Below are 984,561 nucleotides of genomic sequence, written 5' to 3'. Positions count from 1 at the left end.
ATTGTTAGACAGACAAGTCAGATAGGAGCTCATAAGGCTGTGTGTGCTGCCCTATTGCACGGGTCATAGCGGTCAAAACCAATAGGCAAATATCTGTCCTTTTGTTGTAACTTGTCTCCTTGTACGAGTGAAATAAAGAAAACTCCTTAACTTGTTTCAGAGTGTGGTCTTAGGTGAATTTCGCTCACAGAAAGTAGACCACTGGCTGAAAAGAATGATACCTAAACCTGCAGGCATCATTCTGGTATAACCACTCAAAATACCAGTATGTTGCTGGTCCTTGTTGGGTATACATTGTAATGTTCTTTTTTTTCATACAGCCTGTGGGCTGAACAAAAAAAAGATTGATCGGTGGGTATGCCCACCATTATAATACTGCCCTTCATCCACCCACTTCTAATGATGGGCATAGGTATACATGCACGCATTTTTTTTCTTAACTGAAATCACCTCCGACAGCGCTGGAGTCACGGCTTTACGTATCATGGGAGCAAACTGGAATAAACCCGTGCTGCAGCTGAATGGCGTACCTGCTAAACAAATGATGGTTACCAATAAAACAAAGTAACATTACAGTATAACATACCATACCTGCAAAGCAAATACAACAAAACATAGTAAAAATAAAACAGAGAGCGAACGATAGATATAGAACAATAGTGAGTGAACATAAGAGAGAGGAGAAACATACAGCCACAACTATTTTTTATTTATTTTTTTCACATTAAAAGCGTTTATTGAGTTAAAGGAAAAGCAAACAGTAATACAACTGCGAACAAGCTTAAGTAAATACAGATAGTATTGTACAGCATTATACCCCAATTCAGCATACAATTCGTACCCTAAAATGATGTTACCCACTATACCTGGGGTGATAAGGCTAACTATAATTCAAACATTGTAATCAAATCACATGACTAAAGCCAATCTATACTGAACATACTTGCATACTGTGTCAATATTCTGACCTTATCCACAGTCGAGGTCTAATAATGCGCTCATTTAAAAAAAAAAAGAAAGAAAACAAGAACAAATAGTGAAAATAAGGGAAAAAGGAAAGAGTGAAAGTAGAATGACCAATTTAACCTCTAGCATTACATTTGTCTCCTAGAAGCTGAGCATATTTTGTAGAGTAACGGAACACTATCCAAGGTGTCCAAGTAGCATGAAATTTGTCCACTGATTCAGTGGCTTGAGCCACTGTTTCTTCCATAGTATATGTCTCAGATACCCTGAGCAGCCACTCACCCACCGTTGGGGCTCTGGGGGACCTCCAATGCAGTGGCACCAGGGACTTGGCTGCATTGAGTAGGTGTTTAAGCAAAGAATGTTTGTATCTCCTCAGGGGTACATCAGTAATGTGGAGGAGACAGCAAGCCGCATCTAACGTGATTGAGGTGTCCGTGATTTGAGCTATCAAATTCCTCACTTCATCCCAAAAGGGCGTCAGTTTGGAACAGCCCCACCATATATGTGTAAGCGTACCCACCTCACCTTGGCATCTCCAACACATTTCCGGGACCTGAGGAAACCATTTGTGCAGTTTATCAGGAGTATTATACCAGTGTGTCAACAATTTATAGCACGTTTCTTGTGTTCTCGTGCTAATAGAGCACTTATGAGCCAGTGCACAAGCCCTTCCCCATTGGGAATCCGTAATGTTCCTCTGTAGTCCCTGTGCCCATTTGTTCCTGAACCTATCCACCTCTTGTCCATTCACCTGTTGCAGCCACTTATAGGCCAACGAGGTCGCCTTGTGTAATCTTTCACCTGACGCACATACCTCCTCCAGGTCTGTGAGCTGTCTAATGAAGTGTCGTTTGTGTTTTGAGGAGGTGACAAAGCTCCTGATCTGGAAATAATTCCATAAGGGAAACGCTGGATCCCCCCAGTCTCTTCTAAGGGTCTCTAAATCTTTCAATTTGCCCCCAGAGAGACAGTCTTTTACCAGTCTTGGGGCATTAGAATCTGTGTCGTGAAGCAGGACGTTCTCTATACCTGGTTTAAAGTCGGGATTACTGTAGAGCGGTGTTAGAGGGCTGAGGGGGGTAGTCACCGCAAACCGTTTCGAGTTTGCGTGTAGTATTGATAGCGTAGTCTCTGTCAGGGGGTTCAAACTAATCGTGTTCTTGAGGCTGTTCAAAGAGAGCCAAGGGGAAAAGCGCAATCTGTTGTCTGTTAGCATATCTTCCAGTCTTACCCAATCTTTGTCCGCCATATGACAATGCCAATCAATTATCCTAGTAATATGTGCTGCTACCTGATATTTCTTAAAGTCGGGTAGTCCCATCCCCCCGTCAACTTTTGGTTTCGACAAGAAGGCATACTTGATCCTCGCTCTCCCATTGTGCCACAGGAAGCGTAGGGCCAAGGATTTAAGTTTAAGAAAAAAGCTTCTGGGGATGGAAATTGGTAATGCTCTAAATAAATAGGTCAGTCTGGGCAATACCGACATTTTCAGGATCGCCGCCTGACCGAACCACGAGAACAACCCCGTATTCCATGAACCTAGGTCACATTCTATCGTTTTCAGCATTGGAATGAAATTGTGTTCAAAGACTCTTTTGGAGTCTGGAGAAATCCAAACCCCAAGGTACTTAAGTGCCACAGCCTCCCACCGGAAGGGGCAATTATGCTTGGTTCTATTCAGTTCGTCCTGGGATAGAGCAATGTTCAAGGCCTCCGACTTGGAATAATTAATTTTTAGATTAGACAAGTATCCAAATTTAGTAAAGGCTTTCAATAAATTGGGAATCGTCGTGTGTGGGTCTGTCAAGAAAAATAGCAAATCGTCGGCGTAGGCCGCAACTTTGAACTCCCTGCCCTGCACCCCGAATCCCCCTATCGAGACATCCTTATTAATCAATCTGATGAACGGTTCCAGGGATAAAATAAACAGAAGGGGTGACAAAGGGCAACCCTGTCTGGTTCCATTTGCAATACTCACAGGAGCAGACAAGGAACCGTTCACCCTCACTCTAGCAGTGGGATTTTGGTATATAGCTGAGATCCAGGTCATCATCCGTGTCTTCAACCCTATCTGTTTGCATGTGGCAGTCATGTAATCCCACGCCACTCGATCGAAGGCCTTCTCCGCGTCCGTGGACAGGAGAAGGCCTCCGATCTTCCCCCTGTGAGCCACTTGCGAAAGCAAAAGCGCTTTAATAATGTTGTCTTTAGCCTCTCTTCCTGGCATAAAGCCAACCTGTTCTGGACCAATCAGCTCGGCCAAAAAGGGGTTCAATCTATTAGCTAATATCTTGGTTAGTATTTTGAGGTCCAGATTTAAGAGAGAGATTGGCCTGTAATTCGCACATGATGATGGATCCTTATTAGGCTTGGGTATCACCGCTATGTGGGCCGATAAAAACTCGGGAGGAACCTTCCGGGGCGAGGACAGAGAGTTCAAAGCTTTTCTCAGAGGGCCGGAGAGAATCTCCGAAAAAGTTTTAAAGTAGATGGCCGAGTAGCCATCAGGTCCTGGGGATTTTCCCGTCTTCAAGTCTGTTATTGCCCTTTTAATTTCAGTGTCAGAAATCTGTACGTCTAGGGAATCTAAGTCTTGTTCTCCTAGAGAGGGGAGGCCGCTCTCTCGCAGAAATTCTCCAATAATTTGGGATCTATTGCCCTGTAGGTCTCTAGGTCTATTTTGGGGGGGAAGATTATATAACTCAGTATAATACTTGTGGAAATGTGCTGCAATGTCCTCATTATTCACATCCAGGGAACCAGTCGCACTACGTATGCCAGTTATGGTATGGCTAGAATTATGTTCCTTCAGGGCTCTGGCTAACAGCCTACCTGCCTTGTTACCCCCTTCATAGTAAATTTTTTTCTTAAAAAAGAGCATACGTCTAGCTTTCATATGTAACAGATCCAAATATTGCTTCTTAGAGTTCAATAAGTCTGTGGCCGTTCTCTCGCACAATGTGCGTTTGTGGAGTGTATCTAGTTTACCTATTTTAACTAGAAGATCTTTCATCTCCGTCTCTCTTTCACGTTTACGTCTCGCCCCTAATTTGATTAGTACCCCCCTTATAGTACATTTATGCGCTTCCCATAACACCAATGGATCTGTGTCCAGTAGGTCATTGTTTACGAAAAACTCCTTAAGAGCTGTCTCAATCAAGGGTAGAGTCACCGGATCCGTCAGGAGGGAGGGGTTCAGTTTCCAAGAGTTGTATGTCTGGGTCTGTCAGGATCCAGGGAGATTGCAATAGGGGCATGATCTGAAATAACCTGTGTACCAATTTTGGCCGCACTAACCACCGGCAGGTCACGTTGCGTCACAAATAAATAATCAATGCGGGAATATTTATTATGTGGGATCGAATAGTACGTGTAATCCCTTCCTTCCGGATTAAGCATACGCCATACATCTACTAATTGCAGCGTCTGTAACAGACGTTTGATTCGCTTCAAAATTTGGAAAGAGACACATGACCTCCCCGTGGAAGTGTCCGCCAGAGGATCTAGTGGGATATTAAAATCCCCTCCTAAAATGACACCCCCCTCTGCAAAGCCTTGTAGTTCTGATATCATACGTCTACAAAATTGAAGATGGTTTGTATTGGGGAAATAAAAATTAGCTAGGGTGAGGGGCCTACCCCTATAGGAGCCCTTTAGGAAGATGTATCGACCCTCCGGATCCGACAACGTCCCCGCGACCACGAAAGGGGCGTCTTTCCCTAATAGGATCGACACGCCCTTCGTCTTTGAGAGAGCATTCGTTGCATGAAAGGATCTCGTAAAGAATTTATTTGTCATTCTGTAAGTCTGGCGAGAGACAAAGTGCGTCTCCTGTAAGAAGACACAGTGTGGCCTACTCTTTTGCAGCTCCCTGAGAACCGCGGTTCTTTTTTCTGGGATGTTAAGTCCCTTCACGTTATGTGATATTACCGCGGGCATATGGCCCAATGTCGCGTAAGCCATTTGTATTTTTTGTGTTCCGCAATCCCCCCAAGTTGTACAGGCAAATGCAACCTAAAATGACTTGGATCACACAGCTATTAAGAAGACGTTAGTCAAACAACTATCAATGAAGCAATAAAACTTCTGGGAGTTATATACCTATGTACAGTCTCTCAGAGGAAAATAGGCGATTCAGGTAAAGAGCGGAAAGAGAGAGAGGGGAAAAAAGGAAGAAGCAGTAGAGGAAAGGAAAAGGTAGGGAGGAGACTAAGAAGGGGAGAAAAAAGAGAGGAAAAGAAAAGAGAGAAAAGAAGAGGGGGAGACGTAAGGTAGACAAAGAAGTAGGAGAGGAAAGAAAAATGGAAACAGCCAGAAAGAAGAGACTGTCCCTAGATAGTAAACAACGTATATTAAAACCTCTGTTAGCTGAGCCCAACTAACAGGGTGGTAAATTAGCCTCTCTAGGGATCGGAGAAATATCCGGTCCAGAGAGGCTCGGTAGGAGCGAGGGTCAGACCAGATAGCGTAATGTGCTATCCAGAGGGCTGACTTATATTTGCGACTGTCAAGTCAATTAAATCAGAAAAAATAAATACATAAACTTGCGTTGAGATAGGGGAGAGAATCAGCCAAATAACTATCAGATAATGTAATAATAGAAAATTGTCATCAGAACCGGGCCTCTCACGAGAAGAGGCCCAACATTGCAAGCTTTCCAGCCTAAAACATCAGTTCCCTGAGCCATTGGTTACACAATGTAAATTGTTAAAGGGAAATTAACCCCGTGAGTGAACACCTGGGCTTCTAATACAGTCTAAGGCCTCCTGGTGTCACCGAAGGAAACAAGAGTCCAGCAGCACTGATTGCTCCTGATAGTGTGGCCATTGGTGCAGAAGCAAAAGTTTGCTTGGCATACCGCCCCTGTGCTCTTCCCAGTCCGTGACACAAAAACACAGAATAAAAATGAAAAAACAAAAGAGAAGGCCAAATCCATGATAAGGGTGTCAGCTACCTTAACCCGCAGATCCTCAACTAGACTCCCTGCTGACCGAGGCATCTGATATAGCTTCCTGGATCTGGGATCAATTGTAAATATGGACTCCGCTGCGATGGTCATTGGCATAGAGACTGAAGCAGTCTGGAGATAAAGCACAGGGTTTACTCACGAGGCACAAAAAGAGAAAAATAAAAGCAACAAAACAGAAGAAAATAACCATTAACTGGAACTCTGCATAGTCCCAAAGAGGCTCTGTCACCTCAAAAGAGCTTGGCAAACATGTCTAGATTGTATTAACTTTGTCGTGAAGTGAAGTAGTGCCTCAAGAACGGTTATGAGGCAGATGACCTAACAGAAAATTAGCCCGGGACCTCCTCTCTGGGCCTAGATGATGTTGGTCTGGCGTTGGGAGTCCCCACACAGGGCTGACCACCTTTGTTGTTCCTTGACCGCTTCGATAGGCGTTTCTCCGGTGTAGAAAGAGGTGAGCTGGGAGGTGACCTGTTGCCCAGTGGCAGTTGAAATTCTTGATACCAGTCCGGAAGGGACACCAAGTCAATATGTAGGGTTTCGCAGAAATATGGAAGATCTTGGGGAGTGCGGAGTGAGATCTGTTTACCACCATGCATGACAACTAACGCGAAGGGGAAGCGCCAGGAGTATCTGATCTCCTTTTCTCTGAGAACATCCAGCAGGGGGCGTAGAGCTCTCCTGTTACGTAGAGTGATTTGGGACAGGTCTTGAAAGAGCATAATGGAGGCACCGTTAAAGATTATACGATCATTTCTCCTGGCTCTTCTCATAATGTCCTCTTTGAGGGGAAAACTCTGGAGACAACATATAATGTCCCTAGGAGGTGCTGAATCCGGCCCTTTCATCCTGAGTGCTCTATGAGCGCGAACAAACTCTATTGCAGTGTCTTCCTGCCGGTCTAATAGGCTATTAAAAAGTCTCTGCAGGGCTGGGACAATCTGCTCCGTTTCTACCGATTCGGGTATCCCCCGTACCCTAATGTTGTTCCTCCTCCCCCTGTTGTCCAAATCTTCTAAATGGCGGTTCATTTCAATGAAATGGGATGAGTGTGCCTCTGCCACTGACTCCAAGGCCCGCAACTCCCTGTCTCTACGCTTCCCTGCAGTCTCTACTGTGGAGATTTTTTCTGTGAGGACAAGCAGGTTGGATTTTAGGTCCGTTATGGCGGCCGAGAATGTGGACTTGATGTCTGCCGCAAAGCCAGACATATGTTCATATGTAAGGGGTTTGGCAGTGTTCGAGAGGCCCCTACCTGCATCCTCTGCTGCGGATTGGGAGTCCTCACTGAAATCCTCTTCTTCGCCATGCTCCGGCGCCATCTTGTCCGGCCTGCTCTGTCTCTGCACGGACTGGGAACGGAACATTTCGTTGATGTTCCGTGCGGTACCGCTGGAATGAGTCCTCCGGGCACTGGAGTGAGGTGTGAGCTGGGTTTTCTGACCCATGACAGGCTGCTAACCGTGGACAATTCGGGCTCTTGCTGACTCTCTCCCCGGAGCTCAACTAGTGCGCCGCCATCCTCGCCGCTGGCCAAGCCACGCCCCTCTTTCCCAACTATTTTTTATTTTATGTTTTTGTGTTTTTTTTTGTTCACTTCTTAAAAAAAAAAACTAAACTGAACTTTGCAGATTAGGGTCTCTCAAAATGTGATGGCCATCACATCTTTGGATACCCTGTGTTAGTGTGCCTAGAACTGTGTGGTGCTGTACCCTACGCTAAAACTCCACTAGTATGTGGTAGTGTTTGAAACATTTACCAATGCAGAGACCAGGTTGGTCAGGACAGAAGGGACAATAAAAGCGGGTGTCAAGCTTAAATCCACATTTGCTGCAGACGCAACATCTTTTTTGGGGATTTCTTTGGGTAAGGATACTAGGAAGGACAAAAGGATGCCTCCCAATTTGGATTGGGAAGTTGGGCAAGAGCACTGTCTGGAAACAGAAGTGCTCAGACGATCTCTTCCTGGAATTTAAGGAAGGATCCAGTCTGTCCTGAAGCTTTGTATAGCACAAAAGCATTCTGCAAAGCCAATTGAAATAACTAGACTTTTTTGTACCAGTGTCTGGCCTTATGGGCAATTAGGTATGGCGCCAACAACTGGTCGTTGAGGTCCACCCCTCCGATGTTAAGGTTGTATTAGCGAACACAGAGGGGTTTCTCCACAACACCAGTCGCCGTAGGAATTTGGACTGCCGTGTCTGCATGAAGCGAGAACAAAAACATTCCGTGAATCCCTCCACTTCACTGATAACAAATTATTACACCTCAAGCAGGCTCTCCCCCCGTATAAGTTGGGATTCTACAAGCAGTTGGGGAAAGCCCCGGTGATTAGATCACATGGTGCCACATGCACCAATTCCATAATCAAAAAGGTGACTAAAAAGTGGCACGCTCGTGTAATAAATTAACCATGTACAAGTGGTACTCCTTGCCGAATAAGGGTGACACCAAGTCCCACATTATCTTACCAGCGCTCCCTATGTAGTCTGGGCAGTTCTCTGGCTCTACTTGACTATCTCTTCCCTTGTAAACCATAAAACTATATGTATAGCCTGTGGCCCTGTCACAGAGCTTATAAATGTTGACCCTGTATCTAGCACGCTTGCTAGGAAGATACTGTTTGATAGACAAGTGGCTAGAAAATTTAATCGGACTCATCAACACAGACAACTTGATAGGGAGTAAACGAGGCTGAAAAACGTTGGTTCAAGTGGTTTACGAGGGGCTGAATTCTGTAGAGCCGATTAAATCCAGGGTCACCCTGAGGATGACAGAGTTCATTGTCATTGAAGTGCATGAACCGCAAGATCTGCTCATATCGTGTCCTGGTCATGGAGGCAGAGAACATGGGCATATGGTGAATTGGGTTAGTGGACCAATATGACCGCAACTCGCTCTTTTTAGTTGTACTCGGAAGTCAATCTGTGGATAGTATGGAAAGGAACAAAGAACATAGACCTGAAGTGTGCCGGGGTCACATGGTCAGTATGCCTAAAAGGGAGCATACCCAAGTATGAAATTAAAAAGGGAATGGGTGGGTGGGACATGAGAGCCAGCATCCACAAGAGGAGGAGGGCAGGCTTTATGCAGCCTGACTCCTACAAAACACAGGCTGACCTGCGGTCAGCCTTACACTTGTACTCTGAGTCAATCTGTGGACAGTATGGAAAGGAACAAAGAACATAGACCTGAAGTGTGCTGGGGTCACGTGGTCAGTATGCCTATAAGGGGGAAAAAATAACACAGTAGGATGAAAGCTTAACCACCAGATTACACAGTGAATTAACGTCTAACCTGGGGTGGCGGCAATGAAGTATGTACTTAGCTGCAGAAAGGGGAGTGCTAGGAAAGGCAGTAGAGGACCATCCCAGGGTTTGACAAAAGTAACACTAACAAGCTGGTATAAAACCAACACCGAGCACCACACCTTGCCAGGCTCCAAGAACCTGATAACAGTGCTGTCCCCGAATGCTGTGTCACGCGAACATGCAGATGTAACAGAAAAGGCCGGGGTGCCAACCAGTTGATTGGCTAAAGTAAGTGAGACCCTGGGCCAGAAGCACCACTCTCCTGGCCTTAGGAACCACAAAAAAGCCAGCAATAGCACTGCTTGAGCCCCAAGCTGGTAACCAATGCAAAAGAAGACCTGAAAGTGTGTCAGATACGTCACAAAAATAAGACCTACAATGGGAAGTCAGCTGAGCACAGCAGGGAGTCTTCTCTGCTGGATCCCTGAAGGCAGCTTCAAACAAAAGTGCAGAAAATAAAACAACCTGACGGGTCATCCAACATGAAAAGCTGAGACTCAACTCGATACACCCTGAAAGTGCTGTGGGCCGATACGAACTGGAAGAGGCAAAAAAACAAAAAAAGCAAATAGGAACTGGATGTTAACCATCAGGACTGGAAACCTAGACCGGAAAGCCTGGAAAACATGCCAAGCAGTGTCATGAGCCTTCCTGGTATTCAAAACTAAACCTAATGATCAAGGCTGCTGCGTCAGCCAAATGGAAAACCAATCCATCACGAAACTGGAACTGAAGAGAAAGTGCGACGCCGTCACCTGCTTCCGAGACCCGAGCCTACTGATCCCGGCCTAGGCCCCAAGAGGGTTCTGGGATCCACTAAAGCCCCTGAGCCAGTAGAAGCTGCAATAGGCTGACTTACCAATCGTTCCATACCGTTGCGCAACTACTGGCCGGACGCAGCTAGGAAATTAAAGGTAGCGTGGAACGACACACAACTGGTCAGGACCACAACTTGCGAGAGAAACTTGAGCAAAGGAACCTGTGACAAGAAAGTAACCTGGGAAAAGGAATATAAAAATGGGAAAGTCCTGTTGCGCAACACTCTCGCTAGGAAAAAATGGGTATGAAATGTAGGAAGCTGCTCACATATAAAAGTGTTCTCTGCACTGTAAATCAAATTACAGGGGGTGTTTTATGTGGCGCTACCTAGATAAATACTAATAAAGTGATTAGACTAAAAAAAATTTAATTTATAGATGAAAACTATAAATAAAATTATGTGAATCTATCCAACGTATCAAATAGTGAAAAATATTAATCAAGCTGCTAAACGACAATAAAGTGCATTGAATAACAATTTGCCCTAAATAATATGGTGTATCAGCAGTATAGAAATAAATCTCAGTTGCAAAAATGCATGCAGCAGTGCGAATAGTGAAAAATCGCCTAGCATTAGCTTAAAAATAAAATTCAAAGTAAAATATACCAAAGATAATGGTACATTAAAAGTGGTAATATGCAAAAATATATATATCTACATTAAACGCAAATTGCATGCAACAGTGTAAAATAGTGCAAAATCCGGCAATATAAAAAATATTCTGTGAACATTAAATATCCAGTGCCCAGTGAAACCAGTGTATAAACAGTCCACTCCAAAAATGTGCAGTCCGTTTAGCAATAAATAATATCCATGCAATGTGAGCAGTCAATATGATGTTCCCTCTTCCTTTGACTTTCAGTGCTTTACATGCACCCCTTATTTCCCCAAGCCTCTCACCTCCAATAAAGGTCCCTACGGACCGGATCACACTTGAGGGGTGGTTAGTAACCAATCTTCCACCATTAAAAACCAAAGCCTCCAAGAACTCCAACTAGTTCCTCCAATAGCGGTGATCCAGGCAGTATATAAAAGAATAGGGGGGGGGGGGGCTCCAATGAGTAGTAACGCACAATATTTATTTGTAATAAAAAATCAACACTTACATTCAAGTAAAACTTTTCAGGAAATGTACACAGCGGAGCTTCCGGTCTCAGCCGCGACCGGAAGTAACAAGTGACACCTCAACTCCTCCCTGACGCGTTGCGTCACGACCACGTGACTTTCTCAAAGGGTGAGGGGTCAGATGTCTCTGTTCTCTTTTATACAGTGCGCTCAGCTGTCGTATTAAGCACAGCTTATCTAGGCATTTTGCCAAAGTCTATAAAAAGGACCACTCCCTTTTAACCATCTGTGGAATTGAGAAATACAAACCTCATTGGAGGGGGGACAATAAGATTATAAAAATAAGCCAGGCAGAATCCCGTTGGATACATGAATTAGGTACACTAGCGCCTTTAGGACATAATGTAGATTTTGATTTAAATTGCTTTATTTCCAATTATTAGTTAAAGAAGCATTACCTGACACTCCGGTATTATTATTATTCCTATATTTTTTACAAACTTGGAATTTTAATGATACACATTTTTTGATAATTAAAAAAAAAAAAAAAAAAAAAGTCAATAATGGGCGAATGATAACAATATACAGTCACTTGGTTGACAATATTTGCATATGGAATATTTATTGATAATATTTACATATACAATTTAGTGATTACCCTTTATTTTATTTTTCCCTATATATTCCATTTGTGGTATTAAAATATTCTATCAAGCAATAATATTTTTATAAATTATTTATTGTATTTTACTTGTGGTATTGAAATATTCTACCAAGCAACAATATTTTTTTATAAATAAATATTTATTCAAAGCTGCCAATTTATATCTACACTGATCCAATCTTTGTTATAAGTTCACCTTATTGAGTATCTGAGATGCTTGGTAGTTAATATTTCTCTTACCCGGACTGCATTCTCTAGTCTATACACAAGATGGCCATAGTGAGCATGCAGATGGAGTACCTATTATTATTGTAATTAATTTGAATGCATTTTTTAGTTTGTCCACAAGATGGCCACACTAGATACCAATGAATCTTGTTTTATTTTTTAAGCTGCAAATTTGCGGATTTTAATATTGAATAGAAAGATATTTTATGAGGATTTTAATGTTGATGAGTTAAGAATTATTATTATAAAGAATAAGGAAAGTATGATGGTATTAATTTCTGCAATCAGATTCAGCTCGCTCCGCTGCCGTTCGATTAATACGACAGCTGAGCGCACTGTATAAAAGAGAACAGAGACACCTGACCCCTCACCCCTTGAGAAAGTCACGTGGTCGTGACGCAACGCGCCACGGAGGAGTTGAGGTGTCACTTGTTACTTCCGGTCGCGGCCGAGACTGGAAGCTCCGCTGTGTACATTTCCTGAAAAGTTTTACTGGAATGTAAGTGTTGATTTTTTATTACAAATAAATATTGTGCGTTACTACTCATTGGAGCCCCCCCCCCCCCTTATTCTTTTATATACTGCCTGGATCACCGCTATTGGAGGAACTAGTTGGGAGTTCTTGGAGGCTTTAGTTTTTAATGGTGGAAGATTGGTTACTAACCACCCCTCAAGTGTGATCCGGTCCGTAGGGACCTTTATTGGAGGTGAGAGGCTCGGGGAAACAAGGGGTGCATGTAAAGCACTGAAAGTCAAAGGAAGAGGGAACATCATATTGACTGCTCACATTGCATGGATATTATTTATTGCTAAACGGACTGCACATTTTTGGAGTGGACTGTTTATACACTGGTTTCACTGGGCACTGGATATTTAATGTTCACAGAATATTTTTTATATTGCCGGATTTTGCACTATTTTACACTGTTGCATGCAATTTGCGTTTAATGTAGATATATATATATTTTTGCATATTACCATTTTTAATGTACCATTATCTTTGGTATATTTTACTTTGATTTTTATTTTTAAGCACTTGTCATTTATTAATTGTTTTAGAAGTATGGCAGCAATATGCTAGGCAATTTTTCACTATTCGCACTGCTGCATGCATTTTTGCAACTGAGATTTATTTCTATACTGCTGATACACCATATTATTTAGGGCAAATTGATATTCAATGCACTTTATTGCCGTTTAGCAGCTTGATTAATATTTTTTACTATTTGATACGTTGGATAGATTCACATAATTTTATTTATAATTTTCATCTATAATTTTTTTTTATAGTCTAATCACTTTATTAGTATTTATCTAGGTAGCGCCACATAAAACACCCCCTGTAACCTGGGAAAAAGAAACGTGACTGAACAAGAAACATGAATAGCGCAAGCTGATGCAAACGTGAGCAGCAACTTGCGAGAGAAACTTGAGCAAATAAACCTGTGACAAGAAAGTAACCTGGGAAAAGGGATCGTGACTGAACCATGAGTAGTGCAAGCTGATACAAACGTGAGCAGCATAAGAACCGAGGCTGCAGCAAAAACCCCACCTGCATAAGAAACGCAGGTTGCATGAGAACGTGAATTGATGAAACAACGAGAGAAACCTAGGAACACGAGAGAAACCTGGGGACATGAGAGACAACCCGGGGACACGAGAAATACCTGGAAAACGAGAGAAACGCAAAATTGCATGAGAAACTTACCTGCAAAAGAACTAACCGCATGAGAAACGTGAGTTAGAACAAAATGTGAGCGGTGTAAGAACAGATGAGGAGATTTGCCACTGAACAAGCCAATTAAAAACGATCACCTCAATCTGTTAAACCCATAGGCATGATGGGTAACCCACGGTGGAAGAACATGGACAACCCAGCTGTGTGAAACAGCCAGAGAACATAATAGACAACCCGCCCGTGACATAACAAACCCCCTGGCACCTGATAAGTATAAGGACGTGGGTGCCGAAATGACAGGACCAACAGCGCATGAATGCGAACCTAATGACAACACCACACGAGTGTATGCAGAAGTGAGCCCGAGCAACCTGCAGAGCCAAGACAGGAAATTAAAATGAACACTCAGGGCTAAGGTACCCAAAGACCATGGTGGGTGGTAGTAAAGGTGTAATGGTATACGTATGACACATGGACTACAGGCGAGAAGATTGTGGGATGACAATCAATTACCAACGAAACCTCAGCCCGTATGGACCTGTAGACGTGACAGATCCTGGATGTAAGCACTAGCTACCGGAAATGCAGCGAATGAAGGACAATGACATGAAAGGCATATGACATGAACATGCGAGACATGGGAATACGTAAGAAATAGGAATACGTAAGAAACAAGGGAAAACGTAAGAAACATGGGAATACGTAAGAAACACGGGAAACCACAAGAAACTCGGGAAACTGTAAGAAAACATGGGGAAACGCAAGAAACATGGGAAACGTAAGAAACATGAGAAATGTAAGAGCACAGGAAAAACATGACTTGACATAAATCAAAAATTGCAAGAGAACCATAAAATTGCCTGAGAAACCGTAAATTGCATAAGAACCGTAAATCGCTTTAAAAAACAAAACGCACATTGCATGAGAAACGTAAATTGCGTCAACCGCAAGAGAAACGCAAATTGCATGAAACGTAAACTGCGTAAGAACTGCAAATTTTATGGGAAACTAAAACATGAGAAACGTAGATTGCATGAAAAACGTAAATTGCACGAGACACGTGAAATGCATGAGAACATAACCGCGTGAGAATGTAGATTGCCTGAGAAAACCCCAAAATTGCCTGAGAAACCATAAATTGCATGAGAAAACCGTGAAATGCATGAGAAAACCGCAAATTGCATGAGAAAACCGTGAATTGCATAAGAAAACTGTGCATTGAACGAGAATGTAAATAGTATGAGAACGTAAATAGCCTGCAAACGTAAATAACATGAAAACGAAAATAACATGAAAGCGAAAATAGCATGAGAACGTAAATCGCATGAGAACATAAGTCGCATGAGAACGAAAATAGCGTGAGAACGTAAATCGCATGAGAACATGTATGAGAACGTAAATTGCACGAGAAAATGTAAATTGCCCGAAACACGAACTGCAAGAGAAAATGTAAATTGCCTAAGAAAAGTAAAAGCATCCGTAACATAAAAACCACAAACCCTAGGCAGCCCGGTCTGCTAAAAACAGCTGCAGTGTACTCCACCGTCCACTGCTCCTTGCCACATGAGAGGGAGTGATTGGGGGCAGTAACGCATGAAACACCAGGACGGCCTTGCTCTGACTCACAGCCGGATCTGTGAGAAAGAGGAGCTGGCAGGTGGGCGGCCAATCATCCCCCCCCCCCCCAGCGTGAGGGCGGTCCCCTCATGATGCCGGATCTAGAGCCTGAAAAGCAAAACACACTCCCCCCACCCTGCAACCACAACATGGCACAGAGCCTAGGGTAAATAGGATTATTGGCATAGGAACAAACAGAGGAGAACTCTTGTAATCCGGACGCCATTTGCAGTGACAATCATACATTTCCTCTTACTTTCTGTGGAAACTTGGGGCATAAAAACCTTGACGGAGGTTTCCTGGTTATCTTTAACCACTAGGCGTCCTCTCTATAGCCGAAAGACAGCTGCAGAGCAGATGCCAATTGCCGGGAGGCCGTCCCTGGTCGTCCTCCTGTTTACTTCCGCAATGCGCGCTCCCGGTAGCGCGCATCGGGGAAGTTCTGTGCTGGCCGTGTCCCCCGGACACAGCCAGTCACAGATCGCTGTAAACGGCCAAAGACCAAATAATATCCACTAATTTGGGTTATTTTTACCAAAGATATCTAGCAGTATAAATTGGCCAAAATTCATGGAAAAAAAAATAATCTACAAAATTTTATCACAGAAACAAAGAAAAATTTGTTTTTTTTTCAAAGTTTTCGGTCTTTTTTCATTTATAGCGCAAAAAAGAAAAAACCCAGAGGTGATCAAATACCACCAAAAGAAAGCTCTATTTGTGGGAAAAAAAGGACAAAAAATTAATTTGGGTACAGTGTTACATGACTGAGTAATTGTCATTCAAAGTGTGAGAGCACCGAAAGCTGAAAATTGGTCTGGTCACGAGGGGTGTTTAAGTGCCCAGTTGTCAAGTGGTTAAGTCAAATCTTTCATTGTGTCGAGGCTTCCTTTTAGATCCACATTTGCCCATGTATATCAAACAGAAATGCCCTACATAAGCCTGCCACGAGCAGAGAGAGATGCCGCCGAACTTCCTCCTTCGATCAGAGACCCGGAAGTGACGTCAGCGTCGCCCGGAAATGACGCTGACACGAGAGCCAGCGTGCAGGAGAGGAGGGCAGGCTTTATGCAGCTTGACTCCCACAACAACAGGCTGACCTGCGGTCAGCCTTACACTTATGCCCATGAGGAGGGATAGGCCCATAAAGGTCTTCAATTCTGAAACCGTAATTTTCCAATTTCTGGCAGGGTTCAGCTGGGGATTAGCGGCAATGAATTCACCAGCTTACAAATTGCCTTGGTCCTCAATAGATCTATAGAGATCTTCGGTGAAAAACAGAGAATAAAAATCAACTGTTTCCACATGAATTCTGGGTTGGCCAGTGAATGGTGGAGGTACAGGTGCTGCAGAAGTGGTGGGTTCACAATTAGGATTGGCGAATGCAGCAGGAAAGGCACTATGGGCTCGACGGGCCTGTGTTTGTCTTCTTGGTGGCAGCGGAACCATCTTGTACTTGCCACCTCGCCAGCTTGAACTGCACTTATGAGACGCGCCACGTCACAAGTGTTACTGCAGTGCTGGATGGATGATCAGGATGTACTAGGCCACTGGTGTTTGCCAGTTCACCAGAAGGAATAGTGGCGCTAGTACTGGCTCTCTGCTCCCTATACAAGGGACCTGTGGTTCTTGCACCTCAACAACAGCAGAAGATCGGGGTCTGACCTTGGCAGGGACCACAACTCCGTCGTCATCTGTCAGGGTGCCACTGCTGGCTACAGATTTGTGTTCTAAGCCTAAATGTGACAGATGAGTGACTTCCTCTTCACTGTCATGCTCAGAAGTATGTAGGACTCTTCACTAGTGTACCTTCGATTTGACATTTTGGTCTCTAAATTTATTGGTACACTAGTGAGACTCACAGGTAAAAAAGCTCCTGACTGTTAGCGGCTGTTTCTAACGATACCAAAAAAAGTTAGCGTTCACAGGGATCAGGCCTGACTGAACGCTGCAGTTTTGTAAGTGACAGTGATCGATTGATACTGCACTTGGGTGGGCGGAGGGGCTAAACGCAGGTACTAGCAGGTATCTGGGCTGATCTTGCTAACACTGCATCTTTGGGAACCCTAAACTGCTGGGGACGCTAGTATAGATCTGATCAGATATTGATCTGTTCAGACACTATACTATTAAAGGAGGGTATGGTGCGTGTGTGGGTGTTAGCGTTACTGGCACTAATCTAACGCTGCCTGGGGTGACGCAGACCCTATTTGACGCTAAAATCGAACTGATCACCTGCTGGGTGATCGGGGTTAAATTTATTGGGTAAAATACGGTGGGTGCCCCGACGCTATAAAAAATAAACTAGCTAAACTGCGTCACCCATAACACTTATACTGTGATCATAGGTGACGGGGTAATCAAGGGGTTAAACCTTTATTGGGGGGTCCCTAGACCTATCTGGGCCTAAGACTAATTACCCTAACACTGATTTTTGTCACTAATGACACCAGTACAGTGACCAAAAAAAATCTGACAGTGACAGGTGGTGAAGGGGTTAACTGGGGGGGATGAATTGTGTGCCTATGTGACCTGGTGTCAGTGTAGTTGGTTGGTGCAACTCACTGATCCTCTCGGTCTGGAACGAAAAGACCAACACGAGGAGAGATGACATCACTTCCTCTGTCAGTATTTACACTTACACGCCAGAAGCGATCACCAGGTCCAGGCCAGATTTTATTGGCCTGGGAATTGATCAGTTTCTGATCAAATTCGATTGTCGTGACCAGCGGGGGGCCCTGCACGCCCCCCAGCCGGCCACGAGCATCACGTATACTAATGTGATTTCACACTTCCGGACCAACCTGCCGCACTAAAACTGCGGCGGCTGGTCCGGAACTGGTTTAAGTTCATATATTTATACAGATCACATGTCGCTTCTTCGGTACAACTTCATCCACCAAAAAAGTGATGTGCAAAAAAAAAATTTGTCTGCAAGAGTTCATCAAGACAAAATAGATGGATGCTGATCTCCTGCTACCTCTTTACCACCACTTTGATGCACCTCCACCATACCTGTAAGCACACAGGACACTTTATCAGAAGTTGAGGCCACACAATATTGGCCCGGCTGTGTATAAGTCATCATCCGGTAACACCACCCCATTCAGACTGGTCACAGATCATATCACAGGTTCTACGCATCTAAGCCCCAAATCTGTTATGACCTGGGGCAGCCACAATCACATTACAACCCTTTGTAGTGTATGAATCCAACAGGCTTTTATTTGCACACCAATAGTGCACTTACATGTATAAACTTGTAATAACAGCGCTCATTCTTTCTCACGCCGCTCTAAACTGGTCAAAGTGACGTCACAATGTGTTTTTCTCAAACGCATCCTTAGGGGAGTGCACATTAAACAAAGGCATTTCTTGGTTTATTTGTGTACAACTCATGCACATCTTAGGGAGAGTGCTCTCCACTGCTTAGATGTGGCTAGTGCTGTCAGGGTCTATTTAATGTCTGGAATGTGTGGTAAAAAAATGTAACAATGATAAATATGGGGAATATTTAAATTTAAAAAAGGCTTAGCGAGTTGTAAATTATAACTAAAAGGGTGGTGCCTGACTTATAAATATAGTTGAAACACAGTGCCTCCAGCCAATTATGGCAATTAATAAATAACTTAATAACTATGAATCTTTGTTCAGACACACAATGGTATACCAGAACATCTTCCTGAGTTCTTTAATCTATGGGGATTTCTTACTAATGTATAAATATCTCCCAATTAAATTAATAATTCAATTTCTTGTTCGTACATCATGGGACACAGAGCCTTTGATAATTACTAAGTGGGTTAGATAGTCACCATCAGGTGATTGGACACTGGCAACCCTAATTACAAGGCGAGTTCCTCCCCTATATAACCCCTTCCATATGGAGAGTACCTCAGTTTTTTTTGCCAGTGTCTAAGGTCACATTGAAGATGTGCTAAGAAGAGCGCTCTGTTTGATGGTCTCTGCGGGGGCCGAGGAGCTATACAACCAGATCCATACTCTGGGCCAATAAATACCCCTAAGATGGATGGTACCCGGGCCTCGTGAAAGAAGAAGAATGGTTTTGCATGTAATGTCTCTCCTTGAGAACTGGGCTCTGGGATCCAGCACTTTGGGGCGCAAATTAAAAGTTGCACGAAAAGTTTTCAGGCAGTCTTCTACAGATCCAGGGAAGAGGATCCTGTAAGTAGGAACCCTGAAGGTTGGAACATTACCTGCCATGATTGGTGAAGGTTGGGAAGGTCTGTTCTCAGCAGTTTCCTGCGGCAGGGATAAGGTAAGTGAAGAAAACGCTAGGTTTTTACCTTAAGGATTATCTTCTATGAGTAGTTTTTATGTCTTACTTGGTTTACGCCACTAGAGGGAGTAAGAGACATATCTGGTGTTTACACACATGCCTTCCAGGATACGCGCTCAGTGAAGCTGGTCTGTGAAGCCGCTCACCTCTGCTGCAGGCTCTGCCACATAAACTGAAAGGGGGGGTCCAGGTAGCCTTGGGGTCTCACGTAGTCCTCTGAGGGTCTCCTCTCTCGCCCCAGCCGTCGCCATGATGGTCCTACAGATGCGCTTTTACGGCGGGGGTGGAGGGGGCGTGGTTGTGAACACCGTGCACAGCACAACAGTACGCAGGCTGCAATGTTTAAAGCCCAGGACGCCGGAGCCCCTGTAAGTGGTGGGATGCAGAGCTGTGGGCAGTAAGCATCTCAGTGGATTCAGATCCAGTCATACCGACACCTACTCGCCAACAGGTTGTGCAGACTAAGCTAATGATTATATTGTAAGACTAAAGCCCCATACACCATCAGATTTTCTGCAGATTTTTGTCTTCACATTTACCAAAACCATATAATATGAGGTCAAACCTTAGGTGTTTCAATTTGTATGCAATAAGGCAGGCCCTTGCGCTACATGGTTTTGGTAAATCTGTAGACAAAAATCAGATCGGAAAACCTCTGATCGGGAGCAGAGATCAGTGATGTGTCGCACGTAGCCACACCCCCCCCACAGTTAGAATCACTCCCTAGGACATACATAACTCCTACACTGCCAGTGTCATTTACACAGGAAATCAGTGCATTTGTATAGCACTGATTGCTGTATAAATGACAATGGTCCCAAAATTGTCCGATGTGTCCGCCATAATGTCGCATTCATGATAAAAATTGCTGATCGCCGCCATTACTAGTTTACTAGTAAAAAACATTATTAATAAAACTATCCCCTATTTTTTAAACGCTATAACTTTTGCGCAAACCAATCAATAAACGCTTACTAAAAATATGTAGAAGAATACGTATCAGCCTAAACTGAGGATTTATATATATATATATATTATTTTTTTTTTTGGGGGGGGGATATTTATTATAGCAAAATGTAAAAAAAAAATTTTTTTTTCTTTTCAAAATTTACGCTCTTTTTTTGTTTATAGTGCAAAAAAATAAAAAAGGCAGGGGTGATCAAATACCACCAAAAGAAAGCTCTATTTGTGGGGAAAAAAAGGATGTCAGTGCTCTGGTCAGGAAGGGGGTAAATTCTTCCAGTGAAGTGGTTAAACAGTGTAAAAGGAAAAATAACTAAGGAAAATATATATTATATAAAATAATCGCGCCACGTCCCGCCGAGCTCACGTGCCGAAGTGAATGCATACGTGAGTAGTGCCCGCATATGAAAACTTTGTTCAAACAACACGTGAGGTATCGTCACGATAGGTAGAGCGAGAGCAATAATTATAGCCCTAGACCTCCTCTGTATCGCAAAACATGCAATCGGTAGAATTATATTCTTTTTTAATGAAAAAAAAGTGTATTTAAAAAAAAAAAAAGTGCGCTTGTAAGACTGCTGCGCAAATATGGTGTGACAAAGTATAATGACCGCCATTCTATTCTCTAGGATATTAGGGAAAAATGTATAACGTTTGAGGGATCCAAGTAATTTTTTAGCAAAAAAAAAAATGTTTTTAACTTGTAAACACCACATCTAAAAAAGAGGCCCGGTCTAAAGCCTCCTTTTCTATGGCTGGTGCTGTTGTCCAACCTGCAGTTGCAGCAGTTGGCATGTGCCAAATGAAGCAGGTGGTTAACCTCCTCCCCACTGAACAGGTCGAAGTTTATGCAGACCTTCCTAAGGCCTTATGTTTTGCAGTTGATACCCTTATGGATTCTGTTCAGTAAGCATCCCACCTTATTCTCCTGCTGGTACACATACGCAGGTCCCTTTGGCTTAAGCATTGGGCAGCTGAGGCTTCATGCAAAAGATTTTTGACTGGGTTCCCGTTTCATGGGGAACGCTTGTTTGGGGATAATTTGGACAAATATATCCAGAGTATTACTGGGGGCAAGACCACTTCGTTGCCGGTTACGAAGAGTAGTAAACTTCCCTCATTTAGACTTTCTCCTTCCCCAGCCCCTGGAGCCTCGACCTCAAGGCAGTGGTAACGGCCTCCCCAGTCCAATACTAGGAGAAAGGCCCAGGGGCAGAAAAAGTCTTGTCCAAGATCTGTTAAGCAGAACCCCAAAGCCTCCTTATGAAGAGGCACTCCTGCTCGGCTGAGTGGGGGGAAGGCTACTGCGGTTTGCAGACGCCTGGCAGGAAGTGGTTCAGGACAAATGAGTAACCTCCACTGTGTCTCTGGGCTACAAGCTGGAGTTTCGGGAGCTTCCACCATCCCGCTTTCTATGGTCAAGAGTCTCCAAAGATCCAGAAAAAAGGAGGCCCTTGCTTCTGGCCTTAGACCGCCTGTTATCCCAAGGGGTGATTATAGAAGTAGCCCCAGAAGAACAAGGCTCTGAGTTCTACTCAAACCTCTTTACGTTTCCAAAACCAAACGGGGATGTCAGACTTATTCTAGATCTAAAAGACCTGAATCAATTCCTAAACATTCGTTCTTTCCGCATGGAATCAATCCACTTAGTGGTTTCCACCCTTCAGGGAGGAGAATTTCTGGCATCAGATGCATATTTACATTTGCCAACTTTCCCTGCTCAACAAAGGTTTCTAAGGTGGAGCAGCGCCACTTCCAGTTTGTGGCCCTACCTTTTGGTCTTGTTACCGCACCTCTGGTGTTTACAAAGGTTCTAGCCCCGCCCCTGGCAAAGCTAAGTGCTCGAGCTATAGCAGTAACAGCTTATCTGGATGATTTGCTACTTGTAGAACAGTCCGTAGCACGCTTAGACTGCAATGTGCTCAACACAGTGAAGTATATAGAGTACCTGGGCTGGGTCCTCAATCTAGAAAAATCCTCCTTACAGCCCCTAAAAAGGCTGGAATATTTGGGTATGGTCATAGACACAGTCCAAAGCAGAGTATTCTTACCTAAGTCAAAAGACAAAGCCATAAAGGATTTGGTCAGAGTAGTCAAAATAAGGAAAAATCCTTCCATTTGACTTTGTATGAGGTTATTAGGGAAATGGTAGCCTCATTTGAGGCTGTTCTTTACACCCAGTTTCACTCAAGACCTTTACAGAACAGCATCCTATCTGCCTGGAACAAGAGAGTTCAATCCTTGGATCTTCCAATGTGCCTGTCACCATGGATACACCAGAGCCTCAATTGGTGGTTACTAACCGAGAACCTACTGAAAGGAAAATCCTTTGTTCCAGTTACTTGGATGGTCGTAACCACAGATGCCAGCCTCGTAGGCTGGGGAGCAGTTCTGGAAGAGGCTCTTCGCAGGGAAAATGGTCCAGAGAAGAAGGGCTCTTGCCCATCAACATTCTGTAGATTCGAGCAATTCTTTTGGCCCTCAGGGCCTAGCCTTACAGGTTGCAAGGTTGTCCTGTCCGGATACAGTCAGACGACGCTACAGCAGACCTTGGGTTGTTCCGCTATGCCAAGATCTACTCTCACAGGGCCCAATATTCCATCCTGCCTTATGAAATCTGAATTTGACAGTTTGGCTGTTGAGACCCACATCCTGAAGAGCTGTGGGCTCTCGAGTCCAGTCCTATCCACTTTGGTTAATGCTAGGAAGCCGGCCTCCAGGCTCATCTATTACAGAATCTGGAAGGCATATGTTTCCTGGTGTGAATCCAGGGGGTGGTATCCTAGAAGGTATGCCATTAGCAGGATTCTTGGCTTTCTTCAATTAGGCGTAGAAATGAGGCTGGCCTTGAGCACTATCAAGGGCCAGATCTCGACCTTGTCGGTATTTTTTCAAAGACCGCTTGCCTTTCATTCCCTGATCCGGGCCTTTGTTCAAGGAGCACTGCGCTTGAATCTGCCGGTTAAGCTTCCCGTGTGCTTGTAGGATTTAAATTTGGTTTTGTCTGTTTTACAGAAACAACCTTTTGAACCATTGCGCCATGCTCCTTTGGTTCTTTTGGCAAAGAAATATTTTTTTCTTGTAGCCATATCCTCAGCTAGGAGGGTATCGGAATTAGCAGCTCTTTCATGTAAGGAGCCATATTTGATTGATATTTTCATGAAGACAGGGTGGTGTTGCATCCTTACCCAACCTTTTTGCCTAAAGTTGTTTCAGGATTCCATCTGAATCAAGATGTGGTCCTACCGACCTTTTTTTCAGGTCCGCGGAGAAGTTGTTACACTCTTTAGATGTTGTAAGAGCAGTCAAAATCTATCTGCAGAACAGGCAGTTGGAGGATTTGGACAATAGGGGGAGAAGGAACAACATTAGGGTACGGGGCATCCCGGAGTCGGTTGAACCCAGCAACATCCCTTCTGCTCTACAATATGTGTTTAATGAACTGTTGGAACGCCAAACTGACACGCCAATTGACTTTGTGCGGGCTCACAGAGCCCTGAGAGCCAGGCCTGCAGATACGGCCCCCCCACGAGATGTGATATGCTGTCTCCTGGACTTTAAACTGAAAGAGGACATTATGGCGAAAGCACGGCGCAATGCCCACATCACGTTTAATGACACTGAAATCGCCATCTTTCAGGATCTCTCGCCCATAACCTTAAGCAACAGACGTGTGTTGCGCCCCCTGCTGGAGGCATTACGGAGACAAAATATCCCTTATAAGTGGAAATTCCCCTTTGCTCTGAATGTGACTTACTCGGGCAGACAACTGTATTTGCGCACGCCTGATGACCTACCAGGTTTCTGCCGGGACATTCAATTACCCCTGCTTGAGCTTCCTGACTGGTACAGGGACTTTCACTACGCACCTGCTTCCCAGTCCTCCCGGGGGTCTCCGCATTCTACCCCCCCTAAACCCCCGCACAAAAGGGGGAAGTTCCAGAAACAACCTACACCGGGCACCAGCGCTACTCCCAGACGCTCCTCTGCTCCTAGAGCCCTACAGATGAACCCGGATCCAGAATAATGATCGCTCGGCTAAGGATGCTTCACCCGAACTTTAGACATTAAGGGATGGCCAAGACCAGTCGAGAACCTTGAGGTCGGCTCTTCGGATACAAGTTTCGTTTTAACGTTCGTTGACAGTTTTTTCCTTTGGTTTTTGGCACCTTTTCTTTTTGTTCGTATGGTTGGTTCGTTCTACCTTTGGCTCTTTTGCCCGTAAGAGAGTGGCAGCCGATCGCATAGCGGCCTACCGTTCGGAAGCACGAAGGGCTCAGGGTGATTTTTCCTCCCAATTTTGATATCATACAGCGCAGCCCTGACTGGCTAGATTTCAAAGATACATCACCCCAACATTCGTCGGAGAAGGACTTGATCACCAGCGTAAGTGCTGCACATGGCTTGCTGTTGCCTGATTACTGAGTACTGAGTTTGGAGACAGGGCATGTCGACGTGCTCTTGTAGAGGGATGCCGCGGGCCGAGCTGCACTTGTGGATGTTGGGCGACCCGCAGCATCGGTCAGCTGAACTGACTATTATAGGTGCCACACGGTGGCTTTATTGTGGTTTTTCCCCTCATTGGGGACTATGGTTATGGTGATATATATGTTATACTTTGGTTAAGTTATAGCACACTAAACATGGGGCTGGGGGGGTGCGGAGAGCGGCTGAGGTTTGGACACAGACCACTTGTCCCGGATCACCTGGGACCTGGACTGTTGACATTGTTCTGGGCGTTACTCCCACTACCCCCACAAGGGGTGATGTGAATTGGCTCCCTGATTGACTTTCCTGGCTTCCTAGGGTTGTCGTTGGGTGGGTCAATTCACGGCCCCACTTCTCAGGAATCACCTCTGGGGGCCGCCCTCCAGAGGTTCATTACCAGTTCTCTTTGACCCACTTGCTTGGTGTCGGTTAAGTGGGCCCCCTTACTTTTACTTCTACTTCTTCCCCTCTCCCACCTTTCTACACTACGCACTCTCCTCCTCTCCCTTTCCTCCCTTTTTCCTTTCCCCCCACTGCTCCCCCTGCCTCCTGTGGCTTCTCCCCTGTTCCCCCCCTTCATTTCTTTTCTCTGATTCCCATTTCCTCTTTCCCTCTCTCACCCCTTTTCCTGCTACACAATGATTTACTCTGCTTTGGGTGGGAATCCTACCGTGATTTCGCACAACGTGCGTGGTCTCAACATTCCACAAAAAAGGTCGCAACTGCTACGCCATTTGGGGAAGGGGAGACCGTCCTTTGTGTTTTTACAGGAAACACACTTCAGGGCTAGTGCGATTCCTAAATTGACGAACCAATGCTTCCCAAAAGCATTTCATGCGGCTAGCCCTGACTCGAAGACTAAAGGGGTCTCAATCCTGCTGGGAAGAGATTCTAGATTCAAGCTCACACAGCAACTAGCAGATCCTGAGGGACGGTTCCTCTTCCTCAAGGGAACGGTGGGGGGATTCCCCATCACGCTGGCGAATGTCTACTTCCCAAATGTAGCACATGTGAGCTTTTGTCAGAGCTTGATTGATGAGCTCTCTGGGTTTGCCGCGGGGTGCATACTCCTGGGGGGGGATTTCAATATCTCGTTGGACCCCCTCCAGGATACCTCAGATGGCAAGTCCGCGATTTCGTATCGTAAACTTAAGAAAATAAGGTCTCTGCTGCACTCTATGGCGCTGATGGACTCGTGGAGGGTCAAGCACCCCCAGGGTAGAGATTACACTTATTTTTCCGCTATCCACAACAAATACACTCGCATAGACTTTCTATTTCTGACACAAAGGGACTTGCCTACTATGCTAGATGCACGCATTGGGACGAGATCGGTGTCCGATCACGCGCCGATCTCCCTGACATTAACACTACAGACGACTCGTCGACAGTCGAGTAGCTGGCGACTTAATCCCGCATTGTTGACGGACCCCACGACCTTGGAACAGATAAGGGAGACTATACAACACTATTTTAGAGAAAATACGACTGCTGACGTTTCCCATATGACTGTATGGGAGGCACACAAATGTGTCCTCAGGGGCAGACTGATGGGCCTGGCAGCACAGAAGAAAAAAGTAGCGGAACAGGACTTAAAAGACACTTTCGCAAGAGTAAGGGCTCTAGAAGCACAACACAAGAGGTCAGCGGCAGTAGCCCTAGCTGATGATCTCCTGCTGGCACGCAGGGCTCTTCAGGATAAGTTAGACCTACAGGCCAAGCGGATTTTGTTCTTCCGTCTGGGCTTTTTTTACGAACATGGCAACAAAAGTGGCAAATTTTTGGCACGAGCATTGAGGAGGGTGCGGGCCTCCCATACCATCACCCAGATCAGGAACCGTGAGAACCGACTGGTACATGATACAGACGGTATTGCGGCGGAATTCCATAGATTTTACGCTAAGCTATATAACATACCGCCCTCGCATAAGCCAGCAGTGGTAGAAGGGTCGAGACGCGAGATCATAGAACAGTACATTCAACGCAGTGGTATGCCGGGTCTCTCGGCAGATGACGCCAGGGAACTGGACAGACCTATTGCAGCCTCGGAGCTCACCCAGGCTATTCAAGCATTGAAAACCGGGAAGAGCCCAGGCCCAGATGGCTTTTCGGCCATCTACTATAAGACCTTCGCGCCTCTATTGGTGACACCCTTACTGAAGGCCTTGAATTCTCTCTCCGCGCTCCAGGAGGTCCCACCAACCTTTAACTTGGCGCACATTACGGTGCTCCCCAAACCGGGGAAGGACCCTAGTGTTTGCTCAAGCTACCGGCCGATTTCGCTGCTCAACTTTGATATAAAGCTTCTGTCAAAAATCATAGCTACAAGGCTGAGCACACTTCTGCCTGAGTTGATTGGGCCGGAGCAGGCGGGATTTATGCCCGGGAGAGAGGCCCGGGATAATGTCATCAAGGTGGTGAATCTCTTACATTGCATTGGGGGGAGCACTGTCGAGGGCCTTCTCCTGTCCACGGACGCGGAGAAGGCCTTCGACAGAGTGGCGTGGGATTTCATGTTCGCAGTGTGCAGGCGGGTAGGTTTTCAGCCGCGACTAATGGCTTGGATCTCGGCGCTGTACCAACACCCGACGGCTCGCCTGAAAATAAATGGGTCCCTTTCAGAACCGGTAAACATACGTAACGGTACACGCCAAGGTTGCCCGTTATCGCCAATACTGTTTATCCTTGCACTTGAGCCGTGCATTCGCATGATCAATGCAAACCCGTCAATTAGCGGCCTTAGGCAGGGACTCGCACACTTCAAGCTAGCCGCCTACGCGGATGATCTTTTATTCATCCTGACCCAGCCCCACATTTCGATTCCCAACTTATTGACTGAATTTGAGATATTTGGATACCTTTCCAATTTTAAAATCAACTGCGAGAAATCGGAGGCGCTGAACGTATTCTTGGGTCCTGCGTGCCTGCGGACTGCCAGGTCTAATTGCCCCTTTAAGTGGGTGGATCACAAACTCAAGTATCTAGGAATTTGGCTCACGCCCAACTCAGACCAGGGGCGGATCCAGGGGGGGGGCAAAGGGACAATTGCCCCCTCCGAGAAAATAGAACTTACTCCAAGGCTTTCTCCCTCCGCCACCTCACCAGATTTGCATGAGGCATCTAAATGCAGCTGGGACTTTATTGCTGCTTCCCCTGGCTTCCATCAGTTTATTTAGAGGGGGCCAGTGGGTCACTATGGGGGTCTGTAATTGATGTGACACGGGCTGCTGCTACATGCTGGCAGAGTTGCAGCAGAGCGGCACGAGTGTCACTTCACTTTCCTGTCAGGCGGAGTGATCTCTACCCGACAGGAGCTTCCTAGTCCCGGCTGGTGTGACGTCACGATTCAGAGGCGCGCAGGATTGAAGACAAGATGGACTGTAGCCAGCTCAGTGCACTGCAAGTGAGTGATCACTTACTTAGCTAAGGCAGTGTTGTGTTAATGAGCTACGAGCGGCATTGTTATGTTAATGAGCTACGAGCGGCATTGTTATGTTAATTAGTTAACACCTTGTCTTGCAGGTGAAGTGGTGAATGCTTTGGGGGTGGGAGGGGGGGGGGGGGGTGAAATAATTTACACTGGTAATTGTAATATGGCACATGGAGGGGGTTAATGTACTCACTCATGTATTTGTGATCAGTGACAATTAACCCCTTTGTGCTGCATTAATGACAGTGGCACCATCAATGTTAATTAACCCCTTTTATGCTACAGCATGAAGGGGTTTATAAACACTGCCACTAATGCAGCACAAAGGGGTTAATTAATTGCCACTGGTCAGTAATACATCAGTGAGTACATTAACCCCCTCCATGTGTCATATTACAATTACCAATCATCATCATTATCATCATGATAATCACACAGCACAGGTGCGTTGAGCCACAGCACCTGTATTGTGTTTAATCATGATAATAATGATGATATAGAATGACAGAAATCTGTATCTTTATGCTTCATTCACACAGGGCAGACATGTGTCTGACATGCAGGGCTGTCTTTTACTGGCTTGGGGATGCATAAAGTGTTACATGCATCCCATTTATTTATACTGAGACACACAGCCGCTATATCCCAGTATGTCATGCGTGCGGATCCCAGAATGCATGCAGGGTTTATTCAAGTACCCGCACCAACATGTCATATTGGGATATAGCGGCTGTGTGTCTCAGTAGAAATAAATGAGATAAAACCGTCCCGTTAGCGGCCTTTACCGCCGTCGCCCGCCCACCCCAGTGTGAAAGCAGCCTTATTTTCTGGCAGTGCCCCTCCCGAGACTAGACTCTGGATCCGCCCCTGACTCAGACAGTCTTTACACCCAAAATTTTCAACCCTTTTTGAGCGACCTACGTACAGAACTTCGGGCCTGGCACTCTCACCCGTTATCATGGTTCGGGAGGGCGGCTGCCATTAAGATGACAATACTACCGAGGGTACTGTACCTTTTTCACACTCTTCCGATTAAACTGCCCAGGCGGTTCTTCGTCCATCTGACAGCAATAGTGAGAAATTTTATATGGGCCAAGAAGAAGCCTCGAATTAACCTTGCAACCTTGATGTTGCCAAAGGCAAAAGGGGGGATTAACCTACCAAACTTCAGATTCTACTACTATGCAGCACACCTAGTCCGCATTCTGGACTGGAACTGCCATGCCACGACTAAAGATTGGGTGGGACTGGAAGCCGGACTGACAAAAACCCCGTTGAGGTTCCTGCCATGGGTAGCTAAGGAAGCTCAACCGGCAATACTGATGACTCACCCCCTGATAGGGCCGACTTTAGATGTCTTTGGGGAAACATCGCGACGATGTGGATTGGCCTCCACACCGGGTCCCTTGACACCCCTGGCTCACAACCCCTCGTTTGCGTCTGGACACTCCACGGTGTCTTTCCCACATAGAGCCGATGGGACACCTACGACTGTGGCACATTGCTTGGAGAGGAACAAACTTAAGACCTTTCGGGACTTGGCGCAGGACCTACAGGCAAAACACTTCACATACTGGCAATACAGACAGCTACATGATTATGTTTACTGCTCGACCAATAGATCACACGTTTTAAGAGAACAGACGTGGTTTGAACAATTGTGCATCACGGGTGAACCTGTGAGAGGGGCGACATCCCTGATCTACAATTGGCTACAGGCCTCCAGGACGGACCGCTCAACCAGACATAAACAAGACTGGGAGAGGTTTTTCTCCAAGACCTTTACGGACGAGCAATGGAGCAATGCATGCATATTGGCACACAAATGCTCCATAAGCACTAGCACACAAGAAACAGCATACAAAGTCCTGACGAACTGGTACCTTACACCAGTTAGACTCAATAAATGGTATCCGGGCACGTCAGAGTCCTGCTGGAGATGTGGAGGTGCTAAGGGTGATATGATACATATATGGTGGGACTGTCCGAGCTTACGGGAGTTTTGGGATGGGATCTGCACGCAGATTCGTGCCATCACGGAGACAGGCCTTACCCTTACACCTGAATGCTGTTTACTCCACATCTCGTGCTACTCGCTAGGAAAATACAAAAAATCTGTGGTGCGCCACCTGCTGAACGCCGCTAAAGCGATCATTCCTAGACACTGGAAGTCCACGCGCCCTCCCTCCTTAAGAGAGTGGCTGTCAGAGGTGGACTCCCTATATAAAATGGAGGAAACGGTGGCGATGGCTGCAGAAAGGACTGACAAATTCCACAGACTGTGGAGACCTTGGTTTACCTTCAAATACTCAGACACTTTTGCGAAACTTCAAAGTGGCTGACCTCCTAGCCGCTATACATCTACCTGGTTAGCAGTAAGACGGTTTTATGTGACATAACCTAGGACTTGTATTAGAGTATTAGAGCTTTAAACTATTATGCTTATCGGCCTGCTGTTTTATACAGGATTATAATGTAGCACCCCTGCTGCCGCTCTGAAGTCAGCTAGTGTATTCAGCACAATCTGTTCATAGGTTTTTGCTACTTATGTCTCACACCACACTCAATGTGTGGTGAGCTGCACATTTCTCAGGTCACGGTTCCCCCCCCCCCCTTTTCTTTCTCCCACCCCTCCCCCCCCCCCCACCACTTCTCTTTTCATCCCCACCCTTTTTCTCTCCCCTTTCTCTACAGACACTTAAAATTCACCCCCCACCAGTTGAAGGTATATTAGTGCCTAGATTATCGGGGGTATCTGGTTGGTTATTTCTTCGGATCCCGCACTTACAGAGGTCTTGATTTAAACTTGGAGGTTCTTCCTCTCCCTGCTGTTTTATGTTACCAAAATATAAGGTACTCTGTAGCGGTTTTTATGACTGAACAATATGTTGTTTTGTGCATTTTGGGCTTGAGCCCAAGACTGTTTCTTATTTTTTTATTGTACTGTATTGTGATGTCAAATGCCTCAATAAACTTTTATTGGTTAAAAAAATTAATAAAAATCTATCTGCAGGCAAAGGCTCAGATACGAAAGACTGTCTATTTATACTGCCAGAAGGTCCCAAAAAGGGCCGGGCAGTGTCGAAGTCCACTATCTCAAGATGGATTTGCAGGTAATGATTCAGGCTTATGGTTTGAAGAAGAAAATTCCTCCTTTTCAGGTTAAAGCACACTCAACTAGAGCAGTTAGTGCTTCTTGGGCAGTGCATCACCAGGCCTCCATGGCTCAGATCTACAAAGCTGCAACTTGGTCTTCGGTCCATACATTCACTAGATTCTATCAGGTGGATGTAAGAGGGCATGAGGATGCCGCCTTTGGGTGCAGTGTGCTGCAGGCAGCAGTATAGGTCCTCACGTCCGATGGCGATCTGTTTCTGATCTGTGTCTCCCTCCCCTCAAATTTGGGCATTTCTCTGGGACATCCCACTCAGTAACTATCAAGGGCTCTTGTGTCCCATGATGTATGAACGAAAAAATAAGATTTTTATAACAGCTTACATGTAAAATACTTTTCTTGGATCACGGGATACAGAGCTCCCACCCCTCTTTCGGATTATATGTTGGGATACTTATTACTGTGCTACAAACCTGAGGTACTCTCCGTATTGGAGGGGTTATATAGGGGAGGGACTCGCCTTGTAATTAGGGTTGCCATTGTCCAATCACCTAATGGTGTCTAACCCACTTAGTAATTCTGAAAGGCTCTGTGTCCCGTGATATACTCCTAAGAAAAAGGATTTTACAGGTAAGCTGTTTTAAAAATCCTGTTATAATTTATTAAAATACAAGTATAATTATACAGTTACATGCAAAACTGGATTTACTGATGATTAATATTTCACACACAACCAATGACATCAATACAATAGGAATGAAATTTCTTTTAAATTTCAAAGAAAACCCAGAACAGCTACAACCAACTATGAAAGGGTGATCAACCATACTTTAAAATATTAAAAATAAGAACCCTGAACACTCTTAAGGTGATTTCTTACTCTCTACGACTAGAGGAAAGAAAGAAACATATCTTGAAGAGAAGAGCGAACACTACTTAATTTAAAATATGTACTAAATTCACTAGATTTGTTAAAGTAGGGTGGACAATAAACAATTTTCCTGGGAACAGTAGCCAATTTAGCAGCAATACAGATCTATACCTAAATTACTAGGGATGCACCGAATGGGTTTTTTGGTGCCGAAACCGATACCGAAAATGAAAAATACACTAGGCCGAAAACCGATACCGAAAATGACTGTTTTTAAAAAATATTTTTATACAGGAGATGGTCAGAGACTGGGGACATGGTACAGGAGGTGGTCAGAGACTGGGGACATGGTACAGGAGGTGGTCAGAGACTGGGGACATGGTACAGGAGGTGGTCAGAGACTTGGGACATGGTACAGGAGGTGGTCAGAGACTGGGGACATGGTACAGGAGGTGGTCAGAGACTGGGGACATAGTACAGGAGGTGGTCAGAGACTGCGGACATGGTACAGGAGATGGTCAGAGACTGGGGGCATGGTACAGGAGGTGGTCAGAGACTGGGGACATGGTACAGGAGGTGGTCAGAGACAGAGAACATGGTACAGGAGGTGGTCAGAGACTGCGGACATGGTACAGGAGATGGTCAGAGACTGGGGGCATGGTACAGGAGGTGGTCAGAGACTGGGGACATGGTACAGGAGGTGGTCAGAGACAGAGAACATGGTACAGGAGGTGGTCAGAGACTGCAGACATGGTACAGGAGGTGGTCAGAGACTGGGGACATGGTACAGGAGGTGGTCAGAGACTGGGGACATGGTACAGGAGGTGGTCAGAGACTGGGGACATGGTACAGGAGGTGGTCCGAGAATGGGGACATGGTAAAGGAGATGGTCAGAGACTGGGGACATGGTACAGGAGGTGGTCAGAGAACATGGTACAGGAGATGGTCAAAGACTGGGGACATGGTACAGGAGGTGGTCAGAGACAGAGAACATGGTACAGGAGATGGTCAAAGACTGGGGACATGGTACAGGAGGTGGTCAGAGACAGAGAACATGGTACAGGAGGTGGTCAGAGACTGGCGACATGCTAAAAGAGATAAGTGCAGCCAGTGTTGCCCCCAGTGATGCAGCCAGTGTTGCCCCCAGTGATGCAGCCAGTGTTGCCGCCAGCGATGCCCCCAGTGATGCAGCCAGCTATGCCCCCAGTGATGCAGCCAGCTATGCCCCCAGTGATGCAGCCAGCTATGCCCCCCAGTGATGCAGCCAGCTATGCCCCCCACTGATGCAGCCAGCTATGCCCCCCACTGATGCAGCCAGCGATGCCCCTCTGCAGTGAAGAGAGCCATCTGGTTGAAAAGAGCGCCGGGAACATCACAGCTTTAATTTCAATAGCTGTGTGTTTCCCAGTCGCGCGCCGTCACACACAGCCCCTCCCCCTTGTCCAGGCACTTTGATAGACAGATCACCCATCCAATCTGGACAGGTGATCTGTCTATCAAAGTTCTCCGGACAAGGGGGAGGGGCTGTGTGTGACGGCGCGCGACGGGGAACACACAGCTATTGAAATTAAAGCTGTGATGTTCCCGGTGCTCTATTCAACCAAATGGCTCTCTTCACTGCAGAGGGGCATCGCTGGCTGCATCAGTCCTGCGCTATTCACCCCCATCAGGGGCGGAGTTCCGCCCCCAGGCCCCGCCCCATTTTCGGCTCAATTATCGGCCGTTTTTTCCTTTCGGCAAATTGCCGGAAAGGGCATTTTCGGCCGATATGTTTCGGCGGCCGAAATTTCGGTGCATCCCTATAAATTACCCATACACAATTTCAACATATAACAGACAGACTATGTAGGAGAACTTTAGTAAATACATTTCCCTGGATACTGTAAATATGAATATAAATACACAAGCAGTAAAAATACTGCTACAATTTTGGGAGCAAAAGGGTTAGTCAGTATATTGAGTCTGTATCTCACCACTGCTTCAAGAGGGAATGTGTGCAAAGTATTAAGAGCATTAATGGGTAGTTCCAGCAGCAAAGCCCAGCAATATGGGGCATGGTCAACAGGCAACAGCCTTCCCAATTGTCCATCAAGTGTATCAGCAATTGGGTGTGTGGTTCCATCCTGAGAAGAATGTGTGTTTTATAGGGTGGAGTACCATTATTTGAATTTGTACCTCCCCCTCATGTTTACTATCTCATGATTGGATGGTTCCAAACTTGGGCGGTAACTGTCCATTTCTCATCTGCCCACCAGTGGTCATGGCAGTTACATGATTGGAATTCTGATTCATTCATTCCAGAAGCATGCTTGTAATCCATAGTACTCGTATATCAAAGCGAGTTTCCCCACAGGAATCAATGGACATTTTGATAATTTGTTGCAGTGTCACTGCTAGTGTATGAAGTACCGCATGTGGTGAAAGGTAGGTGGGGGGGGGGGCATCAGAGACACTCGGGAACTGAGTTTTTCCGAGCAGCTCAGAGTGTCTCCTAGCACCTCTGGCCACATGTGGCACTGCACACTCCAGAGGCTTGAATCCTGCTTGTCTTGCGAGACAATGCTTGCAAATCGAGTCTGTTTTTTTTTTTTTTTTTTAAAGAAATGCTCGTAAATCGCGTTACTAGCAATGCAAGGTTTTATTGCAATGGGAGTCCCTCTTTGGAGTCTTATGTCAGTATCATACTTTGTTATTTCTTTTTCATTCATTGACGGACACAGCTCCTTTAATCTTGACCGTGCTGGCTGGGGTTATTACGCCACCTTCAGGAGAGGACTAGGCAGACCATGTAATACATGTGAAAAAACAACAGAACCGTGCAGTTCCACCCAGGGGGGTGGTCCCTCTGGTAATAACCCCTCAGCCTGCTTCCTGCAGCTCAGTTTTTTTTCTGCCTAGTGAAGGAGAAGGACCTAGGCTCCCTGCCGGGACCATCGGTCCTGGGTATTTTTTCTGGATTTTTGCCTTTAGCTCTGCATGTGCTGCTGCCATATCACTGACCGTCACCATTATATGTGTGCATTCTTTGTGTACAGTTGCTCATCTGCCATTTTCTGTTCTCTGTGATGGTCAGCGGCCATTTTCTAGTTTTTTTGTCCTGGACACTTGGGAGCTGACACTGGACACAGGCATCTGTAACAGCATGGCACAGCGCTCGGTCATGGTGGTGAGTCCTGCGGTGGGGGCCCCTAAGGTATCTGACTTATTTTGATAAGTTAATATACAAGGATTGGGGAAGCCCACATCGGACCTTTTTGGTCCTAAAAAGAATGGCGATGCGCTACCCCTTTGAGGAGAGCCTTCTTAAAAAAGGGTTGGCTCCCCCGGTCGTGGACCCCCCAGTATCCAGGTTAAATAAAGTAACCACGATTCCGGTAGAAGGGGCTCCTGCATTTAAGGACCCTACCGACAGGAGGGCCGAGACAGTGGCCTGGTCCATGTTTATCAGGCATGTACTGGCCATCGGGACTAGTGAGAGTTTCCCAGTGGGCCGATGGCTCATTGGGCCAGATTTAGTGACAGCCAGTGGCGTCATTAGGGGGTGGTTTTGGGGCTATAGCCCCAAATCTGGGGCCCATAGCCCCGATTCCAAGGGGCCCCCATCCCCAGGGACGAGGTCCACTACCAGGTCATGGCCTCTCTGCAGCCATGCGGTGGCCAGCACGGGAGAGCCAGAGAGGGGTCAGGCAGCACGGGAGAGCTGGCAGGCGAGAGAGCAGAGAGATGACATAATCTCTCACCACCCTCCCTGCATCACCGCTATTCTGCCCTCACTGTGCAGCCATGGGCAGCAGAGAGATTACATCATCACTGCCCACCCTCTCTCTGGTGAACCTGAGGTAAGGAAGGGTTCTCTGGGGACCCTGATGTAAATGGAGGGGTTCTTTGGGGACCCTGATGTAAGGGGAGGCTCTCTGGGGACCCTAATGCCAGACTGATGCTCTCTGGGGACTCTGATGTAACGAGGGGGTCTCTGATGTAAGGGGAGCTCTCTGGGGACTCTGATGTAAGGGGGTCTATCTGGGGACCCTGATGTAAGGGTGGCTCTCTAGGGACTCTGATGTAAGGGGGGGGGGCTTTTTTTTTTGCGCAATTGCATATAGTTTATATACTGTTTTTGTGCATGTTTGCAAAATTAAAGTGGGCCAGTCTGGATGAAGTCCAGGACCAAATTTTTTTACCAGTCCAGCCCTGATGTTTATGGTAGTGGGATCAGCAATACGACCAGTACTGGCCACGGCATTAGTGTGGAAGACCGTTACTGAGTGGGCAAAAACGATTGCACCGTGAATTGGAGAAGCAGCAGCCTCCTCCTGTCTGCGTGGAACTAGCAGACCAGTTAGTGCACAGCTTTAAGTATGTCTGTGACGTGGCCCTGGATATACTTCCCTTGCTCTCCAAAGAATCAGTATCAGCAGTGGTGCTGTCGCCTGATCTGGCTGAAATGCTGGTCTGCGGACCAGGCATCTAAAAAAGCCTTGATGGATTTGCCCTTCCTTGGCAAACGGCTATTTGGAGCCTTCCTGGATGACGTTATTAAGAATGTCACAGGTGGGAAAAGCACGTTGCTTCCACAGTCTAGGATGGGTAAGGAGCCACGCTGCAGGCAAGGGCCCTCCTCCGCTCAAAAGAGGCTTTCTCTTACGTTCACCGACTGACAGCTCTTTTCTTAGACCATCAGTTGTTATGCCACCTTCAGGAGAGGACTAGGCAGAACATGTTAAAATGCTGTAATAAAACTAGAACTTTCTAGCTCCGCCCAAGGGGCGGTCCCTTAGGTAACAACCCCTCACCCTGCTACTGCAGCCTCAGTTTTTTTCTGCCTAGTGAAGGAGAAGGACCTAGGAACCCTGCGGGCCCATCGGCCCGTGGATTTTTCTGTAGAAGTTTTGCTTTTTGCGCAAGATTATAGATCCTGTGATCTGCTATCAACAGCCGGCTGGGTGACAGGCTGGATACCCTTATCCTTGTAGTCTCCCCAGCCCAGCCAGCGAGCTTGTGCAGACCAGAGCTCCGCGCTGGGTCGGCCACGACATGCCCCCAGCTGCACGGGCGGCTGCTGGACGTAATGTCCCGGGGCACACATATGACCAGGCTACCAATGTCTGTGTCACAGTGTGCCGGGCCAGCAGCCACCCCGTACTATCAGAGAGAGGGTCTGTGATGGAATGTCTCCCAGCTCTTCAGGACTGGTAAGTACAGCTCTCCCTGCCTCGGTGGGGCTGGGCATTCCCTGGAAGGTCGATTCGGGGGTCCCTCACCTCCCTTTGTTCTCTCCCTGTCCCTATCTTCCCTCCCCCTTCCCTGTGGGGGATGCTGCATGGGCTGCTGAGCGGTGTGTGCCAAGGACAGGGGCTCCCTGGGGGGGCTCTCACCTGGGGGGAACTCTGCTGGATAGCTAAGCCTGGATGTGTGTAGGTCTCTCCCCTGAGGTGTCTGTAGGCTGTGTTTGCTGGTCACTGTAGTGCTGTTTTACCCCCATTTCTCTGCCTGTTTTTTCACTGTTCTTCATTGCATACAGGCTCGGTGGCCATTTTTGGTGTGATCAGGGAGCAGCATGCTCTGTCTCCATTTTCCTGTGGTCTGGCGCCCATTTTCCATGTGTTTATGTCCTTTATACTGGACGTTCAGCGGCCATTTTGTTGAAGCCGGAACACGTTTTTCAGCTTCGGCACTATTCAGAGCTCAGCACAGCGCGGTTTGGTCTCTTATGCATCTGGGAGCTGACACAGGCACAAAGGTGGTAAAAAAAGAAAAAACGGCCCCTGCCTGTCCTCCAGGGAGAGCTCTGATGCAGATTCGGGCCCCTCTGAGGCTGGTGACCCCTGTTCTGTCGTTTCAGACGATGCTGACCAGGACAGTGAGGAGGATTCCCCGTCCGAGTCCGTGCACGATAAAGCGCTTGTTGGAGCACTTATCACAGCTGTGCGTGATACCCTGAAAATTCAGGAGCCAGCAGATCCCTCTGCTGATGTAGCTTTCCCTTTTGGGTCCCCTAAGCCAGCCCGTACACCTATGGTGTTTCCGTATCTGACTTATTTAGATAAGTTCATATACAAGGAATGGGGTCGACCGCAACAGACCTTTTCGGTCCCCAAATACATGGCGGTGCATTACCCCTTTGAGGAGAGCCTTCTCAAAAAGTGGTCGGCTCCTCCTGTCGTGGACCCTCCAGTATCCAGGTTAAACAAAGTAACCACGATCCTGGTAGAGGGGACTCCTGCCTTTATGGACCCCACGGAGAGGAAGGCAGAGGCAGCGGCTCGTTCCTTGGTTACGGTTGTGGGGTCAGCAATGCGACCAGTACTGGCATCCGCACTTGTGTCACAGAAACTTACTGAGTGCTCAAAACTTTTGCACTGTGAATTGGGGGAGCAGCAGGCTTCTCCTGTCTGTGTGGAACTAGCAGACCAGTTAGTGCAAGGCCTTCAGTACGTTTGTGACGTAACCCTGGATACCCTTCCTCTGTTATCCAGGGCTTCAGTGTCAGCAGTGGTGCTGAGGTGCCTGATTTGGCTAAAATCCTGGTCGGCTGACCAGGCATCTAAAAAAGCCCTGACAAGTCTACCCTTCCTTGGCAAATGGCTCTTTGGAGCCAGGAAGGCTAAGGAGCCACGCCGTAGGCAAGGGCCCTCTTTTTTCCACTCACAAGCGGCTTTTTTGTCCGCCCGGGGCTTTGGCTAAGCGGCCCCATCCAGATGCATGAATTTTTTCCCCCGCCCACAACACAGGTGGGGGGTCGCCTTCGGGAGTTTGCAGCCCAGTGGGCCTCTCGGTTGTCCGACCAATGGGTCTGCGAAACGATTTACTCAGGCTACAAGAAAGAGTTCCTCTCTTGGCCACAAACAGATTCTTCCCCTCCAGCATACCCTTACTCCCGGCTCACCGGGAGGCCCTATTGGGGGCGGTAAGGGATCTGCTGAGTCGTGGGGTGAGAGTACCTGTTCTGGAGTCTGAACATTTACAGGGGTTCTACTCAAATCTGTTTGTAGTCCCCAAAAAGGAAGGGGTACGTCCAATTTTGGGCCTAAAAGCCCTCAATTACTTTGTAAAAGTACAGAGGTTCAGAATGGAATCAGTTCACTCAGTAGTCGCTGCACTCCATCAAGGGGACTCCCTGGCATCTTTGGACATCCAGGATGCGTACCTGCACATACCCATATACCTTCGGCATCAGAGATTTCTGCGATTTGCAGTTGGGGAAGCCCACTACCAGTTTGTGACTCTCCCTTTGGTTTGGCATCAGCCCCCCCCCCCCCGAATCTTTACCAAGATACTGGCTCCTGTTTTGGCGTTGCTATGACAATGCAAGATCGCGATCGTGGGTCACCTAGACGAGCCAACTATGCTGAGAGCACGGAAATCTTCTTCTCGGAAGATATATCATCATACCTGGAAGGCCTACATCTCCATGTGTGAGGAGAAAGGGTGGCGTCCACGCTCCTTTTCTATATCCAGGATTCTGCTGTTTCTACAGCAAGGAATAGAGCAGAAATCTGCGTTAAGCACCATTAAGGGACACATTTCAGCTTTAGCTGTCTTTTTTCAGCGAATCCTGACAGCTCACTCTCTGGTGAGCACCTTTGTTCAAGGGGTCCGACATGTAGTTCCTCCGATGCGTCCACCGTTACCCCCATGGTATCTGAACCTAGTGTTTCAGAAACCGCTATTTGAAAATATCAGAGAGATCACTTTGTTTACTCTTTCTCAGAAAGTGGTCTTTCTAGTGGCCATTACTTCAGCCAGGAGGGTTTCGGAACTGGCGGCCTTGTCTTTCAAGTCGCCCTATCTGGTTATCCACAAGGATAAGGTGGTGTTGCGTCCGCAACCATCTTTTCTGCCGAAGGTAGTTTCAGCATTCCACATTAATGAAGACATTGTGTTATCATCTCTGTGTCCTAAACTGACACATCCTAAAGAGGTGGCCCTCCATTCACTGGATGTGGGGTGGGTGTATTTGTCTACTACGGCTTCTGGACATGGTTTGGACTCTGAAGGTGTACTTGTCTGCCACAGCCCCCTTTCGGAAGTCAGACTCCTTGTTTGTTTCGGTGGCTTGTCCGAATAAAGGCAGGGCTGTCTCGTCTGCCACCATTTCCAGGTGGATCAGATAGATTGTAGTATATGCCATGCCTTGAAGGGACAGGTGCCCCCCTTTCCGGTCACGGCCCACTCCACCAGGGCAATTGGAACGTCTTGGGCCTTCCGACATCAAGTGCCTGTCGCTCAAGTGTGTAAAGCGGCGACTTGGTCGTCTCTTCACACCTTTACAAAATTCTACAAGGAAGATGTTGGTGCATCGGCTGATGCTCCGAACGCATGCACGCATTTGCATCATCCCAGTGCGACTCCAGACACCCCACCAGCTGACCTCCGTGACGCTGTTATGAACCGAGCCAGAGATGCTGGAAACCACCGGCACCACCGGACGAGATGCTCCAGCGCAAGAGGATCACCTTCTCCTGGGAGTCCTGTGATGAATTGAACATTGGAACATTCCTTTATATACACGATGTGCCTGAATTTCTACTATAAAGAGTGAGTGTACCACCTTCTAAATAAACAAATGTGGATTTTAATACTGCACTTAGGTTGGCGCTGTTTGTGTTTCTGCTTGTGTATTCTCTAAAGGTGTCTTCTACCCTTCAACATGCTGCCTCCGTTCTTGTGCAACAACGCTCCCTTATTCAAGTGACTACAGACTCATTGTCTTCTAACAGCTTCTGATTTTTTGGACGTCTCCAAAAACAGTATTTGAATTTTAAATATTGTCCCTTTATTTCAGCCATATCCCACCATTCCCCCCCCCCCCCCCGTGCATCGGCTGATGCCTGTTTTGGCCGCAAAGTTTTGTAGGTGGCCGTGTAATTGCAATTGTATTTATATTTTTTAAGTAAATGCACTGTTGCATTGTTTGGACGTAGTGACTCCCAGATTGAGGAGCACTCTGTTTTTTTGTGGGTAAAAAAGTTCTTGGTTATTCCCACACACTGTTGTTTTTGTGGGTAAAGTTTTTATACTAGTTCCCACATGCCCTTGTGGGTGAAGTTTTTATGCCTTTTTCCCACCCCTCGTTTTGGCACTGCTTGGGGACGTCCCGATGGTCTAAGTAAGGAGCTGTGTCAGTCGGTGAATGTAAGAGAAAATAGGATTTTTTGTACTCACCGTAAAATCCTTTTCTCTGTAGTTCACCCACTGACACAGCAGCCTCCCCTCCTTTTTATTACGTTATACTGCTTGTTGATCTACTGAGGCTGCAGTAGCAGGCTGAGGGGTTGCTACCTAAGGGACCGCCCCTTAGCGGAAGTAGAGAGTTCTAGTTTTATTATAACATTTTAACATGTTCTGCCTAGTCCTCTCCTGAAGGTGGAATAACAACCCGATGGTCTAAGAAAGGAGCTGTGTCAGTCGGTGAACTACAGAGAAAAGGATTTTACGGTGAGTACAAAAAATTCCTATTTTTTCGTCTGCCCGGGACCTCAGGTAAACTATCCCAGTCCAACAGGGCGGCTACTGAGGGACAGAAGCATCCCTGGACTCCCAAGCCAGCGAGCAAAAGTGCTACCACATGAAGATTTGCCCCCACCCCACAACACGGGTGGGGAGTCGCCTTCAGGAGTTTGCAGCCCGGTGGGCCTCTCAGCTATCCGACCAATGGGTCTGCAAACTGATTTCATCAGGCTACAAGATAGAGTTCCTCTCTTTGCTACCAAACAGATTCTTTCCCTCCAGCATACCCTTACTCCCGTTACCAATATGCCTCAGGCATCAGAGGTTTCTGCAATTTGCAGTAGGGGAAGACCACTACCAGTTTGTGGCTCTCCCCTTTGGCCTGGCTTCAGCACCCCGAGTCTTTACCAAGGTACTGGCTCCAATTTTGGCGTTGTTGCAGCAACGTGGTATTGCAATCGTGGGTTACCTAGATGGTTTCCTTCTGAGAGCAGCTTCCGCCTCAGAATTAAGGGAGGATATGGCGATCACCATGCAAACCCTGCAGGAATTTGGGTGGGTATTGAACCTCAAAAAGTCCGTATTAGTGCCAACCCAGAGCCTGGAGTACCTAGGCTTACTGCTGCACTCCGTGGAAGCAAGTGTTTCTCCCTTCAGACAAGCTGCAGACTCTCAGAGCTGCGGTGAATCTGCTGATGATCTGCAGGTGGTTGTCGCTGCATTTCTGCATGCAAGTTCTGGGTCTCATGGTTGCCTCCTTTGAGGCAGCACCGTATGCCCAATTTCAGAGTCTTGTAGAAGGAGATATTGTCAAAATGGGACAAATCTCCATTATCCCTGGATTGGCAGATTCGGGTGAGCCAGTTAGTCAGGGACTGGCTGAGATCTCTGGACCTTCAGTCTGGGAAATTGTTCCAGCCTCTTCATTGGACGTTGATCACGGACGCCAGCCTGACTGGCTGGAGTGGAGTACTGGGAGTACAATCGACCCAGGGTCTCTGGTCGAGGGAGGAATCCCAGCTGCCGATCAATGTGCTCAAGCTTCGAGCGATTAGGCTATGCCTCGCCACATGGTCGATGAGACTACGAGGTCGTCTGATCAGAATCCAGTCAGACAACGCCACTGCGGTGGCATATGTCAACCATCAAGGAGGAACTAGAAGCTTGTCTGCAGCATGGGAGGTCGCTCAAACATCCTTTGGGGGGCAGAGCGACATGTACCGGCCCTGTCGGCCATATACATCCCGGGAGTAGAAAACTGGCAGGCGGACTAAGTCGCCAGATGCTGGACCCAGGAGAATGGTCACTGCATCAGGTGGTGTTCAGGCTTCTTTGCCTGCGGTGGGGCACACCAGATGTGGATCTTCTGACCTCTCGGCTCAATTGAAAGGTGTGGAGTTTCGTGTCCAGTACAAGAGATCCTTGGGCGGAAGCGTCAGACGCGCTAGTGGCTCCATGGGAGCAGTACTGGCTGATTTACACCTTCCCTCCGCTCTAACTGTTACCACATTTGCTCCGCAAGTGGTAGGAGGCTGAGGGGTTATCAGTAATACTGATTGCCCCAAATTGGCCTTGGCGTCCCTGGTAGGCCGACCAGGTACGCCTGGTGGCGGATGCTCCTTGGCGGTTGCCGATGCAAGAAGACCCGTCACAAGGTCCGATACTTCATCCTGCTTTACCGTCACTGTTTTTAACGGCATGGCTGTTGAAAGCCAGGTGCTAAGAAACTGAGGTCTGTCGGACTCTGTAATTTCCACTATGCTGAGGGCAGGAAAATCTTCTTCTTGGAAGATATACCATCGTACGTGGAAAGCTTATATCTCCATGTGTGAGGAGATGGGCTGGCGTCCACGCCCTATTCGGTGTCCAGGATCCTGCTGTTCTTACAGCATGGAGTGAACCAGAAGTTGGCCTTGAGCACCATTAAGGGACAGATATCAGCTTTGGCTATTTTTTTCCCAAAATACCCTGGTGTCTTACTCTTTGGTGAGCACCTTTGTGCAAGGGGCTGGCATGTAGTCCCTCCGGTGCGTCCACCCCTACCTCCGTGGGATCTGAACCTGTGAGAACATCAGGGAAATTACCTTGTTGACTTTTTCCCAGAAAGTGGTCTTTCTAGTGGCTATTACATCTACCAGGAGGGTTTCTGAACTGGCGGCCCTGTCTTGCAAGTTGCCCTATCTGGTTATCCACAAGGATAAGGTGGTGTTGCATCCGCAACCTTCTTTTCTGACGAAGGTGTTTTCGGCCTTCCATCTCAATGAAGACATTGTGTTACCATCTCTGTGTCATAAGCCAACACATCCTAAGGAGGTGGCCCTCCATACCCTGGATGTGGCCGGGCTCAAAGGGTATATCTGTCTGCCACGGCTCCCTTCCGGAAGTTGGATTCTCTGTCATTTCGATTGCTGGTCCGAAAAAAGCGCTGGCGGTCTCATCAATTTCTCACCATTTCCAGGTGGATCAGACAGATCGTGGTCCAGGCTTACACCTTGAAGGGGCAGGTGCCCCCCTTTCCTGTAACGGCCTATTCCACCAGGGCAATTGGGACCTCTTGGGCCTTCCGATATCAAGCGTCAATCTCTCAGGTGTGTAAGGTGGCGACTTGGTCGTCCGTTCACACTTTCACAAAGTTCTACAAAGTTGATGTAAGCACATCTTCTGATGCTTGCTTTGGCCGCAATGTTTTGCAGGCGGCCGTGTAATGTTGCAATTTACACTCTTTCTTTTTGTTACAGAAGTTTAATTTTGTTTGTCTATGCATTCTGATGCATATGTTGACCGCAGGTTCTGATGCGGTTGGTTCAGATGGTGACTCTTCCGTTGGAGAGCACCTCTGGTTGTGGGTGAAGTTATGTTTGCTGTTCCCACCCCTCATTATGACACTGCTTGGGGACGTCCCTACGGTCAAGATTAATGGAGCTGTGTCCGTCAATGAACGAAAGAGAAAATAGGATTTTTGTACTAACCATAAAATCCTTTTCTCTGAAGTTCATTGACGGACACAGCACCCTCCCCTCCTATTAGTTTACTTTATACTGCTTGTTGACGTACTGAGCTGCAGGAAGCAGGCTGAGGGGTTATTACTAGAGGGACCGCCCCCTGGGTGGAACTTACAGTTCTGTTGTTCACATGTATTACATGTTCTGCCTAGTCCTCTCCTGAAGGTGGCGTAATAACCCTACGGTCAAGATTAATGGAGCTGTGTCCTTCAATGAACTTCAGAGAAAAGGATTTTACGGTGAGTACAAAAATCCTATTTTTCGATGAATGACTTCTGGCATATGCTAATCATTGTATATAGCAAGCATAGTCATTTTATATATATATATATATATATATATATATATATATATATACACATACAGTATATATTGCTCACATCATTTGTAGTTTCTGTTTTAAACATAGAAACTGAGTTTTATTTGGTGTATAATTAACCGTGTGACTACACCATTGTTTTCAGCAACAGCAAAGTCATGGATTTCTCTTGGAAATATAGCTTCATCCTTGGAACAATGGGGTATACAACTGACTTGGAGTTTTATTGTTATTAACTAAGTTTCTCCTATGGAGCTGTGATATCTTTAACCTGGATTTTCCTTGATCAAATACTTTTATTTACTGACCTCAAACATCAGATCCTCTCAGCACTGTCAGCTGTGGTTGAATGGTCACATAAGCCTGGAACTACATTTGCATTATTTAAGTTTGGTTACACAGGTGTCATTGTTCAAAGTCTGTTCTGTGTATTTCAAAAAATCTGATTGGATTATCTGGGTTAATGTAACTATTGTCAAGGATTATTTCTGTATCTAGAAGGTGTGAGAAGCTTCTTCAAAAAAAATGTTCTGTGAGTCACCTATTTTATTATGATTTATACATTTTTATATATCCATGCCATGACAATTTGAATGCCACAAGTCTATTCAGAAAGACAGATTCCGTCTTTATTTCAAAGATGGAAGCTCCAGGTTCCATTTCCACTATTTTCTGGTGAATTTTCAATACTGTTGTTCAGATGTAGGTGTTAAAAGTGACAGTCCGCCAATCCTGTCCAAGATCACCGTACCAGGGCAAGGGATGAGTCTTGGTTCTTTCACTACCAAGCTTCTCTGTCTTGGGTTTGTGATGCTGAGACTAGATAAGAAACACAATTTAGGCATAGTATGTAGCAGGCAGCTCTTGTAGCTTTGTTTGTCATTTCGGTTGTTCCATTTCCCCTTAGCCCTTGTACACACGGCCGGACATTCCGATGAAGAATGTCCGATCGGACCGTGTTGTCGGATAATCCGACAGTGTGTGGGCTCCATCGGACTGTTTCCGTCTAAATATCCAATGGACCAAGTTTGAAAGCTGGGCTATAAAACTTTCCGACAACTGATCTGATCGGACTTTGTCCGATCATGTGTAGAGAATTCCGATGGGACAAAGTGCCACGCATGCTCAGATCTAAACCAAAGCTATTGGCTACTAGCCTGAACGTAGTCCCGTCGTAACGAAATAACGTCATCACGTTCTGAACGATCGGATTTTCCGACAACTTTGTCCGAACGTGTTTATGCAACCCAAGTTTCGGACAAAATCCGACGGATTTTGTTTGACGGAATGTCCGACCGTGTGTACAAGGGCTTAGATTGTTGAGGTTGCATGCCACTCTGTTTTCTGAACTGCTTGGGGATGTTCCATGACCATAAAATGTTTTGTCTGTAAATTGACATTATGTTAAAATGTTTTATTGAACCTACCATAAACTCTTTCTTGGAGTCCATTTAGGGAAACACCCCCTCCCCTCTTCTATTAGTTATTACCATTTTGGTGTTATTGATCAGGATGGAGTGTTAAAAGAGGGGGGTTATGCCCCCTAATAGGAGGTATAATACATTATTCATGAATGTGAAACAGTCCTGGAAAGTGATTTATGGTAAGTTTTTTGTCTGTTCAGTGGGGAGATTTCCCAGACCTGTAGATAAAACTGGAAGTGAGAAGAATTACCCTATTAGACATTTGTCATGTTTTGGTGACACCCATAAAATGTATATTTTATTTTTAATGGTGACTTTAGTTAGACCTAACAGTTTGGGTGAACTTCATGAATTGGGACTTAACACACGTAAGGAAGCTCCAAACTTTCCCCAATTTATCTAAAGCTAAACAAAAGCATTTTGTCTATAGAAACATGTTAAATCATTATTTAAAGGCATTTTTTTATTAAAATACCAAACATGTCATACTTACATGCTCTGTGCAGTGGTTCTGCACAGAGCAACTCCCAACTTCCTCAGGTCCCCCACCACCACTGTCTGCTCCTCTTCAGTGTCTACCCTCATGGCAAGCGCTTGGTATAGGGGCAGACATTGCAGGCTTGCTCCAGAGTTGAGCTGTGTGTGTCTTGATACTACCCCCCGTTCCCTCCTCACTGGATTTAATTGACAGCAGCAGGAGCCAGTGGCTCCCGATGCTGTGTCTGAGCCTGTGAGAAGAGAGAGTGATCACTGCTGCTGCTCTCGGGCACAGCACTAAATCGAGAACAGTATTTAGGAGGGCCGGGGGAAGTGATCATGGAAGTTTTTTTTGTTTTGTTTTTTCAACCAGAGAATGCATAAAAGTGGTTGTAAACCTCAGATATGAAATATGAACAACATAAATCACTTCTGACAAATTATCCTTACACCAAGAGAAAAATGGTGACAGGAGGGAGCTCCAGCAGATTGACAGCCTCAGTTCTGTACCTGTGTGGAGGGAGATGTCTTTCCCTCTAATCAGATCTCGGGGCTGTCCTCACTGAGCTCTACAGAGTGTAACTTCAGCTCTCCGCCGGATGTAGAGAAGGGATGTCTGCACGGAGACAGGTACAACTTAGATAGAATCATGAGTGGGAGCGACGTCATTGTGGCTCCGGCCACTCACAATGCCGGAGCCGCGATACCCAGAAGACACTCCGAGGGAACATGTCAGCTCCCTCAGCGTGGACCGAGTGAGATGCCGGCGCCTCGTTCTAAGGTAAGTATTTCATAATGAGCTAGTATTTGGTGCATACTAGCTCATTATTTCTTTTCCCTTGCAGGTGTAAAAAAAAAAAAAAGTCAGCGGGTTTACTCCCGCTTTAAGTTAAAAAATAATCTGTAGCCTTTAGAACCACTTTAAGCCAGAACCACATGTATAGGGCTGCAACTAACGATTATTTTTATAATCGATTAGTTGGCCGATTATTGTTTCGATTAATTGGTTAATAACCTTTAAAAAAAAAAAGTGGGTCAAATTGACGTTAATTTTCAACCACAGTGATGGGAAAATTTGGAAATAATAGAAAACTACTTAGTCAAAGGAATTTTCAGACAGTGTATGTTGTTTTTGTTCAGAAATTACATTCACTTTAAAAACAGAATGTTAAAAACAAGTGAAAATTTGAAACAAAATTCTTTCATTCAGCGAATGTACAACGATTTTTCATCTGAATATTCTCATCTGAAAACTGATCGGTGTGGCCAGAATAAGGCTCGGTACACACCTATGCATTTTGCTTTTGATCTGTTTCTGCAGTGCTTTTTGCTGTATGTTTTGTTTTTTGCGCACGTGATTTTACTGCAATTTGCATTTTTGGGCAGATTAAAAAACACAAATTGCTGCAAAAATGCATTACATGCTTTTCTGCAGCTTCTCCATTGAAGTATATTGAACCAATAAAGCACCATTTAGCATTAAAAGTCCCTGACCCTTTCAGACGTCAACGTGTCCCATAGGAAACCATGTAAATGAACTGTGGTGCATTTCTGCAAAAAGCACCAATAAACACATAGATCTGAACCAGGTCTAAGACGTTTAGTAACATAATGGGTTTAAAATAAAAATAAAAATAGCCCTTTATAGTAGAAAAAAAGCAGATAATCACTACTGTAAAGTGAGTAGTGAGTCTGTAGAATAGTGAAAGTAATATTTACAGTAGCAATTATTTGCTCTTTTTGTACTATAAAGGGCTCATTTTAGTTTTTTTTAACCCCAATATGTTACTGGCGATTAATAAAATTAATTTCATAATCGATTCGTTGTTTCAGCCCTACACATGTATACAAACCACTGCAAAACATAATTGAAAAACATTCCTCAGCAGATAATTCATATCATAACGGCCAAAGAAAAAAAAAGGTATCTCTATTATGACAGCCTTTTGAAATGTCTATGTGGAGACTTAAATAAATCTAACCTAGAAGTTAAAAAGTCATCTACCATGTATTGAGTCTATCAACCACAATGTAATCAGTGGTATAGTACTGGTAGCTTAAAGTGGGGGTGCAATTTGATGATTTTTTTAGGGTTAAAATATGCCATGGAATTTCACCAAGATTTAGATTGCACTAAGTGGAGTCAATGCAGATACTGGCATTTTCTGACATGGTTTGAATGTTAATCACTTGCTGATTGCCCTACAGTACATTTACTGCTATATATATTCTGCATTTCTGCCTGCAGGAGGTACGCCGACAGCAGGCTACTTCTGCTGTGATAATTCACAGCACAAGCTAAACTACAAGTTTCGAGAAGCCGGTCTGTAGGCGCTCACCAATCATCATGAGACATGAACAATGGAGATATGCAATGTAAACAAGGCATATCTCCTTTGTGATGGGAGGACTGTCTGTCACAGTTCTGCCAGAAGTCCCTGATCACCGCCATTACTAGTAAAAAAAATCCATAAATATACCATATAGTTTGTAGACACTAACATTTGCAGAAACCAATCACTATATGCCTATTGCCTTTTTTTTTTCCAAAAACTGAGCAGAATACATAATGTGGCAAATTTTATGAAGACATGTTTTTATTGGATATGTTTTATAGCAGAAAGTAATAAAAATATTGTTTTTGTCTGTCCGTCAGTCTTTTTTTTTGTTTAGAGAGCAAAGAATAGCCACAGAGGTGATCAAATGCAACCAAAATAAGGCTCTATTTGTGGGGAAAAAAAGAAGGACATGTATTATATTTGTACTGCTTTGCATGACCGCATTGTCAGTTAAAATAACGCAGTACCATATCTCAAAAAAATGGCCTGGTCAGGAAGGGAGGAAAACCTTTTAGAGGTCAAGTGGTTAAAGCTGAATTTAATGAAACTGACAAATTTGTGCAAAATATCAAATTTTATTTATATAAAATAATTTACACATCAAATGTACACATGCACACGCCCACACAACACTTTAATCACATTTAGGCCAATATTTGATTGAATTTTATAACTAGCACAATATATGTACACTTGAATACACTATGAGGGGAGCGTTTAGTTGTAAACCTTCATCTTACAAAACAAGGCAGTCTGAAAATCATGTATAAAGAGTAAAAACAACTTACAAATGGACTGTAATTATAAAATAGTAACAGGAATTTTTGCAGCGATGATACAGCCGAGGATGCCAATCTGAAATGTAGATGTGGTATCATCACATTAGGTTGTACTAATTATTGTTATTAATGTAAAGTGATTTACTTGGCTGTGAAGAATACCAGTTCAGGACTGCGGATCATTCATAACAACAGACAAGGGCTAACTGGACTATACATGAAAATCAGAGAATATATTTTGGATTTCCCATTTCTGTAAAGGTTCAATTGGTCAGTGACCTCTTCAATCACAAATAATACAATTAGAATACGACTGGATGCACACAAAACCTACAAAGAATATAATCTGTACATCTATAGAACATTACAAATCATTGTGCATCAAGTAAGGCAAAAACATCAAGGCTGCATATAAACTATTAGCTTCAGTATTGGGCCAGCCATTGTTTTTGTATTTTAGGTTGTTATTCCTATAAGGGACAATATCACACATAAAGCCATCTTCCCAAGTTATTTTAAGCCAAAGGATTTTAGGGTTCTCCTGTTATATGTTGCAATTTAAAACTGCAAGGATATAAATTACCTTACACTTATGTTTGCTCAGATAACTCATTTAACTGCCCCAAGTTTTTTTAATAGTTTTTTCCCTTTCGAGAGTAGACCTTTTTTCTTCTTTGAAGAACGTTCTCTGCTCCTCATCGGACTCCCAGTGCCCATAGAAGATGGTGGGGACACAGAATGAAGATGAACTGTTGGAGAAGGTGCTCTTCTGGGTGTACTTGTGTTCTCAGAAGGGACCTATAGAGCAAATGACCCACAAAGTAAATACATTAAAATCTATGTTCAGCTGCCCATTCTTGCAATATTTACTTGCAGAGGAACACTTCCAAGAATTGCAAGAACTGAGTATGTTACCAGCATCTTTGGTGGGGAAGCCAAAGATTAGTTGGCAATTTCCCATGAGTTTGGCAAGCATGTGTGGTTTAACAAGTCAATATAGTGCTGTGGTACAGATCCCAGTTTGGACCCATATTTGCATTCATTTTGGGAAAGACTTAGAGCAGAAACTAAATTTAATGTTGCTATTAGTAGATTAGAAGGGTAGTCACACAGCTAGACTAACTTGAGCCTTAATTGGAATCAATAAGATTAAAGCACCTCTTTCACATGCAAGTTTTCACATTAATCATTATTGTCACAGCACGTCAATAATGAAATCATAACCCTACCACTAGAGGCAATGATGTTTGTAAATGTTAAGTTTAATTAAAAAAAAAAAAAAACTTGCTGCATCTCATATATTAATAAAGAGGACTCTAATCTTAATTTGATTCAAAATCAAGGTCAGTATCTAATACTTGGGAAAAAAATGAATCAAACATCCCATTGGTACACACCTGAAGATACCATGGTTTGGTTGTATGTAGAGCATTGAGTAGCAGAGCTGTATGTTTCAGACCTGCATATTATACTCAAGGAGCATAGGTAACATGCCTATAATGACATTCTTTATTCAAATTGATGCATAACTGCAAAGACATTTTGAAAACTTTTCATTTGTTAGGAATAGATTCCGTAGAATTGCATTGAAACATACACCTCACATATGGTTTTGCTTTAGATAACAGAATATGACAATGATGTTTTCTCACATATGAGAGGCTTGTAACATTCATAATTACATGTATAAAGTTTTTATGTACCTTGAAACACTAAATTTTCATCACCTATAATACCAACTGGCTTTAATTTCTCCCACACACTATTACACATTTGGGTGGGAAGGGGAGTTAAAGGTTGCTGATCAGGGAAGGTAAAGAACAGCACATGCATATTTCAAAAATAGTTATCAAGCAAGGGACAGTAACCATTGCCTATGTGGTTTCAGTTAAAGGTATAAAAACTTTGTGCCTATGTTACAAACTTTTCTCATACATTGTTTTGTGTGCTTTGCCTTTTTTGAAGTTGTTCCTCCACTTGCTTTATAGAACAAACCAATGGTATCTTCAGTTGTTCACTTACGTGAAGGCTATACTGCCTCATTAAGGTGTGAAATGTACACTCTTCTTCTGTTCCAAAGTAGATGAGCAAGGACAAAACAGAAAATATAGCAGTGATGATACAAAAAAAAAGTTAATGAAAAAAATAATTATAAAGTGGGTTTCAGTTAATTTTAAAACAAGATGGCATTAAATGATGTAGACCAATTAATTATACCTTAATATCTTGGCATAACAAATAAACAATAATAGATATGTAATGCTAAGAACAACAGACGTGTTTAACTTAAAAGTAAAATTTGCTATGATATGATCACTATTAGCTGTCACAGTCCACAAGTTAGTATCAGCATGGAACTTGGTTAAATAAAGGAATGTAAATCTGCCAGATGATTGTACCTTTTATGCGATTGGCAGGCACAGAATGCAAACATATAAACAACTTACTGTACTGTATAATAAATTTTTTTTGAAATGTCATTCCTACATTTGGATCTTCGCTGAACCCTTCCTTTTCCTGTAAACCAGCTTGTCTTACAACTATGGTCTGCTGCTTGCCATTTACTGGCCTTTGCAGTGAGAAGGCCCACATGCAAGGCCTTCTCATCACATACTGGAACTACTGTACACAGAGGGTGCCAGTATCCAGTCTCCTACCTGCTAGTGCTTGCATAAATCTAGTCATGACACCAGCTGGACAGAAGAGGAGCAGTGCAGGATATTGAACCTATACAGAGACAAGTGTCCACTGACCAGCAATGCTATGTGGAAGGGGTTGGGTTTTTTTTTGTACTTGATAACAACATCAATGATGGGAAACCATTCTTCCCTTTGATGCTAACCACAAGTCACCACTCCTCCCACTGACACCAATAATGGGACGCTATTCCATCCACTGACACCAATTTCGGTGCACTATTTTAATGATGACTTTCTTCTTCTACCTGCTGACCATCCACACAAGGGAATTATTTACTTCTGCTGACCATGTTCTGGCCCCTTAGCAGTCTTGACAGTGAACTGGTCCTTTGTTTATAAATTTTAAGGATCCTCCTATAAACAACACCTAGGCAATGTAATCAACTGCATAGGTCAATTTCACTGCTATTTTAGGACTAACAGTATATTAACGTGGTTGTAAAGGTTTGAGGTTTTTTACCTTCATGCATTTGGGGCTGCTCTGTGCACAACCACAGAGCAGGCAAGTATGACATGTTTGTTATTTAAAAAAATAAATAAACAGCCTTTAAAGAAGTAGTAAACCCGCACATACAAAAAAAAAAAAAAAGGAGAACAAAAAAAAAACCCTGCAAGGTAAAGGTATAATGAGCTAGTATGCAGCACACACTAGCTCATTATCAAATACTTACCTCAGAACGAAGCCCCCCATATCGGTGCCCGATCCACGGCGAGGGAGCTGACATCTTGCCCTCGGCGTGTCTTCCAAGTTCGCAGCTCTGGTGCTGTGAGTGACCGGAGCCGCGATGACGTCATTCCCGCACGCAGGAGTTTTCTTCCTGGCAAGGTCCGGCAACGCTGCCGGACCTTCAGCTGGGGCATTCAGAGCACATGCGCCTGCTGACGTCAGCGGCTGAAAGCATAGGGAATATCTCCTAAACCGTGCAGGTTTAGAAGATATTCATTTTACCTACCGGTAATCCTTATTATAGGCTTACCTGTAGATAAAAGTGTAAAATTTCAGTATACAACCACTTTAATATCACTTTAACCTAAAACAAAATAACACTGTAAAGGAAGGATTTACACAAACAATGTATGTATCCTATTTTATTGGTTACCTTGTGTAGTAAAATGTAGGGTTCTTTGTAGAACAGCCCATCTGTTTCTTTCCTAAATGGGCAGGCTGTAGCCAAAGTTGGAAGACTGGATTTTAAGTAGTGAAATATTAAAGTTTCCAACAGGACTGTTGGGAGGGATGGTTTCTTAGGCGAACTAACACTCAATACTAAAAGATTCCTCCATCCACACAAACCAGGTGGGTGGAATCCTCCCACCAGGGCTTATTCTGACAGCAGCACCCACCACTGTCAGAATACACTGATCAGTGTCTAGAACAGAAGTTGATAAAATAACTTACTTGTGTTAAAACGAGGTAGGCTACATACTGATCAAAATTTTAAGTATTGAATGGCGGCTTTACTTCATGGCAGTCCACTTTAAAGAGTAACCCCACTTTTGTTGAGAAAAAAACATTCCCCTCTGGGTGATCTATGCACATTACAAGAATTTTAACAAACCTAGTTGCGGATTCCTACATTTTGTGAAAATATCCCTGTGTTTGTGTTCATGTGAAAAGTGTATTTAATGGGAGTATCTATATAATCTATATTTAGCCAACTCTAGGAACTCCCCATATCCACATCCTAAGTAATGATGGAATAAATATGAGAAAGGGAACCACCTTCAGAAGGAAAGCAGGATTTGAGAGGCTATGGCGTTATCACTTAGGTGAGCACATGCACAATATTTATGGTAAAAAAAGGCATTTTATTGTTTAAAATCAACAGTTGAGTATAAAATCATGCAAAGATATACAGAAGATAGCACGTGGCATGTTTAAAATTACAATGAATACATTGGTTGCTTCATTTGTACATAGTAGTCCAACTCGTTTCACAGAAATAGTTCTCTGCTTCTTCAGTGAACTTCAATGCATATCTAAAAGATTATCCGGTCAAAAAGAGGAAGCATATTATACAAAGTATTTCTAAATCCATATATTGTCTTGTTAGAGCAGATAGGGGTATATGTTTACCAACTTCAACCACAGTACCCATATCTATGCCTCCTGATGTGTGAGAAGAGATAGGGACCATGAGACCAACGTTTGGCCCACGGGATATATCTTGGGACTAAATCTGATGGACATTGGACCATACAACCGAGGAAATAGTCTGCACCCACAGTGCTAAAATAGAAAAAAAATAAACCCATATGTAACTATATATCTCCACTGCACTAAATAGATATGCCACACAGAACATCCACTCAATGTCCCTACTACTAAAGCATCCCACATTCAGACGACTCTCACCCCCGACATGTAAACATTCACACACTCTCACACATTCCCTGTACACACACACTTCCAAACCCTCAGTCTCCTACTTTTGCCAATGTCACAGTCCAACCCAGCACCCCATTGGCTACCCCACTAATCACATCTTCAATACTGCAACCACATAGAACCTAATCAACCAAAACCCCATAATCCCCCATACCCACAGCCCATATAAGAACCTCCCCAACTAAAGATAATCCATGCAATCATTGCACACAATCTATCTGTTATGACCCCACACAAACCAATGAAATGGGCCCAAACAATCGCCATACATAAGCAAGCCACAACATCCCAAGACACGTCAGCCCAAACCATCTCACTTCACCCCCCACCTTCCCATACTAGAGCAACCTAACCCATAACATCTAGGACAATGTACTCAAACCATCCACTTGAAAACCAACCTCAACGTACAGACCTAACATTCCAGTCTTGCATAATGGAAGCTCATGGGGTAAAGCCAAAAATCAACCAAGCCCCATTCACCAGAGCCCCATTGCCCATATACAATTGTCAGTTACCAATACCTCACTGAGGCCCCCAAAAATCAGTTATAACTGCACATTTCTATTTCAGTCCATATACTGTATATTCTCTGGTAATCTTACCTTCTACATTGAAGTTGATCAAATGGCAAAGTCGCTGCTGGAGCTATGCCTGGCCAGTGGTCCCACTGCCTTGCTTTAAATGTGCAATCCCACCAGATATTGCTGGGCCAGGCATGGCCCAGCACATCATATCTGGTGCATGTGCCCCGGCTGGCGTGCATGCGCACTGCAACAGACAGCACAAGCTACGAGTAGCAACATTCCCAGTCAGAAGTAGAAACTCAACAGGATGGTAATGGGAGAGAAGATGGAATAGCTCTCCCACCCAGCCATGGTGCACGAATGCCCATCGTAAACAATACAGTCAACTTACGCCCACCATACGGGTCCAACACATCCAGAGGCAAAAAGAATACCATGTTTCATTATATATAGGTGTATTAAATAATACATTTGTTAAGCCTATTTGGCAACATTATTAAACATAAACAACTTCAAGCAAGGGAAAAGCAAATTATGTACAGTTAGGTCCATATATATTTGGACACAGGCACAATTTTAGATATTTTTTTTAGGTATTTACCAAAACATATTAAAGCTATAGTTATACATGGGCTGAGAGTGTACACTCTCAGATTTAATTTGAGGGTATGTACATCCAAATTGGAGGAAGGGTTTAGGAATTACAGCTAATAAGAATAGCCATCCCCCTTTTTAAAGTGACCAGACGAATGGAGGAGATGTTGGCACTCAACAACACCTACGACAAATATAAAGTTTTGTGGTCTGTCTGGCTGCGTTTCTCCTCCTCAGATGTCCTGGCTGGCATACTCCCTGTTCCCCTGAGTCCAGCTCCACCCTTACCGTGATTCCTCCCTAAAATAGAGGGATGACCCTCAAGTTAATGTTTTTCCATCCCAGCGGATCCCCCCCCCCTTTTCCCCCTCCCTCTCTCCCAATCCTTTCTTTCTTCACCTTTTTTTTCCTCCTTTCTTTCTTCCTTCTGATCTTTAATTGTTTGACACAAACGGAATTTATGGCTGTGTACGAAATCTCAGGCGCAAGCACTACTGCAGGCGATAGCCATTTGTTGCACTCATTGCCGCTTTTCCTTAACTAATGTGTCAATTGTGTTACTGATATACTGTTTATTCTGCCAATAAAAAACATTTTCATCCCTAAAATGACCATACGTAATTGGAGAATTGAATCAAAAGCTGTTTCATGGCCAGGTGTGGGCTACTCCACTATTTATTCATCAATTAAGCCAGTAAAAGTTCTGGTGTTGATTCTAAGTGAGACATTTTCATTTGGAATCTATTGCTGTGAACCTACATCATGCATTCAATAGAGCTGTTGTCAGAAACCATGAATCAGACGAAGACAGTAGTACAGTTAAATCACACTTGTTTAATAATAATAAAGGTAAACATAGTCAAAACAGAGTTCAGGAACCAGAACAGATAGTCAGACAAGCCAAAATGTCAGGGAGCCAGAGATGAGCGTAGTAGAACAGCAAGCAGGATCTGGAGCCAGAAGGAATGTCAGCCAAGCAAGTCTTTAACGGGAGAGCATCTCTAGAGATGTTGCGAAGGTAGAGATCACCTGGACTGGATGGCTTAAGTAGGCAGGACTGACGAGCAGGATATTATCAACAGGTGAGTCACTGTCGAGAGATAGGAGCTGGCAATTAGCCGACAGCTGAGAGGCCAGATTTGAGAAGGAAGGGCTGAGCCCAGCCCTGACAGCTGTCCATGCAAGTGAAACAGGTCATTGTAAGGCTTCAAAATATGAAACAAATCCATCAGAGAGATAGCAGCATTATTAGGAGTGGCCAAATCAACGGTTTAGTACATTCTGAGGAAAGAACGCACTGGTGAGCTCAGCAACATAAAAGGGCCTGGATGTCCACAGAAGACAACAGTCATGGATGATCGCAGAATCTTCTCTATGGTAAAGAAAAACCCATTCACAACATCCAGAAAGGTGAAGGACACTCTCCAGGAGGAGGGCGTATCATTGAAAGTCTAAAATCAAGAGAAGACTTCACAAGAGCAAATACAAAGGGTTCACCACAAGGTGCAAACCATTCATAAGCCTGAAGAATAGAAAAGCCAGATTAGACCACCAAAAAAGGCAGACCAGTTCTGGAAAAGCATACTTTGGATGGATGAAACTTATGCCGCGTAAACACGCCTGGACTTTTCGACGGACTAGGTCCGACGGTCTTCCCGACGGACTTTCAGCGGAGTTCCGACGGACTTCACACACAAGCACACCAAAGTCCGACGGATTTGAACGTGATGACGTACGACCGGACTAGAATAAGGAAGTTCGTAGCCAATAGCTGCCCTAACGTCGATTTTCGTCCGTCGCACTAGCATACAGACAAACAGATTTTTTGACCGGACTCAAGTCCATCTGAAAGATTTGAGATTTATTTCTAGGTCCGTCTGACTTTGGGAAAAAAAGTCCGCTGGAGCCCATACACGATCGTAATATCCAATGGATTCATTCCGTCGGACCTAGTCCTTCGAAAAGTCCGGACATGTGTACGCGGCATAAGATTAATCTGTAACAGAATGACAGGAAGAAAAAAGTGTGAAGGCTTGTAAACAGCTCATAATCCAAAGCACACAGTCATCTGTAAAACATGGTGGAGGCAGTGTGATGGCATGGGCATGCACGGCTTCCAGTGGCACTGGGTCATTGGTGTTTATTGATGATAAGACAGAAGCAGCCAGATTAATTCTGCAGTGTTTAAAGATATACTGTCAGCCCAGATTCAGCCAAATGCAGCAAAGTTGATTGGACGGCGCTTCACAGTACAGATGGACATTGATCCAAAACACACTGCAAAAGCAACCCAGGAGCTTTTGAATAAAAAAAAGTGGAATATTCTGCAATGGCTGAGTCAGTTACCTGTTCTCAACCCAATTGAGCATGCATTTCACTTGCTGAAGGCAAAACTAAAGGCAGAAAGACCTACAAAAAAAGAACAACTAAACACAGCTTTGGTAACGTCCATGGGTTCCAAACTTCAGGCAGTCATTGCCAGTAAAGAATTCTCAACAAAATATTAAAAATGAACATTTTATTTATGCTTATATTCATTTGTCCAATTACATCTGAGCCCCTTAAAATGAGGGGGGCTGTGTTTAAAAATGTTTTCAGTTTCTAAAATTTGTACTTGATATTTATGTTCAACCCCTTGAATTAAAGCTGAAAGCCTGCACTTCTAATTCATTTGAATTATTTTGTTTTCAATTTTATTCTGGTGCCATACAGAGCCAAAAGTATGACAATTATCCAAATATATATGGACCTAACTGTATATGTATAGTCCCACATTGGAAGTGCCTAGCTTATCGTCAGTAAGATATGTGCATTTTTATAAAGAAAAGGCTTGAAAGACAGAACTGTGTGGAGCCCAGGGGGAGAGGTCGCCTTTAGGTTATAAATCCATTTTGCCTCTTTTTTAAGTATTTCCTTATCAAAATCACCACCTTGTGGGTTTTGGGGGTTTGTTTTTTCCAGAACAAAGAAAGAAATTACCCGTACCTCCCGCAGCCCCCTCCAGATCATCTGGGAGTGAATAATGGCTGTGGACCAGGCTGTCTCTGACAGCATCCGCACTGTATATGATGTGCTGTACCATGCGCGGCCCAGCAATATCCAGTGGGACTACACATTTAAAGCGAGGCGGTTGTACCATTGGCCAGAAATAGCTCCAACGGCGACCTTGGTCAGAATTTGGTCAGTTTTCATGTAGAAGGTAAGATTACTGGAGAATATATATGGACTGAAATACAAATGTGCAGCTATGACTGATTGTGGGGCCTCAGTGGCTCAGGTATTGGTGACTGGCAATTAATTGTATATGTGCAATGGGGTGGGCTGATTTTTGGCTTTACCCCATGAGCCTTCACTATGTAAGACTGGAATGTTAGGTCTGTATATCGAGGTTGGTTTTCAAGTGGATGGTTTGAGGCATTGTCCTAGATGTTGTGGGTTAGGTTGCTCTAGTATAGGAAAAAGGGGGGGGGGGGGGGTTAAGTGAGATGATGGTTTGGGCTGACGTGTGTTGGAGGTGGTTTGGGCTCATTTGGTTGGTTTGTGTGGGGTTATACCAGATAGATTGTGCTGTGTATGTTCAATCATTGTGGGGGTTATTAGTTAGGGAGGTTCTTATATGGGCTGTGGGTATGGGAGATTATGGGGTGTTGGTTTGTCAGGTCCTATGCGGTTGGAGTAGTATTGAGGTTGTGATTAGTAGAGTTGCCAATAAGGTGATGGGTTGCACAAGTAGGAGACTGAGGGTTTGCATGTGTGTGTTTGTGTACAAGGAATGCATGTGAGAGAGTGTGTATGTTTGCATGTCAGGGGTGTGAGTCGTCCGAATGTGGAATGCTTTAGTAGTAGGGGAATTAGTTTTGTAGCTCTGTTGGTATGGTTGAGTGGATTTTCTGAGTGGCTTATCTAATTAGTGCATTGGAGGTATATAGTTACATATGGGTATATTTTTTCTATCTTAGCACTGTGGGTGTTGCAGATTATATTCATCTTTCCTTGGTTGTGTGGTTCAATATCCATCAGATTTGTTCCTAGGATGTATCCTGTGGGCCAAACCGACGTTTTATGGCCCCTATCTCTTCTCACACATTGGGAGGTATAGATATGGGTACTGTGGTTGAAATTGGTGAGCGTATCCCCCTATCTGCTCTAATGAGACAATATATGAATTTAGAAACATTATTGAGTGTATAATATATTTCTGCTTTTTGACCTGATAATTTTTTTTAGATGTGCATTGAAGTTCCCTGAAGAAGCAGAAAACTATTTCTGTGAAATGTGATGGACTAGAGTGTACAAATGAAGCAACCCATGTATTCATTGTAATTTTGAATATACAATAATATAAGGCGCTGTGCTATCGTCTGTATATCATAGCATGGTTTTATACTCAACTGTTGTTTTTAAACTATTTTCGTACAATAAAATTTATTTTTTAGCATTAATATTGTGCATGTGCTCACCTCAGTGACAACTCCATATCCTCTAAAGTCAAGCTTTCCTTCTCAAAGGGTTTCCCTTTCATATATTTGTTGTATCGAATGGGAGTAGTTTAGTTAGTATAAATTAGTTGCTGCACTTGCAAGGCTCTAATGAGTAAAATTGCATGGTCTGAAACCCTTTAGATGTGATTTGCTATTGGGAGTATCTCACCAAAAATTTTATTTTTGTTGCAGGGGATGCTGGAAATCTGACTTTTATCTTAGTGCAGATGTTTTTGGAAAAACAGTGAGCCAATCGCATATGTAGGCAATCGTGTTTCTGGAGGGCATTTTGTGTACAGAACACTTCCAGGTAGCCATATTGCATTGCCTTTTACAGAAAATTACAGAGCTGCAGATTGAAAAGGAAATATCATTTTTAATAACATTCAATTACAATATGACTTGAGCCGTGACTGTATATACTGTTATTTTTTTTTTTTTTTCAGTTTTTTTCCCACCAAAGTAGAGTTACCTTTTAACTGTGCATTTGAATAACATTGGGTAGCTTTAAACGTGATTCTAAGGTGTAAAGTTTTTATTTTTTTATCTTTCACGGAATTAAGATAAAAAATAAAAAAAACACCCTACAACCTGTAATACCCACCCTCATCCGTAAACATTTACCTGGCTCCTGTCACTGCCCCATCATTGTTTCAGGCTCCAGCTCTTTTTCCCTCACTTCCTGCTTTAACAGAAGAAAATGAGGGCAGCAGAGCCATAGGCTCCTGCTGCTGTCAGCCAAACTCATGTGAAGAGAAAATGGGGGCATTGCTTACTGGAGCTGTGTGTGTCTATGGATGCACACAGCCTGGCTCTGAAGCCTGCACTCACGGGTGCACACATAGCACCCAACTTGCTAAGGAAGCACCCATAGTAGAGAGAATAAGACAGCTCTGGCGGGGGGCTGCCAGGAAAGGAGGTAAGAGACCTCTGTGCAATATTGTGCATAAATCAGGTATAACTTGTTTTTTTTTCTTGTTTTCTTTAAACCAAAAAAATAGCCTTTAGTATAACTTTAGGAAATGTTTATACTCTCATATTCAGTAACATTTGCTTCTAATTATAGTTTCTAATTAATAGCAGAGACATATTGGAAGCAACAACTTACTCTTTTAACTTTAGTCCGAATTGGTGCATCTGGAGGGTATCTAGATGAAGCATCAGAAAGGTAAACTTCAACATCATTAGGCACTTCTTCCAGAAAGTTAGAAGGGACAAGGCCTTTGTGTCCATTCAGTTCACCCTGTATGTACATTTAGTAGTGTTTTACTATGCACACATTATGCAGCTCTTTCACAAAATTGCGAGAACATGAAACTTTATTTCTTATTTGTTAATAAAATGTAATAAAACAGATTAAATAGTGCAAAAATAATAAACTTCAAGCAAGCTTACAGTTACTGTACCTGTTTATTTACACCACAAGTACTGTTATTCAATGTGACCACGTTGCAAAATTCTGAAAAAAAAAATCTTTCCGTGGTGCCAGTTCAAAGCAATACACTGCATTGGTATGCTGGCAAGAAAAAAAACTGAACAATTGCATTTCACCACAGTGCATTATATGGAAATCTGTGAACATCATTAAAGGCTTAAAGGATAAGTTAACCTTTTTAAAATAAAAGAATAATAAATGCATATGATTTTGCATTTAAAAAAAATATGCATTTATTATTTTTTTTTACACTGTAGCCTGAAATCAAATGTAGTATAAAGGTAGGCACTACTCAACACCAATAGGGATTAGCTTTGAGTTCGAGTTGAACTCATGTTCGACTCGAACATTGCCTGTTCACTGAACAGCGAACAATTTGGGATGTTCGCGGCAAATTCGAAAAGCCGTGGAACACCCTGTACAAGTCTATGGGAGAAATCTAAAGTGCTAATTTTAAAGGCTTATATGCAAGTTATTGTCATAAAAAGTGTTTGGGCACCTGGGTCCTGCCCCAGGGGACATGTATCAATGCAAAAAAAAGTTTTAAAAACTGACATTTTTTCAGGAGCAGTGATTTTAATAATGCTTAAAGTGAAACAATAAAAGTGTAATATTCCTTTAAATTTCGTACCTGGGGGGTGTCTATAGTATGCCTGTGAAGGGGCGCATGTTTCCCGTGCTTAGAACTTAGAATGACTTTCAATGACTGTTCTCTGTATCATTATAGCTGCGAGTGATTTTAAATGCCTTTCTTTCCTGCAGAAATAACACTTTGTGTAGGGACAGTTCTAAGCACGGGAAACATGCACCCCTTCACAGGCATGCTATACACCCCCCCCCAGGGACGAAATTTAAAGTAATATTACACTTTTATTGTTTCACTTTAAGCATTATTAAAATCATTGCTCCCGTAAAAACTTCAGTTTTTAAAACTTTTTTTTTGCATTGATACATGTCCCCTGGAGCAGGACCCAGGTCCCCAAACACTTTTTATGACAATAACTTGCATATTAGCCTTTAAAATTAGCACTTTTGATGTTGAACGTTCGAGTCCCATTCCCAGACTTTAATAGGGTTCTAAAGTTCACACAAAGTTTAGGTCTGTTCGCAGGTTCTGGTGTGAATCAAACCGGGGGGTGTTCGGCTCATCCTTAAACACCAATCATATTTAATAATTCTCAAATCATATATCCACAATAATGTAAACTTGTTGTGACCAAATCATATATCCACAATAATGTATACTTTTAGTGTTCAAATCATATATCCACAATCTCACAATAGTGATACTAAATAGTAATAATTTCCAAATCACATATACACATCATCTAGTATAGACCATATCAATAGGAATATTGTCCCAATCACTGTGCCTTTAAATAATCTTGTGAAATGGTTTCTTCATCAGTTCCAACTGCACCAAGTGCAGAAAAAATGTGTATTCAATAACCATATGAAGCCACTGAATGCCTTAATCGCTTAACAGATGGGTACAGATACAGAGGTAAAATGAATCCACACCAAGAACGCCCGCCCAGATGTTCTCTCATAGCCAAAAGAAGCCACAAGCACAATAAAACAATGCTTTCATAGTGTAGCAAGTTTATTGAAAACTAGGGAACTAAAATGCATAAAATATGCACTTACATTTACAGGGTGCTTTAAGAACCAACATGTACAGCTGTCAGAGATGGGATAGCATTCCTTTATGATATGGGCTAGATGATGTGTATATGTGATTTGGATATTATTACTATTTAGTATCACCGTTGTGTGTGTACAGGGATGGGCTGGCCATCGGGACTACCGGGAGTTTCCAGGTGGGCCGATGGCTCAGTGGGCCGGTTTCAGCGGCCTCCTATTGCCTCTGAGGTCCGCGGCGATCTATCCGTCAATCGCCGACAGCTGGCACCTGACGGGTAGATCGAGATTTAGTCAGCATGCAAAGTAGCGCAGGAAGTATCTGTAGTAAGTTCTCTCTCATGTCACACAGCGCTGCGCGCTCCCCAGCAGCCCCTCCTCTCTTCTCGTCTATCACAGATGATGTCACAAGCCAATGGGGATAGGCGAGACGAGAGGGGCCGCCGGGGAGCGAGCAGCGCTGTGTGACATGAGAGAGAATTTACTACAGACAGACGCTTCCTGCATGCTGGCCAGGCTAGTAAACAATCCCATAATGTGCCTTGATGATGTGCCCCATGCCCTGATGTGCCTGTGCCCTGATGTGCTATGTGCCCGTGGCCTGTGCCCTGATGTGCTATGTGCCCATGCCCTAATGTGCCATGTTACCTGATGTGCTATATGCCCATGCCCTGATGTACTATGTGCCCGTGCCCTGATGTGCTATGTGCCCGTGCCCTGATGTGCTGTGCCTTGATGTGCTGAGCTCTGTACCGTGCCCTGATGTGCACTGTACCCCAATGTGCTGTGCCCTGATGTGCTGGGCTCTTTACCCTGATGTGCACTGTACCCTGATGTATTGTGCCCTGGGCCGGTCTGGATGAAGTCCAGGGCCACATTTTTGTCCCAGTCCAGGCCTGCAAATATACATTATTATGGATATACTATTTGAGCTATATGATTTTTTACTGGCGATTATAGCTGCCTGCAGTAATTGTGTTCTGCTGGCTGGGAGGGCTTCCCACTGGCAGAACACAATAGTGCTGCAGGAGAGATTCCTCCATCGCTTAATTTGTTGATGGGGGAATCAGCAGTTTTTTTTTTCTATAGCCACCAGCAGTTATTGTGTTCTGCCGGCTGGGAAAGCTCCCCTCTGGCAGAACACAATAGTGCTGCAGGAGATATTCCTCCATCACTAAGATCCCTTTCACACTGGAGGCGTTCTTCAGGCACGTTAGCGCTAAAAATAGCCCTTTATTCTGGGATTAAAAGCTTCACGCTAGCACGTGAAAAGTGCAGCTAAAACTAGTGGCGCTTTACCACCAACGCCCAGGAGCTGTCAGTGTGAAAGGGCCCTTAATGTGTTGATGGGGGAATTAGGTGATTTTCTTTTCTTCCACGTGTGATTGAAGGCAAAGAGGATTGTGTAATCTATGGGGTGCTTAAATGTGTAACACACTAATAGTGTTTTTGTACTCACTGAAAGTAATTGATTGAAGGCTTATACTGCTGCCTACAGGAGAATAGGACACTAGCAAACAAAAAAATTGTAAGTCAGCTTTGAAAAGCTTAAGGCTTAATGTACACAGGATGTTTTTATAACCTCTCCTGAACAATTTAACTTGACAGATAGTAACCCACGTTTAAAATGTCTGTTTTGCCGCGTTTGACCAATATCCAAAAATGAAAAACGCCTGTAAACTAAACGCGAGTTACCGCGCTTAGAACCGTTTGGTGTCTGAACTTATTTTTTTCCTTTCCAAAAAAGGCCTCTAAACTCAACTGCCTAGAAACGACTATAAATGACCCTGTGTACTGACAAGATAACAGAGGAGAGGTTCAGGAGTAGTTAAAAAAAAAATGCCCAACCGCTCCTAAACGTCCGTTTAGCAGCAGCAGTGTACATGAGGCATTAGTCATACTTAGCAGCTTGCCTCAGTTATGTAGCAAAGCAGTACCAAGAGCATGATCATAAACACTGAGGGAAGGGACCTACAGTATGTCTTTCAATGAACTTCAAGAAAAGGATTTTACAGTGAGTGCAAAAAATCCTATTATCTTTCTTGACCATTGAGGGTGACAGGAACTCATTCACTTTTGGAACATTAAAAAAGCAGTCCAAATAAGAGGTATGCAACACATAAGAATAAATGAAAAAAAAAAGTGGGACTGCCTGCAGTTTAACAAGTTGCCTAAAAGACATTACACTTGAAGCTGACATCATACGAGGCTTGAAAATCCAGCTGGCAGAACACAGAGAACAAGTAAACAAGAGGTGGAAGCCTTACAAATCTGGAAAACAAGTAGCCTGATGCACTCTCATATCTATGTGCTCTGACAGGAAAGGGTGGAACCAATACCCTAAGACCATAAGCTCAGATAACGGTGTGTCTGAGCCACTGAGAAATGGTAGATGAGAAACTGATTCACATTTTCAGGGACCTGGAATGACAAAGAAGGGGCTGAGAGATAGACTCTCCAGGCCTGAACCATCTCTAGACAATAAAGGGGAAATTTCCTTATGAATGACATCCTGATTGAGGTAAAAGCTAAAGCGACCTTAGGTATAAAGGGAGCTCCGGGCCTTGTCATTGTGCATGATCAGTAAGGGTTCTTTATAGGATAAGGTCCCCAGTGTAAACATTTCCCTCTTAGAGGAGATAGGTACAATAAACCTCACCTTATGAGTAATACTGGAAAGGGTAACATTCTGTTCAAAGGGCTGTCTTTAAAGTGCAGTGAAAAACAGATTTAGATACCAGAGTTACAGGGAAGCCACAGGAGACATCCTTAACAAAGGTCTTAATTAAATAGTGCAGTGGTCACCGTCCCCGGGATCAGGGACAGGGCTCGTGAAAGACGACAACCCCTCCATTTACTGGGGGGGGGGGGAGTTGTAGTTTGGTTGCCAAATGAGCTCAATTTATTATGAGAAAACTAGTATGTGATCATGTAATACATTTTTTTTCCATAATAATATAGATTTTTAATAATAATAAAAATGTAGTTCATGTGATCAGATAAAACAGATACAAATAAAGATTTAGAAAAAATCTTTTTTTCAATAATAATAATATATTTTTCTATATATTTTTTTTCCATAATAATAGACTGCTCATGTGTTCAGCCGTACATAAACATATAAAGATTCTAAAATGTATATTTACAGTACTGTGCAAAAGTCATTGGCAGATTAAAGAAAAAATCCTGTAAGAATGCTTTCAGAAAGTATTAGTTCATTTTTTTATCAATTAACCACTTGAACACTGGACCTATTCCGACACTTTTTGGTTACATTTAAAAATCTGTATTTTTTGCTAGACAATTGCCTAGAACCCCCAAACATTATACATTTTATTTTATTTGTGTAGCGGTTTCTTCAAACACAATTTCTCTTATATTCACCGACCGACACAGATCCTCTCTTAGCCATTGGGTTGTATACCTTACCTCTTGGAGAATACTAGGCAAAGTTGTAATACAACACTCAGAACTCTCAGTTCCGCCCATGGGGGCGGTCCCTTAGGTATCAACCCTCCTGCCTGCTAGCAGAACTTTTATTTTGCCTGGTGAAGGAGAAGGATCTAGGAACCCTGCAGGCCCATAGGTCCGTGTTTTTTTAGGCAGAAGCTTGGCTTTTTGTGCAAGATGAATGATCCTGGGATCTATCAAAAGCCGGCTCGGTGACAGGCTGGTTCACTTATCTTTGTAGTCTCCCCAGTCCGGCCATCGACCATGTGCAGGGCGCAGCTATGGCTCGGCAGGCCACAATGTACCTCAGCTCCAGAGGTGGTCGGTAAGCTTTTATGCTCTGGGGCATACATATGACTGGGCTACTGATGTCTGTCACAGTATGCCGAGGCCAGTAGCTACCCTGTACTGATCAGGAATAGATCTACAATGGAATGTCTCCCAGCTCTTCAGGACTGGTAAGTACAGCTCTCCCTGTTCTGATGGGGCTGAGCAGCTGGGCATTCCCTGGGAGGTCGATTCGGGGGCCCCCTCACCTCCCTATCTTCTCTCCCCTGTCCCTATCTTCCCCGCCTCCCCCCTTCGGGGGGGGAATGCTGCATGTGGCTGCTGAGCGGTGTGTGTGTGCCTATATAGGGGCTATCTGTGGGCTCTCAACTGACACGGGGGGGCTGGCTGAATGGCGGTGGTCCTGGGACCTGTATGGTATGCCCCTGGAAGGTGCCAGTGAGGGTCTGCTGGGAATGGTGCAGTGCTGTGGCTTTGCAGGTTTTTTTTATATCTACCTCATGGCAATGTTTGGTGGCCATTTTAGGTGTGGGCAGAACAGACTGACTGTCTGGGCTTCAGCGGCCATTTTCTATGTGATTCCTATTCAAGGCACATTTTCCTGAAGCCTGAACATATTTCAATGTTCCCTGACAGCAGCATGGCTCATGTGCTCTCATAGCCTTTTTCCCTGTGTTTCCCGTCTGCGTACTGGACGCTGAGCGGACAATTTATGGAAGCCTGAGCATTTTGTATGATCGTTTTAGCGATTCTTCCAGCTGTTGTCACCAACTCAGTTTTTGGTTTCCTCTGCACCTGGGCGCACTCATGGACTACAAGCACCACTCGTGAACAGCACAGAGCTCCCCAGGGTGGTGAGTCCGGCGGGAATAAGCCCCTCAGTCAGCGGCAGCAGGGAGGGTGGGACTGTCACTGTCCTAAGTCCCTTTCGGGTCGCAGACAGGATAGGGTCAGCATGGCTCAGAAACAAATGTTTCTTACCCCAAAGTCCAGGCAATGGCAACCGGGTTACCTGCAGACTGTGCAGTGCCCATGGACACCCTGATGGCGGTCCTCAACCAATTCATTGCTAGATGGAGGCGGTGCGTGGGAAGATGGGTGCAATAAGGTGGCCCCTGTTCCCCCTGTCCTCTAGGGAGAGCTCTGGCACAAAGAGGCTGGTGACCCCTGCTCTTTCTTGTCAAATGACGCTGACCAGGACCATTCGGACAGTAAGGATGATTCTGGGTCCGGGCACAAAAAAAGTGCACTTTTCACAGCTGTGTGCGATACCCTGAAGATTCAGGAGCCAGCAGGTGCCCCTATGGTGGTCTCCTTTGGGTCCCGCAAGCCAGCATGTTCACCTATGGTGTTCCCGTATCTGACTTATTTGACAAATTCACCTACAGAGAATGGGGTCGCACGCAACGGACCTTTTTGGTCCCCAGACACAGGGCGGTGCGTTACCCCTTTGAGGAATGCCTTCTCACAAAATGGTCGGCTCCTCCAGTCATGGACCCTCCAGTATCCAGGTTAAATAAGTAACCAGGATCCTGGTAGTGGGAACTCCTGCATTTAATGATCCCACGGACAGGAAGGCCAAGGCAGTGGCTCGTTCCTTGTTTACGGTTGTGGGGTCCGCTGTGCGACCAGTACTGGCATCCGCGCTTGTGTCGCAGACACGGTCTGAGTGCGCAAAACTTTTGCAGCGTGAATTGGGAGAGCGTCAGGCTTTTCCTGTCTGCGTGAAACTGGCAGACCAACTAGTGCAAGGCCTTATAGTACATTTGTGACGTGGCCCTGGATACTTCCCTCTGGTTCTAGGGCTTCAGTGTCAGCTGTGGTGCTGAGGTGCCTGATTGGCTGAAATGCTGGTCTGTTGACCAGGCATCTAAAAGAGCCCTGACGGATTTTCCCTTCATTGGCGAACGGCTCTTGGGAGCCTCTTTGGATGGCATTAATAAGCATGCCACCGATGGTAACCATGTATTACTCCCACAGGCCAGGAAGGCTAAGGAGCCACACTGTCGGCAAGGGCCCTCTTGTTTCCTTTCACTAACAGCTTTTCCGTCTGCCTGGAGCTTCGGTATAACGTCCCCAGGATGACCACGGACCGACAAAAGTCCCTGGAACCGCAAGCCTGCGAGTATAAGGCTACCACATGAAGGTTTGTCCCCACCCATGTCTCGGGTGGGGGGTCTCCTTCGGGAGTTTGCAGCCCGGTGGTCTCCTCGGTTTTCGACCAATGGACCTGCGACCTGATTTCCTCAGGCTACAAGATAGAGTTGATCGCCAAACAGATTCTTCCCTTTCAGCATATCCGTATCCCCGGCTCGCCGGGAGGCCCTCTTGGGGGCAGTAAGGGACCTGCTGAGTAGCAGGGTGGTTGTACCGGTTCCAGAATCGGAATGTTTCAAGGATTCTACTCAAATATGTTTTGTAGTTTCCAAGAAGGAAGGGGTATGTCCAATCTTGGACCCAAAAGCCCTCTATCACTTTGTTAAGGTGTAGAGGTTCAGAATGCAATCAGTTGCCCAGTAGTTGCTGCACTCCATCAAGGGTACTCCCTGGTGCCCTTAGACACCCAGGATGCATACCTGCACATACCCATATGTCTGTGGCAGCAGAAGTTTCTGCGATTTGCAGTCGGGGAAGCCCACTACCAGTTTGTGGTTCTCCCTTCGGTCTGACATCAGCCCCCAAGTCTTTACCAAGGTTTTGGCTCCGGGTTTGACGTTGCTACGGCAACGTGGGATCGCATTTGTGGGATATCTAGACAATCTCCTCCTGAGAGCATCTTCCGCCTCAGAGTTAGAGGAGGATGTAGCGATCACTATGCAGACTGCAAGAATTTGAGTGGCTGTTGAACCTAAAGAACTTCGGTGATTGTACCAACTCAACGTTTGGAGTACCTAGGCTTGCTGCTAGACTCCATGGAAGTGAGAGTTTTCTCCCTTCAGACAAGCTGCAGACTTTCAGATTTGTGGTAAGACTGCTGATGTACTGCAGGTGTTCGTCACTTCACTTTTTCATGCGAGTCCTGGGGGCTCATGGTGGCCTCCTTTGAGGCTGTACCGTTTGCCCAGTTCTACACCAGAGTCCAGCAGTAGGACATCTTGTCTAAATGGGGCAAATCTAAGTTGTCCCTGGATCACCAGATTCAAGCCAATCAGTCAGAGAATCACTGATCTGGTGGCTGAGGTCCTTGGTGATTCAGGCCGAAAAGTCGTTCCTACCTGTAAAGTGGACAGTGATAACAACGGACACCAGCCCTTGCGGCTGGGGTGGAATAATGGGGGTTAAGTCGGCTCAGGGACTCTGGTCGACGAAAGAATCTGAGTTGCCGATCAATCTGCTCGAACTGAAAGCGATTAGGCCATGCCTCCCCACATGGTCAATGAGACTGCAAGCACGTCCGTTCAGGGTCCAGTCAGACAACGCTACTGCAGTGGCAAACGTAAATCACCAAGGGGGGACAAAAAGCTCAACCGCGGCACAGGAGGACGCTCACATACTTCGGTGGGTAGAGCGACATGTACCGGTTTTGTCGGCCATTTACATTCCCGGAGTGGAGAAATGGCGGACTATCTGAGTCGCCAGATGCTGGACCCAGGGGAATGGGCGTGGCATTCGGAGGTATTCAGGTTACTTTGCCTGAGGTGGGGCACACCAGATGTGGATCTTCTGGCCTCCCATCTCAGAGGGGGCCAAGATTCAGGTCCAGGACAAGGGATCCGTGGACAGACTCATCAGACTCGCTGGTGGCTCCGTGGGATCAGCACCAGCTGATCTATGCCTTTCTTCCATTGAAGCCGTTACCACGTCTGATTCGCAGAGTGGAAGCCGAGGGGATCCCAACAATACTGGTGGTCCCAGATTGGCCTTAGAGCCCATGGTACGCAGACCTGGTGCATCTGGTGGCAGACGCTCCCTGGCGACTGCCATTACGAGAGGGCCTTCTGTCTCGGGGTCCGATTCTCCATCCTGCTTTACAATTGTGGGATTTAACGGCATGGCTATTGAGAGCCAGGTGTTGAGGAACCGAGGTCTGTCGGACTCGGCGATCCCAACTATGTTGAGATCATGGAAATCTTCTTCTAGGAAGATATATCATCATACCTGGACGGCCTACATCTCCATATGTGAGGAGAAGGGTTGGAATCCGTGCTCTTTTTCCATATCCAGGATCCTGCTGTTTCTTCAGCAAGGAGTAGACCAAAAATTGGCGTTAAGCACTATTAGAAGGCAAGTTTCAGCTTTGACTGTCTTTTTCAGCAACCCCTGGCATCTCACTCATAGTGAGTACCTTTGTTCAGGGGGTCTGTCATGTAGTCCCTCTGGTGCGTCCACCGTTACCCCCATGGGATTTGAACCTGTTATCGGCGCTTCAAAATCCGCCTCTTAAAAATATCAGGGTGTTCCCCTGTTGACACTTTTTCAGAAAGTGGTCTTTCTAGTGACCATCACATCGGCCAGGAGGGTCTCGGAACTGGCGACCTTGTCTTGCAAGTCGCCTTTTCTGATTATCCATAAGGATAAGGTGGTGTTGCGTTCGCAACCGTCCTTTCTACCGAAGGTGGTCGTGGCTTTTTTACATTAATGAGGACATGGTGTTACCATCTCTCTGTCCTAGGACAAAAACACCCTAAGGAGGTGGCCCTTCAGGCTTTGGGCATGGTTCGGGCTCTAAAAGTGTATTTGTCTACCACTGCTCCCTTTTGGAAGTAAGAGTCGCTGTTTGTTTCGGTAGCTGTTTCCAAGAAAAGCATGGCGGTCTCATCAGCCACCATTTCCAGGGGGATCAGACAGATTGTAGTGCAAGCCTACGCCTTAAAAGGGCAGATGCCCCTCTTTCCGGTTATGGCCCACTCCACAGGGGCAATCGGAATGTCTTGGGCTTTCCGACACCAAGAGTCTATCACTCAGGTGTGTAGGATGTTGACCTGGCCGTCTGTCTACACGTTTACCATGTTCTACAAGGTAGACGTCAATGCATCGGCTGATGCATGTTTTTGGCCGCAAAGTTTGCAGGCGGCTGTATAGTTGCAATTGAATATGCAATATTTTACCTTTTTTTTCCTGTTTTTTTTTCGGTTAAAAACACAGTAACTTTAAGTTAATGCACCGTTGCATTACATTCCGTTTAACGATAGTTTTTTGTGCGATTGTGGGTAGTCACTCCTGTTGAGGGTACCCTGATTTTGTGGATTTCTCCACGCACTGTTCTTTTTTGTGGGTAAACTTGTTCCCACTTGCCACAGTAGATGAAGTGTTTATGCTGTTTTTCCCACCCCTCGTTTTGGCACTGCTTGGGGACGTCCCAATGGCTAAGAGAGGAGCTGTGTCGGTCGGTGAATATAAGAGAAAATAGGATTTTTTGTACTCACCGTAAAATCCTTTTCTCTGTAATTCATCAACCGACACAGCATCTGCCACTCCTTTTTTCTTTACGTTATACTGCTTGTTGACGTACTGAGTTCTGCTAGCAGGCAGGAGGGTTGATACCTAAGGGACCGCCCCCATGGGCGGAACTGAGAGTTCTGAGTGTTGTATTACAACTTTGCCTAGTATTCTTCTAGAGGTAAGGTATACAACCCAATGGCTAAAAGAGGAGCTGTGTTGGTCGGTGAATTACAGAGAAAAGGATTTTACGGTGAGTACAAAAACTCCTATTTTTTGGGGATTAAATACACTTTAATGCATTTTAATGCAAAAAATATATATAATATCCATTTTTTTAGAATATAAAAGATGATGTTACACCCAGTAAACACATACCTTACATGGCATTCTTTAAAATGATGCATGCTTGTGGAATGGCAAAAACTTACGATACTTAAAGTGGTTGTAAACCCGTTTAAACACTTCCAAAAAAAACCTGCAAGACAAAGGCATAAGGAGCTAGTATGTATAGCATACTAGCTCATTATAAATGACTTACCTGAGATCAAAGCCCCTGCAGCGGCCCTCATTCACCACTCTGGCGGCCAACATCTCCCCAGGGGTTACATCCGGGTATCTTGGCTCCGGCACTGTGATTAGCCGGAGCTGCAATGACGGCACAGTACAACTGAAGTGCACATGTGCTGATGACATTGGCACATGCAAATACAGGGATATCTCCTAAAACATGCAGGTTTAGGAGATATCCGATGTAGCTACAGGTAAGCCTAATTATAGGCTTGCCTGTAGCATAAAGTGGTTGTAAAGGGTTTACAACCACTTTAAAAAGGAGAAGATTCTTAAAGCTCGTTTGGCTGTACTTCTCATGTGGATCACTCCTGTGACCCTTTTTCAGAAGACAACAGGCTGAAGCCCGCTGCTGGCTGATGCCACAGAGCTGGTCCAGGCTCCGGCAATATAGCAACAATGAAGTATGCCTGGATGAGAGCCTGAGCCAGCCACTCCTCTCCTCCACAGCCCAGTGCTCCAGTGAACAGTATTTGTAGCTGCTGACTTAAAAATTTTTGGTGGGGGGGGCTAGAGCTCCACTTAATGGCATTGGCTGCATGTTTGGTGTCATTGTCATGCTGCAGAATAAATTTGGGGCCAATCACACGCCTCCCTTATGTTATGGCATGATCCTGACCAAATCTCCAACTTCATTTTCAGAAGTGCAGCCCCCAATTTGTAAGGAACCTTCACCATGTTTCACTGTTGCCTGCAGACACTCTTTATTGCACCACTCTCCAGCCCTTCCGGGACAAACTTCCTTTTGCTACAGCCAAATATTTAAAATTTTGACACAGTACTGTATGTACATTGACTGAGTGAAGTGACCACAGAGAGGGAAGAGAATGGTGATGCTGGGAGAAAGGGAGTGAGTGTCCTCCGGTGGTGGGAGCGTGGCAGTGCAGGTTGTACTGGCTCATCACATCTTGGCTTCATGACCCCTGCCAGACCATCAGGCACTAGACCCCCAGAAGGATCCAGATCCCTTGCATGCGCAGCCCACAGCAGGGCCCCTGCAGACTACCCAACAAGCGTCAATGCCCAGGCAGAAACACAAGCAGCCACCAATACAGATCAAGCCTTGCTTGCCACCCACCCCCTGCCACACTGTGGCCCCCAACAGGCCACAGACTGCTGCAAGTCTGCAGCACAGGAGTTGGGGACCTCTGAAATTGTGGGTAGCCAGTGGTCTCTGGAAAAAGGATGGTTTTGAAGACCAAACACATCTGTGGGAAGGAAAGGATTTGTCCCAATGGAAACTATCTGGGATGAAAGCTTTACACCAAGTATGTCTTGTATATATGACAGCCATTGCAAGACATAGACTTCTTATCTATTAACATTAGAGAAATAACAGATTCTGAAACAATCCTGTGCCTCAGAACCTAGGCTTTAGCAGCCATGCTATTAAAGGGAGGGGCCTTGAAGCACAATAGTAAATCAGTCCTGTTTAGTTTGCTGTTGAAGCAGGAGGTCCACATCCTACATCCCATACTTGTGACACAGGAACACATTTGGATGTAAGGAACCATTCCCTTGGGTCCAGACAAGAAAGTTTGCCTGCCCATTCTTCATACCTACGCGTGAGGCATAAAAAGTAGACAAGGCTTCAACATTATTTTTTTTTTTCAACCAAACACTGCGCTATTCTTACCACGAAATAAAATAAAACACACAGAAAAGCTGCTAACACATCACTAGGGTATCAAGTGTAAAGTAATCAATGCTATATAAAAGTGTAGCGCTTAAGCGCTACACTTTTATATAGCAAGGCTTCAACATTAAAATCTGCCCAGGGCAGGAGTTGATCTACTTTTCCTGCCACGGTGAAACTTCTGGACCCTCCCTGATGGTTGATATATGCCATTGTCTGACTGAATGGCCCTCCAGCCAGGTGGTCCAACGTTGCAGGGACAGCCAAAATAATACAGCAAAAATCATCTGAATTTTGGCACTACCACTACCATGGAAGCTGGTGCACATTTCTACTGTCATGCCCTATTCCTATTACAAGGGATGTTTACATTCTTTGTAATAGGAATAAAAGCGATCATATAAAAATGTAAGGGGAAAGTGTCAAAATAAAAGTAAAACAAAGCAACCTCCTCTGCAAATCTAAACAGGTAACCTGTAAAAAAATGTAAAGCACCGCCTATGGAGATTTTTAAGTACCAAAGTTTGGCGCCATTCCACGAGTAAGCACAATTTTAAAGCGTGACATATTAAGTATCTATTTACTCTGCCTAACATCATCTTTCACATTATACAAAAAAAAAAAATCAAGCTAATTTTTGTGTTTTGGTTTTTTAAATTCATAAAAAACAGTTTTTTCTTTAAAAGAAACGCATTTGAAAAATTGCTGCGCAAATACAGTGTGACATAAAAAGCTGCAACGACCACCATTTTATTCCCTAGGGTCTCTGCTAAAAAAAAAAAAAAAAAAAAAAAAATTATATATATATATATATATATATATATATATATATAATGTTTGGGGGTTCTGAGTAATTTACTAGCAAAAAAATTATGATTTTTATGTGTAGGAGAGAAGTGTCAGAATTCGCCGGGAGGCAAGTGGTTAAAGGGGGCCTGATTCCAAAGTAATGGGAGTGGACAATTGCATTGAAACTGCATGTCACTACTGTAAAAATCCCAAAAACATCCAATTATGAAGATTGTATTTGGCTTCAAGGTCAGCAAACCCTACCAATTTCCATTCTGTCTTGATATGTTTCAGAATTGCTATTCCCTGATGAGCCCAAAGCTGACAATCTCGTATGCATCTGAGATGGGCAAGCGCACTGTATAACTTTTACTTTGACTAGTGAGTTGTTTTTGGTTAACATTTGCACTTTATAAGTAAAAAATGTGTTACTCTCTACACTATCACACTATTTTTGATTGGCACATAGTTTAGTACAAGTGAATCAACCCCAGTATCATATTGCCCTGAGTGGACAAGTACAAAATGCTTCATTATAGAGTTGAGACTCTGGTCTCTGATAATATGCATCTGTCTTAAGCCAGCCATACATGGTTTGAATCTCAGCCAGTTCACCAGGAACTGACTGGGATTTGAACCGCTAATGGGCAGACTGAATGTACCAAGTTGATTGATCGATCACCTTGGGTACAACCAGCCTGCCAGATTCTCTTGCCATTATCGCTAGCAGCTGTTATAGCCACTAGTGATAATCACAGTTTTCTCCCAATGGGGGAAGTAGGGTTGCCACCTTTTCATCATGCCAAACCCAAATACTTTGCTTTTTTTTTTTTTTTTGCAGTGTACTGTACACTACAGCATTGTAAAAGACCTGCTACACTTTTGAGTGTCCCAAGAAAAGTAATCATTTGGTGCACAAAGCGGTGCTGCGGCAAACAGTGGGTGTGGGAGGAGCTTAAGGGACGTAGTTAAATAAAACAAGGTCACTCTGTCCCCCAGTACAACTAAAGCCAGGGAACAACCCCCCCAAACACACGCAGTGGGGTGATAGGGGATGATCCCCATTCCGGAATACAGGAACTCCCCTCCCCCTTACAGTTAAAGAAGACCCCCCCCAGCTAGGTGGACTGCAGGGGGCTAATAAGGGGGGGCCCTCATCCAGGAACATTGGAACCCCCTTCCAGTTAAAGAAAACCCCTGCTGGGAGGACTGTAGGTGGGTGAAAACAGGGGACTCCCAACTAGGAACATTGGAACCCCTCTCCAGTTAAAGAAAACCCCTGCTGCAAGGATGGTGGGGGGAGTGATAAGAGGGACCCTCATCCAGTAACATAGGAACCTGTCTTTATCTAGTTAAAAAAAGACCCCCAGTTGGGAGGACTTCAGAGGGGTGATAAGAGGGGACCTTGCCCACCCCCTCTAGAATAAAGAGCACACTGGCCAGCAAGACTGCGTGCAGCTGCCCCCTCCTCTCTCTGGAGAAGGTGAATGGGGTGTAGTGACTGGAGACATCCAGAGCCATACACACACAGCAGCTCCAGCTATGGTGGGGGTGGGGAAAGCTCACAGTAGCAGAGAAGGAAGAAGAGATCCCGCACAGGTCTGATGTCTGTGAGTGAGTGCTGCTTCCACTGCTTGATCTGTTCTCCACGCTGCCAAAACCGCCCTCCCTTCCTTCACTGTGCCAGGACAGCCAATCCGATCCTGGGCTCTGCACAAGGGAGAGTCTCTAGGTCGGCTGTTGGAAATCACAGGGCCCCATTCAAGCTACCTGACTGCCCCCCCCCCCATGGCAGAATTTATACCTGTTCTACAGCCACCCCCTGATTTTTGTTATACCTGTTTAAAATTGCCAAATGGTAACTTTACATTGTGAGATCGCACTGCAACTATGAGCCAAGTGTTTGGCTTGCAGTTGCAGAGCAACCCCATTGAACTTAACAGGGAGTTTGACAGGTGGTGCTGCCTTCCACATTCTGCAGCCTGTATTAAAAATGCTACAGCTGTGTAGTAAATCATTGCAGCCACAGCATGTATACAGCCCTGTCTGACTGTACTTTTAGGATTTGTGTGCACAGCTAGGGATGGCGGTAAACCCATGGCTCAGCCGCCCATGTGAAAGAGTCCTTAGGCCACATTCACACTTTGCATTTCCTAAATATGTAACGAATAAGGATGAGCTCAGGCGTGTTCGCATACTCTACATGCCTGCCCGTGGTGTATGCGAACGTACCTGAGCTCATCCTTAGTGACAAAGTGCACGGGAAATGCACGCTTTACAGTACATTTTATAAATGCACAAACTAGCACTTGTGATGCCATTGTTAATGGCACCCCAAAAACAGTTAGCAGACTTGCGTTTTGTCATGTGGCAACTTTGCAAAGCTGCATGCCTGAAAAGAACATTCTATGGTGCATTTGTCAAAGGTAGGGCAGTCCATTCAAGTGAATGGGCTGCCCTATGTGTGAAAAACAGTCAAAAAAAAAAATGTGAGCAGGAATATGCATTTCCACTATGCAAAGTGTGAATGTGGCCTCAGGGTTGGCCTATGGAAATGGCCGGTGCAGGAATGTCTGTCAGAACTACAACATTCAGTCATTGCAGGTTGTGAACAAAGAAGCCCAAAGGCTAACGCTGCACTAGAAACAACTTAACTAAGGTAAAAAAAAAAAATATATATATGTAAAATATAGTAGATAAACTAAGCTGCTAGATCAAATAGATGAATAGATACAAAATAAGTGCAGCGCTAATGGAATAACAACACACCCAAGTAAGTAGTCTGCTTACCAGCTATCCGTGACCACTGAAACAGTAGTCTCACCCAGCATAGGGAAATCGGTCTCCCCAGGACCCTTATTGGTGTCTGGAACCAGAGCTAGGCCGATAACACTCAAAAGATATAAAAGAAAATGCTTCCATAGTGCAGTACTTTATAAAAGATGAATTTAATATAATAAGTGGGTTGCACTTACAAGATGTAAAACATTCACATGCAATACAGCAATGTGTCTAATAATGAAGACCGCTGTGTCTCCACAGGCTTCTCTTCACTTCCCTTCCAGGTGGAGCCTATGACGGAGGTTCATGGGCAAATAAAATAGCAAGTGAAGAGAAGCCTGTGGGGATGCTGCAGTCTTCATTATGAGACACATTGCTATATCGCTTGTGCACATTTTACATCTTGCAACAAAGAATACATGAGCTTCAAAACCATGTGTTCAAGTCCACCAGGTATATAAAACATTGCTCAGAGCCAAGAAAGCACAGACCAGTATGGGAAGGCTATGTATGATTGGACCAGGTACCATCTGGTAACTGTTTTGAACAGACTATCACCAAAGCCTGGAAGAAACCATTTGTTTCCTTTGAGGAAGTTCATCAGTGAATTAACAGGATTTTTAGTAATGAGAAATTGACCAGTATCCTGCTGGACACACAAAATAAATTCTCCCAGAAATGGACCCCGTGGATACAATATGCCCATCCCCGTGGATACAATATGCCCATCACTGTCCATGGAGAGCTATAACTCATAGTAGTCCTGATTTGGGATGCTGGTTTTTGGCATTCCCAAACTCACTCCCCTCCCCCTTACCTCACATTTTTCCCACCTTCCTTATTTGTTCCTTTCCTTCTTTCTTATTTCCTTGTTGCAGGTCATGTTGTTCATTCAGACTTGATGTTCTTGATCTACTAATTGTTTTGCGCCCCGTAACAAGTTTACCTGACTCAATGATACCTACTCTAACTTGGAGACTACAAGTTTTGTTTATTAATATACTATTTATTCTATTGGGATGTTTATATATTCTCTGCAGTTACATTCCAGCTGTCTAAAATCTTTTTGGCAATTTAAAAAAGTTACCATGTTTTGTACCCTACATTTTTTCAATATAAATCTATTGAAAGTGAAAAAATCAGGTATTCAGGACGATTGTTTGATTTTTTGTTATAGTGTTACAGTACTTTCAATAGCGGATTCCGACCGTTGAGAAAAAATTTCTGAAGGGACTAGAAACTAGATAATGTTTCTTGTAGGCACAAGAACTAATGATTTTTGTACAATGTGTGCAGTATTTGTACAGAAAGAATTGAATGGGAAAGACCTTGCATGTTCGGAAACAAAGTATGACCCGGAAGAAAATAATTTTTGTAAACACAAAGGAGTAATCTTATTATGCATATTGAAAGACCTATGTATATAAGCACTATGTGCTCCGCTTCCTCTTCTTTTGAAGCTGCCTCTGTCTGGCCAGTACTTCAAGTACTGGAATTGCTGAATTAGCAAGTCATTGGGAAATGTCCATCGTTAAAAACTGAGCATATGGGGGGCGTAACCGGAAGCCGACCTGGACGGACGCCTAGCCTAGGAGCTCCTGTTCAGCCCAGAGCTACATAGGCCAGAAACGGGGGCCACAGCCAGCATTCATGGGCCGCTCAAGGACCACCCGCTCAGCGTTAGCCCGGGGGTCATCACAGCCGCCTCCGGGCTCCTCAGTGGCGTTCCGGGGCTATTTCATCCCGCCGGACGACTCCCTTGGCGGGAGTAGCAAGATGGCGCCGGCCGCCGCCACGCAGCACCAGCCTTCTATACCACCACCGCTCTACATCTATGGCTCCCCGCGGCAGAGCAGCGATTCCGCCCGCAGATCTCCGGGACCGGCCGAGACGCTCCAGGGGGTGAGTCCCCAGCACGACCCCCCGTATCCTCCCGGCTCCTTACCCGACCGTCCGGAGGACAAGGCCGCACCGCAGCCTCCATTGAGTGGCAAGATGGCCGCCGCCACGCACCATCAGCCCTGCACGCCGCCACTGAATAGTACCCATGGCTCCCCATGACAGGGCAGCCCTCCCAGCTGCGGATCCCCGGGCCCGCCCGAGCTACTTTTCTTTTTCTTTTTAGCAAATGTTTTGTAAATTAAGCGATTTGTTTGTTTTTATTGTAATTATGTAGCACTTTGAGGTCTTTTGATGGAAAGTGCATTATAAATAAAATTTATTATTATTATTATTATTACATCGGGGGTGCACTGTCAGCGCGACCCCCCCTACTCACCCGGCTCACCATCCATCCATCCGGAGGACAGGGCCACGCTGCAGCCTCCGTCGCAGTACACACAATGTACTGCAACCTTTCCCAAACTGCTGCGAACGTGCTCGGACCCGGGGGCCCTTGCTGTCATCAGCCCCTCCCCTAACCCCTCTGCTGGAATGGAGGACTTTCCGGAGCTGATGCACCCCAAACACAACCCGATGACATCTGCCTCAGTAGGGGGAGGGGGGCTGCCCTTTGTATGGTCGGGCCCCACTGAACCTAAGGCCCAAAGGCCTCTTCACTCCAGAGATCACAGCGCGTCCAGGGGGGGCATGACAACACCCCCCTCTTATGCGCAGATGGCGCAAGCTCCACCACAAACCCGAGGAAGAGACCCTCCGGAGCAATCAGTGATGTCCCCCCACGGAGAGTCCTGGTCTGAGCCTTGGGACCCCCGACCCTCTCCACCCCGCCTCCAGCACCAAGGCCCCCCTGCTGCGGTCCCTCAATTGCCTCTTCCCCCTGCCTCTGCTGCCGGGGGCCAGAACGCAGGAATTGACTCCCATTGGCAAGCTTATTTGCAAGCGATCCCAACTAAGGACGATTTCAAGCAACTTATTACTGACGTGCAGGCCACATGCCGAGCTGAAATCCAATCTTTGCAAGCCGGCCTCAAGCACCTAGCTGACCGGGTGGAAATGGCAGAAGAGGAGTTGCAAGACACAAAGCTAACAGTCCATCAGACCCAAATGCAGGGCTTAGACCACCGCCTCATGCTCCGGGAACTGCAACGCCAAGTTGAGGATCTGGACAACAGGGGGCGCCAGAATAATATCCGCGTCCATGGCCTCTCGGAATCGGAGGGTCCTAAAGACCTTCAATCCACGTTACAAGAGTTATTTAATGAAATGCTAGGAGAGCCCATGGACAAACCTATTGAGATGGATAGAGCCCACCGCGCCCTCCATCCTAAAGGTTCAGCATCACAACCTCGGGACATTATCTGTCGGGTCCACTCATTCCCCCTGAAAGAGGACATCATGCGGAAAGCCCGTTCCATCCGCAACCTCACCTTTGATAACTCCCCATTGCAGATATACCTGGATCTTTCCTGGATCACACTTCAAAAACGCAGACTGCTGCAGCTCCTCTTGCGTACACTCCAGGAAAAGAATATTGCCTATAGATGGGGACATCCCTTCAGTTTAACTGCTAAACACCAGGGGAAGACGGCTATCCGGAAGATCTGGAATCCTTTTGTGACGCTCTGGGGATCCCTGCCCCCAACTTACCTGCATGGGACCTATTGGCCATGCTGCCTCCACCGCCGGTGGTCTGGCAGAAGGTCCCCCCTACTAAACGCTCCAGGGGCCCGGAGCATTCGCGCAGGCCCCCTAAGCACAGAATGGGATGACCTCCCTTTGAGAGACACGTGGAACACTGCTTCCTCCTCCCAACCTGACAACATTGGCAACAAACCTGCACCCACGAGCTCCATTACGTGTTCTTTCTTTTTTTTATGCCCCCGTTGGCCTGCAGCCTAACCGCCCGTGCTACACAAACTGTCTTCGGACAGACCGGTTTCTGAGTTACAAACCCCATTCCCCCCCCCCCCCAATGGTTCGCCACTCGATAGTTACCTTTCTCCCCCTCCTTTTTTCCCTTTTTTTTATTGTTTTCGCATTCTTGTTTGGACTCTTTATTCTCCGGGTCTCCCTACCTGGGACCTCCCTCCCCAAATTTTTACTTTTTGGGGGGGGGGGGGGGATCGGGGGCGCCCAGCTGGGGAGCCCAACTGGAACTTGGCCCCGGGACCTCTCGGTTCCTGTAGGCCCGATTGTTAATGACTGTGTTATTACTTAACTATGCATGTATTCTAACTCTTTTTTTCCTTACTCTAGATCTTTCTTTCCTTCTGCTCTACGGACCTCCCTACCTGGCCCGCTGCCCGTCCTCCTCCCCTGGATGCCGCGCTCCCTGGTCGCAAACTGCTACTACTGAACCCAGCTAAGTATGCCTCCCACCTACTCCCTATATGACAATGGCTAAGGTACTGTCACTAAACGTCCACGGGCTTAACTCTAACAAAAAAAGACATCTGGCGCTCCGGGAATTTCGGCGGTCACATCCGATATCATTATGATTCAGGAAACACATTTTAACAAGGGGGACTCCTTTAAATTCGCATCCAGTCACTACCCACTGGCTTACCAGGCTTTTAATCCACGTAAGAGAGCAGGGGTCGCTATCCTTTTTAAAAAAGGGGCCCCTTTCACGTGCACCAGCGTTTATCTCGACCCACTTGGCTACTTTGTTATTCTTCGAGGGACCTGGCAGGCACAGGCCATTACCCTGTGTGCCTTGGAAGCTCCAAACGCGCACCAACACAGCTTTCTGGCTAAGGTTCTTACCCGCCTGTCCCGCACGCCCTCCGACCTCCTTGTGTTAGGAGGAGACTTTAACCTCTCTCACTCTGCTGTCTATGATCACCTGGCAGCGAACCCTCAGGCTCCGCAGGCACGGGTCCTCAGAGACTCCAAGCTATTCCGCCGGCTTACTAGGAGACACGGCCTCTTTGATGCTTGGAGGGCTCTTCATCCGAATGACCACCAATACACTTTCTATTCTGCCCCCCACCAAACCCACTCCTGTATAGATTACCTTTTTGTAAACAATAACGCACTATGTATCACTAACTCTGCGCAAATTCTGCCCATCTCGTGGTTGGATCACGCCCCCGTCGCGATGTCGCTGAATCTAGGTACCCCTATGCGACGGCCATGTAATTGGCGGCTTAACAACTTCCTTCTACAGCACCCCCGTCCAAAATTGAGGTAGAATCCACAATAAAACATTACTTTATGGAAAATGACACCCCTGACGTTTCGCTCCAGACTTTATGGTCAGCCCATAAGGCTGTCCTTCGGGGCCGCTGTATTGCCCTTTCCTCGGCTATGAAGAAGGATGCCGGGGCAGCCGAACAATTAGCCTCCAAAAAATTGAAGTCCCTGGAGGCAAGACTCCCCCTCGGTTCCACTCCAAAGACAGATCGTCCGCGTACGGGCAACACTGCGGGACTTGGCCTTGGATCAGGTAGAAAAAGCCCTGGTCCGCTTAAAACAGGTATATTACGATAAGGGCAATAAGGCACAGTCACTCCTAGCCTGTAAACTAGCGGAGCAAACGCATACAGTAGGTGCCGCCGATATTGTGTTTCCACAGCGGTGGCCCGGCGACAGAAGACCGGGCCACCGCTAGTAAAAGAGCTGGAAGAAGAAGCGATGGCCCGGCAAGAAGAACCGAAGAGGGGGACAAGACCCCCGAAGTCGGAAGAAGAGGGCGGTGACGAAGAAGAAAGCCGGGCTCCTCAGCTAGCAAAAGAGCTAGCAGAAGATAGCGGAAGAGTCCGGCGAGAAGACCCCCGAAGACGGAAGACCCTCGGAGCTGTGCAATAAACTATTTTAACCCTTGTGTGTGTGTTTTTTTGTAAATTTTTTTCACAGGTGAATAGGTAGGGGTACATTGTACCCCATACTCATTCACATAGGGTGGGGGGCTGGGATCCGGGGGCCCTTTTATTTAAGGGGGCTCCCGGATTCCGATAAGCCCCCCACCCGCAGAGCCCGACAACCAACGGCCAGGGTTGTCGGGAAGAGGCCCTTGTCCTCATCAACATGGGGACAAGGTGCTTTGGGGGGGGGGGCACGCGGCCCCCTCTTCCCCAAGGCACCCCCCATGTTGAGGGCACGCGGCCTGGTACGGCTCAGGAGGGGGGGGGGGCGCTCGCTCGTCCCCACCCCCTTTCCTGACCGGTCAGGCTGCGTGCTCGGATAGGGGTCTGTTTTTTCGGCGAAGGGGATTGCCCTAATATCCCTACCGGACTTAAGGGCCTGAAATGCCTCCCAAGGGGGAACCCATGCCGTTTTTTTTTCCATTTGCCATGGTTCTCCCTTAGGATTCATACCAAACAGTGCCTGGTATTGGCAGGAATCCAATTCGGATCCCCGCACCAGTGTCAACCCGGCCAGTGATGCTTGTCGCTTATCGGGAAAGGAAAAGAAACATTTTCCTTTCCCGATGCGAGCCAGCTCGGAGCTGGCTCCCGCAACGGACCTTGTAGGGTGTCAATCTCGCCGCTGGAGAGATTGGCACAATATCGCGGTCACCTACTGTATGTCTACGCCCCATCAGATTAAGGACAAGCGGGGGGTGTTCTTTTGACCCATCCCCAGGAAATTGTAAACGCCTTTTCTAACTATTACACAGACCTCTATAATAAAGCCGAGATACCGCATAACCCCCTGTCGCCCCACCTGACGGACTACATCACTCACTACTTAGAACGCTTGGAACTACCTCGACTGCGGAAAGACGACTTATTAGGTCTTAATGCCTCCATTACAGCAGAGGAACTGGAGGTGACAGTGAAAGGCCACCCCACCCATAAATCCCCCGGACCAGACGGACTACCGTATGAATATTATAAGACCTTCCTTCCCCTACTTAGCCCACACATGACTAAACTATATAACGCCTTTCTCCATCAAACTCCGGTCCCTAGCGACATGCAAAGATTTTTTTGTCCCTGATCCCGAAGCCAGACAAAGACTCGGCGTTGTGCGCCAGTTACAGACCCATAGCCCTGCTTGACTCTGACTTGAAAATATTTATTAAATTCTCTCAAACAGATTGAATGTACTCCTTCCCACTTTAATTCATAAGGACCAGGTGGGTTTGTCCCTCTGCGCTAGGCAGGGGACAATACTCGGAAAGTCATTGATTTAATTGACATGGCCAATAGGGAAGGCATGGAATCAGTACTCTTGAGTCTAGACGCCGAGAAGGCGTTTGACCGCCTGAGTTGGCCCTTTATGATAGCCACAATGCGGCACATGGGCTTTAAGGGACCCTTCCTGCAGGCAGTGAAAAATCTTTATACTGACCCTACTTCCCAAGTTAAGACCCCGTTTGCCACTTTACCCACATTCCGTGTGACTAATGGCACCCGCCAGGGCTGCCCCCTATCCCCTCTACTCTTTGCACTGTGCGTAGAGCCGCTGGCGGCTGCCATTAGGGGCAACCCAGACATTAGGGGGGTTTCGGTTAGAGGCAAAGAGTTCAAGGTGTCCCTGTTTGCGGATGATATCATCCTGACACTGACCCACCCCAGGATCTCCCTGCCTAACCTTCACGCAGAGCTGGATGCCTACGGAGCACTGTCGGGGTACAAGATAAATGCAACAAAATCCACAGCCCTCCCCCTGAATATTCCGGCAGCGGAGGTCGGACATCTACAGTCCGCCTTTCCTTACAGATGGGAATCCACCTCTCTTAAATACTTAGGTGTCTATATAACTCCCTCTTATAGCACTTTATATCACGCCAACTTCCCACCCTTGTACAGCTCGATAAGAGCTCTTCTCCAAAAATGGAAGCCCCACCAGATCTCTCTCCTGGGTCGGATCGCATCTATTGAGATGGTTATCCTGCCGAAGCTCCTCTATCTTTTTCAAACTCTACCCGTCCCCTACGCCCACTTACGCAAGCTCCAAGGTGATGCGTTGAGATATGTCTGGAACTATCGGAAACATAGAATACCAAGCTCTGTCATGACCGCGTCCCGGGCCGATGGGGGCTTAGCATTTCCAAATTTAGTGAAATATTATCAAGTATCCCAATTACAGGGGTTGCTCTCATGGTTCCCCCAGCGGTCCTACAATAAATGGTCGCAAATTGAAAAAATATGGTTGGCCCCAATCCATCCCAATAGCCTCCTATGGAACATGAACGTGGCGGTGCCTCCCAACCGATTGTTAGGACCGATGTCCCACCTTCGGCAACTCTGGCGCAAGTTGTCTAGCCCTGGGCTACTGCAATCAAAATGTTCGGTCATGAACTCGTCCCATCCAGCCTCACTCACCAGATGTCTTGGCCTTGGGCCTCTAAAAATCTGTTTCAGTTCGGCCACTTGGTACATCCTGTAACCCGTAGGCTGCTGCCGTTCCCGGAGCTCCAGACCAAACATGACCTGCCGAAACAGACCCTCTTCAGCTACCTACAGATTAGACACTTTGCCCAGACTATAGCTCCAACACTGCAATTCTCTCCTCCGTCTCAGTTTGAACGGATAATACTTGAAGGGCGTAATCGTAGGGGTTTAATATCAGATATATATCAGCTTCTTAATGCATTCCCAACGGGCACGAAGGGAAAGCACGCGTACATGTTTAGGTGGGAGAGGGAGCTGTGGGAGGCACTCCCGATGGAGGCATGGCAGACAGTCTGGAGGCAGGCAGCCAAAAGCTCTGTATGCACTCTCTATAAAGAAAACTCTTATAAGATCCTCTACTTTTGGTATCAGACTCCAGATCTCCTGCATAAAATATATCCCTCCACCTCTGACCGATGTTGGCGGTGCCAGTGCGAAAGAGGCTCCCTCTTCCACATTTACTGGACGTGCCCCCTAATAACTTCCTACTGGACTTCCGTCCAGCAATTACTGATCCACCTCTTTGAAACACCTATACCCTTCACACCAAAATTTTTCCTATTTGGTCTATCCCACTCGAAGATGGCCAACCGTGCAGGAAATTACTTTGACACATACTGCCCGCTGTCAAATAGCCCTAAATTGGAAAAAAAACACGCCCCCGTCCCAAGAGGCCCTGTACGCCAGAATTAAAGATGTTGAACTGATGGAAAAATTGACAGCTAGGATGAGAGATAGGCTGGACGAACACTATGTGATCTGGGGGGGCGCTGGCATCTTCGAGGAGGATACGAGGTGAGCTGGCCTGGGGGCCGGGACGATAGTCTATCCATCCTTCCAATCCTTCATCCCCTTTCCCTCTTCTCTTCTCCCTCCCTTTTTCTTTTCTTTCTTCTACTCTCCCACTCTTCTCTTCTTCTTTTCTCACTACTCCTTTTGATTACTATGAGCTACGATTTCTGATTGACTATGTACTGTTGATGTTTTCACTTTTGCATACTAAAAACCGTTAATTGAAAAAAAAAAAAAAACTGAGCATATGTTCCAGAACATATCTATTGAATTATTCGTTGAAGAAGGAAAACTGCAACACTCTGAATATATGTAGCTGAAAGGTTTGGCTACAAGGGTCACATGCACATTACACCACTTCCTAATATAAGCTACAAGCATGTACTGGCCATCGGGACTACCGGGAGTTTCCCGTGGGCCGATGGCTCAGTGTGCTGGTTTCATTGACAGTGCAGGTAGAGTGGGCGGGGACTCCCAAACCCCGTCCACCAATAAGCCAATCTTCTCCTGTGCAGCTGTTTAGAAAAAAAAACTTCACCAGGCCCCCTGTGTTCAGTGGGGGCCGGGGGACAAAAAGCGGATTATTTCATCACTTTCAGCTTCAGGCAGATTAATCCATAGCAGCGCACTACACAGTTGAAGGCCAGCCTGTGCTATATCAGTACACTGGAGCCGATCGGGAGCACTGTTGACGACCAATTCGCCGAAAGCGATTAAATAGCTTGCTTTCTGTCAATCAGCCACCACTGAACACAGGGGAGACCCAGACACATTTTTTTCTAAACAGCTACACAGCAGGATTTGGGAGTCCCTGCCTGCTCACCTTGTCCCCTCCCCCCAATTTCCTCCAGCCCTAGTTACCCAACTCTGTGGTGCCCAGGAGGAAAGGGGAGGACCAGATATACCAGCAGTGTACAGCTGTTCCTGAGCTCCCAGCTACAGAGGAACCACTTGCAGGACAAGCACTGCACCCGGGACCTAGGTAGAAGAAGCTGTGCAGACCACAGTCCTGGGGGGGACTAACATTGCTGGGCACTTATGAGGCTGCGCTGATGGGCACTGATCAGGCTGCATTAATGGCCACTAGTGTGGCAGCGCTGATGGGCACTGATCAGGGTGCATTAATGGGCCCTGGTGTGGCTGCACTGATCAGGCTGCATTAATGGGCACTGGTGGGGCAGCAATAATGGGCATTGCTGTGGCTATGCCCAATAGTGGCATGTTTTTACTTTTTTTTTTTGCACAATTGCGTATAGTTTATATACTGTTTTTGTGCGTGCTTGCAAAATTAAAGTGGGCCAGTCTGGATGAAGTCCAGGGCCAGATTTTTGTCCCAGTGCAGCCCTGCGCTACAACGTAGGTTATGTACTGGTAAATTTTGCCTTTATTGTTGGAGAATTTTCATACCATTAGTTCAAATCTGAGTTTCAACAGTCATTCAGAGTACCTCCCATAGCCAAAATTTCCACGTAGTAACTTGACAGGGGACTGTGAGACAACTTTCAACATCATTGACAAACATTGTATCAAACAATTCCAATCTCTCTGACTTTTGTTAATAGTACTTGACTGAACTGGGGACACCCAGGCATATAGCAGAGGCATATAGGCATATGTATATAGCAGATGTATATTCCAGAGTTTAAGCATTTACACACCAGCCTGTACCGTTGATACAAGGCAGGATGTATCCATGCTTTTATGTTGTTTACGCCAAATTCTGACCCTATCATCTAAATGTCGCAGCTGAAATCGAGACTCATAAGTGCTGTCAGTCAGCATCCCTAATCACACCAGTCAGTGTCCCTAATCACAGCAGTCCAATCACAGTGTCCCTAATCATCACCCACTAACAGTGTTCCTAATCACCACAACCAAATCACAGTGTCCCTAATCACTGCTGCACCAGTCGGTGTCCCTAATCACCGCCACCAGGGCCGACCCCAGGCGGGTGCTCAGGGTGCAGTACACCTGGGCGCCAGAAAGGTGGGGGCACTGAAGCACCAGAGTGCTCCCCTCATTCCTCCTCTCTGTGTCCAGTGGGGGCTCTCCACGCAGGTCTCCACCACCACTGTGTTTTTCGCTGCTCAAGCCCGTCCTCCCTCCCTCCTCCTGTCAGAGAAGAAGAGCAGCTGCCGGAGATCGGAGCAGCTGGGGGGGGGGGGGGCGGTCCGTTACCATGCCTGATACATGTTCTCCTCCTCTGTTTCTCACTCCTGCCCAAGCCTGTCTCCATCTGCTCTCCACCTGGTCGGCGCAGCTGCACACTGTCCTTTCCTCTCTAGCTGCCGTCCGGTGTTTTATGTACCCTAATGGACGGGGGGATGGTTTGTCCTGGGAGGTCTGTACTAATGGAGGGGGGGTTTGTCCTGGGGGGTCTCTACTAATAGAGAGGGCTTTGTCCTGGGGGGGTCTGTACTAATGGAGGGGGGTTTGTCCTGGGGGGTCTGTACTAAAGGAGGGGGTTTGTCCTCGGGGGTCTGTACTAATGGAGGGGGGGGGGGTTTGTCCTGGGGGGGTCTGTACTAATGGAGGGAGGATTTGTTCTTGGGGGTCTGTACTATTGGAGGGTTTTTTTTCCTGGGGAGTCTGTATTAATGGAGGGGGGTTTGTCCTGGTGGGTCTGTATTAATGGAGGGGGGTTTGTCCTGGAGGGTCTGTACTAATGAAGGGGGGGTTTGACCTGGGGTGGTCTGTACTAATGGACAGGGGTTTGTCCTGGGGGGGTCTGTACTAATGGAGGGGTTTGTCCTAGGGGGTCTGTACTAATGGAGGGGGGGTTTGTCCTGGGGGGATCTGCACTAATGGAGGGGGGTTTGTCCTGGGAGATCTGTACTAATGGAGGGGGTTTGACCTGTGGGGGCCTGTACTAATGGAGGGGGGTGGTTTGTCCTGGGGGGTCCATACTGATGAAGGGGGGTCTGTACTGAGGGAGGGGTTTATACTTAGTGGGGGTTCTGCACTGACGAAGGGGGTCTATACTTAGTGGACGGGGGTCTCTAATGAGGGGTGACGCTCCCAGCCAGCGGGGACACCAGAGAGCAACACCGCCCAGTGCTGAGCAGAGCCCGGATGTGATGGTCCATGAAGCAGAGCAACACTTGAATCCACCTATGGAGCAGATATATGGATGGTGACAACAATAGGAGTATCTGAAGTCTCCCTCCTGATTCCCTGTGTGTCTCTGAAAAGGCTATAGATATGCTGTAAAAAGGCCAGCGACAGTGTGAAAAATGTCATGGCCATGACCCCAAAATTATATACCAGAATCTTTGGGCCTGGTATGAGTTTTGGGGGGGGTACCTATGCAAAAAACAGAGGAAAAAGCATAGCCCTCCCCCCTAAAATCCTATACGAGTCCCTTATTCGAGCATGCAGCCTGACAAGCCTGTAAAAGGGGGATGCTTGTGCATCCCCTGAGCATACCAGACACATGCTCTCAACATGGGGGGTTTCCTTATGTTGAGGAGGACAAGGGCCAACCACTGGGCCAGGGCTGTGGTGTGTCTGCAGACAGGAGGCTTTTCAGAATCCAGAAGCATGCATTAATAAGAGGACCCCCTCAGATTCCGCTTTCCCCCAAAGTGAATGTGTACAGTGTACATAGTACCCTATTTATTCACATTAAAAAACATTAATAATAATAAAAAAAGTTCCACAGTGTACATCTGCCATCAGTCATGCTGTACAGCAATTCAGATGCATGCTGCCGCTTCCCTTGAGCCAAATGACATCTCCAGGTCCCTGCAACTAAAGTGAAAAAAAGGAGAAGGTTCTCCCAGGTGAAGTAATTGACTAATTTGGACATGACTATATTTAGACAATGAAGTTATGTTCATGTCCCCTGTGGCCAGATACCCTCCCCTTGTAGGCATGTGGCCTGATATGGTACAGGAGGGGCACCCCATGTTTTCGGTATTTTATTTTTTACTGGACCCCTCTTAAAATGAATTCCAGATCTGAAGAGTGGCATGAAATTTGTCAGCAAATCACGCCTTTTTTTTTTTTACATTTCCCTGGGGTTTTCGTTAAAATCCACACCAGACCTGAAGGGCCTGGTATGAATTTCAGCGGGAACATCACATCATTTTTTACTTTACACTGTCCTCATCTTTTGTTTACATTCTGGAATCACTATCTGACAGCTGAATGTTGTCAGTGGGGATGAGTCACTGTTTGTTAAGACGCCAACTTCTTAATTAGCAGGAACCCCAAGCAGGAAGCTTTCACATTTAGCAGCAGTAGTAAAAATGTTGCTAAATGTTTCAGTTCCTGCTGCAGCTGGAGGCTTGGCCATTTGTGTAGGCTTGGTTCAAACTTGCATGACTTGGGATCCCCCAAGTAGAGATGGCCTTGCGGTTCGCCCCGGGGCGGACATATGGCGCTGTTCGCAGCCGCCATATTCTTTTACATTGTGAAGAACTTTGACCCATGACACATCCATCATGTGGTACAGGACAGCCAATTGGGACATTTCAGCACATGGACATACCCCCTACCTTATAAATAGACCTGATCTGGCTGCCATTTTACATTGCTATCTTTTGTCAGTGTAGGGAGAGGTTGCTGTGTGGAGCAGGGACAGTATGTAATCACTAGCTATTAGGGCCACAAAAGTCCTTTTAAGGACTGGTATAGGTGTACTATTGTTTGGTGTGCAGTATATAGGGGTGTAATACACTTATAATATACTTTCAAATATAGAAAGAATATTATAGTGCATTTCTACTGTGCAGCATTGTGACTGCTGAGCGGTTCTGTAGCTCTTTTGTCAGTGTAGGGAGAGGTTGCTGTGTGTCACAGGGACAGACTGTAGCTACACAAATCGCTAACTAATATAGGTCCACAAAAGTCCTTTTAAGGACTGGTATAGGTATACTATTTGGTGTGCAGTATATAGGAGTGTAATACACGTATAAAATACTTTCAAATGTAGAAAGCATATTATAGTGCATTTCTATTGTGCAGCATTGTGACTGCTGAGCGGTTCTGCAGCGATACTACAAAGAGTGACAAATGCAATTAGAAAAAGTATTATAACTGGTGTGATAGACCAGTGGCCCCCCAAAACGACAGATTGAAGCGGGGTGTTATATACCATCTTCCGACGGGTCACCAGGCCTCTCCCGAGAGAGCAATCTTTGTCACTCGCCTCCTGTTATGGGACCGATCCTCCCCTGGCTTCCTCTTAGTCAGAGCGGTCTCCCTCACCTGGGCTCCCTGGGTTTCCGTTCTGGCTTTGTAAACCCAGTTAAAGGTACTGGGCCTACCTGGAACTCTAGCCTCGGGCTGAAGGTGCCCGAGACCCCACAGTCAATGCTCGTATCCCCCCTCGAGAGGATACACTCCTCCGGGTACAGGTCCCCAGGTATTCGTGCCCAGAACACTGGCGCCTGCCCCTTTTGTACCCTCTTCTGGCATGCACAGCGGGTAGACCACACCCGCTGCACGGCTGCCGAGAGAGGACACCCAATAGCCACTCCATCACCTGTGGTTCAACCCCGGGTACAAGTGTCAGCACCACCTATACACCTAAGGGGAACTGCACGCCAGGTGAAACAGCAGCAAGGCAGAGTCCAAACAATTAGAAGACCCGAGCCAACTATTGCTCAGGTCACCCCTAAATTTGGGATATCAATAACTTATAAAAAAAAAAATATGGCAACTTTTCCAATAGCAGGATCATCTCCTGCACTCCCTTCATAGCCTGGCCTTGCCTTGCCTCTCCTCCATGGCCTTCATGCGCTCCTGAATTGATGAAATTTCACAGATAAAAAAAGAATGATTGTCGTTGTCGATCGCAGATTTGCTTAATACTTCTGGTATGTCAGTGTCCATGTTGTGGGACTATGTGTGCACAGCTAGTAAGTATTTTGTGGCTGCAAATATGACCTGCAGGTTTTTAATGTTCGTCTGCCATTAAAATGAATGGGACCCACCGCGGAACCTGCGGTTCGCGAACATTTGTGCGCGTTCGCGCACCGTCCCGTTAGATGTTTGTCCATCACTTCCCCCAAGTCACATGACATGTGAAATTCCATTTTAAGCAATGAGAACTGTCTTAATTAACACTACTGAAGTTGCTTCAACTTTAGAAAAAGGTTCCTGTATTACTTCAAGACGACTTCTATCTGACTTGTGCCCATAGACTTTAATCACTTCCATACCAGGCCTATTCCGGCACTTCTCCCCTACATGTAAAAATTATAAATTTTTTGCTAGAAAATTACTCAGAACCTCTAAACTATATATATGTTTTTTAGCAGAGACTAAAAAAAATAGGGAATAAAATGGTGATCATTTTGGAAAACAAAATGTTTCATTAATTTTAAAAAACAGAACAGTAAAGTTAGACCATTTTTTTGTATAATGTGAAAGATGATGTTACGCAGAGTAAATAGATACCTAGCATGCCACGCTTTAAAATTGCACACACTTGTGGAATGGCACCAAACTTTGGTACTTAAAAATCTCCATAGGCGATGCTTTTAATTTTTTTCAAGTTACCAGTTTAGAGTTACAGAGGAGGTCTTGGGCTAGAATTATTGCTGTTGCTCGAACACATGTGGCGGTAACTCACGTGTGATTTGAATGCTGTTTACATATGTGGGTGCGAGTTACGTATGCGTTTGCTTCTGTGCACGAGCACATGGGGACAGGGGGCGCTTTAACTTTTTATTTTTTTTGTTTATTTTACCTTTTTTTAATTTTTTTAAAACTTTCTCTTAAAAAAAGTATCATTTTTATTCCTTTAGTGCTGGCTCCTGATGAGCAGGCGCTATGGTTTTTGAAAAGTTAATTTGCCTGAAACCACAGTTGGGTTTCGGGACTATTTCTCTAAATTTCTGGTCTCAGTACCAGTCCAGCTGGGTTGCACTGGGTTCTCCTTAACCGCAGGTGTCGCTATCACCGCTGGCAAGAGTAGAAATGCAGTCTAGCTGGGTGCATTGAATGCCACTATTCTCTCGGAACCAGCCCAGTGGCAGTGTTTTCCTGCTGTGCATTCTGGGGGGTGGTATTTAAGGCACCAACGCCACGTTGGTGGTGGTTTTTTATTTTATTTTCTGTCTGTTCGGTTCTGGTGGTCCTCCTGACCCAGCCCCATGGCCCTCCTGGCCTGGGGTGCAGAACCATGCATCCTGAGTCTCAGGGGCTAGCTGGCCCGCGGTGACATAACTACAGGGACAGGCCTGAGCGAATTTCGGGGCCTACTGATCCAAGGGTGGTCCGGTGCCGTCTCATCTGAAGGGAGAGGCCCAGTAACTGAAGAACCCCAGGGGAGGACTCTTTCAGGAGAAGACCGTGCGCAAGGCTGGTTTCTCTGAAGGAGCCTGGAGGCTTAGTTGAAGGACGCAGCCTGGATCAACACTCATACGGTATCGCCAGATCGGCTGAGAGAACCTGGTACCGTATGTCAGTTCTTTCAATTTATCTACGTCCCTCAGTAATGCTCAAGTGTATCTCACAAGTCTGTGGCAGAGACTGTGTCGAGCATCGCCCCGCTAGGCCTAGTGAGAGAGGTCTATCCAGGGGTTGTTAAATCCAGTTGTGAAACAGTTTCTATTCTCTGGATTTTCGCTAAACACTTCCATTTTTGCAATCTAAGTGCCTAAACTCACTCCTAACCCTCTACCCTTTATTGAGAGACTCTGTTCTGTTCTGTTCTAAATAAATAACCCAAAAGAGGACTCAGTGTCAGTTTCCACATTCTTTGGGCCATCTACCATGGGAACCCCAAGACAGAGAAGCAACCAAGTGAGGTAACGGTAAGCCCAAATAACACATTAAGTGTACTTTAAAAAGTTCATTTATTTTATACAAAAAAGCATATTTAAAAACATAGTAAGAGTTAATATAGCCTTAAGAATTTATGACCAGAAGAGTTAAAGAACATTCAACCACTATAGAATCTAGTCTAACACTATAGGCCAGGGGTCTCAAACTGGCGGCCCTCCAGCTGTTGCGAAACTACAAGGCCCATGAGGCATTGCAAGGCTGACAGTTACAAGCATGACTCCCACAGGCAGAGGCATGATGGGACTTGTAGTTCCACAACAGCTGGAGGGCCGCCAGTTTGAGACCTCTACATGTTACGTGACTTGCGCTTCTTCAGGAGCTTCAAAGTGACAGATTTGCTGAAAGGTATAACAATATCAAAAAGAAAAATTATATAATTATTACAAGCATAGTAACATATATTACAAAAAATGTGTGGCATCATTTTTAACTATGTCAGAGCTTGGAATAATGTTTTTTGTAATATGTGTTACTCTCTGCATGTAATAATTATATAATTTTTATTTCTTGATATTGTTATACCTTTCAGCAAATCCGTCTCTTTGAAGCTTCTGAAGAAGTGCAAGTCACGTAACATGTAGAGCTCTAGCAGTTGTAATAATAAGTTGTAAGCAGTAATCTTATTGTTTTGATGTATTATTGTACTGTATACATTTGATATGGTTATCACTGTGTTAATTACATGAAGTGTACAATCTATTGTTACATAGGTCTTGCTTACTGAGGCTACATTACCTGATTTTGAGACATGTTTATGCTGGAATGTTTTTAAATATGCTTTTTTATATAAAATAAATGAACTTTTTTTAAGTACACTTAATGTGTTCCGTGCCTAAAAAGTCAGAGCCCGTTTTTCTGCGTTATTTTCCCTTGTTTTTGTGTCCATATAATTGGGACGTGCCACTCTATATTATAGCAGTATCCACAGTACCACTCTGTGGTGATACATAATTTTTCTTTGAGTAAGCCCAAATAAAACCAGCAGCTCCTTCGGGGGTCAGTGCTACATTCCTATTCCAAGCAATGTAAATATACCTTGGAATAGGAATAGTGCGTGATAGGTCCTCTTTATGGAGTGATCTAGGGTTTATAAGACCCCACATCTCTCCTCCAGTCTGCAAAGACTGAGATCAAGGAAAAAAAAAAAGAACTGTCTTTGCCTTTCCTGCTGAATCCTGGCTTTGTTTACATCCGCCAGCCCCGATATAACGTCACGCCCAGGCCTATGAGGGTCATAGAGATGACTGGGGACCATCTGGTCATCAGGAATCTCTATGATCAACTTCCGGCAGTAACCAATTAGTTCTCCGGCTTGCCGATCGTACGGGCGAGTCCTGCGAAGCACCGGAGGGTGGCTGGTGTCCCCTCCTGCCGCCTGTAAGAGCGTTCGAGCGGTTAAACTGCCGCTGTGATTGTTCTTACAGTGCACAGAATCGCCGGCCTAAAAAGATGATATCTGAATGACGCCTGTAGCTGCAGCCATCATTCAGATATCCCCACTCAAAATCCAGGATGTCATATGACATCCTTGGGCTGAAAGTGGTTAATGGAAGTTGCCGCTTTTTGGATCCTCATCTTAATAGATGTGATTTGTATCTAAGATTACAAAAAGATTACCTAGGCATTCCTTGAAGTTGCTTCAAAGTCACTTCAAGGTCACACTGAAGTTACCTGGCAAAGCCGTACTGTAAGTCAAGCGACTTTCAGGTGGCGGCAGTGTGAACCGTAACTTAACCTCCAAAACAGTTGATGTTGCTTTAGTCCATAAACATTGTACATAGTGCAGAGATCTAATTGTTTCCCTTTTGATCGAATGTTCTTAGGCTATGGCAGTGGTCTCAAACTGGCGGCCTTCCAGCTGTTGTGGAACTACAAGTCTCATCATGCCTCTGCCTTGTAGTTTCGCAACAGCTGGAGGGCCATCAGTTTGAGACCCCTGGCCTTTAGTGTTAGACTAGATTCTATAGTGGTTGAATGTTCTTTAACTCTTCTGGTCATATATTCTTAAGGCTATATTAACTCTTACGATCAAATGTTATGGAATGTTACATTTGCTCTGTAAAAGGAAAAACATAGATGCTGACATTTCATACATATTACAAATTTGCAGATATAATTCCTGACACTTAGACAAATGCTAGGATAGTCACAAAACACCTTTTTGTACACAGAGACCCCAAAGTGTTGGGATTTGCCTATACTCTGAAGAGAAAGGTTTCTGTATTTAAAGTGTAGGTTCACCTTTACAGAAAATCTTTAAGGTGAACTTACACTGGACCCTCTCCCCATCGCACCCGTTCCCGCTGACCTGGAGTCCCGCAATCACCCGCTCTAAAACATCGGATAGCCACTTTAACAGTCCGGGGATTTGAAATCCCCCTGGCTTTCTCTCCTCTTCTCCAGCACTGACAGGACAGGTTACGCAGGTTCTGATTGGTCAGTGCCACCCATGTGACAGTGCCGACCAATTAGAATGCCTCCTATATGTATCTTTACGAGGTACGTTTACAAGATTAAGCCAAGGGAATTTCTAATCCCCGGACCGGTAAAGCAGCGATCTCTTGTGATCACTGGACTCCAGGTCAGCGGGAAAGGGGTATGGGGAGGGGTTCCAGTGTATGTTTACCTTATAGATTTTTCTATAAAGGTGAACTTACCCTTTGAAGTGTTTCAGTGATGACTAATACCAGGTTGGATGTCTTACATATTTGAGATGTGTGATCAATTTAAATGTTTGTATATGTATCTGACATCTTGAAGTCTTTCTGTTTGCAATTTTTTGCGGAGTCTGGCCTCTCCGCCATGTTAACTTGAAAAACTTTAAATAAAAAAAAAAAGTGTTTCAGTTTAAAAAAAAATAACCCTTTTTGCTGAAAGATATGTATATCTGCAAAATATCTGCAAAAAACTAATTTGTGACACTGTAAAAAGTGTTATTTTGTGAGTACAAGGAATGCAGCATACTTGTGTGGTATACACTGCAAGTGGGCTCAGGCTATATTAAAGTGAAAGTAAACCCTTTCTATAAACTTGTACCTACAGGTAAGCCTATAAAGGCCTGTAGGTACTACTTACCGGTAGTTACTACGAATATCTCTTAAACCTGCATGGTTTAGGAGATATTTACACTTCATGTAGCCGGTGATGTCACCGGTGTATGCGCTCTGAAGGGATGGTATACTCGCGCCGTCCCTTCAGAGCTCCATGCCACGGTCCATGACTCCCACACACATGCGTGGGAGGGATGTCATTGTGGTGCTGCCAATCAGATGGCTGGAGGACGCGAACCCGGAAGGAAGACCGGGTGAAGATGTAAGTGCCTGTCAGAGTTGACAGAGCAGCGCTACAGGGCTTCGTTCTAAGGTATTTCAGAATGTGCCAGTATGCGATGCATACTAGCACATTATGCCTTTACTTTGCAGGGTTTAAAAAAAAATTGGTGGGGTTTAGTACCACTTTAAGCCATCCACAATATTCAGCATAACTTAACCATACCTACTTTTTGCCATGGCATGCTCCTCAGGACCTCAGCTACATAAGGTGTCCCTCTTCTTTAAGTTCTAAAGTTGGTAAGTATGGGTATTTATAGTTCTTATAGCATTTTGAGAGAAACAGGTAGTTCTCGTAGCACTCTAGTAATGTATCACATTATTCAATTATGAATACTGTGCTATATCCCATCCTCATTAATATATACCAGCAGATATATTTGTTCATGTTAAGTGTGCAAGTGAAAGGTTTCAGGTATTTATTGCCTCTCACAAACATCACAGTACTCCCCTAAGGATGCCATCTGCTAATATCTAAATGGAAGCAGCTTTGTTATACATTATCCACATTATTAACATCTACTTCCTAGATTGAGCTACTGGTTAAGAGATGACACTTTTCCGTAAATCCTTGAGCCTGTGTAGTTCTTGGCTGTCCTGGCACTCCTCTAACAGAGATTACCCCCCTGCTGCAGTCTCCCAACTTGCTACAAGGTTGCAATTTCTGATCACTTGAGGAAAGAAGACTCAGGAAATTCTTCCTCCTGCCTGCAGAAGATTGGTGGCATCATCACATCTAAGGCAAAGTCACTTGACTAGAATCTAAGGATTGCATTTTTCATAATAAAAGCTACAGCTTAAAAAAAAAAAATACTGTTTATGTGTGTTGTGCAATGTTAGGAATTTAGTCAGGCAGACTAGTAAAATTACTGAAAGTTCCAAGTTAGGAAATCTAAATTAACTTTTCTTGGCTTTCCTCTCTCTGTATATAATAAAGTAAACATTATCTTACACCATGCACACATTAGTCATGTCATATGGCAGTTTAATTTATGTTGGTGTTTAACCATTCAAAGTGTTCAATATTAATAAATTAAATTTCCTTAACTTCAATTACTCACATAGTAAAATCCATCTTCATCAATCTCACCAAAAACAGTAATGATATCTCCTGTGCAGAAGGTTATCTCAGCCTGCAGAGATCAGAATTAAATGTGTTACTTGGTAATCATTATGCTTTTTGGAGTTGAATGCTGCCTATTTTGGCAGGTAATGTCAGAAAAGCGTGTCAAAGTTGGCACACTTTTTTGATGTATGGGAATTTGACATCATGGAGTACAAACAACCTTAAAAGAAATTGCATTTTACTTGTCTAGGGAACTAGTTACTGCATCAGATATTTTGGCAGCTTGAATACTTGTTATATGACTGCAAGCCTTTTTTTTTTAAAAGATAGCATAACGTGTGTTTGTGGTCCTTTGGCACCAATTTCTTTGTGTCATTAATATACCATACTTTAAAGTGGTTCTAAAGACTGAAGGTTTGTTACCATTGTGCATTCTTTGCACAAAGGTAAAAAAAACCTTCTATCTGCAGCAGCCACTCTAATACTTACCTGAGCACTATCGCGATCCAGCGATGTACACGAGAGCCTTGGCTCTCCAGGGACTGTCCCTCCTCATTGGCTGAGACAGCAGCGGCAGCCTTTGACTCCTGCTGCTGTCAAGCACAGCCAGTGAGCCAATGTAGAGAGAGAGGTGATGGGGCTGAGCCACAGCTCTGTGTGTGGCTCAATAAGGAGTGAGCCTGCTTGGGTGCCCTCAGAGCAACCTGTTTGCTGTTGGGGCACTTGGCAGGAGAGGGGGGCAAGGAGCATAGGCAGGGGACCCCAGAAGAGGAGGTTTGGGGCTACTCTGTCCTGCACAGAGCAGGTAAGTATGGCATGTTTGTCTTTTTTGTTTTTATTTTAATTTTCCACATCTTGTCATGTTGCAACCTAAATGTATTTTATTGGGATTTTATATGATAGACCAACATAAAGTAGCATATACCATATTTATCGGCATATACGCATCACGCCCAGTCCCGCCTCCTAACCTTTACGTCCCACCATTGGACCAGTGTTGTGTCCGTCACAGGAGCCGGGCCAAGGGGCGGGACGGGGGCGTTACTGCGAGAGGAGCCGAAGATCGCGGCGGTGCTAAATTTAAAACGACAACATGCTGCAATTTTGGGGAAGGCTGCAGGTGGACAGTGTGCAAGGCTGCATTGATGGGCATTTAAAATGTATGTTTTTCTCCTTAAACTTGCCTCCTAAAAGTTTTTTTCCTTAAACTTCCCTCCTAAACTTAGTTTTGTGTTATACGCCGATGAATACGGTACTTGTGAAGTGAAAGAAAAACAATGGTTTTCAAATTATTTTACAAATAAATATCTGAAAAAATGTGGCGTGCATTTGTATTCACCTCTCTTTACCATGATACCCCTAACTAAAATCTAGTGGAACCAATTGCCTTCAGAAGTCACCTAATTAGTAATTAGAGTCCACCTGTGTGTAATTTAAGCTCAGTATAAATACAGCTGTTCTGTGAAGCCCTCTGAGGTTTGTTAGAGAACCTTAGTGAACAAACAGCATCATGCAGGCTAAGGAACGCACCAGACAGGTCAGGGATAAAGTTGTTCAGAAGTTTAAAGCAGGGTTAGGTTATAAGAAAATATCCCAAGCTTTGAACATCTCACAGAGCACTGTTCAATCCATCATTTGAAAATGGAGAGAGTATGGCACTACTGCATATCTACCAATATATGGCCGTCTACCTAAACTGACAGGCTGGGCAAGGAGAGCATTATTCAGAGAAGCAGTCAAGAGGCCCATAGTAACTCTAGAGGAGCTGCAGAGATCCACAGCTCAGGTGGGAGAATCTGTCAACAGGACATCTATTTGTTGTGCACTCCACAAATCTGGCCTTTATGGAAGTAGCAAATAGAAAGCCATTGTTGAAAGAAAGCCATAAGAAGTCCCGTTTGCATCAATACAGAAAAGATTGCCCATGGAACTTTACAAGGCACACACCAATAAATAAAATTTACAAAATCAATTTTATTAATACAAAAGGCAAAAAATGACATACATTTAAAATCATCTATAGTAAGAGGGGCGTGGCTAGCCATGGTGAAGTCCGGACGCTGAATTCTGTGCTCCCGACACACAGGGCTTTCCCCACGGCCGAACAATCACCTTCAGAGGACACCCGACAGATGCCTAGAAGGAGGGGGTCCCAGAGCATCCCGCGCACTGGCAGCAATCACTCGCTATTTTGCCGCACAGGCCCCGGAGACCTCAAACCTCGTGGAGGGTTTCACAGCCAACATGGCGCCATCTCCTCCGACAACCAGCTGCACAGAATGGAGCCGCTTTCCTCCATGATCCTGTCACACTGATCCACCCGCAGCACCTGCTACTGAGGTGAGAGAACACTCTCCAATCCTCTCACCATGCCTGAATCTGTCTCCCTCTCCTGTCGAGGCTGAAGACAGGCAAGCCATGACCGATACAACCCCACTAGAAGCCCTTAGGCAAATACAGCACAGCCTGGCCACTCTCCCTACCAGACAGGAACTGGATCACTGGGCTCAATGGATCGAATCCTCCCTCAAGAGAGAGGTGGAGGATCCCCGGGCTCAAGTTGTCCACAATGACAACAGAGTTACTGCCCTTGATTCAAATCAAATAGCACAGGAGACCCGCATTGCTGTGTTGGAAAATACAGTGTCCCAGCACAGATCCAAACTCCTCCAGCTCTGGCTAAGATCAGAAGATATCGAGAACAGTAGCAGAAGAAACAACATTAGGATCTGAGGGCTACCAGAAGCCATGGCGCCTCGATGCGACAATTACTTCTATTTTCAACACCTGCCTCAGTAGAGCACCAGCGGCAGAAATGGAGCTCGACAGAGTCCACAGAGTTGCTCCAGGCATATCCCCTGCTAATGGCCGTCCGAGGGATGTATTATGCCGTGTCCATTACTATAAAGTAAAGGAGCTGATCCTACAGAATGCTTGGCACAGGGGTCCCCTTGACTTTGATGGTGCTACTGTGTATCTCCTACCTGACCTCTCCAGTGCTACCCTTGAGATTCGCAGAGTTGTTAGACCCCTCCTAACTGCTATACGCGAAGCTAGTGACACCTATACCTGGGGCTTTTCATTCCATCTGCAAGTAAAGAAAGAAAATCGCCAGTTCACTTTACGGTCCCCGGACCAATTCAATGAGCTTTTTGAATTTTTGGGATCCGAACCAATATCTGTCCCATACTGGCTAGATGTCCTTCTTGAAGATTCTACTTCTCAAACATCAAATCCACTTCCCCAGAGGCATAGCTGGCCCAATCCAGAAACGCTGCTCCTATTCCATCCTGCACCCATCCTTCTGATCCAGAAATGTGATAACTTCCAAGTTCCAAGCTTCCCAGGATGACCTGCCACTACTCGGCCAACAGGGTTGTACTCTTCAGCAACAAAAATCTGTTTCCTCGTGCCCGCCTTAACTATGTTTGTTTATTTTATTTGTTTACTATGTTTATTCTTGGAGATCGATTATGACTCCCGTTAGGACCATTCGTGATGGCCGTTATCCTCGAAATTTCCACATTTTTGTCCAATATATTGTTGATCTTATATGCACATAATTTTAGCCATAATTATTGATTTTTAATATATTTCTCACATCGCTTAGCCTATATATTAATAGTGGCCCAGCAAATAGTCCTAAGCGTTTTTTAGATCACTGTCTCCCTCCTAGACATCATTGCTTTTTAGATTGATCTGTTGATAATCTATATCGCCAATGGTTGATTCCCAATTATTGGCCATGCTAGTCCACACCCCCTAAGATTTTTATAAATACTCTATTAATATCTCTTATACATAAGATTTTTATGATTATGGTTTTACTAGTGTAGCTTTTATTCTGATGCTTTTTATCTATTTACTTTCAATTTTAATATATTCGTCCAGTACTGCCCGTATTTATTTCTTTTGTTTTATGCTAGATGTCATTTTAGAAACGAACGTTACTGCGCAGGTGCACTAACTAGACGTGTTGCTCTGATTTACTTTCGAGGCTGCGCCAATAAGAATAATGGTTCTCGGGCATTTCCCAGTGGGCTAAAACAGTTAATGACCATCTACATTAAAAATGCCCCCACAAAATGATCGTAAGTGAAGTTTTGCACATTCCTTGCCACTGTTACGTCTGTAGGCCATCATTCTATGTATATTAGCCCACGAAAAAATGGCCGTAGATGTGGCTGCAATGGACTTCACGAAAATGGCCGCCAATTACTGACACTATTTATACGTTCGTCCTTACCCCAGTTGTTATTCCCTGATGAAGTCATTTGACGATACGCGTAGGAACACAATTGGCCAGTAAGGACACCGGAAGTGACGTCCGGAAGCGCGAACGTGACACGCGTTCGTTTAGTTGTGCTTTTTATTACTGTTTTAAATGTGAGTACCTATATCTTCGTTTTACATCCAATAAATTGTGAATACGTACTTCACTATTGGAGTGTTCCCCTTGCTTTCTCTGCATGTTACAACGTGCCCACGGTGAATGAGAGTCTAGGATCACATCACCTACTGAACCTACATTATTGGACAACAAGCGTTACTTTGGAAATGCTGTTTACCTTACAGCAGTAAGGTAAGGTAATTACTGCACCTAGTGTGAGGATATTATACGCATATGAGCACTGGTGGAATCCACCTCCTGTTTTTGGAGCATGCAGGATACTGCTTTGTTGATCACCAAATGGACGTATTTTACCACTAAATGGACATGCTTTTTATATAACTATAGTTCACCTCATTCTCGTTTTTGGAGTTTTTGTTCAAACACATATCTCACTGTTTATGGACTATTAGCATTTTTGTTCATACACGTGATACACTACACATGGACTATTAGCATTCTGTGCATTTTTTGATTTGTATTGCACCTTTATAACGACACTCAGTTTTTATTTATTTATTTTTTTTTCCCCGTTCTGTGCCATATCATTTATACATCTGGGTGCACTCAATATTATTTCACTGTCATTTATAGAAGATTTTTTATATCAAGTTTTTTATGTCAAGTGCACAATTTGACCTGGTGTATTGCACTTTAGTATTTATGCACATTGTCTGAGCTTATTTAAACATACAGTTTCACACTTTTATTCTATTTCTGTTTTGGTTGTTACTTGAGTACATGTTAGTTTAATTAGTTTTATTTAGCCGGAGCGCAACACCATTTCTTAATTACTATCACTTAATCTGGGGAGGGTTTACACCCCTGCCGGTGTTTTGCTGCAACCACACTAGTTCTAGGACACATTGATAGGCGCGAGAATACTTTTACTCTCATTTATGTTTGACCCTATGTCCCAGGGTATTCTGAGATGCTGTGACATTTACTTAGCTACTGACACGAATAAGTCTTACCTGAAACCCAGCCACCCTGCGGAGTACTGTAATCCATGCCTGGGCCCAACCCCGACTGCACTATGCCTGAGTAGTTTCCACCTATGCTCCGGTCCCACTGGATGGCCGGCCTGTTTCTCAGAGTTTTGGGTGCCACACCAGGATGACTGGTCACATGGGGCTCATCTAGGATTCTAAACTGTTAAATTGTTATTTGATTGTGGTTTTTAGCCTTGTTATTTGTCTGTCTGCGAGTAAGAGGCGAAATTGAGCTGCATCCTGCAACCCATTTGTTTACTGTAGATTCTCCCATGGGCTGCCGGTACTCCTGGGCTGGAGAGCCTGCTAGTCCCCAAATTACAGGGTTTCCAGCTTTCTCTATGCGACTTTCCTTTGCTTTTGCAGGGAATGGCTCAATTGGCAGTTATATGTTTTGGCCAATTCTCTTTGTTCAGGGTTCCTGTGAATTATAGTTAAGTTACCTTGGTCTGGGGCAGCCCTTTGGTAGTGTCGGAGACACCACGGTTGACACTACTCCCCCACATAGACCCGTTCTCCATCTGAGATTCGGGTGGAGACCTTATACTTGATTTGAGTTTACCATAATTAGTTGGTATTCGTTTATTCACTGTTATATATTTGTGCTACCACTCTTGAGGGAAACTTCCTGACAGGTGGTCTAACTCTCTCGACCTTCAATCTCTGTATCTTACTTTCTTTTTCCCCCTTTTCTTGTTTTTATCACCCTCCCCCCCCTTTTATTTTTTTTATTTGTGCAGTGGTTACCTCGATCACTACCATGCTGGCAGTGACCTTGCTCTCCTTGAATGCCCACGGTCAGAACACTCGGGAGAGGAAGTCACAGGTGCTAAGTGAGATATGGAGAAACCGTGCCCAGAGCCATGCAACAAGAGACACACTTTAAGTCTTCGAAACTCCTGAAGTTCGGGAACTCCAGGTACCCCTTTGCCACAGCTGTTCTCCAGACTCTAAATCTCAGGGAGTCAGTACTCTTATTTCTAAAAATGTAGCATGGGTGTTGTCTGTAATAATCAGGGGCGACCTGGGGCGATACCTTTTTGTGAAGGGTTCCATTTTTGGGCAAGTCGTAACCCTAGTCAATATCTACACCCCCAACATAGTCAAGTGGGTTTTATTGAGGACTGCTTGGACAAACTGACTGTCTTATGCTGCCCTTCGTCGGATTAAGAAAGCCCTGACGGCGGTTCATCTGGTAGATACTTGGATTGCGCAAAGTGAAACTTGAGACTATACCTTTTTTTGCCCCCTCACAACTCTAATGCCCTGTACACACGATCAGACATTCCAATGACAAAATCCATATGATTTTTTTCAGACGGATTTTGGCCCAAACTTGTCTTGCATACACACGGTCGCAGAAAGTTGTCGGAAAATTCTTTCGGAACGAGATGATGTAAAGCACGTACGACGGGACTATAAAAAGGCCAGTAGCCAATAGCTTTTGTCTCGTAATTTATTCTGAGCATACGTGGCACTTTGTACGTCAGAATTGTATGCACACGATCGGAATTTAAACGATTGGATTTTGTTGTCAGAAAATTTTAGATCCAGATCTCAAACTTTGTGTACCAGAAATTCTGTTGGAAAAAGTCAGATGGAGCCCACACACTATCGGAATTTCCGACAACACAGTCTGATCGCAAATTTTCCGTCGGAACGTCCGACCGTGTGTGCAGGGCATTATTCGAGATTGGACTGTCTCCTAGTGCGCCAATAGACCCTTCCACTAGTGATATCCAGGAGTATAGAGGTGAAAACCTTTTCAGACCACGCACCAATCTTTTTGACTCTCATGTTGGGGGGAGGCATAGCCCACTAACCTGGGTCTTGGCGGTTAAACGAGAGTTTGATCCAGCAGCCCCAATTTACTAAATTAGTAGAGGAGGAGATTAAAGCGTACTTTGCAGCCAACTAAGCGACTGTGACCTCTCCCTGCATGCTATGGGAGGCTCACAAATGCGTAATTAGAGGAGTCCTTATTAAATTAGGAGCTAAAGTGAAGAAAGACAGACTACGTGAGGTTGACTTTCTCTGGAGTGCATTGGAACTTTGGAGAGGCAACATAAATGATCTCTACCTCGCGATGTGGCCGTCGACTTACAAAACTTACGTGACGCTCTTAACTCCCTTTTAATGGTTAAAACAAAAACCAAGCTCATGTACTCACTGAGACAATTCTATGAATTTGATGGTAAACCGTGCAGACCTCCCCTCACTGATGACCCCTTCGGGTCAAAAAATCTTTAAATCACAGGAGATAGCCAACTGCATTTGCAGCTATTACAAGAAGCTCTACAATATGTCCCCGTTGGGTACTGAACCTAATTCTTCGGCCCACACCTCTATTATAGACGAGCATCTGCTCTCCTTATGTGTCCCCACGTTGACGTCTCAGGAGAGAGAAGAAATGGAAGGCCCTATTACAGAATCAGAAGTCCTCAGAGCCATTGAGGGAATGGAAACGGGAAAACACTGGGTCCCGACAGATTTCCATTACTTTACTGTCATAGGTATGCCACACACCTGGTTTCGTGCTTTCTGCAAGCTTACAATGCACTCCTAGATGGGACTGCACTCCCTAAGGATTCCTTATTTGCCCACATAGTACTGATTCCAAAAGAGGGTAGCGATACGACGGATTGTGCAACCTACCATCCAATATCATTGTTGAACACAGATCTCAAGATCTTTACCAAGATTTTAGCCAATCGTCTGATATTGTTTGTTCCCAAGTTAGTTCAGTTTGACCAATTTGGCTTCGTCCGAACCAGAGAGGCCAGGGGCGATACGAGTAGGGCCTTGAACCTTATCCACTTGGCCCGGTCCTGGAAAACTCCTATGTTGCTGATTTCAGCTGACGTGGAGAAAGCCTTTGACCGGGTCAACTGGCTTTTTATGAAACGCACGTTGAGATACCTTGGCCTGGGACCCCATATGTGTCAATGGATAGAGGCAATCTATTCCCATCTCTCAGCAGCAGTTAGGGCTAATAAATCTCCTCTCCCTTCTTTCTGAGAAATGGGATGAGACAGGGGTGTCCGTTATCGCCCTTGATATTTATATTGGTACTAGAACCCCTGCTAGCACACATTATGGAAAATCTGAATATTAAAGGCATTGGCGCAGGCAACGCACATCACAAAGTTACGCTGATGATTTATTATTCTTTATCACAAGCCCTGAGACTTCCATCCCCAATTTATTGCAAGCTCTTAGAACATACTGCACCCTATCTAATTATAAAATTAATTTACACAAATCAGGAGCCTTGAACATAAATTTACCCAAGGTGACTCAGGTAAACATACAGCAGAATTTCCCCTTCAACTGGGCCCGCCACAAAATCAAATATCTGGACGTATATCTTACTCCCTCACTGTCCGAGGTTTTTCAGGCAAATTTCTCCCCCTGGCTCACTTCCTTACGCCTAGATCTTCAACGTTAGCACACAAATTCTTTCTCCTGGCTTGGTAGGAATAGTATTTTAAATTATTGTACCTCCTCCAAACATTACCAATAGCGATCCCAAGCCACTTCCTACGCTCGGTCCGTGGGGAGTCTTTGAACTTCCTCTGGGGATACAAATCTAAAAGACTGTCTCATTGCGTCCTGTCCCTATCAAAAGACAGGGTGGTATAGGGTTCCCAGACCCATTTAAATATTACTATGTGGTCCATCTAACCAGAGCCCTAGACTGGACCAAACACGTCTTTGTTGTGGCAGACTTCTACCCTGCCGGTGCCCCTAAAATCCCACCCATTGATTGGAACTACACTATTGGTAGTAGCAAAATTGGGTTGTGCCACAATGACCCCCCATACCCCCTCACCTTTGTCACTGGTTATTGGAGCCTAGGAGTTACCTTCTAGTCTATCGGGGAGAAGGTTCAGGGAATTCCTCTCGTCTAACAAATATAGACTTCAAGACTTTCTTCAAGGGGACCGATGGTGCACTATTGAGGAAATTCAAGCAATGCTGTCTCCTCCTCTAGACAGATGGCGAGGAATACAGAATATACATTTTCTCACCACCTCGCATTTCGTGCCCTCCACTAGCTACTCCATATCTGACTGAGAGGTTATATGTAGATCCTGCCCCTTTCTGCCATCTACTGTCCTTAATGTACAGGATGCTGATTGAGCCCCAAGACAGCTATATACCTCCCTTTCTACTGAAGTGGGAAAACGACCTGCATGGGGCCTTTTCAAAGGACCGGAGAGAACACATTTTGTTTTTTGCACACTGCTCCTGAATCTAGTACGTTTCAGGAGGTGGGGATTAAGATGCTGACCCGCTGGTATAGAGTACCCACACTTATACATAAGATCTACCCTTAAGTTCCCTCTACCTGCTGGCGATGTCAACAATCTGACGGTGAGCTACTGCAAGTATTCTGGACATGCCCTTGGGTCCGCCCCTTCTAGGACGATATCAGACGGGTGATTTTTTAGACTGACAGACATTTCACTGGCAGCTGATCCTACGCAGTGCTTACTCCACCTCACTCCGATGCCGATAAAAAGTCCCTAATGATACATCCCCTTAATGCCGCTAAAATATGTATCCTGAAAAAGTGGAAAAGTACAGAAACCCCTACTATTGGTCAATGGATAGCTGTGGTGAATGAAATGTACCCGATGGAACAATTGACAGCTGCATTACATCGAAAAGAGGAAAAATTCAACAAAACCTAGTTCTACTGGCACGAGTTCCAGTTCTCTCAAGGCTATAACACCTTTGTGACCCCCTCGGTAGAGCAATTGTAACCGCACATAATTCCATAACCACCTGCTTTTACAACCAACTCCCCCCCGCCCCTTTTTTTTCCCTAACTCTATTCCCTCCTCTTCTTACAGTGGGGCAAAAAAGTATTTAGTCAGCCACCAATTGTGCAAGTTTTCCCACTTAACAAGATGAGAGAGGCCTGTAATTGTCATCATAGGTATACCTCAACTATGAGAGACAAAATGTGGAAACAAATCCAGACAATCACATTGTCTGATTTTTGAAAGAATTTATTTGCAAATTATGGTGGAAAATAAGTATTTGGTCAACTACAAACAAGCAATATTTCTGCCTTTCACAGACCTGTATCTTCTTCTTTAAGAGGCTCCTCTGTCCCCCACTAATTACCTGTATTAATGGCACCTGTTTGAACTTGTTATCAGTATAAAAGACACCTGTCCACAACCTCAAACAGTCACACTCCAAACTCCACTATGGTGAAGACAAAAGAGCTGTCGAAGGACACCAGAAACAAAATTGTAGACCTGCACCAGGCTGGAAAGACTGAATCTGCAATAGGCAAGCAGCTTGGTGTGAAGAAATCAACTGTGGGGGCAATAATTAGAAAATGGAAGACATACAAGACCACTTATAATCTCCCTCGATCTGGGGCTCCACGCAAGATCTCACCCCGTAGGGTCAAAATGATCACAAGAACGGTGAGCAAAAATCCCAGAACCACACGGGGGGACCTAGTAAATGACCTGCAGAGAGCTGGAACCAACTTAACAAAGGCTACCATCAGTAACACACTACTCTGCCAGGGACTCAGATCCTGCAGTGCCAGACGTGTCCCCCTGCCTAAGCCAGTACATGTCCGGGCCCGTCTGAGGTTTGCTTGAGAGCATTTGGATGATCCCGAAGAGGATTGGGAGAATGTCATATGGTTAGATGAAACCAAAGTAGAACTGTTTGGTAGAAACACAACTTGTCGTGTTTGGAGGAGAGAGAATGCTGAGTTGCAACCAAAGAACACCATACCTACTGTGAAGCATGGGGGTGGCAACATCAGGCTTTGGGGCTGTTTCTCTGCAAAGGGAAGAGGACGACTGATCCATGTACATGAAAGAATGAATGGGGCCATGTATCGTGAGATTTTGAGTGCAAACCTCCTCCCATCAGCAAGGGCATTGAACATGAAACGTGGCTGGGTCTTTCAGCATTACAATAATCCCAAACACATCGCCCGGGCAACGAAGGAGTGGCTTTGTAAAAAGAATTTCAGGGTCCTGGAGTGGCCTAGCCAGTCTCCAGATCTCAAACCCATAGAAAACCTTTGGAGGGAGTTGAAACTCTGTGTTGCCCAGCGACAGCCCCAAAACATCACTGCTCTAGAGGAGATATGTATGGAGGAATGGGCCAACATATCAGCAACAGTGTGTGACAACCTTGTAAAGACTTATAGAAAACGTTTGACCTCTGTCATTGCCAACAAAGGATATATAACAAAGTATTAAGATGAACTTTTGATATTGAAAAAAATACTTCTTTTCCACCATAATTTGCAAATAAATTCTTTCACAAATCAGACAGACAATCTGATTGTCTGGATTTGTTTCCCCATTTTGTCTCTCATAGTTGAGGTATACCTATGATGACAATTACAGGCCTCTCTCATCTTTTTAACTGGGAGAACTAACTACTTTTTTGCCCCGCTGTATTTCTATTGATCCTGCCTTCTCCGCCTATCCTTACCTGTTTGTCTTCTATTCTCTGTGACAAAGTGCTTCTTAATCATGCTTGAAAAAATGTTTGGGTGCACCTGACTTGCGGCAATAACAAAGTCTTATTTTGATGTTTCTATACTCAGTCCCACATAAGGGAGCTGGAGCTAAAATAACAACCACCGATTCACTAGGCCCCTATTAGGGGTTGCTACGTTCTTATTGTTGTGTTCATTAGCCCATTCTTAATGTACAAATATATGTTGTTGGACTTTTTTGACTTGTCTGTTGTAGTCAATAAAAACCTTTAAATTAAAAAATCATCTATAGTATATGATTATTCAGAGGTTTGTATACAAAGATCGCCATCATTGATTTAAAACTTGAACTCCAAATGATGAACAATATGTACTGATTATCTACGTGTTTTGCGAAATAAAAACTCGCTTTCTCAGGAGAGGTACATATGGATATCTAAAAAAATGAGTTAATAAGTCCAGTTTGCAGTTTCGGAGAAGCCATGTTGGGGACACAGCACATATGTGGAAGAAGGTGCTCTGGTCAGATGAGACCAAAATTGGATTTTTTGGCCTAAACGCAAAACGCCATGCATGGCAGAAAACACTGCACATCACCCTGAACACACCATCCCCACCGTGAAACATGGCGGTGGCAGCATCATGTTGTGGGGAAGCTTTTCTTCAGCAGGGACAGGGAAGCTTGTCAGAGTTGATTGGAAGAAGGATGGAACAAAATACAGGGCAATCTTAGAAGAAAACGTGTTAGCGTCTGCAAAAGACTTACAGTCAGAGCTACAATGGAATGGTTTAGATCAAAGCATGTGTTAGAATGGCACAGTCAAAGTCCAGACCTAAACCCAATTGAGAATCTGTGGCAAGACTTGAAAATTGCTGTTCACAGATGCTCCCAATCCAATCTGACAGAGCAAAGAAGAACGGGCAAACGTTTCACTCTCTAGATGTGCAAAGCTGGTAGAGACATAACTATAAAGACTTGCAGATGTATTTGCAGTGAAAGGTGGTTCTATAAAGTATTGACTTAGGGGGGCTGAATACAAATGCATGCCACATTTTTCATATTTTGTAAAAAAAAATTGAAAACCATTTATAATTTTCCTTCCACTTCACAATTATGTGCCACTTTGTGTTGGTCTATGACAAAATGTAGAAAAATCAACGGGGTATGGATACTTTTTCAGAGCACTGTATATGTTTTCTTTGTACCAAACATTCCTGCATAATATTGAGATGTTGGATTTGGAATTATAGCTCGATCTGGTTTATAGATGAAGAGAATATTTTACCTCAACATCAACGTTAGGTGAGCTTTCCCTTGGGTCGTAGTCATACAGCGCAACCATCCTCCTTGTGGACACTGAGTGCTGCCTCCCACTTCTCCTGTTTCGCTCTGTGTCAATCATAGAATAGTTTATATGATTCAATTGAAAACCAAGTCTCCCATCAACAATTATATCTCATGATAAAAACAACAAGCTGGACAAAAGACCAACGGAGTGGACATAAAAGCTGAAATGGACAGTGATGACAATTTCCTGGACATACCACCTCTAGACCTGACTTATAAAATACTTTTCGATTAGATGATCCTCTGAGCATGACTCAAACAATGGCCACTGTTTATGTATCAGCACAAATTTATGACTTTTTGTTCCATTTTGTTCTCCAAGCTGCATCATGTTCAAAATGATCATTCATTCATAAGAGTAAGTTTTGTCCCAGAATTGACCACTGTACAATTGTGCCTCAGTATAATTTGCTCTGTGTACGTTTTGCTGTTAAGGGCAATCAGTGTGGACTACTACAGTTTAATTTTTTTATATTGAAACTGCATTAATTAGGTTGTTTAACCCTAAATGCTATAACTTACATACTGTATATCTATCATTTATGCTCCCAGTGAAAATGTTTAATTACATTGGATGCTCCAAGCAAAATCGCATTAATGTAGAGCAGAATTAAACAATCTGAAGTTCACTTTTTCTTCAAAGTTCGTGTTTTTTTTTTTTTTTATTAAGTAGTCAACAGTGGCCTGTGCCTAGTCTCCAACCACACCTGTATCATATTTGCAGTCTTCTTGATCTCCTGTAGCATGCCTGCAGTATCTGACTGCTGCAGTATTTCCGGTCTTTGGCAGTTTTCTGTAGCATTACATACACTGATTATGTGCGGCCCTTTGGTTATATCAGGGGCTCAATTTGAGGTCCCCATATCAATTAACTTGACCACTACTGCTCTTATTTATCCAAAAAGAGAGGTTGGAATTATTGATCCTGAAAACTAGTCCAATTTAGACTTAGCTGACACTTCACACCTTTTAACATCCCTGTTAGCGGCACAAAAGTCTTTCACAGTCTAAACTTCTTAGATGTGAAGTCCTAGTTTTATGTACTGTATTTAATGCAAAGGGCTGGGGATGCACAATTAATTAATTGTTGTTAATTAATGCCGCAATCGCATATAAAATATTGTTTTCTGCAATAATATGGTGTATTTTAAACTGCCATAAATCACTATTTTTTCAACTTTCTTTGACTTTACACGTAAATAAAATTTAGAAAGGTTAATATTTATGCGACCACTTAAAAAGTAGTTCAGTTCAACCTCAAAAGTAGTTCAGTTCAACCTAAAGCAATCAAAGATCATGTATAAGGTACTGTATAAATACAGTCGTGTTGTGGTTAGGGGTTAACAGCAGCAGGATTCATTGTCAAAAATGATGCAAGTTCAAAGAACAAAACATGCTTGTTAGTTTAACTTACAAAAACATAGTAATATTTAGACAGGTCATATTAGCTTGTGTATTAACTGAATAAAGTTAAGGTTTGTTTAGCACAGACCTCGTTTAGACTTTCTGGATCTGCGGTGTACAGAGCGAGAGCTCTCTTTGAAACGTTCACAGTTGACTTCAGGAAAGGAATGCATATAAATAAAAGAAGAGAACATATGAAGCTGTTTAGAGTTCTACTGTCAACCTAGAAACGCTCAACTTGGAAAGTGAATGTAACTGACTAGTGTTTTTGTTTCTCATCAAGTGTAAAAAAGCTCAATTTACAAATGTATGTAAAATATCTCTAAAACAAATATATACTAATACTAACCATTCTAAACAATGTGCTTTATTTTACAAATTTGTATTTAAGTAAACTGTTTAGTTCAAAGTCTTTTTCTCTTAGCTTCCTTGTGAAGAAAGTGTGTGTAGTAAGTAAATTGGGGCTCATGGTTAACCGTGTTCAACCACAGGATCTAAGAAGTTCAGCAATGAAAAGTTAAAGCAAGGGGAATCACCAAGATTGTATTGTTTGTAAGATTGTGAATACACTCTAATGTCAAGAAAAGTGCTGCTCCTAGAAGGAGGCAACAGCCAACCTTAACAAAGAATCAATGCCTTTACAGCAGCAAGTTGTGATCAAGTTACAGGCCAGTACCACAACTGAGATCATACACCAGAATTATATTCCCATCACCCTGCTATAAAAATGTTGTTACCACCTTAAAAACGTACATGTTAAGGTCATAAAGTGATGGGGGCATCCATTTTACTCAGTCCGATGGATTATGGCTTGTCATCAGAAGTCTTATATTAACCACTTGGGATCCGCGCTATTGCCAAATGACGGCATTAGCGCGGATCTACTTTTCCGGGACTACGTCTATTGACGTCGTCCCGGGTACGAGCGGCCTGCGCGCGCCCTGAGGGGCGCGCGCGGCACGCTCTGTGATCGGCGAGTCCGTGAGACTCGCCTGATCACCGATCCGTGCAAGGGGTCGATCCCGACCCCTTATCACGTGATCAGCTGTCAGCCAATGACAGCTGATCATGTGATAGAACGGAGCCGGTAATCGGCTATTATTCCTCCTCGCGCTGACAGCGCGAGGAGAGAAAAAAAAAGCCGATCACCGGCGGCCGTGATCGGGACATCAGTCCCGATCACGGCCAGCAATACAGCTGACCACCTGCCCCCTGCCAGTGCCCACCTGCCCACCGCAGTGCCATCCTGAATAAAAGTAAGTGCCACCCAGCAGTGCCCACAGTGCCATCCAGCAGTGCCACCAACAGTGCCACCCACAGTGCCCACAATGTGCCTCAAAGGTGCTGCACCCCAGTGCCGCCCATCAGTGCCCAGCAGTGCCGCCCATCAGTGCCCAGCAGTGCCACCTATCAGAGCCACCTATCAGTGCCCATCAGTCCCATCTATCAGTGGTACCTATCAGTGCCCATCTGTGCCACCCATCCGTGCCACTTATCTGTGCCACCCATCCATGCCATCTTATCTGTGCCCATCTTTGCCCATCAGTGCCGCCTTATCTGTGCCCATCAGTGCCGCCTTATCTGTGCCTATTAGTGCCGCCTTAACTATGCCTATCAGTGCCCACCAGTGCAGCCTATCAGTGCCCACCAATGCAGCCTATCAGTGCCCACCAATGCAGCCCATCAGTGCCCACCAATGCAGCCCATCAGTGCCCACCAATGCAGCCATCAGTGCCACCTAATCAGTGCACTTCAATGAAGGAGAAAAATGACCCGTTTGCAAAATTTTATAACAAACTATTAAAACATGATTTTTTTTTTTTTGCATCTTTTTTTGTTTGTTTAGCAAAAAATAAAACTCCGAGCTGTAACTAAATACCACCAAAAGAAAGCTCTATTTGTGGGAAAAAAATGATAAAAATTTCATTTGGGTACAGTGTTGTATGCCCGCGCAATTGTCATTCAAAATGCATCAGCGCTGAAAGCTGAAAATTGGTCTGGGACTGAGGGGGGTTTAAGTGCCCAGTAAGCAAGTGGTTAATGATGGAACAACATCTCCACATTGTATCTCATTCTAAGCTAATTTACACTCCAATCTAAATTGCAGTCTGCCTCCAAAACTCCAAAAGAGCCAAGCACTCAAGTACTAGTTTCCATAAACAACTATGAACTGGAGCAAAGAACACACATTGTGTGCTACTGAAAGTCTACCCATTCCAATTTATCCTTGTTGCAGGATATACATTTTGAAAGGTCTGTCATATAATCACAGCACTGGTCTGTCCCAACTCACGTTTTGCTCTGGGTTTTCAGATCACTGCAATTACAAAAGTAAGGTGGTTGAAAAAACAGCCCACATCTCCGTTAACATATATCAACATAATCCTGTAACTAACCTCATTATAATAATATCTCATGTTTCTCATAGTGGGCTTCATCATCAGTGGTGACAGTGAAGAGTGTTTGGTATGAGATATTTACAGTAAAATTTTATTATAATTGTAATTGAATAATCTTAATACAGTGGTGTGAAAAAGTGTTTGCCCCCTTCCTCATTTCCTGTTCCTTTGCATGTTTGTCACACTTAAGTGTTTCGGAACATCAAACCAATTTAAACAATAGTCAAGGACAACACAAGTAAACACAAAATGCAATTTGTAAATGAAGGTGTTTATTATTAAAGGTGAAAAAAAATCCAAACCATCATGGCCCTGTGTGAAAAAGTGATTGCTCCCTAAACCTAATAACTGGTTGGGCCACCCTTAGCAGCAACAACTGCAACCAAGCGTTTGCGATAACGTGCAATGAGGCTTTTACAGCGTCCTGGAGGAATTTTGGCCCACTCATCTTTGCAGAATTGTCCTAATTCAGTTACATTAGAGGGTTTTTGAGCATGAACGGCCTTTTTAAGGTCATACCACAACATCTCAATAGGATTCAGGTCAGGACTTTGGCTAGGCCACTCCAAAGTCTTCATTTTGTTTTTCTTCAGCCATTCGGTGGTGGACTTGCTGGTGTGTTTAAGATCATTGTCCTGCTGCAGAACCCAAGTTCGTTTCAGCTTGAGTACACGAACAGATGGTCGGACATTCTCCTTCAGGATCTCTTGGTAGACAGCAGAATTCATAGTTCCTTTTATCACGGCAAGTCTTCCAGGTCCTGAAGCAGCAAAACAGCCCCAGACCATCACACTACCACCACCATATTTTACTGTTGGTATAATGTTCTTTTTATGAAATGCAGTGTTCCTTCTACGCCAGATATACTTGGACACACACCTTCCAAAGAGTTCCACTTTTGTCTCATCGGTCCACGGAATGTTGTCCCAAAAGTCTTGGGGATCATCAAGATGTGTTGTGGAGAAATTGAGACGAGCTTTGATGTTCTTTTTGCTCAGCAGTGGTTTTCTCCTTGGAACTCTGCCATGCAGGCCATTTTTGCCCAGTCTTTTCCTGATGGTGGAGGCATGAATGCTGACCTTAACTGAGGCAAGTGAGGCCTGCAGTTCCTTGGACGTTGTTGTGGGGTCTTTTGTGACCTCTTGGATGAGTCGTCGCTGCGCTCTTGGGGTAATTTTGGGCGGCCGACCACTCCTGGGAAGGTTCACCACTGTTCCATGTCTTTGCCATTTGTGGATAATGGCTCTCACTGTGGTTCGCTGGATTCCCAAAGCTTTGGAAATGGCTTTATAACCCTTTCCAGACTGATAGATCTCAATTACTTTCTTTCTCAATTGTTCCTGAATTTCTTTGGGTCTCGGCATGATGTGTAGCTTTTAAGGATCTTCTGGTGGACCTTACTGTGTCAAGCAGCTCCTATTTAAGTGATGCCTTGATTGTAAACAGGTGTGGCAATAATCAGGCCTGGGTGTGGCTAGAGAAATTGAACTCAGGTGTGGACAACCACAGTTATAGTATGTTTTAACAAGGGGGGCAATCACTTTTTCACACAGGGCCATGATGGTTTGGATTTTTTTTCACCTTTAATAATAAACACCTTCATTTACAAATTGCATTTTGTGTTTACTTGTGTTGTCCTTGACTATTGTTTAAATTGGTTTGATGTTCCGAAACACTTAAGTGTGACAAACATGCAAAGGAACAGGAAATGAGGAAGGGGGCAAACACTTTTTCACACCACTGTATAACTGAAGGAAAACAACAGAAGGTACAGATGATTGAAATCTATGGGAGTAGAGAATTTTACAAAAGAATACATAATGGAAATATGGTTTACGATGCATACAACCTCCTGGTCCTAGTTAGGAGATTAATTTAAATGTTGTCTATTTGATAATTTACAGGTGCATACATTTTATGTTATTTGAATGACTTTTTATATAATAAATGCATGGTTAAGCTTGATATGTGTAATCAAATGATGCATGCTTTATTCATTTTTGGTTCATTTACAATCATGTCACTACATCTTTAAATGTATGTATGGAAAAAACACTTTTTATTTTATTTTATTAGCTTAGGGAAAAGGTCAATTTTACAGGTTAATTTTTGCTTTGTGTCTTGCAAAAGAGATTTTCCTTCACTTCCTGTCTTGGAGAAGCAAAAGGAAGTGGGAGGAAATCCCAATCTTAAACAGTTGTCATCAGAACATTTGTCCCCACAAAAGGATTTTCCTTTGCCATGTATGACAACTCTAAAATTTGGGACTTCCACTATTTCCTGTTTCAGGGACTACTAGGCTAATTAGAAAAATAGAGGGGTAAAACTTCCAAATAGAGAAACAGAGAGCAACAACAATTTAATGGAGGGTGTAATTCCTCCTGATACTATTCACAAATAAAAAAAATAAAAAATAAAAAAAATACTTTTACCGTTACATACACTTTAACCTGAAAATTGCTTTGATCTTCTACCCTTGAAACATACATGTGCTAAATTCAAGTTGGGAAAGTCAAATGATACTCTTTACTAACTTTTGTGGAGTGAATTGGTTTGCTAAAGGGAGATTAGTGGTGTCAGTATACAGTTTTTGTTCCTTGCCCTCATGTGCTTGGAAGAAGTATATTTATTTGAACTATTTGAGCTCAGTACACAGAATGCATATTAGACTCAAGCACAAACCAACTGTAATGAGATACAACATGGGCTAGTGTTTTCTCTGCTATGAATATTTTTTTTTTTAACAGTATTATGTCATAATCTAGGAGTCTAAGAGCAAACAGACTTCATAAATTCTAAAACATTTCCTCAAGATGGATTTTTTTATGAATGTTATTTTGAAATATAATGAATTATTTCATCTTTTTTTTTGCTCTGTTATGACAGTTTTCCATGTCAGATTGTACTGAAGAAAAAACAAAAATAAACTTGAACTGTGAACTAAGCTGAAGAGCTACAATCAATTATGTGGCTGATCTTCATAGTAGGTCAGCTGTTGCATACCTTAAGATGAAAAGAGTAGTGAACAAATAAAGTACAAAAAAGTGCTTGGACAGCACAACCCTTGTGCTTACTGTTAAATCCAAACAGGATAGGCATAATATGCAGACCCAATAGCCAGTAAAAGACTTGTATCCCAGTGCAGTAAAATGCCAATAGTGGGTAAAGCAGAAGGAGAAGGGTAATGCAGACTGTATAAAACTTTGTAATACTTACCAATTTTTTCCACAGGAGTATTCAGTGGCAGAAATCCTTGTTTAAGAAGCTGATCCATCATTTCCTCATCATCAGCTTGAATTTCAGAGACCATGTTACAGGGGATATAGCCAGACCTCCCACAACTTTCACCACGGTAAAAACCATCAGAGTCTTTATCACCATAAACCTGTAGATACGTTTGTTGGGTCAAGAGAGGAAAATTACTAGAAGGATTTAGAGAGGAAAAACCCTAGAAGGATTTAGAGATTACTTTCCAAAGTCAATGTATTTTTTTTAAGATCTAGTATAAGATCTAGAGCTAGTATATTTATGGTGCTGATTAAGGATGTTCGCACCAGAACTTGCGAACAGGCAAAAAATTTGGACGAGCACACAAACACCGTTAAAGTCTATGGGATACGAACATGAAAAATCAAAAGTGCTAATTTTAAAGGATTATATGCAAGTTATTGTCATAAAAAGTGTTTGGGGACCTGGGTCCTGCCCCAGGGGACATGTATCAATGCAAAAAAAAACATTTTAAAAATGGCAGTTTTTTGGAGAGCAGTGATTTTAATAATGCATAAAGTGAAACAACAAAAAATTAATATTCCTTTAACCGCTTGCGGACCAGCCGCCGCAGTTTTACTGCAGCAGGTTGGCTCTGCTGCACAAAATTACGTTATATTGCGTGATCTCGCCGCAAGCTCCATGAGTCCAAGCATTTCCCTATTCTGCCTAGTGACAGGACACTGATCACAGCTCCCTGTAATCGAGAGATGGTGATCAGTGATGTGTCACAGCTAGCCCACCCCCCGCCTACAGTTAAAATCACTCCATAGGGGGACACACTTAACCCCTACAGTGCCACCTCCTGGTTAACCCCTTCACTGCCAGTGAATTTTTCACAGTAATCAATGGTCCCACAAATGTGTCAAAAGTGTCCAATGTGTCCGCCATAATGTCGCAATCACGATAAAAATCGCTGATTGCCATCATTACTAGTAAAAAAAAAAAATGATCAATAAAAATGCCATAAAACGATCCCCTATTTTGTAGATGCTATAACTTTTGCGCAAACCAATCAATAAACGCTTACTGCCATCTTTTTTACCAAAAATATGTAGAAGAATACATATCAGTCTAAATGGAGGAAAAAAAAGTTTTTTGTATATTTTGTGGAGATATTTACTATAGCAAAAAATATTGCTTTTTTTTCAAAATTTACGCCCTTTTTTGCTTATGGCGCAAAAAATAAAAACCGCAGAGGTGATCAAATACCAACAAAAGAAAGCTCTATTTGTGGGAAAATAAGGACGTCAATTTTGTTTGGGAGCCATGTCGCATGACCGCGCAGTTGCCAGTTAAAGCGACGCAGTGCTGAATCGCAAAAAGTGCGCTGGTCTTTGGCCAGCCAAATCCTCCGGGGCTGAAGTGATAAATATCATGCCTGGGGGATGTTTATAGTATGCCTGTAAAGTGGCACAGTTTTCCCGTGTTTAGAACAGTACCACAGCAAAATTACATTTCTAAAGGACAAAAAAGCAATTTAAAACTGATTGTGGCTGTAATGAATTGTCGGGTCTAGGCAATATAGATAAAACTCATTGAAAAAATGGGTATGGGTCCCCCCCCCTCCAGTCGATTATCAGGTCCTTTGGGCCTGGTATGAATATATGGCACCAAAAATAAAAAAAAAGTGTGTGGGGTTCCTCAAAATCCATACCAGGCCCTTCAAGTCATACAAAGTACAGTGGTGTGAAAAAGTGTTTGCCCCCTTCCTCATTTCCTGTTCCTTTGCATGTTTGTCACACTTAAGTGTTTCGGAACATCAAACCAATTTAAACAATAGTCAAGGACAACACAAGTAAACACAAAATGCAATTTGTAAATGAAGGTGTTTATTATTAAAGGTGAAAAAAAATCCAAACCATCATGGCCCTGTGTGAAAAAGTGATTGCCCCCCTTGTTAAAACATACTATAACTGTGGTTGTCCACACCTGAGTTCAATTTCTCTAGCCACACCCAGGCCTGATTATTGCCACACCTGTTTACAATCAAGGCATCACTTAAATAGGAGCTGCTTGACACAGTAAGGTCCACCAGAAGATCCTTAAAAGCTACACATCATGCCGAGACCCAAAGAAATTCAGGAACAATTGAGAAAGAAAGTAATTGAGATCTATCAGTCTGGAAAGGGTTATAAAGCCATTTCCAAAGCTTTGGGAATCCAGCGAACCACAGTGAGAGCCATTATCCACAAATGGCGAAGACATGGAACAGTGGTGAACCTTCCCAGGAGTGGCAGGCCGCCCAAAATTACCCCAAGAGCGCAGCGACGACTCATCCAAGAGGTCACAAAAGACCCCACAACAACGTCCAAGGAACTGCAGGCCTCACTTGCCTCAGTTAAGGTCAGCGTTCATGCCTCCACCATCAGGAAAAGACTGGGCAAAAATGGCCTGCATGGCAGAGTTCCAAGGAGAAAACCACTGCTGAGCAAAAAGAACATCAAAGCTCGTCTCAATTTCTCCACAACACATCTTGATGATCCCCAAGACTTTTGGGACAACATTCCGTGGACCGATGAGACAAAAGTGGAACTCTTTGGAAGGTGTGTGTCCAAGTATATCTGGCGTAGAAGGAACACTGCATTTCATAAAAAGAACATTATACCAACAGTAAAATATGGTGGCGGTAGTGTGATGGTCTGGGGCTGTTTTGCTGCTTCAGGACCTGGAAGACTTGCCGTGATAAAAGGAACTATGAATTCTGCTGTCTACCAAGAGATCCTGAAGGAGAATGTCCGACCATCTGTTCGTGTACTCAAGCTGAAACGAACTTGGGTTCTGCAGCAGGACAATGATCTTAAACACACCAGCAAGTCCACCACCGAATGGCTGAAGAAAAACAAAATGAAGACTTTGGAGTGGCCTAGCCAAAGTCCTGACCTGAATCCTATTGAGATGTTGTGGTATGACCTTAAAAAGGCCGTTCATGCTCGAAAACCCTCTAATGTAACTGAATTAGGACAATTCTGCAAAGATGAGTGGGCCAAAATTCCTCCAGGACGCTGTAAAAGCCTCATTGCACGTTATCGCAAACGCTTGGTTGCAGTTGTTGCTGCTAAGGGTGGCCCAACCAGTTATTAGGTTTAGGGGGCAATCACTTTTTCACACAGGGCCATGATGGTTTGGATTTTTTTTTCACCTTTAATAATAAAAACCTTAATTTACAAATTGCATTTTGTGTTTACTTGTGTTGTCCTTGACTATTGTTTAAATTGGTTTGATGTTCCGAAACACTTAAGTGTGACAAACATGCAAAGGAACAGGAAATGAGGAAGGGGGCAAACACTTTTTGACACCACTGTATGTGTTCATACAAAGTATGAAAAGGGATCTGTCATCTCCCCTAGTAAGTCCCATCCCCCTTCAGTTAGAACACAGTGAGGGAACACAGTTAACCCCTTGATCGCCCCTAATGTTAACCTTTTACCTTCCGGTGACATTTATACTGTAATCAGTGAATTTTTATAGCACTGATCGCTGTATAATTGTCAATGCTCCCAAAAATGTTTCAAAAGTGCCCAATTTGTCCGCCGCAATATCGCAGTCCTGATAAAAATTGCAGATTGCTGCCATTACTAGTAAAAAAAAAAAAAAATAATGAAAATGCCATAAATCTATCCCCTATTTTGTAGATGCTATAACTTTTGCGCAAACCAATCAATATATGCTTATTGTGATTTTTTTTATCAAAAATATGTAGAAGAATACATATCCGCCTACACTGAGGAAAAAAATTTGTTTTTTTGAAAAAAAGTGGGATATATATTATAGCAAAAAGTTAAAGATACTGTTTTTGTTTTCAAAATTGTCGCTGTTCTTTTGTTTATAGCGAAAAAAAAAAAATGCAGAGGTGATCAAATACCACCAAAGAAAGCTCTATTTGTGGGAAAAAAGGACATCAATTTTTTTAATTTTTTTATGGTACAACATTGCATGACCGTGCAATTGTCAGTTAAAGCGATGCAGTGCCGTATCGTAAAAAATGGCCTGGTCATTGAACAGCCAAATCTTCCGGGGCTGAAGGGTTATGCATTATGAAAATAACGGCTCCCGAAAAAATGACAATTTTTAAAACTTTTTTTGCATTCATACATGTCACCTGGGGCAGGACCCAGGTCCCCAAACACAATAACTTGCATATAAGCCTATAAAATTAGCACTTTTGGTTTTTCATGTCAGTATCCCATAGACTTTAATGGGGTCCTGCGGCTTTCGAATTTGCCATGAACACTGCATGTTGTTTGTTGTTCGCGAATAACCAAAGTTCAGCCTGAACTTATGCTCAGGCTGAACAGTTCGCCCATCCCTAGTGCTGATAGTGTTATATAGGAATCCATTATTTGATTGAATCTAGAAGAATTCAGGTTTATACACATGCAAGATTTTAAATCCTTTCACCATAAAAAAAAAAGAAATTGCACCACAAAAATATACTTTTTGTTTGATGAAAATGTCATGGTAATTTAGTATATGGCATCCTTCTATTTTAATCACGCAGCACAGGACATAGGCAATTTATACACCACGGCAAGCTTTTGAGAACACACCACCCTAGGGCATTTCCCCTATAACCCTGCCTCTCTCTGTCTGAAGGTGGTAGACTTCTTCACAGAGAAATCAGCTTCACTAATTTATTTTCTTAGTTTTTTTATTGCAATTCTTCCACCAACCCTCATTGTCTTTAAAAGCCTACGCAGAAGCAGTGTATCTTGATTAGTGCAACTTCTGTAAAACCTTGGGTGCTGTACCCTCAAGCTGTGGGAATGGCCTGTTATGTTTCTTTGGCACTGGATCCTGTGTTGGGCATTTAACATGGAACTTGGTGTAACATGTTGAATTAGCTGCAGGGTGCTATAAAATGCCAATGGCATAGTCCATCATTATGGAACCCAGTCTGTAGACCCCTTTGGGGGTATGCCCACCATGACAGATGAAGCCTGAATTTTATGTGCAGTCCAGCACCGTGGAGAGGTAAGGCAGGGTCACCTTCTGACCATTACTGTATAAACAGGGATATTTTTGGATTGTATTTACTTCACAGTGCAAACTTTTTCTTTTACCTTGCCATGCCCCTTTTGGGCACAATGAGACCTACAAAATCATGCAAAACATTACCTGTTCTTGAACAGACAGAAAGTTCAGTCTATGATGATTGATTCACTCCTGAAAGAATTTTTACTCCACCTAGAAACTTTGCTGAACTCTATCCAGTGGATCCAGAGTTTGCAAAGAAATGGGCTATTCTTGTGTTTGATCCTGCCATTTCAGTCCTAAACAAACATCTCAATGTACCTATTAAAGATGTTCCTTCTTTCAAGGATTCTGTTGACAGAAAATTTGACATGCTCTTAAAAGCCCTCTTTAACCTGTCAGGCTCATCCCTGCAGCCAGCTTTCGCTGCTATTTCTGTATGCCAAACTACAGAAAACTGGACTAGGTCGAGGAATGGCCCTGTTTTTCAGGCTCATGCAGTTGCACAGCAATTACAACTACCTTCTGCTCTGCTATTTTGTGAAATGCTCTGAAACACACTATTGAGACAAATATCCTGTATGGCTCTAATCTCTATTCATATGCACACAATCTTATGGCTAATGCCACGTACACACGACCTGACTTTCTGACACAAAAGGTCAGACGGTCTTCCCGACGGAGTTCTGACTGAACGGACTTGCCCACACACAATCACACCAAAGTCCGTTCGTATCGAATGCGATGACCTACGACGGGACTAGAAAAGGAAGTTCAATAGCCAGTAGTCAATAGCTGCCCTTGCGTGGTATTTGGTCCGTCGGACCAGCATACAGACGAACGGTTTTCCCGGTAGAAGTTGATTCCGTCGGACACATTTGAAACATGTTCTATTTCTAGGTCTGTCTGAGTTTTTGAAGAAAAATATCCAATGAAGCCCACACATAATTGTAATATCTGACGGAATAATTCCTTCTGACCTTTTCTGCTGGAAATTCCGGTCGTATGTACGTGGCATAAAGGTTTGGACAGTGATATTTGTCTGTAAAAGGCACCTCAAACATATGGTCTTCTAATTAATGCTGATTTGGATTAGGCAGCGCTACTCCCAATGTGTGAAAAGAAATCCCTATTACAGCAGGTACTTTTAACACATATAAACACATAGGTCCTTCCCTTTTCTTCCTGTGAGTGGAGCGGAGGATTGTACCCCAATTTTTGATTGGAGCGCAATTTCTGGTTCTGCTGAGTTTATTCTGTCCAAAGGGTGTGTTTGGGACATCTTTACACTTTCTCACTGTGGATGGAGCACCAATGAACTCTCCATTCTGAGTGGAGCACTGCGTGGAACACTGTTTTTTGTCACCACTTGGAAGCAGCTTATTTTAACTATTAATTCAATTTATAAGTGGTACACATATTTTGGAACTTTATTTTATGGAATGGATTCTATGTTTATTTAATTTCACATGGATTGTTTTTTTTTCCACATTGTTTCATCGTTGTATTTATATTGACACCATATTACTTATACCTAGCTCTGCTTGATTGTTACTTTGGTGAGACACGTATTAATTTCAACAAAGAGGACACAGATGGAAAGGTATTCTTTCCTCACCCTCCTCAGGATCCCCTAACTTCTCTAAACACAGAGAACCTGCATGCTCTCACCAGGCTTCAACCTCAAAACTTAGGCCGCGTACACACGGGCGGATTGTCTGCCCAACTAAGTTCGTCAGACAATCCGACAGACAGTCCGTTCAACTTTTGAATGAACGGACTTGACCACACACGATGAGCAGACAGTCCGCCGAAAGCTTGCGCGATGACGTGTACGGCACGTACGACAGGACTAGAAATTCGACGTCCAATACACTGCAATGCAACCTTCGGCGTGTAAATCCTTTCTGAGCATGCGCCATACTTAGTCCGTCCAACTTGCCTACACACGAGTGGACTGTCCGCTGAAACCAAGTTTGGACGGACAAAATTACGGAAATTCCGAAAGACTTAGTCCGTCAGACTGTCCGCTGAAAAAGTCAGCTGAAGCCCACACGCGAGCGGATTGTCCGCTGAAACACGGTTCAGCGGACTAAGTTGGGCAGACAATCCACCCGTGTGTACGCGGCCTTAGGTTCAGCTATTCTTTTCTGCCCAAGGTTTAGAGTACAAATGCCTCCAAGCCTTCCCCAGTGTCCACTTCACAATAAAAGGGCAGCCTCATTCCTATGAGTCCCAGACCTATAGGTTCAATCTGCAAAATCAAATAGGTACAAGACAGAGTTCAAAATTCTACCACCTCACTGCTTTTGTCTTTCAAAATCAACCAAAAACTGAGAGTTAAATTTGCAGAATGTCTTGAACCACCCGTTTCCAGGCTATCATTGTACCAGTCCCGCTACAGGACAGGTTCAAGGAATTCAACTCAAATGTGTTCATGGTACCAAAGACCAACAGACCATTCATCCTATCCTGGACTTACAATTCCTCAACACATTCCTTCAAATTCCAAAACTTCACATGGAATCCACAAGGTCAATAACTGCCTCTCTGAAACAAGGGGAATACATGGCATCTGCGGGCATCCAAGATGCCCATCTGCATGTTTCTATTTACCCATTTCATCAGCAATTTTCTATGCTTTGCAGTGGCAGGCAACCACTTTCATTATGTTGCCCTGCCCTTTGGCCTATTCTCTGCAACTAGGGAGTTTACAAAGGTCTTATCATCCTTGCTTGCTCTTCTCAGAACTTAGGCAAAGTGACAGACTATCTAGACAATCTTCTCTTGAAGGAGTTATCTCAATTGCAACTCTCAGCAAATGTCCAAAAGACAATTCAGCTGCCCCAGGCCTTGGGCTGGGTGCTCAATATCAACAAGTTTGTTCTCCAGTCTTCCCTGCACCTAGAATACTTGGGTCTGATCTTGAATACATCCCAAGCAAAAGTCTTTCATTATGAAACTGTGATCCAAGAGAAATCCCTCTGCGAGCTTCACTATGAGCACTCAGGGTCAAATGACCGTCTCCTTCGAGGCAGTACCTTTTACCCAATTCCACTCAAGAACTTTCCCTGGACCTACCCATGCTCCTAACAAAAAATATATATATTTAGACGGGGTCAGGCGCCACCGATATTGGCTAAAATGGAGTATGTACAAAGAGGTGAGTACACATAAAGCACTAGCCACCTTGGGGACACAGTGGTTACAAAGGTAAAAAACCATACTATCCACTGGTAAGGTACAGAGACGGTAAAAAGAAGTAAGCAGAACTCAAACCATATGATATCCCCCACTAGTAGGTATTACTACTAAGGTACTAGTGATAATGCACACCAATGTTTATAATGTGCTAGGGGGTATCACAAATTTTATAAATGGCTCACCCAAAGGTGTATATATGGACCACTCATTAGCACTTATGTAGCCATATACCAGATAAGCAGGTAAGCACAGCAAAAACACATATACATATATAAAAAACATATACAGAAAAGATATATATAGAAAAACAACAGGGGTATTAGGTTATATATATGTAAACCTAGCAGGTTAAAGATAATGATAAATGTGTGTCCATGCGTCTGTACACATGCATATACACTAAACCCATAGAGGCCTCTGAAAGTGCTGATAAAGTGCAAATGGGTACAAATATGTACGCAAAGTGCAAATATGATATGCAAATATAATCTTTGAACACATAAAGTGCTTGGTGCAAATATAAATTGATCACACTATAAGTAATTACAAATAAAAGTAAAAATAGAAAAGCAGAAAAATCATAAAGCCCTCAAAAATTTTTTTCAAAAAATACAGCAGAAAGTTCATAAAGGCCCCAAAAATTCATATATAGCACAGACAAAAAACTCATATATAGCCCAAACAGCAAACTCCTAAAAAGTGCAGTCCAAAAACAGACCAAAAACAAAAAGAAAAGCAAAAAGAAAATAAGTGTCCACAAAATCTTCAGATAGGTGCAGAATGAAAGTGACTGGTGCTCAAATACATAAAATTCAGGTGACTTCCGTGCTCACCCCCTCAGCTCCCCACTCACCGGAACTATCAGCCCACGAAGGGCAATCGGGCCTGTAGATTTCACACAGCAATGATCGGTCCACAGAAGCAAGGTTTGAAGGAAGCAGTGTTCCACTTTCTTCTTGATGTATGAAGAAAACTAGTGCTGATGACTCAAGGTTTCCTCAGGGAGAAAAAAGGGGGGAAGACTCCATAGTGCAGTAATTCCAGGTCTCAAAGGTTAGTTTTATAAAACCATAAGCTTTATTGACACACCGATAAGAGAGATGTGTTTTTTCAAAAAACAAGTAACAAAAAACCCCTAGGGGATATAGTACATAAAAAATATATAATTGTGCAATCCCAGGATAACTTAAAATAAATACACACAGTCTTTTCCAGAGAGTACGAAAAACTATATAAAAAAATGGGTACTTGATAAAAATAGATAAATAAAAAGAAAAAAAGGGGGGTAATCAAAAGTATACAATAAAATATAAAATAAAAAAGTAGAAAGAGAGGTGTGAGGTAGCTATTTGTATATGCACACCTCCTCTACCTAAATCCCTTGTATGAGCACAGGTGGTGTACAAGCACACACGCTGTCAAAAGGTAAGCAGGGGGAGAAAAAAGGGGGGCTTGGGTGCACCTGTCTACTCCACAGGGTATGGATCCGCTATGCCCAGTGCGGCGGCCTGGGGGGGGGAAGGAACATACACCGCTGGTCCTCACGGGGGGATGGTGACCCACCGCCTGTGGTGGAGCTGACAGTACCCGGCCGTATCGTTAGGAACAAGCACGTTGACGATCGAATCTAGCGTGCGTTCCGCCCTGCGTTCCACCTAGCTCAGACAGTTAATCCGGATGTGGCGTGCGTAATTACGTCAGCCGCGTTTCGTCATAAGACGTCCTCAGCGACGATCTTTTTTCTCCCCCTGCTTACCTTTTGACAGCGTGTGTGCTTGTACACCACCTGTGCTCATACAAGGGATTTAGGTAGAGGAGGTGTGCATATACAAATAGCTACCTCACACCTCTCTTTCTACTTTTTTATTTTTCTATTTTTATCAAGTACCCATTTTTTGATATAGTTTTTCGTACTCTCTGGAAAAGACTGTGTGTATTTATTTTAAGTTATCCTGGGATTGCACAATTATATATTTTTTTATGTACTATATCCCCTAGGGGTTTTTTGTTACTTGTTTTTTGAAAAAACACATCTCTCTTATCGGTGTGTCAATAAAGCTTATGGTTTTATAAAACTAACCTTTTGAGACCTGGAATTACTGCACTATGGTGTCTTCCCCCCTTTTTTCTCCCTGAGGAAACCTTGAGTCATCAGCACTAGTTTTCTTCATACATCAAGAAGAAAGTGGAACACTGCTTCCTTCAAACCTTGCTTCTGTGGACCGATCCTTGCTGTGTGAAATCTACAGGCCTGATTGCCCTTTGTGGGCTGATAGTTCCGGTGAGTGGGGAGCTGAGGGGGTGAGCACGGAAGTCACCTGAATTTTATGTATTTGAGCACCAGTCACTTTCATCCTGCACCTATCTGAAGATTTTGTGGACACTTATTTTCTTTTTGCTTTTCTTTTTGTTTTTGGTCTGTTTTTGGACTGCACTTTTTAGGAGTTTGCTGTTTGGGCTATATATGAGTTTTTTGTCTGGGCTATATATGAATTTTTGGGGCCTTTATGAACTTTCTGCTGTATTTTTTGAAAAATTTTTTTGAGGGTTTTATGATTTTTCTGCTTTTCTATTTTTACTTTTATTTGTAATTACTTATAGTGTGATCAATTTATATTTGCACCAAGCACTTTATGTTTTCAAAGATTATATTTGCATATCATATTTGCACTTTGCGTACATATTTGTACCCATTTGCACTTTATCAGCACTTTCAGAGGCCTCTATGGGTTTAGTGTATATGCATGTGTACAGACGCATGGACACACATTTATCATTATCTTTAACCTGCTAGGTTTACATATATATAACCTAATACCCCTGTTGTTTTTCTATATATATCTTTTCTGTATATGTTTTTTATATATGTATATGTGTTTTTGCTGTGCTTACCTGCTTATCTGGTATATGGCTACATAAGTGCTAATGAGTGGTCCATATATACACCTTTGGGTGAGCCATTTATAAAATTTGTGATACCCCCTAGCACATTATAAACATTGGTGTGCATTATCACTAGTACCTTAGTAGTAATACCTACTAGTGGGGGATATCATATGGTTTGAGTTCTGCTTACTTCTTTTTACCGTCTCTGTACCTTACCAGTGGATAGTATGGTTTTTTACCTTTGTAACCACTGTGTCCCCAAGGTGGCTAGTGCTTTATGTGTACTCACCTCTTTGTACATACTCCATTTTAGCCAATATCGGTGGCGCCTGACCCCGTCTAAATATATATATTTTTTGTTACTGCTTGCATTTCCTTTTGGGATTGTGAGGTCTAGGGGTGGCGACACTGTCCTTGTGTCCTTCCGGTTTACGCCTTTTTCTTATTGGAGCCCCCGTGGCGCGGTCTGGGGTCTGTGTGACCTGTGTGCCTTTTACTACTACTCGTGCTCCTATCCACCCAAGAAATACCTTGCCCTGGTGGATCATCACTCCAGCTCCAACATTGAGAAAAATTTTCCTTACAATTGGAAAGTTCTTAAAACAGACGCAACTCTGCTGGGCTGGGGTGCAGTCTTCCAGCCCTTGACACTTTAGGGAACATGGTCTAGAGAGCAAACCAAACTTCCCATCAATGTCTTGGGCTCAGAGTAGTCAGGTTGTCCCTCCAGCACTGAACTCTTTTCTAAAGAGACACCCAATTTGGGTGCATTAGGACAACAGTCATATTACCTATCAAGGGGGTACAAGGTGCCTGGCTGCCTTTAAGCAAGCAAACCAGGTTCTCCCAGGGACAGAATTTCACTGTCCAGAGATTTCTGCAGTCCACATCCCAGGAGTAGACAACTTGCAGGTTAGTTATCCCAGCCACCACCACTTGGACTAAGCAAATGCTCTAATTATCCCCTAGCCTCAGTTTAGGCTAATTGATGTATTCCACTGCAAATTCTGTCTCACCTTTTTTCACAACATAGAGGAAGAGAGAAAAGTGGTGATTCTAATTGAACCAAATAAGCCAAGAAGAACCTTGTACACAAACATACTCAGACTTCTACTTTTTAAATAACAAACATGTTATACTTACCTGCTTTGTGCAATTAAATTGCACAGAGCAGCCCCAAACCTCTTCTTCTGGGGTCACCCACCAGTGCTCCTGGCTCCTCCTCTTCTTGGTGGGCCCCATGGAAAGGGGGCCTACCTGTGGACTCGATCCTGAGCTGCGTTGCCTGCATTCATAGATACAGACACCGTGGCTCGGTATCACCGCCCGCTCCTTCTTTACAGGGTTTGACTGACAGGTATGTACATTTTAAAAGGGAGGGTGAGAGGTTGATACCAGTAATAAAACATTTTTTACCTTAATGCAGGGAATGCATTAAGGTAAAAATGTTAAGGCTTTAGTTACCACTATACCACCCTGAGTCACAATCCCTGGGTTTGACAGCATGGCTGTTGAAACCCAGGTCTTAACCCCCTCCTACCTTAACATCCCCCATAAATTAGTTCAGAACATACAGGGGCCAGGAAGGATCAGTGTCCATGTGACCACGTGTGGCCTTCCTTCCACATTTCTGACCAAAATCTAGCTCTTAGTACATTAAAGCCATTGGCTTCTCAGTTCCTTAGTTCTCATGCAAGGCCCCCCTTGCCTCTCTGGGACCTTCATTTTGTTTTCTCTCCCCTACAAAAACCATACTTTCAAACCATCAGAGATATTCTCATAAAGAGTATTACCAGCAAAGTAGCATTTTTGATTGTCATCAGAGCTTTTCCCCCTACTTCACAATGAAAAGGCTGTATTCCATCCAAGACTATCTTTTCTTGCAATGGTGGTTTCTGCGTTCCATCTCAATAAAGACATTGTCCTGCCATCCTTGTGTCCTGCTCTTCCAAAGGAGCTCTCTCTACATTACCAGAACATAGTGAAAGAGTGTACCTAAAAGCTTCCACTTCCATTAGACAAATTGGATTCTCTGTTTGTTCTTATCTTAGGTCCTTGAAAGGGGCACCCTGCTTCAAAATCCACCAATGCATGCTGGATCAGAAAATTGATTGCAAGAACTTATGCTCCTAATCAAAAATCTTCTGCTGCACTGTTAAACTCCCACTCCACCAGATTTTTAGGAGTATCCTGAGCTTTCTTAAACCAAGACTCTGTTGCCCAACTCTGTATGGCCACCACCCGATCTTTTGTTTGTACTTTCTCAAAGCTTTACCACATGCTCAATCTGCTACTGTTGCAGCTTTTGGCTGCAAGGTTCTTGATCTGAACTTGGATCCTTGACCACTACTTTTATATTGGGCTGGTTGGTGCAGTCCTGTTTACCTAGTTGTTGTCCACCCTTTGTATTCATTCCTTGGGGATGTTTCTTGGCATATGATTAAGTTGCCTGTGTCCTGTACTGTCTGTTTAAGATATAAGCAATTTTGACTTGCCTGTAAATTTGAATATGGGAGTACAGTACAGGACACAGGCTACCATCTCCAACTCTTCTTGTTTAATCTGAATTGCATGCTACAAAAGGTTAGAATTATAGGAGTGGTGCCTCAAGGGGGCGTAACCTCAAAAGCTTGCCAGTGTCCAATCACCTTAAGGTACAAGCCTATAACTCATGGTATATGAATAAATTGCCTGTGTCCTGTACTGTACTCCAAGATAAGGAATATACAGGAAAGTCAAAATTTTGCTAGAAAGAAGGGATAAGTAGTGATCTACATAGTATTTTGTTGTCATTGAAGTGACAAAGTTTCAGTAATATAGTCCCTTGTTATTACCTGCTGTTTGTTTACAAGTTTTGAACAGAAATCAATCAAGGAATTTGAAAGTAGTGCATGCTGGTCAAGTTAGATATATAAACTTTGACCTATGGTATAAGTATTCTTTTAAAATAATCTCCATGACTTAGCTCTAACCATTTGAGGATGACTGACCTACTCACATAACAGTGAAAACTTACAGTCTTCATACTCATTGTGGTTTCCTTGTTCACTTTGTAGTCTCAGGATCTGGATGTAAACTAAAGATTGGCATACAGTGTAAGAAGTCACCTTAATTATTTGGCCCTCCTTAAAGGGAAGTTCTTCTTCTGCAGCATCTGGATTCGGGGACATGGTTCTTGGGTCATAGTCAAAAAGTGCCACAAATATTCTTGCAGGATAATCATCCATCCCTCCATCTGTTTCTGATTCCTCATACATTTCAGATGAAATCTGCTCACGGCTGCCATAACTATCTGAAGGAAGAGTCAAAATATACACAGCAGTCTTTCCATGCTTCACTGTATTAACCAATCTTTTAGACACTGAGGCAGAGTGCAAAAAGTACACAAAACAGCACACATCACAAGACATTTGTGAAGAAAACAAAGCCAATTTTCCCTGAAAGCAAGTACTGCGAACCACAGCAAACCACAATGCTGCGGTATTGTCAGCATCAGCTAACTAAATGTGGAATTTCTTTAGCACAGTAAGCCTGGTTAATTATGCATTTAAAAAGAAAGCGGTATGTAAGGAGCACACAAAACCATTGTAGCAACAGCTGAATATCAGGCATCTTCACATACAAATTTTTGTTAGATGTGATAGGCCAATGGAAGAAAGTGCATGCAATGCAGGATACTACACAACACATACAGCATGGCTGATGGCAATGATGGACATGAAGTTGGTGCAATCCTACCTTTCCCCTAAGCTGGGACACTCTAGATATGTGGGAATGGAGGGAGAAGTGCACTGTAAGCCCTGCACACATGCTGCACTGCATGCAAACGCGGCGGCTCATTGCACAGCAAATTAAAGGCCAAAAAAAAACTCAGTAGATCTGCAAACCTTCAATGCATTAGAATGATCTCAGAGTTTGAAGCCTTTATTCTCTATTTACATCAGCTTAAACTAATCTAAAAAACGTGATTAAAAAACTATTATACAGAGCGTCCTCAGAAAATAAGTGCGGATCCCAAAAAAGTATCTGACACCCAATCCTGCATAGACATAAAAGCTGAAGAATTTAAGACCATTTCTTGGTAGAAAGGGAGGAAGAAGGTTTTATTTTGCATACCGTATCTATCGTCAGAGGCCCTGGTACGGTGCGGAGACCACTTCCTGTGTCCTCCAATGCTGCGATAATAAGCTTCTTCTTTTACAGGTGAAATATTTCCCTCACTACCTGACCGAGAACGGCCACCTTCACTGTTACTGTCCATTGTAATTTCTATGGAAAAAAAGGGAAGGAGCTATTAAACATGCTCTGAGCATTCGGAACAGAGGACCATGGAGATTGGAGCCCCTAATTTACAGGGCACCTCTTCTTTAACACATAATTCATGTTCCGTAGAGCCACTGACTACTTTTGAACAGATAATAGCTAAATCTAGTCAAAGCTGCATACCAAAAATATCTAAATGTGTCCCTATATATATATTTTTTTTTTTTTTAAGATTCTTTGATGGAACATTTTAAATTGATATATACAATAATCCAGAGCAAGGTATGCTTCAAAAATCCTATTTTTTTTTACCAGTGTCTTTAGCGCTAAAAGGTTTATTGGTTGTCTTCACTGGTGGTAACTGTTTTGACAAGGAATGTTAACACTGAACATATTACACTGAAACAGAGGTACCGGTATATCAAACTATTGAATGTTCCCTTGTCAGTGTTAAGTTGACAGTATTACTGACAAGTGACAGTCCACAATGCAGCACAAACGTTGCTTTCAACTGTGTTTGCACTGGAATAACATAGGCACATCGAACATTACATCGAGGCTTTAACAAACTTCTGAAATGATCCAAGTGAATGGGTGGAATATTTACTGCTCGTGAGTTAATTTTTTTTTGTGAAAATTTAACTACAAATACTTTACATCTTTTGAACTAGCAAATGCTATTGTTTGGCATTGTATGTTTTCAAATTATCATGTCTTCAGTTATTGTATTAATGGAAACCAACAATGGATGAAAAAGACCCTCATGATTACTGGCTACAAAAACTATTTAATGGTATTTTTTCATATTTTCAGAAAAAAAAATGCAGATTTTCTGGTTTACAACTTTTTGTGACAGTTGCATTAAAGTAGAGTGAGTGTTAGTCACGCTAACTTATTTTATGTAGAAAGAGTAAGATGAGCTAAATAGAGATCTATGTATGCATAATTTAAAGGGCACTACCACTTTCCCATTTAGGACAAAGTGGCAAAGTTTGTGTTAAATTCTCCTCCCTGTAAACCCTTGATACGTTTCCAATGCTCCTTCACCACTTTTTCTGCTTCAGATGGTGAAAATATCTGATGCTTCCTGGTACGAAGGCACATGTGTCTTTAATTGTTAGACCTTAGCACTGTAACATGACAGTTGTCAACACTGGGGGATTTTAGGGCCAGCTGTGTTAGAGGAAGGCATGCCAAGGGAAAGCTGGCAAGGAAAGTGTCAGTGGGTCAAGGAGGGGGGACTTATGCACAGACACTGTCACTCCACCATAAATCGACAAGATGACAGTGACTTCAAACCATCTGATTTAGACTGGTAGCTATGAGACAACACTTATGGTCTGACAGAACCCAATATTCTTGGACACTTTGACAAGTAAGGTTGGCCGTTTTTTTCAAAATGAATGTAAACACAGTTAAAGATATTAAATACTATCAAATGTGCTTCAGTGGATGGAAACCAGAAGCATAAGGTTTATGTTCACTTCAATACTGTAATTTGAGTAATTTAGAAAACTACAGACTATTAGAATTATAGGGTATTATCAGGGCTTTTTTTCTCAGAGAATGGGTGCAGGAACTCTCCTATTTTGAGTCGCCTCTTGTCCCCTACCCACCTCTGAGCACTGTTACTTGGTTCTACTCCTACTCACCCCCCAGTATTGCCCCTTTTAGAGAATACAGAACCAAATATTTTGTGGTGCTAAGTAATTTGTATGGAATTTGTTAATGATAACAAGAAAGGACATAAAAGTGATCCCCTGTAGCCAGCAACAATAGGACCCCCCCATAACATTATACCCCCAAGAAACAATAGACTCAGCCAGAACAGCCAGCATCAATAGACCCTCCAGAAGCCAGCAACAATAGACCCCTCCCTCAACAGTAGATCCCTTTCGGCAATAATTATCCATCACTAGCAACAATAGATCCCCACTAGCAACAATAGACCCCCCACCCCCCGCAAAAATAGATCCCCTCCAGCAAAAATAGATTCTCCAGCATAGCTCAGCATCCCTTGTCATTACATACATTCAATGCTGGAGGTGCTGCATTCCCCACGTTCCCACTGAAAAAAAGCCCTGGGTATAATCATAATTAAACCTGTCACTGATATAAAGTACATAGCCATTATGCTAAACTAATATGCTAAAGATTGCACCCCACACTTCAATAAGGCTGTCATGTCACTAGCATTCTTAATGATCGATTTTTAAGGGCAATACCATGTCCTCTTAGTAAACAGTTCATCTGAGTTGTGCATACTTGGCTCTTTCCCCAAGTAATGGAAATTTTTGTATCTCAATTATCTTTTTTGGCCTTAGGAAATGTGACACTACCAAAACAGATTAGTAATCAGCAGTGACAAGCCATATTATATAAATAAAGCCACGTACACACGGGCGGACTGTCTGGCCAACTAAGTCCGTCAGACAATCCGACAGACAGTCCGTCCTACTTTCGAATGAACGGACTTGACCACACACGATGAACAAACAGTCCGCTGAAAGCTTGCGCGATGACGTGTACAGCACGTACGACGGGACTAGAAATACGACGTCCAATACACTGCAATGCAACCTTTCGCCGTGTAAATCCTTTCTGAGCATGCGCCATACTTAGTCCGTCCAACTTGCCTACTCACGAGCGGACTGTCCGCTGAAACCAAAGTTGGACCGACTGTATTACGGAAATTCCGAAAGACTTAGTCCGCCAGACTGTCCGCTGAAAAAGTCCGCTGAAGCCCACACACGAGCGGACTGTCCGCTGAAATGTGTTTCAGCGGACTAAGTTGGACAGACAGTCCGCCCGTGTGTACGCGGCTTAAGTCTCATAAATATTTTGAGGTCTAGAAATAAAAATATATCTTATTTATGCATATCTATCTTTAGGAATAAATTACTATTACAAATTAGAATGGAAGAGAAAAGAAAAAGTTGTATGCACTTGAAATGTAAATGGAAACAAATGGGGGGTGTAGATGAATATGGGCACAACATTTATCTGACAAAAAGTGTAACTGTGCTGTGTAATAATAAAAAAAAAAAAGTCCTGTCCCCTAGTGAAATATAATTTCTTCCAAGGGATTAAATATTAAAACTGTATATATTTACTTTCAGACTGTACGGCTAGGTTCACATATATGCGGCCGCAGGAATGCATATAAATTGCACACATTTCTGCACCCTCAGGCATCTGCACCATCAGGCATAGGTAAGACATCTGCGCCCTCAGGTATAGTTAATATCTTCAACTATATTTACATTCATTTTGCAAAATAAAGTGTGGCTTTTTAGTAGATGTGCAGGGGTGCCATTCATTTTTAATGCCCCCCCCCCCTTGCGCATCTGAAAATGCAGCATATTTTTGGGACTGGGAAATAGTGTGGCTTTGGTACGTTGTTCCCATGTTGCTCGCATGTACAGTAGCTCTTTCAAATGAATGGGCTGCTGTGCTCTCACAATTAAATCTGCATCAACATCATATGTGTGAACCTAGCCGTATTTATTGTAATACCAAATAGGTTGAACGTTGTCAATAATAACAAATACTGAACCAATTAAAAATCACTTCACCTGCCTTAATATTGTACGGGATGCTAATAAAATCAATGTTTCCTAATTAGAATTAACTATATTGCAGACTCACTAAGTATTCTTTTAGGCCAACAGGAAATCTTTACATTTTTCTTGTTGAATAGGTAGGCCTACAACCACAGCTGGGTCTAAGGAGTGCTCTACTATTAGCTCCACAGCAGATAGATGGCTACTGGATGGCTATGAATACTGTGATATGTTAAATTTGGTTAGCGCTTGTAAGCAATACATAGCTACATATAACATATATTACATATTTTTATTTATTTTATTATTATGTATTTTTTTTTTTCATACTGTAAAGTGTTTTGTATATGTTAGATATTACATAAACTGCATATTTAACATTTTCTTCTTATTAACCAGCAAACATTTAAACTCTTTAAAAAAAATCTTAAACTTCAGAATATTGATTACTGTGTAAAGTCAATTGTAACACATTTTTCACACCACCTAAACTTACAAAGAAAGCATAAAACACACAACAAGCTAGCCAACTAACCAATGGATGGAACCATCATAGGCCGTGGTCTTTGTGGCACTGTACCATGTGAGAACCGCTGTACAGGGCGATCCACTCTCTCCGTCCTTCCCAAGGTAGAGTGATTACCTAGAAGCTGAACACAGGTATAAACCATAACCAATATGTTGTACAGAATAATAAAACTAATTAAAGTACCAACTACAGCTTAAAGCAAAAGCTCTAAAGACAACATTTTACTTTTAACTGAAAGGTTAGCTGAAAGACACAGATATGTAATAACAGTGGGGGATACCTCTTGTGACTCAAAGAAACACATTTAATCCAGATCTATAAAAACACAATCTGTAGATTTTTTTTTCACCAGGCAAACAAAATCCTAACACAGTTGAGATAATTAAATAAGAAGTTCAAAGCACCCATGGCATCAAATCAGAATCCATGTTATACTGCTCTTTCTTTGGGAAAGCGAATTGTATTTGTTTCCTATGAATGCCTGGGCTTTGCACATAGTGCTTTGCTCTGCCAAGTTTCCCAGTTAAGGAATTTCAACATTTGCATAAGAGAGCAGGATATCCCTGACCTTGGATTGAGTCAACCAGGGCCCGGGAGTGGTGTGTGGTTTATTTTAAGATAGCCACTTGAACAGTGACTGAAGATAGAGGAGGATGCACATGGTATGCAAGTTCTGCACAGCAAAATGTGGCATTCAATGAAGCTGGTGTGTTGACTGCTTGTATTATACCAGTGCAGCTGTATTTATGAGTTGTCAAACCACAGTGCCATAGGGAAGATGACTTCTGAGCAGATTCCTCCAAATAATGCCCCCACCACCACACCAAAAAAAAAAAAGAGATTATAACCAATGATTGAGAAGTGAGCGTTTCATAGGACTAAAATCTACCAAGCCATTTATCAATTCAGATGTGGGACTTTGGACTACTGAGCACTATGAGAACTAGAGGCTTCCCAGATTGCCGCCATAGATTAGCTGAAACGCTTAACTGTTCCATGTAGTGATGTAGACCTACAAAGCTGATTTGTTACCTGTAGTGTTACTGACATGCAAAGCTGATCTTTTACCAGTAAATGTGTCATTTTCCTACCTTGCTCTTGTACTGGTGTGACAGCTTTAACCACTTCAGCCCCGGACCAATTAACAGCCTAAGGACCAGAGGTCTTTTTACAATTTTGCACTGCACTGTTTTAACTGGTAATTGCGCAGTCATGCAATGTTGTACCCAAACGAAATTTGCGTCCTTTTCTTCTCACAAATAGAGCTTTCTATTGGTGGTATTTGATTGCCTCTGCGATTTTTATTTTTTGCGATATAAATGGAAAAAGACCGAAAATTTTGAGAAAAAAAAGATATTTTCTACTTTTTGTTATAAGAAAAATCGAATAAACTAAATTTTAGTCATACATTTAGGGCAAAATGTATTCAGCCACATGTCTTTAGTAAAAAAAAATGTCAATAAGCGTATATTTTTTGGTTTGCGCAAAAGTTATAGCGTCTACAAACTAGAGTACATTTTCTGGAATTTATACAGCTTTTAATTTATGACTGCCTATCATTTCTTGAGGTGCTAAAATGGCAGGGCAGTACAAACCCCCCCCAAATGACCCCATTTTGGAAAGTAGACACCGCAAGGAAATTTCTGAGAGGCATGTTGAGCCCATTGAATATTTTTTTTTGTCCCAAGTGATTGAATAATGACAAAAAAAAAAAGTTTACAAAAAGTTGTCACTAAATGATATATTGCTCACACATGCCATAGTTATATGTGGAATTGCACCCCAAAATATATTCTGCTGCTTCTCCTGAGTATGGGGATACCACATATGTGGGACTTTTTGGGAGTCTAGCCGCGTACGGCCCCCCCGAAAACCAATCACTGCCTTCAGGATTTCTAAAGCCGCGTACACACGAGCGGACTGTCTGGCCAACTTAGTCCGCCGAAACACATTTCAGCGGACAGTCCGCTCGTGTGTGGGCTTCAGCGGACTTTTTCAGCGTGCAGTCTGGCGGACTAAGTATTTCGGAATTTCCGTAATACTGTCCGTCGGACTCACATTTCGGCGGACAATCCGCCCGTGTGTATGCCAGTCCGCCGTACTTTTGAAATGAGCGGACTTTTCCCGCCCGGATAAAAGTCCGCTCATTTCGAGCGGGTATCCAGGTAGGCGGGGCCCGCAAAGGAGACATCGCTGGCCCCGCCGCCTGGTATGGACGTAAAGGGGAACCCCAACGCCGAAAAAAATCGGCGTGGGGGTCCCCCCCAAGTCCACAACAGACCCTTGTCCGAGCACGCTACCCGGCCGGCCAGGAAAGGGGGGCGAGCGAGCACCCCCCTCCTGAGCCGTACCAGGCCCCGTGCCCTCAACATGGGGGGGTGCCTTGGGGAAGGGGGGGCCGCGCGGCCCCCCCACCCCAAAGCACCTTGTCCCCATGTTGATGAGGACAAGGGCCTCTTCCCGACAACCCTGGCCGTTGGTTGTCGGGGTCTGCGGGCGGGGGGCTTATCGGAATCCGGGAGCCCCCTTTAATAAGGGGGCCCCCGGATACCGGCCCCCCACCCTATGTGAATGAGTATGGGGTACAATGTACCCCTACCCATTCACCTGTAAAATAAAAGTACAAAAAAAAACACAACACACGAGATAAAATACTTTATTGCACAGCTCTAAAGTATGACGGACTGTCCGTCGGATTGTCTGACGGACTAAGTTGGCCAGACAGTCCGCCCGTGTGTACGCGGCTTTAGGGTGCAAATTTTTGATTTCACTCCTCACTACCTATCACAGTTTCGAAGGCCATAAAATGCCAAAATAACACAAAACCCCCCCAAATGACCCCATTTTGGAAAGTAGACACCCCAAGGAAATTTCTGAGAGGCATGTTGAGCCCATTGAATATTTTTTTTTTGTCCCAAGTGATTGAATAATGACACAAAAAAAAAAAGTTTACAAAAAGTTGTCACTAAATGATATATTGCTCACACATGCCATAGTTATATGTGGAATTGCACCCCAAAATATATTCTGCTGCTTCTCCTGAGTACAGGGATACCACATATGTGGGACTTTTTGGGAGTCTAGCCGCGTACGGCACCCCGAAAACCAATCACTGCCTTCAGGGTTTCTAAGGGTGCAAATTTTTGATTTCACTCCTCACTACCTATGAGGCCGCGTACACACGGGCGGACTGTTCGCCCAACCTTGTCCGCTGAACAGTGTTTGGGCGGACAGTCCGCTCGTGTGTGGGCTTTCAGCGGACAGTTTCAGCGGACAGTTGGACGGACAAAGTCTTTCGGAAATTCCGAAAAACTGTCCGCTGAAACTGTGTTTGAGCGAACAGTCCGCCCGTGTGTGGGCCTGTCCGCTGTACTTTCGAAATGAGCGGACTGTTCCCGCTCGGAAAGTCCGCCCATTTCGAGCGCGTGTACAGGTAGGCGGGTCCCGCGAAGGAGACGTCGCGGGCTCCGCCGCCTGGAATGGGCTTAAAGGGGAACCCCAAAGCCGAAAAAAATCGGCGTGGGGGTTCCCCCAAAGTCCACACCAGACCCTTGTCCGAGCACGCTACCTGGCCGGCCAGGAAAGGGGGGCGAGCGAGCGCGCCCCCCCTCCTGAGCCGTACCAGGCCGCGTGCCCTCAACATGGGGGGGTGCCTTGGGGAAGGGGGGGCCGCGCGCCCCCCCCACCCCAAAGCACCTTGTCCCCATGTTGATGAGGACAAGGGCCTCTTCCCGACAACCCTGGCCGTTGGTTGTCGGGGTCTACGGGCGGGGGGCTTATAGGAATCCGGGAGCCCCCTTTAAGAAGGGGGCCCCCGGATACCGGCCCCCCACCCTATGTGAATGAGTATGGGGTACAATGTACCCCTACCCATTCACCTGTGAAATAAAGTACAAAAAAAAACACAACACAGGGGAAAAAATATTTTATTGCACAGCTCCGGGGGTCTTCCGTCTTCGGGGGTCTTCTCGCCGGACTCCTCCGCTATGTGTGTGTAGCTCTTTTACTAGCGGAGGAGTCCGGCTTTCTTCCTCCCCGCCGCCGGCCTCTTCTCCCGACTTCGGGGGTCTTGTCCCCCTCTTCGGTTCTTCTGCCGGGCCACCGCGCCTTCTTGTAGCTCTTTTACAGGCGGTGGCCCGGTCTTCTGTCGCCGCTGCCTTCCGTTCTTCTGTCGCCGCCTTCGGTTCTTCTGCCGGGCCACCGCGCCTTCTTGTAGCTCTTTTACAGGCGGTGGCCCGGTCTTCTGTCGCCGCTGTCGCTGTCGCCGCCTTCCGTTCTTGTTCTTCTTCTTCTTCTCCAGGCGATGTTGACACGTCGCTCCCTCCGGCCGGAATGCCAGAGCCGCGCTGTGCGGTCACTTATATAGTGACAATGGGGCGGGGTCACATGGTATATGTCACATGGGTTGGTCACATGGGTTGATGTCACATGGGGACTATGACATCGTAAGGGGGCGGGGTCACCATGTGACCAACCCATGTGACATATACCATGTGACACCGCCCCATTGTCACTATATAAGTGGCAGCGGAGCGTGTCCCTGGCATTCCGGCCGGAGGGAGCGACGTGTCAACATCGCCTGGAGAAGAAGAAGAAGAACAACAAGAAGAAGAACAAGAACGGAAGGCGGCGACAGCGACAGCGGCGACAGAAGACCGGGCCACCGCCTGTAAAAGAGCTACAAGAAGGCGCGGTGGCCCGGCAGAAGAACCGAAGGCGGCGACAGAAGAACGGAAGGCAGCGGCGACAGAAGACCGGGCCACCGCCTGTAAAAGAGCTACAAGAAGGCGCGGTGGCCCGGCAGAAGAACCGAAGAGGGGGACAAGACCCCCGAAGTCGGGAGAAGAGGCCGGCGGCGGGGAGGAAGAAAGCCGGACTCCTCCGCTAGTAAAAGAGCTACACACACATAGCGGAGGAGTCCGGCGAGAAGACCCCCGAAGACGGAAGACCCCCGGAGCTGTGCAATAAAATATTTTTTCCCCTGTGTTGTGTTTTTTTTTTGTACTTTATTTCACAGGTGAATGGGTAGGGGTACATTGTACCCCATACTCATTCACATAGGGTGGGGGGCCGGTATCCGGGGGCCCCCTTCTTAAAGGGGGCTCCCGGATTCCGATAAGCCCCCCGCCCGCAGACCCCGACAACCAACGGCCAGGGTTGTCGGGAAGAGGCCCTTGTCCTCATCAACATGGGGACAAGGTGCTTTGGGGTGGGGGGGCCGCGCGGCCCCCCCTTCCCCAAGGCACCCCCCCATGTTGAGGGCACGCGGCCTGGTACGGCTCAGGAGGGGGGGCGCGCTCGTTCGCCCCCCTTTCCTGGCCGGCCGGGTAGCGTGCTCGGACAAGGGTCTGGTGTGGACTTTGGGGGAACCCCCACGCCGATTTTTTTCGGCGTTGGGGTTCCCCTTTAAGCCCATTCCAGGCGGCGGAGCCCGCGACGTCTCCTTCGCGGGCCCCGCCTACCTGTACACGCGCTCGAAATGGGTGGATTTGCCTCCGCCTTACGTGGGCGAGTCCGTTCATTTCAAAAGTTGAGCGGACTGTTTGGCAAACAGTTCGTTGAAACAGTCCGCTCGTGTGTGGGCAAGTCCGCTCATGCAAATTTTGAGCGGACTGTTTGCCGAAACTGTTTGACGAACAAGGTTGGGCAAACAGTCCGCGCGTGTGTACGCGGCCTCACAGTTTCGAAGGCTATAAAATGCCAAAATAACACAACCCCCCCCCCCCCAAATGACCCCATTTTGGAAAGTAGACACCCCAAGCTATTTACTGAGAGGCATGTTAAGTCCATGAAATATTTTATATTTTGCCACAAGTTGCAGGAATATTACAATTTCTTTTTTGTTGCACAAAGTTGTCACTAAATGATATATTGCTCACACATGCTATGGGCATAAGTCAAATTACACCCCAAAATAAATTCTGCTGCTTCTCCCGAGTACGGGGATACCACATGTGGGGGATTTTTGGGGAGCCTAGCCACGTACTGGACCCCGAAAACCAAGCACTGCCTTCCGGATTTAAATATAAAACGCTACCAAAATAAACTGTTAGCGATCGCAGGGATCAGGCCTGACTCTGCGATCGCTGCAGTTATGTGTTTAGTGTTTTGTAAGTGACAGTGATCGATCGATACTGCACTTGGGTGGGCTGGGCGGAGGGGCAAAACGCAGGTGCTAGCAGGTATCTGGGCTGATCCCGCTAACAATGCGTTTTTTTGGAACCCTAAACTGCTGGGGACGCTAGTATAGATCTGATCAGATCAGATATTGATCTGTTCAGATTCTATACCACTACGGGAGGTTTATGCTTTGCACGTGGGTGTTAGCGGTACTGGCACTAACCTAGCGCTGCCTGGGGCGACGCAGACCCTGACCCTGAAACCGAATTGATATCACCCGCCGGGTGATCAGGGGGTTAAACCTTTATTGGGTAATAATCCGATCTGACCCCCCACCCGCTGGAAGGCAAGCATGTACATGTACGTGCTTGTGCCTGTACATGCCATTGTAATGACGTACATTGGCATGCGGCGGTCCTTAAGTGGTTAAGAATCACCCACTTCCACCTGATGATTAATATAGTAGCTTCTCCACTTTCCCCTGCCCAGCCTGTCAATCAACACCACTATTTCAAATGCATTTCCACTTTCATAGCCGCATTGGAATAACACTTGCTTTACATTTGTTACATGTTCTCATGCACATAGAATTTTCTAAATTACAGATTATATTTTACTTGATCTTTTTTGAAAATTTGGCTTTGCTATGTAGAGGGGGCCGAGGAGACAATGTTTACCATAAATAATCCTGTCTGTGGTCTGTCTAATGCCCCGTACACACGAGAGGGATTAAGTCTGACAGACCTCCAAAGGAGTTCCGCCGGAGTTCCGACGGAGTTCTGGCGGACTTTTCGACCGAACGGACTTGACCACACACCATCACACCAAACTCCAACGGAGTCGAACGTGATGACGTACGACTGGATTCGACGTAGGAAGTTCATAGACAGTAGCCAATAGCTGCCCTAGCGTCGGTTTTAGTCCGTCGGAGTAGCACACACACGAGCGAATTTTTCGAAGGGGACCGGGTCCGGCGGAGTTCCGTCGGGAAAATTTGAAGCATGCTTCATTTCTAAAGTCCGTCAGACTTTAGCGAAGCTAAAGTCCGTTGCAGCCCACACACGATCGGATAGTCTGACGGACTCAGTCCGTCGGAGTTTGGATGTCGAAAAGTCCGCTCGTGTGTACGGGGCATAATCCTGTCTGTGGTATATTGGCAGATCGTATTATCAATTGTAAAGTAAATTTGAATGCTGTCTGTCCCAACAAAAATCTACTATTTGGGCTTCTGCATTCTGTGTAGAATATTCCGCGTTGTCACTGAGGACAGATTGAACTTCCTCTTATTTCAAATTATTCTTATTTTAAGGTATGTTGTGTGAATGGAAACGCATATATTTAAGCTGTACTCAGACCAGCACTCTCTGCCTGAGTGATAAGTTGTAATTCTGGCCACATGACCCCCGTTCCTGACTTCTTCTAGAGTTTCCAGTTCCTAGTTCCAGGCTTGCTGTACCTTCAGTGTCCCCTGCGCTCTTGTTCCCCCAGAGACTGTGGTCCTTGTGTACTCCAGTAACCCCTGTATATCTGCGTGTTAAGAAATCCTTGCAGTCCTCTGCCTCCTAGTGACCCTAGTAACATTGTGTCTCAAGTGTACCCTGTGTCACCCAATGACCCCTGTACTTACTGTGTGTGTCATCTGGTGTTTCTCTGCATTTGTCTTCCAGTTCTGCTCTCTCCAGTTATTGACTTTGGTCTTGTATCTGACCATGCTTATTCACTGTCTGCACTGACCTCAGCCTTTTCCGATTAAAAAGGTTGTCTATCAATTTTGTACTATACTCCCTGGTCAGCTGCCATCTGCATGGGTGCTTTTGAGGGATAGAACCTGGGAACCATCGTGCAGCAAAGCCCATCATCCCATGAGGGGTGCTTTTGCCCTTCTTAGGGCTCACACCTCCCACCAATGTGCAGACAGCATAGAGGGTTCACTATCCAAGCCTTACAGGACAGGTTCTGAGTCTACAATTGGAGTATATATATCACAGCCATTGTTATTCCTGCTGAGGCATTTCATAGCGAAAGTTTGAGCTTTCAAGTCAATATCTGCAAGTCATTCCTAGGAGAAAGAGGCACCAACTTTTCTCCAACAGGACTGGCAGCATGTTTTTGCAATTTGCCCTGCCGGAGCTCTGGTCAACAAATGTATTTTTTTTTTTAACAGGCATCCCCTTTCACTGCATTATTAATATACATAAACTATATGTGTATATGCTAGTGGATAGTAATCCTATTTTTTTTTTTTATTTTACTTACGATCTATCTGATCCTCGTCTGGCCATTGCCATAATGAGTGTGGGCATATGAAGCCTACTTGCAACCTCCTCCTGGATAAAATATCGAGAGGTGCATGCTGGGTAACCAGCATGCGCCTCTTGATCTCGCGCATGCCGTAGTGTTGATTGTTTATCAAGTTGTCATAACAACGGGTGGCGACGGAGAAAGGTCCTGTCCCGTTGTTATGGCAACCTAGATCTGCCTTAAATCGTATCATTTCCTGTCATTTACTGTTTTTTGACACACTCCTACCCACTGACTCCTGGGAAATGATGACACATTTCCCAGGAGCACAGGATAGGAAGTGATACGGAGCTCCGCGGACCAGGAAGTGGCAGATTAGGAGCCACTGGGAAAATGTAAAAAAAATTCAGGGTGGAACTCTGCTTTAACAAAGCTGCATATTTTGGAATATACAATACACTACTGGAGCACAATGTAATATGAAACATTTTAGTATGTCTGCCTGGACGGATGGATGTAAAAGCCTTCATTAGTGAGGATTTAACTGATTATAATCTCCCAGTTAAATATAAAATACCTTTGACTGGAAAAAACACAACAAAATAGATCTTGAACAGCAATTCCTGTTTTTAAAACAGTATTCTTAAAGTTAACCTGGTGATTTACAGTTAGTATAATATTATTTAGTATTAAATGAGAAACATACATTTAACAGAAAGAGGTACCTAAAGCAGTTTTAGGGAAATGAAAACTAACAATACAGTTACTTTTCCTATTCAGACAAAATGTTTGATGTACTAAATGTACTCAAATGTATGCAGATTTATTAAGGGTCATTAGATTTAAAATGTAACTTCAGTATTACATATACTGGAATAAATAAAATTATAATGTAACCTAAGGTGACTATTAGTCCCTGTTTACTGAGGTAAGTTTCTGGCCAACACCCATCTCTTAGGAAATGGGTTGGCTTTTTTTTGCCAGGTGCCCAAGGAGGGTTAACAGCTTGCATCCAGCCAGTGGTAGCTGTCTGTATATTTCTGGCATATGGTCTCTGTGGTCTGCTGTGACACTCAATCAGTGCTGTGATTACTGCTGGATACAGTAAGAATGATAGAGGACAAGCTGCTCTCATGTGCTGCCTCTGCGTCAGCAAGCCTAGGATACCATAGCTGATGCTGGCACTGCTGTATCCCCCATGTCACACAGCAGGAACAGGGGCGGACTGACCATTTGGGCATTCGGACACAATCCGAGGGCCCGCAGCCAGTAGGGGGCCCGTGAGACGCTCCTAAGTAATACTCGTCGGATCTAGGGGTGTGCTGCGGCAGAGCCGTTCTGTGCCGCTGTGGGGGGGGGGGGGGGGCAAGACACAGAATCTCCCCCAGCACCTCTGGCTTTTAGTGCAGTGGTGGGTTTTTGGTGGCAGGGATCGGCAGCTCTATGGTGCTCGCGGCATCTCCCTGGGGCTAGTATTTCTCCTTCAGAGTGTATACAGTGGAGAGGGGAGGGGCCTCTGACCCGGGCAGCTACAAGTTTCACTCGTCAGTGTACAAGGGAGTTGCTCTGCTTATACACTGTTGCCAACTGCTGCCCGGGTCAGACGCACCTCTCCACTACAGAATCAGGAAGAGAACTACAAACCCCAGGGAGATCCCTTGGTCCACAGGCACCACAGAGCTGCCGATTGCCACCTCCCCCTGTGCTGTGGGTTGGAGGTGCACAGCCAGGTACAGGGGAACCTCTGGGGGAGGTTTGAGTCTGGGAACCCTGATGTATGGGGGACTCTCTGGGGACCCTTATGCATGGGGTGGCCCTCTGGGGACCCTGATGTATGGGGGGGCTCTCGGGGGACCTTGATGTATAGAGGACTCTCTAGGGACCCTGATGTATGGGGGGGCTCTCTGGGGACCCAGATCTATGGGGGGGCTCTCTGGGGACCCAGATCTATGGGGGGCTCTCTGGGGACCCTGATGTATAGGGGGGCTTTCTGGGGACCCTGATGTATAGGGGGCTCTCTGGGGACCCTGATGTATAGGGGGCTCTCTGGGGACCCTGATGTAAGGGGAGGCTCTCTTGGGACCCTGATGTAATGGGGGCCTCTGGGAAAACTGATGTAAGGGGGGCCTTTGGAGCACCTGTTGTATGTGGGGAGCTCTGGGGACCCTGATATAAGGGGGTTCTCTGGGAACCCTGATGTATGGGGGCTCTCTGGGGACCCTGATGTATGGGGGGGCTCTCTGGGGACCCTGATGTACGGGGGCTCTCTGGGGACCATGATGTAAGGAGGGGCTCTCTGGGGACCCTGATGTAAGGGGTGGTTGGGGGCTCTCTGGGGACCCTGATGTAAGGAGAGGACCCTGGTGTAAGAGGAGGTTCTCTGGGGACTTGTTTACATCGGCAGACCGCTGTTCTGCCTCTGTTGGAAACGATTGTCGGGGCCCAGCAGACATCGGGTCCGCTGGACCCACTGATTAGCTCTCGGTGTATCCAATCACATTGGCAGAGGGTCAAACAGCGCGCAGACCCGCAAGGGCAGAATCAAGTACCTGTACGTGATTCTGCTCACAGGTTAATGTGAGTTTATTTTTTTTTATTTTCTTAACTGTTTAAACATACAGTAGAGAAATTCTGTGACAAATGTATGTAAGGCAGCAGTGAAATATATACGTGGGGCTTTGTGAAGGTGTGGCTTGTGTGTGTGGGTGGGTGGGGACAAAGGGGGCCCCATGATCCCCTATTGCCCAGGGGCCCAATGAGTTGTCAGTCTGCCCCCGGCAGGAATTTAACCATTTGCCGCCCGCCCTATAGCAGATGGCACACGGCGGCATAGTGGTTTCAAAATCCTGACCGGACGTCATATGATGTGATCAGGATATTGAGCCGCTGCGTGTCCCCGGGGGCGCGCATCACGGTGATCGTTGTTGCGGGGTGTCAGTCTGACACCCTGCAACTACGATCTCGGTAAAGAGTCTCCAACGGAGACTCTTTACCACGTGATCAGCTGTGTCCAATCACGGCTGATCACAGTGTAAATAGGAAAAGCTGGTGATCGGCTTTTCCTCACCCGCGTCTGTCAGACGCGAGTAGAGGAGAGCCGATCGGCTGCTCCTCTGACAGGGGGTTTCTGTGCTGATCGATTATCAGCGCAGCCCCCCCCCCCCCCCGAGGATGCCCACACCCACACTGGACCGCCAGGGATGCCACCAGACAACCAGGGATGCCCAGCACAAGGTAATCCTCCCTAGACCACCAGGGATGCCAGTCAGTGCCCACAATGGATGCCAATCAGTGCCCATAATGGATGCCAATCAGTGCCCACAATGGGCATCACTGATTGGCATGCATTGTTTGGCACTGATTGGCATCCATTAGTACAGTATAACAATACAATGCCACCTATCAGTGCCCACCTGTGCCACCTATCAGTGCCCATCCGTGCCACCTATCAGTGCCCATCTGTGCCGCCTATCCATGCCCATCTGTACCACCTATCCATACCCATCCATGCCGCCCATCCATGCCAGCTATCAGTGCCAATTTGTGCCACCTATCAGTGCCCATCCGTGTCGCCCATCAGTACCGCCCATCCGTGTCCATCAGTGCCACTTCATTGGTGCCCATCAGTGCTGCCTTATCAGTGCCCATCAGTGTAGCCCCATCAGTGCCCATCAGTGAAGGAGAAAACTTACTTATTTACAAAGTTTTGAAACTGAAACAAAAAAAAAACATTTTTTTTCAAAATTTTCGGTATTTTTTTATTTGTTTAGGAAAAAATAAAAACCGTAGAGGTGATCAAATACCACCAAAAGAACGCTCTATTTGTGGGGAAAAAAACCGATAAAAATTTAATTTGGGTACAGCGTAGCATGACTGCGCAATTGTCATTCAAAGTGCGACAGCACTGAAAGCTCAAAATTGGTCTGGGCAGGAAGGTGTTTAAAGCGGAGGTCCATCCTAAAGTGGACCTTCCGCTCATTGGAATCCTCCCCCCCTCCGGCGCCACGATCGGCACCTTTCAGGGGGGAGGGGGGTGCAGTTACCTGGATAATCCAGGTAACTGCACCCACTTCCGGGATAGCTCTCTGCGGAAAGGGGCGTAGATCTACGCCCCTTTCCGAAAGTCCCCCGCTGCCTGCTGGGAAACACACAGATCCCAGAGGCAGCGGGTCGATCCTTATTGCGCAGCGCGATTCGTGCATGCGCAGTAGGGAACCGGGAAATGAAGCCGAAAGGCTCCACTTCCTGATTCCCATACCCAAGATGGCGGCGGCAGCACCCGAGTGACGATCGAGAGATCGGCTTCGGGTGCCGACATCGCGGGCGCGCTGGGCGGGTAAGTGTCCTTATTTTAAAAGTCAGCAGCTGCTGTATTTGTAGCTGCTGGCTTTTTTTTAAAAAAAAAACGGCGGACTCCCGCTTTAAGTGCCTGGTATTGAAGTGGTTAAAGAGCTGACAGTAAGAGGGCTGTGAGGAGGTTTTTATTATATTTCTTAGTCTGTAGGTCTGTTCTGAAGTGTCCAGCTTATTTCTCTATTAAACAGAATATTTCTGTCCAGCACAAACTGCTTATATTCACTGTGTGGGCTGTTGGGAGCAATACACTTTTGGTGTCCAAATTTGCTCATCTGCTCCTCTGCACCCTGGGCATTATTACTGACCCCTGCACAGGGCCATCTTTAATATTGATTGCACCCTGGGAAAATGTTTTCTTGGGCCCCCCCGCCCCCCACACACACACACACAGTTTCGCTCTCCACCTGCTCTGAGACATACAATAAATAGCGGGTAGACTTAAAATCAGTTTACTGTATCAGATCAGGAAGCAATTGTGATTGGTTGCCAGAGGTTACAGTGTATCATTACCCATACTGACTGATTGCTAGAGGTTACATCACACATTATGTCTCACTGATTAGTTGCTAGATGTTACAGCACACGATTTCTGCTTGTTGATTGGTTGCTAGAGATTACTGTACAGTAATACTGCTCACTGATTGGTTGCTAGCGGTTACAGGACATCATCTCCTCACTGCAGGGGGCATGATATACATATGAATACTGCTGCTATTTACATCTGAACTGCCGGTAATGTACATGTAAACACAGGGTCTGAAGGTGAGTCATCTGTACACAACAATAGGACAGAGCTGGGCAGCATTAGTAGCAGCATTTCACACTGAGATATCAGGACAAAGCAAGGGACTAAAACTTCAAGGGACAAGGGAATTTAAACTGGGATAGTTGGCAAGTATGAGGCAGCTGCTTTGGGCCCCACAACAATGACAGGGCCCAGGGCAGCTGCCCCTTTTCCCCTGCCTTAAAGACGGCCCTGCCCCTGCATTCTCTGTATTACGCATTCCTGACCCCTGCACTCTGTGTATTATGTATTACTGACCCCTGCACTCTGTGTATTATGCACTCCTGACCCCTCCACTCTGCGTGTTTCTTACTCTTGACCAAGAGCAGGATAAGTTTTTACTTACGCTCCCTACCACTGTCGCAGAATGAATGAGTGACTTGTATAGCGCTGCCTATGCGAACTGAATCGCTTCAGGGTGCTTTCTTGCCACCGGTGTCCATCTGCAGCTTTTACGCGGTCCTTTAACCTGTAGGGTCCCAACAAACTTAACACATACAACATTGACATACACGTATTATGAACAATTTTTTTTTTGGACAGGGTCTAATTAGCCTACTAGCATGTCTTTGGAGTGTGGGAGGAAACCGGAGTACCCGGAGGAAACACACGCAGGCACAGGGAGAACATGCAAACTCCAGGCAGATAGTGTCGTGGTCATGATTTGAACCAGCAACCCTATTGCTGCTAGGTGAAAGTGCTAACCACTACACCACTGTGCTGCCCCCACAACACAGGCATCCTCTGAGGCTATCACAACACTAGCAACACTAGTATCACTATCAAGTTCACAACACTAACACAATAGCAGCAGGTTATTATGAAAAAGTTAAGTTGAACTATAGCTTGCTTCACTATTGTTCTGCTGCCATGCTTATGCTTAATTGCTAAATAATTTAGGTTCTCTGACAAACGGACCAGCTAAGATTGACTGTCTTCTGAAATGATTCAGTGTGTGTGTCTCTCTCTGCTAGCAATCGTAAGTGAAAGTAAGTTGGCTGTACGTGTGTACTTAGTTCTAACTATTTTACTGTTCCTCCTCTTTGGTTACAATCATCCAAGAACATTCATCAGCATCATTATTTTTATTTTACTTCCCCCACCCAATTCCAGCAGCGATCTTTTCTCTCTCTGTCGAATCTTTTCTCTCTATGTCGAATCTTTTCTCTCTATGTCGAATCTTTTCTCTCTATGTCGAATAATCCTGGACTAATAGAGTTAAGGTTAGGCACATTAGACCACAGGTTCGATAGACACAGATTGTTATCGTCAGCGTCATGTCGAATCTCCTATCTATATCGAACTGTTGTCACAACGAAAATGAAAATAAAGCATTTTTTATGGCGAGTCTTTCGTTTTTCGGATTCTGCACTTTCATTATCATTTGTTAAAACGTTAACGAAAATACCTGAAATTTGGACAAAAATGCATTCCGACAAAAATGAATGCACATGTCTACTAGGTTTTGAGTGCGTTATAAAATTGAGGGTGTGCTTCTGTAGATGTGGCTTCAAATGGCATGATTTTGTGGGTGTGGTCAGTAGGGTGTCCCCAGATTTAATTTGGTAACCTTAGAATAGCCTCTATATTATGGTTTGGAACAGTTCCATCCCCATTGCACTAGTTAGTGCAAATGATTTTGTGATTAAAACTAAACAATATTTTTACATAGTTATGGTAGATGGCAAGGAGCAATGGCATGACTACCAGGAATATCCAAGCAGGAAACTCCTGTAAACCCTGGCATAGTAGCACTCAGACTAGAAGAGAAAACGGCAGCACTCTGATTAACCAAGACTTTATTGCCCTGCAAAGTGCTTGTCAGCCTAATATAGTACAGGTTAAAAGAAGGAAGAGCACAAATATGACTTCATCATTGTGTTTATACTCTTTCACTATCCAATCAGCAGGCTGGGCAGGAGACATAACTAGGGTAACACAATGACAGCTGCCACTGTTTCCAAAGTCAGCCAGATGGGAAACTTTACCATGTTTTAAGAAGAAATAAAGGCACATATGTGTGCACCCTTGCTTGCAGCTGTAAGGGTAAGGTAGTATATATACAAGGAGCATATAATGGAGCAACAATAATTCTAAATAAAAACTTGTTGTGTGCATGTCTCAACATTCACAAAGCCATCTTGAATAATCCCAGTAATGTGCCTTATGTACACACTGTACACACGGTCGGACATTTCGACAACAAAATTCGTCTGATTTTTTCCAACGGATCTTGGCCCAAACTTGTCTTGCATACACATGGTCGCACAAAGTTGTCGGAAAATCTGATCGTTCAGAACGAGGTGACGTAAAACGCGTACGATGGGACTATAAAAAGGCCAGTAGGCAATAGCTTTCATCTTGTAATTTATTCTGAGCATGCGTGGCATTTTGTGCGTCGGAATTGTCTACACACGATCAGAATTTAAACGATCGGATTTTGTTTAAAAAAGTTAGCAATCATTCACAATCTAATCACTGAAAACAACATTACTGAAACAGCGCTTAAGAACTGATATTAGTCCAGTATAAATAATGCGTAGTCTTCCATACACCGTGAAATTGAAATCTGATGTATAGCAGAGTAAGAAACAGTTAGTGCAAATGATCTCAATCATGCAGAGGGCGCTCTCACTATACTCAGCCTTTCCAAGATGAAGCATGCTTGTCCTGCAGGAAGTTGCCAACACTGCCGGTTACTGCTTTGGAGGGCTGTGAAACGCAGAGCGCCACCGCTAGAGTGTCGTGAAAGCATGACTGGTTTCGTTGCTACGGACTTCAACAGAGGGCATGGCTACATGGCATAGGACGTATTTCTTAAATTTGGATTGCACTGAGAGCTTATTGTATAAGTGAAATCCGTAACCCCTGCACACCCGTAAATTTCTGATGAGGATGAGGAAATAGGACGAAGCTATTGTATTTACGATTTAATTGGGTGCCTATTTACCCAGAAAAATATGGTGGGTTTGCCCCCTATGGGGAGTGTGCAACACATGGTGGACTGTATTTTTGGTGACAGGTGCACTTTCCGGTTTTTATCCTGAAGTCTACGTGTATAATCAACTCCACGTTTGAACTGTTTCTTACTCTGCTATACATCAAATTTCAATTGCATGATGTAGGGAAGACTACACATTATTGATACTGGACTAATATCAGTTCTTAAGCACTGTTTTAGTAATGTTATTTTCAGTGATTGGATTGTGAATGATTTTTACAAACTTTTTGAGATTTTATACGTTTTTACGTCTTTAAACAGCTGCTCTTTTATACCCCCTTTTTAGTATTTCATTATATTTTAAAGGTACGTTTATAGATATTTTTACCTGCTGCTGATTTTTTTGAGGTCAGAATTGGCACTGAGTTGGTGTTTTTCTGCAAGCCTCTTATACACCTTTATTTGATCGGATTTTGTTGTTGGAAAATTTTAGATCCAGATCTCAAACTTGTGTGTCTGAAAATCAGACGGAAAAAGTCAGATGGAGCCCACACACGATCGGAATTTCCAACAACACAATCCAATCGCACATTTTCCATCGGAAAGTCTGACCGTGTGTACAGGGCATAATATGTGTATTTCCTATGACCGTCAGCTACATCTAGTAACAGAAATATGGTATTTTCCTGAAATACCACAATCAGGAAAATACTACATTATGTAGACCACTATATGGCACTGACAATTGTAAGAAATAAAGTAAAAAGAGTGCAGCGCTAAGAATCAAATGTTGAGTATTGACATATCAACATACTGTGATATACAAAATAAATTGTGATTAGCATATACAAAAAACTCTAACACCATCATCTGATTGATAGTGTCGCTAAATAAAGTGCACTGTGCAAATTGTAAATCAACATTGGTAGTATAGTTCCATTGGTGATTAAATCATTAATCCAGCAGTATATATTGATAGGAAGAAATCCAGTAGTGTAGGGCTAAAGGAGTACCCCACTGTATGTGCATCCACCACCCAGGGGAGAAGATTAAATACGCTTACCAGAAGGTAGCATCAATCAGGCATGTGATATCAAAGCTCTGGATAGCGAGCGGTGCAATTCCTCCTCCTCAGCTGAGCCACCCCAGGCAACCTCGACCCGGCATGTGAGAATATGGACCAGGATGGCAATGTCCCAGATGGTAAAAATCTCTTTCCACCACAGAACCGTTTGGTAAGTTTATGGTTAACAGTATCCATAAAAAACAGAAAGCCTCCACATAATAAAAAAAACACATGGTTACGGGTTTATTTGGAATAAAAAGGCTTTACATAGATTCTAATATGTATTGCATTAAGTAAAAAATCTCCTCTGTGATCACAAAAGCATCAAATTCAAAAAGGCGCAATGGCATGGAAAGGACTCATTAAACCTGACATGTTTCGTCCACAAAGACTTCAACGGGGTAACTCTTGTTGTTGGTCTTTGTAGACCAAACGCATCGGATTGATGAGTTTGATTCTAAGTGCTGCACTGTTTTCACTTTATTCATTCACACAATTTTTGTTAGGGCCGGTTCACACAGCGAGGCGATGCGAGGCGACACGGCTCGCCTCGCCTCGCTCCCGCAAGTCGCCCCCGTTCTGTACAATGGAACCGTTCTGAGAGGAGCGACTCGAGTTGCTCCGACTCAGAAAAAAGGTTCCTGTACTACTTCTGGGCGACTTCGGGGGCGACTTGCATTGACTTCTATACAGAAGTCCTCTGCAAGTCGCCGCTGAGGTCCCCGCAGGTCGCGGCGAGGCAAGTCAGAGACGCCTCGCCGCGCCTCGCTGTGTGAACCGGCCCTTAAGATTGTAATGCTGGCTTCTATTGTTTATTTATGTGTATAACGCAGTATTTTTTTTATTAAATCATAGGAAATACACATATTCACACATTGATATTTTTTTATAAATAGACCCCCGATTGGAAAGTTGCCAACATCTAAAATGTCTTACTTATAGATGCCCGAGAAATTTAGATTAGTTGGAGAGGATTAGTTAGTGTGCTTTTGCCAGGATTGCTTTTATTTCCAAATACACAGATTTTCAGGTGGCACCAATAAAACAGGTAGAATAATCCACTTTACATCACTACAAAATAAAATCCTTGTCATACAACATATATCATATAATAGCAATAAACATTTTCCACCGTTAATTATAATTCATCAGAAACACTCATAAATCATTGTCTTCAGGCTAACTAGTTTGGTGTGCTGTGCTAAACTGTAAATGGCAGTGCGCATAAAAATATCAAGGAAAAGGAACAGGAATGTTCAAACACAACCAGGGTCCTGGCCATAGACAATCTGGTGGATCGTGGTATGTGTGCAACTACCAGATGAAAAACAAAGATGTTTCTCTCCCAGCCTAATGACATCAGCCTCAGCCTACTTTCAAAATGTTTTGTATGGTAAACTATAATATTTGCCTAGGAAAGGCTAATGACCAGGTCCAAAAAAAATTGGTTCCAGTACCACAACTCCAACCTATGGAACCCAAAACTGAGTAACAGATAAATGCAGCTGAAAAAAACCCAGTGGAGTCTGCTATACCACTAGCAAGAAACAAGAGAAACAGCACCAGCTACTCACTAAAGTAAGAGTAAATAAACAAAGATTAGTGAATCACACTCAGGTCCATATGATAATATTAAACAAGCCCACATCTGGTTTTCAGGGGCCGATGGATCAGCTGGTAGCTATCATGGGGTCAAAACATCTGATCTGAACTGATCTCTTTCAGCCCAAGCCACGTATCAGAAGCCAAAGTTACAGCCCAGCAGTCTGTGTGAAACTGACGAGGAGGCAAGAGGACTCCAATTACTAGTATGTCATGTGTTGTATTAAAACAACAATACCCACTTACATGCACAATACGCTGTGTGTGCCTGGGGAGGGGGTCCGGACAGATGGAACACAAACAGGCTATCTACTCAAGGCTAATCAAGAGGAATAACCAGGACCGCTGCAACAAATCACTGCCAGGGGGAAGCCGCATAGCAGCAGCCACCTGAAAAGAGCTGCTAGAAGCCAGCCACTCCACGGATTGAAACCTCTAGTTTCCATATGACAACCACGAGGCTTCACCTCTTTTTCACGCCAAATAGATATGGAGACAGTCTAGAATATATAGGAGAAAGAAGACAGGTGGGCGAGCAATTAAGTGTTACAATACCTTACATTAAACATAATAAGAAAACTGCAGATTCTAAGGTATGTGCAGTAGAAACTGTGCCAGCGAACGTCCCTGAGAATGAAAGATTTCTGAGGATGTGTATTGAAGAGACCTATTGGATCTACAAATGTAATACTTTGGCACCCAATGGCATCAATGAAGACCTAGAGACATATATGATTCTATGACTTTTCAAGGGGGATTTAATTATCCTAGATCATCCATTTTGGTTTTAATTTTTATTTTAATGACTTTTTAAATATATTTTTTTATGTATTTTCATTTTTACATATAATGCTTTTAAAACATATTGATGATCGGAGTCCCTTGAACTGAGACAAACACAGAACCACATAAAGACGCCACAAGACTTACAACGAAACACAGATCTGAGGTGTGCCCTGGTCATCTGGTCAGTATGCCAAAAAAAGCGGGCATACTCAAGATAAGTAATGGATGATTGTAGAAGAAGGATGTGCAAGCAAAGTGCCCTGAGAAGGGGAATGGGTGGGAGGGTATCGCACACTAGAACCGAGAGAAGCAGGGGAGTGGGCTGAATATGTATCACCAGGCTCCTCCCATAAATTCAGGCCACCATACTGGCCTTTTTATTTATGATCAGAGTCCTTTGAACTGAGACAAACACAGAACCACATAAAGACGCCACAAGATTCACAACAAAACACACAGACCTGAAGTTTGCCCTGGTCAGCTGGTCAGTATGCAAAAATACCAGGTTACGGAAAGTGTTTATTGAACATGTTACGTTATTGAACAAGCTTGGCAAAGGCTTGTGACATTTCAATCTGCGAGATTGAGATGTACTGGGAGAAGCAAGCGGATTTCCACCTGCCCAACCTCCTGATGACATGATCCAGTACATTGTGCAGAGAGGCAGCTGAAGCTGCTCCAATGCAGAAGGAGTGCCCTGAATATAGGCTTGGGTTGAGGCCTAAGTTGACCAGGAGAATGCGGATGTGTTTGATGAATTGGTTAGCGCCCAGGGAGTTGGTAGGGAATGGTAACAATGGACCGGTACTACTAGACCGGCTAGGCAGGTGCTTCAACATCTGGTCCAGGACTGCTACTGGGCAACATTCATTGAGTTTCCGGAAGAACTTAACATCAACCCCCCCTGTCGGTCTGTTGGGTCTTGGACACTGCCAAATGTAGTATGAAATGATCTTGAAGGCGGGATAGGTGACACCTGCACAGTACCTGGAGACCAAGGCCCCTGTAGGTGAACTTGCCTGGCCACAGGAAACCATAGAAAGCTAAGTAAATGGCAGCTTTGATGACCAGGCCGGGAAGTAACCCAGAGGGGGACCACAAAAGGATAGCTGACATGTCTCAAAACATGAGATGTGGTCAGGTTGACTCCAGGATTCTATTGAAAGAATAATGAAAAGTGAAAGTGGTCCTGTGAACCAGTGAGGGCCAAAAACTGCTGCAAAGCCTGTGGAGCCTGCTGCATCCGTCACTACATGAGGCAACGAGGTAGATGCTACAGGGATGAACATGGACACACCATTCCAGTTCTCCAAGAACCCATCCCACATAGCCAGATCAGAGATTGCTGCTTGGTCCAATCTGAGGATTTGATCAGGGTCCTGTGCCTGCGACAGGAAAACCAGAAGTCGTGAGATGAAGGAACGCCCCAAAGGAATAATCCTCATTGCGAAATTGAGCATGCCTAACAAGGACTGTAGTTGCTTCTTGGTACAAACTTGTGAATGGGTGAAGGCATAAATGACTGACCTGACCTGGAACAACTTGTCTGGTGGGAGGCTGGCCAAACACTACCCTTAATTTATCCAAATCTCTGGGGGACTTGCCAGGCAGTTCAATCAACAGGAAATCATCAAGGTAGTGGATGACTTTCTAGCACTGGTGGGACAAAATCCAAGTGAGAGATTGTGCAAACGCGTTGAAAAGCCACGGACTGCTCTTTGAGCCAAATGTTAGTTTGGTGGCAAAATAGTATGAGCGTTTCCACTTGATGCCATACCATTGCCCCAAAGATGGCTCATTAGGCAATAGCTTAAAGACATCCGAAATGTCTGCCTTGGACAGTCATGTACCCAATCCTATGCCGATGATACACTGTATGGCTAGGCCAACAGAAGCGTACTTGAGGGAGAACTCTTCAGACAGAATTTAAACTGGGAACATGAGTGGAATGAGGTGGGGACAAATCATAAATTAAGCAGAGTTTATTAGAGAATTTGCCCTTAAAAAGCCCAGTAGGGCTGACTCTCCAAGTGCTAAACAGTGGCACAGAAAAAGGTCCAATGATGAAACCTCAGTCCAGTTCTGTCTGCAGCAAAGCGTCTATGGCTTCCATGTCAGTGGAGGCTGATAGAAGATTCCTACATTTGAGGCAAGGTGATGAACCCGGTATGAAACCTGAAGGTGAATCCCTGAACCAGAAAGAGTGCGAGCAAGGGAGATGGCTGCAAGTAGAGGTGTAACCCAGCCACATGGCTTAGTCGTGAGGTGTTGGGGTGTTTGAGAGTGCATGCGGTCTTCACACAATGTGCTCTGTGACAGATGGAGCAGATGTGAAGCAAATGGCATTGGCTGTACATGCAGGAGGCGTAGTTAAATTTGTTGCTTTTCCCAGTGACTGGACAGGTCTACCCAATTTATCCACCTGAGGTTGCTGGGTGGGCATAGGCAGCATGCCCAGGGCCGCACTAGAGGTGGGGGAGAGGACCAGGGAGCATCTGGAATCAGCATTGGAGCACCAATTCGCCATATGCATGGAGGATTGGCAGATGGAACAGAGTGGGGAACGTAAGCCAGTGAAATGGTGGCAAAAGAGTTTGGTGTCCATGATGTTCCAACTGGTGCCGACACGGAACTGGGACAGCTTGGCTGCTGCTTTTGCTGCAAATGACCAACGATAATCGTAAAAAGAGAGGCCCCTGTACTTATACCCAAAATCTACCACGGCGTGGAGGTAACAATCCAGCTCTTCCCTCCTGCTAGGACTGACAGAACACAAGACATCTCTGAAGATGCCAAAAGTCTGAACGAACTCAGGGATGGATAACCTCTGATTAAACCTGGGATCTTTGGACCTTACCACCACCGAGACTGTCCCCCAGGTGTAGGACTTCTTCTCGGACATGTCATTAACCAAAATAAAGAGAGAGAGACCAAGTTCATGTCCTTGCCCTCTAAAATTTCCTTCCTAATGTCGATTGGAATTAAATGCACTGGGTTGATGGTGGGACTGCCATCCGTCATACCTGTAGGTGGGAGTGCTGTTTGGGGCTGCGACTGTGCCCGAGGTGGCCACTGCTGAGCGAACCTCCAAGACTCCCACTCTGGCCTGTGCATCGGAGATGGATGTGATCAAGGTGTCGACCATGGATGGCAAATGGGTTAGAGCCGAGTCAATGGACTATAAGGAAGACTGCTGAGTGCAGGGTTCGACTGCTGCTGGTGGTTGATACAACAGGTTAAAAAGCTCAGCCTTCCTGGCTGTGGTGGGGTAGGGGAAGCCTCTATGCCTTAGTTCTGTGGTAAGCTTGGGGATGGTCCAACCTCTCAGATATTGAGCATTGCCATGCTCTGAACTCCCGGAGGGTGTCAGAGGGGCAGAGGCGAGATCCTCGCTGTCGGCCTGTGACATGGCTCCAGCTATAAGAAAAAGGAGGGGTATGTAAGAAGAAAATTTGGAGTATGCAAGAACAGATGAGAGAAGTAACCAGAGAGAGAAATGCAACAAGGCGTAATGATACAAATCGATGTGTATGGTGAACGCGTGATGAAGTGGTAATTTTGAACGACTCGAGGGTTCGGGGCAACCAAGAATAGCCAGGAGGTGACTGCCCATGATAACCGCTAGCTTGGATGTCCAGTCTGTGTCATGCACAGGCCTGTGGAACCAAAGCCCCAGGGCATGCCTGGGCAGGAACCTGATGTCTGGTTGAGGCCTATGTAGGAATGTTACGTTCTGTAGCACATGACGTATGGTAAGGAATGCTAAAGCTTGTACTGTCGCATGCAAACCATTTAGCAACCATGTCTGCGTGTGGAAAGGGTGGTGACCATCCAAAAATAAAAACGAGAAGAAAAATATGATATGTGTGAAGTTAACGAGGTGTAAAGGTGCTGCAAATTGATGCAAGAGCGAAGACTGTGCACTACACACCTGACTCAAAGTGCACTAGATTCCAAAAGTCCTGGGTGTAGCAGGGAAACCTGTGACATGAAGGCCCAAGGTTTAAAACCTGGCATTGAAGTGTCCCCTGTTCCCCCCCGAATGTTACTAGACCCCCCATGTGTATGCACAGGAAAAACAAAACCTCTTTTTCTTTTCTTTACCTGTGAGGGAACGTCTAGCCTAGTACAGGATGGATCGAGCTGAATTCAACTGATCTATGAGAAAAAAGACAGACATGTGAATGAGTGGCAGTAAACATGTGCCACACATGAAGGAGGCAGAAACCAATGAAGATGAGAAATCGCAGAGCGTGTGTGGGGAGGACGTTCATTAACTTTGCTGGTTGTGTGTCCATGACCATATGTATTACGAATGTGCACGAAACGCACCGAATCGTGCTAGAACTAATGCATAAATTAGTGAGCGAGTGTGAACGTGTGAATGACTGGTGAGAGTAGCGACTTGGGTCATGTCAGGTGCCTCGAGGGGGAGGCTGAGCTGAGTAAGTGTAAATGACAGGAAGTGTCGAATCATGCAGAGGATTCAAATCGCTGTGTCGCCAAGGCGTCTGGGATTCGAATCAGGCTGTCATAGAGCGTACAGGATTGACCTGCGATTGCTGCGAGGCCTGCGGACTGAGGCTGAATGCGGTTTGGTGATACGAGCGACACTATGAGGGTATGAACGAATCTATAGTAAAACAAGGAACGAGGCTGCGACATTGACTGACTGTGAATCAGTTTTGAAGCCTGTGCCAAGTAAATGTCGGATGACAACCAGCAACAGTTTTTATTAGTGATATTCATGTAAGAGGAAATTCCAAGCAGAAATTACAATCCACCTTGTAGTACTTTATTCCTAGCCCATCTCTATTTCGCTTATATATTCTTGACTTTCTCCACATCCATTTTGCTTGAAAAAGAGGTGGAGCCTCAAAATGCATCATCGGCATGGAGACAGAGTGACAAGTGACACTGGTTGTCATCCGGAAGCAGGATAGGTCATTTTATAACCCCTATGGGTCCTCTACCAGCCAGCCACTGGATCAGTACGCTGGACATTTAAAGATTTAGACCCAAATCCAAAATGTCCTATTATGCCTTTGGAAGTCTAAACTTGACCTGCCAAAGACAACTCCTTATGAACAATGGTTTGCAGATCAGAGGGAGGCAATTCAGTCTTTTTTACCTCTTTAGTGGATTCTTCTGAAAAACCTGCATATGCACGGGGATGGGAACAGGACCTTGATTTCAATTGGGAAGTGGACACCTGGCACCAGTGTCAATGCTCCTTTAAAGGATTGGTTAACATTTCCCTAATGGAGGCAAATGTCAAACTCTTTACTCAATGGTGTCAAGTTCCCCTATGAATAGCCAAGATATATCCGGGAGCCTCCCCCCTATGTTTTCAAGGTTTTGGTCATGTTGGTTCCCTCCTTCATACCTGGTGGCTTTGCACCCCCCCCCCCCACGTATTAGGAGTTTTTGGAACAAAATCTTTAATTTGCTGCACAGGGTCACAGGGTTAGCAATTCCCATGACTCCTTAAATTGCCCTATCAAATGGATACACAGTCAAGACCTCTAAAAGCCAAAAAAGCGTATCCAATTTATATTGTAAGGGGCTAAGATTTCTATAGCCCGAGCATGAAAGCAACCTTCTATTTCCTCCACTGAAGCAAAGCGAAAGATCTCCTGGATCATGGCCCAAGAAAAGGCAGCATATTTCAGAACACTGTTCATAAATTTTACATGATATAGGAACCTTGGAACAATTTTATAGACAATCTGACTTAACGCTATATTAACCTTATGTGTTCCATATACCCTCTGTGTCAGATCCATCTTCTGTTTATCTGGTCGTACCCCCCTTTTTTTCTTTATTTCCCCTTCTTTTCTATTTCTTTCTCTCCTTCTTTCTCCTTTACCTCCTCTCAAGGTTGTCAGGTATCTTATTGTAGTTGACTTTAACGGATTGTTGAAGGTTAGTCACAAGTTTCCCCTTATTATATGTTTGAATAGTAAATTCTAGTTGGGGATCCAAAGTATAACCAGGCACTGTACTATCTATGCTTTAGTACTCATCTCCCTAGTTCTTGTGGAATGAGACCTTTTTATTTTTTAGGGCCTGGGTCATTCTCTTCTTTTTTGGACTTTCCTTTGTCTAGTTGTTCTATTACACTGACTGGATGCCATGTAAGATACTTTTTTTATGTTTTAATAATATAATATCAATGTTTGTACATATTATTCTCTTTTGAAAATTGAATAAAAAAGATTGAAATAAAATAAAATCAGGGGTTTACAATCACGGCAATGAATAAACTATTAAAACTTGGTCAAATGTAAATAATCTGCTGCTCTGGGGGCAATTGTGTTAAGATATGAATCCAAATGGATTTTTGAACCTAACATCTTTTTAATAAAATTTCCCCCTCACCAATCAGGTTTTACTTTCTCGATCCCCAAAAACTGGTCCCTTTCAAACTTTTGTTACGGAACTCATCATAGTGTCTAGGGATGTTTATCGTTTTCTTGTAGAATCTTACAAAAGTTTTCCTGGATTCATGTTTTTTCAGTTGTGTTTTGTCCAGCCCATGTACAACTTGTGACATTCCTGGAATCCCTGCTTTACCATCAATATTGCTATTCTTCACCATTGGTATGATTTCCAGTTCAACCTCCTGATAAATTGGGTCTTATGGATAATTTGGTGCTAGAACCCGATCACCTTTTAAAACATCTCATTATTTAGACACTAGTTCCCTAATTACATTGTCCTTGGTATTATATTTAAAGCAGAGTTCCACTTAAAAAAAAAAAAGTAAAGTCAGCAGCTACAAATACTGCAGCTGCTGACTTTTAATAATCGAACACTTACCTGTCCCAGGGTCCAACAATGGGAAATGAAGCCCTGCTCATCTCCCCCTCCTCAATGCAGTTGTGGCTTCACAGCCAGGCATCCACTGCACATGCCCGAGCTGCGTGGCGTGCCGCGACTGGTTGGGCACTCATCTGGGACCAGTGATGTGTCCCAGATGACTGCCGAGAGGGGGGGAGAGAGGTGATCTCCCTTCCGGTGCCGTGGTGCACCGGGAGGAGGTGGGAGCTGGAACCCTCTAAAAAGAGGGTATCTGCACCCCTCCCCAAATAAATGACATGCCAAATATGGCATGTCAGGGGGTCAACTTCCCTTAAAGCGGAAGTTCCATTTTTGGGTGGAACGCCGCTTTAAGAACAAAAGCTAAATTAAATCATTTTCTGTACTATCTTGCTTCTTTTAATTTCTCAGATACTCTTCTCTGGGCCTTTTCCCTAGGTTTTCCTTTTTGTTACTTTTTTTCAATAAACTGAGAGGTAGATATTACAGCCCCCTCCCTGCGTCGCTTTAACTGACAATTGCACGGTCGTGCGACGTGGCTCCCAAACAAAATTGACATCCTTTTTTTCCCACAAATAGAGCTTTCTTTTGGTGGTATTTGATCACCCCTGCGGTTTTTATTTTTTGCGCTATAAACAAAAATAGAGCGACAATTTTGAAAAAAACACATTATTTTTTACTTTTTGTTATAATAAATATCCCCCAAAAATATATAAAAAAAACATTTTTTTCCCTCAGTTTAGGCCGATACGTATTCTTCTACATATTTTTGGTAAAAAAAAATCGCAATAAGCGATTATTGATTGGTTTGCGCAAAAGTTATAGCGTTTACAAATTAGGGATAGTTTTATAGCATTTTTATTAATAATTTTTTTATTATTTTTTTTTTACTAGTAATGGTGGCGATTAGCGATTTTTATTGTGACTGCGACATTGTGGGGGACCCATCAGACATTTTTGACACATTTTTGGGACCATTGTCATTTATACAGTAATCACTGCTATATAAATGCAGTGATTCCTGTGTAAATGACACTGGCAGTGAAGGGGTTAACCAGTGGGTGGCAGTGTAGGGGTTAAGTGTTCCTAGGGGTGTGTTACTAACTGTGGGGGGGGGGTTGGGCTTTCATTTAGTGAACACTGATCTCTGCTCCAATCACATGGAGCAGAGATCAGCGTCACTAGTTGCTAGGCAGAATGGAGAAATGATGTTTACAACGGCATTTCTTCATTTGGCCGCTCCGTGAGACGATCGCGGGTATGCCCGCGGCGATAGAGTCCGCGGGTCCCGTGACCGGACTCACGGGGGTCCCGACCAGCGCGGGAGCGCGCCGCCGGCGGTGCGGGAGCGATGACAGGGTGGCAAATTTAAAGGGACGTACATGTACGCCCATTTGCCTGCCCGTGCCATTCTGTCGACGTACATCGGCGTGCGCTGGTCGGCAAGTGGTTAATATGTATATTTAAATATGTGTGGATAGTGAGATCAAGTTGAGCATCAAAATTGCTCATGAGATCAAAATTGGTCTACAGGAGGGCATCGACTGCATCGATGGTGAAGAATAGCAATATTTGTGGTTTCCAGTTAAGGAGGAATATTTAAGATTTGTAAGATATGGTTTGAGTATAGAAATACAGGAAAAAAAATAAAGGGAACAATAAATTTCTCCTCCCCAGATATTATAGGGGTATCATAAGCATTTGAAAGGCACATGTTTTTGGGGATATGAGATACCTGATAGGATAGGGGGGAAGTTTATTAAAAAGAAGTCGATTTTTTCATTTTGGATAGAGTAAGGGAACACTTGTCAGATAGTTTGATAGCCAAAACAGGTAGTGAGAGGAAATCCCTGCAAATTAAAGGAATCTCTTGGGGCACTCAGATCACCAGAACTAGTGTCACCATTGGAAGATTTGCCCTCTATTACATTTCTGGAGACAACCTAAAATTTCGGATTTTCTTTTACCTTCTCTTTCAATGAGAATGGTAAACAGGACAAATGTAGAGGATGAATCTCCCTAACAAGGACACGGGCAGCAATAAAAACCTAATAGGTGTTCTAATCCTTCTCCACTCTAATCAAAACTAAAAGTTTGTCTTTAGTTATACTTTAAATATAGAGAGGTTATATAGATAAGCTTTATAATTGTATCTATGTATTGAGGTTAACAAAGTTGTGTATGGATAGACTGTATCTATTTGGCTTAGATTGTGAAGCATGGAAGTAGGTTTTTAAAGTGGTCATGGAATATGGGTGGGAACAAAGTGTTTTAAGAACACTTTACCTGTCAAAAGCCTTTCCTAGACAAAGATTGGCATTTACCCAAAAAAATGCTTAGGTAGTAGGCCGAGGTTGATGTCACCAGGTTAGGAAAGCCCTTTTTTTTGTTTTTCATCTGGCAGCAGTAGTTGCATGCATACCACGATCCAAAATGTCTACTGCCAGGACCCTGGGGTTGTTTGACTGCTCCTGCTCCTCTTCGGTATTTTTACTGCACACTGACATTTACACCATGCAGTTGAAGTGTTACTGATCATTTATAAGCAACAGTGGAAATATTTGCTATATATGATACATTGTTGTATGAGAAGGCTTTTATTTTGGAGCTGATGTAAAGTGGATTTGTAGTGAATACACAACACAGTCAGAGTAACAAAGCAGATTGCTTTCCTCCATTAGTATTTTCTGAGGGCACTGCCCACATCAACTGTAAGCAACATCAAAACATATGTTAAGCTGTTTAAAAATAAGTTAAAGCTGTTATGAGTATGTGGGGACTATATTCATGTTGCCAATACACACCATTGTCTAAACTTTTTAGGCAGCAAGTCCCGTTGTGGAGTTCATTAGTATTCTATCTAATCTAAAAACTCCTTTTTTTTAGTTTTGGATAGGGTAGGGAAAGGTTAAAGTCTAACGCTGGGCTAATTTTTTTTTTTTTTAAATGTCCTCCAGCAGCAATGAAAATGAGCAAAGCAGCTTTTGCTGCAATACTCAGCTTCAATCCAGAGTACACAGTACAGAATGACACCCAACCTTATTCAAACCTCGAAAATGGAAGACATGTTTTGAGTACAGGGTGTCATGGACCAACCCCAGATCTCTGAATGCACAATGTAATAATTCAGAGAGTGGGCACTCAAGTCATTAAGTCAGCATTGCTCTCTAAATCATTGAGGACCACCCACTGCAGTTTTCTGCATTGAAAAGAAAAACTGGCATAAAATCAGCATTGTTGTGAACAGGGCACATAACTAATGGGCATGGAAACTAATGGCAAGGCGCATAAAAAAAACTCACTGAGGAGTGCATGAAAACTGACGTGAAACTGATATAAATTCATGTCTATGCAAATTAAATCTGTGCAGTTTTTCCATCAGTTTCATGCACGTATTTTGTGAACGAGCCCTTAAAGACCAAGTAGAACCTTATTGATAAATTAACTAAATGTTGAATTAAGGGTTAGTTAATTTAGTCTTACATATGTCATCTGAAGCAAACGTAAAAAAAAAATATATTTGATTGGCAGGACAAATCCTTCCTTCGCCCACTTTTCTCTAAACCTTTCCTTCTTCCTTTGCACCATTTCCATGCTAAATATATAATAAAAAAAAAAAAACATAAAACTTTCAAACAATATTTCTTTTTAATCTGCAGTATGGTTCTTGTGATTCTCCCAATGATAGTTTTGTTCTCTCTAGACTGTCAAAGCACTGCACTGGAAATGTCCCTTTCATGAACAGAAAGAGTTCCAAGGTAGGTACTGGAAAAATCATACAAGACCTGAGTTTTAGACTGCGTTATGTGCAATAGCAGCCCCATCCAGAAATATGAAGCCAGTCATACTGCCCATTACAAGGGGATCAAATGATTTCCCAAAACTAACCAAATATTACATGTGCTGATTCTTGAAGCATTCTCAGTTAATGCAAATAAATGTTAATGTTTACATTATTCAGTCACAGCCTTACTATACCAGTGATAGAACAACCTAAGACAAAAAAAGCGCCTGGATAATCAATAAGAGGAAATCCACACTGTCCATTCATGTTCAAAATATTATATATACTAAGGATCCTTCAGCTAACCCTTAAGTAAAATGTAATTTCAGTTGTCCTGTAAAATAAATATGAAAAATAAGAGCCGGTAATTATAATTGTAACTTCTCTTAAAAAAATAGACAAACAGAAAAAGACAGCAAAGAACTACTACTAGAAGCAAAAGAATAGGGCAGAGCATGGTCTAAAGCCTGTGAAGTAGTGCTGACTGAGAAATCAAAAAGCTTGATAAATTGTAGGTAATCAGCAGTGGTCCCAGATGGAAGCCCACAGAAAGGGGTAAAAGAAGAAACAAAAAAGCCAAGTAATTTAGCAAGCAGATGGCAAGAAGGATTTTTATTGAACACACACCAGAGGTTTTTCCGTGTCCCTGTGAGTTGGCCTTAGAACTGATTTCCTACAGTTTTTCTTACATACATCTGTTTTCCGGCATGCATAGTCTCTGTTAGTAAATTCCCTGACACATGGCGGCAGTTCATGGTTTTCAGTATGGCACTTGGAAGCACTTGTGTTATCTATAACGTCTGAGCTCACATCATCAAAATCCTCCTCCACACTGCTTTGCCTGGTGAGGGTTTTCCTGCGTGTCAACATTTGCTTTGGGTCTCTAGAACATATGTTATTTGGCTGGGGCTCGTGTGTGACATTTCTAGCAATGGTGCTGCAGCCTTTCCTGAAATGGTAACGAGCTTCTTCTTCTTCGCTTCCGCAATCCAAGCCGCTGTCTGGGCTCCTGGAGAGAGGTCCAAGTTTGCTCCCTTCACATGTAAAATCATCTGAATATGGAGCGGCCCCATTAAACCTACACTTAGAGAAATGCCATGGGCTCTGGTGCCGCCCATCTTGACTACTAGCCCTTGGCACCCTACTTGTTCTAGCTACATTTCCTCTGGCTCTATAAGCTTTGCCTACAGAATGCCCTCTGTGCAAAAGCTCTGAGATTTCTCCACTTTCTTCCTCTGCAACTTCAGGAATACTGAACAGTTTTTTACTGTGAGGATTCTGAGGGGAAATGTCCAGCTGTTCCGTTAAAGCAGGTTCTGTAGCCTTAGTCTTAGAACACTGCACAAGTCATAGACAATACGAAAAAATAGAATGGACCAACAACAATAATAGAAAAACACAAGATCCAACAAGTGCAGTAAAATAAAAAAAGACAATAACATGGAAAGAGAAGTAGAGGAAGAGAAAGAAAAAAATAAAGACAGGGTTAGTTTTTAGAGGCAATGGAAAACATAAGGCATGCGAGTTTACTCTGTGAAGGAAAGGTTCATGCTCTGAATGGGAATCTGTGAAAATAAAGACATGATTAGGAGCTCGGCTGGTGTCAGATAGAACATAAGATCAGTACAAACAATGAGAGCTTGGCATATCAGTGCTATAGTAAGAATAGGACCATGCAGGGGGTTGATGCTGCACACAGACAGCCAATGTGACGCTAAGATGCAGCACACATTAGATGATACCAGTTAATGGCTTTTAAGTCATAGGGCTGCTGCTGTCAACTCATTAATGAGTTAACTCATTTGTAGATGCAAAACAAGTTTCATATAGTACATCACAAGGATTAGGGCCATTGTCCAGTGATATCCATTTACAATGCATGTAGTTGTTGCTTGTCCTTTACATGATTGTTTAAGTGGATATCTCTGTGTTTAAGGCATGCTGGTTACAATGAATTTTAGCAGGTTAGAAAGGACACTTGTTAAGTCATGGAATTTCTGCAGTGCCATCAGTTCAGCCATTGAGGTGGAACAAACCAATACTTTTCGTTCAACCTGAAGCAGGGTATCACCAAAAGCATTATTTAATAGAAATGATCATTATAATATACAGTAAATAACACATCTTCAGTAGATTCCAAAATCTGTGAAAATGCTTGTTACAATAGGTTATCAATAATCTATTCCAGACACAGTTGTTTTTGTACTGCTATCCCAAAATTTTATATTTTTCATTATATTTTCAGCAGTCCAAGGTGACTGTCTTGGTGTTGATGTAATCTACATCTAAAGGGCAAAGGGGTTGACAGTCCTTATACTCTTTGGCTCTCAGTAAATATGTCATTTTTAGTTTTGAGTGGAATTCCTATTCACATTTTACAGTATAGCTCTGTAAATCAAGTTTTACATTTCATTCTTTTAGCAGGAATGAGCAAGCAAACATAGTAAAAAGAAATATTTGTAGTCAGTAATTTATTACACATGATGGGAGGGTGACCTACATAGACTTAACTGAGCTCTCCCAATTAAAAAGAAAAGCTCAAATAAACATACCCTATATTTTATGGGTTCAGTGCCGACTCATCTTGCATCAGCTCACTAAATTAAGAAACCAAATATTTAATGAATACTGCAGTTTCTAGCCCCTAATAAAAATCTTTTTTTTTTCTTTGGATTTTTTACAGATTCACTTCAGACAAAATTTCATGCCTTAATAATTGCAAAGTTGTTTCTTGACCCCCTTTCCTATTTGTTATATCAACCACTCAGTGTTCCTCATGGTTTCAGGGGCATGCAACACATACACTGTGTGGCAGCATTAGGGTTATACCAACTGGAAAGGCACCTCCAGGCTGGTATATACACAGCTGCAGGAGCATGCATAACTGGCATGAAACTTACTTGTGTGTAAATGGTACACTAAATAACTATAACATAAAAAGTAAAATCAAGGTCAGGGAGTAGCAAAGGGTAAGTCAATAAATATGGTGAGGATTGCGTAAAAAAAAAAAAGAAGCTAATTACAGTAAACCTTGGATTGCAAGCATAATTCGTTCCGGAAGCATGCTTGTAATCCAAAGCACTTGTATAGCAAAGCCAATTTCCCCATAAGAACTAATGGAAACTCAAATGATTCGTTCCACAACCATTTATTCCTAAGTCCTTCAGTTTATAGTCCATATAAAAATATCATAGCAATGTGATAGTTTGTATAACCATAAAATGTCCATCCACAAATGGCAGCCTCCACAAGAGGATTCAAAACAAAATCCAGCAGGAGCTACAGAGTATAAATGAGAAGAGAGGTGCCTCTAAGTGTAGCAATATGGTTACATTTAATGAATGTACAACATTTAGCAATTCACATGGTTGATGATTAAAAGAGGCACATCTATGTATGCAGGTATCCGGGGTAAAGCTGTCCACATAGACCATCCCCCGCACCGCCAGCTCTCACTGCTGTCAGTCTGTAATCGTGACCGGTAAGACTACCCTGCAGTAGAGCGATCTGAAATCGAGATTTGAATTGCTTGTGGAGTGCAGCGTAGAAGGGAAGACGTCAGTGGCAGAGGATGGCCTATATGGACAGCTTTACCCCAGATACCTGCATACTTAGATGTGCCTGTTTTAATCATAAACTATGTGAGTTTCTAAATGTTGTACCTTCATTAAATGTAACTGTACTACTACACTTAGAGGCACCTCTCTTGTCTTTTATACTCAGTCGTGACATGGTGCTACTTGTATATCAAGACCGCTTGTATATCAAGTCAAAATGTATTAAAAATGTTGCTTGTCTTGCAAAACACTCTTAAAATAAGTTAATCTCAAACCAAGGTTTTTCTATAATTAGGTTTTAAATGCATTACAACAAGCAAATGGACTTATATATATATACACCCATTATGTATATTATCCTTTACAATAAGCCTGTTATCTTGCACCTGAAAGACACTCCAACCAATGATCTGTCTGCAAAAAAAATCCTTTATTTTTTATTTTTGTAAGTCTTTTAATTTTATGTACTCAGCAGCATGTCACATACAAGTAAAAAGCTAGTAGAGTGAAGTAGACATTGACAGTGAGTGAGGGATCGTGATAACATGAAAATTATAATCCAAAAGTCAAGTTTTCCTATTGCTACTGTAGATTATACAACTAAATAATCACTGGCCAGTGGTGCTTGGAGTCACATGTGGCTCTCGTTGACCATTCACATGGCTTTAAACAACTCTTAGCAAGTGTTCAGTACAGGTATACTGCATATGTTTTCATCTACTACTCTCCCTAACAGGAAGCTAAATATAGATGCCGTGCCCTAAATGGTATTGATCTGTTACAATATTGAACAATAATGACAATATTTTTAAATGCTATTTTGCATACAATAATCTGTTGCATAAAATTGTCTAAAGGAATTAGTGTCTTTGATAAATTATAGCTACCAAGATTTATATTTTGGCTCATTATTGCTTTATTTAGACATGTAAATATCTGATATGCCTTGCTGAGTTAATGAAAGACAGATTTCAATTATGTTCCAATTTTAACAGGGGAAAGCAAACCTTTCTGAATTTGTAATTACCATTGCTTTATTAATCACGTCTAAATAAAGTATAACTAAAATGGTATAACTGAAAGGAACATATATTGTACGTTATGCTTCCCTATGTACAAAAGAGTGAAATGTGTTAGTGTAAAGATAAAAGAAGCTGCCCGTCACCCATGCTAGTCCCCCAGCTGGTATTCTGCAGGTATTCTGATCAAATTACTTCAATAATAAGTCACTGTCTCAGAACAAGTGTCCATCAGGAGTACTGTATTTATTTCATTTTTATTTCTCCCAGTGGCCTAGAATATATTGAAGTTATTCAAATAGCATTTTCACAAGAAGGTCTGAAATTGTTGCCTACATCTTTAAAACACGTTCCATGCTCTATTACAGACACATAGATGTTCAGAAGAACATTTGAAGGGTAACAGTGTAAAGCTCAACACCAGAACAGGAAGTAAGCAAAGATCTCTCCACTGAGGGCACAAACAGTAATAAGCTTGGTGAAAATGTTGTCTAAAAATGTGTATGGTTGGCATAAAAGTACCAGGGGAGGGGAACCTGAATCCAATAAATATAAGCAGTGATTGAGAGAACTTGTCTGGTGGATTGAAATAATGGTGAAAGAAACCTGAATATAAATATATTTGTAGGGATGGGGGGGTGTGTGTGCGTGTCTGTGTATGTGCGTGTGTGTGTGTGGGGGGGGGGGGGGGGGGTGCTTCTTCAGTATTTCTGTGTATTATAGATAGCTATTCTGGTAAATATAGTATATATAGTATATGCCTGGTATATATAATACCATAATAGAAGAACGATTGTCGAACAAGCAGAAATTACCTAACATGACCACTTGGTGGTGCTCCAATACACTGAAAAATAATTACATGTCTCAGGGATGTTCTAAACTTTATAGAGAGGATGTTGGCTCCCATGGACCTAAACAGCCTTTTTCTGAGCAGTTTAATTTATTAATAAAATAAGGCAGCATTGAAAAGGTCATCTACATACATTTCAATACAAAAATATTACAGTAGTTCTGTTTATTCTGTTTGTATCACATAAAGGCTTTTTCCCCAAACCTCTCGGCATGTGTTATTTTTCCCTTTATTCCCTTAAATGAAGGGCTCCCATAGACCTAAACGGCCCTTTTCTGAGCAGTTAAATTTATTAATAAAATACAGCAGCTTTCAAAAGGTCTACATACATTTCAGTACAAAAATAATACAGTGGTTCTGTTGATGCTGTTTGTATCACAGGAAGGATTTTCGCCCAAACCTCTCTGCATGTGTTCAGTTTTCCTTTATTGCTTTAAATTAAATTCTTAAAAAAAAAAGTTAAAGTGCATTTCAACTGCAATTGTAGATTCGTTATTACTGCTGCATTCCAGTTTGTCTATAGAATGGCAAGTTTGTCAAGTACAGCTACTTCCTCATTCTATAAAAGGCCTTTTTATTAAGATGATATTATTGGAAAAAAAATTACATATTTTGTTTTGCCATTAACTAAAAGTAAATTATCATCCAGTGAATTCCATATAAACAGTGTTAAACAGAGATCTGTGTCTTAGAGCTGCAGATCTGATGTACATTATTTATAATTCATTAGGTGGTTAACAGGAACTGTCAAATTATCATTAAATATGTAATACTCTAATAGCCTGTGAATCTAACCCTAAATGGGAAACAGAACAAAGAGAAAGAGTGAAGTGCTACTTTGAAGGTCAAGAGAAAGAATTATTTAAATTTCAGCATGCCAATATTCTATAGCAGTATTTTTCAACTTTTTTTAACACAGAGGAACCCTTGAAAACAATTTCCAATCCCAGGGAACCCCTGCTAAAAATTACAATATCTACAACTCTTGACACCTTGGTGTGATGGTCACTGGGAAGAATGCTCCTTACACTTGTGGTCATTGGGAAGAATTCCTCCCTTACATATAGCTAAAAAGATCAATGGTGTCAGTGGAAACTTATCTGAGAAGCAGACATTTCTCATTGCACAAATAACCCCTAGCAACCACTGAAGGAACCCCAGTGTTCCATGGGAACCCTGGTTGATAAACCCTGGTCTATAGTTTGAGCTAAAGTAACTAGCACCTCAAGAGGGATTTAGAAAGAGAACCCTCTTTCTAAATAAAGCCTGATAGGTTATAGTATTGGAACTATACCCAAGGGGTTGGAACCACCCTGTATTGCATATGGTCTGTTTTCCTAAACTGACATTTTCTTTGACACCTCCACATAAGTGATGTATTTATTTCCAGTATTTCCTTGGCTTCCACAGTATACATTACTTTACACATCATATATATCCCAAATAATCACATCAATCTATATTCTTCTAAGAAGCTGGCAATCCAACATTCCTTCCACACCTAACTGCAACTAGGATTACATGGACGGAAGCCAATAAACCTGCCAATATGTTTTCAGATAGTGGAAGGAAACTATACACGCACAAAATTAAGGTGGGCAAAGCATACACAGTCCACACAGAAAGGTGTAAACATGACCCAGAACTGCAAGGCAAAAGTGTTAAACACTTGGCCACCATATAAAAGAAACCCAGCATGGTTAACTGAATGTTCTGAGAATAATTATGTTTGGCATTTTATCAGATGAACAGATGAAATTAGCCAAAAATGCTTAAAAACTGTGGATTGCATATATGGTGCGTGAAAGATTTTGGATGCCAAATTAAATGGCAGAAACAGCCTTCAGGATTAGGTAGTTTACATAAAGATACTAGAAGATTCAACTGAAATCATATTGTAAAAGAACAAAACAATCTATATTAATATCAGCGGACTGCAGCAGGAATAGGGTGAGGACATAATCCATTAGAACAGTGGCTCATAAATGTGTGGATATAGCTATCCATCATAGAGTCTACCTCATCAAGTCTACCTCTTTTTAAACCTACAGCCCTACTGATATAATTTATATTTGTACAGCGTGTTATTTAAACCATTGTATATGTACATTATGCTATTTATACTATTGTATACAGAGATTACAACAAGTGAGAATACATCAAAGAGAACTTCAGTTTAGAAGCATTAAAGCTGTCAGCATTTTTACTTCAAAATTGGTTTTCAGGCTTTGTCAGGGCTTTAAAACAAGCCAGTCACTGCTCTTTAGCTGCAAACAGTGTGGAACTTTCAGTCTCATCTATTTCGTTCAAAGTGTACCTGCTGTGTACCTAGGACAACTGTGGCTTCTTCTTGACAAAAAACAACAAGCATCTTTCAATTTAAGGTGATCAGGTTTTGTCAAATGTGTGGGGGCCCACTATCATTAAGCCTGCTTCATGCAAAAATAAGTTTTCTATTTTCCACTAACAAGACATCTATACAGCTGTCATTTAATAAGCAAACTCCCCCTAGCTGCATAACATAGTTTTTTGTGCATGCATCATAAACCAAGACCTTTACCTTATACATGCTACTCATTGTCCATTCAGCGAGTTACTTTTGTCAAGTACATGCTTGGTAAGAAGTAATGTGTGTATGTACAAATGTTTTAGGCAGGTGTAAAGAAAAAGTAAGACTGCTTTAAAAAATATATATTTTAATTGTTCTTTTTTATCAGTTTACAAAATGCAATGTGAGTGAACAGAAAAAAAACTAAATCAAATCAATTTTTGGTGTGACTACTTTTTGGCTTCAAGCCAGCATCAATTCTTACACTTGCACACTTAGTACACTTGTACAAAGTCAGGGATTTTGGAGGATTAGAGTTTGGTGTATGATTAAACAAGTATGCCAAGCAGGTATCATCAATTTCATATGTACTGTAGGTTGAAACACAGTCGTTAACTGAAACTGAATAAGCAGTGTAGAAGGCTTGAATTTCGGTGAGAAACAGCCAAACTCTGCTAATGAGCTGAGGTTGTGGAAGACATTTTTATGTCACAGGTTATACACCATGGCAAGTTTGAGCACAGCAACAAGATACAAAGTAATTATACTACATCAGGGAGGTCTCTCACAGGCAAAGATTTCAAAGCAGACTGGGGTTTCAAAATCTGCTGCTCAAGTTCTTTTGAAGAAGAACAAAGAAACAGGCAATGTTGAGGACCGTAGATGCAGTGGTCGGCCAAGAAAACGTATGCAGCAGATTAAAGACACATTATGATTAATTCCTTTCAACATCAGAAGATGTCTAGCAGTGCAATCAGCACAAAACTGGCAGAAACCAGTGAAAGCCAGGTACCTCCATCTGTTGTCCAGAGATGTCTGGCCAGAAGTGGTCTTCATGGAAAAATTGCAGCCAAAAATCCGTACTTCTGACGTGGAAATAAGGCTACGCAAGTGCCCTGGACTGATGAGTCAAAATTTGAATTAGGCAGTTTGTACATTGAAAAGCCGGAGAGCAGTACAATAATGAGCGTCTACAGACAACGTTGAAGCATGATGGAGTTTCCCTCCATGTTTGAGGCTGCATTTCTGTAAATGTAAGTAGACAAAAATTGCAGCGCTGGGTAATAAACTAATAATGCAAGTGATTATGAATAAAAACCGTGATTATACAAAGGTGTATTCTAAATAATCAAGTGATCAAAAAAACATAATAATAGTCCATATGTGTTAATATGATCAATCCACAAGCAGCAAACACGTGTATTAACCAGTTGCCGACCGCCGCACGACGATGTACGTCGACAGCATGGCACGGGCAGGCATATTGGCGTACATGTACGTCCCTTGCCTCCCGCGGGTCGGGGGCCCGATCGGGCCCCCGCCCGGTGCCTGCGGCGGTCGGTTTTCGTCCGGGAGCGATCCGGGACGAGGGGGCAGCCATTCATTCATGGCCACCCCCACGCGATCGCTCCCGACGAATAGGAATCCCCCGTGACATCACTTCCTCTCCTGTAATGTAAACACAGGAGAGGAAGTGATGTATTCTCTCCTCCGTGTCGGTATTTTTCGTTCCGACACGGAGGAGAGCGGATCGGTGAGTTGCACCAACACTCTACACACACAGTAGAACATGCCAGGCACACTCACACCCCCCCGATCACCCCCCCCAATTACCCCTGCCCCCCAGTCACAGTGACACCAATGTCATTTTTTTTTTTTTTTTTTTTTTGCATTGGTGTCATTTGTGACTGTAATAACTGTTAGGGCAGTTAGGGTTAGCCCCCTTTAGTTCTAATGTACCCCCCTAACCCCCCCAATAAAGGTTTAACCCCGTGATCACCCCCCCGTCGCCAGTGTCACTAAGGCTGGGTTCACATTGCAGCGGTTTATGAGAACGAATGTGATTCGCACTGCAGTGCAAATCACATCCGATCTCTGTGCGATTCGAGTTCAGCCATTCGCCGCACCCGCCGCACCCGCCGCAAATTCGCACGGGACCCTTCTTTTGGCCCGCAGCAGAATCGGATCGCATGGGTGTTCACACCATGCGATCCGAGTTTGCAGATCGCACTGCGATATGCGAACTGATCTGGGGGTGTCAGTAACATTTCACTGACACTCCCAGCAGTCCGCATAGGGCAGTGTGAACTGCCGCCGGGAGGCATGCGATGCGGGAACCCGCCGCGGATTCGCGGCGTTTCCGCATCGCTCCAGTGTGAACCCAGCCTAATAAGCGATCGTTTTTCTGATCGCTGTATTAGTGTCACAGGTGACGCTAGTTAGGCAGGTAGGTATTTAGGTTCGCCGCAGCTTTTTATAGCGCCAGGGACCCCCATATACTACCGCATAAAGCCCCCTGATTGCCCCCTAGTTAACCCTTTCACCAGTGATCACCATATAACTGTTACAGGTGACGCTGGTTGGTTAGTTATTTTTTTATAGTTTCAGGGCACCCGCCATTTATTACCTAGTCTCACTAGTGTACCCCTAAATTTAGGGGTGTCTACTTTCCAAAATGGGGTCATTTGGGGGGGGTTTGTGCCATCTTGGCATTTTATGGCCTTCAAAACTGTAACGCCCTTAGAAAGCCTGAAGGCGGTGCTTGGTTTTCGGGGCCCCGTACGCGGCTAGGCTCCCAAAAAGTCCCACATATGTGGTATCCCCGTACTCAGGAGAAGCAGCAGAATTTATTTTGGGGTGTCATTTCACATATGCCCATGGCATGCGTGAGCAATATATCATTTAGTGACAACTTTGTGAAAAAAAAAAAAAAAAAAAAAAAGTTTGTAATTTTCCCGCAACTTGTGGCAAAATATAAAATAGTCCATGGACTCAACATGCCTCTCAGCAAATAGCTTGGGGTGTCTACTTTCTAAAATGGGGTCATTTGTGGGGGTTTTGTGCCATCTTGGCATTTTATGGCCTTCAAAACTGTAATAGGTAGTGAGAAGTGAACTCAAAAATTTACGCCCTTAGAAAGCCTGAAGGCGGTGCTTGGTTTTCGGGGCCCCGTACGCGGCTAGGCTCCCAAAAAGTCCCACATATGTGGTATCCCCGTACTCAGGAGAAGCAGCAGAATTTATTTTGGGGTGTCATTTCACATATGCCCATGGCATGCATGAGCAATATATCATTTAGTGACAACTTTGTGAAAAAAAAAAAAAAAAAAAAAAGTTTGTAATTTTCCCGCAACTTGTGGCAAAATATAAAATATTCCATGAACTCAACATGCCTCTCAGCAAATAGCTTGGGGTGTCTACTTTCTAAAATGGGGTCATTTGTGGGGGTTTTGTGCCATCTTGGCATTTTATGGCCTTCAAAACTGTAATAGGTAGTGAGAAGTGAACTCAAAAATTTACGCCCTTAGAAAGCCTGAAGGCGGTGCTTGGTTTTCGGGGCCCCGTACGCGGCTAGGCTCCCAAAAAGTCCCACATATGTGGTATCCCCGTACTCAGGAGAAGCAGCAGAATTTATTTTGGGGTGTCATTTCACATATGCCCATAGCATGTGTGAGCAATATATCATTTAGTGACAACTTTGTGTAAAAAAAAAAAAAAATTTTTTTTTGTCATTATTCAATCGCTTGAGGCAAAAAAATAAAATATTCAATGGGCTCAACATGCCTCTTATCAATTTCCTTAGGGGGTCTACTTTCCAAAATGGGGTCATTTGGGGGGGTTTTGTACTGCCCTGCCAATTTAGCACCTCAAGAAATGAGATAGGCAGTCGTAAACTAAAAGCTGTGTAAATTCCCGAAAACGTACCTTAGTTTGTAGATGTGACAACTTTTGCGCAAACCAATAAATATACAATTATTGACTTTTTTTTTACCAAAGACATGTGGCTGAATACATTTTGGCCTAAATGTATGACTAAAATTGAGTTTATTGGATTTTTCTAATAACAAAAAGTAGAAAATATCATTTTTTTTCAAAATTTGCGGTCTTTTTACGTTTATATTGCAAAAAATAAAAATCGCAGAGGCAATCAAATACCATCAAAAGAAAGCTCTATTTGTGGGAAGAAAAGGACGCAAATTTTGTTTGGGTACAACATTGCATGACCGCGCAATTACCAGTTAAAGCAGCGCAGTGCCAAAGTGTAAAAAGACCTCTGGTCATTTACCAGCAAAATGGTCCGGTCTGAAAGTGGTTAAACACAAAAACAGTTCATGGGTGAAATAATCCAACAAAGAAGTGTTCACAAACAAAATCCAAATAATAAGTTTACACCACTAGTAAAGCCCGTCACCTAGGAATAAGCAATGGAGGCTTACCAAAAAGCCAACGACCACCCTTGTTCAGGGGGGTCACATAAGGCTTAGTAGAACAGCAGGCTTGCTGAAGTACCACCGACTGTTCTCACAGGTAACCAGCTAACGTCTGCGGAAAGTGGTTTCAAAGACGCTTCTGTCAGGAGGTGATTACTGCGCATCAATGGACATTTCCTTCCACCAGTGGGATGTGGTCATCCAATGGATTTCCGCAAAAAGTTATGACGAGAAACAAAAGACTCGAATAGTGCAGAGATACCTTTGACAAATTTATTCAAAAAAGGTACCAACAGGTTCACAATGCATAAAAACATTCCTTGCAAGGATAAAAGATAAAAAGGCTCTGCTAATATCCAAAAAAGCAATTTGCGCACGCGCACTGCGTGTATGCACAGCATCCCTACGGCCGTTTCGTCAAAGCTAACGTCATCAGGGTGCGCACACACGCATACGCGTGCACCTTATATACCCTTGTGGCATGGCAAAGAAGCGCATCCATAGGTTGTTGTGCACCTTGTTCAAAGCTTATTGGGCAGAGCATAGAGAGCAGTTCCTGCCAATGCTGGCATCATCCTGTCTAGCAGAATTTTTTTGCCAATTACTGACACCTACAGGCCAGTTGTGATACTGCTCCAAAAAACACTATAAAACAAAATCCATTTAATAAAAATAGTGCCATCTTGTGGACAACTACCAGAATACCTGAAAAAGAAAAAGGAAAAATGTATATACTAAAAGGTGCTGGCGTCATCCCAATCAGCAAACACCTGCCAATTTCTGTAAATGTAGTTGGAGATTTTGTCAGGATTGTTGGTGTCCTCTGTGTTGAGAAATACATGCAGATACTTGTCCATCATGCCATATCATCAGGGAGGCATGTGATTGGCCCCAAACATATATTGCAGCAGGACAACGCCCCCAGATATGCAGCCATTATCTTTAAGAACTGTCTTCAGTGTAAAGAACAACAAGGAGTCCTGGAAGTGATGGTTTGTCACCCACAGGGCCCTGATTTCAACATCATTGAGTCTGTCTGGGATTACGTGAAGAAACAGAAGGATCTGAGGCAGCCTACAGAAGATCTCTGGTCAAGTCTCCAAGGTGTTTGGAACAACTTACCTACTGAGTTCCTTCAAAAACTGTGTGATAGTAGAAGAATTGATATGGTTTTGAAGGCAAAGGGTGGTCACATCAATTATTGATTTGATTTGGATTTCTTTTTGGTTCATTTACTTTCCATTTTGTTAATTGATAAAAATAAACGATTAACATTTCTATTTTTAAAAGTATTCTTAATTGACATCATCTTCTACACCTGCCAAAAACTTTTGCACACTAGTGAATATATATTAAATATATATAGAATTATAAATATACACTTTATGCTTTTAAAAAATGCTAAATTCCAACTGAAGTGATATTTGTATAAGATCTACTCTTTTGTAAAAACTTTAACTGTTAATCTTAGTTTCTAAAATCTGAAGCAGAAGACCCTTTGATCCAGGAGACACTGTGTACTTAATACGCAGCAAAACAACTGATCAAATCAATAATACTTTGACTAACCCTAGCTATTTAAACTGTGTTCCCTAAACACAGAACATAGAAGATGTCTTTAGATGTCATTCTCTTACCTTAAGGGTGTTATGAGAGGTTACACTTCGCCTCCTGCCTCCATCTTCAAGCTGCATTTCTGAGTAAAGCTCCTCTTCATCTTCTTCCAAGATGTCAGATAAATCTGAGCCTCTGCTGCTTTCAGTATGGTAATCATCACCGGGACAATAGTGTGGCTAATCACATGATAAAAACAAAAGTGCATACCAGTCAATAATCCTAGTTAAAGAAATGGAAAGACAAAGAGAAGATCAAAGCAGCTAAAAACAGCAACTGCATCTTTTGCTAACTGGAATGTAATGCTGCTAATTGGCTAAAAATAAATAAGACATTAAAGAAAAGTCCTCGACAAACAAATAAGGGTGCATTGTAGTATGTAGGAAGGTGTAATGCTGACCTGAAGAGAGCACAGTGTTGCTTTTTCAGGTTGGCAGGAACTCATTAGGGACTAAGTTTTCCCCTGGGCTCCAGGTGGCCATCTTGGGGAAGCCAGTATTTGTAATAATCTCCTACGAGATTCGGATGGCCATTTTGATATGGTTTTGATATATGTGCCCACCATTTTAAAGAGAGTGCTCACATAAGAAGAGAGCAGAGAGGCAACATCATCATCTAACTGCATAGAGGAATGCACCTGGCTGCCCCTTGCAGGAAACAGGTCTGTACCCCAACTGTTAAGGAATGCTTTTCTGCATGGGACATGAGAAGAAGAAAGAGAAAAATTATGTAGCACCGAGAGGACACACATGTACGCTCATCTTGGGAGGCCCCAAGCATGTAGTTGGAAAAATGGGATGGAAAATCCTATCTGACAGGTTACTACTATGCACCAATAACTTGAGTACCGCAGCACCTCTCCTGTGACACCTACAATGTGAACAGTATTAGAAGTGTGCAGGATCCATTTTTTTGGGGGTTAACAAATGCTTTAAGCTATGTTACTGGGACTGTACCTGCTAAGTGCTGTTAAGTGAAGTGCAATTTGTTTGCCCAGCCCTGGGATAATTCACAGTCCTGTAGACAACTAGCGGTGTGACCACATATTGCAGCTAGTGGTGCCCACAAGTAGAGTTGACAGTTCACTCAAGTATTCAAGGTAAAGTCAATATAACAGAGAGGGATAAGCAGGAGAGTAGTGGAGATATAACACAATAGCGCTTGATACCATTCTTTTACCCTGTCTGAGTGATATCATCCCCAAGGGAAGTCATTCAGTGGACATCTGCCAGTTTCATTAGATATACAATAGGATTGTCGCCAGATGCAGTCAAAACTGGCTAGGAAGTGTGACTGTTATCTCATGACTATAGGCTGTAAATTTATTGACCAGCTAGAACACCAATATGTTAACTGCTTACAATACAATATTTGGTGCAATGAGTGGTTATGTGAAGAAGATTCTTCATTAGTATCTATCACTTAAATATACATAATAAGCAAGAGTAAACGAGGACAGAAAATGTTACTTGGAATACAATTACCATATTATTACCCACTATGACATGTCACACTTGAATAACTGAGCTGTGCCCTTTAAAATGTAGGCCAATATACTCTAATTTCATTAATCTAATGTAATCTAAATTAGATCTGCTCACACCTGTCACGTCAATCAATCTCGAGAAATTAGGTTACTGTAATCTTTAATAAATGCCCAATAATACAAATAATGCTGGGAGAATCATGTTTACATATACAATACAGCAATTACATTGGCCCATGTGTATAGCTGATTGGCAATGTTATTTGGATTGAAATATATCATGATGTAGTGATTAATCACAACTTAAGATCCTTAAAAAGTTAAATATTACTAATTGAATTACACATTTGTTACTGTAATAATTTTCCACCAATTAAATTGTATTATGTTCCCAGTTGTTTATCCTCGATAAATGTTTTAACAGACACAGGGACAAGTGCAGATGTTTCACTCATTACAGCCCAATTAACTGTCTATCTGAAGCCCAAATAATTATTTTTGCAACACAATACCGTGTAAGACAGCTATTTTGTTTTTCATTATTAGCAGCATAAGAAAACAGTGTCTGACTGACCATCATATCTCTTTTGGACCAACATCATTAAAGGTTTTTAAAACTTGTTTGGTATTTATCTGTACTCTAAGGCCCCTTTCACACTGGGGCGGTTTTCAGGCGTTACAGAGCTAAAAATAGCGCCTGTGTAGCGCCTGAAAAAAACCGGCCCCTTTCACTCCAGTGTGAAAGCCGGAGGGCTTTCACACTGGAGCGGTGCGCTGGCAGGACAGTGAAAAAAGTCCTGCTAGCCGCATCTTTGGAGCGGTGAAGGAGCGGTGTATTCACCGCTCCTAAACCGCTCCTACCCATTGAAATCAATGGGACAGCGCGGCAATACCGCCGGCAAAGCACCGCTGCAGCGGCGCTTTGCGGGCGGTTTTAACCCTTTTTCGGCCGCTAGCGGGGGTTTAAACCACCCCGCTAGCGCCCGCAGACCGCCGCTAAAACGATGTTAAAGCGACGCTAAAAATAGCGACGCTTTACCGCCGACACCCGCACCGCCCCAGTGTGAAAGGGGCCTAATACTTAAACTGATTGTAAAGGCTCTTTTTTTAAATTTAAAATAACAAACTTGTCATACTTACCTCTGCTGTGATTCTCGTTTTGCACAGAGTGGACCAAATCATTCTCTTCTGCGGGCCCGATCATGCTCTTCTGGGGTCCCCCGATGGCACTGGTAGCTCCTCCCCACATCAGATAACCCTCAAGGAGAGGCGTTCTCCTGGGGGGTTACCTTCACCCGCAAAGGTAACCCCCCCTCCATAGACAGGAATGTCGGACTCGGCCCCACCCCCAGGTGCCCACGTCATTGGATATGATTGACAGCAGCAGGAGCCAATGGCTGCGCTGCTATCAATCTATCCAATCAAGAGCCGGGATCCTATGCAGAGAGGGATAGCGCGTCTCCGCCGAGGGAAATGGAAATTTGGGGATCAGATAAGTAAAACGGGGGGGGGGGCTTGGGGGGCCAGTCGCTGGCAGGTGTTTTTTCACCTTAATGCATATAATGCATTAAGGTGAAAAAACAAAAGGGTTTTAAACTCCCAATAGATTCCCAACAGAATAATGAAAATGTATGGAAATGCTATACATCAACCTTAAAAAAACTAATGAAAAATCATTCCCTGCATTAAAAATGTCCCATTAGTTGCTTTGAAATACACCCCCTCCCCCCTCCACCACCGCATTCTAACCTGTCTTCTCTTACAATCCAAAGCTGTTCTATTCCTGCTGAGAACAGTCAGAGCAAGGAGCCACAGGCTCCCTCTGCTGTCAATCAAATCCTGTGAGGGGGGAACAGGGGGTGGGCCAAGTCATGCTGTGTGTTTGTCTATGGACGCATTTAGCCTGGCTCAGAAGAGCACCTGCAGAGGTGCCCCCTCAGCACAGTACTTGCTGAGGGGATATTCACCAGAAGAAATAGCATAGAGCACCAACATGGGACTCCAAATAGATGGAAACTAAAGCACAAAAATAGCAAATAACAGGGACTTTCAAATATGCACCCCACAAAGTTATTGACATCGAACAAATAAACATATATATAAAAGTAAACCATAAAAAAAAACGTATATCAAACCTCCCATATGTTTAACCGTATATAAAAAATTAAAAATATATTTTCTTTTAGCTTTGTGAATGCAGTGAAAAAAAATCCCTTTTCAAAGTGTACCCAATCACTTTCAAGCAAAAAAAAGAAAAAGAAAAAAACTAACAGTATATAGCTAGAGCATCATTAGATTATGGAAGTCAGCAAAGCATCACCTTATTTACAAAGCTAAGGGAAAATTCCCGTTGCAAAGTAAACAGCATATTTGTCTTTAGTAATGTACCTCTTTGGTGTCGCCAACTGTGCCAGCAGAAATTTCCTGCTGCCTCAAAAACCTGTAGAAGGGGGGGTCCGTGAGGAGCAGGAAACAAGGGAAATACAGCACATGACACAGCATTATTACTTGCAATGTACCTTAAGCCAAATGATTGTGCTTATACCAAAATCCTAGTAAGTACAAACCAACAAAGTACTACTAATAAGGACAAATCTGCAGTGACTTTCAGTAACCACAATTGGTAGTAAGGAAAGGGAGGGTCATTTGTTCATATTTTATACACACCTGTTTCCCAAGCTCTGAGCCTTTTAGAAACTCATCAACAGAAGCCCCTTTTCTTTTAATGTGTGGAGAATCATAACCATCCTCTTCATCATCTGAGTTAGCATACTGCATTGCATTGCTCCGTTCACTGAACAGGTTCCTCTTCTCATTCTGATTGTGGGAAAACACTCACATGAGATAAACATTAATATCATCAGCTTAGCCATCCCTTATCTCATGCATAAGTGTTCAGTGAATAAAATTTAATTTAAAAATGTGTCTTGTTCAAAGTAATAGAATATCTACATCTTTACCAGATTATAATACACAAAACCTAAAAATACCATAAAGGAAACCTGTGCTGAGAATAATACAGGAGCTTCCTTCTAAAAATGCCAAGTGCCTAGCTGTTTCTGGCCAGATCAAGTATACAAAAGATGAAGTCGGGATGATGCCAGAACAACTGATCTTTGCAATTTTCAAGATCAGACCCTCAAAAAGCATTGAAGTGATTACATCACTAAGCCTCCCTAGAAACTAACATCTTCAGAAGGAGAATTTACCCAGGACAGCTAGAAATGTTCTGAGCCAATGGGGGATGATTTACAAACATATAAAGCGCATTCGCAAAGCATTTGCGCCTGTAACAGCGCAATTCCCCATTTACTATTAGCATGCCGGCGCACAGGAGGCTGCGATCGGTGCACCGCTATAGACATGGCGCACGCATTATTCAACTCAAAATTAAAATATTATGGGGGTGATGTGAGGAAGTATAGTTATAACTGTCCAAGTAACACATATGCCCAAAATAGAATGGAAAAGTAACTTTCTCTGAGCAAGCTTGCTGTGCCTGCAAATACACTTGGAACTGCGCAAGGTCAATTTATGCACTGCGCATGCGCAATCGGCATTTGCGAACCTTCATGTGCTTTGGTTCACTGCGCCGGCAAAATCTTAGTAAATGTCAAGCCATGTAGATGCATTTGAATAAGTTGAACAGACGCACCTCTCAACTTGACTTTTTTTGCGCTGGTTCACTTCTATGTTTTTTTTTTAAGGCTATTTGCACATAGGTCATGTTAGCATTAAGAAGAAAAAGAAATGCGTGGGGGTCCCTGAAATTCCATACCAGGCCCTTCAGGTCTGGAATGGATTTGAAAGGGAACCCCGTGCCAAAAAAAAATGGCGTGGGGCCCCCCTCAAAATCCATACCAGACCCTTACCAAGCATGCAACCTGGCAGGCCGCAGGAAAAGAGGGGGGGCGAGAGAGAGCCCCCCCTCCTGAACCGTACCAGACCACATGCCCTCAACATTGGGAGGGTGCTTTGGGGAACCCCCAAAGCACCTTGTCCCCATGTTGATGAGGACAAGGGCCTCATCCCCACAACCCTGGCTGGTGGTTGTGGGGGCCTGCGGGCAGGGGGCTTATCGGAATCTTGAAGCCCCCTTTCACAAGGGGACCCCCAGATCCTGGCCTCCCCCCGTGTGAAATGGTAAGCATTTCACTAAAAAAGTGACAACAAGTGTTAAAAATGACAAGAGACAGTTTTTGACAATTCCTTTATTAAAGTCTTCTTCTTTCATCTTCTTTCTTCTGGACTTCTTCCTTCTTTCCTTCATCCTTCGGTTTCTTCCTCCATCTTCTTCTTCCTCCGATCCTCTGCTTCTTGCTCCGGTGTTCTCGTCCGGCCTCTTCCTCCAAGGCTTCTCTTCTTCCTCGCTTCCTTCTCGGGTCGCTCCGCACAATGGGAGGCTCCCGTTGTGTGACGCTTCTCTTCTTCTGACAGTTCTTATATAACGGAGGGTGGGGCCACCCAGTGACCCCACCCCCTCTGACGCACGCTTCCATTATATAAGTGTCAGAAGAAGTGAAGCATAACACAGCGGGAGCCTCCCATTGCGCGGAGCAGCCTGAGAATTAAGCAAGGAAGAAGAGACACCGTGGAGGAAGATGCCGGAGGAGAACACCAGAGCAAGAAGCAGAGGATCGGAGGAAGACGAAGATGGAGGAAGAAACCGAAGGATGAAGGAAAGAAGAAGGAAGAAAAGGAAGAAGACCAGAAGAAAGATGATGAAAGAAGAAGACTTTAATAAAGGACTTGTCAAAAACTCTGTCATTTTTAAAACTTTTGTCACTTTTTTGGTGAAATGCTAGGGGTACTTTTGTACCCCTTTACCATTTCACACAGGGGAGCAGGAATTCTGGGGGTCCCCTTGTTAAAGGAGGCTTCCAGATTCCGATAAGCCCCCCCATCCGCAGACCCCCACAACCACCGCCAGGGTTGTGGGGATGAGGCTCTTGTCCTCATCATCATGGGGACAAGGTGCTTTGGGGGTTGAGGGCATGTGGCCTGCCAGGTTTCGTGCTCGGATAAGGGTCTGGTATGGATTTTGAGGGGACCCCCACGCCATTATTTTTTTGGCGCGGGGTTCCCCTTAAAATCCATGCCAGACCTGAAGGGCCTGGTATGGATTTTGAGGGGGACCCCCATGCCATTTTTTTGGGGGCGCGGGGTTCCCATTAATATCCATACCAGACCCTTCGGGTCAGGTATGCTCTTGGAGGGGAACCCATGCCGTTTTTTTTTTAAATTAAAGTCGTTTGGCCTGGAGGCGACTTAAAGTCGTGATGTAAGTTTCGCCCCAAGCCGCGCTGTGATTCACACAAGTCGTGTCCAAGTTGCCTCCCAAAGTCGCGCTGGAAGTCGTGTTGCCCCTGTGTGAATGGACTGTTAATGATACAGCGTGTGCTATTATCAATGGGATATTATTATCGCACGCAACAGCATATTATCTGTTGCGCTTATGCATGCCCCGATTCATACACTCACTTAATAATTTATCTGGCGCACAAATTAAGGAATGTACCGGCGCAGCGCATTCCCCTTAGTAAATAAGCCCCAATGTGTGCGAGTCAGGGCTTGTGGAGGATTAAGCAGATTAATTTGAGGTAGATGCTCATAGACACAGTTTGCAGTTGGCTGTGCCATGGTAGGACACCTTATGCCCAGAATCTCCTTGAGCTGTGGGGGGGGGGGGGGGGGGGCGGGAAAAGTAATGTGTGTTGGGATAGTGGTCTCAAATGAAGATACTCCTTTTGGTTAAAAATGCTGAATGATAAGGATTATTTGTGGTGATGCCATCATGTTTATTTAGGGGAGTCCATATCATTTTCCCTCACTTTCCATCTTAGGGGACCTTGTCTTTCCCCTGGGACTTACCTCTCCTATTATTACTATTATTATTCTTCAGGATTTATATAGCACCAACAGTTTGAGCAGTGCTTTACAATCTAAAGAGAGACAGTACAGTTACAATCTGGTAACTGGTAAGATGGCCAGTGTAGGAGATAGCCAGATCGAGGTAGAGAGTTCCAGAGGATGGGAGAGGCTATGGAGCAGTCCTGGAGACGAGCATGGGAGAAGGAGACAAGAGAGCTTGAGAGCATAGAGTCTAGAGAGGACCTGAGAGCACAGTTTGGTGATATTTGGAGACAAGATTGGCAATGCAGCTTGGGGGTAGAAATGTGGATGGCTTTCTATGTTGTTGTTGGTATTTTGAATTTAATTTGCTGTGTAATCGGAAGCCAGTGGAAGAACTGGCAGAGAGGGATGGCAGACACTGAGCGACTGGTAAGGTACATGAGTCTGGCAGCAGCATTCAATACAGACTGAAGAGGGGATAGCTATATAGAGAGGTAGGCCTATGAGAAGGGAGAAGCAATAGTCATGGCAAGAGAGAACAAGGGAGTGAATGGGTAGCTTGGTGGTTTCACAAGTTAAAAAGGGGCGAATTTTAGGGATGATATGGAGGTGAAGTCTACAAGCTTTTGAGCTGAAAGGACAGGTTTACTATCTGCATTGCAGCAACTGTCCTTCCCTCCTATGTGATCAAATTGGAAAAACTTATACCCCAGAGGAAGATTTGGCTAGAATGTAGTTGTCTGAGGCTAAAAGTTCCTCTAATGTGCTGGCTGTGAAAGCAAACTACAAGGTCCTCCTGTGCTGGTACCTTGTTCCTTTGAGGCTATCGTATGCAATACCAATCCACTCCCCTCAATGCTTTTAGGGTTGCCAGGCAGACCTGTCTTTCAGTCTTATATGCGAGACTGTCCTAAAGTGTGTAGATTCTGTATTAGAGTTTACCAAATGCTGTATCACTCCAACATCACCAGCATGAAGAATGCACCAACACTCAATTTAGGCTAGTTATGCACATCTGCCCAGGAGTAAAAAGGGCCATAGTGCATGCTTTGAGTACTCCAGTCGTCCCTTTTGCTGAATTAAGCACCAAGTTTCCCAAGTGATGAATTTTGTAAAAAATAAAATAAAATCTTAAGATTTGAGAGCCATGGATCGAGTCCTACATACCACCTTCTTTTGATCCAGAGTTTCTGCTTCTTTGAGAGTGAGGAGTGGGTCCCCTGGGTGTTGAGAACTTAAACTCTTTCTACACCCCTTTCCTACTCTCTTTTCCCGCTAGTCCTTCTTTCCATCACTTATCTCTTCTTCCAACTCCCACCCCCTTCCCTTCCCCTTTTTATCCCTTTTTTTATATTAAGGTTTTGTCCAGGGTGAGGGGTGGTTCTGTACACCTTCAGAGGAGTGGTATTCTGAACCCTTTTCTGCAGGCCTTGGTTCTAAAACAATCTTTATTTAAAGTAATATTAAAGTCTGTTTTTTTTTCCCTGTGTACTGGTTTTGCACAGAGCAGTCCAGATCCTCCTCTTCTTAGGTCCCTCTTTGGCATTCCTGGCCCCTCTCTCCTGTTGAGTGCCACCACAGCAAGCAGCTTACTATGGGGCACCAGAGCCAAGTCACAGCTCCCTGGGTCCATTCAGGCATGGAGCCATGACCCGCCCTCATCCTTTTTCTCTCCTTGTTGGCTGACTGATTTTGATTGACAGCAACAGGCCCCAATTGTGCTCCGCTGCTGTCTCTGCCAATGAAGAGGGGAGTCCCGGGGCAGAAGCAGCAAAGACATCCCTGCAACATCGCTGGATCTAGAGCAGTGGTTCTCAACTCCTGTCATCAGGACCCACTAACAGTCCAGGTTTGCAAGATAACTGAAATACATTACATTGCAGCTGATATAATTTGCTGCTCAGTGATTGGAGTATTCTGATCAAGAGGGACCTCAGGTAAGTATTAGAGGGGTTGAGGGGGCTACTGCACACAGAAGGCTTTTTATCTTAATGCATAGAATACATTAGGATAAAAAATCTGCCTTCATAATTACTTTAATTTTCTTCTGTTGCCTCCCAGAACACGAGGCATACCTCTCATTTATAAAAGTTAGATAAAAATAGAAAATTAATTAAGGAAAAATATATTGAACAGAAAATTTGTGTATGCATTCTCCTTCCAGCTATCAAAACACAAAAAAATTTCTAAAAATCAAGACAATTGCAAAGAAACAACCAGGCAACGGTAGCCAATGTGTTTCTCTCAGTATAAGTTCCCTTTAAGTCATTACCTCTACAATTTTACCTGTGTAAAAGCCTGGTTGGTTACAGTCATTTAAAGTGCAAACTATATTTCCCCAAAAGATAATTACAATTTTTTTTTACATATCTATACAAAGATTTAGGGGAAAAAATAATTAGTTGTGTTTTATAACTGTTTTATGTTTAAGGGCCTGTGCAGGATGCATTGCATTTGACATCAGAACCGTCTGAGTTTCTTTTCAGTTGCTCCTGATCTAAATGTCACCCTGTCTAAGCTGTTTTGCATTCCCACTGACCTTTATGGAAAGTATACACAGGCCCCTGTGTGCTTTAAACTTATGCCTTGCTTTTCCTTTTCACTTTTTGCATTTGTGATTGCAAATTGCTATTTGCTGCATAATAAGGATTACAATTTTCCAGGGTCTACAGCCAAAATCTCAGATTGGCTATAGAATAATGTTATGTTCCACTGCAGACCTTTCTATGGTTTTCGTGATTACCACTGAAACTGTGCAAATGTTATCAAAGAGTAGCAATTATATCATGGGAAAATGTCTGCTCCATCCCTATTGAACTATTGGAAATATATATCCCATGGGACATTGTTGCAGCAATAGAAATCACACAATTAAAGTATGTGTAAAAAAAAAATAGAAAATCGTTATTAGACAATGAATTAAAAGTTGGCTGGTCAATTCACGTCCTACGCTGTAAAACGTTCCTACTAAACACACAAGAAGCAGGAATACATTTTAGTTAAAATAAAAGGGTTGATTTGGTGGATATGCAATTTATTTTAACTAAAATGTATTCTTGGTTCTTGTGTGTTTAGTAGGAATGTTTTACAGAGTAGGACGTGAATTGTACAGACCAGATAACTTTTAATTCACTGTCTAAGAAAGATTTTCTATTTAGTATACATACTGTATACTCTAATTGTGTGATTTATATTGCTGCAACAAAGTTCCATGAGAGATATGTTTCCAGCAGTGTAAATTGTGTTTGTTATTTTCACTAAGCATCAAAAAAATAACACCAAGCAGTAGGAGCCATTTCTATAATTGTGTTTCAACAGTAAATGTAGCTTTTTGGTTAGAGCTTCTCATTAAAATACAACAGTAACACACCAACTTGACAAAAAAATTGTCTTTGAAATACACAATTTAAATTGTGCATACATTACCCTGTTACTCTCTGCAACTCGTTGTGCTGCTTCTCTTGCCATTGCTTTGGCCATTGTATTTGATATGGGTGCACCTTGTGGTTGCGGTAGAATTCTTTGTGGGGAAGGTGATCTTCTACCAGGACCTGAACTGTGAAAATTTGATGTTGGAGGTTCCAAGGTATGTCCATGCATTGAGGATACTGAATGATGGTGTTCCCAAGACTCATCCACTTTCCTGTGAGGACATATATGTTCATCTTTGGTATCTGGTACACCAGCACTTGATAATGGCTTGCATTTGGGCATAGTCCTTGTGTGTTGTTGAAGTGTTGGAGGCACCAGTAGTTCAGGCGGAATATAAGCAATATGGGAGTCATCAGATTCCCCTTGTGTTGACAAGGTTCTCACTGTAACTTCCTTGGCATCTAGATTAAGTAATTTTAGGAGATCCACCACCATGTTTTCTGCAGCAGGAAACACCACTTCCGCCACCTGCATTTACACATACAAAATAAAAGAAGTAGACTGAGAAACAGTAAATTGTTTTTGACTACCTACTATTGTATTTGCTGTCACCCTCTTTATTTATGGAAAGTATCATGCAATTACAAAACACATTGTTAATATGCCTCACTATTTGAATGAGACACGAATAACTGGTGCCCCTTACTTTTTAAAGCAAGGTTCTACCCATTTTTTTACACTTCCTCTCTATGGTATCCCCTGGGAGCATCTTTTTCACAATGGAAATTTTATTTATTTATAAATTTTTAAAGGAAATGCCTTTAATTATCTTATTTCTCCTGCACTTCACTAGATGGCAGTCCTCATCTAGGAAATTAAGTCACTAGGCAATTCACAAGGGCCCCTGGGATAGCGGTATCATATATACCAGGAGTTCTTGCGAATCACCTAGTGACGAAATCTAGCAATGATTGATGGGAACGTTCGCTAACGCCATAATGGCAATGTGTCAGGACTCAGGAGGAAGGAGCTCCATGCGGTGCCATTACTGCGCAGGTGTGAGATTGGGAGGTGCATGCTGGGTAGCCAGCTGCACCGATTACCAGAAATAGATAGAAGAGGGCTTCAGATGCCCTCAGTGGAGATGGACCCTGCCAGATTCCGAGATCTAGATAGTTTTATTCAATTCAAACATAAATCAAAAGGACTACATGAATAACACTATCTAAAGATTGCATATAGAGTGGAATCTTAAAAAAAATCGAATAGGGGGACTAAAACTCAGTTTTAAGGCTATCTGCCACCAATAAAAGTGCAGTCAATGAAGTGCTCAGTTAAATTGGTAGTAAATGGGAGAAGGGCCCCCTAACACAGAAAGTAGGGGACAAACACCCCATTACATCGGTGGTCAGTGGAGAAGGGCCCCATTATACTGGTAGTCGGTGGAAAAAAATCCTACTTACATAGGTGATCAGTGGGAAGAAAGGATAGCTTATAGATAGCTGAAATTATCAGCGCTAACTTATCTAGAAAACAGACGTTCATTGCTCAAGGAACCCCTAGAACAGTGATGGCGAACCTTGGCACCCCAGATGTTTTGGAACTACACTTCCCATAATGCTCTGGCACTCTGCAGTGTAGGTGAGCATCATGGGAAATGTAGTTCCAAAACATCTGGGGTGCCAAGGTTCACCATCACTGCCCTAGAAAGTACTGCAAGAATGCTGGCTTAGAAAGGCTGATCTACAGAGCAGAATAAGCAAAGAATCTGCCATGAAGTACAACCATTGCAGTTTACAAAACTAGCCTGATCAAGATTGGCTTTTCTCTCAATAAGTTTTATGCTACGGTAATTAAAAATATCAATCTGGATGCAGCCTTGCTAAACACCTGTCTGTAGCTTTCACACACCTTGCAATGACAAGTGCTCCAAAAATAAAAGAGCTTCTATGTGGCTAAATAAAAGTGTCAAAACTACTATTAGAAGTATTCTTCTAATTGCTGCTATGGCAGCAGAGCCTTAAACCATACCATCTGTTCTGTGTTAATCTTATCTGGTCTACAACACTTTCTTTATGCTTCAAGTATGAAAGATTTGCTTTAAAAGGTGTTGTAAATATAAACTTTGGGATGAGCAAATTGGTTCAGAGTCTTGCCCACATTGTTCTGCCTATATATGTAACTTCTTGCAAAACATGAAAGCAAAACTGTAATAGCAAAGATTTCTCTTTTCTTTACAAAGTAGCCTACCTTTTGTCCCCTTGCATACACAGAAAATCCAGTGACATTGGCTCCATTGGAGGTTCCTGTTGGCGACAGCACTGGTGGTCTCCATGTAACTAGCAGCGTAACTGGTGTAGGCCCAGGATGCACAGAAACATCTTCAGGTGGAACAGGGGGACCTGTCATTAAATGGAACATCTTTTACTGCAATAAAAAAGGGGCACAGCACTGCACGTATGTTGGCCCACAAATATTTAAGGCTAGGTCCACGAAAAAACAATTCACTAAATGGCCAAATGTTTGTGGAATCCAGACCATCACACTTATTTTAGCTTGTTGGAAATCCATTCCAAACAAATCCAAAACATAGGCACTCTCCTGGACAGGCTTTCCACAAGAATCTGGAGTCAGTCTGTGGGAATAAGTGTTCATTCAGCCAAAAGAGCATGTGTGAAGTCAGGTACATATGTTGGACAAAACAACCTGACTCACAATCAGCATTCTAGTACATCCCAGATGGTGGTGAGGTCAGGGTTGTGTAGGTCACCTAAGTGCCTATAAACTCATCAAACCATTTCTTTATGAACCTGCTCTTGTGTATCTGAACTCAATACGGAGGATGTCCACATACCTTTGGCCATGATAATGTACATCAACTCCTGTTTACGAAAGAGAGCAGAACGAAACAATGCCCTCTCAAAAATTCCTGATACGCGATATGTATGCTTAATTAAAACTAAACCCCAGGCAAACAACCAAACACATAGCGGAAATACACATACAGGGCCTTGCAAAAGTATTCACCCCCTTGGCTTTGTGTTTTGTTGCCTCATAACCTGGATTTAACATGGATTGTTTGAGGATTTACATCATTTAATTTACAGAACATGTCCACAACTTTGAAGATGTTTTTTTTTTATTATGAAGAAAACAACAAATAACAAAATAACAGAAAAAGACAATGTGTATAACTATTCACCCCCTAAAGTCAACACTTTGTAGAGCCACCTTTTGCGGCTATCACAGCTCCAAGTCGCTTTGGATAAGTCTCTATGAGCTTGCCATATCTAACCACTGGGATTTTTTCCCATTCCTCCTTGCAAAACTGCTCCAGCTCCTTAAAGTTGGATGGTTTGCGCTTGTGAACAGCAATCTTTAAGTCTGACCACCGATTTTCTATTGGATTGAACTCTGGCCTTTTACTAGGCCATTCCAACACATTTAGATGTTTCCCCTTAAACCACTCAAGTATTGCTTTAGCAGTGTATTTGGGGTCATTGTCCTGCTGGAAGGTGAACCTATGTCCTAGTCTCAAATCACACACAGAGTGGTACAGGTTTTTCTCAAGAATATCCCTGTATTTAGTCCATTCAACTTTCCCTTAACTTTGACCAGTTTCCCAGTCCTGACTGCTGAAAAACATCCCCACAGCATGATGCTGTCACCACCATGTTTCACTGTGGGGATGGTGTTCTTTGGGTGATGTGATGTGTTGGGTTTGCGCCAGACAGCATTTTATTTGATGGCCAAAAAGTTCAATTTTAGTCTCATCAGACCAGAGCACCTTCCTCCATACATTTTGGGAGTCTCCCACATGCATTTTTGCAAACTCAAAATGTGCCATTAGTTTTTTTGCTGAAAGTAATGGCTTCTTCTGGCCACTCTACCATAAAGCCCAACTCTATGGAGCGTGTGGCTTATTGTCGTCCTATGTAAAGATACTCCAGTCTCTGCTGTGGAACTCTGCAGCTCCTCCAGGGTTACCTTAGGTCTCTCTGCTGCCTCTCTGATTAATGCCCCCCCTTGCTCAGTCCGTGAGTTTTGGTGTGCATCCGTTTCTTTGCAGGTTTGCTGTTGTGCCATGTTCTTTCCATTTGGTTATGATAGATTTGATGGTGCTCCTAGGGATCATCAAAGATTTGGATTGTTTTTTATAGCCTAACCCTGACTTGTACTTCTCAACAACATTGTCCCTTACTTGTTTGGAGAGTTCCTTGGTCTTCATGGCAGTGTTTGGTTAGTGGTGCCTCTTGCTTAGGTGTTGCAGCCTCTGGGGCCTAGAAGGTGTGTATATGTAATGACAAATCATGTGACATTTAGATTGCACACAGGTGGACATCATTTCACTAATTATGTGACTTCTGAAGGTAGCTGGTTGCACCAGAGCTTTTTATGGGCTTCATAACAAAGGGGGTAAATACATACGTACATGCCAATTATCAGTTTTTTATGTCTGAAAAATAGTTTAATGTATATATTTTTCAAATTTTACTTAAAAAATGTAGACTATTGTGATCTGATCCATCACATATAATTCAGATTAAAAAAACGTTGAACTAAAGGCTATAATGTAACAAAATAGGTAAAAAGCCAAGGGGGTGAATACATTTGCAAGGCACTGTATATAAACATCTTAAGCTGGCTTTTCATATGAAATTTTTTAAAAAAGCTCTTTACAGGCAACACCTTGACAAATGTTGTTTGAAAGCAGTTCAACATTTTGTTTGCTTTTAATATTCAATTTTGGAGTGATTGGACTATACCAAAAAAAAAAACAATGTGCAAAAACCATTCACTTGAGAAATGCACGACCAGCGATTCCGGCTTAATTGGATTAGGTGGGTTGCCTGGCAACCCACACTGCCTGTCCCGATGTCTCCTCAACCCAGATTAAGCTCTTCTGCCAGATGTGCCTGATCGAGCCGCAGAAGGAGGTCAGTACTATTGCGGCTGGAACTGATAACAATATAAAGGTCAGTGTCAATGATAGTGGGCAATCAAGCCTTATGCAACTAAACAATACTGTGTGATATCTATACGTAATTATTGTCTTTTTGGTGGGACTGATGACATCATACCTATCCAGGGGTGGGCAGTGCTTTCATTTTTGCCTGTTTTTGATTGGTGGATGTTTATTTAAATATTTTGCACTATTAATTTACACTTATCACATGCCTAATGAAGGGGTCCTACGTGACTCCAAAATGTTGCACTTTCTTGCTTTTGATGTGATCATGCTGAAATAAAAACCATTTGGAATAAAGATACAAGGTGTACTGGCAAATATAGTCTTTGTGGATCCTGTCTCCAGCTGGTGGTTGTAACAGCACCCAGTATCTGAAGCTTTCCCCAGGAACATGTGCAATGGGGGTATGGACTATTGATTTATGATCCCCGGATTTGACAGGACAACTCATCTTTAAAAATCATCAACATTCTCTCTTTTCCTTTCCGGAAGCCCAAGTGTTAGATGGACAGTACTCAAAGCTATAGCCTCAGATTGGTGTACAATATTTTCCTTTCATCTCCCAATGTATGTGTCATTGTGCAGGAGTTTATAGGTGAATCATATAAAGGTATATTCAGGTACTGCTTCCATCTGTATGCAAAATATGTGACATGCAGCTTAACCACAGAGAACTTGCCAACAGATTCCTTGGGAGATAAAAGCATTTGTTGCCTCTGATAAATGGTTTATACCAGTTCATATGGATGTTCAATAACCTAGCTTGTGGGGGGCATGGCTAGCGTGCTGTGGATGGCAGCTTGAGCCTGGAGCTTCAGAGCCCAGAGGGAGAAAAACAGTGCCCGAGAAGCACATAGAGCACCGCACCAAAATACCTGAGACCCACACAGATCTTAGCTAACACCCACTACCTCCCGGCCATGTCAAGGATACCGCAGGGGAACATTAGGCCCAAAACATTAACAGCATACTTCCATTGGCTCTCAGGTGGGGCAGGCCAAGATGGCACCGGCTCTCCGGCCCCCTCCTCCACACCACACGACAGCCATTATTCAGAACTTACAGACACCACAACCTGGGCCAATGGCTGTGATGGGAGATCCTCTCCCAGAAGTTCTTTTCCCTTGCAGAGTCCTCCATGTGAAAGCCCAGCCAAGGCCAGTATAAGGCTGGACACTGCAGATGCAGACACAAAGGTAAGTTCTGGGTTTCCCCCAGCTATTGCACGATCTCATGCATTATGCTAAAGACCTTTTCCACTCACTAGTGCCTAAACTTCCTCCTCTGGACCTTACTATTGATCGCATTCATCGTATTACCAAACCCTCTTTCCTGCCCGTGGGTGCACTTTTTCTCCATTAAGGAACAAATACAGGCATACCCCACTTTTAAGTACACAATGGGGTTAATAAAGCTAGAAAGTGCAAAATCAGGCTCACTTTGGCATAGAAACCAATCAGCTTCCAGGTTTTATTACCAAAGCTTAATAGAACTTGCTGGTGTTCGAAGCAAATTGGTTTCTATGCAGAAGTGAGACGCATTTTCCGGCTTTAGTAAATAAACTCCATTGTGTACTTAAAAGTGGGGTATGCCTGTACTGAGAACATCACGTTCTCTGGGGAACCTTATGCAAACATACAGATCTATGCGAATCTCTCTAAACATACCCTGGATCTCTGCAGGCAGCTAAATACAATCACTAAAACACTACGCAACAATAACATAGCTTACAAAGGGAAACACCCCACTAAGCCGTCGTATAATGCAATGGATTGTCATTCACTATCACCTCCCTGGAAAAAGGCCTTTCCCTGCTTGGGGAATGGGGCATCATACCCATCCAGGCCACCCCCCATTCTGGAACTTGCAACCATAGTGACAAAATACCGCCCCTCTGGTTTAACGACTTGCTTACTGGGCACCTAAACCCCCCTCCTGCCCAGACCAATTTTCAGCTTTTAGCGCTTTCACTCTTTGAATGACAATTGCGCGGTCATACAATACTGTAACCAAATGACATTTTTATAATTTTTTTTATAATTTTTATAATAGGACTGTTGGGGAAATAAATTCCAAGCTAGTTTCGGCTTCCAAGTTGGAGGCGCTAACCATGGAATAAGTCTATTTGACACAATATTAATGCTGACCAATCCATATTCATCCTTACCAGCTGTGCATGATATACTACAAAAGTTTGGAACTATATCCTACTATAAAGTCAAAGCCACTAAATCGCATATACTTGATCCATGGGTCGACAGCAACCTTTTATCTTTATAATTCCCTTTTGATTGGGCTGGTGTAGTCATATCTTACCTAAATATACCACTAATGAGTCAATCTCTTTAATGAGAACTACACCCAATATAAAAATAAATTGTCCCTATCCTTTCAACAGTTAGGGAAACGCAAACTCTTGGGGCAGTTTGTTTGGTGGCACTCAAAATGTCTATATTCCCACAACTAATATAACTTTTCCACACTCTACCCATCCCCATTGCAAGAGTTTACCTCAACACCCTCCAAAAGTTCATTTGGGCAGGGAAAAAGCCATGAGTGTCTAAACCTAGACTTTTTAAACATAGATTTGCAAGGGCATCTGGCTTAGTAGACCTGGCTGACTACTACACCGCAGGTATATTAGCTCAGTTAAAAGAATGGTTCCCTCCTAAAGCTATCACTCATTGGGGGGAACTAGAAAGGCATATTATTCTGGGAAAAAACCTAAAGAATTGGCTATGTAGTTTAAACCCGAGAGCAAAACTCCCTATCCACCTTACTCCTACCATTCCGGCAGCCGTTAGATCCTGGCGCAAATTTACTTCCAACACCTGGATAAACACTCCAACCACCTCCATCAAAGTACCTTTACCTGCTCTTAAATTGATCATGTCAGTTCTCCTTATTCACAAATGGCCCAACCATGAATCCCTATACTTGACTAATTTGGGCCACGATAGTCAGATCATAACCTTCCAACAGCTTCAATCGAAACTAGTACTTGACCCAGAATCTTATCAGTACAATTCCTGCAAATAACACATTGCCTTAAAAACAACCCACATCTCTTGGTTTCCACCCCCCCCCCCCCCCCCCCCAGCGGTACAGTCCTAGTCCTTTCCTTATTCCATAACATCTTACAAGAAAAGATCCAACTACAACATTCCCTCCCTAGATGTTAACCAATAGGAACGAGATTCATGGATAAACAATGGCAAAAGGCCCGTAAGTCCACATATGAAGCAACTTGTAGAGTCAAATAGATTAGAGGAACTACGACTGAAATTAGCTCAATGTTTAGATCAAAAAGTGAAAAATAAGCAAAGGTACTATGCACATCGCTTCTATGAGCAAGGTAGTAAAGGAGGAAAGCTACTGACCAGACAGTTAAAGAGACAACAAGAACTAAAGCATGTCCATAATTTGGTAGTGAATAAGAAACAAATAACAGATACCCCAAAAAATGGAGCAGAGTTTCAAAAGTATTATAAATCATTGTATAATATAGAGTTAAGTCCAGCGAGGAACGGGGAGGGGGGATTAGAGGAAAAGAAAAAGAAAATTCGAGAATATTTAAGGGCTGTGGAACTACCTACTATCCCGGAACAAGCACTTGAGGAAATGGAACAAATAATTACGGAGGAAGAACTAAATAGGGTGATAACAACCTTAGCGTTAGGTAAGAGTCCAGGAGCGGATGGCTTTACAAATGTATACTATAAAAGATTTCTGCCAGTCTTGAATCGCCCCTTATGTAACTATTTTAATTCGATTAAAACATCTAATCCCCTACCACCCGAGACGCTATTGGCATACATAACAGTGCTGCCAAAGGGGGGAAGGACCCCCAATATTGTGCGAATTATAGGCCCATCTCCATGCTGAACTCGGACATGAAGATCCTATCTAAAATCCTGGCCCTTCGGATGCAAGATCAGGTAGCAAAAATAGTTCATCTGGATCAGACAGGATTTATAAGAGGTCGTGAAACCAGAGATAAAACTATAAGAGCCTTACACATTTTATATTGGGCACAAAATGGACCGGATAAAATGCTGAGGGTGGTATTGTCGATGGATGCCGAGAAGGCATTTGATTGCGTTAACTGGATCTTTATGTCCGAGGTCCTGAGGGAGGTGGGCCTAGGAGAACGTATGATGGGATGGGTGATGGCGTTTTATACTAACCCCAAAGCAAGGATCAAGGTGAATGGGGGGTTGTCAGAGTATGTTAACATAAATAATGGGACCAGACAAGGGTGTCCCCTTTCACCTATGCTGTTTGCTCTAGTTCTGGAACCCTTCCTATGTATGATTACGAGGAATGGGGGTATCACAGGAATTCGGATTGGGGCAGTGGAGCACAAGGTCTCTGCATTTGCAAATGACCTTCTGTTCTATCTCTCCAATCCAAAGGACTCACTGAGAGAATTGATGCAGGAGGTGGACAGATTTGGTGATCTGTCCAACTTCAAAATAAATCTTGGGAAATCACTCGTGATGCCAATTTACGTCTCTAGTAAGATGAGATCCTATATACAACTAAATTTTCCCTTTATCTGGAGTCCAGAATCACTGGTATATTTGGGGATACATATAACGCCCAATTTAAAGAAGCTATATGATTTAAATTATGACCCCTTATTAAAAAAAGTAATAAAAGATTTACAAAGCTGGAAGGGTCTTACTTTGACGTGGTTTGGAAGAGTGAATGTTACTAAAATGAATGTGCTGTCAAGAATTATTTATGTATTATCAACAGTACCTGTGACACTCCCACAACTTTTTTTTAGGCAAGTGAGAAAGGCCCTTTCAAATTTTGTGTGGGGAGATAAACATCCTATGACACCCTAAGGAGATCAAAATTGGAGGGGGGGCTTGGATTACCAGACATAAATATCTATTATAAAACGGTAGCCCTGGTAAGAACAATGAACTGGCGTCATGACTCCTCAAATAGATTATGGGTGAATTTAAAGAAAACAATAGCAGGTAGGAAGTTAAATTGAGCCCCGTGGATTCCAACTATGAATAGAGGGTTATCAGAGTGGACATCACCACTAAGTCAACATTATTAATATGGGATAAATTGAATGCCCAGGGCAAATTTGCCCCTATGATATCCCCCTTAACACCAATAGAAGGATAACCTTGGTTTTACCCAGGGGAGGATGGGAGGAATCTGGGAAGCTGGAGCAGAGATGGAGGGGCTACATGTGCTAGAATCGCCCCAAAGGGTGTTGTGGTGCCCATAACAGAACTAGTATTGACATGGGGGGGATATCTCAATGGCTACCTGGAGATACTTTCAAATAACAGATTTTGTTAATAAAAGGAAAAATTTGATGAGGTCGCTGGACTCGATCACCACCTTTGAATCGTGGTGTATAAATAGCCCTGAGGCTAAACATGTATTATCTAAGATGTGTAAATTGATATCTAAGACAATGAATATGACAACACCCTATTATATAAGAGAATGGGAAAGAGAAATTGGGCAGAAGTTTATGACTGCACAAATACAAAGGATGATAAAATTAACACATGGCTCTTCTATTAGCTCCCAAATTCAGGAGATGGCATATACATTTTTAATTAGATGGTATCGTACCCCAGCACGTTTAATACAGATGTTCCCGAAAGCAGATGCACGATGCTAGAGGGGATGTGTACAGAAAGGCACGTATCTCCATATATGGTGGACGTGCCCCAAGATTAAACATTTTTGGGAGGCAGTGGCTCCGTGGGTCAGGAGGTTGACTTTGAAATCTATAGAATTCTCGATCGTTCACTTCCTGTTCCACGGGATGCCATCTGCAAGAAAGGTATATAAAAGAAGTGTCACACCACATCTATTGAACGCAGCGAAGGTACTGATACCAAGATATTGGAAGCAGACCAATTGCCCTACATTGTTAGAATGGAAAAAGGAAGTAGATAAAATAATGGAAGCCGAAACATGGATAAATGTGATTAGAAATAAACACGATGAGTTTAATAGTATTTGGGAAGGTTGGAAATATTACTCAACTGAGATAATACAGGGATTAAATTAAATTGGAATAGAGGGAGGGTTTTTTTTTTTCTCCTTGAATGTACATGGGTAAATATAGGGGATAAAAAACTGAATGTATGTATATTGTATTAATGAATATGATTAAAGAAAATAAATAAAATGTTATTAAAAAAAAAAAGTCCACATATGAAGCTATAAAGTGTACTGCTCTGTGGGTATTTACATAAAACATAGTACAAAGGAGGTACTTAACCCCAGACAGAATACAAAATTTGATCGCCATACCTCCCCGAATTGCTGGAAGAACTGTGGTGCTTTTGGGCACTTTAGCTTATATCCTATGGGAATGCCCATAGTTAACACACTACTGGTACTACTCTCCCTCCTTTCACAAGTTATTGGGATAAACATAATGCCCTCTCCTCAATTTGCCCTACTGAACGTAAATATCGATTCTCTACGGAAAATACACAGAAAAATAAAATCACACACTCTACGCTGCTAGAAACAACATTACTAAATTATGGAAAAGTAAAAAACCCCCTGAACTATTAGATGTCATCAACATGGTTCAGACCCATCACATCTATGAGATTCTTATAGTGAAAGATAATTACTCATACAACAAGCTGAGATGAATGTGGAACACTTGGTCTGACTGGTACAAAACATTTACTCTTAAATTATATAATATTTTCTCCCCCCTACCTTTATTCCTACTTTACCCTTCCCTTCCTCCCACGCCCCACATTACCCTCACCCCCACCCTTTGGTTTTAAAACAATACTTGTGCACTCTTTCATTGTATCTCTGTATGCCAAAGTGACATTGTTACAGGAATATTCTTGTTTTCATCATATTGAATGATACTACTTTAGCCTATTAGTTATGTTAAATATGTTCTTTGATACCTGTTCAGCACCTTGTTGTCATTTTATACACTTTTTTACGACTTGCAATACATATTATATTACAATGACAATGTTTGTATTTCTGATAATGCACATTAAAATATATTAAAACACAATAACCTAGCTTGTGCTACACTAAAAACAGCGTGCGTTTCCAAATATGAAACCTAGCAGTAAAAAATTGTTATCAGTCTGCTACATAAAACTTTCCTGCATGCTGGTAGCAGCAAATAGGTAATGTAGTTAATTTTGATTATGCTAGTATTTTAGTTAATCAAAGCTAAGACATTCCCAGCAAATGATTTAATGACTTAATTTAACATAAAATAAAATAAAAAAAATTGCAAGAAAAGAATCAATTACAGTGACTAGCTGTGCCAATTAATCAGGCTGAGACTTGGAACTGTCATGAGTTATCCTTGCCATATGATTCAGAGTTTGGGATAAGTCTAGACATTAACCAGATGAGCAAACAACTACATACACAAGGCAGCTATACCATCTAGCACTTTTAAAGCAAATATAAGTGCTGATATTTATTCCACTTTGAAGGAGACAGCAGAAAAATGATTATGGGAAAAAATAAACCATGCAATAAACAAATAATTATAGCAAAACCATCTAAGTATTATCAAGGTGAAGGCATGGAGCTGTATGTGTGTGGTTAAAAAAGGAACACAGCTATCTGGAACAAATAGATGTAAACACAACTCCAGTTTGTATTTTGGCAAATCAGGCAAATGTATGTGCCAGTAAATCAGTCCATCATTCCAATGCAGGCTTTTAAACATAAGTTAAAGCAGCGTGTTCTACATTAACCAATGCTCATCTGGTACCTATGGATGTGAAATAGCCATTTGTTCAGTTTATTCCTTCTTCTCTTTTGCAATTTTAAATATGGAACATTGAACAAATTTTATTATATAATAGTATTGTTATAATAATAATTATTACATTTATTACTAACATTTTATTTACAATACATGTTCGATATTCCTATTAACTAAGTAATATATCCCTTTCAGACTGGGGCGGTGCGGCCGTCGGCGGTAAAGCGCCGCTATTTTTAGCAGCGATTTACCGACGTTTTAGCGGCGGTCTGCGGCCACTAGCGGGGTGGTTTTAATCCTCGCTAGCTGGCGAAGAAGGTTTAACACCGCCCGCAAAGCGCCGCTGCATCGGCGCTTTGCCGGCAGTATAGCCGCGCTGCCTCATTGATTTCAATGGGTAGGGGCGGTTTAGGAGCGGTGAATACACCGCTTCTTTCACTGCTCCAAAGATGTGGCTAGCAGGACTTTTTTCACCGTCCTGCTAGCGCACCGCTCCAGTGTGAAAGCCCTCCAGCTTTCACACTGGAGTGAAAGGGGCTGTTTTTTTCAGTTTTTCAGTTTTTTTCAGTTTTTCTGTGAAAACCGCCCCAGTGTGAAAGGGGCCTAAAAAAAATCTACCCCAGACTGGCTCCATAAAGGGCAATTTTAGAAATTTTAATTTTATTCCCTCTTAAAAACTAGGAATAAGATTCTGGTTAAACATAGGTTCGGACCAAACCCAGTCTGTAAAGGCCAGCAAACTGGGCATATTTTGCCAGTTTGCCCGTCTGAACCTCCATCGGATATAACCAGCATGGATCCTGGGTGATGTAATTTGAGCAAATATGATCATAACCATATATTCATAGTATATCCCAGCTGGCCTGTTCACATGCAGATGTGGGTGGGGATCTGTAGTTTGTGATGAGAATAGTGGCGGATGCAGATCCTTTGTGTGCAGTGAGTTGTCATGGAGGCAAATCAATATGGTCACAAGTCACTCATCACAATATATGTGGATCTACATTGCTAGATAATGCGATTGACATCTAATTTAAGCATGGGATATTATTAATTAGTTTTTTTAATAAAGAACGTTTTTACAGTGTGGGTATTTTTAATTACTATTTTTTTGGGGGGGGGGGGATGAGTAGCAAGGTGAACTCTGTACGATACTCATTCACCTGGGGGGTGCATTTTTGGGGGCCCACTTATTCTAAAAAGGGCTTACAAATTTCAATAAGTCTCCCTGCAGAGCCCCATATTTCATTTGGTGAACAGGATTTTGGGATGAGGGCCCCGTTCCGATCAACATGGAGCCAAGTTAGCTTGCATAGGGGGAATACTTGATTGTCCCCCTCCCTTCCACCTTGCAAGACAACCTCCCAATTTTCAAGGCACATGGCCTGGTATAGGTCAGAATTGGGGGATTGCATGCCTTTATGTATTTTTAGGGAGACCCTATGCCTCATTTTTTTTCTTTAAACAGAAAGTAAACTGTGGTTACAAAAAATGTGGAATTAAAAACAATGTCATAAATTCCATGTAAGCACACCACTCACAGAGCTTTTCTAGAGCAGCAGGTGACAAAGGAACACTGGAAAGTTGAATAGGTGGGTTAGGGGAGCAAAAAAAGCTGCCTCTAAATACACATGCATTTACAATCTATGAATAAAAAAATAAAGATTAACATGCATTAATAGGATTATTTACAGTAACTAATGTGTATCTATAAAAATTATTGAACATACTAAATATTGCTAGAGGAGCTTTACCCTCCCAAACTATTTTTTTCCCCTGCTTACATTTGGTGATCGATCATTTTCTGCAGTAATCAGATACCTACAGGACCAAAGGATCAAGCGCTGCCCTCACCTCAATGTTCTCACACAGGCCCTGTTTCTTGCTAACATATTTATTCTGTATGTCACAGGAAATACGCTATCTCTTTCTGCTTCTTTGACTGGCTCCCCATTGACACAGTGCAAGATCTTGTGCATGTGCAGACAGAGATTTGGCACCATTACTGTTTACGTATTGTTCTACAAATAGAGAATAGTAATGCCACAAATCTCATTAGGTGCTACTTCTCCTCAATTCAAAGAACAGTATGTAAATAGTCATGGTGCCATGAGTGAGATCTGAGCACGAGTGAGATCCGCACCTAGTCTGTTTATGTGAATGGGAAAGATTCTCCTCCTGCTGACTCCTGGGATATGTGACTTCAATATCCAAAGAGGCTGCAGGAGGAGATTAAAAGTAACATTTATGTCCAACTTTTTCATTTCCTTTCTTGTAGCAGGCTTCTGAATAAATAATTTTGTACCTTTAATACTTCATTCACAATGGTTCACTTTTTTTTAAGTCCTTGCAACATATGTTTTCTCCTATAGTAGAGGCAGTATTTAACACAAAAATGTTTCACAAAATGAAATAAATAATAAAAAGGTACAGAAAAATACTACTGAGGAAACTCACACAGAGTACGCACATACAACGAAGATTATGAGTGTAATGAGTTGCCTCCGCTATTTTATAGGTTTAAGGGAAATACTGGAAAAAAAAAAAATCTACAAATTGACAAATTTGATTGCATGACTTATCACCTGCCTAGGAAAGTCAATGTAAATATTAAGTTGGAGAAATTTTACAGAGTGCGAATAGCTATACAAGACTAGTGGGACTAGTTATGAAAGTAGTGATGTATCACAAAACATGACCCATGTGGTGGAGGGTTCAGGCTAAATTGCAGCCATAGCTTATTGCATACTATATTATTTAGGTATTTAGGAAAACTTTGTTAAGATAATACTTCAAGATTGTCACCTACCCAGCAGGCTTACTACAGTGATATTTAAAAGAGATGGGTAACAGTTCACCCAAAAACAATGTATAGCTTGCTGGCGCACTAGTGAGGTGTAGTCTATGATTGAAACATTGTGCAAAAGAAAAAATTAAGTTGTATAGAACAAACTGCAAAGTAGAATTAAAAAGTAAAAGTAAAACCAACATTTATTAGTAAAAGGTAATACTGAAAAAATCCAAATGAAAAATAACAAATACCTTCCAAAAGAATAGCATAACACAAATCACATATACATACCAAAAATAGTTTTTATCCTTTTTTTATGTATATGTGATTTGTGTTATGCTATCCTTTCGGAAGGTGTTTGTTGTTTTTTCCGTATTACCTTTTACTTGGTCATTATTTGCTAGACATGTGCAGAGTGAAATATTTTGTTTCGGAATTTCCATTTCGTCCGAAAAATAAATTTATTTGGTTGGTTCGTTCGAAATTTGTTTTCTGTTCAAAAATTGCATTCGTCCGCAAAATCCACATGGATTACGGTCAAAACTGTCTTTGAAGGCTTATGGTGTCTGTCGAATGTATAAAGAAGATTCAACGGAGCTGCTAAACTCTATATAGCCTATAGGTGGAGCATTTGACTCCGGAAATGTACAATTGCAGTGTCGTACAGTTTCGATACTCCATGGAATATTATTATAAACGTGTGTGTTTTTCGTTGCTTTGTCGAATCTCCGTCGTTCATGTTGAATGAATGGTCTAAGTCTCACAGTGTCAGGCGTCATCTTTTCTCTCCGTCGAATCCTTTCCCTCTATGTTGAATATTTTCTCTCCATCAAATCTTTTCTCTATATAATCTTGGACTAATACAGGATAGGTTAGGCACATTCGACCACAGGTTCAATAGACACAGATTCTTATTGTCAGAGTCACGTCAAATCTCCTATTCTATATTGAACTGTTGTAACAACGAAAACGAAAATAAAGCATTTATTTATGTCGGATCTTTAATTTTTTGGATTCTGCGCGTTCGTTATCGTTTGTCAAAACGAAAACGAAAATACCTGAAATTCGAACGAAAATGCATTCAGACGAAAACGAATGCACATGTCTATTATTTGCCTACTTTGCAGTTTGTGCTATACAACTACATTTTTTCTTATACTACAGCGATATACTGTACTGAAGAATTGTAGTACTTACACACATTTTATATATATATATATATATATATATATATATATATATGTGTGTGTTTGTGTGTGTGTATCACAGTGTGCACAACAATCCGGGATTTGTTAAGGTGTATGTAAACACAAGAAGAAAAAAATAAAATATTTCAGCCTACTAGTCCTTCATTTGTGGTGTCTCCATTAGTTTTAAGTTTTCATGCTTTTCCCCCTTTTAACATATGATCCTAGGGTGACAATGCTATTTTCTGTGCTAGTTTTAATTGATTTAAACCAGAAAATACTGCATAGCCCATCGGATGATACTAAGTATCACTGGAATGTTCCCATTGCCATCTCCATGCGTTGCGCCTGAGGCAGCCTCTCAACCAACCCCATGCCCAGCATGGCCCTGTATCACAGTATATATAACTTGAAAGCATACAAATATGTATTTCATTAAGCTGGTACATTATACTTTCAACTCTATGGGAAGATCTTCTGATGAACTCCTCAAGTATACAGTACATGTGAGAGCTCCCACTGCTCTCAACTGCTCAGAAACTGACATTTTTGGCCTAATGATTTTCTGAATAACCAATATGTTATAAATACATTTAGGTTGTGGCAACTGTCAGTGTTCTTGTATGTAACCATAGGATAGAGGTCGCCTATGTGTAGCAAAAAAAAAAATCCCTAAACTGCCATATTTGTCTCTTTAATCTAAGTTATACAAAAAGAAAAAATAAACCAAAAGATCACAGCAGTTATATTATAGAATTAAGTCAATGCCACTAACCTAATGGTTGAGTAATAAATTCTGCATATGCTTCCTTGCGTTCCCTCTGTTCCAAAGGGAGCTGCCATGGCATCTGGTGAGGCTTTGCCAGAAGTTTTACTTTGAATGTTGAATTGGACTTTAAGTTCATAAAATTATACTTATATCTGGCAGCCTTAACAATGTCAAATTCCTCATCATTTAGGAAAATGACATGGCTATAATTGCTGTTGCTTGGGAGCCAGCTGAGTTCAGCAGACATTGGAGTGATGTTGTCAACTTTGAGATGAGAAGGAGCTACGATGACATCCTTCCCAACTAACAAAGTACACTGCAGTTCATCTGAGTTGCCTCGATCTGTGACGGTCTGTATCGATATGCGATAGGTAACTGTGGCAAGATCCAGTTTCTCAATAAGACTTTTGGTTCTACTCCCAAAGTTTAAAGTTGCACGGACTTCTTTTCCCACCAAGATATTATAACTGTGGATGGTACCCCAGCCCGGTGGCACTAGTGGTGGCTCCCAACCCACAATAACACTTTTGGCGAGTTGTTTGATAAGGGTTATTTTGCGAGGATAAGGCACAATGTCTTCTCCAATCTCATCAATGTTCACATCCATAGTCCCTGTGCCATTGTTCAGCACACTGGACTCTATGTGAATGTGAGGTGTGATCTCCAGTTTGTGTTCCCCTTGAAGAAGAGGGGCAGAGTGATTGAGAAAATTTTCTTCCTGTTCACTGGCCAAAGTGCTCGACACATGAAACTCATCATTTTGTACAAAATCCACAAAATTTGATGGTACAAGCCCTCTCTGGCCATCCAGCAGCTCTCCTGTGTAGAGAAAATATACAGAGAAACATAAGAACTCACCTAATTACAGTTTATTGGAAACGTTTGTTGAGTTTTGACAAACATATATGCAAAGATGAGTTTACAACTATTTTTCCTGGTGTGTTCCACCCAGTTATATAGTTTATGATATCCAAAGTACCTATATAAATTAATTTACAATACTGAAAATAACATATTCCATTTAGTGTAACAGGGTTATCATGGAGTGTTGACACATTTTTTTCTCTGTTTTTCTCTTTCTTTTCAAGCATTGTAACTGTTGGTGATATTTTGGGTAACATAAGCTATATAACTGGGAGGGAGAGAGAGACCAAAACGTAGTTGCATACTTATCTATCTGTTAGCATCAGAAATTATTTTAATATGATTTAATGCAGTAATAAATGTTATCTTAATTTTGGTTGAGTTGTGATATATAGTGGTATCCAAAATGTCCCATAGCTGCTGGAACAATTTTCTTTTATACTTTGTATTCAAACAAGAGATGATGGTACCTATTTTATAAGCTATTTTTGTTTGTTTGTCTGTTTTTATCACACAGTGACACACATACATAAATTTTCACATAATATTCCAGATGTAATTATTTTTAAAGCATAATTCCAGGCATCTGCATGTTATACATAATTACTTTGGTCCAGCCTGGACTAATGTAACTGCTGTAAGAATGTGTCATACCTGCCTGGTGGCACTACAAGCTGAAAATCACTGAAGTAGACACCACTTCTCAAGTGATCTCTACTGGCTTCTGGGTTCTGTGTTTCTGGGCTGGCCTGATGCCTTGTGAATACATGAGTTTTGCTTCTCAGCATGGGCACCAGTGAGAGAATGCTATCTATACTCTAAATGTATACAAAGCATTCTCTGATTGAGGTGAATAGTGTGACATCACCACCCTGCCTCTCCACCTTATCCAATCAGAGAAATCTTTGTAATCAGTCAGAAACACAAAGCATTCTCTCAATGGCACCCGAGCCAAGCAGCTGACCTCCTATGTTCACAATGTAGGAGAACAACAGCTGGGCACAGGATCCATAAGAAGTGGAAATCACTGAAATAGAGGTGTCTACTTCAGTATTTTTTTAGCTTCCAGCAGCATAAGCCAGGTATGTCAAATACATAGTTACATTGGTAAAAGCAGACTAATGTCTGTAAACCAATGAGTAAACAATATACAGTGCCTTGCGAAAGTATTCGGCCCCCTTGAACTTTTCAACCTTTTGCCACATTTCAGGCTTCAAACATAAAGATATAACATTTTAATTTTTTGTGAAGAATCACCAACAAGTGGGACACAATTGTGAAGTGGAACGAAACCTATTGGATATTTTAAACTTTTTTAGCAAATAAAAAACTGAAAAGTGGTGCGTGCAAAATTATTCGGCCCCTTTACTTTCAGTGCAGCAAACTCACTCCAGAAGTTCAGCGAGGATCTCTGAATGATCCAATATTGTCCTAAATGACTGATGGTGATAAATAGAATCCACTTGTGTGTAATCAAGTCTCTGTATAAATGCACCTGCTCTGTGATAGTCTCAGGGTTCTGTTGAAAGGGCAGAGAGCATTATGAAGACAAAGGAACACACCAGGCAGGTCCGTAATACTGTTGTGGAGAAGTTTAAAGCCGGATTTGGATACAAAAAGATTCCCCAAGCTTTAAACATCCCAAGGAGCACTGTGCAAGCGATCATTTTCAAATGGAAGGAGTATCAGACCACTGTAAATCTACCAAGACCTGGCTGTCCCTCTAAACTTTCAGCTCAGACAAGGAGAAGACTGATCAGAGATGCAGCCAAGAGGCCCATGATCACTCTGGATGAACTGCAGAGAACTACAGCTGAGGTGGGAGAGTCTGTCCATAGGACAACAATCATGCACAAATCTGGCCTTTATGGAAGAGTGGCAAGAAGAAAGCCATTTCTCAAAGATATCCATAAAAGGTCTCATCTAAAGTTTGCCACAAGCCACCTGGGAGACACACCAAACATGTGGAAGAAGGTGCTCTGGTCAGATGAAACCAAAATCGAACTTTTTGCCCACAATGCAAAACGATATGTTTGGCGTAAAAGCAACACAGCTCATCACCCTCAACACACCATCCCCACTGTCAAACATGGTGGTGGCAGCATCATGGTTTGGGCCTGCTTTTCTTAAGCAGGGACAGGGAAGATGGTTAAAATTGAGGGGAAGATGGATGCAGCCAAATACAGGACCATTCTGGATGAAAACCTGTTGGAGTCTGCAAAAGACCTGAAACTGGGACGGAGATTTATCTTCCAACAAGACAATGATCCCAAACATACAGCAAAATCTACAAAGGAATGGTTCACAAATAAACATATCCAGGTGTTAGAATGGCCAAGTGAAAGTCCAGACCTGAATCCAATCGAGAATCTGTGGAAAGAGCTGAAAACTGCTGTTCACAAATGCTCTCCATCCAACCTCACTGAGCTCGAGCTGTTTTGCAAGGAAGAATGGGCAAGAATTTCAGTCTCTCGATGTGCAAAACTGATAGAGACATACCCCAAGCGACTTGCAGCTGTAATCGCAGCAAAAGGTGGCTCTACAAAGTATTAACGCAAGGGGGCCGAATAATTTTGCACGCCCCACTTTTCATTTTTTTATTAGTTAAAAAAGTTTCAAAAATCCAATAGATTTCGTTCCACTTCACAATTGTGTCCCACTTGTTGGTGATTCTTCACAAAAAATAAAAAATGTATATCTTTATGTTTGAAGCCTGAAACGTGGCAAAAGGTTGAAAAGTTCAAGGGGGCCGAATACTTTCGCAAGGCACTGTATATGTAGATATGTTGCAGTGCGATCCTCTGGCCCAATACACTTTTTACAAGTATTTACTGGGCCTTATGCAAATTATCCTGGCTTAGGACACTGTGACTGATATCCATGCGTGGCCTTGGTGGACCACTTATTCTTCACCTTCTGAGGCATTTCTGTTTGGTGCAAAGTTTACATTTGGGGTCAGTATTTTCAGCTGATTAAATTCCTGGCTGCATTGTAATACGAATGTTCGTCTGTTCATGCATAATTCTTATGATAATCATAATATGTACACTGATGTGTTTGTATATATTTTTGATGACTTATATTTTATCAGCATAGATTTAAACTACAGCTTTGGAAGTTTCAAGCCCTTTCTTAGTCCCTGAAGAAAATCTACACTGTGTTTTTGGGAGGAGAGCTTGGGCTTCATTTTCAGCTGGCTGTATATTTCTCCCCTAGTTTATGTGTTTGTTTTTACTGCCTTGAAATTTTGTCACTTATGTCTTGTGTCCTATATACTAAGAAATTTGTAACATTTTTTAGGATTATTGTTTTTGGTCCGTTTAAAATCCCAATTTGAGGAAATCTATTCTTTACTATATGTATTGTGGGATCTACAAACAATTTAGTCAGATAGCTGGAGCAAACTCTCTTTTTCCAAGCTGGACCACTGTAACTAGGTATAACATGCCGATGTCTGGAATTATTCTTTAAAGTATATCGATAGCCAAAACTGTGGTTGACACAGGAAATCTGCATCACCTCTAGCAAAACTCAGTGCCAGAGGCTCACATTACAAGCCTTCCCAATGCCTTCTTCAGTGGGGACAGCTCCCAGAACTGGTGCTCAGCCTATCCAGATAACTGCATTGAGGAGCACTCTTGGTTCAGCAGCATCGAAGAATGCGTTAGCAGAAAAGGGATCTGCAGAAAATTTTAAGTAAATGGTGTTTTCCCCAGAGAGGACAAAAAACTGAGGCATGTTGAGAGAAAGAAGGCTTATCTTGCCTCACACCTTATGTTTGCTAGTGTTTAATTCTCCTGTAAGCAGCAATATAACCCAGCCGTCTCTGAATATCCTTTGTCAATTAATTAACAATTAAGAAATAAGCATTCCATGTATCCACTACTTCAATATTATGGGGTTGAGTTACTAAAGTGCAGAATCTACATGCATGGTAGTCATTCAGCTTCTAACTACAGCTTGTTCAATTAAGCTTTGACATAAAACCTGGAAGCTCATTGGTTTCTTTGAAGAGCTGCACCAAATGTTATATTCTCCAGTTTTTGTATATCAACCCCGTTATTGCTTATTGTATTTAGAAGCCATAGAAATTTAGTTTTATACCTCACATTTTGTATATTATATTAAGAGATTTTAACTGTATTACAACCCCAAACAAGTTGTTACACTGTCTGAAATCTATGTAAAACAGAATGCAATGATTTGCAAATCTCATAAATCCATATTTTATTCACAATAGGAAATGTAAAATATATCACATGGTAAAACTTAGAAAATTTAACATCTCAAAAAAGTTGGAACAGGGCCATGTTTACCACTGTGTAGCAAACCCTCTTCTTTTTACTGCACTCTGTAAATGTCTGGGAACTGAGGAGACCAGTTCCTGGAGTTTTGGGAGAAGAAGGTTATCACATTCTTGCCTGATATAGAACCTTAACTGCTTAACAGTCTTGGGTCTTCTTTGTCGTATATTTTTTGTTTCAAGATGTGCCAAATATTTTCAATTGGACTGTCGGCGGGCCAATAAAACACCCAGACTCTTCTACTACACAGCCATGCTGTTGTCATAGCAAGACCTTCCGTAAAAAAAGACGTCTGAATGGAAACATATGCTGCTCTAAAACCTATATATATATTAGCATTGATGGTGTCTTTCCAGATGTGCAAGCTGCCCCTTCTATATGCACTAATGCACCCCCCTACCATCAAAGATGCAGGCTTTGGAACTGATTGAACTGAGCATTTTTAACAAGCCAGAAGGTCCCTCTCCCCTTTGGTGCAGAGGATGCAGCACCCATGGATACCAAAGGAATGTTGAATTTTGATTAGTCTGATCACAGAACAGTTTTCCGCTTTGCAACAGACCAATTTAACTGAGCTTTGGCCCAGAGAAGATGCCAGTGTTTTTGAATCATGTTCAGATATGACTTTTTCTTTGCATGCTGGAGCTTTACCTAGCATTTTTGGGTGGCACAATGAACTTTGTTCACAGACAGTGATTTTTGGAAGTATTCCTAAGCCCCTGCAGTGATGTCCATCACAGAGTCATGCCTTTATTGCAGTGCCTTCTAAGGGCCCAAACATCACAGACATCCAATATTGTGTTTCTGCCTTGTCCCTTGCACACAGAGATTTGTCCAGATTCTCCAAATTGTTTGATAATATAAAATACTGTAAATGATTATATATTTAAAGTCTTTGCAATTTTACATTGAGGAACATTATTCTGAAACCTTTTCGACAATTTTTAGATGCAGCTTTTCACAGATTGGTGAACTACTGCCCATCTTTACTCTGAGACACTCATTTTATACCCCATCATGTTACTAGCCCATTGCCAATTAACCTAATTAGTTGCATAATGTTCTTCCAGCTCTTCCTTGTTAGTACCACTAACTTTGCCAGCTTTTTGTTGCCTTGTCACAACTTTTTTGAGACATGTTGTTGCCATCAATTTCAAAATTACCTTATTTTTTATCTAGGAAAACGAGAAAAACCCCTAGAGGTGGGACTTTAAAGGCACTAACAAAGAAGCAAATTGTGTAGATAAAAAATAGTTTGTTTTATTCAAGGATAAATTCGAACATGGATACTGAACATGGTCATGAAAACTGAAAGATCATGGTATACAACAGGTGTAGATACAATATCCTATATCCGATGCATTTTAGAGCTGATTGTTATCTCCTTCATCAGGGGTTTAACAGGATGTATATAGCCTATAAAATTAAAATACAGACAGTCGAACAGTAAATTAGTGCATCTACCCAATAACATATAAGTGTGGTAAGAATATATATATTTAGCAACTCACATCTAATTCAGTTGTATATACATGAAGGTTCCATGTTAGCTTTAAAAACACTGTCACATGAGGTCTCTGGCAAACCTGCCCGTATTGTTGCTATTTACACATAGAGGTTTATGATGAAGGTGTCCCAGTATGTGAAAAAAGCACAAAAATAAATGGACTACCCCCCACACCCCAAAAGGAAAAGGGTGTTGGGAAGTCCCTGGAGAAAAAAAAAACATGAACACTGAGGCCTAGAAGGGGAGTCCTAGGAAAGAGCAGGTAAACAAACAAATCTATACATATATACAGAGAGTATATGGACGGCCATGCAAGCATCTAGCTATATGCTGACAAAAAACATACCTACCTATAGACACATCCAGACCATGATATCGGGGCCTAGGGTGGCTAAGAGTCAGAATTTGCTGAAAAGGAACCCAAAAATTTGAGGTAATTACCATTGCTGTTTAAAAATAGAGCAACCCATATATTGTGTGGATATGATGCTCAAAAATGGCATACGCCCCCTACAGAGGGGACCAAGATTGCTGGGTAGCAGTGGGGAAAGGATAACCCCTCAAAAAAATGAGATCCCGAGATGTAATTTAGTATGCCCTAATACAGAGAAAAGGGACATAAAAAAGGAAACAATACCATAACTTCAAATATAATAAGTATCAAAAGGATAAGGAACTGACATGCTATGTGTCAGTTAAGGGAAAATACCCTCCCCTGAATCTAACATGAAGTATCCACACAAAGATATGGGCTGGTGAAAAAAGGTACCTACTGGTGTTAAATTAGGGATCCTGAGTGAAAATCTCCGGCTTGTCTTCCCAATGGCCCTATTGCCACTGGAGAAGAGCCGGGATATAAATACGTTTGCTCATTTCTGCCGTGCCACCCACCTGATTGGTGACAGCTGTGTGCAGCCAGGAAGAGCCCCCGAACTCCTTATAGCCCCCCTGAGTCATCCTCTTGCTGCACATGCACACAACATGATGTCACGCGCAACGGAGTAATGCCATGCGTGAGCGTCTCACCGGCATGGAAGTATCTCTAGGAGACCGCTAACCAATATGTCACAAGACAGCCGCTACCTAAAACCGCCCCAAAAAGGCATTTTTTTCGCCGGGCATACGTGGCTGTTTTCATAAAAATAGTATGTTGGAAAAAAAAGGGGGGATAAAGAATGGAACAAAGTAAGAAATTAATGTTTCACGCACAACTAGCAAAGCAGTCGTGAGAGCACAGGTAACCTAAAAAGAAACACTTGTATAGGTATATATAACAGTAGCCAAAGCACATTGCAGCCAGAGAGACAGACACGCCATGTGGCAGGGTGTACATCAGGATATATAGCATAGACTCAAAAACAAAACAGGCAAGAATGGGGCAAAAAATACATGGTTGTATGGCAAAAGACACAAAAGAAAAAGAGAAGAAGAGAATGGAAGAGAAGGTCACAGAAGGAAGGCAATAGAAGGGGAATCAATTGTAAATCCCTGATAAAAAAATGTTTTATTCTATTTATTTTGTGCTTTTTTCATATACTGGGGCACCTTCATCGTAAACCTCTATTTGAAAGCAGCTACAATGCAGGTAGATTTGCCAGAGACCTCAAGTGACAGTGTTTTTAAAGTTAACATGGAACCTTCATGTATATACAACTGAATTAGATGCGAGTTTCTAAATATATACGTTCTTCCCACACTTATGTGTTATTGGGTAGATGCACCAATTGACTGTTTGACTGCCGGAACTTGAATTTTATAGACTATATACATCTTGTTAACACCCTGATGAAGGAGACAACAATCAGCTCTGAAACGCGTTGGGTATAGGATATTGTATCTACACCTGTTGTATACCTTGATCTTTCATTTTTCATGACCATGTTAAGTATTCATGTTCAAATGTATCCTTGAATAAAACCAACACTTTTTTATCTATACAATTTGCTTCTTTGGTAGTGCCTTTAAAGTCCCACCCCTAGGGTTTCTTCTCTTTTTACTGCTTTATATGGGTTGAGGCACACAGGTAACTTTATATCATCAGAACCCCTCTCATTTATATTGTTATGTAGATTTTACACAGCACTTTGTTGAAATTGGGATTATACATAGTAACCCTGTGCCCGTTCATGTGGAAGAATATACCAGAGAACTGAGCCAACACCAATTTAAAATATAGGATAGTCAGATTGATGCCCCTGATCTGCACAAACTCAGCTGAAAAACTGACCATATTTTGATAAAAACTTCAGATACAGTACAAAAGTGTAAGAGGATTAACTGAAATACCTTCATAAAACCCATCCTCATCCATATCTCCATATACATAGAGGTATTTTCCTGCCACCAGGGGAAGTTCTGCCTCTGGGTTTTCATTTGGTCCATCAAAGGGATTATAACTATTACAATAGGACAACAAAGTGAGAGAAAGCAGGAAATATGATTAATAAGAGAAAGTAGAAATTGTTTCTTCTTAGGATCCACAACTAACCACAACTATGAGTAAAATTTAAGTTCCTTGTCAATTAATGTAGCCAAAATTATTTCCATCAATTAAAACACTTTGCAAACAGCATTTTTACTGAATTGTGGGTTGTGAATTATTTTACCAATGTTAAAAAAGAGAGAGTTACCAACTGGGTTGTTAATAGTAATTTTGTAAGTTACATTTTAAATTTTTTAAATGAAAGCCTTGTAGTTTAATGTGTGATATCAAAACTTAAATTGCACATTAAATTGAAATACTGCAATTAGTAATGCTAAATAAATAATGATTATTCAAATAAATAAATAGAACATTTAAATTGGCAGAAGAGAGTGATACAAGCAAGCAACATTCAGAGTAACTTTGTGTTGTTTATATTTCTTCAGTAGTAATAGTGTTATTATATTCCAATAGTTGGTGACAATATCAGGATGCACATGCAGATTGCACTTTGGGCAAAATTTGCATATACAGTATCTAGGGCTGAAACTAAATTACGTAAAAGGACTTCTCTGTATGAAGTGTGTCCGTGATCCTTTTATGATCTTGGTGTCCAGTAGGACCAAATGGTACGTTATTCTGCACTTACGGGTCTGGGGTGAACATCTCCGGTGACCCGCTCCCACTGTGATTGGACACGCGATGTCCGCAGGGACCCAAAAATCTTATGAGGCACAGGAAGAACGGCGATCTGCCTATGTAAACAAGGCAGATCGCTGTTCTGTTACATGGGAAGACAGTGAACTTGTGTTTCTGCTAAGCAGAAACACGTGTATATATATATATATATATATATATATATATATATATATATATATATATATATATATCTGCCTTCCCACAGTGCAGGCAGTCCCACACAGTTAGAAAGCACTCCCTCGGAACACATTTAACTCTTTGATCGCCCTTGATGTTAACCCCTTCCCTGACAGTGTCATTCATACAGTGACAGTGCATATTTTTAAGCACTGACCACTGGTCCCTAAAAAGTGTCAGTTCGATGTTCGATTTGTCTGCCGCAATATTGAAGTCCCACTATAAGTCGCTGATCGCCTCCATTACTAGTAAAAAAAATTCAAATGATAATAATTTTGTGCAAACCAATCAATATACGCTTGTTGGAATTTTTTTTACCAAAAACATGTAGCAGAATACAAACTGGGCTAAATTGATGGAAACATTTTTACATTTTTTATTGAGTATGTTTTATATCAAAAAGTAAAAAATATATATATATTTTTTAAATTGTCGTTTTTTATTTTTTTATAGCACAAAAAATAAAAACTGCAGAAGTGATCAAATATCACCAAAAGAAAACTCTATTTGTGCGAAAAAAGAACATGAATTTTATTTGTGTACAGCGTAGCACGACCACGCAATTATTAGTTAAAGTAAAGCAGCGCCGTATTGCAAAAAATGGCCTGGTCATGAAGGGGGGTAAACCTTCTGGAGCTGAAGTGGTTAAAGTGGACCTGTTGTTTTTCCCTGTATAAGCAAATCACAGACTCACTTTACTTTTGAAGCTATATATGGGATCTAGGCTGCTAACACTTTAAATGGAAAACTCCCAATATCCAGCTCTATATTCAAACATAAACATGATAATGTATATAATAAAAATGTTGTAGAATTAGATTTACATACCATATGCACATTACAGTGCATACCTGTCAGGAGGTAGTAAATCGTTCATTACCTGTAACGTGCAATACAAAGGTGTACTTTCCCAGAGTATCTTTGCTTTGAGGTATTCGTATTCTGTTCATTGTCCATCTGGAGGAAACAGAGCACTGCTTTATTATCTAGGCTTCTAAATGCGTAAGTAAAGCCAAAATGTTTTTGTTTGTTTGTTCTTTATAGAGTAGGGAAGAGTTAAAACCTCTGTCAGGTTATTTTTACTGTCTGTGTCCTGTTGGGGAGATTTCCATTTGTTTCCTGTCACTCAGATGCCACAGGAAATGAGAAGAAATCTCTGCAAATTGATGCCCTTCTTGGACAGGTGTCTCCTTTGGAAGATTTACCTTCACCTCTTGTTTTAAACAACTCAAAATGTTTCTTGTTTTCTGCTCAGGGGGCAATGATTACTATTAATTAATAAATAGAGAAGGTGAATCTAACTAGTCATGGCACAGACAACAAAAAGGTAACAGGGGTTATAATCCATCTACATTCTATTCAAAAGTTTGGACTATATATATATCTCTTTTAAAATGAACTACTGACCTTAGTACTTTTTTGGTCATTGACCCAAAATAAGCACGTATATCAGGAAATTTAAATTGAAGTCAGATCTTCTCAGCTGCATACTTTCTCTGGCTTAATCATGCACAATTCTGAAGCAAGAGATCAGCATGACAGCCAAAAATGTAAATTGCAATTTGTAAATTGAAAAGCAACAGCAGCCTACATGTTTCAATTTGAAAAGATTTCTTTACATGGAACATACCATTTCTGACAATAGACAATAATTTACTTTGTAAACTAGATGTAAATCACAAGCCTAAAGTTAAGGTAATACGTCTGCTTTCCATGTCCGGAGACTGCTCTGCTACCAAAACATAAAATCAAGAATCACTGTATGCAAAGGGTTAAACACAGTATATAGCCATAGCAGACTTTTATGGTACCCAGAGCGGTCTAATTACACGATGATTTATGTAAGTAGCAATAGCATTTTGCATGTACATATAGTTTTGGAACCTGCATAGGCTTGCAAAGAAAGCAACTGGTATTCACTAAATGAATTGCCATAAACGTGGTGATGAAAGAGTCAGGGAGCCATTAACAGTTTTGTTGTTGGGCCCCATTTCACATAGTTACAACTATTTCACATAGTTACAACCCTGAGTGTGTGATTTTTGCATTGTGCATAACATAGGCTTTAAGATCTGCGCAATAATGATTGGATTTTTCTTGTGCCTCAGCAGAGCAGCGAACATTACAAATGACAAGCAAAAGCACTGAGAAACGTTAACTACAATGATTGTTTAAAATGGTCTTGTATCCTTTGGTTTTTAAAGTGGAAGAAAAACCTATATCCAGGTATTCTTAAAAATGTTGCCTACCCCCACTCCCCCTACCTATCCTAACCTAACCTGTATATAGAAAAACAAAAACATGTGTATGTGGATTTTTTATTCACTCAGTTATGTTCACGTGATTCTGTAGTTCCGGATAAGGGAACACTCGTCAATGTCCAGGAATTCCCAGAGCCATAGGCTGCCATGGCCCAGCCGTTGACAGTGCTCTCTTCTCTCACCTGCTGTAGCTGTCCACTGACTGAGAGGAGCTGGGGCTACAGGATACGTGACCAGATCACCGTGGAATAAAAATAGTTAAGCACACATATCCTTTTTATATAGATTAGGTAACATAGGTAGCAGGAGGGGAGGAAAAGTTAGACCTTGGCTTTTCTTCCACTTCCACTCTCAATCCAGCACTGTACCCAAAAGCAGCAGCTTGGGAGCAAGCCCACATGGGTGCCCCCTTAGCAAGCGGCATTGCACAGAACAGGTAAGTATGACATTTTTATCAAAAACAAAAAAAATCATTTAGAATCACTTTAACTATCAGTAAATAAGCTTTAATCCCTTAAAGCCTGAAGGTAAAACAAATCCTAATGCCTGGATAAAACTTTGCAACTTTTGCATGTATTAGTAAAATTAGTAAAACTGTACATATCATTGCAACTATTTAGCCTATCCAAGTAAATTTTTTTGTAAATGTTTCTTTAGTTTTTCTATATGTAGTCATACATGAAAAAACAAAAATACAATCATAACTCCACATAAATAATATATAATATTGTATTATTATTATAAATACTATATACATGACCAATGTATAAAAAAAACACAGAGTTACAAAAAATAAAGAAAAAAAGAAAAAAAAACTCAACATCTGCATTGTGTGTTTTTTGTTATCACCAGTTGTAAGCTGGTAGAGGGTCATCCACTAAACAATATTGTGCAATTTGAGCAGATCTTAAGCAGCAGATCTTCATCCAAAATATTTTTGCAGGTCTCATCGGATTGTTTCTTTTATTAAAGGGTAGCCCCCCCATATATGCTAAAAGGTCCCCTTTCAAGCCACACCCCCTCTAGCAGTTTACTGACACAGATGGAAAAATTCTAGCCAACTTCTCAGGGACACTATGCAATCTCTCTAAGAATTTATAGCAAGATGTCTGTATTCCAGGACTGATGGAGGATGTGTGCACTAGCCCAAGTTATTTTCTCAACCACAGTTTCTGGCAGAGTCTTAGCCAATTTCCCCTCCCAGTTCCTAATATAATAAGGAACTATTTGTGAGGCTAAACCCAAAAGCAATTTATAGGAAGTGAAGAGCAACCTAGTGGCCAGATCTCTCAAGACACACAAAGTTTAGAAAGAAGTCAAAGAAGTCACTGGTCACGGCTTTTTATCTAAGCTATTAAAAAATTATGTGTTTATGTTTGTATGTTTCCAGACATCCATAACAGACATACCCCATTCCTTCCTGAAAGCAGAAAGAGGTTTCAGGTCAGAGCCTTCTAAAAATTTGAAGCATGAAGCAAATTTCTGTTTTACTTTCATGTGTTAAAAAATGCTAGCTTTTCCTTGGATACAAACCAGGAGAAGCCTGCCATCGGTAAAAGCAGGGATGGGAAGGGTACTAGACTTCCTTCTTTATTTAGTTGGTTCCATATCTCTAACTTTGCTTGTGTCAGGGGTGAAATTAGGCCTCTATGCTCCTTGTGAACCCAAAGGGCATGGGCTAGGTTCCGGTGCGCTATTATCTTTTCTAGAGGAACCCATAGTTTATCTTGAATGTGCAAGATCCAATTTACAATCTTCATCGGTGCATTTGCCTGATAGTACAGAGATCTGAAAAACCCAGGTCCCCTTTCTCATTAGTCCTATTCAGTAGTTTGTATGACAACCTAGGGTATTTTCCTCCCCAAACAAACATTATAAATTTCCATATTACATGACAGACATAGGACCTTGACACTTAAAAAAAAAAAAGAAATCTAGGGAGATTCACAATCTTCAGAATATTTATCCTATCCAACCAAATACAGTGTAACTTATTTGTAAAAGCGATGGAAAATTATGAATAAATCATGTATCCTAGTAGTCAGTCAACTTAATTTCCATATATATGTCCTTCATGGACACCCATTCTAATTTTCTCATGGCGAGAATCACATATTTGAAATTTAGCAAGGTCTTGGAATCTCATAAATCCTTCTGGATTTTGGGTTTTAGGAGTCATGCAAGTTTTAGCACAGAAAACAAAAATGTTTGCAAAAGTGGCAAGCTTGATGTCTGGGTTGGCCCTCATTTTCATCCTCAATGCTTCCATCATTAAAATAAAAAGCAAAGGGGATATTGGGCATCTCTGATGTGCCCTGTTAATGATAGAAAAACATGATGAAATATTATTATTTACTTCCACTTGAACTGTAGGTGCAGTATAGAGTGCAGAGGTCCAGGTATAAATCAGGTTTTTAATAAATGGTTTTTAAGCATTTTTCCAATTAAATGAGCTAAAAGGGTGACAATAGCTATACATAAATGTTGGGTGCCCAATGCGCCCTTTACCTTTAAGGAGGGATGGGCTTACCTGCTTTCAATCTATCCATTTTTATATATGTGCTCCAACTTTGGAGACTCTTAAAATTTACAGAGTTAGGGCTACAGTACACTAGGGTGCAATGAAGTGGCCCTCCAGCTTACGCATATATTTGCAAATGTGTTAAAGCGAAACTGTTGGTTTTAACAAGAACTGTCTGACAGGACAATTCAGTTTGTTACAGGCTGGCTGGTAAGGGAGTTGGGAATTTTTCTTTGTTGTTTTTTGTATCGCCCTTCCATGTGCTCCTTTCTGTAAAGGCCAGTTATAGGTTGGGGGGGTTGCCTTTTTTTTTGTTACTGTTGGTTAATTTGTGAGGGGACGCACTGGATAGCTTTGCTGCCATTGTGCTATTGCTGGGTGTCCAGTGCATCCCTTTACCTTTACGGAGGGGTGGGCTCCCTCCAGGCATACCCATTACTATATATGTGCTCCAATTTTGGAGACTCTCAATTTTTTGAGTTGAGGTGTGCAAACTAAACCCCTGATTTTAACGTAAACTGTTAGACAAGACAATTTAGTTTGTTGCTGCTTGGCTTGTGAGCTGGGAATTCTTCTTTGTTGTTTTTTGACATGTGTCGACCTTTCATGTGCTCCTTGCTGCAAAGGCCATGTGAGCTTGGATACTTTTTTAGATACTTTTTCTGGAAAGACAACTCTGACAAGACCTGTAAGGAATCATCTTTGCAAATCTTTTAAATAAAAGAGATTGGTGAACAGTTGGTGGGTCCTGCATGCTATGAGAAGGACATTTTTCAACGATGCACCAATCATTTTCTGAAATAGATCTTTTTTCAATCGATCAAGGTTATTTAGACAGAGTTTCCTCAGTGAGGATTTACCCTATCACTATCTCAGATCATGGTCCAGTACAGCTTATCTTAACTCCTTTCAATAGAGTTTGGAATGTGGCGCCTTAATGAAAATCTTTTGGATGATCCAGCTGTCACTGAAAATCAGTTCTACTCTTACATGTTACTTTAATGAAAATGGTTCTCGAGAGGTATCAGAGTGTGTTATGGAAAGCCCACAAAACCGTAGTCCAGGGTGCATTCATCGGACTTCTTCAAATAAAACAACTATTTTTGTCCGATATGGATGAGCTATTACATCAAATTACTATTTTAGCTCATCATAAAACAGGGGTGACATCCAAGACAGGCAAAGCTTGGCAAATCTCAGGTTGCAGTTGAAACAGATACTTGATCCATTGATTCAGAGTAGGTTTAGACTCCTGGCACACAGGTTCTACATGCAGGGGAATAAATGGGACGCATGTTAAAGCAGCGTTCCACCCAAAAATGTAACTTCCGCTTTAAGCACTCCTTGCCCCCTTAGGCCGCGTACACACGCGGGGACTGTTCGCCCAACTTTGTCCGTCAAACAGTTTCGGCAAACAGTCCGCTCAAAATTAGCATGGACGGACATGGCCACACACGACGAACGAACAGTTTGCTGAAACCGTGCGCGATGACGTGAACGGCACGTACGACGGGACGAAAAATACGACGTCCTATACACTGCATTATAACTTTCGGCGTGTTAAGCCTTTCTGAGCATGCGCGGAACTTAGTTTGTCGAACAAGCCTACACACGGGCGGACTGTTCGCTCAAACAAGGTTTCAGCGGACAGTTTTACGGAATTTCCGAAAAACCTTGTTCGTCAAACTGTCCGCTGAAACTGTCCACTGAAAGCCCACACACGAGCGGACTGTCCGCCCAAACACTGTTCAGCGGACAAAGTTGGGCGAACAGTCCGCCCGTGTGTACGCGGCCTAACATGCCACATTTGGCATGTCATTTTTTTGGGGGGGGGAGTGAGGGCTCCGTTAGGAGGGAGACTTCCTGTCCCACTTCCTCCTTCCACCCAGGGACTGCCAAGGCACCGCCTCCTTTCACCTTCGGCAGCCCCTCCCTCTAGGCGATCTCCTGGGACACATAACAGGTCACAGGAGATCACCTGTCCATTCCTGGAGGGCAGCACAACTTGTGCATGCTCCATGCGTGCCCGGCCGTGAAGCCGAAAGCTGTCACGGCCGGGTGCCCAGAGTAAAAATGGAGGCGCCGGCGGAGAGGAGCTTTTTGTAGCTGCTGACTTTTAATAAACATAAAAAGCCTGGAACTCCACTTTAACTAGAGCCCTCAAGCATTAATTTGGAAAAACTCATGTTTCATGTTTAAAATCTCAAACTGGCAAGAAACTCTTTAAAATTTTAGTAGTAGTATTATTAGTATTATTTAATTATCAATGCTCCCCATTGAAACCACTGCCTGTGGAAGAGAATTCCACATCCTAACCGCTCTTACAGTAAAGAACTATTTACGCACTTTAAGGTTAAACCGCTTTTCTTCTAGTTTTAGTGAATGACCGCGTGTCTCTTTTTAAATTCCCTTTCACTGAAAAATTTTATCCCTATTCTGGGGTCATCAATCCTGTATTTGTACATTGAAATCATATCCCCTCTCAAGTGTCTCCTCTCCAGAGAGAACAAGTTCAGTGCTCGTAACTTATCCTTACAACTAAGGTCCTGCAGTCCCTTTATCAGTTTTGTCGCCCTTCTCTGGACTCTATCCAGTCCCAACGTATCCTTCCCAAGGACTGGTGCCCAGAACTGGGCAGCATACTCCAGACGCAGCTAGACCAGATTGTGTAGAGTGGGAGAATTATTGTTTTATCTCTGGATTTAATCCCCTTTTTAATGCATGCCAATATTCTGTTTGCTTTGCTTGCAGCAGCTTGGCATTGTATGCCATTGCTGAGCCTGTCATCTACTAGGACCCCCAGGTCCTTTTCCATCCTAGATTCCCCCAGAGGTTCTCCCCCTAGTGAGTAGATTGCATTCATATTTTTTCCACCCAAATGCATTATTTTAAATGTTCTACATTAAACCTAATTTGCCATGTAGTTGCCCACCCCATTAATTTGTTCAGGTTTCCACATCCTGCGGAGAAGTTTTTGACCCCACTTTCCACCCGAACCATTCCAAGTACTCCCCATTTATCACTACCCTCTGAACTTGCCTCTGTAGCCAGTTTTCAATCCATGTACTCACCCTATGGTCCATGCCAACGGACCTTACTTTGTACAGTAAACGTTTATGGGGAACTGTATCAAATGCTTTTGCAAAATCCAGATACACCACATCTACGGGCCTTCCTTTATGGCAGCTCACATCCTCATAGAAGTTTAATAGATTGGTTTGGCAAGAACGATTCTTCATGAATACATGCTGATTACTGCTAATGATACCGTTGTCATTACTAAAGAGTTCCTTAAGGACCCTTGGGTGCAAGCCATCTGGTCCTGGTGACTTATTAATGACTTATTAATGTTAAGTTTTTCAAGTCTAATTCTAATTCTCAATTCTAATCTGTTAGCCATGAGGGTGCTTCCTGTGACATATCATGAGGATAAACATTGCAGTTTTTGTTACTGAAGCCCCCCGATTCCCTCCCCTTTGACAATTCCTTTATTAAAAACTAAAAAAAAAGTGTCCCATGATGTACATCCATCTACAATCACGCTGCCCAACGGACCTGAAAAATAGAAAAAAACCTTGGGAGGCTTCTTGGCCACAGCTGTCTTTTGGCTTTGACAGCTGTTATATAGGCAAGGGCAGGGTCACACACTGATGTAACTGGATGACTCCGCCCACAGCCAAGAGACAAGAGTCTCCAGATGGCTTCCCATCGAGGTACAGCTTTTTTATATTTTGTATTTTTTGGGTCCGTCGGGCGGCGCCATTGAAGATGGATGGACATCGCAGGACATTTATTTTAAATAAAGGAATTTTTAAAAACTGTCTGTTGTGGTTTTTAATTTTTGATGCTTTTTTAGTGAATGGGCAGGTCTGTTTTAGCTGACCTGGAAAAGAAGTGTAGCTGACCTGCACATGCTCAGTTGTGTCTTTTATGCTGTAGATACGATTTCCTTGTTGAGCTGAACTAGCCAGGTCACATAATATTGACATCACACATGTGGGTGTGTATACAGGCTGCAGTGGAAATCTCCTCCTAACTGAACTCTCAGCAATGGAGAAACTGTGCAGTTTTTCACTGACTGTGGTATGCAGATCAGCCAAAAAAGGATATAGCGGCAATATTTTTATGTAAAAAGAAGATGTATAAGCTGTGGGCGCTGGGGGGGGGGGGGGAGATGAACTATTTCCATATTACTGGGTGTAGTAACACTTTAAGCCATTATCTTTATTTTCTTCATTTATTTTTACATTATTTTAGTTCTCCTAACTAGGAGAAAAAAAAAGATACATTGATGGGAATTCAGCAAAACTGTAGAGGCACAAATCTGGAGCAACTGAATATGCCAACCAATCAGCTGCTATATTTAGCTTGCTCAGTTAATCTTTGAAAATGATGGCTTAGTCAGACAATGATGACAGTGGTCTGGTTGACTTTTGTGTGCTTTTGTGGATATATATGTGGTTTGTGTTGTGAGTGGATTTGCTGATTTCGTGATTGGTGCCTAAAAAGTCCATGTTCTTTGCATATGTACAACTAGTCAATTAGGATGTGGCACCCTTTACTATCATTCATGCACCCACAGTACCATCCTGTGAAGGTGTAATTGCTATTCAAGAGACCTTCTTATTCTGCTGCTACTCTTTCACTGTCCAATCAGCAGGCAGTGGAAAAGAGAAACACCACTGTGGTCTTTCTACAGTTTATAATGGTAAAAAGCTGTGCCATCCACTGGGCTGTGCTCCCTGATAAGGCTGTGTAAATCTCATAATGGGATGATCTAAAATACAAATATATGGCAGGTAAACAGGTGCTACCTATGCAACTATTTTGTGTATGTAGCTGGAATTAAAGTGTCACTAAATGCACATTATAAAAAACTATCAATAAATGCTGTATTACATGCTGTTAATAAAAAAAAGAAAGATAGAAGCTGAATAGTGCAATGCACAATTGCTCCAGATTCTTGCTACTCTAATTTTGATAAGCCAATGGCCCTCAGTATACCCTTTTCTCCAGTAAAAAAAGAGAAAGAGTAGGGTGGTTGGATTAGACTGAGTGTTCATTGTCATAGCCTATCACAGGCTATCACAGGCTATCACAGTGACCATGTGCGTATGTGACCAGAGCTGTTGATGACAGTTCGGTCTCGGTGATGGAAGGGAGCATCCAGCACAAATGCCGATGCATGTATATGCAGCACCTCAGAAGAAGGTCCATCTCTATGATGCTGCATGTTTGTGTTATGGTGGGTGGCATTAATGGATTAAAATAGGCCCTCACTGTTTTTACCTAACTTCCTCTATCTCCTAGCTAACTCCCCGATTTACATTCAGAAACACCACTTTCAATCTATAGTCTCACCTCTCTTCATTTTTGTGGCACCAGGCTATCCTTGGAGACTCAACAGTCAGGTATTAATGGTCTACTCTCTCCCCTCATACTGGGCAACTGCTGTATGTGTTCATTAGAAATTAGAAGGCTGATAGGAGCTTAAGTACAGAGCACATGTAAAACTTAAAATGATAAGCTTTGGTTGCAAAGTTTGAAGATAAAATACTCCACGGGTGCTGCAGCTACAGTCAGTGATGGCCCAGTTAGATCAGAGTGGTCCACTGCATGAGCATTAAGATAGATTCACTTGAACAGGCTGCCAATGCACCAATGTTGGATAGTGCAGTAGAGCAATCTAATCTTCTTGCAGTGAAGATGGTGTTATTTTCTAGTTAGAACCAGCACAATCTCTTACAATAGATTATCAATTTAGTAAACTTACATCGGATTCAAACCTGTGCCTTGAGCTGCCAGATCGGGATCTTGACAGAAAAATGGGCTTTACAGATAGTTGTTCCGGCTTTTCTCCTGTTATTTGAAGAGGGCGTATAAATTCAGAAATTAAAGAACGGCTACCTGTTGGACTTTCATGTCCTGTATATAAAAAAAGACAAAGAATTATAGAAGGTTTACCAATAGGTTTGGTTTGTAATAGATTATCAAGACATTCATACACCCTATGGAAACTTTGCTAAAAAATTGTACATCTTATTTGTAAAACTTCCTTTCACAGACTATTTAACCTCTTGACGCTAACCCCCTTCTAAACCTTAAAGCCGGAAGGCGGAGGCAGGCATTCAAGTCATGTGATTGCTGTGATTGGCTGTCAAGTATAAATCTGAAGCATACCCATGCGTGCTCTCAGCATGGTAAGTAGTTTACACAGGGCCGCATACATGCACCCGCTTTTTGTTAAGGCCCACCTTCACGAGAGGCCGCATATATGGGTACTGTCGGTGCCAAGTAGGTCAAATACTTTATGCAAGGATTAATTAGTCCATACTACTGATGCAATTCATGAACATAAAATTAACACAAAGGATTAAAAATTAAAATGCATTTTTACTTCTGTAGCCAAGCTGATATGACACCTACTTTATACTTGTTACAGGTTTCCATTCACATAGCATAACTTAAAAAAAAATAATAATACTGCTTGTCTTTTACTTGGGTTTTAATACCTGAAAAATCTAATTTAGCTCTTATCTTCTATGTAATGTTAAGGAAGAGGTTGATGAGTTATGTTTACCATAATCAACCCTCCCTATAGTGTGGTGCAGATCTTAATTTATCAGTTGTAAACTAGACGTGCTCTCCCTCTGTCCTAACAAAGAGATAGAGCTCTCAAGGCATTGGTGGTGCATTTTATATGAATGCACCTGTCCCTAAGTACAATTTTGAAGTCTATCTGCAATCAGACAATTTTTGTCATGCTTATTGGATTGTGATAAAATCTTCTTACATTTACATTTCTTGTTTACTGGACTGATAAAGCAATGGCCTACAATTGTAAACTGCCAGTTATCCATGAAATTTGGCATTTTTTTATATTATTCAGCAGAAAGATGAATGTTGTTATAAATTTTATGTTATGGGTTACTGCACTACACATATCTTGTCTTGTTAGATAGGCCCAAATGATTTATTCTTAAGTGGGACATAAAAATTGACAAACAATAAACTTAGGGAGACTTCAGGGAATGCTCCTTGGGGAATGTCTTATTTGCATGGCAGACTTGTATGTGAATGCATAAAAAACATTTAACATATTAATTGCAAAATGTACGTTTTATTTACAATATGTACAGTAGATACTCATTTATATAAAGAAGCTGATAATTTCAAGTGAAAATATTAGACAAATTAGAAAAAATATTAGAAAATATTAGAATATCCAGAAAATAAAGGTATAAAGCTTGGGAAAAAATAATGCAGCCACCACATTTAATGATTGATAAGCAGTAATATAGTACATTTTTCCATTTGGATTTATATATGCTTTAAAAATCTACAGTGGTATGAAAAGTCAAATGACATCACTCCAATAACTCATGCTGTAATATTTTTGAGAATCAGAGCCAAAATATAAGAGGGCAATTCAGTAATTAAGCTGCTGAGTCACAGAGAAATATTGAACATTAAATTAGAGGATAACTTGGAGGACAAAGCTATATGCTAAGCTTTCTTTTTTTTTTAAACAATTTCCTCTCAACCACTTTTATTTCAAAATGCACCAATCCTCTAGCTGGCTGATGGGGTGGGGTGTCAACAAAAAATAGATTAGGGTGGTTCTAAAATTAGGAGCTATCATTAAAAGAAAAGTAGGGGTTTGTTTTTTTATAGATTCATACTTACGTAGGTGCCTTACCCGATGCTGCATCTGTCTCCCACTGGCTCGAAGACTGAGAACTGCTGGCTCTAAGACTGAGAACCGAGCGATCAAACACTTGTTGCTCGGTTCTCAGAGCTGCTGACTGTCACTGGAGTGTTGGGCTGTGGAGGGGGCAGGAGCAGCCAACTAAGGCTCTCAGCGTCTTGCTGAGAAGCTGAGCTGGTCCAGGTATGTGGGCGGATCGCGGATGAGTGTGCACAAGGTAAAATCACGGTGTAGGTTTTCTTGTCACAGATTTTCTCACATGATATAGTGTTTTTGGTAAACTTTTTCACTATTTTTACTGATGTAGTTTGGTCCATTTACTCCATAGTGAACACTTAGGTATATGATTGATTGCATGAAATGTATTGGAGTTTATTTTATTTTTTTATGTTCATGCATTTATATCATTTTGAATAGGGAGCGTAGCAAACACGTATGTGGGGTGATTTTTCACTACTTTTCTTGCAGCTTAGGTTTTATTCATTTGAGCGCAGAATTATTTTTTTACAGTTCTTAATTTTACTATAGTTAATTCAGCATTTAATATCCATTTCATTTTGTTGGTAGTGTTATATCAGGACTTGATTTAACATGCTCTATACAGTATATACTATACAGGCATACCCACTTTTAAGTACAAAAGTTTATTTACTAAAGCTGGAAAGTGCAAAATCAGGCTCCTTTCTACATAGAAACCAATGAGCTTCTAACTTCAGATTGTTAAATTAAAGAGGAAGTAAACCCTGATGAGTTTACTTCCCCTTTCATACCCTGCAAAGGCAAAGCATAATGGACTACTATGCATCGCATGGTAGTCCATTATGTGTCACTTACCTGACACAGGAGCCAGCGAAGTCACCGCTGTCCCCTGTAGTCCGGCGCATCCATCTTCTCGGTGGGGTCTCGCAGCTCCGCTGCTGTCATTCGGCGAAGCCGCAATGATGTCACTCCAACGCATGGCAGCTCCGTCGTTGAAAATGCCGCGCTCAGTGCGCATGCACGCCGTAGACAGCGGTGCCTGTCTTCGGGCAAATATCTCCTAAACCGTATAGGTTTAGGAGATATTCTTGGACCTACAGGTAAGCCTTAATCTAGGCTTACCTGTAGGTCAAAGTGGTTTGTAAGGGTTTACAACCACTTTAAGCTTTGGTAATAAAACCTGGAAGCTCATTGGTTTCTATGCAGAAGTGAGCCTGATTTTGCACTTTCCAGCTTTAGTAAATAAACCCCATTTGTACTTGTGGAGTATGCCTGTATACCATTCATTTTTATATTTCAGTTATCCAACATTTGTTCCAACTCACCTTTTCCAATAGTAGTGGTTATTCCATTTATTAACTGGGTGAGAGTCTTATTGGGGGAAATAGGTGCATCAGAATTATACAGAGCGTTACCGCTAAACAAGTCAATTTTTCCAGTTTGCTGACGAAACTTTTCCAGCTCTCGGGAAAGGAGATTGAATTGTTCACTCTGAATCCGACATTTCTCTTCCAGCTCTCGAACCTTGGCCTACAAAAAGGAGCAACAAATTGAACAAAATACTTATTTGACATTAATGATTGTGCACCATAGCAATGGTTTAGAAACAAGAAATGCACTGTTTCTTTGGATTAAACCAGTATGGATAAAAATGCTGTTAATTGATTACCCTGGAACCAGTGACACCATTAATAGACTTATTAATCATCAAATAACAAATACCTAATAATAATAATTAAAAAACTAGAACAAGATTCGTGGTCAAATTGCAATAATGCCAAAACAATCAATCAGAATTCAGTTCACTACCATCAGATCAATGCAAGAAGATTTCTCAGTGTCTGGTTTGGTTTATTGCAGTGTGGACAACATTGTCATGCCTTATTAACTGCTTAAGGTCTGCTCTATAGCAGTTTTATTGCTACACATACATATACATATACATATACACACATACATACATAGATACACACACATACATGATCCAGCTCTTCCGGGTAGGGGCACACATGTGCACTACCGGCAACAGGAGCCCAGCAGTGGGTACTGTAGGCTTGCTGTTCGCCGGTGCCTGCTGATTATCCAGCAGAGAGGCAGAACGGCAATCTGCCTATGTAAACAAGGCAGTTTGCTGTTCTGACAGGAGGGAACACATGGATCCTGCGTCTCTGCAAAGCAGGGATTAGGATCCATGTCTTCCTCTAGTAAAAGCACCTCCCACATTTTATAAAAACACAGGCTAAGAACACAGTTAACCCTTTGATCGCCCCTAATGTTAACCCCTTCCCAGACAGTGTTATTAGTACAGTGACAGTGCATATTTTTTAGCACTGATCACTGTATTAGTGTCACTGGTCCCTGAAAAATGTCAAAAGTGCCAGTTAGTGTCAGAATGCCCATCGTAATATCTCAGTGCTGCTATAAGTCACTGATAATTTAAATAAATAAATGAAAATATCTCATAGTTTGTAGACGCTATAATTTTTGCACAAACCAATCAATATATGCTTATTGGGATTTTTTTACCAAAAAAAAATGCCGCAGAAAACATATTGGCCTAAATATATAAATACATTAGAATTTTTTTCAATTTTTTTATTTGATAGGTTTTATATCAGAAAGGTAAAAATAATGTGTTTTTTTTTCAAAATTGCTTTTTTTGTCTATAGTGCAAACAATAAAAAAATGCGGAGGGGATCAAATACCACCAAAAGAAAGCTCTATTTGTGGAAAAAAGGGCATCCTTTTATTTGGGTACAGCGTCGTACGACCGTGGAATTGTCAGTTAAAGTAACGCAGTGCCGTATTGCAAAAAAAATGGCCTGGTCATAAAGGGGGGTAAACTTTCCAGAGGTAAAGTGGTTAAATAAGCATGTTGAGAAGATATACAAAATGTAACATCTTTACAATCCAGCATTATTCTAAACATAAAGGAAATGCTGAAAACCCCACATTAAGCAAACTCTGTCAGAATCTATAAAGATTTAAAACATTAAATTCCCTGCAATAGAAGACAGAGGGGGAGATTTACTAAAACTGGTGCACACAGAATCCAGTGCAGCTCTGCATAGTAACCGATCAGCTTCCAGGATTTATTGTCACAGCTTAATTGAACAAGGTAAAGCTCAAAGATGATTGGTTACTATTCACAGATGCAATAGATTCTGTGTGCACCAATGTTAGTAAATCTCATCCAGAGTGTACTTAATCCTTCCCCATTCCAGTGCTGCAACCTTTGAAAGCATTTGTCACTTCTGTGCCACTTCTAGGATGTCTGTGTTTCTCCTGAATTCTGTTTTCTCCACTGACCCCTATGGCACTACTGAGTTCTGCAGTGGCAGTGGTTTGGAGGAAGAAACCAGCCCAGAGGTACAAAAGCATTCAACACTCCAGGATGTGTTAACAATGCTAACGATGCTTTGAGAGGATGAAACAGAGAACAGATAGGAGAAACCAGGTGCTGGAGAGGTGAGTATATTCTGTCTTCTACTGCAGAAACTAGATGGCTTTAATTCTTAAGGCCCCTTTCACACTGGGGCGGTGGGTGCATCGGCGGAGGGCTTTTTCACTGGAGCGGTGCACTTGCAGGACGTTAAAAAAACTCCTACAAGCAGCATCTTTGGAGTGGTGAAGTGGCGAAGCGCCTAAACATTTCTTGCCCATTGAAATCAATGGGGCAGCGCAGCGGAGCTATACCACCGGCAAAGCGCCGCTGCAGCAGCGCTTTGTGGGCATTTTTAACCCTTTTTCAGCTGCCAGCGGGGGTTATAACTGCCCTGCTAGTGGCCGAATAACGCCGCTAAAACGTCGGTAAAGCTGTCACTACCCTCCCACCAGGATCAGACAATTTCTCGGCAGGAGGGATTTGCCTGTCAGCACTGTCTGTGCTGAAGGGAGAATCATGCAAATGCAAAAAGAAATTCTCACTGCCTATGGTCTGCCTAAGAGCCCCATTAAATCTTCTGATTTTACATATGCTATGCTCCTTGAAGAGACCTGTTTAGGGTCTCTAAGGTCCCTTTCACACTGAGGTGCTTGTAAACTGCCAGTAAAACATTTGAGCGCTTTTGAAGAGCTTTTCAGGCACTTTTGAAGAGCTTTCCATTAATTTAAATGGAGAGGGCAATGAGGGGCATTTTTTCACCGCCCTGCCAGCCTACTGCCCCAGTGTGAAAGCATTCATTGATTTCAATGGAAATAGTTTTTCGGGAGCTTTGCGGGCACTTTTTTAGCGTGAAAGCGCCTCATTGTGAAAGGGGTCTAAGACCTCTTTCACACTGGGGCGGAGCGGGCGCCCGCAGTAAAATGGCACTAATTTTAGTGGTGCTTTACCGACGTTTTAGCGGAGCTATTCGGCCACTAGCGGGGCAGTTTTAACCCGCTAAAACGTTAGTAAAGCAGTTTAGAAGCGCCTCATGTGAAAGCGGCCTTAGAGACCCTAAACAGGTCTCTTCAAGGAGCATAGCATATGTAAAAACAGAAGATTTAATGGGAGTGTCTCTAGTGGGATTAAATACAATTATGTAGCTAAAAACAAAAACACACCAAAGTCTGAGACTACTAAATCTTACATTATGAACCATTAGGAGGCATTTTTTTTTATATTGATATATTTAGCATGGTGAAATTTACAAAGTAATCACTCAAAAGCACTGGTTACAGAATACTTTCTAAACACTGTAGCTAAACACACAAATCTACAACCTCTCAGAAATACAGTGAGTAATGCTTGAATTCAGGTCACCACCACACAAATTTAGTTTTTACTAACTTTAGCCATGTCTGTTGAGATCTGCATAATGTCAACCAATGTTTAAAAAAGCAGCCTCAAAAAAAAAATGTCCTGCCAATGAGAAAAAAATGAATTTTAATCGACGATGTACTAAATATTTCTAGAAAACATTCCCACATCTACTGTATATAATATGATCACTGAGAAGGAAACTTCTGGACATATTTATGGAACCAAAAAAAAAAGGACTGGTTCAACTTGCCATGGAAAGTCAACAGCAGTCCAGATGATAATGTTCCCAACAATAGAGCTATTCAAATAATCACTACATTGACATCAAAAAAATTATGCAAAAAAAAATACCTTTATTCAATATAATAAACCCTCTCGAAGTACGAAAAAATCTACTGTATGTAACTCTACATTAAATAGAGGTTTGGGTGTCACAATTTGTTTTATATCTACAACATGCTTGCAACAACTTGCAAGAATCCATTATTCCTACTTGTACTATGAAAAGCTGTTAAACCCATATGATGTAAAAGTTTTTATTTGGATTGCTTCACCTAAGCCATTTAATAGCTCTGCAGTAGCACTGAATAGAGACTCTATCACTTTCTCCATTGATGGCAAAGTGACAGTCTCCCAACCCACCTATAATCAATTTCACAGTGCTCACCGACTGCTTCTTTCTGCACGATAACAACCATGAATAACCAGGTGTTTCTAAGTATAAGGTAGCAGGCTCCCTCTTCCCATGATGCATTGGCTTAGTGGTCAGGTCCAATGGTTAGGTCCTAACACTGTCACACGACAGAGGGGGTGACATCATCAATCCTGTGAAAACTCCAACACCATATGACATGGAGCTAACACAGGGTATTTTGTGATGGCTGTGACAGTGGAAGGAGCAGTTTGGGAGTACTACGTAGGTGGATAAAGGAGTGTGTTTTAAAGAGACCCAGTTGAGTAACGTGACAAAGTCTCTTTAAGACCTGTTAAATGGTGCTCACGGCATGTTTAAATTATGTTAATACTGACTACGTAAGAGGCCACTTTGGCATGCTGGAAGTAAATGTAAATGTAACCCTTTTTTAGCCTTAGATAGAATGGGGAAAGGTTAGACCTTCTGTCAGCAAGACGGAAAGCAAGGGGAAATCCACAATCATCATAGCATGAAGTGAAAGTAAATCATCCAATGGGGACAAATCTTCAGATTACAAATCTTTCAAATAGGAATCCTCTCAATTTCCTGTTGTGGCTTTAGGACAGGACAGGAAGTTAAGGGAAATCTCCTAAATGGGGCAAATTAAGGCCAGCCCATAGACTTTTTGAATCTCAGCCAGTTCCTACTACTGAATGTACCAAATTGATCGATCGATTGATCAACTTTGGTACAACCAGTCTACTGCATTCACTTGCGATTATTTCTAGTAGCTGCTATAGCCACTAAGCAATAATCACTGTCTTCTGCCGGGGACAATTGCCTTTGCCTGTCCCTGCCCTCATACCAGGATCAGACAATTTCTCAGCAGGAGGGATTTGCCTGTGAGCACTGTCTGTGCTGAAGGGAGATTAATGCAAATTTCTTTCCTGAAACCTATGATTGCAGGAAAGAACTTTGCACTGCCTATGGCCTGCCTCAGAGTGGTTTTAATTGTTTATGTCTCTATCCCAAACACTTGAGGAAAAAGGGTCAGAGCTTAGTTTTACTATAAAGTGGTTGCAACCATCATAAAATAAACGATATAATTTTTTCTTTAGCATAAAAAACTACCATTGTTTATTGGCCACCTATACTTTTAACCAGGGCTTCATTGATGGATTAAAAATAAATGCGCTTTCATTATATATTTAAAATTGCATTTATAGTGCATACATATGTATCACAGTAGTTATACAGGGAGTGGATTAGGGACTATTTTCAGATGTATGTAATATAAACTTTTATATGCTGTTTGGCCATAACATGTGTCACCAGCATCTGCTAAGCTTTATGTGGATGGGATTATTTCCTCTATTGGCCATCCCCATTGATGGTAATTTACTGACTGAGACTTCTTTCCTGCCCCTGCTATATGCAACTATCAATTTCTGTTTGGTAGGTACTCTATCTTTACAACTAATTTGTGCTATTATGTATATAGCACAAGGGTTCAATGTACAAATTATATCATTTCATATGAATTTAGATTGTTTTGAACACTGTTATGATATTGCATTTTCAATAAAATATATTATATAAAATATATTTTCAATAAAATATAATATATATAATAAAATATATTTTTTCTCTACTTTCCTATTTGCTTAAATGCCTTAAAAGTCCGGCCTGTTGATATCTATTTGGTATCTTCATTGTTTTCCCATAAACTTTTGTAGGTAAACATGGTTTAAAGATGAGTTTGCTGGATTAGAAGAATGTATGGAATAAAGTTTTCAAATTGGTAGCTGTGAAATCTGTCTTTACAGACTGTATAAACTGTTGATGAGGTGATACATTACACCTATTCACCTACTACAATCCACAAGTTTTACCAAGAGGCAATATTAAATATATATTTCTGGACTGTTACGTAGCTACATCATTTTGGAGTGAAAGTAAGCTCTCAAACAGACCAAAATAAACCCCACATAATGCTGCTACAGATGGCAAAACAGCTATAAATTCAGCTTACTGATTGTATATTTATGGTGATCTGAATTCAAGAATAGATTACATAAAGGTTGTTGAACCATTCTTATATACATATTTTTCATGTCTTAATTATATAAGGGATTGGAACCTTGTGCTAGTATAAAGACAAACAGAGCCAGAATAAAAGAAAATGAAAATGAAAATGAAGAGACAAGAACATGTATTACAATCATGTTTTGACACTACCAAAACATTTTGTATGTCCAAACTAAGCAAGCCATTTTATCAAGTCATTTCAACTTGCTACTATAGAATTTGCAAGAAAGACTGAGACTAAGTGCTTTTTGGACTGGAAATTGCCTGTGTGCTGCCCAATATATCTTGCTAGTTTTGAACTATATGGAGTAAGTAAAAAATGAATGAAACTGCCTGATGCGCCTACACAAACTCTAGAAATAACAACTAGTCATCAAAAGAAATACATCGAATGGTTTTGTCTTATAACGTTATTGAAAATGAGACAGTGGGCCTTATTTATTTAAAAAAAAATGGATCAAAAAAAGATAAAACAGCTACAGATATTGACTACTAGTAAAATGTAGCTATAATCCAGGAGAATTAAAAATTGACAAAATGACTATCTGTTGTTATCAACAGTGATATTTTATTTTCTCCTTTTTTTATATATATATATATATATTTTTTTTTTTTTTGGACTGTCATGTCCAATAACTGAGACCAGAAAATATGTTCTCAATTTATATGTTTTAAGCAGTACCATAGCAACAACTGCTGCTTTTTATTTAAATAATACAATTACTAAAACAGATTTCCCCATTATCTGTTTTCAGATAAATGTAACATGCGGTAGATGCGTTTCATAGTTTATGATTAAAGACCATGCAAAGAGCATGCCCAGTGTCAGTTGTTAGTATTAATGGCACAAACCTGTTATATTGGGTCAACTTGGAAGACTGGGATTAAGTACCAGCTATAGTACTACTGGCTCTGTAAGTTCATAAAAGAGAAAATGGTGCAGTTAGTGGGAGCCATTTGATGCCATATGGGTGGCATAAAAGGCACTTGAACATGGATATGGAAGAGAAAAGTCTATATGTCACATGATAGGGCTCATTTATAAAAATGCCACTAATTCCAACTAACCAATCAGGTCGCAACTGTCAATTTCTGGTTCAGATTTGAAATGGAAGCAAAGTTCTGATAGTTTTCAGTGCTCCACTTTTTATACATAAGCCCCAAAATGTGTTCTTAGCCAGAGCCATTTCCAAGGCTACATTTACTTAGCATGCCTATAAGAATGATTCAACAACAGGGTACATGCACGGGAAGGGAGGAGGGGGGGTTGGGGCAGATGGCAAAGGCAGAGCCACAAATACACATTTCAAATACCTGCATGCTGTCCAATGTGTTCTGGGTGAAAGGTAAAGCAATAAGTCCAGACAAAACACAATATCAAAAATAAAATAAAACTCCAGCAAATCAACAAACAGTTTTGAGCCAAAAAAAGAAAATAATTATCACAATTATCACCTTCATATTGCATGCACAACACACTGCTGTACATCACAAAATGGCAGAGAGTCTGATAATGCCAGCATGAGTAATTCTATATAAAAAAAATATATATTTACTTTACACAGTGAGGTATTTTATAGTTCAATAATGATCACTGTTGTAAATGTTTCCATTTCTTACACAAAAGTAACATTTTGAGCTATTTCACTGACTCATAATACTTTGTTTGCCATATTTCTATTGTGTGACCATGTGCTGTAGTAAAAGCTATCTTTATTACGAAAAAGTACTAGTAGGCAAACGTATTATTGTATGTATTATTTATACAGTGCCTTCAAAAAGTATTCATACCCCTTGAAATATTCCAATGTTTCAACCAAAAATGTAAATGTATGTTATTTGTTTTTTTTTTGTTATAAACCAACACAAAGCGGTATATTATTGTGAAGTGGAAGGAAAATGATAAATGGTTTTCAATTTTTTTTACAAATAAATATCTGAAAAGTGTGGAGTGCATTTGTATTCAGCCCTCCTTTGTAGAACCACCTTTCACTGCAATTACAGCTGCAAGTCTTTTTGGGGATGTCTCTATCAGCTTTGCACATCTAGAGAGTGAAACTTTTGCCCATTATTCTTTGCAAAATAGCTCAAGCTCTGTGAGATTGGATAGAGAGTGTCTGCAAACAGCAATTTTCAAGTCTTGCCACAGATTCTTAATTCAATTTAGATCTAGACTTGACTGGGCCAGTCTAACACATGAATATGCCTTGATCTAAACCATTCCATTGTAGCTCTGGCTGTATGTTTAAAGTCATTGTCCTGCAGGAAGGTGAACCCTCACCCCAGTCTCAAGCCTTTTGCAGACTCCAACAGTTTTTCTTCTAAGATTGCCCTGTATTTGGCTCCATCCATCTTTTCATCAACTCTGACTATTTTCCCTGTCCCTGCTGAAGAAAAGCATCCCCACAACATGATGCTGCCACCACCATGTTTCACAATGGGGATGGTGTATCGAGGGTAATGTGCAGCGTTAGTTTTCGGATACAAATATTGTTTTGCTTTGGCTTAGGCCAAAAAGTTACATTTTGGTCTCATCTGACCAGAGCACCTTCTTCTTTGCTGTGTCCCACACATAGCTTCTCGCAAACCGCAAACGGACGGCTTTCTTAGAACAATAGCTTTATTCTTGCCACTCTTCCATAAAGGCCAGATTTGTTGAGTGCACGACTAATAGTTTGCCCTGTGGACAGATTTTCCCACCTGAGCTGTGGAACTCTGCAGCTCCTCCAAGATTACCAGGGGCCTCTTGGCTACTTCTCTGATTAATGCTCTCCTTGCCCAGCCTGTCAATTTAGGTGGACAGCCATGTCTTTGTAGGTTTGCGATTGTGCCATACTCTTTACATTTTTGGATGATGGAATGAACAGTTCTCTCTGAGATGTTCAAAGGTTGGGATATTTTTGTAAAGCCTAACCCTACTTATAACTTCTCCACAACTTTATCCCCGACCTGTCTGGTGTGTTCCTTGGCCTTCATGATGCTGTTTGTTCTCTAAGGTTCTCTAACAAACCTCTGAGGGCTTCACAGAATAGCTGTAGTCATACGGAGATTAAATTACACACAGGTAGACTCTATTTACTAATTAGGTGACTTCTGAAGGCAATTGGATCAACTAGATTTCAGTTAGGGGCATCAGAGTAAAGGGGGCTGAATACAAATGCACACCACACTTTTCAGATATATATTTGTAAAAAAGTTTACAAACCATTTATCATTTTTCTTCCACTTCACAATTTTGTGCCATGTTGTGTCACATAAAATCCCAATAAACTACATTTAGGTTTTTGATGGAAACATGACAAAATGTGGTAAAATTCAAGGGATATGAATACTTTTAAAGGCACTGTATATACATACATACATACACATGCACGTTGTAAATCATTTAATGTAATATGTAAATGCTGGCTCATCCAGTTTTCACACAATTTCAGTCACTGAAAACCAGATTATAGGCTCTCTAAACTATTGAACATCACAGACTAGTGATCAGCGAAACTGTTAAAATGTATTATCGGTGGAAGGTTAAAATAGATCTGGTTAATTTCATGAAATGTTTAAAAGCATACATTTTTGGTATTTGTTATTTTCTTGATTAAAAGAGAAACCATGTTGTGCATTAGCCTAGTGCTACAAGTATGCTGATAGGGGAAGTACTGTATATTGTTTGGCTGGAGAGAATGATTTCCCACATTTGTTACTTTGGTTGGTGAAATGAGGGTTCATTTTTGCAGGAGGTTGACCAAGGAAGAGGGACCTTCTGAAGGGAAGACTTTCAGCCAAAACTTTTAGGAAGCGGGGTGCTCCTACTGACCTTTCACCACATCTCTGCAGTCCTCTGAGTAGAATGGCCCACAAAGATTAGATAAAAATATCTATACAAAGATGGCACATTATCACTTCTTTGGATGTTTAGTGATTTCTAGATAAACTCTGTCAAGTACCCTGGAGTCTTTCAATGGAATGGCTGATGGGATAACAGAGTAAAAATGCAGTCCCACATAATAGAAGGAAGGAATTGATGGAATAGAAGCAGCGATGAATCACTTAAGATTTTGGGACTAATCACAGTTATATTGTTGTAGTTCATAAATATTCTCCTTTGGACATTTCTAGAGATATATGTACTGATTGGTATTTTGTCGGCAAAGGTTTAGGACAGCGCTGTGGATTAATTATTACATGTGTGACAAATAACCAATTTATGCTTTTTTGATGAACAGCAGCAGTCTTACACAAAGCAATACTAGAAGTATAGCAGACATTTATTTAAAAAATAGTTTGGTGCACAAGCACTAAGTTGGGACATTATTGTTATTTTGGGTGACAGCGCGGTGTGTAAGATAATACATTACCTAGAACCTTGGCTCTGTGCACAGTTCTGGGGTTCGAGCATTTTGGCATTGCTTGTGAATGATTTTCAAGGGTACTCGCACACAGTACAGATGTTTGAATATCAGACATTCCTGGCAGAAAAAAACGAGGATGGGCTGTACAGCACTTATATGCATTTGTGCATATTTGCACATATCCAAGTGTACACAGGCGTAAAAATTCTTCTAGTTTTGATTTAAGCAAGGGAGTGTGGCAAAAGAGTGTATTTTTGCATATACACACACAAAAATACTGACCAGAAATGCAGATTTCTGCTTTTTGTGCATGTTTAGGGGCCTGTGTGTACAGACACATTGAAAACAATGGTCTGCATTTAACATCAGTATAAAAAACAATGGCTGCATGCCTAAAAATGCTGTGTTTTCAGACAGCTGTTTGCTAGAGGCCCAAATCTGTCTGCATGAGCATGGAGTTTTTATGATAGAACAGACACGAGTATCAATCATTGTATCCTCCTCAAATGTATCCTTCAACTGTAATCAAGTATTTTTCTCTTTTTTTTTTTTTTTTTTTGGGGATGAGACCCCACTGGATTTTTTTTACTGTATTAGAAATGAATAATACATACTGTATTTAATTCAATGTGCTTTTTCTTGACTTCAACTGTTGTGCATAAGATCCAAATAAGTCCTGAATTCGTTTATTAGGGTCTGAGAACAGAAATGTATGTGCCCATTGAACACAAGGGCACAGCAGAGTGAAGTGCACTAGAGTGCCCGGCTGGTATCTCTTAGGAGAGCTGGACATGCACTGTTTTGACAGTTTACTGAGGTCCGAGAACAGAAATTTACACACTCATTGAAAACAGGGGCACATTGAGTGGACTGCACTGGAGTGCCCTGCTGGTGTCTCTTGGAGAGTGGGACATGCACTGTTTTGACATCCTGCCCCTGAAGAACTCATTAGGCATAAAAGCAACAGCATTACTAATATGCTTGTAGCAAAATGCTACTTTAGGGATTAGAGGGTGTTTTTACCTTAACATTTTTTAAATCGAAAAAATTTAAAAATTGAATAAAAATGGATTATCTAGGAAATACAGGTCCAATGAAATTGGTTCAACCCAGATCAATTCTGAATACATTATTTGGTCCGCTCATCTCTGTCAGTTACAGAATGCAAGGAAAAGGTATTATCTGGTAAGGATGCTGAATAGGCGCAAAACCTGATGTTTTATAAAGTGAAGTATGCTCATATATATGCATCCCAGTTAGGTAAAAAGTCTCCTTTGTTACTCAAAAAGTAAACATTTGGAATGTTCTAGGAAACAGTTAAAAATGTTCATTATCCTAAGCAGTTTGCCTTTTGTCTTAAATTCTTCCTAAAAAATAGACCAGCACTTCCTGGTATGGGAGGGTGCCTATGCACTCCTTTGCCTAAAGCTTCATATGTGTATATCTGTTATGAGAGATTCAATTTACTGCTGTCAATAACTATTATTTTATCTAGATTTGGGTGAAATTTAGTGATGTCACTACTGTGCTGATCAATGTTCTCCTTGCTGGAGCAAAGCCCTGCTTCCATCAAAATGGCTGCCTCCACACTGAGACACAGTGCAGAACAGAGTATCATAAGTCAGTAAATGGTGAAAGATTAGCTGCACGGAATGCACAGACAATACTGGGGACTAGTTCCTTGCCCACTTTCTGCCTTTTTTTTTGGTACAGCTTCCAAAGTTCAGTTCCTCTTATATGGTTGAAAATAGACTGATGTCTTTCACGTTCAACTTGTGGTAAGTGATTATTTTTATTAGTTTGTATTTAGATATATTATTATATTATGGTACTGTTGGCATATCAGTGTATATGAGAAATTAAAGGGAAAACTTTTATATATTTGAAAAAATACACAGAATATAATAATTACAAAAAGAAGAAGCAGCAGCAGAAGCAGAAGAAGAAGAAAGACACATCCATCAAGTTCAACCTTACAAACACCAGCTGTTTTGGTCCAGCGGAAGTACCTGGGTAACTCTGACCAACAAGGATTGGGAACTTGTACGCATAAGGCTTTACAATGTAAGGGGATCAATTCACAAAGTATTATCAAACACGACATTAATCCAAGATTGATCACTAGCTTCTAACTGCTGATATTTGTGAGGTTGTGTGAGTTGTGAGGAAACAGAGCCATTTAAGTTGGAGATAAAATAGCAATGTATGTGATTAGAGACAGATCAATGAAAAATAGAGGCTTTTAATAGCTAAATATCTATTTATGTACAAAAACATTAAAGGCCTAAACCTATGCAATGTTTATTTTTGTGAATTGAAAATTTTTATGAGAAAATAACTGTAAGGTGAAATAAATTCAGGTTAAATAACTCCCACAGCTTACGTAAAATAAACCCAAGCTATGTTAAGCTGATCTTGAAAATGTGTGAGTTGCTCGGCTAACTGACAAAATCGGAAATTGCTAATTATACAAAATGTATTTATAGATGACTAGACTTAAAATGTCTTATCACCTTCAGTTCTTGTAACTTTAAAATATTTAAAATAGTATTTGTAAATTTTACTAAATCACATACAGTTTTTTTTTTATTTGTGTAAATAGCTTTTTTTGCTCTCTACCCCTAGCTTTGTATTTCTCATCTAGACACTAATAACATTCAGTGCCCACAGACTCCTGGGATATAAATGTCATGTATCCCAGAAGTCTTCACGCATCTTGGGCACTACCTGTTCTGGTGACATTGTTGATACTATTGCAACATGTAAACACTATTCCCTGGCTAGCACACTGCCATACCAGCACTCTAGTTAGAGAATTGCTTACATGTTGCCATAGTACTGGCAGTGTATAAGTAATATAATCACCAGCTCAAGCACTGGGTGGGCATGCACCAGTTTGGCAGAATCACCTGATGATCTTAGTAAAAACAATAACATGGGACAAAAGAAGCACCAAATAAGCTGAACGAAATGCAAGTTAAGATCAGCTTGCATAAAAAAGTAAGTATTTTTCTTACCATTACCATGTAAATACATGTTTTAACTGTGTCTTTTTTACCATTTACTGGATTGGGGTAAAGTTCGCTTTTAAGTTGACAATGTAATTTACTTGGAATATCATAGCTAATATATGAGCATTTATATACAATACTCCATTCAAAATAAATTACTACATTTTTAGGTGATTCTTTACATCAAATGATTTTACTCTGGAAGAAAGCAAGAAACCCCAATGTAACTGGCTACAAGCTTCTGTGCTGAAGGGGAGGAAATCAATTTTAATATATATGATAATGTCACTTGTAAGAAAGTGAGGCCCAACAGTGACTATGTGACGATCACATCTTCACCCTATTGAATTCTCAAGTCCATTAGCATTTGTATGTAGACTGATACTGCATTGGGCAAGAATTGTTCTTAATACTTATCACTAAACCTCTCATTTGAAATCTGTCAGTTAAAGGCCAAACCATTGGCACTACATCATAACTGGGCCTAATGTGTTAGCAGCGAAAATAATACAGGATAACCTTTAAACGACCACGTGAAGGGTCTATAAAATGAGAGAACTGCATATCTTTTTTTTTTTTTAAATAGAGGAAACAAAACAGACTACATGAATGGTTTATAAAATGACACAAGAACTGCTTATCATCTATTTAATATAAAAAAAAAAATAGAGGAAAAAAAAGAAGCCTAGTTGCCTAAAGCAATCAAATTCTAGCTGACTTTTTTTTTTTTAGTGCATGTTCTGAAATGAAAGAAGTGACCTGACTGAACGTTGCAGAACAGGTCAACTAATGGTTGAGACAACAGAAATAATATAATAATTATTAAATCGATGTTAGTGTTTCCCAGTGTGTATGTGTTAATGTTTGAGCATGTGTTATATACCTATGACTGTTTTTTAATTTATAGATTCTCACAATGAGTGACGCATATGGTTCTTTCTCACCTCTAACAGCTGAACTGCACCCTCATGTTCTTTCTTGGCTTCGACCTGGGCCTTGAAATAAGAGAAGAGAAGAGTGAAACATTAACTTAGATAAGGCTTTGCGTAAGGAAGGACTTTTATTACTGATCTGGTACATTAACAGGGTGTCAAAATCTGCAACCAGTAGAAAGATACATACAATCTCAGCTGAGAACGAGTCAGGTGTTAGAACATCTGTTATGCTTCGCTCACAGATAAGAACCATAATTTCCTCCCCTGACGGTACAGTTATAAAGCACTTATTGTCCTATTCCAATAAAGCAGTATAAGAAATATCAGATTAAAAATCTCTGTACCATCTATCACTGAGCGTAAAATCAATTTCTGCCTCGCACAGTATACCGAAACAGAATGGAGATCAGTGTACTTTTTCTTTGACTAATATTCTTCTTAATTTAAAAAGCTTCCGGTAAACAACTACATTTAGGTCTGAAACGGCACAAAGATTTGGATGTGCGTGTTCAATTTGGAAATTAACTTCCACAACTGAAGAATCTCTGAAACTGTTCACCACTGCAAACATTTAGTTTTCAGCTTTTAAATAAGACAAGGGATCTAATGGGTTAGTATTATAAATTACTATAAATGATTTATTGTATGTATTAATATTTTCTGTATCACTGACCCAAATCACATAGTACTGTACAACAAAAGTAGTTATAAAGAGTTAGATAGATATACTCTCGTTAAATAATAGAGTACTCTTGTTAAATAATAGAGAGCAAAAATCTAAATAATTTCCAAATGATAGGTAAATGAAACAATTACAGCAATAACATGATAAAAGAGAAGAATTATCTTGGTCTACACAAGTCTAATAAGCCTCTGTCACTAAATAAATGTAGCACCCTCTACCTTAGGTAGGTGCTAGAGTAGTGGGTTTGTTTTGTACAGGTAAATATAGGCAGGCTTATGCTAAGAGCTAGGCCTGTTTGTTTTGATCTGGGGGCAGGGGAGTGGTTTAGTGTAGCAGCAGGTGACTGACATGTATTTCCTGGGATGTCGACTTGATGTTCTAGTAGTGGAGTTGGTGGACATTTTTAGCTTATATGGGGACCTGGAATTTCAGTTTCTTTCCACCCTTGGTAGAAACGCAGAGAAGCTGTGATTTATGATGCTTTTGTGCAAAACTTGTTAAAGACTTTTTATATTTTCCTGGAGTTTAGCATTGAATTCACTTACTTTTCAGGGGGAAGTGAAATCAAATATCTTTTGACGAAGAAAAAAAAAAACATAGCTAGTGTGAAAGAGCACGTTTGTGTTGAAAACACTTTTGAACTCACCAACAGACATCGTAACAATTAAAAGTGGTAATATAATGAATGTTTTCATTGAAACATTATTGATTAAGCCAAGGTTTGCCATTTTAATGTCTCACAATTTGTTCATAGGCTATTAGTATAACCTTAAAAAATATTATAAACAAGATGAGAAAGGTCGGCAAGCAGTTTGCTGGTAACTGTAAATGTTATATTTATTAAACAGAAACATCCATTTTTCCTGTGGATACTCTGAAGATAGAAATGGCTTTGATATTGATTTGCATCTTGATTGATCTCTTACCTTCTGTAGAAGCTCAATCTCCTGCTGTTTTGCATTGAGAACAGCCAAGGCTTGCTCATGCTCCAATTCCAGATGTTGCCGCCGCTCTGCAGCCTCTCGCATATGCTGTGTAGAAGAACTTAAAATGTTATCTACCTGCGTTTTATATCATGAGTGAGTTTTAGAAGCAAGTGCACATTCCATCATAAAAAGACACTACTATGATATAGTGGAGGAACAATTAAGAAGTCAAAAAAAAAAAAAAAAAACACAACACGAAAAAGAAGAGTAATAAGACTTTCCTTTTCTGCCACCTGTGTCTCCTATCTTCGCTCTCCTGCAGAGCTACACCAGCTGAAGGATCTTCAATATCCAATATTTCAAAGTGTGTCAGATTTGCAGCAGCCGGTGGAGCGACAACTCAGAGCATCCCATGGTTCCACTGGCTGCTACATCACTACTATGAGCTCGTAAAGTTGTAGTGATGTAGCGGACAGCAGATGGAGCAAACTGCATGGGCGAAGGCATCTGACACACTTGGGAGGGTCATCAGTCAGCGTATATTCACAAGTGAGAGAAGACTGAAAGCAAGGGAGGCAGGACTGGTAAGAAATATTACTCTTTTTTTAACAGGTTGCTTTAAGAACAAATGTGACAGAATAGCTTCAATCACTTGAAGACCAGGTCTTTTTCTGACACTTTTCTCATACATGTAAAAATCTATATTTTTTTCTAGAAACCCCAAAACATTTTTTTTTAAGCAGAGACCCTAGAGAATAAAATGGTGGGTGTTGCATTTTTTTATGTAACACAATATTTGCACAGGGGTTTTTCAAGCAAATTTTTTGGGGAACAAAATACACTTTAATTTAATTGCCGAAAAACACAATATAATACCCAATTGTTTGGTAAAATATAAAAGATGATGTTACACCAAGTAAATAGTTACCAAACATGTCACACTTTAAAATTGCATATGCCCAGCAGGTTGAACTCTGCCATTGGCTGAGAGATGGTCGGCTGCTTGTTTTTCAGCATGCTCGTCCAACAGAAGCCATCTCTCTGCTCTAATAAAGAATAAACTGCACTCGGGGAAAAAAATATATAACAATTAAAAATAAAAATAAAAAGATGAAATAAAAAAATAAAATAAAATAAAGGCCGCAGCTCTGAGTGGGATACACACACTAGAGTAAATTGTAGGAAGGTTTGGAAAGCTGCGCCACTAATCCTATTCAATAATAAAAAACATCTCTAATAAAATATGACTAAGGAATACGTAGAGTGTGGTGGCATCACTGCGTACCTTTCCAGACGCGTTTCGTCATAGATGACGTTATCAATGGGGAAGGTACGCAGTGACGCCACCACGCTCTACGAGGGGAGGGGGGGCTTTTTTGAATGCCGGACGGCTTTCTGTGATTTATTCTTAATGCTATTTTAAAGGATACTCTACGTAAGTGCAATTATCTATATTATAATAAAATATTTGAATGGTTTTACGCTATGGAGGCATCTTTTTCTTTCTGGCGCTAATGCTGGTGACATACCCGATTGCTGATAGTGGAAGTTTTTGTTCTGGGATACTGCCATACACTGGTGACAGTAGAACCGTGACGCAAGGATTATGATACGGATGTTTTATTACTAAGTCTACAACCTGTTTTGGATAAATTACCATTAAGGCTACTATCTAATCTGCATCTGGTAAGCGCATCTGAATCTTGGTGACGGGTACTGGTTTGCAGTTTTGTTTGGACTCACCGCGGTGGTTTGATAAGCACTGACATATTGGACTCTATTTCCCAGCCCTGGCTCTCTGCAAGCAGTTTTTTCTGTTATATGCTATCTATACATTTTTTACATTTTTTTTTGACTCAATTAATTTGTGCAATGTTAACGCTATTTTATCGGCAACAAATATTCATTTTGTGTGTGTGCCATTAATTCCTTAGTGATATTTTATTAGAGATGTTTTTTATTATTGAATAGGATTAGTTGCGCAGCTTTCCAAACCTTCCTACATCTCTCTGCTCTGCTCCTAGCTCTCTGAACTGCCCTTAAAAGCTTTGGATCATACAAAGATTGGCATGACCCAAAGCTTTTTTTAAACTAGTAATGGTTTGTTTATGACTGGCGAAACTGAAAGTGACAAAATACTTGTCGCTTCTAGTTTTTAGACCATAGAGATAACCAGAGCCATTCCAGTCCCCAATCAGCTCTATGGTCAGCTGGTTGCAGTCTTGGGTTCTGTAGTGGGATGGGAGAGCCTGGGAAATAGGCAAAAGGCTGCGGGGGGACGGGGGACCTCCTCCTACTGCTTGTAAAAGGAATCCAGCAGCTACTAAGCTGCTAAGATTGCTTTTACATAAAAGTGCACCGCCAGCTGAAACAAACAATACCAGATTGATGCCTGCAGCTGTAGGCATCATCCTGGTATAACCACTGAAAGTTCCTGCAACGTGTGAGTACATCACGGGGCAGCAAGTGGTTAAACTATAATGGGTGCAAATCTATTTTATTTACAACTGATCTCCAAGCAAACGGCTAATTAAACATTTACTTTTCATTCAGTCTTGTGATTTACACAGACAGCACAGCCAGGTTTGTGACCTAATATTTTTTTATTGCAGTTAAGCAAAACAACCTGGCCATCTCAACATCCCCAAACATCCCCAGCCTGCGAATGAGAAGGATGAGGTAATTTCTCAGTTACTCTGCTATCTCCTAGTACAAGCATGTATAGTACCTAATTATCATAGGTGAATCCCTCTGTCTCCCAGTATAACTGGTTTTGACCTCGGGAGCCCAAAATCAAGACAAATTCAGGTACTTACATTAGTTGCAGGAGTTATATTTCATGATGTTTAATGAATACATAACTGTACTTTTTTTTATATGTGCCTTACTTTATGTTTTTAAGCTGTTTTTTTATATCTACTTTTATTATATATCTACAAACTTGTACACTGTTTTACAAAGAAACATTATCTACATGGCCAAACAGGCTTCTTTCCAAAGCTAAGGGCTACACTGTTTACATGTGAAAAGGAGACAAGAACTTCACCTTCTGGCTGGAGTGAAGACTACATAATGTTAATAGGCAATTTTCATTTATAAAATAATATATACTGTATATATATTTATTTATATTGTGACAGAGTTGTGCCCTGCCCCTGACAGTGTTGTACCCTGTTAAAAGGGTCAGCCAGGTGTCACTCAGGATCCTCGTCCAGGCAAGTCGAGGGGCTCCAGGGTTTAATTCACATCGATTTGGTCGGTATGTGCTGAGGTTTTAGTAGAGACATGACTATGGATCTGGGCTCCACTCCAGCCAACAGAGGTGGTCTCTGTCCAGGAGTCAGGAGGGCTCCACCTAGGAGAGAGGTGGGAGCTAGTGCAGCTGTACAGACAAAACCTGTGTGTGAAGACCATCTGTATAAGACAGCAAGCACCTGAAGTGTCACCTAAAACGCCGGAGCTGCTGTGAAATACAGGCATACCCCACTTTTAAGTACACAATGGAGTTTATTTACTAAACCTGTAAAAAAATCACTTCTGCATAGAAACCAATGAGCTTTTAACTCCAGGTTGTTCAATTAAGCTTTGGAAATAAAACCGGGAAGCTCATTGGTTTCTATGCAGAAGTGAGCCTGATTTTGCACTTTCCAGCTTTAGTAAATAAACCCCATTGTGTACTTAATAGTGGGGTATGTCTGTATGTGTAAGGCCGCGTACACACGGGTGGATTGTCTGTCCAACTTAGTCCGCTGAACCGTGTTTCAGCGGACAATCCGCTCGTGTGTGGGCTTCAGCGGACTTTTTCAGCAGACTGTCTGACGAACAAAGTCTTACGGAATTTCCGTAATTTTGTCCGTTCAAACTTGGTTTCAGCGGACAGTCCGCTCGTGTGTAGGCAAGTTGGACAGACTAAGTATGGCGCATGCTCAGAAAGGATTTACACGGCCGAAGGTTGCATTGCAGTGTATAGGACGTCGTTTTTCTAGTCCCGTCGTACGTGCTGTACACGTCATCGCGCACGCTTTCAGCGGACTGTCTGCTCATCGTGTGTGGTCAAGTCCGTTCATTCAAATTTTGACGGGACTGTCTGTCGGATTGTCTGACGAACTTAGTTGGGCAGACAATCCGCCCGTGTGTACGCGGCCTTAGCCAAGAGAGTGACGATTCTCTTGTTTTGTAAACCCCTACGAGGGAAACCTATTGCTTTTGTTTTCTGAACTTTCTTTTAATAAAATTGGGCATGAAAAGCCCTTAAAAAGAAGAAGTAAACGAGTGGCCTTAATGCTCTACCTGTTAAAGTGAGTTCTCACAACCAGTATTCCTTGCCTTTAAGATAAACCTACACAAAATACAACCCCAATTCCAAAAAGGTTGGGACGTTGTGTAAAATCTACATAAAAACTGAATACAATGTTGAAAATCTCATAAACCCATATTTTATTTACAATAGAAAATAGAAAGCACATCAAACGTATAAGCTGGGAAAATGTACAATTTTAAAGCAAAGTTCCCTCTAAAAGTGGAACTTCAGCTCGTTGTATTCCTCTCCCCCTGTCTTTCACAGGTACCTTGTTCTTACTTCCAGGAGCCTCAGCCGTGGGTATTGACATCACCGCCCGGGCTCCCTCCTTCTTCCCCGGCCACTGGGCCAGTAGGAGAGAGAAGCGGAGCCTCGCACATGCGCAGTAGGTTTCCTGGCATGAAGCTGTAAGGCTACACTGCCGAGTTCTCTTACTCGCAATGTAGGCGGCATGCACCCGACAGCTGATGGAAACATCAGCTGCAGTGCCGATATTGCAGGACTTTAGGACAGGTAGATGTCCTATTATTAAAAGTCAGCAGCTGCAGCATGTGTAGCTGCTGGCTTTTAATTTATGCAGCGGTGAGTGGACCGCCGCTTTAAGAAAACCATTTTGAAATTGATGGCTGCAACAAGTTTTAAAAAAAAAGTTGAGACAGGGCCATGTTTACTATGGTGTAACATCCCCTCTTCTTTTAACAACTCTCTGTAAACTTCTGGAACTGAGGAGACCAGTTGCTGGACTTTAGGAAGGAATGTTGTCTCATTTTTGCCTGATATAGGATTCGTATGGCTCAACAGTCCAAGGTCTTTTTGTTTCAAGATGCAAGACAAAAACACAATGGCGCACGAGAGGGCACCGAAACACACTGATAACACAACTAAAAGTCTACAAAGTCTAGGGCGTATAGGTGTGCAGCATTTGTGGCAGCTCCCTTGAGTGCGAAGCAGTCTCTGGAAGAACAATGGGAGAAAAAAAAGGTGCAACGAATGGTATATTTAATTGAAATCAGCTAAATGGCTACTCACACTAATATAAAGATCAAAAGCCCCTTACCGCCAACTGAACGCATATATGCGGGCTCAGATTTAAGGGGTTATACCAGGATGATGCCAGCAACCTGGTAACTGTAGTTTGTCACCATTTCACAAGTGGGCTCAATTTCAAAGCATGACATGCTAGGTATATATTTACTCGGTGTAAAATCATCTTTCACATTATACAAAAAAAATTGGGCTAACTTTACTGTTTGTTTGTTTTTTATTCATGAAAGTGTCTTTTCTCCCAAAAAATTGCATTTGAAAGACCACTGCGCAAATACAATGTAATATAAAATATTCCAACAATCGCCATTTTATTCTCTAGACTATCTGATTATATATATATATATATATATATATATATATATATATATATATATATATATATAATGTTTGGTGGTTCTAAGTAATTTTCTAGCAAAAAATATGGGTTTTAACTTGAAAGCAACAAATGTCAGAAATAGGCTTAAGCCCCATACACACTATCAGATTTTCTGCTGATTTTTGTCTTCAGATTTACCAATAGTGTGTATAGTGTATAGTGATAGTGTGTATGGGGCTTTAGGTGTGAAAGGGATAGGCATATAACAGTATAACACTGTGGTCACTTAGTAGGTCCCCAGGGGATGGTGGTGTGTAGATGTTAACACGAGAGGAGAGGAACAACCGTACGGACATCCGCCTTGTCGTCTCAGAACCAGCATGGAACCCACTCGGAGTCGCATCGGAAGTGATGTCAGAACATGGCTATTGATCTCATAGCCATTTAGATCTGATGAAAAAGCGCATGCTTTGAAACGTTATCTCCATGTTCTGACATTACTTCCGCTGCAACTCCGAGTGTGTTCCATACTGATTCTGAGACGTCACAACGGATGTCCGGCCAGTTGTTACTCTCCTCTTGTGTTACAATCTACATACCATCTACTGGGGCCCCGCTGAGTGACCACAGTATTATACTGTTATATGCCTATTGATCTTTATATTAGTGTGAGTAGCCATTTGGCTGCTTTTAATTAAATAAACCATTCGTTGCATCTTCTGCTGCAGTTTTTGGCGCACCTTGTTTTTCTCCCATTGTTTCAAGATGCGCCAAATGTTTTCAGTTTGTGAAAGGTCTGGACTGCAGGCAGGCCATCTAAGTACCCAGACTCTTCTACTATGAACCTATGCTGTTTTCATAGTTGCAGTATGTGGTTCAGCATTGTCCTGCTGAAATATGCAATGCCTTCCCTGAAAAAGATGGCATCTGGATGAGAGCATATGACATGGCTTCTATTTTGAAACAAAAGTGTAGCGCTTACTATAATCATTCTTCATAAGGAGGTTTATTTACCACAGCCTTTACACTGATAAAGTGCATATGCCACTATGAGTCTTTATGTCCTGTATGCCCTCCTATACTGAGTGTGGATTCGAGGAGCCACGACTGCTTGAGGCTGTTCCAATCACTGTGAATTAGTTTGGGGTTTATCCCCTAAAAACATTTTTTGGCTTATTATTTATTTGAAAGCCAACAACTTTTGGTAAGCAGCCAATTTTAATTTCACTTCCACTGGACATTTGGGGAGCTTTTACCTACCTATAGCTTTCTGTCTTGGAGTAATTTTGGGACGCATCATCTGTTTTTTGCACATCTGTGGACTTTTTCTGAGTTCGATTTACATATTGCTATGGGTTACTTTATGGATTGTTTTATATCACCATTTGTAATCATACACTTTTACAATTCTTACAATTCTTGGTTTGAATATAGTAAGCGCTGCACTTTTTTTTTTCAATTTATTGATTTGGTTAGTATCTGTTGACCTGTGCTAGCAGCTGTTTTTTCTTTCACTAATTATTTTGACTTTTATGATTTATCTAGCGCGGATGTTCACAGGTTCACATGGCTTCTATTTTGCATGATAGAGCTTTACCTTGCATTTTTGGATGGCATGGTGAACTGTGGTTACACACGGTCAATTTTGCAGGAATGAGCCGATGATGTCTATCACAGAATCATGCCTGTTTTTAATGCAGAGCCGCCTAAGCGGGGAACTAATATCATGCTTTCGGCCTTGGCCCTTTTGTAGACAGGTATCTCCAGTTTCTTGAAATATTTTGATGATATTAAGTACTGTAGAGGATGATATGTTTAACCACTTCAGCCCCGGAAGATTTGGCTGCTCAATGACCAGGCCATACTGCACTGCTTCGCTTTACCTGACAATTGCATGATCGTGTGATGCTGTACCCAAACACAATTGGTGTCCTTTTTTCCCACAAATAGAGCTTTCTTTTGGTGGTATTTGATCATCTCTGCGGTTTTTATTTTTTGTGCTATAAACAAAAAAAAGAGTGACAATTTTGAAAAAAAAAACACATTTTGTACTTTTTGCTATAAAAAATATCCCCAATTTTTTTTTTAAAAACAATTTTTTTTCTCAGTTTAGACCAATATGTACTCTTCTACATATTTTTGGTACTAAAAAATCGCAATGAGCATATATTTATTGATTTGCACAAAAGTTACAGCTTCTACAAAATAAGGGTAATATTTATGGCATCTTTATTATTATTATTTTTTTACTAGTAATGGCAATGATCAGCGATTTTTATTGGGACTGCAACTATATGGCAAACAGATCAGACACTTTTGACACATTTTTGGGACCATAGACATTTATACAGCGATCGGTGCTATAAAAATGCACTGATTACTGTGTAAGTGTCACTGGCAGGGAAGGGGCTAACACTAGGGGGCGATCAAGGGGTTAACTGTGTTGCCTCATGTGTGTTCTAACTGTAGGGGGATGGGACTGACTAGAGGAGATGACAGATCGTTGTTCCTAGTGTCCCTGTTCTGGCTCTCGTTCCCGGGATCGCGCATGGCTGACGGTCATCGCATGCCTCTTATCCCCGCTTAAAGGCCCGACGTACAGCTACGATGGTTTGCGGGAACGTGCCGACCTGCTGCAGTATAATGACGGCAGCTGGTCAGCAAGTGCTTAAAGTCTTTGCAATTTTACATTGAGAAACATTATTCTGAAATTGGTCGACAATTTTTAGATGCAGATTTTCACAGATTGGTGAACCTCTGCCCATGTTTACTTCTGAGACACTCTGACTTTATCCCCATTAATGTTACTGACCTCTTGCCAATTAACCTAATTAGTTGCACTTCCTTGTTAGTGCCACTTACTTTGCCCGCTTTTTGTTTCCCTGTCCCAACTTTTCTGAGACATGTTGCTGCCATCAATTTCAAAACTACCATATTTTATTCTTAAAATAGATTTTTCTCAGTTTAACCACTTGCTGACCACCTTCCGCATATATACTGCGGCAAGGCGGCTCTGCTACGCAAACCAGCATACCTGTACTTTGGTCTGTGCATGTGGTAATGCGGGTGCACGCATGACCCCGGGGGCTGGCCACCAGCGACCACGGTGATAAGAAGCAGAACAGGGATATGGCAATTTTAACAAGACGGGTCCCTGTTCTGACAGGGGAGGAGAGAGAGATTAGTTCTTCCTAGTGATCAGGAACAGCAATCTCCCTGTATTCCCAGTCAGTCCATCCCCCTAACAGTTAGAAACTCCTCCCTAGGGAAAACTTAACCCCTTGATCGCCCCCTAGTGTTAGCCTCTTCCCTGCCAGAATTTTTATAGCACTGATCACTGTATTGGTGTCACTGGTCACCAAAAAGTGACACTTAGGGTCAGATTTGTCCACCACAATGTCGCAGTCCCGCTAAAAATCACTGCTCTCCACCATTACCAGTAAAAACAATTAAATATAAAAAGTCCCTAAATCTTTCCCCTATTTTGTAGAAACTATAACTTTTGTGCAAACCAATCAATATACACTTATTGTGTTTTGTTGTTACCAAAAAATATGAAGCAGAATACATATTGGCCTAAACTGATGAATACTTTTTTTTTTGAGATATGTATTGTAGCAGAAAGTAAAAAATATATATTTTTTTTTCAAAATTCAGCCTTTTATTTATTTATAGCGCAAAAAATAAAAACATAGAGGTGATCAAATACCACTAAAAGAAAGCTCTAATTCTGGGGAAAAAAAGGACATTGCAGGACTGTCAGTTAAATTGATGCAGTGCCGTATAAAACATTTGATATGTTTTCTATTGTGTATAAAATATGAGTATATGAGATTTGCATTGCATTCTGTTTTTATGTAGGTTTTACACAGCATCCCTGCTTTTTTGGAACTGAGGTTGGAAATGGTAATAGATATCACCTGATTTTGCAATGAAAGAAAATCTCATTATTTTGATTATAAAAGGAGCACTGCCCCAAAATAGCAAAAAACACATTTTTTTTAAGTTTAGCTGTTTATTTTTGTGTCATTACCATGTACCACCACCAAAAAAACCTGCAAAATAACTTTTCCTACTCCTGACAATGGCGGCGATACAATATATATGTGTGTTATTTGTTCTTTGTACTTATAGGAGGGCCAAGGAACAATACACATTTTTTGTTCTTTTGTCCTACCTAAATACACTGACACTAAACATCTTCACGTACTCTAAATATATAAAAAACAATTCTTACCTAAAACACACTGAGCCAAAAATTGCCAGGAACACTGACACTTAAACTCCCTCATGCCACTAACTGACACTGACACACTAATATCTACACTGACACTAATACTGATACCTACACTGGCACGTAACTAAACTAGATCAAGACCTTATACAGTTAACAGTTATTTTGTTATTTCTTTAAGCATGCATGTATTTTCAACAGACTTTTTCCTACAAACTACCTCTTAGTGAGGAGGAATAGGTATAATGCATCTTTCCTCCTTGCTAGAGGAACAACAACATTGGGGTGGGTTATAGAGTGAATGCTCACTGTCATATCCAATCAGAGTCTATTACAGTGATCATGTGATTCAGATCCAGCTCCATATCACCGAGCGCCCGGTCTCAGTGCTTGGAGCAAGCATTGGAGCACACTTCCACCACAAACAAAGGAACACGTATATCCGGGATATGCAGTCATAAAGGTGTTAACACAAAACACTCAATACCACCCAGTACCTACCCAAATAGCAATTATTATTATTCACGATTTATATAGCACCAACAGTTTACGCAGCGCTTTACAATGTATAGGGGGGACAACACAATTACAGTACAATACAAAAGGTACATACTCCAAAAAGAGCAGTGCTTATTCCTTATGTGCAAATGGATCTCCCAACAAGTTATATATTCAAAATGCAAAAGTGTAAAAGAATATTATACAAACAATATCATCCAATAAAGTGAAATTGTATAACCCTAAAAATCCAAAGATAAATAGGGTGTTAAATGAATTAGGTCCAACATTTGTGAAAATTTCAGAATCTAAGGTTTTTCATCTGGTGATGAAGGTATCCACATTCTAAGCACTCCATAGACCTCTAATAATTTAGAATCACACTCACCAACAGTTGTAACCTCCAAATTATAGGTAGGTCAATTTTGGAATTTTCAAAAAATGTTGAACTTTATTCACCTAACACCAGATTTATCTTTAGAATTTTAGGGATATACAATTTCACTTTGTTGGATGCTATCCGCTGTATGATATTAGTTTATCACTTTTGCATGGTGAGCGTATAACTTGTTGGAGATCAGTTACGAATAAGGAATATGCGCTGCTCTTTTGTGAGTATATTTATGTGCAAAGGACCAGGCCTAGTCTGACTTTTTTTGTTTACAACTAATAATCAGTTTTTTTTGGGGGGGGGGGGGGGGGGTTTGCTATAAAATTACTTAATTTAATAGTGAGATAATTAGCAGCTTAGATAATTTTTATAGGAAAGAGCGGCACCTGCAGAAAAATGTTAATACTCGGGTTATGGCATATAGCTTCAGCCATAACCCCGGTATTAAACATCAAAGTAATGATGTCAATTCCCAGTTAGGCAGTTGGCAAGTGGTTAAAACAATTTTTCTGATTTGATTGTGGATGACTGCATATTTAGTATTTATTCAATTTTCTTAAGATTGATCAGATGCAAGTAGAGCTGTGATATGCACATATATCCATGGTATTGTTCATTGTTAAAGTTTCAATAAAATGTTTGAAACACAAAAATATAATAATCATGGTAGTTAATAGACTTTATTTTCAACAATCTACTGTATATGGTGTTCAGCATAGAGCTGCTTGTAAGAAAAGTGACTCAGCGATTAAAGTTTGTTTTAGCTCAATTTAGACTTCTGTTGAGATAATTACAGGCTAAAATATGAAGACAGGCAGAAACACACCTTTATCTCTGAGCAAGCAGAAAGTTAAAGGACAAGATTTGCAAATGGGGACTAGTAAGCTATGGTTTCAAAAGTGGCTGATTAGAGACATTATGTGTACACATAATAAGCAGCTGACACTTGATACTGTTGACAGCCTTTGATTAAAACACTTTAACAACAGTGGAAAACTACACATTTCATGCATGACAAATGTCCTTCCTGCCTTCGTGCAGTAGACAGCTGTAGCATGACAACCCACGTAATGAATGTCAGTATATTTAACCCAGTAAATGTTGTAAGAGAGGAAAAAGCAACAAGCAAATTGTAATAACCTGTTACATTTTCCTTATTATATGGTCAACAAATACATGTCTAATACATGTCCAATATGTAGAGGTAGGCAACCGTTTGAGCATAGTGTGCCAAAAAATGATCACTTGAGTAGTACTGAGAAATTAACATTCTGCACTCGCACGCCTCAGATCAGGCCCAATTCATGCACCTTCACACCTCAGATCACTGTCCCCCTCCAAATCTGTTTCACCACTGTACCCCCCTGTACATCTGCCCCACCACTGTAACCCCCTGCACATCTGCCCCACCACTGTAACCCCCTGCACATCTGCCCCACCACTGTAACCCCCTGCACATCTGCCCCACCACTGTAACCCCCTGCACATCTGCCCCACCACTGTATCCCCCTGTACATCAACCCCACCATTTTACCACCCTGCTCTTCTGTCCCACCACTGTAATCCCCTGCTCATCTGCTCCACCACTGTACCTCCCTGCACATCTGCTCCACCGCCATACCCCCATGCTTTTCTGTCTCACCACTGAACCATCTTCTCATCTGCCCCACTACTGTAAACCCGTTTCTCATCTGCCCCACCACTGTACCACCTTTGTTTCCCCTGCTCTTCTGCCCTACCTCTGTAACCTGCTCATGTGTTCCACCGATGTACCTCCTTTCTCCTCTGCACATCTGCCCCACCTCTGTACCCCCCTGCACATCTGCCCCACCACTGTACCCTCTGCTCATCTGTCCCACCACTGTATCCCCCTGCTCATCTACCCCACCATTTTACCACCCTGCTCTTCTGCGCCATTTCTATAACCCCCTGCTCATGTGTTCAACCAATGTACCTCCTTTCTCCTCTGCACATCTGCCTCACCATTGTAACCCCCTGCTCATCTGTCCCACCACTGTATCCCCCTGTACATCTACCCCACCATTGTACCACCCTGCTCTTCTGTCCCACCACTGTAACCCCTTTCTCATCTGCCCCACCACTGTACCTCCTTGCACATCTGCTCCACTGCCATACCCCCATGCTCTTCTGTCTCACCGCTGAACCATCTTCTCATCTGTCCTAAAACTGAACTTATCTTCTTATCTGCCACACCACTGTAACCCCGTTTCTGATCTGCCCCACAACACTGTACCTCCTGCACATCTGTCCCACCTCTGTTCCCCCTGCTCTTCTGCCCCACCTCTGTAACCTCCTGCTCATGTGTTCCACTTATGTACCTCCTTTCTTCTCTGTACCCCCTGCTACTCTGTCCCACTGCTGTAACCCCCTGCTCATCTGTCCCACGTCTGTATCCCCTGCTCTTCTGCCCAACCACTGTAACCCCCTGCTCATGTGTTCCACAGATGTACCTCCTTTCACATCTGCCCCACCGCTGTACCCCCCTGCTCTTCTGTCCCACTGCTGAACCCCCTTCTCATCTGTCTCAACACTGAACCCCCCCTGCTCGTCTTTCCCACCACTGTAATACCCTTCTCATCTGACCAAACACTGAACCCCCCTCACTCATCTGTCACCCCACTGTAACCCCTTGCTCATCTGTCTCATCACTGTACCCCCCCTGCTTTTCTGTCCCACCGCTGAACCCCCTTCACATCTCTCCCACAACTGTACTTCCTGCACATCTGCCCCACCACTGTAACTCCTTGCTATTCTGTCCCACCACTGTAACCCCCCTGCTAATCTGCCCCATCAGTGTACCCCTTTTCTCATCTGTCCCACCTCTGTTCCCCCTGCTCTTCTGCCCCACCTCTGTAACCATCTGCTCCTCTGCCCCACTGCTGTAACCCCCTACTCATCTGTCCTAACACTGAGCCCATTTGCTCATCTGCCCCACCACTGTAACCCGCTTTCTCATCTGCCCCACCATTGTACCTCCTGCACATCTGTCTCACCTCTGAACCCCCCTGCTCTTCTGCCCCACCACTGTAACCCACTGCTCATCTGTCCCACTAATACACCTCCTTTCACATCTGTCCCCCTGCTCTACCCCCCCCCCACTTTTCAGTCCCACCCCTGAACCCCCTTCTCATCTGCCCCAATGCTAAACCTCCCTGCTTTTCTGTCCCACAAATGTAACCCCCCTGCTCTTCTGTCTCACTGCTGAACCCCCTTCTCATCTCTTTCCCACTGTACCTCCCTGCACATCTGCCCCAACGCTGTACCCTCCTGAGCCTCTGTGCCGCCTCTGAACCCCTCCTGCTCATTTTCCCCAATGCTGTACCCCCATGCTCATCTGCTCCACTGCTGTACCCTCTTCTCAACTGTGATATGCGTGATATGCAGAGTGATGAAAGGAAGCAGAGATAAGACACATCTACCCCACTGGTAGATTTGTAAGCCAGGTCCCCCCTGGAGTTTCCGGCGGAAGAGGAGCTACTGCCCCAGGAGAAAGATCAGGGTCCTGCATCAGGTCCTGCATGTGTGGTCTCCACAGTTGTAGAATTATTTTCTTCTGTGCTTGTTAGGGCAGTTAGAGCGTTACAGTCTGCCAAAGATAGTGTAGATGCTCAGTTTTTACCTTCTGCTCCTAATATTTCAGTGCCTGTTAGTAATAGTTCAAGAATGTTACTTTCACAGTCATCCTCAGCTACAGATGTGAACATTTCAAAACATCAAAACATTCCAGAAACATGTAGGAAGGAATCTTTACCTCTAGGCTTTCATCCTTTGGCTGGAATTGAGGAAATGTTTTGGTGGGGGACATTTTTGGACTTGCTGTCATTGATTCTCTCAGCCAAAGAATTCATTCATAAATCTAGAAATTATGATAAGTCAGAGGACGATAGGAGAAGGCCTGTGACCAAATCTTTCAACAATTGGTTACATGCTTTCTGCATTTTTGAGAGTGTTTTATGTGAAAAACACCCGGAAAAGAGTTCTGGTCTGTTTCAACGCCTAGACATAATGTTAGAAGCTTACAAAAATTTTGGTGGTGCAGCTTGGATTCGCATACAACAAAACATTTCGTCATGCCGCGTACACACAATCGGAATTTCGGCCAGCAAAAGACCGATGAGGGCTATTCATCGGAAAATGCGACCGTGTGTATGCTCCATTGGAATTTAGGCCGAATTCCCGCCAGCAAAAATTTGAGAGCATGTTCTCAATTTTTCAGATGAAAAAACTTTTATCGGAAATTCCGATCATGTGTATGCAATTCCAACGCGCAAAAACTCACGCATGCTCAGATTCAACTACGAGATGGAAGCTATTAGCTACTGAGTATTGAACTTCCTTTTTCTAGTCCCGTCGTACATGTTGTACCTCATCGCGTTCTTGACGGTCAGAATTTGGTGTGACCATGTGTATGCAAGACAGCTTGAGCGAAATCCCATTGGAAGTTAGTCGGGAAAACCATCAGAGCTTTTTCCGACAAATTACAATTGTGTGTACACGGCATCAGAAGATGTCGGTTCACCCGTCCATCCATGGGAGAACAAGGGATGTCGGCCTATGGCTGAATCTTGCCCAGCGACCACAATATGTCAGACAAGTGGCACCCTCAAATCAATTAATTCACATATCAGGATATAGGAAAGGGGTATGCTTTAACTTTAGTGACACACAATGCAAGTGGCCAACACTTGCAAATACAGGCATGAGTGAGCCTTTTTCTCTGGAACACACCTAAACAACCTATTTCACAATGTTTTAGAAAGCTGTCAGCTGCAAACCAGCAAGCAGGTAGGAATTTCCTTCCCAAAAGCGGAGTCTCCAGTGAGGCTTCACGCAATGGTTCCCTGGCTCCAGGAGTTCCCAGACAAATGGACGGCACTTCTCCAGTTTAATGGGTTTTGTACAGGTTTTGTGTTACCAAAATTCCAGAGCAAAGGTTGTGTTATTCACCGTAATCTAAAATCAACGGTGGGGTTGGACAGTATGGTTGAGGAAATTTTTTTTAATGAAATTCGGTTTAGGAGGTTGAGTTGAAGGCCCTTTTATGGATCCTCAATTCCAAGATATTTTAGGATTTACCCATTCCATCACTTATCTTATCAAGCGGGTGGCTCCCTGAGTCCAGCAGGTTACAGTGTTGTGGAAAACGTAGCTTTGAGTCTTCTGTTGGTCAAGAGAGAAATGTTTGAGAAGGCATCTGCTTAAGTGAGGCATTTCGGAATTTTTTTAATCCTCGCCGCCCAGGGCTGTCAGCTTCCACATCCCATTGGCAACGTCTGCATCACATGGTGGACGATTACCTCTGGGCCAAAACAGAGATGGAAAGCTTTCCAGCTGACGATCCACTGACTTACTGGGTCATGAGAATAGACACTTGCCCACTATGCTACTGAGTTGTTGGGCTGCCCTGCATCCAGCGTGCTTTCAGAACAGGCATTCAGTGCTACAGGAGGTTTCGTTACTGATCATAGAACGCGTCTGTCCACAGACTCTGTAGACCATTTGATTTTTATAAAAAAATTACTCGGTTTTGGATTACCAGCTATGAAGCCCCTGGTGCCGATGTCACTGAAGTCTTTTTTGGATGTGGAATCTCTGCAGGACTTTGAGGCTGCCTAGTTTTGAGGGTGTTCAATCATTTCACCTGGAAAAATGTTTTTGGTATAGGTTTCATGGGCACAATTAACACCCAAAGACCAATTTTTCAGCACCTGTTTGGCAGGTGCATATCATTGCAATTTTTTTTTGCCTTCATCAAGGCACCCTCGACACCCAAAGACCAATTGTTCTGAACCTATTTGACAGGTGCATATCATTGCAATTTTTTACAGCAAGGCCAATTCTTGCTTTCATCAAGAGTACTTCTATAGAGTTACGGCGAGAAGGTGCCACCGACACCCAAAGACCAATTTTTACACACCCGTTACTTCTATCCAAAGTCAAAGTGACACCGGAATGTATCCAAAAAATCTCTAAGTTCCCAGTGCACTACATTGTGGCCTCATCATGCACATTGGCTCCCCAGCTGTTGCTGAGCAAAATAAAGGTAACTTGCAGGGAAAATGTCATTTTTTTGGGGGCTTTATAAATGCAATTATTGCTGCATCAGATTCTAGACATGGTACAGATCTGTCACTTTACAGGTAGACTAAGGGGACCCCCCAGGCACTATATTGGAAGGATTTTTTCATTTTTATGCTGGGGGGCAAGTCACTGTCAGAAGTTTTTTTTTACCTTAACGCATAGGATGCTCTAAGGTGAAAAAACACGAGGGTTTAAAATCCATTTAAAGATGCTAGGGAGCCAATCACTTGGGTAAAAAAGAAATAAATAAAAATGCCATAAAAATGCCATAAATATTTCCCATAGTTTGTAGACACTATACCAGGGATATGCAATTAGCGGACCTCCAGCTGTTGCTAAACTACAAGTCCCATCATGCCTCTGCCTCTGGGTGTCATGCTTGTGGCTCTAAAAGTCTTGCTATGCCTCATGGGAATTGTAGTTCTGAAACATCTGGAGGTCCGCTAATTGCATATCCCTGCACTATACCTTTAGCGCAAACCAATCAATATGCGCTTATTGCGATTTTTTTTACCAAAAATATGTGGAAGAATATATATTGGCCTAAACTGATGAAGAAATTTGTTTTTTATTTTAAATTTGGGGAAACTGATTATAGCAAAAAGTAAAAAAATGTTTTTTTCAAAACTGACGCTCTTTTTTTGTTTATATCGCAAAAAATAAAAACCGCAGAGGTGATAAAATACCACCAAAGGAAAGCACTATTTGTGGGAAAAAATGGACACAAATTTTGTTTTGGGTACAGCATTGCATGACCGTGCAATTGTCAGTTAAAGCAATGCAGCGCCAAATTGTAAAAAGTGCTCTGGTCAGGAGGGGGGTAAAATCTTCCAGGGTTGAAGTGGTTAAAGGTTTCCAGCTCAAGCCATAGTAGCTGAGCTGATGGTACGTTTTAAGTACAGTGATTCAAATATTTTGAAGTTATTGTTTTAAGCCAATAATAAAAGACGGATGCGGCCAATAATTTTATCCAACAAATGGTGTGTTGTGTTTCTTTGTTTGATTTTACTTGCTGCCTGCTGTCTCATGGTTATAACAGTTATGGTCCTACAATGGTTGCACCAATGCAAACAGTAATGTTTCCAATGAACACCTTGATGGGTATTTGTATTAGGAAATAGGGGAATGCTAATAAAAAAAAAAACACTGGACCTCTTTTTCCACAATCAGGGGTAGACATCATTCCATAAAAAAATATAATTTTTTTAAAATAAAAACCAATGCCATTGACATAACAGAAGCACTGGAACCATCAATAATATTAAACAGCTTTATACTTCTGGCTATGGATGTACCCAGACTGATGTGAAAGGTAATATAATGCTTTCTGACATAATAGGGAAAAAACTTTATTTTTGTAACTGTTATTGGTGTGTTAATATACAAGTATGGTGCCTTCTGTGCCTGAACATTGCAACTATGGTTAGCTGCAATAGCTCAGGGTGTATGACATGACCTTAGAATAATCTATTATAAAGTAGGCTAAGTATTTATTCAATTTTTTTTCTATACTTATGACTAAAATTATCTAGGCCTGGAGCTTCCTATGGTATTCATTTTTTTTAAGCATGGAAACATTTCTTTAAAGGTTATGGGTAAATTTAGTATCTTTAAATCAAATTAACAAGCACAGGCAAACTCACCACCTCTGAGATATTTTGCTTTAATCCAGTTTTATGTAAAGATTCTTTATTAGTAAAAAAAAAAAAAAAAAAAATCTTTAAATATGTCAGGATGGTCAACTGTCTAAAAAAGGCTCTACGTTTGATTACATGAATATCATTACCAACAGTAATCTGTTTAATCTTTTGCCAGAATACAATTGGGCTCGTCGTAATGGATACAAAATTCTTGCTTATTGCACCGTAATGTTTCCTTTGATTTCTCCCACAGAAAAGTTAATTGTTCCACACTGGCAAGTTCCTCTAATGCCCTGTACACGCGGTCGGACTTTCCGACGGAAAATGTGCGATCGGACTGTGTTGTCGGAAATTCCGATCGTGTGTGGGCTCCATCTGAGTTTCTCCGTCTGAATTTCTGACACACAAAGTTTGAGCTCTCGATCTAAAATTTTTCAACAACAAAATCCCATTGTTTAAATTCCGTTCGTGTGTTGACAATGCCGACGGACAAAATGCCACGCATGCTCAGAACAAATTACAAGAAGAAAGTTATTAGCTACTGGCCTCTTTATAGTCCTGTCGTACGTGTTGTATGTCACCTTGTTCTGAACGATAGGATTTTCCGTCAACTTTGTGCGACCGTGTGTATGCAAGACAAGTTTGGGCCAAAAGCCGACGGATTTTATCATCGCAATGTCCAACCGTGTGTACAGGGCATAATAGATGTTGTTGGTTTGTTTTCTTATGTGTTTCTTCTAAGAGATTTGATTACTCCGATTTTTTTGTTACGTTAATTTTCCTATGTATGATCATATTATGAAGATGATTCTGATCTATGGGTGGTCAGTTCTGAGAAATATTGTATGCTGTTATTATAGGGAAACTTTTTTTTTTTTTTTGATTTATTTGAAACCTATAATAAAAATCCTCATCATCATTATAATATAAATAATAAATTACCTGTGTACATTATAACAATATTTTTGAGCTCACTTATCTCACTGGTGGATGAAAACAATAGACTCTTTGTGATAATGACTGGTAGCCACAGACCATATCGTTTAGGATGCCTAAACCTCAGAAACAGCAGTATTTTATTTATTTTTTCATGACAAAAAAAAGCAAATAATGATGTGATTTGGTAATGATAAGTATGTCCTACTCACTTACGTGTTATTTTGAGGCTGAATTAACACCCCCTGCACTTGTCATGCACTGATGTACATTTATTAACATAGTGTTTAATAATGTCGTCCCCTAGAATTATTACCACATATTCTACTGCAATATTAACCCATATTTTAGTGTACCAAATATGCTATTCATTGAACATGTGAAATATAAAAATTTGAATACAACTTCCGTTTAAAGTGATTCTGTGCGTTAAACTGCTTAAATATTCACATGTTTTAAAATCTATTACTTAGATTTCACTTAATAGTCCTTATAAAAATCCAGAACCTCATCAATATTTTTCTTGAGTGAATTCTAAAAAAACTAAATATAAATGTATAAAGAACAAATATTGTGCCAAATGTCAAAATCCTTTCCATTTCTGTCTGTATACAATCCAAACAGGTGGTATTCCATAATGAAAGTGCTTCATGCATAAATTATTTCTTTAATGTTTTTTATATTTCACATGCTTGATGAATAGCATATATGTTGCACTAAAATATGTGTTAATGTTGCACTAGAATATGTGGTAATAATTCCAGGGGACAATAATATTGAGTTCTGTGTACTGAGATCTAATAGTTAATAGAATACCATTTGAATTTTGCACAGCAGTGTCATTGTAGAGAAGGTGTGCAGCGCAGGGTATTGGTATATACATTTATTCACATGGTGCATTGCTGTCCATTCACTTTTTCACAGCAGAAAAAGCACTATATTTTTTAACATGTTTAAATGCATCATGTCCTATTTTGGCCCAATGCACACTAATGAAGCATATAAGTGAGAACTGGGCAGATCCATTCACCAGTTATTTGGGTGTAGGAGATATGGGCCTATCAAAACTTCAACTAATTCATATGCCCTACTCTCCTTCCTTAGCTGCAGCTCCCCAGACATTGTTGTTGGCAAACCACAGCTGTCAAAATGACAAGGACTTTCTCTATATCACAAGAACTTCTATTTAAAATTATACTTGCTGACGGTATTTGTACCTAGTGTCTGGAAGTGTCATAAGGAAATATGACATAATAAAAATGTTATGTTCAATCTAAGTCTATTGAAAAACATTTTCACATACAACATTTTTATATACAAATGGTACTTACAGACCAACGGCCACAATATAAAACCAAAAATATACAATAAATAACATTTATGAGAGTCATCTGAACATAGGGGTGTACATTGTATAGAATACAAAAGCACCCCACGGGAAAAATAACACATGTTCTATATAGAACAATGCTAGAAAGCAAAGTGACCAATATGGTTTCATAGCTATAAGAGGGGTGCTGAGCACCAATTATTAGGTATTGGGGTGCAGTGGGACAACCCCCCATTACTACTAAGAGTTATGGTATATAATACATCAGTCTTAAAGAGGAGCTGCACCTAAAAAAAAAATATTAAAAGCCAGCAGCTACTAATATTGCAGCTGCTGACTTTTAATAAAATCACACTTACCTGTCCCAGGTTCCAGCGATGTCGGCGGCAGATGACGAGCGATCGCTCGTCTCGCTGCTGCCACCGCCGCCATCCTCTGTCAGGGAATCGGGAAGTGAATCATGACGGCTTCACTGCCCGGTTCCCTACTGCGCATGCGCGAGTCGCGCTGCGCGTCTCTTATGGTCCCCCGCTGTGTCTCTGGGAACTGTGTGTTTCCCAGAACACAACGGGGGGGGGCGGAGCGTCTGCGGGGGTCTGCGGCGGTCTGGCCGGAAGTGGGTGCAGTTACCTGGATTATCCAGGTAACTGCACCCCCCTCCCCCCTGAAAGGTGCCGATTGTGGCACCGGAGGGGGGGAGGGATAAGATTAGCGGAACTTCCCCTTTAGGGTGAAGAACCGCTTTAAGTGTGAAGCAGCAACTCCAGGGAGCGTATGGGTGGGAAAAAAGTAGAATAAGAAGAAAAGAAAAAAAAGCATTAAGAATAAAACAGCCAGGAGTGGGCAACCATAGGGAAACTTTGTATACTCAGCTTTAGATCCTACTATGATTCCCTAAGGAGATTTCTCATTTCAGTTGACTACCTGAATATCCTCCAAGAGGCCCATATTTGATGGCATTGTTTGTGTGTATCCGATTCGTATACCAATAGGGACTCTATCCTTTCAATATAATCCATTTCTGTAACCCACTCAGTAACAGAGTGGACCTGTGCCGATCGCCAACGGCGTGGTATAACTGATCTGGCTGCTGTCAATGTCTAAAGAGACCTTTTTTGATATACTTAAAGGAGCCCAGTAAGATAGAGAGCAAGGTGGTTTGCAGAGTATTAGGACCAATTTTTCCTGTAACAGTAGTATAAAGCTGCAGAATCCGGTCCCAAAAATCATGAATTAGAGGACATTCCCACCAGATATGCAAGAGCGAATCCCTTATCAGAATGGCAATGTCAACATATGTCAGAGACATTTGAATATATTCGACAGCAATAAAAGCTGAAAATTGGCATGGGCACGAAGAGGATGAAGATGCCCAGAATTGGTTAAACTGGGAAAATGCACCATTTTAAGAAGAAAATAAGGTCATTTTGAAATTGATGAACATATCTCAAAAAAGTTAGGACAGAGCAACAAAAAGCTGAAAATTACAACCCCAATTCCAAAAAAGTTGGGACAGGGCCATGTTTACCATGGTGTAGCATCCAGAAACACTCTTTAAATATCTGGGAACTGAGGAGACCAGTTGCTGGAGTTTTGGGAGGGGAATGTTGTCCCATTCTTGCCAATTCCAGATGTACTAATGCAACTCCATACCATCAGAGATAAAGGCTCTTGTACGAAGTGCTCCTCTTTAGCCTGGAGGATGTGGGACCAAAAAGAATGTCAAATTTTGATTCGTCTGACCACAGAACAGTTTTCCACTTTGCAACAAACCATTTTATATGGGCTTTGGTCCAGAGAAGACAAGAGGGTTTCTGGACCATATTCAGTTATGGCTTCTTTAAATGATCGCCTCCGCCACTACCGACAACTCTGGTAAGCGGTGGAGGGCACGGGAGAGAGCGGGGGGAGTGGGGCTGCCGGTAAAAGTGATCCCCCTCAGAAACCACTTTCATCTGAAACCGGATCGCTCACTGAAGAAGAGGATACCAGGGTTATGGTAGGTAGCTCTCCAGCCCAACATCCATTACAGAAGCATGCCTGATTTTAATGCAGTTCCGTCTGAAGATCATGGGCATCACAATGTGTGTCAGCCTTGTCCCTTCTTGTAATCTTTTTAATGATATTATCTACTGTACTGTATGTACTGTAGAGGATATATTTAACCACCTCAAGGCAGGGCACTTTCCTACCCAGACCAATTTCCAGCTTTCAGCACTCTCCCACTCTCAATGAGAATTACATACACTGTACCCAATCGAGATTTGTATCATTTTGTTCACAGGAATACAGCTTTCTTTTGGTGGTATTTAATCACCACTGTAGTTTTTATTTTTTGAGCTACAAATGAAAAAAGACTGAATATGTTGAAAAAAAAAGAAAACATTTTTTTTTCTTAGTTTCTGTTATTCAATTTTGCAAATAAGTAATTTTTCTTAATGCATTTCGACCAAAATTTATACTGTTACATTTCTTTGGTAAAGATAACCCAAATCAGTGTATATTATTTGGTGTGAAAGTTATAGAGTCTACAACCTATGGTACCAAGCATTGAAAATTGATCTTACCTGATTACACCTAATGTACTGATGGCCTATCTCATTTCTTGATGCCCTAATATGTCAAGACAGTATGAATACCCCCCAAATGACCCCTTTTTAAAAAGTAGACAGTCCAAAGTATTTAGTAAGAGGCATGACAAGTTTTAAAAGTGTAATTTTTTTTCCCCACAATTCTTGGAAAATTAAGAACTACACACCAAAACACATTACTGATACCACATGTATGAGACTTTTTCACAGCCTGGTCATATAGAGAAGCGCAACATCCAAGGAGCACCTTCAAGCAATATCTACTTTAAGACCAGACTTTATTCCGCCACTTTTTGTTTACAAGTAAAAATCTGTATTTTTGCTAGAAAATTACCCCAAACATGTTCAATTTTTGTAGCCCTATAGAATAAAATGGTGGGTTCTGCAAAATTTTATGTCACATGGTATTTGCACAGCAGTTTTTCCAACGCAATTTTACACACTAATGCATAAATACATTTTAATGAATTTCAATGCACACAGAGAAAATATAAAACCCACATTTTTGGTAAAATATTAAATATGGTGTTGTGTCAGGTAAATAGATACCAAACATATCACGCTTTAAAATTGCACACGCTTGTGAAATGGCTTTGGTATTTAAACATCTCCAAAGGCGATGCTTTGTTAATTTTTATTGGTTACCAGTTTAGAGTTACACAGGTGGTCTGGTGCTAAAATTATTGCTCCCACTCTGACATTCACAGCGATACCTCACATGGGTGACGTGATCACTGTTTATGTATTAGTGAGGGACCAATGTGTGCATTCACCTTTGCACACGAGCATGGGGTGACGGGACGCTTTAAATGTTTAATTTATTGGAGGGACACTGGAACATTGACAGATGCTTTTATGCACTTGTATACTGACAGATGTCAATCTTCCACCGGGAGATGCTCACAGATGTTGACCTCAATACACTGTTTAATTGGGCATCTATGTGGCAAATGAGGTTTAATGTTGATAAATATAAAGTTATGCACTTGGGGCTAAAATATGCATGCATCATACATACTAGAGGGAGTACAACTGGGAGAATCCATAGCGGAGAAGGATCTGGGGGTTTTGGTAGAGCATAAGCTTAATAATAGCATGCAAGGCCAAGCTGCGGTTTCCAGAGCAAGGTATGGACTGCAGAAAGAAAGAGATATAATTTTATCCCTGTACAAATCATTAGTAAGACCTTATCTGGAATATGCAGTTCAGTTTTGGGCACCAGTTCTCAAAAAGGATATTGGGGGAATTGGAGAAAGTGCAGAGAAGGGCAACCAAACTGATGAGAGCCATGGAAGAACTCAGCTATGAGGAAAGATTAGAGGAACTGAATTTATTCTCTCGTGATCAACATGTACAAATACATAAGTGGTCCATATAGTCAACTTGGTGTTGAGTTATTCACTTTAAGGTCATAGAGGACAAGGGGACACTCTTTATGTCTAGAGGAAAACAGATTTAATCTCCAAATACGGAAAGGTTTCTTCACAGTAAGAGCTGTGAAAATGCGGAATAGACTCCCTCCAGAGGTGGTTCTGGCCAGCTCAGTAGATTGCTTTAAAAAAAAGCCTAGATTCTTTCCTTACTGTACATAATATAACTGGGTCCTAACATTAATAGGTAACGTTGATCCAGGAAATGGAATGGTGTACTGACACAGTGTATAAAGATGTAGGTCGCATGTAGGGTGGCCCATTCATTTAAATGGGCTGCTCAATGCGCTACAAATGCGTAAGAAAGTCCCTAACCCTTTTTTCACATGGTTGCACAGCACATGTCAACAGATCTATGAGGGTATCATTAACAATTTATGTCACTGCTGTGTATCTGCTAAAGGACAGCATGTTCCTGTGGTGTCAGTTAAGTGATTTTCCATGCGTTCCCAACACATAAAAATGTGAACGCAGTGGCCAGTGTGAAAGTTCCCCTTACATTAGTGGTCAGTGTAAATCCCTCTTTACATTGGTGGTTACTGTGAATGCTCCTATTAAATTAGTGGTCAGTGTAAATTCCCATTACATGGGGGCCAGTGTTGAAACTCCTCTTTATATTGATAGTTGGTAAAAAAAAAGAAATCAGCATTGCCATTGATCACACCCTCCCCTCCCCTCCCCTCCCCTCCCCTCCCCTCCCCTCCCCTCAGCACTGTCACTGACCCCAGGCGTTCTAGGATCCCTTGGAGTTTTCTGTCTATTGATGGGTCTGCTCATCTCCCCAGTCCATGGTGTGCAGGCAGTGAGGAGATGATGTACTATAACATTTAGCAACCAATCAGTGAGTAGTAATGATGTGCAGTAACCTCTAGCAATCAATCAGTGAGCAGTATTGATGTACAGTAATCTCTAGCAACCAGTCATTAAGCGGTAATGATATGCTGTAACTTCTGACAACCAATCGCAATTGCTACCTGATCTGATTTAGTAAACTGATTTTGAGTTTAACTGCTATTTAGTGTATGTCTCAGAGCAGGTGGAGAGCGAAATTGTATGGGGGGAAGGGCCCAAGAAAATGTTTACCCAGGGTCCAATCAATATTAAAGACAGCCCTGCCTGTTAGTTACACTTACTTTGCCAGCTATTTGTTACCCTTTCCCAAATGTTTTGAGATATGTTGCTGCCATCAATTTAAAAATTACCTTATTTTCTTTTCTTTAACTGCTTCCTGACCACCTCACGCAGATATACTGCGGCAGAAGGGCACGTACAAGCAGATTAACGTACCTGTACGTCTCCTTTGAGAGGAGGCTTGCGCACCGCCGACGGCGCCCGCCCGCCAGGAGCTCCTTGACCGTGATCGCGGGTCCCAGAGACCCAATGTCCACTGGGATACCCACAATCATCTCACGGTGAGGAAGAATGGGGAGATGCTAATGTAAACAAGCATCTCTCCATTCTGCCTGATGACGCTCTCACTGATCAGCGCTCCCTGTAATCGGGAGAGCTAATCAGTGAAGTGTTACACACAGCCCCTCCCCCCACAGTTAGAATCACTCCCTAGGACATACTTAACCCCTACAGCGCCACCTAGTGGTTAACCCTTTCACTGCCAGTGACATTTTTACAGTAATCAATGCAATTTTTTAGCATTGATCGCTGTATTAATGCCAATGGTCCCAAAAATGTGTCAGAATTGTCCGAGGTGTCCGCCATAATGTTGCAGTCATGATAAAAATTGCTGATCGCCACCATTACTAGTAAAAAAAAAATATCAATAAAAATACCATAAAACTATCCCCTATTTTGTAGATGCTATAACTTTTGTGCAAACCACACGCTTATTGCGATTTTTTTTTTTTACCAAAAATATGTAGAAGAATACATATCGGCCTAAACTGTGGGAAAAAATGTTTTTTATATATATTTTTTGGGGATATTTATTATAGCAAAAAGTAAAAAATAATGTGTTTTTTTCAAAATTAGAGCTATTTTTTTGTTTATAGCGAAAAAAATAAAAACCGCAGAGGTGATCAAATACCACCAAAAGAAAGCTCTATTTGTGGGAAAAAAAGGATGTCAATTTTGTTTGGGAGCCACGTTGCAGGACCACGCAATTATCAGTTAAATTGATGTAGTGCCGAATCGCAAAAAGTGCTCTGGTCAGGAAGGGGATAAAATTCTTCTGGGGCTGAAGTGGTTAAACAATACATTTTCTCAGTTTAAACATTTGCCATGTTTTCTATTTTCTATTGTGAATAAAATATGTGTTTGAGATTTGCAAATCATTGCATTCCATTTTTATGTAGATTTTACACAGTGTCCCAGCTCTTTTGGAATTGGGGTTGTAAATAGTAATGGATATCTCCTGATTTTGTTTCATTATGAAAAGAAAACTGGCCCAAAATAGGGTGGAGCCCAACCAGAGAATGTAAGCAAAATTAACATACCAAAGTGGACATTGCATGTAGGCAAAACGTTTTTTTTAGATTTGGATAGAGTGGTGAGAAATAGAACCACCGTCAAAATTTTAGGTGTGTACATCCTCATTATGGAAATTTGCTCTCTCTAAATATCTGGATCACAATCATGTAGTGAAAATCAGCGTAAATCCAAATATGTCAGCTGCCACTAGAACAGGAAGAAAGGGGAAATCTTTGAATTGGATTTCTTGTTCCTGTGACAACTGTCTTAGAGAGACTTACATTGAGGGAAAAAGGTATTTGATCCCCTGCTGATTTTGCACGTTTGCCCACTGACAAAGAAATTATCAATCTATCATTTTAATGGTAGGTTTATTTTAACAATGAGAGACAGAACAACAAAAATATCTAGAAAAACACATTTCAAAAAAGGGAAAAAATAATTTGATCCGGATCCCCTATCAAACAGCAAGATTTCTGGCTCCCAGGTGTCTTCGATACAGATAATGAGCTGAGATTAGGAGCACTCTCTTAAAGGGAGGCCCCCCTGCTGAAGAAAGCCCATACACAGGCCCGTCTGAAGTTTAATAATTAGCATCTGAATGATTCAGAGGAGACCTGGGTAAAAGTGTTGTGATCAGATGGCACTAAAATCAAGCTCTTTGGCATTAACTCAACGCGTTTGGAGGAGAAGGAATGCTACCTATGACCCCAAGAACACTATCCCCCCCGGACAAACATGTAGGTGGAAACATTATGTTTTGGGGGTGTTTTTCTGCTAAGGGGACAGGACAACTTCACCGCATCAAAGGGACAATGGACGGGGCCATGAACTGCCAAATCTTGGGTGAGAACCTCCTTCCCTCAGCCAGGGCATTGAAAATGGGTCATGGATGGGTATTCCAGCATGAAAATTACCCAAAACACGCAGCCAAGGCAACAAAGGAGTGACTCAAGAGAAAGCACATTAAGGTCTAGAGTGGCATTGCCAGTCCCCAGACCTAAATCCCAAAGAAAATATGTGGAGGCAGCTGAAGGTTCGAGATATCAAACGTCAGCCTCGAAACCTTAATGACTTGGAGAGGATTTGCAAAGAAGAGTGGGACAAAATCCCTCCTGAGATGTGTGCAAATCTGGTGGCCAACTACAAGAAACGTCCGGCCTCTGTGACTGCCAACAAAGGTTTTGCCACCAAGAACTAAGTCATGTTTTGCAAAGTGGTCAAATGCTTATTTCACTCATTAAAATGCAAATCAAATTATAACTTTTTTGAAATGCATTTTTCTGGATTTTGTTGTTGTTATTCTGTCTCTCACTGTTAAAATAATCCTACCACTAAAATTATATAGACTGCTCATTTCTTTGTCATTGGTCAAACGCACAAAATTAGCAGGGGATTAAATACTTTTTTCCCTCACTGTACATCACATTGGAAAGAAATCCTCTCACCTTGTGCTGAGCCAACAGGATAGGAAGTGAAAGGAAATCAATTTAATAAGACCAATGGCAAAAAAAGTTACAGTAGTTTTAACTTGTCCCTACTGTATCCAAATTAAAATATATTGCCTTTAGATATACTTTAAGGGCGCTTAGAAGAAAAATCGAATTACCTGCAAACACCTAAAAATGACAATATTTATATACTAGCAGCTCTGTACTTCAGTTATGCCTTACCCACGGCTCTTACAAAGCATTTCAATATGTCTTATACAATGATAAGGGCTTGATACTTCTGCTCTAGGATATGCATTCTGTAGCAGTGGGTTATGCAGCTCTTTATGTAGTATTAACTTCTACAATAGTTGCGCTAGCCATCAGTTACATGTGACGTATCGGGATATAATTACAGATGACTTTACCTACATTAATACATTTTACTCAAGTCACCTTGCCACTATTCTTCTGCAAGTTTTTTGGAAGTTGTAAGAGCTATGTGTATAAAAAAAAAGAGACAAGGCTTGGGTATACATTTAAGCCCCTTTCCCATAAAAAATCGCCATGACATGGTCAAGTTGACCTCTGGAAACTGTTCTCTTCTTTTAAATGCAGAACATAGGTTTGCCTGCGTTGTAAAAAGAAGGCATCCAACACAAAAGGGGATTCTTCTCCTTCGTCACATGTATAATTTTCTGTAGTAGAAAAGTTATTGATTCTTTTTTTCTGGGATATTCACAACAAGCTATCAATTCTAAGCCCTTGTACACACGGTCGGACATTCTGACAACCAAATCCGTTGGATTTTGTGCGCCGGATTTTGTCCAAAACTGTTGCATACACACGGTCGGACAAAGTTGTCGGAAAATCCGATTGTACATAACGTGATGACGTTATTTCGTTACGACGGGACTACATTCAGGCTAGTAGCCAATAGCTTTGGTCTAGGAATTTGATCTGAGCATGCGTGGCACTTTGTCCGTCGGAGTAGGCTACACATGATCGGAGTATGTCCGATTGGAGCATTTTGTCGGAAAATTTTACGGACAAGTTGGAAAACTTAACCCGTCGGATACTCCAACAGAAACAGTCCGATGGAGACCACACACAGTCAGATTATCCGACAATACGGTCCGATAGGACACATTCCGTCGGAATCTCCGACCGTGTGTACAAGGGCTTAATGTTATTTCATCACTAAATAGCATCAACGGTAAATATTAACGGGTTATTTCATACAAATTTAACATGTATCTCCCCGATCCCATTCAATACAGAACTACAAAAACAAATTTGTAAAAATATGAGTAGGTATAAAAAAAAAGAGTCAACCTCGAAAACTGAAGATGTGAGTAACACTGGGCAATCTATGTAGTGAATCATCAGTATATATTTTAATAATGCTTTATAATCTGCAAGTCTTTTCTGAGAAGCCAGCATGAGCTGCATCTTGATTACCCCTCAAACTAGTCACCACGGCAACCAGTGAATGTAGGTTATGAAAGATGTACCATCAAGGAAATACCTGCAGCTCATAGCATGAACTCCAAGCAACTCCAATGACTTATAGATTAAGAATTCCTCTCCAGCAGAATATCAAGTTCTTCTATGATAACAGTGCATGCACTTAACTGTTGCATTACTAGAAAAAACCCCATGAAAGAAATAGGTATAGAAAAATGGTGAATAAGATAGTTTATACAAACAAGCGCCAAATAATAAATCATGACAAAAGCAAAGCAAATCTAAATTTCCTTGATGGAAGGTACTTGGCATTGAAGTGTTAGTTCTTGGTGCTGTTTTCGGCACCAAGAATAGGTAAAAATTATATGGCCTAACACTAAATTACATTGGAGATGCATATTTACCTTATCCTCCATTGGGAGGACTGACACATTTATTCATTTAGAGGTGTGTATAGGGATAACTGTCACGTTTGCTTTGAATATTAAAAATGAATTAAATAGTGTTTTTGTTTCTGGTGCTCAGATACAGGCATACCCCACTTTTAAGTACACAATGGGGTTTATTTACTAAAGCTGGAAAGTGCAAAATCAGGCTCACTTCTGCATAGAAACCAATTAGCATCTAACCCCAGCTTGTTTAATTAAGCTTTGGTAATAAAACCTGGAAGCTCATTGGCTTCTATGCAGAAGTGAGCCTGATTTTGCACTTTCCAGCTTTAGTAAATAAACCCCATTGTGTACTTAAAAGTGGGGTATGCCTGTAAAGTGTAGTCTGCTTAAAGGCCTCATGCACATGAACATTTTTTTTGCAAAATCCTTTTTATTAAAATTTTCATAGTAAATTAACAAACATGAAGATTCAATTTCAAGCACTACAATACAACAGCACCAGTGAACAATGCTGCTCCCAAACCAAACTTGTGACAATGTTCATGGAAAGCAATACATGAAGAGCACAGAAAGAGCACATTAGAAAGTCAAATCACATCCCCTCGAGAATACCCCTAGCAGCTGAGTCACATGCTCACAAAGGCCCCCAGAAACCCAGCATCTTGTTCACAATGTGAACCTTTAGTCTTTAGATGATCAATCTGAAACTGCAGAATTGTTTATCCAACCGCCCCACAACTTTTCAAATTTAGAAGGCACCCCTCTACTGACATACGTGGCTTTGTACAGCAGTAAGGTATTATATAATAGCGCCTTCCAGGCCATAATGGTAGGAGCCACAGGTTTCTTCCATGACAAAATAATTATTTTACATGCATAGTACAGCAACAGGTAAGTAGCATGCTGATCACCTTTTTGGATGCCGACTGATCTACAAGTCCCAGCAAAAAAACTGCCATAGAGGGTCTAATGTTAATTGTAGTGACCGACTTAACACAATCCATAACCTCCACCCAAAACTGTTGAATGGGTGCGCAGAGCCAAACAATGTGCATAAAATCTGTCCCGGGGCAGCACATCCAATAGTTTTAGGGGTGTGTTGGAAAAATTCTCGCCACTTTAGCAGGAGTATAATAAATTCTATGTAGAAATTAAAATTGTATCAGGTAGTCCCGTGCTGACACCAGTCTAGAAAAATGTGAGTTTCATATGTCATCCCAGTCATCATTATCGAGCTGTGGGAAGTCTGACAACCATGCCGCACAACATGAGGCCAAAACCTTAGTAGTGTCTATGAATAATTGTTTATAAAAAACAGACAAGGCTTTAGGAAGGTCCTTATCCCTAAGCAATGATTCCAGATCACCAACCCGAACCTCCAGGCTGGAGGACCCAAATTGAGCAAAAAACAAAACAAAAGCATGCCTGAACTGCAGGTAGCAAAATAGGTGTGAGTTAGGGGGCTGCTATATGCATTTAAGCACCTCAAATGTTAATAGAACCCCATTTCTGACTACTGGGCCCACCAACTTGATCCCATATCTCATCCAGATAATCTGGTCAGGATAAGAAAAGAAATTAATCAGCTGAGGAATGTTACCACAATGACATATGCGGAGACACCAAATTATCTCAGATTTCAGCTCTCCTGGTCAAACGCATAGACCCCATGAGGGGATAGGGGGCCCTGGTTCCACAGAGCACTAAAAATTACTGTGACTCATAAGATCCTACAGCCTCAAGTGTTACTGCTGCGTCATCATAAGGCCTTGTTAACATTCTATGTGCAAAAACAAATTGGCCTGCTAAAAAATATCTAGCAAAAGTTGGTACTGCTAACCCCACTTCTTTCCAAGGCTGCTGCAACACTTGTAATTTAATTTGAGGTGCCCCCCCCCCCAAAGAAAATCTGAGAATACTCTATCTATGGCCTGAAAAATAGTCCTAGGGATCCAAACAGGTGAGTTCCTAAAAACTTTAATTTTTAACCCAATCATTTTCCAGGTAGGGAGAGAGGCAGGTTTTGTGAAGCTTGCATATGGTGCTTGAGGGTAAGTAATATTGGAGTAACATTTAACAGGATAAAATCAAGTACAGACTGTGATACAGTTAAGCCCAAATATTTTACCTTATTTACCCACTGGAGTGGGCAGTCAGCCGGGGCCCTCAGGGTCAGAGACTGAACCTTCGACGGGAGAGTTTGGAACTTGCCCCAATTGACCTTGTGGCCAGAGACTTTAGAAAAAAAGTGTCCAAGATGGACAATGCCGAGGATAAAGGCGGCACCATGGTCTCTCAGAAAGAGTACCATATCATCGGCATATAATGCCTTTTTTACTTCCAACACACCCACCTGGATTCCATTCACCCCAGAAAATACAAGTAAGGCCACCGCCAAGGGTTCTATCAGTGAGGCAAAAAAAAAACCTGGAGAAAATAAACCTGGCTGCTGGAAAAAATTCAGAGACCATCCCGTTAAGCTTGATTGCAACTACTGGGGCACTATACAATAGAGTAATCCATTGGCAAAGGGTTGGGCTGAAGCCAAGCTGCCATAATACTTACAGCATATAATTCCAATCTATGGAATCAAAGGCCTTTCCTAAATCTAAGAAGACCAGAATTCCTCCTGTTGTAATCTCAGGGCCCAGTTGTAAATGAGTATAAACATGTCTTAGGTTAATATCAATAGCCTTACCATTTACTTAAAGTCTGTTTGGTCATGCACATAAACATTTTGAGGCATAAAATATGCACTAGCATAAAATCCTACTGTTTTTCCCTGAATGGGGGGCTGCAGGTGGCGCATACAGCTGGCCATAAAAGTAAATGGTTGTACGTGGTCATACTCAGGTGCTTTATTGCAGTGGCGTAAACATGCATATGCAAGAGCTCCACATTCAGGCAATACGTCATCTGAGCATGCTCATGTTTATGCCAATGCATAAAGCATCAACTTATATCCGAGTATGGCCGCTAAAGTCATTCACATCTATGGCTGGCTGAATGTCCCACCCGCAGCTCTCCTGGTGTGGAAAAATGCTGGAATTTTACACTTGAACATATTTTAAGCCGCAAACCATCCATATGCACGCGATCCAAACCAGTTTAGTGCATTATTGCATTAGATTCATCTAATTAAATTTTCCTTCATGATTTTTAACACCAGCTCAAAGCTCTCTGCATTAAAGAAGATGGACCTGGCAGTAAGTACTTACACCTTGAATGATGCAGCATGGGGCATTTTTAAAATACTGGCCTCTCTCCATTTTTATAAATTTAGCTGTGTTTTAACACTTTATATCTACAAATGATAGATTATTATTCTCTGTAAGGCATCCTTATGCAATGCTCCTATTGCACATTCCCAGTTCTACGACCACGTTGTCATAGGTGAAGGCCTCCAACTAACAACTGGGAATCAGTCAGCGTGGTTCCCAATCATTTCAATCGTTTCACAATTATTGAAAAACATTCTGGGTTTTCAAGTGATAGCCCACAACTAGCTGAATTCTTAGAAATGTGGTACCTGTCAGCTAGACAGATCAAGAGAGTTTGTGAGCGATAGTCAGATGCATAGATAGACAGTATAGAGGTGCTATTATAATCTGTAATTTATTATACATAAAATTGTTTAGCCATATGGGAACAAACTAGATTATGTGAATACCCACTCACCATGTCTAGCTTAAATTAACCTTTGCTTAAGTAATCTGATTAGCAGAGGAGGAAAGCGTGCTGTGTAATGGCAAAGCTTCTTAAGGGGATTTTTGCAAGAACAGCACTAGTTCACAAAATAAGGCAGTCTTAAATAAGCATCTTTTTTGTACACCATGTAACAATGTATATGATCCAACATCCGATAGCCCAAAGAGAGGTAATAACTATATTATTGAGTATCTCAAACCAGTTTTATATTTCATCTCTGCCTCTGACAACCCTCTTTGCTGTCAATAATTCCACCCGCCTTTACTTTCCTTCAAGGATTATATATAATTTATTGCCAACGTCATTTGCTCAATAGGGAATCATAAGAACCTTTAACACAACAAATACAGTGTAATTACTAGAGTTATGTCCTGCATGCTTTTATAATAAGCTATCTGCTTCCACCAATGCATATTTAACTGAGATCTGCTTAACTATTTCCTGAAAAGAACATTGTTTGTCTAGTTATAACAACACACAGAAGTATTTGATTAAATAAAATGATCCATTATAATATAATAAAATATATCATTATAATATAATAAAATATATCATTATAATATAATTTATCCTAATGAAAAAAAAAAAACACATAGGTGATGCAGCAGTCACAATGTACATATTTTTCAGTATATACAGAAATAATGATACTTTAGAACTTCACTTGTGTTTGGTCACATGACCATGGGCGTCCGCAGGTAGGGGCAAGGGGGGTCAAGTGCCACTCGGGAATTGGGGATCAGATCTTAAATTCAGCACAGTTGCGTTGCTATCAGGGGTTCCTGCTCGCTCCATTCCTTCCCTATTGGCCATAACTGAGGGCCAATCAAAGGAGACTAGGAGAGGAGAGAATCATGGGACATGTAGTCCCAAAGATTGGTAGCCCCATTTTCCACAGGGGGGAGGCAACAGCTCAATCAAGAGAGAGCTTGAGAGACTGCAGCCTGGAAAAAAGCTGAGGGAAAGAGTGCTACAAGACAAAGAATGAGGAGTGTGCCAGGCAGAAGCCAGAGAGACCAGGGTACAGACATGCTACACTACTGACCACAGTTGCCCCCGGGGGACCCAGAGTGATTGATCGTCCAGCTGGAGGGATCACTGCTGTAGTTTCACTAGGTCTGGTAAAAGCGCCTATTGGTCATTATCCATTACTTATATTAGAAACTGTACTACGTCTGCAGTCTCTGACCATGATAATGTGATAATGACATTGTCGAAAAGGGGCAGTGCATGGGTGACCCCTAAAATGATGCCCCCCCTGAAAAATTTCTGCGGACGCCAATGCACATGACCCTTTCTTTTTCAAATATATACACTACCTACACTTGATAAGGGCTGTTGGAAGCTTGTAGAAATCATCTTTCCCTTGCTCTCTAAATAAAATAAAATGTCTGAATTAAATAAAAAAGCTCACTGCAGCATGAACAAAACTGTCAGATAAACATGGTGCCATGTGCAGAGTGTGAAAAGTTTTCTGTATATGTGTGTATAGAGGCTGCTTACATTCTAATATGGGGGGGGGGTCTATAAACGACTGCCCGTGCGCCAAATTTGGCATGCTGCAAGATTCTATCCAGCCCTCTCTGATTTAAAAGGGGACCCTGATGTAAGGGGGCCTTTTATGAGGACCCTGATGTAAGGGGGACTTTTATGAGGACCCTGATGTAAGGGGGACTTTTATGAGGACCCTGATGTAGGGGGGCCTTTTATGAGGACCCTGATGTAAGAGGGACTTTTATGGGGATTCTCATATAAGGGAAATTCTGATGTTGTGGAGACTTTGATGGGATCTAATTTATTTGGAACATCTTTGAGTTGTTTACTGAAGTTTTCACTGGTGATCTATATTATGTCATACTGATTACACACACAAAAAAAAAAGACTTCAAGCAAAATGTATTCATTTGATTCATTCATTAAACTTGCACAGAAAAGTTTGGAGACCCCCCATTCTAATGCATTTTTGGAATATGGATTCTTCAGTTTCCAGGCTTTTTGTACCACAAACAGGCAAAGCACAAAACATTTCTAACAAATGGATTCAAGGGTTGCAGCTCCCTCTGTAGCCCCCCCCCCCCCCATTACTTAAAGGGGTTGTAAAATTTCAAGGTTTTTCACCTCAATGCAACGCACGATTGCCCCCTTGGAAAACGAGTCTACGATGGGCACTCCATGTGGGGAGGAGCCAGAAGCGCCACCTGGGGACTCCAGAGAAGGAGGATCAGGGCCACTCTGTGCAAAACACTTGCACAGAGGAGATAAGTATACCATGTTTGTTATTTGAAATAAACAAAAACAAATCTTTACAACCCTTTTAACCAAACCCGATCCAATGATGTGCACAAGAACAGCTGCTCTCCTGGGTCTCTGCCTCATTGGCTGAGAGACATTGGCTCCGGCTGCTGTCAGTCACAGCCAGTGAAGAGGGAACAGAACAGGGCTCGGTGAGCGAGCACTCACAAGTTGTCCAATAGCAAGCGGCTTTCTTTTTTTTTAAATGTTAACCTTTAATATCACTTTAAAGTAAACCTGTACTTTTAACCTATCCCATGAGGCAACTAGACCTCCTGGAAATTCCAGTGAATGTTTTACTTTCTGAAAATGAAAACTTGAACAGGGTTGTGCAAACTAACACTAGCCTCCCCACCCCCTCATGGGAAAGTACTATGGCCCTTTCAGATACTAGTTCTAAAATGTGGTAGGTGGGGGGGATGTATCATGAATGCCTGGAAGTATTTCATGATTAAAACTTTTTAATAAATTTGTATTGACTTGCTGCACTATGATGGTCCTTTATATACTTTTGTGAGCCAAATAGCACGAGAAGGTTTCTATCTCCCGCTTGGAGAGGCTGTTGATGAGACCATTGAAGGAGTGGTTATCCTTAAATGAACTAAAGGCGCAGACACAGACTAGGTCTGGTGAGTGGCCATTTCATCTGGTGATGGTATAAGCACTTTGGTTGGTGATTAGAAGGAGCACTTTAAGCTTGAAAAGAAGTACTTTTGCAACAAGAGGGACTAAACAGCACCAAAGTGATTGTTCATTTTTATGCACTGTGCACTTTCCTTATGGGAGTGATCACTCTCTTGGGACATTCATATTATATTGTATTGTGATTGTTTTTTTTTATTATATGTGGATTAAGGCACAATAAAGCACTGTATTTTGATAGTTTGCTGGGATTGGTCCAGGGTGATCACTCTCTTGGGACACCCATAGTATCCTTGCATTGGTTGGTGTTTTAGTGCACCTTAGATGTTGGATGGTAGGGGTGTCTCCGTGTGAGTGCTTGCTTGGAACACCCATAGCATATGTTGATGTTACAGTTTGTGGGTATTGTAAGACACTTTAACTATTTGATATCAGTGCAGGAGTAAGTGACCCGAATAACGGGTGAACTCTACAGTCGCACTAATTTACTTTTTAGTCTATTTTAACACTATGGGTATATCACGTTAGGGAAGGATACTCTTTATAGCTAAATAAAGCTTTTTTAAGCACGGCACTTTTCGTTGAATAAAAAATAAAGTTAGCACAACCCACACTTTATACACATTTAAATTAGACACGTCTATACCAGGTTTCAGCAAACAGAGAAATTTACACTGTTAGTTCCTTGTGCGCCGGTAGTTCAATTTTTCCAGCTCTCATTGGCCCTCTTATGACTCATCCCCCCTCCCTTCCTGGCAAACTCTCACAAGAGTGAGAGAGAGAGATGTGCATGATATCATAAGCCTAGGCTAATGACTAGACAAGAAACAGGAAGTGGGCTGTATAAGGTATTTACTGGCAGAAAAAAAATGTTTTGCTATTCAAAGTTAAAAAAACAAGGGCAGAAGATTTAATAGATGGAAAGTTTGACTAAAGGTCCGCTTTAATGCAGCTGTTTGGCTTTGCATGTGAAGTTATGTGTAAATACTGCTGTGTCTCCTTACAGCATACTGAGTGAGAAGTGAGAATTATTATTGACAGTTATCACTAAACACTGGCAATTGGCTCTGTCTATGACGGTAATGAATGAGGATGATTGTGATTATATGCTTATGACTTTTAAGCACTGTAACTAATGATGGCACTGATCAGAAGTGTTCAGCATCAGAGCACTCAGGAATTGGTGATTGTTGTGTCCCACAATGCATTAATATACTGTATATTCTTGCTTGATTGTCTGTGTACCAAGGCAGGCAGACACAGGGGAAACATCGGAAGGGCATGCAAGTCAACATGGGAGAAAGTGAAAATGGCACAAACTCTTTGCGACTATCCACATTTGAAAATGGCACAACCCAGGTTAAATCTTGGTTCATGCCAATCAATTAGCTCATATCAATCAGTGAGCTCATCAAATATTAAAGCATTAGTCAGAACAATCCTAAGTGACAAGGCTTTGTCTTACCTTTAGGACCTGCTCTAGGTTCTCCAGTTTGGCTTGGAGCTGGTACTTCTCCTTCACAGCCAAATCTCTTTCTTTGGTGACTATAGTGAGGGTTTCTCGAAGCTGCTCATAGTCCAACTTCACCTGTTAAGAACAATAAAGTATATTTGAACTTGATTATGGAATGATTTACATGGGGAAAATATATTTATTGACAGAAGGTAGAAAAAACTTTATATATGATATAGAGGTATATACAAACATATTGGGCTTGATTTATTAAAGGCAAATATGCTGCTCACTTTACAAAGGAATTTACACTTTGCAATGAAAATTTTCCTTTAGCTTAGTGAACCTCTGCTGATTTCCATCATCCAATCATGTTCAACCAGAATACTGCTTTTTTTTTTCATTTTCTTAACACCTGATTAGGTATTGTTTGCAAGGTGAATTTTCACTGCATTTACTAAGCTAAGGGAAAATTTGATTGCAAAGTAAACGGCCTACTTGTCTTTAGTAAATCAACCCTATTGTTTCACACCAAGAAATTGCAATGTACCTTTCATCTATTGTTAACTGAGTTTTATCAAAAGGAATGGATACACATTAGTGGTATATACAGTATATACAATCCTCTCATCTACTGTATGTGTATTCCCTTTATATTTGTATCCTTTTGCTGCATGTGGAATATATTGAGAAGCAACGGAAAAAACATGACAGTCACTAATTGTCATTTGCCCAAAATCCTTAAAGATAAAAAAAAGTTGACCCAGAATGTTTAGTGATTGAACTTACTTTCCACATTTACACATAAAAAATTGTATTAGATTAATATCTTAGCCACATGAATTCTGCTTGTTTCATGCACATTATCAGGTAACTTATGATAGCAGATCTTGGGGCAGTGCTTTCTGTCAGTTTGACCAACATTTCACCATAGGGTTCTCAAGACAGACAGATTTCACATCATATCTTATCTTTTACTCTCTGCAAATGCCTTTCAGCTTCCACAGACTGTTAAACCAGTGTTATGATAAACCAGTTGTTACACATGCACATACAAAAATTCATACAGCTCGGTTTGTATTAGGTATACGAGACATGCAGTCCATTGCCAGGGACAGAACAAAGCTGGTACAAGGAATGATCATTAGGGGATTTCTTTTGTCTAAATAAACAGTGGCGCTGATTTACTAAAACTGGAAGGTGCAAAATTTGGTGCAGCTCTTCAAACCAATCAGCTTCTACTTCAGCTTATTCAAAAACAAATCTGGAAGTGGATTGGTTTCCATGCAGAGCTTCAACAGATTTTGCACTCTCCACTTTTAGTAAATTGACCCCGCTGTCAAGACCGTCTTGATTGGACCTTGGGCAAACATTTTCTTGGCCCCCCCCATGCAAATTTTCTCTCCACTCCAACATCCCAAAAAACAAACAAACACAAACAAAGACTTATGTATTGAATTGTATTGTAACTATACTCTCTGCCCTCATGCTGTAAAGCAATGCACCATCCTGTATAATAATAATGTAGTGCTGGCATCCTTGCCTACTAAATTATATTAGCATTTATAATGAAAGTCTATGGACGTTTCTATGGCTTAGTGTTTGGTGCCATCTAGCGGCCAAACACTGATAGTGGACTTAAATGATTTTTGCGTTCACAAAGTACTGAACTGGAAGTGACTGTTATTTACACTGTAGAGTTGACCTTTTTACCCAGGATGCTGGGTGACTTACCCATAGACACCCTTTCTGACAGTACATTCTGGGTAGGAAATAAAAAGAGCCCGAGCGGCCATCTTAGGTCACTTGGGAATGCATGGTCTGCCTGTGAGGACTTGTGAGGAGGCCTCCAGGAGGAAGCAGCCTACAGCCATTGCAGAGCGCAACCCCGCTCGATTGTGTGAGTGACTTGACGGTGACAGACACAGTGACCGGATTGGGAAGATCCAGAGACACTTGTTTGAGCATCGGAAGACCGGGTCCACCTATCGGAATGGAGTGACGGAGCCGGCTGACATAGAAGTAAGCTGCAAATACCGGACCAGAGGTACCATACCGAGCTTCCGATTCAGTTGGTGAGCAGGTTGCGGCCCATAGTTTATTAACTTCTGCACCTAGTCAGACTTATATACAGGCCTCCCTGGGATCCATAATCCTACGGAGGAGGAGTATAGCAACTGACACTAGGCAGGCATAAGGCCTATCTGCTATTGCATCTCAAGCCTTGCATCATAGTTACGGAAGCAACACCAGGATCATCTTTAACTCAACTTTAATTACTTTACTTCTTGGATTACAAATTATAAGAAATTATTATAGCTAGCAGAAGACAAGAAGACTAAAGACTGGGTACTTTTGTTGAGATCTCACAAATAGCTATAAAAGTAGGGGGAGCTCCCTTGTATTTATATTGTTTATAATTGTTTTATCAAAATTCATTGTTCTGTAATTCTATGTTGGGATGACAGCACAATTATTGTAATCACCTGTTTGCCAATATATACAGTAAAATATACTTTGGTTAAGTACCCCGCTGTGGAGTATTGTTTTCTCCAAGCAGGTGGAGCCAGTGGATCCTGAGGTGACAATACAGGTATATTGTGTTATATTATATTGTACTGTATTGTATTGCACCACAGCTGAGTCAAGGGGACTGAGTCAAGTTAGTGGGGTTTATTAGCAGAGTGCAGGCCCAAATCAAATCAGCAGCTCCTTCGGAGTCCAGTGCTACAATAATAATAAAAAAACGTTAATAATGTAAACAAAAATAACTGGTCCACACTCACTGATTGGTCCAGCTTCACTTATTGGTTGCTAGAGGTTACTGCACATCATTTCTGCTCACTGATTGGTTGCTAAAGGTTACGGCACATTATTACTGCTCACTGATGGTTGCTAGAGCTTAGTGAACATTATAACCGCTCATTGATTGGTTGCTAGTAGTTGCTGCACATAATTACCAGTCACTGCTTGGTTGCTAGAGGTTACTGCACATTATTACACCTAACTGCTAGAGGTTACTGCATATCATTACCACATATTGGTTGCTAGAGGTTACAGCACACCATTATAGCTCACCGATTCATTGCTAGAGGTTATAGCACACCATTACGGATCACTGATAGGTTGATGAAGTTTACAGCGCACCAACTCCTCACTGCCTACACACCATGGACTAGGTAGCTGAGGGGACTCACCAATAGACAGAAAACTCAGAGAACTTGTTATTAGCAATGAGAAGAGAAGAGCAGGTAGGAACAGAGCCCATTGTGAGCAGCATTCCCAAGGATGGGCTGCCAGGAATAAATGACTAGTTATACCGACTGCAGCAGCAAGACCACCTGGGAGTAGAGAAGTCATACAGGACTGCCACAAAGCTGGGTGGGGGCTGTAGTCCATGTCCCATTACCTTTAACGCACTGTCCACCCTCTGGGACTACATGCCCTTCTGGTCTCTCCAATTGGTCCTTTCTGCAGACAGGGGAGGGGGGGGAGACAGTGTGGGTGGCAAGCTGGGATTTCTTACTTGTAGCCAGGGATTTAGTTCTCAGAGAGTAGCTGCAGGAACTTACCCTCCATTGAGGAGAGAAATAGAGCAGCCCCAAATAATCCGTGCATTGCACAAGAAGCAAGAGGCACAGAGTACTGCACTCAGTATTGCATGACACACAGGGCTAGGCAGTGTGTACTGTGCAGTGCTGAGGTGTTTGTATCACACAGGCCACAGAAAAAAATCAACACAAGGGGCAGTAACATATCCTCCAAAATTAACCATTTATTGCTCACCCATGCATACCTCTTTGCTTACCCCTTCAGCCCCATCCACAGTTCATCTATATACCCCCCCATCCACAGCTCACCTTTGTATCCCTCGTCCACCTCTGTACCATCATCCCCCCATTCACAGCTCACCTCTGTATTTCCCCTGTCCACAGCTCACCTCTATACCCTCCCATCCACAACAAACCTCTGTACCCTCCCATCTACAGCTCACCTCTGTACCCCCCCATCCACAGCTCACCTCTGTACCCCCCCATCCACAGCTCACCTCTGTACCCCCCCATCCACAGCTCACCTCTGTACCCCCCCATCCACAGCTCACCTCTGTACCCCCCCATCCACAGCTCACCTCTGTACCCCTCCCGCATCCACAGCTCAACACTGTTTCCCCCGTCCACAACTCATCTCTGTTACTTCCCTATCCACAACGCACCTCTGTTATCCTCCATCCACAAATTATATCCGCCCAAGGCAATTTCATCCTATCCTGTAATCCAGGCATTTTAGCCACACAGCATAGGGTTAAGAACATAGTCCCACTTTGATAATTTGACAATAAAGTAGGAGTAGTACGCAAGTTATCACTTAGCTCAGTCTGTTCTCTCCTCGTCACCATGTTCCCTATGAGCACATGTTCACTGCAGAACACTAGCCTCCCTCTCCTATTCCGAATGCTAAAGTGCAAAAAATTATAGAAAGCTGATAACAAACAAAAATAAAAATAATAAAAATACCAATTACATAACTGCATTAGCTGGTGTATTGACCAGTCTCAATGCAAAACGTCATTGCTAGATGGAAGTAAATTAATCTGCACCACAGAAGTGTAATAAAATTAAGCTGTGGTCATTGTAATCATAAAATTCCGTATAAATGTAAAATAAATATGACCATGCTGAAACAATAAAACAACAAATCAATCTAAATTGATCTAAAATATATTTGGGGAGGTGAAAGTTTTTTTTGCGGTGAAGGACGCTGGGTGATATTTTCACTATTTACTATAGATTTTGCACATTATTTTTCACTTTGTGGTGAAATATTATCATGGGTGATACAAATTACATCAACAGCTATGCAGCTGCTACCAAGCGGTGAGTAGTAGAATGGTATCCACCAAGCCAGTACAGAGAGAGAGAGAGAGAGAGAGAGGGAGAGGGAGAGAGAGAGAGAGAGAGGGAGAGAGAGAGATGTACAGTGTGAAGGTGGAAGAGGTGCCCCGTGCTTCCCTGAGCTGAATCAACTGTAAGGACGGTCCTAGCACTTGCTGGACTTTCTTGGGTGCACTGAAGCCTTCTTCACAAGTGCCCTGTATATCGTAGTATGTGCAGAGGTCAAAAGGTGCCAAAGGAAATGCTTCTTGTTTTGTTTATAAGCAATGTGAGCAGAGCAACGAGAGGGGGGTTGATGATTCTATCTCCCACTAGACTATAATACAAGCGGAGTATTTTGTCACAGAAATAAGTTATGCAAGGGCAGGTACTCCAAATGTGCGTCATGGTGCCTGGGGCCTGTAAACATCTCCAACAAGTATCGGGGATAGACAGGTCTATGGCATGTAGGGTAGTTGGACGCCAATACCATCTTCTGAGAGGTTTTATAGGTAAACGCCAGTATCTTGTTTCAATCGATGTCATTAGAGGTGATATTAAGTACATGTTCCCATTTGGCCATAAAGTGGAGAGAGTCCCTAAGTAAGATTCGATACAGTTGAGACAGTGGACAGTCCGGGACAGCAAACACTTCAAGCCAGTGAGGGACTCAGTTAAAGAGGTGGTGGGAGAATTTATAGTAAGGTAATGTCTGAATTGGAAATATTCCAGCCATGCGACAGCTGGGTTATGACTTGTCACCAAAAGACTTTATGAATTATATGGGACTTTAATTACATGATATATTTATTTTCTCCAGATTTATTTATTGATTTTGAACTTTTTTAACATTTTATTAGTGTATAGTGTAAGTCATTTTTTTTTTTTATTTTTTTTTTTTTGCACAATGATATATTTATTTTATTTAGCTTTATTTATTTTATTATTTTTTTCTTGATTCTGAACAGACACTGTCTAAGCTTCTTGTGACACCAGGGCAAGAAACAAGAGGGTGCAGGTGTCACAGGGAGATGAACACTCACAAAGAAATAAAACCTCATAGGTGTTCTATCCAAACCCTTACCCACTCTATTAAACAACTGTACTCCCTTGCTGCATGTTGTGGCCCTTGCCCCTGTCCTCTTTTTTTCCCTGTGCTATATTATAAAAGTCTCCCTTCAGTTCAGAACGGGTACACTAATGATGTAGCGGCCAGCCACAGCAGGGAGACACAGGTATATGATACGTCTGTATGTATCAGATGATAAAGATTCTAGCGATCGTCTTCCTGATGAAGCCTTTCTGATGATGCCTTTCAGGTGAAATGCATTGAGGTCTGATGAGTGGCGGAACTTCTAGGTCTTTACTGACGTCACGTTCGGCTCAGGTGGAACACAGAAAGACTTAGAGAGACGAGCGGCGGCGGGGACAGGCTTTCTATAGTTGGTGCTGCTTCACGGCGTATGAAAAAGTGAAGGTACTGGCACATGTTTTTTAATAATTAACATAAATGTATTGCACGATTATTGCATTATTGCTTTCTGATTCTGGGACATCCCGGTTGGTGACATTGGATTTAAGAGGAAAGGGAGTAGATGCTTTGTATAAACGAAGCTTGGGATATATAATTTAAGCGGTGAGTGGCCCCCCTTTAATTAGGTGGTGGAACACATCTTTTGGAGAACTTCTAATTTAGAAGAGCATGTATCGCTAATGCCGTGTACACATGTATCAGACTATCCGGCGGACTTAATCTGGCGGACAAACCGCCGGACTGTCCGCCGGACTTTCTGGACGAGCTACCTGCCCACATGCGGCACTCTGATGGCGGACTAAGTCCGCCGGACTATCCGCCGTACTTTTGAAATGAACGGACTTGCCCACACACACGGAGGAAAGTCCGCTCATTTTGAGTGCGGCTCCAGGTAGCCGGGACCAGCGAAGGAAGCGTCGCTGGCCCCATCACCTGGTATGGACTTAAAGGGGAATCCCTACGCCAAAAAAACGGCGTGGGGGTCCCCCCCATGTCCATATCAGACCCTTATCCGAGCACCCTACCCGGCTGGCCAGGAAAGGGGGTGGGGATGAGCAAAAGCCCCCCCCCCAGCTGTACCAGGCCACGTGCCCTCAACATGGGTGGGTGCCTTGGAGAAGGGAGGCCGCGCGGCCCCCCACCCCAAAGCACCTTGTCCCCATGTTGTTGAGGATGCTGGGACTGTGACATCATAATGGGCGGGGACATCATCCGGTGATGTCCCTATATAAGTCGCCGCACGCCACGTGTCCTGTCATAGTGACCGGAGACCGTGACGAGGCACCATCTCCAGAAGAGAAGAAGAGAAGAACAGAAGACGGCGGCAGCGGCGACAGAAGACCGGGCCACAGCTAAAAGAGCTAGAAGAAGGCGCTGTGGCCCGGCAAGAAGAACCGAAGAGGGGGACAAGACTCCCAAAGTCGGAAGAAGAGGGCGGCGAAGAAGAAGAAAGTCAGGTTCCTCTGCTAGTAAAAGAGCTAGCAGAAGATAGTGGAGGAGTCTGGCGAGAAGACCCCCGAAGACGGAAAGAAGACCCCCGGAGCTGTGCAATAAACTATTTTAACCCTTGTGTGTTGTGTTTTTTTTTTACATTTTTTTTCACAGGTGAATGGGTAGGGGTACATTGTACCCCATACTCATTCACATAGGGTGGGGGGCCGGTATCCAGGGGCCCCCTTATTAAAGGGGGCTCGCGGATTCCGATAAGCCCCCCCACCCGCAGACCCCGACAACCAACGGCCAGGGTTGTCGGGAAGAGGCCCTTGTCCTCATCAACACGGGGACAAGGTGCTTTAGGTGCGGGGGCCGCGCGGCCCCCCCTTCCCCAAGGCACCCCAATGTTGAGGGCATGCGGCCTGTTACGGCTCAGGAGGGGGGGGCGCTTGCTTGTCCCCACCCCCTTTCCTGGCCGGCCGGGTAGCGTGCTCGGATAAGGGTCTGATATGGATCTGGGGGGACCCCAACGCCGTTTTTTCGGCGTAGGGGTTGCCCTTTAAGTCCATACCAGGTGAAGGGACCTCCTTCGCTGGTCCCGGCTACCTGGAGCCGTGCTCAAAAAGTGGACTTTTCTCCGGGCGGGGAGTACGGTGGACTAGCACACACACAGCCGTACACACAGCCGTAATGTCCGCCGAAATGCGAGTCCGGCCGACAGATTCATGTGCAAAACTTCAATCTTAGTCCGCCGGACTTTTGGGTAAAAAAAAAAGTCAGCCGGAGCCTACACACGGGTGGATTGTCCGGCGGACTTGAGCCCGCCGGACTTCGCCACCGGATTGTTTGATCGTGTGTATGCGGCATAATGCACATTTAGTGAAAGGAAGAAGTGGACTATAAGATATTGTTTTGTTTAATCATCTATTGTTTTCAGGCCTTTTTATAAAACGCGTTTATATATTGTTTCACTTGACAATTCCTTGATTGCACGGATCTATCACTACACGTATTATTTTTATTTGAGCTAGCGTCTCAACATATAGTACACTTTTAGCTTTGTAAATGAGGAAAAACTTGATGTAATGGAGGTGCTAATGGCAATGGCCAATGTGTATTTCAACTTCTTACTCTAAAACCAATGTCACTTAAAATCTCCCCAACAGGGATGAAAGACAGATATTCAACCCCCCCCCCAGCAAAGCTAAAATACAAAAGAAAGTTTCAGAAAAATGTCATTGGCATCTAACCTGGCAATTAATATTACTTAAAATCCGTTTCAGAAGCTAACAAATTCTGTGGAAAGAAAACAAAGAACAAATTTAAAAAAAGGACTTGAATGAGAACAGTTCTTTTTCTCAAAATACAATACAGTCTCAATCAGAAAATAAAGCTTTCCCCCAAATGGTGCTATAGGTACTCCTCCCTCTGAGCTCTGTCATTGTAATCTGGACTGTGAATCAACATGGTGGAGAGGGTGGACATAGACGCACCATTCCTCAGGGGTGTCAGACAATGGATTAACTGTGCTCCCTCTGCAAGCACACTGGGTAAAATAGTTAATTTTGTGCTTTTCCATGGATTATCATTTTATCCAGCTTTCCTATTATAATAACATTCTCGTTTGATGCTGCTAAGAAAGATTGGACTGCAAACCATAGACAGCTAAAGTGCTGGAAAGACTTCATTATATAGTTGTCTTGTGATGCCACATGACAAGGTAACAAGGTAACAATTGCATGTTATCATAAATTTCTTCCCTTTCCTTAATTCAAATAAAATGTGCATGTTCTAAGAACACAGCGCGCTGGAAACTGACAGTCATATGGGTGAAACTTGATGCACGCATTCTATAAACCAGGGGAGATCATTTGCATTTAGTAAATTACAATCACATCATGTAAGAAAGAAAGTAATAAAGACCTACTCAAGCGTACAAAAAAATATGTCATGATACAGATGTAAAAAACCTATCTGGGGCTAAATACAGAACAAAAAGGAACTCATAAGTCACATTTTGGCTCGCATCATGAGGAAAACCAAATAATCTTCCTATAAACATGTACTCACAAGATGTAAATATGATTTAAAAAAAGCATATGCAAAACAGACCATTACACTTACTAGATTAAAAGGCAGCCATACTAACTTAACCTATGTATACATGTGAGGTATGATATAACAGAATACAAATTTTATCATACAAAAAAAAAAACGAAAACTATTAAAATACCATAGGGTAACCAAAACACACAGCACAATTATTATTATTATTATAGAATTATTATTACAAAATCATACATGTCTAGTAGTTTGGCAACTGCAACTCTTGTAGTCAATAGTTCAATAACGTGTATAATCCAATCCATGTATAAATGGAATTTGTAATGTAAAATATTTATGCTCATCAAAAACAACAGATAACAAAAATTCTGCTAAGTGCAAATCCAGGGCCCTTAACCTTATAGCATCCCTGTACATGTTATTGCATGTTATTTACATATCTTTTTCCCATGGGTCTTTGTTCTGGTTACATAATATCATGGGTCTCATACCTAGTATTCTTACTACAGTATGGAGCAGGACCTAAACAGTGAAACTTATTGACATTCTCCTGTGAGCACTGGACCCCCATGGTGCAAATGTTTGACACCATGGGCTCACAGAAAATAGGCTGGGTGCCATTAACACTGGTAGAAGATCAGCACTGTGGTGTGTCTTGAGGGAGGAGTACCAAAGGTAGGGAGAGTATGGCAGTAAAAGCTGCTTTTTAATTTTAACTGGTGCAGGGTAACAGATTATTATTTTTGAGCCAGAATTGGGCTTTAAGTGCATTACAAGAATGATGAAATCAGCCTGTCATTTTTGCAATATTTATCTTACACAGTGGCGTAGCGTGGGGGGTGCAGGGGGTTCCGTGGCCCAAGCGCAAAATTTAGGGGGGCGCCAGTATGTGTCACTACTGGCTGCCTCCTCCTAATTTTACGTTCCTGTGTCCCCCTCGCTCCGGCCACCATTTTCAGTGTCCGGTGCCCTGTGATTGGGAGTATGGGGATCATGTGAGGCGTAGGGCTGGCCTATCCTGTGGTTGCTCCTGAAGTCCTGCCTCCGAACATGGCAGCAGCCAGAGCGAGGGGGGCACAGCAAAAATGTGAGCCACTACGGCCGCTGCCTTCTGAGGAGACTCTTCTCCTCCTCCTATCCTCCAGAACGATGCAGGCCAGGACTGTGGACAAGAAGAAGGTGAGTGAGAGTCGTGTTACTGGCCCTGAGGGGGGGGAGGGATAGAGAGAGAACAGTGTACTATGGTGGGCAGTGTAGCATGCTGGGCAGTGTAGCATAGTATAGTGGTCAGTGTAGTATGGTGGTCAGTGTAGCACAGTATGGTGGTCAGTGTAGCATAGTATGGTGGTCAGTGTAGCATAGTATGGTGGTCAGTGTAGCATAGTATGGTGGTCAATGAAGCATAGTATGGTGGTCAGTGTAGTATGGTGGTTAGTGTAGCGTAGTATGGTGGTCAGTGTAGCGTAGTATGGTGGTCAGTGTAGTATGGTGGTTAGTGTAGCGTAGTATGGTGGTCAGTGTAGCGTAGTATGGTGGTCAATGAAGCATAGTATGGTGGTCAGTGTAGTATGGTGGTTAGTGTAGCGTAGTATGGTGGTCAGTGTAGCGTAGTATGGTGGTCAGTGTAGCGTAGTATGGTGGTCAGTGTAGCGAAGTATGTTGGTCAGTGTAGCGTAGTATGGTGGACAGTGTAGCGTAGTATAGTGGACAGTGTAGCGTAGTATGGTGGACAGTGTAGCGTAGCATGGTGTCCAGTGTAGCATAGTATGGTGGTCAGTGTAGCATGGTGGTCAGTGTAGCATAGTATGGTGGTCAGTGTAGTATGGTGTCCAGTGTAGCATAGTATGGTGGTCAGTGTAGCGAAATTTGGTGGTCAGTGTAGCGTAGTATTGTGGTCAGTGTAGCGTAGTATTGTGGTCAGTGTAGCGTAGTATTGTGGTCAGTGTAGCGTAGTATTGTGGACAGTGTAGCGTAGTATTGTGGACAGTGTAGCGTAGTATTGTGGACAGTGTAGCGTAGTATTGTGGACAGTGTAGCGTAGTATGGTGGACAGTGTAGCGTAGTATGGTGGACAGTGTAGCGTAGTATGGTGGTCAGTGTAGCGTAGTATGGTGGTCAGTGTAGCGTAGTATGGTGGTCAGTGTAGCGTAGTATGGTGGTCAGTGTAGCGTAGTATGGTGGTCAGTGTAGCGTAGTATGGTGGTCAGTGTAGTGTAGAATGGTGGTCAGTGTAGCATACTATAGTCGTCAGTGTAGCGTAGTATGGTGGTCAGTGTAGGATGGTGGTCAGTATAGTATGGTGGTCAGTGTAACGTAGTATGGTGGTCAGTGTAGCGTAGTATGGTGGTCATTGTAGCGTAGTATGGTGGACAGTGTAGCGTAGTATGGTGGACAGTGTAGCGTAGTATGGTGGACAGTGTAGTATGGTGTTCAGTATAGCGTAGTATGGTGGTCAGTGTAGTGTAGTATGGTGGCCAATGTAGCGTAGTATGGTGTTCAGTATAGCGTAGTATGGTGTTCAGTATAGCGTAGTATGGTGATCAGTGTAGCGTAGTATGGTGGCCAATGTAGCGTAGTATGGTGGTCAGTATAGCGCAGTATGGGGGTCAGTGTAGCGCAGTATGGTGGTCAGTGTAGTATGGTGGTCAGTATAGCGTAGTATGGTGGTCAGTGTAGCATAGTATGGTGGTCAGTGTAGTATGGTGGTCAGTGTAGTATGGTGGTCAGTGTAGCGTAGTATGGTGGTCAGTGTAGCATAGTATGGTGGTCAGTGTAGCATAGTTCGGTGGTCAGGGTAGCATACTATGGTGGTCAGGGTAGCATACTATGGTGGTCAGGGTAGCATACTATGGTGGTCGGTGTAGCATAGTATGGTGGTCAGTGTAGTATGGTGGTCAGTGTAGCGTAGTATGGTGGTCAGTGTAGCATAGTATGGTGGTCAGTGTAGCATAGTATGGTGGTCAGTGTAGCATAGTATGGTGGTCAGGGTAGCATACTATGGTGGTCAGTATAGCGCAGTATGGGGGTCAGTGTAGCGCAGTATGGTGGTCAGTGTAGTATGGTGGTCAGTGTAGTATGGTGGTCAGTGTAGCATAGTATGGTGGTCAGGGTAGCATACTATGATGGTCAGGGTAGCATACTATGATGGTCAGGGTAGCATACTATGATGGTCAGGGTAGCATACTATGATGGTCAGGGTAGCATACTATGGTGGTCAGGGTAGCATACTATGGTGGTCAGGGTAGCATACTATGGTGGTCGGTGTAGCATAGTATGGTGGTCGGTGTAGCATAGTATGGTGGTCGGTGTAGCATAGTATGGTGGTCAGTGTAGTATGGTGGTCAGTGTAGCATAGTATGGTGGTCAGTGTAGGATGGTGGTCAGTGTAGCGTAGGATGGTGGTCAGTGTAGCGTAGGATGGTGGTCAGTGTAGCGTAGGATGGTGGTCAGTGTAGCGTAGGATGGTGGTCAGTGTAGCGTAGTATGGTGGTCAGTGTGGCGCAGTATTGTGATCAGTGTGGTGTAGTATGGTGGACAGTGTAGTGTAGTATGGTGGATAGTGTAGCGTAGCATGGTGCTCAGTGTAGCGTAGCATGGTGGTCAGTGTAGAGTAGTATGGTGGTCAGTGTAGAGTAGTATGGTCGTCAGTGTAGCGTAGTATGGTGGACAGTGTAGCGTAGTATGGTGGTCAGTGTAGTATGGTGTTCAGTATAGCGTAGTATGGTGGTCAGTGTAGTGTAGTATGGTGGCCAATGTAGCGTAGTATGGTGGTCAGTATAGCGCAGTATGGGGGTCAGTGTAGCGCAGTATGGTGGTCAGTGTAGTATGGTGGTCAGTATAGCGTAGTATGGTGGTCAGTGTAGCATAGTATGGTGGTCAGTGTAGTATGGTGGTCAGTGTAGTATGGTGGTCAGTGTAGCGTAGTATGGTGGTCAGTGTAGCGTAGTATGGTGGTCAGTGTAGAGTAGTATGGTGGTCAGTGTAGCGTAGCATGGTGGACAGTGTAGCGTAGCATGGTGGACAGTGTAGTGTAGCATGGTGGACAGTGTAGCGTAGCATGGTGGTCAGTGTAGAGTAGCATGGTGGTCAGTGTAGAGTAGTATGGTGGTCAGTGTACCGTAGTATGGTGGTCAGTGTAGCGTAGTATGGTGGTCAGTGTAGCGTAGTATGGTGGTCAGTGTAGCGTAGTATGGTGGTCAGTGTAGCGTAGTATGATGGTCGATGTAGCATAGTATGGTGGTCAGTGTAGTATGGTGGTCAGTGTAGTATGGTGGTCAGTGTAGCATAGTATGGTGGTCAGTGTAGGATGGTGGTCAGTGTAGGATGGTGGTCAGTGTAGGATGGTGGTCAGTGTAGCGTAGTATTGTGGTCCGTGTAGCGTAGTATTGTGGTCAGTATAGCGTAGTATGGTGGTTAGTATAGCGTAGTATGGTGGTCAGTATAGCGTAGTATGGTGGTCAGTATAGCGTAGTATTGTGATCAGTGTGGTGTAGTATGGTGGACAGTGTAGCGTAGTATGGTGGTCAGTGTAGCATACTATGGTGGTCGGTGTAGCATACTATGGTGGTCGGTGTAGCATACTATGGTGGTCGGTGTAGTATGATGGTCAGTGTTGGATGGTGGTCAGTGTAGGATGGTGGTCAGTATAGTATGGTGGTCAGTATAGTATGGTGGTCAGGGTAGCGTAGCATGGTGGTCAGTGTAGCGTAGTATGGTGGTCAGTGTAGCGTAGTATGGTGGACAGTGTAACGTAGTATGGCGGACAGTGTAGCGTAGTATGGCGGACAGTGTAGCGTAGTATGGCGGACAGTGTAGCGTAGTATGGTGGACAGTGTGGAATGGTGGTCAGTGTGGTATGGTGGTCAGTGTAGTATGGTGGTCAGTGTAGCGTAGTATGATGGTCGATGTAGCGTAGTATGGTGGTCAGTGTGTTATGGAGGTCAGTGTAGCATAGTATGGTGGTCGGTGTAGCATAGTATGGTGGTCAGTGTAGGATGGTGGTCAGTGTAGGATGGTGGTCAGTGTAGCGTAGGATGGTGGTCAGTGTAGCGTAGTATTGTGGTCAGTGTAGCGTAGTATTGTGGTCAGTATAGCGTAGTATTGTGGTCAGTGTGGTGTAGTATTGTGATCAGTGTGGTGTAGTATGGTGGACAGTGTAGCGTAGTATGGTGGTCGGTGTAGCATAGTATGGTGGTCAGTGTAGTATGATGGTCAGTGTAGGATGGTGGTCAGTGTAGGATGGTGGCCAGTGTAGGATGGTGGCCAGTGTAGGATGGTGGCCAGTGTAGGATGGTGGCCAGTGTAGGCCAGTGTAGGATGGTGGCCAGTGTAGGATGGCGGCCAGTATAGTATGGTGGTCAGTATAGTATGGTGGTCAGTGTAGCTTAGTATGGTGATCAGTGTAGCGTAGCATGGTGGACAGTGTAGCGTAGCATGGTGGACAGTGTAGCGTAGCATGGTGGACAGTGTAACATAGCATGGTGGACAGTGTAGCGTAGCATGGTGGACAGTGTAGCGTAGCATGGTGGACAGTGTAGTGTAGCATGGTGGACAGTGTAGCGTAGCATGGTGGTCAGTGTAGAGTAGCATGGTGGTCAGTGTAGAGTAGCATGGTGGTCAGTGTAGAGTAGTATGGTGGTCAGTGTAGCGCAGTATGGCGGACAGTGTAGCGTAGTATGGTGGACAGTGTAGTATGGTGGTCAGTGTAGTATGGTGGTCAGTGTAGCATGGTGGTCAGTGTAGCGTAGTATGATGGTCGATGTAGCGTAGTATGGTGGTCAGTGTGTTATGGTGGTCAGTGTGTTATGGTGGTCAGTGTAGTATGGGGTTCAGTGTAGTGTAGTATGGTGGTCAGTGTAAGGTAGCATGGTGGTCAGTGTAGCGTAGCATGGTGGTCAGTGTAGCGTAGCATGGTGGTCAGTGTAGTATGGTGGTCAGTGTAGCGTAGTATGGTGGTCACTGTAGCATAGTATAGTGGTCACTGTAGCGTAGTATGGTGGTCAGTGTAGTATAGTGGCCAGTGTAGTGTCACAGATGCTAGATGTACTAGTCAAAGGGACTCATTGGGGGTTATTTACTAAAGGAAAATCCATTTTGCACTGCATGTGCACTTGAAATTACACTGAAAGGGCACTTAGAAGTAATGTCGCTGTAGATCCGAGGGGGACATGCAATGAAAATAAAAAACAGCATTTTAGCTTGCACATGATTGGATGATAAAATCAGCAGAGCTTCGGCTCATTTCAGATCTACCCCTTTAGATTTAGAGTGACTGCACTTCCAAGTGAACTTGCAGTGTGAAGTGGATTTGTCTTTTGTAAATAACCCCCATTGAGTGCTAAAAGTCCACACATTAGGGGGCGCAAATTACTTGCCTTGCCCTGGGTGCTGACAACCCACGCTACGCCACTGATCTTACATAGTTAGTCAGGTTGAGAAAAGACACAAGTCCACAAGTCTTAAAGAGGAAGTAAACCCTGGTTTATTATTCCCCTGCAAAGTAAAAGCATAATGGGCTAGTGTGCATTGCATACTAGCCCATTATGTGGCACTTACCTGCACATGAAGTCCACAATGTCCCCACTGGTGGAAGCATCCATCTTCGCCCCTCTTCCTTCCAGGACTGCGGACTCCGGCTCTGTGACTGGCTGGAGCTGGGTGACGTCACTCCCGCGCGGGAGCCACCAGTCATGGCACATGCTGAGGAAGAAATGGCACTGAGGGCCGTTTCTTCACTGCGCATGTGCAGATGACCTCACTAGCGTACTAAAGGTAAATTTCTCCTAAATGGCACACGCTTAAGAGATATTTTCAGTACATATAGGTAAGCCTTATTATAGGCTTACCTATATGTAAAAATGTCTCAGGGGGTTTACAACCACTTTAAAGGAGAACAAGGGCCAAGATTCCCACTATAAAAGCTACTGGGAGACTGAGCTAGCCTCTCCTGGCCCTTTCATAGCCTGATGCTCTCAATGGGGATCCCCATTGAAAACGTCACCTATGACGAAATGTGTCTGGGAGGACACGCACTGATGTCACCATGCTGTTCGAGAGGAGCATGGGCTCCTGTTTTTGCTGGCCGGCATTTGTTTTTATGCGATTTCTACCATTTTATATGTAAGTGCAATACTAAACTTTTTTTATTATATGGTTAAAACTGTATCACGGTATGGTCAGTTTTTCTTTTTTTCGGAGCCCATTCTGAGTTTACCTCAAGTACGGCTACGAATTTGTGAGACGCTTAGGGGGTTGTCAGCTATAAGATGCGGGTCCTGTGACACAACACTGATCACCGCTCAGGTAGGGAGCTGTGATCAGCGATAGTGTCACTAGGCAGAACGGGGAAGGCTTGTTTACATCTCCCCGTTCTTCCTCTCCAATCGCGGGTATCCCCTTGGACATCAAGTCTGCGGGACCCACGATCCGACTCACGGAGCTCACGGCGGGCATGCGCCTGCTATGCAAGCCCCGCAAGATTGCATAGTATAACGTGATTTTGCGCAGCAGAGCCAACCTGCCACAGTAAAACTGCGGTGGCTGGTCCGCAAGTGGTTAAATGTACAAATTGGATGAAAGGTTTAGCAATGGGAAACACTTTCTTAAAAGCTAAAAAGTGCATTTGTTTATACAACTATATAGATCAGACCAAAATGAGGGCAAAATGAGGAGCTATGAGGGACAGAGAGACATTGCTTTAAATCAGGGACAGTCCCTCGTAATCAGGGACAGTTGAGAGTTATGCTAGTAACTGTGATTTCATCCGATTTCCAATTTGAATATGTACGGTAGTTCAACTGCAATACTACTTGGTTCCTTTTTCATGTGATTTTGATGTGATTTTTATACTACTGCAATTTCTGGAGGAAGAGGAGAATAGGTGGGGGAGAAAACGCATGGGAATTGCACTAAACATGCAACTGCATGAAGTCTATGGGGCACCAAAATGCACTACATCGCACCAAAGTAGCACAGGCCCCTCCCCAAAAGTTGTGTTGCATTTATGTGAACAGGCACCATTAAAATGAAGCTGAATTCCATTATTATGCAATTCTGTGCAGTCGCATCTGAAATCACACCAGTGTTTCATTATTTTCTTATTTATGGTCTTACCATTTATTTGGGCTGCCAAACTCACAGACTTATATTAAGGCAATGTGCAATTACAATCAATTGGTAAAAGCACAAAGTAAGAAGCACAGTCAGATAGTACATTAGTAGAGTAGATAATGAGCAAATATGGCTGCCTCCATGGACTTATAGCATGTACAATAAAATATAAAATTATATTTCCTAAGATGCACACATTGCTAACGTTATTTTGAGCAAGCTGAATTTTTTAAAACATTAAAAAGAAAGGCCCAAACAATGTTTTGAACAGAGGCTCCAACATCTGGTAGTAGTGCCCTACCATTGAAGTAATGATTAGCTGATTCCCAACTCCTATTTCTTTTCACCAAACACCTCTCCAAAAGCAAAGCATTGGAGAAAAGAAGGCCTGCTAATTGTGTAGCAATAATGCCCAACATCCAATAACTTCTTAAGGGATATGAAGAAAGTAGGAAGAGTTGGAGACCAGATAATACTTTCTTTGGCAATACATAAGTGCAGCCTGTGAACAATCCCTGTTAATGCTAATAAACAAAGCTCTTCTTCTTGTCCTCCCTTACGGTCACCCAACCCACCTATTCGTTTACCTGGCTTGCTCTTCTTTTCTCTCTGTCTGCTGGACTCTTCTACTGCATTTCTAATGGTATATCTGCATCTCTTTCTGTTAAAAATGAGATGGCAGTGGAAGGAGACCAGCTCTCTCAGTGATAGTGAGAGAAAGCATACAGGTGTTCCATGAAACCCTGCCAAGAATGAACGTTAAATGGCAGCCCCTCTTTAGAGAGTTCACTCAAGCTTCTTCTGTCAGGAATTCAGTGCATTAAAGAGATCTGGTGTATTGTTGCTCAACTCTATAACAGCTTTACAGAGTATTTTCACTGACAGTATATAGATATGCTGCCAGGGACTTGTACCAAGTGATATACTAATATATTGCTGCAAAATAAAAGACTAGTAGAGCTCAGATTTTGAACAGACTTTTGCAGGTATATCCTCTAAGCCAGGGATATGCAATAAGCGGACCTCCAGCTACAAATCCCATCATGCCTCTGCCTCTGGGTGTCATGCATGTAGCTGTCAGAGTCTTGCCATGCCTCATGGGACTCGTAGTTCTGCAACAGCTGGAGGTCCGCTAATTGCATATCCCTGCTCTAAGCAATACAAAAGAAGGGATTTTCTCGGTTATTTACTAGATGTTGATCTCGCAGGTAGTTTTTCCCAATCCGAGATGGGTTTAAATTGTCCGTCTATGTGAAACAGTTTTGGATCTCCGATCAACAGTTTACCAGTCCAAAACATAGAGTTGAAGGTTTCCTCAAATCACTAACCAATCTCAGTGCCTATATGATCTCAGGTCAACCTACAGGTCATATTTTCAGCCATAAAATACTTACTAGCTGTGTACAGATATAGTCCCACCACATGTACACTGACATAACAAAAGTATTAAGTGAATCTGGGATCGACAACGACCAGCATTCTTTTTTTATCTGTGAAATTTTGACAATTCAGGAGCCCATGAAGGCCATGGAGGAGAGGCAAGGTCAGGGCAGGCTATGAAGGGGGTGCAGGAGATTATCAGTGCCATAGTCAGGGCAGCGCAGTCCTGTGCCAGTGTCCCAGTGTGCCAACCTGTGCTTGAGCCCCTCCCTCTGCCCGACCCTTACCCCCACCTATGCAGGGCTCCACTGCGGTGGTTCGGAGGTGCCAGTCCAGTGCTGATCCTCAGCCATGGTGCTGGCACTACCTGCTGATTGGTTTCTTCGCTGCTATCTTCCTCACTGACACCAGCACTGAGATAAAACACTGACACCAGCACCGCAATAGAGACTGAGCACTGACACCAGCACAGAGATAGAGAGCACTGACACCAGCACCAAGATAGAGAGCACTGACACCACACCAGCACCGTGATAGAGAGCACTGACACCAGCACCGTGATAGAGAGCACTGACACCAGCACCGTGATAGAGAGCACTGAGACCACACCAGCACCGAGATAGAGAGCACTGACACCACACCAGCACCGAGATAGAGAGCACTGACACCACACCAGCACCGAGATAGAGAGCACTGACACCACACCAGCACTGAGATAGAGAGCACTGACACCACACCAGCAGCGTGATAGAGAGCAAGCACTGAAACCACACCAGCACCGAGATAGGGAACACTGACACCAGCACCGAGATAGAGAGCACTAACACCACACCAGCACCGTGATAGAGAGCACTGAGACCACACCAGCACTGAGATAGAGAGCACTGACAGCAGCACTGATACCAGCAACTCGCTGCGGGACCCAAAAATATGACACCGCTCAACCTCTTCAAATAGGAGGGTACGGGCATATAGCACGGTGTGCTTTTTTTGTACAAGGAAGTGAGCCAAAGGTAGAAAAAAGGTCTGTGTGCTCGATTAAATAAATCGTTTATAGAGTTATGCATATACATGGTCTACTGGTCACATGTGTTGAATTCCTCCGAGATCCATGCCTCATTCATTTTTATAAATGTCAGGTAGTCAACACTGTCATGAGCTAGACGAGTGCGCTTATCGGTCACGATCCCCCCTGCTGCGCTGAACGTCCTTTCGGACAGGAGGGGCAAGCCAACAGTTCCATTGCAAATTGGGCAAGCTCTGGCCAGAGGTCAAGCCTGCCCACCCAGTAGTCCAGGGGATCATCACTCCTCAGAGCGTCCATATCGGCCGATAACCCGATGTAGTCGGACACCTGTCGTCTAGGCGTTCCCTGATGCTAGATCCGAGTGAGACCTGTCGATGGGTCAGCTGAAATAGTGACCTCATATCAGAAGTCACCAACGCATCTTCAAACCGCCCTTTTCTTGCAGGCACTGTTGGATTGGTACCCGCAACTCTTTCTCTGGGAGTGGGAATTGCTCCTCTGCCAGCGCACGCAAAAGCAGAATGCAGCATTTCTCGAAGCAAGGCCTGGAAGTACTCCATTCTGACAGCCCTCTGTGATGGTGGTAACATTTCTGCCATTTTGTGTTTGTACCGGGGGTCTAAGTACGTTGTCACCCAGTACTGGTCCTTGACCCTTATGCTTTTTATACGGGGATCCCTGTTAAAACACTGGAGCATGAAGGCCCCCATTTGCACTAAACTGGAAGCGGTGTGGTGGCCTGGCTCCTGCTCATCATCCAGGATAATGTCATCCTCCTCGTTCTCCTCTCCCCATCCACGCACAACAACAGGGATCCCAGAATGGTTTAAAGCATGCTCTTCTTGCTCTTCCTTATCCGCCCCGGCACCATCCTCCTCTGACTCCTTTTCAGACTCCTGTTGTTCACTTGTCTCAGATAGAGTAGCCCCCCCTGGGAATTCATCCAGCATTGTGACTTCCTCATCTTCCTGCTCCTCCATGGCTTAATCAATAAGGCCGCGTACACACGCGCGGACTGTTCGCCCAACTTTGTCCGCTGAACAGTGTTTGGGCGGACAGTCCGCTCGTGTGTGGGCTTTTAGCGGACAGTTTCAGCGGACAGTTTGACGAACAAGGTTTTACGGAATTTCCTTGTTTCAGCGAACAGTCCGCTCGTGTGTAGGCTTGTTCGTCAAACTAAGTTCCGCGCATGCTCAGAAAGGATTTACACGCCGAAAGTTATAATGCAGTGTATAGGACGTCGTATTTTTCGTCCCGTCGTACGTGCCGTTCACGTCATCGCGCACGGTTTCAGCAAACTGTTCGTCCGTCGTGTGTGGCCATGTCCGTCCATGCTAATTTTGAGCGGACTGTTTGCCGAAACTGTTTGACGGACAAAGTTGGGCGAACAGTCCGCGCGTGTGTACGCGGCCTGACACGGCGCAATGCACGCTCCATAAAGAAGGCATAAGGTACCATGTCACTGATGGCGCCATGGCTGCGACTGACCAGTTTGGTGATCTTATCAAATGGCCGCAGAAGTCTGCATGTGTCGCGCATGAGCAGCCACTGGCACGGTGAAAAAAACCAAGCTCCCCAGAACCTGTTCTGCCACAGAGTTCGTACAGGTAGTCGTTAAGTGCACGTTTCTGCTGGAGCAGCCTAGCAAACATATAGAAGGTTGAGTTCCATCACGTCGGGCAATCTCAAATAAGACGTCTGACCGGCAGATTGTGTCGCCGCTGAATGTCAGCAAGGCGAGCCATGGCCGTGTAAGATCTTCTGAAATGGGCCGAGATTTTCCTTGCCTGCTGCAAGATGCCCTGGACCCCAGGGTATTGGACAATGAATCGCTGCACGACCAAGTTCAAGACATGTGCCATGCATGGCATGTGTGTAATTTTGCCCTGTTTCAATGCCCTAAGCAGATTGGCACTGTTGTAACCCACCACTTTACCAACTGTCAAATTGAGCGGTGTTAGCCACTGATCTGCCTGTGAACGCAAAGCTGAAAGGAGTACATGGCCAGTGTGGCTCTCAGGCACAACAGACGCAGCACAGCATGGCAACGTCTTACCTGGCATGTCGAATAGGTTCTGGGAGCTTGGGCGGCGCAGCGGAAGAGACGCTAGCAGCGGAAAAGGAGGAGGAGAGGGAGGAGGATGGAGTAGGAGGAGGAGAAGAAGAGCCAGGCCTGCATGCAATCCGTGGCGGTAAAACCAAATCTACACGGGTGCCACGGATTACATGCTTGACGGCCGTCAGAAGGTTCACCCAGTGGGCAGTAAAAGTGATATACCTTCCCTGCCCGTGTTTGCTAGACCACGTGTCTGTGGTCAGATGTATCTTGGCACCAACACTGTGTGCCAGAGATACATTCACTTGCCGCTGAACATGGCCATATAGCTCTGGGATGCCCTTCTGTGAGAAATACTTCCTTCCTGGGACCTTCCATTGTGGTGTTCCAATGGGCACAAATTTTCTAAACGCCTCCGAGCCCACCAGTTTACATGGCAGTAGTTGGCAGGCTATCAGTTCTGACAAGCCAGACGTCAACCGTTGGGCAAGAGGGTTATCCGGCGGCGTCATTTTTTTACGCTCGAACATTTGACCCACGGCAGCCTGCCTTTTTGCACGTGAGGACGACATGATGGAAGGTCGAGTGGAGGACAATTGTGAGGAGAGAGGAGAAGGAGAAGTAGAAGACGAGGCTGGACGGTGGGAGCCTGGAGTGTGGCTTTGTGGGTTCCGTTGCTCCCACTGGGCTTGGTGATGGCAGCTCATGTGCCTTCTTAAGGCGGTCGTCCCTAGGCGAGTGTTGGGCTTACCCCGACTTATGCGTTGACTGCAAAGATTGCAGATGGCAACACTATTGTCAGCAGCAGACACATTAAAAAAAGCCCACACTGCGGAGCCATGTGCCGGCATCCTGGGAGTGCCAGATGTGACCGTACATGGTTGATGCCTCGCTCCTGATACATTAGCAGTCTGCTTTGTCCCTCCTGTGCAATGTAAGTTCCGTCTGCTTCTCCTCTCTATCTGCTGGTCCATATCTTCCTCTGAACTCCCCTCCTCTTCCTCTCTTGTGGGCACCCACATGACATCACTAGACACATCATCATCGACGTCACCTTCCCCACCGCTATAATTAGAGATCTCGGAGTAGGCAACAACAGTGGGGACCAACCTCCTTGGGCTGATCTGGGTACTGTCGTCAGACTGCTGAGTGGTGGTTGTTGCTACCTCCTCTTCCTGGTCCAATGCCAAAAGTGACTGCGCATTGGCAATGTCTTGTGATGGATCGGAAAACAATTTCTGTGACTCAAGCGGAAGGTATATGGTGGTGTTGGTGTTGGTGATAGTGTCTTTGGGGGTGCACACAGCAGAGAGTGAAGAAGAGGGCGCAGATCAAGAGAATGGGGAGGGTGGAGAAGAGTAAGGCTGAGTGAGCCACTCAACCAAGTCTGGTGCGTCTTTTGACGTAATCACACGCACCTTCTGCAATTTGCCACTTTGGCTCAAGTCTGTTGCTCCTGCCCTACCCCTACCACCCCTGCGGAAGGGCCTGCTTCTTCCTCTGCCTGTCATTTTTTAAATGACCCTGTGACAAAAGTCTCTAGAGAAGTGCAGTATGCATGTGGAAGAAGGTATATAACACTGCGCTTCAATCTGTCGTTTTTGGGGGCCACTGGTCTATCACACCAGTTATAATACTTTTTTTTAATTGCGTTTGTCACTCTTTGTAGTATCACTGCTGATCCCCTCAGCAGTCACAATGCTGCCCAGTGGAAATGCACTATACTATGCTTTCTATATGTGCAAGTATTTTATACATGTATTACACCACTATATACTGCACACCAAATAGTACACCTATACCAGTCCTTAAAAGGACCTTTGTGGACCTAGTAGCTAGTGATTTGCAGACTGTCCCTCAGTCCCTACACTGATAAAAGACAGCTGCAGAATCCGTCAGCAGTCAAGTATAATATTCTTTCTATATTTGAAAGAAAGTATATTATACGTGTACAACCCTATATACTGCACACCTATACCAGTCCTTAAAAGGACCTTTGTGGACCTAATAGTAATAGCTAGTGATTAAACTGATTGTCCCTGCTCCACACAGCGTCCTGTCCCTACACTGACAAAAGACAGCTGCAGAATCGGTCAGCAGTGCACTCAGCGATCACCAGCACAGCAGTCAGCAGCAGTGCACCAGAACCCTATATACTGTACACATATACCAGTCCTTAAAAGGACTTTTGTGGACCTAATAGCTAGTGATTTGTGTCACTACAGTCTGTCCCTGCTCCACACAGCAACCTCTCCCTACACTGACATAAGACATAATGTAAAATGGCTGCCAGATCAGGTCTATTTATAAGGTGGGGGGATGTCCAATTGTCCATGTGCTGAAATGTCTCAATTGGCCGTCATGTACCCCATGATGGATGTGTCATCATGGGTCAAAGTTCTTTCACAATGTAAACGCATATGTCCGCAGGGCAAACAGCGCCAGAAGTCTGCCGGTTTGGCGAATCACGAACATGCAAAATTCGCCGAAAACCGCAAGGCTATCTCTAACTGACGAAGTTCCAACACTTAAGGAAGGAAACATGTAAGCTTTTAGGGTAGGACAGACACCCCAGTTGTCTTTAATTCACCTCCCCCCAGTCAAGACCAATCGTTATTGGTTTGAGAGAATACATTGGACAATGTATGATCAATCTGGAATGAGCAGCAGAAGATGACTGTGAAAAACATATATACGATCATTAAACACTACATAGAGGCACTGAGATTGGTTGGCGATTTGAGGAAAGCTTCAATTCTATGTTTTGGACTGGTAAACTGTGTATTGGAGATCCAAGGCTGTTTCACATAGACAGACAATTTAAATCCAACTCGAATTGGGAAAAACTACTTGCGAGATCAATATCTAGTAAGTAACCGAGAAAAATCCCTTCTTTTGTTTTGCTTAGAGGATATACCTGCAAGCTGTGGGAACCTTGGCATACGGTTACTTGGATGATAGCAGTGTTTTTTGTCCTAACTATTGTCATATATAAACAGCAGAGATCCCGATGATTCATTAAGCCCCCCGTTCACACCTCATTAGATGTGCGTTTCCCCACATCTAATTCGCATAGTAGGAGAATGTGACTGGCTCCCTATGGAGCCGGTTCACATGTCTCCGGGGCAGCTGCAGAGTGCACTGCAGAAAAAAACGCGTGCGTCTTTGGCTCCGTTTCAGGGCCGAAATCAGGCATAGAATCGCCCCTGTTCCTGTGCGTTCCGCAGCGGGTTATAGTGGGAACCCAGGCTTAAACCATCCAGTGCCTGCTTTCATTCATTCAGTTTTATGCAACAAACTAGAAATCAATTACGGATAATTACATCTTGTTGTCTATATATTTTCTTTTCCCCCTTCTCTGGAATATCGGAGGACTATCAAAAGGAAGAATATAAAGAGAATATCAAATATAGTATAAGAATGACTATTTCTGGTTTTGTGCATCATTTTTTTTTATTTTTTTATTTCCAGCTGGAGACATTTATCATCATTTTTTTTCTTGACAAATGACTGACTGACAGATTGATTGTACATTTATGATTGCAATTTCTGGGCCATCTCGGAAGGGAACAGCGTATATTTATTTCCATGGCATCGAATTACGCTGTTGTCTCTAGAAATTGTCCAGGTCAGCTCTCACCATAGGTAGGCTGGGGGTATGTATAGGTGTAAGATAGGGGGTGTCATATGTTAGGGGAGGGTGGGAATCATCCACTGCATCAACATACCCCTCTCCTTTGAGAGGGGGAATATTTTTAATGTATCTTTGTAGAGGTATGGTTTATTGGGGAATTGGTTAGTATATAATTTTTGTATAGGAATTTTCTATATGGGGCTAGTATTGGGGATTAAGGGGTTTTATATGCTTTTTTGTATTCTCTGCTATTTATAGCTAATAAATGTATGTAGTTTAACTCTTTAGGGTGTGTGTTAGTATAATTTTTTTTGTTTTTTCTTTTGGGTAATGTAGAGTTTTGATTACACACCCCACTACTAAGTCGGTGAGTACTACTGTTTGGATTGGAGGCAGGATTCCCTAGTTGCTTATGTTTGGTATACTAGTCTTATTTTGTATCTGCTCACCTGGGACCATTTAAACACAGTCCACAATCTTAAGCCCTGATGAAGGGGGAGTGTGTTTGGCCCCTGAAATGCACTGGCACTCTTCTGCTATGAATTAATTTTATCAAATGACACCTTGGAATCTTGGATGCTTGTTTGGCACTCTCATTGGATTGTATGTGTGTGGCCACTGTATTCTGACAGCCCACTCTGAGAATTTTCAGAATACCCAAACAGTGCTTGCATCTGATTGGATGCAGCCACAGTTTGACCAACATTTTTTGCCTGGCTACTTCAGTATCGGGTGGGAAGGTATCAACAGGGCTACTTAAGCCTTGAATTTTGTCTGGTTCACTAGGAACCGGCTAAAACTCACTTTGTGTATGGCCAGCTTAAACCTTCAATTTTAGATTTAAAGTGGTTGTAAAGGCTGAAGGTTTTTTTTTTTTTTACTTTCATGTATTCTATATTCAGCTCTCCAGGGACTCTCTCTTCACTGAGACATTAGCTCCCGCTGTTGTCAATCACAGCCAGTGAGCCAATGAGGAAAGGGGGGGTGGGGCCAAGACACGGCTGTGTGTGAATGGACACGCAGAGCCATGGCTCAGGAAAAAACCTGCTTGGGTGCCCTCATTGCAAATGGCTTGCTCTGGTGGCACTCGACAGGGGCAAACAGCACCAGCAAAGGGACAGAGAAGAGGAGGATCTGGGTTGCTCTGTACAAAACTACTTCACAGAGCAGGTGAGTATGACAGTTTTTTTTTTAACAAAGCCTTTAATATCACTTTAACACATTTTCCTGTTGCAGCTGTTGTGTAGAATGTTTAAATATCTCTGCAGTCCAATAGGCACCCATTGCCTCTGTAATCAGCTCTCAGTAACAGAACCAATCTGACAGTCCCCTCCTTTTCTTTGCAATACAAGTCTATGAAAGGACACCTGTGCTAAGGGGAGTGACTCTCACTCAGCTATTAAAAATGAAACATAAGTATAGAACATTGACTCATTATTCATTCATCTATATATGGTATATGTGTGGCATATATGGATTCATTATCAGTCATTATCCATTGTACATGTGGCTATATTAGGTAATTTACCACATATTATTCACAGTATATTATCATTCCAACAGCGCAGCACTATGTTTCATTGTTAATTTCCTTGTGGTTATGGTATGACCACTCAGTGCTTTGCAGCAGTTATTTAGTTGTAGTTTTTTTCTTTAATACAGCGCAGGAATACTTACTTGATAATATATGTTACTTGGTTGTGCCAGCACAGAGAGCTGGAGAGGAGGGTGGGAACAGAATTTTAACTAAGAAAAGGAAAACATTTCCCCAAGGAAAATTCAGTGACAAAGCAGAACATGCAGGGGTGCAGCACTGTAAAGAGGTAAAAATTGTTTAAATGTTTTCAAATTTAGATACATTTGATTGGATCTATAATAAACCCTGTGCTTTATCATCTTTGTTTCCTATTATGCAGCCCATAGACCTGAGAGGTCAGCTAATCATGCAAGCACAATTCTATTGCCATCAAGGCCAAATATTGTCTGAGTGCTCCTATACTAGTAAGCTTATATTAGTATAATTAAACTGTAAAGAGATAAGCATTCTTAAATTAGGGTCAGAGCTTTACGTTTTTGGGCTGGGGTGGGGCAGAGGTTGTTACCTCTACAGCCCATAATGTCTTTGCCAAAGGGTCAGACATCATTTATTAAGCCCTTTAGACTACTGTTTATGACCCTGGACACTTCTGTAGCATTTTATGCCTCTAGTATAAAATAAATAAGGTTAGTCCACATAAAATTGAAATGATTGTTTCGTATTGTTTGAGCTTGACAGGATAATATTATTATATTATCTAGAGGCTAACGAAATACAGTTCAGCCAGCCAAACCCAAAGAACATTGCCTTAGGTCCTGGCTTGATATTTCTACAAATTAAGGGTTGTGTAAGAAATAGCTTCTGGCAGGATTTTGAAAACCTGCAATGGAAGCAAACTGGTCATATGTGCAGGCTCTCCTCACTTAACGACAAGGTTCCATTCCAACGACCAGGTCATTAAACGAGGAGCCACAAGTAATCAATAGTTTAAGCATTAAATACTGTACTGTACTGTATTGTGAAAAAAAGATCTAAAGACAAAACTCCAGCTCAATAACGTTGTTTCAATTTGCATAAGTACAGAACACAAACGAAAATTCTGTACTGTACTATACTATGATTTATAGGGGTCGTTCGGGTGGGGAGAGCTGGTCGTAAGTCGGAGTGATCATTAAACAGGTAAGTCGTTAAAAGAGGAGTAGCTGTCTACACAACAAATATGAACTACATTAGACTTCAGAGAAACTACAACAGTTCCTCTTTAACACCTTAAAAATTACAGTTCTCCTGAGGATTTTGTATTTATTCCAAGCCATACCAATCCGCATCCCTTTGGTATTCTGAAAACAGCTTCAAGCGATATTTAGGGACTTTGTCCCATATATCCCCGAGGATAAAAATGCAATTATTGTCTTTGCCAAAAGGCGAAAAGGGGCATCGGCCTTCCCAACCTATTCAAGTATTACAGGGCGGTGCACCTTTCGAGGGTCGTGGATTGGCATTGTAATGCAGACTCCAAGCAGTGGGTGGTGATGTAGATTGAGGATGCCTTCATTCCTCTATTGACATCACCATGGCTCACTTCCATACCTCCAGAGGACTAGTGTATTACCAATTGTTTTCTTGGTGACTATGGTCCCAGCTGCCTTGAGATCATTGATAAGATTATCTCATGTAGTTCTGGGCTGATTCCTCACCGTTCTCATAATCATTGAAACTCCATGAGGTGACATCTTACATGGAGCCCCAAACCGAGGGAGATTGAGAGTTATTTTGTGTTTCATCCATTTGCGACTAATCACACCAACTGTTGTAACCCTCTCACCAAGCTGCTTGGCAATAGTCTTGTAGCCCATTCCAGCCTTGTGTTGGTCTACAATCTTGTCCCTGACATCTCTGGACAGCTCTGTGGTCTTGGCCAAGGTGGAGAGATTGGAATCTGATTTATTGATTGCTTTTGTGGACAGGTGTCTTTTATACAGGTAACAAGCTGAGATTAGGAGCACTCCCTTTAAGAGAGTGCTCCTAATTTCAGCTCGTTACCTGTATAGAAGACACCTGGGAGCCAGAAATCTTGCTGATTGATAGAGGATCAAATACTTATTTCACTCATTAAAATGAAAATCGATTACCTATATAATAAACCTACCATTAAAATTATAGACTGATCATTTCTTGTCAGCGGGCAAATGTACAAAATCAGCAGGGGATCAAATACTTTTTTCCTCTCCCTGTATATGTGATGATGTAAGAAGGCCAGTATGCTGGCCTGAATTTATGGGAGGAGCCCAGGAGGTATTTAACCAGCCTGCTCGCCTGTGGGTCTTCGTCGGTTTCCTGTGCGCGATACAATGTCACTAGGCTGACTCTTCGGAAACTCATTAGCGTCCGTGAGTTCCCACGTTCAAAGTTTTTCGAGGCTCTCATTTGGCTTGGCTGTCACAGGTAGGGTTTTTGGTTGACTTTTTTCATTTCACTGTACAAAAAGTGGGGTCAGTGGCACTGCCTATAATATGGGCATATATGTTAATTCCCACCGGGCATACCTTAAATGTTTACCCTAGGATTTCCATGCAACACCCCATATATATACTCTCAAGAAAGGGGGTAACAAGGCTGTGTGGTGAGCCCACCCCCCCCCCCCCCCCGGACAGCTCAGTGTCCTCCAACTCTCACCTATTAGGAGTGACTATAGTGATACTATGTGAATATAAGTATGTGTTAATTCTCCGTAACAGTGCCTATTAAGGAGTGACCTATTAAGGAGAGTTCATAACAATATCAAATGTACAATGTTACAAAAGTAAGAACTGTGCACAAAAAAATACACGTCATATAATGTGTGTTAGTGCATATGAAAAACAAAAAATAAAATAAAAATCAAATCCCAATAAAAATTAAAAATCAAGTGAAATAATCAAATAATCAGAGAATCAATCAATCAATCAATAGAAAAAACACAGGTAAAGAAACACACTGTGGTGAAAGCAGAAAAAAATGGGCATCGCAGTTTGTTGTTTGTTGAAAGCACATGTACAGGTCTGTCTGAAATTTGCTGATGAACATCTGAATGATTCAAAGGAGAACTGGGTGAACTTGTTGTGGTCAGATGAGACCAAACTTAAGCTCTTTGGCATCAACTCAACTTGCTGTGTTTGGAGGAGGAGGAATGCTGCCTATGACCCCAAGAACACAATCCCCACTGTCAACCATGGAGGTGGAAATATTATGCTTTGGGAGTGTTTTAATGCTAAGGGGACAGGACAACTTCACTGCATCAAAGGGACGATGGACAGGGGCCTGTACCGTCAAATCTTAGGTAAGAACCTCCTTCCCTCAGGCAGGGCATTTTTTCAGACTCCTAATATCATCTGTTTGCCAAGGTTGAAGGGATTGGGGTCTGTATGTAGTGAGGGGGGGCAGTGAGGCTAGAAGTGAAGCATTGTAGACAGAAGTGGCTAGGTTGGTAAAGGATAGGGTGTAAGATTTTGTCATAGAGGTTGTCGGTAGCAGAGTAGAGAAGAGGAGGGTTGAGATGATGTAGGTTTCTGCGGGTAACTTTTAGGCGGTTGGAGGGAGAGGAGGTGGAGGAGAGGGAGAGAGTGAAACTAATAAGGTAGTGATCAGAGAGAGGGAATGGATAGTTAGAGAGGTTGCATGGAGTGCAAAGGTGAGAGAAAATGAGGTCAAGGGTACTGCATTCAGAGTGAGTAGGAGCGTGTATCCACTGCTTCAGGTCAAAGGAGGAGGTTAGGCTGAGAGGTTTTGAAGTGACAGGAGTGTTATTATTAATAGGGATTTTAAAGTCACCCAGAATAACTGTGTGGATTTCAGAAGAAAGAATGTAGGGTAGCCAGGCATAGAAGTCATCAAGAGAGGTTCATACTGGTCCAGGGAGCCAGATCACAGCTATCCTTAGAGAAACTGAAGTGAAAAGATGAATGTAGTGTGCTTTGAAAGAGGAGAGAGGGAGGTGGTTGAAGTACCTGAAAGGTGCTATGTGGAGATAGAAGGATTCTGACACCTCCTCCCTTACATCCACTGGATCTGGGGGAGTGAGTCCAGGGAAGACCACCATGGGATAGGGCAGCAGAAGATGCAGTGTCGGATTCATGAGGCTAGGCTTTGGTAATGGCGAGTAGATTAAATGAGTTAGCGACAAAGAGGTCATGGAGAAAGATGAGTTTGTTGCAGACAGAGCAGGAATTCCAAAGGGCACAAGAGAAAGGGAGTCTGGTCTTGGGAAGAATAGAAATGGGAACTAAATTGTGTTGATTGTGGCTGCTGCCAGAGGCTGCAGGGTGATGGGTGCATAGGGTACAGTTAAATGATGGAGGCCTGGGGTTTGGGGATATACCTCCAGAGGTTAGGAGAAGCAGGAGGGTGAGGGAGGTAATATGGGACTGGTGTTTATATGAAGTGACATGCCTCAGGGTCCTGGAGATTTTTGTGTGTGTGTATTTAGAATTAGCAGGAGTTGGTGGGTGGCACTAAAGTTAACAAGCCATATTTTTGGTAAGACAAGGGAGATAATAAAGCATTGTAATGTGGACAGGTCTACAGACAGTTAAGCAAAAATAACATACCAGCAATTATTAAACAGACATAAGCAAAAGCAGATAGCAGTGTTATAGAAGGGGGGCACAGAGTTATGATAACCAGCAGGGTTACCATGTATACTCTACCTCAGAAACGTTACTAAGTTTACGTGGTCAGTTTCAATGTAACTAGCGCCTTGTGGAAATAATCTAAACGCTACTAACTTTTTTGCCTTTAACAATTAGAGTTGCATTTATAACTGGCAATGAAAAGTTAATAACCTAAATAGACATCAACACTTAATTTCCTCTTTTGAGATCAATTGCTTGGAAAAAGATAGAGGGAGAAAAATGAAACAAGGAATGCAATTACTGTCAGACTGTGAAATATTTTGCTCAAGGATAATCCTTCAAAATTTTTTTGCCTCTAAATATATCATTGTTTGAGCAGAGCAAAATGGTTTACAATAGTAGATGGCTTTAGCTGGCTAATGGATTTCCTCATGGCTTAAGTATGAATGCTCTTGCTATTGTCTTTCACAGCTCACCTCGCCTGTTAATGGATAATGTGCTCACTAGGAAGGGTTGTGATGACGCTGTGCCATATTTTCCAACAAAGAAAACACTGCCAAGGCTTTCAGTATCTTAATTAATTCTCTGAATAAACAGAAATATGTTAAACAAATGGTGCCCAATTCTGGGACATAAGAAACCCTCATTATTAAACCTTTCAAGCCTCTGGGTGGTACTTTGGCCACGAAAAAGGTCACAAACGCAAATAAAACATGTTGCCTCTTGCTGCATAAATCAGCTTTAGGCATGCAATAACCCATATAATGAGCATGTTAGACATGAATAGAAATGTTCCATAAAAAAAATAAAAAAATAAAAATCGGTGACAATGGACAACAGCACAGCAAGGAATCAGACTAAGTAACTTTTTGGCACATTTTCAATGATGGAAAAGAAAGATATTTATCTGTAATAGGTAGCAGTGCATTGCTGTAAGTTGAGTAACAGTAAAAGATTGGCTGAATAATTTGTAAGTACGGTACTAAATTCATAAAATGAATGGATATAGCAGTCAACAAGTCTGTATAATTTATCTACTTATCTAAGGCTTCATGCACATGAGCGTTAGAAAAAATAAGCTGCAAAGCCACTACCATTGTCAGGAAAATGCAGCTGTAAAAACGCGATTTAAGTAGCATTTTGCATTGCCATTCATGCACGTTTAGCCATGCTAGCTTTTAGCATCTATTCAAAATCAATGGTTCCCTATGAGAGCTGTCTAAACTGATCTGACTTTAAGCCCATTGATTTAAATGGAAGGTCTAGTATGTATTTTGAGGAGAAACCCCCAAAAAAACAAGGCGTGCTCCCCCCCCCCAAAATCCATACCAGACTCTTATCCGAGCATGCAGCCCGGCGGGTCAGGAAAGGGGGGGAAACTAGCAAGCACCCCCCACCTGGACCTTACCAGGAGAGGGCAGAGCCCCCCTGCCACAAAGCACCCACACTTCCCATGTTGATGGTGTGGGGCCTGGTATGGTCTAGGAGGTGGGGTTCTCATTCGTCCCCCTGGGCTGCATGCTCGGATAAGGGACTGGTATGGATTTTGGTGGGACCCCAGGCTGTTTTTTTATGCCATGGGGTTCCCCTTCAAGATCCTCAGAGCAAAAGTCGGATCATGATGATCCAATTTTAATGCGACTACCATTCAAATCAATGGGCTGAAAGTTGGATCAGTTAAGATGGCTCTCATGGGGAACCATTGATTTTGACATGTTAAAAAAATGCTTGATGCGGTTAAATGCTGTATCTTAATGTTTACAAGCAGTTACAAGAATTTGGCGTTTGAAATGTCAGTAAACTACCATCCTGAATGCGATTTATCTGCTTTCAAAAAAACTTCAAAAAAGTAAAATCAACTGCTTCTAAATTACTATAAAAAAACTGAGTGCACATGTACACATAAGATAACATAGAAGAGAGTTTAGGGGCTGCTGAAAAAAATGTCCAACTGCTCCCAAACGTGAGTTTAGCAGCAGCAGTGTACATAAAGTCTAAAACTGCTGGCCTTCTCATGGTAAGGTGCCTTGTCAAAGTGAGAAAGCATGTGTGCATCAGGGAAGCTAAAAGCTATGCTGCCTGGACTTTGAATTCCTGTTAGGGTCACCCACAGCAGGTTTTGGCAGAGATGCCAGGCAAACTTTTCCACATATATTGAGCTGTAGCAATATAGGACAATGTCAATGGTGGAAGCTCACAGAGGTGAGAAAAGCCAAACACATTGTGGTTGATTTACTAAAGGCAAATAGACTGTAGACTTTGCAAAGTGCACTTGCTACACAGCTTAGTAAATGGGCAGAAGCTCTGCTGACTTCCATCATTCAATCATGTGCAAGTAAAAATGCTGTTTTTTTTTTTCCTTGCATGTGATTGGGAATTCTTTGCAAAGTGAAGCTTTCCCTCATTTTCTAAGCTCTGGAACAACTGCAGTCTATTTGCCTTAAATCAACCCCATTAACTGAAAATGCACAGAAGAAGGCAATTCTGAACTTCTTGTGTGCTTTTCCAAGAAAACTATATAGATGGAACAAATGGAATGAATGTGCTAGAAGATGGGCACCCCAGGTCAGAAGGCATTTAACAAGCTACTAAAGAAGAGTCAAGGATTATTCAAAGTATAGCTGGTGTTAATAATGTGACTAAACGAAAACCTTTTGGTTGTCCAGCCAATGATATTACCATGCAAGAAAAGAAAATCCAAAAAACAAAAACAGCATGAGTCAAAGTAAACTAGACATAGTAAACATGGTAATTGTTTTCAGCATCTAAAGGAGGGTTTCTCAACCAGGGTTCCGTGGAACTTTAGGGTTCCTCCAGAGGTTGCTAGAGGTTCCATGAGCAATCAGCAATGTCTTCCTCTCAGATAAGTTCCCACTGATACATTAATCTTTTTAGCTATCTGTATGGGGGTAATTCTTCCCAATGACCAGAAGTGTAAGGAGCATGCTTCCCACTGACCATCACACTAATGTATCATGAGTTGTAGATATTATTTTTAGTAGGGGTTCCCTGAGACCGGATAGATATTTCAAGGGTTCCTTTGTGTTGAAAGGGTTGAGAAAGGCTGATCTAAAGGATGAGCAAATGGATCAGGCTAGGATACTTTGGGGTTAATGTATTAAAGGCAAATTGGTTGTTCACTTTGCAAGGAAGCTACATTTTGCAGTGCAGGAGAATTTATCCCAGAGCTTAGTGAATTAAATAAAGCTCTGCTGACACATCATCCAATCATGTGCAAGCAAAATTGCTCTTTATTTATTTTCACTGTACATAATTGGATAGTCTTTGCCAGGTGTAATTTCACCACATTCACTAAGCTCTGGAGAAAATTCCCTTGCATTCTATTTGCTTTTAATAAATCAACCCCTGTCAGTCAGACAATACAATCTACTACTTTTGGTCAGGAAAAACAAAGAAGAAATAGCATCAGCAAAGACATTACCAAGACTGGCCTTGAATATAATTATGTGACTGTTGGACTATTATGAATTAGATCTTGGCCACAGCCATTCAATATTACAGTTATGCAAGTATATGCCCCAGCAACTAATGTAGATAAAAAAAAAGACTAAGCCCTTTTACACACGGTCGGACATTCTGATGGACAATGTCCAATAGGACCGTGTTGTTGGATAATCCGACAGTGTGTGGGCTCCATCGGACTGTTTGTGACGGACCAAGTTTTCCAGCTGGTCTATAAAATTTTCCGACAACATGATCCGATCGGATTTTGTCCGATCATGTGTAGAGAATTCCGATCGGACAAAGTGCCACGCATGCTCCGATCAAATTCCTAGACCAAAGCTATTGGCTACTAGCCTGAACGTAGTCCTGTCCTAACTAAATAATGTCATCACGTTAAGTGCGATCGGATTTTCTGACAACTTTGTCCGACTGTGTGCATGCAACAGGTTGTCGGAATGTCTGACTGTGTGTACAAGGGCAAACAGTTTCATGAAAAAATCCAGGCTGAGATTGACAAGACCTGCAAGCAAATATACTGTTACTGACTGGGGATTGGAATGCCAGGGTAAGAAATATGAAGGAAGAAAATACAGTCAGGCAATACGGTCTTGGAAACAGAAATGAAACAGAGAAAGACTAATCAGTTTCTACAGTATAACTACAATGGCCACGTCATTACGGATACATACTTCAAGCAGCCAAAGTGATGTCAATACACCTGGACTTCATCAGGGAAACTGTATAAATATCAAAAACTACAGTATCTGCATCAAATGATAGAAGAGCTCAATTTTGATGGCAAAGACATAGACAGGAGTGGATTGATTATAAACTGTAAATGTGCAAGCTTCAAGTGAAATTAAAAAACAAAACTAGTCCTAGTTAAAATGTGGAGAACATACCCACTATTGTCTAAAGTAAATGTCAAGAACAAATTTTAGATGTTAACCCTTTCATGCCTAAGCCTATTTCTGACATTTGTTGCTTACAAGTTAAAATATGTATTTTTTGCTAGAAAATATATATTTTTAGCAGAGAATAAAATGGCGACCGTTGAAAATGTTTTATGTCACATGGTATTTGTGCAGCGGTCTTTCAAACGAGACAGCTTCATAAATTTAAAAAAAAAAACAGTAAAGTTAGCCCAATTGGTTTTGTATAATGTGAAAGATGATGTTACTTTGAGTAAATAGATACCTAACATGTTATGCTTTGCAATTGCGCACACACGTGGTATGGCGACAAACTAGGGTACTTAAAAATCTCCATAGGTGATGCGTTCAAATAAAATTTTACATTTAGTGGTTACCGGGTTAGAGTTACAGAGGGGGCCTTTTGCTAGAATTATTGCTCTCACTCTGACGATTGCAGCGATACCTCACATGTGTGATTTGAACACTGTTTACATTTGCGGGCGCAACTTACGCATGCATTTTCTTTGCTGTGTGAGCTCTTGGGGACGAGGGCGCTTTAAAAAAAAGTATTCTTTCATATATATATATATATATATATATATATATATATATATATATATATATATTTTAACATTATCCCTTGAAAAAAAAAAAAAGATCACTTTTATTGCTGTCACAAGTATTCAGCTTGCCAAAATCAGCGTTTCTGAATACTGTAATATTTTTTAAATCGGCGCCATTGGATTTTACATTGAAGACCGGACTGGAGCCGAGTCTGGCTTTGTACGGATCTTAGCCTAGGTGGCGGACATGCTGAATAGTGGCTCCGGTCTTCCGGTGGGATGGGAGGCCTGGGAAGTGCGGCGGAAAGGTGGCGGGAGGGGGCACATCCCCTCCCCCTCCTTAAGGATAACAGACCAGCAGCTTTTAGCCACATCAGTTGTTATCACTAAAAAGCCAACTGCTGGCTCTAAAAAACAGTACCGGAGTGATGCCTGCAGCTGGCATCACCCCAGTATAACTCCTTTAAGCCATGAACGCATATTTGCATACGGTCAGCGTGAAGGGGTTAAACATAACTCATGAAGAATCAGATAAACTGTGGATGCAATTCAAAGAAATCAATAATTAATCAGGAAAAACTTGGACTATGTAAAATAAAAAGACTAAGAGATTGAAGTTGATGACAGTAAAAAGCTAGAGTGAAGGTGGAAATAAATGGGAAAAAAAAAGACTGTTTCCACAAGACAAAAAGAAATTTCAGCTTTGAGTATGTGTGCTCAAAGATATCCACTGAGAAATCATCACAGATGGAACGGAGATCAAGCAAAGATGAAGGAATACACAGATGACTTTATAGCAAAGACGTAAAAAAAAAACTTTTTCAGATTCCAGCTACACAAAAGAGCCTTTAGTAATGGAAGATGACATGAGATTGGCACTGAGATCATTGACAAAAAGGAAGGCCACAATAATTATTAACACTTTTTCAGAATCAAGCTGCACAAAAGAGCCTTTAGTGATGAAAGGTGAAGTGAGATGGGCACTGAGATCATTGCCAAAAAGGAAGGCCACAGTAATTAACACTGTGTCAGAATTACTACAGGCAACTGAAGAAGAATTATTCAAAATGCTGACAAACTTTGAAGCCTGAAAAAACACTCAATGGTCTACAGATTGGAAGAGATTAGTTTACATTTCCTGATACCAAAAAAAGAGACCTTAAAGTGGATGTAAGTCAGATTCATGAACTTTGAGCTGGGCACATATATCTGTAATGTTTACTTATCGCTCTCCAAAGCAAGGAGTCCCGTGTGTTTCTTCTGTTCCGTAGCTCTGTTATCAGCCTGATAACTTCTAAAAAGTTTTCCGAGACGGGAGATAAAAGCAGCCTGAGATTTGTGTCATGGTAGGGTAGATTAGCACAGCCCCGGTCTATTTAGAGCAGAGCACTGAAAGCATTTTTGTTCTTCTACCAATGTGGGGGGGGGGGGTGCCTTTCCTCTAATCAGCTGTCTCCTAGTGTAATCCAACACTACACTGACAGTGCAGAATGACAAAGTAAAAATCCTAACATGATGGAAGAATTCTAAACTATATATAAAGTTGAAGCAGATGCCATTTTAATGTTCTTCTCAGCCGATCAGTGGGGCCAGCAAACTTGGACACAAAGATCACAAATCTAATTGGTTGCTATGAACCATATCAGCATTTTCTTTTGAGCCTTATTGATTAAATTAACCAATGTTCACAGTTTATATCCAAGTTTGCTGGCCTAGCTGATCGGCTGAGAAGAGCATTAGAAATAGCATCATCATTCTGCTTAATGTGACTACCTGTAATAGGAGGTCATGTGAGTCTGGTGAGTGGGCTGTGTGTCTGGTGTTGGTGGGGGAGAACATTAAAGAGGTTGTATACACTTTTTTTTACTTTTACCTACAGGTAAGCCTATAATAAGGCTTACCTGTAGGTAGAATGAATATCTCCTAAAACTGTATAATTTAGGAGATATTTACTTTGCATGCAGCCGCTGACTTCAGCGGCGCAAGGCCCGGCTGAAGGTCTGGCAGACACTGCCGGACCTTGGTGGGAAGAGAACTTCTGCGCGCATTTGCGCCGGAGCCGTGATACCCAAGAAGAAACACTGAGGGAACATGTCAGCTCCCTCGGTGTGGACCGGGATCAGATGCCGAGGCCTAGTTCTAAGGTGAGTATTTCATAATGAGCTAGTATGTGCTGCATACTAGCTCATTATCCCTTTGCCTTGCAAGTATACAACCACTTTAAAACAATGTGATGTGGAGCTGATAAGAAGACAGCAGATAATTTACCATTTGCATCCAGTTGGGAACATCTGGTGGCTGTATATGGACATTGACCAGAATGCACTTTATTTTGAGCACCTATTTATTTATTTAAACACTTGGTTTGTTTTAATGAATTGTTTTAATGATATTGTTGATGAGAATTTTTTAAATTAGGGAGTGCGGTTATAAAAACACATATTTAAACACGCTGATGAAAAACTTACATTATAAGATAATTAGATAATTTAGAAGAGGTAGAGGAACTAGAGATGAATCTGTATGCCGACTATGGGAGTAAGGGAAGAATGACTGAAGGAAGAAGACAGAGGTTTCAAAACTGTTGTAAGAACATCTTCAATAAATTGATAACACTACGTTCATAGCTGAAAATGTAGAAGACCTCAAGAGCCTCATACAGAAAGGTAAAGAACAAAGTAAAAGATCAAGAAAACCAAGGGTATGACAACAGAAAAGACAGCCAACTTCAAAGTTGATGGTGAAGACACAGAAATGGTAGACAGCTTCTGCCTCTTTGGATAAATTATTAACAACAAGGATCACCAGCAGTCAATTAACACAATACAGACTGACCCTTGGTAGAGCAAGGATGGAAGATGTAGAAAAGATCCTCATAAAATGCTGATGTGTCTAAGTACAAAGGTCAGAAATGCCCAGGCTATGGTATTTTCTGTCACTCTCAATGGATCTGCAAGATGGACACAAAGAAGCAAGACAGGAAAAACTGATGTCTTTGAGCTTTAGTGATGGTGAAGGATACTAGAAATACTGCCCAACACCTCCCAATCAAGCCCGATCTTTAATTTAAAGGCCAGATAACTAGGCTGAAGCGGTCTTATTTTGAAAAAGACAAATAAACTTAGAAAAACTGAAAATAAAAGAGAAAAAGAACTAAAGATGGAAAGATAATGTCCCAGAAATTACGAACATGTAATTGCAAAGACTTAAGACACAAACAGAAGACAGATCATTCTCGATAAACACTATCCATGCAGTCACCAAATGCTCCACTTCAACTTAATAATAATAGATGGATGAGAAGACTTGGCTTGCAGTTAGCATTGATACTCATCCCAAAATGTGGGCAGCAGGGTTGAGGTCAGGGTTTTGTACAGGCCACTCATGTTTCATCACACCAAACTTTGTACAGGGACACAGTCAGGTCTTCCCATAAAAGGTTGAACAGAAAACTGCCTTCCCATAAAAGGTTGAATGCGATCTACTCTCTAAAAATGTCTTTATATGCTGAAGCATTAACAGTGCCCATTACTGGAATTACCTGAACTTCATTATTTAGAGGGGTGTCCACATACATTTGGCTATGCAGTTTATTAAGAGATCAAGGCAGATTTAATGTTAGAAATTTTAGAAATTTTATTATTTGGACCCGTGCATGGAAGGATATGAAAAAACATTTTTCAGAGAATACAAAAGAAAAAAGTTTTCATTGGTTACAATCATATTTTTTATTTTTCATAAAAATTGGGTAGAAATTGCAGTATAACTTAAAGAGGAACTTCACTTAACTCCACACCTCCACTTTCTTTTCCTCCCCTCTTACATATTATGCAGGGTTATCCTCAATTCATATACAAACCTGCCCAGAGAATCAGGTGTTGTATTGCTGTGATCTACTGCTTAGATGCTACCATCTTCCCCTGTGATGTAATCCAGTGGAGGCCCATCCATTAGGGTCACCCAGGCTACGCCCCCTCTCTCCACGCCACCCCCTATATGCCATGGACAGAGTCATGCACAGCATGACTCTATCCATGGCCACCCCCTATTCCTGCATCTGCCCCCTTTCAGGGCACCGGGCGCATGAATTACAGTGGCCAGGTTTTTTTTTGAAGCACCTGATTAGAGCCAGAGGCTCTAATAGGCCTCAAAATAGGGTGGGCTCGGGTTGCAGAGAATGCGCTTCGATCCCACCCAGGTTTGTTGCAACAGTTAATGAATAATCGCTTTTGCAACACTGATCCTCCCCCGACCAATAGGGAAGCGGGTATGAAACCCATTTTCCGATTGGCCAAAATGTGATCCTATTGGACGCCTGGCACCGGGAGCAGCAGAGAGGAGACACAGGAGAGGACACTGGAGCATCTTTCCCCGAGCCCACCACACTTGAGGACAGGGGCGAACACGCTGGAAAATCAGCTCTGCTCTTAGAGACCCGACTGCTTCTCTCACTGCCTGTAACCAGTTTAATGACGGCAGACAATGGGTGGGGGGGGTTTGGTGGGTGTTAAGGCCTTGCCACGGGGGGAGGGGCAGTTGTGCTAATGTCGCTCTACTGGGGGTCTGGGGGGGTTGTTTCCCCCCCAAAAAATAAAACACCATCAGCCACTGATGTAATTAGGAGCCTGGTCGCCTCTTCTGGGTTATTGCAGCAGTGCCCAAATAATGCTTACGAGGTCCACCCACTGGGCACCATGAGCTTTTGCTCCTGCTATATGTGAAAAGGATATCCCAGGAGGTTGCAAAAGCAGGAATACTTCCTTCTTGCCTAGGCAAGAATGGTGGGGAATGGGCCCATAGTAAAAAATAAATAAAGGCCTTTTAGTATTGCAGACAAGGAGGAGGTTGCAGGGAGCAAAACTTATTTTGGGAGTAAAGGTTCACTTTAAGGTAAACCTGAAAAGGCAGCGGAGGGTGTCATTGCTGTTTTCCTTCAGAAAATGCTAGTTGCCTGGCTGTTCTACTAGGTTATTGGTTGCACATCTTTCAGAGTTAAAACAACTGTCAATTCATTACACAAGGTCAGTAGTGGCAGGCTGTAGGTTTTTCTTTTCAAGATAGGTTTGCTTTAATAATAAATTGGATTTATAAAGCATGGCCAACCTGCTAACAACTAAAAGACTAGATTTAGACCCGTGCATTGAAGTAATGACAGCAAAATGTGCATTACTGCAGTGAATGGTAACTCACAATGGATGGTGTGGCAACATTCATTTTAAATTCCACCCCGAGTCACCTTACCAATGAACCAAAACACACGTGTGTGTCAGTAAACCACAACTCCATTAGCATTGGGGCACACAACTTTAAAAAAAAAAAAAAAAACAGTGGGCATGCCAAATGTCCATGGCTGACAGTCATTTAAAATAAATACCTTACAATAATGTACACATTAAGCATTTCACTAAATGTGTGAATTAGGCCCAAATTCAAACATAGACTGCCAATCAGATAGATTTTCATATATATTTGTTTGAACATACTACCCAAACCAAAGAAAAACATATATGCGTAATACTTAGTTCTGGAAGTAATTTATATTTTTCATATGACATAGGAATTAATAGGTATCACATGGTCACATGATCATTGGTTCTTAAAAGAGACAAAATAGTCCAAGAGGGCCTCCTTGCTTCAGATATACAATGTGGGTACTCCTTGTCAGTAAAAACCCTGTTAAAGTGGTCTTGCAATAGCACCTCACAGCTTTAAAATGGCTCTGAGTTCCAACAATGAATGAATCCCAGTATTTATTATATTAGCTGGACTGTTGACAATCTGCATGACTTAGTTCATTTAATAGGAAACAGTTTTTAGTGAAATATGATTACCCTGATATAAATAATCACACAGGTATCTTAATTATTACCTAATCCAAAAAAAAAAAAAAAAAAAGCATGTTAAAAAAAAATTCTAATATTATTATATTTACTACCACACGTGTTTTTCCATATTTTTGGTACAGTATTAAAAAGCAAATGATCTAAACTGACAATTAAAGTGAGCTTTTAGTGGCTCGGTGTAATTACTCTGCCTTAACCATTGCTCTAAAAGCAGCAAGCAGATCCTGCTTATATAATTAGCAGACAAGGCTGACCCCCATGTACAATTTTAATTACAAATTATACAGAGAAACACAGTCTTTAAAACATTAAAACACACCCTAATTAAAATTAGCTGACCTTTCTTACAAGTTTATCTAAAATGGTATTTTAAAATACTTTACAATTTTAAAAGGCCTTACATTCCCTTTAACAAATGTATTTGATGTGTTGCTTCAGAATGCTAACATGAAAAATAAATAAACATACTGGATTTCTGAATGTATTTCCACATTGTGTAATGGAAACAGGATTGGGGAAGAGGCATCATGCGGCCTCTGAAATGGTCCTGTCAGCTTATCTAAAACTGTTAAAGCACGAGTGTAGAAACAGCACTCATTCCAACCGAGGTCCTGTCACAACCAATATCTGTACAACACCCAGTTATTACAGCTTCCCCTGCTCCTGGTAGCCGCAAGTAATTTATGACCCTATCCCAGGAATATGATTACAGTATGCGCGGCGTATGCACATGGCACAGTTTAGATTTTCCATCAGAAATATGCTTAGTCTTCAGAGATAAAAGAAAATGTAATATCTATAATCTAGCATTAGCAAATATTTGCAAACTAATGGGTCAGTTCAAAAATACTCTTATGCTTCTGGCAAAAAAAAAAAAAAACAGACTTGTAAAAATGTGTGAGCGAGAAAATTCATTTTGAAAGAAATCCCCTGCTTACTGTAGGGTTTTTCTTTTTTTTTTTTTGTAAATGGTGGAAGCATCCCCATGATGCTTGGACTGTTTTATGCAAGGTTTAAAACTGAAGTTTTCTGCTGGTGTTCACTTTATGTTATTAAATATGTATATGTGGTTTATGTTATTAAATATGTATATGTGGTTTATAAACTCTAAAGCCTAAATTTTATTCTACAGTATTAACCTATTTGTACAAGTACAGGGGGGTCCCTGGGTTACAAACAAGATAGGGACTATAGGTTTGTTCTCAAGTTGAATTTGTTTTTAAGTCGGAACAGGTACATTTTTTAAGTGTAGCTCCAGCCAAAAAATCTATTTTTAAGCTTTTTGGATAATATAGGGAAGGGTTATCACCCCTGTAACATTTGTTTAGCTGCCTGTGCCCCCTGTGCAGAAGATTTCACCTCACTTTCTGTCCCAATGATAATTGGATTTTGAAAATGTTGGGCTGTTAGGTTAACAAGGATTGGCGATAAAGCATCAGTGGAGACACCTTTTTCCCATATTAACCCTTACAGGAGAGAATTTCCCTTCCTAGGGGTAGATTTCCTCTCACTTCCTGTTATCTCCCTCCGTTTTTTAAGTAGGAGTCGATTGTAAGTAGGAGTCGATTGTAGGGGACCCCCTGTAAATGCAAAATAAAAGAGGGCAAACTCAGCAGTCTTCTTGCAATTGATAGATCATAGTAATGTGGGACATCTTATGGCACAAAGTATGTAGGTAAAACGAAGACCCCCTGCTATATAGACCATGAAAAAGTCACATGAAAATGGTTGGTTAAACTCACAAGTAACTTTTCTCACCATTTTTACCCGTTAGCAGCTGGATAAAAGCTTTACTGTCATATAACATTTTTGGTAGTTGGTAATTCTTTTTTAAAAGATATATCAAACAAAAAAGGGGGACAGCTGAGCATAGTTACATAGTTAGGTTGAAAAAAGACACAAGTCCATCTATTTCAACCATAAAAAGAAATAAATAAAAAATATCATACAATCCCATATACCCACAGTTGATCCAGAGGAAGGCGAACCCCCCCCCCCCCCCCGAAAAGCAGGATCCTATTTGCTACAGCAGGGGAAAGAATTTCTTCCTGATCCCTGAGAGGCAATCGGATTTTCCCTGGATCAACTTTACCTATAAAGGTTAGTATCCAGTTATAATATGTACATTTAGGAAAGTATCCAGGCCTTTCTTAAAGCAATCTACTGAGCTGGCCAGAACCATCACTGGAGGGAGTCTATTCCACATTTTCATAGCTCTTATGCCCTATACACACGGTCAGACTTTCCAATGGAAAATGTGCGATCGGAGCGCGTTATAGGAAAATCCAATTGTGTGTGGGATCCATCGTACTTTTTCCGTCGGAATTTCCGTCACACAAAGTTTGAGAGCTGGATCGAAAATTTTCCATCAACAAAATCCGATCGTTTAAATTCTGATCGTGGGTAGATAATTCCGACGGACAAAGTGCCACGCATGCTCAGAATAAATTACAAGACAAAAGCTATTGGCTATTGCCCTTTTTATAGCCCCATCGTACGTGTTATACATCACCTCATTCTGAACGATCGGATTTTCCGACAACTTTGTGCGACCGTGTGTATGCAAGATAAGTTTGGGCCAAAATTCGTTGGAAAAAATCCAACAGATTTTGTCGTCAGAATGTCCAACCGTGTGTACAGGGCATTACTGTGAAGAATAATTTCCGTATTTGGAGATTAAATCTCGTTTCCGCTAGACGTAAAGAGTGCCCCCTTGTCCTCAGTGTTGACTGTAAAGTGAATAACTCAACACCAAGTTCACTACATGGACCCCTTATATATTTATACATGGTGATCATATCCCCCTTAATCTCCTCTTCTCAAGAGTGAATAAATGTAGTTCCTCTAATCTTTCCTCATAGCTGAGCTCCTTCATGCCTCTTATCAGTTTGGTTGCCCTTCTCTGCACTTTCTCCAGTTCCCCAATTATCCTTTTTGAGAACTGGTGCCCAAAACTGAACTGCATATTCCAGATGAGGTCTTACTAATGATTTGCACAGGGGCAAAATGATATCTCTCTCTCTGGAGTTTATACCTCTCTTAATAGAAAGGATTCTGCTTGCTTCGGAAACCGCAGTTTGGCATTGAGTTTATGATCTACCAAAACCCCCAGATCCTTCTCCAGAGCAGGATATGTGTAGGGAGAATTTAGTTTCTAAGAGAAAGGCAGTTCCTTTAATTAAGAGACGGTGGGGAGCTATGCTTTTGTTGTGATCACAGCCTGAACATCCAATCTCCTGGCTTCTATTAGAGTGTTTGCCCTAAAGGTTATTTTCAAAAAAATGCATACCTACTGTTACCAACATGCAGTCTATACATTCTCGTTTAAAATTTTAGAACTATTTTAAAGATAATAAATGTGATTATTTGTATATTATTGTAGCCAGGTAGTGGCTACCTTTGCCTGTTTCATCGTGAGACATTGTGTAAGACCAGCTGCAGTAAATCTGTTTCCGTCTAGTGCTCAGCCTATCATCATCTCCTGAATGCAGAGCAAGCAGAGGACCACAGCTCAGAGCAAGGGATCATGGTATATGTGGTCCGAGGAACCAAGATTTGCATTGGAGCTAGACTGCTGTAGACTACAAGTTCCAGTCGGCTGGGAGAGAGAGAAGAATGTTGGATGAGGACATAAATAGCCTGGTCCGGGGAGGAGTCTTTCTCTTATGACCACGGCCTTCAGCTGAGAGCAGAGACCTGGCCTCTCTGGGGGAATGCGAGTAGGCATCGCAGCCTAGATGACGTGGAGAGTCTCCAATGAGTGAAAGAGCAGATCCACCAGCTCCTTCTAGGCTGAGTGACTGTCGGGGGTCACTCTCATCATCACTGGTACAGTTACAGAAAAATCCCATCATCGCTAGGTGCACGACCAGGTACCCTTCACTGATTGCAGATTCCTCAAATGCCTGTTTCGGGGACATCCTATTCCCTTGAGCCTTGGTATCATCAGAATTGGTGAACGGGCAGTCCACCTGTGTACACCCTACAAAAACACAGCATGCAGGCACCTTTATTCCATCTTTTACATTAAAGCTTCAAAAAGGACACACTTTGCACATGCTATTTTCTGTTGCTGGTCGCCATTGCACAGCAATCCTTCTGGGCCCTTGTTGAGCTAGCTGAAGATACTGAACTGATCTACATCACAAGGACTCCTCTACTGTCCTCTTCTTCCCCCACTTAAAGGACTCTGTGCACAATATCTGCACACTTTAAGGGGAAATCTACTCAGAGTTTAAGCATTGCATTTTTTGTAACTTGTTTTATAATTGTACCACAAACTTTGTTGGGTCTGTGGCATCAGTATTTGAAGGGAGCAGTCTGACATAAAAGGTCATTCTCTTCCCTTTTTATACCTGGGGTCAAATAGGGGACCTACTGATTATTACTGTTTGACTTGTGATTTCCTTTGCATTGCATACCCTTTGCATATTTAACAGGAGTAAATGTTTAACACTGAAAGATATCTGCCTAAGTCATTCTTGTTCTTATCTGCTACAATCTGGTGTTTGTCACTTTGAAATATGTCTGAATCCAGGGTGTCAGAGGTGTCAGGAGGCTTCAAAGGTCAGGGCGACCTTTCAGCAAGTCAGTCACCTTCCAGCGGCCCTCGCGGTGGTGGCGCTACATTAAATTTGAACTACAAAATATTCTATAAAATCTGAGCTGAATAGTAGCTTCCACAGATGAAAGCTGTCCCCCAAAACCAAATGCTTTCATTCAAATTGGCATTTTCCTTTACTATATTGGCTTAATCCAGAGATGGACGCTGCCCAAAGAGAGGCTGCCACAATTGAAAGATATTTTAGAGGTGTATTTACTGTTTTGTGGTCTTACAATACGAAGACCACAAATTAATTTTTTATTTATTTTTACTGTGTTGACTCACTGACAGTGGTTCATTATGTAAGAATTTGTTATAAGCACAAAATATATTGATCTAAAAATTGTGAATCCTTTTTTTTTTCAGACAGACACAGTACTAACAAACTAAAAAAGAAAAAAAAAATGCTCGTATAACCAGGAACCAGAATAATATTTTCAAAATAATGTTCTAAACATTTCTGTATGTGTGCTTTTGCTGGTGCTACATAAATATATATTATATATTTTATTCAGGAACAAAAGAATAAAATTTTTACAATACATTTTATTTTTATCAAGTAAATATGAAGTACAAATATACTGTACATTTTAGGCAGGCTGTTACTGGTGTGTTGATTCCTTAGTACCCATAGTGCTCTGGGGCTTGGCGAGGTTTAGTCATAGTTGGCAAGGCTTAGCCACAATGTCAGAGATGTCAGGTAACACTCACATCGAGTAAGATGAAACAAGCAGCTTAATTTCCCTGATGAAGTCACGTGACCCACAACGATACGCGTTGGGATTGGCTGACAGGCACAACTGGAAGTGATGCCGGAGACGAGCTTGTTGCTCGTGGTTTACTGCTCGTTTCATCTTACTCACTGAGTGTTACTTTATAATTGTGTTTTATCAAATACATTTTACTCAATATACTACACTATTTTGGGCATTCCCCTTCTCCCCCTTTCCATTCTGTTGGGGCGTTTGTGGAAGCTTAATACAGCAGAGTCACTACCCACCATTCCATATGGATCTCTGGATTAACACAAGGACGACCCCTAAGGTTACAGAAACCACTAGACACCTATGCAAGGACCCACAGAGGAAATCTGATTGTTGATGTGTTTTCATGCTGTTACCTTACAGCCGTAAGGTGAGAGGCCACCCCGTATAGAGGTGTCACTGCATGAAGTGAAGAGATATCCATCACATACTCTTAGTTTGCACTATTAAGATTGGAACATCATGTTTCACCTGTCACATTTATGATTTTTCCAGTGACTTTCCACCAGTCCACTTCCTGCATCTACATTGAGCACTGTTTTTGCAATACTTATATTGGACGTTTTTTATTTATTATTGCACTTTAGAAGCTATATGTATCTGATGTCAGAGCTATATTGCCACCTTATGTATAATTTTATTATTGCTTCATTTAGGTTTTAGTTTTTACACTTTAATTTCACAACAACGCAGCACCATTCACAAATATTACATGTTTTGAGCATGTTTGATCCCATATCAGAAGACAGAGCTGCACTAAGATAAGGGTATATTCTGAAGGCACTGATGACATAGCCCTAGCTACTGTGATGTCCCCTGAGAATGTAAGGACATCAGTGCTTCAGGGTAATCTCACATTTTTGATGCCATGTGCTCCATCTTGCTCTTACCCAATAGATAGGACTAGAGTACACAAAGAACTTCAAAATGGCGGTGCTGTAGCAAGGGCATAGGCAGCAGAGAGGCACCATTAAGATGATCAAAAAAGGAGAGGCAGCATGGATGTAGTTAAATGTACTGGTTTATGTTTTAGGTGGGGGAGGGGAGGTACTATTGATTTTTTTGTGTTTAAACACACGTTTTGCCTTGCATTTCTATTTTAAACTGAATGGGTTTTAAACCAAATGGCAACATGGAGAGCTGAACAGCAATTGAAATTTGAAGAGGAATTCCAATTAGCATTAAACAGGTCCTCTCCCCCCTCCTAACACCTATACTGACCACGTTGTGTAAGAGAGATCTGTATACTTACCCATTTTCAGCCCGTTCAGGTCCCGTCGCATGGATTTGGCTCCCCAGTGTCAACCAGCAGCGGCAGGGGAGAGGAGGGAGAGCAAACAATGGATGGGCTATGGGAGCCTATGGGTGATGTCACCTTGTTTCACATACACTTAAAAGCTATTGGTCCAGTAATTGTGTACAAAATTATCATAAATCTATGCCAACTAAAATGTTATTTTTTTCAACATTCCATTTTTAAGGTTTAAAGACTTTTTGCCAGTGTCTTTTATAGTACAGTACCAGTAGCTGTAACAACATTTAAAAAAAATGAGGGCTTAGTTATCTGTTAAGGTGAACGATTATAATCAAGAAAGTAGAAAGAGATAAGAGAAGTGAAACTAGAGCATGGTAAAAACAGAAGATTAAGTTTAAGCTGATATGAAACAACTTCAAACCCATTTCCACCTAGGAAGTGTCTAGTCTGCCAGCTTTAGATCACAGTAATCTCTGCAGTAAAAAAGAAAAGTAGGAGCACTGCAGAGTATAAAGTAGATGATTTATATTCTGTTCCGGCGCAAGAAACACAAATGTACACTAAGCAATATACTGTATGAAAGATAGCTTTTGAAAAGTACTAAAGCGTTGCCCTTTGTTGGAAGGAGCAAGTGATAACTTTTCATACTCAGATAACACGCATTTCACCTTCTTTAAATAACTTGTACATTTGCACAGCACTGGCGGAATTTTGTTTGTGATGATGGAAATTTGTTATTTGTGACTCGATACTGCAGTCCATGCAATTGTGTCTTCATTTTGTTACACTTATACACCCAGCAGGTTGATTGATCAACCATCACACACACAGAAAAAAAGAGCACTATTTGACATTCATTTTTTTTCTATATTGTACTTTGTGGATTCATAAGTTTAACCTACAGTGCCTTGAAAAAATATTCACACCCCTTGAAATTTTCCACATTTTGTCGTGTTACAACTAAAAACAAACTTATTTTATTGGGATTTTATGTGATAGACCAACACGCAGTGGCACATAATTGTGAAGTGGAAGGAAAATTATAAATGTTTTTCAAAATTGTTTACTAATAAATATCTGAAAAGTGTGGTGTGATACCCCTAACTAAAATCTAGTGGAACCAATTGCCTTTAGAAGTCACCTAATTGGTAAATAGAGTCCACCTGTGTGTAATTTATTCTCAGTATAAATACAGCTGCTTGCTAGAGAACCTTAGTGAATAAACAGCATCATGAAGGCCAAGGAACACACCAGACAGGACAGGGATAAAGTTGTGGAGAAATTTAAAGCAGGGTTAGGTTATAAAATAATATCCAAATCTTTGAACATCTCACAGAGCACTGTTCAATCAATCGTCCAAAAATGGAAAGAGTATGGCGCAACAGGCCAGGCAGAGTATTAATCAGAGAAGCAGCCAAGAGGCCCATGGTAACTCTGGAGGAGCTGCAGAGATCCACAGCTCAGGTGAGAGAATCTGTCCACAGCACAACTATTAGTGGTGCACGCTACAAACCTGGCCTTTATTGAAGAGTGACAAGAAAAAAGCGATTGTTGAAAGAGAGCCATAAGAAGTCCCGTTTGCAGTTTGCGAGAAGTCCTGTGGGGGACACAGCACACATGTGGAAGAAGGTGCTTTGGTCAGATGGGACCAAAATTGAACTTTTTGGCCTAAAAGTAGAACGCCATGTGTGATGGAAAACTAACACTGCACATCATCCTGAACACACCATCCCCACTGTGAAACATGGTGGTGGCAGAATCATGTTGTGGGGATGCTTTTCTTCGGTAGGGACAGAGAAGCTGGTCAGAGTTGATGGGAAGATGGATGGAGTCAAATACAGGGCAATCTTAGAAGAAAAAGTTTTGAGACTGGAGTGGAGGTTCATCTTCCAGCAAGACAACGACCCTAAACATACAGCCAGGGCTACAATGGAATAGTTTAGTCCAAAGCAGATTTATGTGTTAGAATGGCCCAGTCAACGTAAAAAAAAAAAATGTAAAAAACATTCATCATTTTCCTTCCACTTCACAACTATGTGCCACTTTGTGTTGGTCTATCACATAAAATCCCAATGAAATACATTTAAGTTTTTGGTTGTAACATGACAAAAGGTGGAAAATTTCAAGGGGTATGAATACTTTTTCAAGGCACTGTATCTTCCTGGACTGATATGTCATTATAAACCATTGTAAAATAAATAAGATGCACTGTTTTTGACAGATATTATTCTAAAAATGATTAGGTAACAGATGCAATAAACAATGTGCAATAAGCAAAATCAAACAAAAGTGAATGTTCAAATGGCAAAGTGTCACTAAATAAGTGAAACTCTTGTTGCCTAGAATGGTGTATTGTGAATTACATCATAAATACATTTTTGGGATAAGTAGCCACAATCTGTTCACAAAAATGACAAATAATAAATGGTGCAAGAAGTTTATAAATAGTCCAGTGCTCCACAATTCAATGTGTTTAGTGAAAAGATGATGCTCCAACTTTCCCACATGCAAGAACAACAAACTGCAGATGAAGGCTCATCCCAGCCGATGCCATCTGAGAGGAAATGCGTTGGATTGGAGCTAGCAAAGTGACGTCAACTGGCATGGACCGCAATGCAGGCAGTCTTCTGCATTAAACGTCCCTTATCTGACTGTCCGCGCTGTACACTGTGTAGAAGTCCGGCAATGCCGAATTACTGAAACCCTGCGCATGCATGGAAGCAACACCATCCTGGGCCAGCCAATTACAATGGCTGGGAATCAATACTAAGAAGCTGTCAGGCTGAATATGTCAGCGCCCGGCGGGAAGCTCCAAGGGATTGCAGTGCTGGAGAACAAGTGGGTATAATTCCGCTTTAAATCACTTTTTAAAATACGTTTATCTAAAATGTTCATTATTTTGCAAACATACTCAGCGGTATTTAAAGTCTAATCTACAGGGTTAGAACCCCTGTCATATTTTATTTCTGCTAACATGTAACGAACTATGGAGGGCCAAAACCTATTAGTATGAAAATGCAAATTCTTTATTAAACATGATCAATAGTACCAACATTAGGAATTTATCGACACACATACCTGTATATTCACTTTTTAAAACCTACCACCCAAGGCACCATGACCATAGTCAAAACTCCCTGCTCCCAAACTCAAAACTCCCTGCAATAAAATATCTATATTCCCGATAGAAACAAACCATTAAAATCCCAGACACAGCATAATTAAAAAAAAGTGATGTCCATCCAAAAATATTAGACCAAGTTATTATCTCTGAAAAGGTAATAGCCAGTGGTTGAATGCATATATGTAAATGTTCTTTACTTGCACTTACATAACTACAACTATAAAACCAACACTCTCTCAGAATCCAGCATGAGGAGGATGGGGATGATATTTGGGTCAGATTCTCTGGCTCTTCCTGCCTTTCGAGTACCCCCCATCAAGCATCTTACTAGGGGGGTACTCGTGCGGGCCTGCTCCAGAGCCCCTGCTGCCTGCATCATAGACACAGACAGTGGAGCTTCACCCTGCCCCACCCCCTGTTTCCTCATCATAGGATTTGTTTGACAGCAGCAGGGGCCAATAGCTCTTGCTTCTATCAATCTGCCCTAGGAGAAGAAGAGAACTGTTGCTCTTGTGCACAACACTGGATCAAAATCAGGTTAAGGTACATATAAGCATGGGCAAGGGGATCCTGCACACCCGAACCCCCCCCCCCCCTTCTCCCACTGTAATTCTGTAATTGCTACCAGGAATATGAATACTGATATGTTTACATTGATGATTCTTACCATATGCTCGAATGAATGTCTGCTAGCTGTAGCTATATTGTCAACTCAGACCTTGTGACTTACTACATGTATCTGTCATCCATGTACTGTGTCAATGTCACCTTTTATACTTTTTTTCTAAATAAAAACGTTAACGGTTAGAAAAAAAAACAATATTATGCCTGGGGGGGTGTCTATAATATGCCTATAAAATATCGCATTTTCCCCGTGTTTAGAACAGTACCGCAGCAAAATAACATTTCGAAAGGAAAAATTGTCATTTAAAACTGATCGTGGCTGTAATGAATTGTCGGGTCTTGGCAATATAGATAAAGATAATTGAAAAAAAGAGCATGAGACCACCCCCCTCGTCCATTACCGTTTGGGTCTGGTATGAATATTAAGGGGAACCCTGCACCAAATTTTAGAAAAAAATGGCGTAGGGGTCCACCCCAAAAACTACCAGATCCTTATCTGAGCATGCAACCTGACAGGCTGCAGGAAAAGGGGGGGGCGAGAGCCCCCCTCCTGAACCGTACCAGGCCACATGCCCTAAACATGAGGGTGCTTTGGGATAGCCCCCGAAGCACCTTGTCCCCATGTTGGTGTCTTTTTGTAAAAAAGACAAGACACAGCTTGGGACAAGTCCTTTATTAAAAAATAAAAATATCCCACAAAGTAAGTTTATGCCGCCCGACAGTCCAAAAAAAAAAAAAGCTGCGACCGACCTGCCACCAAGGGAGGCTCCCACCATCTGACGTGTCTTTGCTGTGACAGCCCTTATATACCTGAGGGCGGGGGCCACTCGGTGACGTGAACAGGTGACCCCGCCCCCTCTGACTCCACAGGGACTTCCCTATGGCTTCCCCATGGGATCAGAGGGGGCCGTGTCACCCGGTTACATCACTGGGTGCCCCCGCCCCTCTGACACCACGGGGAAGCCCCCATGGTGTCAGAGGGGGAGGGGTCACCCGGTTAAGTCCCCAGGTGGCCCCGTCCTCATTTTTATTTTTTTAATAAAGGACTTTTGTCTTTCTTGTCTTTTTTACCATTTTCATACTTTTTTTGTTAAATGGTAGGTACCCCGTTACCTATTCACACAAGGGGGAGCCTGGGATCTGGGGGTCCCCCCTGCGCGCAGACCACCACAAACTCCGGGCAAAGTTTGTGGTGATGAGGCCCTTGTCCCCATCAACATGGGGACAAGATGCTTTGGGGGGCTACCCCAAAGCACCCTCCCCATGTTGAAGGCATGTGGCCTGGTACGGTTCAGGAGGGGGGCCGCTCTCTCATCCCCCTCTCTTTTCCAGTGGCCTGCCAGGTTACCTGCTTGGATAAGGGTCTGGTAAGGATTTTAAGGGGGACCCCTACGCCATTTTTTTTTATTTGGCGTAGGGTTCCCCTTAATTTCCATATCAGCCTGGTATGGATAATAGGGGGACCCTCGCGCAATTTTTTTTTCATTTTGATTCAGGGTTCCCTTTAATATTCATACCAGACCCAAAGGGCCTGGTAATGGATGGGGGGAGGGGGGATCCCATGCTCTTTTATTTAAATTATCTGTATCTATATTGCCGAGGTCCAACAATTAATTGGTACTGTTCTAAACACGGGAAAAATGCGCCACTTTATAGGCATACTATAGACACCCCCGAGGCACAATATTTAAAGGAATATTTAATTTTTATTTTTTCACTTAAAAAAAAAAAAATCACTGCTTATGAATAAACTGGCGTTTTTTAACCACTTGGGTACCGCGCTATTGCAAAATGACGGCAATAGCGCGGACCCACATTTTCGGGACTACGTCTATTGACGTAGTCCCGGTTACGAGCGCGGTTACGCGGCGCGCTCTGTGATCGGCGAGTCCGTGAGACTCGCCTGATCACCGATCCGTGTAAGGGGTCGATCCCGACCCCTTATCACGTGATCAGCTGTCAGCCAATGACAGCTGATCATGTGATAAAACGGAGCCGGTAATCGGCTAGTATTCCTCCTCGCGCTGACAGCGCGAGGAGAAAAAAAAAAAGCCGATCGCCGGCGGCCGTGTTCGGGACATCAGTCCCGATCACGGCCAGCAATTTAAACGGACACCTGCCCCCTGCCAGTGCCCACCTGCCACCCGCAGTGCCATCTTGAAATAAAGTAAGTGCCCCCCTGTCAGTGCCACCCAGCAGTGCCCATAGTGCCCACAGTGCCACCCAGCAGTGCCCACAGTGCCACCCAGCAGTGCCCACAGTGCCACCCAGCAGTGCCACCCACAGTGCCACCCAAAATCTGCCTCAAAGGTGCTGCACCCCAGTGCCGCCCATCAGTGCCCAGCAGTGCCGCCCATCAGTGCCCAGCAGTGCCGCCCATCAGTGCCCAGCAGTGCCACCTATCAGAGCCACCTATCAGTGCCACCTATCAGTGCCCATCAGTCCCATCTATCTGTGGTACCTATCAGTGCCCATCCGTGCCACCCATCCGTGCCACTTATCCGTGCCACCCATCCGTGCCATCTTATCTGTGCCCATCTTTGCCCATCAGTGCCGCCTTATCTGTGCCCATCGGTGCCGCCTTATCTGTGCCTATTAGTGCCGCCTTAACTATGCCTATCAGTGCCCACCAGTGCAGCCTATCAGTGCCCACCAATGCAGCCCATCAGTGCCCACCAATGCAGCCCATCAGTGCCCACCAATGCAGCCTATCAGTGCCGCCTAATCAGCGCACTTCAATGAAGGAGAAAAATGACCCGTTTGCAAAATTTTATAACAAACTATTAAAACATGATTTTTTTTTTTTTTTTTTGCATCTTTTTTTGTTTGTTTAGCAAAAAATAAAACTCCGAGCTGTAACTAAATACCACCAAAAGAAAGCTCTATTTGTGGGAAAAAAATGATAAAAATTTCATTTGGGTACAGTGTTGTATGACCGCGCAATTGTCATTCAAAGTGCATCAGCGCTGAAAGCTGAAAATTGGTCTGGGACTGAGGGGGGTTTAAGTGCCCAGTAAGCAAGTGGTTAAAAATAAAAATTTGCATTCGTACATGTCCCCTGGGGCAGGAGCCAGGTCCCCAAATACTTTTTATGACAATAACTTGCATATAAGCATTTAAAATGAGCACTTTTGATTTTTCATGTCCGTGTCCCATAGACTTTAATGGTGTTCGTGTGTTCTGCCAAGTTTTTTGCCTGTTCACATGTTTTGCTGTGAACAGAGCAGGTGGGTGTTCGCCTCATCCCTACTCAAGAATAGGGGTCCCTCCAAGGTACATGAACCAATGCTGATGGGTACCAGGCTCTTTGATACCTCCATTGCCTAATAGCCCTTGTACACAAGGTAGGAAATTCCGACGGAAAATGTCCGATCGGACCGTGTTGACAGTTAATCCGACCGTGTGTGGGCTCCATCTGACTTTTTCCATCGGAATGTCCGACCAACGACGTTTGAGAGCTGGATATAAAATTTTCCGACAACATGATCCGATCGGACTTTGTCCGATCATGTGTAGAGAATTCCAATCGGACAAAGTGCCACGCATGTTCAGATCAAATTACGAGACCAAAGCTATTGGCTACTAGCCTGAACGTAGTCCTGTCGTAACGAACAAAACGTCATCACGTTCTGAACGATCGGATTTTCCGACAACTTTGTCCTACCGTGTGTATGCAACAACAGTTTTGGACAAAATCCGTTGGAAAAGATCCGATGGATTTTGTTGTCGGAATGTCTGACTGTGTGTACAAGGGCGAAGGGGTTGTCATGGGGGGGTAATACCTATCTGATCCCATCACCCCAATTGAGTAAGTGGGTGGTAAGAAAAGAAGTACAACACAAAAATTTTCACATTTGCAAGGTCCCACAATTTCTAAGGATTTCCCCAGTACATGCTCTAGCTCTGTCAGGAGAGTATTCAGGTTACTTTTTTGCTCCTTCATTTATAAGAATTTGGTACTTCACTTGTCACAGAATTCTAAAGCAAACACATTACAAACTATATTTAAACAGCACACAGCAGTGCTTTATAAATGTACCAGAGATTTTAAACAGAAAAGCAGCAGTGCTTTGTAAATGGGTCCCTATACATGATTCTATGCATTAAGGTAAAAAAAACTATTACATGCAGCCCACCCCCCATACTTACCTGAGCCCGACCTTGATCCAGCGATGTGCACGAGAGCAGAGACATTCTCAGCTCTCTCTATCCTCATTGGACAGAGAGGCAGCAGTGGGAGCCAGCAAGGAGGGAGCAGGAGGTGGGGCTGAGACGTGCACTGTGTGTCAATAGACACAGACAGATGGCTTAGGAGCAAATACACGCAAGGGCCCCCAGAGAAAGCTGCTTGCTATAGAAGCACATGGCAGGGGGGAGGAATCAGGAGCACCAACGTGGGACCCTAGAAGAGGAGGACCAGGGCTATGCAGACTGAATTGTGCTTGGCAATGGTTTTAAAGAGAAAGTAAACTCTCCCACTGTGATGCTTATTTTCATTTAGTCCATTATAAGTAGTAATTATCATCAAACTATAGCCACTGTAATCCAGCCCAAATCGCATATTACTTACTGTTTAAAGAAACTTTAAAAAACTTGTTTTCCAGGGGTTAGGCAGCACCATCTTAAGTATTGTTTTCTGAGTCCACAGTGGAGTGCATTTCCGCCCTTACATTGAGCACTTCCTGTACTGTTAACCAAGCCTCCTTCTCAATCCAACATTTCTATGGCAACCCTGCTTCCCTGTTCATAGCCGTTTTATTTCATAGTATTTACTTGTGTCGATTATCTAGTGTTTGCCTGTTTGTCTTTTCAGCTTCAGCTGATAAGACTGCAGTAATGCTGTCCGATGCCCTGGCTTACACTGCAAGTGATGTCACCTGATCACATGGGTGTGTGTAGGAGGAAGCTCTCAGTCTCCTGGGATTTCAGTGTGCCGTAGGAAGTCCTGATAATAGACAGACAAGTACACTGAGTGTGCCGTAAATCAGGGGAGATGCGGGCATGCTCAGTGACGTCATTTTAAAGAACAAAAAGGATTACAACAATACTAAGCAAGTAAGGAGATATCTACAAGCAGTTTGCACTAGGGTTTTTTAGGCTGATTTACATGGGACAAAGTTGCGGGGGGGAGTTTACAACCACTTTAAAACCTTTTTAAAACATTGGAATAATATGGAATCCATTTAACTAGTAATTTTAGAAAGACAGATCCTCTATAGCAGCCTACATTGTATATAATTCTTTAATAATATAAATTATCAATTTTTTACTGATGTTTTAGCCTAGCACTAAATATAAACACAGCATTTAAAAGCCACCAAAATCATGAACCTTATTGCCACTTAAATCTATCTCTTAATGCCAGCAACATAACCCCTCTGTGAATAGCTTTTTCAGCAAGATAAAGCTTCATGCCACATAGCTGGAAAAGTTCTGAAACAGTTCCAGCAACTAAACAGAAAATTCCGCCTAATGCAGCAGGATCCTCGGGCAATTCAACCAAGCATCTGTGCAAGGTGGAACAAGCTATACAGAGCTGACATCAACTACTATCTAATCTGAATCAACAAGGGGATGCACTGCATTTTGCATGAGCCAGCATTTTCAGTGTTATGTTTCAGAAAAACCCCTTAAAGGAGAATGCCTGTCTGGATAAAACTTCCCAGTGCCTGTATAATTTTATTTCAATGTCGATATTTAGGAAGTAAATCCAGTCAAAACAGATATACCTTTTCTGGGTGTATGCTGGCAGGTTCATCCATTCAATGACTTCTTAGCCCTTGTACACGCGGTCGGATATTCCGACGGAAAATGTACAACGACGGACCGCGTTGTCGAATAACCCAACCATGTGTGGGCTCCATCGGACTTTTTCCGTCAGAATGTCCGACCCACAAAGTTTGAGAGCTGGATATAAAATTTTTCCGACAACATGATCCGATCGGACTTTGTCCGATTGTTTGTAGAGAATTCTGATATGACAAAGTGCCATGCATGCTCGGATCAAATTCCTAGACCAAAGCTATTGGCTTCTAGCCTGAACATAATCCCATCGTAACTAAATAACGTCATCACGTTACGAACGATTGGATTTTCCGACAACTTTGTCCGACCATGTGTATGCAACACCAGTTTCAGATAAAATCCGTCAGACAAAATCCGACGGATTTTGTTGTTGGAATGTCCGAACGTGTGTACAAGGGATTATAAATCTCAGTAATAGATTTCAACACTCCCCCTTCTTTTCCCTCCCAAGCACCTGGCTTTTTTTTTTTCTTGGCTTTATTCTGATAAATAGTGTTATTCTGCACCTGCTGGAATCTCAATTTATCCCAGCTCCCCAGTGATCTCAATCCAACGTCATGTCAGTGAATGAAGGTGACAGAGAAGGTCCAAAGAAAAATATTTATCAACAGACTTTCCTATCAATGCAAATTTGAAAATAAAAGCAAGCGCTTGATAAAAAAAAGAAGCTCTCCAGTTGTCTCACTAACATATAAAAAACATGTAAATGGAATACAATAAACCACATAATACAAATTGCATGTAAAATAATTCCCGAATGTCAAATGAGGTCCGCTACATGGGTGATAAATCGTATCCCCCTTAACGACATTGTTTCACTGGCTGTCCCCCTCTGATTGGCTATTTCAGAATTGCTTCTTATGGTGACTGGATATGAAAGGAGAGAGTGTATAAATAATGTGTAATTGTCTTGATTGTACAGTTGCTCCTAGCTCGAGAAAGAACCTATCATGGCTCAAAATGTTGTTATTGAAAAACAGGAGCTACTACAGTATGTTTGTACTACCACATTTCATAAAAATAAAATAGCTATTTTTCTAAAAAAATTCATTAAAAAAAAAAGACCTAAGAATGAATATGTAACAATTTATACAAAAAGCTAGTTGTAGCCAATTTGAAACTAGCACATAAAAACCCACAGTTTAGTATACCCAAGAGATTGCATAAATAATGTTGTACTCCATAGAACATACTTAATTTTACAATTAAATTTTCCTCCTCGATATTAGATTTGAACACACAATATTTTCATAAAAAGTAAATGCATACACCCTATAAATGTGGTATATGAATATCTCTATTTGTTTCATTTACCGATGAGGAAATTATCCAATTTTCCAGCTCAAAGGGTTAGATTCAGTGACTTTAGGTTTCTTTCCTACACTAATCAAGGACATGTCAACATAAAATCTGTATACTGTAACCAAAGTGATAATTACCTGGTCATATTGCAATGCCCTTTGGGATAGGCTGACATATTGAAGACTTAAGCGACTCTTGTCTTGTACAGCATCTTTTAATTCATCTTCCTACAACAACAAAAAAACAGGAAAGTAGAGACTTCAACTTGACAAACAATTTAAAAGTAGAGACTACAACTTGACAAACAATTTAACTTTTATATTTAAAATCAATATGGAGAAACAGAAACATGAACATAATAATGTATTTACTCAGTAAATCTGAAAAATACCAAAGTCATCAAGTTCAATTTGTGCTGTTCTAATGCTATACATTCTGGACATTTTCAGCCATTTTGGGTATATAGGCTGAGTAAAACTAGCAATTTTCTCTTTTTTCTCATTTTAAATACAATAAAAAAATAAAAGAGAATAAGTTTTACACTTAGCAGTATTTTTTTTTTATAAAGTCTTATGAATGTGGACCTAACACCCACCTCGCTTTAATAGGACAGAAGCCTAATCAATTAATAACATTAGCATAGGTAACGTAAAAATCTTATTATACAACTATTTCATTTAATTCATCATATGATCAATAAATATAAAACCAATATTCCTAGGACATTTTTAGTTGGTCATTTTAAACAGTCAATAACCAGATAATTAGTCATTTAATTGCTGCAATCAATAATTAAATCAACTATAATAAATACTTCATATACCAAATTAATAACATACAGTATTTACTGGACCAAAATGTATGGTACCTTTTGGCACAAGAAAGTTTGTCTCACCAAAAATTAAAGGGGGAGCAGTAAAGTATGCAAACAAGGGGCTACTTCATGGAGGGCTAATGTGATGGCTTTGTGTTATAGCTTTGATGTGCAAGGCTTTAAGATTAGTGTGAGGCTTATGCCCCATACTCAGGGTCGGACATTCCGACCACAAAATCCGTCGGATTTTGGCCCAAAACTTGTCTTGCATACACACGGTCGCACAAAGTTGTCGGAAAATTTGATCGTTTGGAACTAGGTGGACATACAAAAACGTACAACGGGACTACGTAGAGGCCAGTAGCTAATAGCTTTTGTCTCAAATTTTTTTCTGAGCATGCATGGCATTTTGTGCGTCGGAATTCTCTACACACGATCGGAAAAAGTCAGATCGGATTTTAGATCCAGCTCTCAAACCTTTTCTGTCAGAAATTCCGACAGAAAAAGTCAGATAGAGCCCACACGCGATCGGATTTTCCGACAACATAATTCCGATCTGACTTTTTCCGTCTGAATTTCCGACCGTGTGTAGGGGGCATCAGGGTTACAGGGAGGGATAGTGTGAGAATTAGTGTTAATTAACACATGGTTAGTGTGATGATTAGCATTATATAACTATATATAACTATACATAGTTGCATAGTTTGGTTGAAAAAAAGACACAAGTCCATCTAGTTCAACCAATAATTATATGGAGAGTTAGTGTAAGGTTTAGGGTTACAGGGAAGTTAGTGTGAGGTTTATGGTTATAGGTAGGGTTAGTGTGAAGATTGGGGTTACAAGAGTGTTAGAGTAAGGAGATCCCAGGGTGGGGTATTACCGTATATACTCGAGTATAAGCCGAGATTTTCAGCCTCTTTTTTGAGGCTGAAAGTGCCCCCCTCGGCTTATACTCGAGTCATCGCTGTCTGTCTGCCCGATCAGCGTGTCGAGCAGACAGACAGCGGCCATTCTAGGATTCAAAGGCCGCGCCTCCGTCTCCGCCTTCGCCTGTGATAGGCGGAACACTGAATTTCCCAGCAGTCTGTGTTCCGCCTATCACGGACGTCCTCTCATCCTCGTCCGTAGTATGAGGATGAGCGGACGTCCATGATAGGCGGACCACTGACTGCTGGGAAATTGAGTGTTCCGCCTATCACGGACATCCGATAGGCGGAACACTCAATTTCCCAGCAGTCAGTGGGAAATTGAGTGTTCCGCCTATCACCGACGGAGGCGCGGCTTTTGAATCCTAGAATGGCCACCGACGAAGAGCTGCGGGACGGGCCGGGACGCAGGCCGGGACGGGACGCAGGCCGGGACGGGACGCAGGCCGGGACGGGACGCAGGCCGGGACGGACACAGGCCGGGACGGACACAGGCTGGACGGACACAGGCAGGCTGGACACAGGTAGGCTGCACGGACACACACACACACACACACACACACACACACACACACACACACACACACGGATGCATGCACACACAGGGATGGATGGACACACACGGATGCATGGACACACACACACACACACACACACACACACACACACACGGATGCATGCACACACACAGGGATGGATGGACACACACACACACGGATGCATGGACACACACGGATGCATGGACACACACACACACACACGGATGCATGGACACACACACACACGGATGCATGGACACACACAGGGATGGACGACACACAGGGATGGACAGGCATGTCTCACCCTCGGCTTATACACGAGTCAATAATTTTTTCCAGTTTTTTGGGGGTAAATTGGGGACCTCGGCTTATATTCGGGTCGGCCTATACTCGAGTATATACGGTACTCTGTGCACCAAAAACGAATGGAGCCCATCTGGCACTGAAACGAATGCACAAAATAAATTAATTAAATCAACTGAGAAGAACTGTGGTAATGATTAGTTAAAGCATAGTTATTACAGTTAAATACATTAAACTAATTAATCAAGAAGCAGATGAACATATTACCCAAATCTAATAAGCTAATTAACCCAAAATCCTATCAAATCCTATGCTACTGTAAGTAATTAGAGCATTGGCAATTAAAATACTAAAGTTAAAAGCCTAAACTCACTTACAGTGCCTTGCAAAAGTATTCACCCCCTTGGCACTTTTCGTGTTTTGTTGCCTCACAACCTGGAATTAACATGGATTGTTTGAGGATTTGTATCATTTAATTTGCAGAACATGCCCACAACTTTGCTTAACAATAAAATAAAAAGAAATCTTCAAACAACAAATAGGACAAAATAACAGAAAAAGTCAATGTGTATAACTATTCACCCCCCTAAAGTTAATACTTTGTAGAGCCAACTTTTGCAGCTATCACAGCTCCATGTCACTTTGGATAAGTCTCTATGAGCTTGCCACATCTTACCACTGGGATTTTTGCCCATTCCTCCTTGCAAAACTGCTCCAGCTCCTTAAAGTTGTATGGTTTGCTCTTGTGAACAGCAATCTTTAAGTCTTACCACAGATTTTTCTATTGGATTGAGGTCTGGGCTTTGATTAGGCCATTCCAACACATTTACATGTTTCCCCTTAAACCACTCAAGTGCTGCTTTAGCAGTGTGTTTGGGGTCATCTGCTGGAAGGTGAATCTCTGCCCTAGCCTCAAATCACGCACAGAGTGGTACAGGTTTTTCTCAAGAAAATTCCTGTATTTAGCACCATCCATCTTTCCCTCAAATCTGACCAGTTTCCCAGTCCCAACTGCTGAAAAACATCCCCACAGCATGATGCTGCCAACACCATGTTTCATTGTGGGGATGGTGTTCTTTGGGTGATGTGAGGTGTTGGGTTTGCGCCAGACATAGCATTTTCTTTGATGGCCGAAAAGTTACATTTTAGTCTCATCAGACCAGAGCACCTTCCGCCATACATTTTGGGAGTCTCCCACATGCATTTTCGCAAACTCAAAACATGCCATTTTGTTTTTTGCTAAAAGTAATGGCTTTCTTCTGCCATAAAGCCCAACTCTATGGAGCGTACGGCTTATTGTCGTCCTATGTACAGATACTCTCTGCTGTGGAACTCTGCAGCTCCTCCAGGGTTACATTAGGTCTCTGTTCTGCCTCTCTGATTAATGCACTCGTTGCCCGATCCATGAGTTTTGGTGTGCAGCCGTCTCTTGGCAGGTTTTCTGTTGTGCCATGTTCTTTCTATTTGGTTATGATAGATTTGATGGTGCTCCTAGGGATCATCAAAAATTTGGATTTTTTTTATAACCTAACCCTGACTTGTACTTCTCAATAACATTGTCCCTTACTTGTTTGTAGAGTTCTTTGGTCTTCATGGAAGTGTTTGGTTAGTGGTGCCTCTTGCTTAGGTGTTGCAGCCTCTGGGGCCTTTCAAAAAGGTGTGTATATGTAATGACAGATCATGTGACACTTAGATTGCACACAGGTGGACATCATTTCACTAATTATGTGACTTCTGAAGGTAGTTGCACCAGAGCTTTTTATGGGCTTCATAACAAAGGGGGTGAATACATGCGCACATGCCAATTATACATTTTTTTTATTTCTGAAAAATAGTTTTATGTATATATTTTTCTAATGAAAGGAAATGGAAGCTTAGCAAACAAATGGTTAAAAGACAGCTGTATAGTTACAGTAAATGTGCCCTACACCCCTCCCTTGCCCCCCCCCATCTAATAGAAGCCCCCTTCTACTTAACTCAGCACAGCTAGCATGCACCTCCACCACTGGTCTCCAGTCCAGTCCGTGTACTGCCATACATAAAAGTACACTTAAGCTCACTGAGGAGCACTTGGGCCACCAGACTTTGGACTATATAGCAGGTTGCCAGCTGATCTGGGGTAAATAGAAGAGGATATCTATGGGATTAGGACAGTGGCGGAATTACCAGGGTCACACCAGTCACATTTGCAACTGGGCCCTTGGTTCCCGCCACTGTAGGGGTGCCTGCCGCCGCCTGGGAGATAGTACAATACACTGGTCATTCACGGGGAGTCCGCTCCTCCCATCCTCTCAAGCTGCTCTGCCCATCCGTCCGGACTCACAGGCACACTGCACAGACCCAGCCACTCGGCCCATTCTCTCTGCCCACTCCGTCCATCCTCTCTGCCCATAATCTCCGCCTGCTCTGCCTGCTCCACCCAACCTCTCCCACTGCATTCACGGGCACAGTCCTGGCCCGCTCCGCCCATCTTCTCTGGCTCCGCCTGCACTCACAGGCCCTGCCTATCCTCTCTGCTCGCCCAAGCAAGACCTAGCAAGGAGTGGGAACCAAGTGATCTGCAAGTGAGTGCCACCCATCTCTCAATATCAACACTGTCACTGATCCCCACACCACCACTACTGCACTGATTCCCCCCTCCCCCCACACACCATCACTACTGCACTGATTCCCCCTCCCTCCACACACCACCACTACTGCACTGATTCTCCCCACACACCACCACTACTGCCACTGATCCCCCCTCCCCCACACACCACCACTACTTTTACTGATTTCACCCTCCCCACACCATCACCACTACTGCCACCGATTCCCCCCTTCTCCACACCACCACTACTGATACCCCCCCACACTACCACTACTGCCACTGATCCCCCCTCCCCCCACACAATCACCACTACTGCCACTGATCCCCCCCCTCCCCCCACACCAGCACCACTACTGCACTCATTACCCCCTCCCCCACACACCACAACTACTGCACTGATTGCCCCCCCCCACACACCACCACTACTGCCACTGATCCCCCCTCCCCCACACACCACCACTACTTTTACTGATTTCACCCTCCCCACACCATCACCACTACTGCCACCGATTCCCCCCTTCTCCACACCACCATTACTGATACCCCCCACACTACCACTACTGCCACTGATCCCCCTCCCCCCACACCACCACTACTGCACTCATTACCCCGTCCCCCACACACCACAACTACTGCACTGATTGCCCACACACCACCCCTACTGCACTGATTTCCCCCCCATACACCACCACTACTGCCACTGATTCCCCCCTCCTCCACACCACCACTACTGTCACTGATTCCACCCTCCTTCCACACCATCACCACTACTGCCCCTGATTCCCTCCTCCCCCCACCCACCACCACTACTGCACTGATCCCCCCCCACACACCACCACTACTGCATTGATTCCCCCCCCACACACACCACCACTACTGCCACTGATTCACCCCTCCCCCCACACACCACCTCTACTGGCATTGATTTCCCCCTCCCCCACACCATCACCACTACTGCCACTGATTCCCCCCACACCACCACTACTGCCACTGATTTCTCCCTCCCCCACACCATCTCCACTACTGCCACTGATTCCCCCCTCCCCCACACCATCTCCACTACTGCCACTGATTCCACCCTCCCCCTCACCACCACTACTGCCACTGATTCCCCCCTTCTCCACACCACCATTATTGATACCCCCCACACCACCACTACTGCCCCTGATCCCCCCTCCCCCCACACCACCACCACTACTGCACTCATTACCCCCCCACACACACCACCACTACTGCACTGATTCCCCCCCCCACACACCACCACTACTGCCACTGATTCCCCCCTCCCCCCACACACCACCTCTACTGCCACTGATTTCCCCCTCCCCCCACACCATCACCACTACTGCACTGATTCCCCCCACACACCACCACTACTGCCACTGATTCCCCTCCCCCACACACTACCGCTACTGTCACCGATTTCTGCCTCCCCCACACCATCACCACTACTGCCACTGATTCCCCCCTTCTCCACACCACAATTACTGATACCCCCCACACCACCACTACTGCCACTGATCACCCCTCCCCCCACACTATCACCACTACTGCCACTGATTCCCCCTCCCCCACACCAACACTGCACTCATTACCCCCTCTCCCCACACACCACCACCACTGCACTGATTGCCCCCACACACCACCCCTACTGCACTCATTCCCCCCACACACCACCACTACTGCCACTGATTCCCCCCTCCTCCACACCACCACTACTGATAGCCCCCACACCACCACTACTGCCACTGATTCCGCCCTGCCCCCACACCATCACCACTACTGCCACCGATTCCCTCCTCCCCACACACACCACCACTACTGCACTGATTCCCCCCCACACACCACCACTATTGCACTGATTCCCCCCCCCCCCACACACCACCACTACTGCCACTGATTCCCCCCTCCCCCACACACCACCTATACTGCCACTGATTTCCCCCTCCCCCCACACCATCACCACTACTGCTACTGATTCCCCGCACACCATCACCACTACTGCCACTGATTCCCCCCACACCACTACTGCTCTGATTCCCCCCTCCCCCACACCACCGCCACTACTGTCACTGATTCCCCCTACCCCCATACCATCACCACTACTGCCACTGACTCCCCCCTCTGCCCACACCACCACCACTACTGCCACTGATTCCCCCCTCCTCCACACCACCACTACTGATACCCCTCACATCACCACTACTGCCACTGATTCCCCTCTTCCCCTCACCACCACTACTGCCTCCTTCTCCCACACCAACATTACTGACCCCCTTCTCCCACACCACTACAACCACTACTGCCACTGATCCGATCCTGCAACCACCATCCATGCCACTGATACCATTCCCCCTCCCCACCACCACAACCACCAACCTCACCACTCACTGCTGCCACTCATCTCATCCCCCACACCACCACTGATCCCATCCACCACCACCACCAATGACCCCATCCCCACCCAACCACCACTACTGCCACTGATTCCCTCCTCCCCCCACCCACCACCACTACTGCACTGATCCCCCCCCCCACACACACCACTACTACTGCATTGATTCCCCCCCCACACACACCACCACTACTGCCACTGATTCACCCCTCCCCCACACACCACCTCTACTGGCATTGATTTCCCCCTCCCCCACACCATCACCACTACTGCCACTGATTCCCCCCACACCACCACTACTGCCACTGATTCCCCCTCCCCCACACACCACCTCTACTGCCACTGATTTCCCCCTCCCCACACCATCTCCACTACTGCCACTGATTGCCCCCTCCCCCTCACCACCACTACTGCCACTGATTCCCCCCTTCTCCACATCACCATTATTGATACCCCCCACACCACCACTACTGCCCCTGATCCCCCCTCCCCCCACACCACCACCAATACTGCACTTATTACCCCCCCCACACACACCACCACTACTGCACTGATTCCCCCCCCCACACACCACCACTACTGCCACTGATTCCCCCCTCCCCCCACACACCACCTCTACTGCCACTGATTTCCCCCTCCCCCCACACCATCACCACTACTGCACTGATTCCCCCCACACACCACCACTACTGCCACTAATTCCCCCTCCCCCACACACCACCGCTACTGTCACTAATTTCTGCCTCCCCCACACCATCACCACTACTGCCACTGATTCCCCCCTTCTCCACACCACAATTACTGATACCCCCCCCCCACACCACCACTACTGCCACTGATCACCCCTCCCCCCACACCATCACCACTACTGCCACTGATTCCCCCTCCCCCACACCAACACTGCACTCATTACCCACCCCTCTCCCCACACACCACCACCACTGCACTGATTGCCCCCACACACCACCCCTACTGCCCTCATTCCCCCCACACACCACCACTACTGCCACTGATTCCCCCTCCTCCACACCACCACTACTGATACCCCCCACACCACCACTACTGCCACTGATTCCGCCCTACCCCCACACCATCACCACTACTGCCACCGATTCCCTCCTCCCCACACACACCACCACTACTGCACCGATTCCCCCCCACACACCACCACTACTGCCACTGATTCCCCCCTCCTCCACACACCACCTCTACTGCCACTGATTTCCCCCTCCCCCACACCATCACCACTACTGCCACTGATTCCCCCCACACCACTACTGCGCTGATTCCCCCCACACCACCGCCACTACTGTCACTGATTCCCCCTACCCCCATACCATCACCACTACTGCCACTGACTCCCCCCTCTGCCCACACCACCACCACTACTGCCACTGATTCCCCCCTCCTCCACACACCACCTCTACTGCCACTGATTCCCCCCCCCCCCCCACACCATCACCACTACTGCACTGATTCCCCCCACACACCACCACTACTGCCACTAATTCCCCCTCCCCCACACACCACCGCTACTGTCACAAATTTCTGCCTCCCCCACACCATCACCACTACTGCCACTGATTCCCCCCTTCTCCACACCACAATTACTGATACCCCCCCACACCACCACTACTGCCACTGATCACCCCTCCCCCACATCATCACCACTACTGCCACTGATTCCCCCTCCCCCACACCAACACTGCACTCATTACCCCCCCCCCTCTCCCCACACACCACCACCACTGCACTGATTGCCCCCACACACCACCCCTACTGCACTCATTCCCCCCACACACCACCACTACTGCCACTGATTCCCCCCTCCTCCACACCACCACTACTGATACCCCCCACACCACCACTACTGCCACTGATTCCGCCCTGCCCCCACACCATCACCACTACTGCCACCGATTCCCTCCTCCCCACACACACCACCACTACTGCACCAATTCCCCCCCACACACCACCACTACTGCCACTGATTCCCCCCTCCCCCACACACCACCTCTACTGCCACTGATTTCCCCCTCCCCCACACCATCACCACTACTGCCACTGATTCCCCCCACACCACTACTGCGCTGATTCCCCCCACACCACCGCCACTACTGTCACTGATTCCCCCTACCCCCATACCATCACCACTACTGCCACTGACTCCCCCCTCGGCCCACACCACTACTGCCACTGATTCCCCCCTCCTCCACACCACCACTACTGATACCCCTCATATCACCACTACTGCCACTGATTCCCCTCTTCCCCTCACCACCACTACTGCCACTGATTCCCTCCTTCTCCCACACCAACATTACTGACCCCCCTTCTCCCACACCACTACAACCACTGCTGCCACTGATCCTCTCCACCATGACCGCTACTGCCACTGATCCGATCCTGCAACCACCATCCATGCCACTGATACCATTCCCCCTCCCCACCACCACAACCACCAACCTCACCACTCACCGCTGCCACTCATCTCATCCCCCACACCACCACTGATCCCATCCCCCACCACCACCACTGATCCCATCCCCACCCAACCACCACTGCTGCCACTGATAACCCCCAACGCCACCACCACTACTGCCACTGATCCCCCACACCAGCACCACTACTGCCACTGATACCCTGATACCCCCCACACCACCACTACTCCCACTGATTCCCCCCTCACCACCACTGATACTCCCCACACCATCAAAACCACTGCTGCCACTGATCCACCCCAGCATGACCACTACTGGCACTGATCCCATCCCACAACCACCATCCTTGCCCCTGATACCTTTTTCCTCCCCACCACTCCTCCCATCCCACCCCCCAACCACAACCCTCTCTGCGGATCCCATCCTCCCACCCCCACAGCTGCTCATTTCATCCAATGCCCCCCCACTGCTGCCACTCATCCCATCCAATCACCCCTTCCACTACTACTCATCCCACCCCACCTCCTCCAACAAACACCCTTGCCACTGATCCCATTCCCTCCACCACCTCTGCTACGGATCCCATTCAATCCCCCCTACCACTGATCCTACGCCCTCAACCACAACCCTTGCCACTGATTCCATCCCCCCTCACCGCTGCCACTCATCCCATCCCCCCACCACCACCGCTGCCACTCATCCCATCCCCCCACCACCACCGCTGCCACTGATCCCATCTCCCCCACCGCTGCCACTAATCCCATCCCCCCACCACCACTGATCCCATCCCCACCCAGCCACCACTGCTGCCACCGATCCCATCCCCCCACCACTGCCACTCATCTCATCTCATCTCTCCCTCACCGCTGCCACTCATCCGATCCCCCACCAACGATGCCACTTCCCAATCACCACTGATCCCATCTCCCACCAACACCGCTGCCACTCATCCCAGGGGCGTAACTACAGGGATCACAATAGTGCACTTGTTGCCCCTGGATGGGGGGCATTTAGAGGAACAACCGCCCTCCATTGTTCTCCTGCAGTCACTAAAAGTCTGCTTCTCCTCCTCTCCCTCTGATAAGCATTCAGTGGGATCAGTGGGAAGGGCCCTGGCCGGAGGTCAGGGGGGGCCCTCCATGGTTTCTTGCACCAGGGCCCTGAAGTTTCTAGTTATGCCACTGGATTAGGACCATTAAAATATGATTTGGTCTCTGGTTTCTGCACTCTGCTTGCCCTGACCTTTTGTCTGACTCTTCAACTATAACTTTTTACTGTCTGCCATGACCTGACCATGCATATAATCTTTACTTTACATGATCCATGTCATCTGTCACTGGCTAAGGAAACCCAGGGGCTGCACTCTATTAGTTGGCCTTATCTCCCCAGTTGGAATGGGTCTAATTAAGATCAGACACTTCAAGAGTCTGCACCTTGGAGATGGCAATAGCCTTCCATCAGCTGTAAGTGATACAGAGGATCCACTCTATACATGACACTGTTTATTCTTTTTTCCCACAGCTGAAACTACTAACAAGGAGATGATTGTAGCATGTATTATGAATGTTTCTTAAAGTGCAACTTTACCCATAACAACCTTTCTTTGTGGTCACCATGATTGGTGTATCATGAGCATCATGTGACTGGGAATGCTGCAGCCCGGTTCCCGATTCACGTTTCAGAACCCCAGTCTCAAATCAACAGCATGCCAGCTCCAGAAAGGAGCATTAGCATGACAGCATGTTGTTTCTGTAAAAAAGCTTTTAATTAATGTCCTTCTGCATAACGTCAATACACATATTGTGGTTGCAAAACAGATCATTAAAAATTGCAACATGAAAATCCACAGCAACTTGACGATAGCTACATCATCTCAGTGTGATAGTCAGTGGGTAACGCTCTGAGCCTGGCACAACTGCTAAGTTTTTTTTTTTTGTTTTGTTTTTTCAGAGTAGATCCGCATCTGACAGGAATGAAGGTTGAAAAAAATTTGTGACAATTCCACATAGCATATAAAAAAATTTATTATGTGGTCTCAGGGACTGAAACAAGGGGACTTCTGATAGACACTACACATTGAGAATGCTATGGATATAACTTGATCACTGCTTGCAAGGCTTTATGATGAACAGGTATTGAGTTGACAGCATTTCTTTAGTAACATGCAGAGAAAATTCTGTGTTCTACTGAATTTGTTATTCAGGTGAAACGCATCATTCCACAAGCAGCATGACTTGCCAAGTGAAGACTGGTTGTTGGCCAGTCTAGCTCATTAAATCACTGCTCTCTCTAGTGCTGCTGAGTGGACATCTGCCCAATTCCATTTGTAGTCCTCCTATCAATTTGCTACATGCAGAGCTGCAAATTGCTCTGTAAGAGCTGTATGTTCCCTGACCTCTTACCATCACAGGGAAGACTATAGTAATGTGATGAAAACATTTAGCATGCCTATAACAAACATTACATGCCTGTCTATAGAGACACTGTTCCTACAATGAAAACAAACGTATTCCTTTGCAAGCAAAATCACTTAAATTCTGGTCATTCTTTGTAAGCCTGTTTTATTTATAACAATGGTTTCCATTTGTTTCTTTTCTTTATGCGATGCATAAAAATTTTAAATTTAAATTATACAAAGAAGAAGAAGTTTGAAATATTTCACCATAAATTTGTCAAGTATATTCTTTACTTGCCAATATAATTTTTTTACTGTAGATTACAAATGTTGTAGGAGGATGCAAAAATCAGTTTGGCAGATAGTAGTCCCTCTTTTTTCTATGCTGGTACAGCTATTTACAAATTTATTACAACTCATATTACATTCTAACTTTGTTATTTGTCATAACATTACTGCAGGCACAGCTGTGTCTAAGGAATGCAGTTGTCTCACTAAGTTTTCAGAGTAAGTGGAACAAATTTCCTAGAAATGTCGATGTGAAACGTCTACCTGACGTTAGGACTGGCTGAGCAATTTAAAGCTGGAAGGGAGTGTTAGGGCACAGTAACATACTCCCTACTGTCCATGGGGCTGGATGGAGAGGAGAAAAAAAAGGAGAGGAGGGTGAAAAAGAGAGACGAGGAAAGGGCAAAAGAGAGGAGGGTAGAGGGGCTAAGAGAGGAGAAGAAAGAGGGGAAGAGGGAGGATAAGAAAGAGGGGAGAGAGAAGGGAAGAGAAAGGGGAGGGGAGAAGAGAGTGAGAGAGAGAGAGAGAGAAAGAGGGAAAGGTAGAGGAGAAGAGAGTGGAGAGAGGGGAAGAGAGAGAGGAGAGGAGAAGAGAGAGGGGGAGAGAGAGGTGAAGAGAGGAATAGAGAGAGAAGACGGAGAAGTGATAGAAGAGAGGGGGAGACGGGAAGAAAGAGGAGAAGAGAAAAGAGAGAGAATAGAGGAGAAGAGAGAATATATCTGGTTAAACAATCGTCTGAGAGGTATTTTACTTCCCCACCAAGAATGACTACAGATAGACTGAAGGCATGGTTGCATCTCCCTCTCACCTTGATTGGGAGGATTAATTTATTTAAGATGAAGCTTTTGCCTGCTTTTCTCTATGTTCTCAGACATGCTCCAATCTGGATTCCTAAAAAAATATTTCGCACGATAAATTCTCTTCTGGTGTCCTTTCTCTGGGGCACTGGTCAGCCAAGGTTTAAGCTCACGGTATTGCAGAGGCCTTGGGGGGAGGTTGGTTTAGCTTGCCCGGATTTGCACTCCTACTATGTCGTGGCTCTTCTGTCCCATGCTCATATTTGGCTGGTTTCGGATGAGTCCAATGCGGCGGTGGTCCTGGAAGCGGCGTGGTTGGGGTCGTATGAGGCACTAAGACACTTGGTGTATCGCGGTCTACGAGCCCCGTTCCCTCTTACTGCTGCAATGAGGGCGGTTATAAGGGCATGGAATGTTGCCAATCTGATGCGCCCCGTACCCTCGGGTCACATCTCCCCGCATAGTCCTCTTTGGTTCAACCCGAATTTACCGGAATTTGGCTCTATTCCCGACCCTAGTGTATGGGCAAGCAGGGGTATCAAATATATTGATCAACTCTGTGTTGAGGGCAAAATACAGACCTTCGATAGGCTGAAACAACAGTATACCCTGCCCAACTCACACTTATTCAGATACTTACAATTTAATCATGCCTTTCAAATGCAGTTTGGAAACGCCCCCGTCGCATTCTACACCTCAAGGTTGGAATCTCTGCTCAGAGATGATGATCTGTCCAAACCGTTGTCTGCTATCTACAAGGTGTTACTCCCAAGTGTCCATACCGGTTTGGAACTCCAGAGGGCAAGGTGGGAAGCTGATTTTCCCTCCTTGGACACGGAGGACTGGGAAGATGTATGGGAGTATCCTTTCTTACAGTTTGTGTCAGCCAGAGATAGATTGGTGCAATTTAAAATAGTACATAGGGTATATTACACTCCGCAACGTCTTCACAGAATCTATCCATCTGTCCCTGCCTTTTGTTGGAGATGTAACTCACTTTCGGCGGATTTTATACACATGTTCTGGAGCTGTCCTCAGATAGCTAGTTTTTGGGTGGAGGTGACTAATTTTATTCTGGCTGTTACCACCGTTAACATACCTTTATCGGTCGAGATATGCCTCTTAGGACTGGTCGAGCCGCTGGCTCCACGCCGAGCGCTCAGAACACTCCTGGGCTTATTGCTATACTATGCCCGTAAGTCGATTGTTCTTAAATGGAAGGCCCCGGTAGCCCCCTCTATTAATTTTTGGAAGAGTTTAGTGAATACGGCTCTCTCTCTATACAAGGCCACCTACCTTTCGCGCGGCTGCGGCATTAAATTTCATAAAATATGGGACATATGGACGGAGTCGCGTGACACCAACGCTGACTTGAATCCAGACTGACGGAGTTTCATTAGTGATTAGTGGAAGAGTTCTAAGGTCTTGATATTCATGTAACCCTGGGTCATTATTTACGGGGGCAATAGGGGATTAGTAGGTGAAGGGTAATGCTTGTATGTTTCATCCTGGGTCTGAGTGTAGACTGCAGTGGAGCATGGGCGAATTAGGTAACTGTCCTGAGAGATGTGAAGTGGTGCTAGAGCGTACAGGGGGAGGGGGGGTTTCTCTCTTTCTTTTTGGATGCACACGCCGGTGGCGGTATATCGGTGGGGGGAGGGGAGGGTTATTGGTTGTTCCCTGATTGTTGACTCAGGGGGTGTTGTAATAATCAGCCTGGGTATGCCCAATAGGCTGTAGGTTGTTTTATTGTTTACTTGCAAATTAATAAAAATAATAAAAAAAAAAAAAAAAGAATGACTACAGATGTCTTTATACTTACTCTGCATTGCCTTGAAATAGTTACCATATATTAGGATAGACAGAGTAACTGAGAACTGATTTCACAACAGTTTATTCAAATGTACACAGAAAGGATCCCAACTTAGAAACAAGCTAACAGGGAAAGACTCTGCTACAGATTTCCATACATGTTCTTTATGTGCAATATACTGTATGCTACACGTATATATGAGTGTTCAACCGTGGAAAACTGCATCCACAATGTGCACAGTACAATAAACTATGGCAACTAATCAGAAATAATATTTTACTCACCAAATTTCAGTAGCCCTGAATCTGATTGCCTGCTATGGTTTACTGTAATATGGACATTATCATTGTCCAATGCACAGTATTCTATGCTAGTCTGCATTTGTTTAGTCTTAAAAACGTAAGACTCAAATGGTAGATGGTTTAAAGAGAAATCCCCCTTCAATGGGACTTTAAAGGCAACACATACTCAGGTAGTACAAAAAAGTCAATTTTAATCAGAGTATAAAAATGTTCGATCTGCAGAGCGGGGAGACGCCAGGTTTGGGACCCATATATATATACATTTCTATGGGATGATATACACATATCACATTTGGATATCTTAGTAACGAGTAATTAGGAGCCTAACTGAAAGCTTTGGTTGGCTACCTTCATTTGATATTGAACATTGGTTGACACCAACCTTAGAACCCATTGTTTTGTGACTTCATTGCTTCCACTCTTTGGCGCCCATCTACGTACCCTATTGCGCAGTTGCTTCACTTTTTCTTTTTGGAATCATTTGCATGTAAAAAACAAATTGCGACTATACTCAATCCTATCCTATACCCCTGACAAAGGTGTTTAACCAGAAACGCGTCGGGTACCGGGATTACTATACACCGTAGAGTATTATTATATTGTCATATTGTTCATGTAAATTGTATTTTTCTTGTTTATTTCTGTATGTATGTATCTTTTGTATAATATTTGATGTCTTTTATCATCGATTATTTGTATGATCAAACTTTTTTTACTCTGTTTAAAATTGACTTTTTTTGTACTTTCCGAGAATGTGTTGCATTTAAAGTCCCATTGAAGGGGGATTTCACTTTAAATTGTATACTAGGGATGTGACAACCACATTACTCTAATCTGATATGGTGAAATCCTTTCTCTTACCCAATTGTAGATAGTGCTTCCTCTACAATGCAGCCTTTGTTGTATTGTACCACAGAACAGCCACAGCAGTATTCCAGCACTGTGGCATTAATACGTTTGTGTTATTATGATCTAATTAAATAAAAGAGGGATTTTAATTGGCCTAAAAATGTATTTAACCACTTCAGCCCCAGAAGGATTTGCCCCCTTCCTGACCCGGGCATTTTTTGTGATACGGCACTGGGTCGGTTTAACTGATAATTGCGCAGTCGTACAATGTTGTACCAAAAGAAAATGTATGTCCTTTTTTTCCCCACAAATAGAGCTTTCTTTTGGTGGTATTTGATCACCTCTGCATTTTTTATTTTTTGCGCTTTAAACAAAAAAAGTGTCAATTTTGAAAAAAACAAATATTTTTTAATTTTTGGCGAAAATAAATACCCCGAAATAAAAAAAAACAAAAAAAAAAACAAATTTCTTCATCAATTTAGGCCTATATGTATTCTTCTACATATTTTTGGTAAAAAAAAAAAAAAAAAAATCTCAATAAGCGTATATTGATTGGTTTGCCAAAAAGTTGTAGTGTCTACAAAATAGGGGATAGATTTATGGCATTTTTTTTTTTTTTACTAGTAATGGCGGTGATCTGCAATTTTTATTGGGACTGAGACATTGTGGCAGACAACTTGGACACTTTTTACACTTTTTTGGGGCCACTGACATTTATACAGCGACCAGTGCTATAAATAGCCATTGATTACTGTATAAATGTTACTGGCAGGGAAGGGGTTAACACTAGAGGGCGATCAAGGGGTTAAATGTGTTCCTTATGTGTGTTCTAACTGTGGGGGGAATGTGGCTGACTAGAGGAGGAGAGAGATTGCTGTTCCTACTTAGTAGGAACACACAATCTCTCTCCTCTCCCCTGACAGAACCGGGATTTGTGCGTTTACACACTCAGATCCAGATTCTCGCTCTGTCATGAGCGATCGTGGATGCCTGGTGGTCATCGCGCCCTCTGGGTACGCGCATTGGCTCTGGGGATGCGCTGTAGGCGCACACAGGAGCCACCGGTGGCGCGTGCACCTGCTACAGTGACTTAAAGAGCCAACGTACAGCTACGACGGCTCATGCAGCAGTGCCAAACTGCCGCAGTATATTTGCAGTGGCTGGTTGGGAAGGGGTTAAAGTGTTACTAAACCCAGGACCCTGCATTCACTATATCTGATCTCTCACATACACAGAACATGGACACACAATTTCCCAAGTAGCATCAGTGTAGTCAGCCTAGCATGCAAGCTCCTCGAGTTTGCCATTTAAGTGCCTATATGATTGATTTGATAGGCAACCAAACAGCAAAATAAAAGAGTACAGATAAAAGGTTAATGACACTACTGCTAATTATGAGTTAGTGGCCTAATATAGTCGGCCTGCAACAGGAAGTACTGTTACTTGTAGGATCCCCAAAGAAGAAATGTTCCAACATATCAAAGTGGTGGATTCATATCACATCTCAATATAAAACTTGCAGAGGTACCATCTTATCATCTTAACATGTATAGGAACCAACCATCCCATACATGGTAGGAAAAATGTGGCACTTTAAATGTACTTTAGATGAGGATTCTATTGTAATACATTGCATACTGCTTTATTTGAAATAAAAGCATATATTTTATTATTAATTTATTATTAAAAGACACATCAGTGTCATTAAATATTACATTAGATCCAAATCCTATTGATTTTATGCAGTGCTTAAAATTGACATGTTTCCTAAACACAAATTGCTTTTTTAGGATACGCACTGAATGCGCCTAACCCAACACAATTGCTTTTAGGGTATTTAAAATATGTACAAGAATGTGCACATTGCGCTTGAATTACACCTTGTTCTATATCAATAATAATATATATATATATACACACACACACACACACACACACACACACACACACACACACACACACACATACATAATATATATAGATATATATATATCTATATATATCTACATATATTAAGCTTTACTACGCAACACAAATGAACAATTCCTCAAAAGTCACACATTTGATTATCTAAAAAAAAGGAGGCAACATTATTCGATTATAATATTTTTACCAACATAAATATCCAAAATAAAAATCCAGCTGAAATGGTGAACAAGCTTCATGCATGGTAAATTTCAATGCTGCACAAAGCATATAATATATAAATAACTAATATGCAAATTTAGCAATGGAGAATTATTGCTAGCTAAATCCCTGAAGTGAGCTGTGAGGATGTAGAACAGATATAGAGGTCATTATCAAAGAGAACAGTTATATTGGGGGCGGTTCAATAAGAATCCAGAAAGTGAAAGAAGAGAACGCTGTATATCAATTAAAAACACAGCATGCATAGGGCAGTGGCCCACCATATTCTGATATAAATCACCCATCCGCCTTTCCCCGGAGCTCCATGTGGCACCCCTTTTACCTCACAATTTATAAGCTTCATCCTTTCGAGCAGGCCAAGCAAGATAGAATGGATGACTTGCAGTGTGCTGCCAGCCGGGATTCTTTCTAAGCAGAAGCATGTAAAGCTGGAACTGGAAGTACACAGTAGGAGGATGAGTTTTGCAACCTAATGTAATGTGACAATACTGTCTGGGTAACAAAATTCGGAGTTGCCTGGAGTAAGGCATCTGTTAGGATCTCTCTCAAATATTCAGCCCAAACATATCTGGGTCATTTTTTTTTTATTTCAACGGCACCTTAGAATCACCTTAACAAAGAACATTTCAAGGTTCCACCAATTAACCTTCACTTATAATAAAAATGTCAAAGAATTCTATATACAATTCCAAAGGGATTAAAAGCCTCCCTTTGCGGTGAACGGTTTGTTTAAATATCCTGGACTATTGTAATATACTTCTAAACCATTTCCCCACTGATTTCCATATTTCAACAAATAAGTTGACAGCTTTTGTTTTTCCAGAGCATCCTAAGTGGTAACTTACTAATCATCTACCAGGCAGTGAACTCACCTTACCAGCAAACTTGGCTTTGCCTTAAACAGGTGGAATTTCTTTCCTTACTATAGCTGTATCGACAAAAGTTTGGCATAACAAGGAGCATGGAAATGATTGGGGAAGAAGCAACTATACTTTGCATGAAAGCTAAACGCACTTTAAAGTAGAGCTACATTGCATCTGAGCACCACAAACCAAAATCGCAATTTGATTCATTTTTAATATTCAAAGCAACCCCCCCCCCCCCATTCATCCATGTATCCATGCAGTATTTTGCTGAGAAGTCACTTTGAAAAACATCCTCTAGCATTTCTGGCAGTGGTCATCTTGAGTCAGGGCAGCAGATTCATGTAGAATTTTTTTTTCTGTAATCCATCTGCCCTTGGCTCAGGCATGCAGACAGGAAAGTGTGCTTCGTTGAGAAAAACCCTCCTTCCCTGGCCTTGGCACATTGATCTCCCTGTCGACACAGTGAAAGAGAAGTGTGTAAGCCAGTGATTCTCAACCAGGGATCTGTGAAACCCTAGGGTTCCTCCAGAGGTTGCTAGGGGTTCCTTCAGCATTGGGCAATTTCTGTCTCTCGGATAAGTTCCCATCATTGATCTTTTTAGCTATCTGTAAGGAGGTAATTCTTCCCAATGACCACAAGTGTAAGGACCATTCTTCCCACTGACCATCACACTAATATATCATGAGTTGTAGATTTCTAATTTTTAGCAGGGGTTCCCCGAGACCAGAGAACTATTTCAAGGGTTCCTCTGTGTTGAAAAGGTTGAGAAAGGCCGGGGTAAGTACTTCTCTTATAGCAGAGCAGGGGATCTTTCCCATCTTTCCCATTATGGCAGAGCAGGGGATCTTTTCCATCTCCCCGTCGGCTACACAGAGTGATAATGCTAGGTGATTACGGTGTGCCCAGGCACAACCAGCACTCCCTGTGCACACACCTATGCCTACTTCCCAAATGCTAGCTGTCTAGCAATTATGCCAAACCTTTATCCTCAATACTCTACAGGTTTCTGGTAGAGATGTGTACTGATCATTAAAGTTAGAGGAATGTCTGAAGTCCTTATCCACATAAGTGACTCAAAGAATTAAAGCAAATCAGTCACCATAAAATCCACTAACAATGCCTTATTTCTAGGACCTAAATCTGGAAGATATTAAGATTTATACACAACGAGGGTGTGAGACCCACCACACCATAATCAAGTGGTCTAAAACATAACCTTTATTATATAATCATGTGTGTAAAAAGATGTTTTTTCACTTAAAGGGGACACACATTTACACACATTTTTTATATATATTATTTTAAAAGGGGCTACGTTTTAGACCTTTTGGCCATGGTGCGGTGGGCCACACACCCTCGTTGTGTATAAATAAATCAGTCACCATGACAAGCAGAAAACTAGCATTTTCAGATGGAGAGGTCATCCATATTGCCTTACGACAGGTTTGCTTTAAATTGAACTTCCCTATTACATGATTGAGTTTGTGAAGCAAATACGGGATACCGGATCTGTTAAACCTATATTACACACATGCTCAGATTTCCTAGGAACAATCTCCGTAGAAATTTCCTAACAGATGGGTATATTTTTTTTCTATAACACATTTCATAGACAGTGTTTCCACAAAGTATGTAATAAAGTCACTCAGCCCAGACTCTCATGTGAGAAGGCGTTTTAGATCAATTTTGCATTTAAATGAAATTGTCAATGTGTTGTGCACTTGGGTGCAATTTCTGCAAAAACACATTGATGCTTCATAAATGGAACTGTATGCTGCAAATGTTAAATGCTAGCAAAGCATTTCAGCACCAATTTCATGAGAACAGCTCCCTCATTACTACTCTCACACATGAATAGCTAGATGCATTTGTAACACATTGGAATGATTTCCTACTAGGCATTTATGTACAGTAACTAACTGTATCCTGATATTACCTGGATGCAAAGGACATTATTTTCTTATGTGTCTGCTGCATATTTATTTGTATTTAATAAGGCAGCGCACAGACCAAATGATGAGCAAACTAAACAACGGCAACCAGATTTTACCTTAATTTACTTAGAACAGTTGTAAAAAAAAAAAATATGACTGTTCGTTGGCTATGGGTTATTTCATTGTTCTGTATTTGATGAGTCAGTTTATCTCGGCTCAATGCATATATTCATAGAAACATACCATGCACATTTTCTCTTATAAAAAGCAGTCCACACCTTACCAATCATCCATTGCCGCCTTCTAAATGCCTCTCCTGTCCATGTCTCAGTGTAGCGATCCTGCACAACGGTAGTCCCACAATTGTGCTTCATAGATACAATTTTTGAGCATCACCGTTAAACGAAAAAGATCCTCACACATGCTGCATTTTCTACTATGTAGAATATTTTACTTGTTGGCATGAAACTAGGTCAGCCGATGCTCTGAGAGAATTTTTTTTTTTTTTCCAGGCTGGGAAAAACCGTGTAAAATGCCCAGAGAGACAATATCTGCTCAAATCCTTGTGACAGCAAGGTTTTATTTAGAAACATTTGAATTTTAAATAAGCCCTGTCTACTATTAGATCCTAACACTGCTATTTCTGTAGAAACAAAAACACCTCCTTACAGGAGATAACGGAGACTTCCTAGGTGTTTGGAAATAGAAATGCAAAAAGAAGCATGTCATATTATAGCCAAAATCAATTCTGGCATAAGGTCTTGTACTGTAAAGGAATAGGCATGCAATGCCCCTCATTCATGCTTATCTCTACTCTGCTGTTTACTTGGCTGGCGGCTTAAAAGTTTAAAGTAAAGGTCCTCCTGGAAAAGTCTGCAGTTCACTGATTATAAGGATGCTTCATGTGAATCAAGAAGTACTTTCCGGGAATGCCTTCAAATTCACATATGTGGTTGCCAGCAGCACTTTCTTAATTTTCCACTCAGGTTTTCGATACAATGACTAATTATTCTACTATTCCCAAAACGATTCCTTAAAGAGGGATTCCACCTACAAAAAAAAAATATTAAAAGCCAGCAGCTATAAATGCTACAGCTGCTGACTTTTAATAAATGGACACTCACCTGTCCCGGGGTCCAGCGATGTCAGCAGCTGAGACCGATCGATCGCTCGGGTCTCGGTTGCTGCCGCCGCCATTCTAGGTGAGGGAATCAGGAAGTGAAGCTTTGCGGCTTCACTTCTCGGTTCCCTACTGCGCATGCGAGAGTCGCGCAGCACACTAGGAATGGTCCGCGCTGTCTCTGGGACCCGTGTGTGTCCCAGCAGACAGAGCAGCGGGATAGGAAACGGCATAGACTCCCGTGGGAGTCTATGCCCGGAAGTGGGTGCAAATACCTGTCTTAGACAGGTATCTGCACCCCCCTTCACCCTGAAAGGTGCCAAATGTGACACCCGAGGGGGGGAGAGGGTTTCCGATGAGCAGAAGTTCCACTTTAGGGTGGAACCCCGCTTTAACCCTTTGAGGACCATAAGATTACTGTCATCAACATAAAAATAATTATATTTTTTTCCCTTTAAGTATGTATTTGAACAATAAATAAAACCCTTTCCACACTTGTGTCATTTTTGGGGGAGGAATTAGGACAACCATTTGTTGATAAGAACTAATATTTTGACTCAAACCAAAAAAAAAAAAAGTATTTTAAGTTCTTAATCAGATGATACAAGCAATTAAAAACATGGGACAAATACGTCCCTTGGTCATCAAAGGGTTAACTATAATATATATCTGCACAAACATCTCATTCTAAAGCCTCATGCACACGAGACGCAGTTAAACGCGCGTTCAGATGCAGTTGGACAGTTTTTTCAACTGCACCTGAACTCATTCAATGTTATCCTATGTGTCCATGCACACAGTCTCGTTTTTTTCCGTTTATATGCAGTTGCGTTTAATCTCGTTTTTCCAGAAGCAAAAAAATGCGTTCAGAAACAAAAATTTCTGCGTTTCAGACGCAAAACGCGGCAAAACGCGGTAAAACGCGGCAAAACGCCGCTACCGCGTTTAGCCGCGTTTGCGTTTATATGCGTTTTTAAAGGTGACCTTTTTTTTTACATTAAAAATCTCAAAAATGATTGCAAATGATGAAAAACCATTAGAAAAATATTTTAAACAATTGCAATTGCAAGTGGACAATCCACAACTTGTGGCAAGTGACGTGGCAAGTGGACAATCCACAACTTGTGGCAAGTGACATGGCAGGTGGCAAGTGATGTGGCAAGTGGACAATCCACAACTTGTGGCAAGTGACGTGGCAGGTGAAGTGGCAAGTGACGTGGAAAGTGGACAATAGACAACTTGTGGCAGGTGACGTGGCAAGTGACCTGGCAGGTGACGCGGCAAGTGACTTGGCAGGTGACGTGGCAAGTGGAAAATCAACAACTTGTGGCAGGTGACTGGCATGTGACGTGGCAAGTGGACAATAGACAACTTGTGGCAGGTGACGTGGCAAGTGACCTGGCAGGTGACGTGGCAAGTGACTTGGCAGGTGACGTGGCAAGTGGAAAATCAACAACTTGTGGCAGGTGACTGGCATGTGACGTGGCAAGTGGACAATCCATAACTTGTGGCAGGTGACGTGGCAAGTGACGTGGCAAGTGGACAATCCACTTGTGGCAGGGGACGTGGCAAGTGACGTGGCAAGTGGACAATCCACTTGTGGAAGGTGATGTGGCAAGTGACGTGGGGAGTGGACAATCCACAACTTGTGTCAGGTGACGTGGCAAGTGGACAATCCACAACTTGTGGCAGGTGATGGGGCAAGTGATGTGGCAAGTGGACAATCCACTTGTGGCAGGGGATGTGGCAAGTGACGTGGCGAGTGGACAATCCACAACTTGTGTCAGGTGACGTGGCAAGTGGACAATCCACAACTTGTGGCAGGTGATGTGGCAAGTGATGTGGCAAGTGGACAATCCACTTGTGGCAGGTGACGTGGCAGGGGACGTGGCAAGGGACGTGGCAAGTGGACAATCCACAACTTGTGGCAGGTGATGTGGCTGGTGACGTGGCAAGTGGACAATCCACATCTTGTGGCAGGTGACGTGGCAGGTGACGTGGAAAGTGGTGTGACAAGTGGACAATCCACAACTTGTGGCAGGTGATGTGGCTGGTGACGTGGTAAGTGGACAATCCACAACTTGTGGCAGATGGCATGGCAGGTGACGTGGAAAGTGGACAATCCACATCTTGTGGCAAGTGACGTGGCAGGTGATGTGGCAAGTGACGTGGCAAGTGGACAATCCACAACTTGTGGCAGGTGATGTGGCAAGTGATGTGGCAGGTGATGTGACAAGTGGACAATCCACATCTTGTGGCAAGTGACGTGGCAGCTGACGTGGCAAGTGACGTGGCAGGTGACGTGGCAAGTGACATGGCAAGTGGAAAATCAACAACTTGTGGCAGGTGACTGGCATGTGACGTGGCAAGTGGACAATAGACAACTTGTGGCAGGTGACGTGGCAAGTGACCTGGCAGGTGACGTGGCAAGTGACTTGGCAGGTGACGTGGCAAGTGGAAAATCAACAACTTGTGGCAGGTGACTGGCATGTGACGTGGCAAGTGGACAATCCATAACTTGTGGCAGGTGACGTGGCAAGTGACGTGGCAAGTGGACAATCCACTTGTGGCAGGGGACGTGGCAAGTGACGTGGCAAGTGGACAATCCACTTGTGGAAGGTGATGTGGCAAGTGACGTGGCGAGTGGACAATCCACAACTTGTGTCAGGTGACGTGGCAAGTGGACAATCCACAACTTGTGGCAGGTGATGGGGCAAGTGATGTGGCAAGTGGACAATCCACTTGTGGCAGGGGATGTGGCAAGTGACGTGGCGAGTGGACAATCCACAACTTGTGTCAGGTGACGTGGCAAGTGGACAATCCACAACTTGTGGCAGGTGATGTGGCAAGTTATGTGGCAAGTGGACAATCCACTTGTGGCAGGTGACGTGGCAGGGGACGTGGCAAGGGACGTGGCAAGTGGACAATCCACAACTTGTGGCAGGTGATGTGGCTGGTGACGTGGCAAGTGGACAATCCACATCTTGTGGCAGGTGACGTGGCAGGTGATGTGGAAAGTGGTGTGGCAAGTGGACAATCCACAACTTGTGGCAGGTGATGTGGCTGGTGACGTGGTAAGTGGACAATCCACAACTTGTGGCAGATGGCATGGCAGGTGACGTGGAAAGTGGACAATCCACATCTTGTGGCAAGTGACGTGGCAGGTGATGTGGCAAGTGACGTGGCAAGTGGACAATCCACAACTTGTGGCAGGTGATGTGGCAAGTGATGTGGCAGGTGATGTGACAAGTGGACAATCCACATCTTGTGGCAAGTGACGTGGCAGCTGACGTGGCAAGTGACGTGGCAGGTGACGTGGCAAGTGACATGGCAAGTGGACAATCCACATCTCGTGGCAAGTGACGTGGCAGGTGATGTGGCAAGTGACGTGGCAAGTGGACAATCCACAACTTGTGGCAGGTGACGTGGCAGGTGATGTGGCAAGTGACGTGGCAGCTGACATGGCAAGTGGACAATCCAAAACTTGTGGCAGGTGACGTGGCAAGTGACGTGGCAGGTGACGTGGCAAGTGATGTGGCAAGTGGACAATCCACAGCTTGTGGCAAGTGACGTGGCAAGTGGACAATCCACAACTTGTGGCAGGTGACGTGGCAAGTGACGTGGCAGGTGAAGTGGCAAGTGACGCGGCAAGTAGACAATCCACAACTTGTGGCAGGTGATGTGGCAAGTGACGTGGCAGGTGATGTGGCAAGTCACGTGGCAAGTGGACAATCCACAACTTGTGGCAGGTGATGTGGCTGGTGACGTGTCAAGTGGACAATCCACAGCTTGTGGCAGGTGGCATGGCAGATGACGTGGAAAGTGGACAATCCACATCTCGTGGCAAGTGACGTGGCAGCTGACGTGGCAAGTGACGTGGCAAGTGGACAATCCAAAACTTGTGGCAGGTGACGTGGCAAGTGATGTGGCAGGTGACGTGGCAAGTGATGTGGCAAGTGGACAATCCACAGCTTGTGGCAAGTGACGTGGCGAGTGGACAATCCACAACTTGTGGCAGGTGACGTGGCAGGTGACGTGGCAAGTGAACAATCCACAACTTGTGGCAGGTGACGTGGCAAGTGACGTGGCAGGTGATGTGGCAAGTGATGCGGCAAGTAGACAATCCACAACTTGTGGCAGGTGATGTGGCTGGTGACGTGGCAAGTGGACAATCCACAGCTTGTGGCAGGTGGCATGGCAGATGACGTGGAAAGTGGACAATCCACATCTCGTGGCAAGTGACGTGGCAGGTGATGTGGCAAGTGACGTGGCAAGTGGACAATCCACAATTTGTGGCAGGTGACGTGGCAGGTGATGTGGCAAGTGGAAAATCCCCAACTTGTGGCAAGTGACGTGGCAAGTGGACAATCCACAACTTGTGGCAGGTGCCGTGGCAAGTGACACGGCAAATGCAAGTGTACAACTGCTCTCTATGCTGCTGCTGCTCATTCTGATCAAAATAGCAGAAATAGTTAAAAAAAATGCTTTGAGAGCTTGGGGAGGGTCTACATGATGTTATCTTTATAAACGCGTCTAAACGCAAACGCGTCTAAACGCGTCTAAACGCGTCTAAACGCGACATGCAAACGCGGCAAAACGCGCGTTTCTAAACGCGCGTTTCAGCTTTTTTTTAACAGAGGTTTCATCTGCGTCTCGTGTGCATGAGGCCTAATACTGAAGTTCCCAAATTGCTTTCCCCCAATGATCAGACTTGTCCTGACATGCCCCCTCTGCACAGCCATTCACTGGAAAGTTCAGCATGCTATTCCTTCTCCTCCCCCAGCTCTTATGCAGCTGAGAAACAGAGGGGATGTGATCACATATAAAAAAGGGGAAAAAAAGGTATTTATAATGTTTTTCATATCTATACACAGACATTTTACCTTTAAATTTCAATTTCAATTTTCAACTGAATGGGTTGTTTTACAAGGTGATAGTTTACAATCACTTTAAGAATCAGGTGTCTGTAGTACCTGCCGATCTCCCTTTACACTCTCCTGGGATTGGGTGTGATTGCTGCCCCTGCTACTTCTCGGCCCTTTGTCCAGTGATCAGTGCCCGGTAAGGCTGCAAATCCTCCCCACACTGCTGCTTTCCATATCTCAGCCCTTCCCATTGCTGGGAGGCGTTGGTGGGGGCCCCCCTTCAGGCTAATCTGTGGAGGTCACCGACCTCCATCTGTCCTTCCATTGAGGTGATGTCACCGCCCGGAGCCCCCCATCCAATGCCACCAGCACTGGGCACTGCCAATCACCGACTGCTTCCAGCAATTCCACCCATAGAGATAATCCCAAAGCTCCCACTGACCAATCCCAGCACTGCACCCCCACCCGTCATCTCTAACATTCTGCCAATCATAAATTGGCTGATCACGATCCTAAAATCTCATAACCACCATTAAAATAATTTCTAAAAATATTCAAGATTCTGATTGTGGTGGTGGATTATGTAGGCTGTAGACACCACCCCTTACTATCACTCCCATCTACATTTTAAACCTGCCAGGATCAGCTCTTTTGACGTTTTCTTTGTTAAAAATTGTATCTGGTTTATGGAGAACGTTCATTAGATCTCATATTGGCAAAAAAAGCAGCACCTCTGTCTCTGGAAGCTGAACTTTCTGTGTTGTGCAGAATTGTTGCGTTTGCTGTAGAGGGGTCAATGATTATTATTTCTATGTTATATTATTAGTGATCTGCTATTAATAGCCATATAGCATAGTAAAAGACAATATGTGACACAAGGGTCTTATGTACGCTTAAGATTGCGCTGTCAGCAGAAAGTGGTCTGTGCTGCATCTGAACTCACAAAGACGTAAACGCACTTTTGTCTGTATGAGCTGAGGTGTGTACATTCCGCGCTGCCACTGATGATTATATATTGTTGGTGTTTACATCTCTTTCAGAATGGGGGGGGGGGGTGCTTCAGAATGAGAATTCTATAGGCTCCTGAGATACAATATCATTAAAAAATAAATTTTTTGATTCTGATAACAAAATTAAACACAATTGAGCCCAGTCAACAATAAGACTTCCACCTAATAAGACTTCTTAAAAACATTACACCAGCTATTCGCTATGTTGCCTAACAATTGAAAGCAGAATCAAACTCAGGCAAAAAAGTTGACAGGTAAATATTTTATAACAGAAGAGACCTTACTAGTCTCTTATGTTATAACTGCCTCACCCTGCCTGAAAGTATTAATGTATGCTAAGCCACACATGTGCAATTCAGCATACATTTATGGCACCACCCTGTGCCATGATATTGTGCCTCTCGTGTGCATACATGGGCGTTATGTCATTGTAGTTCAGCCAATCAAGTAGCTAAAGAGCTTGAACCCCGAAGGAAGGCCAGAAAAGGATGGAAGCACCTGTGACAGCTAAGAGCGCTGATATCTCAACGCTGGAGGGGAATGCTTGGAAGGTAAGTGTGCCATAGTGTGCAAATATGTGGCACATATGAGAACATAAAGTTTCTGGTGGCATTAAAAAAAAAAAAAAAGTGTCCAGGTTTAATTCCACATTATATGATGGTACAAAACACTCAACAGATGCTTTCTGTACAATGTAATCCAACTCTCAAAAAAGTTTGAAACATTTCAATAAAAATACATTGAGTTTGCTCATTTGATCTTCTATCAATGTTGCAATTACTTGTCAGTAGGAGAACAGTCTTAATCAGGGATAATAGGTGTCACTTGTATATGCCCAATTCTTATTTTATGTATAGGAAATTGGTGGTGCAATGAGTTGTTACACTACCTAGGTTTTTTAGGTTTTATTAATTTTTTTTTTTACACAAAGTTGGCAATTTATAAAAATGTGTCTCACGCGCAGCATGGGTTTACTTAGAATTACACCCCAAAACACAAGGGAATGAAGGCCGTACCTCTCCCTCCCTGAATACCCCAACAGACACACTTAATTAAAGACACTCAACAACTTCATTTGGCATATAATTGGCCGCGGCACATTAATTGGTGTAATAAACAAATAAATTATCTCAATTTTAATCATTTTTATTAATTCATGAAAATTCTTAACTTGTAAATAATAAGTACAAAAACAGCTCAGTCTTAAAGAACTCGAGCAATACAGAATATCTTATAAATACAAGTTCCCCCTTTAAATATAAAGGGTGACGAATCACATATACGTGCCTCCGACAAGGGTGGGAGCTTGTGACCAACTCTGACCAACTGGTGAAAAAATGCATGAGGGTCCAACATTATATACTGAGCCCCTTTCTGGAATGTTCTACCAGGTCATGTGACCCTCTAGAAAATTCCTCAGTGGTCATGCAACATTCCAGAAGGTTCTCCAATGTCATATGACCCTATTTATTTTCCCTGCCTAAACTTTATTTAGTTTTTTTAGAGGGGGCCTGCCCCCACTTTTTTTAATAAAATGTACGAGAAGGGGGGCAGCCACATGCCCATGCTTTTGGGCTCAAATAATTAAGCCCTCTCAGTCCATTCTGCTACTCCTTCCAAGTACCACATGTATGAGACTTTTTCACTGTCTGAACTGATTATGTACCAGACATTGTATTTTGTGTATCACATAAATCAATAAATTGTGTCAAAACCAATGTGCTGTAATATGAGTGATTAGGGAATATAGTGTAGTGTAGCATCATCTATAGCAGTCCCAGTTCCTATAAACCAAGCAATCCTAGCCTACTTGTACATGACTGCCCCCAGGAATGTCATGTTTACTGGCCTGGTGTCAGCAGTCAGAAGGATGTACAGATAGATCAGTTCAGGCTGCAGACAGAGACATGGTCAGCAAACAGGCAAAGGATCAGTCCAGGTAGAAGGCAGAAACGTGGTCAATAAAGAGGTCAGGGTTAGTACAGGCATCAGACAGAGGCAACACTGCACCGGTGTGGCAGTGATCAGGAATGCAGTAACTGATGTGGTGGTGATCAGTGACAGTGTAACTGGTGTGGTGGTGACAAGGGACATAATGACCTGGTGTGGCGATGATAATGGTCACTGGAACTGGTGTGGCAATGATCAGGGATAATGTAACTGGTTTGGTGGTGATTAGGGAACAATATGACTGGTGCAGCATTGACCAAGGACAATATGACTGGTGAGAAAATATGACTGGTATGAAGGTAATTTGGGAAAATGTATGTTTGGTGTGGGGGTAGTTAGGGACACAGTAACTGGTGTGACAGTGATCAGGGGCAGTGTAATTGGTGTGCTGATGATCAAGGACATTGTAACTGGTGTGGCAGTGATCAGGGACAACATGAGTGGTGTGGTGGTGATTAGGGACAATACAACTTGTTCATCAGTGATTAGAAACACTATGAGCGGGTGGTGGTAATTAGGGACACTGTAAATGTGAGGCAGTGATTAGGAACACTGAGTGCACTGTAGTGATTAGGGACACTGTGGGTTGGTGGCAGTGATTAGGGACACTGACTAGTGTGGCAGTGATTAGGGATACGGATTTGCAGCACTGGTATGGTGTCCAACAAGAAAAACGTGATGCTCCAGGTGAGATTAGATGCCTGATGATCTAGACAGGTGTCCGCCTCAGCTTGCCTCCTCATCCCAAGCGTTGACAAAAGATGCTGATGCATCTACCAGCTTTCTGTCTTTTGCCAACACATGGGATGTTCTGAATAAATAAGAATTTTGATCCAGTACGGAGTGCAGTCATTTCTTTTTTTAAGCACTGGTATGGTGACATTGTACTGCTGTGATCAGAGATAATGGTTGGCAGGCGACACTAACATACAGCGGTATAGCGGAGTACAGTCAGGTGTTTTACTACTAAAAAAAGGAACCACATAAGGCTAGGCCCATATTTGCTAGCAACAAAGACTACAGAATTAAAATACTGCAGCAGTGTAAATCTTGTCAGCAGGAGAACAATTTTAATTAGGGATAATAGGCCTGAATTGTATATACCTAATTCTTATTTTATCTATAGGAATATGATGGTGCAATGAATGTAAGTAAGGTAAGGAGTGTGAGATAGTTTATGTGCCCATAGTTCTTGTACCTAGTTCTTTTTTCTAAACAATGCAAAAATGTGCTGCAAAAGACTGCTCCAAAAAAAGATGGTAAGAAACCGAGATTTAAAAAAAGGCCCTTTCAACATAAAAACTTAATTTAAAAAAATAACCCCCCCCCCCAAAAAAAATGTAAACACCCCTTGTTCAAGGGAAGCCTTGTAGCAAAATAAAAAACTAAAACTATGGACAAAACATCAGCTAAAACACAGACCTCAAATCAACAACATAATAAAATGAAAGACAAAAATACCCTCAATATTAAGAACAAAAAAGTCAGCAAATGGATTGGTGGCCCTAAGAGCTAACAATCAAATTAGTCTGCAACGTACAGTTTCCGAATGAACTTTCTCTCTTGTTCTATCCCTATGCAGTTTATCAGTATCCCTAGAGCAGCTACCGTTTATAGTGATGGGGCTAGCTTATCCACAGGCCCCCTTATTGGCTCTTCTAGGCCTGCTGGTTTATAGCAGGCCAAGTAGTGCATAGAGTTTAAAAGAGTCTCCTGGCTGAATCGGCAAATAAATTCACCGGGACTGTGAATTTTGAACCTGCAGGATTTGCCTTGACCCTATGGTAGCAGAGAACCTGAACCTCATGCCTTCTAGTCATGCACTTAGATGACTTTCTAGCAATTTTACCCTCTTTCTACCAGCTTAGCATTGCAAAAACAGCCAAATTTATCACATTTTTACAACCAAAATGTTTTAAACTGAAAATTGTAGTGTATGGTACGGCCAGCACAAAGCATTGTATAGTATTATGAATAACTGTATATATTTATAGCCATTTCAGGTTTCTGCTCTCAGATAACTTTTAAAACATGAGTTTCTATGGCAAATGCGCTTTGTTTATTGTAGTAACTCTTTGTGCTATCTTGTTGAATAAACCCATTTCAGTATATTTTGTGGGAGGCTACTGGAACATGGGTATGATATGTAAAAAATTGCCAAACTATTTTTCTTAAAATGCATTCCATTATCAAATCTCACCTTCACCTCCAATAATAATTATTATAATATTAATATTATACAGGATTTATATAGCGCCAACAATTTGCACAATGCTTTGCCGCCAGAAACTCACAAGGTGTCATTTTTAGAACATATGTGTTCATAGATGATTGAGTAGACGTTGCTTCATTTATAAACCTTGCTATCAACATTTAACACATCTCATAAGACTTTTTTCTAGGTTTTGAAATGCAAATACACTAATAACAGCCTAGGGTTGTCTTTGCAATATTTCTGTATTAAAAAAAAAAAGTGACATACAATATACTGTGTGAGAAGGTGTAGAAGCCGGCATTTTGCTTGATTGATGTTTCTTTTTAAAGCCAGTAAAACACAAGTATGCATTTGTGCATATTACTAGTACCGGTAATCCATTTACCATCAATATATTAGGCAGGAAGCTAAATTACACAGAGAATTAACCCTTTCACGCCGACCATACGCAAATATGTGGCCTCAGCTTGAAGGGGTTGTACCAGGAAAATGCTTGCAGCTGCACACATGATGTCATGACATCACTTCCTATTTACTGAAGAGGTGCCACATTTAAAAAAAATTACAGCATTAAAAATGATCATAATTTAAACCCTATTGAACATCTGTGGGGCATCCTCAAACGGAAGGTGGAGGAGCGCAAGATCTCTAACATCCACCAGCTCAGTGATGTCATCATGGAGGAGTGGAAGAGGACTCCAGTGGCAACCTGTGAAGCTCTGGTGAACTACATGCCCAAGAGGGTTAAGGCAGGGCTGGAAAATAATCGTGGCCACACAAAATATTGATGCTTTGGGCCAAATTTGGACATTTTCACTTAGGTGTGTACTCACTTTTGTTGCCAGCAGTTTAAACATTAATGGCTGTGTGTTGAGTTATTTTGAGGGGACAGCAGCTGTTATACAATCTGTACACTCACTACTTTACATTGCAGCAAAGTGTAATTTCTTCACTGTTGTCACATTAAAAGATAATAAAATATTTACAAAAATGTGAGGGGTGTACTCACTTTTGTGAGCTACTGTGTAAATATATATATATATATATATATATATATATATATATATATATATATATATATATATATATATATATATATATATATAAAATATGTTTGGGGGTTTGAAGTAATTTTCTAGCAAAAAATATGGATTTTAACTTGTAAGCAACAAATGTCATAAAATAGGTTAGGCATTGAAAGGGTTAAACAATGCACATCAGACTTTCCATCGTGCAGCTTACAAACCTTCATAGCCAGGTCGGAGATAACTAAGGCCCCTTTCACACTTGTGTGACTTCTCCTGTGATTTGGCACTGCAAAGTCGCATGACAAGTTATACCCTATGATTTCCAATGAGTACAGTTCATATCTTCAAGTCGCACTGACTTCAAAGTAGCCCCTGTACTTCTTTGGTCTGACTTTGATGCGAGTTGAGGTCCATAGACCAAGTTTACACAGGCATTCCCTGAAATGGCAGTAAAAACTAGCTGGTAAAATTATGGCAACATTTTGCATGTGAAAGGGGCCTAAGGCTGGATTCACACCTATGAATTTTTAGTGCTTTTTGCATTTTGCAGATTTGTACTACAGTCCATTTACCATGGTTTCCTATGGAACACGTTCTGTAGTGCAAATCTGCAAAATACAAATAGCACTAAAACTGTATAGGTGTGAATCCAGCGTTAAGGTAGACTTCCGCTATGACATCAGTGCTACACCAGTCACTCTGAAAATCAAAATTGAAGTCCAGTCATGGAAGCCCCACCCTTCCTCGATCTCCAACTAACAACAAACCTACACTCAAAGATAATTTTCTAATTCCTAAAAAAAAAAAAAAAAAATGATATACTGTATATATGCTAAATGACCTAAATACTTACCCAAGTCCGCAGTTACAGATCACAGGGTCTTCTCGCCTCCTGCAGAGTGGTGATGTTGGTATTTCCCAATAGCTCTATTTGTGGGGATCTGAATACTCCATTGGCAGCATGGGGACATCACGAAGAAGGGCAGTGGCAAGATGGAAGAACGGTGGACCTCGACTTCAGCTGTGGATCACTAGTCTTTACATTTGGAAAGGGGGGGGGGGGGGTGTCACGTGATGGCAGATTCAGGTCCGTGAGACCTGGTTCACACCTATGCAGGTTGCATTTTGCATATTCCAGGTGCATTTTGCGTTGTTCAATACACATTTTTAATCCATTGAAGCCCACGGAACCAAAAACACAACTTGCAGGTCCCTGACCCTTTCCATAAAATGCGCAGATGTGAATGTGACCCATAGGAAACCATGTTAAAATGGACAGTATTGTGTTTCTGAAAAACTGAAAATGCACTAAAAAATGCATAGGTGTGAACCAGGCCTAAAAAAGAATTTAGGATGGGTTTTTACAAAAATAGTACACAGGTGGAAGCAGAGGATGGGCGGATGGTGGGGTTGCAGATCTGTCTAGAAATTGGCTTTACTGATATTAAAAATTCCCATCCCTTTTAAATCTGCATAACTTTTTATGGTTGAATTTTTTTTATTAAAGCGGAGGTCCACCCTAAAGTGGACCTTCCGCTCATCGGAACCCCCCCCCCCTCCGGTGCCACAATCGGCACCTTTCAGGGGGGAGGGGGGTGCAGTTACCTGGATAATCCAGGTAACTGCACCCACTTCCGGGACAGCTCTCTGCGGAAAGGGGCGTAACTTACGCCCCTTTCCGCAAGTGCCCGCCCCTTCCCGCAAGTGCCCCGCTGCCTGCTGGGAAACACACAGCTCCCAGAGGCAGCGGGGAGCATCCTTATTGCGCAGCGCAATTCGCGCATGCGCAGCAGGGAACCGGGAAATGAAGCCGAAAGGCTCCATTTCCTGATTCCCATACCCAAGATGGCGGCGGCAGGACCCGACAGACGACCTAGCGATCGGCTTCGGGTGCCGACATCGCGGGCGCACTGGACAGGTAAGTGTCACTATTTTAAAAGTCAGCAGCTGCAGTATTTGTGGTGGACTCCCGCTTTAATGAATTTCAATGGATTACAAAGACAATCCAAATGTTTAAAGTAAAAAGTACATGAAAACCAATCTCAGAATAGTACATACAGTGCACCAAAACATTGCTCATAGAGGATCTTTCCCCTTAGAAGAGTAATATGATCAATAGGGGCACAGTTATTAGAATTAGGGGAACACAATAAAACCGTGAAAGGTAAATAGAGCAACAACATTAACTCTCCCCCTAGACTCAATCTTCTCAGGGGGTCCTTAGTGTATATACCTTCAGTGCAGTAGCAAATTACTCAAGATAAGGGTCTATGGTAATATCCATAGAATGAATAGATATACGATAATTAGACAAAGAAAAAATTAAGAACAAAGGGGAAAGTATAGAAAAAAAGAGAGGAAATGAGACCTAGTAGAAGAAACGTGTTCTCTTGATGTTCAAAGCTGCATAACTTTTTAAACTTGTCATTGATTACATTTTTGGGGTGGGTATACAGAATTCATGTGGCTGATAGCCTGCTTTCCCCAAAACTCTGTCTTGGGCCTGAGATCAAATATGCAGATGTCCCCCTGCTGCTATCGGAGGTTCACCTATGGTACGGTCATTTTAAACTATTGCACATGTAAAGAGCAGCAGAAACATTCTGATCACAACAGTGAGTCAGATATGAAGGCAGACGCTTCCACTTGCAAATCAATTTTTTCGAAAGTGCTGGGAAGACCAACATTATCTATAGAACCAAAGCAGGTAAGAATCTATAAAAAAATGTTTTAAAATTAATTCCAATGATTATAGTATAACTAGAGGGAATGTTTTTTTTTCCACACTAAAGAAATCAATGTTTTAGTGAAAGTGCTTTAAAAAAGGTTGGATAAGTTTCCATCAGAAAATTATATAATGCAGTCTGTCTTATCATCACGCAGTAACCATGGTGTGTGTGTGTGTGTGTGAATCGCGTTAGCTGTGCATCATTAACGTTGATGTTATTTCAGTTCCCAGAATAATGACTTGCCATCAGGTTTGAGATTTAGCATCTGTGAAAATACAGTTGTTAATTGAGAGAATACAGTTAAATCAGGTCTGCTTGTTGTTACAGCTTGGCAACAATTTTACAAAGTGCGATGGGTCTGTTCAGTATCATTAAGCTGCGGTCAATAACATTTGCTAGCAAACTATTTCAGCTTTGGACTATAATCTATCTATCTATGTATTTGTCTATCTATCTGTGTATCCATCTATCTATCTATATGTGTATCTGTCTATCTGTGTATCCAGCTATCCATCCATCCATCTATCCATCCATCCATTCATTTATCTTTATCTCCTCAGTTGGATTTTTCAACTACATACAACTGCATAGAATCCAGAAAAAAAATCTAAGAACATATAAGTTGCCACAATAACAGGGTGATTCCTTGGCTTGAGAGGAAATTTTCCTTGCAGTCATGCTGAATAACAGAGCATTCACAATAGTGCCATAAGTTTAATATATGTGTATTTCATGGCAGCAGTGGTATATACACTATGTCCTGTGGCTATTAAGCACATAGAACTAGCTCTACAGTGCACCCTGGGTGCAACAACCATAGAACAGTAGATGGACCTGCCCTATCTATATTTCTAAATTGACTGGCTGCTGAACTTACAGTATTAATTGCCACCCATGTAGCCTACAAAGCCCCACAGAACTACACAACAAGGCACTCTCACACATCATAGGACATGACATAATGCAGCCTACACTATCTCGCTCACTTATCCTGGGATGTGTACTTTGAAAAGTGTGCAAAGCACAATGCGAATGGGCACAAAATCCCAGAATTACTCTATGAACAATTAACAACCATATGCTAATGTACACATCCTCTAAAGAGCCACTGGAAGTTATGGTCCTATTTCCTCCCTTAGAGCATAGTCAGGCACACAGCATATCTTTAATTTTTACACTCACTCCAAAGAACAGTGTAGGGATTGTAAAAATCCTGGCTGTACTGTACAACTGCTAAATGTTGCATAGGATTTTCTGTGCTGACAGTGACCTGTACTCCTTTCAGAGTTTAAAGCACAGTCATTAAAGCGGAGGGTTATAAAAAAAAAAAAAAAGTCAGCAGCTGCAGTGTGATGTCGGCCGCCCGAGGCCGACCCGTCCCTCGGCTCTCGGGTCCCGGCGCCGCCATCCCTTGTAAGGGAAACAGGCAGCGGAGCCTTATGGCTTCACTGCCCGTTTCCTACTGCGCATGCGCGAGTCCCGCAGCTACTGCGCATGCGCGAGTCCCGCAGCTACTGCGCATGCGCGAGTCCCGCAGCGCTTTCTGAAAGGGACGCGCTGTGTTCTGGAACACACAGTTCCCAGAACACAGCGCGACTCATTACCCAGAAGATGCAGCGACGAAGAGAGAAGACAGAAGATCTCCGCGGAGGAGGAAGAGGAAGATTAGGATAAAGTGCCTAGCAACAGGCATTTCTGGTAAGTAAAAAAAAATAAATTTTTTCATTTTTTTTTTTTAGATTTTTTGTAATTTTTAACATTTTTTTGTTTTTCAGGGTGGCCCTCCCCTTTAACTCAGTAATAGGGTTGCTATTCAGCTTTGGATTCATTGGTTGCCAATATCTACTAGGGACATATAGACTCAAATCACCACAGGACAGCTTGTCTCTTTCCCACCAACTTCCTCCTGGCTCCCTCCAGTGAGCTTCTACAGACCAAATTCAATCCTTGGATTTCAGCCTTTTCATGGCCTCCATAGTGAAGCCTAGCTGGGACCTCAGTGTCTTACTCATAGATCCTTCCAGCAAGCTGCCCCAGGGGTAGAACCCCTATACAGGGGTCTTCTCTAGTAGGACAGAGGCCCAAGAACTCTTCACTTGCTGCCCACACCTGAGACTATTTATGGGCTGTCCCCCCACCTTCTGAGCACACCTCACAGGGACTGGCTGGAGTTCCATAAATATTCAGGCTGACTTTGCTGCTCTCCCTCCCATTATACTTCTAGAAATCTCCAGAAGACAGGGGGAAGTAGCAGAACAGCAGTCTGCCGGACCCGTGAGCGCCTGCTGTGAACTAAATATATTGTCCCTGACCATGCTTGCTGGACCACATGTCAGCAGTAAAGTGGAGCTTGCAACTGACTGCCTTGCCCAACAATGCCAAAACATTGCTTTCCACGTGATGGTACAGAGCTGGAATGTCCTTACGTGCAAAGAAATAGCGACTGAGAACCTACCATTGTGGTACAGCATATTCTGCTAATTCATGGAAGGGGACAGAACCCACCAGATGGAAAGGCAGGAGTTGTAAAGCCAGCAATGTGGAAAACCTGGAATTTAGACACTGGACATGTTGGTGCCAGGGAGTCTATTTTTTTTTTTTTGCCCTGCAGTAGCTGGAGCAGAGAAATTTGCCTGTTATACTCTACAGCTGGCGGCATGCTGCTGGCAGACATGTTGCAATTACTTGTGTCCCTGTTTTCTATACCACCATCCCTGACAGTAGAGGCTGCTAAAAGTTCATCAATATAACAGGGGTAGTCACGCATTCATTCCAATGGGCAGGGGTGGTCTGGGAGCGCTATATACAGCGCTCCTAAACAGCCCCAAAGATGCTGCATGCAGGACTTTTTTTTATGTCCTGCAAGCGCACCACCCCAGTGTGAAAAAACTCAGGCTTTCACATTGAGGTGGCTGGGGAGACAGATTTCACCACTTTACATGCACTATTTCTAGCGATAAAATGCCTGAAAACTGCCCCAGAGTGAAAGGAGTCTAAGAGAGTCAATTAGACATCTGTTCTGCACGTGCCAATAGTGAATATATGAGAGTTGAGATGAGAAGAGAGCAGAGGAAGACTATCAGTGAACTGCTTCTCTTTCCTTGCCAATCAGCAGGGTGTTTGTTCCCAGTGTTGCTTTTATAATATGTGCTGCTGCTACAGTGTAGGCCAGAGATCTTGCTGTATTCAATAGGAGGGGTGCAGGGATCACAACACTGACTGTATATATCCATTGGTGGCAAAACAGGCTCCTGTGATCGTAGTTCAATTGTCTGTACTTAGCAGCTTGCCTGAAGTTCAGCATTAACCAACATTGTTGTTACCTTATATTTACTCTGTTTCATGTGTATACAGATGGAAGAGGTGACCTTTGAGCTGCAGGGGAGATCAGTTAAAGTTTTACAAATTGTTTCCCTATAATCCCTTATTAACCCTTAGTTAACTAAACAGACCCGGCTAACGCCTTGCTCCCCTTTGCTTTTATTTTTCTACTGATCATTTACTGATATTTTAGTTTGTTTTTCCGTTAATTGTATTCAAGTTCACATAAAAAATATATGCAAAATTGTTTAAAAAATACTTGTATTTTTATTTTATTTTTATTCATCTGTAAATAATTAACGTTTTGTACCAAAACTCACTTTTAGTATTATAAATGAGGCAAACTAAAGAATAAAATGGTCAGTTTACATTTACTACACGTTTTAAAACTATTGCTAGTCAAAGAAGAACATTGGTGCCCAAGCTTTGTTATGGTCTATAGATTGCATAGAAAACAAACAATTTTTCAAGAGAAAATTGCCAAAAGAAAGCTTTGCAAATTTTGAAAAAAAAAAGATATGCAGTATGTATTGTTGTCATAAGTAACACAGAGTTATTGCTGGCCCTAAAATAGTAGAAAATTGCTGTGGTCCACATTGTCACAGCGGGGGGATCTGAATGATTCCAGACGCACAGCTACTTTCTTGGTTCAACAGCGCTTCCAATATCTATGTGTCTTTCTGAGGATATGTGCTGCAGGGATTTCACCTTTTACTTTAATGATCATACACGAACACACCAACAATCATTTGATTCTTAATTTGGGGCTCCGTTTGTCCTTCAGCAGTTTTCCAATAGTAGTACAATTTTACCATGCTGCATGGAAAGTTTGTACATTATACTGTATATAAAATGTCTACATTAAAGGAAAACATTTTGTATTATTAGTAATAATCTGAACATTAAATTATTGTCAATGCTGTGCCAGCAACAAATAGACATCTGTGAAACATTTTTATTCCCCATATTGGTTTGTAACTGCAATTGTAATATTAGCTATTTAGCCGCAGATGTAACTGAAAATGGAAACACTTATTCTTATGTTCCATTTTCACTGCAGCTCTGAACAAGGGGATCTAGTGGTATTCAAGAGAAAATTGCAAGAGCAGCAAATAAGTGTATGTATTAATTTTACACTCATTATGAAGATCCCTTCCTGAATATAGCAAGGCTAATTACAGCTTCCAAGTTCTGAGTCCACTTTTAGACTATGAAATGCAATTATTTTGCTGTAATATATAATAGCTATATAATTATATTGCTGGCATTGCCATAGCTTACAATTTGAAAGAGAAATTAGTCTAAATCTGCTGTCGTTTCTGGACACATATATAGCCCTCTTTTAGGGAGGGGTATGAGAAATGGCCTTACCAAAACAGGATATTGGCAGAAACCTGTAGGTAAATAAGAGAACCAGAACCGTTTCTATGTGGAAGAGTGGGCTGATATTAAAGTTGGTACTGCCTCCACCCAGAACAGGGCTTCTGTGAACAGACAGGATTCCCTGGCTGGAAAATTAACCAGTAATCTAATCAAACTAGCCTGGAGCAGATGAACTACTGCAGTCAGCATATAACATTTATCATAAGTATAAATATAAACACCAGTGTGGCATACCTCCCAACTTTTTAACTTCAGAATGAGGGACAGAGTGCAGGGTTCTGGGATGAGCTAAGTACAGAGCGCGGGGTTCTGGGATAAGCTAAGTACAGAGCGCGGGGTTCTGGGATGAGCTAAGTACAGAGCGCGGGGTTCTGGGATAAGCTAAGTACAGAGCGCGGGGTTCTGGGATGAGCTAAGTACAGAGTGCGGGGTTCTGGGATGAGCTAAGTACAGAGCGCGGGGTTCTGGGATGAGCTAAGTACAGAGCGCAGGGTTCTGGGATGAGCTAAGTACAGAGCGCGGGTTCTGGGATGAGCTAAGTACAGAGCGCGGGGTTCTGGGATGAGCTAAGTACAGAGCGCGGGGTTCTGGGATGAGCTAAGTACAGAGCGCGGGGTTCTGGGATGAGCTAAGTACAGAGCGCGGGGTTCTGGGAAGAGCTAAGTACAGAGCGCGGGGTTCTGGGAAGAGCTACATACAGAGTGCAGGTTTCTGGGATGAGCTACATACAGAGTGCAGGTTTCTGGGATGAGCTACATACAGAGTGCAGGTTTCTGGGATGAGCTACATACAGAGTGCAGGGTTCTGGGATGAGCCAAGTACAGAGTGCAGGGTTCTGGGATGAGCCAAGTACAGAGTGCAGGGTTCTGGGATGAGCTACGTACAGAGTGCAGGGTTCTGGTGTGAGCTACATACAGAGTGCAGGGTTCTGGGATGAGCTACATACAGAGGGTAGGGTTCTGGGATGAGCTACATACAGAGGGTAGGGTTCTGGGATGAGCTACATACAGAGTGTAGGGTTCTGGAATGAGCTACGTACAGAGTGCAGGGTTCTGAGCTAAGTACAAAGTGCAGAGTTCTGGAATAAGCTGTGTACAGAGTGTTCAATGATAGGGCAAGCAGACCCATGGCACTGGCAACCCCTCCGGAGGAGCCTGGCAGCCCCAAAGTGCTCCCTGCACATTGCTGATCTGTCCATACATGGGGCTGAAAAGTGTCTGGCCAGTTTGGATCCAATGTACCCCAGTACAGAGAGCCCTGTGGTGCCATGTCCAACTCCTCCCATGTCCCCCAGTACAAAGCCAGGCACTCACAAAACCAGCATAAAGTAGTATAACTGGCTTTGTAAATACTGCATAGTAGTACTTAAAAAGCCTGCTATAAAGCAGTAGTTACAAAGCAAATTAAATAAAGAGCCTCAACTTTTTTGTATATAATGGTCTACCCAACAGCCTGATTCAGGTGCTTGGATGTTGAGGGGAGAAGAACTGAGAGACAGCAAGTGTACACAGCACATCAATCAGATCAATGTGCAGTGTACAGAAAAGCCTGGCCATGAGCCTGCTTACAATAATTAGCATTACAATGGTAATCACCATTTCAAAGGTGGAGCTGCCTGGGGAATCCAACTGCTACTATGCACACTGAGAAGTGCTGAATGGACGCTGCAGGAAAAGAAGTGGGTGGGAATAATGGTGGGTGTGAACTAGCCGCATTGCACTCCATGCATGCAGCGGCTGGCCAAATTTTATGTGTGGCTCTCGTGTGCCACTGGGTTGCTCACCTGAACAATAAAGATATCAGGACAGAGCCTCTCATGGGGCCCCGCGCCCCCCACTGGCCAGTCCGCCCCTGGTCTCAGCACACAGTTGCAGGGCTGCTGTTAGAAATCACAGGGCCCCATACAGCCTACCTGACAGGGCCCCCCCCCCCCCCAAAAAAAATATCAAATAAAATTTTTGCTAAAATGCGATGGTAGCAATGCCGTTTTGCAGCCATGGCAGAAATTATATCTTTGCTACTACTGCCTCCTGACATCTGTATTTTTTTTATAATTTTTTTAAATTGCTGAATAGTAATTTTTCTTTGCGAGACTGGCTGCAACTGTGAGCAACTCTTGGCTGCAACTGTGAGCCAAGTGTTTGGCTTGCAGTTGCAAAGTGGCCCCATTGAATTCAATGGGAAGTTTGATAGGTGGTGCTGCCTGTCAAACTCTGCAGCCTGTGTTAAAATGTCGCAGCTGTGTAGTAAAACATTGCAACTACATCATGTGTACAGCCCTGTCTGACGGTATTGTTAGGATTTGGGTGTGCAGCTAGGGTGATGATAAATCCACGGCTCAGCCAACCATGTGAAAGAGTTCTTAGGGCCGGTTCACACTGCAGGCGAGGCGAGGCGACTCCGACTTGCCTCGCCGCGACCTGCCGCGACCTCAGCGGCAACTTGCAGATGACTTCTGTATAGAAGTCAATGCAAGTCGCCCCGAGGTCGCCCAAAAGTAGTACAGGAACCTTTTTTCTGAGTCGGAGCGACTCGAGTCGCTCCTCTCAGAACGGTTCCATTGTACAGAACGGGGGCGACTTGCGAGAGCGAGGCGAGGCGAGTCTTGTCGCCTCGCATCGCCCGCTGTGTGAACCGGCTCTTAGGCTGCATTTCCACTTTGTATTTCCTGACCGTGTGACAAAGGGTAAGGGAAACGCATGCTTTGCATTAATTTTAGAAATGCACTGCAATCTCGCATAGTGCTTGTGGTGCCGTTAATTGTTAATGGCACCCCAAAAACAGCTTGCATTTTGTCATGTGACAAACTTGCAAAGCTGCAAGCCTGAAAATGTTCTAGAACTTTTATGGTGCGTTTGTCAAATATAGGGTGCCCATTCAAGTGAATGGGCTGCCCTATGTATAAACAATCTAAAAAAAAAAAAAAAAAAAATTCAAAATAAATGCAGGAACATGTGTTCTCGCTATGCTAAGTGTAAATGGGGCCTCAGGAGTGGCATATAGAAATAGCTGGTGCATTGTGGCTGGTGGAGATGTTTGTCAGCTGGAATTCTGAACTTTCTGCAGCTTCACACCCCACCTCCTCAGTCACCCCTTTCCATTAGAAGCACTACAACATTCAAACCCTACAGCCACAATTCACACAGAGCACAGAGTAGAGGTCAGGAGAGCAGAGCTCAGGACTCATCAGGGAGGAACAGGCAGAGAACTTCTTACCTTCAATCTTTCTTCTTTGCAAGATAACGCTGCAAAGGGGGAGGGGAGGGGGAGTTTAAGGACCCACAGAACACGGGCAGTGTAATGATTTCAAGGCAGAATCAGAGAGACAGTGTGCAGCTGTCACTGCTGCTCTAAAATCACGATGCAGCCCGAGAATAAAGCCAGCATGGGACAGCTTGCTAAACAAAGGCACAGTAGGCAAGTAAGTAGAACACAGGGATAAAGCACAGGAGTCACAAGGCAGAACAGCCAGCTCTCCTCTCCTGCACTTGTCCGGGCCCCCTTTTGGACTGATGAGGCTCGGGCCCCCTACTGGAGGGCTGGCTGTACTGCCTTATCAGCGGCCCTGCACAGTTGGCTCCTTGGGCAGCTGGTCTTGAGGCCAGCTGCCTTGCAGTTGGTTCCTCTGGCTCTGTCCTGCTCTTCGACCGCGACCCACGCTGCCAGTGCCTGAGAGACTCCCAGCCCCTCCCTCACACAGAGAGATCAGTCCACAGCAGGATGTTTTAAGTGATATATGTAAAGAGATAGCACAAGCCATTACTGTACAGAAGCAATGTTTACTGAAAGAACCAGCAGGAACAGGAAACACCACACAGGAAGAAGTACAACAGAGATGCACGATAGAGCATTTAAAGAAACATAGCATCCATAACACAGGAGTCAGGACGAGTGGGCAGCACCGTGCCCCGGCTGGACCTACACAGACATTACACCCTTGGCTGCAGAGACTGAGCAGAGCAGTGCGAGCGGAGTCATCAATATTATTTCTAAAAAGTCAGAGGCCGCGGACAATTCAGGCACTGCTCGTGGACACCTTGCCAATCCCTGTGCAGGACATACCTCCCACACAGCGGGATCGTGGGACAAGGGTGCAGATGCAGGAATGTCCCACCCAATCCCCTGGTATGGAAATAGTACAAGCTCTATATGAGAAAAAGAATAAAGAGGAGCTTCAGTCATTTTTGTGTTTATTAACCACTTGCTGACTGCATAACCTAGTTATACAGCGCCAGAGTGGCTCTCCTGTACCCGTTCAAGTACCTAGTACGTAATCCGGCATTTCTGGTTGGGGGCAAGAACACACCACCGGCGGCCTGGCTGCACTGTGACTAGCAAAGGGACAGTCGGCCTGTGTGTATGTCAGCCGGTTGGACAGACGCTGAATGTTTGGTTGGTATGTGCTGACATCACCACGCTATGTACTAGGAGGACAGGCTTCTGTTGTTTACCAGCCGGCTTTGTTTTTATATGCAACTTTCAAACATACCAAATGTAAGTGCAATACTTTTTTTATAATTAAATCGAATAGACTGTATTACACTATGGTCAGTCACCTTTTCTGGGTCATTTGCTGATTTTAAAGGCCTTGGCTGGGCTATAGCCACATGCCCTTTTTGCTTGCCATCAGGTAAGCAGGTTTTTTTTAAGGCACCTTTTGGTTTGAATCACTGTGGTGCCACTGGGAAGAATATTTATTCCATGCTATATGTTGATTAATAACATGCCGTTTCAATTAAGATTTTCCAGCAATATTTGGGACTATTTAGCACAGCTTCTCTTATTTCCGAGCATGCTGGAGAACCAGCAGCCAGCCGGCTCCTGAGCAGTGCTATTAGCCAATGGCTGAAAGTGCTGATCGGAGTGATTTGGCTGGGGGGGGGGGGGGGGGGGCGTCTCAACACAACATCTCAGTGGGGGAGATCACTGATCAGATATCAAGCAATTGTGCTGCAAGTTTGAAAATGACTTCCTAAGCTATTGCCAGGCTTCACAAGTTTGTTGCACAATTGCAGCAAGTCTGCATTACATGACTCCAGATCAACTTTCTTTGAAAACATTCTGCAAGTCTGCTGCAAGTTCTGGTTCAGTTATGTTGTGCAATAGTCATCCCACCACAGGGGTCACTGTGGCTGAATATTCATGCTGAAGTCAGTGTCAGTTAGTGTTAGATTGTCTGCCACAATATCGCTGTCCCACTATAAGTTATTGATGGTTACTAGTATAAAAAAAATTCCAGTATATATACACCATAGTTTGTAGACGCTATAACATTCACGTAAACCAATCAATATATGCTTATTGGGATTTTTTTACCAAAAATATGTAGCAAAATACATACTGGCCTAAATGTATGAAGAACATTTTTTTATTTCTTTATCGCATATGTTTTATAGCAGAAGTAAAAAATATTGTTTGTTTTTCAGAATATTTGGTCTTTTTTGTTTATAGCACAAAAAATGAAAACCCAGAGGTGATCAGATATCACCAAAAGAAAGCTCTATTTGTGGGGAAAAAATTATATACATTTTTTGTTTTTGTACATCGCTGCATGACTGCGCAAATATCAGGTAAAGTAACTCAGTGCCAAAAAGCAAAAAATGGCCCGATCAGGGGTAAATCTTCTTGAGGTCAATAAGTTAACAGTCAGCAGCTACAAAATCTGTAGCTGCTGACTTTTAATAAACAGACACTCACCTGTCCAAAGATCCAACAATGTGCTCACCCAAGCTATTCCTTCCCTTGATCTATTGTCTCCAGCGACAGATTCTACTGTGGGCCCCTGGCTGTCATGCCCACCGTGTATACGCGAGTCTCGCTGCACATTGTGAATGGTCCCGTTGTCTGGGACCTGTGATATGTCCCAGAAGAAGAGCTGGGACATGGGAGCAGGTACCTGCCAAAACTAGGTACCTGATCCCCCCACTAAGTGCCATTTTGGAAGGGGAGATCACAGAGCAGAGATTGCCAACTGTAACAGCTTTCATTTGATTTGCTGTATGCTCGCTGTCACACAGTCCCACCTTACATTGGTGGGCACAGATCATGCTGCATTGGTGGGCACAGGTGAGTTGCATTGGTGGGCACAGGCCATGCTGCATTGGTCGGCATTGATCAGGCTGCATTGATGGGCACAGGTGAGGCTGAATTTATGGGCATTGATTATTATTATTATTAATGATTTATATAGTGCCAACAGTTTACGCATCGCTTTACAATGTATAGGGGGGACAACACAATTACAGTACAATACAAAAGGTACAGGAGGGCCCTGCACTGATGAGACTGCATTGATGGCCACTGATGAGACTGCATTGATGGGCACTGATGAGGCTCTATTGATGGGCACTGATGAAGCTGCACTGATGGGCACTGATAAAGTTGTTAATATTTATTTTTGTAACTTAATTCTGCATAAAACATTTAAGTGTAATTTCATGAGATAATTTATAAAGGGGCTTGTTTAGGGGGGGAATTAGGGGCAGGGGTAGGGGTTGGGTGGTTTGCGAATAACCCTTAAGGCATGGCTAGTAGTTTAGGACTTGAAATTTTGAGCCCTGTTATAAAACATACATCCAATGTACAAACAGATATTATCAGCAAAGAGCCCAAGAAGAGTCCTGGTAGAGTTATGCACATATACCCAGGTATATATAGTTATTAATAGAGATACCTCCAAATGAATGTTGCAGCAAAGACCAGTTGCAGGGGCCCCTCAGGATGATCAAAACATGGCATCTGTCTTTGTGTCAGAGACCTGAAGACAAGATCAGCAGTGATGGGGAGAGCCTCCAACTGTTGTCCAACCAGCCTAAAACACAGGTTCTCACCAGCAGAAACTGTGGTGTAGCACTGGAGCTCAGAGTAAGCCTATCTAATATTCTGCGATTTAGTCCCTAGTAGTTTCCAATCTGACATACAACTGGACCTCCAACTACCAGAAGTGTCCTTCGGATGCCGAAATTGTAAAAAGACCTCTGGTCCTTAGGATGACAATTGGTCCGGGGCTTAAGTGGTGAATTGCACCACATTACCAACCTGAAATATTCCTGTCCATGTCTCCACCCCACCCTTGCTGCCGTAATTTTTTGTTGGGTGGGGGTTAATAAAACTAAGGTGGCTGTCGCATGCTGTCATCAAGAAAGCCTGACAATGCCAGAACTTTCTATACCTAGCTGCTTCATTCATAGAAGCCACACTACAGAGACTATGAATGAAACAGGATCTATGAATGAAGCAGTGGGCCTTTCAATCATAGATTCATTTTGGATTTTTTGATGAGAACCTGTGACAGCCCCATAGCTCTATGAATTACCGCACACCAGCAGATTACAGCAGTTGGCTGCTGGTTTTCCAGAAAGCTTGTCCGACAGAAGCCGGCCAAACAGAATGTCAGCAGTTTTTTTTTTTAATGCGCCCAATGTCGCCCGGCATTCGGCCCGATATGTATGGGGCTTAAGGACAGAGTCACAGTGACGTACGTGTAAGCCAGGAAGCTAATGATCTGGTGTTTTGCAAAGCACTGCGAGGGAAACGCATTGATTTTGTTCTCTGAACATTCTTTTAATAAAATTGGGCAAGAAAAGCCCTTAAAAAGAAGAAGTAAGCGAGTGAATCCTTGAAGCTCTACCAATTGAAGCAATTTCTCACAACACTTAATGAATGGGAGGAAAGCTTTTTGGTCTGCCTAAAATTGTCACATTTTGGGAGTTAATGTATAGAAAATGTGTTACTTGTTTGATCAATAGTCTACAAGGCTGAGGATTTGGGATTTTCTGGGAAATTTCTATAATTTGAAAGACTGTAAAACATGTTCACCCTAACACCTAAAATTCACATTATTCATTCGATTTTACAGAAGTGCTTCAATCGTGCCAGTGTAGCATGGATAATTAGCAAAGATGAATGTTGGATTGTTTTAAAGGTAAACTGTACCATAAGAAATATATATGTTACCATTAAAGGGCTTGTAAACCCTCATTTTTTTTTCACCTTAATGCATCCTATGCGATAAAGTGATTGTAAAGCTTTGATTATTTAAAAAAAAAATAACAAACATGTCATACTTACCTCCACTGTGCAGATCATTTTGCGTCGAACATCGTCTTCCGGGGTCCATCGGCGTCTCTCTCGACTCCTCCCGCATCAGTTAACTCCCTAGGAGAAGCACTCTCCCGGGGGGCTACCTTGCTGGTGCGCTCTCTAATCCAGCATTTCAACGGCCATAGCCGCCGAATGTAGGACTTGGCCCTGCCCCCTGGTGCCATGTCATTCGATTTGATTGACAGCAGCGGGAGCCAATGGCTCCGCTGCTTTCAACCTATCCAATCGAGCCGAGAATCCCAGGCAGAGGGACAAGTTCCAGGGATCAGGTAAATAAAACAGGGAGGGGGGGGGCAGTCACTGCCGGGTGTTTTTTCACCTTAATGCATAGGATGCATTAAGGTGAAACACCACAAGGGTTTATAGCCCCTTTAAGGTGAAAAAACACCTGGCGGTGACCGCCCCCCCCCCCCCAGCCCCCTCATTTTAATTACCTGAGCCCTGGAATTTCCCATGGCGGAGACGCGCTCTTCCTCTGCCCAGGGTTCTTGGCTCTTGATTGGATAGATTGATAGCAGCACAGCTATTGGCTCCCACTGCTATGAATCAAATCCAATGATGCGCAACCAGGGGGGGGCAGGAGCAGAGTCTGGCATTCTGTGTCTATGGACACAAATGCTGAGCTCAGAAGCGCGACCGCAAGGTAACCCCCTGGGAAAGAGCTTCTCCTAGGGGGTTATACGATGCAGGGAGGAGCTACCAGAGCCACCGGGGGACCCCAGAAGAGGATGATCGGGGCCACTCTGTGCAAAACGAACTGTACAGTGGAGGCAAGTATGATATTTTTGTTATTTTAAGAAAAAAATAACTCAAAGCTTTGCAATCACTTTAACTGTCGTCTGCTGTTCACATTTAGGTAAAGTTGTGTGTAAGGGTCCTTTCACACGGGGCGGATCAGTTCTGATCCGCCCCGTGGATGTCCGTTTGCTCAGCGGGGATCACTCCGTCGATCCCCGCTGAGCAGGGAGATGACAGCTCCGTCTCTGCACACTGCGCAGGGACGGACCTGTCACAGCGCCCCTCTCCCCTATGGGAGATCGGATGACGACGGACCGCAGTGCCCGTCGTCACCCGATCCGATCCGCAGACGGATGGAAAAATAGCTTTTTCCTCCGTTACACTTTTTCGGATCGGAGCGGGTCGGATGTCAGCGGACATGTCACCGCTGACATCCGACGCTCCATAGACCTCTATGGAGCATCCGTTCAGGTCCGCCTGAAAAACTGACAGGCGGGCCTGAACGGGACGTCAGTGTGAAAGAGGCCTATTAGTTTAGACAAGTATGATGTCTGTTAAATGTCACTGTGGAGTGTGTGTCAAGCTGCCCATAGATGGATAGAATTTTGAAAGAAAATTATCAGAATATTCTCAAACATTTATTTGTTGTTTAAAAGATTTAGTTTGTTTTTACCATTTGAAAAAAGAACTAGGACTAAAACTAGGGTTGGGACTTTAAATGAGGCAATACTATATTATATACCTTCATCCCTAATATCTTGAACAAGAGGGAGCAATTAGTGGGACTTTATATGAAGCACATTACTGAATCAGAATGGACCAATCAATAAATAAACGGTTATTTATTGCAAGTGGTATACATACACATAAAAAGGAAATGTCAAAGTGATACAATACATTGTTGAGATAAAGTCTGAACAATTCATAATGTATACAAAATATCTCAACATAATATTAAGTCTCAATGTATAAAAATAGTTCATAATATAAAACAATTGTCTCAACATAGTAAATAATAATAGACCTTGAGCATGTAGACCAAATTGCAATGGTATCATATAGACATAGTAACAATGAGAGATTGGTTCATTATAATAAAAGCATAGTACAACCGGTAGATAAGGGAACTGTGACGTTGCATCATAAAAGAAGCTCTACGCATTTCGTGGTTACATTACCACTCATCAGGAGAAGATGCATAGTTAACCACTTGCCGACCAGCGCACGCCGATGTACGTCAGCAGAATGGCACGGGCAGGCAAATGGGCGTACCTGTACGTCCGTTAAATTTGCCGCCCTGCCATCAGGAGCGCGCCGACGGTGGCGCGCTCCTGTGCTGGTCGGGTCCCCCGCGAGTCCGGTCGCGGGACCCGCGGACTCGATCGCCGCGGGCATACCCGCGATCATCTCACGGAGCGGCCGAATGAAGAAATGCCGTTGTAAACAGCATTTCTCCATTCTGCCTAGCAACTAGTGACGCTGATCTCTGCTCCATGAGATTGGAGCAAAGATCAGTGTTCACTAAATTAAAGCCCAACCCCCCCACAGTTAGTAACACACCCCTAGGAACACTTAACCCCTACACTGCCACCCACTGGTTAACCCTTTCACTGCCAGTGTCATTTACACAGGAATCACTGCATTTATATAGCAGTGATTACTGTATAAATGACAATGGTCCCAAAAATGTGTCAAAAATGTCCAATGTGTCCGCCACCATGTCGCAGTCACAATAAAAATCGCTGATCGCCGCCATTACTAGTAAAAAAATAAATAATAAAAAATGATTAATAAAAATGCCATAAAACTATCCCTATTTTGTAAACGCTATAACTTTTGCGCAAAGCAATTAATAATCGCTTATTGCGATTTTTTTTTACCAAAAATATGTAGAAGAATACGTATCGGCCTAAACTGAGGGAAAAAATGTTTTTTTAGATATTTTTGGGGGATATTATAACAAAAAGTAAAAAATAATGCGTTTTTTTCAAAATTGTCGCTCTATTTTTGTTTATAGCGCAAAAAATAAAAACCGCAGAGGTGATCAAATACCACCAAAAGAAAGCTCTATTTGTGGGAAAAAAAGGACGTCAATTTTGTTTGGGAGCCACGTCGCACGACCGCGCAATTGTCAGTTAAAGCGACGCAGTGCCGAATCGCAAAAAGTGGTCTGGTCTTTGACCAGCAAAATGGTCCGGTCTGTAAGTGGTTAAGAAGTATCTAAAAAAATGCCAAAAATTGTATAATATTAGAAAAAAAGATTTAAAACACGGGAGAAAGAGGGGGAACATAGAAGGTCCCTAACACTCTCACCTCTCTGTAGTAAGTTGATAGAACTGTTGGTAATAACAATGGTAAAGGGCACTTTAAACAAACGTTATCCCCAGGAGCTGAGACGGTAACATCAGGGGCATGGACAGGGGCACCGACAACTAATTTGTACAAAAAGGGGGGTATCCAATGTGCTGCTGAGAAATTGGCATTTGAAAGTGTACATAATAAATATTGTAGCTGATTCCCGAAGATATCTGTGGAATTCAGTATAGAAAATTAATTAAATAATAATAAACCAATTCCAAAGCTAATAAGTGAAAGAGAGAACACCCAAATTAGTGTGTAGCAACCAGGATACCCGTGAGGATAAAAGAGTAAGTGTTGGAATAGCAAAAATTAAAAAAGGAAAGGGTGAAATAAAGTGTAGATACCCGCAAAGATATATAAGGGGGTCCAGAGAGGTGCAGCAGTGTCGTTGACAAGTAGATGTAACTGGCTGTGATGTTTTTACCATTTGATTTTGGAATGAATGGAATTTACAGAACAAAAATCACATACGCAGAAATTTGTTAATTTGAGAAAAATGCAAAATGCCGCTCCTTCGAATTTTCTAGCCAATGTGGTTGAAAACCAACGCCGATTTGACCCACAAATGATTAGAAAAATGAACAGACTTTATTAGACTCTTTTTCCCAAGAATTTTTGGCCAACTTTATTGCAGTTATGTTCTGGCTTCACTCAACACCACTCACAGGCCAGTATTGAGCAAAATGAAGAGACCAAAAGATAAACATGTGATATCTTTCTTTCCATTTTAAAGGCTTCACCTGCTGAATAAGATCAACAGTGCAGCTGATGCAACTGTTGCTTAGCTTAAATGCCCACCTGTAGGCCATTCATGGCACCCCCACAGCCTGGCTGAGAAACTACCACTGTGAGCAATCCCTAATCCTGCCTACAATTTAGGAGGCACCATACCTTGCGGGATTGCCCCCTGCCTCACAGGATTGAGCACTTTTTCTTGTTTAAAACTAGCACATCTGCAGTGCGCGCTTCCTCTCCTTGTAGCAGTAGAGCTGAGTTCAGCTGCTGATGCTGCTACACAGGTGTGTCATTTGAACCAAGCAACAGTTTTATAAGCAGCAGCATTTTTTTAATCTACTGGGGCCCCTTGAACGCTTAGACCCCTTTCACACTGGGGCGGTTTTCAGGTGCTTTAGCACTAGAAATAGCTTCTGCTAAGTGCCTGAAATCCACCTCCATTCATTCAAATGTGACTTTTCACACTCGGGCGGTGCGCTTGCGAGACGCTCCAAAAAGTCCTGCAAGCAGCATCTTTGGGGCGTGTTGGGAGTGCTGTATTTAGCGCTCCCAAAACACCCTGCCCATTGGAATGAATGGGCAGCGCCTTCAAGGCACCTGAAAAGCAGTTTGAAAACCCTGCAAAACTGGAGTTTTTAACAATTTTTATGGGGTTAAAAGTGCCCCGCTAGCAGACGAAAAGCCATGCTAAAGAGTCACTTAAACAGCGCTAAAGCACCACTAAAACGAGCAGTTGCTCAGTGACTGTGTGTGTGTTGGGGAAGGGGGGTGTTGGGGGGTGTCTTAGCGAATTTTATTCAAAAGGTGAATATATCCTTTGAATTTGAAAACTTTAAATAGATGTTAAAATAAGGAAAAGTGAGGCCGCGTACACACGCGGGGACTGTTCGCCCAACTTTGTCCGCTGAACAGTGTTTCGGCGGACAGTCCGCCCGTGTGTGGGCTTTCAGCGGACAGTTTCAGCGAACAGTCTGCTGAACAAAGTTTTTCGGAAATTCCGAAAAACTGTCCGCTGAAACTTGGTTTCAGCGAACAGTCCCCTCGTGTGTAGGCTTGTTCGTCAAACTAAGTTCCGCGCATGCTCAGAAAGGATTTACACGCCGAAAGTTGTAATGCAGTGTATAGGACGTCGTATTTTCCGTCCCGTCGTACGTGCCGTTCACGTCATCGCGCACGGTTTCAGCAAACTGTTCGTTCGTCGTGTGTGGGCAAGTCCGTCCATGCTAATTTTGAGCGGACTGTTTGCTGAAACTGTTTGATGGACAAAGTTGAGCGAACAGTCCCCGCGTGTGTACGCGGCCTAAGTTGCACAGTTGCACAGGGGGAAGTACCGTATTTATCGGCGTATAACACGCACTTTTTTCCCCTTAAAAGCAGGGGAAAATCGTGGGTGCGTGTTATACGCCGATCCCCCGAAAATTCTGAGCCTCTGGGCGGCTTTTAGCCGCCTTCGGCTCTTCAAGGCGACTTTTGGCCACATTCGGCCATTGTCGGCAGCTTTCGGCCGCCTTCGGCCGTTCTCGGCAGCTTTCGGCCGCCTTCGGCTCTTCTCGGCGGCCGAAAGCTGTCGAGAATGGCCGAAAGCTGGCGAGAAGAGCCGAAGGCCCGCCCAGAACTACTGCACGCCGCCGAGATGCACATCCGGCTCTGTATCTCGGCGGCGGCATTTTTAAAAAATTAGAAACAAATAGAAAATAAAATAGACAAGGCTGCGATGGGGGACAAGGCTGCATAAGGCTGCAATGGGGGACAAGACTGCAATGGTGGACAAGGCTGCATAAGGCTGCAATGGTGGACAAGGCTGCATAAGGCTGCAATGGTGGACAAGGCTGCATAAGGCTGCAATGGTGGACAAGGCTGCAATGGTGGACAAGGCTGCAATGGTGGACAAGGCTGCAATGGTGGACAAGGCTGCATAAGGCTACAATGGTGGACAAGGCTGCATAAGGCTACAATGGTGGACAAGGCTGCATAAGGCTACAATGGTGGACAAGGCTGCAATGGTGGACAAGGCTGCAGATGACACTGATGGGCATATAAATAAAAAGTAAATAAAAAAAAAGGGCTTTTTTTCCCCTTAAACTTCCCTCCTAAAAGTTTTTTTCCTTAAAATTCCCTCCTAAACTTGGGGTGCTTGTTATACGCCGGCGCGTGTTATACGCCGATAAATACGGTATATTATAAAGATTGTTGTAGGCTGGTGTTCCGCTTTAAAGTCAGAGAGAGCCAGGCAACAAGAATATTTAGAAATGAGTCAGCAATAGCAGCCTCCACAATTCTGTTGGCACAGGTTTTCTTTATTAAACAGCAGTAACAACATACTTACTTCTGATGTTTCTGGATAATGGGAATGTAGCTATCACATGCAATTTTAAGAAATTTAGAAAAAGAACTAGTCTTGGGCAATAATAGTTTTATCCTAAAACATCTAAAATTAAGTGTTTTCTTACAGCAGTATTTCTAAGGTGTTAGTGATACACAAATTAGACAGATACCCATAAAAATCATCATAGGACATAGGTGTGCGCACAGGGTGTGCCAGGTGTGCCTGGGCATACCCTAATCAGTGCGCATTAGCATTATCGCTCTCTTTTTAGCAGTGGGGATGGGAACAGTTTCCCTATTACCGGCTCTGCCATAAGAGAAGTGCTTACAAACTTCTTTCACTGTGTCTGGACCATATATACTGTACAGTATGTAGACACACACACACACAACCATGTGTGTTTGAGCTTTGGGGTACACATCCTAATGTAATAGGCTGCGCACACCAATGTCATGGAACCTATGAGTACAAAACAAAATCCTGTAAGCCCATACAAGGACTGCCTAGAAGAAGGAACAGTTACTAGTTTATATAAAAGATGTGCTTGTTAACGTGATACTGAAATATTAAAACAGAACATATATTTAAAATGCCTGTTGCTGGTTTAAAATGTACAAGAATTGTCACAATAATCTCAAAATACAGCTCTAATAAAATCGAGCCAACACTAAAGCTTAGTTATGTACAAAATACAGTGGCATCCAAATTAACAGTATAATTAAATCATTTTAGAACCAGACTAATTAGCCATTGCAAAATATACGCTATGCAGTTATTTGTTAACACATGACAAGTACCATGCCGAAAACGCATACTCTGCTCGACCTTCTAATTAGTGAGTCATGGTGATAAATATTCAAACATTTTAATCATTGCTGACCAAATGCTTAAAACTTTATTATCTGACATGTCATTCAAAACCCTGGCAACCGTAGCAAAGGGAAATTACATATTTACTATTTAAATAGCACGGTGGTGACCTGTGGTATTTTACTCAATGGATGAACGATAGCTATCTGTGTTAATTTTCTGTAAAAAAGAGCAGCACAATAAATACAGAGCACCAATTTATTTGGTACCCATGGAACAAGCTATTATTATTGAGCATTGATTTAAAGTGGACTTACGTTGCAGGCAAAGCATTGCATTCACATATCCATCTTCATCTCCTAATGACACTAGCTCACACAGATAGATGTTCTGGCAATTGCAATGCATGTGGATAGATTAAAATGAATGTTCCTGCTAGTCTTGACCTTTCAGTGCCAGCTGCAAGACAGAGCTGCACACCCTGTGGGATTTTATAGGAGAATAGTAAACACCAATTCCCTCCCTCTCATACTGAAGGAAGAATCCAGGAGAGCTTCAGGTCGATTATAAGAGAACGATGATCGCTGTTATTTACATAAGAGTAGCTGTGTCCAGCAGGAATCAGTCCGTTCTTTTGAAGCTTACATTTTATAAACTATTACCTTAAGTAGACTACGGGCTTCAACTGAATTACATGACTCAATCAAAAAAAAAATCACCAAAAATGCAGTGATGTTGTCAATTATTCTTTCATCTGGCTACAATAAAATTGAAATGTGATGCATGTTGTGGGTTGTCGCAATATTTTAGAAGGTTGATGTTCATGTCTTATTTTGTAGAGTTGATGTTTGAAAACAGGGTTTACCTTTACATTTAAAATTCTAAACCCAATTAATAAAATCTCATATAAGCATTAACACATTAAAGTAAATGCACCCACCTTCATAAAATAAAAAATGTGCATTTATTACATTTTTGCCACTGAAGCCTGAGGAGCATTGCAGCTGTGATTAGTGCATCGTGGGTGCAATGCATGGGTTCATTCAGAGGGTCTTCTTAAGGTTGGGATGTTTTGGGGTTGACCTGGTCAATGTGGACATTGATGTGCTTGTCAAATCACGCTGTTTATAAGTACACATCTGTTTTTTGTTTGTTAAATAAAGTTGTCACAAAATAATGTGCAAGGCTGGTGTGTCCTTTGGTTTTATCTTCTACCATATCAAAGTATGAATTTACGTTAAGGGGCTAGAAGAAGTAAACAATTAAGTACAAGGGTGGTAACGTCACCCTATTTGTGCCAATGTGCCACAGCTGTGGGTGGCTCCTTTAAATTAGAAAATCAACAGAAACCCTCAGGGAGAAGCATCCTGGTAAGTTGGGGATTTGGCAGGGGGAGGGGGGCTAGTTGGACGGCGTTTTGTTGGAGGAGGGATTGGGGAATGATCAGATTTTTTTTTACTTTATATTCAGAACCAAGTCTAATTTTTAATGAACTAATTTGAAAAATACACACACATATATATATATATATATATATATATATATATATATATATAATCCTTTTAAATACACAGATTTATTTAAAAATAATATGCAGTGATCTTGCCATCAAGGTTCTTTTTCAGGCACTTCCTATTATAGTGAATTGTGCTCCTGTATTGTCACTCTTTCACATGCAAACCTACAAATGGCTGTGCTGGTACACATTATGCAAGCATGGTCCACCTTTGTCACCATCAGAAACCTTGTCCAGACCAATGGCATGCTGATGACACTGGAGTGAGTGCATGTAGACAAGAAGTTGCTGTAAGCCCTTGTACACACAGTCGGAAATTCCGACGTAAAATGTCCAATTGGACCGTGTTGTCGGATAATCTGACCGTGTGTGGGCTCCATCTGACTTTTTCCGTCGTAATGTCCGACCAACAAAGTTTGAGAGCTGGATATAAAATTTTCCGACAACATGATCCGATCGGACTTTGTCCGATCGTTTTGAAGAGAATTTCGATTGGACAAAGTGCCACGCATGCTCAGATCAAATTACAAGACCAAAGCTATAAGCTTCCGAACAATCAGATTTTCCGACAACTTTGTCCGACCGTGTGTATGCAACACCAGTTTCGGACAAAATCCGTCGGAGTAAATACAACGGATTTTGTGGTTGGAATGTCTTACCGTGTGTACAAGGGCTAAGAGGTTAAAAAAGAGGGGCAACATTGTGAATAAGTGGTTAGCACTTCTGCCTAACAGCACTAGGGTTGTTGGTTCAAATCCCAACCACACCACCACCTGCGTGGAGTTTGGATGTTCTCCATGTGCCTGTGTGGTATTCCTCTGGGTGCTTCAGTTTCCTTCAACACTCCAAACACATGCTGGTAGGTTAATTGGCTACTGTCTAAATTGGCCCTAACATACATGTATGAATGTAACTTAGAGACCTTAGATTGTGAGCTCCTTGAAGGCAGAGACTGATGTGAATGTACGATATATGTTTAAAATGCTGCATAAATTGATGATGCTATATACAGTAAGTACCTATGATAAAGACAACTGTTTTTTTTGCACAGTGCTTTGGAAAACGAAATGTCATCCAGTTAGGGTTTAGATCTGCATAAACTATACTATGCTACGCTGATCTTTCTTGGTAGTAGGGATTGATTCTAATCTTCCTGCATTAGTCTTGCATCAGACCCCCATCCTGCTGCTGTTTTTTTAATTTGTGTCTAAAGTTTAGTAACTAATTTGCAAACTGCTGAAATCAGCAGCAGGAAAGATCTAAACGTAACAGCAAAATACATTTTTAAAAATCTGCTTATAATAGATGTATAGTAACTCAAATAATCCACTGAGAATCATGCAATCCTTGCATCCTGTTTAAATGAATTCATGATTCTTGGCAGATCATACAACTCTACATGCATCTATTCATGGGAATTGGAGAACTACAATTCACTATGAAAAATAATTTATCCACATTTTTTTCCCCAACTCTACTGTGTTCATACAGCGGCAATAATATATTTCACCAGCAGGTGGAGATGCAATGTTAGTACATAATTATGATTCATGTGTGCTTTTAAAGTGGTAATCCACCTTTTTTTTCCCCCTCATTCTCATTTCTTTTCATTTAGCCTCTTCCCCTTTCCCTCTCTCTTTATCTTGTTCCTCCTTTACTACCCTTCCAAACTATTAGTGTACAATTTTTCTTCCCTTTTATTTATCTGCATGCCAATTTTCTTTATAATACAGGTATAAGATTTATATAGTATGTAAGGATTAACGATACAAAACATATACTATTTATGAAGGTAATTGTTCCCATTTTATTAATTTTTTTTTGTGCATTAAAGTAGAATAATACTCTCCTCCCCTCCAGCCATGTGATGTCTGCACATTCCCTAAGCCAGGGATCTTCAAACTACGGCCCTCCAGCTGTTGCAGAACTACACGTCCCATGAGGCATTGTAAAACTCATTCACAGACATGACTAGGCATGATGGAAATTGTAGTTCCTGAACAACTGGAGGGCCATTTTGGAGACCCCTGTTCTAAGCAAAGCCAAAATTGTCTCGCTTTCTTCTTCTTTGGCTATCTTGATTGGCCTGACTGGGTTGATGCAACTTCCACACGTGTACTTGAAAGGCAATTTATCCCAGCACCCCACAGATGCTGGAACTGTACACTGAGCTACATATGTGCAGCTTAGTGTACAGTTTAAGAAGTTTGCAAGGTAGGTAAGAATCCTTCATTGTAGAGGAGATACTATGTCTCTTCTGCGATAAAGAAACCTTCCTTCTGGCAAATTTTTACGTGTACACTAAAGTTCCACCCGAACGCGGTCCCGGAAACCCGAGTTCCGTTCGCATTTCCCACACCATTTTCAAAATGCACTGGACTTTTGATTTGCAGAACGTGCCTTGCAAACACAGATCACAAACACAGGCAATAAGTCACTAAATGTTAGCTCATATGTATTGCTTATATATACACTACAATGCTGAAACTTTCTTCATATTCTTTTTGTCGTGCATTAATTTTTTGTGTAAAACTCTAATAAAAATAAATTATGTTTAAAGTGGAGTTCCACCCAAAAATTAAGTGAAGGTGACCTCCTGACATGTCACATTTGGCATGTCTTTTTTTGGGGGGAGGGAGTGGACCCTCTTTTTAGGGGCATTCAGCTCCCACTTCATGTCGGGGCTCCACGGAGCCACAAGGAAGTTCACCTCTCCCCACTCCCTCCGTACAATCTTCTGGGACACATCACAGGTCCCAGAAGATTGCCCAGCCAATGCCGGCGCCAAGGAGAGGAGGGGGAGCAGAGGAGCGGGGCTTCATTTCCCCCGCATCGCTGGACTGTGGGACAGATGAGTGTCCGATTATTAAAAGTCAGCAGCTACACTTCTTGTAGCTGCTGACTTTTATATGGGTGGAATTCCACTTCAAGTGATAATCCCATTTAATAGTACCCTGGTGGTAGTCTCTCTATTGAGATCACCTTTGCACACACTAATTAGCGGGGTCATAAATGGTAACAACGATTAACCCTGTCCAGTTGTCTCCAGGGTAACAGAAATAAAAACAGAGTTTCATTAATAGATATGTACCCCTTTTAATAAGATTGCTTGGCCAGACTGCCCTTATTATACAGTGAAAGTATTGAATATGCACAGCTACGTGGCAGATGTCTGTTAGTCAGGGTAAATCAGAAGGTACCAGCAGAGGAAGGATGGTCGTTTAAAAAAGCACCATCAATAATAAGTTTACTTTTTCAATGTACAGTATTTGTTTTGATGATGACATCACCGCTACTGCACACAAAGTGAATTTATATCCCTTATGACTACCAAAGAATATATTTAATTAACTCAAATACTGAGGAAATATCAAAAGGCTACCTCAATTTTTGGTTAATATGGTTAAATACAAAAAATAATTAACAGGATTAGTGGATGAAGGCTTCCGTAGAGGGATCCTCACGGAGAAGGAAAAGTTTTTCCTCATACCTATGGCCCCCAGAACCCCAGTCATCTACTATCTCCCCAAGTTGCATAAGAGTATTACCTGCCCCCCTGGTCGCCCCATAGTCAGTGGCATCGACTCAGTGATGTCCAGGGTGGGCAGGTATATAGATTTTTTTCTTCAACCACTTGTGAAGAAAACCCCATCATATGTGAAGGACACCAAGCAAATCCTTAATGTGTTAAGTACCATTAAACCAACACCAGGTTTATGGCTTGTGACAGCTGATGTCACATCACTTTACACTATTATTCCCCATGAACTGGGTTTTGAAGCCGCTAGATTGTATTTGGAGCGAGACTCCAGTTTGACTCCGATCCAGATTGATTTTATTTTGACCCTCTTAGATTTTGCAGCAAAGCACAATTATTTCTGGTTCGACAACCAGTTTTTTTGTCAGGATAAAGGGGTTGCCATGGGAGCCAAATATGCCCCCAGCTTGGCCAATTTATTCATGGCTAAGTGGGAGGAGGACGTCATCGATTCCCCCAGACGATCGGAGATAGTGCTGTGGGCACGATATATTGATGACGTCCTCCTCCTTTGGGAGGGCGATGAACGGGAGCTTCATGATTTTATGGAAGGGTTAAACAACAATACGAGAGGCATCAAATTTAGTTATGAAGCCAGTAAGGAAGGGGTTAACTTTTTAGACCTAAACATCAGGGTTAATGGTGACAGCTTTATCACCTCCACTTTCTTCAAATCCACTGATAGGAATTCTTATATTCCTTTGGGCAGCTGCCATTTAGACTCTTGGCTAAGGTCGGTCCCTTTGGGGCAATATTTGCGCCTGAGGAGAAATTGCACCGACATTACTAAGTTTGATGAGCAAGCTGAAATATTATCTCAGCGTTTTTTGGAAAAGGGGTATGCGGCAGAAGTGTTGTCTGAGGCCTGTTCCAAGGCACGGAATAGAGACAGGCCTAGCCTGTTGGTTGATAGGGAGAAAAATGATGATGGGAATCAGTTTGTATTACCCTTTGTTACCACCTTTTCGATGCAACATCAGAAGGTCAAACAGCTTATCCGCAGGCATTGGCATGTTCTGACCACTGACCAGACTCTAGGAACTATTCTACCGGAAGTCCCTAGGGTGATCTTTAAAGGAGCTTCTACATTGGGTAGTAAGGTCGCCCCTAGTGTGCAAAACCCTCCTGAAAAAGATAGGTGCTTCTTTCAGAACCTTAAAGGGTACTATAGATGTAGGAATTGCCAAGTGTGCTCCTGCAATATAAATAAAAGTTCTAAGATCCTTGATTTTGTTTCCACTAGCACCCAGAGGAGATACACAGTAGAGCCGTTCATTACATGTTCCTCAGAGGCAGTGGTTTACCTCATCCAATGTCCCTGTGGGCTCCAGTACGTGGGGAGAACTAAGAGGGCCCTCAGGGTCCGATTGAATGAGCACATTGCTAACATTAAACGGGGCTTTGATAAACATCCCCTTTCCAGGCACTATGACGAAAAACATGGTAGGGATCCGTCCAATACTTTATACATGGGGATCGACAAGTACAAACCCCACTGGAGGGGTGGCGCTTTGGTTAGAGAGATCTCACGGTTGGAAATGTCTTGGATCCACAGGCTTAAAACCTACACCCCTTTCGGTATGAACACCGATACAGATGTTAATGCATTTATCAATAATGCCTAATGGGATGCTTCTGCCAATTTTATGACATATATTGGAAAGTACCCATTATTTTCCAATTGGGTGAATGGCATTTTGTGAATCCCACTCTTTCTGTGCAATTTTTGATGCATTTCCCCTTTTTGCAATACTGTTTTTTTTTTTTGTATAAATTACTTTTCTCTGACACCCCTTAGAGAGTGTTTTACAAATAGATGTGTCAGCCCCCAACTTAACTTCGGGTTCTGGGAATTTGGGGAGTATGATGGATATTGGGGTTCCTTTTTTTATAGGGTTAGCCTCCACTAGAACTCTGGGTTCGGAAGATTTAGGGAATATGACGGAGATGGGGTTTCCTATTAAAGCGGTTGACGCCCTCCCTATCCTATAGCTATGGGTGATTTTTATCTTATTCATCACTTTTCATTTTTTATTTTTTATTACATTTTATTCGTTATTAAAATACTGTTATATACACTTGAGGGGCTCTATTATCCAGTGAGCCGAATCAAGTTCTGATGTGCATTTTTAAGTTGTTATTTGTTATTGCAATTTTTGTATAGTGTGACTGTGTGGGCAGGCCCCCTCCTCCTTTCGGTTTTTATTATTTTATCCTGTGCCGGATTTGATTTTATTTCCTCTGTTTGTGATCTATTTGGCATAGCTGTCTTTTGCCATCTTATCCCTGTAATGCAGGCGATGCTTGGTAATAGATGGAGCGCAACCACTTCCTCGTTGGTGATTCATTTTCGCTCTATATTTGTAATGGAAGCGAGGCCTGGTATTAGATGGAGCGCGCGCACTTCCGGGGTTGGGGGTAGCGCGCGCTGCCCATCCGTCTGGCACGCATGGCGTGCCGTCATGCCGTTGTAGGGGGCGGTGCTATCTGGCTGCATACCAGAGAGGGGCGAGTGACTGCATGATACGCGTCACTTCCGCCGCTCTGGTCCTCTGACCCCGCACGCCATTGGACGTGACAGTGAGGCTTGGTTCCTCACCGTGGGTACGGAGGGAGACGGCCTGACGGCCGATGGCGTTATTGCCTTACTGTGTTTTTATTCACAAGGATACACACCGATTAGTGTTCTCCCCCTCTTAGGTATATTGGATTCACATTTTTTAGTGTGTTTATTTTGACTTATTGATTCACAATCTACATGTCACGCTTCCGGTTTGACCCCGGAAGTGAATTATGCTCGTGCAATGGAGGAGGTGGCTTGTGCTAGTCATTCACTATATAACGGAGGCAATATGGCGTGTCACCCATACCCCAGACGACGTGACTTTTTCACGAAACGCGTTGGGTGGTGTGACACGCTTCTTTGCCTCAATTTGAACTGGTACCGGAAGGGATATCGTTTGAGCTCGCGATCGGCCGACGCCTGCCCAATTTCGATGATATGCCCTGTGTTTCCTTACGTCTGTAAGTGTATTTCCTTTTACTTTTGTGGTTTTATTAAACGATTTTACACTATTTGGAGTATTTTTTCCTTTTATGGCGGACCTTTCTGATTCTCCAATGAAATATATATGAGTCCTGCTCCACAAAGTGTTCTCCCCTGGTTTGGATGGTTCAAGGCTGGCGTATCCCCTAACCTGGTTTACAGTAGAAAGTTCCATTGGGATTGTTCAAGATTGACCTATCCTCTGATCTGATTTGTGATAAAGCGCTCCTTACTGGGGCATCTGGTAAGGGGCTAGGGCTATCTGTTTGGTGGAGGTACACCTGGTCTGGTCTCACGCCAATCCATAGGGCTTTGGATTGGACCTTCTCCATTCAACACGTGGTGTTTTTATTTTGGACTCACAAAAGGACTTTTCAATATTGTCACATTTATGCTGTTTCACTTTTTCACAATGTTAAGTCATATTGGATTTAATGTCACATGTTTTCGCTTTTGAATGCTTGGTATCACAGACCCAGCACTACTTACTTAATTTAGGGTTTATGACAAACAAGGGTCATTACATATGTTCACTTTACAAACTGTAGGCAATATATATATTTTATATATTTTTTGTCACATGTAGTCTTTAGATTTTAAAGCCATAATAAGCACTTTTTTGGGGTGGCTTATATCCTAATAGAAATATTAGGGATTGCGCAGTTCTCTCCTTCTTTTTTTTTCTTTTTTTTTTTTTTTTCTTTTTACCTCAATTTGTAACAATGTTATTAACCTCACTGCAAAACTGTTTAAATATTTTCTGATTTAATGACTTGGACCACAAGGATACACATAAATAGTATAAAGCAAGTAATGGAGATAATCTGTCTCATACTTCCTGTGGGACTACAGCTACAGTCAGAGATACTGGGTGACATGGTCTCACCTGTCCATGTTGCTGATCATGTTATGGTGTGCATACCCCTGGAGGGGACTTCAGGGTCTGGGTTCCATAGGAAAGAAGCACGGCCTTGGACCTATATTGCACCCTGTGGCTAACTACTCATTGTTCAAAGGGCTGAGGTAAGCTCCCATGTGGGATCCAGTGTCTGAAGCAACATTAAAGGCTGTGGGGTCCGGGTACAGCTCCCAAGGTTTTACCAAGGTTGCATCAATCCAGATGAACTGATTCTATTGTTGTATTAGAAGACAGCAAAGAGATGATAGAAGAATCTGAAGTAAAATAACAAACTAGTAAGGCTAAGAGTGGACCTCTATCTCCACAGCAGAGAAGAGGTCCATCACCTCAGAACACCTCAGAACACTAGCAAAAAATGGAGGACTCATGGAGTGAGGCGGGGTTATAGGGGGATGCCCAGGGGCATGTCCTCAAAAGATTTGCCAGTGCCCAGTCACCTGAAGGTATCAGCCAAGGGTATCAGCCGGTGTTCTGTACTGTACAATTACAATTTTACTATCCTGACCAATTTTTTCAGATTTAATAACCTGGAACATGTATACGGTTGAGGAGTTCACTTCACTTTTATTTTGCTTGCTAAATGCTTGCCCAGGGTCAGTAATTTAACCTGGCCATAGATGGATGGAAATTGGGCTGATTCAGCAGGGAGCTAACCATCAACTTCTGTCGAATAGGATTGTTGGAAAACTCTTGTTGATCAGTGGTTGCAGCGCTGATGTCAGCTTTCATATTTGTAAGGAATGCATTGAGAATGCACATATTCTAGCTATTTAAGACTGGGTTCACACTATTGCAAATTAGATGCAGGTTTTCCCGTATCCATATCGCATGTCAGGAGACAGTGACTGGCTCTCAATGTAGCAGGTTCACACAGCTTCAGAATGGCTGCAGAGTAAATTGCACAGGAGTCCTGTGCATCTTCTGGTCTGTTTCAGGTCTGAATTCAGCGAAAAATTTAGACTGAAATCACACCTGACCCTTGCTGCAAGCCTCTCCGCATGGCAGTGTGAACCTAGCCTTAATGAAATAGTGGGAAGAATTAGGTCAGTAAAATATAAAAATTATATAAAACAAAACTGTTATCAGTCAAAAGAGAAGAATGCCCCGAGACTAAATTTAATTGATGGGTATCCATATTGATTTTCCAGATTCAAGCTAGTTTAGATTAGTTCATTAATTGCTGCTAACTAGACATTATTCAGAATTCGGAAAGATAAAACTTGGCCAGAATCCTTTCAAATCTATACCGTACAACTCAAACTGAGCATACCCATCTGCTCCTATACTGAAGATTTGAAGATTATGTATTCCCTACATATCCAGAGGCAGATTGCACCTGAAACAATCAAGTAGTTTAGCTTGAAAAATAATTCTTTTTTTTTTTTACATTATTCAATTCCTAATGGGACATAGTACATATAGGACTTTATATTATCTCCTCCTATTTATCTCTTTCTATGTGCCCTGTAACACTAGCTGTGATATTGGGCCGGACCCTTCCCCCTTTGCACACAGCCACCGGACACCACAGCTAGCAACCAGCTGCTTTGACAAGGAACACTCCAATGGGGACAACTATACCACTAACAAGAGGGGACTCCCTTCTCTTTGGAAAAATTTCCTCTAACTTCCTGGAATAGAAGTGCTAATATGCATATTTAGGCAGGTCATAGATGGTGCAAATTTCTTTCCTGCAACCACGATTTCCCCATCAACACAGATGGTATTGACAGGGGAATCCCTCCTGCCAAGCAAGTATCTTCTCAATTGGTGTCCAAACAGTGGGGACGGCAGGGGAAGCCGTCCTCACTGCGAGAAGACAGTGCTAGCAACTATAGCAGCCGCTAGCGATAATTGCAAGTGAATACAGCAGGCTGGTTGTACCCAAGTTGATTGATCGATCAACTTGGTACATTCAGCCTGCCCACATACGGTTCGAATCTCAGCCAGCTCGTGCTGGACAAGCCAAGATTCAAACCATCTGTGGCTGGCCTTACAGAATAAGAACAGATACTGAGAAATACACCCAGCATACAGAACAAGAGCAGTGGTACTGTGCAGGAGCCATACATACAGAATAAGAACAATACTGAGAATTAAACCCAGTATATAGAAAAAGAGAAGTAGTACTGTTCAGCTTCCATACATATAAAATAAGATCAGAAACCGAAAATTATACCCAGTGTACAGGACAAAAGATTTGATACTGTGCAGTGTGTCCATACATACAGAATAAGCAAAAATACTGAGAATTACAACCAGCATACAGAACAAGAGAAGTTGTACTGTGCAGCATCTATGCATACAGAAGAAAGAACATACACTGAGAATTGTACCCAGCATGTAGGACAAAAGAAGTAGTATTGTGCAGAGTCCATGCATACAGAATAAGAACAGATACTGGGAATTATGGTCTGTACACACGGTCAGACATTCCGACAACAAAATCCGTCAGATTTTTTCAGACGGATTTTGGCCCAAACTTGTCTTGCATACACACGGTCAGAAAAGTTGTCAGAAAATCAGATTGTTCAGAACGAGGTGATGTACAACACATACAACGGGACTATAAAGAGGCCAGTAGCCAATAGCTTTCGTCTCGTAATTTATTTAGAGCATACATGGCGGCACTTTGTACGTTGGAATTGTCTACACATGATCGGAATTTAAATGATCGGATTTTGTTGTGGGAAAATTTTAGATCCAGATTCTCAAACTTTGTGTGTTGGAAATTCCGACGGAAAAAGTCTGATTGAGCCCACACACGATGAGAATTTCCGACAACACAGTCCCAACACATTTTTCCATCGGAAAGTCTGACCGTGTGTACAGGGCATACAGAAGAAAAGAAGTGAAATTAGCAAAATCTATACATACATAATAAGAACATATACAGGCGGTCCCTTAGTTACAAACAGCCGACTTACAAACGGAGGAACGAAACAGGAAGTGAGAGTAAATCTACCCCGAGGAAGGGAAATTCACGCCTGTAATGCCCTATACACATGGTCGGACTTTGATGGAAAATGTGTGATCCGATCTTGCTGTCGGAAAATCCGATGTGTGGGCTCCATCAGACTTTTTCCATTGGAATTTCCGACACAAAGTTTGAGAGCAGGATCTAAAATTTTCCGACAACAAAATCCGATTGTTTAAATTCCAATCGCGTGTAGACAATTCCGACAGACAAAGTGCCAAGCATGCTCAGAATAAATTACGAGATGAAAGCCATTGGCCCATTTATAGTCCCGTCGTATGTGTTGTATGTCACCGCGTTCTGAATGATCAGATTTTCCGACAACTTTGTGTGACCGTGTGTATGCAAGAAAAGTTTGGCCCAAAATCCATCTGAAAAAATTCAACGGATTTTGAATGTCCGACTGTGTGTACAGGGCATAAGAGTTATTATGGGAAAAAGGTGTCTCCACTGAAGCATTATCACCAAGGCTTGTTTCCACAACAACCCAAAATTTTCATAATCCAATTGTCATTGGGACAGGAAGTGAGGTGAAATCTTCTGAACAGGGGGCAGAGACAGCAAAACAAACATTGCAGGGGTGTTAACCCTTCCCTATGCTATCCAAAAAGCTTAAAAATAGTTTTTTTGACTGGAGCTACACTTAAAAAATATACCTGTTCCAACTTACAAATGGATTCAACTTAAGAACAAGCCTACAGAGCCGATCTTGTTTGTAATCCGGGAAACGCCTGTACTAAGAATTACACCCAAGAAAAGTGACACTGTGTATTGTCCATAAATGCAGAATAAGAACAGATATTTAGAATTAAATACAGCCAGCATACAAAACAAGAAACATGTTGAGCTATAAAGGACCTATCATATCCGTCCTAAGGAATTGTAAAGCCCCGTACACACGAGAGGACTTATGTCCGACAGACTTCCGAAGGAGTTCCATCGGAGTTCTGCTGGAATTCCGACGGAGTTCTGACAGACTTTTCGGCTGAGCGGACTTGGCCACACACAATCACACTAAACTCCGACGGATTCGAACGTGATGACATACGACTGGATTCGAATAAGGAAGTTCATAGCCAGTAGCCAATAGCTGCCCTAGCGTCGGTTTTAGTCTGTCGGAGTAGCATACACACGAGCGAATTTTTCGAAGGGACCGGGTCCGGCGGAGTTCCTTCGGAAAAATTTGAAGCATGTTCCATATTCTAAAGTCCTTCGGACTTTGGTGAGTCAAAAGTCCGTTGCAGCCCACACACGATCGAATAGTCTGACGGACTCAGTCCGTCGGACTTTGGATGTTGAAAAGTCCGCTCGTGTGTACGGGGCTTAAGAGTGATATGTGATGTATTCCGCTTACATACTAGTATGGAGATACCTTGACGGTTGATAAAGTATGATATATTGGGGTCAATGTTTAGCTACTCTTGTGTTTTTAATGGCTAGGAGTTTTTAAGGTGAAATTGTACAAATAAAGAAAATGTATTTTTAATAGTAAAGACATCATTGTGTAGTGGTTCAAAAGCCCCACCATCCTTCACACCCATTTTATGCATTATATTTAGGGATGTGACACTTTTATTAGAGTCAAATTAACACACATTCATTTTAAACTACACATGTACTGCTTTTCTCATACATATGAACCTATCAGGACTGTCCAGCAAAAACCAGGACACCTGACAACTATACAGAGAAGAGAATGTTGCTGGTCTCTACTAAATGAGAGTAAGGTAGTGGGACTATAGATTGTGACTGGCTTGATTAAGGGGGTGGGTGCTAAATGGCAATGCAGCAGTGGGGGTGGGGCTTTAAGCCAATCACAATCAATTATAGTCCCGCCTCCAACTCCTTGTGCTGCCCTTTATTACCCACCCCCTCTCTGACAAAAACAAACATTGTGTGCCAAAATACAACGTAGGTGTAGCAGTGAATATTAGTGGTGGTAAACCCACGTGCTAGAACAAAATAATAAAGTGCTGACGTCTCAACATACAATCACAGATATACACAACTGAGTAAAATACATCAAACATCAAAAACGTATATAGTTAAAAATGTCCATAAATATCCCCATTAGTAAAAAAATTCTAAGGTGCACGGTGTGGTGGTGCTTTGAATCCAAAAAGTAAAGTGCTGGTGCTTATACACAAAATTCAATATAAAAGTGCTGCAGGTGGTGGATATCCTGTGCAGTCCTTTTGTGGTAATTATATGGGTGTCCCCTTACCTTACTGCTGTAAGGTAACAGCATAGACTTGTATATCTTTGTGGTCCTTGGTGACCATCCCCTTTAAAGAGGAAGTAAAGGGAAAAAAATAAAAAACACACCCTGCAAGGCAAAGGCATAATGAGCTAGGATGCATAGCATACTAGCTCATTATGAATAACTTACTTGAGAACGAAGCCCCCAAAGCGGTCCTCCGTCTTCCTCTTCGCCGCTGCCATGGATCCTGGAGCGACTTTCAGGTCTCGCGGCTCTGGCGCTGTGATTCGTCGGAGCCACGATGATGTCACTCCCGCGCATACGCACGGGAGCCGACACTCGCGGCATATCGCCGCGATCTGCGGCCTGCCCAATGCGCCTGCGCGCCGCTGTCTACGGCGCATGTGCCGTAGACAGCGGTGGCTGTCTTCGGGTAAATATCTCCTAAACCATATAGGTTTAGGAGATATTTCTTGGACCTACAGGTAAGCCTTAATCTAGGCTTACCTGTAGGTCAAAGTGGTTTGTAAGGGTTTGCAACCACTTTAAGGATCCTACTGTGGCAGCCCAGGTCCTCGCTGGCGTTCCTATCCTGCCTATTCCCAGCGTGTGTACGTCCCCTTTAAGGGTAGTTTTTAGGGTGTTCAGGAGGGAGAGTCTCACCGGTCTCACAAGTATACCATATAGGGATTTAAAGAGTGGAGGTATGCCCCATAGTGTAGTAACCTACAGTTTGCTGTAGCTTTGAGCTTTGGGGTATACACCCTAATGCAATAGGTTGCGCCCACCTATAGCTGTACTAACATTGGATAGTTTTTTTCATTCAGCCCGCTGGGTTGAAGGACAAAAAAAACGATAGTGTGTATCATGCTTTAAGCTGATCATACACCAGCAGAATTTAGTTGGAATCTTCATACGCATGTTCAGAACAAAGTTTTAGCAGAGCATGCGTTAGTACTTTTATGGACTCATATGGACACCACATTCACAATTAGAATTTTGTTTATTCAAGAAAAAAATTCTATCCTTTGATTTTTCTTGTCACTAGGGGTGAAAACGGTTGTCAATTTAACCCCATTAACTATTAGAAAATCGTAAAATGTCACAGAAAACACATTGTTTTAAAAATATTCTACTGGTGTATGGCCAGCATTTTACAGAACATGCTTTCTATAGGGGAACTGATCTCTTCTAGCCTTCAGGCAGATAAGGAGATCAAGAGACTCATCCAAAAAAGCACAACATGTTGTTCTTTTCTGATTCTTATCTGGTGTCTGTTCACAGCAGCTTTAGAAACAAAAGATATTTGTACAGATAATCCATTTCCACCCCTCTTTTTTTTTTTTGTAAATGTGGTGAGGGAGAACACAAGTGTGTCCAGGGCAGTGTATAATAGTAGCAATATACGTTTACGGGAATGTCCACTATGTACTAAACTAAAAAACCTCTGGTTTTGACAATACTAGGTCCCTGTCATAGTTATCCACTGGCTTCAGTAGTCTCGAAGACACCTACTTAAAACATATGCAGATTAGGAGCTCTCTGGTTTTAGTGCCTGCTCACACATGAACGCAATGTGGAAAACCCACGTTCCTTGTGTATTTCCCGCACCGTGTTCTGGGTGTGCAATCCACGAGAATAGATTCTTAAAATGTTTGCTAACCCCAAACAAATTAAAAATAAATCTGATTTCCTTAAAGCATGTTATACAGCACAGTGCTTGTTCTGTGTCATTTGGTCCTCATAACACCTGACCTGGCTGATCCTGCCAGTTTCTACCCTTCCCTCTCTGCGCTGACTCTGATCTATCATGGCCGCTGAGCCCTGACATGAGTCTGGTGTCCGTGTCTCCTGTGCCCATGTCTCCCTTTGTCCTCTCCCCCACCCAAGTGTCAGCTCCCAGATCCTCCTGGCTCTAAAAAAACATTTTTTCTTCTATAGTGCCCTCTGATATAGAACATTAGGCTCCACAGTGCATCTCAAAAATATGCAGTATAATAGCTTACTTCAGACTCGCGTGACTGCCCGCCGGTCTCCTCCCCTCCTCTTCTTGACTAACGTCAGCAGGGGTTTCCCAGCACCTCCCTCTGCACATTGGCAGAGGAGACCAGCGGGTAGTGAGCAGAGCGCCAACCGGCACTCTGAAGTAAGCTATTATACTGTATATTTGTATCAATGACATGTACTGTGGAGCTTTATGTTATATATCAGAGGGAACTTTCAAATATTTTTTTTTTACCTTAAACACTTTAACGACACCCCAAATGCAGATCACAAACACAGTGCATTTGCCTGCACTAGATCACATGGTACCACAGTATTATGCAATCTGGCTGCAGTGTGTTTTTAAAAGAAGTGTATGAACTACTTTTGGTGCGATCCAGTGCAATTTCATCCAATTTGAATGGGCTGAAAATTGCATTGTCCTGAACTACACAAGAACACAGACAGCTAAGAATAAAATGCTGATTATGTACAAAACTCCCCAAAGCACTATTTTTGTCAAAAACGACAGCATGATATAACACTACTATCACTATAGAAACTGAAAATTTTCAATAAGAAAAAACCCTTATATTATACTGAGACCTTTTATTGTTAACATTCAAAAGCACATGAACCTTGAATCATTGGAGGCGCCTCTTTCTTTTTATCTGATACAGCAAACTAACATCCGATTGGTGACTATGGGGCACTGCACCGCCTTTTATTTTTCTCTTCTAGGATCAGCCTATAATAGACTTCTTCAGTAATGCAAAAAAATAAAATATTATAAAAATTTGTTTAGTTTTTGATAGAATGTATTAAAGAAGAACTTCACCTTCACAGGATACTGCAAGAGAAAGGAGATGCTCTGAAACAGGAGAAATTAGGCAAGGGTTAAAAAAAAGAAGAAGCTGCATGCTCAGTAAGTGAATAGCTGCTGAGTCTGCTTGAATAAATAAGGATTTTTTTTTTAATAATTACATTTTTATTAAATAAAGGATTTAATATAATTTTAAAAATGTAATGTAGCATACCAATTGAAATTGCCTGTGTAGATTACTCATGCATTGGGAAAAGAAAGCAGAACATGATTGGCCATAATATACTGTATTGTTGAAGACAATAATGGGTTCCAACATAGAAAAAAAAAAACAGTTTTCAAGCTACAATTGAAAAAAAAAAATTACATTAAAAATACTGTTCTAAAAAGCTTCCCTTTATCCATTAATGTATTGATTCCAGTCTTAACAAATCATCCAACTCCATTACTAGAACTTATCCGAGCATATACCGCAAGGTAAATGATACAATGGAACAGACAGAAATGAAATGATACATGATTTTAATGAAAAAAGTAATGCAATCTTTGGATAATAAAATGAGGTATTCAGTATTTTTTTTTATCAAACATTCGATTTGCTGTATTGCTAATTTATCTACACTATTTTCTACATTTTATATTTTATTCTCTGTCAGAGAGTGAGTACACCCCTCACATTTTTGTAAATATTTTATTATATCTTTTCATGTGACAACACTGAAGAAATGACACTTTGCTACAATGTAAAGTAGTGAGTGTACAGTTTGTATAACAGTGTAAATTTGCTGTCCCCTCAAAATAACTCAACATACAGACATTAGTGTCTAAACCGCTGGCAACAAAAGTGAGTACACCCCTAAGTGAAAATATCCAAATTGAGCCCAATTAGCCATTTCCCCTCCCTGGTGTCATGTGACTTGTTAGTGTTATGCCCTGTACACGTGGTCGGAAATTCAGATGGAAACGGTCCAATTGGATTATGTTATACAAGCTGTACACTCACTAGTTTACATTGTAGCAAAGTGTAATTTTTCAGTGTTGTCACATGAAAACATATAATAAAATATTTACAAAAATGTGAGGGGTGTACTTACTTTTGTGAGATATTGTGTGTGTATATATATTATATATATATATATATATATATATATATATATATATATATATATATCTATATATATATATATATATGCACATAGTTGCCAACTGTCCCGAATTTCGCGGGACATTCCCACGATTAGGACATTTGTCCCGAATTAATTTTGTCCCGGGAAATGCCCCGGTAAATTCGGTTTGTCCCGGGAAATTGAATTTCCATTTTTTTTGCCACCGGCCGCTAGAGGTCGGCAGCCATTTTTAAGAAGACCAGAAGTTGGTCTACACCTGTGGCGCCGCCCACCCCCGCTGCTAGTGTGTGTTTGCGTCAGTGTAAAGGGCGGTGGGCGGCGCCACAGTTAAATGTCTGTGCGCGGCAACGGCAGCCAGTCTGTCAATGTGGATGTCGGGGCGGGGGCCAGTCGAATGTCGGGGGCCAGTCAGATGTCGGGGGCCAGTGACAGTCATGGTATGTGGATGACGGGGGCCAGTCTGTGAATGTGGGGGCCAGTCTGTGAATGTGGGGGGCCAGTCTGTGAATGTGGGGGGCCAGTCTGTGAATGTGGGGGCCAGTGGTATGTCGGGCCAGTCTGTGGATGTGGGGGGCCAGTCTGTGGATGTCGGGGGCCAGTGGTATGTCGGGGGCCAGTCTGGAGATGTGGGGGCCGGTCTGTGCAGGATGTGGGGGGGCGGTCTGTGCATGTCAGAGGGGCACCAGATGTAAGGAGGGGCTCCGCTGATGGACACAGATGTGAGGAAGGTACCTCTGATGGGGCACCTGATGTAAGGACAGACTCCGCTTGGGACACCTGATGGCATCTGGTGGCAGGCAACGTGGCTAGTGACGCGCGCATGGCTATCACTGATTCGGCATTATGGTGAGTTGAATGATTTCATTTTATATTACAATGTAATAATAGAAATAATGCGCATCAATCATCCTGCCTCCATAACAATCATGGCGCCGGGATGATTGAAGCGCTAACACCAGGTATTTGGAGTATCTTTATCTGCTGATTGTCAAACTCTGGAAAACACATATTGCTATTGTGGTGTAGGATCGGGGGGCTGCTGTCCCTCCTTTCCCTCTCCCCCCCTCCTTTCCCTCTCCATCCCCCTCCTTTCCCTCTCCATCCTGCATTCATCTCAGACTCTAACCACATCCCTTTGAGCCACGCCCACTATTTTACGTAAACCACGCCGCATTTTTACCTTTTCCTATGCCACACCTACAAACGCATGCCACACCCCCTAATTATACCACGACTCCGCCCACTGCCAAAAAAGTGTCCCAAATTTTTTTTTTACAATGTTGGCAACTATGTATGCACCATACCTGGCTGATGCCTCGGGAATCTGGAAATCACTGTAGTAGATACTGCTACTCCAGTCATCTCCATTTGCTACCAGGTCCAGCTCCGTGTGGCCAGCCTGATGGAAAATGAGCATGGGGGGTCTGCTGCTCAGCACAGGCACCATTCAGAGAATGCTTTGCATTTTCTGAATGAATACAAAACATTCAAAACTCAGATTGGACAAGGTGGAGAGCGTGACACCACTGCCCCACACCTTCATATGGTATTCTATCAGCCGACGCCACCAGCCCTCAGAATACCCAAACAGTAACTACATCTTATTGGAAGCTGATGCTACTTGGCTGACAATTTTCCGTCTGCCACCTTCACCAAAAATCTAAATTTGTCTAACTGGGTGCTGCCCACAGGGAATTTTGGTCATTTCAGCATTAATCAGCTGAATTTGATGTGTGTATGGTCAGCCTTAGTCGGCACTTAGCTCTCTTTATTTCTTGGGCACTCCTGTAAAAAGTTCTCCTGCTATAGTTGCAGCCTTTGTCTCTAACTATCTTGGAATTCTGGATGATCCTGTCCACATATCAGTATCTCCCCCCCACCTCTTGTTTCATTCTTCATAACATTTATTGTAGGCAGGGCTCAAGTCCTGCGGAAACGCATGGGAATGGAGTTCCTGTACTTTTTCCACAACAGGAACTCAGTTCCCGTTATGCCCCGTACACACGAGAGGGATTAAGTCTGACAGACCTCCAAAGGAGTTCCGCCGGAGTTCCGCCGGAGTTCCGACGGAGTTCTGGCGGACTTTTCGACCGAACGGACTTGACCACACACCATCACACCAAACTCCGACGGAGTCGAACGTGATGACGTACGACTGGATTCGACGTAGGAAGTTCCTAGACAGTAGCCAATAGCTGCCCTAGCGTCGGTTTTAGTCCGTCGGAGTAGCACACACACGAGCGGATTTTTCAAAGGGGACCGGGTCCGGCGGAGTTCCGTCGGGAAAATTTAAAGCATGCTTCATTTCTAAAGTCCGTCAGACTTTAGCTTCGCTAAAGTCCGTTGCAGCCCACACACGATCGGATAGTCCGCCGGACTCAGTCCGTCGGAGTTTGGATGTCGAAAAGTCCGCTCGTGTGTACGGGGCATTAGAAGCCACATCCTGCAAATGCCTGAGTAACTGGTTGCTAGGCTGAGAGCACCTCAGAGAGAGAGCAGTCCAGCCACAGACACAACACCAGTCCCAGGGGCCGCCACTGACTACTCCCGCAGCCACTGTAGCACATTGCCAGCAGTGCAGCCCAACTCTGAGCTGCCAGACTTCTCCAGTTCAACTTCTCCTGTCCTGAGCTGAGCCTCTGAGTCCTTCCGCCCACGAGTTTGCCGCCCGCCAGAGTCATTGACAAACTTCCAGGTTAGTGTGTTACACACACTTTGTTAATTACAGTGAGCATTGCTCCCCCTCCGTTCTACTGCTGTCTCCCCCACTCCCCCTCCATTCTGCTTCTGTCTCCCCCACTCCCCCTCAGTTCCGCTGCTGTCTCCCCCACTCCCCCTGCGTTCTGCTGCTGTCTCCCCCACTCCCCCTCCGTTCTGCTGCTGTCTCCCCCACTCCCCCTCCGTTCTGCTGCTGTCTCCCCCACTCCCCCTCCGTTCTGCTGCTGTCTCCCCCACTCCCCCTCCGTTCTGCTGCTGTCTCCCCCACTCCCCCTCCGTTCTGCTGCTGTCTCCCCCACCCCCCCTCCGTTCCGCTGCTGTCTCCCCCACTCCCCCTCCGTTCCGCTGCTGTCTCCCCCACTCCCCCTCCGTTCCGCTGCTGTCTCCCCCCACTCCCCCTCCGTTCCGCTGCTGTCTCCCCCACTCCCCCTCCGTTCCCCTGCTGTCTCCCCCACTCCCCCTCTGTTCCGCTGCTGTCTCCCCCACTCCCCCTCAGTTCTGCTGCTGTCTCCCCCACTCCCCCTCCATTCTGCTGCTGTCCCCTACTCCCCCTCCATTCTGCTGCTGTCCCCCTCCAGTTTTCCTCTGTGTCCCCCTCCATTTTTCCTGTCCCCCTCCCTTCTGCTATTGTCTCCCTCCGTTCTGCTGCTGTCCCCCTCCAGTTTTCCTCCATGTCCCCCTCCGCTCTGCTGTCCCCCCTCTGTTCTTGTGGGGACTATTCTGTTAGTTTAACAAGTTAACTTATTTTGTTTTTGTAAACTGGACTTTACAATAAATGCTGCACTGTATTTTCTGTGAAATATATATGCATATGAGCGTATCATTTTTTTTATTTTTCTTGGTGGGGGAATGGAACTTGGGTGGGAGTTCACACTTTTTTCCCCAGGACTTGACCCCTGGTTGTAGGTGTGCAAAGTTCTTGTCACCTCAGAGTCTGGGATATATAAGAAATCATTGATGGGCTTACTCTCCAGCATGCAATACATTTTTAGTGATGTGATTAGTAATAATAGTCAATAGACAAACATGTATATGTTACAAGACCCTATTACACTTGTGGATATTTTAACCACTTTCAGACTGGACCATTTTGCTGGTCAATGCATGTCCGCTGCTTTAAATGGTAATTGCGTGGTCATGCAATGTTGTACCCAAACAAAATTTGCGTCCTTTTTTTCCCACAAATAGAGCTTTCTTTTAAAGGTATTTGACTGACTCTGCGATTTTTATTTTTTGCGATATAAACTTAAAAAGACCGCAAATTTTGAAAAAAAAATGATATTTTCTAATTTTTGTTATTAGAAAAATCCAATAAACTCAATTTTAGTCATACATTTAGGCCAAAATGTATTCAGCCACATGTCTTTGGTAAAAAAAAAGTCAATAATTGTATATTTATTGGTTTGCGCAAAAGTTGTCACATCTACAAACTAAGGTAAGTTTTCTGGAATTTACGCAGCTTTTAGTTTATGACTGCCTATCTCGTTTCTTGAGGTGCTAAAATGGCAGGGCAGTACAAAACCCCCCCAAATGACCCCATTTTGGAAAGTAGACACCCTAAGGAAATTGATAAGAGGCATGTTGAGCCCATTGAATATTTTATTTTTTTGCCTCAAGCGATTGAATAATGACAAAAAAAAAATTTTTTTTTTTTTTTTTACACAAAGTTGTCACTAAATTATATATTGCTCACACATGCCATGGTTATATGTGGAATTGTACCCCAAAATACATTCTGCTGCTTCTCCTGAGTATGGGGATACCACATGTGGTCGACTTTTTGGAAGCCTAGCCGCGTACGGGGCCCCGAAAACCAAGCACCGCCTTCAGGATTTCTAAGGGCATACATTTGTAATTTCACTCCTCACTACCTATCACAGTTTTGAAGGCCATAAAATGCCAAGATGGCACAAAACACCCACAAATGACCCCATTTTAGAAAGTAGACACCCCAAGCTATTTGCTGCGAGGCATGTTGAGTCCATGGAATATTTTATATTTTGCCACAAGTTGCGGGAAAATTACAAACTTTTATTTATTTATTTATTTTTTTCACAAAGTTGTCACTAAATGATATATTGCTCACACATGCTATGGGCATATGTGAAATGACACCCCAAAATAAATTCTTCTGCTTCTCCTGAGTACAGGGATACCACATATGTGGGACTTTTTGGGAGCCTAGCCGCGTACGGGGCCCCGAAAACCAAGCACCACCTTCAGGCTTTCTAAGGGCGTAAATTTTTGACTTCACTCCTCACTACCTATCACAGTTTTGAAGGCCATAAAATGCCAAGATGGCACAAAACACCCACAAATGACCCCATTTTAGAAAGTAGACACCCCAAGCTATTTGCTGAGAGGCATGTTAAGTCCATGGAATATTTTATAATTTGCCACAAGTTGCGGGAATATTACAAACTTTTATTTATTTATTTTTTTTTTTCACAAAGTTGTCACTAAATGATATATTGCTCACACATGCTATGGGCATATGTGAAATGACACCCCAAAATACATTCTGCTGCTTCTCCTGAGTACGGGGATACCACATATGTGGGACTTTTTGGGAGCCTAACCGCGTACGGGGCCCCGAAAACCAAGCACCGCCTTCAGGCTTTCTAAGGGCGTACATTTTTGACTTCACTCCTCACTACCTATTACAGTTTTGAAGGCCATAAAATGCCAAGATGGCACAAAACCCCCACAAATTACCCCATTTTAGAAAGTAGACACCCCAAGCTATTTGCTGAGAGGCATGTTGAGTCCATGGAATCTTTTATATTTTGCCACAAGTTGCGGGAATATTACAAACTTTTTTTTTTTTTTCACAAAGTTGTCACTAAATTATATATTGCTCACACATGCCATGGGCATATGTGAAATGACACCCCAAAATAAATTCTGCTGCTTCTCCTGAGTACGGGGATACCACATGTGTGTGTGTGGCCCCGAAAACCAAGCACTGCCTTCAGGATTTCTAAGGGTGTAAATTTTTGATTTTACTCCTCACTACCTATCGCAGTTTTGAAGGCCATAAAATGCCAAGATGGCACAACCCCCCCCCCCCCCAAATGACCCCATTTTGGAAAGTAGACACCCCTAAATTTAGGGGTACACTAGTGAGACTCACAGGTAAAAAAGCACCTAGGCTGTCAGCGACTGTATCAAAACGCTACAAAAAAAACTGTTAGCGATCGCAGGGATCAGGCCTGACTCTGCGAACGCTGCAGTTATGTGTGTTGTGTTTTGTAAGTGACAGTGATCGATCGATACTGCACTTGGGTGGGCTGGGCTTGGCGGAGGGGCTAAACGCAGGTGCTAGCAGGTATCTGGGCTGATCCCACTAACAATGCGTTTTGGGAAGCCTAAACTGCTGGCGACGCTAATATAGATCTGATCAGATACTATATTACTAAGGGAGGTGTATGCTTTGTGCGTGGGTGTTAGCGGTACTGGCACTAACCTGACGCTGCCTGGGGCGACGCAGACCTTATCTGACCCTCAAACTTATATCACCCGCCGGGTGATCAGGGGGTTAAACCTTTATTAGGTAATAAATGGCGGGTGCCCTGAAACTATAAAAAAATAACTAACCAACCAGCGTCACCTGTAACAGTTATATGGTGATCACTGGTAAAAGGGTTAACTAGGGGGCAATCAGGGGGCTTCATGCGGTAGTATATGGGGGTCCCTGGTGCTATAAAAAGCTGCGGCGAACCTAAATACCTACCTGCCTAACTAGCGTCACCTGTGACACTAATACAGCGATCAGAAAAACAATCGCTTATTAGGCTGGGTTCACACTGGAGCGATGCGGGAACGCCACGAATCTGCGGCGGGTTCCCGCATCACACTGCCCTATGCGAACTGCTGGGAGTGTCAGTGAAATGTTAATGACATCCCCAGATCAGTTCGCAAATCGCAGTGCGATCTGCAAACTCGGACAGGAATCGGATCGCATGGTGTGAACACCCATGCGATCCGATTCTGCTGCGGACCAAAAAAAGGGTCCCGTGCGAGTTTGCGGCGGATGCGATGCGAATTCAGCCATACTATCTGTATGGCTGAACTCGAATCGCACAGAGATCGGATGTGATTTGCACTGCAGTGAGGTGCGAATCACATCCGTTCTCATAAACCGCTGCAATGTGAACCCAGCCTTAGTGACACTGGCGACGGGGGGTGATCACGGGGTTAAACCTTTATTGGGGGGGTTAGGGGGGTACCCTAGAACTAAAGGGGGCTAACCCTAACTGCCCTAACAGTTATTACAGTCACAAATGACACCAATGCAAAAAAAAAAAAAAAAATGCATTTGGTGTCATTGTGACTGGGGGTGCCTGGCATGTTCTACTGTGTAGTGTAGTGTTTGTGCAACTCACCGATCCTCTCTCCTCGGTGCCGAATGGCCGCCTCCTCATCCCGGATCGCTCCTGAACGGATTCCGACCGCCACTGGCACCGGGGGGGGGGCCCGATCGGGCCCCCCACCCGCGGGAAGGCAGGGACGTACATGTACGCCCATATGCCTGCCCATGCCATTCTGTCGACGTACATCGTCGTGCGGCGGTCGGCAACTGGTTAAAGAACTACTCTCTTCTAAGCTCCGCCTTACACATAAGAAACTTTGTAGGCTTTACTCTTATGGGCAAAACACAGTTGCCACTGTCCTTTTGTGCAGTTGCCACCAACCCTTGGTGTAGTAAGCACTTTTGGGAATACTCCAGCCTCTGACTGATATGAACAGTGTATGTCTGTAGAGCACAGGCCGTGAGCATGTCTGTACCTGACAAACACTCTCTTCCTTGCCTCAGGCAGGCTCTATTTATCAAGGTACCCATCCCCTTGCTAGCTGTGGTGTCGGACAACCATGAAAGGGAAAGAGGTGTCCTTTCCGATAATGTAGCTAGTGTTAGACAGCAAATAGGAAGATGGGACAAAGTACTACATGTACCTTTTCCCCTGGGGGACAGAGCACATTCATATAAAAGGAAGTGAGAATTCTTCTTTAAAGTGTAACTAACTTTTTTTTAGTTTTGTATACAGTAAATAGTGATTAAATCCCCTGTCAGTTTTTATTGCTGTCTCTTTCTATTTGTCCCGTTTACTGTTATGATCGAAAGTGAATACCAAGTAAATCCCAAATTTTGGGTTGACATCAAAACATGAATGGAGGGGAAATCTTCTCATGACAACATGAAGTGAAGGGAAATCTCCCAATGGGCCACAGGTGGCAAAAAAATAAAACTGACAGGAGTTTTAACCTTCCCTTACTCTAAAATGAAGAAAAACTGTTTTTTATCTTTAAGATAAAGGTAGTTTGTGAATACACGTGAATAGCGGGATACCAGAGTCAGAATATTCTCCCAATAGAACAACTCCCAAATGCTGTACTCTTTGCTGCCATGCTAATATTCCCCACTACACACACCAGAGAGGCATAGTTGGTTTTTACGCAGTTACTGTCTTTAACTGCATAGCGTGGTACATCAATAAGGCCCCGCTGACATCAGAGCGATTTTCTGTTTGAAGCTTGTAGCTCCCAGAGGTTACTTCCGGGTATCGTGGCTCCGGCGCCATGATTGGCCAGAGCCGCGATGACATCACTCCCGTGCATGTGCGGGAGCCACCAGGAATGCCATAGTACAACTGAAGCAACAGCACGTACGTGCCATTGCTTCAGTTGGCTTAAGTGCGCATATGCCGCATGACGTCAGCACATGCAAATACAGGGATATCTCCTAAACCATGCAGGTTTAGGAGATATCCAGTGCAGCTGCAGGTAAGCCTAATTATAGGCTTGCCTGTAGTTTAAAGTGGTTGTAAGGGGTTTACAACCACTTTAAAAATACTTATAAAAAAACTTTGGGGCATGGCTTGGCAGCGAATGTAGCCAAACGCACGGCTTGTGAGCTCCCCCGAATATCCGTTCTGTTATCCTGCTAACCACCTGCTATTATCCATTCTTGGGGATATACTACCATGCAGTGCCTGCTGGACATTTGGACTGCAGACTGTGGTGTTCCCTGCCCGTCAAAGGGATGTCCAGACTCGGCCCAAGATTGCAGCTTGCCACAGAGAACAGTGAAGGAGAAATACATGGAGGTGGCTCCGAAGCTATTCTCCAAGCTGGCTGCACGGGACACCTCTGCAATGCCTGATGATCACGACAGCTCTCAATCGGAGGCCGATGATACAGTGCCACTGGAAGATCCAACGGCTCCAATGCTTCCATTGGATACTGTGAGTACCTCCCCTGTCCAAACCCTGCACATGGCCATAACCCCAGACCCTGCTGGGCCAGAACCCACACTGCGTGACATCTTCTCTGCAGTTACCTCCGTTCACTCCTCCATTGCAGCTCTGGCTTCAGAGGTTAAGGGGGTTAAAACATAAATGACATCCCTCAGCCAAGATATGCAAAAACTGAGAGATCGCACATCAGCCATTGAAGGGCACATCAGTAGCCTGGAAGACGATTGGGCCCCTATGCAAAGAGAATCGCATGCTGGACAACTGCTGGTGGCTAAACACTCAGCACGGCCTGATGATTTAGAAAAAAGACTTGGCAGGAACAATATTAGGGACATAGGTATCGCTGATAAGATGGAGGGGAAGAATCCAGTGCAATTTATAGAACAGTGGCTGTTAACTGAATTTGGGAAGGAGTCATTCTCACTGATGTTTGCAGCGGAGCGGACACACTGTGTCCACACTAGGCCCTTGCCCCCAGGCAATCCCCATAGAGCTTTCCTGTTTAAAATGCTTAATTACAAGGATTGTGTACATTCTCTCCAAGGCTAGATCAGTTGGGGATGCTCTTGTGATGGACAACTCTAAGATCTCGTTGTTCCGAGATTTCTCGGCGGAGGTACAAAAACAAAGGGCCCAGTTCAATTAAGTGAAAAAAAGGCTTCATTCTCTGGAATTACAGTATGCCATGCTCTACCCAGCTGCTCTACCTAGCTGCTCTACCCAGCTCGCCTGCAAGTGGTAGCCAAAGATGAAGTCCATTTTTTCGAAAAAGCCTACGATGACGATGTAGTGGCCGGACAGGGAGGAACGTTCCCTGCGAAAGGAGTTGGTCAGACGCCAGAGAGCAACTTGATTATTGCTAACTACTCCTGCTGCATACTAGTACCTGTCTGCTAACAAGGGTTTTGTCTGTTTTGTTCAAGTTGATTCTGCAAAGGCGGTTGACTGGTTTCACAAGTCACTTCACAACCAACTGTGCCTATGGATGAGGCACATGACATGTTACCTGATGGCTCCTTTGTTCCGGCTATTAAATTTACCACCCTGATTGCTAGTCCCTCATAGACATTATCAGAAAAAGTTGGACCCTGTTGGTTCCTGGGTTCTCTACTTACATAAACTAAAACGAAAAGTTCCGCTATAAGTTCCTATAAAGAATAAGCTTATATAATTGACCCATATAAGAAGATGTGCCTTAGCTGGGTGACGTGTGTAATATCACTTTGGGAGGTTCTGAGAGACTTATTTGGATTGTCTAACCTCCTGTGGAATGCGGATTATAGATTGCAATTTGGACATTGGTGTTTTTATACACTTTTTTGGTTTATTTTTGCACTGATTTGAATTGTTTGGAGCAGTTTCACTATTACCTAATTGTAGTAGCGTTTGCTTCTACTCTTCTAATTTAATTTTGGCATATATTATATGGGTCATTTATATAAGCTTTTTCTTTATAGGAACTTTTCGTTTTAGTTTATGTTATTTTGTGTGTATCTCACATTAAGTTGCTGCTTTTTTCTTTTCACATATGGTTTCCTTTAAGATTTCATTTATTAGAGGAATAGATTAGACAGCGCTGTATTGCCATCTTTTTCCATTCTCTACTTACATATTTCTTTTTTTCTGCAGAAATGACTCATATGGTTGCCAACTGTCCTATGCCTCATGGGACTATGTATGCCTCTATTTGCCCACCTCCATATGTTGTTCCTCGAACCTTACTCAGTCCTCCTCTAAAAATTGGACTCTCTGGTATTTGCCATTATATCTTATTGTTCTAAGGCTATATGGCCAAGCATAATGTGATCACAATCTGGAATGTTTGGGAGAGTGAAGCGGTTGGCTGTATCTCACATGGTTAAAAGCCTGGGCTCCTCTCTGGTGTGCTTGCAGGAGACCCATATGTCTCCTGACCAAGCATCCACGTTCTCTAACCGTGTGTTTTCCACCCAGCTCCACTCTGTCTTCTCCTTCTACTCCAGAAGGGTTAGTGTGTTAGTTTGTCTGAATGTTCCTTTCGTATGCTCACTCATTGACTCGTATGGTTGTTGTATTTTTTTACTGTGTAACCTAGATGGTCTTGTCTGCATTATAGAGAACATTTATGTTCCTCCTCCTTTTTCCATAGAGGTCATTAAGCATCTGGCTAATTTTCTAGCACATCACCCTAGTATTCCTGCACTTATTGTAGGGGATTTTAATAACCATTTGAATGCAGAACTTCACAAGCTATCTACTAATGCCTCACAACAACAATCTGGGAGAGGTCCTATTTCCTTTGCTTGGCTTCTGTTGGAACTGGGCCTAAAGGATGTATGAAGATCCAAACGCCCGCAGGTTAAATGTTATTCATGCCATTTGGCCACGCATGGTGGACTTTCCAGGATCGATCCTGGCCTGAGCAATGATGAAATGCTGCCCTTAGTGTCCTCTTCATGCTATGAGGCAAGAACTGTCTCTGACCGTTCTCCCCTGTGTGTCCAGATTCTCACATCTGGTATTGTTAAAAGTGTTTATTGGAAAATTAACCCATTCTGTTTGAAGCCATTTCCTGACTCTGATCCCACTGGAAACATCCTTACCACATTTATTCAGCTGAACAAATCATCGACTAGTCTTGGAACTTTCTGGAAGGCGCTGAAGACCTTTTTACGTGGCCAATTTATCAAAAAAATTGCTGTCATTAAGACCAAGACCAGCTCCTGGGAACAATCTGTGCTGCATAAGGTTGAATCTGCATTTGTTGACTCCCCTTCTGAACACACTGAAAGAGCTTGGCATGAGGCTCAACATATAGCTAAATGAATGGTTCTAACAAAGGTTGCAAATAAAAGGTTATTTCTTCAGCAGAGCTTTTTCGAGGTGGGAGAAAACACAGGCTATATGCTGGCTATGAAGGTGAGGTCACAAAGAGGATCCTCCTCTATTTGAGGCAATTTTTAACCCCTTTGGAGACTTGGTCTCCTCCCACTCTGGTATTCTTTCCATGTTTCAGGATTTCTATTCTGATGTGTAATCCCCAACCATAGCATGAAATTAAGTCTTTCCTTTATAGTAGCCAGATCCCCCAACTCCCTACCTCGGACAGAGAACCATTGAATGTTTCTCTCACTGATGAAGAGCTGCTGGAAGCTTTGTCCCTGCCCTCTCCTGGCGTGGACAGCTTGCCAGCAGAGGTCTACAGGAGGTACTCTAAGATACTAGTACCGCATTTGCGGAAGGTCTTTTTAGATGTCCTAGAGCGAGGAAGCCTATCTCCATCTATGAATGAAGCTGTTATTTTCTTTTAAAGCCAGATAAAGACGCTTACTCCCCAAATTCCTATATCGTTATTGACAACAGACTCAGAATTATTGGCCAGGGTCTTGTCCACCAGGTTAGCTAAAGTCATTGACAAAACTTGTGCACAAAGATCAATCTGAGTTCATTCCCTCCAGGTCCACAGCTTTAAACAGATGATTATTCCTTAACCTTCAGTTACCTGTTGGTAATCCGGGTCACAGAGCCATTCTTTCCTTAGATGCAGCCAAAGCATTTGACAGCGGCAAATGGCTGTATCTGTGGGCAGTGCTGAGGTGCGTTGGCCTGTCGCTCCTGCTGTTCGCATTAGCCCTGGTACCATTGGCAGCTACCATACAGTCCTCCCCACTTATACAGGTTTTAAAAGGGAAGGTGGAGTGGAGTGGATTTCCCTATATGCTGATGACACTCTTCTTTATCTAGGGAACACAGATGTATCCCTCGCTCACGCAATGTCAGTGATACAGAACTTTGGTTCTTTATCGGGATTGTCCATCAACTGGAGCAAGTCGGTTCTTCTACCGTTAGATGTTCTGATGGCTCAGTTACTGGTTGGTGCACAATCCCTTAGTTTAGTTTCCTCATTCAAATATCTGGGCATACAGGTATCTGCCAACCCCTTTAAATATCTAGAGGAAAATCTACTCCTCCTCTTCAAGAGACTCCAAATGACCTGTAATACTTGGTGTAAGCTGCCACTGTCTGATTGGTAGGATAAACCTGATTAAAATGGTTTGGTGCTCCCAACTGCCTTATGCCCTGCACAATTCCCCACAGTGGATACCAGCTCAGACTACTATATATAGCATGTAAGCTGGTGGCTAGATTCCAGATCTCCCCACTTGTTCCCACTAGGAAACAATGGGTAGAACTACCTTCTAGTTAGGGAGCAGTTAACATATCAGCATCGAAATGAAAATCGTAAATTCCATTCTATTTGGTAAGCCTGTTTGGAAACTCCGGGGTTGGCGCCTCCGCAGCTGGTCTTGCACAAATTGCTACAAGTGTAAAGAGTATGCACGTTTGAAAAAGAGGATAATACGGATTCATAGAGTTGGAAATGGGACAGGTCCTAATGTTCTTGTTATCTAACTATTTAACTACGATCTTTACCCATACCCCCTGTTTATAGGGGATAAGTACCCTTCGGAGTGGGTAGGATGAAGGCAACCATGTTCATGATCTGGCCCGTTGGCCATATGTTATTCTATGTTGGGTTGACGGGTTGACCCCCACCTACCTAACACGTTTGCTACTGTTTTCGTTTTATTCGTTTTTTTTTTCTTTAAGTGTTTCCTGATTCCAATAAACCATCTAGTGCCCTTTGTTAAATTTATAATCCTGACCTGACTAGGTATAGGTTCTGGGTTACATGACGTCATCATTTTAACACCGGAATGTATTCCCCTTCCCTACATGGTATGTTGTTGAATAACATGTTGTGCTGCTAATACGTTGCTAATATCCGCTGTTATTTCTATTGTAACCTGTTATGTATGGCAACTGGCACAATAAAAACTTTCTCCGATTTAAAAAAAAATACTTGTAAAAACCTGCAAAAACTATTTTAAACAAATGCCGAAAAACACCAGTAAATCTCTACACTCGGGTATGAATGAAGCCTAACAGTCAATTGTTCCAAAATATGGTTCTGAAGATATGGTACATTTCCAAAAATATGGTAACATTCTGAAAGGTTGTACAGTGACATAAAGTTAGTCCCACTGCTGAATGCTACTGGAGGGGTGCTATGGTACTCACTAGACTGTAAGAAACTTGTCTGTTGTCATTGCCTATTCAGTCATCCACTAGGGGTCCACTGCATCCCAGTTTACTGAATGAAGGGAAAATGTCCGCTTACACTACACGACCACTACATGTTGTACTTTCAGCTATCCAGATTCTCTTCTGACCCTACTTATTATTATAATCCCAGCCAATCCAGCTAATTCCAGCTAATCCCCTCCACCTGAGGATGCCAGGAGCCTATTGCTACAAATGGTGATCTGAACTATAGGGTTGCACCCCTCTGCGGGATATTTCTCTAAAGTATTAGTAGAATAAAAATAAGATCCATCTATCATGTATGAATTGTGTTTGATAAAAAAAAGTATTCAAAAATATACACAGTTACAGGCGACAGGCTTTCCTGTCAACTATACTCAGGGCCACTGATAAGGCAGTATAGCCAGCCCTACTGTACTGGGCCCAGGCATTATCAGTTCAAAGGGGGGGCCCGGGCACCCGCTGAGCAGAAGGGCCAGCAGTACTGCCTTATTGCTGACACTTGTGCATTGCTGTCGACTTTTACTTTTCTTTCTCTGGCTGCACTGCAGGATCAGTTCTAGTATCTGTGCCCCCTTCCCCCTGCTGTCTGGGACCCCTATGTGCCCCTTTTCCCCACAGTGATGACGTTTTCCCTCCTCTACTCTCTTGCCGGCAGCTGCTGAGAGCACACAGGCAGGATATTTCAGGATGGTGGGGGGGCTCAACATCCTGATTGAACACACCACCCTGAAAGAAAGCAGTGAGCGATCTGTACCAAAATAATATTGCCCCCATACCACTATTCACTTGAACAGGTCTTGTTCAACGGGGGTATAACTCTGCCATGGCTGCAAAGCATAGCATTGTGGGCATTGCATTTTAGCAAAAATAAAATATCATTTGATATTTTCGGAGGAGGGGGCTCTGTCAGATAGGCTGGATGGGGCCCCCTGATTTCTATCAGCAGCCCTCTCTTTACTTACTATAGTTAGTTAGTGAACTTTGTATATAATAATGACATTTTGGTAACAAAAAATGTTCTAGTAAGTTTTCATTTGTGAGCTGGTGAAGGCATGATTTTTGAATTCACTAAGGATCCTTTACTCGACTTAATAGAAAAATATTGAGCTGAGAATTGCAAGCTGCTATTTACAATTACAGATATTTTTTTCCTAGGTCCGATAACCTAATCTCAGCACAGTTTAGAGATCCAGCAGTCAATAGGGTTTAAAAGGGAGTTTGAATTTACACAAAGTTGTCCAGAATAGTTACACTTCACTGCTGTGTTGACTTTGTGATTGATCTGTTGAACACAGGTTCATGACAGGAAAAGGCAACTGGGTCACTTGCCATCATTCAATCGTCAGCTTAATATTGAACTAGGCATAGTGCACAAAGAGTACCAATCAGATGATGAACTTTATACTCTTTACTGTCAGCAATGTCTTGTCATATGAAAACCCTTTTCCTTATTTCAAAACTGTATACATATATTCATTAACTAATGAAAGGGTCAGTACAGTTAAAACCAAAATGTGAGCTTTGGTTATATGGTGGAAAGATGAACTACCCAATGTTTCCTTGGGATTTTCCCAGGTCTATACGGCAGTTACAACAGGAGTTAGTAGGCAGCAGCAGAGCAAAGATCAGTAGAGATGTTTTACCATTTGAGTGATGAAGAGATATAGAAAGACATAAATAACATTTGAGTTGAATGGCATTTGAAAAATGATATGTATTGTCATATAAATTGACTTGTACATGCATCAAAATCTATGAGCATTTAAAAATAAATGATAGAAAAATAGAGTGAAAAGGTGAGTTTGCAAAAGTAAAAACAAAGCAAATAGCTACTATTGTCTAGTTACAGTAAAAAAACAAAAAAAAATAATTAGACAAAAAGATAAAAAGAAAAACTTGTCATAGAAATAGCCATAATGTAATTAAAGCAAACATGTGCCCATTCCAATCACAGACAACCAATGGAAGTATGTAGGCTTAGTTTTCATAGAAACCAAGCTCCTAATATTCAAAGAATGGATAGCTCTGCATTTAAAACCTTCCTAGTTGTATTTGTTTCACCATTAACCAGTGCGGAGGCATACCCCTTTATACATTAGTGAGAAGAACAGGAAGGAATGGACTGCCCAGCGACCATTAGAGATGTGGACATTTCCCCAAATACCATGTACCTTAAAACTCCCTTATGAAATCCAGATGTTCCCTGCATTAGAAGAGGTTTTATGCTCAACTCTTCATGTGTCTCTTACATTATCATCATTATAGCAGTGCAGTCTCCTTGGGATTTGTGACAGAGGCTTTTGGAGGGGACTGAATACTAGGGAGCTACAAACATTTAGGAAGATATTCTGTTATGTAATGCAAAAGGACATTTTAAGGAGACCATGATGGTCTCTGCTGGTTGGGGTGTGGTTATATTCCAATGTTCTATTGTGTCTGTCTACCTTGGATATTATGGGATGTGTATATAGATTAGTTGTGAGATTGGTGGGGGCAAATTCCTCCAATAGCTCTCACTGCTGATTGGAAAGTCTACCCCTCCCGGAATGTGGTGGGGGGATTGTCCAGTGTATTACCTATGTACCTGTGTTTTCAATAAACCGTACAGCAACCAAAGGAGTATTGTCTTGTGTTCTGGTTGTTAGCTGTTGTAATATCTGATATCTATATTCAGACTGAGAGGAAGCGGTATATGACAAAAGCACTCAAGTGGAGTGTGGGACGTTTTGTTACAGGATTCTTCAGCATTCAACACTTCCAGGAGTGTCTGATGCCTGCTTCTCCCGGACGCACACTATGGCTACATCCTCCAAACACTACATCACTTTGCATATAAAAATGTGTCTTTTGTTGAAAGAAAATATGAAACTCCAATTATTCACACACAGTGATGAGTGTGTGGACAGTTTGCACCGTTGGTAACCCAGGTCTACAATCTAAGACAGCTTATTTACCAACCACTGTAGGCAAGAAAGAAAGAAAGAAAGGAGTCTTTAGGACCTCTTACAACTGCACTTCCACTTTTCACCCAGGCTCTGTAAAAAAAAGCATGCCTTTCCATCTTCAGTGACTTTTGGTTTCACAGTAAATTAACACACAAGCACAGTTTATACTGATAGCATGGCTCAATGGATTGTGGGTGTTCCCTGATCATCATGAAAGAAATGTCATTATTTTGACTTTAGTTAGGTCTAGATTAGGCTGTCTACATCATAATGATGCAGCACATCCATAAGGCAATGCAAAGTCATCCTTATAAGTTTTATTTGCCTATCTTTCAATTCCTTTAAGAAGTAAGGGGGGCAGCTATTCATACCATGTGTTGAAAGTGAACTAGTAAGGGAGCCTAAGGATCCCAAGGATCTTTATACCGGTAAACAGGCAAACACACAGCAAATTTTCAGTTTGCAGCAAAAATCTGCTCATTCTCTATTTATTCAGCTTGCCTTTGTCTATTCAAATTAAATTTAAAATTATCACTGTACAGTCAAATTTTTAACAATTCAATGGCCTGGTGATGCTGAGCTGTACTAATATGACTGCTCCTCTTTCAGACCCTCAGAGTAAACTACACTTCTTCTGGAAGTAATATCATTCATATAAATCTTTTAGATGTACAGCATTAATACATGGTGCTTCCGTATGTGCACTGTCTAATAGGAAAGCCCAGCACCAGGTCTGCAAGTCTGACCTATCTAGATGGAACCTCTGCATGGTGAGGTGCAGGGGGTGTATCTCACCTGTTATTCATTCAGCAGCAACTGATATAACCTGTGATCCTGCTATAATGTCTGTAGTTACATCTCAACAGTAAACAGCAATCTGAAATCCTGAATTAATAAATTCGCAGTTGCCATCTGCAACATTGTAGATACTGTATATTAAGGCCATTTTCACACGTAGATCACCTCACAGATCTCCTTTTGACCAGAGCGGGCAGATTACATATCTGTGTCTGTTCCTGAAGAGTAGTATCAGACATAGCCCACTGTGCTCTATGGGCAGCTGGGAGTAAATGGACTCCACTGTCCATTTACACCTGACTACCCTTGAATCTGCTCCACCTAAATGGAAGAGGATGGATTCCATTTTGTTTTTTAGCAGACAGGATTGGACCCAAAGGAAGACACAAGTCCGTTTACACCTCCCTGTTCATAGGAATGCATGGACCTTCCAATCAGGTCCACCAGAAAAACTGAAAGGTGGACCTGATCGGATCACCCGTGTGAAAGGAACCTTGTATGCAATATTTTATATTTACCACCCAAACTAAAATTAAAAAAATGTATCATTAGATATAAATAATGAATAGACAATATAACACACTGTAAATTCCCTTTAACAAAGACTTCAGGTGCTAAACAATCCGGAATGCATCAAAGGAAAGCATAGAATTCACATTAGCTTCAAAACACCTTACACATCAGAGTAAATATTGTTCTGACACTGTCTAAACACATGGGAGGGAAACCTTAATACTTCTGCCACAGTAAATCCTCTTTAATGCAAGAGACTCCAATAAATTAGGGAACATCATTTTAGCCAAATCAAATGGCCCTCATTAACAAGATTAATTTGATTTAGGGATTCATGTCCAGCCTGTATAGGGACATATTAAAGTATATTTAGTTAGGGAATGTAATTGTTTCTTTTTTTTTCTGTTACACAGCAGACCTCCTGGCAGATTTTTCATTGTGGAGATGGGGTCTTTAGATTAGGAATTCATTTACAGGCCCTGCTGGTCTGCAGTTTAATGACTTAATCAGGTTTGCTACGAGGTTCTGAGCTGGGAGGCATATAGTAATTCAGGTCATGGGCAGAACAGCTGATAGGCTGTTCTCCAAAGATCCATCAGCTGAATGCAAACTCTTCAACTTTGTGCACAGATACAAAAATCCAAACAAGTCACTGTCAAGAAGATAATGTAATGATATATGTAACAAAGCGATGGGTCCTATGGAAGAACTCTGCTAAATGTCTAATCTTATCTGTTTAAAAAGCGAAAACCTGAATTAAATAAAAAATCCTGGTTATACAAATTACCCTGTTGCAGTGGATCTCAACCCTGTCCTCAAGTACCCCGAACAGGTCATGTTTGCAGGTTTTCCTTTATCTTGCAGAGGTGCTTTAAATCAGAGTCAATGGCTTGGTATTTTGGACAACTTTTTTTATCTAAGGCTACTTTCACACTGGGGCGCTCATCGCGCTGGCGGAAAAGCGGCGCTATATTTATCGGTACTTTACCGTAGTTTTAGCGGTGCTGATCAGCCGCTAGTGGGGCAGTTTTAACCCCCGCTAATGGCTGGAAAAGGGTTAAAACCGCCCGCAAAGCGGAACACTGCCCTATTGTTTTAAATGGGAAGTGGCTCTTTAGGAGCGGTAAATACACTGCTTCTACAGCGCTCCAAAGATGCGGCCTGCAGGACTTTTTTGACCGTCCTGCAAGCGCACCGCTCCAGTGTGAAAGTCCTCAGGAGTGCACTGAGCGGCTCTTTCAGGGCGCTTTGCAGGCACTATTTTAGCACTTTAGCGCCTGCAAAGCGCCTCAGTGTAAAAGGGGCCTAAGAGAAATTCCCAAAACATGGCCTGTTGGGGGTATTTGAGGACATGGTTGGGAAACAACGCCCTATTGCATTGTGATACAAATATTTTACTGCAGTTACCTCAATGCACAGATATACCTTTGTTATAAGTAGTAAGAATGCCCCTACACAATATTGCACCACAAGTGCAAGATACTCTGTGTTGCCACAAAATATTGTAATTTTTGTATGCGTAAGATTGATTGAAAGTTCATTCAAAACGAATGGTTAAAATGTAAACAATACAATACAGCACTATTGGGTAAAATACTTTGAACCAACTATTCTTAACAAGGATTCCTTAAGTGGTTACTGGGGGTGGGCTCCTTGTGCTATGGCAGTTTGACCTCCCATTTGATGGTGTCTGCATTGTTCAGGTCCAACGCTACTCCGCAGAGTCTGCATTATGACACCAATTATCTTTTTAGTTGTTTGCAAAAGGGGCATCTTGATCACCACTATAATGACCATTCTTCCTACTGACCCCCACAGAATGAACTTTAGCAGGGTTTCCCTGAAATCTGAAATTAATTTAAAGCTTCTTCTATGGTACAAAAGGCTGAATAAGCTGCCATAATCAACAAAACCCAGTACACATCAAACACCATAAATACCATCAATGTTCCCAAAAATAAAATTAGCCACCAGTGACAAAAAAAAAGTTTTTCATGAAATGCATCAAAGTACATTAATTGCCATAAGTCAATGTGTGAAAAAGATTTGTGCCACAAAAGTGGTCCAATGTTCACACAATCATGCACTCCATCCACAAAATCTGTTGCTCTGTGACCATTATTTTCAGTCATCCCTTATATGGAAACAGACAAGCATTTTTATTGGTCCCTTATATGCATTAAGCAGATAAAACAGTGGATTGACAGAAAGGCTGATCCTGTTCCTTCTCCTTATTCCTGCCAGAAACTTCACATCGCTTGAGAAAATTCAATGGAAGAAGATGTATGCAGAGTAATCTCTTTAATTAAAATCACTAAAACCGAATACCCAAAAAACTTACAAGATCCAAATGTTCAGTATGGTACCAAGGAACAAAACAGCAGATTGCTTGATTGAAATGGGCTGACGGATGAATTACTTCACAGAACATGCAGCTAGATAGGTCAGTGGTGACTTGTTTTACATCTTTTACTGCCTGTTAAAATACATGTAAACCCTAACAATGAACATCTCCTATTTGCTAACTTTTATGTTGCATACACATGATCAGAATTTTGGTTGAGCTCTGATGATTTTCCCGATGGAATTCCGACCGGATTTTGCTCAAGCTGTCTTGCATACACATGGTCACACCAAATTCCAACCATCAAGAACGCAGTGACGTACAACACATATGACGGGACTAGAAAAAGGAAGTTCAATAGCCAGTAGCCAATAGCTTCCATCTTGTAGTTGAATCTGAGCATGCGTGAGTTTTTTCACGTCAGAATTGCATACACACGATCTGAATTTCCTATAGAAACTTTTTCCGTCTGAAAAATTGAGAACCTGCTCTCAATCTTTTGCTGGCAGAAATTCGGCCAGCAAACTTCCGATGGAGCCTACACACGGTCACATTTTCTGATGAAAAGCTCTCATTGGTCTTTTGCTGGCCAAAATTGCAACAGTGTGTACGCAGCATTAGCCCTTGTACACACGGTCAGAGAATCTGTCGGAATGTGTCCTATCGGACCGTGTTGTCGGATAATCCGACTGCGTGTGGTATGCATCGGACTGATTCCGTCGGAATATCCGTCGGACTCAATTTTCCAACTTGTTGGAAATATTTCCTGACAAACTGGGCCGATCGGACATGTGTAGAGAATTCCAATCGGACAAAGTGCCACGCATGCTCAGATCAAATTCCTACACCAAAGCTATTGGCTACTAGCCTGAACGTAGTCCCGTCGTAACGAAATAACGTCATCACGTTCTGAATGATCGGATTTTCCGACAACTTGGTCCGACCGTGTGTATGCAACAGTTTTGGACACAATCCGTCGGACAAAATCCAACGGATTTGGTTGGCAGAATGTCCGACCGTGTGCACAGGGGCTAAGTCTGTTAAATATACAGTTAAAAGTGTTTTGTTATATTTGTTGAATAAATGCAAAAACAATACTTGTTGATCATGCCAGACTGCCCGCCCCCCTCCCAGAACACAGGGATCAGCGCTCGCAGCCATAATGTGCAAGCGCTGATCGAATGAAGGTTTTATAGAATGCCCATTCGATAAAGGCTAGTCATTAGACTGGCTTTGGTCAGAGAGGCTGTACACATTGTTGAACCAGCTGATACTCAGCCCGTGTATACCAGCCTTTATGAACCACGCGCAGTTCTGGTAGATCAATAGTTTTTTTTTCTGCGCTTGCAGGATATTTAGGAAGGATTCCCAGTGTTGCATTGTTCCAACATGAATATGTTAATGCATTGTAGTGCCATTCTTTCTTAATAGCATTACAACACACCATATCAATGCACCTGTCATGTGTTTTAGTGCATTAGGCAGCCCATTCTATATAATGCCTCAACTGCCTCAGCGCAAAGTGCATTAACATGCAGCATAACATGTCATCGCATTGTAACCGTGTAATTCCAGTCTTAAAACATGAGGAAATATGTAGGTGTTTTAATTTTGACCTAACACTCTTTAAGAATATGTAATATTTTAATATCTATAGTCTGGGAACAGTTGCACTTTAAAGTGGACCTTGCACTAAAAACGCACAGTCCACTTTTTCAATTGTAGCACTAACCCTCGAAGGAGCTGCTGGTTAGATTTAGGCTTACCGTTACCCTCTGTCTTCCTCATCGCACGTCTAGGGGTGTTCCGTGGTAAATGGCCCAGTAACTTGAGAGACTGACAACAGATCCACTTGAATGGATTTTCTTTGCAAAACTTAGACAATGAATAGTCTCTTAAATTGGGATCAGAGAGTTGGAAAGGGAAATTCAGGTACTCTTAGCCCTTGTACACACGGTCGGAGATTCCGACGGAATGTGTCCGATCGGACCGTTTTGTCGGATAATCCGACTGTGTGTGGTCTTCATCGGACTGTTTCCGTTGGAGTATCCGACGGACCAAGTTTTCCAACTTGCCAGTAAAATTTTCCGACAACATGATCTGATCGGACCTTGTCCGATCATGTGTAGAGAATTCCGATCGAACAAAGTGCCACGCATGCTCAGATCAAATTGCTACACCAAAGCTATTGGCTACTAGCCTGAATGTAGTCCCGTCGTAACGAAAGAACGTCATCCCGTTCTGAACGATCGGATTTTCCGACAACTTTGTCCGACCGTGTGTATGCAACAGTTTCGGACAAGATCCGTCGGACAAAATCCAATGGACAAAATCCGACGGATTTGGTTGTTGGAATGTCCGACCGTGTGTACAAGGGCTTAGTGTCAAAGTCAAAGTGTTGAAGAACTTGCTTACTTTGACTGCATCCAGAGAATAGCCATTCGCAACTGGATGATCAATCAGGTTGGACAGTCCATCTCTCACAAGGCCTAGCAGCCAACAAGGTGCTTACTCAGGAACAAGTCTCTGCCACAGATGTTGTTGTGGAACATACAAGATAATGTCTCTGCCACAGACGTTGTTGTAGAATATGTAGGGAAATTAAGCTTAAAAACACTCGTGGGATACCTGGATCTTTCAGTCAGCTTGGCGATATCCACAAGACCGGATTCTCTTGGGTACTTCAGCCCTTCCAGGCTCTTACTAAGAAACCAACCCATACGTGGTCTTCTTCTGAAGAGTCCTTCCCTGGAATGCTTGAAGTCACTAGGTCTCTCCCAAACTGGAGACGGCACCCAACCACCTCAGAATCCTTCTTTGGTTTCCTTGCCTCGGGCTAGCTAGACATCAAAGTCGGGTAGATCCGCACCCCAGGCCATAGCCTTCCTGGGGGCTGGTCAGGAGGACCAGGACCATGAAGTCAGCACATCATTCTGGACTGGAACCCCGAACCACGTGACGTCTACATCTTAAATACCCTCTACCAGAAAGCACAGCGAGAGCGCCACTCCCGCTGGGCGGGCTCCGAGAGAGAGTAACTTAAGCACCTAACCAGACCATAGTTCTATGCCTGCCAGAAGAGACAGTGCCCCCTGTGGCCAGGCTGAACATCTCACAGTCCAGTCAGACTGATGCCGAAGTCTAAATTTAGACAATTGTACCCAAACCAAACTCCAGTTTAGGCAATTTTAACTTTGAAAAAAAACGCATAGTGCATGCTCTTCAGGAGCTGCTGCTACACAATCATGACTGGTTCTTACAGTGGTATCTGAAGCATTATTCAGTAAGACAAATGAAAGTTACCAATTGGAATTCATCTTTTATCGAGGAGCTTTAGGAGCAGTAGAAATATTCTTAATTTACTTAAAAGGACCAGACTAGGAATATGAGATCCAGGCAATAGACATTCCTGGCAGCACAGCTGTGTATAATGCTCAGTAATGTGATACATAAATGTATACTCTGTTTTGCCCTTAGGACATATCAAGCACACTGAAATCTATTCATATATTTCACCACCCACCATGGTATAAGAGGATATCTATGTTTGCATGATTTTAAATACATTTGCATTCATAAAAAGGTTTCAAATATCTGATAACTACTGTTTCTGCAGGCTGTATTGCCCCAATCATATATTCATACATATCTAATTCCACTAAAGAAGACTCTCCAGCAAGGAGTATATTTTCAACACTATTACATCATCACAGTCACTGTATATTGGGCGGCACAGTGGTGTAATGGGTAGCACTCTCACCTAGCAGTAAAAAGGGTTGCTGATTCGAATCCCAACCACGACACTACCTGCCTGTAGTTTTGATGTTCTCCCTGTGCGGGTTTCCTCTGTGTACTCCGGTTTCCTCCCACACTCCAAATGACATGCAGGTAGGTTAATTGGCTTCTGTCTAAATTGGCCCCAGTATATGAATATGAGTTAGGGACTATAGATTGTAAGCCCCTTGAGGGTAGGGACTGATGTGAATGTACAATGTGTATGCAAAGCACTGCGTAAATTGACGGCACTATATAAGTACCTTAAATAATAATATATGCTTACATCTGTTCAACAATGAAATCATTTAGCAGTGCCGCATTAGAGTACTATTTAATATCGGATGAATTACATTTTTACTCTTTTGAAGAGCTATGGGTGCCACTGGTATCCAACCATTCAGGTTTGTGTCATAGACCAGGTTCCCCACTGGACACAGTGGTTCCTTCCATTGGCTGCTAAATCATTACTGTGCCCTGCAGTGATGTAGTAACTGGCGGTAGGGACTACAGTGCCCTGCTTGTCATTTTATCATATTTTTCAATATTTGCAAAAAAAGCTTTATTTTTATGCAAAAAAAACAGCCATTACACTGGTTGAAAAGTGTGCAAACCCCAGCCCTACCTGCACAGTTGTTGGCTACCCATGTACAGCCGATTAATCCAGATAATTCTGTCTTTGCTAAAAGAGGAGCTACTTCATACATGTACTGTATATTGGTTCATTTTACATATAGTGTAAACATTGTTTCAAAGCTTAGATTTCACATGCCAAACCATCTGAATACACATATTTAAAGATCATTCATTGATGAGAAGTTTTCATCTGTAGAAGTTTAATGTCATCCTGGTTCCATCAAAACATCTTAACTAAATGTCAAGGTAATGGGGAAAGTTTCTCGGTGCAACTGACATGTCTCTCCTACTGAAATCAGAAGCATCCATTTGCATAAGCTGTAATTGCAGAAGTGAAGCTTCAAACATACATAGAATGGCTGGTTCGTTACGTTTGATGTACAGGAAGAGGTAGCCCTAGGGATGTAGCTAATGTATTAGTACATACAGTAGATACAATATTTTATGAAACTACAACTAGAGCCCAAGCTGTATCCTGTGCACGTATTGAAAGCTATGCCTAAAGAGAACCGTTCTGTGAGGTGGGTAATTTTAAATCCATGTCATGAGAGAATTGTGTAGGCTGCCATTGCTCACCACTGATTTTAGGATGTTATTTCCCAGGCTGCAATGTTAATGCTTTGGCATCAATATTTTCTAAGTCACTAACTACATTTTAAAAGAAGGCCAACAATGGCCATTCCTTTGTTTTCCTCAAGTTTGTGGCTGAAAGGAAGTACTGCAAGGCACAGCTCCAGAGTAAAGGTGAACATCGCAGCAAGAGTTGATAATTTTTTTAACCTAGGGAAACTAAATAAAAAAAAAGTGGAGTTAGGCTTTAAAATATCAAGCTGAATGTCCAGAATACAGTGCTTTTCAGATGGTTCTGCAGGCCCTTGTGAGATTTTCCATACATTACCATTGAACATTAAACGTCTAAGACATAGGGGAGTCAAATCTGAGATCAGCTGCAACCAGATTAACACAATAACATTTGTCCTTTTCCTGCAAGGTTATACCAACACCATTGCTTTTTAATCGTTAAGTCAAATTCTTTCACTAAAACATGACAACATAATATAACTAGAGGTACGTTTATCAAACTATGCACATGTGAGGCCTTAGATGGTGCACGATGGGGAGGACCTGGCCGGGTCGTGACGTTGGTTTGGCACCGGTGGCGAGGTCATCTCGACAGGAGTGTATATATGGGGGCTACTTGTGGGTGTATTTAGGACGGATCCATTTGCGGGAACACACAGGAGGGGACCCATACCTTGGGACATGCTGCACTGGCGAGTGTCTACCTAGGAGCTGTTAGCATTGGGACAGTTTTGGACCTCTTTAAGTTATTAACATGCTTTTCATATGCCCTTTACAGTACTACATGAGGATTTGGCCCATCTTCTTTACTGGCATCTATTGCAATACTCTCTTACCAGTGCACCCCTACACTATTACACTCTTATATTTGTCTGCACCCCCATCATACTATCCATTAAATGTGGACATTTTGAGTGGATGGCCAGTTATAGGTGAGTACCTGCAATATATTGTGGTGCAATCAAGTTATTAGTGGTAACCCCCCTTCAATCCCCCCCAACCAAATAGTCCTTTAAATCTTGCCTTTAATCCTTATATAGAATGACCAATGACATATCTGGAGATGTGAGGAAGTTCAATACCTACCTTATTTTACTCTTGTGAGGAATACTAACATTTTCCTATTATACCTAGGTTTAATCCCTTGTCCCTTTACTCTATAGGAGTTATTTATCTCTTCTATATATAACATGTTATCTCTTCCAATTTACATCTACTAGACCCTGGTACCTGCCTCTCATTCTATGCACCCCCATGTCCACCACCTTGGCCTGGTGGCCCCCCTTTGGAGTCCCTGTTCGGGTGCTTGTCCTGCCTCAGTGACACATAATATGTATGATATTGTTTGTAGGTAAACCTGTTTTTGAAAAATATTTTATTTTTATATGTATATATGCATGTCATGTTTTTCAGTAATGTAACCTTTGAAAAAATCTTTTGGCCTGCATAACCATGCATTTTAGTTACTGTGTTCTTTTTTTGCATTTCTACTAGACCTATTCATCTCCTGAAGAAGTGCTTTTTAAGCGCGAAACTAGTCGAGCAAGCCTCTTGAACCTTTGCAAAGCAGAATCAATATTTTTTGAACTGGCCTTATTAACCCCTGATCTAACCATTAATCTACTATTCCAGGGTTGTACCCTTTCAGGTTATTGTATATGTGATCCTATTTGGGTATCTGTTCTCACTGGGTCTCTTTCTGGCCTGCCAGAGTTCATTCAGCTGGACTCTGGGCTGCTGCTTGGCCACTGAGACACTTTTTAGTCACCTTCACATTTTGCATGTTTTTAATTGTATTCAGTATTTTTCATTAATAAAAATTGTTAACCTTTTAAAAAGTATGCCTATAAAGTCCATTCTTTTCTATTCATCAATGGTTCAGACTATCAAACAATGTAGTCTTCATTAGGATATATTTGGTGATTCGGCTTTGTTGGCTAAACAAGGTCTTGGTTAAATTATAGACCTATTACTTTTAGCACTGATCTAATTTGAAAATAATTTATTATTCTATGATTGTTTACTCCAGCTGTAGGTGATGTCCATTTTTACAGCACTGCAATAATGAGATAACTCCATTGCCTGTACTGTGCTTTATTATGAAAGACTTTTATTATGCATGCTTGTGAATGTTAACAATACATGCTTCTGGCTAAGAACTCTATTAATGTAATTCACTGGTTCTCTATCTTAGGATATAACCTATTAATACTCTTTTGACCTAGATGATTGCTTATATAACATACCATAAGAAAATTCAGATAAGTGCCACTGATTATTACAATACATTTGAATATGTTCTCTTACGTCATTCAGCAGGAATTGCATGATAATCTGAGGAAGATTACTTCTATACTGAATATCTGCTTCTCGTCTTTTTCAAGCATTCCTTTTCTGACCCTACATTATGTTCTTGGTTTTATGTCCTTTGGAGCTGGTACCTGCGCCATGTTTGAATTATGAAAAATACTGGGGGTAGAAGGCTGGGGTTAGGAGGCTGAAAAAATATTTTTCAATCCACTTTTGTCTGGCGCGCAGTTGCATTAATCTCAACGTGTAGAAAAACCACAATGTACATATACAATGAAACATGCATTTTCCATTTGGAGTTACTTGTTGAATTTTTTTATCTATAAGAATGTACCGTGATTCATTAAAACCAATCATGCATTTTTCATGCACTTTTGAATGCATTTCTGAGTATATGATATTTTAAAGTAAAAAAATATATATTTTCTATGTTTTACTTGTGTCAGATGTTGCACGGGTCTCATATAATGACCTAGTCATGTATGTATTGGGTTTAAATGGCAGTCTGATAATGGTTATGGGGTTCTATGTTTAGCAAGTCTCGTAAACTAGAATGTATCCTAAGCTTCAAGCTACCAATTATACACTTAAAGCAGCTTCAAACCAGAGATTTACTCTGTAATACATTTTAATAACGTCCCATTGGACAAAACATGTCGGGAGGAGCCACTAGTGCTTGTGACATGCTGTTGTACAATCCCAGGTCAGCAGCGGCTTTTCATGTAAGAGATTTGCTGTTTTACTCATGCATACAAGCTACTACTGATTCATATTAAATACTACACTACTAGGGAACTTTCTTGGATCCTGGCAAGCTTTATTCATCCCAGCTTTACTCCGAGAAGTACTTTTTAATGCAGTTATTGAGTGAAGCTCTCATGCTTGCTGTGGATATTTGACTTAAAGTCACAAGCGTATATACTGTTGTAATGGCAGCCATAAGTTCCCGTGAGTGTGGATTTGACAGGGAGGTGGTGGCTGACCTCTGAATACTTTCTGAGAAGGATTATTTTTCCCATGTGAAGGTGTCAGATCTTCTCCTATCACCTTTGCACATTTCATCTTTGGGTTCTGACTTTTTTCTTAAAATTTTTCCTCCCATGAGATGTCCGGAATTATTCAACCCACTTTCCCTAAACCCAGGTATCCACGACCTGCCCCAGTGTGTGACTAAACAGTGAAAGGAGAAGCAGCACGGTGATAAGTTCAGCTCTCTGTCACTCTGCTTTATCTTCCTATCAGCATCTTTCTTGTCAGAACATGAACTGATTAGCTCATTGTGTCACTTCTTCCTCTCATATTCTAACTCTGGTGTACAGGGTCTCCCAGAGGTGATACCAGGTCAAATGTAGGTACTTACACTGCTTCCATTGAAATATATTCAATAATGTATTTCTACATTAAAGGGTTGCACTAATTTGTGTATTTTGTATCTGCCTAGATTTCAGCTCAAATACCATGTGACAAAAAAAATTGCAACACCCACCATTGTATTCTCTAGGGCCTTTGCTTAAAAAAAACAAAACAAAAAAAAAACAATGTTTGGGTGTTCTAAGTAATTTTAGACCAAAAAAAAAAAAGATACATTTTATATGTAGGAGAGAAGTGTCACAATAAGCTTGGGAAGCAAGTGGTTAAAGTACAGAATTCTGCACACATTTACAGGCACTGATTCGGTTAAAGGCACTTGAGGCAACTGAGGCTTAAAGCATCTCTTATCAGAATCTATTTTACAACAGACTGCACTTATGTTTCCGTTCCAGCCTGTGCCGCCTGTTTATCGGCAGCTGCAGTCAGCGTTACTTGCCATCGTCACTAGGTAACTAAGAGGTGACAGGACTTTGTCTTTGCTTTATTTATGGACATAGCAGATTAATGACACAAGAAAAACAATATCCCTTGTCTACAGAAACTGACTCCATATGTTTGTAATGTAGGTGACAACAATGGAAATGAGATGACTCCGTTCTTTGCATTCATTTCTATTCATCAGGGCTGGGAAATTAAGGGCAACTGTCTTGGCAAAAAACCTTGGCATAAATTACTCAAGATCAAACATCTCACAAACTGCTGTAAATGCATTTCATTGATTTAACTTCATAGTGAATTATTTTGATTATAACTGATTAATTTGTGCCTTGTATAGCACTTCTAGTTACAGTTAAGTCAAATCCAGTATCCTCATAATATAACGCACTTGACCCAAACACGTCAGAGCAGCATCACAGTCACTGAAACCATTACTACCATATCCTAGAGACCAGGGAGAGAATGTAACTAAATTCTTAGCCAACAAGCTTATTCATATCTTTTGTGGTGGTACCCCCGAGGGAGCCGCTTGGATATTTGTTTACCTGGGCCTCCCCTGGTGAATCCACAGCCAGTTACAGGGTATTTCCACACAGACAGATGCACACACTCTTCCGCTCATTCTCGTCAATGACCAGTCTAGGGAATTTGTTTTTGTTTAGTTTTTTTGGAGAACTTGGATAGGAGAAGGGAATTAGTAGAATACTCCAAATTAACGATTCACAGGCGAGGATAACTCTCTCAATAGAACCGTGTAGAAGATCTGTAGGACCATATAGCGCCCGTATGGAATGAACAAGATTTTACCCCCTTCCTGACCAGAGCACTTAATCATCATATAAAATGCACATTTGATAAAGATCAACATAAGCATAGAGCACATAAAGATATGAGCTCACAACAGAACCAACCAGGTTTTTTCTGCACGTATCAAGTTCCCACTGTCCGTTGGATCGCTTTGGTGATTCCACCAGAAGTTCGGCCTCCCACACTTCCTGCCAGCAGAATTATGGGACGTTATCATAGGTCCCTAGCCAGCTGCAAGACCATTTTACACAGCATGGCACAGATCTCGCATGCACAGTGGGAAGCCAGCTGTGAAGCCATATGGAGTCCAAACTGAAATCCACCTTAACCACTTAAAGACTAGCTTTGTTTTGAGATTTGGGTATTTACAAGTTTAAAACAGTTTTTTTTGCTCGAAAATTACTTAGAACCCCCAAAAATTATATATATATATATTTTTTTATAACATCCTAGAGAATAAAATGGCAGTCATTGCAATACTTTTTTTCACACCGTATTTGCGCAGCGCTCTTACAATCCCACTTTTTTGGGAAAAAATTCACTTTTTTGAATAAAAAAATAAAACAACAGTAAAGTTAGCACATTTTTTTTTATATTGTGAAAAATAATGTTACGCCAAGTAAATTGATACCCAACATGTCACGCTTCAAAATTGCGCCCGCTTGTGGAATGGCATCAAACATCTCCATAGGCGACGTTTAAAGTGGTTGTAAACCCTTACAGACCACTTTGACCTACAGGTAAGCCTAGATTAAGGTTTAGGAGATACAAAAAGGATTTGGGAAAGCCGCGCTTAGGAGTAAGTTAAGGTTGCTGCTGCCCTCCAAGTCCTCAGCCCCCTTTTTGGAGGCTGTGGGTGTTTAAGGTAAGGTAAGGTTTAGGAGATATTTGCAAAAAGACAGGCACGGCGCAGGCGCACTGAGCATGCCGCTGCTAACAGCGATATGGCGTTAGTGGCAGTTTCTGTGCGCATGCGTGGGAGTGAGGTCATCGCTGCTCCGGCCACTCACGGCGCCGGAGCAGTGATACGCGGAAGAAGATGGACGCTTCGTGTTACAGGGGACAGCGGTGACATCGCTGGCTCCTGTGTCAGGTAAGTGACACATAATAGGCTACTATGCGATGCATAGAAGTCCATCATGCTTTACCTTTGCAGGGAGATAAAGAGGAAGTAAACCCATCAGGGTTTACTTCCACTTCAAAAAGTTCTACATGTTGCATTTTTTGAGTTACAGAGGAGGTCTAGGGCTGAAATTATTGCTCTCACTCTAACGATCGTGGCAATACCTCACATGTGTGGTTCGACCACCGTTTTCATATGTGGGCGCTACTCACGTATGCGTTTGCTTCTGCGCGCAAGCTCGACGGGACGGAACGCTTTAAAAAAATGTTTTCTTATTTATTTTACTTCATTTTATAAATGTTTTCACGGTTTAAAAAAATAAATAAAATTTGGGTCACTTTTATTCCTATGACAAGGAATGTAAACATCCCTTGTAACCGTGTAATAGAAAAAAGCATGGCAGGTCCTCCTAAATATGAGATCTGGGTGTCAAAAAGTCCTCAGATCTCATATTTGGACTAAAATGCAATAACAAAAAAAAGAAAAGTTGTAATTTGAATAAATTACTTTGAAAAAATGTGCCTTGTAATAGCTATGGGTGGAAGTGACGTTTTGATGTCGCTTCCGCCCTGCTATGGTATGGAGACGGGTGGGGGCCATCTTATCCTCACTCGTCTCCATACTCTCGCCGCCGATAATAGTGATCTTGCGGCTAATCCTTATCCTTTATCGTAAATACAACCGGCTCCTGAAAAGATGGATATCTCGGTTGTAGCAGCAGCTGCTGCAGTTACTGAGATATCCATCTTCAAAGTGCCAACGTATATGTACAGGAGCTGGGCGGCAAGTGGTTTTAAACATGCCAGCACCAGGGACTCCAAGAGCAGAGAAGGACTGGCCCAGGTGAAGACGGTGTTGGATCGCTGGACAGGTAAACGTCTTTATATTAACCACTTCAGCCCCGGAAGAATTTACCACCCTTCCTGACCAGAGTACTTTTTACGATCCAGCACTACGTCGCTTTAACTGACAATTCGAGGTTGTGCGCCGCTGCACCCAAACAAAATTGATGTCCTTTTTTCCTACAAATAGAGCTTTCTTTTGGTGGTATTTGATCACCACTGTGTTTTTTAATTTTTTGCGCTATAAACAAAAAAAAGGGTGACAATTCTGAAAAAAAAAAAAAAATATTCTTTACTTTTTTCTATAAGTATTACCCAAAAATATATAAAAAAAACAAATTTCTTTCTCAGTTTAGGCCAATATGTATTCTTCTACATATTTTTGGTAAAAAAAAAAAAAAAAAAATCACAACAAGCTTATATTGATTGGTTTACGCAAAAGTTATAGCATCTACCAAATAGGGGATAGATTTATGGCATTTTTATTATTAATTTGTATTTATTAGTAATGGAGGTGATCTGCAATTTTTATCATGACTGCGACATTGCGGCGGACACATCAGAAACTTTTTACACTATTTTGGGACCAGTGACATTTATACAGTGAGCACTGATTATTGTGTAAATGACACTGGCAGGGAAGGGGTTAAACACTAGGGGGCGATCAAGAGGTTAAGTGTGTCCTAGGGAGTGATTCTAACTGTGGGGGGGTGGGCTCACTACAAGATGACAGAGATCACTGCTCCTGATGACAGGGAGCAGTAGATTCCTGTCATGTTGCTAGGCAGAGCAGGGAAATGCCTTTTTTACATAGGCATCTCCCCATTCTGCAGCTCCGTGTCACGATCGCTGGCCCCTGGCGGACAGGCAGTGGCCGTGTGGCCACTAAGCCGTTTCTTAAAGGGGACGTACAGGTACGCCCATTTGCCCAGCCGTGCCATTGTTCCGACGTACATCATTGTGCACTGGTCAGGAAGCAGTTAAAAGACAGTATTTGTAGCGGTTTACGTTTTTTTTTTTTTTTTTAAAGGCTGAGGAACATCTAATTTTTTTTTCTTCAGGTACCTGCTCCCACATCTCAAGCCTTGTCCAAGTGAGCATGGCGTCACCTCATCCCAAGGAATATGGAGCCAGCTGTGAGTTATAAGGTAGTCAAAGTCAGCTTCCAAACCCTAGATGGCAACACTGGAAGTCTAAAGGCCTAACAAGAATCGGCTGTGTGGAAGACAGCGCTGGACTTCTTGGGCTGTTAAGTTTCTGTTTCTTAAAATTCAACAGCTACAGTATTTTCAGCTGCTGACTTAGTTTTCACAACCCGAGTGAAGTTCCTCTTTAATGAATTAAAAGAGAGCAAATGGTATTTGTGAGGTTTTACATATTCTCAAAGCCCTCCTTCACACCAGTGCAATTTGTCATGCGATTTGACAGTTCCAAATTACATGACAAGTCGCAACCCATTGCCAGAAATGGAACCGTTCAAATCGCCACGACTCATGTCACAGTGACTTTGAAAAAGGTTTCTCCACTACGTTTTTCTGATTTCATTGTGACTTGCATAGAATTTTGTTAAATGAAGTCTCAAACCACAATGAAATCTGAGGTGCAAATCGCAATGATTTGAGGCTTTCAACTTCCCCTGAAGTAGAGCGATTTCAAAGCTGCACTCGTGTGAAGTAGAGCTAAAGGATGAGTAAATCCTTTGGCATCCTAGTGTATGTAATCTCAACTAAATGTACCCAGAAAGATCCAGAATTGTATTTAATTATGGCATACAATACAGAACTAGCTTTCTAAAAAAAAAAGAAAGTATTTAAAAGTTATTGTCATCACCATCAAAAATCCACAGTTAAAAACAAAGCCACACAACTATACAACCATATCCACTGGTTTATACCACACAGCAGTCAAAGCTTCTTGGATCCATATTGACCCATTTACTAACACCTGACTGATTATTACTGTACTACAGCCCAAGCTTTGCTCCGTAGGAGCTTTGATTACTATAACTTGCAATAACAAAGGTCACCAAGCCATAAAATCTGTATTAAAACTGGATTCAAATGTGCTACAATTTAAATTGGTTGTAAAGCTCTAAGTTTCATTTCTCGCTGGTGCTCTGTTCCTCTGTTATCAGCATTAGCCATGTTTGACAAGTTCACCGACACAAGATAACATGAGCTAAAAATTTGTATTGAGTAGGGTGCTTAGAGGTAGATAAGCAGAGAGCTTGTCTATTCAGAATACAGCTCTGCATGTTCCTTTGTTCCTCTACCTATGTGGAGGGGAGGGCGGGGGATGTCCCTTTCCTCCAATCAGCTCTCACACAGTGTAAGTGCAGTCTCCCCACCCACCCCTATGTACTGCTGGCAGATTAAGAAAGATTTTTAACACAATCTACACTTTTGAAAGGGTGTAGAAAGGAGAAGACAGCAGATATACATGTAAAACTTATGTAGGGAGATTTGTTGCATCTCTGTGAATCATCTGAGGCTATTTACTTCACTGGGTATATGTGAGGCTTTACAACCACTTTAAGGTCATATCTCTGTTAGCAAACATCAGATATGGATGCAAAAATGTCTACTCTGACATAAAGTAATCAAATGTGTTGATCTGGCCTCTCTTTTTGTATAGTGAGGAAACCCATTTTTTATTTGGATTTGTAATAGAAGTGATGGAATATAAATAGTATTTTTAAGAAGACAATGAAAAAATAAACCCAGATATAACGTGAAGCTGAATGGATTCTGGAGCTCTTTTTTAATACCCTGTTCCCAAGATCTAGAGTTAATCATTCTAGATGACAACACAAATTTCTCACTAACAGACCAAGAAGTAACATTCTATTTTATCCAGGTACCTTGTTTTGACAAATAATCAGTTTACCAAACATGTAGCACTTAAAGAAAAGAATTTACCAGAAAGCTCCACTGAACCTTCTCTGGAGATACTGAAGAGACATCAGCTTTTATGGATCGAGTTTTCTCCTCTAGGAGATGGATCTGATTGTATGCTCGGTGTTGCACAGATGGTGGCAGGCACTGGAGATCATTTCGGAACTGACAAGAGAATTAAATAATAACAATTATTATTAGTAGTAGTAAGGAGAATCTAGCTGTATAAGCTATTAATCATAAGTGCAATTTAAAGAAATGTGTTATTCCATGTTGATACTATGATTCCAGTGAATACCAACACCGGGTTTCCTGTCTTTGGTGTACATTTACAACTCAAAAAGTCTAACCTGACATTTCAACACGATCTGAGGGAAACGGTTAAGAAATCACAAAAAAACAAAAAAACAGCATGTGAACCATAAGCCTTTATTGATTGATTAAAGGGGTTGTAAAGCTTTGATTTTTATTTTCTAAATAGGTTCCTTTAAGCTAGTGAATTGTTGGTTCACTTACCTTTTCCTTCGATTTCCTTTCTAAATGTTTTTTTTCTTTGTCTGAATTTCTCACTTCCTGTTTCTCCTCAGTAAACTTCACACCATCATTCAAGCGGTGTTTAGTCAGCCAGAACAGATTACTGAGGAGGAACAGGAAGTGGGAAATTCAAACAAAGAAAACAAAGAAAAAAAAACATTTAGAAGGGACATCGAAGGAAAAGGTAAGTGAATCAGCAATGCACTAGCTTAAAGGAACCTATTTAAAAAATAAAAAACAAACCTTTACAACCCCTTTAAGAACAAAGCCATTTGGTGCATTATGTGTCACTTTTTGCAGTTGTGTACTGCTATGAAAGTTGAAGCACAGATCTTGGCAGTTGAACTGTTAGCCCTGGGGGTTCCACTAAAGGATGTTGTATTGTGTATCAGATGAACCAGCAACTGTTCCTTGAATATGTGCATTGCAAACACCTCACTTATGCTCCAAGCTATGCTTTACACAAAATAATGGATGATTGTTACGTTATGGATTCAATGTACACCCCACAGGTGTTCTACCAGATTGAAAACTGGGGATTGTACAGCACCAATATGTAAGTACTCTGGCATTCAAATAATGAATTTCTTATGCATGAAGCAAATGCTCATGGCACTTTTAAAGAGTCACACCAAAAAGAAGTAACCGTTTTCAAATATAGGTATAAAAAGTTTTTACATCTTTAATATTCACATTCCATATAGGAACATTAAACAACAGACAGTGGATTCAATTTAAAAAGATATACCAGTATGTGCTAATATAGGATATAATACACTACATTTGACATGACAGCAGAAGTGTATGATGTAAACCAGACACTAATAAATTCCTTCTCGACGTGTTTCATGAACACAGTTCACTTGCATAGTTACATAGTTGGTAAGGTTGAATAAAGACTAGTTCATCCAGTTCAAACTGCGCTGGACTTTAATTTGTCTTCAGAAGACAAATCGATTTCAAGTTGATAAGCAGCATACATCAAACACAAAATCAAAAAATCAATCAAAAAGTAGAATTTAAGCAATTTCTCACAAGGGGATAGGTGCCATGGATTGGCACCACTGGGACAGTCTCGCCCTGGGAGCTGTAGGTGGGACCAGCCACCAAATGGAGGACGCACCAAGGGATAGTGGAGAGGCCAGGAGATATAATGACAGAGGACTATGACCTGCTTAAAGTGCTATTTTGTCATAGATTCAATAAATGGATATGCAGCCGTTCATGACCCAAACCACTATGCAAAGAGCCACTCTCTGCATGGTGGTTTGGGTCACAGAGGGCCATATTTTAGTTTAATTTTGCGGGGTAAGAATCCGTAACAAATGTGTTTATTGCAGATTCTGACCTTTAGATTATCTGTGTGGTTATAGGAATAGGAAGTGAAAAAAAACCTCATTAGGGACACAGATAGAATACATTACAGAGGATAGAACTCTTCCACACTATATTCTAAACTATAACAAACAATAAAAAATAGTTTAGATTGAAGTTACAGCATATACAGGAGGAATTCAATGTTCTCAGTCACATTTTTAGGTGTTTCAGCTTGAGATATTTTTTTTTTTAAGATCCAAATTTTATCCTTCTCTTCTCACTTATACTAGCTATTAAGCGCTCAGTTCCTCTTGAATAAAGATTTTGGAGGAGGTTCATTATTAGGTCCTTCTCATTTATTTGAATTATTTATTATATTCAGTTTACAGTAGTAATGACTAGAGATCACAACCAGTTATATGCATTTCTAAAAGGGAAATGTATGTTAATTTTGGTATGGGTGTATTTTTAATGCCAGTTTTAATTAAAAGATAACAAGCATAAAGAAGCTAATATCTGCTGGAAAGGACATTACAGTAATTCATTGTTTCAGTAAAGTTTATGATTTTCCACCTCTGATTCAGACTGCATAATAAATGGTGAAAACAAAAAGGTAAAAAGTACAACTATTGCTACACGCCAAGTAACAAATCAAACAAACCTACCATATCTGAAGCTATAGCTATCTAGAATTAATATGATGAGGCTAATGCGGCAGCCTTTGACAACCTATGGGCTATGTGCCCAGGCTGGCTTGTAATGCCTTTCTCACTGGCACCTGGAGTTCTGCTGTCAGAGGCTACAATTGACAGCTCACTAGGCTATCAAACTAAGCTTATAAAGCCTGGCATGCCCAGAGCCCACTCACCTCCTGGACGTTAGTGTAGGCCCAACAAGGGCTGAAGATGTTGGTTCATTGAAGGCTTGTGGAGGGTGTGTGTAAGAATCTTTGCTGCCTACAGTCTTCCTCCTCTTATTGAAATCACTGCAGCAGTTATGTTGACATTTGCATTTTTGAAGATACAGGATTTAGACCTGATCTGAGTTCTAAAGATGCAGGTTTTGGGGCAGTTCTGAAGTTGTAGCAATAGGGGTAGAACTGAGGTCTAACAGTGCAGGAATTGGGGTGGATCTGAGGTCTGAATGAGCAATAATTGGCGCAGATCTAAGGTCTGGAAATGCAAGGTTTGTGGCTGATCTCAGGTCTAAAGGTGCATGCATTGGGGCAGGTCCAATGCCAGAAGGTGCAAGCATTTGGGTTGATCTGGGGTCTGAAGGGTTAACTGTAGGGAAGAAACTCTACAAACATTAGTATATTGCCAATAAATGGATACTAAGATGTCATGCAAGATACATGGCGAATATTTTTCTACAAACTAGTTCTCACCACAAATGCCTAGACTGAATCCAAACCCAGCTCTTAATTATGATTATTGTTTTTTATTAAGATTTAATTGCATCAGTTGTCCTGCTTTGTTCACTGCTTTGTTTGTTTTGTCATGTTATTGATGTAAAACCACCTGGCATGTTATATTGGCATTTGTGTAAGGGCACTGGCTTTTGCAATGTTAGGGTGATTTGTAATCAATGGTGCAATTAAGTCTTTACATTTATTACTGATGTACATATGAACTGTGTAAGCTAGAAAGGAGACCAAAGTCATATTGAGTCACAGATATTAAGTTTTCCAAAAAGAAACCTTCAACATTAACAGCCCAGTACACCAGGCAATCCTAGACAGGCCTCCTTCATCCTGGAATCCACTTCCTTTTGTCTCACTCATAACTACTTCCAATCCGAAAGGGGACATCTTCCTCCAAGTAAATGGGACAGCTATGGGTGCCAACTTTACCCCCCTCTTATGCCAATCTCACAATGGGCCTTGGGGAATCATCCCACATTTGGCATAACAATACTTTAGTTTCCAACACCGTGTTCTATGGAAGGTACATCAACTATGTCATTATCTGGGATTGTAGTCTATCCAGTGTTCAAGATTTCATCTCCCACTTCAATTCCCATAACATGGGTCTCTCCTTCACCTCTGTCACAGATAAAGACAGTCTAGCCTTCCTTAATCTCGAACTATATCATGTAGGCAATCAAATACATGCTCAAAACTATACAAAACCAACAGCAGACAACTCGTTTCTTCATTATAACAGTTGCCACCACTCATGTGGCTTAATAATATCCCTAAAAGTCAAATTTGTCGACTGAAAAGCAATTGCACTCGAGGTTCTGACTATCAAAATCATAACACAATCCTTAAGGCCAAATTTCATGAAAAAGGTTTCCCAACAGACAGTGTTGAAGCAGCATCCTCCTACCACAGTGATAATGTTCACATTCCCCACTGTATTGCCCAGAGACTAACAGTATCTGTTTCATCACCCAGTTTCACTCTGGTTACAGGCAGATGGAACATAGAACATATTATTAAAAAACATTGGCCCCTATTGCAGCAGGACCAGCATCTCCTTCCAGATGACCGATAAACCTTGGTTTGTATATAAAAAAAGCTTCTAACATCAAAAGCAAAATGGAACCAAGTGAAATTAAAGTGTAAACCTCCCCCCCACCCCGGTAGCTTTATTCCCACTTTCCTGGCTCTCACTGGGAAGTTCTGGTGTCCCAAACCCCTCTGCAAGGCTTGTCACTTCATCCAACATGGACAAAAATAATTTAAGGTAAATAAGAAAATCTATTCCATTAAATAATTTTATACATGTTCATCTGAATATGTGGTTTACCACCCCACATGTCCGTGTGGCATCTTTTATGTGGGACGTATGATTAGAACTCTACGTAAACATTTTGGTGAGCATTGTCGCTTCATCACAGATGGCATCGACCAACATATTGTGCCCAGACACTTTCTGTCACATCAGCAAAAGTCTATGGCAGGTTTAAAGGTGTGGGTCATCGAAACCATCCCCAGGGATCTCCCACTAGCAGAACGGTTCAAAAAACTTTGCCATAGGGAGACATACTGGACTTATTCCCTTGATGTTTTTATCACCTGGTGGGATCAATGAGGAACTGGATGTAAACACATTATAATAATTAATAGTTGATATAAATTTTTATAATACCGCCCCTTATTTGTAAATTGTATATTGAATTTTACCCCTCCCCCTCTCGCTTCACATGCATATAAAACCAAAAATTCATATTTCTAAAATTATTATTAGCACAAAGTTTCCTACTGGTAATAGGACATGTAGTCTCATGGCCCCTTTGTTTATGTTATATCTTATGTTCAGACACTGTCATTATATGTTGTTTTTCTCATATTGTTTCCTTTATTCCCCCTCCTTGTTGTGCTCCACCGTTGGTTTTAAATGTTTTTATTATGCTTTTTAGTTTTTCCAGCCAGCTCTTGGTAGTAATTTACTGTTTAAAATGTCCCTTTTCACTTCACTGATGTTCCGCCCGTTAACCCGTCCCTTGTCACACCCACTTTCCCTATATCTGCGTTCTAGCAGAGACTCATCTCCATTGGCATAAAGAAGGAGCCAATCAGATGCTCTGAAACACATTCCGCAATATAGACGTCACTTCCGGCCCATACGTTCCATGCTGGTTTTGGACGCACTTTCCTGTGACATCATCGACAAGTCCAGCATCCCATGCTGGTACACCCCAACACAGCTATTCCTCCTGGCTTTTGACCAAGCCGTTCCCTCTGCTGGACAATTTGGATTCATAACATCTACTGCTAACCTGATCTCCCTAGGACTATTCCCCAAGCTGGACTCCATTATACATATGAGTCTTTTATTTTTCTACCTCTAGTAAGTGTTTTTAACCCTTTGGTGAATTAAAGTTTAAATGCTGCTGCAATTAGAGACACATTCTTTTTTATCCTGTTTACATTAAAGTGGTTGCTTTCCACTTGAAGTGCTGCTTCAGTGCCTTATACAGACGATCATCAGCCAGAATTAAAATTTTCCTTTAAGGATACGGTCTCTGGTCAGATACGGCTATCCAGAAGCGCCCTTCTTTTCTCTTATCCTGTCAATAGGGAACATATCAGAGGCTGAGTTTGTGATATTTTCATCATGAGGAGGATCGGAAAAGGTCTTAATATTGCAATTTAAAGTGACACTAAACAATATCATTATTCCACAAAAAATGATCCATACACATCTATTACCTACTGGCCCTGCAATCTATTGCAATCATGAAAACAATTCTTACTGTGATTTTCTGTCTCTTGGTAAAGTCCTCTGTGAGCTCCCGATCCTCCCCCTTTTCCCGCTTCAGTTTGTTTACAATGAGCAGTGAACATTAGTTGTGGTCATGTGCACTGCTCCATACACAATACAAACTCCATAGTAGGGATGAGCTTGGTGTTCAACTCGAACGCATGTTCGACTTGAACATCGGCCGTTCATCTGTTCGGCGAATTCAGAACTTTGTGGACCCACAATGCAATACGCCATCGAAAGTGCATTGCTGGCTCATGATTGGTCAAGCATGCACTGTGACCCCGCATGCTTTGCCAATCACAGCGCCGGCAGCGAGGAGAGCCTGTGGCCAATTATAGCTCAGGGGGTTTAGTACAAGCCCCACACTATATAAGGCTGCCAGCACAATATACACCTGTATCTACCATTTATTGTTGGAGTTCTCTAATACAGGCATCTGCAGGAGTTAGTGGGTGTTGTGTGCCTCCAGCACAGTATACACCTGTATCTACCCTTTATTGCTGGTGTTCTCTAATACAGGCATCTGCTGGAGTTAGTGGGTTTTGTTTGCCTCCAGCACAGTATACACCTGTATCTACCCTGTATTGCTGGTGTTCTCTAATACAGGCATCTGCAGGAGTTAGTGGGTGTTGTGTGCCTCCAGCACAGCACAGTATACACCTGTATCTACCCTTTATTGCTGGCGTTCTCTAATACAGGCATCTGCAGGAGTTAGTGGGTGTTGTGTGCCTCCAGCACAGTATACACCTGTATCTACCTTTTTTTGCTGGTGTTCTCTAATACAGGCATCTGCAGGAGTTAAAGTTGGTGTTGTGTGCCTCCAGCACAGTATACACCTGAAGATACCCCTTATTGCTGGTGTTGTCCATTGCATATCTTGCATATTAGCTTTTAAAATGAGCACTTTTGATTTCGAACTTTCGAGTCCTATAGACTTTAATAGGGTTCTAAAATTTGTACGAATTTTTGGTCTGTTCGAAGGTTCTGGTGCGAACCGAACTGGGGGGTGTCCGGCTCATCCCTACTCCATAGTTCATAGTCTATAGTCCATCTCAGAAGGCAGCAAGACAGGGTGACTATATTACTAGATACAGTGGGACAATGGAGAACAAACATAGGCACCCTCTAACAGCAAGTCATATCATGGCAGCACTATAGGGGTTTTAAAATTTGGAGGAGGCTGAAAGCAATAGAAGGTACTTAGTTAAGAATACATACTTGAGTAGAATTTTTTTTATTTAAACCAGAGTTTAGTGTCATTTTACCTGAGAAGAGAGTAGAAAAGGGCAATATTTGGGACTTTAAAAGAGGCACAAGTTGAACATACGACTCCATCCCTAAATCTATAACAAAGGAAGGGTTTTTTTTTGGGCCTTTGAGTGAGGCATGTGCAGCATAAAATAATAGTCAATATTCAAAACAAGATGTTTATTCTCTTGAATGATGAATACATATCAAGTTATAATGTACATTGGTACCATATTTATTGTCTTTTTTCCCCCTTAAAATCAGGGGGAAATCGTGGGTGCATGTTATATGCCGACCCACCTCTGATTGTCAGCTTCTCTGCCATTCTCGGCGGCGTTTGGCTATTTTCGGACACACTCGGCTGCTCTCGGCCCGAAAATAGCTGAGAATGGCAGAGTGCGGCCGAAAATAGCCGAAAGCCGCCGAGAGCTACCGAGCGCCGCCGAGATACACAGGACATCTGCTCTGTAGCTCAGCGGCGCCATTTTTAAACAACTGCAAAAGACACTGACAAGGCTGCAAAGGACTGACAAGGCTGTAATGCAAGGCTGCAAATGACTGACAAGGCTGCGAATGACTGACAAGGCTGCGAATGACTGACAAGGCTGCGAATGACTGACAAGGCTGCAATGCAAGGCTGCAATGCAAGGCTGCAAATGACTGACAAGGCTGCAATGCAAGGCTGCAATGCAAGGCTGCAAATGACTGACAAGGCTGCGAATGACTGACAAGGCTGCGCATGACTGACAAGGCTGCGCATGACTGACAAGGCTGCGCATGACTGACAAGGCTGCGCATGACTGACAAGGCTGCAATGCAAGGCTGCAAATGACTGACAAGGCTGCAATGCAAGTCTGCAAATGACTGACAAGGCTGCAATGGAAGGCTGCAAATGACTGACAAGGCTGCAAATGACACTGATAAGGCTGCATTGATGGGCATTTAAATGTAAGTTTTTTTCCTTAATCTTCCCTCCTAAAAGTTTTTTTTCTTTAAAATTCCCTCCTAAACTTGGAGTGCATGTTATACGCTGGTGCATGTTATACACCGATAAATATGGTATATAACCATAGACCTAGCATGTTACAAAAAAAAATAATTTTACCTGAGAAAAAAACACTGCTGGTGTTCAAAGTTTGCACGAAAACAAATGACAAGATTTCAAATAATAATCATTTCTGCTCCATTTGGTCAAGAAGAGATTTTCCCTTGTGTTCTGCCTGCTAAGTGTGAAACACATTGCTAAGCTTCCCAGATATGTGAGATTATAGCAGTGCAGACAGCTACGGGGAGCAGTAAACCAAACCAAAATTCCTCTATTTACCCGTTTGCCTATTTTACCTTCTTGCTGGTTGTTATAGGTCATTGTGGACTATTCTGCTTTGCATGTAGATATTAAGAGAGAGTACATTATGGGTTGTGACCCAAAAAGACTAAATATAGGTGCTGTTCAGGTAGAAAGGTAAAGTCCAACTAGAATGCTGTGAGTTACTTATTCTTTTCCTTTGTACATTTTGGGTTGCCTTTGTTTTTTTCATTTGCACTTCTGGTTGTATTACTTTGGCTGCTTTCAAGGTGTTGGTTCACACCAAGAATTGCACAGAAACATGCTCCACGTTCCTTTGCGATTCCTGTGCAATTTAATGCAATGCAAATTGCACTGGATCACACCAAAAAGTACTGCATGTACTAATTTTAAAAGCACACTGCAACCGGATCACATAATACTACTGTACCACATGATCCTGTGTAGGCAAACACATTGCGTTTGTGACTTGCATTTGGGGTATCGATAGGGATCTATTGACGCCTGCAGCTAATCGCACACCCAGTGTGTTTGGAATGTGGTGCTGGAAGCGCCCATAGAACGTGGGTTTTTCGCACCATATTCTGATGCGAACCGGCACTAAAAGTAATTATTAGCTTTTGCTATTGTGCTTCACATGCTGGCAATAGACTTTTCGATAATAAAATATCAATTTTCCGATCGATCTCTCCCAATAGTAATAATCATTCCATAGTATACAACACGTTTAAACAATAAGGAACACACAGGGAATTGGATTTTGATCGATAGTTGGAAGATAAAATCACAAGTTACTGATCGCATCTTTGTTTTCACCTTGCTATCTCATTATCTGATCTACCAAAATATAATTGCATTTATGACCAAAGCAGCTCAGTGCTGCCAATTTACCTAAAACAGTCAATAAGTTTTTCACCCTTGCCAATCACCTGATAATATCAAAGTTTGTACGGCCACCATAAGCATACTGGTTGTTTCTGGCATTAAAAACTGTCCAAGAAATATGCAGAATTGGAAATTCAAAGCAAAGTCAGATATTCTGATCTACATTCCCTTCCAGGTCAGCGATTCACTCAGCCATTGGATCAAAATAACTGCCAGGTAAGTTGCCTTTGGTCAGCAATGGCAGCTTTCATATTCCTTCAGTACAGGTTTCCGTAAAAGTAAATTTGTGATACTAGTTAAAGTGGTTATTCAGCCACTCTGCTATTCCTGTTTGCCCCTGTGTGAGTGATTTCTAAAAAAAAAAATGCAGATTATACCTGTTCATAGTGCAGATCGGTGCTCACGCGACCGGCCTCCTCTCTCCTCTCTCTGTCATCTGACAGCTGCAGTGGGAGGGTCCCAGAATACCCCACTGATGTCAGCAGGAGGAGATGAACAGAGAGCTGGCCGGTCACGTGAGTGCCGAACAAGACTCTGAAATCAGGTATAAGCTGCATTTTTTTTTATAAATCACACACACAGGGGCAAACAGGATTAGGAGACAGAGCAGATAGTATGAAAATGTAGATGTTATTTCTGCAGCGGGGGGGGGGGGGGGGGCACTGTCACCAGCTGACAGGTAGGGAGGGGAGGGGGCAGGGCAGACGGATGACTGGGCACCTAAACTGACCACAGTATCAGGGCTCAGCAGCCATGATAAACTGTGGTCAGTTTACAGGGGGGTATTTCAGGTGATAGAAGGGGCCAAATTACACAGCAAAAGCACTGTGCTGAAAAACATGCTTTAAAGGGACTGGATCGATTTTTTTTTTTTTTTTTTTTAGGGTAACAAACGCTTTAAAGTTATACAATCAATCTAAAGTGACACTTGCCACTGAACAACAAACATTACTACTTGCTGTCTGCTCCATAGCAGATTTGCTGCTACAGGGGACTCTTCTGTGTGGAATCACGTATATATATACACATGATTCTGCACTTCTGCCTAGGAGACGTGTGTGTGCCTACGGCTGCCTGCTTCTGCTGTGATTATTTACAGCAGTAGCTGATTTGTGGGTGCCAGGCACTGGATGTCCACCGGCACCCGCAGATTGTGTGTAAAACAAACATAACGGGGGTCTGCCTATGTAAACAAGGCAGATCTCCACTCTGACGGGGGAGGAGGGATGGATTTTGTATTTCATCTCTTTCTCTAGTAAAAGCAGCACACGCAATTTCACAAAAACACTGGCTAGGCACACAGTTAACCCTTTAATCGCCGTAGGTGTTTAACCCTTTTTCAGCCAGTGTCATTAGTATAGTGACAGTGCATATTTTTAGCACTGATCACTGTATTAGTGTCCCTGGTTCCCACAAAGTGTCAAAAGTGTTATTTAGTGTCCAATTGTCTGCTGCAATATCGCAGTCCCGCTATAATTCGCTGATCGCCACCATTAATAGTATTAAAAAAGAATCCCTAAATATATACCATAGTTTGTAAACAATATAACATTTGTGTATATCAATATACACTCATTGGGATTTTTTTTTACCAAAAACATGTAGCAGAATACATATTGGCCTAAATTCTTTAAAGAAATTCAATGTTTTAAATTTTTAATTGGATGTTTTATAGCATAAAGTAAAAAAGATTGTTTTTATTTAATTGCCGGTATTTATTTGTTTATAGTACTTTGATCTTTTGGTGATCAAATACCACCAAAAGAAAGCTCTATTTGTGGGGGGCGGAAAAAAAGGACACAGGTACAGCATCGCACAACTGCGCAATTGTCAGTTAAAGTAGAGCAGTGCTGTATAACAAAAAATGGTCTGGTCATGGAGAGAGGTAAATCTTCCAAAAGCCAAGTGGTTAAATAATGACAAATCATGCTTTCAGTATTGCAAAAATATAGGGATACAGGTTTGCCAGGACAGTGTCCCAAGCTGCATCCCAAGATCACAACACTTGTATTTGAGATACTGAGCATGTGATGTATTCAAAATGGGTATTAACTGAGGGGATTGCAGCCACTGGAGGCCAGTTCCTGCATAATTAGGAACAGGAACACTAGAATGGATGCGTGGAAAGGACCACCTGGAAAGCAAGTGTGATTTAGGCCCCTTTCACATGGGACGGATCAGTAATGATCCGCCCCGTGATGATCCGCTTGCTCAGCGGGGATCGCTCCTTTGTCACCGCTGAGCTGGTGGTGGACAGGGCGGTCTCTGCACACTGTGCAGGGACTGCCCTGTCAGCTCTCCGCTCTCCTCTATGGGGATCGTATGAGCACGGACCGTCTGTCCATGTTCATCCGATCCGCTCTGCAGACGGATAGAAAAATAGGATTTTCATCCGTCTGCAGAATCAGACAATAGCGGAGGCGGACGATAGCGGGTGTCGCTATCCCATAGGGATGCATGTATGTCCGTATTTCATCCGCAAACAGATGGATGAAATACGGACACATAATGTCCGCATGTGTGAGCTTTTTAGGGCTCTTTCACACTGCTGCACTGTGGTTTGGCCACAGTGTTGATGAAGTGCAGTGTACCCACATTTTTAGTGCGATTTCCCCGCACTTTCCCATAGACTTCTATTAGACTGGACGCTTATGGTACATTTTCTGAAAGAGCGCCAAAGATACAGCATGCACAATCTAATAGAAGTCTATGGGAAAGCGCAGGTAACACGCTCAAAAATTGCGTGCACACTGCACTGCAATGTGAAAGTGCCCTATAATGTGGGCCATGGGTAGGGGTGACAGTGTCGTGAGGACTGGGCTGAATATGCTGGCATGTAGGGAATAACCACAACCCTTCCTGCATTGCCACATGAGAGGCTGGGATGGCATACCTATGATTAGGCATATAAGCACTGCTCAAACTGTTGATGCTATATAAATCCTGTATAATAATAATATAAGACTTTTAGTCTTAGTTCTATATACATCTGATCACTTAGGACAAGTAGTGGTGCTTTGACACCTTAGGGTGCTTGTTGTTCAACAGTAACTTATAGCTTGTGTGTATAACATGGACCCTAGGTTAAGTACAGCTAAACTTGCCCATTCTTCTTTTAATAACTTATTCATTATACTTATTCTTTTTTTGCCTAATTTTTATGTGTGTACTGTATGATTTATTGTCTATACATGAACAGCAAGAGACACAAATGGGAAATAATCAGATTTTCTGCTGATTTTTGTCTTCAGGTTTACCAAAACCATGTAGTGCAAGGGCCTGCCTGATTACATACAAATTGAAACTCCTAAGGTTTGACCTTATATTATATGGTTTTGGTAAATCTGAAAGAAAAAATCCACAGAAAATCTGATAGTGTGTATGTGGCTTTAGTTGGCTCTTTTCCGGGACTAAGGACATACTTGAATGCAGGGAATTAAAGCCAGTGCTCCATTGGGGAGGGTGAATTAGGAGGGGTCGTAGTTTCTGAGACAAGACCCGAGCTTTGCAAACTAACACCACCAACCTTATTACCCTTTATACTTCCAACCATATCCATAACCTGCAGCACAAACTTTGAAAGACCATACCTACCTAACATGATCAGCTGTTTTTTGTAATAAAATTATTTACTTTTTGCTTTCGAATCTATACCTCTTCATCTTGGAGTCTCATTTCACATGCTAAGTTTATTGTTGCATCAAACTGAAGAGGATGGGACCCTAACATTATAAGGAACACAGAAGAACTCAAAGTGCAATAAATCTGTAGTCAGAACCTCTGGAAGATCTAATAAGTAGCTGTCCTGTGATTAAACTCCTCAACATTTACCTAGAACTGAAATATCTTTTTTTAGTTGGCCTGACCCTTTAAGAGCACAGGTTATATTTTTACAGTTACCAATAAATATATTATGAATAACAGCTCTTTGCTGCAGTGTGTATTGAGATGTATATTGCTGCTTTATTCTGTTATAGGCCTCTGCACTGGATCTTTTACTTATTCATAACCCTGAATGCAGACCTACTTGGCTGCTAATGTTGTGTGATCACAAGTGTAACTAAATATACCATAGTGAACTACTGCCAAGGCACACAAAACTTTTTTTTTCTGTGGAAATTGGCTGACTGGACAATATTTTTGAATAATTTCCAGAGACAGGTAGTTCCACTTATAAATCAAACTGTATCATACACAATGACAGAAATCCATAAAGAGTGTCATAGAAGCTCTTTAGAATTCCTTTTGGCATCTACACAAACTGTCAGAGCTTGAGCCAGATTCATGTATTGCTCACAAATATGTACATGAAAATGTTGAAGGCCAAAGCTAAGGTCAGGAGGTGGGGCAGGAGCAATTCATTTTTTTTTCATTACTTTATTAAACTTTATTTTTTTACACTGTACTTTTGTTTATTTTATACAACATCACTTGTGATAGCTGTGGCGCAGTGACGGGTTCTCTTTATGGAGAGATCTGGGGCCAGATCTCTCCTCTGCCCTCCAAAGCATCTGATCAATCAACCTGGGGGGAGTGGTCAATGGGTGGTAAAAAATGAATATTAACCACAAGTGTAAACGAGGCCTATGACAGTGCTCCCTAACCGTACCTTCAGCTATTTGAGGCGCACTTGTTCAGCATCCAGGCTATGGTGTTCAGTATGGAGCAGCAGGAAGGTGAGAGGGGACCGGAGGAGGGGATCAGCAGATAACGCACATGGTGAACAGCGTGGGAGTGACAGCAAGGTGAGATGGGAACAGAATGAGACCCAAGCAAGAAAAACTGAGCAGCAGGGAATCAGAAGAGCAGGATATCATATCAGCAGAGCAGGAGATCAGCAGAATAGAAGATCAGAAGGAGATTTAGTAGAGTGGAGTTTTAGCAGAATGGAGAATTAGCAGAGTATAGGTGGGGGAATAGCGCAATAGCGGGACTACAGGGGGACTACAACTGAACAGGGGGAGATACTGGGTGAATAACAGAGAGGATTGAATGGTACGTACTGGTAAGTGCTACTGAGTAGGGCATCTTTTTTTTTTTTAAAAGCCTGTGGCGTGCAAAACACATCCAAAAACTTCCACCCAGTGCCAAAAAAGTGCACACACATCAAGAGTGAACACAAAAATGTGCAACGGGTGTCTGCTATCCTCCACAAGGAAGGACCTTACCCTGATCCCCCGGGGCGTTAGGCTCCAGACGGGGACTGAGGTACCAATACATGGCCCATCCAGCCGAAGCCGGATGACCGCCTTTCTCCGGAAGGTCTGCTGAAACAGACCCACCCAGTACTAGGGTAGGGGCTCCCCCGAAGGGAGACCCCCCAAAGAGAGGGCGAACCAAGCCAGAAGGCCTATGTCCACCCTCCCACAAGACTTTCAGGGTTGGCCCGAGGACCGACACCCTACTCATCAAACGTGCAAGTGACAACACAAAAGTGACACACAACAATCAAAAAAATAAATAAAGATAAGTAAAGTGGGGAAGGGATAGTGAAGAGGGAGAGTGAAAAGGTGGCCATTGTGAATACAATGACCAGGCCCTCCGGCCAGGAATCAAAAATTCCTCTGGTCCTAACCAAAAGGACCGGCCCTAGAGGCAGGTGTGAAAAAGCGTGTATACAGTGAAGTGACCATGGTGCCAGACATCAGTGTGACAAAGCACAGTGAACGTAAGGCACCCCTGAACTGCCACTTCAGGGGCACATCACCATAGACTTTTCAACAGAAGCATCCCCGACCCCCCAGCCCAGACCACAGCAGCCCCCACCCCAGCCAGAAAGGCATGGAGAACCAGGAGCTTAGTGAGAGCCCTTTGCCATCAGGCCTCACCATCGCTCCCATCACTCCTACCTAATTACATTTGGGAAGTACTAGCTGTTCCCCTGGTGGGAGAAAGGGGAACCAACGTTCCCTCCCGAAAAACTGACCGGAGCTAAAGCTGCCCCAATCCAGGCCAGAAGGCCAGGGTCCCCTCCCCTGGCGCCGACAAGTGGTCCTCCATCCCCATCAGAAGGCTTTCCTTTCGGCTACGAACCGCTCCGGGTTACCTTCACACCAGCAGGTTTTGCATAGCAACCGCCACCCCTGCTCCACCTCGCCGTAGAACAGGGACGGAAGCAAGCGCCACCTCCTGGTAACTGATAAGAACAGATACTGCACTTGATCTTAGCCAAAAGGCTGATGATGGTAGTGGTGGAGGGGAGGGGGCCTTTTGTGGGGAATGTACTACTGAGCAGGGGGAGGAGGGAGGTCAGTTGGAGGGTTGGGGCTACGTGAATTTGAAAATGTACTACTGAACACGGCGGATAATCAAAAATGCATGTTAAAGCAGAAGGTACTGATTGCTGTCTGTGCATTTTAGTTAGGGTGATCTTGTAAGGCAGTGGTCATCAACCCTGTCCTCAGGGCCCACTAACAGGCCAGGTTTGCAAGATAACTGAAATCCATCACAGGTGATATCATTTGCTGCTCAGTGATTGCAGTATTCTAGTCTGCATCTCCCCAAAGTAATACATAAAACCTGGCCTGTTAGTGGGCCCTGAGGACAGGGTTGATGACCACTGCTGTAAGGGGTGCTTGCATATTGTTTTGCCCTTTTCCTCCCAGTTTAGGGTGTTACTGGTTGGAGGGGTTTTATGACCGGTCAAGAAAAAAAGGCACCAGTTGTTGATGGTGGGAGGCCATATTGCAGAGGCTGTTGACAAGGTCACACGTGGCGAGTATCACCACTAGGTCCACCGTGTGATCTCTCAACAGTTTCCCAATCCTAGAGGGAACATAGGGCCAGGACAGTGTTCTGTTAGGGAATTCCTGTCTTACGTGATGCTGATAGAAATTTTCTGTGGAAAGAATAATTCTATATTACCATATGTATCAATTAGACTAGAAGCAATATGCTTATAAAAGTGAATGGCCTGGACTTTGGATCAAAATGGTATGTGATGGTACTTTTGAAGTTCAGCAAAAGTTCCTCAGCAACAAAGGAGATCTGCATGCCATAGGAAACCTGTGCAGGTGGGCTATTAAGTGAATGCAGCTGGAGGATGGAAGTAGGCCAGAGTCGTAGTGCTGGAATGCCACTAAAATTAGCTAGGTGACCACACTCAGGGAGGATGATGTTCCTCTTACCTCTACTTATGAAGACACAATATGAAGACATGTCATTCCACTATCACTTTATTTAAAGGGGATGTAAACCCTCCCATATACCCAGTGAAGTAAACAACCTCGGATGCTACACAGAGATGAAAAAAATCTCCCTACATATGTTTTACATGTATATCTGCTGTCTTCAGCTTTCTAGATTCTTTGGAAAGTGCACATGGTCACATTTTCCAATGGAAAATGTCCGATCGGACCATGTTGTCGGATAATCTGACAGTGTGTGGGCTCCATCGGACTGTGTCCGTCGGAATATCCGACGGACCAAGTTTTAGAGCTGGGCTATAAAATTTTCTGACAACATGATCCGATCGGACTTTGTCTGATCAGAATTCTCTACAAACGATCGGACAAAGTGCCACGCATGCTCAGATCAAATTCCTAGACCAAAGCTACTGGCTACTAACCTGAAGCCCCATCGTAACTAAATTACATCATCACGTTACGAACGATCGGATTTTCCGACAACTTTGTCCGACCGTGTGTATGCAACACCAGTTTCGGACAAAATCCGTCTGACAAAATCCAACGGATTTTGTTGTCGGAATGTCCGACCGTGTGTACAAGGGCTTAGAAATTTTTCTTCCTGTTTCAGTAGTGGGAGGGGGGCTTGGGCATACATTGTGTGTTAGCTGTTTGGAGAAAAAGGGACAAACCCCCTCTCCACATAGGCAGAGCAATTCAGAAACATGCAGAGCTTTGCTGTGAATAGGCAAGCTCTCTTTATCTGTCTCTAAGTTCCCACCCTGACACAAGTTTCCAGCTGCTTTTATCTCCTGTGTCGGAGAGCTTGTCAGAAGTTATCATGCTGATAACAGAGGAACAAAGTAGCAGAAAGACATGGGAGCTTTCATAAATGGGGTTTATATCCACTTTAAGGCCCTCTAGGCTCCACAGAGACGGGCCTCACAACCCTTATTCCCTTCATTTCTTGTCCCAATCTGAGCGGGCTCAACGTGACAGCAAGTGGTTGGAAATATCCCAAATAGAGTCATATTCATCAAAAGAACCCAATAAAAGTTGTAACCCTTCTCCACTCAGAAAAAAAAGTTTTGGCTGCAATACGACTTTGACAAAGAATCGTGTGTCACAGCACTCATGTGGGCGTATCGGAAAACGCCACAACCATAAAAGTGCAGATTTTGCAATCCAGTAATTGCATAGAAAAGGCTGAAGTCATTCAGCTACAGATGTGGCAAACAAAGATTATTACATTTTTATACATTGCATTCTTAAAAATTTAATGAAACATTCTATTGAAGCCATCTCTGTTATTTATTTAAAAAAAGAAACATTACTACTTTATCTCTAATAACAAACCAGTAATTTTCTCTGATGAAGAGCTTGTATCTTGTCTATCTTGAAATGCAGATAATAGTGCACATCACTTCCGATGATCTATTTAACTTGCCCTCAGGCAATTATGACAATGCTGCATAAAGCCTGTTCTCATAGAAAACGTCAGATGCAGCCTACAAGAATCATATTTCACATTGCAAGTTAACAAAAGGTCAAAAAGCTTGATTCTTTGTTACTGTTGACTTGATCTGAAAGCTGAACTGCCATTTAAATATTTATGGGCTGGTGTGGTGAGAGCAGCATGCATTCTACCATTGGACTCTGTATGGACTATATTCTCGTCCCTAATAGGCAGCAGACAGAAGCTCTAACAGGCGTGTTTTACTATTTCTTCACACACTCTGTAGTCTGGACACAATCTTGAGAAATCTGGGTCTCCTGAGAGAAAGGTCCTACTGCTAAAGTTAAGTTGGCCAAACACTGAGCAGATTTCTGCCAGTTCCTAATGAAATGGACGAAACTCAATCAGTGAGTGGTCCTATTTCACCACTCAGCTGAAACATTGACAATTGTTGGTCAGACAGTGCCTACCTTCAATCAGATACAGGCACTGTTCAGGTATTCTGTTAGCTGATGCTACCGGCTGTCAGAATACATAAGCCGCAGAAGGACAGAGCGTAGATGGAGGACAAAGAACTGCCTGTATTGTAAAAAAAAAAACACCAATCGGTTTGAAAAGTTCCTCCCCCACTGTCAGGACTGGATCTCTCAGTAAACAATATAGGCAGGAGGGCTGCCAGTGAGATCTCCCAACCACCAACCAACACTTTAGCTGTCAGTAACACATGCTCACATATAATATGTCAGGGGTAGGCAACCTCGGCACTCCAGCTGTGGTGAAACTACAAATCCCATCATGCCTCTGCCTCTAGGAGTCATGACAGTGATTGTCAAGGTCTTGCAATGTTTCATAGGACATGTAGTTTCACCACAGCTGGAGGGCCAAGGTTGCCTACCCCTGCAATACATGGTTCCAAACTGTCAAGATGGCTACCGTTGCAAACCTACCTACCTCATTGTTGCCATCTCTGTACAGCTGCAACTCTGTCAATGGAATGATGTTCCATGTGCACACCATTCCAGGGGCGGACTGACAACTCATGGGGCCCCCGGGCAATAGGAGATTATGGGGATCCCAGGCAATCAGAGATTATGGGGACACACAGTATACACACACACACAGTATACAATCACATAGTATACACATACATGTACACACAGTATACACAGATATGTTTCTATTGGCTGAGAAGGTTCTGGAGAGGTGGGGCAGCTATAATCTCAGGATTTTTAGACCAAAAGTATGTCGGTAAGGGACATTTCAGAGAAAGATGTAACAAAAAACACAGATTTTACATACTGTCCCTGGTTTTACTGAGGCTGGCAACCCTGATGGGGCCCCCTAGTGGCCCAGGGCCCTCGGGCAGTGCCCGAGTGGCCGAATGGTCAGTCCGCTCCTGCACCATTCATTCAATCTGGTCTGTGCATGTAACTGCTATCGGAGTAGGGTGACAGTTTGTCTATCCTTCTGGTTGCTGGGTATAGTGATCCAGAATGGGAAAAATGTCTCTTCAACCTCAAACTAAGTACAGACGGCCCCCGGGTTACAAACAAGATAGAGTCTGTAGGTTTGTTCTGAAGATGAATCTGTTTGTAAGTCAGAACAGGTCATTTTTTTTAGGAGATATTTACAATTCCCTGTACAAGGATTTGTTCTGCGATTGCACCGATGTACTCGGTGCATGCTCACTTTAGAAGGGTCACGGTGTGCCGTTTTCATTAAATGACATACCGTGATTGTCGGCTCCCGTGCGCACGCAACAGAAGTGACGTCACACGACTCCGGCCAGTCACAGAGCCGGAGTCCATGACCCTGGAAGGAAGATGGACGCTTCAAGCTGGCAAAGAAATTGGGGACATTGCTGGCTCCTGTGTCGATGCATAGTAGCCCATTATGCTTTGCCTTTGCAGAGAAACAAAGAGGAAGTAAACCCATCAGGGTTTACTTCCTCTTTAAGATTCTCCTATCCACACTATACAGCGTGGATAGAGGGATATCCACTGCTGACTATTGTATTCTGAAAGTCACTGCTCCCCTGGCTGTCAGAATACTTGAACAGTGACCACATTTGATTGGTTGCATTCACTGTTCGGCCAAGTACAGAGCTACCCATGGGTGGAATTCCCGATGAAATGGCCAAAATTTGAGATGGCTGTGGCCAGCATTAGTATGAAACTAAAGCCAGCAATACATGGATCGAAAGTCAGATAGTTCAGCAGGCACTGGCTGAATTTCAATTCATTTATAGGCACTAAGGTTGTACAGAATTTGATCTCTAAATTGATGCCTATGCAACTGCACTACTGGATGTTCCCCACATGATCAGCAATACAGGCTATAGCCTGCAACGCTGATCAGAGTATTCTGAAGGCAGGGAAGTCTCCCCACCATCAGAATAGCTCAGTGGGGATGATTCCCCCATCCACAATTGTGTGCATGGGGTAATCGAGTCTATGGGCTACTTTAGGCTAGTCAGATGAATGGGTTAGGAGGAAGGCAACTGAAAAAAAAATGACCTATTGGTGCAGAAAGTATAAATCCAGCCTAGTTCACTTTTCCTAAATGCATGAACAAAAACCTTTATTTATAATTCAGTCAATATGGCTTTCACCAAACATTCTCTGGTGGAGAACCCTTTCACTCTCATTTAGGCTGGGTTCATACCATTGCGAACTGGATAAGAGTTCTCCGCATCAAATACGCAATTGCAGGAGATTTTAACTAGCTCTCTATGGAACCAGTTCACATATCCCTGCTGCGGCCCCGGGGCGAATTTGCACAGCAGCCCTGTGTGTCTTTTGGTCCATTTCAGGTCCGAATTCAGCCAGAAATTGGCCCTGAAACAGTGAACCAGGATGCACGGGACCCCTGCTGGGAGCCGCATGCAGTGATAGTGTGAACCCAGACTTAAAACACTTAAACCTGAAGATTCACCTGCAAATGTTTGAATGTAGAATTCACTGCTTTATAACTAAGCCCCTAAATGTGCATGCATGGGTAAATAAATAATTTGAAAATAAGCATACACATACTGTAGGTATATGGCTGGATACAACTACTACACCCCAAAAAAATGCAGTCTTTTAGTATGCATCTTGCATCTCTTTACTGCATTTTCGTAGGTGTTGATAAATGTTTAATGCGTGCTTTGGCATATTACAATGCACACATCTGCAGCAAATGCAATGATTTGCAGTAAAGCAGAGAAAAATTCAATCGTATGTTACAAAGCATACACGATTCCAGCCTCACTCATGAAAAATGTTAACTTAAAATTACTCAGGGGACTCCGTTCTTCCAGCTGGGTAGTTCTAATTTTCTTGCTAGCATTTAACTTGTGATCTTGGCTGTTCTGCAAAACGAAATCACTATAATTGGCTGAATTTGTGCATTCTGAATGGCCAGGGATTCGAGACTTCATAAGTGCAAGCTTGTGCATTTACTGGTTCATACATTGCCCTCCCTCTGATGACACTTACAAATACTGGATAAATACTTTGATAATCAGGTACATTCCAATTCAGAAACCTTAGTAAAAGACATCTAAATCTGCCTGTGTTACCCTTAATAAATATTTACATATGGTGCACTGAGCAGTGACGGCCACTCCATTAGTGGTGGAGGGGCACCCCACCCCAATCCATGCGCCCGCCCTCTAATCTACACGCAGGGCGCCGGATGCATGGATTTAAATTTGCTGTGTAACATTAGAAAGTTAATATTAGCTATTGTCTTCCTGCTTCTCCTCCCAGCTCAGGAAGCGAGTTCTGAGACCCGATTGGCCAGGGAGTCTTAGGACTCCCAGCCAATCGGGTCTCAGGACCCACTTCCTGTTCGGCCAGGAGGAGAAGTAACTCCTGTACGGCCATGAGGAGAATCAACGGCCCCTCAGCAAGCTGGAGCAGCATCAGCTTCCTAAGGCCACTGATCGCTGCCTTCCCTTCCGCCTCCCACAGCGGGAGGGGAGGGGGGGTGGTGGTAGTGCAAATGAGGGGGGCAGGTTTGTTTGCCACCTCCCCAAAATATTGAGCACCAGCCGCCACTGGCACTAAGTAGATTATTTTTACTTTAACTGGACAGCAGTACTTGCTAGACAGCATTAGACGCTTAATTTAGTTTAATTGTGGCCTGGAATTATTCTTTAAAAACTTTTTTTTTTTTTAAATCTGCTGGGATACAAACAGTTAAATCCAAGGAGGTACTGTATATGCCACCTCCTCAATCACTGCCTGTTATTTACAATTTACACTTTCATCGAGTACTGATCGTATAGCTTTCGCCATATTTTCTGCGCTTCGACAGGAGACTTGTGGCTTTCCTGCACAGCAACCATCCTGTCGTTTACCCACCCTTCCTCTCCTCCAATCACAGAATGCTTTGTATTCTGTAAACCATTCACAAAATACAAAGCGTTCTGTGAATGAACAGGGAAGAGGAGAGTCAAGCCGAGGACACACAATCAAAATATCATACAAAAAATATCGCTTTGGAAGCGATCATAAGATAAGCTGATCATTACTACACAGCTTTTGTCCAGAATTTTCCGAAGAGACAAACGTGAACATTTTGCTCAAACGATACCACATCGTACAGTTTTCATCCGAAAATACAATACAAATAATACATTACATCACTTCCGAATTTTCATTCTGTCGTACAAGGAATTTACGTACTTTAGTAATCTATTAGATTTCGATATGGAGACTAGCATGCAAACAAAACAAAAATCTACGATCAATCATCCAAAAATCTCATCGTGTGTACCCGACTTCAGACAGGAGGACTTATGTGTAGGAGAGTTGCAAGTCTGCGAAAACGATACTATCAGCACTCAATGAAATTGTAAATGGTAAAGAACAGGCAGCAATACAGGAGGTGGCCTACACCCCCTGAGCTTGATCTATTTGTTACCCAGGGTTAAAAAATTCCTGGATTTTTCTTTAAATGCAAATTTGAGGAACTTTTGCGTTCCACTTTAACAAAACATAATATAAAAGCTAAAGTGTATTCTTTGTATGTCAGCTCAGGCTCCTGGGAGCTGTTTATTTCTCCCAGCCTTGCACTGGAGACAATTGTCCCCTACGTTGCTCCTGAAGTTCCTAATCAATCTTCATTCTAAAAGCCAAATGAATTGATCAGAGGACGATCAATGCTTACCAATTTATCTTACAAAAGTGCAGGTAGTCACATGTTAAACACAGTCTCATTTTGGTTTGTTTTCTGCCTGCTTTATGAAACCTTGAAAGGTTGTATGAATGGCCTTGTGGTCCTCTGAGAGCTAAGAGACTTCCTTGTAAAGTTCCATTATAGCTAATTCAATTTAATAGAAGCTGAAAAGGACAAATAAATAAATGTCTAAATAGTAACTTCAAATCTGGTAACCAATTCAAAAAGCATCTCCGGAAAAGCACTAAAGTAACAAAAGAGCTAATGATCAGGAAAAGAAAAAAAAAACAAAAAAAACATTCGAAGCATATGCTCTGACCTGAAGCTTAGTTTTATTATAGGATATTTTTGTGTGCATTTCAGGTGGCATCTATACAGAGCTGTCTAGGGTACCAAACTGTGCCCCCTTTCCCATAGGGTTAGGGTCGGGGTGCCCCCTACCCCTGCAATAAACCATTGTGCCAGGGGCAGCCGCCCCCTCCTGCCCACCCCTTGTCCCGGCCCTGCATGTAACCAACTAAGTGTGCACTCCCAGAGTCTACTGCACGCCGGCCACTGGCATCCTAACCCCTCTCCCCAAGGAATCCCTTAACCACCCTTATGTCAGGCTTTGTTTTTATTTTAGTTTTGTCAAAGTTTTCTGCTGATGGCTTGTAATTATCACTGTTCTGTCTACTCCTTTGTAACCGATGCTTTGATAACTATGTTACTTCTGAATGCTTTAATAAAATATTTGAACAAACAATTATCCCATCACCTTTGTAGCTCACATCATCCCAGTGAATATTATGACAATCACTTATTGCCCATAGTGGTCAATAATTCTAAGGGCATATATAAAACAAATGTTGTCAAAGTAGTCTTCAAGTAGAATTCCAGGCCAAAAATAAAAACTGTTATGCCAGCTTGTCAGAAATGATAAATTAAAGATCCCCCTTTACTTGGTGATCCTGACATTTTCCTGGCCCAGATGTTAGTTCCGGGCCAGGGCCACCAATGCTATCCATCCACAATTTTAAATGGCTGATCCTCCCTGGGCTTGTTGGGAACTGAAAACTGCTTTCCCCAGTGTGCATGTGCTAAGCATAAAGCAAAACGTCACTCTCTCAATCAGCATAGACTATTTTTAAAGCGGTTGTAAGCCTTACAGACCACTTTGACCTACAGGTAAGCCTAGATTAAGGAGTGACGTCATCGCTGCTCTGGCGCTGTGAGTGGCCGGAGCAGCGATACCCGGAAGAAGATGGACGCTCCGTGCTACAGGGGACAACGGTGACATTGCTGGCTCCTGTGTCAGGTAAGTGACACATAATGGGCTACTTTGCAGAGAGACAAAGAGGGAGTAAACCCATCAGGGTTTACTTTCTCTTTAATCTTTGTTATTAGCTTTAATAAATAGATAGAAAAGTGTATCATATTTACTTGTTTGAATTTTTGTTTTTTACATTTCTTCAACATTTCTTCAACTCTTTCGTGGCTTATAGGCCTAGGCAAATGATGTCATAGATCCCAGGAGTCTTCAGAAGGGGAGGAAAGGTTTTCTCAGCCTCCTGTCTGCATGCCTGGTGCCTGAGTGGACATTTGCTGATGTGTTAAAGCAGTGATCTCCAAACTGATAGCATTTATCTGGTCCTTGAGGCACTATTCCTCCCAATGGAGGAATTATTGACACCAACAGTGGGGAGTAATTCCTGCCACTGACCCGAATGATGCAGCATTATTCCTTCCACTAATATCAATGATGGTGCACTATTCCCCCCACTGACACCAACAATGGGGCCCAATTTTTTTCACTGATACCAATGATTGTGTACTATTCCTCCCACTGATACCAATGAAATTATACAATTCCTCCTCCTACTGACCACCAAGCCTGAATACATGTTTATTTTCTCTGTGCTGGGTCAGGGACATTTTCTAACCCCGCCGGCCACAATCTGGCCCCCTCTAAAGTCTGAATAATTCCAGGTATAGATATTTTTACATAGTTACATTGGTCCAACTTGGACCAATCCCACAGTGTCTACTACAGTGATCTCCACTAGCTTCCAGGTCCCATGCTTCCTTCTTGAAGACAGGAGGTTGTTCTCTTGGCACCGGCGCCATTCAGAGATCGCTTTGCATTTTCTCAATGTGTTATAAGCTGCTATAATTGCTAAAGAAAGTTACTGTTTAATGTGACACTAAACTCTGGTTTAAAAAATAATAATTTTGTTCATGCATGTATTTTTAACTTGGAAAAGTATCTTCTATTGCTCTCAGCCTCCTTCAAAATAAATTTTTAATTTTTGCTGCTGTGATTCAACTTCCTACTAGAGGGTGGCTATGTTACCGTATTTTTCAGACCATAAGACGCACTTTTTTCCCCCAGAAATATGGGGGGAAATGTACCTGCATCTTATAGTGCAAATATATACGATTGGCATCACCCCCCGCCGCACTCCGGAGCGCTCTGCGGCCTCGGAGGAAAGGCCGCGGCTTCGGCCTAGCTCCGAAGCGGCGGCCATCTTGGTGCACCCGGCCGTTTGCAATGTGATCGCTTCGTCAAATGACACAGCGCAGTCACAGCCATCCCTCCATTCCCTGCCAATACTCTGCCAATACTCTGCCATACCCTGCAATACCCTGCCAATACTTTCTATGGTAATGGTCACTATGCATTTTCTATGGTAATGGTCACTCTGCATTTTCTATGGTAATGGTCACTCTGCATTTCATGGGCACTGGAAAATATTTTAGTACACCATTTGGTTCAGAATATTTTTTTTTCTTGTTTTCAACCTCTAAAACCTAGGTACGTCTTATGGTCAGGTGCGTCTTATGGAGCGAAAAATACGGTAATTTTCAGTGGTCCCACTGTATGCAGCCTCCCTTTCTTGCTTGTTCCCAAGATGGACTAGGCACTATGGGATTTGTAATGTCTACAGCACAGTGCCCATGACAACATATACAACTTATTTAAAACAAATTGAAGTGAGGGGAAAAAGGAGAAGTTCCAAAACTCATAGAGGATGTTACAAGGGGCAAAAAAAGCACAGAAAGCAACAATTTAATGAAATTAAAATGAAAAATAGATTACAGAGCCATTAAAGAGAAACTTCAGTCCCAACCCTACTTCCTACACATGCACAGATCTCTGCCAAGACTTGAAGCCTTACGGCCAATCTGCGCACACATGGAATATAGCGACGCACAAGTGTAATAAGAGGCATTCTCACGTGGGCATAAGTACAGGAACTGCCGAAATGCAGCAACAAAAATATATGTTTTTATTTAATTGTGGGAGAGGGAGGGGATGTGTATGGATTATTTTTGTCACTTTAAAATCGCTTTAAGGCAGTCAACATTATTTTCCTAGTTTATTTTTTTAAAATAGTGGGAAGACTAGTAGAATATACTATAACAAACCCATTTTTCTCTTTTTCAATGCTAGGAATTTTTTTGTAAGTTATGAAAGCTTATTTGAAGAACAGAACATCTTAGCATCCTTAAAACCTGTGCCACCAAGACAACCACTCTACTATAAAATATTAAAAGCACCCAATTTTAAAGGCTGCCTATGTAGTCAAATGATCATAGAGTAATATTCAATAGGGAATCTACTTCTAGAGTAATGTAGACCTAGATAAAATCATTTAAAACAAAAGGAAACCCGCTAACATCACTCCTCTAGTAACATAATATAATATGGCAAAAGGTATCAATATATCAGATTCATGGGATTATGATTTTTTCTTTAAATTAAGGGTCACAATTAATTTTTAATAATGCATACTTTTTCTTTATAGCCAATTAACCATTCATATAGAAAAGAGAATGGATGTTTTCATTTTATTTTGCCAGGAGGCTTGCGGCACACTGCAATGTGTCAGAACTGGCATTTCATAGATTTGGAATTGAAATGTGTTTTGTTTTATAATGCTGAAAATCCTTGTATTATTGTAGTCTGGCTGCTCTTCTTTCTGTGGAGCTTGTTGTGTGGGAGAAACATTCGCTGTGAATGTAGCACTGGCAGCTAGAGGGACAATTAAAGAGAAGTAAGGACAAACCAATTAAGTCACATGTTGAGAGATACTTCCATATGTTAACTCATGGGCTCAAACAAGTTTTCTGGAAGATATTGCCATCACACAATTCTGACAGCAAACACAATGAAGTACAGTATATCACATGAACTATACCATTTGTGCACTATAGAGTGATTGTATAGGGCCAGTATGCCTAAACATAGCTTAAAGTGGTGTTGCACAGAAGAAAAAAAACAATCTTTAAAATTCATTAAAAAATAATTGAAAAAAAATATCTGGAACCTCTAAATGGCTGTTGCTAGGAGGTCCCTTGTAGTCTGCCTCCTTCAGTGCCTGGGCTGGTGACATCACTTCCCCTTGGAGCAGGAAGGGCTCAGCTCTGCCCCCTCCCTCCTGTCAGTCATCTGTGACACGTGAAGGTCCCAGATGACTGCCTGGCTGTGGCTTCACAGTTAGAATGCCAGCGCCGCTGAGCGGAGGGGGGAATGAGCGGGGCTTCATTCCCCCGCATCGCTGGACCCTGGGACAGGTAAGTGTCCGATTATTAAAAGTCAGCAGCTGCAGTATTTGTAGCTGATGACTTATTTATTTATTTTTTAAAGGGGAACTCCTCTTTAAGTTTAGTACAACTTTTTTTATCAGCATAAAAGATGGTACTTACAATGCCTTGAAAAAGTATTCATACCCCTTGAAATGTTCCATATTTTGTCATGTTACAACCAAACACGTAAATGTATTTTATTGGAATTTTATGTAATAGACCAACACAAAGTGACACATCATTTTGAAGTGGAAAGAAAATGAAAAATGGTTTTTAAAACATTTTAAAAATAAATATGTGAAACGTACGTATGGTGGTTGCAGCATCATATTGTGGGGATGCTTTTCTTCAGCAGGGACAGGAGAGCTGGTTAGAGTTGATGGGAAGATGGATGGAGCCAAATACAGGGAAATCTTAAAACAAAACCTGTTAGAGTCTGCTAAAGTCTGGGTGGCAAACAACCACCCATCCCCCCCACGACACCCCCCCCCCTGCCGTTTGATGGTTTGTCCGGCACTTACCCCATCATGGTGGGTGGCAGGCAGCATGGAGCCGCTCGGCTCTGAGTCCTCTCCTCCATGCCGGCTTTCAGCTCCTCCCCTCCTCCTCTTAGGCGTCCAATAGGATTGCCAGTTCTTTCAGCCAATCGGTGTCAAAACCCACTTCCTGATTTTCCGGGAGGATCAGTGTAACAGCGAATATTGATTCGCTGTTGTAACACACCTGGGTGGGCTTGGAACGCACTCTGTGACCTGATCCAACCCTATATTGAAGCCTATTAAAGTCTCTGGCTCTAATCGGTACTTCAAAAAACCAGCCCCTCTGCATTGGAAACCATGCGCCTGTGTCCTGAAATGGCCCAGACGCATGGATAGGGGAGGCGGAGATGGACGGGGGGCGGCGCCCATGGGCCCTTAATGGACGGGACGCCCATTGATCAAAGCATATTAATGTGTTGGAATGGCCCAGTCGAGACCTAAATGCAATTGAGAATCTGTGGCAAGACTGGAAAATTGCTGTTCACAGACACTCCCATCCAATCTGACAGAGCTTGAGCTATTTTGCAAAGAAGAATGGGCAAAATTGTAACTCTCTAGATGTGCAAAGCTGGTAGAGACATACCAGAAAACACTTGCAGCTGTAATTGCAGCAAAAGGTGATTCTACAAAGTATTGACCCGGGGGACTGGAATAAAAATGCACACCACACTTTTTACATATTCGTTCATAAAAAGTGTTGAAAACCATTTATCATTTTCCTTGCACTTCACAATTATGTGCTACTTTGTGTTGGTCTATCATATAAAATCCCAATAAAATACATTTACATTTTGGTTGTAAGATGACAAAAATGTGGAAAATGTCAAGGGGTATGAATACTTCTTCAAGGCACTGTACTATCAATGAGAAGTGGCCCTTGTGCTGCTGGCTGTGGTTTTAGTTGAAATCCAAAAGTCCCCTGACCCCCCCCCCCCCCATACCCACAGCCATAATCTTCCGTTGCTGCAGACGGTAATACAGTGAAGAGACCTGCCCCGGGAATTCATCAAGAGTGCTAACTGCTCCTGCCTTTTACACACATCTACTCCATTCATAGAAGCAGTAATATAGCTTCTATTAATGACAAGTGATCTATGAATGGGGGAGGTAGACCTTTCATTCATCTACTCAACCATCTACTCATCCTTCATTTATAGAGCTATTTTCATTGAAGGAAGCTATAGTATAGTTTCTAGTGGTGGAAAGGGAGGACATGATGAGTGCTTCTGGCGGGTCCTTGGCTCTAATAACGGGGTATGGGTCTGGGGTTAGAGGACTTTGGATTGCAACTAAAACAGCAGCACAAGGGACACTTGTCAATATTAAGTACCGTTCCTCATGCTGGATTATTTATATTTTCAAAATTGACCAAACTTCAATTTTAAGGGATGTTAATGCCATTCATGAATATTTATTTATAAAAAGTCCCATATTGACACAAATTTTAAAATATTTGGTGTTGTTATGAGGTTAAAGGTGACTAAAAAGATTGCTTTGCCCAAAAAATATATCACTTTTTAAACAGATTTGGCCATAAACATGTTATGGGATCTGTCAATCTTAGTTGTTTAGTACCCAGGAAGAACTTCCAAAATGTAAAGGGCACAGAAACTATAACAGCTCACACAAGAGAATAAAATCATTATACATCTGCTCCTACCATTCCTGGATGTTTGGTATCATAATGGATATTTATTGGCCACATGAGCTGTCCACCAATACTGGGCCTATGTATGTCTGAAACTGTTTAATCTGACTGATAATTAGCCTATGGGGGACCCTAATGGAAACCATTAATGGAGACAAACATGGATGTAGATTGACTTGCCTGGCTGTCATTCTGAACCTGATGCTTTATTACTCCCAGTCACTAACCCACAGCAAGTATGCAGATAAAAAGTTCTGCTTTTATTTCAACTTTCCTGATTGCAAAATTTTTCCTGATCAGTTAGTCAAAGTATTAAAGTGGAACTAAATCCTCCTCTCCTTTACAGCCAAAAAGCGGCCATCTTAGCGTGTGTTTGATCTGCAGTTGGCAAGGTGTTGCACATGTAATCAGTTATAACACCAGCCATTTGATGGCTTGACAGTTCAGTTTAAAACAAAAGCAACTGTGACAGTTATTCATGACATGACCTTTGTTAAAGTGGAGTTCCACCCAAAAGTGGAACTTTCGTTCATTTGTCTCCTCTCCCCCTCCGGTGCCACAATTGGCACCTTTAGGGTGGGGAGAGGGGAGACAGGTATCCTGTTCCCACTTCCGGGAGTCTGCACAGTGGCCCATGACGTCACCTCCTCCTCCTCCCCATCACCAGGCCAGTAGGGGAGAGGAGCGGGGCCTCGCTCATGAGCAGTAGGGTTCCTGGCGTGAAGCCATAAGGCTTCACTGCTGGATTCCCTTACCCTGCAATGGCCGTGGCAGCACCCATCAGCCGATGGAAACATTGCTGGACTCCAGAACAGGTAAGTGTCCTATTATTAAAAAGCCAGCAGCTGAAGTATGTGTAGCTACTGGCTTTTAATTATTTTTTTTTTTTTGGGGGGGGGGGGCGGACCTCCGCCTTTAGTCCTGCCTTGAATCCAGCGGGTCTGCATAAAAAAGTAGTAGTTTTTAAAAAGAAGTTAGCTATGGCCACCTAAATATTTCTCTTAGGATGAGGTGAGTGTAATGTAGTCCGTTACCCTTACTTTTGTACTCAATCCCTGAGAACTTCAATTTTAAAGTTGGGTAGTTGGTTCCATTGCATGCCTCTGCCCTCTGTATGATACTTATACCAGGTACACACAGTGGGAACATTTTCATTGGGAGCTTGTTGTCGGAAATGTCGACCGTGTGTAGGCTCCGTTGGACATGTTCCATCGGAATTTCTGTCATACAAAATTTGAGATCTGGATCTCAAATTTTCCGACAACAAAATCCGTTGTCGTAAATTCCGATCGTGTGTACACAATTCCAACGCACAAAGTTCCACGCATGCTCGGAAATCAAGCAGAAGAGCCACACTGGCTATTGATCTTAATTTTTCTCGTCTCGTCGTCCATGTTGTACGTCATTGCGTTCTTGACGTTTGGAATTTCTCACAAGATTTGTGTGACCGTGTGTATACAAGACAAGTTTGAGCCAACTTCCGTTGGAAAAAATCCATGGATTTTGTTGTCGGAATGTCTGATCGTGTGTACGCGCCATAAGAATTCGTAATAGAAGCATATAAGTTTACATAGATTTACCAAATACCAGAAATAAGATCATCTCACCCCAAAAACTGAATTTTGCCATCCTGGGGTTTCTCCTCCTTTTAAGAAAAATTTGGAAAGACTTCCTTCATTTTTCAAGAGAATAAGTGATGAATACTGAATGGTCATTAACAGTAATAGATTTGTACCTCATTTTCTTTACTCCATTTTTAGGAATAAGGAAGTCTTAGTATGAGGGAGGTAAACTAGGGGAAGAGATGTATTTTTCATTGGGACTTTATTGACAAGAATACAGCTATGTGTGGAAGTTCTGCCCTTCAGGCACTGAATTAACTCTACCTATATAAGTTGGCGCAATCAAATGCTAGGGACATTATAGACCAAGGATTGGATTTTAAAAATAGATTTTTCTTATTAAAATATATACCATCATATCTGGGACCAACTCACATCCATCATCAGTAATAAAATCTCTCACAGGAGAAGGAAATCTGTAAACGGACAACTGAGAAGGCTTCCATAAGTCTGGCTCCTGCTTTGACCTTGCATCTGAGTGCCCTTAATACAAGGCCAGGCATCCTTGTAATTACTGAACTGAGTAGAAGCTCTATCCTCTGGGGCAGCATGAAAGTGTTTGTCCCCTGCTTTCTCCTTCCCAACTCTGCCCAAGAAACAGGCTGCCATACCCGCACAAGTGAGGTAGTATAAGGGAGGTTTTCTTCCAAGCTGGTCCCCTGCTATCTGTTACTACACCTGCTTTTGCTGTTCCTGCTTTTTAGATTTACCCATAGGCTTAAGACAGCAATCCCAAAGTGGAACTCCACGCAAACAACAAAAATTATATACAGTATGTTGATAGTCAATATAAACCACCTTCACCGTTCTATAAAAATCATGGTCTTGCAATCAGCTGGGTAACTCCGATAGAAAAATCATTGACAAGATATTTCCTTTGGCTGGTTGAATCAACATTTGCTGTGTCAGCCTTGTGGTCATACTGGTCAGCTGCTGCAGAACCTCTTATCATACAGTCTGTCAGGATGACTTCATTCCCCACTGTGTTGTTAATGATGATAATTGGCACAGTTTCAACCTCCCACAGAGAGTGGGTGCAAGAAGCATGCAGTCAATGGCGTACCTAGCATACCTGGCTCACTGCCAAATATTGCACATATACAGAATCTTGATGTGTTTTGTGTATTTCTTTCAGATTGGTGCAGTAATCCAGCGTTTAAACTCGTATGCCTCGTACACACGGTCGGATTTTCCGATGGGAAATGTTGGATGCGAGCTTGTTGTCGGAAAGGCCAGCTGCGTGTATGTCCAGCAAACATTTGCTGTTGGACTTTCTGCCAACAAATGTTTGATAGCAGGCTCTCAAATTTTCTGCCAACAAAACTTTGTTGTCGGAAAGTCCGATTGTGTGTACACAAGTCTGTGACACAAAAGTTCGCGCATCCTCGGAATCAAGCAGAAGGAGCCGCACTGGCTACTGAACTTCCTTTTTCTTGGCTCGTCGTATGTCTTGTACGTTACCGCGTTCCCACATTCATAATTGTTGGCCAACATTTGTGTGACTGTGTGTATTTAAGACAAGTTTCAGCGAACAACCTTTGAACAAAAATCCACAGTTGTGTTGGCGGAAAGGCAGATCGTGTGTACGGGGCATTAGTCTGTGCAAGAGACTTCTGTAATAAAGACCAGTCCCCGCTGCTCTTTCTCCATGTACAGGGCAATTGGTCTTGTATCCGACCCCTCCTGTAGTTCTCTGCAGGCAGCCTGTAGTGGCAGTACCTGCTTGGTCCCACCCACAGCTTTAATCTCTGCATGCCAGTTTATGTGGAGCACAGTGATGATGTCACTGCTACTTTTCCAATGTAATATCTGGGTCTGCAAAGGCGTTTGGTGCACACACATTGATGTATATCCTTTGTGGTTATTGAGGAATAGATTTAAATGAAAGTGTTTATGTCCACTTTATGACTTGCTTGAATGTCCTGAACAGTACAAAACACCCTCCAGCACTTGTACACCCCCTCACACCTTTACCTGGTTTTATATAAACTATGTCGCTCCATTCTTATTAGCACACGAGTGTTCTCATACAAATAGGGCAGCTTGGAGATGATACTAATTCATCCTCTTCCTAACCAACCCCTAGTGGAGATCACTCATGAATTACTGATACTGTCTCATTAACTTGCATGCTAAGCGAAGCAATGAATATTGTCTTTTTTTAATTCTTAATGGAACGTTTGCCTTTTTTCTTCGATCAAAATAGAATAGTGTAGCGGTAACCCCGTGGGGGCTGCTGGGTTTGTTCATGACCTTTTGACAGATGGCTCCACTTCCAATCCCCCATGCAATTACATGACACCAAACAGTCAGAACTCTGGATTTTATAATGCTTTATTCTGGGTATAAATTGGTGAGCTGTTCAATAGTTTATATGAGATGCCCCATCCGACCCCAGTTTTAGGTCAAAAAGGGTACTAATCTGTTGCCGTGGCTGTTGTTAATTTAGTCCCTTATAGCGATCCTTTCCTGGTTCCAATTCTCTCTTTTGTTTCACTTCCAATATGGACAGATAAGCATCACTCTGAATAATGCTGTGGATGTTGACCTCAAAGTCACAGGCCACACTGCCTTTTTCCATGACTTGTGGTGTCGAACTTCCCTCAGCCCTGGAAAGTGCTTGATACTGTGGTCCTTGCATACACAGTTTGAAGTTACTTAGTAGCTCTACTGGGTTGCACTCCATTTGCTCTCTCCCAATCAACAGTCCATGTTCTACTCACAGAAAGTCGATTCCCAGTGTTCTCCTTATGCTTAGTTCCTACTTCCTCCTCCTCCTCCACACTATCCAGCACATCTCCGCCTGGGATGCCCAGTCTTCCCCCAGGGCTACATGCTGACTTCTCCTCCAGGGGCCAGACTTCAGCCTCCCTGGACTCACCACTGGCTATCCGGCTCCAGGATCTATGAACTCCTGAGCCTTCAGCCTCCTCCCAGAGGCTCTAGGATCTTTGAACTCCCGAGCCTCCGGACCTCCAATTCCCTCTCCTGGACTCTCTCGGAGCATGTGACCCCCACTTTTTATGAGAGACCTCCCATTGACCCTTCAAATTAACCATTGGTCAATTCTCTCACATGGGTTCCTGCCACTCTGGTCTCATCCCATCCTCTCTTTCCAGCAGAATCTACTGTCAAGCAGAGAAGGTATCCCTGAGCCCAAGTGTAGGCGTCCACACCCCCTTCTACTCTGACACTCCCATCCCTAAACAACCAGGCCTAGTAAAGAGCAGGACCCTGGTTAACTTTACCTGTCTCTATATCCTATACTGTCAAAAACACATCACTAAGCACCTACCTAAAAGTAGAGGGCGCTACAATAGAAATAAGCATAAAAACACAAGTATATATTAGGTAAAAAACCTAATATACACACGTGTGCCTATAAAGTCCATGTTTCTACTCTAATTCTTTCCAAACTATATCATGACGTTGTATAGTCTTCATATAGAATGATAGGTTATCTCTATATGCCTCAGTGACAGTGGGCAGCCTACCAGGTCCTTGAACATGAGGAAAAAAAAGGAGACTGGGGACCCAAATTGTGAAGTATGTAAACACAGGTATTCATTTGAGTTTGCAGGCTTAAAAGTACCACGTTGGATTGGCTTACACAGGCACCGGAATTGATGTCAGGCCACGAGCTCTCTGCCCATTTTTATCTTTTTTTTTTTTTTTTATCTGTTTCATTATGTGAGTACTTTTAAACCTGCAAATTCAAATAAATATCTGTCACTTTATATAGCACTTTAACTAATTTAGCACTTTATTAATGGTACTATTTTTTTCACTAGAGCGCGACACCATATATTGATTTCTATTTACTTATTATTGGTGCGGTTTGACCAGTTCGGTGTCTGCTGCAGCTAGTGTTCCGTTGTTTATTGTTGTCCTGGTAGCATGGAGATATTCTTTCCTATTTATAACGGGACGTTGGCACTCTGCTACTTGTGTATCCACAGTATCACTGTGATGATACACGTAGTTTAGCTTTTTTGTAAAAACCCAAGTAAGCAGGTAAGAAATAAGTACCGGATTTGGTGTTGCAACAACGCTCTTTCTAGCTACAGGCCCAAGGTGACAAAGGAGAACATGAGAACATCAGCCACTGTAGTTGACTGTTGGATAGGCAATAAATTATTCATCAACATAAGAAATACACAGGCACGTCTCTTCTTCACACTGCATAAATATGAAATATAAAGCCCTTTTGTATTTAGACACAAAATATAACCACATTCCAGGTTCATGGAAATGAGAAGCCAAACCCCATTTAAGTCCTTAGAACCTAATGCAAAGCATGATTTAGTGATCACTTAAAATGTTAATTTTCTAACCAATTCACAACTATGAGGGCATATGCTAGCAATAAAAGTACACATAAATAAGTGGCTTTTGCACAGAATTAAGGTTTATACACACGAGCACTGTGAGCCATACTGTGTGAATGAGTAACTTGTTTAAGTGATTAGAGCTGCCTGGAGCTGTGTGCAGGAAGTTCATGTTTCTCTATGGGGAAAAAGGCACTCATCCTTATGTCACAGGCTTGCAGAGGCAGGTGATCAGGCCCCATATGTAGACAGTGTGCGTTTGGGGCCACTTACTGGCCCCTGCACAATTGTTACATTAGAAGAAGTGGCTGTATCCATACAACCACTGCATTCCCATAGAGAAACATAGGCTGCCTGCATGTAGCTCCAGACAGCTTCAGCCACATAAACCAACACGCTTATTCACTCTGTATAGACCACAGTACCTGTAGACTTTGTGATATTAGAGGAGCAATGAATATTTCTACATATATAATGAGAAAACATGGCTACCTTCATGTATTCAGTTTACAATATTATATTTAATATATATATATATATATATATATATATATATATATATATATATACACACACACACACACACACACACACACACATACATATACTGTATATACACAAAAGATACAGATACAAGGATTTTAAAGTGTTCATAAAAGTGTTTACAATAAAGAAGACCTCTGCTTTTAGTGCGGTGCAGTAATGGGGCATTTAGTGCATCTCCTCACTTCCTTCAGTCATCCGGACCCCTGTGCATTTCAGCGACTCCTGCACTTTCTAATCACTGTGCACGTCTTAGCTTGAAACCACCATTCCCCATAGCCGATCCTAGTATGGATGTATACATGTAAAAGCCTCAGGCAATGCCACTTCTCAGGCCATGCCCCCCACATGTTTTGCCCCACTCACAGATACTCCTATGATTAAGCCCCAGTGGGTGGGGCGAAACATTTCAGGGGGCATAATTCGTTCCAGAAACATGCTTGTAATCCTAAGCACTTGTATATCAATGCAAAGTTCCCCATAAGAAATAATGTAATCTCAGATGATATGTTCCACAACTATTTATTCATAAGTCCTTCAGTTTATAGTCTAAAAATATTATAGCATTGTGATAGATTGTGTAACCATAAAATGTCCACCCACAAATGGAAGGCTCCACAAGAGGATTAGAAGCAAAATCCGGCAGGAGCTACAGAGTATAAAACAAGAGGTGCTTTTAAGTGTAGTAATATTGTTACAATTAACCACTTTCAGACCGGACCATTTTGCTGGCTTAAGACCAGACCACTTTTTGCGATTCGGCACTGCGTCGCTTTAACTGACAATTGCGTGGTCGTGTGACGTGGCTCCCAAACAAAATTGACGTCCTTTTTTTTCCCACAAATAGAGCTTTGTTTTGGTGGTATTTGATCATCTCTGCGTTTTTTATTTTTTGCGCTATAAACAAAAAGAGCGACAATTTTGAAAAAACACTTTTTTTTTTACTTTTTGTTATAATAAATATCCCTCAAAAATATATAAAAAAACATATTTTTTCCCTCAGTTTAGGCGGATAAGTATTCTTCTACATATTTTTGGTAAAAAAAAAAAAAAAAATTGCAATAAGCGATTATTGATTGGTTTGCGCAAAAGTTATAGTGTTTACAAAATAGGGGATAGTTTTATGGCATTTTTATTAATAATTTTTTTTTACTTGTAATGGAGGCAATCAGCGATTTTTATTGTGACTGTGACATTATGGCGGACACATTGGACATTTTTGACACATTTTTGGGACCATTGTCATTTATACAGCAATCACTGCTATATAAATGCAGTGATTCCTGTGTAAATGTTTACAACGGCATCTCCTCGTTCAGCTGCCCCGTGAGACGGTTACGGGTATGCCCGCGGCGATAGAGTCCGCGGGACCCGAGACCGGACTCACGGGGGTTCCGACCGGCACGCGAGCGATGGCAGGGCCGCAATTAAAACTGGACGTACCTGTACGCCAATATGCCTGCCCGTGCCATTCTGCTGACGTACATCGGCGTGCGCCGGTCGGGAAGTGGTTAAATTGCATTCTTTTCTACTCAGACCAAAGGTCAGAGAGCTTACAGCCTGAGATTTGGGTTCTCCTACATACACACATACACATTCAAGATTTGAAGACTGTGTGGAATAATGGGACAAAATCACACCTGAGTAATGACGCGACTAGTTTCTCCATACAGGAGCCTGCGTCTTGAAGCTGCCATTACCAACAAAGGATTTTGCACTATTCTGTTGTAAGTGTAATACATTTCAGTTAGAGTGCTCAATACTTCTTCCCTGTGTCATTCCATTTTCTTACACATAACATAATTTCTGAACTTTTTTGTTTTGTTTCTTTGTATCTATAGGTTGTTACCGACATGTGGAGAATATTTCATGTCAACTGCCCCTTTAGAAATGTATATTTACCTAGAAAAATTGTGACTTGTTCAATACTTATTTTACCCGCTGTTAGTGTCAGTATACTGACCTACAGCCAGAACAGAATCAAGGGAATTACACCTCCAACCTGACAGCGTTTTATTGTTTGTGTGATGGAGGACTGTTGATTTCTGTAATCACATTTGTTGGAATTAAGTGAATGGGTTAAAGGTGGAAAAAACATTACAGGATATTTAAATGTCTACAGTGATTTAGCTGCAGCTAGGAGAGAACTATATGTCAAAGGCCCTACAAGTATGCTAGCTCGCCAACTCAATTAGACAGAGGTAAAACATATTATTGAACAGATACGTAATAGCAGTGTTCATGTAAGTAAAGACAATTATTTTCCACTTTGTGTGTAAAGAACTGCTTGGAAACAAAGATAATGCAATTTTAGGTCTCAAATTGGCATCTGTTGAAGATGTCATTCCTGTCCATCTGTATTAGGCTATGTTCAGTGTACCTGGAATGCCAACCCCACCTGTTTTGCTTGTTGGAGCGCAAAGCACCTAAACAGAACTTGTCCAGTTTTAAAGAAACAGTGATCTCCACAGGTACGTTACAGAATAAGCAGTTTTTGGAAAATATAGAAACAATTCTTAAGTGAGTTCCTTGTACCAGGGCCTACAAGAAAGCTTTTCAAGAGTGATGAGCCGAAGCTCTGACTATGCTCTGCCAGTTCCACCCAAGAAAGGCAACAATCTATTTCTTTGGCACTACACTTGGGCATCGGTCACGTGACACATTTACACAAGAGGCTTCTGTTACATTCCTGATTACAGGTTCAGTCCCTAGGGATGTCAAGTCCCACACCAGGGGCCCATGCTACACAGGTGCCCAGGTGGTGTGGCGGGTGCTAGAGGAACCTTACTCTTTACAGGTATTGGTTATGCCCCCTGCATCTCTTGCAGATTACACAACCTATCCAGCATATTGGAAGGCAACTTTGCCATTTTTTTCTAACTGCCTGGAGTCATACAGCAAACTAAGCCCACTTTACATGCGGATAGTCTTCACTGAACACATCAGACACTTTTTTTCATCTTATACCGGCTGAATCTGGGTAACAGGAGAGCAGAAATAAGTCTACTCCTTTGACCAGGAAGAGAAGTATCGGCAAAAAAGCATTGGTCGTACTTCTTTTAAATCCTAACTCTGGGCACAGGTAAGAATATACTCTTACAATGGGGACTGAGCAAGTGGGCCAAAGACCAAAGCACCTGGCACTGGCAAGGAACCTCGTGGATGCTGGACTGTTGTAGAGGAAGTAAGTATCTGAAGCTTTATTGACTGCAGCTTTGTCGGTTCCTGTTCTATGTGCCCCACTGGTGTGTTTGCTAAGGGTCCTGGATGAGGAATTATGGCAGAGGCATACTAGGACTATGTTAATGGTTACACTATTTTTGGCTCGTAAAGCTGTAGCACTTAAAGGAGTTGTAAAGGCAGAAGTTTTTTTTTTATCTTAATGCATTCTATGCATTAAGATAAAAAACCTATTGTGTGTAGCAGTGACCCCAGCACCCTTCTAATTACTTACCTGAGTCCCATCTCTCTCCAGTGATGTCCTCAAATGTCTAAGCCATCTGGGACACTCCTCCTGATTGTCTGAGACACAGCAGACAGCTACCACAGCTACCACAGCTGTCAATCAAAATTGGTCAGCCAATCAGGGGAGAGAGGGGTCGGGGCTCCATGTCTGAATGGACACACGGAGCTGTGATTTGGCTCCAGTGCCCCCATAGGAAGACTGTGGGGGCACTCGCTAGAAGGGAGGGGCCAGGAACAGCAAAGAGGGACCTGAGAACAGGAGGATCCAGGCCGCTCTGTGCAAAATCAACTGCACAGAGGAGGTAAGTGTAACAATTTTAATTTTAATTTTTTTTACTATAACTTTATACGTAAGTGGCTTCAGTTGGTAAAGCAGGTCTTACTTTATGAAAAACGTATTTTTGAACACAGAGGTTGGCCGACTAAGTATAAAAAGGTGTGGGATGCTTGTTGTTCTGCTCTAACCAATACTTGAGAATATCGCTAACGGTATTAAGTAATAGTTATCTATAATTTTGTGATTATATGTTAATGAGCTTATGTATCAGGATCGGTGTGAAGGAGAATGTTGCATATTTGTAATTACAAAAAAACCTTTGTGAATTGTAAACGTACCTCATTTATTTCTATGCTCATGTTGAGCGCTTTGATTACTGTCAATGTGTTATAGCTTTTCAATAATATAAAAAAATTATCTGCAGCTTTAGTTCACCTTTAATTTGAAATCTGATATTTTAACTTTCTTTACTGCTTTAACTGAATAGGCTTTAGGGAAAGTAAAATGTGTAAAGTGTGCAAGTTTAGCAAATAAACTATATAAAAAAAAAAAAAAAATCACACACAAATTCTGCCATCAAAACTTAGTCAGAAATTGTAACTCTAACATTAACTTTTACACTGACAGTATCTGTGCTGGTATCATATGTATGGAAAGTGTAAAAATTTTGGAACGTCACTTACAGAAAACTGTTTTCCCGGTATGGTCATTGGAACATGCTTCAGGCTGACAAATAAGCTGGTCCATTTTATAGGAAAAAATTGGTGTGAGCAATAAGACCTTGCTTGAGTAGTCTTTATTGATGGATGAATAACTCTGTGCCCGTTTTATCCTTCAATGGCAAGGATGTATAGGGGAAAATTTTGCCTTTCTCTGCGTGCCATGCAGATAATAGCTCTAATTTAATTGATGGTTAATGTTCCTTTCAAAACATTCAGTCTGTCGAAGGATGAGCAGATGTTTCATGACAATCACTACAATATGTTTTTTGGAGACAAGTACTTAAGTGCTTGTATGTTTCCTTATCAACTGCAGCACACTTAGAGCACAGCACTTAGTCACCACCATTAGAATACAAACAATTTAAAGACATTTAGATGAAAAATTCTAAATCTGTCATGGCTTAAAGTGGTCCTATAGTAAAAAACACAACCCCACACCATGCTGCACGCTTGACACAACAAAATGTGGAAAAAGGGAACGACTTTTCGCTATCTCAGCATGTGAACTTATGACCAGGTATATGATTAATCCCCAAAAAGGCAATGATGGGAAATCCTCAATGGTTATTCAAGATCCAAGATTTCCTTTCTTTTTTGCTTTTCATTTTTCTAAGCATACCTAAATTGTTTATTTATCTTCCATTTCTTCTTTTTATGATTTTTTTTTTTTTTTTACTGTATTGTATCCCTTTGTCTTCTCACACTTTTTCATACTGCTTATGGCCATGAATGATCTGCACACAGGTAGAACTCCCTATGTGTATAATAACTAACCTGATCCTTCCTGCAGTTTGTAACCTACCATGGCACAAAGTTTCAGCAGAGAAGCAATATATATATTTTTTTTAAGTTTTAATAGCAATTCTCTCTGATTTAAATAAGACATGGAACTCTATATAAGAGAACACCACTCAAATCCAGATTACTATCTAGAGGTAATGCTGGAAAAGAGCATAGCACTCTAGTTGACAGACACTAAGCATTTGTACAAGTGGTAAGGAAATGTATATTTAAACTTGTTATAAATATTTAAAATGTTGAAAAATAAGAAACAGAAAAAAAAGAATGCCATCTCAGCACCATATGTTACCGGCACACCTGCTAGAAATCATGGCACTTGACAAGCCTCTTCTTTTTCAGTGAGTTTATTCTAATTGTGTTTTACATTCATATTGAACTACAACACTTAAAGCAAAACTCCACTCCACAAAAAAATGATATGATACAATTTATAAACAATACTTTTTTCAATTGAATGTCATCAAAAATGTCCTTTCTATAATTGTAGACAGGATAGTCAAATACACTAAATTGCGGCAACCCTAAATAGATAAATACTCACTGCCTGGCTTTGACCATACCCTACTGTAATTTTCATTAACCCATTCTTATGTCACTGGATATACTATCCAATGCTTAGATGGAACTTTTCCCAGCCTCTCATAATCCCCCACCACACTCTACCCTGGTTTGACATGCCTTTTTAATTTATGTACATTTTGCAACATTATTATTATTATAATACACGATTTATATAGCGCCAACAGTTTACGCAGTGCTTTACAATGTATGAGGGGGGGGGACAACACAATTACAGTACAGTTTAATACAAAATGTACAGGAAGGCCCTGCTCGTAGAGCTTACATTATAAAGGGAGGGGGTGGTGGTACAAAAGGCAATAGCTGCAGAGAATGATTTGATGGGGGTGGCTCACTCAGGCAATTTGAATCATTGACTGAATATGATATCACTTTGTAATTTGTAATTAAGTTAATGATACAAATCTGTATTACAAAATGTGCAAGCTTTGTTATTGAAGCCAACTTTTGTTATTTTTTTAACAATAAAAACATTTGCTAGTACCTGCCTCTGGTGGGTACTTTGGGTTTGGCCAGCTAATTTTTTTTATAAGCAGGGGTGGAAGAACCATAGGGGGGTGAGGGGAATTGGAAACCTGCAGAAAAACACCATGTAGGTGATAGTTTTGAGTGGTGTATGTCCCTTGGGTTAGGCCCGATATAGTATCCAATAAAAGCCCATCTCAGTAAAACATAAAGCTGAGAAAAATGGAAGCATTGGTTGGCACCGACATGTTAACTTTGAGTTTGGATTGAACAGTAATGCTAATGTCTGGTCAGGGGCATACCTAGAGCATTTGGCATCCATGCCAGATCATATACTGCCAACACCTATCTGCCCCACCCCCGTGCTCGATCCTATACAGCCAATTAGGAGGGGGTCCAAGATATAAATGTAGGATTAGGAGGGGGGTGCAGGATATAAATGTAGCATTAGGAGGGGGTGCCAGATACAAATCTAGGATTAGGAGGGGGTGCAGGATATAAATGTAGGATTGGGGGGGCAAATTATTAAAAAGTAAGTAAATTTTTGGGTAGAAGAAGGGGAAGGTGGTGGAGTTGAGTCTCCAGCTGGCAGGGAAGGGGAGGGCTGATCCAGGACAATAGACACCCCCTTGTGACACCGGGGAGGAGGAGGAAGAGAGGAAGGAAGGCTCAGTGTAATCCCCTGAGCTCCAGGCACTGAGAGGGAGGAAGGTCATTCCTCCATGAGCCTGCTCGGGTCTTACCAGAAAAAGATGAACAATGAAGGTTATAAGTCTTTGCAGCTGGTGGGCAGTAATGGGGAAGACAGTAGCGGAGGCGGCAGCAGGGAGCAGCTGAGTAGCGGGCAAGGAGTGAGCGCAGCGGTGCTATCCGGAGGAGCTTTTTTTGAAGACACCAATCAAATTTTAGACAATAGAAGTTTCTGCATTGATGGGCACTGGTCCACTGGAGATATCCTCCAAGACTTATTGCTTTCTAAATAGATGTAGGCAGTAAAGCTTTCTTCTATTGAAACAATGAGATTGCCTGGTTGAGTATAACAAAGGCATACTCTCTCATTCTGCAATCAACTTGAGAAAGACCATGGTGAAACAGTCAGCAATCTTTTCAGTGACAGGTCTGTGGTAAAAGTGCAGCACATCCTGTGATCTAGGCAAATCCTGATTATTACTGGTAGACAGATAACCATTGGACATTACAGGAGATGGCTAGATCAAAGTGGCAAATGTAATTCAGCAAAACCAGTAGAATGTGAGCACCAGTGTTAGCTTTTAAACAGTGCAAATGATAATCCTAGTGGATAAAAGTTAAAAGTGATTAAAAAGGGGTGAATGATCACATATACCCAACACAATATAGACCTTTTTGAGTTTTAGAAAAAAAAAATAGTATATTTGATAGCTTAATTCAATATAAGGCATTGCAGTAAATCAACCAGACTTTCTCGTTATTCTTGAAACCGTTTTACTACTCATCCAAGTGACTTCATCAAAACTGGAGAAACTGCTTGAATAAGTGGTATATTGTCTTCTGAATTACTCAACCAGTCCATATCATTATGGTGTCACTATATATTGCATGACCTGGATGACCCAAACGTTCAGTTAGGGTGGGGAAGGGTTAGGACCCACAGTGGGTTTTTCAATTCTGTCATTCCCATCTAGAAGATTTTTCTATTGAATGTAAAGTAAATGTAAGGTATATATCAGGGCTCAAAATTTCAAGTCCCGAGCTACTAGCTAGACCTTAATGCTTACTCACCACCAGCTGCCCCACCCAACCCCTACCCCGCCCCTAAACATGCCCTCATAAATTATCTCATGAAATGACAGTTGAATGTTTTATGCAGAATTAAGTTACAAAAATAAATATTACCAACAACTTTATCAGTGCCTATCAATGCAGCCTCACCTGTGCCCATCAACGCAGTCTCACCAGCGCCCACCAATGCAGCCTCACCAGTGCCCATCATTGCAGCGTGACCTATACCCATTATTGCAGCCTCACATGTGCCCATCAATGCAGCGGGACCTGTGCCCATCAATGCAGCGGGACCTGTGCCCATCAATGCAGCCTCACCTGTGCCCATCATTGCAGCCTCACCTGTGCCCATCATTGCAGCCTCACCTGTGCCCATCATTGCAGTGTCAACAATGCCCATCATTGTAGCATGACCTGTGTCCATCATTGTAGCATGACCTGTGCCCATCATTGTAGCGTGACCTGTGCCCATCATTGTAGCGTGACCTGTGCCCATCATTGTAGCGTGACCTGTGTCCATCATTGTAGCGTGACCTGTGTCCATCATTGTAGCATGACCTGTGTCCATCATTGTAGCATGACCTGTGTCCATTGCACCCTGATCAGTGCCCATCATTGCAGCATGACCTGTGCAGAGGATGAGAGAGGGTGGTTGGATCACCAGAGGGGAAGAGAGAGTGGAAGAAAAGGACAGCTGACCGGATAACAGAACGGGGATAGCCTGCTGTAGCAGCATACTTTTGAATTGCCTTCAATCATAGTCATACACAGTCCTGCCTCCTGATTGATGGACAGAACACGTCCACACCGGCATTGGACCGGCATTCTGTGTGTGACTGCGAGCAGAGGCAATTAAAATGTAAGCTGTTACAGCGAGCTATCCCCACTCTGTGATCCAGCCCAGCTCTTCTCCTCCTCCACGCTCTCTTCTCCTGTGATGATCCGGCCACCCTCTAAGCAGCCCACACTCGCTAGCCATCATTTTCTACTCGCAAAATGTGAGTAGGTGAGTGAAAAATTTGAGGGCTGGCATATATAAAAGTGATCAATAACAGCAAGCAGTAAAGCAAAGGTAAATTGTGTTATTAAAAGCGCAGAAATAGCATCCCAAACACCTGTTTTTAGATATTTTAGTAATGGTTACATGGCTGCTATAATCTTCTGTTTAGTCTCCTGGACTAGGAATATGGGTGCAGAGATACTTGGGCACATTCATGATATCATCACCCACTTAGGATTCACAACTTTTGGCGACTCTGGGGCAGCTCTCCCATTGCTGTAAGCAAGGTACCACCTGGAACTGTCAGTTACCAGGAAGGAGGGGTGGACAGGGCGTGATCTGATGTAGTGAGCAGGACCAGTCTCCCCATCTAGAACACTGAGGATTGTGAAAGAGACTGATGCATCATGCTTGTAGTCAGTTTACAGCAACATCACCTAAAAACAGTAAGTGATCGCTATCCCAGATAGCAAGCACTTGTGCTGAAAGTTTAAAAATGACTTTCTAAGCTATTGCTAGACTTGCCAGGCTTTATAAGTTTGTTGCATAATTGCAGTCTGCATTGCATGACTCCAGGTCAACATTCTGCAAGTCTGCTGCAAGTTCGGGTTCTGTTATGTTGTGCAATATTCATCCTACCACAGGGGTCACTGTGGCTGAATTTTTATGCTGTAAACTTGCAAAGCTCTTGCTGTAGTCTCACCACTGCAACTTTGCTTTTGCTAGAGACTTGCCATGCAAATTTTCCACAAATTGGAAAAGTGTCAACTAGAACGTGTGCTTCAAGTGCCCTGCAATTGTACAACTTGCCAGTGATAATGTGCAGCATGTTAACAAGACATACAATTAAACAATGCCACAAATTTGTGGCATGTTATCCTTGATATCTGGGATGGAGTAAAACCTGTAAGATCAACAGGGTTTTGCCATTATAGCAAAGAAGAAAAAAACATTTTTTTCATTCTGTAGCTTTTCATGCTTTACGTATCGTATCTCTTCTCTTTATGTCACTTGTAGATGGATAAATCCTAAACTAAATGCTAAACCTTTCTAAAGCTGGCCATACAATGTTAGAATTTCAGCCAATTCAGAAGAATCAAACAGAATTTGTCTCAACATAAGTTGATTACTCATTCGACTTGTTAACTGGGCTGAAAACTGTTGACCAAACAGTGCCTGCAGCCAATCAGATGCAGGCACCATTTTAATATTCTGGCTGAGATTACAATAGCCTGGCAGGGGGGATTTATGCATCCACGCGGTTTGTGTTGATGAGGAAATCCGTTACATTTCCGCAGACTGAAAGAAAGAAATCTATTAGGGTTTGGCCAGCTTAACTGTACTAGAATTCAGATTTTCTTTCTACCTGTGTCCCCATTCATTTTCTGTTCTGTCCTTTACCTGTCAAAAAGAAAGGAAATTGAAAAATGTATTTTGATTTCCTATTTTGTATGACACATGCAACCAAAAAGGATGTCTGGAAAATCCCCCAAATGGCACACAGTTGGCAATAATAAGTTTATAGCAGTTTACTGACCTGTATGTAAATAAGGATTTTTTACTTTCCTGATCGGCATACTTGTTACAGGTCAGTCCATAAGACCAGTGTGTAGGTCAGAAAACTAGCACATTTAGAATGGGGTCAGCAACCCAGAATTATTTTTCGGAAAAAAATGTAGACTGAACATGTGCTTTGAGCATGCATTAGCACAAAGAGAAAAAGCTTTCTGTAATCTCTAACTTAATTCAGTCAGAGTTTATATAGATCTAAGAACTCTTCCCCACCCCCATGCAATAGCTTTTGTACTTGGTATACTACAGGATTAGTTGGATTGAATGGAGAGTCACAAGCTTCCCCATAACCAAAATACCAAGTAATTTGCATTTGCCAAATCACAGGTTCACTTTCAGTTATAACCCACCTTTATTGCAGTATTAAACCTGCAAAACATATTAATACATCTAATAAGATAAAAGCTTACATAAAGCAATTTAAAAAGATATCAGTTCACACCTGAGCCATTTGAAGTATGGTTTACCACTCAACTCTAGGATCTCCATTATATTTAATAGTATCCATTCTCACCTGAACAGTGTTGCTTGAAGCTCATTGTTTGAAAAAAGGACACAAGTTTCTTTTGGGGCAGAGTTGCGTGTTTTGGCACCAATAGCCTTCAAGGGAAGAATATGAGTGCAAAATGTATTTTGTTTTCTATTGGCCAAAAATGAAATTGAATAAAATCTCTCAAGCCTGAAATGTGTGCAAAAACATCTGTACCAAAGCTAAAAACAAAAAAAAAAAACTTTGAAAAATTACCAAGGAGGCTCCACTCAAGTGTTAAAGAGGAAGTAAACCCTGATGGGTTTACTTCCTCTTTCATTCCCTGCAAAGGCAAAGCATAATGGACTACTATGCATCGCATAGTAGTCCATTATGTGTCACTTACCTGACACAGGAGCCAGCGATGTCACCGCTGTCCCCTGTAGTCCGGCGCATCCATCTTCTCGGTGGGGTCTCGCTGCTCCGCTGCTGTCATTCGGCGAAGCTGCGATGACGTCACTCCCGCGCATGCGCACGGGAGCCGTCACGCGCAGCATCTTCGTCGTTGACGAAGCCGCACTCAGTGCGCCTGCCCTACCGCTGTCTACGGTGCATGCGCCGCAGACAGCAGTGCCTGTCTTTCGGCAAATATCTCCTAAACTGTGTAGGTTTAGGAGATATTTCTTGGACCTACAGGTAAGCCTTAATCTAGGCTTACCTGTAGGTCAAAGTGTGTTGTAAGGGTTTACAACCACTTTAATGAGGCCTCAGATGTTCTCTGCTAATCAATGGCCTGTGTACAGGTTGTAAACAACACAAAGCAATCTCCTGCCCTCGGGCGCCTGGTCAACTGAGTAAGTGGCGCAGCCAACCCCATTAGCAAAGTCAATGGAATGTCACAGGTCTTGTTGCCCTCCTCAGAATAATGGGTATCCTTAGAGCCGAAACATACAAAAAGAACAGGAGGACGCACCGACCTTGTGCATTACCAAAGATAAAATTTATTCATAAAATATAAACAAGAAATATACTCACAAACAAGCTTTAACACAAGGCTTATCAATACTCCAGAAGTTGCGAGCAGTATCTCTAGATGCCTACAACCAGGACCAGTTATTTGGAGGAACCAGATGGCATCGCAAACAGCTGTGTACAGGTTGTAACTGACTTTCAAGACCAAGGTACAGGGCTCGAGTCCTGCGGGAACGCGTGGGAACGGCGTCCCCGCACTTTTTTCACAGCAGGAACGCCGTTCCCTTTGCAGGACCAGAGCCGCCCGAGGCTCTAGCACAGTCTGCTAGCTGTGTTGTCTTCACAGAGCTGACATCGGAAGAGCAGCACAGTGATGCACGGAGGGCAGGGGCTGGCTCAGTTAACTGATTGGTTAATAGAACTGCTCTGCATTCTATCAACCAATCAGTTAACTGGGGCAGGTCCCGCCCTCTGTCCATCCCTTTGCTGCACTTCCGATGTCATTTGCTGTGTCCTGTGTAAGGTAAGACAGGGAAGAGGGGGCTGTTATGAAGGAGGGAGGGGGAAAGTATCAGAAACTGAAAGGAATGAGGAGGGGTGATATAAAAGGGAGGCAGGGCAGGAATGTGAAGGGGGGTTCTACAAAGGGGGTGAGGACAGGAATGTAAAGGAGGTGCCATAAAGGGGCTGAGGACAGGTTTAAATTTTAAAACTAGCTACTTGGTCATCTTCCGTACTATGTCACATTCGCAGTCTGATCATCTCCTGTAGTATGTCGCATTCACAGTCTGGTCATCTCCTGTAGTCGCATTCGCAGTCTGGTCATCTCCTGTAGTATGTCGCATTCGCAGTCTGATCATCTCCTGTAGTATGTCGCATTCACAGTCTGGTCATCTCCTGTAGTCGCATTCGCAGTCTGATCATCTCCTGTAGTCGCATTCGCAGTCTGGTCATCTCCTGTAGTCGCATTCGCAGTCTGGTCATCTCCTGTAGTCTCATTCCCGGTCTGGTCATCTCCTGTACTATGTCGCATTCACAGTCTGGTCATCTCCTGTAGTCGCATTCGCAGTCTGATCATCTCCTGTAGTCGCATTCGCAGTCTGGTCATCTCCTGTAGTCGCATTCGCAGTCTGGTCATCTCCTATAGTCGCATTCGCAGTCTGGTCATCTCCTGTAGTCGCATTCGCACTCTGGTCATCTCCTGTAGTCGCATTCGCAGTCTGATCATCTCCTGTAGTCTCATTCGCGGTCTGGTCATCTCCTGTAGTCTCATTCCCGGTCTGGTCATCTCCTGTAGTCGCATTCGCAGTCTGGTCATCTCCTGTAGTCACATTGGCAGTCTGGTCATCTCCTGTACTATGTCGCATTCGCAGTCTGGTCATCTCCTGTAGTCACCTTCGCAGTCTGGTCATCTCCTGTACTATGTCGCATTCGCAGTCTGGTCATCTCCTGTAGTCACATTCGCAGTCTGGTCATCTCTTGTAGCATGTCGCATTTGCAGTCACTGTATTTTATGTGAAATATATATATATGCATATGAGCGTATCTTTTTTTTTTTTTTTGGTGGGGGAGTGGATCTTGGGTGGGAGTTCCCACACTTTTTTCCCCAGGACTTGACCCCTGCCAAGGTATATCAGCTAAAAAAGAAAGGGCCTGAAAAATGTGGGCAGTAGGTGTGTACAGATATATGTCTGGTAAGGCCATGTTCATGGATGGCCAAATCTATATACCAGTCTACCCTCAGCCAAGCAGTCTGATCAGTCTATATATTGTGATTAATTACATAAGCCATAATACCATGTACTGTTCATTGGAGGAACTAAACAATAAAACAACCATTATAAAAGCCAATTTTGTAATTGCTTTGTAACTAACTTCTGCAATTTAAACCAACACCTATTTATCACTGCCATGGTCAGCAGAGCAAAGCAGTATAACAAGCAGCAGGTCCTGGAGGTCTTTGTAAGACTGAATGGGAGAATGCTTTTCCTAATGCACTTTGCAGAGGGAGATATTGTGAGTAGTGATGGCCGAACGGTTCGCCCGGCGGTCGTTTCGCGGCGAATTTCCGACTTTCGCCGTCCGCGGGTTCGAACGCCTTTTTCCGTCGTTCGCCCCGGCGGACTTACGTGTTTAATGTATACAAGAACTTTAACCTTTCGTGACACGTTTATCATGTGTTACAGGACAACCAATTGAGACATGACAGCTCATGGACACTTGGACATTCCCCCTAACCTATAAATACACCCGATCCGGTGGCCATTTTACATTCTTTCTTCTGTCACTGTAGGGAAAGGATCCTGTGTGGAGTAGGGACAGAGAAAACGCTAGCTATTTGGTACACAAAAGTTCTTTTCAGGACTGGTATAGGTGTTAGGTCAGCAGCCTGAGTTTCTTTTGTCAGTTTAGATAAAGGGACAGAGCGCTGTATGCTGCTATTTTAGGGACAGCTCAGCCAGATTAGTCTTTCTTCATCATCATCATCATCATCATCATTAGCTGTTACTATCAGGTCCACAAAAGAGCTGTTCCAGCTAATCGTTCCAGCCTACTCTTTTTTGCCAATTTGTATAGGGACAGGCAGGAAGCAGTGTGTCAGGCAGTGAGGATAATTTTAAAGACTTGCTGTTACTATTAGTTCCACAAAGGTTCTTTTCAGGACTGGTATCAGTGGTACGGTAATAGGCTTGTACACGTATAATATTCTTTCTTCCAAATATAGAAAGAATATTATACTTGACTGCTGCCCTTCTGCTGCAGTCTGCTAATCATTCACAACTCACTTGTTCCACAAAGCTCTTTATCAGGACTGGTAACTTGGTCTGTCTAGGGTGCTACGGTACATAGGCTTGGGTGCGGTACAGTCTGCTGTTCTGTAAGGACCGCTATCGGTCCACAATACATAGGGTTGCCGTGCACTACTGCTGACCGCTGCCCTATACTGCAGCAGTCCTTCATTGGTATAGGGACTGACGTACAGTCTGCTAATCACTAACACACAACCTGCTTGGTCCACAAAAGTTCTTATAAGGACTGGTAACTTGGTATAGGGTGCTACGGTACATAGGCCTGAGTGCGTTACAGTCTGCTGTTCTGTAAGGACCGCTATCGGTCCACAATACATAGGGTTGCCGTGCACTACTGCTGACCGCTGCCCTATACTGCAGCAGTCCTTCAGCGGTATAGGGACTGACGCACAGTCTGCTAAACACTAACACACAACCTGCTTGGTCCACAAAAGTTTTTATAAGGACTGGTAACTTGGTATAGGGTGCTACGGTACATAGGCCTGAGTGCAGTACAGTCTGCTGTTCTGTAAGGACCGCTATCGGTCCACAATACATAGGGTTGCCGTGCACTACTGCTGACCGCTGCCCTATACTGCAGCAGTCCTTCATTGGTATAGGGACTGACGTACAGTCTGCTAATCACTAACACACAACCTGCTTGGTCCACAAAAGTTCTTATAAGGACTGGTAACTTGGTATAGGGTGCTACGGTACATAGGCCTGAGTGCGTTACAGTCTGCTGTTCTGTAAGGACCGCTATCGGTCCACAATACATAGGGTTGCCGTGCACTACTGCTGACCGCTGCCCTATACTGCAGCAGTCCTTCATTGGTATAGGGACTGACGTACAGTCTGCTAATCACTAACACACAACCTGCTTGTTCCACAAAAGTTCTTATAAGGACTGGTAACTTGGTATAGGGTGCTACGGTACATAGGCCTGAGTGCGTTACAGTCTGCTGTTCTGTAAGGACCGCTATCGGTCCACAATACATAGGGTTGCCGTGCACTACTGCTGACCGCTGCCCTATACTGCAGCAGTCCTTCATTGGTATAGGGACTGACGTACAGTCTGCTAATCACTAACACACAACCTGCTTGGTCCACAAAAGTTCTTATAAGGACTGGTAACTTGGTATAGGGTGCTACGGTACATAGGCCTGAGTGCGTTACAGTCTGCTGTTCTGTAAGGACCGCTATCGGTCCACAATACATAGGGTTGCCGTGCACTACTGCTGACCGCTGCCCTATACTGCAGCAGTCCTTCAGCGGTATAGGGACTGACGCACAGTCTGCTAAACACTAACACACAACCTGCTTGGTCCACAAAAGTTTTTATAAGGACTGGTAACTTGGTATAGGGTGCTACGGTACATAGGCCTGAGTGCGTTACAGTCTGCTGTTCTGTAAGGACCGCTATCGGTCCACAATACATAGGGTTGCCGTGCACTACTGCTGACCGCTGCCCTATACTGCAGCAGTCCTTCATTGGTATAGGGACTGACGTACAGTCTGCTAATCACTAACACACAACCTGCTTGGTCCACAAAAGTTCTTATAAGGACTGGTAACTTGGTATAGGGTGCTACGGTACATAGGCCTGAGTGCGTTACAGTCTGCTGTTCTGTAAGGACCGCTATCGGTCCACAATACATAGGGTTGCCGTGCACTACTGCTGACCGCTGCCCTATACTGCAGCAGTCCTTCAGCGGTATAGGGACTGACGCACAGTCTGCTAAACACTAACACACAACCTGCTTGGTCCACAAAAGTTTTTATAAGGACTGGTAACTTGGTATAGGGTGCTACGGTACATAGGCCTGAGTGCAGTACAGTCTGCTGTTCTGTAAGGACCGCTATCGGTCCACAATACATAGGGTTGCCGTGCACTACTGCTGACCGCTGCCCTATACTGCAGCAGTCCTTCATTGGTATAGGGACTGACGTACAGTCTGCTAATCACTAACACACAACCTGCTTGTTCCACAAAAGTTCTTATAAGGACTGGTAACTTGGTATAGGGTGCTACGGTACATAGGCTTGAGTGCGGTACAGTCTGCTGTTCTGTAAGGACCGCTATAGGTCCACAATAGATAGGGTTGACGTGCACCACTGCTGACCGCTCACCTATACTGCAGCAGTCCTTCAGCGGTATAGGGACTAAGAGTTTTGTCACAGGGTCATTTAAAAAATGACATGCAGAGGAAGAGGCAGGCCCTTCCGCAGGGGTGGTAGGGGTAGGGCAGGAGCAACAGGCTTGAGCCAAAGTGGGAAGTTGCAGAAGGTGCGTTCAATTACTTTAAAGGATGCACCAGACTTGGTTGAGTGGCTCGCTCAGCCTTACTCTTCTGCACCCTCCTCATCCTCTCGATCTGCACCCTCTTCTTCACTCTCTGCTATGTGCACCCCCAAAGACACTACCACCAACAACACGACCACCACCACCACCACCACATACCTTCCGCTTGAGTCACTGGAATTATTTTCCGATCCATATCAAGAGGACATTTCTGATGCGCAGCCACTCTTGGTATTGGATCAGGAAGAGGAGGTAGCAACAAGCGCTACTCAGCAGTCTGACGCCAGTACCCAGATCAGCCCAAGGAGGAGGTTGGTCCCCGGTGTTGCTGCCTACTCTACTTATAGCGGTGGGGAAGGTGACGTTGATGATGACGTGTCTAGTGATGTCACGTGGGTGCCCACAAGAGAGGAAGAGGAGGGGAGTTCAGAGGGAGATATGGACCAGCAGATAGGGAGGAGAAGCAGCAATGACTTACATTGCACAGCAGGGACAAAGCAGACTGCAAATGTATCAGGAGCGAGTCATCGACCATGTACGGTCACATCTGGCGCTCCCAGGACACCGGCACATGGCTCCGCAGTGTGGGCTTTTTTTAACGTGTCCGCTGCTGACAATAGCGTTGCCATCTGCAATCTTTGCAGTCAACGCGTTAGTCGCGGTAAGCCCAATACTCACCTAGGGACGACCGCCTTAAGAAGGCACATGAGCAGCCATCACCGAGCCCAGTGGGAGCAACGGAACACACAAAGCCACACTGCAGGCTCTCACCGTCCAGCCTCGTCTTCTACTTCTCCTTCTCCTCTCTCCTCACAATTGTCCTCCACTCCACCTTCCATCACGCCAAGCTCACATTTTTCTGCAAAAAGGCAGGCTTCCGTGGGCCTAATGTTTGAGCGTAAAAAAATGATGACGCCGGATAACCCTCTTGCCCAACGGTTGGCGGCTGGCTTGTCAGAACTCATAGCCCGCCAACTACTGCCATATAAACTGGTGGACTCGGAGGCCTTTCGCAAATTTGTGGCCATTGGAACACCACAATGGAAGGTCCCAGGAAGGAAGTATTTCTCAGAGAAGGGCATCCCAGAGCTATATGGCCATGTTCAGCGGCAAGTGAATGTATCTCTGGCACACAGTGTCGGTGCCAAGATACATCTGACCACAGACACGTGGTCTAGCAAACACGGGCAGGGAAGGTATATCAGTTTTACTGCCCACTGGGTGAACCTTCTGACGGCCGTCAAGCATGTAACCCGTGGCACCCGTGTAGATTTGGTTTTACCGCCACGGATTGCATGCAGGCCTGACTCTTCTTCTCCTCCTCCTACTCCATCCTCCTCCCTCTCCTCCTCAGCTGCCTCCTCCTTTTCCGCTGCTAGCGTCTCTTCCACTGCACCGCCCAAGCTCCCCAGAACCTATTCCACATGCCAGGTGAGACGTTGCCATGCCGTGCTGCGTCTGTTGTGCCTGGAAGCAAAGAGCCACACTGGCCCGGCACTCCTTTCAGCTTTGCGTTCACAGGCAGATGAGTGGCTAACACCGCTCAATTTGACAGTTGGTAAAGTGGTGTGTGACAACGGTGCCAATCTGCTTAGCGCATTGAAACAGGGCAAAATCACGCACGTGCCGTGCATGGCACACGTCTTAAACTTGGTCGTGCAGCGATTCCTTGTCAAATACCCTGGGGTCCAGGACATCTTGCGGCAGGCAAGGAAAATCTCGGCCCATTTCAGAAGATCTTACACGGCCATGGCTCGCCTTGCTGACATTCAGCGGCGACACCATCTGCCGGTCAGACGTCTTATTTGCGATTGCCCGACGCGATGGAACTCAACCTTCTATATGCTTGATAGGCTGCTCCAGCAGAAACGTGCAGTTAACGTCTACCTGTATGAACTCTGCGAAAGAAACGGTTCTGGGGAGCTGGGTTTTTTTTCACCGCGCCAGTGGCTGCTCATGCGCGACACATGCAGACTTCTGCGGCCATTTGAGGAGATCACCAAACTGGTCAGTCGCAGCCATGGCGCCATCAGTGACATGGTACCTTATGCCTTCTTTCTGGAGCGTGCATTGCGTCGTGTCATTGATCAGGCTGTGGAGGAGCAGGAGCGGGAAGATGAGGAAGTCGCAATGCTGGATGAATTCCCAGGGGGGGCTACTCTATCTGAGACAAGTCAACAACAGGAGTCTGATGAGGAGTCAGAGGAGGATGGTGCCGGGGCGGATGAGCAGGAGCAAGAAGAGCATGCTTTAAACCTTTCTGGGATCCCTGTTGTGCGAGGATGGGGAGAGGAGAATGAAGAGGACGACATTATCCTGGATGATGAGCAGGAGCCAGGCCACCACACCGCTTCCACTTTAGTGCAAATGGGGGCCTTCATGCTCCAGTGTTTTAATAGGGACCCCCGTATAAAAAGCATGAGGGTCAAGGACCAGTACTGGGTGGCAACGTACTTAGACCCCCGGTACAAACACAAAATGGCGGAAATGTTACCGCCGTCGCAGAGGGCTGTCAGAATGCAGCACTTCCAGGCCTTGCTTCGAGAAATGCTGCATTCTGCTTTTGCGTGCGCTGGCAGAGGAGCAATTCCCACTCCCAGAGAAGGATTTGCGGGTACCAATCCAACAGCGCCTGCAAGAAGAGGCCGGTTTGAAGATGTGTTGGTGACTTCGGATATGAGGTCATTCTTTCAGCCGACCCATCGACAGGTGTCATCCGGATCCAGCATCAGGGAACGCCTAGACCGTCAGGTGTCCGACTACATTGGGTTAACGGCCGATGTGGACGCTCTGAGGAGTGATGAACCCCTAGACTACTGGGTGGGCAGGCTTGACCTCTGGCCAGAGCTTGCCCAATTTGCAATCGAACTGTTGGCTTGCCCCTCATCCAGTGTCCTGTCCGAAAGGACGTTCAGCGCAGCAGGGGGGATTGTGACCGATAAGCGTACTCGCCTAGCTCACCACAGTGTTAACTACCTCACATTTCTAAAAATGAATGAGGCATGGATCTCGGAGGAATTCAACACATGTGATCAGTAGACCATGTATATGTCTATAAACAATTTTTGGAATCAAGCACACAGACCTTCTTAATTCATTTGGCTCACTTCCCTGACCCAAAAAAGCACACCGTACTATATGCCCCTACCCTCCTCTTTGAAGAGGTTGAGCGGTGTCATATTTCTACTGGGGCTGCTTATTATGAGGGGTTCCCACCATCCCTGTGCTGTGCTGACTTCCTCCTGGGTGTTCTTATTATGAGGGGCTCCCACCATCCCTGTGCTGTGCTGACTTCCTCCTGGGGGTTCTTATTATGAGGGGATCACACCATCCCTGTGCTGTGCTGACTTCCTCCTGGGGCTGCTTACGGTGCTGCTGTCAGCGCTGTATGTCACGGAGCTGCTGTCAGCGCTGTATGTCACGGAGCTGCTGTCAGCGCTGTATGTCACGGAGCTGCTGTCAGCGCTGTATGTCACGGAGCTGCTGTCAGCGCTGTATGTCACGGAGCTGCTGTCAGCGCTGTATGTCACGGAGCTGCTGTCAGCGCTGTATGTCACGGAGCTGCTGTCAGCGCTGTATGTCACGGAGCTGCTGTCAGCGCTGTATGTCACGGAGCTGCTGTCAGCGCTGTATGTCACGGAGCTGCTGTCAGCGCTGTATGTCACGGTGCTGCTGTCAGCGCTGTATGTCACGGAGCTGCTGTCAGCGCTGTATGTCACGGAGCTGCTGTCAGTGCTGTATGTCACGGAGCTGCTGTCAGCGCTGTATGTCACGGAGCTGCTGTCAGCGCTGTATGTCACGGAGCTGCTGTCAGCGCTGTATGTCACGGTGCTGCTGTCAGCGCTGTATGTCACGGAGCTGCTGTCAGCGCTGTATGTCACGGAGCTGCTGTCAGCGCTGTATGTCACGGAGCTGCTGTCAGCGCTGTATGTCACGGAGCTGCTGTCAGCGCTGTATGTCACGGAGCTGCTGTCAGCGCTGTATGTCACGGTGCTGATGTCAGTGCTCTGTATTACGGTGCTGCTGTCAGTGCTCTGTATCTCCTGCACCCTCTTGTTTGCCTACCCTGGTCCCTGACCTTCCCTCTCCTCCATTGCCTTCATTAGCTCCATAGTCCTGAATTGTCAGAACAATTTCCCAAATAAAAAAAAAATGCTTGTAGTTATCGATCCCAAATTCACCTCATACATGTATTATGCTATTGTCCAGGTGGTGGGACTACGTGCTACCCCCTAATAATTACCCCGTGGCCGCAAATTCGACCTAAAGGTTTGCGAAATTCGCCTCCCATTGAAGTCAATGGAGCCCGCGGCGAACGGTCGTTTTCGCGAACGTTTGTGTCCGTTCGCGTTTCGCGTTCGCGAAACGTCCCGTCGGAAGTTCGTCCATCACTAATTGTGAGAACAACATGGATAATGAAATAAGTCTGGATTTTTCAAAATTATAATAAGATTATAGATCTCTTTATCTGGTTGTGTGGGCAGCAGATTACGCCATTCATCTGGATCAGAAAAAAAAAAATGGAGCTTGTTCAGTCTGCTGTTTATGGATGCACATTTTCCAGCACAGTGTTCCGTTCAAGTGTAGATGTCACCCATATTGCTAGTAACCAAAATCCAGGCAACTATTTCATCAGGAACCAGTGACTACACAAAATTCCTTATACCTAAGACAGGCCACTAGTTTCTCATTTATAGACCGCATTTTCTCAAAATGAAAACATACACTCACCAGCCCCTTTATTATGTAAACCTTGCTAACACCAGGTTAGACCCCCGTTGGCCTTCAAAACTGCCTTAATACGTTGTGGCATAGATGCAATGGAATGGAAACATCCCTCTGAGATTTTGGTCCATATTGACATGATAGCATTACATTGTTGCAGATTTGTTGGCTGCACATCCATGTGCAGCCCATCCCAAATTTGCTCTATTGGATTGAGATCTGGTGCCTGTAGAGGCCATTGGAGTATAATGAACTCATTATCATGTTCTCGAAACTAGCTTGAGATGATATGAGCTTTGTGACAAGGTGCATTATCCTGCTGGAAGTAGCATTCAGAAGATGGGTACACTGTAGTCATAAAGGGATGGACATGGTCATCAACAATACTCAGGTAGGCAGTGATGTTTAAACAATGCTCAATTGGTACTAAGAGACCCAAAATGTGCCAAGAATATATCCCCAACACCATTACATTACCAACCAGCCTGAACCGTTCATACAAGGCAGGATGGATCCATGCTTTCATGTTGTTAATGTCAAATTGTGACCCTACCATCTGAATGTCGCAGCTGAAATCGAGACTCATCAGACCAGGCAACATTTTTCCAATCTTCTATTGTCCAATTTTGGTGAGCCTGTATGAATTGTAGCCTCGGTTTCCTGTTCTTAGCTTACAGAAGTGACACCCGGTGTGGTCTTCTGCTGCTGTATTTGCTTCAAGGTTCCATGTGTTGTGCGTTCAGAGATGGTATTCTGAATACCTTGATTGATCCAATGGTTGGTTGAGTTACTGTTGCCTTTCTATCATCTCGAACCAGTCTGCTCATTCCCCTCTGACATCAACAAGCCATTTTTGTCCACATAACACATCACTGGATATTTTCTCTTTTTCTGAGCATTCTCTGTAAACCCTAGAGATGGTTCTGTGTGAAAAACCCTGTAGATCAGAAGTTTTTGAAATACTCAGACCATCCCGTCTGGCAAAAATTACCATGTCACATTAAAAGTCACTTAAATCCCATTTATTCCCCATTCTGATGTTCGGTTTTACCTTCAGCAAGTCGTCTTCACCACGTCTAGATGCCTAAATGCATTGAGTTGCTGCCATACGATTGGCTGATTAGCAATTTGTGTTACTAAGCAATTGAACAGGTGTGCCTAATAAAGTGGCCAGTGAGTGTATATCGCCAGCACACCATGGATTTTCAAGATAACATCCAGACGTTTATTAAAGTGTTCACATCCTAGCAGTATTGGAGCAACATTTCTGATGAAGTTCCTGAAACACACATCCAGCCTACAAAAACTAGCCCTATCCATATTTTAGTTCATGACCTAGAATTGCTAACATATGTTTATTTATTGGCATGTTTGTCAATAAAGTACAGTTTTCCGTGCAAAATGTATAAGTTGCTATTTTGGCAATACCTTTCAGCTCTAGTGTGATAAGACAGAACTCCAGACATGTATAAAAAACACCAATCATGTAGCATACCAAGTAAAAAAGCATAATTATCTACATTTGACTGCAAGAACAAACACCTGAAATATGTATTTACAATATATTAGCTTCCCACAAATCCTTACACAGTAGAAAATCAGACTGGCAGTGAGGAGGTATGTACTGTGAGCCTAATAGAAGCTACAGCTTTCCTGTCAAGTCAATGGATTTTCAGGAACTGGGATCCAGAATGGAAGGTGTATAGGCAGGGGCGGACTGACCATTGGGCCACTCGGGCACTGCTCGAGGGCCCGGAGCCACTAGGGGGCCCCATCAGGGTTGCCAGCCTCAGTAAAACCAGGGACAGCATGTAAAAATCTGTTTGTTTGTTTTTACATGTGTCTCTGAAATGTCCCTTACCAACATCCTTTTGGTCTAAAAATCCTGAGATTATAGCTGCCTCACCTCTCCAGTTCCTTCTCAGCCAATAGAAACATGTCTGTGTATACTGTGTGTACATGTATGAGTATACTGTGTGTGTATACTGTGTGGCCCCATAATCTCGGATTGCCCGGGGGCCCCATGAATTGTCAGCAGGGGAAGGGGAGAACAGGAAAAAGCTGAACAGTGTGACCATGCTAATGACAAAGAAGCTGCAACAGGAAGTGCCATCTTTCTGGCTAAGTGTTTTGGCAGGTGTGTATTAATGACAAATATGATTAGACAGAATTACAAAATATTTTGTAAGTAAGAAAATTGTTTGATGTAACACATTATGAAGAACTCCAATTAGGAGAAAAAACTGATAGATATATATATCAATATTATGCACATATTTTTTTGTATCTGTTGCAAAAGTAGGGCTGCAACTAACGATTATTTTCATAATTGATTAGTTGGCTGATTATTGTTTCAATTAATCGATTAATCGGTTAACCTTAAACAAAAAAAAAAGAAGTGTGGTGTATAATTTAGTTACTATATCACATTTAAAAAAAAGGCACTTTATTCTTAAATGACTCTATTCAGTGGTAAATATAAATAACCAACTATATGGTTAGGGAGCAAAACATTTAATCCCACTCTGAGAATAACGGACAGAAGAGATATACTGTATATACTATTAGAGGAGATATGCTGTATATACCAATAGAGGAGAGATATACTGTATATACTATTAGGAGGAGATATACTGTATATACTATTAGAGATATATACTGTATATAATATTAGAGGAGATATATACTTATATAGTATTAGAGGAGAGATATACTGTATATACTATTAGGAGGAGATATACTGTATATACTATTAGAGGAGAGATATACTGTATATACTATTATTAGTGGAGAGATATACTGTATATACTATTAGGAGATATACTGTATATACTATTAGAGGAGGGATATAATGTATATACTATTAGTGGAGAGATATACTGTATATGCTATTAGAGGAGAGATATACTGTATATACTATTAGAGGGTGAATATGGTAAATATCATCAGACTCAGAGAAAAACAAACAAAGTCTTCCTTCAAAAAAAATGTCATTTTAAGAACGTTCGTTCTATTTTCTAATCGTTAGTGGGGTCAAATTGCCGTTCATTTTCAACCACAGTGACGGTAAAGTTTGGAAATAGAAAACTGCTCGGTCAAAGAAATTTTCAGACAGTGTATGTGGTTTTCATTCAGAAATTACATTCATTTTAAAAACAGAATGTTAAAAGCAAATGAGAATTTCAAACATTCTTTCATTCAGCGACTATACAAAGAATCTTTGTCTGAATATTCTCGTCTGAAAACTGATCCGTGTGGCCAGCATAAGGCTCGGTACACACCTATGCAATTGGTGTTTAATCTGTTTCTGCAGTGCTTTTTGCTGTGCGTTTTGATTTTTGCAGATGTGATTTTGCTGCGATTTGCGTTTTTGAATTTTTTTTTGGCCAATTTGTTGTTGGGCAGAATAAAATAAGCAAATTGCTGCAAAAATGCATTACTCTCTGCAGCTTCTCTATTGAAGTATATAGAACCAAAAAAGCACTGTTTTGCATGAATGTGTCCCATAGGAAATTGTGTAAATGAACTGTAGTGCGTTTCTGCAAAACACACATAGATGTGAACCAGGTCTAAGATGTTTAGTAACATAAGGGGGTTTAAAAAATAAAAAAATAAATTAAAAAAAAGCAGATAATCACTACTGTAAGGGGTTCATTTTTTTAATGTAGAGCTGTGAAAGTAATATTTACAGTAGTGATTATTTGCTCTTTTTGTACTATAAAGGGCTCATTTTATTTTTTTTTAACCCCGATATGTTACTGGCCGATTAATCGATTATGAAAATAGTAATCTATTAATTTCATAATCGATTAGTTGATTAATCGATTAGTTGTTTCAGCCCTATGCAAAAGTTTAAATTACTAACCGGTGTACGCTGGCCTAGGCCCCTGTTTGGTTGCCCTAGATAATAATGTCTATAACACACAGGAAGCAGCAAACAAAGGCCTTTGAATCACACAATCCATTTTAATTTAAAAATGATAAACCGCTTATTAGGCTTGGAAATAGTCCAGTAACACTCACAAGTACCGCTCTATTGCTCTAATAAGTAACATATGTACTTCAGGCAAAACATTAATGTGCATTTAGGGGTTTATGTGCTTTACTTCTACTTGGAATAACTCAAACATTCCAGTTATTAAAACTGCAGAGTAAGAAGCATTCAGGGATAACTGATAGCTGTTTTCTGACAATGTTCACAAATCCTTTCACTAACTCCAAGATGACTTTCATAAACCAAATATTAACTTCCACTACTATCTCATGTTTTATCATTCTTCTCAAACACAACTACAGTCAAGCAATCCCAAAGGCTTAATAATATCAACTTTCTGAAGCAGCCTGTTATTAAAGTTCTTCCAGCTTTACAATAAAGTCTAGATGTACCTGAGAAGCAACAAACTGCCCCCTTGTCTAAGGAATGGAAGAAAGATATCTTTGTATCTATCGCATCATCCTACTCATCACCCTCTCGGTGACTGACCCAGTTATTTATTTTACAAATCGCATTCCAAAATGTTTGCATTCTGCTGGCTTGAATTTTCTCCTTGATGTTGGATTTAGGACATCTGATATTTCTTTTCTTTTGTGGAAAGGTCTCAGCCCTCTGTACGTCTGCATAATGAGTGCCAATGCAGCCCATGAAGCTGGAACTGGGTCCAGGACAGAGGGGGGCCCCAGTTGGGAACAGCAGGAGTGAGCTGTTTGTTCCTTCCTGCCCAGGCAGTCAATAAACAGTAGTTCTGCACCACCAGGGCTTTTCCAGCCAACCCTTTTAAAAATTACAGTGGCCGTTATCACTAAAGGAAAGCAGCCACTGGTTTTTGACACCTTCGTGGCAAACTACCACTACTGCCCACACATTGCTTCCAGGCAGCAGCACAGGCAGACAATCTGGCCTTATACCTGTAGAATTTAATTAGAAAGTTGTCATTTTCAGGACGTCCGTTTGATTATCTCAAAGGAGAAAAATTCAACAATTGTATTCAACTGGAGAGAGGGAAAATATGGAAGAACAAGGATGGAAAATTTTTGTTGGGAACAAATTCCTAATGGTTGAATTTGCTCCAGAACGAGAAAAAAAAATCATACCTAGTCTTATACGTGTGTACTAGTTTCATTCTTTCTGGAAGTGGAACGTTTATGAAAACGGAGACATCGGCATGATACGTGAATGAAAAGTTTTTGAATTTAGTCCATGAAAGCACTGAATGGTCTGACAAGCAATTTCTATATTTGCTCATCCAAACGTTTGAACAATTACTTGCATATAAGCTTTCAAAATGGGCACTTTTGATTTTTCCTGTTCGGCTCCCATCTACTTCAATGGGGTTCGCCATTTGGATTAGAACATTTCCCATGTTCGGTGGTTCTGCTGCAAACCGGGGGGGTGTTTGGCCCATCACTAATGCTGTCATTATACTGCTATATTAAGTCAGGCCCATAGAGCATTAAACTAGTGAAGTGAGTATATGAAATGAATCCTATAATACCACTTGTTAGGGATGGAAGGGCAACATTGAATACATAGTTACTTTAAACCAAACATAACAGTATATCTGTTATTACTAATTCTCATTTCTGGGCTGGGAATTATTGGATCCCTACTAGATAACCTCAGCGGGATTATGACCAGAAGAGCACTGCCATACAAGACTAGCATGACCAATATTACATAGATACCTGCAACTGAGTCCCAAATAAAAGCATTATTTCTGGTAATGATTGTAATAATAGGAATGCTAATTGTAAATGCTATATATAATTATATAATGTCACTGGCCTACAAGGCCTTTGAAAAAACAAGCTGTAATGGGAGAAAAAAACATTGCATAACCATTAAGGTTTTAGATTTCATTCTGTACTTGCGGTGTCCGAATGAAACAGAGCTTGATTTATCCATTCCACATATTTCAGCACAGCGGCTTCTGTAACGTGAAAACTGACAGTTATGCATTAACTCCTGGGGGAAAGAATATATTCTGAAAAAACTGACAGTTTTAATCTGATTGGTTAGCATGGGCAGCCCAAAGCTGTCAGCTTCTAGGAGGACACCAGACATAATCCTGTCCACAAATAAGTGATCATAGGCATTATATGGATGTGAAATATGGTGTCTTCAATATTATCTAAAGGAATGGCTGATGAGAGACTACCATAGATTCTAATTCATTTTAAGGACATCCATCAACCAATTGATCTCATTAGTGATGATTTTCAAACAGGGGCTTGTGGTTCACACACTACTCTTAACTCCCACACACACAACGTAATGATGCCTGCAAAATACTGAACATCTTCTCCGCTTAACTCTGGAAAAACCAAAGTCAAAGTTCACTTTAAAATGTGACAAAAGTGTTCCACATAATTAGTCAATTATGTGACCCAGGATCCCAGCCAGTGACTTTGTCAAACTGCGAACAGTTTGGATTTGGGTCAAACTCATGTTCAAACTGAACCTGAAGCTAATCCCTACTTAGAACCACTGTCAGGTTTGTATTGCTGTCTGTACCCATTGGGGGTGATTTGCCCTCTCTACCTATCCTGATCAATAATCTCACCAGAAACAAAAGTGAGGATAAATCTACAATTTTCAGTTGCCACCAGAACAAGCAAAGAGGGGAAATCTTCTAATGGGGACAACTGTCTTAAAAAAGATATCCCTCACATTGGGAAGATAGCCTCTCACCTAATGTTGAGTCGACAGGAAAGGAAGTAAAGAGAAATCTACCTAAGAGGACACAGATGAGAAAAAAACGGACTTTTACCTAGGGTTACAGATACTAGGCATTTGCACGGGTAACGGTAACGGCAATCTTTCCCCTGAAGTGGGAGCAGATACCTGGAATTGACAGGTATTTGCTCCCTCCTGAAAGGTGCCAAATGTGGTAACGGAGCGGGGGAGGAATCCGATCAGCGGAAGTACCATTTATGGGTGAAACTCCGCTTTAAGGAGCAGGGCCGCCACGTCCTTAATCAATGACATTTCATCTGTCTACGGTATTCCTTTCCCCGCAGCCTCCTCCCCTCCCGCCAGCTTTCACTCCCTTGTCCTTAAGGACAGAGAGAGCAGCGCTATCTAATTGCAATATGACCGCAATTTAATGTATAAAAGGTAAGAAATACACAAGTTTAAAACAGCTGCGGTACACAGAAATGAATGGAATGTCACTGTGACATTTCTATAAAGTAAAAAAGGGGAAAACAGTGCCTTCTGTTATAAAAATGCATGGCATCATCTGCAAAAGCCTGCCCAGCATGGACACTACCTGATGAGAATGATGGAACATTTTCCTCTGCAGGCAGTGTGAACCCAGCCTTATTATTTGTGCCTTTTTATTTATGAATTATAAATTCATATATACACAGATCAGCCATACCTTTATGACCACTGACAGGTTAAGTGAATAACATCAATTATCACCTTACAATGACATCTAACAATGGGTGGGATATAATATTAGTAAACATGTTGTCCTTGAAGTTGATGTGTCAAAAGCAGAAAAAATGGGCATTGCAGTTTATTGTGTATGGGGCTGCATAGTCGCAGATTAGTCAGGGCACCCCTGCCATGTCCACAGCCTAAAGCGCCTACAATGGGCACATGAGTATCAGAACTGGACCATAGAGAAATGGAAGAAAGTGTCCTATTGTGATTAATCAGGTTTTCTTTTATATAATGTGGATGGCCAGATGTGTGTGAATCGCTCACATGGGCAAGAGATAGCACCAGGATGCAGTATGTGAAGAAGGCAAGCAGAGGCAGTGTGATGTTTTGGGCAATGTTCTGCTGGGAAACCTTGGGTCCTGCCATTCATGTTGATGTTACTTTGACAAATACCACCTACCTAAACATTGTTGCTGAGCAAGTACACCCCTTCATGGAAATGGAATTCCCAGATGGCAGTGGCCTCTTTCAGCAGGATAATGCCCCCTGCCACACTGCAAAAATGGTTCAAGAATGGTTTAAAGAACACAACAACCAGTCTGAGGTGTCAATTTGGCCTCTAAATTTCCCAGTTCTCAATCCAAGTGGGTATTTCTGGGATGTGCTGGAAAAACACGTCCAATCCATAAAGACCCCACTTTGCAACTTAGGCCGCGTACACACGCGCGGACTGTTCGCCCAACTTTGTCCGCTGAACAGTGTTTGGGCGGACAGTCCGCTCGTGTGTGGGCTTTCAGCGGACAGTTTCAGCGGACAGTTTGACGAACAAGGTTTTACGGAATTTCCGAAAAACTGTCCGCTGAAACCTTGTTTCAGCGAACAGTCCGCTCGTGTGTAGGCTTGTTCGTCAAACTAAGTTCCGCGCATGCTCAGAAAGGATTTTCACGCCGAAAGTTATAATGCAGTGTATAGGACGTCGTATTTTTCGTCCCGTCGTACGTGCCGTTCACGTCATCGCGCACGGTTTCAGCAAACTGTTCGTTCGTCGTGTGTGGCCATGTCCGTCCATGCTAATTTTGAGCGGACTGTTTGCCGAAACTGTTGGACGGACAAAGTTGGGCGAACAGTCCGCCCGTGTGTACGCGGCCTTACAGTATTTAAAGGATCTGCTACTGATGGCTTGGGGCCAGATAGCACAGCATACCTTCAGAGGTCTAGTGGTGTCCGTGCCTTAACGGGTCAGAGCTGTTTTGACTGCAAAAGAAGGACCTAATCAATATTAGGTCATAAAATTATGGCTGATCAGTGTATATATTTCAATTCTCCTGATTTTACTGTATCTCTGAAATAAGCGATGGAAAGGCGCAGATTAAGATGGTGTAGGATCATGAGTCAGAGTCAATACTACTCCAGCTGACAATTACCGGGAGAAGAGACAACCCACTATACTGTGATGTGTGAATACTTTCTTTACTCGTAATTCACATGATTAAAAAGAACACTGTATAATTAGGTCTTTGCTCTACAGTGAAAAGACGCGGGCATGGAAACACTCTTAGAATATTTTAAGCACTTGCTGGTTTAATTGGATATGAAGACAATAAAATGTATATTTATAGGTCTGGTACAGCTTGGATCTAAGCGGCACAAGTATATGAATGACCTACCTTATACTGTCATGAGGAATGTAGCGCCAGAATTGCACAGGAACGCAGTGATAATTTGAATGGGCTGAAATGGCGCTGGATCACATAAAAGTGACTTATATGACAACATATCACACTGTACTTTGGTACTATGAGGTCTGCCCCCCCTCCCCCAAAGAAAATGATCACCGGCCGCCACTGGCTCAGGCTATGGACTTTAAATTTTTTACATGATATTATCAGATGTAAATAAGCTTTAAAACAGCTTATAGCACAGATACGAATAACATTATCCATAACATTATATAAATTAAAAATGTGCAAATTTCTTTTATATCATGCTATAAAAAATAATTGACATACGCTTTAAAATAATCCCTCGCTGATCTATGTAGCTGCAGGACCACGAGAGTCTAAACAAAGTAGTAATTCTTTTACAATTTTTAACTGTTAGCTTTGAGCATTATAAATAACTAAAGAGAATGTGAATAAAGACAATATGGGTGGGAGTAGCTAAAGCTGGAGCACACAGAATCTAGTAACCAATCAGCTTATAGCTTTTATTGTCAAAGCATAAGGCTCCATTCACACTTGTGCAACTCCAAAGTCGTGCAATTTCCAATGCAACTTTGATGCAGCTTTGGATGGGTTGCGACTCGGATGTGACTTTGGCACGCAAGTCACATGAAAATCACATCAAAGTAGTGCATGAACGTTTATTAAAGTTGCTGCAACTTTAAGTCGCATAGATTTTAATGGCTTTCAACGAAATACATGGGCTGTGACTTGCCATGCGACTTTATGTGCCCAAACTCGCATGACAAGTTGCAAGAGTTTAAATAGAGCCTAACAAGCTTAAGTTAAAAGCTGATTGGTTACTATGCAAGGCTATACTAGAATCTGTGTGCATCAGTTTTAGTAAGTACCCTCCAGGCATTCCTTTAGTGCCGGTTCAAACTGGAGCGACTTGTCAGGCGACTTAGCCACCTGACAAGTCGAGCTCCATTCAGTACAATGGAACCGTTCTAATCGGGGAGGGATTCAAAGCACTCCAACTTAGAAAAACATTCCTGTACTACTTGGGGGCGACTTTGGAGTGGCTTGCATTGACTTCTATTAAAGAAGTTGTTTGCAAGCCACGTTGAAGTTGTGCTGTGTGGGGCGGTTTCAGAGTCAAACGACTTTGAAGCAGCCCCAGTGTGAATCAGCACTTAGGTCTTTGGGAAACGTACCCACAGCTGACAACTATGAGCCCCACCTGATTTCTCATAGGGGAATCATTAACTGGACAGGTTCGAAAATCTGTTGTGATCTTTGTCTTCCTCTCCACTGGTGCTGAGTGACTAGCACTTCTAGTACTTCTAGCACTAGGGTCATTGGTTTGAAACCCAACCAGGGGACTACTTGCATGGAGTTTGCATTTTCTTGCTGTGCTTATATGGATTTTCTCTGGTTTCCTCCCATATGTCAAAGACATACTGGCAGATGAATTGGCCCTAGTATGTGTATGTATTAATGTGAGGACAGATGTGAATTTACAATATTTAAAGGATACGTTCACTTTTACAATAAAAGAATAAATACCTCCGATACAGGCAGGCAGTTATGCTCTCACAGAAAGCTCAATGAACTACCTAGAGCGATCAACGTGTGTCCAGATCCAAAGAACGCAGCAGAAATAGTAAGAGATAGCAGCGCTGCCACACACCTCACCCGGCCCAAGTGGTTGCCAGATGAAAGCAGCCTCAGCTTGATTCATCCAGACCACGCCCCCAACACGTTTTGTCCCACCCCAGGGCTTAAATATGGGTAGCAGTCCATATATAATGCAGTGTGAGATGCATTTCTCAGAATGTCTATAAGTAAACAGCAGTTTTTCAGTTCTACCCTAAACTTTTAACAACATGCATCAAATTTACATAGGGTACTTTCACACTGGGGCGGAGGGTCCATTAGCAGTAAAGCGCCGCTAGTTTTAGTGGCGTTTTACCGTTGTTTTAGGCTGCTAGCGGGGCGCTTTTAACCCCCGCTAGCAGCCAAAGGGATTAATAGCACCTGTGTTGCAGCGCTTGGTGAAGCTGACTGATGGAATCTTTGTCTGAGGTCCCCCCCAAAGTCCAAATGAGACCCTTATCTGAGCACGCAGCCCTGCCGTTCAGGAAAGGGGGTGGGGACGAGCGAGCGGCCCCCCACTTCCTGAGCCATACCAGGCCACGTGCCCTCAACATTGGGGGGTGCTTTGGGGAAGGAGGGCACCCCAAAGCACCTTGTCCACATGTTGATGAGGACAAGGGCCTCTTCCCACAACCTTGGCAGCGAGAGCGACAGAAGACCGGGCCACCTCTAGTAAAAGAGCTGGAAGAAAAAAGCGGTGGCCCGGCAAGAACAAAGAAGGGGAAAAGACCCCCAAAGAGGGGGACAAGACCCCGAAGTCGGAAAAAGACCCAAGGACGGCGACGGCGATGAAGAAGAAAGCTGGGCTCCTCCGCTAGTAAAATAGCTAGCAGAAGATAGCGGAGGAGTCCGGCGAGAAGACCCCCCAAGACGGAAGACCACCGGAGATGTGCAATTTATTTATTTAAAAAGATGTGTTGTGTTTTTTTCTTTACACTTTTTTTCACCAGGTGAATGGGTAGGAGTACATGGTACCCCAATACTCATTCACATAGGGTGGGGGCCAGTATCTGGGGGCCCTCTTATTAAAGGGGGCTCCTGGATTCCGATAAGCCCCCCGCCCGCAGACCCCGACAACCAATGGCCAGGGTTGTCAGGAAGAGGCCCTTGTCCTCATCAACATGGGGACAAGGTGCTTTGGGGTGGGGGCACAGGGCCCCCCTTCCCCAAAGCACCCCCCCACGTTGAGGGAACGCGGCCTGGTATGGCTCAGGAGGTGGGGGGGTGCTCGCTCATCCTCACCCCCTTTCCTGACCGGCCGGGCTGCGTGCTCGATAAGGGTCTGATATGGACTTTAGGGGGGACACCCATGCTGTTTTTTCGGCATAGGGCTTCCCCTTTAAGTCCATACCAGGTGACGGGGCCAGTGAGGTGTCAATCTCGGCGCCGAAGGCTGCGACATTGACTTCCTTTGCTAGCCGGTCTACCTGGAGCCGCGTTCAAAATTAACAGACTTTCCTCTGTGTATGGGCAAGTCCGTTCATTTCAAAAGTGCGGATTAGGGCACAGACGGCCGGATTGTCCACCAGACTGCTGAGTCCGGTGGACAATTTTTAGTCAAAACTTCTTTCCAAGTCCGCCGGACTTTTGGAAAGAAAAAGTCCGCCGGAGCCCACACATGGGCGGATTGTCCGGTGGACTCTGGTCCGCCGGATTGTCTGATCGTGTGTACGCGGTGTAAGAAACACACTAAAGTGACTATTAAGGCAAACAAACTCAATAAACTACCCACATTTTTGGTAAAATATAAACAATGAGGTTGCGCCAAGTAAATAGATATCCAACATGTCAAACCTTAAATCTGTGCACACCCGTGAAATGGCAACAAACTTCAGTACCCTAAATTTTCAATAAATGACGCTTCAAAAACTCCCTATAAGTCATCAGTTTAATGTTGTGGAGGAGGTCTGGGGCTAGAATAATTGTTCTCACTTCAGCATGCGCATCGATCTAAAACATGTCAAACCATAAATAAAAGCGATAAGTGTGATGTCAACTAAATCCGTATTTAGAAATAGATTAGAAAATAAAAATAGCAAAAAGAAGTGCAGCTGCCCCTTTCAACACAATACAATGACAAAAGTAAGGCGCTTCTGTGTAATTAATGGTGACATAATTGTTAGTCCATAAACATAAAAACAAAAATCTTATAGAATTCCCATCAGTGTAAGCCAAATCTTCTTAAAAGACTCCAATCACTGTGATGAAATATGTGCACTGCTTATAATCTTCTTCTTATAGTGCTCCACCAAACGTGTGTATAAAATGCACACACACCAACCATCACTATGTAGCGCCGGCTCCTGAAGAGCACACACTATAAGTTTTTGAAATTTAATGTTACCCTCAAAACCGCAGTTTGGTTTGGGTCTAATTGTTCTAAATTTTGACCTCAGCATCAGTCTGACTGGACTGCAGGGTGTTCTGCCTGGCCATGGGGGGCGCTGTCCCTTTTGGCAGGCATGATACACAGTCTAGTTAGGTGCATTAAGGTTGCTCTCTTTCGGAACCAGCCCAGTGGGAGTGTCACTCTTGCTGTGCTTTCTGGGAGGGGGTACTTAGGCTGCATTCACACCTGAGCGTAGCGTTTTCAAGCCGAAAATCGTGCGAATTTACCCCGATTTTGCAGCTTTTTTTACCGCGATTTGACGCGATTTTGTGCAAGGCAAAAGGTCACCAATGTTAAAAGAAGAAAAAGCCCAAATCTGCTCAATTCGAGTGACAAAAAAGGGTCCGGAACTTGTTTGAGCTTCAGGAGTTCGGCTTCAGGCGACATGGAGTGGAGATGTGAACCATCTCCATTGAGAATAATAGATTTTTTCCCCTCTAGCGTTTTGCAGCTTCAGGCTTCAAGCTACAAAATGCTCAGGTGTGAATGGGGGTCTTAAGGTGCGGATTTCACGGGTTTCACGGTTCCGGTCCAGAAGCATGTTCTGACTGCATGGTCCTGGTCCTCCTGACCAGCTCCCAGGACTTCCATGGCCTGGGGTACGGATCCACCCGACTTTATGTCTCGGGGCTGGCTAGCCCGAGGCAAGGAAACTGAGGGAAGGATTCGGAGGTGGTCCGGTGCCGTCTTGGTTAGTGGAGAGGCCCAGCAACTGTGAAGTTATCCAGGGGAGGACTCTTCAGAAGAAGGCCACGCAAGGGTTGGCTTCTCAACAATAGCCTGGAAAAGCTGAAGGAGCTAAGCAAATCCAATCTCGTGAGGTATCGCCGGACCGGCTGCAAGATACTGGTACCACACGAGAGTATTCTACAAGCTTTCAAGTTTCCCTCACGTGTTCTATAGCAAAGTCTGTGGCAGAGACTTATTCCTGACTCAAACACCTTGTGGCTGCTAGGCCTGGTGAGAGAAGGACTATCCAATAATAAGATTATATTTATATAATAAAAGTACCTGGACTTTTCACCCAAACCCTCTGATCCTATGTTGAGAGACTGTGTTGTTAACTACTTTTTGCAATCCCTTCAAGTGGATCTGTTGTCCGTCTTTACAGTTCTAGGGCCATCTACCTCGGGCCATCTACCAAAACCCCTAGACGCATATGAGGTGAAGGAGGCGACGGTAAGCCCAATAAAATCAGCCGCTCCTTCGGGGGTAAGTGCTACAACTATAAAGCCAGCCTTCAGATACACTATATTATCAAAGATATTGGGACGCCTGCCTTTACACACACATAAACGTTAAAGTGATTGTAAAGTCTTTTTTTTTTTTCTATAAAAATAACAAAATGTCTATACTTACTTGCCCAGTGTAGTGGATTTTCACAGAGCAGCCCAGATCCCCCTCTTCACTGCTTATGGCCCCCTCCCTCCTGTTGAGTGCCCCCACATCAGGCAGCTTGCTATGGGGGCACCCATGCCAAATCACAGCTCCCTGTGTCCATTCAGACTTGGAGCCACAGCCAGACCCCACCCCCTATCTCTCCCTGATTGGCTGATTGACAGCAGTGGGAGCCAATAGCGCCACTGCTGCGTCTCAGCCAATCAAGAGGGAGAGTCTCAGACAGCTAAGACACTCGTGGGCATCGCTGGACAGAGATGGGGCTCAGGTAAGTAGGAGGGCCGAGGGGAGCTGCTTTATGCAGAAAGTTTTCTATATTAATGCATATAATGCATTAAGATAAAAAACCTTCTGATTTTACAACCACTTTAACCACTTAAGGACCACCGTATTGCCATTGTACGTCATCACAATGGCACAGGCAGGCACAAACACGTAGATGTACATGCCTGCCTTCCAGCGGGTGGGGGGTCCGATCGGACCCCCTCCCGCTGGATACGGCGGTCCGTTTCCCTCCAGGAGCAATCCGTGATGAGGGGATGGCCGTTGGTTTCTGGCCACCCCCTCTGGATCGCTCCTGACCAATGACGAACTTCCTCCCACTGTGTATTGTTTACACAGGAAGGAGGAAGTGATGTCATTCTCCTCGGGGCGGTCTTTTTGACCGGACTACGAGGAGAAGACTAAAAGTAAGTGCACCAAAACACTACACTGACACATAGGTACACATAGGTACACAAACCCCCCCCCCGATCCCCCCCGATCGCCCCCCGATCCCCCCCCGCCCCCCCCCCCAGTCACAGTGTCACTGATTGCATTGATCATTTCTTTACTGATCAATGCATTCAGTGTCAGTTGTAACAGTTAAAACTGTCAGGGCAGTTAGTGTTAGGTCCAGGGTAGCCCCCTATCACCCCCCAATAAAGATTTAACCCCCTGATTGCCCCTAGAGTTAACCCTTTCACCCCCTTTTGCCAGTGTCACTAAGCGATCATTTTTCTGATCGCTGCATCAGTGTCGCTACTGTCGCTAGGTAGCTAGTTATTTTTTTAGGTTCACCGCCAGGTTTTTATATCGCTAGGTACCCCGATATACTACCCAATAATGGTTTTAACCCCCTGATTGCCCCTAGAGTTAACCCTTTCACCCCCTTTTGCCACTGTCACTAAGCAATCATTTTTCTGATCGCTGCATTAGTGTCGCTAGTGTCGCTAGGTAGCTAGTTTTTTTTTTAGGTTCACCGCCAGGTTTTTATAGCGCTAGGTACCCCGATATACTACCCAATAATGGTTTTAACCCCCTGATTGCCCCTAGTTAACCCTTTCACCCCCTTTTGCCACTGTCACTAAGCGATCATTTTTCTGATCGCTGCATTAGTGTCACTAGTGTCGCTAGGTAGCTAGTTTTTTTTAGGTTTACCACCAGGTTTTTATAGCGCTAGGTACCCCGATATACTACCCAATAATGGTTTTAACCCCCTGATTGCCCCTAGTTAACCCTTTCACCCCCTTTTGCCAGTGTCACTAAGCAATCGTTTTTCTGATCGCTGCATTAGTGTCACTAGTGTCGTTAGGTAGCTAGTTATTTTTTTAGGTTCACCGCCAGGTTTTTATAGCGTTAGGTACCCCCATATACTACCCAATAATGGTTTTAACCCCCTGATTGCCCCTAGTTAACCCTTTCACCAGCGATCACAGTATAAGTGTCACTGGTGACGCTGGTTAGCCAGTTAGTTATTTAGGTTCCCCGTCAGGTTTTTATATAGTGCCAGGGACCCCCATATACTACCTAATAAAAATTTGAACCCCCTGATTGCCCCTAGTTAACCCTTTCACCACTGATCACCGTATAAGTGTTACGGGTGACTCTGGTTAGTTTGCTTTTTATAGCATCGGGGCACCCACCATTTATTACCCAATAAAGGTTTAACCCCCTGATCACCCGGCGGGTGATATCAATTAGGTTTTAGGGTCAGGGTCTGCATCGCCCCAGGCAGCGCTAGGTTAGTGCCAGTACCGCTAACACCCACACGCAAAGCATAAACCTCCTGTAGTGGTATAGAATCTGAACAGATCAATATCTGATCTGATCAGATCTATACTAGCGTCCCCAGCAGTTCAGGGTTCCAAAAAAACGCATTGTTAGCGGGATCAGCCCAGATACCTGCTAGCACCTGCGTTTTGCCCCTCTGCCCAGCCCACCCAAGTGCAGTATCGATCGATCACTGTCACTTACAAAACACTAAACACATAACTGCAGCGATCGCAGAGTCAGGCCTGATCCCTGCGATCGCTAAAGCCCCGTACACACGAGCGGACTTTTCAACATCCAAAGTCCGTCAGACCGAGTCCGTCAGACTATCCGATCGTGTGTGGGCTGCAACGGACTTTAGCTTCGCAAAAGTCTGACGGACTTTAGAAATGAAGCATGCTTCAAATTTTCCCGACGGAACTCCGCCGGACCCGGTCCCCTTCGAAAAATCCGCTCGTGTGTATGCTACTCCGACGGACTAAAACCGACGCTAGGGCAGCTATTGGCTACTGGCTATGAACTTCCTTATTCGAGTCGGGTCGTACGTCATCACGTTCGAATCCGTCGGAGTTTAGTGTGATCGTGTGTGGCCAAGTCCGTTCGGCCGAAAAGTCTGTCAGAACTCCGGCGGAACTCCAGTGGAACTCCGGCGGAACTCCTTTGGAAGTCTGTCGGACATAAGTCCTCTCGTGTGTACGGGGCTTAACAGTTTTTTTGGTAGCATTTTATATTTAAATCCGGAAGGCAGTGCTTGGTTTTTGGGGTCCCGTACGTGGCTAGGCTCCCAAAAAGTCCCCCACATGTGGTATCCCCGTACTCGGGAGAAGCAGCAGAATTTATTTTGGGGTGTAATTTGCCTTATGCCCATAGCATGTGTGAGCAATATATCATTTAGTGACAACTTTGTGCAAAAAAAAAAAAAGTTTGTAATATTCCCGCAACTTGTGGCAAAATATAAAATATTCCATGGACTCAACATGCCTCTCAGTAAATAGCTTGGGGTGTCTACTTTCCAAAATGGGGTCATTTTGGGGGGTTTTGTGCTATTTTGGCATTTTATGGCCTTCGAAACTGTGATGGGTAGTGAGGAGTCAAATCAAAAATTTGCACCATTAGAAATCCTGAAGGTGGTGATTGGTTTTCGGGGTGCCGTGCGCGACTAGACTCCCAAAAAGTCCCACACATGTGGTATCCCCATACTCGGGAGAAGTAGCGGAATATATTTTGGGGGGCAATTCCACATATAACCCTGGCATGTGTGAGCAATATATCATTTAGTGACAACTTTTTGTAAAAAAAAAAATTTTTTTTATTTTTTGTCATTATTCAATCCCTTGGGACAAAAAAAAAAAAAAAATTCAATGGTCTCAACATGGCCCTCAGCAAATAGCTTGGGGTGTCTACTTTCCAAAATGGGGTCATTTGGGGGGTTTTGTGCCATCTTGGCATTTTATGGCCTTCAAAACTGTGATAGGTAGTGATAGGTAGTGAGGAGTGAAATAAAAAATTTATGCCCTTAGAAATCCTGAAGGCGGTGCTTGGATTTCGGGGTCCCGTACGCGGCTAGGCTCCCAAAAAGTCCCACACATGTGGTATCCCTGTACTCAGGAGAAGCAGCAGAATGTATTTTGGGGTGTAATTTCACATATGCCCATAGCATGTGTGAGCAATATATCATTTAGTGACAACGCTGTGCAAAAAAAAAAAGTTTGTAATATTCCCGCAACTTGTGGCAAAATATAAAATATTCCATGGACTCAACATGCCTCTCAGTAAATAGCTTGGGGTTTCTACTTTCCAAAATGGGGTCATTTTGGGGGGTTTTGTGCTATTTTGGCATTTTATGGCCTTCGAAACTGTGATAGGTAGTGAGGAGTCAAATCCAAAATTTGCACCCTTAGAAATCCTGAAGGTGGTGATTGGTTTTCGGGGTGCCGTGCGCGACTAGACTCCCAAAAAGTCCCACACATGTGGTATCCCCATACTCGGGAGAAGTAGCAGAATATATTTTGGGGTGCAATTCCACATATAACCATGGCATGTGTGAGCAATATATCATTTAGTGACAACTTTTTGTAAATTTTTTATTTTTTTTTGTCATTATTCAATCCCTTAGGACAAAAAAAATAAATATTTAATGGGCTCAACATACCCATCAGCAATTTCCTTGGGGTGTCTACTTTCCAAAATGGGGTCATTTGGGGGGGGGTTTGTACTGCCCTGCCATTTTAGCACCTCAAGAAATGAGATCGGCAGTCATAAATTAAAAGCTGTGTAAATTCCAGAAAATGTACTCTAGTTTGTAGACGCTATAACTTTTGCGCAAACCAATAAATATACGCTTATTGACATTTTTTTTACTAAAGACATGTGGCTGAATAAATTTTGCCCTCAATGTATGACTAAAATTTAGTTTATTCGATTTTTCTTATAACAAAAAGAAGAAAATATTTTTTTTTTCAAAATTTTCGCTCTTTTTCCATTTATATCGCAAAAAATAAAAATCGCAGAGGCAATCAAAAAAAGAAAGCTCTATTTGTGGGAAGAAAAGGACGCAAATTTCGTTTGGGTGCAATATTGCATGACCGCGCAATTACCAGTTAAAGCAGCGCAGTGCGAAATTGGAAAAAGACCTCTGGTCCTTAAGGTGTTTATTGGTCCGGGGCTGTAGTGGTTAATGGCATCCCAGGCTTAGTCCATTGGGGTTTAATATTGATTTGGCCCACCATTTGCAGCTATAACAGCTTCAACTCTTTTGGGAAGGCTGTCCACAAGGTTTAGGAGTGTGTCTATAAAAACTTTTGACCATTTTTCCACAAGCGCATTTGTGTTGTCAGGCACTGATGTGGACGAGAAGGCCTGGCTTGAAGTCTCCACTCAAATTCATCCCAAAACATGTTCTGTCGGGTTGAGGTCAGGACTCTGTGCAGGTCAGTCAAGTTCCTCCAGCCCAAACTTGCTCACCGATGTGTTTATGGACCTTGCTTTGTGCACTGGTCCAAATATCATTTGGTGGAGGGGGGATAATGGTGTGGAGTTGTTTTTAAGGCGTTGGACTTGGCCCCTTAGTTCCAGTGAAGGGAATTCTTAAGGCGTCAGCATACCAAGACGTATTGGACAATTTAATGCTCCCTTTCCTGTTCCAACATGACTGCGCACCAATGCACAAAGCAAGGTCCATAAAGACATGGATGAGAGTGTTTGGGGTGGAGGAACTTGACTGGCCTACACAGTCCTGACCTCAAGCCGACAGAACACTTTTGGGATGAATTAGAGCGGAGGCTGCAAGCCAGGCCTTCTCGTCCACATCAGTGCCTGGCCTCACAAATGTGCTTCTGGAAGAATTCCAAAAGTCATAGATGTCACTTTCCTCTCTTCTTCATGCCCTCCACCCACCATGTCAGTCCCGAGCCCTCAGATGGGTAAGCGGAGCCTGGGGAGCTTGTATCGGGGGTGGGGGGTGTGTGGAGCTAAGCGGGCGACAGTGCAGCCACCCGAATGCATCTACATGACAGCCAGGAGTCTGCTTGTCAGTTTTACACACAATCCTAGTGACTGCAGTCTCCGAGATTGTGTGAGTGAACCCCCCCCCCCCCCGTCAGGTCCGTATGACATATGGCATTGCTCCCTGATTTGGAAGGACTGTCCCTGATTTGGAGCAATGTCCCTCTGTCCCTCGTTCATCCTCATTTGTCCCTTATTTTGATATGATCTATATAGAGGTATATAAAATGCACTTTTTATTTATCAAAAAGTGTTTTTCAGCCCTAAAACTTTCATCTGATTTCTAAATTGCTGCATTTGTAAATTCCAAAAGCCAATATAAGGAATAGTAGCGGTAAAAAAAGCATTTATGGGTTTAACCAATCTTGTTTTTTTTTTGTATAATTCTCCTTTAAGGGGGTGTGGCAAGGGGTGTGTCCTATGCCGGCATACTTTTGATGATAGGTGTCCCTCACTCCCATATCAAAAAGTTGGGAGGTATGCATATGGACCTGGCAGTGGAAGGGTTGCAGGGGACATTGTGTCTGGTGTCCTGGAGAGCTCCGTCTATTTAATTCTAAGTGAAAGGACTTTGCTGAGATTTCTAAGAGGAAGATTATTCTCCTCAGGTTGCTACTAGAAAGCTGAGTCCATCCTTTACTTGTTCAAGGACTTGGCTTATAGTTCTAAAGAAGCAAGTGTAGTGTCCTCAAATTGCTACTAAAGGTTATTGGCGTATCCTAGAATTACCCACTACCTATCCAAGTTCAGGTTTTCATTCAAGCATCACAAAAGCATACCCTTATGGCACGTACACACGATCGAAATTTCCGCCAGCAAAAGACCGATGAGAGAAAATGCGACCGTGTGTATGCTCCATTGGAATTCAGCTGGCCGAATTCCTGCCAGCAAAAATTTGATAGCATGTTCTCAATTTTTCAGATGGATAAAATTTCTATCGGAAATTCCGATTGCGTGTATGCAATTTCGACGCGCAAAAACCTTTAGAATGCTTGCTCAGATTCAACTACGAGACGGAAGCTATTGGCTACTGGGTATTGAACTTCCTTTTTCTAGTCCTGTCGTATGTGTTGTACGTCACCGCGTTCTTGGCGGTCGGAATTTGGTGTGACCATGTGCATGCAAGACTTGAGCTTGAGCGAAATCCAGTCGGAATTCCGTCAGGAAAACCATCAGAGCTTTTTCCGACCAAGGGAAAGAGGGCAGTTCTAGCCAAGGAGAGGAGTCCTTCAGGCATAAAAACGCATGTGAAAAATGCATTTACAGATGCTCTGCGCAAGCGTATATGGTAAATATCTCCTAAACCGTGCAAGTTTAGGAGATATTTCCAGTCCAGTATTTCTGATCGTGTATACGCGGCATTAGACTGGTTACTGAGCCTGAGAAGTGATGGGAATGGTGTGCCTGGCTGCGGGGCAATTACTGGGCAAAGAACCCTGGACCCTAGAACCCTGGGCATTCATTCAGGGGCTCCTCTGGAGGGAATCGCTACACACAGATAACGGACCTCAGGGGGACAGAGTCAATCATACTTTAATGACAAAGCCCTTTAAAGCAGAAGTAAAGCCTGAACAAAAATGCCAGCAAGTAGGGTATTTTGGTTGAAGAGACCTTATAAATTTATTCTGCTGAAAAAGACTGAGGATCAGTGTTTCAATAGCAAATATTAATTTGCTGTTTTAACATCTGGGTGGGCTTGTGGCGCAATGCTCTGCGCCACGAGCCCATCCTATTTTGAGGCCTATTAGAGCCTCTGGTTCAAATCAGGTGCTTAAAAAAACACCCTCGCTGCTGTAATTCATGCGCCCGGCGTCCTGAAAGGGGCCGGACACATGAATAGACGGTAGCAGCCACGGATCATAGAGCATTAATTACATACTTCCCAACATTTTGAGATGGGAATGAGGCACACCTACTAACAAATGTATGTAGGCATAGAACATGCCACCTGCCACACCCCCTTAAAGGAGAATTAACCAAAAATAAAAGGTTAATTAAATCCACAGGGACTTTTTTTTATCACTATAATTCATTAATATTGGCTTTTAAAATGTACAAATTTAGAAATTGGATGAAAGGTTTAGCACTGGGAAACGCTTTTTGAAAGATAAAGAGTGCATTTTATATACAACTATATAGATCAGACCAAAATGAGGGACAAATGAAGTGGAATGAGGGACATTGCTCCAAATCAGGGACAGTTGGGAGCTATGTTAATTAGGATGTGGCAGCCAAGGATAAACGGGGGCGAAGGGTTGCCACCTGTCCAGGATTCACCCGGACAGTTCGGGTTTGGAATCATGTGTCCAGGTTTCAGACTGTCTGCAACCCGGACACATTATGACTGGCCTATGGCAGGGTTGCTGGCTGCAGTTGTCTAAGCTGAGAGTGTCTGTTACTCTCTTTCACACTCCCTAGCCAGAACTAACACCCCCCCCCAAACACATACAGACGGGAGAGGAGAGAGGGCTCGATCTGCACCTCTTCCCCCCACCCCTACCCCTCTTTGTCTGCCCACACTCCAATCCCTGGCACTGTGCCTCAGAAAAGGGAAATTTGGGCCAGAAATTTGAAGTCCAGCAGCCTCAGATCCAACTGAATGAGAGGTGCTGATTGTCAAGAGGTGAGTGAGCTCACCATCCCCATCCATCTCAACATCCATCCATCTGTGACTGAAGTCTCCCCCCTTCACTCCCTTGCCTCTGAGTAAGTACACTAAGGCAAATCAGGGTTCTCAGAGCACCCCTTATTTCAGAGTTCCCCGTTACACCAGAGGCCACAGTCTTTCCCCTTACATCAGAGTCCTGTCCGTACATCAGAGTTCTCAGTGTTCCCCCTTAGATCAGGGTTCCCAGAGCATCCCTTATGTCAGAGTCCCCAGAGATCTCCCTTACATCAGAGTCTGGAGAGTCCCCTCTTACAGTGAAAGGGAACTCTGCTAGTTCAGATGTAAAGGGGGAACTCTGTGGACTCTGATGTAAAGGGGAACTCTTGTTATTAACTTCATATGATTAGAAATGTTATTTAGTAGCAAAATCTATGTATAGTTTATACTATAAAAAAAAAAAAAATAGCAGTGCACCGCTAAAGTGTTCGGGTTTGACTTGAAGAAAAGGTGGCAACCCTAGCTTCGCCTGGCGCCCCTAATGGACAGGCCGCCACTGATACTTGCTAGCAAATGTTTTTAAAATGTGTACAATGATTGCAGAGCAGTGTACAGTCCTCAGACTGTCCGAATTAGAGGACAGGAACTTGCACCCACATGGATGTCAATTTGGGAGCAGCGGCTGTGTCTGTGCAGTTGCTGACTTGCTGTGCCCCAATAGACATGAATGGGACTGCCTGCATACTGATGTATGGAAAACCAGTGCATTCCATGCAGGCAAACACCACTCTTAACATGGATGAACGCTTAAGTATGCCTGTGTGCTTACATTCTGTTTTCTGTGCAACTGGTACAGATGAACTTGGCAACGTGTTTACTGAACACATACAGTAAAAAGGGTCGCTGGTTCGAATCCCAACCACGACACCACCTGCCTGGAGTTTGCATGTTCTCCCTGTGCCTGCGTGGGTTTCCTCCGGGTACTCTGGTTTCCTCCCACACTCCAAAGACATGCAGGTAGGTTAATTGGCTTCTGTCCAAAATAGGCCCTAGTATATGAATAGGGACCCCGGATTGTGGGCTCCTTGAGGGTAGGGAACAATGTGAATGTGCAATGTACAGGGATTGGGACAATTGTAGACACTCACTCAGGTTGAACTGGATGAACTGGTGTCTTTATTCAAACTTACTAACTATGTAACAGATGTTACACCCGTGTTTGTTGTGTGAAGAGGTATACAAAGCCATTGTACACCCTGAAATGGCAGCTAAGGGTACACAATGCTGGCAATTGGCTTAGTTTGCTCACTATTTGGGCACATTTGAAGCTATTCACTAGTGATGGGCCGAACACCCCTGCGAACCCCATTAAGGTCTATGGGACCCAAACTTAAAAAAAATCAAAAGTCCCTATTTTGAAGGCTTATATGCAAGTTATTGGACATAAAAAGGGTATGGAGGCCCGGCTACTGCCCTGGAGGACATGTATCATAGCAAAAAATCTACATTATAAATATTGTTTTTAAAAGGAGCAGTGATTTTAATGATGCTTAAAGTGGTTGTAAACCCTTACACACCCCTTTTCGATACAGGTAAGCCTATAATAAGACTTACCTGTAGGTATTGGAAATATATCCTAAAATATATTCTAAACCTGCACCTGAGATATTTACCATATATGCTTGTGCCGACGTCATCGGCGCATGTGCACTGAAGAAAGGGCATGATTGTGCCAATTCTACAGCGATGCATATGAGCCCATTATGCTTTTACTTTGCAAGGGGAAAAAAAAAAAGAGGAAGTAAAACCCATCAGGGTTTCCTCCCTCTAAAGTGAAACAATAAAAATGAAAAATTCCTTTAAATATAGTGCCGAGGGGGTCCCCTCAGTCTGCCTGTAAAGTGGGGCATCTGTACCTTCAAGGAGCTTACAATCTAAGGTCCCTAACTTACATTCATACATACAAATACTAGGGCCAATTTAGACAGGAGCCAATTAACCACTTAAGCCCCGGACCATTTGGCTGGCCAAAGACCAGAGCGTTTTTTGTGATTCGGCACTGTGTTGCTTTAACTGACAATTGCACGGTTGTGTAAGGTGACTCCCAAACACAATTGATGTCCTTTTTTCCCCACAATTAGAGCTTTCTTTTGGTGGTATTTGATCACCTCTGCAGTTTTTATTTTTTGCACTATAAACAAAAAAAGAGAGACAATTTTAAGAAAAAAAAACAATTTTTTTTAACTTTTTGCTATAATAAATATACCCAAATATATTTTAAAAAAAAATTTTTTTTCCTTAGTTAAGGCTGATACATATTCTTCTACATATTCTTGGTAAAAAATAAATAAATAAATCGCAATAAGCCTTTATTGATTGGTTTGCGCAAAAGTTACAAAATAGGGGATGGTTTTATGGCATTTTTATTAATAATTTTTTTTTTACTAGTAATGGCGGCGATCATCGATTTTTATTGTGACTGTGACATTATGGCGGACACATCGGGCACTTTTGGCACTATTTTGGGACCATTCATATTTATACAGCGATCAGTGCGATTAAAAATGCACTGATTACTGTGTAAATGTGACCGGGTAGTGAAGGGGTTAATCACAAGGGGGTGCTGCAGGGGTTAAGTGTGTCCTAGGGAGTGATTCTAAAGGCCCGTACACACGGTCGGACTTTTTGACAACAAACATGCAAATTAGCTGTTTTGGAGCAACATCCGACTGTGTGTATGCTCCGTCGGACAAACTTTTTCTGTTTTCATCGGACTTTTGTTGGCTGTGCGAACGGACAAACTTTCTGGCAACAAAAGTCCGATGGAGCAAAGTCCGACGCAAACGTATGCAAAAGCATCGGACTTTTGTACAAGGTACAAACACGCATGCTCAGAACCAATGCAAAAGATCAGACTACAATACAGAAGTTGACCAAAGGTGGCGCTGGAGTCATTGAACGTCCTCTTTTGAAGTGGCGTCAGTACATTGTGACGTCACTACGTTCGTGTTTGTTGTCAAAAAGTCAGACCGTGTGTATGCAATACAAACCTGTGGACCACGCCCATTGTACAAAAGTCCACGGAAAAGTTTGTACAAAGTCCGACCGTGTGTATGAGGCTTAACTTTGGCGGGGAGAGGCTACGTGTGACACGACACTGATCACCGCTTCAGATCACAGGGAGCGGTGATCAGTGTCAGTGTCATAGGCAGAACGGGGAAATGCTTGTTTACATCAGCATTTCCCCGTTCTTACTCTCCGAGAGACGATCGCAGGTATCCCCGCGGACATCGAGTCCGTGGACCTGCGATCACACTCACGGAGCTCGCCACCACATGGCGGCAAATTTAAAGAGACATACCTGTAAGCCCATTTGCCTGTCCATGCCTTTATGCCAACGTAAATGTTCGTGCGGCCGTCGGCAATCAGTTAACCTACCAGCATGTCTTTTGAGTGTGGGAGGAAACCGGATTACACGGAGGAAACCCATACAAACACAGGGGTCAGTGGTGGCTGTTAAAATACACCAGCCTGGGGGGGGGGGTAATTTGTTGATCCACACTAACAGCCTGGACGGAGGAATCTGCTATATTTTTATTTGTTCAGCCTACAGGCTGCAATAAAAAAAAAAAATAATAATCTAACAGTGTATGGCCAGCTAATTTTACACTTTAGTTGGCCCTCTCAAGAGCAATCACAACAGCAGGCACCATTTTTGTCTACACCTCTGTATTCTTGCTTTTTCTCAGCTTACGGAAAGTGGTTTTAAACTCATGTTAAAACTTAGTTTAGGCTTAGGGCTCCTCCACATGGGCAGTGGTAAAAGCAGGTGGCTGAGCTGTGGTTTTACCACCCGAACGCCTATCCAAGCTAGGACATGTAAACATTCCGTGGCAAAAATAAAAATGGTATTTTATTTTTGGCAGGCAGTACTGCCACCAAATGAAAACCGTTCAAGTGAATGGGGCCACTCCGCAAACCACCCAGAAACTGTGGGCAATGCGGTTGTTGCCACATTGAGTCAGCATTTTGAGGTTTAATGCAGGCGGCAAAGAGGATACATATTGCCCCCTCCCGGTCTGTCAAACTCCCTCTAAAAAGTGATCTACCATGGATTGCTTTTCAGATGTGTGACAATGTAGCCAAACCTGTGAATGAGCTCCTAGAGACGCAGAGGCGCCCAACTGGTTCAAAATGGTCCCCTCTGCCATTGCCTGGGTGATGACAGGAGATGATATAAAGATAAATTGTGGCACTTACTGTATGTTAGCAGTATTTTAATAAATGAACAATTTGAATGCATTCATTCATTGCTTTGCCAAGCCTTACATGGATATAATAAGTCTTTATTGTGTGACATGATCTCAGGTTCACAAAGTATTATCTCGGAAGTAATATCTCTGCGTTGAGCCCACAGCTGTTCTAGATTTGTATATTCTCAGAACAACCTGGAGTGGACATTTTCCAGCTGTTTATTTGATTGCTTCTCTGCTCACAGCTAATGAGTTTTGATTTTTTTTCTTTTTTTTTTATTCATCCCCTGTAATATCGACACAGAATTGTACCAGGATGATTTGTATTGTTTGATTTTGTGCATGGATAGCTTAAAATTAATCCTACCCTGTCTAAAACAGTCAGATGGTGCAATTTTTTCCTGAGCAACTGCAACACCCGGACAGAATATGGAGGGGGAGCAACTGCAATGGACAGTCTGAGGAACGTGTATTTGCCCTGGTTCACACTGCAGCGATTTGACATGCCAAATCAGCGGCTATTGCCGGCAATGGAACCGGCCGAATCAGTGTGGCGCCGCATTTGCGATACCACACTGATTCCCAAAAGTAATTACTGTACTACTTTGGGCGAGTTTAGGGTGTGATTTCAATAGACATCTGTGCAGAAACCCACACAGATGTCTATGAAATCGCCCCAGAAGTCAGGACTGACATGCAGGAATGAAATCGCAATGATTTTGCATGATTTTATTCCCATTGTCAGTGTGAACCTAGGCTTCCCAATGATTTTAAGGCCCCTTTCACACTGGGGCGGGAGCAGCGTCGGCGGTAAAGCGGCTATTTTTAGCGCCGCTTTACCGTTGTTTTAGTGGCGGTATGCGGCCGCTGGCGGCCCGGCTTTAACCCCCGCTAGCGGCCAAAAAAGGGTTAAAACCGCCCGCAAAGCGCCACTTTGCCAGCGGTATAGCCTCGCTGCCCCATTGATTTCAATGGGTAGAAGCGGTTTAGGATACACCGCTCCAAAGATGCGGCTAGCAGGACTTTTTTCACCGTCCTGCTAGTGCACCGCTTCAGTGTGAAAGCCCTCCGGCTTTCACACTGGAGTGAAAGGGGCCATATTTTTTCAGGCGCTATACAGGCGCTGTAGCGCCTGAAAAACGCCCAAGTGTGAGGGTGTAAAGGTTTTTTTTTTTTTCAGGCGTTATTTGTTTTTTTTGTTTTTTTCACATGTGTATCAAATTGCAGTAGTTTTTCTTGACTGGGCAAGGGAAAGAGGGCAGTTCTAGCCAAGGAGAGGAGTCCTTCAGGCATAAAAACGCATGTAAAAAATGCATTTACAGATGCTTGGCGCAAGCGTATATGGTAAATATCTCCTAAACCGTGCAAGTTTAGGAGATATTTCCAGTACCTACAGGTAAGCCTTATTATAGGCTTACCTGTAGGTACAAGTGGTGTAACAGGGTTTACAACCACTTTAAAGCTGGCCATACACCTATAGATTATCTGCAGATTTTCGATGGTTAGATAGAAAAAGTGCAACAGATTTCTCCATGTATGCTAAATAGTGATGGCCGAACGGTTCGCCCGGCGGTCGTTTCGCGGCGAATTTCCGACTTTCGCCGTCCGCGGGTTCGAACGCCTTTTTCCGTCGTTCGCCCCGGCGGACTTACGTGTTTAATGTATACAAGAACTTTAACCTTTCGTGACACGTTTATCATGTGTTACAGGACAACCAATTGAGACATGACAGCTCATGGACACTTGGACATTCCCCCTAACCTATAAATACACCCGATCCGGTGGCCATTTTACATTCTTTCTTCTGTCACTGTAGGGAAAGGATCCTGTGTGGAGTAGGGACAGAGAAAACGCTAGCTATTTGGTACACAAAAGTTCTTTTCAGGACTGGTATAGGTGTTAGGTCAGCAGCCTGAGTTTCTTTTGTCAGTTTAGATAAAGGGACAGAGCGCTGTATGCTGCTATTTTAGGGACAGCTCAGCCAGATTAGTCTTTCTTCATCATCATCATCATCATCATCATTAGCTGTTACTATCAGGTCCACAAAAGAGCTGTTCCAGCTAATCGTTCCAGCCTACTCTTTTTTGCCAATTTGTATAGGGACAGGCAGGAAGCAGTGTTGTCAGGCAGTGAGGATAATTTTAAAGACTTGCTGTTACTATTAGTTCCACAAAGGTTCTTTTCAGGACTGGTATCAGTGGTACGGTAATAGGCTTGTACACGTATAATATTCTTTCTTCCAAATATAGAAAGAATATTATACTTGACTGCTGCCCTTCTGCTGCAGTCTGCTAATCATTCACAACTCACTTGTTCCACAAAGCTCTTTATCAGGACTGGTAACTTGGTCTGTCTAGGGTGCTACGGTACATAGGCTTGGGTGCGGTACAGTCTGCTGTTCTGTAAGGACCGCTATCGGTCCACAATACATAGGGTTGCCGTGCACTACTGCTGACCGCTGCCCTATACTGCAGCAGTCCTTCATTGGTATAGGGACTGACGTACAGTCTGCTAATCACTAACACACAACCTGCTTGGTCCACAAAAGTTCTTATAAGGACTGGTAACTTGGTATAGGGTGCTACGGTACATAGGCCTGAGTGCAGTACAGTCTGCTGTTCTGTAAGGACCGCTATCGGTCCACAATACATAGGGTTGACGTGCACTACTGCTGACCGCTGCCCTATACTGCAGCAGTCCTTCAGCGGTATAGGGACTGACGCACAGTCTGCTAAACACTAACACACAACCTGCTTGGTCCACAAAAGTTCTTATAAGGACTGGTAACTTGGTATAGGGTGCTACGGTACATAGGCCTGAGTGCAGTACAGTCTGCTGTTCTGTAAGGACCGCTATCGGTCCACAATACATAGGGTTGCCGTGCACTACTGCTGACCGCTGCCCTATACTGCAGCAGTCCTTCATTGGTATAGGGACTGACGTACAGTCTGCTAATCACTAACACACAACCTGCTTGGTCCACAAAAGTTCTTATAAGGACTGGTAACTTGGTATAGGGTGCTACGGTACATAGGCCTGAGTGCGTTACAGTCTGCTGTTCTGTAAGGACCGCTATCGGTCCACAATACATAGGGTTGCCGTGCACTACTGCTGACCGCTGCCCTATACTGCAGCAGTCCTTCATTGGTATAGGGACTGACGTACAGTCTGCTAATCACTAACACACAACCTGCTTGGTCCACAAAAGTTCTTATAAGGACTGGTAACTTGGTATAGGGTGCTACGGTACATAGGCCTGAGTGCGTTACAGTCTGCTGTTCTGTAAGGACCGCTATCGGTCCACAATACATAGGGTTGCCGTGCACTACTGCTGACCGCTGCCCTATACTGCAGCAGTCCTTCATTGGTATAGGGACTGACGTACAGTCTGCTAATCACTAACACACAACCTGCTTGGTCCACAAAAGTTCTTATAAGGACTGGTAACTTGGTATAGGGTGCTACGGTACATAGGCCTGAGTGCAGTACAGTCTGCTGTTCTGTAAGGACCGCTATCGGTCCACAATACATAGGGTTGCCGTGCACTACTGCTGACCGCTGCCCTATACTGCAGCAGTCCTTCAGCGGTATAGGGACTGACGCACAGTCTGCTAAACACTAACACACAACCTGCTTGGTCCACAAAAGTTCTTATAAGGACTGGTAACTTGGTATAGGGTGCTACGGTACATAGGCCTGAGTGCAGTACAGTCTGCTGTTCTGTAAGGACCGCTATCGGTCCACAATACATAGGGTTGACGTGCACTACTGCTGACCGCTGCCCTATACTGCAGCAGTCCTTCAGCGGTATAGGGACTGACGCACAGTCTGCTAAACACTAACACACAACCTGCTTGGTCCACAAAAGTTCTTATAAGGACTGGTAACTTGGTATAGGGTGCTACGGTACATAGGCCTGAGTGCAGTACAGTCTGCTGTTCTGTAAGGACCGCTATCGGTCCACAATACATAGGGTTGCCGTGCACTACTGCTGACCGCTGCCCTATACTGCAGCAGTCCTTCATTGGTATAGGGACTGACGTACAGTCTGCTAATCACTAACACACAACCTGCTTGGTCCACAAAAGTTCTTATAAGGACTGGTAACTTGGTATAGGGTGCTACGGTACATAGGCCTGAGTGCGTTACAGTCTGCTGTTCTGTAAGGACCGCTATCGGTCCACAATACATAGGGTTGCCGTGCACTACTGCTGACCGCTGCCCTATACTGCAGCAGTCCTTCATTGGTATAGGGACTGACGTACAGTCTGCTAATCACTAACACACAACCTGCTTGGTCCACAAAAGTTCTTATAAGGACTGGTAACTTGGTATAGGGTGCTACGGTACATAGGCCTGAGTGCGTTACAGTCTGCTGTTCTGTAAGGACCGCTATCGGTCCACAATACATAGGGTTGCCGTGCACTACTGCTGACCGCTGCCCTATACTGCAGCAGTCCTTCATTGGTATAGGGACTGACGTACAGTCTGCTAATCACTAACACACAACCTGCTTGGTCCACAAAAGTTCTTATAAGGACTGGTAACTTGGTATAGGGTGCTACGGTACATAGGCCTGAGTGCAGTACAGTCTGCTGTTCTGTAAGGACCGCTATCGGTCCACAATACATAGGGTTGCCGTGCACTACTGCTGACCGCTGCCCTATACTGCAGCAGTCCTTCAGCGGTATAGGGACTGACGCACAGTCTGCTAAACACTAACACACAACCTGCTTGGTCCACAAAAGTTCTTATAAGGACTGGTAACTTGGTATAGGGTGCTACGGTACATAGGCCTGAGTGCAGTACAGTCTGCTGTTCTGTAAGGACCGCTATCGGTCCACAATACATAGGGTTGACGTGCACTACTGCTGACCGCTGCCCTATACTGCAGCAGTCCTTCAGCGGTATAGGGACTGACGCACAGTCTGCTAAACACTAACACACAACCTGCTTGGTCCACAAAAGTTCTTATAAGGACTGGTAACTTGGTATAGGGTGCTACGGTACATAGGCCTGAGTGCAGTACAGTCTGCTGTTCTGTAAGGACCGCTATCGGTCCACAATACATAGGGTTGCCGTGCACTACTGCTGACCGCTGCCCTATACTGCAGCAGTCCTTCATTGGTATAGGGACTGACGTACAGTCTGCTAATCACTAACACACAACCTGCTTGGTCCACAAAAGTTCTTATAAGGACTGGTAACTTGGTATAGGGTGCTACGGTACATAGGCCTGAGTGCAGTACAGTCTGCTGTTCTGTAAGGACCGCTATCGGTCCACAATACATAGGGTTGCCGTGCACTACTGCTGACCGCTGCCCTATACTGCAGCAGTCCTTCAGCGGTATAGGGACTGACGCACAGTCTGCTAAACACTAACACACAACCTGCTTGGTCCACAAAAGTTCTTATAAGGACTGGTAACTTGGTATAGGGTGCTACGGTACATAGGCCTGAGTGCAGTACAGTCTGCTGTTCTGTAAGGACCGCTATCGGTCCACAATACATAGGGTTGCCGTGCACTACTGCTGACCGCTGCCCTATACTGCAGCAGTCCTTCATTGGTATAGGGACTGACGTACAGTCTGCTAATCACTAACACACAACCTGCTTGGTCCACAAAAGTTCTTATAAGGACTGGTAACTTGGTATAGGGTGCTACGGTACATAGGCCTGAGTGCGTTACAGTCTGCTGTTCTGTAAGGACCGCTATCGGTCCACAATACATAGGGTTGCCGTGCACTACTGCTGACCGCTGCCCTATACTGCAGCAGTCCTTCATTGGTATAGGGACTGACGTACAGTCTGCTAATCACTAACACACAACCTGCTTGGTCCACAAAAGTTCTTATAAGGACTGGTAACTTGGTATAGGGTGCTACGGTACATAGGCCTGAGTGCAGTACAGTCTGCTGTTCTGTAAGGACCGCTATCGGTCCACAATACATAGGGTTGCCGTGCACTACTGCTGACCGCTGCCCTATACTGCAGCAGTCCTTCAGCGGTATAGGGACTGACGCACAGTCTGCTAAACACTAACACACAACCTGCTTGGTCCACAAAAGTTCTTATAAGGACTGGTAACTTGGTATAGGGTGCTACGGTACATAGGCCTGAGTGCAGTACAGTCTGCTGTTCTGTAAGGACCGCTATCGGTCCACAATACATAGGGTTGCCGTGCACTACTGCTGACCGCTGCCCTATACTGCAGCAGTCCTTCATTGGTATAGGGACTGACGTACAGTCTGCTAATCACTAACACACAACCTGCTTGGTCCACAAAAGTTCTTATAAGGACTGGTAACTTGGTATAGGGTGCTACGGTACATAGGCCTGAGTGCGTTACAGTCTGCTGTTCTGTAAGGACCGCTATCGGTCCACAATACATAGGGTTGCCGTGCACTACTGCTGACCGCTGCCCTATACTGCAGCAGTCCTTCATTGGTATAGGGACTGACGTACAGTCTGCTAATCACTAACACACAACCTGCTTGGTCCACAAAAGTTTTTATAAGGACTGGTAACTTGGTATAGGGTGCTACGGTACATAGGCCTGAGTGCAGTACAGTCTGCTGTTCTGTAAGGACCGCTATCGGTCCACAATACATAGGGTTGCCGTGCACTACTGCTGACCGCTGCCCTATACTGCAGCAGTCCTTCATTGGTATAGGGACTGACGTACAGTCTGCTAATCACTAACACACAACCTGCTTGGTCCACAAAAGTTTTTATAAGGACTGGTAACTTGGTATAGGGTGCTACGGTACATAGGCCTGAGTGCAGTACAGTCTGCTGTTCTGTAAGGACCGCTATCGGTCCACAATACATAGGGTTGCCGTGCACTACTGCTGACCGCTGCCCTATACTGCAGCAGTCCTTCATTGGTATAGGGACTGACGTACAGTCTGCTAATCACTAACACACAACCTGCTTGGTCCACAAAAGTTTTTATAAGGACTGGTAACTTGGTATAGGGTGCTACGGTACATAGGCCTGAGTGCAGTACAGTCTGCTGTTCTGTAAGGACCGCTATCGGTCCACAATACATAGGGTTGCCGTGCACTACTGCTGACCGCTGCCCTATACTGCAGCAGTCCTTCATTGGTATAGGGACTGACGTACAGTCTGCTAATCACTAACACACAACCTGCTTGGTCCACAAAAGTTTTTATAAGGACTGGTAACTTGGTATAGGGTGCTACGGTACATAGGCCTGAGTGCAGTACAGTCTGCTGTTCTGTAAGGACCGCTATCGGTCCACAATACATAGGGTTGACGTGCACTACTGCTGACCGCTGCCCTATACTGCAGCAGTCCTTCAGCGGTATAGGGACTAAGAGTTTTGTCACAGGGTGATTTAAAAAATGACAGGCAGAGGAAGAGGCAGGCCCTTCCGCAGGGGTGGTAGGGGTAGGGCAGGAGCAACAGCCTTGAGCCAAAGTGGGAAGTTGCAGAAGGTGCGTTCAATTACTTTAAAGGACGCACCAGACTTGGTTGAGTGGCTCACTCAGCCTTATTCTTCTGCACCCTCCTCATCCTCTCGATCTGCACCCTCTTCTTCACTCTCTGCTATGTGCACCCCCAAAGACACTACCACCAACAACACGACCACCACCACCACCACCACATACCTTCCGCTTGAGTCACTGGAATTATTTTCCGATCCATATCAAGAGGACATTTCTGATGCGCAGCCACTCTTGGTATTGGATCAGGAAGAGGAGGTAGCAACAAGCGCTACTCAGCAGTCTGACGCCAGTACCCAGATCAGCCCAAGGAGGAGGTTGGTCCCCGGTGTTGCTGCCTACTCTACTTATAGCGGTGGGGAAGGTGACGTTGATGATGACGTGTCTAGTGATGTCACGTGGGTGCCCACAAGAGAGGAAGAGGAGGGGAGTTCAGAGGGAGATATGGACCAGCAGATAGGGAGGAGAAGCAGCAATGACTTACATTGCACAGCAGGGACAAAGCAGACTGCAAATGTATCAGGAGCGAGTCATCGACCATGTACGGTCACATCTGGCGCTCCCAGGACACCGGCACATGGCTCCGCAGTGTGGGCTTTTTTTAACGTGTCCGCTGCTGACAATAGCGTTGCCATCTGCAATCTTTGCAGTCAACGCGTTAGTCGCGGTAAGCCCAATACTCACCTAGGGACGACCGCCTTAAGAAGGCACATGAGCAGCCATCACCGAGCCCAGTGGGAGCAACGGAACACACAAAGCCACACTGCAGGCTCTCACCGTCCAGCCTCGTCTTCTACTTCTCCTTCTCCTCTCTCCTCACAATTGTCCTCCACTCCACCTTCCATCACGCCAAGCTCACATTTTTCTGCAAAAAGGCAGGCTTCCGTGGGCCTAATGTTTGAGCGTAAAAAAATGATGACGCCGGATAACCCTCTTGCCCAACGGTTGGCGGCTGGCTTGTCAGAACTCATAGCCCGCCAACTACTGCCATATAAACTGGTGGACTCGGAGGCCTTTCGCAAATTTGTGGCCATTGGAACACCACAATGGAAGGTCCCAGGAAGGAAGTATTTCTCAGAGAAGGGCATCCCAGAGCTATATGGCCATGTTCAGCGGCAAGTGAATGTATCTCTGGCACACAGTGTCGGTGCCAAGATACATCTGACCACAGACACGTGGTCTAGCAAACACGGGCAGGGAAGGTATATCAGTTTTACTGCCCACTGGGTGAACCTTCTGACGGCCGTCAAGCATGTAACCCGTGGCACCCGTGTAGATTTGGTTTTACCGCCACGGATTGCATGCAGGCCTGACTCTTCTTCTCCTCCTCCTACTCCATCCTCCTCCCTCTCCTCCTCAGCTGCCTCCTCCTTTTCCGCTGCTAGCGTCTCTTCCACTGCACCGCCCAAGCTCCCCAGAACCTATTCCACATGCCAGGTGAGACGTTGCCATGCCGTGCTGCGTCTGTTGTGCCTGGAAGCAAAGAGCCACACTGGCCCGGCACTCCTTTCAGCTTTGCGTTCACAGGCAGATGAGTGGCTAACACCGCTCAATTTGACAGTTGGTAAAGTGGTGTGTGACAACGGTGCCAATCTGCTTAGCGCATTGAAACAGGGCAAAATCACGCACGTGCCGTGCATGGCACACGTCTTAAACTTGGTCGTGCAGCGATTCCTTGTCAAATACCCTGGGGTCCAGGACATCTTGCGGCAGGCAAGGAAAATCTCGGCCCATTTCAGAAGATCTTACACGGCCATGGCTCGCCTTGCTGACATTCAGCGGCGACACCATCTGCCGGTCAGACGTCTTATTTGCGATTGCCCGACGCGATGGAACTCAACCTTCTATATGCTTGATAGGCTGCTCCAGCAGAAACGTGCAGTTAACGTCTACCTGTATGAACTCTGCGAAAGAAACGGTTCTGGGGAGCTGGGTTTTTTTTCACCGCGCCAGTGGCTGCTCATGCGCGACACATGCAGACTTCTGCGGCCATTTGAGGAGATCACCAAACTGGTCAGTCGCAGCCATGGCGCCATCAGTGACATGGTACCTTATGCCTTCTTTCTGGAGCGTGCATTGCGTCGTGTCATTGATCAGGCTGTGGAGGAGCAGGAGCGGGAAGATGAGGAAGTCGCAATGCTGGATGAATTCCCAGGGGGGGCTACTCTATCTGAGACAAGTCAACAACAGGAGTCTGATGAGGAGTCAGAGGAGGATGGTGCCGGGGCGGATGAGCAGGAGCAAGAAGAGCATGCTTTAAACCTTTCTGGGATCCCTGTTGTGCGAGGATGGGGAGAGGAGAATGAAGAGGACGACATTATCCTGGATGATGAGCAGGAGCCAGGCCACCACACCGCTTCCACTTTAGTGCAAATGGGGGCCTTCATGCTCCAGTGTTTTAATAGGGACCCCCGTATAAAAAGCATGAGGGTCAAGGACCAGTACTGGGTGGCAACGTACTTAGACCCCCGGTACAAACACAAAATGGCGGAAATGTTACCGCCGTCGCAGAGGGCTGTCAGAATGCAGCACTTCCAGGCCTTGCTTCGAGAAATGCTGCATTCTGCTTTTGCGTGCGCTGGCAGAGTAGCAATTCCCACTCCCAGAGAAGGATTTGCGGGTACCAATCCAACAGCGCCTGCAAGAAGAGGCCGGTTTGAAGATGTGTTGGTGACTTCGGATATGAGGTCATTCTTTCAGCCGACCCATCGACAGGTGTCATCCGGATCCAGCATCAGGGAACGCCTAGACCGTCAGGTGTCCGACTACATTGGGTTAACGGCCGATGTGGACGCTCTGAGGAGTGATGAACCCCTAGACTACTGGGTGGGCAGGCTTGACCTCTGGCCAGAGCTTGCCCAATTTGCAATCGAACTGTTGGCTTGCCCCTCATCCAGTGTCCTGTCCGAAAGGACGTTCAGCGCAGCAGGGGGGATTGTGACCGATAAGCGTACTCGCCTAGCTCACCACAGTGTTAACTACCTCACATTTCTAAAAATGAATGAGGCATGGATCTCGGAGGAATTCAACACATGTGATCAGTAGACCATGTATATGTCTATAAACAATTTTTGGAATCAAGCACACAGACCTTCTTAATTCATTTGGCTCACTTCCCTGACCCAAAAAAGCACACCGTACTATATGCCCCTACCCTCCTCTTTGAAGAGGTTGAGCGGTGTCATATTTCTACTGGGGCTGCTTATTATGAGGGGTTCCCACCATCCCTGTGCTGTGCTGACTTCCTCCTGGGTGTTCTTATTATGAGGGGCTCCCACCATCCCTGTGCTGTGCTGACTTCCTCCTGGGGGTTCTTATTATGAGGGGATCACACCATCCCTGTGCTGTGCTGACTTCCTCCTGGGGGTTCTTATTATGAGGGGATCACACCATCCCTGTGCTGTGCTGACTTCCTCCTGGGGGTTCTTATTATGAGGGGATCACACCATCCCTGTGCTGTGCTGACTTCCTCCTGGGGCTGCTTACGGTGCTGCTGTCAGCGCTGTATGTCACGGAGCTGCTGTCAGCGCTGTATGTCACGGAGCTGCTGTCAGCGCTGTATGTCACGGAGCTGCTGTCAGCGCTGTATGTCACGGAGCTGCTGTCAGCGCTGTATGTCACGGAGCTGCTGTCAGCGCTGTATGTCACGGAGCTGCTGTCAGCGCTGTATGTCACGGAGCTGCTGTCAGCGCTGTATGTCACGGTGCTGCTGTCAGCGCTGTATGTCACGGAGCTGCTGTCAGCGCTGTATGTCACGGAGCTGCTGTCAGCGCTGTATGTCACGGAGCTGCTGTCAGCGCTGTATGTCACGGAGCTGCTGTCAGCGCTGTATGTCACGGAGCTGCTGTCAGCGCTGTATGTCACGGTGCTGCTGTCAGCGCTGTATGTCACGGAGCTGCTGTCAGCGCTGTATGTCACGGAGCTGCTGTCAGCGCTGTATGTCACGGTGCTGCTGTCAGCGCTGTATGTCACGGAGCTGCTGTCAGCGCTGTATGTCACGGTGCTGCTGTCAGCGCTGTATGTCACGGAGCTGCTGTCAGCGCTGTATGTCACGGAGCTGCTGTCAGTGCTGTATGTCACGGAGCTGCTGTCAGCGCTGTATGTCACGGAGCTGCTGTCAGCGCTGTATGTCACGGAGCTGCTGTCAGCGCTGTATGTCACGGTGCTGCTGTCAGCGCTGTATGTCACGGAGCTGCTGTCAGCGCTGTATGTCACGGAGCTGCTGTCAGTGCTGTATGTCACGGAGCTGCTGTCAGCGCTGTATGTCACGGAGCTGCTGTCAGCGCTGTATGTCACGGAGCTGCTGTCAGCGCTGTATGTCACGGTGCTGCTGTCAGCGCTGTATGTCACGGAGCTGCTGTCAGCGCTGTATGTCACGGAGCTGCTGTCAGCGCTGTATGTCACGGAGCTGCTGTCAGCGCTGTATGTCACGGAGCTGCTGTCAGCGCTGTATGTCACGGAGCTGCTGTCAGCGCTGTATGTCACGGTGCTGATGTCAGTGCTCTGTATTACGGTGCTGCTGTCAGTGCTCTGTATCTCCTGCACCCTCTTGTTTGCCTACCCTGGTCCCTGACCTTCCCTCTCCTCCATTGCCTTCATTAGCTCCATAGTCCTGAATTGTCAGAACAATTTCCCAAATAAAAAAAAAATGCTTGTAGTTATCGATCCCAAATTCACCTCATACATGTATTATGCTATTGTCCAGGTGGTGGGACTACGTGCTACCCCCTAATAATTACCCCGTGGCCGCAAATTCGACCTAAAGGTTTGCGAAATTCGCCTCCCATTGAAGTCAATGGAGCCCGCGGCGAACGGTCGTTTTCGCGAACGTTTGTGCCCGTTCGCGTTTCGCGTTCGCGAAACGTCCCGTCGGAAGTTCGTCCATCACTAATGCTAAACTGTGTGAATGGAGGAATTTCCCATTGGCCAAGCTTCAGTATCTTGCTAGTCGGCCCTGCTGGCTCTCAACCTAAACAATGCCTACACCCAATCAGAATGTTCAGGTATTGTGAGAGCCGGCGGGGCCGACTAGCAAGATATGGAAGCTTTGGGCCAGTGGGATATTCTTCCTTCCACACAGTTCAGCGTAGATGGAGGAATCTGTTCCACTTTTTCCATCTGGCCATAGAAAATCTGCATGCAGGTATATGGTCAGTCTTAGTCTATGGAATCAAAAATGCCTGCATTTTAAAGCAGTTGCATGAATTTATCCATGAGCGCCGAGGCCACCCCTTATTCAGGCATCAGCCCCTTTTTGGGTGGCAGGCACTTGAATTCCAGCGGCGTGGGGTGTTTTTGAAGCACCCGAATAGAGCTGTAGGCTCTAATAGGCTTCAAAAAAGGTGAACTGCGAGTGCAAGCCTTTGTCCTCGCAGTCCACCCAGGTGTGTTAGCAAAACAAATGAATATTTGCTTTGCTAACACAGAACTGCTATTCATCCAATCAGGAGGCGTGGATGTAATAACGATTACCTGATTGGCTGAAGGCAGAGGCGATCCCATTGGCTGCCTTAATTGGTCATAAATGCTTCTCAGCAGTCAAGATAGTAGTAAAAATTCACCCTGCAATGGCAAAGTCATAATGTGCTAGTATGCTAGCACATTATGAGATACTTAAGCCCCATAAACACTCAGATTTTCTGCTTATTTTTTACTTCAGATTTACCAAAACCATATAATATCAATCAGACAGGCCCTTGCACTACATGGTTTTCTGATAGTGTGTATTCTTAAACTTAAAAACAAGACCTCCAGTGGCACAATATAATTTCTGCAGATGCTTCCATCTTCAGCTGGTCTTCCTTTCGGGTTTGCGGCCTACTGTCATCTGACTGGCCGAGTTACAATGATGTCACTCCCACACATACGGACGGAAGTCACAGTTTACAGCAAAGTCCTCTGAAAAATTGGCATGGTGTGCCGTTCCTTCAGAGCGCATGCGCTGGTGACGTCAGCGGTGATAGATATTCATATATAATAGATATTTATTTTACTTATAGGCAAGCCTTATTATACCTACCGATAAAAGTACCAGAAACAACTTTATTCGCACTTTAAAGTACAACTAAAGGTAGCCTATATATTTTAGTGAACCCTTAACAAAGCTCATGGAAATGGCACATAAATATAAATAAAATTTGGATTACCACAGCACATCTGTAACTGCTTGCTCTACACCTCCTTCCTCCAAGCCTGTGTGACTGGATTCTGATGGTGGGAGCATTTTGCAGAGTTAGAACGTTATTGCTTTCCACTGTTAGCATCTTAGTCTCCCACAGGGAACTACATTTCCCATGATGCAGTGGACAGTGGCATTGTCGGGACATGGGCAGGGCATAGACGGACTGAATTTGAGAAAAGTGGGCAGAGCCTTGGCGTGTTTTCTAAGATGATTGACACGCTGATGGCGAACCTTGGCACCCCAGATGTTTTGGAACTACATTTCCCATGATGCTCAAATACACTGCAGAGTGCAAGAGCATCATGGGAAATGTAGTTCCAAAACAAGGTTGCCAAGGTTCGCCATCACTGAGCTAGGGCTTTCTAAGGAAGCAATACCCTCTAATGACATCACAACGCTGCGCTGTATTATCTTGAATAACGGCATAACGCAAAAGGGGAGCTATTTGGAAAATGAGGACGCTGCGTTGTCTCCACAATCAAGTAAGTTGACAAGCTGGAGGAGAAGCAAGAACATTTCTCTAAATACTTGCATTTACATGACAAAGACAGACATATTTTACATCCTAAAAAAACAAATGGCCCGTGGGGCTTTAACGAGAGTAATGATCATACAAAAGTGCAACAAGGTTTATAAAAATACAAAATTGTTATTAGAATTTGACAAAACATGTATATAAAAAGGTAAAAAACATCTCTACTTATAAAAGGGCGAATGATATAACAAGGTAGTGAGTCATTCACCAGATTACTTACAAATTGCCCACCTGATAAATGACATACTGTGGCAATGCTGAAGCTGTATTCTCTACGCATTTCACAGGACAAAACCTGCTTCATCAGGACTTGGCTCACATTGCACATTTGTATGAGCATTACTCTTGTTAAAAGCCCCACGGGCCACTTTTTTTCTTTTTCTTTTTTGTGTTGCAATCATTATGGGACTGAGAGATGCTCAGGTTAAAATATATGGAGGCTTCTTTTTTCTTCTAATATTTTACATCCTACTCAGTGTTATCATATATTGATGTTTAGTTTTTGACCTTAGTTCTAGTTCTACTTTCTTCACTTGCCTACTTTCACTTTCACTCCCTTCCTGCCCAGCCCAGTTTTTCAGCTTTTAGCGCTTTTGCATTTTGAATGACAATTACTCAGTCATGCAACACTTTACCCAAACTAAATTTTTATAATTTTTTTTCACACAAATAGAGTATTCTGTTGGTGGTATTTAATCAATAAACGAATTAAGACCGAACATAAAAAAAATATATACTTTTTCATAGTTTGTTATAACATTTGGCAAACAGGTAATTTTTCTCATTCACTGATGTGCCCTGATGGGCACTAGGGATGAGCCGAACATCCCCCCCAGTTTGGTTCGCACCAGAACTTGCGAACAGGCAAACAATTTGTGTGAACACTGTTAAAGGGGTTGTAAAGTTATTTTTTATTCTTTTTTTAATTAACAAACATGTTATACTTACCTCCACTGTGCAGCTCGTTTTGCACAAAGTGGCCCCAAACCTGCTCTTCTGGGGTCCCTCGGCGGCTGTCTCGGCTTCCCCCCGCAAGTACTTCTCATATTCATGCGAGCTCCCTCGCATGGTGAGAAGCACTTGCGGGCGCGCTCCCGTGATATAGCCGCTGCGCTGCTTTCAATCCATCCACTCTAGCCAATTAGTGGCCAGACTGAGCGGTGAAGATGACGTGGGGGGGGGGAGCGCGGGACTTTCGAGGGGTCAGGTAAGTAAAACGGGGGGGGGGGGCTGGGGCGCCGCACTGTCAGATGTTTTTTCACCTTAATGCATGAACATGAAAAATCAAAAGGGCTAATTTTAAAGGCTTATATGCAAGTTATTGCCATAAAAAGTATTTGGGGACCCGGGTCCTGCCCCAGGGGACATGTATCAATGCAAAAAAAAGTTTTAAAAGCTGATGTTTTTTTCAGGAGCAGTGATTTTAATAATGTGAAACAATAAAAATGAAATATTCCTTTAAATATCGTACCTGGGGGTGTCCTAAGTCTGCCTGTAATGTAGCGAATCTTTCCTGTGTTTAGAACAGTACCACAGCAAAATGACATTTCTAAAGGAAAAAATGTAATTTAAAACAGATCGCTGCTGTAATATATTGTCGGGTCCCAGCAATATACATAAAAATCATTTTAAAAAATGGCATAGGGGTCCCCCCAAAATCCATACCAGACAATTATCCAAGCACGCAATCTGGCATCAGAGGGGGGCAGGGCCAGTCATTTATGTCACCGGGTGGCCCAGCCCTCAGCTATATAACAGCTGTCATTGTGAAGAGGCTGCAGTCGTTGTTGCATTTTTTTTTCTTTTTTCAGTCTGTCGGAGCGGCGTTATCAAAAATGGAGTAACATTGCGGGACATTTTTATTTTTTAATAAAGGATTTGTCCTAAACTGTCTGTCATTTTTACTCTTTGTGACAGTTTTTTTGGCGAATGAGTAGGGGTACAATGTATCTGATACCCATTCACATTGTGAGGGGCCGGGATCTGGGGGTTCTCTTGTTAAAGGGGGCTTCCAGAGTCCGATAAGCCCCCCGCCTGCAGACCCCCATCCACTGGGCAAGGGTTATGGAGATGAGGTCCTTGTCCCCATCAACATGGGGACAAGGTGTTTGGGGGGACTCCAAAACACCCTCCCCATGTTGAGGGTATGTGGCCTGGTACGGTTCAGGAGGGGGGGCGCGCTCTGGCCCCCCCTCTTTTCCTGCGGCCTGCCAGGTTGCATGCTCAGGTAAGGGTCTGGTATGGATTTTGGGGGGACCCCTACGCCATTGTTTTTTATTCTGGCGCAGGGTTCCACTTAAAATCCATACCATACCTGAAGGGCCTGGTATGGATTTGGGGGGGCACACAATTTTTTTTTAAATTGCCATTTTTTTCAATGATTTTTATGTTGCCGGGACCCGACAATACATTACAGCCTCGATCTGTTTTAAATTACATTTTTTTCTTTAGAAATGTAATTTTGCTGTGGTTCTATTCTAAACACGGGAAAGATGCACTACTTTACAGGCAGACTAAGGACACCCCCCAGGCACGATATTTAAAGGAATATTTCATTTTTATGATTTCACTCTAAGCATTATTAAAATCACTGCACCTGAAAAAACGCCCTTTTTAAAACGAATGGGCACTGATGAGGTGGCACTGATAGGCTACACTGATGGGCATTGATAGGCTGCACTGATGGGCACTGATGAGGTGGCACTGGGGGGCCCTGATTAGTGACACCAATGGGCACTGGTAGGCAGCACTGATGGGTGACACTGATGAAAAGGCACTGATTAGGCACATAATGGCAGCACTGGTGGGCACTGTTGCAACTGCACTGATAATCAGGACACTGACAATCAGTGCTCTGATTATCAGTGCAGATGTCCGTTTTATTCAGTTATCGGCTCTCTTCTCCTCTCCTCATGCTGACCTCATGAAGAAAGGAGTGCCGATAACCAGCTTCCGTTTACATCTGTGATCAGCTGTGATTGGGCACAGCTGATCATGTAGTAAAGAGCTGCTGATTGGCTTTTTACCTCAATCTGGGATCAGCAGTGTCCTCCGCAGCCAATGCAATCATGGGACAACGTCATATGACAGCCTACTCATTCAGCTATAGCGTGGTCGGCAAGTAGTTAAGCATAGGGAGTAGAGAGCAGGGCAACTGAGCATACAACTGCGAACAGAGACAGTAAGGGCTCTTTCAGGGAAGTGATCGAGAGGTGGTAAAAACAGGTGGCTAAGCTGCGGTTTTACCACCCCCTGGCCACTCACCCATATTGTAACAATACAGCCAGACAATGCTGTACACATGCCGCAACTGTGATGCTTTGCATTTTTAACTCAGGATAGAGAGTGATATGCGGCACTACCTGTGAACCTGTCCCATTGAGTTCAATAGGACCACACAACAACCGCCAGCTGAACACTCAGCACACAATTGTGGTGGCAACTCCACAATGTAAAATTGCCATTTGGTAATTAAAAATAAAATAAAAACAAGCATTCCAAAAGGCAGCAGTAATGGCTCCTGAAAGGCAATCAGTCGCTGCTATACCGCTCTCTGAAAAGAGATCCACCACCAACCACTTTTCATAGGGCAGCAAGCAGTGTTGCTGTTCTGAAAGAAGCCTTCAAAAGAATGGGATTCTGGGTGTTGAGTGTAGTCAGACTTGGGGAAACAGACAGAAAAACACTCAAGTGTAAATGGGAGCTTACGAGACAAGTTCTCAGATTATCAGAGATCAACTATCGACAGTCTCTAAAGTAACCAATCAAATTCAAACTTTCACTCTAATTTCTTGATATGACGCAACGTAGATTGCCTTAGACTATGTGCCAAACACAAGGCATGCAGGGCAAATCAGGCACCCCCCCTCCTCATTCCTGCCCCCCACCTTGTCTCAGCAGTCACCAGTTGAGAGGAGGACAGAACTCCTCCACCAGATCCTGTGCTTCTCTGTGCAGCCACCACCTCTTGGTAAGTTACATTTTTGTTTTGGGGTTGAACACTGCTTTTGTATTATGGCCCCATATTTTCCTCTGCTGTCTATGGACGGGTGTAAAGGTATAGGTTACAGGGGAACTTTTGATGATGATCTAATTGAGTATCTTTTAGAAATACTGGCACCAGCACTTAATACAGTCAGCAGTAGCTCTCAACTATTCATGTGTATAATGAAACAACGTTAATGTATCCTTTCTGAACACTATGTGTATTAATTATCTCCAACAGCTTTCGCCACTGGCACGGATCTTTGGTTAAGGAAGGAATCAATTAGGGGTTACTACATCAGCCGGTTGGTTGAACAAAAAAAAAACCTCAGAGTTTATACCTAGCCCTGCAGACACACAAAGCGCCACCTTGGGCCTTGTGCACATTGGACGTGTTTAATGTTGCTGTTAGGGCGTCTGGACATTTTTTTTCTGCTTTTAAATGCCCCTACATGTTAGCCTATGTTCCCATGCACACATACAATGGCGTGAAAATTTGAGAATTGTTTTAATTCAGCCACATTGGAGAGTTTTCCAGCATGAATGGCCTGTGCAAGGTCATGATACAGCATCTCAATTGGATTTAAGTCTGGACTTTGACTAGGCCACTCCAAAACCTACATTTTGCTTTGTTTGAACTATCTGGAGGTGGACTTGCTGTTGTGTTTTTCAGATCATTGTCCTGCTGCATAACCCAAGTGCACTTGAGCTTGAGGTCACAAACTGATGGCCGGAACATTCTCCTTTAGGATTTTCTGGTAGAGCTCAGAATTCATGGTTCCATCAATTATGGCAAGTCGTCCAGGTCCTGAAGCTGAAAAGCAGCCCCAGACCATCACGCTACCACCACCATGTCTCGCTGTTGGTATGATGTTTTTATTATGAAATGCTGTATTCATTTTATGCCAGATGTAATGGGACGCAGACCTTACAAAAAGAAAAAATTTTTGTCTCATCAGTCCACAGAATATTTAACTAAAAGTCTTGGGGATAATCAAGATTTTTTTTGTGCTCTTTTTTTGGTCAGCAGTGGCTTTGGCCTTAGAACTCTCCCATGGGTGCCATTTTTTCCCCAGTCTCTTTCTTATTGTTGAATCATAAACACTGATCTTGCCTGAGGCAAGTGAGGCCTGTAGTTCTTTAGATGTTGTTCTGGGTTCTTTTATGACCTCCTGGCAGGGGCGGATCCAGGAGGGGGGCAACAGGACAATTGCTCCCCCCGAGAAAATATTGCTGACTGTGAGGCTGAGAGCGCCCGAGAATTCAGAGCCACGGTCGGGATAACTCACAGCCATTCTGAACATTAGGAATTACTGCTCATACGCTGGGGACTGCACTCTCCGCCCCCTGTACCTCCCCCAGCAGTTTTCCAAACTCTCTCCTGTAAGCTGTTGCTTGAGTGGGAGGGAAGGGGATGTGCCTGACCCCTGGAAGAGGGAGGTGTGAAGCCGAGCAGAGGGAGCCGAGTGACTGAACTTCCTGGAAAGGTGAGCTCAGCTAGAAGCATATCGTGGATTTGTTTACAGACACCTCTATGATGATTCTGCCGAGTTACTGCAGCTTAGCATAGAGGATCTGTTAGCTGACAAATGGGATTGCATCTTTTCATGTGGCACAGTCAGAAATTGTGCCCTCCTGATCCCCTCATTGTGTGCCTTCCTGATCCCCTCATTGTGTGCCCTCCTGATCCCTTCAGTATATGCCCTCCTGATCCCTTCAGTGTGTGCCCTCCTGATCCCTTCAGTGTGTGCCCTCCTGATCCCTTCAGTGTGTGCCCTCCTGATCCCCCCCCAGTGTGTGCCCTCCTGATCCCTTCAGTGTGTGCCCTTCTGATCCCCTCATTGTGTGCCCTCCTGATCCCCTCATTGTGTGCCCTCCTGATCCCCCCAGTGTGTGCCCTCCTGATCCCCTCATTGTGTGCCTTCCTGATCCCCTCATTGTGTGCCCTCCTGATCCCTTCAGTATATGCCCTCCTGATCCCTTCAGTGTGTGCCCTCCTGATCCCTTCAGTGTGTGCCCTCCTGATCCCTTCAGTGTGTGCCCTCCTGATCCCTTCAGTGTGTGCCCTCCTGATCCCTTCAGTGTGTGCCCTCCTGATCCCCCCCCCAGTGTGTGCCCTCCTGATCCCTTCAGTGTGTGCCCTCCTGATCCCCTCATTGTGTGCCCTCCTGATCCCCTCATTGTGTGCCCTCCTGATCCCCCCAGTGTGTGCCCTCCTGATCCCCTCATTGTGTGCCCTCCTGATCCCCTCATTGTGTGCCCTCCTGATCCCTTTAGTGTGTGCCCTCCTGATCACCTCATTGTGTGCCCTGATCCCTTCAGTGTGTGCCCTCCTGATCCCCTCTGTGTGCCCTCCTGATCCCCTCAGTGTGTGCCCTCCTGATCCCCTCAGTGTGTGCCCTCCTGATCCCCTCAGTATGTGCCCTCCTGATCCCTTCAGTGTGTGCCCTCCTGATCCCTTCAGTGTGTGCCCTCCTGATCCCTTCAGTGTGTCCTCTCATTGTGTGCCCTCATGATCCCCACAGTATGTGCCCTCCTGATCCCCTCATTGTGTGCCCTCCTGATCCCCTCAGTGTGTGCCCTCCTGATCCCTTCAGTATGTGCCCTCCTGATCCCCTCAGTGTGTGCCCTCCTGATCCCCTCAGTGTGTGCCCTCCTGATCCCCTCGGTGTGTGCCCTCCTGATCCCCTTGGTGCGTGCCCTCCTGATCCCTTCATTGTGTGCCCTCCTGATCCCTTCATTGTGTGCCCTCCTGATCCCTTCAGTGTGTGCCCTCCTGATACCCTCAGTGTGTGCCCTCCTGATCCCCTTCAGTGTGTGCCCTCCTGATCCCCTTCAGTGTGTGCCCTCCTGATCCCCTCAGTGTGTGCCCTCCTGATCCCCTCAGTGTGTGCCCTCCTGATCCCCTCAGTGTGTGCCCTCCTGATCCCCTCAGTGTGTGCCCTCCTGATCCCCTCGGTGTGTGCCCTCCTGATCCCCTCGGTGTGTGCCCTCCTGATCCCCTCGGTGTGTGCCCTCCTGATCCCCTTGGTGTGTGCCCTCCTGATCCCCTTGGTGTGTGCCCTCCTGATCCCCTTGGTGTGTGCCCTCCTGATCCCCTTGGTGTGTGCCCTCCTGATCCCCTTGGTGTGTGCCCTCCTGATCCCCTCAGTGTGTGCCCTCCTGATCCCCTCAGTGTGTGCCCTCCTGATCCCCTCAGTGTGTGCCCTCCTGATCCCCTCAGTGTGTGCCCTCCTGATCCCCTCAGTGTGTGCCCTCCTGATCCCTTCAGTGTGTGCCCTCCTGATCCCCTTGGTGTGTGCCCTCCTGATCCCTTCAGTGTGTGCTCTCCTTATCCCCTCAGTGTGTGCCCTCCTGATTCCCCCCCCCCAGTGTGTGCCCTCCTGATTCCTCCCCCCCAGTGTATGCCCTCCCGATATTCCCCCCCCCCCAGTGTGTTCCCTCCTGATTTCCCCCCCAGTGTGTGCCCTCCTGACCCCCCCCCCCAGTGTGTGCCCTCCTGACCCCCCCCCCAGTGTGTGCCCTCCTGACCCCCCCCCCCCAGTGTGTGCCCTCCTGATTTCCCCCCCAGTGTGTGCCCTCCTGATTTCCCCCCCAGTGTGTGCCCTCCTGACCCCATACTGTGCCATCCTGACCTCCCGCCCTTGTGTGCTCTCCTGACCCCTCCACCCAGTTATGTAAGCAACACCTTATTTTTGGGCAGTGCCCCTCCCGAGACTAGACTCTGGATCCGCCCCTGCCTCCTGGGTGAGTCATCTTCATGCTCTTGGAGTAATTTTTGTAGGACGGCCATTCCTGTGCAGGTTCACCACCAGAGGCATTGCTAGGGGGTGGCTTTTGGGGCTATAGCCCCGAATCTAGGGCCCATGGCCCAGAGTCTCTTGTCGCAGGGTCCCTGACTAACTATCGGGTTGCGGGTGCTGCGGAGAGCGGGCTGGCTGCATGAGAGAGAGGCGGAGGAGAGGAGAGAAGTGAGTGGGCAGACAAGCAGAGATGACATCTCTCTCCGGCCGCTCCACATCGGCGCTCTTCACAGTCGGGCCTCTTCAATTTGGTGTGGCGAGCAGCAGATAGATGACATCATCTCTCACTGCCCGCCACACATCAGCATGTGCTTCCTGCCATCATGGGACTCCACTTTGCAGCCAGACACTCTTGTTTCAAAGTCGGAGGTGATGTCATCTCGCTGCTCCCTGCTGCACCTCCGACATTGAAGCAAGAGTGTCTGGCTGCAAAGTGCAGTCCCATGATGACAGGAAGCATGTGACCTCCACTCCACCGTGTTGTGAGGGCAGAAGAGTGCTGATGTGTGACGGGCAGTGAGAGATGATGTCATCTCGCTGCTCCCCGCCGCATCTCTCACTTCCCACCCCACATCACCGCTCTCCTGCTCTCACTAAATGGACCAGTGCTGTCAGCCTGCCACCAATGCAGCATCAATGCACATTTGGTGGCAATGGCTGGCATGGCAAGCGACAACCCACATCTGGTGGCCGGTGACGTGGCAAGTGACAATTGGCAAATCGCTGCACGAGATGTGACAATCTGCAAATGGTGGCAGGAGACGTGCCAAGTGACAATCTGCAAATGGTGGCAGGAAACGTGCCAAGTGACAATCTGCAAATGGTGGCAGGAGATGTGCCAAGTGACAATCTGCAAATGGTGGCAGGAGATGTGCCAAGTGACAATCTGCAAATGGTGGCAGGAGATGTGCCAAGTGACAATCTGCAAATGGCGAAGGGTGACGTGGCAAGTGACAATCCACATCTGCTGCCAGGTGAAAGTGGCAAGTGACAATCCACATCTACTGGCAGGTGATAGTGGCAAGTAACACTCTGCATCTGGTGACAGGCGACAGTGGCAAGTGAAACGCTGCATCTGGTGGTAGGAGATGTGGCTAGTAACATGGCCAGGGTTCCGACTGATTCTGCAGTATGGTGAGTTGAACCACCTCATTATATATTAGAATGTAACAATAGAAATAAAGCACTTCAATCACCCTGACACCATATCAACCATGGTGCCATGATGATTGAAGCGCCAACACCAGCCATCGCCCTTGAAAAATTGCTTACCACCGGTCTCCCCCCGGGCCTGCAAAAAGGTTGGTGACCGCTGCTAAGGGCTCTAGCCCCAGATCTTTTGCGGACCTAGCAATGCCCTCATTCACCACTGTTCTAAGTGATCTCCATTTGTAGATAATGGCTCTCCCCGTGGTTCACTGGAATTCTAAAGCTTTAGAAATGGCTTTAAAACCCTTCCTAGACCGATACACATACATTACTTTGTTTCTAATCTGTTCTTGCATATATTTATTTATTTATTTTTTTAGATTGTGGCTTTTTGTGATCTGTTAGCATGCTTCACTTTGTCAGACAGCTTCTATTTATGTGATTTCTTCATTCAACGGGTCTGGCAGTAATCAGGCCTGGGTGTAGCAAGTGAAATTTAACTCAGCTTTCAAAAAAATTGTGGTTAATCACAGTTCATTCATGATCCAACATGGGAGGGGGCAATTACTTTTTCACATAAGGCAAGGCAGGTTTGAACAGCTTTTTTCACTTAATAAATGAAATTATTTAAAAACTGCATCTTGGATTTACTCCGGTTATCTTTGTGTAATATTACAATTTGTTTGATGCTCTGAATCATTTAAGTGTGAGAAATATGCAAAAAAAGCAAAAAATCAGGAAGGGGGTAATTACTTTTTCACAGCACTGTAGGTGTTTAGAAGCAGGCGCGTTTACAGGCAGAAAAACCCCACTGCCAGCGCGTTCAGGAGTAGCGGGGTTTTGGCAGAAGAGCGTTTGGCATGCCTAAACCCATGCTAAATGCCAGGTGCATTTAATTAATTTCAATGGCCAGAATAAATTATTATTCTGGCCAATAAAATGAATAATTGCCCAAGTGCTTGACGCACTTAAATGCCTTAAACACACTTTACAAGTGTCAAGCATTTTTTCTGCCAAACTACTGCTGCCAGGAGGAAAGGTGTATAGGAGAGATGGCCTTAGTTATGCATCATCAGAACTGCACTATGAAATGGACAAGATTATTCAAATCACCCACAAAGCATGAAGATGATCCCCATTTCACACTAGTGGGATTTGTGCCACATCTGCTGCAATGCACAACAAATCATATTATTGTCTATGGTGCTGGTTCACAACAATGCAACATGGTGCAGTGCAATTTCTGAAAAGGTGCATGTGCTTCTTTTGGTGCTACATGGTGCGTTTTTGACACAATAGACTTTAATAGGAGCATTAAAAATGTATGTGCATTTTGTTTTGTGTTTCTTACTTACACCGGAGTTCCACCCAAAAGTGAAACTTCCGTTTATCTGTTTTCCCCACTCCTCCGGTGCCACGTTTTGCACCTTTCAGGGGAGAACATGCACCTGTGGGCATGCGCAGTAGTGGACAGACTGTGAAGCTGAAAGGCTTCACTGCCAGTTTCCCCTTACAAGGAATGGCGGGGGAAAGGACCGACAACCGATCCGAAAATCGGCTGGGTTGCCAACATTGCGGTAACACTGGACAGGTACGTTTTCTAATATTAAGGCTCCATGCACACTGAAGCTCAAAAAAGCTTTTTCTGGACGCCAGATTGCTGGCAGAAAACGCTGGTTGAAAAACCTGCTTTTAACAGCGTTTTGTACTAGCATTTATGAGCGTTAGGGTTTATGGGCGTTTTTAACAAAAAATACACAGAGGACACTCCAAAAATTTCACAGTGCACTCCAAACTCCCACAATGCATTAAAAAATAGAACGCCGAACACTAACGTGTGTTTATGAGCGTTTATCGGCGGTGAAAAACGGCACTTTGAACGCAAATTTCTGGCATTCAGCAAAAAGCCCATAAGCTCCACTGCTCATTAAAGCTAAAAAAACGTCCATGTGTGCATGGACACTTAGGCTAACACAGAGTGGAGTTTATGGGCTTTTAAAAAAAAACGCCATAACTCCAATAAACTTCAGTTTATGAGCTCCGGTGTGCATGGAGCCTAAGGCTGGGTTCACAATGCAGTGATGCGGGAACGCCGCGAATCCGCTGCAGGTTCCCACATCGCATACCTCCCGGTGGCAGTTCACACTGCCCTATGCGAACTGCTGGGAGTGTCAGTGAAACGTTAATGACACCCCCAGATCAGTTTGCATATCGCAGTGCGATCTGCAAACTCGGACAGGAATCGGATCACATGGTGTGAACACCATGCGATCCGATTCTGCTGCGGACCAAAAAAAGGGTCCTGTGCGAGTTTGGGCCGGGTGCGATGCGAATTCAGCCATACTATCTGTATGGCTGAACTCGCATCGCACAGAGATCGGATGTGATTTGCAATGCAGTGCGGTGCGAATCACATCCGGTTCTCGTCACCGCTGCAATGTGAACCCAGCCTAAAAGTCAGCAGCTACAAATACTGAATACTTTTAATTTGCTCGTGTGGGGCTGGGACACCGCTTTAAAATCCAGTTTCTTCTTCCTAGCACCAATTAAGTCACAGCAGATATTGCTAGCCATTGGCAAAACCATATATAAACGCATCAACAACACGCATAAAAGCACTACAAACTCAACACAACACATCGAAAGACGCACAAATAAACGTCATTCACACAAGCATAGGTGAAGTTTCTGCATGGAATGCAGGTTCTGGCTGGCAGAGCTAGAAGGAAATATGTGCTCTTAGAACCTGCATTTAGACGTGTTTACGGGCATACAAGATGGCAGCTTCCTTGCCTAGGGGGGTTTAATATGCACGTTTGCATTGGGTAAACAGTAAGGATGAGCTCAGGTGTGTTCGCATGGTCCATGTGCTGAGCCCGCCAGGAAGTCGGCGCAGCGCTACGCTAATCACAAGCAGTGAGACATTGCCCCGATGCGCGGCTGCAGAGATCGGGCAATGTCTCACTGCCTGTGCCGACTTCCTGGCGGGCTCAGCACGTGGACCATGCAAACACGCCTGAGCTCATCCCTAGTAAACAGGCATGTTTTGGCCTATGCAGGAAGAGGTAGGGAACAAAACTGAGCACCAGTTTGTCATGGGGGAAAATAGTGATGGGCTGATCCCTGATCAGCTAGGTTCAGTTAGGAAGGACTTGTCAGTCTGACCCCAACTTTCAGATAGACACCATAAAAAGTAGCTAAATCCACTAACACGTTTTAAGCAGTTACAGAAACAGTTATTTTCCTATTGGAAAAAGGTTTTGAATAAATGAACAAAAGCTGACCATTGTAAGCACCCCTGTCAGAGGTAAATGCCCCCCTGTTAGCCCTCTAAAGCCTAGTACACATGAGCTGGATGTTGGATGGCATTGGTCGGTTCAATAGAAAGCAGCTGACATTCGACCCTTGTGTATTGTGGTCGGTGCGACTGTCAGCTCCTGAATTAGCGCTGTCAGCCAATGGCTCAGATCACTGACCAGAGTGTTCTGCCCCAGTGTCAGTTTGTACAGTGGCTCCGACCCAAGCGGTCTTTTTTTTGTTTCTTCATTCAGCCCTGCTGGGTTGAATGTAAAAAAACGACTAGGGTATACTAGGCTTAACTGCCACGTTTGTTTGGACAGCTTGGGCTGGTAAAGTCAGTTAAAAATTGACACTGGTAGAATCATCAGGAGAACATAAACGAAAAAGAGCCAAAAGAAAAAAAAAAAGGAAATCTAATGCAGTCACCACATTTAATGATTTTTAACCTGCAAAACACTTATAGATTTTTTTTCCCCAGTAAGTCTGTAGGGTAAACAGAAAAAAACCCCAACCAATTATTCCATCCACGCTGCACAGGGAAGATGTATAAATCATATACATATGCTCATGTGCGCTAGGTCAGGCAATTAAGCTGCTCTCTATAGTGGGGAGTCAATGCAAGAGAGTTCAAATGCAGCACTATGTGTGTTGCTGGTCACAGATAGGCTGACTCTGGATAGCTGCTGGCTCATAACAAGCTAGAAGGGGCTCTGTAGACAGTAAAACACAAAAGAGAGCAGCGCCATCTCAGTGTAGCATGGTAAAAACATTTTAATATAGGACAGAAAATGTTAAAATCACAAGATTATAGCAATCACAGCGCATGTAGGAAGGTGTAAGAGGTTCATCCACTCCTGGGGGAAGGCGGTCGGCTCATAGATGGAGGGGCAGCTGATGTTCCCGGCTGTGCAGGTGGCTCCCAAAGCTACTTGGTTCTCAGAATCGGCTCAGGGGCGGCTGGACACATCACTTCCCGGATGATAACTGCCTGATAAAGGAGCACGCATGCTCCGAACGCGCGCTCCTCCCCACTCCCTCAATATCCAGGAGTGACATGTCCAGCCGCCCCTGAGCCGAGTTTGAGAACCAAGAAGCGCTGGGAGCCATCTGCGAGCCGAACTCCTTCCCCCAGGAGTGGATGAACCTCTAATGCTGTGTATACACGACCAGACGTTGACAGCAACAAATCCATCGGACAATTCGATCATGTGTTGGCTTCATCGGACTGTCGAAAAATCTGACGGACTTTAGAAATAGAACATGTTTCAAATCTTTCCTCCAGAACTCCGCCGGAACCAGTTCCTATTGAGAAAACCGCTCGTCTGTATGCAGCTCCGACGGGCCAAAGACGATGCAAGGGCAGCTATTGGGTACTGGCTATTGAACTTCCTTTTTCTAGTCCCGTTGTATGTCATCGTGTTAAAATGATCGCACTTTGGTGCGATCGTGTGTAGGCAAGTCCATTTCAGTGGAACTCTGTTGGAACTCCATTGAAAAGTCAGTCGAAAAGTCCATCAGAGTTCATTCCGACTGAAAGTTTGGTCGTGTGTACTCGGCATTATACCTCTTATACTTTCCGACATGCACTTTGATCTCTACGATCTCGGGTGTTTAAAACTTGTCTGTCTTATATTAAAATGTTTTTACCATGCTGCACTTAGATGGCGCTGCTCTCTTTTGTGTGTTAAGATAGTGTTCTCTTGTAGTGATAAATCTTCCACTGTGGTTATTGTATTTTGACAGCCAGCCCTGCCAGCTGTCAAAATATCTGAATGGAAGTAGACAATGTTCTGCTGCCAATTTTCTGCTCAGCTACTTGGATTTGTCAATTGAGGGATGTCTGTGGGAGGTGGCAGACAGAGCCCCCACTGAGTAAATCTCAGCCAGTTCATCGGGGTTTGGTTGAAATTCACTCCATTTTGAAGGAGCCTTTGATGCAACAATTCGTGCGACACAAATGCAGCAAGTGGCTGGAGATGTTTCTGCTTGTCTGTGATCATATTGTAAGTGTATGTAAATTAGTTTGAGTCCTGTGTGCTTTGTGGGGAAAGCACAAGATAGCTGCTCTGCTGCGAAATGTAACACACATACGCACACTACCATGAATTACGTTTCACACTAAAGTGCATTGATTTAAGACAGCCCAATTACAATGAATCACAATGAACCAAAAAACACACATTACTTTTTTGGGAATGCAGCACACCACAACACATGGCATATGTGTGTTGTGATGTACTAGTGGAAATTTACATTGATTGCTACGTACGGGGTGCAGTCCATACATAGGCACTGCTGTACACATGTTGTACCATGCATTATTGGGGTGCCCATTTGGATGGGCCCTAATTCCAGCCCTGAATATAACCTCTGCTCTATACAATATAATGTATGGGGAACAAAACATTGTACACTTTTCTTTTTATAAAGCAACAATGAAAAAAGGCATGTAACCCTAAATAGCTAATCATATTTCAGATAAGGAAAGTCATGTTGGAGTATTAGTTGATATTTTATTGAGTGTCATTAAAGCAGAACTCCAGCCTTCAGTCTTGTACAGTTGTACATTCTTCCTCTCCTATATTAAAATAGCTTACTTTGACTTCACTGCACACTGTGAGCTTTTCCCAATGTGCAGTAGAAGCTGCAGCAAGTCAGATACAACCTGCTTTATTTACTGTTTAGAGGATGTCCAGCATCATCTAGTGCTTTTCTCCTCCAGCACTGTCTCAGCTCCAACACCTCTCTCCTCATTAAGGCCTCTTTCAGACGAATGATCCGTTCAGGTCCGCCTGTCAGTTTTTTAGGTGGACCTGAACGGATGCTCCATAGACCTCTATGGATCGTTGGATGTCAGTTGTGACATGCCCACTGACATCCGACCCGCTCCGATCCAAAAAAGTGTATGTCTGCGGATCGGATGACGACGGACTCTGAGGTCCGTCATCATCTGATCTCCCATAGGGGAGAGTGACGCTCTGAAAGGTCTGTCCCTGCATAGTGTGCAGAGATGGACCTATCATCTTCCTGCTCAGCGGGGATCAATGGAGCGATCCCCGCTGAGCAAGCGAATGTCCACGGGGCGGATCATCACGGATCCGTCCTGTGTGAAAGAGCCCTTACTGCTTGCACACGAGACACTGAGGGAAGTGGGAGCAATAGGCTCCTGCCACCATCTCTCAAACTTCCTGTAAGGAGGTGTGGGGGCATGGCTTACTGGCGTTGTGTGTGTCTATGGATGCACATAGCCTGGGACTCAGGAGTGCACCCTACTCTCTCTGCTGACCTCTCAGGAATCAGTCTAGCCACCGCGTCAACCTGACAATGGAAGTCTGGATCTGCCAGTTGCCTGGACTGACACCCGTCTCAGCCTCTCAGCGAGCCGCTGAGAGTCTGAGACAGCCACTCCCCGCCCCTCCACAGTTCAGCACTCCAGTGAGCATGGAGGAGCATAGCGGAGAAATGCTGACTGCTCTCTGCTCGGGAAGCTGTGAGAACCAAGCCATCAGCGGTGTTAGATCGCTCGGTTCTCAGTGTAGAGGTGCCAGGGGACCGATGCTGCATCCACCTTTGTAAGTGTGATTGAGGAAAAACCCCCAAACCCATACTTCTCTTTTAAGGAGGCACCTGGAGAAAAGAGTACAAGATAGTCCGGCAGGGGCCTGCCAGAAGTGGAGGTAAGGGACCTCTCTGTGCAAAAGCATTGCACAGAGCAGGGAAGTATAACATCTTTTTTTTATTTTAGTGAGGCATTTTTTTGGTGAGGTAGGGCTGGTTCAGGACACATATGTCAAACACAAGGTTCGTGGGCCGCATCTGGCCCTCGCACTCAGTTTTGCAGCCAAAAAAAAGGTGGAACTCCATTCCACCATCTTCGGCTTTTACCCTTAACTCTCCGCTGTCATTTGTAAACACAGAAGCCTTCTATGTTTACAAAAAAACAGCTTGCACTCACGGTAGGGACAGATCTACAGAATCTGAGAGCAAGAAAGATATCCCTGCATTCTGCACATAGCGCACCCCTAAACCCTGCACTCTGTAGATAGATCACCCCTGAGCCCTGCACTCTGTGCTTAGTACACTCCTGAGCCCTGCACTCTGTGCTTAGTACACTCCTGAACTCTGCACACTGTATGTAGCGCAATCCTGAACTCTGCACACTGTATGTAGCCCAATCCTGAACTCTGCACACTGTATGTAGCGCAATCCTGAACTCTGCACACTGTATGTAGCGCAATCCTGAACTCTGCACACTGTATGTAGCGCAATCCTGAACTCTGCACACTGTATGTAGCGCAATCCTGAACTCTGCACACTGTATGTAGCGCAATCCTGAACTCTGCACACTGTATGTAGCGCAATCCTGAACTCTGCACACTGTATGTAGCGCAATCCTGAACTCTGCACACTGTATGTAGCGCAATCCTGAACTCTGCACACTGTATTTAGCGCAATCCTGAACTCTGCACACTGTATGTTGCGTAATCCTGAACTCTGCACACTGTATGTAGCGCAATCCTGAACTCTGCACACTGTATGTAGCGCAATCCTGAACTCTGCACACTGTATGTAGCACAATCCTGAACTCTGCACACTGTATGTAGCACAATCCTGAACTCTGCACACTGTATGTAACACACCACTAAATCCTGCATTCTGTACGAAGCGCACCCCAGATACAACCAGCCTTTTCAGGGCAACTATACTGCTGATGCGGCCTGAAATGAAATTGAGTTTGACACCCCTGGTCTAGGATCTACTGTTGAACTCTATTGTTCAACTTTTAAGACTGGGAAAACATACATTTGCATGTAGGATCCCCTAAAGAGCTAGTGCATGCTTCCGGTTTGCATGCCTCTTAACCCTTAGCATTAACTTCACAGGAGTATATGAAGACCTTACTCTGGGGGTTATAACCTAGAAGATCAGGACACAGTAAAGCCATCGCAGTGAGGGCCTGAAGCTGGGAGACAGCAGGACCAACCATCAAACAATTCTCTTCCCTGCCTACAATAAAGTTTGGATGGAGTCCTGTTTTCTAAATTTCCTTCAGAATTCCCGTAACATATTCCCCAAAAAAATCATTCAATTAGGTAACAGGTAAGCATAAGTATGAAAAATGACATTAAAAAGCGGGTAGAAGGAAACACCTCACCATGAACACCAAGCAGTCTTGTAGTGAAAACGTTAAGGAACCTGTGTATTGTGAGGTCTAGCTATGCACAGCCACAACTGGTGCAAATGCTGCTAACTTTACATATAGGTAACACTTCCAGATGCTGCATTCTGCATTGGCACAAGGCTAAAGCGAATTCCCTTTGCACAAACTCAGCGATGCACATTTAGCAAATTCCATTTGCCCTTTTGTTATTTACACAGGTTTGGGAAAAATTTAATTCAAGATCAGGTATGTGGAGACTGACACTGCAAATCGCTCACTCGCTGATCAAATATATCCCCAAACCGATTCGGTGTGACACACAAGGCCCACTCACCAGATAAGTCTGACTGCATGGCATTTATACATTCATATTCCCCGTAAAGAATGATCTTAAGAAAAACCCGACTTCGTAGAATTAGATTCTTCAGCTGCTTCATTGAGACTCCTCAAGAAACTCAGTAAAGCCACTCGCAATGAAGAGGAAGCACCTCATAGCAACCCATCAGATTGTAGACACAATCAGATCAGGCATTATTTTCTTATCGCTCATTATGGGTTACTTAAAACGCTTTTATTGAATATCCTAATAAACAGAGTCATGCACTGAATAGCCGTAACCCATAACAACCAGCAATCGTTTTCCATTGATGTGACTGCTGGGAGATAAGATTGCTATGGGTTACTACTACTAGCACCCTTTACACTGAATTCCTAAATACAACTAACAGTACAAATACAGTATTTAACTTGATAGATTGTTTAAAAAAAATACGCTGCGGAGCCGGGGTTTTAAAAAACGACAGCTCATCTGGAGTGAGAGATTTTCTGTGTTTGCCCAAATCTATAGGATTTCATTTACGGGAAAAGGCCATTATCAATGAGCTTTAAAGATAGACACTGGATATTTAAACGTTTGATATATTCTATGTGCCTTAATCCATCCTACACACATTGTTAACCCTTCCTACTATATTATTGGCTTAGACTACGATATCCTGAGAGAGATAAAATGACTTAGTCAAGGTCAACCACAGGTATGTCTCTTCTAAAGCCATCACGGTGGCACCTATACATCTATTATCGATATTTTAATCCCCGCGTGCCCATACGTTGTAAGCTTAGAGGCCGAGTGGGGTGCAATTGTGAGACACCCTCTTATGGAAAACCATTCAGACCATTATTTTTTTTCCCCATATGAATGTAGCCCCCTCATTTGCAGTAGAAAGCAGTGGCATGAAGCTCCCAGCCTGTGTCACAAAGGAGGGGGGGTTAAACATCTGCATTGCAAGTTTGCTGCTAGATGTGTCTGGGTAGAGCTGGCAGCTTGCAGATGGCACACATACGACCAACTTTCTGCTCCCGCAACATAATTATTTAGGCAGCACAAGTAGGAAACATGGATGCTATGTTTAGAATAACCTACCTTTGCAAGTGAAGGTTAAGCTGCTGAGATGTGGGGCAGGCTGCACTGTGCTGTGTCCATTTATATCCAGGCAGACAGAGGCACCAGCAGCAAGTCTGGTGTGCTAGCAATGCTTGTACTCGGCTCACAATGATTCATGACTGCTAAAAGCCAGTGAAAGAAGCATCAGCAAGCATGCAGCAGCTGCCAGAGCCTATGAAACAGGAGTCCTTCCTCCTCCTCCTCCTCCTCCTTTCCTCTCTCTATCTCTCTCATCCACGCAAGATGGCTTTCCCCTTTATTTCCTAGTCCTGTGACTCCCAGCTGTGGCCTGTTCACATACACATAGGGTCACATCACTCCCAACATCCTCCCCCTCTCCTTCTACAACACCTAACTGCTTCCTCAGCCTCCAGGCACTCATCACAAGTAGTCATCAGTGGCCTGTAGGCTGGACCAATCCATTGCACCTATGGGTTGTCTTTTTTTATCCTACTCTCTGCAGCATCCAGCAAAGAGCTTAGGGACTCCTATGCAGAAGGGCATTAACAAGGATTACCTGGTACATCCCAGACCTCCCTGCTTTTTTTTTTTTTTTTAAAGGGACAACTCTTTAACTTTTTCTTTGCCAGAACAGCTGGTGTTATGGGCTGAATTCCCGTTTATAATATGTGCTGGAGTGCTTTGTGCCTGCCATTAGTTACCTTTACCATAAAGGCAGCCCAGCAGCCATTTTTTATGTGGTCATGTTTATTTTAACAACATAAAGTATTATTTTAACAACATAAAGTAACTGTGGCAATTAAGTTTCGTTACATGTATACAATGTAAATATATATAATATAAATCACAACATACCAGCTATTGTGATATTATTACAGGATTGCTAAATAGAACAGATCAAAGAGGTCTATAAATAAATGGCAATTCAAGTTTAAAGTGGTGTTGCCACCAAAAAATAAAAATTTGTTTAAAATTCTTTAATTTTTTACTCACCTCTAAATACCTGTTGCTAGGGGGTCCCTCATAGTCTGCCTTCTTCCTTGCCTGGGCTGGTGACATCACTTCCCCTCGCGCCGCACAGTCACCTGGGACCTGTCACGTGTCCCAGGTGACTGTACGGCATATCACGGCGCCCTGCACCGCTCACGCTTGCGCAGTGGGTGCCTTGCTGTGAAGCCACAGCTGGGTGCCCACAGTACGCATGATGGCGCCGCGAGTGGAGCGGGGAATGAGGGGGGCTTCGTTCCCCCGCATCGCTGGACCCTGGGACAGGTAAGTGTCCGATTATTAAAAGTCAGCAGCTGCAGTATTTGTATCTGCTGACTTTTAATTTTTTTTTTTAGGGGGTACCCCACTTTAAGTAAACCCCCCCCTATCATTTTAAGCCAAGAAAGCTGCCATCTTTGCCTCGCTTTAATATACAATGCTGTACATGTGATCAGTTACGACACCAGCCATTGGATGGTTTGACAGGTAGGTTGAGAGCACAACCAATGGGAGTGTTGCATTTCCGGCATGTGCCATAAATGAAACTGTTTTATGGACGGGTTTACTTCCGTTTTAAATCTCATATCCGGGAAAAGGGAAAGTGTTCCCGTTCAGCGTCACTGCAAGGGTTAAATATGGTCGCTTGGGTCTAGGGGACCGCACAAAGCCGTTTTTAGCAGCAGGTTAAATTTACACTTGTTGATTCTCTGAAAAACGATCGACAGTGATCAGCGGCTGCGTACACACATGTGCGGTGTGAATTGAAGCTCCGTTTTCATAGCTAATTGACAAAATAGTTGTTCAGTATTTCACGTCCGTTTTTGATCAGGATCAGGTCAGGATTTTATCCTGTTCACAACAGAATGCATCTGCAAAATAGATGCATTCCCATAGAGGATAACGTGCTTGCAATTTCGAGCCGCAATGTAAAAAAAACGCATACGTTGCGAGCAATGCGGAGTGTGAATGCAACGCACATATGTGAACCAGCCTCATTCAAATGAACGTAAATGTCATGTGAATTGGATGCGGTGTAAGTCGCATCCAATTCGCATAGGTGTGAACCGGACCTTATGCCCTGTACACACGAGCGTTTTTCTCGTCGGAAAAATAACTCTGAAGGTTTTTCCGACGGAATTCCGCTCAAGCTGTCTTGCGTACACACGGTCACACCAAATTCCGACCATCAAGAACGTGGTGATGTACAGCACGTACAACGGGACTAGAAAACGGAAGTTTAATAGCCACTGCGCCAGCCTTTGGGCTCCTTCTGCTTATCTCGTATTAGTAGAAAGTTTGGTGAGAGACGATTCGCTCTTTTCAGACTCGTGACTATAAAAAATAATTCTAAACATTATTATGGAGATCTGGCTTTTAAAAAATAAAAGGTTATTCAGGAGATCAGGAGAAATAATAAAGAAATACGTTTGTGAGAACTATCTGTGAATATCAGCAGCAAAACAACTTCATTCTTCTAGCGTTATAAAGAACAAAAGAATGCGCTGCATTAACTACTTCAGCCCGGACAAATTTACCCCCTTCCTGACCAGAGCACTTTTTGCGATTCGGCACTGCATCGTTTAACTGACAATTGCGCGGTCGTGCAGCGTGGCTCCTAAACAAAATTTTCGTCCTTTTTTCCCCACAAATAGAGCTTTCTTTTGGTGGTATTTGATCACCTCTGCAGTTTTTATTTTTGCGCTATAAACAAAAAAAGAGCAACAATTTAGAAAAAAAATGCACTATTTTTTATATTTTGCTATAATAAATATCCCCCAAAAATATATAAAAAAATGTTTTTCCTCAGTTTAGGTCGATACATATCCTTATAACAAGCGATTATTGATTGGTTTGCGCAAAAGTTATAGCGTTTACAAAATAGGGGATAGTTTTATGGCATTTTCATAAATTTTTTTTTTTTACTAGTAACGGCGGCTATCAGCGATTTTTATCATGACTGCGACATTATGGCAGACAGATCGGACAATTTTGACATTTTTGGGACCAGTCATTTATACAGCAATCGGTGCTATACAAATGCACTGATTCCTGTGTAAATGGCACTGGCAGTGAAGGGGTTAACCACTAGGTGGCAGTGTAGGGATTAAGTGTGTCCTGGGCCGTTTCTAACTGTGGGGGGGGGGGGGGCGTGGCTGTGTGTGACACGTCACTGATTTCTTCTTCCGATCACAGGGAGCAGAGATCAATGACACTGTCACTAGGCAGAACAGGGAGATGCTTCTTTACATTAGCATCTCCCCATGCTTCCTCCCCGTGAGAAAATCGCGAGTATCTCCACGGAGCTTGCCACGTGCCCGACAGCCGACTCCTAAAGGGCAACGTACAGGTACGTTAGTTTGCCTGTACGAGCTCTTCTGCTGCAGTATATCTGCGCGAGGCGGTCGGAAAGCGGTTAAAAGATCACAGAATTTGCTGCGTGAGAAATGTGCTATCTCCATTACGAACGCTTCAGAGCATGCATAGTTTTTGGTCTGTTGGTGAAGCATACAGACGAGCGGTTTTGCTGATGGGAATTTGTTCCATCGGAAAAATATAGAACATGTTCTCTACGTCCATCTGAATTTTTGACGTAAAAAGTCCGATAGGGCATACACGTGGTCGTATTATACGATGAAAAGCTCCCATTAGACTTTTTCTGTTGGAAATTCCAACCGTGTGTACGGGGCATTAGAGTGCTGCTAAGCAGACCCTGTCAGGTGTTCAGGAACCCTGAATGCCGTTTTTTTCCCCGAGCAGCAATTTTAAATGTGATTAGTGTGCAGCACAGTGTGATGTCAAATGCGATTTCATTTTAATCATAACCTTTTGACTAAAATGCCATTTTTGTTTTAGTTGTATTTCAGTTATCTGAATTGTTTTAGTCTTATTTTAGTCGGCTAAAATCGAATGGGTTTAGTTAAATTGTAATGCATTGTTTAACTGCTTCCGGAGGGCCCACCGCACATATACTGCGGCAGGGCGGCCCACTGCGCAAAACAGCGTACCTGTACGTTGATCACACTTCCCAGTCTGGGGCACGCACGTACCGACAGCCAGTGATGTAGGTAACTGAGTTAAAATAAACAGAGTTACTTAACACAGTTACTTTAGAGGGTAACGAGTAATCTAACTGATTACTCTTCCCCTCATGGTAACTCAGTTCCCATTACTTGGGCGGTGTTACCGCAATTACATCTACCCCCCTGGAGGCCCCGCTATGGCCGCGCTGCCTGGCCGTTAATTCTGCCGCGGGGAGGGGGGCTTTCGCCCGCTGAGCTGAGAAGAGGCTGAGACTCAGAGAGACTGTCTGGACCACCCCGCCTATCCAGAGAGAGAGAATGTAGGGAGGCGGGGCAGACACTGAAAAATGAAGTCAGCTGACACCAATCGAGTGAAGGGGAGGGTCTCTCTCTCTCCCCATGAGAAAAGGCATCCCTGGAAGCATTCAAGTAAGTGGCTGTCTGACGATTCGAATTGCAGTGCAATCGATCCATCCCAAGTCCTCCACCATCTCTGCTTCTTATTGATCCCATCCCTACCCACCATCACTTCTACAACAGAGGTGATGGGGGGGGGGGGGGGGGATATGGTAGGGATGAGATCAGTGGTGGTGGGGTTGGGATCAGTAAGAGGCAGAGGTGGTGGTGGTGGGAGAGGATGGCACCACCACTGCTGCCACCCCCCCCAAGTACACCACCACTGCCACCCCCCCAAGTACTGTACACCACCACTACTGCCACTCCCCCAAGTACCACCGCTGCCACCCCTCAAGTGCCACCGCTGCCACCCCTCAAGTGCCACAGCTGCCACCCCTCAAGTGCCACAGCTGCCACCCCTCAAGTGCCACAGCTGCCACCCCTCAAGTGCCACAGCTGCCACCCCTGTCACAGTTACTTTGCTGAGTAACTAATTACTTTTCCAATGTAGTAACCGAGTTACTAATGTAATTACTTTTTGGGAGAAGTAATTGGTAACTTAACTAATTACTTTTTTAAAGTAAGATGACCAACACTGCGACAGCAACCCGCTGTGATCGGACACAGAGGGAACCAATCAGTGGGGAAGAGAGAGATCTGTGATTCCTACAAATCAGGAACACCGATCTCTAGTGTCAGCATCCCCTTTCATATCGAGGCAGTTTTCAGGTGCTTTAGTACTAAAAATAGCGCCTGAAAACTGCCTCCCATTCATTTGAATGAGTGCTTTCACACTGGGGCGGTGCCGATGCGGGACAGTAGAAAAAATCCTGCAAGCAGCATCTTTGAAGCATGTTTGGAGGGCTATAAATAGCGCTTCAAAAACGCCCCGTCCATTGAAATGAATGGGCAGCACTTCCAAAGCACTTTAACTAGTTCCTGACCACCGGCCGTCCAATGACGGCCAGGCAGTGCACCTATTGCGGCGGGAGGCCGTCATATGACGGCCTCCCGTTTAAACAGGGAATGCGCGCGATCGTGCGCGCGCACCCCTATTTCTTCGGTTGCGGCGTGTCACGGAGACACCGCTCGCCACCAAAGGGGGAGAACAGCCATTGGTTATGGCTGTTTACCACGTGATCGCAGATGGTCACACCCCGACTGTGTACGGCGCATGCGTGCAATCGTGAGCGCGCTGCGCGTGCACGTTGGTGGCGGCGTGTTCCCCGGGAACACTGCTCGTCACCGATGCTGGTAAACAGCCATTGGCCGGCTGTTTACCCACGTGATCGTCTGCGATCCTTTCACAGCCGATCACTAAAATGTAAACAAACCACGGTAACGAGATGTTACCAGGTTCTCCTCCTCACACACCAATCGTGTGTGAGGAGGAGATTGCGGTAACATCTCATTACCGCCTACAGTACACATCAAGCACACTGATTGCCCCCCCCCCAATAAAGAGGACCTGTCACCACCCCTCATAGTACCTGTCAATCACAGTCCATCAGAGTACCTGTCACAGCCCATCAGAGTATTTGAGTACCTGTCACAGCCCATCAGAGTACCTGTCAGCCCATCAGAGTACCCGAGTACCTGTCCCAGTCCATCAGAGTACCCGAGTACCTGTCACGGCCCATCAGAGTACCCGAGTACCTGTCACGGCCCATCAGAGTACCCGAGTACCTGTCACGGCCCATCAGAGTACCCGAGTACCTGTCACGGCCCATCAGAGTACCCGAGTACCTGTCACGGCCCATCAGAGTACTCGAGTACCTGTCACAGCACATCAGAGTACCAGAGTACCTGTCACGGTCCATCAAGGTACCCGAGTACCTGTCACGTTCCATCAGGGTACCCGAGTACCTGTCACTGTCCATCAGGGTACCCGAGTACCTGTCACGGTCCATCAGGGTACCCGAGTACCTGTCACAGTCCATCAGGGTACCCGAGTACCTGTCACAGTCCATCAGAGTACCCGAGTACCTGTCACGGTCCATCAGGGTACTCGAGTACCTGTCACGGTCCATCATGGTACCCGAGTATCTGTCACGGTCCATCAGAGTACACAAGTACCTGTCACAGCCCATCAAAGTACCCAAGTACCTGTCACAGCCCATCAAAGTACCCGAGTTCCTGTAACGGTTCATTCGAGTACCCGAGTAGCTGTCACAGCCCATCAAAGTACCCGAGTACCTGTCACAGCCCATCTGAGTACCCGAGTACCTGTCACAGCCCATCTGAGTACCCGAGTACCTGTCCCAGTCCATCTGAGTACCCGAGTACCTGTCTCAGTCCATCTGAATACCAGAGTACCTGTCCAGGTCCATCTGAGTACCCGAGTACCTGTCACAGTTCATCTGAGTACGCGAGTACCTATCACAGTTCACCTGAGTACCTGTCACAGTTCATCTGAGTACCGGAGTACCTGTCACAGTCCATATGGTACCCCAGGAAGAAGTCACTTTTGACGAAACGACGTAGGGTTAGCGGCGTGCTGACGTCACCGCATTTCCACGTTAATCCGGAAGGGCGGGCAGTGCAAACAAGAGAGAGCCGGCCGGCTCGTTTTTTATACGCTATACGCTTATACTCTGCTGGGAATTCGTGAGTTGTTATTTTACCTTTTATATTTTAATAAATCTTTACGGAATTATGCTATGGGAGCTTTTTTTCTTCTCTCTTTGCCGTACTAAATGAATGTGGTGGAACGAGATATACCATAAAGAGGGAGCAGATAGATTGGTGTTACCAACAGAGCCCAGTGTGGGGACCAGGAACGTATCATTTTACAAGCCCATATGATCTCCCTAAAAAGAGATCTTGACAGCTGGTAAGCCTCCTCTAATTTGGTGGTGGATAATCTCTTTCTACTCTGGGTGCACCTGCTACGTGTGTAAAGGGTGGTTTTTGAGAGTCACCGAAAATGGACTAAGATTCAGCATCCTATCCATCTTTCCTTTTCTTTGGACTGCTTATATGCCTGGAAATCATTACTTTGGCACTATTTTTGCATGTTTTTGGGATTTTTTGTAAATTAGAAAAATTATGTCACTTTATAATTTTGTTTTATAAGTTTTAGCGCAGCTATATTTTTTGATTGATATGAGTACCTGTCACCACCCTTCAGAGTACCCAAATACCATTCACCAAGCCATCAGATTACCTGTCACCAGGCCACCAGAGTACCCGAGTACCTGTCACCAGGCCATCAGAGTACCCGAGTACCTGTCACCAGGCCATCAGAATACCCGAGTACCTGTCACCAAGCCATCAGAGTAACCGAGTACCTGCCACCAGGCCATCAGAGTAACCGAGTACCTGTCACCAGGCCATCAGAGTACCAGAGTACCTATCTCCAGCCCATCAGAGTACCCGAGTACCTATTTGCAGCCCATGTCTCATAGAATATACGTTGGGGTGTTTGCTTTCCAAAATGGGGTCATTTTGTGGGTAATTTCACTGTCCTGGTGGTCCAGGACCTTCAAAAATGTGATGGGTAGGAATGAAATGAGATGTGTCATTTATGCTCCTAGAACGCCTGAAGGTACTACTTCAATGTTCGGCCTCTCTATGTGACCACGTTGTGTAAAAGTCCTACACATGTGGTATCGCCATACTCGGGAAGAGTAGCAGAATGTATTTTGGGGTGTTGAGGGCACACGGTCTGGTACGGCTCAGGAGGGGGGGTGCTCGCTCGTCCCCCCTTTCCTGGCCAGCCGGGTAGCGTGCTCGTAAAGGGTCTGATGTGGACCTGGGGGGACCCCCACGCCGATTTTTTCCGGCGTTGGGGTTCCCCTTTAAGTTCATACCAGGCGGCGGGGCCTGCGACGTCTCCTTCGCGGGCCCCGCCTACCTGGAGACCCGCTCGAATGAGCGGACTTTTCTCCGGGCGGGAAAAGTCTGATCATTTCAACAGTACGGCGGACTGGCATACACACGGCCGGATTGTCTGCCGAAATGTGAGTCCGGCGGGAAGATTGGAGTGCAAAACTACTTTCTAAGTCCGCCGTACTTTCGGGTCAAAAAAGTATCTACACACGGGGGGATTGTCCGGCGGACTTGAGTTTGCCGGACTTTTCCACCCAATTGTTTGATCGTGTGTACGCGGCATTAGAAAGCCCTCCCAGGGAACACATTTAACCCTTTAATTGCCCCCAATGGTAACCCCTTCCCTGCCAGTGTAATTTATACCGTGTCACTGATCACTGTATTGGTGTCATTGGTCCCCAAAAAGTGTAATTTATTGTCCAATTTGTCCTCCGCAACGTCTCAGTCCCTCTAAAAATCACTGATCGCCGCCATTACTAGTAAAAAATAAAAAGTCCCTAAATCTATCCCATAGTTTGTAGAAGTGATAACTTTTGCGCAAACCAATCAATTTACACTAATTGGGATATTTTTTTCCCAATTTTTTTTAGTAGAATACATATTGGCCTAAATTGATGAAGAAATTAGATTTTTTTACATATTTATATTGGATATATTTTATAGCAGAAAGTAAAAAATATTGTTTTTTTTTTCAAAATTGTTGCTCTTTTATAGCACAAAAAATAAAAACCACAGAGGTGATCAAATACCACCAAAAGAAAGCAAGGAGCGCCCGTGGCGGACCCTGAAAAGGAGAGAATCAGAGCTGCTCTGTGCAAAAACACTGCACAGAGCAGGTAAGTATAACATGTTTGTTATTTAAAAAACAAAACAAAAAACAAAACAAAGCTTTAATACCACTATAAGCATTTCTCTAGAATTTCCAAACTTATTATATACTCCTGGAGTAAAACTCGAACAACATGTAGTGGGGACGGGGCAGTGGCAGCCTGTCCATTAAGGGCACACGGGTGCCGCCCCCTCTATCATGCCACCCCCTATATATATCATGGATAGGTTCATGCATAGCATGAATCTATCCATAGCCGCCATGGCCACCCCCTATTCAGGCTTCTGGCCCCTTTTAGAATCTTTGAATTCCAGCAGCGGGGGTGTTTTTTTTAAGCACCTGATTAGAGCCATAGGCTCTAATAGGCTTCAAAATAGGGTGGACTCGGAGCACAGAGCATTTTGCTCGGAGCCCATCCCGGTGTGTGAGAAAAGCAAATGGATATTCACTTTTCTAACACTGAACCGCCTCTCCGCCAATCAGGAAGTGCAGGTCTAATACCCGTTACCTGATTGACTGAAAGGACAGGCAAACTTATTGGACACCTATCAGGAAGAAAGAAGGGATGCATGGAGGACACAGCTCACTGCCGTCACTCGATGCCTGACCTGCCACCAAGATGGGGTAAGTGGCGGTCAGACAGCGAGTGGGGGGGCACAATGGCTGCAATTGATGGGCACAGTGGCTGCAATTGATGGGCACAGTGGCTGCAATTGATGACAGTGGCTGCATGTGATGACAGTGGCTGCAATTGATGGACACAGTGGCTGCATTTCATGGGCACAGTGGCTGCAATTGATGGGCACAGTGGCTGCAATTGATGGGCACAGTGGCTGCATTTGATGGGCACAGTGGCTGCATGTGATGACAGTGGCTGCATGTGATGGCACAGTAGCTGCAATTGATGGGCTCAGTGGCTGATTTTTTTTTTCTGTATTTTTCAGACTCTTTCAGTTTGTTTGAGCCCCCCCCCCAAAAAAAAAATTTGAGCACCAGCCGCCACTGGGATGGGGAAGTAAATGGGAGTGAGTGCACAAGGCAGAGAACTGGTCTGGGGAGACTGTTATTTTACACAGAACTTAGAACTGCTAACTTGCTGGGGGGGTAAACACTCACTATGTGATTTGCAGGGCATTGTTCCAAAACGCCAAGGCAGCAGGCAGAGGGAGCCTGTGTCTCTCAGCCATTACAGCTTGTCAGGGGACTGACAGACAGGCGGAGCTCCGAGAAAAGGTTCAGGTGGATAAAGGCCCATCCCTCACATTTTCATTCCCTTTTCCTTTGTTGACGAAAATTGGAATGGATTTTCATTATAGTTTTTGTCAATTGACTAAATTCTAATTTTATTTTTGTTTCGTTTTAGTCACTGAAAACATGCAGCTGATGAAAATTATGATGAAAATATTTTCATAGATGAAATTAAAGTGGATGTAAACCCACTCTCATCCCTTCTAAACTACTCCAATATTGGTTATCTAGAAGGATATACATGCCTCCTGCATGTATACTTCTATGTCAAATGTCTCCCCTCTGTCTGCTATGAGACCCTAAAAACTGCAGATTTTGTGGGTGGGTCTGTTGTCCGGAGCTCGGTGGGTGGAGTCGTGATGTCAGTAGATTCCCCGCCCACCTCTACACTCCCCTTATCAACATGCATTTTCTCCTGTGTATTTCTTACACTGAACTTCTGATATGATATGATCACTAACATACAGTCAAAACCCAGAGAAGTCCCCACATGATTTCAGCATGCCCAATCATGCTGAGGTGTGGAACAGCCAATCCTTGCACAGCTGCTGAAGAAAGGAGCGGGGGTAGGAATTAAAAAAGAATGCATGTCTTAGGCTAGTGCACGAGATATGTAAATCACCTGTCAATCACAGCAAGGGGGAAGTTTTCACAGTTTGTCCATTTTATTTCACTGAAAAAAGATATGAGGGTTGCTCAGAGCTGGATTAACTCCTGGCAAGACTCGGATGGGTTCAGATGATCTGAAATCCCATACTCCCATACATATATTGTGCCAGACAAAAAAAAAAATTTGGGGTTTACATCCAAGTCCCGTCTACGGACGAAACGCGTACGGGTACCAGGTGTTACACATGACATCACCCGCGGCCCTCGCATTGGTTTGACAAACATACTTTTACCTGTATGCACTTGGATCTGAGTGGGATATTATGCAAGTGCAATTTCACTGTTTATAATTAATAAATATGCAACGCAGAGAGCATTAGATTGTGTATTCTTTTTTTACATACATCATCAAATCTTTCATGGATTCCGATTTGGATACTGTTTGGAAATGAGGACCTGTGTGTTTAACCATTTATATACCACATAGTGACCTGTTTCAGGTAGAATGTTGGCGGTGAGAGGCCATCTATATATGTGGTGAAGGGATCACTGATTATCAGACCTATCAACCTGCATTTGTCTATCCACTTACACTATTGCGGATTGTCTCCTATTTATCATGGACATTTAATATATTGCGCAGCACTGTTTATATGTTTTTTTACATCCACTTTAACACTGGTGCAGCAACAGCAAGCCAAGCGATGCTGGTGCGGCCCCACTGACCTAAATGGGTAAGTCTAACAGGTAACTCTGCCTTTAAACTCGACACGTTGCGTTAAATATGCCGCATCAATGCTGCTTTGCATCATGACAGCAAATGTAATGGGGCATGTAGAATTAACAAGTAGTACTGTCTGTCAAACTCACCCATTCAAGTGAAGGCATGTGAACAGTACCTCATATCTACCCGTATGGTAGTCTTTAGAGGGGCAGTTAGGACTACTTGTGTGAAAATGGCCATACTTACCCAATTCTCTTCATTTTTGGCAGCCAGCACTCTCCTCTACTCCCCTATGCTCCAGTGGTGGACTATCCATCAGCATCCTCTTGTCCAATGCAGGGCTATGGACTCTGCATTGGACTTAATTACATCAGAGGCCCTTCAACTGCTGGATTGTATGTGAAAAGAGGCTTATGGAACCAGTTCTACAGCTTATAGGGAGCCTGCTGAAGTAGAGGATTGGGTAAGTAAAGTGCACTTTATGACTGCCTAAACCTAAACAAGCATTTACCCTTGCAATGTTGGGGGCAGCTTTACTGCAAGGGAGCATTGGAGTTCAGCTTTAAATCTGAACTCTGGGCAAAAACAATATTATGTCATTAGCTAGGTACCAATCATGTATGTCAAAGTATGTGTGACTCACTGGTGGCTGGTGCTCCATACATGAAAACTGTTAGATTCATGTACCCATGGACAGTGATGTAAGCACTGAAGTTCTGACACTAAAAATGAATCCGCCCTGGATCACCATTACAAGTACACTCACCGGCCACTTCATTAGGTACGCCTTGCTGGTATCGGGTTGGACCTCCTTTTGCCTTCAGAACTGCCTTCATTTTTTGTGGCATAGATTCAACAAGGTGTCGGAGATTTTTGTCCATATTGACATGATAACATCACCCAGTTGCTGCAGATTTGTTGGCTGCACGTCCATGATGTGAATCTTCCGTTCCACCACATCCCAAAGGTGTTCTATTGGATTGAGATCTGATGACTGTGGAGGTCATTGGAGTACAGTGACCTCATTGTCATGTTTAAGAAACCAGTGGTGAGATGATTTGAGGTTTGTGACATGGAGCATTATCCCGCTGGAAGGAGCCATCAGAAGATAGGTACACTGTAGTCATAAAGGTATGAACATGGTCAGCGACAATACTCAGGTAGGCCGTGGCCTATAAACGATGCTCAATTGGTAATAAGGGGCCCAAAGTGTGCCAAGAAAATATTCCCCACAACATTACATCACTACCACCAGCCTGAACCATTGATACAAGGCAGGATGGATCCATGCTTTCATGTTTACTCCAAATTCTGACCCTACCAGCTAGAATCAAGACTCATCAGACCAGGCAACGTTTTTCCAGTTTTCTATTGTCCAATTTTGGTGAGCCTACATACCTAGCTAATGCCTTGTTATGGTTTTTGCCTAGAGTTCAACTTTAAAAGGTAATAAAATAGGCCTCATGTACACCAACAATTAGAGGCTCAAAAATGCTCAAGCGTAAGATTCAAGAAGGTTGCAGATGGTGTGTACAACTGGCCATACAAGTGAAAGCCTGTACATGGCCATACTCGTGTAAACAGCGTTGCTCCTGTGCATCGGTATTTCCCCTCACATGCCTGTACGGTATATTTTCCCAAACATGCTAGTTCAGAAAAATACCTTCAAGCCTCTAAACCACTGCTTTTTAACTTTTTAAGTTAAAGAAGGCCTCAAACTAGGGTTGCCACTTTTTCTTCAAGTCAAAACCGAACACATTAGCAGCACACAGTAATTGTTTTCATTTGTTTTGTATACACTATAGGATTGTAACAGACCTGGGACACCTTTGGGCACTCCAAAGAGGAGGACACCCTCCTGTCAAGCCCTGTTCCGAGACACATTCCTGTGTGAATCATGTGCCCAGGTTTCAGGTGGACTGAAACCCAGACACACGATTCACAACCCGGACTGTCTGGGTGAATCTCGGACATGTGGAAACCCTACCTCAAATGCAGCCCCCGATATCACCAAAGGGTTGCATATCATTTTCAATATATATTTAATGCTTGAGAGAACTATGAAAAATGGAGAGCTAATATAGGAAATGAGGGTCAGGGGGTGTGGACAGGCAACATTTTTGGCTGGGGATATGCTGAAAAAGACAATATGACACTGGGAACATTTACATGGGGCTAGCAGAGATCAATGCTATTACTCAAATTAATGTTCTCACTACAGACTGCTGAGGTCTGAGGGCCACATATGATCATACACCAAAAGGCCGTACATGGCCTTCGGGTGGCAGGTTGGACAACAGGGTTGTAAACACACGTGTGCATGAGGCCATAAAAGTAATTGCATACTTGCAAGATAAATAATTAGGTGAAGGAAGCTATTATAATAAGCTCTTGGAAAGAGCAATGATGTGCACGAATCCATAACAACCAATCAGATTTTAACTTTGCCATTTAGCACAGTGGAAACAATTTATGATTGGTTGCTATGGTTTGCTGCATATCACACCCACTGCTATTTACCATATCATATATGACAGTGAAGCAAACTGTACAGTACGCTAATGAAGTGCCATAATTTGTAATGATAAAGTGCTGTACTGTACGTGACCTTAAGGATGTCATTTTCTCTTCCTGGACCATTAGGAATCAAGGCAGTAATGTTACAGATTGGATGCTGTGTACAGGATGACCATTATTTATAAATATATAAATGTAATCTTTATTGTTAGCTTCATTCCACAGTGCAAATAGAATCAGCAGGTCAGTCAGAAGACTTGTATGTGTGTGTGTGTGTGTGTGTGTGTGTATATATATATATATATATATATATATATATATATATATAAAATGTGTGTATGTGATGGGAAACCTGAGGTGCAGTGTAAGTGTCAGCTGCCTAGCAACTGGAAGATCACTAGGAAATATAAAAAGAGTTTTTTCCCAGAGGGATTCAAACACTGCAGTCCTCACTGGCATATACTTATTTTCTCATATTCAGAAATTTGGTCCCTGAGCAAGGCTGGATTGTTAAAGCCACAGGGGGAAAGTGCGGCCTGCATAAAACACTTCAATTAGGAGCAATTACATTGTTCTTTCTGACAGAGTCTAGTACAGGTAATGACCTAGCTCTGCCACTAATAGTGAGCTCTATTTACATATACAGTCAGGTGACCTACCAGGGGACCCTGCAGATGACAGTCTGCTACCAGTTTCATTAGTTCCATAGAACTAATCAGCCATCTAGAACAGGGGTCTCCAAACTTTGTAAACAGGGGGCCAGTTTACTGTAATGCAGAGGGACCGGAAAAGCTCCCAATGCCAGCGGGGAAAAACAATGACCCATCTTTGGTGACAGTGGGAGGAATTGTGCCCCGTCATTAGGGCCAATTGTTGGCGCCATTGGGAGGAATTGTTCGTGTCATTGGGAGTTGTGTCGCATCATGGGTGTCATTGGGCCCAATTGTTTGTGTCATTGGGAGGACTTGTGTCCCATCATTGGTGCCATGGGGAGGAATTGTGTCCCTTCACTCGTCTCTGTGGATGAAATAGTGCACCAAGGGCCAGATAAAAGCAAGCAAAGGGTTGTATCTGGCCACCGGGCTGCAGTTTGGTGACCGCTGATCTAGAACCTTGGTTAAAATGAAAGGATTTGGTCTAAGTTCCCTCTTGGGATTTGGGGTTGCATAAATTTAATTAAAATGGTCCTTCTTCCTAAGATACTCTATGTACTATGGCATACCCCAATATACCTCCCCGTGAAATATTTTAAATCTCTGGAGGCCCTTTTCAAGCCTTTTGTGTGGGGGGCCAACAGACACAAATTAGAGTGGCAAACTCTTAAGAATCCAACTAAACTGGGAGGCACTGCTCTCCCCGACTTCAATTTATACTACGTTGCATCTCAGTTATCACAGCTATTTCACATACGGTAGATAAGATGGATGGCGAGATATTCCTAGCTCTCCTATGTCCAAAGTGGGTACAACACACCAAAGACCCAATATGTGCGATAGCATTGGGCTCACAAGGGCTGGAACAAGGGGGAAATAGACACACCACACTATATCAATAAAGGAAAATATGGGCCTCCTCCAAACTTGACGTTCCACGATACAATGATTACACACCGTTATGGCATAACAAAAATGTACCTGAGTTCAACAAAATACAGGATGCAAGTGTATGGGCCAGACAGGGAGTATTCTTTTTACACCACATACTACCAAATGGACGTCTTAAAACCTTTGACTCACTTAGAGATTAATTCCTAATCCAAAACCGAATGTTCTTTAGATTTCTACAACTCCACCATGCGACACAATCTCAATTTCCTGAATCAGTCCCAGACTCTAACCCTAATGTCAGTGAGGGCACAGACCCTCACAAGTTAAACTCAGCATTTTATAATATGCTATCCACCCCCATCTCTACCAAAACCATACAAGAAATGTATATATATTAACAGAGGTTGTCCTGACAAATATAATAAGATATGGGACCATTGGTTACAAGAGTCTGATGCCTGCGTGTAGTGTAGTAAAACCATAACAGCTTGAAATGACAACTAAGGCATGTATCTCTGAATATAATTTTATTTTTATTTTTAGTATACAAGCTCATAGAATTCATACTCATGGCAAAGTGTACCTGCTTTCTTAAATACAATATTTGTAATATGTAATGTAACATTTTTCAAGTTTCTGCATGAAGCCAATATAACATGTATGCACCGTTTGCTTAATAAAAACCTTTGTTCAACGTAAAAAAATAAATAAAACCCAGTCAGGAGGGCATTAAATCACTGGCTTTCCATATAAAAATGTAATTTGCCTTGATGGTGACTCATTATTTGCAAAACTCTGTTTATTTTAATGGCATCTCAGGAGGCAATGAACTATGATGGTAGGTAGGTGAAGGTTTTTGATGATAAGGGGGGTAAGGGGGTTGATAAGCGGATATGGCAATTTTGATGGGGCTGCAAAGGAAGAGTTTGATATTGTTTGATGGGATAGGAATTTATGGGGACACGGAATAGGCAGGGCTGTCTTAATGCCTGGACACTGCCCAGGGGCCCCAGGTGCATAGGGGGCCCAATGATAATCTTGCATTATATCATACATACCAAGTGTCCCGGATTTGCCAGACCAGTCAAGCTTTTTACTAAACTGTCCCAGAATGACCATTTCCTGAGCAGCATCCTGGTCCCAGTATTGTGCCCTCCTGACCCCCCCTGTACTGTGCCCTTCTGCCTCCACCCCTGTATTGTGCCCTTCTGCCTCCACCCCTGTACTGTGCTATTTGTGTTGATGAGTCTTTGATTTATCAAATGCTTTTTATATTGTTTAAAATCCATTTTATCGAAAGTACTAATAAATACATACCTCCCAACATTTTGAGATGGGAATGAGGGACACCTACTAGCAAACGTATGTAGGCATAAGGCATGCCCCCTGCCACACTCCCTTAAAGGGAGAAGTAACCAAAAACAAAAGGTTAATTCAATCCACAAGGGCTACTATTCCTTTATATTACTTTTTAAAAATTAAAAATGCAGCAATTTAGAATTTAGATGAAAGGTTTAGCGCTGGGAAACACTTTTTGAAAGATAAAAAGTGCATTTTATATACAACTATATAGATCAGACCAAAATGAGGGACAAATGAGGAGGAATGAGGGACATTGCTCCAAATCAGGGACAGTCCCTCGAAATCAGGGACAGTTGAGAGCTATGATAAATATATGTTTAATTCTATCAACTAATTATTGAGTAGGCGTGTAAATTGGGGCCCCTAGCCCCGGTGCATTACTTTTTCCCCAGGGGCCCATGATGCTATTAAGACGGCCCTGGGAATAGGCGGTAAGATATAGAGGAACAGGGAAGGCCGGACATGTGAGGGCAGCAGAGTAAATGCACACAGAATGGCAGCTTTGTGTTGACTACATACATTTTTTCTTATAGACACTGCATCTGTTATTTTGTCTACCCATGTAACAATCTCATTGTATTAAATCCACACATGCCTGCCACCCAGCCGAAAAACTATTTTGGGGTGAACACAGTCATTGCTCTATTTTACTACTCTTATAGACATGTAATTCTCAGCAAGCATTGCCTAAACATTCCCTATTCAAAACTTCAGTGTGGGCATTATTAATAACAGTACAATAGATTTGTGAATCTGTAATTCATTGTCTGGATGGTAACAAAATGGGGATGGAAGGAGGTAAGTCAACATTTTCTCTACTCAATGGTAATAATAACTATGGTTGAACTGAACACTACAGAAATGATCTAAAAACATGGAGGAAAGCTCCAAAGTCTGTAAAGTATCCTTAGCATGCAGCTACAACCGTTTAATGTTACTTTATGGGAGACTGGTCAAAGCTAATTAATTATGTGCATTGTTTGTGGTCACAGCTGCTATAAATGCAAGAAGGATATGAAGCCTTTTCTTGCCAGCGCAGAAGCTGAGTATGTACACAGTGTACCGACTGTAATGTCATTCCTATAAAAATGCAAATCCATTCATTGAAAATGAAAAGACATCAACAATAAGAAAGGAAGAAAACTATAAATACATTAGACGTTGAGTCTACCATAGGAGACAGAGAAAAGGAGAAGTGGTACATCCATGCCATTACATCATCACATCAGTGAATGTCCTCTGTTCCAACTATCAGTAATTAATTTATATGATCTAGAGAAGAAAATAAGTAAGGTAGAGTAGATCTCTCACAGAGATGTTAATAACCTAGAATATACTGTAAGCAATCACAGTGCAATTTATTCTAGCTGTAGATCAAACTTCGTATTCCCTCTGAGACCATTGTTAGCAATCCTGATATATGGATGCAATAAATTGTACACCTAAAGCAATATAAATTATTGTGACATGAATGTCAAAGTCAGCAGAACTGTTTACTATTAGTACGCACATGCATTATAATGCTTGCAAGAAAGCTCTGAGAGCTTGCACACATTTTTTTCCTCTATTATGTGATGGATGCCACATATGCTGGTCTTTACCTTGTTGGTGGATAAGATGCAGGGTGTACCACTGTTGGAGATAAATGACAGTTGTCTCTGCAGCCACAGCAGCTCCTTCTGGGACTGTTTAAGCAAATGCTCTATATCACTTGGCTTTTGGCCCATTAGACCCTCCTGCATTGAGAAAAAGAAAGGAAAGAAAAAAGAGAAATATATGCAAATAAATTGCGTTACCCGTGCAAACAATATGTAGGCATGCTTGCCTGACAGCATAGTCAGTTCTGCGACTTTACTTTCATCCAGTAGAGTAAAAAAAAATAAAAAAAATACAGCTTGGTCAAGGACCACTCCAACTTGCAATTGGGTAGTGTAGATTTAGCAGCTTGCTAATAATGTCATTATTGTGCTCTCTTGTAAAGCCCCATACACACTATCAGATTTTCTGCTGATTTTTGTCTTCAGATTTACCAAAACCATGTAGTGCAAGGGCCTGCCTGATTGTATACAAACTGACCTCATATTATATGGTTTTGGTAAATCTGAAGGAAAAACTCAGCAGAAAATCTGATAGTGTGTATCGGGCTTTAGAATGACAACCCTAGGTAATGTAAAAGAGGATAACAGGAGGCCAATATAAAAACAGATTGAGTTATATGAGAGCTGTCCTTGCTACTTTCTTTTTTGGGTTTATTCTTCTATGGTTTATTTATATTTACTCTTACAGAAAAGTAAAATCTACTGACAAGTCTTAAGTGATTTAAAGTTTTGTATTTTTAAAATAATAAACATGCCATACTTACCTGCTCTATGCAGGCAAACCTGCCCTGATCCTCCTCTTCTCAGGTCCCCTGCTGGCGCTCCTGGCCCCTCCCTCCTGCTGAGTGCCCCCAGAGCAAGCAGCTTGCCAATTCACACACAGAGCCACATTGTCCCACCCCTCTCTCCTCATTGGCTCACTGGGGAGGCAGAGTCTCCGGAGAGTCGAGGCTCTCGTGCACAGCCCTAGAGGAAGATGAGGCTCAGGTAAGCATTAGGGGGGCTGGGGGGGGGGATGACTGCTACACACAGAAGGTGTGTGCATGCATAGAATGCATGAAAGTAAAAAAAACTTGACCCTGTAGAACCACTTTAAGGTATACTGGAAATATGCCTACAAAGAAAACTGGAAACCAGTGGGACCTAGGTACACCCATCTACTAGTGGTCTTCATGGAAGAATTGTGGCCAAAATGCAATCCCCTCCAACATGGAAACAAGGCTAAGTGACTCAACTATGCATGAAAACATAGGAACTGGGGTGCAGAAAAATGGAAGCAGGTGCTCTGGACTGATGAGTCAAAATGTGAAATATAAGAGGTACAATAATGAGTGTCTACAGACAACAGTGAAGCATAGTGGAGGTTCCTTGTAAGTTTGGGTCTGCATTTCTGCAAATGGAGTTGTGAGATTTGGTCAGGATCAATGGTGTTCTCAATGCTGAGAAATGCAGGCAGATACTTGTTCATCATGCCATACCATCAGGGAGGCGTGTGATTGGCCCCAAATTTGTTCTGCAGCAGCCAATGTCATTAAGAACTATCTGCAGCGTAAAGAGGTACAAGGAGTCCTGGAAGTGATGGTTCAGCCCCCACAGAGCCCTAATCTCCACATCATTAAGTCTGTCTAGGATTACATGAAGAGACAGAAGGATGTGAGGCAGTCTACATCCACAGTAGTGTACCTAGAAAAATGTATGCTGTTTGAAGGCAAAGGGTGGTCACAGCATAAATCATAGATTTGATTTGTATTTTTCTTCCATTCATTTACTTTACATTTTGTTAATTGATGAAAATAAACTATTAACACTCATTTCTTCATTTTGATTCTTAATGTTCTCGTGTGTGTGTGTGTGTGTGTGTGTGTGTGTGAAATCTAATTACATAGGAAAACTTTGTACTGAACGGACAGTCAGGGTTTTCATTAAACCTTCTACATTAAGCAGTTAGCTATGTTGATTTTTATTTTATTTTTTTAAACCCTTACCAAGGTGCTCCTATTGACACTTGTTGTAGGAATTCACTGTTACACTTTGGGGTCTGTTTATTAAAAATCACTTCACAAATGTAATATTTGTAACATGTGTGTATTAGTTTCTTTGTTGCCTTTCGCTGGGCAAATGTAGCATTCAATCCTAAAAGAGAAAAATGGCCATAGGAACATTTGACTGTGAGCATTAACATTCACCAATACAGAAAATAGCCTAACACTCTAGTCTAGCACAATTTAACCTACAGGGAATATAATATGAGGGAGACCTAAGCACTATGCACAGTCTATAGCCCTGGTGCTCAACCTGTGGCCCAAGGGCTGCATTTGGCCCTTTGGTATATGACCCTCAGGCCTCAGCAGTCTGTAGTGGGAATATTGATTAGGGTATTAGCATTTATCTCTGCTAGCCTCCCAGTTTCGTATTTGTCTTCTACAGAATATCTCCTGCCAAAAATGTAGCGTGCCAATACTAGTTTATGGATTCTAAACACAAACTCTCATGCTTATAGAGTGTTATATCCTGTTGATTTGTTGGAGGATTATTATCATAATTGCAGAGATAATGCTCCAACCCTGAATTGTAATATCTACGCTGCTCACCTAACCCTGTTCTTTTGTAGGTGAATAGTGACAAGAGACTTGCTCTACGGATAATCTTCTAAATGCACTAATATTATTGTTTATTGATGCACTAATCATTTATTAATAGCCAGCAGTAGAGCTCTACCCAGATAGGCTGTATTTATATACGTATATATGTTGTACAAGATTTTTAATCTGACTTAGTGACAGTCTCCTTTAAAGTTAATGTAAGTTTATTATACCTTAACCACTTGCCGCCTGCCCACCATTGCAGCGTTTTGCTAGGACACAGCACGGCTCTTTAACCATGTGATCGGCTGTGTCCAATCACAGCTGGTCACATGTAAACACAGAGATGCTGGTAATCGACTCTCCTCACCTCACACTGACAGAGTGTGAGGATAGGACAGCCGCTCAGCGGGATCTCTTCACAGAGACCATCTAGGCATGTAATCAGGGCACTGATAATCAGCGCCCTGATGACAATTAAGTTGCCACAGTGCTAGCAGAGTGCCCACCATTGCCAGCAGTGAGTGCCCACCAGTGCCAGCAAACAGTGCCCACAAGTGTAAGCAATCAGTTCCCATTAGTGATGCCAGTCAGTGCTGGCTATCACTGTTGCCCACCACTGCTGCCCATCAATACCTATCACTGCTGCCCATCAATGCCACCCATCAATGCCCATCAGGGCCGCATATCCGTGTCACCTATCTGTGCCCACCAGTGCTGCCTATCAGTACTAATCAGTGCCACCCACCAGTGTCACCTATCAGTGCCCATAAGTGCAGCATATTTGGGCCTCCTCATCAGTGCCACCTAATCAGTGCCCATAAGTGCCACCTCATCAGTGCCCATCAGTGCAGCCTATCAGTGCACATTAGTGCCACCTCATCAGTGACCATGAGTGAAGGAGAAAAATTACTTATTTACAAAATTTACTGCCAGAAACTATGAAAAACATTTTTTTTCAAAACGTTCAGACTTTTTTTTAGGAAAAAATAAAAACCCCAGAAGTGATTAAATAACACCAAAAGAAAGCTCTATTTGTGCGAAGAAAATTATAAAAATTTCAAATGGTTACAGTGTAGCATGACCGCGTAATTGTTATTCAAAATGTGACAGCGCTGAAAGCTGAAAAATGGCTTGGGCAGGAAGGGGTTACAAGTGCACATTATTGAAGTAGTTAACCAAGGAATGTTTACTGTGTGGAATGCCACATACATATTGTTTCACTTTTATTCTTCCCTCTCCAAATCCCCTATTTTATTGTAGAATACTTCACTCTTGGAGACAAGAGCATTTTTATCATTTTGCTTGGCCCATGAGGACAGCACATGGCCTATTTTTAGGGGTGGGTGGATGTAGCACCCTCCTAGCATTGGATAGGTCTGGTCTGTTCAGGGTTTTACAGACTGAGTTTTGATTTCTTCTTCCTGCCTCTAGAAAAAGGTTCTAGAGCTTAGGGAGGGAGAAATCAAATAACCAGCCTGAGTAACCCCTGGTTAAGGTGTGCCCAGACAGGGGCAGCAGAAGCTGATAAATAGTATGAAGCTCTGGAGAGATCGTTTATCACCTGGGAGGAGAGTTCCCAGCCTCAGGGGACTATTGCCCCTGAGGCAGTCTGTGGACTTTTCTGCTGTTCTGTAAGGTCTCAGTGGTGGCACAGCTGGGACATAGAAGTGATTTGGATCTGGCTGTTGGACTTCAACCAAAGGGATCTGGTCTAGAAAAGGATTGTCCCACTCACTGGATTGTGTCCGGAGGAAGCTTGAAGGTGGCAGCTGTCCTAGGGACTTGTGAGTAATGATCCTGAATTGATTCCTATTGACTGTGTGCTTTTGGGATATAAGTGCCAGAGCTAGCTTAAATTGAGACAGCTCTCATAGGATCTCAGATACTGGTCTTTCTCCATCCTCAGTAGTGTCCTGTACTGTGCAGTGTTCCTGAGATTGCACTGTGTACCAAAAGCTGTGCAGTTGTGCAAGGTAACCAGATGCCAAAGAGACTTGCCTCATGGTCCCCAACTGTGAAGCCTTAGGCTGTCCCGTATTCACAGTTGCTTAAGGAGAAGACTGTCACACTAGCTAATTACAAACCGTTTTGGAGTATCCCAACCCCTCTCCTGTTACAAGTTTTATCAGCAATAAATCACAAAAAAGAAACCCCTAGACCAGGGGTAGGCAAACTTTGAGATGTGGAGATCTACCTGTACAAATTAAAGTCATTTTAAAAAACAAAATCACTGCCAGCCCCTCTGTTTTATGAAGCCATCCTTCATTGTGTAAGTGTTAGTGTAAAACCATGCCTCTAAATACCTTATCTGCGATCTTTTCTGGCCAGTCACATGACCTCCAGCCACTCTCCTCCTTTAATCTAAGGGCTACAGCGTGAGGGGCCAAGGCCCCCTCTGACGTCAGCTGGGGAAATCACGTGACCGATGTGCTGTCCGCTCAGCCCCTCCCACTGTAGCCTTTAGATTGGAGGAGAACGGCCGGAGGTCATGTAACTGGCCAGAACAGATCGGAGATAAGGTATTTAGAGGCATGGTTTTACACTAAACCCTTGTACACACGGTCGGAGATTCCGACCGGATAGTGTCCGATCGGACCATTTTGTCGGATATTCCGACTGTGTGTGGTCTACATCGGACTGTTTCCGTCGGAGTATCCGACGGACCAAGTTTTCCAACTTGTTGGTAAAATTTTCCAACAAAATGCTCTGATCGGACATACTCCGATCATGTGTAGAGAATTCCGATTGGACAAAGTGCCACGCATGCTCAGATCAAATTCCTACACCAAAGCTATTGGCTACTAGCATGAACGTAGTCCCGTTGTAACGAAATAACGTCATCACGTCGGATTTTCCGACATCTTTGTCCGACCGTGTGTATGCAACAGTTTCGGACAAAATCCGTCGGACAAAATCCGACGGACAATATCCGACGGATTTGGTTGTCAGAATCTCCGACCGTGTGTACAAGGGCTAACACTTACACAGTGTAGGATGGCTAGAGGGGCTGGCAGTAATATTTATTTACCGTATTTAAAATCAGGGGAAAATTGTGGGTGCGTGTTATACACCGATCCCCCGCCGATTGCCAGCTTCTCTGCTTTTTCTGCCGTTCTCTGCAGTTTTCGGCTATCTTCGGCGAAAGCCGCCGAGAACGGCCCAGTGCGGCCGGAAATAGCCGAGAACGACTGAGAGCTACCGAGCGCGGCCGAGATACACAGGACATCCACACTGTATCTCGGCGGTGCCATTTTTAAAGGGAAAGCCTGCAAAAGAAACTGACAAGGCTGCAAATGATGGACATGGCTGTAATGGAAGGCTGCAAATGACATGCAAGGCTGCAATGGAAGGCTGCAAATGACATGCAAGGCTGCAATAGAAGGCTGCAAATGACATGCAAGGCTGCAAATGATATGCAAGGCTGCAATGGAAGGCTGCAATGCAAGGCTACAAAAGACTGACAAGGCTGCAAATGACTGACAAGGCTGCAATGCAGGGCTGCAAATGGCCCTGATAAGGCTGCATTGATGGGCATTTAAATGTAAGTTTTTTCCCTTAACCACTTAAGCCCCGGACCAATTGTCAGCCTAATGGCGCGTACACACGATCAAACAAAAAGTCCGGCAAACTCAAGTCCGCCGGACAATCCCCCCATGTGTAGCCTGCGGCAGACTTTTTTGACCCGAAAGTACGGCGGACTTAGAAAGTAGTTTTGCACTCCAATCTTCCCGCCGGACTCGCATTTCGGCGGACAATCCGGCCATGCGTATGCCAGAGCGCCGTACTTTTGAAATGAACTGACTTTTCCCGCCCGGAGAAAAGTCCGCTCATTTTGAGCGGGTCTCCAGGTAGGCGGGGCCCGCGAAGGAGACGTCGCTGACCCCGCCATCTGGTATGGACTTAAAGGGGAACCCCAACGCCGAAAAAAATCAGCGTGGGGGTCCCCCCAGGTCCACATCAGACCCTTGTCCGAGCACGCTACCCGGCCGGCCAGGAAAGGGGGGGACGAGCGAGCCCAACCACCGCAAAGCACCTTGTCCCCATGTTGATGAGGACAAGGGCCTCTTCCCGACAACCCTGGCCGTTGGTTGTCGGGGTCTGGGGAAGGGGGGGCCGCGCGGCCCAACCACCGCAAAGCACCTTGTCCCCATGTTGATGAGGACAAGGGCCTCTTCCCGACAACCCTGGCCGTTGGTTGTCGGGGTCTGCTGGCGGGGGGCTTATCGGAAGATAAAGAGATATTGCACAGCTCCGGGGGTCTTCCGTCTTCGGGGGTCTTCTCGCCGGACTCCTCCGCTATCTTCTTCTAGCTCTTTTACTAGCGGAGGAGCCCGGCTGTCTTCCTCACCACCGGCCTCTTCTTCCGACTTCGGGGGTCTTGTCCCCCACTTCGGTTCTTCTGTCGCCGTCGTCGTCGTCGCTGCCTTCTGTTCTTCTGCTCTTCTTTTCTTCTCTTCTCTTCAGATGTTGACTCGTCACTCCCTCCGCTCACAATGACGGGGACCGGACGAGCGGCGACTTATATAGGGACATCACCGGATGATGTCCCCACCCATTATGGTGTCACAGTCCCAGAAGGGGACAAGACCCTCGAAGTCGGAAGAAGAGGGCGGTGGCAGCGAAGAAAGCCAGGCTCCTCCGCTAGTAAAAGAGCTAGCAGAAGATAGCGGAGGAGTCCGGCGAGAAGACCCCCGAAGACGGACAGAAGACCCCTGGAGCTGTGCAATAAACTATTTTAACCCTTGTGTGTTGTTTTATTCTTACTTTTTTCCACAGGTGAATGGGTAGGGGTACATTGTACCCCATACTCATTCACATAGGGTGGGGGGGCCGGTATCCGGGGGCCCCCTTATTAAAGGGGGCTCCCGGATTCCGAGCAGCCCCCCCTGCCCCCGACAACCAACGGCCAGGGTTGTCGGGAAGAGGCCCTTGTCCTCATCAACATGGGGTCAAGGTGCTTTGGGGTGGGGGGGCACGCAGCCTGGTACGGCTCGGGGGGGGGGGGGGGGCGCTCACTCGCTCGTCCCCACCCCCTTTTCTGGCCGGCCGGGTAGCGTGCTCAGACAAGGGTCTGATGTGGACCTAGGGGGGGACCCCACGCCGATTTTTCGGCGTAGGGATTCCCCTTTTTTTTCTTTTTTTTTTTGCCAACTCAGTAAAACCAGTGATCTCCAAGGAAAACCAAGTCCTCATATCCGCTGATTGCTCAGGTTACCTCTCATCGCTTTACATCATGGTGGCTGTTTTTTTTTTTTTTTTTGCATATATCTATGATATGCTAGATCCAAAAGCTCACGTGGCTTAATATATTCCCACATTTATCTAGTCGACATCTCCCTTACCCACCAATCCCCTCCACCTCCCGCCCCCTATAACCCCCCCCACCCCCATCCTACCTAGTAGATCATTTTTTAACTTGCCAATTACTCATGTCTATACCCGTTTGGGTCTATACCCTTAATCCTTCTGAGGTACTCCAACTCCTTTTAAATTCTTGCCAGCTATTCCATTTCTCCAGCGTGTGTTTATTGCTCCTGCCCACCGAGCTGTCCTCCAAACATTCCATCTTGTATATCCCTTCTACGGCGTCCACCCACTCCCATATCGTAGGTGCCTCCGGCTCTTGCCACTTTTTTGGGATGGGATTCCCCTTTAAGTCCATACCAGGTGACGGGGGCCAGCGACGCCTCCTTCGCTGGTCCTGGCTACCTGGATACGCGCTCAAAATGAGCATGTGTGGGTGAGTCCGTTCATTTCAAAAGTACACCGTATTAGTCTGCTGAAAAAGTGCCATGTGTGGGCAAGTAGCTCGTTCGGAAAGTCCGGCGGACAGTCCAGCGGGAAGTCCGTCAGACTAAGTCCGCCGGATAGTTGGCTACGTGTGTACGCGGCATAAGGGTGCAATTTTTTGATTTCACTCCTCACTACCTATCACAGTTTCGAAGGCCATAAAATGCCAAAATAGTACAAAAACCCCCCAAATGACCCCATTTTGTTAAGTAGACACCCCAAGCTATTTACTCAGAGGCATGTTGAGTCCATGGAATATTTTATATTTTGCCGCAAGTTGCGGAAATATTACAAACTTTTTTTTTTTTGCACAAAGTTGTCACTAAATGATATATTGCTCACACATGCTTTGGGTATATGTGAAATTACACCCCAAAATAAATTCTGCTGCTTCTCCTGAGTACGAGGACACCACATGTGGGGGACTTTTTGGGAGCCTAGCCGCGTATGGGACCCCGAAAACCAAGCACCGCCTTCAGGATTTAAATATAAAACGCTACCAAAAAAACTGTTAGCGATCGCAGGGATCAGGCCTGACTCTGCAAACGCTGCAGTTATGTGTTTAGTGTTTTGTAAGTGACAGTGATCGATCGATACTGCACTTGGGTGGGCTAGGCGGAGGGACAAAACGCAGGTGCTAGCAGGTATCTGGGCTGATCCCGCTAACAATGTTTTTTTTTGGAACCCTAAACTGCTGGGGACGCTAGTATAGATCTGATCAGATCAGATATTGATCTGTTCAGATACTATACCACTACGGGAGGTGTATGCTTTGCGCATGGGTGTTAGCGGTACTGGCACTAACCTAGCGCTGCTTGGGTTGACGCAGTCCCTATCTGACCCTAAAACCTAATTGATATCACCCGCCGGGTGATCAGTTAAACCTTTATTGGGTAATAAATGGTGGGTGCCCTGATGCTATAAAAAGCAAACTAACTAACCAGCGTCACCCGTAACACTTATATGGTGATCACTGGTGAAAGGGTTAACTAGGGGCAATCAGGGGGTTAAAACCTTTATTAGGTAGTATATGGGGGTGCCTAACACTATAAAAACCTGGCGGTGAACCTAAAAAATAACTAGCTACCTAGCGGCACCAGTGACACTAATGCAGCGATCAGAAAAACGATCGCTTAGTGACACTGGCAAAAGGGGGTGAAAGGGTTACCTGGGGACAATCAGGGGGTTAAAACCTTTATTAGGTAGTATATGGGGGTCCCTGACGCTATATAAAAACCTGATGGGGAACCTAAATAACGAATTAACTAACCAGCGTCACCAGTGACACTTATACAGTGATCGCTGGTGAAAGGGTTAACTCTAGGGGCAATCAGGGGGTTAAAACCTTTATTAGGTAGTATATGGGGGTACCTAATGCTATAAAAACCTTGCGGTGAACCTAAAAAATAACTAGCTACCTAGCGGCACCAGTGACACTAATGCAGCAATCAGAAAAACGATTGCTTAGTGACACTGGCAAAAAGGGTTGAAAGGGTTAACTCTAGGGGCAATCAGGGGGTTAAAACCTTTATTAGGTAGTATATGGGGGTCCCGACGCAATATAAAAACCTGACAGGGAACCTAAATAACTAACTGGCTAACCAGCCTCACCAGTGACACTTATACGGTGATCGCTGGGGAAAGGGTTAACTCTAGGGGCAATCAGGGGGTTAAACCTTTATTGGGGGGGTAGGGGGCTACCCTGGACCTAACACTAACTGCCCTGACAGTTTTTACAGTCACAACTGACACTAAATGCAGTGATCAGTAAATAAATGATCACTGCAATCAGTGACACTGTGACTGGGGCGGGGGGGGGGGGGGGGGTGATCAGGGGGTGACAGTGTGCCTATGTGTACCTACATGTCAGTGTAGTGTTGGTGCACTTACTATGTCTTCTCTCCTCGCAGTCCGGTCAAAAAGACCGCCCCGAGGAGAGTGATATCACTTCCTCCTGCCTGTGTTTATACTACACAGACAGGGGAAGCTTCTCATTCACCAGGAGCGATTGAGAGGGGGTGGCCAGAAACCAACGGCCATCCCCTCATCCCAGATCGCTCCTGAAGCGAAACGGACCGCCGCAGCCAGCGGGAGGGGGTCTGATCGGACCCCCCACCCGCTGGAAGGCAGGCACGTACGGGTACGTGCTTGTGCCTGTCCGTGCCATTGTGCCAACGTATCGTTACATGCGGCAGTCCTAAAGTGGTTAAACTTCCCTCCTAAAAGTTTTTTTTCTTTCAAACTCCCTCCTAAACTTGGGGTGCAGGTTATACGCTGATAAATACGGTAACTTTACTTTACTATTAATAGCACCAGGAGGAGAGGGGCAGCTCACAAAAAACACACACGGAGCTGACAGGCAAGGAGGGAGGGAGGGAGAGGAGAGCAGCAGGATAATGGAGGTGCTTTTTTTTTTTTGGGTTAAAACCACTTTAACTAGCAAGGCCTAACTAAATAGTAAGGAAATGTAGAAAATTATCCTAAAACAAACGTCACTGTAAAATAGAAACTTAGCCTACCTTAACCGATTCCCAACCGCCACAGGAACATTTACGTCGGCTGAATGACACAGACAGGCAAATGGGAGTACAAGTACGTCCCTTTAAATTTGCCGCCATGTGGTCGCATGCTGCCGTCGGCATGCGTGCGACCCTGCTGTGAGCTCCGTGAGTGTGATCACGGGTCCCGCGGACTCGATGTCCGCGGGGATACCCACGATCATCTCACAGAGAGGATAAAACGCCTGACACTGCTCCCTGTCATCGGGAGCTGTGATCAGTGTCGTGACACACGTAACCCACCCCCCTACAGTTAGTTTGTAGACAAATTTACTTTTGCGCAAACCAATCAATAAATGCTTATTGCAATTTTTTTTATTGCAATTTTTTCCAAAATTATGTAGAAGAATACGTATCAGCCTAAATTAAGGGAAAAAAATAGTTTTTTTTATATATTTTCTGTATATTTATTATAGCAAAAAGTAAAAAAATTTTTTTTTTTCAACATTTTCGCTCTTTTTATGTTTATAGCACAAAAAATAAAACCACAGAAGTGATCAAATACCACCAAATGAAAGCTCTGTTTGTAAGGGAAAAAAAGAATATCATTTTTGTTTAGGAGCCACGTCGCATGACCGGGCAATTGTCAGTTAAAGTGACAAATCGCAAAAAGTGCTCTGGTCTTTGGCCAGCCAAATGGTCCGGGGCTTAAAGCAGTGTTTCGCTTAAAAAAATAAATTAATTAAAAGTCAGCAGCTACAAAAACTGCAGCTGCTGACTTTTAATAATCTGACACTTACCTATCCTAGGGTCCAGCGATGCGGGGGATCGAAGCCCCGCTCGTCTCCCCCTCCACCCAGCGGCTGTCTGGCCAATTAGTTTGTGGGCGGCTCCCCAGTTTGAAAGCCCTGGACCACTCCCACCCGGAGACACACAGCCGACATCTGCATGAGGCTTACCGAGGCTCCAGCTTCGGCTTACACACGGCGCTCAATAGAGACTTCCCGGTGGTCCTCCTGTGCTCCAGTGACACTGCACGTGGAAGCTCCCGCACGAGGCCGTCCTCGTGTTTACTTTCGCAATGGGCGCCGCCACGCGCGCATCGGGGAAGTTTTGTGTTTGCCGTGTCCTTTGGAGACAGGCAAACACAGATCGCTGTAAACGGCCAATCACAGCGGCCTTTTACAGCACGATCGGCGTGTCCAATGGGAGATGATCTCATATGTAAACATATGAGATCATCTTTCAGCACCGCTCTCCCTCCTCACACAGACAGCGTGTGAGAGGGGAGAGATGAACGGCTGCAGCGGCCGTAAGTGGAAAAAAGTAAAAAAAAGTGCCATCCTCCCCAGTGCCATCCTCCCCAGTGCCATCCACCCCAGTGCCATCCTCGCCCAGTGCCATCCTCATCCAGTGCCATCCTCCCCAGTGCTACCTGCCCCCAGTGCCACCTGTTAGTGCTATCTGTCCCCAGTGCCACCTGTTAGTGCTATCTGTCCCCAGTGCCACCTGTTGTCAGTGCCATTTGTCCCCAGTGCCATCTGTAATCAGTGCCACGTATAAGTGCCATCTGTCATCAGTGCCACGTGTCATCAGTGACACATAGTGCCATCTGTCATCAGTGCCACATATTAGTGTTGTCTGTTATCAGTGCCACATATCAGTGCCATTTGTCATCAGTGCCACCTGTCAGTGTCACGTGCCATCTGTTGTCAGTGTCACGTGTCATCAATGCCACTTATCAGTGCCATCTGTCATCAGTGCCACGTATTTGTGCCATCTATCATCGGTGCCACGTATTAGTGCCATCTGTCATCAGTGCCACGTATTAGTGCCATCTGTCATCAGTGTCACGTATTAGTGCCACGTGTCATCAGTGCCATGTATAAGTGCCATCTGTCATCAGTGCCACATGTCATCATTGCCACGTATCAGTGCCATCTGTCATCAGTGTCACGTGTCATTGTCCTGGTGCTCCAGGGCCTTCAAAAGTGTAATAGGTAGTCAACAAGTTAGATGTGCAATTTATGCTCCTAGAACACGTGATGGCGCTCCCTGCATGTTGGGCCTCTCTATGTGGCCAGGCTGTGAAAAAGTCCCACACCTGTGGTATTGTAATACTCAGAAGGAGTAGCAGAATTTTTTGGGGGGTGTCATTTGTGGTATACACATGCCATGTGAGAAAAATAACCTATTACAATGACAATTTTGTGGAAAAAAATAAAAAAAATAAAAAAATCTTAATTTTGCAAAGAATTGTGGGAAAAAAATGACAACATCAAAAAGCTCACCATTCCTCTTACTAAATACCTTGGAATGGCTACTTTCCAAAAAGGGGTCATTTGGGGGGTATTTGTATTTTCCTGACTTGTTCGGGTCACAAGAAGTGAGATAGGCCACCAGTACATCAGATGTGATCAATTTTGTATGATTCGCACCACAGCTTGTAGACTCTCTAACTTTCACAAAGACCAAATAATATTCACTAATTTGGGTTATTTTTTTTTTACCAAAGATATGTAGCACTATAAATTGTGGCCAAAATTTATGAAGAAAAATTAATATTTTGCATAATTTTGTCACAGAAACAAAGAATTTTTTTTCAAAATTGTCGGTCTTTTTTCATTTATAGCGCAAAAAATAAAAACCCCAGAGGTGATCAAATACCACCAAAAGAAAGCTCTATTTGTGGTAAAAAAAAGGACAAAGACTGAGTAATTGTCATTCAAAGTGTGAGAGCACCGAAAGCTGAAAATTGGTCTGGGCAGGAAGGGTGTTTAAGTGCCCAGTAGGCAAGTGGTTAAAGGATTGGCTTGATGCTTCTCTCTCCTCCTTTTGCTTTCCTTTTGTTCACAGCGATCGGGTTCCCCAGACTGCGCCTGAAGCAGCCTCGCACCCTTTACAGCCTCCATTTAGAGAATTTTTTAGAAACTAATTTTTAGGGGTTCATCCCCCAGAACTTTCAATCCACTCACCAGTCACATGGTTGCACCTTCATGTATCAGCATGCAGATGCATGCCTTTTCATAAAAATGTTTAACTTTTTCATCAGATGGTGTAGCGCTGAACCAATATTGTGTATGTGTTTCCTCCTAAAGAGATTCTCCAGTCCCTTTCTCTGCTGCCTCAGCTGCATTGGACAGTGAATGAATGGGAAGTACTCTGTGCTGAGTGGCTTCCTGTCCCTTCACAAACTGAAGCATATTAAACACAGTTTGCTATAATTCAGTTATGAATGAACACAGAGAGTGCTCTCTAACTGCGTTCATTTAGAAAAGGAAGAGGAGAGGAAATTACGTATTTATCAAACCCCTTCCCCCACTCTCCATCCTGAAACATCCTCCGCAGCAGCCAGTGGGAAGAGGAGGGAGGCCTCCAGTAATGCGTGGAGGGGGGGGGGTTAGTGGGTTAGGGCCAAGGGAGCACACAGGAGGGCCAGGCAGTAGAAGAAAGAGGAACACGGAGAGGAGGAGCAGCGATTAGTGGAACTTATCTGCTGCATTTTCCTCCCTGCAGCAGCTGAATGCCAGTGAGAGGGAGAGGAGGAGAAGCATGCATTCAGCTGCTGCAGGTAATACAGCCGATCGGTTCCACTAACTACTGCCCCCTGCCACACCTCCTCTTCAGGCTCTGGGGTTGGCACCCGAGGGATGGGATCTACCTGTCACCTGCCCACAATCGACGAGCTACCGCAGCCTGTACTAGGCTGTTCATTGGAGCCAGAGTGAATGGACTACTTTGTGGGTGGCTGGTGTACTGTGTTGGGGAGAACGAGTTAAAACCAGCTGCTGCTGCAGGGCAATTTAAATATATGGTCAAAATAAAATGTATTAACTCACAAGCCACTGATTTGTTCCATTTATAGGGGCTGATTTACTAAAGGGAAATAGGCTGTTCACTTTGCAAAGGAATTTTTACTTTGCTTAGTGAATGTGGTGACAACTTTGCTAACAATACCCAAGCACATGCAAGGAGAATATTAAAAAAAAAATGTTTTGCTTACACATGATTGGGATGATGGAAGCCAGCAGAGCTTCACATAATTCAGTAAACTAAAGTAAAATTCCTTTGCAAAGTGAAAATTCCCCTGTAAGGTGAATAACCTAATAGTCTTTAGTAAATCAACACCAAAGTCTTGACACGACCATAACTGATCAAGTGGCCTGGGTAGCATTATAACACATTAACCACTTTCAGACCGGACCATTTTGCTGGCTTAAGACCAGACCACTTTTTGCGATTCGGCACTGCTTCGCTTTAACTGACAATTGTGCAGTCGTGCGACGTGGCTCCCAAACAAAATGGACGTCGTTTTTTCCCCACAAATAGCTTTTGTTATGGTTAGTCAGTGATCTTCCTCTGTTTGCTTACCTCTCCTCATGTGTTCTGACTAAAAGGCCAGCCACTTCCACCTGGTAGTTTTTATAACCTCTCCTCTAAGCATGGCTCCACCCCAGGCCCTATCAGGGAACCCTATATTAACCTGTGCACTATTAGCCAGTGGTGCTGATCAACCATTGTGTGTTTGGCTTCCTGTTTGCTCTATGGTTGACTCTGTTGCCGACCTTGGCATGTTCTCTACAATTCCTGTCTGCTTGTGACCTTGACCTTTTGCATGTCTCTGACCATCCCTGTCTGCCTGTGACCCTGAACCTTTAGCGTGTACTGTTTGTTCCTGTCTGCTAGTTGCCCTGACCTCTGCTGTATCCCCTTACTATCCTTGTCGTTCCAGCCTGCTGCTTCCTTCTCCTGTAGTCTACTGTGAGCGTGAGCTGTGAGACTCGAGGGGTCGTGACCTGGAGCAGGACTGCAGCAAAGTCCATCCTCACCACTGGAGGCTCTGGCAAACACCCGCTGGCTCTTAGACTCCGTGCCCTGTGAAATCTATGCTCCAGCTCCCATTGGGATCTGTGTTAGTGATCCTGTAGACCCGTGTCCTGAATCTCCCTGGGTACAATCTGCAGCAGTCAGTCCTAAGGTCCACTACCTAGTGGTGCACTTCCAACTCCTACGGAGTGCATCTGTCACCTGGTCTCAGGTGACCTGACAGTTTGATCAGCCATGGACCCAGCTGATGTGCCACTATCCGCAGATGATTCATTGCAGGGCTTAGTTCGCAGACTTGAGACCAAAGAATCGCATCAGACCCAGGTGATGCAATTCCTTCAGGATTTGGCATCCTGTTTTGAACAGGTTCAGGCCTCATTAGGACCCCCGGTTCAACAACCTCAACTACTATCTGCTGCGGCACCTATCGCATCCGTCGCAGCCACACATTCATTGCAACTACCAGCTCTGACCCGTTTCTCTGGGGACTCCAAGGCTTGCTGGGGTTCCTTAGCCAGTGCACAATTCATTTTGAACTTCAGCCCCAAAACTTCCTGTCCGATCGGGCGAAAGTAGCATATATTATATCCCTCCTGTCCGGCGAGGAGCTAGCTTGGGTTGCCCCTCTGTGGGAACTGAATGATTCTGTGGTTTCTACCCTGTCAGATTTCTTCAAACTTTTTCAGAATATCTTCGAGGAACCGGGTCGTGTCTCCTCAGCGGCTAGCGCTCTTTTTACGTCTCCGTCAAGAGTCCGCTTCTGTGGGACAGTATGCTCGTCAGTTCCGTATCCTCACAGCTGAATTGAGCTGGAATACTGAGGCCCTAGCTGCAACCTTTTTACATGGCCTCTCTGATAGAGTGAAGGATGAATTAGCAGGAAGATCTCTTCCTGCTGATCTGGACAGTGTCATCACCTTGTGTAACCAGATCGATATTCGCTTTCAGGAGAGGACCCTGGAAAAAAGACGCCAGCGCTCCCCGTTCTTTAGGCAGCCTGAGCTCCCAGTCCCTTCTCTTCAATCCGAGGAGCACCCCCTGCCTGCTGAGGAACCTATCCAGTTGGGCCAGACAAAGTTCTTTCCCGAAGAACGCGCTAGGCGCATTTAAAACTGGACGTACCTGTATGCCAATATGCCATTCTGCCGACGTACATTGGCGTGCGCCGGTCGGGAAGTGGTTAAAATTATTTTATGTGTAGAAAATAAAGTTCCTTTTGATTTAAAAGACATTGTGGTTGCTTTACCAAAACTAGAGAGTGCAAAATCTGGTGCAGCTGTGCATGGTAGCCAATCCACTTCTAACTTCAGTTTGTTCAATGGCTAACCATGATTGGCTACCATGCAGAGCTGCACCAGATTTTGCACACTCCAGTTTTAGTAAATCAACTCCATTGCGTCACCTTGATTTCTCCACTTCCCTCAACACACATCAATAGGAATGCCTTGGCAAAGGTTTGTTCAATAAAACCAAAGTTCTTTGTTTAACTGAGACTGCAACAATTAGACACCTGATGAGATCTGAAGGCTTCCCCATACCTAGAGAGCAACCCATTATAAATGGTCTGTGTGGAGACATACATATTTTTCACATACACTAATATTGGTGGCTGACCAGCTGGGGTTGGATTCACGATTAATGCAAAATAAGCACGTTTGGGCACCAAGGGAAGAGGACATCTGAGAAAATTTGTGTTTTATGCAAGCCAGTATGAATGTGTGTAAGTTGTATGTTGTATGTGATGTTGCTAGTTCCATCCTGGCTCTGTGTAGCCAATCTTTTACTGTTCTGTAATTCAAGGAACTTAAGTGAAAAATGTCCATCAAGAACAGCAACAGCAGTAAAAGGAAAAGTCAGAGCACAGTAAAGACCATTTTTTGCTACCACAGCAAGCATCATATCATGAAAACAAGAATAAAAAATGGTAGGTGGTTCAATATTGTAGCATTTATGAAAGCATGAAATATCAGTTGGTAGAAAGGTCATTGTTCAATCAGTTAAAAAAATTTTTAGTTCAGAGTACAGCTTTAAAAAGGACCTGTCACTTTTTTTTATCCCTTATTATGCCGCATACACACGACCGGATTTTCCGGCAGACTAGGTCTGACGGGATCATTCCGTCGGACAATCCGATCGGGTGAGAGCTAGTCCGATTGTTTTTCAAAAAAAAAATCTGACGGGCCTAGAAATAGAACATGTTTCAAATCTGTCTGACGGACTCTATTCCGATGGACTAAAAATCGGGAAAACCGTTCGTCTGTGTGCTAGTCTGACAAACGAAATACGACACAAGGGCAGCTATTGGCTACTGGCTATTGAACTTCCTTCTTTAGTCCCGTTTACGTCATCACGTTCAAAACAAATGGACTTCCAAACGGACTTAGCCGGTTTGTGTGTGGTCAATTCCGTTTGTTCGGAAAGCCCGTCGGAACTCCACCGAAAGTCAGTCGGGAAGACCATCAGACCTAGTCTGCCAGAAAGTCCAGTCGTGTGTTTGCGGCACTAGTCTATTTGTCTGATGTATGCTATGGCATTTCCTTTGGGAGCCTTTTCTTTCCATAGAAGCAGTTTGCTTGATGGGGCTGTGAATTGGGTCTACTCTGTCTGTTTAATTACATTTCCTCAGGAGACCCCATTCTACATCAGTTTTTTTCTAAGCTCCCTCTACTCTTTTTATTTGTTGGGTCAAAATTGAAAGAGACGATTAACTATGCAGTTGCTTAAATTTTTTGGCAGGGAGACAATAGATTTCCTATGGAGGGTAAGGGAGGATAGGAGAAAGACATGCAGGACAGTTATGTAGAAGATGCTTATTATCACGAATACGATTTGTCTTTAGTTGTTTAGAAGCCCTCGACAACAGAAAGAGAGGTTTTTACCTACCTTTAGACATCCAAGTCTTGATCTTAGCTCATCGCATTCCATCTGCAGCAGACGAACCTCTACTTCTCTTTCAGATTCTTTACTTGGACAAGGCATGTGAGCGGGCCCTCCATTGACTGAGCGCATTGTCTCTTTTGTTGAGGGCTTCTTGGTCACTGCTGTAGAAACTTTTGTCTTATCCTGAAATGGGTTTAAAAATAACATATTAACAAAGAGTAATGGGAAGACAGAAAGATATAAAATAAAAAATGAAATGGGAGAGAGCAAGGCAAGAAGCGGATCCATATAACACAAAGGGGTCCCCAACGTGGTCAATACTTACCCCATTTGCCAATATGACTTTCCTAGGGGGCGATAAAATGGTTGGGGTGGGGGAAAAAGGGGATAAGTAGGTGGTCAACTGAGTTCAAATAATCTTTTGAGGTTTCTGTAGAGCTTCATACCAGTCCCTAGCCCTGAGGGTAAGGGTGCTAGTGGTGAGACAGTGCTGCCCAGGGTTGGATGGTCAGTCACCACTATGAGCACCCCCTCAGCTATGTGTTGTTACTGGTCTTGTCTACCAGCCTGTTCCTCTGAGAAGGATATACACTATAGTACCAAAAGTATTGAGACACCTGCCTTTACAAGCACATGAACTTTAATGGCATCCCAGTCTCAGTTCGTAGCGTTCATTATTGAGCTGGCCCACCCTTTGCAGCTATACCAGCTTCAACTCTTCTGGGAAGGCTGTCCACAAAGTTCAGAAAGGTGTCTATGGTAATGTTTGTCCATTCTTCCAGAAGCACATTGTGAGGTCAGGCACTGATGTGGACGAGAAGACCTGGCTTGCAGTCTCCACTCTAATTCATTCCAAAGGTATGCTTATGGGTTGAGGTCAGGACTCTGTGCAAGCCAGTCAAGTTCCTCCACCCCAAGCTCGCTCATAAATGTCTTTATGGACCTTGCTTTGTGCACTAGTTGCAAGTCATGTTGAAACAGGAAGGGGCACTGTCCCAAATTGTTCCCACAAAGTTGGGAGTATGAAATTGTCCAAAATGTTTTGGTATGCTGACGCCTTAGGAGTTCCCTTCACCGGAACAAGTGGGCCAAGCCAAACCCCTGAAAAAACAACCCTACACCATAATCCCCCTCCACCAAATTATTTGGACCAGTGCACACAGCAAGATCCATAAAGACATGGATGAGTGCACATGCACAGAGTCCTGAACTCAACCCGACAGAACACCTTTGGGACGAATTAGAGTGGAGACTGCGAGCCAGGCCTTCTTGTCCACATCGGTGCCTGGCCTCACAAATCTGGAAGAATAGTCAAACATTCCCATAGACACACTCCTAAACCTTGTGGACAGCCTTTCCAGAAGAGTTGAAGCTGTGATAGCTGCAAAGGGTGAGCCAACTCAACAATGAACCCTAGGGACTAAGACTGGGATTCCATTAAAGTTCATGTGCGTGTAAAGGCAGGCATCCCAATACTTTTGGTAATATAGTGTATGTACATGTTCACTTCCTATACTGAGCATACATCCTCACCTCAGACTCTGTCCGAGAGCCAGTATAGTACCACTATAGTAATACTGATTTCTGTGCATTTACAAAAAAATCAGCATTGCAACAACAACAATGGCAGCTGCTGATACTAAAGGGAAGTATTGTCAGTATGCATAAGAGTATTTAAAATTTGGTTTTATAGGTTTGTTGGACCAATGCCTGTGTGCCTGTTTAAAAAGATTTACAGTAATGATGCCATGAAACCTTTGGTATAACCCTTCAATTTCTATATAATAACTGTTTAGAGGTCAGTGAACAATGTGATACTCTATGAATGCGTTGATGAGCTAAGGAGTTTATAGACCTCTAATATAATATATAAGAGCCTAAGTGAATTTGTCAGACAAAACATGCATATCAAGAGCAGGAATACCACTAAAGGAAAATGACAAGAGCAATGACAGAGCAGAAAAGGACTCTCCGTGCTGTTACAGCAGCTAGGCCCCATGGTAAAGGAGCATATAATAAGAGCATAAAGAAAAACGGTAAATGGTTACATTTTAAAACATTAACAAAAAAAAATAATATGTCAGTTGTGCTTTGAATAGGCATTTTATATGCTGGTTACTTATAATGGTAAATAAACTAGAATAAACTAGCCAAAGTAGATGGTGGATTTTCCTTTAGGAAAGCTGTTTTTGTTTTGTCCTTTTTTGCGATCAATTGAATGTGAACCTGCAGATCAACCACGTTTCAGCAATGTATGTATGCATCAATAAGTAAACACATCTACAAAATACTCCCATACACACGTACATATCTTTAGCAATCAATAATCATTAATTTATGTTGCTCAGTATATCACTGGACTGATCAATGACCATTTATATCAATTTACGCAGTAATAGGCAGAAAAATAACTTTAACAACCTTAATTAAACTTGACTAAGCTGTTACAAGCCCCAAGGCTATATAGAGAAAATGAAAACACTGTCATTGTCCCCAATTGTATATACTACCTTTAAAAGCAAAGATGTACATGTTAACCCTGTGTGACTTATTCACTGCCCATGCAGTTAACTAGTTAGATGCAAAATGTTATTAGTTTACAGATTAAGTCACCCCACCCTGATTTTTTTTTTTTTATAGCTATTAGATCTATTCTGCTTTCTTATATACAGCCAAATGTAGAGCCAGCAATGAGCCTGACAGCTTCTAAGTTTTGAAGGGATATAAAGACCCGCTGGCATCCATCCAAAGCTAAGATGTCCATATTGGGCTGACCTTTATAACCATACTAAACCATTATAACTGATTGGCTGCTATAAATAAACACATCACAACCAATGATGCACCAAGCTACTCCAACGACACCACCAAGCTACTAATGCAATCCATTTTGATCTCCCAGCTAGACAAGCCTTTTTTTTCAACCAGGTTGCCCAGGAACACTGGGGTGCCTTGAGGCTTCTTCAGGGGTTCCTTGGCAAAATGCCTTAAAATTGATCCAAAAGTGCATACATGCCAGCAAGTTGGTGAAGCCTGCCTTTGAGTTACACAAAGCCACAGGCTTTCGTTATGCACCATTACGACTTTCTAGACATAAAGGAAGGTGTCTGTCGCCTCCACAGCATCATTGTTTGAACGTCTTCTGCCCCATTGTCATGGTTATGCAGTGATCTTCCTGTGTTTGCTTACCTTCCCCCATGTCTTCAGACTAAGAAGCCAGCCACTTCCACCTGGGGGTTTTTATAACCTCTCCTCTAAGCATGGCTCCACCCCAAGCCCTATCAGGGAGCCCTATATTAACCTGTGCACTGCAGGCCTCAGTGCTGATCAACCATTGTGTATCCATTGTGTATCAGCTTCCTGTTTCCTGCCGTGTGCTCTGCTACTGGTTTCCGTTACCGACTTTGGCGTGTCTTGACTATCCCTGCTTGCCTGTGACCCTGACCTTTTGGCGTGTACCCGACTATCCTTGCCTGCTTGTGGCCCCGACCTTGGCTTTGTCCCTCACCATCCCTATCCTCCTGTTGCCTACTGTGGGTGTGAGCTGGGGGACCCTGGGGGTCGAGACCTGGAGCCAGTTGCAGCCAAGTCCATCCTCACCACTGGAGGCTCTGGTGAACACCTGCTGGCTCTTAGACTCCGCGCCCCAGGGAATCTCACGCTCTATCCCCAGTGGGATCTGTCCCCTGTCTGCAGCAGTCAGCCGTAGGGTCCACAACCTTGCGGTGCACTCCGGATCCCTACGGTGTGCACCTGTCACCTCGCCTCAAGGTGACCTGACAGTTTGATCAGCCATGGACCCAGCTGACGTGCCGCTTCCTGCAGATGATCCATTGCAGAGCTTAGTTCGGCGACTTGAGACTCAAGAATCGCATCAGACCCAGGTGATGCAATTCCTTCAGGATTTGGCGTCCCATTTTGAACAGGTTCAGGCCTCATTAGGACCCCCGGTTCAACAACCTCAACCGCTATCTGCCACTGCACCTATCGCATCAGTTGCAGCCACACATTCATTACAACTACCAGCTCCGGTCCGTTTCTCTGGGGACTCCAAGGCTTGCAGGGGGTTCCTTAGCCAGTGCACAATTCATTTTGAACTTCAGCCCCAAAACTTCCTGTCCGATCGGGCAAAAGTCGCATATATCATATCCCTCCTGTCCGGCGAGGTGTTAGCCTGGGCCGCCCCTCTGTGGGAACTGAATGATCCAGTGGTTTCTAGCCTGTCTGATTTCTTGAAACTTTTTCGGAATATCTTCGAGGAACCGGGTCGTGTCTCCTCAGCGGCTAGCGCTCTTTTACGTCTCCGCCAAGAGTCCGCTTCTGTGGGACAGTATGCTCTTCAGTTCCGTATCCTCTCAGCTGAATTGAGCTGGAATAATGAGGCCCTAGTTGCAACCTCTTTACATGGCCTCTCTGATAGAGTGAAGGATGAATTAGCAGGAAGATCCCTTCCTGCTGATCTGGACAGTGTCATCACCTTGTGTAACCAGATCGATATTCGCTTTCAGGAGAGGGCCCTGGAAAAAAGACGCCAGCACTCCCTGTTCTTTAGGCAGCCTGAGTCCCCAGTCCCTTCTCCTCGATCAGAGGAGCACCCCCTGCCTACCGAGGAACCTATGCAGTTGGGCTGGACTAAGTTATCTCCCGAAGAACGCGCTAGGCGCAGAACTCTGCGCCTATGCCTCTATTGTGGGGCCAAAGGTCATTTCCGTGACACTTGTTCTCTTTGTCCGGAAAAACGCTCAGGGCTAATACATCTGGAAGGTGGAGTATTAGACCCTGAAATATCACCTTCACCTTCTCGTCTTCTCCTTTCTGTGTTGCTTCATGACGGTGCTTCCTCTCGTTCGGTCTCAGCACATCTGGATTCCGGAGCCGCTGCCAATTTCATGGATTGGGAAACTGCATCCTTCATGAGACTTACCCTTTTGCCCCTTACAACACCATTGGTGGTCTTGGCGATTGATGGCACGGTTCTCCCAGGGGGTCCTATCCGCTTCCAGACTATTCCTGTTAAGATGTCAGTAGGGACACTCCACCAGGAGTGGATATCCTTCCTTGTCTTACCTAAGGCTTCATCTCCTATCATATTAGGTCTTCCTTGGTTTCGGCTCCATTCTCCACACGTTGACTGGTCTGCTGGACAGATCCTGGCTTGGGGTTCCTCCTGTTCCTCTTCCTGCCTACTCAAGGGTACCCCAAAGGAGAGACTTCCCGTTACCACCATCCCAGTATCTTCTGCTTTTCCTGCTGTATATGGCGATCTCTGGGACGTGTCCTGCAATAGTCGGACTGGTGCACTCTCTGGGTCATGTGGTACTCTGGATGAGGAGCCCACCTATGAACCTGAGTTGATCATTCGCTCCAGTTCGCATAACCAATTACCTCTGCCTGTCCCTAATCTCCCTTGGACGCACAGCCAGGCTAACTTGTCTGCAAGTTCCAGAGTCCCTATGCCTTGTGATGCGATTGAGATGGTCGCTACATCTGACAATACTATTCAGTCGGCCTCCACACCACTTATGCCAGTCCAGCCCATGCCCAATGAGCTTCCTGCTTCTTGTTCAGGACCTTCTGTGACCCAGCCTCACCCTACTACTATTATGTCCGTTCAAACCCATTTAAGAGGCTCAATCCATCCTTTGGATAGAATACCTAATTCGGCCAGGAGGGGTTTTCGATCTTTTTCTCAGGGTTCTGTTTGTGTTTCAGCTATTCAGCTTGACTCTTGCGACATGCCACCCTCTAACCAACCTGACCTCAGGGATCCACTGACCTCTGCCCAGTCTGGTGGTCCTGTTATGGATGCCCAACTCAAATTTAAGGGTGTGGGGGTCCCTGCTCAGACTCCTGATCTTCTCATGCCCTTACCCATTCCTAAAAAGCCTTTAGTCCTCAAGTCCTCTCGTCCTCTCCCTACCTCTGCTTTGGTTTCTGAGGATAATCTAAAATACGAGGTTAGTCAAGTTTTGGATTCCCGGCTCCGTAAAGGCATTCTTCAATACCTCGTACTTTGGAAAGGGTTGGGTCCTGAGGAGAGGTCTTGGATCACTGCATCTGAGGTCTTTGCTCCCTGTCTGTTTAGGAGGTTCCATCTGGAGTTTCCCTTTAAGCCTGGACCCAGGCGGGGGAGGGGGAGGCCTCGTAAGAGGGAGGGTACTGTCATGGTTATGCAGTGATCTTCCTGTGTTTGCTTACCTTCCCCCATGTCTTCAGACTAACAAGCCAGCCACTTCCACCTGGGGGCTTTTATAACCTCTCCTCTAAGCATGGCTCCACCCCAAGCCCTATCAGGGAGCCCTATATTAACCTGTGCACTGCAGGCCTCAGTGCTGATCAACCATTGTGTATCCATTGTGTATCAGCTTCCTGTTTCCTGCCGTGTGCTCTGCTACTGGTTTCCGTTACCGACTTTGGCGTGTCTTGACTATCCCTGCTTGCCTGTGACCCTGACCTTTTGGCGTGTACCCGACTATCCTTGTCTGCTTGTGGCCCCAACCTTGGCTTTGTCCCTCACCATCCCTATCCTCCTGTTGCCTACTGTGGGTGTGAGCTGGGGGACCCTGGGGGTCGCGACCTGGAGCCAGTTGCAGCCAAGTCCATCCTCACCACTGGAGGCTCTGGTGAACACCTGCTGGCTCTTAGACTCCGCGCCCCAGGGAATCTCACGCTCTATCCCCAGTGGGATCTGTCCCCCGTCTGCAGCAGTCAGCCGTAGGGTCCACAACCTTGCGGTGCACTCCGGATCCCTACGGTGTGCACCTGTCACCTCGCCTCAAGGTGACCTGACACCCATTCTGTTAGCACTGGGTTCACATTAGCTGACTGATGGAGAAAAATTGAGAGAAGAGAAACATTGGAACACTTTAATCAGTACCAGTGTGCAAACGTGTATTTGCTTTGGAAGAAAAAATCACTTCTAATGTTGGGTGTCCTACATGTGTGGATGTTTCTGCATTATGTAAAACTATTAGAATATTTTTTTAGATTTTAGAATGGGGTGCCTCGAGACCATAATTTTAAAGGGCGCCTTGCCTGAAAAAAGGTTGAGAAACATTGGCTACTGCAACCACCTCCTCTTTTGCCTGCCTCTAAACAGACTATCCACCGTTCAGTCTAACATGAATGTTGCTGCCAGACTCATCCACTTTACCAAACGTTCAATGTCGGCTGTCCCCTTCCTCCACTAACTTCCAATTTTTCAATTAATACAATTAAAAATACAAACATACAAATCCATCCACAACCTTGCCCAAGCTACATCAGCAACCTCATCTCAAAATAGCACACAAACTGTCCTCTTCACTCCTCCCAAGCCCTCCTTATCTTTAGCTCCCTAGTCACCTCCAGACAAGCTCTCCTCCAGGACATCTCCAGAGCCTCTCCAAACATTTGAAACGCCCTACTTCTTCAGGTATCACCAACTCGTCCGTCTTTAGGTGATCCCTGAAAACTCATCTCTTAAAGGAAGCCTATGCCTATCGACCCTAAAAACTGAAATTTGACTTTCTCCAGCAACCCATTCATTCACAATAATTTATTTTGTATCACTTACCCCTCACATTTTGTGGTGCACTCTCACAAGCAGGACTTTTTAACCCTCTTGAATTGTTTTGTAAGTGTACTATCACCCTATATTTTGTAAAGCACTGCACAAAGTGCTGGGGCTATATAAATCCTGTAATATAATATTAATTACAGCTATGTGTACTGCACTCTTAAATGAATCCTTTAAATTCATACAAGTCTCTGTAGGTACTGTAGTGATCACACAGCCTGCTAGAGAGAGCTATGGGAGGAGAAGATGGATATGAATTGAACTCAGCTGGAATGACAATTATGGCACTTGCTGAAAGCAACTCATCTAAGGAATAACAATCATGATATTTTACAGGGAGTAGACAGAATCAGGAATCAATACTACATGAAAATACACACACTAAAACTAGCAGATTCAGTTTATATGGATTTCAGTTGTATTTGCCCAGACAAAGTGAAATCAATCGTAATTTTAAAAATTCATAGCGATAAAAGCTAACCCCCTAATTCTGTTTCATTTTCTATATAATCATTGCTTTCATGATTGTAAATGACTGAATCACAGTTGCAAAATTAGTTTCTTTATTGCTTACATTTTAATTATATACTGTATATACTGTAACATTTGCATGTCGATTATGCCATCAGTGTTGGTGACATTCATACAGGTCAGGTGATTGACAAAGGAAATGCTTGAAGCAGGCTCTCCAACATACCCCATTCCAATAGGTACAGTGTATACCACTGATTAACATTTAACCTTCAAATTATAATCCCCTGATTTTAGCCTTTGCTTTAATGTCAGGTAAGTGTAATCTATAAATTAGAGAGATGAGTGGGAGGAGAGCGTTTGTTACCTACTGGGGTGTCAACACTTTTATTTCCCAATATACATACCTAAGCGCCAATTCCAAGAAATTCAAGAGATTCGATATTGATATACCGTCCCAATGTTGGAAGGTGGTATGGCCCTACTTAGTCTCCAGATGTATTATAAGTAGAGTTGAGTGAACACCTGGATGTTCGGGTTCGATGGGTTCGGCCAAACTTCGCAAAAAAGTTTGAGTTCGGGGCCCGAACTTGACCCGAACTTGACCCCGAAACCGAACCCCATTGAAGTCAATGGGGATCCGAACTTTTGAGGACTAAAATGGCTCTAAAAAAGTAATGGAAAGGGCTAGAGGGCTCCAAATGGCAGCAAAATGTTGTAAAGAGCATGGCAACTGCTATGCAAACAAATTTGGATAGGAAAATAACTTAAAATAACATAAAATACATAAAAATAAAAAATAATATGCTGGAGGCCCCCTTCTCAGAAGAAGAGGTACAGGAAGTCATTAAGAACCTCAAATCAGGTTCTGCTCCAGGCCCCGATGGTCTCCCTAACCCCTATTACAAGACATTTACTACCACCCTGACTCCACATTTCACAAAAAATTTTAACGGAAAGACACAGGGAACCCCACTTGATCCTCACCTAAACACAGCCTACATTGCAGTAATACCAAAACCGGATAAAAACCCAGAAGAAGTCAGTAATTATAGGCCCATCCCCCTCATCAATAGCGATTTAAAAATCCTTACCAAACTCCTTGCAAATCATCTAGCTTCCTTCATTAACCGATATGTACATACGGATCAAGTGGGGTTCATCCCAGGCAGACAGGGCCCTGATCAGATCAGAAGAGCCATACACATAGTCTCCATCCTCCAGACAAACTGGGCAGGAGGTCCAAAACAATCAGGCATGATTTTATAACTGGACCTTCAAAAGGCCTTCGATTCGGTCTTCTGGCCATGCATCTCTACAATCCTTGAACATTGGGGCTTTGGCGACAAGTTTATGGGCCTGATCCGAGCTCTTTATTCAAATCCTAAAGCCTATATTAGGCTTCAAGGCCACTACTCCAAACCAATACATATAGCCAAAGGCACCAGACAAGGCTGTCCTTTATCTCCGCTAATTTTTTCAATAGCAATTGAGACACTTGCCATCTCCATTCGCCGGGACCCCAACATACAAGACGTTCAATGTGGCTCTCAGGTTCACAAATGTGGCCTGTTTGCAGACGACAAACACTGATGCCTTGTCACGGATTCCTATCTTAGGGAAAAAGACACATGGTCATTTCCATCCCTCTCCTTACATTCACTCCTAGGGGTCGGTTGTTAAGTTCCTCCTCTTGGGCACAGCTAGCTCCCATTGGGGGGTGTCCAGGGAGGAGGTACACCTCCGACCATTAACAGGAATACCAACCCTTCACTCTAACACTACCATGTCTGTCTAAAATGATTTTACATTTTATATCTCTGAGGTGTTACACTCAATTCATCTTGTTGCGCTGCCTGTAACCTTTCTATGTTTTGACTGAATCAATATTCTGAATGTCACTTTCAAATGTATTATTCTTGTGATACAAAATAAAATACTTTGAAATAAAAAAATTAAAAAATATTAATCTTGACCTAGGAGGAAGAGGTCTATATGGAGTAGGAGTTTGAGGTGGCAGTGGATGTGGCGGTGTAGGTGGAAGCGGCGGTGGAGGAGGATGAGGTAGCCAACACTGGTTTTTGTTTTTAATTAAATTTTTTTAAATTAGGGTACACCCCAAAAGAGTGAGAAAGATCAAAAATACAACACTGGCTGTGTAAGGCCGGTGATGTGTCGAATTCTGTCCCCCGTCGGATAGTGTCCACCCTGTACTGCGCTTGCTCAGTATGGAGGACAAAGGGATTCCGAAAATCTCCAAAGACGAACGGTGCCTTTCCCCCGTGAGTCCTGGTTCAAGCCCCACCATCCAAGCAGACATAGAGTTAGAATAAAAAATAGCCAAAAGAAAGGGAGGCCGTGCCCGAAGTGTGGTGAGCGAAGCGAGCCCCGCGAGGGGCCCTGTTACTATGTGCTATGGTATGTCCACTTGGATGGTGGGGCTTGAACCTGCACTCATGGCGCAGGCGCCGTTCATCTTCGGAGATTTTCGGAATCTCCTTGTCCTCTGTACTGCGCAAGCGTTGCGCCTGCACAGTACGGGGCGGACACTATCCGATGGCTGGACAGTTTTTGTCAGAACACCGGTATACATGTCTATTCTGCACAAGGTACGGACAAGTCCTGTGGGATCCATGCCTGGTTCATTTTAATGAGCGTGAGCTTGTCCACATTAGTTCTGGACAGGCGGCTGTGCTTGTCTGTGATAATGCCCCCTGCCGTGTAGATAATACACTGGCTGCAGGGCAGGCCAGCACCTCCAAGGTGTAAAGGGCAAGTTCAGGCCATGTGCCCAATTTGGAGACCCAGAAGTTGAAGGGGGCAGACCCGTCATTCAGTACATGTAGGCGTGTGCACACATACTGCTCCACCATGTTGGTGAAATGCTGCCTCCTGCTAAGACGTTCCATCTCAGCTGGTGGTGCTGGTTTTTGTGGCGTGCTGACAAAGCTTTTCCACATTTCTGCAATGCTAACCCTGCCTTCTGAGGTGCTGGCGGTGCCACGGCTGCGTTGGCGACCTCTTCCTCCTCCTCTGCCTTCGCCTTGTGCTTCCACCGTGCCCCCCGCTGTCAGGTGGGAATGCCACCAGCAGCGCACCTACCAGCGTGCGCTTGTACTTGCGCATCTTACGATCACGCTCCAGTGAGGGAATTAAGGACAGTGCGTTGTCCTTGTACCGGGGATCCAACAGTGTGGCCACCCAGTAATCAGCACCAGTTAGAATGTGGGCAACTCAGTGGTCATTGCGGAGACACTGCAGCATGTAATCGCTCATGTGTGCAAGGCTGCCCAGAGGCAATGAAAATGTGTCCTCTGTGGGAGGTGTATCGTCTGTGTCCTCTGTATCCCCCCAGCCACGCACCAGGGATGGCCATGAGCTGGTCTGGGTGCCACCCTGCTGTGAACATGGTTCCTCCTCCTCATCCTCCACCTCATCATCCTCCAGAACTCTTCCCTTGCTGGACAATTGTGTACCTGGCGTTTGTTGGTGCAGGAACCCACCCTTGTAGCCACTTGTAAATGACTGTCCTGAAAGCCTTGGAAATGATCCCTCTTCCTCCTTCTCCTCCTCCTCCTGTGCCACATCCTCTTCCATCATCACCCGAATCGTTTTTTCAAGGAGGCATAGAACTGGGATAGTAACGCTGAGAATGGCGTCATCTGCCCTGGCCATGTTGGTGGAGTACTCGAAACAGCGCAACAAGGCACACAGGTCTCGTATGGAGGCTCAGTTATTGGTGGTGAAATGGTGCTGTTCCACAGAGCAACTCACGGGTGCATGCTACAGCTGAAACTCCACTATCGCCTGCTGCTGCTCGCACAGTCTGGCCAGCATGTGCAAGGTGGAGTTCCACCTTATGGGCATGTCACATATGAGGCGGTGAGCGGGAAGGCCGAAGTTACGCTGCAGCGCTGACAGGCGAGCAGCAGCAGGGTGAGAACGCCGAAAGTGCGCACAGACAGCCCGCACTTTCTGCAGCAGCTCTGGCATATGGGGGTAATTTTTAAGGAACCTCTGGACTACAAAGTTCAGCACATGCACCAGGCAAGGGATGTGCGTCAAACCGGCTAGGCCCAGAGCTGCTACGAGATTTCGCCCATTATCTCACACCACCAGGCCGGGCTTGAGGATCACTGCCACCAACCACTCATCGGTCTGTTGTTCCATGTCCCTCCACAACTCCTGCGTGGTGTGGGCTTTTTCCCCCCCACACAGGAAACTGCTATCTGCCTCAGGCCCAGCCACCACTGCATTTACCCAGGGAGATATAACATCCCTGACCGTGCTTACTGGTCCATGTATTCCATAGTTGGGTGGACCTTGCCACAGATGGCGTTGCGCAGTGCACACCTGATTTTGTCCCCCACTTGGTTGTGCAGGGAAGGGATGGCTCGCCTGGAAAAGTAGTGGCAGCTGGGCACAACATACTGTGGGACAGCCAATGCCATCGGGCTTTTAAAACTCTGTGTATCCACCAGACGGAATGACAGCATTTCAAAGGCAAGGAATTTTGAAATGCTGCCATTCTGGGCCAGGGATCGCGGGTGGGTAGGGGGGTATTTCCTCTTGCGCTCCAGTGTTTGGGAGATAGAGAGCTGAATGCTTCCATGAGACATGGTGGAGATGGTTGGTGACCCAGGTGGTAGTGTTGCTGGCAGATTCTCTGTTTGCGGGTTGGCGGGTGCCACTGTCACTACAGAGGTGGATGAAGAGGCCGAGACTGCAGCAGAAGAGGAATCAGGTGGAGACCTTTCTTGGTTTTTGAGGTGTCTACTCCACTGCAGCTGGTGCTTTGCACTTAGATGCCTGGTCATGCAGGTTGTGCTCAGGTTGAGAACGTTTGTGCCTCGCTTCAGGCTCTGATTGCACAGCATGCAAACCACTCGTGTCTTGTCATCAGCACATTGTCTGAAGAACTGCCACACTAGGCAACTCCTTGGACCTGGCTTTGGTGTGCTCGGTCCCTTGCTGCGTTGGGCAGTAGCAGGCGTACTGTCTAGGGGACGGATGCTCCCCTTTTGCACCCTGCTCCCTCTTCTGCTGTGCTGGTGGCTCTGTGCGACCCCCGCCTCTTCCTTCGAACTACACAGGTCACCTGCATGACGTTGATTCCATGTGGGGTCAAGGACCTCATCGTCCTCCACATCATCTTCCACCCAGTCTTCACCCTTGCCCTCCTTGTTGGCTTGCACAATTGCGAAAGTAGCAGCAGTTGGCACCTGTGTTTCGTCATCATCCAAGATGTGCTGCAATGGTCCTCCCAGGTACTCATCTTGAAACATAAGTGGTTGGGCATCGGTGCACACAATCTCTTCCACTTCTGGGGCAGGGCTAGGTGGATGGCCCTGGGAAACCCTGCTAACAGAGTCATCAAAAAGCAGAAGAGACTGCTGCATGATTTGGGGCTCAGACTGCTTGGCTGATTTGCAAGGGGGTGAGGTGAAAGACTGATGGACATTGGCTGCAGGTGCCATCTCTGATCTTTCAGTAGGAGACCTGTAGGCACCGTCAGCAACCCAATCTGCTATCGCCTGTATGTGTCCTGGCCTCAACATTCGTAGAGCCGCATTAGGCCCAACCAAATACCGCTGCAGGCTCTGTCGCCTACTCGTACCTGAGGAAGGTGTTTTACTTGTGCATTATTTTGTGTTTTATTTTATTATTTTATTTTATTGTGTATTATTTTTTTGAATAGCAGAATTGAAGAACAGTATCTAAGGTATGTATCTCACACGTACAGATATGCAGAAAATGCAGCAAAATTTTTTTTTGCCCTAAATTATTATTTTTTGAATAGCAGAATAAAAGAACAGTATCTAAAGTGTGTATCTCATACATACAGATATGCAGGAAACACTGTAAAATATTTTTATCTGCCCTAAATGGGTGTTTTTAGAATAGCAGAATAGAGCAACTGTATCTAAAGGGTGTATCTCACACGTACAGATATGCAAAAAACACACCAAAAAAATTTTTTGCCCTAAATTTATAATTTTTTTGAATAGCAGAATTGAAGAACGGTATCTAAAGTGTGTATCTCACATGTACAGATATGCAGGAAACACTGTAAAATATTTTTATCTGCCCTAAATGGGTGTTGTTAGAATAGCAGAATAGAGCAACAGTATCTAAAGTGTGTATCTCACACATACAGATATGCAGAAAACACACCAAAAAAAATGTTTTTGCCCTAAATTATTATTTTTTTGAATAGCAGAATTGAAGAACAGTATCTAAAGTGTGTATCTCACATTTACAGATATGCAGGAAACACTGTAAAGTATTTTTATCTGCCCTAAATGGGTGTTTTTAGAATAGCAGAATAAAGCAACAGTATCTAAAGGGTGTATCTCACACATACAGATATGCAGAAAATGCTCTTCAAAAAAAAAAAAGAATTTTTCCCCTAAATTATTATTTTTTTGAATAGCAGAATAGAAGAACAGTATCTAAAATGTGTATCTCACACGTACAGATATGCAGGAAACACTGTAAAATATTTTTTATCTGCCCTAAATGGGTGTTTTTAGAATAGACGGATAAAAGTTATATTTTCTCTGGCACTGGGCTCAGAGCAGTGTAAAAAGATTGTGCACTGCACCCACACAAGAAAATCAAAGTAGATCGCTGAGTAATTCAATTTCTGTATCAGGACAATGGAGGGATTGGCAAAGAGGGGTAGCAGAAGCTGAGTGGTTTGTAAGGTGGATGAGCCTGGCAGCAGTGTTCATGATGGACTGAAGTGGGGATAGCCTATTTAAAGGTAAGCCAATGAGGAGGGAGTTGCAGTAGTTGAGATGAGAGATGACCATGGAGTGGATTAGAAGCTTTGTGGTGTCATTGGTTAGGAAGGGGCGTATCTTGGAGATGTTGCGGAGGTGCAGGCGGCAAGCTTTGGACAGCGACTGGATGTGGGGCTTAAAGGATAGTTCAGAGTCCAGGATTACATCTAAGACCTTGGCATGGGTATGGGGGGGATGGTTTAATAGTTGAGCTGTTGATTTTGACAGAGAAATCAGTGTAAGAAGAACATGAGGAAGGAAATATCATGAGCTCGATTTTGGATAGGTTGAGTTTGAGAAAGTGGTGTGACATCCAGGCTGATACGTCTGTTAGTAAGTTGGTGATGCGTGAGGAGACTGAAGGAGTGAGCTGAGGGAAGCAGAGATAGATTTGGGTGTCATCAGCATAGAGATGATATTGAAAGCCATGGGAGGGAATCAACTGACCAAGGGAGGAGGTGTAGATTGAGAAAAGGAGAGGTCCAAGAACAGAACCTTGGGGGACCCCGACGGAGAAAGGAAGAGGAGAGGAGGTAATAGAGTTGCAAGTGGCACTGAAGGTGTGTTGGGATAGGTAGGATGAGAACCAGTGAAGAGTACTTTCAGGGAGACCAAGGAAGTGGAGTTCTTGGAGGAGGAGGGGGTTGTCAACTGTGTCAAAGGCAGCAGAGAGGTCCAGGAGGAGTAGTATAGAATAGTGTCCGTTGGTTTTGGATATTGGTAGGTCGTTTGTGAGTTTAAGGAGAGCAGTTTCCATGGAGTGTTGAGGGCAAAATCTGGACTGAAGAAGATCAAGAAGTTTGTTCTTAGTCAGATGATAAGTCAGTTGTAGACTAGTCATTCAAGGAGTTTGGAGGAGAAGAGGAGTAAGGAGATGGAGTTGGAGGTTGTGAAGATTGGTGGGGTCCAGTGAGCGCTTTTTAAGATGGGGGTGACTAGCACATGTTTTTGAGAGTTGGGGAAGATGCCAGAAAAGAGGTTGAATGTGAAGATGTGAATTAGTGAGAGTATAGAATAGAGTCAGAGGGTGAGTGTAGCATTTACGAGGAAGCAGGATCCAGGGGGCAGGTGGTTAAATGGGTGTTAGAAAAAAATTCAGCAACCTTGTTAATACTAGCAGAGTTGAATGAGGGAAGTAATGATTGTATCTGGGAACATGGGGTGTTAAGTGGGGGAGGTTTCTATGCATTGGAGATCTCCTCATGAATTGTATCAATCTTATTTTTGAAGATTAAGTATTGAGTCGGAAGGTTTCAACGGGTAACTGTTAGTCGGTTGGAGGGAGAGGAGGTGGACGACAGGTATGATATTCTGCATCCTTTGTGCAGCTCTTTTAGTCAAGGTGGTCACCTATTCTCCTAACATCTCCTTATGATATAACTTACATGCTGCAGGATTTTTCAATGTAGGGGTGGATCTTACTGGGACTGTTGTAGGGTTAAATACAGTATGTATCACATTTATACAAAGAGGGCACTTTTCAGTCCTTTGCAGATCTCCAAAATGAATATGGTACTCCACAATCTCCATATTTTCACCATCTACAAATAAGACGTGCAGCAGCTCTACAGTTAGGGTTGGCTGGTGTAACCTTACCTATCTGTAAGTTGGAACAGTTGCTTCTTTAGTCGGGACACTGTAAACTAATTTCTACATACTACATGGCTTTACTTCAATCCAAGACTGAAACACTTGCCCAAATTAAACCTCAATGGAAGAGAGATACACCACCCATGTTGGAAGATGTCTGTCAGGATACATTAACCACTTGCTTACTGGGCACTTAAATCCCCTTCCTGCCCAGACCAAATTTTAGCTTTCAGTGCTGTCACACTTTGAATGACAATGCAACGCTGTACCAAAATCTAATTTTTATCATTTTTTTTCCCAGACAAATAGAGCTTTCTTTTGGTAGTATTTAATCACTGATGGGATTTTTATTTTTTGAAAAAAAATAAATAAAAAAAGACAGGAAATTTTGAAAAAAAACAGTTTCATAGTTTGTTATAAAATTTTAAAAACAGGGAATTTGCAAGCTGCACTGGTGGGCACTGATAAGGTGGCACTCATGGGTGGCACTGGACGTTGGTACCGAAGGGAACTGATAGGCGGCACTGATAGGTGACACTGATAGGCAGCACTGATCGGCACTGATAAAGGGGCACTGATGGGCATTGATAGGTGGCACTGTGAGCAAAGATTACCGATCTTCTGTTTACATCACGTGATCAGCTGTCATTGTCACTTTCGGTGACATTAATGTTTAATGGCAGTCAAAACATTGAAGCAAGCACACATTTTGCTGCATGAAAAACTGCACCAACTGTCCCATGAGTTACTTTGCCACGTGTAGGTTAACCATTAAAATCAATGAAAAAAAAATATATATAAGCTGCGCTAAATCCCACAAACATCAAGATGTGTATACATAAATGCAGTAACAATGAATTATGGGCTATTCCCAGCCTCTAAACATAAATTAATATGAAATCAAACCATAAGTGATAAATACATATAAATATTACAAACTCAGACCATGCGAACCGCCTGTTCCTTGAAGTATAGGACCAAGCCGCATGCCCCTATATATAATAACACAAACTCTAAATACACCCAGTGTATAGATCAACAAGTCTGTATGTATAAGTCAAAGAAAGTTCTTTGTGTTAATAACGAATGTGAATAAAGTCCTCCACAAATGAACCATAAACGATCCACTGCTGTATGCGATTAAGTAGTGCTTGATCCGCCACCAAATAATTAAATTTGCCGCTTACCAGAAAATCATGACCCCCCACTACAGAGGGTTACAAAAGGCATATGAATGTATAATCGTCTCCTAATCCAGAGGGATCCTCGATACTCTCCTTGCGCCACCACTCCAATATAAGGATTGTAGAAAACTCTCCCAAAAAAACTTTCTCATAAATTCAGAGGGACTCAGGATAAGTGTACCAAAGCCATGGAAGAGAAATAGAACTCCAAATAGTGTAAAACCTTTTATTACTAAAAACCAAAAAGTGAAATTGCACTTACAGTGTATAAGGAAATCATCAGCCTTGAGTCCGTTGCGCCGGCCGGATGCATACGGACAGACCCATTCTCCTGGAACTATTCCAAACACGAGGTGACGTTAGCGTATCGCTCAGCCCTACGCGCTTCGCAACAAAATTGCGTCATCCAGGGGCACAATGAGCTGCCCTATGCACGTCTCAGGAAAAACACGGCAAAAACATGCGCTCCCACTACGCTAGTGTGAATAGGGCGTGAAAGTGAAATCAGTGTGTTTACACAAGAACAATGTGTACAATCTCTGTATTGGTTAAAACCACAAGGGTTTTTTTTGGCACTACTATTCCTTTATATTGGCTTTTGGAATTTACAAATGTAGCAATTTAGAAATCAGATGAAAGGTTTAGCGCTGGAAAACACATTTTGATTGATAAAAAGTGCCTTTTATATACAACTATATAGATCAGACCAAAATGAAGAACAAATGAGGAGGAATGAGGGACAGAGGGGAATTGCTCCAAATCAGGGACAGTCCCTCGAAATCAGGGACAGTTGGGAGCTATGCTGGTAGTAGATTCAGATTGTGCAACATATAACCACATTAAGTAGGGAATAAAATAAGAGGTGATATAGTGATGAGGGAGGTATGGTCCAGAGGGGTAAACACTGAAGTAAGACGGTGCCATGATGGGATATGGAGTTTTCCTCGATGGTCACATGATGATACAGAAAGTGATGGGCTCAAAAAGCATTTTTAAAAATGTTTTAAAACAGAGAGTTTCAAAGCTGCCATGGACTATGCAAGTAGTAGAAATGCACACTGGAATTACTTGGACAGAAAAGACTTTAGAAATTTGTACAAAATGCCTGCTGCTTTTTTTATGCAAAAAAAGTCATAGCCATTCAGTGGAAATCAACTGATCCTCCGAAACACAAGTTGACCTATGAGGCATTTGGTTGTTCAAGTAAATTTGACAAGATTTGGTCTTGCCTTCCCTCTGTGATGTTAGAAACTGGAGGATTTTGTCAATTCCGGTTTCGGTTTGGTGAGTACAAGCCGGCATCAGAATATGCTGCTCTTGATCAGGTGCTTTGGAGGCCAGAGGAGACATATGGGGCTAATAGACCCCAGATATCTCCATAGAGAGGACCTATCACAGACCATCCTATTACAAGGGATGTTGTTCATCCCTTGTGATTTCAATAAAGTTCAATGAAAAAAAATTAAAAATTAAAATTAAAGATATAATGTAAAAAAAAAAAAAAAGTAAATAAAATAATTCAATACATTTTTTTTTTTTAAAGCGCCCCTGTTCCCACATGTAAATATGAACAAGCAGTTAGGTCACGCCACACGAACCTCAGAGTGAGAACAGTAATTCTAGCACCAGTAACTCTAAATTGTAAACACTAGACTGATAACCTGTAAAGACTTTTACCACTTAAGGACCACCCACTGCATATATACTGCGGCAGGGTGGCCCTATTGCACAAAACAACGTACCTGTACATCATTTTGTGCACGAGACACTGTGGGCGCGTGCGTGGCACAGTGAGGGAGCCGATGCGCGGGTCCAGCAGCTGCGATGTCCACTGGCCATCCGCGATCACTCCTCAGAGAGGCAGACTGGGAATCTGCCAGTGTAAACAAAGCAGATCCCCATTCTAACAGGAGAGTACAGTGAGATAGTCTGTTCCTATTGATCAGGAACAGCGATCTCTCTGTACTGCCAGTCAGTCCACTCCCCCCACAGTTAGAAACACCTTCCTAGCACATAATTAACCCCTTGATTGCCCCCTAGTGTTAACCCTTTCTCTACCAGTGTCATTTATACAGTGATCAGTGGATATTTTTAGCTCTGATCACTGTAATAATGTCACTGGTCCCAAAAAAGTGTCAAAAGTGTCCAATCTGTCCGCTGCAATATCACAGTCCTGCTAAAAATCGCTGATCACCGCCATTACTGGTAAAAAAAAAAAATATATAGTAATAAAAATGCCATAAATCTATTCCCTATTTTGTAGACGCTATAACTTTTGCACAAACCAATCAATATAAACTTTCTTGTGATTTTTTTTATCAAAAATATGTAGAAAAATACATATTGACCTAAACTGATAAATAAATTATTTTTTTTTACATTTTTTTTATTGGATATGTATTATAGCAAAAAGTAAGAAATATTGTTGTTTTTTTTCAAATTTGCCACTCTTTTTTTGTTTACAGCGCAAAAAATAAATGTTGCAGAGGTGATCAAATACCAACAAAATAAAGCTCTATTTGTGGTAAAAAAAAAGGATCTCAATTTTGTTTGGGTACAACATCGCACGCCCACACAATTGTCAGTTAAAGAGACCCAGTGCCATATCGCAAAAAATGGCCTGGTCATTAAGGGGTAAATATTTCTTTGGCTGAAGTGGTTAAAGCATTGCTTATGGAGATTTTAAAATACTGTAGATTGGTGCTGCTCCACGGGTGTACGCAATTTTAAAGCGTGACATGTTAGATATCTATTTACTCGGCGTAACATAATTTTTTATGTTTTACCAAAAAATTGGGTATTATATTGGGTTTGTGTGCACTAAACTTCATTTAGATGAATTATTCCAGAAAATTTGGTTTTGATAAAGCACTGCGCAAATATCATACAAAATAAAAAAGATTGCAATGACAACCATTTTATTCTCCAGGGCCTCTGCTTAAAAGTAATATGTTTGGGGGCTCTAAGTAATTTTATAGGTGAGGATTGGCTCTTATACGCCATGGGGTGTTTCCTCAAAAAAAAAAGCAAAAAGAACACACGCTTTTTTCATTACAATCAGGTTTTCTAAAGCGCTCTACACACTATGTCTTTTATCTTCTGTTCAGTATATGATATAATCTGTCAACATTTCTGACAGTGCTCAATGAACCTGGAGGGTGATTCAATAAAAGATGTTTAAGTGTCAATGTGTTTTTTACTGACTGCCAACACATTGTGAGTGCCATCAACTTGGCATAATTGAGTCTACTGGGGATGTAAAATTCACTGTATAGCTCTCTAACAACAGTTTTTCTTTCTCAAGATTATCACACATGCCAGGGCGGGTTGCCCTGTATACATACACATGAGGGCATGTGCAGCAGGGTATCCCACCTACTGTACAGAGCATCAGCTCCCTATAAGTCCAGCATACTCTCTGCGTCAGCCAGTGACTTCTTGTGGTTCGGGTTAATGCTCACAAAATCAATCTGAATACATGGGGGCCCGACGTCACTTGACACATGCTACCTGTGGCAGTCATCTTTCATCGTCATGAAAGAGATTATGTTCTTTTAACCACCACCGACCAGGTTTCCAGGAAACATTTCACCTAGACATGACTCTACTTTTAACAAAATTTTTAACTCTCCACCTCCAATATCGCAGTATTTCACTTTACTGGGAACAGTAGCGATGCCGGTACTTTCTTGCTTTAAAGCGTTTGTTAACCCCCAAAAAAAACACAGATTCTGTTCCTTTAAAGCATGTTACACAACACAGTGCTTGTGCTATGTAATTTGGCACCCAGTAACACTTGTAATATCTGGCTGATCCTGCCTGGCTATACCCCCCGTCTGCAAACAGACCACGATAATCATGGCTGCTGAGCCCCTGATACCGTGCTCTGTTTGCGTGCCTCCATCATCCGCAGCATGCTCTTCTGTGTCTGTCTCCTCTGTCCCCCCCCCCTTACCTTTGCATGTCACCTAGTGACAGTGCCGCCCCATCCCCCTCCTCCTGCTGGAATGGCCAATATATTTTTACACTATCTGTTCTGTATCATAATATTTCACTATATCCAGTATTTCATGGCGACTCCCCGCAAACATGTGACCGTCTGTGTCTCCTTTCCTCCTCGAGTCCCACTGATGTCAGTGAGGAAACCTCGAACCCACCCGCTGCTTCTGCAAGACGAGCAGAGAGGAGACACAGCTGGTTACATGAGTGCCGGGAGCCGCCGTGAGATACAGTGAAGGAGATATTTTTTTTAATGAAACAGAGACGGGGGCACTGTATTATGATACAGAATGGATAGTGTAAATGACTGAAAGTGGGTTAACAACCACTTTAACTTTACTTATTAAATGGTAGTAAAAGCTCACAACATCCCCAGTTTTGGTAATTACAACTACATAAAGTTTAAACAGTCAAAGCTTTTTTGTTAAATAAAACGCACAGCTTGGTCTCACACTTGCTAGCTTCTGAGTGGACCTTTAGACTTGCATAGCTTACATACAGTCCATGGGATGTTGAGGTGTACTCACAGTATTAAGGCACACTGCTCATATTCTAAACAGGCCAGAAGCCTTCACTGTCCTCCACTCTGACATTCCCCAGGCCCAGACGTGCTATTTTGCAGAGAGGAACGACTCTCCTGCCTCTTCACTGTTGGCATCACTTGGCAAAAGGGCTTTTGCCAAGGAAATTATCTATACTATACGGAAATTATCTAAAAGCAGGGAGAATGCTAACTTACTCTTGCTCATCTGCTTACAATTAACACATTTTTTCAGATCCTCATGTCCCAACTACAACTCCAGTTCCAAAAAAGTTAGTAAACATATCAATGTTTAAACTGAGAAAATGTACCATTTTACAAAAAAGTACATTTTTAAATTGATGGCAGCAGCACGTCTGAAAACAGTTGGGACAGGGCAGCAAAAAATTATAACTGGCAAAGTAAGTGGTACTAACAAGGAAGAAAATGTTTCCAATGAATTAGGTCAATTGGCAACAGGTCAGTAACATGACTGAGTATAAAAAGGGCATCTTAGAGAGTCAGAGTGTCTCAGAAGTAAAGATGGGCAGAGGTTCACTAATCTATGAAAAGCTGCATCTAAATATTGTCGACTAATTTGGGAATAATGTTCCTCTACTTTGCAAAGACTTTAAATAAATCATCATCTTCAGTGCATAATATCATCAAACAATTCCAAGAACCTGAAGAAATCTCTGTGTGGCAAGACTGAAATGCAATACTGGATGCTTCTGATCTTTGGGCCCTCCGACAGCACTGCATTAAAAACAGCCATGATTCTGTGATGGACATCACTGCATGGGGTCCGGAATACTTCCAAAAATCACTGTGAATATGATCCAGAATCACTGCCGTCTTCTCTGGGCAAAAGCACATTTAAAATGGTCTGTCACAAAGTAGAAAACTATTCTGTGGTCAGATGAATCAAAGTCTGACATTCTTTTTACCACCAGTGGGCACTGCATCCTTTGGACTAAAGAGGAGAGGGACCTTCCGGCTTGATATAAGCACTCAGTTCAAAAGCCTGCATCTCTGACCTCTGATGTATTTATTAGTGCATATGTTATGGGAAGTTTGGACATCAGGAAAGGCACTAACTGTTCTGTGGTCAGATGAATCAAAGTCTGATATATTTTTTTTACCACCCGTGGGCACTGCATCCTCTGGACTTAAGAGGAGAGGGACCTTCCGGCTTGATATAAGCGCTCAGCTCAAAAGCCTGCATCTCTGATCTCTGATGTATGTATTAGTGCATATGTTATGGGAAGTTTGGACATCTGGAGGGCACTATCAATGCTGAAGATATATCCAGGTTTTAGAGCAGTATATGCTCCCATCCAGACAATGTCTTTTCCAGGGAAGGCCATGCATATTTCAGCAGGACAATTGTAAACCGCATCTATGACAACATTGTGGCGTTGTAGTAGAAAAGTCCAGGTCCTTAACTGGCCTTTCTGCAGTCCAGACCTTTCACTAATTGAAAACAGTTTCAGGCAAGAATGGGGCAACATCCCTCTCCAAAAAACTCTGGCAACTGACCTCCTCAGTTCCCTAAGCATTGTTAAAAGTAGAGGGGGTGCTACACTGTGGAAACATGGCCCTGTCCCAATATTTTTGTGATCTGTTGCTGCCATCAATTTCAAAATTACCTTATTTTTTTCATAAAATGTTACAATTTCTCTGTTTAAACATTTGATATCTTTTCTATTTTCTATTAAGAATAAACTATGATTTTATGAGATTTGCAAATTAATGCATTCTGTTTTTATGTAGATTTTACACAGCGTCCCAAATGTTTTGGAATTGGGGTTATATTTCCATGCTGTTTACCCAGTAATATATACAGCCAATGCATCTGTAAAAGAGAGAGGGGTCCTTATTGGATTTCAGAGAAATACCTTTAATCTTAGAGCACTCAGTCTCTGCCCCTCAGCCCCCGTGACAATCAGCTGTCCTTTTTTACATACTTGTTCAGGGTCATTCAAAACCCAAGGGACACTCATTATAACAGGAGACTCCAACATCACCCTAGCGCCCCCACCTTGACAAAAAAAACACTTAGCGGGTATGGCTTCCTCTCCACGCCCAGATTCATTTCCCTGAGCTTCCTTTGCAATCCTCTCTTACTTGTTAACAGATGTCTGGAGAGAGCTGCACCTAACAAAACATGCTTTGGGTTCTTCAACTTACCCATATCTTTAAACATTTGCTGTCCCTGGACATTAAGAAGGCCTCTGATAAGTTTTATGGCCATATCTATCCATATCGGTTTTGGCCCTAACTTTCGCTAATGTGTAAATTCTCTTTAAAGGGCCCTAGGGCATTCCTACTTGTTCAACATCTGGGATTTTGCTCACCTCTCTTTGACATAGGTAGAGGGACTGGGCAGGGATGCCTGTTATGCCCTGTGTTATGTGCCTTGGGGCAAAAACCATCTGTTATAATCTGAACATCAAAAACCATAGACTTAGCATTATATGGATATAAAACTACGCCTCTTTGCAGATGATATCCTCGAGTTTCATACCATCCCAATCTAGCTTTGCAGAACTAGGAAAATTATGACAAATATCAGGACTCCAGATTAACAATAGCAAGTACAGATCCCTCAGGAGATCCCTTTTCAACTACAAATATTGATATCTTTTTCCTGGGAACCTGGTCATTTCTCATATCTAGGTATTTTTTCACTCCCTCCTATGATACACTGTATTCAGCCAATTACCCTTGTCTACTATGACAACTTTACCTTCTCCTTGAATCATTAAAGAGATATCAAATTTCTTAGCTTGAACGCATAGCAGCAGTCAAAATATCTTTACTTCTGAAGTGTCCTTTTTCGCATGTTCCTAGTTAAGGTACCAAGTGATAGGTGTCCCGGGAGCTTCGCATCAAGTCAAAGCCTGCTGTGTGATAATGAATGGCAGTCTCAGCCTGGAACCGCACCAGGCCACACCCCAACGTGTAACGCTCTGCCCACTGGAGCCTGCTCATGGTGGTGTGACCTGGTGAGGGTCCAGGCTGAGACTGCCATTCACTATCACACAGCAAGGTTTAACTTGATGTGGCGCTCCCCCGGAACACCTATTTTCTATGATTGCCTGGAGCAGAGTCGAACTTCCTTCCTGGCCAGAACTCCCAGCAGTGGGCACAGGATTTCATTCCCATACAGCCTGAGCAGCTCACACACATATCTTGTTTGCACCTAGTTAAGATACCTCCATATACTTTGTGAATTCCAGAATCAATTGCTCTTCTTTGTCTGGTACAAACACAGACCCTATGTAAACCAGAAGGCCCTTTCCCAACCAAAACATTGTGGGCGCTTATCTGTCCCAAATTTGGTCCAATATTATTTTGCAGCACAGATTGCCCAACTCATGGCTTATCATAACATTTTTGGTTTCCCCTTTTGGGTCATCATAGAGCCACTGAAAATGAGCCCCATGTCTGTGGCCACTCTACTGTGGACCCCCCCCCCCAACAAATGTGGAAATAGATTCCCAATCCAGTTATCCCCCACTCATGTATGGGACAATATAAACTCTCTCATTAAGTCTCATTATGCCGCTCTTGCAGCTTTCCTATGCAACCCCATGTTTCGCCCATGATGTCTGGAACCATCATCATTTATATAGTGTGTCTCATATACTGGATCTTGGTGGCAGGTAATAAAGATATGATTAATGTTCCCCTGGCCAATGTCACTATAGGATCCTTTATGTAAAGCCAGAAAGTTATCTAGCCCCCCCCTGGAGCATTAGGCCGCGTACACACGGGCGGACTGTCTGGCCAACTAAGTCCGTCAGACAATCCGACAGACAGTCCGTCCTACTTTTGAATGAACGGACTTGACCACACACGACGAACAGACTGTCCGCTGAAAGCTTGCGCGATGACGTGTACAGCACGTACGACGGGACTAGAAATACGACGTCCAATACACTGCAATGCAACCTTCGGCCGTGTAAATCCTTTCTGAGCATGCGCCATACTTAGTCCATCCAACTAGCCTACTCACGAGCGGACTATCCGCTGAAACCAAAGTTGGACGGACTGTATTACGGAAATTCCGAAAGACTTAGTCCGCCAGACTGTCCGCTGAAAAAGTCCGCTGAAGCCCACACATGAGCGGACTGTCCGCTGAAACACGTTTCAGCGGACCAAGTCCGTCAGACAGTCCGCCCGTGTGTACGCGGCCTTAGTCTCCATGAATAAAGAAAGACATAATTTTCCTATAGTTAAATATTAATAATAAAAAAATTAGTTGGTACAGTGTCAATTGATCTAATTCAGTTTTCTTTTTTGTTCTTTAAATAAAGAAGTAATTCTACTGGCTAAAAAAAAAAAAATAAGTCACCAAAAAGCTTGGGATGTACATCAATCTATATGTTTCAATCATTTCTGACTTGCGGCAAAGACCTGACAAGCTTTAGGAAATTTAGTTTTCCTAGAGAAATGTTGGTAATATCAGTGGATAAAAAAGTTGTATAACAAATCACTGCCCGTGAGACAAGCTAATCTGATTTATTTATAGCTCTATCTTCCCTGAACTTTTCTGCACTTTGATCTAAAATCACTGCTGTTTATATTTCTATTCACATTATTTCTTAAAGCAGAACCCGACTCCCCACACACAAAAAGCTATGATAAACTAAAATAAAAAAAGTTCACACAAACTAGTTAGAATTATGGTTACCATTAACAGGAGAAAAGGATCCGCTGTAAGGTCACATTACACTGCAAAAAATTGCTTGTTATACAAGAAAATTATATTGTTGAATAAACTTTTTAGAATTGCTATCAAACAAAAAAAAACTAAGTGGAACATATTTTTATCAGCTGAGCAGCACATCTAAAATACTTGAGCTGGGTAAATAACTAGCCTATACTATATCAATTATGAATGTTTTATTTTAGTTATGTAGCCCTGTACTTGGCTATGATGAACAAGTTATGATGGGCTACAGTGGCTCTTTACACTGTTACTGAACTGATATGCTGATTCATCTCAGCAGGGAGAGCTCCATAGACTTTAATGTTGGGCGCAGTGGAATGTGGGAAATTAAGTTCAGGTTGGGAGTCATATTGTGGACTTCTATTGATCACTAAAGCGGAGGTCCGCTCATTGGAACCCTCCCCCCCTCCAGCGCCACAATTGGCACCTTTCAGGGGGGAGGGGGGTGCGGGTACCTGTACAGTACAGGTATCTGCACCCACTTCCGGTGTAGATTCTGCAGAAGCTACGGCCCTTTCCGCAGAATCTACGCCCCTTTCCGAAGGTTCCCCGCTGCCTGCTGGGAAACACACGGATCCCAGAGACAGCGGGGACCATCCTTATTGCGCAGCACGACTCACGCATGCGCAGTAGGGAACTGGGAAATGAAGCCGCAAGGCTCCACTTCCTGATTCCCATACCCAAGATGGCAGCGGCAGCACCCGAGATACGATCGAGAGATCGGCTTCGGGTGCCGACATCGTGGGCGTGCTGGGCGGGTAAGTGTCATTATTTTAAAAGTCAGCAGCTGCAGTATTTGTATCTGCTGGCTTTTAAAAAAAAAAAAAAAACGGCGGACTACCGCTTTAAACTTCACTTCCCAGAGAGAGATTGCCGGGAGAGGAAAGAGCTGCATTTTTTCACAGGACACAGCTTCCTCTTGCTATGAGGGAACCCGGAGAGTGCACATCGCTGTCCAGTGTGCACAACCACTGCTACATAATGGTTGCCTGAGCAGGATCCAGAGTGCTGAGTCCACATATGCCACAGCCAGAATCACCTGGGTGCAGAACAGAGAGTAGACTAATCGTTGTGTGTGGCTGGATGGTGAGTTGCAGTATCACTAGTATCACTGGGGCTGCTGAGATGCTGCTTTGGGGATTTACTATCTGCTGCTAGAGAATCTAAGCCCTTAAGGAACTGACCACACAGCCATACAGTAGCTATATTGCTGCCTGCAGGCTTAATTGGACTATTCTCAGACGTACCACCGGTGCCCCACCACTAGCCGGCTGAAGAGTTAGGACTAAATCTTGTCCCTTTACTGCTGATACACAGAGATAGTATAGTATTATTATTCACATTGCAGTTAATGCTTATTTGCACTGTTTATTGCTGATTTATCAGTTAATCCCAGTCTAATGGTACAGAACTCTATTCTAAGTTACCTTGGCATAGTGATTATACCATATAGCTGGGTCTGAACTTACTTTTTGTGTATTAATTTATGCTCAAACAACCATTTATTCTATCCCATACCAATGCATTAAGTCCATTGACCACTAAATGGTATTGTGCCTATCTCCTTGTGCTAATTCACTAATTCAGCTCCGAGTTAAAGGTATCTATACTCGTGTTCCTATAACTGCTTCCAGTAACTTTCATTCAACCAGGTGTGTCAGAGCAGCTGATAGTGTTCTTGGACTCGAGGCGCAGAACAGAGAACCCAAATCACCAAGTATATAAGTGTTGGAAATGTGATAGTGCAGCTAAGAGTTGAAGATCATGAATACTAGAAATGCTGTAGGATGTTAAAGTGTCAGTCATTACATACACAAATAAAGCTAAAGCAAATGTGCTAGATGAATGATCAAAATATAAAGTCCAAATCACCAAGCAGCTGCTACGGGGGGTAGCGATACACTTATGAGCTTTCATAAGAACATCTTTCCCCAAGTTTTTATTATACGATTGTATTTGTTTAGCACAGGTATTAAAGTACACATTCATTTTTTGCATATTAGCCCACCCTATTTACCCCCTTAACCTAAACTAACCCAGCTTCTTGTCCCCCTCACCAGTGGAGAATTGGCCTTCTTCACCGTTAACTTCTCCAATCGTCTGTGCCATGAGGCCTCATTGACTTGTGAATAGCTACAGTTAGTAAAGAGATTTGGGCTTGGAGCAACCTTGAGTTTGCCAATTCACTAGGCCTAATTCTTTTTACACCATGATGAACTGCAAGACCTGTGAACTATGGCCAGTAGGGTTAGAAGGGTCAATAAGGGGGTTTCAGATAAATCCCCACCCTCTCTTAAAAGGAGGACACAGAGCAGCCATAGCGTCAGTGGCTTGACGCTGCTGTAATGAAATGATAGGGAAAACTGACAAACTGAATAAGGGGAGATATAGTATTTTGTGCATTTATTCTGGTTGCTAGATATTGGCCAAAGACTTCAATTAAACCTTCTTTTACTTGTATTGTTGGGAGCTTTTTTGTCTTTTTGCTGTTGGTCCGTACATAGAAAACTGCTATTTTTACTGCTGCAAGACTTCCCTTTAGGAAAAAAGTGGACTTTTGTTTCAGAGGGGTTGTATTTTGGGGTCTGAAAATACCTGTCTGTGTGTCTCTGGTACATTTCAGCCTTGATTTGCTCATTAAAAATGTCCTAGTGCTTGTCAATTATACACTGTTGTATTATCTGCGGCTTTTAAACCTAATGCCGTGTACACACGACCGAACTTTCCGACATAATCATTCCGTCGGATATTACGATCGTGTGTGGGGTTCATCTGACTTTTTTCTTCAAAAATTCAGACGAACCTAGAAATAAAACATGTTTGAAATCTGTCCAATGGAATCAATTTTTATCGGGAAAACCGTTCATCTGTATGCTGGTCCGATGGACCAAATACGACAATACGACAAGGGCAGCTATTGGCTACTGGCTATTGAACTTCCTTTTCTAGTCCCGTCATACGTCATCACGTTCAAAACGAACGGACTTTGGTCCATTTGTGTGTGGGCAAGTCCGTTTGTTTAGAAGTCCGTCGTAACTACGTCGAAAGTCCGTCGGAACTCCGTCGTGAAGACAGTCGGACCTTTTCTGCCGGAACGTCCGGTCGTGTGTACGCACCATTATAAGAAGATAACTACACATACTACAATTCTCTAGTGCATTTGGATCTAGTCTTGCTCATTATAATTGCCCTGGTGCTAGCTAGTTTTACACTATTGCATCATCTCTTTTTAGTAAATCACCTGTCTGTTTTTTGTTTTTTTCTAGTATGTTTGGGCCCAGTCTTGCTCATTAAAACTGCTTTATTATCTATTGTCTCGAAATTCTTCATGAGAGTTCAATAGAAATTGGCCAGTGGCAGGACAGTTTTGCATTAGGAAGAACAGGCACAGCCTTAGCGAACCATAGACCAATTTTTATCTGCTGGTGAAAGCCAGACTTGTACCACTTGATGAAAAACCATGTTTGGCTGCTAAAACTAGCTGAAAAAAAGTATTTTTTAATGCAATTAATCAGATTGTGGTACTGCTACTACAGTGGTGTGAAAAAGTGTTTGCCCCTTCCTCATTTCCTGTTCCTTTGCATGTTTGTCACATTTAAGTGTTTCGGAACATCAAACCAATTTAAACAATAGTCAAGGACAACACAAGTAAACACAAAATGCAATTTGTAAATGAAGGTGTTTATTATTAAAGGTGAAAAAAAATCCAAACTGGTTGGGCCACCCTTAGCAGCAACAACTGCAACCAAGCGTTTGCGATAACGTGCAATGAGGCTTTTACAGCGTCCTGGAGGAATTTTGACCCACTCATCTTTGCAGAATTGTCCTAATTCAGTTACATTAGAGGGTTTTCGAGCATGAACGGCCTTTTTAAGGTCATACCACAACATCTCAATAGGATTCAGGTCAGGACTTTGGCTAGGCCACTCCAAAGTCTTCATTTTGTTTTTCTTCAGCCATTCGGTGGTAGACTTGCTGGTGTATTTAGGATCATTGTCCTGCTGCAGAACCCAAGTTCATTTCAGCTTGAGTACACGAACAGATGGTCGGACATTCTCCTTCAGGATCTCTTGGTAGACAGCAGAATTCATAGTTCCTTTTATCACGGCAAGTCTTCCAGGTCCTGAAGCAGCAAAACAGCCCCAGACCAGCATACTACCACCACCATATTTTACTGTTGGTATAATGTTCTTTTTATGAAATGCAGTGTTCCTTCTACGCCAGATATACTTGGACACACACCTTCCAAAGAGTTCCACTTTTGTCTCATCGGTCCACAGAATGTTGTCCCAAAAGTCTTGGGGATCATCAAGATGTGTTGTGGAGAAATTGAGACGAGCTTTGATGTTCTTTTTGCTCAGCAATGGTTTTCTCCTTGGAACTCTGCCATGCAGGCCATTTTTGCCCAGTCTTTTCCTGATGGTGGAGGCATGAACGCTGACCTTAACTGAGGCAAGTGAGGCCTGCAGTTCCTTGGACGTTGTTGTGGGGTCTTTTGTGACCTCTTGGATGAGTCGTCGCTGCGCTCTTGGGGTAATTTTGGGCGGCCGGCCACTCCTGGGAAGGTTCACCACTGTTCCATGTCTTCGCCATTTGTGGATAATGGCTCTCACTGTGGTTCACTGGATTCCCAAAGCTTTGGAAATGGCTTTATAACCCTTTCCAGACTGATAGATCTCAATTACTTTCTTTCTCAATTGTTCCTGAATTTCTTTGGGTCTCGGCATGATGTGTAGCTTTTAAGGATCTTCTGGTGGACCTTACTGTGTCAAGCAGCTCCTATTTAAGTGATGCCTTGATTGTGAACAGGTGTGGCACTAATTAGGCCTGGGTGTGGCTATAGAAATTGAACTCAGGTGTGGACAACCACAGTTATAGTATGTTTTAACAAGGGGGGCAATCACTTTTTCACACAGGGCCATGATGGTTTGGATTTTTTTTCACCTTTAATAATAAACACCTTCATTTACAAATTGCATTTTGTGTTTACTTGTGTTGTCCTTGACTATTGTTTAAATTGGTTTGATGTTCCGAAACACTTAAGTGTGACAAACATGCAAAGGAACAGGAAATGAGGAAGGGGGCAAACACTTTTTCACACCACTGTATATGGAAGACATGCTAAGTTTAAAAGAAATAAATTAAATCCACAGATAAATATTACCTACCAGACTATGCTGACACTGTGGCTGTCTGTGAAAAAAATGCATCCTGTACACTACAGTACATATAGTTTTAAGGCATCCCAGAAGCACGCTATTTAAAGGATTTGCGTATTTTCGACGTTGCTCTCTAACCAGCATCTGCTGTATGATATTTCATTTTTTGTTTTCTTTTTGCATTGGTACATGTCTCCCTTGGCATTGACGATTTTGACATGCTTTTTTTTTTTTTTTTTAATAATAGCTTGCTATTAGCCCTTAAAATGGTGATTAGCCCCCAATAGACTACACTGGGAATTGCCAGCATCATTAAATTTCAAACAGGATTCTTCCAACCCTCTGCAAATCGAATCCAGACAGATCCACTCTTCTTTCGCTGCACTTTGAGTCTACAGTAGAGACACTTGAATTATGACCCACTCAAGTTTCCTTAAACTTTCCTTCCATCTATAAAAACATGGTAATATAACTAACAAGGTCTAATAATTTCATCGTCACGAACTTCAGCTGTTTTTGTTCAGCATAATACAGCACTGATCTGAATTTTCAATTCGCGACTGCAGATTGTGCCTTACTCTCTGTACAATAAATAGATTGTGGTTATTTTGAAGGAGAGGAAATGTGAACACTTATACATCAAGAACAGATCTGAAACATCTTTAATTCAGTACAAAGCAGTTACCATGGCAACCAATTATGCGGCAAAATGCAGACCCATGTGTACAGGAAGAACACTGGGAATACACTGTACAAAGACAAAATATACAAGTGCAAATTTCCCTTAGAATCTGTTTTAGGGTAATCCCTGGGAAAGGCAATCTGCATTGGGGTTTACCTGCTCTAATATGAATTTAAATGCGATTGTAAGCTTGGAACTAATTTAAACTATAGGTCATCCTGATATTTTGTATAAAATGCTAATACACTAGTGGTCCCCACACAGTGGCTTATGGAGCTTTCAGTTAGCTTCTATGTTCACAGCTGTTTCTCACTACCTCCAGTAAATAACGGCTGTATTATACAATTCTCAAAAAAAAAAGAAGAAAAAAAAAAGCCAGGCCACCGATGACTAATTTGTATACTCTGATCCAGTCAAAATAGCAGGTACATAGTTGGTGAGGTTGAAAAAAACACACCGGTTCATCCAGTTCGACCTATGATATGTGTGTGTGTATGTGTTTATGTCAAAAGTATGTTGTATACCCCTGTATGTTGTGGTTGTTTAGGTGCCCATCTAATAGATTTTTTATAAACTAGCCATGCTCCTTGCTGATACCACTGCTTGTGGAAGAGAATTCCACATCCTTACCACTCTGACAGTAAAGAACCCTCTATGCATTTTAAGGTTTAAACCAATTCTCTTTCAATCTTAGTGAATGACAGTGTGTCTTTTTAACCACTTCAGCTCTGGTAGAATTTGCCCCCTTCCTGACCAGGCCATTTTTTGTAATACGGCACTGCGTCGCTTTAACTGACTATTGCGCGGTCGCACAAAGTTGTACCCAAACAAAATTTATGTCCTTTTTTTCCCCACAAATAGAGCTTTCTTTTGGTGGTATTTGATAATCTCTGTGGTGCTTATTTTTTGTGCTATAAACAAAAAAAGAGTGACAATTTTGAAAAATACACAATATTTTGTACTCTTTGCTATAATAAATATCCAAAAACAAATTAAAAAACACAAATTTCTTCATCAGTTTAGACCAATATGTATTCTTCTACATATTTTTGGTGAGCCCATATTGATTGATTTGCGCAAAAGGTAAAAAATAGGGGATAGATTCATGTAATTTTTATTATTATTATTATTTTTACTAGTAATTATGTAGGCAGTGATCTCTGATTTTTATCGAGACTGTGACATTGCGGCGGACAGATCGCCCCTCTTTTTTGGGACCATTAGCATTTATACAGTGATCAGAGCTAAAAATAGCCACTGACTGCTGTATAAATGTCACTGGCAGAGAAGAGGTTAACACTAGGGGGTGATCAAGGGATTAAATGTGTTCCCTCACTGTGTGTTCTAACTGTGGGGGGATGATAGTGACTAGAGGAGGAGACAGATCGTGTGTTCCTACGATTCTGTCTCCTCTGCCCTGACACATCCCCATTCTCGTTCTGTCACGAGCGATCGCGGGTGCCTGGCAGACATCGCGCCTGTCAGGCATGCACATCAGCTCTGAGGACACGCTGTGGGCATGCATGCGCCTACTATGGCATCTTAAAGAGCCGACGTATACCTACAACAATTTGCGCAGCCGTGCCAACCTGCCGCAGTATAACTGTGGCAGCCGGTTGGCCAGTGGTTACATTCCCTTTCACTGAAAAGTTTCCCTATGCTAGGGCCGAAAGTACGGTATTTGTACATTGATATCATATCTCCTCCCAAGATTCTCCTCTCCAGAGATAATAAGTTTAATGCTTGTAGTGTTTCCCCATAGCTGAGGTCCTCCAGTCCCTTTATTAGCTTTGTTAACCTTCTCCGTACGCTCTCCAGTTCCAGCCCATCCCTCCTAAGGACTGGTGCCCAGAAAGCAAAATGTGGCCGGACCAGAGTCTTGTAGAGTGGGAGAATTATCGTTTTATCTCTAGCGTGAATCCCCTTTTTAATGCATGCCAATATTCTGTTGGCATGCACTTTGCATGCAGCAGCCTGGCATTGCATGCCATAGCTGAGCCAGTCACCTACTAGATCCTTTTCCATCCTATATTCCCCCAAAGGTTCTCCCCCTAGCGAGTAACTTGTATTTGTATTTTTGCCACCCAAATGCATTACCTTATATTTTTCAACATTAAACCTCATTTGTCATGTAATTGCCCACCCCATTATTTTATTAAGGTCTTCTTGTAAGGTTTTCACATGCTGTGTAGAAGTTATTGCCTTGCTTAACTTTGTATCATCCACAAATACTGAGATTAAGTTGTTTATTCCCTCCTCTAGATCGTTTATGAATAAATTAAACAGGATTGGTACCAGGAGAGACCCCACTTTCCACACCAGACCATGCCAAGTACTCGCCATTTATCACCACCCTTTGGTTCCGCCCCTGTAGCCAGTTTTCAATCCAGGTACTCACTCTATGGTATATGGCTACATAACTTGTACAGTAAACATTTGCAAGGAACTGTATCAAATGCCTTTGCAAAATCAAGATACACTACATCTACAGGCTCATTCTTTATAGAAGGTTATTAGATTGGTCTACTAACGATACCGTTTTGATTACTAAAATTTTGTATATAGTCCCTTATCCTCCCCTCCAATAGCTTGCAGACTATTGATGTTAGGCTAACTGGCCTATAGTTCCCAGGGATATATCTTGGTCCTTTATTCAATATTGGTACCTCGTTGGCTTTTCTCCAATCCGCTGGTACTATTCTAGTCAGTAAACGGTCCATAAAAATTAAGAACAATGGTCTGGCTATCACCTGACTGAGTTCCTTGAGAACCCTTGGGTGTAAGCCATCTGGTCCTGGTCACTTATTTATGTTAAGTTTTTCAAGTCTATTTCTAATTCTGTCTTCAGTGAGCCATTAAGGTTGCTTTCTGTGATGTGTTATTAATATTAATATTAACCACTAGGCATCCGTGCTATAGCTGAAAGACGGCTACTGTGTGGACTTCAATTGCCTGGAGGGCATCCCTGGACGTCCTCCTGTTTATTTGCCCTCTGCGTGCCGCCGCGGGCGCACATCGGGGGAATTCTGTGTTGGCTGTGTCCCTTGGACATCGTGCTAAATGGCCAATCACAGTGGCCATTTAGCACTCGATCTGAGTGTCCAATGAGAGATGGTCTCATATGTAAACATATGAGATCTCTCATCACCGGCTCTCCCTCCTCACACAGAGACAGCGTGTGAGGAGGAGAGCAAACGGCTGCAGCGTGAGGGTTAGAAAAAAAAAGCGAAAATAAAGTGCCCACAGTGACATCTGTCCCCAGTTTTACCTGTCCACAGTGCCATCTGTCCCCAGTGCCATCTATCTGTGCCATCTGTCCCCAGTGCCACATATAAGTTCCATCTGTCATCAGTGTCACGTGCCATCAGTGCCATGTATTAGTGTCATCAGTGCCACATATTAGTGCCATCTGTCATCAGTGTCACGTGTCATCAGTTCCATGTATCAGTGTCATCAGTGCCACCTGTCAGTGTCATCAGTGCCATCTGTTGTCAGTGTCACGTGTCATCAGTGCCAGGTATCAGTGCCATCTGCATTGAGTGTCACGTCTCATCAGTGCCACATAATAGTGCCATCTGTAATCAGTGTCACGTATTAGTGCCCTCTGTCATCAGTGCCACATATTAGTGCCATCTGTCATTAGTGCCACATGTCATCAGCGCCACATATTAGTGCCATCTGTCATCAGTGTCACATGTCAGTGCCACATATTAGTGCCATCTGTCAACAGTGTCAGGTGTCATCAGCAGTGTTGGTCATCTTACTTTAAAAAAGTAATTAGTTAAGTTACAAACTACTTCTCCCAAAAAGTAATTGCGTTAGTAACTCAGTTACTACATTGGAAAAGTAATTAGTTACTCAGCAAAGTAACTGTGACTTTTTTTTAAAAATATTCTATAGACGGGACTAGCGAAGGAAGTGAATGTTGCCTCCATTGGCGAGATTGACACCTCGCGAGCCCCGTCGCCTGGTATGGATTTAAAGGGGAACCCCTACGCCAAAAAAACGGCATAGGGGTCCCTCCAAAGTCCATAGCAGACCCTTATCCGAGCACGCAGCCCAGGAAGGGGGGGACCGGGTGACGTTAAATGGTGACCCTGCCCCTTATGATGTCACAGTCCCAGTATCCCCCGGGAAATTTAAACATACCCCGCCCCTTATGCATATATAAGTTGCCGCACATGCGTCCCTGCCATTATGGCTGGAGAGAGCGTCGTGTCAACATCGGAAGGAAGAAGAAGAAGAAGAAAAGAAGAAGAAGGCAGCGGCAACAGCAACAAGCGACAGCGACAAGACCGGGCCAACGCTAATAAAAGAGCTGTAAGAAGATAGCGGAGGCCTGGTAGAAGAAGCGAAGAGCGGGACAAGACCCCCGAAGTCGGAAGAAGACCCCCGGACGGCGGCCGAGACGAAGGAGAAAGCCGGGCTCCTCCGCTAGTAAAAGAGCTAGTAGTAAAAGAGCAGAAGATAGCGGAGGAGCCCGGCGAGAAGACCCCCGAAGTCGGAAGAAGACCCCTGGAGATGTCTAATAAAGTATTTTAAAAACCTGTGTTGTGTTTTTTTTTAACACTTTTTTCTCCAGGTGAATGGATAGGGGTACATCGTACTCCATACTCATTCACATAGGGTAGGGGGCTGGAATCTGGGGTCCCCCTTATTAAAGGGGGCTTCTGGATTCTGATAAGCCTCCCGCCCGCAGACCCCGACAACCAACGGCCAGGGTTGTCGGGAAGAGGCCCTTGTCCTCATCAACATGGGGACAAGGTGCTTTGGGGTGGGGGGGGCGCTCGTCCCCACCCCCTTTCCTGACCGGCCGGGCTGCGTGCTCTGTAAAGGGTCTGCTATGGACTTTGGGGGGACCCCCACTCCGTTTTTTCGGCATAGTGGTTCCCCTTTAAATCCATACCAGGCGTCGGGGCTCAAGAGGTATCAATCTCACCGATGGAGGCGGCAACATTCACTTCCTTCGCTTGTCCTGTCTACCTTGAGTCACGTTCAAATTGAACAGACTTTACTCTGTGTGTGGGCAAGACCGTTCATTTGAAGAGGTCCAGACAGGATGTAATTGCGGTAACGCCACCCAAGTAATGGGAATGGCGTTACCATGAGGGGAAGAGTAATCAGTTAGATTACTGCGTTAAGTAACTCAGTTTATTTTAACTGAGTTACTTACATCATTGGTCATCAGTGCCACATATTAGTGCCATCTGTCATCAGTGTCACGTGTTATCAGTGCTAGGTATTAGTGCCATCTGTCATCAGTGCCACATCAGTGTCACGTGCCATCAGTGCCACGTATCAGTGCCACATCAGTGTCATGTGTCATTGTCCTGGTGCTCCAGGACTTTCAAAAGTGTAATAGGTAGTCAACAAGTTAGATGTGTAATTTATGCTCCTAGAACACGTGATGGTGCTCCGTGCATGTTTGGCTATGTGGCTGGGTTGTTAAAAAGTCTCACGCATGTTGTATCGTAATACTCGGGAGGAGTAGCCGAATGTATTTTGGTGTGTCATTTGTGGTATAGACATGTGCGATTAGTTTCGTACGAATCAAAAATTCATACGAATTTTCCACAAATTCGTACATTCGGGAGGATCCGAAATACGAATTGCAATGCTTCCTGAATTTTGTACAAAATATGAATTTTCGTTTACAAATTCCGGATCGTTGGGTTCATTAGCTTTTCGTAACAATTACGAACATTCGTTATGATGAATTTAAAAAGCAAAAATCACCTTTCTCAATATGGCAGTCGTAGTCGTCGACTCATTATGCTTATTATGAGGGGCTCCCACCATCTCTGTGCTATGCTGACTTCCTCCTGGGGCTGTACCCCTGCTATGCTCATTATGAGGGGCTTCTACCATCCCTGTGCTTTGCTGACATATTTAACACAGCAGGGGTACAGCCAAAGGAGGAAGTCAGCACAGCACAGGGATGGTGGGAGCCCCTCATAATGAGCACAAGGCTACCATGCACAGCTGCTCCAGTTTTTGCCTGCTCCAGTTTTGATAGATCCTTCGCACTGTGCGGAGTCACCAGGGATGTGCGGGGTAACTGGAAATTGTTTGGTGTTACTTGCGCATATGCTCTCCGCACATCCACAGTGACCCCAAACAGTGCGGGGGATCTATCGAAACTGGAGCAGGCAAAAACTGGACCAGCTGTGCATGGCAGACAATCAGCTTCTCTCTTTCATTTTCAAATCTTAACAGAATGAACTGAAGAGAAGCTGATTGGTTGTCATGGGCAACTGCTCCAGATTCTGTTTGCTTCAATTTTGATCAATTCCCTAAATGTCTTTTCATCTGTTCTAGCAGTCATATGTGTGTAGTGCTGGCTCCTGAAGAGCATGTGCTATGTTTTTTTTTAAATTTAATATTATATCTAAACCGTAGTTTGGTTTGGGTTTAATTGCTCCAAATTTTGACCTCAGCATCAGTCTGGCTGGACTACAGGGTGTTCTGCTTGGCCAATGGGGGCACTGTCACTTTTGGCAGGTGGAAAACACAGTCTGGTTGGGTGCTTTAAGGTTACATTCTCTTGGAACCAGCCCAGTGGAAGTGTCACTTTTTCTGTGCCTTCTGGGAGGGGGTACTTAAGATGCGGATGTCATGTGTTTCGGGGTTCCGGTCCAGAAGTATGTTCTGACTGCATGGTCCTGGTCCTCCTGACCAGCCCCCAGGACTTCCATGGCCTGGGGTGCGGATCCAACCGACTTTACGACTCAGGGCTGGCTAGCGAGGAAACTAAACAAAGGATTCGGAGGTGGTCTGGTGCCGACTCAGGTTGTAGAGAGGCCCAGCAACTTCAAAGTTATCCAGGGGAGGACTCTTCGGGAGAAGGCCACGCAAGGGTTGGCTTCTCAACAAGAGCCTGGAAAAGCTGAAGGACCTAAATGAATCCAATCTCGTGTGGTATCGCCAGACCGGCTGCAAGATACTGGTACCACGCGAGTGTTCTACAAGTCTGTGGCAGAGACTTGTTCCTGACTCAAGCACCTTGTCGGCTGCCAGGCCTGGTGAGAGAAGGACTATCCAACTAGGGTGAGGATCCAGCTGTGAATGGCTATTCTTTGGATTTATTCAAAGTGAGAGAGTTCTTTTCATACTCACTTTGATACTAAGAGTACCTGGACTTTTCACCTAAACCCTCTAATCCTATACTGAGAGACTGTTTGTTAACTGTTTTATTCAAATAAAAATCCCTTCAAGTGGATATGTCGTCAGTCTCTGTAGTTCCTGGCCATCTACCTCGGGAAACCCCTAGATGCAAATCGAGGTGAAGAAGGTAACGGTAAGCCCATTAATCTCAGCCGCTCCTTCGGGAGTCAGTGCTACATGTGTAAATGAGAAGAATGGTGGGGGCACATGAGGGCACATCAGGGCATAGTGGAGCACATTGGGGCACATCGGGGCATATTGAAGCACATTGAGGCACATCAGGGCATATTGGAGCACATTGGGGCACATCAGGGCATATTGGAGCACATTTGGGCACATTGGGGAACATCAGGGCACAGCGTTTACCAGCCAGCATGCAGAGTAGCGCAGGAAGCGTGTGTAATAAGTTCTCTCTCCGCTGCTCCTTGGCGGCCCCTCCTCTCTTCCTGTCCATCCCAGATGATGTCACAAGCAAATAGGGATAGATGAGAAGCGAGGGGAGGGATTGTGTGGAGGGACAGGGACCAACTAAGACAAAATGGCCATCTCTGCTACAGACAGTCAGTTCAAGGAATGTTCAGAGTGAGGGAGGGATACCCCAGCTTTGGCATTTTCAAAAATGCTAACTGCTCCATTAGCTGGGGGGACAACTGGGATCTTTGGGGTGACAAGATGTTTCCCGTCACAGAAAACGCTTGTCGGAGGGCAGGAAAATAGCTCCTTGGCAATATCTACGATGGCAGGCCACTCCTCGCTCTTCTCCTGACAAAAAAACATTGGATCTGTGGTGGGGTGCACTGGCGGGGCTGACAAATAGTACATGACAACCTCCGTTGCTTATATGGGTTTCTTGGGGTGCACTATGCTGAAGGTTCCCATTAGGGTGTCAAATGCCTCAGCCAAGACAGAAGATGCTCCGCTGGCAGGAGCTTTGCTCACTTCACTAGATGATGCATGGGAGAGGGGGTGTTCAATATCTTCTTCCTCCACTTCCTCTTCTCCCAGCCTTACCATCTGCCTTTCCCTCTGACGCACCCTGTCGATTAGTCTGTCCCTCCATGTTGTCAGAGCACTGCACTGCACAGACATTTTGCCCTTGATGCGAGGGTCGCACATGGCAGCCAGCATCAGTTTTGGGCAAGAGGCGGTCAACTCCTGCATGCGCCTGCCCAATTCCATCAGAAATGTGTTTAGCAGAACCAACACATCAGGTTGAGGGCCACCACCAGGCAAAGGTTGCTGAGCCGACTTTAACCGCTCCAATTTGCTCTGAAGGTGGTTGAAGAGTGGGAGCACATGACCAATGCTGGCATCCTTGCGGCTTAGGTGTTCTGTGACAGAGAGGAAAGGTTTGAGGACTGCCACAATCTGCCCAATTATGGTCCAGTCCTCCCTGCCTAAAGGTCTCTCTATGCCAATGTTATGATCACAGGCCATGGCATGGAGAGCCTTCTGCTGCTCAAGGATGCGTTCCAGCATTGCTAGGGTTGAATTCCACCTAGTCCCCATATCCTGTTTTAGGCAGTGTTCTGGAAGGCCTGCCTTCCTCTGTTCCACCCTGAGGAGGTGGCTGTCCCTCACACTCCGATGGAAGTGGCCAGCCATCTTCCTACAAGAGTCCACCACTTTGGACAGCCTTCCATCGCCGCCATAAATGGCCTCCACCAACCGAAAACTGTCAGTTACCACCTGGTGGAGAAGGTGGGCTGAGCAGCGCACACCCAGAACGCTGCCATCCCTTACAGCCTTGACCATGTTGCTGCCTCATCAGTGACAACATAGCCAATCCGGTAGTTGCTGTCTGCCTGTCCAAACCACTGCAACTGCAGGGCTTGCAGGATGTTTTGCGCTGTGTGCTTTTTATCAAGCACCTCAGCGTGCAGGAGGAAGGAACGGTGCCCCTGTTTGTCAACTGCTGATGAGGATCCTGATGTTTAAACTACATCATGGGACACCTTGGCCTGCCACCAATGTGCCGTCAGGGACAGGAAGGCACGCTGGGCACTACACGCACTCCACAGGTCAGTGGTCAGGCGCACTTCCTGTCCACCTGCCCTTCCAATCTCCTCCTTGAGCACCCCAACACAAGACTTGTATAAGGCTGGCACCACAGTTTGGCTGAAGGTCTTACGTGATGGCACACGGTACTGTGGTGCAACAGCCTGCATCAATTGCTTGAAGGGCTCACCTTCCACCATGTTGAAAGGTTCTCCTCCAACTGCAATGAGCTGGCCAATCAAGCGTGTTATTTTACGTACCTGTGCCCGAGACATACCCTTACTCTAAAAGCCACCAAAATCTTCCAGGGTGGCCTGGCTGGTATGGATTGGATGCGGGATAGTAACAGCATTCTTTTCTGCCTTATACTGGCTGATGGTGCTGGCACTCATGGTGGCTGTGGCGGTGCCACTATTGGTTCCCCTTTTGGTGTTTGGAGGAGGGGCCATAATACTTTTCTCCCCTAACAGCACTGCATGGTGGTGCGCAAGCAGGTGCTGGTTCATGCCCCTACTTACTGAGATGCCCTATTGTCTCGGTCCCGGCTGACCTCCCTGCCACAGTGATTGCATTTGGCCTTCTGACCGCCACCAATTCTTTTAAAATGCTGCCAAATGCTGAAATAGCAGCCACCACCAATGACACTGCTTGATGGAATCCCTTCCACTGCAGTGGTCACACTCTCTTCCTGAGGTTTCGCAGGAGCAAGAGGAAGAGCCTTGGACATCCCAGGTATTTTGGGTGCTGTGATGGATTGAGGCTTAATGGTTGCATTGGCCCATTCTGATGCTGGAGGCTTAGAAAGCACTTGGGCAGGGGTCTTTTCAGGAGAGAAAAGTAATGGGGACTGAGGGGAGATACTTTCTGGGCTGTCGGTGGTGCCAACATGGGTAGAGAGCTGGAAATCAAATTTGTCTACAACAATGTCAGGAAAGCCTGCTTCCACCTCTTCCACGTTGCCAAGGGAACAGTGATCATTAGAAGCAGTAAACTCTGTCTCCTTGCTGATCACTGCCAAGCTCCCTGTAGTGCTGATGGTGATGGCACTGGCAACAATGGTGGTGGTGACATCATCATGAGCCTTGGCCTCATAACATGTTTCCTGCTGCATGGCCAGGATCTCCAGCTTTGGCTGCACATATGTATGTGCACTGGGAACCTCTTTGGCCTGCCCTCTTCCACAAAAGGTACCAATGGGCACCATGTTACCAGCAGCAGTGGAAAACGTGGTAGTGCCACTTTTGCTATGAACTGTGCTTCTGGTTCTAGGCGGTAAATCCTGGAACAGCTGGTGACGTGCAAATGTCTGCTGTTTGAAAGGCTCTTTACCACCAGCAGTCTTCACTCCCGTTCATCTCAGCTTTATGGGTGGTGAGCTGAACTCAGAGGGCGCAGAGACAGAACGTCCCATCTGCTGCTCATGTATACAGCTCATAGCTCTCCCTCTCCCAGCAGGACTCTTACTGCTTTTTTGGCCTTGTTTGCTGCACATTTTTCCTTTAAAAGTTAGAAAAATGTAGACAAAAAAAATATGATTTTAATCACAGCAAACTAACACCAAAATCTTCAAATGTACAAAAAATATATATTATACCAACAGAAAAGAACAAAATATTAACAAAATGAAACAAGAAATAAAAAAAATCTCTCAAAACCAACCAAAAAACTAATAAAACCAGAAACTAAACACTAACAGATGATACACTCGCACACTAAGGCTGGATTCACATCTATGCATTTTTTGTGCTTTTTTACATTTTGCAGATTTGTACTACAGAACGTGTTTCAAAGGAAACCATGTTAAATCGACTGTAGTACAAATCTGCAAAATGTAAAAAGCACCAAAAATGCATAGGTGTGAATCCAGCCTAAAACAGATATAAACTAAAATGAACAATGAAAAACTAAAGCCCCGTACACACGGGCGGATTGTGTGGCCTACTTAGTCCGTCATACAATCCGACGGACAGTCCGTCATACTTTCGAATGAACGGACTTGACCACACACGGATGCACAAACAGTCCGTCGAAAGCTTGCGCGATGACGTGTACAGCACGTACGACGGGACTAGAAATAGGAAGTCCAATACACAGCAATGCAACCTTCCGCCGTGTAAATCCTTTCTGAGCATGCGCCATTCTTAGTCCGTCGAACTAGCCTACTCACGAGCGGATTGTCCGCTGAAACCAAAGTATGACGGACAGTATTACGGAAATTCCGAAATACTTAGTCCGCCAGACTGCATGCTGAAAAAGTCCGCTGAAGCCCACACACGAGCGGACTGTCCGCTGAAATGTGTTTTGACGGACTAAGTTGGCCATACAGTCCGCCCGTGTGTACGCGGCTTAAGGATTGCAAAGATATACGCTTAGATGCACAGACAAATAATCGTGTGATCTAACCCACAAAGGGAAGTTGATCAGGCCTGCCCTGTAGGCCTCAGCAGCAGAAGAAAATCTCTTATTGGTCAACCAACAGTCACATGTTTCCCTAGTAACGAAATGTGGACCGAAAATTGAACACATCTAACGAAAATTCATATTTCGGATCAGAAATTCTTCAACAGAATTTCGTATTTCAGATAAAAACCAAACTACCATCAGCATCAACTGTCATATTGAGGTGTATATATTTTTGCCTTTAAATTCATCATAACAAATGTTTGTAATGGTTACGAAAAGTTAACGAACCTAACAAAGATTCGTATTTCGTACGAATCGAATTTGAATTTCGACATGAATTACGAAATACAAATTAATTCTAATACAGAATGGAACGGAACGAAACAAAACAAATTTATTGACGACGCACATGTCTATTGTGGTGTACACATGCCATGTCAGAGAAATAATCTATTATGCACATTTACTACCGCGTGGCCTCCAGAGACCCCGCAATGACACCAGAAACCCTGCACAGCATCCAAAGACCCTGTACGGCCACTAGAGACCCCATACGGCCACTAGAAAACTCACACAGTCATCAGAGACCCGCACAGCCACCAGAGACCCCGCTCGGCCACCAGAGACCCCACAAATCCACCAAAGACACCGCAAGGCCACCAGAGACTCCACAAGGCCTCCAGAGACACTGCACAGCCACCAGAGACACTACATAGCCTTCAGATATACCATATGGCCACCAACGACCCTGCATAGCCACTTGAAAGTCTGCACAGTCAACCAGAGACAACCACACAAATGGGGGTTGCCCTATTTTAGTCTTGCCTAGGGCAGCACAAAACCAAAATACACCACTGCTAGCATGGATGAAGTGATGGGTGGTTTAATGTCCCGTACACACGATCGGAAATTTGGCCAGCAAAAGACTGATGAGAGCTTTTGGTTGGAAAATGCGACCGTGTGTATGCTCCATCAGACTTTTGCTGGCCGAATTCCTGCCAGCAAAAGATTGAGAGCAGGTTCTCAATTTTTTGGTCGGAAAAAGTTCAGATGCGCCGATTCTGATGCATAAAATTCATACGCATGCTCGGAAACAGTTCAACGCATGCTCAGAAGCATTGAACTTCATTTTCTCGGCTCGTTGTTGTGTTGTACGTCACCGCGTTCTTGACGGTCAAAAGTTCAGCGAACTTTTGTGTGACTGTGTGTATGCAAGCCAAGCTTGAGCGGAATTCTGGCGGAAAAAACATCCACGTTTTTTTCGACGGAAAATCCGCTCGTGTGTACGGGGCTTTAGAATTTTCTGGAAAACAGGGGCTAAAAGGCCAGCTGTAAGGCAATGTATTCTAGATCTTTCTAGAGCTTGCTCCTGGAAAAGGAAGTCAGTTTTGATACAGAGGGCATTCAGGTCATCCAGGACAACAGGAATGGACCTTCCAGCTAAAGGTTGAGAAAAACAACAGTGTATGAGTGCACACCAAATCAAATCCCTGTATTCTTTATTTCCAAAGGTTAAAAACAAAACACACATAGCAATGTTGATGTGTTTCATATCCTACTGACGCTTGATCATAATCTGCTGAGTCTGCATGCAGACAGCATATATAAAGCTGTCAATCAAAACGTAACCTCATATAAGCTGCACACAGACCTACATAGATTCACAATAAAAATTTGACATATACGTAGACCTAAATACATAAAACCAATGAAAATGCTGGACTCCAGGGTTGAAAGGACAACCAAATTACCCTAAGATCCAGGATGTAGATGAAAGACGGCCAATGACCAAGTCTCCTGCACTAAGAGGTCATCCAGGACTCCTTCAAAGCTTGACAGGCAAATATCTGTTGTGAGAACCTTTCACGTCTTTGGGGCTGAGGGCTTCCCTGACTCAGGACAGCACCCAGGTTGAAAATCCACACCACACCAGGGAGAGTCCGACCTTGCAGGTCAGACACAAGCGGTGGTCCAAGGAATACGTTTTTTTTGTCCCAAGCTGCCAGAAAGTTGAGGTGCAATGGTCTGAAATGAAACTGGGTTTATGGCTGGCCACGGCAGGGGGGGCAGGAGATTAGCACACCTAGACCTAGGCTTTCTGGAGAAATTTCCGCTAAGATTTCCCTGTATCAGAGCACTGTTTGTCAGCACAGGCTGCAAGTAAGGTAAGCATTGTGTTTCTTCTTTTATGGTAATATATATATATATATATATATATATATATATATATAGAAGTTAGATAGATAGGAGTCAGAAAAAAGCAATTCTGTCCTATAATGTTCCATTCCTTTTTACTTTTTTACCAAGTGCAGATGATATTGCGACTGTAAGCAGGGCCGTTTTTAAGGCAGGGCAAAAGGGGCAGCTGCCCTGGGCCACGTCATTGTTGTGGGGCCCAAAGCAGCTGCCTCATATTTGCCAACTATCCCAGTTTAAATTTCCTTGTGTCTTGCTGTGTGCTGATATCTCAGTGTGAAGTGCTGCTACTAATGCTGCCCAGCTCTACCCTATTGTTGTGTACAGACGACTCACCTGCAGACCCTGTGTTTACATGTAAATAACCAGCATTCATATGTAAATAGCAGCAGCTTTCATATGTAAATAGCTGCATAGATATGTAAATAAAGGCGGTATCCATATGTATAGCATGACCCCTGGAGTGAGGAGATGATGTACTGTAACCTCTAGCAACGAACCAGTGAGCAGTATTACTGTACAGTAATCTCAACAAGCAGAAATCATGTGCTGTAACCTCTAGCAACTAATCAGTGAGCTGTAATGTGTGCTGTAACCTCTAACAACCAGTCAGTAAGCGGTAATGATACACTGTAACCTCTGGCAACCAATCAAAATTGCTGCCTGATCTGATTCAGTAAACTGATTTTGAGTCTAGCTGCTATTTATTGTATGTCTCAGAGCAGGTGGAGAGCAAAACTGCATGGGGGGAGGGGGCCCAAGAAAAGTTTTGCCCTGGGTCCAATCAATATTAAAGACGGCCCTGACTGTAAGACCGTAAAGAAAGCATTTAATCAAGATGAGAGTCTTGACAGTCGAACAGAATTCAAGCCAGACCAAGTATGTGCCTTGCTGGACCTTTGATTCAACACCACCTATTTCAAGTGCAGGAATAATTTTGACATAAACATAGCTTTGTTATGGGGGGGGGGGGGTCAACTATACATATCTATCATTGTAGATAACCTGTACATGGAGGAGGTGAAGACAAGAACCTTAAAGTCTTTCAGGGGACTAATGCTGGTCTTTGGCTCAGGTATGCTGATGATGCATGGGTCAATATTAGAACATCAGAAATACAAAAACTGGATGAACACATCATTTCCATTGAAAAATACATCACGTTTACACAGTAAGGGGCACCGAAATAACAAATTGCTCTTTCTGGACTGTGTTACATATCAGTTAATGAGGGGAGGTGAATTGGACAATGAGGTCTACAGGCAATCTTACAACACAGACCAGTATGTGTTTTTTAACCAGCCACTGGAACACAAACTGGGAGTCATTATAACTTTGCAATATAGGGCTGAAATGGTAAGAACAAACAGAGTCTAAAGACAATGACTGCAGACATCTTAGAAGGTCACAATGAATCTGCTGGATTGACAGCAACGCATCTGCCATCAATTCAGAGTGCTGTGCTACGATTGTGACTCCCGTGTTCATGTGCGGGAGTGATGTCATCACAGCTCGGCCACAAACCTGGAAGCATAACCAGGTGAAGATGGAAGCCCAGTCAGCGGTGGCAGCAAACTACTGGAGGGATGCCTTTCATACATAAATCAGTCATAATGTGCTAGTATGCAGTGCATTCTAACACATTCTGCCCTGTACTTTTTTAAGGGCTTCACTACCTCTTTAAACATCCACAAGGTCAGGCAAAAATGCAGGACCATCAAACAGAGGGGGGAAACAGAACACATGTAGTAATCTAATCATATTTTATGTATGTAGTTTGAGCGCTGGAAAAACTGTCATGGATGTTTAACAATCACATCCCTTTTTCAAATTAGCTCATTAATACACTGAGACAGAAGCTTGTACTTCCTAAAGACCCAACATCCAAACACAAGAAAAGTACAGCGTAGTGAGGACTGCAAAGATCTGTACACTGGGGAGACAAATCAATCTCTCAACAAAATGAATGGCCCCAACATAGGTGGGAAAATTCTATAGACCAAGACTCGGCAGTCTCGCTACAATTTATGAAAAAGGGACATTCTTTTGAGGACCGTGATGTACATATTTTGTACAGAGAGGGTTATTTACTAAAACTATACAGTGTAAAACCTGATGCATCTCTGCATAGTAAACCAATCAGTTTCCAGGTTTTATTCTCAAAGCCCAATTGAACAAGCTGAAGTTTGATGCTGATTAGCAACCATGCAGAGCTGTACCAGATTCTAAGCGCACCAGCTTTAGTAAATCTCCCCCACAGGATCTGATTCGCATCAGTTTTAAAACCTCTAACCTAGAAATCTGGCAACTCGTCTATGGTGGCAACTGGCAAGTAACGTCTATGGAGCTTCATGACACCAGCATGGTATTAAGTAGCAAGGCCCATAAATTTCACACCTCCCATTCTGTTCTTGAACAATCAACATGTACACATTTCATGGTGATTGGATTAGGGGGGGTTTTAGGTGTGGATATAAATGCTGGGGTATCTTCCCGACACTCATTGGAAATGAAGAAGTGGCTTAGATAGCTACAAAACATCTTTAACAACTTCAGCTCTTTGGATGTAGGTAGTGAAGGTAGGACTACTGGAGGGATGCCTTTCATACATAAATCAGTCATAATGTGCTAGTATGCAGTGCATTCTAACACATTCTGCCAGGGCCGTCTTTAAGGCAGGGCAAAAGGCGCAGCTGCCCTGGGCCCTGTCATTGTTGTGGGGCCCAAAGCAGCTGCCTCATACTTGCCAACTATCCCAGTTTACATTCCCTTGTCCCTTGAAGTTTTAGTCCTGTGCTGCTACTAATGCTGCCCAGCTCTGCCCTATTGTGTACAGATGACTCACCTGCAGACCTGTGCTTACATGTAAATACTGGCATTCATATGTAAATAGCAGTCACATGCATATGTAAATAGCTGAGGCCAATGGCATTGATATGTAAATAAAGGCAGCATTCATAGGTATAGCATGCCCCTCTGCAGTGAGGAGAAGATGTGCTGTAACCTATTGCAACCAGTGAGCAGTATTACTGTACAGTAATCTCTAGCAGCCAATCAACAAGCAGAAATGTGCTGTAACCTCTAGCAACTAATCAGTGAGCCTTAAGGAGTGCTGTAACCTCTAGCAACCAGTCAGTAAGCAGTAATGATATGCTGTAACCTCTGGCAACCAATCGCAATCGCTGCCTGATCTGATACAGTAAACTGATTTTAAGTCTAGCTGCTATTTATTTTATGTCTCAGAGAAGGTGGAGAGCGAAATTGCATGGGGGGTGGGGGGCCCTAAGAAAATTTTTGCCCAGGGTCCAATCAATATTAAAGATGGCCCTGTATTGTGTGTGTTTGCACTAAAATTTATTTTATTATATTTTTTTCTGAAAAATATGCATTTGATTAACAGTTGTGCAAATATCATATAACATATAAAAGGATCATTTTATTCTGCAAGGCCTCTTTTTTAGAAAACATATGTTGGAGGGGTTTGTAGCAATTGTATAGCCAATAATGCAGATTCTTCCATGTGTGTAAAAAATAAAATAAAAAAAATTGCTCTAAAAGTACATCTGGACTACTAATAGCTATATGTTTATTTGCAGTTTAAGTATGGCAACAGGGTTGCTTTAGGCAGAAACAAGAAGAGGCTGGAAACTTAGCACTGAGAATATCTATCAACAGTACATGGATCTCAGAAGAGTACTTGTTGGTACAAGAAAGGTTGAGGGTTAAACACTACAATAGTGCATAAACTATTTACAAAGAACATTTTGGCCTTTACCACCAGTTTTTGCCCCAGTAACTCTTGCAGGCTCACTTTACAGACAGACTTGCACTTATCTTCAATACATATACACATGTGTGCACAAACACAGTTTTAGAAAAAAACAGAAATAGAAAACTGATCAAAAACACAAACAGCAAGGACATATAAATTCAACACAGATGGCCGAGTGATTGGATTGAAAACTAGATCCACAGTATGTATACTACAAAGTCTCACTGGTAAGGCATCTGTCATCATATTTCTGAGTTAAGTTTAGGTATTAGCCACATTAATAAGTCAATGTTACGAAGTATCAGTCAATCGATGTACAGTACATCAATAAATGGCATAATGCTGCCACCTGGTGCTATTTTGAGGAAATACATGTAGACTGCTTTTACCTACAGACCTTTACAATTTGCACTAATAAATAGCTCTAGAAATAAATCAGTGACCAACTGCTTAGTCTAACACAAACTAATTTAATAAGGCTGTACAGATATAAAAGATCCTCATAGGCCTTAAATATGTTTAGAAACATTTCTTCTAAGTTCATTACTAAAATCCTGCTTCCCTCTACAGCTAAAAAATGGGGGGAACTACCTGTTTTGCGATGGAGAGGGCAAAAAGATCAAGATAATGAATTTTATAAAGACCCTTCTTCTTCTTCTCATCCCTAATAATTTAAATATTTATCAACCAGATCCCGCTTACAGTTTGATCCCACTTGGGGTAGGCAGTAGTAAGTTATCAAAATTCAGATCAGAGTACGTTACCATTATAACTTCTTATTATTAATTTCTTAACACTTGTTATATATTGATCTATGCAACATGATAAGCAATACCAAATAATTGTAATCATATTTGGGGGAATTATTCTGTTGAAAACCTAATAAAAATGTAAAGTTAAGAGAAAAAATAAAATAAAAGTAGATTTAAGAATAAACTCGATGAAATGCGGCGCAAAAAAATTTATAATAATACTTATGCTATTTGTGGTAAATGTGTTGTCCAACCAATAAAAATAATGTATTATGCAAGAAAAAAAAAAATGGTATAAATTCTTTGCTAAATATGTGGCAAAAATCAAGGTCTTATGCAGACGTGTATTGTGGCAAAGTACAGAAAATTGCGCTGTTTTACTGTGCATTACCATAATGCACTGCAGTGCGATTCTTTTTGAATCATGCCTCAATGAACCTAACATCACAGCACAACATAACCAGCACATTACAAAGCACCAAGCCAATGCATCTCAACACACCTAGCTAGGAAATCTATCTGCAAAGTAAATTCTGATTGATTATAATTTTCATTGTAGATATATGATACAACTAGAAACCGAGCTTTAAAAAAGGGAGAACTTTGAAGCGAATATTGACCACAAAACGCATTCATTTGTGACCATATACAAAAGAAAGCTTTTAGAAATAGATACAGTAGTGCAAGAACTGGCATTGTAACAATCACAATTGGACTGGCAAGTTGTACTGTTCACAAAAAAAACTAGCAATTATTACTAGTAACACATCTCACAGAAATGAACTAGCACCATTTAAAACAATGGCTAACCACTGACATGCCTTAAAACGCATAGGGGTGAATAGGTCCATCATGCATGGTCTGTATTGTCACAAGATAAAGCACAAGGGACCAGAAATTATCATATCAATTCATCACCAAACCCAAAGGACACTTAGCTGTTTACTTCCAGTGTATAGAGAGGCTTGCAGGCACCCTGTACACTTTGCTGAGGATCCCACTTATCAGACCTCTGGAGCTGGGCCATTGTCCTCTGTCATTGACCCCAGGGTCATTTGGTCCATTTTTAACCAGTTCTCTACTTTATTATGCAGGATAAAGCAAATCTTTGGCTTGTGGAGTGAATAACAGAGCCTGGTTTGCTGAATCATCAGCACCACTATGCTTAACGCACTGGGTAGGTGCAGCAAAGGGAGGGGGGATGATCAGAAACTAGAATCTCTTAATTACTTTCCCTTTGTGGGAAAATGTTGAACAAAATTAACATATAATTAGGCATCGTCTGGCAGCATTTACAAGATATAAAGCTATTGACTTGTGCTACACAGATTTCGGTAGAGAGGAATGATGTAACAAGTATTGGGCAGGGGTGTAGTCAAGATTATTTTAGCTATGTCTGCATGTACCATAGACCAAAACGGCTGTATTTCTGAGCGTGACCACCATAAGTGCAGCAGGGAGCCAGGGTCAGATTTACATCTCCAACATAAGGGCTAGGCTGCAGTTGTAAATTTTGTTAATGAGTAAGGGTGTCCTATACCATCCTGAAAATAGCTTGTAGCCTGTTTCCTGGTTTGTTACATTTATTGAGCCCTTGTGTAAGTGGTAAAGTATCCTGTACCACTCCTCTTCTGTGAGGTTGAGGTAAAGTTGTTTTTCCCATTTGTGGCACATTCTACTTTTTTTCTTCTTCCAGAAAAAGGAGTGCATATAGCTAGGATAGCATATGGTGATGTGGCATGGATTTGGAACAAATAGCCTCAAACGGGGTACAGCGTGACCAAGCAGGGGAAGTTCTCGGGTAATTAAAAAAGTGCTGCTTTTGAATATATGTCCAAAATGGAAAAGATGATGTGCGCATCTTAGCTTTTAAGGCATCATAAGAAAGAAAATTTCTTCTGTGAAAAAAATGTTCCGCGTGGGGATATGTTTGTGAGGCCAGATATCTTACAGAGACTGAGGTGATAGGCCTGGGAGAAATCAGGGTTATATTGGAGAGGGGTAAGTGGGCCTGAGGACAAGGAGAGGGCGAATAATTTGGATGCCAATCTGAAGCATACCAGAGATGGTCCCACCATCTTGTGTTCTGTATATTTTCTAGGAGTATGTCTCTTAGGTAACCATGGAACTAGGTTCAGGGGGACTGTTGAGTTTGCCTGTTCTAGAAGGACCCAGGCTTTTGTGGTGTGATGTACTGTACATTCCAGTCCACTATTCTTGTGAGGTGGCTCGTCAAGTAATATTTATAAGTGTCCAGTAAACCTATGCCTCCTGTCAGTTTCGGTAATGTAAATGTATTATAGCTAATTCTAGGACGTTTCCCACCCCCACACAAAGAGGGTGCGGGCTCTGCGGTATGCTACAAAGAATGCTTTAAGTAGGAGAATAGGGATTGTAAAATGTATAATGTCCTGTACACACAGTCGGACATTCCAACTACAAAATCCGTCAGATTGTTTCCGACAGATTTTGGCTCAAACTTGTCTTGCATACACACAATTGCACCAAGTTGTCGGAAAATCCGATTGTTCAAAGCGCGGTTACGTAGAACACGTGCGACGGGACTATAAAGAGGGCAGTAGCCAATAGCTTTCGTCTCGTAATTTATTCTGAGCATGCGTGGCACTTTGTCCGTCGGAATTGTCTACACACGATCGGAATTTAAACGATCTGATTTTGTTGTCAGGAAATTTTACATCCTGCTCTCAAACTTTGTGTGTCGGAAATTCCGATGGAAAAAGTCAGATGGAGCCCACACATGATCGGATTTTCCGGCAACAAGATCCGATTGCTCATTTTCTGTAAGAAAGTCCAACCGTATGTACAGGGCATAAGAGATGTGGAAGTACATTCATTTTCACAAAAGCTGCCCGAACCAGGAGGCCTGGAGGTCTTGTTGGATAGTACGCAGTAGAGGGACGTAGTTAAACACTTAAGGACCGAGACTCTTTTTGAGATTTGTTGTTGACAAGTTAAAAAAAATTTTTTTGTTAGAAAATTACTTAGAACCCACAAACATTATACATTTTTTTTCTAACACCCTAGAGAATAAAATGGCGGTTGTTACAATACTTTCTGTCACACCGTATTTGTGCAGCGGTCTTACAAGCCCACTTTTTTTGGAAAAAATAAACTATTTTAAATAAAAAGATAAGACAACAGTAAAGTTAGCCCAATTTGTGAAGGATAATGTTACACCGAGTAAATTGTTACCCAACATGTCATGCTTCAAAATTGCGCCTGCAAGGTATAGGGCTAGAATTATTGCTCTCGCTCTACCGATCGTGGCGATACCTCACATGTGTGATTTGAACACCGTTTTCATATGCGGGCGCTACTCACGTATCCATTCGCTTCTGCACGAGAGCCCGGCGGGACGGGACGCGTTTAAAACATTTTTTTATATTATTTATTTTACCTTTTATTTTTTATTTTTACACTGTTCTTTTAATAAAAATGGTGTCACTTTTATTCCTAAAAAAAAGCATGACAGGACCTCTTAAATATGAGATCTGGGGTCAAAAATACCTCAGATCTCATATTTACACTAAAATGCAATAAAAAAAATAAATAAATTTGCAATTTAAAAAAATAAATAAAAAAAGGCCCTTTAAGAGCTAGTGGCAGAAGTGACATTTTGACATCGCTTCCGCCCTGCAATGATATGGAGATGGGTGGCCATGTTCCCCTCACTCGTCTCCATACCCAGTATAAAACAACATCCGATCCTCTCCGCTGCTGGTGACGGCTCCGAAAAGTGGCGGAGGGCTCCGGAGCGCTGCGGGAGGGAGTGCCCCTCTCCCGCCGCCGATAAAAGTGATCTTGTAGCGAATCCGCTGCAGAGACCACTATTATCGGAAACCGAACCGCTGCCCGAAAAAGAGGTTACTGGGGTTATGGCAACTAGCTAGCTGCAAATTAGAAATGGTATTATAGTGTGCAAAATACTAGTAGGTTAGGAATTGTAAGTTGTGAATTAGAAAGAAAGATTAGGATATCATCTGCAAATACCACAATTTTATACATACATGACATCAATTCCCTTGATATTATGATTGTTCCTGTGTTGATTCAGTAGAGGTTCCAGGGTGAGAACAAATAAAAGTGGTGAAAGTGGGCATCCTTGTCTGTTAGAGATGGAGAAGGCATCCGACAGGTGGTCGTTGACCCTGATTTTAGCAGTCAGATTAGAATATAGTGCAAGGATGAAATTTAGCATATTGTGTCGAATGCCAACATGTGTAAGTACTACTTGAATATAGTCCCAGGCCACCCTGTCGAATGCCTTCTCTGCATCCAAGGACAAGAAAAAAAAACGTATTTTTGGTTTTAGCCCTTGTACACATGGTCGGATATTCCAACAAAAAATGTCCGATCGGACCGTGTTGTCGGATAATCCGACCGTGTGTGCGCTCCATCGGACTGTTTCCATCAGAATATCCGACCGACAAAGTTGTAGAGCTGGGCTATAAAATTTTCCGACAACATGATCCGATCGTTTGTAGAGAATTCCGATCGGACAAAGTGCCACGCATGCTCAGATCAAATTCCTAGACCAAAGCTATTGGCTACTAGCCTGAACGTAGTCCCGTCGTAATGAAATAACGTCATCACGTTCTGAACGATCGGATTTTTCAACAACTTTGTCCGACCATGTGTGTGCAACACCAGTTTCGACGGATTTTGTTGTCAGAATGTCCGACCGTGTGTACAAGGGCTTAGAGAGCCAGTATTGCAGGTTTGGAGCTTTCAGGGTGTTATCCCCAGCTTCCCTACCTGGGATGAAACCAACCTGATCATTGCTTATGAGAAGTGGTATAAGGGAGGAGAGACGGGTTGCTAGAATTTTTGTGAAAAGTTTTAGATCGACATATCGACATTGATCAATGAGATCGGTCTATAGTTGGCAACGTGTTTAGGGTCCTTACTCTTCTTGAAAATCACTTTGATATGTGCTTGCATGTGTCTTGGAGATGTGATGGATTTGAGGCTAAGGAGTTGAAGGCAGATAGGAAAGGAAGGGATAAAATATCAGCAAAAGATTTGTAGTATGATGTGGAAAAGCTGTCTGGGCCAGGACTCTTCCCAAACTTCAAGTAGTTTCAAGGCTATCTTTAACTCCTCCTTGTCATTCCAGTTTTTGAGATTGCTCTGGAGATATCAGTTTAAGGTTGTATTGGGTAAGAAAGTCAGTGATAAGTTATTGTCTAGAGGCTTGGTCTTGTTCAGCTGGGGCATTCAATTTCAAGTTATATAGGTCTGAGTAAAATCTGACAAATTGTGTGGCTATCTCATCTGTAAATGTGAGAAGTTTACCATCCGAAGATTTGATGTATTGGATGTTTGTGGTGGCTTTTTTCAACTGGAGGGCTCAAGCAAGTAATTTCCCGCTCTTGTTTCTGTGCTCGTAGAACAGTTTTCTGGTCAGCAGGTATTTGCATCTAACTATGTGGTCTACTCCATGTAGGAGTTCCTTCCTAACTGAAAGCAATTCCTGTAGTGTTTGTATTGCTCGTGTTTGTTTGTGCGTTGCTTCCGGTATGTAAGAGTCCAGGGCTTACTACGCATGCACCAATGGCGCGTTGCCGCAAGACGAAATCCGTGCAAACTGAACATGCGCCAAAGACGCCTCAGTGCGCCAACCCCCACCTGTGTAGAAGACCTGATGGAAAAAGGCAGGAAAAGCCCAGGAGGCGCACAGGAAGTGACCTCAACCTGATGGAAAAATACGGGAAAATGCCCAGGAGGCACATAGGAAGTGACCTCAAACTTCCCTATATAAACCCAATCCAGACACTGCCAAATTGCTGGATTATCTTCAGTCCCCCCCTTTTTCCTGTGCTAGTGTGTGATCTGTCTGAGCTTGTGACCTGGAAACCTATTTGACTGCTCTTGATTGCTGCTTGCCATTGACCTCGGATTTGTACCTTGACCATTCTACTTCTTTGCCCCTTTTGTACTCAGCTGCCAGGTTGATACCGACCCTGACTTGGATCTCGACCATTCTTCTTCTGATTATGCCTTTTATACTTTGTTGCCAAACTAGACTTGACCTCGGCTCAGATCTTGAACTTAGGCTTGCATGGTGCTCTGCACCCCTGGCACACATGCTACTCGGTGTCCACCAATTCTCTGTTTCCATCTCCAGAGGCTTCAAAGACCCGAGGTGCAAGGGAAACCTCCCCACTACTTCGGTCTCACATCAGGTACGTGGCCCCCATGACACAGTGCCTGTATTAGTTTCATTAGGTCTTCTACATGGGCCTGTTTTTCTTTCTGTCTACGCGCAGCTATAGCTCTCCCCTAATAACACATTTGTGTGCTTCCCAGATAGGGACCAGGAATATATATGGATCTGCATTTTCCCAGAAGTATGCCTGAAGGCATGCAGAAATCTGTGATAGTTGCATTTTGTCAATAAGAAGAGAGGCGTCTAACCACCAGTGCTTGGTGCGTGGCACGTGTTCTGGAAAGGTCAAAGTCATGGTTATCGGGTTATAATCTGATAAAAGCATAGTACATTTTGAGAGGAAACAGAGGTCTGCTTGTGATAGAAAAAAGTAATCCAGTCTGGAATGCCTATTATGGGCTGCAGAGACGTAGGTATAATCTCTAGTGTCAGGTTTAATCCATGTATCGTGTACTAAAAGGTGCTGTAAGAGAAGGTTGATGCATTTGAGGGTCTTATATGGTAGTGATGATGTGCCAGTGAAGGTTTCCAAAAGGGGTTGCAGTGGGATGTTGAAGTCTCCTCTAAGCACTAATATGCCTGATTGGAAGGTGGTTAAGTGGTTTTCTACCGAATCCAGAAATGTTACCTGTTTTGAGTTAGGATAGTATAGGTTTGCTAGAGTAATAGGTCTATAATATATATTACCTTTAGCAAATATGAACTGCTCTCCTTATCATCCAAGACCTCTGTTATGTTTATGGGGAGATTTTTTTTAAATCAAATCAAAATGACCCCCTTGGTCTTTGCTACAATGTTGGTGGCATGATATGCTGCTGAGAAGTACTGATTGGTTAGTTTTGATATGTTATTGCTTCGGAAGTGGGTTTCCTGGATGAATACCACATCTGCTTTCAACTTTTTCATCAGCAGTAAAAGCTTAGATCGTTTTTCTGGTACATTTAGGCCTTGCACATTTATCGAGACTGGTTTCAAGGCTTTAGATATCTTTTTGGTTTTTGAGACTCCATCAGTAAAGCAGAAGTAGGAATTGATCAACGGGGAGCCTAATGGATCTAGTTGGTCCAAGAGGGGAAAACCATGAAAGGGAGAGGGAGGAAAAAAAGAGGGGAGTTATGTAGAGAGAAAAATGTGAGCCTGGTATGAGGGGTTGAAAGAATAGGTGAAGCAAAAGGAAGGGGTGTTCCAGTGACAGGGAAGAACCTGCTACTCTGTCTTGAGGGAGGAGTGGGAAGATCTGGAAAAAATCTCTGGCGGTAAAGAGTAAATCCCTGTGCAATGTCTTGTGGGGTTACTGACCACTGTGGTTAAACGTAGTCTGTCTACAGGTAGTAGGTAGCTGTGGCTAGCTAGGGGACATTATCAGGTGAAAAGGCGACCTTGTCAGTGGATCTCGGTCTGTATTCACTGCAAGATAGTGGGTGTAAGTTGAAGCACTCGTGTAGGTGTGCAAGAGAGAAATAGGCGCCCTTGCGCATTTTCCCTGTCATGTTGCAATCTTAGCAGGGACGTGCAGTCAGGAGAGGCAGGTGAGGCAGGTGAGGCATTATTATGAACATTAGACAAAAGAGAAAAAAAATCGAGCTTCAAGGGTCATAGCTCGAGACCCCAACAATAAAGATAACCCGATTTTTTGTATAATGTGAAAGGTGATGTTACGCCAAGTAAATAGATACCTAACATGTCACACTTTAAAATTGCACACACTCGTGGAATGGTACTTAAAAATCTCCATAGGCAATGCTTTAAGATTTTTTGTTTAGTTACAGAGAAGGTCTAGTGCTAGAAAATTATAGTGGAAAGAAACCATTAATCATATATATCAACTCTAGCAACTGTCTTAAAAGTTTTTGAGAAACATTTTCCCAATTAGGTCCTGCGAGTCTAAGGTTCAACCTAAACATTAAATCATTTAACTACCGGTATCATAGGATCAGACATTTCTTTGGCATCTGCCCTTGGGCTAGGACAAGAGACATTGGCATGGGATGGGGATCAATGGAGACAAATGCCCTAAGAGCGAGGATTAGTTTCTAGCTTTATCCAGTTTCCCTGATGGGAGTGTGGTTTATGTTATCATTTTGCATGTTGTCAATGGACAGGAGATACATTTGTCAGATAATAGCTTATGTCCCTAATGGTGTTTCAGCGAGATTCAGGATGGCTCTAAGGGAGCCATCATCTCTTGTCTGAGTCCTTGTGTATCGATCAGAGGGAAAGTGAGGTCAGTTTCACACACAGGACTGTAGCGCACCTTCTCATCCCAGGAGTGTCAACACTGGCGTAGCATGGAGAGGTACAGGAGTTGACATAGTGACCCCGTATTTAGCTCCAGGGGGCCCGTGGCTCCCTGCTCTCATTGTACATGCTGTTTTTTTTCAAACACAAAATCCTGGAAACAGAATCCAGGTCCGATCTGCCTTGTGTCTCCCAGGGCCCCAGCAGAGAGGCAGAAAGGAAATTTCCATCTGTAGTGGAAGCCCCTTTTCCGTACGACATCTAGAAGTGGGCGCAAGTCTTTGCGATGTTGCAGAGTGATATTGGACAGGTCCTAGAAGATTTTGACATCTGCACTCTGATATGAAATATGTATCTCTTCTGCATTCAGACCACGACCTGAAGACTCACATTGTGTAATACCGTCACCACATTTTTTTTAGACATAAAACAATTATTATACTCAGAGCGTTGGTGTATACCTGTTTCTGTTCAGTGTCAGGTTTATTCCATTGAGTGTCTCTTGGGTTATACCCAGAGTTAGGCCTGTATTGTTATTGATTTTAATATGTGAGTATAATAATTGTTTTATGTCTAATGAAAATTGTGGTGGCAGTATTACACGATGTGAGTCTTCTTTCATGGTCAGATCCATCCATTCACGTGAGGTTTTTTGTAGCGATCCATTCATATGGTTTTTTTTGGAGCTGTGAAAGAAACGAGCTGTAGAGGTTTGCTACGGTTTGATGCTGTGTTGGTGGATTGTTCCAATCAGGAGAAGGAAACACAAACCTTGAGTGACATTCCAATTGACTGGTGAAGGGATCATTGATATCACCATCAATTGAAGATTCACTGCACGTTTTCTGGGATTAATCCCTTGTTCACACCAGTGCGGCTTTGAAATTGCGCTACTTCAGCGCTATTTCAAAGCTGCAGATCACTGAGATTTGTACCTTCAATTTACCTGCAGCTTGCTACTTCATTCAACAGAAGTCAAACCAAATTGTTTTGAAATTGGCAAAAAGGTAGTGCAAGAACATTTACAAAGTCACTGCAACATGAGTCACGGCAATTTGAACAGTTTCTTTGCCGACAATGGGGTGCGACTTGTCATGCACATGTGTGAGCCAGAGCTAAGTCTTCCAATTGAACATTGTTTTTTTTTACATCTTTCCAAACATTTGACCCCACACTATACTGAGGTGGGCACTGTGCTGTGGTTTTCACTCGTGCACTTGTTTTTAAACACAAGACTGAATGTTGTTCATGTGTATAACTTTATTTTATGTTTGAAAATTGTAACATTGCGTAAATTTGTTATTAGATTGTGTTTGTGCCAGTATTTAGAGCTGTAACTGTTGCAGGTGTATAGCTTTCACTATATTCATATATTGACACAAATTCAACAGGTGGTTTAATTCTTTCCCATTCTATCAAAAACTAAGAAAAAAAAAAGTTTTGGCTGGACATACACTTTAAGCTGGCTGCTGGGGCAATAGCTGGGCAGTGGATCATGAGATGAGCATTGGAGGCCCCCCTATAGCAGTGTTTCCCAACCAGGGTGCCATGGCACAATTTACCGGGGGCACAGTTTATCCTTGATCATGGTGCCAGCGGCCCGTCCTCCAGAATCATAACAACCAATGACATTTTAGGGTCAGTGCACAGGATGTCATTTGTTACTATTCTAAGCTTAACCGCACCATAGCAATGCATGACTCTGATCTAGGGCAGGCGGCATGCTGGGCCACACAAGCATTTTAGAAGTAGATGGAAATTTGCTTTCTCCAAACCTCCTACCATGCTACTATAGACAAAATGTAGTGCTCTAATTTGAAGAAAGGACTGCGGTGATTGGGGGGCCGGGGAGTGACCATGTATAGGGGCTTCTGATGTGATAGGGGGACCTCCAATGTGATGTTAATTTTACCAAGGCTGTTGTTTGCATGGTCCCAGGTTCAGATTTACCATTGAAAAGTAACATTTACATTTTTCACATTTTAAACTAGCGCCTCCAGGTTTTGCATAATTTTAAAGAGTGCCGTGAGTGAATAAATGCTGAGAAACACTGTCCTACAGGATGGATTGGAAGATCGCCAACTGTAAACTGTCATGCTACAGTATTTTAGTTTATTAGATCTATGGACAGCTGTGTTCCTCCTATTGTGCCAAACTTTCTTCAAAGAATGGCATAAATATCCAAGTTAAACTCTAAACCAAACCTCTTTTTTAGTCTTGATTGAGGTGGGGAAAGGTTAGAACCTCTGCCAGTTCTTCTTGCTGTTGCTGAAGTCCTGACAGCATAATTTGTTCTAGGCACCATTATTACCAGGGAAGAGAATACAAGATTTTATGGTTGTAAACAAAACAGTTGTAGAGGGAACATCTTCCAAAGGGACACTTCTGGTGACAACTGTGCCTCATTTTGTGGAGATTTCCTCTTATTTACTGTTTTACCTCTGGGGACCGGAATTACAAGGGGATCTTCCCTATGGGATATACAAACAAAAATAAAGAACAGAAATAAAAAAATTAATGCAGGTCCCAATATTTACCCACTCCACCCAAAACTTTGGCCTGGAGTTACCCTTTAAGTGTGAGAACATAGTGTCATACTGTCACTTTATGTTATGCAGTTAAAAAACTGTCACTATCACTGAAGTAAAGATTTGGTATTTATATACTTAGTCACTGCACCATATAGTTGACATTCAGTTGAGGCTGAACTCCAGGCAAACAGCTAAATATGCCATTTAAATACATGTATGAGAGCTCTTTTACCTGGTTTCGAATTTCCATCAGTGGTGCAGGGGCACCGGAGGCTCGAATTGGCTGCAAAAAAGGGTGGGCTCAGAGCGCAGAGCACTGTGCCCTGAGCCCACCCACTTGTGTGACAATAGCAAATTAATATTCAATATTGTCTTCCTGATTCTCCTCCCAGCCAATCAGGAAGCAGGTGCTGAGACCTGATTTGCCTGAGAGGAGAAGCTCTCCTATTGGCTGCTGAGGGGGAGGAGGAGATGCAGGGGAAGCCGATGTGAAGCCGAGCAGGAGACACAAGATGAAGCCGCCACCTGTCACCCGGAGGAAGCGCTGCCCGTGACCTAGAGGGGGCAAGTGTGGGTGTGTGGTGGTGAGGCTAATCTAACCGACCAGTCCTTAAATTTACACAGCTCTGTCACAAAAGCTAGCCTAGCTGGTGACCTAACACTTATTTTAGCAAATAAAGAAGAAGTCCAGCCAAAGCTTGTTTATCACAGCCTATGGATCACATGAGTGCAATTTGTTTTGCACCCCTGTGACCCATTTTTAGCAGAGAGCGGTCTAAAGTCTGCTCTCTGCTGACATCACCAATGTCAGTCCAGGCACTGCCTCATCCCAATTATGGAGTCTGGATCCACCAGGTGCCTGGACTGACACCTGTCTCAGCCGCCTAGTGAGCCGCTGAGAGCCTGAGATGAACGCTCTGCTCCCTCCGCAGCTCAGCGCTCCAATGAGCGAGGAAGGAGAAGAGCAGAGAGCTGTGACTGACAGTCTACACCTCTCTGCTCATGGAACTCTGAAAACCGAGTGATCAGCGATGTTCGATCACTCGGTTCTCAGTTTAAAGGTGCCGGGGAGACGGATGCAGCGTTGTACCAATGCTGCATCCACCTAGGTAAGTATGATTGGGGGAGGGAATCCGTCACTTCTCTTTTAAGTAACAGAGCTAGGCCACCTCCCACCACCCAGTCTGCAATTGGACAGTGAAGCAGCAGCAGCAGCAGACTATTGAGGTCATCTTTCTGTTCTCTCCTTCTGGAAGTGTGACGGACTGGGGTTTATATGGTCACAAAACAGACACCCCAAAGCAAAGTACATATTCATTTATTTTATTTTATTTCTAAATATGTCCCTTCCATTCTATTAATAACCAGTAGATGGCAGAGAAGGTACACAAACAGAGTCTATATAAGGCCACACACCATGTGACTGGAAATTAAACTACTTCCAGCCATAAAGTCAGTGGTCATATCTCATGCTGTTTGTGTGATTCTTTGCAGGTATGTACTCTAAATTGTTCCTAATCTGTATTAACCTGTGATAGAAAGATTCCTAAACATCTTGAGCAGATGCAGAAAAAGTCTCAGCAGATTTTATGCTATAGATTTGCTGTAATTAGAAGTTTAGAACAGCATGTGTGAGAAACAAGTGAAAAGGGCATAAGAACATGAAAATACTGCATTAGTCAGAACAAATGTCTATTATAAGCACTAAACCATTCTAAATAGGTATATTTAAACCTGATTTATTGAAAATTGCATAGATTATAAAAGCACATGGTTTCTGTTATTAATATAGAAAAAAAACTATTGTATGTAAAGCTTATGCATTGCATCATACAGACATGCAATGTGCACCATCTAGTGGTTAAAAAAGAGTACTACCATGATAATATTTGTATTAAATCAATGTATTGCCAGTATGATTATTGCACAGTTAAAGTGTACCAGAGAGATAAAGATAATTATCTATAACACTGAATAACAGGGATATATATATTATTAAAATATAGTAATGTTCATTGTTATAACTACGTTTTAAAATACTTTAGTTAAAATCGGTATTATATATGGTTAATGGTTATAAACATGTGACTATAAAAATGTAAAAGATGTATTGTTATGTAAAATTAAACTACTTCCAGCCATAAAGTCAGTGGTCATATCTCATGCTGTTTGTGTGATTCTTTGCAGTCCACGCCAAGCTGATCACCTTATCTCATCGCGTCTACAATCATCGGCTCTCTTAATTCACATTTTGAGGCCGGTAACATCAGCACATTCCTTATCAGAGCATGTAAATGCAGGACACATGATTGATTCCTAGAGTATACCTTCTCTTTTCTAATGTTGTTCAGGGGATTACAAGAGTCTGAAATCAAGTGTAACTCAGGTATTCATGCTAGTTATATTTTAATTGAACAGCTATAAAAGCAAATATCTGTATTCCTGCTTGTGAAGTCTGTATTAAAGTTAGATTCATCATGTTCCTTGTGTCTGCGGTCAGAGAAAATGGGACACCAATAGATTTATGAACAGTTTTCACAGAGGCTTAGCTACCTGTAAGTAGACACACTTTGTTTTTTTGTGTTGCATAATTGTTGTATAGCAATTATTCAGTATATTTTGTTAAATTATTCAGAATTATAGTCAATCAATGTCCAAGCCCGGCCATATCTTACACCTGAGACTGCAAGGACAGATTTCACACGCACCAACACAACATTACATACCACCAGCCATGTATTTTCTAGAACTGGGCATTATACAGTATTCAGAAGCTGTGAGTGTCACTCTATATCACTGTAAATGTTATTCAGAAATATAATTACATAATAATTATAATAAAACATCACAAATCAAACAGAATCACAACGGGTTCATTTTCACAAGGGAGTTATTTTGCCGCAGCCACTCAATCTACATTTTATTTTATTATACTACAACAGAAGAATGGATGCTGTGGCAATTTAAAATTATTTTTCTTTCACACACTTTGATAAGTAATGCCCTAGTGGCATGTACAAAGTGCCTTGCTAGATTTTCCTCTTTTAATGTATGCACATATGTAATACAACTAAATCCAATAACATTACAAGTAGTAAACTCCAAATAATAAAAACTGTCAACAAATTACATTGTGCAGTATTTCTTAAGCCCCATACACACGATCAGAAATTCTGCCAGCAAAAGTCAGATGTGAGCTTTTGGTCAGAAATTCTGACCGTGTGTATGCTCCATCGGGCTTATGCTGGCAGAATTACAGCCAGCAAAAGATTTAGAGCAGGTTTTCTATTTTTTGGTCGGAAAAAGTTCCGATCAGAAATTCCGATCGTCTGTACAAATTTCGACGCGGAAAATTCCTACGCATGCTTGGAAACAATTTGACGCCTGCTCGGAAGCATTGAACTTCATTTTCTCGGCTCGTCGTAGTGTTGTATGTCACCGCATTCTTGGCGGTCGAAAGTTCAAAGAACTTTTGTGTGACTGTGTGTATGCAAGACAAGCTTGAGCGGAATTCCGTTGGAAACAACTTGGATGGTTTTTCAAAAATCCGCTCGTGTGTACGGGGGCATTCGATTTGACTACAAAACGACATGCAACTGGAATAAAATAAGAAACCTGGTATTGGTTACAGTTTTCAGAATCCTCTATCTACAGCACCCACAGATGGTCATTGAATGGGCTGAAGAGGAAAATGGCTGGGCAGTGACATAAGCCCTCCCTCTATCCCTGCCTTTTATCTCACAGATGTGCTGCAAGGGTACAAATCCATTATCAAACCACCTCAAAAAAACAGGGAGGTGGTGCAAAACAATTGTGATGCCCTTAGTATCTTCAGCCTAAATGCAAGCTCCTCAAAACAGTAGTTGTTTATAGGTGTAGGGACCCTTTCCTCATGGGAAGTGTAATTTTGGAGCTTACAGGAAACATTTAGGCTGAAGCCAGCATTAATTTCCCATTTATTTCCAAAAATGCCCAAACTCACATTAGTAACTGCTTATCCCCCAATGATTCACTTTGGAACTTGTCCCAGTGGTGTCAACTAAAAGGAGAAACAATAGTCTCTATCTTCACAATAAGATTAATAAATACAACCTTAAGGAAGCACCCGTGGCTCCCTCACTGGGAGAAATCCACACTTGAATCTTCTCAGCTTTCCCACCATAGGAAATTAAGACAAAGGTAACACTAGAACCTTGATCAGTAAAGAGCTGAACTCTACAAAACGTGCTGCTAGGCAGCATAAACCATGAGTGCACAGAGGAGCTTCCATGGAGGAGCAGGCCTGTATTGGAAACATTGTGTAATTTGGGTATCCTGGGTTCTATAATCTTTCTTCCTATATTCTTCCTATATTCTGCAGCTCCACTAAATAAGTACTTGTTGAAGTTAAGAAAAGTGACTGGCACTCAAGAAATACCCTGTCAAAAACAGCCCTGAGTCAGATGTGTCTAGGAACTTTGCAAAGTAAGTTGACTTGAGCATCCCTAATGTGACCTGACATGCCATGTGAAGGTCATTTCTTATTATATCAGGGTAATAACATTACACAGGCTTGCCTTTCTGTTATTTCCATGTCTCCTTAAAGAGGAAGTAAACCCTGATGAGTTTACTTCCTCTTTCATTCCCTGTAAAGGCAAAGCATAATGCACTACTATGCATCGCATAGTAGCCCATTATGTGTCACTTACCTGACACAGGAGCCAGCGAAGTCACCACTGTCCCCTGTAATTCCGAGCGTCCATCTTCTTGGTGGGTCTCCGTGGGTCTCGCTGCTCCGGCGCTGTGATTCGCCGGAGCAGCGATGACGTCACTCCCGTGCATGCGCATGGGAGCCGAGACTCGCGGCATTGCCGTCATCGACGATGCCCCGCTCAGTGCGCCTGCGCACCGCTGTCTACGGCGCATGCGCCGTAGATAGCGGTGCCCGTCTTCGGGCAAATATCTCCTAAACCGTATAGGTTTGGGAGAAATTTCTTGGACCTACAGGTAAGCCTTAATCTAGGCTTACCTATAGGTCAAAGTGGTTTGTAAGGGTTTACAACCACTTTAAAGCTAAACTCAAGTAATGAAAATTATTTACCCTTGTAATGCTCCACCTCCCCACTACAAGGGTTAACTGTTTGTTTTGCCTAGGGCGGTTTCTCAAACAGAGCTCTGTGGAACCCTAGGGTTCCTCCAGAGGTTGCAAGGGGTTTCTTGAGCAAGGAGCAATTTTTGCCTCTTAGATAAGTTCCCACTGATAAGAGAAAAAAAGTGGAAACATAAAACAGAATTTAAAGTGGTTGTAAAGTCAGAAGTTTTTTTTTTTTAACTTAATGCATTTTATGCATTAAAGGATCACTAAAGCTATATATATATATATATATTTTTAAAATAACAAACATGTCATACTTACTTCCACTGTGCAGCTCATTTTGCACAGAGTGGCCCCAAATCTAGTCTTCTGGGGTCCCTCGGCGGCTGTCTCGGTTCCCCCCTGCAAAGACTCAACAACTTCATGCGAGCACCCTCACATGGTGTGGAGCGCTTGTGGCCGTGCTCCCGTGATACAGCCGACGGCCATAGCCACTCACTCTATCACTCGGCCCCGCCCCCGGTGCGCTGCGTCATTGGATGTGATTTTCCATCCACTGTAAGCAATCAATGGCCAAGCTGAGCGGCGAAGAGGATGTCGGGGGTGAGCGCGGGACTTTCGAGGGGTCAGGTAAGTAAAACAGGGGGCTGGGGGGCCGGTATTGTTGGATGTTTTTTCACCTTAATGCATAGAATGAAAAGAGGTGAAAAAACACATACCTTTACAACCCCTTGAAGATAAAAAGCCTTCTGTGTGCAGCAGCCCACCCTCACACTTACCTAAGGTGCCTCTCTGTCCATGAGTGTCATAGCCGTCTGAAATTCTCCTTCCTGATTGGCTGCGGCACAATTGGCTCTTACTGCTGTCAAACAATGTTAGATAGACAATCGAGGGGAAAGAGAGGGCGGGGCCAGGGCTCCGTGTCTAAATGGACACAGGGAGATGTGACTCAGTTTGGGTGCCCCCATAGCAAGCTGCTTGCTGTGGGGGCACTGAACAGGAGGGAGGGGCCAGGAGCACAGAAAAGGGACCAGAGAAGAGGAGGATCGGGGCTGCTCTGTGGAAATCCACGGCACCAGAGCAGGTAAGAAAAACATGTTTATTATTTTTATAGGAAAAAAAACAAGCCTTTACAATCACTTTAATTTAAGCTCAACCCCTCTTTTTTTTCTCCTATTCTGCCCTGAGGACACATTTCAAAAATCTTCTTCTCTCCAATTCCCACTGATGCCATTGATCTTTTAAGCTATCTGTAAGGGGTTCATTCTTTCCAATGACCACAAGTGTAAGGAGCATTCTTCCCACTGACCATCACACGAATGTATCATGAGTTGTAGACATAGTCATTTTTAGCAGGGGTTCCCTGGTCTAGGGGATGATGCATGTGGTGATATATTTACCTTATTTCTCGAACCTTGGCAGTCAGCACTCTGCTTTCTTTGGGTTGTGGGTGGGCCCCTGGCATCCACCCTTACAATGCAGGAATGCTGGTCTCAACTAACCAGGCAGTGAAGGGAAGAGGCTCCTGGGAACTGGTCACCTGAAGAAGAGAAAGCCTATGGTAGTGAGGAATAGGGTAAGTATTTCACCCTATTTATCATCCCATAGGAAAAGCTAACAGGTAATCCTTTCAGCGTATAGGTAAAGATGGGCTCATGAAGAGAAATTAACCATCATTACCCATATAAACGTGCCTTTTTTTCTTCACTTACAGATGGTGCTCTCAGTTTCACTTGAAGGATAAAGAATCTGCCTACGAATATGGGTGCCATGGAAACAACATTTACTATCTGAAATACTCTCAACCAATGGTACAAGTGGAGATGAGAGTACTTAAGACAAGTTCAAGTGGCAGGTCTGTTTTTACCAACGTATGTTGTAATTATAACAGCAGTTTAGTTTATGCCAATAATAAATATTATAGTTTTAGACCATATTAAATCTAGACATGTGCACTGCCGAAAAATTTGTCTGTTTTTTGTTTCATTTGGGGTGTTTTTTTCCGGGTCATTCGCTATGATCGTAATTCGTAAATTAGAAAATGTGAAAATCTGAAAATTCGAAGAATAACTAACTAATAACTAACTATTAAATTACAGGTTTTGGAATGTCCTTTCAACTTTGGTTGTTAGTGAACATAACGAATACAAATGTATCCGAAATAACGAATGCCGCATTTAAACAAATGGAATGGAATGAATTAATAATAAATAATAATAAAAAGTTTTTATTACTATTGTTATTTATTATTAGTAATTCGTTATGTTCCATTTGTTTAGATAAGGAATTACATAGTTACATATAGTTACATAGTAGGTGAGGTTGAAAAAAGACATAAGTTAATCGAGTCCAACTTATGTGTGAGATTATATATCAGTATTACATTGTATATCCCTGTATGTTGCAGTCGTTCAGGTGCTTATCTAATAGTTTCAAGAAACTATCGATGTTACCCTCTGAGGCCACCACCTGTGGAAGGGAATTCCACATCCTTGCTACTCTTAGGCCGCGTACACACGCGGGGACTGTTCGCCCAACTTTGTCCGCTGAACAGTGTTTCAGCGGACAGTCCGCTCGTGTGTGGGCTTTCAGCGGACAGTTTCAGCGAACAGTCTGCTGAACAAAGTTTTTCGGAAATTCCGAAAAACTGTCCGCTGAAACTTTGTTTCAGCGAACAGTCCCCTCGTGTGTAGGCTTGTTCGTCAAACTAAGTTCCGCGCATGCTCAGAAAGGATTTACACGCCGAAGTTTGCATTGCAGTGTATAGGACGTTGTTTTCTAGTCCCGTCGTACGTGCCGTTCACGTCATCGCGCACAGTTTCAGCAAACTGTTCGTTCGTCGTGTGTGGGCAAGTCCGTCCATGCTAATTTTGAGCGGACTGTTTGCTGAAACTGTTTGACGGACAAAGTTGAGCGAACAGTCCCCGCGTGTGTACGCGGCCTTACAGTAAAGAACCCTCTACGTAGTTTAAGGTTAAACCTCTTTTCTTCTAATTTTAATGAGTGGTCACGTGTCTTGTTAAACTCCCTTATGCGAAAAAGTTTTATCCCTATTGTGGGGTCACCAGTACGGTATTTGTATATTGAAATCATATCCCCTCTCAAGCGTCTCTTCTCCAGAGAGAATAAGTTCAGTTCTCGCAAACCTTTCCTTATAACTAATATCCTTCAGACCTTTTATTAGCTTTGTTGCCCTTCTCTGTACTCGCTCCATTTCCAGTACATCCTTCCTGAGGACTGGTGCCCAGAACTGGACAGAATATTCTAAGTGCGGTCGGACCAGAGTCTTGTAGAGTGTGAGAATTATCGCTTTATCCCTGAAGTTAATGCCTGGAGTTAATGCCCTTTTTAATGCTTGTCAATATTCTGTTTGCTTTGCAGCAGCTTGGCATTACATCATCTACTAGGACCCCCAGGTCCTTTTCCATCCTAGATTCCCACAGAGGTTCTCCCACCAGTGTATAGATTGCATTCATTTTTTGCCACCCAAATGCATTATTTTACATTTTTCTACATTGAACCTCATTTGCCATGTAGTTGCACACCCCATTAATTTGTTCAGATTTTTTTGCAAGGTTTCCACATTCTGCGGAGAAGTCCTTGCCCTGCATAGCTTAGTTTTGTCTGCAAATATATAGACGCTATAACTTTTGCGCAAACCACTCAATATACGCTTATTACGATTTATTTTTTTTTACTAAAAATATATAGAAGAAGACATATTGGCCTAAACTGATAAATATATATATATATATATATATATATATATATATATATTTTTTTTATTGGGATATTTATTATAGCATATTGATTGAACATGCGAACCAGCGCACGCAGACGCGCAACGCGATAACAAATTTGTAAACTGCAACAGGTGCTAGGGTAACTGTGGTTTTCTCATTGATAATAGTGCACGCCCAATACATTTGGTTAATTTCATCTCATTGGATGTGTCTTGTTAGGCAATTCGTAGATGTTCTCAGGTAATTAACCCTTTTGATGCTAATCTCATTCCTATTACTTCTAATATATCCTTGAAATGTGTTTTTTTTCTATTTTTACCCAAATATTTAAATACATTACAAAGAACAGGGAAGTGTTTCTAAACCCAATAAATTCATAATTTTCCAATCTTCATCTTTAACCACTTGACCACTGGGCACTTAAACACCCTTAATAACCAGACCAATTTTCAGCTTTTGATGCTCTCACATTTCGAATGACAATTACTCAGTCATGCAACACTTTACCCATATTAATTGTTTGTCCTTTTTCGTTTCTGTTATAAAATTTAGCAGATTAGTAATTTTTCTTCATAAATTTTGGCCAAAATTTATACTACTGCATATCTTTGGTAAAAATAAGTACAAATTGGTGGATATTATTTGGTCTTTGTGAAAGTTATGGAGTCCACAAGCTATGGTGCCAATATCTGAAAATTGATCACACCTGAAGGACTGATGGCCTATTTCAATTCTTGAGACCCTAACATGCCATAAAAGTACAAATACCCCCCAATTGAAACCTTTTTGTAAAGAAGACATTCCAAGGTATTTAGTAAGAGGCCTGATGAGTTTTTTGAAGTTGTCATTTTTTCCCACAATTCTTTGCAAAATCAAGATTTTTTTTCCTTTTTTTTCACAAAATTGTCATAATATCAGTTTATTTCTTACACACAGCATATGCATACCCCAAATTACACCCCGAAACACATTCTGCTATTATTCCCGAGTATGGCAATACCACATGTGTGAGACTTTTACACAGCGTGGCCACATACAGAGGCCTAACATGCAGGAAGTGTGATATTACCACACGTGAGAAAAAATAAAATACATTTAATGATTTAACCACTTGACCACTGGGCACTTAAACACCCTTAATAACCAGACCAATTTTCAGCTTTCGGTGCTCTCACATTTTGAATGACAATCCCGAGTATGGCAATACCACATGTGTGAGACTTTTACACAGAAGCCCAACATGCAGGGAGCGCCATCAGGCGTTCTGGAGCACCCAGGACAATTCTGACATTTCTCTCCTACATGTAAAAATCATCATTTATTTGCTAGAAAATTACATAGAACCCCAAAACATTATATACTTTTTTTTAGCAAAGACCCTAGAGAATACAATGGTGGTCGTTGCAACTTTTTATCTCGCACGGTATTTGCGCAGAAATTTTTCAAACGTGTTTTTTTTGGAAAAAAACAGTTTTATGCTTAAACAAAAAACATTAAAGTTAGCCCAATTTGTGCATAATGTGAAAGATGAAGTTATGCTGAGTAAATAGATACCTAACATGTCACTCTTCAAAATTGCACACGCCCGTGGAATGGCGCCAAGCGTCGCTACTTAAAAATCCCCATAGGCGGCGCTTTAAATTTTCTTTACTGGTTACATGTTTTGAGTTACAGAGGAGGTCTAGGGCTAGAATTATTGCTCTCACTCTAACGTTCGCAGCGATATCTCACGTGTGTGGTTTGAACACCGTTTTCATATGTGGGTGGGACTTATGTATGCGTTCGCTTCTGCATGCGAGTACATGGGGACAGGGGCGCTTTAAAAAAAAAAAAAAATTATTGTTCATTTTACTTTATTTATTTTAGTTTGACTTTTTTTCCCCAAAAATATTTTTTTTGATCTTTTTTATTCCTATTACAAGGAATGCAAGGCTGGGAAGCCTGAAATAAAATAAAAAAAAGATTCTGGCTTTGATTGTATTGGCGAGTCGGTAGAAGCACTGGGGGGGGGGACGTCTATGGCTGGGTATTGCAGGGTATCACCGAGTATGGCTGAGTATTGCAGAGTATTGCAGAATATCTCCAAGTATGGCTGGGTATGGCAATTTATGGCAGAGTATTGGCAGGGTATTGCAGAGTATTGGCTGGTATTGCAGAGTATTGGCTGGTATTGCAGAGTATTGGCTGGTATTGCAGAGTATTGGCGGGTATCGCAGAGTATTGACGGGTATCACCGAGTATGGCTGAGTATTGCAGAGTATTGCAGAGTGTCTTCAAGTATGGCTCGGTATCTCGGAGTATGGCTGGGTATGGCAATTTATGGCAGAGTATTGGCAGGGTATTGCAGAGTATTGGCGGGTATTGCAGAGTATTGGCAGGTATTTCAGAGTATTGGCGGGTATTTCAGGGTATTGGCATGGAATTGAGGGGTTAATTTTCAGTGAGCAGCACTGTGGGCACTGCAGAAGCAGCCCACAGTGCTGCTGACACCGATCTCTTCCCCCTCCGCTGTACCGATCGGTACAGAGAGGGGAGGGAGGAAGGTTTGTTTACAAGTGATCACTCCGGATCACCATCACGGATGCTCTCGAGTGCGTGCCTCAGGGGGCGCACAAGAGCGGAATTCTGGGAGGACATTATATAACGGCCTCTCAGAGTTAAGCAACCGCCCTGTAGCCGTTATTCGGCTATGGGGCGGTTGTTAAGTGGTTAAAGGTGACCATACACTGCAATCGGTTAGATTTGAAAAAAAATAAAATTTAATTTAGTGCAAGAGCCTGTTTAATTTCCTATAATTTGAATTCATTGTTCAAGTGCGTCTTCCTATTACCTATTTTCCCTAAATATTGAGTTGTACAGAGATTGGCCAATCAGATTGCATAGGGCATGACCATCTTAAGTACCAAATTTGCAATGTAGATGTGCCATGACCCACTTGTATTTTTCTATTGATATTTCTTGGGCATTATACAAGGGACATGAGAAACCACCTTTTTTCAAGGCATGCTAGAGTGATCAGGAATCTTCAAACTACGGCTCTCCAGCTGTTGCGGAACTACACAACCCATGAGGCATTGTAAAACTCTGACATTCATAGACATGACTAGGCATGATGGGAATTGTAGTTCCCGAACAACTGGAGGGCCATAGTTTGAAGACCCCTGTGGTAGACCATTATTATGCCTCCAGAATTGTGGCACCTACCCAACTTCTCTCTGCTGGTGGACACAAGAACCTACATCAATAGATATATATTTGGGCAGTACAGTAATGTAGTGGCACTTTTACCTAGCATCAAAAAGTTTGCTGGTTCGAATCCTGGACGCGACACCATCTGAGTTTGCATGTTCTCCCTGTGCCTGCGTGTGTTTCCTCCAGGTACTCTGGTTTCCTCCGAAAAAGGTGCATAAAGTGTAGTGCTAAATTAAATTACTGATCTAACCAAACTAATACCAAAAATCATAAGTAAATGGTATAGGTGAGTGATAAACTTGGTGACAAACTGTAAATCACACCTATTTAACAAGTGAGAAGAAAGTAATACGTTGCACCAAAAGTCGCATATAAATGATGCAATACAAATAAGTGAAAAATGTTAATCAAAAACTGGTAAAAAGTCCATAGAAAGTGTAATATAGTCCTCAGTGATAGTCAGAGCCTTGTAGATCTTTAGACAACCAAAGGACAAAGACGGATCTTGCGACCACCCGTGTAACAGCACCACCACCAATAAAAATGCAGGCTTACCAGATGGTTCAGACTCAAAAGAATACACGTTCTGTAAGTCAATCGAGCTTTTTGATATCAATTGACAGCTGGGATGTGACCTGTAGAAATCGCGTCCCAAAACGTATGCACAATCCGTCTGACTACTCCGGTCCCAGTCCACAATCACCCTCCCTCAGCAGACACGTGGGGGCTCTGAAATCAAATATCCGGCACACTCTGATTGCGTCACCAGAGAGGTTTCCTTCCACACTCAAAAACATGCTGGTAGGTAAATCGGATCCTGTCTAAATTGGCCCTAATATGTCTGAATGTGTGTTAGGGACCCACACAAACAGCAGTCCATGTTAAAAAAAAAATTGTTTCTTAATTTGCAAATAAGGATCATCTCTTCCTCAGAAAACAGTGAGCGGGGCATGGTGGTGGGAAGAAATTAGCAGCAGTACAAACAACTTCCTGTAGGGGCATGATGTCATTCCTGTGTGTTGTCCGCCACTTCCAGGAACCAGATATGTGCCACGGGCACATACCTATGTACACAGAGCACTCGCACATGCGAAAACGTCACTCGTGCATCTTGCATAGACAGCGATCGTTCATCTAGATGCATTTAACTGCAGGAATCCATATTTTGATGTAAATTAATAGTAAAGCAGATGCCGATTTCCGGGACTGGACTAACAAATGTTTCTAGTGAAAGGCAACTGGTGTTTTATATTAAAAAAATTCCAAATGGGCCATTGGCATGCATCACAATTGAACTTAGGAATGTGTCTTTGCAAACTTAAACTAAATGAAATCCTTTCTTATTTTTGCTTGGGGATAGAGTCCCTGATAGGATGAAGACACCTCCCACATTTTTCCACTTTCTCCTTCAAAATTATTCACTTCCTGTAAGCCAAACAGGAAATGAGGGTAAAATGGGTATGAGGGCACAGGACCCACCCCGAGGGACATATATTAATGTCACCAATTTGGACAACCACAAAAACGAAACAAGGAGAAGTGCCTTTAAAAATGCAAAATTGATGAAAAGCTAGTGCGCCGGCTCCTGAAGAGCATGCGCTATATGTTTTGAAAGTTAATGTTACACCTAAACTGCAGTTTGGTTTGGGTATAATTGTTCCAAACTTGGACCTCAGCATCAGTCTGACTGGACTATAGGGTGTTCGGCCTGGCCACAGGGGGCACTGTCTTTTCTGGCAGGCATGCAACCACAGTCTGGTTGGGTGCTTTAAGGTTACTTTCTCTCGGAGCCCGCCCAGTCGGAGTGTCACTGCACTTTCTGGGAGAGGGTACATAAGATGCGGATGTCATGTGGTTTGGGGTTCCAGTCCAGAAGTATGTCCTGACTCCATGGTCCTGGTCCTCCTGACCAGCTCCCAGGAAAGCTATAACCTGGGGTGCGGATCCACCCGACTTTATGTCTCGGGGCTGGCTGGCCCGAGGCAAGGAAACTAAAGAAAGGATTCCGAGGTGGTCCGGGGCCATCTCTGGTCGAGGAGAGGCCCAGTAACTTCGTAGCTATCCAGGGGAGGACTTTTCAGTGGAAGGCTACGTACAGGTTGGCTTCTTAGCAAGAGCCTGGTGGGGCTGAAGTACCTAAGTGAATCCAGTCTCGTGGGTATCGCCAAACTGGCTGAAAGATCCGGGTATCATACGAGTGTTCTACAAGTTTTAGTTTCCTGCATATTCTACAAAAACGTCTGTGGCAGAGACTTATTTCTACATGTTTTACAACAACGTCTGTGGCAGAGACTTTTTCCTGAGTTAAGCACCTTGTTGGCTGCTAGGCCTTGTGAGAGAGGGACTATCCAACTTGAGTACTTTAACTTTCTTCCTAACCCTCTGATCCTAATTTAACCACCTTCAGACCGGACCATTTTGCTGGTAAATGACCAGAGGTCTTTTTACAATTTGGCACTGCGCTGCTTTAACTGGTAATTGCGCGGTCATGCAATGTTGTACCCAAACAAAATTTGCGTCCTTTTCTTCCCACAAATAGAGCTTTCTTTTGATGGTATTTGATTGCCTCTGCGATTTTTATTTTTTGCGATATAAACGTAAAAAGACCGCAAATTTTGAAAAAAAATGATATTTTCTACTTTTTGTTATTAGAAAAATCCAATAAACTCAATTTTAGTCATACATTTAGGCCAAAATGTATTCAGCCACATGTCTTTGGTAAAAAAAAAGTCAATAATTGTATATTTATTGGTTTGCGCAAAAGTTGTCACATCTACAAACTAAGGTACGTTTTCTGGAATTTACGCAGCTTTTAGTTTACGACTGCCTATCTCATTTCTTGAGGTGCTAAAATGGCAGGGCAGTACAAACCCCCCCCAAATGACCCCATTTTGGAAAGTAGACACCCTAAGGAAATTGATAAGTGGCATGTTGAGCCCATTGAATATTTTATTTTTTTGCCTCAAGCGATTGAATAATGACAAAAAATAAAAAATTTTTTTTTTTTTACACAAAGTTGTCACTAAATGATATATTGCTCACACATGCTATGGGCATATGTGAAATGACACCCCAAAATAAATTCTGCTGCTTCTCTTGAGTACGGGGATACCACATATGTGGGACTTTTTGGGAGCCTAGCCGCGTACGGGGCCCCGAAAACCAAGCACCGCCTTCAGGCTTTCTAAGGGCGTAAATTTTTGATTTCACTTCTCACTACCTATTACAGTTTTGAAGGCCATAAAATGCCAAGATGGCACAAAACCCCCACAAATGACCCCATTTTAGAAAGTAGACACCCCAAGCTATTTGCTGAGAGGCATTTTGAGTCCATGGAATATTTTATATTTTGCCACAAGTTGCGGGAAAATTACAAACTTTAATTTTTATTTTATTTTTTTCACAAAGTTGTCACTAAATGATATATTGCTCACACATGCTATGGGCATATGTGAAATGACACCCCAAAATAAATTCTGCTGCTTCTCCTGAGTACGGGGATACCACATATGTGGGACTTTTTGGGAGCCTAGCCACGTACGGGGCCCCGAAAACCAAGAACCGCCTTCAGGTTTTCTAAGGGCGTAAATATTTGACTTCACTCCTCACTACCTATTACAGTTTTGAAGGCCATAAAATGCCAAGATGGCACAAAACCCCCACAAATGACCCCATTTTAGAAAGTAGACACCCCAAACTATTTGCTGAGAGGCATGTTGAGTCCATGGAATATTTTATATTTTGCCACAAGTTGCGGGAAAATTACAAACTTTTTTTTTTTTTTCTTTTCACAAAGTTGTCACTAAATGATATATTGCTCACGCATGCCATGGGCATATGTGAAATGACACCCCAAAATAAATTCTGCTGCTTCTCCTGAGTACGGGGATACCACATATGTGGGACTTTTTGGGAGCCTAGCCGCGTACGGGGCCCCGAAAACCAAGCACCGCCTTCAGGCTTTCTAAGGGTGTTACAGTTTTGAAGGCCATAAAATGCCAAGATGGCACAAACCCCCCCCCCAAATGACCCCATTTTGGAAAGTAGACACCCCTAAATTTAGGGGTACACTAGTGAGACTAGGTAATAAATGGCGGGTGCCCTGAAACTATAAAAAAAATAACTAACCAACCAGCGTCACCTGTAACAGTTATATGGTGATCACTGGTGAAAGGGTTAACTAGGGGGCAATCAGGGGGCTTTATGCGGTAGTATATGGGGGTCCCTGGCGCTATAAAAAGCTGCGGCGAACCTAAATACCTACCTGCCTAACTAGCGTCACCTGTGACACTAATACAGTGATCAGAAAAACGATCGCTTATTAGGCTGGGTTCACACTGGAGCGATGTGGGAATGCCACGAATGCGCGGCGGGTTCCCGCATCACATGCCTCCCGGTGGCAGTTCACACTGCCCTATGCGAACTGCTGGGAGTGTCAGTGAAATGTTAATGACACCCCCAGATCAGTTCGCATATCGCAGTGCGATCTGCAAACTCGGATCGCATGGTGTGAACACCCATGCGATCCGATTCTGCTGCGGACCAAAAAAAGGGTCCCGTGCGAGTTTGCGGCGGGTGCGGCGGGTGCGACACGAATTCAGCCATACTATCTGTATGGCTGAACTCGAATCGCACAGAGATCGGATGTGATTTGCACTGCAGTGCGGTGCGAATCACATCCGTTCTCATAAACCGCTGCAATGTGAACCCAGCCTTAGTGACACTGGCGACGGGGGGTGATCACGGGGTTAAACCTTTATTGGGGGGGTTAGGGGGGTACCTTAGAACTAAAGGGGGCTAACCCTAACTGCCCTAACAGTTATTACAGTCACAAATGACACCCGCCGGGTGATCAGGGGGTTAAACCTTTATTAGGTAATAAATGGCGGGTGCCCTGAAACTATAAAAAAATAACTAACCAACCAGCGTCACCTGTAACAGTTATATGGTGATCACTGGTGAAAGGGTTAACTAGGGGGAAATCAGGGGGCTTTATGTGGTAGTATATGGGGGTCCCTGGCGCTATAAAAAGCTGCGGCGAACCTAAATACCTACCTGCCTAACTAGCGTCACCTGTGACACTAATACAGCGATCAGAAAAATGATCGCTTATTAGGCTGGGTTCACACTGGAGCGATGCGGGAACGCCATGAATCCGCGGCGGGTTCCCGCATCGCATGCCTCCCGGCGGCAGTTCACACTGCCCTATGCGAACTGCTAGGAGTGTCAGTGAAATGTTAATGACACCCCCAGATCAGTTCGCATATCGCAGTGCGATCTGCAAACTCGGATCGCATGGTGTGAACACCCATGCGATCCGATTCTGCTGCGGGCCAAAAAAAGGGTCCCGTGCGAATTTGCGGCGGGTGCGACACGAATTCAGCCATACTATCTGTATGGCTGAACTCGAATCGCACAGAGATCGGATGTGATTTGCACTGCAGTGCGGTGCGAATCACATTCGTTCTCATAAACCGCTGCAATGTGAACCCAGCCTTAGTGACACTGGCGAGGGGGGGTGATCACGGGGTTAAACCTTTATTGGGGGGGTTAGGGGGGCACATTAGAACTAAAGGGGGCTAACCCTAACTGCCCTAACAGTTATTACAGTCACAAATGACACCAATGCAAAAAAAAAAAAAAAAAGCAATTGGTGTCACTGTGACTGGAGGGGCAGGGGTAATTGGGGGGTAAAGGGGGGGTGTGAGTGTGCCTGGCATGTTCTACTGTGTAGTGTAGTGCTTGTGCAACTCACCGATGCTCTCTCCTCGGTGCCGGAACGAAAAATACCGACACGGAGGAGAGAATACATCACTTCCTCTCCTGTGTTTACATTACAGGAGAGGAAGTGATGTCACGGGACATTTTCATTCGTCGGGAGCGATCGCGAGGGGGTGGCCATGAATGAATGGCCGTCCCCTCGTCCGGGATCGCTCCCGAACGAATACCGACCGCCGCAGGCACCGGGCGGGGGCCCGATAGGGCCCCCGACCGGCGGGCAGGCAAGGACGTACATGTAAGCCCTTATGCCTGCCCGTGCCATTCTGTCGACGTACATCGTCGTGCGGCGGTCGGCAAGTGGTTAAGAGACTTCGTTGACTGTTTTTGCAAATAAAAATCCCTTTATGTGGATCTGTCGTCAGTCTCTAAAGTTACTGGGCCATCTACCACGGGAAACCCCTAGACATAAATAGAGGACAAGAAGGTAACGGTAAGCCCAATCAAACCAGCAGCTCCTTCGGGGGTTAGTGTCACACTAGTAAGGTGGTGCATCTCTAGCATGTATTCAAAATGCTGCTTCAAAGATGTATGGTTTTAGAGAAAACTTACAAATCTACATTGCAGCTGCAAAAAATAAATAGCCTGCCCCCCAATACATACAAGACCACTTGGGTCTGTTAAGGCTTAAAAAGAGAACCCCCACATGAAAAATCCCACCCCAAAGTAAAAAAAAATATTGTGCCCCTCCCAAACACTAATAAACCCCTAGCCAAACACACAGCAAGCCAGCCCATGAAAGGAGGGTGTATGCTTGGGGAAGGAGGGGCTCGGGCACACCAAAAGTCCACCTTGTTCCCCTATTCAGGGGAACAAGGGCCTCTTCCACACAACCCTAAGATGGGGTTGTGGGGGGCTGCAGACAGAGAGCTTTACGAAATGTGGAAAGCCCCTTTAAACTAGTGGGTACAAGGTGCTTTGTGGTTGGTATTGGGCTGAGCCCAACATGCCCCAAAGGCAGCCACCTATGTTGAGTGGATGTGGCCTTCTATGATACAGGCGGGGGTTGGGCTATCGCTCTTCTCACCCCTTTCCTAGCTGGGCCTGTAGTATGCTCTGAAGAAGGATGTGGTTTGGATTGGTGAAGGCAGCTCAAAGCCTTTTGAGAATGGAGTGGAGTGTGGAGTCCCGCTTTAAAAGCAAAAGTTAGGCTAGAGAAAACATAAGCATTAGATGGGGGAGACAAGAACTATTGTAGAATGGAGTGTGGAGTTCCCCTTTAAAAGCAAACGTTAGCCCATGGAAATCCAAGGGGTTATTAGAGGGGGGAGACAAGAGCATTGGCGAATGGAGTGTGGTGTTCCCCTTTAAAAGCAAAAGCTAGCCAAAGGAAACCATATGCATTAGAGAGGGAAGGTTAAATGGCCTTTTAGGAGGAACTAGAGTCTTTTTACATAATTTTAACAAGGTGCATGTCACATGTTGGCAGCATCCTCAGGAACTGTGACATCATAAGGGACAGGGTCACCATGTGACATCACCCAGTGACCTCGCCCCTTGCCCTATACAAGTCGCTGCACAACGCGTTCCTTCCATTATGGCCAGAGAGAGTGTTGTGTCAACATCGGAAGAAGGAAGAAGAAGAAGAGGAGGAGGAGAAGAAGAAGCAGAAGGAGGCAACGAGAGCGACAGAAGACCGGGCCAACGCTAGTAAAAGAGCTGGAAGAAGAAAGCAGAGGCCCGGCAAGAAGAACCGAAGAGCGGGACAAAACCCCCGAAGAGCGGGACAAAACCCCCGAAGTTGGAAGAAGACCCCGGATGGGGGCGGCGATGAAGGAGAAAGTCGGGCTCCTCCACTAGTAAAAGAGCTAGCAAAAGAGCAGAAGATAGTGGAGGAGTCCGGCGAGAAGACCCCCCCGAAGACAGAAGAAGAGAAGAATACCGGAGCTGTCTAATAAAGTATTTTAAAAACCTGTGTTTTTTTTTAATGTACACTTTTTTCCACAAGTGAATGGGTACATGGTACCCCATACTCATTCACATAGGGTAGGGGGCTGGAATCTGGGGGCCCCCCTTATTAAAGGGGGCTCCCGGATTCTGATAAGCCCCTGCCCGCAGACCCCAACAACCAGGGTTGTCGGGAAGAGGCCCTTGAGCCACGTTTCAAAATGACCGGACTTTTCTCCGTGTGTGGGCAAGTCCATTTATTTCAAAAGTCTGGCGCACTAGCACACAGATGGGCGGAATGTCTGCTGGACTGTCGAGTCTGGTGGATAATTTTGAGTCAAAACTTCTTTCTGAGTCCGCCGGACTTTTGGGAACAAAAAGTCAGCCAGAGCCCACACTCGGGCGGATTGTCCGGCTGACTCTGGTCCACCAGATAATCCGATAGTGTGTACGCGGCATTAGGGGCATTGCATGAAACTATGGTTACCTTACTATCAAGTAGGTGTCCAGACAGATTGAGGTACCGATCCTCTGGGTCTCTGATCTCATCCAGAAGTGTAAATGGGGTAGTGCAATGAAAAGCAATGAGCACCCCGTTTTTTTTAGAGGATGCCCAGGCCCTGAACACCTGAGGGCAGTGGTGGCCAAAGAATTTAGGTGTGGATGCGTACGCAAAGTGTGTCTCGTGCAAACAAACCACATGTGCTTTGGCAGATGCAAATGAGCGGAATGCTTTAGTGCGTTTGTTGGAGATGTTGAGGACTTGGACTTTGAGAGTAAGGCCGCGTACACACGCGGGGACTGTTCGCCCAACTTTGTCCGTCAAACAGTTTCGGCAAACAGTCCGCTCAAAATTAGCATGGACGGACATGGCCACACACGACGAACGAACAGTTTGCTGAAACCGTGCGCGATGACGTGAACGGCACGTACGACGGGACGAAAAATACGACGTCCTATACACTGCATTATAACTTTCGGTGTGTAAATCCTTTCTGAGCATGCGCGGAACTTAGTTTGACGAACAAGCCTACACACGAGGGGACTGTTCGCTGAAACAAAGTTTCAGCGGACAGTTTTTCGGAATTTCCGAAAAACCTTGTTCAGCGGACTGTTCGCTGAAACTGTCCGCTGAAAGCCCACACACGAGCGGACTGTTTGCCGAAACACTGTTCAGCGGACAAAGTTGGGCGAACAGTCCCCGGGTGTGTACGCGGCCTGAGAATGTTGAGTGGAGCAGAAGAGGTTAGGGACTGGAAGGAATTAAAGGTCTGAAGTAGGCTATCCACCCCTAGTGGGGAGAGGATGGGTTAGGATTGGAGAGGGGAGAGTAGACCTCAGCAGAAGGAGGGGGAAGAGAAAGAAAGGGAAAAAAAAAGAAAAAAAAAAAAAGGAGAAAAGCGGGAGCTGGATAGGGTCTGTAAGGATCGGAATTTGGTTTAATGAGGTAGATAGGATGTCCACTGGTTGGTCAATAAAATAACCACCAAGGACAGAGGCTGCTCTGTGGAATACCCTGTGTGGCTACACGTGGATTTGGGGGGGGGGAGCAGTGGACAGTCTCTGAGATTCTTACAGACAATATAACAGGACCCGACACAATCTATCTGTGACAGCGGCAAAGCCTCCATCCCTAATATATGTACAACATTTGGAGAGAGAGGGAAATGAGACTTTAAATGAGGCATGTCATTGAATGAATACTTTAATTACATTTATAAAATACAAATCACATCATTAAATGTGTCAATCTGGGATACAGGACACAGTAAATTAGGATACACTTGTTTACATACACTTCTTTGAATATACAGGTATTATACAGAATAGAATGCAACATGGTTAACAATGCAAATGCATAGACACACTCATCCATTCATAAAATCAATAAACATATTGCTCATGGTGAGCCAAATTTGTCTGGGCATCAGTTGGATATATACTCGATGCAAGAATTGTATGTAAACAAGTGTATCATAGTTTACTGTGTCCTGTATCCCAGATTGACACATTTCATGATATGATTTTTATTTTATAAATACATGTAATTAAAGTATTCATTCAGTGACATGTCTCATTTAAAGTCCAATTTCCCTCTCTCTCCAAATGTTGTAAGGATAGGTCAATATATTAACCCCCCTGCCGGTATTCCCGAGTCTGGCTCGGGGTGGAATTTTCATACCAAAAGCGGTATCCCCGATCCAGACTCGGGTCTGCATCGCTGGATCCAGGAGGAGGTTTACTTACCTTCTCCCTCGGATCCAGCGTTGTCTCCCCGCTGTACGAGCGAGCCGTGTCTCGCTCGATGCATCACATCGCCGATCTCCGTTCCCTGCGAGCGTTGCGACGCACGAGGACGGAGATCGGCGCCAAATTCAAAAAGTGAAACAAACAGTAAACATACAGTATAATGTAATCTTACAGATTACATTGCTGTATGTAAATATTTCACATCCCCGTTGTCCCTAGTGGTCTGCCCAGTGTCCTGCATGCAGTTTTATGTAATAAAAACTGTTCTTTATGCCTGGAAACTGGAGATTGTCCATAGCAACCAAAACTGTCCTTTTACATCAAAAATGATTTTAGACCAGCTAGAAAACAGCGATAATAAATTAGAATCACTCGCAGAATTGAGCGATAGCGATTTGTGGGGAGATCCGTCATCAAATACTGAAAAGTAATGACAGTGACAATTCTGCAACTGAGCAAATTTCAGTGTTTTTGATGTGATTACATTATTGAATAATTTTTATTATTGTTATATTATTATTTGGTACAATTATTTATAATTATTTATTATATTATAATTTATGATTTCATTTTTCAAACTTTATCATACCCGGGATGTCTGCTAGACTCTGGTTTGGACAGATTTAAGTGAGTTATTCCTAAGAATTACAGGACTACATAAAAGCCAAATTTTCATGCAAAATAATGGTACCACTTTTAGCACCTGAAATCCGAAATAATCGTACCGCCAGGGAGGTTAAAAGGTGGAGCCTGACAATGATATGTTGCAGGAGACCCCAGTTTTGAAAAGGGGTACCCTGTAACAAAGTTCAAAAATGGGTCTACAGTAGGGTAGGAGGATTTCAGCAGGATTAATCTGCAACAATTACGTGAACAACAGATGACAATGACAAATATCAACAAGTGTAGTGTGGACAATACTGCATGGGCCGGGGGGACAATCAGTCCTTAAACTGGTCCAGGCAGTATGTAGAGTAGTAGATGTTGTGACGGGGGCCATCGTCAGGACGTGGTGCCAGAGTGCGATGGATCTTGTCCATTTCAAGGTGCTCTATGGGTATTACCCACTGATAATGGGGTACTTTGACGCAGGAAGTGGGCTTAGCACTATATGGCCATATAGTGTGACCAAATCACCATAGATTTTGGAATATGTTCAGGTGTTTTTAAATACCCTTGCAGGATTTAAATGTAATTTTTTTATGTGTGAGCTATAATCTATTTTTTACTGTTTGTTGGTCTTATAGCAGCACCATCTTGAATGTAAACGCATTTAGGATTTTGTATTTTCTATGGGTATTTTGACTTCTATAGGCCATGCAGGGAAAGGCATCCAGCCGGACACCACATCTGCATGTGTAGACACGCTGTCTCCTATGGCAACAATCTTGAACAGTTTCTAACAAAGGGGTACCATTTGTATGTGGACAATTATTACATGAGTCACTTTTTAGTCACTTGTTTGATCATCAGATTGGAGCATGTGGCACTGTGCGATCTAATTGCCGGGGCTTTCCCCAGCGGATTGTAGATTCCCATCTTAGGCTGGGGGAGAGAGCCTGCTTGAAGTGTAATAACTTGCTTGCTGTGAAGTGGAGGGATAAGAATGTTTTTGTTCTTTCCTCCCTTCAGGCAGACACGACGGTCCAAATTCTTACGACGACTAGTATTGTGGAGAAACCCCATCTGTGTCCATGAATCTAACCAAAATATGGGATGGGTGGACCTCAACAACCAGTTGTTGACGCCGTACCTAATTGCTCGTAAGGCCAGACGCTGGTACAAAAAAGTGTCTGTATACTTATTTCAATTGGCATTGCTGAACGCTCATGTGCTATACAGAGCTTCAGCACAGACTGGATCCTTCCTTAAATTCCAGGAAGAGATCGTCAGAGCCAGTGGCGTAACTAGAACCTTCAGGGCCCCGATGCAAGAAACCATGAAGGGCCCCCCTGAACCCCAGCCAGGGCCCTTCCCTCCAAGTCCGGCGGTGGAACTCCAGGGCGTGGTCACAGGTATGACCTTTGTGGGCCCTGTAGTTCCACCACTGGTTGGGGAGAACAGACATCGGACTGAGGGGCAATGCATGGAGCAGGAGAGGGGTACTCTGAGGACACAGGTCATGCGGGGAATGCACAACTAAAGAGCAGCCAGTGCGATAGTAGAGCATGGAGCTCTGCTAGTCACCCTCCACTTCCAGCCACCCATGTGCATGGTGCACTGGTACCCCTAGCTGCCTATGCTGCTGCCGGCCATATGTAGAGGGGGCTGCATGGGCCCCCTGCATCACAGGGCCCGGTTGCGGTCGCAACTGCTGCACCCCCTATAGTTACGCCCCTGGTCAGAGCCCTTATGTTTCCAGATGGTGCTCCACCTTCCCAATCCAAATGCAGTAAGCCGGCTGCATGAGAGGCATTTTCTGTATGTCCTCCTGAGTACCCCTACCCAAAGAGCCCCCTAAAGAAAATGCCACATCTGTAGAAAGAGCGAGTATAGGTGTGGCACCTGTTATTTTTGTCCCTCCTTTCTTGACAATCCTGGTCTTTGCATTGGTGAATTTTTTGAACACTGCCATACACTAGTTGAGTATTAGCATAGGGTACAGCATTGAACAGACTAGGAACACTTTCACAGGGTCTCCCAAGATGCCATAGCATTTTAAGAGACCCGAACCTGGAACCGAACCCTTACAGTTACAAATAAATGTGTAAAAAAAGAAAAAAATTGTTGTTTTATTGTTCTCTCTCTCTCTATTGTTCTGCTCTTTTTTACTGTATTCTATTCTGCAATGTTTTATTGCGTTTTATTATTAACCATTTTTTTGTTTTCAGGTACGCCATTCAGCTGCAGCATGGATTTATCTTGACAGCAACAGCGTTTGCTCCCACGATATATAAAGCCGTGACTCCAGCACAGTCGGAGGTGATTTCACCACTACAGTTAAAAAAAAAGAGCATATATGCTGAAGCATGGCGGCAGCAGGGGGGGAGGAGCGCTTTGCTCCTAACTTTTGGGGCAGATGCCCCCATGCTTCGGCATATATATATATTTTAGGCACAGGTTGTATTAAAAAATGTTTTATTTTTTACTGTTTTTTTTTGTATTTGCTTTGCAGGTATGGAATGTCTTACTGTTATACTGTAATGTTACTTTGTTTTATTGTTAAGCATCATTTGCTTAGCACAGGAGTGCCCAACCAGTGGCCCAGGGGGACACATGTGGCACGTGAAGCCCTCTGATGTGGCCCGCGACCTCCTGCTCTGGGATAGAATAGAAAGAATACTGTTATTAAAGGTCCATTTATTACTAAAACCACAGTGTATATATGGGCATATCTTTTCTGTAGTGGGTACTGGGCTGCTTTCAAACTGATCCGCAGGTGAAGAGCAGTTTACCTGCAGGTTACTTGCACTAAGCCATAGACTTTTATTATTACCTGCAGTTTGGTGAGCTTTGTGAAAGTGCACCAAACCTGCAGAATTTAATAGAAGTCTATTGCAAACTGCAGGAAAGCCAAAGGTACACTGCATTGCACACATGGTGCGGATAAACCACAGCGCATCAGTGTGAAAGCAACCTTGGACCCCTTTCACACGGTCAGTCCAACAGTCCAACCAATTGGACCCTCCATTCATCTCTAAGTAGTGGCAGATATAAAACGGACTTGTGTTCTACCTCCAATATGATCTGCCAAAAAGTATCGTGGGCTGCGTCTGTGTCTGCTCTGCAAATGCAGAGTGCACACGGACATGCCATTCACCTGTTCTGCTCATTGTGGCCCGTGACCAGTTACCAAGTTGCTCAAGTGGCCCTCGCTCTTCAAAAGGTTGGGCACCCCCTGCTCTAGACTGGTTTTACAAGCAGTGGGAGGGAATGTCCCCCCCCCCCCCCCACTGTCTTCCATGTTTTTTTCTGGCTCTCCTGTCCCAACAGGGAACCCGAGAATGCAGCCGGTGGTTCCACCAGCTGACCATAGAGCTCATCGGAGACCAGAATGGCTCCAATCATCCAAGCATTTCATGACTGAGATTTCACCGGATATAAACAGCTCCAATGGGAATTTGGGAAAACATTTTATCACACCGATCTTGGTGTGGTCAGATGCTTTGAGGGCAGGAGAGAGATCTAGGGTCCAATAGACCCCAATTTTTTCAAAAAAAAGAGTACCGGTCACTATCTATTGCTATCATAAGGGATATTTACATTCCCTGAGATAACAATAAAAATGATAAAAAAAAATGAAAGGAACAGTTTCAAAATAAAATAAAAAAGCAAAATAAATAATAAAAAAAAGCACCCCCCCCCCCGCTCTCGCACAAAGGCAAACGTCGGTCTGGCATCATATGTAAACAGCAATTGCATCATGCATGTGAGGTATCACCACGAAGGTCAGATCAAGGGCAGTAAATCTAAATTGGTAACCTGTAAAGACTTTTAAAGGCTTTTAAAAATGTATGTAGTTTGTCGCCGCTGCACGTTTGTGCGCAGTTTTAAAGCATGTCGTGTTTGGTATTCATGTACTTGGCCTAAGATCATCTTTTTTATTTCATCAAACATTTGGGCAATAGAGTGAGTTTTAGTGCATTAAAATGAAAAAAAGTGGGGTTTTCCCCAAAAAAAAGCGTTTGAAAAATTGTTGTGCAAATACTGTATAAAAAAAAATATTTTTTCATATAAACAAAAAGTGTGAGAAAGGAATTTGTCTTCAGGTGGTTAGAAGAGTGGGTGATGTGTGACATAAGCTTCTAAATCAGTTCAAAACCCCCACAAATAACCCCATTTTGGAAAGTAGACACCCCAAGCTATTTGGAATATAGTTGTGAGTAAAAGACATTTTTTTTTTTTTTTTTGCACAAAGTTGTCACTAAATGATATATTGTTCAAACTATGCCATGGGCATATGTGAAATTACACCCCAAAATACATTCTGTTGCTTCTCCTAAGTACGGGGATACCACATGTGAGACTTTTTGGGAGCCTAGACGCGTATGGGACCCCAAAAACCAAGCACCGCCTTCAGGCTTTCTAAGGGGGTAAAATTTGATTTCACTCCTCACTGCCTATCACAGTTTCGGAGGCCATGGAATGCCCAGATGGCACAAAATCCCCCCAAATGACCCAATTTTGGAAAGTAGACACACCAAAGCTATTTGCTGAGAGGTATGGTGAGTATTTTTCAGATCTCGCTTTTTGTCACAAAGTTTTGAAAATGTAAAAAAGAAAAAATATATATTTTTCTTTTCTTTCTTCATTTTCAAAAACAAATGATAGCTGTAAAATACTCAACATGCCTCTCAGCAAATAGCTTGGGGTGTCTACTTTCCAAAATGGGGTCATTTGTGGGGGTTTTGTGCCATCTTGGCATTTTATGGCCTTCAAAACTGTGATAGATAGTGGGGAGTGAAATCAAAAATTTACGCCCTTAGAAATCCTGAAGGCGGTGATTGGTTTTCGGGGCCCTGTACACGGCTAGGCTCCCAAAAAGTCCCACACATGTGGTATCTCCATACTCAGGAGAAGCAGCAAAATTTATTTTGGGGTGGAATTCCACATATATCCATGGCATGTGTGAGCAATATATCATTTAGTGACAACTTTTTGGAAAAAAAATAAAACATTTTTTTGTCATTATTCAATCACTTGGGACAAAAAAATTAAATATTTAATGGGCTCAACGTGCTTCTTAGCAATTTCTTTAGGGTGTCTACTTTCCAAAATGGGGTCATTTGGGGGGTTTTGTACTGCCCTGCCATTTTAGCACCTCAAGTCATAAACTAAAAGCTGCGTAAATTCCAGAAAATGTACTCTAGTTTGTAGATGCTATAACTTTTGCGCAAACAAATAAATATACGCTTATTGACCTTTTTTTTTTACCAAAGACATGTGGCTGAATACATTTTGGCCTAAATGTATGACTAAAATTTAGTTTATTGAATTTTTATACAAAAAATTATAAAATATGATATTTTTTTCAAAATGTTTGGTCTTTTTCAGTTTATCGCAAAAAATAAAAACCGCAGAGGCAATCAAATACCATCTGCAATATGTAGTATGAGTACAATGGTATTGTATATTATATTGTGCATGCTTCAGACTTCAGTTCAACTTGTATATATTTAAATGAGTCTAGATGGAAAGAACTGTTTTAATGTAATAAACATTACTTGTCTCTTCACTGGGTTGCCAAGCCCCCTAATATTCCAAGATACCAAAACTTGCATTAAAGCTGGCATATTGTAATAATTTCAAGTTTACATCCAAAATCCTCAAATAGCCCTTATAATAAAAAAAATGTAATATTGAAGAAGGTCCCATTTATAAGAGATACCCACTTCAAAGTTCTTTGTGACAAAAAGGTTTCTATATTCATCATAATTATCTGGTGTGCATATTTAGCAAATCCTATAAACATAAAAAATACAGCAACAAAAAAAGAAACATCCAAAGACTTGTACAAAACTCACATAAAACATAAAAAATTCCCAATTCCGCTCAGTAGCCATTATATATATATATATATATATATATATATATATATAGACATCACCATATTTATTATTTGAATAACAATGAACAATTCTTGTTGGAGTAGAATCTTCTCAGAAACTAATATAATGGTGCACTCAGTAAGCCCATCAATGTCCATTCCATGTGGATCACAGAGTGCAATCCAATCTGTTGCCTCGAAACAGCCCCACAATAACTCAAATGACTCCTCAGACCATCTCTTCACTAATCTGGTGGTCACAGGTTGTCTCCTAACCATGGGCACATAACAAGGATTGAGGTAGACGAAATTATGATCTGATCTGCCCAAAGGTGGGAGAGGAGAAGAGCTGTATGCATTTTCCACATTGGCATACAGCAGATCCAGGGTCCTATTTTTTCTAGTTGGGCAGCTCACAAACTGTGTGTAGGTAGTTAGTTTTCTCCATGGTGACATGATTAAAATTACCAGAGATTATGATAAGGGCATTGGGATGCTTGGTTTGAAGTTTTGCAATAACACCATGGATGGCATCACTTGCCAACAGTGGGTTGGCAGAAGGTGGAATATACACCGCTACAACAATAACATGTGGAATTTCCCTAAGCAAGTAATAAGGCCGAAGCCCTATAACCAACATCAGATATTTTTATTAAATAAGCCTGCTTGGGACACAATGGTAAATAAAATTCTTGCAAGATTTTGATCACCTCTGGGTAGCAACAAAGCCATTGCCAAAATTAATAGAAACATTATTTACACAAAAAAACATATGATACCAATAACTACACACCCCTAAGTTGACTGGCCATATACTGTAGATTGAAATGAATCTCAGTGAAAGGAAAGATTCATATTTAAATTCCTTCCCATCTCACAATGGGCCACGATAAATTACAGAGTATCAATTATATGTCATTCACAGGTCAGGGAAGTGCAGTCTTGCTAATATTTGGATGTACTGCATACAGAGCAGAAAAAAACCAGATCAAAGGGGTAATGTGGTTTATTTCATAATGGCAAACACGGATGATGTGCTAAACACACAAATTGCAGAAATCAAGGCTGACTGACGTTAAAGCTTTTACAAACTGCATAGGATTAAAAAATAATGGTCATTGCTTCTTTTAAAGAAATTATGGAAAATTGCAGCAAAGAAAAGGCACTACATTGTCAGAGGCTGGAAACCAGTAATTTAAAAAAAAAAGCTAATCAAAGGATATTCACATCCATATTTCAGTCCAAAAGAATACTTATATTTATTATGTAGGTTGGTAGATAGTGAAGAGGCAGAAGTCATCATCCACTTTGGTTCTTAAAAAGGTAGGTCTACCAAAAATGGATTAATGTTTAAGTGGTTTTAAACCTCAGACACGAACTATGAGCAAAGCAAATGCGTCTATAGGGTGTGTCTCAATAAGGAGCACTAAGGCCCCTTTCACACTGACGTCCCGTTCAGGCCCGCCTGTCAGTTTTTCAGGCGGACCTGAACGGGTGCTCCATAGAGCTCTATGGAGCGTCGGATGTCAGCGGTGACATGTCCGCTGACATCCGACCCGCTCCGATCCGAAAAAGTGTGACGGAGGAAAAAGCTATTTTTCCATCCGTCTGCGGATCGGATCGGATGACGACGGGCACTGCGGTCCGTCGTCATCCGATCTCCCATAGGGGAGAGCGGCGCTGTGACAGGTCCGTCCCTGCACAGTGTGCGGAGACAGACCTGTCATCTCCCTGCTCAGCGGGGATCGGCGGAGTGATCCCCGCTGAGCAAACGGACATCCACGGGGCGGATCAGAACTGATCCGCCCCGTGTGAAAGGACCCTAAGTGTCATTTCTGTCTGCTGCTTCGTTCCTCTGCTATCAGCATGAATGGCTTCTGACAAGTTTTCCTGACACCAAGAGAAAAAAGGTGACAGGGGAGGGAGCTCCATCTGATTGACAGTCTCAGCTCTGTTCCTGTGTTTTGTGTAAAGGGGGGTGTGCTCTTTCCCTCCAATCAGCTCTCAGACCTCTCCTTGCTGAGATCTGCAGAGTGTAACTTCAGCTCTCTGCCCCCCCCCCCTTTTTTTTTTAAAAGCTTTATAAATTCTGCACTTTAAATGGATGTAGGGAAGAGAAGGGAACAGATAAACAGGTACAACTTATGTGAGAGGCATTGTTTCATCTTTGTGTATCATCTGAGGCCAGTCACTTCACTGGGTATATGTTAGGGTTTACAACCACTTTAAGTCTCAATGACACCTGCATACCAGCTGTGCTACCTAGGTTTTTTTTATACCAAGATTGTTGACCTGATCAAGGAAAAGGATAAACATTCCAATTAGTTATACAAGCATATCTATGCAAGCACTAAAAACTGCACTATGAAAGCCTGCAATGCTTATAGGACCCGGTTTTAGTTATATAATAATTGGCGTACATTTGCGCCAGGAGGCCGAGCTGTAGACAGAAGAGGATGGAAAACTAGCAGGTATGCAAATGCAATCCAGCCATTCTTTGATTATTCTGGCCACAATTTTAGGCACAACCTTGCAGGTTGCAAAACTAACTGAAGAGAAGAGAAACGCGTAGGCAGAAAACAGCAGCTCCAGCTTTCCTTAGGTCTGGGGAACAGTAACGATATGACTAGTTTTATCTAAGCTCTTCCCCTTAAGATGTGTGGTCTAGACAAAAACAAAGAACAATTGACAATTGCCATACATATATGAGGGTATTCAGTTGTTCAGGCACAAGATGAATTCCCAAAGATATGTATACTGGCTGCCAGTTCTTAAGACATGCACATTCACCTGAGAGTACATAAGTGAATGCAGGGGGGAAGAGTGGACAGAGAGAAGCATATCTCAGGGTTTGTGTGTGGGGCACAGTGACAATAATGCAACATTTTCAAACAAATCCAGCCTGTCTTTTTCCAAACCATAGACATGTGATCTATCATAAAATGGCTATCGTTCCATATTTAAGATCAGATTTATTTAATCAATAAAGGTATATGATGATTGCACTGCCTTCTGAGCAGAATACTGTGAATCTATGCAAAATAAGTAGAGACTACACCTTCAATGTACTTTGCTGTAAGAACTGGGAAAATTTAAAATAGTCTTTCATAAATACTGGCTCTAGTTGTCTAAAAAAATATCCAGACGTATTTCTAAAAGCAAAACATACATACAGCTACTAAAAGTTACAGAACAATGTTGATTACTTTTTTCCTGAGGAAACTGGACCATGCTTTATTGGTAATTATTTCCTTGTTCGGCAGAAGCGGCCCGCCCATTAAGGGCGCATGGACGCTGTCCCCTATATGACAAATGGATAGAATCATGCATTGCATTCCATTGCATGAATCTATCCATGGCCGCTGCTGCCACCCCTCATTCAGGCGTTTGGGCCCTTTTCGGACACCGGGTGCCTGAATTCCAGCGGTGGGGATGTTTTTTTTTTAAGCAGCTGATTAAAGCCATAGGCACTAAAAGGCTTTAAAAAAGGTGGACTCGGAGAGCAGAGCAGTCCACCCAGGTGTGTTAGAAAAACAAATGAATATTTGCTTTTATAACACTGAATCGCCTCTTTGCCAATAAGGAGCCGTAGGTCTAATACCAGTCACCTGATTGGCTGAAGGCACAGGCAATCCCATTGGCCAGCTAGCAGAAGTGAAGAAGAGACACACGGAGAACACAGACGCCATCGTCTGACCCGCACTACCCTTCACACAGCTCACCGCCATCACCTGCTGCCTGACCCGCCACCAAGATTGGGTAAGTGCCGGTCAGACAGCGAGCGGGCGGGGGGGGACAGTGGTTGCATATGATGGGCACAGAGGCTGCAATTTATGGGGTACAGTGGCTGCATATGATGGGCACAGAGGCTGCAATTGTTGGGGCACAGAGGCTACATATGATGGGCACAGAGGCTGCAATTGATGGGGAACAGAGGCTGCAATGGATGGGCACAGTGACTGCATATGATGGGCACAGAGGCTGCAATTGATGGGGCCCAGAGGCTGTATTTCATGGACACAGTGGCTACATATGATGGGCACAGAGCCTGCGAATGATGGGGCACAGAGGCTGCATATGATTGTCACAGAGGCTACAATTTATGGGGCACAGAGGCTGCACATGATGGGCCCAGAGGCTGCAATTGATGGGGCCCAGAGGCTGCATTTCATGGGCACAGAGCCTGTGAATGATGGGGCACAGAGGCTGCATATGATTGGCACAGAGGCTACAATTGATGGGGCACAGAGGCTGCATTTCATGGGCATAGTAGCTGCAATTGATGGGCACAGAGGATGCATTTCATGGGCACAGAGACTGCATTTGATGAGTCACAGTGGCTGCATTTGATGAGTCACAGTGGCTGCATTTGATGAGTCACAGTGGCTGCATTTGATGTTTTTGTTTCAGTATTTTTCAGAATTTTCACTTTGTTTGCTCCCCCCTCAAAATTTTGAGCACCAGCTGCCACTGTTGTTCGGGACTAACTGCAGGTTGTCTTTCAACCTGTCTGGGTGAACAACTGGATGGAAAGGACCCAGAAAACTAACAGACTTAAAATATGATGGAGAGAAAACCATCTTTTGTGACCTGCTGCCAAATCATAGTGCAATCAATTTTGGCATACCTCTGATACGGTCTCTGTATGTGGCAATGTCCAGGAGCAAAAATTCAAAATAATAAATCTTTATTTAACAAATCATTTTTTACATTTTTATCCATCCAACATTTACTCATCCATTTCATAATATTACCGGGTAATTTTTTACCTTTTACCTTTTTAGTTTAAAATAAAAACAACAAAACACAAGGTAGTATAGCTTGGCTAATTCATGCACCTTATATATTATTGCTGATTACAAGCATGTTAGTATCATATGTGTGTAAAATATATTGTGCTGTACATGGTGAGTCGCAGTTGTATACAGTTCTAGAATGACCCACCTACCTAGCCATACTGTGAGGCCGCGTACACACGCGGGGACTGTTCGCCCAACTTTGTCCGCTGAACAGTGTTTCGGCAAACAGTCCGCTCGTGTGTGGGCTTTCAGCGGACAGTTTCAGCGAACAGTCCGCTGAACAAGGTTTTTCGGAAATTCCGAAAAACTGTCCGCTGAAACAAAGTTTCAGCGAACAGTCCCCTCGTGTGTAGGCTTGTTCGTCAAACTAAGTTCCGCGCATGCTCAGAAAGGATTTACATGCCGAAAGTTATAATGCAGTGTATAGGACGTCGTATTTTTCGTCCCGTCGTACGTGCCGTTCACGTCATCGCGCACGGTTTCAGCAAACTGTTCGTCCGTCGTGTGTGGCCATGTCCGTCCATGCTAATTTTGAGCGGACTGTTTGCCGAAACTGTTTGACGGACAAAGTTGGGCGAACAGTCCCCGCGTGTGTACGCGGCCTGATGCCTATGCTATTCTACTAAACTCCAAGAAACTCTAACTCAATAATTTATACAACCTCTACCCTCACGTAACATGACTATCTTCTTATGTTTAGGACACTATTGATACTATTGATTTACTGAGAATAATTCAGGGAATCTCACTTCCTCCTCATTCCTCCTCGTTCGTAGTTGGTAGCTGTTGATATAGAAAATCTATATAACGCTATCCCCCACGATAAAGGAATTTAAGCCATACAGACTCACCTCAATGAAAGGGGCCCCTCCTTTTCTAAGTACAGTAAATTTGTTCTTGAACTACTTGATTATATTTTGAGACATAATGTCTTTTTGTTTGATTCCTCCCAATACCTCCAGGTGCAGGGGGTTGCGACGGGGACTAAATGTGCCCCATCGTATGCCAACCTGTACCTGGGGGGGGTGGGAGAAGGATGTGTTTTCCAGAGATGATCTGACATATTATGTGGATAAGATAATCTCTTGATATCGTTACATTGACAATGTTCTTATTTTCTGGTCAGGTACTGAACAAGAATTAGATACATTTTTAAGTTTAATCTCCAAAAATGCAATGAAGTAAAACTCATATAAATTTTTTAGATTTGGTCATCTCCATTGATGAAGATGGCAAACTGAATTCTTCTTTATATAGAAAGCCCTTTGCGGGCAACACTATCCTTCATGCTAAGACCCCTTTCACACTGGGGCATTTTTCAGGCGCTTTAGCGTTAAAAAAAGCGACTGTAAAGTGCTTGAAAGAAGCCTCATCTGCAGTCCCAATGTGAAAGCCCAAGTGCTTTAAGAGCCCTTTCACAATGTCAGCGCCCGAAAAACGCTCGTAAAGCGCTGCTTAAACTAGCAGCGCTTTACCAGCATTTTTCGAGCGTTATTGGGGCACTTTTAACCCCTGCTAGTGGCCAAATAAAGGGTTAAAAGCGCCCACAAAACGCTGCTGCCAATAATTGATTTCAATGGGAAGGGGCGCTTTAGGAGCGTTGTATTCACCGCTCCAAAAGCGCTGCAAAGAAGCTGCTTGCAGGACTTTTTTTGATGCCCTGCCAGCGCAGCGCCTCAGTGTGAAAGCACTCGGGCTTTTACATTGGGATTGCAGTTTCAGCTTCTTTCAGGCGCTTTTTTTAACGCTAAAGCGCATGAAAAACGCTCCAATGTGAAAGGGATCTCGATGTGAAAGCACTCGGGCTTTTACATTGGGATTGCAGTTGCAGCTTCTTTCAAGCGCTTTACAGGCGCTTTTTTTAACGCTAAAGCACCTGAAAAATGCCCGAAAAAACGCCCCAGTGTGAAAGGGGTCTAAAAGCTCCCATCCAGTTTCACTTGTTAACAGTATACCATATAGTCAATATCTGCGACTTAAATGCAATTGTAGCAAGGACCAAGATTTTCAAATTGCGGCTAAGGATCTTTATTGTTGTTTAAGAATTTGAAGTTACAGCCATGCCTGCCTCAAAAAGGCATACAATCGGGTTAAAGCCAAAGATAGAAACTCGTTGATTTTTTTCATCTAAACTCTCTGAAAAATGTGATACAGTGAGAGTTATTACCCACTACTCTAACCAACATATGGAAATGAAAAAGAATGTAAATAGGTTTTGGCCACTCTTGTCGGCAGACCCGATTGGCAGGAAATATATAAAGAAGTACCCCGAAGTCACCTTTAGACGAGTTCCGTCACTTAAGGATTGTCTTGTCCACAGTCACTTTGACAGCAGTAGCAAATCTAATAGACAAGAAAATACTGGTACTTTTCCCTGTGGGCACTGTGACACTTGTCAGTTTATTGATTGCAAGCCTCAATGTAAATTGCCTAATGGTAATTGGCATTCCATAAAGTTTAGAGTCACCTGCCAAACATTAGGTATAATTTACCTGGCACGGTGTCTGTGCGGTGGTTTCTATATAGGAAAAAATAAGAGACAATTTTAAAAGAGGATTAGAGATCATATTAAGCCGATAAAAAATAAAAAAATGGACACTGCTATCAGTCGTCACGTTGGTCTATATCATGCGTTCAATCCTAATGTAATCACATTTTTGGCACTGGAGCATATTCCCTTGGACTCAAGGGGGGGGAGCAGTGTTGCTAGAGCACTGCTCCAACTTGAAGCCCGATGGATATATGATGTAAGGGCCACAGTTTTTCCAGGGTTCAATGAAAATTTGAGCTTCAAGCCTTTTCTTTGAATTAATATCTTTTGTCTTTTTCCTGTTTCTGTGTCAATTTCCTCCCTCTCCATCCTCCCCTGACTTTCATGTTCTTCAGGTTTTGGTGGTAATATCACCCTTTTTTTTCCCCCAAGTGGTTTTCTTTTCTTTTTTTCATGGTGATAGCAGGATGCAGCTCTTTTTGAGCGATGCCATTTTTTCACCTATTTTCTCAAAATAAAAAAACCCTTGCCTTTTTAATTATCCAGTCCTTCCACAGACCATCCACAGGCCTTCCACCTCCTCACCCCATGGTGTGCTTTCAGTATGCATCATACGGACACCCAGGGCACTGGGTTATTTGTTTACCAGTGCCCGCTTTAGAGCTGTGCGACCCTGAGTCCAAATTTCCTTGGGCTACGTTTACGTTCCCCCTTTAGCTTCCCATCGGCTATTGTCATCTGCTACTTTTTTCCCATTGGCCAGTCGGTGGGGGGGGGGGGGGGGGGGTGCTTCATATGTTTCCATCACTATGGATGCCTCCGTTGCTTGCTGTGGCGTCCAGCCTTCTCCCCGTACAGCCTCTTGGGTATAGTAGTTTTCTGGGTCCCTGTTGGTCTCCGGGGCATGCACTCTAGAGCCGTCATGTCTGCATTGAGCCGGTGACGTCAGATGCTGGCTCGATGGAGGGCAGGTATAAAAACCAGCTTGCCTTTCACTCCGTTCAGCTAAGCGCTGCCGGGAGTGACTTCCTTATATTGAACAGAAAAGACTGGTGAGTGTTTGATCCACTTCTTGCTGCCTTTTACCTTGGGAATTTGCAGGCCCATTTAATAATCGGCCTTACAATTAGATTACATTATTTAAATAAGATTTTTTTTTTTGTATTGTTCCTATACACTTCTGATCGGCTTTGTTCAATACGACATCCCCAGTCACTCTTCCACCCATGCTGTGTTAACTGTCTTTTAAGTATCAACTATCCTATATTCCTGGAAATTTTAGTTACCTATACATTATTAAAATAAAAATCTCTTAGAAAATCGTAATAATTAATTAATTTTAGGATGGCCAGTATGGATTTTTTCCATTTTTTGCTGCCTTGATTTGGCAGCCAAAATTCCTTTCTTTACTTCTATATACTTCCTTCGTATGTTTTTTCTTTCTTTCCTTTTTTAGCCTGGTCCTTTCCTTCCCTCTATGATTGCATGGAATGGCCTCGCTGGCTTCTGTTGGCGGGTATGAAACTTTAGGCGGTGGCTGAATGTGGGTGGACACGGCAGGGGGTAAGCTTGGCCTTGGGGGCGTCAGTCTGTCAGAATATCCTTAACTATTCCAATAATTATTTATTTTATGTATAATTATTTTTCTTTGTATATTACAGTGCATGTATTATTGTATTGCACATCCCCTGAAGAAGCAAACAGTGAAACATGTCGGGCTAGTGTGCAATAATCATTTCCTTACAGTCATCCATGACCCTCAAAGATTATTTATATAAACCACTGTAAAGTCTTTTGCATTGTTTCACTTGTAAAATATTTTTTAATCCTGATTGTAATAACATTTCATACAAAAAACTATTTTTTTACATTGTTAATTTGCACCGTTAAAATCCCTCTTTTTAAACCTTCTCATTACCTTACTCCAACTTGGGATGTGGTGCGAATTCTAATGGGTGTTTTCCTATGTAGCCGGACTAAAACTTAATTGGCTATACAACCTATATGTTTCTGGCGGTGTTAGGGCAGAACAGATAGCAGTTTTTTTTTTTTGGGCAAAGCATGTTATAGCAATATGCCATGCACTAAAAAAAAGCAGGAGCCAGGGGCGTGGCCTGGCACTGGATCAAGATGGCGGCTTGATCAGAGCGCTCTGGCACCTAGGGAGGACACAATAGCTTTCAGCAACAGAACAGTAACATTCCACAGGCAAGGAGATGGCAGAAAGAAGCGGCCCCGCTACCCGCTCTCAGGCGGATCAAGCCACACAGCTGAGCCGCACAATTCCGGAGATATTCCTGTCCCAACATGCGGCTGCACAGTCTCTCGCCCAGACCTCCACACAAGACTCCACACAGGATCCGACACAGTTTCCCCACCACGACGCTGTGAGTCAGCCCACACAGCTCAGCGCGCTGGATCCTGGGGAACAGCCGACCGGAGCCAGATATGCTACACAGCCATCCCACTCCTGGGTATGGCAGACCTGCAGCTAGTGGCGCTCGATATAAAAAATACCCTGACCACAGCTATATCAAAATTACAAGACCTTAAAATTCACCTGAAAGCTGTAGCCTCCCGCCTAGAGACAGTAGAATCAGTGGCCATGACACAGGGCACAGCCATATCACAGGTACAGAGAGTTGTTGACACACATGCACAGCACCTCCTGGAGATGCACCGCCATATTGAGGACCTTGATAATAGGGGGTCCAAATGCAACCTCTGCATAAGAGGGATCCTGGAAACTGTAGATACCCCTCAGTTGCAACCAGCGTTGTGTGGGCAATCTGCAACACCCTCCTTGGCAGACCCCCAGATGCCCCAATGGAAATGGAAAGATGCCACAGAGACCTTACACCCAGAGGCTGAGAAGGGGACCCACCCAGGGACACAGTATGTTGCCTAGTCAGTTACACTCAGAAGGAAGTCATTTTACACCTAGCAGGGAAACCACGGGCAACTGCAAAATGAAGGCTCCAACATACAGATCTTCCTAGATCTATCGACCATAACTCTACAGCACAGAAGAGAGCTCTGCCCCTTTCTCAGCATTTTGCGAGACAGACATCACGCATTCTGTGACACACTGGATATCCAACTGGTTGCTGTACCTGAATGGTACAGCTTGTTTATGCAACCTGAACCCTGGTCCGCCCCTCATCAAGGAGCGACCCCCGCACTCAACGTTCTCATCAGAGACACCGCAGATCTTTCTCCAACTTGCCAGGGAGACACGCAGATGACATCACAGGTCGTGATTTGAGATCCTCATCGTCCCGTCAGAAGACAACGCGTTGAGCCCACACCAGTTAAAGCAGTGAGTAGCTCTGCACTTTGAACCCTTTTGCACCCCTTGTTGGCATGTTTGCTGTTGCATGCAATTTTTGTGCTCTACCTGGATTCCTTATGTTACCCCTCACTGAGACTCATGCGAATGCTTCAATACTTTTGTTCCTATGCAGATTCCTAAACTATCACATGAAGCCATACACAAGGTGCGACCAATCGAAACACCGCCCATGACTTGTAGCTGGCATACGGCTATCTCCTGAAATATGTTTACCTCTCATTAGCCTCTAACACTGTCTGAGTCCCGAGAGGCTCTTATGCCATTAACACTAAGCGGTTTCAAGTTGTATTACGCTCTTGTTCCCCCCCCCCCTCCAATCACTCAAGTCTATCAAGTCTACCGATAACCCCGCTGCAAGCTATATCCAAACTAAAAACTGTATCTGTAAGTAAGCGAACGTTACTGAGATGGGATGGACACTAGGTACAACACCCATGCCTCATCAGCATTCAGATACAATCTGTAGTACTTGAGCCTCTTGCATCATTTTCACATACTGTATATTTAGGCTTGTCAATGAGGCAATGTGAGTACCTGTTTACAGGGTTTGCAACTACCGACTGCTTCCCGTGGCCTATGACAAATCACAGGCCACGGGAATCAATGGAAGGGAAGGTATCCCATGCAGACTGGAGGTCTGTCAGGGGTTTTGATGGGGGGGAAGTCACGTCCCCACATAATGGCCACTTAAGGCCCTAAACTACCCACCCTTGATCACAAGGAGTTAGATAGTGGGAGAGACAGTTGACCCACTGTGCCCATATGGGCGCTGGTGTCTTGGACTGCTAAGTCTCCACCACACTCTCTGGTTGAGTGGGCTTTCTCACTGGTCCCCTACTGCTCAAAGAGGGGTCATTTTAGGTAAATTGTTTACCATGCAAGGCGGAGGTGAGCAAAAGCAAAACCTCGGGCAGCCAGAGGGTCAGCCGTTCTGACCCGGGCTTAAGGGCTTAGAGGTCAAGGGATCCTAATGCACGCCTCCCATTTGGGGGGCCCCAACAGAACACTAAACCTTATGCAGCCCGAACTTTTGGTTTATACTGTTTTTCCAAATGCCCCGTTAGCCCTAGAATTTAAATGTAGAAAATCCACAACAAGCCCTGTACTTGCTGGAGAGATAATCTCTCTGTCCCTCCTCAATGTTATGTTTGCTGACTGTTAGTGTTCTACATGTTATCATTCTATTATGTGTTAACCCTAGTTTGTCGATGTTGCTTACTCTCCAGTGCTAGACTAAGGATGAGCCGAACAACCCCCGATTCGGTTCGCACCAGAACCTGCAAGCAGTCCTAAACTTTGTGTGAACTTTAGAACCCTATTAAAGTCTATGGGACTCGAACGTTCAAAATATAAAGTGCTAATTTTAAAGGCTAATATGCAAGTTACTGTCGTAAAAAGTGTTTGGGGACCAGGGTCCTGCCCCAGGGGACATGTATCGATGCAAAAAAAGTTTTAAAAACTTCAGTTTTTTCGGGAGCAGTGATTTTAATAATGATTAAAGTGAAACAATAAAAGTGTAATATTCCTTTAAATTTCATACCTGGGGGGGTGTGTATAGTATGCCTGTGAAGGGGCGCATGTTTCCCATGCTTAGAACTATCCCTGCACAAAATGTAATTTCTGCAGGAAAAAAAGTAATTTAAAATCACTCGCAGCTATAATGAATTGTCGGCTCCCGTAATACAGAGAACACTCATTGAAAGTCATTGATAAAAAAAAAAAAGAGTGGGGTTCCCCCCAAATTCAACCCTTCAGGTCTGGTATGGATATTAAGGGGAACCCCGCGTCAAATTAAAAAAAAATGCCGTGGGGTTCCCCCTAAAAATCTATACCAGACCCTTTATCTGAGCAAGCAAACCTGGCAGGCCACAGGAAAAGGGGGGGGGGGGGGAGAGAGCAGTCCCTCCCCCCCCCTGAACCGGAGCAGGCCACATGCCCTCAACATTGGGAGGATGCTTTGGGGCCCTCCCCAAAGCACCATGTCCCCATGTTGATGAGCACAAGAGCCTCATCCCCACAACCCTGGCAGGTGGTTGTGGGGGGTCTACGGGCAGGGAGCTTATCAGAATCTGGAAGCCCCCTTTAACAAGGGGACCCCCAGATCCTGCCCCCCCTGTTTGAAATGGTAAGGGGGTACAAAAGTAACCCTACCATTTCACAAAGAAAGTGTAAAAGAATGTTAAAAAAGACAAACACACTTTTGAAAAAGTCCTTTATTAAAAATAAAAAAAGATTCCAGCGGTGGTAATCCACTCTTGCTATCCAGCGACGGATGATCATCTCTCCGGGTTCCAGCGATGGCTGATCTGATCCAGCGATGGGTGATCTCTCCCTCCAGTCCAGCGCAGCGCAGTCCATCCATCCTTCCTCTGTCTCCACTGGCACTTATATGAGGAGGGCGGGGCCACCCATCACCTGACCCTGCCCCCTCTGACACTAGTGGGTAAGCCTGGCTTCCCCAATGACGTATGGGTGACCCTGCCCCCTCTGATGTAACACAGGTTTTAATCTTAGGAGGCGATTTCAGTGTACCGCTAGACCCTCTAGTAATACCTCTTCTGGCACTTCCTCCCTTCCATACTTTGCCTTACGCCAAATTAAGCTCAAACTCACATCCCTGACATTACATGACACCTGGCAAATTCTTTACCCATGAGACAGACTGCATCTTCTCCCCCCCCCCCCCCACAACAGGTATTCAAGATTGGATTACCTTGTGACACAGGCAGACCTACCATATCTGCACAGCGCCACTATAGAGAGCATGACATTGTCTGATCCTCACTATATCACCACCACCTTCCGATTTCCCGAGGTAGTTACGTACACCAAAACTTGGAAATTAGATGCATCCCCTCTTGCGGACTCTGGAGACTTGGCGAATCTTAGAAAGTAGCTGGGGGCCTTCTTTCTCCACAACGACACACCGGATATCTCCCCCCTGATGCAATGGGAAACCCATAAAGAATTCCTGAGCAAATATAGCCCTTCTGCCTTCTAGGCAGATGACTCACATCTAGGAGGCTCCCCTGACACTAAAGGAGTTTTTAGAAGCATTCAAAACTACTAAACCAGGTAAAAGTCCATGCCCAGACAGCTATACGGCCCTTTATTATAAGACTTTCCCAGATATTCTGGCGCCACACGTTCTCAAAGCATTTACTTCACTCCCCACCTGTCTCAGCAGGTCAGATAGACTCTTGGAAGCTTATATTTCTGTAATCCCCAAGGAACGGAAAGCCCCTACCAACGTTGCTAGCTATCGTCCAATCTCTCTCCTTAACGCGGACATCAAGCTTTATGCCAAAATTTTGGCAAATCGCCTGTCATTCCACATCCCAAGTTGGGTGGTTCTGGATCAGGTTGGATTTGTCCCTGGAAGAGAGGCCAGGGACAACACCATTAAGGCTCTGAACCTGCATACCTGGCTTACCTCCTCACAACAAGAGCGCTTCTTTTTGGCAATGGACACAGGGAAGGTGTTCGACAGAGTGGCCTTGGACTATATGAATGCTGTTTTGATCTCGCTGGGGCTCGGACCCCGTATGTGGGCTTTGATCCAGTCGTATGCAAACCCCAGGGCTCGGGTTAGAGTCAATGGCCACTTGTTGGACTCCTTCTCCATCAATAATGGAACCAGACAGGGTTGCCCCCTCTCCCCCCTGCTTTATATACTAACGCTAGAGTCCCTACTACGTTGCATAAGAGCTAACCCAGATATCACAAGTATACAGATCCGAGAATGGGAATTTAACATTGCAGCTTTTGCGGATGACGTCCTACTTTTTCTTTCCTCTCCACTGACATCTTTACCCAATCTCCTACATACACTGGAACACTTCAAACACATATCCAACTTAAAAATAAATTACTCCAAATCATTTGCTTTAAATATATCCCTACCCACGGGCCTGGCCAAACAATGTCAGCTCAATTTGCCCTTTCTATGGAAAACGGGAGCTATAACCTACCTGGGCATTCAACTCCCTGCTGATCTAACAGAGCTTTATAGTAGAAACTTTCAGACAGAATTACAGAGGATTCGCCAAGATCTCCAGAAATGGGACAGATGGACCATATCCTGGTTTGGACGACCCTCACCCTCATTCTTTGGACTCTATAAGTCCATATGCAGAACCTTACTTTGCGGTAATAAACCCCCACGGATAAGCTGGGCGAAATTGGTACTTCCCAAGGCATGCAGAGGTATTGGTCTCCCTGACCTTCAATGCTACTACTGGGCAGTCCATTTAGCGCGAACCATTGACATGAGACTACACAGTTGATGTAAAGACTGGGTCTCTTTAGAATACCTGGTAGTGAATTCGGATTTATGTTATGCTCCCTGACTCACTAGAACAAGCATTTCTCCACAAGCTTCATCACATCCCCTAGTAGGAGCTACTCTACACTAATTTGCAGGGCATGTACTGTACATGCAGTCTCAGCTAAATTCTGCCCCATCACTCCAGTGAGGGGTAACCCAGACTTTCCCCCAGGACTCTCAGGTTCCTTCTTGAGAGCCGAGTGGACACACATGGAAATGCTAGCTAAACACTTCTTCCAAAGAGACCGCTTCCTACAACAAACTGATCTTGCTAAGCTCTCCAACACTGGGGCATTCCCATTCTAGCCCTATGTCTAGCTTAAACATTTCCTAGAGAATACGTCCCGCAAGCAAGGTTTTACAAAGCTCCCCACTACCTTAGAGTAACTCTGTACTCGCTCAACCCCCCAATGCCATGAGATCTGAGATAGACAGGGAGAGCTGGGACCGCATTCATCTATACATTCACAAAGGGTCCCAGAATTTCTCTGTTCAAGAGAATGGATATAAATTAAAAAGTATTAAGAACACCAGACCTGATACATAAATTCTCCCCCTCTGTCTCTGATCACTGTTGGCTGTGTGGTTCAGAACGGGGCACATTCCTCCATATCTGGTGGGATTGCTCGGCGCTCCAACCATTCTGGCGCAAAGTACACCAACTGATCAAACAAGTGACACTGCTTCCATTGGACTTTTGTCCTGCGCAATACATTCTACATTTCGCTAAACTTTCTAAAAAACAATATTACAAGCCCGAAGCCATGCATATGATCAATGCTGCAAGGATGTGTATGCTGATCCACTGGCGGTCCACATCCCGCATTCCATCCCTGAATGGCTTAACAGAGTAGATCGTATTGCTGAGATGGAGGAGCTGATCTACTCTTCCTTGGATAACATTTCCAAATACACAGATACCTTGGAAGCATGGATAACCTTCAAAAGAACCCAATAGAATCAAGATCTTAGAAATGCCTCAAACTCCCAAATGGGGTGACTCTACCCCTGTGCGTGAAGCCAGATTCAAACTCTAACACAGTTATGATACTCGGAGGGTACTGAACACTAGAAGCTGGAGAGGGTAGTTGGTGCCGATTTCACCCCCTCTTCTCAGCAGCATTCCCCCACCTTGTTCTTCACCTCAGTACCTTCCCCTTGCTCGTTCCCTCCCCCCTTCCCCTCCTCTCCCCCCCCCCTTTTTTCCCCCCTCCCTTCTCCTCGTGTGCCCCTCTCTCTACACTTTTACTTCCCCCTTTCCCTGCTTAAATATATATAGTAGTATAGTATAGTAAATAGATATATACAACTAAATGTTATCAACATCCCTGATTTTCTGCTCATTATATAGAGATGTTTAATCCTGATTCAAAACGTTCCTATTTGACTAAATTGTAGTCATATATGTATTGATAAAATAGGCTCACTGAGCCATGGTTGTATATGCTAAGTCTGCGTTTCCCAATAAAATCTTTATGTAACAAAAAAAAAGCCATTTCAGTGTATGCAACCTGCTTGAATGGAGTACTTCAAAATGCATCCAAATTACACAAACACATGTGTCAATACACATTGGTATAAGTATTTGCCAAGAAAGGTAGTGTGCACAAGCCTTCACTCTCAATACCAAATGGCTTCTTCCTTTTTTTTTTTTATTATTGTGGGCATTATAAGTTTTGTGTCTTGGTTGTTCACATCTATCTAGAGAAAACCTACCTTGTTTTTTGTGAATTTGGCTACATTTGGCTTTCCAGATTCCTTGCTGGTTGTTTTCTGGTTTGGTTGCTTTGCGGTACAGCCTACTTTACTGATGTCAGGTTTCTGCTGTAAAATAAAACAAATAAATAAAACACACTCTATGGAAGCTATGAGGTTTCCATTGAATTTTACTGTTTTAAAGAACCCTATGTAAAAAAAAAAAATTACAACAGAATTTATGTAAGAAAATTGTATATGCCTAGGTTCAAATTGGAGCGATTTGTTGTGTGATTTGAGAGATCAAATTGCATGACAAGTCGCAGCCTATTGGAGGCAATGGCACTGTTCCAATTGAAGCGACACCAATTTTGCGACGCTGCACCGATTTGCAAAAGTAGTCCCTGCTCAATTTCAGGTGCAACTTCAATAGACAACTGGGCATGGAGCCACACAGATGTCTAAATCACCACAAGCACCTGAAATCGTGCTGATCTTGCTACTTTGAAATCATGCTGCTTCAAGTGAAGCATCAATGTGTACCAGGGCTAAAGGGAAGTATGCGGCCAAACATACTGAAAAGTAGTACTTGAGTTTCAGAATATTTATATGAAATATTTCATATTTACCTTACTAAAAATATTTTCTTCTTCTTCTTTAATACAGGGCACTTTCACCCTCTTCCTGCCAGGCCAATTTTCAGCTTTTAGTGCTGTCGCACTTTGAATGACAATTGTGAGGGCATGCAACACTGTATCAAAATTAAATTTTTATCTTTTTTTCAGACATATAGAGCTTTCTTTTATTTTATTTGATCACCACTGGGTTTTTTTTTATTTTTTGCTAAACAAATGAAAAAAATACAGGAAATTTTGAAAAAACAACAACCTTTTTCTTAGTTTCTGCTATAAAATTTAGCAAATAAGTAATTTTTCTTTTTCACTGATGTGATTGGACGAGGCTGCACTGATAGGCAATTTTAACCTGCACTGATGGGGCTGCACTGATGATCATGAACAATGTATTCACTGTGTCCTGTCAGACTTGCCGCTTATTGGCTCTTTTTTCCCTCACACAGAGACAGAGTGTCTGCCAATAAAAGGCAAGTCTGTTTACATGTGACCAGCTTTGGATGGACACAGCTTAACACATGGTAAAGGGTCACTGTGATTGGCCCTTTATTAACAATCTGTGATAGATTTACCACGATCAGTCACAGAGCGTGCCCAATGTGTGCCTCACGGGAGGCTTGCACATGGGAGGACGTCCATGGACGCCCCCCCAGAACTGGAGACAATTGAGATATTTGCCAGCGCATCTTCATGTTGAGTCCAAATGGTTGTTTGTTTGTGATGTGATTATAGTTCAATAAAAAAAGTTTAAACTCAACTTGAAGACCCGTGGTGTGCTGGCAAATATCTCCATTGTGACATTTAAGATCCAGTCTCCAGATGATGGTTGCTGCAGCAACCAGTATCCTAGAGCCTTGTCTAGGAACTTGTACGATGGGAAAATGCATGGTTACCCAAAACTGTAGAGCCACATGGTAGGGAAGCGGTTAAAACTTTTTTTTTTTTTTTTAGTAGTCCATTAAATAAGGAAAATATATACAGTACAAACAGTTTTACAGTCCCTTTAAAATATACACATACACACTATATAAACTGAGTGGCAACAGCAATGGATAAAGCAATTTAAGCCTTGTACACACAATCGGATTGTTGGCCAACAAAGCATCAGACTTTTGTCCGAAGGGCGTGTGCCGTGAACTTTTCTTGCATACAAACGGTACACAGCCAACAAACGCGAATGTAGTGACATACTACGTGGAATTTCAGCTCTTGAGCGCCACCCTTTGGGCACCTTCTGCTAATATCGTGTTTGGTGCGCATTGATTTTGAGCATGCGTGTTTGTACTTTTGGACTTTTGTGTAATGGACTTGTGTACATACGATACAAAAATCTGACAACAGACCATTGCCCGCCTAAAATTTATTAGCCTGCTAACCAACATTTGTTGGCCGAAAGTTGGACAACAATTGTCTGATGGAGCGTACTAACGGTCGGATTTTAGGCAAAGTCTGTCATCACACAATTCCCGGATGAAAAATCTGACCGTGTGTACGAACAGATAATGAACTACTGGTTTCCTGATAGATTGTGGACAGTGGACAGAAGGTAGGGATAGCAATAACTAATGGTTACTGAGGAATGCAGTAAGAACAGTTGCAGTTGTTATAGCTCCAGTAAGAAAGGTTGCAGAACTGGTCATTGACTGGAGAGTGAAGAAAAAGATGGCAGAGGGGGAGATGATCATGTAGAGAGGCATAGAGGAATTGGTTACCTTAAACTGGAGAGTGCAAAATATGGTGCAGCTCTGCATAGAAGCCAATCAGCATCAAGGTTTTATTGTCAAAATTTAATTTAACAGCTTCCAGACCAATCGCTGCAGTCATACTACGGCAGGTTGGCTCCCCTGCGTGAGCTGTCGTATCTGTACGTCAGCTCTTTAAGACGCCTCTGGCCCAAAGCATGTCCCCAAAAGCCGATGCGAGTGCCTGGTGGGTTTGATGACGCGATCGCTCATGACAGAATGAGAACGAGGATGTGTGTATAAACACACACACATCCCAGTGCTCTCAAGGGAGAGGAGACAGATCTTGTATTCATACTAAGTGTGAACACCGATCTCTCTTCTCCCCTAGTCAGTCCCATGCCCCCTACAGTTACACACCTAACGAACACAGTTAACCCCTTGATCACCCCCTAATGTTAACTCCGTCCCTGCCAGTGTCATGTATACAGTAATCAGTGCATTTTTATAGCATTGATTGCTGTATAAATGTCACTGGTGGCCCCAAAAATGTGTCAAAAGTGTCAGATATATCCGCCGCAATATTGCAGTCCTGATAAAAATCGCTAATCTCCGCCATTACTAGTAAAAAAAAAAAAATATAAAAATGCCATAAATCTATCCTATATTTTGTAGACACTATAACTTTTGCGCAAACCAATCACTATACGCTTATTGCGATTTCTTTTTACCAAAAATATGTAGAAGAATACATATTGGCTTAAACTGAGGAATTATTATTATTTTTTAAATTGGGATATTTATTATAACAAAAAGTAAAAGATATTGGCGGTTATTTACAAAAGGCAAATCCATTGTGCACTACAAGTGCAAAGTGCACTTGAAATTGCACTGAAAGTGAACTTGGAAGTGCAGTCACTGTAGATCTGAGGGGGACATGCAAGGAAAATAAAAAACAGCATTTTAGCTTGCACATGATTGGATGATAAAATCAGCAGAGCTTCCCCTCATTTCAGATCTACCCCTCAGATTTACAGCGACTGCACTTCCAAGTGCACTTTCAGTGCAATTGCACTTTGCACTTGTAGTTTGTACTTGTAGTGCAAAGTGGATTTGCCTTTAGTAAATAACCCCCATTGTGTTTTTTTCACAATTTTTGCTCTTCTTTTGTTTATAGCGCAAAAAAACAACAACGCAGAGGTGATCAAATACCACCAAAAGAAAGCTCTATTTGTGGGAAAAAAGGACGTACATTTTGTTTAGGTACAGCGCCGCACACCCGTGCAATTGTCAGTTAAATCGACGCAGTGCCGTTTCGCAAAAAATGGCTTGGTCATTGAGCAGTCAAATCTTCCGGGGGTTATTCCGGGGGTGGTTAACAAGCTACCATGCACAGCTGTACCAGATTTTGCACTCTCTGGTTTTGGTAATTCGTTTACCAAATATTTTATTAGTAGAAAAATAAATTCAACAGTAGTATGACAGTGTTATGGCTACATCAAACATAACAAAGAAAAAGGATCCCAGCAGAGGAATGCAATAAGCATGGTACATTATTCGTCAATGCAAAAGAAAACATCTTCTGTAAACCACCAATTAGAGCATTCAGTGCCCCTAATTATACTGTACGATGAGCAAAAAGCCCCGAGCGATAAAAGGAAAGGGCATATATACATGTATTAGCTGTATATTAGTTATGTAACCATCTTCACTAAACCGACTCCAGGTGTGTCAGAAAGAGAATAGTACAGAAAAAGAAAAGTGTTGAATCAGGAAGTGAAAAGTAAGAGGGAAAGAAGAGAAAAAAAAAGAAAAGGGGAGAGAGAGTCCATGGGGGGGGGGGGGGGAGGGGTTTAATGTGCCGAGATGCCATTAAATTGAAAGAAGTATGTTGTTAAACCTGGAGGGTTGGTTGCATGTAACCCATGACTGCATGTAACCCATGACAAAGTTGGGCGAACAGTCCCCGCGTGTGTACGCGGCCTAAGGCCGCGTACACACGCGGGAACTGTTCGCTCAACTTTGTCCGCTGAACAGTGTTTCGGCGGACAGTCCGCTCGTGTGTGGGCTTTCAGCGGACAGTTTCAGCGGACAGTCTGCTGAACAAAGTTTTTCGGAAATTCCGAAAAACTGTCCGCTGAAACTTTGTTTCAGCGAACAGTCCCCTCGTGTGTAGGCTTGTTCGTCAAACTAAGTTCCGCGCATGCTCAGAAAGGATTTACACGCCGAAGTTTGCATTGCAGTGTATAGGACGTCGTATTTTTCGTCCCGTCGTACGTGCCGTTCACGTCATCGCGCACGGTTTCAGCGGACTGTTCGTTCGTCGTGTGTGGGCAAGTCCATCCATGCTAATTTTGAGCGGACTGTCCGCTGAAACTGTTTGACGGACAAAGTTGAGCGAACAGTCCCCGCGTGTGTACGCGGCCTTAGAAATTTATAGTGAGTTTCAGAGGCTAGGGCTGCCAGTTTCTTGTTAATCATAATGTCATTCATAAAGGTTTTTAACTGCTTCAAAACTAAGCACAAGCGTTTTCCATGCCCTTGCAAAAGTCAACCTAGTTGCACTAAAAAGGTGTACAGCCAACTGGCGTTTTGCACGAAGGAGTTCTGGGATAGGTTTACAAAGAAGGGCTTCATAGGGGTCTCTTTTAAGATGGGAATGAAAGATATTACGAAGAAGGGTATAAACCCTGACCCATAGTCTACAGCAGTGGTCATCAGGGCACTGAGGACAGAGGGGACAGGGTTGATGACCACTGGTCTACAGACTTTAGCTTATGTCCACCAAATGTGCGCCATTGTTCCCTCCTGCGAGCAACCCCTAAAGCAAAGAGGGGAATAGGATGGGATGAAACTTGCTCATTTATCTGGCGTGTAGTACCATCTATAGAACACCTTGTAGGCATTTTCCAGAATGAACATTCCTAGAACTCTTGGTAAGTGCTATTGTCATGACTTGCTAGTCCAGCTGTTTTCCCAAGTCATTCTCCCACTGAAGATGATATGGTTTCACAGTTTTTTTTTTTTTTTTTTGAGGAGATGATTGATGAATAAAGCAAGGATATTAATCCCGGGAATGAGGTTTTGACCTGCAAAAGCTTTCAAATGGGGTCAATGTGTATGGGGTGGCCCTTTTTTTGAGTTGTTGGAGAAAGTGTCTAATTTGTAGATAACTGTAATGTTCCCATAAGGGGATATCATGGGAAGATCTAAGAGCGCCAAAAGTTAGTATTCTTGTTGGGGTAAACAAAGAATGTATGTCAATGAAGCCATTGTGAAGCTGCAGTGTAATATGCTTGGAGGTTGGGAACCGAGAAGCCCCCATCGATCCTCCGAGCGTATAAGACCTGTTTATTAAGTCTGGGTTGAGTACAGCCCCAGATAATGTTCAAGAGTTTGCGTTGATTTATTTGCAGTATGTATGAAGCAAATCGGGTCTGGTAGTACTGAGAAGAAATATAACAATTTCAGAAGATAGGTCATAAGAACTGCAGAGATCCTGCCAAACCAGGATAAAGGGAAGTGAGACAGGATGAGAGTATGTCAGTAAGTTTCCTAAAGAGAGAGGGGGGAAATTGGCCTGGTATAACCCATCATACTTATGGGTGAGTCGTATACCTAAATAAGGCAACGAGGGGGGCCACTGAAATGGGAAATTTGTTTTCAGGGATGCCAGTTCCTACGGGGGAAGATTTACAGACATCGCCTTAGACTTAGTAGGATTAACATGCAGGCCCGAGAGAGACGCAAAAGCTTCCAAAAGGGAGAATAAATTTGGTAACGAAATTCTAGGTGATGTCAGAGTCAGTAGGATGTCATCTGCAAACAGTGATATCTTATGATCAGAACCAGCAACCTCAATACCTTTTATGTCTGGATGTGAACGGATCGCCTCTGCCAGGGGTTCCATAGCCAAGACGAGAAAAAATAGACAGCCCTGCTGAGTGCCCCTCCAAATAGGAAAAATTGAAGATTCAAAACCATAATATTTGATTTTAACCTGAGGGGCATCATATGGTGCCATCAACCAGCTCAAAAACAAAGTATCAAAGCCATAATGGAGGAGTACAGTCATAAGATAAGGCCAGGACAGGGTGTCAAAGGCCTTGTTCACATTCAGCGATAAAAGCATTGCTTCAAGAGAGCAGCTATGGGCAAGATGTTGCAATTGTATTATTCCCCTAATGGCATCCCCTGCCTGTCTCTTTGGTACAAAACCAACTTGGTCTTTTTTAATTAAACGGGGAAGGAATTAATTCAAATGGTTAGCCAATATTTTGGTAAGGATTTTCATATCAATATTAATAAGGGATATAGGTCGGAAGTTGGCCCAAGAGGAATCATCACGGTCGGGTTTAGGCAAAATTACTATATTAGCTGTCAGGAGGTCAGGAGAAAAATTCTGGCCATTTTTGACTGAATTATGCATAGCCGTTAAAGGAAAGGTTAATCACATCAACTAGTTTTCTATAATAAAGTGCCGTAAAGCCATCCGGACCTGGCTTCTTGCCCACTTTCAGGTCTTTGATACATTGGATATCACAGTCCTTAAGGTCCATGTGTACCAGGGATATGGTTGGCAGCGAGATGTGCTGCAAAAAAAATAGGATTTTTATAACAGCTCACCTGTAAAATTCCTTTCTTCAAGTACATCATGGGACACAGAGCCACAGTATTTATTGAATGGGTTATATAGGCACCACTAGGTGATGGACACTGGCACACCCTAGACAGGATGTTTAGCCCCCTATATAACCCCTCCCCTTACTGGGAGTACCTCAGTTTTGTAGCAAAGCAATATATGTGTACTAGAAGAGGGAAGGGACCTCTGTGTCCCATGATGTACTCGAAGAAAAGGATTTTACAGGTAAGCTGTTATAAAAATCCTATTTTCTTTTTCGTACATCACGGGACACAGAGTCACAGTACTTACTGAATTGGATGTCCCAGAGCAATGCTATCTGAGGGAAGGTAGACACAAACAAAAGTAGGGTGCAATCAGAACTGAGGACCTTGTACTGCTGCCTGCAGCACACTGCGAGCAAACGCGATATCCTCATGCCTTCTCACATTCACCCGATAGAATCGGGTGAATGTATGGACTGAAGACCAATTTGCGGCCTTGCAGATTTGAGCCATGGGGGCCTGGTGATGCACCGCCCATGAAGCACTAACAACCCTGGTGGAGTGCGCTTTGATTTGAAAAGGTGGAACTTTCTTCTTCAAACCATAAGCTTGAACAATTACCTGTCGAATCCACTTAGCAATAGTAGATTTTCACACTGCCTGACCTTTTTAAGGACCTTCAGGCCACACAAACAAAACATCCGTTTTGCGAATCTGAGCAGTCGCCTCCAAATAGGTTTTGACCGCTCTCACTACAGCCAGAGAATGTAGTGACTTTTCTTCGGTAGAACAGGGATATGGAAAAAATGAAGGCAGAACAATATTCTGGCTTAGATGAAAACCTGAAACCACCTTTGGTAGAAAGCTAGGATGAGCATACAATACTACTCTATCCTTATGAATAATTAAATATGGCTCTTTACAAGAAAGAGCCACCAATTCTGATACCCCTCTTGCAGAAGAAATGGCTACCAGAAAAATTAGCTTGCTTGTCAAAAGGACCAAGGGAATATGCTGTATCGGCTCAAAAGGCTGTTTCTGTAATGCTGACAGAACTAAATACAAGTCCCAAGGGTTCAGGGGAGGACTAAACAGTGGATTAAACCCCGTTACCCCCTGTATAAAGCTTCCGACCAAAGAATGCGAAACAAGCGGAACGTTGAAACAACACCGACAAGGCCGTGACCTGCCCCTTGATAGTACTCAAGGCTAGCTTAACCACTTTCAGACCGGACCATTTTGCTGGTAAATGACCAGAGGTCTTTTTACACTTTGGCACTGCGCTGCTTTAACTGGTAATTGCGCGGTCATGCAATGTTGTACCCAAACAAAATTTGCGTCCTTTTCTTCCCACAAATAGAGCTTTCTTTTGATGGTATTTGATTGCCTCTGCGATTTTTATTTTTTGCGATATAAACGTAAAAAGACCGCAAATTTTGAAAAAAAATGATATTTTCTACTTTTTGTTATTAGAAAAATCCAATAAACTCAATTTTAGTCATACATTTAGGCCAAAATGTATTCAGCCACATGTCTTTGGTAAAAAAAAAAGTCAATAATTGTATATTTATTGGTTTGCGCAAAAGTTGTCACATCTACAAACTAAGGTACGTTTTCTGGAATTTACGCAGCTTTTAGTTTACGACTGCCTATCTCATTTCTTGAGGTGCTAAATTGGCAGGGCAGTACAAAACCCCCCCAAATGACCCCATTTTGGAAAGTAGACCCCCTAAGGAAATTGATAAGAGGCATGTTGAGCCCATTGAATATTTTATTTTTTTGCCTCAAGCGATTGAATAATGAGAAGAAAAAAAATATTTTTTTTTTTTTACACAAAGTTGTCACTAAATGATATATTGCTCATGCATGCCATGGGCATATGTGAAATGACACCCCAAAATAAATTCTGCTGCTTCTCCTGAGTACGGGGATACCACATATGTGGGACTTTTTGGGAGCCTAGCCGCGTACGGGGCCCCGAAAACCAAGCACCGCCTTCAGGCTTTCTAAGGGCGTACATTTTTGAGTTCACTTCTCACTACCTATTACAGTTTTGAAGGCCATAAAATGCCAAGATGGCACAAAACCCCCACAAATGACCCCATTTTAGAAAGTAGACACCCCAAGCTATTTGCTGAGAGGCATGTTGAGTCCATGGAATATTTTATATTTTGCCACAAGTTGCGGGAAAATTACAAACTTTTTTTTTTTTTTTTTTTTTCACAAAGTTGTCACTAAATGATATATTGCTCACGCATGCCATGGGCATATGTGAAATAACACCCCAAAATAAATTCTGCTGCTTCTCCTGAGTACGGAGATACCACATATGTGGGACTTTTTGGGAGCCTAGCCGCGTACGGGGCCCCGAAAACCAAGCACCGCCTTCAGGCTTTCTAAGGGCGTTACAGTTTTGAAGGCCATAAAATGCCAAGATGGCACAAACCCCCCCCAAATGACCCCATTTTGGAAAGTAGACACCCCTAAATTTAGGGGTACACTAGTGAGACTAGGTAATAAATGGCGGGTGCCCTGAAACTATAAAAAAATAACTAACCAACCAGCGTCACCTGTAACAGTTATATGGTGATCACTGGTGAAAGGGTTAACTAGGGGGCAATCAGGGGGCTTTATGCGGTAGTATATGGGGGTCCCTGGCGCTATAAAAAGCTGCGGCGAACCTAAATACCTACCTGCCTAACTAGCGTCACCTGTGACACTAATACAGCGATCAGAAAAACGATCGCTTATTAGGCTGGGTTCACACTGGAGCGATGCGGGAACGCCACGAATGCGCGGCGGGTTCCCGCATCGCATGCCTCCCGGCGGCAGTTCACACTGCCCTATGCGAACTGCTGGGAGTGTCAGTGAAATGTTAATGACACCCCCAGATCAGTTCGCATATCGCAGTGCGATCTGCAAACTTGGATCGCATGGTGTGAACACCCATGCGATCCAATTCTGCTGCGGACCAAAAAAAGGGTCCCGTGCGAGTTTGCGGCGGGTGCGACACGAATTCAGCCATACTATCTGTATAGCTGAACTCGAATCGCACAGAGATCGGATGTGATTTGCACTGCAGTGCGGTGCGAATCACATCCGTTCTCATAAACCGCTGCAATGTGAACCCAGCCTTAGTGACACTGGCGACGGGGGGTGATCACGGGGTTAAACCTTTATTGGGGGGGTTAGGGGGTACCTTAGAACTAAAGAGGGCTAACCCTAACTGCCCTAACAGTTATTAGTCACAAATGACACCCGCCGGGTGATCAGGGGGTTAAACCTTTATTAGGTAATAAATGGCGGGTGCCCTGAAACTATAAAAAAATAACTAACCAACCAGCGTCACCTGTAACAGTTATATGGTGATCACTGGTGAAAGGGTTAACTAGGGGGCAATCAGGGGGCTTTATGCGGTAGTATATGGGGGTCCCTGGCGCTATAAAAAGCTGCGGCGAACCTAAATACCTACCTGCCTAACTAGCGTCACCTGTGACACTAATACGCCGATCAGAAAAATGATCGCTTATTAGGCTGGGTTCACACTGGAGCGATGCGGAAACGCCACGAATCCGCAGCGGGTTCCCGCATCGCATGCCTCCCGGCGGCAGTTCACACTGCCCTATGCGAACTGCTGGGAGTGTCAGTGAAATGTTACTGACACCCCCAGATCAGTTCGCATATCGCAGTGCGATCTGCAAACTCGGATCGCATGGTGTGAACACCCATGCGATCCGATTCTGCTGCGGGCCAAAAAAAGGGTCCCGTGCGAATTTGCGGCGGGTGCGGCGGGTGTGGCGGGTGCGGCGAATGGCTGAACTCGAATCGCACAGAGATCGGATGTGATTTGCACTGCAGTGCGGTGCGAATCACATTCGTTCTCATAAACCGCTGCAATGTGAACCCAGCCTTAGTGACACTGGCGACGGGGGGTGATCACAGGGTTAAACCTTTATTGGGGGGGTTAGGGGGGTACATTAGAACTAAAGGGGGCTAACCCTAACTGCCCTAACAGTTATTACAGTCACAAATGACACCAATGCAAAAAATAAAATAAAAATGACATTGGTGTCACTGTAACTGGGGGGCAGGGGTAATTGGGGGGGTGATCGGGGGGGTGTGAGTGTGCCTGGCATGTTCTACTGTGTGTGTAGAGTGTTGGTGCAACTCACCGATCCGCTCTCCTCCGTGTCGGAACGAAAAATACCGACACGGAGGAGAGAATACATCACTTCCTCTCCTGTGTTTACATTACAGGAGAGGAAGTGATGTCACGGGGGATTTCTATTCGTCGGGAGCGATCGCGAGGGGGTGGCCATGAATGAATGGCCGCCCCCTCGTCCCGGATCGCTCCCGGACGAAAACCGACCGCCGCAGGCACCGGGCGGGGGCCCGATCGGGCCCCCGACCCGCGGGAGGCAAGGGACGTACATGTACGCCAATATGCCTGCCCGTGCCATGCTGTCGACGTACATCGTCGTGCGGCGGTCGGCAACTGGTTAACAACTTCAGCTCTTTGGATGTAGGTAGTGAAGGTAGGACTACTGGAGGGATGCCTTTCATACATAAATCAGTCATAATGTGCTAGTATGCAGTGCATTCTAACACATTCTGCCAGGGCCGTCTTTAAGGCAGGGCAAAAGGCGCAGCTGCCCTGGGCCCTGTCATTGTTGTGGGGCCCAAAGCAGCTGCCTCATACTTGCCAACTATCCCAGTTTACATTCCCTTGTCCCTTGAAGTTTTAGTCCTGTGCTGCTACTAATGCTGCCCAGCTCTGCCCTATTGTGTACAGATGACTCACCTGCAGACCTGTGCTTACATGTAAATACTGGCATTCATATGTAAATAGCAGTCACATGCATATGCAAATAGCTGAAGCCAATGGCATTGATATGTAAATAAAGGCAGCATTCATAGGTATAGCATGCCCCCCTGCAGTGAGGAGAAGATGTGCTGTAACCTATTGCAACCAGTGAGCAGTATTACTGTACAGTAATCTCTAGCAGCCAATCAACAAGCAGAAATGTGCTGTAACCTCTAGCAACTAATCAGTGAGCCTTAAGGAGTGCTGTAACCTCTAGCAACCAGTCAGTAAGCAGTAATGATATGCTGTAACCTCTGGCAACCAATCGCAATCGCTGCCTGATCTGATACAGTAAACTGATTTTAAGTCTAGCTGCTATTTATTTTATGTCTCAGAGAAGGTGGAGAGCGAAATTGCATGGGGGGGTTAGGGGGGTACATTAGAACTAAAGGGGGCTAACCCTAACTGCCCTAACAGTTATTACAGTCACAAATGACACCAATGCAAAAAAAAAAAAAAAAAATGACATTGGTGTCACTGTAACTGGGGGGCAGGGGTAATTGGGGGGGTGATCGGGGGGGTGTGAGTGTGCCTGGCATGTTCGACTGTGTGTGTAGAGTGTTGGTGCAACTCACCGATCTGCTCTCCTCCGTGTCGGAACGAAAAATACCGACACGGAGGAGAGAATACATCACTTCCTCTCCTGTGTTTACATTACAGGAGAGGAAGTGATGTCACGGGGGATTTCTATTCGTCGGGAGCGATCGCGAGGGGGTGGCCATGAATGAATGGCCGCCCCCTCGTCCCGGATCGCTCCCGGACGAAAACCGACCGCCGCAGGCACCGGGCGGGGGCCCGATCGGGCCCCCGACCCGCGGGAGGCAAGGGACGTACATGTACGCCAATATGCCTGCCCGTGCCATGCTGTCGACGTACATCGTCGTGCGGCGGTCGGCAACTGGTTAACAACTTCAGCTCTTTGGATGTAGGTAGTGAAGGTAGGACTACTGGAGGGATGCCTTTCATACATAAATCAGTCATAATGTGCTAGTATGCAGTGCATTCTAACACATTCTGCCAGGGCCGTCTTTAAGGCAGGGCAAAAGGCGCAGCTGCCCTGGGCCCTGTCATTGTTGTGGGGCCCAAAGCAGCTGCCTCATACTTGCCAACTATCCCAGTTTACATTCCCTTGTCCCTTGAAGTTTTAGTCCTGTGCTGCTACTAATGCTGCCCAGCTCTGCCCTATTGTGTACAGATGACTCACCTGCAGACCTGTGCTTACATGTAAATACTGGCATTCATATGTAAATAGCAGTCACATGCATATGCAAATAGCTGAAGCCAATGGCATTGATATGTAAATAAAGGCAGCATTCATAGGTATAGCATGCCCCCCTGCAGTGAGGAGAAGATGTGCTGTAACCTATTGCAACCAGTGAGCAGTATTACTGTACAGTAATCTCTAGCAGCCAATCAACAAGCAGAAATGTGCTGTAACCTCTAGCAACTAATCAGTGAGCCTTAAGGAGTGCTGTAACCTCTAGCAACCAGTCAGTAAGCAGTAATGATATGCTGTAACCTCTGGCAACCAATCGCAATCGCTGCCTGATCTGATACAGTAAACTGATTTTAAGTCTAGCTGCTATTTATTTTATGTCTCAGAGAAGGTGGAGAGCGAAATTGCATGGGGGGGTTAGGGGGGTACATTAGAACTAAAGGGGGCTAACCCTAACTGCCCTAACAGTTATTACAGTCACAAATGACACCAATGCAAAAAATAAAATAAAAATGACATTGGTGTCACTGTAACTGGGGGGCAGGGGTAATTGGGGGGGTGATCGGGGGGGTGTGAGTGTGCCTGGCATGTTCTACTGTGTGTGTAGAGTGTTGGTGCAACTCACCAATCCGCTCTCCTCCGTGTCGGAACGAAAAATACCGACACGGAGGAGAGAATACATCACTTCCTCTCCTGTGTTTACATTACAGGAGAGGAAGTGATGTCACGGGGGATTTCTATTCGTCGGGAGCGATCGCGAGGGGGTGGCCATGAATGAATGGCCGCCCCCTCGTCCCGGATCGCTCCCGGACGAAAACCGACCGCCGCAGGCACCGGGCGGGGGCCCGATCGGGCCCCCGTCCCGCGGGAAGGCAGGGACGTACAGGTACGCCCATATGCCTGCCCGTGCCATGCTGTCGACGTACATCGTCGTGCGGCGGTCGGCAACTGGTTAATCTCTAAGCCCATTTGCAGAAAAGCAAGGATTCTGCCTATTACATACTTTCTGGGATGCCAACCCCTGGATTCACACCAGGAGGCATATGCCTTCCAGACGCTATAATAAATGACTCTGGAAGCTGGCTTCCTTGCATTAATCAAGGTAGAAATTACTGAGCCTGAAAGCCCACGATTCTTCAGAATGTGGGTTTCAATAGAAAACCATTAAATTTAGCGTTTGTAAGGTAGGATGGAACACGGGTCCCTGCGATAGCAGGCTCAGATGTGGTGGTAGGGTCCGTGGGGGCCGTACCGCCATCTTTACTATTTCTGCGTACCAAGATCTTCTGGGCCATGCTGGAGTCACCAGAAGTACAGACTTTTTTTTCTGCTTGATACTGTGAAGAAGTCATGGTAGCAGCAGAATAGGAGGGAATGCATAAATCAGTGAGAACTGATCCCACGGAGTCACCTACGCATTTGTCCCACATGCAAGTCGATCCTTTGTTCTTGACACAAAGTTGTCAATCTTGTTGTTGAACCTGAATGCAAACAGATCTACGTCTGGGGTCCCGCATCTTTGGCATATAGCCAGGAAGATGTTGGGGTGAAGAGACCATTCCCCCGGGAACAACTGCTGGCGACTTAAGTAGTCCGCCTGCCAGTTCTCTACCCCTGGAATGAAGATTGCCAATATGCACAGCACATGCTTTTCTGCCCAGATTAGGATCTGGTTTACCTCTTCGTGGGCTGCACAACTCCTGGTGCACCCTTGGTGATTGATATAAGCCACTGCTGTGGAATTGTTGGATTGGATCCTGACAGGACAACCCTGCAACCTGGATGTCCACTGCTTTAGGGCTAGGTACGCCGCCTAAATCTCTAGAATGTTGATAGGTAAGGTCCTCTCGGTTTTGGACCATTTCCCTTGGACAATCGTCTCTTCCAGAACTGCTCCCCAACCCCAAAGGCTGGCATCTGTTGTTACCACCTTCCAGGTAACTGGTAAAAAGGATTTCCCTTTCCGCAGATTCTCGGGTACCAACCACCAACTGAGGCTCTGACGCACTATTGGCGACAAGCACATCGGAAAATCTAACGCCTGGACTTTCTTGTTCCAGGCAGACAGGATACTGTTTTGCAGAAGTCTTGAATGAAACTGAGCATAGGGAACCGCTTTGAATGAAGTGGAGACGTGCCTCTGGATGCAGTAGTTTGAGTAAAAACGGCTTTAATAAAATGCACTCGCATATAGTAGAAATTCACAGGCATGGTATACATTTGTAGAGATGATACTCCTGGGTGCTGTGCCATGTAGTCCTTGCTGCTGGTAGCTGACAGATGCATACGCCGGCTCCAGAAGGCGGCCTCAGAATGAGGCTTGAAGTGTTCACGTGTTTTCTCTGCAGTCTTTTGGAATTTGTTTTCTATCCTACTGACGGCAGCCTTGTTTGCATCTTTTTGGTCGGCTTCCCCACTCCCCCCAACATCGCCAACATCACCACAGAGACTGTTTATATATGCTATATGGACTAATTAGTTCCATTATGTAAATTTTATGTTTTTAACTTATATTGGGAGATTTATGATTCCTGAGTTGTTGTGCCTATACTTGTTATTATTAACCACTTTGAATGAAGCCACCATCTTTTCCAAACAACCTCATACAAAGGCGAATAGAACGACCCTTCTTTTCCCTGACTACCTGAACCAGCTCCTTTATGGCTGATCTTTGCCCGGGGTAAAAACACCTTATTCTGGGTTGTATCTATAACCAGACCCAAGTACTCTCGTCTTCTTACTGGTTATAACTGCTTAAGGACGGCCTCCTGCACATTTACGTCGGCAAAATGTCACGGCTGGGCACATCAATGTACAGGTACGTTGCACTTTAAGTGCCCGGCCGTGGGTCGCGTGCACGACGCCGGCGGCGCGCTGGCGACTTGGTCCTGAGCTTCGTGACCGTGGCCACGGGACCCGCGGACCTGATCGCCGCTGGTGTCCCGCGATCGGGTCACAGAGCTGAAGAACAGGTATGTGTAAACAAACCTCTCCTTGTGCTTCCTAGTGTGGCTGTCACCGATCGTCTGTTCCCTGTTATAGGGAAAGACAATCAGTGACATCAAGCCACACCCCAACAGTAAAAAAACCACACACAAGTCACACTTAACCCCTCCCCGTCCCCTAGTGGTTAACCCCTTCACTGCCAGTGTCATTTACACAGGAATCAGTGCATTTAAATAGCACTGATTGCTGTATAAATGACAATGGTCCCAAATATTTGTCAAAAATGTCCGATGTGTCCGCCATAATGTAGCAGTCACAATAAAAATATCGATGATCACCGCCATTACTAATAAAAAAAAAATTATAAAAATGCTATAAAACTATACCCTATTTTGTAAAAGCTATAACTTTTGTGCAAACCAATCAATAATCGCTAATTGTGATTTTTTTTTACCAAAAATATGTAGAAGAATACGTATCGGCCTAAACTGAGGAAAAATTTTTTTTAATATATATTTTTGGGGGATATTTATTATAGCAAAAAGTAAAAAATATTGAATTTTTTCAAAATTGTTGCTCTATTTTTGTTTATAGCACAAAAAATAAAACCCGCAGAGGTGATCAAATACCACCAAAAGAAAGCTCTATTTGTGGGGAAAAAAGGATGCCAATTTTGTTTGGGAGTCACGTCGCACGACCACGCAATTGTCAGTTAAATCGACGCAGTGCCGAATCGCAAAAAGGGGCCTGGTCCTTTGGCTGCAAATTGGTCCGGAGCTTAAGTGGTTAAAGAAGACCTCTCTAGGTTGAGGACCCAACCTAGGTATTCCAGGTAATTGACTGTGGTGACCAAGCTTTGGTCTAAGCAGGCTACCGACCGGTCTATTAAGAACAGGTCGTCTAGGTACACTATAATCGTTATACCCTGAGCCCTTAATCTGGCCAGAGGAGGAGCCAGGACCTTTGTAAACACCCGAGGTGCAGTAACTAGACCGAAAGGTAGAGCCATTTAAATTAAAATGATGTTTTTTTACTTCTAAACGCAGATATTTCTGATGTGTGGTGAAATTTGGTACGTGCAGGTATGCATCCTTGATGTCTATTGATGCCAGCAGTTCTCCTCCTTGTAGGATGGAGACTACTGATCGGATTGATTCCATGAGAAAAGATCGAATTTTTAGGAACCGGTTTAGATCTTTGAGATGGGTCTGACATCTCCATTTGGTTTTGGCACCATGAAAAGGTTTGAATAAAACCACAACCCCTGCTCTTCCATGGGAACCACCATGATTACTTTTTGAGACAAAAGTCGCTCCAATGGCTGAAAGAGGGACTGCTTTTTCTCTGGGTCTTTGGGTACATTTGATCTGAGGAAACGGGAATTCTCGGAACTCTAGTTTGTAACCTAGAGTTGAAAAAACTTGTATAGTTCAAAACAGTGCTTGCACAGGGTGACACTATGGAAGCACAGATAACAAGGTGCCAACGTCCTAGAAATGGTTTCTTTGAAAATTTAGATACTAAACAAGATGGACTTTAGAAGCAAGCGGGTAATAGATCTAAAAAATGTTGTTAATTTTTATCTCATTTTATTAATAAAATATAAAACTGAAGTACAATTATTTCAAACATACATATGTACAGGACAAAAAAATGTTTTTTCTATCTGTATACCCTACAGATATAGATATTAATACCACATACTATCTTATATAGCCAAATCCATAAATTTGAGCCAAGTAGGTTCTCAATTAGTCTTCCAACAAACATATGGATATCCAGCAAACTGTGGGTCCAAGCATAAATCCGGGTATAACAGATCTTTTTCTCAATAGCTCAACATGTTGCACATGGGATACGCTTCCTCAGGAGCTATATATTCGTAGCGGTAGATGGCTGTTAAGTATAGTCAAATGCAATACAGCCCAAGTACATGCAAAAGAGTTTAGCATAGAAATCGTAGAGATAAGGGCATAACACCAATATAGGGCTGAACTTCACATAGCCTTCAACGGAAAAGTATCGATCAAAGCATAAACAAACACCCTGCTTATATGTTTTTTTCAGTCGCCAACCTTACCTGGGTGATCTCAATCTGACGCCGTATACCAGCGCTAACATTTACTCACAAGGCATTCTGTCTTTGGACTGGCTCATCCCTAGCTTCTTTGTAACATATAGGCAGGGTGTTTATGCTTTGATTGATACTTTTCCATTGAAGGCTATGTGAAGTTCAGCCCTATGTTGGTGTTACACCCTTATCTCTACTATTTCTATGCTAAACTCTTTTGCATGTACTTGGGCTGTATTGCATATGACTAAACTTAACAGCCATCTACTGCTACGAATATATAGCTCCTGAGGAAGCATATGCCACGCGCAACATGTCGAGCTATTGAGAAAAGAATCTGTTATACCCAGATTTACACTTGGACCCACAGTTTGCTGGATATCCATATCTTTGTTGGAAAACTAATTGAGAACCTACTCGGCTCAAATTTATGGATTTGGCTATATAAGATACTATGTGGTGTTAATATCTATATCTGTAGGGTATACCGATAAATACTTTTATTTTTGTCCTGTACATATATATGTTTGAAATAATTGTACTTCAGTTTTATATTTTATTAATAAAATGAGAAAAATTAACAATATTTTTTTAAATCTATTACCCACGTGCCTCTAAAATCCATATTGTTTAGTATCTAAATTTTCAAATGTAACCTAGAGTTATTGTGGAGACCACCCATCTGTCCTGAAAATCCTCCTGCCAGACCCTGGAGAACTGTAGCAGTCTTCCCCCCACTCAAACGAGCAGGGGCGCCCCTTCATAAAGAGACTTTAGCATGCTGTCTTGTAGATTTCCTCTCCCAGGATTTCTTTTGTATCTGGGGTTGACTCTGAGTTTTACCTCTTGAACCTGACGGTGGAGGCTGTTGTGAATGCCTGAAGGCTGATGCCCCTGGCACTAGAGAAAGAGCCTGTTTAAATGAGGGACGTTTACTCCTTTTCTTAACTGGCAAAAGGGTACTTTTCCCACTTGAGATTTTTTGGATATAATTGTCCAAATCTTCCCCAAACAGCCTTACACCATGGAAGGGAAAACCAGCCAGGAGCTTATTGCATGGCGTTTCGGCTGAACAATTTTTCAACCGTAAGATTCTATGCATATGTACCAACCCAAGCGTAAGGCGAGAGGTCTGAAGGATAGAATATCTGATTGCGTCAACTGCAAAACACAAAGCCGCCTGCTGTTCAGGGAAAACCTTGAGCACCTGCTTCAAGTGATCTCTCAAGGATTGACATACCCCAACAGAGGCGGCTCTAGGCTTTGTGAAGCCTTAGGCGAAACTTACACATGAGGCCCCACTTGCGACCATAATGGGGACAATAATTCAAGCAATAAAAATGGCTGCAAAAGCACACCGTTCATCAGCACCACTTCCAGGGCACTCTCCTCACCCATCAGACATATGCAGCCAATAAAACATCTGGGACCCAGCAAGGTGGCAACCCCTCTAAGAATTTCCCAGGAGAATGGTGGGGGGATGTCACTGAGTCTTTCCACACCCACAGAGGAAGTAGAGTGGGAGAGAGAGAGAGGATGGGGAGGGAGGGAGAGAAAGAGAGAGAGGGTGGGGGATGGAGGGGAAGAGAGAGGGGAGGGGAGCAAGAGATTGTGAGGGAAAGGGGGAGAGAGAGGGGGTAGAGAAAGAGGGGTATGGAGGGGGGAGAGAGAGGTAGAGAGAGAGAAAAAGGGGGGGAGAGGAAGGGGTAAAAAGAGAGAGAGGAGGGGGTGAGGGAAAGGGGGCAAGAGAGATCTCTAGCCTTGTCCCTGTCTGCAGCCCCTGGGGTGGAGTCAGGAAGGACAAGGAGGGGCTGGAGAGCAGGAGGGGTGGAGCCAGGGAGAACACGGAGGGGGCATGCAGCACAGGGATGGAGAAAAAGTTAGATAGGAGGAGCGGTGAGGAGACTGCACATAGTAAAATAGATTTTTCCATATTCCGCCATGCAGCCGCTTAATGATCACTTCTCCTCCTCTCCCTCCTGCAGACATTCAGCGGCTGCAGGAGGGATATAGAAAAATCATTTCCACTATGTGCAGTCTCACCACCGCTCCTCCTATTCAGGCACGCAGGCTGCATGGACACTCACCTTCTCTCCGGTCGGCCAGGGAGCAGAGCTCCTTCCTCTTCTCCATAATCATGGGACAGCTCAGCTGGATAGCTTCAGCGACCCTGCACTGCTGAACCAATTAGGGGGCAGGTGCAGAGGAGAGGTCGGGAGAGCAGCACAGGCTGAAGGAGCTGCGTGTGCCACATTGACATGCCGCCCACATGCCTTGGAGCCCGCCCGGTGCTGTAATCCAGCCGCTGCCGCCACCTAGAGGCCACTGTCCCACTCCCCACATTTGCTGCCATCGGACGCTCCATGACATCAGCATTTGATCACAGGCAAATTAGGCAACCCGCGAGGCCCCTGCGAGTGCGGGGCCTTAGGCGTTCGCCTAATTTGCCTAATTAAAGAGCCGCCTCTGTACCCCAATTTCCGCCACTGCAGGTTGAGCTACTGAACCTGCTAAGGAAAAAATATTTTTTAACAGGAATTCCAATTTTTTTTATCAGTTGGATCCCTAAGCATTTGAGCGTGGTCAACAAGTCAAACTTTTATTCATAGAGGATATAGCGGCGTCAATTGCTGGTATACCCCGCATCTTTGTGAATTTTTCCTCCATAGGATAAAGTGTTGAAAACTTTTTAGGAGGGAAAAATGTTTATGTTCCACTCAGAATAAATAAGCTTTTCCAGCAAGAAATGAACAGGAAAGGCATGTGCAGCTTGGAGGAGGCTTCAGTGAACCCAAACAAGCCGCGGGCTTTTCAAATGACTCAGTTCCGGGTAACTTAAATGTGAAATGGACCATTTCAGTAAGAGATTACACCAGCCATTTCTCAGCCTGTGAAGCTGAAGAGGGTCCTTCCCCACTTGGTTCCTCAGAACAAGAATCATCAGTCTCATCCCAGGCCTCTGAGGGAGATTTGTCTCCAGTTTCCCAGAGTTCCTCTGTTTGAGGGTCCTAGTTGGTAGATGGGGACCTAATGCATTTTCTTCCAGTTTGTGAAGATGCGATTATGGCCATCAATCTTTCCTCTAATCCACTTATGGTTGAGGAAAAAACCGCCTGAGTAATATATACAGGGGCTGAAATGCCAGAAGCAATTGCAGCCCCTGACCCCAATGGCTCACTCTGACCAGCCTCCCTAGGTCATCCAGGGGGAGATGGTGCTGAAGAGGGGGGTCCTCAGAGCCTGAGGAGCTCCTATTTCTCTGGATATTTGTACCTCCCCTTTTGCTCATAGTGACAAGCACAAATGCAGGGGTACTACCAGAAATGCACCCACTGCTGAGCAAAATAGTCCAGCAACTGCCACTGCTATCAAGGCTTAGTTTGATGCTAAGTAAAGGTTGCCTGGGAATGCCTGTGTCAGCCACACTGACTTGCCATCCATCTGTTCTGTGTCCCTCCTTGAGCTGTATGCACCTGCAAAAGAGTGCACTTTATAGCCTTGTATAGTCCACGTTGTGGGCGTTAAACCCCACAGACGTCACGCTAATGAGCCGCCCCCCTCCTCTGACCACCCCTTCCGCCCCCTGTCTTTTTGGAAAAAAAGACCAATTTTCCCATGTGAGCCGAGGGCTCCGATCAGATCAGATCGCACATGGAGGGGAGGCTGGGGCGGAGTAGAGAGGAGGGCAAGTGGATGAAGAGCTGCTGTAATGGCGGTGGCAGCGGGTGGTGGTGCAGCATACCGCTGACTGCCCCATGGCCTCTAGCCTGAAGGAAGCTGTAAGGGGACATTCCTGGAAAGAAAACCCCCCCCTTCCAACATCCTACCTGGAGCATGGGCTCGGAGGAAGCGAGCGGCTTGTGACAGAGACAAGACTGACAAGCATGGAATCAGGTATGTGCTCTTGCAGCCCCCGGTGGCGACTTTAGGCATAGCAACATTTTACTTAAAGGAAAGAACCCATACGAATTAGAAAAAATTCCTTAGGAATCTCCCTTACCTTATCCAGCTGCAGGGTTCTGTGGTAACAGACCCAATCTTCACAGCTCACGGTGGGCTCCATTAAAAAACCTTCAGGAACCGGGGGCCCCCTTGTTATTGGGGGATCCACACTCCTGCACCTGTAAAGCATCCCGCCAGGAAAATATGGCTGAAAAAAACAAATACTGGATCCCGGGGTTCAGCTCTCTAAAAAGAGAAGCGTTACAGGCAGAACCTCGTTTCTTCGAACACGAGGCCCAGGTACCATTCAATTAGGCCTAGAAAAGATACGTTGAATGGATCCGGTTGCATGGCCTGCCCCAGCAAAGATTTCTTTATTCGTGACCAACACCTTAGACACTGGCGAAAAAACTGAGGTACACCCAGTAAGGGGAGGGGTTAAATAGGGGGCTAAACTTCCTGTCTAGGGTGTGCCAGTGTCCATCACCTAGTGGTGCCTATATAACCCATTCAGTAAATACTGTAGCTCTGTGTTCCGTGATGTACGAAAAATAAATCTTTTATATCCTGGTCATCTGTTTCCGTAAATTCCGATTACGTGTACACAATTCCAACGCACAAAGTGCCACACATGCTCAGAATAAATTACGAGACAGAAGCGCTCGTTCTGGTAAAATTACCATTCGTAATGGACATAGCACATTCGTCACACTGCAAATTTTGAAATCTTTTAATGCAGCACATACTCTTCTTCTTTAGAATGCTAGAAAAATTAAGTAGTTTTTCTGCTCATATTCACACAGAGTTCTCACAGACTTCTTTCTTTATAATTTCTCATGATCTCATGAATATTATTATTATTTTTTTTTGTCAGATCTTTTTTTTCTTTTTTTTTTTCTAGTGCTCTCCATAATATTATTTCTCATTTTGTGTGTCAAGTAACCACACCATTATTATCTTGTATTTTTTTTTTACCTCAAGGAGGTTGGTTGGTGTCCCTTGTTAATTTGACATTGTATTTTAGCCATGTACCTGCCTACTCACAAAAGTCCTTTTTGAAGTAAAACACATAGGCAAGTATTTGTTAAAAATAAATATCCATTTAGGAAGGCAACGCTGGAGAAAATGGTGAAATTTGCGAATCCTTTGTACACATCTATTATTTCACAGTCAAAATTGATGGCCCGAGGAGTCCATATAATAGTGAGCACAGTCCCGTCCAGGACTAAAAGAGATCAGGAACAGCAGCAGATGACATATCTGTCCCCAGGCTGTGGTCATACTGTACAACAGCCTGCATCTTTTGTCAGACCAGACTGAACCCAGGCCATCACTCTCTGGTCTTCCTTACACGCTTCCTTCCAGGCTGTGGCTCTGGTGTTGGAGGTGTGGCAGGAGTTGGAGGAGGACAACCTGGAGGAGGAGGGCCATGGTTCAGCTCACAAATGTGGCTTTGGCTTGTGAGTTGGCCCCTCAACCCCTTATTTAGGGCTTGCAAGATCACGTTCTCACATAAGAGGCGTTTACCCTCCTTCATTTCCAGCATTTTGCAGACTGTCATGTAGGCATAGTCCTCTTGAACAATGGATGGGGGGGGGGGGGGGGTTCTGGGGGCCGCAGTAGCCTTCAGAAATAGGCCAATTGCTGCCTCCTTCAGATTACTCCTCTACCTGCCACTTTTTTGTGGAAGGCCGAGGGGAGTGACCTGGGATTCGGGCAGGCTACTGGGCCTAGCCACCTCCTGGCTGCCACTTCCCACGCCTCCTCCTGGCTGAGGCTTTCCTGTGTATGAAAAAGGGACATAGTTTTAGTGTTTGGTTCATCAATCATACACAATTTTCAGCTCGAGACTGTTGCAAATTGAATTTATTAAATAGAAAAGAAAAAACCCCAGCATTTTTCATTCTTGTCACAATCATTTGTGGTCACTACTGTATATTGATATGTAAAACACTATGGGAAATCAGAAATCAGTTATCAAAACTAAGATATATTTAACATCATTAATTTGACAACCAGAAATATTTTGAAGAATGCTATACCTGACTAAAGCTGCGCTCCTCCACATGTGGCTGCCTGGAAGGCCCAAGTTGGTGTTGATGTAAGGGGGACTGTGATGGGGACAAGTTTAGTTGGAGTTTCATTGCTTTGTTTTACAATATTTGTATTCAAGGGTATTTATTCATTGAAAATTGACTTGTCCATTTATAAAACTGATATTTTTTGGCCAGCAAATATTTTTAAAATTTATGATGTGGCCCTCTTACTAAAAAGTTTGAAGACCCCTGGCTCTACACCAATGCCTGGATGATGAACCAAAGCCCTGATCAGGTAGGCTGTGTTCCCTGACTGCATCTCAAGGTTTCATTTTTTATTTGACTGGAGTTTACATTTCCATTCTGTTCATAATCTCTCCTTAGACTCATTACTGAGTTGAGCAGAAGTTAAATCAATAGGCTTTCCTGGTTATCATCCATTTGTGATCTTGTACCGCATCTCAGGTTTAATGGGTTAAAAATCTTCACATTGTAACAATACATCTCATTCATATTTTATTTTGTATTTCCTTATTCTTTTCCTCACTTCTGCTGTGTTGTTCTCTGGCTTCATTATTAATTTATCTGCTGCATTTTTCTGCAAAGCTGTTGAAACCCACTAATGTAATAATGACTTTGGCAATATGCTTAGTTGTGCACTTACAGCCACCATATGACCCACCTGCAACAAACCAATGAAATTATTACCAGACATATTTAAATTGTTGTGTATACTGACTGAGCTGGCAGTAGTCTCTTTGTAGCATGGACAATTTTGATGAAATCCAGCATGTTCTAAAAAATTTCTAGCAAATCAATTCTCAAAGCAGATCTTTGTTGCAAGGATTAATGAGTACAGAGATAAATTAAATACGATGCTGGAACATTGTGGGGTGGTAGTTTCATCTGTATTGCTATGTATAATTGTATGATTAATATTAACAGAATCTGATACTTTTTATGATGTAATTTGCTAGATCAAAAATAGGATTTTTTTAACAGCTTACCTGCAAATCTTTTTCTTGTGAAGTACATCATGGGACACAGAGCCAGAGTAATTACTATGTGGGTTATAGTCCACCTTCAGGTTTTGGACACGGCGCACCCTAAACAGGAAGTTGCCTCCCTATATAACCCCTCCCATCTCAGTTTTGTAGCAAAGCAATATACGTGTATACTAAAAAGAGGGGCGAGACCTCTGTGTCCCGTGATGTACTTCAAAAGAAAAGCATTTTACAGGTAAACTGTTATAAAAATCCTATTTTATTTAATCGTACATCACGGGACACAGAGCCATAGTAATTACTATGTAGGATGTCCCAGAGCAATGCCAACTGAGGGGAGGGAGACACAACCAAAGTAGGGCACCATGAGAACATAGGATTTATACTGGTGCCTGCAGTACACTGCGCCCAAAGGCGACATCCTCGTGTCTTTTTACATCCACCAGATAGAATCTGGTAAATGTATGGATTGAAGACCAAGTTGCAGCCTTGCAGAATTGAGCCATGGAGGCTTGGTGATGCACTGCCTACGAAGCACTAACAGCCCTAGAGGAGTGCGTTTTGATTTGAGAGGGTGGAAACTACCTCTTTAAACCATAAGCTTGAACGATTACTTGTCAAGTCTATTTAGAATAGTAGATTTTGATGCTGCCTGTCCTCTTTTAAGACCTTCAGGCAACACGAACAAAACATAAATTTTCTGAATCTGAGCAATCGCCTCCTAAGAAGACTTTGCTCTCACCACATCAAGAGAATGTAGTGAATTTTCTTTCAAAGAAAATGGTTCTGGAAAAATGAAGGTAGAACAATATCCTGGTTTAGATAAAAACCTGATACTACCTTATATTTGTGAATAATAAAAAATATGTCTCTTTACAAGAAAGAGCAACCAACTCTGATAACCTTCTTGCAGCAGATATGGTTATCATAAAAAAATTGTTTCCTTGTCAAAAAAGGACCAAGGGAATATGTTATATCTGCCCAAAAAAAGGGCGACAAAACTAAATTCAAGTCCCAAGGGTTCAGTGGTTACCTAACAGGAAATTAAGCCATGTTACCCCCTGAATAAAGTTATGAACCAAATAATGTGAAGCAAGAGGTCATTGAAATAATACCTATAAGGTCGAAACCTATCCTCAAAAAGCACTCAAGGCCAGCTTATTTCTGACCCCATCTGCAGAAAGTCAAGGATTCTACTTTTGACCTATTTCCCTGGGGTGCAACTCCTGGTTTCACACCAGGAGATATATTTCCCAGACTTTATATTATTATTATAATATATAATTATGGAGGCCTGCTCCCTTTCATAACCAAGGTAGAAAACTACTGAACCTGACAGCCCATGTTTCTTCACAGTGTGGGTCTCAATAGCCAAATTGTTGAATTTAGCGTTTGTAAAAGTAGAATGGAACTCCAAACCTTGTCAGAGAAGGTCTGGCCTTGTTTGTAGGGTCCATGGGTCCCCTACTACCATCTTTATGATCTCTGCATACCAAGATTTCCTGGGCCCCGCTGGGGGTCACAAGAATCACTGACTTCCCTTCCTGCTTGATCCTGCAAAGAAGTCGTGGACACAGGCATAATAGGAGGAATGCATAAATCAGTGAGAACCGATTCCACGGGAATAGCAAGGCATCTGTTCCGCATACTAGCGGATCCTTTGTTCTTGACACAAAGTTTGATTTCTTTGTTGAATCCTGGACGCAAAGAGATCTATGTCTGGGATCCCCCATCTTTGACATATTGACAGGAAGATATCGAAGTGAAGGAACCATTCTACCGGGAACAACTGCTGGTGACTTAAGTAGTCCGCCTGCCAATTTTCTATTCCTAGAATGAAGACTGCCGAAGGCAAAGTACATTGTTTTCTGCCCAAGATAGGATATGATTCATCTTTCTCTGGGCTGCACAACTTCTTGTGCCCCCTTGGTGATTAATATAGGCCATTGTTGTGGCATTGTCGGATTGAATCCTGGCAGGACAATACCGTAAACGGATCGTCCAGGCCCTCAGGACCAAGTGCTTTGCCTGAATTTCTAAAATGTTAATGAGCAAGACCATTTCTGATCTGGGCCACTTCTCTTGGACAGTTGCCTCTTCCAGGACTGTTCCCCAACCTAAACAAAAAAGGTTGGCATATGTTGTTACCATTTCCCAGGTAGCTGAAGGAAGGATTTTCCCCTTTGCAGATTTTTGGATATTAACCATAAACTGAGGCTCCGGTGCACCCAGCCTACACTACCTGGTATTTCCAGGTGGTCTTACATCCAGATCAGACGAGATCGGGCACTATCGAGTGATGTGGCCGTAGGCTTTGGAGTCAGAGACACTGGGAATGTAGAGCTTGAACTCTTGTTTCAAGCTGATAGGATACTGTTTTGCAGCAGTCTTGATGAAACTGAGCATAAGGAACAACTTACGTCGGGAGCCAAGCATATTGGAAAAAACCAAGGCCTGAATCTTTTTATTCCAGACCGACAGGGTGGTGTTTTGAAGCAGTCTTGAGTGAAAACTGCGTGAAAGGGATGGCCTCGAGGGAGGCCACCATTTCCCCTAACAATCTCATGCACAGCCGAATGGAAGGATTTTTCTTTGTTTTGATAATTTGAATTAGTCCTACAATGGAACTGATTCTTGTCTGGGCTAAGAATAACTTCTTCTACACGGTATCTATAACCAGCCCCAAGTACTGTAATCTCCTTGTTGGTTTTAATGAGGATTTTTCTAGGTTGAATATCCAACCCAGAGATTCCAGGTAGTTACAGCTGTGATCAGACTCTGGTTTAGACCTGAGACTGAATTATCTATTAAAGGTAGATCGTCTAAATAGGCTAGGACCGTTATGCCTGGAGCCTTTAATCTGGCTAAAGGAAGTGCCAGAATCTTTCAGAACACCCGTGGTGCTGTGGCTAAACCGAATCGCAGGGCCACAACTGAAATGATGATTTAATATTTCAAAGCGCAAGAAATTTCTGATGAGCCGGAAATATTGGCACGTGGAGATATGCATCTTTGATATCGATTGAAGCAAAAAACTCCCCTCCTTGCAGGATAGATACAACCGATGAGATTGACTCCATGTGAAAGGATCGGATGTTTAAGTGCCGATTCAGATCTTTGAGATCTAGAATGGGTCTTACCTCTTGGTTTGGTTCTAGAACTGTAAAAGGTTTGAATCAAAACCTGTGCCCTGTTCCACTAAAGGAACCTCTGATATCACTGACTGGGATAATAAAAGATCCAGAGCCAGAAAGAGAAGACTTCTGTTTCTCTGGATCCTTGGGAACATTTGCCCTTAGAAAAAATGAGGAGATGGAAACTCTCTGAACTCTAGTTGTAACCTAGAGAAAACTGCAGAAGCCACCCATCTGTCTTGACATTGTTCCTGCCAGATCTTTGAGAAATGCAGGAGCCTTCTCCCCACCCGAGCGAGTGGGGGCTACGCTTCATAAGGAGGCTTTAGCATCCTGCTTTGTGGGCTTTCTGCCCCAAGATCTCTTCTGACCCTGGTGCTGCCCTTGGGGTCATCCCCTTGAACCCATTTTTTTATCCTTTTCCATAGGATAAAGTGTGGAGAATTTCTTAGGAGGATAATATTGTTTATCCGGAAGTTCCCATTCAGAATACATAAGCTTTTATAGCCATGCATGAATAGGAACAAACATCCCCAGATGGGGGAGGTTCTAATGAACCCAAATTAGAGGTGGGTTCTTCAAGAGCTTGCGCTGCAAGCAGCAAAAAAGGTTAAACAAACCAATTTAGTAAGGGAGTACACAAACAACCTGTTTTGTGATGCTACTCCTTTTATATTAAGATACTCGGAAGAGGATAAATAAGTATCTTCCAAATATTTGGGAAGATCTACCTGGTCCCCAGCCTCCTGCACCTCAATAAGAGGGTCCTAAGTACTAGATGGGAATCTGCTCTGTTTAGCCCCACTATGGAGACATATCAACATATCATAGCAACAAACTTCTTTCCAAATTACAAATGGTAGAAGAAAAAAACCTTGTGTCATATATACAGGGACTGAAGTGTCTATGCAGCTGCAACAACAGTTCCCCTGACGGCTCAATCTGACCAGCCACATCCCTTTCAGAGGAGGATGACATCCTTTTGGAAATGGATTTAGTTTATTGTGAAACTATTGACTCCTTTAGAACCCTTAGAGGAGTTCTTGGTCCCATTACCACTCATAGCCTGAAGCTTAAAGCAGAGGCACTACCAGCAAAAGAATGTACACTGCTAGGCTATAGTCCAGCGCTGTAAGCTGCTAATAATCCTAGCCTGGTAAAGTATAATGTGTCAAAGGGAAATGTGTCACTAACCTGAAACTTGCCATCCTCCTGCTCTGTCCCTCCACAGCCAGCAGCAGCTACACACATACAGTGCTTTAACACTTTCTCGCGTGGCCAGCGTCTGAAGCCGCTAGCCACGCCCCCCAGCATGAATTATGGGCTCCCCTCCTTTCTTTCAAAGGAAAGTGTTTTCCCGCGTCAGCGGCAGCTCAGACGTCCTGTGAAACAGCAGACATGGCGGGGGGGTAAATCCTCCGCTGAGCGGCTGTGAGTTCTGTCCCTTTTTTTTTTTTAAAGGAAACTGCTTTTGGCATATCAATCCCACGAAGGGGAAAAGGACCAACATTGGGGATGCAGGAGGAGAACCAGACCCCCTTTTCTTACCAGAGGATCTGCTTGTGGCCGGAGGAGAGGAGAAATGCAGGCTTCTGCGCCGTTTGCAGCATCAGACGGTGAGTGCTCAATACAGCCCCCAGTGGTGACACATAGGCATGACAGCATAATACATAAAAGGAGAAATTCCTGAGAAAATCTACCTTACCTTTACTCGTAGCAGGGTTATCTGAGATAAACTCAATCTTCACCCTTCACGGTGGGCTCCAAAAACCTTCAGGAACAGGGGAACCTCAGGTTACCCACAATCCTGGACCTGCGACAGCACCTTGCCAGTAAAAACTGTATGGCCTTACTACCAAAAATTACTGGATCCCAGCAAAACCTTGTTTCTTTGGACACGAGGCCCGGGTACCATTCATTTATCCCATGAAAAGGACATCAGAACGGATCCGGTCTGCATGGCTAGCCCCAGCAGGGAAGCTTCCAGTGGAGCTCAGCACAGCACATCTTTAATTGTGATCAACACCTTAGACACTGTGTCAGGGAAGACAGGCTTTCCATGTAAGATCCCGGCGTGCACGCATGGGTACTAGCACTTTAAGACACACACCTGTCACTAATACTGAAGTCAGGCGGGCTATTTAAACAGGGCTCCTACAGAGGTTCATTGCTGTTTGGTCTGCAGCTTCTGTGTTGTATCCTGTTTCCTGTGTGACCTCTGAATCTGATCCAGCTTGTCGTTTCCTGTGATTGCCTGCTGCCTGTTCTGATCCCGGCTTCCCTTTGACTCTGATCCTGCCTGCTGATTCTGTCTGATGATTTTCCGGTACTACTTGGCTTGTGACCTGACCACTCTTCTGCCTACCGTCTATGCCTGATCTGCCTGATTATTACCGACCCGGCCTGTCTGACCCTGCATCTCGTTCATCCAGCCTGCTTCAGCTCCCAGCCCTGCAAACCAGCATCTGGCCCTGCTCGTGTGAGTTCATCCACTACCTGCCTGCTGATCACCACTGCTACAGGGACTATTGAACTGTTTACAGGCACTCATACCCCACCGTGCTCCTGTGGCTGCTGTATCAATACCAGTGGTCCGCGAGCCGGAGTTGTACGAGAGGCCTTCCTCTGCACGTCAGGCTCATATCCCAGGTACGTAACAGTACCAAACAGCCATGTCTGAGCCTGCAAGAGGACCCTCTCCAGTGGATGAAATATGTCAGCACCTTGCTGCTCTTACACAGGCGGTTAACTCGCTGCAGGAAGGATATGTGCGTCTGGAAGAGCGGGTACAGTCCCTGTCCACTCCAACAACTACAGCTCCTGCATCTGATCCTGCCTCCTCTACCACCCAAGCTGGGACTTCAGCCAGCCATACAGTAATGATGTTACCCCCTGAGCCCCGTGTACCTAATCCTGAGAGGTTTTCCGGCGATCGGAGTAAATTTAGAGCCTTCCGCAATGCCTGTCAGCTCTACTTTGCTCTCCAGCCACGGACTTTTTCCCTGGAAACCACCAAGGTGGGATTCATTATTTCCCTCCTCCAAGGGGAACCACAGTCTTGGGCCCACTGGCTGTTGGAAGAGAACAACGCACGACTAAACACCATGCAAATGTTCTTTGATGCTATGGCGCTGATTTATGATGACCCCCAACGTACCTCCACCGCTGAAGCCGCCCTTCATGCACTCCAGCAAGGCCGTAGAGCAGTCGAGGACTATGTCACTAACTTCAGATGCTGGAGTGCAGACACTAGCTGGAATGACGCAGCCCTGCGTCATCAATTTCGTTTGGGTCTCTCGGAAAGCCTGAAAGATGAGCTCGCTCGGGTCGGGGTGCCAAGCTCTCTGGAAGCCCTAATCACTCTGTCCATTCAGATTGACCGCCACCTACGAGAACGCAGGTCTGAAAGAACCACACAGCACTTCCGTCCAGCCTGGATGTTACCTAAGGTCCCTGCTCCTCCTAACCCAACTCCTGGAAACTCCGCTTTGCCCACTCCAGAGGCGCCTGAACCCATGCAATTGGGCCTGATTCGTTCTTCATTGACTCCATAAGAACGCCAACGACAAAGAGTAAATAACCTCTGCCTGTACTGTGGAGAAGCCGGTCACTTTGTACGTACCTGTCCTGCCAAGCTGCGTAAGTGTCCTTCCCTTTCTTCACTCAACCAGTCACCCCTGCCTGCCTTATCTGCCAGCTCAGCTCATATCTCTCTGCCTGTTTCCTTCCAGCTGTCGGGAAGAACCGTATCAGTGACCGCTATTATTGATTCGGGAGCATGTAGCTGTTTCATCGACCAGTCCTTTGCAGCTCAGCAACACATTCCTCTACAAACCAGAGGACAGGGACTCACTGTATTTCTGGCTGATGGGTCTCGCATTAAATCTGGACTGGTAACCAAGGAGACCCCACCGATGCTGACCATCTCCTCCACCAACCATCGAGAGCTGCTGCGTTTAGACGCAATCTCTTCACCCTTGTATCCTGTCATCCTGGGTCTGCCCTGGCTACAGGCCCACAATCCACAGATAGACTGGGAATCCGGAAGTGTCAAGTTCCAGTCAGCATATTGTCAGAGACACTGTTTGGAAACTTCACCACCATCACCTGCTACCCTGCTGTGTATGGACGCAGACCCTGAATTATGTCGGGTAGTTCCAGATTCTTACCACGAATACCTGGACGTTTTCAGCAAACGAGGAGCAGACACTCCACACAGACCTTATGACTGCCCTATTGAGCTCCTACCCGGGGCCGAGATTCCATTTGGGCGCATCTTTCCTTTATCTGAACGGGAATCAGGAGTTTTGAAGGACTATATTGATGAGAATCTGCAGAAAGGATTCATCCGTCCCTCTACCTCACCGGCTGGTGCTGGTATATTTTTTGTAGAAAAGAAGGATCATTCCCTGAGACCATGTGTGGACTATCGTGACCTAAATAAAATTACAGTGAAGAATCGTTATCCCCTTCCTCTAGTTCCTGAACTGTTCCAAAGACTCAAATCAGCAAGTATCTTTACCAAACTGGATTTAAGAGGGGCCTATAACCTGGTTCGTATACGAGAAGGGGATGAATGGAAAACTGCCTTCTGTACCCGATTTGGACACTTTGAATATCTGGTTATGCCCTTTGGCCTTTGTAATGCCCCTGCCACCTTTCAGTACTTTATTAATGATATTTTCAAAGACTTTCTGGATATTTTCGTGGTTGTCTACCTTGATGACATTTTGATATTCTCCGTATCACTAGAGGTGCACCGAGGACATGTTAAAAGTGTATTGTGCCGGCTCCGCAAGTAGTGACTTTATGCCAAAGCCGAGAAATGCGACTTTGAGCAGCAGAGCATCCAGTTCTTAGGTTTGATCATATCGACCGAAGGAATCAAGATGGACCCACAGAAAGTCTCAGCGATACTAGATTGGCCAGCCCCCACAGACAAGAAGGGAATACAACGCTTTGTGGGCTTTGCCAATTTTTATCGCAAGTTTATCAAGAACTTTTCCGCTATCATTCACCCTATTACACAGCTGACCAAACAAGGTATCCGTTTCTGTTGGACTTCTGAGGCTCAAGCTGCTTTTGAAACTTTGAAGAGATGGTTTACCATTGCTCCTGTCTTAAGTCACCCAGACTCTACCTTGCCCTATATTGTGGAGGTGGATGCTTCAGAAAGTGCAGTTGGGGCCATTCTATCACAACGTCAAGGCCTCAAAGAAGTGATCCATCCAGTGGCATTCTTTTCACGCAAACTCACGTCAGCTGAAAGAAACTACGATGTAGGTGATCGGGAACTTCTGGTGATCAAAGCTGCATTGGAGGAATGGAGGTACTTGCTGGAGGGAGCGGCCCATCCAATTCTGATCTACACGGATCATAAAAATCTTGAATATCTGCGATCCGCTAAACGCCTCAAACCACGCCAAGCTCGTTGGGCACTCTTTTTTTCAAGATTCTCATTCCATATCACGTACAGGCCCCGATCAAAGAACACTAAGCCTGATGCGTTGTCACGCATGTTCGAAGATCCAAGAGACATCCTAATACCAGACACCATCTTACCAGCTGGAAACTTCCTACTATTACACACTGACCTTTTGTCTCAGTTACAGCAAGCTTCTGCAGAGACGCCCAGTCCTCCAGGGGTCACACTACAAGCAAAGAATGGACTATTATGGAGGGGTAAGCAGATTTTTGTACCTAAAGAGGTTCAAGCAATGATCTTGGGGGTTTGTCATGACCACCCTTTGGCAGGCCATTTTGGGGTTCATAAGACTGTCCAACTTGTACAACGCTCATTTTGGTGGCCAGGATTGGAGAAAGACTGCAGAGCTTATGTAAATGCATGCACCACCTGCATCCGGAGTAAAAGTTCCCGTAACAAAGCTTGGGGATTACTCAGACCTCTGCCTATACCTGACAGACAGTAGCAGATGATTGCTATGGATTTTATAGTTGAACTTCCACCATCTGAAGAATGTACTGCTATCTTTGTGGTAGTAGATCGCTTATCAAAGATGGCTCATTTCATTCCTCTAAAGGGTACACCATCGGCTTCAGAAACTGCTCGGGTGTTTATAAAAGAAATTGTCAGACTCCATGGAGTCCCTGCACATGTTGTGTCTGATCGCGGTGTCCAGTTCACATCCAGATTTTGGAGGGCCTTGTGCGAGATCCTACAGATTGAACTCTCATTCTCTTCTGCTTACCACCCACAAACTAATGGGCAGACGGAGAGGACTAATCAAACCCTAGAGCAATACATCCGTTGTTTTACTTCTTTTGTCCAGGATGATTGGGTATCATTATTAGCCCTGGCGGAATTTGCCTATAATAATGCCAACCATTCTGCCACTAAGCAATCTCCGTTCTTTGCTAATTATGGATTCCATCCCACCTTCTTACCTAATCTTGTTGCAGAATCTTCCGTTCCAGCTGTCCAGGATACTCTGGACTTTTTCTCTCGTAATAACATGTTGTTACAGGAAGCCATCGCGAAAGCACAGGAAGACAGCAAGAAATCATTTGACAAGAAAAGAAGGGGGGAACTGACCTTGCAACCAGGAGATCAAGTATGGCTTTCAACAAACGAATTTGAAGATGCTATGTCCTTCAAGGAAGCTGGCACCAAGGTTCGTAGGACCATTTCCGGTAAGGAGAAAAATTAATGATGTTTCTTTTGAATTAACTTTACCTGAGTCTTTTAAAATCCACCCAGTGTTTCATGTATCCTTGCTGAAGCCTGTTGTGCCAGATCCATTTCCTGATCATAGACCAGGTCCTCCCGCACCTATTATTATTGATGGGGATGAAGAATTTGAGGTTGAGGCTGTTTTAGACTGCAGGAGAAGAAGGGGTCAGACACAATATTTAATCAAGTGGAAGGGTTATGGTCCAGAGGAGAATTCCTGGGAACCTGCACGAAATGTACATGCCACAAACTTGATCCGTGCCTTCTTCCGCAGGAACCCGCAAAAGAGGAACCAGTTGGGCACCCGGAGGTTGCCCGTAGGGAGGGGGCAATGTCAGGGAAGACGGGCTTTCCATGTAAGATCCCGGCGTGCACGCATGGGTACTAGCACTTTAAGACACACACCTGTCACTAATACTGAAGTCAGGCGGGCTATTTAAACAGGGCTCCTACAGAGGTTCATTGCTGTTTGGTCTGCAGCTTCTGTGTTGTATCCTGTTTCCTGTGTGACCTCTGAATCTGATCCAGCTTGTCGTTTCCTGTGATTGCCTGCTGCCTGTTCTGATCCCGGCTTCCCTTTGACTCTGATCCTGCCTGCTGATTCTGTCTGCTGATTTTCCGGTACTACTTGGCTTGTGACCTGACCACTCTTCTGCCTACCGTCTATGCCTGATCTGCCTGATTATTACCGACCCGGCCTGTCTGACCCTGCATCTCGTTCATCCAGCCTGCTTCAGCTCCCAGCCCTGCAAACCAGCATCTGGCCCTGCTCGTGTGAGTTCATCCACTACCTGCCTGCTGATCACCACTACTACAGGGACTATTGAACTATTTACAGGCACTCATACCCCACCGTGCTCCTGTGGCTGCTGTATCAATACCAGCGGTCCGCGAGCCGGAGTTGTACGAGAGGCCTTCCTCTGCGCGTCAGGCTCATATCCCAGGTACGTAACACACTGGCGAAAAAACTGAGGACTCCCAGTAGTGGGAGGGGTTATATAGGAAATACACTTCTTGCCTTAGGGCGTGCCAGTGTCCATCACCTATCAGCGGCCCTATAACCCACATAGTAAGTACTATGGCCCTGAGTCCCCTGATGTAAGAAAAGAAAAAAAGAGTGGTTATATTCAGGAATTGAATTTAGATTTTTGAGATCCAGATTGTCCATTTGGATTTAACCAAACCCCAACCTCTGCTCTTTCATGAACACTTTTTGCCAAAAGATTGTCCAATGCTTGAGAGAAAAAGACTTCTTTTTCTCTGGATCCTTAGAAATGTTTTATCTGAGAAAACGGGAAGTCCCCCATTCATCTTGACACTCCTCCTGCCAGAATCCTGAGAACTGCAGAAGAATTCTCCCTATTAAGCAAGTGGGGGCACCACCTCATAAGGAGGCTTCAGTATCTTGTAGGCTTCCACCCCAAGACCTCTTTTGTCCCTGGGGTTAACCCGTCGTGACTGACTGGAGGCTGATGCCCCTGGCACAGAAGAAGGAGCTTTGAAACGATAATACATTTATCTCACTCTGACCAGCCACCTCCTCCCTCAAGCTCTGGAAAGCCATTTGTAGAGTAGGCTTTTCAGAGCTTAAGGGAGACCCCTTTAGCTCTTTTTTGGGGTTATTTCAAACCCCCCTTCTGACCATAGTCTGATGCACAAAGCAGAGGTACTACCAGAAGAAGTCGCATCCATTGCTTGAGCAATAGCCCAACCCTGCCACTGCTATTAATGCTCAGCCTGATGCAATATTAAATGTGTCAAAAGGAATGCTTGTGTCACCAAACCTCTTTCATGCCCCTCTACGATCTTGTGTCCTTCCGTCAGCCTGCAGCAGTAATAATGGTGCTTTAAAAAACACATTCTCGTGCTGAGTTCCGCCCCCCCCCCCTCTGTTGCCTTCAGCCTCCCTCCTCTTATAAAAAAAAATAAAAATTTCCCGCGCGAGCGCAGGCCTCTGATCCTACAGGATCATCATGTGAGGGGAAAAAATTGGCGAGGAGGGAGCCTGGAAGCCGCCGAGTAGAGCGGCATGCTGATCATTTTTTTTGTTTGTTTTTCTCCTGACACTGTTTTTCTCCAGTGGGAGGTGTCTGGTGAGGAGGAACCCCCCCCCCCCCCAGATTTACCGGAGGTCTGCCTGCTAGCTGGAGAGAAAAAGAAGCCTGCTGCTCCGGACACAGCATGATTTCTTAAGGAAGCATGAGAAGGTATGTGCTCCATACAGCCCCCAGCGGTGACACTTAGGCATGACAACATTTACTAATTAAAGGAGACATTTCATAAGAAAATTAAAAAATTTCTTAGAAAACTCCACTTACCTTTCCTTAGAAAAAATACAGAGAAACCCAATCTTCACCTTTCACGGTGGGTTCTGTTAACAAATCTTCAGGAGCTGGGGACCCTCGGGGAAACCCATAATCCTGGACCTGTAATAGCACCTCCGCCAGTAAAACTTTAAGGCCTTAATACAAAAAGTACTGGATCCTGGGGTCCAGCTCTCTAAAAAGAGAAGCGTTTACAGGCAAAACCTTGTTTCTTCGGACACGAGGCCCTGGTACCATTCAATTCGGCCTAAAAGACACTTTGAATGGATCCGACTGCATAGCTAGCCCCAGCAAGGATTGCTCCAATGGAGTTTAGCACAGCACATCTTTACTCGTGACCAACACCTTAGACACTGGCGAAAAAACAGATACTGCCAGTAGTGGGAGGGGTTATATAGGGAGGCAACTTCCTGTTTAGGGTGTGCCAGTGTCCAGCACCTGAAGGTGGACTATAACCCATGTAGTAATTACTATGGCTCTGTGTCCCGTGAGGTATGATTAACCACTTAAGCCCCGAACCATTTTGCAGCTAAAGGACCAAGCCCCTTTTTGCAATTCGGCACTGCGTCAATTTAACTGACAATTGCACGGTGGTGCGATGTGGCTCCCAAACAAAATTGGCGTCCTTTTTTCCCCACAAATAGAGATTTCTTTTGGTGGCATTTGATCACCTCTGTGTTTTTATTTTTTGCGCTATAAACAAAAATAGAGCGAGAATTTTGAAAAAAATACAATATTTTTTACTTTTTGCTATAATAAATATCCCCCAAAAATATATAAAAAAACATTTTCCCTCAGTTTAGGCTGATACGTATTCTTCTACATATTTTTGGTAAAAAAAAATCGCAATAAACGTTTGATTGGTTTGCGCAAAATTTATAGAATCTACAAAATAGGGGATAGTTTTATGGCATTTTTATTACTAATTCTTTTTTTTTTTACTAGTAATAGGCGGCGATCAGCGATTTTTATTGTGACTGCAACATTATGGTGGACACGTCGGACAATTTTGACCCATTTTTGGGACCATTGGCATTAATACAGCGATCAGTGCTATTAAAAATGCACTGATTACTGTTAAAATGTCACTGGCAGTGAAGGTGTTAACCACTAGGGGGCAGTGTTGGGGTTAAGTGTGTGTGTTTTTTTACTGTAGGGGGCGTGGCTTGGCGTGTGATGTCACTGATCGTCTTTCCCTATGACAGGGAACAGACGATCAGTGACAGGCTCACTAGGAAGCACAAGGAGAGGCTTGTTTCCACTTCTCCTCATTCTTCAGCTCTGTGACCCGATCATGGGACACCGGCGGCGATCGGATCCACGGGTCCCGCGGTCACGGAGCTCAGGATCGGGTGGCGAGTGTACCGCCGGTGGCGCGCAGGACCCACATCTGGGCACTTAAAGGGCAACGTACCTGTACGTGCTTGTGCCCAGCCGTGCCATTCTGCCGACATATATCGGCGCGAGGCGGTCCTTAAGTGGTTAAAGAAATAGATCTTAGTGTTTTTATCTGTCAAGCAAGTGCATCGATGATGTAAAAATAGAAGTAACCCAGTTTACTGCAATCAGATCACCAAAAGACAAAATCTGCTTGTTTGCTATAAATTACTGCAGTTTGCATTTTGCAAAAAGCCTGTCTGAGAGATAACTGAAGAGAAAATTCATTTTTTACAAATACCTCAGAGATGATAGTGATTTCATGCATGTACTATTAGAGACACTTGCAATAACAGAGTTCCCATCGACCTGCTAAACCAGTAAATTTTCTATCAGCAGAGATGAGCCCGAACAGCGAACAATATGCGGCGTTCGCTGCAAATTCGAAAGCCCCGAAACGTTGTTAAAGTCTATGGGACACGAACATGAAAAACCGAAAGTGCCAGCAAAATAGATAAAAATAATTTTAAAATAAACGGCATTGGGTTCACCCCACCCCCAGTCCATTACCAATTACAAATTATTTATACAGGGAGGAAAGGGGACAGTGGTTCTAAGTGTAGTCGTTTAAAACACACTTTAATTGTAAAAAATTTAATAACTCACAAGAGTAGAAGAAATCACCCACCTCTGTCTGCCCATTTGATCAAATTGGAATTTTGGGATGGGAGACAGAGTGACTCGGCTTCTGAGGGAAAGAGGTTGGAGCGAGGATGTGTAGGTTTGGCTGTATTTTGACACATACGCAATACAGCCGAGTAAACCACTTGGTAAAAGCTTCGTGGGTAGGACCCTTTGGCATAGGTTAAATTAAATTGAGGTCAACAAATAAGGTTAAGGAGTTAGGAGGGGACGTGGGGGCAAAACTGAGTCCCCAATTGAGTAGAGAGATTTCTGAGTTTAAGAGGGCGTGGCTGAAAAGGTTCAAAATTCTTACAGTTTGCAGAGTTTGCTTCTCCTTTCTGTGTCTGCGGACTCCCTTTCTCCTGCCTTGGTGCCGTATTTCTTTTGGGGGAGTTAGGGACTAAAAAAAGTCCCCTCTATGTTAACATTTTCTACCATAGATGTTGTGAGTGGGTACCCCTTTAAAATAATCACATTTTGTTGCTTTGCAGCCTGAAATGAAGACAAACACCATTTATGTTTTATCCAGCTGCATTTACTAGTGCAACTTATAACATCCAAGTGAAAGTCCAAAACAGAATTACTGAGTTGGAAAAAGGATCACCCCCTTTATGTCAATACTTTGTTGGACAGCCTCTTGCTTTAAATTACAGCCTTTAGTCTATTGGGATATGTCCCTACTAATGCCTCGTACACACAATCAAACAATCCGGTGGAAAAGTCCAGCGGACTCAAGTCCGCCAGACAATCCGCCCGTGTGTAGGCTCTGGCGAACTTTTTTTACCCAAAAGTCCAGTGGACTAAGAAAGTATTTTTGCACTCCAATCTTTCCGGACTCGCATTTCGACGGACAGTAGGGCCGTGTGTGTGCCAGTCCGCCGTACCTTTGAAATGAACTGACTTTTCCCGCCCGGAGAAAAGTCTGCTCATTTTGAGCGCGTCTCCAGGTAGCCGGGACCAGCAAAGGAGGCGTCGCTGGCCCCTTCACCTGGTATGGACTTAAAGGGGAATCCCTATGCCGAAAAATCGGCGTGGGGGTCCCCCCCTAGGTCCATATCAGACCCTTATCCGAGCACGCTACCTGGCCGGCCAGGAAAGGGGGTGGAGACGAGTGAGTGCCCCCCCTCCTGAGCCATACCAGGCCACGTGCCCTCAACATGGGGGGTGCTTTGGGGAAGGGGGGGCCTTGTGGCCCCCCCACCCCAAAGCACCTTGTCCCCATGTTGATGAGGCAAGGGCCTCTTTCCAACAACCGTGGCCGTTGGTTGTCGGGGTCTGCGGGCGGGGGGCTTATCGGAATCCGTGAGCCCCCTTTAATAAGGGGGGCCCCGGATCCCGGCCCCCCACCCTATGTGAATGAGTATGGGGTACAATGTACCCCTACCCATTCACCTGTGAAAAAAAGTAAAAAAAAAACACAACACACAAGGGTTAAAATAGTTTATTGCACAGCTCCAGGGGTCTTCTTCCGTCTTCGGGGGTCTTCTCGCCAGACTCCTCTGCTATCTTCTGCTCTTTTGCTAGCTCTTTCACTAGCGGAGGAGTCCGGCTTTCTTCTTCACCGCCGCCCTCTTCTTTCGACTTTGGGGGTCTTGTCCCACTCTTCGGTTCTTCTTGCCGGTCTTCTGTCGCCGCTGTCTTCTGTTCTTCTCTTCTGGAGATGTTGCCTTGTCGCTGTCTCCAGTCACTATGACAGGACACGCGGCGTGCAGTGACTTATATAGGGACATCACCGGATGATGTCCCCGCCCATTATGATGTCACAGTCCCAGAGAATGCTGGGACTGTGACATCATAATGGGCGGGGACATCCCGTGATGTCCCTATATAAGTCGCCACACGCTGCGTGTCCTGTCATAGTGACCGGAGACAGCGACGAGGCAACATCTCCAGAAGAGAAGAACAGAAGAACAGAAGACGGCGACAGTGGCAGCAGCGACAGAAGATCGGGCCACCCCTTGCAAAAGAGCTAGAAGAAGGTGCGGTGGCCTGGCAAGAAGAACCGAAGAGGGGGACAAGACCCCCGAAGTTGGAAGAAGAGGTCGGTGGTGAAGAAGAAAGCCGGGCTCCTCCGCTAGTGAAAGAGCTAGCAAAAGAGCAGAAGATAGCGGAGGAGTCCGGCGAGAAGACCCCCGAAGACGGAAGAAGACCACCGGAGCTGTGCAATAAACTATTTTAACCCTTGTGTGTTGTGTTTTTTTTTTACTTTTTTCACAGGTGAATGGGTAGGGGTACATTGTACCCCATACTCATTCACATAGGGTGGGGGGCCGGGATCCGGGGGTCCCCTTATTAAAAGGGATCTCACGGATTCCGATAAGCCCCCTGCCCACAGACCCCGACAACCAACGGCCAGGGTTGTCGGGAAGAGGCCCTTGTCCTCATCAACATGGGGACAAGGTGGGGTGGGGGGGCCGTGCGGCCCCCCCTTCCCCAAGGCACCCCCCCATGTTGAGGGCACGTGGCCTGGTACGGCTCAGGAGGGGGGCTTGCTCTTCCCCACCCCCTTTCCTGGCCGGCCGGGTAGCATGCTCGGATAAGGGTCTGATATGGACCTAGGGGAGGACCCCCACGCCGATTTTTCGGAGGAGGGATTCCCCTTTAAGTTCATACCAGGTGACGGGGCCAGTGACGCCTCCTTTGCTGGTCCCGGCTACCTGGAGATGCGCTCAAAATGAGCGGACTTTCCTCCGTGTGCAAGTCTGTTCATTTCAAAAGTACGGCAGATAGTCCGGCGGACTTAGTACGCCGTATTAGTCCGCCGCAAAAGTACCGTGTGTGGGCAGGTAGCTCGTTCGGAAAGTCTGGTGGACAGTCCGGCGGAAAGTCTGCCAGACTAAGTCCGCCGGATAGCTACGTGTGTACGCGGCATAAGTCTTCAAGTCATTCCACAGATTTTCAATAGCGTTAAAGTCTGGGCTCTGACTAAGCCATGCAAGGACATTCACCTTTTCTCCTTCAACCACTGTGTGGTCCTTTTTGCTGTGTGCTATGGGTCATTGTCATGTTGGAAGGTAAACCTTCTTACCATTGACAACTTTCTGGCAAAGGACAGCAGATTTTTCTCAAGAATTTTACAATATTTTTCCTCATCCATTTTTCTTCTATTCTGACAAGTGCTCCAGTCCTTGCTGCCAAGAAACATCCCCATAACAGAATATTACCACCTCCATGCTCTACTGTCAAAATTTTTATTTGGATGGGTGAAGTGTATTGGATTTCCACCAGACATATCGTTTGGCGTTGAGGCTAAATAATTCAATTTTAGTTTCACACGACCATAACACATTTTTCCATGTGGCTTCAGAATCTTCAAGGTGCCTTTAGGGTGGTCAGATGAGACAAAAATTTAATTATTTGGCCTCAATACCAACACCTCAAACTCTCATGAAGAATCTCATTGTAGAATGCCTTTTGAAACTCAACTTTCAAGCATGTGCTCTAATGCCGTGAACACACGACCAGACTATCTGGCGGACAAACTTTCCGAACGAGCGGACCTGCCCACACAAAACCAGAGGATGCTGGGACTGTGACATCATAAGAGGCGGGGACATCACCCAGTGATCCCGCCCATTGTCCTTATATATGTCGCCGCACAAAGCGTCCCTGTCATTACGGCCAGAGAGAGCGTTGAGTCAACATCTCAAGGCAGAAGAGGAAGAAGAAGAAAAGAGAAGGCGGCGACGACGATGTCAGAAGACCAGGCTACCGCTAGTAAAAGAGCTGGAAGAAGGAGCGGAGGCCCGGCTAGAAGAACCGAAGAGGGGGACAAGACCCCCGAAGTCGGAAGAAGAGGCGGCGGCGACAGAAGACTGGGCCGCCGCTAGTAAAAGAGCTGGAAGAAGAAAGCGGAGGCCCGGCAAGAAGAACCGAAGAGGGGGACAAGACCCCCGAAGTCGGAAGAAGACCCCCGGGCGGCGACAAAGAAGAAAGCCAGGCTCCTCTGCTAATAAAAGAGCTAGCAGAAGATAGCGGAGGAGTTCAGCGAGAAGAACCCCCAGGAAGGAAGAATACCCCCCGGAGCTGTGCAATAAATTATTTTAAACCCTTGTGTGGTGTTTTTTTTTTACATTTTTTTCACCAGGTGAATGGGTAGGGATACATTGTACCTCATACTCATTCACATAGGGTGGGGGCCAGTATCTGGGGCGCCCTTATTAAAGGGGGCTCCCGGATTCCGATAAGTCCCCGCCCGCAGACCCCGACAACCAATGGCCAGGGTTGTCGGGAAGAGGCCCTTGTCCTCATCAACATGGGGACAAGGTGCTTTGGGGTGGGGGGGCCGCACTGTCGCCGCCGCCTTCTTCTTCCTTCTTCTCCTCTTCCGATGTTGACACAACTCTCTCTCCAGCTGTAATGCCAGGGACGTGTTGCACGATGACTTATATAGGCATAAGGGGCGAGGTCCCTGGGTGATGTCACATGGTGACCCCGCCCCTTATGATGTCACAGCCCCGGGGGATGCTGGGACTGTGGCATCATAAGGGGCGAGAGTCCCCAGGTGCAGAGAAATAGGCTGCTTGTTGCGTGCCTGAAATAGAGCTAGAATCAGATGCTGAGACTGATGTTGGAGCAGGCTCTTGCTCTGGTGTAAGTAATGCATTGTCACTTTGAGGATGAGGGCTGTGCAGGCCTTCAGCAGAGTAAATATTCACCTGTGGTTTTGCATTAACTCCCTTTTGCCTAGTCTCCTCCATAGCTACAAATGAGGGTACTCCCCTGTGGGGTACTTCCAAAGTAGGCTGGGGGGGGTATAGGATAAGTGTGTCCACAAAGAGTAACCCAGGTGTTAATCATCTTGTAAATAATCCTTGTGGCGAAATAACAGGAGGAGGCACCAGAGTATCCTATAAGGGCTTTAGGCGTAAGTGGCAGTAAAGTGTGCGACCAGTGGTGTGATGTAACACCTGGTCATTCACCGAGACTAAGCTCATCTGAGACATAGCTCTTTTTTTTACAGTAACGGTCAGAGAGACACGTTGAACCTTTCTTACCTGTCCATGATGCTTGACTGTATATAAAGTCCAGGCTTTGCCCGTCATGGTGTGCATAACCCCAAAGGAATCTCCAGGGTATGAGCTTCATAAGGATGGATCATAGCCCTGGACTTGTATAGCTCCCTGTGGCTAACTCTACTTAAGCTAAGGGTGATTTCCTCCATGAAGGAGAAAAGGTCCATCACCTTCAGACACTACCACAAACAGAGGACTTAGAGTGGGGTAGGGTTATAAGGGAAGCAACCAGGGGTTGTGTCCTCTAATGCTTTGTCAGTGTCCAAAGACCTAAAAGGTACACACCTATGAAACTTGGTGTTTGAATAACTCTGGCTGTGTCTTGTAATGTCAATTAAGATATTAATGATTTGAAAGAGTCTGAATGCTAAGTGTAAACAAAGGTGGTTTCACAATCATTGCTCCAAGCCATTAGGTTCACCATATGCATCATGGCGAACCTACGCTTTTCAAAGATGCACATGCATACCTAGGCACTTATCTGCAGGGAACGCAACTGTCTGATTACAAATGCAAGTTCAACTAACATCTAATCTCAGTTATGCAACTTAGCAATGTTCTGCATGCCGAAATACACACGGGGTTGATTTACCAAAAGGCAAATAGGCTGTCTACTTCGCAAGGGAATTTTTCCCAGAGCTTAGTGAATGTGTTGAAGTTTCACTTAATAAAAGAATACCGAATCACCCAAGGAAAATGTAAAAAAAAGTATTTTTTCTTGCACATGATTGGATCATGGAAGTCACTAGAGCTTCACCTCCATCACTAAACTCTGCGGCAATTCCCAAGTGAACAGTCTATTTGTCTTTGTAAATCAACCCTACTATCTCCAATGCTTAAATGGCTGAAATACACACTGGGGAGATTTACTAAAACTGGCACACACAGAATGTGGTGCAGCTGTCCATAGTAAACAGTTATTGGTTCACACTGAATGCAGCGCTGAAATCGTGCAACTTCATTTGAAATCGCATATCAGTGCCACTTCAGGTGCGACTTGGCTGACATCTGTCAGACTTCATGCACAGATGTCTATGAAAGTTGCACCTGAAATTGCCAAAAATAGTGCAGGAACTACTTTTTAAAATCGGTACGGCACCGCAAAGTTGCTGTCACACCGTTTTGATCGGTCTCATTGCCTACAATAGACTTTGACTTGTCATGCAATTTGGACCTGTTAAATCACATGACAAGTTGCACCGGTGTGAACGGGGGCTCACGGTCAAAGCTTAATTGAACAAGCTTATGTCAGAATCTAATTGGTTACTATGCACAACTGCACCAGATTCTGTGTACACTAGTTTTAATAAATCTCCCCCACTATCCAATTGTTTAACCCCCCCTGACGGTATTCCCGAGTCTGACTCGGGGTGGATTTTTTATACCAAGAGCGGTATCCCCGAGTCAGACTCGGGACTGCATCGCTGGATCCAGGAGGAGGTTTACTTACCTTCTCCCTCGGATCCAGAGTTGTCTCCCCGCTGTACGAGCGAGCCGTGTCTCGCTCGATGCATTACATCGCCGATCTCCGTGCCCTGCGAGCGTTGCGACGCACGGGGACGGAGATCGGCGCCAAATTCAAAAAGTGAAACAAACAGTAAACATACAGTATAATGTAATCTTACAGATTACATTGCTGTATGTAAATATTTCACATCCCCGTTGTCCCTAGTGGTCTGCCCAGTGTCCTGCATGCAGTTTTATATAATAAAAACTGTTCTTTATGCCTGGAAACTGGAGATTGCCCATAGCAACCAAAACTGTCACTGTACATCAAAAATGATTTTAGACCAGCTAGAAAACAGCGATAATAAATTAGAATCACTCGCAGAATTGAGCGATAGTGATTTGTGGGGAGATCCGTCATCAAATACTGAAAAGTAATGACAGTGACAATTCTGCAACTGAGCAAATTTCAGTGTTTTTGATTTGATTACATTATTGAATAATTTTTATTATTGTTATATTATTATTTGGTACAATTATTTATAATTATTTATTATATTATAATTTATGATTTAATTTTTCAAACTTTATCATACCCGGGATGTCTGCTAGACTCTGGTTTGGACAGATTTAAGAGAGTTATTCCTAAGAATTGCAGGACTACAATATAAAACGCCAAATTTTCATGCAAAATAATGGTACCGCTTTTAGCACCTAAAATCCGAAATAATCGTACCGCCAGGGAGGTTAATGGCCAAAGTAAACACTATCTCAAATGGGGCTGTTCATCTGTCTACAGGAGTCTACCCCTATGCACAGTGAACATTTTATTAGATACAGCAATGTCGGTTATCCTACTTTTTCTCTTTAGACTATTTTACCCGCTCAACTAGTTAGAGTACTAAATTTAAACATTAGTCATTTTAGTATCTTATGTCAAATAAAATATTCAATATTTTTACCTGCCAGCTAGTTAAAAAAAGCTATTGTCTTAGCTTGCAAAACTAATGCAGACATCAGCCTTTCCATTTTAAAATCATTTGTGAAAAACCTGCCAAGCGTCCTATTAGCATCAATGCATTTTGATGGATAAAGGTTAAGGATTGCACAGAGGAAGAACTCTCACCCATTAAACAGCACAGTGTCCTGAAAAGTGTTGTACTGGCAGGATAATGAGAAAATGTATTATAATGCAAATCCACTACCACAGCAATTCTGTCATTCCTAATGCTCAAAAGGGCTGACTGCTGAAACGGAACATATTTTAACCATGAGGTTTTTTTTCCCCCTCTTTCGCTGTGGTGAAGGCAACAGTAACACTAAGTGGTAACATTTGTAGATACAAGTTCATGATATCTGCATTATGAAGAAGTAAATAGGTAAAATATTTCAAAAATTGATTGTAAGATGATATGATGCAAATACCAAAAGTATATGAAGTTATCCTACAGCAACCTAGGAGCAGCAGCTGACTAGGTTGAACTGTCTTTGAATCATAGTCAAACCAATAGCATATTTGCACAGTTTTATAACATACTGTATAATTCTGCTGTTGGGTTTAGTAAAATTTACAGTAGCTACTAAAACTTGTATAAAAACTTAAATTCTCCTTTTAGAATTAATATTCCTGTCCTCTTAAACAGGACAGACACTATGCTGTAAAAAGAAAATGCTTCTAAATGGTTACATGGTTACATAGTTGGTAATAAAGACACCAGTCTATCCAGTTCAAACTGAGAGTGTGCGTGGGCATGTGTGTTTATTTCACTACTATCTTCCATATTCCTGCATTCTCCAAGAAACACATCTAATTTTTTTTTTAAATTCATCTACACTCCTCGCTGACATCACCAACTGTGAAAGGGAGCGCCACATCCTTACAGCTCTAACAGTAAAGAACTCCTTTAAAGGAGTTGTAAAGTCTCAATGTTTCTCACCTTAATGCATTAAGGTAAAAAACCTTTTGTGGTGCAGCTGCCCCCTAGAGCCCCCCTTTTACTTACCTGAACCTGATCTTTCCAGCGACAAGAATGAGCCCAGCAGCTCCAGCCGCTGTCTCGGGTCCTCATTGGATAGATTGTTGGCAGCAGGAGCCATTGACTCCCGCTGCTGTAAATCAAATCCAGTGACACGGGAGCCGGGAGGTAGGGCCGATTCCTGCTGTCTGTGTCAATGGACACAGCAGCAGGACTTAGGAGCGCGCTCGCATGAGTTCCCCCATGGAACGGGGCTCTCCGTGGGGGAACTCAATGTGCAGGAGGAGCCAGGAGCGCCGCTGGGGGACTCTACAAAGAAGGATTGGGCCATTCTGTGCAAAACCCTTGCACAGAGGAGGTAAGTATGACATGTTTGGTTTTTTTTTTTAAATCATTTTAAGATCAAACTTCATTGTGTGCCTTTATTAGAGACTTTAGGTTAAATAGTTTCCTATCACCGTTGAAGAATTTGTATATTGCGATCATATTTCCTCTTAAGTGCCTCTTCTGCAGGAAGAGTACATTTAATGTTTGTAGTCTTTCCTAGGTCCTCCAGCCCCTTTACCAACTCGGTTGCCCTTCTCTGGACTGCCTCCAGTTCAAGCACATCTTTCTTGAAGATTGGTGACCAAAACTGGATTGCAAACTCAAGATGTGGCTGAATTAGAGTTTTGTAAAGTGGTAGAATTATAGTTTTATCTCTTGAGTAAATACCCTTTGTAATGCATGCTAATAGGCTGCTAGCCTTGCTTTCTGCAGCTTGGCAGTGCATGCTATTGAGTCTGTGTTCTACTAGGGCAATAGATAATTTTCCATCCTTGATTCCTCCAGAGGATTTCCCCCTAGCAAGTAACTTGCATGCATATTTTTAGCTCCATATTGCATCACTTTACATTTTTCAATATGAAACCTTTTTCGCCACTTAGGCCGCGTACACACGGGCGGATTGTCTGCCCAACTAAGTTCGTCAGACAATCCGACAGACAGTCCGTTCAACTTTTGAATGAACGGACTTGACCACACACGATGAATAGACAGTCCGCTGAAAACTTGCGCGATGACGTGTACAGCACGTACGACGGGACTAGAAAAACGACGTCCAAAACACTGCAATGCAACCTTCGGCCGTGTAAATCCTTTCTGAGCATGCGCCATACTTAGTCCGTCCAACTTGCCTACACACAAGCGGACTGTCCTCTGAAACCAAGTTTGGACGGACAAAACCAAGTTTGGACGGACAAAATTACGGAAATTCCGAAAGACAAAGTCCGTCAGACTGTCCGCTGAAAAAGTCCGCTGAAGCCCACACACGAGCGGATTGTCCGCTGAAACACGGTTCAGCGGACTAAGTTGGGCAGACAATCCGCCCGTGTGTACGCGGCCTTAGCTACCCATCCCTCTATTCTAACTAGGTCTTCTTGTAAAGTTGCTATATCCTGTTGTGAAGTTGTTGCTTTGCTTTGTATTATCAGCAAACACTGAGATTGAACTATTTATTCCAACCTCAATGTCATTTAACATGAACAGGTTAACTAGAATTGGTCCCTGGACAGAGCCCTAGGACCTTCTGCTCTCAACTCTAGACCATTCAGAAATATGCTACTAATCACCCCCCTCTGGATGCCCTCTTGCAATCAGTTTTCTATCCCGGTACATACAAACTCATCAACATCAAAAGACCTTAATCTGTAAATAAAGCATTTTTGGTGTATTATATCAAATGCCTTAGTGAAGCCTACACTAAATCCACATGCCTTCCTCTATCTAAATTACAGCTTTCCTCCTGTCAAAATTTTGTCCAAGTCAGAAATTTGGTATTTGTAGGTAGCACTGACCCCCGAAGGGGCGGCTGATTTAATTGGGCTTACCATTACCTTCTTGACCTCGTGTATGTCTAGGGGTTTCCTAAGGTAGATGGCCCAAGAACTGCAGAGACTGACGCCAGATCCGCTTAAGGGATTTTTATTTGCAAAAGAGATAAACAAACACAGTCTCTTAAAGTAGGGTTAGAGGGTCTAGGTAGGAAAGTCCAGGTACTCTTGGAACTAAGTCAAATAGAAAAGAGAAGTCTCTCACATTAGGAAATCCAGAGAATAGCCATTCACAGCTGGATCCTCACCCTTATCGGATAGTCCTTCTCGCATCAGACCTAGCAGCCAACAGGGTGCTTAAATCAAACAAAGTCTCTGCCACAGACTTGTTGTAGAACACTTGAATAAACTGAAAGATGCAGACAACTTAGAGAACCCTCGTACGGTACCAGTATCTTGCAGACGGTCCGGCAATACCATACAAGATTAGATTCACTTGGGGTCCCTCAACTTAGCCTCCAGGCTCCTGCTGAGAAGCCAACCTTCACATGGCCTTCTCCTGAAGAGTCCTCCCCTGGATGCTTCTACAGTTGCTGGGCCTCTCCACAAACCGAGACGGCACCGGACCACCTTTGAATCCTTCTTTCAGTTACTTTGCCTCGGGCAAGCCAGCCCCAAGACTTGGAGTCGGGTGGATCCGCACCCCAAGCCATGAAAGCCCTGGGGGATGGTCAGAAGGACCAGGACCAAACAGTCAGAAAGCACTTCTGGACCGGAAACCTGAAGCACGTGATGTCAGCACCTTAAGTACCCCCTCCCAGAATGCACAGCAAGAGTGAAACTCCCAATGGCCTGGTTCCGAGAGAGAACTGGCACTCAATGCACCCAACTGAACTGCGTTCTAGCACCTGCCACAGATGACAGCGCCACCTATGGTCAAGCTGAACACAATGCAATCCAGCTAGACTGGTACGGAGACCAAAATTTTGTGTAATTGAACCCAAAACCAAACTGCGGTTCCAGGAATATTAAATGACAAAAACATATAGCGTGTGCTCTTCAGGAGCCGGCACTACATGTACATTTATTACCACACTGTATCATATATATGCAAATGGAGAGCTGCACGCTAGTAGGGATGGTTCGGCCCGAGCATAAGTTCGGCCCAAGCATAAGACCCCGCCCCCCTCTGACGCCATGGGGAAGTCCCCGTGCATCATAGGGGGCAGGGTCACCCAGGTGTGTCACCCTGTGGCCCTGCCCTCAGTTATAAAAGAACGGTCACCTGTGAGGACACGTCATATGGGGAATGCCTCCCATGGAGGTGGATCGGTGGCGGCTGGCGGGTTTTATTAAATTTTTTTGGTCCATCGGCGGAGCCAGAGAAGAAGATGAATGGACTTCGTCTGACATTTTTTTTATTTTTTAAAGGACTTGTCGCAAGCTGTGTCTTGTCTTTTGTGTGATTTTGACACTTTTTTTGTGAAATGGTAGGGGTGCATTTGTACCCCGTTACCATTTCACACAGGGGGTGGGATCTGGGGGTCCCCTTGTTAAAAGGAGCTTCCAGATTCTGATAAGCACCCCCAGCCCGCAGACCCCCACAACCACCGGGCAAGGGATGTGGGGATGAGGCCCTTGTCCCCATCAACATGGGAACAGAGTGCTTTGGGGGGCTACCCCAAAGCACCCTCCCCCATGTTGAGGGCATGTGGCCTGGTACGGTTGGGGGGGGCGCTTTCATTCCCCCCTTTTTCCTGCGGCCTGCCAGGTTGATTGCTCGAATAAGGGTCTGGTATGGATTTTTGGGGGACCCCAACGCCATTTTTTTTAAATGTTGGCCGGGATTTTCCTTAAAATCAGGTCTGGTATGGATTTTGAGGGGAGCCCCTATGCCATTTAAAACAAAAATGGTGCAGGGTTCACCTTAATATCCATACCAGACCCGAAGGAGCTGGTATGGAATTTGGGGGGACCCCATGCAATTTTCTTTTTACATTTTGGTTCTAGGTTCCTCTTAACATTCATACCAGACTCAAAGGGCCTGGTAATGGATTGTGGGGGATCCCATGCCATTTTTTTCAATGACTTTTATCTGTATTGCCGGGACCTGACAATTCATTATAGCCACTAGTACTTTTAACCACTTCAGCCCCGGACCAATTGTCAGCCTAAGGACCAGAGGTCTTTTTACAATTTCGCACTGCACTGCTTTAACTGGTAATTGCACGGTCATGCAATGTTGTACCCAAACTAAATTTGTGTCCTTTTCTTCCCACAAATAGAGCTTTCTTTTGATGGTATTTGATTGCCTCTACGATATTATTTTTTACGATATAAAAGGAACAAGGCTGAAAATGTAAAAAAAAAAAAAAATTTTTCTACTTTTTGTTATAAGAAAAATCGAATGAACTAAATTTTAGTCATACATTTAGGCCAAATGTATTCAGCCACATGTCTTTAGTAAAAAAAAATTTCAATAAGAGTATATTTATTGGTTTGCGCAAAAGTTAAAGTGTCTACAAAATAGAGTACATTTTCTGGAATTTACACAGCTTTTAATTTATGACTGCCTATCTAATTTCTTGAGGTGCTAAAATGGCAGGGCAGTACAAACCCCCCCAAATGACCCCATTTTGGAAAGTAGACACCCCAAGGAAATTGCTGAGGGGCATGTTGAGCCCATTGAATATATTTTTTGTCCCAAGTTTTTGAATAATGACACACAAAAAAAAAAAAAAAAGTTTACAAAAAGTTGTCACTAAATGATATATTGCTCACACATGCCATAGTTATATGTGGAATTGCACCCCAAAATATATTCTGCTGCTTCTCCTGAGTACGGGGATACGACATATGTGGGACTTTTTGGGAGTCTAGCCACGTACGGCACCCCGAAAACTAAGCACCGCCTTCAGGATTTCTAAGGGTGCACATTTTTGATTTCACTCCTCACTACCTATCACAGTTTCGAAGGCCATAAAATGCCAAAATAACACAAAACCCCCCCAAATTACCACATTTTGGAAAGTAGACAACCCAAGGAAATTGCTGAGGGGCATGGTGAGTCCATGGAATATTTTATATTTTGCCACAAGTTGCAGGAATATTACAATTTTTTTTTTTTTTTTTGCACAAAGTTGTCACTAAATGATATATTGCTCACACATGCTATGGGCATAAGTGAAATTACACCCCAAAATAAATTCTGCTGCTTCTCCCGAGTATGGGGATACCACATGTGGGGGACTTTTTGGGAGCCTAGCCATGTACGGGACCCTGAAAACCAAGCACTGCCTTCAGGATTTAAATATAAAACGCTACCAAAAAAAAAACTGTTAGCGATCGCAGGGATCAGGCCTGACTCTGCGAACGCTGCAGTTATGTGTTTAGTGTTTTGTAAGTGACAGTGATCGATCAATACTGCACTTGGGTGGGCTGAGCGGAGGGGCATAACACAGGTGCTAGCAGGTATCTGGGCTGATCCCACTAACAATGCGTTTTTTGGAACCCTAAACTGCTGGGGACGCTAGTATAGATCTGATCAGATCAGATATTGATCTGTTCAGATTCTATACCACTACGGGAGGTTTATGCTTTGCGCGTAGGTGTTAGCGGTACTGGCACTAACCTAGCGTTGCCTGGGGCGACGCAGACCCTGACCCTAAAACCTAATTGATATCACCCGCCGGGTGATCAGGGGGTTAAAACTTTATTGAGTAATAAATGGTGGGTGCCCTGATGCTATAAAAAGCAAACTAACTAACCAGAGTCACCCGTAACACTTATACGGTGATCACTGGTGAAAGGGTAAACTAGGGGCAATCAGGGGGTTAAAATCTTTATTAGGTAGTATATGGGGGTCCCTGACACTATATAAAAACCTGACGGGGAACCTAAATAACTAACTGGCTAACCAGCGTCACCAGTGGCACTAATGCAGCGATCAGAAAAACGATCGCTTAGTGACATTGGCAAAAGGGGGTGAAAGGGTTAACTAGGGGCAATCAGGGGGTTAAAACCATTATTAGGTAGTATATGGGGGTACCTAGCGCTATAAAAACCTGGCGGTGAACCTAACAAAAAACTAGCTACCTAGCGGGACCAGTGACACTAATGCAGCGATCAGAAAAACGATCGCTTAGTGACACTGGCAAAAGGGGGTGAAAGGGTTAACTAGGGGCAATCAGGGGGTTAAAACCATTATTGGGTAGTATATGGGGGTACCTAGCGCTATAAAAACCTGGCGGTGAACCTAAAAAAATAACTAGCTACCTAGCGGCACCAGTGACACTAATGCAGCGATCAGAAAAACGATCGCTTAGTGACACTGGCAAAAGGGGGTGAAAGGGTTAACTAGGGGCAATCAGGGGGTTAAAACCATTATTGGGTAGTATATGGGGGTACCTAACGCTATAAAAACCTGGCGGTGAACCTAAAAAAATAACTAGCTACCTAGCGGCACCAGTGACACTAATGCAGTGATCAGAAAAACGATCGCTTAGTGACACTGGCAAAAGGCGGTGAAAGGGTTAACTCTAGGGGCAATCAGGAGGTTAAACCTTTATGGGGGGGGGTAGGGGGCTATCCTGGACCTAACACTAACTGCCCTGACAGTTTTTACTGTCACAACTGACACAAAATGCAGTGATCAGTAAATAAGTGATCACTGCAATCAGTGACACTGTGACTGGGGGGGGGGGGATTTGTGTGCTTATGTGTACCTACATGTCAGTGTACTGTTGGCACACTTACTTTCTCTGTTCTCCTTGCAGTCTGGTCAAAAAGACCGCCCCGAGGAGAATGACATCACTTCCTCCCTGCCTGTGTTTACATTACACAGGCGGAGGAAGCTTCTCATTTGCCAGGAGCGATCGAGAGGGGATGGCCAGAAACCAACGGCCATCCCCTCATCCCGGATCGCTCCTGAAGCAAAACGGACCGCCGCATCCAACGGGAGGGGGTCCGATCGGACCCCCCACCCGCTGGAAGGCAAGCACGTACATGTACGTGCTTGTGCCTGTCAGTGCCATTCTGCCGACGTACATTGTCATGCGGCGGTCCTTAAGTGGTTAAGTGACTTTTTTTTCTTTAGAAATGTCATTTTGTGCAGGGGCTGTTCTAAATACGGGACAAATGTACCACTTTACAGGCATACTATAGACACCCCCCAGGTACAAAATTTTAAGGAATATTTCACTTTTATTGTTTTATTAAGCATTATTAAAATCACTGCTCCTGAAAAAAACTTTTGATTTTCACGTTCATGTCCCATAGACTTTAACGGTGTTTGCGTGTTCGAATTAATTTTTTTGCCTGTTCGCATGTTCTGCTGTTCGGCTCATCCCTACTGTACACACAGTCTAATTCCAACAAGAACAAGGGGCAAATGTGTTAGAGCAGAGAATTATTTTTATTCCAGGATTATCTCAATATATAACACAATGAACCCTGAGATCCAAAAAACAGTTTCAAGCATCCCCACCCTTCCTCAAATTAAAACCTAATGGTTTATTGTGTTATGTAAGGTGATATTCCTGGAATAAAAATCATTCTCTGCTTTAAAAAAACTATTCCTGGTCCTTGTTTGAATTGTACAGTATAGTGTAACAAGAACAGCAAAGAATATTTAAGATACACAACTATATACCTACTAATTCCTTTTATCAAAAGAGAACATCAGTGGTGTGCCATGCTATGTCTTTTTTTTAACCTTGGGACCTGGACTAAAGCCAGTCATGGACATTTCAAATTTTGGCTGGTTCAGCAGGGTCTGGAAGAGATGTATCATGTATGGGCAGGTAACTCACCTCCACTATTCAAGTGCTTCATCTAAAGTCCCAACTTCCTTTTAGTCTATATGTATGGGCAGGTAGTCTGTACCCAAGTTTATCGATCAAGCAACTTGGGGTTAACGAGCCTGTCATACTTTTCATGGGATTATTGCCAGCGACTATAGCTGCCGGCAATAATCACTGTGTGTTCTCCTGGTCGGGACAGTTCCCTATGCCGGGAGCTCCATGGGAGGAGTCAGTGTTAATGGGGGAAATCAAGCATTTTTCTGCCCTGCAATTTTCTTTCCTGCAACCCACCAATCAATGAGGCTCCACGGCACACTACGTGTAGTACACATTCTTTAGGCCACAGAAATCTGTCCCCACCACGAAAGGGTTAGTAAGTTGTGTTTTCCCTCCAGGCAAAATGTTTCTATTTCTACCCTTGCACTGTCACCCTATAACAGGAATGGCCTGAACAATAACCTACATGGCACAATCACCAGGTTTTTATTTTTTCATAAAAATTACAGATTTAAAAATATTGCAATTAGGGGGAAATACATACACAATATTGGTATAATCGCTAAACCATCTGATGAAAAAGATTAAAGTTTAAAAAGTAAATGAAAAGGCATGCATCTGCATTCTGATACATGAAAGTGCAACCAGGTGAATGGTGAGTGGATTGAAAGTTCTGGGGGATGAACCCCTAAAAATGTTTCTAAATGGAGGCTATAAAGGGAGCGAGACTGCGTCACCCAATCACTGTGAATAAAAGGAAAGCAAAAGGAGGAGAGAGAAGCGCAAAGCCAATCCTTTAAACAGCTTAGGAATTCATTCAGTATATACTGTCAGTATAACACTGAAAACTTGTGTGAAAAATGATTTTTGATCCCGGCTGGAGCAATAGCTGGTTCTAAAAATACTGTATTTCTGTGTGGTCACATGGATTGACAAACTGCTAGAATCATGATATATATTACATACATACAGTATATATATATATATATATATTACATACATACAGTATATATATATATATACACACACACACACACACACACACACACACACATTTATTTTTAGAAAGAAAAACCCATGAAAATAATTTAAATTTCATTGAATACTAAATAACTGTTACTTACATACTTTCAAGTATTACAAGTTTTGAAGGTTCAAAAAATATTATTGATATTAGTTATATACATTTTAAAACAGTGCAAGGTTGGGTTTCAGAGAAGAAGGCAGGTTTGTCTGTGCCTGGACCCATGTTGCCGTTCAGTACCCCTAGAGTGACATTCTTTTGCCACATAGATTAGGTAGTTGGATTCCCTGATCGTCATTTTATATTTATCATCACACTAACAAAAAACTGCAAAGTGTGCAGACAAATTAACTTGGTATAAATCCCAAATGCAAACACTCATATTGCAGCTTACAATTTCTTAGATGCGATGGCTGCATTCGTTTTCTTGTTTAAGCCTTCTTTCTCCTATTTGCATCTGGTGATCCAGCAAGTAGGTCTGTTTTTTTCTTTCAAACAAGCAAGCAGAATTTCAGTTACAGAGATGAGACGAACCATTTACCAACAATAGGGGTGCATAGAAGGATCAGCTTTTATTTATGTAAAATCTTTATCCCAAAAAGAAAAAAAACTGTTTGCTGTAACTGTTTATAAAGTATTAGCTGGGGTTTGGGTTAGTGTGTTTAAATCTGCTAGCACAGGGGTATGCAACCTATTGAACACAGTGTGCTGAAAAATGTTTTCAAATAAATTGAGCGTGCCAATTTTATAACCCAAAAATTTCAACTTCACACTCTCAATCACGAAAAGGATTTATTATAAAGAAAATGCTTTAAACTACTTTAGCAGTGAGAAATTAACATCCTGCACTCTCACGCCTCAGATCAGCCCCAAAGTATGCACCTTCACACCTCAGATCACTGTCCCCCCTGAACATCTGCCCCACCACTGCAACCCCTTGCACATCTGCCCCACTACTGTACTAGCCTCCACATCTGCCCACAACTGAAAATCCCTGCACATATGCCCCACCTCTGTCCCCCTCGCCCATCTGTCCCTTCATTGTACCTCCCTGCTCTTCTGTCTCACCACTGTAACCCCCTTTACATCTGCCCCACCACTGTATCACCCTGCTCTTCTGTCCCACCACTGTACTTCACTGCACATCTGCTCCACCGCCATACCCCCATGCTCTTCTGTCTGACCACTGAACCATCCTCTCATCTGTCCCAACACTGAACTTATCTGCTTATCGGCCCCACCACTGTAACCCTGTTTCTCATCTGTACCACCTCTGTTCCCCTTGCTCTTCTGCCCCACCTCTGTAATCCCCTGCTCATGTGTTCCACCAATGTACCTCCTTTCTCCTCTGCACATCTGCCCCATCTCTGTACCACCCTGCTCCTCTGCCCCACCGCTGTAACCCCCTGCTCATCTGTCCCACCAATGTACTTCCTTTCTCCTCTACCCTGCCACTGTACCTCCTGTACATCTGCCCCACTTCTGTTCCCCCTGCTCTTCTGCCCAACCACTGTAACCCCCTGCTCATGTGTTCCACTATTGTATCTCTCCTTTCACATCTGCCCCACCGCTGTACCCCCCTGCTCTTCTGTCCCACCGCTGGATCCCCTTCTCATCTGCCCCAACACTGACCCCCCCCCCCCTGTTCATCTACCCCACCACTGTAACCCCCTTCTCATCTGTTCCACCGCTGAACCCCCTTCTCATCTCTCCCACCACTGTACCTCCTGAACATCTGCCTCACCACTGTAACTCCTTGCTCTTCTATCCCACCACTGTAACCCCCTTTTCTCATCTGTCTCACCGCTGTTCTCCTTGCTTGCACATCTGTTCCACCACTGTACCCCAATGCTTTTCTGTCTCACCTTCTCATATGTCCTAACACTGAACCTATCTGCTTATCTGCCCCACCGCTGTAACCCACTTTCTCATCTGTTCCACCAATGTACCTCCTGCACATCATCTTCACCTCTGAACCCCCCTGCTCTTCTGCCCCACTACTGTAACCCCCTGCTCATCTGTCCCACCAATACACCTCCTTTTACACCTGCCCCACTGCTCTAACCCCCCCTTGCTTTTCTGCCCCACCAATGAACCCCCTTTCATCTGCTAACACTGAACCCCCCTGCTCATTTGTCCCACCACTGTAACCCCCCTGCTCTTCTTTCTCACTGCTGAACCCCCTTCTCATCTCTTGCACCACTGTACCTCCCTGCACATCTGCTCCACCGCCATACCCCCATGCTCTTCTGTCGTCTCACTGCTGAACCATCTTCTCATTGGTCCTAACACTAAACTTATATTCTCATCTGCCCCACCACTGTAAGCCCTTTTCTCATCTGCCCCACCACTGTACCTCCTGCACATCTGTCCCACAACTGTATCCCCTGCTCATGTGTTCTACCAATGTATCCCCTTTCTCCTTTTCACCCCTCTGCATATCTGCCCCACCTCTCTACCCCCTGCTCCTCTACCCCCCTGCTGTAACTCCCTGCTCATCTGTCCCACCAATGTAGCTCCTTTCTCCTCTGCCCCAACACTAAACTCCCTCTTCTCATCTGTCCCACCATTGTAACCCCCTGCTTGTCTGCCCCATCACCGTACTCCCTTGCTTTTCGGTCCTACCGCTGAACCCCCTTCTCATCCCTCCGACCACTGTACCTCCTGCACATCTGCCCCATCAATGCACCTTTTCTCATATGCCCCACCCCTGTACCTCCCTGCACATCTGCTCCACTGCCATAACCCCATGCTCTTCTGTCTCACTACTGAATCACCTTCTCATCTGTCCTAACACTGAACCCCATCTACTCATCTGCCCCACCATTGTAACCCGCTTTCTCATCTTCCCCACAAATGTACCTCCTGCACATCTGTCTCACCTCTGTTCCCCCTGCTCTCCTACCCCACCACTGTAACCCCCTGCTCATCTGTCCCACCAATACATCGCCTTTCATATCTGCCCCACTGCTCTACCCCACTGATTTTCTGTCCCACCACTGAACCCCCTGTTCATCTGTCCCACCACTGAACCCCCTGCTCATCTGGCCCAACACTGAACCCCCTGCTCATCTGGCCCAACACTGTACCTTTCTGCTCTCCTGCCCCACCTCTGTCCTCCCTACTCATCTGTCCCACCAATACACCTCCTTTCACATCTGCCCCACTGCTCTACCCCCCTGCTCATCTGGCCCAATACTGTACCCTTCTGCTCTCCTGCCCCACCTCTGTCCTCCCTACTCATCTGTCCCACCAATACACCTCCTTTCACATCTGCCCCACTGCTCTACCCCCCTGCTCATCTGGCCCAATGCTGAAACCCCCTGCTCATCTGGCCCAACACTGAACCCCCCTGCTCTTCTGTCCCACTCTCATCTCTTCCATCACTGTACCTCCCTGCACATCTGCCCCACTGTTGTACCCCACCTCTGAACTCCTCCTGTTCATATTTCCCCACCGCTGTACCCTCTTCGCATCGATGATGTGTGATTTGCAAAGTGGTGAAAGGAAGCAGAGATGAGACACATCTACCTCTCCTGGCACACTTATCCTGCTGATCCACCTCTCGCATCCAGCCCACGTGCTAGTATGTGATGTATGTGATGTCACATACAAGCATCTGGAATAGATGTGCAATGATGAGCTCAGGTCAGGGGCATTTTCTGAAAGCATTGGGCCTGTGTGCAGGATCATAAGTTGGGCCCCTGCAGCTGAGAAAAAGTTGGGTGTGATTTTAATTGCGCTGAATACTGGCTGTGTTAAAAGTGTGCAGGGGTTCAGTAGTAAGTGACGCAAAAGTTCAGGAATAATTTCAACAAAGTTCCCAGAAGCTCAACAGTAATTCCACATACTGTCACCTGATTGGGGTTTTCTCAATCACGGCGAAATCCCTTCTTTCTGAGATTGGTAGTGGCAACAAAGCGAGTCATCTTCCTCCAGATGGTGGACAGGGTTAGCAAGACTGTGATTGGCTTTAACCGTGGCCAATGACAGCTGTCTTCCTGGAAACAGGGACTCCCCCCCCCAAACAATGTCTCCCATCTTTTACAATGTGTATGAGCTCAGTGCCTCTCCCTCAGTACAGGTGTAGCATGGGGAATTCTGAAATTGGAATGTATTAATGTCTCACCGACACTTCCCTGCTGATGGGGAGGGAGCCGAGTGCCGGGGAAAAAAGGGTTCATGTGCAGCTTGTGGCACCAGTGCCGGGGGTTGCCTACCCCTGTGCTAGCACATCTAACACTTCCCTACCCCTTGACTAACAATGCTGCTGTCCCAATCTACCCCGGTGCTTCTCCATCCAGAGTGGTGTCTGTATAATAGAGGAGGATTGTTACTGGCCACATCTCGAGGTGAGGGAAGAAAGCCTAAAAAAGAAAACCAATGCAGCCACCACACCTAATGATTGGTAAGCTGCAATATATCAAATTTTTGGTTTTGGGTTTAATACCGTTTTATAGAAATTATGTAAAAGCCATTTTCCATTCCCCCCACCTATCTCAGCATTGTCTAGCAGGGTGCATGAAAAACCCAGATACCCAGTTGTATAAACAGCTTGCATACTTGTTTATTGAACTAGAGTTGCCTTTCCTTTGCACCCCCATTGTTCAGTTTAGTACTGAGAGCCAAAAAACAATTAGCCAGTACTATAGACATAGCTCCCAACTGTCCCTGATTTCGAGGGACTGTCCCTGATTTGTCTCGTTTTGGTCTAGTCTCTATATTTGTATATAAAATGTACTAATTATCTTTCAAAAAGTGTTTCTCAGTGCTAAACTTTTATCCAATTTCTAAATTGCTGCATTTGTAAATTCCAAGAGCTAATATAAAGGAATATTAGTGGTAAAAAGCACTTGTGGGTTTAACCAATCATTTTTTTTATATATATATGTATATATATATATATATATATACACAATTCTCCTTTAAGGGGGGCTTGTCAGGGTGTCCCATGCCTACATACTTTTGCTAATAGGTGTCCCTCATTCCCACTTCAGAGAGTAGCGAGGTATGCAATAGAGAATCAAGTGACTTGCTCCAAGTGACAGCTCTGTTACAGAAAATTCACAACCATCTGAGAGCTACCACTTTAGAGATTTGTACCTTGCACATGACTATCCTCCTCCCACAAGCTAAACAGAGAAGCAAAAGGGGCAAAGAAAGGTAGCTATTTGTTGCTAGGGAAGTCTGCATTAGCATGAGCCTGTTGTCAGATGGCCAAATCACAGGTTCACTTTAAGTATGCAAAGAGATCTGCAATATAGAAATGTTGCAGGATAATGCACAAGAAGGAGGAGACCAAATGTGGAAAGAGCTTAGAATTATCCAGGGAGACATCCTTTGTATAGCAAAGCACTATCACTATAGTGCTAGCATTCAGCTGCATACAGCAGCTGTTATGGATTAGCATGGTAAAGAACATTGCTTACAGGAAAAGAAAAAAAAAAATCTTTGCAGGACACTTTTCTTAAATGAAGAAATCTCTCCATCTTTGGAAAGTTTAGATATTATTATATGACTAGAGATGCTTCCCCATTTAAGATGCTTTGCACCTATAACTACTTCCAGCATATTTAGTATGTATGTTGTGGCTGACAATGTGAATCAACATAAATCAGTGAATTCCATTTTATAAAATACATTTTAAAGGAAATGTCTACAGATTAAAAGAATCTCGTCATAAAAAAACTATGGGAGCAATATATGTTCCCTTTCCTCTCTCTATAAATAGAAGATAAATTGGGCCTGGGAAAGTTCAGAGTCTCTTGAAGTGAAAGAAAACTATGAGTCATTTTAGTTCGGAAGTTACAGAGATATCAGCTAATAAGTGGCACTGCAAAAAGGAGAAAACTGAACCATATAATCTGTTATTCACATGCTACTTGTCATAAGGAAATGTAACAAGCTGGTATTTTTTATCAATACATCAAAAAAAATTACTTACTATTATTAAATGATTAAATACCCTGGTCCACATTTTTTATCATCAAAAGCAGCATCAAGGGCATCCAGTGGTTGAATGTGTGTTCCCTAGATGTGTTCTAACTGTATGGGCATAGGAATGACTGGGGGAGTAGACATATCTTTGTTCCTACTTAGTAGGAACAAACGATATGTCTCCTCTCTCCTGACAGAACAGGGATTGGTCCCGCGCTGGCTCTCGTGCACGCAATCGCGCATGGCCGGTCACACGTGTTGCGTCCCCCGCCATGCAGCGTGCATGCCTCTGGTTGCTCTTAAAGGGAACCCTGTATCCGTACAGGGTTTCGCGTAGCGTTGCCATTGCGCCGCAGTAAAAGTACGTGAGCAGGTCGGAAACTGGTTAACAAACCCCTGAGGGCTTCACAGAATAGCTGTATTTATACTGAGATTAAAATACACACAGGTGGACTCTATTTACTAATTAGGTGACTTCTGAAGGCAATTGGTTCCACTAGATTTTAGTTAGGGGTATCAGAATTAAGGGGGCTGAATACAAATGCACACCACACTTTTCAGATATTTGTAAAAAAGAATTTTGAAAACCCATTTATCATTTTCCTTCCACTTCACAATTATGTGCCACTTTGTGTTGGTCTAGCACATATAATCCCAGTAAAATACATTTCCGTTTTTGATTGTAACATGTGGAAAATTTCAAAGAGTATGAATACTTTTTCAAGGCACTGTATTTAAATCCATATCTGAAAAATAGGATTTTCATGACAGCTTACCTGTAAAATCCTTTTCTTTGACATACATCACGGGATAGAGAGCCATAGTAGTTACTATGTGGGTTATAGGCCACCCTTCAGGTGATGGACACTGGCACACCCTAAGAGAGGAAGTCCACTCCCTATATAACCCTTTCCACTACTGGGAGTACCTCAGTTTTTGTAGCAGAGCAATACACGTGTATACCAGTGTTAATTTCATTGACTAAAACATTTTAGTCGACTAAATGAGTACTATTTTAGTCAAATAAAACAAAACTAAAACAACTGAGATGATTAAAATACGACTAAAACTAAAATGTCATTTTAGTCAAAAGACTAAAATGGGACTAAAACTAAAATGCCATTTTAGTGAAAAACTAATACTAAAACTAAATTGAAATTTGACTTCAAAATCAACACTGTAGTGCATGTTCATACCTCAATAACAAATGATAACATAAGAGATTTTTCACTCCAGCAGTATATAATAAGTTTAGAAATTGTAGGGAAATGTTTAACTAATGCATTACAATTTAAAGGGGTTGTAAAGGTAAATTTTTTTATTTTCTACATAGGTTCCTTTAAGCTAGTGCATTGTTGGTTCACTTACCTTTTCCTTTGATTTCCCTTCTAAATGTTTTTTTTCTTTGTCTGAATATCTCACTTCCTGTTTCTCCTCAGTAAACTTCTCACCATCATCCGAGCTGGTGGTTAGTCAGCCAGAACAGCTTACTGAACAGCTTACTGGGGTGAAACAGGAAGTGAGAAATTTAGACAAAGAAAACAAAGAAAAAAAACATTTAGAAGGGAAATCGAAGGAAAAGATAAGTGAACCAACAATGCACTAGCTTAAAGGAACCCATGTAGAAAATAAAAAAAATACCTTTACAACCCCTTTAACTACACCCATTCGATTTTAGATGACTAAAATGAGTTTTAGTCGACTAAAATGTACTGGAGAAATAGTCGACTAAATAATACTAAAACGAAAACAATTGCAGAAGACGAAAATGGCATTTTAGTCCTAAGACTAAAACTAAATCGAAATTTGCTGCCAAAAATTAACATTGGTGTATACCAGAAAGAGGGGCAGGACCTCTGTGCCCCGTGATGTACTTTCAGAGAAAAGGATTGTACAGGTAAGCTGTTATAAAAAATAGTATTTCCTTATCGTACATCATGGGACACAGAGCCATAGTAGTTACTATGTGGGATGTCCCATAGCAATGCCAACTGAGGGGAGGGACACACAACACAATTAGAGCAACATGAGACTAGAGGAGTTATACTGCTGCCTGCAGCACGCTATGTCCAAAGGCGATATCCTCATGCCTTTTTACATTCACCTGATAAAAACTGGTAAATGTATGGACTGAAGACCAAGTTGAGCACTTGCATATTTGAACCATTGAAGCTTGGTGATGCACCCCCACAAAGCACTAACAGCCCTAATGGGATGTGCTTTAATATGAAAAGGTGGAACTTTCCTCAAACCATAAGCTTGAACAATCACTCATCGAATCCATTTAGTAGATTTCGATGCTGCCTGTCCTTTTTTAGGATCTTAAGGCAACACAAACAAAACATCCATTTTTCGAATCTGAACAGATGTCCTTAAATAGATTTTAAATGCTCTCACCATATCAAGAGAATGTAGTGACTTTTCTTCCACAGAACGGGGTTCTGGGAAAAAATGAAGATAGAACAATATCCTGTTTTAAATGAAAACCTGAGACTACCCTAGGTAGAAAATTAGGATGAGGACACAATATAACCTTATCCTTGTGAATAATTAAATATGGCTCTTTACAAGAAAGAGCAGCCAACTCTGATACCATTCTTGCAGAAGATATGGCTACCAGCAAAACTAGTTTCCTTATCAAAAAGGATAAAGGGAATATGTTGTATTGGCTCAAAAGGCTGTTTCTGTAATGCCGGCAGGACTAAATTCAAGTCCCAAGGGTTCAGGGGTGACTTAACCAGAGGTTTTAAGCCACGTTACCCCTTGAATAAAACTATGAATCGAAGTGTGTGAAGCAAGTGGTCACTGAAAAAATACCAATAAGGCAGAAAGCTGGTCCTTGATAGTATTCAAGACTGGTTTTATTTCTAATCTGTAGAAAGTCAAGGATTCTACCTATGATATATTTCCTGGGGTGTCAACCCCTGGATTCACACCAGGAGAAATATGCCTTCCAGACTCTAATATATAACCCTGGAGGCTGGGTTCCTTGTATTCCTTGGAGTAGACTCCACTGAACCTGACAGCCCACACTTCTCCAGAATGTGGGTCTCAATAGTCAAACCGTTAAATTGAGCATTTGCAAAGTAGGATGGCATACTGAACCTTGCGAGAGAAGGTCTGTCCGTGCCGGTAGGGTCCATGGGTACCCTACCACCATCTTTACGATCTCTGCATACCAAGATTTCCTGGGCAACACTGGGGGCCACAAGAATCACTAACTTCCCTTCCTGCTTGATCCTGCAAAGAAGTCGTGGTCGCAGGCAGAATAGGAGGGAATGCATAAATCAGTAAGAACTGATTCCATGGCAATAGCAAGGCATCTGTTCTTGCCTTTGTTCTTGACACAAAATTGTTGATTTCTTTGTTAAACCTGGACGCAAACAGATCTACCTCTGGGATCCCCCATCTTTAACATATTGACATGAAGATATCAGGGTGAAGGAACCATTTTCCCAAGGAACAACTGCTGGCGACTCAATTAGTCCGCCTATCAATTTTCTATTCCTAGAATGAAGACTGCCAATAGGCAAAGTACATTGTTTTCTGCCGAAGATAGAATATGATTCACCTTTCTCCGGGCCGCACAACTTCTTGTGCCCCCTAGGTGATTAATATAGGCCATTGCTGTGGAATTGTTGGATTGAATGCTGGCAGGACAATTCCGTAAACTGGACACTTGGACAGTTGCCTCTTCCAGGACTGCTCCCCAACCCAAAAAAGGTTGACATATGTTGTTACCACTTCCCAGGTAACTAAAGGAAGGATTTTCCACTTTGCAAGTTTTTGGTTATTAACCATAAACTGAAGCTCCGGCGCATCCAGCCTACAGTACCTGGTATTTCCAGGCTCCCATCCAGGCACTAACCAGGCCTGACCCTGCTAAGCCTCCAAGATCAGGCGAGATTGGGCACTTTCAGGGTGATGTGGCCGCAGGCTTTGAAGTCAGACACATTGGGAATCTAGAGCTTGAACCTTTTGTTCCAAGCCAATAGGATACTGTTTTGCAGCATTCTCAAATGAAAACCCGAGCATAAAGAATGGCCTTGAATAAAGACACCATCTTTCCCAACAATCTCATGCAAAGCTGAATAGAAAAATTAATCTTGCTTCAACCACTTGAATCAGTTCCTTTATGGCGCTGATCTTTGTCTAGGGAAAGAATACCCTTTTCGGGGTGTACCTATGATCAGACCCAAGCCTTCTTCATGGTTTTAAAGAAGATTTCTCCTAGGTTGAGAATCCGATCTAGATATTCCAGGTATTTGAATGTGGAGACCATACTTTCATCTAAGCAGGCTACTGACTGGACTATCAAGAACAGATCGTCCAGGTAAACCATAATCATTATACTTTGGGCCCTTAATCTGGCTAGAAAAGGGGCCAGAACCTTTTTAAACACTCAAGGTGCAGTAGCTAGACCAGAAAGCAGAGCTACACACTGAAAATGAAGATTATCCACCTTGAAAAGTAGATATTACTGGTGAGCGAGGAAATAGGCATATAGAGGTATGCATCTTTGATGTCGATTGACGCCACAAGTTCTCCTCCTCATAGGATGGAGATAACTGATTGGATTGACTCAGTGTGAAAAAAAATATTCAGTATTCAATATATTGAATTTAGATTTTTGAGATCCAGAATGTCCATTTGGATTTAACCAAACCCCAACCTCTGCGCTCTTACATGGGGTCACCACGATCACTTTTTGCCAAAAGATTGTCCAATGCTTGAGAGAAAGACTTTCTCTGGATCCTTAGGAACGATTGATTTGAGAAAACGAGGAGACGGGAACTCTTGGAACTCCAGTTTGTACCTTGGAGCTATTGAGGAAGTCTCCCATCTGTCTCGACACTCTTCCCGTCAGATCCTTGAGAACTGCAGAAGAATTCCCCCTATTCGAGAGAGCAGGGGCACCGCCTCATAAGGAGACTTCAGTATTTAGTAGGTTTCCTCCCCCAAGACCTCTTTTGTCCCTGGGGTTGACCCTGAGGATTACCTTTTAAACTTGATGGCGGAGGCCATCGTGACTGCCTGATGCCCCTGGCACAGGAAAAGGAGCTTGTTAAAATGAAAATACATTTCCTTCTTTTCTTAAATGGCAAAGGGGTACTTTTTCCACTAGAATTTCTTTGGATGTATTACCCAAATCATCCCCAAATAGCTACTGCAAAAGGAAGATTAGCCAGGAGATTCTTGCATGGTGCTTAGCGAAGGGTGCAAGGCCTGAAGGATAGAATCTCTCATAGCAACTATTGCAAACATAAAGCTGCTAGTAGCTTGCCAGATCCTGAGCGTGCTGAGCAGGATAACCTTGAACACCTGTTTAAACTGGTCTCTCAACGATTTACCAATTACTATCAGTGCAGGCTGAGACACTCAATCTACCAGAGAAAAAAAGAAGTGTTTTTTTTGTTTTTGTAATAAAAGGAATTTAAACTTTTTATCCGTGGGATCTCTAAGCATTTGAGCATTGTCTGGCGGACAAGCCAAACTCTTATTCCCAGAGGATATAGCAGGGTTAATTGCTTGTATATACCACTTTTAGTGAATTTTCTTCATCATAGGATAAAGTGTGAAAAAACTTTTCAGGAGGGAAAAAAATGCTTATCTGGGTGATCCACTCAGATACAAAAAAGCTTTTCCAGCAATGAATGGACAGGAAAGGTATGCACAGCTTGAGGAGGCTTTAACAAACCCAAACACTCAGTTAAGGGTACATAAATGTGGAGCAGACCATTCAGCAAGAAATTGCTTTGAAATTCAATAAATACTTTATGGAAAAAAAAAAAAAAAAAAAAGAAATTGATTTGTAAAGAAAAGATTGCCCTGTGGGGGATTGTATGGGTGGAGGTATAGTTGAGGGAAAAAAATATCAGTATGTAAAAGTAAAATTTTTATTATTACAACATCATGTTATACAAATTACAGTGTTTAATTATTATTCAACAAGAAATTGCACCAGCAATCTTACAGATTGTGAAAGTTGATCTACCCGCATTTGACACCTCAGAAGAGGAGTCATTAGCCTCAACACAATCCCCTGAGGGAATTAATCTTCTATTGCCCATAGTTCCTCAGTTTGAGAGTCCTGTGTAATGGAAGAGAACCTGTCGCATTTTGTCCCACACTAGGATGCGATTATAGCCGCTAACCTTTTTTTTTTTTTAATCCTATCATGGCTGAGGAAAAAAAAAGACCTTTTTGGTAACAAACAGGGGCTGCAGTGTTGAAAACAGCTGCAGACATTTCATGGCCCCGATGCTCACTCTGACCAGCTACCCCCTCTCAGGGGAGGATGCCATTGTAGAGATGAGTAGGCTTTCCAGAGCTTGAGGGAGACCCTTTAGCCGTTTTTTGGGGGTGTTTCAACCCCTCTTCTGACAAAAGCAGAGGTACTATCAAAAGAAATTGCATACACTGTTTGAGCAATAGTTGAATAGGTGTTAATTGTGCCCATGAAACCTATACCAAAAACATTCTTCTAGATGAAATGATTGAACACCCTCAAAGCTAGGAAGCCTCGAAGTCCTTCAGAGATTCCACATCCCAAAAAGGCTTAATCAGTAACATCGGCATCAGGGTCTTCATAGCTGGTAATCCAGGACGGATCCATTTTTATAAAAGTCAAACGGTCTATGGAGTCTGTGGACAGACGTGTTCTATGATCAGTAATGAAAAGTCCTGCAGTACTGAATGCCCGTTCTGAAACACACTGGATGCAGGGCAGCCCAACAACTCAATAGCATACTGGGCAAGTTCTAGCCAGTGGTCTATTCTCATAACACAGTAAGTCAGCAGATCATCAGCTGGAAAGCCCTCCATCTCTGTTTTGGCCCCGAGGTAATCGTCCACCATGTGATGCAGACGTTGCCGATGGGATGTGGAAGCTGACAGCCCTGGGTGCCGAGGACTAAAAAATTCTGAAATGCGTCACTTAGGCAGACGCCTTCTCCAACGCTCCTCTCTTGACCAACAGAAGACTCAAAACTACGTTTTCCAGGACACTGTATAAAATGGGCCTCGAGAGGAAAGGTCCTCCTCTTCCTCCTGCTGCTCTGTCCATAATGCCACACAGAGTCTGCTCCAGCAGGAACACAACAGGGATTGTGTCACTGATGCATGCACTTTCACGGCTCTCTATCCTTGTGGCCTCCTCAAATGGTGACAATACAGTGATTAATGATCAGCCATTGGCATGGGGAAAAAAAGCTGAGGCGGCCTAAGCCTGTCATTGTGACATATTTGCACAGGTACTCAATGATTGCCCTCTGCTGCATGTATAACCACTGCAGCATTGCTAAAGTCAAGTTCCACCTGGTGAGCATGTCACAATTCAGGCGGTTCACAGGCAGGTTGAATTCTTGCTGAATGTCAGCAAACCAAGCACTGGCTTTGTGTGACCGCCTAAAATGGCTACAGACTCTTCTGGCCAGCTTTAGCACATCTTGCAACCCTGGGTACGTATTTAAGAAATGCTGCACCACCAAATTGGGGACATGTACCAGGTATGGCACATGAATCAACTTTCCCTGTCTAAGGGGGGACAGGAGGTTTGAGCCATTATCGCACACCACCATTCTTGGCTCCAGCTGGCATGGTGTGAACCAGCTCTAGGCCTGTCCCTGCAGAGCTGCAAGAATCTCTGCTCCGGTGTGGTTCCTGTCCCATAAACACACCAGCTGAAGCACTGCATGGCACCTTTTAGCCTGAATCATGGAATAGCCCTTTGAACACTGAGGCTGGATTCACACCTATGCATTTTTAGTGCTTTTTGCATTTTGCAGATTTGCACTACAGAATGTATTCCATAGGAAACCATGGTAAATGGGCTGTAGTGCAAATCTGCAAAATGCAAAAAGCACAAAAAATGCATAGGTGTGAATCCAGCCTTAGGGGGTACCTGATGTTCATAGGACAATTCTGCAGAGGAGGGCATGGAGGTGGTGGAGGAGGATGGGATAGATCTCACAGGTCTAGAGAAAAAGGCTATGATATGAGTAAAGTTGAGGAAGATAAAATTAATATATTGAATATGATACATTGTTATCAGAAATGAAGCAACACGAGCCCTTTCGTCATGAATTCAATGTGATTCTTGATTTTAATATCCAATTAAGACAGGTGGAAAAAATTATTTAGAAACATTGGGATATTTTAAGAAAAGACAAGCTATTTGGACCCAAGTTACCTGCTCTCCCAGGATTCGTATATAGAAAGTCCCCTACCCTGAAAGATCTAATAACATCAAGGGGGTAATAGACCCCCCTAAGAAACAGGTTAATTTTTTGGAGTATTTACAGGCTTTTTTGTGTGCGGTAGATGTAGGGCCCCGAGTAATATTAAAAAGAGAAAAGAATTCTGTTCAACTGCAGGTAAAAAATATGTGATCAAAGATTTTGTAACCTGCTCCTCTACTGGTATGAGTTATGTGCTGGAATGTGGGTGTGGGTTACAGTATATAGGTCGCACTTATAGGAGAGCGCATCACCCAATAGTAAAAAAGGGATTATTATTCATAATGTCTCTAAACACCTTAAATTGGTGCATAATAAGGATCCCAGTTCGCTTAAATTTTGGAGTATTGAACAGGTGGAAAAACATTGAAGGGGTGGTCATTATATCAGACAACTCAGTAAAAGGGAATCCTTCTGGATTTATGAGACCAAGGTTCTTTGGCCGAGGGGTTTGAATATTGATTTTGACCTGAACTGCATTTTATGTAACTTGTAATATGTATTTTTAAGGTTGTTTTTAAATTATTGAATTTTTAAAATTAATTTTATATGAAAATAGTTTGTATATATATGTAGCACTAACCCCCGAAGGAGCTGCTGGTTATTTTTGGGCTTACTGTTACCTTCTGTTCTCCTCGTGGCACGTCTAGGGGATGTCCCGTGGTAGATGACCCAGTAACTTGAGACTGACAATAGATCCACTTGAATGGATTTTATTTGCAAAACTCAAACCATTGAACAGTCTTTCAACTTGGGATCAGAGGGTTGGAAAGGAGGTTCAGGTGCTCTTATGTCAAAGTCCAAAAACGTTAAAGAACTTGCTAGCTTTGACTGCATCCAGAGAATAGCCATTCGCAGCTGGATGCACACTCAGGTTGGACAGTCCCTCTCTCACAAGGCCTAGCAGCCAACAAGGTGCTTACTAAGGAACAAAGTCTTTGTCACAGACGTAGGGAAACTAAGCTGTAGAACACTTGTAGGATACCTGGATCTTTCAGCCTGCTTGGCGATATCCACAAGATTGGATTCTCTCGGTTGCTTCAGCCCTTCCAGGCTCTTGTTAAGAAAACCAATCCGTACTTGGTGTTCTTCTAAAGAGTCCTCCCCTGGAATGCTTGAAGTACACTGGGTCTCTGCTGAACAGGAGACGGCACCCAACCACCTCAGAATCCTCCTTTAGTTTTCTTGCCTCAGGCTAGCCAGCCCCGAGACATTAAAGTCGGGTGGATCCGCGCCCCAGGCCATAGCCTTCCTGGGGGCTGGTCAGGAGGACCAGGACCATGTAATCAGCACTTCATACTGGCCCGGAATCCTGAAACACATGACGTCTGCATCTTAAATACCCTCTCCCAGAGGGCACAGCGAGAGGGTCACTCCCACTGACCTGGCTCCAAAAGAAGAGTAATTTAAGCACCTGACCAGAACATAGTTCCATGCCTGCCAGAAGAGACAGTGCCCCTTGTGGCCAGGCTGAACATTTCACAGTCCAGTCAGACTGATGCTGAAGTCCAATTTAGACAATTATACCTAAACCAAACTGCAGTTTAGGCAACTTTAATTTTAGAACAAAACGCATAGCACGTGCGCTTCAGGAGCCACCACTACATATATTTTTTATACTTTTGTGTAAATATATGTATTTGAGCAATGTTTTAACCATATTTGCTGTTTGATATATATATATATATATATATATATATATATATATATATATATATATATATATATATATATATATATGGAGGATACTTGCGTGATGGAGTCACCAGCGTATTTTTTATTTAGCCAGATTTGGGAAGATTTGGGGTTTTGAGTGTCCCCGTTAGTATTAATGCTATTTTGCTACTTCCTGTTTCCTGTGTGAGACACAAGGTTGTGTCTTATGCAGCCGGCTCTGTTAATTGAATCTGGATAGAAAGGGAGGAGCCGTTGCACATTACGAGGGGACAGCAGTGTATTTAAACCGAGGTGAGACATCCTGTCTCCACCCCTTACTGAAGAAGTCATGCCCATTTGACGTAACGCATATAGAGGGAGGAGCCGCAGTGGTGATGTCATCCCGCAAGTAGCCTTTGGCATACAGAGAGCACTAGATCTGGTGTTTTTTTTTTATCCTATGTGGTACCGAAGTCACCTGAGGGAGATCTAAGACTTGGCAAGCCAGTAAAGAGAGAGAGGGTGAAATGGATGGATTAAGAGCTCCACGCCAGGCTGATTCATTAATTACCCCCAAAGGGCATCTTCTTTATCTGACCTGCTGGTAAAACAGGGGTCGGATTTTAAGGTAAGCAGCTGGTATATCGAGGTGGAGAGCACCAACACTTTATTTGTTCACTATTTGGTGAAGTATTCGATTTGGAAGGAACTGAAGACTTTTGTCACTTTGGACTTTCACTGTTATTTATTTATACAATTGAAATGTTTTACACCCTATTTTACGCTGAAACTGTACATTTTGCACATTGTATTTTGCAATTTTTTTTGCAGGTAAAATTTATCTAGTAATAATCTTATCCGCACATTTATATGATTGGCAGCGCAGCACTGTTTTGGTATATATGAGCTCACAGATGTGGCTTCATCACCACCAGCTGTAAGGAGACGTGGGGGCACAAGCTGCAGCACCGAGCCCTGTCCTGCATCTTTTTCGAGTTGCAAGCAGTGTTACCCAGTGTGCTGTGAATACTGTGAAGTACAGCAGATCGGCAGAAGCTGGAGAGCCAACAGCTTTGACAAGCTTGCATTTAGGCGCTGGGCATATGGGTGGCAGGGACTGTATTTTTTTTTCCACTGCAGCAGATGGGGCAGAGAAATTTGCCGGATACAGTCTATAGCTGGTGGTGTGCTGCTGGCAGATGTGCTGCTAGGATCTGGGATATTCTGTGCTATACCATCATCCCTGTCAGTGGAGGCTGCGGAGAGGTAATGACTCAGTATAGCAGGGGCAGACTGAAGTGGGTAAGGAGGAGGAACAGATTTGTGCCCCTTTTGTGAGGCTTTTAGGTGCTCTTGCAACCGGCTGAGTGGTTGGACGTTAAATGCCTTGTTAAGCATGTGGTACCCAAATGGCTGGTGTTTTTGCCACATTTCATGTGCCTGAGAAACAGTTTGCAGATAGCAACAGTGTGATCTGCCACAGATATGCTGAAAAAGGCCCAGGCAGCTAAGCTTTGGGGAGTGGGCCGGGAGATAACAGCTGCAGAATGTGATGGAATAGGGTGGCTGCTCTCTACTCTTTCTTGATGTCGGCCTCCTTGGGGTTGTGCCGGCTCACCTTCAGTTACCTCCCCTGCTCTATCTGGCACCCAAGTCGCATCAGTAACCCCATCAGCATCATCTCCATCTCCTCCATTATCATTACCATGGGAGACAACTTGGCAATACGCTGCGGCTGGGGGAACATGAATGCCAATTTGTCCAACAGTGTTCTCCTCTCTCTCTAGGCTCATGGTCCTGTCATCCTCAACCTCAGAACCAACATCTAAATCCAGTAATTGCTGGGCATCATCAAGGAGCAAGTGGCTGATGCTGGGGTCAAATAACTCAGCTGATTCCTTCATGGCTGATGTTGGGGCTGTGGTAGGAATAGATGTGGACAAGGAGGCAGGTTTATCTACTCTGGCAACTGCAGGGGACTGCAGACTTACCTTTGCTTGCCTGACAGAGGATGAGGAGGATGAGGAAGGTTTAGTAAGCCAGTCCACCACCTCCTCTACATGCTGTGGCTAGATACAGGGCTGATCCCAGGCGGGTGCTTAGGTTGCAGTGCACCCGGGTGCCAGAGAGGTGGGGGCGCTGAAGCACCAGAGTGCTCCCCTCCCCCTCCTCCTCTCTGTGTCCAGAGGCAGCTCTCTCTGCAGGTCACCACAGCGGCTGTGTTTTTCACTGCTCAAGCCCGTCCCCCCTCCTCCTGTCAGAGAAGGAGAGCAGCCGCCGGAGATCGGAGCGCAGTGACGTTGCTGGGGGGGGGGGGGGGGGGCGATCCGTCAATGTGCCTGACACATGTTCTCCTCCTCTGTCTCTCACTTCTGCCCAAGTCTCCATCTGTTCTCCATCCGGGCGGCGCAGCTGCACACTGTCCTTTCCTCTCTAGCTGCCACCTGGGTGCTTTTATGTACCCTAATGGAGGTTTTTTTTTCCCAGGGGGGTCTCTACTAATAGAGGGTGGTTTTGTCCTGGGAGGATTTGTATTAATGTAGGGGGGGGGTTTGTCCTGGGAGGGTCTGTACTAATGGGGGTTTGTACTAATGGAGGGGAGGTTTGTCCTGGGGGGTCTGTACTAATGGAGAATGGAGGGGGGTGGTTTGTCCTGGGGGGGTCTATACTGATGAAGGGGGGGTCTGTACTGAGGGTGGGGTGTCTGTACTGAGGGGTGACTATAATTGGTGGAAGATGGGGTGACACCATGTTATACTGCACCTGGTGACACCAACCCTAGTGACGCCACTGAAGCTCTTCTTTCCCCCTTCCTCTCCCTCCCTCCCTCCCTCTCCTCCTCACGTTCACTGCTGTACTAGTGAGTGGTGCAGGCCAGCACAGCTGCCCACTATGTTTCTTACCCCGCCTTCATATCAGCCAGGGAAGAAATGGAATAGAAGCAGAGAAGAGGATTGTGGGACATGTAGTCACGAGGACTGGCAGCCCCACTGTAACACAGAAACTGCAGCCCATACAGCATGCTCGGCTGAATGGGAGAGAGAGAGCCAGGAGCCCAGGAAAGCTTTCAGGGAAGTACACCCAGGACTCCAGAGGGAGAGGGTAGTGCTGAGAGAACACCATCAGAGAGAGAACCCCGCTGCCCTGCGCCACCAGAGGGAAAGCCACACAGCCTAGCACCATCCCTGGTGGAGTCATTGCCAGAATACAGATCTGGGGGCTACCCAGTGGAGTCACCACAAGCAATTCAGAGTGAGCTGACTCCTGATCAGAGGAACCATTGCTGTATCGCTGGGTCAGGTGAGAGGACCGATCGGCCATTATTTACTAAACTCTATAGGTACTGCAGTCTCTGACCATCTCTTGTATCATGTTTGCAGTCTCTGACCATCTCTTGTATCATGTCTGCAGTCTCTGACCATCTCTTGTATCATGTCTGCAGTCTCTGACCATCTCTTGCATCATGTCTGCAGTCTCTGACCAACGTCTGTACCATATCTGCAGTCTCTGACCATCACTTGTATCATGTCTACAGTGTCTGACCATCTATTCCATCACATCTGCAGTCTCTGACCATCTCCTGTATTATGCCTGCAGTCTCTGACCATCTGACCATCTCCTTTACTATGATTGCAGTCTCTGACCATCTCTTGTATCATGTCTGCAGTCTCTGACCATCTCTTGTATCATGTCTGCAGTCTCTGACCATCTCCTGTATTGTCTGCAGTCTCTGACCGTCTCTTGTCTCCTGTATTATGTCTGTGGGCTCTTTCTAACAGAAGCCTTCTCTGTGTGAATCGGAGAGAGATCATGGGAGGTTCCCAAGGTAACAAAGATTTCTACGGGGAGCATCTCTGTGTTTGAATCATTCCAATAGAAACATTTGTAAAGGGGATGAGTTGATAAGATGACCACTCCCATGTGGGGGCGCCAGAAATATTTCTGCACCCAGGCGTCTGTGACCTTAGGATCGGCCCTGGCTGGATAGCACGGGCAAACTCACTAAGCAGAGGAAATGATGCCCTGCCTGAGGGCTGATCACCACGTCCACCTTTGCCTGTGGACACATTTGTTGCTGGTCCCCTTACAGTCAGGGCGGTTTTTAAGGCAGGGCAAAAGGGGAAGCAGCCCTGGGCCCTGTCATTGTTGTGGGGCCCAAAGCAGCTGCCTCATACTTGCCAACTATCCTGGTTTAAATTCCCTTGTCCCTTGAAGTTTTAGTCCTGTGCTGTGACCCAATATCTCAATGTGAAGTGCTGCTACTAATGCTGCCCAGCTCTGCCCAATTGTGAACAGAAGACTCATCTGCAGACCCCTGTGTTTACATGTAAATTACTGGCATTGATATGTAAATAGTGGTGGCATTCATATGTAAATAGGGGATATCATGTCCCCTCAGGGGAGCATGTGTATATTATGCCCCCCTGAGGTCATATCCACAGTAATCTCTAGCAACCAATCAACAAGCAGAAATCATGTGCTGTAACTAATCAGTGAGCTGTAATGTGTGCTTTAACCTATAGCAACCAGTCAGTGAGCGGTAATGATACAATGCAACCTCTGGCAACTAATCGCAAATAGCTGCCTGATCTCATTCAGTAAACTGATTTTGAGTCTGGCTGCTATTTATTGTATGTCTCAGAGCAGGTGGAGAGCAAAACTGCATAGGGGGCCCCCAAGAAAAGTTTTGCCTAGGGTTCAATCAATATTAAAGACAGCCCTGCTTACAGTGCCCAGGGAACTGTCACTACACTGACGCTATACACTAATGTCAAGATTACTGACAGTCTCACTACACTACACAAACTATCTGTCCCTACTCTACGCTAATGTATGTATGAATGGCATGGCCTTACTACACTACAATGAAACTGAACTGTTCCTACTCTAGCTGCACAGTATGCAAAGCTGAATAATGGTCCTCCTCACTACACTCACACTATCCCTAGACTGACACTAAACTAATATTCTACACTGACAGTTGAAGCAAAATAGCACAGTATAGCACACTAATAGCCCTGAACAGAGCCCCTGTTCTATCTCTCTCCATGCCAAAATCACACTGAAAATGGCTGCCATTGAAAGAATACTTTTATACTGTAGGGCGGGAATGAGCCATGATTGGATAAAGTCATGATGACAGTGTCCAATCATGACTCTGACAGTGCTCCTCTGCCCTGATCGACTGAAGCTTTCACTGCCTCAGCCAATCAGGGCTTGCAATGCACTGTTCAGCGCCGCAACACATTGTGGTCGGGTCGGGGGGGTCAAACAAGCAGTCGACTGACCCGTTTGTTCGGATGTTCGCCGAACAACGAAAGTTCGGCCTGAACTTATGGTCGGGCTGAACCGTTCGCCCATCACTACTCTTAATTAGGGTTGTGCAATTCGTTTTGTAACGAATCGAAATTCGGCCGAATTTTGCATCTTTCGGACATTCGGATGCATCCGAATGTCCGAATAAAAAAATAACGAATAACAACGAATACGAAAGAAATATAACAAATGAATTTGAATGAATTCGACATGATTCAGTAATTCTTTAAAGATCTAATGAAACAAAAGGTCAGCTCAAAGTAAATCTTTTAGTCCAATCAGCTAATTAATTTTGTGCTGGAGGATGGATTACTGGCAAAGTGCATTCCTGAGAACTGAGTGAGAAGGGTGTTGTATTGTATTTGAGCCGAGGAGAAGAGACGTTGTCATTGTGTGTGTTAAAAGATTCAATAAACAAATGACTTTCCAAACTACAAATCATTATCACGAATGTCTATACATACATAAATAGCGAATTTCAATGAATACGAACGAATGAATCTGACACTCTACGAATAATAACGAATTATCCGAAAACTTATTAACGTAACATAACAAATATAAAAGAACAAAATGATGTATTTTACAAATGACAACGCACTGAAACTAAACAAAATTTTCCGTTGTGCACATGTCTACTCTTAATCATGTCACCACGTTCTCAGCTAGCATGATTCTAACGCATGACTCATGACTGTCATGGTGCAGCACTTTTTTACTTAGGAGTTGCTAGGTGCTGTGTATTAGCGGACACTTAGATGGCGGACCAATTTAATCAAACATCAAAAATGGTAACTGCACAAAGCCCCATGGTTAAAGAATAGCAATGGAACTAGAAAAACAGGGGTTTATAAACAATTCTAAGGTGACAAGAGGTCATTTTTTTAAACCTCTCTTCGTAAATTGTTAAAAATAACAACTCATCCCATCAAAAAAAAAAAAAAAAGAAAAAAAATCTAAAAATCAAAAAAATGTAACCCAACATGTCTTATCAAAAATCTTACAAATATAAATACATAATACTATTCCTTTAAGAGTTGTGCAAAATATGTGAATGAACAATATCAAATAAGGTGACATTGTGACAAAACAGTGCATAGCTTAAAGAATATAAAAACCACATACAATAAAATAAACCAGTGCTATTGACTGTTAAACTTGTAAAAAAAAAGTCCATATGTTTGTGAAACCAACTGGGTAAAAAAAATCTTTGGTTTGGACCATGTGAAAACACTGTGCTCTAACACCACATGAATACTTCACCTCCTTACAAGATAATATAACCTCCCAACACTGAAGTCAATGACACTTGTCAAAAAAAGGTGCTTCAGGATCATCTGTTGATCCATACACCAGCCATCAAATCTCTCCACGGCAAGCTTAGCCTCAATGAACAGCAGCAGGAACCATCTTGATTGCTTTATTAACAATTTAAAACAAGGAGAAATTATGAATTACTAACATAAGGCAGAGAAACTGTGCTGTCAAGGAGAAGTAGAGAGCCAAACCACTATGTAGTGCTGTAGTCCTTCCAGTTTACATCCAGCCAATTTACTCCAGGGTCACTCAGCTGTTTCAAACATGTTTCATCACGTAGGATGTCATCAGGGGCCCCAAAACATGCTTAGTGATCCTAGAGAGAATTTGGTGGATGTAAGCAGGAAGGACTACAGCACTGCATAGTAGTTTGGCTTTGCACTTCTCCCCAACAGCAATGTTCCTCTGCCTTATGTCAGTAATTCATAACAGTGGTTTCTCCTTGCTTTATATTTTTAATAAAGTGATCAAGCTGGTTCCTGCTGCTGTTCATTGAGGCTAAGCTTGGTGTGGAGAGATCTGATGACTGGTGGATGGGTCCGTGGATAATCTTGAAGCACCTTTTTTTCACAAGCATTGACAAGTATTGACCTCAGTGTTAGGAGGTGTATTAATTAATATGGAGGTGGGAGTATATATGTAGCACAGCATTTTGGCATGGTTCACACTGAAGATTTCTTCACCTAGTTAGTTTTAGAAGTGTATGGATTTTTTCAAGTTTAGCAGTCAATAGCACAGTTTATCCACATGTGTTAATTTGGAGCAATAATATATCTCACCCAGAAACCACTGAACACAGGTATGCCCCTACATAGGCAATTGTATACCTGCCATTTAGCACCCCTGTAGTCATTCCATACTTTGCCTGGAATGACTCAGGCACAGATCTTGTACAGTATATTTTTGTCAGTAACTCAATAGATAAATTGGCAACTTCAACTTCCTGTGAAACTAAATTTGTACCTTGTTATATAAAGATATACATTATGCATGGATTAGCTTACACCAGAAAAATATTCCTGAAATATACTTGAATGCACAGAAACATCATCTCTCCAACTCCCACTGTAATATGCCAGAGCGTGACTAGTAAAATTCAATTTCTGGGAGGGGATGCACACAAATACGCTCTTATTATTTAATAGAGATTAATGTGGGAGGCCCCATATGCATCATTCACTTGTTCAGTTTATGGAGAGCAATGAGTTTACAGAGCAGTCTGACTGGCATACTGCCATTTGCTGAACTTACCAATTTACAAAATGATTTATTATGATTTCCACATTGAGAAGCAGGTTAACCTTTTTCGTACTGACCCCCTTCCCTCCAAATAATAATGGTATTCATCTCGAGTTATTACAACATGCACATTTTGATAGCATGAGATTTAGGAATTTTCACCCAGCCTTATGACCTAGTTTTGAATTTGATAATCCTGTAGAGGTTTCATCTGTCTCTAAACCAATTACAATCCAACAATTATGTTAATACATACTGTATATATAAAAGCATCTGATCTAATCTGTGTAAAAGGAGAAACAAGCCGATGTCAGTTCTGAGCATTCATTAGAAACTGTTTTTAAAGGTAACTTGTCATTAGTGGATTTGGAGCCATTGCTGACCTTTTCTTCTGAAAATGCTAGCTGCTGGGCTGTCATGCCAACTGTCCTACAAAAGTACTTTGAGACACTGACCTGACAACTAAGCAGGTAGGAACTCTTGACTTTTCTCTGACTTTGTTTTCTGCATTCACATTCCAGCTTTATGACTCAGAGTATTGAACCCAATGGGTTTATATAGCAGATAGGGAACTAGCGGATTCCAAAAGAGAGGGTCTCTGTATTTTCCCTTAACAGTTTTACTTTAACTCTTAAAGTGTATGTCTGGAAAAATACAAATTACTTTTTGTAATACATGCAAAGTGTATAAAATACTGTAAGTATGGAAAAATACTTGTTGATTTGCCAAAAGTCCATTGTGCTCCTATCTTCCTCTTTGGGCTGAAAGTTTACTGGAATCCCAGGTGGCACTGTCAGCCCTGACTGATGGACTACAAACCTTGCCTATCCCCCAACCCCTCTTTCTCATTCCCCATACATTGATTTCTTTCCCAGAGAAGAAATGTGCTACCATAACTCGCAAGAGCCGGTGCCCCTAAGGGCTCTCGGGAGATGTAGTCCTGGATGGAAAGGGGAATTGACTACGACAATAAGTACCGAGCTCTCAGCAGCTGCTCCTGCAAGCCTGGGGAGATGGAGGTTTTTTGTTAAATTTGGGTTATGCCTGGACCTACCGTTAAAACATCTGTCGTTTTTTACAATGTGTATATACTGTATATTTGAGTATTTTTAATAATTAAACAAATTCATGGGAATGGTCAGATTTGATCACTATGTATGCAGGCTCTGCATATAAAAAAGTAAAAAATCTGCGCTAACCTATATAGGGAATGAGGTGCTGCTGCTCATAAATAGCCTAAATGCTAAAGCTCAAAACTTGTGAAAAAATAGAAAACAAGCTCACATCCACTCTTATTTAAAAAAATATATGTCAAAAAATATATGTATATATATATTATAGAAATCTGACCGAGTGTCACAAATGGAATGCTCATAAGAAAGATATCAATGTGAAAAAAAACAATTAGTGAACTAACCAGAGATGACTGTTCAAAAACAAAAATAAAGTCCATACAAGTGAAGTGGTAACGATATGCGACCCCTTATATCTTCCAATACTCTGATACTCTGAAGCCAGGAAATAATATCAATGCCACTGACCAGATTTGTAGGATCTCAAATTATAGGGATCAAAGACGCCTGTGCATAAGCCTGCCGGCAGGAATACGATCGTCCTGTGGTTCAATTCAGGCGTAAAAATCCTTCGGTTACAGCGAGATATAAAATTTTGGACAAAAGACTTCCAGACCGGAATCACTATATTTTTCAGATAGTCCAGATTGGTAGGATCTCAAATTATAGAGATCAAAGACGCCTGTGCATAAGCCTGCCGGCAGGAATAAGATCCTCCTGTGGGTCAATTTAGGGGTAAAAATCCTTTGGTTGCAGTGAGATATTCAATCTTGGACAACAGACTTCCAGGCAGGAATTGTCGTATATTTTTCAGATAGTCCTGGATGGTCTAGTTCAATAGAAGACAGAAGAGAAGGATGCTATAGTGTAATATGTCCAAAAAAGGTTTATTTCTAAAAAGTAGGAAATGCTTACATCCAAGAACATGGTAAGAAAAATTAAATAAGCCGTGGCTCAAGGCAGCTGACTTTTTGGCGTGACGACGTCAAGGGCTAGTGCTCCAACCGACGCGTTTCCCCATAAAAGGCATCGACTGGAAACGGAGGCTCGGGCATCTTTGATGTATAATTTGAGATCCTATGAATCTGGTAAGTGGTATTGATATTATTTCCTGGCTTCGGAGTATCAGAGTATTGGAAGATATGCGGGGGTTGCATATCGTGGCCACTTCACTTATGGACTATTTGTTTTTGAACAGTCATCTCTGATTAGTTCACTAATTGTTTTTTTTTACATTGATATTTTTCTTATGAGTATTCCATTTGAGATATTGCATTTGTGACACACATTTGGTCATATTTCTATAATATAAATATTTTCTCAATGTTTTTTTAAATAAGAGTGGATGCGCGCTTGTTTTCTATTTTTTCACATGCAGGCTCTGAAACCTGGTTTGCAGCACTAATAAGCAGCTGTGCTTTAATGCTCCTTCTCATACAAATTCAAACCTATGAGCCAGTAGATCCATTGAAAAAAAGACACCCCAACTTACATCTGATCTCCAAATTTTGTAAGCAAACGATTCAGCATGATTGTATCAGCCAATCTACAAATCTCTATAAAGCTGGATACACACTATACAACTTTTGTTCAATTTCCTTTAGATTTACCTTCAACTATGTAGTGCAAGGGCCTGCCTGATTGCCTACAAATTGAAAGTGTTTAGGTTTGACCTCATATTATATGATTTTGGTAAATCTAAAGGAAGAAATCTAAAGACGATTGTATAGTGTGTATCCAACTTAAGGTTGAAATCCAGTCAAAATAATAAAAAAAAATCTTCCCTTTGGTAGTCCCTATCCCCCAAACAGTAAGGTTAGTTTAGTTGAGAGGCATTACCAAAGAGGAATACCTACCTTATTCCTTGCTTCTCAGTTATTGGTGCCCTAGTCTCGGAATATGGGTGCACCATCAATACCCTTACTTACAATGGAGGACTGTTGTTCCTGCATTGTTCCCAATAAAGTCAGTGAGGGGGTGGCCAAACAACCAACAAAGAGGAGCTGCTTTGTAGACTAGTCACACCTGTTGGGCAGGGAAATATTTCTGCCTACCCTATGCCCTCAAGACTAATCAAGCATCAGAGGGTCAGGGGATTGAGGGGGGTATGCTACCAAAAGGTGTCAAAGAGTGATAGGTGTTCAGATTTAATATGCACAAAAAGTAAAAGTAACAAACACTTTAAAATAAACAGTGCAATAATAATTGTAACTATGTGATCACAGCAAATACAGTATACTTTCCCCTAAAAAGTAGAGCCCCTTTAACCCAGCATTTTGAAACCATAGATAAATTAAACAGTAAAGTCCCGTTGACACCTAAGCAATTTTCTGCTTGAAGCTTGTAGCTCTAAAATGCTCAAAAAAGGCAAATCCCATTCATTTCATTGGCTCCTGTTCACATCTGAGTGTTCTGCCGCTTAGAAAAATGCTAAATGCCTGTTGCTCAAAAAAAATACATGAGCTTCTTTTTGGCAGATTACACGTGTTTTTGGCCCCAAAGACTTCATGCATTTTACAAGTGTTTTCTGCTGAAAAGCAGCTCCTTACCCATAATTTCCTCTCCCTCTCCTACCCCCTAGTACTTTCTGTTGGCTAAACAAAAATGCCTAAAGCTGCAATAATACACTTTAATAATACACGGCTTGTAATACACTTTAAAAATGCTTGTAAAAAGCTGCAAAAAACTGTTTTATAAAATTGCCCTAAAAAAAAACACCTTTAAATCGTTATGCTCAGGTGTGAATGGAGCCTTAGGGAATTCATAGGTCCATTCCAGTTAAACTTACTTACTTTGTATTCTTCTTAGCTGTAAATTCAAAAGAAAAGCCATTTCAACTCATTTGCTTACCAACTTTTTCTTCTCCTTGTCCCTTCCAGATTTAGCCGCTTTGGTGTCAGTCTGTGCACCCTCATGAGCTGCATTTGCATGATTATTTTTCTTATCCTAAAAAGTTACAGAGGTGTCACTTACAAACTGCTAGATTTATTCTAATACATTATGTTAAATAATCACAAAAAAGTAGGATTAAGTTAAACTATGATGAATTTGATACCCACCAGGACAGCCATTCAATGACACATACTAGGTAAACCCCTAACCGTATTGCAATCATAAAACACAACTGTGTTTTTCTGACCTGTAAAGGGTTTCGGATCATCAGCTCGACATTTTGTTGTCTCAGGGTCTGTAATCTCCAGATGGAATAGATCTGTAGATTTCCAGAATGTAAGACTAATTATCTCCATATCAGCAATAGACATTGTACAGCACACTCCAGTGACTGGTGACTCAGGCTGCCTTCCACATACTGGTAACCTGATGGTCCTTTTTATCTTGCCTCCCACCAACCTCATATACTGCCAATTAAGCACCAACCCTGAACTGTCGAAACCTGCACATAACAAGGATATATTCTCTGTGCTGTATGGAAGGACAGGTGTCTCTACCTTAAACATTAGTCCCCCACAAAAAGAATAAAACCTACCTTTTTGGTGTGCTCGCAATGGTAAGTGCCCTGTCCCATTTACTGATTAAGAGATTAAAAACCTTGGCTAAACAGAAAAGAATATAGAACTTTAGAATCCATTGTTATTTTTCTGGGTAAGGATTCATTAGAAAGTCCATTATTACTTCCGGACACAGAAGAAGTGAAATTATCCACATTAGTTCCATGCTTCACAGATTTTGGAAACCAATTCTGCTTTCTGAGAAGACGATGTTAGAGTTCTTTGTAGAAGACCATCGAAGACCCCAGCTCAAATGCTTACAGAAACAAGATACTTTTTTTGAATTCACTGGTCCCCAGGCTATGCAAGACTAATATAATCCTGTGCTTGGAAAATCAGTAGAGCTCTAAATGCAGTAGATGCCCTGTATATTTGTCTTCTTTTAAGCATCAGTTTGCCAAGAGATAAAGGTTTGCTTCACCAAAATGAATGGCACATGTGTGTATGATCCACAACATCCCAGGACAAAACCTAGCTGGACCAGGTTGGATGATTTAGAATAGAACAGGGCTCACTGAATATCCTGCTATTAATGTGTGCCTGGAGCTGCAAGAATTCCCAGCCACAGAGCCGTCAAACACAAAACACCAGAGTCTTTGCATCTCCAAATGAAGCGCTGTTTGTAACATATGGCTGTCAGCAGAATGAATCATTCCCAGAAATGCCAGCATCAGGGAACAGATTCTTCTCCCCAAAAACTGCTGGAATACCTGTCATTATTGTCAGGCAACACCCATTAGGGAGTTAAAAAAAAAAGGTCAGCAGCAGATGAGAAATCTTGCATCTTGTCTTGATCCTAGAGGAAGAATGTTGCAGTGACTGCTAGGCATGTTGTAAAGGCAGTTCTTTATATACAGATATTAGGAAAAAGGCTCAGCATCCCGGGTAAGAATACAGCTCCTGGCTTCCCATATACTCTAGTTTATGAGTCAAGAGGACAGCAGGACTGAATCACTGGGTTATTTTCCTAGCCAATAGTTAGGTGGGTGACATTAAGAGTTTAAAGCAGTATTAAATACTCAGCATTTTTCAGTTTAACACATTGAGTGCAATAAAAGAAACATTCCCCAGTAAACTACTGTTAAAATTCATATCCCAGCACTTGCAGTTTATATCTTTCAATACTGCTGGCTCCTGCTTTCTCAGTGCTGCTTCCCCGAACCTCTGGTGTTCAAAAGGAAATAGTTAACAGGGGATAGGACAGTCTGTTAGCTTGTATAGGGGAGAGGGGGAGGAGGAGGAGGGGGGAGGAACAGAGAAGTGCCTTGACACCAGGGCCAGACTGGGACAAAAAATAGGCCTGGGTATTTTAAACTGAGCAGGGGCTGTTGGTGGCAAGATATTCACGGAGTAGGTTCACTGCACTGTAAAGGGGCGCTGTCATATAACAGGGACTGCACTGTAATGACAGTGCCCCTTGACAGTGCAGTCCCCTTTATATCACAGCTCACCACATCACAATGCCCCTTCCAGTCAGATGGTGTCGGCAAGGCAGAGGATGGTGTCGGTAGGGCAGAGGATGGTGTCGGTAGGGCAGAGGATGGTGTCGGCAGGGCAGTGGATGGTGTCGGCAGGGCAGTGGATGGTGTCGGCAGGGCAGAGGATGGTGTCGGGAGGGCAGAGGATGGTGTCGGCAGGGCAGAGGATGATGTCGGCAGGGCAGAGGATGGTGTCGGCAGGGCAGTGGATGGTGTCGGGAGGGCAGAGGATGGTGTCGGCAGGGCAGAGGATGGTGTCGGCAGGGCAGAGGATGGTGTCGGCAGGGCAGAGGATGGTGTCGGCAGGGCAGAGGATGGTGTCGGCAGGGCAGAGGATGATGTCGGCAGGGCAGAGGATGATGTCGGCAGGGCAGAGGATGGTGTCGGCAGGGCAGTGGATGATGTCGGCAGGGCAGAGGATGGTGTCGGCAGGGCAGAGGATGGTGTCGGCAGGGCAGTGGATGGTGTCGGGAGGGCAGAGGATGGCGTCGGTAGGGCAGAGGATGGCGTCAGTAGGGCAGAGGATGGTGTCAGCAGGGCAGTGGATGGTGTCGGCAGGGCAGTGGATGGTGTCGGGGGGGCAGAGGATGGTGTCGGTAGGGCAGAGGATGGTGTAGGTAGGGCGGAGGGTGGTGTGGGTAGGGCAGTGGATTGTATCAGTAGTTTTTTTTTTACCATTTAATTTATTTATTTGCATATTTTTAACAGCCCTTTTGGGGTGCTTTTGTGAAATATCAGGGATCTAAACAGACCTCACTTCTGAGACAGAGAAAGATATTGAGGATATAAATTCTTGAATTCTGTTCTCTGCAACCTCAGCTGCACTGAAGATGAATAAGCAGGGAGCTCTGCATAGTCACCCTGTTTATTCACAAACTTGTGCATTATAACTTCTTTCCACACCACATTCTGCCTACATTTACCCATAAAATCATCTACCCGATTTGTCCACATCAGCCTCTAGGCACTTTGTCCACTTTAAATGATGTTATCTCTGTCTACGCAATCTTCTGTCCACTTTGTCCACTCTAGCTCCTGTCCTGTCTGCTCCACCTCCATACCACGTTACAAATCTGCTCATGTTACCCATACATCTTCTGTCAACTCTACCTACCAGTATGAAGAGTAGAGGTAGAGCTGCAGCTGAAACTTCCTCTGCAGACAGCTTGACAGCTGTCAGGTTCCAGATTTGATGGATTGGATTGGGCGTGCCTTTCATTCATACACCTGATTGCATCATCATCCAGGGACCGCACCACTTGAGCCGTGGCTTCCAGTTTAGCAATTGGGCCGCTCATGGCTCCCCTGGAGCACAGGCAGGGCTCGGGAGGTGAGTGGTGGTCGCTGCTTAGCTCCCAATGTGCAGTCCTGTCATGAACAGGCCACCGGCTGGGTGGCCCCAGCCCACCAGGAAAATGTCTGGTGTGCCCTATGGCCAGCCTGCTTGCCACTCTATGCTAGAGGGCTGTGTGTTTCTATTGATAGGGAGGGAGACACAACTGTAGTCCCTGCATGTAAGGGTGTAAGGGTGCATGTAAGGGTGGCTTCATAGAATCCTGCAAAATAAAAAGAAGTCTCACTGAAACAGGAAGCCTCGGGCAGCAGTCCTGGCACCAGCTTAAAAGGGAACATAGGCAAGGATTAAAAGATGAAGGAGCTGCATACTCCGTGAGTGGCTAAATCAACATCTGAATGCGTGCCTTCACCCCAAAGGGGAAGTTCTGCTTCAAGTCCTCCTCCCCTACTCTTCTTTAGCAAATGGCACATTTTTATTTGGGGGGGAGGAGTGGGTAACTGGTTTTGACAGGTACCCACTCACACTTCACTCAGATCCAGTTACCGGCGACCGAAGACTAGTGGGAAAAAAAGGCTTGAATGAGCACAGCGCTGGATCCTGGGATAGGTGAGTGTTTGTTTATTAAAAGTCCCCAGTTACAGTTTTTGTAGCGGCCAACTTTAAAATTTTCAGAAATAGGACTAGAGCTCCTCTTTAAGGAGCGTTTAATATCACTTTATGGGTTTCTGTTGCCTCTTCAGATATACTTGGCCTATCATTTTAAGATTTTAACTAATAATAAGTGTTGAGTAAATTATAATTGGTGTAGCAAGTATCAAAAGTTTAAATCCAAAAATAAATTTGTTTTTAAAGCATATAGAAAGTAGAATTTTTATTCTGTCGTATGTGAATTTTCGTGACTTTAGTAAACTCATCAGATTCGATCTGAGATTAGCATGCAAAAAAAAAGAAAAAAGAAAAACAGGCGATCATTCGTCAGATAATCTCATTGTGTGTACTGGGCATAAGACTTGTGCTTCTGCTGTGAGGATTGATGAGTTGCTATAGCTGTCAGAGTGCTGGCTGCCAGGACCTGCGAGCAGAAAGACTGCTGTGAACTCAGGGTAAGTTGCTGTGTTGTGCTCATTACAGGCTGTGCTGCTGCATTGTGCCTGACAGAGACTACCCCCTTAAAATTACTGTGAGGTGCTACTGCTAAGGACTCCAGGGTGGGTGAAGGCTGTAAATTTCATCTACCACTGTGCGTGCAGCATGATCCCTCGCCAGGTTTCATGAAAACCGGCGTGCCACGTGCAGCGTGACCCCTCGCCAGGCTTCAAGAAGACACATCAGGACTATAGGGAGTGATGAGAGGTTCTCATACCTCCCAACATTTTGAGATGAGAATGAGGGACACCTACTAACAAACATATGTAGGCATATGCCACACCCCCTTAAAGGAAAATTAACCAAAAAAAGGTTAATTAAATCCACAAGGACTTTTTTTTACCACTAATATTCCTTTATATTGGCTCTTAAAATGTACAAATGCAGCAGTTTAGAAATTGGATGAAAGGTTTAGCACTGGGAAACGCTTTTTGAAAGATAAAAAGTACATTTTATATACATGTCAGGATCAGACCAAAATGAGGGACAAATGAGAAGGAATGAGGGACATTGCTCAAAATCAGGCACAGTCCTTCGAAATCAGAGACAGTTGGCAGCTATGGGTTCTTAGGCCACTTGTTTAATACTGACCCTGCTGTTGTTATTGTTGTTTAACCCCTTTGTGCTGGTGGTGCGCATAGATGTGTCCTTTTGGCAGGTGGGCCTTAATGCTGAGAGGCTGCATACTTGTGTACCAGAATGTAAACAGAGCTGGGCCAAGAGTGTGTGCCCTGCGCACTCCCGGCACAGTTACGGACGGCTAACGGAAAGCTCCTGATCTCTAATCACAGAAGTCACATGATCAGAAATCCAGCCCCTGGCATCAGAAACCTCTTAAAGGGCCAGGAGGCATCGGCATTAAGGGGTTAAAGTTGCTGCCTGTAGATGGTCAGCCTGACAATATTTTACTTTGTTCCATCAGATTATAAACATCCTTGTGTGAGAAAGTGAGCGCCCCGATGGGACATCCAGAGCCCCAGACAATTGGCACCTTTCAGGGGGGAGGGTGGTGCAGATATCCAGGTATCTGCACCCACTTCCGGGACAAGCTAGCCGCAGATGCCCCACCTCCCCCGTGGTGTTCTGGGAAACACATAGTTCCCAGGACACAGCGGGGACCAGTGGCGACGTGCAGTGCGACTCGCACATGCGCAGTAGGGAACCGGGCAGTAAAGCTGCAATGCTTCGCTTCCCGATTCCCTGACAGAGGATGGCGGCGGGGGCAGCGGAGAGACGAGCAATTTCTCGTCATCTGCCGCTGACATCACTGGACCCTGGGACAGGTAAGTGTCAATTTATTAAAAGTCAGCAGCTGCAATATTTGTAGCTGCTGGCTTTTAATATTTTTTTTAAAGGTGCAGCTCCTCTTTAAGGTCACATATGTGTCAGGGACTTCTTTCAGATTTGTGGGCACTGAGGAAACAACGGCTCCTTTGGGTGTGGTGAGGCCTACACTTAGATCTGGTTCAATAAGCTTTAAAACCTGCTTCAAGCTAAAATGATCTCAAATGCAAAATGCTACTGAGCCTGAAAGTTGAAACATAGCATACTTTTTTTATGTCTGCTTACTAGGTGCAAGAATGCTTTATTAGCATTTGTTTTTAGTAATAGACTGACAATTGGTGTATGACCAGTTAAAGAGGAAGTAAACCCTGATGGGTTTACTTCCTCTTTGATTCCCTGCAAAGGTAAAGCATAATGGGCTACTATGCATCGCATAATAGTCCATTATCTGTCACTTACCTGACACAGGAGCCAGTGAAGACACCGATGTCCCCTGTAGTCCGGAGCATCCATCTTCTCGGTGGGTATCGCTGCTCCGAGGCTGTCATTCAGCGAAGCCGCGATGACATCACTCCCGCGCATGTGCACGGGAGCCGCCACTCATGTCATATCGCCGTTGACAGCGGCGCGCTCAGTGCGCCTGCGCGCTGCTGTCTACGGCGCATGCGCTGTAGACAGCGGGGCCTGTCTTTCTGCAAATATCTCCTAAACCGTGTAGGTTTAGGAGATATTTCTTGGACCTACAGGTAAGCCTTAATCTAGGCTTACCTGTAGGTCAAAGTTGGTTGTAAGGGTTTACAACCACTTTAAAGAGGAAGTAAACCCTGATGAGTTTACTTCCTCTTTCATTCCCTGCAAAGGTAAAGCATACTGGACTACTATGCATCGCATAGTAGTCCATTATGTGTCACTTACCTGACACAGGAGCCAGCGATGTCACCGCTGTCCCCTGTAGTCCGGTGCATCCATCTTCTCGGTGGGTCTCGCTGCTCAGCCGCTGTCATTCAGCGAAGCCGCGATGACGTCACTCCCGCGCATGCGCACGGGAGCCGCCACATGCGGCATATCGCCGTTGACGGGTGCCGCGCTCAGTGCGCCTGCGCGCCGCTGTCTACGGTGCATACGCTGTAGACAACTGTGCCTCTCTTTCGGCAAATATCTCCTAAACCGTGTAGGTTTAGGAGATATTTCTTGGACCTACAGGTAAGCTTTAATCTAGGCTTACCTGTAGGTCAAAGTGTGTTGTAAGGGTTTACAACCACTTTAAAGGCTTGTTTATTCTTCAAATAACGATATAAATGGTGCACGGTGTGACGTAAGGAACATAAAAATGTCAGGTATGGTTTTTAGCACATTGACATTCATTTCAATAGGCTGGCTTAATGCAATGTGTGTTAAAACACCAAAAGGGGCCCCTAAGGCTTAAGAAATAAAATTAATATTTTATAGTAAATCTACAAATAATCAAAAACGGTTACATTTTCTAACCAGTATAGAAAAGGAGATAGCATTGAGTTTGACTTTGCTGTACAGCCTATTGAAGGAGACTTGAAAACTACCAGCAATCTTCTCCAATACTGCGGCCAGGAAGTCACCTGTGACTTGGAAGACATTGCTCCCCGCTATGCAACCTTTCTTTATTCCGATTCTGAAATGTATTTATTAATTTGTGTTACTGAAAACTGTAATACTAGAGCCTAAAAACATATGAGCTGCTATTCATTATTATTATTATACACAATGTTTTTTTATTCATTGACAGAGCTTGCAGATGCCTGTCAGAAATGATGAGGAGTGATTGAGAGACAAAACATTTTCAAAGCAATTTTGAATTTTTGGGGCATTTTGTGATTTCTCATGACATTGACGCTATTAAATCAATGTTTTGTGTTATCATAGGCCAGTGATGGCGAACCTTGACACCCCAGATGTTTTGGAACTACATTTCCCATGATGCTCACCTACACTGCAGAGTGCATAATGGGAAACGTAGTTTCAAAACATCTGGGATGCCAAAGTTCGCCATCACTATCATAGGCTAGAATGCTTCATGAATGCAGCACCTTGGTGTGGGAAAGCCCTACAGAAAATGTTCTGATGTTCTAGCAGCTTACCAGTGCTGGAGATGTGGGAATCGCCTGCAATTTATAAGGATATTTTGATGAGGAATATCATATAATTTGATGAGGCGGGTCATTTTTACAAATGGTATAGTAAAGAAACCTTACTTTATAGCGACTGTATACAACCGTTATCTATCTAGGAAGAAGACTTAGGCCCCTTTCACACTTGTGCGACCTGAAAGTTGCAAGTCGCACAACTGTAAAAGGGGCCTTAGTCCAACTTGCCACATTGCTGCTATAAAAGGAACACTAATCACTGACCTTAAGACTACTTTCACACTGGGGTGGGGCGTTAGCGGTAATTTTAGCAGTGCTTTACCGCTGTTATAGTGGCGCTTTTTAAATAAGAAAAACATTTTTTTTTTAACGCGCCCCTGTCCCCGTGAGCTCGCGCAGCAAACAAAACATATACGGAAGCCTGTAAACGGTGTTAAAATCACACATGTGAGGTATCACCGCGATCATCGGCGTGAGAGCAATAATTCTAGCACTAGACCTCCTCTGTAACTCTAACCTGGTAACCGTAAAAAAAATTAAAACATCGCCTGTGAAGATTTTTAGGTACCGTAGTTTGCCGCCATTCCATGAGTGCATGCAATTATAAAGCATGACACGTTTGGTATTATTTACTTGGCGTAACATCATCTTTCACATTATACAAGAAAATTGGGCTAACTTTACTTTTTCGTTTTTTTTTTTAATTCATGAAAGTGTCCCTTTTCTCAAAAAGTTGCATTTAAAACACCGCTGCACAAATACCGTGTGACATAAAATATTGCAACAATCGCCATTTTATTCTCTAGATTCTCTGATAGATTTTATATATATATATATATATATATATATATATACACACACACACACACACACATATATATATAATACGTTTGGGGGCTCTAAGTAATTTTCTAGCAAAACAATACAGATTTTAACTTGTAAACGCCAAATGTCAGAAATAGGCTTAGTAGTGAAAGGGTTAATGCTACATGAATCATCAGCTCTTACTCAAGATACCTGTGGCTAGAAATGCTAGGGGGTATTATTCAAATTGATTTCTCACCAAAAAGCATGAGGACATGGATGGCTGGGTGAGTTTGCTGTGAATATTAAAAATATAGGAAATTGTGTTTTGTTTGTGGTACTCAGATACAGTTTTAGGATTACAGTGCCTTGAAAAAGTATTCATAGTCCTTGAAATTTTGTGACATTTTGTCATGTTACAACCAAAAATGTAAATGTATTTTATTGGGATTTTGTGTGAAAGACCAACACAATGTGGCACATAATTGTGAAATGGAAGGAAAATGATAAATGGTTTTCAAAATTTTTACAAATAAATAACTAAAAAGTGTGACATGCATTTATATTCAGTCCCCTTTACTCTGATACCCCTAGTCAAAATCAAGTGGAACCAATTGCCGTCAGAAGGCATGTAATTAGTAAATAGTGTCCATTGGTGTGTAGTATAAATACAGCTGTTCTTTGAAGCCCTCAGGGGTTTATTAGAGAACTGTAGTGTACAAACAATAGTAAAGCAGGGTTAGGTTATAAAAAAAAATATTCCAAGCTTTAAAAATCACACAGAGCACTGTTCAATCCATCATCTGAAAATGGAAAGAGTATGGAACAACTGCAAACCTACCAAGACATGGCCGTCCACCTAAACTGACAGGCCGGTCGTGGAGAGCAATAATCAGAGAAGCAGCCAAGAGGCCCATGGTAACTCTGGAGGAGCTGCAGAGGTCCACAGCTCAGGTGGGAGAATAACAAGATAACTATTAGTCGTACACTCCACAAATCTGGAAACATGGCGAGAAGAAAGCCATTGTTAAAAGGAAAGCCATAAGAAGTCCTGTTTGCAGTTTGTGAGAAGCCATGTGGGGGACACAGCAAACATGTGGAAGAAGGTGCTCTGGTCAAATGATGAGACCAAAATTTAACTTTTTGGCCTAAAAGCAAAAAACACTATGTGTGGCGAAAAGCTAAAACGGCAAATCACCCTGAACACAGCATCATGTTGTGGGGATGATTTTTTTCAGCAGGGACAGGGAAGCTGATCAGTTGATGGATGGAGCCAAATAAAGGGCAATCTTAGAAGAAAATTTACTAGTCTGCAAATGACTTGAGACAGGGGAAGAGGTTCACCTTCCAGCAGGACAACGACCCTAAACATAGAGCCAGAGCTACAATGGAATGGTTTAGATCAAAGCATAGTTATGTGTTAGAATGGCCCAGTCAAAGTTCAGACCCAATTCTAATTGAGAATCTGTGGTAAGACATCAAAATTGCTGTTCACAGATGCTCTCCATCCAATCTAAGGCTGGATTCACACCTATGCATTTTTAGTGCTTTTTGCATTTTGAAGATTTGCACTACAATCCATTTAACATGGTTTCCTATAGAACACGTTCTGTAGTGCAAATCTGCAAAAAGCAAAAAGCACTAAAAATGCTCATGAGAAAATTTATCATTTTCCTTCTTCTTCACAATTGTGTGCCACTGTGTTGGTCTAGCACACAAAATCCCAATAAAATAAAATTTACGTTTTTGGTTGCAACATGAAAAAATACTTACCTAAGCCCGATCGCAATCCAGCGATGTGCACGAGACCCGAGGCTTCTGGGTATCTCCCTACGGATTAGCTGAGATACAGCACCAGGAACCATTGGCTCCCACTGCTGTCAATCACAGCCAGTGAGGCAGGAGCAGGAGGGGACGTGGCTGAGCCATGCTCTCTGTCTTATAGATGCAGAGAGCCAGCTCGGCAGTGACCATGCAGGAGTGCCCCCATAACAAGCGGCTTGCTATGAGGGCACTCAGAAAGGGGGAGGGACCCAGAGCCCCGGTGGAGGACCTGAGAAGAGGAGGATCGGGGCTGCCCCTGTGAAAAATCACTACAAAGAGCAGGTACGTATGACTTTTTTTTTTTTTCTTTTTTTTTTTTAGAAAAATGTTTCTCTTACAATCACTTTAATCCTGACTCCTGCGCTCCTGTAATTTACACTCTTTTTACCTATAGCAGCATAGGTTCAGGTTTAATGTAACCTGAATAATAATGTGTATTGCGCATTTTTAAGCCCCACTCACCATTACCACAATGTGCCCACACCCACAATTCCCTTAATTTTTTCACAGTTTAATAAATGGTGGGGTGGTTTTGCGAGTGTGGCTACAAATTAGTGTGTGGATTTGGAGGCATGGTCAGTAGGGTTTCCCCAGATCTCATTTTGAAAAAGTAATAATCCTAGACTAGTCCCTGCTAGACTACAATAGCCAAAACAATTTTCTAGATAGATTTACTATCTCTATTTATCCTGGTTACCATTGTCACAAAGATTGAATCCACATTGTGATCCACATTCCATAAAAGGTGAGTGGAAATCTTCCATGGGGGACACCTGTTCTATAAGAGGGAAGCTCTACTAAAGACACTTACTTCCTGTTGTGTGTTTTGGACAGGGAATAAAAGGGACACAGCAAAAAAATAAAATAACATAAAGCACCTAATCTTTCTCTCTCTGTCCAAAACAAATGTTTATTAGGGTCATATGGTTTATTATATAATGATCATAAGGTCTATGTAACCATTCTGAGACACAAACTGGATTTACTAGAAGTGTTTATATCCTAATGATTTATGTTTCTTATAAGAGACTTCATAATAGGCCAGGTTCAAAAATAGCGTAGGTTAAAAATCATGAGAATTGAGGTTGGTTTGTACTATCTGTATATGGCAAGTGGGTAAGAGTAAAAAAAATGGAGTGATAGAACATCAGAAAATAATAGTGTAAGAAAAGTGGGAGAGGTAAAGAAGTATGTGTAGAGTAAATGTGGCAGGGGTGAGCACTATCTAGGTGTAGTGGCTTTGTCTATGAAAACGGGGTTGGCCTGGGTGTGAGCACTTACTCAAAAAAGGTGCTAAAATGTCTAGAGTAAGTATCCCGAGTGTACTTCAATAAATTTTGAGTATCTTTCATGTATTTAATCCCAAGCGTTCCTTCAGGAGTATTAGGTCACGTGTCAAAAACAAGGCCCACAGGTCAAATCTGACCCACCAGGCCATATCATGTGGCCCTCGTCTCCAGGGCTTTTTTTTTGCCAGAACGTGTGCGTCCACTGTGATACTTCTGGCTCTTGCCCTCCGCTCCACACTTACAAACACAGAAGTCTTCTGTGTTCACAAAGACAGCTTTCCTGTCGGCGGCTCCTACATATCTGTGCCTGCCCTGCACTTATGGTGAAGACAAGGGAGATGTTTGTACAGAGTGGGATGGGGCATCAAGTGGTAAGCTGCATTGTGATCCCCATCTATGCCCAGATGCCGACCAATGATCTCCATACAAGTGAAAAAAAGAGGCAGAGCTGCCTACACTGCCAGGAGGTGCTATAGCCAGGGGCACTCCTGAACCCTGCACTTGGTACAGAGCGCACCCTGGAACTTTTCACTATGTACGTAGGAAACCCCTGCACACATATACACACATCCACATTTTAGCCAATATTTAAAACTTGTAAACAATATGTAAATGTTAACGATACCCATAAGGATATTAAAAACTGCCCATGAGGGTAATCTTCTTGGCCTTACAGAAGCAAGGTCTGGGTGTGCAAATAATGGATATAGTAGCATGGCAGATTGGTAGCGGCTTAAAGCAGAGTTCAAAAGACCCTCACAAAATCAGTCGTCATACCCAAAAAATACTCAATACTCTTGCAGACACAAATAAACCTCAGAACAAAGGATCATTTAACTGCTTGCTGACCACTGCACACAGATTTACACTGGCAGAATGGCACAGGCAGGCAAATGGGCATACCTGTACGGCCCCTCGAATTTGCCGCCTATCGGGCACATGCCTGCAGGACCTCAATGTTTGCCAGCGGCCCACGATTGTGGTGAGGAGAGGCAAAACAGGGAGAATATTATGTAAACAAGGCAGATCCACTGCTCCCTGTCATCAGGAGTAGTGATCTCTGTCATGTTGTAGTGAGCCCATTCCCCCTACAGTTAGAACACCTCCCTAGGACACACTTAACCCCTTGATCGCCCCCTAGTGTGTAACCCCTTCCCTGCCAGTGTCGTTTATACAGTAATCTGTGGCTATTTATAGCTCTAATCGCTGTATAAATGACAATGGTCCCAAAATAGTGTCAAAAGTTTCCTTTACCAAAAATATGTAGAAGAATACATATCAGCCTAAACTGGGAAATAAATTAGTTTTTTTATATATTTTTTGTGGATATTCATTATAGCAAAAAGTAAAAAATACTGCTTTTTTTTTCAAATAATGATGGCCTTTTTTTGTTTATAGTGCAAAAAAATTTAAACCGCAGAAGTGATCAAATACCACCAAAAGAAAGCTCTATTTGTGGGGGAAAAAAAAAAGACCTCAATTTTTTTTTGGGTACAATGTCGCACGACCGTGTAATTGTCAACTAAAGCAATGCAGCGCCAAATTGCAAAAAATGCTCTGGTCAGGAAGGGGGTAAAATCTTCCGGGGCTGAAGTGGTAAAGAAAAAAAAATTAACCATATTAAACCAGCAACTGTTAAAACAATAAACACTTTGGTCACCTGCCACAGTCACTCGCTTCCTCCTCAAGCAGGCCACTATGTCTTGAAAGAGTGTTCTAACCCAGAACCACTTCCTATCCGGCCTATAGCAAAATGATTCAGTTATGCTGACTGGACGTCATATGACGTCTTTCAGGATAGCAGCCAGAGCAACCCCCCCTCCCCCCACGAATGACGCCCAGGACCACCAGGGATGCTGATCATGGATGGCCACCAGGTATGCCACCCTGGACGACCAGGAATGCCAGTCAGTGCCCAGAGATGATGCCAATCAGTGCCCAGACATGATGCCTGCCAGTCCCACCAGCGATGCCTATCAGTGCCATCTGCGTCCATCAGTGCCTCCTATCAGTGTCACCCATAAGTACCCATTTGTATAGGCTATCAATTCCCATCAGTGCTGCATATCAGTGCCCCCTTATCAGTGCCCATCATGGCAGCCTCATCAATGCCCATCAGTGAAGGAGAAAAATTACTTATTTACATTTTATAACAGAAACAAAGAAAAACTTTTTCTTTTTTTTTCCATTTAGGTCTTTTTTTAATTTGTTTAGCAAAAAAAAAAAAAAAATGCAGGAGGTGATCAAATACCACCAAAAGAAATCTCTATTTGTGGGAACAAAATTATAATTTTGTTTGGGTTGGGTTTGGGTCATTTAAAAAGTGGCAGCTAAAAAGTTAAAGCTGAAAATTGGCTTGGGCAGGAAAAGTGGAAAGAGTCTGGTATTCAGGTGGTTAAACCACAAGTTTTATCAAGTTTTATCCAGGTACATATGATATGCAGCAGCAAAAGACTGCTTAACCCAGAGGACTGAATGGCTTTAATTCCCAAAGTTAATGCTCTTTTGATACACCAAGTTTACACTAATTCCTAAAATTTCTTCCAGTAATTGACACAACCTCTTCACTTAAAGTCTTTTTATGATTAAGCTTGCAGATAGCATGTACAACATACACCGCTCTTCACATAAAATGTATAGCTATGATTGCATACAGACTGGCAGTGCAATTTGGCTAGTAGGTAGTTTGGTTGTACTGCTGAATTGGTACACTGTTCCTGGCGGTTTCATAAAGAACAGGTGCAAAGAGAAAATAGTGCGACTTTTTTTTTTTCTCACACTGCCCTTCTACCCTCTACCCCCTCTCCCCCACCCTCTGCTCTACTTCCTTTCTCTACTTCTTTGTTTTCTTTTTCTTCTTATATAAAACTATAGCAATACCCTCCTTGGTCAAAAGGTCTACACTGGAGTAGGCTTCACCATGATATCCTCACCCAAGGACTTATCATACGAGATACTACAAGAGTATCAGAATGTCCGTTTATCCTTTTTGTATATTCATTGGATCATCACTTCCAAGGTATGGCATCCTTGTCAGTCCTGACAGCGACCTTCCTCTTTTCATAGCATACTTGTGTCTTTAGTTCTTCGATATTGAATTGTATTCATGTTACGCATGTCAAAAAATACTGGTAGTGTGTATTGTACCTATGGATGCCTCCCCTTTGGACCTGTATCTTTTGACTATTTTGGAATCTGCCTTTCTTGTTCAATAAAATTTGTAAAAAATAAAAAGTGTGTGGCCCATACCTTGGATGGCATTGGTCATTTGGCATAAAGTCCATGTAACTTGGATCCCTGCAGATGGGCCAACTGAAGGGAAAGCAATGAATAAGCAGAACAATTACATTATTGTACTTGGTTCTCACTGACTCTTCCCTGACTCTTCACCAAGGTTGGTCCTCTGCAGATACATATACACCCCATAATACAGTATATGATACACCTGCCTGCAGAGGTAGAAGTCATACACGACCCAACCCCCGCAGCAACAACCAGAATATTTAAAGTAACAGTAAAATCACAAGAACATTAGCAATCACAATAATGTGACAGCATAATAAGCCTATCCAATAGACACCTACTTACAGGTGTGATACTATGAGGGTTGTTTATTAAAACTGGAGAGTGCAAAATCTGGTGCAACTCTGCATAGAAACCAATCGGCTTCCAGGTTTTATTGTCACAGCTTAATTGAACAAGCTGAAGTTAGAAGCTGATTGGCCATCATGCACAGCTGCACCAGATTCTGAGTGCACCAGTTTTAGTAAATCTACCCCATTGCATCCCTGAGATCCAATGATGGGACTGTACAGAGGCTGCCAGTACATGAGGACACAGGGGCCCGCCAGTACATTAGGACACAGGGGCCCGCCAGTACATGAGGACACAGGGGCCCGCCAGTACATGAGGACACAGGGGCCCGCCAGTACATGAGGACACAGGGGCCCGCCAGTACATGAAGACACAGGAGCCCGCCAGTACATGAGGACACAGGGGCCCGCCAGTACATGAAGACACAGGAGCCCACCAGTACATGAAGACACAGGAGCCCACCAGTACATGAGGACACAGGAGCCCACCAGTACATGAGGACACAGGGGCCCACCAGTACATGAGGACACAGGAGCCCACCAGTACATGAGGACACAGGGGCCCGCCAGTACATGAGGACACAGGGGTCCGCCAGTACATGAGGACACAGGGGTCCGCCAGTACATGAGGACACAGGGGTCCGCCAGTACATGAGGACACAGGGGTCCGCCAGTACATGAGGACACAGGAGCTTACCAGTACATGAGGACACAGGAGCCCACCAGTACATGAGGACACAGGAGCCCGCCAGTACATGAGGACACAGGAGCCCACCAGTACATGAGGACACAGGAGCCCACCAGTACATGAGGACACAGGAGCCCGCCAGTACATGAGGACACAGGAGCCCGCCAGTACATGAGGACACAGGAGCCCACCAGTACATGAGGACACAGGGGCCCGCCAGTACATGAGGACACAGGAGCTTACCAGTACATGAGGACATAGGGGCCTGCCAGTACATGAGGCCCTGTACAGCTCCAGGGGACTCATCCAAAGGAATGTGCTCAAAAAACAATTGGTCATCCTAATACACAGGTGCATACTCAGAAAAATAAAACTTTTTTATGAACTACCGTGGGAACATCCAGTCCTGAGTCCACAAAGATGGATAGGGCCATGCCTGCAGAACTCCCTCTAGACTTCTGCTTACCTCATGCTGTGAAAAATATTATCCAATCAATGTCTCCCTGCACATAGGAATAGCACTTTCAAATCAGATAAGAGGTAATACCCGAGGACACTGGTACAATTTCTTATCTCGGGAGGGCAGAGCAATAGTGATATGGGACAAATTTTCTAATACATCAACAACCTCGTCAAGAGCTGTTGATCAGCCTAACGCCACAGATTGAAAAAATGTTTGGTGAAAACTAATTAGTTTATATTTATAGTCTTGCAAGGGTAAATCAAGATCCCTTTCTGACCTTGCAATGCAGGGTGACACTATTGTATCCATTCTCTCAACTGAATGCTTTAATTTTTTCTCTGTAACAAATTAACTGTCATCTTCTCTGATTTCCATTTGAAATAAAGATCAACTACACACACATGAATATATTGTAGTTGTACTGGAACAATTCACTTTTCTTTAGGAGGGGGTGGGGGGCAGAAATAATATGAGCACATCAAAAACCTTTGAAGTTGATACATGAGAGCCACAAAGACTGCACAGATTGCAGTATACATTTAAAAATAGCTCTAGTATTGTCAGCTTCACTAGGGCATCTAGTCCAATGCATTACTCATAACAAGAGCAGCTGGTAACCTATAATGAAAAATAAAACTGATGTAGAATAATAGAACCAACGCTACAATTAAAAAAAATAGTCACAAGAACTTAATAATTCAACTTTTTAACCAATGTGGTAAGGGTATTCAGAAATATTTATACAAACTGAGATTAGTTACAGGGATATTACTTGCTCAATGTAAGTGTCAATACAGACACAAACACATGTGTACTTTACATACTGTATATACCAGTGATGGCGAACCTTGGCACCCCAGATGTTTTGGAACTACATTTCCCATGATGCTCTTCTACACTGCAGAGAGCATGAGAACATCTGGGGTGCCAAGGTTCGCCATCACTGGTATATACCTTTAGGCTTGGTTCATTCTTCGTGTGATGCGGCTCACAGCAGGGCTCCAGCGCTTCCCTGTTCTGTTTCAGGGACAAATAAAGCTCAAATTTTTGCCTTAATGCAGACCCTAAAACAGAGGCAAAGATGCAAAGGACCCCTGGGCAATCTGCTCCGTGCCCGACAGATGCGTGAACCCGCTCCCGTCATGCGAATTGGATGCAGAGAAACTCACATCCAATTCATACTATTCTGAACCCAACCTTACACTTTAAAATTTCTACCATATACAAATCATGCTCCCTTACATTGGGGGTCAGTGGAAGAAGCTCCCCCCCCCCGCAATCATTGAAGACCAGAAGAAGAATGCTTCTTTCCACTGGGGCTTAGTTAGAGAAGGTCCAACACAGATGGTCAATGGAGAAGGTGCCCTCTTACATTAGTGGTCTATGAGCGAGCTCCTCCCTTTACAATGGTGGCCAGTAGAAGGACCCAATTGCCCTGGTAGTTAGGGGAAGAATTCCCCTTAAATTGGTGGTCAGTGAAAAGAATGCCCCTTAAATTGGTAATCAATGAAAAGAATGGCCCTTAAATTGGTAATCAATGAAAAGAATGGCCCTTGCATTGGGGGTCAGTAGAAAGAATGGGTCAATATGATTGTTTATTTTTAAGAATTCATCCCTTAGAGTTAGCTAAAATAAAAGCCGCGCTACAGCAAAGAAATGCTGGACAGCTCACATCACTCCTAGATAATTTTCCATTTAAACAGCTGCCGATGCACACATGAAACAAAAGAACAACAAAATTGCATTTGTGTTACATTGTGAACATTACCATAGTAAGGGCATGAGACAATGTGGTCTTTGTGGTAGGGCAAATATAAATATAAAGCATGGAAAGTCTCAGAAATAAGAAGTCAATGGGTGATTCAACTGAACTACCTGATTTGGGTGTAAAGAACTTAAAAGCAAAAATAAAACTCATTAAACAGATATGATTAAACCTGATGCATACTTCCAAACTTGTACAAATACATAAATGAATACTCTACTTGACTTTACAAGTGCTTATATACAAACTATATGTTGCAATAGAAACATCCGAAACAGAACTGCAAACATTTTACTACAATTATAGACAATTTATGATTCTACAGGTGTAAGGGAACTACAATTACTATGGTAGATTTGCTATTGGACTGTGTCCATGGACAGTAGAGGATTGTCTCCTGATCTGTCCAAAAATGGCTGGATTGGGAACAATGAAATGCTGTTGGCAGCATCTGGCACAGCCAGCCAAAGCTAATTAGGGGGGTAAGAGGGGGCTGAACAGATTGTCAACATTTTTTTTCTTTTATTTATGCCTCTCCAATTACCAGGTAAGTACCATAGGTAACTGTAATACCCTTTCCAGCCACATTCTGTGCTGACCTGGGACCTGGTTGCCAATATAAATTGTCCAAGGGTGATTGGATTATGCCTACATGTTTAATTAACCTCTAATGTCTGTTACCTTTTAGTTTACTGGAACATGTAATACTGCATTATTAGGAAACCACACCTTGCCATAGCTAGTACACCAGATAAGCCTATAGCCATAGGATATACTGAGGTTTTAGCTTTGACTTTCTAACTTGCCAAGAGTAGCTAAACAAGGAGTCTGACTGGCTGCTATTGACAACTGCACTTTCTTCTGCCCCAGATTTCCTCAATCATCACCATTGCTATTTATTATATCAACGCCAAAACTATTATAACTTGCAGAAAAAAAAAATGTAATGGTGAAAAAAAAAAATATTAAAGGTTTTATTATTTACAATGCATATTGTGATAATCCAACACCAGAACAACACAAACTATAGTAGGGTTAAAATGTATATCACAATTTCAAATACAATGCCACTATGACAACACTAACAGCCTTTAGCTTCTCTAATACTTACAATTTTAATTTAGCGATGTACAGTAGATAAGTGATATAGTTCACAATCTAAAAATCGTCCTTTGAAGAAGCAGGCACCAACTTTCTTATACTTCAACAATCCCAATACAGGAAACTTTACAATATCATTGCTTCTGAGACCCATCCTTAGTCCGGTCGATAGAGATGTAGCATAGTAATAGATGCAGGTTGAAATCAGAGACTGCAATATGCTATTATCCCTCCTGAGGGGGAGGAGCTGCGTATTAGAAAAGATTCAGCTATGCCCTTTCATCAGCTAATACAGATTATCTCTATCCAGGTATAGAAAGTCATTTCCTGGCCTTGGAAAAAAAAACATTTAGCCTTCCTTTCTCCTAATATCTGATCATTGAAATTATTTTACTTATATTTAATTTTAGGCTCCTAATGTAGTACTCAGTAAGGTGAAAAATCAAGAAATACAATCTTGTTTATAAATGAAAAGAAGGTTGCAAGGCCACTGAAGTCCCAGGAGCCAAATAGTAATCAGGTCTCATAGCACTGATTGTTCTAAATTGATCGAAGGTGATAGCTGATGGTTATAAAATGAATGCAACGTGTTCATTTCATTGTTGTTCTGTCAAATAATGCCAGCTGTATTACTAGTTCATTATAATAACAGCTATACAAAGCATAATACAATCAACCTCACATTGCACAGCATTGAAGACTGTCTGTCGAATGTAGTAACCCATAGCCAAGTCTGATACGTGTTATTTCACAGCCCACATTGCTTTGTCTATATGCCTATGAATGTGCGTAATTATTTTTGCACAACATATGTTGTGCCGTTCACAAACCCTGGTCTAAGGATATCTTAAAATTTTAAGTAGAATAAAAAACAAAGTAAATAAAGCATATATACAGTATACATTGTTCTAAACAAATCTTGAAACGACAATTTAAAAACGCAAACATCTTACTCTCCAAGGACCTACCACATCTTCTGTCTTTTTACTGCTCATTGCTGGGGCAGAGAGACCTTCTTTGCTTGCAGACCAGTTGTGTAAATTGGAGTAAAACAAGAAGCAGCTCTTTCTATGTATCTAGACGTGTTGCAGACCACACGATACAACAAGTGTGTTTGAAATGTTTTGCAGTTTCAAAAGGTAAGCATGTGACTTGTGCTTTGGAACCTGTGGTCCAATCACTGTGAAATGACATAGGTTTGAGCAACTCCACAGGTGCGAAGTTGACCCACTGCCACTGTAGGAGGCAACATGCCAATGCTAAGTTTAGCATGGCTTGTAAATATAGGAGTGAGAGATGATACTGATCCAGTGTAAACTCCCAATCACATCATAGGAAAGGTTCTCAATTGCTAACTCATTATTACAGCACTTAATAAACTTTAATAGATGACATTAGCATATTTGTGAAAACTTTTTGTAGTTTGTTAAAGTGATTCTAAAAGCAAAAATGTTTTTGGCTAAAAATAAAAAGATGTTATAGTTACCTGCTTTGTGCAGTAGTATTGTACAGAGCAGTACCTTACCCCTTAATCTGGAGCTCCCCAGTGGGCGCTCTAAGCTCCTCCCTTCCTTTGAGTGCCCTTGCAAGCTCATTTACGAGCTTGGCTGTGTGTTACCATAGATACACACAGTGCAGCTCAGCTATGTCCTTGATCTCTCCTCACAGGAGGCTGTTTTAACTAAATTTGACAACTCGTGTTGTTAACAGGTGTGTAGTTGCCATCATCCCTTTAATTATAAGAAAGTAGTAGTCCTCTAAATTGGGATTTTCAAGGCAATTTGAAGAAAATTTTAATTTTAAATAATTTCTATAGAAAGATTTATTTATACAAATACCAATTTAAAGGTTATATAAAAAATATTCAACATCCAGTTGTGCTTATAAGTTTACATAACCTGACAGAATTTATGATTTCTTGGGCATTTTTCAGAGAATATGAATGATAACACAACATTTTTTTTTTCACTCCTGGTTAATGTTTGGCTGAAGCCATTTATTATCAATCAACTGTGTTTACTCTTTTTAAATCATAATGGCAAGAGAAACTACTCAAATTACCCTGATCAAAAGTTTACATACCCTGGTGATTTTGGCCTGATAAAATGAACACAAGATGACACAAAGGGGTTTGAATGGGTATTAAAAGGTAACCATCCTCACCTGTGATCTGTTTGCTTGTAATTAGTGTGTGTATTAACCACTTAAGGACCGCCGCATGGCAATGTACGTGGGCGCAATGGCACCGACAGGCACAAGCACATACATGTACGTGCTCGCCTTCCAGCAGGTGGGGGGTCCGATCGGACCCCCTCCCGCTGGATGCGGCGGTCCGTTTCGCTGCAGGAGCGATCCGGGATGAGGGGATGGCCATTGGTTTCTGGCCATCCCCTCTCGATCGCTCCTGGCGAATGAGAAGCTTCCCCCGCTGTGTATAGTAAACACAGGCAGGGAGGAAGTGATGTCATTCTCCTCGGGGCGGTCTTTTTGACCGGACTGCGAGGAGAACAGAGAAAGTAAGGCCGCGTACACACGCGGGGACTGTTCGCCCAACTTTGTCCGCTGAACAGTGTTTCGGCGGACAGTCCGCCCGTGTGTGGGCTTTCAGCAGACAGTTTCAGCGAACAGTCTGCTGAACAAAGTTTTTCGGAAATTCCGAAAAACTGTCCGCTGAAACTTGGTTTCAGCGAACAGTCCCCTCGTGTGTAGGCTTGTTCGTCAAACTAAGTTACGCGCATGCTCAGAAAGGATTTACACGCCGAAAGTTGTAATGCAGTGTATAGGACGTCGTATTTTCCGTCCCGTCGTACGTGCCGTTCACGTCATCGCGCACGGTTTCAGCAAACTGTTCGTTCGTCGTGTGTGGGCAAGTCCGTCCATGCTAATTTTGAGTGGACTGTTCGCTGAAACTGTTTGACGGACAAAGTTGAGCGAACAGTCCCCGCGTGTGTACGCGGCCTAAGTGTGCACCAACACTACACTGACATGTAGGTACACATAGGCACACAAATCCCCCCCCCCCCCGATCGCCCCCCCTCCCAGACACAGTGTCACTGACTGCAGTGATCATTTATTTACTGATCACTGCATTTAGTGTCAGTTGTGACACTAAAAACTGTAAGGGCAGTTAGTGTTAGGTCCAGAGTAGCCCCTACCCCCCCAATAAAGGTTTAACCCCCTGATTGCCCCTAAAGTTAACCCTTTCACCCCCTTTTGCCAGTGTCACTAAGCGATCGTTTTTCTGATCGCTGCATTAGTGTCACTGGTGCCGCTAAGTAGCTAGTTATTTTTTTAGGTTCACCGCCAGGTTTTTATAGCGCTAGGTACCCCGATATACTACCCAATAACGGTTTTAACCCCCTGATTGCACCCTAGTTAACCCTTTCACCAGTGATCACCGTATAACTGTTAGGGGTGACGCTGGTTAGTTCGTTTTTTTATAGTTTCAGGGCATCCGCCGTCTATTACCTAATAAAGGTTTAACCCCTTGATCGCCCGGCAGGTGATATAAGTTAGGTTTTAGGGTTTGCGTCACCCCAGGCAACATCAGATTAGTGGCAGTACCGCTAACACCCACGCACGCAGCATACACCTCTCTTAATGGTATAGTATCTGAATGGATCGATATCTGATCTGATCAGATCTATACTAGCGTCCCCAGCAGTTTAGGGTCCTCAAAAACGCAGTGTTAGCGGGATCAGCCCAGATACCTGCTAGCACCTGCATCTTGCCCCTTCCGCCCAGCCCTGCCCAGCCCAGACCAGCCTACCCAAGTGCAGTATCGATCGATCACTGTCACTTACAAAACACAACACACATAACTGCAGCGTTCACAGAGTCAGGCCTGATCACTGCGATCCCTAACAGTTTTTTTGGTAGTTTTGATACAGTCGCTAACAGCCTAGGAGCTTTTTTTTTACCTGTGGGTCTCACTAGTGTACCACTAAATTTAGAGCCCAAAAAGGCAAATCGAAAGTACACAAGTGAAGAGGCCTACACGTTTCTGACCAGGACAGATAGTGAAGAAGAAGTCACTCATCTGTCAGATTCAGGCTCAAAATATGAACCAGTAGACGATAGAGGCTCCATGACAGATAGCTCTGACGATGGAGTTGTGGTGCCTGCCAAGGTCAGGCGTACCAGACCCCGATCATCTTCTTTTGTCATTGAGGTGCAAGAACCGCAGGTCCCTCATTTGGAGCAGAGAAGCACTAGCGCTGCTATTCCTTCTGGTGAACTGGCAAGCACCAGCAGCCTAGTACATCCTGGTCATACACCCAGCACTGTAGTATTACGTGGTGACGTGGCGAGTCCCATAAGTGCAGTTCAAGCTGGTGAGGTGGCAAGCACAAGTAGTGTCCCGCTGCCACCAAGAAGACAAAGACAGGCCCGTTGTGCCCATAGTGCCCTTCCTGTTGCATTCGCCAATCCTAATTGGGAACCCACCACTTCTGCAGCACCCGTACTTCCCCCATCCACTGGCCAACCCAGCATTCAGGTGGAAACAGTTGATTTTACGTCACTTGGTTTTTATTCGCTGTTTTTTGCCTTTAGATCTATTGTGGAGCAAAGCAATTTGTAAGCTGGTCAACACATCACCACTATTCCCCAGTCCTCCCTTGCCAGAGATTGGAAACCAATTACGGTTTCCGAATTTAAGATCTTTCTGGGCCTTTCCCTCAACATGGACATAACCAAAAAGAGTAAGTTGCGGTCATATTGGTCCACTGATACAATTCACCATATGCCCGTGTTCGCTGCTTCCATGGCCAGGGCCCGATACGAGCAGATCTTGCGGTTCATGCATTTCAATGACAATGAACTCTGTCGCCCTTGTGGAGACCCTGGATACGATCGGCTCTACAAAATTCGGCCCCTCGTAAACCACTTCAACCAACGTTTTGCAGACTTGTTTACTCCCCATCAAGTTGTCTGCGTTGATGAGGTCCTAATTACGTTTTCTGGCCGCTTTTCATTCAAACAGTACCTTCCCAGCAAGCGTGCCAGATACGGGGTCAAGATGTCACAGAGCTAATACAGGGCCACAGGCTATACATGTATTTTTTTGGGTTTACAGGGGGGGCAAAGATAGTCACGTAGAGCTGACAAACTGCCCTGACTACATAGGAAGCACTGGCAAGATTGTGTGGGACTTGGTGTCACCCTTATTCTGAAAGGGGTACCACTTGTACATGGACAATTATTACATGAGTGTGCCACTGTTTAGTCATTTGTTTGATCAGTAGATTGGAGCATGTGACACCGTGCAACCTAATCACCAGGGCTTTCCCCAGCGGCTTGTAGATTCCTGTCTTAGGCTGGGGGAGAGAGCCTGCTTCAAGTGTAATAACTTGCTCGCTATGAAGTGGAGGGATAATAAGATAATTAGTTCTTACCTCCCTTCACGCAGAAACGACGGTCCAAATTACTACGGCGACTGATGTTGTGGAGAAACTCCTCTGTGTCCACAAATATAACCTTAATATGGGAGGGGTGGACTTCAACGACCAGTTGTTGGAGCTATACCTAGTTGCCCGTAAGGCCAGACGCCAGTACAAAAAAAAACTGTGTTTATTTCAATTGGCTTTGCTGAACGCTCATGTGCTATACAGAGCTTCAGGACGGACTGGATCCTTCCTTAAATTTCAGGAAGAGATGGTCAGAGCCTTCTGTATCCAGACGGTGCTCCACCTCACCTTCCCCAACCAAATGCAGTAATCCGGCTGCATGAGAGGCACTTTCCTGTTGTCCTCCCAAGTACCCCTACCCAACGAACCCACCCAAAGAAGATGTCGTGTCTGCAGCAAGCGCGGATATAGGCGTGACACCCGTTATTATTGTCCCCACGGTCTTGACAATCCTGGTATTTGCATTGGTGAATGTTTTGAACGCTACCATACACTAGTTTAGTATTAGCGTAGGTTACAGCATTGCACAGACTAGGCACAATTTCTTAGGATCTCCCAAGATGCCATCGCATTTTGAGAGACCCGAACCTGGAACTGGTTAAAGTTACAACAGTTACTTTAGAGGCGATTCAGTTCGCATTGTGCGCTATATAAGTATTTTCATTCATTCATTCATTCATTCAGTTACAAAAAAAGTATATAAAAAATGTTTTGTTCTGATCTTTTTTTTACTGTATTCTATTCTGAAATGTTTTATTGTTATTATGTTTTATCATGTTTGCTTTTTAGGTATGCAATTTTTTTTATACTTTACTGTTTACTGTGTTTTATTGTTAACCATTTTTTGTTTTCAGGTAAGCCATTCAGTTGCAGCGTGGATTTTTTTATCTTGCCAGCAACAGCGTTTGCTCCCACGATACATAAAGCCGTGACTCCAGCGCTTTCCCCACCACAGTTAAAAAAAGAGCATATATGGTGAAACATGGGGGCAGCAGGGGTGGAGGAGCGATTTGCTCCTACCTTTTGGGGTGGATGCCCCCATGCTTCAGCATATATATATATTTTAGGGACAGACTGCGTTAAAAAAGTGTTATTTTTTACAGTTTTTTTTGTCTTTTCTTTGCAGGTATGGTATGTCTTACTGTTATACTGTAATGCTACTTTGTTTTATTGTTAACCATCATTGGCTTAGCAGGTATGCCATTCAGTTGCAGCGTGGATTTATTTATCTTGACAGCAACAGCATTTGCTCCCACGATACATAAAGCCGTGACTCCAGCACTGTCAGAAGTGATTTTACCACCACAGTTAAAAAAAGAGCATATATTCCGAAGCATGGGGGCAGCAGCGGTGGAGGAGTGATTTGCTCCTACCTTTTGGGGTGGATGCCCTCATGCTTCGGCATATATAAATGGTGCATGTATGCCCATCATTAGAAGTGTGTGGATGATGGGAGGTATTCTAATGGTGGGCATACCCACCGATCAATCTTTTTTTCGTTCAGCTCACAGGCTGCATGAAAAAAAAAAAAAAAAAGATTACAATATATGGCCAAAAAGGACCAGCAACGTACCGGTATGTCGCTGGACTTTGAGTGGTTATACCAGAATGATGCCTGCAGGTTTAGGTATCATCTTGGTATCATTCTTTTCAGCCAGTGGTCGGCTTTCATGTAAAAGCAATCCTAGCGGCTAAATTAGCCTCTAGACTGCTTTTACAAGCAGTGGGAGGGAATGCCCCCCACCTTCCATGTTTTTCTCTGGCTCTCCTGTCCCAACAGGGAACCTGAGAATGCAGCCAGTGGTTCCGCCAGCTGACCATAGAGCTGATCAGAGACCAGAATGGCTCCAATCATCTCTATGGCCTAAGAAACCAGAAGCTACAAGCATTTTATGACTTAGATTTTGCCGGATGTAAACAGCGCCATTGGGAAATCGGGAAAGCATTTTATCACACCAATCTTGGTGTGGTCAGATACTTTGAGGGCAGAGGAGAGATCTAGGGTCTAATAGACCCCAATTTTTTCAAAAAAAGAGTACCTGTCACTACCTATTGCTATCATATGGGATATTTACATTCCCTGAGATAAAAATAAAAATGATATAAAAAAAACAGTTTAAAAATAAGATAAAAACGCAAAAAAAAAATAATATAAAAAAACAAAAAGCAGCACCCCTGTCCCCTCCTGCTTTTGCGCAAAGGCAAACGCAAGCGTCGGTCTGGCATCAAATGTAAACAGCAATTGAACCATGCATGTGAGGTATCACCTTGAAGGTCAGATCGAAGGCAGTCATTTTAGCAGTAGACCTCCTCTGTAAATCTAAAGTAGTAACCTGTAAAGGCTTTTAAAAATGTATGTAGTTTGTTGCCACTGCACGTTGGTGCGCAATTTTAAAGCATGTTGTGTTTAGTATCCATATACTCGGCCTGAGATCATCTTTTTTATTTCATTAAACATTTGGGCAAAATGGTGTGTTTTCGTGCATTAAAATTTAAAAAAAGTGTGTTTTTTTCCCCAAAAAATGCTTTTGAAAAATTGCTGCGCAAATACTGTGTGAAAACAAAAAAATTAAACACCCACCATTTTAATCTGTAGGGCCTTTGCTTTAAAAAAATATATATAATGTTTGGGGTTTCAAAGTAATATTCTTGCAAAAAAAAATAAAATGTTTTCAATTAAATAAAGTGTCAGAAAGGGCTTTGTCTTCAAGTGGTTAGAAGAGTGGGTGATGTGTGACATACGCTTCTAAATGGTTGTGCATAAAATACCAGGACAGTTCAAAACCCCCCCAAATGACCCGTTTTTGTAAAGTAGACACCCCAAGCTATTTGCTGAGAGGCATGTCGAGTCCATGGAATATTTTATATTTTGTGACACAAGTTGTGGGAAAAAGACAATTTTGTCACTAAAATTATATATTGCTCAAACATGCCATGGGCATATATGAAATTACACCCCAAAATACATTCTGTTGCTTCTACTGAGTACGGGGATACCACTTTTTGGGAGCTTAGCCACGTACGGGACCCCGAAAACCAAGCACCGCCTTCAGGCTTTCTAATGCTGCGTACACACGATCAAACAATCCGGTGGAAAAGTCCGGCAGATCAAGTCCACCGGACAATCCCCCGTGTGTGGGCTCCAGCTGACTTTTTTTTTACCCAAAAGTCCAGCGGACTAAGAAAGTAGATTCGCACCAAAATATGTCCGCCGGACTCGCAGTCTGGCGAACAATACAGCCGTGTGTGTGCTAGTTCGCCGTACTTTTGAAATGAATGGACTTTTCCCGCACGGAGAGGGCCCTTGCCTACGCCGTGGCTCCTTAGCTTTCCTGGCCTGTAGGAGCAGTGTACTCTTACCACCTGTGGCATTTTTAATAATGTGATCTAGCGAGGCTCCAAAGAGCCGGTCGCCAAGGAAAGCAAAATCCGTCAGGGCTTTTTTGGACGCCTGGTCAGCCGACCAGTATTTTAGCCAAATTAGGCGCCTCAGCACCACAATAACCACCATAACAGAGGAAGAGTATCCAGGACCGCGTCACAGACATACTTAAGGCCTTGCACTAGTTGGTCTGCTAGTTCCACGCAGACAGGGGAAGCCTGTTGCTCTCCCAATTCGTGGTGCAAAAGTTTTGCCCACTCAGTCAGTGTCTGCGACACAAGTGCGGATGCCAGTACAGGTCACACGGCTGACCCCACAGCCGTAAACAAGGAACGAGCCATCGCCTTCTGAAGCCATGCTGACCCTACCCTCTCTGCCACCCGAAGGGAACTTAGGACAGCGACAGTCCCAACCTCCTTGCTGCTGCTGACTTAGGGGTTCTAACCCACCGGACTCACCGCCCTAAGGAGTTCCACGCTGTTTACAGCAGTGCCTGCAGACCCCTAGTGCTCCCAGATGCAGAGGAACCAAAACTGTGTCGGCGGCAGTCCGTCAGAATGATCGGTGAGCGATCGCTGAGCGATCTGAAAAACGTGCTCAGACTACAAATGTCCAGCGCTCAGTAATGACTGCACAGCCCCCCGTGAGGGGGGGAAGGAGGGGAGATAGGGACAGGGGAGAGAAGAGAGGGGGGTGAGGGGGCCCCCCGAATTGACCTCCCAGGGAATGCCCAGCTGCTCAAGCCTGCCGAGACAGGAAGAGCTGTATCTTACCAGTCCTGAAGAGCTGGGAGACATTCCTTTGTAGACCAACTCCTGATCAGTACAGGGAAGGCTATTGGCCCGGCACATTGTGACGCAGACATCAGTAGCCCGGTCATATGTTCACCCTGGAGAATAAAAGCTCACTGACCACCTCTGGAGCTGAGGTATGTTGTAGCCTCCCAAGCCGTAGCTGCGACCTGCACACGCTTGATGGCTGGACTGGGGAGACTACAAGGATAAGTGAACCAGCCTGTCACCCAGCCGGCTGTTGATAGAAGATCACAGGATCATTCATCTTACGCAAAAAGCCAAGCTTCTCCATAAAAAATAAAAAAAATTAAAAAAAAACACGGACCTATGGGCCCGCAGGGTTCCTAGGTGTAGCTCCTTCACTAGGCAAAATAAAACTGAGGCTGCTGGTGCAGAGTGGGCGGAACTAAGAGTTCTCAAGTGTTGTATTACAACTTTGCCTAGTATCTCCTAGTGGTAGGGCTAACAACCCATTTTGTTACAGAGAGGAGCTATGTCGGTCGGTGAATATAAGAGAAATTTAGTTTATTGGATTTTTTTTTTATAATAAAAAAGTAGAATATATCTTTTTTTTTTTTCGGTCTTTTTCTGTTTATAACGCAAAAAAATAAAAATCACAGAGGCAATCAAATACCATCAAAATAAAGCTCTATTTGTGGGGGAAAAAAGAGGATGCAAATTTCGATGGGTACAGCACTGCATGACTGCGCAATTAGCAGATAAAGCGACGCAGTGCCAAATTGTAAAAAGTGCTCTGGTCAGGAAGGAAGTAAATCCTTCTGGGGCTGAAGTGTTTAACCACTTGCCAACCAGCTCACGTAGATATACTGCGGCAGGTTGGCTCTCCTACAAAAACTGACTTACCTGTTCGTCGGTCCATAGAAAGACATAATACACAGCACAAGCACTGCTTCTGGTGTAAACATTACTTTTCACTCACATAGCTTTGACAGTGGTCCCAGGAGGTTGACCCACTAATTTTTCCATTCTACACTAGGAGGGCCCTGTGGGTATATTTCCGCCCTGGATGCAGTCTGTAATGGTTGCCACCTCTGAATATGTCACCTCAGCTCCTGGCAAAGATGTCCTCTGGTGGCTCACGATATCTAAGACAACGCCAACAAATCACAAACCTTTGTGATATTTAGAGGTGTTTTTACCCCATCTTTTCCTATGTTGATACATAGTAGATCACTCAGATAAATAATTTTCCTATTTCAGATACATCACGTTCTTGCTTCTGAAGAGTGGCTCAAAGCCACGAAATGTGTAGAGCTATCAGATGCCATGTTTTATACAATTATGTCCTTACCAGATTCTCGTGCTATGAAGTATGTACCTTTATTTACCATGACAGGGAACAGCAAGGCCATAGGCCATGCAGGCATTACTTTTCTGGCTGATAAGGTTCTGTCTGGGATGTATTTTGTGGGGAGGGTTCCCCTCCAATCCATACTAGACCTGATAGGCCAGGTATGGAGCTGGGGGGAACCCCATACTGTTTTTTTTCACGCTTTTCTTTTTTTTTTTTTTTTTTACACAAAACCCTGCTGACAGCTGGTGACTCATCTTTTGTTAAGGACGCAGCAGCCGACTTCCCGGCCCGCTCCCTAGCAACCAGCCATATACAGTATTTAAACAGAACAAAAAAAAAGGAGGAAAACACCAAAAGTCGCATCAAGCACGTTTCTGGTGCGATTACATTGAAGTCTACTACAACCATAAAAGTCCCCGGCCCTTTAAAAAAAAACGTACTGGCTGCGAAACGCATAGATGTGAACATGCACCATAGGAAACCACGTTAAATGGACTGTAGTGCGTTTCTGCAAAATGCACAAAAAAAAAAACAAAAAAAAACGCATAGGTGTGAACCTAGAGTATCAACACCTGGTGTCATTGAAAAGCCTCTCTGCATCCATAACTATAATCTAAATATGGGAGGCTTAGACTTCAATGACCAAATGATGAGAACATACCGTATACTTAAGACACTGGTACAAAAAAGGGTCTATATATTTATGTAAATTGGCTATATACAATGATTTTGTTATTCACAGTTACTGGAAGAATTGGATCCTTCCTAGAAAATCAGGAAGGGATCATTGCAACCCTTTTGTATAGCCAAATGCAGTTAGCCAGCTGCATGAGAGGCATTCTCTTGCTGTCCTCCCAGGTTTTCCAACACAAAAGTCACCCAAACTTTTTTTTTGTCCTTCCTGTTCTGGCCAACCAGGCCTCTACATCAAGGATTACTTTTGTCACTACCACACACCAGTGGACTATTAGTCTACGGCAGTGGTCCTCGAGACCCACTAACAGGCCAGATTTGCAAGATAACTGAAATACATCCCAGGTGATATCATTTGCTGCTCAGTAATTGCAGTATTCTAGTCTGCATCTCCTCAAGGTAATACTTAAAATCTGTTCGTGGGACCTGAGAACAGGAGTTGAGAACCACTGGTCTAGGGTATATCACTGCACACAATTCTGCAGAAGGGTCTCTAAAAGGTGTTAGGAAATGGTTCATCACAATTTGAGAGACCCTAAAATCAAAGGTTATCCTTGGATTTTAGTTACAAAAAAGTAAAACATTTAAAAAAAAAAAGTAAAGAAAAAAAGTGAATGTTGTATCGATACTGCGTGGTATTGTTAACGGTTGTCTGCTTTTTTAGGGATGCCAACCAGTTGCAGCCCTGAGCTGTGTATTCTGACAGCAGCAAAGTGTTGCTCTTAGAATACATATATCAATGCCTGCAGTGTGGCAGGGGAAGATTTCTCCATCTGCAGGTGAAAAAAAAAAATGTACTGTATGTATGCCCAGGCATTAGAAGCATGGGATGGCCAGCGGGCAGTAACTCCAACACTTCGGCATATACTTTTTTTCTGGCAGAGATTTCTTCATCCACATTAGGGATGAGCTTCGTGTTTGAGTCGAACATACGTTCGACTCGAACATCGGCTGTTCGTCCGTTCGGCGAAGTCCGAACATTTTGGTCCATTCGCGCCAAATTCGTGTGGCGCTCACGGCCCACAATGCACTGCGATGGTGCAGTGCATTGCTGGCTCATGATTGGCCAAGCATGCACTGTGACCCCGCATGCTTGGCCAATCGCAGCGCCAGCAGCGAGGAGAGCCAATCATAGCTCAGGTTGTGTAGTGCACGCCCCACACTATATAAGGCCGCCAGCGCGGCGGCCTTGTGTAGTGTGTTGGCGTCTGAAGCAGTGGGTGTTCTGTGTACCTTCAACACAGTACACACCGATCGTTTTCGGCCGATTTTCGATCTTGCTGTTGTGTAGTGGTTGTTGTCTGCGTGCCCTGACCGCAGTATACACCGCTATATTCACCTCACCTATATAGCTAGTGATCTATCTTTTATAATAGAGCTTGCAGTCAGTAGTGTTAGGAGCTTGTGCGTGCTGTCTGCGTGCTCTGAACCCAGTACATACCGCTATATCCACCTACATAGCTGTTCTCTATTTGAGCCCACTTGCCATCTGCAGGAGTTATTGGAAGTTGTGTGTGCCTCCAGCACAGCACAGTATACATCTGTATATACCCCTTTATCTCTGGTGTTCTATAATAAAGGCATCTGCAGGAGTTAGTGGGTGTTCTGTGTACCTTCAACACAGTACACACCAATCTTTTTCGGACGATTTTCGATCTTGCTGTTGTGTAGTGGTTGTTGTCTGCGTGCCCTAACCGCAGTATACACCGCTATATTCACCTCACCTATATAGCTAGTGATCTATCTTTTATAATAGAGCTTGCAGTCAGTAGTGTTAGGAGTTTGTGCGTGCTGTCTGCGTGCTCTGTACCCAGTACATACCGCTATATCCACCTACATAGCTCTTCTCTATTTGAGCCCACTTGCCATCTGCAGGAGTTATTGGAAGTTGTGTGTTCCTCCAGCACAGCACAGTATACATCTGTATATACCCCTTTATCTCTGGTGTTCTATAATAAAGGCATCTGCAGGAGTTAGTGGGTGTTGTGTGCCTCTAGCACAATATACACTACCCAACTGCTTTTTTACCCAACTCCCTTCAGGCCATTACCATGTCTGGAAGGCCAGCAAGGAGAGGCAGACAGGCGCGAGCCGATAAAAGAGGGCAAGCAGGCTCTGTGTCTAGAGACAACAGTGCTGGTCGTGGATGCGGTGCATTGTCATCAGCACGTGGCCATGGGACACGCTTGTCCTTCTTTTTGGCAGCTGGACATGTTGAGCCGCAACATGCCAACGACTTGGTAGAGTGGATGACCAAGCCCTCTTCATCCTCCTCATCCTCTCTCACCCAGTCTCAGGGTACTAGCAAAGCAGCTGCCAACGCATCGTCTTCCCTCCTCTCAATGTCATCATCAGTGACTCCTTCCCTAGACCCACCACGTCCTCCTGAGGAGTCTCCTGAACTCTTTGAGCACAGTGTTGGGTACATGCTCCAGGAGGATGCCCAGTGTTTTGTGGGCTCTGATGATGACACTCAGCTAGAGGAAGGCAGTAGCGTGAGCGCAGAGAGAGGGGATGCTCAAGAAGGACAGCAATCTGGCAGTCATGTTCCACAAGCTGCAGCATACTGCCAGGTTTGCTACAGCGATGAAGAGGGAGGGGATGATGAGGGCACTGACTCCACGTGGGTGCCTGGAAGGAGAGAGGAGGAGGAGGAGGCACATGTCCAACGAGGCAGGATGCCCTCCGGGGGCCAGCTTAGGGGCAGCACACCGACTGAATCACACCGCAGAGCTCCGCCTGTGCAGGGCGCTGCCTCTGCGCGTTATTCTAAAAGTTCTTTGGTGTGGGCCTTTTTTGAGACGAGTGCATCAGATCGCACCGCTGCTATTTGCAACATATGTCTCAAGCGTATCTCGCGTGGCCAAAACATCAGCCGCTTGGGCACCACATGCTTGACCAGACATATGTTGACCTGCCATGCAGCTCGTTGGCAAGCGTACCTCAAAGACCCACACCAAAGAACAAAGCGGACCTCTCCTTGCTCCTCATCAGCTGGCATCTCCAACCCCACTAGACCTTCAGTCCTCTCTGAAACCTGCTCTGAGAGGAATGAAGGTGTAGAATTAGGTGTGTCACAGCCAAGTGCTTCCGGGAACTCTGCTAGCGGTACACCCACGTCCGATTATAGCAGGCAAATGTCCCTGCCCCAGCTGCTGGACCGGCGAAAGAAGTTCACTCCCAGCCATCCACATGCCCAGCGGTTGAATGCTAGCTTGGCTAAATTGCTAGCACTTCAACTGCTGCCTTTTCAGTTGGTAGACTCGGCCCCCTTCCGTGAGTTTTTACAATGTGCGGTTCCTCAGTGGCAGGTCCCCAAACGCCACTTTTTCTCACGGAAAGGCGATTCCGGCTCTCTACCGACATGTGGAAGGCAATGTCCTTGCCTCGCTGGACAGGGCGGTCAGCAGTAAGGTGCATATTACCGCTGACTCATGGTCCAGCAGGCATGGACAGGGACATTACCTGTCTTTCACGGCCCATTGGGTCACTCTTCTGGCAGCTGGGAAGGATGCAGGACAAGGTGCAGTAGTGTTGGAGGTTGTTCTGCCACCACGCCTCCAAAATGCTACTATTGGTTGTGACACACCTCTCTCCTCCACCCCCTCCTCTTCTTCTTCCTCCATGGCCTCTTCCAGTGCTCTGTCCTCAGAACCAGCGGTGCTTCGTAGGCGTTCCAGGGGCTACGCAAGTACGCAGGCAAAACGATGCCATGCCGTGCTTGCGCTGGTTTGTTTGGGGGACAGGAGCCACACTGGGGCGGATGTTTTGTCAGCTCTGCAGGGGCAGGCCGAGAGGTGGTTGACGCCATGCCAGCTTAAGCCAGGAATGGTGGTTTGTGACAATGGCACCAACCTCCTCTCCGCCCTCCGACAGGGACAACTGACCCATGTGCCCTGTGTAGCTCACGTCCTTAACCTGGTGGTGCAGCGGTTCTTGGGCAGGTACCCCGGCTTACAGGATGTCCTGAAGCAGGCCAGGAAAGTCTGTGTGCATTTCCGCCGATCATTTAATGCCTGTGCTCGGCTGGCTGAGCTCCAAAAAGAGTTGAACCTGCCCAAGAACCGCCTTATATGTGACATGCCCACCAGATGGAACTCAACGTTGGCCATGCTGCAGCGGCTGCACACGCAGCAGAGGGCCATCAATGAGTACCTGTGCGACTACGGCACCAGGACAGGGTCAGGGGAGCTCGGTTTTTTCTCACCACGCCAGTGGGGCATGATCAGGGATGCATGAACTGTCCTGTCACCGTTTGAGGAGGCCACAAGGATGGTGAGCAGTGACAGTGCATGCATCAGTGACACTGTACCTCTTGTCCACCTCTTGGAGCATACACTGCGTGGAATAATGGACAGGGCACTTGAGGCAGAACAGAGGCAGGAAGAGGAGGACTTCCTTGTCTCTCAAGGCCCCCTTTATCCAGACAGTGTTCCTGCTGTGCCACCCATCACACAGGAAGAGGATGAGGAAGAGGAGGAGGATGATTGTGTCAGCATGGAGGTGGAGGCTGGCACTCAGCATCAGCAGCAGCAGTCTTGTAGGGATGATTTACAGTCCCAAGAAACACGTGGACTTGTACGTGGCTGGGAGGAGGTAGCTGCGGATCATGTTGTCCTTAGTGACTCAGAGGACTCCGGACCGAATGCCTCAGCTAACCTACGCTGCATGGCCTCCCTGATCCTGCAAAGCCTGCGGAAGGATCCCCGTATTCTTCGGATCAAGGAGAGGGACCATTACTGACTGGCCACTCTCCTTCATCCACGGTACAAGGGTAAGGTTGCCGACCTTATCTTGCCATCGCAGAGGGAGCAGAGGATGAGACGAGACATCTCCGGGAAGCCTTGCAGAAAGGTCTGTGCAACGCGTTCCCAGAGACTGGGAGGTTACAAACTCCTGGTCCTGGACAACGTGTTGCTGAGGCATCGGTCAGAAGGAGCGGTGGAGAAGGTGGCCGTCTGACTGATGCTTTCAGACAACTTTTTAGTCCGCAACCCCAAGGTATGATCGGTTCCAGCACCCATCGCCAGCGTCTGATTTGCATGGTGCAGGAATACCTAGGGGCAAGGTCAGACTTGGACACCTTTCCCACCGAAAATCCTCTGGCTTACTGGGTCTTGAGGATGGATCACTGGCCAGAGCTTGCACAGTATGCAATTGAGCTACTGGCCTGTCCTGCATCCAGCGTTCTTTCGGAACGCACCTTCAGTGCTGCTGGTGGCTTTGTTACCGATCACAGGGTGCGCCTGTCCACCGAATCAGTTGATCGACTGACCTTCATCAAGATGAATCAGTCTTGGATCACCCACAGCTACCAAACACCTGAAGCTGATGTAACAGAATAATTTTTTTTGAAATATCACATCCCTTCAAGACTGCCTATGCTGAGTGACTGTCCTGTTATGTTGATTGTCTATCCTCTTCCTCCTCCGTTGATATGTTGGAAGAACATTTCTGGTTCTGGGTGATGCCATCAGCCCAATTTTTCTGCCCCTGTTTAACAGGGGCGTTTAAGTACAATTTTTGATGCAATGCTTTGCAGCAGGGCTAATTCCTGCAATAAAACTAGAGTATATGGGAGAGGTTGCAGTATGGTGGCACCAGCAGCAGTGCCTAAGGCCAAATTTTTCTGCCCCTGTTTAACAGGGACATGTAATTACAATTCTTGATATAATATTTCACAGGAGGGCCCCTTCCTGTGCCCACCCAGAGTAACGGTGAGGACTTATAGTGTTGTGGCACCAGCACCACAACCACAAAAGGCCAATTTTTCTACCACTGTTCAACAATGGCATGTAATTACAATTCTTGATATAATCGTTCACAGCAGGGCGCTCCAGCGCCCACCAAGAGTCACTTTGAAGGGCTTACAATGTTGTGGCAAAACCAACAATTTGTTCCGCCATTTCTGCAGAGCATATAGGGCAGGCCCCTACTTTCAAACATCCAATTTACAAACATCTCCTACTTGCAAACGGAAGGAGACAACAGCAAGTGAGATGAAAAAAGATGGACGACAAAACAAATTATACAGGGGTGATAACCCTTCCCTATGTTTTCCAAAAAGCTTAAAAATTGTTTTTTTGATTGGAGCTACACTTTAAAAATGTACCAGTTGAAAATTACAAACAGATTCAACTTAACACAACAAACCTACACAGTCCCTGTCTTGTTTGCACCACCTGTATACTGCTGTTCTGAGTATATAGGGCCTGGGGGCCACACGCATTTCCTTTTTTTAATATGGGTACAGGGTTCCCCTTAATATGCGTACAAGACCCAAATAGGCTGGTAATGGGCAGGGAGGGCTACCCATGCCATTTTTCGCAATGATTTTCAACCATATTGCAGGAACCAGATATAACATTAAAACCGCAAGCAGTTTTAAATGGTGTTATTTCCGTTTAATGTCATTTTGTGCAGGGACTGTTCTAAACACGGGAAACACGTGGCACTTCACAGGCATACTACAGACACCCCCAGGCACCATATTTAAAGGAATATTTCACTTTTTTTTTTTCACTTTAATCGTCATTAAAATCAGTGCTCCCGCCAAAACGGCCATTTTTAAAAACATTTTAGGCATTGACCCATGTCCCCTGGGGCAGGAGCCAGGTCCCCAAACCCTTTTTAGGACAGTATCTTGCATATTAGCCGTTAAAATTAGCACTTTTAATTTCGAACGTTCGAGTCCCATAGACTTCAATGGGGTTCTAAAGTTCGTTCGAATTTGGGGTCCGTTCGAAAGTTCTGGTGCGAACCGAACCGAGGGGGTGTTCGGCTCATCCCTAATCCACATCAATGGATTTGAATGGAGTAATTGGTTATGTTCTTTTTATTCATTCAGCCCATGGGCTGCCCAACATTAGGAATGAGGCAGAAACTCCTAATGCTGGTCATACACGTAATATTTTTAGAAACTCTGAATAGCCAGGACAGTTCAAATACCCCAAAAATTACCCCTTTTTGGAAAGTAGACAGACACCCCAAGGTATTTGCCGGGAAGCAAATTGAGTCCATGGAAAAAAAAAATGTTGTCACAAGTTTTTTGAAAAAACAAAAACAAACATTTTCTACGTTTTAAAGACAAAGTTGTCACTTTATTTTTCACACATGCCATGGGAATTACACCCCAAAACACATTCTGCTACCTATCCCAAGTATGGGGATATTACATATGTGAGACTTTGTGGCAGCCTAGCTATGTACAGGGGCCAAAAAATCCAACGAACACCTTCAGGCTTTCAAGGGATATTAACCACTACAATACAGGGCACTTTCGCCCCCTTCCTTCCCAGCCCAATTTTCAGCTTTCATCGCTCTCGCACTTTTAATGACAATTGCGCGGTCATGCTACACTGTACCCAAATGAAATTTTTATCATTTTGTTCACACAAATAGAGCTTTATTTTGATGGTATTTATTCACGACTCCGGTTTTTATTTTTTGCGATATCAGCGCAAAAAAAGCGGAAATTTGGAAAAAAAAAAACAATATTTTTTTATTTCTATTTTAAAAGAATTCCAATAAAATCAAATTTTGTCATAAATTTAAGCCAAAATGTATTCTGCTACATGTTTTTGGTAAAAAAAAATTCCATTAAGTGTATAATAATTGGTTTGTGTGATCACAGACATATGTACGCAAATGATCATGTACATATGTGTGCAGATAATCATTGGAACGTGATTTTAGTGGGACATATGTGGGGGACATGTGTTTATTTGGGGACATGTGTGGTGACGTGTATTGTGGTGACATGTGTGTTTACACTGTAGGTTTAGACTAGTGATCAGTGAGTAAAAAGCTGTAAAAACAGCTCATACTCACTGATCACCAGCCGGCTGCAGCGATCTGCTCTCCTCTCCTCAGCGACGACTTCCGTGTGAGGAGAGGAGAGCCGATTGCCTAGCAACCGGCTGTTTGTTTACATCACATGACGGCAGTGATTGGACACAGCTGTCATGTGATCAGGAGGGCCAATCACAGAGCCCTCCTGCCGATCCGAGACGCATCGGGATCGCGCTGCTGCACGGGTACGCGCACGATCCCCCTCCTTCTGATGGATGTTCCTGAACGTCCAGTCAGAATGAGGCGGCTCCCACCCGGCCGTATATGTACATTGGCCGGGTGGGAAGTGGTTAATTATACATTGGATTTCCTGACTACTCATCACATTTCTGGAGGCTCTAAAATGGCAGCACAGTATAATCCTTTCCCCCTGCTCAAAATTGCCTCTTTTTGGAAATTTAACACCCCAAGGTATTTGATGATTTATTTATTTTTTTGCCACGAGTTGTCACTTTAATGAGATTTCTCACACGCATATCATGGGTATACTTTATACATGTCATTAAAAAAAGTTATATATTTGGGAAGGGTGTAGGGCAGTTGTAATCAACCCTGTCCTCAGGGCCCACTAACAGGCCAGGTTTGCACGATAACTGAAATACATCACAGGTGACATAGTTTGCTGCTCAGTGATTGCAGTATTCTAGTCTGCATCTCCCCACGGTAATACATAAAACGTGGCCTGTTAGTAGGCTCTGAGAACAGGGTTGATTAACACTGGTGCATGGGACTGCCACCATCCTGAATGTACGTAAAACAATTGTGCAAAAATGCACTGCAATGATCCCCTTGGACTGTAAAGGCAGATACAACATAAGAATGCAAGACAAGTATAAGGAACGGTAGGTATTTTCAATATGGCTGAGGCAGTCTGCACAGACCAGGTGAGAAAATAGGATTTTTGTAGTCACCGTAAAATCCACGTCTGAAGTTCATTGACGGACACAGCAGCTCATCTTGACCTTAGGGTTATATCGTCCCTTTAGGAGAGGACTAGGCAGAAAGTGTTAAAAACAGCAACACTTGCACAGTACCACCTGGGGGCGGTCCTACTGGCTATAACCTCTCACACTGCATACAGCAGCTCAGTTCATCAAAAGCAGTACAAACATAAATAGGAGGGATGGGTGCTGTGTCCATCAATGAACTTCAGAGAAAAGGATTTTACGGCGAGTACAAAAATTCTATTTTCTCTATCGTTCATTGGCGGACACAGCAGCTCATCTTGACCTTAGGGACGCCCCCAAGCAGTGTCAAAGAAACAAGGGGTGGGAACAGCACACAACTCCATCCATAACAACCAGAGCTCTTCAACGGAGGAGTTGCAACCTTAAACAGCCGCCTGAAAAACTTTGCGGTCGAAGCAAGCATCGGAAGATGCGCTCACATCAACCTTATAAAATTTAGTGAAAGTGTTAATGGATGACCAGGTCGCCACCTTACACATCTGGGAAACAGACGCTTGATGCAGGAAAGCCCAAGAGGCACCAATTGCCCTAGTAGAATGTGCCCCGACCGGAAAGGGGGGCGCTTGTCCACTTATGGCATAAGCCAGAACCACATTCTGTCTGATCCCCTGAGAGAGGGTGGCTGATGAGAGCACCAGTCCCTTCTTCAGACCAGCCAACCGATACAAACAGCGAGTCCGACCTCTGAAAAGGAGCCTTAGCACACAGATACACCCACAGAGCCCGGACCACATCCAAGTAATGCCACATTCAGATGAAAGGCCGAAACAACCTTTGGAAGAAACGAAGGCTGCGGACGCACGATCGCCTTATCCTTGTGGAGGATCAAGTAGGGAGACTTTCAAGACAAGGCCGTCAACTCAGAAACCCTCCTGGCAGATGTAATGGCCAATAGAAAGACTACTTTCTGAGAGAGTGTCAATAAGGGAATCTCCCTAATGTTTTCAAACGGCGGTTTCTAATGCACCGAGAGCACCAGATTCAAATCCCACGGAGCCAGCGGTGGTCAAACTGGAGGGGCCACATGTCGAACCCCTTGAACAAACATACTCACCAATGAATGAGTCGCCAAGGGACGCTGAAAAAAAAAAAAAAAAGACAGCCAAAGCGAATATCTGCACCTTAATGGTGCTTAAGGTAAGTTTCTGATGCACTCCTCGCTGCAAAAACAGCAGGATCCTGGAAACTGACTATGTACATGGACGCCACCCCATTAACTCACACACGCATATGTAAGCCTTCCACATACGATGATAAATCTTCAGAGAAGATGACTTCCGTGCCCTCTGCATAGTGGATATTACCGAACCCAACAGATCTCGGTCCCTTAGCACCTGGCTTTCAACAGCCATACCGTTAAAGCCAGCGGTGGTAAAGCAGGATGAAGTATTGGACCTTGCGACAGAAGGTCCTCTTGCATGGAGCCACCAACGCGCCTGCCGCATTTGCCCAAGACCTGGCCACAAACATCTGGACTTGCCAGTTTTCTACACCCGGAACGTACACGGCCGACAGAGGTGGTACGCACCGCCCTGTCCACCACAGGATGTGAGCGACTGCCAGTGCTGCAGCTGAGCTCCTTGTTCCTCCTTGATGGTTGACATATGCCACTGCCGTGGTGTTGTCCGACTGGATCCTGACCGGACGCCCCTGCAGCCTCCGTGACCATGTAGAGAGGCACCGCCTGATCGCCCGAAGCTCCAGCACGTTGATCGGCAGGTGGGATTCTTCCAGGGTCCAACGACCCTGGTCTGACTGCATGCCCCAAACTCCCCCCCAACCGGTCAGGCTGGCGTCCGTTGTGATCACCGTCCAATGAAGAGGAAGGAATGACTTCCCAGACCGAAGGGCCAGCGACCTCAGCCACCAGAGCAGGGAATCGCTGACTAGCTGGCTCACCCTAATTTGACAATCCAGGGACAACGGACAGGATCTCCTTTTGCAAGACTCGAGTGTGGAATTGAGCATACGGCACTGCCTTGAAAGTGGCTATCATGAGACCCAGGACTCGCACTTCACCGCAGCTTGAAGAGTCTGCAACTTGTCTGAAGGGAGAAAGACTCTAGCCTCTGAGTAGACCAGAAGCAGGCCCAGGTACTCCAGGCGTTGAGTCAGCATCAACACCGACTTCTGTAAGTTCAGAACCCAAACTCCGGAAGAGTTTGCATAGGGATTGCCACATCTTCCCTTAATTTTGAACCGGAAGCTGCTCTCAGAAGGAGGTCATCCAGGTAACCCACGATTACGATCCCTTGCTGCCTTAGCAAAGCCAAAATTGGGGCTAGCACATTGGTGAAGACCCTTGGTGCCAACGCTAGGCCAAAAGGGAGAGCTACAAATTGGTAGTGCTCATCCTCAACCGCAAATCATAGAAACCTCTGATGCTTGAGGTATATAGGGACATGCAAGTATGCGTCCTTGATGTCCAGGGACACCAGAAGACCCCCCTGATGGAGTTCAGCGACCACTGAGCGAACTGATTCCATCCTGGACCTTTGTACCTTCATAAAGCTGTTGAGGGCCTTGAGGTCCAGGAACGGATGGACCCCTTCCTTCTTTGGGACTACAAACAGATTGGAGTAGAATCCCTGAAACCTTTCCAGCATCTGTACAGGTACTATCACCCCGCACAAAAGCAGGTCCTGTACTGCCCCAAACATGGCTTCCCGCCGAGCCAGAAGAAGATGAAGGTTAAAGTATCTGTTAGGCGGACAAGAAAGAAACTCTACCTTGTATCCTGATGAAACCAATTAGCAGACCCACTGGTTGGAAAGTAGGGAGGTCCACTGGGCTGCAAACTCCCGAAGATGACCCCCCACCCGAGTGTGGGGCGGGGGCAAACTTTCATGCAGTAACAGATTTGCTTGCAGGCTTGTAAAAAACGGACGCTTTTGTCCCTCAGCAGGCAGCTTGCCGGACTGGGAACGCTTATCTGCTGGCTCAGTAAGCGTCTGCGACACCAGGGCCATGGCTAACACTGACTGCAATGCTGAAACATGGACCGGGCAACCGACTCGGCCCTTCTGTTGGCAGGGTCCTTGAAAGCAAGAGTCCCATCCACCAGAATCGTGGTTACTTTATTTAGCCTGGATACCGGGGGTCAACAATTGGAGGAGATATCCATTTCTTCAGGAGACTCTCCTCAAAGAGGTAACGCACTGTCGTGCGTTTCAGGACTGAAAAGGCCTGCTGCGGTTTTCCCCACTCATTGTAAATATACTTATCAAAATAAGTTGGGTAAGGAATCAACTTAGCCGTGCGGACTGGTTTGTGGGACCCAAAAGGGACCGATGCCTCAGTAGATAACCCCCGCTGTATCCTACATCTTTAGGGTATCCCACACTGCTGTAATAAGTGCTCCTACAAGCGACTTTTCCTGAGCTGACCTGGACACAGAGTCATCCACGCTGTATAAACAGTCCTGGTCCGCATCCTCTGATACATCAGAACAGGGGCCGCTTGTCACAGCGGGCCCGAGTCTGAATCAGAGCTTTCCCCAAAAGACGGTGGGGGGCGGGGACATTTTTTACCCCCCTTGCACCCGCACACCACTTCCACCCTGGCAACAAAGGCTTCCAGGACCGCCGACAGAGAGTCCATAGGCACCACAAGTGCAGGGGAACCAGTTGCAATAACAGGGATGCCTGGGGAAGAAGTGCCAGTTTCTGACTATATGCTGACTCACACTCGCCTGTCACCACTTAGGGACCTAAGGCAAGTCAGACAAAAAGTCCACTCTCCTAGCTGCCACAGACTGAGGCCCCCCCCCCCCCCCCCGGAGGACTTAAACACCCTGACCCAGGTAATGCACTGTGCTGCTGCTGTCTGCTCTCCCTTGTGTCATCCACAAGGTGTCTGTGTGGAAAGCGCACTGTTCTAGAAGGAAACAAAGCACCCAGCGCTAGAGGCAAAACTACCAGAGGCTACTAGAAAATGGCTGCCAGCCACCACAGCAAAAACATCTGAGGGCGCCAAGATAATAGCTGCCGAACTACTAGAAAATGGCTGAAAGGCAAAAAACTGGCTGTGGCTACAAAATAATGGCTGCGGATCGTGCGGCGGCATCCCCACGTCACACACAGCACCAACAAAGCACAGTGGGAAGAGGACGAGTGGACCCTCAAAACCCAGTGCAGCCCCCTGCCAGGACCCAGAGCCCCCCCGGCCAGGCATGTGCACCGCACCCCCATGTGCCAGTCACACAGCGGCCCATAGCATGGGGAGGAGGGAAGGGACAGGGAGAGAAGGGAGAGTGAGAGACCCCCTAGTCAACCTCCTAGGGAACGCCCAGCTGCTCCATCCTGCCGAGACAGGTGGAACCATACTTACCCCTCCTGCAGGGACTTCTGGATGCATTCCATAGACAGAACCATCACCTGAGCAGTACGAGGTGGCTGCCGGCCACAGCACACTGACACAGACAGCAGTAGCCCAGTCATATGTGTGCCCCAGAGCATATAGCTCACCGGCCATCCCTGGAATAAACGGGGCAGGTCATGGCTGACCCAGCGCATAGCTAGGGCCTGCTCACGCTCAATGGCCAGGCTGGGGAGAATACAAGGATCTACATTATCCAGCCTGTTACCCAGTCCAGCTGTTGATTGTAGATCACAGGAATCAAATTCAGGAAAAAGAAAAAATTCCCAGGACCAATGGTCTCACCGGGAGCCAGGTCGTTCTCCTACACTAGGCAGAAAAAAAACTGAGTTGCTGGATGCAGTGTGAGGGGTTATTGCCGGTAGGACCGCCCCCTGGGTGGTACTGTGCAAGTGTTGCTGTTTTTAACACTTTCTGCCTAGTCCTCTCCTAAATGGGCGCTATAACCCTAAGGTCAAGATGAGCTGCTGTGTCTGTCAATGAGCGATAGAGAAAGCACACAGCCTGTATGAGGTACATAAACATGCATCCACAAGAAACATCCTATGAACTACACCAGCAGTCAGGTATAACTATCTGAAACCAAAAAATACAAAATCTCACCTGATGGGTCTGTGCAGACTGCCTCAGACAGGTTATATATACCTACTGTTCCTTATGCTTGTCTTGCATTTTTATGTTGTACCTTGTCTTTTATGTAAGTATTCAATCAGCTAGGATAATATTGTAAATTATTACGTGGTAATAATGGTCTTGCTCATATAATGTGTTGCAATATGACTGTTTAGCAGCCATCTATTTTAGAAGGCAATCAACCAGATTTTTTTTAATAACCTCCCAGAAGAAGGAATATACAGTAGAAATTCCAAAACATGTGCCATTCAGGAAACCTATATGGACGGACCACAGGATGACTCTGGCAGAGTATGGGGACACCTGTATCCACTCGGTTTGATTATACATTGCAAATTTTCAATTGTGTACATCAACTTTATACGTATATGCATACCTTGTTTTTATTAGTATAGGGTTATGTCTGCCTGCTTGTTTACGTTTTGTACAAAATAAAAGTGGTTACAGTTTATCACAATTTTTCTGCCAAGGGGATCATTCCAGTGCATTCTTGCACAGTTCTTTTATGCATGGTATTACACCCCAAAACACATTCTGCTGCTATACCTGATTATGGGGATATCAGATGAGTGAACATTTTTGGAAGCCTAGCCACATACAGGGGCCTAAAATCCAATGACCACATTCAAGCTTTCAAAGGGTGTAACTTGCGCATTTCATGGCTACCTATCAAAATTTCAAAGGCTGTAAAATGTCAGGATAGTACAAACACCCTCCAACTGACCCCTTTTTGGAGTAGGGGCTGATAAAATGTGCAATAGTACAATGATATTCCCACGCTACCAAATGTGTGCATTTATTTTTTTTAATATGCTGCAACACTGAAGGACATATCAGAACCCAGATAATATATAAAGTGAAGGTAGTAATGCGCTATGAACCTAAATACTGTGCATAATAAAGTGCTCAATGAAAGATATGGTTGAAAGAGGCAAAGTTCAAAGGTCAATATATATCCAGTCCTAGGCAGTATAAAAACGTGCCGCATGACCTGCACTTTCTTTGACTAAAACAATAAAAAAAAAGTGCATCAATAAGACAATAAAAGTATATCAAACACTCAAAAGATTCTTCATAGAACAGTGATAGGAAATATATCCATATGGTGTGCACCTGAAGTGAAAAAACGCTGCTCAAAAAGGTGCACTACTATTGCAATAAATCCTGAAGGAATAGGTAAAATCCTCAAAGGCATATAAAAGCATACAAAAAAAGTTTACTCCATATAGGTATATGCTGCAAATGTTCTTATAGGCGAAAGCAAAAAATATATAATTAATGTCCATATAAGGTGCAAGGTAGATATGTGGCTGTATATTAGCAGTGTCAGCATAAAATGACAAAGTGCTGGTGACAATCCTCTGGCATAAAGTGCTGATGATAGGCGACTTCCTGGTTCCTGTGCAGAGTAATGTATAGATGTACCCTTACCGTCACGCTGTAAGGTAACAGCATGTGTTTCTTGGCAGCCTCTCAGTATGGCATATCCGGCTCCACTGATGTGTGTCTCTAGTCTGCAATCAGAGTCCCCCTATTGTCCCTGGTGTGTCCGCATCAAATGAACCTTGCAATGGGGCATGGGGGGGGATGTAAAGAGGGATGCACAATAGTGTAGTATTTTCAAATGTTTATTGACAAAACACTAAAAGTAAAATCAAGGTACTCACAATAAATATAAAAAACAGGCATATAACAAACAAGCTGCAAGCTTGCCCGCGTCACTTCCAGTGCCTCGTGTTCCCGTATGTGCTCGTCACCGTCACATTACATCATCAAGGGATAATAAAATGTGCAAGTTATGCCCTTTGAAAGCCTGAAGGTGTTCATTGGATTTTGTGTCCCTGTACACAGCTAGGCTCCCAAAAATTTCACACACCCCCATACTCAGGAGAAGTGGCAGAATGTGTTTTGGAGTGTAATGCCATGAAGTTTTCCAATCACAATCCATTCGACCACCTCTTATGTTGTGACCTCAATAGTCAAATCCTGAGGCTCAAAAGGCATGGCAAACCCTGCGATGAGAAAGCACCTTGAGAACGAAAAAGCATTCTAGGATCTGATAAGTACTTGGACTTTACCTCATTGGAACAGTGACTTTGCACTAGCTTGTACACTTTGGATTGCCAAATCAAAGGGGCCCCATAAGATACTTTCTGGCAGCTTTGTGTTGTTATACAGACCTTGGACCAACGACACAGTTGGAAGTAGTTTAGGTAACAGACTTTTCACAGCTGAATATGTGGATCTATGTACAGCTTGACATTTAACCTCATTCCTGACATCATAACCTCCTCTGGACCAGTCATTAATCTCAAACACTGAGCCAAATACTGTCATTCCTCTGGGTTGTCCCCCTTTTTTGTCAACCTTGTATATGCATTTGAAACATGGGACTTGGCTCTTCTTCATATCTCATCCATTGCGCGGTCATGTAATGTTGGACCCAAACAAAATTTTCATCCTTTATCCACCCCCCACAAATAGAGCTTTCTTTTGATAGTATTTGATTGCCTCTGCGATTTTTATTTTTTGCGATATAAACTGAAAAAGAAATAAAAATAATATTTTCTACTTTATGTCATAAGAAAAATCCAACAAACTCAATTTTAATCATACATTTGGGCCAAAATGTATTCAGCCACATGTCTCTGGTAAAAAAAAAATATATACATATATAAAAAAAAAAGTCAATAAGCGTATATTTATTGGCTTGCGCAAAAATAGGATTTTTGTACTCCACAGAAAAGGATTTTATGGTTAGTTCCCCCGACTGACACAGCTCTTTTCTTATACCATCGGGTTGTTACGTCACCTTCAGGTGAGGACTAGGCAGAACATGTTAATATGTTATAAAAAAAAAAACTAGAACTTTCTAGTTCAGCTCAAGGGGCGGTCCCTTAGCTAACAACCCCCCAGCCTGCCACTGCAGCCTCAGTACGTCAACAAGAAGTGTAACGTAAAAAATAGGAGGGGAGGGTGCTGTGTCAGTCAGTGAACTACAGAGAAAAGGATTTTACGTACAAAAAAAATCCTATTTTCTCTTACGTTAACCGACTGACACAGCTCCTTTCTTATACAATAGGGACGTCCCCAAGCAGTGCCAAAACAAGGGGTGGGAAAACAGCATAGAAACTTCATCCACAAAAAACAGTGTGGGAGTAGCAAGAACTGCTATACCCACAAAAAAAAACAGTGCTGCTGAATCTGGGAGTCACTACCTACAAACCGCGTCAAAACTTGCGTTAACATATGCAACAGTGCATTAACTTAACGGTACTGTGTTTTAATATAAAATGTAAGTGCAATTGCAATTACATGGCCGCCTGCAAAACTTTGCGGCCAAAACAGGCATCAGCCGCTGCAGACTTTGTAGAATTTCGTAAAGGTGTGAACAGACGACCAAGTCACCGCTTTACACACTTGAGCGACAGGCGCTTGATGTCGGAAGGCCCAAGACGTTCCAATTGCCCTGGTGGAGTGGGCCGTGACCAGAAAGGGGGGCACCTGCCCCTTCAAGGCGTAGGCCTGTAATACAATTTGTCTGATCCACCTGGAAATGGTGGCCGACGAGACTGCCATGCTTTTCTTCGGACTAGCCACTGAAACAAACGAGTCTGACTTCCGAAAGGGAGCCGTAGCAGACAAATACACCCTCAGACCCCGGACCACGTCCAGTGAATGGAGGGCCACCTCCTTAGGATGTGTAGGTTTAGGACACAGAGATGGTAATACAATGTCTTCATTGATGTGGAATGCCGAAACCACCTTCGGCAGAAAAGGGCAACTTGCAAGACAAGGCCGCCAGTTCCGAAACCCTCCTGGCCGATGTAATAGCCACTAGAAATACCATTTTCTGAGAAAGAGTCAGCAGAGGGATCTCACTGATACTTTCAAATGGCGGTTTCTGAAGCGCCGATAACACCAGGTTCAGATCCGACGGGGGTAACGGTGGGCGCACCGGAGGCACTATATGTCACACCCCTTGAATAAAAGGGGTCGAGGAACAAAAAAAAAAAAAAAAAAGACAGCCAAGGCTGAAATTTGTCCTTTAAATGGTGCTCAAGGCCAATTTCTGGTCTACTCCTTGCTGTAGATATAGAAAAGGAGCGCGGACGCCAACCTCTCTCCTCACACATGGAGACGTAGGCTTTCCAGGTCCAATAATATATCTTCCGAGAAGATTTCCGTGCTCTCAGCATAGTTGGAATCATGAGTCCAAAAGACCCTGGTTCCTCAACACCTGGCTCTCAATAGCCATGCCTTTAAAACCAGCGATGGTAAAGCAGGATGGAGAATCGGACCTTGAGACCGCAGGTCCTCTCCTAACGGTAGTCGCCATGGGGAGTCCACCACCAGGTGCACTAGGTCTGCATACCAGGAACGCTGGGGCCAATCTGGGGCAATCAGTATTACTAGAATCCCCTCGGCCTCCACTCTGCGGAGCAGATGTGGTAACAGTTTCATCAGAGGAAAGGCATAGATCAGCTGGTGCTGATCCCACGGAGCCACCAGCGCGTCTGACGCGTCTGCCCAAAGATCTGTTGTCCTTGACACGAATCTCAGCACCTTCCGATTGAGACGGAAGGCCAGAAGATCCACCCCTGGTGTGCCCCATCACAGGCACAGTAGTCTGAACACCTCCGGATGCAACACCCATTCTCCTGGGTCCAGCATCTGGCGACTTAGGTAATCCGCCTGCCAGTTCTCCACTACCGGGATGTAAATGGGCTGGTGCATGTCGCTCTGCCCACTGAAGGATGTGAGCGACTTCCCATGCGGTGGCCAAGCTTCTTGTTCCTCCTTGGTGATTGACATATGTCACCACCGTGGCATTGTCTGACTGGATCCTGATTGTACGACCTCGAAGTCTTATCGACCATGTGATTACTCGCAGCTCGAGCACATTGATCGGCAACTTTGATTCCTCCTCCGACCAGAGGCCCTGGGTCGACTGAACTCCCATTATTCTGTTATATTCTTAATATCTAAAATTTCAATTGGCTTTATTATACTTTATTTAGAATATGAATTCTCCATAATTGTGTGTATGGTAACTCTGAATCAATCAATCTCCATATTACGACATGCTGAAACTGAAAAAGTAAACATTTAAAACTTGTCAGGATTTTGATGAATATTGTAACTCTTATATATGCTTTTAAAGACATATTCCTATGTAACTGATATTTTGTTTAAAGTCTAAGATTCTCCTTCCCCCACTTATGTCTGAGTGATACCAGATGTTTAATAGCTATGGTAACCACTCCTTAGCCCACACCCTTGTGAGGGAGTGTTAATTAGAAGGAGGGTTTATTCTTTTGGCGCGAATTTAGAAAATTTGAGTTCATATAAGCAAAAGCTTGCTGGAAGACATTCCTCTGCTCCTACACTAAGGCTCTGAATACAACAAACATCTTAGCACACAGACTTTCTTCAGCTACTCTTCAGCATACAAAGGGTTATTCGGCCATTTTAAATTCCAGGAGCACATGGTTTAATGTTAAGAATTCTTCTATCTTTGAAACGAATGAACAATACTAGAATTTTATCATTGTACTATTTTTGTAAGTTATTTTTCTACTTTAGTGTGTACAATAAAACACACATTTTGATTTACACTGACTCAGAACTAATTAGGGAAATCCGTCTCACAATCGTAAGTTTGTCTTATCAAATTATATATATGACACTTTTTACATACTCCACCCCAGCCGGTTCGGCTGGCGTCCGTTGTGATCACTGTCCAACGTAGCGGTAGGAACAACTTCCCGAACCGAAGTGCCGGGGATCTCAGCTACCAGAGCAGGGAGTTGTCCCTGATTAACTGGCTCACCTGAATCTGCCAATCCTGGAATAACAGATTTGTCCCATTCCATCAAGAGCTACTTCTGCAAGACTCTGGTGTGAAACTGGGCATACGGTACTGCCTCAATAGAGGCCGCCATGAGTCCCAGGATGCATGCAGAAGTGTAGTGATGACCACCTGCGGTTCATCAATAGTTTTACCACGACTCTGAGAATCCATAGCTTCTCTGAAGGGAGAAAAACTCTCGCTTCCATGGAGTCAAGCAGTAAGCCTAGGTACTCCAAGCGCTGAGTTGGAACAATCACCGACTTTTTTTAGGTTCAACAGCCACCCAAATTCCTGCAGGTTCTGCATGGTGATCGCCACATCCTCCTCTAATTCTGAGGCGAAAGATGCTCTCAGGAGGAGATCGTTTAGGTAACCTACGATCTAGGGGGGGCTGATGCCAAGCCAAAAGGGGAGAGCCACAAACTGGATGTCCAAAGACGCCAGGAAGTCCCCTTGATGGAGTGCAGCGACTACTGAGCAAACTGATTCCATTCGGAAACCTCTGTACTTTTACAAAGTAATTGAGGGCTTTCAGGTCCAAGACTGGGCATACCCCTTCCTTTTTGGGGACTACAAACAGATTTGAGTAGAACCCCTGGAAACGTCCTGACTCCGGAACAGGTACTATCACCCCTCGACTCAGCAGGTCCCTTACCACCCCCATTACCCGGGAGTACAGGTATGCTGGAGGGGAAGAATCTGTTTGGTGGTCAAGAGAGGAACTCCATCTTGTAGCTGGAGGAAATCAGATCTCAGACCCATTGGTCGGACAGCCGAGAGGCCCATCGGGCTGCAAACTCCCAAAGGCGACCCCCCCCCCCACCTGTGTTGCAGGCGGGGGCAAACCTTCATGCGGTAGCACTTTTGCTCACAGGCTTGCAGTTCCAGGGACACTTTTGTCCTTCAGGGGTGGCCCCGGGTGGACGAAAAAGCCCTTTGTGATTGGAAAAAGAGGGCCCTTGCCTATGGCGTGGCTCCTTAGCCTTCCTAGACTGTGGGAGCAGTGTTCTCTTACCACCTGTGGCATTTTTAATAATGTCATTTAATGAGGCTCCAAAGAGCCACTCGCCAAGGAAGGGTAGATCCGTCAGGGCTTTTTTTTGATGCCTGGTAAGCCGACCAGCATTTTAGCCAAATCAGGCGCCTCAGCACCACTGCTGACACTGAAGCCCTGGATAACAGAGGAAGAGTATCCAGGGCCGCATCAGAAACGTACTTAAGGCCTTGCACTAACTGGTCTGCTAGTCCCACGCAGACAGGAGAAGGCTGTTGCTCCTCCCCCCCCCCAATTCGCGGTGCAAAAGTTTTGCCCACTCAGTAAGTGCCTGTGACACAAGTGCGGATGCCAGTACTGGTCACATTGTTGACCCCACAACCATAACAAGGAACGAGCCACTGCCTCTGCCTTCCTGTCCGTGGGATCCTTAAAAAGGCAAGAGTCCCCTCTACCAGGATTGTGGTTACTTTGTTTAACCTGGATACTGAGGGGTCCACAACCAGAGGAGCCGACCACTTTTTGAGAAGGCTCTACTCAAAGGTGTAGCGCACCGCCATGTATTTGGGGACCGAAAAAATCCGTTGCGGTTGACCACATTCCTTGTACATGAACTTATCGAAATAAGTCAGATACGGAAACACCTTAGGTGTACGGGCTGGCTTACGGGACCCAAAAGGGACCACTACATCAGCAGAGGGATCTGCTGGCTCCTGAACTTTCAGGGTATCACACACAGCTGTGATAAGTACTCCAACAAGGGCTTTATTGCGCATGAACCCAGACGGGGAATCATCCTCACTGTCCGAACGGTCCTGGTTAGCGCCATCTGAAACGACAGAACAGGGGTCATCAGCCTCAGCAGAGCAAGAGTCGGCGTCAGAGCTCTCTCCTGAGGACGGGGGGGAAGCAGGGGCAGTTTTTTACCTTGGTGATGCTCCGCTTCCACCTTGGCAACGAATGTATTAAGGACCGCCAACAAAGTGTCCAGGGGCACTGCACTGTCTGCAGGCAAACCGGTTGCAATTGCCTGGATTTCGAGGTCACACCAAAAATGGCCACCAAACACTGTATGCAATGAAGAACAGTGAAAAAAAAAAAAACAGGCAGAGAAATGGTGGTAAACAGCGCTGCAGCGATCAGCAGACACAGCCACCAGACACCCAGGGGGGAGATCTAGAGAACCAGGGCACAGCTACCCAGCGCAATCCCCACCCCAGATGAGAGCCCTCCCGGGGAGCCACTGTATGGCACACACACCGCTCAGCAGCCAATGCAGAATCCCCCACAGGGAAGGGGGAGGGAAAATAGGGACAGGGAGAGAAGAGGGAGGCGAGGGACCCCAAATCGACCTCCCAGGGAATGCCCAGCTGCTCAGCCCCACTGAGGCAGGGAGAGCGGTACTTAGCAGTCCTGAAGAGCTGGGAGACATTCCATCACAGACCCACTTTCCGATCAGTACGGGGTGGCTGCTGGCCCAGCACACTGTGACGCAGACATCAGTAGCCCGGTCATATGTGTGCCCCGGGGCATTACGCCCACCGGACTACCCTGAAGCTAGGGGCCTGGCCAACCCAGCGCAGGGCTGTGGTCTGCACATGCTCACTGGCCAGGCTGGGGAGACTACAAGGATAAGTGTATCCAGCCTGTCACCCAGCCGGCTGTTGATAGAAGATCACAGGATCGTTAATCTTGCACAAAAAGCAAACTTCTGCAGAAAAATCCACAGACTGATGGGCCTGCAGGGTTCCTAGGTCCTTCTCCTTCACTAGGCAGAAAAAAAATTGAGGCTACAGTAGCAGGCTGGGGGTTTGTTACCCAAGGGACCGCCCCTTAGGCGGAACTAGAAAGTTCTAGTTTTGTTATAACATGTTCTGCCTAGTCCTCTCCTGAAGGAGGTGTAACAACCCAATGGTCTAAGAAAGGAGCTGTGTCAGTCGGTGAACGCAAGAGAAAATCTGACTGCTGGGTGACAGGTGGTGAAGGGGTTAACGGGGGGGGGGGGGGTGAATGTGTGCCTATGTGACCTGGTGTCAGTGTAGTGCAACTGTTCTTATGCTCTCTCCTCTCGGTCTGGAACCAAAAGACAGACACAAGAAGAGAGGACATCACTTCCCCTGTCAGTATTTACAGTTATGCAGACAGGGGGAAGATATCATTTGTCAGGAGCGATCACCAGGTCCAGGCCAGATTTCATTGGCTTGGGCCTGGGGATGGATCGGTTCCTGATTGAATCCAATCGCAGCCAGCCGTGCGCCCACCGTACAATGACGCCGTTTTAACTGCCTGTACCATTCCTCCACAGTATAACTGCGGCGGACGGTTGGCACGCGGTTAAGGCACCAGGAACACCTACGAGTTCCCAAGTCCCTCGGGTCTCTCTTCAAGTGTGTGCACACGTACATCTCTCTTTTTTCATTTAACCAGTGGGAGATGAGATTCCCGCATCAACAAAAGCGATGCTGATGCAGGGATCTCTCTTGTGGTTCTATTGTATTCTGACAGCAGGGAATCCCCCTCCCCACCAGAATACACTTAACAGTGCTTGCTGCCCTTGGTTGTGAGTACTGATTGAATGCTGGATAATTCAACAGAAGCTGGTCTTTAGCAAATCAATGTCTTCATGATGGAAGAAAAACAAAACAAAAAAAACTGAATAAGCTTTTTTTTTTTTTTTTTTTTTAAAAAAAGCAGAGTAATTTCACTTTACAGCAGATTGTTACAACTTAGAAGGTCAAATGCACCAGTCTATGAACTATAAATTACAGAGATGTCTCAACTCCTCTGAAATGTAAGCTTGATGGATCTGAAATGCAAGTTGATTGAACCTGAAAGCAAGCTGCATTTGCCCATTGACACAAGGCTAAAGCTGGCCATGTACTGATCAAAATTTGGACAGTTCAGCAGGCACAGGCTGAATTTCGATCAGTGTGTGGCTGTCCCTGTGCGACAGAAGTGAATAGACTTGATTGACTTCTGTTAACGGGGAAACTTTACCTTGATCAGTGTATTCAAACAGTGGCTAGTGCCCAATGTACTGCTCGGCGGTGAGGATTCTTCCCATCCACCTCATTTGTGTGGATGGAGCAATCAGTTAGAACACTACCAGTCCGATCAGGTTCGTCAGTTTTTTTTTTTTTTAGACAGACCCGCTATACTCCTCTATGGAGCGGTGGGTGTAAATGAAATGTATCCATTTACAGCCAATCCAATCTGCTAAAAATGGATGTATGAGGATCCATTCCCCTTCTGTCTAGAAGATGGCAGTCGAGTGTAAACAGACAGGCGGTCCGTTTACATCTGACAGCCCATAAGAGAATGGGCTGTGTCCATCCTGCAGAAGTGCAGCGGACACGGACTAGCCATCTACCTGCTCAGTGGGGATCAGTGGAGGGATCCCCACTGAGCAAGGAGACTCCTGGTAGGGTTCTCCACATGAGAAAGGGGCCTTATTTTGTCTTTATTCAGTCCACTGGGTGAATGAGAAAACAACTGTGTAGCCCACCTACACAGGCCCAAAGGGAATTAAAAGGGAAGTATGAGGTCCGATGCTGCATCTGTCCGACACCTCAGCACTGAGACCCGATTGATCGAACACCAGCAATCACTCGGTTCCCACAGCTCCCCGAGCAGAAAGCTGTAGCCTGTCAGTCACAGTTCTTTGCTCTGCCACCTCCTCGCTCACTGGAGCACTGGGCCGAGGAAGGGGGCAGCCGGCTCAGCCTCTCACCGGCTCGCTAAAAGGCTGAGCCGGGTGCTGGTCCAGGGATCTGGCAGATCCCGACTCCGTGGTCATGATGATATGGAGTCTGGATAGACTTCTGTGACAGAAGACTTCAACCCACTCTCTGCTAAAAATGGGTCACAGGAGTGCGAAACTAACTGCACCCCTGTGATCCACAGGAGAGGTAAAGCCAAATAAGCTTTAGTTGTACATACCCTTTCTAAATTTTATTACTAATGTTAAAGGAGAAGCAATAAAAACCTCTGTTTTAGCTGCAATTTAATATGACCCTACATTATATTAAAAAATACAGTATATTTCAATAATGACCATTCCATCTTATTAAAATAACAATTCGGACTAGCGCACACTCACATTTGGTACAATCGTTCTTTTCTTTCTGTGTTATATGTGAAATCTGGAGAGAACAGAGAAAGCTTACATCCCCGTTTCATGAGCATTCGCAGTCTATGAAGTGTTGTAAGACTTCAAATCTGTCGCTGGAGCACAGAAAGACAATTCTTTCAATGCCAAGATGAATGAGCAGGATAGAATAGGCAAGTTAAGCTCTGGGCATTAGGTGTAAAAAAAAGGAATTAAGTAGGTTTTTTTTTTTTTTTTCGGAAGATGCCACTGTAAATCCAGTGACATCAAGTAACTACGAATATCACAATAATGTTTATTACAAAGCAAATACACACCACATTTATGTTGCGTTATTCCTTTATATGGACATATACAGACACACAATTAATGCCATTATTTGGTATAAATAAGCACAGTGGAATTTACATCCAAGTAAAGTGCATTTTATTAGGAAATATTAGTACATACATTACTGGGATTAAGGACATGGTCAACCCCTTTTAAAACTCACAGTTTATAAAGCATCATGTGCCACAAAACAAAGATTTAGGCAATTACTTAAATTCAATATTCTAAAATAGGTAATAGCTGCAAAATACAAATACAGCAAGACAGTAATGACATACATACACATTATGTATGTGTGCATATATAATTACATATACACACAAAGGTTCTTAAACAGGTCATTTCATAAACTGAGATCACTGGAATAAGATTAATTGAATATACTGAATAAATAACACCACCCTCCTGTCCCCATTTTGCTGGTTTTAAGCCTTGCATTAAATATATCTGTTCTATTGCCTATGGCTCTGACAAGATATCAGAGGTATTTTGTAGATGATACTCAGCACAGGCTACAGGTAATAGTAAAAAAAAAAAAAACACTGCAAAATTACAGTATAGATAGTCACAAAGGGTGCGGTGTTGAGAATTTTATAGCCAGTTTGAGTGTCTCTACAATAAAAGGATAAGCACAATGGGAACATGAAGATGCGTGATAATATTATTCTCCTCGGCCTTATACATATATTTTTTTGTAATTCTTTAGAAGGCAGGAATACATGTCTAAACACAAGCCTTTTCAACAGTCTAATCCAGCATCTCAACCTTTTTACCTTAAAAAGGAAGCTTTGAAATCATTTTCCAGGTGTTCGAAACCCCTGCGAATGGGAAAAATTACCCTTACATTGGTGGTCAGTGCGAAGAAAGTCCCCCTTACAGTCTGAATGCCACTGTTAGCTAAAAAGATTACTGGTGTAATGCCGCTGACTCTGCCATGTAGGGTTGGCCCTGGAGCTATGCAGGCACCATAAAAATAGGTTAATCGCCCCCAGTTTCAACCCCTAGCAACCTTTTGAGGAACCCTGGTTGGAAATAGCTGGTCTAACCAAACATATGATACCTACACATACAAGGGTTAAAAATGCACAGCAATTTGAAAAATGCTATCAAATACTTATAAAAGCAAACTTTACACAGACATTACAACTCTGCACCCACATATGGTATGTCAGTTGATATTCTGTAATTTACCCAGTGTGAAATATATTTCAGACAACACTTAAATTATGGAATTCTGAAAATAACACGCGTAATCGTTTTATGAAATGAACAAAGATTAATATAAGGAGCAAGTTAATATGGGCTTCATGCATAAAAGTGTTTGAAGGAAGAGCAATCCTATCTTTGTTGCCCATACTGCGAGACGTATGTGACTGGACTGGTTGCCATCATAGTCTATGTGGGCTGCCATATAAACTAAGGGGTGCATTTATAAAGCAGTGGGATGACCTTAACAGCACTTCTATATAGCACTGTAATGCGTTTTACAAATGTGTATAGTGCTTTGCTTGCTTTGAGACTCCAAAGCAAGCTAAGCTTCACTTATTTCACTGGATGAGAAAACAAGTGCAAGGAAGATCATTACTATGTAGAGGACACTCCATACCATGGCCTGCTTTTTATTATGATTCGGAAAATGTAAGTGCATGGTTAAGCGAACACTGCAGCGTTTAGTTGAGAGCTGTGAATACCACTCTATTTATCTATCTATATACATAATGTTTGGGGGGTTCTAAGTCACTTTCTAGCAAATAAAAACCTGTTTTTAACTTGTAAACACAAAATCTCAGAAAGAGGCTCGGCCCTTAAACGGTTAATGACCAGGCCAATTTTTGCGATTCAGCACTGCGTCGTTTTAACTGACAACTGCGCGGTCGTGCGACGCTGTACAAAAACAAAATTGACGTCTTTTTTCCCCCACAAATAGAGCTTTCTTTTGGTGGTATTTGATCTCTGCGATTTTTATTTTTTGTGCTTTAACCGCTTAAGCCCCGAACCATTTGGCTAGCCAAAGATCAGACCACTTTTTGCGATTCGTGCGACGTGGCTCCCGAACAAAATTTATGTCCTTTTTTCCCCACAAATAGAGCTTTCCTTTCGTGGTATTTGATCACCTCTGCGGTTTTTATTTTTTGTGCTATAAAACAAAAAAAGTGACAATTTTGAAAAAAAAAACAAACTCATTATTTTTAACTTTTTGCTATAATAAATATCCCCCCCCCCTCAGTTTAGGCCTATACGTATTCGCAATCGGCTCAGGGAGTGAGTGGGGGCGCATGCAACTCCAGCGGCAAACAAGCGCCCTCTAGTGGCAGTTTATGTTACCAACGTAGCATAACGGCGATTTGCGCAGCCAAGCCTTGCTACCGCAGTACAATTGCGGCGGCTGGTCGGCTAGCGGATAAACAAAACACAATTTTGAAAAAAATTATTATTTTTTTTTACTTTTTGCTATAATAACTCCAAATTTAAAAAAATAAAAATACATTTTCTTCCTCAGTTTAGGCTATGTATTCTACATAATTTTGGTAAAGAAAAATCGCAATAAGCATATACCCATTGGTTTGCACAAAAAAAGTATGAACAATGGATATGGCTCCTCTCCCCTGACAAAACGGAGATCTGTCTGTACATTGACAGACCTCCGTTCTGTCTCTTGTACACACGGTCGGAGAATCCGTCGGAATGTGTCCTATCGGACCGTGTCGTCAGATAATCCGACTGTGTGTGGTATGCATCGGACTGATTCCGTCGGAATATCCGTCGGACCCAATTTTCCAACATGTTGGAAATATTTCCCGACCAACTGGGCCGATCGGACATACTCCGGTCATGTGAAGAGAATTTTGATCGGACCAAGTGCCACGCATGATCAGATCAAATTCCTACAGCAAAGCTATTGTCTACTAGCCTGAATGTAGTCCCATCGTAACTAAATTACGTCATCACGTTCTGAAAGATTGGATTTTTCGACAACTTTGTCCGACCGTGTGTATGCAACAGTTTCGGACAAGATCCGACAGGCAAAATTTCGACGGATTTGGTTGTGGAAATCTCCGACCGTGTGTACATGGGCTTAGGAGCAGCGCGCTTCTGAACACACTCAGCCCCACCTAAATGATCCACTATCTTTTCAGGTTTTATTAATTTATGGGAAGTAAGTGGAGACTTAACCATGTCTAACGTTAAGAGAGTAAGGGGACAAGGGTCTGGGCAGCACATCAGCTTCATCGTCGCGCATATCCCCTACCGGCCTTAAAGCGCCTGACGTACAACTACAACGGTTTGCCCAAGGGAGCCAACCTGCTGCAGTATAAGGACAGCGGCTGGTTGGAAAGCAGTTAACCACTTGCCGACCGGCTCCTGTACACATACGGTCGGCAGTTTAAAGATCGATATCTTGGTAACGCCAGCAGCTGCTGGCACAACCAAGGTATCCATCTTTTGAGCTGGCAGTCCCATTTATGATAATAGTGGTCTCTGCGGCAGGGTCATTGCAAAATCACCATTATTGGCGGCGGGAGAGGGGCCACCCCCCTCCCGCACCCTCTGTCACTTACCGGAGCCATCGGCAGCCGCGGAAGCGATTGGGACATATGTGGCTGGGTATGGAGACAAGTGAGGGGAAGATGGCCACCCATCTCCATACTATAGCAGAGCATTTAAGTCCAAGTATGAGATCTGAGGACTTTTTGACCCCAGGATAGAAAAAAGCATGACCGGTCCTCTTAAATATTATATTAGGGATGTTTACATTCCTTGTAATAGGAATAAAAGTGAACCATTTTTTTTTTTTAAACAGTGAAAAAAACTCAAATCAAGTAAAAAAGAAAAAAAAAAAAAAATTTTTTTTTTTAAAAGCGTGGTGGTCAAGCCACATGTGAGGTATCGCCGTGATCGTTCGAGCGAGGGCAATAATTCTAGCCCTACACCTCTTCTAACGCAAAACATGCAACTTTTAAAACTTTTTTAAACTCCGCCTATGGAGATTTTTAAGGGTAAAAGGTTTGATGCCATGACACGAGCGGGTGCAATTTTGAAGCGTGACATGTTGGGTATCAATTTACTCGGCATAACATTATCTTTCATAATAAAAAAATAAATAAAAATTGGGTTAACTTTACTGTTATGGCTGCGCAAATACGGTGTGACAAAGAATTGCAATGACCACTATTTTATTCTCTAGGGTGTTAGAAAAAAAAAAAGAAAAAAAAAAAAAAGTATAATGTTTGGGGGTTCCAAGTCATTTTCTACCAAAAAAAACTTGTCTATAACTTATAAACACAGAGTCTGAAAAAGAGGCCTGGTCTTTAATTGGTTAAAGGAAAGAGCAGCACCCATCTCATGGGAGTAGTTTTAAAATGTCACCTAGTGTCAAATGCAGAACACAAGCTTGATGGTGTTAGTATAGCAAAGAGATTTAAAGTGCCACGAAAAAAAGCCGCGTGAAAGCCAACCCCCCCCCCCCCCAGCCCCCGGCTGTGCATAGAATATTGTAATTCTCAGTAAAGAAGTTGATCCGCCCCAACATGCAACCGGCTCGGGTTTGGTCTTGCTGTTCTAAAATTAGGGGAAATCCCGTAATGAATATTACTGTAATCTGGGTTGAGGGCGGAACTAAAGTGGAGCTGATCATATATCCTGTGCCATCCCTCGGCTTTTTTGGGGATAAATACTATAAAAATAAATATTGTGATAAATATCTGGGGGCTGCTTTGCCTATATAAAATACAGTTAAACAACCATTAAAAAAAAATAAAAAAATATAAAAAAAAATTAAAAAAAGTCCTCAGAATGGATGAGAATTTCAAAAGTATAAGTGCACTTTCAGACTTGTTTTACCCTGTTCTAAATGCTCCCCCCCTCCACAGATGCATACTTCCCGAGGCCCAAAGGGTGTAGCCACAACATCCTGCGCTGCTAGAGTCTCTTCTGGGCACATATGCACATTACAGCTCCAAAGACTTCTAAAAGGATGATGTTATAAGATAAGATGAGGCCGGGGAAAATACAGCCCCATAGAAGTTTATGAGGCCGTTATGCACAGGTGCAGCCAGTATGAAAGCTGCTGGAAGCTTGGATGAAAGCTTTATGAATGCCTGTTGTACATAATGTTCTTCAGAATAGCATTTACAATCTGAAGCTTGGGTAAACTATGACTTGGGGCAACAAGAACTTACTCCAGACACTTTCATTCACGAAAACCCAGCTAGCTCATAGATAGATGACCAATTGAGTATTCTTCACTGCACAAACTATACATTAACAGTTTGCAGTACATAGATCACTTTCAACCAAGACAGTGGAATGTTACATGATAGCCCTCTACCAAAACAAAATACTTTGTTAATCTTTTAGGGCTCATTTAAATTCGATTTTTTTTTAAGAATAAAAAGGTAAACACAGTAAAAAACAGCCTAAAGTAGTCAAGTAATCTCTTCTACTGATATAACAGGATGCATTAAAATAAAAGGGTGGGCAATAAATAAAATGTTTTATGTATTGCCCTTTGTGCCATATAAATGGAGTGTATACATTTTTGCATGTGGGTGACTGGCCATAAAAACAAGGTAGATTAGAAGAAAAGCATTTTAGTGAGTATTTTGCTCATAGGCACGCAAATATGAGGGCTGATAGCAGCTCAAAATAAATAAGGCACATGAAGAGAGGAATGGCATTCAAGATGCATGCAACTTGATGCAGGCACAATACACTTCATGCATCAGCGAATACATGACATTAGGCACATATCTGATTACAAATTAGGATATTTGTTCCCGAACATTAAAGAATATTTAATTGTACAAAAGGCACATTAGTGAAATGTGAAGGTACACACATAACCATGATTTAAAAAAACAGTAAGACACAAAGGCAGTATTTTAGGGCTTCTTTTAAAAATTTCAAAAGCATGCAGGTGAGGTTAACAGATAAAACCCAGTGGTTCTGAAAAATTTTGATCCAAAAAAAAAGAAAAAAAATAATCACACAAAAAGTAAGGGATTTTGGCATGACCGAGGCCATCATCTTCTAGGTTTTAGAGAATATCTTGGAAAGCATTTTGGGTGTGGGGAATGTTCTACAATACGCAGTTATTACAGTTCCAGCTGCCCATCACTGCCAAGTTGAATGTGCCATTATGATTAAAATGTCCTTCATCTGCCAGCTACTCTGCCTAATTCAGAATGTGTCAAAAGAACATTCCCAAAAGCCAGGAAAGAGAAACTTTCTAGCACAAAAAGCAAAGGCAAGTACATTAAAAAGGTTAAAGTATTTCTAAAGGGCTTTACTAAAATGCATTATTCACCATTTTAAAGTGGCTCTATAGGCTAGAAATGTTTTAGCCTCAAAATTATTGTAAATATGGTAAACCAATTTTTTTGTATAACAAACATGCAATGCACCGAGCTGCCTCAATATTTCTCTTCTCAGGTCCCGCACCGGCACTCCTGGCTATGGAGGCACTCATGTGGGCTTCATCTTGAGCCACGCTGTGCGAGTCCATGGACATGCCGAGAGCAGCTCACCACCCACTCTCTGCTCACTGGCTAAAAGCAGGAGCCATTGGCTCCTACTGCTGACTCTGTCCAGCGAGTAGAAAGTGCGGAGAGAGTTGATGCTCTCAGGCAAAATGCTGAATTGAGCACAGGTTTCGGTACGTTTAAAAGAGGGCTGAGGGAGGGGAGCTGCATACAGAAGTTTTTTTTACTTTAATGCAAAAAAATAAAAATAAAACCCTTCTGCCTTTAGAACCACTTCAAAGCATTTTCTGCATGAAGGTACAAAATCTCAATATCTGTATCCACCTCCCGAATATTTTCCTGAGTACTATCTCAATCCAGTACTGTGCCTGTCTGTCCTCACATAGGTATCCGTGTGAGCCATTGGCTCCTGCTACTGTCAATAAAATCCTGTAAGCAGAGAGCAGAGGCAAGGCTGAGCCAAGCTGTATGTGTCAGTAGATAGGCACAGCTTGGCTCAGGATTGAGCCCACAGGTGTCTCCCCCCCCCCCCCCATAGAAAACAGCTTGATATGGGGGGGGGGGGGGGGGAGACACAGAGGAGGTGCCAAGAGGGCCAGCTAAGGACCCCAGAAGAGGTGGTTTGTGGCCACTTTGAGTAATTCCATTGCACAGAGCAGGCAAGTATTACATGCTTATTTATTTTAGAAATAAAAAGCATTACAAACACTTTAAAGATGAACCATGAGCAGATAGAAAAAAAAATCCATGTACATGTATTCCATTTTTAAAATGCAACTAGAATAAGTACCTGCATTCTAAGTGGTTTTGATTTCTTACAATCCTCTGTGCAGCACTCTGGGAGCCAGACAGTCATGGCCCATTGCAAAACAGACAGGAGGAGGTGGAGAAGCAGAGTGAACAAGGGGATGTCCTTAGTCTGCTGCTCCTTAGCTGTTCAGTCACCAGGCTGGGGGTGGGAAGGTGTCACTACAGTATTTTCTAACGGCAACAGAAAATATGAAGTTATTTTCCTGGCTGGGATATGTGCTGTGCTCTTTGCCTGGTGTTCATCTTCAATAAACCTTATGGCCTCTAACGTACAACGTACCTTATTTCCCCAACAAGTTTTTTTGTTCCAGAGAATCTCTGTTACCCCAACTCACCCTTTAAATAAACTACTCCAAAGTGTCACTGCTCCACCTTATTTAGCATCTTCCAATGCACATTTTCCGGGCAAAATCATGTCGTCTGTCCTTGCCCTGCCATGTTCATGTTCTCCTGCTATGAATTAGACCAAATTGTCTCTATGGAAAGATGAGGCTCTAATAGTAGACATTTTTGGAAAGACAACTTTACATCTTGCATCTATGCAATGAATAAGGGATAAGTTCCATTTAAGCAAGTCGTCCAACATGCTGATCTGCAGAAAATGGGCAGCTGAAGTAACACTTACATAATTGGATGGCATGAAGTCTTAGATTGCTCGAAGGTACTTTTGACCTGTTTTAATTGCCAGGGAAAACAGCAATGTGCACAAAGGGAAAGTATTATACTAAAGTCCAGTAAGAACTGCACTTGAATGCATCAAGAGGCTTTGATTGATGCTTAATGAAACACGAAAACCATGTCTTATTTGCTCTGCGCCCCCGGCAAGTAATAAAAGGCACTCTTCAAAAGTCACAGGTTCCTGGGCAGGGCTCAACATTTCTTCTACTCAGAAGGCTTAGGTGGAGACATTTTCAAAACACACCATCACACCATTACTTTTCCCTTCTTTAAAAACAAAAAAACAAAAAACAAAAAAATAATGAAGAAAGAGGGATTGCCACTGAATTACTTCACAATATGGACTATCCAATCTCCCTCCATATACTGTGCCTTCTGCGCCCACAAAAAGGGAGAATCAATGATTCAAGGAAATGTAAAGAAGAGGCTTCTTTAACAATGGTAAGAATTTCAGAACCACGGTTTTATCTGACAACAAGTCCTGCATTAAACTAAATCCTTCATTATACAAAAATGAAATTATACTAAAATAAAAATGAAAAGCAACTGAATTATGATATGACAACATTCTCATATAAAAGGCATAAAGGTAATAAAAAAAAAAAAAAAAAAAAAAAAACACCTGCATTTAATGCACCTTTAGTAATTTATTAAAAAAAGACAGTGCTTGGAGTTTCAGCAAGGTGCAACCTATTTAATAAACACCAGAAAAACTTCATGCTGGTACAACAGGGCTAATTGTCCCATTCCATTTATATCTGGTTAAGAACAATTTAGTAAGAATAATTCATAGAAAATAAAGTTAATTTATACACACTTAGAGGTGCTTTAGAAAGAAAGCTACATTTGAATTTTGGTTTGAAATAAGTTGAAAATAAAAAAAAAAAAAAAAAAAAAAACTGTAAAAGTTAGTATTAAGCTATTTAAGACTTGAAAACATTTTCGCACAACAAAACCATTTGTCAGTAAACACATCAGGCATGTTGGGGTAAGTGAAGTGTCATGGCAGCTTAGCATATTATTATATATAAAACATTTTCACAGTCTTCACGCAGCATTTTACAAGGTGGTGGTGCTTTTAATTGCTACAGAAAAACACCATTCTGCTATGGCGTAAATGTACACATGTAAGACTTTTCTGGATTAATAATATAATGCTTTCATAGTGGTCCAATGTCTTTAAAAAACAAACAAAAAAACAAAAACTAAACAAAGAAGAAGCACACACAAAAATTATACTGAACCTTTTTCTAAAAAAACCAAAAAAAAAAAAAAAATGTACTGAACCAGACAGATTGAGATTAAAAAGGGAGTGAGAAAGGACCAGCCAGTCATGTTCTAGCTTTCATTTTGTACCCTATATCAGAAAAATGATGGCCCTGAATCTGATCTGGCTGTCATGGGGGCAATGTCTCCACCCATCCTACCTTTAATTAGAGCTATATATAAGCCCTATTATGCCAGACTGTTCATGGAATGCTAGTTGCCTACACCTGCAAGATTCATTACCCTGTTCATAAAAACGGCAAGAGTACTGCTCACATAGACAGCAGTGCGCTGTATTGTACACAATGCTACATTACTACTGTATAGAACTCTTGTTGATTTACAGTAACATCACTCTAAGATAAAATATCAAACTGCTTGAAACTATAGATACACAGTGAGCGTGGAATGGTTTACCAACAGTGAGACAAGTAAAAATTGGAGAAATAGTAGACAGGCATATATAGAAACAGAATAGGCTAAAATGCAATGAGTACGGGGCTTGGGACTTCAGTTCCTTGACAAGTAGAAAGCTTACATCTTTACAAACTATAGCTATTCAGTTAAGACATACAGTATGTAGGAAGAGCTGCAGAAATGCATGTATTGCATAGACAGAAATTTAGGATATACATTTTGAATAGTTAAGCAGCGTTACATCAAGGTTGGCAAATCATGCACTGGCTTTTTATATGGGGACTCTTTTTTTTAAACATTTTGAACAAAACAAATCATAGAGGGAAATTGCCAAATGGAAAGCAGGAAAATATAATAAGCCAGTGTGAATGCTTCCACCAGCATCCATCCAGTAATAAAACATGAGGTTTGGATGGACTTGGTGAGCTCAATCTGAGGTTATTTCAAGCCAATCAATTTTCATACCAATGTGTTCCAAGGCAGGACTAAATAATTAAGGAGTAGTGTTGCTATCATTTACCACCATTTAGTAATAACATAAAAAGGGATTAAATACCAAGTTAAAGTACTGCTGTTAAGGCTGCAACAACTAAAATGCAACTATTAGCAGATTTACAGCTAGTACCAATAAAACACATCTTAATATGACATATGTATAGATTTGTATTACAAAAGAATAACACTGAATGCAGGAGAATCTGAATGTAGTTTCAATGGATCACATGATGAATTAAAAGGAGAAAAAAAAAAAAGTTCTGTAGGGCTAAGGCAAGCACCATTTTTTGCAAGGATAGAGCTAAATTACTTACAAAAAAAAAAAAAAAGTTTGTTCGATATTTGGTGAAAAGAAGCTGGTCTGCGTTCACATAGGCGACACGGCTGCTTTTGTTCCACAAAGTGAAATGAAGGACCTTATAAAACTTCAAAGTCCATATATACTTACCTCTCCGTCATATGGAATGATTTCAAGCTTGCTTACGGTTTGTAAAGTAAACAAATAAGTATTCTGCCCTGATGACAGATCAGAATAGTCCCCAATAAGAATTTCTGGAGCAAAACTGATCATCAGAGGAGGTAAGACATCCAACTCTTACTGTGCCTGCTAAGTCAGTGTTGTTGCCAGGATGATTACAAGAATTACCACCAGGATGAGAACACAGATGATTATGAAGATCATTTTCTGGAATATCAGAAAAAAAAGGGTTAGAATCAATGTAAATGAGGGACAGCATACTACTTTATCAGCATGTACTTACTGCCCCAAAACAACCAACCATTTTGAAACCTGTACTTGAACATTAGGGTTGCTTAGATTGTCATTTGGCCAATGCGGTCACCCAAAAGCTGTTATATTTCATTAATGTTTCTTCTTAAAAGTGGCCACTTATATTTTCAGGACGACTACTGTGCAAGGTCTACTATCAGATAACACAAAATGCAGCAGATCTACAGAACAATGAGAGCTCTGTCCACCCTTTGGAATGGGTGTAGTCACAAACAAATGCCACTGGTTCTATAAATATAAAATGCCTCTACTCATGGTCAAAAGTAAAAATGTCAAATTAATATTGTGATTTGGTTGTAAGTTTTTTTTTTTTATGCAAATGTAGCCAAAGTAATTTGTTATATGTAGTTACATCTGCTAAAGCATCACACAATGTCACTGTACTTACTGACCAGTAAAGAATTAAAATACAACTAAAGGCTCCTATATGATATTCTAAAGTCTCAAATCCAGCAACTATATGATGCACAAGCCAAAATACTTCCTTTGCTTTCCATGACTATACCCCATCTTTTCTCATTTGTGTCTCACATGCTCCCCTTCCCAGACACTGCAGCTCACAGTGGGAGGGTTTCAGCAATAGAGCAGTGCTATTAATACTGAAAGCAGTGGGCAGAACTAGGTGTGGCCAGGCCCTAGTTGAAAAGCCACTGGCCTGTGCCCCAAAAAGTGACAATCCCAATAAACATGCCCCCTGCAAAAAGCAGGCAAAGCCTACAGGACAGCTGCAATTCTGCTCTGAATTCAGAAGCAGGGCAGTATCACTGCCACGCCATTACAGGAAGCTGCATTGGGGGACTTCACCGATAGGCTCAACAGTTAACCACCCACATTTTTGTATTGGGTGGCAATAGTTCTACTTTAATAATTTTACGGATCTTAAGTGGACCATTATTGTTCAAGCATAAAACAAATAGTATAAAGCAAAGGTCCTTTCTGTCTGCACACTAATTTGAAGAAAGAAAGATCCGTTTTAAAAACTGGTCTTTCATAACCATACCATACAGTAAAAATGGTTTTATACAAACTAAGGTGCAAGCCCTCCACCTGTGAACACACTTCACCAATATCAGAACCCTTCACCAGTGTTGACCACATATTTATACATAAATGTGCTCAGTGCCATGAATTGAGCTTTTCTGCTTATGAAGCTGTAGGCTCTCATACATTGGATAAATGCTATCAAAAATGTAACGAGCAAACCAAAGTGCTGCAAGAGGGAGAGCCAAACTGGCAAAAAAGTAAATACATAAAAAAAGATCGGTTGCTATGGATTGTTACACCTTGGAATGCTTTGTTAAATAATTTAAATAAAAAAATAAAAATAAAATCTACAAACACACACTATTTTATTTACTAGAAAAGGCTCCTAAAATAGCAATGTTCCTGCAGTTAGTAAGCTGAACACCAGAGGGCACACTCAACATTGGTATACCAGAATGAGCAATTCTTTAACAAAAAGTAATCTGGCATTTCCTGTATGTCTAATTTTTGGTATTGGAGTTCCCTGGACCAGTTGTTAATCATATGCGCTTTAGCAAATATACTACTCCCTAATTAATGATGGTATAATTTAAAATGACTACCAAAGACCTCGTTTTTAAAAACATTTACAATTGATAGAACAGTGAAATGTGGAACCAAATCAAATACAGTGCCTCATCAGATATGTTGTTTTTCCCTCTTCACTAAGCTGCAGTAATTGAACTTAACTGGGCACAGTTTATTATATACTTTGGTAACATCACACCAGAATGAATGCTTCAGATAAAACTCTAATTTTCAGGAAGTGGAGAGAAAGGACTATATTGGAATGATCTGGCTTCTCTTTAAAAGGAATAACTGGAACAAGAAAAGTTTTTTTCTATTTTAAAGGTTACTAACATTTACTAATTACTTAAAAGTGCCCATAACATAAGATTTTGGGATATCGGACATTGTTAGGACTTAAGGTGCAGCCTATTGTGTTACATTAAGCTGAAAGTTGGATGAAAATTAAGCAGGATTTTCCCACAAGTCAAAACGAGCCAGATGGAATATATTTAGGTTTAAAGAGTCCTCAGGCATGTGTTATGTAACTGATAAATGTGAGAGAACATTCACCAACACCACTGTAAATAACCCGTGTACATGTAAATCATAGTGTAACTTCTGTTGTGCTACCCACTCCTTATACAATCAACCTTGTTTACAATCCAACATATTCAACTGATTAATCTTCTAATGAGTTTACCAAAATGCAACTTATACAACTACTTAGCTTTAGCAGTCTTGCCATGTCATAAAATATTGTTCTTGGCCCTAAGCTGATGGTATAACGAGGGAGCACAGAAGCTAAATGAACATGTTACTTACTGCCACACAGGCAGGGGTGCATGCATAATGGGGGGGTAAAAAAAAAAAACCTTCATTTGAGGCCAACTGACAAACCAATAATCAAGGCCAGTATGGCAGTCACCGCCAGCAATAAAATGGCAATGATCCATTGTTTCTGTTAAAGTTTAAAAGAGAATTCAGTCAGAGTGATTCTTGATCACAACTAGTGAACACGATTCTTAATATGCATGAGGAAAACAATTCATTAGTCAAAGTAGAACTAAAAGGCAAACCGTTTTCTTTTTTCATATTGTAAGTAAGGAGGGCTAAAATCTGTCAGGTTTTTTTTTATATACGGCATCTGTGTCCCATTGGGGAGATTTCCCTTCACATCCTGTCTCATAGCCAAAACAGGAAGTAATGCTATCCCTCCAAACTAGCTCCTACGTTAGATAATGTTCCTCCTGTTCTGGGGACAACCTGAAGTTTAAAGGGCAACTCCACTTTTACTGAGAAAAAAAGAAAACATTCCCATCTGGGTAATCTATGTACATTGCAAGGATTTTAACAAACTTTGTTGCAGATTCCTACCTTTATTGTGAAGAAATCAGTTTGTTCCTCTGTATCCCTGTGCTAAGCGAGTCTAAAGGAAGTGGTTTCATAATCAACCAGCTGCTGCAGAATAAGGGCTCTAATGAGAAAAATTGCAAGGTCTGCATCCCTTTGAAGTTGTTATTTCCTATTGTGAGCATCTTACCAAAAAATTTTTTTTTTGCTGCAGGGGATGCCAAAAATCTGACTTGTATCTTAGTGCAGACTTCTGGGAAAATCAGCAAGCCAATCACAAAAACAAGAAATTATGTTTCTGGGGAGCATACTGTACGTATTCTGTGTACAGAACACCCCTAGGTAGCCAAATTGCATTGTACAGAAAATGACAGAGCTGCAGATCGAAAAGGAAAGGTAATTTTTAATAACATTCAATTACAATATGACTTGTGTCGCAATTGTATATCCTATATTTGCCATTTTTTTCCCAATGAAAGTGGAGTTACTCTAAGATTTTCTTTTATTTTGACTTTTGGTAATTATGGTAAACAGGCCAAATAAAGAGGGCGAATGCGTCTAGCACTACACAGACGGGAAAATAAAACCTGACCGGTCTTTAAACCCCTCTACACTAAAATAAATAAATAAATCACCTTTAGTTATACTTTAAATAAATAAGCACTACCAAATGCTTCAAGTATACATTTAATAAGTAGTAACTCAATATACAACGCTTTAGCAAAATATTTTGAAAAAAAAAAAAAATGAATATAAATTATATACACACAAAAAATATAATATAATATATACATACACACACACACACACACACACACACACACACACACACACACACACACACACACACAGCTTCTAAAACAGTGAAAATTTGCTGTCCCCTCAAAATAACTCAACACACAGCCATTAATGTCTAAACCGCTGGCAACAAAAGTGAGTACACTCCTAAGTCAAAATGTCCAAAATAGGCCCAATTAGCCATTTTCCCTCCCTGGCGTCATGTGACTCATCAGTGTTACAAGGTCTTGGGTGTGAATGGAGAGCAGGTGTGTTACATTTGGTGTTATCGCTCTCTATTACTGGTCACTGGAAGATCAACATCTGCAGCCTGCCAGTGCTCAGACCATGTGCCGCACACTGCATCAAATTGGTCTGCTTGGCTATCATCCCAGAAGGAAGCCTCTTCTAAAGATGATGCACAAGAAAGCCTGCAAAACAGTTTGCTGAAGACAAGCAGACTAAGAACATGGATTACTTGAACCATGTCCTGTGGTCTGATGAGACCAAGATAAACTTATTTGGTTCAGATGGTGTCGAACTTGTGTGGAGGCAACCAGGTGAGGGGTACAAAGACAAGTGTGGCTTGCCTACAAGTCAAGCATGGTGGTGGGAGTATCATGTCTGGGGCTGCACGAGTGCTGCCGACACTGGGGAACTACAGTTCATGGAGGGAACCATGAATGCTAACATGTGCTGTGACATACTGAATCAGAGCATGATCCCCCTCCCTTCTGGAGACTGGGCTGCAGGGCAGTATTCCAACACGATAACTACCCCAAACACACCTCCAAGATGACCATTGCCTTGATAAAGAAGCAGAGGGTAAAGGTGATGCACTGGCCAAGCAAGTTTCCAGACCTTAACCCTATTAAACATCTGTGGGGCATCCTCAAATGGAAGGTGGAGAAGCGCAAGGTCTCCAACATCCACCAGCTCCGTGATGTCGTCGAGAAGGAGTGGAAGAGAACTCCAGTGGCAACCTGTGAAGCTCTGTTGAAGTTCATGCCCAAGAGGGTTAAGGCAGTGCTGGAAAATAATGGTGGTCACACAAAATACTGACACTTTGGGCCCAATTCGGACATTTTCACTTAGGGGTGTACTCCTTTTTGTTGTAGAGGTGTAGTTTCTGTGTTGTCACATGAAAAGATATAATAAATTATTTACAAAAATGTGAGGGGTGTACTCACTTTTGTGAGATACTGTGTATGTATATCTCTGTCTGTTTACTGGTCTAGTGGCGGCGGCTTTCATTTACTTTTTCTGCAATTTCCAGCTAATTTCTGTAAACTACAAAAGACCTCCCCCCTATGTTACCGAGACCAGAAGAAGGGGACAATGCTGCTACTCCAGATACAGTACAGTAAGTGAACACAGTCACTCTAGAACAGTCATGTCCAAAGTCCGGCCCACGGTTCGGTTTTGTATGGCCCCCACCTTTCCCCCCAGCTTCTCCTGTATTATGGCCCGCCTGGCTCCGTACACCCCGAGCGCCTCTCTGACAAGCTGGGGCGTGTGCGGCAGGTCCGGAGCCTGTGATTCCAGCGGGGATTGTCTGCTAGTGCCTCTCACCCCCGCCTCTCACTGACAATCAGATGCTGGGGGCGGTCCAAGGCCTCCGGGAAGCTGACAGCACACGCCGCCAATAGCAAACACTGAGATGTCCCTACAGCAGCTGCAGATCTCTCAGTGCCTGTGATTGGCGGCGCGGATTGGCGGTGCGGATTGGCTGCGGCGCCGCGCGCTGTCAGCTTCCTGAAAGCCAGAACGAGAGGAGAAAAAAGGTAAAGAGAATTACAGATAAAGATAATTAAAGAGAGAGAGAAATAAAGAGAGAGAGAGAGAGAGAATTAAAGAGAAATAAAGAGAAAGAGAATTAAATATATATATCCAAATAACAGCTCATCTTCCCCACACACAGGTGCAAAAGGTAGCAGAATTCTTGCTGGGCGGTGTATTAGTGTATGGGACGAACACGCTTAGACCAAAACCTCTGACACTGCGCTTACATAATATTTTCCCATTCTGGTCAATTTCTAAAATGGCGACTGTAAACAAGAGAAGGAAAGTTGACAGTGAGGGCCGCCGCTTCCAGGACAAGTGGAAAGTGGAATATTTCTTCACTGAAATACGGAATCACTGTGTTTGTCTGATATGCCAAGAGACTGTGGCTGTTTATAAGGAATTTAATGTCAAGAGGCACTACCAGTCGCGACATAGCACATATGAAAAGCTAACAGGGCGCGACCGCAGTGAAAAGTTGAAGCAACTTGAAGCTGTTTTAATGTCGCAACAGCGATTTTTCACAAGAGCCCGTGAGTCAAATGAAAATGCCACAAAGGCAAGCTATGAGGTGGCAACGTTAATTGCTAAAAATTGCAGATCTTTTGCTGAAGGTGACTTCATCAAAGAATGCGTTATGAAAATGGTGGAGAATATCTGTCCAGAGAAGAAGCAAGAGTTTGCCAACATTTGCCTGGCTCGTAACAATGTAGCACGGAGAATTGAAGAGATTTCATCAGATATTAAGAGACAGTTGACATCCAAAAGGAGCGGATTTTGACTTCTTTTCAATAGCCTGTGATGAAAGCACGGACCTATCTGACACGGCTCAGTTGCTGATTTTTATGAGAGGGATGGACGATGAAATGAAGGTGACTGAAGAGCTACTTGACCTCCAGAGTCTTACGGACCAAACAAGAGGAAAAGATTTGTTTGTTTCTGTTAGTTCCGCCATAAATGACATGAAACTGCCTTGGAACAAAGTTACTGGGATTATTACTGATGGGGCACCTGCCATGGCTGGTGAGAGAAGTGGATTAGCAGCCCTAATCTGTAACAAGGTGATTGAAGAAGGAGGCAAAGCTATTAAACTCCACTGTATCATTCATCAACAAGTTCTTTGTGCTAAACATCTCAAATATGACCATGTTATGAAACCGGTGGTGAAGACTATTAATTTTATTCGCTCTAAAGCCCTGTGCCACCGCCAGTTTAAACAGTTTCTACTGGACATCCAGGCTGAATACGAAGATGTTTTATATCACAACGATGAAGGATGGCTCAGTCGAGGGTCTGCACTGCAGCGTTTCTACTCTCTCAAAAAGGAAATTGGAGAATTCTTGGAAACAAAGGGACAACCGATGCAAGAACTATTTGATCCGATGTGGCTGGCCGATTTGGGGTTTCTAGTTGACATAACCAAGCATCTGAATGTCCTGAACACGAGTCTTCAGGGGAAAGATGCAGCAGTGAACCAGCTTTATTCACACCTCAAAGCCTTTGGAACAAAGCTGCAACTTTTCATAAGGCAGTTGTCACAAGCACAACAAAATCTTACACATTTTTCAGCGTTGCAGGAAATAATGACCAGTTTTCCACAGGACAATATCAGTGCGCAAATGAGCAGATATGCAGCAGACATCACATCTCTGGCTGGGGAGTTTAAACAGCGCTTTCAGGATTTTGCAGCTATTGAAAAGGAGATCAGCATTTTCTCCTCTCCCTTCTCTGTTGACCCCGATGATGCTCCAGATCAGCTGCAGCTTGAGCTCATTGAGCTGCATTGTGACAGCGAGTTACGCAGTCGTCACCAACAACCCTCTCTTGTGAACTTATCGCCAACTGGATAAAAGCCGGTTTCAAGAGATTCGAACATTGGCTAAGAAAATGCTGAGCTTGTTTGGCTCAACATATATATGTGAGAAGACGTTCTCTGTTATGAACTTTAACAAGAATCGCGTGAGGACAAGACTAAGTGACTCTCACCTGCAGGACATTTTGCGCATCAAAACCACTGCCTTTGACCCAGACCTGACCTATGTGCTGCAGTCCAGATCTCAGTTTCACCCTTCACATTAATGCAGACAAGTTTTCTTTTTCAATTCAGATTAACCACTTAAGGACCGCCGTATTGCCATTGTACGTCATCGCAATGGCACAGGCAGGCACAAGCACGTACATGTACGTGCCTGCCTTCCAGCGGGTGGGGGGGTCCAATCGTACCCCCTCCCGCTGGATACGGCGGTCCGGTTCGCTTCAGGAGCGATCCGTGATGAGGGGATGGCAGTTGGTTTCTGGCCACCCGTTCTGGATCACTCCTGGCCAATGAGAAGCTTCCTCCCACTGTGTATTGTATACACAGGAAGGAGGAAGTGATGTCATTCTCCTCGGGGCGGTCTTTTTGACAGGACTACGAGGAGAAGACAAAAAGTAAGTTCACCAAAACACTACTCTAACACATAGGTTCTGATCGCTGCATTAGTGTCGCTAGGTAGCTAGTTTTTTTTTTTTTTTAGGTTCACCGCCAGGTTTTTTATAGCGCTAGGTACCCCAATATACTACCCAATAATGGTTTTAACCCCCTGATTGCCCCTAGTTAACCCTTTCACCAGCGATCACAGTATAAGTGTCACTGGTGACGCTGGTTAGCCAGTTAGTTATTTAGGTTCCCCGTCAGGTTTTTATATAGCGCCAGGGACCCCCATATACTACCTAATAAAAATTTGAACCCCCTGATTGCCCCTAGTTAACCCTTTCACCACTGATCACGTATAAGTGTTACGGGTGACTCTGGTTAGTTTGCTTTTTATAGCATCAGGGCACCACCATTTATTACCCAATAAAGGTTTAACCCCCTGATCACCCGGCGGGTGATATCAATTAGGTTTTAGGGTCAGGGTCTGCGTCGCCCCAGGCAGCGCTAGGTTCGTGCCAGTACCGCTAACACCCACACGCAAAGCATAAACCTCCAGTAGTGGTATAGAATCTGAACAGATCAATATCTGATCAGATCTATACTAGCGTCCCCAGCAGTTTAGGGTTCCAAAAAAAACGCATTGTTAGCGGGATCAGCCCAGATACCTGCTAGCACCTGCGTTTTGCCCCTCTGCCCAGCCCACCCAAGTGCAGTATCGATCGATTAATGTCACTTACAAAACACTAAACACATAACTGCAGCGATCGCAGAGTCAGGCCTGATCCCTGCGATCGCTAACAGTTTTTTTGGTAGCATTTTATATTTAAATCCGGAAGGCAGTGCTTGGTTTTCGGGGTCCCGTACGTGGCTAGGCTCCCAAAAAGTCCCCCACATGTGGTATCCCCGTACTCGGGAGAAGCAGCAGAATTTATTTAAAAAAAAAAGTTTGTAATATTCCCGCAACTTGTGGCAAAATATAAAATATTCCATGGACTCAACATGCCTCTCAGTAAATAGCTTGGGGTGTCTACTTTCCAAAATGGGGTCATGTTTTGTGCTATTTTGGCATTTTATGGCCTTCGAAACTGTGATAGGCAGTGAGGAGTGAAATCAAAAATTTGCACCCTTAGAAATCCTGAAGGTGGTGATTGGTTTTTTGGGGTGCCGTGCACGACTAGACTCCCAAAAAGTCCCACACATGTGGTATCCCCATACTCGGGAGAAGTAGCGGAATATATTTTTGGGTGCAATTCCACATATAACCATGGCATGTGTGAGCAATATATCATTTGGTGACAACTTTTTGTAATTTATTTTTTTGTCATTATTCAATTACTTGGGACAAAAAAAAAAAAAATATTCAATGGGCTCAACATCAGCAATTTCCTTGGGGTGTCTACTTTCCAAAATGGGGTCATTTGGGGGGGGGGGGGGGGGGGGGTTGTACTGCCCTGCCATTTTAGCACCTCAAGAAATGAGATAGGCAGTCATAAATTAAAAGCTGTGTAAATTCCAGAAAATGTACTCTAGTTTGTAGACGCTATAACTTTTGCGCAAACCAAAAAATACGCTTGACATTTTTTTTACTAAAGACATGTGGCTGAATACATTTTGCCCTCAATGTATGACTAAAATTTAGTTTATTCGATTTTTCTTATAACAAAAAGAATATCTTTTTTTTTTTTTTTCAAAATTTTCGCTCTTTCCATTTATATCGCAAAAAATAAAAATTGCAGAGGCAATCAAATACCATCAAAAGAAAGCTCTATTTGTGGGAAGAAAAGGACGCAAATTTCGTTTGGGTGCAATATTGCATGACTGCGCAATTACCAGTTAAAGCAGCGCTGTGTGAAATTGGAAAAAGACCTCGGGTCCTTAAGGTGTTTATTGGTCCGGGGCTGAAGTGGTTAATGTAAAATCTCAGTTAGTAACAGTTGGTCTAAATCAGTTATGACTATATTTCACAAAATGGACACTTGATTTTATGTTCCTGTTCATATTTTTTTTTTAAGCTTAAAAGTTGACAGACAGCCTTTATTAATGTACTTTAGAATGTTCCTGACATATATTTCAGCTTCCTGGATTTGTTTTTTTTTCATCCGGCCTTCATATATGAAAGGCAGAGTGATTTAACACCTGTGTAGATTTGTCATCCATGTGACGAAATGAAAAGTTTGCCGTTTGCAATAAACTTTGGTTAAAAATTTAATTTGCATTTCATTTTAACGGTTCAAAAAAAGTCAGGCAAAATGGTCGGCCCTCATGCATGTTCACTTCATGAAATCCGACCCTCTTTGAAAAAAGTTTGGACACCCCTGCTCTAGAACAAGAAGTGTTACTGGCAGCATCAACAGGTGAAAATAAAATAAAGGAAACAAATGCAGCCACCACATCTATTAATAGCCTGCAATATAATTAAGTGTTTTGGTTTTGACAGCCATTAAAGCTCACCTTAGAGGAAACCTGCTCTTGTCAATCCAATTAATTCCTCTAGCAAATGATTCAAGTTTAAGGCTAACCATAGGTCCCAGACCTAGTCACAAATGGGAGGGGGTGTCATGCAATTGTGATCACCTACAAACTGTTTTAAGAACAGCCCCTCATTGATGGCATAGGCAACGCTTCCAATTAGTAGTCCAGCCCGTTTCTGTATGAGGACTTTGGCCATATAAATTTTACTAGCCAAGGTGAGCCTGAAAGGTTTGTAGAAATTTTGAAGCTGCAGGTAGCACTTTAACGCCAGTATAAAGCAGATCTTCAGCTTGGTGAGTCCACCTCCCTGCATTACATATCTCAGGATAATTCAGGAGTAAGACAAGGATCGGCTGATGGGCAGAGCTGGCGTTGCTCATTGTGGGCTAGCTGCCTGAATCCGAAAGAGACAGCTGGCTCAAAATGACAATGCTGCATGACAGGTAAGAGGCAAGGGGGATGATTATTTTTTTATTTAGATTAAGCCTAAACAAAGATTCTGCTTGCTTACTAATAGCATCCAAAAGGAATAAATATATGACTCATAAAAAGGTTATTCCCATTTAAAAAAGGGATAACAGCTAATGCACAGTGCACGATGCTTTTAAAAAAAAAAAAAAAAAAAAAAAAAAAAATTGTCCTTACAGTAAAATACTTTTCTGGAGTTCATTGAAAGACACAGGATTCAGAAGATATTGGGTTATACTACTGACTACAGGAGGATTTGGACACTGGGACAAAAAACAAAAAGAACACAAAATTGACCAGTTTGTTATATCCTTCTCACTCTCAGCATGTCTTAGTTCTCAGTAATATGCAGACCCATGTCCCTGAACTAACTAAGGATTTTGTTTTTAGGTACAACAATTCTATATTCTTCCATGTGAAATTCAGGGGTGAGAGGCTAGTGGGGCATCTAAAAACAGTGAGGGGTGGACAACAGTAACAAAAAACATTAGGAAACTCAAACAGCAATTAAAATAAATAAAAAATTGGAACTTGAGGATTGTAGACAGCTCAAAAAGCCACTTAAAGGACCCTACACCCAAAGCTGAGGCCTGAACATTCACCTGGTAAAACTTGGAGAACCAAGTAGCAGCCTTGTAAAACTGGAAACGCTGTCTGATGACAAAAAGCCCAAGCAGCACTCACAGATCCAGTAGATTGTGGCTTGAAAGGAAAGGGTAAAACCCTATCCTTAAGGACATAAGCTTGAACAATGATCTTTCTGAGCCAGTGACTAAGGCAGACATGCATATCTCTAACTACAATTTTAAAATGAATAGAAATTTTCTTCAGAGGCAATGGAGCCAGATAGAAGGATGACAGCATGATGCTCTGGTTGAGGTGGAAAGCCAAAACAGAAAGCATTCTTTACAGGACAAAACGACTAGTTCAGACACATGCATTATTGAGGTTATGGCGACAAAGTACGCATCTTTTACAGTAGATGTGGGAAGGGGACCGCCCCCGATAGGTTCAAAAGGCAGTTGTTGCGCTGAGGGAATAAGCACAGGATGGACCACATTAGAGAGATCCTGTACAAAACTCTTATTTTAAAAAAAATAAATGGGAAGCTAGCGGTTTCTGGAACAAGATCTGACCTTTGATGGTTTTATGAGCCAAATGCTTATCCAGGCCTAACTGAAAAAAGAAAAATATATCTTCTTGGCTTAATCGTAGACCTTGCAGGATGTAGACTTTCTAGCTTTTGGCACCAAGGGACTAGTGAATCAGAAATTCCCCTGTCCCTCAAGACCTGGGCTTCCACAACCATGCCTTTAAAGCCAGCAGCCGTGAAACAGGACAGTTAACAAGTCATTGGGACAAAAGATCCTGACAATCTGAAAGGGCCCAATCTGTGGGGATCACCAGAATGATCCCCATCTTATAGCCACAGACAAGGTAGGCATTCCAGGGAGAAAAGGCTTTTGCACTGATCTGATAGTCAGTAGAGCATCCACTGCTTGAATCTGGAGGCCAGGAGGACCGAATCTGGTGCCAACCCGCCTGTGACAAAGGCCTTGTAACACCTCTGGGTGTAGAGCCTATTCCCTCAAATTCAGGTATTGCAGAGAAAGCCTATCAACTGTCTATGTCAGGGTTGAAAACAGTGGAAAATGCTGGAACATTAAGTTTTGCAATGGCAAGACTTCTGGCAGACTTCTAGTTCCTCCCTGGTGGTCTATGTATGCTACTACTGTGCTGTTGTCTGACTGGGTCTTGACTGGATGACTCTACAGTCTGGATGTCCAGCACTAAAGGGACAACCCAATTGCTTGAAGCTCCAGAATGTTAATGGGGAGATATGATCCCTCTAGTGTCCTAGTCCCCTGCACTGCTAAGGTATTGAGGACTCCTTCCCAGCCTGGGCATCTGTTGTAAACATCCTCCAAAAAGGTCAAAGAAAGAGTTTCCCCAACTTCAGAGCTGGACTCCCAATCCACCAGGCCAGAGACAACCTGGTCTTTGATGTTAGGTAAACTGGATTATCTGCAGATGTAACAGATTTCTTCTACAATGACAGGATGAGGACTTGTAGGGGTTGGATACTGAACAAATGGAACTACTTAAAAAAAGGAGGCTCTGATCAATGTCAGGATGAACATACAATCAGCAAAGTTGGTTGACTCCTTAAGTGACAAGTCGGCTCCAATGTGGGCTTCTGAAGATTTAGGCTCCAGCCATACCTGTTCAAGGTCTGAAATGTCTGTGCCACGTTGGCTAAAATTTGCACCAACTGCAACCTCCACAGTAGATCAGCCAGATATACAACAATGGGGACCTTGGCACTGTAACGAGGTTAGGTGTCAGGGTACTTCCAGATTAGAGCTACACGATTAATCGTATTAAAAAAAAAAAAAAAAAAAAAAAATTTGGGATCTTGATTCAACCCCCTTCACGATCTCTATGCAGAATTTCTCAATTAAAGTAGCAAGTGTAGAGAGTGTAGAGAGTGCTTTGCTCGCTAAGCTGTCAAGAGAAAAAAAATAAAAAAATGGGCAGCCTGCCAAGTTTTTCACAACATTGTCCGCACTGGTAGATAACTATAAACATTGCAACTTTTTGTTCTTGGATGAAAAGGAATAAACTTCAAGTCTGTAAGTGCTAGTTTACACTTGCTTCAAAACATGTCTTCGGGCACGCTCTGTTAAAGCTCTCTGAACGACAGTCAAAGCACCAGTCACTAAATAAAATGGCTAGCTTACATTCCTGTTTACACCTTGCTTTTGCTTGGTGCTTTGATGAGGCTTCGGTGGAGCTTCAATGAGCCTTTGGTGGGGCTTGCCACAGACTTCTATGGAGGCTTGGAAGACGCTTTGAAGCATCACTAAAGCTACATGGGGTTTTATTTTTTGAAGCAAAGCAAAGCAAAAGCATGCATAAACAGGACTGCAAGCTAACCATTTTATTTAGTGACAGGGGCTTTGACTAACGTTCAGAGAGCTTTAACAAAGCTTGTTCGAAGCCTTGTTTTGAAGCAAGTGTACACTAGCCATTAATGTGTGTTGAAGCCTAAGTGTAAATGAGCCCTAAGGATTAAAGCTCTCTGAATGCTAGTCAAAGCCACGGTCACCAAATAAAATGGTTAGCTTACAGTCCTGTTTACACCTGCTTTATCTTTGCTTCTAAAATGATACCCCATGTAGCTTTAGTGGCGCTACAAAGCTCCACTAAAGCCTCATCAAAGCTCCAAACACAGGAAAAATTGCAAACTCATGTGTGCTTTGTCAGCTGGTCAAAGTGTGGGTAATTTAATACTCTATTTAAAACAGGGAGTCCATGTAGGATAGTTTATGTGCAGCACAAGAACGTAATGGTGGTCTCAGGTGTGCTGACTGAGGACGGCTGCCAGCTCGTAACAAGCTAGATGGGGCTCTGCAAGAAACAAGACGCAAAGGGGAGCAGCAATGTAAAATAATTTATTTCATATTAGATGATTGGGAATTCACAAGATCACAGCTTTATCAGCGCATTGGAATATTAAGGAGGTTCATCATCTCTTATGGGAAGGTGGTTGGCTCGCAGGTGGAAAGGCAGCTGGTAGTCCGGCTGACGCTGGCGGCTCCCAGCGCTTCCAGACTCTCATAACAGCGATACATGTCACTTCCGGTTGGAGGAGGGTGCATTTGGAGCATGCATGCTCCTTCATCAGGCAGTCAGTGCGTGCCACTGTCAGTATAGCCACTTTCTTTATGTGGTATTTTTGCAGGGTGAAGGGAGGGGGATTTTCTTCTCTCCTTTCCACCCAATGGTCAATTCCTGAACTTTAGGTGGCCACATGTGCATTTTTTCATTGGGATCTAATGACACATGATTTACTCATTTGTTTAATGATATGTTTAATTATTTTGTATGTATATATATATATATATATATATATATATATATATATATATATATATATATATATATATATATATATATATATCTGTATGTATCTTTAGCACTCTAGCAGGCACACAGATACTTATTCACATATGCCCACTAGTACAATCAGGAGGATGCTAATAAAATGACTGATCAAAAGTAAATGATCATCTAAACCTCATCAATTGTAGAACAATATTGATAAAAGAAGTTCATCTTTAAAAGTGACCTTCCCCTAACCGTATTTCCTTTTGCAGTATAACGCAAACAATAAAATTTGCCATTTTTTTTTTTTTTTTTGTTCAACCAGTGGGTTAAAAAAGTCCAGTTCCCCCATCCATACAACTGAGGTGGATGGGGGAATTACTCCCGCTGAGCTATTGTGTTCCGACTTCCCTACCATCAGAATACCCTAAACAGTACTACCAGCCGGAAACAGGCTGGTTATACAGACTTCTGTACAACCAGCCAGCCCATACATGAATCAAAATTCGGTTGATACCTGCTGAACCAGATGAATTTTGATCCGTATATGGCCGGCATAATGAGAAATATCAGCTGCATATGGCAGGATCATTAAACACAAGTAAACGATCACTAATTAAATGTAGTCACAGCTTTAGGGCTCCTCTCAGGGGATTGCACACAGGTTTTTTTTTTTACCTTTACCACTGTAAATATAGAGTAGTACCTTAGAAATGGTAACCCTGAGCACATTGTAGCACACCTGTCAGGCTGCAACTACCAGGACTCTACCAAACACATGGCAAAAGCCAAGACAGAAAAACATTACAATCTGGCACAAGGAAGGGAGAGGAACTTGTAAATTGATATCGAAGGTCTTCAGCAGCCATCGCAATGATACTAATGCATTTTAGAACAGACTCAACTATGTATGCATGCTTTATCACAATTCGCTTACCCTGCGTGATTTGCTCTGATATTTTACTGCCTTCTTTGTTTCTTCTTTGGCATGTTCAATATAATCAGCAGAATTTTCAACATTCTTCTCTATGTTGTTTATCATTTCGCCCTGTATAATGCAAACAGTTGATTTTACATGGCAAGTTTTTTTTTAAACATTTTTCATTAAACAATTTACAATAAAGAAGGGATGACCTTTACCATGACCATGAAAATGAGTGAAAAAAAAAGACACCACAGGCAGTGGATAAAAAAAATTTAAAAAAAAGTTTTTATTTTGAAATGATTGTAATTGCCAATTGCATAGGCTTGCCTATGAAATACTTACATTTGTCCTCTTATTCAGCTTTGTTTACTTCTAACGCTTTCATTTTCAGGGTTGCCGCTCATCTGAAGTATGAGATTTGCTGCCTTAACTGCCTGACTCCCTGTAAGGTGTCTCCTCCTTGTGGCCCACTTGTTCACTAGTAGCTAGCAGGAGATCTGACCTACAGCTAATATTTTTTTCTACAACTGTGTATACTGAAATTAAACCAATAGGATTTTATAGTTTTCTTTACGGCACAGAATTTGTAACCAAAAGCAGGAACTTCAAGAACAGACTGAATTGTTTCTTTTGATGATCTGACCAAATCACAAGTTGGATAGCCATTGCGCCCCAAAAATAACTGTAAATATTTTTCCGTCAATTACACGATCATCTATAAATTCTTGAATGGGTCAGACAAGTTCATGTTTCCATCACCCCTATTTTTAGTTTAAGAGCACTTTCACACTGGGGCAGGAGTAGGCTTCATAGTAGTTTTAGCTGATTTTTGTCCGCTAGCGGGGCACTTTTAACACCCACTAGCGGCTGATAAAAGGTCCGCTGCCGAGGTGCTTTGGCAGCGCTGGCCATCGATTTCAATGGCAGGGGCATTTTAGGAACTGTTTATTACTGCTCCCACAACACCCCAAAGATGCTGCTTGCAAGATTTTTTTTTTGCCGTCCTCCAAGTGCACCGCCCCAGTGTAAAGCGCTTGGTGGGGGAAGGAGAAGGGAGCCGTGCATTTGGGGGGGGGGGGGGTGTTGGAGGAGAGAGCGGAGCTGCTGACATAATGTGCCAACACGGACTGGTCTCCCCAGAAGTGGGGACAGGATACCATTTGGCACCGGATGTTGACAAAAGAGTGCAAATTCCATATTTGGGTGGAACTCCGCTTTAAAGTGGCCCTAAATAGAAGTAAATATTTATTTCATAGGAAAAATAAATCTACAAAAATCTAGATCTAGTTCATTTTGCCTAAGCAGCACCCTGAAAAATCTACCTCTTGCCATGACTACACAAACATCAGAGCACAAGGCATGGTATGTAATGGGTACACATTAACACCACCAGTGTATTGCCCTTTGCGTGCCTTTTGGTTCTTAATAAGCCAGTTCACCTCTCACACCTGTACACTCCTATGGACCTATCTGAACAATTTCAATGTTCATATATCTGCTATGACTCATTTACTTGGCAATAATGTTGTGGTTCCTTCACATAAAGTAATCCATTTACAGTGCCTTGAAAAGTATTCATACCCCTTGAAATATTCCATAGTTTGTCACATTACAACCAAAAAGGTAAATTTGTTTTATTTGGATTTCATGTGATAGACCAACACAAAGTGGCACATGATTGTGAAGTGAAAAGAAAATGATAAATGGTTATCACTTTACTTACAAATAAATATCTGACAAGTGTGATGTGCATTTGTATTCAGTCCCCTTTACTTTGATACCCCTAACTAATATCTGGTCAGCTAATTAGTAAATAAAGTCCACCTGTGTGTAATTTTAATCTCAGAATAAATGCAGCTGTTCTGTGAAGCCCTTGGAGGGGATTCGTGAACTAACAGCAACAGGAAGGACAAGGAACACACACCAGACAGGTCAGGGACAAAGTTGTGGAGAAGTTTAAAGCCGGGTTAGGTTATAAAAAAAATATCCCAAGCTTTGAACATCTCACAGAGCACTGTTCAATCCGTGGCCGTCCACCTAAAATGACAGGCTGGGAAAGGAGAGCATTAATCAGAGAAGCAGCCAGGAGGCCCATGGTAACTCTGGAGGAGTTGCAGAGATACACAGTTCAGGCAGGAGAACCTGTCCACAGGACAACTACTAGTCGTGCACGCCACAAATCTGTCCCTTTATGGAAGTGTGGCAAGAAGAAAGAAAGCCACTGCTGAAAATAAAGCCATAAGAAGTCCTGTTTGCAGTTTGCGAGAAGAAAATACTTTGTAGAACCACCTTTCACTGCAATTACAGATGCAAGTCTTTTTGGGTGTCTCTACCAGCTTTGCACATCTAGAAGAGCAACATTTTTGCCCATTCTTCTTTGCAAAATAACTCAAGCTTCCATTAGATTGGATGGAGAGTCTGAACAGCAATTTTCAAGTCATGCCACAGAGTCTCAATTGGATTTAGGTCTGGACTGACTGGGACATTCTAATTCTAACACATGAATATGCTTTGGTCTAAACCATTCCATTGTAGCTCTGGCTGTATGTTTAGGGTCGTTGTCCTGCTGGAAGGTGAACCTCCACCCCAGTCTCGAGTCTTTTGTAGACTAACAGATTTTCTTTCAAGATTGCCCTGTATTTGGCTCCATTCATCTTCCCATCAACTCTGACCACCTACCCCGCCCCTGCTGAAGAAAAGCATCCCCACAACATGTTACTGCCACCACTATGTTTCACAGTGGGGTGGTGTGTTGAGGGTGAGATCATGGGCCTCTTGACTGCTTGACTCTGATTAATGCTCCCCTTGCCCAGCCTGTCAGTTTAGGTCGATGGGCATGTCTTGGTAGGTTTGCAGTTGTGCCACTCATTCGATTTTTTTTCTTCCACTTTACAACTATGGTTGGTTGTAACATGACAAAATGTGGAACATTTCAAGGGGTATGAGGGATACTTTTTCAAGGCACTGTGTGTGATTAAAAATGAGATTATATATATATATATATATATATATATATATATATATATATATATATATATATATATATATATATATATATATATATATATATATATATATATGTATATATATAGCGATAGAACTCTATCATGGATTTTTATTTTAATAATCTAAACTTTAAACTCTTTACTAATCCTGCTTTACAAAAAATATATTACATTTACACAATTAATATTAAAAGTATAAAGAAGGGAAGAATGATTTAATTAGGGCAAATTAGTATAAAAGGTGGAATAATTGTAATATTTAATAAATAGTACAGGGGCTACCTATTTAAAGGGGGTAGCCTTCCCATGAATGAGTATCTGTTGCATTTTTTCTATTATATTCTGATGGAATAAGTACTGCCTTGTGCATATTTTAAAACATATAAATATTATAATTTGTTGAAGTCTCAAATGTAAGCACCTTAAAAATCCCACCTGGGCATTTACATTGTGATAATTAGGGCAGATTATGGTAAACACAGCAACTTATAGTTATTTTGACAGCCAGGAATTCAGGAAGGTACAAGGATAAGCAGCAGTGGAGCAGAAGGTTAGGGCATATTACATAGGCCCTGTGTCCACAACTGGTTATAAACTCAATCACACAGAAGCCCTAGTAGCATAGGCCAGGTGTGTCAGAGTGCTATGACTTGCTTTTACTACAAAGCCTACTCCAGGACATCAGATTGAATGAAACTTCAAAAGTCACTTTTTTTTTAAATAACGTCACATCGGCAACCGTAATAAGATCACATTACAAGTGATGTAAAATGACAAGATACAAACAACTGTACCATGTGCATTATATGCATGTGCTGAAATGAAAATGTAACTTTTCTATGACAATGCACAATTACTTTACCTGTATCCCCATCCTCCAGGAGATAAAATCAGCAGCAAATGGCAAAGTGTTACACAGTTATTATCTGGAGAAAATGTTATAGATCGCATTGCATTCAGACAATGAATACAGTCCCAAGGTAATAGAGGTTAATGGTCTTTACTGCATGGAAGTGCAAATGTACAGTAAGCTAATAGACCGTATGAGTACAAATACCAAGTTATTCCACAGTGTACCTACCGTTCTAACTATAGGTTTAAAAAAAAATATTAAAAAAGTGCAGCCTATCAGTGCCCACCAGCGCCGCCTCATGAGCGCATTTCAATGAAGGAGAAAAATGACCTGTTTGCTAAATTTTTATAACAAACTATTAAACATGATTTTTTATTTTATTTTTTTGCATCTTTTTTTGTTTGTTTAGCAAAAAATAAAACTCCCAGCTGTAATTAAACACCAAAAGAAAGCTCTATTTGTGGGGGAAAAAAATGATAAAAATTTCATTTGGGTACAGTGTTGTATGGCTGCGCAATTGTCATTCAAAGTGCATCAGAGCTGAAAGCTGAAAATTGGTCTGGGCAGGAGGGGGGTTTAAGTGCCCAGTAAGCAAGTGGTTAAAGAAAAGATCCTGTCGTTTAAAAAAATAAAAATAAAATTAACAGCAATTTAAATTTTGTTAGATTTGACTTCTCTAAATCCTTGAACATTCCCAACAAGTGCAATACTTAACAAAGGTGTCAACTCATCAAAACATATATGCTTATGTTGCACTAGATATTACAGTGATGGTGGCAGTTTCAAATGAGGTGGTGTGGGTATCATTTTTGATGCATATCTTTTTGTTTAATCTTGGGAGTGTCTGGTGGATATCAAGTGTGGTCAGAAGACACACAGCTTATTTCTGAATCTCTTTGCTAAACATTTGAGCTTAAAGAGTGAATATTCTAAAAAGGGGTGTCTGAATTTTGTTCAGGCTAATCATAGGAAGATTTATCTTTGTCAACTTTTTTTTGTTTTATGGCCACTATATCTCATCCCAGGATATACCTGTATGTGGCTTTGTAAATACCTCACTACCCTGCTAAAAGATTACATTTAGGAACAGAGATCACCACTCAGGTTTGAAAACATTTACAATTATGCCCTGTACACCCGGTCGGACTTTCTGGCAGAAAATGTGCGATTGGATCGTGTTGTCGGAAAATATGATCGTGTGTGGGCTCCATCTGACTTTTTCCATCGGAATTTCCGACACACAGTTTGAGATCTGGATCTAAAATTTTCCGACAACAAAATCCGGTCGTTTAAATTCCAATCGTGTGTAGACAATTCCGACACAAAGTGCCACGCATGCTAAGAATAAATTACGAGACAAAAGCTATTGGCTACTGGCCTTTTTATAGCTCCCTCGCACATGTTGTACGTCACCGTGTTCTGAACGATCGGATTTTCCGACAACTTTGTCCGACCGTGTGTATGCAAGAAGAGGTTGTCCAAAATCCGACTGATTGTTGGAATTTAAGATCGTGTGTACAGGGCATTAGGCCTTTTGCACGTTATGCTCCTGTTTGAGCATCTACTTTTTCAGACTTTTTTGTATGCATTTGCACATAACGACATGCATTTAAGTATGCTTGCATTCTTGTTCTGCACAAGTAGTAAATGGCCATTTGCATGCATTTGGCGTAAATTACTGAACAAAACAGCAGTTTTTTCAATTTTTTTTTTTTACTGAAGAATGCACTCTGTGCATAGGCACATTACAATTAATGGGTTGTATTTTAGCTCAGTAAAAAAGAAAATGCTGCACTGAACTTTTTCAAGCTGCAATGTGTAAGAGGCCTTAAAGGTTAAGAACACCATCTGCATCCATGGTAGTAATAAACCTCAACATATCCAGAATATAAAAACAAGTACTTCAATATGTACCATAGCATTTGTAGTGCTAAATAAAAAAAGCTTAGTTATATATTATCATATACCATCTATAGTATATAATCTACTGTATATTGGTCACAGGTAAACTATTTTAATACAAAATCATACTTTTCTACAAAACCAAGAAAGAGTGCTTAGAAAGAATTCCTTGCCATAAGAGATGGATTTCTGCAGTGACAATACTGGCTCTTTGTAATGGGTAAATGGGGAATGTTTTCCCTTGTGTAAACAAAAATCTTTACGGGCCATGTGTATTTATAGTCAGTCACAGTGTACAGTGAGCTGTTTGTACGGCTCCTTGAGGGTTTTTGTTTAAAGCAAATAAGTGTGGGCAGTCACAATTTATATTCATCTATGAATATTTCTTCTTTTTTCATTCAGTCATTTGCATTTTCTTTAACAGTGATATGTGATGTTCATCTCCAAGAGTAGAACGTCAATGTTAGACTGATAAGTAACTATAACTAGCTTAGCAAACCATTCAGGTTGCACACTAGCATTTTTTTCTTAAGCTGAAAAAATGCTGAATATAAAATGCTGCTAAGTGTGTAAAAGTGTTAGCATTTTTGCAGCCCCTTTGAAAAAATTGGGGAAAAAAAAAACAACCTTCATAGAAACGCCATTTGTAGTGTTTAGGAGCATTTAGCAACATTCCTGCTGGAAAAACGGTCCACGAAACTCTACAAAAACTATTTTTTTTCTTCTCCTAGACAATGAAGCTCAAACACCAAAAGCCTAAAGTAGTGTGCATGAACACATAGGATAACACTATTTAGCTTCAGAAAAAAAATGGCAATGGCTTCTAGGACCTTTAAGAAAAAAAACAAAAAAACAAAAAATAAAAAAAAATAAAAAAACACACGCTGGTGTGCATGGAGCTTCAATTGCACTTCATCTTATTAAAACGTGTAATATTTTATTTGTACTCCAGTCTCCCATTCTTATAAGACATGTCAAATGGGCATCCCAAGTGTCACTGTCTATACGATCATCTATTCTGTGACACAAAAAATTTAAATAAAATTAAAACCCAGAAAAATATGGTGATTCTAAAGAACAACCCAATCTGCAAGCTGCACACCTGTGAGTTTAGACTACCAAACTTTACTATAAATTTCCTCACAGTATTAGAACTCTGCTGGAAAACAGTAAAAATTCCAATCCAGAGAACCTATCATGCATTAACAGTCGGGGCCGGTTCTCACTGGTATGATGTCGACATCAGATGCGATTAGCACTGCAAATTAAATGCGATCTCTGCGCGATGCTATTTCAGCCAGATAGTATGGCTGAATTTTCAACACATTCGAACCAATCTCGCACAGGACCTTTTTTTGGTCCATAGCAGAATCAGATTGCGTGGATGTTCACATCCATGTGATCCGATTCCTGTCCAAATTTTCAGTTCCCACTACGATATGCAAACCGATTTGGGGGTGTCACTAACTTTCAATTGACACTCAAGCAGTTTGCATAGGGTAGTGTGAACTGCAAGATGTTTTTTCACCTTAAAGGGATTGTAAAGTACATTTTTTTATTTTTTTTAACCACTTGAGGACCGCCGTATTGCCATTGTACGTCAGCACAATGGCACAGGCAGGCATAATCACGTACATCTACGTGATTGCCTTCCAGCGGGTGGGGGGTCCCATCGGACCCCCTCCCGCTGGTTACGGCGGTCCGATTCGGTCCAGCAGCGATCCGTGATGAGGGGATGGCCGTTCGTTTTCGGCCACCCCCTCTGGATCGCTCCTGGCCAATGAGAAGCTTCCTCCCCTGTGTATTGTTTACACAGGAAGGAGGAAGTGATGTCATTCTCCTCGGGGCGGTCTTTTTGACCGGACTACGAGGAGAAGAGTAAAAGTAAGTCTGCACGAACACTACACTGACATGTAGGTACACACAGGCACACAAACCCCCCCCGATCCCCCCCCCCGATCCCCCCCCCGCCCCCCCTCCCCCCCCAGTCACAGTGTCACTGATTGCATTGATCATTTCTTTACTGATCAATGCATTCAGTGTCAGTTGTGACAGTAAAAACTGTCAGGACAGTTAGTGTTAGGTCCAGGGTAGCCCCCTATCACCCCCCAATAAAGATTTAACCCCCTGATTGCCCCTAGAGTTAACCCTTTCACCCCCTTTTGCCAGTGTCACTAAGCGATCATTTTTCTGATCGCTGCATGTGTCGCTAGGTAGCTAGTTATTTTTTTAGGTTCACCGCCAGGTTTTTATATCGCTAGGTACCCCGATATACTACCCAATAATGTTTTTAACCCCCTGATTGCCGCTAGTTAACCCTTTCACCCCCTTTTGCCAGTGTCACTAAGCGATCGTTTTTCTGATCGCTGCATTAGTGTCGCTACAGTCGCTAGGTAGCTAGTTATTTTTTTAGGTTCACCGCCAGGTTTTTATAGCGCTAGGTACCCCGATATACTACCCAATAATGGTTTTAACCCCCTGATTTCCGCTAGTTAACCCTTTCACCCCCTTTTGCCAGTGTCACTAAGCGATAAATCTGCCCATAGCATGTGTGAGCAATATATCATTTAGTGACAACTTTGTGCAAAAAAAAAAAAAGTTTGTAATATTCCCGCAACTTTTGGCAAAATATAAAATATTCCATGGACTCAACATGCCTCTCAGTAAATAGCTTGGGGTGTCTACTTTCCAAAATGGGGTCATTTGGGGGGGTTTTGTGCTATTTTGGCATTTTATGGCCTTCGAAACTGTGATAGGTAGTGAGGAGTTAAATCAAAAATTTGCACCCTTAGAAATCCTGAAGGTGGTGATTGGTTTTCGGGGTGCCGTGCGCGACTAGACTCCCAAAAAGTCCCACACATGTGGTATCCCCGTACTCGGGAGAAGCAGCAGAATGTATTTTGGGGTGTCATTTCACATATAACCATGGCATGTGTGAGCAATATATCATTTAGTGACAACTTTTTGTAAAAAAAATTTTTTTTTTTTTTTTTTGTCATTATTCAATCCCTTAGGACAAAAAAAATAAATATTCAATGGGCTCAACATACCCATCAGCAATTTCCTTGGGGTGTCTACTTTCCAAAATGGGGTCATTTGGGGGGGATTTGTACTGCCCTGCCATTTTAGCACCTCAAGAAATGAGATCGGCAGTCATAAATTAAAAGCTGTGTAAATTCCAGAAAATGTACTCTAGTTTGTAGACGCTATAACTTTTGCGCAAACCAAAAAATATACGCTTATTGACATTTTTTTTACTAAAGACATGTGGCTGAATAAATTTTGCCCTCAATGTATGACTAAAATTTAGTTTCTTCGATTTTTCTTATAACAAAAAGAAGAAAATATCTTTTTTTTTCAAAATTTTCGCTCTTTTTCCATTTATATCGCAAAAAAAAAAAATCGCAGAGGCAATCAAATACCATCAAAAGAAAGCTCTATTTGTGGGAAGAAAAGGACGCAAATTTCGTTTGGGTGCAATATTGCATGACCGCGCAATTACCAGTTAAAGCAGCGCAGTGCGAAATTGCAAAAAGACCTCTGGTCCTTAAGGTGTTTATTGGTCCGGAGCTGAAGTGGTTAAATAACAAACATGTTATACTTACATCCAGTGTGCAGCTCGTTTTGCACAGAGTGGCCCCGAACCTGCTCTTCTGCTGTCTCAGCTTTCTCCCGCAGGTACTTCTCACGTTCATGCGAGCTCCCTCGCATGGTGAGAAGCACCTGCGGGTTGCGATCCCATGATACAGCCGGTGGCTATAGCCCCTCGCTGTATCACACGGCCCCGCCCCCCGGCGCGCTGCATCATTGGATGTGATTGACAGCAGCGCGAGCCAATGGCTGCGCTGCTTTCAATCCATCCACTCCAGCCAATCAGCAGCCAGGCTGAGCAGCGAAGAGGACGACAGGGGGCGAGCACGGGATTTTCGAGGGGTCAGGTAATTAAAAATGGGGGGACTGGGGGCGCCGGCAGTGTGAGATGTTTTTTCACCTTAATGCATAGAATGCATTAAGGTGGAAAAAACCTTTACAACCCCTTTAATGCATAGGATGCATTAAGGTGAAAAAACATGAAGCTTTACAACCCCTTTAAGGTTAAAAAAATAAAATAAAATCCAATACCTGTTCATACCCCCCTCCCCTTTTCCCAAATACTTACCTATCACTCCTCTCGATACAGCCCTCTACCCGGCTGCAGCTCTTCTCTCTCAATGGCTACACTGAGACCAGTGGGAGCGATTGGCCAGTGAGTAGAAAGCGGGGGACAAGTCAAACTCTGTGCGTCTATGGATGCAAAAACAGCCCAGCTCCGGAGAATGCGCGCCCCCCATAGCAAGCGTCTTGCAATGGTGGTGTACGCAGAAGAGGAGCCAGGATAGGCAAGCAGGGGACCACAAAAGAAGAGGTTTAAGGCTGTTCTGTGCAATACCCTACATAAAAAGCAGGTAAATATGACATTTATTTATTTATTTATTTTTCTAAAGAAGAAAAAAAAATACTACAAATAGAGTGCACAATATTGGAGTTCATTGTTACTGAATTTCAAAGCCCTGTTTTGTTTTTTACCCAGTTTTCAAAAAAGCAGAAGAAAAATAATGAATTCTTAATTTACCTGTGTCTCCACTAACATGGCAATGTCCATAAACATGTCATGTAACTCCCGTATGCTAGATTCCAGCTTCATGATATCCTTGTGCCGCGATTCAATCTCATTTAGAGCTTGCCTGGTAATCTGGGAATCTGAAATGATCTATAAAAGGTATATTTTATAGTAAATCGATAAACTTTTTCCCCCGGTAAATACTTTTAAAATTCAGCACTTAAGATAAATGTTTCTTTTGTTTTTTCACTATCCATTCATGCATTTTTGAAAAAATAAAAATTCTACTTACATCTGAAGTGAAAATTGCTGGGTTCCCGGTCTCCAGCATCTCTTCCAGTTCTTCATCTGTAGTTGTTTTTCCAGCTGAAACAAGGCAATAAGATGTAATTTGTGTGCATGCCCACAGAGATCCATTAAAGATTTCTGCTCTTCACACTTTCCAGTTAAAAAGAGGTTTTAGAAAATGGTTTCAAAAAAATGGTTTCATTTATTAATATTTCAACAGGAAAAGTATGAGACACACAGCATTTTCTTTTCTGCAGTTGTATAGTCTGATGCACATTTACCATTCCACTAGTTGTAAGGTTAGATCAATGAGCAAAGGAACATTGGGCATTTTTCTATGTTGTAATCACATATGAACAATTATGAGCAAGGCTAGTACAGAACTTGACAAGTATTCTAAGACTGTTTGCCTTCTTATAGTGCACATTTACTGCAGGGCTCCACATTTACTGCAGGGCTCCTCTGCGCAGAATCACATACCTGAACCTGCACGTCTGGTGCGACCAGCTCACACTGTGATTGCACACAGTCAGAGTCAAAAAGCGGGTCCAGTGGATTTGATGTCCGCCGACACCAGGCAATCGTTCGTGAGACAAGCAGAACAGCAGTCTGCCTATGTAAACAAGGCAGATCGCCATTCTGTCAGTAGAGAAGGTGGTGATCTTATGTTTCTGCCAAGCAGGAACATTGATCTTTGCCTTCCCCCAATTAGAAAACACTCCCTAGGCACACATATAACCCTTTGATCTCCCCCTGATGTTAACCCCTTTCTTGCCAGTGTCATGAGTACATTGACAGTGCATATTTTTAGCACTATTCACTGCATTATTGTCATTGGTCTCCTAAAAAGTGTCATTTAGTGTCCGATTTGTCCACCACAATATCGCAGTCTATACGCTATAAGCTGCTGATTGACGCTATTGCTAGAAAAAAATTTTTTTTTATAAAAAAATTCCATTAATAGATCCCATCCTTTGTAGAAGCTATAGCTTTTGCACAAACCGGTCAATATACGCTTACTGGGATTTTTTTTTTTTTTTTACCAAAAACATGCATCAGAAAACATATTGGCCTAAACTGATTAAGTTTGATTTTTTTTTATTGGACATGTTTTTTTTAGCAGAAAGAAAAATGTTTTTTTTTTTAATTGTCTGTCCTTATTTGTATATAGCACAAAAAATAAAAAAAAACACAGAGGTGATCAAGCACCACCAAAAGAAAGCTCTATTTGTGGGAAAAAAGGACATCAATTTTATTTGGGTACAGAGTCGCACGACAGCGTCATTTTCAGTTAAAGTAACGCAGTGCCGCATCGTAGAAAATGGCCTGGTCATGAAGGGGGTAAACCTTCCGGAGCTGAAGTGGTTAAACACAAAAATGCTGCTGAGCAATCCTTAAGTGGAACTAAAGTTCTACTGTCATACTCTGCGAGCAGTCAGGCTTTTTAATATTCCGCAATAAAATACACTTGAAAGGTATCTGCCCGTTTGCAGCAGGTAAACTGAGCTGTGTATGCTCCCACTCAACATCTTTTGACTGAAAAACTGAAGGAGCCGGGCAGAAACCTGTTAGTTAAAAAATGGATTCATCCAGTCAGATGAAGCCACAGTTTGGGCATTTTGACAACCGGCAGGAAATGTGCCCATCCCAGCTGTATAGCATGGATAGAGGAATCCGACAGCCCACAGTCTGAAAAAAAAAAAGAAAAAAAAAAAAAAAAAAGTTTTTTATTCAGATTTTACTGCACAGTGCGAGCTTCTAACAGCGTTTATTAGAAGCTGCAGCAAATCAGATAAAGCTTGCTTAATTTCCTTGCCTGATGGACATCCAGCTTCATCTAGCGCTTTCCTCCAGAGCTTTCCTGTCTCTGGCTGGCACCTTTCATTTATTGGATTTCAATCCTTTTAAACATGGAGACTCAACATCACAGGTGGACATTACCCAAGGTGGTCTGCATGCAAATACAACCTGTCTAGGATGCCCAAGACTCAAGACTGGCATCTACCCATCAGAGCAATTTGATATTTGCATAACTACTCTCAAGGGCCAGCACTCAGCTTGCATAAGGACTGAGGACTCTTGAGAGGAGTACTGAGGCAGGGAGCTGTGATGTTTTCCCACCCCTCCCTTCATCCATATGTCTACATTGCACAGAGAAGCATTGAGATGCAGTGATGATGTCACTAGGTTGAAAATGAGATCTAAAAAAAAAAAAAAAAAAAAAAAACAAACAAAAAAAGTTTTCATTTAAAAATATTATTAGCATATCGGAAAGGTAAAATATTGGCAAATTAAAGTTTAGCTTTAATGTGGACCCATCATTCCACACTCCACTCATTAATAAAAACATGCGATATACTGGAAAGATGTATGGCTCTGCTACCTCCTCCACCCCAAGTCCAGAGTTCAGGAAAAATACAATACAGAAAGCAAGATTTATAGAAATATCATACTTATTTCTAGCTGACGCTGTATCCGTCCTTTACTGCGCTCCCGAAACTGAATCTGCGTTTCATTGTATTCTATCATAACCTCCCCAAATTTTCTGCACAATACTGTATGCTGGAACAATAAAAAAAAAAAAATTTACATTAGTGCTGGATATGAACAAGCAAGATAGAAATTACAAGATGTACCATCAAGTACAGCACACAAGAGATTACAGAGACCAAATCTTCAATGTAAATGAAGCAGAAGGTGCTAGTCCAGACAAACCTAGTTCCCCCGTGTGGGGGAAGGCTCAGTGTTTTAAAACTTTTAAATATAAGCATAAAGGTAATCTTTTATAAATACATACAATACAAGAAGATATATTGTTCTGTCTAGGTAACAGAAAAAAAATTATTTATAAAAATATTTACCTGTTAGAAGGTATGTATAGTCAATGCTTTTCCTTTTCTTACTCTCAGAGTAGGGCAGAGCTATTATTTTCTGTGTACCAGTACCCTTAAGGTCTTGCTCCAGAAACATAAAAGGGAGTTAGAGGAAATCTCAAAAAGCGAGGCAAATTTCCCTCTCAAGATTGTACCCACTGGAAGATTTCCCCTTACCTGTTATTATAGGGACAACTCTAAACTAGGGTGCCCACGTGTCCCGGATAGCCCAGTACTGTCCCACAATTGGCATGCATGTCCCAGGTCCTGGCACCTTAATTCCAGGACAATATAGTGTCCCAAAATTAAATAGAGGACAGAGACAGTGCAGCCATCCTACTAAATACATTTCTGGAACTGGTTGCTAGGGCCAGCCCCATCTAGCGTCTTGCAACCAGTGATGTCACAGACTATCAGACAGGCCAGGAGCGAAGCGCGCGCCTAGTGCTGTACTACTCTCTGCACCCACCTCGGCAGTCGGCACCCGCCCCCCCCCCCCCCCTCGCCCAGCAACATTTAGCAGGGACTGGTATGATCTTCACTCTCCAGTTGTGTCCCTGAATGGCAGTTAGGAAATGTGGCCACCCTACTCTAAACCCTTCCATTTCCCCTCACTTTCTCAGTGACAAAGGTCATCAGTACCAATAAAGTGGAGTCATATATATGGGGACACGCACAGCAAAAAGTTATGACTACCCCTCTCCACTGTGTGGGAAGCCCACAAGGCGGTGATGCGGGGTAGATGCATTGCGCTTTCCTCGGCCTTGAAGCGAGACGTCGCGGCCACCAAGCTTAACACCGAGAAGGAACTTAGACAGTTAGAGCAGAAACTGCAGGCCTCACCGACGGTACCACTCCTTAGGAAAATTGTTAATTTGCGAATGGCGCTGGCGGACCTGGCGCTTCGCCGTGTTGAGAAAGCCCTTCTGAGGATCAAACAGACATACTATGACAGGGGCAATAAAGCACACTCCCTCCTAGCGCGGAAGCTCAAAGACAAAACCCTTCTCTCTGCCCCACACCAGATAAAAACTAGATCTAATGCGGTTGTCTCCCACCCCAAAGACATAGTTGATACGTTTGCTGGCTTTTACGCGGAGCTCTATAATAGTCCTGACATCCCTAGCAACCCTGTGTCGCTGGAGGTCTCACAGCGTATACAGCAGTACTTGTCCGACAGCGCCATCCCCAAAATTAGAGATTCGGACTTGCTCATTTTGAACATGCCCGTCACGGAAGACGAAGTGGAAGAGACCATTAAATCCCTCCCCGCACATAAGTCCCCAGGCCCAGACGGGCTGCCCTACGAATATTACAAAGCATTTTCCCCCCTCTTAACTCCGCATATGAGCAGACTCTTTAATGCTTTTCTACAGAAAACACCCGTCCCCTCAGATATGCAACGTTCCTTCCTTACCTTAATCCCCAAGCCAGATAAGGACCCCATCCATTGTGCGAATTATAGACCCATTGCGCTGCTGAACGCGGACCTAAAAATTTTTACTAAACTGCTATCTCTGCGCCTTAACAAGGTCCTACCCTCTTTGATCCATAAGGACCAAGTGGGCTTTGTCCCCCTCCGACAAGCAGGGGATAACACCCGGAAGGTGATAGACCTGGTCGAGGTGGCGAACAGGGAGGGAGTGCCGTCCCTGCTCCTGAGCTTGGATGCAGAAAAAGCATTTGATAGACTGGGTTGGCCCTTCCTCTTCGCCACCCTGACCCACATAGGGATGGAGGGACCTTTTCTGCGGGCCATACAACATCTTTACTCCGACCCGTCTTCTCAAGTGAAGACTCCCTTTGCCACCTCTTCCCCCTTTTCCATCTCCAACGGTACGCGTCAGGGATGCCCGCTGTCACCCCTACTATTTGCCCTCTGTATTGAACCCCTGGCGGCATCTATCAGGCGGAACCAGGCTATAAGAGGGGTTCCGGTGCGAGGCCAGGAGTTTAAGATCTCGCTATTTGCGGACGACGTAATTCTCACTCTTACCCAACCCAGGATATCCCTGCCCAACCTGCATATGGAGTTGGATCGTTACAGTGCGCTATCGGGTTACAAACTTAATGCGTCGAAATCCGAAGCCCTTCCGATTAACATTCCACCGTTGGAGGTGGAACACCTACGATCCAACTTTCCCTACCATTGGAGGTACACCTCCCTTCGATACCTGGGGGTAAACATTACCCCAACCTATACCTCCCTTTATCAGGCAAACTACCCATCCCTCTATGGAGATATTAGGCGTCTCTTGCTACAGTGGCGGAAACACCAAATCTCTCTGCTTGGTAGAATAGCCTCTGTGAAGATGGCTATCCTCCCGAAACTTCTCTATCTTTTTCAGACCCTCCCCATTCCAGTCCCCTCCTCTCACCTGAAAAAATTGCAAAGGGACCTACTTCGATTTGTATGGAATCATAAAAGGTACAGGATACCTCGCTCGGTTATGACCGCCTCCAAATCGGATGGGGGGTTAGCGTTCCCGGACCTAGTCAGGTATTATCAGGCTGCCCAACTCCGCGCGGTCGCTTCTTGGACTACCCAGAGGCCTCACAATCGCTGGTCGGAAATTGAATCCCGATGGTTGGCCCCTACACACCCTAATAGTATGCTCTGGAGTGCGGCGGCAGTGATTCCTCAGTCCCAATTGTTGGGCCCTATGTCCCACCTGCAGAACCTATGGCATAGGTCTTCCAAGGCATTTGCCCTGACCTCGGCTAAATCGCTCCTGACCTCTTTTATATCCAACCCTCGAGTGCCAGATAGCCTATCTCGCCAGATGCAACACCCCTGGTCCTCCCGGAACCTTTTCCATCTGAGATCTCTGGTGGATCCCAGATCTAGGAGGTTACTGACTTACACTGAACTCCAATCCCGGTTTGACCTCCCCCGGCAGAGCTTCTATAGTTACTTACAAATCCGTCACTTTGCCCAGACCATCTCCTCAGACCTCCGTTTCTCCCCGCCTACCATGTTTGAAATAGTAGTCTCATCAGGTACGGCACAGAAGGGGATGATATCGGATATTTATAAAATAATTAACGCCTTTCCTATGGGTCTTAACGGCAAACATGCATATATGCTTAAATGGGAGGAGGCTCTGGGTGAAGTGTTCACGGAGGAGCAATGGCGGGTGATTTGGTCACAGGCATCCAAGAGCTCCATGTGTACGCTCTACCGGGAGAATGCATACAAAATATTGTTCTTCTGGTACATGACCCCGGATGTCCTGCACGCTATTTATCCTTCTACAACAGACCGGTGCTGGCGCTGTGTGGGGCATAAGGGCACCCTCTTGCATATATACTGGCAATGCCCTCGTATAGTCCCTTTCTGGACGGAAGTCCGTACGCTCTTGGCCAGTATCCTGGACCAACCCCTGGACTTGAACCCAAAGCACTTTTTACTGGGAGTCCCTTTCCCCAAATTGTCCAAATCCCTACAGAAATTATCCCGCCATATCTTGACCGCAGCGAGGTGTCTTGTTGCTCTCCACTGGAAAAAAACGCACCCCCCTACCCCGGACGCATTATACGCCCGCATTAGAGATGTGGAGCTTATGGAGAGGATGACCGCCAGGATACAGGACCGGCTGGAAGCGCATGACGTAGTCTGGAACCCCTGGAATCTTAAGGACGATCGACCCTGACAGGCAAGCGGAAGTATTCGGATGGCTACCCACCCCTACCCCCTCCTTTTCCTCTCTACCTTTCTTTCTATCCTTAGGTATCCCTTTCTTCTCTCCTTTTTCCTATCTTTTCTCTTTTTCCCTTCTTCCTTTCTCTTATGCCTATCATTCTTCCAGACCCCCCCCCCCCCCCGAGGGGGGGTGTTTGATTGGGTTAAAGTGTATTATAAGTGTCTTACACTATTAGTTGCCACATGTATCCTCGGATTGCCACTCTGGACTGGTGGTTAAGTCTTGAGGATAGGTTTATTACTGGTTGGACTGTATCCCTGTTTTACATGTGTTGCAGAACATGCTGTCTGTGAATAGCTCTACCTGGCCCGGCTTGTACCTGCTCCAGGTGGCGGTATTACGTAGGCCAATATGCTTTTATGGTATGTTCTCCCCTGTAATTTTTCTGATCCCTTTCTTTCGCTCCCCCAATGCTGAACTGAAGTGTTTGACGTGTAATGTTTCACTTTAAACTAATAAAAAGTTATTTGACAAAAAAAAAAAGTTATGACTAAAAGATAAAACAAGCATTAAGTCACTATTGTAAAAACTAAAATCACATAAATGGAGCAAAATTTTTTTTTTTATTATTTTTTTTTTACTTTAGAAGGAACTGCCCTCACAAATACACCAAAATATGGCATTGTTGGGTGAATGCACAGGGCATTACTGTTTCTGCTGGGTCATCAAGGAGGATCTAGGTTGTAGGTTTCCTTGGTTATTACCTTTGTTGGTCCCAACCCCCTCCCATCCTTATTTGTCGTTCCACTGTACCTTTACCCTGCATTTGTACTACTTGTATCTTCCTTCTGTCCTTGCTTCTATGTGGTGCTACAATACTGGCTGGTCATTGTATGATACCATATGTTATTTGTAAACGTAAAAAAACAAAAAACAAAAAAAAATAATAAAAAAAAAAAAACACACAGACTCAAAAAAGGTGTTGTTGCCAAGGTTATTAAGGTGGTAAAGAAACTTTTTTTGAAGAAAAAAAAAAATGTATCATCTGTAGTGGTATAGCACAAAGCAGCCCAGATCCTCCTATTCTCGGGTCCCTCACTGATGCTCCTGGCCCTCTCTCCTGCATAGAGATAAAAAAAAAAAAAAAAACCTTCAGCCTCAAGAACCTCTTTAAAAGCTGGATTCCTAGACCACCAGGCTAGTGATAATCTGGTCCTTGGAGCCAGGCGAGTTCGTTTGTCCAAAGACTGAACCAACTTGTCCTGTGAGGACAGAGTTGAGTTTAAGAGGCTTGGAACAGAAATGAGCAAATAGAACTGCCTTGAAAAGAGGCTGCCATCAAGTGCAGAATTCTCATTCAGAGCCACCTTGGAAAAGCTCATGGACTGTTCATTTTGCATCTGGAAGCAGAAAGTCAGAATTTTTTTCTTAAGAAGAAAGATCCAAGTTAGGGACATGCAGATACACTTTTTTGATGTCTGCAGAGGCTAGAAAGTCTCCCCGATGGAAGGAGGCCATTAGCAACCTGCTGGATTCCATGCAAAACTTTATTAACTGAATGAAGGAATTTAAGTCCCTCAGACACTTTTGGTTTGGCAGCTGTAAAGAGATTGGGATAAAAACCTGAAACCTGCCAGTGGAACTAGGGCAAAAACACCTTTATTCAAAAGATCGGCAAGTGCAGCATAAAGATCTGCTAGTTTGTGTGGGGACAACAGCAGAAGGTTGCATAACATGAACTTTAAGTTAAAGTGGATGTAAACCCTCTCCTATACACAGGGAAGTGAACAGTCTCAGATGATACACAGGGATGAAATAAATCTCCCTACATAAGGTTTACATGTATATCTGCTGTCTTCAGCTTGCTATATTGTTTAGAAATATCTTACATAGTGTTAGAATTTTTACTTCCTCATTCAGCTGTAGGAGTGTAGTCTTGGCTTACATTGTGTGACAGCTGATTGGAGAAAAGGCACCCGCCCAACCCCCACAGGAAGAACAACAAAGATACTTTCAGAGCTGTGATATGACAAGACCAGCTCTCTGCTAATTTATAGCAACCTCCCCAACATACATTTCAGGCGGTTTTCATCTCCCCTGTCAGAAGTTAAGTTGATAACCAGTGGCCGCTGGTGCTCAATATCGCCACCACAACCTTCACCCCGATGCACAGGCCAGCCTCGTTAGGAACTTGCACTACTCCCCGCACTGGCTACCCGCTTGTCTGCTACGTCCCTTCCCTCCCAGGCAGCCCCTTCTGTTAGGAGGTGTTGCTTCTTCTCCTAGCCAAAACAAGAAATAGGTCCAGAGACTCGATTATCCTCCTGGTCAATCAGACTCCCTGACCAATTGGGTCTCAGGACCCGGTTCCTGATTGGCCAGGAGGAGAATCAGGAAGACAATAGCGAATACTGAACTCCCTATTGTCACACAACTGTATCTGCTCAAGGCATAGTGCTCAGCGCCCCGAAACCACCCTTTTTTTAAGCCATTTAGAGACTGAGGCTATAATCGTGCTTCCAAAAAAGAAAAACCCCATTGAAATCCATGTGTCCAGCTCCATGATTGTAGATTAGGGGCCGGGTGCATGAATTAGAGGGGCGGCACCCCTAATGGGGTGGCTACCACTGCTGATAACAGAGGAAAGACACAGCAGAAACACAAGGAACTCAGGACTTTGGAGAGCGATAAGAAAACACTACAGATATATGTGCCCAGGTCAAATATCATGAATTGGGTTTACATCCACTTTGCGCTAGAATGGGCAGCTATCCTCTCATATTTACGATTAGCGCAACACCTAGGCTGCCCACATAGATCTGCATTTCCTAAAGAAAAAATAAATAAATAAATAGAGAGAGTGGAGTGTCAGGACAACCATAATATGTAGCTTACACAGACAGTACTTTGATCTTTTCCTTTTTCTACAGAATGCAGGCCTCAATAAAGCAATAACAGAGAATTTACTTTTCTTTTATACGTCAGTAGATTATCCATTAGACCTTTGCCCACTACTATACACAAACACATCTAGATAACTACACCAAAACAGTGATTCTAACATATTGCTTAATATGAGGAGTCAAAGTCACGCCCTTCCTGTTCAATCCCACTCAAAAATATTAAAATTGTAAGTTTTCACAAAAAGTTCATTATATTTTATATAGACACAGGAGGGATGACTTGCAAGTTATACAAAATATACACCGAAACATTGCAGCAAAAATACTTGCCAAACACCAGATGGTGGCCGGCCATGTATGCATGATAGCTCACTGAACAAACAGTGATCGCTCACGAATTTGGCGAATATGCATATTAAGGCTTACAGAGAAGCGAGAAGGGAGAAACCAGCGCCAGCTTAAAGCAAAAAACAATCAGTGACTGGCTGGAGAAACACACACACACACACACACACACACACACACCAATTGCTTTATCTCGCCTACAGCATCTGATCATCTTAAGTAGCTGGATCAAAATCACTATCACTTATGTTTGTAGCCACCTTAAGGCAAAAGTGCAACATCAATGTGATCATAAAATGCACACTTTCATATATTTAAAAGTGGAACTAAACCACCCAAGAATATTGGGGCCCTCCAGAAGCTTTTGACATGATGTAAAATATTACTCAGCATATTTGCACATTATGACATGCTTATCTTGTAATTTCCTTTCTGCAGGTATACAACAGTCACATTCCCCCCTTGTCCCCAGAGCTTTCATCCTCGCCCAGTCGTCTTCTGTGTTCAGAGCCTTAGCCCCTGTACACACGGTCGGAGATTTCGACAACCAAATCCGTCGGATCTTGTCCGAAACTGTTGCATACACACAGTCGGATTAAGTTGTCGAAAAATCCGATCTTTCAGAACGTGATGACGTAGATAGGACTACATTCAGGCTAGTAGCCAATAGCTTTGATGTAGGAATTTGATATGAGCATGCGTGGCACTTGGTCCGATCAAAATTCGCTACACATGATCGGATTAGGTCCGACCGGCCCAGTTGGTCGGGAAATATTTCCAACATGTTGGAAAATTGGGTCCAACGGAATCAGTCCGATGCATACCACACACAGTCGGATTATCCGACGACACGGTCCGATAAGACACATTCCGACGGATTCTCCGACCGTGTGTACAAGGGCTTAGACCTGCTCAACTGGTTGGGCTGCAATGACAAAAGTGGCACACATGCACAGCGATTTATGCATGCATGGCTCACCACATATATTCATGCAATATTCATGCAAAATATCTAATAAAAGGTAAAGAAAAAACATTCATAAACGGCTCAACAGAAATGTCTGTGTAAGCTACTGCTATATAAGGTGCAAAGTTGTAGTGATCCAAAATAACACATATAAAGTGCATGTGTCAGTAATTATGATACTGATAATGTCCGTGCAAACTTTGCAATAATTGCAATACTGAGAATATCCGTGAAAACAATGCAAAAAAAAAAAAAACTGTGCAGACTTCAAATGACCAAAGGAATCCAAATAAAGTGCTGCTGCTCCTGGGTAGTGCAATAATAATGGGGAGGCGATTTTTCCTTTTCTCCGTTAGTTAAGTAGATAGGTGTCCCCTTACCTTAATGCTGTAAGGTTACAGCATAAAAATAGGTTTTAGAACCCTTGTATGTCCCCAGGCGGGGCGTCCCCAAATCGGTCTCACTGATATCTGGTTATCTTTAGGTTCACTTGGAGCGAATATGCGGTCTCTCTTATCACTGGGGTGGGTGGACCTCATAAACAGGGCAAGAGGGATGCTCGATAGTGTAGAATTATTTAAAACTTTATTGTTACAGCATAGTAAGAAAAGGTACACACATTTGAAAAATTATAACTGAGCAAAACAGAGATGAGCAGCAAGTTTGTGTATGTCACTTCCCGTAACTCGTTTTCCAAACCTTCATGCGGTAGCACTTTTGTTCGCAGGGTTGTTAGGCTTGTGGTTCCAGGGACGTTTCTGTCCTTCTGTGGTCATCCTGTCGGGCTGGGGAAGTTTTTCCGAAGCTCTGGGCAGACGAAAAAGCCTTTTGTGACCGGAAACGGAGGGCCCTTGCTTACGGCGTGGCTCCTTACCTTCCTGGCCTGTGGGAGTAGTGTACTCTTACCACCTGTGGCATTTTTAATAATGTCATCCAAAGAGGCTCCAAAAGAGGCTCCAAAGAGCCGGTCGCCAAGGAAGGGAAGATCCGTCAGGGCTTTTTTGGATGCCTGGTCGGCAGACCAGCATTTCAACCAAATCAAGCGCCACAGCACCACTGCTGACACTGAAGCCCTGGATAACGGGAAGAGTATCCAGGGCCTTGTCACAAACATACTTAGAGGGATTCCACTGGAAAAAAATAAAAATAAAAGCCAGCAGCTATAAATACTACAGCTGCTGACTGTTAATAAATGGACACTTACCTGTCCCAGGGTCCAGCGATGTCAGCAGCCGAGGCCGATTGATCGCTCGGCTCTTGGCTGTTGCCGACGCCATTCTTGGTGAGGGAATCAGGAAGTGAAGCGTTGCGGCTTCACTTCCTGGTTCCCTACTGCGCATGCGTGAGTCGCGCAGCGCAATGGGAATGGTCCGCACTGTCTCTGGGACCCGTTTGTGTCCCAGCAGACAGAGCGGCGGGACAGGAAACAGCATGGACTCCCGTGGGAGTCTATGCCCGGAAGTGGGTGCAAATACCTGTCTTAGACAAGTATCTACACCCCCCTCCCCCCTAAAAGGTGCTAACTGTGACACCGGAGGAGGGGGGGGGTTCCGATGAGTGGAAGTTCCACTTTAGGGTGGAACCCCGCTTTAAGGCCTTGCACTAGTTGGTCTGCTAGTTCCACGCAGAATTTGCGATGCAAAAGTTTTGCCCACTCAGTGTTTGTGACACAAGTGCGGATGCCAGTACTGGTCGTACGGCTGACCCCACAACCGTAAACAAGGAACGAGCCATCGCCTCGGCCTTCCTTTCCGCGGGATCCTTAAAATGCAGGAGTCCCCTCTACCGGGATTGTGGTTACTTTGTTTAACCTGGACACTGGGGGGTCCACGACCGGAGGAGCCGGCCACCTTTTGAGAAGGCTCTCCTCAAAAGGCTAACGCACCGTCATGCATTTGAGGACCAAAAGGGTCCATTGCGGGCGACCCCATTCCTTGTAAATTAACTTGTCAAAATAAGTCAGATACGGGAACACCTTAGGTAAACGGGCTGGCTTACGGGACCCAAAAAGGACAGCTACATCAGCAGATGGATCTGCTGGCTCCTGAATCTTCAGGGTATCATGCACAGCTGTGATAAGTGCTCCAAGAAGCGCTTTGTCGCACACGGACCCGGACGGGAACTCATCCTCGCTGTCCTCACATCCTGGTCAGCACTCCAAGGGACACAGGCACAGCTTCACAGGCACCCCCAGGGACATGAGAAACAGGACTCGGGACACAGCCAGCCAGTGCAGCCCCCCCCCCCCCAAAGGCGAGAGCCCCTGCACAGGACACACACAGCTCAGCAGCCATATGCAGCATCCCCCACAGGGGGGGTAGGGGGATAGGGACAGGGAGAGAAGAGGGTGGTGAGGGACCCCCAAATCGACCTCCTCCCAGGGAATGCCCAGCCCCACCGTGGCAGGGAGATCTGTACTTAAGAGTCCTGAAGAGCTGGGAGACTTTGCATTACAGACCCACTGATCAGTACAGGGTGGCTGCTGGCCTCGGCACACTGACGCAGAAATCAGTAGCCCGGTCATGTGTGCGCCCCAGAGCATAAAGGCTCACCAACCACCTCTGGAGCTGAGGTTTCCTCGTGGCCGACCCAATGCGTAGCGCTGGTCTGCACACGCACGATGGCCAGGCTGGGGAGACTACAAGGATAAGGGTATCCAGCCTGTCTCCCAGCTGGCTGTTGATGACAGATCCTTTGATCTGCTATCTTGCACAAAAAGCAAAGCTAATGCATAAAAATAAAAAAAAGACGGATTGAAGTCAAGGTTCCTAGGTCCTTCATTAGGAAAAATAAAACAGATGACTGCATGGCAGGCTGAGGGGGTTGTTACATAAGGGACCGCCCCTTGGGCAGAACTGGAAAGTTCTGTGTGTTACATAACATGTAATGCCTAGTATTCTCCTAGAGGTGGCGTAACAACCCAATGGCTCAGAGGGGAGCTGTGTCGGTCGGTGAATATAAGAGAAATAAAAAACGGAGTCGTTAATAAATACCACTAAAAGAAAGCTCTAATTGTGCGAACAAAACGATAAAAATTTAATTTGGGTAAAGGGTAGCATGACCACGCAATTGTCATTGAAAATGCGAGAGCGCTGAAAATTGGGCTGGAAAAAAGGGGACGAAAGTGCCCAGTATTGATGTGGTTAAATGAGCTACACAGACATAAGCTCATCTCTAACAGAAGTGAGCATTTTCTGACAGGAGACAACTGGGTCATCCTTAACTAGGCTGTCTATACAGGTGCGGCAAACTGCTTTGCTCCATGAGGAGCTCAATTTGTTTACACAAACCACACATTTCCTTTTTGGTGGCTGGGCTTGGGCCTTGTCCTGAGTCTTGGCCTGCCAGCAAACAAATTACCCCGATTAATTTTACGTCACATACACTCCATAACAGCCTGCGCAAGCTTACCTGTGAGGTGCTGGTGTTAGGACCTGCTTCCACTGCCTGTGCAGGTATCACAGAGGAGTCAAACCCATCTCTGTAGAGGTCCGCAGCCTATGCTGGGTTTCACCGTTTTTAAAAACCACCAGCCTCCCTGTTTAGAGACCGGAACTAGCATCTCCAGTGCCCGCTGAGGATATCACACACCCTGGAAGTAACCCCACCGGGTAGTTCCTGTGGGGCAGCTTGGAACACAAGTTCCGCCCTTCCACTGCACATCCCAGCCAGGCTGTTTAGCAGGGAAAACAAGCCGACTGCCACCATGCGGCTCGTGGGCAGGAGCTCAGACATTCCCCATGTACTGAGAAGCAGAGACAGCAGCCACAAACCTACTCCCCTGGTAGATTTGCTGCTCTAATACCCAAGAAGAAGGTAGGAATACCACCCCAATGCCACAGGAGCCAGGCTCATGAGACTTAGGGGAGCCAGTTCCAGGAAACATGTTAACCCCATCCGGAGGAAACCCCAATACTGACATGGGCCTGGAGGAGCCCTAAGCCTTATGGCTGTCCTGGAAGACGTTTAGAGAAACAAGTGTTTTTTCTAAGAGTAGCGAGGGGTTAGAATACCTATCAGGTTTTTACTGCCATTTGTGTTCACACTGGGGAGATTTAGGCCATTCATACACTGTTCGAATGTTAGCTGGTTCAGGAGAAACCTGAGATTCAAACCATTAATGGGCAGGCTGAAAGTACCAAGTTGATCGATCCACTTGGTAAAATCAGCCTGCCAGATTTGCTTCAGATTATCGCAAGCAGCTGCTATAGCCGCTAGTGATAATCAACATCTTCTATAAATCGGCAACCCGTGGCTACAGGAAAGAATTTGTATTGTCTATGGTCAGCCTTACTCTCGCTTCTTGTCCTAAATGGTACTCCATACAAAATAGAAAAGAAAAGCTTTGGCTTAAAGTATAGTTCCACCCAAAAAAAATAAAAAAAATAGATTTGTTAATGTGCATGAAAAAAAAAAAAAAGTAGCTTTGGCTACTGACGTCGCTTCACTCGGTGCAGGAGATCAGCTCTCCTCCCTCCCTCTAGCCAATCAAGAACACGTCACAGGTCCCCGATGATTGCGCGGCCAGACAAGACGCACGGCTCGCGCAGTGGGTGAGCGTCTGTGAAGCCACAGCCAGGAGTTACAATGCCAGTGCTGCCGAGCGGAGAAGACGAGCGGGGCTTCGATCCACCGTATCGCTGGGCACTGGGACATGTAAATGTCCGATTATTAAAAGTCAGCAGCTGCAGTATCTGTATCTGCTGACTTTAAATTTTTATTTTATTTTTTTTAAGCGGAACTCCGCTTTAAGTTCTAATACAGTTAGACATGTGTTGGATGAGTAATAGTATAAGTTTTGGATTATCCTACTGACGTGTGATCAATCTATTGATCCCCTAGCACGTCTGATAGAGGATTTTAAAATATACTTTGTGTTTGATCCACTAGGCACAAAAAAGCGATTTACTTTCATGGGGAATTTTCCCCAGAGCTTAGTGAATGAGGTGAAGCTCTGCTGACTTCCATCATCAAAATCATATTTCAAGCATAATTACTTATTACTTTTTATTTTTCGTGCACATGATTACGTTTTCTTTGCATAGTGAATCTTCTCCACATTTACCAAGTTAGGTAAAAATTCCCTTGCAAAGTGAACTGCCTACTTACCTTTAGTAAATCAACCAGGTCGTCTTTCTTTCTGTGCATACACATATCAGCATCATGTTAAATAGAATACAGCCCTTAGTGTCCTCCTCATTTCTTTCATTGAAAAAATTTGAAACAGAATCCAAGCATTTCTGCTGGATCATTTTAAAGGTAAACTCGGGCTAACTTGTGCCAACATCAATCAGCTATAAATTGTGCTTCATTTGTCACAATCCTCTGCAAAAGTCTTTAAACTCTCCCCAGTGTGTGTGCACATGTGTTAAAAGATCACCCCCGAGACAGCCAGCAAGTGGTAAAGGTCACAGCCACACAAGTACTGCTTAAACAAACGGGGAAACAAAATAAAATGTTGTCAAGTCATGTGTACGCCTTACCTGAGTCTTCCTTATTCTTAAATTCACAGAGGATCTGTTGGCATTATCATCATGGTCAATAGTTTGCTCAATAGCTATAAGAAAAGGAAGTGATACAAGAAATGTGAAAATGACATAATCATAAAACATGTAACAAATGTGACATTACCTGTTGAAAACTCAAATCTACACTAAAAATCTTTTCCACTTTTAAAACCATGCCAAATGCTGTGGTGACCAAGAGAAGACATGTATTTAAAGTGAACCTGTGAGTCTAGGTATCTCGATTATAGCTAGAACAAGGTTGGAAACCAAACCCCAGTCTACATACATGTTTTCAGGTCAGCGTCTCACTTGGAAATCAAAATGCTAGCCCTAAAACCTGCACCTTAAAAAAAAATTAAAAAAAAGCAAACACACACAACACAACAAGTTGGCAAATAAAGGAAGATGTATATACTTGCCTATTTTCAGCCTGGTCTGGTCCAGCCACTTGATCCCCTGCGTCACACAGCGGCGGCTGCAGGGCAATGGAGAAAGCCACTGACCATGGCTCTTCATGCCAGAAGTGATAACATCCCCTATAGTTGTCCATGGTGCAGCAGATTTCAGCAGTCCCTCCACTCCCTTGCAGCTGCCGCTGACTGACACAGGGGAGCCGGATCACATGACATGGCTAAAACCAAAGCAGCCTGAAAATAGTAAGTATATGCATCTGTTTTTACAAAGGATAGTTGGTATATGTATTAAAGTGGGCCGTAAACTCCCTAGATTGATGTTTACCTATAGTTAAGCCCATAATAAGGCTTACCTATAGGAGATATTTACTTTACAAGCAGCCAGTCACCGTCGCATGTGCTCTGAAGGAATGGCATGCCCATGCCGTTCCTTCGGAGCCCTGTGCTGTAAACAGCGACTCCCATGCACATTCATGGGAGTGACGTCATCGCGGCTTAGCTATTCACACTGCCGAAGCCCTCGAACCTCGAAGGAAGACCAGGTGAAGATGGAAGCACCTACAGTGCACCACTGAAAAGTTTCATTTTAAAGGCAAGTCTGTCATACTGTGCTAGTATGAGGTGCATACTAGCACATTAGGACTTAAACTGCTGGGGTCCAATATAAATTTTTTGTTATTGCTGCGGTTTACTACCGCTTTAAAAGGATATGTAAAGGTTCGTAAAAAAAATAAAAAAAACCCACACGTTATACTTACCTCCTCTGTGCAGTTGGCTTTGCACAGAGCGGCCCCCATCCTTCTCTTCTGGGGTCCCTCAGCAGCACTTCTGGCTCCTTCTCTTCTCGAGTGCCCAGTTGGAGAGCCGCTTTCCCTCAGGGCACTCGTGCAGGCATGCTCCCATAATCCTTCTGCTGCGAACATTGACACAGAAAGCAGGAAACTGACACGGGAGCCGCAGGCCCTACTGTCTGTAATAAAAGCGGTCTATTTTTTGCCTTCAAGCAAATGCAATACGTTTTAATAAACAGATTGGTTTTAATGTACTACACTGTGAGATAATCCTGTGTTGCGCGTGTTTGCCTGTAGTGCCATTATCGTGGATTTAAAGGACCATACACCTAAACCGTGAAAGAGTTTGTGACATCCAAGGAACAAAAGGGAACAAGGAGGACGAGTACAAAGGAGCTTGGTTTTGCACCCCTATGTGGGGAAAGTGTGGTCTGACCTGGGATTAACAGGTCAAACGTGAGGGTAAGTGCATTTATGAATAGTGGTGAGAGTCCCATGTATAATTTAGAAGGATTGGCACGACAGCATTCGTGACAGGGACAGCATTCTGCACCTTCCACAGCATAACAGAAAGTCACTTCTGTCCGTATTTTTGCCACAGACTGTTGCTTTTTGTCTGCACAATTCTACAAAACTAAAAGTTTTGGTCGCAAAATACTAGTATGGTGTACAAAAGGAATATACTGTAACATCTATATGGTTAAGAGGGTGCTACAATGACTCACAGCTGGTCATGATATAGAACATGAATAAGATACTGTAGGTCATCAACATATCAACAAGCATGTTTCAAAGCAAAAAACTGCTCTTTATTATATGATTGCATATAAGACAATGTTTCAGGACCAGGAAACCTTTCTAAGGCATGTGATGAGGGATCCCTGCAGTGTCCTCATTCACATATGTGCATTTTTCGGGTAGTTCAACACATGGCATCTATTCTATTACACAATGATGCTGGAACTGTATGAAGAAAGAGCAGAGATAGGAACACTGCTCGACTCGAAAGATAGATTTCATTATGCTTTTCAGTTTCATTTGCATTCAATTGGACCAAAAATGCCATAGCCAAAAAGGAACCAATTACCCCATTTTGTAAACAATAGAATACCTTACACTTTAATTTTGTCCGAACTTTGTTGGCGATATTCTTGATTTCTTTGTTAAGACTTTCAAGGTCATCCTTGGTTTCTGCAATTAAAAGTATATTATATATCCAAAAGTAGAAGCAATTCAAAAGACTGAGGAAAAGATAAAGAGTTAAACTTAATTTTAGTAAATCAATTACTAGTACTTCTGACCTTATGTCTTAACATGGTTATGTTGCCTGGAGTTGAACATATTAGCTTACAAAGAAAACCAGGAAGTATGATGTATTTACTTACACCACCTTTAGAACAAGTCACAAGAAATAGACATTTAACACTAATTTCCTATATAAAAGAAAATAACATTGCATAGCACAGGAGGAGGAGGCTTGTCCCACATAATTTAAATACTGTAGTGTACCTCACGGTTTTTTTTTTTAACAGTATTTACCAATTTGATGGCTCCACATGTAGTTCTAAATACAGGGATGGCCAAGTTTCCAGGTTTTAGTGAAGTTTAAGAAGCTGGTTTGAACCAAGCTGGTCATAACACATTATTTACTTCACCAATTGATGCAACGGATGTGGGCCTTGTATAAACCGAATGTGGCATCAGCTATATACAGTATACAGAGCAGTCTTCCAGCTTTGCAACAAGAACTTTCCAATACAGGAACAAAATCAAGTCTGAATGCTGCTTAGCCTTTACAAAGCTTCCTGTATTTTCTGTATGAACACCAGCTGCTCATTGGCTGAGGCAATGAGGTGGCAGATGTCTTGATTTCCACCTTAACCAATCAGGAGAAGCCTTATAGTTTATAAAAATACAAGACTTCCTGCAAATAGCTGAGCAGCCCAAGTTGGTTTTGCTGAGCAGCGCTCAGCTTTACTTGGCTTTGAAGCTTCAAAGCCTACTGCCAGACTAACAGCCTAATATACAGATGAAATACAATGAAAGGGGTTTTACATGTAAAAAAAAAAAAATGTGTACTTTGGTTGATCAAGTCCGGAGATATACAAATCTCTGTCTTACAGCACTGTTTAACAGGGGAGAAAACCCTTTCTTCACAGCAGTTTTACTTTTACTTACAGGTATCTTCTTCACCCACAAACTATGACTGAGCAGTGAAAAGAGAAGCAGTGCACTTATGAGCTCATCCATCTATTACTCTGTTCCCTCAGTATGATCCTTGCACTGCAGCACACCCAACTGGCTTGTTGCGCTGCTTCCCACTTTTAGATTGGCTTTACAGTAGACGTCAAAAGGCTAACACCAAGTTAAATTCAGGTATTTAAACTGAAAATCAAGGTACCATGAGATATGTAGCCCAACGTTTGCAGGGAATCCAGAAAGTTGTGGAAATAGATAGCCAACAGACAGGCAGAAGGGTTTTCAACAAGGACACTATCTGCGTGGAGTTTGCATGTTCTCCCTATGTTTTCATAGGTTTCCTCCAGGTACTCTGGTTTACTCTCCTTTTAAAGACATGCTGGTAGGTTAATTGGTTCTGGTCTAAATTGACCTTAGTACATGTATGTATGAATGCGAGTTAGGGACCTTAGATTGTAAGCTCCTTTAGGGCAGGGACTGATATAAATGCACAATATATATATGTAAAGTGCTGCAAACATTGTCAGGTGCTATATGAATACCAGTAATAATATTAATAACAACTCATGAGTATTTTTTCAAATAAGCTTAGGATTGGCAAAAATAACTATTGCTTTTATATAAATGAAAATTATATGCTGTGACCACAGGGAGAAAGCAGAGACAGAAGAAGCAAGGTATGTGCTTAACAGCTGAATATACATACAAAGAATCAAGACTAATTAGTACAATTCCACTCACCCACCACATTGATCCACACATTGGGTGTCACTGGATATCATTTATAAGCCAGAAAATGTGCTTGGTCTCAGAGGAAACTGTTCCAGCTGTATTTTTTTTTTTTAAACTACGCTGGCTACTAAGGCATGCCCAGTTTTGTCCCAAGTCAGTACTTTATTAAGAGCGAAATTAAAGTTCTATGGTCACAGCGTACACTTATTTTATAACATCAGAATTGTAACAGCAATACAAACAATAGTTATTTCTGACAATCCAAAATAATTGTACTTGAAAAATCTCCTTTCATGTTGTGAGCATCGTCTGCTGGTTCTCTTTCCACAACTTCCTGGATTGCTTCCATGCATTGCAGCTTGTCTTTTGTAGTTTAAAAGTGAAAGACCAGATCCTCCCCCTATGGCACTTTGCTGTATGCATGCAGCGATTCCTAGACTGACCCTGCCTCCTCCTCCCAGCATGTTCACAAGGCAGGCTCTGCCACACAGCAGTGCCTACTCAAAAGGCATAGTGAATACTTGGCACAGAATTCAAGTAAATGTGTGCGATTCTTCACAAAGTAAGTTTACACACTTCAAGATCAAGCAGACTAATATGACTAGGATAGAAATACTTGAAATTTGAAATGGCATTTTGACCATAATTAAATTATGACCATAGATATACATTTAATTCGCTGTGCTGTTAAAGTATTTCAGAGAACCATGTCTGTTCATTTTAAACTGGACTAGGAAGCACCACCATATCACAATAAAAGAAGAAAAAAAAAAAAAGCCTCCTGAAGCTGGAACAGAAAGAATTTGTGTTTCAGCAATTTGAAGTGGACAAAGGAACAGCCAGAGCGGTTGTTCCACATGACAAGTCAATGCATTACCTCTGCACATTATACATGAGTGGCTGAAAGAAGGCAGCAAAACACAAAGCTTAAACATGAACTGATCAAACTAAATTATATTCATAAAAGCCTTACTTTTTACACTATAAAGAATTTTTTTTTTTTTTTGCTGAAACTTCATTGGTTGTGTCACCCTGATAACAGATATTGTTATGATCATTTACTGTATGCTTCGCAGTTGGCACTGTACATTTTTACCTAGATGAATACTTCCATTTAGCATTCCATAGGCCCAGACTGCAATGATTTTTTAGGGGTTTATCATAACATTGAGCAATGCAAGCTAGTCTTTTCTCATAGTAAATTGTATATTTTTGTACATAAAACTGGGAGTATATAATGTATGAATACACACTAGGTAATAATACATATAGACCTACAAACATAGAAATGCCAGAATGTTATAACAGGCCAGATGTCCGAAGAAGGTTCAGGGGGTCTTTATTCCTGTCTCCCATGTGGTCAAACAATTGTCTAAACCACTGTGTAAATAAAGTGATCCTCTATGGCAGGGATATGTAATTAGTGGACCTACAGCTGTCCCATCATGCCTCTGCCTCTGGGTGTCATGCTTGTGTGTCAGAATCTTGCTATGCCTCATGGGACTTAGTTTTGCAACAGCTGGAGGTCTGCTAATTGCATATCCCTGCTCTATGGACGGACTCTTGGTTATGGGTTCATCATATTTGTTGGGTTTGTTTACATAGCTCTTACGCAAGCCAGGCTATACATTATGCAATTTTCTTTCCTTCAACTATGGGTTTAAGGGAACAAACTGCTCAATTCCCTCCATCAACACAATCTGTGTTAAAGGAGGAATCCCTCCTGCTGCGCCTATTATATTCGGACCACGGCAATGGTCGTGAAAAAAAAAAAAAGAAGACAGGTGGGTTGTACTGGTGTCAAATGATAGATACATTTCAGTACAACCACCCTGCCCATAGACGGATCAAGTTTCAGCTGGTTCCTGCTGAACCGGCTAAGTTTTGATCAGCCTATGGCCGGCTTAAGGTGTAGGAAAAAAGGATTACCCAGAAGTCAATGCACAGACAAGAACATTGAATGCATTTGTGGGTATCCCAAACCACACCAGAACAGGTATTAACTGCTTCTGGACCACCCACTTTATATACACTACGACAGGGCAGCCTGGCTGTACAAAATCATGTACCTGTATGGCAATTTTATGCACGCATTGTAGGGGGGTGAGCGTACCTGACAGGAAACAGCGGGAGCCAATCACGATGGCCTCCGCAACCTGCCGACTGTTCACAGGAGACACGGAGCAGCGAGGTGCCCATGTAAGCAAGGCACACCGCTCATCTGTCAGTGAGGAAAAGAGATCCGTCTTTCAGCTATGATGAAAGACAAGCTCTCCCTTTTCTGCCAGTGTAACATTCCCCTCTCTCCACAGTTAGAAAGCACCTCCCTAGGACACACGTAACCCTTTAAACGCGCCCCCGTACACCCCTTCCCTGCGTCATTTATACAGAGATCAGAGCATTTTTTTAGCACTGATCACTGTATTGGTGTCACTAGTCCCCGAAAAGTGGCACTTAGGGTCAAATTTGTCTGCCACAACCTTGCAGTCCTGCTCAAAAAAAATAAAAATAAATAAATCGCTGATTGCTGCCATTACTAGTAAAAAAAAAAAAATAATAATTATTTAAAAAGCCATAACTCTAACCCACAGTTTGTAGACACGATAACTTTTGTGAAAACCAAACACTTATTGGGATTTTTATTCAAAAAATATGTAGCAGAATATTGGCCTAAACTTAAGAAATTTGATTTATTTTTTATATTGGGAAGGTTTTATAGCAGAAAGGAAGTTTGTTTTTTTATTCAAAATTTTCAGTATTTTTTTTTGTTTATAGCGCAAAATAAAAACCGCAGGTGATCAAATACCACCAAAAGAAAGCGTGTGTGTGTGTGTGTGTGTGTGTGTGTGTGTGTGTGTGTGTGTGTGTGTGTGTGTGTGTGTGTGTGTGTGTGTACACATTAATTTTATTTGGGTACAGCATTGCTCCATGGTGCAATTGTCAGTTAAAGCAATGCAGTGCCACATCGTAAGAAATGGCTTGGTCAGGAGTGGGTAAAACCTTCCAGTGCTGAAGTGGTTAATGAGGAAAGGTTTTTGCAATCTGCCCGTTGAATGCAAAGGAATCAGAAAAGGGTGAAAGGCAGAGATCAGGGCATTACTTTTTATTCATCAGGTCATCCTATGCATATATGCAACAGTATATAGCCACATATTTAGACGAAGCAAGGAATTTCCAAGAAATCTTTCCTATACAAATCCAAATACTTGCAATATTATCAATATTTTATGTTACAACCTCTGGTCCTCTTGATTTAAAAATCGAGATGTTCCATTTTATTTTTCAAATACTGACAATTTTTAATTATCTGTGACATTTTCTATGGGCACAAATTCCTGTTCTGAAATCTGTTGCGAGAGAAAAGGCCATCTGCCTGGCTCACTATGACTTTAATGCTTTAAAATCACTGACCGGGAACAAGTATGTTGATTAAAAAAGTTAGAGAAAGTCTAAAATCAAGTTGGAGCTGCAGTAGGGAGCAAGGGCCACATGAGCCGACTCCTCCTCTGTAGTGCTGGCTCCTGTCCCATGAGGAGTGATACCAACTGCAACCCTCAACTTTCCGCCTTCTTACAGCTAGCTCCAAGTAACACACAGCACTCTCCAGACCAGGTAAAGCGGGCAGTATGAGCCGGGGAAAGGATCAGGTACAGGAGTGAAGAGAATTTTGTCGTCTAACACGCCGCGCTTGGCCCTGCCCTTTCCCTCCCCCAACTTTAGGTATGAACAAACACTAATGGTGCTGCTGTCACATGCAACTAAAGGCAAATTCACAAGTGCAGCATGCACTGCTGCTCCCCTGATAAGCAAACCAAGTGTATCTGACGGGTGGTGAGGAGGCCATGTATTACCTCCTCACCACTAGATTTAAACCCATGACTGCTGTGCAATGCACACAATTGTGACGCAGTAGTATGACAATTATAGGTTTAAATCAGGTGGGAGGAGGTGACACTGTGCCTGCTGATCTTTGACTTAACATGTTGTTCAGGTAGATCTCCACCTCTTTAAGGCTGCCCAAGTTTACCTTTTGTAATATGTTACACCCATATTAGGGGTAGAACATGTGACATATGCACCAGCTTCTGCTTCCCGCCCCCCCCCCCCCAAACCTACGGTCCGACAGCCAGTGGGGGATCTTTTCCTTCCCGCTAGCTGTCTCAATCTGTAAAAAACATGGCCTTGCTGTCACAGCTGATGCCCAGAGTTAAGATGCCACTGCCGGGGACCAAAGAGCGGTGACACGAAGGGCTCGGGTGAGCACAGCGTTGGGTCCTGGGACAGGTGGGTATCTGTTTATTAAAGGTCAGCAGCTTTATTTTTATTTTTTATTATACTTTTTACTAGAGCTCCTCTTTAAAGCCATGTGCTAATAAATTGGAGAAGAACATTCACAAACCTGATCAACTGCTGCCCTTTTTAACCTTGTTTCTTAAAGTAAAAAAGCCAGAAGTTTCTAAAAAGCTGCACCTATAGAATGGCTCTATTCCCTTGCAGGGTCTTACTGGAAGCTTGCTTAAATACAGCTATATACTAAAAAACTGATATAGGTACAGCAGCCTCCCCTGCAAAAAGCAGCGTTTTTCCACCCACCTGCTCTTAGGCCTCTTTGACATGGGTGGCCAGGGAGTGGTTAGACAGGCAGTAGACCACTAGTTGTATTGACTCCCACCTGAAACATAACCTACAGACAGAGGGAACAGTACACATCATAGCCACAATGCTTTGCGGAAAATTTAACTTGGCAGGCCAAGTTAGACAGTCTTGACTTGTGGTTGTGAATCAATTTCAATAAAGAAAATCTCCATTCAACTGGAAAAAAAAAAAATCCACCGTGGATTGCTTTTTAGGAGAGTGTTAGAAACTGCCACCCATGTGAAAGATGCCTTAGACTGACAGCAGGTTTCATTCCTGCCTGCGTGATGTGCACAGTGCACAATACCCAACTGGAAGTTTGGGGAAGAGGAGCAGAGGCACACAGCAATGTTTATCTTTGTATAAAGACAAAAAAAATTAAGACAAAACATTTTAAAGTGCAGCATGTGCAAGTCATCTATAGGGAAACAGAGAAAATAAATAAATAAAAAGTTTTGCCTATAGTTCTGCTTTAAAGCGGTTGTATAGTCTTTTTTATAACTTTTACCTACAGGTAGGCCTATAATAAGGCTTACCTGTAGGTAAAAAAAAAAAGAAAAATCTCCTAAACCTGTATGGTTTAGGAGATAGTCCCTTCGCAATGCGCTGCTGACTGCAGCGGCGCATTCGCACAGGGGATTCTCGGCTGAAAGTCCGGCAAAAGCCAGACCCTGCCGGAAAGAAGTCTGCCGTGCGGGAGTGACGATATCGCGGCTCCGGCAATGCACAGCGCTGGAGCTGCGATACCCTGAAGGCATGCCGATGGAACATGTCAGCTGCCTCGGCGTGGATCGGGCGAGATGTCGGGGCTTCATTCTAAGGCAAGTATTTCATAATGAGCTAGTATGCGGTGCATACTAGCTCATTATGACTTTTACTTGCAGGTCAGAAAAAAAATAAAAATAAAAACACGTCAGCGGGTTTACTCCCGCTTTAAAAAGGGGTTGTAAATCCTTGAGGTTTTTCACCTTAATGCCTTCTATGTCGCCAACCACTTTTACTTACCCGAACCCAATCGTTCCATAGCCAGGGACGAGCAAAGCAGCTCCAGCCACTGTTTCGGGTCCTCATTGGAAAGATTGATAGCAGTGTAGCCATTGGCCCCCGCTGCTGTCAAGCAAATCTAGTGACACAGGGGCAGAGTTCTACAGTTTGTCAATGGATGCAGTAGGACTCAGGTGTACATCCGCATGGGTGTCCCTTTGGAATACAGTTCTCCCAGGGGGCACTCAATGCAGGGAGGAGCCAGCAGTGCTGCTGGGGGACCCCAGAAGAGGAGAAATCGGCCACTTCGTGCAAAACCCTTGCATAGGAGAAAAGAATGGCTTCGCCAGAAATTCTAGGTCTTTCTAACTCTCATGCAAAGAAATTAAATCTGAAGGTTATAAGCCTACCTGATTCTCTTGTGAACATCTTCCCCTATGTTATGAAGGAGGGTAACTAAGTGCCCTTTCACACTGGGGCTGTCCAGCGTTAGCGGTAAAGCGCCACTCGTTTTAACAGTGGTTTACTGCTGTTTAATCGCTGCTTTCCCGCCTTAGGGGGCGCCTTTAACCCCAGCTAGCTGCCGAATCACTTTTCAGGCGATTTGGAAGCGATGCCCATTCGTTTCAATGGGTAGGGCGTCTTGGGAGCACTATACAGCGCTCCTAAACCACCCCAAAGATGCTGCTTGCAAGGCTTTTACCAGCGTCCCGCAAGCGCACCACCCCAGTGTGAAAATTCACACTAAAATGAATGGGAGGCGGTTTTCAGGTGCTATTTCTAGCGCTAAAACGCCTGAAAACCACCTCAGTGTGAAAGGGTTCTTAGACAGAATGTGTTACAATCTGGTTTAAGAAGGTGAAAAAAGTCTGAAAAAAAATTAAAAATGAATGCAGGCAATATACCAAAGACTGACAAGCTGCAACACATACCATTTTAGTTCTTCTGGCAGAAGCCCTTAAATTGTGCAAGCTTACCCAAGTGTACTTGGAAAAAAAAAATGCAAGCTTTAGTGCCTTTCTGACATGCTTTGAACAGACACTGGGACAAAAAAAAAAAAAAAAAAAAAAAAAGTAAAAAAAATAAAGAGCAACTACCTATTTTCGTTTTATAGTAGCAATATAATGAACTGGCTGCAATTGAATTGAATTTTTTTTAAAATAGGTCGCATTATAGATGCACTTTAAAGTGGTTGTAAACCCTTACAATCAACTTTGACCTACAGGTAAGCCTAGATTAAGGCTTACCTGTAGGTCCAAGAAATATCTCCTAAACCTACACGGTTTAGAAAATAATTGTCGAAAGACAGGCACCGCTGTCTATGGCGCAGGCGCACTGAGCGCATCGCGGTAAACGGCGATATGCCGCGAGTGGCAGCTCCCGCGTGCATGCGCGGGAGTGACATCATCGCAGCTTCGCGAGATGACAGCGGCGCAGCAGCGAGACCCACCAAGAAGATGGATGCGCCGGACTACAGGGGACAGCGTGACATCGCTGGCTCCTGTGTCAGGCAAGTGACACATAATGGAGAAGCTCTCTCCTGAGGGGGTTACCTTGCAGGCACGCTACCCGAGTACAGCATTCGGTGTCCACAGCTGCCTAATGTATGACTGGGCCCTGCCCCCCGTGTCATTGGATTTGATAGACAGCAGCAGGAGCCAATGGCTGCGCCATCAATCTGGCCAATCAGGACACGGGACACCGGCTAGAGCTGGTGTGCTCATCCCCGATGCAAGAAAAAGTTCAGGTAAGTAAAAAGGGGGCACTGGGGGGCTGCTGCACTGCAAGAGGTTTACAACCCCATTTGCTGTGAAGGAAAATCACAAGCAGGGAAAACTTTCCAGTATAAGGTATGCAGTCAAAAGACACAGACGTAAAAGCAGTGTTAAAGGAACAGTGACAAATAGATAACAAAGGGAAATGAAGCCTGCTTGATCATGTCACCTGAACACAGGCATGAATTATTTTGCAGCACATCTGCCACACCTTCGATATTCTTAGCAGGGCTGCAGAGGCAGACAAAGACGTCACATATCTATACCCTAGTGTGAAAGTACAACTTAATTAGAACTATTTATATTACATATCAGGGTAATGACATAAAAAGCATGGCATTGATGTTTTTTTTTCATTACACTTGGAAAAAAAAAAAAAAAAAAAAAAAACACACACACACACACACACACACACTACTGGTAAATTGACGTTTAGGAGCAGTTTGGCAGTTTTTTCAGCTGTCCTCTGTTATCTTATCAGTACATGTACACAGGGTTATTTAGTTTCTAGGAAGTCGAGTTTAGAAGCATTTTTTTGGAACACAAAAAAAAAAAAAAAAAAAAAATGCATTCAGGACCGATGTTTAGAGGCATTTGAAACATAAAATGACTAACAGCTTGTAAACGCTACCAAAACGCAGTAACTAGCAGCGTTTCCTTTACAGATGTTTTCATTTTAACAAATATATATTTTTTTTTTTTTAACCACCTCCATTACAGGACACTTACCCTTCCTGCCCAGACCAATGTTCAGCTTTCAGAGCTCACAGTTTGAATGACAGTCAGTCATGCAACACTGTACCGATATGGAACTTTTTTTCCCCACACTAATAGAAAAGGCAGAGAATTTATTGATAGCATTGGAAGTAAGAGGTACACAACTACCAAGGGTTAAGATTCCCATGCTCGCATTGATTCGATCGTATGGCGAGACGCAAAAAAAAAATAATTAAGAAGATTCAAAAGATATCTCATCTGAACTACCCATGTGGAATTATCCGTTATTTGAAGAATCAAGTACACTACAAGATAATAAATTCTGGATGCAAAAAAGGTATAGTGGAGCTGGAACAAGTTTATCCAAGTGGAAGCATATGCTCATTTGATAGGTTATATTGTGTTTTTAAACAAACAGATAAGAATTTCTATAGATTTTTACAGCCAAGGCAGGCGCTAGGCTAGGTGCTCAATTTAGTAGTAAAAGTATTAATATATCAAAATTCCCCCCAACTGGAATATTAAGAACCCAGGGACCAAGGTGATTGGTATCTAAATTATATACATATTTAATCACTTGCCGCCCACCATATAGCAGAATGATGGCGGCAAAGTGGTTTCAATATCCTGACTGGGCGTTATACGACGTCCTCAGGATATTAAGCCGCTGCGCGCTTTACGACGTGATCAGCCCTGTCCAATCATGGCTGATCACAGTTTAAATAGGAAGAGCCGGAGATCGGCTGCTCCTCTGATGGGGGGGCTGTGCTGATCGATTATCAGCGCAGACACACCCCCCCCCCAGAGGATGCCCACACTGGATGGCACCAGACCACCAGGGATGCCAGTCAGCGCCCCCAATAGGCATCACTGATTGGCATGCATTATTGTTTGGCACTGACTGGCATCAGTACAATTACTTTACACAATGCCACCCATCAGTGCCACATATCCATACCCATCTGTGCTGCCTATCAGTGCCGCATATCAGTGTCCATCAATGCCATCTCATCAGTGCCACATTATCAGTGCAGCACAATCAGTGGCCATCAGTGAAGGATAAAAATTATTTACAAAGTTTTGTAACTGAAACAAAAAGAAATTCTAAATTTTCTGTCTTTTTTTTCGGGGGGGAGGGGGGGGGGAAGAGGAAGTTTTTGCTTCTTTTCTTTCCTTTTGCTCCCTCCAGTTTCCATCCTCAAAAAAAAAAAAAAAAAAAAAGTTAGTTTTTGGAGTTGTTTTTCAGGGCAAAATGAAACGTATAGTGATTTATTCTTGGTTTTTTTAGTTTGCATTTATTAATATGAAAGAAACAAAAGGAATTGATAATGATGAAATGTCATATTGTTGATGTTTGTAAATGCAGATATATAAAACAACAAGTATTTAAAACGGGCTTTCTTTTGGTGGCATTTAATCACTAGTGTTTTTTTTTATTCTTTGTGCTATAAATAAAAAGAAATGTAAATTTTGTGAAAAAAATAAAATAAAAAATAAAATAAAAACACACGCCTTTTTCTTTGTTACTGTCACAAAAATGTTGCTAGTCATTTTTCTTCATAAATTTTGGCCAAAATGTATACTGCTACATATCTTTGGTAAAAATAACCCAAATTAGAGGATATCATTTGGTCTTTGACATTTATACAGTCTACAAACTATGGTGTCAATCACTGAAAATTGATCACACCTGATCAGGCCTTCAGTAAGTACATCAGGTGCATCACTAAGTGCCGGTTCACACTGGGACAACTTGTCAGGCGACCTAGCCGCCTGACAAGTCGCGTCCCATCCTGTACAATGGAACCGTTCTAATCAGGGAGACACCCCGACCACCCCCCTTCCCGGTGGCGAGCGGTGTCTCTGACATGCCACCACTGAAGGTACAGGGATGCGCACGCATTCCATGTTTAAATGGAAGGACGTCATATGACGCCCACGCAGAACGGCCAGCAAGCAGTTAAACTGCTCCTAAACAAAAACACGCCAAAACGACGCTAAACAGAGGTTTTTAAATGTCGAATTCTAGCTGTCAAGTTAAATTGTTCTGGAGAGATTAAACAACGTCCCATGTACATGAAGCCTTACAAGCAAAATAAAATGTCTTCTCATTTTGGTACTCATGGCAGCTGGCTTGAATGCTGAACTAGATATGTAAAAAAAAAAAAAAAAAAAAAACAAACAGATCCCTGTAGTGGGGCTCCTAATGCATTTCAATGGTTAAATGCCTACCAGGTACCGGGAAAAAAAAAAAAAAAAAAAGGGGGGGGGGGGATTTGGGGGTTTTAAATTAAGCAAAGCATATGGTATACTAGGGCGCTGTGCCTCCATCCCTACTTTGATTAAAGAAAAAGGGGGGTTGGGACTTAAATGAGGTGTGTGCGAAACAGTTGGCATGAAAACACATTAATAATTCATATGTATACTTAAGTGGAACCATAGATGGATTTCAATGAAACTATACAATGATAGTTCATGATTAGCAAAATGTCATATATAAAATCAAACATAATGCATGATTTTAGAAAAAGAACTGCATCCTTAAAGGCTTGACATGTTTTGTGAAATTCGCTCCACTTCCATTATACTCTGGATTATGGTTATACCATGCATAAGGAGACCCTCCTCGCGATTACAAACTATGCCACCATTGACCATACAATGGAGATCTGCACCTTTCATGAGGTCTTCTCATATGTGCCTTGGTGTTCCCGGGCAGTACTCCCACAGTTCAAGGTGCAGACATTCCCAGTTAGCTCTCTATCCACGTGTTTTGCTATGAGCAGATTTTTTACACACATAGCATCTGTGCCTGAGAATGTGTCACGAATGCCATGAAACGCGATAAACCTATTAGGATGCAGTTCTTTTATTACATTTTGCTAATCATCAAACATCATATTGTTTTATTGAAATTCCATCTATACAATCAGCTCTTAACCCAGTATTCATATGTTAGTGTGTTATGATCCAATCAAATCATTGACAAATGTGTTTTATCACATGTATGAATTTCTGTAATCATGAATTTTCTACAAACTGTTGAGTCTTTTTAATAAAATTTGCTCCTCGACACTATCCTTTATACTTACTATGTTATTGTTCCACTTATGTATGCATATGATTGATCAATGTGTTTTCATGCATTTACTATTTACCAACCGCTTCGTACGCACCTCATTTAAAGTCCCAACCCCCCTTTTCCTTTGTGTATCAGAAAATTATTTTTACTTACCTTGCCCCTTGCTATCCTGGCAGCCAGCGCTTTTCTCTCATCTCCAATTCTCTGGGTTGAGGCCAGGCCTTCAGAAATCTCATTTACAATGCAGGACTGATAGTACTGGATTATATGGAATGACATCACAACTTTGACTGCCGGGTGGAGCACCAAAAAGACCAGTTGTTGCAAGCTCTTTATTGCTCTCTCACATGGCTCTTTAGCAATCCACAGACAGCAGCTGTGAAAGTGTAAAATTCTGCATTATCTTCAGAAGTTTTATCTGAAATTGCTGTGTAACTTAAGGCAGCACATGGATTAGTCATTTTTCTTTATCGTTCAACCAGAAGGTTGGGAAAAAATAAATAAAAATAGGACTCGATTCCCCCATCCAAATACGCGATTTGGATGGGGGAATCCTCAATGATAGGCTATTGTATTTTGACAGCAGGGAGACTTCCCCACCATCATAACACACTAATCAGCCTAGTGGTGGTGATTGCACTGGGAACAATCAGGTAGGGTGATTGTACAGAAGTTGATCAGCAGATTGACTACTTACAGCCTCCCTGCCCATACATGGATCAAAATGTATTTGGTAGCTGCTGAACAAGCCACATTTTGATCATTTAATGATAACTTTTTTTTTTTTTTTTTTGATTAGCAGGAATTATTTTTTCCCCCCAACTGAATTGGCTGAGGTCAGCTAATAAAGAATGTAATAAGCGTAACATCATGAAGATAAAAGGAGCTAGCATAAGTCTAAGGGCTCATTCACACCAGCACACCCATAAGGAAATTTTTTTAAATGTGTTTTTGCCTTGCCATGCATTGGGACTGTGCTGGGTAATGCAGGCCAGCACAGCCCCAGCTCACCTGGTTTTACTGAACCTTTGAATAACTTCAGGAGAACAATTCAGGGCTAGGGTATAAATTCATATCCTAACTGAAACCACTAAATTACCTTGAAAACTATGAAAGCCATCATTTATAAATGGGATAATAACTGAGGGAGCTGCAACCTGAACCACAGCTAATATGGGTAAAACATCCAAGGGACAACCATTACAAGGCTGGTTCACAAAGCTGGGCTTGATAAAAGAAGAATGCCATGACTGGAGGAAAAAACAAAAACGAAAAAAAAAACAAAAAGGAAAAAAAAAAAAAAAAAAAAAAAAAAAACTTTCAAATCCCATTGGATGTTTGGCAAAAGGTCTGGAAGACACTGTAAATATGGATTAACCACCTCCTGCCCAAGGTAAATCATATGACGTCCTTGACTTTCAGTGGGAATATCTGAATACCTGCAGCTACAGGCATCATCCAGATATCATCTTTTAGAGCCGGCATTTCTATGCACCATAAGAATGATCATAGTGGCAGTTCTGCTGCCTGATCTTTCTTACAGACAGAAGGGGACATCCTGCCACCCTCTGGTGCTTCTTCGGGCTCTTCAGTGCCATCGGGGACCTGGAGAAAGAATCTGCCACTGCTGGATGATGAGCATAGAGATTCCCGGTGAACAGATAGTAACCAGTCATCTCTATGACCATCGGAGGCCCGGGCACAACGTTATAACAAAGCTGCGATCGTGACTGGAAAGCATGGTATTTTTTTTTTTTTTTTATCTCAATCTTTCCAGCCTGGAGGAGAGATGTGGGGTCTTATAGATGCCACATCTTTCCATAAAGAGGAGCTGTCACACATCATTCCTATTACAAGGGATGGTAACATTCCTTGTGATGGGAATATAAGTGATAACATTTTTTTTAAAGAGAAAGTGTAAAACTATGCCTCGTCCCCGTTTACAGGAGCAACTGCACACATAAGTCCCGCCCACATACGTAAACGCTGTTCAAATCACACATGAGGTATCACCGCGTGCGTTACAGTAAGAGCAACAATTCTAATACTAGACCTTCTCTGTAACTCTAAACTGGTAACCTGTAAATAAAAATAAAATTTTTAAGTACAGAAGTTTGGCGCCATTCCACGAGTGTGCACAAATTTGAAGCATGACATGTTGGATATCTATTTACTTTTCACATTATAGAGAATAAATAAAATTGGGCTAACTTTACCGTTGTGTTATTTAATTAAACTCCCTCCCCCCCAAAAAAAAGCGTTTGCAACAGTTTATGTTGCACAGTATTTGCACAACAATTTTTCAAAGACTGCCATTGTGCCATTGTATTTCCTAGGGCAGTGGTCATCAACCCTGTCCACAGGGCCCACCAACAGGCCAGGTTTGCAAGATAACTGAAATACATCACAGGTGATATCATTTGCTGCTCAGTGATTGCAGTATTCTAGTCTGCATCTCCCCAAAGTAATACATAAAACCTGACCTGTTAGTGGGTCCTGAGGACAGGGTTGATGACCAGTGCCCTAGGGTGTCTGCTTAAAAAAAAAAAAAAAAAAAAAAAACAACATATATAATGTTTGGGGGTTCTGAGTAATTTTATAGCAAAAAAAATTAATTTATGATTTTTATATGTAGGAGAGGAGTGCCAAAATAGGCTCGGATGGGAAGTGGTTAAAGCGGGAGTCCGCCGGGACTCCGCATTTTATTTTATTTTTTTTAAAGTCAGCAGCTACAAATACTGCAGCTGCTGACTTTTAAAATGGTGACACTTACCTGTCCAGCGCGCCCGCGATGTCGGCACCCGAAGCCGATCTCTAGATCGACACTCGGGTGCTGCCGCCGCCATCTTGGGTATGGGAATCAGGAAATGGAGCCTTTCGGCTTCATTTCCCGGTTCCCTACTGCGCATGCGCGAGCCGCGTGGCGCAATCCGGACGGTCCCCGCTGCCTCTGGGAACTGTGTGTTTCCCAGCAGGCAGCGGGGCACTTGCGCAAAGGGGCGGGCAGTTGCGGAAAGGGGCGTAATCTACGCCCCTTTCCGCAGACAGCTATCCCGGAAGTGGGTGCAGTTACCTGGATTATCCAGGTAACTGCACCCCCCTCCCCCCTGAAAGGTGCCAATTGTGGCGCCGGAGGGGGGGGGGGGGGATTCCGATGAGCGGGAGGTCCATTTTAGGGTGGACCTCCGCTTTAAGGTGTCAAAAAAACAAAAAAAACAAAACAAATGACATATAATCAGATTTATATTGAACTTGGTAGCTTACTGTCTTCTGGGTTTGGTGCAGATAAAATTGTGCTGTGCTTCTTTTTCACCTCCTCTACATTTTCAGATATTTTAGCAATACAGTTCCTTATTTCTTCTACCTAAGGGTGAAAAAAATATAAAATCTCAAAAAGAAATGCAATATAACTTTTGTACAAGATAACATTGAGGATAAAACATTAAGGGTAGAGGAGGCAGAGCAATAAAACTGAAAGTGGTAATTTACTAGGCCATCATGCTAAAGAATTACAAACATACTATATTTTTGTACAAGTGCAAGCAGATTCATAGAGGAGAACCATTAGCAACATTAATAATAAATAGCTTCCAAGTGTGAAAGAGGAAAGGCATGTTCATTAATATATCACACCCGCTGTCATCCAGCAAGATATTGCATTCTCCCACTGTACAACACTGTTAGCCCTCTTGCCCTGTAAGGTTTCTAGTGCTGCATTGGGATATTTACGCCAACTGGTTGCCCACTGTCACTAGGAGAGGAAGTCAAGAGAAAGAGGAGTAGTAGATATCCCAAAGGAGACATCCACTGCTGTGACAACTGTTAAAAGGTGATATTTGCCCCCCCCCCCCCCCCCCATGTTAAGGATCTCTCCTCTTGTACCCTGGACAAGATAGAAGGAAAAAAATCCTCAGTGGATAGACCCAGCTACAGGGGTTTGTTTACAGTGATGTGTTCAAATCTATGCAGGATCCAGTGCCCAAAGCAACATTATAGGCCATCCCCACAGTGAGAGTTGTGGGTATGACTCCAAAAGGTTTAGCTAATCTGGAAGCACTGCTTCAATTTGTGGCATAAGAAGGCAGCGAGCAGCTGATTGAAGAATTTGAAGATTAAATAAAAAAAAAATAAAAAAAAAAAAAAAAAAAACTTAGGACTCACAGAGTGTGGTACAGATATAAGAAAGGCGCCCAATGGACACATCAGCAAAAGCTCTGACAGTGTAGAATCACCTGAAGGTACGAGCCTAGAACCTAGGGTCTTTCAAATACTTTGCTTGTGTCTTATACTGTATGATTTGGATTTTTGACCAGTAAAACTATTTCAGCACTGAACACAAGATGTTGTTAATGCAACTTTATTTTCATTTTCTCTTTTTCCAGTACTGGAAAAAAAAAAAAGTGAGGGACACAAGATCTTTAGCCTTTACCATACAATAGTAGAATTTCATTCAAAAGGTTTCATTTTAAGAATGGTCATTCAATTTGTTTGTGGGGTCAAAATTATTTTGGCTTTCGACCACAGGAGATGAGAAAATTTAAAGGAGCAGGATGGAATTTTTTTTCTGCAATTAACAGCCATGTAGTTTTTATTGGAGAGGTCTATTCACCTCAAAATCAAATGTTAAAAGCAAACAAAATTTTGAAGTGCTTTCAAACAAGTATACTGAATGTACGCTTTTTGTTTAAAACTACTAGTATATAGCCAATATCCTCTCCTGCGATGACAGTTTCCTGAATCCAGAGGTTCTCTTTGGCTTACTAGGCTGGCATCCATTGTTAAAATCTTCCAAGAAAAAAAAAAAAAAAAAAAAGGAAGGAACCATTTTTAGCATCCATGTAGAAAACCGCCAATCCAGCGACAGGCATGTATTGTGTTTTAGGCGCATCAGGGAGTTCAGTGACTGTGTTCTGTTCCACGTTAATAAGACATTCAGCTGAAGGGTCCTGGAGTAAAACCAGGCAAAAAAATAAAATAAAAAAAAGTGTACCACTTAAAAAAAAAAAGGAAGCAACTATCTTACCCACAACCCTCATGCATAAATGTATCCACTGGTATCACAGAGACCATAAAGTGTGCAGAGATTGCACACACGTGACCATTACCTAAGACACTAGCTAAAGACTGAGGCTGTGCTGGGCTGGGAAGGGCTATGTCTTGGCAGGGACTCCTGTCTCTTTTTGACATTTTCCAGTTGCCTGGAGGTGGAAGCATAACCCTATTGTAATGGATAAGAAGATGCCCTGTATCTTGTGACGTGCAATAGAGAAACATGCTTTTAAATGAAAATGACAAAGAACAACTATATGACTTCAACCCAGTCAAATCCGCATTTATAAATGCTCCAATAAGCCTACAAGCACAGATGTTTATATTTCTTATGAAACTCCTGCTTCCGTCTAAATAGTCCAGATAATTAGACCTATCTATTTTCTTCAAATTCAGAAATAACAGTTAAAGTGGTTGTAAACCCTTACAACACACTTTGACCTACACGTAAGCCTAGATTAAGGCTTACCTGTAGGTCCAAGAAATATCTACTAAACCTATACGGTTTAGGAGATATTTGCCGAAAGACAGCGGCGCACAGGCGCATTGAGCGCGGCACCGACAACAGCGATATGCCGCGCGTGGCGGCTCCCTGCGCAAATGCGCGGGAGTGACATCATCGTGGCTTCGCCGAATGACAGTGGCGGAGCAGCGAGACCCACCGAGAAGATGAATGCGCCGGACTACAGGGGACAGCAGTGACATCGCTGGCTCCTGTGTCAGGTAAGTGCATAGTAGTCCATTATGCTTTGCCTTTGCAGGGAATCAAAGAGGAAGTGAACTCATCGGGGTTTACTTCCTCTTTAATTTTAAGTGCCAAAGTGCTCAATGCAAGTCCCTGGCAAAGTCAGGAGGAGGAATAACACTACATACAGCAACGTGCTTGCCTTTTTATATAATAGCTGAGCTGTAATATGCATTCTCCTGATTCTCAGTTATTCAGGATAAACTTTCTTCCTTAGATACTATTCAAAAATTACACCATGCAGATAACCACCGTAATTTTATCACAATGGAGAACATCTTTAAAATGCTTTTTAGTGTATCAAATATCTAATTTCTAACAAAACGGTTTCTCAACTGTCAGTTCTTTTATTATATCTCATCTTCATAAAATTATCTCTAGAGGAAACACATGTCAAAAGAAGCAAAACAATATTTCCTGTTCCAGCCCTGAACTTTTGGAATACCGGATAAACGAGCCTAAAAGACTAGATGGAGAAGTTGACTTCCTCAGCTATTTTAAGAATTCCCACTACTGATTTTTTTATTTTATTTTTATTTACAAAAACAAAAAGCAATGACATTGTGAAGAGGCCCTGTATTTAAAAAATTTAAAATGTCTTACCTGAAGGAAGAAGTCATCCATAAATTGTTCTTTTTGCATAATAACCACTGTGTCCCCATCTTCGCCTTCCCCCTTAGCCTGTGTGCACATAGAATTGGGAAAAAACAAATAGACGTCTTATGGAACATCAATAAAATAAAACATCTGCTTATTACAATTTCCCTGGACATACATAATATATATATATATATATATATATATAATACAAAAACAAAAAATGAAAAGAAAGGTGTGTCCCAATTAACATGTTGCATAATGAGAACTCAGGTCACAATTACCCAACACATCAGTTTCAGAAAGTGGCATTCTTTTAAAAATGAAAAAGCCAATCACACCAGTCTTGTATGACTGACCCGATATTAGAAACCAATACCTTCATGCAACACTAAAATAAACAGGTCAAGTCTTATGCATTTCATACATTTCAAGCTCCAGGAAGTTCTCTTACAAGTTCAAATCCTTACACAAGGCCCTGAGAGCACAAGTTAAGGCTCTGAATAAGCTGTCCAATGATTGTGGACGTCACTTCGCACTTCCATCCAAAATACCGCATCTCTTAACTTGAGCTTAAGCTTTCTCTGCATTGAAGGTTAAAAATATAGTCTCAAATAAAACAGACTAGATCCTTCCTTTTATTTCAGTTCATGAATGAAAGGGAAGATCTGATTAATGGATATAACCAATGGATGGTCTCTCCTTGGGAAATTCTGTTATATTTCTAGCAGATGTACAAACATGTAATAACATTTTAGTTATTAACCACTTCAGCCTCGGAAGGATTTCTCCCTTCCTGACCAAGCCTTTTTTTTTTTTTTTTTTACGATATGGCATTCCATCACTTTAACTGACAATTGTGCGGTCGTGCTACGACAACAAAATTGACGTCCTTTCTTTCCCACAAATAGAGATTTCTTTTGGTGGAATTTGATCACCTCTGGTCTTTTTTTTTGCACTATAAACAAAAAAGGTCTATATAAAAAGAGATAGAGTTTTTTTTTTACTTTTTGCTATAATAAATATCCCCCAAAAAATAGATATAAAAAAAGAAATGTCTTCATCAGTTTAGGTCAATATGTATTCTTCTACATATTTTACAAAAAAAATAAAATAAAATTGCAGAAAGCATGTATTGATTGGTTAGCACAAAAGTTATTGCCTCTACAAAATCAGGGATAGATTTATGGTATTTTTATTATATTTTTTTAACTTTATTTATTAGTAATGTCGGTGATCTGCGATTTTTATCGTGACTGCGACATTGCGGCAGGAAGATCGGACACTTGACACTATTTTGGGAAAAATGCACCGATTACTGTGTAAACGTCACTGACAGGGAATGGGTTAAACACTAGGGGAGCAATCAAGGGGTTAAGTGTGTTCTAACTATAGGGGGGTGGGCATGACAGAAAGCATTGCTCTCGATCACTGGGAGTAGTATATCCCTGTCATGTTGCTAGGCAGAACAGGGAAATGCCTTGTTTACATAGGAATAGAACGTTTTGCCTCTCTGGGCCACCGACGGACATTGAGTCCATGGAACCCGCTGGCACGTGCCCGCTATCCGATGTAAATTGATGTGAGCCAGTCAACAAGTGGTTAAAGTGTATGTAAAAAGTATTGTTTTGGATACAATAGTAAAGTCTCCTCTATTGTGATTAATGCACACTGCAACACAGTGGGCGGGGCGATTTGCCGCTCAGAGTTGCTAGCTGTGGTAGGGAGAAGTATGGTGCACGATTTACCACATCACGCTGCTCCCTTTTTTTTCACCCTCCCGTTTTGTATGAGCTTTATTTAAAAAAAGTGTACAAAATGTACACTTAATTCACTGCAATATCTAGCACTAGGCTGCGCTGCCTGACTTTGAAGTGTGATTTGGGCTGCTGTAGAGCAGTGCTAGGCTGCGTTGCAGTGTGAATGGGACACATAGGAAACAATTGTTTCCTGTGTCCCCCTGTGGTGACAGACATTTTACCATGCGTTAAAACACAGTGTGAATTAGTCCTTTTCCTGGCCACAGTGAAAGGAAGTGAGGGTAATCCAAAATTATAAGGCTGTCACCAGATTAATGCCAGCCATACACACATACATTTCTCTCATTCAGTCTGTGAGATAAACAAGAAAAATCTAAAAGATTCCCGCCATCAATACTAAACAGCGTGGATGGAAGAATTTCTCTCACATTGAATTCTTCTGCTCTACTGTTCGAAGGATGAGGATAATAGGTGGGCAACATTATATCCTGGGAACGATAAAAACTAAAGGAAACCCTGCAAAGGAAACCAGGGTTAGCACACATCACTAACCTATCCTCAAATATCTGGAGAAAAAGCTCTTAAATCAATAGGGCCTGCAACTCGATAATGCGCTTAGCGGGAGTGACAGCTGCCAAGAAGGCTGCCTTGAACGCAAGGCTCTTCTTTAATTATAGATAAGGAAATCAGAGAACTTTTGATTAACCTTGAAAACAAGGGAAAGATCCCATTTGGGAAAAATTTGAAATGGGATAGATGTTATCCTAGAAAAGCCTTTAAAGTATCAGGCACTCGGATTAGTGGCCAAAGTTTGTTCTAAACTAAAAAAAAAAAAAAAAAACACACACAAACTCCGTTCACACTTGTGTGACGTGGGAACGCTGTGAATTCACTGCGAGTTCCCGCATCGCACCCAACTCACAACAGTTGACATTCCCAGCAGTTTGCATATGGCAGTGTGAATACATTGTTAACGAAACCCCCCACTTCAGATCGCATATCGCACTGCGAAGGTTTGTCTAGGACCTGGGAGGTCCACTGACTGACAACAGGCTGGAAAACCAGGGTCTCTTGGGCCAATTAGAAGCCAAAAGAATCAGTGTGGTATTCGCTTGTTAAAATTTCCTTAACACCAGGGGATTACGAATGGAGGAAAGGTGTAAAAGATTTGTGATTTCCCATCAATTCCCAAAGATTAATGGGAAATGTAGTTACTTTTCCTGTAGAGAGAGGAGAGGATATGATGTAATCACTGTTCTAACTCCTCCTCCTTGGCAGAATACAAAGCATTTTTTGAATTACAGAAAGCACTTCTTGAAAAATGTAATGAGACTTTTCTCTTCAATAGTAAGGAACTTCAAAAATGTAATAACCGTTTAGTGTTTTGTGTAGAGGGGTGTACTAATGGGGGATTGACAATCTTTCTGCTTTAAAGCCAAAACTTTTCATTTTAGATAGAGTAGGGAAGGGTTGAAAGATAGATCTAGGTCAGTGATGGTGAACTCTGGCACCCCAGATATTTTAGAACTAGATTTCCCATGATGCTCACGCACTCTGCAGTGTAGTTGAGAATGATGGGAAATGTCATTCCAAAACATCTGGGGCGCCAAAGGTTCACCATCACTGATAGAGGTGATCAGGACAATTAGAGAGTTAAAGCGGAGTTCCATCCAAAAAAGGAACTTCTGCTTTTGGGAATCCTCCTCACCGTGTCACATTTGGCACCTTTCGGGGGGGGGGGGGGGGGCAGGTATTTGCTTCCACTTCTGGGCATAGATAGCTGCAGTATCCGTGGATATCTATGCTATATCTGGCTCCTTCTCCACCCCCCCCTGTCTTCTGGGAAGGCTTCACTTCCCGATTCCCTTACCAAAGATGGCGGAGGCTCCACCCGACCTCACAGGCGCCCTGGACAGGTAAGTGTCCATATTTTAAAAGTCAGCCGCTGCAGTATTTTTGGCTGCTGACTTAAAAAAAATAAAAAATTGACGGAACTCCAATGGAGAAACAGACAGCTATAGAAACCTGCCAGTGGTTCTTTCCCTTACAACCCTATTCAAATCTCAAAAAAAAAAAAAAAAAAAACTATTAGTGCACTTTCACACATGCAGTGCATGGGCGTCGGCAGTAAAGCACTGCTATTTTTGCGGTGCTTTTTCAGCCGCTAGCAGGGAGCCTTTTACCAAATATGCTGCTTGCAGGACTTTGAGTGTTTTGAGTTTTTGATCACTCAGGCTTTCACATTGGAGTGAAAGTTGAAGCGCTTTACAGGCCCTATAGCGTCTCAGTGTGAAAAGGGTCTAAAACATGTCATGTATAGTGCTGCAGACCTCAGTCAAATAGTCTAAGTGGTCCCTCCTGTGCTCCCCCTCCTCCAAACAAGTGAATGACACCAGTTGAAGCCTGCTTTGTCCTAGTGCACTGTGCATCTGAACTATTCAAGGATGTGCGCCCCCCTACCAGGAAGTACAAGTGAGTGGTGCTGTACAACTTCCAGTCAACAGCACTGCAAAGAAAAGCATTTACATGTTTGGGCACACATATGAAGCAAAGTATGTACCTGCAGAATGTTTCCATGCTTGCTTAGAATGCATTTTATACTACTACTTTAAAGTGTCACTAAATCCACATCAGAAAAAATGATCACTAAAATGGTGTATTACATGCTGTTCGTACTCAGCCATTATGAGATTCCTTTTCTGTAGTCTGCAAAAAAAAAAAAAACTGGTTGATCTTGCTCTCCATCTCCACCTTCTATCCATGTCCCCAATTCACTTTAGGATTTTGCAGCTGTCATGGCAACCCTGTACAGGCTCAGTTTTCAGTGAGTTTCTATGCTCAGCATTTCCTCCCCATCACATCTGAGCAGCCTATGTGACTATAGAGTCACATGTGGTGTATACACAGTGGTAAATAAAAGCTGGCCCACCCCCTCCCTCCATCCACCTCCATACCTACTAACCATCTAAACACAATGGGGACGGGATATTACATGTAGATTAATGAAGGTTTCACCTCCCTCTTATTTCAGGACACAGGCTGGAGGGGCATGGCACAGCCTGTGACTGGCAGAAATCCGCAAACACCACGTTCTTGCAAAAAATAATAGAGATTTGATTTCAAATATATATTTGTATGACAATTTAAAACAGATTATTGATATTATTTATGTTTACTTTATACTCAAGGCTGTTTTTTTTTTACATTTTTAAACATGTGATCAGCAGCAGAGGACTAGAGACTCCTCCTGCTTTCGTTTCCCTGCAGAAAGGCTGGGAAAGAGCTGGGTCATGTGGCAGCTGTATATAGGTTATATAGATTATAAAAAGGGCAATTCAATTTTTTATTTTTTTTTATTAAAATACTTATAAAGCCATCATCCACACAGAGAAATATAAGAGACAATGCAAAAGAAAGAGTGCGTTTAGTATTACTTTAAGTTACACAATGGCTTGTGTTTATACATTATATATTTTTTTGTAAACAAAAAGTGGTGTGTTCCTTTAATTGTTTGATCGGGACCAGGAAATGGGAGCAGGGATGGGACTGGTTGACGCTAACAACACAGCCTTTCTCCCTGCATTAGTATTCAGAAATTCTACAGCCACTTCCTGAAACACATACAAAATTAAAGCCAGCCAGAGAAAATTGCAGCATGACAGAGTGTACTAAGTAATGCCATTAATGAAAACATATTTTTTAATAAACAAGATGACATGTGTTGAGCAGATGAACACTAAACTGACAGCAGAGCAAACAGCTGGAAGAAAATGAAGCCAGGGTTACCAAATGGAATGTGCTTCCCCAAGGCCTCGTCTAAATGTGACACCGGGAACTACAGATGGAAGTCGTGTCTGTGCAAGTCAGATTGTAAAACTAGCCTGCAATCAACGAAATGGAAATCATGACTGGAAGAAAAAACACCTCTGAGTATAGGTGTACACTGAGATAAACGCATGGAAAATCTTAAACTAACAGTTTAGCAACTGGAAATGTATTCCTTAAGGGGTACAGAGCAGAAACAGGTACATCCCAAAGAGAGCTGTATAACAATATACAGTGGTCAGAAAAAAGAAGCCCCGTCCCTGAGACGTAAGGGCTGCATCACACCAGTAATCACTCAAATGTGCAGATAAAATGCTCAAATACATTGCTCTCCAGCCAACTAGATGATGTAGGCATAGCTCATCCATCCGGTGAGAGAGCAACACATACAACTAGTGAGTAACGTTATTCCCTGCTGTGTGCCGCACAGCAATCACTGGGAGTTCTCACCAGAGACAGAATCACTAGTGAGACATCCACCCAAGTGAGTCCACTTTTACCATTTGCATCAGCAGAACCTAATAAAAAGACACAACAGCACCTAGATTACACTTGCCTGGCATGTTAAGGGCCACTTCCCATCTGCGTGCAATAAAAACACAATTGGGGTTATTTACTAAAGGCAAATCCACTTTGCACTACAAGTGCACTTATAGTGCAGTCACTGTAGATCCGAGGGGGACATGCAAGGAAAATAAAAAAACAGCATTTTAGTTTTTTGGGGGGCTTTTTTGGGGGGGGGGGGTAGAGCAGGTTGCTTATCTGCGGGCCCAGGACCAGCATAGCGGGTGCCCCTGGGTAGAGGGCAGGGAGGAGAGCAGACACACATTCACTCTCTTCTCATTCTTGTTGCCGACCTGGATATGGTGTGTATGATGTCACTTCTAGGCCCCCCCCCCCCCCCATCAACATTTTCCCAGTTCATTAAGGCCAAGAAAGAATGTAATGCAGTATGATGTGCATTGTGTTCCATTCAGTGGAGCTCAGGGGAGACATGCAGGGTCTTTTAGACCCTGCATGTCTCATTAAAGAGGAATCAGTCACAAAAAAAAACAACAAAAAAAAACAAAAAAACACATTGGATTTTTAGTTCACCAGGTCAAAAGAGATTGTTTTGTTATAATTGTAAAAAAATAAATAAAGCGGAGTTCCGGCCAAAATATGACTTTTGAAGATAAAAATACCCCTAAAATACTCACGCCTCGAGCAATGTAACAAAGGTATGCTGTAAACTATGCCCAGTTTTCTAACTTTGTGAAGTTGCCTGCACAAAGCAGCCATCTCCAGTGCGGGCATCTGAAGCCACAGTGTCCTTCCTGGATTCTGTACATGCTAGCTACCCAGTTTTTAAAGCTCAACATTTACCTGTGGCATTGGCTAAAAATTTGAAGTCACCATAACCACAGCACTTTAAAGGATTGTTTAAAGTCCTGCTCTGCACCCCCCCCCCCCCCCCCAACCCATACTGCAAGGATTTATAGTTTTCCTACCTGGTGAAGCAAGTTATACTTAAGCCCCGTACACACGAGCGGACTTATGTCCGACAGACTTCCAAAGGAGTTCTGCCGGAGTTCCGACAGAGTTCTGACGGACTTTTCGAATGAGCGGACTTGGCCACACACAATCACACCAAACTCTGACGGATTCGAATGTGATGACGTACGACTGGACTCGAATAAGGAAGTTCATAGCCAGTAGCCAATAGCTGCCCTAGCGTCGGTTTTAGTCCGTCGGAATAGCATACACACGAGCAAATTTTTCGGTAGGAACTGGGTCCGGCGGAGTTCCGTCGGAAAAATTTGAAGCATGTTCCATTTTCTAAAGTCTGTCAGACTTTTGTGAATCAAAAGTCCGTTGCAGCCCACACACGATCGAAAAGTCTGACGGAACTTTGGATGTCGAAAAGTCCGCTCGTGTGTACGGGGCTTTACTGCAACCAGCTCCCCTCATTGGATGCCATTTTCAGGTACTGAGGACCACTAATCCATTGCTGCAGATGTGCCCGAGACCATCCATCCACTACAGTCCTGTCCGTTGGAATCAGTCCTCTTTCAGATCCTGGGAGCACTTTGCCACTGGACAGCCAAATAGAAGGTGTCCGGATATACACAGAAGAAGAGAGAGAGGACGCAGTACTGAATTGTCACATGGCCGTGGCTTTAGAAATATTAAAAGACCATTTGTTTGTTTTCCCCATGTCAGCAATTAGTTAGAAGGAGGTACATTTTAACCTGAAGATGGGCTTTAAATAAACAACAGCATGAACACTTGAGGTGGATGTAGGCTAATACCCTGAATGCATATTTGTATGATCTTACTATAGCAAACTGAAATGAAATAGATTACCACACATCGGTCGTTTGCACATTAGCCTTGCATTGATTTCATGATGATACAGTATATTGGTAAATCTGTCATTTCCCTACACACTTCCCTTCCCCCAGCTACAGTTGTAACTATCCACTGCTAACTGGCAGTCCAAGAGGGAGGGAGGAGGTTGCTACAAGTGTTAGAACTGTTGGTAATGTAGAATTGATTTCCACACCACAAAACTGGAATATGTACAGAAGCAGCAATTGTTTTCTGCTCAATAATGAGCTAGCTCCAATCACCACACAAACACACATTATCATGTACTCCATCCCAGTTGCTTTTACATAAGAATCCTACAGATGTTTCTAGTAGTGAAATCTGATCAATTACTGCCCTCCCCCTCATTCTCCATAACAGAAAAGCCAGGCTCGGTCCCCAACACAGGGAAAACACTGAATGGACTCATTCTTCAAAGTTTTATTCTGGGAAATGTAAAGCAGTTCTCCACTCTGGACAAAAAAATAAAAAATATAAAAAGAGAGGAGGGAGTGCCGTCAACAGATGGGCCACTGAAGTCTATGGGTGACATCCCCACTCCAGGCTTTATTAGCTCTTGTCTGCGCACTCTCTGCTCGCCTCTGCAGCTGGCTCATACCAAGGAGAACACATGACTGGACTGGCCCGGCCTGAAATTGGTAGGCATATAAACCTTTCTTACACAGGTTAGCATAGGTGTAAGAAGGCAGAGGGGCAGTTCTTAAGCTAGTTAGGCGTAATCAGGAAGTCTACTTTAAAATGTATTCCCTGAAGTGGGGCTGTGCTTGTAAAGCTATAATTTTTTTTATGAAAAAAATAAAATTTTGCCCGACTATACAGGGATACTGGGCACAGGTGGTCCGGTTTCTCCATGATCGCATGGGTTCACCAGTGTCTCTGTGCCCTCGACAGTGTATACTGGGGCTCCTCTCTCTATCTGAAGGCGAAAAATACCTTAACATCTTCCTGCAGGAGACAATGTTTCTGGCCAGGTTGCAGATCGCCAAAACATGGCTGAGAGGAGGCCCCCCCACGCTACAACAATGGATTAAGGCGATTAATGACACTCTCCCCCACAAGAAGCTGCTATACACTCATAGGGGATGTCCCAATAGATATAACAAAATCTGGGATAGATGGTTGGAGGATGCTTCTACTTGCAGTGCCGAGAGTTAGATGACCCTTATACCGGGTGTCCCCGTGGTTCTTCTAGAAAATATCCCCCCCCCCCCCTTCTCCACAACCTCTAAGTTTTCCTGTTGCTTAGTGAACCACGCGTTTCTTATTGTATCCATTTGTATGTCTCATACACATGTTTGTTTTAGTAGTGCCTGTTGCACTACACTTTGGTATCACTATCCTGTTCGTTATGCTCAATAAAATTGTCATTTTGATCAAAAAATAAAAAATAAAATGTTATACTTACCTGCTCTTGCAATGATACTGCACAAAGCAGCCCTGAACCTCCTCTTCGGGGGTCCCCCGCTGACCTTATCTGCTCCTCCTCTTTTATGTCTGCTCCCATAACAAGCTGCCTGATATGGGGGTAGATGTGTAGATCCATTGACACACAGCGTTGCTCAGCCCTGCCCCCCCCCCCCCCTGCTCAGGTGTGAGCTTGTGTTAACCATTCACAGGGCAGAAATTGGCACAAGTCTAGCTGGAAGAATGCACATTAAGTGGTGTGAACTGAATTCTCAGGCAAATTGCCTTGTCCATGCATCGTGCCTTGCCCAGTGTAGGACAATACTTATGGTGTGAATGAGCCTTTAAGATGTTTTTTGGCAATCACAGAGCATTTTTCTACACTTGATGAGCACTAGTCACTGCGAAGACAGACGATGGACTGAAACGCACATCACACCGCTCCTTAATTGCAGCCAAAAAACTCACAGCTGATCCTTCTGATCTCTGCAGCTTCAACACTAGAGTCGCTGCATTTGTGCCTGCCCCTCCCCTCCTCCTGCCCAATCACAGAAGTCTTGGTATTGTGCAATGACATTCATAGAATACAAGGACTTCTATAAATGGGCAACAGAGGGAAGGACAGGCATAGCTGCTGTGTGTGCTTCTCTATCTCAGATCCTGGAGTGTCTCTCTGTCAGACCAATAAAACTGTCAGATGTAAATAATACTGTAGAGATAAGTCCAGGTGATGTCATGCACCTAGTTGGACTTTACTCATAGTGTGCCTTCACTTTTTACAAAGTGTCTGAATTCCTGGAATTCAACTTCAATTCCAGCAACAGACAGAAAGTTGCCTGTACTGCTGCCGCAACAGTGCTGCTTATCATATGTAGCTAATGCTAGATCAGCGTGTAATGGAAATGGTTTGCATGGGCCAGCTTTGCCCAAAGAACTATTTAAAATTAAATTCAACCTGGAGCTCCATTTTAAAAGAGAAGCATGACCAAAGCATTTTGCCCAGATTTCTCTAGTGGGTCACAAGAGAACTTACTTTTGCACTCCTGTGACCCAGATTCAGCCGCTGCTGGCTAACGCCACACAGAGTCGTTCCAGGTTCTGACTGGATTCCAACCTTACTGTGGAGATCCACACAGCTGCCTGATTGAAAGCTGGCTCTGAACATGCGGCTGTGAGCCAAAGGCAGCTGCGCCCACCCCCCTCCCCAGCTCGGTGCTACAGAGAGTTCTGAAGGGCAGAGCGGAGAGCAGTCACCACACTCTGCAGTGAACTGAGCGATCAGCGGTCATATGATCACTCAGTTCTCGGTCTTAAAGTCGAAATGTGACAGAACGCTGATGATGAAGCACAGAGGTGAGCACGTGCGTTCGTTTTTTTGTTTTAAAAAACCCCCAATTTTCTCCTTTACTTTTCTTATAAACATTTGGGCATCAGGACTGCTTGGAAGAAGAAGAGGGGTAGACACCCAAAAAGACATCATTAAAAAAAAAATAAAAAAAAAGTCAGGGCTCGTACATACCCACCGCACATGTTAAAACACTAATGGCTGGTGTCCATTGTGTAGGGACTGAAGTGCGTTGTTACAAAGCATTGCACCTATAGCTGTACAATTCTGGCTAAATTGAGAATTGCAATTTTTTGGCTTAGAATAAAGATCATAATTCTTGTGGCGTAACATCATCTTTCTTATTATACAAATGCAGTGCGAGATAAAATACTGCAAAAATTACCATTTTATTCTCTAGGGTCTCTGCTAAAAAAAATATATATTTACATATATAGCAAAAAAAAAAAAAAAAAAAACAGAGGTTAATACCTTTGATCTAAAAGAACCAAATGACACAATGTTTCTTTTAGCGATGTTGTGAGAAACTTGGTAGGCTGCACTTTTTTTTTTGTCAACTGCCAGCTTGAGCTCTCTGCATTAATCGATCTGGGGGGTAGAATCAGTCTCTTTATTTAACCATTAATCTTGCAGCTCTAGTTGCATTGTTTAAAAAACATTTTTAAACTTTATTGAAGAATCACAAAACACTACTTCACTTACATCTATGCACTGCAGCATGGCATAATGCGCCGCTGTGAAATGTGGCATCAGGGGGACGGTCTGCACACAGACACCAACTGCCTGTTGCATAAATGTGAATGAGATGTGTAAAGATAGCTTCAGCATTTGGTGTCAACCTGCAGAGAACTCCTGTGACGCGTTTCATCCCACAAAAAGGGCGAAACGCGAAAAACGCATCCGTCTTATGGACACAGAGACCAGGGCTCAGGAACAAGCACACACAAATGACCCCATATCAAGTGACTTGCTATGGGGACACTCAGAAGGGCGGTGGGGCACAGAGTAGCTTAGTATACTATATAATTTTTTGCCAATACAATATAAAACTGTGTTGCTGGATATGTTATCCGATACTACAAAAAGTACCAATGTACAACACCACCATTCTCAACGCTCTCTTCATCCAACATAACAATTACATTCGATGATTCCTCTTAGGCTAGGTTCAGAGCTGTGCACTTTCCATTAGGGGTCGACCGATATAGTTTTTTTCAGGGCCGATATCGATTTTTTGGCTGCCTTTCAGGCCGATATTCTATGCATCACAGTCACCTACCACCCAGATGCAGCTTGTCACTTGCCACTGGCATCTGAGTGGATAAGTGGTGAGAGATGACATAACTATCAATGTTTGCCCACGGCTGCAGCTCTGCCAAGAGCAGCCTTCGCGGCCCTGCTATAGGGCCGGAACAGTGGTGATGCGAGGCGGGCAGTGAGAGATGATGTCATCTCTCATCTGCCTGACGCAACGATGACAGATTGACAGAGACTGCAGCGAACACTGTGCGGGGACAGGGGGAGGAGGTCTATCCAATATCGGTAACTTTCTGACTGATGATTATTTGAGAAATTCAAATATCAGCCAACAATAATTAGTCGCTCCGATAATCTGTTGACCCCTACTTTCCACACGTGTTTATTTTTCTGTAGAAGGGGGTTGTTAGAAAACCTACCAAACTTGTGTTTATGGTGCACTTCCATTAAAGTTCATAGAATCAAAACCTTCCAGAATGAAAAAAGTCCCTCCACCTTTTCTAACGACACACACTGCAGTAAAACGCATAGGTGTGAACGAGACTCAAAGGAATCCAGGTTAAGCCTGGGTTCACACTGAAGGTGGCTTTGAAACGTGCGAATTCAGATGGACTCGTACGATTTCAAAGCCGCATTTCAGTCCGACTTCAGGAGCGATTTCAGAGACATCTATGCGGGTTCCTGTACAGATGTCTATTGAAACTGCCCCCGAAGTCATCAAAAGTAGTGCAGAAAATACTTTGGGGAATCGATGTGGCGCTGCAAAGTCAACAGCGCACCGATTCGGATGTTGCCGTCAATTTGACATGTTAAATCGCATGTCAAAATGGCCAGATATGAACGGGGGCTAAAATCTACTGTTGTGCGTTCAGGCCACTAAAAACAAACTAAAAAAAATGCACGGATGTGAACCTAGCCTTACAAATGCCGCAGCTACATTTTCTGCAGAATGCCTGAACTCATCAGATCATCAGACAGAAGAAGAACAAAGACGACACAAACCATGCTGGGTCACCCCCAAAACTCACCACACACACATTACAATCAGATCTTCTTTACATCTATTAACAACTACGTAGTGCGAGGGCCAGCCTGACTGGATTGATAAGGTAGGTCCTCATGAAAAACCTAAAGTTGGTCGTACAAAGATTGTACAGTGAGGTATAAAGAAGTATGGTGACCCTTAGGGCCGGTTCACGCCTTCCATGCACATTTCCGTTCACTGCCTTTGAGATCTGCTGTGAGTGCCAATATATTGCTGATGGCACCCCAAGTGCAGCACATCTGCGGGCACCCCAAGCGCAGTACCATGCGATTTGCTGCAGTGCATGGACTACTTTTCTGTGCAATTTGCAGTCTATTCAATGAACGAGCTTTAGAGGAATGCACAAGAAAAGTGGACTTTGCTCCAGTGGGATTTTGGGGTGAAGCACCCCTAAGACATGCTGGGACTTGTAGTACCACAGGCAGCCCCACCACTACCCCCTGTCATACATAGAAGATAAAGCCCGGATGGAGGAGACACAAGAGCCAGCACACAGCCCACCCCTACCAATGAAGGACTCATAAACACTGCATACACAGCCTTCTCCCCTTCCGCCCATTGCAGGACCGTTATTCGCTTTGTCGCTCCCAGCAGCGGCGAGCACTTACCGCTGACAGCTCGGTCAGCCGGTCCCTCATGCCCGCACAAGCTGTTGAGTCCCCAGAGTCACTGAGCGGCTCTCCCGGTGCCTGTCCAGAGGGGTCTCCGCCTCCCGCACTCCGCCCGGTACCACAGCAACCACACTGCTGGAAGCAGGAGAGAGCAAACACTGCGCATGTGCGCCTCCCAGGGCGATGGAAAATGGGTAGGCGTGGCCGCGGCGCTCTCTGAGCTGGGAATATCTGGAAGCGTTCCATGTTGGTGCGTTCCGAGCCTCGTTCTGCCCCAGCGCCTGCGGGGAATGGGTCATGTGATCGTTACATTGCATGGAATAGCTGAATGAGTCTTTTCTAATGAGCCCAGGAACAGCTCCTTGCTTAGAATATACTGCTTATGTACACAAGCGTCAGGAAACAGGCTATTAGCTGCTTCCAGGGAGTATTTACCACAGTTTAACCACTTAAGGATTGAGCCTCTTTTTGAGATTTGTTGTTTACAAGTTAAACAACGATTTTTTTTTGCTAGAAAATGACTTCGAACCCCCAAACATTATACATTTTTTCTTCTAACACCCTGGAGAATAAAATGGCGGTCATTGCAATATTTTCTGTCACACCGTATTTGAGCAGTGGTCTTACAAGCGCACTTTTTTTGGAAAAAATACACTTTTTTTTTAATTAAAAAATAAGACAACGGTAAAGTTAGCCCAATTTTTTTTCTATATTGTGAAAGATAATGTTAAGCTGATTAAATTTATACTCCACATATCACGCTTCAAAATTGCACCGGCTCATGGAATGGCGACAAACTTTTACCCTTAAAAATCTCTATAGGCGACATTTAAAAAATTCTACAGGTTGCATGTCTTGAGTTACAGAGAAGGTCCAGGGCTAGAATTATTGCTCTCATTCTACTGATTGTGGCGGCTCGGCGGGACAGGGCACATTTAAAAACATTTTTTTTTCTTATTTATTTTACCTTTTAATTTTTATTTTTACCCTGTTCTTTAAAAAAAAAAGAAATTGTGTCACTTTTGTTCCTATTGTAAGGAAAATAATCACCCCTTGCAATAGAAAAAAAGCAAGACAGGACCTCTTAAATATGAGATCTGGGGTCAAAAGACCTAAAAAAAATTGTCATTTAAAAAATAAATAAAATAAATTTGTCCCTTTAAGAGCTATGGCGGAAGTGATGTTTTTACATAATTTCCGCCCTGCAGTGGTATGGATACAGGTGTGGGCAATCTTCCCCTCTCAATTCCAAGGAACGGGAAACATCCGATCACCTCCGCCGCTGCTGGCAGCTCTGGTAAGCGGTGGAGGGCACCAGAGATCACTTTTATCGGTGGCGGAAGAGGGCCCCCCCATCTCGCTGGGAATCCGCTGCAGAGACCACTTTTATCTGAAAGCAGACTGCCGGTGATGTGTCAAATACTGTCCCCCATCGGATAGTGTCTGCCCTGTACTGCGCTTGCACAGTACGGAGGACAAGGAGACGCCGAAGGTCTCCGAAGATGAAAGGCTCCTGCACAGTGAGTCCAAGTTCAAGCCCTACAATCCAAGTGGACACAGAGTTAGAATAAAAAGTAGCCGAGCAAAGCGAGGCTGTGCCCGAAGCGTGACAAGCGAAGCAAGCCCGCGAGGGGCCCTGTTACTATGTGCTACCGTATGTCCACTTGGATGGTGGGGCTTGCACCTGGACTCAGTGCGCAGGCGCCGTTCTTCTTAGGAGACTTTCAGAGTCTCCTTTTCCTCCGTACTGCACAAGCGCTGCGCCTGCGCAGTACGGGGCAGACACTATCCAATGGCCAGACAATTTTTGACAGAACACCTGCCGAAGAAGATGATACTGGGGTTATGGCAGCTAGCTGCTGCCATTACAGTGATATTCCTCTTCAAAGTTAGGATTATATCAGCGTGCAGTGGTCTGTAAGTGGTTAAAGAGGAACTGCAGTCTGCTTACATAATTTGTAATAAAATCATCTTTGCCATTCTGTGGCCTCGCTCCAACCACTTTGCATATTATTTTATTGTAGCAGCGGCTCCTGAAGAGCACGCGCTATGCATTTTTCTAAAGTTAAAAGTTGCCTAAACTGCAGTTTCGTTTGGGTGCAATTATCTAAATTGGGCTTCAGCATCAGTCTGACTGGACTGTGAGATGTTCGGCCTGGCAGCAGGGGGCACTGTCTCTTCTTGCAGGCATGAAACTATGGACTGGTTGGGTGCTTAAATTACTCTCTCTCGGAGCCCGCCCAGTTGGAGTGGTGCTCTCGCTGTGCTTTCTGGGAGAGGGTATTTAAGATGCGGACGTCACGTGGTTCAGTGTTCCGGTCCAGAATGATGTGCTGACTTCATGGTCCTGGTCCTCCTGACCAGCCCCCAGGAAGGCTATGGCCTGGGGTGCAGATCCACCTGACTTTGATGTCTCGGGGCTGGCTAGCCAGAGGCAAGGAAACTAAAGGAAGGATTCTGAGGTGGTTGGGTGCCGTCTCCGGTTCGGGAGAGACCCAGTGTACTTCAAGCATTCCAGGGGAGAACTCTTCAGAAGAACATCACAAACGGGTTGGTTTTCTTAGCAAGAGCCTGGAAGGGCTGAAGTAACTAAGAGAATCCGGTCTTGTGGATATCGCCAAGCAGGCTGAGAGATCAAGGTATCCTACAAGTGTTCTCAAGCTTAGCTCTGTGGCAGAGACATTATCTTGTACGTTTCTACAACAACGTCTGTGGCAAAGACTTTGTTCTTGAGTAAGCACCTTGTTGGCCGCTAGGCCTTGTGAGAGAGGGACTGTCCAACCTGAGTGATCATCCAGCTGCGAATGGCTATTCTCTGGATGCAGTCAAAGTAAGCAAGTTCTTTAACGTTTTATTTGACTTTGACACCAAGAGTACCTGAACTTTCCCTTCCAACCCTCTGATCCCAAGTTGAAAGACTGTTCAATTGTTTGAGTTTTGCAAATAAAAATCCATTCAAGTGGATCTATTGTCGGTCTGAAGTTACTGGGCCATTTACCACGGGACATCCCCTAGACATGCAGCAAGGAGAACGGAAGGTAATGGTAAGCCCAAAAATAACCAGCAGCTCCTTCGGGGGTTAGTGCTACATTATAGATTCTTTACTTGCCAAATATGCTGCAGAAATCTCCCTCCACTGAGTCTGGCTGCAGCCATTTTAACTGTAGGCAGTTGAAGCTGCTCCCTGTTCACTTCCTTGATTTACGCAGACACACAGAGACACATGTCCAGCTCTGCAGCTCTCATTGGCCCTCTTATGACTCACCTCCTCCCTTCCTGGCAAATTCTCAGGAGAGTGAGAGAGGGAGCTGTGCATGATGTCATACGCCTAGGCTTTGTACCAGACAAGAGACAGGAAATGGGCTATATAAGATATTTACTGGCAGAAAAAAAATAAACTTTTTACCATCCAAATTTAAAACAACAAGGGCAGAAGATTTAATAGATGTAAAAATGACTGAATTTTAGGGCCGTTTTATGCAATGCATAATTTTGACTGTTGTATCAATAGACCACTAAGCGCACGGGAATGCTCAAGAAGTACAGCAGGCGTATCTTTGAACCCTTTTGATGCCAGAGCCATTTTTGCACACGTTTAAAGAGGAAGTAAAGTCTTCCTGTTTAATTGTAACTACAGGTAAGCCTATAGTAAGACTCACTTGTAAGTACTGTGAATATCTCCTAAACTTGCACCATTTAGGAGATATTTACTATATATGCCGACATCATCGGTGCATGCGCACTGAAGGAACGGCCAATCGTGCCTTTTCTTTAGAGGCCTGTGCCGTGACCAGCGGGGAGTGACGTAATCGCGTCTCCGGCCAAAGTGCCGGAGCCCACAAACCCGGAAGAGACTCTGAGGAAAATGTCAGCAGTTTCAGAGGTGTGCGGGCGCCGCTGCAACAGCTTTGTTCTGAGGTAAGTATTTCATAATGTGCTAGTATGCGATGCATACTAGCTCATTATGCCTTTGTCTTACAGGGAAATTAAAACAAAATTCAATAGGCTTTATAAATGTGATAAATGTTCATAAGGGTTTTGTAAATGTCCATTAAGAACAAATGTGGGGGGGGTTAAAGCTGCTACTTTGCCTAGGGACCTATTTAGTCTTAAAGTGGAGTCCCACCCAAAAGTGGAACTTCCGCTTTAAGCACTCCTTGCCCCATTTGGCATGTCTTTTTTATTTTTTTGAGGGCAGAGTGGGTACATTCTTTTTAGTGGGACTTCCTGTCCCGCTTCCTCTTTCCTCTTCTCGGCCGCCTAGGCGACTCCGCCTCTCGCCCTAGGAGGCCCCTCCCTGCCAGCAATTGTCTGGTACATGTCACAGGTCCCAGAAGATTTCATGGCCAATAACAGAGCGCATGCGCAGAGCGACTCGCGCATGTGCAGTGCGTGCCCGGCCGTGAAGCCGTAAGCAGTCACAGCCGGGTGCCCACAGTTGCTATGACGGCTCTGCAGAGAGGAGGGGGAGAGGAGCGAGGCTCTGGCCGCCCGCATCGCAGGACCATGGGCCTGTTTATTAAAAGTCAGCAGCTACACTTTTTGTAAAAGACAGAAAATCGGGTGAACATTTTCGTCCAAAGAATTTTCGTACGATATTCGTATAGTGTGTAAACAACTTTCGACATCCGATTCCGAATTTTTGTACAAAAATTCTCAAAAGGACAATCTTCCCCTCTCAATTCCAAGGAACGGGAAACATCTGATCGCTTCCGCCGGCAGCTCTGGTAAGCGGTGGAGGACACCAGAGATCACTTTTATCGGTGGCGGAAGAGCCCCCCCATCTCGCTGCGAATCCGCCACAGAGACCACTTTTATCTGAACGCAGACTTGTCAAATACTGTCCCCCATCGGATAGTGTCTGCGTTGTACTGCGCTTGCGCAGTACGGAGGACAAGGAGACACCGAAGGTCTCCGAAGATGAAAGGCGCCTGCGCAGTGAGTCCAGGTTCAAGCCCCACCATCCAAGTGGACATAGAGTTAGAATAAAAAATAGCTGAACGATTTTGCTGTGAAACATCAAGAAAAATCGGAAGAACGTTCGCCCGATTTTCTTATAGTGTGTACCCCACTTTAATCTGGCTCCATATGGAGAAAGATCTTCGGTGTTCAGTACGTTTTTGTTGAAAGTTTTTCATCATTCGCAGAACAGTTTTGTAAGTGGGGTTGGTTAATAGAAAAAGATGACTAAATTCAAGCCAAAATATTAGTTTGAGAAGACAACTTCCCTTTAAATGAAAACTGCAATCCACTTAGTCATTTGGATAGGAACTGATGAAAGTTATACAGCTTCTGAAATTACATTAACAGCATCTGGTTGTTATTGCCCCCTACTGGAAATAAGTAGCAGCTTTCATGCAAAAGCCTAGTATAACTTTAGACAGGGTTTAATATACAGAGATAGAAGATGCTGAAAGTAAACTAAGAAAATCATGCGATGTGTATAATATCATTAGAATGTGCCTACTCCTTTGTTTCATCTCTCAAATGCAAACTTTTTCCTGCTAATCTCAGACTTCCTGTTCTAGGGTGGCTTTGATCATTCTCTATGACCCCATTGTATATGTGAACATAGTCACCCTTTCCTGCTCATTTTTTTCGGGGGGGGGGGGCGGTGATCCGCCATCGATAGTGTGCAATCACGGGCGGCTTCCCCGGCTCTCCTCCAGCATCAAAAGCAGCTTTTCCTTCCCCTGCTCGGCGGCTTCCATCTCCTCCCTCCTCCTCGGAAGCCAATCAGAACGCTTCTCCTTTTGGCCACTCATGAAACGGGTGTCAGACCCACACTTCCTGATTGGCAGAGAGGTGATTCAGTGTAAGAATACCTATTGGTATTCCTGAATAGGTAAGAATACCTATTGGTGTAATACCTAAAATTCACTATTCTCACACACCTGGGCGGTCTCCGAGCACGTTCTCAGTGCCCTGAGCCCACCCTGTTTTGAAACCAATTAGAGCCTCTGGCTCTTAACGGTGCTTCAAAAAAAAACCCACCCCTGAAAGGGGCAGGACACAGGGATAGGGAGGGTGGTAGCGATGGATAGGGGAGGCGGTGCCTGTGCGCCCTTAATGGACAGGCCACGTCTGGTACACAGAACAAATAGGAAGCCTAAAAACAAAAAAATTGCGCGGTCATGCGATGCTGTACCGAAATGAAATTTGCGTCCCTTTTTCCTCACAAATAGAGCTTTCTTTTGATGGTATTTGATTGCCTCTGCGATTTAAATTTTTTGCGATATAAACAGAAAAAAAACGAAAATGTTGAAAAAAATTATATGTAGCGCTGACATCCTCGCTTATTAATGTGTGTTTGCATGCTATAATCACAAGTCTATGGACATTTCTTTGGTTTAGTATTTGGCGCCATCTAGCGGCCAAATGCTGGTACTGAACTTTGTTGAGTTATTGCTTTGAAGAAAGCACAAAAGGCATCTACAGGAAGTGACTGTTGTTTTGATCAGAAGGTTGACCCCTTTACCCAGGAGGCTTGATGACCTACCCATGAACACTTTCTCTAGCAGTGCATGCTGGGTAGGACATAAAAGGACCCTGAGCGGCCATTTTAGGTCTCTTGGGATCGCATGGCCTGCTGTGAGGATCTGTGGGGAGGCCCTCCCGGAGACAGAGGCCCATAGCCTTTGCGGAGCGCAAACCTCGCTTGTTTGTGCGAGTGACCTGACAGTGCCAGAGAGACAGTGACCAGATTGGAGAGAGCCAGAGACATTCGTGTATTTATGTATTATATATATATATATATATTGTTTGAAATTGTTTATATTGAAATCCATTGTGCTGTCGTCCTATGTTGGAATGACAGCGCAATTACTGTAATCACCTCTTTGAATATTTTTGCAGTAAAATACACTGTTGTTTAAGTATCCAGTTGTGTGGCGTACTTTTTTTTCCCAGCAGGTGGAGCCAGTGGATCCTGAGGTTACAATACAGGTACCTTGCATTGTATTATATTGTACTGTATTGTATTGCACCACAGCTGTGTCAAGGGGACTGAGGCAAGTTAGTGGGGTGTTGTTACTAGAGTGCAGGCCCAAATCAAATCAGCCGCTCCTTCGGAAGTTAGTGCTACATATATTTTCTAATTTTTGTTATAAAAAAAATCCAGTAAACTAAATTTTAGTCATACATTTAGGCCAAAATGTATTCAGCCACATATCTTTGGTAAAAAAAAAAATGTCAATAAGCGTATATTTATTGGTTTGCGCAAAAGTTATACCGTCTAAAACTAGGGTACATTTTATGGAATTTACGCAGCTTTTAGTTTATGACTGCCTATCTCATTTCTTGAGATGCTAAAATAAAATGGCAGGGCAGTACAGACCCCCCCAAATGACCCCATTTTGGAAAGTAGACGCCCCAAGGAAGTTGCTGAGAGGCATGTGGAGCCCATTGAATATTTTCTTTTTTTGTCACAAGTGATTGAAAAATTACAAAAAATAAAAAAAAAACACACAAAGTTGTCACTAAATTATATATTACTCACACATGCCATGGTTATATGTGGAATTACACCCATAAATACATTCTACTGCTTCACCTGAGTATGGGAATACCTCATTTGTGAGACTTTTTGGGAGCCTAGCTGCATACAGGACCCTAAAAACCAAGCACCGCCTTCAGGATTTCTAAGGGCATAAATGTATTGATTTCACTCCTCACTACCTATCACAGTTTCAGATGCCATGAAATATCAAGATAGCACAAAAACCCCACAAATGACCCCATTTTGGAAAGAAGACACTCCAAGCTATTTGATGATAGCCATGTTGAGTCCATGGAATATTTTATATTTTGCCACAAGTTGCTGGAATATTACATTTTTTAAATTTATTTTTTACACAAAGTTGTCACTACATGACATATTGTTGAAATATGGCATGGTTATATGTAGAATTACACCTCAAAATACATTCTGCTGCTTCTCCTGAGTACGGGGATACCACAAGTGTGGGACTTTTTTGCAGTCTAACCGTGTACAGGACCCCGAAATCCAATCACCGCCTTCAGGCTTCCTAATGCCGTGTACACACGATCGGACATTCCGACAACTAAATCCTGGGATTTTTTTCCGACGGATGTTGGCTCAAGCTTGTAATGCATACACATGGTCACACAAATGTCAGAAATTCAAGAACACGCTGACGTACAACACGTACGACGGCGCTATAAAGAGGAAGTTCAATAGCCAGTACGACACCTTTTGGGCTCTTTCTGCTTATCTCGTGTTAGTAGAAGTTTGGTGAGAGACGATTCGTGCTTTTCAGCCTCGTGCTTTTCAGATTGTTACTGCTCTTCAGTTTGTGCTTGTGGGTTTATCTGTTCTTCAGTGCGTGTAGTCGGTTTGCATCTGGTTTTCAGTGCGTATTTTTATATTACGTATTTGATTTCCAGTGCATTCTTGTCTGCTCATTTCTGAATTTCAGCTCACTCTTCTCAGGCCTTTCTGATTTTCAGTGCATTCTGTTAGTTCATTCTGACCAGCCGACCATTTTGAAGCCATGTTGTGGGTACATACTCATCACAGAGTTTGTGCTGTGCAAGGGCTTGGTGATGGGGTTCTTACTTTGATCCAAGCCCAGTTCATGAACAAGGGGAGGAGGAGTTCATGGACGAAGAATTGGTTGCTCCATCGTGACCAACTCTCGCACATGCCTTTGTTGTGGGAGATCCTGATGATTTCAGCAATTGTCTCCGGATGACGGACCCCATTTTTCACTGTCTGTTGGCTTTGCTGTCCCTTTATATTATGAAGTAGGACACCTCTGCATCACTTCTGAACAGAGGTTAGTCACCACTTTGCGGTACTTGACAACGGGGAGAACTCTGCCAGACATCAATTTCTCGACAGGCATCTCCCCCCAGGCTCTGGGGATCATTATTCCGGAAACCTGTTCTGCCATTATACAGGTCCTGCAGAAGGACTATATTAAGGTAGGTTTTCTCTTTTAACATCACACTATATGTATTTCCTTTTTTTAATCAATCGATTTTTATTGATTTTAAAAATAAAGCATATAGAAAATACATCGTACAATAAATTTCAAATACGAGTAAACAAAAGATATACAAGAGAGAAAAAAGAAAAAAAAAATATTGACATTCTTATAGACGTACAGTTCATCCATTAAGTAAGAGATTAATAATACATTACAGACACATAAACATAAAATTAACTGATATATATATTAAATTGTATAAATATAAATATTAGCCTCCCCTAGACACCCCAGTGGGTGCTCAGCTGTGTCTTAGGGGAGGGAGATGTCGCCAATATTAAAGCGGGATTCCACCCTAAAGTGGAACCTCCGCTGATCGGAACCCCCCCCCCCCCGGGACAGGTGAGTGTTCGGAACCCGGGACAGGTGAGTGTCCATTTATTAAAAGTCAGCAGCTGTAGTATTTATAGCTGCTGGCTTTTAATATTTTTTTTTTTGGGCGGAATCCCTCTTTAAGTATTCTTAGACATATAAAACTACAATATATCCAAGTATAATGAAACCAGGAATTGAAAACACAGAAAAGTATATCTAGATATGGTTTAAGATTGTTTCAGAAAATCAGCGGATTTTGACCATCCCTCCCATGGTGACCACCTACGTTTTTCTTTTGGTAAATTACCTGCAATGGAGGCCATCATTAATTCATAGCTGTAGTGTAAGGATACGGTATCCAAAAGTTGATAGGCAGTTGAAGGTGTTGTAGATTTCCATAATCTGGTCATGGATAATCTGGCTGCCAGGAAGACATGTGTCGTTACATGACGAAAAGGGTATGGTATGTCTTCTATAGTTAAGTTCAATAGCGCTAACTCAAGTAAAAAAGGAATCTGTATTTGAGTTATGTCTGTTAATATAAGAAATTTTTTTTTCCAGAACTCTTGGAGTTTAGTGCAACTCCAAAAAATATGAAACATGTCACCTTTAGCGGAATTACATCTCCAACATAAATCCGATAAAGATGAATTAAAGGATGTTAATCTTGATGGAGTTAAATACCATCTAAGTGAATTTTTTTGAGTAAGTTCCCATAGTGCTGAACTTTTAGTAGTTTTGTAGATACTTTTTAGAGCTTGTTCCCATTGTTGATCCGTAAAGGACTTTTGTAAATCATTTTCCCAATGTGAATGAGAGGTGGATTTTGTAAATAAACTTTTGAGGTGTAAGATATTGTAAATTAAGGAGATTCCTTTTTTGTGAATTGAGGAGGAATTAAGAAATTCCCATATTGTTGACGAAATATTGTATAAAGGAAGTTTGATTTTATTGAGGCATTGTTGTATGAGGGTATATGTAGATATGTCTGAATATAGTAAGTTAAATTGTTTTTGTAGAACAGAAAAGGATTGTGTATGTGTACCTATAAGAAGTTGGTTTATGTAATTGATGCCTTTTTGAGACCAATGATGAAGAGATAGGTCATGTGATAAATGGTGTAAGGATTCGATAGGGATCGATATTTGAGGTATATTTGATTCACAATGTATTTCTTGGTTTAACATTTTCCAAGCTTTGGTCGTGGCAATCATGGTAGGAGGTAGATCTTTGGGTAATTTAGTCCCTAATGGAGTACTTAGAAGCCAGTCCTTCAATCCGGGACTTAATAGAAAGGTATGTTCGATGTTACTCCAGAGTTTACGTGGAGGATTTTGGAACCATTCTTTAGATTGATCAATTATTACTGCTATATAGTAATCTTCGAAATGAATAGAACCTGACCCACCCGCCAGTTTGTGATTTCTTAATTTGGAATGAGCACATCTAGGTTTTGTTCCGTACCAAATACATTGTTTGAGTAACCTTTGTAGGGATGTAAAGAAATATTTAGGAATGGGGATAGGTAAAGTTCTAAATAGGTAAAGGATTTGAATGCTGCTAATCTTCCAGTCGACGAAAGTTCCAGTTTAGTGGTCTTCTGGGATTCTGTACGTAATTTATTCAGAAAGGGTTTATAGTTTGACTTAAAAAGGTCTTTTGTAGATCTTGTGAGTTGTATACCCAAATAAAAAATATTATCTTCAGACCATGTAAAGGGGTATTGGGCTTGTAAGCCCCTGTACACACGGTCGGAGATTTCCACAACCAAATCCGTCGGATTTTGCCTGTCGGATCTTGTCCATCGGATCTTGTCCGAAACTGTTGCATTCACACGGTCGGGCCAAGTTGTCGAAAAATCCGATCTTTCAGAACGTGATGACATAATTTCGTTACGATGGGACTACGTTCAGGCTAGTAGCCAATAGCTTTGATGTAGGAATTTGATCTGAGCATGCGTGGCACTTGGTCCGATGAAAATGCTCTACACATGATCAGATTAGGTCCGTCCGGCCCAGTTGGTCGGGAAATATTTCCAACATGTTGGAAAATTGGGTCGGACGGAGATTCGGATGGAATCATTCCGATGCATACCACACACAGTCGGATTATCCGATGACACGGTCCGATAAAACGCAATCCGACAGATTATCCGACCGTGTGTACAAGGGCTACACACGGATTTTAAATCCGACGGGCAAAATCCGACGGATTTGGTTGGCAAAATCTCCGACCGTGTGTACATGGGCTAAGAGGTTTCTGGTGGTAGCATTTAGTTTTATATCCAATATATGGGATTTTGTTGTGTTTAGTTTGTATAAGGATACTTGACTGAACCATTCCAATGTTTCGCATATTGTGGCTAATGATGAGGTAGGGTTTGTTAATATAAGTATTATATCATCCGCAAAAAGACAAATTTTATGAGAGGTGGAACCCAAGTTTATTCCCGTGATCTTAGAATTTTTGCGTATATGTTCAGCCAAGGGTTCCATTGCCAAATTAAAGATTAAAGGTGATAATGGGCAACCTTGGCATGTACCATTTGATATTTGAAATGGTTGAGAAAGCATATTGGCGGAAAATACTTGAGCCAATGGTTGTGTATATAATGCCATAATAGCACTATATATGTAATCCTTAAATCCAAATTTTAATAGGACTTTTTGTAGATATGTCCACTGTACCCGATCAAACGCCTTCTCTGCATCCAATGAAAGAAGCAGAGAAGGCGTTCCAGTAGACTCTGCATGGTGAATTAAATCTATCATTCTTCGTGTTGCGTCAGGAGTCTGTCTTCCTTTAATGAAGCCAGATTGATCTTTATGTATTAGATCAGGCACAATGGAAACCAGACGTCTAGCTATAGTTTTAGCATACATTTTTAGATCCAGGTTAAGTGGGGAAATTGGTCTAAAGTTTTGGGGTGAGGTTGGATCTTTCCCAGGTTTCGGGATCGTAACAATAAGTGCTGATAATGATTCTTTAGGGAAATTAGAAGATGATGCAGCTTTGTTGAGGAATTTTGTTAAGTGGGGAGTCAGATATGTGGAGAACTGTTTAAAATATTCCCCCGAAAGACCATCGGGACCTGGGGCTTTATTGCTTGGTAATGATGCAATAGTTGCAAGGATTTCTGTGGTAGAAAATGGTGCATTTAAGTAATTTAATTGGGATTCAGTTAGGGTAGGTAGGTTAACCTGATTAAGAAATGTATCAATTTCTTCCGGAGACGGTTGGTGGGTGGAAGCATCTGTACGAAGGTTATAAAGATCACTGTAATAATCGCTAAAAGCATTTGCTATATCTTGTGGATTAGATAATTTGTCTTTTGAGTGCGGATGGAAGAGATAATGGATTTTAGATTTAGTTTGTATACCTTTAAGACGCTGAGCCAATTTTTTACCAGCTTTGTTAGATGTGGAATATGATGTGGCTTTAAATTTACGTTGCATGTATTCATATTTGTGTAAAAGGAGAGATCTAAGTTCCTGTCTGAGCTGCAATAGTTGAGCTAGAGTATTGGATTGTGAGGAAGATTTGTGTTCAGACTCTAATTTAGCAATTTGGGAGGTAAGGGAGTCAATTTGTTGTGTTCTTTTCTTTTTGTAAACCGAACTAAGTTTTATAATAATACCTCTAATAACTGCTTTATGTGCATCCCACACCACGGCATCATCCGACACTGAATCAACATTTAGTTCAAAATATTCTTTCAGGTGATTAGCAATTTCTTTAGAATATACTGGATGTTGTGATATGTAATTATTGGCTCTCCATAGAAAGGAATTACGTTTGGGGGAGGTATCATCAATAGTAATAGATATTGGGTTGTGGTCAGACCATGTCATGGTGTGGATAGCAGACGAGCTAACATTTTGCAATAACCATTTATCTGCAAGAAACATATCAAGTCTGGAATAAGACTTATGATGGGTGGGAAAGTATTTGTAGTCTTTCTCTGTTCCATGGTAACATCTCCATACATCATACAAATCAAATGAGGTTAGTAGTTGATTCAAGGGAGATGGATTTCTTTTTGCTGCTGAAGTAGTATCCACATGAATGTCTGCAACCAGATTGAAATCTCCACAAACAAGGAGAAGACCCTGTTTTATCTTGTTGACTTTGGTGAAGATTTTCTTAAGGAAAGTTGCTTGATGTGAGTTAGGAGCATAAAGATTAAGAATTGTATATTTAATCCCATTAATTGTGCAGATTAGAATAATGAAGCGACCATTAGGATCATATATTTCTTGTAGTGAGGTAAAGTCAATGTCCTTGCTTATTGCTATGAGTACACCTCTCTTTTTAGTGGTGAAGGTGGAATGAAAGATATGAATTTGTTATTTCGGCATAGTGAAGATGATGTAGGAGTCAGATGTGTCTCTTGAATACAAAGAATGTCGCTGTCAAATTTTTTTGCTGAATGCCAAAGGGATTGTCTCTTGACCGGATGGTTGAGTCCTCTGGCATTTAAGGATAATATTTTAAATGGCATAGTAGCTGAAGTAAATAAGAATAATAAATGGAAAAGGATAACACTTACAGTTAGTAGGCAGTAGGTGAATCGTGGAAGAATGATCAAGATTCAGCGTTGCAATAAGTTAATTTGACTGGTATATAAATATGTATCAGAAAATATTGAACCTGGAATGAGAACTGTACTAAAAGAGTCAAGAGAAAAAAAAACAAAAAAAAAATAGAAAACAACAACAAGTCGTGAACTTATCAGTCTAAACCGCTGTTGGAGGAAACAGTTAATGCCGGTGAAACGGAAGACAGAATTAATTTCCATGAGGGGATATTATAAACGATGTAAGTGGATCATTTAAGAGACAGATATTTCCATTGGTTGATGTTTCCGGGATTGCTGATTGCGTTGGTATAGCAGAGGTATACGTTTTGATAAAGAAGGGTCAATTATTTTGGGGAGATCGAGAATTATCCCCCAATCCCTGCTTGATGCCCTTTTGGAGATCATTAACAACATGTGTCGATCCATTTCTAGTAATGATCAATGTGGCAGGATATCTCCATTTATATAGGATTTTATGATTAGGCATACTTTTAGTTATGGGATTCAAGTCTCTTCTTAGTTGTAACGTGTGCTTGGAAAGATCAGAGAATATTTGTATACCTTCAAATGGGCATGGGAGTGGACCCTTAGATCTAGCTTCATACATCATTTTTTCTTTTACATGGAAAAAATGAATCCTCATAAGTATATCTCTCGGTACCGAAGCTGCCAGATGTTGTGGTTTTGCAATTCTGTGAATTCTATCAATTATCAAGTCTCTTGGGGTAATATCAGGTATAATTGTGTGAATTAAGTCTTTTGCATATTTGGGCAAATCTGGTGTAGAAATGCTTTCAGGGACACCTCTTAATTTGACGTTGTTACGTCTTGAACGGTCTTCCAAATCGGCCAGCTTAGCACGGACCCATTCCTGTTCATCTTTTACCTCATCATAAGCATCAATGAGATCATTCACTGTATGAGAACATTCTGTCATTCCCCTTTCTATAGTGGAGATTCTATTATCTAATGAGCTCACTTCAGTACTTAATTTATGAAATAGGTTTGACAAATCCGAGACTAATGAGGAGTGCAGCGAAATTAGCATTTCCTTCAATGTAGTGTCCATAACTGGTTGTCCAGATGGGGGGAATGATTCCATAGGAGATTGTAAGGCCTGGTTAGTTTGTGGAGAATTAGAAGCCTGGGTCTGTAGTACTTGTGAATGAGGCTGTACTATTAATGTATCTATCCTCATTTTTGCTCTGGCTGGGCTATTTAACAAAGAGTCAGCACTGGTATTTTGAATAGGGGATTTAGGTATTTCTCCTTGAATAGTATTCTCCTGCTGTTCTGAGGAGAGAGCGGTGTAATGTCCCTGAGGCGCTGAAATGCTGTCGGCGCCATTTTGGTTCTCACTGACCTGTTCTTCGGGAGCATACATTAGTGTTGTATGTTTTTTCGGTCGGTATTCACCCATTCTTTTACGTGACATCGTTACACGGGATGTCCGTTCGCTATTTGGTAATGTTTTTGGACGGAATTGCGGTCCCGTTCGGATCCAAAACGTTCCGTTATTTCCCCTCACGACGGAGCTCTGTTCTTAAGCGTCCATCTTCTGCGCTGGCCGGCCACGCCCCCACACTATATGTATTTCAATAAATGTATTTTTTAATTAAAATTTGTATTTTAAACAGAAAAATATTATCTTTGATTTACTGCTTGTGTTTCTTTTAGCTGCCTCCTAGGTTCTCCCATGGACTTTTTTTTTGGCCCTTTTCTTCAATAGTGCAAATGTAATTTCTTTGAAACATGAGGTGACAATCTCTTCTTCAGCTAACTATTATGTTGTGGGTCTGCTACACACACACCTTGTTTTTGTTGTTAATGTATGTAATACATTAATGATAAAAATATTCATAATTTTCAGCACCACAAATACATTTTTTGGAGTGAAAAGCACTGTGGGTGTTATTTACTAAAGGAAAATCCACTTTGCACTACAAGTGTACTGAAAGTGGATTTTCCTTTAGTAAATGTCACTGTAAACACCAACTTAAGCAAAAAACTGCTATTGAGCATTGAAAGCCACATATTGTTGAGTAGAAAATGTTTTACTCTGTGCACATTCACATGTGCATTTAGAAAAGGGTTTTTGAACAAACCAACATAATTTTTGGAATAATTATTTTTTTGGACAGTAGAAATATCCTTTTTTGTGGTAAACAGGCACAATTTTAAAACCATAAATCAATACACAACCCAGGAACTTACAAAAGTTCAACTTTGATAAAGTGAAGGCAATATCAGACATTAGTATGTCCAAACTGTGTTGATCTTGCCTTCATCAGATGGGGTGATGTCACCTCTGTAAAAGCCAAATTTTAAAGATGCACACAAATTGGGAGTCAAAATGGGGATTTCACTCCTGATCCCATGCCTAAGGTCAACATGTGCTAGCTCCCATCATAGGGGATCAATGGACGTGTTTTGGGGGTGTAACCCCTTCCTCTCAGCTACTTAAGTTGCAAGGAAGGAGTTGCACCCCCAAATGCATACATCGATATCCCATGATGGGAGATAGCACATGTTGACACACTGTGTGCATCTTCAAAATTTGACTTTCAATTTTTTTTTAAAAGTTAGAAAAATAAAGACAATTACAAAAATGTTGGTGTTTTTTAGAGTCTACCTAAAACATCAATGATGTTTTTGAGTCTTTTTTCACATCATTGATATCTTCCTTGATCTTCTGTAAATCACGATTGCACATCATGCATGATATCCCCGATGAGGATGTGTGCACTTGCACTTGTGAAATGTGTTTCTTATTCCACAACATCCACATCACCTAAAATAAAAAAACACACCATGCATTAAAAATATGCAGTCATCCATCTATTACCTGAAGCTGTGGTCTCAGACACTCACCCGTTGTGGTCACTGTTTCACCCACTTCATAAACCTCTCCTTCCTCCACATCCTGAGGTTTTTGTTTTGGGATTTCCCCTTCTTTAAGAGGTTGTGGGTCCTTGGTGTCCTCTGATGTCCTTAGTCTTTTCTCCCCTATGTGAATAAAAACAAGGTATACTTAGCACACAGATATTTGAAGGCAGAAATAGGAATATGAAACATTGCTTGAAGTGTCGTACAATTGTCTGTTTTGGCAGAGTTCCAGGCTGAAGACATGATGTTTTCCCTCACAAAAGCTGGAATATTTAACTGTTTTGTGAAGGTTTCACAGATGGAGACACCCCTAGTATCCACTGCAGCACCTGTGTGGGACACCCCAAAAAGTTTGTTCTGGTGTCCCACACTAGTGCCCCTGCGTACAGATGTGAAAACAGCTGCTGAGTGTCCTCTCCTTACTCTGAATCAAGTTTGCATTTCATTCTAGTTGCAACCCCATCTAGACAACAATGCACTAAACTTTTTTGAATACAAATAGGCATGGCCAAATGTAGTTAAAGTGGTTGTATACTCAATTTTTTAACTTTTACCTACAGGAAAGCCTATAATAAGGCTTACCTGTAGGTAAAAAAAATATCTCCTAAACCTGTACGGTTTAGGAGATATTCCCCTCGGTATGCGCCGCTGACTGCAGCGGCGCATGCGCACAAGGGTATTCTCGGCCTGAAAATCGGGCAGTGGCCGGCCGGCCGGAATGAAATCTCCCGCGTGCATGCGCGGGAGTGACGATATCGCGGCTCCGGCCACTCACAGCGCCGGAGTCGCGATACCCGGAAGAAACGCAGAGGGAGCATGTCAGCTCCCTCGGCGTGGATCGGGCCAGATGTCGGGGCCTCGTTCTAAGGTAAGTATTTCATAATGAGCTAGTATGTGGTGCATACTAGCTCATTATGCCTTTTGCTTTGCAGGTGTTAAAAAAAAAAAAAAAAATTGCGGGTTTACTACCGCTTTAACCTGCATCTGCCATTGTATTAGTGGGCGAACGAACAATGTTTACTACGAACGATTACTGTGCCTACAAACCTGAAACTTGTCATTTTGACCACCGTCTTAAACTGTCCAACAGTAAAGAAAAGCACATGGAGCAGCATGCAAGTAATAATAATAATAGGAACAGGGATAACTGCTTGTGGCGGCCAAGCGTTCAATAGCAACGTCGCTTTTTGATCCTTCGATGTCGGCTCTTCCTATCATTGTGAAGCAGAATTCACCAAGCATTGGATTCTTCACCCACTAATAGGGAACGTGAGCTGGGATTCGTTTTACCCTACTGATGATGTGTTGTCGCAATAGTAATCCAATAGTAAACACTTTTTTGCAGAAATCTCTTGATTCTTTTGTACTGATCCTGCTCCCTCAATTTGAGGTCTGACCAGTTGATTCTTGGATCGCCATACCCCAAAATTCCTGTGCAGACTTTCACAACTTTAGATCTTAGCCTTTCTCACATTTGGGTTTGGGTAGGGTCCATGCTTCCCATCATAGTCGGCCCTCTTCAAGATCTCCACCATCTCTACAAAGAACATATTTGAAGCCTTAAATCTCCTCCGGCATCAGCACGTTCGTGGCTCCGGGCTTTCGCCATTGCTGCTCTCTGCTGCATGCACTTGTCTCTCCGCCATGTGCTCTCCCACTTTGCGAAAGAAAAGGGGCGGGGAATATACTAGAAAGAAGGCCAGGGGCAGGCAGAGTTTCACGCATTTGCAGTGAATATAAAGCAGAACACGTGTTCATCGTACGTACGATTTGTGAGCGGAGGAAGGAGTAGCAAAATCGCTGATCGTTCTAATGAAGGTATCATTTTAACTTGGGGCATCAGTGGCCTATACTGCTTAGAGATTGAGGCCTATATTGGGACAAGATTATGCAAGTTTAGCTTGACATTAGGGTTTGCCTTGTTTTGTGTCTTGCAGAGAAAATGGATTGATTCAACAATCATGATTTCCTCCCCCAATTCATTGATTTGTACAGAGAGCTGCCCTGTGTGTGGCAGACAAAACACTCCTTTTATACAAATTGACTAAAGAGGAAGGCAGCACTGAATAAATGGCTGGAATTTGTGAAATCACAGATCCCCACAGAGCACGTATAATAGGGAGCGCAAGAAGGTCCAGGATTCCATGAGATCAGGAGCAACAGCAGATTACCCATTACCCAGAACCCCAGGCTGTGGTACTACGACAGACTGCGATTTCTGTCAGACCAGACTGAAATCAGGCCATCACTCTCAACCCTTCCTTCCACACTTTCTTCCACTCTTCCTTCCACCCCAGCTGAGGCTTCTGACGTCCAACCTGGGCCTTCCACCCAGGAAGACGATGTGGAGGAGCCCAGCTTGAGTCAGGAAAGCATTGTTCAACATAGTTCTCAAAATTGTGTGTGATTGATGAACAATAAACTAAATCTATGTCCCTTTTTCATACACAGGAAAGCCTCAGCCAGGATTAGACTGTGGAAAGTGGCAGCCAGGAGGTGGCGGGGGAAAGTGGCAGCAGGGGGTGGTGGGGGTAAGTGGCAGCCAGGAGGTGGCCGGGCCCAGTAGCCTAACCTAATCCCAGGTCCCTCCCCTCCACCTTCAACAAAAAAGGCCCAGGAAGGGGAGGAGCGTGGAGAAGTCAGCACTTGGGTTAATTCGACAGGCTTCTGTGGACCTCAGAACCCTCCCCAGTCTTCTTGAGGCCTATGCCTGCTTTGCTGGCAACAAAATGCAGGAAATGGAGGTGGGCCAAAGCCTCTTTTGTGAGTAAGTGATATATATGGCAAGCGTGGAAGGAAGTGTGTAAGGAAAACAAGAGTGTGATGGCCTGGATTCACTCTGGTCTGGCAAAAGACGCAGGCTGTTGTATGACCACAGTCTCAGAACATATATGTCACCTGCTGCTTTTCCTGATCTCTCAGAGTCCTGGACCAGATTGTGCTCCCTATTAAATGGACTCCTCAGGCTCCCAATTTTGCATGTCAAATAGTTGATGTGTGCCCTGGGGTACAAAGGCTTCGCCAATTTCACCAGTTTATCCAGCGTTGCCTTCCTCTTTATTTTGTTATGACCCATACTAAATGTCTATTTTTTTTCCAGAAATACTTGCCTATGTGTTTTAGTTCAAAAGGGACAGTTTGTTTGTGAGTAAGCAGGTACATTTCAAAAATACAATGTCAAATAACAAGGGACACCAGCACCAACCAACCTCCTTCAACCTCCTTGAGGTTAAAAAATACAAGATAATAATGGTGTTGTGGTAACTTGACACACAAAATGAGAAAAAATATTATGGAGATCACTAAAAAACCAAAACAAAAAAACAGGAGATCTTGATTTCCAAAAAAAATAAAAAAAAATAAGAGATCACTATAAACAAAAGTTATAAACATTATTCTGGAGAATAAAAAAGATTATTAATGAGATCACAATAAATAATAAAGAAATCAGTTTGTCAGAACATATATCAGCAGCAAAACAATGTCATAATTCTATTTTTCATTATAAAGAAGAAGAGAATGTGCTACATTAACAGATTAAAAAATGTGCAGCATGACGAATGTGCTATCTCCATTACCAACGCTAGTTTTACCAGACCGAGCACTTCCGTCTCATACTTGATCCAGAGCATGCATGGAATTTTGTGCATCGAAATTGTGTACACACACTCGGAATTTACGACAACGGAATTTGCTGTCGGAAAATTTGAGAACCAGCTCTCAAATTTTTGTTGTTGGAAATTCCGACTGGAAATGTCTGATGGAGCCTAAACACGGTCAGAATTTCCAACAACAAGCTCCCATCGAACATTTGTCGTTGGAAATTCTGACCGTGTGTACGCGGCATTACACTCCTTGGGACGGAAATGTTTCATACTTACACTGGGATCTCTGTTGAGATATTTGTATATCGCAATCATATTTCCTCTCAAGCGTCTCTTCTTCAGGGAGAATAAATTTAGCGCTTGTAGTCATTCCTCATAATTGAGGTCCTCCAGTCCCCATATTAATTTAGTTGCCCTTCTCTGGACTCTCTCCAGCTCCAGCACATCCTTTTTGAGGATTGCTGACCAGAACTGGATGTAATACTCTAGATGTGGCCAAACCAGAGTTTTATAAAGTGGCAGAATAATTGTTTTATCTCTGGAGTAAATTCCCTTTTTAATGCATGCCAATATTCTGCTGGCTTTGTTAGCCGCAGCTTGACACTGCATGCTATTGCTCAATCAATCTTCTACTACAGTGCCTTGCGAAAGTATTCGGCCCCCTTGAACTTTTCAACCTTTTGCCACATTTCAGGCTTCAAACATAAAGATATAAAATTTTTATTTTTTGTGAAGAATCACCAACAAGTGGGACACAATTGTGAAGTGGAACGAAATCTATTGGATTTTTGAAACTTTTTTAACTAATAAAAAAATGAAAAGTGGGGCGTGCAAAATTATTCGGCCCCCTTGCGTTAATACTTTGTAGAGCCACCTTTTGCTGCGATTACAGCTGCAAGTCGCTTGGGGTATGTCTCTATCAGTTTTGCACATCGAGAGACTGAAATTCTTGCCCATTCTTCCTTGCAAAACAGCTCGAGCTCAGTGAGGTTGGATGGAGAGCATTTGTGAACAGCAGTTTTCAGCTCTTTCCACAGATTCTCGATTGGATTCAGGTCTGGACTTTGACTTGGCCATTCTAACACCTGGATACGTTTATTTGTGAACCATTCCTTTGTAGATTTTGCTGTATGTTTGGGATCAATGTCTTGTTGGAAGATAAATCTCCATCCCAGTTTCAGGTCTTTTGCAGACTCCAACAGGTTTTCGTCCAGAATGGTCCTGTATTTGGCTGCATCCATCTTCCCCTCAATTTTAACCATCTTCCCTGTCCCTGCTGAAGAAAAGCAGGCCCAAACCATGATGCTGCCACCACCATGTTTGACAGTGGGGATGTGGTGTTGAGGGTGATGAGCTGTGTTGCTTTTACGCCAAACATATTGTTTTGCATTGTGGGCAAAAAGTTCGATTTTGGTTTCATCTGACCAGAGCACCTTCTTCCACATGTTTGGTGTGTCTCCCAGGTGGCTTGTGGCAAACTTTAGACGAGACATTTTATGGATATATTTGAGAAATGGCTTTCTTCTTGCCACTCTTCCATAAAGGCCAGATTTGTGCAGTGTACGACTGATTGTTGTCCTATGGACAGACTCTCCCACCTCAGCTGTAGTTCTCTGCAGTTCATCCAGAATGATCATGGGCCTCTTGGCTGCATCTCTGATCATTTTTCTCCTTGTCTGAGCTGAAAGTTTAGAGGGACGGCCAGGTCTTGGTAGATTTGCAGTGGTCTGATACTCCTTCCATTTCAAAATGATCGCTTGCACAGTGCTCCTTGGGATGTTTAAAGCTTGGGAAATCTTTTTGTATCCAAATCCGGCTTTAAACTTCTCCACAACAGTATTACGGACCTGCCTGGTGTGTTCCTTGGTCTTCATGATGCTCTCTGCGCTTTCAACAGAACCCTGAGACTATCACAGAGCAGGTGCATTTATACAGAGACTTGATTACACACAGGTGGATTCTATTTATCACCATCAGTCATTTAGGACAACATTGGATCATTCAGAGATCCTCGCTGAACTTCTGGAGTGAGTTTGCTGCACTGAAAGTAAAGGGGCCGAATAATTTTGCATACACCACTTTTCAGTTTTTTATTTGCTAAAAAAAGTTTAAAATATCCAATAGATTTCGTTCCACTTCACAATTGTGTCTCACTTGTTGGTGATTCTTCACAAAAAATAAAAATTTTATATCTTTATGTTTGAAGCCTGAAATGTGGCAAAAGGTTGAAAAGTTCAAGGGGGCCAAATACTTTTGCAAGGCACTGTAGGACCCCTAGATCCTTCTCCATCCTGGAATCCCCTAGGGATTCTTCCCCTAAAGAGTAACTTGCTTTTATATTTTTCAATGTTAAACGTTATTTGCCATGTATATGCCCAATCCATGCATTTTTCAGGTCCTCTTGTAATGTTTCTATATCCTGCTGTGTTGTTATTGCCCTGCATATTTTTGTGTCGTCAGCAAACACCGAGATCAAGCTATTTATCCCATTCTCTATTTCATTTATAAATATATTAACCACTTAACAACCGGCCCATAGCTGAATGACAGCTACAGGGCGGTTGCTTAACGTCATATGACGTCCTCCCAGAATTCCGCTCTCGGGCGCCCCCTGGAGCGCGCACTCAAGAGCATCAGTGACCGCCGGATCCTCATCGCGGCCGTTTACCACGTGATCGCTCTGTCAAATGACGGAGCGATCACTTGTAAACAAACTGGCGTCATGTTATGACGCCGGTTCCTCCCTCCCCTCTCTGTACCGATCGGTACAGTGAGAGTGGAGAGATCAGTGTCAGAAGCGCTGTGGGCTGGATCTGCAGTGTCCACAGCGCTGCTCGTCGACAATTAACCTCGCAGTTCCCTGCCAATACTCTGCAATACCCGGCAATGCTCTGCCAATACTCTTCAATACCCTGCCAATACTCTGCAATGCCCTGCCAATACTCTGCAATGCCCAGCAATGCCCTGCCAATACTCTGCAATGCCCTGCCAATACTCTGCAATACCCAGCAATGCCCTGCCAATACTCTGCAGTACCCTGCCAATACTCTGCAATTCCCTCCCAATACTCTGCAATGCCCAGCAATGCCCTGCCAATACTCTGCAATGCCCTGCCAATACTCTGTAATGCCCTGCCAATACTCTGAAATGCCTTGCCAATACCCTGCCAATACTCTGCAATGCCCAGCAATGCCCTGCCAATACTCTGCAATACCCAGCATAGCCCTGCCAATACTCTGCAATACCCAGCAATAATCTGCAATACCCAGCAATACTCTGCAATAGCCTGCAATACCCTGCCAATACTCTGCCATAAACTGCCATACTCAGCCATACTCGGTGATACCCTGCAATACCCAGCCATACTCTGCAATACCCAGCCATACTCGGTGATACTCTGCAATACCCAGTCATACTCTGCAATACCCAGCCATACTCTGTGATACCCTGCAATGTCACATTTAGCATGTCATGTTTTTTGGGGGGGAGTGGGTACCTTCTTTTTAGTGGGACTTCCTGTGCCACTTCCTCCTTCCTCTTCTCGGCTGCCTAGGTGACTCTCTCTCTTGCCCTAGGCGCCTCCTCCCTGCCATAAATCTTAAGGGACACGTCACAGGTCCCAGAAGATTGCCTGGAAAATGGCAGAGCGCAGCGTGACTCGAGCATGTGCATAGCGTGCCTGGCCCTGAAGCTATAAGCTGTCATGGCCGGGTTCCCACAGTTGCTATGACAGTACCGTGGAGAGGAGGGGGAGAGGAGCGAGGCTCCCGGTGCCTGCATAGCTTGACCATGGGACAGGTAAGTGCCTGTTTATTAAAAGTCAGCAACTACACTTTTTGTAACTGCTGTTTTTTAATGAACTAAAAAAGGGGTGGAACTCCGCTATAATTGAAGCTTTTGTAAACCCATGCTGATTACTGCTAATAATACTGTTTTCATTAGCAAAAGCTTGGATATAATCCCTTATTATCCCCTCAAATAATTTACAAATTACTGACGTTAGACTGACAGACCTTGTCACGTACCTAGTAGATGAGCCCAAACTGCAGAAGAAGGCCCCTCTTACGCCTCTTATTCGAGGCCCCTGATAGAGTAAACAGGTGGCACAGGAGTGTAGAGTAGCACGAGTGCCTGGCAGGATCAACAGCAAGGAGGTCAGTCCGGAATTCCAGATGGCACTGTGCAGGGTGGTCAGCAGACTGGAACAGCAAACTGGAGGCTTGAACAGACTGGGAGGAAATTCCCATAGGACTGGAACTCAGAAGGTTCAGACAAGCTGGGTCATACACAGACAAGTATACTGGAACAAGGCAGAGGCAGGAGGAGGGTCACTGGAACAAGCCGGGTTGGTATCAGGTGGGCAGCAGAAGGACCAGAGGAGCAGGCAGGTGCAACGTCAAGACAAGCTGAGGTCAGATGCAGGCAGACAGTAGGAATAGTCAAAGGTAAGGCAGGTAATACACAGGAACAGGAATGCTCGTCACCCACAATCACGCACCAGCTTGTCCAGATCTTCTGTTTCTGGCAGGTTTTTCCTGACAGTGACCCCCCCCCCCCCCCACAAGGGGCAGCCTCCGGATGCAAAACCAGGCCAACTTTTCAGGGTGAGACCTCTTGAAAGACTGGATCAGTTTCTTACCGTGGATGTTATCTTCAGGCTTACATGACTTCTCTTCAGGTCCATACCCTTTCCATTTAATCAAGAATTGGATTTGTTTATTTCCGTTCCTGCAATTCAAAATTGCTTCTACCTCAAATTCCTCCTCTCCGTCAACTATTACAGGCTCTGGTGGATCCAAATTCTGTTCTAGAAAAGAGTTGGGAACAGAGGGTTTCAGTAAAGTCACATGAAAGACAGGGTGAATCCTGAACGAGTCTGGTAGTTCCAGATCATTCATTTTCCTCTTTACAGGGAATGGACCCGCAATCTTAGGGCCCAGCTTTTCTGAAGGGCATGCCAACCTTAGGTTTGTTGTGGACGGTCACATTAGATTACCGGGTTCAATAATTAATTCCCACTCGTCTTTTTCTGTCAAAGATTTTTTTTTATGTTCCTGTGTTTTTGTCATGGTTTCCTGTAATAATTTGTTATTGGAGCTGAGGAAATTTATTGTCTCAAGGACAGGTGGTACTGAGCATTCTGGGATGGAGTTAGGCAAAAATTATGGGTGGAAGCCATAATTGGCAAAGAATGGAGTTTGTTTTGTGGTAGAGTGGGTGGACTTGTTGTAGGCAAACTCAGCCAATGGAAGCAGAGAGATCCAGTCATCTTGTGAAAATGAGGAGAAACAGCGCAAGTGTGGCTTGAGGGTCTGGTTGGTTCTCTCAATCTGCCTGTTTGTCTGTGGATGGTAAGCAGTGGGAAGGATAATTCAATTCCAAGAGACTCACATAATGTCTTCCAGAATAGGGATGAGCCGAACACCCCCCCGGTTCGGTTCGCACCAGAACTTTCGAACGGACCCCAAATTCGTACGAACTTTAGAACCCCATTGAAGTCTATGGGACTCGAACGTTCGAAATTAAAAGTGCTAATTTTAACGGCTAATATGCAAGATACTGTCCTAAAAAGGGTTTGGGGACCTGGCTCCTGCCCCAGGGGACATGGGTCAATGCCTAAAATGTTTTTAAAAATGGCCGTTTTGGCGGGAGCACTGATTTTAAAGCGGAGGTCCACCCTAAAGTGGACCTTCCGCTCATCGGAACCCTCCGCCCCTCCGGTGCCACAATCGGCACCTTTCAGGTAACTGCACCCACTTCCGGGATAGCTCTCTGCGGAAAGGGGCGTAACTTACGCCCCTTTCCGCAAGTGCCCGCCCCTTCCCGCAAGTGCCCCGCTGCCTGCTGGGAACCACACAGACCCCAGAGGCAGCGGGGAGCGTCCTTATTGCGCAGCGCGATTCGCGCATGCGCAGTAGGGAACCGGGAAATGAAGCCGAAAGGCTCCATTTCCTGATTCCCATACCCAAGATGGCGGCGGCAGGACCCGACAGACGACCTAGAGATCGGCTTCGGGTGCCGACATCGCGGGCGCGCTGGACAGGTAAGTGTCACTATTTTAAAAGTCAGCAGCTGCAGTATTTGTAGCTGCTGGCTTTTAAAAAAAAAAAAAACTCGGAGTCCCGGTGGACTCCCGCTTTAATGACGATTAAAGTGAAAAAAAAGTGAAATATTCCTTTAAATATGGTGCCTGGGGGGTGTCTGTAGTATGCCTGTAAAGTGCCACGTGTTTCCCGTGTTTAGAACAGTCCCTGCACAAAATGGCATTAAATGGAAATAACATCATTTAAAACTGCTTGCGGTTTTAATGTTATATCTGGTTCCTGCAATATGGTTGAAAATCATTGAGAAAAATGGCATGGGTAGCCCTCCCTGCCCATTACCAGCCCCTTTGGGTCTTGTACGCATATTAAGGGGAACCCAGCACCCATATTAAAAAAAGGAAATGCGTGTGGCCCCCAGGCCCTATATACTCAGAACAGCAGTATACAGGCGGTGCAAACAAGACAGGGACTGTGTAGGTTTGTTGTGTTGAGTTGAATCTGTTTGTAATTTTCAACTGGTACATTTTTAAAGTGTAGCTCCAGTCAAAAAAAACTATTTTTAAGCTTTTTGGAACACATAGGGAAGGGTTATCACCCCTGTATAATTTGTTTTGTCGTACATCTTTTTTCATCTCACTTGCTGTTGTCTCCTTCCGTTTGCAAGTAGGAGATGTTTGTAAGTCGGATGTTTGAAAGTAGGTGCCTGCCCTATATGCTCTGCAGAAATGGCGGAAGAAGGTGTTGGTTTTGCCACAACATTGTAAGCCCTGAAACTGACTCTTGGTGGGCGCTGGAGCGCCCTGCTGTGAACGATTATATCAAGAATTGTAATTACATGTCATTGTTGAACAGTGGTAGAAAAATTGACCTTTGGTGGTTGTGGTGCTGGTGCCACAACACTATAAGTCCTCACAGTTACTCTGGGTGGGCACAGGAAGGGGCCCTCCTGTGAAATATTATATCAAGAATTGTAATTACATGTCCCTGTTAAACAGGGGCAGAAAAATTGGGCCTTAGGCACTGGTGCTGGTGCCACCACACTGCAACTTCTCCCATATACTCTTGTTTTATTGCAGGAATTAGCCCTGCTGCAAAGCATTGCATAAAAAATTGTAATTAAACGCCCCTGTTAAACAGGGGCAAAAAAATTGGGCCTTAGGCACTGGTGCAGGTGCCATGACACTGCAACCTCTCCCATATACTCTATTTTTATTGCAGGAATTAGCCCTGCTGCAAAGCATTGCATCAAAAATTGTAATTAAATGCCCCTGTTGAACAGGGGCAGAAAAATTGGGCTGATGGCATCACCCAGAACCAGAAATGTTCTTCCAACATATCAGCGGAGGAGGAAGAGGATAGACAATCAACATAACAGGACAGTCACTCAGCATCAGCATAGGCAGTCTTGAAGGGATGTGATATTTCCAAAAAAATTATTCGGTTACATCAGCTTCAGGTGCTTGGTAGCTGTGGGTGATCCAAGACTGATTCATCTTGATGAAGGTCAGTCGATCAACTGATTCGGTGGACAGGCGCACCCTGTGATCGGTAACAAAGCCACCAGCAGCACTGAAGGTGCGTTCCAAAAGAACGCTGGATGCAGGACAGGCCAGTAGCTCAATTGCATACTGTGCAAGCTCTGGCCAGTGATCCATCCTCAAGACCCAGTAAGCCAGAGGATTTTCGGTGGGAAAGGTGTCCAAGTCTGACCTTGCCCCTAGGTATTCCTGCACCATGTAAATCAGACGCTGGCGATGGTTGCTGGAACCGATCATACCTTGGGGCTGCGGACTAAAAAATTGTCTGAAAGCATCAGTCAGACGGCCACCTTCTCCACCGCTCCTTCTGACCGATGCCTCAGCAACACGTTGTCCAGGACCAGGAGTTTGTAACCTCCCAGTCTCTGGGAACGCGTTGCATAGACCTTTCTGCAAGGCCTCCTGGAGATGTCTCATCCTCTGCTCCCTCTGTGATGGCAAGATTAGGTTGCAACCTTACCCATGTACCGTGGATCAAGGAGAGTGGCCAGCCAGTAATGGTCCCTCTCCTTGATCCGAAGAATACGAGGATCCTTCTGCAGGCTTTGCAGGATCAGGGAGGCCATGCAGCGTAGGTAAGCTGAGGCATTCGGTCCGGAGTCCTCTGGGTCACTAAGGACAACATGATCCGCAGCTACCTCCTCCCAGCCACGTACAAGTCCACGTATTTCTTGGGACTGTAAATCATCCCTACAAGACTGCTGCTGCTGATGCTGAGTGCCAGCCTCCACCTCCATGCTGACACAATCATCCTCCTCCTCCCATTTCTCCTCCTCATCCTCTTCCTGTGTGATGGGTGGCACAGCAGGAACACTGTCTGGATAAAGGGGGCCTTGAGAGGCAAGGAAGTCCTCCTCTTCCTGCCTCTGTTCTGCCTCAAGTGCCCTGTCCATTATTCCACGCAGCGTATGCTCCAAGAGGTGGACAAGAGGTACAGTGTCACTGATGCATGCACTGTCACTGCTCACCATCCTTGTGGCCTCCTCAAACGGTGACAGGACAGTGCATGCATCCCTGATCATGCCCCACTGGTGTGGTGAGAAAAAACCGAGCTCCCCTGACCCTGTCCTGGTGCCGTAGTCGCACAGGTACTCATTGATGGCCCTCTGCTGCATGTGCAGCCGCTGCAGCATGGCCAACGTTGAGTTCCACCTGGTGGGCATGTCACATATAAGGCGGTTCTTGGGCAGGTTCAACTACTTTTGGAGCTCAGCCAGCCGAGCACAGGCATTAAATGATCGGCGGAAATGCACACAGACTTTCCTGGCCTGCTTCAGGACATCCTGTAAGCCGGGGTACCTGCCCAAGAACCGCTGCACCACCAGGTTAAGGACGTGAGCTACACAGGTGTCACGGTCAGGAGTGAGGCCGAGATGCTGAGAGGGCTCCCCTTGCGGCCGAGTGCAGCACAACCCTGAAGTTGACACAGGGATGCAGTGCCCACAGTAGCACAGGTTGCCAGGTATAGGGATGAGCCGAAAACCCCCCTGTTCGGTTCGCACCAGAACCTGCGAACAGACCTAAACTTCGTGTGAACTTTAGAACCCTATTAAAGTCTATGGGACTCGAACGTTCACAATCTAAAGTGCTCATTTTAAAGGGTAATATGCAAGTTACTGTCCTAAAAAGTGTTTGGGGACCCGGATCCTGCCCCAGGGGACATGGATCAATGCAAAAAAAAGTTTTAAAAACGGCCGTTTTTTCAGGAGCAGTGATTTTAATAATGATTAAAGTGAAACAATAAAAGTGTAATATTCCTTTAAATTTCGTAGCTGGGGGGTATCTATAGTATGCCTGTGAAGGGGCGCATGTTTCTGGTGCTTAGAACTGTCGCTGCACAAAGTGTCATTTGTGCAGGAAAAAAAGTCTTTTAAAATCACTTGCGGCTAAATTGTCGGGTCTCCGTAATACAGAGAACACTCAATGAGTGTTCTCTGTATTAGCCGACAATTCATTCATTCATTGATTAAAAAAAAAAAAAAAAAGCGTGGGGGTTCCCCTAAATTCAATTACCAGGCCCTTCAGGTCTGACATGGATATTAAGGGGAACCCCGTGTCAAATTTAAAAAAAAATTGACGTGGGGGTCCCCCCAAATATCCATACCAGACCCTTCAGGTCTGATATGGATATTAAGGGGAACCCCGCATCAAATTAAAAAAAAAAATTGACGTGGGGGTCCCCCTAAAAATCCATATCAGACCCTTTATCCGAGCACGCAACCTGGCAGGCCGCAGGAAAAGAGGGGGGGGCGAGAGAGCGGCCCCCCCTCCCTCCTGAACCGTACCAGGCCACATACCCTCAACATTGGGAGGATGCTTTGGGGGTCTGTGACCCCTCAAAGCACCTTGTCCCCATGTTGATAAGGACAAGGGCCTCATCCTCACAACCCTGGCCGTTGGTTGTGAGGGTCTGCGGGCGGGGGGCTTATCAGAATCTGGAAGCCCCCTTTAACAAGGGGACCCCCAGATCCCGGCCCCCCCCCCTGTTTGAAATGGTAAGGGGGTACAAAAGTACCCCTACCATTTCACAAAGAAAGTGTCAAAATGGTTAAATAAGACAAACACACTTTTGAAAAATTCCTTTATTAAAAATGAAAAAAAAAAAAAAAGATTCCAGCGGTGCTAATCCACTCTTGCTATCCAGCGACGGATCTCCGGGGTCCAGCGATGGATGATCATATCCAGCGACGGGGGAATCTCTCAGTCCAGCGCTGTCCATACATCTTTCTTCTGTCTCCTCTCCGGAGACACTGCAGAGAGCACAGCGCTGACGTTTCATATATTGGGAGGGCGGGGCCACCCGTCACCTGACCCCGCCCCTCTGACGCTGCAGAGGGAAGCCAGGGGTTCCCCAGTGACGTGTGGGTGACCCCGCCCCCTCTGATGTAACGCAGGTTTCCGTTACATCAGAGGGGGCGGGGTCACCCACACGTCACTGGGGAACCCCTGGCTTCCCTCTCCAGCGTCAGAGGGGGCGGGGTCAGGTGACGGGTGGCCCCGCCCTCCCTATATAAGAAACGTCAGCGCTGTGCTCTCTGCAGTGTCTCCGGAGAGGAGACAGAAGAAGGATGTATGGACAGCGCTGGACTGAGAGATTCCCCCGTCGCTGGATATGATCATCCATCGCTGGAACCCGGAGATCCGTCGCTGGATAGCAAGAGTGGATTAGCACCGCTGAAATCTTTTTTTTTTTTTCATTTTTAATAAAGGAATTTTTCAAAAGTGTGTTTGTCTTATTTAACCATTTTGACACTTTCTTTGTGAAATGGTAGGGGTACTTTTGTACCCCCTTACCATTTCAAACAGGGGGGGGGGGGGCGGGATCTGGGGGTCCCCTTGTTAAAGGAGGCTTCCAGATTCTGATAAGCCCCCCGCCCGCAGACCCTCACAACAAACGGCCAGGGTTGTGAGGATGAGGCCCTTGTCCTTATCAACATGGGGACAAGGTGCTTTGAGGGGTCACAGACCCCCAAAGCATCCTCCCAATGTTGAGGGTATGTGGCCTGGTACGGTTCAGGAGGGAGGGGGGGCCGCTCTCTCGTCCCCCCCTCTTTTCCTGCAGCCTGCCAGGTTGCGTGCTCGGATAAAGGGTCTGATATGGATTTTTAGGGGGACCCCCACGTCAAATTTTTTTTTTAATTTGATGCGGGGTTCCCCTTAATATCCATATCAGACCTGAAGGGTCTGGTATGGATATTTGGGGGGACCCCCACGTCAATTTTTTTTTTAATTTGACACGGGGTTCCCCTGAATATCCATGTCAGACCTGAAGAGCCTGGTAATTGAATTTAGGGGAACCCCCACGCTTTTTTTTTTTTTTTTTTTTTAATCAATGAATGAATGAATTGTCGGCTAATACAGAGAACACTCATTGAGTGTTCTCTGTATTACGGAGACCCGACAATTTAGCCGCAAGTGATTTTAAAGGACTTTTTTTCCTGCACAAATGACACTTTGTGCAGCGACAGTTCTAAGCACCAGAAACATGCGCCCCTTCACAGGCATACTATAGATACCCCCCAGCTACGAAATTTAAAGGAATATTACACTTTTATTGTTTCACTTTAATCATTATTAAAATCACTGCTCCTGAAAAAACGGCCGTTTTTAAAACTTTTTTTTGCATTGATCCATGTCCCCCGGGGCAGGACCCGGGTCCCCAAACACTTTTTAGGACAGTAATCTGCATATTACCCTTTAAAATGAGCACTTTAGATTTCTCCCATAGACTTGTATAGGGTGTTCCGGCTTTTCGAATTTGCTGCGAACAGCCCAAATTGTTCACTGTTCGCTGAACAGGCGAACAGGCAATGTTCGAGTAGAACATGAGTTCGACTCGAACTCGAAGCTCATCCCTAGCCAGGTAGCAGCAGCAGAGGTCAGGTACCGGGTAAGCAAGCCTCTAGGGGCAACTGTGCTAGGAAGTCCGAGAGTGGGCAGCGGAAGTCCAGAGAGTGGTCAAGACAGGCCGGGATCATGTGCAGGAAGCAGATCAGGAGCGTCGGGTACAAGCCAGGAGTCAGAGCCAGGAGAATAACAGGAGCAGGTCAAGCAAGCCGGGTCGGTACACAGGAGGTCGTATAACAGGAAACACGGGTACAGGTTCACAGGGGAGCTGACGATAATCCAGCGATGCGGCACTGTCAGGCGAACGTTTAAATAGGCGA

The 984,561-nt window shown here is 43.4% G+C and overlaps 2 protein-coding genes and 1 long non-coding RNA gene across 27 annotated transcripts; 1 reads left to right on the top strand and 2 right to left on the bottom strand.

Annotated features, from left to right (window-relative positions):
* Nucleotides 1-50,051: 50,051 nt before the first annotated feature.
* On the bottom strand, nt 50,052-827,557 carry RIMBP2 (RIMS binding protein 2). Of its 25 annotated transcripts, none has more exons than XM_077461790.1 (31): nt 807,564-808,304; nt 806,927-807,022; nt 723,024-723,131; nt 616,001-616,180; nt 597,421-597,555; nt 460,502-460,642; nt 350,951-351,040; nt 290,809-290,931; nt 252,174-252,278; nt 250,572-250,622; nt 243,582-243,602; nt 236,127-236,331; nt 232,888-233,039; nt 223,213-223,289; nt 221,321-221,430; nt 212,366-213,178; nt 197,138-197,289; nt 194,942-195,415; nt 188,330-188,479; nt 184,200-184,355; nt 171,003-171,713; nt 139,880-139,994; nt 135,635-135,787; nt 134,626-134,810; nt 120,404-120,572; nt 114,877-114,942; nt 113,323-113,426; nt 100,160-100,231; nt 62,074-62,208; nt 52,298-52,344; nt 50,926-51,073 (listed from the first exon to the last, which is right to left on the bottom strand). In XM_077461790.1, exons 1-30 carry the CDS (start codon nt 807,600-807,602, stop codon nt 52,318-52,320), a joined length of 5,115 nt encoding a protein of 1,704 aa, XP_077317916.1. In that variant the 5' UTR covers nt 807,603-808,304; the 3' UTR covers nt 50,926-51,073; nt 52,298-52,317. The 25 variants fall into 25 exon arrangements, with proteins under 25 accessions (XP_077317908.1, XP_077317907.1, XP_077317913.1 ...); XM_077461791.1 differs by having other exon boundaries at nt 52,298-52,341; XM_077461782.1 differs by lacking the exons at nt 52,298-52,344; nt 807,564-808,304 and adding an exon at nt 827,406-827,557 and having other exon boundaries at nt 50,052-51,073.
* Nucleotides 254,785-452,530, top strand: LOC143940432 (uncharacterized). The gene is made up of 4 exons (XR_013263871.1): nt 254,785-254,852; nt 296,987-297,144; nt 445,601-445,799; nt 452,187-452,530. It is a non-coding gene; the product is annotated as an uncharacterized LOC143940432 (long non-coding RNA).
* Nucleotides 827,558-871,787: 44,230 nt separating the features above from the next.
* Nucleotides 871,788-952,058, bottom strand: STX2 (syntaxin 2). Its single transcript, XM_077461780.1, has 10 exons — nt 951,914-952,058; nt 938,306-938,383; nt 935,173-935,272; nt 918,901-918,975; nt 916,557-916,630; nt 902,795-902,903; nt 900,346-900,419; nt 900,066-900,203; nt 889,706-889,816; nt 871,788-873,977 (listed from the first exon to the last, which is right to left on the bottom strand). Exons 1-10 carry the CDS (start codon nt 951,941-951,943, stop codon nt 873,900-873,902), a joined length of 867 nt encoding a protein of 288 aa, XP_077317906.1. The 5' UTR covers nt 951,944-952,058; the 3' UTR covers nt 871,788-873,899.
* Nucleotides 952,059-984,561: the final 32,503 nt, after the last annotated feature.

The sequence above is a fragment of the Lithobates pipiens genome, unplaced genomic scaffold (genome assembly GCF_037356315.1).
Source record: "Lithobates pipiens isolate NorthernLeopardFrog02 unplaced genomic scaffold, aLitPip1_a1.2 Scaffold_3, whole genome shotgun sequence".
Lineage (NCBI taxonomy): Eukaryota > Metazoa > Chordata > Amphibia > Anura > Ranidae > Lithobates > Lithobates pipiens.
The sequence above is the reverse complement of the archived record's forward strand: the minus strand, read 5'-3'. Positions and strand labels throughout refer to the sequence as shown.

Coding starts and splice junctions, on each gene's coding strand:
- RIMBP2 (XM_077461781.1), bottom strand. CDS start 807,602: ATGGGACAGGGCACTTACCATTGCGAGCACACCAAAAAG. Junction 290,932..350,950: donor GGGCATTGCAATATGACCAG/GTAATTATCACT, acceptor TGTTCTTAACAG/GTGAAGTTGGACTATGAGCA. Junction 236,332..243,581: donor ACACATTGGACAGCATGCAG/GTATTTGAAATG, acceptor TCCTTTTTGTAG/GCCAAGGTTCGAGAGCTGGA.
- STX2 (XM_077461780.1), bottom strand. CDS start 951,943: ATGAGGGACCGGCTGACCGAGCTGTCAGCG. Junction 935,273..938,305: donor TGGATGACTTCTTCCTTCAG/GTAAGACATTTT, acceptor TTTCACCCTTAG/GTAGAAGAAATAAGGAACTG. Junction 916,631..918,900: donor AGTTCGGACAAAATTAAAGT/GTAAGGTATTCT, acceptor CTTTTCTTATAG/CTATTGAGCAAACTATTGAC.